The sequence below is a fragment of the Aptenodytes patagonicus genome, chromosome 23 (assembly GCF_965638725.1).
Source record: "Aptenodytes patagonicus chromosome 23, bAptPat1.pri.cur, whole genome shotgun sequence".
NCBI lineage: Eukaryota > Metazoa > Chordata > Aves > Sphenisciformes > Spheniscidae > Aptenodytes > Aptenodytes patagonicus.
This window is the reverse complement of record NC_134971.1, coordinates 5194913-6332196: the sequence shown is the minus strand read 5'-3', so window position 1 is coordinate 6332196 and position 1137284 is coordinate 5194913. Positions and strand designations below refer to the sequence as shown.

Here is a 1137284-nt window from a genome sequence, read left to right as displayed (position 1 = left end):
AGTGGGGTTATTCATGCTGCCCCCCGCCTTTATTCCCCCCCCAGGCCACGTCTTCAACATGCCCCACGACAACGTGAAGGCCTGCGAGGAGGTCTTCGGCCGGCTGAAGACCAACCACATGATGTCCCCCACCCTCATCCAGATTGACCGTGCCAACCCCTGGTCAGCCTGCAGCGCTGCCATCATCACCGACTTCCTCGACAGTGGTCACGGTGAGCCCTCCTGCGCCCCTCACCCTCTTACCCGTGTCCCTGCCCTGCGGGAGCAGGATACGTCCCTGGGGCTGGTTACTGGGAGAGGCTGATGGGCTGTAGAGTTAACTCTTCTCGCCTCTCTGCAAACAAAGTGAGAAGGAAATGGGGGGTTTGGCAGCGCTTCTGCATCGGCCGGGCTTCCTCAGTGCCGGGGTGTCCCCAGCAGTGAGGGGACAGCCTCTGCCCTGAGGCTGCCGACATGGCTCTACCCAGCGTCACCGAGAGAGGGAGTCACTTGGGTCTGGGATGCAGCTGACCTCGAGGGCATCCCTGGGGTAGCACCCGCTCCCGCTGGCGGCGTGCGGCTGGGATAGCTTTGGCCAAATTACCGGCAGCCATCCCTCACCTCCCCACAGCAATGCTCTCCCTCCCCACACTGGTCCGTACAACCCCCCGAGGACCCGGTAGACCCCCCCCCCCATCCCCGCTCCCACAGGAGACTGCTTGCTGGACCAGCCTACCAAACCCATCCCGCTGCCCGAAGACCTGCCGGGGACGAGCTACAGCCTGAACCAGCAGTGCGAGCTGGCCTTCGGCGTGGGCTCCAAGCCGTGCCCATACATGCAGTACTGCGCCAAGCTCTGGTGCACGGGGAAGGCGCGCGGGCAGATCGTCTGCCAGACCCGTCACTTCCCCTGGGCGGACGGCACCGGCTGCAGCGAGGGGCGCTTCTGCTTGAAGGGCGCCTGCGTTGAGAGGCATAACATCAGTAAGTACAGGGTGAGTACCTGCGCAGTGAGCCCAAAAACATCCCGCGGGGTTGCCCCGAGTTTTTGCATGGGTGCTGGCTGAGCAGTCCCCTGCCTCCTGGTGCTGGAGACCCGGCGGGGGACACTGATGTGAAAAGAGTTGGAGGTCCCTTGGGTATTGCATATTTCTCAAGGAGGGATGCTGCTGCTCCGCTCCATCCAGCCCCGGGCAGGTTTGGGGGCAGCCGGCAGAGGTTTTGCTTGCGAAGGGATGGCTCCGAGTCCAGAGAGCCCCCCACTCGGGATGGAGCCGGTGGCGAAGGGGATGCAGCACCTCACCCTGCCACGTCCCCGCAGGTGGACGGCGGCTGGGCGAAGTGGGCGCCCTACGGGCAGTGCTCGCGGACGTGCGGCGGCGGGGTGCAGCTGGCCAAGCGGGAGTGCACCGACCCAGTGCCTGCCAACGGGGGCTCCTACTGCGAGGGCGTCCGTGTCAAGTACCGCTCCTGCAACCTGGACCCCTGCTCTGCTGCAGGTAAGGGACTGGAGCTCAACTTGCTCGTGGTTGTGTGCATGACCTGTAACAACCCCGTAAAACCGGCGCCGGAGGTCCAGGCTGGTCCCCGATCCCATGCACTTCCCCATTTTTTCCAGTGCCGGGGAAGAGCTTCCGCGAGGAGCAGTGTGAGGCTTTCAACGGCTACAGCCACAGCACAAACCGCCTCACCGCCTCCGTCTCCTGGGTCCCCAAATACTCCGGCATCTCGCCCCGGGATAAATGCAAGCTCATCTGCCGGGCTAACGGCACCGGCTACTTCTACGTGCTGGCACCCAAGGTTGGTGAGGGACCCCCGGGGTCAGGATCTGGGCTGTAGGGTGACCCCAGGGTGCCTAGAAATGAATGCATCTTCCTTGTCTGGTGGGCAGCTGGTGTTAGATGAGGTTGCAGAGGACGGGAATCCACCAGGCTGGTATGAATCAGCACATACGTGTCCGCTTATTTATTTCAGGGCTGGAGTTGGTCTGTGGAGGGTCTTCCTCTGGGTTTGTAAAGGTGCCTCTGGGATATGCCCATAGCCCTGAAATAGAGGATGATAATTAGGATGCTGGGGAAGCAATGCACGTGCCGGACAGGGCGGGCGGCCAGACACAGGACTGAGCGGGGTGGTGTTAGCTGTCTCCCCAGCGCAGCCTGTTCCCTTTCCCACTGATGCAACAGAAAGGGCAGAAAATGATGTAGATGCAGCAGAAAAGGGATCTAGTCCCATCCGGCTCTTCTCAGAGACCCTAAAAAGCCTGACTGCAAAGCAGAGCGTGAGCAAAGGGCGACATGGTGCCTGCTAGCATCTCCTCAGGACCTGTTGGATGGATTTGGGTAGCCCCGGGTTGGATGGCCGCAGTCAGGGGTGTTTGTGGGGTGGCACAGGGAAATGCAGCGGCTTGTTTTGCTCACCCTCGTGCAGGTTGTGGACGGCACCCCTTGCTCCCCAGACTCCACCTCGGTCTGCGTCCAGGGCAAATGCATCAAAGCGGGCTGCGACGGGAAGCTGGGCTCCAAGAAGAAGTTCGACAAATGCAGTGTCTGCGGAGGAGACAACAAGAGCTGCAAGAAGGTCTCGGGCTTGTTCACCAAACCCATGTGAGTGTTAGGGGACCGCGCATGCTTCCCCCTCCCCGAGCTCTGCTTTTTGGGGCGGATGCAGGAAGGTGGTGGAGATGGTGACGGGGGCTAAGTCCGTCCCGAGCAAATGCTCCTGGTGCTAGTGCACATCACTGCATGGAGACCTGGGCTAGCTCTGAAGGAGGAGCAGGGCACATTTAACGTGCTAACGGCTCCTGCTGATGGAGTGAGTTATCTCCAGTGCATCTGTACTGTTGAGCCAGAGGAGCTGAAGCATCTTCCCATATCTGGGGGACCTCAGCCTAGATGAAACTCAGCGTAGGGAAGAGATTCAAAGTGATCTTCACGGGGAAGGAGGAGATAACCGTAGGGGTGGGAAGGTCTCAGGGCTGTAGCTGCAGAGCTTCGGGCTGAGGTCACGTCGTAGCGGGATGTCTCCTGCCTGACAGCCTGCCCTGCCTGCTCTTCTCTTCCAGGCACGGCTACAACTTCGTGGTGGTTATCCCCGCGGGCGCCTCCAACATCGACATCAGGCAGCGGGGCTACAAAGGGCTGATCGGCGACGACAACTATTTGGCACTGAAGAACGGGCAGGGCAAGTACCTGCTGAACGGCCACTTCATCGTCTCGGCCGTGGAGAGGGACTTGATGGTGAAGGGCAGCGTCCTGCGGTACAGCGGCACCGGCACTGCCGTCGAGAGCCTCCAAGCCTTCAAGCCCATCCAGGAACCCCTGACTTTGGAGGTGCTCTCCGTGGGGAAGATGACCCCTCCTCGGGTACGCTACTCCTTCTACCTCCCCAAGGAGAGCAAGGAGGACAAGTCCTCCTACAAGAAGGAGGGCAAGACCCCACCGGACCTCAACAACAGTGTCCTCAGCCTGTCCAACCGCTTGGACGGTGGGAGACCGAGCTACAAGCGTCCCTCCTACAAGTGGGCGGTGGGCGGCTGGGAGGCTTGCTCCGTCACCTGCGGTGATGGGTTGCAGAAGCGTTCGGTGGCTTGTCGTGACTCCTACGGCCAACCAGCCGCCGAGTGCGACGCGGCACAGCGGCCGGCCGATGTCCGGCTGTGCGGAGAGCCCTGCCCGGCGTGGGAAGCTGGACCTTGGTCACCCTGCTCCAAGAGCTGCGGTCGGGGTTTCAAGAGACGGGCGCTGAAGTGCTTGGTCCCAACCGGGCGCCTGCTGCCCCGGGAGAGTTGCAATTTTCGGAGGAAGCCGCAGGAGCTGGATTTTTGCACCTTGAGGCCGTGCTGAGCAGGTCAAGGGGTGTCTGCGAGGAAGGGCATGGTGTTCCTCTGGCTGGATGCGGCCGAGCGGCAGCCAGGGCTTGGGAGCGGGGGAGATGTCCATAGCACATATCAACCAGGGGGGGGGGAAAAAAAGAAAAAAATGGGGGGGAAAAAGGGACCTGGGCGTGGGGACAGAGCACGCACACCCCACATGCCCAGGAGAGAGGGATTTTACCGACCAGGTCGCTTGGAGACAGAGCAGGAATGAACATCTACCTCGAAGCCGCCGAACGACGCGGAAACCCACCGGCGGAGGCTGGGAGCCGGGGGACGGACGGACGGAAACGAGGGGGATCGCTGCCCGGGATGGATCCGAGGACAGGCAGGGGGATGCCCCTAAATTGCACAGTCGAAGCGTCCCCCGTCTTCCCAGGGCCAAGCCTACCTCCCCCCTCCCCGGACTCCCCAACACTTGTGCTAAACGGGACCAAAAGGATTTACCAATGCAACGATGGCAAACCATACTGTCCAACCACCGGGGTGACGAGGTGCTGGGGCTCGTAGGGACTGACGCCTCCAGGGCTTGCTGGCGATGACTTTGCAGCCCGGGCAGTCCGGAGAGCCCCAGCAGCATCCCCGGGCCAGGCTGGAAGGTGGTGGCTTTATTTTCATTTTTCTCCTCATGTTTATGACCTGACCAGTGTAGATTTTATGGTGCTTAACTCTGTATTTTTTTTTAACCTCCTTCCTTCCCCCCCCCGATGGATGTAAACCTTGCGTAGCAGGGACGGCGTTATTCCCAGTGGGCTCTCTCACCTGGCTGAGGTTTTCCTATGGTGCTTTGGGATGGGGCTGTGCCGGCATCCAGTGCGTAGCTGGATGCTCCTTTACACCCTGGTCCAGGGCAGGTTGTAAACCGCCCGCCTTAAGTTTTTCAGGGCTAAAAGGGATCACTATGGACCTGAGATTTGAGCTGTCATTCCAAAAAAGCAACAAGCAACTGTACTGTAGTACCACGGTGCGGTGCCGCATGGGGTCAGACACAGCCCCGCGAGTCGCAGGTACTTGACTCCGCTCTGGAAATGGTGCTCGCTGCTTAATGGGACCAGTACGCCGTGCCCAGACCTCCCACCGCCCTCTGCCCTCCAACCTTTGGGCCAGGTTGGGTTATTTTTCCTATGCATTAAACCCCCCTGAGATATCCTGAGCTGAACTCGGTGGAGCTGGGGCAACATTCCCGGCATAGCTTTTGAGCTGCGGGAGCGGAAGATAAATTTGGGTCTTGGGCTTTCCTGGGGGAAAGGGTCTCAGCAGGGTTCAGGGGTGCGGTGTTGAACCTCTTGCTGCTGCAGAGCATCTACAACCAGCTTCCCCCTCCAGGGTTTTGTGCAAGGGTTTATTCGGTACCTCTGACGGTTATGTAGCATCGTGCCCGTTGTGGTCGGAGGCTGTCTTACCTCACACATCGCCCTCTTCCCAACGACCCTTTAACGCATCATTTAGGTCTCTTGCTCAGATCCTACCGTCAGGGACCATTTCGCTTCTCGCTTTTCCACTGATGAAGGTGCCTCTTAATCAATTAGCTGGGACTGTGAGCAAGCCAGAGTCTCTGGGTCGAGCTATGCCGTTACTGGGATCAGCAGAAAGGGACTATGGGGACGATACACAGATTATGGGGAGGCAGAAGACGCTGTCTCAGCAGCTAGAGGCTTGGAGCTTACCTCGCTCGCTCGGTCCCATGCAGATGTAGCGTGGAAACTCCTTGTGCCCTGTGGTCTGCTCCAAAAGGTCTCCGGCCGTGGGCAAGGCGAGAAAGATCCCAAGAAACAGGACAGCGGTGGCACAAGGGTTTCCTTGCCAGACCTTTCCACCAGCTTAGCAAACCCCTCGTGACAATGTTTGTGAACCCATCCTCCTTGGATTTCTGTAAATGCCTTTCTGAACACAAGAATATTTTGGGTCTCCACGCTGCTCGATAGAGCCAGGAGCAGATGTTGTGGTTGCTCTGCGCAGCAGGGGATGGGATTTAACGTTCCAGGGAATCCCTTCCAGGTCTCCGTTCCCATGAACGTATCATCCATTTTCAGAGGGTTTTCCTGCGTAGCCCAGCCCGCCGCGCTTTCACCTGGGGACAGAGCTCTGAGGAGCTGCCCTTTTGTGTCTCGCCATCCAACAGACGGTTTCCAAGCCACCGAGAAATCGTCGCCCTCGTTCACGGCGGCGGGGGCGGGGGGGGGGGGGGGGGGGGGGGGGAGGATGGGGCGGGAGGGATTTCTTGTGTGCGGTTCTTTTGCCGAGTGTGCAGCAAAAGGACGGAGATGCCGATCGTACTGGCTGCTTTGTGTATACCATGTATACTAAACATCGATCTCTGCTGTTTGTGCGTCAATAGCAAACCTGAAATAAAACCGTATTTAAAGTTACACCTGGTTCCCCGGGGGACGCGGTCGTGCCCGTGTAATTTAGTTGGTGGCTGCAGAGCATTTCTTGTCTTATTGCAATCCCGGCCTCAACTCATTAACTGAAGAAAAAAGAAAAAAGCCAGGTTTGAAAGTGTAACAGGTTTATTCTGACTTGTTTCTGCTACAGGATTTGTTATTGGGAAAAAAAAAACAACCCAGCCTAAAGGAGCCCGGTGGTGGATTAGTCCCTGCGAGCTTCGGGGCTCGCCTGCGCTGGGACGTTAAATGCATGAGGCTGGTTTGCTTTAGCCCGAAACCAGGATCCTCTTTTGTCAGGATAACAGCAATATAGAGTTAAACGGATTAATGTAAACTGGAACAGCGCGCTCACATCCTGGAACAACCGTGTCCACACATACCATTGTCCGGGACCACCCCTTCCCGACGTGCTATTCCGGCGTCATCCGCTCCGTATGCGGGCAAAGCCTCGGTCACTGCCCCTTTTCACATCACCTTCACATGGTCCAGGAAAAGCGAGGTTATCTTTACAGCTGAGCCGACCCGGCGCGGCTGCAGGGTTGCTGGGCGCCTGGAAAACAGCGCCCGTTCCTCCTGCCGATTCCCAGCACACCCTCCCTGAGTCGGAGCCCTCTTTCCCGGTTACATCGGGGCCAACGGTGAGATAAAGCCCTGCCTTTTAATGGGACACGTCTGCTCAGGGATGCCTGATGCCCCTCCAGCCCCTCCAGCCCCTCCAGCTCTCAACAGATTGCTTGGTATTTTATTTCCCCCCAGCAAATGCAATTTTTTTCCCCTGCTATGTTGTAATGATTTGGCAAACTTAATGTGTTTTACTGGGGGGCAAGCTTCCTTTGCTTTTTGCTCCCTTTGCCCAGGGAAGTGGTGGAGTCCCCATCCCTGGAGGTATTTAAAAGACGTGTAGATGAGGCGCTGAGGGACATGGTTTAGTGGGCATGGTGGTGTTGGGTCGACGGTTGGACTCGATGATCTTAGAGGTCTTTTCCAACCTTAATGATTCTATGATTCTATTCTATGATTCTATGATTCCCATAAAGAAACAAACACGACAGACCCGACCGAGCACCTTCCCCCTCGCCGGCTCCTACGGGGAAATAAAGGATTGATCGCCTGCGCCTCTCCCCACAAGAAAGTTCAGTTTCAGCCCACGCTGCAAAGGCTCCAGCTGCAAACAGCTTTATTAGGAACAGAGAGGGAGATTTCCACCCGGCGCAATACCCCGTGCCATAGCTTTCCCCTCGAGTATCTGTTCAGGAGCAGAAACCTAATTTAAAACCAACGCCTTGCTCCTCCAGCACCAGGTGACAGCCGCACTTTTAACCAGGGGCCCTTAAAAATCACCCAGGGAGACAAAAACACCACGCAAGCCCCAAGTATTTACCTGGTAAGGAAGGAAGAAACCGAGCGCCGATGCCAGAAACACCCGCTCAAAGGGAAGGCTGGTGTTTAGCCACGTCGTGGTCTGTTTGCTCAGGGCGCTTTGCCGCCGGAAAGCCGGCGGTGACTTAACGGGGCTGAGCCAAACACCGACACCTGGCACCAGGCGGGTGACACAGGTGATGTCCCGCAGCCGTATCGAGCCTGAAGCTGCAGGAAGAGGCTCCCGGTGAAAGAGAAACGATGTGGAGTGTCACACGCTGTGTCCAAGGGAAAGGGGTAGCTTTTCCCAGCGTCATGAGATGCTGTCGCCGACGGCTCTCGGGCTTCCTAGTTTCCTGACACTGAAAGATTTTGTGTTTTGCTTCCCTTCGCTGTGAATTTGTCTTCTTTGGATTCTCTGATATCTAATAAAAGGCTGAGCCGGCTGCTTTTCCCTTCAGGGGACACTGATGCCTCTTCACCTGCATCCTCCGGCTCTGCTAAATGTGAAGGAAACCCGTAGCTTTGAAACCTCAGCTTTGCTGTGGTTAAAATGGGATTAAAACCAGCCAGGGAACTGAAAGTCGCAGGCTGATGGGCACGAGACTCGTTCCCTTAGGCCAAGGAGTCGTGCCCAGGAGGCCCCACCAAGCTCCCAGCAAATGTCTCAAGCAGCGAAGGGCAGAGCTGCAGGCTCCCAGGAGCTACTTACACCCTGGGAGAGGCACAGGGAGCATTGCTGAAACGCCCCTCTGGCGGCATTTTGTTTTCCTGTTCCCTGGCTTTGGCACGCGGAGAGCACTGTGGGGTTTTGTGTAAAAGAAAAAAAAACCTACAAAAAAAACCCCCAAACCCCAAACCCTACCAAAAAAAAACCCCTACCAAAAAAGAAAAGACCTACCCAAGCCCTCTGCTAGAACAAGTGCATTTAGTTCCCCTGGTTATTTTAGCCTCCCATCCACTTTCTTTGCCCTTTTCTTGGGCGCTTCCCAGGTATCTGCTTTTGGCCGCCTTTGGAGAAAGACGCTGGATTAGACAAACCTCTGCTCCGACCCAATACACCCTTTCTTACATCTTGAGCAGTAAAAATGGCATGAAAACTGAATCTACCCCCATGGCATAGTAGCCCGAGGCACGGCTGGCGTTCGTGATGGGACATCGAGGTCTCCAGCCTCTTAAGCTCTTGAGGCAACACGTATAGCAAGTGCTAAACTCTCTTAAACGATTTAATACGCGAGGGGATTTGCTGAGAACAGAGGTCCTGCGGTGCTCCAGCCAAACCACAGAGTGCTTTGCTCCAAACCCATCCCTAGCTGAGCCCGAGGATTGAAGATGGCTTGGGCAGTGCATACCAGATGCCTTTATGAAACTAAAACCCGATCCCGCATCTGGGACCGCCTGCAAATCTGCTTGTTTTCATTTGTCCTAAGCTGAAACCCGAGAAGCTTGAAAAAAAATTTAAAAAAAAAAAAAGGGGGGGGGGGGGTACCTGAAGTGTAATGTCAGGGAGAGAAACCGTCGAGGGTGAGGGCAGTGCTCGCACCTTGTCTGGCTTTCTGGTCCAGGGCGCTTCGATGTGGCTGCGGATCCACTCCCTGAGGTTGGGATGCTGCCCCGCTATTATTATTGCTATTATTATTATTATTATTATTATTATTATTATTATTATTATTATTATTAGTTTTTGCCAGGAGACAAAAGCAAAAGCAGACGTAGGTTGAACAAATGGACCTAATTGATAACACATGTCCTGCAGAAAACCTCTGCCGGGCGGGGGGGAGGCGCGGAAATAAACTGCCAAGGGCAGCGCAGCGCTCTGCCGTGCCCCACGCCGCACGGGGAAAACGGGGATGCTCACGCGAGGTGGGGGATGTAAAACGAAACGCTGATGCGGAGCGGGGATGAGAGACCCCGGCTCCTCTCCCCGCTTTTCTCCGTCACCTCTCCCGGCGCCGACGGCTGCGATAGCTGCCGCCGGGCCGATCGCAGAGGACAGACTGTGCTGGCTACGGCCGGCCCTGCCCGAATCTGGCAGGAAAAAAACCTGCTTTCCAAGCAGAAAAGGCCTTTTTCCCACTCCGGCGGCTCCGAGGATGTGTCATTGATCCTAACCCCGGGTCAGGCGCTCGCAGAAACCCCGGGCAGCTTTTCCGCAGCCGGGCGACGGAGACGAGCTCCAGCACCTTGGTGCTGCAGGACCGGCTGGGGGAGGGATGCCAACCCCCCCCCCGCCCCCCGATGCCGACCCTTGCTGGCTACTTGCAGCAGACTAAACTTCCCCCCGTCGTCCTCCCCGGCCGGCGAACTGACACGTTCCCACAAGCATTTCTGCTGTGTGGATTTTTTAAAGTATTTTTTTCTAATTATACAACGCGGCCAGTGCCAAATTTGGCCGGCCAACTCTAATCTGGCGAGCAGACCTCGTGGATTTATGGCGAGCGAACTCCCACCTCCCTGTTGACCGGTGGCAGGAGCGGGATTTTATCTTTTTGGAGGTCCCCGCCACATACTTTCGCTCCTATAAATGCATAATCCTCGAAGACATGATGGCAGAAGGAAAGAGACGGCGTTCGTCGGCCGAGGACCGCGTCAGCACCTCCGAGGGAATGAGCTGAGTAAATCAGGCAGCTGTTAAAGATTATAACCCTTAACTAGGTAAAGCCCTTGGAAATTGCAGCCATGGGGCGAGCGGTGAGAGCTTTCCAGCTGACTCCTGGGGAAGGTGCTGCGTTTGGATTTAGCTTAATTAATATCAAGTTCAGCCAAGCAAGCCTGGGAGGCGGATGGTCTCCCAAATGGTTATTTAATGTGGCTTGATTATTTATTTTTTAAAGCATTTCTTCCCCCCCCCCCCCCCCCCTTGTAAATGAATTTAGCACTCGTGAGAGGTGTTGGATTGACAGCTCTGGAAATACAAGCCCTCAAGGAAAAATGTTTTGGAGCCGTGGAAGGACCAACACTGTACGTAATCCAGGCGTAAGGGTAATTATTTGCGGTAACAGCTGCTTTTTGCTCTAAATTCAAAAATAGAGACCGCGGGGATTCAGCACAGCATCCGAGACGCTTTCAGGTGGCCGAAGCATCGGGCGCAGCCGGAGCTGGCTAAGCAATCCACTCTGTCCCTGAGCCACCGAGGCACTCAGGGACACGTTTTGGTGCTTAATTGCTATTCATGCTTAAATACCGCACGTTTTTCTTAGCCCTTAAGCGTGTTCTTAATTTTGAGCAGGCACTTCAGCACCTCCCTGCTCGGTGCAGCCTGTAAGCAAAGCAACTTCACACGCATGCTGGAAGTTTACACCGAGGCTGGATCAAAGCCTTTGGGGTGTACAGAGCTGAGAAAATATCCTAAATATATCCCTCCCCACGTCACAGAACAGGGGTTGGTTTTTTTTTTTTGCTTTTTTTTTTTCTTGCTAATATACTGCTTTGGCCTTTTCTGCAACTCTGTATCGTTCGGAATATTTTCAAAGTGCAGCGCCCGGGCTCCGGATAGCAGAAACACATGTTCCCGAAATTATGGTCACTATAGGGACCACATCATCATGACAGAGATAATTAAGGCTCTCTGTGTTCTCGACGACATATGTTGTCCAGAAGCAGCCCCATATGCTATAGAAACACGGGCGTGAGGGGTAGGGGAAGGACATCTGGCCAAGGGATGGAGGGGAAGGTGCAGTGAGATGATGAGTAAGGAGTAGACTGAGTCTACTTAAGCCTGGTCTATCTGGGCATCTTAAAAAATCCCAGGGAGTTTGGGGGAAAACCCCAATATCCCCGTGCTAGACGTTAAGTGAAATTAGGGAGACTAAAGGCCACGGCTTCATCCATCTTCAGATACATCCAGGATTTAGGGGGAGGCGAGATCTGGGCTTAGGGGTCTTGCTTGGGGTCGCGCAGGGTGGCTGCGGCAAGGTACGGCCTTGATCGTGGTTCTCCCAAGTCGCCCATTAACCCCGCGGCTTCAGCACTTACTTTGGAGGTGAGGACGTATTAGGCGGAAAAAAGAAACACGGAGGAAAACCGGCACTGAAAGACGGGGAGAACCTGGGCTGCGTGGTTTTTTTTTTTATCCCGAAGGCAGGAGAAAAAGGAGTGAGCGGAGAGAAAAGGAAACAAGGAGAAAGAAGAAAAACAAGGGAAACTCAAGAGGGGGATGCTAATGCGAAGCAGCTGTTATCCCACCTGAATCCCGGGTTTTTTTGGCTCCTCCGCATCCCCGGAGCAGCCAGAGACCCTCCGTGAGACTGTGCCTGCCGTGCTACGCCGTCCTCGGGGGCGGGGGGGGGCAGGTAAAACACGGCTGCCAAAAGGTGATGGGGACGAAAGGAAAATCACTTTTACGTTGTTCACCGTGGGGTTTTCTTGGTTGTATAAAACCGTTTGAAACGTGTGTCTTTTTGAAAAGGAAATCTTTGGCTCGTTCCCTTTTGAACTTATTTTTTTCTGCTTTTGAGGAGGAGAAAGGGAAGAGAAAGGAGACAACGCGTATCCTCCTTCCAGTCCGTAGGACCATCTCCTCAAGAGCAAGGATCTGACATCTTGAAGAAAATGCGAAGCACATAATTTTCAAGCATTTAAGCTGCTCTTTATTTAAAAAAAAAGTCCATCTCCAGTATAACTGATTCTCCTTCCTCCCTCCCTCCCTCCCATCCTCAATGCAGATGTAATTAGGAAGGCTTCAGGGATTTTATTTTCTGATGCAGCCGAAGGGTTGCTGGAAGCAGCCGACGTTTCCTATTCGGACCTGAAAAATAAAAGTCCGCTGTAATTAGCGCGTCGCGTGCGTTTGCGGGGGAGTCAATGTTTTTGTTTCCTTTTAGTGAAGGAAAAGAGCAAAAAAAGGCACAAAATTAGCTCTGCTGCGAAGCCAAGGCGTTGGTACAAAGCGATGGGCATCCAAAGGTTTTCTTCTGAGCCGCCCCGGGGGACCGTGCGGGGCCTCCTCGGTCCCCGAGGCGATGCTGAGCATCCCACGCGGCCGGGTGCCCGGCCCTGGCACGTGCCACGCGATAGTCCCTTGCCTCCGTGCCCAGGCCTGGGAATTATTCACCAAATCCAGCTGGGATTCGCTCCTAAAAATGCCATCGGGGGGTATATTTTTTTTTTTGGGTGAGTTTACGTGAGGGGGTGAGTTTACGTGGGGAAAAAATAACCGGGCCCTTCACTTTGCCCTGGGTACCAGGCTGCACGGCTTTTCTCTCCCTGCTGCCCAGGGATTCCTCTTGCATTTTATTCTGGCATCGTTTCTGCTGGTGGGAAGCCAAAAGCACCAGGGAACCTGTTTCTGATTCATCCGCTTCCTCCTCCCCGCTGCTGGGAGCTCTCAGCCCCCTCCGTGGTGCGGAGACACGGCTCCGGCAAGGGTTAACCCTTCCACCCGCCTTTTCACATTTTTCCTTTTTAATATTGCCTCTGAAGAAACAAACAGAGGCGAATCCCACCCTCTCCCTGGAGACTCTTTCTTGGCTTGTTCCAGAGAACAGGCAAATAATAATTATTTGTCCTATATTTTCTTTTTCGGTGCCTCATTTCAGCAGCCTTGGGGATTGAGTAAACGAAATGACAAAACGAACAAGGAAAGCAATAAACCCAAATAAATAAATAACTGATAAAACTGGAGCGGGAAGGAGACAAAAACCCCCCGACAACACTCCCCTCGTGGCGCAGAGCGCAGGGGCTGAAAATGTCGATAAACCAAACACCACGGTGGGACAGACGGACGGGGGCTGCGGGGCTCCGCTGACGGATGCCAGCAGTGCGCTGCCGGGTGGGAGCGATGCAAGCGCAGACGTCTAGGGAAAGGCCCTAAATCCTCCTTATTCTGGGTAGCGAGTCCAAGCCTTTGGGGATAAATCCTTTGCGGCGCAGCGGTGAGGTATTTCAGCGCCTGTGTTTGCTTGTATTGAGGTGAAAGTCCCCTGGGACGGGACCTTCTGGTTCTGCTTCCCACGTGCTGCTATTTCCATCCCTCCAGGCTTTCACGCACCTTTCGGTCTTCTCCGGATGGCTTTTTCATCCCTCGGGTTGGTTCGCCTAGATACACACCTTCTCTCCTCCCGTGGCTGTAGGGCGTTGTGCCAAACGACCTCTGAAGCTAGAAGCAATCTTGAGCTCTTGCTCAAATCCGGGCTGCAGAGGCTCAAGCCGTGCTCAAGCCGTGGCTGCCCCCCGCGGGACGGGCTCCAAACCCGTTGGAGCTGTGGTAGGGCTCGGGTTTGGACCGCGAGCCAAGGGCGAGGAGGAGATATGTAAGGCGTTTTGCACGAGACAAATGCAAGAAACCACATCGCTTTGCTGGATGAGAGTCGTCTAGCCGGCTGCAGGGGGTACATAAAACTCCTCTCTTTAACCTTTCGCTCCTTCAGTCTGCTGCTTTGCCTCTTTGCCCGGGACCAACTTCAACCTCTGCGTGCGCCTCCCAGAAAAAAATAGATCCCACTGTACAAAAAAAATAACACTGTCTTTTTCCCAAATGGAAAAAAAAGAGACCAAGTTGCTGGGTGCACCCCAAGGCGCTGTGAAGCTCCTGAAGCCTTAGTGTATCTGCCCCCCTTCCTCCAGCCGGGCTGCAGGTCCTGGCTGTGTCTGCGGTGCGCACGCTGGAAACCCTGTTGCCCTACGTTATATATACAGAGAGCCAATATTGTGCTTCCCCGAGTAGAAATATTTGGGGTTTGCTCAAAATATTGTGAAAAACAATGCAAAGAATGTGGCAAAATGAGGAAACAGGAGGAGCAGCGCTGTCACAGGTGCGGAGATCCTCCTTTCTCCCCTTTCTGTTAGATTTTCTTTGCTAAAGCAACGCCGGCGGCTGCTCATAGCCCACATCTGGTCACCCCCGCCACGAGTTTGGGCTACCTGAGTTCACGTCTGGATGCAGCCGGTATTTCCAAGGCATTCTCACATCTTACCGAAGAGAGATCCTGTATTTTTCTTTCCCGGAGCAGTGGATTTGTGTGCCTTTCCCCCTAATCTCTCATCTCCGAACTCCTCGGAGCCGATAATGAAAAACTTCCCGCCGTGTTGGGACCACTGCTTTTCTAGATTAAGAAACGCTCCTCAAGGAAGCCGACAACCATAACAAAACCATTTGCTAAGATAACATTATTTCAGTATTGCGGCTGCTTCCCTACACGTGCCGCAGCTCGGCTCCTACGGACGCTAAATGGCCCTGACCGACAAACCCTCCTAAAGCCCTGGAGCGTGCCCTGCAAAGGTGACATCCATCCTGGCCCACCCCGCAGATGATCTGAGTTGCGTGCTGGGGCCGAACAGGAGGTACCAGGCACCAGGCGAGGGGTTTCGGGGATGCTCCAGGCTGCACCGCTGCCTCCTGCATCCCACCGCCCGCTGCAACAAGGGTCTCGCCCGCCGAAAAGGGCCGGCTCCGGCAGCCACATCACCTTTCCCTCCTCGCCCGCCGTGGAAGGAAGCCTTTTACTTTACCCTCTTGGCACATCCCCGCCTGCTAAACGTTAACATCTGCTGAGTATAAACTGGTTAGCCGGGAGTGTTTGTACAGCCTTTGCAATCTGCGCTTCCATGTTTACTCACATCGGGCTTGTTTAAAGCCAATTTGACAGGAAAATGAATGTGTGCGGCTTTGTTATGACTCAGGGCAATCTGACATCTCCCCCCAAGCCCGACATCGCCTTGTTTCAGGGACAGCAAACCCGATCCGCAGCCCGCTGCCATGCAAGGAAGGCTTTCGGCAGCGCTTAAATCGGGGGTGTGTGTGTGTTAAATAAAACAGGGAGCGGCAAGAGGAAAATGAATGGAGCAGGCAGATGATATATGTATTTTATTGTGAAGAGGGGAGAGGCACGTCGCTCCCGGTTGATGTCACCACCATTTATACCCATTGGTGATGAGACCTCTCCCATCTCAGGGTTGGGAAAGCGGACAAGAGGGGAAACGATGCTCGAGGGCTCAGCTCTTGGGGGCTGGGTTACAAAAAGCGCTCAGCATCCCTTTCCCTTTGGAAAGCAAAGTCCACAAATCCTCACAGATGACACTATTCCCCTATAAAGGTGCAAGTGAGGGTGTGGGAGAGAAGCAGGGGGGAAAGAAATATTAACGGAGACCGTCTAGACATGCAACCACAAACTGGGATGCTCCTGAGCTTTCAGCAACTGCTTAGAGATTAGGGGACCTCAAAAAATGCGCCTTATCCTAAATTGTGCAAATCACGTCCCAACGAATCCTATAAAAGCCCGGCGGAGGAAGAACGCAGGGGTCTGATTGCACCTGATGGCAACAGGACGGTTTCCCAGCAGGAAGCTTTTTGGGGCAGAAGGACGGTGGGAAGAGTCGCCACCACGGGCGGTTGGATGGCTTGGCCTTGGACTTGCATCGCCGCAGGGGGAAGGGAGGTTCCCCGGGGAGGAGGGAAACAGGAGGCTCAAAGTAGGGAGCAATTCCTCCTTGTTCGCTGCTTTCTTCAGAAATCCAAATACCGCAAATAATAGCCTGAGAAGGAGGCTGCTCAGCAGATGGGATTTGGGCCCTTTTGGGAAGCTTTCTATCTCTGCCGCTGGGAATCCATCACGGGAATTTGATCTCGGGAGGCTGCAAAGCTGCAAACCCAAGAGGCTTGGGTAGCTTGGGAAATTCAGAGTTCTGCCTTGCCCTGAACCTTGGACGGGAGCCCAGCTCTGATCTCACCCCATTTAAGCCGTGCCACTAAGCCCCTTCCCCGGCCCTGCGTCTCTAGACCTTGCTCTGGTAAGTCCAGCTCTGCAAGGCCACCCTGAGTCCCGCAGCCGGAGAGATTAAACAGCCCCAACCAACCAGAGAAAGCCACTTTCTGTCCCAAAGCCACTTCCTCGGCCCCTTGCTTCTTCAAAGGACTCTTGCATCCAAGCCGACGTCACATCTACTCTCATCAAAGACTTTCTCAGTGTCCTTTCCTGGCACTGCCGGCTTCCTCCAGCCTTTTCTGGATGTCCCCTTTGCTGGGGACATCTTGCACTCATCGGCGCAAGCCCAGCCCTCCCCCTCATTGCGCAACCTGGATCGAACACCGAGACCTGGGAACTGGACGGCGTTTCTCTCGCTGCGCTGCTCTGAACGATCCTTGTGGGCAACTTATTTATCTCCTTTGTGGTCCCTTGTGCAATTTGTATAAAACCAAGGGCGCTGGCCTCCAGCAAAACACTGAGAAATGCTGTGGCTGCTCGGATTTCCCCAAATGTCAACATTTTGACTAAGGGGGGGAAAAAAAAAGGGGGGGGTGAATTTTCCATCAATTTTAGCAAAATTTGGTGAAGACTGCAGGGATTCTGTGATCAACGCTGGGATGGGACACTGGAGAGATGTACTTTGGTGCTAGCTCGGGCAGCCACAGCAGGAAAGCTCACGGAGAGGGGTGAGGCTGAATCAAAGGAGATCTCCGCTGGGGTTTCAAACTGTCGGATTTATAAATCTTTGGGTTTTTCCCCCTCTGCTATCTAAACCGAAAGACAGCACCTCATCAGCACTGCGAGGTCCAAGAGGCAGCAAAGAATCTGTGTATACAGCATCTCCTGCACAGTACCCGGCAAAGGCTCGGGGGATTTAACGATAGGGACGAGTGTTTCCCAAGGTCTGTGACATTTTGGGGATAGCTGCAACCCGCCGGGCTCCGGCCGGCTTGTTCCTTCGGGTTTACTTTGAAAAAAATCCCAGTTTAGCACCTGCCTTGCAGAGCTTTGCCTCATCCCAGCTCCCTGCGAAGGAGGGAAGCAGGGATCGGGTTGAGCATTTGGTGGGTCCCAAACCCACGCCACGGGGTCCAGCCAGAGGTGCTAAAATAAGGGTGTAATTCTGGGTTGTGCTTTAAGCGTCTCTGGATGGAGAGGAACGTGGGTTGCCCCTATAGCGGTGCCTCCCCAGAGCATTGGTTTTCACTCTCGAGTGCTTAATGGCTTGTGTTTACGAGAGCTAAAAATATTTACTCGGGGAAGAAGGGGCAGGGAGAGGGGACATGGCTTGAAGATTTTATAGGCCCTGTTTTGGAAAGAGACTTATACAAAAATAACGTGGCATTAAAGATTTAAAAAAAAAAAAAAAAAAGCGCAACCAAACAACAACCCAGCGCCGAGCGGAACAAAGTCTCTGCATGACCCCGAGGACGGGGCTGGATGATGGAGACCCCGACAGGAGCCAGCCCCTTGGAGCCCTTGCCCACGTTTCGTGGCCAGGAGGGTTTATGTTTTTATTTGAGCTCTCCTCGGCATTTCACCCAGCCTTTTACAAGGCCCGGTGAAATGTGTTTTATCGCCTGCTAACAGCAGCTCCTGGGAGGGGGGAGATTTGGGGGTGACACCGATGCCGGCAGCTTTCCAGGGAAAAGGGCTCAGACGAAACCCAGCCGGGGCTGCTGGTGAAGAGCAGGAGGAATTTCGGCACAGGACAGCAGGAGCCTGGATGCCGGCCGGCCGGGCTCTTGCTCCCGACTCGCGTGTTAGAAAGATGAAGTGCTAATTCCCTTCTCCCCGGGAGCCTGGGCCAGTGCGAGCCGGGGTTATCGGCACGGGCAGGGCACCCTACAGAAAAGGCCACGCGAGGGGGGACCGGCACTATTCGGACCGCAGGCACGGCCAGTTCAGCTCTTTTGCTTTATTTTTAAAGGGCATTTTGTTTCCAGCGAGAAAAGGGAATAAATCAATGACGTTCATCGCCCTGAGAAAGGAACGCCTGTACCCCACCGCCATAAGACCCTTTTTGTGCTGCTGATCATCAGGCCCCCAGCGCCATTGTATCGGTGCTGCGATGCTCCGACGTACACAGTCTGTGCATTGTGCGAGGCATTTCCAAGGGCGGACCGGGGCCCAGCGACGCTGCAGAGCGTCAGCGCGGCCCTCTCCGTTGGCATGAGCTCCTCGGGCAATCAATGGGATATTGTCTGCTAAGAGCGCCAGGCGGCATGTAGCAGCTCGGAGCGGCGGCAGAGAGGTCAAGAACGTAAAGACGACCCAAGAGTCTTTCACTTGTGCCTTTTAACGCTATCCATCTTGCTTCAATTCCAGCACACCTTGCATTTACGAGCTGCTAAGCACCAATATTCAGTAGCAAAGCCTACCAAGACCTAACGAAGGAGCTCGGCGTACGGGAGACGTCATCTAGCACAGGAATGGCTCTGTCTCCGGGGTGGCAAACAGCAGCGGAGGCGCGGGGCAGCCGGAGCTCGCATTGCTGCTACATCAGGGAGGGATGAGCGTGGTGGAAGAAACAACGTGGTGCTCAAGGACTCTGGGAGTGCTGCCAGCCCCTTTGCTTCGGAGCAGGACTTGTAGCCGGTTTGCAGGAAGGCACGTTACCGGGAACAGCTCTGCGTTGCAGTTCAGAGCCCAAATAGAGGTCTGAGCCAAATTTTGCTACTTTGCCCTTGTTTCTGTCAGGAGTTGAAACCAAACTTGGGACCGAGAGAGGCCCAAAGCGCAGAGAGGTTAGAAACCTGGAGCTGCGTTCACATCTGCCATTTCCAGCTCACACCCAAGCCTTACAAGGCTCTTGCAGGATCGTTAGTGCTGGTGATGAAAGAGCAAGAGGGAGCCCTGTGTGGTCGTCGGCTCCCGGCTGAGCCTGAAGGCTTGGGAGCTGAAAAATAACCTCTCCGCTCTTAAATGGAGCAAGTTTTCATCTGGGGCAATGAGTACGGAAGGATGCCCCTTTTTACAGCCAGAACCAGGAGAAATCGCTGCTGAAGTCCCACCCTAAAGCCAAACCTCAGCCTCGGTTTGCGATCGTACTACCCCCCCGCCTCTGCAGATCGGGTTCGATCATGGAAACACCAACGTGGGCTTCGGCGGCTCTGCCAAATTACTCCCTAAATGTCAGTATTCATTCACCAGCGATGCTCGGATTTGCTGTCGCATGTTCACACGCGAGGAGACGTGCGAGAGCAAGGTCCTTGCACGGGGTACGGCAGCGTGCGGGGGTGACAGCCTCGTGCCAGCAGGTTTTGGGGTAATCGGTGACAGCAGCTGCATTTGTTGAATCTTTCGGTGTTTTGCAAGCCAGGATCGTGGTGAAGCCAACAGAAACCTCCTGCGAGTTTTAACGGGGATGGGGTTGGGACCAGAAGGAATCTGCAATCTAAACGCCCACAGACCCTGTGGACATCTGGACACGGACCTGACCTCCTCCCCGGTCCTTAGCCACGGCTGAGATCACGTACTCCGGGAGGAATAAGCCTCAAATATCCTCGTGGCAGCTGAGGAGTGGGCTCGTTCAGCAAACCTCTCCCCGGTCGCAGGGTGCGATCGCACCAGGAGAACCTCTCTCATTCCGGGCACAACTCTGGGGAGCCGGCATGTCCCACTGCATCTGGTCACGTGCGGGGTGATGGCACCACCAAGAAGTACGGCTTGATGCTTTGCTTGGCCTCCAGAAGAAGAAAGCCTGGGTTGCTGGGGTTGATGAGCTCCCCAGATCCCCCACCGCTGAGCTCAGGGAGAGTCCGATTAAAGGACGGGGTTTTCAGTAGATAACCATGAGAAGAAGGAGGCAATGTCGCTACAGAGCGGCTCTGCTCTCAAATTCCTGCTTCATCCACATGGTATGATTTTCCCCGCTTGAATTCCTCACATCTATTCAAACCACATCTGACTTCTATCCCCAGCACGTCTGGACGACTGGTTAGAGAAAACAAAAGTTGGGAGGATGGAGATAAGGTTTCTGATGCTGGAAATCTGTTTATCCCCTCGGTCCTGGGGGCTACCTGCAGCACGTAAGAAAGCTTCTGTGAAAAATCACAGGTTTCTCCAAGACTCCCAGGGAAACCCTGCTTTCCTGCCTATCTCACAACGCATCGATGCTTTGCAGACAAAATCTCCCTCCGTGCCCAGCACGGATGATTTTTTTTGTGTGTCTCGGCCCCACCAAATGGCCGTGAAACCCCGCCATAAACAATGAGTCAGCTAATCCAAACCACACGGCAGTAAAACGCTGGAGGTCAACCCAGTGCACGGTCCCGATCTTGAAAAGCAGAATTGCATCTCAAGCAAAACCAATAATAATCAGACATCGGTGGAGAAACACCCTCCCGCTTGCGTGGCAGCAGGGCCGAGGCGCCGGGAGCGAGTGGGACAGCGCCTGGTGTCACCGAGGATGGGTGCCAGGTCTGGTGGCACCCACCTGGGAGACGGTCCCCGGGGAGGCGTTGGCTTCCCCCATCCCCTGGACCGCCTTGCTTTGCAGACGCTTCCCACTATGCAGCCTCTGGAACAACTTCTCCACTCCCTTGCTGCCCCATCCCTCTTCCTTTGGGGGTTATTTCCACCCCCGTTTTGCTGGGCTCCCCTTTCTTTTGTTTCCCCTTTCCTCACCTTTCTCCCTTCGAAAGGCCTGGCTTGGACACGCTTAGCACGGAGAAAAAAACAGCTGCCAGCTCTGCCTTTGGCCTATTGCTCCGGTTTCATGTTTGACTCTAATTCCACAATTTATACAGCGGAGAGCTCTGGGCCAAACCGAACGACTCGGGGAACCTGCCAGAAACCTCAGCTTTTCCTAAGCCCTAGAAACAGTTTCCTGCCTCCATCCCTGCACCTGCCGCCCCTGCCGCGCTGCCGGCCGGGGACGCTGCTCCACCCGGGGCAGGGGGGGGGGGAACGGGATGCCCCCGGGGTGCCCCACGCTGCCCTTTCTCACTGCCTTCCCCGGCTGCTTGGCAGGTACCGCTGCAAACGCTTCGCTTGCATCGAAACCGGCTGCTCCCCGCGCCGATGGGAAATGAGCTAATGACAGTGCTCCCCCAGGAACAACGCCGTTTTTCCTGGCAGGCTGGGCACCAGCCCTGTCCAAAAAGTGCGTTCCTCTGCTCTAAGCTGTTTGCACAATTTTTTTATCACGTGGCATTTCACGGGCTGGAGCATCCTTCGAGGGCTGGGTGCCCACACGGCCGGTACCTGGTCCCTGTGCCCGGACCCCAGAGGAGGTTTGGGTCTAAAGGAGGAGGATTTGTTATCACCGGTCCCTTCCCGCAACATCTGAGAGTTGTGAAATGTTCACTCGAGGCCGGAGCAGTGAAGAATGTCAATGTCCCAGGTGGCTCCTGCGTGACCTTGGGGCAATCCGGGAGGAGGTGTGCAAGGAGCGGGTTACGGGAGGCAAGGACGGAGCGGGGACAGGGACAGGCGTGCAGGTGTCCCAGGCAAAGGGACGTCCAGGAAAGTGCCAGCATGTAAGCCACGGAAAGAGAAGAAGGGGAAACACTCAACTCCTGCCTCCGAGGCCGCCTGCTCATCTGAACTGTTGCGTTTCATACTTTTCCATTCGCACGTGAGAAAAACCAAAGCAACCGCTGCAGCGGTTTAGCGATGGAAGTGGAACATCCAAGGGAGATAAAGCGAATGATACGATCAGGAGGTTTATCTTCCTGGGGCACCGGGAGGTTCTTTCGAAACTGAATCGCAGTGTCTTTTTTCATGTTATCTCCCCACACCCCCCCCGTTATGTTTTCTGAACAAACAAAACCCCGGGGATGCAAACAAGCAGCAGGATCGGGGTCTGAGGCACTTGTGTCCGACTGCCATAAAAAGGCGCTTCCCTTGTTAATGCCGCGATGTGTTTCAAATCAAGTTAGCGCGGTGCAGTAAACCGTGCCTCAGCTTGCTCTATTTGCAGCGGTCCTTTCGGTGCAACAAATGCTTTCTGATCCTCTTTCTGAACAGCTTTTTGCTGGCGAGGGACCGCTTCATCCCAGCGAGGATGCTGCAAATTATGGAGCACCATCTGCTGGCACCTTATTTATTCACTCGCTATTTACTTGTACGCGACACGGGACGTTCTTTTCCTAATTGACCCAGCTCTGCTTTGCTGAACAGCCGAACAACCCCTTTCCATCTGGTCTTGCTCATCACCGCAGCATCCCCGCACTGAGGCATCGTGGAGGCTTTTTGTGGGTGTTGTACAAGGGCAGTATCAAAAATATACGTAAAAGGTGGGATAAGAAAAACTGATGGGCAGCATGCGCTGGGCGAAATGTTGCTCGGCAGAAGACTAAGGCAAAATCTCCCACTGAGGGCAGGACTTCACCCATAAACCTCATCGTATTGGTGAGCTCGGAGCCTAAATTCATTAAGTTGGTGGTGTCCCTTCCCGACAGGTTTTGGGTCTTCATTGGCAGGATTCAGGACTCCAGTTGAAAAGGACATAAAGTCGTTTCCTCCCGTATAAATCACCTGAATATTTTAGCTCGCTCCGAGGCCTGAAACAATGATTTCAGACTCAAGCTTGCTGCTTGGTAATTCTTCCTGGCAGCTGGCTCCATCAATCTCCGGCACAGGCACGTAACTCAAGCCTCTGAGAAGTGCTGATTTACGGCTTCGGCTAGTAAATCAGCAGAAAATCATCGTAGCGCTCGCTAAGATTTTTCGAAGCGGAGCCTTCTCACATGCAAGGCGAAAGGTCCCGGGCCCCAGCGCAGCAGCCTTCACACACGTTTTGGGAGACAAACTACAGGCTGTTCTCACCCGTGTCCCAGGTCCCACAGGCAGGGCTCCCGCTGCCCCGGTGTCGCTGCAAAGGGGGTGTCCGAACCAAATCCCCGCGATGTGGGGGATGGAGATGCTGGGACATGAATGCAAGGGTGTTTTCTGCTGCGGAGGCAATTTGTGCGTGCGTTAAGCTGGCATTGCACGGCTCTGGGAGCGCGGAGTGGACGGATGCAATATTATTATAGGGATTGAAGCACGGGGTCTATGGTAGTGGCAGTCCTGAGGGCTGCCTCAAAGGCCAGGAGCATGTCCTCCAGAGGATGTGTAAATCCATGTGAGATCCAGCTCTTATTGCAGAGGAGGCAGAGGGTAACGATGCCCTTTAGGTGAATTAACTGAGTGTGTAATGTTATACGGGATGACGCTGGAGCAGTGTAAATGAGCCAGGGTCTGTGTTTCCCAGCATGTACGTCTCTCCTGTGCGCTGTTCTGCTGGCAGTATGGGAACGTGAAATTTTCATGACTTCAAAGCCCCTCTTCCAGTCTGGGCTGGGTGATACAAGCCAAAGTGCAGCCCTAATCCATCATCCAAAAAAGGCATGTTTGTATATTTGTGTAAAATGACAGATTGGAGAGACCCAGAGCTGGAAACCAGATGCTTTCCCAAGAAATTAAAAGGGCTAAGGATTTAGAAATGCAGGAACGCAGAAAGAGCCTGTGAAGAAAACGCCATCGCGGCTACTGTCTTTAAAAATACTAATCCTTGGCTTTCCGCGGGGCCATCGGGCTGGAAATGGCAGCATCTCCATGAGCATCACAGGCCACCTTTTATGGAGGAGACAAGGGAGATGAGACGACGTGACCAAGGTCACACAGTAAGGCAGTGCTGGAGTGGAAAGCGGCAGCCAGTCGTCCCTGCGTTCTCCTTTTTCAGTCCCCAACTGTTTCACCATAAATGAGTAAGTCCTTAACGGGGCCAGTTAAGCCAGCGGGTTCAAAGAAGCTGCAGAAGTCAACATCTGCCATCATTTAGAGCTCACTGCCTTTCGAAACAAATATCCGTCAGTAAGGGTAAGATGTCTGACGAAAAAGTTTGTTTCTGTAAACAGTCTCTTCATCGCACAGTCCCACCGGTTCCTCCCCGGTCGAAAGTAAAAGGCAAAGGACAGAAGGGCTGAAACCCATCCCGAAGCCCTACCAAGCTGTGAAAGCACGTGGTGATTTTGTTCCTGGCTTGGATTTCATTTCTTTTTTTTATTTTTTTTTTTATTTTTTTTTAATTTAATTGTTTGGATTTGGTCATAAGCAGGAAAAGCTGATCTCATTACAGCTGAAAATCCCCCGTGAGAGCCAGAGCCGTGAGATCTGATGTCAGGCTCGGGCTGCGCAGGTGGAAAGGAAATCTCACGCGTGAGCCCAGAAAGGTGGGCAGTTCCTGCTGTCCTCCAGCATCTCGTGGGCCCCAGCCAAAGTCCTTCGTACCCTCTGTTGAAAGCTACCCGAGGTGGATTCAAATCCATCTGTGCGTTTCTGCAGGGCCTTGACGGACCTCAACCAGCCCCTGGGAGGAGAGGTGTCTCCCCACCCCAGTCCCATCTGCACGGGGCACGTTAGGAAAAGGCACTTCCATCACTCATTCAGCAAAGGATGCCGCTTCGGCCATTGCTAGGGACACGTTCCCGGTGGGGTGGCGACTGAGGGCCAGGCGGGGTGTTAACAGTTTGACAAAGCTGCTAAAAACGTGCACGGGAGGCTGGCCCACAGGCCGAGTCTATAAAAATAAAGATCAGTCCCCAGGTGCTATCCAGCAACGGGGGAAATCGCTTTTTTCAGGGTGTTTTGGAAGCGCTGGGAAGCTTCTCAGCCATCAAGATGGGATCAGCTGCCGGCTCCCGGGCCCTGCCGGTCCACGGGCGCTGGAAAACGGGCAGGATTTGTTGCGCTGCCTCGTGCTGTGCACGTAAGAAGGGGTTTCTGCACTGCCGTGCCCAGTGGCGAAGCATTCCCTGTACAGCACAGGCTCTGGCTGTCGTTCCCAAAAGCCCATGCAAAGAATCCTGTTTCATTTTATACGCTGCGATTAGCCACGTGTACAAGGGGGTTGACCACTGGTATGCGTGGCAATGCCAGAAGTAAATGAAACTCCTCCCCGGGGAAAAGGGTCAATTGCTTTTGGCTGCAAAATTTGCGAAATTTTCATTATTTTTTCCAAAATGCCTCCTTGGAAAATGCCTCTGCATTTTGATTCAAAGAAAAATAAGCCCACGCTTTTGATTGTGCAAGGGGAAAAAAAAAAAAAGAATAATTTATATTTTTGAAAGCTGGATAATTTTAGCCAAAGATGGGGAACAGCATTTGAATAGGATCCATGGCCATTGGAAAGCCTTAAGAGAGTTTTGAAGACTCTGCTGACAAGGGAGTATTAGCCTGTTGACACCTTTCAGATGCAATGAGTTGAGCTCACAGCTACAATACAAATAAGCAGTAGGGAGGATGACAGGCAAGCCCTTGCAGCGATAGGTGCTGTGAAAGACCATCCCTGTACTAAACCGCTCGTGCGCTGGGATCTGGGGTGCTTCTGCCTTACCCTGAGCTTGCAGACTGCCGAAAATAAAGGTCGGAAGAAAGTGACGGTGGGGAAAAAGAGCATAAAAGATAAAAGGACAGAGAGAAACACTGGTTTTTACAATTTAATTTCCTTCTTTGAGTGGGAGCTGCTTTAATAATATGCGCAAGCAGTGAATAGTACTTTAAAATATTCCCAGAGAATGAATAGTATGTAATAATATTCACAGAGCATTTATTTGACTAATTTCCCCCAGTGTTTTTGGACCAAGATCTAACAGCCCTGGATCTTAAAGGGGAGATCTGCGTTTGACTTCCTTGGGTCTGGATCAGGCCCCAAGCACCTAACGAACCCGTGTTCAAGCGAGCATCACCAAAGGGTCAACCAATATACCTCCACTAAATGGTTGGGTCACTTCTCCCTGCTGATCCGCAAATAAATTATCTGCCAATAAATGGAACCAGAAGTGGCTTGGCCAGATGTTCTACTGGGGCCCCAGGGAGTCGTGGTGCAGAAAGGGTAAAATGGGGGGGGGTGGGGGTGGGGGGGGTGGGAGAAAAAAAAAGCCAATAAAAAATAAAATATTAACATCCCAACCTCGTTTGCCGCTCGGTGCCTGCATCGCGCTCCCCTCCCCGGCCGCAGCAGCTGTGCCCGTGTTACAGAGCGAGGTGCAACGCCCCAGCTGGGAGGACGTGCCAAAAGCAGGATATGGGAAAAGACTGTTTTCAAACACAGATGGATTAAACCTTTATTCCTTTTTAAATTACATTTTAATGCGTTGGCTACTCCGGAGATGTCGGCAGGACATTCTGGGCTTGAATAGGTTTGGGGTGAGTGTCCCCAGGGCATCTTGCTAACCCAGCCCCGAGTGACTCAGGTGGCCCTGGCAGATCTCTGTCCTCCCCAGTCCCTCCTTCCCCGTCCCCCTGTTACTTGCAAACCCCTTTTGGCGGCTATCGCAGCACCCAGTCCTTGTGTCCTGCGTCCCCTCTAACTCCTCCAGGTCAGCTCCGTCCCGATTTCGGTGCTGTGGGGGTCACCAAAGCAGCTCCCCTTCCAGGCGGTCGGATGCCTCCCGGGATTTGTCCCATGGGTACCTGCTCAGTTCCCGTCTCCCATGGGAGAAGCACGCAGGTTTAATGTCTCTGCATGTCCTGCAAGGCTGGGCTTGCTCCTCTCCCAAAACACGCAACCACCTCTTGGAGCATTTTGTGTCCTTAACAGAGCTTCTCGAGTTGAAGAATCGCTGTGAATTAACCGTGAATTAAAAGGCTTGGTTACTTTGACAGCATAAATCAGGGCTAAACGTGTGCAATGCATACCTTGAGCCCCCTCCGTCCTGCTGGGGTAGCACTCTGCAACCCCAGACTCAAGGCGGTGACACCTTGGTGCAAGATGCCACCCTGCCAATAAAAAGAAACCCGTAGATGTGTCTTGCACGAGACGCACAGACCGATGTGTTGAGCGGTATGGGTGGAAAGGGGTCTCAGCACATCTGCAGCCTGACGCTTCTTGGGTTTTTTGGTGGGCAGTTTGACTGAGGAGAGGTGGTAGAGGGGCTGTTTGGGTACCTCGCTCGGCATTTATGTATGGGCGGGAGAGCTGGCAGAGGGACTTTGCCCTGACCCGCAAACCTCGGCGTGTCTCTGGGAGGACAACGGGTCTGAGTGCTCTGTAACCCACCAGAAAGTGGAGATCTACAGATAAAGCAGAAGGACCTTTTATTTTGTTTTGTTTTTCCAGCTGGAAAGAGAAGGGAACGTTCCCACAGAGGAAACACCGTATTTACTTTTTTTTTTTTTTGCTTTTTTTATTGTGGTTGAGCTGAACTGTACCAAGTCACTTTAGCTCTCTCGAATGCAGGATTTTCTCACTTTCCGGTAAACTGCAGTTACCATGGAGAAGGCTGAGACAAGCCAAATGCAAAACATTGGAAACTACACCCAAACTCACCGCAGCCATATCAAACAGTTAATTAGAAAGACCGTCCATGTGTTTCCCATTCCCTGGAATGGTTTGAATCAATTGCCCTGTGATTTATCACCTGTTTTCTGTGCGAACGGTTCAGCTCTGCTCTCGTGCATGTGTTGGAAAGGGGATTTGGGCTGTACAGTGAAAGAGGGAAGGGAGATATTAAGGACTTTTAAAAAAAAAAACCAACCCAATCATCAAATAACCAATTCTGTCCCTTCCCCCAGTATAAGTCTCCCACTGGAACGATACGCTTTGGATCTTGATGGGATTTCTAGCCCTTGGCAAGAGGGAAGAAGGAGAGACAGCTTTTGCCTTGCTTTGATTTTGGAGAGTGGAAGATCATAGCGTGCCTGGCCATTCCTGGGGCTGTGTTATACTGTGCCCAGATGGAAATTCAGACCAGCGTGTTTCCCCGGGGCTGTTTCCTTTCCCACTGCACATGGAAGTTGGGTGGGTGGGTGGGAAGCGGGGAGGGGGTGGCTGGAGGGGAGAGGAGAGAGGGAGAAGAAGAAGAAATCCAAACTTCCCACAAGATCTCCTCTCGATGTGTGAGGCTGTCCACCCGCTAAGCGGTAACACCTCGTTGCACAGCGCAACGTTGGTGGCAGAGGTGCTTCGGTGACACGGCTTGTGGCTGGAAAGTCGTTTGGAGATGGTCCTGCGCTGCCAGGCGGGGAGCAGAGTCTGTCTGTCTGTCCAGCGGCATGGCTCTTCTCCAGCCCGCCCACGGCGAGCTGACGGCTGCGAATCCTCCTTGCCGGGTTCCATCTCCTTTTGACGAATGCATCGGGGTGTCCCATCGCCACCAGGGAAAGCGGGCGGCCGGCCAAGTGGGCAACAGCAACAGGTTGATGGGAAAGCACCCGGAAAGTTTCATTCCTGAGCCTGCCGCATCCTCCCCGCACGAGCTGGGGCTGCAGCCCTGCCGCACGCCCGCTCCCCCTTTGCAAGCCAGGGGGGAAAACACACACCTCGGTCTCGCCTAGCGTGCAAGTGCTTCGAAGCTGGGTTGGTTCCTCCCGTGGGGACAGCCCTAGCATCCAAAAGCAGCAAAAGATGTCTTGGAGGAGATCCCTCTGTGTTTCAGCTCTTTCCGAAGCAAGCTGACCTGGTTTTATCTCTGCCATCTCCTGTCGCGTCCGAAGCTGCCAAGCGGCGCCTTTGCGGTGGATTCGTGAGCCGGGATCACCCGAGATGAATGCGGCATTATCGGAGTCAGCCATTCCCCCACACTTACGTGCTCCGGTGCGGTCTTCTGCCCGGGATGTGTAGGGCTGATTGGAAATCCTGCACATTTATCTATCCCATCCCCCAAAGCAGCTGTTGGCCTGAAAGGTGGCTGCTCCTCTCGCGATCCACATTCCACCTTTCCTGCCAAGACCGGGGGAGAGAGGGAATAAAAGTTGCTTTCCTATCATTAGCAGATGATTGAAAAACCTTGCAGCTCCCCCAGCCAAGCGTGAGAGATACCAGCCCCTTTAAGAGAGACCCGAAAGGGGTTGACTGGGGGGCTTGGGGGTGAGGGTCACACCTAAGAGGGCTGGAAATGGAGATTTGTGTAGGATCCCACAGCGGAGAAGACGACAGAAAATCTCTATTCCAGGGGAAACAGAGGCAGCGACAAGCGACAAGAAGTGGAGCAGAAGTGTGCCAAAATTGTCATTTATCCACACTCCTCTGTTCCCACGGTGAACATATTAACGCATGGACTGGTTTGGCTTGAACTAAATTTACCTCTTCATCGCTCCGATTGCAGCCAGTCTCACTTCTGCCCTGATCCTGGCCACGTAAGCGCAGCAAAATCCCTGTCTGGCACACGGGGGTGTTTGCCCCATCTCTTCCGATCGTGCAGAGGTCTGGAGAAGGTCTCCTTCTTCAAAGGAAAAGGTCAGGTCTGTGCCTCAGTTTCCCCTCTCACTGCAAAGGAAATAGCCGGTGGCAGGGGACGCACGGTGCTGCCTCGGGAAGGTGTGAAGCAGTGACCCCCCCCGTGAAATGGCTGAAAGACCTGCAGGGACAGTTACTTTTAGCTGGCAAGTTGCTGTTTGCATTGCCTGGGACCCTGCAATCTGCAAGGAAGGAAACTGGCCTCAAGCGACAGGAAAAAAAGAGAAATTCCCCAGGAATTTCCAAAGGTTTTCCCACCCTGGGAAAAAATGGAAATGGCGTATGTGTGCCCTGCGATCGCTGCAACCCCGGGCACTACCCTAACCCACGAGAGCCCAGCCCCAGGGTGGCAGCCCTGGACCAGGGTTGAGATCCTGCAGGCAGCAGGGATGCTTTTTGGTACAATCCTGCCGTATTTCACAAGCGCTTGTTGAGCTGGAGGTACTTCTTGTTGCCCCCTCCCAGCTTTGCTGGAGCTGCTCCCTGGGAAGCTTCTGCGCTGGATTTCGTCTTCGCCTTGCAGCAGTGACCCTGCGAAACCGCAAAGAAACCACCGACGCCTCATTTCGGGGCTGCGGGATGCTCTCCCCAGCCTCAGGCTGTCAGCAAGAGCGAGCTCCGCTCGCCGCTTCGGGCCCTTACGATGAAAATGGACCTGGCTTTTACGGCTGCCGCTGGGCAGAGCTGCTCGTGGGAAGTTTCCCAGCAAAGCTGAGCAAAGAGCAGGCAGTTTTGTCGGGGGAAAGGAGGAGAGGAGCTCTGCTGAAGGCCCTGAAACCTCCCAGCAGGAGGGAAGAAAACGGCAGAGAGATTTGCAAGGCAAGAGGGAATGAGGCTTGCAAAGAGGAATGACCTTTGCAAAGTGCCCCGAGGAGAAGCAGCCTCGAAAGGAGGATCACAGCTACAGATGTGTGAGTGATGGATCCAAGATAATTCAGCTGGGATCCAGCTCAAATGGGCGGCTTTTCATCAGCGCGTACGCTCCCTTCCACGACAGCTCCTCTTCAAACGCTCTGCTCTGACAGATTGAAAACCCTTCCTCCTATCTTTGTTTTCCAAATCCAGAGTCGAGTCACTGTTCGGTCGTTTTCCTTTCGAAAACGTGGCCGTGAAGTGTTTCGGCATTTAGGGCACACTTCCCCCAGTCGGGGGTGGGATGAAGTTTGCGTCAGGTTGCATTAAATTCCTTCGGTCTTACCCCTTTCGGTGAGCAGGTCTCTTAGGACCCTGCCAGCGCTGCACGAATCGAAGAGAAATCAGAGCTGCCAAAACTAGAAGCCTTACCCACATCCCAGGGGCTCGCAGGGGTTGGCAACAGGGTGTTTGTCACCCCTGCAACCTGCAAGAAGTAATGAACATGGAGGAGCAGAGCCAGAATTTGCTTTGCAGGCGTACATATGCCTCATACAAGGGCGCAACCCCTCCCCAATCTGCTTAAAAACATTAAGAGCTAAACCTGCTTGATCTGCAGGTCCCAGCGTGCCGGTGTGACACACGCAGGCTCGCCGCAGGTGGGAGTGATGGTAACGGGTGTTGCTGGCCAAAATGTGTGCGCTGTGAGATCCTGGACTCGAGCCTCGTGATCTCAGACTGTGAAATAGCTTCAGTTAAGGATAATCATCCAGGTAAGCGCAGGGCACGCTACATTCCTGCTCTGGGCGAATGGCAGGAGGCAAGTTTCTGTGTTCGGAGTCTAGGTTACACTGCCTTTTCATTTATCAGGGAGACGCTGTGGTTTTTGCATTTTATTATATTTAATGGGGTATTATTTTTTTCTCGCTGGCTGTTTGTTTGAGAAATTTCTCCCAGGGGAGCTTCTTTTGATCGCTCGGTTGCCAGACAGAATGACATCAGACAGACGCTCAGAGGAATGATAAAAAGGCAGAGCCTTATTTCTTAATAACAGTCTCTGGCAAAACACAGAGCAAAGTTAAACACGCTGGAGAGCACCAGGCCCTGGTGCCGCTTGGGGTACAGGGCAGGGGAGAGAGGAGGCCGCGCTCCCCCAGCTTGTGCACCAACACCCTCACATTAGCCAGGGATACTGCCAAGGTGTCATACTCTTCTTCAAACCAAAGGAGAAGGAGCAGCAGAGGATGCTAAGTAAGTAGGTGCTAATGTCTCGCCCTGTCCTAATTATCCCTTACCATTTCACAGGGAAGCTGTGCAAGCCTCCTCTACTCTGGTTTAGCCTAGATTTTCTGTTTAATCCTTGCACCCCCTTGTAGCGCTGTTACTGATTTCTCCAGCAGCCGCAGGGACTGACCCCCCCAAAACGGTACCGGTTTAAGAAGATCTGAGCCCTTAGTTGCAAAGGGGAAATCCTGTGCCTTGAGCATCTCGCAGCCTCATCCCTTACCCCCGCCCTGGTTGACAGAGGTTTTAGCCGAGGACGTCCTCCCCAAAGGAGCACTTGACAGCTTGCTTGCGTTGCAGGAGCTCACTCCCGTTACTAGTGGGTGGTTTTCTGCTTTGCCCTCCTCCTCAAAAGCCACTTGCCCCCACTGTGAGCATTGCACCTCTCCTCCCCAACCCACAACTATCTTGATGTTCCCCTCCCTAGCGAAGCAAAGGTTTGCTTGTGGTTCCAGATCGGTTCATGCCAGAGTACGAGTACATATTGAAGTTTAACACGTGAGGCATTGCTTACCTGTTTATTTTGAACAATTTTTTTCTCTGGAGCCAAGCCCCCAGGATGTGCCTTCAAGAGGAGGGGGTCTCTGCGCTGCTTGGGGTGTTTCTCAGCTCCCGAGTCCGGGATTTCACAGCATTTCTGCCGATTCCTGCCGCTCTCTTCCTCATACCAGCATCTAAAAGCAAGAGTTTAATGAGACGGTCAGATACTCCCTTTTGGAGATGGGCAGAAGACCAGGAAACAAGTGATCAAAAGTTCACGGTTGCCTCAATACCCGATTACGGACACTGCAGAAATCGGATGGTTCCCAGTCAGAGCCCCTACAAAATTTGAAACTGAACTGAAAGCCATCTAAAGCTGTAGTTACATCTGGCTTTCAGTTTCTTCTCACTGCCTTCTCTTTTTAAGTTGCTCATAAATTCTTTGGATAAAATTCCTTTTGGGCTAAAGTTTTCTACGTCTGGACATTCCTCAGAAGTGGATTAAAAAAAAAAAAGTAGAAAAACTGAGAAAAGGGGTCTGGCAATTCACATATTTTGTCCTACAAAAATCCTGTCCTCCCTCTGCTTCCCCCAAACCCCTCTGCCCTCCGCTCTGGTCAGCCAGACCGCGCCAGTGTGCAAACTGGAATAACATGGCCAGGGAGCCGCGCGAGGCCCATGGATGCGGAGGGACCGGGTGGAAGAGGACTCGGATCTCCTTCGTCCCAGCCCCTTCCTCCCGGCGCTCGTGCAGAGAAACAGGCCAGATTATTTCCTTTACAGCTCCTCTCCCACGGTTATTCCCTGCTCCGCACCATCACGGGATGCAAAGCAGAGCCAGGCAGATACGGGCTTTGCAGGCTGGGTAAGGAGGGGACAGAGTCTGTAACAATTTTGGGATAGCATCAGCTAGGAAAAAAACCTCATCCTGAACTCCCATAATCATATATAGTCCCCAGTGCACATGTATTCCCCAACTAATACCCTGCTTCTTGACAACATGCAAAAGGTGGCGTGTGAAAATGCTAAAACCCACTGTCCTCTACACATTCAGGGTGAATTTGTGCTCTCACCAGTGTAAGAGGTGGCTGAGAAGGCTTCAGGTAAACGTGAGTCTTGTGCGAGCATCATCTGACAGCCTGGGTATACCAGAGGGCTCTCCCTCCTCTCTAGTTCCTTGCCGTGCTCTTATAAGCAGGGTTTGTAGGAGACTCCTGAAGAGCAACCAGTAAATAAAGGCTGTAAAAGAATATTTTCCCTCTCCTCTCCTCTTTTTTCTTTTTTTTAACGTACTGAATTATTTAGGAGCAGTAAGAAAAGCAACGCAGCCAGCAGGAAGATCAAAGCGGGGATCGCCTGGGGTGGGAGCGCTCCCTTCGCCCAGGAGCCGAGAACTTGCCCGGGGAACAGAGAGCCGTTTGTCAGCCCAACACAGGACATCATTTTCCATTCATGCTCCGTGACCATTGTCTGGACCACAATGGTCATCCCCGGCCTCGGGCAAGACGGTGGTACCACGCTCCGGTGGGTGTCCTGCCCCGGGGAGGATGGCCGTGCAGACAAGAGATGCAGTGTGGTCGCTCCTGGGTTGGGGAGGAAGGGGATGCACGCGTTAATTCAGACATACAGAGGGGGGTTTGTAGGAGTCTTGTATTTTCTGCTTTTATTTGTGTCGATGCTTCCCTCCAGGCTGAATTCCCACTTTTCTGGTCGAGTCTGCAGAACATGGACACCCCAGTTTAACATGTAACACACAAATACAGAATTTGAATAAGTAAATCCACCAAAACCTAGTCCTTATAGATTCATTGGATCAAACTTCTCTTCCAGTTTCTTCAAGGGTGCCCGTAGGATTCAAGACCAGTGATAGGAATTGGGATTTCTCCAACTGAGGGCAAGTTTGGGAAGGGCCTTTGCGTAATTTAGATGGTTTTGCCTCACTTAAATGACTTTGCCTCATCTGCAGATGCCTTAAAGAAACTTAAAAATTGTGGTTTTGTCCCCAGGCTTTGGAGACAGGGCAGGAAATGCTTTACCCCCTCGAGGATGCTCTCAGAGTCGGGATCCTGTATCCACACCCAGAACTGTCCTGGCAGTTAAATTAAGGTTCTTAATACAGCACTTATCTTCCTTGTCCCCTTCCAAGCCCTTCAACTTGAATGCAAACACAGCTTTACTGCCGCCCACGAACACACGGAGATGGCTTGACCCCGTGGTGTTAATAAATCCGGATCTGAGCAAAAAAAAAAAAAAAAAAAACTAAGGGGGAAAAAAGACCCCAACCAGACCCCAGTCCCAATGCCCGGTATCGCATCCCCCGCTGCTAAAACCCATCTGGCTCCAGCTGAGATGGACTCTGGGCTGCAGGCGACTGGCCTCATGCGAAACAGATGATCTTGAGAGGTCTTGGAAGAGCCGGCGGGGCTGGAGGCGTCCCTGGAAGAAGCGCTCTGGGGTGGGGAAGGGCAGCGAGAGGGTGGGACAGCAAAGGCTTCTTCCAGGAAAGGGCCAGCTGAGATTATTACATGCAGCTCGTCGTAATTTCCAAAGAAAAGGGGCCTGGGAAGGCTGGGGTGAGAGATGGGCTTTCCTGGAAAGAGGGGGGGTCTGGATGGCTGTAATCTGGATGACATGTGAGCATCCCCCCTTTGCCTGGGTGAAGCCCCTCTGCTTTCTCCCCCCAGGCTCCCTATCTTCCAAAAAGGCGGAAAGTTTCCACCCCTGCCTGCTCCGGTGCCTGTGGGCTTACGCTGTCCTCCAACTTGACACGCCGTGGGAGCGGAGTCGCTGGGCAAACTACCATCAGCTGGAAGAAACAGGCACCCAGGTGCCGGCAGGGAGAGCCCCCCGAAAGCAGACCTCGCACCCCCTGCCCCGAAAGAGCCGGGTGAGCAAAAACATGCTCCCCAAAAGCGCAATTCCTGGATCCGGCATTGCCCAGAAACGTTGCCCAAGAGTTAGGCTATTAATAAAATGCAGCAATAATGCTTAACATGTGGACTGTGCCTTTTGCTGTCCAGCTGCCTTTCCCGCATTAACCACGTAATTAACTGATAAGGGAAGGAAGCGGGGAACAGCTTTTCCAGTCGGAGCCACAATACGAGATGAAGGACACAGGATACGTTTACCCAAACTTAAATTTGGCCCTTTTTCCTCTTGCCAAAACAAGCAAACAAACAAATATCTGAAAGCTCAGCGTGGCCTTTTGTCGGACTATAAGCGATGGGGGCAATGCTAATTTTACAACCCATCTGCAAGATCGCTTTGCTGGCAGCTGGGAGCCTGCGGGGACGGAGACGGGAGCGTCGGCTCTGACGGAGAACCCACTCGCTGATCCACGTACCCCGGCTGCCCTTGCCCCAGGGACAACGCGGGTGACGGGACACAGAACAACGGCCTGGGAGGAAGCCGAAAGGTTTTGATAGCGGCTTACGTCGGGAATCAGCAACGCTCTTTCCCCTGGAGGTTACCGTGGCATAGATTAAAGGAGGACTAAAGTTCAAGGAAAACGCGAGCCAGCATTGCACAACACTGGCAAAAGGTCCCCTTTCATGGAGAACGCTTTGAAAGCTTTGAGGATGTGGGGAAGAAGAAATGCGACCCCTTTTTTAGCTTTTTCTCCTACCGCCGTGCCACCCAGATGACTTCCAGAAGGTCCAGGTGGATCTGCTGACCTTTCCGACAGCAGCCCTGAGATCTGTCAGTGCGAAGGGACGAGGCGAGGCGATGGAGCGGTTTGCTTTCTCTGACACAACCTGCCCCGGGGACACGCAGCTCAGGAGAAACCAAGGCAACGGGCCGTTCCCCACACCTCCTCTGTCAGACCGCTTGGGATGCTGGTATAGTTTTGGTTTCCTTGGCTTTAGATACAAAAAAGGGGCTTGTTTTCAGAGCAATATACCACTCAACCAGCAATAGGGGTCCAGATCTCTTTGCAAATGGCTCTACGTATTTACCTGCATCTTTGAGACCTAACCACCCACGAGTGCTTGGCCCCGCATCCCTGTCCTGGACTCATTCCACCTAGCTTTCCATCAGAGACCATGATATCTGTTTTCTGAACCAAAGCCATCTCAAACCCGTCCCGCTGTTGCTAAAGGGGGATTTGGGTTTCAGCTGCCAGAGAGATTACTGCCTACGCGTCCTCTGAGCTGCTGGTGCCTCACAGACCCTCGTAGCGGGATGCGAAGCCCACGGTCCCCCTCTGTGAACCTCCCGGTTTGTGCTGGGTCACTTGATCCTGTGAAAGGGTTCGCAGCCCCGAGAGGGCAGCGTGTCGTAGGTGGTTTAGGGGAAGAAGGACCCGGAGCCCAGGCTAACCGTCCGGTGTCCGTTGCAAGGAAACCTCGCAGGAAGGAGACTTTCTCATGGGGGTTTTACAGTTTCTTGCATGCAGCCTTCCATCCTGCCCCGCCGTCGGACCTGTGCAAGCCCCCAAGACCGTCCCACACCGACACACGCGCGGGCACGAGGAGGTGCCACGGATGAGGCCTCAGGTCTCAGCTCTTCCCTTTTCCCTGCTGCCGGAATCTGCAAACTCAGCAGCAGCAGCCGCACAGTGCGAGAGCTGGGAGCTGCTGGCTCCGCATGAGATGTGGAACAGCCCCAGCCTGGCACCACGGCTGGACGGAGCCGGGGATGCTCACGCCTGGACACTGCATGTGATCCAAGCTGCAATGCCAAAGCGCCCTATTACATTTCCCTGCGGCAGCGTGGTGACCCGGACCCGAAGCATGTCCAGTGATTGCAGCGGGGCTCTCCACCCCATGAAAAAATCATCCCTGGCAGGGTAGGCAAGGAAGAAGGTAACGTGCCCAGCATAGCTGGAATTAAGAAATTCCCTTCTCTCCCCGCAGAGACATGAGCCTCTAACGTGCAAGACCACTTGCTTGCGCCTGCAGTTTCGCCATGGCCAGATGAAATCTAGGAGATAGGCTAGGAAAGCGGAGGCCCGGCTTTGATATGCAACCACCGCCCATCTCTTCTCTGTTATTCTTTCTCCCTTGTGCCAAGCCGCTATAATAGATGCTTCCCCTCTGCCCCCACGATTTGGGGGTCCCTGGGCAGATGAATTAATCACTCCGATAACTATCCGCAGCCACAAAGCGGGGAAGGCCAAGGTAAACATGCATCCATCCATCAGCAGACGCACGCTGACGCTCTCCCCCTCTTCGAGGGATCCACCCTGGGAGTTCAGTCGCGAAGTGATGGCTGTAGCGAGGCGAGGTGGGAGGGAAGCCAGCGCCCACCAAGCTGGATCAGCCCTGCAAATCCCACTGAGCCACAGAGGATGCTGCCAGCGCCCCTGCCAACATGATTCACTGGGGAGGAGCACAGCCCACCTCTGAGGTGGTCCCAGCCTTTGCCAGCCAAACTGATCTTCTCCTGCAAAAGTTGCCGAGGGGGAGGTGTTGGTGCTGCGTGTGCTGGTAGCTTTGGCAAGAAGGCAGCAAAGACAGGGCAGATGCCATCAGCTCGTAGCCATTGACCTTTCCGAACTGTAGAAAAACAAAAATGGCATCCTTGTGGTTTAATATATCCCCCAAAAGGCAAAAAAGGAAAGGCAAAGCGAGACAAATTCCCATGAAGACAGCCAAGCCCTGAGCGCGCCTTCACCGTGTCTTCCCATCTTGCCTTCCCACGGAGGCACGGATGGACCCTGGCTGATCTCCAGACCCCAGCTGGGCGAGCAGCAAAAAATTTCCAACGCAACAAACTGGCCGATCCGTGTGACACAGGGAGCTGCCTCCTGAGCCGAGGGGCACCGAGCAAGACGCTCCCTCCCTCAGCCACCCCCATCGCAAAGGAGCAGGAATTTGTGGCCTGCTGGGCCCAGTGAGATAAAAGATGTGCTGTCACCATCCGGCACCGAGGGGCTTCTCTAGGGGATGCTGGGACTGAAGAGATGGGTTTTTTTTGGCTAAGCTGGGAGGATGAGTCAGGCTCAGGGTTCACAGCCAGCCCAAAGGCAGATCAGGGTGGAAGAGGCTGGGCTGCCCGGTACCAGGCATTAGCAGAGGGAGAGCGGGGTTAACCACAACCCCACGCACACATCTCATGGCTCCTGACCAGCCCTCCCCACTGCTCCTCCACCTCCCACCTCATACCAGTAAAGCCAGCTGGCTGCAAACCCCCCAGCGAGCTGCTCTACCTAGAGATGGGTTGGTCCCTCTTCCGATAAGGGTGACCAATGCTGTGTGCCACATTGGTCTTTGCAGGGTTAATCCCACAGGAACACAACTTCGAGACCTCTGTCTCTATGGGATGTGATGGGAGCTGGTCTGGGCTCTGAGGAAAAGGAGGGTTCAGCAGACACGTCCACAGAGCAGCGCAGCCATGGGAGCAGTCGGCCAAAGTCAACAGCGACAGTGGGAGAGGAGCTGAGGCACTGGCTGGGAGAACAAGGATCAGACCACGATGGATCTGAAAGCGTACCATGTTTGCCCAGAGCTGCCAAGGAAAAGACATTTATGTGCTGACAGGGTGGTGGCAAAGAAGGGTAAGAGAAACAACAAGAGGGTGTAGCAGGTTCTCTCTATGCTTTGGTCCACCCTTCAGTCCCACCCTTGGGTGGATTTGGGTCTCTCCGGATGGAAGACGGTGCAAGAGTAGGAATTTGGAGTGAAGTCAGAATCAAAGCCTTAAGAAGCTGCTTGCACTGATACAGTGTAAGAAATCGGTGCGTACTACAACATTTTCCTGCCATTGGTGTCCATTTTCCTCTTACCCTCTGCACGTAACTTAGAGCTCTGCCCTGTGATTCTGTTGAGTTGGCTCCGATAATAAACCTAATTTATATCTGGTGGGATATATCTGACTCTTCCCTCCCACCAACTCCACGAGATACAAGTGCTCTGCTTGTAAATGCTGATATAAGGGAAACACACTGCTCGCAGCAAGCACTCGATGCTGTTCCCATTGGCATGTGATATATCATGATTAACAGCCTCTCCTTCGTGATATTACTGGCCCCAACCCGTGATCTTGGGAAGAATTCAAAGTCTGGTTTATCAGCAAAAAAATAAGCTAGTTAAACTTAAAACAGCAAGACTCAGCTCAGGCTAGAGGATGATTTATTAAGCATCATGGACTTTGGAGATGGAGAGAGGGAAAGGAAGCCACAAACCCCACATACAGCCTGTAAAAGTTCCAGTTTATAATCTAACACGAGTGACTGTACAGCTCAGGCTGAGAAATCATCTGGGATTCATCACAAGGTAGAGACAAGCAGCTGCAGCGAGTTCACAGACAGCAGCGTCGCTCCCGTGGGCGCGATGCAGAATCCAGCTCCTCCGTTTGAGCCGCTCCTGCACCCTCCCCGGGTACCCCCACATCTCCTGCACTTCCCAGGCTCGGGGTACCGAGGGGGACATAGCAAATCTCTAGGGGTGCTTGCCTGATTCGGGCACAGCCTAGCTCTAATGGGACTTTACAGCATCCTCTGTTTCAGTCACAAGTAGCTGCAGTTCCCCATTTGGGCAGCATCCAGTTGTTTCCTGTTAACTAGGCAGAAATATTTCCTTTTGGTATCTATTTGTTAAAAGTAAGCACCTCCATTATGAACATGTATCCGAATATAAAATCTCACCTAAAACCAGGCAAATGACCTACAACAATACTTTACACGGGCAGGTTTTTGCTTTGGTTTTTTTGAGGCTTTTTGTTTTTTGGTTTTTTTTGTTTGTTTTTGGTTTTTTTTTAACAAGAGCAAAACAAAGGCGTTGGAAATAAAGCGAAAAGAAAAATATCAGAAACAAGGTGTCATTTTTGCAAAGTCTTCTGAGTTGGAGGAAACTCGCTTTTTCCACTAGGAAGCCGTAACATCCCAAACCTTTGGCTTGCACTTACAGAAAGCACACTGCAGGCGTTATTAATGATCACTAAAATCTGAGGAGCAAAGCATCCAAGCTGACACCTCCCCTTTCTGCAAAAGGATTACATTCATTCATAAAACAGAAAAAAAACCCCACCACCCGCCAATCTGATACTATCAGCTGGGATGAAAATCATTCAGGAAACAAAGCAGCAAGGCTGGATTTCTTGGCTTTGGCCATATCATTCTCATTAAGGCCTTACGTTTTAACGCAGTCCCTGGAAACAGGCAAAAACCTGAGGTTCCCTCAAGGGCAAAATCACAGCTTGGCTTTCAGATGGGTCCCGATGAGAAAGGGACAGCTAAAACGTATTAATCAAGCCAGAAATTATGATGGGAGCATCAATCAGGGGAAACCTTCCTTTCCCTGCTGACTGCCCCAAAGGTATTTTGCTGTAAAGCAGGTTATGGGGATACATGAGCCGTTAATGTGGGGATGGGAATGTGCTTGGTAGGGCTGTTAAAGGCTGGGTTTTAATTCCTACCAGGGCCAAAGCCTGGGAGAACAGCTGAGCACGGCTGCTGGCATTTAATATCCAACATCTGCGTCCTTACTGCTTTGCCGCGCGAGGACCACCACCATGGGATGGAGACAGATGCGGGTGGCAGCGGGTCCCACTGAGAAACCTCCTGTGTGTTGCTCTTGGAGGAGGCAGCTGCTCTTCGCAAGGGCTCCCGGGACTTGTTTCACCATTTTCTGGCAGCCAAGTGCCAATCTGGGGGGGGGGGGTGTGGGGGGTGTGTTACCTGTGAGTTACCTTTACCAGTGCTTCCTCCCAAAGCTGTGAAAGCAGATATTGCTCAGCTTATTGGAGACAACCTGCCTGTAGGACACCTCAAACCTGAAGTCAACAGGGATGGGGGAGCACCTGCCCATCTGGAAGAGGGGGAGAGGATGGGGGCACCCCCCAGGAAACAAAATCCTTCCTCCCGCCCAGATCTGCTGCCTTTCCAGCTGTGAACGTCGGCAGATACACGGTTTGCTATCTGCTTCCCAGGAGAGCGGCGATAGCCCGGACCTTTGGCTTCCTCGTGTTTGATCTGGAGCTGGCACCGGGGGAACCGGACGGGGCAGGCAGATAAGAGCCTTGAGCGCTGTGCACCAGAGCCATCATCTCCAGCCAGGAAGGCAGAGCATCACGAACAAGCGGGAAAGGCTCAGGGACATTAAGGGCATAGGATAAACTCCCCTCTCCTCCTCCCTGCGCCTTAGGGGACAGTGAAGACATCCCGTCTGTGCCTCGTACCTCAATTTCTCCATCTCTGAGACAGGGATGGAGGAAACCCTCCTGCCAAAGGGCTTCTGAGGCTTGTCTCAAAAGCAACAACCTGTTGGGGGATGCAGATAACCCAGACACGGCGCCCTTGGTGTGCAGGGATGGCAAAAACCCAGGGGAAGAGCCCTCTGCTCCCCGGGACCCCACGCAATACCCCTTTCCTACGATGGAGGCCCTGTGCTGAGCTGACAAGGGCAGGGAAAGGTTTGCTCTCTGCAGCAGAGGCGGCAAGGCCTCCCTGCGAAGGTCATTCCCCTCTGGCCCCCTAACCCGCTCCCTTAGCGTGAGCCTGTGTTTGTGCATTCTTGTTTTATAGGGAGGGAAAAGCCAGCAAATATAAACTGAGCAAGCAGGAAAGCTAACGAGCTGCTCTCAGGCCTCGCCGTCCGTAAAACGGAGCTGCAAAAGGCAGGGCTGGCCTGGGGCAAGGGACCGGTGCCTGCACGGCCCCTGCAGCGCGAGGGTCTGCTAATCAGGGCTACTGTGCCGAGCTCACGAGATGCCAGACCCCGGCGCACACAGAGCTATCTACATTTAAAAAAAAAAGAGTCTACGTAGTCCTATTTGGGGCTGGTTGGGTGCTTTCAGGCTCTGGATCTGCACTGTGCCCACCCTCCGTCCCAGCCATCATCTCAGGCAGCAGAGCTTTCGCTGGGAGGACAGCCTGTCCCAGCAGACACGTGCAAACCAAGCAAGAGTTCGGGCTTTGAAGTATTGCTCGCTGCAGCAGCTGCGGAGGGAGCAGCCTGACAGCGAGCCTGAGTTTCCTGTCCCCCCCCCCTCTCTGAACCAGCCTGCGTAGGACATTGGAAGAGACCGCTTCCTCCAGGCTTTTAATTTCTACAGCCGGGAATCAGCGGAGTCATGGGACACCACAAACACCAGACCTCTGCGAGATCTTTGCTCCCTTGAAGCCGTAGGCAGGCTGGCGGAGCGCAGCGGGGGTCAAAGCGTCCTGCTCACTTGCTTTCTGCTGGAGTAACTCCACTTATTTCCATACAGCGTTCATCCAACGCTGGCTGGGGGTTGTGCATCAGGCTATTTGAGCCCTGAGCATCAGGCTGGTGGCTCCCAGGACCTGCCCCCCAAAAGCAGCAAGGACTGAGCTGGGAGGTCGAGGTACTTCCCCCTGCCCCAGCATCTTCCCCAATTCAGCTGTCACCCTGAATTTTCACCCCCAGCACCAAACACTTGCCCTCCAAGCCAGTCAAATGCTTTTAGCTAGAACACCCAAACCACACGAAACGTGCGGTTTTACAAAAATTTCAAGCCAGCTGCGTGGAAAGCAGCCTGGCACCGCAGTGACACACACGCCGCGCACCCCGGACCCTCTCCCTCCGAACGCGGGTGGCGCGATGCAGTTCTGCCATGGAAATCTTTCCAGGACTTTGGAAACAGGGAGCGCTGAGTGCAGCGAGCTGCGCTCGCTCTCAGCTTCACAATTTGGTCTGCCTCTGGTTTCGGGTACCCCGCTTTCAAACACCAAAGCCCTGCTCCTCCTAGCAGCTGAGCACCGATGGTTTTTATCGCATTAGTGGGCGCCGGCGGCATTTCGTTTCTGAGACAGTCCAGTCCCTAAGAGCAACGGTGCGAGTCGACCCCCGGCCGGCTGCCAGCCCGTTTCATTTCCAAGTTATCCCCACCGGCCCCCACGGTTTATGCAACTTCACTTCGTGTGAAGTGGATCCACTTCCTTCTCCCCGGAGGAAGAGATAAACAGTAAGGAGGCAGCTGCCGAGCAGCGTGCGGCCAAACCGAGCCCAAACCTGAGGGAACTCACACTGCACCCCAGTACCTTCTTTAGACGTTTAGGCCAGCCCTGGGTTTTATTCCGAGTCCTCATCTACCCTCAAGAAATATGCTTGCGTCGCTCCGATCCAGCCAGCACTCCAGTGTAGACAAGTAAATAAATGACCAAAGCTAAGTAAACCTGCTGAATGGGAGTTTAGTAAGTGCAGACCGAAAAACAGACTCCTTTTTTTTGCCTCCTCCTGTTTTAAAACTGGCCAGAGGACGTCGGCAAACGTTCTCACCGTGGCCTAAGAGCCGGACGACATTTCTCTGGGACTTTCCTAAGAGGAAGCAGAGAACAGGCTTCGCTCCCTGTCACCAGGCACTTTAACTCAAGTGGTTTGCACGAGAAATCACTTACACCTAAAAGAAACGTTCAAGCACCAGCCTGATGATCCTGAGCCACAACCTTGCCTGAGGACCTTTTAGTCCCCACTCTTGGAAAGACCCAGATCTGAAAGAAAACAGCTTTGCAATGAGAAATGGAAAACCATTGCATATTGATTCCCGCTGATCCCAGCTGATTTTTCTCTTCCTGTTCTTATCAGGTCAGGAAACCCAAGCTGAGTCTTGATAAAATTCTACATAAATAGAAACCAGCTTCCCTGGGTTTAAGCCTTATGACCCAGCGGCAGGCAAAATATGCTCCCTCCTAAGAGATGGACCTCTTTACATCCCAAAACGGTGATTTGGGATCCCTCCTCACCCCTCCAATATTAATTTTTGCTTTTTCGGTGGCTATTCATCTCATGTTCATAAAACACCCACTGCCTGGGCTCACGCAGGATTTGCATTTGGCGGGAGGGATTCAGGTCAGCTGAATCCACCAAGGGGGAAAAAAAAAGCCCACCCCAGCCCCAAAACCTCTTCTTTCTCCTACATTTCCAAATACGCGCCGGTGGGAAGCACGAGCCCTCAGCACCGCTGACCCCAGGGGCTCAGCGCTGGAAGGAGAGGGCAGAGGCATCGGTCGCTGCATCCTGCACGGAGCTGACATCAGTTCCTCCCGGTTTTATTGACGCAGTCCCAAGCTCTGGCCTGATTTTTTAATTGCCTCGTAATTCCTGCAGCACTTAAAGTTTTTATAAGCCTCCTGCTTTCCCCAAGGTCAAGAATGAGTGTCCCCAGCTCCCCCGTTTTCTTAATCACCAAATAGCAAGTGAGCAGTAAGAGAGGAACGCGGACGCCATTTCCTTGCACTGATGGGGTACAGCGCGCCATGCGGGGCACTGCAGTTTAAAGCAGGAAAAACTACCCACAATTTAAGTAGCTCTGTGGCCTTTCTTGCTCCCTCCATCTCTTGGTGCCAGGAGGTATCCAGAAAGGTGGAGAAGATGTTAGAAAATGACAGACGTCCTTCGTGCCCTGAGAGCTCAAGGCTCCCGCTTCAGGGAGGTTTCTGAACCTTGTCAGACGCTTTGGAAACGTCTTACAGGAGACGGTAGCAATAAGAGGCGAGTTTAAACCTGCGCAGTTCGCCAGGAGAAGTGGGCCTGGTGGACTGCCTGTGGGTGGTAGGAAGCAGGTGGGGTTTGGCTTGCTTTATGGCAATTAGGAACAGATCGAAGCTGTACGAGACTCTCTTAAGCAGGGTGTAAAGGCTGGTTTGAGTCACAGCCAGGCAAGGTTTTCTAGGGAAGGTTTCTCATTAAAACAGCCACCACGCAACAAACCCGAGCGCAGCTGAGCACGGCCAGTACTGATGGAGACAATCCCATCGCGCGCTAGTGATGTTCACATCGCACGAAGTCTGTGCTCTGTTATCTGGCCAAGACAGAGAGAAGATATTTTCCTCCCCAACCAACCAGGCGGATCCCCTGGGGCCCAGAGCCACCCCCTGCTCAGGGCAGAGAAATTCCTCTGCAGCAGACACCCAGCAGGCAGCAGCCCCAGGGCCTGCATTTCTGAACAGGAGATATAATATATGTTACTGGGTCACTTGGTCCTGTTTAGGTTGGCTGGGCGATGTGGAGTTAGCACATCTGCCAGGATCGCCCAGCTCGCAGCATGGTCACGCTCTGCAGCCCTGGGAAAACCCGCGTCCTCCCTGCAGAGCACTGTGGTGGGGGAAGCCACAGGTTTATCTGCTGTGAGCGGCACGAGCTATTTTAGCGGATGGTTTTGCAACGCAACTCTGTAAAGGTGACGCATTCCGTATTGCATCCCCCGCCTGAGGCTGTACAGAACAGGTCCCGTAGGCAGGACGGGGGCTGGTTTTGGGTGACACACAGAGAAGGGCCAAAAGTGACAGCGTTTGGAGAGAGGTATACGTCAGAGGTTATTACCCGGTGTGAGCTCGGCAGGGCGTAGCTGGCTCTGCAAGATACTGTCCATCAGCAGCTCACCTCCGGGAGAGGCAGCAGCCAACACGTGAGCCTGCACGGAGATAGACACCGATTAATCTGGTGGGAAGCCAACACAGCAAACTGCTGCAAATGGGTCTAAAAGGCAAAGCTTGTGCTGGTTGCGACATTTTCACTCCAGCACCATGAGCCCTGACACGTCACCTCCTCCTGCTTTGAGCTCCTGTTCTCCCATCATTTGGACAAGTGAAACCACGCCTGCAGAAGCCTTCCCCGTATCAGAGGCGAGCGGTGGTCCCCGGAGAAGGGCAACGCTCAAGGGTGCCTGCACCACCCCAGCTCCATCACCTGGGTGGGAGCTGGAGGGAGGACGAGCAACGCAACATCCCCTGAAAATATCCACTAAAGACAGACAGGTCCTTCTGACATGCCAGTCAAACCAGGCACCCAGACTGGGATAATGGCTGGCCATGCGAATCCTCTGCTGGGGCGCTGGAGCTGCTGGCAACAGCTGATTGTGTTTGTTCAGATGAGAACAATTTTCCTTCGCTTGCGCTCTCGACAGACCCAACCTGGAGGCCTCCGAGCCCGCCTGCCAACAACAACACAAGGGCGGGATGGGGACCATATCTATTACCAATTGAGCTGTCAGCTGGCCTGGGGGGCTGTTGGGTTCACTGGACTGCTGATTGAACAAGCATCCTCAGCCTTGAAAGGGAAATGTGAAATCCAACAGCCTCCAGCAGGCTGCTGGACCCCCCCCCCCTCCTAATAACCCACCTTAGAGCGCTCGCACCCCATCACTGCGGTACCCGAGGCCACGGGGATGGACAGCAGGGGCTTGGCCAGCATTTGCCATGGGGGGAAGAGATGTCAGGGAGATTGCACATGCACAAACACACACAGGCAGGGGGTAATTTGGAGGTCTGGGCCTGTTTGGAAGGCCCAAGTCTGCTCTTCCCATGAGAAAGTCAGTTAAGTTAACTTAAGTTCAGAAATACCTCTTTATCCCTCAGCAAGCCCTCTGGCAACACGGGAAAGGGACTCGGCTTCTCCTGACCCCTGCTTTCCCTGGGTACCAGGATGAACAGAAATAGCACAGGAGACAGGGACTGAAGCAGAAAGGTCCCAAACGGCTGCCCCCGTGTCCCGGGACGGGAGGCAGGGAGCCGCTTTCCTGCACACGACTATCTCCATCATCCCTTTACACGCTTCCCGGGAGCGCCTCGTGCCGAGAGCTTTACAGACCGCACGTGTGCATCGTCTCAGGGCTGCACCCCAAGAGCTGCTTTTACAGACACCCCCATATACCCTTCCCAAACCAAAGGCAGGGTTGCTCAGAAAACTCGGCCCGCACGCTGAGTGCCTCCAGAGCCCAAAAGACTAAGTAGAGGAGACAGCCATAACAAAACCCGAGCTCCCTTACCGTATGGTTTTGGGGTAACACCAACTTCTCGCTGTTGTCCTATAACCCTACATATAGACAGCCCTATTGCAGTGCTGATAAATTCAAAGATCTCTCATGGTTGCTTGATTTCACGTGCTGGGGCTGAATAATTTCATTAGCATCTGAAGTGCCAACGAAGAAAACACGTTTCTAGCTCCGAGACTCACTGAGAAGCTCAGACATATCCAAGAGTGAATCAAAACGCAGAAGGAACAGGAGCAATAAAAACGAAATTAAAAAGAGAAAGTCCTTCATGGTTTTTTAGCGAGTCCCTGATGCTAGAGAGACAAATCATGATTTGTGGATGCCTAGAGATGGAGAAGTGGAGACCCTCTGAAAAGGGAGCGAATAAATAAGACTTTGTATGAGGTCTAGAGAGATAACTTGAAGGGAGAGCGAGCTAGACAGTGTTTTTCCAGCTGAATAGAGTTTTGCCAGACAGCATTTTGCAGGCATGTTTCAATTTGATGAAAACACCTATTCAGGATTATGAAAGCATTGCGTTTCAGGAGGGTTAGTGCCTTGAGCTGTACCCTTAACTCCTCTCTCGCATTCTGTCCAATTTGTAAAGACAAAAGGAAATATTGCTTCTTGCAACCATTTCTTTTTAGCTAAAATTCCAAACTGCTAAATTTAAAGATGAACCCAACAGTCAGAAATTTTTGAATTTCTGACCAGATGGAAATTCCTTATTTCTTTAAAACCCTCTGCTTTCTGCTGGTGACCAGTCCTCAGAGGAGACCGAAGGGTCATGGTGCACCAGCTCTGGGACTGTCCTGCCTCAGTTTCCCCACGCGCAACGCAAGGATGAGGTTACACGTCGGGAAGGGGCGAGCTCATCTCTGGCACATGCATTGCATCAGGGCTGCCGAGCCCCCACGGTTCCCTTCCAGATGGCCGCTGAGACCCAGACAGAGCCTCAGGCTGCTCGCTCCTGGCTGTGCGAATACCGGCGAGAAGCTAGACCGAGCAGAGAGGGTCGGAGGGCTTCCCCTCGGCACTCGCAGACAGGCTCTTCCTTCTCACCAGACGTCTTGGCTGACGGCTCGCCGCTTCGCTGGCGGGAGAAGCGCCAGCTTTGTCTGCTGGCACATGCCGGCGGCGGTGATGGAGGGCGAGACACACAGTGATCGAAGGGAAGCCGGGTGGAGCCGGCAGCTCAGCCTCCCCTAAGTGCATCTCCAGCACGTGGCCGCCCGGACCGAGCTGCTGCCTCTGCCGACAGCTTTATTGCTGCTGCAGGCTGAGAGAAGTCTGTAGGGCGACCTGGCCCTGCACCGTCCTTGCTTGACAGCTGCTCAGACAGGGAGAAGAGTTTCAGAGAAATGGGGGAGAAATCCCCTGGAAAGCAGCTACGGAAAGTTGGCTGCCCTCGGGGAAGTTTCTGCTTGGCCTTCCTGCGGTGCAGAGGAAGGCTAGCAGGAAAACCTCCCCAGATGAGCTTTTTCTAACAGGAAAAAAGAAAATGAAAAAAAAAAAGTAGATGTTTGCTAAGGCTGCCTGTCAGCTGCTCTTGCCCTTTCCTGCACGTTGCCTCCCAGCCCTGACCCAGGTCCTCCCACAGACGGGGTCTCACCCTCTCTCCCACAGCACAGCCCAGCACTAGCCCAACGCAGTCTTTGACAGCCCCAGGCAACTAGGGGGCCATTAACAGTGCCCACCTGCCCCCCCCCCCCGGGCCTGGAGCTGCCAGCACAGTCCTGCTTCACTCAGCCTCCCCCCTTCCCCCAGACCTTGTTCCTTCTGGGATTTTAGCCATGTGAAATGCAGGTTTCGTTTTTCAAAAAGATAGCGTTTCACAGAGGAAAAGGTCTGCGCGGATGGAGAGAACCACCATCCTTGACTGGGCTCAGTCAAAGCCCCGATTTCCCCCCCCGCCCCCTTTTCTTTCCACATCGCCCATAGCAACTTTTGGGCATCCTCGCTTCCTCCTGCATCCTCCCCAGGCTCCTGGTACCCATCGCACTCCGTGCCCTGACCACCGTGAAGCATTTCAGACAGAGCCCATCGCCTTGCAAGAAGATACATGTGGGGAACTATCTCACAGAAAGGGAGAGCCAGGGCTGCAGTGGAAACAGCCGCGTTGGATGGGATCGTGGGGAGATGGGATCGGGGTGGCAGGTCTCTCCAAGCGTCCCACCCACACACCGACGTCTGCCGCCGGGGGGAGGCCAGGCACAGAAATAGCACCTGGCGATGAAAATACTCGGCCGTGCCGGCAGCCCAGGTAGCTGCTGGGTGCGACGAACGCTGAGGCTGGGAAAGTTTATAAGGTGGGCTGCGGAAAACTGGCCGGCGGCTCCACAGACAAAGCCTGCCTCCTTCCAAAACAAACAGCACCCGCTCCAAGCACCAGCACACGGGGCTGCGGGGCTCCCAGCCACCGAGGCATGGCGGGGTGCGAGGGGAACACTGCAAAGGGAGCTGGAAATAACTCCGTCCCTTCACCCTCGCTGCTCTGGTTGCTTCTGAGTTTGCAGCGCTGCTGGAGAATGGTGCAGTGGAACGTTTCATTTGCACTCTCAGCAACAAGCCACCAGCTCCAAGCACCTACGCCCCTTCCCCCCACAGAAACATGCAAATCAACCAGTTTTAGGAAAATGTATTAGAAACTCCACACCCGACAATGGCTGTGCTCAAGCGCTGAGCCCAGGACCCCTCTGCAGACACGGGGGCTGCCTCCCTGGCTGCTGCCCGCGATCCCCGAGCACTGACCCCGTCTCCCCATCCTCCCTCTGTGCACAGTTCACTCGTGGTGCCCGACGCAGCCCGGTCCCGATAAATGCCAGTGCCCAGACATGACCTAGGTGTGGAGGGCGGTGGTGGGCGATAGCTGAGGGCCAGCTGCCCCATTATGAGATCCCCCACTGTTCTCCGCAAAGAATAGCCCCTTGTCCTGCCCCGACGGCTCCCTCTTGGCCAAGGGGGCCAGGGATAGCGGGGCAGCGTGGTGTCGGGGACAAAAAGCATTAGTTTGGAGACCCAGAGACAAAAGAGCCGCAAAAGGGGGTCAGACAGGGCTGCCCCAGCCCTTGGCCTGTACCCAGCGGTACCGGAGCGATGGCTTCACACCAGGGTGCTGGCACTCCAAAAGGCAAAGGGCTGCTGCCCCTTCCCCACGAAGCTGTGGTTATTCAGCACTGAGAGACACATCGCATGAGTGACACGCCAGGGGACAGTGCCGAGGGGATGTCGGGGGAGCAAGGGGGGTCTCACACGCATCTGCCTTTCCCTGGCTCGGCATGGAGCAGTTTGGATGGGAGCGAGCGCTCCTGCCGCATGGCAGCATCTCATGCTAAGCAGGGGAGGCACCAGGCAGGCATTTGCTTCAAGCTGCGGCGAGGATTTATTTTTCCAGCTAAAATAATTTAATTTAGCGGAAATTTTTCCCCTTCTCAACCCGCTTTCTCCTGTAACCAGCCCATCCTCGGGAATGGCTGGTCAGCTGGATGGGAACCAAGCTGGATGGCACGTCAAGTCAGAAGGCACATGAAAAGCCAAGCCCAGGTTATGTCATTTATTTTCCAACCGAGCATAGCTGGGGGGGTGCTTGTTTTCTTCTCACCACCAGAAACGTAAGGCCCAAAATGTCATAGCTAATGGAATTTACTATTCCTGATGTCAGAGCAGATACACAGGAGGGGGTATGCGCCGTGCTATGAGCTATGCTGCGTATGCAGTAGTATGTGTGCATGCGTTTTGTGCGCTTCTGCAAAGCTGCCGGTCTGCAGATGGAAATATTGCTTTTGCTGCCACACTGCACGCACACACCAGAATAAGATATAATAGATTTATTTTAGCACAGCTTACCCAGCTACTGAAGTTGTAAGTGCTGACGTAGCTTTATATGTGTTGTTTTGCTGCTCTTACAACCTGAACAGATAGCATGGCAAAGGTGGAACAAGACACACTGAGCAATGCTAAAAATAAGCAGGTAGCAAGTCCACGGCTGGAAAGCAAGCCACTTACCTGCTAGGGTCTCAGCAAACCCCTCTCCTGGTGAAGGTCCTCGGTACAGCAAGTGGAAGCACCAGCCGCGATCCTCGCGAGACATGGAAGGGTTGCGATACCTGAGCTGAGCCGTCCACTTGTGGTTTTGGTAATATCTCCTGAGCAGAAGTTCATGAGCCTGGAGGAAAAAAAAAAAAGCTTGCAATTCTTTATGACAAGGCTGCCAGCTATACATTACGTTTAATAGGACAGTTATCATATGTTAAATACTGGCATGATTAAAACCATATTTATAAAGGATTAACAGCTCTGTAATGGCTACATGTCTGTTCCGAGACCGTTAAATCTCCCAGAATATGTTTCTAATCATCTATACAATAACCATCTTAATAAATCAGAATTAGAGGCATATTTGGGTGAGCGTGGATTCCAGACTGCACCTGGTGGGTTTTTGTAGAGGGGAAGCGGGGCCAGGGCCGGGGCTGGGGGGGAACCAACAGGCATAAGAGGTTTGTAGAAAAAACAACTGCTGTTTGTGGAAATCCAGCGGTGCGTGAACATGCAGAGCATTTGACGGAGACGCACCGATTATTTCTGCAAGGTTCCACCTCTCTAGATGACTGCTGACCACAGGTTTGTGGGACCGAGGTGAGAAGAGGCATCTTGCCCGCGGAGCCCAACCAGGCTGCCTCGCCGCTGCGTTTCCCACCTGCTAAAAAAACCCAGGCGCTGGCAAGAGAGAAACCCCTCTGCAGCCCCCTGGGGCAGGCGAAACCCTTAACTCCAAGCACGAAAGCACCCAGGACAGACTACTACTGTGGCTGCTCCAGAACTTTTCCTGCACTTCTACATGGTGCGTTTCTCGCCTGGCATCGCAAGCTCACGCTCCGGCCACGCTCCTGGGGGCGGATTTGGGGCAGCGGTACCCCGCTGCTAGCAAAACGCCCAGGCGCAGCGAAGGCATTCAGCAAAAATAAACGCCGAGGCAGAGTTTGAAATGTTTATTTTCCAACTCCAGGCCATTCATCCAGTGACACCGCTCTGTTCCAGTGAGTCTCCCTCTGTTTATATCAGATGATTAATGAGACACAGATTGTCTTTAGCCCTGACGGATGTTGCAGTTACCAGGGGTAAGTACGAATTTGGGCTTGATCTCCCCCTTTCTCCTCCCACCTCCAACTGCAGCCACCACGCCATCCTGATTGGCCTGGAGAACAGATTTTCTTCCCTTTTCATGCAATCAAAACCAAGATTTCTTTTTTTTTTTTTTTTTTTTTTACTTTCTTTTTTATGGCCTCTCCATCTACCCTCTGCCATCAGCCCTCTTTTAGCTGGAACCTCTCATGGCACGGGAACAGGGTCTGAGCTGCAATTAGCTCAAAGAAAACTAAGGGACAGATCAAACCACAAATAAAGGAGGGAGCCGGAGAGGTAAGGCAAAAAGCAACTTGGGTTTAGCCTGCCCAAAGCACACTACTGAATTAGGGGAGAGAGATCTGCCAGGAAGCGCACGGCGATGCTCGAGAGCGCAGCAACCGTCGGACACTATAACCACTGTTATAACACACCAACCGAAACCCGCTGCGATGCACGGACACCATTTCCAGAGGACACGGGGCTGTCCCTGCTCCAGAAAATGCTACTTACGGCTTCAGCATCACCCACCTATTTTATTTCTGTTGGGCTGCTGACCTGCTCAACCAACGCCTTTCTTATGCGGCACCCCCATTGTCCTACAGAGGGAAGATTTGCAAAGCAGCTCAGCTTTTCCCCCTTCAAGAAACTACTGTAAAACACTCCCAAGAGTTTATTTCTGACAGGCTTGCCACAGCACGATGGAGAGGGACTGGTGAGCTCAGGCTGAAACCAGAGGCGCAGGGTCTAAACCAGGGGTGCGGTGGCTAATTAGCCCCGCTAATCAATCATCACTAAGGAATCATGCTGCATAGAGACAGGGAAACTGTAAGAAAGCGCAGAACATATATTAACGAGCCCAATTAATAAAATTAATAGGAAAGACATCTTTGCAATGGCTAAATGGGGCTGGATTGAAACCAGCTTGAACATGTCACCGCAACAATGCTTTTGCGTGCCCCCGAAGCACGGCTCAGGGCAGGAGCAGTTGACACATTTCTCCAGCACTCAAAGCTCAAACTGAAAAGCTGCCATTAACATTAAAAGCAAAAAATAGCTTTTTTAAAACTCCATACGTTTCTATTTTTTTTCCCTCCTTCCTTTCCTTCTTTCTGATTCACCCTTCTGATATTTTGCTTGGACTCCAATCCTAATGCATTCGTCCTTCTTAGCACATTTTTGGGCTGCTTCCACCATTGTTCTTGGAAACTTTTTTTTTTTAAAGGACATATATTTAGATGTACAACCTGGTCTCCCACATTAAAAAAATCCTACCTCAGGCTGGAAAGAGAAGAGCATATCGCAAAAGGGAATCAGGTCCCAGGCCAAGGCCGCTGCCCGAGGCGCACACGGTGTGTGTGGCAGGAGGCACGCGCTGCAGGGCTGTGCAAGCGTGTGCGAAGTGTGCACGCAGCTGGCTGCGTATTTGTGCACACGTGTGCGTGCAAGGGGTGTGCGGTAGCTGGGCCACGAGCACGTGCTGGTAGTTACCTGGCTCTGGGTGACAGAGACCTCTCGGTGTCAGCGAAGGAGGTGGCATCGCCGGTGGGACGTTTGTCTGTGCGTGGCAGCGGAGGGCTCCGTGTCCAGCCCAATGTCTCCCAAAAGCTTTGCCGGCACAAAGGGAGGACTGGTCACCACGGCCGTCCCCACGTCTTCCACATAGCCCCCATCGGGGCCGAGAGCAGGGCTTTAACACAGCACCGCGGCTCCTAATCATCCCCCTGCACCTTGCCCCAGCCCGGGTCAGGGGACACGAGCATTTCCTTAAATCATGCAACAGGCTCAAACATATTTGCAGCGAGGTTTTGGGGAATGGCTAGGGCTTGCACTGGCCGCAGCTGCCCCACGCCGGTCCCCAGCTGGAGGGGGCTCAGGCCATCCAGGTTGCTACAGATAACGCACTTCGCCAGTGGAGCGGGTGGGTTTGGACAGGCTGGTTTTAATAACCCACGAGCGCTCAGCCCGCACCCAAACATCTCATTTTGAAAAGGCAGGTTGGAGTCCAAGAAGCACTCGCAGGCTTTTCATAAACACACTTTAATAATCTTCATCAAGAATTTTAATACAGAGCGAGCTGCCTGCCAGAAAATGCATTTACGCTGTCAGCTGCTGAGAGAAATAGCACTGCACCGCTGCTCAATACCAGAAACACCCTCTCTCCCTCCCTCCGAGCCTTTCCTCTCTTCCCCTTTGTGTGAAGTGTGGTGCTTAGGAAACCGGAGGGGCTAAAAACCCTGGCGGGGAGCCAGGCAGCTCCCTGTGGCATCCCCTGAATCGGGGTACAGCCCCTTCGGCCTTGCCCCACCGCGTGCCCACCATCATCCCGCTCCCATCTCTTGCCGAGCCGGACCTCGGCTGGCCTCATGCTTCGCCTCATTTTCTTTTATTTTTGGGGGGGTTTACAGGCTGGCAGCCAGCATCTTCTCTCCTGTTAACCTGCTGAAGGTGCTGTTGCAGGCTCCGTGCAGGGCGATGGCTAGAGAAAGGCTGGTATTTAGACTATGGGAATAACAGGGGTTTTTGCTAGCAACGGATACAGTTATGAAAGCTTTTCTTTCACAGCAAAGATTAACGGGATCAGAAAACATTTCCTTGCTGGCTGTGGAATTAAACAATTAAAGGGACTAGTGCCAGAGGACGGTAAAGCCCTCCACATCGGGTTGTTGCTTCTGCCAGAGGCAAAATACCCAATTTGATGTACTCCGAACCCAGAGGGCTGCTTATGGTGGGAATCTTATTTTACAGCCTTTTTCCCAACAGCTGAAAATGCTCTGCCTGTAACTACCCTCCATATGCTGCTCCAAGCCGCATCCACACCCAGCTAAGCCTGCTCTCCCCAGGTAGGCATGGATGTCACCCCTCCATGTCCCTACGCAACTGCCCCAAAGCAAAGTGCGACCTGCACAGAAGGGCTCAGAGACCGGAGAGGGAACAAGGAGAGGTTAGAGAAATACCCCGGAGTGACTTCAGCATCAACAACTCCTTCCACACACTTCTTATCAAATCCTACATTTCTTGCTGGGAGGATTTTTGAACACCAATTCCTGGCACGTCAGACAGTTCGTCTATTTATAAGACTGTTCCCAAGTGACCGACAAAAAGAAAGAACAACCCCCCCCCCAGCTCCGATCCAGTGAAATAAAATGATGAAATTAGAAATACACATACCAGATGGCCTCTCTGAACCTCATTTAGCAGAGGTGGGGAATGCCAGCTTTCCAACAGGAATGGCACCATCACCTCCGCCGCTTTCCCTGTCCTTGTGAAGTTCTTACCTTATTTATTTGCTTGAGATCAGAAAAACTGGGGGAAGCTGCCCGGCAGAAATACCAGCCTTTTGCCAAGCGTTTTGAAGTTTCAGCACAAATTGCCTTTTACAGGCAGGGGTGCGGGGCGAAGAGGTAGAGAGAAGGTCATTTAGTTCTTGAGGAAACCCCCAAAATACTTCGGAGAGCTGAAGGGGCCTTTTCATCATGCGGGCAGCTGGTTGGGGGCTGGGGGGGAAGGTGCCAGATGGGTTTGGGGAAGCGGCGGTGGGAAGGATGGGTGGGAGGAAAGTGCCCGCACGGTTATGGCACGCACAGGCTCCAGCTCTGTTAGTGCCAGGGCAGTACAGGCTGCAAGATACCATAATAACAAATAAACCTTAAAAATCAGTAAGAACTTAAAAGATGCTGTCCCCAAAAACCTCTCCAAAGCAGGTGGAAATCTCCCATGGACTTTCTGAGTGGCAGGATGTGCCTCAGCTTATAGATACTCATTATTCTCATTAATGCCCTCCTTCAGCTCATTAAGGCATTCACAAAAGTCACTTCCCACCTCCCTCAGGGCTCACTCCCTTCCCATGCCCGAGGGACGCTGCAACTTTGGGGCAGTGTTGATCTATCCCCATGTGCTCGCATGCCGCTGGGAGCAAACTCGAGGCCACGGCACAGAGGCAGCAAGATCCCGCAGTAGCTCATGCTTGTAGGGAATGATAAACCCCAGACCTGGGAGGGACATAAAATCATAAAAACCTTCACCAGTGCCACAGGACTCTCCGGGCAATCGCTTGCAACCAGGAGCTTCCTTGGCTACGGGCACAGTATTTGTCCAGGCACACCCTTGCAGTGGCTTCTCCCTGCACCAGAAGCATCCTAAAGGAAGAAAAAAACCCCAAACAAACAAGCCCCGGAGCAACGTATGAGCCACAATCATGCACTGAGTGGCCATGGAGAAAATCCAGGTATCCCGGTGCCTCCCGTCAAGCTTGAAAGCAGCGGGCTGCACTGCCGCGGAGCCGCTGCTCCCTGGGGGCTCAGCCTTCCACCAGCCGGTAGAGCGAGATGTTGTACCTTGTTTATGTTTCTATGGTATTACCCTGCCTGCTGGCTCCCATCCTACAGCCCCCACCAGCTAAACCTCTGCGAGGTTAATTTCTAACATGAAAAACGGCCTCCCAAGAGCAAGTGCGGTTGATTTAAAATAATAAAAATGGAAATCTCAGATTTGATGACTAATCCCGGGAGACCGGCTTAAATTAGTGCTAACCAATCGGCCGCAAAAGACCAGAGGAAAATTCCTGCTGGACTTCTCTCCTCAGTCCACTCCCTGGCTTCATTTTCCATCCCCAGATCCTTCCAGCCTGCAAACATATACAGTGTTGCCTCGGCAACTCGGAGACGAGATATATGTACATGAAAAAAAAAAAACCCGAGACAATCCCTTTCCTCGGTGATTGCCTGGAAGGTGGAAAATGTAAACCTATTCTAGTCTTAAAGCAACGCCAGCTTGTACCAGACACTCACACCCCAACCTGCTCCTAAATGTGCCACCTCCAGCTCCCACCTGAACATAAATAACCATCCTCCCACGGGCATCCGTCCCCAGACGTACCTGGCTCTCTCATCCTAAGGGAGGATGCTCGGGACACGCAGACTCACCAAAACACACACATTGCCCAAAGGGGTTTTCTCTCTTGCACACACAAACCAGCTTATTTCTCCATCTTCCAGGAGCCCGGGTTTAGAATTAAGCATGCTTTCAGTCTAGCCTGGACCAGATGGACTCTACTCAGCTGAGCTACCGCAGACACCATCCATCAGTGCCTCATCTGCGCTACGCTTGGTCTTTGAAAAGTTCCTGCATCTGAGGAACTCGGTGTGTACTCGGCCCTGGTGAGGCCGCACCTCGAATACTGTGTTCAGTTTTGGGCCCCTCACTACAAGAAGGGCGTCGAGGTGCTGGAGCGTGTCCAGAGAAGGGCAACGAGGCTGGTGAGGGGTCTGGAGAACAAGTCTGATGAGGAGCGGCTGAGGGAACTGGGGTTGTTCAGCCTGGAGAAGAGGAGGCTGAGGGGAGACCTCATCGCTCTCTACAACTCCCTGAAAGGAGGTTGTAGCGAGGTGGGGTCGGTCTCTTCTCCCAAGTAACAAGCAATAGGATGAGAGGAAACGGCCTCAAGTTGTGCCAGGGGAGGTTTAGATTGGACATGAGGAAAAATTTCTTTACTGAAAGAGTGGTGAAACATTGGACCAGGCTGCCCAGGGAAGTGGTTGAGTCCCCGTCCCTGGAGGTATTTAAAAGACGTGTAGATGAGGCGCTTAGGGACATGGTTTAGTGGGCATGGTGGTGTTGGGTTGACAGTTGGACTCGATGATCTTAGAATCATTGAGGTTGGAAAAGACCTCTATGATTCTATGAGGGCTTGCATGAAAAATAAGCATGGAGTACACCAGGAGTTTAAAGCAGAGTATCTATGCCATATCCCTAGCCACACCAGTCTCACATCATCTTTAAGGCCTGCTCCAAGTCCCTGCTGCTCTGCGCAGCGTCACCCTTTGCAGCCCACGGTCCCTTGGAAGGGCAGCACGGCCAGGCGGGATGAGGCTGTCCTGCAATAACGCAGGAGCACAGGGACACGCGTATAGATCTCCTGTAGGCTGCTGCAGCCATCGCCACCAGCCCCACCTGGCCGAGCAACCCCTCTTCGGTGCAGCACCCACTCTCTCAGCGGTTATTCCCCCTTAGCCTTGTGCCGAATGAATCCCAATACCGGAGTTTTCATCTGCGTTATCAGCATTTTTTCCTCTCCAACCCCATACCCCAAGGGACCTGCCCGACCTGCAAGCAATTAAAACACTGGATCTCACAAACTCCCCGTGATGTCTTGGCTGCAAAAAGGACACGATGAAAAGACCGATTCCCTCCAGTCCACCTCGGCACCAGTCTCCGCTTCCCTACGAGCTTTGTTGTGAACTGTGGCTATTGGAGCGCTCCTCACTCAGACATTTCCCATCTGGAGTCAATCGCTTCATCGGTCCCCTCAACCGGCAGGATTCCTGCGGCATGTGCCTGATTGATTAAAGCATGAACAACTTATTACAAATAACAGGAGGGCTCCAAAACAAGGAAAATAGCTGGGTGAAGAGGGCCGCTTGTGCGTGTCATGGATACAGCTGGCTTCCCTCCAGACATTTACGGCATCCTTCCCCGAGTCTACCCAACCAGGGCCGGGTCCATGCAGCACTATTTCTTTTCTGCCCAGCCACGTAGCACTTTGACTGGTATAATTCAGTGACAGCGGTGTTTTGGGAAAGCCTGTGCAGGCGCTGCCCACTACCCTGGTGATGCCTCAGCTGCAAGATAGTTCACGAGTTTGTACCCAGGAGATATCCTTCTGCAGGGGTATGAGGAGGATGGGAAACACCTTCTTCCTACTGCAAGTGAGAAGTAGGATGGACCGGTTGGGGACATAGATTCAGGGGCTGCTGTCGTGACAGAGCAATAAAGATAAACCCCCCTTCACTATCCTACTACAGCTGAGCGTGAGTCGAAGCGGAGGCTCTTGGGGAGCTATTCCTTTGGCTCAGACGCTAAGTCCTATGCCTGGGATGCTGTGAAAAGCTTGAAGTGAAACTCTGACTTTCTCAAAAGCACCGCAGGCTTTGCCGCAGGTCTCAGCGGAGCCAAGAAATCGCCCCTTGCTTCCAGTCCCACCACCATCTTTTTCAATAAAGTTCCTCTCCTGGCATTCGCCCCATCAAACAAAGGACGTGCCTGTTAAAACCCACCGCCCCCCCGTGCCAGGGGCATAACCAGATCCACTCCCCGGCTGCTCCGTCGCTGCACCGCCAGGTGTTAAATAACCTCATCTCACATCGAGATTGCCATTTGCAAAACTGAGACAGCAGCGTTACCACCCGTTGCTGAGACGTCCGGGAAACTTCTTTCGGGGGTGAGTTTGAAATGCAAAACTGAGATAGCAGAGGATGGCACATCGCTACTCAAAGACAAGGCGAAATATGCTTTGCCAAAGTGTGAAAAATACTTATATTCAAATACAAAGCGCCTCTCCAATTTGCAGTTCCCTGCACGCTCAGGAACCTGAGCTATATTTGTGGAAATGGCTGCGACGGTAAGCTGATTTCTGCCATTAAAATGTGCCAGTGCTGGGGTGCAGAGAAGATGAAGTGGAAAAAAAAAAAAAGGTGGGAAGATGTGATTTGATCTGCTTTTTAAAGCAGTAAGTCTCACTGAAAAGCCTCACAAACTATAATGTGTAGGGTGGAGCAGGATTAGGATCATAAATAACTCCCAGAGAAGAAAAATGATGCCCTTTCACATGCTGGTAGCATGTTATCTTTAAAGTCAAAGAAAGATAAAATAACTGTCTTCAAGTATCACCACCTTTCATCCAGAAAGATTGTTTTTAACTTGTTTTAAAGGGATCATTTTTTCCTAACAGCTGCAGCGTGGCCACCTTTGGGCTGGAATGCAGCAGCGGCTTCGCCACGCAGGACCGCGCTGCAGGAGGGGATAGGATATTTATCCCATTAAAATGATGAGCTGGCATTGCAGCGGTTATCGATAACAACCTCTCTGGAAGGGTAAATTAAACACGGTATTGGAACACTGGCTGCGAGGCCAGCCTCTAACTAGCAGAGATGAGGGTGAGGCCTGATCCAGGGGCAGAGCATCTCCTACGGTAGAAACCAGCCCGGGGTGCGACTGGAGTGGGGATGCTGGACCAGACACGCGCTGGATCCCCGCCAGCCCTGCTAGCCCTTTCCCCCTCCCCGCCTCTGTGTTTTCAATAACTAAGCATCCGGGGTTTCCACCACACGACCCGTGCCACCTCTGAACAAGCCTTTTCCCTTCAAAGATAAAGGCTTGAGACCCAAACCACACACCCTACCCCAAAAGCGAGGCTTTTGCTTCCCCCGAAGGGGAGGAATGCCAGACTCCCAGCTGAATTAGCCGCATCACTAAAGCGGTAGCGATTTTCTCACCGGTAGCACTGATAAAGGGCAGAGGTACTATTCAGACCTATTCAGGTGGTTGGGAATACAGACCCAGTACCGAGTTAAAATGCAGGTGGAATTTTTGGTAGTTGGGATGCATTTCCTTAAACTGGAATTTAGGCAGGAGTCCAAAACTAACACCCCCCCCTCACCTCCCCTCTCACAAATAGTGCCGAGGGCTCTTTAACGACCACGAGTGGTCTAGGCCCGGGTTAATGTCTTATCCATAAGTTATTCAGTATTTCCTTTTAAAGACAAAATAGTTGGAATACCTCTCTTTCTCTCTTCAAATTGCAGTTGTGGCGGCTACAAAAAAAAACACCCCGCGGCCTCTGCACTATTTCCATATGCGGCACCGACACTGGGAAGTGTCCGTTTCGTGGGAGTCCCACCTCTTGAGTTTTTATGGGAACTCCAGCGTTATCAAGTTTATAGCGGCGCTAATACCCGCAGAGATAAAAGCGGCCTCCTTGTTAGCATCAGAGCTTGGCAGGGCTGGGAAAAAGAGGCTCCCCGGACTGCTGGTCACATCTCAGTATGTCCCGGGCAGATTTTTGGGGTAGGCGCATCTCCTGGTCCTTCCACCGAGATGACATCGGGGAGATGATGTCCAGGGGGGCTCCACAGGGAACGCGAGCTGCACCCGCTGTCCCAAACCAAAGCCTGAGTACCGGCCTCGAGGCAGCTGCGGTAATCTGATTTTTGCACCAAAACAGCGTCCCATACATAGTCAGTGACCTGACTATATCCCGGGTCCTGAATACTTTGGAAAACTGGGAAAGATTAACTGCAGGTCTGGATGCATCCAACATCTCCAGCGTGCTCAGGAAATTATGTTTTCTTCCCATGGCAAAGTTTGATTAACATTTTTTTCCCCCCCTTCCTTCAAGTTTTTCAAGACCTTTGTTGAAAAAATGAACACAGAAAAGCCAAAAACATTTGTTTTCTGGCACCAGAAGTCCTCTTGGGACGCTAATTCCCACGTAATGGATCTCATTGCTGAGGAGATACAGCTTTAGATACAGACAAATCGAACAGGCAGACTGAGCGCTGCAAATGCCCTTCGCGGCACAGAGCAGATGGGGTTTGGCCCGCATGATTACGAAGGGAATCCTTTGCTAAGGTTTGAGGACGCAAGCCTAAAATCATGACTCTTTTTGGCTCCCAAAGGCTAACATTGTCCCAGGTGCCAAAGTACCTTTAATCCTAACGGGATTTAGGGCTTAGTTTCTTAAGCAATTTGGAAACGCGTCCCAGGAATGATTCTCACGTGTCACCGCAAGGCTTTGTGCATGGACTGGTGTGGATTTAGGGAACACCACCGACCCACCTCCTCTTCCTCTCTTGCAAGAATTATTTCACATGGATGCTTGCAGGTAACAGGGATCAGGTCTTTGCTCAGAGGGTCCCAGTATTACAGGGCCCCCCTCTTTGATAGGAGCTGCTAGTGGCTACTGTAAACGTTACAGCCCCTACCGAGGAGCTGGAAGGGCCATTGACAGGAGAAGCTTTCCATCCATCCAGAGCACAGACACCAACTACATTTTTGGAATAGCTCAAGCAAGCGGGACTCCAGAGACATGTCGTTAAGGAGGAGAAACAAGTGACATGGCGTTTCACGTCCTGCACCGCACTCAAAGCTATAAAAACTATACATATCCATACATGTGTATACACATATATACACACACACAAACACACCCCAAAGGAGATTTCATACTTCCAGAAATAGTGCTCAGTAAGCCCCGTTCCCCTTTAAACACTTGGTGAAAACATCAGGCACAAGGTTAGGCAAATTATAGCAAATAAATATAACAAATTCCTGACAGTGGCTTCCCCCCCCAACAAAAAAGGAGATACATTTTCTGGTCTCTCTAAACCTCATTGTTGTGAGGAAAAAAAAATAAATAACAAGCAGATAAAAAAATGGGTACCCTCAAATGTCAGTCTCCACGATTTGCAGAGAGAACCCCTGCCTCATCCCTGCCTGCGCTGCCAGACACAGGTGAACGTGCAAGTGGCACACGGCAAAGGTACTTCGGCATCAGCTTGGAGCTCAGCTTAGCCGGAACGGGACAAACGTGGCTGAGTTTAAGGCACTGCAGAAGACAACCCCTGGTAAGGTAACAGGCATGTTTTAATGCTGATGGTTTCTCCACAGGTGTGCTGAGAGGGGGGTTGCAGGCTGCTAGGTGCTATGAGTGCACACGTTAAGCAACCACTCCTGTACCAAAGAGCACAAACATAAACCTGAGCCTTCCTCGTTTACAGATGGGGAGCTAAAAGGCGAAGGAGATGCTTGCAGCACTCCCTGGAGGAATCCCCGGTTCTAAATGCTGGGCTTTGCACTTTTGTTGCACTCAGCATTGGCCATAAACCCTCCCAGTTACAGCTTCAGGTGCATTTGGAGTGACTCAGAAAAATAAAGCCGCATACTGTGCTTTAAGCCTCTGCTCCGGTTATTTACAAGTCACAGCATCCCTCCCGAGTAATGGCGGGGGGCACCAAGGGCTAAGAGGAAAAAAATTGTCCGAGAACACAGTATTTTCATGAAAGATGAACAAACGTTCACGTTGCTGCCCATTTCTTTCTTGCCTGCCCTGCACATGTTTCCAATCTGCAGCAATACATAAGGACGGCACGTGGCAGCCTGGACGGGTCTCCTCCATCTCCCCCTCCTACGCAGCGTTCCTGCAGACGTCCGTCCCCCCCCCGAGCTGGGCTGCAGTCACCTCCCCAGCGATTTGGCAGCACTGAGACATATTGGTGTCACCTTACTTGTCCCTCTCCATCCTGCTCCGATCTCACGCTGTTGTCCTGGGATGGGGGAAAAGGCTGCCCGTGGTGTAATGCAAACCTGCCGGGGGCTCGGCACGAAGCAAACACGCTTTCCCACTTCTGCAACGCCTTCCGCGTGGGGATCAGCAAGGCTTTCATGCGCACCGGTGCTTCAGCTTGTTAGATGGAGGATTATTGCTGATAACCTGGGGAAAAAAGCCTCAAGCCTGAGGGAGGGAAAGGACTCACTCCAGGAGACGCTGGGGCAGAGTTCTCTGCAAAAGCCACATGCGGACCACAAAAATCCCATTTCTTCCCCAACTTCCTCTTCTCTCAGGTTTTACTGCTGATCACCGTTACCAAGCTGGGACCCCATCTTCTACAACACCCTCAAAGAGAGTTTTTCAAAGGTGCCTAAAAGAAACAACACTCAAGTCACAGCTGAAATCTTGACTGTCACAAGCCCTGCCGTTTCAGCTAGCAAATACGCCCAGGATGAGGGATGTAGAACGGCTCTTCCGAGGCATTCACACCAAAAACCACGCACAAGGAGGCATTTTCCCTACCCTATCTTCACATTTCTTGACAGGAATGACAGCAGCTGCAGTGAAAGTGGAAAGGAAAGGCCTGGCCTAGAGCTCTTTGATATGTTGGTAAGCTCTCTTAACCGCTCATTTGCATTTGGATCGAGGATCTGGGTCACTTCATGGTCTGTCAAGAAACGTATTTTGGTTTTGTGAAAAATGACAGCGAAAGAAAAAACGTTTCCTTTGATATTTCTCTTTAAAAGGTTTCAGGCTTCCTTTGAAAAGAATATGCCAGAACCTTGCAAGAGGAGAAATATCCAGTTTGGACATTTCTAACAGAAAACTTTTATTTGAAAATAGTATTTCCCCCCCCTCCCTAGGATCCCTCTCATCTTGTCTTCCCCCTCCCTCTGCTTGAACAGCAAATTGTTTCCATATCTCAATTAACATGTACTTGGTCCAGATTAATTCCTTCATTCCTGCCAGGTGCAGCTTTAGTTTCTCCGCAGAAGCCAGCGGATCTAGAGGGAGATCCCACAGTTCACTGAAGGCATTTCACCGCTCTAATCCAGTGCCGAGCATTTATCGGCACCAAAGGTATCTCTTGCTTTACCAACCCTCTTCTCTAGGCTGGTAAAGAGACAGATAATTACAAATTGATGATGGCACATCCTAGGATAGGGTCAGGAGCCCTGCTTCAGTGATGCAATGTGCTTCTGAGCAAGGGTTAACGTGGGGCTGGCTGGGACACTTGTTTTATGTAATCTGGCAGGGAGGTGCTAATCCACAACAGTCTAAATTCAGCTAAAATGAAGCAGTTGCTCAGGTCAGGAGGTTGAGTGGGAAATACCCGGTCCAGCTCTCCCCCCTGCCTAACTCCAGCTAAGGATCTGAATATTCAGATGATTCTGCCTTGCACATTCGAGGCAAATAACCTGACCTGGAGGCTGCTCTGTGCAGGATCTCTCTCCAAGCTGGCTGTTTGAGCTTTCCCACTTTGTGCAAACACTGCAGTATTCATGGGTCTCTATTGTCCTATGGAGCCCATGTTCAAGTCCCAGCTTTACTATCACACTGCCTTCAAGGGCTTAATCCATAAAGGCAGGTCTGGAGAGATGTAATACTTTCTGTGGTTTACAGAGTCGGTCCAGGTTTAAGCTTGCATTGCTTTACTTCTGGCCAGGGACTCCTCTGCCCCCTGCCTGGACACCTTGCAGCCACCTGAGGCTCCAAATCCCAACACCCTCAGTGGGATTTGCTGAGGTTTCTGCAGCCACCTTGGCACTAAATCCCTGAGGGAGCTGTCAGCACCCAAAGGAAAACAGGTACAGGGCAGGGAGCTCTTGCCTACGGGTCTCTCTCATTTTCTACCCTGCAACACGAAGCCATGAGTCTCCTGCTTCTTTTCTTGCTTGCGCTCGCTACCTCCTTCCCCAATGCCCTTCTCCCACCTAAAAGTCACAGTCCTACCTTATTTTAGCAATTACAATTAATAATCATTGCTGTTATTAGTATATAACAATCTATTGGGGTATAATAGCTTTTATAACCATTATTATGCCTCGGCAGAGCTCGGGTACTTCAGACCAAAGCAGGGTCTGGCCCGATCTACCCACATCCAGGCTGCTCCAACAGCCGAGCGGAGAGGACAGAGATAAAGCAGCGGGTGAAACGAGGGGACAGTGGCTGTGGGCTGCTCCTCAGCCACGGCACCTCTGCTTCCCCACCGGGAAACGAGGAGCCCTCCCCTGCAAAGGGCTTTGGGCTCCCCAGATGAATGGCACTGTTGAGAAGCCTGTTACTAAACATTCTCCAGCTCCGAATCACTACACAAGGATTTTTTTTGGATGCCTCGAGTCACCAGTAAAAGTTTCCCTTGTTTTCATCTTCCCAGCAGCTCCCAGCCACAGCAGAACGCTCTTCTCCTGCCAGCCTAGCCAGAAAAACAGGAAAGGCCAGAAAAATCACCCAAAAAATAGGTGTCACGCCACTCTCAGCCACCCTCCACTGGCACATGCGGGGTTTGCTGCACCCACTGGCTACCCTGCAGACAAATCGCTGATATTCGGAGACTGAAAAGGAGAATAAAGGCAGGGGGAAGGCTGGACTTGCCATCTTGGGTACCCCTGTATGCCATTTTTTCCTGAAACATTTTCAGAGATCCGCAAATAGCACAACACACCACGAGTTCACTCTGGTTTTGCAAATTGTTCCAAAAGGAAACAATTTTGAGGGAGTAAAAATAGTCCCTTGGGCTTTGTCAGACGACCTAGGCACAGGTTTGGTTTCTCTCACGCCTATGATTTTCTGATTCAAAGTAGATTGCCGCTTCTAAATTTTCACCTTTTAAATTTAGTTGAAAGAATCAGAAAGGAAATGGAAAAATTCCCTACAGACTGAAACAAGTCTTGAATCGATAAGAAACCCTTCAGATTTTTTCGCTAGCTGAGAAAAATCAACAGAATTATTTGGACTGAGCCACAAGCACTTTCTTAATTATTAAGCTTTTAGGAACTGCCTGTAAGCCACAGAAACCATTATTCACACAGGTCAGGCTTTGTATACCAGGACTTGGGAAACCTCACAGAAGGCAGAATTTAAGGCTCCCTGAAAGTTAAGTCAAGCCAAGCTTTTCGGATGGGTCCTTGCAATCACCGGCCACTTGGGACAAAGCTTTAACCTCAGCCTAAAAAGCTGCAGGTGCCACGAGGGGGTTTGATCTGGGATTCACTTGTATAAGAGCCAGATGTTTAATGAGAGGACAGTAGTAGCTCGAGTTTGAGGCAGTTTTTAAGCTGTTTTCACGTAAAGTTTGCAAGTGTGGGAAGAGCAGATGGGCTGGGGAAGGAGGTTTGGTCATCCTTGCTACGCGTGATTTGGATGCGGGCGAGGCGATCGCTCGCCCTTCGCATCCAAGCCCGGGGTGTGGGAATTGGCAGCGGCGGAGGTCGAGAGGGGAAGTTTGGGTGGACCCCGCACTGAAAAGGTGGATGGGCAGCCACCGCAGGGCTGACATCACCCCCACTTACGTGGGTTGTGGATGATTTAAAGCAGGCGTGGGGCTGGGTGGGCCTGGGTGCTAATTCAGTGGGCTGCTGCCTAGAGGAAGCCCGCCCGAAATTACACCCCGGGGGTTCGGGGCTGAAATACCGCAGCAGCCTCCACAACGGCCCCGGAGCAAGCAGCAAGCCAGGGAGGTAAAGCAAGGGGCTACTTACCACAGCCATTGTTCTCAGGCTCTTCCCCAAAATATTTGGGAAATATCTGGCCCTCCAATAACTTAAGGTAGCACCCATAACCAGGAGATATTTATTTTTCTTTCCTTTATTTTTTTTTTTTAACCATTACTGCCCTCAAACTGGGTTTGCCTGACCAGAAAAGAAGCTTAAACATATAGCTGTGAGCAAGCTGGCTTCCCCTGGAGAAATAAGAGAGCAAACACAGAGCTCATGCCTATAATTTGAGGGGAGCTTTTTTGCTGAACGTAACAGGTTTGTGGCCTCAGTGGTTAAAATAGGGGAAGGAAAAAAAACCAACAACAAAGCAGGAAAAACTTGCAGTTTGAGTCAAAAGTAACTGACTCTTTGGAGAGTTTTCAGAAAAAAGCCAAATATAAACAACACAACTGCTTTGGGACAACTTAATGTCTTCTCTGCCTTAAAACAGTATTCTGTTTTAAGATTCATTCTTTTAATTTGGTAGTTTATTCTTTTAGTTCAGTAGAACATTTTATTCTCTTAGTTTGGTCAATTTTTGAAAATCCCCTATACAGAAAGAAGGGTCAAAAGGGTTTATTTTGAAAAATATCAAAGCAAACCATTTTTACATGGAAAAAAATGACACTTTTCTGGCCAAAACGTACTTGCCAAATCAGACTGGTATTTGTAAGTCATTTCTCTGCATTTTTTGTCAAAAAAAAAAGGTTAACCTTACTCTAATGAGAGCACATATACACTGGGTTCACATAAACATACTTTGTGAAGAAAAGGTATTGGAAAGATCCTCCACTTTGCATTTATTTCAGCATCAGTCCCTGCGCAAATTGGGTGTAAAATAGAGGTACACAGATAAAATACAGACACCCCCCGCCTCCCTTCCTATCCATATTTCTCCAGCAAGGCCTGGGGAATCACAAGCCAGCCCCGTGGAACAAAGCGACACGGGTGAGATATTGCAGCAGATATGCTTTTAGGTTTATTTAAACTTCAAAGTGGGGCACGGGTGAATGGGATTGTTCAGGAAGAAATAACAGCAGTAGCGCTGGCATCTCTCTTCCAAAGGAGAGACAGTCCGGCCATTAGCAGGATCTTAATATGTTGGGTTCCTCCCCCCTTCCTGCACATTGTCCCAAAAGGTTCTTCTACTTTAAGGAGACTCTCTCCTCCCTCAGATGATTTTCAAGACACTAATTTAAATAAAACCTTCTGATTGCCTAAATTAGAAGAAGAAATAGTGGAGTCCTTACATGTGGGCTGTCAAGTGCCATACTTTAGTCCTTGTAATTAAAAAAAAAACCCAAAACCAAACTGAAACCCCCCAAGAAAACCCAGAAATATTTTTCACTCTAAAGTCTCTGCTTCTGATGAAGGAAAAAAAATAATGGTGAAGACAACAACAGGGGTCCACCTAACAGCATTAAAAACCTAAGCATCTCCAGCTTCCAGACTTAATAAACCGCAAGTTTGCACGCTTGTCATCTCTGAATAACTCTGGGCAGCTGCAGAAGATGAGATCAACTCGGGCTCCCCTGCACGGGAGAGCTGCAGACCCACATTCCGGTGCGTAAAGCGGACCTTTCTGGTCCATTCCCATTCCCTGTACACCCAATCCAACTGAAAAGCACTTCTGGGGAGACTCTGCTAGCATTCGTGGCTCAGAAATAGCCCACCTCTTCAAGCCAGCCCAAAGCGGCACGGGATGCATGTGGCAAAGCCTCCAGCTCACCAGGCTAGGATTTGCCCCTGGGATTTACATGCACTAGTCTGAACAGTCCAGATAAAAACCCCAGCGGTGGGACAATTTGACTTCCAGTGAAGGTGTTAAATGCAAGAGCTGTAATTACAGTCTCTGATAACGCACCCCTGTCCTGGAGTCCCCAAGCTCCGCTTCGCTCCACGTTTCTTCTATGGAGCTTCATCCCTTCAGGCTGAACTACAAAAAAAAAAATCCCTGCTAGGACAGCTTGAAAAGTGTCCATTAAATCATTTTTCCAAGGAAAGATTGTGCTTTCATGGAAATGGAAAGCTCACAGAAAGTATCCGATTTCCTTGAAAGTCTTTGATTTGTTTTATTGGAAAATAAGAAGATCAAAACCTGAAAATTGAGAATGATCGAGTTTTGGTCACTAATACCTTATTTCTTTTCCAACAAAAGTCAACATTTTCCTTTTTTTCTGGACACATCACAAATGAACGTGTTTCCTGGGCAGGCAGCACGTGGACCTTCACCTTGCATTCAGGCATCTGCGTAAGACCAGAGACACACAGGACTATGGTCTTCAACTGCCTGGACAAGGACCTGAAAGCAATGCTTGAGCATAGCCACGTTTACAAGACCACTGGAGCACATTACAAGGGCGGTTTGTCTCCACAGAGATGCAATCTGCCCCAGAAGAACATTTTAGCGGTTGTGCTATTTGCAGGCAGTAATGAGAGGGACCACCACGACCATGTAGGCTGACACCAACATCCACCCCCAAAACAGGCAGCTCTTTAAAGCTTTCTTGGGTTTATTCCACATCTTCCGCCTGCAGATCAGAGAGAAACCAGCACAGTTCCTTGCAAAGGAGGAAGGACGAGACCGCTGCGCGTACAGAGATGCTGTGGACACAAACAGACCCCGTGCTGCTCTCCAACTCCCTTGCTTTCATCCACCATCTACTATAAACACGCAGCCTTTCTCTAAATCCTTCTTCCTAGCACTCCGTTGTTACAGGACAGGAGGCTATCTTCACCAAGATTGATTAACCCCCCGCACATTTGCAGGGTTAATGGCATTAAAAAAACCCTTTGGATTCAGCTGTTCTGAAAACAAATTTCCATCTCCCCCACCCCCCGAAGCTCCCTTGGCTCAACCAGCACTTTGGTCTCCCCTGAATAATTCATGTGGTTTCCCAAGGCTGTTGTTTTTCTTCTTTCCATGAAGGCAGCCTATGAATACACCTGCTTGTTCTTGATTTTGTTAATGAATAATCCTGAATTATCCATGAAATGCTAAAAGGCACCATGATCTCATCAGGCATTAACCATGCATGAGACAAGCTTAGCAACCAGGCAAAACACAGCAGCCCAAGCTGGAGACCACTTCAGACAAAGATGGACTTTCGGAGTATTTAGCAAGGCAGGAAACAAGAATATCTTTCCTGGCGATAAGGACATCAGCACCACAAGAGATTAAAGAGGCTGGGATGGGGCTGGGGCTGCGTGTGTAGCACTTGGGGATTTCATTCCCACCCTGACAAGCTTCAGCGGACTTGGTTAAATCCCGTTTTTCTCTTCCATTCTTTTTTCCCTTCTGCTTCCTGCTGCTTGTCCCATCTTCCCCGTTTCTGGGCTGCCTGCTGCAGCAGAAGCATCTGCAGGACGAGACTAACACTCTCAGTCAATGCTTTTTCAAGGGCATCATGGGCAGCAGTCTCTACGCGAGGAAGTTTTTTTTACTCAGAGTCAAGCAGCAGAAAAATTCTGATCACCAGTTTGGGTATTGAGGAAAAAAACCCAATTAAACACTTGAACACCTTTCTTCCCCCTTTCCCTCCCCTATTCCTAGTCTTGGTTTCTCATGTTTTCACTGCAGGATATGCTGCCTGTCCCAACTCCTTTGGGCAAGGTGGCTGCAGGTACTTTTTTAACCTGTCCTTGCTGGGGTGCACAGGTTCCCCCGATGGGCTGATGTTTCAGTGCTCAACAGGGCATTTGGGGTGTTTCAGATCTGGCTGCAAGCAGCTGGGACTAGCACCCAGCAAACAAACCGGGTGCTCATGCATGGACGCAACCAACCCTGCAATTTATTCCTCAATATAGACAGGATAGAAATAGCTAACCTACTCGGGCCTTTCCTTCTCACTGAACTCTCGACCCAAAGGAAAAACAGCACAAGAGAAATTGGGGAGGAGCGGGGGTGGCAGTGCCTGACATCTCTGCACGAGCAAAGGGGCAGCCGCGCTGGGGAAGGAGGGCTGGAGCAGGGACCTGCAGGCACAGGAATGTCTTATTTCACCAGTAAGGAACCCATCAGCTCCTTAATCCACCCAGCATCCCTGAGAGGTGGGTGCTTGCAGATGGCAAAACCAAGACACATGGAGGTTTCAGGCCCAAGGCCACGGAGTGAGTCAGTACCAGAGCCAGGATTAGCATTTAGGGGGTCCTGGCACCTGCGGCAGGGCTCAGCCCACCCGGCCTCCTGCAGCAGGCTTGGGTTTCCTCTCCGAAGGCTCTGGGGTCCGAAGAGACCACCCTACCTCCTTCAGGGCATTCACCTGCCCCAGCCCTCCATCCAAAGAGGTCCGACAATGTGAACCACAGCAGCCCTGGACCATATCAGCCAAGAGATGGCAGGTTATGGGCTCTCTAAACCACTTACAGACACAGACACCAAATCTAAATGAAATTGCGGGAGCCCTGGAGGCTCCCACTGCCTACTGACTCCATTCAGAGCAAGGTGCTTCTGAGATGCTCTTTGAATTACTCTTTGCATTGATACACCACAGCAGAGAGATGACGCTGCGGAAACTGAGGCACCGAGGGAGTCGGAGACTTGCCCAAGACCAGAAGCAAACCCTGCGGCAGGGTCGGGCCCTTCAGCTGCAATAATCCGAGACTTCATTTAATCACAAAACCATTTCTCCCCTCTGCCCCAGGAGCCTGGTGTGCTTCATTCCCATTCTGATCAAAGCCAGCACGAGCTGTAAAATAAGGATGGTTTACAGTTATCTAATCATCAGCTTTTCAGTCCCTAGACACACTGGAGCCAAAGGTTTGAGTCCCATCAGGATTCACAACATAGTTTTGCTTTAGGAGGTTCCCTTCTGATGAGAGCTTTAAACTCCAGCTCTGCACTGGGGGGATGTTTAACAAGGAACAGACAGGTAGGTAAATGCAGCCCAGCCCCAAATTGTCTCTTTCTGCTCTGTTTTGAGGTCCACGATCTCCATCCTCTGCTCAGATGTCCTTGCACTCCAGGTCCAGGTTCTGCAACACGCTTCAGGACGTTTTTACATGGGAAGAGGCTGCTAATTTCATATTTAAACAGGCCCCAACCCTGATATCCCATCCCATGGCCCCAAGTGCTGACCCAATAGCTTGCACAACACCTCTTCATCTGGAGAAAATGGAGTGATTAATGCCAAGCAAAACACCTTTGCAAGCTGTCATGAGAAAGTGACTGTGTGAAGGAGAAGGGCTTAGCTAGTAACTTATAAAGCGCAGCCTTACTCAAGTTAACCCCACTCTAGCGGTAAACTCTTGAACACAGCCTGCTCTTTCTGGGCTGGGCATTAAGTCCTGTTTACAGCTGCGCCAGCAAAATCCAAGCAAGATGCAGAAAGCTGGAGCAGCTCTCCCTACGTTAAGCATGGCCCTAAAGACACAAGCATGCACACGGGTGCACAAAAAGACACGCTCACAAACCAGTTATCCTCCCTTTACATTATTTTGGTGCCTGGGCTTACTGAGATACCTAGAGACAGACTCGGGGAGTGTTTTCACGCTCCAGGACTTTGTCACACAGCATCTCTGCCCAGAGCTGGTGACATACAAGCCAGCCCCTGCCCTGGCATCCTTTGGACAAGCAGCAAGCAGGGCGGCGGCAGCAGCAACCCTTTGCACAGGCCTAGTCACCTCCTAAGACTGAAATGGGATTTCCAGGCTTGGGGTGGAATGGGAAAGTGGCTGTAAAACCCCCTTTCTTTTACCTTCTCCCTCTTCGGTGCAAGGGGAAGGATTTCACTGTATTTGCACAGCACCCTGCACAGGAGGCTTTGATCTCTTTGAAGCCTCCAGCTGGTACTTAGAGCCTCACTAAACTCTCATTGATCAGAAATACAATTAGAAGGGAGAAACAAAACCCCCAACCATCAGGCTGTTTTTTTTACAAAATATTTATTTTGTTATCTCCTTGCTTTTCTGGATGTCTCAGAAGAGCAGGAGTGAGATCAGAGTCAAATTGCCATGTCTACTTAGCAAAAGCATTCTGCTTGCTGTTTAGGGATGCCATTCCACACTCGGGCTTTTCTGCTGGAGCCAAATATTTATCATGTCTGGAGTAACTAGCTTGTAAAACACGGAGATGGGAAGTTTGTTTTGCTTGTTGAATAGGCTTTGAAGCAAAGTGCCTCTCACCTGCTTTGAACGCAGAGGTCTAAAAGCCCACCAGAGGTAAGCTGTGTTGGTGGTTACAGCAGGATCTAAGAAGATCCGCATTTTAGCTGGCGCTGAAGAGGCCAGCGTACAGACCCAACACATCTTAGACTACAGCAGCAAAGCTTAGCCCAGTTTCAAGCAAAGGAAAGACTCCACCTCTCTATAACACTACAAATATCCTCAAAGTCCAGCCCAAAAGAGCAACACAAATAGTTTCAGCCAAAAACCATGTTCTCTTTTTTGTTGTTTTCAAGCCCGTCTCCCCGCAAAAGAAAAGAAATCACAGCTGATTTTTTTTCCCATTGAACACTGAAGTATTCTGCAGAAACATCTCACATTTTTTCCAGCCAATTCAGAGCAACACTTGGTGCTAACCCAAAACCAGGACAAACATACACAACCCGTTTCACCATAAAGTGGAATATTCAGGGAGCCAACTCCGCAGCAAAGTCCTTATTGCTGGATCCTGTTCATCCCTGGCAAGGAGCCGATGAATTTGGGAAGGAATCTGGTTCATTTTGTCCAGTATAAGACGGATGTCAGAAGGCACAGACACAGCAACTTCAGCCCAATTCTCATCTGACAGCATCATTTCATCAATTTCAAAGCATCCTCTGAGCTCGCAGAGAAATCAGAGTCAGACCTGTACTCGTACATGCTTGTGTGCAACACACGTTGGGCTAGCTTAGCTCAACACGTTTCCTAAGAATTATATTCTTAAGTACAACCTGTATTTAAAACGCTGGAGACGCAGTCATCCACTCAGAGTGGAAGCAGAGAGAACTGGGAATGATGTTAATTCTCAAAAGTAAATAAAAAAACGCCGCTGGAAAGTCAGTGAAACAACAAGACACAGGCAGGTCAGCCCAAATGGTAAGGGAAGCTGGAAGAGGGCAGCAAGGGCCAGCCGGGGACACAGCTGGGGCTTGGAGGATTACAAGGCAGCGGGAGAGGAGCAGAGGGAGTTCAAGGGATCCAGGTCAGAGGGACATGTTTACGTGGATTTAAGGGAACAGAGTTGATGCAAGTCCCACGCTTTGGGCTTGGAGGAAGGTCTGATTCATACCAATGCCGAGTCATTTTTCCAGGTCAGCCTAAGGTCTTTGAAAGCAGGCTGACCAGCAATCCTGTCGCCACCTTTTACCGACTGCCCTTCAGCACAGGGACACCGGGTACAATCCAGACACAGGAAAGGTCTGAGCTTACCTGCCTTGGACCAAAGTCAGCTCCATCAACTCAAACAGAGCCTTGGAGACACAAGCGAAACACTGCACAGCCAGGGAGGTGCAACCCACTGCATTCGTGGGCTGGATATTCCCGGGAAGGACTGGAGCTGATCATTACAGGTTGAAAGCCAGTCTGCAAGAGCGAGCCGTGCCAGGAAGACAGCGCAAAATGGAAACTAACCCATCTAAGAAAGCAAATTGCAGAGCTCAGCAGTCACTGGGCAGCCGGGAGGATGCAGGGGTGGTAAAACAGCGGTGGGATAGGCTATGGTAATAGCTTTCCAATGGCTTGGGATTTTGTTGTAGGTTGTCCTGAGATTTTTCCAGCCAAACCCCTGCACTTAATGTACTTCGGATATTTGTACCCAGGTGTTATTGTTATTTTACCATGGTTTTATCATCATCTAATAAAGAGTGGGATTCCTTTTTGGCATCCTTCGCTCCTGCCTGCTCGCCTGCGTCCCAAAGCGACACACGGTCCCTGGCTTGCTTTCCATACTCACCATTTGCTAAATGCAAGGACGACCGAGAGGTACCCGAGCCCAGACTTGCAGCCCAATCCTGCAAAAACACACACAGCTCTGGGCACGTGAACCACCCCCATGATTTTGGTAGGCAGGGGTTAAGCAGCAGCAGCAAAGCCTTCATCTGACTATTGTGGGGGCTGCAGCTCCTTCAAGGAATCGGAGCAGCACGGAAAAGGCCAGCTGCGTGCAATGCCCACCCCTGGAGATACAACTGCAAGGTCGGGACCTAGCATCGAGTTGTGACACGCTGCAATTGCTAGAGGTGGGAGAGAAGGAACCTCCCTCCTTCAGATGCTGCAGGGGGAACAGAAGGGAAGAGGCTCTGTTTCACTCGGTGGGCAGGATAGCAGTGCTAAAGCAGCCTCTCCCTCCTCCCAAATTACTACTGTAAGCAAGTCTTAGACAAGATTGCACCGACCTCAGCTAGTTTTCCTTCTTACCCTGCACCAGCTATCCTGACCGTGAAACAGGGGCTGTTTCCACCGCATCCCTCCTCCAAGGGATGCTCCAGTGCCCCTGAAATAACTCCACTCAAACGCAGGAAGATCCCAGGGCAGGATCAGGCCTCCAGGGAATGCATCTTTTTCCCCACAATGGCTTGCAAATACTTGCTTGCAAGAAGTCCTAAAAAAAAAAAGCTGAATTCCAGTATATTCCATTACACCATATAGTCTCAGACTAGGGTTCCCAAGCATGCCTTCAATTTAAGCTTAATAAAGCTGTTATTGTCCAGTCATTAATGACTGCTTATTAAAAACATTTATTGCATATGGTGCTGAGAGATCTCACAGAGAGAGCCCGAGGCAACAATCCCTACCTCCACCCCATAGCATTTAATGAGAGATACATGTGTATGGGGCCATTAATTCACAGCAAGCATGTTTCTAATAAGCACTCGCGTCTCAGCTGAGGTAGCGTGCACGCATACCTGTACGTGCACTGACACAAGACGTAAATGAAATGCAGATTTAGAAACCGTGTTTTGACAGCATTAGCGGTTGCTTTGGGACAGGATGAAAACACCTTACAGTGCAACACCTAGCAAAAGTCAGGTTTTGCCCTACGTTAATAACAGTTTCAGAGATGTTCAGGATGGGCGATGGTCGGGGCAGTAGCCGGGGACGGTGCAAACCCCACTGCACCCTTCCCTGCTTCCCAGCATTGCCCCCTAGACACCAGGGCTACAGGCCCAAAAATGAACTTTATCCTAAGAGGTTGACAGACTCGCTGAGATCCAAAGATCGTATCAACATCAGGGAAAAAGCCCTGTGCAAACACCAGGCCTTTTACTTTGTGTTGACCAAGGATAAGAAGTGATCTGATATTAATGCGAGGCAAGCTGGCATCGCTGGATTTTACAAAGAGGACTCACAGAAAGAAAAAGCCTCCTGCATCCCAGAAATTGAATTGTCAATTCCATGTCTATAAAAAACACGGAGACTGCTGATATTGGTACCGTAATTCCAATTATTCAAATATCAAGACCCTCAGCCACACCGCAGATAAGAAGAGGCACACGAAGATGAAGAGGGAGACGGGGTTACAAGCAATCTGCCAGGAACGGCATCTTACCTTGGCACCCACCTCTCTGCTCTGTGTGCCCCAAATACCACGCAAAACCCGTGTCCCGAGGCACCAAAGGGGATGGGTCCACAACAGGAGAACTGTTTGGGATGGGGATTTCCTGTGAATTTTATGGGTGCTCTGTGCCCAACGCCCTGCTGAACACCTTGGGATCCACCAACCAGGCTAGCCGCCAGCTTATTTTGCGAGGGGGACATTTGTCCCTCTCTGGGACTAATTTACCCTAGCAAATAATGTCATCTTGGATGCACAAGACATCGACCCCCATCAGCATCACTTCACCCACCTCCCCAGAGCCACCCAGCCCACTTGTCCAGGTTTATTTGCTCAGCTCAATGAGCCTTGCTGTGTCTGTCAGTGGGGATTTTTTTGAGGCCTGACTTTTGGAGCATTCAAAAATGCTTCCCCCCCCACCTCCCCCCCCTCCAGCTTTCCCTTTCTGTTTTCCCTCGAAGGAGCTTAGCCAGAGGTTGGGGGTAGGAGGGGAAACGCTGCCAGAAAAGCTCCTAACAACCCTCTTTGGAGACAGGGTTTATACACTCAGCTGTCCCTTGTAAACTAAGCCCTGTGTGAGTTTTTTTTTTTTTTCCCCAAACCTTTCAATCCCCCCACCCTGCCCTCACCCCTCCTGCTTTGCTCACACTGCAAGTATGCAGAAAAAAAAATACTTTGGTACAAGAATGTTCTTTTGTGCTGCAGGAGAGGGGGTAAGAGGAAAAATAAAACAACCCGGGCTGCAAAAAAAGGCAGAGGGGAGGCATCAATATCTCCTTGGCTGTCCTTTCCTGGAGGGCTCTGCTGGAAAGAGAAAGGTCCCCCTTCCAGACCCAGGTCCCCCAGACCACAGTGCAGCCAAAAACCTGTTGCTCACCACCATGGCAACATCACCGCCACCAACTGTAAGTGGAAGTGACAGCACGGGGGGTTTCTGCTGGGATCGTTTTCCTGCAGCCTGTGCACTGGGGGGTTCAAATAATGCCTGAACACGGACAAGGTCAAGGTCTACAAAAGGAGCAGTCCTTGGTGGGCACTACTGATCCTGAGATCATAGAATCATTAAGGTTGGAAAAGACCTCTAAGATCATCGAGTCCAACCGTCGACCCAACACCACCATGCCCACTAAACCATGTCCCTAAGCGCCACATCTACACGTCTTTTAAATACCTCTAGGGATGGGGACTCCACCACTGCCCTGGGCAGCCTGGTCCAATGTTTCACCACTCTTTCAAGTAAAGAAATTTTTCCTCACGTCCAATCTAAACCTCCCCTGGCGCAACTGGAGGCCGTTTCCTCTCGTCCTATTGCTTGTTACTTGGGAGAAGAGACCGACCCCCACCTCGCTACAACCTCCTTTCAGGGAGTTGTAGAGAGCGATGAGGTCTCCCCTCAGCCTCCTCTTCTCCAGGCTGAACAACCCCAGTTCCCTCAGCCGCTCCTCATCAGACTTGTTCTCCAGACCCCTCACCAGCCTCGTTGCCCTTCTCTGGACACGCTCCAGCACCTCGACGTCCTTCTTGTAGTGAGGGGCCCAAAACTGAACACAGTATTCGAGGTGCGGCCTCACCAGGGCCGAGTACAGGGGCACGATCCCTTCCCTAGTCCTGCTGGCCACACTAGTTCTGATACAGGCCAGGATGCCATTGGCCTTCTTGGCTGCCTGGGCACACTGCCGGCTCATGTTCAGCCGGCTGTCGACCAGCACCCCCAGGTCCTTTTCCGCCAGGCAGCTTTCCAGCCACTCTTCCCCAAGCCTGTAGCGCTGCATGGGGTTGTTGTGGCCCAAGTGCAGGACCCAGCACTTGGCCTTGTTGAACCTCATACAGTTGGCCTCGGCCCATCGATCCAGCCTGTCCAGGTCCCTCTGCAGAGCCTTCCTACCCTCGAGCAGATCAACGCTCCCACCCAACCTGGTGTCATATGGACACCAAGGAATGGAGCAGGAAAGGGGAGTCCTGTGCAGGTTGGGGAGAGATTGCTCCTCCCTGGAAGCAGGGATGCTCCATTCATGTTCATTGGGTGGAACCTCACTTGTTTTAGCTGTAGAGGGGACCCGTCCCGCTTGCATGCCTCTCGGTGCGCATGGGGAGGAGAGAAGACAGCCACCGTCCCCACAGGACCTGACATGGCCCAAACCCTTTGGAAAAGGGAAACACTAAGCACTTTGTCTTGGAGCGGGATTAAAATAAAAAAGCAGAATTCGCTCTGTTGCGGCCAGAGCAGATGTGTCAGCACAGCAAGTCTCCAGGGCGAAGGATTTCTGGCTCTGGCTGGGACGGACTCACAGAGCAGAAGAAGAGGGTCCCAGAAACGTGTGTCCCTGCTGACCAGATGTGTGTTCTCTGCACGCCTGGGAGAAGAAACTCCAGCTAATCCAACCGAGCGGGGGAGCCGCTGTCACCTCCCTGCCTTGCCAACCCCAGGCGGGATGAAGCACAGGGGATGGCAGCAGATGCCCTGCCAGGAAGCTGGCAGCACCAAGCATTACTCAGAGCATCCTTAGCACGGCCCACGTCCCCCTGCCCCCGATGAGCTCAGGAAAAGCTCAGGGCCGGGGGATGCTGTCCCAGGAGCCGTCACACCACGCGAAGGCATCGCCACTATCAAAGCAGGTGTGAGCCTCCACGCCGGGGTCTCGCTGTCCTCCCGGCCGCTTGCTGACATCTGGGTGATAGACGAGCACCATTACTCCAGCTACGCTGCCTCCCCAGCACAGCCCGGGCCCCGAGCCCAAGAGTTTCCCTCCCTGAGTTAATGGAAATATTATACACATGGAGCTGGCCCCTTCCCAAAGACACTCCTGCCTTGCAGAGGGAGCCACTCCTCGCTGCTCTCTGCTCTGCAGATGGATGCACTGGAGGGGGAAGGAGGGAAGAAGGAGCCAAGAGCCATTCGACAGGCAGCAGGACATGGCGAAGAGCACTTGCCTGTCCTCCTCAGCACAGGCTGTGTCTGTAAGGTAGGGGCAGGAAAAGAACCGGCCATCTCCTGCATCCCAGAAAGGCTCTTTCCAAGATGGTCGGGCAAGGACAACCCCCAGGGCTCACCCATCACTTCAGGCACGAGGTGCCAAAAACAGCGGGACTCATCCCTTCCCTGGTTGTCCCATACTGAGGTGCCGAGAGAGATAAAAACCCCCTAACATCCCATGAGTCCAAGCTTCACGTGGTACAACGAGCCAAAATTCAAGACAGAAGAGGTCAGAAAGATTTCTGCCATCAGAGCATCCCTGGCAGCTCCACAATGCCTGCGGCTGCTTTTAAACCACGTGCAATGCACTGGCCTTCCATCCCAGCTATGGAGTCCAAACGTGAGGAGGGTCTTGTTTTTATTAAAATGTTTTACATCTTTTATAACCTCTCTGCCAGCTGGACAGCTGCGCTCTCAGGGCAATTATATGCATCATCTAAACATCATCTAAAGTGAAAGGACTTCATTTAATTAGGTTATTTAAGTGACATGTTTGATGGGAAAAGCCAAGCAGGCTTAACAGGATATTTAATGCTCACGTTAGTTTGCATGCATATAGAACATTATCTGAAAGCCTCGGAAATTAATGGCAAGACTTCTATTGACTTCAGAGGCTGCAAACCAGATGTCGGCAAAGAAGTGATCAGAGAGATGATACAGGGAGCTGCCACCTGAAGAGCGCGGGCACCGCTGCCGCGCAGGAGGTTGCCGAAGGGGAACTTTCACTTTGGTCAGAAGTCTGCGGTTTTTCTCCCCTACACAAATAGTACCGCCACAAGTTTCACCAAATTGGTTTTTTTCCTCCTGCTTTTCTCCCGATTTCCTCTATGTGGAAAAGAAATCGGAAGGAGACTTTAAAAAGGGAAAATTCCTTCCCTTCAGCAAAACCAAACCTGAAAGCTCATCTGTTGTTGAAAAATAAGAAGTCTGGTATTTTGTACCAAAACAAACGGAGGTGTAGTTCCGATTCTTTCAACTCCTTCCTCCCATATCCAAAAAGCCTAAACCAAAGTGCAGATTTCGAGCTAATTTTAGGAGTGTGACAGAAAATACTTCCAATTTCAATACCCTCTAAAAACCATGCTCTGCAGGTGCAAAAGGCAGAAGATGCACAGGGCATCTGCCGATGGGAAGGTACAATCTCAGGCATCACGGTGACAAGCACAGGATTAAAGACCTCTTTGCACAGACAAGCTGCATTTAACCTTATCAGATGGTATTATATCCGTTCTGCTGGAATACAGCTAGCCAAAACAGCTTCTCTTTCTGCATAGGCAAACAATCTGTGCTGAGAGTTAAGAGCCAGTATTATCCCTCTGAAACACCGAACAGCAACTGCAGAGAAACAGAGAAAAGAGAGAACTGTCCTGTATGGCATCTTGAGAACCAGGTAGGAAAAGACACATCTGTAACACTTAAAAGGGAAATTATTGGAAAATTTTCAGATTTCATGAGCTGCGTAAAGGGTTTCAAAACAGCTTTTTACTTTTTCCTAGCGGACGCCGCTTCTAACAATTCCCAGTTTCTCATGGAGAATGAGAAGCTAAGCTTTCATCTTTTTCCTAGACACAACCCAAACTTATTTCAGTAACGCAGCACCTAGAAGTCCTAGTGCTGGACTAAGACCCTTCCTGCCAGGCAGCAGAAGGCATCTGGCATCCCCCTGCGATGCCCCTCTCCTGCAGCCCCTCTGCCCAGGGCAGCGAGCTTTACATGGCGAGCAGCTCCTTTTCTTTTCCCTCGGCCCCTTCCAGCCCAGGAGGGCAGCCAAAAGTGTCAGCAAGTGAGTCACCAGCAATGGAAAGACTTGTGCCGCTAAGCCCAGCTCCTGGCCCTGGCTCTTACAAGTGACACAACCATTTTGGCACTTGGCCCTCGCTCTCTTTAATCTATAGCCCCCGTCGCTTTGCCCTGGAGGTCTCTCTTAATGTCGCATACACACACATGCCTTGGTCCCCTTCTCTCCCCACCGCCGCAGGACAACAGTCCATGGGGCTGAAGGAAGAAAAACAGAGGTGCCTCTTGAAGCTGCAGGAGCTGGTCTTAAATCCTGACACTTTTTGCGACATAAAAAGTTTTTTTTGGGGGGAAGAACCAAGCTAAGAAAAGTAGTAAAAGCCTCATGCTTGTCAGGAAGGTAGCAGGGAGCTTAATGCCAGCCCTGGCAATTTCCTGGCCGTGGGCAGCCTACAGCTGTGGGACTGCCCTTTAAAATAGGTACAAAAGGCAGTGCACTGGAGGCAGCCAAGAGCAAGTGAAATGGGAAATATTACACACTCATCATTAGTGGGTAATCTGCGCAGACAGGGAGGGCTGCGGGCAGGGGAGGGAAAGGGTACGGGCACAGCGGCAGCACTGGAGCTGGGGTGCAAATGCCCCCAGGAATAGCCTAGAGTGGGGTGTGTTCAGCACGTGATGGCTGCCACAGGATTTGGACTGGAAGCACAGCTCAATGCTAACGGCAACGACATTAAGACTCCTGACATGCCACACGGTCCCTGTATGAAGACATCGACCCAGATGTTTACCAGTGCATCTTTTATAAAGGATAGTTTTCATTATCCTTCAGCACACAGACCTGATTTGATGCACTACCCCACCTCACGCTGTCTACTTTCCTGTTTATAACCCGCCTCTCCCAGCCGAGACAGCTATTCCCTAACTCCGGTTGCGCTGGCTTTAGCTTCCAGCACTGGCTCTTCCTAGTCCATCTGTAAAAGCTCAGCATAATCTGTAAGGCCTGTGCATTTACACGCAGCAGAGGTTTAAGCAAGGAGAAAGTGTTTCCAGCAGATTCAGGAGAGTTCAACATGCCACTTCCAAACCCAGCAGAATCCCAGGGAAACCTGCCTGTGGCACTTCGGGAGGTCTGTGGGGAGGAAAACAGCCCTGGAAAAAAATAAAAGCCTGAGAAATTTACTGAGCTTGGCTTGGTACATGGTTGTGGATCAGAGCTGGGTAAATGAAGATCTCAGGAAAAGGTTGGTTTGGCTCAAGCCAAAACAAACTCTTTCCAAAAATGAATAAAGAAACTGAAAACCAGATCCATGAATAGCCTCAGTCCCTTCCCTGCTGTTTCCAAAACTGCACTTTTGGCAAATTAACTTTTTGGACCTCCTACAATGAAATAACCACTGCCGAAAACGAACAGAGGAACAGAGAGCACGTTCAAATAAACACTCTCCTTGTGTATATTTGAATCTTTCATCATGTACGAAGTTTCTCTGTAGGACTTTTATTTGTATTTGTAAACTTTGAGATAAAGGTACTCGGAAAGTTTACTTCTTTCTAACATCACACATCCAAATAACCGGGGAGCACAAATCCCGTACAGACCTGTTTACCTTTTCCCCATATTTCTTACTTCAATATCCTCCTGCCCAAAACCAACAACAACAAAGCAAACGGAGGAAACTGAACACAAACAACCTTGTTAGCGTGATGCTGGTCTGCAAGAAGTTCAAGGATACAATCTACAAATCCAGCCACGAGACTCCAGAAATGATTGCGGGATTGGCAGCAGCAAGAGATTAATCACGTTTAATGATACTTTACTTTCCACCATCAAATTAATTCAGGTCTTCACGAACCATTTGATTTCAAAATGGGTGAAGAAAACTGGCAGCAAGATACACCACAAATGGGACTGCTGGGTTCAGTGTAAGCCCACGGTCGTCGAGCGTTAGATCCCTGGATCCTCACACAGTGCAAAACAGGCCAGTAGCCTGATGGGAAATGGCTTTGAGATGAAAGAAATCCCAAGCAATCACCAAATAGAGATGAGAGAAGGCCAAGTACGTCCATCTATCTTTGCACCATGAAATGCAAACTCAGAAAAGACAGTCTGGAGACGCACATCAGTGTCTCCAAATTGTTCAGCCCAGCCTCCTCCGTTACAAAAAGCATCCCAAGAACTGTATCCAGTTATAATTTTACCTGTCAGCAGTGAAACAGGGCACTTCTATTTTTTTTTGTCCTAATAAACACTTACTGCAGAGGACAAAGTCTGTCAACTGGCCCAAAATGCAGGATATGTACAGACCTATTTCAAGTGCTTCTCACCAGGGAGAAGTGATTTCCACTATTTACACCTCACCCAGGCTCCTACCAGATGGTTTTTAGGGGAAACCTATGGGGTGCAGGCAATGCACAGCCTCCCTGAACAAAGGGGATGCCAAAGCTCCTCTTGCGATTGACTCCTTTTCTGTTTAATAATGGAACAAGAAGAAAAAGAACACAGGGGAAAAAATAATAACCACATTCCTTCAAAAAACTCCTCAAAGACTTTCCTTGTGAATTATATGCACAGAAAATCATTTGTGTGGGCCCTTATTTTATCAAAACCATCCCACTTCCTATGTCAATAAAGGGCCATTACCGGTTACATGATATTTCTGGCTTGTAACTTGATGTCTTGCCCATATTTCTTTGCACTGGAATCAAAAGTGTCTTGTCTGTGAAGCGTGGGTCAAATAATCTGGGTTTTACAGTTGTTGGCAGCTCAGAGATTGGGTTTTTTTGTTTGTTTTCCCTTTCACAATCGCTTGCTTTCTTAAACCAGTCAACATCTCTGCCCTTGGTTATCTCTTCTCTCCAGTAAAGCAACCCCCCCTAATGAAAACCCTGATATTACACACCACACATCCAGGAGAAGTCTCTGTTGATTGCAGCAGGAGCCACGGGCATGGAAACCCACCCAGCCCTAAGCACTTGCAGGTATTTTGGGGGACTGTCAACAAGGAATATAACCAGGGACTTAGCAGGTTCCAAGTGGTTGGCAAACACCCTGTATCAGGCTGAATCCAGGGTCTGATCCTGCCTCAAGAGACCACTTCCTTCCTCTTGGATACACAAATCAAGAGTAATTTCCCCCCAAACTGACGGGGTTACACTAGCGTAGGACCAAGCGAGAAGGGGAAGAGATGCCCTGCTGCATCCCTGCTCCAGGATTAATTTTCTGACCCCTTCAGCTTTGCGATAGTTTCAGATCCTAGACGGCAGCTCTGCAACAGTAGAGCTTTGCTGGCTCACAGCAACAAACGGGGCTTCGTCAGGTTTTATTAATTGCACTGTAACTACCTCCGCATTGATGTTGCTCTTTGTAGTGCTTTCTTAGTCTCTGGGAGCTGCCGATATTGCGTCTCTCCTCTCGGGCCATTTGATATCATGATACATCTGATTCTCCTCAGCGCCTTTCTGTGCTTTTCCTGCTGATTGCGGTCCCTCCCATTGCCTTTGTAATTCTTTACCTCTGTGCATCAGCAGCGCAGAGGCTTCCTCCGACTTTCAACCAAAGCCAAAATTGTCCTTGTCCAGCTGGGTCTGCCATTAGTTTTATTTTAGTTTCATGTCCGTCTCGCTCCGGCGGATGGGGATGAGGCAGATGCTTTGCTGTGGGGCTGCAGTCAGGCTCCACACTCCTCTCCTTAGCTTAGGAAGCACCGTAAGCAGGCCTGGGTTACAAATTTCTCCAGATTGTTTTAAATCTGGAGGGGGGGAAACTGCAGAGTACCTGGGATCCTAGCTTTGCTGCCTCAGTTCACAGTTTAAGGGAGAAATAAGGGCCCTCGTGTTTATTTCACAGCTCTCCAGGGGCTCTTCCAGTGCTACATTAAGTGAAAACAGATGAACTGAACACACTAACCTCTTTGGGACACTGTCTCCAAACCTCTTTGAAGTCAACATCCTTGAAGGAGCATCCAATTCCCTGAAAGGTGAGGTTATTCCTAATGAATCTCGCCAGGGGAGCAAGAAAAGGGAGGTGGAATTTTTGCACATGCAACTGAGAATCCTGGAGATGGCTTTTGGCTGGGCTGCGCTAATAAATAAGGACTAATTTTTGAGAGCATAACTCATGCTGGTGGGAGATAAGAAAGGAATGCAAGTTCCCTCCGAGACCAGCCTAGGAGAGAATTATCCTCTGAGATCAGAGCAGAAATCATCGAGTCAACAGCAGAGGCCAGTCACCAATAATAAATCCAACCTCGGCAGAGCAGACCTCGAATCAGCGGAGCGAGGCACCGTCCCACCCGGCAGGCAGCAGGAAAGCAGGAGGCATGCCAAACTTGTCCCGGAGCAAGAGTTTGGTGTTTGCAACACAAACTCCATTTAAACAGCAGGCCATTTATCTCTGCTATATGAAGCAAACGCATTCCTCCAAGGTGAGGCAAGGGCTCCGCGGACGGGAAACAGTGCTCGTCCTTCCAGTAGTGGTTTCAGGGGCACTCCTGTTTGGGGAACTGTCAGGGAGTCAGGTCCAAGTGGTTTAAAGCTGGAGGGGCTCCCAAGAAGCCCAGCACTTCTCCGCACCCATCAGAAGTGAGCCTCCTGGTTGCCCTGCTCTGCCCGCTCCTCGTTTACCTCCTTTACCAAGTGACCGAGGTTCAACCAGCATTTCGAGAAAGCGCACCACTGCTTAGAGACCCTCATATTTCTCCTGAAAAACTACATCTTCCTTTGCTCTTAGTTAAGCTTTTCAATTGATTGAAACTGTTGTCCACCTTGGATCTTGGAGATGTCAGGTAACCTTTATCCCACCACCTCCAGGCTTGCCTACATCATGTTACTGATGTACAACCCCCATCCCCGATCACTCAGTTATTCAGAAACCCTGGATAATGTGAATTAACCTCCTTGCCCTTTCCTTCACGCTCTGGCTGCCTAAATCTTCCCCCTCTATAACTTTCACCAGAGGAGGGTTTTCACCACTACCTGTCTTAAATGATACCGCAATTCTGGCCCGCGTGGCTAGTTTGTCCCACCCTATTCACTTATAACAAGGCGATTCTCCAATATGTGGCTAAAGTACCTCCTGACTCATACCCATGCGCCCAGTATTCATCTGTAATGGAGAAATTAACTTTTAGTTGGGAATCCTGACCCAAATTCTGTAATCTGAACAGCCAAAAACTTGGGAAATTCTTCGTGTCTGTCCTGACCCTTCCAAACCCAAATCTGGGTTTTAAAGGAATTTAGGTCTTGTAATCCTAGGTACACACTCAGAAGCCTGCCAAATACAAAACCACATCCAATCCATGGGTGTAAAAAAAAAGAGGCATTCTGCAGGATGTTTCCCATTCCCCCTGCTCTTCCACAGAACCCCCGTTCCCGGTCTCCGGGGGCTGCATATGCATCTTCCCTCTCCTCACCTGTTATGACATTTTTTTGGCAGCCAAACCTTCGCTGTGGCGGGAGAAATGGGCTGACAGAATTCCTAGTGCAGCCTGGTCCCTTCCTGCCGTTTCGGGACGCTCACTGGTTTCACTCTTGCCGCTCCGTGCTTCGTAACGTCACCACAGCCAGGTGACATCATGGTCAGGGATTATGAAATACTCTTCCTTGCTGGCCAGGTGGGGCACGACAGCAAAGAAACACGTATTATGGGGATAGAAATAAATGACAGCTACACTACACTGCAGCAATCCTACTGCTGGTACCGCTGTAAATCCCACCAGTTACAGTAGAGTGTCCTCACTCAACTGATCTATACATCCAGCCTCCGAGTATGCCACTTCGATACGGTATCATAGAAAACAGCTCGTTCTCGTCTCTCATCTTTGCTGTCAAGTGCGGTGTGGACTAAAGGGAGCTGCAGCAAAGCAGCAGCTTGTTAATGTTGGAGGGGCTAGTGGCTTGTCTTGGTGGATGCCTCTTCCTTGCTCCACACAGAAGATGTTTGTCTCAACTGCTTCTAGGATCCTGCCCAACATCTAATAAGGGCTTGTTGACACAGGACACTAGGGAATAGCCATCTGATTGCTCCTGGATTGTATTAGCTTAATGGTATCAAACTCCTGTGTGGGGTTATGTTCGAATCTTCGTCTGCTTTGGGAAGCCTGGGGTCTACGCAGCCCTCCCGTGTGCTCTGACTCGCTCAACTTGGATTAACACCTTCAGTTAACTCGGAAAAACCTTTCTGAAAGTTTTGGCACAGGCAAGCCAAGATCTTTGCTCCCTTTACACAGCGTCAGAGACAGCAGGACACACGAGGACAGTGTTGACTGAGCATTAGACCTCGTGTCAGGTCAGACTCCCTCCCTGGCCGGATCTTCTCTCTGATGGGAGCAGGACCGAGCAGCAGTGAAGCCAGAGAGTCAAGAAGTCCTGATTTAAAATTGGACACCTGCCTAACCAGGGAAGACAGCAGAAAGACAGTGCTGCTCCAGAGGACTCACAGTTGTGCAGGGAGAGGAGGACCGGGGGCTGAGTTTTCCTCCTGCTCCCCTACCCCGTCTGTACTGGGACAGAGGGAAAGGGACACCACAGACTACTGAAAAGGGAGAGCTGAAAAACCACCCAGCTCTTCCCCACGGATCAGACTGTGATGCTGGAGCGCTCGCTGCACCTGCTCTGTATTTATAGCTCGCTCTAGTGGGAAAAAGTCAAGGCGATGGGACTGTGGAGAAAACAGGGTGGGAAAACCAGATCTCAGCTATGCAACACTGCATTTTTCTACAAGCATATTAAATAAAATCTTCTATATTAAACCAAAGCCACATTGTTGAAATCCTAAGGGGCTAATCCAGTTTCCTATCTAATTCCGCATCTCCCCAGTGCATCTTTTAACAGGCTCTCAGAGATGTGCTCTAAGCAAAGGGAAAGACACGAAAAAAACCACAGCAATCCTTTAGCCCACGTGTCTTAAAAATTATAAAGGAAAGCTTCCTTGATAGCGAGATATTTGGGGCTTTGCTGGAGCTTTTTACATATCGGAAAACATGCTGTTGTAAGGCAGTTACCCAGTGTATTGTCAAATTGGCAAAGACGGGTCAAATTCTGCCACGGCAGGCACTGGGAAATCCGTTTCTGGAATAGGAGTGTGTGTATTAATGAAAGTCGCAGCACCTATGAAGCTAACAAACTGAGTTTCAGCATCGGCTTTCCCATTTACTGGCCACCACACTCTCTGCTCAACACACAGCAGTTGCTATCGGCTCAGTAACATACTTGCAGGAAGGGCTCATTTCAGAGCAACGGGCTCTTCTTGGGACCTCAGCTCCCAGCAGTGACTCTCTGTGGCCAGATCTTGCAAGCCATCAGTCAGCACATCCCGACCGACAGGAAAATCACCTGCATCTTTTACTGCGAGAGCCACGTCTCTCAGTAAGACAGAATAAGAGGAATAACCTCACCCAAGAAGGGAAGGAGGACTTCCTGGGACACACATCACTTCAAGCATACCTTGGGCTCAATGAACCGTCTTCCCAGTTTCAAATGCACCTTGTTAGTTCCAGTGGGACCGTGCCAACACGACTGAGGACCCAACTCAGCCTGCTACCTGGACTCCAATGCCTCCAAAGTCACTTTTTCCAAAGCCTGTTTTCCCCATTCACCACCCTGCCATAAAAAACCTGCAAACACCCAACATTAAAAACCTGCTGGGAACGCACTGGGATTTGTAGCAGCAGACACCAGCCAACATGACAGAGACCTCACCAAATAGCTATGCAAAGAGCTCTATTTTTAAACCTTCTTCGCCTTGACTACCTATTAACTCCTCTTCTCCTGGGGCGAGGTGCAGAGATTCCTCTAAGTCTGCAGAAAGCAACAGCCCCGATTCCTGCCTTTTAACCTTTACGATTTGTTTTCATCTCCAGGAGGGAGAACTGCACCCCCTGGACTCCATTTCGAGGCCCGGCTGTGTTAGTTTTGGACAGGTCCTGAGCCGTTTCATACTTTGCACTGGCACGGACTTGTTATACCAGCTGCTTAATAACAACACACCTGTATGCAAGCTGGGTCTGGGGGCTGCAAAGTAACCAAGCAGCCGTCTTAATTATTGCGGGGTGACACAGTGATGTCGGCATGACCTCATGGTTTACTTTAGCCGGATGATCTGATACGATGAAGCGCACATGTTTTCTCAGCTGTCCGTGGCCCCTCCAGGAGACGGGACTGACCCGTGGGCTAAACCTCTGGTCTGGAGGTGGACACCTGTATGTAGGAACCGGAGCCGTTCACCCATCCTTAATGAAGTTGCATCTCCTCCCTGTTGATGTATAATCAATTTTCCTCTTGGAAAGATTTATTCAAAGTGGTTTTGGGTTTAGTTTGGCTTTCAAAACCGATGAAAAGACTCTAATTCTCTCTTTTGGAAATCTGTGCCTTACTACGGCTGCCTACAACGGGCCAGGAAACTACAAACCCAATGGCATCCACATAAAGGCTGGCAAAACATCTCTGCAGCAAGCTGAAGGCTTGTGCAGGAAAATATGAAGACATTTACGTAATAATTATAACTCACACTCGCACAGAACCTTTCAGCAGAGGATTAAAAAGCACTTTGCAAACATTATCAAACACAACTCTTCTACGAGGTAGGTATGATTCCTCCTTTCTCTACAGGAGAAGCCAAGGCAGAGAGGTGTTTTTCCAGCCCGTATTTTCAGAAGGCAGCCTGCACACGTGGAGGCCTCGGCGTTTGGATGCTAAAAATGATGTCACAGGAGGCCTGACTTCCCCGCTGGATTCAGCGCCTGCATTTCACAGAGGTGACAGCTTGGGTTGCTATGATCGATATCCTCACGAACCGGCTCTGAAATGTTTTGAGAAAGGCAACTAAGGGGCTCGTGCACCAGAGAGCAGTGGCCACTTTTGCAAATAAGAACGTAAAAGAAACTTTAAAGTTTGGACCATCATCCAGGAGTTGTAGTTACCAAAGCTTGGGTAGAAATGCATTATTTCAGCATTATTATTGTGCTAGCTAGGAGAAAAATAACATGGTTTTTCAGTCTTCATGCTTTAGGGAACAAAACTGCAGAGCACGGTTGACCCCAGCTTCATTAATGTTTAGATTAATAGATCTTTGCTCTTCCCCCAGAAGCTAGTGACTGAAGTGGAAGATACCAAGCCACAATGGACACACAAGAATTTGGAATCAACCCACTTATAATGCTCTAGAAGACCATCTCCTTCCTCCTCCCTTGCAAGCAAGACTTAGTCAGGACAACACAGAAACCAGGAGCTGCCAACAGGAGAGGAAGGAGTCAAAACGGCGCTCTCAAGCCATCTCCTAGAGCCACGGCCATATCACAGCACAGGCGTTTTGACAAGGTCCAATACAGGCCCTGGAGAAAGAGTGTTTATTTACAGACTGCTCTTGGAAACCTTAAAAAGCCATGGGAAATCTGACATTTAGACAACATTATGGCCAAGAGGAAAGGTGGCCCAGAGCTTGCTGCAAGGGTTAATTCACTAGCCCTGCTCCTAATACAAACATGTACAGACCTCAATTATGCTACCCACATTTTAAGAGGGACGTAAAACATATATTGCATTGGCAAGATAGTCAAAAGCACCCCTAGGACTTGCGCTCTGAACTCCTTAAAGAGGTTTTACTTGATCCAATTTTTATGTTTTGGGTTGGGTTTGTTTGGTTTTTTTACTTATCCAACACATCTGCATTATTGTGAGGTATGTGCATAAGCTCTGGGAAATTAAAGAACTCCTATCTGTAAGTACGCTACCTATATAAATAGATGGCACTGGACCAGAGGTATCATTTTTAAAATACCTGAGTATCTGTCATCTATCTCCCACTGATTGCCAGCACAGCATACGCCCCCAAGTCCCTAAAGCCGTGCTGAAATGAAAGCATGGGACTCCCAACTCAGCGGGTGCTTTTGAAAGCTTTGCTCTAGATCACTCCAATCTCAGCGTTTTTCCCCGATTTCACCACAACTGCTCCTCAGGCATGCAAAGTAGCTTTAAAATGTGGCTGTATTCAGAAAAGTAACTGTGTAAAAATGACACCTCATTACCACAAACATCTGCCCCACATGTTTCTGGTGAGTCATATTCGCTCCATTTACAGAGCAGAAACAAACACATGGGTTTTTTTTCCTCCTCTGACCAACACGGTGCCAGTGCAACTCGGGAAAAGCCCATGAGGGTCTCCCGCTGCCTCACGTTGTCATCACAAAACGACCGGCTCTGCAGTCCGCATGGTAACAAAACAATGGCCTCCTTCCCCACACAACACCCTCTACTCTAACAAATGTCATTATTTCTTTTACAGGTAGGGAAAGAGAGGCACAGGGGTCCAAAAGGATTTTCTTAAGATCAAGAACAGGCTGACGAAAGAGCTTTTCCTAATATTCAAATGCCGATGTCTGCAGCAACAGGGGTTGCAAAGCTTCAGGTGCTCTTGATTGACCATCCCCTTCGTAAATTCGCAACATCAAGGTATCACTGCTCTAGGCTTAGAGTGTTATTGCATTAGGCTAAGCATGAATAATATGCAAAGAGGCCTGCTGATTAGCTTTGGGAGCAGCTATGATTATTGCTGTCTACTGAGTGGGGAAACCGAGGCACAGAGCCACGATGAGCAGAGGCCCACTGATTTAAGAAGTTCAGAGCTCAATATACAGAAGTATCAAGTAACATTAACATACATAATGAAACTCATACAGAGGTGCTTCTGCCTGAGCAGATGATGTGACCTTTTACAATTTAGGTGAAATAGAAGTGCAATGAGTCTCATAATCCAAACTGCCTGACAAACCCATGCTTTCCTGCACTGTGGTGCAATTGAACAAGCCCCGACACTTTCCCAAATTGGGAAATGAATCATTAAAGGTATCAGAAACCAAACCGAGTTCCCCATCCGCCCCCCAGCAACTTCCAAAGGACTCTGGTTAAAACACTGCAGCATAACCCAGAGTTTTGGTAACAAAATGCCTTCTCCAACCTTAATCTCCACCATGGAGAGACCAAGGAGAGCAGACTTGGCAGCACGCATTGCCTTTGGTGAAGCTGGGAAATCCTCAAGGGAAATGGACACTCAAATTATGATTAGATTAATCCAGGCTGTTTCTAAAACCTCTGCGCAACACGAAACTGAGGGCTGGACCCAGGCCTGCAGCAATTTAAGTATTACAGGTTGGGCCCACCTTGCAACGATGCCTCAGCAGTTGCTTGCCCATTGCATTCACGCTGCAGGGTTGCAGTCAAGCAGATGAGAGCTCCTCCGCTCCAATTTAACTGAGTAACATGAGATTATGCATCACTAAAATGCATCCAAAATATCTGCTTCACTCCTAAGATAAAACTATCTTATGGTGCCAGGAACTACAACACCCTGGAAAAAAGCTTTGAGAAATAAGCTTTGTTTCAACAAAATATTTGGGACCTGCAAAACAAGCCTCATACAGCAATAAGCACATCCTCAAATGCTCTGCTGAAAACAAGCCTTAAAGTCACTTACTAGAGCACCAGCTCTGCAGCATTTTGTCACAGCTTAAATGCATCAGGTCAGCTACTAGTTATCTGTTAAGAGAAGAACCGCCTCTGGTCCCGTCCCCCCCCCCCCCAAACACTGTGCAAAGGCTCCAGTGCAGACCTGCCTTCCACGCAATCTAGCTTCGCTGAAGGGCAAGTTAGAGCCAGTACGAGGCAGCTTTTCAGGCCAAAAAGGACTACAGTTGGAACTCAGAGGTTCTTCAGACCTGCACTTCATCATGTGTTTCTCATTTTGACCCTTCCTAATTTTGTACCCCCCTCCACTTGCCATGGAGGGTGGTAACACAACCTCCGAGCTTTGATGGTATCCAGAGCCCATCCGAGATCATGCTTTGGCATCTACATACAGTCTATTCCAGCCAAAAATGGCATGCAGGGCACAAGCTCTGATTAGGAAAAGCTGTTTCACAATGAAATGCAATTACAGGACAACTGGTGGATTCTGCCAGGAAGAGTTTGTTTTGGGTTTTTTCAAAACAGAACTAAACCAGAAAAATGTGTGATTTTTATTGCTGGTGAAAGGTGCTGGATTTGCACTCACAAAGGAAGCACAGGATTGTGAAATGAGCTGGGGAGAACCGATTTCCCTATCTGATAAAGTTTTGCAGTACCCTGAATTTCTTCACATCCACATCACAGGAGCAAGAACTCAATTACTTTTTTTTTTTTAAGGATTTCACATTAGCTTTCATAACAAAGTTATCAGCTTCTGACTGTAAATCAGAAAATCCAACTTAAGAATTGTCAAAATAAAAGTGTTCATATTTCTCCCCTAAGATTTTCAGTAGAAAAGTCATATTTCCTACAGGAATTTTCAGTAGAAAAACCGTATTTCCTACAGGAATTTTCAGGGACTGCGAAACATTTAACCAAAATCCCTCAAGAAGAGGCTAGTAACCAGCATGGTAAGCAAGCCTCAGTTGGGGCTGGATCCTCATTTTACATCTGCAGAGGAATACTGTTGATGAAGACCTCACCCTTGGCTTATATTGTCTTCCCAGCTCTGATGGGGTAATGGCTTGTTGTATTGGCCCATAAACTGTTAAATAAGCCATCTGGGTTTTAAACACCCACCGCCCTACTAGTAAAAGGGCATCAGCTAATAAATCATTTTGGGGAAACGGGAAGGAAGCAAACTTCCCCACCGATAGCGGTGATGAAGGTGATGACTGAGAGGGAGGTGGGGTAAAGAACCTCTGAACCCAACTCCCCCTTCAGCTAAAGCATCACCGACTTCAACCTAAGAGTCTGCAACAGCAGCTTCAGCTGACAGCTCTCGCAAATCATGGTATACACATGCATTTTAACTTGCTCTTCCACTACAGAGGCAAAAGAGCATGTAAGCAAATCCTGTTCTATGGGAAAGAAAACAAAAACGTTCTGCTGGGCTTTCAAGACAAACTCTGCAAGTCAGGGAAGCATCCCCATTGCAGGGTCTCTGCAGTCCCTTCTCCAACACCCATTGTGTTAGTCAACACATGAGCACAGACCAAGCGCAGGGATCTATGGTTTCAAAGCAAACACACAAAGCTGGCGTTGCTTTACACCATCGGACAATGTTCTCTCCATCATTTATCTTGGCCAGTGAAGAACTTGCACTCTTGATAGGGGAGCGGCAGCAAATTCCAGGCCACAGTGCTCTGATGCAACATGTGGATGGAAACCATCATTGCTGAGCACGCAAGCGCTGCTAGGAAGTCTTCCTCAGAGAAGTCCCTAGAACTGCTGAAACCCTTCCCAGGGCGCAGCCGGTTGCACCAAAGCTTTAGCATTGCCCGACAAAAGCCGTGCTGCAAAGAATAGGGCTGGGAAAGAGTTTAGGCGGTGCCAGATCGCAATCGTTCCAAAGAACTCAGAAACCACAAAATAACTTCCCCAGTCATGTACAAAAACAATCATTTTCAAAGAGCCTCCTGTGAGTACATATACTCATTTACACTCTGTTGTTATTATTATACATGTTATTCTCCATTGGTGATGAAATCCATATGTCTGCTTCTCCCTTCGTTCTTTCTACATTACTATCTGAGGCTTTGATTTATTTCCTGGCTTTCTAAATTGATTATTCAGAGCCATATAGGAGGGAAAACATGATACTAGAGATGCAGAGACAAAGTCATAAGCAAAAACAAAGGGCAAAAAAAAGGACCACAGTGCCAAGTATCACACATCTGTAGTGTCTCTCTACAGAGGTGGGGGAAAACATCGAGCTGTTCTCCAAAATGAAACAGACAGGGATTTATTGCAAAAACTACGGTAAACTAAACTTATTGGGCAAGGGTTAAGAAACTAAGGACCCGATCTTATAAACACTAAAGCACATACTTAACTTGATTTCAACATCAAAGACGACTCACGTGAGTAAAGTTATGAGCATGTGTTTGCAGGGCATGAGGGGTTAGTGTTACAGTCATAAAAGTCTGAAAAGGCTGCGATAGACAGCGCAAATAAGCAAGGATTAAAAATGACCGAAATAGAGAAAGCTGGCAAGGAAATCTTGGCAGCTAAAATAATAATAGTAAAAACCCCACATAAATTAAGACATTGTTAACATTATATATGCAAGGAATCCTCAATCTATTTGTTTGCCAGACTGAGCAGTGAGAGGGTCTTGCTGTTGGGACCTTTGTTCTTGTATCATCCCTCTTGTTGCCTGTCTAATATTGGAGCCTTGTATACGAGAAAACAGCTTTATGTGCTTAAATCTTCTCACCCAAATAGGACAGCCTGCAGAGCAGGATGTCTACAGGATCAGCACTGATGGGTAAGTCTTCCCAGTAGGACCTTCTCTTCCTTGATGTGTTGTTTCTGCTGTAATGGTGCCTGATGCCAGTACGTAGATGGAGCAAAAGGTTGTTTAAAGCTAAGGTGACTTATCTGCAATAGCAAAGGACAAGCTGGCCACCAGTCCTATTACTTTTGCATCCCTGTTAGAGCACCTGCAAGTTCCCATCGTAGGCGAGGACCGCACATCAGCCCATCCCCAGTAGCCTCAGTGTACACATCCACTGCAGTAAGAGAAGTACAGAGCAGATCTAACCAAGCAAGCCTTAAACATTCCTGCAGGTGCCACAACACAGCCACGGCGGGCCACCTTACCCTTTGAGGGGGCAGTTGTCATCTTCTAGAAAACCTCAGAAAAATACTACGTTGCAGAAAGTTTATTACGGTTCAAAAAAAATGCACTTTCAAATGGTGGACTCCTGCCTATTTCCAAATGGCGCTCTCCAGCAGAGAGGAAAAGCCTCACCCATTACTGCCCTTGTCCAACTTCTGCCAGCTCAGAACAAAAGTAACACTTTGAAACGTCAAGCTCGAGCTGGAAAAAGTTAGAGACAGCAAGAAAGCGAGGAAAAACCCACTTACCCACAACTTGCAAGTTTCCTGTGGGAAAATTAGAATTTTTTTGTGGAAGGCTGTCAAAAAATGGATTTTTCCCATAACTTACTTTCTTTCAGGGGAAATGCTGGAGTTGCAGCCAGCTCTATTCTAAAGCTCTTAGGTTTCCAGTATTAGGCTGGGAATATAATAAAAATAAGCTTCTTTGGAAGAGCGCTGGTATTTCTAACTCCTAATAGAGCTGATTTTAGGACCAGCATGAACAGTGATTAGTAATTTTTAGAAAACTGTCAATGGCAGATACAGCAGCACAGATTAAAAATGTCAGTAGGAGCTTTGGAGTACAGTTTAGCTCCTGTTCCCTTCTCCAAGCTATTTCCTTTGCTATATTTCTCAGAGACAAATTATTAATTATTCTTGGCGAGATGAGAAAGCTTTTGTAGGTGTCTGTCTCTGCCGTGCACCGTCCACTTAAAGCACGGTCTGCCAAACTTTGGCCGAGGAGCTTGATCAGTTTGCTTCTTCAGCCACCTATTCCTCCACACCCGCTCCCTTTGCTCAGCTATAAGCACCTACCCCAAACCACTCCGCTGCCACGCGTCCAAAAACCAACCCTGACATACAAGTCCCTTCTTAAGGGAAGCGGTGGGAGCTGCTCACCGTCCTGGCTGCCGGCAGCAACCGCTCTCCTTAAATCATCTCCCCTCCTTGTTTCTTTACCCCGTTTCAGATGGGTGCGAGGTCCCACCAACTCCACGCTGGGCTGGGAGAGGTCTGCTGCTGACCCCTTGGAAGCAGATTTGCAGAAGAGGCAGCCTCTGCTGGTTATCGCACATCAGCAATTGCGGTTCCTGGGCCCTGCTCCTCCACCAACTCATTCTTAAATACTTCAAGTGAGACTTGCTGCCTCGTTAAGGCAGTAGAGGGGTGAAACCCTCACAGCTCAGATGCTAGAGGACAGTCCTTTCCATTGCTCCCACTAAAAATAAGCAGCACACTAACGGGGGGGGGGTTGACAGGAGATCCCCGTTTCCCATATTTTAACGAAACTCACATCACTGTGCTAGGAATTTAGTCGACAAACTTGTTTAGAGGTTCCTCCCCACATTTAGTCACTGGAAAAAGCTAACAAAAATAAGTGAAAGAAAGCAAAGCTGGCCACAAAAAGAAATTAGGGTTTGTTAAAGTCAAACCCTTGCTTTCCTGCAACAGTTCAAATGACAATCCCATAGCACTGCACTCCAGTAAAACCCAAGGCATGTTTGCTAGAGCAGTCGATCTCAGACAGCCAATATCTAGATCAGCACAAACTACATGCAACAAGGAATGCAGTGCGTTTTTATCCCCAACTTCTTCCAGCAGCCATTAACTTCCTTCCTCTACTCTTGAACTGTCTGGGTTTTCAGCATTTGGTACCATATCCCATACTTGGAATTGGCAGGAAGATTAAAGAAGTCTGTAGCTCTTGGTCTTCACGAAGCATTGCAAAGGGATCATGTCATGGCTAATCCCTCCCCCACCACCTATCACTTATTATTACAAGAAAACTAAATCGCCTTGGAACCAGGAAAGTCCTTTTTTTTTCATCTTAAGATTGTCTCCACTTACAATCTTCAGTGTAACGTTAAACCTCTCTCTCCAGTAACGCTAGCCCCGCTGGGCATCTGATCTCACCAGCAAAGAGATCCCACCAGAGCCACGGAAGTGCTGGCAGACAGAAATACAGGATCCAGACTTCAGCTCCATGGGACGGGGAGACTACCTCGCACTCCGATAAGACACAGCAGAAGGAAGAAAGAGCCTTAGGGATTTTCAAGAGTCCATGAAGCTTTACAGCTGGATGAGAGAGCGCAAACACAAGGCTCGGTAGTTAGAGCTGAAGAGAGATTGCAAGAGAACACATCTCTTCCCTTGGAGATACCATCTGGGCCAATAAACAGTAACCTGAGAGGGGCTGTGGTTACTGAACTATGCTACATAATACCCTTGTACTGTCACCAAGGCCTAGACCCACCCTTCTCCAATCACTTTCCCAGAAGTTTAACCTTTTTCCGGGCATTGCTTTATTTTTTGCAGAAGAGTGTTCTTGCCATTGCCTTGCGGACAGTCTGTTGCAATACACTTTTGTACCCGCATCAACGAGGGCATCCTCTCCGCTCCTTGATTACTCACGGCCATCTGCAGACACCCCGAATGAAACCCTGCAGCATCCCTTTGCTTCTTTAACCACTACGGGTATAAAGCAGCGGTGTTGAAGCTTACCAACACTTACGAAGGGGAGAACCATGACTAGATACAAGTCTGGAGGGAACCTATTTGCCCCCCCCCCCGCCCCGTTGCAATGCAGAGGCATGAACAGACACCAGGGACCCCGACTCCCAGCCCTGTGGTCTGTCCAGCCTGGGAATACCAGTAATTTTGCCTGCTCCGTGGCTTCTTGCCATAAATGAAAGCAATCATGCTTCAGGGGGCTGCGCTCTCTTCCCATAGACGAGCTGCCTCTGCACATTCCCAAACAAAGCATTACACTATGTGAAAAGAAGGCACAAGCCCTGCAAAGCCCATCCCACTGGCTAAGACAGGAAATATCTCCCATCATCTCAGCTAATCCTCCACCAATACAATGAGAAATGATGTCCAACAGCCGCCAAAAGATTATTAAGTGAAGAACAAAAATACCGCACCGCCCATTGCAACGGAGCCAAAGGCAATAAAAGGGGAAATACAAACTGCAGCCAATGGCTGGAAGGAGGAGGGGGCCAGGAGAAGCAGCAAATAGCAATGCCTTCAGCGAAACCCCAGTGTTGGAGTACAGGTGGTTTGAGGACATAACAGCTTAACCCCAGCTCCCCAGGAGGCCGCATCATCCTTTTTGCTGCACCAATGCATCCGTTTTCCTGGAAAATGGGCTTACGTTCCTGACAACTTGACAAATACACAGGAGAGGGCAAGAGGACCAAAGTAAGGCCAACGCACTGATGTTAAAATGGAGCAGACTTGAGCACGCCAAGCTGCCGGATACAAGCCAGGTAACCTGAAAGGTCTCCCCAGCCATGCAAACTCCAGTTACACCATGTTTCACAGCAACATGCCAGCTTGACATTGCATTTTCGGTATGCTCGAAAGCTTCTCCTTCTAGGTTTGGCTATAATGAAAGGACACACAGGCCATGGCTTGCGTCTACAGTACATCCCGAGACCTGCCTCCAGCTAACACAGAGCTTCTAGCAACAGGAGACATCACTAGCAGGGTCCTACCCAGTGCATCCTACCACAGAAACAGTGTTTTTCCCCTTTATCAGCACGCTTGACTAACAGATTGGCTTTAGCTGCAAAGATGCAACTAGAACAGCCATTTGCAAATACTTTGCTAGCTACATTCAGCAAGCTGATGCTGCTGACGTATTTCACCACCGGGCTATTAAGAGCTCTGGGTTACCTAGGATAATCACACATAGCCCAGCATTAGCACGCCAGCTACTTTTAAGAGCATGGCATTTGGATGCTCGGGACAAAATTCTTGCAGTATCTCCCTACTGCTCCTCTCCCCGGTGCTCAAGAAGGTCTGTGAAATTAAACAAGGCATTTGGACGGACAGCACTGAGGGAAACTTGGCGTCTGCTTCAATACCAGCCTCCAAAAAGCATTTCCCAGGTTGAATAACTTGTTTTTAAAGGCAGCATTCCTTGAGATTTTTTTTGTTTTCCAACAAGTGCATTTAAGGCAAATAGATTTAACTCTTGCAGAAGCAGCGTAGTTAAGCCCCCTTCCCTTTGCTCCCTCTTGGAGAAAATCTTCCACTTCCAGTGTTTTTAGAGTTCACATCCACGGTCCCATCACGCTGCTGCCATGGGAAATCTTACCTTGGGGAATTTATCAGGAAAAAAATAAATTCCACCAAGAAGGTTTAGACTTGGTTTATTTTTTCTTTCCATGTGACAAGAAAAATAAAAATCTCTAGTGTTGTGCTTGAAGTCACAGCAGTTAAAAATCAGTGTTTTCAAGTTTCATGTTTTATCTCCGTAGAAAACATCCATATTGTTAAGTCCAGCCTTAGCATTCTGATCTTCCAGTTGACCTTCTCAACATACCAAAATATTGCTCCCACCCTAGATAGCAAACCCTACCCACCACTGACTGCTATGCCATCCTCACAGCCAAGGAGACTCACGAGCTGACAGTGCCAAGTGATGCCAGACGATGCGGTGCTTTAGCCTCAGTCACCTGCATAGCTCTTAGCGACAGGGAATATTAAACAAACATTTTTTTTTCAGCCTACAGCTTGCAGACACCCCCAGATACCCTTGCACACCTAATATTTCATCAGCTTTTCTATATCTATGCTGGTTTACACTTATCTTCCTTTAGCCAGCAATTCTTCCACTGCCACAGAGCAGACCTCGGATTCGGATGAGAGCTGTGCTCTGCAGCGGTTTGCAGTGACAGAGCAGTGCCGCTTGCCGCTCCCCAACAGCTGAAGCCAGACTTAATCCCCTGTATAGACAAAGGCCTGGGAAACAAACATAATTGGCTTTAATTTGTTGTTTGCTTACATTTTTGATAACTAACTTAGCCATCCTGGCACCCTGCAGAGCACAATCTCTCCTTGGTGAGCTTTTCATTGCTGTCGCTCATTTCCATGCAGGAATATTAACTGATCCCCTCACTTCAGGGAAACATTTCTTTTTGCATGCTTTAGGGCATGCTGACTCATATCCCGCTTCACAACACCACCGAGTATTCACTTTCCTCCAAAACATTTGGGAACACCTATGGATAAGTTTGGGCTCAGAGATGCAGGGCAAGATAGCGTCAAGAAATTAAGACTGAGGGAGTTTGCATAAGCCACACGCTCCTGCCCTTAAAGTAGTGCCTAAATCTCAGCTCCCCAGGCAATTTTGACCCAAGATTTGAGGGCAACTGGGCATATCGCATTCAGTTTTGCAGTCAGATGCTTGCAGAAGCATTCGGGGAGACCCAGGGACCGATTGTCTTTGAGCACAATAAATGCCTGGGTCTCATTTTCAGCGAGGCTGAGTTCCCATTGATTCTGGTTGGAGTTGCACATTACTGAAAATTGGGCCGTTTCATTACAGTTTGGCAAAAGACATGAAGATGTGATAAAGCCTGTGACTGGGCCCCCTCGGTGGCACCACAATTATGCTAATAACGATAATAAAAAGAGGATGTTCCCTCCCAGAAAGTTTATAGTCTGAAGAGACAGCCAGACAAGACCGGAGCAAAGGATTATCACTATCACTGGTTTCTGTGACTCAGACGGGCTTACCCAGAAGTCACACGCAGACCGCAATAGTGCTGGGAAGGAGGTCAGCATCCTAATTCCCACACCCATACCTCCCACGTGCCGTACTTCAGCAGCCCTTCTCCCTACACCTTCCCCACTAGCAGGACCATCCAGGTTTGGAGACTAAAGCTGTATTTTAGAGGCAAGAGTCCTGCTGCTACTCAAGTTATTATCAAATCCTCCACACTTGACATCAAAGTCTGGTTTGTGACAACTCCCAGCTCAGACATCTTAATTTCTGCACACAGGACACTGCAAGTTGTTCTATAACACATTGTTAAAATCCTATGGGAACACTAAAGTGATTACACCAAAACTGAAACGCCCAACACCTTCCAGGAAATCTTAAAGGTGTTTTCCTTAAACTTACTCAAGAAATCCTTTGCAACAGGGAGTGACCTATTGCAGTGTTTGGGTATTGTATTCCCACTGTGGACCTATTGCCAAATTTTCCACATGAGTAATACCGAGTAGGTGGCACAGAGGGAATGCACATCCTTGCCTCTCCTTGGGCTTGAGATCTGCCACAGGCAGATCACACAGCCTCTCATCCGAGGCTCCAAACTGGCAGAGCGAGGTAGGCAGACCCAATTCCCACCTCCGCTGGGCCACTGGAAGTCACCTGCCCTCCAACAAGGTACCAAGCAAACCGGAGCATGTGCTAGTCCTGACGCTTTGGGTGCTACTGGGTAACTTCATTGCTTGGGACTGGTCTGAGTTCAAATCCCGCATAACTGCATCCTCACCTAAAAGCTGCTGTTACTGTTAAGCAGAACCATTTTCTCCCGGTGGTCTTAAAAAGAAGGTGGTTTCTAGTGGAGGTTGCTCCTATTAAACTGTCGGTTGTTCCAGGGCTTGCAGCAGTGAAATCAAGTTTGCTATGTGGGGATGGCTTTTGTTCAAGAGCCCGATGACTAGACTTCTCACGCAGAAGCTTCACCAGTTCAAAGCTCCCAGCGGAGTCAACGGAGAGAGGTAAGGTGCTGCCAGGCAGCGTACACCTTTGTTATCCTCCATCACTCCCTGAAGGCGCTTGTAAGTCTATAGGGAGCCTAAGAAGCACGTATTCCTGACTTTGACACCTAAGCATGTACATACACGTAGCACACAAACATAATCCCCCACCATTCCAGCCTACACTGGCAACCCCTCCAAGTGACAGCTGACAGCATGCTAATGCTGAGTTTGAAGGCTTGCAAGAGCCCTGTTTATACATCCCACCACGATACTTGTCTTTTTTTATTCGCAATAGAAAACCACATGCGGCCCAGGCCTAGGTCAACTCCAAACCCTCCCAGGCAGAGCTGTTAGCTGGCCAGTCTTTCTTCCTCCTCTATTTATGCACCTGGTGATTTATGTGCAAACCTCGTCCATGACAAATTATATCCAGGGCTTGTTCCCCACCCAGAAGGGAGGGTGTTTCTCTCCACTGCGACAGTCGCCTCAGATGCTAATCTCATCCTCCGGCAGGCTCGCAGCACCTCCCTGACTGGCAGCACTGACACATGTATTCCCTCTCCTATCATCCAGAACCTCAGGGATTATGAAACACTTTGGGTTTGAGTGTTTTGTGGTTTTTTTTTTTCTCTCAGGCCTGGCAAAATCTCACTTAATAAAGCTTGCTGTTTTGGCAGCGAACCATTAACAACTGTTCTGTGTCTGGTTTTCTCCTGCTTACATCTACCTTTTAGCAGCAGCCTCCAGACCGTGTTTCCCAAGTTAGAGAAAGGTCCACAACATAGTGCCAACAACCTTCAAGTCAAAGATATACAAGTTTACTCTTCCCTATCCTCATATCTGGTTACCCATCAGGAAAGGCAATTAAATTACCTGGTTGAGAATAAATCACCAGTAATAGCCGTTATTCCTTGGCATTTCCTTGTTTTCTTTTATGTCAAAGCAAGCACTTATGTAAGTAAATATCAGGCAAGCTATGTAATTCAAACATTCCATTTCAAAAGAGTTTCTGGAGTCCTCACAAGTAACAGGTCACAGGGGTAGAGTTACTTTGCATTGATACTGCCACACGTTTATTTGCAAGATGCTCACACAGCAGATTTACGTGAATTGGGCTCTACTTACATTCAACTTGCCCAAAACTTGTAACTCCGCATCTGTTAAATGGGCTAAACCCTGGGGCAGCAGGTATTCGATTAATGTGGAATCGGAAAAGCCAACAGAAGCACGTGTGGAAGCTCTGGGCATTTTTTATTCCCAAACCCAAGCAGCTCACCTGTTGCACTATAAAGCTTACAGTCTCTGTGTAATGCCTGCAGGAATACGCAAGCAATTGGCACACAGGCTACTTTCAAACTGTCTGAAGCAGAGAGAAAAGCGTCATTATAGGAACCTGGAAGCCACCTCCGCTTATTATTGAGCGGTTACTGAGCAGTTCTGCACACAGTTGCTTTTCACCTACCAAGACTGGCAGAAAAAGATCTCCCACAGAGGATACAGTACTCTATTTCAAGAGACTCGGAAAATGACTGCGATAAAGCATAAGAAGTAGCAACAGAAGTGATCCAGCAGATGTTTCTGATACTTTTCCAAAACGATGCTAGTCTTTAAACAACCACCCAACATATGTACAGAGCAGTCACCCTGCTCACCAGTTTGGCCAGACAGTATCAGACACCAGTTAATAGCCTACCTTCTATTTCATGCAGGAATCACCGAGTTTTCCATGACTAGAGACCTAAACACTCACATCATACCATTTTGCCCACTTGCTCCCACTCCCTGTCTGTGGCCAATGATTTCTGCATCCCACTTCTGCAAGTCTTCCCAGCATGTTGCAGTAAGCTCAAGTAGGTCAAGCTCATACTCAGATGTGCAATGCCAGTTCTTCCACTGGTTAAGCCAAGCTCTTCGCATCCACGTGGTAGCAATTAAAGGATGACTTCCATTCTGCCTCTGTTTTGCTGTTGCTTCCCTGGCTTACTGCTAAATCACTGTTCCTTTGTTCCCCTTCTCACCCTCTTATTTCCATGTAGACTCATCTCCAAGAAGAGTCTCCATGAGACTTCCTGGAGTACTCTGGGTTAGACCGGTCTTCTCTTTGGCTACCCCTTCTACGTAGAATCATAGAATGGTTTGGGTTGGAAGGGACCTCTAAAGGTCATTAGTCCAAACCCCCTGCTGTGGGCAGGGACAAATGCTTTCTCTCCTGCCAGTAACACACATAGATCTCAGCTCAGTGCCATCCCAGCTAGCCTTTTTACACCTCCTGCCTCCACCCGACCATCGTCTTGCTGTGATCCGAGAGCCCTTTCTCCTAGAGCCATACACAACCCGCATCCCACCCTAACATCTCACAGAGGTTTCCTGAGCCTGGAGGTGAATGCACCCTCCATCCTCCCACTGTGCCATACTCTTCACCGCAGAAAAGCTTCCTTGCCCCTCTTCCTTTTCTCTCTGCTCCTGGACCCATGGCTCTGCGCTATGTACAGCGCCTCGCCTCACACCACTGATTATTTCCCCACCTGGAAACAGGGACAATTTCTGCATCATTCTCTTTGGGATAGACACCTCAAGTAACTCTAAAGGAACAAACCCCCCCCAACAGTATGGGCTCAATGCAATAAGTGCAACCGCAATTAGCCAAGCAGAAAAGGGTTATAGCCACAGCTCCAAGGTGTTGTAACCATACGAGCAGCCATTCCATATTTGCAAGAAAGCCATGGGATTTATTTGTATCGTGATGATGAAATAGCTTCTAATCCAACATTAACTAAGAAGGATGTTAAGCCACAGCTAGTAAATGAGGTATTTTGAAATCAGCAAGCCCAGAAAACTTCTATTCGAGATTTAAAAGGGACCTAGCCAAAGAGTGCTCTGGATCATTAATGTTGACTTTTAATAAGGCTTTGGAACACTGAGGGCTGGAAGAGAGCTCATGTTGTGCCAGAGTTTTAAGAGGACAGAAACAGGATGACCCACATCATTATCCACCTGTGACCCTGACTCCTATCCCAGGTGAAATAATGGAACAGCTGTAAAAGAACATCATTAATAAAGCATTAAAGGAGGGTAACAGCAAATGCCAACAGCTTGGGTTTATAGGAAGCAGATTTGTCACTAAGTTGAGAAATTTTTTGGAGTTGAATATGTTCCTTAAGCTTGCAGGCTGGATGTAAAAAGAGTACAAAGTTTATACAATTTAAAGCCAACTGAGGCCTTACAAAAACCTCAGCCTTCCTATCCCTCTAGAAGGACTACCAAAACAGTTACAGAAACCCTGATGCAAGCCAGGAAATTGTGGGGTAAGATGGGCAAGCGATCCTTGAGTCACCGTGTGCTGCGGAAAGGCATAATCGCATGAGCAAAGGGAAAGGAGCAGCCATCACAGGAATTTCCCTGGTGTGAAGTGCAGAGCATCATCGCTCCCTGCTCTGGATTTCCTTGGCTCAACACTTCCACTACTGAGAAGCCCAGTGGCTTCTAATTAGTTTTGTCTTCAGTGCAACAGCAACACGATGTTCATAAAAACTTCATTTATTTGAAAGCAAATGCATAAACTGAAGCGCAAGCATGAATACCAGAGATGCTTCCAGGTACACACCAAAAGATGTGCCTCTGGTGCTCAGAAATGGCAGCGAAAGCTGGAACAGAACAACATCCCCCTGGTAAGGGACTAGTAAATTCATTACACATCGTGAAGGCTTTGGGTCCTTGCCCAAGGGTAAGAAGAGAAACATGGGGGAAAAAGTAAAGTTGCTGTTCATGTCATCTTCCGGTATGAAGCAATGGGCGATGAACAGCCAAACTGCCTAACGCTTTTGGGTCCGATATTACACAAAGGATGCACTTCATCTCCAGCAACATCTCTGCCCTGCCTGAGGCTTACCGGCAGCCCTCCTCCCTCGCCCCTTTCCTGGGAGGTCAGCTATGGTGTGACCTTTACGAAAAGGCCAGTTTTCCAACCCAGGAGCCAAAAATCTTCAGCCACAACTCTGTCATCTTCCCCTTGATTTACGCCTGCACAGGAGTCCCTGCCAGCTCCAGGTGGAGCAGTGGCAAGTTGGGGAGAAAAGTCATCCTTCACTCTAAAATCGTTAGCACACAACACACATCAGATATCACTCCCACTCTGCCAAACAGCTGGGCTACCCTGGGCATCTCAGGGACAGATAGAGGGTCTGTGAACAATTTCAAAATCCCCCTGATGGTCATTGCTGAGCCTATATGACTTCATCTCGGTTACTGTTATGTTTTTGAGAGTCAAGAATAACATTAATTTTCCATATCTTGTGGTTTTTGGAGGGTGTGAATAAATTCTCTTGCTGTGAGTTATTTAGGTATCAGTAAACCCAACCCAGCAGCGGTGAAGCCATTGAGCAATGCAGAAGGCCCATGGCGGAGATGTGGCAGGCAAAGACTCACCGGTATGACACATCATGAGGTCCTAAGTGTCAAGTCAGAACCATCAAGAAGAATTGCAGATACTTCTTATGGTCATGATAGCTCTACTCAGAGAGGTTAAATTCAAAACTTGTGAAAAATGAATTTACCTTCCTTTTCTACATTTGGTTTCATACCTTGTACACAAGCACGAATACGAAATGTCAAAAGACAACAGACCTGTGCCCTTTCAGACCGCCAGAAATCAAGTAACCCTCCAAATCCTTCAGAAAAAATACCTTGTTGGCGTATCAGTACGAAAAGCTATGCCTTGTGATCTCCCCCCACCATGCTGTCTCTTCTTAAAGATGCATCTCAGCAGGGGCTTTGAACTGAAGCGTCATTTGGTCCAACGGTCACTGAAAATTAGGCACAGCTCAGAAGGACTTATAGCTAGTATCTCACAGCCTTGTTTGCCTGCTTGAACTACGAAGCAGCTAAAAGCTAGTACTACCTGTTAGGCCATGTCAATCAGAGGACTACAACACATACTCTGGAGAGCCAAAAAAAATCAAAGCTGGTTTTGGTCTCGGGTTTCACTCCGCTCGTCCCCAAGTTTGGGACTCCAGTTGCGCGTATTTTCACCAACTGATCCTTGTGAATTCTCAGGGTTGGAAGAAGCAGGGAGGGCACAATGAACGGTGTATCCCAAAGTCTGAATGCTTTCTGAAGGCAAACGTGTACCCATGGTGGTTAGGGCTATTTCCTCCCTCACCTCTCAGTTTCCCTTCCTCCAAAAACATCTTGGTTTTTTTAACATGTGCTCCCTCTGCTGAGCCAAAGCCCACAAAAAAACCCACATGGACAGCCGCCATTTTACTCAATGGATTTTTGAATCCAGCTCAAGAGGAACAAGCCTCCTACATGAACAAGTGCAGGAAGAACAGGAGGAGAAGAGAGACCTCATTTAAGACTATACAAGGGGAAATTGCGAAAAATTACCTAAACCTTTAGGAACATATTTATATTTTGATTTCATGTAATATTACTTCCTGGTTTCCAGCACATATTCCCTGGGCGTCCCCTATCAAATATCAGGCAGTATTAAATCACTGATCCCTGATCCCCGTAGCTCTCAGAAAAACATCTGTACTAATTTGTTGGTTTTCCTTAACATGAGGGCCAGATGAACTCCTCCAGGGCTCAGCCAAGTGAGATCGCTGACAGATGCAGAATAGAAGTGCAAAGATTTTTCCTTTATTAAAAATAAGGTTCCACACTCCAAGCCCTGAGCTCGTCGTTTGCCAGAGTGATGAAATGACACGCGGCAACCTTGATCCAACACTGTTGTGGATACAAAAACAGGGTTCTTACCTAACGCTACTCCACTAGCAAACCATTTCTGACAGCACATCCAAATTGGCACAGGCCAACAAGGTGAGGGGTCTGGCAACTGGATACAGCCCTTTTTTACTAGGGGTCTCCAAAACGTCTCAAAGGCATACAGTTATTTAAGTTCAGCGACCTGCTAACGCAGCAAATCTGGCACCCTGCTCACCACTTTCAGGACCCCAACTCCGTTTCTGACAAACTTTGCTGCAGCAGTCCAACACGAAGCTGCCTTCTTAACAGGGGCAGCAGATGGGAAGGTAAGCCAGCTCTTTGTCCTTGCCGTTTGCGACAAGGCACCTCGGACCAAATCACCAGCAAAGGATGCTGCTGGAATAAACCGCAAAGCCCCAGAGGGATGACCTAGCACCATCTTTGGTGGGCAATCCCTGACACCTTCCAACTCTTTCTTTCTATGCACATACAGTAAGTCAAACTCACACTAAAGGTGTACCAGGTAGTTTGCAGAAGCAAGCAGTCAGGAATGAAGAGGGGCAAGCTGCAGTTTGCTCCTATCACCTTAGCCATGAGGTTTTGCATCAACGGCCTCATGCACCCCAGCAAGGTGTTCACACAGGCATTTATTAGCCACCACGCAGACGTTCAGCTCAGCTACTTGAATTTTCAGCCACCACAATAAACAGATCTAGCCATATTCCTATTTTGCAGGTGAAGCTGCGATCCTCTTCTACTTCTGCCCTGGCTTGGGGAAGGCACTGTACTCCAAAAAGAGTTAATTGCAACTCAGTTGAATAACCAGCCTTCCCTTGAAACAAAGAGTAATTTTCATAGGAAAAGCTCCCTTCTAAGTTCACAGGAGTCCCGAGGGAAGGTGCTGTCTGCACACAAGTAACAGTACGAGACCGTGGTTTTCTCCCAGTCTGGTGGGCTTCGCGATAAGGATGCTTCTCTTCTGCAGAAGAGCTTGTACCCTTCATACAGGATGCTGAAGGGGTATCGGAGGCTGGCCTTGCACTAATAGGAATATTAATCTAAGTGCTAGCTAGCTGCCAGGGAAAGACCTACTTGCACATATAACCTCACAAATGTGTTTAGCCCCAAAAGACTCACCACAAAAACTTGTCAGCACCATGTATCTCTGCACAGGAATGACTCTCACCCCTTTGCCAAGGCTGGTGGTTCACGGTGGGCATTCCCCCTTCAGGAAATTCTTCCCGGCAATGACCCAGTCAAAATGCAGAAAAAAACCCCCACGAAACCAGATCCCGCCACCAGAAGCCTGGGGATGCATCCCAGCCAGGGGCATTGGTCAGCCCATCGACAGGCTGTATCTGCTTTCAATAAACTTTTATAGCCTGTCAATGCGCTGAATCCTACGCAATAAAATTTGTGTCATAAAAGAAGTCTTGCAGTGCCAGTGTCTTTTTTCTTCCCCTCTTTTTAATTTGAGGACAGGTGGGAGGGACGGATTCAGGGGCCAAGTTCATAAGTTTTTTTTGTTTGGGTTTTTTTTTTTTTAAATCACTTTAATTACAATGGGAATTTTCAGAGCCTCCTTCTGGGGAGAGCAGCCATTTTCAAAAGTGACTTCATTTCCAGATCTGGCTTACCTCCCAGTATTTGAACAAGCAAGGAAAGAAAAGTTCAGAAAGTAGATAGCTTTTGAGTTTGGCTTGATTAGTTTCAAGTTTAACAGTCCTAAAACCAGCCTTTAAAGTTCCAGGCAAATTCTAGGATGGTTCAGCTTATCAGGCTGCCAGTCCTGAACTTCAGCTCTCTGACCAGAAGAGATGATCCTGCACAGCACTGCCTTCAGTAGACATCTTAATGCATAAACCTGGCACAGACAAGGAACCTGAAAACCCTCGAGCTGGCAAATCTGTGTGTTTAACCCTGCATGGACTTTTACAATGGGCCAAGGTCTGAAACCCTCGGTCTGCATCCCTTCCCTGGGATGCACTTTTGCAGCAATTTTTAAGGGCCATATTTTGCCAGCTGAAATCCCTTTCAAGTCCCCGCACCTCGTGAAATGGGGAGCAAGGGACATTTCAGAGCAATTCAGAGACCCCAGTAAAGCACCAACTGGAGACACAGGGACCAAGGAGACTTTAGGGCAGCTAACAGTCTCTTTATTCCCTACCTTTAAGATGCAGATAACATTGTTTTCTTAACGAGCATGTTAGGAAGATAAATTTGCTGCCAGTGGTTAACAGGCTCCATAGCTCTCAGGATACACAGCCCAATTCCCAGTCCCACTGATGGCTCTTTAGGGTAGCTTTCACCCCAGCTGATGGCTGTTTGTAATGCCTGGTTATCAGGCAGAGTTTTCCCTGGGAGGAGCAGGGCTTTGATAAAGCTCCTGCAAAAACCTATGAGTAAGCAAGAGGAATTTTCCCTGCTCGCATTGTTTGGACTGTCAGTCACCCCTAGCTTTGCAGGAGTAATACATGAGCCTACGAGCAAGCTGTAAATACCATGTCCCAGCATGTGTCTAAGGGAGGGGGGATTCACGCATGCAGGGTGCAAACAGCTGTAGCTATAGACAGCTGTTCTCCACCACAGCACATTGACTGATGGGGTCTCTCGCGGAGATGTCAGCTTTCGCTAGTGTTTTAGGAAAGATAAGTCGCTAATGACCGCTGTTTAAATGATTCTTGGCAGGAAGAAAAACACAGAGGTCCTTTATGAAGAGTTGCTCTTTATCTGTCAGAATAGCAGCGCCAGTTAATTTTTTTTTTTGTTTCCATGCTATATGTTGTCTCTGGGGTGGGTTGGGGGATGCACGTGGGGGGAGAACCGCTTTCCATGTCTTCTAGACTAGATCTTAATGTCTAAGACATGATGGACTGCCTGCTAGAGTCCCATGGCTGCATCTCCTAATATCACCTCTTCAATTTTTAAGCGCTTTTGTTTCTGGTGAAAGCTGGGGGATTGACAGCAATCAGTTTGAACAGCCACAGGAGAGGCGAGGAAAGATGCTCTGGTCTGCCCTGAGACAGAGGGACCAGCTCAGACCGACAACGCTGCCTGGCGATCCGTCCCAGAAGGGTGATTTATACTGATGGGTAGCCTCTGGTCAGACTGGTTTCCCACAGGATCCCAAGCAGCAGCTCTTTGGGGAGTTCTGCCAGCAGTCTGGCTGGCCAGAAAGCAAGTTGAATAACATAATCAACGCCTATTCGCCAGGCGGCATCACAAGAAAAAGCAAATACAACAAGCCATACCCTGGTGACAGAAAGCTTACTCCAAGCTTGCACAACTTCAGAAGTCCCTCAGCCTTGCTTTCCTATCTACCCTGCATGTCTCGTACCGCTTTGGACTTCAGCCTCCACAGTGCACAAGCTTTTGCATGGCAGCAAACCCGAGCTGCATGCTTCTTGATCCAAAGTAAGTACATAGAAGTTACCATTTGCCAGATCCCTTCATAAAGGAGCGGGGGAAGTTCCTATGAGGCCAGTGGCATAGTAGCAGTGAAAGGGCACTGTGTAACTGCAACAGGGAGAGCAGGCTCTGGAGAATCTGGGTCTAATCCCCTCCTGTGTGACCTCAAAGAGGTCACGCTTTTCCTCCTCAGCCTCCCCATCTGCACGGAGATGGATAGCCAGACTGCCCTAGCAAGTGGTGAGAATTAACTAGTGCCTGTAAAGCACGTTGAGAGACTCAGATGACAGGTACTATATAACTGCAAACTCTATTATATCATTCCACCATCCCCTTTGCCAAAAGTCTGCCGTTGCAGAAAAGATCCAGACACCAAATACGTTAAGTGAGGATGTCTGACAGTAGTTCAGCTATGTAGAAATGTTAAATAGTAATAATAATGAAACAATACTCAGAATTTGAGGATGCTGTACATCTTCAAAGCACTTCACCAAAACATTAACTGATTATACCCAAAATAAATTGCTCACAGCTGTTAGAGATCCATGAGGTATTAAAAAAATAGATGGAACATCATCCATCCTGGATCATACAGGGGATGCATGTGCTATAGCGTAATCAAGAGCTCAAAGGAAATAACTTGCAGGGAGTTCAGCTTTTAGTGCTCTTCTGTACACCTCAAAGCATGGTTTATTGTTAGAAAAAGCAGCACAGAGGCCCGAGCTCCCTCCTCTCGACTGCAGAAGAAAGTTGTGACAGCGCCAAAGCCTTATTTAAAGTTGAACGTCGTACAGTTAAAACTCCTATTTCAAATTAATCTTAGCAGAAATAGCTGCATGCCAGACAGCTTAAGGCATCTATGGTGCTCAAAGCCACAACCAAGAGAACACAGATCTGGCCCTCTCGTAGTAAACACTGCAAGCTCATCCAACAACCCCCTGTTGCACTCACCTGTCTTAATTTAAGCATGGACCTCACTACTGCAATTCCACATTACGCTGAAGAACTAAGACTACCTCCCCCCAATCAGTTCACATCCATGGCTTACAAAAGCATCACATCCCTCTCCTCTGCCCACCTCTCCCACCCCCAAAGCAAGCAGCTAGGAAGAAGCCACATCAGGTGCATATCAAAAAGCTTGTTGTTTTAACTGCCCGGTAGCACACATGCGCTCAGAAGAGCACCAGGGCACTTGCATCTAAAACCCAGGAGAAGTATTATTTCCTCATACAATTATTGGCTAGCTTTCCAACAATGGAGCTAGTTCCTGGCCTGTTCCCTGCCAGAGCACAGCATCTGCCTAGGCAGATGCCTGGAAAGACACGAGCAGGGACCTGGCATCTGCAATAACCATTAAGGTATAAAAGGTTTTTTGTTCACAGAGCTGCAGACTTGCTCATTTACAGCGCACAGCTGAACGCTGCCACGGCCCGGTGTTTGCCACTGACCCACTTTGCGGTTTGCCTACATTCTCTCATGGTCCCAAAGGGCAGAGCTCAGAAGAAAACAAGCCCCAAGAAGCCCAAAAACAACCACCAATTTAACACCCCTTTACCACAGCATCAGGCTTGACCTGGTCAGTCTATCCCTCCCAAAAGCAAGGCAGCCCGCTCAGTGCAGCGCAAACACCTGATCTCTCATCATCTCCCAGCAGGAGCGCAGCACATCAGGGCAGACGGGCTGTAGCACAGCAGTAGAGAAAGGGTGGAGCGTGTCCCAGGTCCAGGGTAGAGTGCACACAGAGCACCATCCGTGATAAAACCTGCAGCAGCCACCACAATTCAAAACTGAGAGCTCCAGCAGAACTTCATTGGGGGGGGGGGGGATGAGGCTAGCAAAGGACAGAAGAGCGGTGCCACCGTGGAAAGAGCAGGCAAGATGCAGGTCAGGATTAACACGCACCTGCCAGCACCACACAGGTCCAAGCCCAGGAGCTTTCCAGATGCCAATGGCTAAGATGAAGGCACAGCAGCCGACCTTGCGTCTGCACAGGACTGCAGCACACTGCTAGGAGCTTGTATCAGAAATCAGGGAAGTCAAGGCTTGCTAGGAAAGGGGAAACAGCAGAGCAATAGTGAAGACACATTGACGCAGCCTGCATCTAGAGGAAATAAAAGCAGCCCCTCATTTTCTTGAGTATTAAAGCTCATGGCATGCACAGTCTCACAGGAGTTTTGGTTTCAGCCTTTTTTTACTATTTGCACACCATATACTAGAGATCATCCTGCCACACACCATCAACATCTCCAAAGGATCCCAAGGTGACCGCATTTAAAACAAAACCTCCAGTACCCTCCAGGAAAGCCAACATGCCCTTGGTAATGGAGACAGCAACCTATTTAAAGATGAGCTATTTAAAAGCAGTAGCCTGTGGTACTTAGCCAAACTCTTTGCACTTGAGGAGAACACCATAACACATTTCTCTGGTTTGCCCCCAGTTCACAACACACCAACTCAGAAGCGTTGGTCCAGCAGTTTCTGCAGGCCGGGGGGTCTTGTTTTGCAAACCACATTTTAGTGGGGGGTCACTATGTCTTATTGAGTGCTTTAGGCTCTACAAGACAGGAATCACGCCCTCACGCTCTGCTACAACTTAAATAATCTGTGTACACCCAGTTAAGGAAACTGTTTAAACACACACCCTGCACACCATGTCAGCTTGAGATATACGCTCGAGGACATGGACGAGCATGGAACAGGGGCTGAAAAGCCCCCCCCCGCCTTGTGCATGGTAGAAAATATCCTCATAACAACACACAGCACATCAACTTGAGGTATTAGGCATGGTCTGATATCAAGGGACAATGCAAGAAGGATGCTGCAAGAGGCACTGTGGATCTCGGTCAAAAGAAACACCTTTAGATGCAGCTCTGCCATTTAGGATCTGTAGCATAAAATATAAGGCAGGCTGTCAGCAGGTTGCATTGCTGAAGTCTGAAAGTACAGCTTAAAAAAATATCTGTGTGGGCCATCAGAGTGGAAAGAGCCAAGACCTGCTGCAAATCGGCACTGGAGTACATCGGCAGAGCTACAGGCCGGTTCCCAGGGCAGGTGTGAGCCGTGCCCAGAGCCAAGCGCTGCAGCGATGGGTCAGACACAGGCTGGACTCAAGGCGTTTCTTGTGACCATCCCTCACCAAGTGCTGCAGGAAGGTCAGTGCACCCACAGGGTCAAGGGAGGAGAAACATGGAAGGGCGAAGCACATGCAGCACCTGCTTGGGTTGTGCCTGGATCCAGCCGACACTGTCAGCCTCTCGCTTAAAAAAAAAAACAAAACACGAACCACCACAAATACAGTTTCTCCCATCCAAGCTTCTCTCCTTCCTCCTCTGAGCTCATTCATGGCTCAGGCTCCGGGACAGCTGCCGGGTTGCCAAGTCCCCCCAGCCCACTGAAGCAGAGAGCAACACGATCAGGATGATAGCTGGGCCAGCTGTTAGAAATCACTGCAGGACTCAAAACAACTACAGAAAAGACCAAGCGGGGGAAAAAAATAAACCAGTAGAAAGCCCCCCACTCCTTTTCCTCTGCCTGGACATTGTGGTCTCATGGTTACCACCATCCTTAAATCTCCAAGTGAGCCCTGGCCAAAATGACAGCTCATTAAGAATATTTAAAAAATACACTGGGTGGGGACTACAGAGCCCAGGGAACAGGGACCAGGCAGTGGATTTTTTCACACCTAGGTGATTGTTTTGAATGCAGCTCAGGTCAATACAAGTGACCTTGATCCTGACTGGGACAAGTGCCAGCCGACTCCAGTGCGAAGTCCCCCGCTCCAGGCATCGGCAGAGCCCCACTGACGTTCACAGTACTGGGGGAAGGCGAGCTGTACGCCTGCAGGACTTGCTGGTACAGGAGGGCTCATATACATGTCTATAGAGGCTCCGCTTGTAAAAGTTGCCCAACTCGGCAACCTGCAAGCTTAACTCAAAGCCAGAATCCTCTCTACAAAAAAAAAAGCCCTTTCTTACTACAGGGAGTTACTGCCTCCTGCAACAAAATCCACAAAACGCATTTGAAAACACTATTTCATTTAAATTAGAGCACATTAAAGCAGGCAACAATGCCCTCGTCTGTGTTTATGGGAAACACGTTGTGTTCCCACGGTGACTTGCACAGTGGGCTACCAAATGTCCTCAACTGACACTAAACATCAGCAAAAGGACATTGAGAGGATGGAGAAAAGCAGGACGTCTGCTTCCTCAACACGTCGGGACCAGGAACAGCACAAGCTCAATAGCTCAGCGAGGAAGATGGGATTTTGAGATGCCAATATCCAAAGGGCCACCACTGACAGCAGTCGGGCCGCAGCTCTGGCTTTTTCTCCCCAAGAGAACAAGGGGGTGGGGGGGGCACAGCTGATCAAAAATGTTCATGCCAGAGTACCAGGCCTCGCATGGGATACCCCTTGCCGAGGAGGGGGGGGGAGGGCAGAGGTCTGTCCCTGCACATCAGCACGGGATAGGGCTTGGATGCCATAAACGCTGGTGATGGTGACAGAGGACTGCGTGGGAAGCTGAGAAAGAGCAGTAGCACTCAAGGCAGTTAAGAACACAGTATTTTCTCAGCATATCACCTTACTGCTGCTCCACAGCCTTCAAGGCAGGTCTTCCCAGCCCCTCTGTTTTCAGCAGTCAGGATGGGCCCTTGCAGCTGGTTTCAATTTTAAGCCATCACCAGGAGATAATGTTATTGTTCCACTTTCCCTCTGCTCTCTGGCTGGCAGGGGCTGTCTCAGTGGCAGTGCAAGGCCACTCTCCTTCTACACCCTGCTGCTTGCATGGGACCCAAGCCAAGACACAGAAGCCTGGCAATTTCCCCTCAAGATTTTAGATGCCTCTCTGCCTCTGGGGTGGGAAGGGGGCCAGGCTAACATGCTGCTCCATCTGCACTACCATTGCCAGCCCCACAGGTGACCAGCTATACCCTGAGCATCGGGACTCTTAAGACATGTCTCCACACCTCCTTCGTGCTGTGCTAGCTCCAGAGAAATAGCAGAGCCCCAACCTGTCAGCTCCATTTAGCCTTGCCGCAGGCACATCTGATAAAGCAAAGCCAGAGGTTATGCTCCCCATTACAAAGCTGGAAATAAGGTTGCAAGAAAAAACCCCAGAGCAAACACAGTTCTAGGCTGTGCCTGTCATCAAGATGCCTCCTGAGCTGTTTCCACCATCATCGCCCTAATGCGCAGCAGTGTTTCTGTGCAGAGTGTTTCTCCAGCACTGAACCCTCCCCACCTTTACTCCCCTCTTCAGGGCAGCATATTAACCCTGGTGTGTGGCCACCCTAAACACCCTGCCTCTCCTGGCTGTAAGTTAAGCACAGTGTTTTCACGGGGGAAAGGAAAGGGACTGCACCCCTGCTGTTCAAGAGACTCTTGGCTCTTCAGAAGGAGCAATCATTGCACATACATTTCAGCAAACCCATGGGCTCCCACATCCTCTCAGCACGTTAAGAAACAGCTGACTAGTTAGTTATTAGAGAGTCTGGTCCAGATGAACTCCTCCCTTCCTGTCCTCTGCCTTCCAGAAAGCTGGTCTCTCCCTTTGGAGAAGTCTCTCACCTACAGCAATGGCTCCAGCTAAAGAGCCCAAGGGTCTGTCATTTTTGGTGAGAATGGGAGCCACTACAACCTCTCTCCTGAGGTTGCTTTTCTTCACCGAGCCTCCAGCAGAAGCATCCTGACAGCTTGCTACCCTCATTTCAGCCCCAGCTCCCTGCACCGCTTCTTCCCATACCACAAGCTCGCCCCCACTGTCTCCAGGTGCATAATACAAGCATGTTTCTGCCTAAACACTACTCCTGGGCAACTGGCTTCTTTCTCTTCCATTCCTTTATCCTCTGAGGCTTTGCTGTGTGCGCGCTGAAGACAGGACAGATGTACAGGCTGCTGCAGCCCGGGGTGCCCTCTGGGACAGCAATTGCAGGATGAGGTAAGGCAGAAGGAAGTGGGCGCTCTAGGCTGAAGGGAAGGACAGCTGTGGCTGTTCCCAGGATCTGGAGCAAGTTAATTGATAAATACCAGAGTTGGACCTGAAGGAAAGCTGGGCATTCACAGCCAAGAAAGCCGAACTGCTTTGGAAGAAGCCCTGGCCTTTGTTGCACAATCTCTATGTGAGGCACTCACTGTTCTCAGAGAGCAAGAGGCAAACTAGGGATAAGCAAACGCACACCCCCTCACTGAGTCTTGCACAGCCCAAAACACAGCTTAACACAGGCCTCCAGCCTCCCACCTACTAAAAACACAGCCTCCAAAAGCCAGCGCTGCAGCTTATCCTGTGCAGCTGCCCCTAGGGAGCTCAGTGTAAGAAGCAGCAAGACTTCAGCCTCCCTCAGGGCTCAGAAAAAATCAAAGGCACAGACCATCCTGTACAGCCAGTTTCTGTAACTCTCAGTGCTTGACAGCCTTCGAAACCTCAGGGGAGAGTCAGCAGCAACCAGAACCTCAAGCACCCTTTCCAAAACAACATTAAATATACAACCAATTGCTAGGTAAGTAAAAACTGCAAGCCCTTTAGTTTTGTGAAGCTTCACAACATTCAGCAACACAACCTTGTGCTTCTCTGGACGCTTATAGTTGACAATTCCTTAAAAGAAAACTCCGGTTGGCTCCCACCATCCCATAAGCTCACCCAAATCCTACCTTGTCACACAAGCAGCAACTCAGATCCAGCCAGGACTTTCTCCGCTGCGCCAAGCTGCCATGTGGTAGCTCAGGGTGCTCCGACTGTTACAGAAAGGACCTGGAAACAGGGAAAAAGAAAGATATAAGTCTTCAGAAAAAGCAGGATATAACACGCTCACATCCTCCTTGCTACTTCTCAAGTCTTTAATCTCCTAGGTCACTGCAAGCTTCTTACCACAAAGAGGACATCAAACATATCAAGAGAACTACCTCTCTCATCCCTCCCCTGAAAAACTCAGCCTCAACTGAGCCTGATTTATACAAACTCCTTGCCCTCACACCCCTGCAAGGACAGGTTAATTGGAGCCACAAGGTTGGCTTCCTTCTCTTCTGCAGGTGGGACAGTTTACTTTGTTAGCCCTCTTCCTCATTTCCCAAACAGTCACAGATGGCCCAGAGAACTGCCTTTTAGATGCACTTCAAAGCCTCTGTGGCTGGCTGGTACTGGAAGACTTGGGAAGCCCTGTATTCTTCCACTTTATCTAAAAAGTTTCATAAGGCTTAGAGAAAACACAGGAATTACTGTGCGAGAGATCTTATCCGGGTCACAGTCATGCACACGCTGGAAGCACACGCCTAAACCACCTGTACAGCACATATACATTAGGCTTCCCTTCTCGTATGTGCCAACACGTCCACAAAATTACACATTCTTTTCAAACAAAAATCACTGACGTGCCCTTCCAGCCGCAGCAGCGGGATATAAACAAAGCCTGCGTGTATACACACACGCATATGTATGCGCACACACACAAAATACATGTGCACACCCTTGTGTGCAAATTATCTGTCTTCCGTTTGTATTTGGCTTGGCTGCACAGCCTGCTCTCCGTGGGCTCGGCCAGTAGATATCCAGGCTAAGATAAACACCAGACAGCTGCTGGGAGCCAGAGATATTTTGGTGATTAACAGCTGTGTGGGGCTATACAACAGAGACCCCCCCGACCCCCGTGATCCCTCCAGAACAGGCTGTTTCATTTCAGATTTCTGTTTGTCAGGCGAAGGCTGGAAGCGATCAGAGGAGATTCTCTGCAAAAGGCGCAGGTGGGAAACCTGGCGAGGAGAAGCCGTTGCCCAAAATCCCGTCCCTTCCCCGGCACGCCGGCCGTGGCAGCCTGCGTTGGCTTTGCCCAGCGCCTCTTGCGCAGCACTCGCAGCCACAACTGCAAAAACCCGACTGCTTATTTCAAGGTTTCTTGAATCCATGAAGGAATAGCAAAAAGCTTACAGTGAAGCCTGTTCTCATGGCATTTACGGTTTAACAGAACCGAATACTTCAGAAGATGGTCTTGCAAGTGTTTCACTTTGGGCCTTTTGCAAATGGGCTCTTCTCCACTTAGTACGGGCATGCGGCAAGTGACAGTCTTGTCCTGGAAGAGGAGAAGCTGGGAAAAGGAGACAGACCTGGGCTTTGGAATAAGAATGGGGCCGATACACGGGGAAGACAAAAGAAATATTATTACCCCTTCGTACCAAGAGGGAACGGGATGCATAGCGACTGTAGCTGATCATTTCCAAAGAGCACAAGGAAATTCCCAGTCTGACTTTCCCAGTTAGAAAGGGGAGCCGCAGGCGTGGCAGGACTGCCGAATGGAAATCCACCCCGAGCAGCAGCAGTCTAGGATGCCTCACACACAACTGCGGAGCTAAAGACGTTTTGGCGGAGGAAGGGGGCGAAAAGTGGGAAGTTGCTCACAATGTGACTATAAAAACAAAGTCTAGGGATTAGTTAATAATGTGTGGTCTGAGAAAACAAACACATCTCCCCATAAAGACCCCAGTTCAAATAAACTGTTGCTGTTGTCATTAAAACCCACCATCTGCATGTCTGTTTTCCACTGGGTCTCGTGTGAAATTTAAAGGGACCGCTGCGTGGAGAAGTAGTCCCCCAACATCATCCTTTGGGGCACTTCAAAATCCAGATGTGGCTGAAAGACACCGTGACTTGGACTCATCCCTGCATAGCATTTGTATTGAAACTAAACGTATTTAGCTGAAAGTCCTAAAGCTTTTGTGCAGGAAGCCTAAGTTGGAGGTGCTGAGTTACAGCAACGGCTTCTTGTCTTCAAAACGATGAAGCCCGCAGGCCCTAAAAAGCCAGCAAATGTCGGTGTGTGGAAAGATGGCTGGTTGTGCCTAAGGTGATCGCACGCCCCGTGGAGCTCTCCTCCTCCTCCTTTCCCCCTCTGCTCCCAGCTCCCTCCCTGCAGCGCAATAGGTAAAGCCCCGGACCTGAGAAACCAGGTCTAGTACTAAAGTCCCCCGAGCTTTGTGGGGGAGTGGAGACCTCCCTGGCTCTGCTCAGGTCGCACTTTCATGCCTGATTGCAGCTCATCAAGGCCCAAAGTCTAATAATGAAACGACCGAGGCCGAGAGCTCCCTCTGACAGCTTAACTGATGGTTGTAATTAGGGACTAGCCCACACAGCTTTTCATTAGTGCGCCGCACAGCACAAGACTTAAGATGACTGTTGTGGAGAGGCTGCGCTTCACGTCCAGGAAAAAGGCATCAAGGCCCCCAGCCTTCAGGGAAAAGGGGAGCAGAAAGGCTTGGTGCAAATAGGGAGCTCTCTGTGCTCTTATGGATTCGTAAATGGCCATCAGTGTGCATTTTCAGTGCAGAGTGAAGTTTCATTTACATGGAGTTTGCGTTCTGGGTACATCCAAGCACATTTTTATTTCATTGCACGTGGCATATTCATCATTTTTCAGACTTCTGCAGCACCCTGATTATTCCCCAGACGTTGGTGACCGCAGGCAGCCTCTTGAGTCTCCGCTTCTTTCTCTCCAGACAATCTACATATCCCTAGATGAGCCTGACCATCTCCTTCCTTAGTCCATGGGTCACTGGTTTTGGCTATGATTCACTTACCAGCCTTCTCTGAGTACTGGCTAAGATGTCCCGCCGCAGTTGTGGTGGCACTGGGTAGCTGGGGTGTCTATATCACTTCCTCTGTTTTGCTTCCTGAAAAATTAACAATATGTTCTTACATAGCAAAAGACTAACCATACTAAGAAATACGCTCATTTTCTAGATGATAGGTAGAACAGAGTCCTCTGGGGTCCCTGCTTTCTTCCTCCCTCCTGTCTTTCCAAGCAGAACCTGCTTCTCTCTCCTACACTGCAAACAAGATTTTGTTTTTTTGTCAGTTTGATTCTGCAGCTTCAAGTTTTCTTACTCCTGGGCAATGTCGGCCATAGCTCTCATAGCTGTTTTATAGAAGAACTTGTGATTGTAAATGGCAAAGTGAAGGAAAAGGAAGTAAACTGGTTATTTTGCCAGAATCATTCCTGGCACTCCTCCCATTTCTATTTTCTCTTACATTATAAAGCTGGAATAAATCAGAAGTGAGCAGTACACTGGTAAACTGATGAAAGGCGAGCAGAATCAGCACCCTGGTCCCTTGCATTGGTATAAAAAGGTGTAGTCCCGTGCAGGCAACAGTTATCCTGAATTACAAGTGGTGGCGAAGGAGAATAGACTCAGAGTGTTTATTAGCAGTCATAACCTTAATCAAATAACACTCAAGGATATGTAAAGAAATCTGTTCCACTGCAGCCTCCCAAGCCAAATAAAGGAGTAAATGGGACTTCTATCAAAAATCCCTTTTAAAACTCATGCGTGTTGGGTTCTAAAAAAAATATCCCAATTTCTTGGGGAACAGCCAAAGCTCCAGAGGAGCCGCCCTAGATCAAACCAGTGGCCCATCGCGCCAAGCTTTCAGCCCCCTGCTGTAACCAGCTCCAACACACTAGAGAGAGGCGATGCCCCAGGATGAACCTGGCCACTTGGGCAACAGTGTCCCTGTGCGGAAGGAAGAGGGTGCTGTCCCCAAAGCGTCGGCCCTACAGGCACCTCAGGCCCAGAGTTCTCGACCTACCCATTTCACTTCGCAGAGCAGGAGCCTCATTCGCTCCCTCTCCCCCATCTATGGGACTGCTTTAGTCAACGTTTAACATATTATGTAGAATTACATGGGGGAAAAAAAAAAAGAAAAGAAACAGACTCTGTGTAATAGAGGTGCATGTAAATAATCACTGGCCTAATCCCCTTTGACAATGAAAGATATCCAACCAGAAAATGTTCACGTCTGTAACTCAACCTGAAATTTAAGCACAAGGAAGTCGTGTCAAAAGGGGACTTGGGTTCCCATAAAAGCCTCTCTACTTCCAGACCCGGGGCCCCCTAGCCAAAAAAACAGTGCAAACTTCCAGACATAACATCTGAGAAGTGCAGGCCTCACAAAGGGTCTTGCTAACCTCCGCCGGAGAGACAACCACCAGGAAAACAAGCAGAGCGAAGGAAGCCTTCAAGCCCAGATGGAATACCTGCCACGGAAGAGAGGCACGCTTTCCATCAGACATCTAGCAGGCTGTGGTACATTATCCCACGAGGGCTGGTGAAAGCCCTCTCAGGGGAGTCATTCAAAACCAGACTGGACAAAGCCCTGGAGGAGATTCGTGGCTGGAGCCTGTTCTCCGCTCTTGTGCAACTCCCCTGAAGTTGATGCATGACAGAAGAGTCTAGCTCAGTGTAGGAGGAGGAGTCCCTGGGCAACGAGAGGTGGATTAAATAACCTAATTGTGGTTTCCAGACTCTTGCTTCATCACTTCTATCTCACTGAGGACACACAATGGGTGAGGTCCACCAGCATCGCACGGGCAGGACTGAAAATCTTCCTGAAAGCAGCACGTGTCAGCTGGGGAGCGGAGGGCACCTCCAATGGAGCGGGTACTCACCTTTGTGTGAGGATACCTGAGGTTAATGCCTCCTTTGCAGTCCATGATGATATTAAAGAAGAGAAGCAATAAGAGCCAAATTTTGAGCTACTTTTAAGAGCAGAAGGCCAGGTCAGGACCTGGCTTCTGTTTTTTTCACGAAGGAAGAGAACCCCTAAGATGGCATCGTCTTTTCCAGGGCAAGCAGCTAGTCTGCTATATCCTGCCTCCACTAACCCTGACTTGCCTGCCCACACCTCAGCAGCTCCTCGTGGACTGCCAGAGCACCACGCTGCCAGAAACCCAGATCATATTCTTCCAGCCACGAAGCACCCAGGCAGGCACCTGCCAAGGGTGGGTCAGAGTCCACCCTCGCAGCAATGCCCCATGGTCCATCAGAAAGAGCCCTCGCGGGGGCAAGAGCCTGCCCTGTTACTGCTCTAGAGGAATCCCGAACTTAAACAAGAAGAGCTGTCTCCGTAGCACACACAAATATTTCCTCCAGCCTGGTTAAGCCACCGGACTAGGGACTGCCTGAGGATACGTGACCACCGTAACTCAACAATCAGGTCTTTTTGAGAGCAGGTAACTTGTTCATCTCAGTTTGTCCCATTATCTCGAACTGCATGGTCCCCCTTTAGCTCAAGACCCCTACCAAAAGCAAGGTGAACCACCGGAGCTTCAGCTTGTGCTCCCATTGCCTCCATGCCCCTAACAGGTCCTGCCTGTGCTGCCTCCGGTCTGTAACGCTTGCACGCTGCACCCTCTGCCTGCACAGAAAGCAGCGACACCCTGATGAAAGAGAAGTATTACGAGGAAAGCGTTGGGAAAAGGGGCAGCAGGCTGCAGAGAGCAAAGCTGCTCAATTGCAGGACTTCACGGTTTCCCCTCTCGCCGTGAGTGGTGCTGGCTGCATTTCGTCTTTCTTTACCCAGAGCCTCCAGACACAAGATTCCACTGGTATTAAATTCCCGCCGCGTGCGACAGTATCCCTCCCCTGATACACTGGGGAGTTTCTCTTTGCTGGTTGGGAATTTTCCGATGAGATGGTTTCTCATCGGAAAATGCCGATACACTGAAATCAAAGCCCTTTGTGGGAACGTACCAGTTTCAGGGAATCTTTCATGGGAAAATTTTCTTCAAACCCAGGCTGGAGCTTTCTGCCTGAGAAGCGTGAGCAAGGGTGCTCCGCATCCAACATCCCCATCACCTGGCAGAGCCGGTGTCCCCCTGGGATGGGGACATCAACACCCCTCTCTGTATTTTCTTCTCCCCATCTCCCCACCCCTAGGACCTCTCACCGGGAGGTTCGTGTTTCTGCAGGGCACAGTCATGAGACTTATTTTACCTCTTATAAATGCTGTAACCCTCAGGGACACAGACCCTTCAGCCCTGTGGGCAGGACATTATCTCGGGCCACGGGGAAGGGCAGATCTGGATGTGAAGCCACGCTTGCCGGCACGTGTCCCTTCTAGATCACTTGTCCGCCGGCTTTTCCTGAGAAAAAACAGGCAGAGCCTTGGGTTCACCCTGAAGGAGGGCTGGAAATGGGCTCAAGTTTGGGAGAAATTCCCACCCGGGAGCTGGGCCCTGTCCTGCACAGAGCTCCATCTTGCAGGGCAGCGTGGCGGGATTCACCAGCGTCCCCCTGCCCAGGGTGGCTTTCCCATGTCCCTCGCAGGCTCTGCGATGGCTGAGACAACAGCACCATCTTGTGCCTCAGCCTGGCCTGGGGAAAAAATTTAAGGGACAGCCCCGAAGCTCCCTCTCGCGGCTCCTGCAGCTCACAGCTCACACCAGCCAGGAGCAGAAGTTTCTCTGCACGCCCCTCGATGTGCAGGCTTGAGAGTAGGTGTGAGTGCAAACCAGATCTTGCAGCTTCCCTGCTTCCCAAACCGAAGCATTTCAGAGAAACCACTTCTGGGCACGGCAGGACATGGCGTGTTCGTGCCCCGCCTGCCCCCAACTCCATCCACAGCAGCTGGGGTCCACGCGAGGACATCATGCAAGGCAGAGGTTTATCCTCTGGGCGGGCAAGTCTGGATTTGATAGGTCGGACCTGCTGCTGCAGAACATGGCGCATTATTTCAGGAGCTAACAGGTTTCACTAAATTTCTTCCCAAAAAAACATCTGAAGGGCTGCGGTCCTTCCAGAGATGTTCAAAGCCGAGGGAGGTGTCTCCACCTGTGACCTGCTGCTGCAGCGCTGGGGCCTGTAAGCGCTAACCTTACGGGCAGTATGACTTAAACTGCCAACTTCTTTGGCAGTTCGAGGTTGTTTCAGGAGGATGCTCACTGCAAACATGCTGTCACAACGTTGACAGCGGCTGCAAGGCTTTCAACACCTGCGGTTTCAAAGCTGGCGCTTCTAACCGATTCGGCGCAGAGCTGGGGGGCATTTGCTCATACGAAGTTCCCCCTATTCTTTCCCAAGCGATTTCTTCCCCTACTGCAACCACTTTCTAATTTCACATCGTGATGAAATCAGGTCCTTCTGAAGTTTTCGATCCAGAACGATCCAGAGGGCTGACACATTGCAAAACCTCTTAGTGCTGTCTTATCTGCCAGTGCCTGTGCCGCACTCCAGGCTAAATACAGCTGCTGCCAAGCCGAAAAGATGAACTTTTTCTTAAGGACAATACGATCTACAGACCAAGCATAAGGAGCTTTTAAAAGGGTATTAGTAGCTTTAGACGTAGCTTTAGCTCCATCTTTACCGCCCAAGAAAGGCAATGACGGCAGTCCTGTTCCCTCATGCTAATCCTGTATCTGGATGTTTCAGGGTGCCCGATCTGCATTCCTCTCTCTCACCCGCATAATTTTCCACTCAAGCCACAATAAAGACGTGCAGTTTTTGGCCCCATTCCCCTCCCTCCCTCCCTCCCTGTGACCCCACTTTTTCATTCCTAACCATTGCGCTGCGCAACCGTCCTCAGCCCTTCTGCGTCCTCTGCCTCCCACAAGCACGGGGCCCTTGCCTACGCTGCTCTCCAACTTGACGGAGATCCTTCGCCGAGGCTGCCAGCCAGGATCTTACCACGCTTGACCAGCGCGAGCTTAGCATTGCGAGTTAAGCCTGCCTTCCCGTGTCCCTCACCACGCACACTGAACTTTCCAGGGAATATCACGCCTGACGGTGTGCCAGCCTTGTTGTTCACTACCGATGAGATAATGTCTCTTAAATCTGCATCCCTGACACGGGGGTGTTCAACCCCCTTTTGCCTGTGGCTGCATTCCAATTTCAGGACAGAAATGACCAGGAGAAATATGAGAGGTTAGTGACATTCTTGGCTTGGAAATCATCAGCCTGTCGTGGAAAGGAATGCGATCAAAAAGAGACATTGCTGGTGTTTACTTTCAAGCCCTTGATGTGTGATGCACTTTGATACGTGCTGTTCTAATGCAGCTTTTGGGCTTCAGGTGAACCTTGCCGAAGGGGTGGAACAGGTTATTTTTGTTGGCGGAGCATATTGGGTCAAGAACAGCCCTTAAAAAGGATCGCAGTGCGTCGTGCCTATTTATACCCTGGACGCTGTTTTCCTCAAGACAGGAGAGCCAAGGGATGGACAGGCCCTGCATCCTGCTTTTCCCTGCAGGTGGTGGCAGGAACGTTGCCAAATGCCATTTCGAGTTCCTGCCTCGGGGGATTAGGGGCATTTTCAGAGGGTAGATAGGGGCTGCTTTGGAGATGCACTTGAATCTGGGATCAAGCTCTCGAAACGTGCAAGGATGTGTTTGTGCTGAAGTGTGTTGAAAATGACAGCCATAAGCTAGTTTATTAGAATTCGCTTGCACAGACAAAAGCAAAAGCTTAATACAGCTTGCTGTACAGAGCCCAGAGCAGACTTGGTTCAATAAAAGCACGTTGACTTTTGAGATAGTGATGAAGTACAGTGCTGGGAAGACTCTTCACCAGTCAGTCACGCTGGGAAAGCTCCATTCGCTTCGTCTTCGTCACTTCGTCACAAAAGGAGCAAGAAGAAGCCAACTCCATCCTCTCAGAGTTATTCACTTGTTCCAACAGCCCTTTTTCTAGAGGAGCAATTTCCTCTCCCAAGGCCACGTCCAGAGGGGCATGGGAGGTAATCTGGGTGAGAAATAAAGCATGCTCTTTGTGTGCTGGTGTTTGCAGCATGTGTACGCTGGAGACGAGGGAGGAATCCAAGAATTTTTATTGGCCTAATCAGACAAAAATATGTTGACGAGATCCCTACCGGCGCAGGAGCACGCTCCCATCACACAAACGAATTCCTCCAGTGGCCCCGATTGTACAGGCAGCAGATAGCATCAGAGCATCTGTCGAGAAGAGGAGATTACGGAGTGCTAATGCTTTAAAAGGCCTCAGTTCCCCCAGCAGCTGCAAAGATGAGCAAACTAGAGAATACGTTGCGGACAGACCATCCAACAGCGTTTTTGCAATAAACGTGTCACAAGCGCTGTCAGCCATCAGATGGAGGGCACTAGCTGTCAGCGGGAAGAAAGCTCAGCTCGGTTAGCTGCGTCGCGAGCAGGGCGTCCTGCACCCCGTGCCAGCCAGACACAGAAAGGATGAGCCACCAACCTAACAACCTGATCTTAAGTAATACAAGCTCAGCTCACGTGGCTCTTTCTCACCATCCTATATTGCGATAGCTCCTGAGGCACCCAGAAATGGCATCGATTCTCCAGGGGACACGGCTCACAGCTGCCCTTACGGCGCTGTGCACGTCACCGCCTTGCAGCAATCAAGTGAAGCTATTAAATATCGAGTGCTTCCCATGAAGCTGACATTTCTAATCCCTGCGCTGCCTTCCCTTTTCACACACTGGTGGCTGGGGCCTTTCCCCACTGTGAGGGGCTTTCCCCCCCCCCCCCCCATTTCTCCAGCCTTATTGCTCTCTCCCACTCGCAGCTGAGAATTAAAAGACATAATAAAGAGCCCTTGAACCGGAGGGGGAGCATCTGGTTGGGGGGGGGCAAAAAAAAAAAAGCAGCTCCCTTGTTTGAGCCCGGGATTCATCTGCCTCTCCCCGTGGAGATAAAGAGGCCCTTTCACCCCAGCAACCAGAAGGTTGAAGCTGGATATGTGCTTACCAGCGCAGCCGTGGCTGGGAGCTGCCAGCCTGGGGTCTGACGGCGGTGACATTTCTACCTCAGATTAGACGGTACGGTGCGAAAACGCATTAGAGTTGCTGGGGAGACTGCCCCTTCATAAGGCTGCACGCTTGGGAGCGAGCCGCTGTAGCTATGAAACCGGGCCACGGCGTGGCTTCAGCCCCTTTCTGCAGATTAAGGTTAATAAGAGCCTCCCCAGCCCGCCGTGCCCACCGCGCTCTCCCAGCAGAGAGCAGACCGGACGGAGGTGGGAGCCCAGCGCCTCTAATATCCCCACCGGCGAGCGCGCTGTGCCCCCGCTTTTGTTCTCCGCTTCTGCCCAGTGATTTTCATTACAAATATCCTCTTATCATGCACGCATGGGGGGAGAGAAGGGGGGGGGACCGGGCCCACACAAAGAGAAAGAAAAGGCTGCTTGCTGGAAAACCAGTAATTACAGGGCTGGGGCTTTCCTTGCGGAGGATTCATACGGATTTGACATGGCAGTGTTTCACACGTACGGCCCCTCCGGGGGTGAGCTCCTGTTTCGATTTCATTATCGGCAAGCTGGGCTGCCAGGGGAACTTTTGCCCCGAAACGAGTTCCCAAAAGGGGACAGTTGCACTTCTTTTATTATTTCCTTTGAAAGCAATTTTGCCGCCGCCCCCAGAAGCCTCCGCGTTGGCTCGGGCGCGCGATGGGAGAGCACAAATGCCATGAGTTGGCTTGTCATCGCAGCGCCGCTGCAGCCAGTAAGTATGGGAAATCTTCTTATATGCGGCCACCACCTATTTTAGCAAAATCTGGAGGCGTTGAATCAACTCTTCAAACACCTTCTAATCCCACGCATGACTTATGAAGTCTGTGCTCTCAAGGTGCTTATAAAGATAAGCAAATTCTCTGTTTGTCCTTTTACAAGGAAGGTAAAACATAACCCACGTATAAATGGATGCAAGTAAAGCCTTGCAGGACCGAAACTTGACCTTTTGTACTCACTTGCCATAGGTATTGCGTGATTTTCTTCAGTTCGAGCTGAATGGTTTAGCACAGCAACCCAGAGCTTTGCAGTGTTAGGACGCCTACACAGCTCTGGGTCAGGTTATCAACCCTATTTTACAGCTGGGGGAAACAATGGCTCGGAACAGCCGGGCCAAGTTCACGCTGGAGGCCCAAAAGAAGAGGAAACCAAACTGCCTCCTCCCTGCTCAGAGCGTGTAGCAACAGACACCCCTCCTATTCACTAACGCATACTTGTGTATTGTACACAAACCTGAAAGGGGGCCTGCTTGGGGTAATTTTACCACATTCCTCTGGGGAATGTATCTTGAGGCCAGTTTTTCACCTTCCTTGGTGCTCCGCCAAAAACCCTGGGACATTTGGAGGACACCTCGCAGTGGCAGGACTGATGACGAGAGCCAGAAAACTCTGTAGGAAAGATGTTTCTGCCATTAGCGCACGCACTTTTAGGCAAGCTACCCTGATCCTTTGTGTTTTTATGATGTGTACAAGACAAGGACCAGCACATCGACCCACTCTGCAGTCTCAGAGGTGAGGTACAATCATTTGATGACAAATACTAAGAAATCCCCTGTCGCGGACAGAGCCCTGTAGTACCAGAAGTCACTCCTGTCCCTGAAAGCTCACAAACTCGACATCTACCTGTGTACTTCTAGGTGCCTGGATCCATTATTCTTGGGCCAAATGCAAAGTGCGGAGTTGGACTGTAGCTTAGGTTTCAGGTAACCCCAAACTGCTACTAAAAAGGAGTCCCAGGTTCACGTGCTCCTCGTAACGACAGGACCATTTGCAAAACTCAGACCCAAGCCCTGCATTTGGTTTCCAAACACGCTGAATTTTGCTTTGGTTCTGTCTCTTAAATTCCCATCATCTTTTCTTTCTCTCCTTATTTACTTGTTAATTTCCATGGGTCTTAATTTCCTGCACCCCAAGCCCCGCTGAGACCAGCCTCTGCCTACATGGGATTGCACGCTACAGCCCTTCCCTCTTCAGGGAAAGGTCAGGAACCGAGGTTTAGTGTGCCGAGAAGAAAGGCAGCAGCAGACAGACAGAGAGCACTCATAAAGATCTGGCTGTGAGCCTCTCTGAGAAAATGTCAGGTTGGGGAGGCTATAATAGCTTTAATCTGCAGTACAAGGGGATTAAAAGACTCGTTCTCACAGGACAAAAAAGAAAGGAACGGAGCGGAAGGAGCAGAACAAGGGGAGAATGAAGGCTGCAAGGGGAGGAAGGGAGAAAGTTAAAGAGCTCAACTATAAAGAGCATCGGGATTTAAAGAGCTCCATCTTCTAGCGTAATAAATGTGAAGTGGCCTGCATGGAAAAGGGGCTTTAGCCGATGGCTTTACTTTTGCTTTTTCACACTAAGCACACACACTTCAGCCTTCTTCAATCAAGGCAACTTGTTATGTTTGGCTTTGTTGATTTTCAGGGGCAAAGGAGTAGGAGGGGGAAACAGAAGGTTAATGAGGCTCTGCCAGATGCGACCCTCGAGAGAAGCGGTGGGCACTATATTTTTTAAACAGTGGTTTATGGTCTTTGATCCTCACCCCTGCTGTCCCTCCTCCAGCACGTCCCTCAAACCCCCCTTGTCATCGAGGGCCGTGGAAGAGGGAAGGGGCCTGGGAACAGGAAGGAAGTACGCTGAATTGCAGGACGTTCTCCTCAAGTACTGCTTGAGCAACCTTTTCAGCCGCTCAGCGAGGCCAGGAGATGAAGAGAGAGCGTAATTGAAAGGGTAAGGAAAGAAGGCGACTTTAAACGCTTTTCAAAGGGGAAAAAACAACCCAATGCATCAATTGCAGGAGACGTAAGGGCCAGCGAGCCACCAACACGGACAAGCAAGCTGCGCTCCAAGGAGGAAACCAGGTACTCAAAGCCAGCTTTTAACATCGCTCATGTACTGCAGGAAACAGGGTTTCTTAGGGCTGGATGCTAACCTCAAACCAAGGCAGGACTGCTCCACTAGATTAGCAGGGAGGTTTGGACATATTTACATTAGGACACTGCCAATATTCTCCTGGAAGACAAGAGGACTCTCCCCCCACCTGGGAGTAAGGACGTACTTTAGTCTTCAAAAGTCTTTCAAGAAATGGCAACACGGGAAGGTAAGCCCAGAGGTCGTGAGCTTCCTCCCATTAACACACGCACCAGCCTAAGGAACTCTGAGAAGAGAGAAGTGGGTTTCTAGCAGTGCACCGTGTTAAACAGGACTGCAACATTTGCTCCCATCTTTTATGTTGTCCACCTTCCCAGCTCAGCAGGCTCACAAGTCGGGAGAGATGCTCCAGGACGACACCAGGCACAGTCAAATGTCTAAGGCAGGTTCTCTCGACTATTCTAGCAGCTCAGCAAAAGGGCTGGGGGCTGGCTAGTGCTCTGTGCACAAGTTGTACTCAGAGGGAAAAAAAATAAAAAGACTTTGTAACATAATAAGCAAGTTCCAGACAGGAATTAGAGCATAGCATATCCAGCGGAGACAGGGGGCTGGAGTGGCATTAAGGTAGGAAGAATATAATTACCTGAACTGGACCGTGGCCAGGAGAATGGTATTAATTTATTTCAAGAAAGCCAGAAGTGCCAAAACCTGGATTTTACATTTAAATCCAGAAGATGGCAAATCACAGCATCCCAATTCTACTCTTCCAGCGTTCGGCTGGAAGGAAAGGTCTCCCGGTAGGTTTTCACCCCTAATGCCTACCGCCTGCGGCCACGATGGGAAAGCTCACCCTCAGCTTCATTTGGGAAGCCCGATGCCATCCCAGCGCACAGCCCTGTAGCTACCGATGCTCTGCTACAAGGCACGCATCAGCGAGGCAATGCCTGCACCTTGCGGAACAGAGGAGACATTATCCCACTCCCCATAACTCGCCCGCAGGCAATAAAGCCACACTCAGTCACAAATATAGTCACAAGCAAGCTCTCTCGAGCGTAGCCCCTAGTTCGATCTGGTATTAATTATCCACTGTTCTGCAGAGACAAATGCTTAATCCTCTGGCTGTTGACACTGGAAATGGACCAATCTACCCTGGGGTGGATATTATACAGGGGAACTTGGCTTCAGCTATGATCCCCACATCATGTGCTGTACAAATGTTCACTGGCTTGTAGGTAATGGATTTCATAGGGTGTATGGGATCTTTCCGTGGCAGAGCTAATCCAGAATAATACATGACTCAAGCATTCATTGTATCAGGTTTTTCTTCCTCCCTCTATTTTTTTTCCTTCGACATAATATTTCAAATTTCACGTGGAATTTCTCATTTTCAGACATTCTCTATTTCCTTATAGCTTACCAGCTTTCCTCCTCCAGGACCGATATCAAGGTGAACTTCCTAAGCAGCAGTGCCAAGGGATGTGGAGATGGGTCTGCACAACCCCTGCTTCTCTGGGTGTCTTTCACTTTCTTCCAGGAGAAAGGCCAAAGATCTCCACATTGCTTCTCTGGTTTCACATTCCCTGGAAAGCCTAAATCAAGAAGTCTGCTTGTCAGGGAGAAAGCAGCAATGCTGATGCCCCCAGAGATGGGAAAACTGTTCCCATTTCTGACCAAGCTGCTAAAGACTTTGGTCTGTCCCACGTCTGAGCGGTCCCACTAATGCCACCGCGTGCCAGGAGGGCAAACCGCTGTCCCAGACCCGTTGCCACCAGCCCTGCTGCCCCAGCCAGGCGTTTCGGGACACTCGGGGAGACGCCTGCTCCCCCCCTTCCGACTCCCACCTGGGCTTTCTTGCCTCTCCCCTATTTGCTCTTCCCTTCCCAAGAGCTGTCTTACAGGCAGTTTCTTGGCGAATTTTAAACCCAAACGCAGAAACAAGTCTGAAACCGAGTATTATTGTACACAGAGTCAGAACATAAGTCACAAGCACTTGGGAGCACCGGTTTGCTCCCCATTTAACAACAAAATAGGTTTTCAAGACAGTGCTCTTCTACACAGACTTGAATGGCTGCACCCACAGAAAGCCAATACAGGGATCTGAACACAGAAAATATGACAGGGAGTCACTACACGGTGGTGGCACTCGTTTTTCCTGAAAACATAACCTAAGAAGCAGCTCTGGCTCAACACAAAAACTACTGTTTAGCTTACGGTGCTGCTTTGAAGCTCTGTACTGCTGTGCTCCATGTTGTACACGCACAGAAGCAGCCCCTGCTTCCAGGGAGCTTGCAGTCTAACTAGCCAGCGCTGGGGGAAACTGAGGCGGGGGAAATGAAGTGCTTTCCTCAATGCCACATAGTCAGCAAGCGGTGGGCTGGAAGCAGATCGCATATGTCCAGTAGGACCTAGAAAGCTGAGCACCCACCTGAACCACGTGCTGCTCTGTACCTAAGATGACAGAAGCCTGCAACTTTTTTTCGAGATCAAATCTGCCTGCTCTCACCACCTTCCCTTCAGTAAGAGGTGGCTGAAGCCTTCTATACAAATTCCTGCAGAAAAAGGGAGCTTGCTGGGAGTACTACACACACAGACCGAGTTAAAGTTTTTTTGTTGGCCTTGTTTGTTTTACTAAAGCAGTCTTAGTCCAATGGAAATAAACTTTCAGCCCACCTGAATGCGTCAGTTTGCCTTTGCTACCATCGTGCTCAATTTAATCCAAAAATTACAGTAAGGCAAAGAACTGGCATTAGAAAAAAGCTGAACTTTGTTTTGGATTTTGTATTCCTTAACAACAAGATACAGAGAGGGGCTACTTGTTCCTACGCTGTTCCTGGGCAGCTTCACCTCGGCTGTGAGAATGGACTAAGATCTATGAAGGAGAGAATGGGAGTTTGAAGCCTAGCCAGTAGGAGCATGAGAAAGGGCTCCGGCAACCCTGGTTTCTGTTTTCCTCGCTCTAAGAAAAGAAAGGGGATTCTGGAGATTAAAACAAAGACCTCGCAATCCAGACTCCTGGGGTCTCTTCCTGACTCTGCCGCTGACTTAAGAGCGCATGCAAGTAAACCTACTTCATCTCTCTGCCCCAGCTCCTCCCATGTAAACACGGAGGGGATGTTGCTCCTTCACCACATGAGCAAGTCTGCAAAGTGCAGGCTTCGAGGCCCCTGCGTGAAAGGTGCAGAGGATGCACAGACCAAGCAGTTGTCTGGTACGACGGCAAATCATTGTCGCACCATCCCAGCGAAGCGCCGGCTCTCAAGCTATGCTCCTTGGAGCCCGCCAGCGGAAATGGCAAGTTATTTCCATCAGGCAAAATGAATATTGAGTCATTCCCATAATATCAGAGGTCAGGGTTAAAGGCAGGGATGCTAGGGCTTCCCAGCAAAGGGGAAGTGTAAGCTCGTCCTTCCAACGCCACATCCAGTGTCTGTAACACCTGTGCTAGACCTTTGCCCTCACGTGGAGCTGGCGGTGCGTAGTTTGCAGTCCATCTCTGAATGATCCTTTTCAGCAAACAGTTTCTTAATGATATCCCTGATGAATGACAGATTACAGTCTTGGAGCTCCAAACCCCTAAAATCAATGGGGAAGCAATAGCAAGCAAGCACACCAAGAGCATCTGGGAAGCCACCAAGCACAACAGGGCTATGATACATCATCCCTGGGTGATAGCTCCTTCTCCTACTGCCTTCTCCCACTCCTCAAGACAGCTGATGTAGTAAATGGAAGTAGTAGGAGAAAGAAGGGAAACAGGAGCCAGGCAGTGAAGGAGAGGGCGAAGCGGCTGCTCCAAGCAGATATTGTGCTTGGGGATATATGGGAGTCCTGCTCCCCAACCTGCTGCTTGGCCATTTGGGATTATCCCATATGGAGCATTCTCCAAAGCTTTGCCTAATCTACTCTTAAGCTACTTAGCGTACATGCTCCCTTCTTTTCCAAGCAGGTGGCAAGGCTACCATCTCAAAAGTGTCACTGCTGAGAGATGGCTCTGATAGGCGATGCAAAACTCCTTTGCTTCATTACATTGGATTCTGCCTAGTCTTGGGATGTCCTTGGAGCTCCCTAAAAATATACTTGCTGGCAGCAAGCTAATCCTTCCCTGTGTTTTCACACAACACACACACACCCCCCAGAAACACAAAGAAGCACACACCGCCGTGTGTCCATTATTAAGCAGCTGCCTCTGGAAAGAGCAGAATATGCTTCCAGTAGTGTGCATGTTGGAGTTACACGACCTTCTCTCCAAACATGCCACAGAGTATCCAGCTCCAAGAAACAGCAGGCTACACGAAATGCACCATTTGGTACTGTAACATGGAAACTAGCTGTGATCCTGCACGCTTCCCTCTTGTGAGGTCTCCTCTCCTAAGCACCTTAATCTTAGATTAAGATTAAATCTTAGAGAACGCCAGGAGCAGTATTCCCTTCATCAGCAAAGTCCAGCGCTGGTCAGTTTGTATTTCTCCCAGGGAATACACCAAAACAGGTCACCAAACCAGTCTGTTCGTGCATATTCTCCGTGTCCGTATTCTCCATGTCCATCTGCCCTGTCACAAACCTGACAGCTGGGCAACGTAAGCTTGCAAAACCACTCAAGTCTTGGATGACCCGGAAAAGCAGCTGCCAAATCGACATGCCATCTGTGCTGGGTGGCACTGGACATCGTGACATGACAAGCTTTCTAGAGCCCTCTGCACGCAGCTGTTGCAATAGCAGGCATAGTGAACCAAAGCACGGTGACATAGCAAGCAACAACAGAGCAAAGGTGGTGCTCTCAAGCCCATTGCTGCGGTCTAACCCGCTGTCTGTCCATGACATGCGTTCGGTATTCCTCCTGGGCTCAGAGGTGCTCGCTCCTCTTCCAGAGCTTACTGTGACAAGCACTTCTGTGTGGGAGCTGATTTACTTGCTGTGTGCCACACATGAGTCAGCTCCTTTTCTCCTGTGCCTTCCAGGTGACAGCCTCTGGGACTAAAACGTGACTCAGCAGGCAAAATACAAGGTAATCCTGAAGTCCAGCCGAGCTACCATTCCTCTTTAGCCTGGGGACAGTTCTCTTTTCCAGGACCACAGTCTACCCTACTTGCATCCTACTGTTGAGGCAGCAAAAGATGCCAGAACAAGACCATGTCAGAGCAGTGGCAGCAGGAGGCAGCTTATCTTTGTCCCTAAGACAGGACAGCAGCTTTGATTTCTGCACTGCTTTCGACCTCCCAGTTATTTGGGCAGTGGGGATGGGTCCCTGACGCTGACTTCAGGGCTATCACCACATCTCCGCGCTCCATTCTCTCCCCGTCTTCCTTCTGGTAAAATGGATGGTGCGGCGTAGGCAGAGGGCAGGCTGCTTAGAGAGCAGGGACAGCATTTGGTCCTCCCTTCACCTGTCCTGGAGAAATATCTATCAACAAGATACCGTCACATCAAGTCTCTGCATGCCAGTGTCAGGTGGAGCCCGAGGCCACAAAAGCAAATCTTGTGTGCTGGCTGCCTTTAGATGTTAGAGATGTTCAGAAACGTGGGGCAAGACAACAGGGCTTGTGGGCAGCCTGCATATCCTTCTCAGACTGTCCAGCTCAGCAGAGGTCGGGCATCTTCATTCCAGGCCCTCCATCAGGTCAGCAATGGAACAGACGCTACATGGCAGAAAAGCATCTTCAGCCCCTGACACTGGGTTTAATCCATCACCCAGCCAAAACAGAGAAGCCTGGAAAGCAGCCTCATTTAGCACTGGCTGGAAAAAATCTTTACAAGAAGCTCCCAGACATGTTCAGTAAACACTGAAAATCAAATCATCCCATGCCTGCGGCTGCTTCTCTCCTCCACTGCTGGCTACACCAGCCCTGGTTAATGTGCTGAAATGCCTGCTTTGTCCAGGCCACTAGAGGCAGACGGCGCGACAGCTGCGGTCTCGAGCTCATCGCTGGAGCCCTTCAGAACCAAGAACTCCAGCAGAATATCCAAGAGGCAGAAAACCAGGTGCCTGAAATGGAGAGAAGACAAAGCTTAGGCTGGTCAGGGCACAGCGGAGCTGGGAGATCAGCTCCAGACACGCAGAAGCCAAAGCTCACACAAGGAAGAAGTATTCTGACTGCCATCAGGGGAAAGGCAAAAAGATCTCATATCCTAGAAGAAATGTTCTAAGGGATGGTTCAGGTTTTTTTCCACCCCCCAAACCAGTGGGTGTTTCAAGCTGCTGAGCAGCACAGAAAACACAAATGCATCTCCTGGAGTGAGGTGGCACATGCATTTCTCTGCAGTTCATCACAAAAACATTGCTTTCCAAATGCACAGCGATGTGTATACAGAAAAACACTATCTACATGTATATGCAGCTCCCTAAGCTCTTCTAAAAACAACAAACTAAACCAGGATTTGGTCTTTTTTCCTCTGACAGTCTCCTGACATCCACAAACTAAGCAGGCCCAGCAACGTAATTAACAAGACTGGCTCAATAACCTCCAGCCAGACCGAGGTCCTAGACATGCACCTTCATAATAAGCAAGCCAGATGCCCTTTGATAGTATAAGTCAAGGAAAATTAGCCAGATATGTTCTGTGCCAAGAAGCTGGCAGCATGAATCTCACGGCGAAGCCCTGAGCGTAGCTTACAGGCCCCATCGCAAAGGCTATCAGGGCAAAGAGACTATAATCGACGTACCTGTTGATCACAGGCTGGCCCAGGGACTCCAGTACCAGGTTCCAGCTCATCCGACATTTACTGGTTCCAAGGATTTCTTGGATCACATCTGTCAACGTCAAGAGACAAAGCTTTAGGAACTGCACATTTCCATGGTAGTAAAACAGGGCCAGTCTTCTGCTGGTGGGTACTAAATTGAAGTTTGTGATGGTGCTCTGAGCCTGAGGCATCTCATGCCCAACATTACCACGAAAGAAAAGAGCCAGGGACAGGACCGAATGCCGGGAAAGCGTTCCAGCCTGGAAGGGCATATACTGGTAGCGCTTTTTCATCCCCAAAGGATAGTAAGGGCCCCTGACTCTGCAGCAAGGAGTTAAAAGTTCAGACTGCACTCACACGGATTAGGCAGCAGCTGCTTTAATGTCAAAGGTCCCCGTGTCAAACTTCAAGAGAGGGAAATCCAGTGCAGCTGGGCTCATGATTTCAGTCCAGTGGAAAAGCCACTCTTTAGAGCAAGAAGCCAAAGGCTTTGCCTTGTGACTCTTCACAGCAATGGTACCCTTTGGCAGCAGGTGGGAGCACAGCGTGGCACTGGCTTTCCTGAGCCATACCTTGTTTGAGGTGGCTCAGCGGGAACTGCACCACCAGCACTAAGCACAGAGTATGTGGCCAGTCTGCATCTGGGAATCACCAAGACATGCGTCCTTTCTCTCTGAGCTGTGCTGCTTCCCAAATGCTTTTGCAAACTATCTAGAACTAGGAAACTGTGGTTTTTGCTTGCAGGAAACCATTCAAACCTCAAAGGTCACAAACGTTTCCCAGTGCCTTGGCATGAGCAGGCTCCATCTCTGTGTTTAACCACATTTCCAGAGATGCCAATGCACTGGAGGGTTCCCCAGCCTCCCCCACTGCTCCTTTCTCAAGGGCAGCTGACACATCTCTGGGGCACACTTACTAGGCAAGATCCCCATCAGGCTCTGCAGGGCCTGCTCTGCTGCTGCTTTCTTCTGTTCCTCTGTCCTGGCTGGTTTAGGCACTGCTGGTAAAACTCCTCCAGGCCAAATGGATTCCTGCAGCAACTGGAGGTACTGGACCCAACGCTGGGTGCAGGTCAGGTTAACCACCTGGACTTCCAGCCACCTGCAGGCACAGGGAGAGAGACAAAGGTCAGGAAAAGCCAGGCTTGGTTCTAACTCAGGAGCTTTCTGCCAATCAGAGGCCTTGGAGGGGAAGATCAACTTGCCGGGCAAGTTAACATACAGTTTCCAAGTGTATACCTTAGGCATTTTCACAAGTATCAATTAGCTGAGTTCCCCCATGCACCAGAAATAGGTATATGTTCCCCATCTTATAGACAGAAACACATATGTGAAGTCACAGGGGAAAAGCTCCATTGCCCTGCTGCCCGCAGGAAACCAAATGAGTAACCGGCCCCTAAAGGGTGCACAGCTAAGGGATATGACTGGCCATAACCTCCTAACTTATGTCCATGCACAAGCCGAGACAGAGCTGGAAGAACCACCAAAACTGATGTTTTAGCTCTAAAACAAACCCTGTGACTGACTGGAAGGACTTGAGCATGTTCTGGTAACCAGTGCTCCTCTCATCAGTCCCTCCGCTACCAAAAGAGTCAAGGGTGTCTCGCCTGGAGACCAAAACGCACGGTCCCAGGATGGCAAGGCACGAATATCCTGCTGCTCTGCGCTCCTCTCACCCCCCTGCTTCCCTGCTGTCCAGCTCTGCTCCGTCCACCGGTGGCAAGCAATGAAATCATCGCCGCTCCCATCCAAAACCCCGCGCTGCACATCTATTAAAAGGAAAGTTAGGTACCTGCCAACAAAACTGCTGGTCAGCCCTCCTGTTGGGCCAAGACTGTGCCCTTTATACGGTAACAACCTGCAAATCCCGAGGCCACGGGAATGCCGCTCCACATAAGGGCTCGGAGGTGTTTGCAGCCTGCACGGGGGAGATGTGTCCACACCACCCAAGTGCTGGCCAGGGAAAGTTTCTAAATCAATCATGCGGACCCTCTTTCCCAGACGTGAAATCACTTCCCCGTGTAATAGCAAAAGCCACAGCTGCCAGTCAAAACTCGCCACTGCCTGAAGTCTTTTCCCCCAGAACAAGGAGAGGCTAGCGGGCGAATCCCTGACGGCACGGAGGCCAACAGGAGGGTCCCCATCAATTTAGCAAGACCAGGACGCGGCAGCGCAGCACCGACGGCGACGGCCTGCTGCCGCCGTCCTCATCAGCGGGAAGCTCTGGAGAAAAGATGGGAGCGTCGGGCCAGGGTTGGGGTAGGGAGAAGGCTTGCGGTTTTGCCAGTACTTCAAGAGTCCCAGAGGAGAGGAGTCCGCAGGCAGGGCCAGGAGACCCGTTCCTCTTGGCAGCTGGTGTTCGTGCTTGCAATTCCGTCACCACTACGCCCCGGCAGCTCATAGTACATCCAAGAGCATGGGCCCTGCCAAGGCAAACTTTATTTAACCTGCGCTCTGCCAGACTGTCTGCATTCTTCTCAGGCGAGGCATTCGGGCCAAGGGCGTCTTTCCCCACACAACTGGGACAACACGAGCAGAGAGTCGGGAATAGCAACACCTAAAGGTAACGAGGGGCAAAGGAACGGCAGGTAGCCATCGTCGGGGCCAAGGCTGCAACATGATGCTCCCTTCTTCAGCACGAAACGAGGTGCCTAGCTGCAGGTCTTTAAGGATGCACACCTAGGAAATGCCAGCTGCAAAAGCAAAGACCGTTAAAAAAACCTGAAAACAAGCCTTGGTGCAGCAGTAAGGCCTGTTATGTCTCAGAGCAAGGTCTTACTGGAGCGTGGGCAATGCACCCGGTGATCCCAGTAACAGCACTGGAAATGGGGAGACACAGCCTTTATGCTCAGCCTCGCCAGGGACCCCAAGTACTGATGTTGCTACAAGGTAGTGCCAGAGATCCAAAGCGTAGCTTCTACCTGTCTTAGAGGACAAAATGTCACAGCAGAGTCTTGCCCGGGAAAAGGCCTTGTTTGAAATACAATGGCTTAAAAGGGTTTTTATCTCCAGCCATCAGTAGAGTTTAACACCCTGGATCATGTTAAACCCTCCAGCCATCCCCAACCAAATTAAAGTGTTAAACTGCGGCTCCTCTAGGGGAAGGAGCTTTCATTAACATGGTTTTTCATTAACATGTTTTCTTATACAACCTGCTTTCCTAATTGAGAAAACATTTGACGAGCAACAGAAGTTCAGAGACTTGGGGACAGAGCTGCAAACAGTACAACCCTGCATCTAGGGAGATCAGACTGAATGTTGACTTGAAATTCACCTCAGCAACAGTTACTTAACCATCCTTTAAAAGGTTGCAGAAAGCGAAGAACAAGCTTTCTTTTTCTTAGGAATGTTCCTAAAATAGTAAAAAAAATCAAGCAAATAGTGGGCAGAGTGAAAGCTGAACTTAGAGAAGAAAGCACACGTTTCCAGACAGCTCAAGAGCGGACCGAGAACTGACGAACGCTGGACGGCCCCGTACAAACAACCTACCCTTTCTAGTTCATTTATTTCCATAAAGCCACCAGAACTAGGCAACGAGGCCTAGAAGTAAGACCTATAAATCCAATCACATGCACACGCGTTGCGATTATGCAAGTGGTTACAGGTCTTAGTTCCCACAGTTGCAAAACACCGTTGATGGATATTTTTTTTTTTGCTTAGTCTGGCAGCTCACTGCCTTCCACTTTGGGAAGCAAAGGGCAGGATCTGAGACTGAGACCGGCTCCGTCGGTTTTGCCCCACCTGCGCTGACGCCTGCTACAGCTCCACGCAAGCTCCTGAGAAGAGGCCGACTTGCCCCATCGCATGGTGCTCTGACAGCAGGATACTCACTGCTAGGAAAGGGGGAAGAGGCACCCAAAACCACAGGGCATACAAAAAAAAAAGAAGAAACTCGACAGGAAAGGGGACAAGAAAGAAGAGAAAACAAAGCTGGGTGCAAATGGAAGGAAGGCTAAAGTTACTGTGCTCTGGGTTCCCTTTTGCCCGTCTATCAGCGTGGGGAACCATCCCAAAAGCACTAGGAAGAGAGGAACTGTCAAGACTGGTCCATCTGGCTCAGCATCCTCCCTGGGAGAGCAGCCGATGCTCTCGGATACTCTGAAAGAAAATGTCAAAACAGAGTGACCTGCCTTTTCCTCCCTACTCTCAACCTGCACCTGTTAAAGTCGCCGCCGACACCCACTTTGGGGGCTGCACACTGCATTTGCACACCACACACAGGCGCACGCACGAGCAACAGTTATGAAATGGTGGGGGGCAAAGTAACTCCTCAGCTCTCACAACTGTAGTTGCAACTCAGGCAGGGTCACACCAAGCTTTATTGGAAAATCCTGCCTGAATAAGACCCAGATTTCTATGGCAAATTGACCTTTCCATCAGGCAGACTTGCTGCACCAGGATCAGGATTAACAGCTCACACTTCTCACACAGGAACTCCAAATATGTGCTGGTCCAAAGCTGACCTTCGCCAGCAGATCACAGATGATTTTTCGTACTATTAAAGGACTAAGCATTTGAGATCCATGTGCCACATCGAAAGCACATACACGCCTTCTCCCAGGTAGAAATAAATCCAGCAAGAAACACAAATAGACCTATCTTTTTTTTTTATTGGATGGCTGATGAGTTACTATTTCCATTCTGCTATTTCATGAAGAAATAGCCTTAATAAGAAAGAAAGAAAAACGAACCCATCACTGAACCATCTCCTTACACTTCAGCTGAGACCAGAAATAGATAGAAAGTGACCTCCTGGGCTCAGACGTTCAAATGCTTTGATAATGCCCAATGCAAAGAGACAGAATGCAAGGGCTACGAAGTTCTGGACGTTAGTCTGGAGGTGCATAACTTGCCCATGCTGTAAGGGTCCTCTGTTTGAAATAGCTGCCGATGGAGGAATGAAATGGCTGCTAAAAAAGAGCTGATTTAATGCCATGGCTTAAGCTGGAACTCCAAGGTCAGCCGAAGGGGCCCGTTAAGATGGGAACGGCAGAAATGCCCTGGGAATGAGAAACAAGGCCTGTGGGGTACATACCTTGACCCTCCTCCGGCACCTAGGAGCAACACGGGCTGCTAAGACGGAGCAGCCTATGGTAAAGGCAGACTGAGAGTCAGGAACAGGCAAAACACAATGTACGGACCTGGGTTTACTTGGCTCCTGCGAGCTGGATGCGCTCACTTAAGCGGACCACCCAGAGGGTTCACCTGCGGATAGAGAGAGCTCAACTCAGCAAGTAAAGGTTGGACAGGTTGGATTTGCTTAGTCTGGAAAATAAAGAGGGACCAGGAATGGACAAAAAGATACGGTACTCTCCAGATTTACAAACAGCTGCTAGAAGCTGGTAAACCTCTGCTTTTCTTGTCCATCAAGGTTAGGATAAGAACTGCTAAGTTCACTTGAGCCGAGGAACGGCTCAAGTTAAATACGCGGATTGTAATTAAAATCTGAAGCAACAGCAATTGCGATTCCCCCAAAATTGGGGATTTTAAGGATTTAGACAAACACAAACTGGAGGCCACGTTAGGAAGAAGACAAAGACGAGAAAGCCTCTACTAGCCTGCTTTAGCTTTATAAATACAAATAGCTCTATAAATATACACGAGCTGTACATAACAGTAGCAAGTCCAGCTCAACATCTACTACTTTCCACCCCAGAACAAGACCTCTGTTTCCCTGAGGTCAGTTAACACGGCACGGCTAACCAGAAGCTCAAAAAAGGCCCGTGAGACCAAGGTAGTGAAAAGGATTTAAGAAAAAAGCAACATCTGGAAACGCACAAGGCCTTCAAGCATCTGACTCATGAAATCGAGAAAGGCTGGTACTTAAATCACCAGACCATCCCTCCCCTCACAGTACTTGTCCCCCGAATTGTGCCTCAAACCACAAGAATATCCTTAACTCAAGGGCTCAGGAAGAGCAACATTTCAATGCTTTGACTGTAAAACTTTTCTGAGCTAAGCTTGTAAAACCGAAGAAACAGCTGCAGCGGGCACAGTTAGAAGAATGGAAAAAACACAAATGGAGAGCTTTGGCCCCCAGGCTCGGCTTTTAGCACCTGCTACTTGAGCCCACGTCCACCTTCTCCGCACAGCCGCCAGCAGAAACACGTGCAGCCGACTGCTGGCACGCTCAGCTCAAACACCTTCAAAGCAAACCCACGCTTGTCCAGGCCATCAGTAAACCCTTCGCAAAGGAAGGAAACAGGAAAGAAAAGAAAAAATAAAAATCCCTCTATAAATCAAAGAATACGAAGCATCCCGAGTCCTTTTAAACTTCTGGCCAAAGACACACACGCAAAAAGTAAACTATCCTTCTCGCCTTACTGGAAATGTTCCTCTCCTGCTGCCCTATAAAATATTTACAATTGTATATGCTATGAACAATACGTCCTGTACCCCTGCCCGAGCACACCGTAATGAAGTGTTTGACCAGCGAGGCAGCGGCCCCGGGGCCAAGTGCCTTCCCCTCGAAACAGAGTGTCTTGCCAGCCTCGCACCTCCCAAGCACAGCTCCACTGAGGGCAGTTGCACCGAAGGAAGCGAGAAACAAATCAAGCTGCAAGGAGTTCACGCCGGTAGCGTTTCCACCCGACGTGCCTTGGTTAGACTTATCCGCACCAGCGCCTTGCCAGCGTAGGGCAGTGGGATTTTTCTACCTGCTTGACCCAGGCAGTGAGAGGTGGAGCTGGCAGAAGCCCTGCGAGAAGTGGGTTTGCAGGACGTTTTACTGTGGGACGGAGAGAAGGAAAAACAGATCATCCCCTACTGCCTGTAGGCATGAAACCACACCTCGGTGTTTGGATTTGGGGCACTGCTCTGGGCTGCTCTCTCCAAAACACACTTGCTGCAAAAAGAAATCATGTAAACACAAAGGGCTCCAGCTCTAACGTCTTCTCCCCCCTGGTGAATTAATCGAGCTGCTCTGCTGCGGTTTTTGCTTTTCTCAAGTTATATCTCCCTGTGACGCCATGGGGTTCAGAAAAGGGGGAGAAAGCTACGTGATTAAAAGAAACCATCCCAAAACCCCCTTGATTTTTAACAAAGCATCTCGGCTTTCGATAACATCTTCATCAAGTATTTATTGAGCCAATTAAGCTCTCAGCAGTGCCCCAGGGAGAGGCCAGGCTGTCTCAGCCAGGTCCTGCTCAGAGCAGATTGCTTCATTAGCCCACTTCAGAATCAAAATACATAAAAACACCATTAACCCTTCACAAGCCAAGGAAAACTAAAACCAACAAGGAGACATTATTTCCTCTCAATCCTTTTCTTCTTTGTCTCTTCCATTTGAAATAGGAAGTTGTTGGGGTTTTTTGTTGTTTGGTTTGGTTTTTTTTTTAAATCTGGGGAAAAAAGTTGGCACATGTCTAATTGCTGAAACGGAGTCAAAAGAAAAGAGAGATGCAGTTAAAATAATGTTGCAATTGTTATCAAAGCACAGAGCGCTTGCTTCATTCTAGTGGCTGTTTTTGGAAGAATGCTGCTTCTAGAAGAGGAGAAAAAAAATTTTGTTTGGGACACAGATTCAAAGCCGGATCCAAAATTTCCAGGTGCTTGGAGACAACTGAATCGAGGCCCATTTCCAAGTTGATTTTTATTTACTTTACACACACACAGTCCCCAAGATGGCTTTTGCTGACATACCACAGGCCCCCGATTTCTACTGCTCCTTGCAGCTACAATACAAATAGCCAAATCCAGGGACGAGGAGGAAGATGCCGTAAGGTTGATTCCCCTACATACAAACTCTGTTGCTGGCTTTTAGGCTGGGGTACACACTCGCACCACCCCGGGAGAGATGGGACCTTTGCTGCCACATACCTGGGCCTGCCAGCACAGCCCCTCGATGCACGGTTGCAAAGGTCCTTACTAAATCTGCCCAAATCAACTCCCCCAGGTAACAAGCCAGAACAGCGAATGGATTTAGTTGCTCCAGCTGCACTGACATTGCAGTTTTGGCAGCTCGCTCCTGCCAGCAAAACGCGGAGGTGCTGCCCAAGCCCGGAGTGGTAAGCTACCTGCCAGCTACAAAGCCAAAGGAAAGTGGGAGCAGCCGCACTGGGAACAGCTTTAGCATAAACCTTCCTGGCTTCTCCCGGCGCCTGAAGAGCACGAGCCAACCCTCGGCTTTAATGTCTTTTTCAGAGAGAATGCAGGGAGGAAACGGGGAGCCTCCGCAGCGCACGCCTGCCCACGCACAGCCACATCCCACCCCAGGGTACCCCCTACGCCGGGTGACACATGTACAGCCCAGCTTTGCGCCGACCCCCGGTGCAAGCCGGCACCGAGATGAGGTCTGGCTCACCATCTCGGCTGCCGGACACGGCCCCTGCAGGGCTCCAGACGGCCAGGGCTGGGCAGAATTGCTTGCCCACGGGCAGCGCGTTCCCAGCACGCCCAGGGCTGCAGGTGCTTGGCTGCCCGAGTGGGCAGGTTTACCCAGGGACATTTAAGAGGGTCAGGCAACACTACATGCCGGTGGCACTTTCAAGTCAAGAGGATCGAGGAGGCTGCCAAGGGTCTTTGTTTTTGCCAGTTCTGTTGGCACAGAGATCAAGGAAGAAAAAAGAGAAAAAAAAAGAAGAAAAAAAACCAAAACACCCAGCAAGCAATTCCCTGAAGCTATGAGCTCCTTGACTCACACCACAGTTGCACAAGTGCCCACAACACCTGGCCTGACATCGACAGGCTCTGGCACAGGGGCCCGAAGCCAAGATGACAGCAAGAAGGCAAGGGCAGCCTGGGGTTGTGCACGGGGATAACCCCCAGCAACAGCCCACCCGAACCCACCTTGTGCAATGGTCGGGCACCGTGCGGCATCCCTGCCAAAGGAGGGACGGGGACGTGCGGCAAGAGCAAGCTGCAGCACCCTTTCGACCGGCGCAGATGTCCGGCCTGCGGAAGGGACCCCAGGCTTGGCTGCAAGGACCCTTTGTTGCCCCATTAAATCGACAACCCAGGACCTTTGTCGATCACAGGCCACGGATATCAGTCCGAGAAGTTTTCACTTGGTGAGGCTGGAAGCTAGGCGAGCCCCCGGTGTGAGGGCTAACGAAACCAGCCACACTGCTAAACCATTACCCCTCAACACACACAGTGAAACAGGGATGGGGGGGACACGAAACCAGATGGCACAGAGAGCTGGGAAAGGACAGAGAGGAGGCCACGGCAATGCGACAGTCGCCCTGGAGACCGGAGCCCCCGTTGCTGATCGTGGTTTTTACCTCTACAGGGAGCAACCTCCATAGCAGCCAGCTCTGAGACCGCTTCAGGGGGCAGGGAGACACATCCTGCTCCCCCCAGCCCTGCATTTCCCCTCAAAGGTGCACTGAATGTGCAGGACAGCGTTGGAAAGGATAAATTCTGGAATAACCCACAGCCCCGCAGGCTCCAGCTGCCTGCACAGGATGCAGCATCATTCACGTCAACCGCATCCTCCCTGTACCGACCCCGGAGCGTGGCATCAGCTTCCTCCACATGCCGCTGCCATACCATGCCCAGATCCTTTCCATAGGCAAGCAGGGCCGCCCGTCTCAAGGCGTTCGCTCTTTAGACTGGGACCTAGCCAAACTGTTTATCCAAACCCTAACAGACTGAATCCCCTGCCAAAATCCAGGCTGCAACAAGAATTCAGATGCTCCAGACCTACTGCTGATAGAACGAAGGCTATCATGCCTCTGTGGCCTTGCTCGGCCCCATTTTAGTGTACATATTCAAAACCTGTCCGGTGCACTGCCCAAGTGCCCCTTCTCTCCTCTGCTCCCACCCCAGGGCTCAGCGTCCCTCACCGCAGCACCCAAGAGCCAGGCTCCCTGCAAGACCACAGCCCAAGACTCAGCTCGGGGGTGGATCTGAGCTCAGACAGACTTTCCTTTCCCATGCTAGTTCAGCAGTGGCTGAAACCTTGGGAGAACCAGCTCTAGAGAGGAAACCCTACAAGGAAAACAAGCCAAAGCTAGCCAGGCTTGCAAAGGGAACCAGAGCTAGAAGAACTCGCCAGAAACCGCTCTCATAAACGCCTGACGGTCATCTGTAATCAGTCTCAAAGCATCCCTGGCTCTCCAGCTATGTCTCACACAGACTGGAACATTACCTCCCCAAATCCACCCGCTTTGCCGAGGAATGACGGGACAGGGGACAAAGCCTGGAGGAGCATCAGAGTGACCCAAAGAGAACAGCAAGCCAAACGGTGCTGAGCTCCCGGGTAAGGCAGGGATGCTTTGCATTTATTTTAACTCGTGCTTGGTGGAACATGACACCATCAAAGCTGCCTGTGTAGGTCCACACACTCCCTTATATACACACAGGCGCTTCCGAGCCCCGGCACGGACTCTGCGCCCCAGCCCCGCTCAGGTTACAGGGTGCAGACAGCCGGGGTGTGCCGAGACACCTTCCCTCCGCTCGGCGGTTTGCATTGCCACGGCTTTCTGTTGCGATGCATGGGAAGGAGCTAGGAAAAGCATACAGATCTGGATCTGCATCTAAAATCCTCCCAGGTCCATCCCCAGGATCCTGGCACTCTGCTGGGACTCCCCTCCAGAAGGGGAAGCAGATGTGGGCCTGGGAGAACCCCAGCAGCAGCTGAAGGGCACAGCGAGCTGGTACCCGGTGGCTGTTGCCCCGGCTCCACGGCTGCCCCCAGCTCGCTGCGGCACTGGCGGACCCCTGACCTAGTGACCATCGTGCCGTCGGGGACAGACCGAGGCCAGGGCGTGGGGTCACAGCCATGGCATGGTTCGCATGCTTGCCGTGTATTTTTAACGCCGCTTTGACTCACAAGGCTCTAAAAAGCACACGGCTTCTCCAAATGCTTTTTAGCTCTTCCACCAAACACCCCCGGAGCCCAGAATAGCCCCATCTACTCCCCTTTGCAAACAGACCCCTTTTGCAGCCTCCCCAAGAAAGAGAGGAGATCTGCGTTTCCAGCCCGTGGGAGGGAAGCGAGAGCCGGACAGAGGAGGGGTGCGGAGCCAGAGCGGGGCAGCGGGTTTGTTTACAGGCATGGACCCAGCGCACAGAGAGGCTGCTGGAAGCAATCCTTGGCCCTGGGGTCGTCCCCGCTCCCAGCGAGCCTCCCGGCCCCTCTGCCTCCCCTCCACCCGCCTCTCCTTTCGGCTCCAAAAAAGGATCACTCCCTGTTACATAATGGGATGAGCGCCGCACGGATGCGGGCTTGCACACGCGTCCTCCCTTTTACTTAACAATACCTTTTTCGGTCATGCAACCTTCCTATCCCTGGCTGCCATTAAACTGACAGTCAGGGGAGATGGATAGCGCCTGGCCCCAGCTATTTCAGCTACGAAGAAGAGAGGAAAGAGCAGTGTGGTGGGATGCTCCGTGCAGAGAATGGCAAAAGGAGAAGGGTAGGGAGGTCCCAAAATCAGCAACAGTGCGGTCACAGCCGTCACTCGATATCACCACAGGGGATGCCGTGGGCACCGCAAGCCCAAGGGATAAAGTCCCTAAAGGAGAGGGGGACTGGCTCTCTGGAGAAGCTGGACCTTGTTCTTGGTGTTTTTCTGTTGATTCTTCTGCTCTGGGACGAGGCACACTCGGTGCAGAGTGGTAGCAATGCCCATGAAGGCAGCTGCCACAAGGCTGCAGGAGCAGCACGCTTCTCACCAAATATAAGCTGGCAGAGGAGCATCCGTCCAGCAGCAACCCCCTTCCTAACACCCAAAACACCGCTAGGACACCTCCTTTCCACCACCCACCACCCAACCCAGCCCCTGACAGGAACAGAGTAGGACCTCATCTCGTGGAGGGATGATTCCTACTCGTACTTTGTGACCAGCAACGGTTAGAGACGGGACGCGTACCCATCTGCTGCCCCGTGTTCGTCTGCCTGTTCTCAGAGGCGGGAGCAACGATGCCTTGAATAGCACATGCTCCCAGAACAGCTTCTGGTATTTGCTCCACCTGTAAAGGGTACCCAGACGCAGTGCCAGCCAGAATGCCAGTGCCAGGGCTGTGCCAGGTCTGGCCGAGCAGCGATCAAGTTGCAAATACTTAAATAGAAGAGAAATGCCCGCGAATCCACGCTGTGTCTCTGGACAGGCAGCTGGCAGCAGGTCTGAGCTAGAGACTTCTTGATCTGCTCAGGACAGCAGTGGTCACCTGGGCCAGCCATGAGTACAACAAGTCTCAGCCACCCTTCCGCGTGGCTCAGGGACAGGGTGCAATGGAAAGCCAGCACGGAGCCCCCCTCCATTCGCAATTCTCGTCCACTGTGGAGGTAACTACATGCCTCATCTTGAATGTCCGTCTCGGGCATTGTCTGAACTCTGCTCTCGTACCAGATCACAGCTTTCACGACAGGCAGACGCTGACTGCTCTCAGGGCAGTTCCTGCGCCCATTGCAGTATCCTGCTGAGCCCCAGCCCTCCACATGGGCTTCCAGGATCACTAAAAACCTGCCACCCTTGATTCGAGGTAGGAGAACCTCCACCCTAACACTCCTCCCTTTCAGGAGACTGAAGCGCTGTCCCAGGCACAGCCTTCTGGGTTGGGGTGGCGACTACAGCAGCAGAAACAGGGGAGGAGAGTGTTCCCTGCAGCAATCCATGAACACCACCATCCTTCTGGCAACGAAAGATTGTATTTGCACCCTGTCCTGACCACGACACCAAGGAGTCACGGGACTTCCCAACATCAGCTCCGGCCAAAGGTTTGCCTGCAGCACACGTGGGTTCACCCAGACCCGTTGAAGCGGAGCAGCCACAAACACATTCACCCTCACGCTGCTCCACTAGCACAACTTGCGGAGCTCCTCCACCTTCCAGAGCCAGGCATGTGCTGTGTATATGACAGCTTCTCTAGTGGAAAATACCAATGCCACGTGTCGGTGCTGCAGGCTCCCTGGGTGACCGGGACACAGCTTATTAGAGGGTGATGATGTGCATATTCAAGCCCTCATACCTCTGTGCTTACACACAAGGATTGGGTTCCAGCTCATTCCCCAAGAGACGAGAGCCCATTTTGGAGAAATGGGAGCAACACCCACCTCCTCCCACCCAAGGAAACAGACTCATGAGCGATGGCCAGCAGCCCCTGACCTCAAAGCGCTCCAGCAACCTCTGCTGAGGGCAGCTTAAATTACCAACTCAGTTATAATGTGCTGCCCCGCGCATTCTGACACTGGCTTTGAATGCCTGCAAGAGAAGAAAGGGCACAGGAGAGGGAAAAGAACTGCTCCGAGGCTCCCCCTAGCCAGAGTCCTTCCGGGAAGGCTTTCCTTTTACTCTAAAGGACCATATCCTCAGCTAGTGATAGTCACCGACCTACAGAAGAAAACAGAAATGCTCTCTGTTTGTGTGTCTTGGCCTAGCGTCTTACCACACAGAGGCACTGGCCTCAGAAAAGCTTGGCAAGTACATACCAGCTGGAAAGGAAGTCTTTCCCTAATACATCTGTGGGTCACTGTGCAAGGCGCAGGCACTGCTGGCCCACCGCAGATCAGAGAGGGGTGCATCAGTGAGAGCAAAGGCCCTGGGAAGCTGCGCTCCAAGCTGTTCCTTGACAAGTCGCTGTTCCCTGTGCCTGTTTATTCTCCTTTTGTAGAAAGGACAAGCTGAGCCCCTGGGCAGCGAGAGACCAGGAGGCCAGCAGAGGCCAGTCTCTCCCTGGAGAGCCAAGGAGCCAGGCACTCTCGCCCTTTCATGAGGCAAGAAGCCTCCCATTCCCAGGGCTGGATCCTTCCTTTCCCCTGTTGTTAACGGGCAGGAGGCTGCCCGCTAGAGTTACGCTGCTGCTCATGGGGGAAACAGCTCCTAGTGCAAATCTCTGGGAAGTTTACATACATGCGACACCTTCTTTACAGAACCTTGTTGTTTGATGCGACGGAAAGCATTTATCTGCATTCAGGCAAGAGGTCCATTTTAGACTGTAACTCCAAAGGCAATGCCACCTCACAGAGCTGTGAGGTTGGTCGCCAAGGCCTTACCTTTGAATGAGGGTCCCGAAGAGCAGGTGGAAGACCTTCTGGATGTTCTCCGTGCACAGCCAGCTCCAGTGATCCATCAGCAGCAGACGAAGCACGTCCAGGGCCAGGTCAGCCAAAGCTGTCTCAGAGTCTGCCAGGAGGAAGAGGAGGGTCAGATGAAGAAGCCAACTCAGTGCCTAAGCAAACCTGGCGGAAAGTATCATGCGAAACTCACTCTTTTCCCCAACAGCCTGCTTGCCGCTCTTCTCCCCAGCCTAACACCTTGTGCCACATGCAGATGACCTGCTGCAGCACAGCCAGCCTGGGGAGCCTGCCCTCCCAGGCTCCTGCCCCGATCGCTCTCTTCCATTTCCACTTTCATCCAAGCAGCCCCAATCTCCCTACCAAGGGGCGCACCAGACCAGAACGTGGCTGCTCCGAGTGCCCAGTTCCTTCTCAGTTAAGCCGAGGGATTATCAAACCCCAGTCCACACACAGGGATGGCAGTGTGCCCAAAACAGGTGAGAAAGAAGGCAGTGACTGTAGCCAGGAGAAAGGTACATTGCTGAGGACTGTTTTCCTAGTCTTCACCAACACTTTCCCCTCTTCCAACGTGCAGTTTTCCAGGCGCAAGACTCCGTGTGCACAGGCTGCCATCGTGTGGCAGGTCCAAGTCTCAGCAGGAAGACGGATGAACCACATCTGGATAAACCAGACGCATCAGTTCAGACAAAAACCCACACACATGCCCACATATCCCTGGTGACACAGACCTGGGACAGCAAAACCTCTCTCTGATCCTCAGGAGGATGTCAAAGCCTACAGCGTAAACACATTCTACTTGCTAGAGAATTACTGTTATGCTGCTTGGTCCCAAAGCATCATAGGTATTATGCAGAACAAGCTTATTCATGCACCACAACCCTGCCCGAGACAACTGCTCCTAGGCCAGCGCCCCAACCTGAGGCTACTGCGTCGGCTCTGTTGGCAGAGTGAGCTCCTGCACAGCAGCTTCCCCTACTCTGCCCTTCCCTGATGCCTGATCTTTCAACCACTCTCTGCCTACAGAGAGCCAACGAGACTGTTCACACACGATTTACTGCTGGAGATAAAGAGAGGGATTCTGGACCCCAGCACGTCTCCTTCCCTCCTCTTCCTCTCCTTGTTGCATATGAGCTGGACTAAGTAACTCCAGGCCATTTCACTTGGAAAAGACAGGGCATGCGAGCGCATTTGCCACCTCTTGCTCTGGGCCGTGCACAAGTTACTCCTCACTTGCTTTGCCCTTTGAGACTTGACTTCCCTGTGCAAAAACTGGAGCGGGCTGTTTGGCTTCACCATAACCCCACACAAAGAGCATCGTCAGCAAGCTCTGTTTATTCCTGTAGCATCCAAGTCCCCTTCCTCAGAGAGCTGCTAGCCAACCTCTTCCGAGAAGTCACCCAGTGAGGAGATACGGACACTGGTTGCCTTTTTAGCCAGCTGCTCCCCAGACATTCATTCCCCTTACCCTGCCAGACCAGCCTGCCCTGTCTCGGTTCTGAAGCATCACAGACCTGCAGGCAGTTGACATCATTTACGTTAAATTTCCTTAAGAGTTCAGCTAACTTGGCCTGCCTGTATCTCTTGTGCTGCGTGCAGAGCACTGGCCTCCAATTCCAGCCCTGCTCCCCAGCAGCCCCAAAACAACCGCCGGCGTGTGTTCAAAGATTATAGGCAAAGCTGGTAGCACAGGCTAGGTTTCAGAATACCAGACCCATCCTGTCACGAACACGTGCTTCCAGTCAGAGCTTGCCAAACTTGAACCGCTGGAATGAAATTTTTGGAAAGTTCTAGCTGATACAGCTCAGCTATTCCAAGAAAAAGATTAGAGAACATATTTTTGCTTGCATTCAGGATAATCTTGTAACCGCTCTGAGAGGCCGTAGCACCCCTGCGCTTCATAGTAGGGATCTATAATCAGAAAGGGAACATCATTCCTTGAACTGGGATTACATACTTGCTATTCCCACCAAATCTATCCAAACTTAACTGAATCTCAAAAGGTCCTTTCATAGCGCATGGACATATCAAGGCTAACTTGAGACTACCAAGAAACCATAATTTGGCCATTTTTCAGTTTCAAGAGTTTGATTTTACAACATTGGCAGTTTAAGCAGTGTGTCCTTAAGAAACTTATGCCTGCAGTCACTGTACTGAGCACACTAAGGTAAAAATCTACAGCGGCACAACTGAGCCAAGACCCAATTTGCTTCCAATAGCAATAAAGACCAGAGCAATCACCTAAGGGGACTGGAAAAACTCCGTTTGCCTTCCCTTTAATCAAGGTGCAACAGGCAGGAGACCAGGTCCTCACACTGAAGACCTTGCAAGCTGAGCCTGCAGATGTTGGAGCTGTTGCAGTACCAAGGGAGACACGGTGAAGCGCTAACAGAGGGGCTGAGCTCACCAGAGTCTGTGTCCGGATGCGCCCCCTGCTCTGCTGTGCCCAGCCCGTCCATATTCTCCTGCATGGAGCTTTCCTTAGCTTCTCTGCCTCCCTCGCCTTCGGGAGCTTTGCTGGGGACTGCCTCCAGCAGCTTCTCCTGCTTCTGGATGAAGGACTCCATAGCAGCCAGCGACAGGGTGCCAGAGACCTACAAAAGCACTGGTGTATTAGTACCGCAGCGGTGAGCTACACACAGCCAGAGTTGAACAGATATAGGAGATCTCCACTACCTAGACAGCCTCCCACCACCTGGTTTGCACCTTGCTGTAGCCAACAGCACAACTAGGGCTGCTTATTGCCTTTCTGCAAAGACCTGGCACGCGGGAACAAGGCTGCAGCAGCCACAATCCCCATGCACCTGGATTATCCCAAGCCAGCACCCAAACAGGGCAAAGATTAGGATCATGAAAGGATTACAAGAGGGATCTGAACTTACAGCGCTGCCCTCCCTGATAGAGTACACGATGCCGTCATGCGCTTCACTCACACTCAGCACCGGAGCAATCTTACTGGACGAGAACCTCAGCCTGGACCTGAAGAGGAGAGACACGGCACAGTCAGGGTTTTCTCCGCAAGCCGTGGGCGATGAGTTTCCCAGCCTCAGCCCAGAACCTGGACCAGCCTCAGCCCAGAACCTGGACCAACTATCTTTGTCCAGTGTCATGTCCAAGCTAAGACCTCTGATGTACTTCAAAAAAAGCATCTGCCCCCAGGATAACTGAGCGGTGGCAGTAAAACCACGCAACAAAAGCATTAAAGCGCTTTTCCTCAACTCCACATGGGCCTAGCCAAGGCTTTCCAACATCCATCACATACATACACCTTCTTCGGCAGTATGTTACATGTAAGCTTACATGCAGATGTAGGCATTTCTGTTCAGCGAGGCGTCAACGTTGCAGCATACACAGGAAAGCGTTCAGAAAAGCCTCCAAGATGAAACGTATTCAGCAGAATTGTGAATTCCAATTACAAACACGCACACACAGAAAGGAGGATATGAAAGGGAGTTTGGGATTGTGGGACAAATTGTAAAATAGCCTGTTTATCATTAAGGAATGTCCTTCTCAGCCAAGATGCTTCAAAACTTCTACTTTTTTGGTTTGTCTTTTTGTCCAAAGCAGCTTTTTCTAGCAAAACATCACTTTTCTGGAAAAAAGCCATACTCGTGCAGAAACCTTCTCTTCTTCTGTAAGGGAAGAATCACCGATGAGCTCAATGGGGCTCATCACTGCCAGCAACACCGAATAAACACTTGGTGAGCCACATACGTGCAATGACCTTAAACACTACTCCTAAATAAACATGCAAATGTTTGCTGGGCAAGGTGGCATGCCACCGCGTGAAACACGTGGGAGAGGCAGGAGTGAGCCTTCAGGAAGACAACTTACAGCTGTATTTTGCAGTGACTCACCACATACATAGGTCACGCACGTGTTTAAGGGTAAAAAGCAATTCTCCAGGAGCATCAACATCTCTGCCGGCAAATGCCACCACCTCACAGCTCCCTCAGGAGGAAACCCACCTTCTGTCAAAACCTGAGCGTTCTTGGAAAATCCTTTAGCCAAACAGGAACTCAAATACCCTTGCTCAGTATGTGAAAGAGAAAGCAATTCAGCCACAGTACGACAGCAATGTATTATCCACCACAGGTAAAGCACCAAGTCAGTATTTCCCCACAATGGAGTCAGTTTATGTATGAAGTGCATGTTCTGCGTAAAGCACAGGGGAAGCTGAAGGAGCCCTTACTTGTTAGCCTTCTTCCCGTCTGTCTGAGATTTCCCATCCACTTCAGACTCGCTAAGATCCTCCGTGGGGCTCTGGGGCTCTGACCTGGGGAATGCCGTCTTCAAGGTGTCCACAATGGCATTGACAACGATCTGCAAAAGCCAGCAGTGCCGTCAATTATTGAATATATTCCTATTCCTTGAATAGGAATTAAGAGTTTTCAGACTCGCGCTCTATTTTCCACGATAACCCCCGGGCTCTTTGAGCTGGGCTCTGACTCTTCCCAGCTCTATGGCTTTCCGGGCAAGCTGAGCCCAGCTACACAGAGAGCGTTCGAGTTTTGTGGCTACTGCTGCAGCAGCCATATACGTAGACATTGAAGCCCAAGAGGCATGTCTAGGTGAAGTCAAAAGTGGTTCAGATAACCAGTTTCCCACTTGTGTACCTTGTCTATCCTGGACACAACGAAGGGCTTCTTGACAAACGCGATCCTGGCGTCAGTGTTCAGGGCGAGGAACTCCTGCACCTCCTCACTGTTTGCAATCTCAGGGACCGCACACAATTGCTGCGAGGAAAGATGTAGCTTTAGGTCTTTTTTGAGGCAATTTCCCAGCTTGACCATGCAGGTGGAAGAGATCTGGTGTGCTCCACCGCCTGTCAGTACAGAGCTATCCTGAGCACTGCTTTCTAGCTCACAGGGGCACACAAGCAAGTATCTCACCTTCAAGAAAGATTCTAGCAGACTTTTTCTGGCTTCCACTTTATCGCTGTCCATGTTTCCAAATGGGAGATCAGGGAACAGTTTCTTTGGGCCTTTGATATCTACAAAGGAAACAAACCCACCAGCAAGCTCGAGAAAACTGGAACAGTTGTTTTAAAATCTTAATGCTCTCATGCTTTGGGCTACCACTACACGCTGCCCAGCATCAGCCCAAGATAACACGCCACTCAAACCAGGGTGGCTGAACCAGACCTTAAGTCCATACAGAACTTGCGTTCTGCTGGATTTCGTTATCATCCGTGCCTGTGAAGTTAAAAGAAGCAAGAACACCAGTTTAGCACAAGGACTCTAGATCACTCAAAGAGCCCCAAAATTCTCAACAAAGCAGCTTTCCAGCCAAACCCCCAGATCTGTCAGAACCAAAGGATTACCTAGGAACATGCTAAATTCAATGAAGCTTTATACATAAGTAGTATTAAAAGAAACATTGTTTTCTTTTTAAAAAAAGCTTACGTTCAACAGACACTACTCTACTTCCTCATAAGCAAACAAGACGCTTGCAGATACCAGTGTTTCTATTCATTGCTAAGGTGCAAAACTACAAAAGCAAGTGTTGTGATCTGAACGGCAATAAGGATGTTTTGAAACACTGGAATTTGCCGCCAGAAGAAATAAATTTCTCCTCTAGCCAGCTCTGCACAGAACAAGGACGTGGGCATCACAAACAGCCCAGCATCCAGAGCTGCACAGGCGGGGCAGGATACCCTCAGAGCAGAGGAGCACGGACTGGGGTGAGTGGGAGAAGTATTTTCTCAGGAAGCTAATGCAGGCACTGACTTTTCAGGAACTTGCGGAGCTCCGGTTTCTCCTCCAGTCTGGTCTGGAGGTTGAGGAACTCCCGGTAACGGCGGTTCACGGTGTGGTAAGCCATTTGCTGCAGGCTGCCCGCGCTCTCGCTCTCCAGGGCTGTCTCATACTGAGGAGGAAGGCAACAGTCAATAATCCTTACAGACCCCAAAACAATCCTGATGCGCTGCGATCCCGGCTGGCCCCACAATCCCCAGACCCCACGGAGGTCCCATCCAGCAATTCCTCAGACAGACCCTTCCCGGAAAAACGGCAGCTGCAGTGCACGTGAACCCCTCACGATGAAGGAGCCGGTGAAAACAGGATACAAAAGACTCAACCAGCCCCACACGACCCTTGGCCAAGAATGAGAACGCCTATCCCGCACCCGAATGGCCACTGGAAAAGCCACTGTGCCCGATATTCTCCCACTGCCAGACAAAATTTGTTGTCGAGCCACACACAGAGCAAGTCCTCATCTCCAAACACCACACGTGCTCCCCTGCCAGGGCAGGGATCTCGGAAAAGGGGTGACAGCCAGGGAAGCCTTTACCTTGACGGTGTACAGGGTGTAGGGGTGGAAGCCAGTCCCACTGTGCTCTCGGGCGGTGATGGTCCCAGTTATCCGCAGGTTCTGGATGACAACCGGCCCATCGGGGCTGCTGAGGGGCTCAAAGCTGAAGGTGCTGATGGAAGCCGTTGGGGAGGATGAGAGCAGGGGCAGAGTTTGCCCGGGGTCTGGGGGGCTTTGTTGTGGGCCCTCTGCTGCCCCCAGATCTCTCCCCAAGCTGCAGGGCCTCTGCGAAGAGGACTTTTTGAGGACAGCCAGGCTTTCCCCTTCCTTCTCAACTGCCAGGTCAATCTGGATGTCAGGGCAGGAGCTCAGTGCAAAAGCAGAGGTGGGGAGCAGGCCAGCATCCGAGCTGGTGGCAATGCCCTCCTCCAGGTCCCCCACGCCATCCTCCAAAGTGGCCGGTCCCTCCAGCACAGTGGAGGTGTCCTGGAGGGGTTCATCGAGGAACTCCCCGGCGGGTGACGGTGCCAGCAGGTCTGTGTCCTGGCCCGCATCAGGCGCGGGGGACTCCAGCTCCAAACCCTCGCAGGGGAAGAGGGAGCCCAGGGCTCGCGGGCGGAGAAATGGCTCCTCTGTGTGGCACAGCCCGCTCGCCGGGTCCTCTCCCTCCTCGCCAGCAGCCCCTGCCTCTCGCCCAGGCATCTCCATGGCCCTTGGGGAGGGCGGCAGCCTGGCAGGGGCGGCGTCTGTCTGCACCGTGAAGGGCAAGAAAACAGGCACTGGGGGTGCAGGGGGTGGCTCCTCACCCCAGGGCTTCTTGGAGAAAGCCCCAATGAGCAGCAGGTTGATCCAGTCAGGATCGGCCATCTTCCTGATGGCCGGCAGCAGGACATTGCAGGCGACCAGCTCCACCACCACGAAGCGTCCCGTCCGCGTCTCCAGGTGGGGCCGGGGCACCAGCGCCTGCAGCAGCGTCTCCACAGCAGCCCGGGCGTAGCCCACCTCAGCTGCCGGGCTGCAGAGGGCAGGGTGCGGCCCTGCCAGCCGGCTGTACTCCTGCCACAGGGTCCGGCCGCCCTCCGGATTGCCCCTCAGGGCCTCACGGGCCTGCAAGTAGCTCTCCAAGTGATGGCCGCAGAGGAGGAGGAGGCGGCGGGCCAGGGCTTGACGGTCCACTTGCCCCATCCGCCGCCTCAGCTCTGCGGCCAGGCCCATCATGGCCTTCTCCACCTCGGCCTCGAAGGCCGGCTCGCTGCTGACGGTGCGGTACCAGGAGGCGACGAAGTCCCGCACCACTTTGCGGACGGTGCCGGCAATCTCTCTCTCCAGCCACCCCTCGGCTGCCGGGCAGTGAGGCGGGGGTCGCAGGGAGCTGACAAAACGCTCCAGCCGGAGCCGCCGGCCAGGGGGGCTGAGGGCCCGGGGGCCCAGCCAGCCACCCAGCACCGCCAGCGCCCCGCAGAGCAGCCCCAGCGCCCACAAGTCGAGCAGCAGCTGCAAGGCCAGCAGCCAGCCCAGCGCGGCCACCAGCGCCACCAGCGCCCGACGGCCCCCTGATGGCCCCTGGCCTGGCATGGCGGGGCTGGGCAGGGGCAGCCGCCCTGGGGCTCTGCCGGCTGCTGTCTCAATGGCCGCCGCAGCCGGGATGGCCGGACAGCGGGGTTTGTCAAGGCTCAACCAACCAGGCTCCTCACCGAGCACCGGGGCTTGCCAGAGCTCAACCGACCGGCGTCCTTACTGGGCATCGGGGCCCAACCGACCGGGCTCCTCACCAGGACCCAACAGACCGGGCTCCTTTACTGGGCACCGGGCCTCAACTGACCGGGCCCCGCACCGGGGCTCGCCAGGGCCCGACCGACCGGGCGCCTTCACCAGGGCCCAACCGACCAGGCTCCTTCACTGGGCACCGGGCCTCAACTGACCGAGCCCCTCACCGGGCACCGGGGCTCATCAGGGCCCGACCAACCGGGCGCCTTCACCGGGGCCCAACCGACCGGGCTCCTTCACCGGGGCCCAACCGACCGGGCTCCTCACCAGGACCCAACAGACCGGGCTCCTTTACTGGGCACCGGGCCTCAACTGACCGGGCCCCGCACCGGGGCTCGCCAGGGCCCGCCCGACCGGGCGCCTTCACCGGGGCCCAACCGACCGGACTCCTCACCAGGGTGGCTCTACAGGCACCGGAGCTCACGCTGCTGCGGGGCAACGAGCCGCACTCCCACCAGCACCGACACATCACGGCCCACCCGAGCACACTCACCGCCCGGGGCCGAACAACCGGCAAGGCCTCCCCGGCGCCGGCCGCCGGCTTCCGGCGCCGCTTCCGGTACCCCACCGCCCCCGCCGGCTGGAGCCGCCAGGCGCACAGCGCCCCCTGGCGGGCGGGCGGGCTCGCGGCAGGGCTCGCGCCGCGCGCGCGGCGGTACCGTTAGGGTTTAAAAAAATCCGGAAAGTTTGCAGCACACACACACACACCCCACCCCCCGTTTTTTATTTGCGTGCATTGCAAAAAAGCGGGCAGCCCCGCGCTGGGTTTCTTTGGTAGGTGTCAAGAGCAGCAAGAGTTTATAGCGGTGCACGAATTTGCTCGTTTTTATCGTCGTTTTTCGGGAAAAAAAGAAAAAAAGGCATCGAACGCGCGCCGCGTGCACGAAGGAAGAGAAGGAGTTTGCGTCTGAAAATCCAGCGAGCCTGGTGGCGGTGCAAAGAGGCAAGCTCTGCCGCATTCGAGGTGCTGAGCGCCCTGGAAAACACCCCGGGCCGCCTTAGCCTCCTCGAGCATTGCCAAAAAATAAGCGGAAAAACGAGAAAAAAAGGTGCAGCGGGGTCAAATAGGGCTGGGGACGATGGCCCGCAGCCAGTAATGAATTGGGAGCAAAGCGGGGTGGTGCCGCTCGTCTGCGGTGGGGCTGTGGGCACGGAAGGGGCTGGGGGAGCAGGGGCTCCTCGTTGCTTCTCCGTGGACGTGGGGGGGGGGGGGGGGGCTCCTGCTTTCAACCTTGGCCTTGGTGGTGTGCTCAGAGGAGCTTGGACTTGGAAGCGTGTTGCGGATGTGAAAAACAGACCTCGGTTGCCATCTGTTGCGACTGAGGAGGCGCAGACCACCGGGGGACCCCGGTTTCCCTGTACGAGGGGCTCCCCAAAGACACTCGTGGAGCTGCTGGGGGACAGCCCACGCAAGAGGAGACGCGGGACGGCGGCAGGAAGGAGCCCCCTCTGCGAAAAGGTCGGAGCGATTTAAAAAAAATCCTCTCGGAGCCGCGCCGGGAGCGGGGTGCGGGCAGGGGGCTTGGAGGGGTCCCCGGCTCCGCCGGCGGGGAGCTTGCTGGGCACATCCAGGCTCTGGCGTTTGGAAACGTTGTGGGAAGGGGTTGCCGCAAGATTTGTTTGTCCCACGTGATGATGTTCGTGTTGCGTGGTTCGACGCGGAAGGGGGTGTTTGGAGTCAGGCGGGGCTGTTCGGGGCTGAGAAACTCCCTGGCTTAAAAATACGAAACCTGTTGGGGCTTTTCTGTTTCTCCTTCGTGTGCGGTTGCCAGCCTTGGGTTCGTGGGAAGAGCAGAAAAAAGAAAAAAGCCCAAACAAACCAGGAGGCCAGGGATGCTCCTGCCCGTGGGGTGGGAATGTGGCGCAGGGTGAAATTGTTCCTCCTGGATGGAGGATCTTGCGACACTGTAAAAATCGCCCAAAATACGTCAGCTCTGAGAATGTCTTTTAGTTGTGCGGGGGTACTGCAGGACGATAGAGCAGCAAGGCCAGCTTGGTTTAATCAAAACCTCCTTGTTTAAAAGAGCGTCCTTCTGGAAAAGACTCTTAAAGGGGATGTTTGGAGCCTGAATCCCCCGGGAAGCAGAGGAGTAGTGCCGGTCTCTGTACTGGCTTGGCGTATCCCTGGCACCGCTGCCCATCCAGGGGCGTTTCTGGGTGCTGGAGCTGCTCGCGTGCAGGGCTGTGCTGCGCCCCTCGTCGCCTGGGCGCTCCCACCCCTGCTTCGGTGTGTTACGGCGTGCATGCGTGTGTTAAACGAGCAGTATTATTCATACCCAGTACCGTATGCTAGACGGGTATGAATAAACGATGAAGCAGGTCTGATTTTTTGCAAGTGGAGACAAAATGCGGGTCTTGCAAACTGTTGCTGCCTCCTAGGCATGCTCCAAAACACACGTACGCAAGGGAGAGCTTCAGCTCTTGGAGTTAACAAAGCTGAACAGCAGAGCCCGACTTCTCCTGCTCCAGCATTAAACCTCCAAGAGGTTTACAACCTCCTCCTCCTCCTCCGCTGGAGCGCACCACGCTTGCCACGTTGCAGTTAGAGCCTCGTGCCTCGGTTCCCCCCTTGCCTCTAGCCCTTCCCAGCCGCTCCAGTTCCCCTTTCCCTCTTCAAGAGAGATTTTGGGGAGAGGAGTTTCTGCAAGTCGTTGCATGGGCTGAGCAGCCTGCCCTTACGTCAGGGTACCGGAGCTGGAGGATGCCGAGCTGCCGGAGCGATGCCGAAGCGTTTTAATCGTCATGCCGGCGGTGACAAACGTCCCTGTTCCCCCCGCTGGCTTTCTTATTGTGGTTGGGAGCGGGGCGGCGGGGTCCTTCGGCGGGTACTAACTCTTCGGTGCCATATAACCGTGTGGCATAAAGGACCCGTGGGGAGCTATTGTTCCCGAGTTGGGCTGGGAAGCGTGGCCAATTAAAAGAGATAAATTTATAACAGGTACGAACCAGGAATCTGACAGCTTATTATTAATGGGTAAATGCAGAACAGAGCACGCGGCGCAAGGAACAAAGCGCCTTGCTGCTCTCAGGAGGTGAGATGCTGCGTACAAACCAGCTCCCGCCTGCCCTCGGGGATGAGGGTCCTCCCAAATGGTTGATATTTGGGGTTAAATTCACCTGCCTGAGATGCTTTGCCTCTCTCAAGCTCCTGGCTTCATTCGGATCACGAATTTTCTTGCTTGCAAGCAGGGGGGTGGGACAGGGACGAATTTTTGGGGTCCTTAAATCTTTATGCCCGTCTTAGTTAAATACTACTTTGCTTAACGGGCTGCTCTTGGGAAGGGCGATGTCTCTGCGAAGATGCTTTACGAAAGTAACAGCCGCCTGGAAGTTTTAACGGGGGTGGGTGTAAATGATGCAGGAAAAAATGAACCGGCTCGAGTGTGCTGCTTCCCGGAGCTCCTCCCAGGACAGTAAAACTCGCTCCTTCTTCTCCGGCGGTGGCTTTGATGCCGTTGCCCTCCTGTTACGGAGGAGGGATAGCTGCTGCCGTCTGGGAGGAGGTAAAATATCTGCAGTTCCCTGTTTTGACAACAGTTTCCTATGTGGGAAATAAGGTGCGATTCCTCATCTTGCAATTCGGATGCAAAAGAGGTGATGGCATGGCAAGGCGCTGTCAGAGCAAGCAGCTTCATCCCCGGGGTGACTTCCACTCCTTTCCCCCCCCCAGAAAAGAGGCAGGAACAACTTTCTTGGATGGATGGGGAAGGCGGGTCACATAAATCCCATCCTTGATCATTCCACGTAGCAAAATTGGGGCTGTTGCCCGTGTTGCTGTGCTGTTTGGAGGACGAGTGTCTTACAAGCGCAGCATCGCAGCGCTTCAGCAGTCGGGTCTGCCTAAATATCTGCAAATAAATGGACTTGTTCATTAAAGTAGGAACTTGGAGATCCAGTTTGGAAGACTTAGACACCCAACCCTTCTTCTGTGGACTTGGAAGAGGGGAGTGTGAAGCTGTTGGGATGATTTTCATGGCTCGAGCTCTGACGTGAGCGACAAAGCACCCCCAGCACAGCCCTGCAAGGCTGGTTATAAGGTCCTTTAGGTGCCTACATTGAGTACTGGTGTTTTGCAGGTTATTGCAGAGCCTTCCTCTAGCTGTATCCCTCCTTGCCTAGGTATTAGAGCAGACTGGCTCCTTACATTTGATTTTGTGGGTGTTTTACTTTTTGTTTCCTGCCTCCTTGGGAAACAGGGTTATTAATATGGAGACGGCCTGTACAGTGTGTAAGAGAAAGACCACGGTGGGACGCTAGTTGCTATAGAAATGTTCTAATTTGGACAGTCCTTTGCCTCCTACATGAGCCCTCAAGTGAACAAACAAGTGTGGTGGTGTTTTTCTGTGACGATCCGCCGGCTTTGAGCTTGGCTTTGCGCTTGCTGTCCTGTGAGGTCGATTTTGAAGGGGCTCTTGGGCACTGGAAGCTATTCCTCACATAAATATCCTGAAGCTGGGAGTCTTTCTGCTAGGGATGATAGCTCTGACCTACCTGGTTGATTTAGCAGCGCAGCTCTCTGCCTGCCAGGGAGCCAAGGCAATAAAATAGCTGTTGTCCTGCCGAGACACTCAAGAGGTGGCCAGCCCTTCCCAGTGACAGTTCTGGACTGTACAGGCTGAAGATGTCCCTGTGCGTCTCTCGTACCTCCTGGAAGGGTCTGTGCTGATAGATGAGTTCGCTATGGAAATGCATCGGGGCAAGAGGGGAAGGGTCTCTTCGTAGCCAGTCCCGACCCTGGGGGGATCTTGAGGTGTAATCAAGTTGTCTGGGTTTGAGACGGATCCTGCGTTGGAGAGGTGGGAAGGGGCAGGATGAGCGGTCCTGACAATGTCCAGGTATTATACGAGTCCCCCTTAGGGGATTTCTGGTGCCCTGCGGTTTGACGAGCACGGATCACGATTGCACCCAAGCGTGTCCGCTGGACCGCGGTTTGGAGACCTCGCAGGCACGAACCACACAGGGAGCACACTTTATCATGCCACGCATCCCTGCTTAAACTCTCCGCCCAGGCTGTGCCATGCTGGGAGGAGACAACCCTGCCGAATCCTGCGCTCGGGTTGATTAACATACTCCTAGCTCATAAATCTAAGAAAGTGGATTTGGGGAAGAACTTTCCTGCCTCCAGTAAAACTTGCCTTTAAATTATTTAACAAGCTTCTTAAGCAACTCAGCCATTTTGCATGGAATTTGTCAAGGCTCCATCAGCTATACACAGCGCAATGTGACAGCCATACTTTTATTACGAGCAGCGTATTAATCTTGGAATAGTGCTATTTGTTTTCCTCTCTTGCTTTTATGGTGCTTAAAAGCATGTATCTTCTCCTGAAAATCAATAACTAAAGCTATGAATAATAAAAAACACTGCAGTGAATGGCTCGTAGAGATCCTATGGCTGTAAGTTGCAGCAGTAATGACTCTGTTTGCTATCCATTAAGTATGTGAACTCAGAAGAATTATGCAGATTATAATAGCTGTATCAACATAAGTATGTTTTGCTGATAGACTTTCCTGATTGGATCCACGGGATATAAGCCTGCTAATCCCCTGTGCAGAGTACCTGATTATATTAGAGTGCTCTGCAGATAGAAAGTTAAGAAACAATTAAAAAAAAAAACCCAACGTTGGCCGGTCTGTGGGGTTTCTCAAAAGCACTCGGGTTGCTGCTGTATTTGGGTTTTTCTTGAAGCAGACGTGTGCTTTCTCTGCGTCTTCGGTGGAAGCCGAGAGCCCACCTCCAAGCCCTGGTGAAAATGCAGACATGGATGGTTTACGTACAACAAGTGAAATTTGCCCCGCGCTGAGCCTTAAATGTCGCAGCAGCTTTGCACTGCAACAGCTCAGCCTGAGACTTGAGCAGCGATTTGGTGCTGGGAGGGGACCTCAATCAGTGCACGCGTGGCGTAGCCTTGGTAATTGCTCACCGAAGTGGCCAGCTACCCTCACGCACGCTGCCGGCGTGTGGAGCTGCTAATTGCACGTGGATGTTAGATGCATGCCTGTGGACCCTTTTTTGCTCCCCTCCTCGCCCGCAGCCTTCCAGTGATTTGCTGGCTGAAGCTAATGATGGAGCTGCAGTGGGGGGAAAAAAAACCCAAAACCAGAACCGAAACCCACCAGCCTGTAATTAAAAAAATCAGCTTGCTGTACACTTGACACAAGGTTAAACGTCGTGCAATTCTGTATGTAAAATTTTGCATGTAAGATCTGCTTCTTAATATCGCCTTGCTAATACAGCGTGTCACCTCAGTAGGTGACAGTATGCTCTACAAAGTCTGCTCCAGTCTTTTTTTACAACGCTTCGGCCTTCTTAAAGTTGGGGAAACTGAGGCTGTGCCGCGGGGAGGTGATGCATCCTGCTTGCATGGCTCATCCCTCTAAGCTATGCTGCTTCCCTGATGCTATCTAATGACCTAAACCGACTGAACCATCTCCGTGGTGCACGGGATGCACAGCCATGTGAAACGTGTCTAAATCCCCCCCTCCACGCGTCCGCTAAGTCTCCTTGGTCCCGTCATTTCTTGCGCTGCCGTGGGCTATTTGGTCGCAAGCTCCTGGTGCCTGACAAACACCTCGGCTCCCCTCTGCCTTTTGCATCAATGTTTGGAGAGACTCTGGCAGTTGCTGAAATGAGTGGGAAGGAGGTCGCTGCGTATTGGGACTCAGCAGAAAAAGATCCCCCCAGTCAGCAGAGATGCATACAAAATTTGAAACGTGCTCCTTCTTTTTTTTTTTTTTTCCCCGGGAAAAGATGAAAGCACCTTTCCACCAGAATATCTTCCAGCATCTCTGCTGCATGCTGAGCGATTGCCTGTGAGGTAGGGGAGAGCAGCATCGCAGCTCTGCGGAGCTTTGGGTATCGCAGCGGGGACTCGTTTGCTCTGTGAACTGAACGAGTCTGGGGCAGCGCTTGCAGCAAAACTCCTCTGGTTGTTGGGAGAAATCAGACCTGGGACGGATGGCTTCAGCCATCCCTCAGTGTGGGTGAGGCTTGCAGCCGGCAGAAGTAGTAACTGGAGTGAGGTTTTTTGGTTGTTTTTTTTTTTTTGTCCTTGCATCTGTCTCCTGGCCAGCACGCGGCTTGAACTTCTTCCTAAAGTATGGCCAAAAAAGGAAGTTCAGGGCTTGATGGCGCCTCAGGATCCGTAGGACAAACATTTATAGCTTGAATCCCATCTGGGATGTGTACGCACTTAACTTTGGTTTCCAGGCTGTTGGGGGAACTATAATGAAGGGTGCTGCGTCTATATTATAACATCGGCCATAGGGTTGGCCTCAACTTCCCCATACAGAGAAACTGGAAGAGCGATGGTAAGGTTTGGGTTAGCATGAGGAATTTATTATCAACGCTGGTTATTCCGTGGTTGGGGAACCCATTCTGCTTTATGCCGTCCCGACCGGGAAGCCGTTGCCTCGTGCAGCAGCAGCAGCAGCAGCAGCCTGCCCTACACCGGCTAGCTTCTCATTAGCAAATAAAATTGTTATTTTCAGGATAAAGCTGCGAGTTAATGTGATGTGCGCGTCACAAAACCCCAAACGTGCTGCATGCAGAATCGGGCGAGCCGCAGTGATGAATGTCATGCAAAACTCGGAGGCGCTAATTGAAGGTGGTTTCAACAGAATATTCAATTAATGCTCTCTGCGTCGCAGACAGTCTGGAAAAGGCGCTGTTTTCTCCCGAGGATCTGTGTTACTGTGCAACAAACAGATGAAAATGAACCATTTTACAGCCTTCTAATTGAAAGTCGATGCACCGGTTTTATTAAAATTTTCATGGTGGGGGGAACTGGATGCCTCAAGGGCCCAGTAATGGGATGAATAAGCTCCCTCTTCTCTGCTGCCTCGCATCCAGCCGCGGGCAGAAGCGACTGAAAATAAATGCCTGAGATATCCCTAGTGGGATCCGTGGCCTCGGCATCGCTGCCTGTGTGCACAGATCCATTTTATTCATGTCCACTGCACCTTCGGCACACCCTCGAGAGGAGCGAAGATCCCTGGGAAAAATTGCTTTTATGGAACGAAGTAGGGGACTCCTGGGTGAGGAGAGTGGAAACCATTTTTTCCCGCCCTTCTTTGTGGGCAGAAGGCTAGGTTTCTTCTGGTTTTGAGTCTTTTGCCCTCTTTCTTGGTGCCACCATGCCATGCGCTGGGGAGCTGAAGCTTATTAGTAGGAGGAGGGAGGAGAAGGAGCTTTTCCGCCCTGCCCCGTCACCTCTCCAAGGCAGGCTGCCCCTTAGGGTGGGGAATGAAATAATAAAACGAACTTTTTCTTTTTCTAGTCGGGCCTCCCGTCATCCTGCAGCAAACCCTGCTTCTCTGCATTTTCCAGCCAGCGTTGGCTGCCCGGGTATCTCCATCCCTGCCGGCGGAGTCATGGCAGCTCTTGAGGGCATGGCTGGGAGCGATTTGTTTCCTCCCTCCATCGTTTTACCAACTCCTCTGTTGCCCGACCTATCGATTCCCGAAGGTTATTGGCGTGAAGTTGCTATATATATTAAGCAAAATGCCCAGACCAATGTGGTTGTCATTTCTGGTGCAGCTTCTGGTTGCTGTCTGGGTGCTAGGAAGCGGCAAAAGGAAGATGCTTTCCATGCAACTTCCAAAAATCCGTGCGTTTGCTGGCTGATGCGTGGCGTTGCATGTGGCTACTAATTTATGCTCTTGCATCCAATGATGATTTAGCTATTTTAAAGCATTATTTATGATGAGTTCCTATACCCATTTTGCCATGGTGATAGCGTTGTGATAAAGGGAATTTACAGTTCTTTCCGACAAGAGACCGTAAACCAACCGGCTGGATATTTTTTTGTATTCCTGCAGGCCTAATTTGTAACATAAAGCACTTAATAATTGTTATTAATGAACCTGCTGTGGTCGGTCTATAGACCCAGCTGGAAATCACATCTGCTATCAGATTTGCAGCAAACTTTTGTGAGTCGAGGGAGGCGCGAGCAGCCGATGTGGCCAGGAGGAGATGGCTTCGGCTGGCCAAAAGAAGTGCCCGCGGATCAACGGGAGCCGTGCTCGGGCAGTACGGCTTCGGTGGGGACCATGGAAATCTTAAAATCTGAATGGCTGCTGGGTGAGGTAGGAGCATCGTAATAAAGAGGGGGCGGGGGGGGGGGGGGAGAAACTGCAGGTTTCTTAGGGACAGGGTATTTGGGACAATTAAATGCGTGTTGATAAACAATTGCCAGGGACTTTAGTAAACATCCTTAGGGATTTTCATACCCATTCCTCACTTGAATGGAAAGCAGCCAAGATTTTTACAGCCAGCTAGTGATTTCTGACTGGTTCCAGTTTCAGATATCCAACCTGGGATGGAAAGATAACAGATGCTTTTCATTTTTCCCCACCTCTCCCACCGGGTTGTGTGTGACCTTGAGAAAGGCGTTTAATCTTCACGTGCCTCGGCTCCTGGCTGCAATAAGGCCAGGTTGTAGTCCTCTGGGTTGCAGCCAAAATGGTGTAAAGATGCAGGCAGCACAAGCTTTATTGGCAATATCTTTTATTAAACCTTGCAAATCTCGCTCCCGGTAGTCCCTCCTGTTTATTTAGATTTCGGGATATTCACTGACTTGGGATAACGGGCTCGGATCTGGGTGGAGGCGTCTTCATTACCGGCACAGAAACAACAAATTAGGATATTTTTTTGGAAGGCGTACGGATGCTTTCAAGGGATGATGTCAGTAATTAGATGACTTCAGAGGGTTTAATCATCCAAGCATCCCCCAGCTAAGCCCTCATCTCCTGATTCACAGCCGCATGCCTTGTCCACGGTGGTTGAAATGAGGTAATGCTTTGAAGTATCACGAGCAGATCTTTGCAAGGAGGATATTTTGCATAATTGGTTTCTGACAAGGCCTAAAATACTATTTAGAGTTACATGGCTGAGTATTAATTTATGCCTGTACTCCTAAGCGTAACTTTGTTACATGAAAGTGTTATTTATGATGCGAGCTCAGATCTATTGTGTGTTGGTGATAGCGCCGTGATAATGGAGATATATAGCTCGTTGTGGCAAGAAGCTATAAAAGAAATGGGTAGATGTTTCTCTGCAGTTATGGACTTAATTTTTTAATGTGAGATATGGTAGCGGTGGAAAGTGATGTGATCTGATAGTCAATAGGAAGCAGGATGGCAGAGGGCTTTTTTTTTGTTGGTTTTTTTTGTTTGAGAAATAACTTTCTTCTGGAAGAGGCTTTTTAGCTCATGCTGAGTCTGATCGCTTCTACCAGCACTTTAAGTGACTTGAAATCAAAATAGTGGGTATTGACTTGTCGCTTCTCTTTGTTTCTCTTAAATATAACTCTCACATTTAATTAAAGCTTAAATCATACAAAAAATTAATCCTGTATATTTAATATGATAAAACTTAGCCTAGAAGAAGTGAAAAAAATTGTGTTTTGCTGTAGTCATTTTGATGCTTCTTGACTATTTTAAGCATTTCCACTTGGTGGAAAGGGTGACTCCTCTATCCTCATCCAAGGCATGACTTTTGAAATGCATAGATATTTTTATGCCCTTCCACCAGCGAAATTCTGTCTTCAGCTGTGAGTTTTGGTGACGGTGGCTTTGTTTTGAATGGGAGCAAAACGCTGGGTTTCCAAACTCCTTCAAAACATTACAGGCAGGAACATATCTTGTTTTTGCCTTGGCTTATTTATGTCTTACTCGACAAAGCGCAACGGGAAGCAATTGAGGGAAAACAAGTCTGAGGTTAAAGTTGTTTCGAAACAAAGAATGCAAATACCGGATTTTGAGGAGTATCAAAGCAGGATGATTCAAAGTCGTCGGATGTTGGTTGTTTTCCTCCCCCCTCCTCCCTTCTGTGAAATGAAATTTCTGCAGAAAAAGACCTGACTCTGCAGAGTGTTTCACTTCCAACAAATCTCATTTCTCTGATGGAAAGCTGTTCCATCCCAGCTTTTTCCAGCCAGAGCTGCAACTTACCTTTTCTGGGCCGGATTTATTCCTTTGCTCAACATGTTTCCTTGTAATCGAGACGGCCCCAAAGCTCTGGGAAAGGAATCAAAACAGCTTCGGGTACTTCAAAGGGTGGAAGTCGCTCTAGCACGCCGTGTTAGATGTCCTGTGACAACTAATCCAGCGTGTGATGTGACCCCTTTCCAGGTGTCCCTGCCTCTCTCAAAGACCTTGAAAAGAGCCCTGATAGACTGAACTCAACTTCTGCTTAAATCACCTGCCTATGATACTTTCCCTGTGAAAATGCAGGGGACTGGGGAATATGAAAGACGCCCAAGCCAGATGAAATGAGAAACAAGGGGAAAGCAAGCAACACGCACGGGCAGGCAAGGTGTTAGCAAGATGGAAAGAATAAAGGCTTTACTGCAAACAGTAAAAGCCAATATGAAGCTATCACGCTGGACATAAAGCTAACAATTTACCAACAGCCCCGCGGCAGTAAATCATGGTTGAGTTCAATCTGAATATAAAGAGCGCTGATGTGTGGACTGCATAGGCTGCTCAGGATGGGGGAGAAAAGATGTTTGCATGAGCAACAAAGTCCATGTCGTGTTCGAGGAGAGCGTACGGGCCAAATGTGTGCAAAACTGAGGGTCATCTTGGTTGGGTCTGTAAAAGGCAAATCACTGGCTTCATGGGACAGCCTGGGCAATGCAGTGAAACCGCTTGGTCTTGGCTTCCCTGCAGGCTTTCCCGCACATTCGTAATTTCTTGGGAGCTACTCGTGGGAGTAAAACTACATCTGTGCTTCAGTGTATTGAGGATTAGAGTAATGCCCATGAGAAATGGAAGAAATCTATTGTTGAGTCTTGAAATCTCATCCCTAAGTGATGCAGAGGATGTTTGTTAATATTCTCTCCGAAGGCTGTTCATGATGATTCTTCGCTTTTCACATAGCATTTAAAAAATTTTCTTTAAAGTGCTATCACTTAAAATCTTCTTAGCACGTATGGTTGTTTTAAAAAAAAAAAAGTAAAAAAAATTAAAGAAAATCCCCAAGGTCAAAGCAGTCTCATCTTTATATGGATTCCAATAAATTACTTCAAGTCTATTCATAGCATAGGGAAGACCTTTTTATGTAGAAAGGATCATTATAGAGTTGCCAGGTCGTTAATTACATTGGGTTCTTCTACTTGCTATGTGAGTCATTTCCATGAAGCAGCTAAGATCACGGTGAGAGATAATGCAGTAAAAAGTGCATTAAAATGCTTCAAATGTCCTTTTGCTCATATCTGTACATCAGTCAGAATGATAACCGATTCAAAAAGGGCACTGCCAATTTAAATCAATAAATTTTTACTGGTGTGGCTGTGGCCCGTGTAGATATTTCGAGTCAAAGCAGGGGGCTGGTAGCACGCTCGTTGTTGATGCTCAGAAGTATTAAAGTTTAATAGACTCTCCAATCCCATTCTGGCTGTCTGTCATGTTGGTGCAAATCCAGAGTTGCTCCATCGCAGTCAATGGAGGGATGCAGGTGCGAGAGCAGAATCTGGCCCCCTGTGCCTTATTTACCACTCCAACCACCTGCTTTAGGAGATAAAGCAGCTGCTATCTTTCTGGCTTTAAATGTGACTTTCAGCCAGTTATATGCCTGGTCCCCTCATCGCTTTAGATGCTTGTTGATTTTTCTTAAATGTCAGAAGAGTTTTCAAACTTCATTTGAATTCGGCTGCCGACTTCGGCGGCAGTGCTGTCACCTCCCGCGCGGCTCTCCCACAGGGTCTGTCTGCTGCGCGCGGGAGTCCTGTTGGCGTGCGGTTGTCTATTAAAACGTTGAGGTGGGGGGAAATTTGCCCTCTCCTTTACCTACAGGGAGAGGTTTTTCCTGCGGTTTACCTCCCTTAACGCTATCCCTTTTCGTAGGCGTTGGCGTGTGGCTGGGGATGGGCTGTTTTCACCCAGTTCTCCTTCCAGCCCACGATGGCCAGAGAGGGGACCAGTAGATAAGTGCAGCCCGGCTTTTTCTAAGGTGCTTGTTCTTAAAATGGTTGCCAAAAATGAGTATTTTCCAAGGGAAAACTCAGCCCCTTTTGTCTACATTTTTTCTCCTTGAGCTCCATCAGACTAATTCAGTGGTGGGGCACTGCCTTCGCTTTCAAGTTGAGGCATGCTCCTTCTCCTGGCCCCTCTGCTCACCTCGGTGGTGATGTGTTCAGGAGGAAGAGGAGGCTTCATCTTCCAATCTTGCTTTCCAGAGGGATCCCTCATGGTGTGTATGGGGGCGGAAAAGAGTCAGGGGAAAGCTCTTTGAAGCTCTCAGCTCTGTCTCTGCCCGCGCTCTGTTCATGTTAGGTGTCTCTTGAGAAGCCTGCGCAGGAATGCAGGCTGTCAGGAGGAGACTATTTAATTCCGGCTGGTCTGAGAAAGAAATAGCAGCTTGTCCAAGCAGATCCAAAAGGCGGTGTTGGACCACGGAGCTGCAAGGCGAATCCGTTCTGGATTTGGCTCCCATGGGAAGGGTTGCATGAGGTGGCTTCAGGTGAACCCAGGCAGGTCTCCTTCTGCCTCCATCAGCCCTGAGCAAGGTGGGTTGTGGCTGGGAAGGCAATCCACCCCAAGCCATGCTCTCCCAAGGTCTCTAAGCCCCACTGACTTGCCGAACCCTCATTAGTGGGTCTGTGAACCTAGAGAAGTTTCCTCTGCATGGAAAGGACCATTAGCATCACCAACGTGGCTATCTAGAACAGTTGACACTTAAGATTATCGAGGTTTTCAAAACACGCAGCTGATCGGTAGCTGCTCTAGATCAGCATTGCTTTGTAGGCTTAAAGCTTTCTATCAGCTGGAGAGCATCTCAAAGCTGGAAAATGGTGTTTTTTCTAGGGCTGTGAAGACAGACATGTGGGTTGTGAGGAAGGGGAGGAGGGAGGAGCGAAGTGTATGGCCGCAGCGTACCGGGTACTGCTCTTGTGCAGGTCGAGCAGCGTTTGCAGCAGTACCCAAGTGCCTGACCTGAGCTCTGCTCTCTGCTCTTGAAAGGGGCAGGGTGGCCGTGGGGCAGGCACAAACGCGCTGTGTCTAATCACGAGCTCAAAGCCTTCGCTATCAAACCTTCAGCTCTTCACAGTCTAATTGCAACTTGCCTGGTGCATTGGTTACGATGAGCAATGAAGATATAATCACTGCTGTTATTTGTCCTTCCCGGCTCCAGCTGTTAAAACAATTCCTCCTTCATAGCCCAGACAATTTCATGGCTTTAATGTGTCCCCACCGCTCCCAGCTCACTCCCGAATCCCGTGCGTGAGGAGCGATGCGCCAGAATCTCCGTGAAAGCAGCCTATTTCCTGCATGAAGCCCGTGAAATTGGGGAAGATAATATTTTCAGAGCTGCTGGTACCCTGATTGCATGTTTGTTTGAAATGACAGTTTATGTTGTCTCTCTCTTTCATTAGGGAGGTTCAGCGATCGCGATGTTATTAACTAACAACAGCACTCACTGCATATAAACATGATTCCGCAGAGACACTCCAAGGAGCACTTGAAGGCAGAGGGGAGGGAGGTGGAGAAGGAAGAGAGATGTGATGTTTCTTGCCTCTTTTATTTTTTTTTTTTCCCCCTTCCAGAGGAGGGAAGTTTTGGAAGAAATTTTTGACTAGATTAGAAACTTGCAAGAGTTTCATTTTGTACCGAATCCCCTGAAAGTGAATGGGAAGCGTAGCGCTGACTCTCCAGTGCAACATGTCTGGCAGTTCCTGCAGCGCTGGGCTCTGCCAGGGCTCGAGGACTTCCAGCGTGCCGGGAAGTTGCTCTCTGCATGGGCTGGTGTGTTAAAGATGGGTCTGAAACAAACCCTCACATCTCCAAATGCTTGCTGCTGGCAGGGCGCAGGCTCGATTAGCCACTCATGCCCTGAGGGGTGGGGAGATGAGGGTCTTTCTGTTCCCCTAGCAGATCCTTTCCAGTCTAAATCATCCTTCAAAGGGGGCTGAGCTTCACCTAGTGAGATCCAACGTGCCTTGCTGCGGCTGTATCTACCTTCCAGTGTCCGTAGCATCTCCTGAAGCAGGCCCTGCTTCCACCTAATACCCCTCGCAGCTCCACCTCTGCACCAGGCAAATGCTGTCAGTTAATTAACAGACCATGACTACATCCCAGGCAGTCACTAGCTGAAGCCTCATCGCCAGCCCTGTGAAATCCCCTGAGACAGGGCTGCTTTGTGTGGCATCTGCAAGGAAAGCCGGGGCTACAGGCTTGTCTTCCCTTGATGCAATTTAGAGATGGGAATCAGTGTGGACATCAGTAATGAAACTATTGCTTGGGGGTGGGGGGAGAAGGGGAGGGACATTTCAGATTTTATAAGTTAAGGACATTCTTGGATGCTGAGTTGCTGGAGTTTTCATGGACGTAGGCTTCTGCATCTAAAATACCCCACTCAAAACACCAGCTAAATCTAGAAGCTGTAGCTTTCCAGGGGTGCCTCAAAAGCTCCCTGTCCCCCAAGTCTTGCTGTGCAACCGAGGGGCAACTGGGCTGCAAGAAGAGCATCTTCCCCGGGGTCTGCTGGCACCACGGGCTCTGTGATAAAAAAATAACCGTGTCTGGGGACTGGAGGCTGATAGTGAGGATGAAACGAAGGTGTTCAGCTATGGCAATTGCCTTGGGAAACACCCGAGAGGCAGCCCTAACAGTGGTGGCAGAGCGGTTGGAGCTGTGTCTGTTGCATCCCTTGCTGGGGTTGCTGAGAAAATGGAGGAGACGGTTATACTGTCAGGACTGGGGCTTGTTGGAGGGTTTTGCCCTTACGTCTCTCCTGTCTGTGTGATGGAGGAATAAGATGAATCGGTTTGGCGTGTGCATCAGCACCCAACCTGCAGTGTGGATGCGCTGCTGATTTCCCATGCTGCTGGTGCTGCCTCTTATTAAACATAAATAGCTGTGAAAAGGACTGCTGGGGGGGGCAGGTATCTATCCTGAGGTATGGAGCTTGCTTTAAATGGAGCCAGCAGAGTTGCTTATAGCCAAGACTGCCTATTATAAGATCCTGTTTGCAGCAAGTTAACTCTCTGCCAAGCGATAATTGTTCAGGCTAAAAATTTCCATGCTATAAGTCTGCCTCGGGCTATATGAAATTGTGGGAGAGGGGGTGGCTTTTTGCCTGTTTTTTTTTTCCTTTTTAAAGGAAAAAAACCAAGTAACTTCACAACGGGAGCTGAAGAGATCCAGTCTCTCCATGAGATGGAGGCAGAGACTTGGAGTTTGGCAGGGGGACGCGAAGGCTGTGCAGAAGCCGAGATTCAGCGGTGGGTAAGAGCAGGGAGAGGAGCAATGGGTCTAGCGAGAGATAACTGTCTGTTTTCATTACTACTCGTAAACAGGAGACTCTGCTGTGGCTCTAATAGCTGCCGTCTTGTTCATCCCTGTATGGGCTGGTTGGTTAATGTGGTTGTCCTGGCTAGATAGAGAAAACGTTCACGAGAGATTGTTAGAGGAGCTTGATTAAAGGTATAGCAATTTAGGAAATAGCAGAAGGCTTCTCATTCAGCCTTAATTTGGCCATTTGCATGGGTTTGTTCACTGTGATTGTTTTGAATGATGTAATTGGGTGTTATTTTCTCTATGGGAGCGCTTTATCTATTGCGAGGAAGTGCTAGCTACAGCGCAAACGTCCCTCCCTGGGTTCTGGTTTGTCTCCGTCCTGCCTGCAGGAATAACCATCGACAGCAAAAAGCCAGGAGAGGCTGGAGACGTCCTTGGATGCTGGTTTCCAGCAGCCTGGGGGTTAGGGACTTCCTGAGCTAGATGTGAGATTCAGTTCCTGTTCCAAAACCCTTTTCTCCCTGAACTTGATCTCTTACTGACCTTCCCCACACTTCTGCCTTTCACAGCACCCTGTTGCAACAAGTTTGACGAGCTAATTGTGCACGTGCATGTGCACAGAGAGAACACTTGCTTTTGTTTTGCACTGAAGCCTGCAGAAATCAGTGTCTGAACTTCAGACCTGCTCATCCCCCGTGGAGCTAGTGGAGAGAGCCAGCGAGCTGCATCCTTTCCCCTCTCCCCTGGGAGGGATGCTGGGCTGCCGTGGTACCCGAGGCCCCCTCCCCGAAGGCGAGGCGGTGGGCTGGCGCTGCTTGCAGTGGAGCTGGGTGGTGTGAATGCCTCCCTGCGTGTGCCAGCTGATTAGAAAGCAGAAGAATGGCAAGAGAAAATGAAAATGGGAAGGAGCTTGACAGCCCATGGAGAGGTATTTCAGCTGCAACACAAAACATTTGGTGGTAATTATAGAATAACCTTCATTTAAATGCAAATAAGCCTGTAATTAAGATAAGGGCTCTGTCATTTGCCAGTATTCCTCCTTCCCTCCCTTGCCAGCCATGGGTTTTGACATGTTCCCCATCTCACTGTGGCACTGCCTGTTTGTCTGAGGGCTCCTATGGTGAGGGACAGTGAGATGAGCAATAACGGAAACAACTTCTGCTGCGCTTTGAGCCCATCCCAGCCAAGCAGAGGAGCCTGAGATGGAACTGCGTGTCCTACTTGGACCTTGCGGCTGACAGCTTCAGCTAAAACTGTCACTCCGAACGCTTCTCAACTCTCCAAGGCTTGAAAGCTGGATTTGGGCTGTGCTTGGATATTGCTGAGATGCAGATCTTCTCCACGGGCCATGCTGGCGTCTGTGCTGGGGTTGCGACGCTCGGCAGAGGCTGCAGGAGCAGAGCTCCTCTGCCATGTTCCGCTGCGTCTGGGAAGAGCTGGGGGGATGAGCTTGGAGCCTGATGCAAATCCAGACCAGGGCAGTCCACAGTTCCCATTGCAAAGGTGAGGTGCAAGCAGCGTTGTGGACAGTACTGCCAGCCTTGCTTGTAGGACTTTCAAGAGGCTGGTCTTCACTGGGAGAAAAAGTTGTTACCCTTGACCTCAGCCAAGACACTAAGAACCAGATAAAGGCAAGTTGGTAGGTTGAGTTGGAGTGAACTGCACAAGTACGTCCACACAGGGCTGGTGGACGGGGCGTAATAACGTAATAACAACATTTTGGCACTTCATCCTGGAAGTATCAGTGTCACGGCACTGAAGAAACGCAGAAGATGACTTGTAACGCTGGCAAAAATGGTGAGGCTGCATCCTGCCGTTGCTTGCTGGGAGCACTTGCACGGGCAGCAGCAGGGCTTGCGCTGGGTCTCCTTGCTGGGGAGGGAAACCGGAGTGCTGGAAGCAGCCATTGCTGGAAAGGTTAGCCAGCAACCTTTGCTTAAACTGTCTCAATCTGTATGAAATGTTATCGCTCTGCCTGACTAAAGATATGTGAGCCGAGGGAGCGGAGATGCTCCCAGATTGTATTTATCTAGCCCTTTGAAAGGGCGTTTGAGGAATTAACTCAGCAGCTTAGGAGAACTTTAATGTTTCGATAAGCGGCTGGTGCCGCATCTCCGCCTGCTGCAGCGTGACACCCGCGATGGAGCGTCTCCGTAGCAGATGTGGCCCGGTTAAGAAGAGGCAAACTCCTCATCCCAGTTGTGCAAAAGCTGCCAAACGCCCCAGTACCACTGGTGCCCTTTCTTTCCCGGGCTCCTCCCCTCCCAGCCCGCTGGGAGAAGGCACTGCTGTCTGGATCCATCCCTCGGAGCTGGGAGCGGGCGATGCTCTGGCTGAACCGGCTTCCCCGAGCCCATCTGCATTGCAGATTCCCATGAAAATGATGCCTGGTATATTCATGTATTCCCTTTTTCTTATCCTTCCTTCTCCAGAGGGTTCTGCAGGTGTCGGGGGAGGAGGGAAGGCAGGCTTGACCCCATTGCAGTGGAAGCGGAGGCGACTCCAGCTTGCTCCAGGAGCAGGATCTGGGGTGCTTTCTTGGGATGATGGTGGGATTTGGGAATTACAGAGCTGAGACCCTGCAGCAGCAAGGTCCTGTTCAGTGGCTGCTGGGGATGGAGGCAGAAAGGCAACCAGAAGCAGTTGGAATAGATGGTGGTGTAGATGCTTTCCTCTGGACTCCTTCAGTAACGTATCTGTAGGGGGAGAGGAGAAGACCTTGTCATCTCTAAGATGCAGTGCTAAAGAGGCCACGTTTCTCTTAAATACTGGCAGCGGGATTTGCTCCTGAGACTGCCGAGCTGAGCAAGGGAGGAGGGAGAGGCTGGAGTGCAGGTTTTCCTGGCCGGAGGGGACCAGAAATTTACAGCCTGCTGGCCTGGATGATTTCTGTGCTCCCAGCAAGGTCCAACCGGTCTCCATCCGGAGAGAGAGCGTGGGGGAGTGTAAAGGTGCAATTAAACAGCAAGACACATCAGCAGGCCCTCGGGCCGCTCAGGAAACAGTCCAAAGGAGGAAAAAAGGAAAGAGCAATTTACTGGTGAAAGTGTTCTTGAATATACAAAGAATATGTCAATATAACTCCGCTTTTAATATTTGATACTGGCTGATGAATAATTCACCCAAATGTACAGCCAACGTGGTGACCTCTGAAGCGATGCTGTGTGCACCGGGGGAGCAGAGAGTGCGTGGACTTGGGATAAATGCTTTATAATAGTAAAAGGGACAAAGAAGCTCCGGGGGAACCCATGGGGGAAGAGTCCCCGTGCTCTCTTCCCGCTGCCCACGAGATGGCAGACGGTGCCCACGCAGGCACCCGCACCTGAGCACCCACTGGCCGGGCAGGTGGGAGCTGGGTTGGCGGTGGTGACACCTCACCTTGGTCCAAGCTGCCCGACTAGCCAAAAACTCAGCACTTCGGGCTCTTTTAGCACACCCGAAGTCGTGCATTGCGGTTGCATCCCAAAAGGTGTGAGAAGCTGAAGCAGCTCAGCACTGTGGTCCCCTGTCGGTGGGAAGGAGGGGGATAGGTTACTTCTAGAAGCTAGACTCGCTGCTTGGCGAGGCCGAGCTCCTCAGAGGTGGCTCCTCAGCTGAAATGCCTATGCTTGGGATCCTCCCAGAGACAGAAAGGACCCTCCATCAGTTTATTTTCTGTAAGATGGAGCTAATGCTCATTCCCTCTTGTAGGCTGGCAGATGGACCCGCTCACAAACGCTAGCAAGGAGCCTTTAACATGGTGATGGACACAGGAGGGGAGCCCCGTTCCCCTGGGGAGGCACTGCCAGCAATGCCGGGGGGGGGGGGGGAAGGTTCCCATCATTAGCTGTCTCATTGCGCTCCCAGGCTGAGCAGAGATCTCGGTGTTGCGCTCCTGATGCTTTATTGATTACTGCCACTTGTAACGCTTCATTTTCTCCATTTCCTCCAAATCCAAGCAACTGACGGATTTCTTTTCTCCCTCCTCCTCTCCCCTCTGAAATCACTTTGAAGGTTTATTTGTGATTTCCTATGCGTTAAGAGTCGTGAATGGACTCAACCCAGTACCTGCCTGCAGAGGGGGTGCAGGCAGGCTCTGCCTGCGCTGCGGGGGGTCCGCGACTGCCTCACCTGGGGTGGGCAGGGGGGATATTTGGCTCTGCACGGTTTGCAGCAGGAGGGGTGTGGGTTAGTGCTCCCTGTTAGTGCGTTGGGGGTGCAACCTCAACCCCACCTCCCTCACCCATGCCAAAACTAGCAAAGGAGACCACTATCCCCCGTGCTGCCGCAGCACGGCAGAGGGCAGCAAGCCCCTGCTAAGCCAGCCTGTCCCGGTCCCCCCTCCTTGCAATGCCCCTCTTGCTACAATAGTTCATGTGCTACAAACAGGCCCAATTACAGTATTGATCGCCTACATGCTGGGAGCTGATGGCAGGTCCCTCCCCAGCTGGCTTGGTAAACAGAGCTCTCCATCAGCAGGCACTTCATGAATGTCACAGAGCAACTTTCTCATCATCCCGCCGTGGCCGTAGCGGGCAGAGCGCTGTAAGGAAAAGGCAAACCGTCTTGCGAGGAGTAGGAAGAAATTGGGTCACCCCTTCCCCAGCCGCCGTGTGTCTTCTATGGTCCTGAAACTGGATTTGTTTGCCAGAAAAAGGCACATGGGGGGCTGCAAGCAGCAGGCGGACGATGATGTCCCATTTCTCCTGTGGGTTGGTGACTTGTCAATGGTACTTTGTGGGGCTTCCCATTTTCCATGGGTTACTTAAATGCGTTGCTAAGAAAAATGAGCGCTGCCCACCAGAGAAACCCTTCCTGGAAAGGTGGGAGAGCTGGTCCTTGCTCTGGTTTAGGAGGAAACGTGCTCAGGTTTTCCTGTAATGCAGTCAGCGTGTGTTGCTGGGGGTGCGAAAAGGGGATGTGGTCCATGGTCCAAGTTGGGGCATCCAGCTTTTTTTTTTGCCTTGCATCATGTACCCAAAAATGAAATGACTTGCTCTGGCCTGAAGGGGTTTCAACACCGTGAAACTCATGTTTGCTTTTGTTTTGGTGAGGAAGGGGGAAACACTGAAAGCCAGTTTGGTTTGGTGTACGCCAGCTTTTATTGCTTTCGTGGCTGAGCCAAAATAATCCATGACTTGCAAAGCCCTGGCTGCAGGGCAGGTCCTTGAGGATGGGGGAATTGCATATCCTTCCGGGAGTGCTTGAAGTTCAGAGTAGACATGACTAGACAAGTGTGATACGTAGTAATGGGTCAGGGGTGGATGAGACCTGCATTTTTATTTTTTTCCTGGCTGGTAATGCTGTATGGAAGGCCCTTACTGTGCAAAACCCCTGCAGCGTATGGGGCATATTAACTTGCCAGGCCTCTAACTGGAAAGCCCCTCGTGCATTTGGGAGCTGGACTGCAGCTCAGGAGGGTGCTGTTGTCTCTGCACGCCCAGGGCGAGCGATTTTTTCCTTGTTTTATCAATCCGGTCACCCCGTGCTGCTGATAGGGGCAAAAATTCTGAGAGTGCAAGGTTTGCCTTAAAGCAGTTTCCTTGTACAAGTAGTCGTGCGGGAAAGCTGCCTCCCTGCTCTGTCCCCATGCAAGGGACACTGTGCCAAACGAGTGAAGGTTTCAGAGGTAGCGTCCAAGCTCTGGTGGAGCTGATCACATAGCACTGGCTATGCCAACAAAAGCCACGTCCATTGAGAAATGGAGTACAGACTCTTGTTTTCACTGACTTCAATTAGAAATACTGTGGAAGGGCCCGGGGGCACCCTCCTCTCCTTGGGGTGAGATGCCTGACGAATGGAGAGGAGGATGCTCCTGGATGTACCTGCAGGTGGAAGCAGCCTCGTGTCCCTGCGCTGTTACTACCCATCGTCTGAGTGTTTGAGCACAAGGTGGTAAGGACAAACGGGGAAAGGGACGGGAAGGCCCTTGGTTTTGGCTTCTGGCTGTGCTCTTGCATGGGCTGAATTAAGTGGTGCCCAGCTGGGCTGTGCAGTCCATGCTTGAACATGGCATCCTCCTCTGGGATGGGTTGAGTTGACCTTAGCTTGACTCCTGGTATGTGTCTGGCTTAAATAATTACTAAGCAACTGTGGGAAAACTGTCCCAGTAGGTGTGAGATGAAGTGGGTGACATTGTGTGTTCATGTCTGCTTGGTAATGAGGTCCTGCTCAAGCTCCTTCGGGGTGGGAGCGTGCTGGCGGTCTTACCTAAAGCATGTCGTTTCCTACCTACCATGGGGTGCAGAAGACTCTGCTCTGACTTTGCAGGCTCCTTGAGTAACGACAATAAGAGCAAGCCAACGGGACAGCTCTTTTTTTGTGGGGGGATTTACCAGGAAGGCTAGCAAGCAAGAAGGATTTAAAACCCTATTTGTATTCGTCCAGTGTTGCAATTTGCAGCCAAATCCTGAGAGTTGGGTGCACAGAGAAATCCATAGTTGCCATAACAACCAACAAACTATAATTAGTCAAAGAGTTGAGGAGAGGGGTCCAAAGAACAAATGGAAAGAGGAGCCGCTCTTTGAGGGATGCTGATAGAGATCACAAAGCCTGGTCACAAGCGTGTTATGGGAGAACTAATCTCTCCAGAAGCCGTTCAGTCTTTAGGCCCCCAGTGGAGTTGTTTGAAGCCGTATAAACTCTGGATTTTCTGATGTTTTCATTTCTAGAGGACAGAAGGATTAGAAACACCCCATGCGTTGAGGCTGTTGCTTTTGAGGTGTGATCGGGTTGCGCTGGTGGAGCCGTGTAGGCTGATAAAGGGGTTGCAGAGTTTTTGCTTGACCTAGAGAGGTGGGGTGTAGGATGTGAGGAAGAGCAGAGCTTGAGGAACCAGGCTGAGCTGCGGAAAGGACTCCTTTAGCTTGGCAGATAGATGAAGAGTGAAGGTTTGACACTGCCGAGTAACCAAAATTCACGTTCCTGCGCTGCGAGACAGACAAAACTCCCCATAGCACAAGCAGCAAAGCTTTATCCACGTTATTCAAGCAGCTGGTTGAATGCATGCTGGAATAGTTGAAGTGTGCGTGGGGAGGGGAGGAAGGCACAGCCCATCCTCTGCCCGCTGAGCCCGCAGCTGTGCACGCAGCAAAGTGCGTCCCACCGTCTTGCACAGGGCTGAGCCTGCAAGAGGGACGTACGTGGCTGCAGCCCCTTTCTCTTTGCTTCCCATGGGCACCGTATGTGGCTGCTGGCTTGCCCGGGGAGGCTGGAAGCCCTGGGGTCACTGGTGCTTGTGTTTGGTGTTACCTGCTCTGAGACTCAACTCAGTCCTCCTCAGTGTGATCAGGGCGACGGGGACCCGCTTCTCGCTGGCTCCTGCAGTCGCACGAGCCTCTTGCTGAAATTGGCTTTAGTATCCCGGTTTATCCGGGGAGGTGAACTGGGGTCCGGCAGGGCTGGTGGGCTTCCTGGGCTCTGCTCTGCTTTCCTACCGCAGGCTCCCGGAGCCTAAAAATGGCTTTTTTTTTTTCCCCCTAAAAAACGCTGCTCCTCTTTGGTTATGCTCATTTGGGACTTTGCTGTTGTTAAGACTGAAAATTGTTACCGAAGTTACAAGAAGCAGTAGCAGAAGCCGCTTTTAGCAGCAGAAGACAATCCCGTGGCAATTTAGGTCAGGATTAGCAGAAAAGTCCTTTCACGGGCCCTGGGACAGAAATCCCTGGGTGCTTTTTTTGGTCTTATTTGCAGCCTGGCCTGGTACGAGCCGCTCTGCTATTTGGTGTCCCAGTTCTGCAAAGGGAGCACGGGCAATAAAACCGTGTGTAGCGTGGGGAAGGATAATTAGTTCAATCACGACCCCGAGCAGTGCTGCCCCAGCTCCCTGCCCTCTTACCCCTTTGCATGCTCATTTCTGAGGAGGCTGTTCTCATGCACGCAGGGGCAGGAGCAAGACAGGCAGCATCCACGTGGAAAAAGTCATGCTAGCATGAAAAAATACCCATGGAACACCTCACAGACAATATAGAACAAAAAAAAAAAAATTATAATATGTCTGGAATACAATAGAAGCAAAATCTCCTGGCAGCAAACATTCATGCACTTGACTGCCAAGAAAAAAGGACCCTACAGAAGACGAGACATGAAAGGGATCCCTGCACAAAAACTAAAAGTCGGAACACAATAGTATATATTTCAGGCATATGAAAAGGAAGTGCGACAGTAATACTAAGGAGACAAGATATTCTAACAGAACTGGGAGCCGAGGAGAGAAGAAACTCAATCAGCAGTGACACAGGAGGCTTGGAGAAGGCAGCTCTTTGAATGGATTGGAGTCCTTTTAAAAAAAAAAAAAAAAAAAAAAAAGGCAATCCTGCTTATTTATTTATTTATTTATTTATTTATTTTATTTTTTTTCCCCGGGAATTAATCTTTCTCCATTTTTCTCAGCTTGTACAGGAACAAGGGAGCACATGAATAATACATTGCCAAGACCAAAAAGATACAAGGGGCTGTGTGCACGGGAACTCGCAGCGTCGATAAAAATATTATGCCGTACAAGGATTACGCTGCTGGCTTTCGGCAGTGGCAAGGGGTGCGCGCGGGAAACGGGAGCTGGGGTGAGATGAGGAGTGGGTCTGCTGCTGGGTGGGCTCCTCGGGGGAGACCAGAGGATGCAGGGGAGGAGTAGAGCAAGACGGGGCTGGGTCCAGGGCAGTGCAGGAGCTCACGCTTGCTTCTCACCTGGGCTGGTGCCTATCAAAAATAGGCTTATTTCTCTCAATAAAGATTTGCGGCGTGGTCCCAAGGATTTCGCATCTGTGTGGGGCTTGCCGTGATGCCTGCAGGAGCCTTTCCAATGCAAAAGGCGCCGGCGTTGCTTATGTTAGTGCTGGGGGTACCGCCGACGGTGCTGCGAGGGAGGGATGCTGCGAGAGAAATCCCCGAGCTGCTTCCTCGCTGTCATCCCGGTGACAGGGAGGGAACTCCCAGCTGGGCGTCTTGCACATCTCTCCCCTGTCAAATCATAGCAAGGCTTTCTGCCTAGCCTTAGAACAAATTCTTCTTTTTTTTTTTTTTTTTTTCCCTGGTGTGCGTATATTTAACAAAAGACATGATTTTTGTCCCACTAGTGTGACTTGAGCTGGTGCTTCAAGGGGAAGAACCTATTGCTGAGCTAAAACTGCAGGAGTTGTCAGTGCCTTGACTCTCCTGGTCAAATGAGTTGGTGCCAAAGCGGTACAAGAGCTGATTTTTTAAAAACTTAAATATTCAAATACAGTTGAAGGGCTGAAGCCTGGAGTTTTTCTGTCCTTGAAAGGTACGAGAGCCCAGAGGCAGAGACCAGGGCTTTCCAACAGTTTGATGGCTCTATATGAGAGGCTAAACTCCTTTTTAATAGGTTGTTCTCTCTGTCCAAGATCAGAGAGCTCGCCTTTCCCCTCGCTCATCCCTGGCAAGGCCCTGCTGACTGCAGTTCAAGCACATACATTATTTTTAATGATGTCCTGTAACAAGAAGCCTCCTGCAATCATCCCGTTTAGATCTGGAGCCTCTAAAGGATGGCTCGGAAAATCTGAAGTGCTGAAGCACCGTGGGAAGAAACAAAAACCTCTGCCAGGCACTTCCATGCTATGGCAGTGCCGGTCCCGCAGCTGCGAGATTGCAGCCCTGATGCCACAGCCGAAGGCTGGGAGGGGACATCGATTCGATTATCTGTGATTTCTCCAATCAAGCATCATTTTAGAGCCCAGAGGGCAGCAAGGGAGATTTTTGGTCTGAGCCAGCACGGCTCTGCTGGTGCTACTTGCCCTAAAGCAGGCGTTTGGCTGCAATCTTGTAGGCTGACGGGCCTTCAGAAACAAAATACTCAGTTCAGGGTAGCCTTTTATTATTATTTTTCGTTTGTTTTGCAAGGAGTGAGTCTTCAAAAAGAAAACTCTGGTGCTATTTTAGTTGAATTTACCCCGCAGGGCAGGAGAGGGGTAAATAAGGATGAAAGGGTCACATTCGCAGGCCAGAAATTCCCAATATCTAGAGCTAAATTCAGCTTGTCTCTCTAGCAATGGGCTGGCTGGGGGTATAATCTTATGCAGCTCGCACCGAAGATGAGTCTGCAGAAATGTGAGAGACTGGCAAAGGCGAGCGCAGCTTGCACGAGCATCCCATCCCTGGGGACGCGCAGGGAAGGTCGCCGTCTGCCAGCTGGGAGCGGGCTCTTCCCACGCTGGAGGGGAGCAGGGAGGACGAGGGGCTGGGGGAGGATGGGACCTTGTTGATTTGCCTGGCTGTTAGTTTGTTTACCTGTCCTAATGTTTTTTATGGGGCTGCCATAAGAAACACTCATTAGACAGTGTTGATATTCATTAATGTTGATTCACCAAAAGCTTAATCAATCTTCTGTGACCAACGACCCGGTTCCCGAGGGAGAACAAAGCTGTTGATCAAATTAGCCTTACAGATTGGAGGCAGAGCTTGCAGATGCGACAGCCTGGGTACCAAAGCGGGCGGTGTGTGGATTTGTGTAACATGCCCAGGAACAATGGCACTCATCTGCCTTTTTTTCTTTCTTTCTTGACTGAAGCGTGCGGGCAAGGCGGCTCAGCCCTTAGAATCATAGAATCATAGAATCATTGAGGTTGGAAAAGACCTCTAAGATCATCGAGTCCAACCGTCGACCCAACACCACCATGCCCACTAAACCATGTCCCTAAGCGCCTCATCTACTCGTCTTTTAAATACCTCCAGGGATGGGGACTCAACCACTTCCCTGGGCAGCCTGGTCCAATGTTTCACCACTCTTTCAGTAAAGACATTTTTCCTCACGTCCAATCTAAACCTCCCCTGGCACAACTTGAGGCCGTTTCCTCTCGTCCTATCGCTTGTTCCTTGGGAGAAGAGACCGACCCCACCTCGCTACAACCTCCTTTCAGGGAGTTGTAGAGAGCGATGAGGTCTCCCCTCAGCCTCCTTTTCTCCAGGCTAAACAGCCCCAGTTCCCTCAGCCGCTCCTCATCAGACTTGTTCTCCAGACCCCTCACCAGCCTCGTTGCCCTTCTCTGGACACGCTCCAGCACCTCGACGTCCTTCTTGTAGTTCGCCTTCCCTGTTACGAGCCCTGCCGTCTGCAGGCACTGGGAGACAGGGCAAGGAGGGGAGTTGTTAATGGGCTTGGTTGAAATGCAGACGCCCTCCGTTTGCTACCCGGCTCTGCCGCAAAGTCCTGGTGTGGCCGTCAAGTCCCTCGTCTCTCGGTGCTGCGGTGCCTTGCCCTTAATGACGAGTGCAATGCTTTTCCACCTCCCGGGGGGCTGCGAGGGTATAACCACCTCAACTGGAGAGGGGTTGGTTTTGCAGCAAGAGGTTGTTAAAAACAGACGGCATCAAAGTGTACTCTTCATCTCTGCTAGACCAAACTCCTTGCAGCGTGCTCTCTGGGAGAGGAGCGTAAATGCTTCGAGTGTTTTCCGTAAACGGGAGGGGATATCCTCAAGCTGTACCCAGGGAGGGGATGAGGTGCTGCTAAACACATCCAGGAGGACCGATCCGGACCCCGTGCTCTGGAAGCGAGGGTCTGCAGCATCCCTCCTGGCAAAAAGTGATGGGACTTGGTCGCGGGGATCTGGGGAGGATTCTCTGTCCTGCTCCCTCTGGATCTGTGACATCAAACTGGTGTTGCTTGGAGGCTCTGCAACCCCTTCCTTGTGCTCCTCGGGGCTTGCAGACCCACCGACTCATTTCACACTGGCTGCTGCCCGGCCGTCAGGTTAGTAATGACTTTTCTTCTCCCTCCCGGGCTGGATCTGAATGGCTGGTCTGGAGGTGAAAGGCCCCCGTTCCCATTACCAATCCAATTTCCTGGACTTTTACCGGGTAGATAGGAATTGCCAGAGCGGAACAGCCTGATGGGCCATCGAGCCCGGTGTCTTCTCTCTGACAGCAGCTTGTGTTTGGCGTGTAATTAAAAGCCTTTGTACTATTTGACTTGTAATTTAATATCACGCTGCCACATATATATGTCATTCAAGAAAAAATAGCCCCTGACATGTACAAAGACGGAGACAAGCCCCCTTCCTGGATGCATGCTGCATCCGCAGGGCCGGCTCTTCATCCACGCTGTGCATCACTCGGTGTGCACGGGCAGGGACTCTGTGCCCTGAGCATGCGTTTCATGCGAGGTTCAGCACGCTAGCGGGGATGCTTCCCTCTGGCATAGGGAAAAAATCGGGGGAGAATGGAATTTGCAGGGAGCAGCGTTGTGGTTGCCAGTGGGGGAGTCGCTCTGTGATTTATTGGGTTCTGCTGCAAACACTGAGATTAAGGAAAGTGCCTTAGATGGTCCTTTAAAAGCTGGCTTCGGTAAAAGAGATGAGCCCGTACGGTTATACCCTGTCTGCCTCAGCACGGGCTCGCTTGAGCCCCTCTCGGCTGACAGTGCTGCCTGGCTTTGTGCTGGAGCAGATAAGGAGAGCGCACAGCCCTATCCATCAGCTCTGCCGCAAGGGCAGGACGGGGAGCAGGAGGCAGTACCGCATCAAGCCACGCTCAGAGGGTTTGCTGGCAGATGTCTGCCTACTCCCTTAGCCTTAACAGAGGAGTTGGGTTGCTCTCCCGTGCAGCGATAACCACATGGGAGACTGCACGTGCTGCGGGTAACGCGAAGCGATACTGCTCCATATGTATGTGCTCTGCGCGGTGCTTTTCCTATAGCTTGCCCTTTGTTCTGCTGACGGGCTGGGGGCCGCCCTCCCCGGAGTGGCTGTCGGTCGTAGGATTTGCACATCTGAAAATGCATGGGGGGTGTGGGGCCAAGGAGGTGCTGCTTGAGTCAGAATGACTCAACTCCAAGTTGGGTGCGGAGGGCCGGATGCGAAAGCCTCTGAAAGAAAGCTTTGCAGGTCTCAAATCACTTTGCTTTCGATCAGAAGCAGAGAGAACCTCTGAAACCCAATTTTAGTGGGACCGAGATGATGCCGAAAACCTCGCGCTGGCCATTTTGCAGGGATAAAGCTCACCTCAGTGCGGGTCGGCTCGGTGAGGGTTTGCGTCAGCACCAGGGCTTGGCAAGCCCCTCTCCATAGGGGGGCTCTACTTAAGACTGATTAATTTGCCCACCTGAGCGCTACTCCCTCTAGTTGATTGAACCTACAAGAAAACAAACCTGGGCTGATCAATAGAGAAATAATTTTGCAAATTGCAGGCATAAATCATTCCCGATTGGCGTGTGCTCACATTTGGTAATGAATAAACCAAACTGAATCAATTTTCTTTATTAAAACACAATTGTTTCATCTATTACTACTTTAGGAAGGTGGTGTGAGGAGGGGGACAGTGGCTGCTCACCTACAGCGTGTTTGCTGTGCTGAGATACGAGCAGGGAACCGCTGGTTCTGGTGCGTGCATCGCACGAGCGGGTGCGCCGTGCCTGTGGTCCGTGTGCGTGCGTGCCCTGGGCAGGCAAGTAGAGTGGGGGACCATCTTCTTTTGGGAAGGGGTATGCCCAGCCAGCCAAGTGTTGTGGGGTATTAATTAGCCTCGTTACTGCGGTATTTCTATCTGCAAGGAGGAGATAAAGGAACCAGGTGCCTGTGTCGGTGTTTTGTGTCGCGGCTGTTGTCACCCATCGCTCACGCTGCAGTCGCTCAGCCCCTGGGATGGGAGCCCCATGGACTTTTCCAGCCCTGATCTCGGGTGCTGGGTATTTCAGGCGGCTTGTTCTGCTGCTCGCTTCCCTCCAGGAGATCTCCCTTCTTGATCTGTGTGCGGTGTTGCTGTCGGAGCTGGAACGGGCCAGCCAGGCAACTGATGCCTTGCTTTGACCTTGGGTCTTTCCCATCGTCAAACAGTGGCGATCTTCCCCTCGTGAAGCGCTTTACGGTCTGGTGGGGCTCTGATCTGCATCTGGGCATTCAAACCGCTGGCCTACTCAGAGGTGAAAAGCAATCTTCTATTCTCTCAACAACAGGAGAAGCATCAGGGCTGCTTTGTGTCCTGATTTACAGCCTTTCAGGCCAGGAGGAGAGTTGCTCCACGTCGTTTGCCTCTTGCTATATGTGATAACTGCCTTCGAGAGCCATGCGGGTGCCCTAAGTGTCTGTTTAGGGAGCCCCATCTTCTTATTGATTTTTTTGAATAGTACAAATGAACAAATAACAGTGCAACAATAAAAATGGGGGAATAAATAATCTGGTACTTGGCATGCTCAGCTGAACGGGGCTGAGTGAAATGCAGTGCAGACGCGTGCCTGGAGAAGGTCAAGTTTTTAAATCTAAACTGGAGCTAAGTAAAATATTGTCTAACTAACTGGATTCCAAAGCTCATGAAATGTTGATAGTGCTGAATGTCGGCTGGAATATATCTCCTCATCTTTTAGACAGGGAGCTGGTGCTTTCCTTGAGCTTCGCTCCCTGGGGAAATGCTCCTCGGGAGCAGAAGGGAGCCTGTCAAGTGGCTTGTTTTCCTCCGTGTTGGCAGGGCAGAGCCAGAAAGGTTGCTCGGGTTAAGAGCAGCAGCGAAAGCTAAGCTACAAGTGGTGCTTCAAGTCACCGTGCTTTGATTTCTTAAGCTGAGCCGCGGGCTGGGATGGTTGCAGAGGATGCTTGGGAGAGGAGCTCTGGGCTCAGACCCTGGCTGAGCATTTCCCTGCTGGTGTTGAGCGTAAGGAGACAGGGTTTGGGTGCAGGCGGTGGGAAGGTGTGTGCAAGTCTCCTTAGCTGGGCCCCGGTGTCCTCCTGCGATGCAGGAGAGCACCCTTGTAGTTCATGTCTTGAACTTTGTCTGGCATGGACTTACCGTGAGGACGGATGTTGTTCCAGATGAGATCTTCCACTAGATCAGCTGTAACGGCTTAATGAATCTGAGGCTTCGGGTTGATGAAGAAACCACTTGCGCTGCCCCTTCTCTACCCTGGCAGAGCCCACCAGCTCCCAGGGAAGGGCAGGTTGATACCCAGGGGACCCCCCTCTCACTCGGCTGCTGAGGCAGCGTTGGATGCACCAGCTTCAAACCGCAGAGCCTGCAAAGCTTCGGGCTGGAGCCTGAACCAAGCTGCTCCTGCAGTACAGAAAATAATAGTGCCTACCACAAAGATGTGTTGGGAAGTTAACAAGTCAGTTAATGTTCGTGCAATGCTTTGAAACGGGGAGGCTTTTGAAGTCGGGATTTCGTTCTTTGCTTTTCTTTCTTCTTTGTTCCCTTCAATGCTCTAAGGAGTGTGGCTCAGTGGTGTGCCGGTATCAAGGTCTGCTGGCCTCTTGCTCCCCAGGAGAATTATGTTCTCCCTCGATGGCTTCACTTCAAGGTAGCGTGTTCAATTGGCATTCTCTGTATGGCATTTGCTCTTGTACATAGTGTGTTTTTATTCAAATAATGGTATTGATCGTGGAAAAAGTAATGGAGAAAATAAATGAAAACAAATAAACACAGAAGATTTGTACTGAACTTTTTCAAGGTCTGGTTCTGAAAGTCAAGGAACCGTCTGTGTCCTCCGTAGGAGCAGTGACTGATGATGCGGCTGGTATCTCCTTTATTAGCTTGTAGCTGCAAGATGTCTATGGCAGCAAAAGGGGGATAAATACGCGAATGGTTGGGGCAGGCATACCGATCGCAGCCATACGTGGTCTACCCCAGTTATGAAGATACCCTGGCAAATATACCTAGCAAATGGGGTATTGCACCAACTCAGCTCATGGGAGAGGAGGTGGACTGCTGCATCTCCTTGCCAGGGTACTTTGTATGGTCTGCTTGGCTTGGTTTGGCCAGGCTTTTAGCTTGCAATAACCTTGAAAGATCTAGGCTTGTGTTTTGGGTCGTAGTCCATTTTCTATCATTGATTGACTTGAAAGCTGGCATAACAGCCCTGATTTTGCATTTCATGCCAGGAATGTCATCAATAGTTTGAAGCATCGGAAGCATCATACCCATCTCATACTGGCTGAAGATAATGTCTTCAGCCATAGAGCAGAAAAACAGCTTTAAAAATTACTTTCCTCCATAGAGCAGATATTTCACTGATATTTCTTGCGCCTTTGAGAGTTTTGTGGTGGGGAGGGACTCTTATTTTTTTGTTAGAAATATTTTCAGGCCTTGTGGTTGGCATGAAGGCAAAAGGCACTGTCTGAAGCAGTTGGAAGGACTATAATTTTAAACTTGTTTGTGGTTTTGGTGTTTTGTTTTGTTTTGTTTTCGAACTAGGCCATCATGGGGAGGGTGTTTAAAGGTGAGTTGCATCAGCAATACTGTATTTTTGCACTCAAAGGGTAGGACTTCCTTTCTCATTCGTATTGGACTAAATATTTCTAGCTAAAAAAGCAACCAAAGAAACAAAAGTGCAGTCTCTACTCGAAAGCACCAGCTGGGTTTAGGGATACACTTTCCCAGCTTGGTGCAGAAAGGCTGCTGGGGTGCAGAGACGGGACAGCATAGCCAGCGAGGAGCAAACGCCCCAAAATTGCACTCCAACCCTTCCACTAACCCGTTCGCCAGCCACGGGGAACTGTCCTCTCCCAGATCAGATGTGGCCTTCAGGTGGTCCAGGTGGGCCTGGGTCTTGTGCGTGGCTCCTGCAAGGGTTTGCGTGGCAGCACGCGAGTGATGAAAGGTGCCAGGGGAGCCGGCTGGTTCCAGCTGACAAGATAATGAACTGCCAAATAAAGCACAGGAGAAAGGGAAATCCATGATAAATCCACCTCTCACGCACCGTGGAGGAGACGGATAAACTCCCTGTCTCCTCCTGACAGCGGGATTTTTCTCTCCTGTGCCCGCTGCAAGAGGCATGGTGAGGATGCTGCTCCCGTGGCCGCCCCCCGTCTGTCTGACCGGCAGTCAGACAGACAGATGGACGGACGCACGGGGGTGTGTGCATCGTTGCACCGTGCTGCATCGTGCCCTCCTGGAGGGCTGTGCATGCTTGGGGACAGCAGTGTCCCTTCGTAAGGTTGCATGTCCCTTCAGTGTCGCGGGACTGTCGAGCCCTCGTGCTCGACCGGTGACAAGTAATTTTGAGGCTGTCGGGCTCTTGTCCCCCTCCTCTGGGATGGGGGGGTCCTTCCCCCTCTCCCCTCGCTGCCCGGTGGCTGAAGCTGCTTCCCCAGCCGGATGCCAGAAGGTGCAAATCTAATCCCAGCTCCCAAATCCAGACCCCGCTGCTCCTGCTTCTTCCATTGCTCTCTTCATGGGGATGTGATGTAGTCTTATTTCTCTGAAACCACTGAAACGCGCGTGCTGGTGAGATAAATCGGGGTCAGTGGAGCGTTTGGAGGTGGAGGGCTGGGTGATTTTGGGTGCGGGTTGCTCCCTGCACAGGCAGTGCTGGCAGTGCATTAGCAGAGAAGCAGGGCAGGAGATGAGGTGCATCAGAAAAGCAATTTAGCGCGTGGGCCACAGACTGGAATAAGGAGGGCGGTGGCAGGTCGGCGTTGGGGTGCATCGCCGGAGCCGAGCAGCCCCCAGAATAGTGCCGTTAGGGGCATCCTGCAAAGCGTGACGGAGCCGTGACGCCTGCCCGGGCTGGGGTCAGGCCGGCTCTCAGCTCTCCCCAGCTTTGCCCAGCAGCTTGGAAGAGGTTGGCCTCTTATTTTCAGTGCATTCACTCTCCCAACTCTGGTTTTTGCTTTTTTTTTTTTCCCCATGCCTGATTAATAAATCATGAAGTTTGCCCAAGACTCCCTCCGTCCCCACCCAAATACAAACATTCCCCGTCACTGCCACCTTGCAACTAGCAAAGCTGCTCCCTCCGACAATCAATTACCCTCCGGAGATGAAATTATTGTTTAATGGCTTTTGGAACAGGCTCCTGCTCTGACATTCATCACAATCAATAACGCATCAGCAGGGACAAAAGAAATTACCTGCCTCCTGCTAAGTGAAAGAGTCCATTTGTATTCTGCACGGCCCCTTCACGCCCACTGAGCCGGCAGCCACGGGTGGATCGTGCCGACGGCACAGAGGGCGGCTGGCTCCCGGTGAACTCCAGCAAAGTTTGCCGAAACTTCGCCGTTGGAGCTCTTACTAGCAGGGCTGGGTGCCAGAGCCAAGAATAGGTGATGGAGGATGCCAAGGGATGGGGAGTGCAGGTGAGGGTATAGTTTGGGACAGGCTTTCCTTAGGATAAGATTAAGATTTAGGCTGTGCCTTGCTGAAAATACAGCTGGCATGGAAAGCCTTGCTGCTGGACTAATGAGGGCATCTGCGGTGCGGAATAAATGCATTGGGGCAGGGTGAGGGGTGGGTGCTGGGGTGGGAGGGCTGTGGAGGCACTGGGCGGGTTGGAAGGGGAGTTAGAACCACGGCGGGGGAGCCGAGGAGGCGGCAGGTATCCCCGAGCAGCGGTATTAAGCCTGGCCCAGGTTGCCTTGCGGGCATGTTCTCCCCGCAGGGATCACTGCTCACCATGGCCGTAGTTTGGTCCTTATCTCCAATAAGGCAGGAAGCTGCTTTGGTCTTTGCTCAAAGCTAAGAGGGCAAAACGTCCTCCGAGGGTTAGCTCTGATGTATCTAACTCATTTCCTGAGATGTGGTATGATATCAGCGTGTCCCTGCAAAGGGATCGGTGTGATCGATGCATCTGCAATGTGAGCAGCGTGTCTCTTAATGTGTCTGCAACACGGTGTGTCTGCAGCCGGGCCTCCAGGTTATTCAAGGTCCTCAGCGGGGGGGACCACCGGGTCCAGCATGTGTTGCCGCAGCATTAGGGAGCAGTGCTGCGTCTTGGCAATCCCGAAGAAACCAGCTGTTACAGCAGGCTGGGTGTCTGCAGAGAAAGTTTTGTTTTTTCTGCATATAAATCTTCAGATAAAAAGCACAAATACTCAATAGACAGAGAATGGTCCTGGTGCTGCTTCCCTTAACGTGACTTTTAAGGTACCGGGTCTCCAGCAGCATCAGTCTCCCAGCGTATGCCGTGGCCCGTGCCCGGGAGGATCTCGTGGTGATTAGGTAGCGTTATTTTATTTTAAGCGGCCATCCCAATTAGTGATGAAGTGGGGAGCCCCATCAGCTCAGCGCCTTGAACACCGCTTGCGTTAGAGCCACTTGATCGCTGTTGTTTGTTTTCCCACCTCAGCTGCTGCTTTACCCTAAGCGTGACCGCGGGAGCCGGGATCAAGGCGGTGAGGGATCAGGTGGGACCGAGCGTGCCGGGCAGGCTGCCGAGGGTCCCTGTTCCCGCGGTGCTCTGAGCGAGGCGAGTCCCTGCTGTTGGACTCTGGGGAGGGAAAAAAAAGCCCCAAATTCCCTAATTCTTTCTTTTATTGCTTGAAGAAGAACATCTTTGAGAGGGAGCCTGTTTCCACACGGAGTTTGAGAATTTGGCAGCCTCTAGGGCTTCCCAGGTCATAAGCCGGCTCCCACTGGGAAACGGTGTATGAACAAAAGCACTTAACTTCTCAATTTCCCCAGTCCGGCACTTGCTTTGGCTCATTGTGGGGCTCTTTGCCGCTGGTTTCAGCATACGGGCGCCTTTTCTTGCATCAAGGGGTATAAGCCCTGAAGAGCATCCTGTGCAGCATCAGTGCCACGTGGTCCTGAGTAACACCACACTTCGGCAAGGGGAGGATTGCGCAGCAAGTTGGGCTAAAGAGAAGCCTTTCTGTGATGATTTCCACCCCCCTCCACCCCCAGCTCCGAATGCATTGCGTCGAGGGGTATCTCGTGGTTTTGGGACTTGGTGGCGGTCGGCCCTTGCTCTGTGATTCCCGGGCGGCAGCAAGAAGATGTCGAGCGAGGAGTGAGCAAACCCCGAGGCTGGAAAAGGGGAGAGAAGGCAATGAGAGAGGCAAACGGCATTCGCACCGGCACCGTGTTTAGCTGTAATCTAACATGACTTTCCCCTCTGTTGGCGAAGGGGCGCACACGACGTTAACGTTCATTATCATGTCATATTCGATTGACTGCCAGAACGCATTACGCTTTCTCCTGTAAGGCGCTGAACACTGACAAACCCCATTCGCTCGCTCCGCAAAGGTCTGCGCCTCTGAATCGTCGTGGCGTGCCGGGGAGGTGGAAGGCCGTTGATACAAACGTAATGAGTGTCGTTCCCGGGCGGAGGGCTCCCACCCCCCCCGCCATCGCTCGCGGGGGGATTTACCGCTCGGTTGGGATGCAGCTGCGCGAGATGGCTCCTTCGCTAAACTAAATTAATAATAATAATAATAAAAAATTAATGAAAAGATGCGCAGGGTGCAGCAGGGGAGATAACACGCTAGGTGTCTGCGTGCATGAGCGTGCTACCGGACTACGACTAGTGCGGAGCAAGGCAGCAGTTTGGTTCCCGAGGCTCAAGTAATTGGGGATGTGGATTGCTGCCCAGCTGTGAGATGCTGCCTGCAATCCTGGAGGGGACCCTGCGTTTCGGAGCAAGCTCCGCTCAGGGCTTTGCCCCTGCGTTAGGACCTCTGTGCCTCGAGGGGAAAACAGGCGCTTGCAAAGGGAGGCAAAGCCCTGTTTGCTCCCTGTGCAATAGGCACTAGGGAGTGAAACTCCTTTCCTTCCCCCTGGTCAAATTTAAACCCGGCAAGGGGGAGCACATCCCTGGAGTTTGCTGCACGAATGTTATCACCAGGTGTTTTATGTGGATATACACATCGATGCTTACGCAGCATGCAAGTACCTGGTGACTCCTTCTGCACCTTGCCTGCCTAATGCTTCTCCCACTGGTTGTTCCTCCAGCCTGTGGCACCGACAGGCTTGGGTTTGGTCTCCAGATGGTCCATGCAGCAGACATTCAGAAAGCCAAAACTTCCAAACCCCCTCTGGTGTTCCCCCCAGTGCAGCCCTATAAAATAACCGCCTTTGCCCTGTTTTCTCCCAGGCTGAGGTTTCTGCAACTCTACAAACTTTGCCCAAACTCTCTATCGATTGATTCAGTGATTAAGCTGTTGAATCAGTGCTGCCATATTTGTAGTGTCTAACTGTCATTTTTCTTCCAAGATCTTAAAAGGATTTTTAACTGTCAGCCATATCCTGCATATTTGCTCCTAATAATCAATATTGATTTTCTCATAATACCGTCCATCTAGATGCCGTGCCTTATTTGTTGTAAGATTAGAATCTTGATGAGCTTATAAAATAAAGCATATATTTTCCTCATGTGTCTGCACGTGTGCATATGCAGAAATACCCTGTTGAGACAATTATCTTGCTCTGCTGGCAAAAAATTTGAGTCATGCCCTGCAGTTGCAAAAAAATATCCAGCTCTGGCCACTTTGCTTTTGCTTTAAGGTGACCTGTCATTAAGACGGGGAGAGAGACCCTGGCCCCGGGGTGCTGCTGCCCGTAGGCAGGGAGCCCGTCAGGGACGCAAGTCCTGGCTGCTGTCATTGCGGTTTTCTTGCAGGTGTGATCCCGTCCGGGGAAGATGTTGGCTGTTAAAAGTGCAAGTCCAGGGTTTGTAAAGGCTTTTAAAACAAGGTTTTCCCTCCGTGAAGAGACTGGTTTGCATAATGATCACCTCTGACATTGAAGCCTGCTGGAAGTAAGCGTTTCGAAGAGTTTGTGGGGTGGGTTTTTTTTGCAACGGACACTGGCGTGGTGTTAGAAACCATGAAACTGGGTTTACTGGTCATGTTTAATCCCCCAGTGCCTTGGGGCTGGCCAAGAATCAAACTGTTCTAGGCAATGAATGCAAGACAGTAACGCTATCCCAGATATGTGGCTAATACGTTCTGCATGGTATTACCTGCCTAAGCAATAAATGGTATTCTTACGGTGGGTGGGGTTTTTTTGAGGATCTTAAAGCTTACTAGCGATTTTGGTCAGAGTATGGTAGGATTTGACGGGAGACAAGCTCCCGTTTCCTAAGGAGGAAAAGATTTTCTCTAAGGAGACGTAGCAGAGAGAACGTTAAAACAAAAAGTGGCCGAATGTGACTAAAAATGTGCCTAGGAAAATACAGGGTTTTATCCAAACTGTTGGAAGAAAAAGTCAATTTTCCCATTTTTGACAGAGGACTGCCAGATAAGATGCTTCAAATCGGCTTATTGAATTATAAAACGCCAACATTTCGAAGCAGAACACTTTTTGCTTTGAAGTGAAATGCTGAGATTTTTCATTCTGACATTTCCCAGTTGATATTTTTGGTAACTTTCTGCACAGCTGGTAAAAGTGAGATTGTGTGTGTGTGTGTGGGGGAAGTGCAAGGCATTAAAGTAACTGAATTGCTGAATGGGTAAAAAATGCCGTTCTCTAGATAATTCTCATTAGAACCAAGCTGGTTTGGCTTCTGCTTCATCTCTCCATCACTATTCATAATCATGGCTCAAAGTACCCATCAGCCTGATCTTTTTTTTCACCAAGTGTGCAGAGGTCCCATGGAGTTTTGCATCTCTGAACCATTGGAGGAGCTTTCTTGAATATGAAGATTTTTCCCTTCTTTTCCACTCAAAACTTTCCGATTGTTGAAATTAACTCCCAAGGAGGCGGGGGGGGGGGGGGAAATCTCTTCTGCTTTCCGATGGTTTCATATTCCTTTTTTTCGGTTGGTATAAAAACTTTGTCTCCTTTGGGTTTGCTGCGAGGGGGATTTCTGGGAGAAAACTTAATAAATATTCTCTATTCTGCACAATTCAGTTTGCAGTTAAGCAGGATAATAAAGTTGCGGGTCCTGCCAGAAATGGGTGTTGCAGATGAGACAGAGTTGAATTGCTTTGGTTCATTTTGGGTTTTTCCAGTTCCCTGATGTTCACCTCGGATGGAGGGAGCAGAGCACAGAGTGGGGGTGACTGGTGGGGGTGGCAGAGGGAGGAAAAGGTCTAGAAAGTATTTAGGGAAGAAACAGTTTGGAGATCTCTCCGATTCCTCAAAGTAATGTGCTTGTGTGTTGGTTTCAAAATCTCTTCTGGCAGAGGATTACGCAGCTGTTTCCCATAGGGCATGTTTGGACTCGGTCTTTCCCTGATGCTCGCTCCTCATCACCCCCTCTATGGGCTCTTGGCCGTGGGATGGGATTTGTCTCCCCCCTTTCTGCTCCAGGGATGCTTTCTACAGCAACCTAAAGAGGGGAATGTGCATGGAGAAGAAGGCTGGGGGGTTGTAATATGCACCAAAAACTGCCTTTAAAAAAAACCAAAAAAACAAAAAAAAAAAACCCTAAGGAGAGAAGGGAAATGAAACATCAAAAGAAATGAAAAGGCGGTGAAAGACAAAGTGAAGTTCTGTTTCTCAAGCATCTTTTGTGGTGCGCTCCGCACATCCCGCTTGGATTTCCTCTCGGTTTGGGGGCTGGAGGAGGGGGGCAGAAAGCTGCGGCTGAGCAAAGCTGAGCCAAGGATGCTTCGTATGGTAATAACCTCTCCTGAGAGTCCCCGAGCGCCGTGCACATGAAAGCCCTGCCCCTGGCACTGCTGATTATACAGTTTCTAATTTTCTCCCGTGTCTGCTCACAACATAAATACTGGAGAAGAGAGAAACCTAGAAACTGTTTGCTGAGCTCACCAAGCCAGCCAAGTTCTGAAAATAAACCCCCGTTGCGTTTGGGAAGGAAGAGTCGGGTACAAGCGAGCCACGGGTCCTGCCCGCCCAGGGGTGGACGGGTGGGCTGAGCCCAGCTCTGGGCTATCGGTGGTGATGCCGAAGATCTCCCCAGCCCGGTGCCTGCGGGGCGAGGGACGCGTCTTTGGGTTAGTTTTGGGTAAAGCTTTAGCTTAGCCGCGTGTGCTCAATAAAGCTTTTAGTTCAATACCTCTTAATGCTAAGCCTCAGTGTATTAACTCAAGACTTCTCCGCGATCGGGGCATAAACACACACGAGCTCTTACTGTGAAAAAAACATTGGATACTTCCCTCAATATAAGATAAAAGTGGGAGATATCTTCTCCTCTCCTGCATATTGTCATGTAGTCGAAGCTGCCCATTTGCTCTGACTCATGTCTGGGACCTCTTTTGGTCCCAGGAGGACCAGCATCGTCCCGGCGGTGGGGTGGTTACAGCCCCGGGGGTGATGAGGGGGGGGATATCCCCGGTGCTGCCTTGTCCTCCCTTGCTCTCAGGGTCCGTTTGCAAACGCCTAAGCCAGATGCTCAGCTCCGCGTGACAAATATTTCAGGCAAGTGTTGCTCTCGCGTCGTGTGCATTTGCAAAGGAGCAATTTATCAGAGCGGTTTTTATCCTCATTAAGGCAAATTAAGCCCACAAAGCTGGCAACGAAAGGGGAGAGGGGGGAAAAAAAAAAAAAATTGGTGTTCATTAAATATTTATTAAAAACAGCCATTGTAATAAATATTTGAAACCTGGTTATTAACGTTAAATCATATCAATGTCAAGCGCGTGTTTCACATCGTCTGTTCTGCTAATTGGGTGCAGGGGTCAGCAGACCCATCGCACCGCGGGGTCAGCCGGCGCTGGGCGCCTGGTGCCGATGGCGATGCTTTTCTTTCGGAGGGTGAGGGCGAAGCCTAAAAGGCAGGAGAGGATAGAAATAAGTGGAAGGAGAGCAAGCCCGAGGGCTTGCTGCAAGTGGTTGGGCTCCTCTGCACCCATGTCCCCGCGTGCGTGCCCTGACCGTAACCCAAACTCCTCCGCGCGAGAGCTGATGATTATTTTCCAATACGGTACAAGCACCGTGGTTCGCCAATGGGGCAGGATAATTATCCTGAGGAGGCGTAAAATAAAGGCTTGTGCTATAAACCACCCGTCTCCACGCGATGCGAAACAAGAAAATAAATCTCCAAACTGGGATAATAACACAGGCAGTAAAATCAATATTGATTATTAGAAGAGGGGGCAGGAGGCAGTAAAACTCGCTGCGGGGCAAAGGTAAGATTATTGTGGATAGCTGCTGTTTGAGTGATGAGCTGAGCGGGGGGACGAGGGCTTTTCCCGGGGGACACGCGTGCGGTTTGGCTCTTTATCGGGACCTTTGTCTTGATGCACGAGTCTGTGAAGGGTGGCGGGGTGGAGGGAAGGGGCTGTGTTTCACCCAGGAGGCCCACGGCGGGTTTGGGGTATCTCCCCCTGCACAGCGGGACGTGCCGGCGTCGACCCTCGGATGGGGCTGCCGGGAACCAGGCGAGACTTTTCAGAGGGAGCCCTGCGGAGGGAAAGCCCCAAACGTTTGGCCATTTTGCATGGTTTTCCCCAAGCTGTCGATGTCTGGGGAAGAAAAAAATTTAAAAAATGCATAAAAGTGTCGATTATTAAGAGAAGCAGTCTTTGGCTCAGCTGACCTTTTGTTTGAAACATCCTTTATCTTTATTAGGAAACTGAAAAGCAATAAAAGCTTGAAATGGAAGCGAAACACTTCATTAAATCCCAAACCCGATTCCCATCTTTCTCCCCTTTCTTGCAGTAGCTGTTGGAGATCGAGGTGCCTCGTAGCTGGTGCTCATGGACGTGGACGCGCTGCCTCGAGTGGGTAGGGTAGAGACACGGGCGTCCTTTGCTTTTCTTGCAAACCTACTATGGCCTTTGGCAAGTAACGCCTCTCCGTGCCTCAGTTTCCCTGCCTTGGATGTAGTTATTTAATACATAATTATTCAGAGGCTGGTGGTAATTACTTAATGCATAATTGTTCAGAGACTATTGAGAACATAAAGCATGCTAGGCAGCCGGACAGGCACCCAGGAGCTGCAGGCACGAAGCTCCCGGCTCTACATCAGCCCGGTCCTGCCCCCGGGCACCGGCTCGGGGAAGAAGGATCCCGCTGCCGTATCGGCTCAGCTCAGCCTCCTCCCGGTGCAGGTGGACCCGTGGTGGCTCCGCTCCATCCCGTCCCCTTTGCAAAAGACGTTTTAGTGATGCCAGCCCTCCAATCTGAGCGGTAGCAGGTATTTTTTTATAAAATATTTGAAGCGAGCAAATAAATAAATGGTAATTTAGTCGTGGACCCAACCCAGCCTCCCATAGCAGCTGACGTAGACCAGATTTACAGCGCTGTGCTGAGATGCTTTTATGTGAAACCAGAGCTTCAGAGGGGAAGCCATCTATCAGGCAAGGCGCTGGAGTGAATGAGATTTAAAAGGCAGCTTCCTTTTGTTCCCTAATAGGTTGGACACTTCGGTGTGAAAGTGGGGGAGGCGGGAAGGGGGAAATCAGAAGGTGTTAGGAATGACATTTGTAACGGCAACACCGCGCACCTATTTTGATAATAGGCTTTAAACATTTAAGAAGGTGAATCCTCTTATTTCCTGTGGTGGTTTTTTTTTCCCTCCGTTGCTGTAAATTTATCAGTCGGGGTCGACTCTGCTGCAAGCTGTGAAGGAACCTGATGCGAAACGAGAGACCCTGGGTCCTCGTTAGTGCGGGGAACCTGTAATTTCCCAGGTTGCAAATCTCCCGTGTTAATTCGTGTTTGCTTTTTAAACTTAGTGATCGCTGCCTAGTGGCCGTGGGCAGCTCTTCTCCTCTCCAGCACCCCTGCTCTCCTCTCGGTACTTGGCTGGGGTTGGGAGGCGAGGTCCCTTGGCTGAGTGCATCTGGCACTGGCATCTTGCAGGACCACTGATGCTCTCGCCGCCTCTGCACCTGGAGGCAGGGGCTGGCCGGTGGCCACCTCCCTCGCCTCTCAGGTAGCCAACCTTGGGCTGAAATCCCTGTGCTGGTGAGCCGAGGCTGGGCTAGACATCCCCCCAACCCCCGAATTTACCAGTAAAGCTCCTTCTCCTGCCATTTAGCTGGAAATCAGGGAGCTATAGCCTCATTTTCCTAAAGACTAATTTTCCCCTGGGAAAACCAGGCCATTGCCCTGCCTCATTTTTGGGCTGAGGTTGGGGCAACGCTCGTCCCCCGCTTCCTGAAGCCGCTGCTGCTCCTCTCCACGCATGCAAAGGTGATTTGCAGTGCCATTTGTACTTGCTACAGGTTTTTTCCTCCGGAGAAGTACAGGCCAGCAATTCCAGTCTGCCAAAGAGAGGGGGGGGGAAAAATCATTAGCTTTAATCTTTGTGAAGGGAAGAGCAGGTGAGGGAACAAAGAAACGGGGGAAAGCAGAGAAAGAAAAGGGTGGACGAGAGGGTGTAGAAGGAAAGTCGGCACGCTGAGAGATCAGATGGGAGAGACAGCTTTCAAGGGTGCAGACGTGACGAAGAGGACAAAGGGCTGAAGGCAGGGGCTGACGGCATGCGGGGAGGCAGAGCACCGAGCAGGAGCCCACCCCCCCGGGACCCCTCATTTTGGGGGAGCTCAGTGCCACCCACATGGGTGCCACCTCCCCACCGTGCCCAGGTCCAACCCTGGCTCCTTCTGCACAAGTCCTTTCTTTGCTGTGGCACGTCCCCCCCTGGGTGGCACGGCGATGAGGACAGCATCCCCCCCCTCCCGCCCCGCACCCCTCGCCCCTGGGCAGCCCTTGCTCCGTGCTCCCGCTGGCTCCTTCCCAGCGCCAACAGGATCCAAACCCAGCAGTCACGGGCATCGCTGGTGACTCAGACCTGTTATAAAGCTGTCCATAGGCTGTAATTCTCTAAAAAGCCTGGGCTCAAGCTGGGGCTATTTATCTCTCATCCCCTGGTAGAGCCAGAGGTTGGGGAGGAAAAAAGGAGCGGGCGTTGCGGGGAAACTGGGATCCTGCAGAAATTGGAGGCTGCGGCTGTTGCTGATGGGGTTTTGCGCTTTTCCCAGCAGCGATATGCTGCAAACGGAGCGTCTTGCTTTGCTGTCAGCCCTCGGGACGGTCCTAGCAGAGCTAGGTCCCTCCGGTCCCTCCCTCCACAGACCCGGCGTTTAAGCGAAAGCAAGGTCTGCTTAAGCCCGAGCATCGTGCCCGTGCGCCTCTCCCCGGGGAAGGGATGGGAAAACCGACGTTTCTATCGGCTGTCATGTAACTTCTAAGGCATGGCTGGAAGGTGCTCGGGTGCTTCAGCGATAAGCGTGTTACAAGGGACTCTGTTAAGGGGAAGGTGTACAAGATCTGCTGGGAAAATAAGTTGTCCCTACAATGCCGTATCCAGGTGATTCAGACTGACACAAATCAGCCCCCTGAATGAGAAAACGGTTTCTAAAAAGACAAAATGCATTGGCTTTTTATTTTAGATTTGAAATGACTCAGCAGTGCAGGTGGCTGGTTTTTCCGTGCTGGCTAACAGATAAAAAAAGAAAACAAAAAGGTGGTGGAAATGCAATATTTGGGGGTGATCAGAGGCTATTCCCTGCTGCCCTTCGGTTTCCCCTTTCTCCCCGCTTAGACATAGGCCAGAAAATATTATCTTTGCAGGAGGACTAGAAGAGTTGTCTGGTTCGGGCTGTCTCTGCCCTGAGATCAAGGTCTCTGACGGAGAAGCAATTCCCCATTCAGCTCAGAGGTGCAGGCTGGAGCAATGTCTGGAGCAAGTACTGGCTGAACGTATATAGGATATGATTTCAACTATTATTATAACTATCCTGTATTGCATTGCATAATAAAGACGTCAATTTAAACCCCTTACAAGTCGCTATTACCTAATAAAATGCAGTAAGGATCTTCCAACTTGGCAGTAAAATTAGCATTACCGGGTTTTAATTAATAGCCCGAGCTTGAATGGTTCTTCTATGTCCTATGCAAGAGGAATGGCTGCATGATCGTGCATGCAGACGGGACAAGATTAGGAAAAAGAAGTCAATTAGCCCTGAAAGGGCTCCGTGCCCAGGAGACAGATGGGTGCTGGGAGTGTCGAGCGGCAGAGGGGACGTGTGGGGTCCGGCTTGCGGTACTGGAGCGAGCGATGGGGGACTGCTGTGCTCTCTCTGTGGGTCATTGGCTCCTGACGCCGCTTCCCTGTGGACTGAGCAGCAGCAGCACTGTTGGCATCGCAGCCCCATCGCACGAGAAAGCCGTGCGAGAGCCCAAAAGCTCCTTGCAGCCGAGCCGGCGGCTCAGGGCTCTTTGCAAAACACTTGTTTGAGGAGCCGCACGGCTTTGCCATCACCCCTTCTCCCCCCCCCCCCCCTCCCCCACAAGGGTGATGTTGTGCTCCTCCAGTTATTTTTCCCAGATTTGTTCAATATCGTGCAGCCCCCGTCCGGGCTGGATGCCAGCAGGGTCCCTTCCCTGCCGAAGCACAGAGCTCTGCCGCGGCGGCGATGCTGCCTCCGGGGAGCTGGGCGAGATCTCCCTTGCCGTTACAGCAGCACAGACAATATTTGATCCAGTGTAAAACGGGGCTGCTACAAAGTCAACCTGTCGAAAACCGCTGAACAAATTTGAAATGGCAGGGTGACTTTATACCTTGCCGGCGCTTTGTATCGTGTAACCGCAGGATTTTTGATGTGGTACAAGAAGCCCTAGAGCTAGGCTGACTTGAGCTGTCAAACCCCGCTCCTCCCTGTCCTTTTTCCTCGCTCCCCGTCCCGTTTTCCTCTGCAAATTGGTAGCTCGTGGCTAGCTGGCAAGCTGCCCGGTGGAAGCAAATGGCAGGGGACGCTGCGCTGATGGAGGGAAGGACCCCCAGCGCGTTTCTCAGGAGGGTGGCTCCATCAGATGGAGAAATCGCAACGTTCTGGCAAGATTGCTTTTCTGGGGCGGGAGGAGAGAGAGCACGCAGTCTGCCTGCAAATGCGCATGTTGGAGAAGGGAAAAATCAGACTGCTGTGTTTAGCAAAGCCAATTTCCTCTCGGACCGGGAGGCGGCAGGGTGAGGGAAGCGGTAGCTCAGATTGGTGCTTTTCGAGCTAATTGTATTGGCAAAATAATGAAAGTATTTGTATGCACTTGTTCTTGTTGTATATAAACTACAGCAAATAGAAATCCGCAGGATTTCTTTTTTCTTTTTTTTTTTTTCTTTTTTCTTTTTTTTTTTTTTCCGATACTGCTATTCTCAGGCAACTGGGAGCTGGGAAATGATGGGAATTCACTGCCCTGGCGGGTCAGCAGGAGACTTCGTTTCCCACCGTACTCCTGCCCTTGCTGCCCAGGGACGAGCAGGGGGACGGAGGGATGGGGTTTAGTCCTGCCTGTGCCACCGACACGCCTCATGGCCCCGCAAAAGTCGCACACCATCTGTTGTCTCCCCCGATGCTCCTTAATTTAAAGGGTGGCTTTTGATTAAGGAGCACGAGCTGGGTTGATGCCTTTGGCTCTGAGGCGGAGTCCTGGTGCGGCGGCGAGCAGCTTCCCTTGCCCCCGGGATCTGTGCGAGCGCGGGGCTGGTTTTCAGCAGAGCTGAACGAAATGCCATCCCGAAACACATGGTTCCCGTACCCACAGCAGCTGCGTGCCTTCCCTCTGTCAGAAAACCTGGCCGCTTCTGCTGAGCGCGTACTACAGTGTGATTCTTTTGGGTGGTTTTTCTTTTTTTTTTGGCAAATCTGCTCCTTTAGCAGTCCTTAGACAAACTCCTTCTCTTCGGCTTCTCCTGTTTTATGGGGTGGTTCATCACATGCTTGTGTGTGAGCGTAATGATGGGGAATGGTGCTGCGTGAAGAGTAATTGCTTAACGTGCTTGCTGATCCCACATCTGGGATCAAGCTGCCAATATTCAGGCAGTTTGGAGCCGGGGACAGATTCTGCATCTCTCCGTGGTCGATTCGGGGCTGCGCATCGCTTGCAATGTGTTACCGGAGCTGCAGGTGTAGCTCTGCGGGGCAGAGCCTGGCATCTTCTGCTCATTCAGGGTTGTGGAGCCCAGACCTGAGACTTCTGGGTGCTGTTGCAGGATGAGACAAGGGAAAGCTTTGCAGCCGCTTGAACAAGGGGGTCACTGCGAACGTCTCCGTTTTGCTGACAGAGGGACGGAGAAGAGGAGCTAAATGACCTGTGCTGCTTCTTTCCAGGCACCTTTGCAGGTCTTTTTTGCAAGTCCTCAGCTCCCGCAACCTCTGCCAGTGCGATGCAGGAGAGAGCCCTGCTGCTGAGCGGCCCTTTCGGCATTTCCAGCCGCTCTGGGCAGCGCTGGCAGAGGAGGGACCGATAACTTTGGAGACAGTAAAGAGAAGCCAGGAGCCCTTCATAAAGTGTCACTGATGTGGAAATACAGGATCAAATGAGTAGCAATTCGTGTGTCACCGCATGACAGAACAAAACCCTCTACCGAGGAATTAAAGCCATAAATATCCTACAGGGCCCCTTCCTGCTAACATGTTCCTGACATCTGGAGTGGCAGCCCACTGGAACCTATCTGCTGTCAAAGAGCTGTTGCAATTAAGTCGTGAATGCAGAGGGGAGAAGGGGGAAAACAATTTTTTTTAAATGACTTGGCAGGTGATGGAAAACCAAAATACCCTTTTCCATTAAAGCGAGCAAATTTACCTTAAAAGGAACTGGGTTAGAGACTAAGTGAGTTAATTGCCAGAGTCACTCAGTCAGTTTTCGGTCTCCTCGGGGCCGGCGCGGGAGCGATGGTTGGGTTCCCACCTAGGTCTGTGCTGCTGCAATATTTAACACTTTGTCGGGCTTCTGTGCTCCGCCATGGCTTGACGGGCACACAAGGGTGTGGAAACGCAGCCGTGGCCAGCAACGGGGAGGCAGGTGAGGGTTTTAGCGAGGCAGAGCCTGGGGTTTGCTTGTGCCAGGCAGGAGCTCTTGGGGTTTTTGTTGTGTGGGGGGTACCGCCTGGCGCTCCCATCGTGTGGCAAAGGTTGGGGGGACTAAGATGATCTGCTGGGACTAGAGGGGAAAGGGTATCAGGGTGGTGACTTGTGGTGCAATTAGCTTGAGTCGTGCCCTTAGGAAGCTGGAGGAGCATGTCCCTGCGTCTCGGGCTCTCCAGGAGCCCGGTGGGTGCAAACAGCAAAGACCCAGGGATTCCTCTCTGGGTGAGCATTGCCCCGGTCCTTGCTCCAGGGGGGAGCTGAGGCTTGGAGACGGGGGTCACCGTGCTGTAGTGCCGGCTCCTGAATTGTTGTTCTCAGAATCGGTGGGTTTTTTTTCTCTGCCAGCCTAAGGAGGTGCTGTGCAGTCCCTTGCAGGTGGTCCCCACCCCGCTGTCCCTCCTGCACTGCAGGATGCCTCAACCGGGCGTTAGCCACAGCATCCATACAAACCTTTATCACCCTGCAGAGCATCACGAACATGGTGCTGTGCAAGCGGGGCGTGCAAGGCTGCCCAGCCTGTCCGTCTGTCCCGGCCGTCGGCAAACGCTGCAGCAATGGTGCCTGCAAAGCCTCATTTGAATTCTGCGTGGCTGCTCCGTGACATCCTACTCGCTCGCCTTTCGGTGCTCTTCGCAGAGGTGGGACTGCGCTTGATGCAATTTGCATTTCTGGAGTTTACAGGAGGTGTCACGAAGCAGATATACTGGCAAGCTGTGTCTCGCAGAGAATTTATTTTGTCGGGGTTTCGCTCCCTCCTTTCCAATCTGGCCGGCTTGATTTCGATTAAACCATCTAGCTGCTCCGCTAGATTATAAGACACCAAACCCAACAGCAGGCTTTGTGTTGGGCTCGTTTTTTTCCCCTCTTCCTTGCCCCGCCGTTTGGCTCATCTCCAAAGGGCCAGCCGTTGTGAGACTGCCGCGTACATGTCTTCACTGGAAATTTTTCTCCCTGGCCATCTAAAAAATCAGGAAGCAGAATTGATCCCGTATGCCTCGGATGACCAGGCTGAGCTCAGAAATAATGAATCACACTTAATCAGAGGCTGAGAAGTTCAAAAGTGCTTCGGTGACTTTTTCTCTTCATCTTATTTAAAGTACCCATAAATGGACCCCGTTTTCAGAAGGAAAGTGCTCAGCCCTGTCTGAAGATTGGTCCTTTTAGATACTGAAGAGGCTGTTTGAAAATTGCCAATCACTTTTGGCTGCAGTTTGCTAAAAATTAAATTATTTCACCGTCACCTTGGTCTTGATCGGAGCTGCTCTCGTGTTCACTGCCTTTTGCTTTAAGAGCGATGATATTTTCTTCCCAGCCCCGTCTGATTCAGCACGTGCTCTCGAGGGCTGTTTGGGAGGGTTGGGGTTTCTTGTATCCGAAATAAGCACAAGGGCTGCGGCACCGCCTGGAGAGGAGGGTGTTTCTTGCTGTCCTCCTGCGGTAGGGTCCATCTCTCAAAGGCAGGGGAGAAGCCCGTCCTTTCTCCTTGAAGGAGCTCCTAGGAGTCCTTGCCTCTCCTTTTCTGCTGCCTTGCGGGCAGCTGCTGAGGGGTGATGCGCTTTGGACATTTCCATTTGCTTTAAAGATGGGCAAATTGTGGCCTCGAAGAAGTTTCTCGGTGGTTTTGTAGGAGGAGAGGGGCTAGAGCAGCTCCGACTGAGTCCTGCCATGCACGCACATGGCACGGAGGGGCCGAGCGAGGAGCAGGGATGGGGAGAAGCGAAGCGGTGTGCTTTCTTGCCAGCTCTAACGAGCAAGGCAATTGCAGGGTTGCTGCAGCGGTTTCAAGGATAATGCCTCCATTACACACCATCCAGGCCGTTCCTCGCCGCATGCACCTGACCGCAGGGTCCATCTCTAAGCTCAAAACACCCACCAAAATCAGGCAGGGCTTTGCCTCCTCTTCAAACCTCACCTTGCAGAGCCTGGGCTGGAGCATCAGCCAGGTTGCCCGGGCTACACGGCCATCCTCTTGTATTATTCCAGGTAAATAATGTTTAGCTTCTCACTCGGAGCGAATGGCCTCTGAGTCTGTGCGGTGATTTCGGGCCAGCTTGCAGTGTCTGGGAGTTTAACTCTCCAATTTGGCCTGCAGCGGCGCTGGGCAAATTGCTCGCAGCAACTAGTTTATTCACCCCCAAACGCGGTTTTGTGCTGACCCAAGCAGTCTACTCAGCACATGTTTTCAGCCAGGAAAAAAGAAATTAAAAAAATGAGGCAAATTGTTTCCAAATGGTGTGTGTTTTCTATAAAGCCAGCTATACAGAATTTTTTTTTTTTAAGAGATGGTGAAAGAAAAAAGCCATGTGAAAGCAGTGTATTTCAGCTGGTTCAAGCATTCCGGTTATGTTTTCAGCCCTAGAAACACACGTACATGTTTTCAATTGACCCGTTATGTTGGTGGCTTGTTCTTTTGAGTTTTATCAGGAGGCCAAAAATCCTGTATGTCTTCCCTGTATGGGAAAATTGAGGGGAAAGCGCTAAAATAGGAACTATCTTATTTTGCACACGTTATCGGAGACCCCTTTAGACCGATTTTTAGATTTAGACCTACGTGATGCAGGGTCCCTAGACATCATTTGGAAGCTTTCTTTCAATGTGAAGAACCACTGGCTTTTAAGGAATAGCTTAACCCTTTCCTTCAGCCCCAAAGGTTGAGGTCCACCCCTTCTCCAGCTGTTTTCTGGACAAGAACCCGCCTTGACTCTCTCAAGGTCACTGCAGCGATGGTATTGAATGCTTTGCTTCCCCAGGAGCCAGCGCTGGATGGCTGTTTTGCGATGTAAAGCTGAAGGACATCTCTGTTTCTGCTCCTCCAAGCCCCCCTGGCTCGTATCACGCACCCGTTAGGCTGCTCGGGAGATTGGGAACTGGCAGCTCCCTAACAAGAAAGGACCTGGAAATGCAGAGCGTGGGGACTGCGGTGTCTTGGCAGGGTTGTCTGGGCACGTTTATTGCACAGAGCCTGATTATTTATAGACAGCTCTGCAAGTCTTGCGCTACGTCTTACTAAGCAGACCTGATGTTTCCTCCGAGAAGGGATGCTCAGACGCGTGCCGGAGCCGGCCACGCGCCGCTGCCCAGGGCACCTGCCTGCGAAATCCTACCTCTGGGCACGTGCTCTTGGTGTTGGGATGCCACCGCTCTGCGAGGGGCAGCCGGCATGTCTGGTCACCCCCTAAAACCTCTCGTGGCCGCAGCAGCTGGCACTGGTGGCCCATCCCATGCCAAGGCATCAAAAAATGCATGCCAAAGGCTGCGACCCCAGCTCCTAGGCATCGCTCTCCATCCCGGGGCCATGCTTCGGCTTCAAACACCGCTCCATGAATTTATCTATGGGAGTCTGAGCCTTGGGGGCTGCACCTTAGCATGGAGGGGGCTGCCCGAGCAGTGCTTGCATCTGCTCCCAAAAATTTATGGGTGTCCTACAGCAAACGGGCTCCCCGGAGAGAGGCGGCTGCACAAACAAGGCACTTTGAAATGGGTGAAACACGGCGACAACAGTTATGATTAAAAAAGGAGAGCGTCCTTGATGGTTTTGTCTTATTTAATGCTGACATCCTGAGGTCAAACTGTTCCTCTCCAAGGAAAAGCACAGCAACATTAGTCAAACACAGAAATCTCTAGCTTTGTAGTTTTGCTGCATGATTTATAAGCCACGGGGGTAAAAAGAAGTCTTTCTCTGAAAATACTAGGGAATATTTCGGTCCTTTAGTTTACTTGTGGCGTTCCCTTGCTCATTTTAACTTCAGTTTTACGACATCAAAGCGCTGGAGTTCAGCTCTCCTGGTACCCGTTTGCAGGATTCGGTATCCTACCACATCTGGCTGCTAGCTCTTGTCATCCGTACGGCAGTAATACATCGCATAGGCACCATCCCATGTCCTTCTAGATTTCTTTAAATGAGCACCTCCTGTTCAAAATGGATGGTAAAATACTGGTAATGTACATAATGTGTTGTGTCATCTGGCACAGGAGCAAGAAATCCGTCTTCAAGCCACTTGGCAATGAGTGGCATGACTTTTGTCGGTGCTCAGAGCATGGGGCAGCTGAAATCCAGGTCTCTGCCAGCATCGGGACAGAGGATTACTTTTCCAGCCCTGAGTCTCTCTGTGGTGTTAGTGAAATGTCAGATTTCCCTCACCTTCCCTGTGACCGTAAAATGGGTGTTTAAGGGAGTAGGTGGTTATTGCTGCTCTCGACTGGTCCTTGCATTTCGGCTCGGAGGCCAAATGGCACCGTGTGAACCGCTGATCGGGTCAAAAAGTAAAACTCCCTTTTAGTAAAGCTTTTAAAATGATGGAGGGCTTTGCTTCGTTTTGCATTTGCAACTCTAATGTATTCTTCCCCCTGCACTCCCACCCACTCCTCACACTCAACCCCAGACTTTCTACTCACTTGGCTATCAGTGTCACTTCTGAAACATGTCTTTCCTTGAAAATCCAGCTTTTCATCAATTAAACATTTTTGACAGCTTTTCTGAAACAAATCCTCTTTTAAAAAAAAAAAGTCTTTGCTTTCCTGCAAAGTTTTTTTGGTTTTACCTTAAAAGTCTCCAGCAGCCCTACTGCGAAGGGGGCTGGGTGATCCCAGCTTGGACAGCAAGATTTTGGGGCAGCTTTGGGCTGCTCCCATGGGTGCTGTGGGGCACGACCCCATGCCTGTAGCTTGTCACCGTTGCTGTTAGTCGAATGCCACTTAGTGCTCGTGCAAGTCACTGGCAGGACGGGTTGGAGAGGGTTGGGATGGAGGCGCGTGTGCTGGGTGTTTTTTTTGTGCAGTGCATTGCTGGTATGTCCCCGGGTCCCCAGCTGGCTCGTTCGCAGGATGTTTTATTTCTCCCCCTCTTGCATTTCCTTCTTTCCTCCCCTAAAAGCCCCCCAAGTAACAACCCCCCCCATCCTTCCCACGTAGCCAACCCCCCTCTCGCCGTCCCCTGCCGCGCACCTCTCTCAGTGCATTTGCATCGCGGGTCTGGCCTTCTCCCAGTCCAGCCCAGCTCACCACTGGCTGCTTCTTGCAGCGACTTGCAAGCACGGGCAGATAAAACGTGACCGCATCGTTAATAACGAGGGGCACATTTCTGGATCCATGCTCCCACGGCATGAACCTCGTGCAGCCCGGGCTGCAGGTGTGAGGCTTGCACGAGGTGTTCCCTGCCTTGGCTCTAATCAGCCGGTGAGCTGTTTTTCTTGGAAAAGCAGGTAAATCTCTTGCTTACTTAATCACCTTTATCCTCTTCTGCTGCCTGACTCGAGTCCTTCAATGTGACAAAAGAATTTATGGTCTGAAATGAGTCTCTCTCTCGAGTACGTTCCCGCCGGTGGTTCCCCCTCGTGCTTGTAGTTGCAGCGTCCTGCGTTTGGGGAGCAGGGGCCGAGCATCACGACCCAAACACGTCAACCGCCTTATAAAGCGTAAATACAGCAATCGCATCCTCTTGGTAAAAAGCAGAAAAGCTAGCAATGGATTTGCAAATCTAACCTCTGCGGCCAACTTTGCCCAGACCTTGCCCTTTTGCCTCAGAATAGGTCCCACATGTTAGATCTTCTAGAAATGCAGTTCAAGACAGCCTACCCCCTTTCCCTTTACCGAAAATACTTGTCTTTTTCATCCATCCTTCTCCTCCCATCTGAATCGGATTTAATTTTCTTGCCTAGTGGCACTTTGAAGCCCCTAATGAACAGCAGATCCCATCCCTTAGTGCCAGTCATACAAAATTGGTTTTGTGGGCATACAAATGCTTAACTGATAAGACTGAACTGGCAGGACATGATGGCTTTGCAATGACTTGCAGACTCTTTTAATTAAGGTGAACATGTTTAGCTGGAAAGAAGCACAGTCCATGAAAGTATGCTAAGCATGTTGATTTAATTGGCAATTACTGAATTTAAAGTAAGCATTCAAGTGTAACCAAAGCCCTTGTAAGACAAAGTCTTAGCCCAAAGTCCTCCGGGGCAAGCACCAAGAAAATGAGGCAGAGAAAGATTAGATGTCTTGCCCAAGGTCGTGTGGAAAGATGTGCCAGAGCTGGGAACTGAGCTGGTTTTTGCTGGAGCAAGGCAGTCCTGTGGCTGTCCGTCCTCCGCAGCGTCGCTTGCGTCCGGGGAGCTTTCTCCTCTCTCCCCGTCGAACCGTGCTGCTCCGGCAGCATCGTAGAGCTCGAGGAGGCTTTTTTAACATAATCTTCTCTTGTAAGTTGGCTTTAATGACTCGGTGTTATTCCCTTCCCCCTTTCCAGTGGCGTTGGGAACATCACCGAGCAGCTGGCGCGAGGCTTGCGGTCGGTCTGAATCTGTCTTTTGTGCTACCGGCCCAAAATGGTCCCCTGCCATCTTTCCCCTCCGAATGCATCAGTATGCCGTGTCTGCAACGGCCACGAGCCAGCACACCAAATCCCGGCCCCCTTAACCTTAGAGGAGCTTCGGTTTTTTTCATTAGCAGCGGGTGCAGAATTCTAATTACGCTCATTAGGGGTGTTTACGCTCCCCTCTATTTTCGAGCGTCCTTCTGCATTAAACATCCCTTACAAAGCGGGCATCGCGGACGGGGAGAGCTGACAGTGGCTTCCATTCCCTATAACATAGTAATCTGCCTCCTCCCCGCAGCGTGGGGAGCCCGGGCGCAGATGCGATGCCGTGGCACCGAGCGCGTTTAGAGGGACAATGTGTAAGGAGAGAGGCTGCGCGCAGCCAAGCCGGGACGGTAAGCACCAGCCAAGGACCGACAGAGCTTGGCGGCGCTGGCCAGAAAGCGGCATTTGTGCTTTTTATTCAAATACAGATGTTTCTACTATAAAAAGGATTTATTTGTGAGTTTTCTTGAGGTTTTCCCACAAGCTCGCTCCAAGCTCCCCTTAGGGGAGGAAACGTTTCAGTAGGAAGTTTTCAGGGAACCACAGAGCTGTTACGCTGAACCCTTTATTTGCTGCAAAGGATCGTTTAAATTCTGCTTTTCTAGCAGGGAAACATGCACCTTGCAGCCAAGTATCCGAAACACCCGGTGCCTCCCTGAGCTTTGCAAAGGAGGAGAACTCCCTCCTGCAACAGGTGCCCTTTACTTCGAACCGCAGCGATGCTTTCTGGGACTGCCTTAATGCTTGCTCAAGTAAATGTAAAGCCTTGCCAACGTGCCAAGGCATGGATCAGCCTCTGCACGCCGCCGCCGGCTGCGCCCATTGTGGTTCCGCGCTTCTGACCTTCCCTGCTGAACTTCCATCGAGGAAACGCGGAGAAATCAATTAAATCCAGCACCGCTTAAATTTGTTTTCTTGCGCCTGCAAACAGCAATAAGTCACGGCACAGCTGGGGAAAGCTTTTTGCGTTTTGAAGCTTTGCATCCTGTGTCTGCACGGAGCGGGAGTTGCAGATAGTAGCAAGCAGTGACTATAGATAGGCAGAGGTGGACCAGGCTTATGCAGGGCCAGGGATGGTAGAAAAGGCTTCTACAACGTAGCTGCTTCTGCAGCTAGCTACTTGGGACCTGAAGGGGCGAGGGATTTCCGTGCAAAGTGCTGACCTATCGAGGCGACGGTGCCGTGCGTGTGAAAACCGGCTGGAAGCCAGGCAGGCGTGTGAGGAGGGGGAAGGAGCTTTGGGCAGAGACGGAGGGACTTCCAGCCTGGCGAGGAGGTGTGCCAGGGAAAGGGGCCAGAAATCCAGGGAACGGGGCCAGGGCAGGGTTATTATAATTCCTTGGAGGATTGATTTGCCAGCTACTAAAGCAAAAGAAAGCAGCACCCTGAAATGGAGACTAGCTATTTTGCAGCGATTAGCTGTCGCTGCCGGCTGCTGCTTTTGGAGGGGAGCCGAGGGCAAGCCGAGGGGCAGGGGAGGCGAGTGCCCGCGTTGGTTTGGGGTAGGCTGCTTGCACCCCTCGCTGACACATTGGGGATGTCCACCAGACCCTCGTGCCGTGAGGCTGGATGCACGCATCGTTTGGAGAGAAGGGGGTTGTTGCTGTCCCCCGAAGTGCCTCGTGGCCGGGAGCTGCTGTAGGGTGCTGGATGACATGATTTTAGGTCCAACAGTCAGTTATGGGGGTCCTCAGATTAATAATTCAGACCCTGCTTGGCGAGGCTGTGGGCATCACGGTGCGGGAAGGCACCCAGCTCCCTGCCAGCCTGGAGGGCTGCCTGCAAGGGTTCAGCCCTCTCCAAAGCCCCTAAAAACAGGGCCTCCAGCAAGCGAGGAGTGAAGCGGGCACGTGCATTGCTATGAGCGCCTGTACCAACTGCATGGTGTATTTATATATGTACCACTTAGGTGCACAGGCATCATGTAAAAACATAGCACGTGCAGGAAGGCGTACATGCTTTGCAAACATCTGCCGGGATGCTGGCGCTGTGCTGGGGGAGAGGGAAGCGCAGGACGAGTCAGTTGGTGGGGGCGGGAGGATGATGGCAGGAGTCTCTTCTTTTTACAGAAAGTGAAAAATCAATCCTTGACCTTTAAAGGAGTTTATGAATTCCTGGCTTAGGGATCGATGTGCATTGATTTTTGTGTGTCTGCGTGGGCTCGCCGTGTACACTATCAGGTGATGAAAGCTGAGTTTTGCTGAGTCTGGAGCGGGCAGAAGCAGGTGCTGTCTCTGCTGAGCTGCCAGGAGTGAAAACATGATTTTTTTTTTCCCCTCTTTCCTCCCTGCTTTTTTCTCCACGGCAGCCGTGAGTCTGGGGGTCGAGGTCACCTGGAGATACTGCGTTTGGTATTTCGGTGACATAGCACCTCCCTGCCTCCTGCCCTGCTGCACAGAGGCTCTCCATCACACTGCAGAGCATCCAGCAAAACGCTCCTTCCACCTCCTGTGTCCCACAGACCTGCCCAGGGATGTTGCAGGCCGTCTCACCTGGTTATTTAAAGGGTCTGCAAGAGGGGGAAGCCGCTGGCTTGTCTTGGGGGGCAGCACCACTGTCCCTCCTCCCGAATCGTTCAGGATGGGGCCATGCCTGCTTGCTCGGGGGGTGATTTTTGGCAGCGTGCAGGCACGGCTGTGTTGTGGTGGTGGAGGAGAGGACAGAAAGCTGGTCCTGTGGGTGCATCAACATTGCAGAGACTTGTGGCAGTCGGGGTTGTCCCTCCTGCGTTAACCCTTGGATGACGTGCCCAAGCCCAGGCTAGCAGAGGAGGTGCTGGTGGGAACCCAAATTCTGGTGACGACTGCCCGGGTAGCAGCAAGCGAAGCTTTCCCGTTTCTACCCTAATAAAATAGCAGTTTTCTCCAAGACTGCAGACTCAGCCAGCACTGAAGTTAGCTTAATGAATTAAAACTCCGCGTCTCTTGACCTCGGAGGTGTGACGTTCCTCCTTGTGAATGAGGATTTAAGGGAGGAGATGTGCTGGCAACCCATTTCCCGACCTGCTCCCACGAGACGTGTGAGCAGAAGCAAGGCCCTCCTGTGCACATTTCTATATATATTTGGTGTATATTCATGTCCGCCCACTGATCTCCCGAGATGAAGCAGCGCGAGCTGACAGCTGCAGAGGAGCCAAGAGGTGCTGGGGGTGGGATGGGAACAGAAGGCTCTGAAGCCTGCTCAGCTGCTACGGGCTGGGGAGGGGAGCAAGGAAACAGAAAGGCTGACATGTCTCAGCTCACAAATGTTGAAGAACGCATGGCACGAAATACCGGCACCCAACAGCACGGGCCTGAGTCGAGTCTCTGGCGTAGCATAAGGATAACTGCTGTTTTCTGCAGCAAGCCCCGGTTCTTAATGGGTCAAAAGCACCAGCTGATATTTGAGGGGACGATGCTGGGGCTTGGCACGGGTGGGATTGAAGAGCCGTTTCTCCATCCCGTGAAGTGTGGGGAAATAAGGTGTTGAGGCTTGCTCTTGTGACGGGGAAACCGAGGCACGGAGAGAGAAGTAACCCAGGGAGTCTGCAGCAGAGCCAGGAGGCAAATGCAGGCCCATCTCAAGGCATTTTTCAGAAGATCCATCTTCTCCCCTTGCATCATCTCCCTCGGGGTATTTTCCAAATCTTTGATCTACAGTGAAATTTGGTAGGAAGCGTACTCACCTCTGCCATCGTAAAATCTGCCTGTATTAATTGGTAGCATAACGGGGTGCCAGAAATGTCCCGAAATGTTGCAGTTTTTCTTGGTTTTAGCCGTCTTTGATACCTATGGTGGATCCGTAGTGAAATGCAGAGGCTCCCCAGCCTCGTCCGACCATTTTCCTCTACCGGCGTGTGTACGACAAGAGGAAGATGCTTTCCTGTCTTCTGGTGGTTTTCTCACTTCATCCGCAGATCCTGGCTAATGCACCCTTCAGGACTTGGTGCTGGCAGTGTCATGCCAGACCTTACCTTGCAAAAAACCACTGACTCCCCTGAATCCTAGAGCTGCCGGACCTGATGTGGTGGGAAAGGGGTGGAAGAAACAAGGTCAGGAGATGGGAGGTGGGTCCCGCTGACACGGGGGGCTTTATTCCCTACCTCAGGACCCTGCTGGTCTATCCCTGGTCGGTGCTGCCTGGGCAGGGTTTGGGGGTCCACAGGGTGGGAGCTGCAAGGGAAAACAACCCGCCTGGTCGGCGCCGATTCTGATGCCACTTTATTTAATCCAACAATTTCTCCAGCTTCTCCTACTGTCTCTTCTAATGTATTCGTATTTGTTTGATCTCCTACAAACTTCCCCTCTCTGATCTTCTGATGAAATAATAAATCTGGGGCCCTTGAAGACACTTCGTGGCAGGAGAATCTAAACGAAAACCCTTTTAAGCATTTAGAGTTTTTTAATGTGACAATCCCCTCCTGCAAGGGTACCGTATATACTGGATTGCTCGTGGCTGCTCCCTGTGAAATACAGGGCCATAAAACCCTGTTATTTCCAAGGCTGAATCGGCCTCCCTGTCTGTGGAAACACAAGGATGTGGAATATCCTCCTGCCACGTGGCTTAACAGCTGATGGGCAGATGCAGAGGATACTCGTACTTACCTTTGGAAAGATGCGCGTCTGCATCCAGGGTGTGATAGGTATAAGGCAGACTCGCCGTACCTACAGCATGATGGGGAGGAAAGAGGAGCTGGAGGGAAGGTATTGTTTATTTTCGCTTCTTAAACTGCTTTATAAGATAAAAACCCCAACAAAATGGGTAGGAATTATAAATAGTCGTAACAATCTTCGTACAAGCTGTGGTCTGATCTGTTTGCAGTCCTTGCGACTCCAGTTGTAAGGCATGAATTAATTAAAACCAACAGCCTGGGAACTGCAGGCAAGTGGGATCTAGGTCCTGAGTTTTACTGGGAGCTCCTTAATGGCATAAAAGCTCTCGGAGTACCCACAGATGACACCAAAGTCTCCTTTTATTTGACTTGAGACATTAGAAAGTGGCTGAGTATAAACTGATCAGGCTGCTGCAAGCACGCCGAGGGCTCGGTGTCCTGCCGCAGAGCTCCCTCCTGCCCGCGGTGTGACGGAGAGCCCCTCTGCCCTGGTTTGAAATGGAGTTTGAATGATGCTGTTAGAGAGACGGCTCTGCGCTGCTCCACCGAGGCTGCTGGAGCCGTGGTCATTAGAGCTGCCGAGCGGTGACCCCAGCTCGAGCATTTTCCAGCACTTGGGCACGGATGCCCTGCAAAGCCTCTCCTGAGCCCCCCGCACTGAGCCTGCAGCGATTTGTGGGGTCTTTGCAAGTTTCCTTGCAAAACCTGAGCTTTTCCTTCCAGCTGCCGCTACAGGCACAGCCTGGGAATGGCTGTCTTCTGGTTTGATATTAATATTTCAGGAGTGTCGTGCCGTGCTGTCCTTGCGGTTTTCTCCTTATACCAACTCTGAGAAGCAAAGCAGCCATCCCCCTTGCTGTTGCAAAGGTAAATGCTGCGTTGTGTCTTGCATGGCCAGGCACTGCTGAAATCAGAGGGCTCTGGAAAACACAGTGCCATCGTGTGGCTTTGCTCCTGGTACCTGCTTGCAAGGCAGGGATAGAGGCTTGGTGTCCCTGAGCAGCTCCGCGGAGCCGGCCCCGGGATGTATTCCCTGTCTCTTATTTCTTTACAGCGTGTAATGACGTTTTGTCCATTTAGTTGTTTCGGCTGCTGCTGCTCTTCATTGCATTGGATCCCTCAATCTGCACTGCCTGATTACATCAGTGTCCGGGAGCCCCCTAATCGTGTTTGCTGGCGTTTAGGTTTCGTAGAGGAGGAGGGCAGGTTTGGGGAAGCCAGCAGCAAAAGAGCATCTAGTGCTGGGAAATGGAGCGGCTCTGGTCCGGGTTGTGCCTTTTTGCAGGGCAGAGCCACGTTTAGGGAGTCTCTGGAGTGTGAAGCTGTGTGCGATGGCAGCCCACGGGAGGTCCTGGGTCTGTGATGCTCCAGTACTGTGGGGTTTTGAGCTGCTGGGTACTCGGAGGCTGGTAGACTTTCAGAGCACATCCTAGCTCTGAAGCAGCAAGTTTGCCACGCAAGGAGCTAGTGCCATTGGGTAACTGAGCCACCAGGCCTGCACCCAGAAGCTATACCCCAAAATGTCTTCAGCTGTACGTGCGATGCCCTGCAGAACGATAACGTGCTGCAAAGGCATCCGCAAAGCCCTCCGAGCTGTAGGGAGATGCCCTGCGGCCCCCCTCTGCTGTAAAGGGAGGGGAGTAGCTCCGTCGGTCCCGGTGACGTGGTCTTAGGGGTAGAAATGCCACCAAATGGCTTTGGGAAACGTGCCAGCTCTAGAGCGTGAGCCACACAGGGCTCGTGCTAACCTCTGCGAGACCCTGCGAGGGGCCGTCCTCTTGCTGGAAGGTGGTACAGCCCAAAGGCGCCTAAGAATTGCAAATCCTTCATTTCTAGCCAAGGGGATGTACCTTTCCCTCCTCCTGCCTTGGGGTGGAGATGATAATTCCCTTTCTCATGTGCTAATGGATGTCACTAAGTGCTTTGCAAAAGCATGCATGGCTGCAGAAGCGCCAAGCGATGTCATTATTCGCATCCCAGTGGCATTGCGAAACTTCGGTCAAGAGCAAGACCAATACCTTCTGCCAGATTTTGCACGCGGGCTGGCCGCAGCTCTGCATAGAGAAAAAGGGGGAGGCAATGGAGATGGAGAAAATGCCTTACCCAAGGTCACTGGAGGAGAGAGAACAGTCCAGGTATTTTATTTCCAGGGCCGATAGCCTCTCCTTGTGCTTCTTTTTATCATCATAGTTCTCCTTTTTTTCCCTTTTCCAATGTTGGCACCTGCTGTTTCGATCCCATCCGTTGCGAGCGTTCAGGCAGTCAAGCACCCGGTTCGGCTAAACATCCTTAAGTGATTTTAAAACGAGGGGAAAAACACGAGCTAGGAAGAAAATAATGAAGTTGGTGGCTCTGAATAGTAAGCAGTCGCTTTGGTCGGGGCTGCGTGGTGCACACGGATGAACTCACCCCCTTGCAAAGCTTGCCAGCCAATTGGCGGTTCCCTCAAGCCAAGCTGCTTTATAATTAAGTGATAATTGTTTTTGCTGGGGAGCACACAAGAAAGATAAACAGCTTGAAGAATCAATAAGCATCAAGGTCATAGGCTGAGTTATTTACTGAATCATCTGCAATTTATCTCCCAACTTTTCCGTACAGAAGAAAACGGTGACTATTTCACAGAGGGTTTAGAAGTACTGCGGTGAGCATCGTTACTTTAAAACAAAACAAAACACTGCAAGTTTGGTGGCTTCGTTTGAAAAACCTTCAGAATTAACCAAGGAAGATTTGGGGGGCAAACTGCCAAGGTGCAATAGAGTTATCCACACACACGCCTACACACGTCCACACGTGCACTTGCTCTCTTACATTGGTTTAACCAAATCGATGTAAAGCCCTGTCTGGACACTTACTTCTCATTAGCTTAAATTTGTCCTTAATTGACGTAGACCAAACCGCAGTGAACCTGGTTTAAACTGAGCTGTGAGCAGCCCCTCGCATCCGTGGATTTGAATTGCTTTGAAGCTGAGCTCGTGCTCGGCGGAGGCCAGTGTGCAGTGTCGGGCAGTCGATGAGCACGGCAGAGGGGTGGAGGGAGCAGGAGGACCTGCGGAGATCGACAGCAACGGGTCCTTTTTTGCTAGCGGCAGCTGAAAGTGGCCTCTCTGTGCCAGGGCTGTGTGGTGGTCCCAGCTTCGCTCTTGGCTTGGTCCGGTTGCAAAGGGGTGGCTATATGCATGCTACCCTAAACTGAGACACGGCTCCTGCAGGGTAATCAATGCATCGATGCCTGTAGGTGACAGGTTTGTGGTCTCCTCCTTTGTGGTGTCTCATGCAGGCTTTGCCGGAGACCCTCCGTGTGTTCTCCTGTCCTTGAAATAACAATTATGGAGCGCTTTCTACTGGGGGACCTCAAATCTGTTTATTGTCCCTATTTTACTTACAAGCCAGTAGAGGGGACCCAACGGGGGATTTAACTTGCTCGAGGTTATCTACTGAGCCAGCAGCAGAGTGGGGACCCCCAGTCCCTGCCTGGTACATTATCCACCGCGCAGCACCATCCCCTTGCACTGTGGTCTAAAGGGGATGTTCAATTTATACAGCCTCAAGAGAATTGCAGGAAAGACTTTTCCCTGGGTAGTGACATGCATTATCCTCATTACCTTACGTGAAATCCAAATAATAGTGAGCTGCAGCGCTGGTAAATGAATAAATAGCCAAGATATAGGACCCGCGTTTCCAGCACTCTGGTGCCTTGAGTGCTCCAGGTGGTAGAACATCTCTATTTAAAATATTTCCTCTTTGCCGACGGTTCGGAGGAAGGTGTCACATGCCGCTTCGCCCACGGCAGCACCACGCTGCCGGCTGGCCCCAAAACAGATTAATGAGATCAAAATCAATCTGGCAGCTCGTTCGCTGGCGTGGGAAGGCTTTTGCCAGCGCCGTGGCTGCGAGCGGCTCTCCTGCCGTGGTGATGTCTTCGTGCCGGATTCCACCTCCCTGCATCTCGCTGTATTGATTAAGTAATGTCACTGCTAGGCTTGTTTTAGATAAAGTAGCTTTGTGGACGGCAAAGGGCCGGTGGATACCGGCGCTCCTGGCTGTCATCGTGGCAGGGAGGTTTCTGGCAGGGGATTTCGGGAAGAGCTTGAGCCCAGCCTGCTCCTCTCTGATCGCTGAGCTTCGCTCTGCTGCAGGACCATGCTCCGTGGCTTCCCCACTCTCCTTTGCAGGAGCTCCCTGCAACGTCCTCGGAGACACTGCTGGACCCTCTAAACCCTACGGCTTTTAGCATCTCTAATCTCTTACCAGCTTTCCTAGCTCTTCCCCCTGTTCTCCATAAAAGCATCCCTCCCCTTTTTCAGTCTCCTGCTTTGTAATACCCTGATGATCTCCATCTCTTTCCTCCCCCTCCGACCTGCAGCGTCCATTAGTCTCCCTTACGTGGCTGCCAAAGCATCCTCCTATTTCTCCATCCTGTTTTTCTGTGAGCAAAAGCACAAGAGCAGGTACTGAGAGCCTGCCGTGCTCGTTTCCCCGTGGCATTGGAGCTGAATTTAAACGAAGGCTGGAGAGGGCCGGCTCAGTGAGCTACCGGGTCCCCAGTGCTTGCGGATGGAAGTGGCAGGAGCTGGCACGTTAGCGGGGATTATACAGCGCATAGCTGTGTCCAGTTCTCTGCATCCAGCCCGGACAGCAGAGCAGATTTCTGGATTCAATTTTGTATATCTCTACTAGCTCTCTTGTGTAGTAGCATTTCAGACAAGGTCCGCGGTCCCTTTGGACTTAGGGGAATGATACCTCATTTTTCCCATAGTCTGCCTGATGAAGCATTCGAGATGCTTCCCATGCTATGGAGTTCATGGGTTCAAGTAGCCATCAGAATGATATTATGTGGCTATCTCTGATGGGAAAAAGCAGGGCTGCTTGACCCAGAGGTCCCTTCCAGTCCCCTGTACAACTCCCTTTTGTTCAGCTCTTTACTCTAATGTAAACCCGGCGAGCTATGCCACAACCCCCTTTCCTGCGCATCTGCGCTTCGTGCCACCAGATGCTTTCCAAGTACCGCGCCTGTTATCTCGGGTTCCTTTATCTAATGAATTTGTCGTGTCAAGGAAGCAATTCACACACCTCTTTCACTCTCGGCAAAGGCTGAAGTGCATTACCCATCATGCTAGCGTCCAAAATTACAACTTGGCATAGATCAATCCCGGCTTTTGAAATCTATTTAAATGGATGTAGCAATCTCCAGCGAGTGAGACTCGAGAGAAGAGATGCTGTGTTAATCTGTAATGAAACAAGAACTAACCCTGAAGGGAAAGACAAGCCAGGGTGAATGGGGCTCTTGTTGGAATGAGCGTTTCCCGCGATGTTCTCATTCTCTTTCCATTTTTGCTATATACCCTCTATTTTCCTCTATCCTTTCTTTCTATGCGTCGCCTTTTTCCTTTGGAGATGCTCTATATAATGAGCCCATCACTTGAGTTTTCCCGAACAGGAACGAGCTCTTTCTTTTATTTCATTTGCTCACGACCCTAAGAAATTTTAAACGGAGATGGTGTTAGTGAAAAGCAAGCTGTAAGCGTGAAGATGACAACCTTATATTATATTTATAAAGTGTGCCTTTAGATGAGTTTGAATATACTTTCTGTACTTCAGGAAAGAAACTTTTGAAATTACTCTCCCACATTATGATTAATTTAATTTATCTTAAAGTTGAAGTGTTTGCAAAGTCAAAAAGTGCTTCTGTTCACTGTATCTCTGTGTCATAAACTTCTCTTTGCTTTACAACACAAATTAAGTTGTTCTGAAGCTCGAGACCAAAATTTTCAAAGATGCCTAAAGCACTTTGATTAGAGCTGGTTGAAAAAATTTTCTAATGAATCAGTTTTCAAAATGAAAACATGGATTCACTGAAATCAAACCATTTCGTGGGGCCATCACCATCTTCTCATTTGAAATTTCATCAAAATGTTCTATTTCAATGAAGCCAAATCCCCTTGGTTCAGCTGATCATTTTGCGTGTAGGCTGTGTTGCAGTTGTAGTAGGAAACGGTACCGTAAGAGGAAAACAAAGCCTTTGAGATTGTTGTGATATTGCTGAGGTCAACTTTTTTTTTTTTAAAAAATTGTTTTGGGAAGGTGAGAAACTTGCTTTTTCTGGTTAATGAAGAAAACAATGCAGGTTGGAATTTCCCAAGGACAAAAATGCGGTGTTTGCTCCAGCTGTGGTCTGGGTGCCTATTCCTGTTGAGATTTCTCCTAGCACCGGCCCCGTTCACCCAACGCTTTCCCTTCTCTCCCGTATCAGAGGAGCTCAGCTGTCGCCGCGACTCATAAATCAAAATTTTGTCTGCAGTGTAGCTGGGACGAGATTGCTTTGAAGATTAATTCCTTTGAAAGATTAGGGCTGAGGGCAAGATTAGGACCTTTCTCACCCCTTGAAATGGCAGCGGCGATGTGAAATGTCTCGAGGTCTGAAGGAAATGGCAGGGCTGGGTGGTTGTGGACGTGGTTGTGGTTGTGTCTGGGGAGGGCTCGCCTGGAGTGGTGGGGCAACGGGTCTCCAATGAGCAGAGGTTGTGTTGAGTGGTGGGTCACCATAAGCCATGCGTCCATCTCCAGCATCCTGGTCTCCATCTGCTCTTGGAGAACGTGCTTCCATTGGAAATTTGGGAATTGCATCCTGGAGGCTGTGCTCCCCCAAATCCTATCCCAGTACTGAGCCATGGGGACCCGCATTTCTCAGTGCGGTCACATGCGTCCCTACAGTGTTTCTCCACGTCTCTGTTGTGCTTTGGTTGAAGCCCATAAATGTGGTGCCACCGGTTGTGCACCGCAGTCTCTCCGTATGCAATGGCAATCGCTAATTCTCTTTAAACGTAGAATATTATCTTCTGGGGTATGGTCTGCATGATAGGACTTCATCTGAGTTAAAACCCTCCTGTGCTAGCTGTTGAAAAAATGAAGGAATCATCCACGTCTTGAGGAGTTTCTTGTCTAGTAGGTGATCAAAGCATGGAGGGAGGAGTGGAAGCTATTGCAACCCTACATCGTACGCCGCAAAACAGCGCTGAGCTGACTCGGAGAGAAGCCACCATCCTAATTACAGACTTGCCCAGTCTCTTCAGAGCTCAGCCTTGCTGCCAAGCTTCCACTTTTTGCAGAACCAGCTCTGGTACATCCCTCAGGCCCATGGCATTGGCGTTTGCCGGTTTTCCCCATTTTTTGCATGATACAGGGGTGGCAGAGTTGGGGTGAGAGCCCCATCCCTGAGGTCCTTTCCTGGTACTGCTTCCAGTGGACCTTGACATCCCTGTGCCGCGAAATCCCATGAGCGTTCCGGGCTGGCCGACCAGGAGGCTTTTCAATTTCCCGGTGCTGGCAGGTGCAGCGCGAGGGTTGGGATTTAGGGCTTGGCCCAGCCATTTCTCCTGCCTGCTTGCCAATTAATCCCCTGCCGAGTAAATACATTCCCGACGCTTTATCATCCCGCAAAGAGTCTTAAAAGACAAACAGAAAAGCAAGAAGGAAACAAAACAAGCCACCTGCCAATAAATTAAACGCACCAAGGAAAACACAGAAAAGACCAAGCAAACCCCAAGCAGCCCCTTCCTCTGAGTTAATTAATTGGAGCCCTGTTTGAGGACGAGCACCCTCTTAAATCCCCCATTGCTGAATGCAATTTTCTCAGTACAATCACTCAGTGTCCCTGACGGACAGGAGCCCAATCACTTCTTGACAGAAGGTAAACAGTGCTGCAGCGCCGGAGTGAAAATAATAGATTTTTAACACTATTGCAAGGCTTGTAAATACCCAAAGAGAAACAATTCCCCCCCCCAGCCACCTCTCTGTCCCTCCGAGGAGGCCACTACTGACAGGAGATGTTGCTGGGCTTCAGCTGGTGTTTCCTACAACAGGAGATAAGGTGGTGGTTGACTTCTCCCACCGGTGTTTGCAACGGGTGCGGGAACCTGCAAATGGCTGGGCTGCAGGATGCCGCTACCCCCTGCCCATCCCTGGGTTGGGAGGACAACACCTTGGGCTGTGCAACCCCCAGGCAAAGAGGCCGGGAAGGAGAAAGGCGGGATGGGAAATGCATACGTGCAAGCAACCAGCCGGATGCGTTTGGCGTAGCTCCGGCCGGCTTTTAGCTGTTAAATTGCCGGCTGCGTCCTCGCCTGTGAACCAGCCCTGAAGATTTTGGTGGCTGTATGTGCAGCGCCGGCCAGCCGGTGCGGGTCGCGGAGGTCAGCACTATTAAAGGCCTAATTCTCGGGCACGAGGCTAACAACTTAACTATGTTTATAATATCAGCAAGAACCCATGTCAAATCCATTGTTGCGTGATGTGACCAAATCCATTACTGCTCACATGGAAATCAATTACTGCACATTAGGGAACATTTAACACTTGAGCCTTTTCCGCTGCGTTGTTTGCACGGCGTGGATGGAGGAATCGTTATCTGCCACTCTGGAAATGGATTTTCTTCCTTTTTTTTTTTTTTTTTTTTTTAATATCTGTAACAAATGCGCACAGGTACGAAGCAAAACACGCGCGCAGAAGCACTTGGTTAAGGGCGAGGGGCTGAAGCAGAGCCCATGCAGGACGGGGGCGATGGGCGGTGCACGAGCCGGCGTTACTACTGACAGCGCTTACCCCGAAAGAGTGGGAATAAACGTTTTCCTCTGCCACGTTCCCACGTACTCCTCTATCTGATGTTTCTGTCTCTCGGAGCTACCTCTCCCACGCAGGCAGCAGACGTCCCCATGCTCATTGGACCACACTTCGGCGTTTCTTTTATCTTTTCTGTGTATTTAACCAAAAAAACCCCGACAGACAGACAACCCTGCATGTTCATGCTGGTGCTGCGGAGGATCAAGCGAGAAAACCGTGTGCTGGGACGTGTTTTGGTGGCAGTAGGTGGGGGAGAGCCTGTGCTTGCTGGTGCTTGGGGAGCTTTGGCTTCACCTTCCTCCTTAAACCGCTCGCCTCCTGATGTTTGCAAGGGCTGAGAAGGGATTTGAGGGCATACGCAGACAAAAGCAATGCGTAATAGCAGGAAAGGAGAATCCCTCTCCTGCATAATGAGATTGAACGGAGCTCTTTCCCACCCTGGAGCATCCCTTCCCATCTCGGGGCGGGGGGGGCGGGGGGGGCTGATGCATCTCTCCTTTTGCAGCAGCCCTGTGCACCCCTCTCCTTGCACCCTCTCCCAAATACCCAGCCCCACACCAGGTTTTTCCTTTCTACACCTGCTTGCACGTCCCACCTTTCCCCCGGCGCTAATGCGCTCACTTAGCAGGCGCTCGCCACGTTTCTTCTCCCGCGCACACCCTCGCACAGGCACAGAGATGAAGGAAAATGGATGAAGGTTAATTTTTTTTGGTCCCTCTCATAATGACTCATCCATAACGATTTCTATTGGTTATATTTCCTTGTGTGACAGAAACAATTTACTGCATTCCTGCAAAGCCTGTTTTCTCTGCGTGATCTGCTTGTGTGGAGGTTTGGGGAAGTAATTTACAGATATTTTGCCTCAAAATAGCTTACAAAGACAAAAGAGTCCTGTTGACACCAAGGTGCACTCCTCGTCAGCTAGGGAACGGGATAAAACAGCTTAAAAATAAAAACACATTAGAGTCACTCAAAGTCAAATTCTACATCACACACCGCAGTCAAAAGCTCCTTTTGCCGGGGGGGACTCAGGGAGGCGCAGGGCTTCTCCGAGGATCGCTTTCGATTCGGGCTTGGGTTGTAGGTGAATCCCTGGTGACATAAAACAGCAGGAGCTGATTTATGGGGTTTGGGATGCTCCTTATGGATGCGGTCCTATGTATTCTGCTGTAGGGGAATGCCAGCCACAGGGCTGCCGTGGGTCGTGAGAGCACAGTGCTCCCCAACCTCCCTCGGGTACGATTTCGGTGCGTCTTGCTGTAGGATCGGGGCCAGCAGCCCGGTCGGAAGCAGGGGATCGTGAAACAATGCGTTTTGGCAAAGCCCGGGTTCCCTTTCTGTGTTAGTGCCCACCAGCCCCGCCGTGACCCGCCCGCCTAGCCAGGCTGCAGCCGGCACTTGCAGCTCTCTCCCTGCTCCGCGAGCAGTTAAGTTCTGAGGTAATGACTATTCAAGGTAATTTGCTCAGGCAAATGCTTCTGCTAATGTGCTCGATGCTCTGTGATGGATTGCTCGGTTATTTCTTGGGGGTCCGCTACTCCAGGACCTAATCCCCCCTCCCTGCTTGTTTCCATTGCCCCGTGAGCTCAGCGTCTCCTGTGCCTAGCAGGGCACGGGAATCACCTGTGGCTGATTCAAATGGAAGCAGCGGGGGGGCATTTCATGTTTGCTTCTCCATCTGCTCATGCACTTGGCCTTGAATTTAGTTAGCGGGCATGGTGGCAGAAAGGTGAGCGTTGCCATCCGCTATGAAAGCAGGCAGGGTTTTGCCTTCTCCTGCTGTCACTGATGTAGATAACAACCCCCCCGGGCTGGGAGCAAAGGCCACTGTCACGCCAGAAACTGCGCGGGGGTGGAGGCAGGTCGATGTGCCAGGCGCTGGGTGCCTCAACCAGGCACGGGGGATAAATTAGAGAGGGCGAGAGGAGGGGGAAAGGTTTCTGTGCGGCAGAGCTGAGATGCGTTGACAGTCACGGCTGGAGTCAAAAGGATACGGTGCACGCGATGTATTTGAAACCTGCGAGCCGGAGCGAGAGCACTTGGTGTGAGCCTGTGCTGGTTTCACTTGAGATAGGGAGCACAAAAAGATACCAGCTGGCCTAAACTTTGTGCCTTGCACCCAGACTGATTCCAATCTGGGTGCTGCAACTGGTCTGTTGGTGGTACCTGCCTCCTAATTGTTTGGGGTTCACTGGGAGCTATTAACTGCCTTTTTGCTTTCCCTTATTTCCATGCTCTGTTGGTTTTTTGGGGAAAGAAAATGCTAGTTTTGTGACTTATTTGGTGCCGTGAAACCTAAACCGACCAGAAACTTCTTAACACATGCTGCTTTAACACCCGATGCTCTCAGGAGCATCATGTGTTAGCTAAATGTAGGTATCAAGGTCAGGCCAAGCCTTGGCCGCGTCTCTACATGCCACTTAAAATGATCCGCTACTCTTCAGCCTCACCTAGGGGTGCATTTCGGAGGCAGAAGGATACAGGGGCTGTGTGTCAGCAAGGTGGTAGGGGCTGACACAGCCCCTCTCGATCCCACTGCATCCCGCAGGGCTCCCCGTCGAATACTGTGTCTGGAGGTGGATGGAAACCAAAGTTTGGCTCTTGCTTGGACCCCCCCATATTTTTGCATAAGGTGTTGGTGTTATGCTCCAAAAAATGGATGAAGGCGAACGGCAGAGCTGTGATGCTCGAGGGAAGCGCTTGTGCTGCCGGCACCTCCCTCCCTGCGCCCTGGAGAGCCCGAGCCAGGGACTTGTGCGCGGTACCTGCCTCCTTCCAGCACCTGAGTGCCCCTTGCTGTCCCCTCGCAGGGCAGCAGCGTGATGCTGGGCTGTTGGAGGGGGTCAGGGGAGTGACGGATCCGGGTGTGGGGAAAGGCAGGCGCTTGTTTGCGGGAGCGGGTCAGCCGGTAACGCCGGCGGCAGCGAACACTGGCTCTTTATCCGCCTCCTGCCCTGCGAAACATAAGCCCTCTTGTTGCTGCGCATCGCGCTCGCAGCAGCGCCCGAGGAGCAGGTTCGAGTGCTGCTGCAGGCTTGGGCCAAAGGCTATTGTTAACCGAGCTGTCAATGGGCCCTTTGTGCGGGGAGCGAAGGCAGAAGACTGCGACATGAAGGCCGTTGCCCCTCTGCGTGCCGTGGGTGACGAAAAACGATGTGGCTTTTGTCACATCAGTCCCCACCGCAGCGTAGGGTCTGGAGGGACTGGGTTGCACCGAGTGCCTGCAGCCCTGGTTGTGTTCGGTGCTGAACAAAGCCAGGAAGAGCAAGAAGCAGCATCCTCGTTCTCCATCTCTCCCCAATACCACGTTTCTCCTCCTTTTGCTCGCTTGCCCAGCTCCCTGCGCAGTCCCAGGGAGCTGCCTCGGGGAAGGCTCGGGGCTGCTTTTGCAGCTCAGGAGCACCTGTGGGTGTTGTCCTCCCTGCCTTGAGGGCTGCAGAGCTGGGTTTGACCATCTCCAGGAGCCTCCTGGCGATGAGAAAAGGTGGTGTTTCTCCTTCTGAGAGCAACGGAGGAGACTGCGTCAAGGTTTTAACCCCTCCTTGGCGAAAGGCGCGTTGATGGACAAACGCCAGTCCGCGTGAGCGGCAACAGGAGAGGGGAATCAGCTGCCGCAGACCGGCGATAGGGCGGCTTCACACTTTGCCGTGGCTCTGCTGGTGAGCCCAGTTACAGCCCCGCTCTGCTCATGCACCTCTGGCGATTGCATGTCCTCACCTGCTCTGGCTGCTGCACCTCTCATGGGTGCCGCGAGAGCACTGGTGAGCGTGGGGTGGTCTGTACCGGCACATGTAAAAAAGCCCCGTCCCTTTGAAGGCAGGGAGCTGTTGGTGTTGGGTACCATCACGCGTGCACAAGCGGTGGCAGCAGTTGCCAACAGATCCAGGTTGAGGTCTGAAAGCAAGACCGGTTTGGGCTCAAGGATGACGTCTAATGCCAAGGGCTGGTTGCTGTGCTATTTTCTCTTTTTCTGAGGGAAACTTGAGGTAGTGCACATTGGCCCAGCCCAATTAAATCCATGGTAGGCAATTAGGGAGCATAATTGGCTGATTGGATTTGGGAGGCATAAGGCCACAAGTCGCCTTTCTGCTGGTGTATTCTGCATCTGATGGACCTGAGAGCGGGGCTCCTGGAGTAAAGCTTCTGGGGTCCGTTCCCGAATTCAAAAGAACTGTCTGATCCCTGACACTGGGTGTCTGATGCATCTCCCCTCCCCCCCCCAGTTATAAATTCTGAAAAGTCATTATCAGAGCTATTTGGACCCATCTTTCCTTGTGAAATATCAGGGGGTGATTGCCCATAATTTTGCTGATTTTTGAATTCTTAGCCCATCCATCCAGCATTGATGTGAAACTCTCACCTGAAATTTTAGCTATTGAAAATTCCCCTTTTGAAAATATAAAACCAGTTCCCTGGATGCTGAACACATTTGTTGCAAATGTGGTTCGAGCGCATTTTTATTCGGGGCCCGTTTAAAAAAATCACACACAATTCTGGAGGATCTCTTCTTCCTCGAGCCATCCTGACCCACTGTGAATATTCAGTTTGGTCCCAAATGACACCAGACTTAGCAGATATAAACTTCACCTCTACGCAGAGGTCTGCTCTTGTGCTCATTCCCTTGAAGCGTTCAGGGAAGAATTTAAGGGACGTACACACATTTTGCAGGTTTGTTGGGAAAAGGCTGAATTTCTCGCCAATTTAGGCAGCTTTGATCATGTTCGAGGGCCTGCATTTAATCTCCTTTTCTTCCCCATGGCTGTTGCAACAGGGCAAAACCCCGAACCGCCGGCGTGCAGAGCAGGTAGCAGGGATCTTGCGTAACCGAGCCCCGAAAGAGCAGCCTCGGCTGGCGAGGCGTCTTTCTGTGCTAATTTGAAATGAGGTGAGCGATGGCAAATTGAGTTTCAAGGGCAGCAGAGACAACTTGTCAATTTAGCCTCGGCTCCTCTCTGTCGGTGCAATCCTTAGGAGCCGGTTCTGAAGCTTGTTTACGGCAGTGGATATAATAGCTGCAATCCCCCAGGTAGATTAAGCAATTTCTTCATTTAGGACTCTCAAAACTCTATGACATTTTGAGAGATTTTTCTTGACCTTGCGAAGGGCGAGCGCTGGTTTCCCCCGCCACCCTCGTGGCTTTTTTGAATGACTCCAGGGGGAAAAATAGAGCTTGTCAGGATGGAAATTGCCGTGGGATTGGGTTTGTCAGGGAGGTGTGGGTCTGAGCTGTGCTGGAGCGCAGGGAAGTCTTCTCATCACCTTCTCCGTTGGGTTTTAGTGATTGCATTCCCAGCCGGGGATGTGGCTCTTTGCTGAGCGATGGGCGAGCAGGTCCCGTCCTCTTTGCGTGCCTCAGTTTCCCTGTCTTAAAGCACCCTTTGTTTAAAAAAACAAAATAAAACCACTTAGAGATTTTCTGGCAACATGTGTTGGGCAAAAGGAAAGAAAGATGATTTACTCTCGTGGTAGCATCCAAAATCAAAGAGGTGCTTTGTGAAAACAAGAGCGGCTCCAGCCTTAGCAGTGAAGCACTTAAAGGAAAACATCAGACGACGAAGCACCAGGGGGGACATCGAGGCAGCAGCAGTGTCGGGGAGAAAAGGGGTGAGCCAGCTGTGAAGACCGTTCCCCCAGCCGCAGTTTCGGAAAGCCCTCAACCTGTGACTTCAGTCTAAAGCCCGAGCTTGTACTTGCTGAACGGAAGGGCTTGCCTGACCCCCCTCCGGTGCTAAAGCCTGCTCCGCGGGGGTGGATAAGCAGCTAAAGCTGGAAGCAGCTGCTCACGTACTAATTTCTTGCAAGGTCTACGTGCTGTCGAGGGCTGGAGCGTGGTTGCGAAGTGAGCTGTAGATGGTGTTGTCTTAGCTCCTCCTGGGCGAAGAGGCAGCTGAGAGCCGCTGTGGGGTTTTGCGGGGGGGGGGGGGGAGTTGCAGGGGGGCCAGCGGAGCAGAGACATGCAGAAATCTCAGCAGCGCTTGAGCAGGCGATGCGTTTACCTCCTGCAGGGTTCAGTGGGGAATAGGCACCTCGGGCTTGAGCCGTGTGAGAATCCCACCGGGCAACCGATCTGCATCTTTAGGTACCTAAATGCCTTTGCAAATCTGTCTCTCAGTAGCTGCCAGAGCAGATCAGAGCGATAGTACATCCAGCCCAGGACCCTGTCTGCAGTTGCACCCCTGGATGCCCAGGGAAAGGTGGAAGGAGAGTTTGCCCTGGAGCAGGCAGAGGAGGTCAGGGTAAGGGGTGGGCAGTGGCAATAGTGGGGAAAGTGGGCAATGAGGAGTCTCTGCCTGGATGCTGAAACTCCTCGAGCGGAAAAAAAGCAAATGGAACTTTTTAGATTTTAAGGAAAAAACCCCAATAGCAACCTGAAAGCTTTCAAGGCAGGGGAGAGGTGGGTGACATCCCTGCTTACCTCCCCGCTCCGCTTGCAGCTGATACGCTGTCTGATTAAGTCTCACTAGCATGAATGTTCACAGCTGCGTGTAGGACATGGAAAGCGCCTAATGACTGCTCGAGCTGGCATAATTCCTAAGTAGGTATGGCATGTGGTTGCTCTGTAAAGGATTTTGGGACTGACAGTTTGTGAAAAGTGATAGAGGAGAGAAATGCCAGAGCGGGGAATTAAACACACGCACAGATTAAATGAACTCAGTACTGACGAAGCAGGAGTGCTCTGGTATTGCCTGAGCCCGGCTTGGGCTCGCGCGACCGGGGAGCAGCGCGGGTTTTGGGGTGCATGCGTGGAAAGCGGGTGAGGACGGTGCGTGGACGGGAGGGGACATGCAGAGCGAGCGCCGGGTTCGCCCGGTCCTCATCTTTTGGTGATGCTTCTTGGGGTTTCTTGGATGCTCTGGACATTTCCACGTGGAGCAGGGACCCACTGGCTGCTCGCTGCAGGCGCCAAGCAGCAGCTTGCCTCCTAACAGCTTTCTGTGCCTTCTGAGCCAATATTTAGGGTAGAGAGGTGCAGGATCCATCCCCCGGCCTTTGCGCCCGGGGCCGTCTCACCGTACAAATGCTTGCTTGGGGGAATTGTGCCTTATAAATCCCCTTCCCTGCCCATCTTTGCCTCTCCTGCCGTCCCACCAGCCCTCCCTCCTCTCCACATGCGCATCCTCTCCCCAGGTTTTCATTACGATAATTGGGGAATTAAAATAATTTTCAATATTTTTAAAACAAATGATGAACTCATGGGCTACTTCTGCTGCTGCCATATTGCTAAGTGTCTTAATAGGCCTATTTCCTATTTAAATATACTTCATATGTCATTGCTCAGATGGTCAATGTGCAACAGCCACTATAACCATTCCTGGTTATGCAGTGAGAGTAAGTGACCAGTTTGTGGAAGCCTAATAAAAGAAATTATCAGCGTTTTGGAACAGAAATAAATACCTGGCAAGGACCGCGTAGCTTAGGAGGACAGCATGTGGATGCGGTGATATTTTAGCATCAGGATGACGGCTGAAATGCAAATGAAAGGGGGCCCTCCAGGCTGTGTGTGCCCTTGTGGGGGGACTGGCTGGGTCACTTGTTTATATTCCTTGTGCCCCCGTTGGCAACGTAGGTGCGTGGGGGAAACCAGCAGCAAACAGGAGATTAGCGGGGAGAAGCTTGTGGGCTCCAAAGATGGGATCTTAAATTCGTATTTTGGGGCAGGATACTGCTCCGGGCTCTTGGGCTTGATCCCCAACGTTGGAAAAACCCCTCACTGGCTCCAACGAGCTGCTAAAGCTTGCTGAAAAGCAGGAGGCTGGTTTGCTCTGTGACTCCTGGGTGCTCCAAAAGGTGAGCAGGAGCCCAGCCTGGCTCTTAACCTTCGTGAAAGGGGCGTGGGTAGGTTTGCTGTCAGCTGGAGCAGGCTTTCTTCCATCCCTCCCTTCGGGGCTGTCAGGGCTATGATGAAGCAAATGAAACCAATAGTCCAGGAAAAAAAATAAAAAAACCAGACCCTAAAAGAAGTCAAAAGTATCACAATAAAACGTAAAGTGTTGGAATAAATATTATTAGAGCATCTTTGGCAGCAATAAAAAGATTAATTTGCTATTGCAGGAAAGAAAAAAAACAACAATGTGTTTATGCTAAAAATTGCTGCCAAGAATTGCTTTTCATCTAGTGCATTTTGTTTTATTGCTTTTTGCCTTTTCGCCCTCCCCTTCTTCCCCCATCTCTCTGAGATATCTGTATTGCTGTAGGTGGTTGTGAAGGTCTGATCTATTGGCAGGACAGCCCTCAAATATCTCACACGCATCTCCCCAGGGCTCTGCGACTCGGGGTTTTACTTTTTTTTTTTCTTTTTCTATTTTTTTTTTTCCCACCCTGAAGAAACTGATTTGCCACCGGCTGCTCTAAGAGGGTTATGCATACTAGACTGGCAACATCTGATGTATGGCCACATTTGGAGCCACAGACTACACCAGCCTTAATAACATTCTTCTTTACAAAGTGCTTACTGTTAAATATTTATGAGACGATGCAAGAACAACCACTGCCATCGTCCACGAGTGCGTGAGCATCCCTCCTCCCTGCGGCTTAATGGGCCTGTGTTTTGGAAGGCAGGTGGGCAGCCTCCCCTTTATTAGTCCTACATAGCTCTGCGCTCGCCAAGCCTTGACCTGCCCTTACTAATTGCGTTTTCAGTGGCTGAATATTGGGCATTACAGCTTTACTCGGGGCAAGGGACTGTGTGTGGAGTCAGAGGGCTGTGGTTTTTAAGTCCTCTTAACTGCTCCAGCCTGGCTTGGGTCCAGGGGATATGACTTTTGTTGATGTGCAGAGGATGGAGGCTCGTGGCGAGCGCTTGGCTGCGGAGCGGGAAGAGTTGGAGTGAGATGAGGTCCTGTTACGAGATGCTTTTTTCTGCCTTTTTTTTTTTTTTTTAATATATTCTCAATTTAGGGTCAAACTCTTCCTCTTACCTTAGCCCCCACCAGCCCCTGGGAGGTCTCCGAGGCTTTTTACACCTCCAATTTGGCTCTCGTCCCACCCGTAAGTCTTTTAACAGCTCCGAGTGCCAGTTAGGTGCTGCCAGAGAGTGGCTGAAGGGGGCAGAGGTGGCTTTTTTCTCCACGGGGAGGATAAAAGCACCGCTGCCGCTGGCTAAGGATGCCTTTCCTTTGGTTTGCGAGGGTTTATTTTGACAGTCGCAGATCCTGGCTCTGTTCTCCGCGGTGGGAACGTATCACTGCTGGCAATTCTAGCGTTACTTACACGCGGCATCATTAAAGCATGTATTATATCCCAAGGGGAGATGGTCTAAACTCAACATTTCCAATTGTTTTAAAGTTATCTGATTTTATCCGAGCGATAACGATCTACAAATGGCGCTAGTCATCTCCAAAAGCGGGCTTTCCTGTAATGTCCTCTTTGCGTCGGCTGCCGGGGAATTGCTTTAATAAGCATAACTAGCTCTTATTAGCATTTCCACCCGCAAGTTTGGAGCTTTTTTATGGAGGAGGTGGCTTCGCCCATCGCCTTGCAAAGAGGGAAAGGGAGGCGCAGCCGGTGAAGCCCGCTGTCCGGGATGCTGCCAGAGTACCAGGCTGCCTCGAGGCGCGTTGGCACTTCTGCTGGAGGTGCCAGCCAAGCTCCCGAAAACCCGCACGAGTGTGTGAAAACTCACAGAGCGGCTTTAACTCCTTCAAATGTTGCCTGTTTAATTTTTAACCTCGGGAAGGGGGGTTTGGTTCGGCGCCAGGCTGAGTTTCCAGTTGGCGCTCCCTTACTTTTTTTTATTATCTGAGCACGGAGGGGATGGCGAACACGTTTGTAGCCTCCAATTCAGCATAAAGTGATAACGCCGCGCGACTGAAATGCTCTTTACTCCAGTAACTTCCACTCAATGATAGGGAAAGAGCTCTAAACCCGGTCACGGTGGCAGAGCAGTGCTTCTGTACAGCCTGGCACTGCAAACCAAGGCGCCTTTAATAAAGAAATGAGATTATGGCAAGGAGGCTTTTAGAGTAGACAAATTGGGGCGATTCTCTAGCTTGCTGCTTGCTACCTATTTATTCAGGCAATGGGCTGGATCGTAACGATTTACGGGGAATGCTGGATGTGGGGTTTCGCTTCCACCCTGTTACCTCTGCTCGATGCTCGTGGCGAGCAGAAGTGGTCCCTTAGGATTGCCCCGTGCTCAGGGGAGGCGCACAAATACAGTCAGGGCTGTGCAGTCCCAGCTCCTGGACTATTTAATGTGAAACCGTGGCTTTCATCTTCCCAGAGGAAGTTTTTAACCCTTATAAGAGAGATTAAGGTGACTGCTGTCAAAGGCCAACGAACAAGGACCATGTATTTATGTACACTCGTGATTTTTATGATTACCTGAGGACATTTGGGGCATGGAAGACTTAGTGCATATTTATTTATTTCCTTGGTGTGTCTGTATGAATGGCGCGTACGCGGCACGCCTGCGTGCGATGGGTAGGCAACTCAGTGCCGCGGGGTTGACTGTGCTAGAAGCCTCCTTCGCCAGTGACAACCGGGGGGACGTCTGGGTGGGTGAAGAGGGGGAAAGGGAGGAAGGACCAAGCCCTGAGGTTGAACGATTTGGCAGGACACTGGTGCTGGCAACGTCATCTGGCTTGACAGTCGCTGCTGTAGGCTTGAAACCATCCCAGCCATTAGATTGCTTGTTGTTGCCGGGTGAGCCCCCAGGACGTGCGTGTTGAGCTGTAAATGGGACACATAATATTACTAATAATATCACAGACAGCTCTGTTCATTTCTGAAGTGAGAGGAGACACTTGTGCTATTCCGCCTGGCTCTCTTTATGGTATAAGCTCCCATTGAGATTCAAGGCACAGCTTCGCTAATTAAAATGATGAATGCCGGAGGAAGGCTTTGGGTTTGGGTTTGGATTTTTTTTTTTCCTTCTTCTGGTAGGTCTAGCTGGTATCTGCACGCACAGAGACTGCTTCAGGCAGAGGATATTTGCTCGCTGGATGAGTACCCAGGATAGATAGAAACGCTCCCGTACCCACACACAAATACCGGCTGAGAGATACCTGAGCCCCACCGAAAGCTCGGGCGAGCCTGAGTTTTGTGTCGGTGCACGCAGCCATCGCGGCGTCTTGCACTGTGCTTTTCGGAGCCAGCCTTGTGCAACGCGAGAGCTGCCGTCCTGCAGCAACCACCTCACCTGCCTGTAAGGAAGGTGCTGAGCTGAGCTTCGACGGGGCCGGGTGGCTTCGTGGGTCGAGCGTCCTCCCCATGGCAAGGTGCAGCTCTCCTGGGGACACCAGCCTCGGGATGTGGGGGGATTTAGGGCCGCTGCTGAGCTGGGGTAGCTGTAGGGCCGCCGACACGACGTGCTGGAGCTCCTGCGGAGACGAGGACACCTCTCCACTGCTGTCCCGCGCTCCCCCGAGTGTTTTAAAGAGCTGCCATGCTGCTCCCTACTGGCAGCCACGTACTGGTGACGTGACATATTTTTTTGCGAATGAAGCTAGAGCTGTAACTTGCCTCGTCCCTGCCCCGGGGGCAGAAAGCAAGGAGCATGGGAAGCAGTTGCTTGTGCATCGCTTACCTTCCCAAAGCACCTCCGGGGGCTTTGCATTCAGTTGCCCACCAACACTTTTCTACTTTAAATGTCTTGTGTTTTAATTAATAAAAAGACAGGCTAAATTAAGAAATCTGATGGGCTCTTTTGTCCCGTAATTAAAGCCTTTTTTTGGAATACAGCCTTGAGCACAGGCATGGAGGCACTCGAGAACAGTGTTTCCATGCAGTGGGAAGATCTGGGAGCAGATGTGTACTCTGGCGGGTTGCAAGCGAAGGGAATGAATGAGCAGAAACGCATCAGGATGGTTTATGTGGGGGATTGAAACGTCTGTGTCGTGTGCTGTCACCAAAGCAGAGCTTTAAATAGGAGCTCTCTATAAGGTGCTTGCATAACCGGTGTGCTAACATTAGCTCCTGCATGGGGCAGGGAGGCTATATGAGGAAAAAGGGCTAATCTAGAGAAAGCAGGATTATTTTTCTTGGGTGTTTTTTTTTTTTCCTTCTTTCCCCCGTTACGTCCTTGTTGCTCTCCCCGTGTTTCTGAACCGGAGGATGGAAACGATGGTCAGGTTGGACGTGCCCCTGAGGGTTACGCTTACAAAGGATGGCAGGAGGCTGCCGCGTCCCTGCAAGTGCCGTACGGGCTTGTGCTGGCCGGGCTGTGGGGCTTGCCGAGGCAGCCCCGTTGTGCGCGCAGGCAGGGAGCTGCCCGGGGCATTCACTATTGTTTCTCCTCCTGACAAGGTGGCTCTTGTGCGAGCGCTGGCTCTCAGCTGGAGCATCCCACAGCCCACGTCAGAGGCGTCCCAGGGCCGTGTCACTCTCCCCCCAGCCCCGAGGGATGGACAGAGCTGCCTCTGGCTCCCTGGCCGGCTTTGCCCGCCCTGGGAGAGGTTTGCATTCAGCCCCTCGCTTCCCCAGGACGGCGAGGGCTGGAAGTGTTTGCTGATCTAAGAGTAAAGCGCAAAGAAAATTGTACCTGGGCCAGAGGGAAAAGATCTCACTTGGGATCACTTGATCAGTGCCTCCTTACCAGCACATCCTCTGAGCACGCAAGGAACAAGCGACAGCCTCGGGAAAGGGGTGACATGCATCGCCCCAGGGTCCCAGCCCCTTCTCTGGGCCCAGGGAGCAGAGGGGATGAGTGCGTTGCCCTGCTGAAGCTGGCTTTTCGGCTCTGGAGCTCCTCCCTTGCATCTTCTGAATTGCATCCGAGTGGGTAGCAACCCCACACGCGCTTCTCTGCTCGGCACCTCTTAAATTCTGCAAAACCCTGGAAATGGTGAACTTGGGTCCTCCACGTGCTGTCACTTAAGTGTCCCCTTGTGACGCAGCTCAGCGGGGTGAGATCTCATCCCTACACACTTGGGAACGTCCAAGCAGATAGTTTCCAGCTTAGGTCTAATTCCCGTCAGTCTTTGGCTGGCTATTTTGCAGCTAGCTCCTCCGCCTCTGATGCAAACAGCTGTGCTCGTGGGGGCATGTAAAAGGCATGAAAATCTTCAGGCAGATGCTCTAACTTGAACTGCTCTTTAATTCAGATGATTTAAATGGAAATCATGAGAGCTTACTGTGGGACGAGTCCAGCCGCTCTGCAGCAGTTAAGCGTCGTGCATTTTACGATCTGAGCTTTTGCAGGACTGGATTAGTTTGTTTTCATTTCTCCTCTTGCCTGCTGATCATCCAACTGTCTCAGTGCTTGGGTGAGATGCAAAGATGCTTAGAAATACCAGTAATAATTAAAAATAACAGGCAGTGGAACAAAACCTGCAGCCTGCAGTTTGACTAGCGGCCATTGGAAACACCTCAGTCCCGAGGCACAGAGATAGGATCTGCACGAAAACCTCGTGTCCTGGAGGCTCTGGGTGATGGTGGTGGGGTTTCGATGGGTAGCAGCCTCCGACCCCTTCTCCAACTCTCCCTGGAGCGTGTGTTTTAAGACGTGTAAGATGTATTTCCTATCTACATCGAGTCACTCGGCTCCAGCATCCCACCCTCCGAATCCATCTGGCTTCCTGCCCGCAAGGTTATGTTATATAAACCACCCCTAAATGCAGTGTCTGGGAAAGTGCCTTTATGTTTTAATTTCCAAATAGGCAGGCAAAATTGAGTGCTCTGATTGGCATCTGCAATCAGAGCCCCATTCAGCGGGAGCTGTGAAGGGAGCTGATTGCAACGAGCGCTGCTCTGACCTTCTGGGGCCTCCGCTGCTGCCTCTGCTTCATTAACAGGATAAATATTTTTCCAGAAACAGCATTTCTGAGCTGCCAGAAGTCATGACAGGGATGGGGACTACTCTGTGGCACGGTCTGCGTCGAGGCAGCTTTCACGCACTCTACGGCTTAAGATTTGGGGGATAAATAGGTGTTTTTAGGAGGCTGGTGATGCTGCCTGGGACGTGGCTGGGGACACCTGGGCTCCGTTCCCGCAGTGCCACCGAGTGGCACAGTGTGATCCTCCCTCCTTCCACGCTTGCCTCTCCTCAGCAGCTTTCCTCCCTCCTTTTGTACTGAGCTCGTGAGCGATGCAGAGCGAGGACCCTAGTTTGGGATGTTTTGTCTAACGGAGCCTTGATATGGTCCCAGTGCTTTGGGATAACGTCCCGGCACTTAGATGATGTCCCGGCAATGATGGTAACGCGACAGTAAAGAGCGACTGGAGATCTGTGTCCCAGGAGCGCTCCTGGAGCACGTCAGGGACTTGGGCATGGCTGGTAACCCCCAATCCTGTGCTGTCACCGTGCTGCAGTAGCCGCGAGTTGGTACAGCATCAAACGCCACGGAGTGCCAGTGCCTGGTGCTCAGATAACAGCGTCTGCGGCATCAGCTGAGCCCCTCCAGCGAGTTGCAGCCTGGTCTCTGCTCCAGGGGCCTCTTAGCATCCTGCAGCCGGTAATAGATGTTTTTAATTCTCAGAGAATTATTGAACAAACATCAGGGAAATATGTTTTACAGTCCAGAGCTGGCTCTGAGCATCGTTAACATTGTTATTGGAGACGAGGTGGATGATTTAAGTAGGGACCTCTGACAAAGATGCACACCTGTCCATGAATAAAAGGCTGCAATTTAATACCCGCGCTGTTAATTAAGAAGAGGATGAGGGTCAAGTGTAGTGCCCATTTCAAAGGTCTCCTGAGCTTAGCAGGCGAGGTGACAGCTCTAATGCCTCCTTCTCCGCTCCTTGGCATGCCGAGCGGGCATTGGCTGCGAGAGGGGGGTCTCGTAAGGGCATGCAAGTGTTGGGCACCTCATGTCAGCTGTGGTCCGATGCCACGTAATCTCAGCGCAGAGCCAGGCGGTGCGGCGATGGAAACGAGCAGATGCTGCCAGCTTAAAGAGCGGGGGCGCATCCGTCTCCTATCAGAGCAGAGCACACTGCCCTTCTGGCCAGGCGCTGACAGCCGTCAGCATCCGCGGCTCCGGCTGGAGCAGGGAAAGGTTGGCGCATCCCTTCGTCGCACGCCAGTGCCTTGGCGGCGACAGCTTCCCCCCGACCTGCCAGCCTGCCCCGATGCCGGGGGTTTGGGGGTTTCATCAGTTTGTCTTGCTTTGAGCAAAAGACGTCCTGTCGCCCTGCCGCAGTGAGCTCCTGAGCTCCTGCATCGCCAGAGACGGCTCAAGGCATCTCACCAGTGCTGGTATAAGTGGATTTAGCTTTGCCCAAGTGAGGGGCAAATGCAGCCAGCTCTGACTCGGGTGCCCACGTCTCTGTGCAGAGATCCTGAACCTGAGCGGTTGCGTCCATGTCGGCAATGCAGCACTGTGTGCAAGCGCTCAGGCCAGCGCGTATTCTGGCCATTAAGAAGACACTATCTGCATTAAGGGTGGCATTGCACGGTTGCACGTCATTGCTCCTCGCTCTGGAGCTGATCAGGGCTTTGCTAGGCATGAGTGCAACGAGGTGATCACGTCTCCCAAGTGATAGATCCCGGCTGGCCACGGCTGCTGTTGCAGATACAGCGGCACCAGAAATGTGCTCGTATCGGTTCGGTGTATTCGGTATAAATTGTCCTAACCCGCGTGGGCCAGGGTGCTCCACAGCGAGTGCCCCAACAGCCAAGTGATGCCACAGCAACGTCCCTGTGAGCTGAATTCAGAGGGAATGGTGAAGCGGGGAATTGCATCTTCACGCTGTTGTGGGCTGAGATGGTAAAGGGAGAACTCGTGCAACAGACCCAAGGCCGTGGCTGGGAAAAAGCTCCATTTCTACTCCCTTTACGTCCTCCCTTGGTCTGCTGAGGTTCCTCCTGTTGTATTAGAGCTTGCAAAGACTCAGCTGGGCTGCTTGAACCCACCTCCCTTGGTGACAGTGGGCACGCACCAAGGTATGGTACGTCCTGCCCTGCTTGGTCCCGCTCATCTCTAGACTTCCCTGGTTAACATCTTTGCTGGTGACTGAAAAGGTTGATTAAAAAGCCAGTGCTAGAAACATGATAATCCTAGGAGGGCCTCAGAAGCAGAAATCTTGTATTTTGACTGTCAGTGAGCTCTAGAAATGCTGGTAAACACTGATTTTGCTTCATTTGGATGCAGAGATAAGCCTATGGGAGGTTTTGGAGAAGCAGAGCTTGTTTGCATGCATGTTTAAGCGCACAGGCGTAGTTGTACACATGTTGGCGTACAGTTTGGTTCACTTCACTTGCATCCCGCGTAGGCAGCCATGCAAGGAAGTTACTTCTGCATCGGTTGTGTTCCTCTATTACAATAAAGCACCAGCAGCTGGTGAGCTCCTGCCGCTCCTCGTCCGCCTCCCCTCGGACCAAACAACATTTCTTCTCTAGCGTTAACTTCTCTTCTCCACCCACACATCTCAAATGGTTTTTGGTGTCCTACTCTACAGCTTTCCTACTGCCCCTGGCTCCTAGGAGAGAACGGTGGGGTGATGCACATGCTGTATCCGCGGTGGTGAGATGCTGGTTTTTGATTAGGAGAAGGGCTCTGTCCTGCTGCCTGCAACATCTGTGTTTCCTTCTCGTGCGAATGACTCAAGTGCTTACCTTGCATGCAGCGGCGTAGGTTGGAAAGTCTCTGGCAAGCTCTTTGCAGCTGGGTTTCTGGGGAAGCGGCTCCCACGGGGCTCTGCATGAGTCTGTGTGTGATACTTTTGAGCCTTTTCACCCAAACTGCGCCCAAAGGTAGTGGGTTTGGTGTAGGCAGCTTGGTGGGGAGGGGAGAAACCACCCGGTGAAAGCCGCTGCGGGAGGAGAGGCAGCGGCATGAGCTCATCCTTTACTAGAGCCTTGGAGGATCCCCAGATGAGTGTATTGTTATGAATTCCCTGATGGTGGGGAAAAACTTTGATCAGAGCTTGCACCTCATTAGACATCAGAGAATTGAGCCGTGAGACACCGATCCATAGGCAGCCAGGCTTCATTAGTTTTACTGCTCATGGGACTGCCTGTTTAAGGAACACGTAGATGCTACAAAATTGACTTTTGTTTTTAATTATTTTTATGAGGACTTGGTCCCCCACCATGTTATTTTGCTCAGAGGGCTTGAGCGAGATCTTTGCAGCAGGCTTTAGGCAGCTGAAATCGTTATGTTTTGCTTCGTCAAAGCAAGCCAAAAGTTTTCTTTTAGTTGAATATTAATGTGCGTATCCATCTGCCGTGTCCAAGGGATCATAGTTTCGATCATGGGCCCCATGGGCCAGGTTCCCAGCTCGGGCTCCCGATCCCCCGCCGCGTGTTCATGTTTCTCTTGATACTGCGTTGCAGGAACTGAATCCCGACCTGCGCCGAGCTGATGTTTCGATTCAGCCCAAAAAGCCCAAGTTAAACACTGCCGTTCAAGAACGTCAAGCAGCAGAAATGTCAAAAAGAAACATTTCGACATTTTCCAACCGAACCTTTTCAGAACTCGCCGAAAACAAATAGATGGAAAAGGCAGAGGGACTTGTCAGCACTGGTTCGGGGGCAAGCAAGCAGATTTCAGAGCAGCAGAAGTCCCCGCGGGATGGAAATCTGAGCTGGCTTTAGCCATTAAGGCAGAACCGGCTGCAGTTTGGGGCTGGGTTTGGAGAGCTTTGCGTGATGGGGTTGCGTGAGCTGAGCTGCCCGGTTTCCGTGCTCAGCTCTGCCTCCGCCCTGCCCGTGGCTTCAGAGGAGCCTCCGCCCGAGCATCCCTTCTCGCAGAGCGAGGCAGAGGACAGCCCCGAGCGTGGAAGGCACGGCGGCGCATCTGTAAGCGTAATTCCTGTAAAACTCCTCGGTTGAAAGATGTGGAGGAAGATAAATGGGGCTCTGAAAAGCCCGATTTGCGCCATTCTCCTTCTCAGCTGTGCTCTGAGAAGAGAAGTGTCAAAACACAGAAGCCCCATGTGCTACAGACGGACCCCACAGCTGAAGGGAAGGAATTACTTGCTCGCGGACCGCGTTCCAGTCGAGATCACAGCTCAGCGAGAAAATAGAAGCAGCAAGGTAGTCCTGCTATTGCCTCCAACCTACTTGATACAGAAATGGAGAAGAAAAGCCGAGTGCAGAGCAGATGAGAGAGACATTTGCCTCCTTGTGTGCAGGCTGACAAGAACCGGGGATGGACGAATTCATCGCAGGTTCTCTGTCAAGTGGAGGGGGGGACTAGGAAGCCATCCAAGCTGATTAGTGAGAGGTCTCTCAAAGAGACAGGCTGGCTGGATTTAATTCCCTAGTCAGCATTCCTAGTACATTGATCTCCTCCTAAGTAGGAGGGAGGGGGAGCGGAGAGAGGGATGGTGGGGAGGGGGGAGAGGAGAGAAAAATAGGTTAGGAGGTGGTGAGAGAATGAAGGCAGAGGGAGAAAAATGAGGAGTGGAAGACAAGAGGAGGAAAATGGAGAGGAAAACGGCAGGGATGCAGAGGTGGCAGGGATGCAGAGGTGGCGGGGATGCAGAGGTGGCGGGGATGCAGGGGTGGCGGGGATGCAGGGGTGGCGGGGATGCAGAGGTGGCGGGGATGCAGGGGTGGCGGGGATGCAGAGGTGGTGGGGATGCAGAGGTGGCGGGGATGCAGGGGTGGCGGGGATGCAGGGGTGGCGGGGATGCAGAGGTGGCGGGGATGCAGGGGTGGCGGGGTTGCAGAGGTGGCGGGGATGCAGGGGTGGCGGGGATGCAGAGGTGGCGGGGATGCAGAGGTGGCGGGGATGCAGAACCAGCCTTGGTTATGCTCCAGCTGCGCTGTCAGCCAGCCCCAGAGCTGCCATGTGCGATGGAGGCATTACTGGTGAATAATGAGGGAATCCAGCTTGGTTGGCCTCAGCTTGGTCCTCCTTGCCCATGGTAGGGACGGAGCAGCCCTCTGTCACGCTGCCGGCCGTGACCAAGGATGGGCAGGGGATGCAGGAGCAGTTGGACATACCCCTGAACTGTCTGGGTGGGGAGGGAGGATGATCAGATGCTTGCAGATGTGCTCCAGAGCATGGAGCAAATGCAGGTAGCTTTCTCATCCGATACCTCCTGCAACAGCAGGGCTGGAGATGGGAGAGATTAAGTCTTTGCAAGACAGGATCCCCCACTTGCAACAAGCATGAAGCTTTAATTTCTAGCCCCAGCTGGTTGTGAGATGCTGGGCATTAAAAGCACATTATTCTGATTACTGTCTTACTTCTTTTTCCACTTTTATTCCTCACTTGGATTCCAGCTTGATTTTAGTGTGTACTCCCTCAAGATCCACCAGTGCCAGAAGTCAGTGCTGTATACCATTCAAAAGCTCAGCCTCCCAGCTTTCAGATGGTATAATTAAAGCATTAATCTCTTACTCCAGCAGTCTGTAAGACAGCAGCTGCTAAAATAACATGGAAGGACTGCTACAAAAAGGTGCCGCGCTTCCAAGATAACGGCAACAACTTCTAGGGTCAGCAACCATCCTCTCATGCTGGGGAGGGTCCAGGGGCAAGAACCTTTGAAACTAGAGGCTGCTGTTGAGTCTCAGATCTGCTCCTCCCTAAACAGTTGCTACCTGCCATAGGGCAAAACATATTTGAATCTCTTCATGCTTTGTTGAGCTTGGGTTGGGCTGGTGGCTTCTCGCGTCCAAACCTGCTTCGCTGTAGTTGAAAGACCTTCGGGAAATGCAGCCTTGAGCATGGCGTTGCTGGAAGAGGCGGTGCCCTGCGGGTCGAGGATCCGTAGCGATGCTGTTGGATGCAGTCTCAAAAGTTGTTGGGCTTTTGCTTGATGGGGGAACATAGATTATTTTGGGGGTTTTTATCATCTTTGTGGGAGCCCTGGTGGGTTTTTTTAAGATGCTGTTGCAAGTAGCGGGACTTAATCTCTGTGAAGAATATTAATCTCGAGCAATACTGAGCCTTAGGAGAGAGAGGGCTCTGATATCCTCTGTGGGAGCTCTGCAATGAGGGATGGCTCCTTGCCGTTTGGCTGCAGCGGGACTAAAGAGTAGGTGCCGGAGCGTGATTTTCTCGAGATTACTGCTCACCTGTAAGGCTGGGGATGTTTGCTGCCGCTTGACAGAAGGGTGACAGCGAGTCTTTAGCCTTGATTAAACACTGAGTATTGACTTTAGAAGTTCTCCAGCCCCACAAGAGCCCCAAGGGAGCCTGACTCTCTTCTCTCCTGTTCCTTTGGCATCCAGCTGCACAGGGCAAAATATCTGCAGGGAACAAGAGGAGGTTTGGGATCTTGACCCACCTTTGTGAAGGTCCAGTTTTGGGCTTGTGTAAATATGGAAAGCTGACTAACCCGTGGAGAAACGATACCCTGGAGCTTGTGGAGATGCCATGCTCGCTTGCGGGCTGGCATGGGCACCGTGCCCCAGGTAGCAGGACCCATGGCTGTCCGTAGCAGTCCTTGGAGAGCAGCGAAGCCTTTGTTTGTCTCGAAACGCAAGCGATGAGCTCTGGTAGTGGGAGAACAGGCTCCTCCCGAGGTGCTGTGGCCTCTGAACCCAAGCAGGGTTTCTCTTCATCAAGGCGTGAGCTGCCAGTGATTTTCATAGCTTGATTAACGCTCTTCAGACCGATTTCCATTGGCTGCTGCAGAGGAGCAGGACAAGATGGATGTTTTCCATTATTTGATGTAATGACTGTGAGGCAGCCTAATGAAACCTTTACAACCAAAGTTTACAGAGAGCCCGCAAACAGTGATCAATAGCCGAGCTGGAGCTCCAGTGCATAGATTAGGGGGGGCCATGCTGCGGGAGACCGGCAGGGAGAGACAGCGGATGGAGTCGGGAGCACTGGAGCAGGGAAAGGACGGAGGAGGAGTGATGTCTCAGGTGTGAGATGGGATACGGTAGGGAGGGGAGGTGGGAGTCGGTGGGTTTTGTGGCTCCCACAACACGTGCCTACTTTGTTCAGCTCTCCAGTGCAATGTCCCGGGCTTTTCCATCCCCTCTGGGGGAAAATCACTGCATCTCCAGGCTCTAAATTGCCTGCGGATCTCTCTTGCTACTTTCCTTCAGCTGCGGTACCCTCAAGGAAGAAGCAAGGAGCACAAACTCCTTGGGAATTGGTAAAAATTTCTCCCAAAAGAATCAAGTTGGGTCTGCACTGGAAAAAAGCAAAATACACAGCCACATTCAGGAGCCACTTAAAGCTCCGTGCTGCCCATCCAACCTAGGGGAACTGCGGCCAAAAGCAAACCCTGACCCAGGCTGTTTTGTGGCTTCAATGAGCCATTGCATCAGTCTCCTCTATGTACTGGCTTAGCAAGTACTGCTGAGTGAAAAATTAGTGCAGCACAGCCAGTTTTAATTGACTGGCCTGTTGGTGGATGGAAAACAACCCGGGGAAAGTGATCTAAGCGTACACTTAGGGCCATCTCTGCATGCATGGCTGCAGCACGATGCTGGAAACTAGCTTTACGAACGTGGACTTCATTACACTGAGAGCAGGAGAGTGTGTTCCCAGCTGAAGAGAGGTTAGTCTGTAATTTTCAGCTGAGCAAACAGGTCGGGCAGGGTGTCAGCAAGACAGCATCTGTGTTAAGCAGGAGATGTCCTAGCTTTTGCTTGTTACAGAAGGCAATTCCTTCAGGCTCCTATCTCCTCCCTTGCAGCTGGTGGCTCCCACCTGCAGGAGCCGTGGTGTTGGAAGGGCAGGGACGTGGCGCTGTTAGCATTGCCAGGCGCAGGCAGTAATGGGATCCACCTGCTAGCACACAATGCTGGAGAAATAAAAAATGTTCCATTGTGCCTCCGGAATAGCTGCAATTAACAAAAACTGAACAGCCAAGGGCTGGATTCATCTCACGGAGGCCGTGGAAGACAGCTTGAAATGTACCCACACGCAGTGATTGGGGTGTCGAGACTAATTAGCCCCCAGGAGGCACCCAGTTAGGACGCGAGACTGATGCGGTGTGGGCTCCAGGCAGGTCTTTACCGCACAGGAGCGTGGTGAGCCGCTGCGAGGAAGGGCTGAACGCCGCCCTCGAGATGCCGTCAACCTGCAGCTACGGCAAAAAGGGCACACGGGCAGTATCAGAGCCTCTGCTCTGCTGGGCAAAGCCATTGCCCTGCTACCTGCTGCTGAAAGGCTGCAAGAAACCATCTCCAGCCCTGAAGATGGGCTTGGGCTGTCCAGACTAGATTCACTAAGCTCTGTCGAGCGTGATTATCTGCAGTTTTGCTGGCAGGCTGCGAGCAGAGAGGCTCGCATCCACACCCCAGGACGTGACCGCTCTGAGCCTCCCTCCCCGAAACGGAGGAGACGTCTCCAGACCACGGGCACTTTCATCCCTCTTGGTTAACACCAAGCAAGTCTATGAATCCAGATGCGGCACAGCTGTATCCAGGCAGGTCTCTATCCTCCTGGGAAACGGTGCTGATGTCAGGCGGAGCCCCTGGGGTTGTACTGAGGAACGCTGCGGGTTATATATATATTTCATAGGGACAGAGCAGTAGATTATGGCTCCGGACCTGTGTTTTGTTCATGACTCAGCCATTTCCCCATCTACAAAATGAGGATAATGATACATTCTTCCTTTAGAAAGAGCTTGTCGTCTCCAAGTGTGTTTAAAAACTCTGGCAACAATGCACATTAATTGAACATTTTCACTTTTTCGAGTTCCAAGAGAAAGTTTTCAGAAAGGATAATTCTTATTTTATCTGTATTTAATACTGTGAGGTGCGTGGCAGAGTAAAGATGGTCGCATCCAAGGGGGGAAGAGGAGAAGGGACTCTTTGAGTCCACTCTGTTGTGGCATTGGGGGTCAATGTGCTGAGCAAGCACTTGTAAATCAAGCCAGCAGAAATTAAAGGCCCCAGTAATGGGTTGGATAAATCTGCTCTGACTTCCATGTCTACAAGTTAGATGTCAACGTCGGGGGTGGTCGCTTCGGGCTCCCTCCTAGTTGGTGGAGAGAAATAGGCATCTCCAGAGGCCATTTATTTCCTCCCAGACAGGCTGGTTGGATGAATTGCCCTCTGGAGGTGCTGGTCTCTCTCCATTGACAAAGGGAGCTCCGGGTGTGTCTTATATATTTATACTGAAAATATATGGGGGGGATGAAGGTGAATCCTGCCTGTTGGGATTGAAAGGAGACAGGTCTGCAGCTGTACGGGGACTTTGGGTGCAGAGCTGCAGGGATGCTCTCAGTAGCTGGTGCAAGGCTATACCTAAAGCAAGGGGATAACCAGCCTTTTAGGAGTTGCCCCCTCCCGTGCCTTTTGCATCCCCAGGAGTGTTTCCCCACTGAATCTCCCGACCAAAGCTGGAGCTTCTCTTGGCGTTAGAGTCACGTATGCTTCATGGTTCGGCATGAAAACCATACGGATGCCCTGCAAGCATTTGCTGCATAGCTGCATCTCACACATACAGGCAGGACCCTTAAACTACTGGTCTTCGTGAACACCAGCGAGCAAATAACACAGGTTCAACTAGCGAAGGTTTGCATGTAGGCACTAGAGTGATGGGCAACATTATAAAATCATAAAATGGAGGAAATGGAAATACCGGGCTCATAACTACCAAACCCCTAAGCTCTGTGTGTTTTGTCTTGCTAAAAACTATTCCAGAGGTGTCAGAAACAAACTATGCACTTCCACAGTCTCTCGTGTCCTCCTTCTGTATTTCAAATGAATAATAGATAAAGGAATCGTTTTATTTAAAGAGAATGAGTTGAATGGAATTTGCTTTAAAAAAAAAAAAAATCCACACAAAAAAGCGCCATGGCACTTGTCCCTGATTGCTATTATAAAAGAAAACTTCCCTTTTTCATTTATTATTGAGGTAAATTAGGTTGATTGTCAGAAACTTGTGTGTTGGGTAAAAACATTGCCATTGTGAGTTGCGGTGAGATGAATGCATTTAATTTACCCCTTCGGTACGTTCAGCAGGCGGCCGGTGAGCGGCTCCGGCTCTCGCCTCCCCTGCCTCCTCCCGGCAAGGCGATCACCAAGTTCCCTGGGGGGTTTTCTGTGGTGGGATTTTGTCTCTTCGCAGGGGCATCTTGTCCCCCTGCCCTAGGGCTGGGTAGGGAAAAAGAGGGCAAGGAGACGTGTTGGTTTCTTCCCTCCTCCCTCTGACAGCGTGCCATAGCAGCCAAGTCCTCACCTGATTTTTTCGGAGCCAGAAAACTGCCTGAAAGCTGCTCAAAACAGGCAGGAGTCAGGTGTCGCTTCCAGATTGCCTTGGCCTGCGGTTTCCTCCATTGGAGCCGCTGCCCGCGGGGGAGCAAGGCTGCATCCCCGGGCAAAGGATGAATCGGCAGCCGAAGGGGGATGCAGGTTGGCTGGTTTTGGGGAGGCTTGCTGGGGCTTTGCTGGGTACCACGGGTGCGTAACAGAATGGCGTCAGAGAGACGAAAGTATTTCGGTGCCGCCGTGGGCAGCCTGTGACTTTGTTGGAAGTCAAGCTGTGGATAAACAATTTTCGTCTCGGGACAAGGCACGACAGATCTGTTGGTAGCCCTCCAAAAGCACCGTTTCTGATCTTGCTTGGATCAGAGGGATGCTGCTGACTCCAGGCCCGCATCCAGCTCTTCCATGGGTAAATACAGCCCCCTCCTAGCTTGCGACGGAGAAGACATCGCTCCTGCCTTCCTCCGGTGCTTCCAGGTGCCAGGAACAAGTCAAGAAGAGCGTTTGCCTCTTGGAAATCAGAGCGGTGGGATCCTATTAAATGTGCTGCAGGAGTGCGGAGGGTGCGAGCGGAGCTTCTGGCGGGGCCAGTGCAAGCAGAAGTGCGCCAGAGGCAGGGGAAGGCGTTCATCAGCCAGGGTTAATGGGACTGATGGAGAGGGAAGACGCCGCCATTGAGATTTCAGCCCCAGTGAACGGTGAAAGAGCCATTGAATTTCAGGTTATTGCTTGTTCACTGCTCGCACTGTGCAGGCCAGCCAGGCAAAGGCTAAATCTCTGCGTTTCCACGCACTGCACGCCTTGAGTGCATGCAAATCCACGCCTGGGTCAACGGTGGTAGAGGCTGAGATAGGTGGAAAACTCCTGGGGGAAGCCCAGCTCGGGAGAAGACATCGGTTGAACCGTGCGCTTTGCTGCTAAGCACTGGCGGTGCAGGGAAATCCTTTGCTGGAAGAGCAAACGAACCCAGAACAAATGAAGGGCAACATCTTGAAGCGGAAAGGGAGAGAAGGGCGGGGGGCTGCAACCAGAAGTGGTTGCTGATCTAAATCAGGAGTGAAGGGAAATCTTAAGAGGAGGCTGATGCTGGGCTATATTCTGTTTGTATGCATTAGCTTAACGCGCAGGTGAGAACCACGCACCGTTCCTGCGCGTTTGTGCTTAATTGGAGTGTTTGAAACTCGCCTCTCCCAATGCTGCGACCACGCAACGTGTCCTGGGTGCCGTCCTCCCGCCCCATAGCACCCCTCTGATCCAAGCAAGATCAGAAGCGGTGTCTTTAGGCTGTGCAGGAGCCCTGGGTGTTTTTCGGGTGGTGCACAGGGCGGTAACCACGAGCTGAGCTACATAAAGCTCCAGTGACTTCTAGTAATCACTGAGCATGAGAGCTCAGGGCAAGAGCAAATGAAGGACATCACCTTGGAGAGGAAAGGCAGAGAGAAGGAGCCACGGCAGACCTTGGCACTCAAAATGTTTGCCGCTATAATATTGCTGGCTGGCAGCATGATTTCTCCCTCTGCCAGTAGGTCTACGTACACAAAACTTCCACCACGGTTGCAATTACACGGCTCTAAAGTGTTTTTCTGTCATTGCTTGCTCTGCCCAAGGAGCAGGACAACCCGTCCCGGTAACCTGTCCACGCTGTATAGCACAGAGCCACTTGTATGCAAACAGTACTTGGGTGCCCGGCAAAGCCAGGGCAGCTGCTTGGGTCGATTTGTTTCTTGTTTGGATTTGCAAAATTGGAGGCAGAAGCAACTTCCCGAGAATAATCGCTCCAGCCGCCCTTTTTTTGCTCTATTCTCACCAGAATGGGCATTTGGTGAGACTATTCTCTCTCCTGCAAATGGGCAGGAGGAGAAGGCAAAGAGGAGGAAGGTTTGGTTGAACCTTTCCCCCATTTTGTCGTAGTTTGGTTTAGCCTGAATTTCTGGCAAGGCGCGGGCAGACTGTGATAGCAGAAACATAGCGAGCAGCTTCAATGACAAACTTCGGGGTTTGATTTCAGGGTTGGCCGTGCAGGATTGTGCTTCCCAAGATCAATTGAGGATCAGCTGCAGCGGCGCAATGAATTCAGGGCCAGAAGGGACTTTTAGATCACATAAACAGGCCCTGGAAAGTCATTAGATACCTCTTTCCTGAGCCTTGGATTTCGTGTTTGTCGAACATAAATCTTCCAAAAAGGTGTTTGGGGTTGATTTAAGGATCTCGGGAGATGCCGAATCCAGGACTGCCATTGGTAGTGGATTTTAAAGGTTAATCACCCTTGCTGCTAAACATTTGTGCTGTGTTTAATTTGTCTGTCTTTAACATTTGGTTGTTGGTTATTGCTGTGTCTTTCCCTGCTAGGAGAAATCACCTGGCATTTTCTCCTTTGATCAAACTGGACCTCCCTCTTCTCTCCCCCCCAGACTAAAAAGCTTCTCAACGTCCTTCAGCTCAGCTGTTTTTTATCACCCAATCTATCCCCGTAGCTCTTTTCCCTTCCAGTTTTCTCCAACTTCCCTTTTTCAGTTATTTTTTTAGTATGAATATTAGAAGAAAAAAAATATCAGAAGGGCACTGCAAAACTGAGGGGAGATTCTAAAAGCCGGCAGGATTCAGGTGGATGGGAGAGGGTAAGGGCTGCGTCGTGCTCCTCCACTGCAGAAATAGTCCTGCTGAGCGCAGGGGGAGCCTGGCTACTGCTGGCCTTGGGCCAGAAACTGGGGGGGGGGGGGGGGGGGGGAAGCTTTGTGTTTTAAAAAAATGTAATAGATTTTAAATTGCATTTCCTTTAATGAATGAGTCACCCAGTTACCACAGCCTGAACACCTGTGCCCGAGATTTGAAGTCTCCAGAGAGACTTTCACTTTTAACAATATTTATTACGATGAGTGTTATCGCATTAGATGGAATCGGCGAAGGAGGGAGGCTGCGGTCGTGGGCAGCATCGGGGCAGCGGTGGGTTATCTTCCCCGCAGATACTCCAACGCCCCAGCGGTGCCACCGGCACGCGTGGCTTGAAATTCCAAGCGTGCACCTCCCGGTGATGTCCCCAAAACAGTTTGTCCCTTTCCACCCTGCTAATCCTTCGCTCTTACCTAGCTCTTAAAGGAGGCCAGGAGCATGCTTTGCCCAAAGCTCTGCATGTTGTGGGTGGGCTGATTCCCCAGGTGGCCCAGGACCATCCAGGTGGGGAGAATTTGCCTTGAGCTGCTACCTGGAGACACCAAGGGCTCTTTTTTTTGGGGGGGGGCTTAACAAGTGGGAGTAACTCAAGGAGCAACTGCCATGCAAGTAAACGTCTGGTTTAATGCCTGCAAAATTGTGCGGTCGCCGGGGAAAGGAGCTGAAGAAACCTGTATCTGCAGCAGAGACTCAGAGAAAGCAGGGGCTCGTCTGCTCAGCCGTTGGAGCTGCTGCTCCCTCATGGCTGGGAAAAAACCTGTGGAGTTTATCAATAACCACAAACCACCTGAGCCTGACACGGTTCGCTGTGCTGTCAGCTGCAATGCCTGTGATGCTGCTCAGAGGAACTGGGTTTCACCCTGCCTGGGGCTGATTAATTGCCTCCCAGGTGGTAGGTGTTGGTGGGCCACCTCCCCCTCAGATAAAAGGCAGGCAGGAGGGGGGGTTTGGGCAGACATGCAGCTCTTGGAGAGGGATGGGTGCTGCCTGGGAGGAGAAATAGCTTTATTTTTGGTGTCGCGGGCTGCGTTCAGGAGCTTTGCCAAGCAGGTAAGTTGGCTTCTCCCGTTTGCTATCTGGAGACCTGGTTCTTGCAAAATGGAGAGAGGGCTTTTAAGCATTAACCCCCCCCCTTCCTCGTGGCAGGTTGCTTTTGAAGCTTCAGCCAGGCCTGGTGGCATTGGTAGCGTGCACTGCAGCGCTTTGCAGTGGTTATCATCCATCTGCTCTACCTCTTCAGGTCAAGCCATAGCTCAAGAGATGCTTTTGACCCTGCTTGTGCCCGTGCACGGGCTGCTGGCCTGGGAGGTAACAGGATCTCTGGCTCGAGCTATCGGGTGTGTGGCTGAGGGGGTCTAGGGTGAAGTGAGAAAGGACAGGGAAGGTGGATGTGCAAGATGCAGTAAGAGGCAAATGCTCTTTGTTCCCTATCCCCTGCTAATTTTGAAGCATGTCCGAGGCTGTGCTTTCTCCTGGGGCACCCCTGCAGAGCACAGGGGCCTGGCTGCGTGTTTCGTGGGAGAAATGGCTCCCGCTGGCCAGTAAAGCCAGTGCTCGGGGGAGGAAACTGCCCTCCCGGTGTGTATGCGCTACCTGTGTTCTCTGTCTCCATGCCACGCAGGCAAGCTTTCCCTGGAGCAAATTAACGTTGCATCCCTTAAGATAGCAGGGAAGGGGCTACCATGTGCTGTGCCACCCTCTCCTCTGTGGTCCCTCCCACCTTGGGCAGCAAAAGAAGGCAAAGACCAGTTCCAGCCAGAAATATTGGCTGTTTCTTGCCTAGATGTAAAACTTCTGGGGGTGTTGGTGGGGGAAGATGTGTTTTTGCAGGAGCCGAGTGCCTGCTGGGGTTAGAAAACCCACACCTTGGAGGCGTAGGGGCCGAGGCAGCTCAATTTTGGCACCTCTTGCAAACCAGCGGATGATTTGAGAAGGGGATTAGATAGCATCTTGCCCGGTAATTTCGAATCCCTCCCGCTCCAGCATCGATCAGCTCAGGGCCAAAAGCCCGTTGCATGGGGATGGGCGAGCTGTTGCGGAGCATAACCTAGGCAGTGGGCTGCGGCCGTGCCGGCTGTATGGAGGCAGAGGTATAATTATCCCGGCTCCCGTTGCTCTCTGTGCTCTGCCAATGCTTCTGCAGGCCAGAGGGCTGAACTGATGTATTTATGCACCTTCCCCTGTCTGTGTTTAAACAGCACCTTGGAAAATGCGGTAAAAGAAGCAGCAACTCTTCTCGGTGTCCTCTAGGGGTTTTAATTTATTTTTATTGTGTTGGATGCTTGCTTCATTGTGGTTTTTTTAGTAGGTTTTTTTTTTTTTCCCAATGCTGGAAGTTGGCTTTACTGCAGAGCAGAGGTGGTGCAAAGAAAGAGGCTACTGAACTGCAGAGTGTTAATAGGTGTGATAAATTAAGCTAGCATGGAGGGATGTGGTAGAGCTGTCAATAAGCCGTGGGGTTACTTTGGCTCCATGTTTAATAGCGAGTCTGTATTTTTCCCCATAGTTTCATGGGTTTGGGCCCCTGTTTTCACTAGGGCACAGCCTGAATTCTCTGCTCTGTTTGTTTGTGCAGTCAGGCACTTCTCCTGCATCCTTGTGTACAGATCCTGGTGTGGGCTGAGGATGCTCAGTGCTTCAGGATGGTGTTACCCCCCAAAAAACCAACCCAAAAAATTGCTGTGTTTTCTAGCTCAGGACTGGACTGTGCAACGGGGAAGGTTACTATGTGTCTCCTTAGGCCATTTTCTTATGCTCATTAAAAAAAATTGTTAGAAATTGTTTTATATTCTCCCCCAGTAACTAAACTAGCAAGAAACAGTGGAAGCCTCTGCACCTTGTGTGAATGAGCATCCTCTTCTTGCAGCAGGCAGGGCCAGCCCGACTTGCAGACACGCTGACTCTCCTGGCCACGCTGGACTGCCGCATCACCTCGAGGAGGAGACATCGCCGAGGTACTGTAGACTGTGGGTTTTTTTTTTCTTCTGATTACAAGATGATGTGTGTCTGAAGGGTGTAAATCTGTTTTCAAAGCACTGAAGGTGGTTTATACTGTGTCTGTAAGGTGCGAAGTTGCCCGCGCAGTGGGTTTTTTGGGAGCGCGGTTTCATCTGACTGGCATTAGGTAACCCTGCTTAATCGAGAACTGGAAGCTTTTGAAAGTGATTTTGCAAACCTGGGGATGTTTCGAGCTTATGAGGCTTTTGACCTGTCTCATTTATGCTCGCCTCTTGCATTGCGAAGGGAGAAGCTTAGAACTGTGAAATACGGTGTGAAATCTTTTGAGATATCTAAATCGTGTGCATATACACACAGGCGCTTCCATCTCCTTAAAACTTCATCTGTCCTTCCTCAGTCGATCCACGTCTGGTTACATTAGGGTACAGCAGCTGGGGGCAGAGTGGGTAGGAGCAGGTGAAGGACGTGGACTTACGCTCCCCATCTCCCTGCCCCGGTGGCATCCTGCCCCTCTTTCCGCTCTCCTCTCCGCGCTCCACCGGGGTCCAAATGCAACATCCTCATTCAAATCCTCACTCAGACGTGGGGATGGTGGGAACAACCTCCAGCAGGCTGGGGGCTGTGCGCTTCTGAGGCTTACGTGGTTTTTTTGATCGTTTCTTTTTTCGTGTCCTATTTTGCAAAGCTGAGAACCATGTCAGAAAATGTCTATTAGGCTGAGAAATTAATATTTCTTCCTAATATAAGATTCCAGAATCTACCTGTTTTTTCATACGTGGGTTGTGTGCCCTTCCTGCTACTTTTCCTAGCAGACGCTTTGCTGTTGCAAGGCTCGAACCTGTTGGTCGTGCTCTGGATCTCCCCTGTGCTGCACAGCCGTTTTACGTGGCCTCTGGTCTTGTTGAAGAAAGTGAAGCCAGGTGGTGTTGGAGGCGTGGGGGTGCGGGTGGGCTGTGCATCGTCATCTTTCCAAGGATATTGATGGGGGAAAAAAAAAAACCTCAGAACTTCAAAGCTTTTGAAAGTTGCAGCTAGGGTGACCCTCTAGTTGCTGGCTCTCCCAAGTCCCATCCCACCTCTGTGTCTGTAATCCCAGCCGGCTGCTCCGGCATCCCACAGCACTGCTGCAATGCCTGTGGTGCAGTGGCGAGACCCGAGGGCAGAGACCACCTTTATTCCTCCTGTGGCATCAGAGCTGCGTGTGAGCCCCTGCCCAAGGCTGCTGCAGTTGAAAAGGAAGGGAAGGAGGAAGGAAACAGCCAGGAAAAGCAGAAAGGGGGAAAGAAATGGAGGGGATGAGCAAGGTGGCTTGAACAACCTTAACGAACCCAGGCTTTTCCAATCATTCAGTGATGCTGTGTATTTGCCACCTAATTTCATCCCAAACACCCTAAACTGAAAATAAAGCACTGTTTAATAAACAGCAGTTGGCATTTCACTTCCCTGAATGTTCTGGTAGCAACTGCTAATTATTCCAATGATTTCCTCCCACTGTAATTATTCGGAACCGACTGTTCACAGATTCCTCCATTGACTTGTATTTCTGTACACGCGCGTGCTGAAATATGTATATAGTTTGGCGTCCTATAGAAAATTCAATAGGATCCAATTTTAATTGCTATTGCCTTCCCCCTGTGCCTCCCCTCTCCAATTTGCCGATGCTACAGCTGCACGATGGAGAAGAAAGGATGCAGCGTCTAGCACGGACGTAAACAGCAACGTCCAACTGAAATGGGGAGAGAAAAATTACTTCCTTGTACTACCACGCTCTTGACAAGAGCTGGCTCTTTCTATTTCTTTTTTTTCCTTTTTCTTTTCCTTCCCTTCTTTTTCTACTGTGTTCAATTTTCTGACTCTGCCGGGCAGGTTACAGAACTAATCTTGAATGTGCTTTGAGCCCACTGTGTAACACCACAACCCTTTAAAGATTGGGGTGGGGGGAGAAGGAAAAGGAGCATGTGGGGAATGCAATTAGTTTGGGGTGGCAGGATGAGCGGGAGAGGCTAAAATTGCAAATGCGGGTTATTTGGGGAAAATTAATCTCGTTCTTCCCAGCGCTGGCTTACCCGGGTTTCTCTTTTGGCAGCTGGAGAGTGGGAGACATGAATTAGATGGGGGAAAAAATCCCTAGGCAGTCTGCAGGGTCTCAAATGGCACTTTCATCACAAAGTGTTTTGTAACGTGCACATTTTTCCCTCTGCCTTCGTCTGGAGTACAAAGGCTCTTGCGTTTGAGGCCTGCCAAGGATCGACCGGTAATTAGAGGCTGGACTGGATTCAGGTGTCGCGCAGGCTCTCAAAAGCAAAAGAGGTGCTGGGTGTGTTTGAGCACTGCAGCAAAGGCATCACCTCTGCTGCGCTGAGGATGACCCTTCCAGAATTGAGAACGTTGGTCAATAAATAGCATCTGGTGGCTTTCCGTGCGTTCCCAGGTCCTGGTGAGTTTGCTCAGGGTGCGATCACCTGGGATGTCAAAGTGGCTGCAGGCTCCTTTATTGCCCGCAAGCCAGACTGGTGTGCTGGGTCTCTACTGAGCCCTGGCTGTCTCGCTGTGACCACTAGCTTCAGAGGGGCTGGAGAAGAGCTGTGCAAGTGTTTTTGCCCCCAAAATGAATATCCCGTTCTTGGTTTTGAAAAGATGATTAGAAATGTAAAAATCTGAGAGCTCCGAGGGCAGGTATTTTAAAACCAGTGTGTTTTGCAACATCTTCCAGGACAGACCCAGGCAGCTGGCTGAGTCTTTGTCTTTGCTCTCCAAGTCCCGGAGCGGGTGGCAGAGAGCTTGATGGGGGGGGGGGGATTAAAAAATGAAGAGAAACATAGGGATGTGCCAGGGCTGCGTCACCCTCAAGCCCAGAAGCATGCACAAGGTAGTAAACATCCTCTATCTCCTTGAGCCATCTGTTTGCAGAGTCTTTGCCCATGCAACAGTGCCTCTTCCCCGTGTGGACTTGTTGCCTCCTTGTAATCCGTAGGTAAATAGGCATCTAATCAACTGGAAAGCAGGGAGCGGAGGCGGTGAGCCATGATAAGAGTCCGGTTGGGACGGGGACTGACAGCAGCACGTGCTCTGGCGGGTGGGATGCTGGAAAAGATCCCTGCAAAATCTTTGGAATACGGAGGAATCTGGTTTGTTTGGGGGGAAAGGAAGAAATTAAGGGGATAGTGGGACCGAGCAGGCTGTGGCTGTTGAGCACCTCCACTCCAGTGGCTCTTAGCACCTTGTCAGGTCAAACCCTGTTGTTTCACTTCTGTGTTGCAACACGCTTGAAATTGGGAAAATTTTATTCTCCAGGTAATGCAGATGACCGGTCCTTGTGCTCGAAGTGAGGGCATGGGTTGCAAGCACGGCGCTGTGTGCATCCCCTCCCTGCAGGGATGCCGGTCACTGCTCCCTCTGAGTTTGCAGCGTTGAGGAGGAGTTCAAGGATTTTTGGGGCTCACAGAGCGCTTCATTCTTGGGCAGGCATTTTGCCTGGCTGAGCCAGCCCCTTCTCCATCCACCCTTCTTCTGTGCTGCTTCTGCTGTGAAGATCATGTTGTCCCTCAGCACGTAATTTGCCATCGGTTCAATTTTAATGGGAAACAAGGCGTGCTCAGCACTGGAGCTGCTGGTTGGTGGGGTTTTTTCTCTCCGAAGGGTTCCTTGCCACGTGCTCCACGGGGGCTGCTGCTTGGGGGAGAGGCTGGCGTGTGTTAGACATTGCAGACTTGAGCTAAGAGCTGGCCCAGCAAGAGGCACCCGTTTTTGGGAAGGTGTTATGGGGCGTTCGGAGCTCGAGTGGTGACCCAGTGCCCTTTAGTACATGGCATTAACGTGTTTAATGTACTCAGCGCTAATCTTTCTCTAAACAGAAGCGATCTTGCTGAGTTCAGCACTGAAGGAGCAATAACCAACGAAGGAGATGAGATTAAGAAAACTCATAAGAATCAAATGTGCTAGAAAGGGCTGGGGAAGTGCCAGGGGCACTGCAGTAAATGACCTCCCTGGGAATCGGGGACAAATAAAATCCATGCCCTGTCGCTCTTCTCCCAGGCGCCTTATGCCAATGCCTTAGCCCTCCCCTCCCTGGTGTGACCATAGATGTTGCTTTCAGGGTTATTTTTGCACTGGAGTACAACAAATCCTCTGTGCTATGGGGCCGAGACGAGGATCCGTGTCGCTGCATTCAGAAAAACTAACCTCTCGAGCTCAAGGAGAGCTGCTTCAGTTGGCAGTAGCATTAGGTGCTTTACTCTGTCTGGAGCAGCCTTGAGAGGGCAAACAAAACCTCTGTGCTGTGGCTTTTGTTTCCAAAGGCTCTCTGCGGGCCAGGCTGCCGGCGGTTGTGGCTTTCTCTTTTTTTTTCTGCGAGCCAGAAACGAGGCTCAAAATTTGCCCAAAGGCCATCAGGCTGGGGTGAAAATGGGGTGCAGCAACCCAAGGGAATCGGCGGTCCCAGTCCGAGCTCTGCCGGGCTCGGTGGGGATGTAGGAAAGTGTTCTGCTCAACTTGCCATTGAGCTGTTTGCAAATGCTCGATGGGGGTTGTGGGGCTTTCATCCGAAATGGGGTGGAGGTGATGGGAGCGGTAGGGTTTGATTTTATTTATTTATTCCCACCACCTAAAAGTGTTGGGGCTGGTAAATGTCTCGGTGGCGGGCTGGATGGAGGTTTGCCGCCAGTGCGGTCCTCACGGCAGTGTGAGGATGTCCTTCACGGAGCCTGGGCATCCCAAAATGTCTCGAGAGCAGCCACTGCCTCGGATCCCTACCCCTAGTGCCGTGCAGGCTCGGAGACTGCGAGGATGACTTGGCAGTGATATATTTACTACAATTACCATCTCTCTTCCCAGAGGAGGAAAAAATAGATGAATAATATGTTTTGAAGGTGTCATGGAGTGAAAGCAAGAGAGGAGCTTGAGCCTGAACTTATGAATAACTTATAGGCTTCCTCCCTTCATGAAGTCACTTCATTTGGGCTTATCTTTCTCACCCGTAGGAGGTGTAATCAAAGGAGCAAAGCCAGGCGTCCACGCGCACGGCGGCTGCCTGTGGGTGCTCGTGTGTCTGGTTCCATGTGTCCTGTGCACGCAAGGGCGCGGGAGTGTCAGAATGCCTTTGTATGCAGACGTGGGCTGGGGTACGCGTTGAGCTGAAGCTTTGCGAATCCCCCCCCCCTCAGTTCCTATCCCCCATTAAGAAAAAGTGTGTTTTGCACATAACTCGTCTTTGATTTTTTTGGTATAGCTGGTAGAAGTGATCCCTTAACTCTCCCCTTGCACCGGTGACGCTAGGAGCAGAAGTAACCTAGGATGGGGAAATGCTGCAAGAGGAAGCAGGCAAATCCTGCAACCCTTACTTAAGATTTGGGAGGTTTTTGTTCAGTTCTTGACATGGCTGGAAATTCCCTTCCTGACCTCATGCGGTTGACTTAGCCTTTCCAAGTCTTATTTTTCTAGCCAGAAAATGAGAAGGAATTTGCTCTTGTCTCAACACCTTTCTCTGCTTTCTGTATTTTGACTTTAAGAGCTCAAGGGAGGGACTGTTTTTTAGCGGGTGTACATACAGAGTCTAACATAATGGAACCAGGATCTTATCAAAGGCTTGTGAATGCTATTGTAATGCATATAGTAATTATAGGTATGTATACGTGGGGATGATGAAAAAAATCCAATGAAACATGGCATTTCCCTCTGGAAAAATGTTAGCAGAATAAAACCACGCCTGGGAGTGTGTCAGTTCCAGCAAAAAATGTCTATTAAAAATTATGCAGTGCTGTTCAGCAAGGTCACAATGCTCCTTTTAGAGCCAGTTAGAGGTTTCGTTTCAAAGCAGCGTGTCACTTTTTTTCTTTCCCCTGCAGACTTTTAGCTAAGGTGGTGTATTGTGGTCTTCTATTCAGATCGGGGGGGGGGGGGGGGGAGAATCTCAGCTAAAATTTTGCAGAAATTTCTGCCGAAAGGGGCCTTCTGCAGCTCAGTATGTGTGGAGGCATGGTATCCCTGTTTAATACCATATATATACGTGATTTCCAATGAGTAACTTCTTCGCCCCGTCCCCCTATCTCGGGAGTGCAGCCCTGCTATCTGTATGTTCATATCAGCCCAGCAGATAGATATGTATGAGTGTAATGGATATTAGGCATTTATTGCAAGGCGTTCTGTTGAACATCACCTGCTGTTCAACATGAAAAGTTGATGTTCCACAAAGCCACAAGCCAAAGGCTCCTTAAGAGCTGTTCTGGTGCATCGGGTAAATATACGTGCTTGGAACAAGCGCTGTGTGAATTAATAATGCATTGAGCAAATCCGTAAGAAGAGCAACTACTGCATAGGGCCTTCTTATGAACTGCTCTCTCTGCTTAGGCAAATAGACAGGGAAGTTGTGTTTTTTAAAGCATAATGGGTAGGTAATAAACCAAACTAACCTAATCAACTGCTTCCAGCTGCTCTAAGTACGGCAGCCAGCTCGGCAGCTGGGGTCAAATTCAGAAGCGTTGTCAAAGGTGATAAAAATTTGCTACGTGGCATCTTGCATTATTGTAGGTAACTTGTGTCGACAGAGTAGTGGGGAGGCAGTGGAGAGGATGAGGCGATGTGACGGTGGCAGGAATCCTTACCCCTTACTGAGCGTCTCCCTCATCCAAAATGTATCAGCTAGAGGTTGCTGGGGTGGTGACAGATCTGGGCATTGCTCCGTTGAGCTGGAGGAACAGCTCAAGCCGTAACATTACGAGGCGGGTAGGACCGGGTATTGAATACCCCGGAGCCTTTATTTGCTTCCCGAGAAATATCCTGCTGAGCTGCACGCATGCAGCCCGGGACTGGGTTGTTAACGGTACCGTTGCTGTTAGCTCTTCCCATCCTAAGGAGCTGGGAGGTTGTGCAGGCACTAGCAGGCTGTAGACTGCTCCTGGTGGTACCACAAAATGGTGGTGGAGAGCTCTGGATCAGTCGGACCTCCTCAAGGTCTATGGTTTGAACCAAGCCTTGGGAGAGGAAAAGGAAGGAGAGCTGAAAGCTCTCTGCATCAGGCTGCAGCTTTACACCAGCTGCTGTTTTGGCGAGACCCCCATGAAAATTGATGGATGATAGCAGTGGAGGTCTGGGGGAAAACCCAAGGATGGTGAGATCCCCAGATCTCCCTGGTTAGGGACAGCGTGACCCTTTGGCTGGCTGGTGGCAGGGACGTGTGGGCACCAAACAGGGCTGTTGGGGACATCCGACCGGAGCTGCTGAGCCTTCCCTGGCTGCCAACTTTTGACGTGCCAATCGTTATTGTGAGACCTGTCGATGGGACTTCAGGAGAGGGACTGGCGCCTGTGGTTTGTCACTGTTCTTCAGCAGAACGGCTGGCCCAGATCTGACTTGGAGACCTCCTGGGCAGCAGCGATAGAGAGGAGAGAAAAACAGCTGGATTTTCCAAGAATTTGCAGCCAAATCTTCTTCTGAATTGCAAAGTGAACAGCTCAGGTTTTGGAAGCCTCTGAGAAGGGGATAAATACAAAAAGCCAGGCTATGTCTTTTTTTTCTTTGTCATTTTTCTGCCTATAATGTTTCAAGGGGCTGTGAGTCACCTCGAGCAGCAAAATGAGATATCCTTACCACCAATGAAAATAATGAATATTTAACAAGATACTACTTATTTGGGTTGTGTCAAAGAGGAGCCTCGGGTTTCGGTGCCTCTAATATTCTCCGTATTGGACAAAGGCTGAAAAAAGTAAGGTCTTCAGGACCTTGTGTACATAGGCATGTTGGCGTCATGCTCTTGACGTTGGGTTGTGGTATGGACAGACGTCGTGGTTTTAGGTATCTTGAGTTGGAGAAAGGTCTGTCTTGTTTCTGTTGTTGTGAAATAGGCACCAGAAATTGGCACGGGGCGAGGAGTTTAAGTAACGGGAGCGAGTTTGAACCGGAGCAGGGTGCAAGCGGCCCAGGTGCTGCTCAGAGCAGTAAGATGGTCTCGGTGTGAGGAATCTGAGTGTGGTTACAGCACAGGAGAGGGGAAAAAAAAAAAAGCCTTGATCTGGAATAAAATTAGATTCATGCTACAAACTGAAGAGTTATTCCCTATCAAATTTGCTTTTAGAGCAATTTCCATATAGCACTTAGCCCTGGAGGAGGAAGAGGCTGGTTCGGAGGGCGCTGGGGCTCTCCCCCCGCGGACACCAGCCCCCCCCCCCCCCCCGAAAGCAGAGGCAGGCGCTACGGGTGCACCTTTTCCTTGGGGGGGGGTGGTGGTGGTGGTGGGGGGTGCCTCCCTCCCATCATCACGCAGGCGGTGAAACTGAGTCACGGCCCCGCTGCAGTCACCCCGGGGGAGGTGTGTGTGTGGGGGTGTCACCCCCCCCCCTTTTCCCCGGCGGGGAAGGGCAGTGCCGGGCTGGGGGCGGCGGGGGAGCCCCCCGGTGAGGATGCCGGGGGGGGGGGGGTGGAGTGGGGGGTGCGGATGCCGGGGCGGGGGGGGGGGGGCCCGCAGCCAATGAGTGCGGCGCGGGGGAGGGCTGCCTGCGCGGCCGGCGGCGTGTTGCAGCCGGGCGGCGTGTGCGGGCCGGAGCGGCGGGCACGGCAGCGCCTGTCCCTCGCACCTTGCCACCCCTTCCGACCCCCCCCTTTCCCCCCCCTTTTTTTTTTTATTTTTGGGGTTGTTTTTTTCCCTCCCTCACCCTGCGGTGCATTTTTCCCCCCCCTCCCTTCCTCCCCCCCCCCCCCTCCCTTCCTGCGCTTTGCTCTGGGAAACGCTGGATTTTAAACCTCTCCCCGCCAGGCAGTGAGTGGGGAAGGAGGGGAGAGAAACGCAGCCCGCGGTGAAACATGGCCCAGGCGAAAATGCACCACCCCGTCTCTTGGGTGATCTTCGCCGGGATGGCCGCTCTCCTCCTCTCCCAAGGTAGGGCCGGGCGGGGATGCTGCGGGGGATGCAGCCGGGGCGTGCGGAGGGTGCGCGGCCCCACGGCAGCACCCTCCGTGGGGGGGGGGGGGGTGGCGGTGGGGGTGGAGTGAGGAGCCCCCAAAGCGGGGGCAGAGCTGGGAGAGGGTCCCTAGCCCGCTGCTAAGTTGCGGGGGGGGGGGGTGCGGATGCGGGGACGGCACGGCGGCGTCTCCCAATTCGTGCTCCCTCCCCCGGCGCGCCGGACTGCGGGGGAACTTCTCCCATGGTGCAGCACCCCCCGTGCTGATTTTTTTTTTGGGGGGAGGGGGAGCCGGTGTCGAATGACCCTGCCATGTCAACTTAGTTCCCGCAGAAGCAATGCATCCAACAGGCTGGGGGGGGGGGGTGTCGGGGCCCCTTTGTGCTGCGCCGCCCCCCCTCCCCCCCCCCCCTTTGCATTGCCGGACCCGGCTGCAAGGTCGTCCCAAAAACTCGGTGTAGCCCCGGCTCCTGCCCGCCCCCGCCGGGCTGGGGAGTTGGCAAGTCCTCGTCTAGCCTGTCCCGGGCGAGCACGGCTTTCCCCCCCCCCTCCCGGGGGATGGTGCTTGGGGGGGGGGGGGGGGGGCTGTGCAAGGGGGAAAAAACCCAAAAAACCCCGAGCGAAAAGCAAGGGGAGAAGGGGGGGAAAGGAGGAGGCAGGAGCCAGCCCCATCTGGCCGGGAGCGCCGAGCCTGTCAGCTTGCGTTAGTCTCCTCGCAGCCATCTGGAGGGGCTGTGGGAGCGGGGTTACCTCCGTGGGAGGAGAGGACGGGGCCGCATCCTGCAGATCCCCAGCGGAGCTCGGGCTGGGAAGGGCAAACGAGCCCGGGGGCTGCATTGCACCGTGCCCGGGATGCGGCCAGCCCCATCGCGGATGGTACCCGGGGGAGCAGCGGGGTTTTGCGGGGGATGCAGGCACCCCTGGGGGGAAGGATGCACCCTCCTTCTGCATGGGGAAAGGGAGAGAAGCCAACAGCTGGAGGCAGCTACCTCTGCGCTGCCCCAGTGCCCACCGAGGGCTAGGGACAGGGTTTGGGTACCTGCGTGCCCGAATTAGCCCTGCCTAGTCCCCCCCCCTTCAGCCGGGGTGCTCTGCAGCAGGACTCCGGTGGGGTGTGAAACCCCTGTCTGCGTGGGGCAGGGGGCTGCCTGCTCTGGGGGCCACTGTGTGCCGGTGGAGCGGGGGGAGATGGCCAGCTGCCATCTCTGCTCAAACTTCTCTCGCCTGGGCAAGCTGGGCCCGTTCTTGCAGAGAGCCACCCCTGCCATATCGACCGGCACGGGCTGCTTAGCATGCACATCACATGCCAAGGCATTTCTCCTCTTTGCCTTCCCCTCTCTCTCCCTTCTCAAGCTCTCTCCTTCTCCCAGGGTTGCTGCTTCCCGCTCGTGCTGCTTGGGATGCTGGCATCCCTGCACCCCTGGCTCCCGAGGGGGGGGGGGGTGTCCTGGGGATGGGAGCCCTGGCCCCCTTGGCTGCTGCCTCCGCAGGGAGCCCAGGCAGGGTGGTGGAGGGCTGGGGCTCCCCAGGACGGGGGCCTTTCCCCTCATTTCGCCTGCCTAGAATTTGTGCTTTCTTTTATTTATTTTTTTAATGCTTGCTTTTGGCTCCTGACTTGGCTTCCTTGCAGTCTTACTCCCTACCTCCGGTCATCTCTCATGCTTCCTCTCCCTGCTCCCATCAAAGCTTACAGATCAGAAAGTAGTTGGTTGGTTTTTAAAATATTTTTTTTTTGTTATTCTCCTTGGCAGCAGAGCGGTGGGGAGGAATGCGCTGCCTCCCCCAGCAAAAATCTCCTGAGCCCCCTGCTTTACAGGAGTCTGATGTGGGTGCCAGAAGTCCCTGAGTCACTGCTGGGGTGGGAGGAAGCAGGGAGCCGTGCTGCACCGTGGTCCAGGGGGACCCAGGGCAGAGCTGTGGGGTGCTGGGCAAAGCATTGCACAGGGCAGCATTCGGCAGCAAAAGGTTTGGGTCTTTTTTTGGGCTGGGAGATGTTGGGTATGCGGGGTTGTTGGAGGGAAGGAGTCCCCCGGGAGGTTTTCTTGCATAATTGTATTTAAGAGAGTCATTAAAAAAAAACACCCAGCAAAAATAATTTTGCTTTTCAGCAAAAACTTTCTAAGGGGGTTTTGAGAAATTGGGGGTTATTCATCCCCAAAGGTAGTAATATATAGGTATGCACGCATTGCCAAATATCAGCAGTATGGTGCTGCTGCTTTATGAACTCTTCTGATATTCACAGTCTTTTTCTGAATTTTTAACTTTTCTCTTTCTCATATACAAAAGTGGAGCTGGCTTGTGTTTGAAAATGCGAAAACTATTGTCATGCAGGAAAACTGTTTTGTGCAAATCTACAACCTATATAGCTCAAGAGATCCGTGCTGCCCTCTGCAGCAGTTTATCAATACTCCAGGTCATTTGCCTGTTTACAGCCAAACAAACAATAAGAAAAGTGGTTTGTGAGGATGCTTGAGAGTAAAGTGGAGTGTGAAGTGGGATAATTCGTAAGTGCTCGACTGTCTACGTTAGTGCAGGCATCCATAGGTCCTCCAAGTTTTGTGGATTTGCTGTTGGGTTTTTTGGAAACTGCCCCTGAAACGGGAGCCGTTGAGCATCGTGTCCGTTAGGAAGGAGCCCTCTGAGCCCTGAAATGCCCGGCGTGGTTTTGTGCACAGTGCTGCTGCCGTTCCCAAGGGAGCTGTTGACTACCGGGTGTTGGTGCTAGAGAGCAAGGCTGGGGCGCTTGCTTGGATGCTGCATCCCCATGGGAATGAGATGCAGGTGCCCATCGCATCAGCAGGTGGGAAGGGCAGAGCTGGCCAAAGGTCCAGCCCAGGGGTTGCAGAAAGGAGCTGGGAAGAGGGAGGCTACGGAGGGCTGGGATAGCCCCGGGCATCGGGAAATGAGTGGCTGTTTGGCAACACAGCTCTCATTGTGTTTGCTGGCTTTTTTTTTTCCTGCATGATTTTTAAATAGCGGCATTGAGTATCTAGAGCGTGTTGAAGGACTCAGCAGCAGCGTTTTTCTCTTCCCTCTTTCCATGTTTCAAAGTAGAGAGATGGTCTGGCGTGTGCCCGGTGTCCCTGACTCGCACCCACCTGGATTTCTTGAGGAAGAGGAGGGCTTGAGCAAAAATCCCACCCCAGCACTTGGGAGCGGAAGAGAGAAGAAAACTCTTCACTCAACCATGTGTAAAAGGATTAGCCAGGCTAAAAGGTCACAGAAGATTTAGCTGGGCCTTTAGCATCAGTAAGCCAAGAATTATGGGAGTTTGATTTACAAATTAGCATAAAGACCTCATTCTAATGAGGATACAAGCTGAAAAAGGTATGTAAAATAATAGCATATGTCAACATCATAACACGGAGCGTTTCTCATCCGAAAGAATTATTCGCTCCATCGATGTGGCTGGGTTGTGGGTAACTCCCGAACCAAAGCGCGGGCTACGCTCGTGTGCGATGAAGAGGCTGGATCTGGCCCGGAGACACGTCTATGGGGGGGGGAGCGGCCAGCTGCTTCCCCTCGGGAAGGGCAGGATTTGGGAGCATGGGTCGGGGCTGTGCATCCCGGGAGGACTTCTTCTTCGCAGAGGTGGGAGGTGAAACCTCTCGGCAGTTTGCGCAAGAAGGTGATTGCGCTAATGAATGTGTATAAGGAAAAATTACGCGTATTGACATCTTTCTGTGAGTACCCGGATTTATTGTTCCCCGGGGAAAATATTAGATGTGGCTTCGTGGTGGTTAATAATTACCGTGCAGGTCAATAAAATGTGATATTCAGCCCAACAGCAGAAAACAGCTATTTAATAGGTAATAACAGTAATAATCAATACCTACATGATTAGATAACCCAGTTATATGTAGTACATAAAAGGAGGGGAATGCGCTCTGGTTCTTCAATGGCCTGATTTGGAGCGTTGCTGGGCATCTGTCATTCTTGTTGATTTTAACCGAAGCTGTAAGGAGGTATCCAGCACCTCTGGAAATCAGGCCACCGCATGGGATTAATTGGCACGTTTTTTAAGACACAGCAGAGTAAACAGGAACCCAAGCAGACCTTTGCCATTGGAAAGATGCTTTTGAAAGCAGGCTGCGTTGCGCGAAAACGTGGGATGGCTCCTAAAATGCTGGGTTGGCGCTTGGGGTCTTGGTTTGGTCGGTGGCTTTGCTGCGGGCGCTCTGTGCAGCGTTGGCCGTGGGGTTTTTCATGCGTGGGGTGTCGCTGCTTCCCTGGGAGCATCCCTCCACTGATCTGGTCAGGCAGTGGTGGGCTGGCAGAATACGGCGAGGAGTAAACTTGTTGTGGTTGCTCTACGCTGCGTAGATGGAGAGATGTCTATCAAAAGAGTTGTCGTTTGTAATGAGGTGCCTTATGGCGTGGTGTGATGGGGAACACGTGCTGGAGTTGGCTCATGCTGTAGCTACAATAGCTTTAGGAGCCCCGGTTGTGGAGTAGGGATGTGCGAGGTCCCATACGCACCGCCACGCTTTTCAGGACATGCAGTTGCTTACTGTTCTTAAAATGCAGGGGTGAAGAAGGTGGCTGTGGTTATCTACGGTGGGATACGTGAGGAGGCGATGAAGCAGACGTGGGCTGCATGGCCAAGGAGGTGTGGGACTGGTCAGCTGTCCCCACGTTTGGGATGGGACTCGCTGACCGGTCAAGAGGAGGTGAATATGAGTCTGAGAAGCAGAGAAGATCAGGGGGTAGCTGTGAGCTTGGAAAAAACCTCCTCTGGTAAAACTGAACTTCTGAAGCATCATGGGGACCGTCCTTGTTTACAAGACTTGGTGGTGCTGGGTGCTCCGGAGGCTGCAACCAGTTTTGGGATGTCCTAGTGCTTAGCAAAAACTACTTTTTCTCTATCCATGTAGGCATTTTGACCATCGTAGTAACCCTGGCTTATGGTTTTTCTGTTTTCCTCTTGTGCCAACCCTGACTTGTGCGTGAGACGAATGCGTTCAATATTGGAAGTGTCTGCTTCATGTATTTTTTTTCTTGCTGCTTCTGCTAAAAAATATCTGTTTTTTTGATCCTCCCCCCATTTTATTTTTTTCCCTGGGGGAAAAAATTGATCAGTTGACAGATCTAGGTCAAGTTAGTGAGCAGGGCTTGCTGTTTTCTGTGATAAATGGGGGTGCAGGTGGAGGGGGAGAGCTCACCAGCCTGCTTCCCAGGCACCTTGCAGTCAGGCAGCGGAGGTGGGCTCCAGCCTTCCTCCGCAGCCTGTGAAGCACTGGATGGGGAGTATCTTTCTGGCCACGGGGATCAGGGGAAAAAAAAAAAACCCTCCTTTGCTTCTGTCTTTCCTTCTCAAACTTCAACAGTGGCAGGAGAGGGCAAAATTTTCTTTGCTTGTTCCACAGTTGAATGGATGCCTTACTAGAGAAAAGCTTTAAAGAGTACGTAGGATTTTTTTGCAGTGTTACTGGTAGCGCTCCTTCGATGCGCAGTGGCAAATCTCCTGTTAGATTCAGTGGGACCCAAGCATGATCCGTCTCAGATGTTCATGGCCAAGGCCTGCAGCTGCCTTGGAGCTGCAACTTGGACTTGGAGTTGAGCTCTTGGTTTCAAATAGGGGCCAAAATGAGCAAGGTGCCAGACTTTGGAATTCTGTAGTGGAAGTCCAAGCCATACTGCCGTCTCCCATCTTCAGCCTGCACCTCTGCACATTGGTATTTCCATGCCTTTGGTAGCTTTTTTGGCGGGGGGGGGAATAATTGCAAAGGATGAGCTCTTTGTCACTGCATCCCAGCTGGGGCACCCTAATCCCAGTGGTCTCCAGCCCTTTTGTGGGTGCCGGTGCATCCTCCAGGCATTGCACGCCCCGTGCTCCCAGCACGTTTGGAGCTGTGGCTGCTAGCCCCCGGGGAGCTAGCCATCTCCTTCCTCCTTCCCGAAGCACACACCTTGCTCTTGGTTAATAATAAATCAGAGGTGCTGCCTTCGCCTTCGTGCTCTGTTATCTCCCGCCAAGAAGGATATCATGGATTTTTGATGCGCTTACAGTTAATATGTCCAGTGCTGAAAGCTGTTGTAAATTAATTGACCCCTTGACCCCCTTGTCCTGTTGACTGTTCCCACTAAAGACAGTGTTCAGTTCTTGGCATCTTCCCACCCCCCCCCCGCTTTCCCTTCCTCCGACTCCTCCACCTCCCGCATGCTTTGCTTACTAATCAGGGGGAGCTGGAAAAGGCCCTCTGAGCAGGGCTTCATGCAGCCGAGGAGCCGCGGCTCCGAAACGCTTTGTAGCAGCTGTGCGGGGAAGCCAGGATCCCGGGGACCCAATGTGCATAAATTACCGGTGGTTGGCGTTATTTCCTTTAAAGCACCGGGGAGGCGGTGATGGAAGCTGGCACGGCATCCTCCGCCTTCCCACGGGGACAGAGCCATGTAGCTGCTGCCAGGCTAAAAAGTCAGGGTGCAGCACTGAGGACCTTCTGGAGGTGGGTGGACCCCAGCATCAGTGGGGTGCGAGGGTGCTCAGCACCTTGCGTGAGGGCACCTCTGTCCATCTAGCGAGCTGTGGCTCGTGCCGAGCGCTTACTTTTGGAGCCGTGGTGGGTCTGGCTTGCAGGGAGGATGGGAGCGGGCGCTCAGCAGGGGTTTGGTGGGAAGGAGCAGAAAAAGATGGTGTGAGCCTGGAGGTCCTGGACTGGGACGCGGGTCCCGAGTTCACGTCCTTTGCCAATCCTGCAGCGATTTGGACTCATTGCACGGTCCTTCTCCTTCCTCACTTGGCCACGTGCTCCATAAGGATACCAGCCATCTCTCCCCTCTTGTGTCTGCTTCTGGCTAACCTGTATTTGCCTTGAAAAACGGGGTCTCTTCCCCCCCCGCTATGTAACTGTACATCACTGAGCGCGGGGAAACCCTGATTTAGCTTGGAAAGGAGCTTGTGACGCTCAGCTTGCGTGGCCGGTTCGTGTCCTCCCGTGACTCGCGATGGGAGACGGCAGCTGCTGAGAAAGAAGAAATCCCCCAGGAAATCGTGTCGTAGAAGAAATCCCCCAGGAAATCGTGTTGTATTAGTAAATGAAGCAGAGTGGTTTTTTTTTTACTTATTCCAAAGCAGAATGAAATAGAACCGTTGCAAATTCCCAGTGAAAGTAAATTCTGGGAAAAATGGAAGTGGTTTTGTTCTGCTTCGGAGCTTGCAGAAGCTTTATGTACAAAGTTGTGAAGTGATTTCAAACAAAAAAAAAAGATCCGAAGGCTGCATTCCAGCGGTATCAAAAGAGCCTGGAGTCTCAAGCCTTGTTACTTTTCTTATTGTGATTTCTTCAAAACAGATCCTCTGCTAATGTTTTGATTTTGCCAGAAATGGCATTCTTGATTTAAAGAACTGGTTTGAAAGCCAAATCTGACCTGCCTCGTTGGAAGCGTGACAAGCACTTGAAGCGACGCAAGGTTCCTTAATGCTGTAATATTATCTCGCCCTTTAAGTGGGCTTTTTCCCCCCCTTCTGTGGGAGTTATCTGGTGAATAGCACTAAGTTCCTGGGTTGGTTTGGTTGTTTTCTAGCTTTATTCCCTTTCTGCAGGACAGATGGTATTTATAGATCAGAGGGTGCCTGCGTGGAGACTTTTTTTTTTTTGCGAAGTCAATTCCCAAAGCCAGCACCGGGGTTTTTGATAGCGGGCCAAGGGGAAGGCGAGCGGCAGGGCCGGCTGGCAAGAGGTGAATTTGGATTTAGCCTGAGTGACATCTCTCTTAATGAAGCCCTTTCTGGAAGGAGGCTGGAGGGGAGCGGGATCCATTAGAGGCCGGGGTAGCAGCGAAGCCAAAGCCGCCTTGTCATTGAAGACAACGTTTAAAAGCTTGTATTATTTATTGTTTACCTTTTGTGCCACTTTTCTGCACGTCAGTGCTTCCCATTGTACGTTTTGGGCTTCAAAACCTGACATCACATTAGCAGCCAGCTCCAAAGCCCCCAAATAATGCATAAACTATGATTATTCCTTCTGATCCACTTGTGTTTATGTAAATGGCTGGAAAAGCGGTTTTCAGCTTATTTCAGAAGCTTAAGGGATTCATACCAAGCCTATTATTGAAAAATCAGAAAGGGAAAAGCAACTTCTGAGACAAGGAATTAGCAACTCAATGTCAGTGTGTGTACTGCTGGCTGTACGGGATCCGGCTGTATCACAGACGGGAATTCCCCCGGGATTCAAAAATCAAACACGTGGCAACAGGTTGTCGGGCTTTGCGGGGAGGGGGGGACTCGAAGGAGGTTTGCAGTTAATCCAGAGGGGCGAGGGTCCGGGGTGGGAGGCTGGAGAGGGAGCTGGGGTGTGAACTGTCAGTGGTGCTGGTGTTGGCGGTCGGGTTTTTTTGGCCGATGGTGTGCAGGGAGCGTCACTGGCTGCAAAAGCCACCAGCCGCTTGGCTGGTAACCCCGGCTCTGTATCCCTTGCACGTGTGGGTGCATGCCGGGAAGGGGCTGGCGGTGCTCAGGAGCACCTCTATGTCCCTGGTGTGGCTGTCCCTGCCATGTGCAAGCTTTTTCCCCTCTGTCCCAGGAGAGATGGGGGCAGATGCAAATCCTCTTTGGGGCACCGGCCCCTTCCAGCCAGCCCCGCAGCATCTCGTCCCTCCTCTCCTGCTGCTTTTTTTTTTTTCCCCCTGGTTTGGTCCCTTTCCCCCTTCCTTATGTTAATTTCCCACCTGAGCACCAAGTACTTTATAAATAGCAAATCTGAAATGAATTTCCTAGCAGCAATCATTATCTCCCTCGACAGCCATTAAACATTCACACAAGCAGAGCAAAATGACAAAGGGGATTGATTTTTACAGTATGTTGGGGGGAGGTAGGAGAAAGGAAATATGTTGACAAGGCTTCCCCCCCCCACTCTCCCCTCCCTTTCAGATCCTTGATCTTGAGGAATTCAAAATCACCCAGCGACTCCTTTTTAAGATGAGGTTGGAAAGGGGGTGGGAGAGCGCAAAGTTGGAAATAAATAAAATAAAATGAAAAAATAAAAAGCCCTCTTCCCTTTTTCAGCCCCTGCAAGCCTCGCTCCGATCTGTTGGCTGTGTGTGACTGGTAAACATGAAGTTAGTTATGTGGCCCCAGCTGTTGAGATGAATATGTCAGAGTTAATGCCTCCAAAGATGGAGGGGTGGGCTGGAGGGGGTGTGAGGGGGGCCCAATCTCCGCAGCCTTCTCAGCAGAATAAATGTGTTGATGCAATAGTTGGGAGCCGTCGAGCTGCTGCTGTATGAGGCACTGTAGCTGAAAATTTAACTTTGATTTCAATTTTCATATTTGTCAGCAATAATTAGATTCAAGAAATGTTTTTGCCGCTGTTCTAAAATACTAATAAGTAGGAGCCTTTGTAGTATGGCTAATGGAGTCTTTTTTTTTTTTTTCCTAGTGGGCTAGAAAAATTCCATTAAAGGGAAAAGTCATACTATATTACCGTGCTTCAACATGCCTTGACTTTGCTGCCGCAGGAATAGCTGTGCTGGGAGACAGCGGTCCTTGCTTGGAACTGCGGGGATGGTGCCCGGGTATGGGGCTGGCATCCCACGGTCGTGATCTGATGGGGCTTCCAGGGGAGGGCTGGTGGAGGGCACCCCCCCCATGCCTGGCTAGGGTGGGGGGGGCGTGGGTGACGCTCTTCGGGGCGGCTGGAGGCTTTCGAAGCGCTCGTGAGATGATATTGCGGCAGTAGCCTGGCTCTCGTCCAGCCCTGCTCGCTTTGGCAGTTGTTTTTGGTATTGCAAATTCCCTGTGGGGTTTAAAGCCTTGGATGAATTTGGGGGGGGGGGGGGTGTCTCCCCTTGCAGGCTCTGTCAAAGGCAGAAAGCCCCTTCTCCCCCTCCCTGCCTTGCTGCGTGGATTTCCCTGATGGCGTGTGCCAGGTTTTATCCCAGAGCAACGCCAGAAAGGAAAGTGATATTAAATTTGCTGGCGATATGCACAGCAAATGGGGAAGCTCTAAGTTGTGTCATTCTCGAGTTACTTCAGCCTATTAAGCAAACAAAAGCACTTGTGGAGTGAGAAATGGAAATGGCCAATGTGGCCCGATTAATCCTGGATGTACAATTCCATTAATAAGCCAGCTTTTAATAGGTGGCTTTTTCCAGGAGCTGCTGGGACTAAAAAATTGATGTATTCACTGTAACTGTATTGCAACTAATAGGATATGAAGAAAATTGTATGGAGAACCTGTTCCTTCACCACCGTTTTCCAATCGGTTGAAATAACGCTTCCCCCTGGAAGAGCCCAGCGAGGTGATGAGACTTAAGTCTAAATAGAAACAGGAATATTTTTCATTTCAGTGGAGGTGATTTTTGGCTTGTGCTTTTGCTTCTCCATAGAACAGGCGGAAGCCGACACAGCAGTTTGCAGAGGTACCAGAGAAAATGGGGATCCTGATCCCAATGGAAATGCCCCGTGGCTGGATACTGGGGCTGCTGTCCCGGGCTGGGCGATGGGATGCGGCTGCCGATGCAGAGAGCTATACTGGGTCTGGGAGCCTCCAGGCTCCCTCTTGAGAGCTAAGGGGGGGGTGGTTCTGGGTGCCCGGGCACGGGGCTGCCCCTCTGGCATCATCACCTGGAGCCTTTTGTTCTCTTCGTTGGCAGTGAGAGGGGCCTTCGCCCTCTGCAGTCGATGGATTCACTGGGAGAGCTCATTAATGAGCCTGAGGTCCTCACTCCATTCATCCCCTGTATTTATTCAGAGCCACGATCCCAGGGCTCTGACAGTTTGCTGATGCTCTCTTTGCGACGCACTCCTGCCTTCATACCGCTGCAAAAACTCACGTCCTGCCTTGCAGAGCAAACGTACCTTGGTGGCTGCGGCTCTGGGTCCCCGTGGTATTCGGAGGGGGATTTGGGCTTTTATTGGTGAGCATCTCTCCGAGGGCTCTTGCAAGAGCAGCGCAGCTGCCGGGAGCATGGCCACGCCGTTGGTATGGCGCTGCAAATCCCAGGCAGGCTGGGGTGGATCAGCACATCTGAGGCAGTGCACAGCAGTGCCCCGGGATGCACATCTCCGTAATATCCATGCGATTGTGCAATAACGCACGCGAAAGCGAAGGAGAGGTCAACTGCAAGAGCTGACTGATTCAAAATCCAGGCGGCCCCCGATTATTGCAGCCGTTGCTTTGCTAATGGGCTGGGGGATTTGGAGAAGTTTGCAGCCACTTTTTTGTCTGTTCGTCACTGCTGGCCACTGGTTCGGGGTTGTTTGTTTTTTTCACTCTCCCTATTTGTATGCATGCTCTGACCCTTCTTTGGTAGCAGGCTAGAGAGTAAATATAAAGGGGGGGGGGGGAAGCCAAGGCACAGTTCAGCTCAAATCCCTGAGGAAACAGATGTGATTGCCTTACAGAAATGGCTCCAATAAGGCCAGAAAGGAATATTGCTTTTATAGCGTTTGGGATATAGAACACTTAGAAAATGTGATTGACTGGCAGGGCCTAATTTATCATTTACCCATTTCTCTCTCTTTCTCTCTCCATCCTCGTATCCACCCGAACGCGGAAGCATGCTCAGATGGACTCGTTTCCACTTTTTTTGCTTTCTGTCTCTCTCCTGTGCATAACACACATGCAAACCCGTATTTCCTTGCACGCCAAGCTGTGTGCGTGCACACGCAGGCACGTGTTCCCCTGTGCTCCTGACACCTTGTCCCTCCGCCTGTGTCATGGATTTATCATCATTCTGCTAAGCACTCGAACTCCTGTGGCTATTTATAATTAATGCTCAGAAACCTGCCAATCCATTTAATGACACTAGGAGGTCATGGCCTCCCTTATAGCTTCCCATTAATCATCATTAGAACAGTTCTGGGTTTTTTACATTCTTTTAAAATGTTAATTCACCTTTATAATGCTCCTTTCAGCTTTGAGTGTAAAGAGAGACTCTGTAGTGACTCCAGACTGTCTTGCAAGTGTGTGCCGGTGAAAGGCGCGGTGGGACAATTGCACTTGATAAAGTCTCTTGGATGTCTCCCGCTGGAATGACTTACACTCTCAAACTCTGCAAGATGGGATTTCTTCACTGCCCTCTGCTGCCTGCTCCTCGCAGTGATGCTGGCACGGCTCCCTCCCTCCTGGCTCCATCTCTCGGGTACCACCGAGCCCCTCGCGATCGCTCCCTACCTGCAGAGACCCATGCACCGCTGGGAACCACGCAGCCAGCAGTTCCCGGAGGGGAACAAGCTCATCGATCCCGGTGCAGAGCTTGTGAGGGCCATGTGTGCTCTGCCAGGTTGTGCTCGGGCACGTCTTTGCTGGGCAAACTTGCTTTGGCATAAGGTGAGCTCAAGCGTAGCTTGGTTTTATGGGGTTGTGGTGGTTGCATCCCCTCGGGGTGTTGGTTTGGGTGGGGCGTCAAACTCATCCCTCGTGAAAGCTAATGAAAATCCCGGTTCCTAGAGGGCAGGGCTGCTCGCAGTGGTCAGTCCATCTCCTTCTCCTTCCTGCTGCCACCCTGGAAGCGGGAAAGGCCGAGCCCTTTCCCTGTGTCCCAAAGCACCCACTGTCATCGTCGCAGCCCCACATCCTCTGGGAGCCGACGCGACGGCACAGCAGAGGGGGCTTAGCAGAGATGTCAGGCAGCAGCTCGGAGGAAGGAAAGCTCCGGGTGCAATCTGGTAGCCTCTGGCAAGCAACAGCTCTTCTTAAATAGCCCTTTCTCGGCTTGCTGTCGGAAGTAATCATCCCCTGTCTGAAGTCAGTCTGTGCTCGCCATTACCAGGAATGGGTCCGAAGCGGTGCATGCCCCATCCGGATTCTGGTTTTGATCCTTTCGGGGAGGGGTCCCCGGTGTGGTGGTGCACGGCTTTGCAGCAGAGATTTGCTGCAACGCATGGAGCCGTGTGAGCTGCTTTTCTGATGGCAGAGCTCCTGGAGACTTTTCATAGCCCTGCGTAATAAACCTGCAACGCATCCCGTGACTCTCGCTTCACGATCACCCGTTGCTCAGCAAGGTGGGGTGAGGCAGCCCCCACATCCACCCCCTGTGGTGGGAGGCAGCTGCACATAGGCTTGAGGTGGGCGAAGGTTCGTGCCGGCCCCTCTTTTCAGGTGAAACGGGATCGCTCCTGCTCCTTTGGGGAGTTCTGGTCTTGGTGAGAGCCGAGCCCAGCCCCATTTCTCTGAGTAAATACACCAGCAGCATTTGGCTTAATGAACTGTGGCTTTTAATAAATGGCTCTTATCTTGCTGAAGTGCTGCTAAATTGTCAGGATTTAAAATTAGCTTAATAGATTTGCGGGTGATGTTTTATTCACTGGTTAGTTGGAAAGAGACAGAGAGAGGGGGAGAGATGGCTCCACCCAATTCTTCCTGAATTATACAAGAGTTATTTATTTGTTTGGGCCGAAGGGGAAATGTTCTGGATTAATGTGCGATGCCTCAGCACCTGACTTAATGAGAATTTAGAGACCTATCCCAAACTGATAGTCTCCAATTAATCACTTAGTGGCCCCTCTGCTTTGCTGTCTCCGGAATATATTTTCCAAAGTGGTAGTTGGGTTGCGGTACCCACTGCTGCCTGCCTGGAGAGGGGCACGAGGACGGACTAGGGAGGTTTTTGAGTGCTGTGGTGGCTTACAGGACCGCTTCTTGCAGCTTTGCTCCGTGTCGGTGTTGAAGTAGCGCCCGCGTATCTCTCTCTGTGCCACGTGCGTACCTGTGCAACTTGTATTCTTGAGCACAAAGTTGAGCTGGTCCCTGCTCAGCTTCTGATGCATCCCGTGAACTTGCATGAGCCGCTTTCTGCCTTTTGGCAATGCAGAGCCAGTTGTGATCCTGTTGACAGTTTGGAGACATATGGAGAATCAAGGCAGAACAGTGTTTTATAATAGAGTAATACAGGATCTGGTTGGGATGAAAGATGCCAGGGAAATGTCAATCACTATCATTATCCTAACAAACTGCTGTACCTGCAGAGATAATAATAATATTTAGCAATTATATAGCACCTAACAAGCTCAAACAGCACAGACGGTAGCTAATTAAATCTCCCAAGACTTCCTTTGGGTGGATGCTCTCGTAAGAGTGTGGACCGGTGTGTTTTGCGTGAAGTTAAATGCACTTCTCCCCCATTTCACAGGTAGGGAAAGGTAGCGATCCTGCTGAAAATCCTCAGTAAGGGTGAGCCTGAGCTCGGGAGCGGGCTCGCAGCGAGGGCAGCGGGCAGTCTTGGCACGGCATTGTGCTGTTGGCTCCATTTGCAAGAGCGTTGTGTGGCCTTGACCAAGTGACCCAGGTGGCCAAAGGTGCTCGGATGCTGAACGCCTCGATGTGCTCGTTGCTTGTCCTTTCTGAAATTGGGGAGAGTTTGGGTGCTGGGCACCCGAAGGAGGACCCCACCAGCATCCCTTGGTGAAGCAGAGGTGGTGGTACAGATGGTTTGTAGTGCTGGGTGGTCAGCGGTGCGTATTCTCCCTTGCCCTGGCTTGTTGGGCTGCTGCTGTTCCCCCCCCCCCCCCCCCCGGTTCATCATTCCCCTGCCCAACCTGCATCCCTCTTGTCTGAGCTGCATCCTGAGAAAGCTTTTCTGGAAGGTGATGCTTCCCAACCAATGTCCCAGGTTTGGCCGGGGCATCCAAGATCACAGCGATTGAAAGCAAGACTTTCAGCTTTTTTTCCCCATTTGTGGTGTTCTCACCTTGCCCTTTCAGGAAAGCAGGAGGTGAAACGATACGTGGCTGCTTGGATCCAGCCGGGATCCTCGACCCCTGCCCAGCAGTGCGCTACTCCAGCCCGGGGAGGCAGCGGTCTCCCTGTGACTTTGTGAAGGTCAGCGTTTGTGTCTGAAGTGGGGCTGGTAGTAGCAATGCACGATGCACAGTGTCAGCCATAAAGGAAGTATTGTATATAAAAGATAAGTTTTCTCCTTTCTTGTGGCAGAGGAACAAGGCGCCGGGTTCATTTAGCATTCATAAAGTCTTGCTTTGGAGACGCCTTTAAGTACTGCTGAGGGAGACTTGAAGGAGCGCGTTTGAGAGTCAAATGCACATCTCCTTGGGCTCTCCTTTCATCTGCTTTAAAAAACACAATCTTTTTTTTTTTTAATCTTTTTTTTCCCCCCTCTGTAAAAATACTAATCTTCTCCAACAGCAGCAGACACCCAGGGTGCAGGCGCTCAGCAATTAGTTCAGTGAACAGAATAAGCGAGGAGCAGAGGGAAGGGGAGACTCAGCCAAGTACCGGGAGGACGGCGAACTGCAGCCTGCTAATTAGGAGGCAGCACAGCACGGCGTGGGGGGACGGCGCCTGGTTAATTCAGGTGCAAAGCCGCTAAGTCGCCATGCGTGTTGTCTGCCCGGGTGGCAACGCGCTCGCCGGGATGCCCAAGTCCTCAGGGATGCTGGGTTGACCTTTGGCAGGGAGGAGCACCTAGCAGGGAATTTGGGTCTTGGTCTGGATCCGAAACCAAGTGGCGAAAGAGCCCAGGGAGGATGAGGTGAGGACGAAGCATGCGGTTTGGCTAGACTTACAACCTAGCAAGCGTATTCCCAACTCTAAGCTGGCCACGAGTCTCTGTTGGGAGAAACACGTGGAGCTTTTGGCTTGAGTCCTCTCTGGATGCTCGGCCAATGCGGGCAGAGGAGTGGCCAACCTCCAAAGGCTGGGCTTTCCCAGCAGAGAGTCATCGTGTTGGACTCCATGTCGGCATGGAAATTCAACAGGCGATTCCTCTTGTCATCGGAGGAGCTGAGACAGAAGGAGCAAGTGTGGAGAGAGAAGAAAGCAACAAGGTCATCCAGCCTTCTTCAGATTGTGAAGAGCCAGCTTCACGAGAAGTGTCAGATGGGCAGAAGTTCAGCTCAGCCACTTCTTTTGGCTGAAACTTTTCTCGTCCTTGAAATCTCTCTCCTCCGCTCTTCACTTGAGGGAAGGGAATTTATTGCAATGAAATATGTTGTCTTGTGGCTCTTTATGAAAACAGCACATGTCACTGCCCCTATTTCCTGGAGCCAAAAGGGGTGGCTGGATTTCAAAAAGAAAGGGACTGGATGATTTCATTATTGCTAACAACTGTTCCCACCAAGATAAGGACAGTCTAATCACATTCGCTGTGCGGAAGTACCAAGGGAGCCAAAAGGGAATGTTTCCATTTGATTTTCTGCGTTGTCTTCTGTGTTTTGGTTATCTTTGGTACCGTGCAGTGCCAGAAGCAGGCTGCGAGGCTAAATGGGCTTGGGGGGCAGTCAAGGCAGCGATACGTGGGGGCGTGTTAGGGTTATCAGGGCCCTGGTGTCCCAGATTGGAGATGCTCTGCCAGCAGCAGCCTTCGTCCAACCATGATCAGGTTGGACGCATAAATCCATGCATCAGCATGGATTTATTTCCATTGACTGTCTGCGGTCAGGGCTTGAGCTCCACTGTCCCAAACTCCTTGGGCGAAGTCTGAACCAATGATGGAGGCTCAGCACTGAGCAGAGGGGTAGTTTTTCCGCCTCTTCTTCTGGGGGGATGTACAAATAAAGAGAAAAGCGTCACCCCCTGCATAAAAAAAAAAAAATGGGAGCTTGCTGCCAGTAGGTCTGCTCTTCTTAATTACCTTTTGCAGACTCCCTCTGCAGATACCCCTGAGAACCCATCCGTAGCTGAAAATTACCTCCGCGGTGAGCACGCTCCATCTTGTACTGCTAAGAGGTGATGCTGACCGTAGTGCAACCCAGGTAGAGCCAATTTGGCTCGTAACTGCCTGCCCAAGAGAAGGTGAGGCCTGGGGGAGGAGAGTAGAGCCAAGAGGTGGAGGGGGCAAGCTTCAGCTGTGCCCTCTGACGTGTTTTTCTGCCTACCCGGAGTCGAGCTGCCACGTGTCCCCACTGAAAAGCTTTGTGTCGCAGGGAAGGAACTCTCTAGGCTTTGATTTGCCTTGTAGCAAGAGATGATGTTATTGTCTCATCCTTTAATGATTTGAGGACGGAGTATTTTTCACATCAATTTATCTATCTTGGTAGCCCTGATTCTGCTCTTGCGCTGCTGGCGGGTGGACGGCGTAAAAATCAGTGCAAGTGCAAGCGAAGGGGATGAAGTAACTCAGTCTTCCTCCTCACCCTCTCCGTGGTCGCATGCCCTTGGCACTTAGGAGCTCTGTGAAGGCATTAATTGATCGGTCCCATTAGCACAGTTGGCGAGGAGTTGTCATTTGGCGAGTAAAGTGGGGTGCTGTCTTCTGGAGCAGAGGGTCACCGATCCAGGTCCCAGCAGCGACCACCCAAAGAGAAAAGATGACTTATAATTACGTTTGTAATTGAAAGTGATTAATGGTAGCAAAAGAACTTCAAGCGATTTCTTGTAATTAAATACTAATTTTAATTCCTTTGCAGTGCTGAGCACCATATTTGCTTTACTGGTGATATTTATGGCTGCGCCTTAGCACAGTTTAATATCTTAAAAATACATGCGAAGTGTTTAACACTTTTTTATAATTGGGTAAACAAGTAAATATCAATTAACTTGTTTACTTTGTGTCTGTAATTAGCAATTATTATTTCATATTTTTGAGGATCTCTATTCTGGAGGATTTGTGGCTTTGAGTGGAAGCAGAGGAGAGGAACCCTTGATTGCTCCCAAGCCAGGGGAGTCCTGGTCTCTGCTCCAGGCTGCTCTAGCTGCAAAAAAAATGAGCTAGGAGAAGGAGGCAGCGATCACATCTGCAGTGGTTCAGGCTCAGAGGGCATCAAGGCCAAGTTTTGAGCCTGCTGGCAGCAAAGCCTCTTGTGAGGTGCAAGAGGAAGGGAGTTTTCTGTGCGCGGCAGATGCTCGCTGGCTGTTGCTTGGTCTTGAAGAACAGAAGTGTCACAAAATCAGCTGCTTCTGCCAGGTTTTTGCTGTCTGTAAGTGACAGCTTTCAAACTCAGCTGCTGCTTGTGATGCTGCGTGTCAAGGGATGCTCGGGGCTGCCCTCCCTCTCCCCTTGTTCCAGCTGCCAACTTCATCTCCTCCCCGACGCTCTTTGGGGAAGGCATTTCCCCTGCCGATGCGTGCCGTAGCCTTGGCTGAACCTTCGGGGATATATTTGCAGAATTTAATATTTCATTCTTAATACTATCATTGTATTTATTTGGATTTGAATTTTGACATGGCATACAGGGCACGCCAGCGTGGTTTGGGGTTTGACCGTCGACAGGGAGCTGATGGGTGCTGTTTTGGGTGGCTGTACCTGGGTGCAAGCATTGGGGGGTCACCGAACTGGGCAGGATTCCCATCCTGGGGAGCGTGGGGTACGGCAGAGACCTGCCAGTGCCCAGGGAGAGTCACAGTGATCTGCTCTAACTGAAAATATCATTAAGCCTGGGTTTGTTCATCGCCCGTACCAGCTGTATGGCTCTTTTTCAAGCACTGTAGGATGAGTGTTATATGCCTAGATGTGCTCGGGTCCTTCCTGCGCTCTGACAAAGTTGTTTTCGGATGAGCCAGACTGGGAATCTGTTTCCCAAAAACTTGGTCCCGCTCACATAGCAACACACTGGGCCCGAAAGCACTTGATGGAAGTCATGTCTCTTCCTCACCAGTTCCTTGATTCCTTGTTAATGCTTTTCATTCCCTCTTGCTGCTTGAGAGAGCTGATCGTCTGATTAAATTAAGACAGACACAAAAGCAGCTGGCCTGCCAAAGCCTAGGATTTTATTAAAAATAATATTGTTTACAGAGTTCTCTCCTTTTATGGCGCATATAAAGCAGTGTGTTCCACCCGAGCAGCCGGCAGGCTCGCTGCAATTTACCCGGGAAGAGATGGAAAGACATTAAACCTTGTCTTGATGGGGAGCAGGGAGGGCATGGGGGAGAGGGAGGTTGGGGATAAGAGACAGAGCGTAGCTGTGACAGCAAATGAGAGGGAAGGAAATGCAGGGAAAAGGGAAGGATGGTTCCCTGTTCCCCACCTCCCCTTCTCCCCTCACTTACCTGTGCTGAAGTGAAGCATTCAAAAAGGAGAGAGATCGTGGAAGGGAGGAGATAAACTAGGCCAAAGAGCTTCAGCTGGGGACGCAGCCTCCACCCGAGCGAGGAGGAGAGCTGCTTGCCCTCGTTGCAATGTTCAGGAGCCCTTCCCGGGCTATCCGTGCTGGTGGAAAGGCTCCTCGACTCTGTTCTCAGCTCGTGTTGAGGTCTTGCAGATGCTTTTGCGAGCCCTCGGGCAGCGGGGCAAGTCAGTGCTGGGAGCCCTGGCTCCTGTCCACCCAAGCGCCCCAGCCTACCAAGACCTCACCAAAGAGTCCTCGTGGTTTGTAAATCATTTATTTGTAGTTTATTTGCACTTCAAAGGTCTGCCAGGGGCAAAGGGGAGGGCGTGCTGGGTACGGCGTGCAGCAATGGGTCATGGCATGGGGAGCTGGCAGTGAAGTTGAGGAGAGACGAAGAGGTTTTTCCAAGGTCACAGAAGCAGCTTGACACAGCACCCAAACTTGACCCAGTGCCCCCACCTCCAACACACCCTTGCGCTGGCTAAAATGGGTTCGTGGCTTGCTTTGGGAGGCGCGGAGGAGCCTTGCTAATACCTCGCTGCAGGAGTGCCCTGCCTCTGCTTTGCTTTCTCTCTTCTTTCTGTGTCGTCTTCTGTTTGTTTGTTTGATTTGGTTCCAAATAATTAATGGTAAAAACCCATGGCTAATGGTTTGAATGAAGGATGGATGGGTACTTTAATTAACTTGTGAAAGGATTATACACTTATGTTTTTGGTCTCCCTGACCCCAGCTGAAGCAACAAGGCTTGAACATCCCCGCGTTTTGAGGGAGCCAAGTGCCGCCTGAACATGAAAGCGTGCTGAGGAGGGGGGGATCAGCTGAAGGTCCTCTGGGTAAAGCCACTCAGGCTGAGCTGGGAGAATGCAACTGGGATCCTGATTGTAGTTAGCGCACGGGGGTCACTCTTCTTCCCTTTGTGGATGGAACCCTGGGAGAAACATCTCCCACCCCGTTTCCTTGGACCGCTGAGCCCCAGTGTGCTCGTCACGGTGGGCACCTTCTCATGGCTGTTTGCGTGCTGGTTTTGACACCTTAAAGGGGTTCGGTGCTGGTGAGGGAGGTATCCCGTGGGCTGTACAGAGACTTTAGGGATTGAATAGGCTTGAGCCCTATTTCGGGCTAATACATGTGAAATTTGGACTGAACGTGGGCTATCTGCCTCTTCTTTAGAAGACAGTTATCACACGAGCTTCTGAGGTCTAGCATGAGAAGAGATGCCATTTCACTTTCTACCCTAAACCAGGCAAAATTCAGTCATTGAGTCGGGTTGGGATTAAGCTCAGCCCACCAGGCTTGGTGAACTGAAACTGCCGAGCTCCCCTGTGCAGGAGGACTTCTGCAAAGCCAGGAGGCGAGGGGATTGCTAGACAGAAGAGGGGTTGGAGGTGGCCCTGGGTCGCTCCTTGCTAGCCTGTAGGCACGCTGAAGCTTGATGGGTGTCAAAACCTGTATCGATTCCTCAACCTGAAGAGAGTGAAAGGTTTGGGGCTATAGCAACAGGCGCTCCAGCCTTTGCAGCTCAACAGGTTGCCGCCTCGTTGGTTATTTGCGTCTAGAGAATCGCTGAGTAAGACACTGGGAAAATCTTTGAAGAAAAGCGCTGAGCCTCCTGTTGTCCTCCCAGCCCTTCCACGCACCGTTCCTCCCAGCCTATCCCCAAAGCTAACTCCTCCCGATGACTTCTCTGCTTTTTAGGACAGTGCGAAGAGATGAAAGGCGTCTCCTGCATGGACATCTTAATAAGCAAATGAAATCGAGACCCAATTCCAGCAGGATTGGTGAGGGAGCAGGACTTTTGCAGCTCCTCTGCTGCATGGTTCAGAAAGTTGGGACCGGGCAGGGTCAAATAATTTTCTGAATGAGTCAAAAGTGCTTTGAATATCTACGAGAGGGAGGGGGCCGTAGCTTGCATCATGCCACTGAGTCACCAGGCAATTTCCCATCCCTCCCTGTGCAAAACACTCCAGGTGGGAGCTTCAGCATTGCTGCTTAAAACAAGGCTGATTGGGCTGTTTCTGTCATGGAAAATGCATGAGAAAATGAATTTCCATGCTGTATTTTGGATCAAAACCCGTTTTTACTCTAAACAAGGCCTTTCTGGCCTTCTTTCAGTAGTGGTATCTGGTGAGGAATCCTCCTCACTTATCAGTCCCCCAGCAAGCCACTCTGATTGCTAATCTGCCTTATTATGTTTTTAAATGCACTTTAATGTTTTAGTTTTAGTGACTTTTTTTTTAAGGCCAAACTCGAGCTTCTGAAGTGCGTACCTCTCACTTCAGTGGCAGCCTTTCACATTTATCCCGAGGCATAACATGGTCCTTACGCTGTTTGAAATTAGATGCACTGATTAGAGCATCTCTCAGCCACCGCCGCCGTTCTGCACCTCAAAGGACGGCTCGGAGAAGAGGCTGGAAGTTGGAGCTGGGAGTATTTATGCACTCAGCGTGTGATTTCTTGGGACTTCACGCTGCTTGTAGCTCTCTTCAAGTGACCTGGAAATAGGCGTCTGCTTGTAGGTCATGAGATGCCTTGGTGGTGGTGTTGATGTGTTTGGTGGGAGGTCTGTGATGTGCATGGGTCGTACCCGTCAGGATATGTATGATTAAGCCAGAGAGGAGAGATGAACGCACAGGGTCAGTTGGAGTTCTTGCTTTTGCCCTGTTTTTTTTCTTTTTTTTTTGTAGCAAGAATGGTAAAATACTGAACAAGTCACTGAAAACGGTTGCACCTGATATTCTAGGCTGAGAGTGCTTCTGGCTCAGGTATTTAGTATTTCCAGTTCCAGCAGCAACCTAAAATCTGCCATGCGTGCTCGGAGGTGCTCAGCACCCGTTGCAATAGGGTGCAAACGTCTGAGAGTGCTGTCTGGCAGTCAGAAACGTGTGCCTGGAGTGCTGTCTGAAGCCTGGTTAGGCTGCTGCTCTGACTGTAATCGCTCCTTGGAGAAATGTCCCTTTGTTTAACAAGAGCTAAGCGTTGGGTTAAGGATTTTGTTAAGGGAATTCATTTGGTTGTTTTGAGGGGGGTTTTTTGGTGTGTTTTCCTTATTTCTACCACCTTGGTGTGGTCTTGGGGAAATCGTATGTGCCATGGGGAGGAGGCGTGATGGAGAGGAGGGATGTTGCAGATGTGGGTTTGAGCTGATGACGATGGTACTTGGAGGTGCAGGATCTGCGTGGGGCTTGGCAGAGGGGCAATCACAAGTTCTGGCAACGACATGTTTTGCTCTTAGAAATACTTTTCCTTCTCTAAATGTTTTCTCACAGTGGGTGAAACTTAATTATGTCAGCCCTTCAGATAGGGAAACCGAGCCCCCCGGGGGAAGGAGGACGTGTTTCACGGAGCTGGCTGGCTTCAGGAGCCACTGGTCCCGTTCGGCTTGGGTGATGGGGGCCTGTCTGGGAGGTAGGGCTGTGCCCAGAGGTCTGGCCTGGGGTCTCGCTCGCCTCGGGGCAGGTGGTGTGATCTAAGTCAGCTTGGAGACAGGTACTGACCCACCACGATAACCTTTCAGCCTTCAAATCTTTGCAAAATGGATAAAAGTCCATCTGCACTCCGAGGTGCAGCCTTGAAATGAGGGCGATTAAAACACTGTGGTGCTGGGGGATATGGAAATATGTTGGATATCTCTATTGAATTCAAGCCAGCAGCCACCCTGCTCTTAATGACCAGCCCTTGCTGTCTCTCCAGGTAGGAGCAATATTTCTCTGAACTGGTTTAGCTGCTTCAGTTTCTAAAGATGGACAGAAAACCTGGTCTGATTGAGTTGCCTCGGGAAACTTTCAGTGCTTCTGTCAGTCAGTGTCTGAGACTTAGCTGTCATTTTTGGCTGAGCTTTTTCAATCCTCCCCTTGTCAGAACGCTTGAGTGGTGTGAGAGAGGGGACAAATGATTAACGGGATGATGGGCTGAGATGGGTGGGATGCCTCTAGTCAAAGCCAATGTTCCTACACGAACAGTGGCAGCACCATGTCCAGGGGGACGAGCTGGGGGTGAGTAGAGAGGAGAGGCTACGAGAACTCTATCCAGTGAAGTGGCTTGTCCCTGGAAATAAAACATGAATAAGTAATCTGGATAAATAATGGAGCTGTCTGAACTGTAACAATAAAGAATCAAAGCGCTGAGTGTGGCTTGCTGTGATTTGTAGGGTCACGCTGTCTGGACGGTGGAGCCCTTGCTCCTACTGGTGAGCAGGTGCTTGCAGATGGATCTCATTGATGTTGCAGAGATTAGTTGTGCAGCGGTCGCTTGCCAGCAGGAAGAAATGGTTTCGTGGTCCAGTCCATTGTTACGCTGCTGCAACGCGTTTGTGAAACCTGAAAGCTTGCTGTGTCTTAGTCTGCTGCTGAATAACCTCTGTAGGATTACAAAACCGTAGAGCTAGGTGGGATCCCAGCTGATGTCGTCCTGGAGTGGAGTTGGGCACACGTGGGACATCCTTCATGGGCAACTGAGCTGCTCTTTGGTGACGGGGGTGGTGTAGCTTCCTGGAGACCTTCTGCAAGGGTTTCATGAACCTGAGTGAAAGTTATTCCAAGTACCCAGCCAAAATGTTCTCTGCAGCAAATTAGGCTGTTTCCTTCTTCTGCCTCTTCGAAGGGATATGGCAAATAATTATTCACCGCTTCCTTCATATGCTATTTACGTATGGGAAGAGTGCTGTCATGTCTTAATCTCTTCTCGTAGTGACAAAGCAAACCCTGGCGTCTTTCATCTTTCTCTAGATTTGTCTGCATCTCTCACCAATTTCATTGCTATTCCGTGGACTCGCCCCCACTTGTCCATGGCTCGGATGCGCAATCAGTTGCATTGCGTCAGTTAGATGTGTCTTGCACTGTGGCAAATGCAGTTTAGATTGATCTGAAAAAGAAAGGGAACCTCCACCTGCGGGTTCGGCGGAGCCAGATGTGCTGCGGAGGAAGACGACACGGTTAGTGCAGGTCAGCGGGTGGGTGCTAACGTGTTAAGCCACAGTGACTTAACCTTTAGCTTTCTGAAAGCGTGATGTCCGCATCGGGATGAAGTACTGCAGCTGAGGCCTTGAATTAAACCAAGTGGAGCAAAATAATTCGCCTTTGTCCTTCTTACAATGCTCATGTTAACGTAAGACTTGTCAGCTTTTGTAGCCTGGTTGATTCCTTCGTAGTTTGTGGTCTGCTGTAACACCCCGGTCCTCTTCTGCGCATGGTTCCCTAGTTGTTTTACCTCCTTTTTATATGTGTGTTTGATTTTTTTTTTTTTCCTCCTCTGCAAGTGTGTCGCATCATGCTTGTCCATATTGGGTTTCCTATTGCTCGATTCCGGAGTTGATTTGTGGTTCTGGTCCTACTCTCGGAGCCCTTCCAGCCCCTCTCCTCCTAGCTTGGCATCATCTACAAACTTTAATAAGCGTGCTCCTGGATCCGTAATGCAAGCTGTTAAATGCAAATGTTGGAGAGAGCGGGGCTCAGGACGGGCCCCAGAGGAATCCCACTGTAGGTTGCCCTCCTAGCTTGGTTGTAAATAATAGATAAGTGCTTTTTGAGAGCGCTTTGTCAACAGGCTGTTATCCCTCCTCCCCTCTGCCCCCAGCCTCCGCGATTACATCCAGACCGTGTTTCCTCAACTTTCCTCGGAGGGTGCCGTGTGGGACCGGCATCAGAAGCCTTATTAAAGTCAAGGTATATCACGTCTACAGCTTTCCTCTTATCCACCAAGTCTAGTTATCCTGTCACGGAGGAAATTAGGTTGGTTTGACATGATCTGTTCTTGACAAACTCATGTTGGTGGTGGTTCTGGTGGCTCTTTTTTTCCCCTCACTTTATTAAATTCCTGGGACTTACAAGCTGTGATAGTTTCATCGTTTGTTTTAGTATCTTTCTGGTGATTGAAGTTGAGCTGATTGCCTACAGCTCCCGGCTTTTTTCTTAAAGATATGAAGATTTCTTGCCCTTTCTGCTGGCCTCCGCGAGCTCCCAAAGTGCAGCGCTGGTGGCTCAGGGACGACTCTGCCTGATTTTTTTTTCAGTGCTCTCAGGAGACCTTCCTCAACCTCTGCCAGCTTATTTTTTTTTTTAATGCTCCTCTTTCCCTCCCTGCTCTGGCGTGAATGCCCCGCTCCCTGTTAACATGTATTTTGGAGCTTGTCTGCTTACCATATACCTTCCTTTATACAGATACAATCAAACACGGCAGTGAAGGTCTCTGCCGCGTGCTTCCCCCTCCTGCTTGGAAATGGACCTAACCTTCCCTTTCCCCTTCCTTTGAACACATCCAAGAGCCTTTTTGTTCTCCTCTTGTGTCCCTCGCTAATTGAAACTTGTTTTGCATGTTAGTGCTGCTGACTTTATCCCTGTATGCTGTTGCGATTCTGTCATACCCATCTCTAGTTATGAGCCCTTGTTTCTGTATTTTATTTTTTTTTTCCCCCTATTGTTCCTTCTTTATTTCTAGGTCATTGAATGGCTCCTGATTCAGCCATAGCAGCCTCTTACTATGCTTCCTATCTTTCCTTTGCATGGGGATAGCCTGCTATTGTGCAGGTAATATAGTCTCTTTCAGTAACTGCCAGCTCGCCCCTTCTTTGTACCTTAGATTATTTTCCCAGGAGACCCCATCTACCAGCTTCCTGAATTTGTTGAAGTCTGGCTTTTGAAGTCCGTTATCCTTATTCCGCGGCTTTCTTTCCATCAGGTTGTGAACTCTATCATTTCATCAGCACTCTTGCCTAAATTACCTTCTCCCTTAAAGCCTGCAGTCTGTCTCTACTAGGCACACTCCAGCCTCGGGCTTTTTCCTGCGCCTTCCCAAACGCTGAGCTCCCTTGAACACAATGGGGGCTGGATGGACCATGTCCTGCCACGCTGTGTGTGTTCTTTAAGTACCGTGCATCCTTCTGTCTGTCCCTCGGTTCTTGGTTTGGGAAGGGCTTGCCCCAGGGATGGAGCACCCGTGCCCTTGGCTCTCATCCTCTCCATGCTCTCCCTGTTTCATGCTTGCACGTGGTCATTTTGGGTTGGGGGCTCTCCTGGTCGCGTCCTGCTCCAGCTGAGGACATCAGGCAGGTTGCAGCCATCAACTTAGCTGCTTGTCCAAACCACGTGGCATGTGTCTGCATGTGCCCAGCTCCTTGTAGGAAGGACTGGCTTATTCTCTGCTGCTGCTTGTGCTGGCAGAGCCTCCTGCATCAGTGCCCCATGCACGGCGGCTGTAAGGCTTTGGTGGCTGCGGCAGACCCTGCGGGACTGTGATGGGGCCCCGGGCATGCTGCTTGTCACCGAGCCGGTGACTGTCATAGCAGCCGAGAAGGCAGAAATAGCTTAGACTTGACTCTGAACTTTAAGGCAGCAGACTTGGGTGAAGCAAATCCCGTCCTCCATAACAAAGATAGGTGGGGCCAGGTTGGCAAAGACCTTTAAATGTTAATAAAGCAATTCTGCACAGCCCACAAATCTTGGTGGGGAGCTGACAGGGACTGCAGTGCTGGGCAAACTGTCTGACTCCGGAGCAACGGGTCTGCCTTGGAGCAGCCTCTGGCAGAGACGAGACCCGCAAAGTAGATGCGGTTGCAAGCCAAGAGGTCGCAGCAGGGTGTGCTAGAGGTTGCTAGAGCAGATCCACCTGCCTCAGTGGTTTCTGTGGAGATAGTGGGAGGGAGTCCCCTTTCCCATGGGCTTTGTGGTAGCTTTTTTTAAAGCTGGGCTCTGGCAGCTCAAGCGTGGTTCATGCAGGGCTTGGATGCGCACATGGTTATGGTGCAGAGTGGCTGGACGGTGTTGAGAGACACCCAGCAAACTCTCTGGGATTGCAACAACAGACCCGGTCTGAAATATCTCAGGAAAGCAGTCCTATTGCCTTCAAGTCTAGGGTGAGGGTAAGGGCAGGATTTACTCCTCCAGCAGTGCCTGAGAAACCACAACCGCATATGCTTTGCTTGTGCAAAATGCTGGCACCAGCCATGGCAGAGTTAAACCCTACAGAAACCTCTGGCTGGCTCGTGTGTTGGGTTGGTGTTAAACACGGGGATTTCAGGGCTGAGCCTCCCCCCCCCCCCAGCTGCTCTCTGTCTGGATGGAGCACAGGAGGCTAACGCCCGGTTAGCCACAAACAATGGATGCGATTTGGCATCTCCTCAGAGGTCGTAGTGGGGCTCTGCGAGCTGCAGGGGCGTCCCAGCGTGCTGACACGGTGGCGGGGATGCACACGGGCTTGCTGTGACAGACACCTTCCCAAAACAGACTGTTGTGTCCTCAGCCCACGCTCGGGGACGTGTCGCCGGCGCTCGGCCGCTGACAGCTGGATGTGCTGCTGCAGAGGAGGTACGAATGCACAGGCTTGGAGCTACGCTGCAGTAGAAAATAATCCCCTGTGCACACAAAAGCTCAGGCATAAGACGTGCCATGGGGTGGGTTGGTGGTGCCTGGGTCCTGCAAAGCCAGCCGGGACCTCTCCCCTTTGTGCACAGGGTCAGAGAGATGCAGTCCTTCTCAGTAACCCATGAGGATATTAAATTTAATGTGTGGATGCCCAGAAATTATCATATTTGGGAAATACTCATTAATCTCTGTCTGCCTCCCTGGGTTTTATTGTCTTCCCTTCTTGCGAGCCCTCCTCTGCCATGACTCTTGCTCTCAATTCATGTCATCTTCCTTCCACACGAGTTTTGTCTCCCACCCCTTCTCCCTTCCCACTCGGCTCCCGCTGCACCTCTGCGCCCAGGGAAGCTCTTTGCAAAGTCTGCGTCCCAGAGCCCATCAGCTGCAAACTGCAAGGCAAGGGGTAGAGCTTTTTAAATATATCTGTATTTTATTGGTGGTTATTGCTTTGTAGGGCTGCAAGAGCAGGAGGGGAGATGGTTGAGAGCTTGTTGGTTCTGGCTACGGGCAGGTGACAGGCAGCATCTCTGTCTCTGCCCCTCAGCCTGACCTCGAGCACTGCCCACCGTTTTTGGCATAGGGATGCTTTTCTACGCCACTGGCCGTGCCTCATAGACTGCACCTTGCCTCCAACCTACGCCATGGGGACGGGGTCCATCCTTGGCGCTGCTGCTCGGTTGCTAAACCTGCAGCCCTCCACCATAGCTCCAACCCAGTGTGCGTGCTCTGCTGCAAATACACAGCATCTCCTGTCCTCCCGTCTATCCAAGCCCTAAGTGAGCCTGGATTTCTTACTATCCCATCAGATACACAGTGAATTTTCCCTGCTCCAACAGACAGCGTAGCGAGAGCGTGGTGAAGGAGAGAGGGCTTTCTCCTGCACAGCGAGGTGGAGCCAATAGCCGGGGCTCCTGCTGGCTTCCAGTCGTGCCGGGCACATCCCTTCCCTGGAAGTTTCCCGACTGCTAAGCACGCTGATTTGTAGAAGTTGAGCAAGATAGGCTTCTTAACTTAATGAGTAAACTAATTTGTCAGGCGGGCGCTGTTCTGTTTCCCTCCGCAGTGCAGGTCCTCTCTGCCAGCATTGCACATCTTGACACGCCGGTTACTGTACGGTTGGGAATAGCTCGGCCCCATCAGCAGGGCTGTAATTTGGCACCGAGGCTCTTTCCGCACAAAGATTTTTTGTTTAATAAAGCATAAGACTGAACAGTTTGCTCTCACTCGTAGGTTCTGAAATATGCATTTAATTTAGGCTTAATGCGGAAATCATTGTATATAAAATGAAATGCCTTGCGATGACTCTCCAGGACGGAGCTTCTGTGGGATGAGAGCTGTTGGGACAAGTGAAGCTGGAAGATGTTGGGGATGGGGGATGCCGAGGGCTAGACCTGGAGTGATGAGGATGGACTTGCAAGGCAGGAGGGAAAGATGCTTGTGGTGAAACCCTAGGATTGGGAAGGGCTGCAGCAAAGGGGAGCGGAGGGCTGTGTAGGGGAGCGGAGGGCTGTGTAGGGGAGCGGAGGGCTGTGTAGGGGAGCGGAGGGCTGTGTAGGGGAGCGGAGGGCTGTGTAGGGGAGCGGAGGGCTGTGTAGGGGAGCGGAGGGCTGTGTAGGGGAGCGGAGGGCTGTGTAGGGGAGCGGAGGGCTGTGTAGGGGAGCGGAGGGCTGTGTAGGGGAGCGGAGGGCTGTGTAGGGGAGCGGAGGGCTGTGTAGGGGAGCGGAGGGCTGTGTAGGGGAGCGGAGGGCTGTGTAGGGGAGCGGAGGGCTGTGTAGGGGAGCGGAGGGCTGTGTAGGGGAGCGGAGGGCTGTGTAGGGGAGCGACTTGAATCTCCCAAGTACTTTCACATATAGGCAAGTTTCCTCGTGTAAATGAGCCTCACCGACGTCGGCAGAGCTATTGCGTGAGCACTGGTCTCCCTAGCACGTATGGTCTGTGGGTTGCGGAGGAGGAGGCCTGGACTGAGCTGCATTGGAGAAGCTCTGACGGTGCTTGTCGGACGTGCAGAGCTGGGTTAGGGAGTCCACGCAGGGCTATGCGGTGCAGAAGGTAAATGCCCATTTTCAGGTACGCATGGGAGGAATAGCAGGCAAAGAATTTGGAGATCTTTAGCTGAAGGTGAGCACTAATGGCCAGGGGTGTTGCTCCCCAGTACCTCGACTTGGAGCACGTCATACCTATGGAAAGGCACAAAAGATCTCAGTGGCTGCTTGTGATTCTGAACAGGATTGGATTATTTCAGGTATTTAGGTATTTATTTTGATAATTCGGCAAATACAGCAGCATGCACAGGGCTGCAACGGTCTGTAAGGAAAGACTGGCTAGCTGAGGAATAGCTTTCGATGAAAGGGCCTGAAGATGCAAGCTCCATCCGTCCCCTCCAGTTACACGGTTGGAGCAGTGGGGACGAGTTCAAAGCCGCTGCACAAATAAACTCTAATAGCTTTCCTCTTGCATTTATGTTATTAGGGGGTTCGTTTGACTGGCATTATGATGATAAATGAAAAATGCTTTGCACCATTACGTCGGGCGCTAATGCGTAGTGGGAAGAATTTCTACTTGTTTAAAAAAAAAAAAAAGGCAGCGGCAGAGGGGAATGTGATGGGTTTGTGCAGCGGCACTGAGCTATTTGCATGCAGCACGAACCTTGCACGCGTCCCCTCCTTGTCCCTCTGCTCTTGCTGGGTTGGGGCAGGGGGAACTGTAAGGAGAGCCATTGCATGAAAGTAATCCTCTGAAGGGTTGCCGCCACTTTGTAATGAATAAATACACGTATCCACAGCCCAAGGCTCGGTGTTGCTCCCGACTGGTAGGTTGCACTCCCTTTTGCACGGCATCCCGCCTAACCTCATCCCTGCCGGCTTTGGGATGCTGCCTCCATCCCCAGGTAGGAACCGGGAGCAATAGCTTTCAGGTGAGGAGTGCGCTGGGCCCCCGAAAGCTTGTGCCGGAGTCTGCAGCCACCCTTGGAAGCCAGAGGAGGAGTTTGACAGTCCAAAGGCTTTCCTTCATTTTAAAGCCGTGGAGCAAATTGAGTTCAGAGGGTCACTGTTACTCCCAGCTGCCGCGACAGAAATCCCTAATGCACCGTATGCCAGCTTTCTCCAAAGCTTCGGCTGCTTTTTTATGAGGCACTGTCACTCTATTATCTGTCTCTGAGTTGGTCTTTAGCTCTTTAACCTCGTGAGAAGGGAGGGAAAAGGAACCTTGAAAAGGAGGGGGGGGGTGGAAAAGAGATGGAAAACAGGATGCTCTTGAGAGCAGCTTTTCATCCTCGGCCACGGAGCCGTAATTGGGTGCTTGGCGAGAGCCTTGCTTGAAAGGGGCAGGATTGAAAGGGTCCTGGGGCTGGGGGGGGAGAAGGGGCTCGCCATGCCCTTTTGTGGGGAGGCGGATGTGGGGGTCGGAGCTGATCAGAGGCACCGGCGTCAAACGGGGACCGGCCGCCCTCGGTGGCTGTGCACTGCCACCCGCTTTAGTCCCCTCCCTGGTGTGGCCTCAGAGGCGGGCGGGGAAGGGACGAGGTGGGGATGGCGGTGGCAGGTAAGGCTCGGAGGGGATGAGCCCCAGCCTGCAGCGGATGAGGAGAGCTCAATGCTGGGCGGGGGGCCATGGCCCGGGGTGAGTGCTGGCCAGGATGCATCACCCGTGGGTGCTTGGGTGCTGCCGCTGTCATTAGGGGTTGTGGGTGCCTAGTGCAAGCTGGCAGGAGCTGCAGTTGGGGAAGGAAAGGATGGAGCAAAGAGATGATGCTCCTGGAGCAAAGAGGCGAGTTCCTCGATGCTCCTGCCCGACAATTTGGGGCTGTAGCAAGAGGGGTGGTGGGATCCCAGCATCGCCCCGCTGCTCTGAGCTGTCACTGCTGCTCTGCGGAGGGGAAACTGAGGCAGAGAGGTTAGGTGCCAAACCCAAGCCCTACGTTGCAACCGTGAGCTAAATGGGAAGAAGAGGGGGAGCAGCAGAGGGGCTACAAATTCACCTGCCACCCCACTCCTTCCAGCAGTGTTTTGCTGCTCCTGGCCAGCTGCTTGGCAGGCCCTGTGCACTGTGGCACGAGACAGGGCTTTTGCTCAGCACTCTCTCCTGCATGCTAAACACGCCGTCTCCCTGCAGGATCCTGCAGCCTTCTGCACTGCTCTGCTGCAGAGGGGGTGGGGAGATGGCTTTTGTCTTCCAGTACAGCAGCAGGCGGCCGGCGGGGAGGTGGAAAGCAGCAGGATGGAGCCCTCCTCCTTTGGACACGTTCCTGTGGGTCTGTTCTCCCCCCAGATGATCCCAGCTCATGCGCAGCGAGCACCCGACCCGAGTTGCTCGGTGCCAGTGTGCTGCTGCTGCATGTTAACAGCAGCTGCTTTCCTTCTTGCACGCTTGCTCCGCAGGGATGCGCAACCCTGAGCATTGTGTTGCTGCAGGTTTCTGTCTGCCTTTCTGCTCCCCAGTGGGTTTGCAGGTGATGTTGTCCTGTCAGAAAAGGACCTGGGGGTGCTGGTCGACAGCCGGCTGAACATGAGCCGGCAGTGTGCCCAGGCGGCCAAGAAGGCCAATGGCATCCTGGCCTGTATCAGAAATAGTGTGGCCAGCAGGAGTAGGGAAGGGATCGTGCCCCTGTACTTGGCCCTGGTGAGGCCCCACCTCAAATACTGTGTTCAGTTTTGGGCCCCTCACTCCAAGAAGGACGTCGAGGTGCTGGAGCGTGTCCAGAGAAGGGCAACGAGGCTGGTGAGGGGTCTGGAGAACAAGTCTGATGAGGAGCGGCTGAGGGAGCTGGGGTTGTTCAGCCTGGAGAAAAGGAGGCTGAGGGGAGACCTCATCGCTCTCTACAACTCCCTGAAAGGAGGTTGTGGCGAGGTGGGGGTCGGTCTCTTCTCCCAAGTAACAAGCGATAGGACAAGAGGAAACGGCCTCAAGTTGTGCCAGGGGAGGTTTAGATTGGACGTGAGGAAAAATGTCTTAACTGAAAGAGTGGTTAAACATTGGAACAGGCTGCCCAGGGAAGTGGTTGAGTCCCCATCCCTGGAGGTATTTAAAAGACGTGTAGATGAGGCGCTTAGGGACATGGTTTAGTGGGCATGGTGGTGTTGGGTCGACGGTTGGACTCGATGATCTTAGAGGTCTTTTCCAACCTTAATGATTCTATGGATTGGGGTTTGCAGACGCCAGTTACTTGCTTGACTTACAGCAGCACTTGCCAATGCTGTGGGATAAGGTGCTGGTGTGGCATCCTGACCAGGGTGTTGAGGCCACCAGTGGCATCTAACCGTGGGTGCGTGGGGTCTTCTCTGGACCATCTGAGTTGCAGTTGGTCCTGTATCAGTGCAGAGACTTTCCAGGAGAAGTTTGGAAGGAAACAAGCAGTTCCTACATTTCTTAAGGGACACATTTTTATTCATTAAGTTGAGTGAGGTCTTCTATTGAGCTTGTTGGGAATCCATTGGCTTTGGTGTCATCTCTGGGAGCGTGTTCCCTTTTTTTTTTCCCCCCTTGTGCTCATGTCTATTTTTTCAAAATCTGAAAGCAGGCTCTTGGGCTGGGTCTCATTCCTCCGACACCTCCTCTAAACTGACTCGGAGGTGGCTTTCACCCAGTGCTGGGAGCTGCTCACCGTGAGCCAGGGGCGGCTCCGGCTGTGTGTGCTCCTGGGCTGAGCTTTGGGGCTGTGGTGGTCTCTGCGCTGTGGTGGTCTCTGCTCTGCAGAGGTTCGTGTTAGCTGAACGGCGAGGGAAATGAGCTGCTGAAAGGATGCAGGGCTGGGGGAGGAGAAGCATGAAGACTTCTGTCTTGCAAGAAGCCTTCAGGAGAGCAAGCTGTGGCAGGCGTGGGGAGAGCGGGGAAGGAGGGGAGCGATGGGGTGGTGCCTTTGGGAGGAGATTAAGGCTCTTGGCTGATTTACAGGGTGGAAAGAAATGGGCAGCTGCGTGAGGAATAGCCGGGGCAAGGTGCTTGGGAGAGTTCTGCAAGTCTGGAGGCCTGCAAGGACCCTTGAGCAGTGGGACACACTGGTGTCCGCTCAGGGTCGGATCTCCCCGTCCCCAGATAAACTCCCACGCCACAGCCATTGCCTCCGCTTAGGTTACCGGCAAAGGTGGTGCTGCACAGGGGTCTGCGGGGCAAGAGCACATCAGGCGGCTGGTGGTCTTCAGAAGCATGTCCCTGGTATTTCCAAAATGCTCCATATTTTTAAGCCAGATCCAGAAAATGTGTAATTGTGCTTTTTCCTCCTTTCTAATAATTTCTTCTTTTCAGAGCTAAAATAAAGCACTGAAAGAGAGGGAGAGGACACCAAAAATGGAATATTTTTTTTGAAAAAGTTTTTATTCTTGCCTAACAAAGAAACCACCACGGACATCTCTCTCTCTCCTTTGGGGAAAAAAGACATTTTGAATGGGGAAAAAAGACATTTTGAATGGGGAAAAAAGACATTTTGAATGGGGTGAGGGTAGAGAAGGAAAGAAAGATCACATTAAAAACTTCCACTAGCTCCAGTAATGAGATTAAGGGAGCTGCCAGATGAAACCATCTGCCTAATCTTTTACCCAGAGTCGCTCTGTTCCCAGCTTCCATCCAAGGATGGAACCGAAGCCACCTTCTGCTGTGGACTGGCCTGACAGAAGATGCTCCGGTGCCTGCCTCCCCGCAGCTGGGGAAGGACCGCTCTCTCCGGACCGAACTCTTCGCTGCCAGCCACGGTGATGAGCGCCTGAGGAGGAAGGGGGAAAGAAAAAGGAAAAGCAAAAAAAAAAGAAGAAAAAAAAAAAAGGCACTCATAAAAAAGACAGTTTGACATTTTCTTGACTGTTTTGAAATTTTCCTAGCACAACAAGCTGTTTATCCGCCACTCCAGCTCTTATTGAATTAAAGTGTGGAGGGGGTGTTAGGAAGAAATCAATTCGTGCTCCATATGCTGCTCTGCCGAGGAACGTGGTTCTCTGCACACTATGGAATATGTAGGGAAGGGTGGGGGAAGGCGAGATAAATCCATCAGCTAACAAGATAAGTGCCTTGTTCCTCCATCTGTTACTGCTGTGTCCTTATCGGGGATTGCAGTGTGGCAGCAGTGATACATCTTGTGTCAGGTATTATATTCCAAATTCATATGAATGAATTTTCATGCTCGCGACAATCCATGATCCAGCCGCGAGCCCCGCCGTGGGTGCGGGCTCCGCTGTGGAGCGGCTGTGTCTTGCAGGCTCGTCCTCGCCCCGCTCCTCTTTTGCTGTTGTAATTTGTGACTTGAAGAGGGATCAAGCAGGCACAGCACCGGTTCGGCGAGGGGATGGTACAGGCAGGAGGAGGCCCTGGAAGCTGTCCAGCCTCGGGCTGCCGACGGTGCGGACACGTGCTTTACAGACGGGAAAATCAGCCTGGGAATTAAGTGCGTGTTTAGAGGTGGCAGGAGGAACAGGAACTTCTTGGGTCTTTGCTTTTCTGCTAAGCCTCTTTAGATGGAGCATCGTAATTAGCTACAGCAGTTCTGGGGGCTGCGGTCCAGCCCGCGTTAGGGTGGTTAGCAGGGAGAGAGGCAGTGCCAAAGCGCGGTTCATATCATCCTTAGATAGGGGTTTTTTTTAGAGGCATCAACCTCCGCTCCGGACGGAGGAGCCAGATCTTTGTGTTGGACCGGATAGCCAAGTTTTTGGGAGCAGCAGCTGGATGAGATGATTCCCCACCCCACTGAGCAACCTTGGGGAGTTCATTTAGCTGTACATGCCTGAACTCCGAACGGTCTTCTCTGCCCAGCTGCAACCCAACTCCAAACGCATCTGGCTGCAAAAGTGCCGAGTTTCTCGATGGTGCCTGTGTTTAATATCAGTTTAGCTCTGGACCGGCCTCAAGACCCGTACTGGATTCAGTGGCTCAATATGCGACGAGCCAGGCTCTTCAGAGCTGGGAGCTGCTCCCAAAGTCTAGTCTTAAGGTTAATCCAAAGCTGTCCTCGCCGGATCGCTGGCACACTCGTAACTGTACAAAAGAAAGTTGCTGAGGAATTTTATGGGCTGTCTTCAAAACTCTGGTCTCCGTATAACCAGATCACTGGTTCAGATCACTGAATTCAGATCACAATTTCAGATCACTGCCTGAAATCTTGGTCGTTACAACCGTCTAGTCAGCTCGGTGTCTGCAACGCTTTCTGCAGCTTGAGGGTATAAATCAAAGCCTGGCCGGGATGCAAGGAGGCTTGTAAAATCCACAGCATCGTTGCGGAGCGATGCAGCTGGGGTGATCAGCAATATCAGCATTTGCTGCGATGTTGTTTTTGAATGCGCTCATGTTTGCTGTCGTGCCAGTTTTTCCTAGAGAGGACACTGTAGAGATAACGAAAGCTTAGACGGGGAGTTAGGAATGCATCTAAGTCATCTCTAACCGGCCGTACTCGACTGAGTCTCTCTTGACCTGCAACCCCTTGGGTTGCCCTGGAGGACCTGCCGCTGCCAAGCAGATGAAATAAGTCTGCACAGGCTCGCAGGCAGGCTTCGCAGAGGGCTTTCCCTCTGCCTCTCGGCTCTGGAAATGTGACTTTCCTGGCTGGGCTTTTGGTACAACTGGGCTAGGAGGGGCAGGGGAGGCTGAGGTGGGGGAAGCCGGAGTGAGATTATTGGCGGTCAGAGCTGAATCCCAACCGTTGCTGGGACCAGGAGTGTCTGGAGCTGGCTGATTTATTTTGGGGGCCTGTTTTCAGTCTAGGTTTGTATTCGCTAGCGGAAGGCACAGACTGTGGCACCGTTCCCAAGCCGAGAATTTAGAAACCTGTTTTTAGAAGCGAAGTCTAATTTGGAGTTAAAGCACAGGAATTGCTAATAGGCTTGTGGAACTAAACCGTGGCCGGGTCCTTATTTTCTGCTTCTCCTGTGTGTGGCTCTCCTCTGGGTCAGGGTGATGCTTAGGGCTGGGAGAGAGAACGTAAGAGGAGTCAGTCCATCACCGAGACCTTTGGAAAGAGAGTGAGATGCTGCCATTAAGTACCTGGCTCCGAAGCATCCCTCTTGCCTGGGACTGGGATTTAGGAGTAATTCAGTCCCTCTGAGTAAAGGGTAGATGTTCAAATGTGCTTAGCTTGGGGGCTGCTTGTTGGGGTGAGCCAGCAGGAGATGAAGTTGTGTTTCTCCTGCTTAGATCAGTCCCAGGGTGCAGAGGAACACGGGAGTTGAAGCAGCAGTAAAAGCAGGAGTTGTGCCTTTTTTTTTTTTTTTCTGGTGGTCTGCTCCTCACCTTTCGTGTCTGCATGCCTTGGCTGCAGAATAAAAGGATTAAAAGCGAGGGCACTTATCTTTGCTGGCGTTGAGCATCAGGGTAAAGAGCATGTTTCACTTGCGGAGTGGTAAAAAGTTTCAGGAAAGGGTAGGGAACAGGACCCCGAGCTCAGCTCGCCCCCGGGTTTCATCGGAGCGCGGGAGGCACGGTTTGATCTTGAAATATCCTTTCTGAACCCGTGCGCGAGCTGAAAAGGGAGAGAGATGCCCGCGTGAGAAGCGGGAGCGCGTTGTCTCTGCCCTGCCTGCGGGAATCGGCGCTGGGACAAAAACCAGCCTCAAAAGCAAGGGCTGTGAAAACCAGGTGTGCCAAAGGCAGAGAGAATCGCTTTTCTTTTTTTTTTTTTTTTTTCCTCATTGCCCCCCTTCTTGTTCTCGAATAAAGATGCTATTTTTATTTTCCCTTCTGTTTAGCCCTGATGGGCTTAACCCATCTCTGCAGAGGCACAGAAATCCCAGCTCTAATTTCAATTAAGAGGGCTCCTTTTGATTGCAGCCCAGGCTGGGGTTTGGGATCTATTCCTAATCCCTATATTAGCACTGATTCATCTCTTCCATGAGTATTATCATCAGCGGCCCGTAGGGAAGGGAGGGGAGGGATCTTTCGGGAGGATAAATACCATTTGTTTGTGTTTGTATTAGCTTCCACGCCGCATCCTGATTACATCCCGCATTTTGACACAACAATTATTATTAATTTCCCGGCGTCTGCATTTGGATTCTCGCCGACACAAAGGGAAGATGACGGATAATGTCAGGCTTGGTAATTGGGTGGGGGAGGGATGGAGAAGGGGGGGGCAGATGGGATATTATTAGATTGCAATTCTCTGTGTGGAGCGGGGAAGGTATTTCTCAGCGGACGTCGGCACCGGCTATTTATCCACACGTTAGCGCCGGCGGAGCGATTGTCTGGGACGCGCTCGGCTCCCTCACCCCTGCCCTTCTCTGCCCCCTTGCACCTAGAAATCCCATCAGCTCTTTATTGTGGGAACTGGCTTTTCTGGAGGGCCCCCGCCGGTTGTCTTCCGCTCAGGCGCTGCTGTCTTTGCAATTAACTTTGCAAAGGTGAGCCCCGGCCGGTGAAGAAGTGAGCCGCGCTGCTGCGGGAGGGCTTTTCTCTGCAGGCGAGGGTTTTGGAGAAGCCCTGGTGGGTTTGAGTCCCTTCGGTGCTGGGGCGTAAGGAGTTGGTGCCTGTTGCAGAAGCAGGGAGCTCCTGTGACTTGCCCAGCGTCGCCGCAGGCAGAGCGGAGACGGGAACCTGCCAGTCCTGCCTCGTCGTTTCAAAGACGTGGTCCTTGACCCAAAGCGTCGGATGCTTGGCTGGGGCAAAGGCGGCAGCTAATGCGTGGCAAGGTTGATGGAGAGACACTGCCGGTGAAGAAATCGGAGCATCGGAGCAGGACACGTGCCCCGGTGCTCCTCCATCCTCGCTGCCCAGGGATTTTTGATAACTGCCTGCTTTTTTCCTTTGAAATAGGAGAATTGCAGCAGGGGCCAGTGCATCGAGCACTAGAAAAATATCCAGGAATTCCCTTGTTCAATAGCCAGTGTGCAGAGGTCCCCTTCTTCTCCCAGATCTTGCATCTGTCACCCGATTGCTGACTTAGGCTGTGTCATACCTGGTGGCACCCGAAGCAATGCGCTGGAAGGGAAGGTCTCCTGCCTTTCCCGGGTCTCGGCGTTGTCTCACCCCTCTCGCAGTGTTTGTGCTTGTGAAGTGCCGGGTGGTCCTTCCCCCGGGCGGAAGGAGGTTTGAGTTCAAGCTGGGAAAATAATAAATAAACCAAAGGAACTTACTGTGATTCAGTGAGCATTGATTTCTGAGGTTGCTCATGAAACACGGAGAGAGGCTTGCGATGGAGGAGAGGCTAGAGGAGAGGAGGAACGGATGGGCCTTTGAATCTTTGTGGAACCTTCCTCCTCTTCGTTATAAATCTGTGCAGGGGGGTGTGTGTGTGTGATTTGCTGGAATATCTTTTCCTCCTCAGCACAGACACCAAAGGTGGTGATGGAGTTGCTGTGGTGGCTCATGCATGGGTTTGGCAGGGGAGGAGGGGGCCCGCAGCCTTGTGGAGCTTTGGCAATGAGATCCCCTGGCTCCGGCTGGAGCCCGGCAGGAATCTGGGAGATGAGAGGGAAACGCTGCCGGTGCCTGACCCTCGCTGGGGTTGAAAAGTGCCTTCACAGCCACGCTTAGAGCAGCAGTACAAGGTCAAGCTGCATCTCTGCCCGGAGAGGACCAAGCGCATTGACCTTGTAACTCATAAAATCATCCAGAAGAGGTATGGGGGTGGTTTTTGTTCTTGAACTTGCTTGGCATCCACGTTCAGTGCTGGGTCCCACTGCACAAACAAGCTGTCCCCCTCTGCTAGCCCCTCGGCTAGACGCTGGTGTCAGCATCTTGCAGCGACGGGGCAGGAGTAATGCTCTTTTTCTTGGATTTGCGGTTCTTTTGCTAGCCATGCCCTCCTTGGACGTAGCCAAATCCCTTTGCTTGTGCTGGCTTCCTCTGCGTTAGGGTCCTGCCCATCCCAAGCCCTTTCCCTTCAGCATGCCCCGGAGCTGAGCCCCGGCTCTCCTCCGTCTCTCCTACGAGGCTGGTGGCCGTGCAGGTTTTCCCTATAGGGCAGGATGACAGGATCGTGGCGTACCTCCAAGTCGGTCAGGATTTCTCATGCTGATGAGCTGGGCCTTCCCAGTCATCCTGCAAAGCGTTTAACCCCTGAGGCGCCGCTCCCAGGGCTGGCGGCTTTTCAGATAGAGGAACATCTAGTCCATCACAGGGATGTCAAAGCAGTTCGATGCCAAGAGCTGTGTTGCTTGGAGGTTGCACCTGACCACTGGAAGGGTTACACGCATACATCTATACGTTGAGATGTCATGCTTTGAGCAGTGGCTCATGCGCAGGGCTCCTGGCCTTGGTGGGGGCAGAGCTGGGATTGCAGGGGGAGACCCTGGTCCGGGCTCCAAGTTGGAGTCCTGCCCGTGGATAGAAGCGGAGGGCACTTCTGAAAGCTTTTTATTGAAATAGAGTTGCTTTCCCCGCTGCGCAGCGGCTGCTCTGGCCGATGCACGAAGCTGGGCTTGCCGTAGCAGCCGGCTTTGTCTCCACCAGTGATGCAGAAGGTGCTTTGCGATGAGCCAAGCAGCTGGGCTTGGCTCGTGGAGGCAGGGCCAAGCCGTGCCGGGGAAGGCAGCTTGGTCTGCAGCGACTGAAAAAAGTATTAGGAGATTTTGTTGGGGTTTTGCCCCTTCTGGCAGTTTGCTGTGTGAGCAAGGGAGAGGGAGCTGGGCTGCGAGAGAGGCTGGAAGCATCTCCTGGGTGTAGTCATGAAGCATTTACCTATGGGTTGGAACGGGCATGGCTTGACACTGCCAGAGAGAGTGATGGGCTTGATGCTTTGCTCTGAAATTGGGCCAAATAACAATCTCTGGAACCAGCTTTTGAAATTAAAGAACACGTATTGCATCATGATATTTAGCCTTTTTGGAAGCAAGATAAGCTGGCAGGGCAAGAAAAGCTGAGTTAGGCAGGGGTGACGCGGCGTGGTCCCGCGCCGGCCTGGCTGCGCGCTAGGACCTGGGGGATGAGGAGCCTCTTGGTCCCTGCTGCAGACCAGCCGCGGGATCCTGGCCAAGCCCCTTCTCCTTGTTTCCCTCTCAAACTTTGATCTTTTCTCTTCAGCCTTTAAGCACTTCCAGCCGTGGATTTGTACGTTCAATATCCAGCACAACTCCTGTGGTGTTGCTAGGGGTTAGCATAATGGCAGTAGTAATGCAGGGAATTATCAGAGACGTTATCAGCTCAGTCAAACCCAAACTTCGCAGCTTTTCCCATTCGCCCCTGAAGCAGGACCGGCTTTCTGTGTGGCGTGACCTGTAGGTGCTGGGGCCAGGCCATCGGGTCATCTCATCTAATAGCAAATCCTTTGTCCTTAGAACAATAAATCCGGCGTTTCATTCCCCCTCTTGCAACTTTTTATGTCCATTTGCACATTGAAATCTCTTCAGCTGACTCCTGCCAGTCTTTACAAAAAGCTTCTGCTGCTTCAGATGTTTCAAAGATCGAAGGGATTGCCCATCAACTGGAGCGCTTTCCTTGTAAGCAGCTCTGGCTCTGCAGAAGGCAGCGGGAGGGAGGTGAACATATTGGGAAGAAGTGGGAAAGGGCGGCAAAAAGAGAGGGGGTTTTGTACCCTGTTCTCCTGGGGGAAGCGTTTTTATCTCTAAATCTGTGTAATTGATGCCCAGATACTCTGGTGATGAGTGCCTTGGAAATGTATCTGCAGTAATAATCTAATATCTGTTTGTTAGGGCTCCAAGGAAATCTAATAATGCTGATGCTTTGCCTAACAGAGCTCCTTTCATCCCAGGATAAAATGCAAGGAGTTTGACATGGAAAAGACCAATTTTAGGCCGTGCAGTTCATCTCCCTCCCAATGCAAAGTCTTGAGGTATTTTACAGACATTAAATAATTAAAGAGCGGTTATGGTCAGGGAGGCAACTAGGTGAAGAAAAGCAGCAGCCGGTGAGCATACAGCCCAGCTCCCCGGGTGTGCTGCCAGCGCCGCTCGCTGCAAGAGGGGAGCCAGGAGCTCCTCGGGCTTGCATGCTCCGATCCCGCTCCCGCAGCGAGGTGTGAGCCAGGAGCGCTGGGTTTTACTGGGGCCTCGTTGGTTGTGTGCTGGTCTGGACTCTGAGCCGTGCTGGGGGGTGGAGGTGATGCCCGACTCATCTGATCCTGCCCGGCCCAGCTGGGTGCCGCTGCTGCCGTGCTGGCTGAAGGCGATGGCTATTCTGGGACATCATCCCTGCTAGATGGGGATTTATCGATAGCATCGGGATTGTTGTCTGGGGCAGAGGGACAGCTTAGTGGGTATAGGAGCGACCTCACCTCTTTACTGACCGTCCACATGAGCAATGGAGGATGGTGACAGCCGACGGAGCTCATCTGAGCTGGAAGCCAAGGTGTCCCTTCTGCAGGAGCAGCTCCAAAGAGGAGCTGTGACCTGAGTTTCCAGTTCACCGGCAGCTCCTGGCGGTAATCGTAGCAGAATAATCTTCTTCGGTTCCTGGTGGCTGCAGTCACTTCGCGTCAGTTGGTTATTTTTTGAAAGAAAGTGTGTAAAGGTCTGGGTTTGCGTTTGCAAGTGCCGCTCTTCAGCTTTGCTCCCCACGGGAGCGGGACCAGCCCCGGATTCGCGTCCCTCCATTGCCGGACCCAAAGCAGGGGTGACGCCTGCTCTTCCCTGGCTTGGTTGCTCACCGCTGGGAAGCAATGCCGTGGAGGGTCTTACTCCCTCCTTGTGCAGCGCTTGCCCTCGTTGCCCGTGGAGCAGGCAGGATCTGGCCCGTGGGGCTCCCCCTGCCCCTGGGGCTCGGAGGGGAGAGCGGCTCCTGCTCCAGCCGGAGGAGGCAGGGGCAGCGGGGGCTCCTGCGGGGCTGCGGCTGCTGTCAGTTTTAGCACGTTGTGTCTCCGGGTTCCCCAGGACAGGGGTGGCAGGAGGGGTGGGATTTGGGGATTCGCAGAATTAATGAGATCTGCAGTGAGGTATCTGGCCCCTGCGGCTCCGTGTGGAGCGGAGCTGGCGGTGAGGGGAAATCACCTGTGACCGGTTCCTCGGATCTGCCCTCCTGTAAATAATCGTAGATGAAAATGTCAAGCCCAGAGCTCCTGATGCCAGGCTAAAGGAGGGGATAAGCAGGGGGAAATGCGTGCGTTGACGTGGGAGGGCGAGAGATGGAGAGAGATGGTCAGTCTGTGATGGAGGTGCAAACCCTGGGCAGGGGAGGGCTGGAGCCAACCTCCTCCGCAGGCAACGGGCTGGGGGAGATCCCAGGAAGGTGCTTGTGATCCAGTGTTGGGACTCTGCAGGGACGGGAAGGTGTGTGCTTGCGGGGTGGCCGGCTTGTGCGGTACCTCTGCCTTGAGATGCTCTCCCTGGGACCACCGTGGTCCCAGCTTCAGGCCAGCTCCTGAGAGTTAGCCTCAGGGAGGGGATTTTCATAGTTAAATGTGCAGATGTGCCCTTTCACCCATGCAGAAACACACAGCGTGAAGGGATGGCTGTTCCCCTGGCCAAGGCTCTGCCACCTCCTCTAAAAAGGCAGTCTCCTCCTGGTCCTTTGCTTCTCTGCTGAGAGTGCTAATTAGAGGGCCAATTAGTGTTCAAGGTCAATTTGATTTGCACACTCACTCCACTAGGAATTGGAGGGAGCCTGTCTCCTCGTTTCGCACAGCAGATGCTGCGGTGACTGGGGGTCACCACCGAGCCAGGCTGAATCGGAGCAGGGGAGCGGGAGGTCAGACGGCTGCTCCCTCTCCGTCGCCACCCCGGCAGCCTGGCGATGCGCCGCGCACATCTGGGCTGCTGCTGCGCACATCTGTGCAGCACTCGCGCGGCTGATGGGAAGCGGCAGGTAACGGCGTGGTGCGAGGGGCGGACCTCTGCCACCGTGCATCCAGGGTTTGCTAAAGGAGGGTGGACCTCAGAAGCACTCAAATAGAGGAGGGAAAAAATAAAAGATTTGGGAAGCCCGGAGAGGTGATAGTGAAATGAAAGAGGGGTGGAGAAATGAAAGGTTTGGAGTTGTTTAATTTACATCCAAACACCAAGCTGGTGGTTTTGCCGCAGAGGAGAGCGGTAGGTCGAGGAGCGGGGCAGGCGCTGAACAGCCTGCGCCACGCGGTCTTCAGCCGGGGTCATCGTCCTTGTCCTCTGTTCCCAGGGCCGAGTCCTGCTCCAGCCCCACCAGCAATCCGAACGGGAGCCCTCTGCCTTGTTCCGGGGGTTGTGATGGCACTCGGGGGATGCAGTGTCCCCTCCAGCAATTCGTGTGTGCGGGGATAAGCCTGGCAGCTCCTGTGCAGCACGGCTGGGTGTTGCACCATCCCAGCTGGCCTGCAAATTTGGCTTTTTTGGGTATGGGACAGGGAGCAGCGCCCGCTTTCCGTGGCTGCCGCAAGTGCAAGGACACAGCAAAGGCACAGGGAAAACGCCTTTATGTGGTTCTCCCCCGGACTCGAGTTTTCTGTCTGGGTTTGACAGCGGGTGCCATGAGGTGCATGAACTGCCCTGCAGTACCCATGTCAGTGCATGGAAAATATTTTGTACCCGAGGTGGGGGTCACCCCTCTGCACAGCCAGTGTGCTGACAACCTCCCCCACCACCACCCGCCGTGGCCCTGCCATCAGGATTTCTGGGCACAAAACAAGGAGCAAGGCGAGCGGGAACCCGCACAGCAGCCGGTGCCCGCACCCAGCCACGGGGCACGAGCACCCTGTTCACCCAGCTGCCCCATCCCGGCCCCCCCCAAACCTCCTGTGGGTGCAGAAATACCCATATGGCATGCGGGCAGGTCGGGGGACGTGCCCCGAGAGATGCGGGCACGTCCACCGTCTCCTCCGCCAGCGCCTGCCTTCCCCACAGCCAAAGGTGGCTGTGTGAAATCTGTGCTGGGGGCATCCGCTTGATACCAACTCCAGTCCAAAGCCGATGAGAAATGCACAGACTGGCAGTGCCGGACTGCATACTAATGGCGCAAGAGCTCGCAGGGAGCGGGGAAGAGAAAGGGAAGGAGCCAGACTGCAGCTCCTGGCTACCCGCGATTGATTTATTACCAGGCTTGCTGATGAATTGTGTGAGAAACGCTATTGGTGATAAAGCAGAAAGCCCGTAATTAAAGTAACAGCTTTCAGTTTTTAAGCACCGCTTGTGTGTTTTCTTCTCTCTGGCAAATTTAGCGTCTCTGTGCCGCTCGGCAGCGTCGCCCCCACCCGCCATCCCGCGCCGAAGCTGCCTTTCGGCTCCAGCGTTGGAGGTGCTGCGCCCAGCCTGGCAGTCGGCGAGGGGCAGGGTGGGAAGGGGCAGGTTATGGCGTGATTTGGTCAGCGGCTGGTTTGGAGAGGGAATATGGGATTTTGGAGACCTGGGCTCTGCCACGGTGGCACGTGCATCTGCGCTGTGCGCCGGGGAAATTCCCCCACCTGTCCTTGCGCTTGGCAGAGCACTGCAAAGGGGCTAGGCAGGAGCTGGGGGGGATGCGGGGGGCACTGATGCTCTTCCCCAGCACGGGGACTGGGATTTTACTTTAAATCATTGCCGCACGCTGGCAGAAGGTGCTCAGCACCTTTGTTATAAGCGGTTGCCTGCGTTTTACGTGCTGCCGTGGTTTGCTCCTGCCCAGACCAGGAGCTTGCTCCTTTCTCCTGCCTGTGCGTGCACGTGTCACGGCATGCGCAGGTCCAGCACAGCCCAGCGGGCTCGGCGGCGTGAGCGCTCCTCGTCCACTCCAGCGACGAGTCGCTGTGGCTGGCTCAGAGCACCCTTCCCGGCACTAACCCGCGCCATCCCCTCTCCGGGGCTGCCAGGGCGTGGGAAAAGGGGACCTGCCGCTTGACAGGGTATGGATCCGGCGCTCCACGGCAAAATATCTGGTGCCCTCGGGTAGTAAATCGAGCGGAGAGGCACCCCGGCCTCTGCGAGTGAGCGGCTGTGATGGATGGGCCGGCAGATAGAAGGATATGTGCAGTGAGGGATAGGGGGTGGAAGGGGAGAGGAGGTGAGCCGTCTGCTGATGACAGATGGACAGACGGGGAGGTGTGCGCGTAGATATATATGTGTATATATGTGAAGGGAGGTAGGGAAAGGGTCTCTCTGATGAGAGATAGATTGGGAGAGATGGATGGATGGGATATTTATAGTGATGGCTAGGTAGATAGAGCTGGATGTGTGTTGATGAATAGGTGGATGATGGATAGAGGGCAAGGACTGTGAGAGCTGGTGAGCTAAAGGGTATATACGATGCTAGATAGATTAGATAGAAGGATATATGTGATGATAGAGAGATAGTATAAGCAGCAGCCTCTGAGTCCCCAACAATGCTGCTACTCTGAGCTCCGGTGTAATCTCATTTTGCCCTGGTAAATTCCTTATCAAGGCAGCTTTTTTAAATGAAATCCCCTTAAAAGAAATGAAAAAAAAAAAAAAAAGAACAGATCGCAACCAGCAGCTCTCCCCGGCTCCTCCGCCGACAGCCGCTGACCCGGGCTGGCCGTTTCCATGATTACAAATTAACTGATGCTCTTCAGCAGCTCCAAGTTTTTCCCAGCAGCTGTGGCGGGGTCTGCCCGGGTGCCGTCGGGGAGATGCTGTCCCTTGGCTGCCACCTCCATCCCCGGTTCGGGGAAGCCTTTCTGTCCTCGGGCAACCTCACCGTGTCCCCACGGTGTCGTAGGCGCGTAAGGCATCGGTGTGTGTGACTCCGGTGCTGGCTCGCGGGGAACGTGGGTGTCTCTCCGGGCTCGGCTCTGGCGCTCGCATGTTTTGGCAAGCCCCGGTGCGATTCCCGGCGTTCGCCAAGAGGAGGGCTGGGAGACGAGCGTTGGCTCCTTTCCCTCTCCCTACCTCCTTCTGCAAACAGCTGAGGAGCCCCGGAGACAGATTGTGCACAGAGGAGACCGAACTTCCAGCCTGCAGGATTCGGGATGTGCGCCGGTGGTTTCTCCTTATCCCTGAGCAGGCAGACAGACTCGGCAGACGTGCAAAAGTCTGTCGTTCCTCTGTGCCGATAGCAATTAAGAAGTGCTAATGGGTTCCGACAAGCCCCTAAAAAATGTGGATGTTTCGCTGAGCCTTCTGGAAGCTTTCACTCATCTGCAAACATTTCTGCTGGTGGGAAACGAAAGCTTTCCGTGGCAAGTCCTAGCACAAACACGCCTTCTGCGGTGACATCTGCAGTGACCCTCTTCATCCCACGTGTGGTATGGAAGGTCAGGGAGCCCTTGAGATGTTCTCTGAGCATCCCCACGGAGGTTTTGACCTCAGCCTGCCTTTGGGAGCCACGGGATGCTATTTTACCTGTCACTCTGTGTCTGTGCTGGGCTTTCTGCCGGGCAAGGACGTGGGGGAGAGACAGGAGTCCTGGACCTACCGCAGGCTTTGCCTCTGCTTTGCTGCAGCGAAGTGATTCCCATGGCAGCTGGGCACTATTTTTAAAGGGTTTGGTGGAAAATACAGCCCAGACCCGGTTGGCTTTGCTGTCTCAGGTTGCTGATGAGGCGGGAAGGTAGTTAGGCTCTCCCTGGCTCTTAGCTTCACCCAAGAGCTGGTTGAAGGGGTGGTTTCACCTGGTGATGCTCAGCACAACAGCTGGGGAGTCCTGGCAGATAGCGCAGGACCTGGAGCCGTGTGTGCCCTGATGCTTTGCAGGGAAAGGCTGTGATTAATGTTTCCTGGCTGGTGGTCACCGAGGCTCTGTGGTTCCACTGTTTTCAGTAGAACTGAAAATACTTTCCGCTGTTCCACACGAGCAGTGTGGTTGGCTTCCTGGACTGGGAGCTGGCAAAGCACCTCTGCTGCAGGTGAATCGTATCCCACCTTTCTGGTGAATACTCTGCTCAAAAAAAAAAACCAAACCTAAAAGCCACAAAGCCTAGTATGCTGCTGCTCGTTTTATTTTAGGGGTGGAGGAAACACTGGCCAGAACTAAAGTGCCCATACTGGGATTTCTTCTACTCTTCCTCCGTACGAGCAGCCTTGCAAAACTAAACCTGCTTGGCCAGGCGCGTGTGAATCGGAGCTTGAAGGTTTTGCGTAGCGTCGGCTGCAACCCTCGGCCAGAGTCTTGCGTTTTATTTCGGTGGAAGGGGCTCAGCTCTCCAGCACCCACAGCCACGCGCTGGCGAGAGGAAGGAGAAATGAGAAGTCGGTGTTACCGATGGGGAGCTGGCGTGCGGTGGTGTAGCAGGAGCGTAGCATCACCCGCAGGCCCTTGCCGGGCTGTTACGTGGTTCTGAGTGCTCCATGGAGGAGTTTTGAGCTGACACGGAGTTTTCTGCACGAGGACTTGCTGGTAGCCAAGGAAATGAGTCAAAACTTGCCATGCCTTCATGCAAATGCTCTTGTGCTTCCCCCCCGCGGTGTCACCAGTGGAAATAAATGGATGCCAGGGACTGAGGCTGGCTCCGGCGGAGGGTGCGTGGTGCTCCCGGGCCCTCCATCCTGCACGGGCTGTGCCCGGGGGTGCTAGCCCGAATCCAGCCCCTTTCCCAGCAGGACGCGTGAGGTCTCTGGCTTAATCCATGCACAGTAATGACGTTCAAATGGGCAATGCCAAGAATGTGGGATTGGGTGGAAATGTAGATCCAGCCAGCCCAGAGCCTTTCTTTGATGCTCCATTGATTAGAAACATCAGGGGACGCTTGAAGAACTCGATGGGAGGCAAATGTCAGGTGAAACAGAGGCAGGATTGCTTAGGAGGGGAGACTTTCCGTGCCGGCGGGCAGGTGGTATGACGTCCTTTGTACTAAGTTTTCAGCCCCTGACGGTAAACACTTAGCTAACCTTATTATTATTTTTATATGCCTATAGTTTGCTTCAGTGATCTGAAACAAAGCTGTGGTTTTCAACTACGCTTAATGGGAACTGTTTGAATTTCTTTGAATCTTTCCCTTCCGCTTTGCAAAACACTCATGCTCCTTACGGAGGCGCGGGCTCTGGTCCAGGCAGCCCCCTCCGCGGAGTGCTGCCTGCCTGCCTGCCTCCCTGCCCGCCGTGGCACGTCCCCTTCCAGCCAGCTCCTCGCTGCCTTTTGATTGATTGATCGGCGTGGCAGTCTAATAAGCGATAACAGCACATATGACAAACTAAACAAGCGTCTAATGAATTGATTGACATACGAAGGATTTGACTTGATGCACAACCCCAGTCACAGATAAGGTTAATGAGGGAGAAATTAAAATGTAGCTCAATGGGTAATGAATACAGCATGTGCCTTGTTGTAACACATGCCAGATCCATCACTCTGAATCAAGCGATGGTAGCAATTTCTAAATTATTTATTGCGCCCCACATTCTCCTGTCTCAAGGGAAGAGGCACTCGGACTGGCTCTTGTTTTTTTTTTTTATATATATATCTCTGTATCTATCTATCTGTGCACTGTGAGGATCCATAGCCAAAGAAAATTGCTTTGAATTTTGCAATTTTCATGGGGTTTTTTTTGCAAACTCAATAGCAAAAAATACAACAATCCAGAACCTGTCATGCCATTTGAATCATAATAGCTACAAATTCACTCCCCAGAATAAATGGAGAGGCTTATTTATCAAATACATACAAGATGACTGTCTAGTTGTTAACACACAGAGGTATGAGTAGGCAGAGGAAATCGAGAAAGTTTACATATTCACTGCTATCTGCGGGGACCTTTCCTTTCCTCCTCCTTCTTATTCCCTCTCCCCTCCCCCAGTCGCATCTCCAACTTGCTTTGACTTGCTCTGTTTTTCTTCCCCCCCCCCCCCCCCCCCCCCAAATGCGTCTGGCTGACAAAACTTGGGCTGTCAGAAATGATCAAGAGATGAAGTTGCCAGGGAAGGGGAGAGAGATTTGCATGGAGCTTGCATCTCCCCATGTCTTGCTGCCTACGTGGCGAGGGGAGGGTGTCTCCTCCGCTAGCCAGGAGGAGCGCCGGGGACTGTCAGTCTGCTTGAGATACTGATTATCCTGATTATCACGTGCATTTATTTCCACTTTAGGAAGGGGGAAGTGAGATTTACTAGAAGTGGGTCTACGCTGGTTTTCAAAGGTCATCCTCCGGGCCGGGCTTGCTGTCTATGCAGGTAGAGAGAGAAGCAGCCAACGAGCATCATATTGGCTCCCTATACCGTTGTTTATGCCTGAGCTGGGGTGTTTGGAATCAGGACTAGGCGATGCGTTGCCCCAAAGGGGAGCGAGGAGTAGACAGGGACTGCGCAAGTACTTGTTTGGGTTTGTGCTTTCTTGCGAAGCTGCCGGTGGTGAGAGGGTGTTTGCTGCCCGCATCGGCGGCGTTGGATGCTGCGCGCCTGGGAAACTGTCCCCGCTGTGCCTTGGTCCGGCTGAGCTGTGAAGCCCTTGGCACCAAGCCGAGCTTTTCCCACGAGCCCGGTGAAGCCCGTCCTGCTCCGGGAAGGAAAGCCGCTTACTCCTCCTGCTTTGTGCCCCAGCAGCAGCTAACGAGTTCATTTTCAACCTCGGTGTCCTTTCCCTAATAACGAGGCAGGGACAGAGAGGACCCAGGTAGCATGACTTCATTGCAGATGGAGCGAGACTGGGCAGCTAGAGGCGGGGGGGGGGGGTTCATCTCTCTGCTTATAAAGTGCAGCTGGGTCTGAAGCCATTCAGAGGAAATGGCTGTGGATCCCCCCTATGCCATTCTTCAAAAAATAGAGCCATTCTCCTCCAAGCACTCTTCCAGGCTTCATTTGAAACCCCCCATTGTACCTCGGCAGCTATTGGGTTTGGAGCGCAGGAGTTGGCGGCTATTAAGAGGTCTGCTCCTGCCACAGGCGTCCTTTGGAGTCAGTGCCTCTCTATTACGGTGCAGCAGGTAGATACCACCACCCGGCGTCGGGGAGGCCGGGAGAAGCAATCTTAGCAAGGCGCCGGCGTTTCAATTAACTGGCAAGACAGCCAACATTTCAGCACCTGTACATCTCTCTCCCTAGCAGCCGGGATGTATTGTATTATAAATAACAATAAGCAGGCCCAGTCAAAGGCTGTAATTGAATCTCTTCATTTTGCTGACTTGGGCGAAAAAGCCCCTTTGAGTGAATTACAACGCGTGTGTATATAATTTGGGCGACGCGTAAAGGTAACATGCTCGGTGTAATTAAAGCGAGCGTCCTTCCCGGTCGGTGTCGCTGCCCTCGGGGCGCCCAGGAGCTGCTTTGGTGGTCTTGCCGTGGGGAGGTCCCGCTGCAGGCGTGGGGAGCATCGCTCAGCTCTCCAGAACTTTCCCTTCTCCTGAAGGGCTGTCTCTGGTGACCGAGCTTTTGATACCTGTTGAAGAGGAAAAGCAAATCCTCTCCTCTTCTTGCAGCACGGGACTCAAACCCCCGCTCCTTTCTCTCCTGCCCCCAGCGGCTTTGCCTCCCTTGTGAGGGGAGGTGAGATGGCAGCCCACCTGGGGCAGCGGTGGGAGCAGCAAAAGCCTCAAAGCTGCGGGATTGCTCCTTCCAAAGGGGTCAGGAGCGGTGCCCTGCAGACGCATCTCACCAGTACAGATGTCTGTCTCAAGGTGTCTCAGGTGCATCACCCTGGTACGGGTGTCTATGTAGTGGTCCCTTTCGGGTCCAAATGTCTACAGTTGATGTACATCAACCCACCTCACAGGCTCTTACCAGGCTCGGTGCTCATCCCTGCGCCCAGCTCGGCGGGGAGGGAGCCTGACTGGGGTGCACGAATGCCCCCCTGCCATGGGCACAAGCCCCCGGCCCTGCCGTGCTCACCCAATGGCAAGAGGCTGAGCCCTCGCTTTGATGGCGTGGGGATGGCGTGGGGGCATTGCACAGAGCAAGCCGGCGAGTGGGAGCTCGCTGCTCCTCCATCCTCTTACAGCTTTTCCTTCTAGTGGTGCTGCAGCCTCCTTCCCGTGTTGCCCAGCTGTTCCCCACTCTCCAAAATCCTCATTTTTGTGATCACAGAGACCTCCTGCCTGCTCGCGAGCTCCTGGGAGGTGCCCATCACGCGCATCCCAGCTGCGAGCCCGGCGTTAAAGTTAGCCCAATACTAGATTCCTTTTGTGGCTGAAATCGAGTCGCTTAGATGACATTGCCGTACAGGAATGAGCAGTTCAGTCGTCCTTCGCTTTGAGTAGTAGCCAAGGATGTCTTTTGGCTAATGGAGAGAGCCAAAAGTTGATGCCTTCCAGATTTTCAGTTCCCTTCAATCTCTTGAGCCCGACTGCAACGCTCGTGCTCGGCACGCTCCCTCCTCCTCTCGCCCCTCCGATCCAATCCAGACGTCTTCCAAAGGCTGGCACATTTTTCAGCCCAAATTTTGCACTGACAGAATTTATTACGCCTGCATCGAGGTGGAATATAAAGTGAAGAGGAGCTGCGGGAGGAGTACAGGGAATGAGGTTTGCTCCGCTGCAAGAGCACGGGGTTAAATCGGCAGCTGCAGCCAGTGGTTCTTGGTTCCCGCTTGCTCCCTCTGTGCTGTTTCAGGTTTTCTTGGAGGTTCACATTGAGAACGTGCTCCACCTTTTTCTTTCTTCTCTAGAATCCTCTTTGTATGTCACTTGCTTTTTTTTTTATTATTATTATCTTAAACATCCATTATTTAGAAACTGCTGGAGCCTGGAAACCAATTTCCGTGCTTATTTCAAAGAGTTTGCAGTGTTTAGGCAGTTATGTACAGACTATTACATGAACTGACCATGGGAAAACAGAGCTTGGCAGGGCTGGGTGCCCTGTGGGGAGGGGGCGGCGGACCCCCGGCGGGCAGGCGCGGGGCGGTAAATATGAGAGAACTCCTGCCTGATGGACATCTGTACCTCGGGCTGACTGGAGGATGAAAATCAGTATTGCTTTTAGCACAGGGTCCTGTGCTAAAAGGGAGGGATGGGAGCCCAGATCCCCCCCCACACACACACACACTCCCTGAAAATGGGGTTTGTGGTGGGCAGCGATGCCCCTGGGCATCCTCACTCATGGGGTGCTGGGCTCCTTCCCCGGGTGGGGACGTGGTTGCAGCGAGTGTCCTTTGCTGTTCTTGGCTTTGCAGGGCTCAGCGTGTAAAGCAGCGGATCCCTGAGGGTGCTATAAGCTGTTCAAGGGATTAAGCAGGGTTAGGAGCAATCCCAGGACGTAGGAAATGTCGAGGCAGCTTGCAGCCAACCTCCTCTCTTCTGGCCAAGTAAAGGAGCGGGGAGGGACCTTTTCGTCTCGGTTTTGCCATTTGCGGATGGGTGGGTGGATGGTTGAGGAAGCCCCAGGTGCAGGAGGATCCCCTCTTCCCAACAAATCATGCCGATCGTATTTAGGGCCAGGGAGGGTGGTGGGAGGGAAATCCGGGATTGAGGGATTGAGTTCATCCCTCCCGTAAGACCGTCAAAGTCAGCAGAGTCGCGGTAAGAGCGGGGCTGGCCCGGTGCGTTCGCGGCCCGAGAGCGATCCCTTAAATGCTGTTGACTTAGTGTAACCCTCCGCCGAGCTGGCTGGCCGTCACGCTGAGCCCCTGCGTGGGAGTCCGAGTCGCAAGGAGATCTCGGCAAACGCAGCGCAGGCGGCGGCGGGGGGGGGGGGGGGGGCGGCACTTCGGTGCCCTGGTTTGGAGGTGAAGGAGCACTGCAGGAGTCACTGTCGTGAGGGTGTGCGGGCAAAGGGAAGAGCTGTCCCAGCGGGACACGATCCTTTTTCCCCTGTGTTAAGCCCCAAGTCTTTTATCTTGAGATTTCAAAAGGGATCTTTCAAAAGATCAGTCGGTGGCATTATTTCTGCTTTTTGCAAACAGGGAAATGGAGGTAGCAGAGCTGGAAAGCAGGGGCTGTTTCACCCCCTGGGTGCTCCCACCCCTCTCAAAACTTCCCAGGGTGCCAGCCCAGGGTTTGGAAGGGGTGTCATCCGCGGGGTGCCCCTCTCTCCCCGTGCCCTTTAGAAAACCAAGGTGTAATTTAACTCCTGAGCAAATCAGTGGGGCATTGCACCAATTCCTCCTCAACCCCCGTGCTGGCACTCCTCCCCGCGGGATGCCGGTTGAGCATCCCTGCCCTAAATTTGATGAGTAGGTTGGGATGAGCGTGTTGGGTCGGTTTGGTTTTGCAGGGCTTGTGCTGCAGGCTCTGCAAGCATCCGCGCAGCAAATCCATCCATGTCGGAGCTCCCAGAGCCATGGCGGGCAGCCCCTTTTACAGGCAGCAAGACTGAGCCCTCGTAAGTGCCTTCTCTGAGCCGCCGCCATCCTCATCCTCACAAAACAAAGTTAAGGCTAAAATCCGAGCCGTGCTACGATGGGTGCCGCTGGTGGGAGGCAGGCGGCAGCGGCGTTGGAATTTTCTCCGTGTCTCTGCGAGTTAATTCATTCCAGTAAATCATCCAAAATAATTTGCGGCGAATATCAATTTTCTGTGTGAACTTCTCGCTGGCTGCACAGAAGTATCTTCTGCCGACGCGGCTCCCTAATTCTGCTGATCTGAGACAACAAAGCAGCTGGGGAATAAACAGGAGGCAAGTTGGAGTCCCCAGGGCTGCCGGTGCGAGGGAGGTGCCAGGGCTGAAAGGCGCTTGCAGATAAAACCCAGCGAATGCTAGGTAATGATTAAAGGCTAATTTGCTGTCTGTGTAGTGTTAAGTGGCCCCCTTTCCTAACGAGCAGAAGGCACTGCCAGCCACATTCTCCTTTGCTGCCTCTCTTTTATTTACCTTTTCAATTATTTTAATGCTTTTCCAGTCTTCGATAACGAATGCGTCTGCTGGGCTGGGACTGTCGAGCCCACCTCTGCGCCGGGCTGGTGGCAGAGGATGTGCTTTCTATGCTAGGAAAGACTTTTATGGGCAGCAAATGTCTCAAAAAAAAAGAAAATTAAAAAAAAAAAAAATCATCCCCAGCCTGCTCCACCTGTCTCGCAATGGATTTCAGCCTGCGAGCGCCAGTGCTGGCTGTCGCTTGGTCAACCTCTCTCCCCACCAGCTGGTTAGAGCAGAGCTGTCCCGGAGCCAAAGGCATGGCTGTACGGGAGCCGCGTCGCCCCGGGATGGCGGCTGCAGGGTGAGGGAGACTACCCGTTAGCATCTGAATCCACCGTCTGCCTCCCCAAAAAAATCTCAGGGAAGGGTTTTGGGTTGGTTTGGTTGTTTTTAAGGATGATATTTCATGGTCTGTCCTTCCGAGGGGAAACGAGTGGTGTGGGGATCCTGGGTGTTGCACACGCAGGGTGATATCCCGAGTGCAGGATGCTCTGAAGGAGTCACCCAAGGGGCACGTGTCCTGCTGCTGCACCCTAATGCCAGCTTTTTGGAAGCGCGGTTGTTTCTGCAGCTTCCCCATGCCCTGGTGCTCCTGTCACCTAGAGCACAGGTGTAAGCTGAGGATGGGGTCCAGGAACGAGGAATCGGGGGGGGCACCAAATACCCCGTAACGCCGTGTCGCTGACCTGCCATAGCCGTCCGTTGCTGATGATCAGCACAGCGTCGTGGCAGCCCGTGCCGCTGGTTTACCAGCACTGACGCGCAGAGGTTTGCCCGAGCACGGCGGCACTTGCAGGGCTGTGATGGATTAGTCCCTGGCTGCGCTATGGCGGCTGTTCACACCGGGGGATTGGAAAACCCATTTGGGTGTTTTGGCTTTTGTTCCCATTGAGATGGGAGCAGGCTTGGGGAGAGCTGGGATGAAGGGAGCCCCTTCCCCCACCCGTTATCATGGAGAGGATTTGCCAGGCGGGGGTTTGCCAAGAGGAGCTGTAAAGGGGAGAAAGGAGGAGTCGTTTCCCCACTGGCAGGGTCTGATGCAACTTATCTCCATGGTACATATTGCAGACGTCTTCAGCATCGCTTCTCAGGGGCTCTCTAGCCCGGATTTATCTGCTGAGGATATGAGTGCCTTCGGCTCCTCACCTGCAGGAACCGGCAGCACTGCAGTTGCCATCCCAGGGGGAAGGAAAATTGCTCCTTGTTGATGCTCCCTGTGGATCCAGGCGGCTTGAGTTACCCTCTCCCGCCCCAACCAGGCAAGCCAGCTTGCACAACCGATGTGCGTCGGTGATGGGGGGTCTGCCGGAGGCACAGCCCCCCCCCACCCCGGGGCAGCTCGGCTCTCTGGTACAGCCCAAAATAGATCTGGGGCACCCATTTGCAACTGGTGCTAGGATTGCACATGGGCTCCCGGTGGGGGGAAGCGGCCCTGATTAAAAGAACTATTTATAAAGAGCCTGGATGCGGGAGAGGAAGAGGTGATAATTAGCTGGTGGCGGCGGCTGCGCTGCAAGCCGGAGCTCGGGATGGGTACCCGCGCAAACAGGCGGATCCGTACTCCCGGGACAAACAACGGCCGGGACGGGGAAAGGAATAACTCCCTTCTCCTTTGCTTCTCTCCAAGAGGCCCTGCTGATTAATGCTATTTTATTATCGCTGGTTTATTTTCATAGTTGTACTATCCACTCCTTGTTCCCGGCGGTGGGGGCAATAAAGGGCGTCGAGGGCTGCTTGGAAATTGTGTCTGTTTGTGTGGCGAAGAGGATTCCTCAGCAATGGTTTGTTTTCCACCAAGAAGGGTTTATTTGCTTGTTTGCTTATTCGCTTTTTAGATGGCTGTGAGACAGAATGAATTTTTCGTGCAGAAAAAATTCAACAGTGTTTTATTGTTTGAAAAATTGGCTTTAAGTACCACGTGTGTGTGTGTGCGCACATATAGGGAAAAAAGTGGAGCCCTTCAGTCATCTCCACTTATGTATTTCTTTGATGTATTGTGCAGATTTATTTAATTGATGGCAGCACCTGGAGTGTGTTAGGCACTTCCTAAGCTCTCCCAAAGGCTGGGGTTTGGGTTTGCTTCAGCTCCTTGCGCAGCCTAAGGACAGACAGACGTGGCGGTAGAGGTCAGCAGAAGGGGAAGAGCCGCAGACAATTTATGTACGAGCTAAATCTCTTCCCTCTGAGCCGCCGAGAACCAATACCTGCAGCCTCTCGGGGGGCTGGATTAGCTCCCTGTCACCTCCCCAGGGTGGATTTGGTTTATATATGTGTGTGTGTATGTGTATTTCTCTTTCATTTGGCTGGGATGAAAATTGCTGAGTCAAAGATTCATTTTCTTAGCAAGCCCCTTGGAAGGCAGATAAAGGGGATGGCGGTGCTAGGCAGGGCTATAAATAATGCATAGAGCACAGGAGCGGCCCGAGCAGCCCTCTGCTTACAAATAGAAGATTGCTCAATAACATATTATCCTGTTTACCATCCCCAATACCGGCACTTCTTTGCTCACCTGAGGCTAACACCTACTGCTCATCGAAATAAATAAATAAATGAGCCTAATAAAGCCTCTAGTTATCGCTAGTCCTGCCTGATCCTGTCGTTGCAGCCCTCGCAACACTCTGCTTGGCATATTATCCTGGGTTTAACGCTTCCGAAAGTCACCGTGCTCAAGGTGATGCGAGGATAGGGGGGGGGAAACGTGAGCGGTTATCCTTCTGCACGTCTCTCTGCCTGTCCCCCAAGGCTTGAAACGCTGCCTTCCCACCATCTCTCTTCGTCTTTGGGATAAGTCCATCTAAATACAAAATACGCCCCTGTGTGTGTGGGGCTGTACCAAGCTGGAACGGCGAATCCAAGGCAGCTGAGGATGCGGAAGGAGGTTCAGGTGTAGCTGAAGTTGGGTCTTCAGCCACAAGGGAAGGGTTGTGATGCACAGCAGTGCATCTCAGGATCCGCTCTTGCTCCGTATCATTGATCAAATTGCTTCCAACCGCTCGTTTCAAGGTCCAGCCGTTCGCGCCCTGAGCCACTCTGATGCTGAAGGTGACCTAGAAGGGCTCGTTGGTGGGGAGGGTGAAAGCCCAAGGCTTCCTGGTGGCTCAGCGAAGCCCGGCTGTGAAGCGTCGTTCAGTCTTGGCTGCTCGGGGTTGTAACTGGCTCCAGCAACCCCGTGGAGCAACAAGGACTTGTGTGGGTTCAGTCCTGTGCTCTCGGCGACGCTCCGCAGAGGTGTGAGTGAGCCCCGGCACAAAGGGAACGAGGGTGTTATCAAGCCGGCGAGGGGTCACGGGGGCCTTTTCATGCAGTCCCAAGCCGCGGGGGGCTTCAAAGGCCCTTTCACTTTCCTTTGAGCTGCTCGTTCAAACAAGCCTCAGCCCTCAAAGCGAAACGCCGAGCAAAACTGTCGCATTTCATCCAGTTCCCATCGAGCCTCGATGCAGAGCTGTAAATCGGTGCCAGGTTGTTGGTGCAGGGGATCCAGGCGAATAAACGGAGTCGCTGGCCCCCCCTGTCTCACGGTGTACGGACAGGAGATGCTTCTGAGCGAAACTGAAAAGCAGCAAATGTCAAGCCGATGAAAGAAAATTTTTCCGCCTTCTTAGAAAACGCACTGCTACTCCTGAAGTTTCTCAGCCTTTTTTTCTCGGTCTTCGGCCTCACATCCCTTGTCACGAGCCACCTTTGAAAGCCACAAGCGGAGCTGTGGGAAGGATGCATTTCACGGCCAGCCCGGACAACCTTGGAGAGTTTGGAGGAGCTCTGAATCATCCCGCTTCAGGGTGCTGGGCAACCTCTCGTTAGGGGAGGGTCAGGAAGGGAGGTTGGCTTGGGAAGGGTAGCCCATGAGTGCCATCTTCAGGATTGTCGTTACCTTTTTTTCCCCGAAGCTATAACAAGCAGGTTGGGTGCTGCTGCCGCAGTTGGCTGCTGATTTGAGCATGCTAAAAATCCAGTGTGGCCGAGCCCTCTGTGTTTCACCCCAGCCCTCCTCGCCGGCTCTTGCTGTGGCCGTGCGTGCTGTGGGCGATACCTTTGTGGTGTCGTTTCTTTGGGTATCACTGCTCTGCACTGCACTTAATTGCCTGATTCAACATTTTCAAGGGTATTTGGAGGAAATGGGGATGGTTCATTGACTGGTATTTGAAGGAAGCAGAGAATTTAATTAAAAAACATGAGGGAAAATTAGTAGTAAAGGAGACTGATTGCAAGGCTTGACATAGGGAGGATTTAGGTACGGCAGCCCGGCCGGCGCAGGCAGGGGGACGGGGGAGTGCTGGCTCCCTGCTCCATCCTGGTCCTTTGCCCTTGGGGAAAACAATAACAAGGGGAAGCGGGGGGAGGGAAAAGCAGCTGTTTTTTATTGTTGTTTGTGATTTTTTTTACATAAATTTTGCAGATTGCACAGCCTGGTGGTTTTTTTTTTCCCCTTCTCTGCTCTGTTTAATGCAAACGGCACCTTCCAACTGATTGCAATCACACACTGATTGAGAGAGGCTTGCTCTGCCTGGGCCAGGGAGGGAAGGAGGGAGCTTTAACCCCTTCTCTCGCCTCCCCTCGTCCCTTCTTGCTAGCTCACTCCTCCCTCGCTTTCTACCCTTGCTCTGTGACTCGAAACCCCACTCCCAAAAGGCCTTCTGCTTATATATGCGCAAGACAGTCCGCAGCTCTAATAGTGAATTTATTTTAATAAGCGAAGGCTTTGAAATAGATACGAACCTGCCTGCTTCAGGGCACGGGCCCAGCTCTAGCTAATGTGATTAGGAAGAAACTTTTCTTGCAGAGAAATCATCGCCTATCTGCCGGCTGCAGAGCGGTGCCCTGGGAGGCAGGGAGCAGCGGTCACCGCGGGAGGCGGATGCCTCTGCTCGGCGGATCATTGTCTATTCTGTCCCGGTTCTTGTATCCTCCTCATCAGCTCAGCGTCACGGCTCCTTCTTATGGTGCATGAAATGACACCCGGCCCATATGGTCCCCTTGCTCACACCCGCTCCTTGAGGGCAGATTGATGGGCGCCGTGGGAAGCCGCCTTGCAACTAACGCACGTGCTTTGTGGCGGTGTGTGCGTGCACCGGCGCGGCGCGTGCGTGCACCGGCGCGGCGCTGCGCTCCCGGGGGACCAGGAACTGGCGTTCCATATATAAAGAGCATCACGGAGAGCAGTCGTTCCAGCGGTGGCTTTGCACAATTGCTGCTGGAACTGTCTGGTCTTTTTGCAAAGTCCCGTCCTGTGAAAACTTGTAAAAGCTCTTAAATCTCCGTAATCCTTAACACAAACCTTTTCACAGTGGAGACGCACAGGCTGTGGGCATGGCCCGGGAGTTTGATGAGTACAATTGCTACTTGCTTGGGTTTGTGCCCGTCAGCTGTGTGATCTCGGATCTAGATCCCACACGTTGCCTTGGGGCTTGCATCGCAGCACGCCGAGAGCTGGCAGGCACCTGGCGCAATGAACGTCCTCCAAAAAATACGCTCCCCCGGGGAACGGGGATGCGGTGACTGCTCCCATTTTGCTGCAGATTGCCTGTGCTTCGGCTGGGGAGCTGGGAAGCTGCGAGGACACGCTGCACGGGGCTGCTAACTGCACTTCTTAAGGGTTAACAGCTTCATGCCAAGTGATGTTGCTTGTTTTTTGTGCATCGTGTAAAAATAGGAGCGAAGGTGGTCCTGGTCCCCTCTTGCAGGCACCTGGGGCTGCGATGCAGCTCAGCAGGAGCTTAGTGAGGCAAGGAGGCATGTGCGTCCCAAAATTCAGCTATGCCGGTCCCCCCCCCCCCCGGCTCTTGCTCTGTGATAAAGGCACCGTAAGAGATAGGGAGTCGAGCGCTTTGCAGGCGCAGTGATGCCTGCGCCGAGGTCGGGAGCAAATGTGGTCCACGGGCTGATAAGTTACTTGTGAAGGCAATGACTTTGGGGATTGGATTGCGTCGCCCAACTCGGTTACATCTAGATAACATCGTGGTTTAAGACATCGATCATTTCAAAGGAACCTGCAGAGGGATTTTAATGCCTCGCAAATTGCTTTTCCTTCTATTCAATTTACATTCACGATTGCACAGAGCGTATTTAGGAGCTTTCCAAGCCACCACAAACAATGACAAATCTCTCCTGAAATGTTCTCCTGTTGCAGTAAATTTGAGCTGACAAAAGAGAGGGAGAAACTTCAGCCTCCTTCTGCGCCATAAGGGCCTCTTAACCCTGCAGCAAGCTGCGGCTTGGGCTCGCCAGCTCCGTACCTGCTGCCCTCCGTAGTGAGCGCAGGGAAATGCTTTGCTGCGATGCTACAGCATCCTAGGGCTGCGTCGGGATGCGCTGCCGAGAGACGTGCACGAGAAAAAGTCGCTGATCCTGAAATCACATCCCTGTAGAAAGCCTTACTGATGGAGCTGGAGCCTCTCGAAGGGCAGCTGGTGTAGATTAAATAGCCAAGTGCGGTATACAGCTGCCCTCGCCGCTGGAGACGCAGTAAGGAAAGACAGGGATCAATTCTGCAGGAGGAAACCCCCTTGCTTTATTTGACGTCGTGAGGTTGAGCCCTGGGTCCCAGGGCCCGTGGGAAGGACTGATTGCTGTCCTGCCTAGCGCAAAAGCAAGACGAGTTGATTGGGAAGGGCGCAAGGAGCTGGGAAAATACAAATACGCGCAAGGACCTGGCAGCGTGGCTGGGATTCGTAGCAGAGGGGCTCTTCTATGCGTAATAGCGAGTCTTTAAGCAGGTTTTTCCAGGGATGCTGGCTATGGCATGGGGCACGAGAGGTGCCTCTGGATTGAAATGCATTTTTTGCTGTTAGGCAGGCTCGATAGCGCTGCCAGCCCTGTCGCTGCCTCTCCGCTCCTGCCCGGCCCACCACCCGGATGGGATTCTCGCTGATTGAAAGGTAATCGATATGGTGGTGATTGGTTTGCTGGTGAGAGAGGATCCCTTTCTGCTGCTGGAGGGACAGGCTGCCCTGGTATCTGGGGAAACACACAAGTCTGTGGCCTCGCCTGAGGATCTTGGCCACGCTATTTTGAGATTCCCAAGCTGGCCCAGCATGGCTGGGTCTGATCCTCATGGTTTAGGAGATGCAATGCGGAGGGAAGGATGTTTTTGCCAGGCAGCCTCCAGGACTCGCTTCACCCCAGCACGGCTTTTTCCCATGCTTCCCCAGCCATCAAGCCGTGGTCAGGCAAAAAAGTCTCTTCACCTGTGTTATTATTTCATGAAAGACGTTAATTCTGGCCGGCTGTCTTCCTACCTTGCCTCTGGCATATTCATGAGCCTGTGGTGTCCTCCTGCTGCCGTGGACAGCCGGGAGGAGCTGCCATCAGGGCACGCAGCAGGTGCGTGGTCCCACGAACGGGAGCGTGCCGTGCTCACTTCAGCCTGATTCCTTTCCAGTTCTTATCTGCTGGTTACCGGGGGTTTTGAGAGCTGGTGCAGAGATGCAGTGGGTTCGCTCCGAAACTCTCATTGGGTTCTTTCAAGAGCATTTGTTGCCCCAAAGGACATCTGCAAGCCCACGTGGCTCCTGCTTGTTCAGATGCACCTGGGTGACCCCACAAAGCACCCCTAAGCTTCTGCAATTAGTTTCCCCAAATAGAAAGCTGAAGATCGCAAAGAGGCCAGCTGAGCTCCTTGTTAGTCATGGCCAAGACATCCGAGTGAAGCATCTCGCTGCGTGAACGTCCTCCGATTTTCTATCTGGCGCCTGCCAGAGCATCGCCTGCTCTGATAGAGCCAGAGATTTCAACTGGAAAATGTCAACTAGTCTTGGATGGATTAAGCCCAGGAGTTTTGGCATCATTCCTGGAACCTTTTTATCTCATTCCTCCATGAAGCTATGATCCCAGGAATGACCACGCTCGAGGGGAAAGAAGCAATCAAATGCGGCAAGGAGTAAAGCTCCTACAACAGAGCAAAACCTACTGCCGAGGCCCCAGGTGTGGACGGGCTTCCCAGAAGCTGGTGCTTCTGTTTGGGGATGGTGTGCTTGGCTCTTTCTCTGATTTTCCTGTGCTTTGGGGCTCCCAAGATAAAGCCTTTCAGTATTACTCATCCGTCCCAGGAGTCTGGGAAGGGCTCTGAGGAGCTGGAGGCTGTGGTGGGTGTTTCTGCTTTCCAGCGAGAGGTGGATGCAGTGCTGCAGCTCTCTACTGTGGGGCTTTCAAGCTGGTATCTAGCATTGCTGTGTGTGCATCTGCGTCCCAGCTCTCTCCACCTCATTTCCCCTTGTGCTCAGCTATTGCATGGCTCCAAAAAAGCTAGTCTGTCGCGTGGGCCCTCTTGCCCTAAGATGGCTCCAAAAGCACATCTTTGATCTGCTCCTGATGCTTTCAGCTTTTTAGGGGCTCAACCCCTTTCCCTTGAGTAGCCCTAGAAGGGGCAGAGGAATTCTGATTTCTCAGTCTGTGCTGCCTCGTCCATCCGAATCCAAGTTGGCACTGTGGAAAATATCACAATTATATTCCCTTCCCCTGCCTTGCCCCTTCAGAGCCAGCCCTCTCATTGAATTAGTGGATGCACCACGGCTGATCATTAATCTTGTGGCTCTTGAGCGCTGCTGGTAAATCTGCTGGGGTGAAGCTGCGGAGTCATCTCTGCAAAGGGCTCTGACCCTGCTCAGGGCTCGAGAGGGTCCCCAAGGTGTCACCCAGCTGGTGGTGGCAGTGACACAGTGTCGCTGCGCTGGCTGGCAGGGAGAGCAAATGCTGGACACTCTCCATTTCTCTTCTCCCCTCCTGCCTGGAGCTTGCCAGTTTGCACCGCATAGGAGGAAATGGGAAAGTCATAAATCAATCTCGAGTGTTTCTCTTCTCTTTAGGGGAAAAATAATAACCCCAAACAAAACAAGCTTGCAGTCGGGAGAAAGGAATTCCTAATGACAAACTTACTTCAGCTAGGACACCAGGGGCTTCAGCAATATGAGATTAAACCTGCTGTGCTGAGACTCTATTACTCCATATATTACTGTGTGCTGCTGGACTGATGGTTCTCACAGGCGGAAATATAACCCTTTGAAATGTCAAGGCACATAATAAAGAGACCTAGCAGGGGAGGCTGGATGGCTCCGGGGATTGATAAAGCCTTTACAGCGCTGGCTCTGCTGTGAGGAGGGGTGGGTGCCTGGTTGAGCTCACGTGCTTTGCTGGCCCTTTTGTTAGATGGTTTGAAGGGAGAGATGGCATGGGAGAAATTCTCCTGGAACAACCCCGTCTGGCCAAGTTTGCTTTGAAAATAAAGCAGGGACCTCAAAATGAAAGATTGGATGAATAGTTGACTCTTTCCGCAGTCCTCAGCTGTAAGTATTTGTCCCTGGGGTGGCTGTCATGCTTATACCTCTTAATTAACTCTTAATACCTCCCATGTCCTCTCTGCGTTGCAGATCACTTGTGGATGGACCGTTTCCCTGGGAGCCCAACTGGGTCTCCTGAGTTTGTTTAAGACCCCACTGTAAATCTCTTGAGAAGGGTCTTCCTAATGGCTGGTGGATACAGCCATTTCAGGATGAAGGTAGGCAGCAAATGGGACCATCATCAGGGACCTCTTAGCAAATCCTTAAGGGTTAGGAAAAGCATTTGCTTATCGGCTGGTAGATCTATAATTCCTATTTTCAGGAATGGGCACGAGCTGCTGGATGAGCCGATGCCGGTGGGTCCGTGCCTGCTATTCCCATGAGTCCTGCTTGCCTCTGCCGTGCAGCACAGGGCTCCCTGTCCCCCCTGAAAAACGCTGGTCCACGGCTGTAAACTATGAACCTTCCCATCTCTCCATGGCTGCTGTGGGCTCGTTAAGGCGAGAAGAGGGGAATAAATCTCCTGGAACTCATGAACTATTTACAGTTGTGCTGAGCAAGCAGTCCGCAATTATTTATGTATTCTCCCCAGCCGGGCTGCGCTTGAGAGCCCAGGGAGCGGGGAAGGCTGCCAGGGCTGCCCGCGTCCAGCCCCACGCCGTCTCCTCTGCCCTGGGGAGGCACGGGGCTCCCCGCGGGCAGGCAAGTCCTCGGAGACCCCAAAAGGCAGCACACGTACCCCAGGAGCATCTGTGTGCGGTGCTAGCTCCTGTTTGTGTCTCGGGAAGGAAAAAAAACAGCCAACCCTTCCTTGTGCTGAGCGTATGTTCAGCCCTGCTCTGGGTGGGCATCCTTGTGCCCAAGGCCACAAAAAGGAGGGAAATCGTAGTGCAGAAGCGGAGAGCATTTTGCATGGCAAGGAGATGTGTCGGAGGAGCCTGTTGCATGGGGAAACGTATCTGCGGCTGGTGTGGGGTGTAAGGGAGGGTGCTGGTGTGAGTGCACATGAGCACACGTGAGTCATTCTGCTCAGGCACATGAGTAAGAGCTGGAAGTCAAATTATTTCGGCTTGCATGAAAGTTGCTTCCCCTCTTTGGACTCCGCTTCCCTGTCTGTGAAATGGGCACATGGGCTTTCAGCTCAGGAGAGTGTGTGGTGAGCAAAGGTGATGAAGGCTTGTCGCGTGCCCTCTCCATGAGCTCCTGCTTGCTCGTGCAGATGATGAAGACACGCGCTGTCTCTAGGGAACGGAGTCACTTCTTTAGCTTGAAAGTCAAAGCCTGTCCTTTAGGGGCTGAAAGTTTGATGTTCGACCCCTGCTCTCTGAGCCTTTTGGGTGGGGATTGCCCATTGGTGCTGCTCCGTCCGCTTAAATGTATTAAATAGCCTTTTCCCCCTGCAGCATTCCCAGACAATCAATAGGTATTTATGAGTGATCATTGCAATAATTATGCAGCTGCCCGTGTTGTGTTGAAAACCGGACTTTAAAACGGGCAGGAGGCGGGACAGGGTTCGTTAGGTCATACCCGCAGCGCCCGGCGTTGCACGTGGATGTGTACGGGAGGCAGCACCAGCGCTTGCCCCGTTGTCCTTCCTGCCATGTCTCTGTGGCGCTGCACCAGCCGTGCGTATTCCCCCCGCCCCCCTAAAAATTTGGGCTGAGGGAGAGGATGCTGCAAGGAAGCAGAAATGGCCCCTTTCACTCCCCTGGCAGCGCTGGCGCCTGCTTACCGGCACTTGCGTTGCTTCAAAGGGTTGGTTTTTTTTTTTTCCATTGTGGGGCTTATGGGCCAAGGACACTTCTCGCCTGCAGCTTTATATCTGTCAGTTTGATCAGCAAATGGGGGAGAGGGCCATAAAACTGTGGAGGCTGAGTCCTAGTCCCTTTAATCCCGCCAGGAGGGCCGGCGTTATTTCTCCACTGGGAGCGCTAATAGGATTCTAATACGCTGGCAAATGGGATTTTTTACAACTGCCATTCTGCAGTTACTGAGACGGTGTGTCACCGGGACAGCCCTATAAATTCTTCTGGAGATGAAGGGGGCTGGTGGCTTGGGAAGGGGGGACAGTGCTTGCCACCGTCCACAGCAGCCCTCGCTGATGATGCTTGTGTTGGGGGTCTGCCGGATCCCCCGTTGCTGCCTGGGGCATCGCCGCGGCTTGGCTGGGCAGTATTGCCGGGCAATACGTGCTGGTGGTTGGGCTGATGGGGCAGGGGTGGTTTGGCTGTGTCTAGTAGGCTTGTTGGGTTGGTATCTGGTACCGTGGACTTACCCTCCTTGCTCCCTCTGTGCCCTCCTAGCACACGTGTGTGCCAGGACCGAGCATCTCTGACTGCTCTCAGCAAGCAAAGCCATGAGTTGGGTGCCTGGTGGCCTCCGTGTGGCCTTGAAGGAATTAATAAGCCCTAATAAACCTGGGGAGGCTCTGGCAGGACCCATTTGTTCCTTCCCTCCATTGCTAGCCCCTGGATGGGTCTTCTCTGTCACCGTGGCTCTGCATCGCTGCCATCAGCCTTGGCTAGGGCGGCTGGACAGGCTCCAGCGGGGAGGTCGCATCCAGCTCCCGGCTGCCTTTCCTTACCTAGCTCTGGTGCTGGAGCCCGCAGCGGTGGGACCGCCAAGTCTGTGGCATCACGGGACGGGGGTTTCTCGGCAGTGCCAGCGCCCTGTGTGGTCGCTGCAGGGTGGCCGCGCACAAAGCACCCGCCCGGGCAGGGAAACCCCGTGGGTATAGCAGGGAAACTCAGGGTATAGCAGGGCTTGTCTTCGGGGCCCTATTCCTTCCCTTGCTTTCACGCGTATGGAAATGTTGATAGGATAGTTATAAAATCAGTTAAAGTTATAGGACTCGTTGCATAGGTGGGCGATACCTTTATGGCCTTGCTATAAATCCCTCAGCTAGCGCAGGGACGGCAGAGCGGGCAGTACCCATGGGGGCAAACGAATCCAACTCCGTTTAAGCATCACTTGGGCACTCACGGGACACGTAAGCAACTGCACTTCGTCCCCTCCACAGTGGGCAGCGTCCGACTGGAGTGCCAAAGCAATGAGTATTGTATTACTGTATCCAATCTCAGCTCCGGATTGATTTTTCTCCAGCCCCGATCGCGGAAAGCCAGGAAGATGGGATTATTTTCCAGGGCAATCACAGGTTGATGGCTCCTTGCAGCTGCTTCCACGCTTTTTGACATCAGTAAATAAGCAGGTCCCCACGCTCTTCTCTGAGTAGCACTTATTTCCCCGGGACGTCTGCCGGGGTTCTGTCGTACTTAGCTGCAAATTGGTGCAGGAGACTGGCCCGACCCTTCTTGTTTTACAGCGGTACAGGCATGTCGGCTTTATCTTCTCTGTTATCACCTCTGCTCGATAGCTAACAAGGTCCCATCTACCTCTCTTGCAAATCCTATTTGTCATCACGTTTCTACAGCTGCCCGAAAGTCCCAGCCTGACGTCAGGCAGCCTCGTGCTAGGTGCTGTACGGGCAGATTGCCAGAGACAGACCTGCCCCACAGATAATAAAGCAGCTATCGCTATTCCCATCTTACAGACGGCTGAGCCAAGGGGAAACGTATGGTCTGAGTTAATAAAAGCTCGCAGAATAATCCCCCGTGATTTATCCAAGGTTATAAAGGAAGTCTGAGGTTTGAAAAGGGATCTCGAGAGCGCTAAACAGAAATTTGCCTATCTGTAAACGGCTTGCTCCAGGTTTTTAAATCACCGCTTTAGGAGTGCAACCAAAGTAGCAGAGTTTCTTCCTCAATTGGGAAAAAAAAAAAAAAAAGAAGAAATGTTCTGCATGTAAATCGGCACCAGGGAATGAGATCATGTTGTGCAATAAATAGGTGAAGGTGGGAAAATGTCGCATTTTATTAAGGCAAAATTTGTGATGGGAGAGACTCTCTTTTCTTAGACTAACTGATATGCTTGGAGAAAAATAAAATAACAGCAAAGTAGCTTTTGCACAGAGTTGCAGCTGCAAGAGGAGGTGGAGAGGGAGGAGGGGGGGGGTCCCTGGTAGGGACATCACAGGTAGCTCTGCAGCAAGGACACGGGAACAACATGGGGAAGGGCCCCTGAGCTGCCACCGGTTACAGCAGAGAGTTAATGCAGAATTGGTACCATCTGCTGCACTTCAGGATTTGCTTCCTGTGCTGTTGAGTCCTGCCCGCGCACATCTGTGCGAGGAGGGGGTGTCGAGAGGGCTGCTGGGCACAGCCATCCTTGCACTTACCAGGCAGCATTTTAGCTCAGGCTGCTCCAAATTCTCCCAAATGCTGAAAAATCCCAAGCTTTCCTCCGCTCAGACCAGTGGCTGCAGCTCTCCATGCTTCCGAAGCGCTGGAGCTGGGCTCGAATCGATGCAAAGTCTCGCAGGCTTTGATGGGGACGGGTGGGATGTCCTCTCCTGGACCAAGGGGCTCTTCAAAGCTAATTCCTGGGCTGCATTTCCCCCTGCTCCCTTCTTCCCAGCAAAGCCGGTGGAGATACGTCCCTTGGATAAGTGAATCCTATCCTGTCACCCTTATTTTTAGTCTTCAGAGTGAGACCTTCTAGGAAATCATCTGATATCGTGGCTCTTGGCTTCCTGACTCTCATCAGCTAAACACCACCCTTTCCCAAGGCGCTGAATTAAAGCAGGGAAAAAAAAAAAAAAAAATCAACACCTGAGCTACGCTGGCAGCTGGGTGTAAACAACCCGGCACCTGCCATGTTAAAAGCGCGGAGGAGAAGCGATGCCGGGGGCTTCAAACGCTGCCGAGCTGTCATTTGGAGAGCTTCGACCGCTGGGTGTTCACGCAGACTCCCCGGCTGGCTCCGGCTGGCCGGGCTTTGCGGAACGGCAGTGCTCCCCACGCACCCCTCGCCGCTTTTTGGACCACGCCGACGCAGTGGGTGCAGGGCGTTGGGGATGCTCAGGTTGAATTTTGGGCTCTTGGGGGTAATTTTGTCTGAACCCGTTGTAAGCTTTAAACGGATGCGTGTCTGTGTTTCGGTAGGTCCTACTCTGTGTGCTTTCAGGGGGTATATTCCGCTTGCTGTCTTGGGGCCACGCGATGGGCACAAGTCACTCGGTTTCCTCGTGCTTTGGTTTCTCTCTCAGTAAAGCAGAAATACCGATACGAAGGTATTCGCCTCTTCTCCATATCCAGCACCCTTTCCTAGCAGCCGTCTGCTCCCGTGTCTTTGAACGGCACCCAGCGTAGCAGGGTCCTGCCTGGGGAGAGAGCTGTGGTTTCTGCCGTCGTAGAAATTAAATAGTAATATCGGCATCACAGAAGCTGTTCTGTTCACTAAATTAGTTTTTCTTCTCTTGCATATGACCAAGCGGAAGGTCTCCTTACGACGGGTCTGCAGAGGGGAGTTTTATCTCTCGTGGTCGAGACAAGGCAGTACCTCCCTGTTGGGGAGTCCCCACGTTCAGCTCGTGTGTGGAGGATTTCCACATTTCCCTCTCCAACCCCCAGATTATCTCCATCCCCCTGCCCAAATCTGCCAGGGCGATGCATTTGCATGTGCTCTGCATTTGCAATGCTACAGCAACGCGCCTGCAGCCCCGTTTTCCCCCGAGGACTGGGGCTGCAAGGGGCAGGCAGGGATCAGGGTGACGGAGCCCGGCTGCCACAGGCTCTCCCAGGGGCTTAGTTTTATTTTTCTCATCCCCCTTTTCCCTCGAGCTTTGGGGGGGGAAGCGCTCTTTCTCCTTGCAGGGCCACCCGCGTTGCAGCGATGCCGTGTGGCACAAGGACCGATGCCTGTTTCATCGCCGGTCCCTGGGGGCAGGGACCTGCATGGTCCCTGCACGAGAAACGGGGAAAGGGGGGGAAAAAAGCGTGAGAGGCAGCAGCGCGGAGAAGGGAGGTGGGGTTTTTCCCTGCCTTGCCCCCCGAGCTGGCTGTGGCCAAATTCTTTGGCTCGCCAAGGAGTCGGGAGATGGAGGATTTGGGCTTTGGCACGGAAGAAACGCATCACCCAGTGCAGCAACGCGCAGCGGGGTGGGTCCTGGGAGGGGGTTTTCCACCTCCGTGAAGCATCTGGTGCTGGGCGCTGCTGGCAGCGTATCCCAAACTGATGGGATTTCAACAGAGACATCTGTTTCTGCAGCTAGGAAACAAATAATAACAACAAACAGCTCAGCGATGGGGGCAAGCAAGTCAGAAGAAACGTGAATGTTTTGCTTGGAGGGGACTGTTTCATTCCTGTCCGTACCAAAATAGGATGCTCCTTTCTAGGATGCGCCTTTCCCATCCAGAAGGAAAATTAGGTTGTAGTGATGATCTTTGGGTTTTATTTGTAGATGGGGCTCATATGAGAGGAGGAGAGGGAAAACACAGACCTGCCTGTGCTCTCTTTGAACCTTAACGTGCTTTTTCATTAAGTAATTTTATATTAAACCATTTTTTATTACTTTTTTCCTAACAATTTTTTTTATGAATGTTTTATGCACGCTGGATAGTTGAGCTTGGAAGAGCCTGAAGCTTTGTACCCTGTACCGAGGAGACGGTGGGTATGAAAGCCGAGCATGGCCAAGCTTTGTTAGGAGCTGGAAACTGTCTACTTGGCGGGAAATGGAGAATAAGACGAATAGATCAATTTTCATTGCAGCAAAAGCTTAACAGTAGAGGGCCTCAAATTTTCTCTGGGGTCTACTGTTGTTTAACTTATTTCTTAATGCTCTGAAACACGGGGTGACCGGGGCTGTGGCCTTTGACTACAAGAGAAATATAAAGTTGCCCTAATAATGGAGCGTTGGGAGTTACGAAAAGGAACTGGATAAATTAGATTGCAGTCTTGTGTGCGGCAATGGCCGTGTCCTTCTGGAGAGGTAAATATCATTATTAAATAAGGGGAAGGAAAAAACAGGGCAAATTTGCTGGATATGGAGAATTTATTCTAGGGGGAGAAATACTGGGATGGGCGATGCTCTATCCATGTGTCCACGCTGAAGCGGAGCGGTGGGATTTCACGGTGAGCTGCGCATCCCCCGGGGCTTGCAGAGGGGCAGCTCTGAAACGCGCTGCTGGCAGAAGACGGGCAAGTTTCTGGGCTCAGCAGAGACGTGAGGAAATTAAAAGGCTGAGGAGATGGCTTCTGTGTGCGATTTTATGGCAAGGAAAAGCTCTCGGTTAGTTGCGGGCAGGGAATAGTGAATATCTGCCTGCTAACAAATGGTGCTGATGTCCTTAGTCACTCTGCGTGGAAGTGGCCCGATGCAAAATAGAGTTACAGCTTCCTTGTGCTGCTGGACATATGGCTAGACTGGTATTCAAGCGCTGCTTTTGCAGCCTGTGGGCCGCAGCTCTAAATGGAAGGAAGCGCTGATGCAAAGATGTTCCTGGAGACTCCCCACCATTTCCAAGAAAATAGAAATTAAAAAAAAAAAAAAAAAAGACTTTTGCAATGCAACATTATAAAAAAGAACCCCAAACTGAATTTAAGTACTTAATAAGAATAATTCTTTTGACTTAAAGGTGACTTTTTTTCTCCCCACAACCATTTCATGAAGCCAGCAGAGGCTCAGCCAGACCCATTGGGGCATTTCGTGGTGCACAGCCCCACTTCACCCTGTCCAAGGCTTCTCCAAACCTGGTGCTGCCGTGGTTCAGGTTCCATTTACTGTCCCCAGGGCTGGCATGAGCCCTTGGCATCTCACGCGCTGCTCACTGGCCCTTAGGGGAAGCAACAGCATCACCAAACCTTGCAAACCGCCTGGGTCCTGGACTGTGTTGCCGCTTTGAATTCTCCTTGCTCCGCGGGTTCGCCCCGTGGAAAGGAGCTGTAGTTGAGGAACGTGATTTATGTTCCCTGCAGCAAACGTTTGGGCCGGGGTCCTCCTTGATCCGGGTGATTTGTGACATTTCACCTGTCGTTTAAGCTTCTGAAGTTGTTGCACTTGGGCAGAGCAAACTTCAATGAGCGGTGAGGGGAAAAAAAAAATAAATTAAATCCAGTACATTCATGTTTTCCTTTCCCTGTCTACAGCTTGTTGAATATTCTCCTTCCTTGTCGGGAAGCGGGAATAAAGTTCACGGCGTCGGGAGCATAATCGAGCAAATGGCCTTTGCGCTTATCAAGTGCCTCTGTTCTGCTTGGGCATTTAATCACCCGCAAAAGCCATTTATTGCCTCGTATACTCCTCCTCTATGAACATTAGCCCTTAAATACCTGGCATAATTAAACGTGAAGCTGCGGCGCTGCGCTCCGTCTCCTGCCCGTGGAAGGGTAACAGATGAGGTGGGAGTTCTGGCGGAGTTCAAGGTGAGAGCCGTAAAGCCCATTTTCTCTACGTGTCAGGGACATTATTTTAGGAATGTCTAATTCTGCTGGTGAAAATTGAGGCTGGCTCAAATAATAATTCACGCTTAATGAACTTAGAGTTATAGCCCTGGCTCTGCGATTCCCTCTGTGCCTGGCGCGGTCGATTGGCCTTGTCAGATGTTTAAAGGATGGTGAAGAAATGACAAAAAGGATTTGATGGAATTAGGCGGAATTCCCCCCAAACCTATTTCTTTGTGTTTAGATCCCTGTCTGGGAAGAGAGAGAGAAATTCGCCGCAGCTTTGGCTGTAATCCAGTCGCCTCCTTGATCGGGGCTTTTCAGGGCTTTAACCTTGTGCGTTCTTCTGGCAGCTCGGCTCTTCAACAGGCTCGTGCCCTTTCTTTATGTGAGGGAAAATAAACATAAAGTATTGATGAAGGGTTAATACCCGGCGCTGCGTGTAGGTAGCAGATTTAAGTACCTGTCTGTCGCGTTCCTTGACACATCCTTGGCTGCCCAACAATCAGACGTTCAAAGACTTGATCATTAATGCGGTTATCCTTGTAACACCCTTTTGATAGTAAATTAATGGGCTGTGGTATGTAGAACATCAGACTATTGCTACCGCTGGGTTTATACGTTAGCAAGCTGTATCACAGGGAAATATTCCCCCTCTTAGGGGGCTGAGGAATGGAGGCAGTCGACCCAAAGCCTTGCGTCAAATAATTGCAAGGAGGGAGCTAAATGTGAGTCTACCCCATCCTCAAACTATCTGTCCCGGCTGCTGGTTAAATACCGACTAGGTGACCGTCTTGCTTCATGCACAAGGGGTTGAGGTATCGTCTGCTGATGGTAGAGGTGTGTGTCCATACAGGTTGTCTCACGATGGGCGAAACCTTGGTGCTAAGGTAGCCACGGGTCTCCTCGGCAAGGTGCTGAAGCGGCTGGTGTGGTATTTCATATGAAGTAAAGAAAACGTGATTATTTTTTGTTGGTGGTACATTAGCTGAACCGCTGGCTGTTTGCTCAGCCCTCGTTCCAGCCCCTGAAAGCCCTCCCGTGGAGCTAGCGACCTGCTGAGGAGAAATGGCTGCAACGCTGGGCTGCTGGCGCTTCTCCTGGAAGGCGGGTAGACCCGCTGCAGATTGCACGTCAGGCTTGGCTGGCAACGCGGGCAAGCGTGACTTGGGTGCAGCTGGGCGCTGGCGCCGCGGGAGGCTCTTCCCAAGGTTGCTGCAGGCTTTGGGTGAAGGAGGGGTTTGCGTTGGGCTGGGGCGAGTGGGGATCACCAAAACCCCCCCAAGTCACAGCCCTGTTATCCACCCCTCTGCTTCCCAAGCCCGCCTCTAGCACAGGATTGCTGAGCCCCGCATCGCTTCCTAGGAAGACGGGGATTTTTCTCACTGTTGAAGACACTAGGCATCTGTATAAACAATTGTATTAAGCCGCTGTGGTAGTAATTGTGTTTGTACAGTGAAGGAAAAGGGCTCAGTTTACCCCTCTGCTGTCTGGAAATGATTCCTCCAGGTTATGCACGAAGCATTTTTTCAGTGTACTGATTTCATTCAGGGGGAAAAAAAAAAACCAGAAAGATGCTATTACAATGACATATTCTTCCCCAATGGTAACTTTATCCCTGCTTCTGGCTCGCTGCAGAACCATAATTCATTTTGTCACAAGGATAGCAAATAAATAATAAGAATAAATTGAGCAGATTATCTCATCTTTAAGCCATGCCCAGCATTCATCAAATCCATGCCAAGAAGCAAGACTTATCTGCAGTCAAATTGATCCTACAAGAACACCTACCTTAAGCTCCATTAGTGTACCTCAGAGCCACTCACCCATCTCCCCGGTCCTCGGTTGCTTGAAATGACGAGTCATTAAAGTGACACGCGTTCCCCAAGTGTCTTTCTTATAAAAGGTCTGGTGAAAACCTATGTGTTGCTATTTCTCGCCATTGATTTTTACTGAAAGGACCAAAACGTACAAAGGCTAAATTGGACTCGGTAGAAGTTTGCTACTCGTGCTGCAGATGCAAAAACATCCATTTCTTCTCTCACTTCAATGAAGTTTTAATAACAGATGCTGCGGGGAGTTTCCACAGGGCTAAGGTCTCATTACTCTTAGAGGAGATGCTACTGTACGTTTACTAGTGTATCGCCAAGTGTTATAAATAATTAATGTGGAACTACACCGAATAGACCTACTGCAGTCCACTAATTGGTACACAGACATGTATTTCGCTTGGACTACATGAGAAGTATTACCACTTTCAGTGGGATGACTCGCTTGTATAAATTTAAGCTTATAAACAATGGCTTGTGGGGCTGAGGCTTGCTTTTATTTATTTCGCAGCGCTGAAAAAAATGGTAGGTGCGTCATATGAATAAAGGTGAAGTTTGCCCCAGAAAATATTGACTCTAAAGCCTCACCTAAACTCAAACTGGAACTGAAGGAACTAGCTTTGTTAGCGAGTAACGATTATTTCGCTGGAAGCCTGCGTGTTCAATTGAAATAACGTTCACCGAACCTACTCCGAGCCCCCTCCCAAGTTACCACAAAATAGCACACACTGCATGCAAACTAAGGTGGTTAATTTGCAGTCATGCTCTCAAGGTGCGCGTAACGAAGGTCTTGCCGACAGCACGAGACTTGTCTCCCCGTGCGGTTTAATATGAATTTAACCTGATATATTTAAGCTGGAAAACACGTAAGGGGGAATGCCTCCACTTCGGCTCAACTTGATTGGGAACATATTTAAGATTAAGCTGGAACAAGCCCTTTTTAAACCAAAATAGGTTCGTGCTCACAAGAGTGTTTGCCCCCGTTTAGGTGTGTTGGTTTAATAACTGGCTGTTATTAAAAGGCGCAGGCTCTTGCTTAGCTACATACCCTCTGTTATTCCCTCCGGGTGGATGCCAGGAGCAATTTTCTGCCGCAGGTTTGAGTTACCCTTGTGCAAAGGGAGCGCAAGCTGGACACGAAACCATTATCGGGTCAGGGAAGAAACGTGCTGGCATGGGTTTCGTGCAGCAGAAGCGAGGTGAAAGCTAACGTGGCAGCGGTGCCAAGGTGGGAAACGTTAGGGAGATGGACTTGCAAAATATACTCAGGTTTGCAGCAGGTACGGCAAAAAGTTACGCTGTGACTCAAAAAGGCAAGCTGCCAGCATGGTGGCACGCAACATTTCAAGTCTATATATAAATATCTGACCTATTTCTTATGGATAGCACAATAAGGACTCGATCAAAACCCCATTGAATTCTGCAGGAGTCTTTCCATTGACTTCAATGGCTTTTGGATTGGCCCCTATAAATGGCTCTTGAGGAGAAGATAGTGGTGCATTTGCCTGACTATTTTTATAACGTGTTTGATCGCTCACTTGGTGATTTTTCAAACTTCAGCCGTTCGCAATGGGGAGCTAGTGCAAATTACAATGTTCGATGTCCAAAGAAATGTCTCTTGAAATTGAACTGAGACTCATAAAACAGATAAATGTGTTGGCATCCCGTGGCCGCTGAAATGAAAGGAGAGCGTTAATACTCATTAAAAGGGACAAGTCAGTGCCACGCTGCCGGTGACCCTGTCGCAGAAACACGAGGGTTTTGTCACTTTCTTTTTCGGTTCTCCCAGCCTTTGGACTAGCGTGGGGCTTGTAGGATCAGTGGGCCAGCTCGTCCCCTGTCCTCTTTCTGACAAGTGGGAGTCTGGGGAAGGGCCAAGAAGCTTCCCAGAGCGTGGCTGCAGAGTAACATCCCGCTTGGAGAAGTTTCTTTCCGACCCTGAAGCACGAGGGCTTGTTTTATTCTGCCGTGGAGCTATGCAAGTTCTCATTGCTCACATAAGTCCTCCATCCTTTTGGTCCCCTTTTAAGCTCTTCTTTTTAATGATACCCAGTGACAGGGAGGTTAATCGTGCCTTGCAGAAAGAGGGGTCTCATCTCGTACCTTTGCACGGTGTCGCCTGTTGAATTTCCTGGAGGGGCTCCTCTGTTTCTCCTCTTTGAGGACTGGGAAGTACTAGGCAGCAGGGTTGTGGTGGAAGGCTTTTCCATCACCAGTTACAGTGAAATCCAAATATCTGGTAAAGTCGCATCCACTGGAGCTTTTGCAGAGCGTCACCAATGGGTATCATTTTCATAGGCTGGAGTATTATGTTCCAGCCTTGCCTCTTTGTCTTATTTTATATAATAAAAAAACATTGGCATCAAAATGAAAGCGTTCAGCGAGGTTAAAAGACTGTTCCTGGGACTATTCTGTGATGTTGAAGGAAATTCACAGTTTCAGAGTTTTGCCCCAGGTTTTTCCCCAGATTTCAAAGTCTCAGAATTTCCCATAAAAGAGAGTTTACGTGTTTTGACTTTTTTTCCAGAGAATAAAGATGTCTGGGTTTACCCTATTGTATCATGCTCATCTAGACGGTCATATTCAATCTTTGTCAAACCTAGAAATTTTCGACTGAAGGCACAGAGCATTTGAGAAATATTATGTGCATAGATTGCTTTATACGATAATAATGGAGTTGGTTTTGGTTTGTTGTTTTTTTTTTTTTAAAAGCCTTTTGTGGACGTCTTGGAAGCAGTCAGTGGATTAGGGGTAGAAAACTGGCTTGAGGGTTACTCATCACGTCTCAGCCAAATTGCTGGGTGTTTTGCAAGGACTCCTGCTTGGTCTGTCATCCTTGCTTTTTTTCGGATGGATACGGCATTGGCTGTGGGTCTCGGCGTTCGGTCCACCAGTTGGTTTCAAGGAGGAGACGATAGGTGTTAGTTGGAATAAGGCGGCTGAGGCTCCCGCACAGCCTGCGGTTGGAGATCACCTTCTCAATGTCACCACCTGTCCCAGGGCTTGTCGTTTAATTCTCTGCTTCTCGCTCTGATCCTGCCAATGATAATTGCCCTTCAATGTGCAGAAGGGGCGAGTCTGGGACAGCCGTCTCCCCCGTGCCTGCTGTGGGTGAAGATGACCAAGGAATTTATTTAATTTCTCCTCCCTGTCCTTACGCTTTCGTTGCTCCCCAGCAGACCAGCTTCTCTGGAATGGCCTCAAGTTGTGCCAGGGGAGGTTTAGATTGGACGTGAGGAAAAATGTCTTTACTGAAAGAGTGGTTAAACATTGGAAGAGGCTGCCCAGGGAAGTGGTGGAGTCCCCATCCCTGGAGGTATTTAAAAGACATGTAGATGACGCGCTGAGGGACATGGTTTAGTGGGCATGGTGGTGTTGGGTCGATGGTTGGACTCGATGATCTTAGGGGTCTTTTCCAACCTCAATGATTCTATGATTCTATGAAAGCTTCCTGCTGTCGATATTCAGGGATTCAGCTCAGGAGCCGGTTTGTGGAGGTTGTGGGTCGGATGGGAAAATCCCAGGTTGCTCTCTCTGGTCTGACCTTGCTCGCCACCCAACAGGGAGACCTCCTGGACGTGGGAACGGTGCTCCTCCTGACCCCCTTTCCCTTCCAAATGCGCTGTTTTTCCTGGGTTAGGGTGTACTTCTCTGCTATTTACTGAGCTTTAAAGCCTTGATTTTCTCAGCAAACCCAGCCTTTCTCTTGTTTTAAGACAAACAGGGAAAACTTCTCTGTTAGACCTACATGAGTTTGTCTTCTAAAAATCACACTGATGGACGCAAAAAGCAGTGCCTGACCCAACGAGCAGGTCTGGTTGAACACACACACACGTTTTTAGGCTGCTTTAGGTAAAGGCATTCAAATCATGTTTCTAGATCTCATGGAAGGCCAGGATTTGGCCTCATTTTGACCATGAGGAATTTCAGTGCCTGTGCTCATGTATTTTATGCAGCGGGTGGTTGCCCAGATGCTCTTTGGAGAGAGTTTCTCCTTTCCAGGATTCAATCTTACTGCGTTTTGCCACTCGATGCTGGAATGGGCTGTTAGAATGGACTGACCAAAGACTTGGGTTTTAAAAAAAAAAACCACAAACCAAAAATAATTAAGTAATTAAGAATAATGTACTTAGTTTGGTGGATGGACAGCAGTTTGTCAAAGATCTGGTCCATGCAGCTGAATGGGGAACCAAACTGTGCAGGATCTCCTATTTCTGTGTGATGAACCTGTCTGTCGGTGCTGTCCTGGAGGGCCATAAAGTGCCGCTGAGCCTGGTCCTTGTGTGTCCTCAGGAAATGTCCCCATCTGTCCCCCGGTCCCTCCTGCGTGGGGTCTCAGGGTCTGGTCTGATGCAGATCCTCCTCCATTAGGCACAGCAGGCCTTTCTCACGATTGAAATGAGCTATTTTTTGCCTAAAGGAGAACTGAAAATTAAGCGAACTGATCTGTTTAAACCTTTATAAATACGTGTTTAATATCTGCTTAATGTGAGATGGAATTTATGAGCCGTTAAGTGATGCTAGATCGTTTTTATAAGAATAGAGAAGTCTCGTGGGAAAACTTCCTCCTGGGACATAATCTCATATTATTATTTTTTTTTAAGAGAGAGATTTAATATGTTACAGTTGACGTTTTCAGTGACACTGGCATATTTCCTACGCAGGAGCTCTCACAAGTGCTTTATAAATCTTTAAGGGTTGAAGTTAATGAAATCCTTATGCCAGTGGTAAGGATTACGCCTCCTCTGCCGATGAGTAAACTGAGGCACGGATACAGCGGAGGGCAGAGCCAGAAATAGGACCCGCGAGTCCTGCTCTTGGTTTATGGTCGTCCAGCCACCTAACGGCTTTCCCCCAAATGGCGAGGCGATGCTGGGCTTCGCATCTCCCCATTTATTTTTTTTTTTTTTTGGCCTTTAGTGTGGTTTTGCAGGCATTGGTGCAAGCAGAGCATGTGCCGCGTCTCCTTGGCAGCCCCCCCGGTCCCTGTCCTCCGCCCCCGCTTTCCTCCCATCAGTTGTTTCCTTTGTGGTTTTTTTTTTTCCTTTTTTTTTCTTTTTTCCTTTTATTCCCCCTTTTTTTCCCCCCCCTCTTTTTTTTTTTGGTGCGTGCCTGAAGGAAGCCATTCTGTCCACTCCCATCTCCCGCTCCGTTTGCCAGGGAGAGTCACGATTCGGATGCTCTCGTGGCCTTTCCACGCTGACGGTGCTGCAGTAACCGATTGCCTTGAAGCCGTACGGCGGAGCGCTGTTGCTGCAAGGGCAAAGACTCGCCCCGTCGCAGGGCTCGGGGGGGACGAGAGGCGGTGGGGGCACGGGGCCAGCCCGGGGAATGTGACATAGAGATTTTAGTCTTGGCCGCTTTGGGGGGCGGCACTGCTGCTTTGGTGGGGGATAAAGAGCTTTCTGCTTCCTGCAGCTGGTGCTGAAATGAGATTTTTTTTCTTTTTTTTAATGTGAAAAACATCAGTGAAATCCCTCTGTTCCTGTTGCAGTTTGCCTCTAATATTTTGTGTGTTTCTGAAAGATCCCCATATATTTTTGATTTGAAACTTTAATATTTTCTCTGCTTTCCTCAATCTGCATTTTGAGGATAATACAGATTGATGGGTGGGGGACAGACGGACGGACAGGGGAGATGCCACGGTTTTCATCTTGTCAGGTAGCTCCTTCCCATCAAAAGAGCTTACTCAACGCCGAGTTATTTTTCCACCTCCAGCCCCATTTTCTCCCACTCCCGGGAATGTCTCGGCAGTCAGTAGTCAGCTGATTGCAGGGAGGTAAATCCCGGAGCAGGGGTTGCATTTTCACTGAGCAGATGCAGGTCCGAGGCCGAGGCTCCCAGGCACTGCTGACAAAGCGTGCACCGTGCCAGCAGTGTCCCTGTCCCCGTCCCCGGCTGTATTTATCATTCAGACCCTGTTCTGGGTTCACGTTTGGTCCCTGGCCTGCAGCTGATGCAGGGCATTGAGGCTTGCATCCCAGCTTCCTCCTGCGTGCAGCTAATTAGGTTCAGCAGAGCCTCATTAGGATCTGCTCCAGACCAGGGGTTTGACCCTTTCCCCCGGGGAGGCTCGGATGAGAAGTCAGGACGTGGCTCACGGGGACTGAGTTTTGCAGTTGTGAGGTCTCTTTGCCTCCTGCCCCTCATTTTAGGGGTGCCGGGGGATCGCAGCATCCCATCAGGATGCTCGTGCCAACACCCGTCCCGGGTGGAGCTGAGAATTACTAACCACGCCATGGCGGAGCAGGGCTATCTCAGACTATCGGCAACCGATTGTCGGGTTTCTTATGAATAATAAAAAAAAAAAAAGAGGCAGAAAGAGCTGAAGAAATAATCTTTTTACATTTTAATCTGAGCAGTTTTCAAGCGGTTTGATAAGGCGGGTTGTAGAAATGTCAGCTTCCCCTTATCTCTAATTGACTTAAAGTAGAAACAGGCTTTAATCCTTGCATGCGGAGGAGCTTCTGATGGGGAGATGAGGGCAATTGATTTCTGCCTTTTTAATTAAAAGTCTGGCTGCTTTTAAAAAACAATAGGGAGGAGGGAAGGGAAAGGGGCAAAGCACGTGGTGACATTTGGAGCTGGCGGCCTGGGCTGGGTGATGGGCAGGCGCTTGGTGGGCTGTCGGGGAAGCTCGAGTTGCTGCCCAGTTTCCGGAGAGTTAGGTCGGACTGGTCTCAGTTTAAGAGGAGAATTGCTTCCCGGTGTCTCCGAGCAGAGGAGGTGGAGACTGGGGCTCCGGGGATTCCCGCAGGGCTGTGGCGTGAAGCAGACTGTGAGGATTAGGGTTATCAGCCCGGCTGTGCCACGCTTCCCTGAGCCCCGGGGGATTGGGCGTGCTGGCTCGGCTCGGGCCGCGGGAAACGATGGAAGGTGCCAGGCTGTCCTGGGGCACGTCCGTCACCCACCGCATCGGGGCAAACCCAGAGGTGGATGGAGAGGGGGCTGTGGTCCCCGCCATCCTCTTCTGCCTCCGTGCAAAGAAACTCCCTGTGCTCGAAACCCGCGTCCTGGAGCTGCTGTGATGAGCAGGACCCTGTTTTTGGTAGGGACGGGGCAAAATCAGTCCGTTGGTTGCCCTTCCTTTGCGAGGCTTTCCTCTTGCCTCCTGACCTTGCTATAGCTCTGCTCGCCTCCAGCCCGTGCACAGACGTGTGGGACACGTGGTTAATTGTGGTGTAAGGATATACCGAAGGTGCTTTCCGCACGGACAGCCGTGCTGGATCCCTGACATCACACCGAGTGAGTTCCGCAGAGTCATCAACCTCCTGAAAACCCCAAATTTTGCTTGACCCCACTGGGCAGGACGTCAGCGGCGCGAAGGGGGGGAGTTTTCCGCCAATGTGGCTCTTCCAGCCCAGCCGATTTCTGGGTGGGCAAGCGGCACGGATGTGCTGACGATAATGGCTTTCGCCGTGGGGGGAGCTGGCCGCTGTGACTGTTATGGCTCCATTTGCTGTCCTGCTGCAACACGCTTACACTCGTCCACTTAAGTGTCAGCCACGCAGCAGAGAGGGTTGTTTATGCAGCACTTAGTGACATCTACGGGGTAATGGGCTGTGCAGAAGACCCTGGGATAATTGGTAAAATGTCTGGAAGTGGATTAGCTGTGTGTCTGGGTGGCAGATATTTGGAAATAGATACATACGTTCAATCTTTAAATACATATTAGGCTAAACTCCTGTCTCTCCCAGGGATTGTGGAGGTGGGGTTAATGTTGTGTGAATGAAGTGGGTTAAAATCTCATATCTCTGGGCAGAGCTGGGAAAGGCAGTGCTGGACGCCTGGCTGGGTAGCAGGAGGGGCTGCGTGCCGATGGCGTGTCCGTGCACGGTGGGACGATGGGGCGAGGGTGGACTGACCTCCCCTGTGGCTAAAGAGCTGCTGAGACGAGGTGATTTCAGGATTGTGGCTAAAAGAGAGCAGGAAGATGTGGGAGGCAGCTGCGGGAGCATCCAGGGAACAGGCAGCTCTGTGATGCCTGCAGCTTGTTTGCACTTTGCTCAGGCTCTCGGTGGAGGAGCCTTTATCTGTCTGCAGTGCCCCAGCTCCCCTGGGCTTCATCCTGCTCTCTTGCATTCCTCGGCTTTCTTTTTATTATTATTTTCTTCCAAGCAACCTGCTCTCTACCAGCAGGAATAAGTAAACTTGCCTGCCCAGGGATGCGAGCCGCTCCGTACCGCTCAGAGCAGGAGATGGCCACTTCCAGATGTGGGGTTTTTTTGGGCCATCCCGAGCACCTCAGCTCTGCACAGACCCCAGGGATGCACATCCCCGTCTGCCTGCTGGCTCCAGCCCACCAAACCCTCCCACTGCTCGTTACATTCCAGGAGCTTTCAATGAGTTGTTTAATGAGCTTCCTGTGAGGCTGAGCAGATGAGAAGGAGCGTGGAGTTTGGAGAGGAGATGAAGAAATGGGGAATGCTTTTGATTTGTGGAGAGCCGTCATGAGCGGGAGGGAATCGGAGCCGGAGCATCCCTCTTGACGGTTTGGCGTGGAAACAGGGCTTAAAAATGGAGACTGGCCCCATCCTCGCTGGGGTTTTTAGCTCGGGACGCAGCATCGCAGGACCGGCGTTGTAGCGCTGTGCAAAGGCATTGCAAATCCCAAGGGGTTTGGCATCCAGTTCTAGCAATGTGTTTTCCCCGTGGTTTATAGGTATCAATTTTTCCACTTTTAAAGCTCTCTAATAATTCATAATTTCTTAATAGTGTGTGCTGTCTCTCTTCTTCTGACAAATCAATTCGTTACAAGTTATATCTGCTGCTGAACCGTGATGGGGTGGTGAAGGAAGAGCGGTGTTTTCTCTCCGCTTTTCATGTTCCCTTTCATATCCTAAGGGTTATCGAGTCAGCCACCAAAATGCCACAACCTACCGTGACGGGTGTTTAAAAAAAAAAAAAAAATGCCCACCCAACAACAAAGTAATTCAGCAACAGAAACTCTAAAGCATATCTGAAATGATGAAGCGAGGTGCAAGTCCTGCTTCCCCGTGTACAGATGTAATAGAAAAGCATTATCCTTGTGTGAGCCGCTAATATGTCCTGATGGAAGGAGCCCGCAATTCAATTTATATCGTGCGGTTCCAAATAAATATGAAAACGCTGCCAAATCTGCCCAGATAAATCTTTGCCGACTCCAGCGTCCTCATCATCCGCAAGGAAAAATGAATGGGAGAACAAGCGGAAGGGCAAGGGTGTAGACACCCGGGGTACAACAGCCTGACAGGCTGGAGGCTTCGCTCCAAATTTCCAAAGAGATTTGGCAGACCACAAGGCTTCGTTAAAAGTTAGTGGAGCTTAGACTCGGAATTGTATGGAAAAACGGGCATGAGACCCCTAAAATCATCTAGGTCCTTTGGGAAGCGTTGTCCTCGTGGTGCTGTAGATGGGCACGCGGTTCCCATGCCCAAAGCTCGGCGTGGGTGTAAATTGATAAAGCTCCGGCGGCTACATTGATTTCACATCAGGATCCGGCCGGAGGGGCTTTTTCTTCAGCCAGCCTGAGATTTTTGCAGCTTTGTGGTTCAGTATAATTAACGTCTGGGAGGAATTAAAGGGGTCTTGGGGGAGAACAGCGAGATCTGAAGTTTAAATAACAATTTAGTTTCAGCACAATTAAAAATAAACTGCTTTGTGATTACCGGGGCGGCTGCTTACGTGGAGAGGAGGGGGAAGGTCATTCGGGCTGCGTTTACCCGGTGTAAACGGGAGCTCTGGGAGGAGGAGATAAAGGTAGCGATGAGCAAGGAAAGGGTGGGAGGCTGAGTAAGGACCAAACCTGATCCTCGAGCTCCAAGGAATAAATCTAGCTTGCGTGAATAGGAAAAGTGGTTTCACGCAGAACTCGGCAATGCAAGCGCTTGCTGCTTCCGAGGATCTCAAGAGCATCAGTGTCATCCTTTGTGTGCAAATTCAGACAGACCCAGGCTCCAACTCCTTAGGAAAAAAAAGAAAAAAACCCAAAACCACCCCAGAACCCACTTTAGAAAGTCAAATATTGTGCAGGTTGGGTGCGAAGACCCTCTTGAAACTGATTAGTATCAATGGCCGTCTGTGAAATCCCATGCGATTTCTTTAATTGCTTTATTTTCACTCCTCTGATTGCATCTCGCCATACAGAATTTGAAGGCAGGGAAAACTGAAGCAAACAGAAATTGTTTCATGCAAATGAAATGCTCCAGTTGTCCAGCAGCGAAACGTTCGGAGAAAACTTCAAACCGCTTCGGGGTCTGATTTTGAAACACAGCCACATTTTTTTACAAACTTGCGGCAAATTAAGGTTGTTATCCTGTCTTCGGATGGGCTGAGGCTTTGCTGTTATATATGCACTAAGAAACAGCCCTGAAATAGCTTTTTAGGGGGGGGTTGGCCACCTCCACCCTGGCAGGAAGGAATGACAGAGTTCTTGGGGAAATGGCGAAGCGAGAAATATGTGAGTGATCAAAGGAAATATCATGTTAACCGGGGTTTAGCTGGCCCGTGGAAGTCACTGGCGGAAAATGTCACTGGCAACAGTTGGACGGGGGAGTTGAATGAAGCTTCAAACCTACAAACTCGTGACGGGGGGTGGGTTTGTGGAGGGTGAGGATGCTTCGCCGCATCCCTCGGTGCACCCACCCGCCATCTCTCTCCTCCCCGCGTCTCCGCCGGTGATGGACCGGCAATAACACAAAACCGTAAGGAATTCATCAAAGCTCAGCGAAGGAATAAACCTGCTCATTTCCTTACAAAGCCGCGCTGTACTTTGTTGGCGTGAGACGGTGGAGTCCCTGTTTTCGCTGGCTTTACGGATTTCCATATTTATAACTTGTTTTGTGCCGCAGGGGGGAAGAACGTTTTGCAATTGGCAATTTCAGCGGAGGATGCGAGGGTTTGGAGACGCCTGCGCTACTCCTGCATCTTTAGGGTGGCGGCAGCGTTTGTCGCTGGGTAATTAAATAGAATCTGTTAAGGTGGGTTTTGTTTTGTGGTTTTTTTCTGCGGTTGTGTGTTCTCCGTGGTTTTATGTGATGGCTTTATTTAGATCCTTGCTTGGGCATAAAACCCTGAAGCACAAATGCAGCCTCTGCTTTGTTTTGGGGGGGGGATGTACACACGGGAATAGAGCGGTTTGGAAATGTTTAGGTTCCATGCATTTGAAGGGTGGGTGGTAAGCAGACATCGATAGAAGAGGAGAAGCAAAAGAGACCCTAGGCCTTCTTAGCTAAATCCCCAAGGGTTTTCATAAATGAGTCTAAATGCTTTTAGCCCTGTGAGCTCTGTGCAGAAGGTCTGTGGCACGCTCCCTGCTGCTGCTTCGGTTTCTGTGTTGATGGGGACCTTTGCATGAAATAAACGTGCTGGATTTATGGGAAGCTTGAAAATTTTTCAAGACCAGAAGGCAGGTGGCGAATGAGGCAGGAGAAATCTCCAGGCCAGAGCCTCTCCAAACGTATGTGAGAACTGGAAAGCTGATTTTTTTTTTTTTTTTTTTCCCCGAGGGGCAATGTGCATTAACCACCGTTCCGTCGCGGGGAGGGGGCGGCTCCGGGGCAACTTTCATGGCCCTTTAAGCCTCTCCTCAGAAATTATCAGCAAGGACTGACACAGGTCAGAAATGACAATTATTTTTTATTTTCAAAGACATTGAGACCTGCTCTAATTTCCCCGCTATTTTTCCTCTTTTTTTCACTGCAAGACATAAATAAATGAAGAACAGAGAGCAAACCAACCCTCTGGAACTGCTTCAGGTGGAAATTACAAAGGATTTTTTAACCTCTTTCTCTGCTATTTTTTTTCCTTTCTTAAGGAGAATTTCATCCAAATAACCTCCACAAAAGTAGTTATTTTGTGCAGAAACCCAGTCTGCATTTCCAAAATACACTCAGAAGAAACGTCACCAGCTTCTACCAGTTATCGCCGACTTTTATTTCCTATGGGAATGAGTATCTCATTTGTCTTTTAATTTCTCAGAGCCCACTTAGTGGTTAGTTTTGGACCCGGACTTATTGCGGTGGTCGTTTCCACAGCAGTTTGTACCCGTTTCTACACAATACAGTTGGTGGTCTGCCTTGCAAGCAAATTGGGCAGTGGCGGTAGTTCTGTTCCTCGTACAGAGCTTTGCATCCGAAGCGGAGGTTGAGCCTTCTAGGCATTGCAGTTGCCCGAATAATAAATATTATTAGCAAAAGTCAAGAGTACTGGATAATTGGTCAGTGAAATACTTGGCGTTTGAAATTCTTGTGCTGCCACAATAGACTTGTTCCTTTCCTTTATTGACCCTTGATTTAATTTTTGTAACAATTACAGACCAGTAATAGGCAGCTATTGATTTCTGTGGAGGTGAGTATCAAGATTTACCGACGTGAGAGTGGAAGCTATTGACTCCGAGGAGAATAATAGCTGGTATTGAGTAGGGGGGTTGCTCATAGAGGCACGCTTATTTGCATGCCCGAGAGGGCTGGTTTAACATCTCTCCAGCCTCGGGATTGACAGACTGTAGAAATACAGCGCCGTGGCGTACGTACCTGCCCGGTGACAGCTATTTCCTCCTGGTGTGTCATCAGATGTGTTTTGAGACTGGAAATCTAACGTATATCTACATTAGAACCACTTTAGTAGGAATTGAACCTTTTATTGGCAAAATCCAGTTTTGACGAGTTGCCACATTGATGGAGAAGTTGGGACCTGCCAAAAATCCCTGAAGTGGTTCCTTTTGGCGTTTTCAAATCAACTCTTCCGTTGAATTCAGCTCTTCTGTTTCGGGAAATGGTTTGTGCTTTTCTTCAAGATCTTTCACTTTCTGTTGCGTTTGGGAGGAAAAAGTGCTCGTGAGCTCGCTTTTCATCTCAAAAACTGTCATGAGATCCCACCCTTGCGCTTATCACCTTTTCAAATTGAGGCTGTGCGTGTCATCCCGGGCGCTTGAAATTAAAAGGTACTTTGAAATAGTGCCTTTAAACGGCATTGTAAGGATAATAGGCAACTTGAAATCGGCTGCTTCAGCTCCAAAATGACGAGAACCTGCTGCTTGAACTGCTGATCTGGGTCTGCGGATGATGCTGTCTTCTCCATCGCCCGTGTGGACGTGCCAATAGGTGGCAATCTCTCCACGCACACGGACGTGGCGTGTGGCACCTCTCCTCGCACATGTAATCCTTGGTCTGCAGGAGCTAATGTGGGACTTGTATGTACGTTGATGTGATGGGTCTCACGTGGAGGGAAAGAGGAGAATAAAAAGGGATTTCATCCTTTTCCTGATGCTGTTTTAGGACTCCTTGCAACGTTTGGTGGCTTTGCTGGGAGGGTGGGATGGAGAAGGAGGGCAAAACAACTTCCCTGTCCCTTTAAGAGCCTTCGGTGGCGTAATGGGATCCTTGATCTTGGGACTGCATAAATCAGAGGCAGCCAGTTCAAGTCAATTCATATTTTTGCAGTTCGTTAGCAGCTCGGGAGGAAATTGCATTTATTATAATTGCCTCTAATTGCACCAGATTAGTGATTACAATTATTGATGGTGGCTGATTATTCATTAGGCTTCAAATCAATTCCCCTGCTTCATCATCACCCAAAACAGTAACTCTGATGAAGAGGGAGGGAGGTCTGGAGGAGTCCGTGTCCACGCTCCTGCCAGTGAGCCCGCTTGCCTCCAGAAGTTGTGTGAAATCGGCACTCGAAGCTGATTAGTGCCTTGATGCGATGGGAGAGGGCGTGAGCCAGGACTCGGGACGCCTTTGGTGGCCGGGAGCTGAATTAAGTCAGATGATCTCCGCGCGGCCGGTGCTTGTCCTGTCTCGGGTGGCTTCCTTAGCGGGGCTGGCTCTCTTTCGCACCGTGATTGAGGTTCGTGGAAAAGAGCCGCAATAAGTCATGCGGGATCTTGAAGTGATTTGCGGTCCCGATACCACCCTCTGAGGCAGGAGGGCAGTTGGAAAAAGTGAGGCAAGGGGAGCGGCTCCCCCAAACCAGCCCCCAGTTTCCCATGGCGGCAGCCCTGAGAGCGGCACTGCGCGTAGCCCCAGGTGCAGGCAGCCAGCCACCTGCGCCGCCTCCGAGAGACGCCTAATTGTCACGAAAGCTGCCTGGCTTGCGTAATAACCGGCGCTTCGGGTCGAAGGCGTCCCTGAGCAGCGCCGCGCCGCCCCAGCCTGCTTGGGTATTCAGCTAAGATGCTGCGTGATGCAGAAGTCCGGGTTTGCAAGCGGGTCGCAATCCTCGCCGTGCTGCCCCCTTCCCTCTGCCCTCTCTTCAAGCGGGCGCCCAAGCTGCGGATGGGGTGGCTGCTTATCTTGGGAGGGCTGCGCTGCCTTCCTACCGGGATAGACATGGCTCTGAGAAGCTGAAGCCACTCGGGATAAGTCCAAGGAGCTTGTTCTGGGTCGGCAGCTGTGCAGTTGCTTTGGCCGGCGTGGGCGGTTTTAGCTCTGGCTGGAGATGACGCTGCTCACGGACCTGACCCATCAGCCTGCGCTCTTCCTCCCATCCCTGTCTGCAGCTGAAGGTTGCTTCAAAACCCCGAGCCGTCCCAGTGGCAATGGCAATTGGCTCCTCCGCAAATCTTAATTACATCTATACTGCACTGGCTGGTGGGTGCTAATATTGGATATGATATTGCAGAGCTTGAACACATTCCCAGAAGTGATGGATGGGTCGGGAGCCTTCCGTGTGCTGGGGTCGGCTGCCAGCCATCCCTCCTGCTGCCCCATAAAGCCAAGATCCTTGTTTCCTTCCTGACGGGGAGGACCGAGGGGTGACCTCAGTCCCTGAAGCAACGCCAGTCGTTGGCCTCTTTCCAGCGATGGAGCCGCTTTGCAGGAGTCAAGGGGACCGTGTGTCGAAATTATGCTCATCAGGCAGGATTGGGATCTGTAGTTGAGCAGGACATGCAGGTCCCAGATGTCTTCTTAAAGGCCAGTTATTATCTACATTTTCCCCTCATTGATCCTAGTTCTGCTGCTGTGCTCAAACATCGCTAGGAAGAAAGAATCGTAAAAAAAGAAAAAGGGGGGGGGGAAGGTTGGTTCTGTTCATTAATCTCACCCGTTCCCATCATGGGGAGGAGTGAGGCCTGAAGGCTCAATTAGCCTTGGTGGCTGCGGCTCGGTGACACATGACAGCTTCCATCACGTTCTTCCGGGAGACTTTCCCTCCCCACGTCTGTCTCCAGCTCTTTATCCCCCACAGCCGGGCACCACGGGCCCTGTCGGGGCTTTGCAGGGGGAGGCGAGGTGGGAGGCACTGGTGCAATACGGGCATTGCCTCCTGCACCCACGTGGGTGAGGATGGGGACATGGTTGGAGGTGGTGGGCTGGCTCAGCTGGGGCAGATGCGGTCAACGGTGCCTGTCCTCTTCAAATGCAGGATTTGGGATTGCTGCAAGGTCTGTAGGGATGTTTCTTTTCGAGATCTGGGGGTTTTATCTGAAAGTAGAAGGATCAGGACTCCCGGGTCCCCATCCTGCCCTTGCAATGTAAGTGCTTGATGCGGGCGGGTGGGAGCCTGGCGTCGTGCTGTCACCATCTCAAGTGTGTCTGTCAGCCGCCAAGGCAGGGAAGGTTTTACGTAGGGTGAGATGGACATCTCGCCTCTTGCTCTAAACGTCCCGGTTGGAGAGATGTAAATCTGGGTCCTCTGGACCTCCTGCAGCGCTAGCAATTGCGTTTGTCCTGGGGGAGATAAAATTCAGATTGCGGTGCTAATGCAGCTAATAACTCCTGCTGGGGTTGAGGCAGAGCTTGCTATGTTTTATGCATGTCCCAGTAGCATTGCCAAAACGTTTGAGCTTGCCAGAAATTATATTGAACAGGCGCCGGTGCCTGCACCACCTCTCCTGCTACCCGCCTGCAGCGGGTGGGTGAGCAGCGGGAGAGGGCTGGATGCGCACCGTGAGCTCGTCGTGGCTCGTGACTGCTTCCCCAAATGCCCCCTGACTCCCACCTCCTCGGTTACCCTCTGCCCCTCTCCTGGGCTCGGCAGGACTGAGCAGAATCTATTCGTTTTGGAAGTTTGTACCTCTTGTGTTGCATCTAATGTGGCTGGCCTGTGCGTCTCTCTGGTTTTCCTCCTAATTTGCCTGAGCATATGTTCCGGAGTGATTCGTTTTGGTGATTGTTCACAGAAAAGAGTTATTCTTTTGTCCTGCTATTTCAAATAGCTATGAGCGTCTCAAGTCCCCAGTTATTTTGCAGTTTACATTCAGCAGGTATTGCCACAGCAAAATTCAGAAGCTCGGATTCCTCTCCCAGGGTCTCTAAGTGTCCAGCCTGTGCAGTTGCCCTTACGTAGTACTTTGCAATCGTCTGTTGGATTTTGGTAATGCCGTGGAGAGATCTCCTCTTCCACGAGGTGGAAACAACGCAAAAGCATGGACGTAACGCAGTTTTTAAGGTTAGAAAGGTGTTATTAAAAGGAAAAGACACCCCAGTGTTTTCAAGTCTCCTGATTTTTGAGGACTAGACTCCTGCTGAAGGTTTGGGATCGACAATACTGTGAGCATCGTCCACAGGTTTGCACGGAACTGGTTGCCATTAATACGGATTTACAGAAAGCGAGTTTTGAGCATGTCTCTTTGAAAACTAACTCGCAAAAGTAAAGAAAAAAAATCAGATACCAGTAGGGAATAAAAATGGCATCACCAGAGCCTTGGTAGTAAAGCAACGCAGCTTGAACTTGACTAATGAGCCTGAGAGTTTAAAAATAGATATATGTATAGATATATATATATATAGCCTTTGTAACTTTGAAGTATTGGCAGTTGGATATCTTTGGGTTTTGGATGGCCTGCAAACACACACAATTTGGCATGGTGTTTGATGTCCGCTAATTACTCCGCATTTACTCCATCTCCCTGCTTACAGCTTCATTGCTAGAAGCTCCTCTCCGTCTTGCGATGCTGTCCGGTGCTCAGAAGTGGCGCCAAGTTCCTCCTAACCTGCGACCTCGGTGATGGGAGAGGGATTTCCCCCCCTCCCTGTAATGCTGACTCAGCACTGTTTAGGAAGTTGAATAAGGAGCTCTGCAGGCTTTTAGGGAACCGGGATTCTCATTTTGGGGTGGAAAGATCTTTACCTGCAGATAAAAGAAATGAGAAAGTGAACTGACAAGCTGAAATCGTTATAACCGAGAAGGGTGCTGGATAATTAGTGTGCTTACAGGCAGTGTCCTTGCAGGGCGTGAACCCTAAGAGAGGAGCGTGATTCCCTGCCTCCTTCCTCTCTTGCCTAAATGCTCCGAGGGAGTTCTCAGGCGATTTACAGCTGACTTAGGAGATCAATCTCTCTCAGCAGATGGGAGGGAACTCATTTTGGGGTTTTGAAGCAAACATAGTTAAATCTTCTTTTCCCAGCTGAGCCGCTTGTCTTGGGAATGACAAATGAGGGCTTTTCCCCGCTTCTGCCGCGGGACCCACGGAGTCACCTTCGCTGCAGGTCTCCAAACTGTGCGTGGCTTCGCTGGGGGGGGGACAGGTTTTGTAGGGACCAGGTGTGGAAAGGGAGCTCCTGCGGCCCCATCGCCACATGCTTTATTGCCACCGGTTTTAGGGCGAAAGCGCAAAATGCAGTGACTTACCTGGGCGTGTACAGCAGAGCCCAGAGGGGAGCCTGCTCATGGGGGTCCAAGCCCAATGACTTACTGCTAAGCCGTTCCTTCTCCATCTCTTTCGGACAGCTTTCCCTCCCATTTCTTTGATGGTTTGGCGTGAAGTTACCTGCAATTGTCACGGAAAGGAGCTCTGATGCAGGGCCGGGTTGTAGCATGCAACGCAGAGCCATCTGACCCTCGCCTGCCTCTCGTTTTGCCCGTTTGCCCCGGTATCTTCAGTCCGAAACCACCCCAGTGCTGCTGTCGTGCTCTTGCAAACTGATTTGCCGAGGAAGGGATGCTCAGCGCGGGGTGAAAAGCAGCGGGTTGCTCGTTAACTGCTGTGGGAGGGTCTGGCTTTCTGATGACCTTCGTGTTGGCTGAATTCACAGTAGGTGATTCCCCCACCCCAAATTCCCTCTGGCCCAGGCCCGAGAGAAATTTCTGAATAAGTGGAAGTTGTCGGAAAAATATCCTGTGTCAGAAATAGGGAAGTGTCCGTATCAAATTGTATCTGTGTCATGGTTTAACCCCAGCCGGCTACTAAGCCCCACCCAGCCGCTCGCTCACTCCCCCCCAGTGGGATGGGGGAGAGAATCAGAAGAGTAAAAGTGAGAAAACTCGTGGGTTGAGATAAAGACAGTTTAATAGGTAAAGCAAAAGCCGCGCACACAAGCAAAGCAAAACAAGGCATTCATTCACTGCTTCCCATGGGCAGGCAGGTGTTCAGCCATCCCCAGGAAAGCAGGGCTCCATCACGCGTAACGGGGACTTGGGAAGAGAAACGCCATCGCTCCAAATGTCCCCCCCTTCCTCCTTCTTCCCCCAGCTTTATATGCTGAGCATGACGTCATATGGTGAGGAATATCCCTTGGGTCAGTTGGGGTCAGCTGTCCCGGCCGTGTCCCCTCCCAGCTTCTTGTGCCCCCCCAGCCTGCTCGCTGGTGGGGTGGGGTGAGAGGCAGAAAAGGCCTTGACTCAATGTCAGCACTGCTCAGCAGCAATGAAAACATCCCTGTGTTATCAACACTGTTTCCAGCACAAATCCAAAACATCGCCCCATGCTAGCTACTGGGAAGAAAATTAACTCTATCCCGGCCAACACCAGCACAATCTGAGGCAGAAATGCTCTGTTTTGACAAATGCTGCAGGAGGAAAATTGAAATGAAACCCTTGGAGTTTACTGAAGAGATGAGAACTGACAATTTTACCTTTTCATTTTTTAGTTTTGACGCCATCACTCGGATTCTGGGAAGCACTTCTATTTAATAGCATGAGCATTTTCTGTGCATGCGCATGTGTTTAGTTTGGGGTTGCGTTTCACGGTTTGGGGGCAGAAAGGGCGTCTTGAGGGTGCTTTAGTCTGGCAAAGGCAAGGTTCCCAGTGAGCTGTGGGGTCACGGCTGCTTTCTGGCTGTGCTGGGAGGTGGTTACTGAAGCAGTGCTGGCTTTGTGCAGGGTGGAAAGGCAAGATCTGCGGATATTTATTGCCGGTTCTGCCACCGGCACAGTCAGACCTCATGGGAGTCAAGGAAGGTGCTCTGTGCCTCAGTTTCCCCTTTCAACATCACTTCTCCTTAGCGCTAACACCGCCTGAGCCACGCAGCATGTTCCTGGGGCGCAGCCCAAGAGGGAGGGAGCAATTTGGAGGAAGGGAAGAGTTCGGAAATAACTTTTCCTTGGTGCCCAAATCCCCGATACAACTGAAAGCACTTCGGAAAGGTCCCAGATGCTCGCGGGGTGCTCAGCCAAGCGGGACGGAGAGGCGCATGATACAGCGATGCAGTGCTGGAGAACGGCAGCCTTGTCACGCTGACTTATGATGGATGAGGAAAAAAGCTATTTCTCATCGGCGATGGGAAGACGTGAAGTGTAAAGAAGGATGCACCAGGAGTCTCTGGGCGATTCATCTTCTGTCGGGCATGCTCCTGGAGTTGGCAGAGTTGAGAGAGCGTGTGCGCCAGCAAAGCCAAAAGGCACAGGAAAAAGGAGGGGCTGGGGAGAAAATTCATTATGTGAAGGATAATCTCACCGGGAAATATCAAAATGTCAGCAGCACCCCAGATAGGGGTAGAGGAGAAAAATTAACTGGGGGCATTTATCAGCTGTTAAACCAGGCGTGGATTGGAGCAGAGCGGCTGGATGCCGAGGCGACGGCTGCCGGAGCGGTGCGGGATGGGAGGCGTTACAGAGAGGGGAGCGGGGCAGAAGGGGAGCCTGTCCCCCCCCTTCCCCCCCACCCCCCGGAGGGGGGGGATTTCGGCATCGGGGCTGGGCTGCGCCGTAGCGGGCAGCCTTGCGGGGCAGTATCTGCTCAGTGCCCTCGCTTTGCCGTGTGCCGTGGGGTGCAGCTTTGAGCTTGGGTTTTTTTCGTGGAGGGGGAAAAAACGTACCACACCCCTGCTTCCCAAGAGCTAACTTTTCATCCCTCGGGAATTACTGTAAGTCTCAGGGTGTTTTTGTTTTTTTTTTAATTGCGAAAGACGGTGTCTCTCTGCTCGCAGAGCAAGGGCTGGCAACCTCCTGGCTCGGCCGCTGGTTCTGGCCCCATTAAAGCGGCGTGGAGCCCCGTTTGCTGTGGCGGAGAGCTGAGGGGGCGAGCGGGCTGCCGGCTCCATGCCGTTATTCGCACAACTGGAAACGGCCTGACCGCAGCCTGCAGAAGGGCCTCATTTCATCCCTGGCACAGAGAGTACCAATTTCCAGCAAAGGGAGCTGAGCTCCCATCTGGACTGCAATAGCTGTTTGAAAGAAAGTCCAGACCGAGCCCTGCCAGAAGAGGAAAACCTTGATATTCTTCCTGGCCAGGACACGTAAGGGGTTTTAGTGTTTTATCTCATCCTAGAGCGAATTTGCATGCTGCGTGGCTGGAGAGCAGCACTGAGCTGCCCTCAGCATCCCCGCAGGAGCTGGGGAAGGGTCTGCACTCGGGGAGGCTCCCGATGCCTTGTTTTCCATTTGGTAAATCTAAAAAGCGGCTTTGCTTCGAGAAATCTCCTGGGTCAGGTGGCAGCAGTAAATAGCTGAGGCGTTTAGAAATGATTGAGCCATTATTTCAAAGTGTCACCGAGGCTGCTGCCCCAGCAGTGCGTCTGGCAGCGCTTTCTGCTCGGTATGCATATAGCTCAGAGAAAGTTTAATAGCTGGAGTCCCAGGGCACGGTATTTGGTATAACAGTTGGGGCTTGACACCAAATAAAAATCCCCTATTAAAGAAATCAGATTAATTTACTGTGTGAAATGAACCAACTTAAACTGCTCCCAAATAGACAATATATTGTACTTTTTCAGTGGGAGTGAAAAATTATTGGAAGTCTCTGCAGCAGCCTGTTCGTCTCCTCCCCGTGCCGCTCCCGGGGCTGTGACGGCTGCTCTCTGCCTTCACATGCCTCTCTGCCCGGCCACGGGCTAAAACCTTCCTCGTGCAGGGGCTGGGCGATGCAGAAACCCTACAGACGGGAGCGCTCAGCGTCTCGGAGCTGCTCTCTAACGGGCTCTGCAGCACCCAGGGAGCTGCTAAGTCCGATCCGGGAGCTTTTGGAGAGGAGTCTGCGTGTGCCTAAAACCGAATCCACGCTGAGGTCCAGGAAGAGGTTGCGAAGCTCTGTATTATTGTTCTTGCCGGCATTATTTGTTGTGGCAGTCAGGAGCGTGCAAAGCTCAGGGCCCTGGGAGGAGACCCCTGCACTAAGCTGCTTGCAAACTGAGCGGGGACCCAGCACGAAGCAAGGGAGAGGTGGGGGAAAGCTCTGGGTGAGAGAGATCAGCTGCCCTGCTGTCAAACGCCTGGGTACCACTCAGGGTGCCACTCGGCTCTCAAAAATGGACTTGCAATACTGGTCGGGCTTGCAACAGGCTGCCTGTGGGTGGGCAGCTCCCTGGGGGGGGGGGGGAGGGCTGAGCACAGCTCCGAGAAAGCTGGAGGATCGGGGCTGCTTGCCGTGACCACCGAGGGACCCCTGGGATGTCGGCTCTGCTGCCCTTCGAGAGGGGGCTGAGTCCCAGGGACTCAGCAAACCCTTTGGTCCACGCGTGGGACTTGCAGGTGTGGGTGGGAGATGAGCGGTGTTAACAGCCCGCTCTGCGTCGGGGTGTCTGGCTCCGCGCCTCGTTTTCCCCATCTTCCCGCCGGGCAGCGATGCTGTTTCCACCGGCGTTGACTGAAACCTCTTCTCCAGCTTGGGGCTGGAAGAACCTGCCTTCATTTGTGTCCTTTGGCAGAGATAAGCCCCAAATGACTTTTCATATCGATCCTCACCATGAGCAACGCGGGGAACCAGAAGCGTAAGTGCCACTCTTTTTCTCCGCTGCTCTGTTAAGTGAGACTTTTTTTTCTTGCCGAATCCCAAAAGGAAAAGACTGTCTCCTCCGCAACCGGAGAGCCCCTTCTCCTTCCCGCCCCAGGAAACAGTGGTACAACTTGAAACCGATTAATAATACACTGAGGGATGATGTGGTTGGGCAAAGTGCGGCGGTTTCCTCGGCTGGCTTGTGTTACGCTTTTATTAAGCTGCGATCTAAAGCAAAGGAGAGGGAGTGATTTTATAGCCTGCAGCGTCTTGTTTGCAGTTTATTTTCCAAAGATGCTCGGTAGAATATCAATTGCTCGCGATGAGAAATCCCGGCAGGTCCTGCCTCGAACAGAGGAGGCTGCACAAGTCAGCGCAGTCTCTCCTGACATCGATGGCGCTGGTGCAGGCAGGACTCGAGCTGCTGCTCTGTCCCACAGTCTGACTTGGTGTAATACGGGCTGCCACGGGATGGAGATGGACCCCGGGGCTGGGGAGAGGCTGTCGGGGTGGGCAGAGGGCTGGAAGGGGAGGGGATGCTGGGGGACTGAGGCAAAGCCCCCCTGCCTGTGCTGTTCCCGTGCCTGCAGACCCCTAAATCCAGAGGTTTTAGTGGCAGCACAGATATTCAGCCCTGCACGTCCAGGTTCTGGTGGCATCGCTCATTAGCACTTGCAGGGAGCGATGCAGCGGCTGGAGTTTGGACAGGGGACAAGGGAACAGCCCGCGCGTCAGATGGCAGAGAAGGGCAAGAGGAAAGGAAAAACAAAAGGGGAACCGGAGAAGCGCGGTGACTTGCCCAAAGTCATGCCGCAGCGCGTGGGGAGGGAGCCAGGCGCCTGGCTGCTGTCTCGGCCCGGTGACCTGTCTGCTAGGTTGTGCTACTCAAAGTAAAAGCATCTTTTCCCTCCCTCGTGGGGATGTATCAAGGACAGCTCGTGGTTATTGGCGCGTTTCCTAGCCGCTGTGGTGAAAGCAGCTGAATTCCTGAATGTACGGCAGGAACAAAGGGGTAAAAAGAAGCCAGGGCAGGGGTTTTGCTTTAAGAAAATAATAGTCTGGTTCCTCGCGATGCTCTTGAACCCTCCACGATCCCTTCGAGCTCCCTTAAACGCCAGACGATGGAGGGTGCAGACAGACTCCTGCCATCAAGCAGAAGCTCTCCGAGAGCCACAAAGCCCAATCAGCAGGAGAGGAACAATCGAGGCGCTGGCGGTCTCAGAGCTCTTCTGCTGATGAAGAGCAGGGTCCAGACAAATTTGGAATAAGAAATCAGCCGCTGAGGAGGAACACCTAGTGACCTAGCTGGGGAAAGGAGGCAAAAAGTTCTCATCTCTTACTTCTGTGTCTTTGCAGAGCATCTTTAATCATGTCCCGCATCATCTTCATCAGAGGGAAGGTGGTAATCAAGGCAGCTGGCTGGGGATGATGCTGTTTCTATATGCCGCCAAGGCTGTTCTTTTTGGCATAGTCATGAGAATAGCTCTGGAGTGTGGGGAAAGCGTTTTGGATGTGTTTGGCTTTTTTTTTTTGTAGCCACTTAGGAGTTGGCTCATATTGTGCTAAGGACAGGGATTGAGACACTCTTGCAGAGGGAGCTAACGAAAGCAAATGCAATATAGTGTCTTACTTATTTTTTCTCCTGCCTTCTTTCTTTATGGTGGTAAAATGATAGAATTTCATGCAGTCAATTGGGGCTATTGAGTTGTTTTGCCACTAAAGTGCTGGAGCATTGACTGTATAGATTCACAGTGTCCCCTCAGAATAACATCCCTTTTAACAATGTGCCATCAAGGGAGAGCTGTGCAGGCTTTCAAAGGTTTTTCAGGGTTGTATTTCTCTGTCTCTCTCTCTTTTTCTACTCGATGCACTGAAATCAGGCCTGAAGCAAGTTTCAAGGGAAGCAGGAGGCCCCGAGCCATGGCCGGGAGGCAATCGGTTGTGCCTGTGCCCTGCTTTGTGGCAAGGCACCAAGTCCCAGATTTGCCCCGCGGTCGGGGCCACCTGGGATGCTTGTCTCTTCCTTGCTGGGTAATTCACACCAGCTCGCTTGGCTCCTCCAGGACTTTTGGGGAGATAGCTAATGCTTGGTACTTAAAATAAAAGTAAAGGATAAAAGAAATGCAAACACAAGGTTTGGAGGGAAAGCATGCAGCTGAAGAAACCTTATTTTCTCTGAATACTTGTGATTTTCCCCTCCTCGCCCTCATTTTCTGTTAGCTCTTGTCTGCTGCCCTCCTAGGAGAAACCTTTGCTTGAATTGAGCAGTAAGGGGATGTGCCAGGTCCTTAATTCACGGGCTGAAATCTCATCGTGGTCCTTATCTGCTGTGATTCAGTGGTGGCGTTGGACTTTGCTCTCCATAGGCAATTAAAATGAGATTTCCTCCAAAAGAGAAGAGTAGCTTTGCTCTGTGTCCCCTGGTGTAGTCCCCGTGACTGTCGCTGCTCTGGGGCATTGCCTGGTCACCTGGAAAGTTTCACATGGGGCTGGCTTAGCTGGGCAGACCCCCGTTGGGTTCAATGCCTCGGGGTATAGTCCGTGCCTCTGTGTGAGATGAGTTGCAGCCCAAAAAGGGCTCAGGAGGTGTCATCCAGGGTGAGCATCAGCCTCCTGGGTACCTGCTGGGCTGTGCCTGCCTTGTTTGGAGGGGCAGATCTCCCGGGGAAGCGCCGTGCCCATCGCTCCCACGCATGTTATCGAAGCATCTCCCCGCTGCGCCGTGCCTCCTACCAGCCCATCTGTAATGCAGATCTCTCCGTGTGTCCTTGCTGCATTAGCCCTGCTGCTGATCAGGCTGTGGCTGTGATATTTATGAAACCCAGCTTTCCAAATTTCAGCTTGTTTTAACCTTCAGTCCTCGGTTTCTTGGCTCTTCGGTGTGTGCTCTTTTAATAACTGTAACCCATCTGATAATGTTGTTATAAATTAATGATCTGTTTACAACCTTAACTCTGTTTTAATGAAGACTTTTTTTGTTGAGGAAAATAAAAGCTGCTGTAATTATACCTTGTAACTGCAGGGTTTTATAGCCGGTGAACTCATCCAACAAGCAATTTCGATTAGTTTATCCAGGCAAATATTCTGGTGTTGATTTCATATATATAAAAACCATACAGCTACTTCCTTGAGCAGCAGAAATAATTATTCCTGGATCCCTGAGTGTCTGTGTCTCGAGAGCGAACTCATGCTAGATTTTCTGATGTCTAAGAAAAGTTGAATTCACATTGCTGCCTTTCTCTCGGTAAGAGCATTAATAGTATCTTTCATCTGACTAGCTTCCTATTTTCCCCAAACTTGTATCTTGGAGATAAATGTGTCCTTCTATCAGATTTTATTGCAATGGGTTATAAGGTTTAGAAATCACTAGAGATGGAGAAAGGAAACAGCTGGGCAGGCACTGCCGGCGGGTAAGCCTCATTTCCTCAGGAGGAAACTAGGCTAAAAATACTTTGGGTGCCATTAAAAAGTTGGAGCTGCCGGTGACTGTCATTTAAGGGTAAAGCTTCAGAGATACTTGGAAGCTGTTTTCCAAGTGCTTAGTTCAGTCTGCGTTTTCCAAAGTGCTCAGCTTGGACAGCTGGACAGATTCCTGCGTTTCCGAGGAACTCGACAGCCAACTTCTTGAACACGTTGGAAAATCTGTTTCTTTTGGTTACCTACGTGGAGCCAGATCCACCAGATCCTTCTGAAGATGTTGGCCATCACAGCCCCTGGTACCTTCATTTCATTTTGCTGGGGACTCCCAGTTGTCCTGAGGTTCACCAGCAAGCCTTTGCTTTCCGCTAGCTGAGGCTGAACCCAATTGCCAGAACCACGTATGGCGAGGAAAAAGCTGGAGAGGAGAGGCAACGGGTTGGGATTTGGGAGACCTCAGTTTTGGGTGGCCCTCAATGCTGTGCTTTTGGCAGACTTGCAGAGGTGACTGCAGTTGAGTACGTACGCTCGGGAGCATCTGTTGCTTAGGTGTCCAGAAATGCCTGTGGGATTGGGAAAACCAGGTTAGTCTTCCATGCTGATGCTGCTTTAGAAGGGTGCACAAGGGTGGCGATCCCATCATCTGAGGAGGCTTCCTTCTCCCATCTCTGAGCCACCCCTTCCTCTATCTGCCTGGAAATCCTCCCCTAAGCAATCACTCCCTTCTCCCAACCCTGCTGAGGGTGGATGCTGGGACGCTGCGAGGATCCTGGCTGTCCTGGGCAGCGCTGCTGCTCACCGATGGCATTGACACTGGGGACTGCGCTTGCCCTTGTTCATAGCGCTCCCGGCCTGCCCCAGCCCTCCTCGTGCCCCGCTTCTCCCCCCATGCCGCCGTTGGCCATGGACCTTGCTTTCTCCCCACCCTGGCTGGAGCCGCTCGTCTTCTCAGCTTTCTGCTCACGTTAGATTTGCAAGTTTAAAAGTAACCAGCGCTGGGCATGAAATATGAATTCTGCCTAATGAGGGCATTGGGGAATCTGTGCCACCGCACCCACAGTCACTCCATTTCACACCTGGCGTAAAATATGCAAGGTTTCTGCCTCAGCAGCAGGCTCTACTGTCCTGGTGATGGCACCTACCTGGTAGTTCTTTGTGGACCTCCTCCTCATCTGCAAGATATAGAAAGAAATTAGTTTCTTGGAATTTTTGCTTGTTTTAGTTGGGGTTTTTTTGGGCGGTAGGACCCTGGCTCTGTCTCGTGGATTCTCCATGTTACCACGATGTCAGTAACAATAGTAGGAAGAATGATTTTTATTTCTTTTTTGGGGGGGGGGGGGGGGGAAGCTGTCTAGAGAGGACCCTGGCGCGGGGACATGCTCTCCCGGCTGGCACGCTGGCCTCGGCGCGTCGAGCCGCTTCCTTGCCCTGCAATCAATTCCTCCAACTCCAGCCCCCTGTTGCAACAACAAAAAGTTGGGCAAAAGCATTTCCCGCCCCTGAAAATCCGTTACTGTCCCTGCCACTGTCCTTTTCTCACAGTTGCTTTTTTTAAAATTTATTTTCTTTTTTTTTTTTTTTGCTGGGTTCGGTGGGGCTGTTTTCCCATACTGATTACAAGCAGTTATCAGAGAAATATTTTGCCAAGTGTTAGCCTGCAGCCACCTGAGGCTGCGGGACTACGAGTTATCAGTATTTGAGCAGGTATGAAACAAGCTCCTGGCCGCGACTGGGGCGACATCCTTCCTTGTGTCCTTGCGACGGGCAGGAGAGATAATCTGATTAAAGATACTGAGCGCGGATGGAGGAATCGGGGTTCGGATCTGAGTTTGGCTCGCCCCGTGAACTCGATTTCTCCGCGTGTGGGATAAGGTGCCCAGATGCTCAACCAGGACCATGCCTAGGGATGGTCTCTCGCTGCTGTGGCCAGCTTCGAGCTATGCTGCCAAAGCTGCTTTTAGGTCCATCAGCACATTTTTTAAATTCCTTCTCCCTCTTTCTAAGTGCAGACCTTCAGGTGGTGTTTTTCTGTCATTTTATTTTGCTTATTTATTTCTTTTTTAATTCCAAAATGGTGTTCGTATCTGAACCTTGGGGATGGGAGCGGGAACATCATGGGAAATCTATGCCTTAATTTTCTATCTCTTTTTTTTTTTTCCTTTCTATCTCCACCAAGAATCTGCATAAAGCGGCTCCTCCACGTATCATTTATTCATACGTGTTTTAGCGAGAGAGGCTCTGCCTTGCGATGGAGATGTCATTTGCAAAATAATAAGGTCCTGGTTGCTGCAAAAAGAGCACCCTCGCTCTTCCCCCGAGAGGTCATTCCCTCTAAATTATATATCTTTTTAAGCATTACCTTGTGGGTATACATGAGCACAGCACTTAGATTAATTCCAGGTCTTCTTTCTTGTCGCTTCTTTTGCTTTTTTATTTTAACGTACACATAAACCATTCAGCTCTCTTGAATGTCGGATCTGTATTCCTAATTGGTTCGCATCAAAGGATCTCTTTGCCTTCAGCTGCCGAGGTCTCTGCATTGTGAAGGGACGTAAGTCGCAGATATCATCAGATAATTAAGCCGGCATTAGGTGTCGGGAAGTGGTGCTTCCCTTTTTTTGATCCCCTCCTGTGCCGTACACGGCATCGCAAACACCCGGCAAAGCCCCAGCACGTGCCCGTGCCCCCTGCTGCGGAGGGAGGGAGGGAGGAGGTAGAGCATCAGTGCTACCAAGGAGGTGAAAAAGGGCATTATTTTTCTTTACGGGGTCTCTCCTGCAGCAGGTCACCCTGCAAACGCTGGGGGAGAGCGGGGCGCCGGCGTTTCGGTGTGCAAAAGGCTTTTCTTTTTCTTTTTTTTTGGCCGCCGGCCGTCCTAGCCGGCAGGACACGATGCAGACCCTCGTGGAGGGCACCCATGGGAACCAGGGATGAAAAGCTGGCTTCGCATCCCTCCTCCCAAACGCACAGACCACGGACCCAGCCCTTAGCTCTAATTTGGCTCAGCCCTGCCAGAGACGAGGGAGCCGTGCTGGCTTACGCCGGCGGTGAATCCCTCCCTACATTTACGGCGCGTCGGGGAAGGATGCTTTTATGGGCCATCTCCCTTGAGCCCACCCCATTACCCTCTTCCCGCTCCCTAAACTTTGGACTTTGTTCCCTGCCCCAAAAACCACCTGGGGCTGAGCCAGCTGCATCCCGGGAGCTGCTGACGCAGCCGCTCTTACGGAAGGGAAATTATTAATAACCCAAGGTGTAATTATATATGTCTTAAGCCTTGCTCAGGCTCCGCTGACATCTTTCCAGAGGAGGGAGGAGGGGTTTCAGGAAGACACCTTGCTGTTTAATAAATAAAAGAAGAGATTCATAAAGTGTCTGGCAAGCACATTCCTCACATAGAAATGTTACGGAATAACACAGGATGAATAATAGAAAAGGTTATTGAAAAATTCATAATTTCCAAGCGCCGGTGAAGGCCAGGCTTCCATGCCTTCCATTTGCCTGTAGAAAAGTGATTAAAATATATGTTATTGTCCTGTCTGTAAGAAAATGTATTATTAAGTGGATACTAGCACGACATTTGAAAAATCCATTTCATTCCATTTAGTGGCGGGAGGGGGGGGTGGTCTTCTGCTTTTGTGGAGGAAGGTTTTGCAGGCGTTTTAGTCTCAGGCCTTTAGAAAAACAGCAAAAAAAAAAAAGGAGGGGGGGATTTAATTATGGCCCCTTGCCTCTCAGCGGTGCCATTTGTTCTCTATTTTCATGCCTTTTGCATTAAAAATGAAATGAGATTCCTTCACCTTTATTTATTACTTTAATTGCCGAGAAGGGGAGCCGAGGACGGATGGCTGGTTTGCTCTGGGTGGGGGGACGGAGGATTCTCTCCGTGGACCGCACGGGCGATGGGTGGGTTTCTGCCAAGGTTTTGGGTGCTTTTCTGAGGTTCTCGTTGTCTCACCTGGACATCAGGTCAACCTCGGAGGCCTGGAAGCAGATGGGAGTTTCCTGCCTACAAGTGGGGCTGGTGACATTCAGGTTGTCACGCTGCGGGCTCATCCCTCTTGTTTTTGGGTGCTTTGCAATAGCTTTATAAACAGCGAGTCCATGCACAAGGCCGTGCTTGCAGACCTGTCCTGAGCGTTGGCTTGGGAAGCTGGAGGATTTTGGGGGTTTTTGGGGGATGCTGGGTGCGTTTCTTGGGCTTGATCCCCTCTCCTAACCCATCCAGGCAGCCCAGTCGTGCAAAGCTGGGTGGGAAATTGTTGCCAAGAAGTTTTCTTGACTAAATACTAGGATTTTGATCAAAATGGTCAGGAACGAAAATAGCTCCGAGATATCCTCTCGGACAAATTGGTGGGTGTCTCCCCCCGCCCCGGGGGCCAGCCGCATCCCTGCTGTGTGTTGAGCGAGGGCGGGTGGTTTGGGGATGGGTGGCTGTGATGCAGAGGTCTCTGGGCAGACTCCCAGGTCAAACCGGTGCGTAAATTTGTGTTGCACCCAGGGGATCCGGTTCCCGCAGAACTCCATGGAAAAAACACCTTTCCATAGGCGAAAGATAAGTCATCCAGCAGATCAGTTTGGGATATTTGGGCTTTTTCTCCAAGAGCAGACCCATGAGATGGGCACTTTGGGCAGGAAAGTTGCGCCATGCATAGCCAGAAGCCCCTAACCCCCAGGGAGTGCATTTTATATACTGCCTGCGTACACTGAATTTATCTGGGGATTAAAAGGGAAGAACCAGACCTTCTGCGCTGTTAATGTCGGTGGGCATGCGTCATTTCACATCAGCCTGGATCCGTCCCCGAGAAGAGAGGTGGAAGCTTTTCTTTCCCCCCTCCCCCCCCATGCCTTAGATCTTGAGCAGTGTCTATATTTGCTGCGTTAATGACTCGAAGCCTATCTCCAGCTCCTCTTTAGTTTTATTCATAGATCCCATCTGGGACTGTCGGAAATAGAAAGGCAAAACCTGCAACGAAGCCGTGTGGCAGGAGAGGACATGAGGCAAATAGCGGCTTCTAAAAAGAAAACAAGGGTTGGGATTGACTTAAACTATTCCTCAATCTGGAAGGATTTGCGACGTATCTTCATTTAAAACAATTTAAAAGCCAGGGCCCCTTTTTTTGTGGTTTTTAATGAAATGTTTTGATTTTGAGGGAGTGTCCAAAATTTAGTAGGGCCTCCAGCGACTCCAAAAAGCAGCCCCCAAAGCGCTGACGCCGATCATCTCTGGAGGTACCTCCATCCATCCTTCCCCTGCGTGGAAATCCTCTAGACCCTGCCTCTCAAATTAGATACCTGAAAGTACGTAAAACCGAGCTCTCCTGCCTGTGTCGCGGCAGCGGCGTGTCTGAAATGTAGCGGTGTTCGTTGTGTAGAGCTCTTTAAATCCGCATGGAGAAATCGGGCTGGGAGGACAGGAATATAGAGATCTCGCTGCAAAGGAGAACTTAATGTACCCAGAAGCCGTTGATAGACTGCCTGATACCCGGCAGTCGCAGCCGGATGGGCAACCTCTTCCTCTCCTGCCTAGAAAATATATCTCTGAGCGGGAAAAGAGGCTGTGCCCAGGAAAAATGGCAATATTTGGCGGCGGGGGGCTGCGGCTCGGTGTTCACCCTGGAATTGTGAAGGGTGGGGGGGGGGATTAGGTGGGGAAGGAGTGCGGGCAGGCGTCCAGGCAGGGGGGACGACAACGCGGCTGCCGTGTGTGTGAGGCTCCGTGGTCAGCATGACAAATTGCTGGACGCAACTTTTGCGATTAGTTATCTCTCCTTTTTTATTTATTTTTCTTTTCTCCCCCCTCTCTTACAATCTGGAGCTAAGCTAGCCTCCTCTAGCTCTCCCTCCCCAGCCCCAGTACCCATCTTGGACGATCTAAATTAAAATCTGTTATCGTTTCCCGGATAATCCCCTTTGATGCCCTGAATACAGCAGAATCTGTCCTGCTTCAACCTTGCATGTAAGTGCTGATAGCTTTTGAACAGCTAAATGGCTTTGTATATCTCATACAAATGTCTGTCTCATCCAGGAGCTGGCAAGCACAGTGCAGTCAGCTGGGGAAGCTTTATGAGTTACAAGTGGAATTACTTCGGAGAGATGCTAAGGAGGCCAAACCTTTCACTACACGTTCCCTTGGCATCTTCTGTCTGGCAGGGATGGGGCTTGCGTTGTCTTAACCTCTCGGAGCAGCTAATTGGCGTCGCGGTGCTGATGCAATTTGTCATCGGGGCTTTCCTGCGTGCAACCCGCTGCGCCGGCCCAAATCTACCGCTCGGTGCTTGCTTGGGGTACTAGTTTGCCCCAGACCGAGCTCCTGGTGAGCTTTGCGTTGAGGAGAGCTCGTGCACGGACTTTGTTCGTGGGCTTTGTGCAGAGCTGAGGCTGAAATGAGTGTTTGTGCATCTCTGCCCAAGGCGGCTCCTGGTGCAGTCGACATCCCCGGCTCAGGCCACGGGTGCTTGTTCTCCCAGCAGAGCTGGTGTTTGTGCTGGGGCTCCCGAGTTGCATCCCCGGCGTGTTTGGCTCTGGTGGTGCCGCGTGTCCCTTTCCATGCTGGCTTTTCTCATTTGAAAGGGGGTTGTGGCAGCCCTGCCAGACCCTCGCTCCTCTGCCTGCCTTCCCCGGGGAGCTGGTTTGTGCTCCGTTGGAGCGAGGGATGTCTTTATCGCTAAACCTGCCCGTCTCACCACCACCTCTCGGGCTGCCTTCCTCACAGGGGAGGTAGGAGGAGACGGAGCCTTGCAGAGGGCAGCTTTTCCCGATGGGAGTGCAAACCGGCAGAGCAGGGCTGGCGTCGGGACGTGAGCGGGCTGTCAGCGCTCCCGGCACATCCCGGGTCTGCGAGCGTGCCCATTGCCTGCTGCAAAATGCAAAGTGCAGCACAAAAGCTAATTGACTGTCTAAAATACGAGCCTCTCCGTCTGGGAGAGCCGTCTGAGGAGCAGCTGAGAATTGCTGTAGCCGGTGACGTCTTCAGGCACCCTCCGAGGACCCGGCGAGATCTATCGGCATCTGGGGAAAGCAGGGGGGAGAAAAAAATCCATGAGAAGCTGGTAATAGTTTAGTAATGGCCCAGTGACTTGAGCTGATGTGGTAGGGTGTACAGCTGTGACTGAGAAGCATCTTTACAGCTCTTAGCCCCAGGTGAGGGGATATGAAAATGCAGCCCCCTGCTTTGGGGAGCTGCGCTTAACAGAACGGCCAGAAGAGAGGAGATTACGGGGGAAGGAGCCAAACGAAAAGAGAGGCAGGGCTTTATTTTTAAAAGAAAAAAATTAAACAATCCCTTTTTAGTTGCAACCACTTCTCTCCCTTCTCCGCCTTGCCGCCCCTCCCGCGGTAGAGCCGTGCTGGATAGCAAATGGGTCTGCGTCTCTTGGTTAAATTGTGGGAGCATCGGTGGTGGGCGCTGGGTTGGGCAGGGGGGGGGCTGCCGGGGGGTGCGAGTTGGCTGCGGTGTGGATGGGAGCGGGTAAAGGGAAGCTGGTTTTTTTTTCTGCAGATCGACAGGCCTGTGTTTCACTCGGGGAGGGAGGGGAAAGGACAGGGGCAGACGGACGCAGCCAGCGCCAGCTGCATTCATTTCTCAAAGCTGCCTGCTGTGCAGGAACTCATCTGCCAAACCGGCCGGAGAGCCTGCAAAGAGCAGCTAAGTGGACTTAACCTTCCACCTCTGCTTGTGCTTCCTCAACAAAAAAAAACACCCCAAACAAACTGATCTTGCTGAGCCAGGGGCTTTATCTGAACAAAGGGCTAGGGGAAAGCAGGCGGCTGGGCTGCGGTGCGCTTCTGGCTCAGGCCAGGCAGCCCTGGCTCCTCCAAGCATCCAGTGTCCCCCTGGAAAGGGGGATTCATCCCTGCTTGCTCCTTCTTGCTCTGCACAGGCTCTGAAATCTCCCAGCTGTGCCAGAGGGAGCTTCCCCTGGGAGAGAAACCCAGAAGCTGGATGCGAGAGAGGTGCCACGGCCGGTGGGGAGCTCCCAAAGCTGGGGCAGGAGGCAGGAGCTGACCTTGCAGTGTCAGACCGGAGCTATTCCCTGAGCCTGGCCAGGTCTGTCGCAGGATCTGGCTCTGGATGGCACCGCTCTGCCTCCCTTCTAAGGGATGATGGTTTTTCCCTTTGGACAGATGCTCGTGGCTGGGGACGGCAGCTGGTGCCATTGAGCGCCTGCGGGAAGAGCAGGGCTGGATGCAGCCCGTCCTGTAGCATCCCTCTGCAGAGGCGGGTTGGGGTGGCAGAGCTCGTGGGCACGGTGCGTGCGTTGCCCCGGCTGCCGAGAGGCAGATCCGCACGTCCTTGTGGCTGGTGACTCTGGTCCAACGGTGGCTTCTGCCGGTGGGCAAGGTCAGCGCTTCCCAGGGCTCTGCCTCCGGTTCCTCCCCGCTGCAGAGCTGGGATCTTGCTGGCAAACGCGGTGGTTGACTGTTTTCAGGCTTTAGGGATCGAAGATGGTCACTGTTGCGATGGTGGTGGGGGGGATAAAGGAGGGCAATTCCTTGCTCGGGGTGTGAGGATGCTGGGGGCAGAGATTGAAGCGCGAACCCCAAAATGGGCAGCAATCCCGATGCCGCTGCGTTTCGGGGGCTGGTGCCGGTGGGTTGGGTTGGACACCGGTGCGCTGAGCTCCTTCTGTCCTCTGCGCCCTCTGGTGCAGCCTTCCTGCTGATGGAGCAGATTTGCTCCCCGCCTTCCCCCCCTGCCCCTTTCCCCGTGCTGAATCCAGAAGAAAAGGAAAAGCACTCCCCCCCCCCCCCTTAGTGAACTCAGCATTAATTGCTTGTGTCCAATTGTTGTGCTAACAAGCTAACGAAATCAAACAGGCCTCCCCGGGGAGAGCCAGGGAGTCAACACTCATCCATTAAAATGGTAATTTTGTATTTTTCACCGAGGCATTTGTCGCCTCTTGCCCTTGTGCACTCGTTAGTGCTTTGGCCTTTAAATTATAGTTGTTGTTGTTTTTTTTTCTTTAAAAAAAACCCACAAAACCAACCTTCTTCAGCCTTCTTCCCTTCTTCCTCCTCACTCTGGGAGATGCCGAGCTGCGTGCAGACGGAGTGTGTCTGTGTGGGGGCCGTTATTTTGGCTTCAGTAATGGAAAGAAAGTGCCTGTTGCTTCAGAGACGACGGCTTTTCTCCTGGGGGGATCGGAAAACTGATCCCACCCCCTCCGAAAAAAAGTGACTCGCGAGCGTTTTGCTTGAATCCGAGTGGTAATTTCAGGTCACCCGTTATTTGTGGGCTTGTAATACTTTCTTGCTTGTGAGGTTTCTGCGGGCCGCTGGGAAATCATAAAAATATTTGCAAACCCCAGGGGTTTTGGCAAATGTTGTCTGCTGAATGCAGGGGGTAGGGGCGGGCTGCTGTTTGCCGCTCCCCTGTTTTAAAGAGTGAGTTAGCAGGGAAACGCGCTGAAGGAGCGAGCTTTTATTAGGCAGCCAGAGAAGGTGGACAAATGCAGCATTCCTTCGTCAGGGCTCAATCAGATCCGGCTTTTCAGCATAAAAGCTGCTTTTTCCAACTGCCTCAGCTGCTCTAATGAAAGGTATCACCTCTCCCCGCAAACCTTGCTGCTTCATCACCGCTACGGTGGGAGGGCTGTTAAAATCACCATGCGTGCAGCAGAAACGAGGAGTTATTGAAATGTAGGATCTCCAGAGCAGCCCAGGAGAGGAGGCGCTGCCCTGACAGGCAGGAGCCAAAGCGCCGCAGCTCGGGCGTTGCATGGGTTAGGGAAAGCCAGTTTGCCGCTCGAGTGCCTCAGTTTCCCCATCAATAAAACAAGAACAAGAAAATATCCCTCCCGGTGAGACGTGGGAAGTGCCACAGGAGGGTGACAGATTGCTGTTGTGTCAGCGATGCTGAAAAACAGACGTGGTTTTAAATCAAGGTAGCACTTGCTCGCTGTGAAATAGGCACGAGCCCAACGTAGGGCGTGGGTTTGGTACGGGGGTCTTGTTCGCCTTTTCCAGCCTGGGTAGCTGGTCAGTTAAGGGACTGGTTCCCTGCAACTGAAGTCGCTCAGTGCCTGGCCTCTGCTGAAGCAGGAGGGTGTTGTGTTGAACCTGCGGCTCTTGGAGACCAGGGGCTCTCTCATCTCTCAATCGCGAGCGCAATTAAATACACCCTAACGAGGTGTCAGGCGGCGCGGGGATGCAAGCGCGATGGCAGCGTTCCCCTGCGGAGCCTCCCATGTAGAATAGAATGAATAATCATGCCCGTCCTCCTCTCCCCACATGGAAATATTCTGATAAATAAATAAAATAAATGACATTTTTTCATTTCATTAAATTTTTCCTCCTTCCCCCACAACCCCCCCTTTCTATTTTTCATCAAAGCTCTCCCTCTGGTGAGCAGTTTCCAGGCAGCGTGGCACTTGGCGGCTCAGAGGAGAGGATCTGCCGTAGTTGATGCGTTTCTCGTCTTCTCATTGTCCCATTTTCCGGGACGAAGGGGACTGGTAGTTCTCCTCCCCGGACTGGTTTCTGCTTGCCATGATCCAGCTGCCCGCCGTGCTCTCCTGGAGCTCGGTACCGTTTGCACCCACGAGCTTCTGCCTGGCTGATAGGGAGGGGAGGAAACCATGAGTGGTCAAGAGGGGTTTGATTTTACTCATTTGGTGTTAAAATGGGGCCGGCCAGTGGGTGTGGGTGCCGGGATGGCTGTAAAAGAGCAGGAGCCAAGGAGGGTTACGTGGCAATGCCATGGGCGTTCTTGCAGGGCTGTGGAACCAGGATTAATGGCTCCAAGCATCCTTCAAGCAAACTGTATCTCCGAGTGCTTTCTAGAGTTAAATGACACAAGACGGCGGGTAATATATGGTGTAAATCGCAAGAAAACAGCGGCACAAAGATATGGCAGGGGGAATAAATTAAAGGCTTCCGTCACAAAGCCAATAACGGGGAAAGGGGGAGTGGAGAGGTGGAAACAAGGGAGAGGATATTTATTTTCAGATGAGGTATGAAAGCAGTGGAGAATCAATGACTAGAACACATAGCATCTCATGCGTATCACCAATATATACACAGCCCTTGCTGCCAGCCCCGGCCAGATGCTGGGGGGGGGGGGGTTGAGGGTGCCCAGTTTCTTCGGCCACTGTTAAAAGTGATGCAGCCTGTGCCTGGCTCGTGGCACCAGGCTCCTGTGCTGAGGTTTCTCCCCTTGCAGGTGGGTTTTTTGTTTGGGGGGGTGGGGTGGGGGTTGTTTGTTTTTCCCCAGAGGTGCTGAGAGTTTTTGAAATAGGTCTCCTTAAGGTGTCTCAAGGTGGGTCCATCTTCCCACCTCTTAGTTGGTCCTTCAAGGCCAGTCTTGCCTGGTCTCATCCAGCAGATGCTGTGAACCTCACGTAGAAAACTGGATTTAGCCTCGCACCTTCCCCAAACCTCCCGAAGGAGGTAAGTATCACGTATCAGGCTGGTAACGGGATGCTAAAGGTGAATTTTTACAACGTAACTGAGGTAGCAGCAGAGTTGCATCGGCTCTTTGGAGCCTAAATCGCTTGGGAAAGCAAGGTATGAGGACCCCGCTCCCTGCGAGGATGATGGCAGTTCTCATTTATAGGATTTATTCAAGGTCGTATAGTGGAGCGGGACGAGTTCCCAGCGAGGAAGCAGCATCTTTTCCAGGCCTGCTTTTATCGGGGAGGGGGCGACAGGCAGAGGGAGGGAGGGGGGGCAGCGAGGGGAGGAAGATCCCTTGTGCGCCTTGTTCGACAAGTTTGCAAACCAGGGAGCGGGTTTGCAGGCGTCCTCACGTCCCTGGCTGCGCCGGGGAATCTGTCTGCTGCTCCCCGGCTCCCCGCTCGCCCCTTCTGATAAGGTAATGAGATGCAAGTCTTTGGTGTGTTTGACAAGCTGCTGTCCTACAGCGCGAGAGCCGAGAGTGCTCAGAGGCTGGGAGAGGAGATTAATTAATGCTAAAAGACACAGTTTGATGTGGCAATGAAATTTCGATTATAATAATCTCTAATTATCTTGTAGCACAAGTGCCTCGGCTCTCCCAGGTGTCTTCCCCAGTTTGAAATTGTTATTTGTCAGCATCAAAGAGAGAGAGAGGAGCCGGTGCAGGGGGGTGCGCGCGTGGTCCTTTGGGATGGGGAGCCCGTCTTCTGCCGGGGCTGTCCCTTAGCGGGGACGTCTGTCTGCTTCCGTGGACCCTGTCAGTGCCCACTGTCCCGAATCAGGGCAAACCGTGGGGGATTTTGGGTCTTCAATGCACTTTCCATAGGGTGTAATTTTCGGAGGAAGCCAATCTGAGGTCTGTGCAGCTGTTTTGTGGTGCTTCCACTTTGCTTTTCCAAAGCGCGTCGTTCAAACACCTGGTCCCTCGTGCTCTTTTTCCCTGATGGTTTTTACTCAAAATCAACTCGTTCCCAGGGAGAAATTTGGTCTTGACAAAATGACACTTTGCCCAGGAAAGCCATTTCCTTCAGCAGGCTTCTAGATGCTTTATTGCCTACCCTCCAGGCTCAGCGAGCTTTCAAGTCCTCCTCCTCCTCTCCCATCAGCCTTGAGCCCTTCTATCCCAACGTCTTCACCGTGAAATTGTGACCTGTCCCTTCCCGGAGGGACCCTGTGGCCTTTTGCAGAGGGCCCGGTGAGCGGGGCTGGATAGTCGTGCTCCATGCGCTGAATAGCAGATGGGCGCATTAGTGTCTCTAGGAGCAGGAATAATTGGCTGCTCTGCTCGGTGAGTGTTGTAAGGGGGTCCGTGCTGCTCCGAATCTTATTTATCTATTTAAAATGGTCTCTGAAGAGGAAGCATCTTGTTTTTGAAGTCACTGCCCCCGTGGCGCGCTCGCCATACAGAAGCTCAGTTGACCCGGTGCTTCTTGGGGCTGCGGAGGCAGGAGGCATCCTTTAGCCACCATCCTCCTCCAGCCCTGCAAAGCCTGGGTGGGTTCCCCTCCTCCCCAGGGGCCGCAGCGGTGTGGGGGAAGGACAGGGAACATCACCGAGCCCGGGGTGGGGAAGGGGTACGGAGTCTTTGCTGTCTGTCATGACCTGTTGCGTATCGTTGGTCGGAGCATCGTTGCGCTTGCCTAGGATGCAGAAGGGTGGGGGGGAGAGCAGCCAGCTGCAGGTGAAGCAGCTTTCCCGAAGCCCTCCCCGTGCCTTCACCCTTACGGGTGATGGAAGGTCCCCCTCCGGTCCCCCACTGCCCTCCGATGCGTCTCTGCTGCGAGGGGGCAGCTCCAAGCCCCCCAAAGCTGCGAACAGCAAACCCGCTGCATCCCACCCTTGCACTTCTGCATCTACGGAGAGAGGGGGAAGAAAAACAACACAAACCACACACAGAAAAAAAAAAATAAATCCCTGCGTGGGTTGTTTTGAGTTGCAGATCTGTTTGCAAATGAGCTTGGGGGCTCGCCGGGTAAAAAAGGGGATGCTTGGTAAATCCTATTTCACTTCACCAATGAGCTGAGAAACTCTTGGATAATGGGTTATGAGTTGTAGATCTGTTTGATTGCATTGTTGCAAAGTGGGAATTGTTTTGCAACATAGATTCTTAATCACTGAGGCATCTATGATTGAATGCGTCGAAAATTGGTTGAAATTGAAAGTTAACTATACTGCAGACGGCTTATTCTTGTGTATAATTGAAAATAAATTCTAATAACTCTTCTTGAAAAGGGCTGCCAGGAGGAAATTTCCAACCTTGTCCTCTCCTCAACCCCCTCCTCCAAAACCACAAATCCTCTCTCTCCTCTGATCCTTTTCCTCTCCATCCTGTAGAGCTGGGAAATAAAATCCAATCTCTGCATGTCACTCCCTGCATCGTCAGCTGTAAAATATATAACTTGCAAATAGTTCCTGTCATAACGCCCGGGGATGGGAGCGGTAGAAGAAACTAGAGGAGGTAGTTGGTTGTGCAACGTATAATTGTGCTGTGGGGCTAAGGTGCAAGAATAAAACGTCAGCGAAGGGAGCATCAAACCTTCGGCACTCTCTTGCACGGGCAGCTGCAAATTTGCAGGAGCCAAGGGCGTGGCCACTCGTAGCCTAAAATTATTTCCTTTGGTCTGCAACCAAGCACAGAGGTGCCCGGCCGTCACCGAGGCGTCTGCTCTGGGTGCAAGTGCATTACTCCTCTGTTTGCCCGTGGAGGCGATGGAGAGGTCAGGGTCTCGTTTGCCAAATATTTCAGTTCTTCTCTGGAGCGTTTTGCAGTGTTCATGGGATGGTTAATGACGGAGAGGAGGTCAGCTGCGACTCCGACTTGCTCCCTCGTAATTCAAGATCCATGGGATGTCCCATGGCATTGAAAATTAATGAAATTAAGCCTGATACAGGGGAATTTTATACCCATAATAAAACTTCAGTAGGGATCCAATTGCCCTGTGAGACCTCCTGCCCCAAGTTATTACAGAGGCTGAGAGTTTAGCGGACCTCAGGAAGAATTGACTGCTCCAGAGAATAACGTCATCTGGCGTGGTACGGTGCGGGGGAGAAATCTTTGACAACGTGGTTCCTGCAAGACTCAAGGGATAGCAATGGGTAATTCGGGTCTCGGTGCACTATAATGGTCCTTTGGGACGTCCTTCTACATTGACTAGACCTCTACTACCCCAATTCTAGGTGAGTCCTCCGTCCTCGTCCCACCTGCGTGCATCCTGCCCCTTAGGAGTGTAATGCAACCCCTTGGCTTGTCGTTCCCCCCTGCCCCCCAGCCACCTCCATGGGCTGGGTTCCAGGAATTTTTCGGTTAGAGATGCTGATGCACGCAAAAGGTTCTGCCTCACCGCTCTATGCAGACCACAGAGGTGAGAATCAAATGGTACCCTGCTTTTTGCAAGCTTGCGGCAGTCTGCTGGGGGGTTATTCTTCGTGGGACGAGAGGTCAGTTTTGCTTGACAGAGAGAAGGGCCTTTTTTTTTTTTTCTTCTTTCCCTTCTTGCAGCACTCTGCACTGTGCTCGAGCTATTTTTATTCCTTTTTCCACCCTCGTGATGGGATGAGGCAGTCAATAGGGTGCTTTCATGGCCTCGTTTCAGAAAGGGCTTTGCAGAGGCTGAAGAGATGGGTTATTATTAAGGCCTCGTCGTGCTAAAGATGCTTTGAAGCCACACCTGGACCCGCTCGCGATCTAAGCCTGGACCACCAAAGAAGAGAGGGGCAGGGCAGTACCCAGGGATGGGGAACAAAAAAAGAAAAGCTTTTTTTTGTGTATTGACTCTCCTTTGGTTGCTTGGGAAAAGCAGGTTGGACTCTCTTCTGTGCTGCCCAGAAAACTTTGGGCGATGCTCCCTCCTTTTGGAAGAGCACCGTGACTTTTATAGGGGATAATATCTGTTTAAAGCTGGGTTAACTATGGGGTCCTTCATCATTACGTAAAACTTATCATCCAAATTTGGCATTTGACATCTTTTGGGAAAGCGCCAGCAACGAAATAAAGCAAGCAGTGGACCGAAACTCAACCTGAGCTTAGCGACGTCTTTGCTTGTATTAGAAAAATTGCACAAAATCAAGTAAATTGATTTTAAATAAATTTATTTAAAATGGTGCAAACTCTTAATGCAGACAGAACTAGTTTAACCTTTGCTTAAATTGATTTTGCTTGCAACAGTAAATTACTGAGTGAGACTGAACTGATTTAATGGAGGGTTAAGCCTGTTTAAGTGTGTCCATTTTCAGGGTTTTCATTGGTTTGGAGAGTGAGGATGGCCCAGTCGTTGGGAGCTTGTGCGGGACTCAGGAAACGTGATTTTTCTTTCTTGCTCTGCCACAGACCTTGGCAAGTCTCCTTCTCTGGGCCTCAGTTTCCTACATGTGACGGGGGATTATAAAATTTTCCTGTTTTGTAGGAGCGTTGTTGCCTCGGGGCCTTGGTGGTGAGAAGGCACCTTAGGGGTTGTCTGTCCTGAAAAAAAATAGCTGCTACTTCACTAACTCAAGTTAAAATAATAGTGAAGTAGCTGCTAACGGTTTTAATTTGAGTTGTTCAAGCTAAGCCAGGGCCATATTTTGGTTTACAGGATGGAAAAATATACATTTTTCTACCATACGGTCTAAAACCCGACCCTGCGTGCTGCCAGCAGCCCTCCTCCATCCATCAAACGCGGTATTTGAGGGACGTGTTGGAGCATCTCCTCCAGGACGGGGAGGGCTGCACGCTCCGCAGTCGTATCGTGCCTTTTGTTTTGACATTTGTCTTTTGGGGCTTGTTCAAAGAGATGGAGGGAGGCTGCTGGGGATGCGCCAGCTTGGGCTGGCTCCTCCGAGGCCCGCTGGCGCTGAGCCTCGGCGGAGAGTTTAAGGTTAAGGAGGTTTTCCCGTACACCGGAGCGGCTCAGACCTGGGTCTTTGGGAGCGGAGGAGCCTCCGTCCACCCGAACAAGTGTTTTTCAGCGGATAGTAAATTTGCCGTGTTGCCTGTCTGGGAGTGATGTGATTTGAATTAATCAAAACGCTCAACTGCAGGAGGAAAAAGGAAAATAGGGTCTAGATTGACGGAAGAAATGGAGTGGTGATAACTGTGTTTTAATCCAGTAGCTGAGGGCTTAGAGCAGCCGCCTGGGAATCAATCCTGCTTTTTGCCTGGGGAATTTGGACCCGCAGCTCACCGGGAAGCACTGAAGGATGTTGGTGGATGGGAGGTGCTGGGCTGCCCTCCTGCTTTTGGAGCTCTCTGCTTGGTATACCAATAGGTATTTATTAATTAGGAATCCGAGTGGCTCCCTCGTTCAGAGGTTAGGCTACTCGCTAGGGAAGCTCTGGTCCCTATTCTCATTAAGGTTTAATTATACAAAGTAAAATATCATCAACAGGAGGGAGCGAGCCCCCCTGAATGCTCTATGAGGGTGTGGCTGGCAACATGCCGGCAAGCGGGAGACGGACACGGCTTCGGGTCCCTACGGATGGGGGAAGCTGAACGGCTCCCATCTGGAGTTGGAGGGTCTTGGGGCAAAGGGGACCTTTTCACTTCTCCCCCTTGAAGAGCTGCGGTGTGGATTTGGGGTATCCAGCCTGCCAGCGGTGGTGGGTGTAGGAGAGTGCTGATGCCGCGGAGGTCGGTCGGCGCCCGAGCGAAACCAGGTATCGCCGTGGAATGAATGGCAGATGATCCGAGGCTGCTGTTAACTTAAATACCCATCTGCGTGCATCCTGGGAGCCTATAAATTTCGAGGGATAATTAGTAGCTGCCATACAGAAAGCAGCGGGGCACGTTAGTTTTCACTCGAGTTTCGGAGCATCTTCTGCCCAGGCGGTGGAGTGGTGGGGAGGAAGGACAGCCTTTGTCCCTCCTCCTCGGACCCGCCAGAGGGTCTAACACCAGCACAGCCCCGTGCACAGGGGGCTCGTCCCTGGCGGGGGAGGATTTAGACCGTGGGAGGACTTGGGGAATGGTGTGTACGTGGATGGCTTCATTTTGAATGGGAGAAATGGTGCTCGGCGAGTGAAAGCATCTCACCTCCCTGACCATAGTCACCCCAAGCTCTTGCTGCCCACAGCCCTCGTCTCTGCCGCATTGCCAGGTCTTTTATCGTGGCAGGCATCTTGATCCTGTTTTTCACAATGTGGAAACTGGGGCAAGGAGGTAGACAGTGGTTTTACTGCCAAGATGAAGACAAGCTTCTTAATTTCTCGCTGCTCCAGTCGCCAGACTGCAGGTTTCATTCCTGGGGTGGCTGCGGACACAGCAGAGTCAGACGGGCATCGCGGGCTCGGCCTTGCCGGGAGGGGGGGAGGCTTTAATGAGTTCACGTTTTGGAAGTGCTCTCGACTCTCCAGGTGAAAGTTGCTCTCTGGGAGAAGTGCAAAGAGCGCTGATTTGCATTCTTATTGCCGGCAATATCCATAGGGAGAGAATGTCAGAACAGCTGTTATGTCAAATTACCTTCTTCCAGTAACAGGGGATTTTATCTGTCATCTCGTGGAGGGCAGAGGCACTTGCACCCCTTGGGGGAAGCCTGGTTTTGCATATTTTTTGCATCTAGTGCTTTATGAAATGACTGAGCCTAGCCCGGCGCGGTGCAGGAGAGGCACCAGCTGAGCGAGATGGGCGGCAGGCTGAGGGATGGAGCGGAGCAAAGGGGACGGGGCGAGGGCTGGGGGCAGCCCTGCTCCTGCTCTTCCCCCGTCGCTTAGCCAGGACGGTGCCCGGGTCCTTCCCCATCCTGGGCGGTCGTAGCAGCTTGGTGTGCCCTGCATCGTGAAGCCTTTATTACAGGCTTTCGATATAATCACTTCTTAATTAACTCAAGCGATGGCTTTATTTCTTGGAGCCCATTTCCAAGGGCTTAATTTTATTTCTACACAAAATTAATATTTTACGTTTTTCTGCTCGGAAGAAGCGCCCGTGTCCATGCAAGGGGGGAGAGGAGGAAGCTGAGCCAGTGCGGCTCCTCGCACCGAAACATTTCTGCTGCCGTCTGTGTTTTCCCAAGCAGCCATCCAGTTCTACTCATCATTTGCAGGGAGGAAAAAATAAAAATAAAACCAAGCCTGGATCAAGATCATTAAAAGGCTCCATCTGGACCGAATTAAGGCTGGGCAATGGCAGCAGGGCTTGGCCCTGCCTGGTCTCTGCTGTGCCCATCGCAGCCAGGGGACGGCCAGCCAGACTTATTTTTACATTTAGGCAAGGTGTGGGGGCTCAGAAGAGCCTCCAAAATGTTCTTTGTGCCTCTTGGCTATTTGGGCAGTAAAGCCTTGCAGCTGGGGGCGATGCTGAGCACGGGTTCGGTGCGTCTGGACTCTCTGTGTCTGCATGTGCAGGGCTGGCTTTGGGGCAGGGATTGCCCTTTGGTTTCACGCTCCTACGATGCGAGGGCTGCGATCCAGGGCAGGGCTGCTGGGGCTGCCGAATAGCAAAATGTGCTGCCGATGCTCGCTCTCCCCACCTTGTCCTGCCGCGAGTCCCCCAGGCAGCTCAGGCTGGTTTTGTGCATGGGAACCCCATCGTAAAGCTCCAGGCTGGGAGTGGAGGTTCAGTCCCAACAGAGCGATCCTTTGTGCCTCAGTTTCCCCTTCTATGAAGTCGTGCTGATGCCTTTTCTTGAGGTGCTTTGAAACATATTGGGGCCCTTAGGAGAACAAGGTACTTCTGCCGCTGTCCACGTGAATGGCTCCAGCTTGCCCGTGCCTTTTGCTCGGACAGCGGCTCGGAGCAGGTCTAAGCCAAGTCGCGTCTGACAGGAATCTCTCCCTTCCCCTGCCGCTAATCCCGTGTGCGCAGTCCAGCCCTAAGCTGCTCAGTGGCCTTAGGTTTCTAAGTAAGCTTTGGATGGGATGGGGCAACCCAGGGAGAGGGCCACGAATAGAGCGGGGTGTCCCTAGCCAGGTGAGCCGGAGAGCCCCGAATAGCCACAGGCCAGATCAGATGGGCTGGATGTCCACAGCCTCCGTTTCAAGCACTTTGGGGTTAAATCACCTTCCCCAAGTCTCAGCCTGCGGCCAAGCTTGGGAGCTGGAACCCAGTCCTGAAAAGGGACCCTCGGGGCAGGACATCCAGGCTCTGCTCCCCATCCCCTGATGAACGTCGCCCGCATCCCTGCTTGGTGGTACCCCAGGGATGTGACTGTGCCCTGCGCCCCCAGGTCAGGCGGTGATAAATGTTATGTGTTATTAAATGTAGCGGCTGGATCGCGCTCGCAAGCTTTGATGCATAATTCCTTTGCTGTGCTATCATTCCCGTGCTCCAAACATAAAGAGTCTAGAGCGAGTTAAGCGCTGGAAGTGAGGCAGAGGGACGCTGGGAGATATTAAATCTCTGTAGTCTTTCAGAGGCTCCATAATTCATAATCCTGGAACGCACAGGCTGATAATTGCCCTAATCACTGGAGAAACATGGCCAAAATGTACTGAAATAAGCCATAAAACTCATTACAAGATAACAAGATTCTATCTATTCTCAGAGGTCGCGTTAAAGCTCGGCAGGTCAGGGAGTTAATCACCTCCTCCAGCAGAAGCAACGTCGATAAGCGGCGGCGCAGGGCGCGTGCCCGCAGCCTGCCTCTGCTCGGGTCTCGCCTGTCCCTCGCCCCGTGGTACCCGTCCTGGTTTGGAGAGGGATGCGAAAGGGATGGGGGTGCAAGCGGGTTGGGGAAGCTGGCATGTGGTTGCTGGCGTTCGGCTCAGCAGGGAAGAAGTGCTTTCCCTGGGGAGACCAGAGGGCAGGACTGGGGAGGCTGAGTTTTCCCTTCTCGTCCAGAGAAGCAGCAGCCTTTCCGGAGCTGCGCTGCTTCCCTCGCCATCTGCTGCAGCCCAGCGCTCCTGTAGGACCGGCGCTGCATTTTCTGCTACTTTGCACAAGCAACCGAGCCTTGGTAAAACACGGTTTCAGGGAGGGAACCCTCTGCAAAATTTTTTTGCAGGGTGTGATGCTGTGTGCCCTGTTTTCCAGGGGACGGATAGTTCAGTTGCTTTTCTCTCCTCCATCGCTCCTGGTGCGTATCAACTTTGCTCCGACTCGGGTCCATGCTGCGTTATATCTTGGGGGGACGGACTTCAAGTGTCTTGGCTTAAACATTGTTTGGGGGGGGTCTCACTTCAGCTCCTATTTGGGAAATGTCCCTGTTAGGGATCTCTTTGAGCCAGGGGAAGGACTTTGCATTCATGCCCCTCGGAAGCGGCCGCAGGTGCTCCCTGTGCCAGGGGACGGCCACGTGCTGGCACTGCCGGCAGCCGCCTCCCCACTGGATTTGTAGTGATGGATACCGGGCACACGGCTAATCCATAATCCTCGGTAAATGCTGCTGATGAGTCAGTGCTCATTTAACATGAAATAGCCCTCCTGTGAAATCCATCTCCTTGGATTTAGCAGAGCTGCTTGTTGACTAAATATTAATTGGTTATTAAAAGTATCGTTGAGGGGGAAGAAATTACACGTTTCCCCAGGGCTGTGGCTCGTTCCGCCTCCCCTGCACATGCCCTTTCATGCCCCCTGTACGCAGGGACCCTTACTCCTTCAGTACCTGAGCCCTCCTTGCTCAGATTGGTTATCCTCCTTTTATTTACTACCCTCAGCCTTGAAGAAACTGCGGGGAAGGGAACTGAGGTCCCCTGGTACTGATGCTAGCAACACCTCCGCAGCCCTCCTCCTCTGACCTAATCTTCCTTCCTTTTTGCTTCTTTTTTTCATGAACTTTTAAAAAATGATTAGTTTTGCCCTCTCCCCTGCCTTGGGGGAGAGAAAGGCAACAAGAGCAAGGGCTGGTACATGTGATACTGGGGAGCAAGAGGGGCTGGGAGGAGGGAGAGGGGTGGTGGGATAGTAAAATACCTTCTGGCGTCTTCCAAATCTCACCAAATCCTGCTGTAGCTGTGGATGGGGCTGATGGAGGGAAGCCGTGGGTTTGATGGGAAGGTGCAAGCCTGGAGACCATGAGAGCTACGCCTTTCCCTCCATCACGCTCTGACTGCAGGACTGTGGGAGATTGCCAAGCCTAGAAGGGGCCGAGGACCAAAGCATCTCCTCTCTTGATGTAGCGTGGGGGGGGGGGGTTGAAGTGAAGGAGACCCCAGACCCTGGGCTTTATTTACAGACGTTGGGAAAGAGGGTTGTTGCTTGAAGATTAGCAGTAATACTCCGTAAGGGATGCAGCGTCCCTCCGTGTCGCTGCTTGGGGAGGATCCGTTTGCTTTGCTGTGGCTGGAAACGGAGCATTTTAAGCAGAGAATTGGGAGAAATATGTACACCCGACGTGAACTTCAGTTGTTCATAGGGGAAGGGTGGTCAGCGGCAGTCTGGCTCTGTGCTTGGTGCCAGTCTGAGCAGACCCACCACAGCGCCCCGGGGTGATTTGCAGTGATTTTTCGTGTTGACAAGCTGTAGGGCGAGATTTTAAACAGGAAAATCATGTCAGTTGGAAAAGCGCATCATTTTTTCAGTAAGAAACGAATAAAAGGAATGCTTTCTGTGTGCTTGCATGGACCTGTGTCCTGCTGGGTGACAGGAGCAACAGTTTAAAGCTGTCATGTGTTTTTCTGTCCCTTAATCCTCCCTCCTGTTTCATGAGGGATGGCAGAGCGCCCTGTGGGTCCTGCAAATGAAGATCCCCACAGGTGCAGAACGTGTTGCTTTGCCCACTGTGAAAAATCAATAAATATGCTTGCTGCAAAAAAACCCAAACAACCCCAACACACAAGAAAATTTGCTACAAAGTGGGGAGGAGGAAGAGCAAGAGCTCCTCTCAAAGGAATAGTTGTTTGAGAGGGGTGACCTTAGAAAACCGATAATAAAGCAAAGCGCTTTGCTGGGGAAGTAGAATAGCATCAGACTGGGGATGCTGCGGGCGCCCAGCGGGAGGTTGCATGCCCGGTTGAAAAGGTTTTGACTCTCACCCTGGCTTTTCCAGAAGGGTTTTTCTCACATACCCGCTCGAGCTTTGCAGCCGTGAGTGGAGCCGGTCAGTGAAAAGGGGCTGCGGTCCCTCTCCGCAATCCTGGAGAGCATCCCTGCGGGCCGGGCTGTGAGGATGCTGGGCACCTTCCCCGGCTTTGGCGGGACTCTGTCCCCATCTAGCGATGGCCGCGCTGTGGCTGGCACCGCCGCAGCCTCGGCTAGCGCAGGAGGGCTTCGTGCTTTTTTTTTTTTTGCTTGATTGCTCCCACGCGATGGGAAGAAAGGTGAACTTGACCCCTGCCTGCTCAGGGCTGCCTTCACCTCCCTGCCCGGCAGCACCGAACCCTCGCCAGGGAGGGAGGAGAGTTAAACCCACCGCAGCGACGTCCGCCGTTAAAATCCCCGTGAGTTGAAGGGGATGAGGAGCAGCCAGGCTGTCACCGCTCCTGGTTTTATGATGGTGTTAGAGCGACCGGTAATTCATTAGAGCGGGCTTTGTTTGCCCTGCTCCAGGCTGGGGCTGCGGAGCAGGTAGGGCGTCCTCCGAGCAATCTCAGGTCTTCACAGGAAAGAAAGGGCGAGGGGTTTACGTCTCACGTACCCGCAAAAGAGAGGTGTGGAGCCAGCAGGTAGGATTGGGGTGTCGGACGTTTGTGGGTCCGGCGAGGGGAGGAGGAGGGAGGCGAGGACGGAGCGCCGGCAGCCGACCGCGGCATTGCGACCGCAGGGGACGGGGGTGATGGAGCGCTCGGTGCTCCAGCCTCCCGTTACGAACGGGGACTGCTGGACCATCTCAGTCTGGCAGTTTGCAGTAAAACCCCACCGCCCATCACAAGCGCAACGAATTGAGCCGGTCTCGAGCAGAAGGATTTCCTTTGTGCGTGTGCTGCTCCTGGTAGCAACCGTTAACTCTGCCCAGGAGCGGGCAGGTACTAGGGACGGTGTATTTGCAAACAGCAGACAGGAGACCAGGGTGCAGCAGGACGTGCCCTCCTCCCGCCAGAGCATCCTGCGTGCCCCATCTGGCACGCTGCTGCTTCGGCATGCGTGCAGGCAATCGCTGTCACCGCTGCCGGCGCCGGCAGCCCGCGCCCCTGCCTTGCTGAACTGTGGGGCGGGCAGGCAGCAGCAGGCTCGGAGAGGCATATGGATGGGTGCAGGCGGTCCTACATCTGTTCCTCCCATCAGCTCTCTGCGGGAAGCTGCGCTGCCACGTTAGCGCGATGCTCAGCCTGAACGAATAACCCCCGCGTCTTCAGCAGGTCTTAAATATACCCACAGTTTCCCCGTTCAGGCAGCGCACGTGGCTGCAGATGCTTTGCGAAGGGATGAGACCAAATTTCTCCCCCCTCCTAGTTGGAACAAGCGAGACTGTACATCGCGTTTCTACCCCTTTGAGGTTTTCAATACATCGCTCGTATACCAGCAACGAGCGTGTTGTAAAGGTGGGCAGGTGGATGGATGGAGATGATAAAACTTCTCCTTAATAATAAAAACCTCTTTTGGCACTAAGCTTTCCTTAACGTTAGGGCCTGTTAGGCTGCAGACAGCCTTGTAAAAGATGGGGTAGGAGCCTTTTGCTTAAATCGTTCAGGAATGAGCTGGAGAAAGCCCTGCGTGGGTCGGTCCTGGGCTGCAGGAGGAGCGGGAAGGCTTCCCGGACTCCCCTTGTGCTTGCATTTCCCATCCCTCAAATGGGGACAATCTGGGAAAATTATATTGGGAAGTGCTGAGGCACGCAAAGACGGAGGCCACTGAAGCGCTCGGCTTAGGTGCATTGAGAGGAACTCCTCTGGGTCATCTCCCCACCACCATTTCTCCCCCTTTATTTGTTATTTTGCTTTTCTCCAGCTCTTCCCTTTGCTCCCTTAGAGGGGAAGCAGCCACGTGCATGCGTGTGCCTGCGTGTGGCAGGAGGAGGTGGGCACTGGCGCAGCGTGGAGCGAAAAGAGCCGTAAAGGAGAGAAAACTGGACTCAAGGAAACACTTTGAAAGTAGATAGTCCTTTAAAAGAGGGGGAAAAAAAAAGAGGAAGGGAAGTGGGAGGAAAAATATCTTTCAATGTTTGCCATTTCAAAGCTTTAAGCTGACCTGATTTCAAAGAATGCATGTGTAATACTTTCCCTCTTTCTTCTCTCTTTTTTTTTCCTAATAGGTAAGTGACATTTTATTCTAGTCATCCTTAAGGCAAAGTTGGATTTTTATTTTATTTTTTTTTTAAAGCGGGGGGGATAAGACGTGCAGTAAAAGAGCCACACAGGTACAGCCGCCGGTGGCACCGGGAGAGAGGGATCAGAAAGCTGCGCAGGTAAGTGGCTCCAAGCGGGGACCGCCGCCGACCCGGGAAAGGGGTGCAGCCCTCGGGGGACACGCAGCCGCCGTGGTCGTCACAAAACCCTCCGTTGCGTCCAGTTTTGAGAAAAATATTGCGAAGAGCCTCAGGAGGGACCTTCCCGGCAGCCCTTGGGAAGCAGAGGGAGATGCTGGTGGGCGGGAGGAGCACGCGCCTGGGGGCAGGAGCGTGGGCACGGGGCTCTCTCCACGTTTCTGGGAGGTGCCGTGGGTTTTGGTGGGCTGGGATGCATTGATGGTCAAGCGTACGGACGTGGTGGCTCGCTGATGTTTTCGCAGCCTGCTGCTTGTTCATCCCTTTTATTAACGATGTTGGGTGTAGCTTTTGGTGCTTTGGCAGAGGGGAAAAACCATGATAGATATGGCAATGAATCCAGTTAGCGCGTGGAAATACTATCTTAGCTCCTGGAGTAGGTACTGCAGTGGAAGTAGACATCTCCTTGCCCTCCTGCGCATCCCCCTCATCCCCAAAGGCTCCTAGGGCAGGGCTGGTGGGGCAAACCTTGCCCTTGCGCTTCTGGGCTGCAGCGCAACGTGGGAACCACGTCGCGTGACTATCTGGGATGGTTTAGTGGGAGCTGGTTTTGCTGATGGCTTGCGGTAGGAATGAGGTGATTTCTCGGGGGCCTTTCCAGACTGGTCTTCTGCAAGCGTGCTGACTTCTTCTGAAAATTTGGCCTTGCAAGGCAAACCTAAATTACAGCAGCAAATGCCCTGGGCGCCGTCCAGGAACGGGCGGGAAAGAATTATTTTTTCCTGCCCTGTTTTGCTCTGCGGCAAGGTATCTTTATAACCACGCGTACGTGAGCAGGACAGGGTATTGCTGAGCAGGTATGCAGCTGCAGGGCTTATCTAGAAGTCTAGCAAGAGAAAAAAGTAACTGTAAACAACAGCAAAAAAAACCCTACCTAAGCAAACAGCAGCGCGTCCTTTCTCCTCCTGGCATCCCCCTGGAGCCCAGACGAGCGTGGAGCAGCACGTTGTAACCCTTGCTGTCAGCTCTTTCTTTATTTTTCGTCTCCCTTTCCACTCCTCGTCGATGGAGCTGACCACCGCGTCGCGACCCCTCCCTGCTTGCGCTCGTGCTGATGCTCCCAGCGACCGGCTGCGCAGCTGGGTTATTCCAGAGCCCAGCTCCAGCTGAGCTGCTGGCAGGGGAAACGCGGGGAAAACCTGCTTTTTTTAATTTATTTTTTTGACTTGAAATTGAAGGCAGGACCGGGAAAGAGGCTGGCAGAGAATAAACACGGGCCGTGGAGACCTCAGGTCTATATGGGGGTTGTTTTGTTGTCCGTGCAATCCCACCCCAGGTCGGCACAGACGCGCAGCTCCCTGGGACCCCCCCGAGATAGCTGGTTTTCATTAGCAGCTTGCCTGCGGGGGGAATATTTTTTAAGACATCTCCTTGTTTCTCAGCTGCTGCCCTTCCCCAAGCGCGTAGAGTTTTTCTGCTCTGGCGTGGGGGTGTTAGGAGGAGCAGGGGATGGAGGTGTGGGGAGACAAAGTGTGGGTGGGGGCAGGGGGTGAAGCACCTTCCTGCAAACAGTTAATTACTTTGTATTAGAAGTACAAATTGAACCTTTTTTGGGGGGCTGGGAGGAAAAGCAAAGTCTGAAACAAGTCAGTGTTTTGATTTCCACTATGAACTTTGGTGTTCTTTTTTCCCCCCGCCCGGGTTTGCAGAATAAAAGGGAAAATAGAAAGTAAATGACTTAAACCCCACTTTGCTCCAAGGAGATAATTTTCCTTTTGCTTTGATGTTTTGTTTCGGGGAGGGGGAGGGAGCCGATGTGTAGGCTCGAGGTTCGCTTCGTCGGGCGACTCTTGAGATCTCATCCCTGCGCTCCCGGCGAGTCCCGAGCGTCGCCGGCAGCAGCGATACCCAGGCTGCGGTGCTGGCCCGGGGAACCCGAGATAGATGGGAAAGTCGTAGCGAAACACCCCCGAGGGGAGCCGAGCTGAGAGGCAAAACACAAAGTGTGTTTGAGGCAAATATTTGGACAATCTCAAGGCTTTGTTTAAACGAAGCGTCAACTGTTAATAGCCGATCCCGCAGGGAAAAGCGGATCCTCCTGCCGTGCGCAGATTAGAGCAGGAGAGCATCGCCGACGGGGGGACCGCGAAGTCAAAGCGGTCCCAAGCTCTTGAGTTTCTGCTCGGATCCCGCGTGGAAAAGGAACAAATTGAGCAATTTCTTCCCCAAAGGGATGAGCTCGTGCATCCCCTCGCCGTGGTTTGGCGTCGGGAACATAACGCGAGCCCTGCAGCGCTGGGGCACGGGCTGCGAGGGATGGGGTTGGGGCGGTGCTGGATGGAGGTTTTCTTGTATGGTTTAACAAGCGAGCTTAATGAGATCGTGGGAATATACGGGCTGGGAGACTAATGCAGCGCTGAGGCTGTTCCTTTGCCCCTCCAGCCCCGTTATCAGACTTCATAGGAATTAGGAAGCAGCACTATATAGATTTTAATAATTTTTCCTTTGATCTTGCTTGTCCTCATGCCTCTCCCGTTCACACCCCCGTTTTTGATCTCTCTTGCAAAGTGTTTACATCTCTCAATTATTGTAATTACCTGTAGGAAACCCAGGAATATGCTGCCAAAACTGCGTAAATCAAAGGGCTTTTAACCCTTTCCATGCTCAGCAGTCCTGACAGCAGATGCCTCTGAGCGTGCTCCCTGCTGGTCTTGGTTTTGCTGTATTAAATGTGTTAAATACTGCAGGTGTTACGCTCATTGCTCAGGTTTTAATGCGTGTGAGGGAGGACTAAAATAGCTTTTTCTCCTTCTTTTCCCCTAATTCCCCCTGCCTGTCCCTGCACCTCCACCTCATGCCCCTGAAGCAAAGGCTGAAAGCTGTTCCTCCTCGGCCGGGTGCTTGGGGCTGTATAAATGTAAGAAAAAAGCCTGCGCCGTGCTGCGGAGACTGCAGCTGGTAAGAAAAGGGCCTTGATCAAGAGCCAAGGAGAAAATAAACGCTGCTTTTAATACCTGCCCGTCCCCACGCGCTGGTGCCACCGAGCGCTTGCAGGTTTTTGCTGGTTGATGGGGGGCAGCTTGGCCGTGGTGGGAGCAGGGTCCAGGCGCTGCCTATCGATCCTGTTGGTTCCCGTCAGCCCCAGTCGGCGACTGTTATCCTTTCTTATTTGGGATCGATTTCCCCTCTTCCTTGGCTATCTATTGATTTATTTCTTTGCTGCTCCAGGCCAGCTCCTTGTGGCTTTTTGGGGATGCCCAGCTGGAAATGCCACTGGGAGCAAGACAGCGAGAGATAGCAGCGACGTAGAAATGGATAATCGTGAAGTACGGAGCTGTAACTCCATCACGCCGAGGTGGTAAATCCCCAACAAGGAGGCGTATTATAGGCATTGGTGGAAAGGGAACGGGCTCAGCGGGACCTGGTGGAGGTCTGCTTTGCTCCAGCCCCAGCCAAGTCGGGGGTAGCTGGTTCCCTGCCTCCCTTGAGTGCGCCCGATGCGAGAAATTCAGCTGCAGCCCGCTGCGGGGAGCCTTGTGCTCACAAGCCGACATTGCCCAGGCCGTGAAAAAAGCTTTACGGCTAAAGTCCAGGCAGATGAGCCATCCCTATACGTGTCTGTCGCTGCAGAGGAGCGGTGGGCTCGGTAACGCACGGTGCTTTCTCCCCCTGAGCGAGATGGAAAGCACGGGGGGAAGCACTGCACGCGGCAACAGGCCGTGTTTTCCTCCCTCTCCTTTTAATCCCTGATTTCGGACAAACACCGACCCAGAAAGGGAGAGAAGAGGAATTAAATTAACGAACACAATTTCTCCCTGTCATTGAACTCTGACTAATGAGTGTATTTCTGGGTAATAAGAAGGAGCAGGAAGTGACAAGGCACTGTAATGAATTAGTGGCCCAGAACCTCGTTAGTCAGAATAATCTTTCCATGAAAGATAAATGATGCAAACATTAATTATGAAGCCGCTGCGGAAATGCATTTTGTTATTTGGCATCCCAAGACGTCTCTCCAAGTTATTACTGGAGTCAGGTGCTTTAGGGGGAAGGAAAAAAAAAAAAAAAAAAGATTATAAACAGAAGTGGTGATAATACGTTGGTCTCCAAGCAGGATCACCTTTGCGAGGTGACGCATAAGCTGAGCAGCAGGGTGATTTCCAGGGGACATCACAGATTTCCAGGGGTGTCCCTCCCTGCCTGTATTAATCATCAGTCTTGCAGCGATGCCTGCGGGTGCCTGCCAGCCCAGAGCCCCACGCCAGGCGCCGTGCAAACCCGTGGGCGTGAAGAAATGGCATTTCAAAGAAATGCCTCCTAGGAGGGTTTAAAAAAATAATAGCAATAAAAAAATAGTTGGGAGCAGGATCCGGATTATTCATCTATGTCACTCTGCAAATGGGGGTTGCAAGAGTTTTGGCTGCAAGGGTTTTGGCCATAGCTCGGTCATTACTGCTTTCTGAAAAAGGTGGCTTAAGACTGGGGCAGGTACATCCCTGTGAGCCACACTCATGCCTCAGATTGCCCTGGAGGTAATGGCACAGCAGCAGCTGAAACCAGACTGGATTTTAAGGGGGGGAAGAAGCAGAAACATCTTAAAAAAAATTATATATATCTATATATATATATATAGATATATGTATGTCTTTATATCTCATGAGGGAATAGGGAAAAATCATTCCACCCCCACTCTCCTTTCCAGCTACTGGCTGCTCCCACCTCCACTGTATTAGCGTGGCTTGTCCCAATTTTCTTCTTTGTTGTTTTTATTCCCAATGTATTTCGGCTCTTCTTGCAAATTTCAAAGAGGCAGCGCCCCGTGTTTGGTCGCAGCGGTGGCTTTGCCTTCCAGGTGCAATTACTTTGCAACACAACTTTATTTTGTGCAGTGTCTTTCATTCCAAGCAGCTGGGGAAAAGGCTTTGTTTGTGGGGTCTAGCGGGGCTGGGGGGAAGGCAAGGGAGCAGTACCCGGGGGGAGGGATGGAAGGAGATGTCTGTGCTATCAGTATCTGCATCGTGTTTTAATTCAGCAGCCCTAGCAAAATGAGACCTTGTCACACACACCCCCCCCCCCCCGATGCAGATGTCGGGGTGGGTGGGATGGATCTGGTGGACATGAGGTTCTTCTGGGACTCTGCTTCCCCTGGTGCTCTTCTTGGAGGACCTTAAGTCTGTGCCACTCGTGACCAGGTTTAGTTTTGATGCCCTGGGTGGGTTTTATCCAAGTAGCAGAACAAGTCAGATACTCACACAGATGCTTTTGCAAATCCTGCCGAGCATTTCCAGGATTATGAGTTATTTTGCAAACCCTTCTCTTTGCCTCCCCGGATCAGAGATCACTGTTAATGCGAAGTAATAGTGGTACATTGCCTTTGAGGAGGGTTGCGAGGATACGGGCATCTGTAATTACAAGGTGCTCAGAAAGTGCCGTAATGGGGCCAGCTGTGTATTGTGGCAATGCAAATACTTCATAATAGTATCTCTGCTGCTTCTAAGAGTCTGTCTCTGAACGCATCCGTACCACTCCAGCTGTATTGCTCCGAGATGGGTCTAGTTAACGCAATACAAATCTAATAGCCTGTGCGTAGCTGTGCCGCCGAGAGGGTCTTTCTGGGTCTGGGCGAGAGTCAGTCACGCCAGTTTAAGATGTCTTTATGCTGGTCCCCATCCCTGGGGTCCAAGTCCAACCTACTCAACTCCTGGGGGCCGGGCACACGGTGGGGAAGGAGAGGTGAAAGCCCTCTGGGGTTAACAAGCTCTCCGGTAGTCCCAGTTAGCTGGTCCTGCCTGAGCACGTAGCCTGCAGCAAATCCAAAAGTTAAGTGCATTAGCGTGCCCCTCTTTCCCTGGAGGCGTAAGCAAATGCGCTCAACTTTGGATTGCGAAAGGTTAAGAGCAGTCGGTCATTGCAACTCTGCCTTATCCACAGACCCCGTGTCCGAGCCCTTAAATCTCTTCTGAATCCCAACCTGGGATCCATTTTCTTCAAGGTATTGCAGTGCTAGGCTTTCACTGATGGCAGCGGGTGGTCGTTGCCTAAATGCTTTGAAAAGGCTTTTTTGGTGGGGTCTTTCCCTTGCCCATAAGGGGAAGCATAAAAGGAAAGCGAGGAGGGGCAGGAGGGATGGGGATGCTGTGACATCAGCCCCAATGCTGAGCTGGGACCTGCTGGGTACCCGTACGGGGAAGGATATTTGTTCCCCTGGCAGCTGGGAGAGATGCCATCCCTGCCTGCTAACACTTGCTCTCTGTTTCTGCCCTGGCACCTCCTTTCCCCCCAGGAGGCCAAGGGAAGGGGGAAAAAGGATCAGTTGAGTGATCCCTGCTCATAGTGGGCCCTCAATCACAGTGTGAAATTACCTTCCCTTCCCAGTAATCATCACCATCATCATTGCTGTTGTCTCAAGAAGGGGAGAGAGAAAAGAAATAACCCCGACCTTGTCTTTTTAAAATGTTATTACTGTTTTTCCATCAGTTGTCAGCTAGTTGTGCCGGTACTTGAGTTAAAGGAAGAGAGAAACAAGCTGGAAATACACTGAGAAATAGCCGTGCTAAACCACTTCTATCCAGAGCTAAAGGACTCTGGTGCCTGGATAATTAAGGAGCCCAGCAAGCCCCCTACACACTGTGTTATTGTGTTTCTGCCTCAGGTGCTCTTCTGCATTTTCAAAGTGCACAGGAACGGATCAAACAGGATTTACTCCTTTCTGCAAGGGCTGGCTGACAAGCCGGGATTATGCTCTGTGAAAGCATCTGATGAGGAATGAAATGAGACATTGCAAAAAGCGGTCTTTAGAAAATACAGCGAAGCAGGTGGGAGGGGAAGGGAAGCAACAAACGGGGACGTCGTCCTTGGCTTCATGGCCGGGTGGCTCCCGGGGCGGCACGGGGACGGGAACGGTGACCCAGGCTCCCACCCGTTAGGGCTGGTTGGGATGTCGCATGAAGGAACGTTGAGGTTTTGGTTGTGCTTGATTTTGAGAGGGAGCTTTGAACCTGAATTTCCCAGAAGGGGGTCCTAACCCTCTGGGCGGACTGGTGTCTTCTCCCGTAATATTCCTGCCGTGACTTTCTGCTCTTTGAGGCCTTCTCCAAGGCCCCTTTGGGTCCAATAAAGCCATCGTTTATTTTGTTGGGTTGAGGGCGCAGCCCATAGAAAAAGGGGAGCCTTTATCCTAACAAAATGTGCTGAACCCCCCCGGGGGGATGCCACAACTGGAAGGGGCGTTTCTGCAAGGAGCACTGTTATGGCCAAACAGTCCTGTTCTCTTCGTAACGAAGAGCGTAACCACAACACCCTGCGGAAGCGAAGCTTCCATCCCGTTTCCCCTCCTGCTGCCTACCGAAGGGTGACAATTTAATCTCTGGATAGGGCTGGAGACGAGCTCCTTGCCGTGGTGAGACTCAGCGTGGGGGCGAGACCTGGAAGGGAGCTGCGTCCCTCCCCGCCGGGCTTTCCGTGCCAGCACAGGCTCTTGAAGCGCTCGTGTGCTGCCGATTGTCTTTTGCAAGCGATTGTCGTTTCAGAGGCTTGACGTTCCCATCGGGGAATTGTGTTTTCCCCCCTTCCCATCTCTCCTTCATCCTCCACCCCGGTTTCTGCCCCCTCCCCGGCGCGGCGGTGTCAGACGGCTGATGTGCCGCAAGGCAGAACCGAGCGGGCGTACGTGCGCGGGGAGCACAGCCTCCGGGAGATAATTGACTTCGGAAGCGCTTCGTATGAGATCTGGGAAGAAAACAAGTGAAAATATGTTATTTTACAACCTTGATACTCCTGACCTCATTGGAAATAAATATACACATAACAGCCTGGAGAAATCAGATGCTGCATTTAATGGAGAGGCAGGGATGGGAGCGCAGGGCTGTGGTGGCCTCGCACGGCTCCGCCGGGTACTACAAGGCTCCGCTACCGAGCGGAGACGCCTGGGAAGATGTGCAGGGTGCCGGGTTCTCTGAAGGCAGAATTGGGGCAGCCCTGTTTTTTTTCCCCCCATCTTCCTCCCCAGCTGCTGCTCGGGGCTCTGGGGCGATGCTAGACGGGCGATGCTGGTGGTGCTGGTGCAGAGGTGGATGTGGTCCGCTGTGCTCGGGGGGGGGGGGTTCGCAGGGAGCTCGGCCCCAGGTGGGCTGCAGGATCTGCAGCAAAGCCCCCCCGCCGTACACCGTGGTCCGGCTGCAGTTGCGCCCCCAGAACATGAAGTTTTGGCATTGACCACCCTGGTGCAGCCAAATCCCCTGGCCCAGGTGGGTGTCGAGGGTGCTTGAGGGGGTGATGCTCTGCCCCCCACCATGACCACAGCCTCCCAGGGGGGCCCAGGGCACCTTGGCTGCCCCTGCCTTCCCCGGGTCCCTCTCTGCCATCTGTGCCGGGGTCGTTAAAGGTGTGAATTAGCGCTCCTGGTGCCGGGCTACTTAAAGGTAATGAAGTTTACTTGGCTGGGTAAATTACCAGCTCTCTTTAAATGGCCCTTTTTCCCCTTCATTACTATGCAGATGTATGCTAATGCGATGGTCTCCAAACACAACTTTGATGACCTTCTAATTTTTATTTATTTATTTACTTGACGAAGCGGTTTCGGCTGGCAGTGTAATTTAATTAGCATCCCCGTTTCGCAGCCGGCCTGGCAGGCAGGGGAGAAGAGCCGGGGCTGCTACGGGGCTCCGGCAAAGGAGATGGGGGGGGGGCTCCCTGAGCCGGGGGTCTGGCAGGTCTGGACCACCCAGGGGTGTATTTGGGGAGCAGCTGTGCACCGGTGGGGTTTATCGCATTGAGCGGGGTGAACCTTGCGTTTCTGGGGTCGTGCAAAAGGAGGGCACTGAAAATAAGCTTGATAGGGGGAAATCTTTGCATCTAGGCTGAACGGGGGCACTGCAGGGAGCATCTCCTGCAGGCAGAGACAGCCTGTGCTGCGCTGCTTGCCGTCCCCCGGCCGAGCAGCCGCTGTGAATTCATTATCTCGGTGTGCGGAGCAGCTCGGGGGACAGGCCAGCCCCAGCCCCCGGGACAGGGACCGCGAATGAAGCGGTATCGCCTCCTCCTGCAAAGTGCCTGCCTTGCTGTAATGAATCGCAGCCCAGGAGGAGCGCCTCCGACATCTCCGGTGATATATCTGGAATTTCTCTCCTGCAAGGGAACGTGTGGCACAGCAGTAATCAGGGGCTGTCTTGGGAAATCAGGTGCTTGGACACGCAGGCAGCGACCGAGTGCCCGTCGATAGGTTTGAGAAGGGGCAGCTTCCCAAATCCCCCTCGCCTGCTGGCCATCCCCTCCTTTTCCCCCATCGGTCCTTCGCTCTCGTGCTGCTTTGCCCCTGCCCATTCCCAAAACCCCTGCAGCCCTTTTCCAGCCGCAGAGCATCCCTCCTCCTTCTCTCCGTCCCCGCTCCAGGGTTGTGTCAGCGGCAGGCAGCATGCCGCCGGTGCCCTGGGGTGCCCAGGCACGCCAGCTCCAGCTGCTGCTGTTTAGGTATAAGTGTTTACATTTGTTTATTGCAAAGACGCCCCTGAGATTTCCCGGCTCATCCGCAAGCGGGGCCGGAGAGCTTAGCGAGGAAACCCGTGAAAGGCGTTAGTCAGCAAAAACACCCCCAGAACCAGCACCCGGCTGCGTCTTCTGCTTGTAGGTGCGGGGAGTGGGGCTGGGTGCCTGGGTGGGGGCTGTGGGAGGTGCTGGGACCCCCCAGCCGGGGCCAGGGACCTGTCCCCTGTCCACACTTTTCGGGTGCCTTCAGAGTGGGACCAGGCACTGCCTGCCAGCCATTCCCTCCTCCCCCAGCCCCGTGGTTCGCTTGAGGTGCTCATCTTGTAACTATCACTCCCTGAGCTTGGCATAGGGAGAATAATAATGATATTAATAACAAGAATAATGCACTGGCAGCAGGACTGCAAGCCTCTCCTGCCCATTCGTTCCGCCTGGTTAGAGGCTAATGTGAAACCCAGGGGGAAGGGACTGCAGCTTTGAGGGACCCAGCTAGAAGGAGCCTCCCACCGCCATCCTCTGCCCTCGCAGATCCAAAGCGAGCCCGGAGAGGGAGCCGAGCAGCTCTGTGCACGCAGATGTACGTCACAGGTGGCCAAGATGTCATTTGTGGCCGGGGAAGAGCCTCGAAGCCCGTGAGAGGTGGGAAGCGTTGCTGCTGTCCCTCGCGTGGGTGTAAAGGGTGATGTCCATGGGCCACGGGGCTGAGTTGGGGGGGTCCATCGATGTCCGTGAGGACCTGCTGAAGTTCCCCAGCTCCAAAGAAAGTGAGCTGCCCAAGCCCCTCTCGCTAGATGCTGTTCAAGCCCTCCATCCTCTGCCTAGTAAATGCAAGCAGCCCTGTGCCAGGTGGGCAGAGAGCACTGGGGAGGAGGCTGCATGCCTCTCCCCGGCCTTTCATCTCCCCATTTTGCCCTCAGCCAGGAGCTGAGAAGCACAAAGTCATGTTGGTGAGCATCTGGTCCCCGTCCAGCCATGGGCTGGGCCAGAGCCGGGATGCTGGCAGCAAGGGCGTAGTTCAAACTTTTATTGGCGTATTCATGTCCTCCGATTGACTGATAAACTGGCTCCTCATTATGGTTTTGTGTTCTACTCGTCTTTTTAATTAGCCTAAGGGCCTCATTAGCAGCAGCAGCAATGACTCTGTGATCAGCCTTGCCTGGCATCCAACCTGCATAATGTCGCACAGGCTCTGCGCAGAGGGGTTACCTGAGAATGGGGCAGAGCCGCTGCCGAAAGCCCCCCTCCTCTTCCCTGGACCCCTGTCCCCAAAGGGAGGGGGCATGGGGACGGTCCTGGAGGTGGATGGGGAGCGGTGGCGTTGGCTTCGTGGTGTGATGCTGCAAAAAAAGACGGTGCAAGTGTCGAAATGCTGCCCAGAGCTTTTCAGTCCTCTGCTTTGCTCTTTTAGTTCATATGGGATGGCTCTTTTACGCCTCAGTTTCCCTGCCCTTGTATTGAGCCCCTTCCTCTCCTCCTGCCCTCAGATAAGTGGAGGTCGAGGGTCCCTCTGGCGGGATGATGAAAGGCTGCGAGCTGTCCCCGTCTCCCAGGGAATGGGGACCTCGATTTCTGCACCCGACTTTGCTGGAGGAAGCCAAAGCCTCCGGCACCGTGTAGCAGCCAGGCAAGGCGCTGCTCCGGCAGCCAGCTGGTGCCCCCTTGCTCTGCCTGTGCCATCAGGCAGCCAATTAGCAAGAAATTAATATTGTGATTAGCAAATATTATGATTTTCTATCTGAATCTGTAATAAGCTGATTATTCACTCGTGAGTAGCAGCCGCTGCCGGTAGATGCCTCTGCCTTTCCCCCGCCGTGCCGGTACAGGGCAGCGCCCCGGGCCAGGGGCCCTCATCCCGCCCGGAATGTGGGAAGCCACCCCGTAGCTCGCTGGGCTCCAGGGAGAGCCGTGGAGAGCAGGGTGCAGCCATGCACTCCATCCCCGGCAAGGGCAGTGCCGGGAGGGAAGGAGGCAGCCCCTGCCTGCCCGGCAGCCCTTGCAGGCCAGGAGCCACGCAGTCAGGGCTTGCTGCAGGAGCTTGCAGGGCTGCGGCTTGTCGGCAGATGGCAATCCCCTCCTGCAGCACTGCAAAGCAGCCTGGTGGCACTTTGGGGGGGACCACAGGGTCTGCCAGAGACCACCGTCTCCAGGCAGCCCTGCCCTGGCGCTGCTGGCAACTCGTGCAGCAGCTGAGCATCCCGCGCTGCTTCGCTCCAGAGAGAAACGGGCTCAGTGCGGCGGGCTGAGCTCCGATGCATTATTTTCTGGCTTACGTGGTTTCTGCATGGGGCCAGGGGCTGTGCTTTCCTGCTCGTTTTGGAGCATCTGCTGTGCTCCTCCCCCGAGGGGGTCGTAGGAAGGGCTCGCTGTGCTTTCCGTATCGATTAAAATGCTTTATCATTTTTAAGTTGGTAAATGTCCGGGCTGATGCGGGGCACGCTGGTGGATGTCAAACTCGGCTTTGTCCCTTGCATGGTCTGTTGGGGAGGAGTACGCATATCAGGCCTTACGAAAAGCATCATGTGTTCAGGCATTGGCAAACTTTCCTCCCTTAAGATTCCCAGCATACTGATGCGGTATGAAAATAGATAATTTTCTCTTTGTTGTTAAAGAGGGAAGTTTTCCTCGATCCTGCCCTTTTTTGGCTGGGGAAACCGAGGCACTTGCAGTGATTTCTCAAAGCCAAGGAGAAGGGGGCAGCACCGTGGGTATGGGGGAAAGCAGGAGCAGAAAGTGAGGTTTCGGGTACCAAAACCAGTGTGTCCTCCCCGTACCTTTCCTGTGCCCGTCTGGGACCGCTCAGTTCAGTTCTCTGCGTCCACGTGCAAAAAATGCTCCTTAAAAATGGCTCAAACGTGAGCATTTATGACCATCTCCAGCTCTGGGACTTCAGGTGCACAGGGGCCAGGTCTGAACCACCTCAGGGTCTGGCTTCTGTCCCGGGCGGTTCTGTACGTGTGAAATAATCCGTATTTTTGTTTGTATCTCGGTGGAAGAGGGTGCGGGATCGCTTTAGCTAGCCTCTCGGTGGAGAGCTGAGCGCTAGATGGCGAAAACGAGCCGTGGAAAAGCCCCGTGGTCCTCACCCTGCCATTCTTCTGGCTCTCGCCCTTAACATCTCTGCTGAAGACTTGGGGGGGAAAAAAAAGAGGTAAGTTGGGGGAACGCGATTTTTCTGAGCGCGGCTGCGGCGTGGAGCTACAACTCTTCCCTGACCTTGAGCATCCTCAGTCCGGGACCTGATGCCTTCATGGTGGTTTAGCTTGGCCCTCCTGCTCTTCTCCTCTCTCCTTTGCTCTGCGATAACCACCAGACCGGTGGCTTGCAGCAAAGCCCCGCTGTCCCCGCTTGCACAGGTTGCAGCAGATGGGTGCAGGCGTGGCATGGTGCAGGGCTCCGAGGCCGGACAGAACTCATTGCTGCAGTGGGAAGTGCTAAGGGGAGTGGGAGCAGCGAGTGGCTGGTTCGAGAAAGTGTGGGGCGGGATTTTCTCCAGTGCTCAGAAGATTTGGTGCTCGAACTCTGCAAGAGAGATGTAGGGCTTGGGGGGGGGAACAGGAGGAGAAGGTCCCGCAGTGGGCTGGGCACGGAGCTGGGTACAGGCTTGTCCTGGGCTCCTGTAACGCTCTGTGGGGGAAATCACTGCACCTCTCATGGGGGTTGTCCCCTCCCTGCCCATCCTGGGGCGTCTCCACCGTGTCTCCGGTCTGGACCCTCGGTGATTTCCCCTATGGGTGTGGGTCACTTCTCCTGCCAGCACCGCATCGTCTCTGCCCCTGTGCGAACACACCGAGCATCCCTGTAGAAAGAGCAAGGCAGCAGCATCTCCTCTCCTCCCTCCTCCTCCTCTCCCGTCCGGTGCTTGTGTGGCAGGGTTCTGGGGCTCCTGAGCCCAGGTGGGCCCTTCGCTGCCTCCGGGGGCTCTCCCCTCCGTTTCGGGGAGCGGCTGGCTGCCTGTGCTGGGCAGAGCCCTTCCCGTTTCCCCGCACGCCGTGGGCAGAGCGGGCTCCTGCTGGTCAGCCATTTGTTTGCTTTCCTGCCATCAGGCTATGCCGAGCTGAAATTACTCCTCATCCAAGCAGCTTCGCCGCATGTGTGTTTACGACCTGTGCCTAAGGCATGTTCCCTCCCGTCGCGAGTTGGCTGGGGCTCTTGCAGCTGCTTTTCCTCCCGATGCCAAGTCTGGAAGGAGTTTGTTGCATGCTAAACCACGACAATCCATCCCAGCAGGGAGCAGAGGCAGCAGCGCTGGCTCAGGGAGGGCCGTATGGCCGTCTGTTTGTCTGTCCGCACACGTAGCTGTCCTTCTCCGCGGTCTTTTCCTAATGCCCGTAGCCCTGGTGCTCCCATCTACCCTGGGACCGTGGAAAGAAAGGGGTGAAGCCGTTGCACGCCGGGGAGCTAAGAGGCATCCGTGGCTTTTTGGAGGTGAGCTCAGGGGAGCCAACATCGTCTCCAGAGCAAGAAACGGGACTGCTGGATGAGTTTTAGGGGGGAAGAAATGAGAGCAGGTGCAGTGAGGGGTCCTGGAGTACGTGAAAGTGGGATAGGAGAGGTGCTGCAGTGCTGCAGAGCAAACGTATCTTCTCTTTGAAGCATGCACTTACCCGGGGAATTTATTTTCTGCTGCGGATTTGCCACAATCTGGAATTTAGAATTGAGAATTTCAACTTTCTTCCTTTTTTTTATTAAATTAAAAAGTTCTTGTCTGGTGGTTTTAGTGAAGAATCTCGAGAGTAAGGATCTAAACTACCCCAAAGGCTCAGCAGTTTGCGAATGCGTTAAACCCGCCTCCCGTACCATAGCAGGGCAGGTGAGCGTGGGGTTGGCGATGCTGCAGGAGTTGACACGGAGCAGCCAAGCGAACAAAAGGCAACCCGGTGGGGACGTGGGGACTCTTATCCAGGCTGAGTTAGACACACCAGCTCTGTAATCACTGGCAAAAAGGAGATTAAGAAGGGGATTCGTTGAGGGCTTACACATTTCTGAAGGGAATTGAGTGGATTGATGCCACGAGGCTCTTTGAGCTAGTGTCAGATTAGAGGAACAAGTGGGCATCAGTTTAAGCCAAGACACTGCAAAGCAGGACACTAAAGGAATTTAGGTGACTATACATCTATTTCAAATATTTTCCTATGTGCTGTGATTAGTTAATCTAAGTCATTGACTACCCAAGGCAGCAGTCGGAGTAATCAGTGCAAATGACTTTAAAATGAAGCCAAGCTGGTAATTTGGGATAACAAATGTCATGTCAGGAAAGCGGTGACTTGGCTCAACGGCGCTGGAGCTTTGCAAAGGTTGTCCGGACCCCGTGTCCACCCAGTGAGCGGGGAGGAAGAGTAGGAGATAACGGTAGGCTGTTCCGTGGCTGCGGGGAGCTGACGATCCGTAGGACGTTGGGCCATGCTAATAGTGTGCTACCCAGCTCTGCGTGGCTGCTGCCTTGGGGTTAACGCTCTCCGACTGCCCTTTTTGGGTTAGTTTATGGGTGCTAAGGGACCTTTACTTGGAGAGGAAGCAGAAGGCTGCGCACACAGCCGAAAGAGTAGCTGAGCAAGTCGACCGAAACACCAAGATGACTTTTAGCTCACCATCAGTATGCTTCAGAGTTAACATCTGTCTGTGTGAATGCGTGATAAGACGTCCAACTCGTCTGCAGTGCTTAGCACCACATTTCCACTGTCTGTACTATAATTCGGAGCAAGTGCAGACCTTTTTCTGAAGGGAGGGACTATTTTTGCATGTTTGTGAAGTGCACAGCAGGGCCCTGATTTCGGCTGTTATCGCTGGGGCTCACTGGAACAATAACAATATCTGAAAGCGTGGAGTTTTGTAATGACTATTTTTACAAAGTCTTTTCTAGTTGCGTTTGAAATTTTTTTTTTTTTTTTGAAGTTGCTCTGCGAATAAATTTAACGCAGACAAAAACCATAGCCAGCCCCCTGGAAAGTGTCACCTTCACGGTGACGCCGACCGTGGCACTGACAAAATCGCCTGTCGGGGTGACGCGCTGGCAGATGGCAACCTCCGCTGGGACAGAGCAAACGAGCAACTAGAAATCCTGCAAAGAAACAGCCAAAATAACCCCCAATCCACCCAGTCAGTGAGTGCGAGGGCTGCGTCTGCTGGCAGAAATGGGCAAGGGACCGCGGCCCTGGGAGGGTCCGGGTGTAACAGGCTGCCTTGCACCCTCCCAGCCGGTGTTTGCCAAATCTCCGCTAAGCCCAACCACCTTCCAGGCAAAGACAAAGCTGGAAGTAGCCTGGGAGTGTTTTTTCTTCCTTTTCTTCCCCTTCTTTTTCTTCCCTCCACCCCCCCACTCTTTCCTGCCCATGACTCCAGCAGACATCTGTCTAATGAATGTGAAGGCATTTGTACTGGCCAAAGTGAAATGTATGAGGCTGATCGCCTTCATCTTATTACCGCTAATGGGAGCCCGCGTAGATAAATCCTCATGGATCCTGATGGAAACTTACCTTTAAATATCTGGCGTTCAGTGTGAAATATGGTAATGCTGAGGCCAGGGGAAGGGGGAGACACACGCACTGCCTGCTGCAAACCACAGGACTTGATTTCCTCCTCTGGGGATTTTAAGAGCGTTCCCGGTGAGATGCAGTCGCAGAGGAGGAGACGACGGCAGCTCCGGGCTTAGTTTTTGGGAGATGGGGGTTCAGCGGCCGCCTTCGTTGGGTGACCAGGGCTCGGGCATGCCTTGGCTTGACCCTGCAGCCATGTGGGGCTGGTGTCCCCACGGGTGGTGGCACGGGGCTTGGTCACAGGTTTTTCAGCCCCCAGGGGATTGCTTCCCCTGTGTGCTGGATCAAAGGGGGGACAGCGGGGCAGGCGAAGCCATCACCTCGCCCTCCCCACGTCTCTGATCCCTCCTCGACGCTGGGCATGGGCAGCAGCGAGACCATGCCCCCCGTCGACAGCAAAGGGGGAAGGAGGTGCCATTCCCCAGGGCTGTCAGAGCTACGTCCCTGTTGGTATTTTTTTTTTCCCCCCCTAATAAGCCCTGAAATCACCGGCAAATTAAATAGCGAGTGGCTATTAAGTACATGCCTAGGACTAAGGATTAATAAGGCAGTAATAGGTACTGTGTATTTTTACATGTGTACCCAGCCTTAGGTGGTAAAACTCAACCCAGGTGCTCTTTAAATAATCAGTAGTTATTTATTATGGAGCAGCTATCCAGCTAAATTTAAATTAAAGGCCTAGCCGGGAGATGAGCTTGGATTTCAAGTATTAAAGAGTTTAGCGGTCTGGCACAGTGTGCACTGGAATCCTAAAACCGCTTACCTTAACCCGGCCCCATCCCTGCACACCTTCCCGCACCGTGCCCGGCTGCCTGCTCAGGCAGCCCCCGGAGGGTGTCACAGGGCTGGAGGGCTGGGACGCCCATCCCCGTGGCCTCCCGGCTCCCCCGGGGGCAGCTCGGTGCCTCGGTCTCTGGGGCACCAAGCAGCTGCCGGCTGCCAGGGGAATAGCAGAGGGAAGCAAAACGTTGCCGTTTAATTTGAGCGAGCTCCCCGTTTGCTCTGTAAATACCATCGAAGGTTTAATGTTTTTGAAAGTTTTGGGCTGGCTTCTTTCCCTCTGCCGGCAATTTGGGTGCGTAAAAGCTCTCCTGGTGCTGCTGCTTCGCACCGGAGTCTTTGCCTCCTCAGTGCGGGGCTTGCTGGGGCTTGTAAGCCACACGCAAGAGCCCTCTTCTCTCTTTGGGGTTTGCCAAATGGGTGATGCCCGGCGACCTGCAGGAGCGGCGGGGCAAAATACCCCGATTAGGGCAGCAAATGGCATCCGTGGGGTGGATGACAAACGCTCAGGGCATGCAACGTTGGTATAAAATTAATGCAACCCTCAGCATCACCTTCCCATACCTTGTCTTCACTTTCCAGCCTTAGAGATGTTCACTTATTTTTTTATTATATTTTTCTCTGAAGGGGCACGGGATGGCTGCGTTTCTGCCGGCACTTGAACCAGATGCTTTCCAGCATCTGGGGACTTGCAAACCTCTCCCCGCGGAGCAGGTCTCCTCTGGGTTTTGTCTTCGCCGTTTACGTGGCCGGCAGCCCCAGGCTGCGAGCTGGTTCCCGGCAGGTTGTCTGCACCTAGAAGCAGCTCGCTGTGTGTCAATAACTTTGCTGCAATTGGTTCAGCATTCCTCTAGGAAAAAAAAAAAGGGCCTTAACTGCTGCTGTTTATCCCCTCTTATTTTCGGTTCATTTTATGCAGCTTCAAACACAACCAACACTCACCCGGGTCCATTAATGGAAAATAAAGGTCAGGGCTGGAGGCACCGAGCGCTGCCGTCCCCGGCTCCCGCGTGGTGTGCGGCGTGCGTGCCAGGGCTGCAGTCTTTTCAATTTTCTTTCCGATCTGGTGGAAGCGATCGGGGCTGAATTGGCCCCGAGCTCCGGCAGCGGTGCTCCGTCTGTGAGAGCGCCCGGCGCAGCGGCTCCCACCGGCACTTCAGCCCGGGGATGGGGACAGGACCGGGCAGGATGGCTCTTGGTCACCCCTCGGTCCAGGCTGGATGTTTTTCAGTGTTGTCTCCTGGGATGAATAGCGCAGGTAAATTTAAGAGCCAGTTGCAGCTCATGGCTCTGTTTCAGGGATTTGGGATGATGTTGGGCAAGCTGCTGCCCCCAAACCTCACCTGTTCCGAAATAATGCTGTTAACCTTCTCCTTAAGGGAGATTTACTGATGTTAAGGGCTAAAACAAGCTGAAGGTTATTCGCTGGTGTGCTGGTGGTTTCAAGGTGGGTCCCTCCACTTCCCCAGAGCATACCAGGAGCTGTGATCAGCTGAAATATCACCATTGAGCAGCATGAGTTGCCATACTGCAGAGGTCTGGGACTGGGACTCCTGGACTCCATCCCCTCCATCTCGGTGGGAAGCGTGGGTGAGAAACAGGCGTGCTGCCCTGTCAGGGCAATACGTAGGGCTCGATGCCCTGGCTGGGTGTTTTCCAAGGAGTCTTGACGGGATGAGGTGCGCTCATCCTCCAGGAGATATCCCACAGTGATGAGTTCATTATGCAAGGATGGGCCCCTGTCCCTTCACACTTTGCCAGTGCTTTGGCGTGCAGATCCCATCTCTTAACACAAAATTAGGGAACCCCGTACCCTTTGGGATTCGCTCAGCCTGCGCTGTTATTTCTATTACCTTATTCTCCCCCCCCCCCCCCCCCCCGAAATTTGCTGCTAGGCTCTTTGCAGGGCAGCTGCTGGCCCTGCAGCAGGAGGTGCATGCAGAAATGGCTTTGCTTTCCTACCGGCTGGCCTCGGGGCTGCGTGCGGTGCCTGGGGCTCCAGCAGCCCCCCCCCACCGGCTCTCCTACACCTCGCTGTGCCTCTCGCGCCTCACGTGGCTTTATTGCCTTTGACGTGTAAAGCTGACCAAAGAGCAGGCCCCAAATAAAAGAGTCAATAGCAACAGGTTAGCAGGAGCTGGATGACAGCAGGCTGTAGCGAACCTGGGTGGGCAGCAGACCCTTACAGAGCTGGGGGTTTTCCCCTCCAGCCTGCCACCAGCGCCGGATAACTTAATGCAGCTAAAAGCTGGGTTTTTTTTTTAAATCTTGCCTTTGTTTGTGGCTTTTCCTCCTGCTTTTAGCAACGCGTGAAGACAGCTCGTGCCTCTCTCTCATGCACAGTCACCGCGTGATGTCTCTATCAGGCAATGGCTTGTGCCGAGTATCCTTCTCCAGCATGGCAGCGCGGCCCTGACCACAGCTCCCCCGACTTCCCAGCTCTCCCAGTCACTTCGTGATGTTGTTACGTGACTAAGTCCTCCTTGCCGCTGCCCTCAGGCTCTGCGTTAACTGTAACAGAGGGGTGGGGGAAAAGGGAGCTTCCTTTCGGGGTCGGATACAAACTCCATCGTGCTGTATTCCTCCTAAGGCGCCCACCCATCAAGGCTTCCCTGCGGTCAGGTTGCTTCTGCTTTCTTGCATCTCCCTGTCGCCTTATCTCCCAGCTGCTCCTTGCACGAGCTGTGATGACCACCCCTGCTTGGAGACCAAGCTCCAAGGAGCATCTCCGGGACCTCCCTGCAGGCGGCAAGCCCCGGGGCAGTGGGAAACGTGCTTTAGGACCAGCAGATCCTCTTGTTTGTATTTCAAAGCACCAGTGGAGTGGGACTGGGATTTTTGCCAGAGTCTTGCTAGAGGGAAAGTTTTCTCTGGCTCAGTTCACACGATGAAGGATTTTTCCCTGTTCCCCTCTCTGCTTTATTCTGATACCTTTTTAACAGGATCAGCTAAATAAGCAGATAGAGTATACCAGTTCACAGGCCCCTAGAGGTGAAAAGCCACCGCAGATTAAAGTAGCTCTTGTGATCTCCGAAGCAGCTGTATTTTATATGCTGACCCTGTTTTGCTGATCAGCAACCTCATTGGCTATATGTGTTTGGCTTTCTCTAAGCAGGGTATTTTCCATCGTGTTTCATTTTGGTGGATCTCATGCCTTGCCTCAGTCCCTGACTAACCAGACCCCCAGACACAAGGTCTCTCCTTGCGCTCAAAGGGGATTCCCACTAACCCAGGACCGAGTTCCCATTAAGGTCCTCTGAGAAACCTCATCCCCCACATCTGGAAGGTCACCCTCTGCTCTTCTGGAGTGGCTGAGAGTCTATTTGGATGAAGGGAGCTGTGACTGTTCAGGGGCCAGGCTGGCAATTCCTTATTTCTGTTTTTACCCGTATGGGATGCAGATGCTGTGGGCAAGGCTAGGGGATGTGTCCTCCCCCCTTTACCAACTCTTCCATTTCTTGGAGGGGTGGGGGGGTAGCTTCATTAAACCCTACCGGTGACCCCCCAGGTGCTTTACTGCTCCTCCTAGCGTGTTTCCATCCCTCCTCTGTTTCCATTGTAACTCTTGGCCCAAGGACTGTGCAGCGATTTTGGGAGTCAGCGTGACCCGGTGATGAAAGTCATGGACTTCCCTCCTCCTCCCCCCATTCTTGCACTGCTGAAAAACCCAACAACTGATCTGAATATTTAAAACCAGCCCTCCTGCAAAGCCCTGGACCCGAGCACCCCTGAGCTACCCATCAGATCCAAAGGAGCCTGTCCAGGGACCCCCTCTTATGCTAATGAATAGGGACAGTAATTAATGATCATCGTTATTTGTGTTGAGGACTATGAGCCCTGTCACCGCTGACTGTGCTGGCGATTACAAAAGCTGCTCCTGCATCACGCCGGCCAGTGGGAGAGGAGGAGGAGGAGGAGGAGGACCGCGATGCTCGGGGCCAGCCAGCCCAAAAGTGCCCCTCGGCATCACCTTGCCGAGCACAGGAGCAACCGGCGGCAGGTCCCCGCGGCGCTCCAGCCACCTCACCCTCCTCCTCCTGCTGGTATCAGTCAGCCCGTCGGAGCCCGCTTCCCCAGATGGGTCTCACTTTCTGTTCCATCTCATTTGACACTTCATCAGCTGTAGACGGCAGAGAGACATGTCAGCTCTTGAGATCCATCCCCTACCTGCCAAAAGGCTTGTGCTCCTTGGCAAGAAATGTGATTAGTCTGGTCCACGGCGGAGATTTCTCTCGGCGTTATCTTGGGGGAGGCAATCACAGCCCCCATCCCATTTCCTTCCCCTTCCCCAGCCCAGCAAAGGCTCGTTGCTTATTCTGGCCCGATGTAGAGGTGACACGGAGCTCTCCGTGCTTGCTAAGCCGATTTGTGCATACGCGTTGGGACGCTGGTGCTGTTCCTGTACAAAGAGGCTGTGTGTCTGGTGCAGGATGCAGACGCGAAGGGCTGCACTCCTTATTCGCTGGGTTAAGCGCAAGCCGCTACTCTCTTGTGCGAAAATACCAGCAGCGTACGTGAGCTCGTGGTGAAAAGAGGTTGGAACCCTTTTCTTCCTCTGTGAAAGCGCCCTGAGCACGGAGATCTCTCCTGGAAGCTTTGACGCCTGCTCAGTGCGGAGGGAGAGGCTGGGCAGCAGACGGCTGCCGGCAGATGCAGCCATACCATGCCAGCAGCCTCGTACCTTCCCATTTCATCCTTCCAAATTCTCCGACGGCCGGGAAGATGCTCAGCCACCCCCCAAACTCCCCCGAGATGCTGCTGCTCATCCCTCTCCATAGCTGGTCCTCACCCACGTGTCCCTGCTGCTGTCTCGGCGGCACCGCTGGTGGGAAGGTCCCTCTGTATTTCTCCGCGTTTCCAAGGCTTTCTGTGTGCTTGTTGGGTGTCCCATAAACAGTAATGTTTCCATTGCAACTCTTGGCCCAGGGACTGTGCAGCGATTTGGGGAGTCAGCATGACCCGCATGAAACAGCATTATGTTTTGGGGCCATTTGAAGGGAGAACGTAAAACCTAATAGGTAAAAATATGCTTCTCCATGGAAGTTCCTTAAGAAATTAAACACAGCCTGGCTTTCAGCGGTGCCTGCATGGGTTTTCCGACTCCCCTTTCCATGGGGCCGGTGCTCCCGGGGGCTTGACTCTCCCCCATGGAGCTGGGGTGTGATTCCTGAGCCCCGTTACAATCGGCTCAAACCAGGGGAAAGATGTTGTCTTTGGAGTCGTTGGCAGGTGGAGAAGCTAAAGGAGGTGAGGATTTAAGAGCCTTGATTCCTCCCGTTGCGCACTGGGGCTGTGACTTGTGATAATGCCCCTAGGCACCGACTGTAATGCATGTAATAAATTAGAACCAAAAATGTGATTACTTTGTCACTTGGAAGACAAATGCGTGTGCCTGGGGAGTAACAAAGCATGTTTGATTTGTTGTTGTTTTTACTATGTTTACTATTATTATAACTTATTCCAAATTATTCCAGCCTGAAACGGAGAGGAGGCTGTAGCTTGCAAACCTCCTTGGAGAAGTGGGTTTGGGGAAGGGACTTAAAGGAGGCAAATCCTATAAAGCCGAGTGATGTGGCACGGAGAGGTCTTGATTGTCTGGATGCCGGTGGGGGAACTGGGAAGGTCTCAGTAATGGCAGGAGTTGAATGGAGCTGGTACACGTCAGCTGGATTGTTTACGTTAGCACGGGGCGGGGGGCCGGTGCGGAGATCCGGACCCCGTTGCGCTGGGTGCAGAACAAAGGCGCGATCGGGGCGAATGCTTCGCAATCAAAATAGATCAGAGAGAGTCGTCCCCCCGCTTTTTGGGATAGAAAGCTGAGGTGGAGCCTTTCTGGATGCTTGCTCGCTCTGGGTAACCTTCAGCTCAGAGATGAGTCCTTGACTTTGGGTCCAGCTTGCTTCTCCATCCCTCCCGCCGAGCAGCATCACCCGGGGAGCAAGGCACTCTGAGACCCTACAAGGCACCCCCGGGGATGACTAAAGGCAGATCCACTCTTCTTTTCTCCCCCATAGGAACAGAAATCTCCAAAGCAAGCTCCATCTCCCAACGTTCCTGACTGGGGAAAAAAAGAAATGGAGCTTCTAATACCCGTCTCCACAGGAGTCTCTAATGCTAAAGAGCTTAGAGGGAGCGCTCATGACTTTGAGAAGAGTAAAAGCCTCCCTTGTCCCCTAAGCGGTGTCCGGCTCAGTGAGCCAATACGCTCTGATAACATGGCAGATGGGTATTTCTAGCATTTGTTTTGATGATGAAAGTGTACATTGTGCTCAAAGATGCCCCCAGGACACATTGTTCTCTGGATAAAGTGATGAAAATTAAAACTAAGTTTCCTAGGTCAAAAGGATGCTCGTTAAACCTTCAGGCCTAAGAGGAAAAAGAGGGGGGGGCGGGGAACAGCTAACAAAACCCAATCCTTTCCTTAAAGGCCTCCCTCCCCCGGGGGAGCCGTGCGGGATCTGTTTGCTGTTTGCCTGCGCTGAAAAAGCTGGTTTTGGATGATGATCTCGGTGCATCGGGTACCGTGCACCGCTCCCCGTTAGGGAGCAGGTTTGGGGCTGGGATGCTGGAGGGGCAGCAATCTCTGGGGTAGCTCTTGTTTTGGGGTTGCATCCAAGGCACTCATGCCAGCCGGGAAAATGCAAAGCCGTGGGGTTTAACCTAGGGAGAATACATCAGGACTCGGTTCGCTGCGTCAACAGGCAGTGGGAAGTTGGGGGTGTGTTGGTCGGTAGAGCTAATGGTGGGAGAAGCGTTGCACAGACTATCCCACTGTAACACTACAAGATGCGTGCTGCTCTCTGCTTTGCAAAAAAAAAACCAACAAAAAAAGGGGCAACTGGAGGAAAAATGCAGATTTCATCTAGGTTTGGGTCCAGGCAGGGGACCGTGCGTGCTCCCTGCTCCCTCCGCGGCTGCTGGGCTTTTGTCCTCTGCTTTCTAACCCCCTCGCTGTTTAAGAACAAGCCGGGAACCCCTAAAGAACCGCGTTTCCCTTGGTGAATGGAAAAACACCACGTTGCAGAGATGGAAGTGCCAATCAGTGGGAGCGAGGGGAAGAGAGGAGCAGCGTGTGGCCTCGGCAAATTGCAGGAAAAGTGACACAGTTATTCAGAGCCGCTCGGGTGGCTCGGGGAGGGAGTTAGGTTTAGCGGTTAGATGGGAAAAGCGGTCCTGGATTCTTTTTATAACCACATTATTGAGACAGCATGGGCAAATTGTTTCCCCTCTTTGTTGCCCCGGTTTCTCCAGTTATTCAAAACGGGACTCATTTTTACCTGCTGCCTGACGGAGGTGTGAGCGAAGCTCGGTTTGTTCTTGCCAAGGGCTTGGGCACCCCCGGAAAAGCGATGCCATGGAAAGGCAAGGTACTTCTTGGACTCGATAGCAGAGTTCCAGACACTTCAGCTGTTGCATTTAGGCTCTACGCAGTTGTTACCCCGTTTAAGAACATGAAGAGCCAGCCAGGCCACCCATCAAATATTCACATCTTATTATTCACAACGTTTAAGAGATCAATTAAGAAGAAAAATTCAGTTTTGGAAGTGACCTCTTCCCTCCCTCCCTCCCAGAAACAACCCCAAACCAACAGTCTTCGTGCTTATTTTTCTGTGTGTCTATTTTTATGCGATATAAACAGTGCTGTGTCTTTCTGACTGATTTTCCCCTTATTTGTTATTTGATTTGCCCTCCAGGGATCAGCAAAGAGCATCAAACGTCACTTTAGCTCTACCCTCTAGATCAAGGGAGAAGATTAATAGATGAGGGCTTTTATTGTGTTGGGTACGTGCGTGCCGGGGTGTAGAGCGCTCTCTTCTCCTTAAACGTTTTCTGCCCGGAATCGAATCTGGGACCCTCTGCCCCAGAGTTGAACACCAAATTCCTCCTCTCTCCCCCCAAAAACCCATCAGAAATATTAATCCCCTCGGTGGCAAGAAATGCCCTGGGGCCGTGGTTTGTTTTTTTTTTTTTTCATCCTTTTCTTCATCCTCCACCAAGCCCCATTTATTTTCTGTCATTAAACGGTCTCCTTCTGATCTGGAAATTAATTTCCAGACAAGCCCAGAAGTACGGAAGCGTGCACGGGCGTGCGCATCCACGAGCAGGAGACAGTTTGGTGGCACCAGCTGTAATTACGCTGCGGATCAAGCCGACTTCTGCTACATCCCTGAACCATAGCAAGCACCAAATGCAACAGTTGTTTGTAGGATTAAGCTCTTCAGTGGAAAAATATAGATATGAATGTGTATATATACTTTTTTTTTTTTTAAAATTTTTATCCCCCCTCCTTCTTTGCAAGCTTTTTCCTTTGGGGAGCGGCAGGGCTTTTTGTTGAGGAGCTGCACACCTTGCTCCGTCAGCAATGTTTTCAGTGCACGGAGCTTGCCTCCCACCCGCTTCCAAAGCCAAGCCGGTTTTCCTGACGCCCCAGCTGGTAAGGAGTCCCGCAGTAATCCCAACTTTCCTTTTCGCTTTGAAGTAAGTCTCTATTCAGGGTGGTTAAGCACAAAAAGCTCAAAAAAGCAGATGCTGAGGGCTTAGAAACCAGGAGAAAAAAGGAAAAAAAATAGGGAAAAGGCTGCGAGCGCATCTTTTTTTAATCCCTTTGTATTTTGAGGGCTGTGTTCACCTAATGAGAAGTGCCTGGGGGCAGAGCAGCCCTTCGGACCAGCAGAGAGACGTGCGTGATGGGAAGAGGTGGGAACTTGAGTTCATTAATGGATCTCCTTAACGGCAGGTCGTGCCTCAGTTTCCCTTTTTCTGCTGTCACCTGCCGAACTGGGCGGTGGGGGCGAGCGCTGGGGAAGGGTCCGGGGACCGAGCGCAGCCTTGGGCGGTGCTGGGGACACAAAGAGGCGTCGGGATGGGGGACGCGACCTGAATCCAGACCTAAAAGGTGCTTAAAAAAAATCCTCCCCACTTGACTTTAAAGTGGATTTATTCGTAATTCACTCTCCATGTACGTACTATTAAGGATTTGGGCTCTCAGAGGGTTGGTTTTTTTTTTTTAAGACATATTACTTTTTTTTTTTTAAAGGGAGCACGTGAGGGGAAAAAGCAGCTAAGTTCACCTTTAAGGATTTATTATCGTTTCTCTGGAGCAGGTATTTACTGGGGGTATTTCTCGGAGGAAATGACTGTCGATTATAAAAAATAAAATAAAATAATAAAAAAAAAATCCCTCTCTCCTGAAGCCAGTAACCTTGCAGAGTGATGGATTGTCTTGCTGAAAGTGGAGTTAGGGAGAAATGGAGAAGGAGAGGAAGAAATGTAGATACGGTAGTATACTCCAGGGGGTCGGGAAAGGGATATGAATTATTAATAAAATTAATAATTGAAATAATTAACAGCTGCAAGAGATTTTTGTCCATCCTCCACATAATAGGGTAGCAATGTTTAGTAACAAGCTGTAGTAACCACTAGTAATTTGATGTTAATTAATTCGTTGGCTCAGCATTCCAAGCATTTATGGGTGTTTTCTTTCCTCATAAATATATTAATAAGTTTAAGTAATTCTACAAAGTAATTTTGAAAATAATAAAAAAAAAAAGTCCCAGCAAATGGCAAGTCATTTATTTTTGATCAGTAATTAAAATGGCTTTTTCCCCCCATGAATGTACATCAGAGGAAAATGGCTTTGTTCCGAGGAGCTTCTAATTTTTATTCTTCTTCCTCTGATATGAATCGATAACGCTTGCTGTTTGGGGCCGGACCGCTGCGCTCTCGGGCTTTCGGAGTTTGTTGGTGGGTCTCCTGAAGACCGGAGGTTTTCCTTCCCCCAGCCCCGTAGCTCTGACCCCCTTGGATAATTTAGGAGGGGCTGGAGAGAAGGCTCCAAAAGACGTAGCTTGGTGATGGTGGCTTGTACTTGGGGCAGATAAATTTGGAGGTGCGGGATAGACGGGTGATGGCTGTGGTCAGGAGGAGCCGAGCCCTCCTGAAAGCCCTGCTGGGAGGTCGATCCGTCTCCCTGCGATACGGAGGCAGAGAAATGGGGTGCAGCGGGGTTTACTGCAAACCCAGGTGCTCTGCAACGGGGTTGGAGGTGCAGGATGCCAGCGGATGTGGGGATGCTTAAAGCACGTACGTGTCTGGGAGGGTCCACCACTGCTCTGCTGACCTTCAGCTCCCTCTTTGGCAGGGGCGGGACCCCAGACGTCCCTATTTTGAACAGCGAAGGTGTCAGACCCCTGTCCCCAGGTTCTGGTGTTGCCTGCTCACATGCGTCTTATGTTATTCGGTGTGGCGGCATTGTTCTTTGCTGATGGCTCAGGAAAGGGTTGGTCTGGATGAAGTCCTCCCGGGTTGTTGCAGCTCTACAACTTCTCGGGGGGGACCAGGGAGCCCTCCCGGGGGGTAAAAGCGACCCCAGCAATGCTGAGCCCCGTGGTCCAGGTGATGGCAAGCACTGCAGCTGGTTATCAACGTGGGTGAGGCGTTGCTGGATCAGATGCAGGTTTTAAGGGCCTTCCCAGGGGACCAAACATTGCCGTACCTCACTGAGCGGAGAGGGAAAATTGGGGTGCGTGGGGGAAGGATGGGAACAGGGAGAGGTTGGTAACAGGAGGTGGAAAAAGAACAGCGATGCGGGGTTTTTTTCCCCTGGGCTGGGCTCAGAGGCATCATCACCTTTCTGAGTTTGTATGGGGCTACGGACTAAAAAAAGCATTTCCTACCCGACAGCAGAGAAGGGGTTTTCCATGGGCTGACAGCCCCAAATTCAGTCCCAGGCCGCGCTGCTGGATGCAAATTCCCTTTCAGAACCGAGGCAGTAGAGACTGTGCCCTCTGTGCCATGCTTTGCTTTCCACCGGGGGAAACTGAGGCCACACCGACACACGACAGAACAAGGCTCGGGGCTCCAGGCAGCGTTATTTCATCTCCGGATCGGGCTCTGGGAGCCCGGTGGGGTGGGATGCTCGGCGTTTGGGATGCTCGGCGTTCAGGCCGTGTGCTGGCCACGGTGGCAGACGGGGGCTCTTGGATGGGAAATGGCATCGCTCTCCTCGGGGAGATGCACCAGCATCTTATCTGCAGGCAGCAGCAGCGGTGCCTCCCTTTGCAAAGCTCAGCACAAAATCGTGGAGCAGGGAAGGGACTAATTCCCGTCCCCGTCAGCAGATGGGGGTGAGACGTATTTCTGGCCCGGCTGGTGGGAGAGGAGGTTGCAGGGCGTTACGGATATCCAGGCTGGCTTTGTGTTGGGTAGCAGGGGCAATTTAGGTGCTGGGATGGAGGAGAGAGTCTCAGGAGACGGAGAAAAAGGTGGGAAATACTTTTTTTTTTTCCCCTCCCTCTCCTCGCTCTAACTGGAAGGTGCCCGGCAGCAGGGACCGACTCTGCTCCTGCCCCAGGGAGTGAAGGAGCCTTAAAAGTTTGAAGTTAAACTAATGGGGCTCAGCTATAGCAGCAGACTTCTGCGCATCTCTCCCACTCAGGGATTTGCCCTGTATTTAATTTTTTTCCTGGACTGCTTTAGTGACTCTGTAAACATTGCGGAGTTTTTGTGTATTTTTTTTTCCCTTTCTGCTAGATGAAGTGGGTTTAGTTTTTATTGAATTAGTTTCCTCCGAGGATAGAGGTTGCGAGTGGATAAAACCTTTTTCAATCCCATAAAAATGCCATCAGGGGATTCACTTAAATTTATTTAATCCTGTGTACTTTATCGCGGTCACTTCATCATGGCAGGTAAGTGGATGCTAATGGATCCCTTCTTTTTATGGCCTGCAGCCTCCTGGAATTAGATCCCCCAGCTGCAAATCTCTCGTTTGTGGTTGACATTTTATCTTCTTTCTTTTATTTGATTAGCAGGAGGGGAGCGAGAGGCAGGGCGCCCCTTTCAGGGTATTAAGGCCGGGAGAGCTCGTTGCTCTAATCTAGTCTGACCTGGGTAGCACCGGCCCAAATTTCACCCGGAGGAGATGCTCTGCGAATCTCAGGACATGAAATCCTCCCTCCATCCCTCCCCATCCGATCCCGGCAATCCGGGGTCCTATCGCCAAAAAAACGGAAAGCTTTTGCTCTTCTCTGCCTCGGCAATGAGTCAGAGTTGATGTGAATATGCCTCTTCTGACGGCCTGATTCACTATCCTCCAAACCTGACAGGCCCTTTTCATGGAAACGTTGAACTTCATTGTCACTAAACCATTTTCTTTTGTAAAGTCCAAGCGCTTGGATGCTTTCAGGTGACGGTTGTTGAATTGCCTGCTCCATTAATGCTTTTAAAACTGGCAGATTTTTTCCTTTGCTGTCACAATTCTGCCTTTTTTTTTTTTTTTTCCTGTGACCTGCTTCAGTATTTAGTTTCGGCTGCTAAATCTGAAGCACCTGTCCTGTCTGACCTCTGAACTTCAGCCTGTGTTTGTCTGCTCGGGCTCAAGGCTGCGGGATGCTGCCCCGTAACCGTGTGGTCCAGGCCCCCCTTGGAGCTCCAGCGCCTTGGCTTAGAGAGGGAGAGCTGCGTGGGCTGTGCCTCGTGATGCTCTTGAATCCTTTCCCACCGGGAAAATGTATCTGTCCAGGTTTAGCATCATGCCAGCGATGACGTGTGGAGCTCGGATGGAAATTCAGACCGACTTAGGCTTTGGTGTGAACCTAAGGGCTGCAAGCTTGGTGCGTTGGGGCATCACCATGTTGTCCCCAGGGGCAGCGGGAGGGACTTCTGCCCTTTGCAAATCTGTCCCAGAGCGCTGAAAGGCAACCTCAGGCAGTAGTTGAACGTGTTGCAAGGTCTTGTCTCCAGCAAAGCCTCAGCTGGGGGCAATAATGGAAGAGTTTCCTGATAGCAAATTGTCCTGTACAGTAACAGGCACCAAAATCAGCCCTAACTCCAGAAAGGAAAAAGCAAAGCCCGGTGTGGGGAAAATTAATCTAGCAAGACGCTGGTCGTTGGTAGCACGGGAGGAGCGGTGCGCGCTGATCCCCGAAGGGATTTACTGCCTCTTGGAAGGGATCCCCCGCACGTCAGAGCATCCCTTGGCGCGCACTCCCCTCCCAGTGCCTCCCCGGGCGGGGGAAGGCTGGTGTCAGAGTGTTAATGAAAAAACTAAATAACTCTTGAAATGCAAAGCCGTCGGTTGAAAAAACAGGGGCTGATTTTGAATTATTAAGGAGCCCTATCGCTGCCTGCTGCCGAGAGAGAGAAAGGAAGGGAGGGGATATTGGTGTTTGGGAAGTCCAATTATTTCTGAACTGCAGACAGTCTTATTAACTTGGGCAGAAAATTAATTAGTCTAATTAGAAAACCTCATTGGAATTTGGTGAGGAGTTACTGGGGGAGATGATAGTGGGGGGGGGGGGGGAGTTGCGGAGTGACAACAGCCGTGGGAGGGAGAGGGCAGAGGGAAACGCGAGCAGTGGGGGAGCTGGTCAGATTAACGGGAGCAAAGGAAGCCCGGGAAGAGGTGGGAGAGAGGCAGGAAGATTTTTTTTTTAGTCATAATGGTCTAAATTTGGCAATTTTATTTATTTTTTTTAAAACATGAGTTTTCCTATATGCTCACACTCATATATAAAATATTTTATATATATACACACACACTCATATATATTATATATACAGAATATAATGCGGAGGAGATTTATCGGAAGGTTTCTGTGGGTGGCTGTATTTATTTCCGATACGCCAGTCCGTCAGCATGGGGTTTTGTTAGAAAGTGCTGGGTGGGTGGGTTTTTTTAATCTTCACGGATTTATGAAGTCCTTAAAACATCTGTTCCGTCCTGATTCCACAGTCCTTTAGCGGCTCGGGGAGAGAGAGCGAGGGAGAGAGAGATGTTCCTCGGCGGAGCTGTCTGGCTGCGTGCGGTTTGGATAGAGACACGTTTGCTGAGTGTTAATAGCGGTGCCGGGGGAAGGGGGAAGAAGGGGGCAGGATCCCTCCTCGGAAGGGATGGGGTGAAGAAAATCCACCCCGGCGGTCCGGGCTTGATGCTGGCGGGGCGAGGGATGCTGCAGCACGGGAGGGGAAGGTCGGGATTTGGGATTGGGCTTTTTTGAAGGAGTGCTGTAGGAGTCCAGGAAGAAATCAGCTTTTTACTTCTTTCCTCCTATGAGCTGTTGGTTACAAAAGCGAGCGTGCTTTCACTGTGCCCCGCGTAGGCTGGAGATAAACACTTGATTCTTTTGACTCAAGAGTATGAAGGCCAGAGGTGGGCAAAGACCAGGATCTAGTAGGCAGTCTCCCCAAGCCATCACAAAAACCAGCGGCCAACCTTCTAGTATTAAAACAGTTCCAAAAGAATAAGATAAAACACGGATTTGGATGAACCTGAGCGCCACAGCGTTTGGGATCTCGGTCTGATCTTTGGGTTGCTGCTTTTCCAAGCTGTAGCGATGCGCGGGTGTAACATCCATCCTATCGATAGCAGGGGCTATGCCTATATTTGCGGCTCGACTGCCTGCAAGTCTACCCCTACACGGACCACACCGCATTCCTCCCCCCCCCCCCCCCCCCCCCCCAGCCACAGCCCGTGGCCGAAAGCAGCTGCCCGTAGGTGACATTGGGGGGTTTCGCAGCGGCTGAGCCAGCTCTCCAGCCTCGCAGGCTGCACGGCCCCCGGGTTTTCCCCAGCGCCTTTGCTCTGATGGCTTTTCTGCCTGTTACTGAAATAACCTGTCAAGCTAATAATGAGCCATAAGTCAGATTCTCTCTGGTAGGTTGCCCTGGGTGTCTATCACAATCTTTAGGGGTGACCCAATTATGATAATTGGCCAATCTTGCTACTGGTGTTCGAAAAGAATTGCCAAACAAAGGAGGAGAAATAAAAGCTCCCTGGAAATTCACGGAAAACCCAAATATAGCTTTTTCAGGGCCCCTTTTGGTGTGAGGTGCCTTTAATATTAACCTCTTCGGTCTGCCTTGCTCCGATACCTGCCGAGAACAGCGAAATAAAACCCCAAATGCAGCAGGTCACACAGGTGATGCTCCACCATCCCCAGTTATCCCATCCCCAGGATTGCTGGCGACCCGGAGATACAGCTCTTTGCCCAGCTCCATGCCCAAGACTCCATGTTTAGAGCAATAGTTTCACTCCCATTCTGTCATAAGACCCTGATTTTGCAAGAATATCTCGGATTATTCAGAGATGGACCCAAGGGGGGAGGGAAGAGGAGTGATTTCTTTTCTGCCCGGCTGTGTACGACATGTACCTTCAGTTAGTCAGGGCAAGATAAAGGGAATAAAGACAATTTTAGCCCCGTCCTTGCTCCTGTCCATCCCCCACCACCCACCTTCTCTTTCCCCACGCACCGGCCTTGTGTAGTGCATGGTATTATTTCTGCATCAGAATAATAATAATACAGAGAGAACATACTGTTATGACTGCTGTGACCTCCTGCCCAGCGTGCTCTGCTGAAACGCTGCTGGAATTGCAACTTGGCACCGATCTTTTTAGTGAAGGATCGCTTCTGGCTAATCTATAATTTACAAACCACACTCAGATCCATTTTTTATGGGGTGTTTTGATATGATGCCATTTAAAAATCAGAAAGAAACGACGCGCCTTTTGAAAGGTTGCTCCTGATTCCTCTTGCCTTTTTTTTTTGGGGGGGGGGGGGGGGGGAAGCACAGGGAGGGCATGTTTTTCTTGCTGTTACCATCTGACCGGAGAGAGAAAGGGAAGTTCTTACTACCGCAGCTTTCTGGACTGTTCCCCCCAGTGCCAGGGCCAGAGCCTCGTGTTGTACCTGCACCTTCAGCATCCAAGCTGGCTGTGCTCACTGCAACCCCCTGTGCATTTCTGTTGGCTTCCCCCCCCCCCCCCCCCCGCCCCCCTTGGCTTGTGATACGTATTTGGAAGCAGGAAAACGATGCGTTTATTCCACCCTCTGCTTTTGCTCAGGAAGGCTGGGCAGGGAGAGGGCGACCCCCGTGACACACACCCCCCCCCCGGGCTGATGCTTGGAATTCCCGGCTGTATCATCATCTGGTACCTGCTGCAGCCTCTTAGGACTGGGGTGCTGAAACGTCCTCGCTGAGCAGGAGATATAAAACTCCTGATATACCAAGCGTAAGAGAGTTTCTGCTGGCGGTGGGGTGGCTCGGCACGGAGGGCAGAGTCTTTTTTGGGGGACCAAGGCTTGCTTCTCAGGTGGCAGTGCTTCTCCCAGGTGTTTTATTGCCTGCAGGCTCCTCTACTCTTCCGTATGCCATTTTATGGTGCCCCTTTCTGACTAATGCGAATCCCATCTGGCATATATTAGCAGGAAGGGCATCGTTAGCAGGAAGAGCAGCGCCGTAAGAAACCAACCATGAATCTTCTCGGGCTCACAGGGCTCTGCGAAATAGCACAGGAGGGATTAAATATGTTCATCTTTACAGTCCAAAGGGAAGGGAAGAGGTTTCTCATCAGACCCTGGCTGCAGCGTGTCCGTGGTATGATGATGTAGCTATAATTAACCTCCTCCCCGACGGAGACTGAGCTGCTTTTCAATCACCGGCGAGTTGCCTGGCGCGGGAAGGCAGTGTCTTGAACAGGAAAAGCTTCATATCTGTTGATAAATAGAGGCCGTGATCTTCAGCAACCAGGTACTTGAATGCAGGGAGCGTCGGCAGACCTTGTGCCCGTTTATATCAGTGCGCGGGCTGAAGTAGGTAGTGTTTTATGCCTGCCTTCATCCATGCAAATGGGGAACGCCGGCCCGCTGGCAAGGAGATCTGCGCTCTTTGAGAGATATATGGGAAATAGCTTAATTTTTCTGACATTTCCATGCAGTCCCAAAGAGCTTTAGCTGTTATTTTATTAAAACCTCGAGGATAGAGGTGGACAAACCACTTTCTGCCTCCCCCCCCCCAAAAAAAAAATCTGTTAATGCAGCTGGGTGGATGATCTTCCGTCGGGTGGGTTGCAGGGAGATGGGTGATGGGGAGGCGAGCAAGGCTTTGCAGCTCGACAAGAGGGTTCACATATACAGCTGAATGATGACGACTCGGTCACCTACAGTGGGATAGATGGATGCAGAGGGGTGTTGGTGCTAAAAAGTGGGGTGAAGTGCCCCAAACCCCTTGAGGAAGGCGGATCGTGGAGTGGTGGTGGTCTGGAAGGCAAGAGGGAGTGCCGTGCCGGCTGATGGGGGTTGGCAGGACGGGACGTTAGGCCTCCGCGTCCTTGGGGATGCCGTGATCCCAATTACTGGGTTAAGAGGCATCAAACTCAGTGCTATGTCTGAGGAGGAGTAAACCAGGCTCTGGGGAGGAGCACCTGAGTGAGGAGCATTAAACAGAACAAAACTGATAATGAATGCTGCTGTTAGAGCACCTGTCACAACTGCTCAGGAGTTTAATACCGTGCAATTTCAGAAGAGAGAAACAACTTTCTGTGATGATTTTTTTTTTCTTTTAAAAAAAAGAGGAAAAAAATTCCGCGCTCTCAATGCTTATCTTCCATTTTAGCCTCTTTTATCCTTTTTGTAAAGGTGGGGAAACTGAGGCAGCGTATTGCACAGGCAGATCTGGGGGCGAAGGCTGGTGTGGGTTACTGCAGCATCGCTCCATCTCCTACCCCGCGCGCCTGTAAATCCTCGGTACGGAACTGTGCAATCTTATTTTAAGAAGCCCACGTAGCCACGACTTGATGTACGGCTAATATTTAGGTCAGCAGAACCTAATTCCTTTTAAAATCATAATATTGTCATTGTAACTGCAATTGTTTTCCTTAGGCACCTGCACTTGGGAGCCTGGCACATGCCTGCAAAGGGTTTCTGTTTCTCGCTCGGGTGTCCCGGCTGCTAAGCAATAGCAAGAAATACTTTGTCCCCCTTTACTCCCCGCCTCCAAAACCCAACTGCTTTTCCCTGGGGGAACCAGCTACCCATCATCCTCCGGAGAGACCTACAGCCCCGTACGATGACCAGGAGTTACAAAGTACCGTGGTAAATGCAACCGCGGCACTCGGCCCCAGTGCAGTATGGAGTATTTTCTTTTTCTTTTGCACTACCTGCCTTCAAACAGGGCCTTGCACCAGAGGCGGCTGAGTGAGCACCTGGGGAGCTGGGGATTTGCAGCCGTACCCTGCGAGCATCTGAGCACAGGCGAGGAGAGACGCGAGAGGTGTTGCTAGGCTGTCGTTTTACTGTCGCCTTTCCGCCGCACTTTAAATTCAGCGGCAGAGCGAATTAGCTTTCCTTAAGTGAGTTATTGTGTCTCAAAGTCAGGGCTCTGCTTCCCGAGAATAAAACAAAACTCTCTGGAGATCCGGTCTTAATACCACCTGCCTGGAAGTCCTGATAGGGGACTTAATGCCGAAATGAATATTCATCCTTTGCGGTGGGAATTCCGATCCCGCTCCCCATCTCATGGGGGATTAATAGCCCTCTCCCGGAGGGGTGGCGTGGTGACAGCTTGCTTTGGGATGGGGGGCAGAGGAGGGGCCGTCTGTCCCCAAATATCCGTGTCCCAGGGCTGTAATGCGGCAGGCTGTAGTCCTGATTTTCAGGCAGGGCTGGCGAGACGCTGACTTAGGTTGGGACAGGGCAGAAAAAGTCACGCCGCCTTCCCCGTGCGCTTGCTCCTTTCACGTCTAAAGACTCGGGACCGAAAGATAATGCCACGCTGCTGCTCGCCGTCATCCGTCCGTCTGTCCGAGCATCCTGGATGCGTTGCACCGTCGCACCAGGAGCGACCAGCCGCAAATGCCCGTGCTGTGCAGGAAACGATCCTCCAGCTGGAAATACTAGCGAGAAAACCGCAGGAACCAGATCCCGGAGAGCAGAGCTCCTTGCAGCTTAGTTGTCCCTAGCTGGGGCTGGAGAAAGCTCTGCCAATCCCTGCTGCAGCCCGCAGGAGATAGCTTGGGCTTCGTTATGCCTTGTTTAAATAACATTTTTGTTTTTACAGCGGCTAATCTCTCCAATTCCCCTAACGTGTTGCCGCTCGGCGATATCCGCCGGGGATAATTGGGACGGCGCCGGGATGCGGGGCATCTCCCGCCCCCTTGCCAGCACCGGAGGATTTCGAGTGCAATTTTTTCTCGCGCATCAAACGGCAGTTTTCCTCGCCAAAATCACAACCTGTGCAAACTCTGCCCTAATCAAATCTATCAAGCCCCAATTTAGGAGCCTAGCTGCTGTCTGTTTATCAGGGAAATGGACTCGAAATTGGCCCCTTTAATGGAAACCCGGCTCTCGCACAAGTGCTTGAATTAATGGCAGTGCCTGCTGCGAGCCGGCAAGTTGGGCATTTGATTCCAGTTACAGGAAATTGCCATAATTTCTGCTCCGCACTCCTCTCAAGTGACACTAAGCATCTATCTTTTTTTTTTTCTTCCCCCCCCCCCTTATTTATTTATTTTGGGAGAGGAGGATGGCATTGTACATGGGCGCTTTTCTCCACCCGAAGCAGCCGAGGGGTTGTCTTGTTATCATGGCAACCCCTGCTTAGCAGCAGACCTTTTGTATACTGAAAAAGGGAGAGAGAAGGGAGGTCTGGAGGAAGAAAAGGATGGTTTGGAAGAAGAAAAGGATGCAAATAAGATCTTAAGGGCTGGTTTCAGAAATGGGACCGTTGGTGCACGGCTGTTGGGTACTGCCTGCAGCTGCTGTGCTTCTCTGCTGTAAACAAGCTCGGAGAACCAAGGGGTAGCCCAGGAGATGTCTGATTGTTGGAGCTGGACCTCTGAGGAGCGGTGTGGTCCTCGGGGTGCCATCCCCACAGAGCATCCCTCCTCCTGGTCCCTCGGAGCCAACCTGCAAGGCAGCAGGGGTGGCTTCTCCTGGCAGAGCTCCTCGTCCCGCAGCAGGCAGGTATCTCCTTGGGTGACCTCCTGGAGAAGCAGCTCTCTCACCTGCATCTTTGCCGAGAGAGACCGGCTTCTTAATTTAGATGCCTGAATACAAGTATGTAAATATCCCACCCCGCGCTTCCGATGCTGCGGGTCTGAACTGTTTACTTTATCTGTGCCTGAAGGTCATCCTTATCCCCCTGGATGCTCAGTTGGGTTTGGTGCTCTTTTTTTTTTCCTCCTCTCCTCCTTTCCTGCTGGCAAAGGTTACTCAGGGAGACTGAACTGCCGGGGGCCCAGGGCTCCGTTCCCGGCTGTGAAACAGGGAAAATATTGAAACCGAGGGAGGGATGTGAAGATGAATGCGCGGATGTTTGCGAAGTATTTAACACTGTCATGAGAAGCACCAGAGAAAGGCTGAGGAGGAGGTGAATAATTTTGTCTTCAGAGCGGGTTTGAACAGTGTAAAAATAAATAAGGCCCGGAGCCCCCTGAGCAATGAGGACCCGTGCCGCAGCCTGCTTTGGGATGGGGATTTGCCAAGAGCTGCAATTGATGCCTGCCCTAATGTTCGAGCACTCGACTCATTGACCCTTGTGCCGGTCGCTCGGCACGTCCTGGGGTTTCTCTGTAACGCAAAGCAGAGGGATGAGCAGAAATCTCTGGGCACGGGATGTGTCTTTGGGTGTTCAACGACAGCGATGCCAGAAGACGGAGGGGGATCCCGCATCTCCCAGCGCGGCGGCAGAGGGGCTGCTGGCTTTTTCCTTTTTGCCCTCGGGTGCCTCTCTCCGTAGCAGGCTCTATCTGTAAGACCCAAACAAAAGAAGTGAGTTTCTTTCTCCACCCTCTTAAAAATATTTATCTAGCTACTGCTTTGCCTGGGTTCAGCACGGCGTAGGATGACTTACATCTGCTCAAGTTAGGATCCTTTTTATTTTTAACCAGACCTGGCCCTAAGTCATGCGGCACTCCTCGGTGGAGCTGTAAGTTTTCAGAGGCAGCCTGGCAGCCAGCGAGCAGGGTGCGGGCACCGAGAGAAACGAGTTTCTGGGTGTACGGAGGGGGATGAGGAGCTGTTGGCATCCGCTTCCAGGGAGGGAAGGGGCTGTGGGAGGGATGTGGGCAATGGTGGTGGTGGCCCAAAGACCCCAAAGCACTTGCTTGGGCTATTTATGGAGGAAAATTGGACGAGGTGCTCCTCTTTTCTCCCTGAAGGAATATTGTTTTAAGAAATGGTGGCAGGATGGCAGTATAGGACAGCAAGTAAAATGCAGAGGAGTATAGCCCTACAGGTGTGTGTTGTGAAACCTGTAAATAAGGCTTAAAAAAAAAAGAAAAAAGCATGATATGCATCTGCAAAGTTCCCAAATCGGTTAAGGCGGTGCATGCATCGGTGTTAGCTGCGTGCCAGCGCCATCAGGTCCTGGCGGCTCAGACCTGCCTTCCCCGGGCAGAGGTGGCTCAGGAAGGAGGAAAGTGGGACCTGATCCTGTTTTCCCCATGAAAAAACGGAGAAAAACCCACCACCGTGGGGTCGGTGGTGCCTTAACAGAGTTGGCAGCTGCGGGGGAAGAGGTGGTTTGTGGGTTTTGGGTGCCTGCTTTGTTTTTCTGCTGGTGTGTAAGTACTGGTGAGCCCTTTTGGGGCATGCAGATACCCCTTTTGCTGGAATAACGTGCCCCCTCTTTGCTCTGGGGGGATCTGTCAGCAGTTCTGCACGAGGTCCTTGCCCTTGTGTGGGCGCGTGCATCCGTTAAGGGTGCGTTGCATCGCTTTTTCGCGCCGCTAAATCCCACGTTTAAGCAGCAATCGACGCTGGGGCAGAACGCTGCTGTGCACTTGGGAGGAGAAGCCCAAGGGTATCGTTAATGCCTCGGCATCCATCGCCAGCAGGCAGGCTAATTCGGGCCGCGCTCCCCAGGAGGAAGGTTGCAGCTATCTCTTTCTGCCCCCCCTTTGACAGCCAGCACCGTCCTATGATCCCGACTGACCTTCTTAAAAGGGATCAACCGCGTAAAATGAAGAGATGAAGAGTAAAGGGAGGAGCTGGGGAGGGGGAGGAGGAGGAATGAAATTAGGAGCAGATATTAATAACCATGTTAAATATTTATCTGACCTCCTTTCACATGATCCTTTTTAATGGTGACCCAAAAAGCTGATGCGCTAATATTTGCTCTGGTTCTCCTTTCTGCCTCTCTGTCAAAGGCTTCGGGTTTGAGCAGGGAAAAAACTTCCTTCTCACCCGCCCCGGGAGGAGATGTTGGGCTGTGGGAGAGATCGGGGTCCTGAAGGAGCCTCCATTAAAAAGTGACACTGCTGATGAAGGGGATTGCGATGGGAGCAAATGTCCTTTGGGGAAAGACAAATAAAATGCAGAAATATGGGGTGATGGATCGTAAGGGGTGGGACAAGAGTGAAAATAATCTCATGGGAATTGTCACCGGCACCGTTGCACGTTTCCCCAGCACATTTCTGGCACAGATCGGCTTCAGAGGTGGAATCCTGAGCCGAACCGCACGAGCTCCCGAGTCTTCTGTGGCCCCAGGGCTTCTCCATCTGTCCAGGCAACGCTGCTGGGGCATTTTCGCACTCCAAACCTTATCCTGCAATTGGGAGTTCCTCAGGCCTCTCCTATCCCGCTTAAAAAGACAAAACCAGTAAAATTTCTTTGGAAAGACAGCTTCTAGTTAGGCATTTGCTGCAGACACGGATGCTAATCATGTAGTTCTCCTGCCTTAGTATTGCCCACTCCCATCTGACTGAAGGATTTGTGGGTTTTGTTTAAATTTAATTTATTTATTTTTTAAGCAGTCCTGTTCTGAATGGCTCCAGGCGTTTTGAGCTATCGCTCGGGGAAACGTTGCTACCTTTAAAACTCAGGCTCAGACCTCAGGGGCCAGGAAGCATTACCAGCTCAGTGAATTACGGGTGATGTACAAGTCATTAGTGAAGGTCTGTGAATTCCTGACAGCTTTTCCTTCCCTGTGCCTGAAAATGTATTGTGTTCGAGTGCAGAAATGCGTGCTGCGGTCTGACCCCTAGCTGAAGATGAGAGTGGGAAAGTGCACGAGAGCGGCAGGGTTTCGGTCGTGGCTGTGGTTAAGTTCTCTGAGGCAGGTCTGAGCTGGGGTGCCGGGGAAGATCAGCATCAACTTAGTGTAATTTTAACGCAGGGAGCTCCTTCAGGTCTTTCTGATCGCATTTTTGCTGCTTTTCCATTTATCCCTTCGCTTTCCTTCTCCCGTCTGCTCCTGAATTGCAGGAGCATCGACTGTGCATCCGAACTGGTCCGTGTTTTCCATCAACTCGTCAGCTTGCCTTTTGCTGCTCGAGTGCCTGCTGTGCTTTCTCTCTTGCTTTGGTGGCTCAAAGCCCGTAAAAAGCCCTTGAGAGCCAATGTGAAATATCTTCTCGTATTACAGTATTTGTCTTTTTAAAGGAAACAGAGCTCATTAGAAGCAGGACTGAATACAGTAGTGGGATTCTTCTGATCTCACCACCATCAGCCCCCTGGGACGACACCCTTTCCGTTGGCTTGACTAGATCCTCTGAGATGTAATTTCTGATTTCAATTTAAGCATCAATTGAGCGGTAGCATCCCTTCGCTTGGCCTCAGTTTCCCCTTCACAGGATGGAGCTGACGGCACTTGCCCAGCTCTGTAAAGTGCATCTGAGATCTAAACCTGGTGAGCCTTTCCCTTGCTCTGACAGCCTGCAGGCTGGTGAACTAACAAGCATTTTAGTAGGACAACGCTTTTTTGAGGGGTTAAATTAATGGAATTAGGCATAAAAAGTGGCATTTTGAGCCCAGTGTCAGAGCGTAGAGGACTGTATTTTTCCAGCAGGATGGCTGTTTCCAGGACCTGCTACAGGAGCGTACCTTTTAAAATTAATTGCGCTGGTTTTTTAGGGGGGAAAAAAAACCCCAAACGTGTTTTTTTTATTCCTGGGCTTGTCCTGGATGGAGAGTGCTGCTGAGAGTCTTCCGCTAAGTCCCTATCACCACCGCCGCCAGCAAAACAGAAACGTGTTTAATCTTACTAAATGTAATCTTGTTGTAGAACAGGAAATTCTCCGCTGGTCAGAGAGGATATTAAGATGCCTGCTCTGAAATTGTTTGAAATTATCATCATTAATCTGGAAATGATTATTGCTTAGTTCAAGCTGAGTAACGTGAAAAATAAAGTTAACCTGAAGTGTATATGGTGAAAAGTCAATTGGATTTTTAAAAAGCTCTCGTTTTCATAATGGAAGATAAGATTAATAGCACGGCTCAGGAATTTAGAAAAAATGCAGATTTCCAAAATTTAAAAGCAACTGGTGTTGAAGATGTTTGGACACCTCCCAGTTGGGGAGGTTTCTGTCTGGTGCGCGCTCCCTGTGAAAAATCAAGATCTCCGTAAATTGTCTTAAGAGCACCCCAAATTACTGATCACCCCAAATCATTGATCACCCAGAAGATAACTGTGGTCACCCAGATACAATTGTTCTTGCTTTTCCTTAAAGCAGGTTTTCTTAGTGTGGGTAATACGCGTGTTCTCCAGCTCCAGTAAATGTAGTGATGTTTTAACCCACGGGACCCAGGGGAAGGCACTGTTGCAAGGTGTCGCGTGCAATTACCCGCGGTCCTTTTTGCAACTACCGAGCTCGTTGCGATGCGGAAACGTCAACGTTACGAGTCCCTTCTCTCTTGCACCTCCGGTTCAGCGTGATGCAAGGCTGAACAGGATGCGTTGCAGCTGGCAGGCAGGCTCAGGCGAGGGGGTGGTGAGTGCAGATGCGTGAAATGGGCTGCAGGCACTTGATTTCATCTTAAATTAGCGTAAAGGGGGAACCTGAGCCTCTCTGATGAGGAAAGCCAAGTCGTCCAGGTCTGACCTCCACCGGAGGTGTGCTAATGCAGAGTAGCTGGGAATCCCCATCTGTGGACTTGGGGCTTCCTCCAGAACCTCTCTCTGCAGGTTTCTGGCGTTAATATAGCCTCCTTCGCCATCATCTTTGACCAGGTTTGGGTTAGGGATGTGTCCTCGTGTCTGAGCTAGAGCTGCTCTATTGTCCTCGTAATTGGAGCCGCAGTTAACTTCTGTTTCGGAGCTGAGCCAACGCCTAGCAGATGGAGAAAGCCACATGATGAAAAGGAAGGCTTTGGGGGGAAGTTTTTTTCCTTGTGTTTCGAGCAGAGAGATTTGAGATAATCTCTGATATTCCCTTCTTGCTGTCAGTCCTGTCTCAAGTTTGTTGCTGTGAACTCTCCCTGGTCTATTTTTTTTTTTTCTAGCTTTCTCTCCAATTTGGATCCAAGCGAGCTGTCTCCTACTGACACCCACTGATCTCTGATAGCACCACAGTAATAAATCCTGGATTTCTTTTGCCTCCTTGATCCCTGTTGATGCTCCTGTCTTGCATGGCCCCGATACCTAGGTCCGTGGGGCCAGCAAACTCTTGTCCCCACACATGCCCCAGAGCCTGTGTTTGCATTGATAGAAGGTTAATGCCAATGGGGTTTCACAACTTTTGATTTATTGTCTTTCGGCATTCATCGCTCTTTTCTTTAAATTAAAACTCCCTCCAGATGGGGTCTTTGACACAGATTTATTGATCTGCAATAAAACCTCCCTCATAACCTGTACAGCTGCCCATTCATCTTTCAGTGAAGGAGGGATCATTTCTCTGTGGATGTCCCAAGAATGAAAGCGAGCTGCTAACTTTTTCCTTCTTCTGCCTGTCTGGTTTCTCCCGCAATTTCCATGCCTCATCTCAGGTTGTTTCCAAGGCACTAGATGGGAACAACATCATCTCTGAGCTAGCCCTCGTGCCCCTTCTATCTTCAGGTGCCCAGAAGGTGACGTGGTGGCAGAAAGGCCAGCTGGAAAGGTCCTAAGTGATGGTACAAGCCGTAGGAGTCTATTTTAGATACCGCGAGTCCTAATGATCCTTCTGTCCCTGACTTTCATGGGGATGTGCAGAGGGAGGGCGTAATGGCAATAAGTTGTGGCTTCTCTGCTGCAAGAAACAGCTGTAATTAGATGCTGAAAGAAATTCTAGCAAGGCAAGTTGGCTGGAAACCGTAATGATCTCTTTGTTTGTGACTTCTCGCATTCACCTGTGGGGTTTTTTCACAAATGGCTCAATTTCCTAACCTAGGAGGAACCCATCTGAAAATGTCCTTGGTGGTGATGTGATTTTGCAAAGTTTGTTTTTTTTAGTGATGCGATCACACCTTCCAAAAAGGTTTCAATCTTGGGCTAGAGTTACTAGCAAAATCAGTTGTTCTGAGAAGCGTCGTTTTCCAATGACAGAAGAACAAGTGCGCGCGCGCGATACAAAATATGGTGTGGAAATATTGAGTTTCTGCCGTTTCAGGCAGATTGACGGAAAATAAGTCCCCAGAACAGATACTAAAGTCTAGACTTGCCCAACTCTTCTTCCTGAGTTTCCCACCTCAGAAAGATGAAAAGGAAGTAGAAGGCCAAAATTTCAGTAGCCTGAAGCTAACCCCTCTAACTTGCGTTTATGATGTGAAGCCTGGTCCCTGGCTTGATAGACCTGATACTTAACATCGTCAGGAATCACGTCGTGTCACTCGCTCTTTGGGAAGCAAATGGGATTAGGGAAGGATCGGTCGTTCTGACAGTTGAGGCAGGGTTTTTTTTAGGTGCCTCAAAGCACAATGCTGCGTGAAGCAGGATTATGGTATGTCTGACCGAAGTCACTTGATGCATTGAATGTACACATAAAGATGACTACATGTGTGAGTCTGTCAGATGTTGGCTGTGCACCTGAAGGATGACTTTGGGTAACCGTGTTGACCCACCTACGTCCATCCAGGTCACAGTCATTCCCAAGAATGTCTCTTCTGATGCTTTACCTAAACTCCAGAGATGGTCAAAGCTGGGCCAGCGGCTACTTTAAAGGACATGGGGGCAGATGGAGCTGCAGGAGAAATGTACGTGCTGGCAGAAAGGTGAATGAATGGATGAGGTGGCCCAGAAATGGTAGATGGGAAAGACCCGAGAGCTGGATGGGGGAGTGAGCAGTGCCCGTGGATAACTCGGGATGGGTGCTGGCCTGGGTGGAGGCTATCAGAGGAGGATGGGCGAGCGTTGAGTGAGAAGGGAAGGCGTCATCATTTATCACCGTAATCAGGAAGCCAGGCTGAGAAGGTTTTAATCACTGTGCATAGAGCTGGAATGCAGAGCAAGTTTATGGTTTACAGTGAGCGGACTGACACAGCTGATTGATGTCAAATATGTTATGATGTATGTTGTAAAGCCAGGAGATTTAATGGTGTAACTCCATGGTAGTCTTGGAAGTGAGGCGCTGCAGAGCAGGGAGTGATGGATGGGCTCATTTACATGTAAAATTGCCGATGGCATTGACAGCACTGGTATGCGGAGGGAAGATAAGAGGGAGACAGTGAGATTCACTCTGACCCTGGTATTGAAATATTAAACTACAGCTGTAGGATCATCTGGACTTTGCAAACGGAATGTATGTCTGCGTGTATTTGAGCGTATATATACGCTTGTGCTTATGGTTATAATTATGTGCACAGTATGCCTTTGCAAAGTAGACAGCTCCATGTAGTATTATCAACTCTTGGCTCAGGCAAAAACAGTTTGTGCTACTCCTGTATCCTCGGGGAGATGAACTCCTGGTGAATCCAGTTTATTGCTTAGCTTCGGAGGAGCCTTGGTGCCGATGCTTCTGGGGGGTAGCGTTGCAGCGCAGAGGCGGCCGGGTTCGTGTTGGCAACCGGGCTCAGAAGAGCTTGCTCCAGGAAAGCACAGGCTGGTAGTCTGTGCACATCCCACGGCACGAGGCTGGGTTTCCAGCTCCAGTGCACCATTAACCCAGATTTCAGCATACTCCCATCATCGCCGCTACGTGTCAGGAGCAGGACTGGTGTAGAAGTTGCTCTTGTAGCTCAGGATCTACCTTCTAATTTTCGTTGACTCACGGAGGAGGGGGGAGAAAAGAAAAAGGAAAATTTTGGCTGCTGGGGTGATACAAACTGAATGTGGCAGAGCAGAGAGCCTAGCCTAAATAAACTGTCAAAGTATGTTTTGTTTTCATTATGCCTGCTGCAAGCCCTTAAAATTCCCGGTTGCGCTTTGTAACACGATCCTCGACTTATTTCTCCAGGAGAATGTCACTAAAATTTGGCGAGCTGCTTGTAAGGAGCCTGGGGAAGGTCATGAGGAGAAGCAAGCCCTTTGCTTCTGGGTGCAAATGCACCGCCGCTGGAAAGCCTGGAAGGGGTGCCGGAGTCCCAAGAGGTGGAGACCCATGTTTAGGATGGTTTTATCAGGGTTTAACTCTCCTGCAAACCTCTCCAGCTAAAAGCCTATCTGCTGTCCCCCAGCTCAGGCAGCATACCTGTCTCTCGTGCAAATGTGACTCTATTAAAGCTGATGGAGTCACGCCTGGGCTAAGTCATCCCAGTTATCTCTTGCAGAAACTTTGAGGGCTGAGAAGCAAGAGAAGAGAAAAATCTCTCTCTGCAGCTGCTCAGGGTGGCTCGGGGAAGGATCCGGGAGCAGCCCCGGGGAGGGGATGGGTGGGAAAGAGGAGGTTATAGAAGGCCCTTGCTCCATAACGAGGGTCACTTACACGGCGTTTACCTTCATCCACTTGGTCCCTGTCGCCTTTGATCCCGTCCCTCATTTCAGCCTATTTGACAGTCAGCGGAAGGGCCTAAATTGGGATGTTTTTCAGAGGCAGGTTGACTAAGCACCAACTGAGCTGACCCTGATATAAACGCTTAAGAGGCTTTGCAGGGGATTAAGTCACTGTATTTTAATCTTGCCTTCTTCGTGGGGATGTGTCGCGGGTCCCAGCGCGCTGCCTGGGGCTGCAGGTTCGCTCTCCCTCCCTGTCCCTGGCCGCTGATGCTCCCAGGACAGATGGACCGAGTATTTCTGGGAATTAACTTGAATTGCTCTTTCCTTAAATGAAAAGCCTAATATTAAAACCATCTTTGCAAAAGACTTTGTTGGTTTTTGGTTGGGTTTTTTTTTTTTTGTAAATTTATGAGCTGCTCTGTCATCTTTGGAGACAATGTATAAATTATAGAATAGCCATTTATCTGAGCCAGAGTTTAGAGGCAAAGGGTGCTCTGTTAGAGAGAACAGTCGTGGGGGTGAGGGGAAAAGGATTTAGACTTTTTTTGACTTCCTAAGCTCATTTTGCTTCTCATCCCAAATCCTTGGAAGATGGTGTGAATCCCATTTTCCATTAACTCTCGCAGGCTCTGGAGGAGAGCGCCCTTTTCTGAGCAGAAATAGGGATTGCAATACCTGATCGGCGTAGCGTCCTATCTCCAAAAGCTGCCAGTGGCAGATGCTCAGGAAAAAAAGTAATAGAGAGTTACGCTGGAGTAATAAATTTTATCTGGGAAGCTGTAATGGGGGCTGTGCAAACAATTATGCCAAACCAGTCCTTGCCCAGATGGGTTCCTGAGATAAAATAGAGGGTCACCAGTATTTGAAATGTCATCGCCTGTGGGAGAGCCGAAAGGGTCGTCTCTCTCCCCATGTGGCCCCAAATGGTAAGAAATGACAAGGGAATAGAGAAACGTTGATGCTGGTTTGTTATTTTCTTGCAATTCCCCTGCGTGGCTCCTTGCATCTGTCTCCAGGGCAAGAGCACTGGCGAAATCGCTGGGAGTGCCTCACACAGCATCAGTCCTGAAAAACTGAGGGTTTTGTGGACTTAGGGTCTGCAGGGGGCGGCGGGTCTCTCAAGCGCCGTTGCTTGCAGCAGCTCTGTAGCCATCCCACGCTCTCTCCTGTACTCGCCTCCAGGGTTTCATGCGATACAAAAATACTTGGATGGACTCGGGGCTGCCCTAACCCCTATGGATGCTCTGGGATTGCAGCTGCAATTTGCTCATTTTTAGAGGGTCTAATTGTGCCAAAGCCACTTTGGGTCTTAACTGCCCCGCGTGGGAAACATGCATTCGTAGCGACAGCCACCTGAGGTTTGTGCCACCGGGGCACGCAGCCATGTCCCGGAGAGCCACGTGTCCCTTCTCTGCAGCCTGCACCCCAGCTCATGGCAGGCAGAGATCTTCCCAGCTGGCTCAGCTATTCTGCAGTGGTCTCCTGATGCCCACCAGGAAGGGTTGTTTCTCTCCACCGTGCCCTTGGCTCGTGCCACGTTAGCTGCCAGAGCAGCCCTTGTAAGAAAAAGAGACTGATGGGTTTTAAATTGTGTTTTGGTGCAAGCCAGTAAGGCTGCCTCAATTTATCCCGATAGAAAATAGTAAGAGATGGAGCTTGAAGTTTTTCAGTGAATCAACCAAGAGAGCGGAGACGTTTAGGGGAGACCTGGCACAGCCTGTCGATGGCTGTGTGCTTGCCAGGGTACCAGCCCAGCATCTCTGCTCCTGCAGAGCGGGGCGGGGAGGATGCCAGGGGGCTGGTCCCTGCCGTGGGGAGCAGCAGCGCATCCTGAGAACATGCTCATCCCTCGTCGGGGTTTGTTCCAGCCTTGCGACGTTGCATTTCAGCAGGTCGCGTTAAAGATGTCATGATTTAACCATCCTTCAGGTGCTGCTGCCCTTCGGCAGCATCTGGCGACAGGGAAGGGTGGCTTTCCCGGGCGTGCAGCAACCCACCACCACCTCTCCCCTAGGAAATGTTCCCCCCCAGGGTTCCGATCCCCCCAGCTTCATCTCCGCTCCCCCTTTTGCCCTCCGCCACGTCCCGGTGGCGGCCAGCCGCCCCACCATCCCTTACCCGTGAAGTTGAGGCTACTTTTTGTTTGTTTATTTTAATTATCATGTTTCTCCCTGGCTCGGCGCTCCCGCAAGGGAGACGGCGTCTGTGTTAATGGGATTATGCGTGCTGTTTGCTGATGTGTACATGTTTGCCACTTCCTCTCCCTTTGAATTTCACCCAGATAATTGATTTCTGTCTCTTCCTTGGCACTTGCTTTTGCGGCGCAGGGTGTTATTAGTCCCCTTTTGTTTCATTGCTGAGCGACGAGGCTTTTACAAGGCAGCCTGAGCAAAAACAATTGTTGAATCTCTTGCTTTCTTTATTAACTAACAGGCGATTGCAGGTGGCTTGAAGCCCTCGGAGAGACATAATAACATCAGCGATGGCTTGGGTGCAAAGTGGCTCCTTCCCACCGCAAGAGGTTGGGTGGGTTATCCAGGTCTCCATTGCTGGTCATCCACCTAAGTTGACTCCGGCTGTCTCCTGTCGATCCGTTTATCCCAAGATGCTGGGAGCTGAGGGACCGAATCCTTCCCCGTTTTGGACGTGGGGAGCCGAGGGTGGGCTGAGGTTCGCGGCACTGGCATGAACCCTTTGCTGGTGTGGACACCCCTTCTGCCGCGGTTGGCCGGGAGGTGACGATGGAAGGTGGCTGGTTCTTCTTAAGCTGGGACATGCCGAGTTAGGGAGACCAGGCTTTCCAGAACAGGCCAGTTTCAAAGGAGTGCTTGGGCAGAACTAACAAATAGAGGGAAAATTAAAGCATTTTGCAAGGTTTTAAAATATAATTGATTTTTTTTTTTTAAGGACAAAAAGTGATTTTTCTGGCTCAAAATGAAAAATTGAGGCGTAGCTGAATTTTTCTTTTAGTTAATAAGCAAAAATGATTGAAATTTAAAGATCATGTTGACTTTGGCCCAATTTTTACTTGAGTTTAACTAATTTGAGGGCTTTGGTTTGTGAATTTTTAGGGCTTCTTCCCCCCTCCTTCCCTTCACTGGAAAGGGCAACATTTTTATAGAGCAGGAACAGTTATTTTCTGCCCAGCTTTTTTCAGACTGCGGAGATTTCCGGGAGAACATCCTGTCTAATGTCACACAAGCACTCTGCGCATGGAGCAGAAATTCAGTTGTTGAGCTAAAGAGTGGCTCAGCTCCATGGAAGATAAATACAAATGAGTCTTAATTAGCTAGATTCCCTTTTGCTCCAGCGTCTGGGCAGAAGTAGGATGCGTTCCCCGAAAACACAGGGAGCTGGCTCCCCTCTCTGCTCTTCTGGCTCTTGGTTTTGTTTTCTTCTATTTGCATAATTTCTCATCTTATTTTCTCTTCCTATTGTCTTTTCTCTTTTCTCCACTTTTCATTTATTTTCTCTTCTCTCGCTGCCTATTTTCTGTTGGATTTCTGCTTTTTTCTTCCCTCCCTCGCTAGCCTAGAATGTGGCTAGCATGAGTGAGTGATTTCTAGAAGGAATAAAATTGTTTAAGGAGGAAAAAAAGCAACAACATTTTCTGTGCATCACTGTGTAAAATGTACGATAATAAAGCAGAACCACACTAAATGAATTATGGTAAAAAACCCAAATTACCAACATGTCAAATACTATTAGCGCTCAAGAAGAAGCTTTTTTTTTTTTTTTCCCCCCCTGCTCCCTTTGTAAAGCAAATTCTAGCCACTCATAACAGCTGGTTTTGGTGCCTTGAATGAATAACTGATAAAAAGAATAAAAGCAAGACACGTTCCCCAGAACCATTTTTCACGATGTCAGGGTATCAAGGAAACGTGTTACTTCTTGCAGGAACTTCAGATGTGTTCCTCTATGTGAGCGCAAGTCTCATCTCCTTTGACGGGATTGGTGATCGCTTATTCCACTGGAGAAGGGAGATGGAAGAGAATCAAAACTAAGGGGGCCAAGAAAGAGAAATTCTGTCTAGGAACTGGTTTGCTGGCATGGACTAGCAAATCAAGGAAGGACGGCTTTCATAAGAGGGCTTCCTAAAGGACCAGGTGTCTTGTAGCATCCTCAAGGACTGTGCTTATTGCTGGTGGAGTTTGCAGTTAGTTGGGTGGCCCTGACTATTGCTGGAGGAGACCACCATGGCTGTTCATGTTCAGTAGTCCAAACAGCTGAGTTAGAGCACCTTAGGTAGGGGGGATATTTTCCTCATCCAAAGCATTTTTAATTTTATTAATAAAAATTGCTCTTGCGGTTATTGCGGTTATTTTTACCGGTATGGTTGAGTTTGGGAGGATGACGAGTTCAGCCAAGAGATGAAAACATTTTGAGTTTGGCCAACAAAACCACATGTCAATGTTTGCTCCTGGGTGAGTTCTCTGAAGAGCAAAAGGATAGAGCATGACTCGGTCTCTCTTTCGTTGAAGTTGCTCCATTTTGCATGAATAAATATTTGTTGGGCCAGCAGAGATTTTATAGCCCATCAGCTAGGGCACTCAGCCGGGATGGAGGAGACGTGTGTTCAGGTCCCTGTTCCAATGCGTATTTAATTATTTATCTGCAGCAGAGTGGCTCAGAGAAGAGACTGAGAGAAAGAGCCAGAGGCCAAGTCGGTAGCCTGATAGCTGAGAGATTTAGTTGCCAAGAGAGGCCGTGATTTTTTTCTTACTGCAGATACACCCAGTCTCCTAACCAACACCGTAGAAGAGGGCATGCTTAGTGCAGGGGTACTGGGGCATTTCTTTGAAGAGCTTTCCTCCTAGCTCAGCTGCTACAGCTGCCACAAAGTTCAGCTGAGGTAGCTGTGAAGCCATGTGTGTCCTGGACCAAAGGTCTGTGAAGAGTTCACTTTATTCTAGACACAGGCATTTAGCTTAAAGTGAGTTAATTAGCAGCTGAATTAAAATGAAAGGAGAAGTTCTAGTCTAATGGACCCATGACTTGCAGAGGTTTCTTCCATCGGTGCTTTCCCAGAAGGGCTAGGACTTTGGAGATGTTGCGTAGCTTATAATGAAGACACACTCCGAAGTCTGCGTGCGTCCAGCAGTCAGACTCTCATCCTCTGCTATTAAGTGGGAAGAAAAAGGTCACCCTCTCTGACCTTCCACCTGGCAGATCTTACACCAAAGGAAAGCTGAAGCTCCTTGACAGAAAGGCTGTGAAGCAAATTAAACAATACAAATTATTTGTCGTTCCTTTGAGGCTAATTCATTACCAATTTGTAAAATTATGCTGCTTCCCCCAAAAAATATCTGGGATAGTTTTAAATAATGACCCAAATCAAAACAATTGACTCAACTAGAAAATGTTTTAGCAGACACATTAGTTAGGCATCTTATTAGGCAGTGGTTAATAAGAAATAATGCATTAATTGCGCGGTTAGTAACGGTAGGTTCCAGCCTTCCCAAACCTTTGAGTGGATTCAGTATGTGAATGAAAACAGCTTCAAGGTATAGGCTTAACCTAAATTTGGAGGAAGTTTAGGCTCAACTTCAGGTTGAAACCTAGCCCTGCTTAGAGTGGGGGACTAGATCAGGTGATCTCCAGAGGGCTCTTCGGACCTAAATGACGCCCCTGTGAAAGACGTTCTTTGTGTCCTCGTCCTGTTGCTTGGGTTTCTTTTCTTCAGAGTCAGTGGAAGGAAGTCTCTGAGCAGCTGCGAAAAGTTGATCTTTCCTATTACCGTGCTTTGGTTTCCTCTCTTTAAGCGCTGGACTCCTCATGAGGAGTCCCAGCATGAAAGCATTGAGGCGGTCAATGAGGGCTAGAGAGGCATCCTAGCCAAGGCATGAGTACCGCTTCCCGGTGACGATGTCCTTGATGGCTGGGGAGCCCCAGAGGCGATGGTGACTTTATCCAGCGACCTTTGTCTTGTTGCAGCAGCCTGCCCCAGTGTGTGAACGCGTGTTCCTGCTGGGGTGCTTACAATGGAGGAAGCTTGAGGAAGGCCATGTGTATAGTGCCGTGTTTTATATTAAGCAAAAATAAATTTCCTCTAACGTGAGTTTTTCAGACAGGTTGTCCTAATATATTAACTTCTGTCTGTGTTTTGAATAGTCAATTTCACGGTGAAATGAGTTCTTAATAATATATTTACCACCTGGGAGAAATCTCCCAGCCATCTGGAAAGGAGTGGGGATTTAGTGCCTCCAAATGGAGATTGGTTTTTTATTTATTTATTTAGCCCATGTTTCCGCCCCTTCCAGGAGGGACCCAGAGGATGCTTTGGGACCGAGCTGACCATTGCAGCAGGTTTTTGGGTCTTTTACCCCGTGTCTTACTGGCGTGGAGGTGTCAAGAAGCACGTGGAGGTTCTCCGCAGCTTCCCAGGCTGGAGACTGGTGTTAAGGCGGCACGGGGACGTGTCCCCTTCACCAACCCCAGGCCAGGACTGCTGCTGTCCCAGGCGCTGAGGGGCTGGTTTGGAGGAAGAGGAGTTTTGCTTGTAGATGCTGGCAAAGCCTTACTCTTTCGATGGAGATGTCAGTGATGCATGACCTAAATCCAGGCTGGTTTGTGTAATACATCTTTTGAACTCCAGTAAAATGGAAGCCAGATGCAAACCAAGCTATCCCTTGATTACATGGGGAAAATGGTAAATTCATCATCACTTGAAGTCTTTTAAGCAAGACTGATTGTCCCACTAAAACCTATACATTGCATCAGCAAGAAGTTATCGGGTTTGATAGTGTTTGCCTGAGCGCAAGGGAATAATCCTTCTGTTTGCTACAGGGCTTACAGAGTGAAATTGTGTGGCGTGGCATCTTCAGGCTGTCAGATTTGATTGTCTCTTTTGGCCTTTGACATTGTGGATTGATGGAAACTCGCCATGGCCTTTCTCTTGTCTCCTTACGTAGCTTCCCTATGTGCTAAAACCTCATCTTTTATGTCGCTGGAGTATGAAATTCCCACATGCCCCAGTGTTCACCCAACACAAGTCCCTGCAGCAGAAGAGGAATCTGGTGGCTCCAGGGCTTGAAAAGCATTAATTTTGTTTGCAAAAGTGATAGCATTAGCATATCCTGATCCTCTGCTTTAATACTCTGCACAGGTCGCTCATGTGAGATTAAAGGAAGCTCTTTGCTGTGGGGTTTTGCACAACCCACGTGTGGTGCTCTCAAAATTTCTCTGGACGCGTTTGCGCATGTCGTTGCAGGGGGGAAGCTCAGCAGCCCTGCTGTCTGAATAATCTCTTTGCTGTCTGAACGATCTGTGCTGTGGAAACGTGTGTAATCTGGTGAATTTTTAACTGCCAGAATCTTCTCGTTGAGAATGGTGGGGAAGTCCAGAATATAAGGCTCTAAAGTGATGGGGGCAGCAGGGTTAGCATTCACCCGTCTCTCCGTAGGACCTGCTCACGTAGCCTCTAACGCCGTTGTATATGCAAGCTAACGTGATGTAGGTTGCCCTCCCCAAAGATGTGATAAATCTCCTTTTCATTTTTCCTGGGCTAAATGAGTACAGGCAGGAAAGCAGGTCTCAACCTACCGTTTTCTGCTGCTCGACTCGCCCCTTTGCAGGCTGTAAAAGGTGGTGGGGGGGGGGGGTTGAAGGTCCCCTTTTGACTGAGGTTGAAAGCAATAAGGTTTTGTTTATCCGTACCATTTATCCCATCTATTTTAGCCGTACGTGGCAGGGGGTGCCTCTAGCAAGGTACCCCTTTGAACTCTGCAGTCTCTAATTCAGTGCAGACACCTGGCTGCTCCTGAAATATGTATGGGGGGGAAAAAAAAGGGAGTCCTGTTAGGAGCTACATTTCACAACAAGTTGCACCAAACCCCTGGATTTAGCTCTCCTTGAACTTGAAGTTGGCAGTAATTGAAGACCAGACTTTGCAGCTGCTGTTCTGACATGATATTGCTGCCGGGTGTTATGAAAACCACTAGAGCTAGAAACCAGCGCTATATACTCTTCTTGGAGTTTTAGCTTTCAAACATATGAAGCATCAATCTCTAGCTAGCGGCTCATGAGCTATCAGCTCCTACAATCAAGTGGAAAAGAGTATTTCAAAAGTGCTTAGTTACTGGAACAGTACAAATGCTTTCTGGACCACTAAATGCTTCCATGTATTGGTCCCGGACCATGATTAGGAAGATAAAAATCTGGTCCCTGAGAAAGTACGCTGCCTGGCTGCTCCTAGTGCAGAAACGTCAAAATAAACAGGAGGATGAGGAAGGAGACAGGGCCTCCGGGATCAGTTAGCTCGTCCTGTGGGGCTGCTTCCAGGTGTGTTGGGGCATGCTGATTTTATTTTTATTCTCCCTAGTGGCAAATAAGTAATTTTCTCTCTTGATCTTTTAACACAAAATCTTTATTCTTGAATCTATGAATAGGCTGATTCCATAGCGCTCGTCATAACGGTTTATCTTCAAGGCTTAGGATAACTCGGACTGTAGCTGAAATTTTTAGAGACACGGAGGAGCTCTGGGGGAGGCGTGGGGGGGTCAGACATACTCTTGGGTCTAGCTAGAAAGCGTAGAAAGTTTATCACTCCCTGTTTGATGTTGCCAGCGCCGTAGCTGGACTATCTCAGTTGACCGAGTGAGCGTGACCCACGTGCTTGAGTGCAAAGGTGGCGTTGGCGTGGCTTGAGCTATAGCCCAGCTCCGTCAGCCCGGCCTCTAGAAATCCACCGTACAGTCCTACATTGAGTCAGCGTTGCTGCAAGCATTGCTTTTATGTACTTAAGCGCATCTCATGCACTTTGTTTGTGATATTGCCATCAGAACTACCAGTTACACCATGCAACTGCTGCGGTTTTACCTATTATAATGAGAATTGTGGGCTTGAACCCCCCAGGATGACGCTTTGGGGAGTGAGGGTTGTTGCTGTCTGTTTTAATGCGAGCTGGGTAGCGCGTGTGCTTTTGGACGTCGTATTCGGTACGCATGGTAAAGAACCACATTTTATTGCGTTGCTGGCTATTTGGGGGCTGTGCTATTTCCTTGCGTAACTGTGGTGTTCACGGGCAAGCAAACTTGTAGCCTTTTGCTTTTAAAAGTTTGGGGGCTGCAGCTCGGGCAAAGAGAGCCTTTGCTTGCTGGCGGGTGAGCGATGGCGTAGGGCTGGATTTGGCGGAAGAAGGAAACGAAACTCCTCCGGGGACTCGTTTCCCACCAACAGTTTGGGATCCACAGCAAGATTGTCTCAACCTTGCCCCTAAAATGACCCCCCCAGTCGCCGGCACCGCCGGGGTTGAATTTCCACGTGTGACGTCACTGCGCATTAGCTTGATTTATCTTTAAATGATGTAAAAGGTCGGGATGTTTTAAATTGAAACCATCTCCATTCACAGTCCATTTTCCATAAGCCGTTTTACTGGTGATGTGACATGATATCAATAACAATGAGGTTTCTCGCTGCCTGCTATAGTTGTTTATGGAAAGGAATTTCAGAAAACATATTATTATGGAGAATAATGGATGGGCTGTAGGGAGACAAGGAAATAATTGCATTGAGGGGGGCTTGAAAACATCGTGAAGCCAAGAATGGAGTTTGGTTGGACTCTCGTGTCACAAGGTCCCTAGGACTAAACTAATTCTCCATAAATCTGTGCAGCCCATTTAGGCTTACGGGTTTTCTTCTCTTCTCTACTAGATTTTCCACCCCCGCCCTCTTTTCTTTTGAAGAAACACCACAGAGGAGATTGAAGTGAATAAAAACCACCCAATCCACAATTATGGTGATTAATTATCCATTTGTATTTTGTTAGCACCTCTGGATTCTCTGTCAGGGGGCTGAGAATCATCCAAGCACAGAATAGAAAAACAGGCGTCCTTCTTCTAAGGATCTTGAAGCTTTGTTTAAAAGGAAGAATAAATAAATATTAAAAATTAAAAACAACTGAAGAATTAAAAAAGAAAGAAAAGGAGCTGCTACGGAGTTGACATCCAGATCAGAAATGTTGCCAGCAGTCTGGCTGCTAAAACCACCTGCCTTCTGCTCCGATTTGAATTTTTGCCGCTGTTGGGAAGAGCCGAAGCTGTTAAAGCAGTTAATTTATAAGCAGAGCCCGTTCGAAGTAGGTTGTAAAAAAATAAGTCTCTTCCTCTCGGGTGCTGGGGTAGGAGGGGTGATGAGAGGGCAGGATGAGCTCCTCAGTGGGCCGGTGCTGCTTTTAGGGGACCTTGAGATCCCAACCGTGCATGAAGTTGGAGGGAGTCGGGCATCTCGGTCCTTCCCCGGCCGCTCCTGCCTGCTGATTCTGCCCACCACCCCGGGCTGCTCGTGGGGGGAACCGCATTCTCAGCCCTGAGAAACGCAGGGGAGAGCAAACATCTTCCTGAAGTTGGTCTGAATATTTCCCCTCCAGTGGTCCTCCCGCTGGAAATTTCAAATTGATATATCACAAAAGACCCATTGACTGGCCATTTCACAGAGAAATTTTCCCTCTATTTTCCAGTCAATCATTCCCCCCAGCCCTGTAATTTTTATTTGCATTACATCAGCGTGGGGGGAAATTCAGAAAAATCAGGACTTTGACCGGTTCTTTCAGAAGTTGGATGAAAGGGCCTTTTCTGCCTCGAGGGGCGGGGTGTGTGTTTGTTCAGATTTCCATGCTCTGGGAATAAAAAACCAGCCTGGAAGCATGGCGTTATAATTATCATAGGATTAAATCGCAGGATTAAATTGGTGGGAGCTGGTGGTTATACATCCATGGGCTTCTCTGGGATCCGGGGTCAAAGTCAGGAGGGATGGGACAATTTATATTCCCCGGTCGTGCTGGTTGCGTCGCGTTTCAGCCCCGTTTTTTTCCGCCTTCGGTGGGGTTCAGCACCCTCCGTTAGTGCAATAAGGACTCGGGCTGGTTTTGCTCCGTGATAGCTGCTGAAACCTGTGACGGCTTTTCGGGGGGGGGCCGCGCACCTACCTGCCGTCAGGCTGCTCCCCTGCTCCGAAAGATTCCCTCCGGTGGGAATCGCTCCACGCGCTCATCTGACCTCAGCGGTGCTCTGCGCTAATGCTGGGTGAATAATGGCTTTTAAAATTATTTTTCACGGCTTGGTTGGTGGCCAGAGCAAAGAAATAATATCGGCTTGGGGTCACCTCGGAGAAAAATACGGCATTTTTTTCTTTAATGGCGTAAACTCAGTGTTTCTGTCAAATCATAATGGAACAGTTTATGCAAACCTGAAAATAAACCCATATGCTTCACTTACATAGCCTTTTTTTAACCTTTATATAAATGTCAATTTTTTGGAATGACAATGACATTTCAAGTGAGAGATTGAAATGTAACACACAAGAAACATCACCGTGAGATGTTTTGACTTCTCTTCAGCTCCCTCCTCTCCCCGTTCTATTTATTTTCTGCGAAAACTGTTCGCTAAACCTGACTTGAATCCACAGATAGTTTCGGTTCCCGAAAATGACTTTTTCTAGTAAACATGCCGTCAGTCGAAAACACAAACCAATAAATCCTACAGGCCTTGCTCACCCCTTGGTGCCAGCCCCAGCCCTGTGGTTTTCAGCACATCTTGTTGCTCAAAAGCATTTGGGCTGGGAAAATCCCGTCCGAGGGACACGAGGGTCTTTTGACCCCTCTCTGGCACGCAGGCTTTTTGCTTTTCCTTCCTTCCAGCCCACAAATTTTGCATTTCTGACCAAATACTGCACTTCAGTGGCTCTCTGCGAGGTTGGAGGAGAGCGTTTCAGGGCTTGGTGGCCATCCTAGCCGATGCAGTGCATCGACCGGGCTCCTCTGCAATCGAAAGCAGGATCCGAAGCCAGATAGCGGAGTGTATTTATCGCGTCTCGGCGGCACCAAAGAAGAGCTTTGCGTTAGCATCGTTATCGCCGGTCTCCCCGTGGATTAACGGAGGCGTGGGTCATTCTCAGTGACATCCCGCAGCCTTCCGCGAGATGAGTCGGTAGCAGGAGCAAGATGCAGGCTCTGACTCAGGAGAGCGATGAAGTGCAAACCTTGCGTACTTCATCAGTCAGGCTATTGCTTAACTGCTGGCTTACAAATCAGCCCGTGCCCACGTGCTTTCCTGAGTCACAGTCTAGGAGGGGAAAAACACTGCTCCGAAAGCGTCTCCGCCGAAAGCGTCCTCCTTCACCCCCTTTTTTTTTTTCCTGCCGCCGACGGTGTTGTGAAATAAAAGCTTCACTTTGCTGTCAGTCGTCGGAAGGAAGGGGATGAATCAAGTCTTTGCAGTGCTGGTTTTCTTCTGTTTCACCCCAAACTGTGCACGGGTTTTCTGCCCACCTGGGGAACTCGCTGCTGCGGGAGGGTTGGGGGAGCGAGGATGCCCCTGTCCCCCGCTGCCGCGCGGGTTGGTAACACAGGGCAGGGTGAAACCACGCAGCTCGCTGTGTCCGCTGCGAACGCTTAGCCTTATTTACAGCGGGAGAAAATTAATGGGAGTCAGCTTTCGAAGGTAGATTATTTCATTATCATCGTAATTGGTACTTCTAATTAGTTGTTACTCTGGCGTGTGATGTGCCCCGAGTACTGTGGCCACAAAGTGCAGGAGCAAAAAGGAAAGGCTATATATTTTTTTTTTTTTAATTAATTATGACTGCTGTTTATTTTGTTGGATATTTATGCACTTGCTCTTTCAATCAAGTAACCTCGGCGCGTTTCGCTTTGCGGTAGGCAGATGCTAGGGCTTTGCCTGGCCTGGCTCCGGTTCAGGTTCGGCTCTGCCTCCTGCCCTTCGGTCAGTCGTGCCCCCGTTCACCTTCAAGCAAATTGGGAATACCTCTGCCTGCTTTGCTCCGTGCTCGGGCCGGGCGTTGCGGGAAAACTCACTGGTGGTGTTATTAAATTGCTGCAAAGCCTTAGGTGGGGATTCGAAGACACACCGCCGCTTTTCTCAGCGGGGACAGGTGAGGGGGGGACCCTGGCACCGCCGTGAGCCCCGGCATCTTGCTAGAGGACAGAAGCCTCTTGTCAAAGCCAAATCATCCTGGAAAGCCCCCAGATATTTGCAGGCTGCCTGCTCCGAGTCGGGCAAAGGGCCGCCTTTGTGGTGCGGTCAGCCTTTCCACTGCTGAAACAATAAATGGCCTTATCCTCGTTAGCTGACGCAACCTAACAAAGCGCCATTGATTTTGGTAGGTGCTTCATCAGTGACAGGGATGCAAGGGATGGGGTTTATGACTCCACCGGCTTTTCCAGGCGTCCGCGTACATGCGGTTGGGTTTTAATGAGCCCTTTGGGCCGCGAAGTGGGTCAGCGCTTTTGTCTGCTCTGGCTTGGCCCCCCCACCACCACCACCCTCGCCCCCCGGCTCCCTCCTGCAGCAGAGACCCGAGGAACTCGCCACATGGTGGCACGAGCCGCTGCATCCCCGGGCTGGTCCTGGCTGCGGATGGAGGCGGCGGCGGGGGGGGGGGTGGCCGTGCAGGAGGGGGTCCTGCTGGGACGCGGGGCTGTAACCTGCTGATGCGGCTCCCCACGGATCCATGAGCTTTGTGCAAATGGCAGTCGTGGTGCGCTTTGAAGCCTGAAACCTTGAGCACTTCAAACAGGCAGAGGACAGGCAGATGATGTATGGGAAATTAATATCTAACAGGGCTAAAAATTGTTCTCAATGTCGCCCTAACTCCCCTGCCCAGCTGAGCTCTATTTACTTTCATCCCATCCAGAGCATTTAGCACAAAGAGACCCCTTACACCCTTAATTTTCTACAACACAAAGCCTTCCATTTCACTGCATCCAGCTGAAACGTTCCCCTTTTCTCTCTCGTTTTCCGGCTCTCTTTTGAAACCCTCCTCTCCCTCCCCGCAGCCTCTCAGGGGAGGAACAGAAACTAGCAAAGTTTGGAAAGGAGAGCAGGTTGGTAACCCTTTTGTGGCCACTTTGGTGCAGGGAGGGCAGCGAGAGGCGTCCTGCGCCCCTGCTTGTGCATCAGCGTTTGCGTGAGGAAAAACCTGCCGGCACAACAGGCACATTTAGCACCGGTCAGTGCACGGTGGAGGATTTGTAACTGGAAATCGGGATGCTTGAAATCTCATTTATGTCACAGCAGGGGGAAAGCAAGTGAGAGCTGCCTCTCTGCCATAGCATAGAGCAGAGCATCCCGGCGGAGCCTCTCCATAAGGGGAGGGCTGGGGAGGGAGGATGGTTTCAACATCAGGGCACCAGCCCGAGTCCAGGGGTAGCCGGGTTCAGCCCTGCCCTGCCCCGGGCTCTCAGCGGCGCGTTGCTCGCCCATCTCTGGGGTTTGCACCCTGTCTCCTCATCGGCGGCAGGAGGATGAGTTCAGGGAGGATTGCTGCACGCTGGGTGTGAACGGAGTGGGCTGGAGCGAGCCCGGCATTTCATACCCCACCCCTGTGCGGGCAGGGTGTGCCCGAGATTATCAGGGCTGGGCGGAAAAAAAACACAAAACCCACCAGAAAACAAGTGATGTTTCAAAATACTGCCAAGCAGATCTTCCCAGGCTGATTTGCTGGCCCTCGTTTCTGGGCTGGTGCAAAAACACCAAAGGAAAAATACTTTAGCGCTGACAGGTTAGAGCTGGGTGTTTCTGGATGGTCTGCCGGGGGCACCCCTGTGGCGAGCTGCGATCGGGGCTGTGATAAACGGGCTGCCTCGGGCAGGGCTGAGAGCCGGCCGCCTGCGTTGGCTTCGAGAGGAGGCTGCAGAGCGGGATGGTGCTGGGAGCCGGAGCCCTTGCCGAGGCATCAGGCCCCCGTACTGTGGCATGATCCCTGGGAGAGCTGGGTCCCATCGGGCACCTTCTCTGTAACACACGTGATGCTCCTGGGGTTGGCGTGCTGGGATTGCGAAATGGGGAAGGGTTGGGACTGTCTGTGCTTCGCCTGGGGCCTTTGATTGCTGCGATTTTATTAATGCAAATCTAAGAGTGCTTGCAGAGGTGTGTGGGTGCACAGTGCACGTGTGCTGTTCCTCCTTCCCTGGTGCCGCAGAGCCCGGCTGCTGCTGCAAATGGGACTTGGGGTCCTGACCTCGAAAGGGGACCTCCTCTCTGCAGCTCCTAGAAGCAGGCAGGAGTCGCGCACAGAGGATGGAAAGTTGTCGCTGGTGCAAGGGCTGGGTGTTTTCTAAACACCTAGGTATATATGCGGAGCTGCTGGGGTGCTTGGAGCCTCCATGTGCCGTATGGGGGTAGCACCACAGTACGTTTGGGTCCCAAGCTCTTGTGCTCTGAGAGCACAAGACCAGAGTCGCGGGGGTGTGCAGGACATGGCTTTGTAGGGTGGTGCCTACTTGTGGTGCTGTTCCTCTGCACTGGAGTGAAATTCAGTGTTTTTCACCTTCTGCTGCTTCTCAGCAGTCCCCGGAGAAGCCCCTGTTAGCAATGCTGGAGGTCTGACATATCCTCCTGGATATGAGCTGGGACGTGTCGCTGCCCTGCCTCCCCCAGCCTCTGTAGGGACAGCTTATATCTGACCCCAAAGGGTGTCTTTAAGCACGTGCAGGCTCGTGTCCCCGGCCGTGGCATCCAGCAGCACCGAGCCCAACATCTGTCAGCCGTTGCAGATCCGTATTTCCCTATGCGACAGCAGGAACCAGCAGCTTGCGAGCTGTTCCCGCAAAGCTGGGATGCCTTCCATCACCGGAGGGGCCTGATCCTCAGCTGGTGTAAGCTGGCACCGTGTCACCGAGCAAATAGGCCAGCTGCTCGGTCGGTGGATGTTGGTGCCTGTCCCCGAGCAGCCAAGCCCGCTGCACCGCTCTGCAGCTGAGGGCCAGTTTGAACTGCTTTCCTCTCTCTCCCTCCTCCTCTTTTCCTCACTTCTCCCTTTTAATTCTCTCCCTGTCTGTTCGTCCCTCTCCCCTTCTGTTCATCCCTCTCTATTCTCGAGCCATCCTTCTTTTTCTCCATGGAGAAAGCTAAGGGGAGGAAAGGAGAAAAGTGGTTTAACTCGATAGGTTTTTCCAATAACCTTCCCGAAAAATCTCACCAGGTTATATTATGTTCTAATGGACTTTAAGCCAGTCTGCCTAATGCCACTGCAAAGGTCAATTAAATTCACCCTAAAAAATTTACTCCTGGCTCATTATACATTTGGAAAATGAGTTAGAAGCGCAAGGTGCCCCAGAGGTTTCTGATATTTTGCTAATGAACATGTCTCCTAATGGAAGAAAAAGAAAGAAAACTACCACCAGAAAAAAAAAAAAAACAACCCAAAACTTTAAAGGAATGTTTTGATGGTCTATAGGAGAGAGTAGTGTAGAGCTGAGCATCTCCTGATAGAGAAGAGGAGGAGGAGGGGTGGGTGATGTGATGTCTCAGTGAGACACTCAGCAGAGGAATTTGTTAAGTCCGACTCTTGGCCAAGCATTTAGGCAAGATCTTTGACCTTGCGTCCGTGCCCAGCCTTGTTTGCAGGGTGCTGTGGGTAGCTTGGCTTCACGCTCCCATCTAGGCAGCATCGACATTGATTACTCGCTCCGCGACTTCCCGGGCCGGTTAGGACCGCGCGGCACGGACTCGGCGTGCTTGCAGCCCACCCGCGGAGTAATTACACCGGCAGCGTGCCGTGCCTGTAGGGACTGGCAGGCTGCATGCCGGCAGAAACGGAGGCAAAATTAATCAAGGGAATGATTAATTGCAGATTGTGACCCAGGTTGCTGTAAGTGACAAGTTTTGAGGGATTTTCAGGCCGAAGATGCTCAATGTGAAATGCCTTTAAGGAGCCCGAGAGGTTTTTGAGTTTTTTCTTGAGAGAGTGGTTAAGAGGGCTCTTAAAAACCCTGTACCTTGGAGCATTTGGAGTCACTTACTGCTCGTCAGATTTTCATCCTCTTTTCTAACGTGTAGATCCAGCCAGGTGCAGGACAGAAATAAGTGCAAACGTGCTCACTAGTCCTTTGAGCGCCCGGCTGTGGTGGCATGAGAAGCTGCTATCAACAGTGCCCAGGAATGTGTTGATTTTGAATCAATGTCAATATTGCCTAGGTTTGTGTTACTTTTGAACTGGGTTTTGAATTTTGAACTGGGTTTTGAATTTTGAATTTGACACCCTGCCCTGAAAATGGAGCTCCGTGGTGGGGAGAAGGAGGGGGGTCAGCTGGTCCCATTCGCAGCGCGCCTCTCCGAAAGGTTTGCTAGATGAGAATATAAACCACTAAGAACCAGCCAAGGTGCCTGGAAATGAAAAGAAGTGAATCACGGCCAATAAAAGCACAAGTGTGATTTTGTCAAAATTGACACCTTCCCACGGGAAGTTTAAATTTCAACAAAACAGCCTTTCTGACCAAACATCCCACATCCCTCCCATTTGCGCGGGGGTTAAATGACCTGGGATGGTTAGCTGGACATGTCTTAGGACTTGAACGTGTAACTTCCACTGGTGTAAAGGTGCCATTACTGATAAATACGTAGGCTGGGGTTCACCGCACCCAGGCTTAGTCACTTAAATTGTAGGCGTCGGCTCTAAGCTGGTCACCCGTGCTCCTCCCGGAAAGGACAGTTCATCCCCTCCTGAAGCAGGTGGCTAAAGGATGGTGGGATACCTGGACACCATCTCTCTCCTCTTCGCTGGACGGGAAGCCAAGTCTAACTACCGTAATCCGAAACAGGTTGCAACTCCAGTCTGAGCTGCTGCCTTTTTCCAAGAAGCTGCTGGGAGTTTTCTTGCGGAGATATTTTTTTGGCACGGGGAAAAGCTTCAGGGAAACTAAGAGACTGGGCATACCTCCCTTCAGTTTGTCTTTAATTACAGCTAGGGAAGAGGTGGTAATTACAACACACCCTTCCCTTGCAAAGATCCTCAGGTGAAATCAGTGCTCGGAAATATGCATACTAATCAGGAGAGTGTTTTTTGCCAGGGTTGCTGTTGTGTTGGTTAGGACTGAGCAGAGCGAGGCTGCCCAGATGGCAAACAGGATTGTGTCTGGCAGAGGAGGCTTTGCGGAGCGGCTAGGACAGGGAAAGCTGTTCTCTCCCTCTTGCTACGGGTATTAGGAAGGAGCTGGGGATAGCGGTATGATGCTTGCAATGTCAATTATTAGCGTGTTTAGTAAATTACCTAGTAAATTGGCCCTTAAAATTTCCAACTGCGTGTCCTCTCTTGCACTCCAAGCCTGCAGCTGAGTTGTTTACGCTCTTTCAGCAGGGAAGATGGATCAGCTCTGTCTCAGCTTCTGGATGTCTTGCAGAGAGGAGCCTGAACTGATATTGCACGCCGCTGCCGGGCTGGGAGATGGAGGGGGGGTCATGCCAAAGAGCGCAGGACCCCTTGCCTTGGCCCAAGTTAAAGGCGAAAGAGCCGTGACGGGAAAGGGTGGACCCCAGGAGCCCGTGTGTCCTTGCCATATGCACGTGTCCGCAGGTTCCCAGCAGGTTCGCTGCTGTTTGCGTGCACGAGTGCATCTCCCGCGGTTCGCCTGATTGCCTTCCCTCTGCGTGCTTTTTCTTGGCGAGGGCTGTGCCTGGCGCGGCAAAGAACCGCTGGCACGGGGGGGATGCACTTGTCCTCCTTCTCTCACAACAAGCAGGATGGGGGAGTGACTGGTAAAACAGAAAGGCAGGTACCCATGCGACAGGGAGGGAGAAAGATGCTCTGCCCGCTGCATGAGATGGGTGAGCCAGTGCTGGAGAGACTTGGCCACGGTCTGCTGGCCATGGTCTGCTCCATAAGCCGACCTGGGGAATCTACCTCTCTCAGTATCTCTACCTGTGGCTGGTGAAATAGCTGAGAGGTCATTGCGAGTGAGCCTTAGGGATGCTTCCCAGCAAGGGCAACCCTTCTGATGGGGTTTGATGCTTTGCCCCTTGTTAAACTCATTTCAAAGCTCTGGGGGAGTGCGATGAGGGTGATAGCAGGTCTGCTCAGCAGAAAAAACCGGTCCCACAGGCTTCTGGGCTAAAGCCACTCAGGGTCTGCCCTTGGGACTTCCCCTTTGGGGTCAGGAGGGCACTGAAATGAAGATTTGGTTTCGGTGAGGACTGATCCTAGGCCAGAGTCCCTTCCTCCCCCATCTCCTCCATTCTGCTGGCTGGGACGTGCACGGTCTGTTTTCCACTGCAAGGCTTATTTTCCCTTCTGTGCATTTCCAACTCTCCTCTTGCCTTTTCATGTGTATACTGTAAAGGTCAGCCCGTATCTTGAACATGCTTTAAATTTGCACAGAGAGCAGGGGGCAGGAGGAGAGGGGAGGGGAGGGTAGTGCTGCAGCAGCTCCAGCCCTTGCAGAGGGAGGTTTGCTGCTTTTCTTGCTACTTCTATGGATGGATGGGATACGGGACCACACAAAGGCCCCCAGACCCACCTGGAACCTGAGGAAATAGCCTTTTCTTAGCAGAAATCCCCCAAAGCACACAGCAATTGCATTGTCATCCCGCCGGCTGTCGCGAGCCGCTGTCCCTCCACCAGCTTCAGCTGTTGGGGCTACATCAGCCTCGTCCTTCCTCTCTCCCCGGGAGGATGCTCACCTCCGCCAGCCCGCTGCTGTCAGCTGAACCGCGTGCCCTCTCCTTCTCCACGCCCCGCTGCGCCGGGCAGCACGCATCCGAACCGCTCCCCCTTCCCTCTGCCCGTCCGCCGCGTCCTGCATCCCTTGCACTTTTCCCGGGAGCGCAGGGGGATGCGTCGGCACGGGGTGGCAGGCCCAGCGCCGTGCCCCCTCTTGTCTCCACGTCAGGCCCTTACCTTGCCTGTCAGCCGCTGCCTCCTCTCGCCGGGACCTAATGCTGCTTCATTTCTGTTTTAATTTTGCTGCGGTTTCGCGACAGCCACTGCTAGGTCAGGAGTTACAGAAAGGTTATTGGTGAGTGATGGGTATTGACATCCTTAGCAGTGCCCTGACCCCATCAGTCTCGCTCTGTTCTTCTTTTTCCTTACATTTGCCCTCTTTTTTTTTTTTTTTTTTTTTTTTTTTAAAATTGGCCTTTTTCATGCATAAAGCTTGCTTCATCAGATTTTTACCCAAAGCCACAGCCAGCGAAGCCGGGAGGGAAGCACGGAGATTTGCCCTGGCTGAGTATAGGCATTGAGGGAGGTTTTCATCCTCTGATTATTTTGCTATCCCAGAAACCTCGCGTGCTACTTTTCCCCCCCTTGTTTCCCCAATCTGCCAGTACATCTTTCCAAATGCCCACCTGGATTGTCTTGCCCGTGCCTGGGGCTGCTGTAGTGCCGGGGGCTCTCAAGAACAACCAGCTCCCCTCACGCAGGGGCCAGGCTGCACGCTGGAGGCTCAGCATCAGGAACAAACTCATCCCTGCTCCCGTCCCCCAGCCCGGCTCCTTGCCTGGTGGGTGCCCTCTGCAAACAGCCGCTCTGCGAGGCGGAGAGCCTGCCCAGCAACGTGCACTGGGCTGTAAAGCCCCAGCACAGCGGTTCAGGTGCAGCCTGCAATGCTCGGGAGGAGTTTGGGAGGGGGAGGGCAGCATTTCTACCCAGTAATTAAAATAAAATTTTAAAAAAATTCCTTATTTAATAGGTGTTGATGATATATCCCGGTGTTTTCCCCGGGTCGAGGCACGGTGCAGAGCCTGGCTCGGTGGGGCTCCCTCCACAGTGCACCTCGTAAACCCCAGCCACTTCAGCGCCGGGGCCGCAGTGAATAGCTGCTCCCTGATGGGCAGACAAATAGAGGCCGGCAGCTCCCGGGCCTGGCAGCCCATCATTGCTTCATCTGGAAGGATATAAACCTTTGCACAGGCTATTTGGAAATACGGCAAAGCTCATTTTAAGCGTGTCTTATCTCCCCATTGAGAAGCTTCTGTGGCTTAGCAAGGCTGGGTTTGCCTCCCTCCTGCAGCTTGTCTGCGTCTCTGCTCCCCTTCCCTCGATCCCGCGATAAGCTGGCGTGACGTTATCAGATGCTTCAGCAGTAAAACTCTCGGGCACACAAACTTTTTTTGCTTTATTGTTGCATCCTTAAAACTGGCTGGGAAAACTGCTGAAGCAGTAACCCTGCTCAGTTTTAAAGGCAGCTGCAAATCAGCCCCCCTCTCTGGTGCAGTACTGAGCCGTTTTTACGAGCCCTAATTAAACAGGATCTGCCCTGCGGTCTACCTTCCTCCCAGCCTATCTGAGGGATGGGATTTAACTGCCGGGGTTATGGTTCTGCGTCCGTGGGCTTCGGTCCCCGTGCAAATGAACTGCAGCAGGATGGTGAACGGATTCAGGTGAACGGAAACAGCCCGTGCAAAGCTGTACGTCACGCGTCTGGACCTGCAAGGGTCTTAGCTGAAAAAGGCAGGCTGGGGGCCAAGTCAACCAGTTTTAGGGTTGGAGAAGGAACGTCTAACGCCGTTTCATGAGACTCGAAAATGGGAAGGGGCGGTGAATATAGGAAATACTCATTTTGGAGCGAGCACCTCTAGGATGTGGCAGGGCTGTCAAGGTTCCTGGGTACTGCTGCCTGTAAAATACCAGGGCAGAGTGGTTTTTCGGTAGTCTCAGGCTGCCTTGAGACGAGGTGTCCCTCGGAAGGCTGTGGGCATGGGCTGTCCGGTTGCTTTTTTCCCCCGGAAAACTTTTCAAGGTTTGCTTCTCCTGACGTTTCTTCGTGGTGGCAGGAGGTGCAGCTCAGTCCCTCTGCATCTCCCTCTGCCCCAGGGGCTGGGCGGGAAGGGGAAATACTGGCTACGAGAGAAGCATCACCGTCCTGCCAGGGCAGCGAGGGGAAGCGCTGGCGAGTGACACTTGACAATTTATTCGAACCCTCGAGTCTTTCCAAGAAAGCAATTTCTTTGATATTTCTCTTGGCATCTGAAGGCGGGGGGAAAGTAGTATTTCCCACATACGCTCACCGGTTTCGTCCTTCCCTTCCCCGAAGTGATGTTGATTTCTCGCTCTGCAAAAGTCAGCCGCGTCTTGTAACCCATAAACAGGGTGTGGAGAGAGGTGGAGGGGAGAAGCGGTGCCTGGGAGGGTGCAGACGTGGGGAAGGCAGCGTGGGCGCCCTGTCATCGTGTTTGCACGGGCGGGAGCGTCTGTAGCGGTGTCCGTAAGGCAAGCTGCCTGGCGAGAGGCTCCTTCCAGGCAACTCTGTGCACCCAACGCTGGGCTCCCACGGACGTGACTTCCACCAGCAACAGTGAAATATCAACAGCATCATGGCTGGGCTTAAATCTTTACTGAGTCTCCATTTTTCTTTCTTTAAACGCTTACAGAATAAATGGAATTTATAATCAGAAACCATAAAATCTCTGATTTATGGTTCATCTTGATGACAATATTTAATAACTCGTGTATATTTTATTACATCTTTTTAATGCCCTGTTGTGGAATTTTACTTAGGCATTTTGCCCTCTATATCAACCTGTCGCAACACAGATGGGCTGACTTTTTTGCTTTGGGCTGACGACGGAGCCAAGTGTGCTCCGGGCTGGGCTCTGCCCAGGTCTGCTGTCGGTCTGTCCAAGCGGGCTCCAGAAGCGAGGCTGGACGTCCAGCCGTTGTCCGGCTTCTTCCAAGAGCTGCTTCCCAGATTGCAGATTCGATGCGTTTCCCTGCCCAGGCAGCTCCTATCCAACAGCCCCAGCCAAGTTTCAGTGCAGGTGGGGAGAGAAATTCAACTGTAGGGCCTCTCTTCCCTCCTCAAGGACTTTTTGCTTGGAAACGCGTATCTATTTAGGTTATTGCTCAAGTGCATTCTCCTCTGGAGAGCACTCCCTGCCTTTCTGGGACCATTAGTGCAAATTAGCTGATGCATCCTATCAGCCCCCAGCCTGCTGCACTCGGGATACCAATCCTCTTCTCAGCGCTTGCATGGGGAGGGGAAGCTCATAGCGCCGTAGCTGCGTTATGGCTTTGTCGAAAAGCTACAGCTCCCTCCCTCCCTCCCTCCCAGCTGGCTTTTATAACCGGCTGCTTCCCAGCCCTGTGCTGCTGGATATGGAGAAAGGAGAGGGGGCTGGAGGGGATGGGCAGCAGCTCGGGGTGGATGTGTCTCGAGAGTTTGGACGTGAGAGTGGGTTGCGTGCTGCTTTGGGCACCTGCAGCCTGTTTTGCACACGCAGCCCATGCCGGTGTGGGGACAGGTGACGTTGCTCTTGGTCTCCTCTGGGCTAGCTCAAAGGGGGACCACAGGCTTGGGGCCACATTGCCCTGGTCAAGCCTGGCAAGCGAGCCAGGAGTGTGCGGTAACATCCATATTCCTCCTGCTGAGCATGGTCCAGTGGTTTGATATTCTTGCTCCTCAAGAAGGACGGTGCCACAGCCATAGCACACTGCCCAAGCAAGCCAGGGGGCGAGGGGATGGGGTCGGAGGAATAGCTGTGAGCACACCAGGTCGGGAGCTGGCAGGCACCCCTAGGAACTTGTTCGGCGCGTCTGTGCGACGCTGGCTGTGCTGACAGTTGCTGCCCATCCACCCGGTGCTCCCCCCGGCTCCCCTCGCCTTGCTGCTCTTGGCAGGAGCCAGGCTGGCAGAGCAGCCAGGTGGAGAGGAGGAAACGGGGCGAGACGGCTCGCCGGCGTGCCCGGCCGCACACAGGCAGGGCTGCCTGCACGCAGCCCCTGTGTGCTGCAGGGGCGACCGGCAAAGCCTCCCTCAGACTGTCGGCAGCCGTCTGCGCTGCTGGGCAGTGGCCGAGGTGCCCGGGCTGTCTAGGAGGGTTTGTGGGGATCGGGGGGACCTGGGGACAGCAGGAGAGGCTGCAGTCGTGAGCATGAAGGGAAGGGGGGAGAGGGTGGAAAGCAGCCAGGAAGGGAGGAGAAAGCAGCATGGCATCAGGCTCGTCATATTTGGGTGCAGCAGGGTCCAGCTCTTTTTTGGGTGCAACGGCATCAGGTGCTTTTTGGGTTCAGCGGGGTCGGGTGCTTCATGTTGGGGTTGCGGGCAAGGATAGGGGCTGTGCCCCTTGAACACTGTTTTCCTTGAACGTCGTCCTCCTTTCTGGAGCAAACAATCTTAAGACAAGCCAACCCAGGGTGAGGGTAGTTTTTTCCTGAGTCCCCAAGAAATGAATGGCCTGAGAGAAGCTGGTCATTAGCCAGGTGATGCCGGCTGGACCGGACTGAATTTACTTACTTCAGCAAGTTTGCAGACGACACCAAGTTGGGCGGGAGCGTTGATCTGCTCGAGGGTAGGAAGGCTCTGCAGAGGGACCTGGACAGGCTGGATCGATGGGCCGAGGCCAATTGTATGAGGTTCAACAAGGCCAAGTGCCGGGTCCTGCACTTCGGCCACAACAACCCCATGCAGCGCTACAGGCTTGGGGAAGAGTGGCTGGAAAGCTGCCTGGCGGAAAAGGACCTGGGGGTGCTGGTCGACAGCCGGCTGAACATGAGCCGGCAGTGTGCCCAGGCGGCCAAGAAGGCCAATGGCATCCTGGCCTGTATCAGAAATAGTGTGGCCAGCAGGAGCAGGGAAGTGATCGTGCCCCTGTACTCGGCACTGGTGAGGCCGCACCTCGAATACTGTGTTCAGTTTTGGGCCCCTCACTACAAGAAGGACGTCGAGGTGCTGGAGCGTGTCCAGAGAAGGGCAGCAAGGCTGGTGAGGGGTCTGGAGAACAAGTCTGATGAGGAGCGGCTGAGGGAACTGGGACTGTTCAGCCTGGAGAAGAGGAGGCTGAGGGGAGACCTCATCGCTCTCTACAACTCCCTGAAAGGAGGTTGTAGCGAGGTGGGGTCGGTCTCTTCTCCCAAGTAACAAGCGATAGGACGAGAGGAAACGGCCTCAAGTTGTGCCAGGGGAGGTTTAGATTGGACGTGAGGAAAAATTTCTGTACTGAAAGGGTTGTCAAGCACTGGACCAGGCTGCCCAGGGAAGTGGTGGAGTCCCCATCCCTGGAGGTATTTAAAAGACCTGTAGACGTGGTGCTCAGGGACGTGGTGTAGTGGTGGACTTGGCAGTGCTGGGTTAACGGTTGGACTCGATGATCTTCCAGGTCTTTTCCAACCTAAACGATTCTATGATTCTATGAATTGCACCTGCAGGCTTTCTCTCCCGGTGATGGAGATCAGCGATGGGCTCGGTGGGGCTGTGACCATCTATTAAGCGAAGGAGCGCTTGCAGAGTGATGCCACTGCTGGGGACGTTGTTCCCTGCCCAGGACAGGTGACCCTGCGCTGTCCCTCGAGCAAGGAGCGCTGCAACTGCTTGGCTCTTGCACGGAGAAGGCAGAAACACCAACGACCTGATTTACGTGTACTACTGTGCATCCACCACTCTGCTGGACAAGCAGGTGCTGATGATTTCTTTTTGAACAACCAGAAAATTTCAGCCTCCTTCACGATGTTTTGACAGTTTTTTGGGGTGGTTTTTTGTGGGGCTCAAACTGTTTTGCAGAGAACTCGCAGGGCTAGATGAAATGTTTGTGCTGGGAAATCAGCCATCTTCAGAAGAGCTCCTGTTCTCTTGCAAACATTTGCAGAGTATTCATCTGCACGTTTTGGCTCCTCTGATACGAGGCAGGAATCGTCCTGGGAATTGTCTTCCCGCTGGTTATTCTGCTGTCTCTGCTCCTGCCTTGCCTCTGCTAGGAAATCGAAAAAGGCAGAAATGAGAATAACTCCAACCAACCACCACCAAGAAAACATCCTCTACGCTGCAGGTCTTGTTGTGCTTGGTTGGTTCTGGTCTAAACAAGGTCATTGATCCCAAACAAAAACCTGCCTGATTCTAGTTGAATGGCCGAGGTCTCAGATCACAGGGGCTTGGAGGAATTTTTGCCGTCCCTGACTGCAAAGCAATTGCCCCAAATTTCCCTTCCTGGCTGCATGGGGTTTTTAAAAATGTATTTATTTATTTAAGACCATGACCAAAGAGGTCCTTAAACCTCTGTCGCTGCCTGGGAGGAGCAGGATGATTCCTGCACAGATCTGAGCAAAAAAAAAAAAAAAATCATTGGCGGGATAAAACTCCTTCCCTGGTAGTTAATAGAGAAGCCGGGGAGGTGGCTTCCCCGGGCATGCGCATCGCAAGGCTGGGCTGCCCGGCTCTGATGCTAAATTACGGTCTAGCAAAGGAGAAACCTCCTGAGGAGGTGGGAAGTGATCACAGCCTATAAATACCTTCCAGGCGATGTTGGAAATGAAGAAAGGGAATTATTCATGCTCTCCAAAGGTGGTAGGACAAGGAGCGGTGGCCTGGAGCTGAGGAAGGGAAAGTTTTTCTGCCTGGCCATTAAGAAAGTGCCCCGTCCCCCGGGGAGGGAGCGCAGGCGCTGGCCAGCAGCGCAGGAGACGAGTCGTTAATGGGGATGATGAAGGGAAGACAACGCGAGAGGTCAACCTGTTGACCCAAGCCGGCTCTCTCCTGGTCCTACGGTCTATACGGTGCCATGATAAATTCCACTTACCCTACTTTACTGCGGGCACTTTATAGCTCGACTTAATGGCTAGGAAACCTCTTCACTTGACTGCTCCCCTTCAGACGAGAAGGCTGTCTGTGATCCTCAGGTTTAAGCAACAATTCACTGTCTGCAAATGGATGATGCCTTTTTATTAGCTTTCCTCTCGGAGCATGGACTCTTGAGGTCCTGGCTCTTCTTTGCCACCGATTTTTCCTGTTCTGACCTCGCTCCGGCCCTGCTGCCTTGCAGATTTGCACAAAAGGGGTGCCGTGACCCCTTTTGATACCAGCCTGGAGAGCGGGAATCAGCCGCCAAAGGTGCGGAGGATGCTGCTGGCAGCAGATGCACGCAGTGCTACCAGCCCTCCTGTTTTTACTGCAGGTCTCATAGGTCTCATCAGACTTTTCTTAATGTTACTGGCATCGTGCGGTTGCACAGGAATCTGGGCTTTCATTTAGCAGCAGCTTTGAGATGCCAGGGTTGCAGAAAAAAGCACGGAAATATGACTGGAACCTGTAGGCTAATAAAACCAGCCCATCTTAATTATGACCATTATTATTTTAGATGTCAAAATGAAGGTTTGGGGGGGTCTAACTTGGAGCGGTGGAGGTATGGAGGTGCTCCGAGGGAGGGTTTTTAAGGGATTTGGTGCTGTGCTGGCTTGGGTTGCGGTGATGGAGGGAGAGTCCCGTAGTGCAGGGCTGGAAAGGAGCTGGGGAGGTGCGAAGCACGGGGAGCTTCAACTCCCTCATCCCTGGAGGGAAGCGGGCCATGCTGGATGCTTTTATTTAAGAAAATCGGTGACAGGCAAGGGAGGGACGGCATTTGAAGCAGCGCCGAGGCTGGATGGCTGTGTCCCCGCGCTGGTGGGCTGGGACGAGCAGCGTGGCCAGGAGCGATGCCCCGGGGTGGAGGCGAGTGCGTGCTGGCAGCATCCTTCCAGCTTGCCTCAAGGCTGCGCTCCCCGAAGAGCCTTCACCTTTCCTTGGACTGAGTAGTGCATAAATGCTAAAGGAATGTGTGTCCCTTTTCAGAGGCTGTTACAGTAAATTGTTAGCAGGCGGCGGCGCAGAAGAGGAGCTGTCGCCATCGGCGGCTTTTTGTTAATCTGATCTGAAGGGTCCCCTTGTGAAATGCATCTGGAGCGGTCCCCGCTCGCCCTGCGAATGCAAATTGCAGCGTGCAAGCTCCTGGTGCTTTTGTCAGGTTGGAGGTAGACGAGGGAGGCCGATGCATGAGAGGTTTTCGTGTCTCCACCTGGGCAGCCTGCTCCCCGCTTTCATGTCCGTGTCTTTTCGCTTTGCCCCCCCGTTTGCTGATTCCCAAGCGCCCATCAGGGCACGGCGAGTAAGGCCTGGAGAAAGCCACCTTTGAAACTCTGGCTAGGAATCTTCCATCGAAGCACATTTCCCCCCAGAAAGTGCCTTTATTGCGAAAACCACACGGTTTCTTGGGACAATGTCCATTTTTCCAGAGAAATTGATTTTCCATTGGGAAAATCTAAATCTAGATGATGGCTGGTTGCCTGGAAGGAGCTCAGCGGTTTGGCTGTCTGATGGCTAAGCCAGGAGGAGTTGTCCTTGCTGGCCAGGGAGACCTGCTGGGAGGCAGGGGGGGAGTCCTCCCCACCCAAGCCCATCTGGAAGGCAACTTGCCATGTGTCCCATCTAAAGGGAGTTTGTGAAACCCAGGTGGCTCTTTCAGGAGCTGGGAGCTAGCTGAAATGTTCTTCTTGCATGAACTGAAATGGTACTTCCAAGGAGAGGAAAAAAAAAAATTCCATTCCATGGATATTTTACTTTTTGGGAATTTCTGCTGAGATGGGGAAGTTAGGGGTTTGTGGTGGTTTGTGGGTTTTTTCCATTTAAAAATATATATATTTGAGTTTCAGTGGATTTCCATTTTCTAGCCAGCTCTCTGTGAGATGCCGTTTCTGCAGGCAGCATATGACTTCTTTCCCCTCAGGAAATTTTCTAATATCAATTTAAATTTGACTCTCACAACTGCATCTATCCCGCGGGGAACCTCCTCTACAGCCTCGCCAAGAAAGTGTTTCCTCTTAGCTGCGAGTTCATTTTCCAGTTTAAAAACATCATTCAGTCATTCCTAATGAAAGATATAATCAACGCTCAGGCTTGGTGGCTTAGCTGAGGCCCTAATGGAGATGGGGAAGCCATTCCTGCAATAGCTCAGCCCTTATTTCCCATGGCAGGCGTGCTTGCACCTTGCAAAGGATGGGTTTCCCTGGGTGAAACTGCACCCAAAGAGGCGAGAGCCGGTCCACGTGGATGCCACGCCGGGAGTTGCTCCCTGGGGATGTGGTCTCGCATCCCGCAGGGATTTGCCTTCTTCCGTGATTGTGGTGATGCTGTTCTCCACAAATTCCGCATGGCTTCCGCAGAAGCAGATGATAAAGAATTTGGCCCAGCTAGACTTAAAACAAAGAAAAAGAAGGAAGAAGGAAAAAAAAACCACGAAAAACAGTGCAAGCACAGTCTGTGTCCCATCTGATTTGTATTTTCATGCCCACACGTCTGCTCTGCATAAACGTTTTCGGCGCGCCGGGGGGGAATAGTCTCTCGTTGCAGTGACGTGCTGTGCACCGGAAAGGGTTTGATTTATTCGGAGACCTTGCTGAATTACGCCACGGATACCGTACCGCACGTCCCCTCCTGTGCCCGCATCTTCCTATCCGCCACCTCGTGAGCAAGTGGAAATACGAATGCAAATAGTACCAGGCAAAGGAGATCAGGTGGAGATATGGAGCAGTAGGAGACCTGTAAGTCACGTCAGGTCTGTCTGCCTGGCTGGGACTGGGCTGCGTTGAGTAACCTGAGTTAGTTTTAAATAAGCTCGTGCAGCACCGGAGGTCCAAATGGGACCTGACGGAGCCGGGTGGAAGTTAATAACCTGAATATTTACCCAGCCTTGTGGCGGAGGAGCCCCATGCTGGTCTGGGCGTAGGCAAGCGCTGGAAATGTGCAGGTTGAGCTCAAGGGGCAAAAATCCCATTGACTTGAAAGGCAGAAAGCCCTGGCAGCGTCCGGAAAACTCTGGTGGTTTCTGGAAAGGTGGCTCAGGGTTGGGATGCTGGGGGGCTGCTCCTTCCGAGTGGGGTGCCCAAGCTTGTCCCCTGTTTGGGGTGGCCTTGTGCGCTAGCAGATGGCTCGTCCTTCCATCGCTGCGTCGGAGGAGAGTGGCACAGTGCTGCCAGAAAAAATACCCTACACCACAGCGTGCTCAGATGTGACACGGGGAAGGGGCTGTAGGGGCGAACTCATCCCTTTAGCTGGGGCTGGATGCTCTCACTCTGTGATGGGCTTTTAGGTTTCCCTTCCGCCCGTTCAACCCTGGAGTATGAAGAATCAAAGTTTCAGAAATTGAGAAATAAGCAAAAGTTCCAAATCCTTCTCCTCCCCTCCCCGAAAAACAGATGAGCCAACAGAAATTTTTAATTTAAATGTTTGGGTACAAATTACCTGACAAGCCAAACAGAGAAGTGTTTTGAACCAGCACTTGAGCTTTTCATTCAGAAAATATTGAAGCGTCTCGACCTGACAGTTTCAGAACTCACCCATAAAGCTTCTGAAGTGAAAAATTAATCCGAAGTAACCTCTTTTTCTGCTTTTCAAAAGCAGATTGGCTTTTGATGAATGCTTATACCTCCTCCATAGATCCCAGTCAACCGAGCCGAGCTCTTTCCCCCTGCCTGGTCTGAATCCCCGGAGCATCGGCGGGTTGGCATGCCCGCGGGGCAGGTCTGGGTGTTAGCGATGTCTCCGGACGCCTGGAGCATTTCCATCCCTACCTCCTCTCTTTTTGCTGCCCCTGTCAACCCGTGTCCGTCCTTCCTTCTTGCAACAGTCAGGTGTCTTTTGCTGCTGCCTTTTATCCCTCTGAATCTACCTTATGGGATTGGGCGTGAAATGGAGGGTTGTAGCATATAATAGCGGGGCTGTAATTACCTTAGGAATACAGTGTAATTACACCGTGGTAAGGCTGTTGAATAACCTCGTCACCACCCACTAGTCCCCGTAACTGGAATTTCTCTACATTTCAGCTGTAAGGTCACCTACATCTCCACAATTGTGACTTTGGCTTCCTGGTCACCGTGGCTGTGTGTTTTTGGCATCCAGTGGCACCACTGATACTGCACTTACGCTCTAATTAATTTGCAGCCATGGAGCTAGCCTTGGAGTTGTATGAGTGTAGTAGAAATTACAGGTATGGAAAGCGTAGCTACCGTGTAATCATACCGCAGTCGCTGGGTAATTGCACCCCTCGTGCTGTTAGCGTATAACCACGTTAAAAGTTTTGGTGGGACCTCCCCTGGGTCTGTTGGCACGGGTTCGGTCGGGTAGACAGAGCCGAGCTGTAGCAGATCTCTCCGGCCAGGCACAGACCTCCTTCGATTAAAGGCTGTGAAACAGCAGCTTGCCCAATCCATCCTGCTTGCGGCTTCGAGCTCACCAGCCCAGCCGGGACATGGCTTCGTGGCACCACTCCGCAAACTTCGGGTCTGGCTTGATGAGCGACCTGAAGCTAATTGCTGACCCCCTCATGCATCTCCATCCCCCCCCCCCCCCCCATTAAAACAAGCATAGCCATTTCCCTGCCTTTTGGAGCTGGTTTAGTGACACAGATGACGAGCGCTGTAACATAATGGATTTTTATTATTATTAAGCTCCCAGTGACTCTTTCCCTGTCAGTGTAATAGGGCTAATGAAATGTCCCCACCGCTCATGGGAGTTGGGAGGACGATTTGGTCCGGTTCTCTGTAGCATTTGGAAGAGGCGAAACACGGGTTGTTGTTATTTATTACGGATCTGGTTTACTTAGTGCTGTGTTTATTGAGTTTGTCTCCCACTCGCAAATGCCGAATACAGTTCCCAGCGCTGCTCCCGGTGCCAGGGATCCTTCCTGCCGCTGTTGAGCTGCCTGCGAGTTGCCAGCTGGACTTGTTGTGGACTCCGGCTCAGGACAGTGGGCCAGGTTCCTCCCTGGTGTAACATCATTGACTTTAATTAAGCTACGCCAGGGAGAAATTTGGCCTGCTTCGTTTGCTAGCTGTGCGCTGATGCCAGTCGAAAGGCACGGCGGGTGCCAGCAAGGGCTTTGACAGCCCAATTTCAGCGTGGGACAGAAGTCCCTCAATCTTTGTTCGGTGTGGGGCACCAGTGTCCGCTGGTGGGGAGAGAAGGGGGAATCAAACATGCTCATTGTAGGGCTTCACGTCTCATGGTATTCCAGATTTCATCTCCCCGTTCTCTTTCCCGACTGCCTGGAGGTATACAGAAAAAAAAAAAGCAAGAGGGGAAAAAATGGGCAGCGGATCCTTAAATAATATGAGGACTGTCTCAAAGCTGAAGAGCTGCTGCTCTCAGGCCCTCCGGATCAGACCCAATTTGCTCGTTACATGCTTGTAATTGGCATCAGAGACACGTGCTTAGAAGCAAAGCCTTGTTTCCTGGTGGCAAAGTTTACCCGGTGACGGCACCGGGCTCACCGCCGCATCCCCATGCGGGGCAATTTCGGGAGAGCCCCCTCTCTCCTTAACCCGTCCCTTGCAGGGTCCTGAGTATGGCAGCCCCAGCATTGCCCAGCTCGGTGACAGTCGCTCCCGCAGCATCACCTCGGCCACCACCCGCCGGGCAGGCGCTGGACCCCGCCATTATCCACACCAGCGAGGGCCGGGCTGCGCTTCCCCATCGCCTCCCGAGCGCTGCCCGGAGGCGGCTGCTTCCTGGGGAGATAATTCAGTTGCCTGGTTCAAAGCAGAGTTAAAGTTTCTGTGCTGGCAGATCTGGGGCAGAGTTTTAAGAGCGTCTGTGTTTTCTCCCGCGCCGTCTGAAGTGAGGCACATCCAAGGCTTGCAGCCCTTGGCTTTCATCCGCCTGGCTGCAGGCATTTGTGAACCATTCTCCGTTGAATCGGCGCTCCCATCTTAATATTTCCTGGGGTGTTTTAGAGAGCGGCTCTCGTTCTCTAAATGCAGGGGCATTAAAAAAAAAATATGTATATAATTAAGTCTAAATGCAATAAAGTTGTGGCTTTTAATGCATGTTCCCCCCCCCCCCAATCTGCCGAGAAGGGCAGCATGTGATGGGATGAGGTGGGTGCTGTTGGGTGCAGAGGGATATATCTGAGGCTCAGACACACGGAGCTTTGCATCTCCCACCGTCTCCTCTGCAGGGCTCAAAGAGCTGCCACCCTGCTTGCTTCCCTGCTGGCACTGGGGTCTCCTTCCCGGAGGCTGCAAGGTCCTTTTGTACCCGTGTCTGCACATCTCGGGTTATCTGAGGACACGGGGTGCAGAGAGCGGCGGGTTTGATGAGGGCAGGGACGCGCAGAGAAAAACTGTGGTGCAAACAGTTGGAAACTGATAACTTGCAGTGATGGTTTTGCCAGGGGAAAAAAAAAACCAAACACAAAAAACCCTGTAAATTCACTTTGTTTTGATATTCAAATACTCCTTTCCGTGTGGTGTGTGTGCTAATGTGTACGCTGGTGTTATGGCATTATTGGAACAAAATATTCAGATGATTCCTAACAGAATTTGTGTTTTACAAGCTACTTGGAAATGTTGGCTTGGAAACAAGAAGTGTAGCGTTAGCAGCCTGTTCCTCCCGGAGCCGGGGGTAATAACTGACCCCGAGCTGCTCTGCAGGGCTGGGTTTTGGAGCGTGGGATCCGGTTGACTTCTCCCAGCAGGCAGGGACAGGGCTCCAGAAATCCTTGCTAGAAAGGGGCACAGTGCAAATCCCCCTCCCCAGCACGGAATGAGTTCCCTAAATAAAGATGAGGAGGAGCCCCCAGCCCCTCCTGCCCTTGCTCCCCTCTTCCACACATGCTGACCGGCTGCGGAAAAGATGCAGCGGGATGTGCGAGGCTGTTTTGAAATGGCAGCTCTGCTTCTGCTCTGCTAACGGCACAGCTGAACCCGTGTCAGCGTCCCAGTCAGTCTCTCCCCTCCGCTCTCCTACCGGCACCGTCGGCTCTGTGCCTGGATTCCTCGGCTGAGACCGGGTCGAGGCTCTTAGGCCTTCATTCCCACCGAAATGAGCAGCAAATCAATGCAGGCCCGATAAAAGATGATTGGAAATTGCTAATAGGAGCGTGGGAGGGCAGCCCTGCCTCCTGGAGCCAGGATGAGTATGGATTTTCTCGTGCCCGGGGACTGTAAACACTTCTGAATTCCCTGGGGAGCCCCGGATGCTCACCTTCTCCCTTTGCCCTTGTCGTTCTGCAGCCTTCAAAAAGGAGCCCGGTAATGGCAATTAGCTAGATTAATTAGCCGGCGGTGGCAGAGGGGGCTCAGCCTGCAGGGGTGTGAAGGAGTGAGCTGGGGCAGGGTGCGTGGCGGGGGCAAGGAGCCTCTTGGCGAAAGCGTACGAGATCATCCTCTCTGCTCCTGCCCTGGTCAGAGCATGGTCCCCCTCCCACGGTCCGTGTGGAGGGGCAGGGGGAGCTAAATTACGTCAGGGAGTGTGGGCGCAGACTGGAAAGACTCTTGGTGCTGGGCTTCAATTTCTGCTCCCGATAGCTGCTCGTGCCAGGCACGCCTTATTTATGGACTCACATCTTCCCCGCTCCTCTCCCTCCGGCAGCGTTGTGCCGGCAGCCACGGTCCCAGCGCCCCGCAGTCTCCCGATCACTAATAGATCACCGCTGATAAACACGCTCCTCTGCTCTGTATTCGGCAGCCGAACCCCCTCCTGCCCTTCGTGTTGGTGGTGCTGGGGAATGATGTATGAAATCCGGGTCGGTTTGATTCATACGAGTTGTGTTCACCTTGCAGAACAGGCTGTCACAAAAAAATAATATACCTCCTTGTTTTAATGCCCGGCGAGGCTGTTGGACGGGTGGCAGGACGGGTTTAGATCCTCTTCCAAGGAAGGAGGCGCTTTTGAGGAAGACTGATTGTGAGCCACAGGATGGCTGCACAAACGGTAAATAATAATTAGAGCCGTGTCTGGAGGCTGCGGTGGGGAGCAGGGTCCCGTCACGCTGCGCGCAGCACCGATGCTCTGAAAGGGACGATCCCTGACCGGCGGTCCGTCAGGTCTAAATGGATGTTGCAAAGAGCAGGGGGTTGCCAGCGAGCGAAGTGACCTGTCCCTTGTCACCCAGGAGGAAAGGTGGCACGGTCCGAGATGCTGCAGCTTGCTAGCTAGATCGTGCAAGGATGCTGACCAGGGACGGCTGCAGTTTATCATCACTTACGTTCAGGGGAGCTTTGACAGGAGATGCAAAACCCTGCTGGGCGTCTGCTCGCCCCTTGATGTATGTAGTCCGTCGCTTGGTCCCTTTGAATTTTTGTCATGCCACAGCGTAGCCCTTCCCTGGCCCAAGCCAGCTTTCAGGAGGTATTTTCTCTGGAGTAAATGCACCAGCACAGGGTACCCGGCGATTAGTTTCTTGCTGTAGCCTCATCTCTCTCCTTTCCGGGCAGCAGCTCGGGTTATGACGCCCGTCTCTGCTTGGCATCAGACCTGCCTGTTGCCCCGAGCTTGACCCGAGCTCGGCCTCTTGCTCCTTCTCCTTTGGGACACTGTACCGTCTCCTGCTTCGGGGTGTGATGCCTGAAGCCCCATCCTCCTCTGTGCCCTGCAGCAGCCCGCGCATGCACACGGTGCCGAGGCAAAGAGTATTAATGGGGGGAAAAGTTAACCACGTTTATTGAACTGCGAAAAAGGTTGTTTTTATATCCCTTTATTGGAATATAAAGACAGCTTTTATAACCTTTTAAAGGGACATAAAAGCAGCTTGGAGACTAGAAAGCTTGCTCCAGTTGAAGGCAAGCAAAAAGAGAGAGGGGAGGGAGGAGAGCAAACATCTCCCACGTCCTGAGGTCAGAAGTAACCGGGAGGGTGGTGGATGGGGCCGCTGGGACCCCAGGTCTAAGCCGGTTGTGGTGTTGCCCACCTCGGAGCCCTCACTGCCATTAGCAGCTCTGGCTCTGGGCTTTGTTTGACACGTGTTCCTCCTCTCAGTGACTGCAAAGCCAGTTCCTCAGACCTCTCTTGGGAGGGTTAGGTGTCGTACTTAATGAGCTAACCTCTTTTATTTCATTTTTCTCCCCGGTCCTCTGTGAATAAATACTGCTTTGGCTTCGTTCCTCCTGGAACGAGGGAGGAGGGAGTCTGTAAAGGTCTCGCTTTGAGGCTGGAGGGAAAGTTTGCTCTGCGGACTGCTCCCGCCTCTCCCATGGCACCCAGCCTCTCTGGTGGGACTCCGAGGTGGACCAGCTCACAAACACGGTGGCCTGGGCAACGTCGATTAATTTTGGATGCGTTTGCAGAGCGATGGGGAGGTGCGATTCCAGCTGGGTTGAGCACAGCTCGCAGCAGCAGCGAAGAGCGGGAGGACCTGGGCAAGCTGGCGCGTGACATCCCGAAGGTCTGGGGCCGGTACGCTCGTGACCAGTGCTTGCTCTTGTCCCCCCTGCTTGCTCTTGTCCCCCCTGCTGCCTGCAGCGTTCTGGGGCAAGTGCAGGGATGTGCTGCAATCCCCCTCCTCCATGGCACGGGATTCGCTGCCTCCTTGCTCATCCCAACCAGCGGGTCCGTCTGCTGGTTGGGATGCAGTTGAAAGTAGCGTCTTCAAAGCCAGGAGGAAGCTCCTTCCACCTCTTCCAGGGCTCCTGGACGGTGGTCCAAAAGCGTTTGGTGTTGCAGGCGGTTACAGCCCGGCCACCTCATGCTGGCACACTCCTCCCAAGACAGAGACGGGTTTTCTCCGTCCGGCGAGGGAGATGTGCCTTTTTTCTTTCCTTGTTCACACAGCGGTCGGTCTGACGTGACATTAAAAGAGGAGAGTGACCTTTACACTGGTCTCCAGCTCAGGGGAGGGGAGAGCTGAGCCCCCGTCTGCAGCAAGGCACATTTTGAATATGTATAGGTCGTGAGTCTCGGTTATCCCCATGCCATCTCCCAAATAATAAGCTTCCAGAGATAATGCTGTAGGGCCGTAAAGAGGACGGGAACGGGAGCAGCTGCTTCTAATTTCGCTTCGTGGGGAGGGAGGTGATGCTGAGAGCACCCCGCATTCTCTGCACATATTTTTCATCATTATAGGCAGAAATGCCAGAGTGGTGACAGATATTAATGCAGTTCACGCCGGGAGAAAATCTTCTTTCCATCAGACTCAATGTGCAGCAAGAGGGCAGTGCCATTTGCAACCCTAGGGAGGATATGTTTGGAAGGTGATGTGTTTTTTACCCAGGAAGTTTTATTCCAAGACAAAGTTCGGTTTGGAGAAAGGGCATCTGAAACCCTTCCGCTGGGGGCCGCGGGATCGCTCCCTGCCCGCGCCACGGACCTGAGCGAAGGTGCGTTTGCAGCAGCGCTGGGAGTTAATTTGGATTTTGGTGTAACTCAAACGACCCTCCGCTGGCTCTGCAGTGGCTGCATGTCACCGTGGGGGTGTCGCTGTCCTGGGTGTCAGATTTTGTGACCCGGGGTCCCAGCCTGCCCCCCAGCCCCGATCCGCAGCGATGCTGTGAGGTTTGCAGACTTACTCTGCGGAGGGCTACACTTCCTTGCACCCCTCAGCCTCCTTTTATTTGCTTATCTCACTAAATATTCATCAGTAACATTTAAGACAAAGGAAAGAGATAATTACAAGGGGAGAGTTTTTTTTGCAGTATTAAAGGTTAACAGAATTCTTGGCATTTGTGCCTTGTCGATCTCCATGTAATTATGCTCATTTCCCAGAATTCAGAGGCGACTGTGCCTGTTTAACGCTCAAAGATGGTAACCCGGGAATTAAATTTATGAGATCATTTCTCAAAATCTTCAGATTCAAGCCAAACATCTTGCTTAATGGCATGACTATTATTAATATTATTCTTGGATGCATAGCGCCGCGAGGGTCAGAGGACCAGTGGCAAAACTAAAATTGATGCAGGCAGACAGCAGCGTGCCAGGCTTGTGTTCCCGAGGAGCGCTCGAGCAGTTTGGCAGCCTCGGTGCCTTGGGAAATGAGACTTCAGGTTGGCAAAAGATGGGGCCCGCCAAGGCGCAGGCGCGCAGGTTTGAGGTGCATCTGAAGAAGCCCCTTTTTGGCTGTGGCCGGTCGGCAGTCGGAAAGCAAAGCTTGCATCTCGCCACCCTGTTTTTGCGGGTGTGCGATCCAGGTCCAAAGCCAGCTGCGGGGCAAAAGGCAAACCAGTGTCTCCGGGAGAGTCTGATTTTCAAAGACGCCGAATACCTGGCAGCGGGCTGGGGTTTCGCTAAGAGCTGCTGAGCATGCTCCGTGGTTTCAAAAGAGGGATTTCAGGGGCTCTGCTCTTAATATCTGCTTTTTATTGAACACTGTGGTCTAAACTCAAGGTATCTACTCCTCTCCTGGTGCCTGCTCCTCCTGGTTTGCGTGGACCGAGCGGCTTTCTGGTAGGAAAGGGCTTGGCTGGGGAAAATGAGGTGAAGGGGGGGTAGATGTGGTGATGGGCCAGTGTCAGCCAGGGACATTTACCTTCCTGCTTCCCCCCGGGGTTTAGGATGCGTGCGTCGATACCCAGAATGGCTGGGGAAGGTTTGGCTTGGTGTGTCTTCTTTGGGGCCATCCTTGCTGCCCAGGAGAAGGCACAGCAGCTCTTGGAGCTGCTCCTCCAAAGGGTTATTCAACGCAGAGCTCACAAATGCCCCCAAACTGCGGGCAGAGATTCAGGGGGAGAAGCTCATGTCTTGACATTTAAGGTCGCCGTGCTGGAGCTCCCACATGTCCGCAGTGGGACCCGAGGCGCGGCTGGCTTTGCTTTTCAGCCTATTCAGCTTTTCCGCTCTTCCCGTGCGCACTTACTCCTGTAAAAACGCAGAGTGGATTGAGTTGTGGAGCACCGGGTTAATGTCATGCGCCTGTGAAATGCTATTAGATGGCTAATGGCATGGTTTTATCCCATGTCGTCAGCTGTCTCTGGCACCTGATTCATCCCAATCAAACGCTGCCGTGGATGCAGAGCGAGTGTAAAGGATGCCTTGCGGGGCGTTAATATAGCGACGTAACCTCACAACAATGCGACGAGAAACAGGTTTATATAGAACCAATATTGATTTGTACCAAGGATCAATCCCTGTTCATAACTTTGACTGTGCCAGCGTGGCTCAGTATCTCCTCGATAATTTTTTTTTTTTAACTCCCTGTATAGATGTTTAATATTAAGGCTGCACGTATGGAGGTGTCGCTTCATAAATACGCGTGCTGTGTTGGCGGGGCTATTGTAAAAGGCTCAAACACTGAGAACCGCGGGAGAAAGGAGTAATCCCGAAGGAAAAGCCAGGCCTTGGGGACTGCTGTGCATCCCTCCCCGAGCTCGTGTCCAAGCTGCAGCGCTGCCTGGCCCATCTGTAATGTACATCGGAGCATTCTCAAGGATGCTGCCGGGTATCTCTGCGTATATAAGGGATGGCAGTGCTGTGGGGTATTTTGGCAGCTAGTGACGAGGCTTTCCTCTTCCTCAGGTGGTACCTTCTGGGTTACCTCTTGAGATGTTGCAGGGGGAGGTGAAGCCTTTGCTGGCTTTGGCTTTGAAGCACCGGCTTGGGACAGGCTTTTGCAACCTTTTGCAGGGCGGCTGGTCCTCCAGCCCCTCGGCTGCAGCGAGCACGAGGCAGCGCAGCTCAGCCGGGGGTGCCCCGGAAGGAGTTAACTGGTGCTTGAAAATCCCAAGCCCCTGAACACGATGAGAGCAAGCGACAAACCCAAGCCCATCAGTTTTTTAAAGGGCAAACAAAATGTTCCTTTTTACGGCGAGGCGCCTGGTGCAAAGAGCAGGCGGCAGGGCAGCGGATCTCGGCGTGGCTTTAGGGGAAGGCTCCCGAAAGCGCACTTCATTTGAATTTAATAGGGTGGTTACTGTACGTTTACATAAATGCCAGTTAAATGTTACCGTCATCTTTAGCGGGGATTAACGGGGTCTCCTGCGTTGTTTTTAAACACCACGAAGAGGGTGCTGGTAGTCACTGCCTGCCTTCAGTGTAAGGGATTGAGGGCTGAGTGCCCGTGAGGATGCTTCTTGCATTCAGAAAACTGGCCTAGAAACGTCCCCAGTTGGGCAATTTCTCCAGCTCGGCGGAGGAATGCCTTTGGGGCCAGCAGGGCTCAGAATGGCTCCAGCCCAGTAAGGCTCTCAATCATTGTTCCTTAATTGGGGCCACCGTTAACGAGGGGATAAATGAGTCAGCGTGGGGAGCGGAGCGGGAGCCCACGGCCTTTGTGTCCGTGGTGAATGGTTGTAGGCATTGAGGGCTCCAGAGTTATTCAGGAAAAGCTCCCCCGGACTCGTGTGTCATTCACCTGACTAATGCCAAGAAAATTAAGCACTTTTTTGCAACTCTGGGCTTATTGGGGAATAATGTGGTATGTGATAGCACGAATGAGGTTACGAAATCATGTTTTCATTTTGAAGGAGCGAGAATGGCTTGAGCATAAATTATGTTTCTGATCATATTTGGCAATTTCAGATTAAAAATAAATTTCCACTTTGGGGTTATAGATTGCCATCTATCAGCTTCCTGAAAAGGAAAAAAAGGAATTAAAAGAAAAAATCTGTCTGTACAAATTGCCTTGCTATGACCTACTTATTGAAAGTAATTTTTTTTTTTTCCCCAGGAATGAAATCTTTCAGTGTGGGGAGGCGAAGTATTCTATGTGTATAGGTTTGCAGGCAGGTATATAGGCACGGGTTGTATGGGAGGATCTATCAACCGTCCCTGCAAGCAGCTACATGCAAAATAGATGCTAGAATTGTGCTCGATATTTCTGAGAAAGCCAAAAAAATGCAGCAATCGTGTTGTTTTACTTGATAGAGGAGCCTTAACTGCAATTTTGCATCTGGTTATCAGCCTTCGGGACCACTCGAATCTGCAGATTAGATGCTTAGGCTTGGTTTTGCTCAAAAAGCCTGAGATTGGGGCAGCATTTGCTGGAAGGCTCCCGGGCCTTGCAGAAGGAGCCGAGATCCCTTGCAGCTGACTGCGGGAAACGCTGGCCTGGGCCAAACACAGCGGTTCTTCCCTGGGGGGCTTTTTTTGGGACCAATTTGCTTAAAATGAAAGCCCCCCCCCCCCCCCCCGCCCCGGCCAGCGGGAGGACCCACGTGAGCCAAGGACAGAAAGATGTTTACGGGAGTCGCTGTGAACTGGCACTGCCGCCTTTCACCCTGTCCAATCTCTTTCTGGAAAATTGAGTAAATATCTGCTGAAAACAGTTTTGCCTGGTTGAGAAACCGCCGGGCTTGCAGTCGCTGCCCTCCGCTCTGCCTGCAAGACTCCCCCTCCCCAGCTATCGTCGCTCCGATAGAGATGCTCCTCTGCCAAGCAAACCCACGGGCTCTTGCTCCTTCTAACCCCTTCCCTGTCCGTGGTTGCGGCATCCTCCCTGCCAGTTGCCAACACCTCAGGGGAAATCCTTCCCCTGCCTCCGTCCCTGCCGCTGCTCCTCTTCCCACCGCGGTCCCGAGCCATGCCAGCCCTCCCTTCCCTGCCCGCGCTGCTTGTGCAAAAGCACAAACCACCCTGTTTGTGGTCTCTGCCAGGAGAGGGGGGCCTTTAGCCTTGCTGGAAAGAAGGAGGTTGAGGAGATAGATACAGAGATAAATGTATACCTGGAGTGTGCCTGTGCTTTGCTCGTTCTGTTTGTCTCCTGCCTGTTGCTTGCAACGGAAGAAAAAAAGACTTTTATCTAAGTAGGAAGAAAGGGAAGAAGCTGAAAGCAGGAGGCTGCGTTTCGTGCTCGGATAGGTGCTGCTTTGCAAGCGGCTTAGCCCGTGTACGGCAGACTCTTCTTCTGCTGTGGTCAAAAAACCAACGAAGGAAAAAAGACTCTCTCATCCCCAGAGGAGGCTACAAAGCTCTCTTTCTCTTGCTGCTGAACCTTCACAGCTGGACTCAGTTGCTGGCTCCTCTGCTGCTGGAGCAACTGAATTATTTAAAGGAATCTTGATTTCGTTTTCTCTTTGCTGTTTTCATGCGTTGTGTTTATTGTCTATAGATATTTTTATAGTCTGAAGCAATTACGGCTGTCAGAAAAGAGACGAGCTGTGACAGGCTGATTTATATGTACGTTGTATGTATGCAAGAGAGGGAGAGCCGGAGACGGGGAGATAGACCAGGGATTCTGCTGGGCTTTAAATCCAATATCGCCAGCTCCTGCATACTAAATTCCTTGGGATTTTCAAACAACGCTGATGACCTCCTAACAGTGGGCCAAACTCAGCCCTTGGAAGGGCTGAAGCTGCTCAGCAGGTCACGTTCTGCCCCAACCTCGCATGCTTTCAGCTTAGGCAGGTGCTTTCTCTCGTGATTTAAGATGTTTCTGGCGATCTGGGCTGTGTTAAAAGGTTAACTGGCTGTGGTTATTAGAATCCCTTTGGTTTTGCTGATTCAGGAGATGGTCTCTGCCCACCCAAAGGAGCAGCCTCACAAAGAGAGCGAGCTCTTGCGTGATGAGCGTGGCGATGGCTTGTAGGTCCTGCACGCGAGGGTGTTGCCCAGCAGCGAATAGGTAGCACGGCGGGGTCCCCATCCTGCCCGGGGGTGCTTGGGTGCTGCCAGCAATCGGCAAAAGCAGCATCTTTTTATTTTTCCCCGCTGACTTGTGCACCCCAGTGCAATGCCACAAACCCTGTACAAGGAGTTTCACCCTGCTGACGGTCTCGCTTTTTACAGTTAGGTTTCAGAGACCCCTCCCATGTAATCTGTGGGCCCAAAGGGGGGCTGCTAAAGGCAGGAGTTTACCCCTCCCTTGCCAGACTGGCCAGGAGCAGAGCGAGCTGTGGAGATTAAACTCCTCCTTGCCAAGAGCTGGGGAAAGCTGCTGTCTCCTCTGGGGAAAAGTAGGACTTGAGGCAGCACGTCACACCAGCGCTAAATTCAAGGAGCAGAGCCTTCAGAAGGGGAAGAAGTGGAGTGACTTGCAAAGCAATCCCCTTCTCATATGACCTATCAGCACGCACAATAATAATAAAGCTTTATTTGATTGAGCGTTTCCTCTACCCGGCACAGCTCATAATGTTTTAGAGATTAAATAGCACAGTTAGTGAATTAAGCAGTAGTTTACAGGGGATTCGGAGACTCCAGGGATTAGTAACAAGCTATGGATCCTTTCACATCTAGGTCACCAGTTTGAATCCAGCTCAGGTTGGCAGCAATTTCAGGGGAAAAAAAAAAAAAAAAAAAAAAGGTGCCATGTAATAGCTGCACAGTACGCGATGAGGGAGGGAGGACTTTTGGATAAGGTCCCGTGTCGCGGAAAAGTCATCGGGGACAGCGGGCGGAGGAGGCCTGGCTTCCCCTAACGCCGGGCTGCTGCAGCTCTGGGGGGGGCTTCCAGGGGCGCAGCGCCCCGAAAGCTGTGGCTCGGCTGCTGGCTCCGCACTTGCTCAGTGGCTCCAGGACTTTGCGCTCCGAGGATGGCTCCCCGGCACCTTTTACCAGCATGAAACTGTGCCTGGAAATATTAATGTGTTTAGCCGCTAGCGGAGGGAAGGAGGAATTACTAGGCATAAGCAAACGCGGTATTTGTTAAATTATGAGCTGATAAAAAGTACGCGGGGATCGTGCTCACGGCTGGGGAGGAATTTGCCACTTAAGCTCATGCTGTGTGTCTCTGAGGTGCAGAGGACCAGGAGGGCACGCTCCTGCCTCTCCTCGTCACCACCTGCCTGACTTTTGGGGGCGGGGGGGGGCGCGAGGGAATTGTCCTGTGCCTCAGTTTCCCCTCCTGCACAGTGGCTTTGCCGCCTGGCGTGGGGATGGTGCGGAGGTAGAGGAGGGCAAACGTTAGAGGTAGTCCGGTGCCGGCTGCTGGGCTCAGGTAAGCACGCCGGGGAAGCGAGGGGAAAGGGTGGGGGTCCTGACATCCCGCCCCCCCCCCCCCCCCAAGGAGCGTGGTGCGGCGGGGGTTAAAGGCTGGCGTGTGAAGCGTGCGCCGCCGTTCCGCTCCCCGCCCGCCTGTGCGCGGGTGCTCGGTGCGTGCGGGTGTGCGGGAGCCAAAGTGCCGGTCAGTGATGGAGCCGCTGCCATGACAACCCCGGGAAGTCAGCCTGCGCGCCGCCCGGGGATGCTGCCGGCCAGCCGCGCCGCCGGGGCTGGGATGCTGCCGCCGCCGCCACCGCCTCGCCCGCTCCCCCGCTCCCCGTCCTCCCGCCGCTGAGGGGTAGCTGGGGGCTCCGACATCCCGGCGTCCTGACATCCCCCCTCCCACACACACATCCTACAGCCCGCCATCCTGCATCCCGCCTGGACCAGCCCACATTTGGGACCCGACAGCGGGGCTGGAGGAGAGGAACTGCTGGGCACCTGGGAGGCCTTTGCCCGCTGTGCCTTTTTGCGTCTGGACCCCTTCGCTAGCTCGCTCCGGGGGTGTTTTTTTGGTTTTTACTGGTTTTTGGACTGCCCCTGCTCCGCGCTGCGGAGGGGAGCTGCCAACTCAGGACAAGTGTGCGGGAGCGGGGCGGGAGCGGGGCGCAGCCGGGCGGCTCCCCCGGCGCCTCCTCGCCCAAGTGAGCCTCGGACTGCTTCCCGGGAAGAGCCGGCTCGCCCAGCGTCCAGCACCTTTGCCACTTCTCCTCCTCCTCTTCCTCCTCCCCCCCGGCCCTCCCGTCCTCCTCCCTCACCCAAGGATACTGGGGACTCCCTCCGGATGCCGCTCGGCAGGCTCAGTGCTCGCAGGCTGCCTTGCCGGGGGCTCTCCTGATCTCCGTGGAGCTCCGCATCGCTCGCCCCGGTGGTTTTGCTCCCCCCCGTCCCCACACACACGCACCCCCTCCCTCCTCTCTCCCCCCCCCCCCCCCCCTTTTCGCTCCTGGTGGCCTTGTCGGGTGTGTTTTTTGCCTGTTGGAAAAGTCCCTGCTGCCCAGGATGGGGGTCGGTGGGTGCTTAGCCCTGCCCTGGAGGTGCCTAGTCGTCCTCTGTCTCAGGCTGCTCTTCCTTGTGCCCGCAGGAGTGCCCGTGCGCAGCGGAGATGCCACCTTCCCCAAAGCTATGGACAACGTGACTGTGCGGCAAGGGGAGAGCGCCACGCTCAGGTAGGAGCAGCTGGATTTCTGCCTTGGGGGGCACTGGGGGGGTCCCGCTGCACGGCAAGGGTGGCCGGTGCCTTCGGGGAGGTGACTCGGTTTCCCCCACGGGGGATGCATCGTGTCGATTGACGGTGCAGGATGGGTGCCGGGCGGCAAGCCAAGAGGGAGATTTGGGTGCCAGGGGAACGGGCTTTGGCTCAGTCCCCCAAGTCCTCTCCGGGAAAGTTACTGGGGGATGAAAAAAGGGGAGCGCGATTCTCTCTTGGCCCCCTGCCCTACGCCGGTGCGAGGCACAGGCTCGGCTCCTGCTGTCGGTAGTCATGGCTTGGGCACTTCGGCTGCGTTTGGTGGGGGTAAACACCGCTCTGCTCCTGGAGTGCAGCGCCGGGGGTGCCTTCATGCGTGTCAAAACAACCCAGCCTGGGGAAAGGGGGAGTTGTTGATCCCCTCCGTGGGGTTTTGTGCCTTTTCCCCGTGCCCAGACCTGCTGGGATGAGGGGGGGTGCAGGATGGGGCTGGCGCTGGGCGGGTGGATGCTGCCCTCCTTAAAAATCCCCTTGCTCGGGAGGCAGGGGGTTGCTGCTACCTGCCAGCGTTAACTCTTTGGGGTGGGGAGAATTGCGGGGCTGGGCGTTGCACCGGGGTCCTGTTGCCTGCGGCAGCAATCTGAGGGGTGCGGGGGCTGCCAAGACAACGGTAATTTCGATCGGCGTAACTTCTGGGACGTCTTACGCCCAGATACCCATCCCTGTCCTCGCAGCAGATGGGCGCAGTCATCCCAGAAGAGATCCTGGCGAGGATGTTTGATAGGGACATTAAAAATAAAAAGCCAGCTTTTAATTGCAGCGCTGGGAAGCGGCGCTTGCAACTCCAGCATGCTCGGGAGTGACTTTCCTCCGCTGGCGTGTTGCATAGGTGACACTAACATCTGCGGGGCCAGCTGGGTGTGTGCGGTGAAAGCCGCACTCCTGCTTTACGCCAGCGAGTGGAGCAGGGCCAAGCCAGGGCAAAAAAACCCGAGGAAGAATTTCAGCCAGGTCTCTTTTTAAGCGGTGGGAAGACTCAAACCACGGGCTCGGTTTGGCCCCTGGAAACGTGAATCCCCTCCCTATGTATTTCCCGCAACTCAGTTGTTTGCAGCTGATCCTCTCTCCCCCCCCCCAGCCCTTGCATGTTCCTGGGAGGAAGGGAGGGAGCTGCGCTGTGGCCGTCCCTCGGGATTTGTCTTGCGTCATGGCACGACTGGGCAAAGAGGCTTGAAAATGGGTGGCCGAGGGTGGAGGACGGGGTGTCTCGCTTAGGAATTTGCCCCGCTGTGCTGGACTAAAAAAAAAAAAAAGGAGCTCCTTTCCTCTCCTGAATCGCTGGGCTCTCCCACGCACCAAAAATCCTACAGATCTTGCCATGGGGGTATCAAAGAGGGAGGGGTTTGGGTTACTGGAGGTCTGGGCAGCAAAATACACAGGAGGGTGGCAGCAGCAGGGTGGTACGGGCACGGGTGCTGTGCAAACTTACTGGAAGGAGGTGAATTGCTCATGCTGTAGCGGGGGCTTGCAAAGGGTTTCTGGCACAGAGCGTGCCGGTGCTCTGCCCCGGCACCGGGTGCTCGCCCGGTGTCGGTGTCGGTGGAGAACAAAGGAAAGCTGGGGTGAGTCAGCAGGAGGGATGCTCTCCTTCTGTCTGTGAGGCCTGGTGGGAAGGGGGACAAATCCTGCCCCTGGGAGGTGGCCCTGGGGAGGGAGGGCAGCGGCTTGTCATCGCCCCAGAGCTGCCGTACGCACATCCCAGTTCAGCTGGGGAGCCTGTCTGCTGGCAAGGGATGTCCGTGTCCCTACGTAGGTGTCTGGTCCATATAAGCGTGCCCCAGGAGAGGGGCACATGGGCTTTGGGGGTATGCAAACTGTGCCGATGATATTCCCCGCTGTGCCGATGATAATTCCCGCTGTCCGGCCCCTAGAGTGGGCATTGCTCTTGGAAATTAATGGCTTGCTGCTGCTGCCGGCTCGGCGCACTGGTTTGGTGGCCGGAGAAGTGGAGGACTGTTTTTTGCACTGGCATTTTGGGGCATTTTCCTTCTGGTTTGAGGTGGGAGCGGTTAGTCCGGCAGGCAGTGGTACATCGCTGCATCCCCCGGTAGGTCCCGGTCCCTGCAGCCGTGCTGCGCTGTGGCAGGAGCCGAGAGGAGAAGAGCACGTGAAAACCACACGTTTCCAGAGAAGGAAATCAAGGAATATTCCTGCCCGCTCCCCTCCTAGCCCGGCTCCCGGCGTAACCATTGATCTGTTGTGGAGGAGTTAACTTGTTCAGAATAGCAATGCCGCTCAGAAAGGCTTTGGCGGACCCCGCCGCCGCTGCTCCCGGCCACCTCCTGCCCAGCGCACAGGCAGCAGCCCTGCCCTCTCTCCAGCCCTGCCAAGGGCGGCAGTCAGGGAAGGGTGCACGGGAAGGGAGGGGGAAAAAAAAATAGGGTCTCCTCTTTGCCCGCTCATTTCCATGCAAGGTGGGAGGACGGTGAATCGCAGCCAAGGATTTGGAAGGAAAGAGATGTTTCTAGAGGTTCCTTCTTGGTTTTTCACAGCCGACAAAAGGGAGAGCAAGCTGAGAAGTTAGCAGCAGAAGTTGCTGCTTCTCTGAAGCGCTCGGGAAATCCTGTCTCCCCCCCACCCCCACCCCGCCAAGGGAGAGGGCTTGGCTGTTGGAAATAGGTTCTTTTACCTGGGGTGGCGGGGCTCCGAGGACCCCAAGCTGCTGTCGAGCAGCGGTGCCCTGCCAAGGAGACTCTTTTCAGCTCCGTCCCCGCTGCCCCTCTGAGCAGAGCTAATTCAGCGCCGGAGAAAGAAGCTGGATCGACGGCTGCGAGGACACTCCCCCATTGTAAAGGGCGCAGGCTTTGCTCCATGCAAACCTGGCTACTGTAAATCTACCGCTGGGAGTCGGTTTAGGACCAGAGTCACCAGGGATGTTCAGATATTTCCTTCTGTCTCGTGATGTCTGCTGGAGAGTACAGTCATGTGTCTTGCTTTGGTACCAGCACGTTAGATCACTGTATTAAGTTTAAATCTAGGGTTAGACCTTGGGATAGAGCTGCCATCTGGGATAGGAGGGGCAGGATTTACTCCTGGATGCAGCAAAACCTGCAGGAATAGGAAAAGGGTTGGTGGGTGTTGGGTCCAACAGCTTGGCATTTTTATTGACGCGTGCTTTGGTCCCTGAGCTGGGGCTGCTCCGGCTCTTGGGGTTGCACCTAGGGCTCATGTGCGTGACAAGATGGGTCAGAGCTGTCTTTCTCGCTGGCTCTTGCAAGGCCGCATGGTGAGGATGAGGCCGGTCTGCATCCCCTCCCACCGTGTCCGGCCAGCATCTGCCCTCACCAGTAGCGAGTGCTTCATGCCGGAGAAGACCCACGCTGAACTTTCATCCAGCGCTTGAACTACGTCCAGGCATTGCTGAGACCTTTGGAGCAGTTCTCTCAGCACCAAAACAAATGGCTTGATTATGATTTCACTTTAATTGGCATCAGTCAGCGCTTTCCACGGCGAGGCTCTGACGATCCCATCAGCATGCACAGGCACTTGCGTGGTATCCCCCCGAATTCGCTGGTGCCCCAGGCAGATGGCATGCAGATCTGGCTGTAGGACGAGGGCCGCTTCTCCTCTGTACATCTCCTCTGGTTTTCTTGGCAGGGTGATGCGATGCCTTTATTTGTTCCCCCTTTGATTCGAATGCTAAAAGTCAAATCCGAGTTTAACACGAGTCAAAGCTTTTTTTTTTTTTTTTTGACCCTGATGTTTCCCGTGGTTTCCACTCGGGCTTTGAAAAGGGCCGTGCACTTTGCCACTAAGCCCTAGCATGGTTTACCTAAGCCTGGTTTGCAAATTTATTTTGCCCCTGTTGTGCTCTTGAAATAATTTTGGAGAAATGATAACTTGGCCGTGAAACAAAACAAAATCAAGCGTGTTTGTTTGATGGATGCAAACAGAAAGTGCTTGTTTGCTAAGCAGAAAAGAATCTTTCTCAGAAATGGGTCTGTTTTCTGCGACTCTCTGCTGCCCCATCTTTCCCCCTTTATCCACGGGAATTTGCCTTTTTGTGTTGCTATTGTGTAATATGAAAAATAGGGCTGGTCTCTGATGGATAACACCGTGGTGTGTTCCAGCACGCTGCTTTCGCTTGGGTCCTGGGGGATGCTGTGTGTCTCCCGCCGTGCTGAGGCAGGGCTGCTCCTGCCGGGGCTTGAGAGATGGCGATTCTCCGCTGAGGTTTTGGGCAGCTGCCTTTGTGGTTTGCAGTCGATGAGTGCAGAAAGCCTGCCAGGGGGCAGGGGAACCCGCTCCGGGCTCTCTGTCCCCGAGAAAGCGGTGCTCACCATCCCCGTAAGCCTCAGGGCTGAGCGACGGGGGGTTCGCAGGGTGCTGCCAGGCGCTTGGCGCGGGGCTGGGCTCCTGGTGCAAATAAGGAAAGCAAGACAGGGCAGAGGTTGGTCACAAAGGGGTCCAGCTGTGATTGCTAAAGCTCATTTGGTAGCTGCACAGCTCTGCGTCCATTTTGCTTGAGGCTCCCCACTCCCTCCGCGCCCTTCACTGGTGGTAGGAGCCGCAATAACCCCAGCGAGGGGTGTTGCTTGTCCAGCCCTTTCCCACATGCCGACAACCCCATGGACACCCTGAGTCACGCACTGCTCATCACAGCACTCCCATCTCCTGCCCTGCTCGGCCAACTCCCCCCATCCTTGCACAACCGCCAAACTCCTTATTACCGGATCAGCATGCATCTCCCTCCCCAGGGCTCAGGCCTGTGGCACGCTACTCCCATGAAATATTCATCCCGTTCTGATGGTCTCTAAGCTCAGTACCTGGTATTTTTTGTCCTGCCACAACTATTTATTTCAGAGCCTCACCTGGCAGAGACCGAAGCTCCTGGTTGCTTCCCTGCCCGCTTCCAAAGCCCAGACCAGGGAGACATAGCCCGGAGTTCAAGGCACAATTACTTTGCTGTTGCTGGTTACTGAGCAGCGAAGGACTTGTAAGCACATGGGCTTGGATGGGACCAGCCCCAGCGGTCCTGCAGGCATGGGGTGAGGATGGAGTAAGCTGCCGACCCATACATTAACAACCAAAATTTATTCTCCTGACTCCAGCACGCTCACCTTCTCCTTCAAACCTCTCTCCTTTTTGTTCCTGAGGGTTAGGGCATAAAGTCAGGGCTGTGGTGACCCCTCTTGTATTAAGGTGAAGGAGGGGGAGAGCATGTTCTCCTGCACCTGTGCCCTTACTCAGCAAATCAGTGCAAATGTGAGCAATACTGAGGGTTAGGACTTGAGTTTCTGCTCCCATCGGTGCACGGTGCCACTTCATCCCCGCCTCTCTCATCCTCCCATCATTGCTGCGTCCTCCTCTCTGGCCAGGGTTTCCTTTCCACGTTCCTGGAGATTCTCCATCAGAGGGGCTGCAGAAGCCCCGAGCGGTGCCCACATGCGATGCTCGCGGCTGTTTGTAGCTTGCGAGTCGATTGCTTTGCTTGCGATGGCATGTTTTTGAAAGAGGAGTTCATTGCTAAAGTGACATGTCAGCAAATCTTCGCCACCTCTCTCCCATCTCAGAGATGGAATCAGCTTAAAGTGGGGAAAAAAATTGTCATATGCATGGATTTTTATTTTTTTTTTTCTTGAGTGCAATTTCCATCTGAGATGAGACAAGCTCCTGATTGCTGTGCCAGAGGAGGGTTTCCCTTTATAGCTCTCCTGGTAGAGCTGCTGCCTGTAGTTCACTGGAGCTGTCTGGGCTGGGGTCTTCTAGGGGATAAGAGTGCCTTTCTGGAGCTGTCATCTCCATCGTAGGTTTAAGCATCTCCGATCTACCAGCTCTGGAAAGATTTAAGTCAAGCAGACTTGGACCCTGCTCCTCTGGGATGGGAAGGAAGGGAGGTCAGAGCAGCCTTGCATGAGGCAGGGCTGGCCAGTGGAGTGTTGCTGGGGTGGCATTTCTAATTGCTAAGCCGGGGTTATGAAATGGAGGTTCGGTTCTTAGCCCTGCTCTCGATTCCTCATGTGACGTTAGGTGCCCTCCTAGGTCCTCTAATTCGTGTGTGGCAATTGCAACGCTTCCTTTCTCTGGCTCCGTGAGTCATCTGCTTGCGTTGCAGTCTTTTTGTGGCAGGATGCATCCCTCTGGAAGGCAAATGCTAAGAGTGTCCTACTGGAGGGCACCACAGATGTCCACCGGTGTCCTGCCCTTGCTTGGAGCTTGAAGGGGCTACTGTGAGCATTTTTCAGTTGGAGGTGCCAGGGAATTGTCATTGCAGGGGTACATGGTGTATGGTTGTGGTGCTGCAGAGCTGCTTGGTGGGTGGATGATCATTAGGAAGGAGCTGGAGCAAAATCAGCGATTTGAGCCAGCGAAAGCAGTGCCATCCCCAACTCTGGGACTACCCGTAGCCCCAGACTCTGCTGAGAAGCTGCTCTCGTCATGACCGTGAGCTAACCTAAGCCTCGGACCTAAGCGCTTGTTGGGTGACAGTCCAAGGGATGGCAACTGGCCTCATCTCTAGCTCTTGGCCATCCTGACGCACCGTCCCTGTGCTGCCCTGCTCCGCCTTGGCAGAGTCCTTTGTGGCAACGAGCACACCGCTGCTTGGCATTGCACATTGTGAACTGGCAGCTCCACGCGTGTGTTAACAAGGGGTGGGCTGGGGATTTGGGATTTCTTCAGCTTGCCTAAATCATTGTCTCTTCTGTTGGCTTCGCTGGAGTTACTCCAGCTTACGCTGTTGGATAAATCCTCCTCTTGGTCTAGCAGAGTTGTTCTTTCCTCCTCCCAGACCCACCCAAACCTGCCAGTTTGAGCTCAGACACCCTTATTTTACTTTAGGAGGAAAGGGGAAAATCGGGAAGGAACTGATCTACAACCACATCAGTGGGAGAACGGGCTAATAGAAATTGTAACAAGAACACAGAGCCAAACAAACAAGCAAACGGGAAAATGCAGTCCCAGCAATGCAATAGAGACAACAAAGGGGCTGATCCAGTGCTCATTAATGTCACCACAAGTCTTTATCCTAACCGTAATGGACTGTGGATCAGGTTGGAAGACAGCGTTTTAGTTTTGCTACGATACGCAAACTGTTAACGGGTTGCGCGTGGAAGAGCAATGCGGAAAGCCCTCTCCTAACAGAAAGAGTTTGCTCGTTGTTGCACGCGGCACCATTGCAAAGCAAATGGGAAATACCTTCTGCTCTCCTTAGGTTTAGTTTTCAGAGGTGCAAGGCTGTGAAGGAGTCAAGTCTGAGACTTGGGCTTAGCTGTCTGGATGCTGCAGCGTCTGCTGAAATGCCAACCGCGTCTTAATCATTAGTATATTAGAAATCTTGCTTTAAATAAGGATTCTTCAGCTGGCGGTGAGTGGTGTTGGCTCTCACCACCAGCAGTCATGCTGGGAAGCAGTCGTTAGTTTATATGCAAAGTGAGGAGGCAGAAGAGCAGATGGGTGGGTACGGAAAGGCTGAAGGCAGCCTTGACTTTGCAGCTGGATTCTCCCCTGGAAAAGCAAGTGTCATTGAGACGGAGACAAGGTCTGGAGAGCCGAGCCTGGTCTGAAGGTTGGGACACCTTTGGGGAGAGAGCTGAATAGGAAAGGACACCAGGGGTCAAACAGGAGACGTGCGAGTCCAGCTCTGCATGTCAATGAGGACAGAGTAAATAAGGAATAAAACTACCTTCCAACATGAGCAGCTGGTGAAATATCACAGTTGTTTTTTTTTTTTCCCAGAGATGGGAGATTTTGACCGGCTCTGCGCCTGCAACCATAAATGGCTCTGACACCTGCGTCTGTTTTATCAGACACATGCAGAGCCCCGGACATGATCCAAACATTCATTACTTTAGATTTTTGAGTCTGATTTTTTTTTTTTTATTTTTTTTTTTCATGATGGGATCATTATTTTCCCAGCTTCACATCCTCTGTTCAGCAAAACTGCTGTGTTTTTCAGACTTACGTTTCTTACCATCTCTAATAAGAAGCACGCTAGAAAGCTGTCAAGAAAAGCAAATTCTCAAAGGCACAGAGGAAGAGCAGGGCAGCTCCAGGTTCAGAGCCACTTCCAAATCTCAAGATGATTTAGACCTACAGATAGGCACAGCACTGATATTTGAAGGTATATTTGGGTTCTCGCTCTTAAGTCCTCCAAATTCAGTAAATTACAGACGTAGGGTTTTATTTCAGGATAATCTTTATTATCTTACATCCCTGTTCTTCTCTTACAGTGCAGTACAAAGCTCTTGATGAGTTCAAAGGAAGAGTGACCTAGGTGAAAACTTGAGCAAGTATTTTCCAAGTCTCTAAAGGTTTGGTGCTTTTCTTGCATTGCAATTCAGTGGGAGCTGGGCGAGCACCTGCTTCTCGTACTTTTATTCGAAAATTTCAGACTTGTACCATTTGTTACATAAGAAAATACTTTTTTTTTTTTTTTATTTCTGAAACAGATCTTTTTACTAAACAATCTATTTCTGTCTTGCGTGCCTTGACTGGAAAATACTTAGTTTAGAATTTCCTTGTTGGGAAAAGGGCAGGTTTGGCTTTGGTTGGAAAAATAGTATTTCTTTCTTTTAACCTGAGTTTATGTGTTCATTGAAGCATCTTGTCAAATTTTACAGGAAACGCTCTGATTAAGCTGAAGCGAGATTTTGGGTTTAAAAGCGTCTTATAGGAAATAGCGCGATTTTGATTTCATTCAGTCTCGGAAGAGGAGGATTTCTGGATACACAGAGTTTCCTTTTAGCTGAAAAAAGAATCTTTCCCTGCTCACCTCTGAACTGCTTTACATTTTGGAGTCAATTTTTCCGTCATACTTCATCCCTCCTATTGCTTTCTTCTAGTTGGAGGAGCTGTTCTGCTTCGAATCAGACAAAGTTTATGTTGAATATATGTTTTCCAAGGCCGAATCTCAGGCTGGCCGAGGCACGTCGTGACCCTGTTTGCTCAGCAAACTTGCACAGTGCGAGAGTCAGGGCAAAACGTGCCAGTGCTGGGAGGGAGCAGTTTGGAGGTGCTCTGGGGGCGTGATGTGATTTAGTCCTCTATAAACACGAGGAGCAAAAGGTACCCGTTAGCCTCGACTTGTGTACTCGTGAAATTAAAGAAAGCCTCTCCCCTCTCTAGCTGCTTATACTCTTGTGGCAAGGCAGGACATGGTCAGAAGGTCAAAATCCCATCTTGGGTTGTTATTGCTTAGTCATGGAGGTGGTTGGTCGAGGGAGATGCCTTCACTGGTGCATGTCAGCTGGGTCTCCTAAATTTCTCTGGTTGTCCTTGGCTTGTGGAGGACAGCAGCTGCAATTTCCTCGCTGGTCTAAAGCCAGCAGCATGCAGACTGTGGACATTGTTTAGCGAGACGCGGGGCCCTTCACCTCAGACACCTCCGCGAGTCTGAAACCAGCGTGCCAGACACTTCTGGCCATTCAGAGGTCCGCTTGGTGACCTCCCTCCATTCAAGTGGCACTGCCCTAAGTAGTCTCAACTGATGGCCAAGGTCTGAAGAGATCACAGAGTGATAAATATCCTCTTGGTCCTTCTAGAAAAGACTGAAGGCTTGATGGCAACGCATTGCGTCGGAGAAACTTCAGCCACCCCGCTGGGACCGTCCCTCCTGGGTCGGTGGGAGTTGCCCGGCAAGCCCCTTGCAGGTTCGGTGGGAAGTGAAGGTGCAGGGCGATGTCCTGAGCACAAGGGGTTTGCAGCCCGCGGTGGAAAGGGAGGCTGAAACCCCGCGGCGTGCGGAGAGGCACCGCGGGGCTGCCGAATTAGCGCGATGGGGAGATGTCAGCTCTTCCTCTCAGCTTCCCTTTGCAGCGCCAACTGTCAGTAATTTAACTAACGTTTTGTAAATAAATGTGGCATTCGGACAGCTGTCACCGCGCCTGTTATAAACACTCCTTTTGTCACTAAAAGCTGGCAGTACCGCTCCGTTTCCCCTGCAAATGCAGCTACCACTGCCAGTTAGCTGCTGAAGCCAGGGCTGTCAAGGAATCGCATGCCGGCCGGTGGCTGGGAGACCGTGGCTTCGCGCAGGGAGCCTAGCGAGGCACTGCCAGGGCCTGGTGCGAAGGCAGCTTTTGCAGCTCGAAAATAAATAAATGGCCTGATCAGCGAGCAAGAAAACCCATTTGAATGTGGCTGTAGGGCTGGTAGGTTCCCAGCCGGGATCCCGGCCGGTCCAGCTGCAGTGCCGGTGGTGGCACCGGTTCCTCTGCCGTCTCGTCCCAGCCGTGTGGGAAGCACAGGTAGGATGAGATGGGGAGCCCAGCCAGACCTGGGCTTTGATGCGCCAAGGGAGCAATTTGGCACTGGCGCCGCAAATGCTTTTCACTTTGGAGCGTGGGCTCCTCATGCACAAGGCTTCGGTTTCGGTAAATTTGGTCTGTCCGGGACTGGGTTGGATTTGAGTGGGGAGATCTGTCCTTTGAGCCCATCGGTGCGCTTGTCATATTCAAAACCTTCAGGCAGTCTGAATGCTTCTCCTCCTAACAAACCTGACTGGAAAGGGGATGCTGTTGTCTTTCTCCTTGCTGGGAGGTCTCGATCCTGCTTTGCTCCTTTCATCTTTCAGGGACCCTTGCAGCTCCAAACAACCCTCCCTTGGCCCACGGTGTTTCTCTCCCGGTATCGGGTGGTATAACTTTCAGCAGTCAGCACCTACAGCCTTGCCGTGCTGCACTGATGTGTGATGCAGGCAGTATAGACATCAGCACGTGACATCTCTCTCTCTCTAAGCTGCTATAAAATTAGCTTCATCTCAAGTGGCAGAAAATGATCATATCCTCGCTTGAGGGCGATGAAGAATATTCCTGAGTCACTGCTAGTGATGAAACAGGCAGAAAATCCAGAGTGATACACAACTGCCCACTCAGTTTTAATCGCTGAGGCCATTTGCTGCTGCAGAGCCTTAAGACGCAGCTTCCTCCTCCTCTCCCTCCCTTTCATCCATCACTCCCCTTAGCGGCCTGGGCTGCGGATCCCGGCAGGGGCAGAGCAATTTCCCGTCCCACCGGCGAGGCTGCAGGCTGTGAGCGTCTCGCGCTTCCTCACCGTTCCCCCGGGAGGAGAGGAGGGGGGTCAAAGCTTCCTTTTCTTAAAGCAATTGGAGGAAAAAGATGGAGCTTGCCCTCCTCAGTTCTCCTCCTTCCAGGCAGCCATCCTGCAGCCTGGGAAAAACTCTCCTCCAAGCTCACCCTCATCTCCACAAATTTTCCCTGCTGCCTCCAAAGCAGCTGCTGTGCCCACGAGGACGTTTCCTTTCATGTTTCTCCCCTGTCAGCTTTAGTTCAAAGCCATGTCCCCGGATTTTTATGTCTTGGATAAAGCCACCCTCTTTCCTACAACTGCCAGCTCAGTGCTTGGGAAACCTCTTGCCAAATTTGCTGGCGACTAAGGCCAAGAAAACCCTTCAAAACACTGATGATCAGAAGCAAAGCGCTGTAATGCTCCCCTTCCTTGCATATGCTCCCTGGCAGCATGTTAGTGCTAAGGACTCCTCGAAGGAGGCTTCCTGCAAGTCCTGCCCTGCCAGCTTTCCCCCCAAATTCAGGTGGAAGCCCCCCACGCCCCGGGTGCAGGTTGAAGGGTCTGTAAAACCCTGGCGAGGTTCACGTGAGTCCTTCAGCTTGAGAATCCCGCCTCCTTCTTCTGGTCTTCCATGCGGCTCAATCGCCGCCGATCTGGTTCAGCATCATTTTGGGAGAAAACCGTAGCAATCCTCCAGTTTGTGCAGGTATTTGAATGAACACTCTCTTTTCTCCAGTCAGGGCTTGTCAGTATTTATCCCTTAACCTGATTTTCAGATGTTCTCTATCCTGCAGATTTGCCGGGATATGCTATTCACACAAAACTCTCCTGGTGTCAGACTTCTGCTAGGATAGCTTAATAGCTTCCTACCAGGGGAATAAGCAGGACTAGCAACAGTACAGATGCGCAGGCATAAATGTGTCAAAGCAGGGGTTTTGCCAGCGTAAAAAAATATTGCAGAAGCTCACTCCCTCCCCCGATGGAGATGGCTGTACCAGCGAAAGTTTTCCACGCCGGCCGGCCAAATCTAGGCAAGTTTCCGTGAATCCCGCTCTCCTCTCCGTAATCCCCGGCAGCTTTACACGCCGTGCGTTTATTTGTCAGCGCAAGCAGGTGCAGAGCTGCAGGACATGGGCTGAGCATCTCGCTTTGGTGCTTATTCCAGCATACAGCCGCTTTATTCTCGTGTCAGGCAGCACGAGGAGCACTCCTCCTCAGCTTAATTTCCTTTTTCCTCATCTCTTCCCCAAAAAGCAGAGTCTGGATGGTGCGTTTTGGGTTGGGTTCAGCAAGAACCCAGGAGACAAGTATCAAAATGAATAGATGGGTGGTAATTCGGTGGGTTTGGGCGTTATAACTAACCACCGCCTGCGCACACTTGCATTCTGCACACGCCAGCCGTCGTCACACACAGAGACCGAATTTGTGTGTGTATATGTATTTATATACCTCGTGCACGGCTAATAAATGAAGATGGATGCAGTACAGGGGGAGAGTAATTCGTGCAGATACCTGTCGAGAGAGGCAGGACACGGGGATAAAGGCAGCGGGAGCCGGCGCGGATACCGCAGCCGTACCCGGGAAAAGCGGTACCTTGGCAAAGCAGCGGCGGGAGCCACTTTGGGGAGAGGTGGGGGGACAAGCCTGTGAGTAAATGCTCTAATCTTTTCTCTGGGTGGTGCCAACTGCTGCTTGTTTCTCCTGCTGTGAGTCTGAAACAGCCCCACTAACCTCTGGCAAAATCAGGAGGATAACAAGGGAGGGAAGGCTGACTTTGCGGCATTTATTTATTTTTTTTCTGGCTTGGGAAGGAAGAAATAAAGTTGGATTTCAAGTGGGGTTGTTGCAGTAATGGAGGGAAATGAGAAATGCTCTTCAGCTGCCTTCTCCTTCCTCGCGTCCCCATAAATAACCCTTCTCGCTTGGAGACGGCTCGGCTCTTACTTAGAGGAGAGAGCTGGGTTTTGGCTGTTATTTTTTTGCCGCAGCTCAAGGGCCTTTTCCCTTTCCTGCCTGCAGTGCACCTCGTCGGAGCCTGCTCCCCCCACCCAAGCAGGGCAGCTCTCTGGGAAAGCGGTTTCTCTTCTGACGTGGGCTCTGGTTTGCGGGGAGCCCCCGTGGCGGGCAGGACTGCTCCCCGGCAGCCGTGGCTCTCGGGCACGGGCATCGTTGCTGGCACCTTCTCCTCTCTACCGCCGTGTTGCTGATGCCGAGGAGGTCCCAAGCAATGGTGCTATCTTGGTGTCAGTCCCGGCTTCCTTAAGTCAAATGCCAACGACGAGCGAAGTGTGAGCCTTTGGGGGGATGGACAGCAGCAGTCCCAGGTGCCTGCTCTTGGGGAGATAGCCAAAAGCTGCTTCAAATGCCCATGATACTCCACGATCCTTCCATGTCCACCCTCCTTAAAGAAAACCGGGTCCAGCCATGCGATAGCTTTATCCAGCAGTGAAGCATTGTCCTTCTGTGGGCGAGGCAGAGCTTGCAAACTGTGTCTGGGGACCAAGGGACAAAAAGTGTCACTGTAGAGATGTTTTTTGATGTCTATGGGATCTTCCTCTAAGGATTTTTGGCCAGGTTTTGCATGCATTTTAGCCACCCTCTCTCTAGCTCACTTGCTTAGAAGTTGTTCAGAGCTGCTTTGTGAATTCGTGGAAGCAAGGTGCAGGTGACCTCTCTTCTTCTTCTTCTTCTTCGTGTCCCTTTTCCACTTCACCATTTCTGCTAACTTTTGTGAATCAGCTGGCTGATTTCGGTCAGGTTTTACAGAGGGCTGGGTGTTACATTTCTACAGCTTCCATGAAAATAGGCAGGTAGAGGTCGAGAGACCTTGTTAGTCCTCTGAAATAATGACAGAATGAGCTCGACTTTTGTACAAGACACACGAGAATCCGTGTGGGCATTGGCCGTATGCAAGACTCAAGGGAAGAGGGAGCTCCAGCCTGAGCTTGCGTCATTTAAGACTAAAATGTGTAGGAAACCACACGTTCTCCGTGGTATGTGTGGAGCTACTCATTAAATGCAGCAAGGAGTCCAGGTGGGGAGGGGTTGAGCGCTCCAGATTGCGTGTAAGGAAAACCGTGAAGATGATGATGTGTTGATGAAGACAGCCTGCCAGTCCTGGTGTCAAGGAGAAGAGACAAAAGCTCGGGGTTTCGTTCCTAATGCAGCTGATATCAGATGAGGGATGCTGCACTTTGCTTGCCTGAATCGGAAGACTGCAACAGCTGGTCGCTGTGGCATTGCTGAAACCGGCTGGCTCACCGTTCCCTTCGGTTAAAAAAAAACCAAAGGCCAAAAAAAAAAAAAGCACAACAGCAATGACAAAAAGAGAGAAAAAAAAAAAAAAACGCCAGTAACTTGCCTTCCAGAAGTTCCTAATGCTCCAACAGGCAAAGCACTGGAGATAAAAGAAATAAAAAAAACGGGGGAAAGAGGGAGAAAATGCATTTATGAGCTCTCAAACTAACAGCGTGCAACTCGCATATTATTTTTCCTCCTTAGCCTTTGAAACAGAACAACGGCCCGGAGCCTTCTCGGCAGATGGACAATGTGCGTGCCTTAACCACTTAACAGCCATTAGCCTAATTTCACGTACTGGAGCCAAATTAAATAATAAGTAAGAGGCTATGAAAAGCTGGTTTGGAGGCTGCGTTACTGCCTTTCACTTGATAACCTTCTCATAAACAGATGCTCTCTCTCTACCCTATTAACCTTGTCTGAGAGCGGGGAGGGGGGCTTTGGTGAAGCAAATAAGCCAGACCTTGGTGGGGAGGGGGGAGGCGAGCCGGAGGGGCCAGATGTGGGGGTCCTCCGTATTTTGGAGGCTCCTCTTGTTTTTCTCCCCCGATGCCCCGGCTGCGGAGGAGTCGCTGAGCAAGAGCCCGTTCTGCGGTTGCGTCCAGGTCATTTTAACGTGCCAAATGATTCATCTTGATCAGCGAGCCCATCTGTACCTGCTGGGCGAGGCTGCGCCACCCGGAGCTGATTTTGTGGACAAATCTGTTTTACTTGGAGGAAAGGGGAGATGGTGCTGATAGACACGAAAGGGGAGGTGGCCCCGTGGCTCGGTGCCTAATCCCTCCCCGTTTTTGGCTCAGGCAGGGCATGGGGGGCTGCCGCATCCTCCATCCAGGTTGTACCACTAGCTCGCCCTTTCAGATGAAGTAATTTTGCTGCTCTTTGCCTCTTCCCCCCCCCCCCCGTGTTGAAATAGGAACAATAGCACTTGCCTAAGCTTTGGGAATTTGTGAGTATTAATTAGTTTGCAAAATGCTTTTGACGTTATTTTGGTGATGGGAGGGTGAGGCATTTGCAGGTGTGTGCAGATTGTGTGTAATTTTATTTTTTTTTTTTTTTTCCTGCAAAAGATTTGGAGGTGGCTGCCTTATTTCGGCACCAACCTCCCCACCACTAACTATTGCTCTGTGCTTTGCCTCTCGACTTTGGGCCTTTATAAGTTTTTAGGGGATTATAGATGACCGTGCAGCTATTTTTGGTGAAAGGTTTTATTTATTAAAAAGCCATCTTCCTTCATTAAAAAGATACATTGATGGGAAATAGATGAGCAGCTCTATTACTGGCATGTAGCGTGCCACGCAGGCCTGGTGCCGCCGAGATGATGTGCTGCGTGCCCTCCCTTGATGCAAGAAATGTCTCTCTGTGGAGCCGCCCAAAATTTGGTGCATGAACCATCCCCTCGCCCCGGCTGCAGGGTCCAAGGCCCTGGGATAGATGTGAGAAGGTTTGCTCTCGGTGCAAGGTTTCCGGCAGTTCCCTGGTGCCAGCAGCAATTTGACTTTCCTTCCGTGATGGTTTTCCTCCTTCATCTAAGTCGTCACGCAGGCCCTGCTTTCATATGTAAAACCCGTCCCCTGACTGGCACGGAAGCTGATAAAGCTGAGTTTCTTACGAGTTTGCTTCATTTTGGTCCAAGCAGGAGTAAACGACTCGCCGCCTGCAGCGGGGACGTTTGGAAAGGCTTTGTGCTGTGTGGATTCTCTGAGGTTCAGAGGAGGACGAGTCTCAGTTTTATGTGGTCTTTCCCTCCGTGGGGCACTCGGAGAGTCCCTCTCCCGTACCTGGCTGCCTATCTGTGCTAGACTTGCAGGTACTTAATGTTTTTGAGCCATCTGTTCCTCTGTCAAATTTAGTTAAAATTGGCCAAAGGCTTCACAAATTATTGGGGAAGATCGCTAGACAGAGGCACACAGGCAAAGAGCGCGATTGCATAAGCTTATTCCAGTAGGAGTCAAGGCTAAAAATACATCAGAGTATGTTATTTGGAGACAAGGCAGCTGGGAAGATGGGATCCACATCCAGCCTTTCCCCAGTGCAAGAGATACTAGACTTGGGTCTGTTTTTTGGTACTGTAGAAAGCTCCTCCGTGGAGATGGACTTTGCTTTGGGTAGGATGTGTGCTGCCTTACCTTTTCTTTCTTGTATCATGTGGCTTTCTGTCCAAAATGAGCCCCGTTCTCCCTCTCCTGTTCCGAGGCACTGACCCTTACGCCGAGATGCTGCAGCTGTGCTTTCAGGCAGCTGTTTGCTGAAGAACTCCTCCGACAAGGGCTGGGATGTGGCTGCTTGGCGGTGGCAGGCAGCATCGCTGGCACCGCAGCCGCTGCAGAGGCAAGCATGCAGCTTGGCCAGTTAGTAGCGAGCTTCCCTTGCTGGAGGAAAGGAGAGGGGAGAGTTGTATGTGGGTAAGAAGGTCAGGCGAGCAGGAGTCGTCCCAGGTCGCTGTCTCCCCCAGGCCAGTCTGAACGGGCTAAGCTCTCTGCTCGACGCGCTGGGATGTGCCTCCTGCAGACCTTCTCAGGTGCCTGTCTCTGGTTCTGCATCTCTCAGTGCGGTATTTCTTAGCCCAGGTAAGGCGTTAGCTCTGGGAGTGCTGGCACTTTCTTCCAAGAGCTCTCCTCCAGGCGTTGGCTGGATGCGGTCCTCCTGAGTGCAAAATCCTGAGCGGGCGCCGGATGGGATTGCCTGTGTGAAATGGCTGGGGAGATCTTGCTGGGGACCACGGGTAGCAAGAAACCTGCGGAGAGGCTTCATGCCGTGCTGTTCGGATGGATGGAGTTACCAGCTCCTCTTGCGCATGCCACGTGTTCCCACTGTGAGCGCTGGCTAATGCGATGCCTGCACGGCATCGTCAGGCGTTCGCCAGCAGAGCTCAATGTGCTCGTGTCGCTGACTGCTTCGCCTGGGGGTACGTTTTAAAACCAGGATGTTCCCAGTCAGATCAGTCTTAGCTCTGGGCCTCCAGAAATTACGTGCCTGATCTGACCGGGTCTTGGAAAGAGAGAGGGGACCAGTCCATCTCCCAGAGTCCTGTCTCTTGTCATTGGCTACAGGGGGACATAGATGACCAGCACGGGCTAAGGTGAGATGAAACGCATCTGTTAGAAGAGAGGGAAAAAGTGAAGGAACCGACAAAACCCCCCTCAAAGGCTGGGTTGCTCTCAATTCATTAGCATTTCTGTAGGAGCCCAGAAGAGCACGAGCAATCTGGGATACTTGCTCCTGTAACTGCAGGTGTCTGAGATGATGGATGTCTGCATCTGAGCGTGTTGTCTAGTCCCCCTTTGTAGTCGCTGGAGAGCAATGGGCCTTTTTAGGGTGCAATTCATCCCAGTCTAAGGCAGATGTCTAAAATAGGTCAGACAGATTGTGTCCTAGCAGTGCCTTTTTCTCTCCATTTGCTATAAAACGGGGTCCAAATGGCTAGCTTGCATGTCGAGGTGATAAATCCCCACCCAAGCGTTTAGAAGAAGCCATAGGATCAAAATAGGAAATATCTAACATTGATCAGGGCGGGGTGTTAGAGCCAGGCGAGGGTGTGAAGCAGCAGGAATGCACCTGATACTTCACCAAGCCGAAACGGGGGAAGAAACGGGGTTGTTTGGCGATTTTTTTGGATCCTGAGTCCATTTGCGTCTCATCCCTCTAAATTCCAGGAGACTCAGCTAAGCAATTCTGCATGTGGCTTGTCATTAGGTACCTCGCCCAGCAACGTGCAAGTTCATTAGTATTCTTTTTAGTGCTAACGAAATGTCCGAGCTGCATCTTTTCTGCGTGAGAGGCTGAAACGCCTTAACAGTAAGGGAAAAAATCAGACTCCAGCGCTATGGAGACCACCCAGAGCGGGCCCCTTCTGCCGGCAAAGCGCTGTTTGTGTCAGTGTGGCAAAACTACAGGAGGAAAAAAAAAAAAAAACAACCCCAGAACTGGTCGGAAGAGAATTTTATCTGTATAATTGCATCTGCAACGGGGCCTCTGCCAACGTGGCAGTTTGAGCTGAGGATCTTCCCACCCCAGCACAGCTGTCGCTGCAGAAATCCATAGGACTAAACATCTGCAGGTAAAGAGGCAGCCTTGAGGGTTAGATTAGGGATGCTCCGCTTTCTCCCGCCCCATAGGAACCTGCAGGGCTGCTTGGCTCTGCTTCGTGTGTTGAGTAACACGGGCGCAAACTCCTTTTCTGGCTGGGGTGGTGAGTGCCAAAAAGGCAAGGCAGCACGAGGGCCGTGGCTGTGCCCTGCCTGCCTAAGAGGCTTTCATTGATTTTTATTTTCTTCAATGGAAACAGAACTGACATCCATTAACCAGCCTCCCGGCCTCTCCAGAGCAAGGGATGGAGGCAGTAAAGGCTTTATTGCTAATTTTTTCTCTTAGGCTTGTGCGTTTCTCTCCCACAGCTCTTTGCTAATGCTCAGCAGCTCTGGCTGCAGCCTGGGAGATGTACGGAGGTTTGAGAGCAGAGCAGAAGAAATATGAGGTGGAAATGAAGCTCCCCTAATCTGACTTATCCCCACTGTGTATCTGTGTTTTGGGAGGCCCCCTATTTATTTAACCAGCTTAGATGTCCACAGATAGCTCTGTGAAATAGCCATGGGGGAAGATGGATGGGAGAAGCCGTCTCTTCTGGCTTTATTTGGCAGCCCTGATGCTTTCGCTGCCGGTCGGCGAAGCTCTCCCTTGGGGATGGAGCACGGAGAGGCTGTGAATAGCGGGGTGCAGAGTGAGCTCCTGGGGGTCTTAGCAGGCACTGGGAAACGGGGTGCCGCTCTGCTAAAGGGCTCCAGTCAAAAGGGGTTTCTTTCCTCTCTGTCCTGGTTTTGTCTAAGAGAGAGGCTGCCGGGGCTGGAGGTGAGAGATGAGAGGGGCTTGAGGCTGGGGGGCAGCAAGAGGGCGGGGGATCTCGCTGCAGAGGTGCCCGAGATACTGGTGGCTTCGTCACCAGCTTTGTCTGCGTCCTTCCCGTCCCCCACCCGACTGCCAGTCCCCCGGGAATTACCCCAAATCTCTGTGCAGTTCTTCAGGGCAAAAAAACCCCTTTTTCCTTTCTCAGGATCTGTAGCAGGTAGAAGAGAGCAAAAACCATTTATGGTTGAAAATGGACTTTTTAAATTGAAGTTTTGCGAAATAAATAATATATATTTAACGTTGTATATCTATATATGATGTAAATTTATGAAGCTTATGTATATTTTATATATACACATTTGGTGTTAGATATTTAATGTCTCCTGAATTCTCAGCAGAATATTTTGCTTGGTGTTCTGTTTATTTACTTTTTCCACCCTTACTTTTGGTGTTCTTGTTTCTCATTGCTAGCTGTCACTGTGCAGCTCTTCAATAACTGTGTTTTGTATTCAGTTGCAGAGTTTTCTTTGGGGGGTTGGTTTTTAATATACTGTTTATGAAGAAGCCTGATTTTGGGAATGATGTACATTTGTAGCAGAACATTTCTGCAGCGGAAGGGAAGGTCTCAGAAAAACAAAGGAACACAAACAAGAGAGGGGAAAAAAAGATTATTGGGCCTTTTTGGACAGTGAATACTGCAGAAATACCTTTGACATTTTCCCAGACTTATGAGACAGGTCCCGAGCTGGACCTCAGCTGCTGATTTAATGGCAAACCTCTTGTTGCTAGCCCAGCCGTGCTGCACCGTTCCTACTGGAAAAGCAGCCGAGGCTCTGGGTTTTAATGAAGGAGTTGTTAATGCTGTGGCGGGTGTAAAGGCTCCTGCATTTATTAGGGAAGGACAGGAGCTTCCTCACTCTCTCACCCATCCCCACGTGCTGGAAAGATGCTCGCAGTCCCCATGCACGCCATGCATCGGTCCCACTCCGGTTCCGGATGCTGGTACAGTAAAAGTTAATTAACTCGATGAAAGCATCTCTCCTGTAGATCGGGATCCTTGTCAGGATGCTGTGTCCTTGGCTTTCTGGGTGGTGGTGGTTGCTGTTCATCCCGCCCTCGCAGCTGCTCCAGCAACTTGGTGGGACACGCTGTTGTAGCCAGCACGGGGCTGACGGGAGCGCTGGGATCGTACGTCCTGAGCTGGGAAAATTTCAGATGCTGGAAATGGAAGCACTGGGAGCTGTGGGCTTCATCCTTGATTGCTTTCCTGATTGGTACTATAAAAAAAAAAAAAGCATTAGAGAAAGAATGTTTGATTTAAAGAGTGCCTCAATGCCGACACTATCTCTGTTTGTTTTCCTTCCTTTAGCAGAAACCTTGTAAAATTTTTATGAAGCATTAATGGATCGGAGATTTTTTTCTCAGGCAAATTTTATGAGGTGAAGTCCAGCCCAGTTTAGCACTCTTGAGAAACGTAGGACATGGAATGCTTTGGGGTAGTCCCCTGAGCCGTGGCTGGCGGGAAGGGAGCACGGGAGTGGGAAGGGAGGGAAGGGCTCATTCCCACCCCCGGTGCGTGCAGTGGCGTTGCGGTGGTTGGCCCTGGAAGGGGAGAAGCCGCTGGGAAGGGTGGGCAGGAGGCGCAGGATGCGTTGCAGAAGTGGAGGGATGCAAATGTGGATATTCAGCTCGGTGTCGTAAGCTAGCCCTGAACCCGAGAGCGCCTGTGATTCGCCTCTCAGTTCGTGGTGAAGGATGTTTGAAGGTTGGCGAATGTCAGGGGGAGGGGGAGTGAAACGTAGCGTCCCGGCCATCCTCACCTGGCTCTCCCTTCAGCACGCTGGCAACGCGCTTGCAGGCAATAACTTGGTCAGAAGTGATGGATAAGAGGTTTCTTTCTTTTCCTGTTTATTTTGTTTAAAACTTCCGCGCTGAATGCTGTCATCCTCTTTTGGAGGAGGAAGGCTAACCTGGCATCGGAGCGAAAACTCAGAGGTTGTGGTTTCTCTGTCCAGCTCTGCCAAGGATTTCCAGGCAGGGCTGGTGGTAGAGAGCTTATTTTACATCAGTGCCTCAAGCCATATCCCTTCAAGAGTTAGCCGGGTAAGGGGAGCAAACAAGCCCTGGCAGCAGCCCCGCAGAAAAGCATGGAAAACATCCAGCTCCAAGGAGCTTAATGGGAAGTTATTAGCCTGAATATCCTCCTTATTGTGGAGGCTGGGCTGCCTTATCATCCTGACAGCCCCGAGTAATTGATATCCCTTCAGGAGGAAGCCGAGCTGAGGTTTTGTGGTTGGGTGGGAGCCGTTGCTCTGCTTGACCTTCCCCTTGAGGAGCAGCTGGGCATCCTAGCGCCATCGGTGCAGCTCCTGGAGCTGGGCACGGAGCACCGGCCGGCAGCGGGGAGACATGGGCAGGGAGGGATAGCGGAGGACGGACAGAAGGCAACTGAGGACACCGACGGCTCGTGGTGGCATTCAGAGCTGGGGTTGTCATTTGGTCCTGTGTCGAAGCCTGTGCTCAAGTCCCGAAGCAGAGCAGGGGGTAGCGTTTCAGCATCGCTCGTGATTGCCCAGGCTGGCGGGGCCGGCCCGTGGGGCTTGCTTACTTTACTAAATCAATACTCCGATGGAGCTTGCCACCTCGGGAAATTTAGAGCCTGGCCAAGGATGAGTCGATTACGGGTTAAAGAATATCTGCAGTTACCGTAGGTAATGGGATGTAAACCTGCCGCTGCTACCGTGATGCCGAGAACATCTGTAGAGGGCTGGCAGGGGGCTGTTTCAGCTGCTTCTTAGGACTTTTTTTTCAAAGAAAGTTTCATGGGCTGCTACAGAAATGGTCGAGATTTGTGCCTGCGGTTCTGGTAGGGCTTTCACATGCATAGGGCTTACTTTGGTGGCAGGAGTGAAAATTAAATCAAATGCCTCAAATATTAACTCTTCCTGTGCTGGTCCCCATATGGCTCCTCGGTAGACTATCCTGTCTCATATTTTTTTTTCTGAACTTTCTTGAAATATGCAGTAGCAATCAGGGCAATTAACTATAATTGCAGAGAGACTACGTTGCGAAGGCGGGACGCAGAAATAGGCAGGTAATTACAATGAGTTATAAATGGATGGTTATTTACATCAGGCGTGATGCACAGGGATTTAGTTATCAGAAGTGTGAACTGGTGGTTGCAGCAAAGGACGGTTGTCTGGGGTCATTCCTCCGGGACCCTTGCGTGCCTAGGCACCTCTCTGGTGCTCATCTTCTTCCTCTGTAACACGGGGAATGTGTACTCACCATCTCAGGATCATTAGCAAGCTGTTAGGGCCTTTAAGAGCGCTTCACTATCTTCAAATAAAATGCAAAAGGTTATTTAATTAGGCACATATCTGAAGAGACATGGACTTTTCAGGGAAAGCTGTTAAATCTGATTTCTGACTCAAGCGATGCCTTGCTGGCATCCTGCTGGCTGTCAGCCGTAGCCTGCTGCTGAGCGGCTCGGGGTGGGCTGACGGCGAGTAGCTGCGCTCTCGTGAGTGAACCAGACCCAAAGTTGACCCGTGCTGCTGATCTGACCGGTGGCTTTCTCCAGGTTGCAATGTCCTGACCCCTTGTAGTTGTAAAGGAGTTGCCCGCCTTGCTGATATATGGGGAGAAAAAATATATCTTTTAGGTCTTCTCTCCTCTTGGGTAATTCCTGGGGCAGAAAGATGTAAACTACCTCTCCATTGCTACGTCTGATCCAGGCAGGGTAATGTGTCTCTATAAGGGCCAGCCACGTATAGCTATGTGCTGTGCTTTTCTAGGGTTGACAGGAACCTCGTTACCCTGCTGCCACTTCTCTCTGGAGGAGCACTTCGTAGACATCATGGTCTACTCTGAAATGATTTTTTTAAACCAGATTTGAAAATGCTGTTATGAATAAAGGAGCGTAGTAGCGACAAGCATCCTAGGAGAGCAGCCATTAAGGCAAGCAGCTTGGAGGAGCGGCGTAGTTGGTCTCATTTCGGGAGGCGAGGTACTTTGGTGGCAGGACATCTTGTGAGTTGTGTAGATTTCCTGGCCCTGGTCTCCCCAGAGAGGCTTAAAACTTTTAGTGCCCTGTTGCTTGGAAGTACTTAGCAACAAAGAGATTTCAATTATTTAAAGATACAGGAAGACATGAAAGCCATTAGGAAGGGACCTGGTGCCCCTTGGAGATATTGCCGTCTTCTCCATGCTTCCCCTAGACAGCTTGCAGGGCTGTCTGCAAACACCAGCACCGACAGAGGGGAGAGGAGGCGTGTGGGATGAAGCAAAGACGATAACTACCTTGGCCTAAAGTTGGAGTTGGTTTTCAAGTGGCCCCAAAGTTTTGTTTTGGAATTGGTTGGCTGGGTGCAATGAGGGGCAGCCTGCAGCTTGGCGTGGGCCCCAAAAAAGGGAGAATAGCAAAGCCCACGCAAGGCAGGTTGATCCCAAAAGAGGAGACTGGGCAGAGGGGTGTTAGCCAGCCCTGCTGCTCCAGCTCTAGGTTATGTGCAGAGGGTCAAGACGTGGTATCCCTTGTGTTCATCGCTCCTCCACTAGACATGGGACTTGATTCCCCAGGACAGTCAGTTCAGCGCCTTTAGGGGTGCGATGTGCAGTGAGGGTCTTCCTTTCAGCTTCTCCTTGAAGGAGGATTGAGCCTGTGTGATATGCACACACGCACCAGAGGGAGATAGTCTCAGCTGAACGCACTTCTTGTGCTTCATTGACGTGTCATCCTAGTAAGAGCCTGAATTTACGCGACGCCTGTTAAACTGCGGAGGAATCTCAAACCTCGTGCGAAGCAAGGCATTAGATACTGTCAGGTTTGTATAGGCAAATACGGAGCTGTGATGTGCTCGGAAAGGGCTCGTACTCTGTCTTACACGTTGAAATCCCTTTTAACAAGACAGCAGGTCAGGACAACATTAGCCTTCCCTGTTGCTTCTTCAGGTCTCGTGGAGTTTGTTTCTATTCCTGCAGCTCCTAGTTATGATCGGAAAGGACTACGGCCTCGGCTTGGCATGCCTTCCCCTCTGATTGCCCGGTGATTCACACCGGGGAAACAAGAGCTAAACCTAGCACCCTCTCAGTCACCAGGTCCCGCTGATGAAAAGGGCTTTGTTGCCGGTGACACAGCTCCATCTGTGGTACTTGTCACCATTTTGCATTCTACCGTGATTAAAGCTAGCTGGGGAGATTTCAACTAAATGGCTTCTTTTTTCTTTTCTTTTTTTTTTTTTTTTTACAAGGGAGGGCTGGCTTAAAGGAAGGTCTTGTAGGAAGCTGTTTCATACACGGGGGGAATTTCTGATCGGAGAGAGATCTTGGTGGTTTATGATGAGATTCATCTCACCTACTTCAGCACTATAAAACCTAGTCATGTAATTAGCCTCTGCAGGGGTTGTGGAGGAGCGAGTAGCTCATCTTTTGAAAGGTATCTGTGGCAGGTTAGAGATGCCCTCCTTGGCCAGTAAAGGAAAAGTAGGCTGCTAGCTTGGGTACAGATGACTAGGCACCTAGGGCTAGGCGAGACGGAGTCCTTCCCAGCCCCTCCGTATAGCATGGATTTAGGGGGGACCTGAGCACAAGGAAATGCTAGCTCAGACGGCCAGGGGAGTTTCGGGCAGGCTGCCTTCCAGCCTGACCGCAGGAAAGCCTGGCTGTTGCAGCAGAGCTTGCTCTATCTTGCGCCGAAGCCGTAATTAGCTCAATCACAAAGCTGGCGGCTGTGATTTAGAACTGTAGGTTAATGCGTGTTCTCCATGGAGCATGTCGGGTTTGTTGTTCTCGTGAGCACTGCTGCAATAAGTTCCATCATTTAGATGAGTAAACCCAAAGTTTTTGACTGCTTACCACGTTCCAGATAGTTGGGTTTTTTTTTCTGCTGGCAAAGGTGGTACTTTTAGTGTCTTCCAGATTTCACCATTGTTCATTTCTATATTCTTCCTTCACGTCTTTCCGTTGGCTGTCCTAAATTGCCGTGCAGTTGGCATCAGGTTGTTAAATACTGGGACTTTCACCCGGGAAGTGGCTGTGTTTCACTGATGGGGAAAGCAACCCACTCGTTTATTAGCTTGTGGTGTTGGATCCGTCACGATGGAAGGTGATGCACAAATAGCAAATGGGTTTAATTACAATTTTAACTGAAATTAAGGTATCGTGGTCAGAATAGTACAGAGCAGGGAACTCCCTGGCTGGGCTGTGGACACGTGAAGTAGGGATGGTGGGTGACCAGCAGGTCTTCTCCAATTGCAGAGTCTCTTCTTCACGCAGAGCAAGTACATTTGATTTATTACAACTGTGACTGAAAATAGTACTGGAGCAGTAGGAGAATTAAAAACATGCGTGGCATGTGTATGATACAGAATAACTAATCTTTCCTGACATTTACTGTCAATCATGGGTAAGGAGAAGATAACTAACTCTGCCTCTCATGTTCTGTGGTCTACAGTCTTCAGTCATGAAGATAAATGTCAGGCATCTGCTGTCCTTTAGTACAACCGTATTCTGGCAAGCAGCAACGTTTCAACAAAACCTTGTGCTGGAAGGTGAATCTTTGTGGAGCCCAGATAACACATCCAACTTTGTGTTGGACTTTGTGTGAAAAGGTTTTGGTCCCAAAAGAGAGGGGCTCAAAGTGTCCCCTGCTCCGAGAGCTGCCTTGGTGGCCACGGTGCTCTCCTCATGAGCCAGACGGGAGTTTGGAGGAAGCCCTTGTGCTGCTCTAATTTCCGCGAAGTGTTTACGTCCTGCATAGATCAGCCTTTGTAGTCAGTTGGACATGGGATCTCTCTTCTCGTGGCAGCCGGATCAAATTCCACGCGTGTTTTTACTGAAGAAGTAATGATGCTCTTTTAGGCCATCTGAAATCATTTCCCCATTCATACCAGAGCTCTTAAGCTTACTTGGGGGAAAGGGAAAGCATGGAAAAAGTTTAAGACAAAAATGGCTTTTTATTGTTGAGTGTGTCATTTGAAATGAGGGGGGACAAGCACACAGTTCTTGTCATTTTAAATTGAACTGCTTAACTCGGAGTTATTTTGGAAGGGGTGTTAAGTGAAGGAGGTTCAAGTTCAGTCACCAAGGTGGGGAAAAAACATTTTGGGGCTAGTGTGAAGGGATTTGTTTTTCTTCCGTGAGGGGTGGAGGAAGCATCTGCCCAGCTCTATCCTCCATGCAAGAAGAGCCAGAGAAAGGACGTGAGGGCCAGAGGGGACAGAAACAGGGATGTGCCCCCATTTAATGGCACGGGGAAGGGAGCACGGCTGCCTTACACGCCTGGGCATTTTGGAAAACTGCTTATTGACATTTACAAACACTGTTTCCCTCATAGAGGTGCCTACAAGGGCAGAGTTAGCATCACTATTATTAATAATAAATAACAGCAGTATGGTAAAATGTGTACTTATATATCCTGTGTCATTCAGTGCATCTCCCCGTACTTCACAGCGGAAAAATTGTAAGCACGTGTGAGAAGGGTAAATATGAGACAGGGAGGCAGGGACTCATAGGGAGATGAGATGAAGATCAGGAGGTTCATCTTTTTCTTCTTGGCTTATCGATTATAATTATATAATTCCCAGTTAACCGGGATCCGGGCGCTACTTAGGGCTCATTGAGGTTGGTCATTTCTGCATGCAGAATAAGTCCAGGGCGGGTGAAAAAGTGGAAGAAAAGGTCGTGTAACGTTCCTGCCATACAAAATCTGCTGGCGAGGGGGGAGAGAGCGGGGCTATCGCGTTGTGAGCTACAAATAGAGCTGTTAGCGTGCCATCAGATAGCTGCGGGACATCGATAGCGCTTTATCAATGGGATAAAGATAAATGTGAAGATAAGAGAGTCGGGTTTGCCTTGAAATCCACTTGCGGTTACCAAAAGGGTTTGTCTTCATGTTGATTTCTTCATTCTGCTCCTGTGGTAAATGCCAAGTCCTGAAATCTTATTTATGGTGAGGCTAATGAAAAAATGTCCAACAGAGCCAGTGCTTCACCCAAAGGATATGAAGATGATCTGTGCTGTCTTAATTAAGTGAGGTAACAGGGAGACTTCTGAAGCCACCTGACAGTGTTTGGATGGCGAATTCTCTGCAGCGTTGAATTAAAAATTAGGCGCATTTAAAAAGCGGGGTTAGGTGCCCCCTGAGTTACGGTTTCAGCAAGATGCACTTTAAGGTCAGTCTTTCTGCGTGTTTTTGAAAGTCTGACTCATATTTCCCAGCACTTCTCAGCAGCTGTGAGGGCATGAAACTTTTTTAGATGGGAGATAAGATTCTTCCTGTTATCACATGATTCAGGGAGCTGGCGCTTTAAGGGAAAGAGTGCTAAAAATAAGCAGAATTGGTGACAAGATAGTAGCAATTTTGGCTTTTTGTACCGTGAAGGGCTGGTTGCCAGCCCTACAGAAAGGAGTCAAGGGCTTCATTCTGCAGCGTGGCTCCGAAATGTCATTACCCCTGTGACAATTTTCAGGTAAAAAAAAAAAAAAAAAAAAAAAAAAAGAGGGGAAAGGATAGGGAGGAGAAAAGAGGGAATGAAAGCGAGAGGAAAGAACAAGAAGAATGGGGAAGGGTAAATATTGCAAAATATTTAAAAAAAAATAAGGGGTTGGGCAAGGGAAGCAGGGCACAGCAGGTCTTGGACTGGTGCTGCATGGGCTACGATGGTGTTAGAGGAAGACAAAAGGAGCGAGACAGAACGAGAAGCACAATGACTTTAATTTGTAGGCAGAGACTGTTAAGGGGGGGGGGGGGGGGGAAGGTGATTTGGGTTCTTTTATTCATTACCAACCATAAAAGGCCCAGACTGTGTTGCCAGTGGCTTTAAAATCCAGGACCCTATTAAAGCTTCCTTGATAGTAACTCAGCACTTGGACACAGAGTTAAAGAAGGAGCGAGCGTGTGCGGGCGAGAGGGAGGAGGGATGGGGGGAGCCGGCTGAATCGAGGGGGGACTTAGGGCGAAGATCTCGCCTCTCTGCTAGCAGTGCTTTTGGGGGATCAAGCAGCTCAGGCTGCCTGTTTGCCTGGAGAAGCCTGATGGGGACTGGCAGCGTCCCGGTACCCCCTGCGAGGGAATCGCCCCAGCTGCTGCTCCCCAGAAAAGGGCGCTGCCCCCCATTCCCAGGTATTAAATCGGGATTTATGCCTGCTGCTCACAAACCAGCTGCAGCTCGGGGGAGGCTGTGCTGAATACGAGATGAGATGGGAGAGATCAGCAGATAAATGCGACGGATAAAACCAGCAGCAAAAGGTTCTTTGGATTAAGTCCCTTTATGATAAATAGCAGGCGTGTCGCTGTCTAGTTTGAGGTTCACACCGGGGTAAGGAGAGGCACTGGCCGGCCGCTTTGCAGCGAAGCAAGATCAGATCTGGGCAGTCTCCAGGTGGGACAAGGAGAGCACTGGGGGAAACGGGTAGTTCCCCACCCTTCTGCCTCTCCAGCATCACCGGTGGTCCCCCTGGCCCCCACACATCCCCAGGGACTGCCCTTCCCCGTGTGCCGCTTCAGGCGCCTCATTGCCAGCCTGCAAACCCTGCCCCGCATCCAGCTCGGGGGAGACTTGTAATTAAAAAAGCTGTTCCCCGAGACCCAACGACTTATTGATTTTGTGTGTGGATGTCTGTGCCGGCGTGTGCTCCTTTCTCCTCGGGGAAATAGAAGAAACCATTCATTTTTAAGCGAGACTCGGACGTGCCATGCCACATCCTTTGCTCCCTTTGACACGTGCAGAGCGGTGCAGCAGGGCAAGGAAATAGCTCCCTCGGGAGATGCTCGCCGTGTAGCCGAGGGCGATCTCAACCCCCTAAGGATTTCCTTTCCCTGCTGGGGTTTTGGTTCGGAAAGGCAGTGGTTGAAATACAGAGATGCCTGTTCGACACCTTGTACCTAGGATCTCCGGGCAGGGAGCCGCGGGTTTGGGGAGCCTCTGCAGCCCTAATAGAGATGTCGCTTGGCTGGGAAAGGGGGAGGAGGGATCTGGGGTGCTCTCCCCCTGTTTGAGCATCCCTCCTCTGAGCCGACCCAGGAAAACCGGAGAGGCGCGGGGAGCTGCCGCGGTTTGCTGCGGTTCGTGAAGTGGGTAATCAGCCCTTCTTATGAAGTCCGACTCCAACCACTTTGTGTTTCACCTCGTGTTCTCCCCGTTGCAGAACAGAAACCGGCTGATAAAGGTCTTATCTGGTTGCTGTGCTTGAGGGAATCGGTGCTGCCGGAGGAGCGTGGCTGTGACCAAAGCCTCGTTGGGGATGCAGCGGGGGCTGAGCATGGCAGGGGGATGGAGGCCAGAGCAGAGGCAGAGCGCAAGGGGACAACCAGAGAGGCGTTGCTGAAGTAGCCAAGAGGGATGGTGCAAGGAAATGCATTTTGGGGCGAGCTGCTTTCCCTATGGAGTTTGGGAATTGCCTCCTGTAGATGCACACCTTCGCCTTTCCCAGAAGGATGCGGCGTGTTTGCAGATTGTTTCTTTGTTTGCTCTAAAAGAAAGATGACAAAATGCAAGATTAACCCGAAGAAATACGTGCTTCTGTCGTCCCTTTCCCTTCCTAGTGGAAATACAGAGGATCCTGCATAGTAACTAATCAGTCAGTGGAGAAGTAAGATGGTTAACGTGGCAAAAATACTGATCTCAGTGACTTGTCTCGGAGAGACTAGACAGCTTCACGCTTAGTTATCGCTATGAGAAGTGGAAGGAGATACTGGCAGCTTTGCCATTTCTGTGGCGAGGAGAACGTCAGGGCGGGCTGATTTGGGCATTTGGATCCCTGAAAAAAAACCCTGTAGCAGAATAAAGAGATCCTCGGGACCTCTCCCCTCCTTATAATTGTAAGGAGGACCAAAAGAAATTCTCCGGTCCACAAGGTCTCGCCCTAAATCAGACATTTCCGAAGGGGCTGAAAGGAGAGGAAGGAATCTCATTAGCCACCGTTTGAAAGCTTAATGTCAGGTAGGCCTGCCAAAGCGCCGGTTGCCCCCTCGGAAAGGAGGCATTAGCAAGCTCCGACGGCAGCTTTCCATGTTCAGAGCCTAACAGGCTTGGAGAATATCTTTAAGTATTATTTGAGGATTTGGCCTGCTGGAACTGGGCAAGCTAAAAAATCCAGATATTGTTGTACTTGGCAAGAGCATCGCGCTCCTTGCGGAGGGGAAGGCTTTGTCCTTTGCTAAAGCTTGAACAAACTTCCATTAAGAATTAAGCGGAGTCCTCTGCGTTTCAGCAGTCCCTCGCAGCAATCTCGGATGGCTTCCTTCGCGTTTGCCCTGCTTAGCTCACGGACGTCTGCAGAGCATCCATTTTCCTAGAAAGCTTTGCATCCATCTGCTCGATCGACTTTGGTAATGGAGTTAAGACCCCCCCCCCTGCTTCCTGAGCCAGGGTGCAGAGATTATCCCTCTAATATAATTAAAGGAAACCCCTCAGCTCCCAGCCAGCTCAGGCAGTTGCTGGGTGACGGAATTCGCTCCAGAAACAAAAAACTGGTCAATCTGGCTCGAGATGTAGCGCCTGCGGTTAGAGATGAATCTGGAACAGCCGTTTAAACGGCTCCACCAAAGCTTTTCTCATTTTCTCTCGATTTTGAGGCTGAATGAGCTTTTTTCACTGAGGATGCTGGTGTTTTGCAGAGAGGTTTGGGGAGGTGAAGCGTCTTTTTCCAGTTCGTGGAGTCGGTCCTCCAACTGGACCAATGGGTCGGGGCTCTCTATGCCTCGCTTTAGGCACAAAACCTTCCCTGCTTTTCCATCACCTCTCTCGTAGTTTCAGACGTTGTGAGGATGGGACTCGGGAAAACCCCAGGTATTGAGCATTGAGGAGGGAGGGGACGCGAGTGGCGGCATCCCCTTTCCGAAGCCTGTCCCGCAGCTCCGAGTGATGCTGGTTGAAAGCTTCCCATCATGTGTTTGGCATAGAAAATTTTCCATGGGAGCATCTTTTTTTTTTTCCTTTCTTTTTTTTTTTAAGGGCACATTTTGCTCTGTAAAAAAATGCCCTCATAAAAACAAAAACAAAAAAGAAATACAAAACCGTAGAGACAAAAGAAAAATATATTGATTTTTAGTTTGGATCCTTCCAGAGAGGAGACTGTGCAATCATGCAGTCCCTGTCCGTCAGCCTTGCCCAGTCCTTCCCCTCTGTAGTTTTTGAGCCCTTTGGCCAATTTCTACCCAATTTGACAGAAGGAAAGAGGTCTCAGAGATATTAAATTTCTATAAATTTCATTAAAATAGGTGGCTGGGTAGAGGGACCAGCTATTACAGCAGCCCCATGAGACTGGGGCTCCGGCATATGCAGAGCCTTTGTTAAACATCAAACAGTATCTGAGGAGAAAGACTTTCTGTATAAGCAATTTCAGGGAAAGAAAAAAAAAAAAATCTTTGACCGGCCCTTGCACCTTAAGAGCCGCCGGGGAACCTGGCTGTAGAGCCCTTGAAAGCCGTGTTACATTTGTTCCACCGGCTGTGGATGGCTTGTTCATTCAGAAATGAACTTGTATGTCCTCGAAATAGGTCACGAGCGGGATGGAAGAAGCGTACGGGCCTTGTTCGGTCGTCTCTGCACCAGAATAAATTTCAGCCGTCGAGATCTGGCCGATTTCTCCCCTCCCCGGCACGCTCTGCTTTCTTGCTTGGCTTAAAAATGCTGAGCCCCAAATTGGGAATTGGTTCCGAGCAGAGCCCCGTGCGCCCGGCGGGGAGAGGGATGCGGAGGGGTGGGAGGAGGCAGCCGGGAAAGCCAACCAAAAGCTCTGTATTACTAAGTTTTTTAGATATACCGTTTTGATAAAAGCTCGCAAGTAGCAAATTTGCTATCAAGCCTAATGTAGCATGGCAGATTTTGTCTGAGCTAGCAAAGGATCACATTTGCAGCTCCTCTGAGGCGGGGAAGTGGGCTCAATAGGCTATTTTCCACATCCATGCTCTGTTCCTAAAAAAAAGGGAGAGGGGGGAGAGGGGAGAAGGAAGGGAAAATAAAGACAATTTCTCTTTTTTCACTTTACCCTGATTTTGCATGTGTTGGCTATGAATGTTAATAGCCAATAACTTGCATGCTAAATGCAGGCTTTGCCATGGGATTTGTTTTTTGCTGGGTGTGCAAAGTTGCTTAGGAACACTCAGACAGATTGCAGCATTTTGGCAAGTCTGGCATGTTACCGATCTGTTGGCATTTCCATTTCAACCCTTGTTTAGTGGAATTAATACCTCTCTGCGTCTTTCTGCACCGTGCTAAAGCTGTAAGGCTGCTGAAGCGGCGGAGGAAGGCAGAAACACAGCGTGTGCTGAAATACCCATCAGAAGTTGGTTTTGTTCTTTCTTAGTGATATCAATCAGGAACTGATTTCTGCCATCTGAGCTTGGATTAAAAACTATTTCTTCAAAAAGCAAAGTTTTGGGAGGGAGGAGGTTGGTTCAGCAGTCACGCTGGTCCCACCATCACCCAGGGGGGAAGCTGAGATAGATGTTGGCACTGGAGTGCCATGAAAAAAATTCCTGCTGGATTACAAAGTCACCCAGTTTCAGCTCAGTGAGTCCGGGCAGGTTGTTCGCATGCTGGTCATAGTTTTCCCAAATCCATTTGGTATTCAGCCGGTCTCGCTAGCCTAGTCATTTTTGGTTTGCAGTCCACTGAGAAATGCTGCAAAGCCACCGCCTGGGCACCGGCTCGGGCTGTACGTTGCTGAATGCGTGACCCAGCCGGGGATGGGTTTCCTCCCTTACCTTCTCAGAGCAATAAAACAGATATTTAGATGTGGCATGTAGGAGACTGGAAGTTTTCCTGTGCTGATATACTAGCATTTTTCTCATGCATGAAGCACCTCTTCTTATTTTAGGAGACCGTGGCGTATTTTCTTGCTCAGGAGAGCAGAGGGAGATGGCTTATTTTTTGATGGGATCAGGCATGTGTTTTGTTAATGCCCTCTGCGATGTGCTACCGCTTTTATTTGCACCATTTGCTGCAATTCCGTGGCTTAGTGACCCAATGTGCTTCTGCCCTGGCTCGCAGCGCCAAACCCGAGCATCCTGCAGCCTCTGGCTGTGTCCCTGGATCTTGTATTATCCTTTTTGCTCTTCATTCCTTTCCCCCGTTCCTGTTTGGCATTTTGTACCTTGTACAGTTTATTAATGCTCCTTTGTCACTGCCTGCCTGATGGGTTTTCTTTCTGCTTTCCTGCAGCATCCCTAATCTTACAGTCTTGGCTTCATTTAAGCGGGGGGGGGGAAACAAAACCCTGCTGCTTCTGCTAAATCAAGTGGTGTTTGTGTTGGGAAATGAGAGTGTGATGCCATCAAACTCACTTATTCTGGAGATTGGCTAGGTTCGCATCCTGGCTGCTTGCAAATCGCATTTTGTGGAGCCAGGGAGCTCATTGCTCGGCAGCACGTCTCCCATAGCCCGTGCCCTGCCCCTGACGAGAGGGCAGCTGCTTATTTTTCCCCGATATTATAGGAAGACTGTGGGTTTTGTCCTTTCAAGGGAGATGATAAACCTCTGCAGTGCTGCCCCTCGTCCTGCGCCCTCCTCGGCAGCACCCAGCACCAGCCGCAGCAGAGCTGAGCCGGGGCGACGTCCCTCAGGGCTTCCCTGCATTGTACCAACAGGTCTTATAAATGTACAGGACCATTTAGGCTTTTAAGACATCTGAGGCCACTTTTCATCGCAGGCTAGGCTGCTGCACAGTTTTACAGGGTCATAAAAGCCCTGACAGGAGTCATAAAAGCCTCCAATTGCACTGCACAAACCCGTGGAGTATATTTTAAGGGCCCCTGAGTTTTCATTTTGCTGCTTTTATGGGAACTCATAAAAGCCTCGATGAGCACAGCCCCTGATTGGCTCCTCAGCACGGAGGTAGTTAAAATTACAGCCAACGACAAATTGTTCCAGTCTAAATAAATCAGGGCTTTGCATGTCGTATGAGAGAGGAGCCCCGCTCCCCCTTGCAAGCCAGGCTGCGTGCAGGCAGGGACACGCATGTGCTCCTCGTGCATCTGTCCCTGGTGCCCGTGCGGGCCCTGTGCAAACTCCCCCCTGTCCCTGGTGACCTGCATTCTCTGCCATCCTTACGGGCACGTCTCGGTCGTCCTGCTACAAGACATGATGCATCTTGCAGAGCTTTCTGCTGGACTGCGGGTACTGCTGCCTACACGCTCGCTTCCCTTGGGCATGGTTTTCCGCTGCATCACTCATCTTGCGTTATGCGCGTAGATGCTTACACCGTCCGTGCTCCCACCAAATGCACACGTAGGTACCCAGTCGATCCAGCACACCGCTGCCCTGTAGCCCTTTGGCGTCGCTCGTGTCCCCCGTGCCCCAGGCTGAAACCCCAGTGGCGTTAAGGGTCTGTCTCTGCTCTCTCTGCCCAAACGGATGCTGGACTGGCTGTCACCGAGGAGGGGACAGACCCCAGTGCTCGGTGGCGGTTGCAATGAGAGCTGCTGCTGGGGTTTGGCAGGGTTTTTTGGCTAAATGGTATTTCCATTGAGCAATGTCAGTTTGTCGAAAGGGAAATATTCATAGGAATAGCTTGTTGTGGCTTGCTTTTTTTTTTTTTTTTAGTGTTACCTAGCTAGACTGAAATAAATAAGAGTGGTTGAAATTCAAATGTGACGTTTGGAAACTACAGAATGAGTCCTCTTGGTGTGGTGCGACCTGAAAATGGGAACGCTTGGGGTGGGTCCTGCCTTCCCTTGCTACCTGGGGCAGGGAAATGTTTCTCCGAGTCTCATCTGCCCAGCTGCCGTGATGAAGCAGTTGCAAGCGAGAGGGACGTGGTGAAGGTCAGTGTAGCAGGAGGAAGGAGGCGAAGCATCTGTGGTTGAAGCCATGGAGCGGTTGCAGCAGCAGGTCGAGGGTCTAGGTTTGCCATGGAAACTTCCTCGGCTGTTGTCCTCTTCCCTGCACCATGCAAGGTGATGGCGAGGTCAGGTCTTGGTTGCTGGGTGTGCACGGTGCCGTTCACCCCGAGCCCTTCCCTGTCCCTCATTTCCATGGGCACCCGCTTCTCAGCAGACGGAGTTTTCAGCTGGGATGTTTCTACCCTTCCCCTGAGCCGGTCCTCACCAGAGGGAGGAAAACTCAATACCAGTGGCTTCCACCATCGCTACGACCACCTCCTTTCCCCGGGTTACGTGCCCAGGGCATTGCCCATCGTGCCAGCCCGTTGCTTGGCGTGGTCTCCAGGAGCCGTGGTGGCTCCCAGGGGCCATACAAGCAAAGCCGAGCCCAAGGGCCAGGCTCGGGTCCCATGTCCCCATGGAGAGGGACCAGCAAAACCTCAGCTGCGTGACCTTCCAGCCTGGAGTCTGTTTGTCACAGCTTGGGAAAGAAAGGAAGCGATCAGAAAGGTTCTCTTTGCTCTGCAAAGATAAATGTATCTTATTTCTGTCTTGCTGTAGCTTTATATAGTAATTATATCAACTACAGCTGATCAAAGCATTTGTTAAAGAGAAAACTCTCTCTCCTTTGCTTTTGTTACTGTTTGCAGCCAATTTGACAGGCTTTATATCTCTGACTACATTTTCTTTTATTTTCCACGCTTGATTTCTCTTTTTCTCTTCCATCCTCCTTGTTGGCACCTGGCACATAGACGTATCTCCCTCCTTCCCCCCTCCTCTTTCCCTTCCCCCTCTCTCCATCTGGCTTAATAAAAATGTTTTTTAAGCCATCCCAGGGACTTGGGAGCAAATAGCAGCAGTCGTGCGAGTGATCAATCTACCTGTGCCTCCTGCTCTGGCCGAGCAGGGAGGTGTGAGCGGCGAGCGGGGTGACTCAGCCAAGCAAGAGCGCTCCTCTCCCTCCTCCCCTCCCCTGGTTTTCTATTTTCCGCTGTTATTGTTTCTTCAGGTGTTTATAAGGGTTTAACCTCTCACCTCCGAGCGCTTTTCGTGAGACTGGCACAATTGGGCTGCCCTTTTGTTCGAGCCATATTCACAAATCCCAGAAAGCACATCCTTGCTGCTGCTTTAATATTTTTTTTTAGGATTCCTTTTTTCCCCATTGACTTTCCATCTTTCTTTCATCTCATTTAAAAACCTCTCACTCCTCCAATGTCTGTGCTTCTTTCTCTCTGTCTCTCTGTTATTGGCTTTATGGCCAAATGCTTTAATTTATTTGCCATACAATATCTCTTTACCACCGTTCTGGGGATACAAATTGTTTGAAAGACGTTACAATAATATCAATGTCTGGCACATCTGTTTGTCAGTGCGCAGTGTTTCCAGCTCCAGCCGCTCAGGGACGGGTGGGAGGAAGGTATCTTCCTCTGCTTGAGCATCTGGGGAGACTGACTGTCATTCGCTGAGCTAAAACTTAGCCGGGATCTGGGGTTCCTAAGACAAAATATACTGGGCAGCCCCTCCTTTCCCAATATTAGCACCGTGGTATTTGTGTCAGCCAAACCAAGTTGCACCCTGATGCTGGTTAGTAATTAATTCACTCCTTGCACAGGAAAAGGTTGGAACCAACACCTGGAGGGAAGGGTTCTGGTCTCATGTTCCTGCTCAAAATTGGGGAATTTGGGTCCAAACTCTTGGGGATGGTTGTGAATTTGTTTGTCGCGGTGGTGATTTGGCTCTAGCCTTGTTGACAGGGGTGCTGCACTTGTAGGTGGGTGCAGCTCCGTTGATAGCGGTGGGAAGCCATTGCTTTGCATGAAGAACGCGCCAACCACGGGCACGGGAGCTATCATTGTACCCATTGCTCAGCTGGGAACAGAGCTGCAGAGGGGTGCAATGTCATGGCCGGGGCTGCAGAGGGTCTGCAGCAGACTTGAAGCCGATTTATTTCTGGTGATGCCTTTTAGCAGAGAGAAACCAGCTGCCTTGGGCTAGGCTGGGTGTTAGACACCAGCTTGCCTTGGGCTAGGCTGGGTGTAGCGCTGTTAAAATCACCTCCACGGTTCTGCCAGCCAGCAATTGCCTCCTCCCCCACGGTGTTTTTAGCTTTCCTTATCAATGCACTTCATAACTTCTAATGTACATTGATTGCTGTCTATTTTTCCTTTTATTTTTGCGTTATGCTTGATTGCTGCTTTAGCAATAAGAATAGGGCTTTTAGCCAAAATTGTCTTTTTTGGATTGTGGAGTCCTGACTTTTTGGCTCTCTAATAAGTTTTGTGTTACGAGCCCACATTTCTCTGTTGACATTTTTCCTTCCAGCCAATTTCTCCCATAATTTTCCCCAGCGTTGGAAATGAGTCCTTTTGAAGCACTGAGTATATATATTACTGATTGGGGCAAGCCTTTATTATCCGTTGTGAATGTAATCAGGTCCTCATCACTAGTTTCTTGATAATCACTGAGCACCAGTTCAGTCATTAATTTCGTCTTTATCCATCATGTCTTCTTTCCACGTTATTTGCTAAATAGGTTGGACGTGACTGCGACACTCGGCATCTGAGCTTGTAACTCTTTGCTTTCTTAATGTGTTTACATTGTCAGTGTAATGCTGTCCCCGGTACTCAGGTCTGTGGTATTTTACTGTGAAGGATGTTCAGCCAAGTACAGTTAGCCTGCATGGAGGAGATGAATACTCCTTTGTTAGACGATCACCACTGATGGTCTTTAGACCCTGATGTTTCAATACTGCCTGCCTGTGAGCTCTAATTTATTATCTCCCCAAATCAAGCTCCTCAGGACTGAGCTGTTTATCTTTCCCCTCGCTTGCGGCGTGGTGCTCGTGGAGAAATTAATCCTGGTTTGTAGCTTCCCTTGACGGTCTGTGCCTGCTTGGACCAGCACCGCTCGTGTCGGTAGCAATCCATAAGTATCCAATGGGTCTACGAGATCAACAGCTCTAAAAATAGGAAACTCAATGGATTATAGCAAAGACTTCGACGGGCCAGTCATTCCGATCACTCGGTAATGCCAATAATATCACCTTTCTTCTTGTCAAAGAGATTTTCCAGTTCCTGCTGCCTCTTGGGAAGTCCTGTAGCACGGATGGATGGAGAAGCAGCGGGTAAATGGCTCCTTTGGGCGGTATTTGCCAAGAAGGGCTGCGTTTGCTCACTGAACGGCCTTTGAGTTTATGCCCTGCTTGCATTTTTTAAGCCTCCCCCTTGCATCGGAAGCATAACACTGCTCCGGGATGCTCAGATCTGTGATCTTTTATTACAAAAGGTGCTGCCCGGCAGCGAGCTGCATCGTGTCCGCAGGGTCGCAAGGCAGCTGTGGAAACCTTGGGGTCTCGGCTCGCTCCTCTCACCCGGGGCAGGCAGGGGCAGCCCCAGCCCCAACACGTCGTGGGGCGTCGCGTGGTGGTCTGTGCGCATCTCTCATCCCCATTAGCAAGGACATGGGGAAACTGGTTTAGCGGGGTATCCTCAACAAATGAACACACCCTATTGATTGCAGGGGCTAATAAGCCGGGACAGGGCTTAGCGTTGCCATGCTCTTAACTTCTGGTACCCAAACCAGCTTTCTTACACCTACTCTGGACCTCTCTCTTCTAGTACTGCATTGTGCCAATTAGAGAGACCTTCAGTGTCTTTTGAGAAGGGTTTTCAGAGCTTCTCTGAATTCTGCCAGGAGAAAGCTAAGGCTGCAGGCATTAAAAAACCCCAGACTTCCAATCGCTGCTGATCCTTGCATTGGTCTAAAATGAGCCGAGGGATGACAGGGGCCTCGGGGGGAAGACGTGGTGACTTGCGGGATTGAGCCGAGTCCTGGCGACACCTCTGCTGTCCTCCTCTTCCCCCAGTGATGGGCTGCTGCTAACTTTCTTTACCTGACAAGCCACCGTGCTCCCTCCTGGCCACTTCTGTCTCACGCCGTGACTCGGTCTGGGGGGATTAGGCACTTAATATAGGGGATGAGGCTATCCTCAATTACATTAGGATTATAAAAATTAAAAAAAACCCAATGCAAAAGGGCTGTGAAATCTGTTTCAAGCCACAGACTGGTTTTCCAGTGATGGGGGTTTGGAAGAAACTTCCCCAGAAGTTGGTTATTTGATACTTCTCGCTGTGTCCTGCCCAGCTGGCAGCGGCTGTCCACGGGCAGAGGCAGGCACACTCTGCTTTGGGGGGTGGCCAATTTTGCGTCTCCCCGTTCTTGTTTGGTGCGTTGGATTTTGGTCTCGGGGAGGTAGCTGAGGGTGTCGTCGTTGTACAGGTGATAATAGCACGCAAGATGAAGCACCAGCTCTGGTGCTTGCTGCTTTTCTGACCCGGGCTGCTGATGGAGGCCACGAAGGATGCGCTGTGAATTTTGGAAAATGTTGTTCCGTTGCCACTGGGCCAACTGCGTGCTCAGGACAAAGTTCCTTTCACCAAAATGCAGAGCTGTAAGTGTGGGTTGTTGGTGGGTAAGGAGGTACTCTGAGCCCCGTCAGGAGTCAGCAGAGAGCATCTCCAAGAGGAGCTCATCCCGACCTGTGTCAGATGTTCAAGAGAATTAGTAGGACGCGTGCTATGGGAGGACCTTAGACCACTGCCGACAATATAAACAACATGCTGTTAGAAATCTCGGTCGGAAAGACAAATCCCACCTTTTAGGAGGCAATGCCACTGGACGGTGGTTGCAGCATAGGGAAAAAGCCCAAAGCCCTGCCTGCTAAAGCAGCAGGTTGGCATGTTGTCAGTCCATCCAAAACCAAGCAACAAATCTCCAAATGGATTTTAAATTTCTTGATCTTCTCTCTTTTAATGCACATCTCATTCGGCGGTCATCTCTCCCCGTTCTCGCTCTTAGTTTCAACTTTCCTTTCTCCAGAGGCATCAGCCCCTCTGGATAATGTGCCCTGACAGCTCCTCTTGCCAGAGCTTTCCACAACGGTGTGCAGGGCTTTGTGGAAATGGAAGAAAATCCACCTCGTAAGTGCTTTTATGGGAGGAAAACAATGCATCGAACAACCAGCCCTAGCACCTTCTGCCATCCCTGAAGCCGAGCGAAACCTCGAGAGGCTGAAAAAAGTATGGTGGCTGAGCTTTGGGATTTTTCTTCTCTTTTCCCCCCGCAGTTGTGAAAAATGAAGGGCACGGGAGATATTTTACCGAGAGAAAATTGGGTAGTCTCCTGGGGAAGTGGTGAGAAGTGAGGAGTGTGATAGCATCGCTTTGTCTCATTTCTTAACCCACCCCAAAGTCCCTCCGCCCTCCCGGGGCAGAGAAATGGGCTGGAGAGCTGGGAGACCCGCGCGCTCCCTGCACGGGCACGGATCCTGTGTTGGGACGAGGTACCTGTGTTAAAAGCAGGCTGTGCCTCCAGGATGCCTGGCGCGCACCTCGGCTTTGCCAAATCCCCATCATTTCTGAAAAGATCAAAGCCGCGCTTTCGAAAATCCCCAGGTTTTCTGCTGGTTTCTTGTCTTCCCCCCCCCCTTCTTCCTCCGCTTTCTCTCCCCTCCGTCTCCTCGTGCATCCGACGCTCCTCGCTGTCATCCATCTCTTTGCTGTACGCACACGGAGAAGGTCCTTTCTGTTGTCCAAGCCTCGGGAGCTTCTCGTGGTTTTAATTAAGAGCGAGTGAAGGCAACAAGTGATTTTGGGGGGCAGCATCCAGCGGTGGGATGCTGGGGCAGGGATGCAGAGCTGGGTTGTGTCCGTGCCGCCAGGGAAGGAGCTGAGTATGTTCCATTTCTTTTTATGCTTTATAATTTCATCTATTGTTTTAGGATAATATAATTTACTTTGTTTGTAATACAAGGGCTTCATAAGCTACCATCTATAATATTTTGTGGACCCTGACATAAATTTCCATTATGGCGCTTATTGAAAACTCATTTTATTGCCCTGAACATTCCCGGCGCTCTGTAAATTTGGGTTTTTTCCCCACTGCCTTGTGAATTCACTAGATTTATACCTGCCAGGAGTATTTTGGAGGGTGATGCTTGGAGGCAGGGAGCATCTTTTTTATCTCAGCCTGTGCAGTGGAGCTCACGGCCCTCATATGGGCTCCCAGACCACCTCGGCATGAGTAAGCAGAGGAGAGCGGCAAGTCCTGCTGGGACTACGCAGCCATGAAACACGCCAGGATTAAAAGCTGGAAAAGCTTTTACGAAATGTGTGTCTGTCTCTCTCCTTACCCTGCCCCCAAAATCAAAATATTTCCCACAAGTGCTGTTGTTTTATCAGAACAGGGCATTTCCTAGAAGGGACCTTTTTATTCTGCTCAGTGTTTGTGCAGTGCAGTGTCTGGCCTTGCAAGATCCCTTTCTCCATGTGTTCATAGGCATCCTTCTAATAACCGTGATTAATAATGAATGACAACCGTTAAATCACGTTAAATATCTACGAGCAGCACGATGGAGACCCCTTGCTTCCCAGCAGTGGTAATGCCATCCAGGTGCGGATAAGCACGTTGCGCTGTCTTGTGCCGCGGCCACAAAAGGGGGGGACCCTGTAGAGGACCAGAGTAATTTGTCTGGTTGGTGCTTTATTTAGCAGTAACGCCTGGAAATGTGGGGTGAGAACTGGGACAGAGGTTCCCGCGTCGGCTCTATGGGGTGGGGGTGCGTTAGTTCATCGCGGAGCGGCCGGAGATTATGTGAGGCAGCAGCTGCTCTGCCTTTGCAAGCTTCAGCCGGGTAAAGCTCACTTTATGGCAGCTTTATGCCTGGAGAGCGGGTTTCCTGCGGGCAGAAATAATCCAGATTATAGGGACCCGCTGTGCTTGTGTAAGATGGTGAACTGCCGTCCAGGAAAGCCTCTGCGCCCATGAACTTTGTATCTGATTAGGGGCTGTGCTGTATCAGGGCTAGAATACATCCCTTGCCGCAGTCCCCGTCTCCTGCTCTGACGATGGACCGTCTCTCTGTGGCAGGATCCAAGTGATGCTTTAGCCCTGTGCGGCTGAGCCTGTATCACCTCTGATCCCACAAAGTTGGGCCATGCTTTCTGGTTTTATCCCATAAATCTGCCCATATCCATAGCAACAGGATGAAGGACAGCCGTCGGCAGAGCTGTTAGGACCCCTCAAAGGTTAGAGCAGCCGAGGGGGACACGTGTCTCGTTTCTTCTCACCCAGGGTGGTGAGGCTGCCATCCCTGTGAGGTGGGACGAGGTGTCTCCCAACCCTCTCCAAGCTCCCTGCACCCGTCGTAAAAGCCAGTGCCAAATTAAGGAAAACATTGTACCCATGCCAACCCTGTATTAGCGATGCACAAACAAGAGGAGAATTTGTTCCCCTCGGCTGCCGGGAAGCCGGCGCTGCCCGGCTCACGTGGCTGAAGACAACGGCCGGGATTTTCCACTGCCCTGCACCTTGTCTTTCTCACTCCTGTCGTCACGCTCATTTGGTCTTAGCATCCCGCTGAAGTTCAAAGGAGGCTTTTGAAGACGAGGCACAAATGGTGCCCAGATGCTTAACTTGCGCTGGCTTTCAGAGGTGTCTCCGTGCCACGTGTGCCCGGGGGAACAGCAGAATGACTGCATGGGGCAAGAGACGGTAAAATTAAGAAGCTGTTGTTTCTAGATGCTCAGTGGAGTAGAATGAAATGAAAAGCCTGTCCCGTTGTGATGAATTCCCCTGGTCATCATTTCTGACCACAAGTGGTAGCTGAAGTGGGGCAGAAGGAGAAATGCTGAAGCATAGTTAGGTAATGGTGAGTGAAGGGCGGGAGTATAGAAGAGGAGTGGATAAATTATTTAAGGTATGATCATTAGAGCAACGGGGGGGAGGGAAGCAAATTTTTTTGCTCTTTGCTTCGCTTGCAATATTGAAAATGGGAAAAAAACCATTTTGGATCAAGCTGGAATGAAATCTTAATAACTGACAGCTGAAGGAAAATAAAGGAATTGATACTAGGTTGACTGTTCCTCATTCAGGGAGAGCTGAGAAAAGCTTTGCTCGAGTGTTTTCGTAGCGAGACAGGCCAGAAGGCCAAGACATCGGCAAAGTCCTTTGAGATCGTGACTGTAGCAGTCTGTTCTTGGCAGCGCTCTCTGGTCTGGAAAACCGGGGAGAAGAGCAAACTCCTATTGCCTCTCCTTCGGGTGGCACCTCGCGCTTTGCATGGACAAATCCCCAGGTTTCGGGCAGCGCCCTGAGGCAGGGGACGCACCTGGGATGTGGCTTGGCAGGGAGAGCATCGCTTGCGTCCCTGCTCCGTTGGCGGTGGGCTCCCCTTCCTCGTGCCGCGTAGCCCGGCTGTCTGCATCTGGCTTTCTCCTTCCTTCTCCCCTGCCGCGGTGGGAGACTTCCTAGTGACAACTGTCCCCCTTTTCTGGGGATGAAGCTGCTGCGGTCTCCTGAAAAGCACGTGATGCTTCTTCCCATGCCCTGGCAAAGGCGATACTGTAGGCTCTGGACAAGTGCTTTTATAGTCTTTTAAGATTTCCAGAGCCACTCTTGGAGGGCCGTTAAGACCTTCGGCTGGTGATAATTGGATTTGTAAGACAGTGCAACATGTGATAAAGTGCTCTTGTTGGACAGGATCCCAGTTTTCTTCTATCATTCCTATTAATGTGATAAATGTCGCTGTCTCAGCTGATAGGGCCATGTTGGATAATGAGATTGGAATCAACTTTGATTTCTCCAGCTCAGTTCTGTATCACGGCTCAGCAAGAGCAGGCAGGGAGAGACCCGGCAGAGGTGCCTATCGGTGGGGCAGAGGGATAGATGCCTTCACTCTGTGCTGTTTCCAGCTGGCAGGGCAGGAGATGAGGAGATGGGTCCAAGGCGGTGGCTGGAAGCTTTCAAGCCACTCAGCATGGAGTAGGTGAGGAAGGTGGCCTTGGAGGAGCTGGAGAAGAGGGTTGGATGTGTCAGGCAATGAAACCTCTCCTAATTAAAGCTGATGGCAAACAAATGCGGGAGTCTGAGTGCAGCTGGGACGCACAAGTCCAATTTGGAACTGAGCAGCTGTGAAATTGGACCCATCGACCACAGCTGGGGCTGGAGGAGGAGAAACAGGGAGTACGGCTGGGAGGAAGCTGTTATGACTGCAGGTATTATTATTGCTCCCCGTATGTCTTGACCTCCTATAGTCTATAGGAGGTCCTACTTATTCTGCTCCTTGGGACTTAAGTAGCTAACCAGGTCCTGGACTATGGATGAGTAGATGGAGAGGTGGCACTTTGACAGCCCAAAGTTTTCCATCTCCTCTGCAATGGTTGTGGTAGCCAAAATGGGCAAAAGCTTTCCTGACACGTAGGCTGTGCTCCAAGGCATCGTGCTGAGGCAGAAAAAGGGGGACAGGGTGGGGGTTTTTTTTCCACGTCAAACCTGCAATCTGTCTGAGAAGTAACGGTTACTCTTGTTCCTTGTGTGAATGTAAGAGAAATTCCTTTTTAAATCAGATAGTCTTCTAGTTGGAGATGTTTTTTTCCCCGTCCTTCTCTTTGCGTCTCTCCCCTTTGTTCCTCTGAAGATGTGTTGTGCTTTACTGTGGCTATTCCTTGGGGATGGGATGCACTGGGGAGGATGCTTAATAATACTGCAGTAGCAATCCAGTGGGCATCGTGCTGTGGTTGAGCAGTAAATAGTTATGACATTCTGCTCATGTTTTTTTGTAGGACCCATGCTTTTTCTTGCTAAGCGAATGCCAAATTAAGCCTCCTTCCTCTACAAGGGTGGTTTGAAGGGGCAGCTGGAGGCACCAGCCTTTGAAATTAGGTGGCAAACTGAGCCACTGTCCGTTTCTGCTTAATATTTTGTGCAAAATGAGGGCAGCAGGAGGAGAGTGCAACGAGGGTGCTGCCTCCAGCCTCCTGCCTGCCCCTTGCAGAGCCATCAGCCGTGCTGCAAGCCACTTACGGGGACAGAGAGCTGCTCGAGGTCCTTAAAACATTGCTGGGGTTTGGCGTGGAGGTAGCTAGCGGACAGAGGCAAATCGTTAAACACCCCCCACGTACAAAGTCAGCTGCACGGACTTTGCTAGCCATGCGAGCAGAAATCACGGTCGAAGCACAGGGAGGCTACTGCAGTGATCATCACCAGCATTATTATCCTCAGGTACCCTTACTTAGACGCCAGCTGTTTGCTGCACTCAAAGGGAAAGAGGAGCGCACACTGTTCAAACAGCCAGGCAAAGTACCCTGGGCCTGCTGAGTCCCAGTTCTGTAAATGTTATTTCCAATCTTCATTGACTTCCCGGTGCGTCCTTTCCACTAGCTCTGATTGCCTGCCTCTCCCACTTTGGGAAGCTGGGGTTTTGTCCTCTTCGTTGATTGCTCTGATCTACGCAAAAAAGGGGAGACCAGCAGGCAGCAACAAAGAAAATGAAAATTAAAAATAATAATAATAATAAAAAAATCTAAAAAAAAAAAATCCCAAGCCCTAAGTGATCTGCCCCGTTTTTACCGTCCACAGCTTGGAAGTGATGTACTTGAGCACTTGAACTGAAGCTGAGTGGGCTTGGGCAGGGCCGCAGAGAGCAAGAATTGCAGCAAAGTGCTCCTGTTCTGGGGTTTTGGAGGCGAACTGTGGCTTGGGGGTTTTGCTTCGGTGCTGGGAGGAACCTGGCGAGTCTTGCAAAGGCCACAAGAGCTGCTATAGGGAGAACTGAGATGTTTGGGGTTTGACAGCATGGCCTGGCGTGCGTTGTGGCAGGAGATGGTAAGACTGAGAGGAGGAAGCTTTGCCTCTTCCTCTTTATCTTGTTGAAGGTGCATCCCTTAGATATACATCTGCTCACCGATGGGCTTCAGCCATCCCACGTCAGGAGTCCTACGCCGTCACGACAGGGCAACCAGAAGGATTTGGAGTTCGGTTGCGCGTTGGGTTTTGCGTGGGTGTGTTTGGACCCGGCTGCGAGCGGGTGGGCCGGGCAGCATCAGCCCCAGGGGCTGCCTCGTGCTGCGGCCGAGCAGAACCGACCCCGGGTCTCTTATCGCTGCAGGGCCTTATCTCCGCCGTGCGTGCTCCGCTCATTCCTCACTGTCAGCTGTGGCAGTTTTTGCTTGGGGAACGAGTGTCGAGTATACCCCAGAAATGTGCTCTGCAAGGACGAGAGATCCCAGAGCAGAATCGAAAAGCAGCTGCTTCCTTATTACACCTGGCCTTGTACCCAGCGAGTCCATCATCATGTTGTCGGGGACTCTGACACTTCGTGTAGCACAGAAATCCTGCCGGGTATAATCAGTGTTGGACAAGCAAAGGGATGCTGCCCTGCTTTGCCTAAGAGATGGTATCAGCAGAGATATCGCAGGGTAACGATTTCCAGCTGCTGGATAAAGGCCAGGCAGAGGAGAGATGCTTAGGGGCTGCGAAGCCCCTCTGCCGCTCGCCAGATGCTCGCGAGCGTTGCTCCCACCCGCCAGTACTTTGCACCGACTTCCACTCTCCCCCTGCATCGACTTGCTGTGTTTCGCAAGGCTGCAAATGCCCAGCGTCCTCTCGGGGAGCTGCGTGCCTGAGTGTGCATGCACCCGGCTTGGTGGCCTGGCTGCTAAGCACCAACCCTCGGTCACTCTCTATTTTAAGTTTTCTGGGGTCTAGTGTGTTTTATTGCAGCCCTGGAGCAAAGGAGTACTCCTTCATGCAGCACTTCATGTGCCACAGTGCAGTCTTTTTTATTATTATTATTAAACGTAGGATTTTTAATCTTGAGAGAACGGATATTTATAATTTACCATCTAGGTCTTGGTAATTAATATTTGTGTAGAGTTCTCAGCGATGTCTTGGATGTGAAATATATTATATAAATAAAGGCCTCCTGCAAGCAGCAGGGGAAGAGGGGAATTGAAAAAAAAAAGGGGGGGGGGGTGTTCTGCGACGTTTGTGGGAATAGGTGAAGCTGTGAAGTGATTCAACGTCCCCGGCACCCAAAGGGACCGCGGGGAAAATGCTGTCCGGAATGCTGTGTGCGTAGGTCGGAGGCTCCCATCGCTCCGGGCCGGCAGGCTTTTCAATCTGGAGGCTGTTCACCGCACGTGAAATGAATTTGTGTTCTTACACCAGTTCCTAGCAGACCATAAAATATGATGCACTCGCGGGGTCTTTGGCTGCTTGTACGGAAAGACCGGTGATTAAATGGGCCGTGGAGATTGAGCTGCGGTGGAGGGGCTGCAGCGAGGGTACCGTCACCGCCGCTGCCGGGACGTTCGCGTGGCTAATGGGTCCCTTTTCCCCATCCCCTCGCCCCTTCGAGCTGCAGAGGGGCAGTGCTGACGGCCGAAACCTGCCCTGCCAAATCCGTAGGGGCAGATGGGGTACCGCGGAGGAGCGAAGCGGGCGAGCATCCCTCAGACACGGTCCCTGCACCTTTGGGGTCTTCTGGGAAGTCAGGGACGTGAACCCCGCTGTCCCTACCAAATTTCCATGCTTTTCAGGTCAAATTGTCCTGGTGGCACCAGGAATGAGCACGAATGGGAAAGCCCAGCCGTCCCTTGCGAGGTCACCAGCGCCAGGCAGCTTTGGGGGGGCATGAGGGATCCCTCATGTCTAGACGTGGCTAAAATACTTTTCAGCAAAAAATACGCCTGTTCAGAGTTTGACTTTAAAAGAAACCCACCAAACCCCCTGAAAAAACGTGGGAAAGAGTTGCAAACCCCACCCCGATACCCTGCATGTCTTTGCACCCAGGAGCCACTCACGGGGGTGGTTAAAAACTTCCACCCAGTAGATCCCATTACGGGTTTTCATGATAATATTCATTTCCCTGGAAAAGGGGGGTCTGGGTCCACTGGAAGTATTACTTGAACTAAGCTCAGGCCAGCAATTTTGGGTTGGGGAAAGGAAAAAACAATCTAGAAAAACTTGTTTCATTTTCCAGAGAAACATTTGGATTTTTGTTTCAATTACTTTTTTTTTTGCTTTAAAAAAAAAAAAATGTAGCAAACTGCTGTTATCAAGGTTAAACAAACACGCTAACTAGAAAGAGAGAACCTGACAATGAAACAAAACCTTTATTTTCTGGTTGAACAAAATATTTAATTTGACCCAGACAATTTTTCACTTGATTTTTCACTTCTGTCATAAAATCAATTTCCTGCATAGCTCTGTTCTCCCACGCTGCCGGCGTGATGGGGTCGGGGAATCCTTTTCACCTTTCCTCTCTTTGTGTTATTTTTTCCTTTTCCTCCCTTTTTTTTCCTTTTCTTTTTTTTTTTTTTTTTGCTTTTCCACCCCTTTTTTTTTTTTCCTTTTCTACTTTTCTTTTTTGTCTGTTTTTTCGCCCTTTTCTCTTTCCCTTTCCTCTCGTCCTTTCCTTCTCTCTTTGAACCTCTTTGAACTGCGCTTATTATAACGTAACTCTTATGTAACTAATAGGTGCAGGTAATATTGTGATTATATATAGAGCGCCATATGGTCCTGTGCAGTCACTTTCAGTGTTGTTAAACCGCTGAAGCGGATAAACTCCATGTCCATGCACAAAGTAATTGCACAAAACTAATTTGTGTTTGCAAACAGAACTGAAATTAAGTATGTAAATAAGCAGAGCTGCAGACTAAATATTATAGTAGGGAAGGAGGGGGGTGGGGAGGAGAGAGTGGAAACAACTTCATAACTGCAAAGTACAATCAGTGCGTGAGATGGTAACTGTTTATGATGTGCAGAGAGCTAATGCCGTGAACAACTGCTAGAGGGTTTCAGGCTATAAATCCCCCCTGGCTCTCCTTCCCTAGCCCTGCCTCCAGCTGCAGCACCAGCTCCGTCGTTCGGGGGAGAATATATATCTGTTATAATTTAATGTTTTTGCTGGGAAACAGACATAGTTTAACCCTGTGTCATTCATTTAGAGACTGTGTTTTACTTAAGAACTTTTAAAAAGGAACGTTTTATAGCCGGGGGTGAGCAGCATGAATAATGGATGCAGGTACACGCTTCTGCCACACGTAAATTGAGTTTGAGCGTGCTACGTTTGGGGTCAGGCAGCAGCTCTCTCCCACCCAACAGGCAGAGGCCCCCCCTGCCCACGGGGCTGCGAGCTGTACGTTCCTCCCGACCTCGGGAAGAGGCTGCTTTTTATTTTGGGGGCTGCTGGGGAGTCTTGGGTATCAGCTGCTGTGTCGAGCAATAGCCAGGTAGCGTCGGCTCTGCGGGGACGTGTCCCAGGGGGGTGCAAATGGCTTTTTGCAACGCCGTCAGCGGGGAGATTCGTGCACGGGGCTGCATTCGTCGCCCGTGCACATCCCAGATAGCGAAGTATTTGCAGCAGGCAGGCACTTCGCGCCGACTCGAAATGCATCGGCGTGCCCGAGCGGGTCCCAAGCCATCCTTGTGCGTGCCATGGCCCCGAAGCCAGCAGAAGTGATGCTGGCTGCTGCAGAGCAGCTCTGCTGGGTCCCTCAGTCTCCCAACCAGCAATGGGAAGGTTCCCTCTGCTGGCAAATGCCAGGCTCTGGCCCCTGAAAAGCTCTCGGTAATTATACTGAGCCGGTGTAAAGCCAGAGAAAGGGTTTAATTGCAGAAATGCTTGGGAAAATGTCACTGAGCCTACAGACACGTGATATCCTGTATTAACCAGGAGAAAAGGTGCTGGCAATCCTGGCTCCTCTTTATAACCCTGTTAAAGACTCGTCTTGGGACTGGAAGAAGAGCTCGGCTTCTCTCTACAAGTTTTTGCTTCTTCTAAAATTAGCATCGTGTTTGGCTCCCTCAGACGGGTGCTTGCAGGTGACTGTAAAATGGGTTGAAATCTGCTGGCGGAGGCACGCTGTGCGAGTGCAGTGTCATTATTACTGCTATCATCATTAATGGTGACGTCCTTGTCATGAAATTGGTGGATTTCAGCTCTGTCAGAAACCGGAGAGCTTAAAAAAAAAGCTACGAAGAAAATAAAGCGGAATGGCTGTTTACCAGATGGATAAGGGGCAGAATTGCTCGAGGGATATTATGACTCCTTGTTTTCAAGATGGTGCAAAAACACAAGGTAAAATAGATACATTAATTGATAAATAAATAAATACTCCTCGAAAACAGATGGGTCCCCTTGAGCCCAAAGCCATCTCTCTGTTTCTTTTCCAGGCTCGTACTTCAGAACCGCGTACGAGTTGTGCACGACACACACACACACACGTGCGCTCCTCTGCCACGGTGTGTTGTCAGTGCATGGTCTGTACCGGGTGCTTTTGCCACAGGTAATACATCTGAATTGGCTACAAGTTGCCAAATTTCTCTTTGTCTTACGGGGAAAATACCCCTGCAGCAGCCTGCTTTTGCTTGGGTTTCCTTGCCCTGCTGCAAAACTCGGCTCTTCTCTGCAAATAGGATGCGATTCTGCAGCTTGGGGAGGGGGGGGGGGGAACCACGGTGCTGCTCCCCAAAGCTCTGCCGTGCATGTGCAATGGGCTTTTGCGGAACTTCTGCAGCGTGATCTGTTACTGGGAACAGCCCGTTTGATGTTTCATTTCTAGGACGTATGGCTTGCCGCTCTGGGTCGTCTCTCAAGCTCCTGTCTCCTTGCGGTGAATCAGCAGGGAGGGCTGGGATGGCGTCCACAGCACCCACAGGAGCTTTGCTGAGCTCTCCGAGCGGGCACAGGGGATGTTTCCCAGCAGCAAATATGAGGGATAAACATAATCCTATGCACGCTTTGGCTCGGGAAGGTTTATCTTTCAGCAGGCGTGAGGTTGGGTGGCTCACTGGTGTGGTTGCTGTGGTAGAAACCAGAGGAAGGTCTGGTCCTGTTGAAACTTGTGGAGCATCCTCAGGTTTAGCTGCTGAATGGGAGCTCTTGTGCAAGAGCCGCAACGGCAAAGCTAACGCCTGACCTTTGGTGTCACTCTGAATTGCTGCACGTCGCCCAGGTTGAAATTTGGCTTTGACTTGGCTGAATTCAGGGAACTCGTTGCAGATTCGCCACTGTAGGACAGGGATCAGACTCCTCGCCTTGACCCAAGCTGAACCCCAGCCTGCAGTAGGCAAGGCTTTGGGTTCGGTAAATGGGAAGGTAAAATTTCCAGAGCTGCTGGCAGAGGCTGCTGTGAGGCTGATTTCTACCCTTCGCCATGATCATTTTGTTCTGTTGTTGTGCAAATGTTTTAAAAATAACTAGGGAGAAAAAAAATGCAAGTGCAGGGGGAAAGCACTGATAAACACAGCCTGAAGTGCTGTTACAGGCAGACTTTAGAGCCTGAAATCACCTCAAATGTATTCTGAATTACCTTGAGCATATTTAGACAGATCTATTTTTCATTGCAGGACATTAATGTACTGACTTGGGGGATTTTTTTTTCTCTGCACAAACATTTCTGTCACATGCTGTGAGGAAGGAGTAATAACCCTTCTCAGCACCAGGACAAGAAGAAACACTTCACGAGGGAATGGCTGGGGAGATAGTTTGGGGTATGGCTGCGAGTCTGGACTCTGGGGGGTTATTTTTTGCAGTGCAAACCAAGGTAAGCTGGAGCTTGGGCGCTGACTTGGGCTCTGGAGCCTTCTCCAACGAGGCTGAAGAGTCAATTTTCTTACCTATCTTGTAGATTTTGCGAGGCTGTCGTGCTCTGTGCGATATTTGTATCCCTAAAGGGTTGTGAAGTCCTGCAATCTCCTTTCCATGGGCTAGCATTCAAGGTGCAGATTGTATGAATTAATATTAATAGTGGCAAATTAGCTCTTTCTCCTAGGCTTTGCGCTATTAGGGCACCCTCCCTCTGCCAGGCAGGGGCTCTGTGCAGATCTCTGGATGAATTAAATAGGAGCTTGAGCATTGCATCTCCCAAATCCTGGTTTTGCAGCTGAATAAGGGGGTTGATGTCGCAGCCCCTCCAGCTCTCGCTGTGTCCGGCAGCGGGAGGATGTGGGAATGGAGATGCTCTGCAGGGTTGGATGGAGGAGGAGGTTGCTGGAAAAAAACAGCGCAGCTGGCCACCCGGAGCCGGGTGGGAAGGTCTGCCTGAACAGCAGGTGAGGGGCAAGAAGAGCAGCACGGCAGATGTTGAGGGGCTGGCCCAGGCAGGTTTTAGGAGAGGAGGAAGCAAAGGCACACGGGCGAGACGGGCTTCTCTGGCGAGCAGCTCCTCCCTGCACAGCCTCCTGCCAAGCTGGCTCTGCCGTGCCAGGAGGAGCTTTGACAGAGGGGAAGAAAGGAAGAAGATTTCTCCCGCTTCGTTTGGTAGCTGCAGCTCCTGGGCTTTGCTGGAGCGGCTCAAGGGAGGGGATGGAGCCAAAGACGACTTGTGGCTTCTGGCGTTTCCAGAAGTAGACCTGAAGGAGACAGGCTGAAAGGGGCATCTCCCTCCTCCTCTATGACTGGCTCGTTGCCTGCTTGGAGTAACTGTAAAACTTCCCTCTGTCCTTATGATTAATGACTGAGGCAAAGAAACACCACGGCTGCTGCTCAGCTCCTGTGGTCAGCAGCCTCCCACCCATGCTGTGCCTGACCCCGGGGAGAGCAGCCTTTCCTCAGATACGGGACCTGGGGTTATACTTGGATAATATCCTTGGAAGCCCAGCGGCGTACCTCGGAGCGAATACCCCTCCGGATAGCTGGGAGTTAGATGTTGCCCTTTCCAGCAAGGATTTAGGTGTGAAATCAGAGCAGCTCCTAGCAGATGCCCTCTGGGCAAAGCCTGTAGCTGGAGGTGAATGCCATGGGAAATGGCTTGGCGCGTCCGTGCTGTCCCCAGCGCCGGGCAGGTGTCCAAGCAGATGACTTTACAGCAGTGACGGGCTGGTACCTAGATGAAACGGGGCAGAAGCAAGGTGAAGTCTTTCCTACTTTTTCCTCTTCCACTGTTGTTACTCCCCCTCCTGTTCCCGAGGTCGTAGTGCATTTCCGTACTCCCTTGCCTATGGCACGCCTGTGTCCTGTAGTCCTTCACGTAAGCACTTGGTTTCTGTTTGTGGAGAGTTAAGAGGAACGGTATCGGTGGTAAAAGTGTGGGATTTTCCCCTCATCTAGATACTTTCCCAATTAGGAAGGAAGATGGACATGTAGAGCAATAGGTAGGTTTAGTATTCAGCTAAAAAAAACCTCCTAAATGTAGAGTCTTCCTGCAAGTGTAATTTAAAGAACGAATGGCAAGTAAAAGATTTTCCCATCTTTTAATGAGCTGTGCTGTTCATCGGCCAAAAGTTGGGTTGCTGGTAGGTTCCAGCCCAAAGCAAGGTTTGTCGGCCTTGCATTGCCCTTATTAGCTCCAGCATCGCCGTGCACGAGCTCGACGGCTGCAGCCTTGGAGGTTCTGTCCGATTCTCATCTCCTCCGTGGAGCCACATCCATTGCAGGGCTAACGGGGTACTCTGAACGTGACAGCGATTAGCTGTCGGATGGGGATCCACCTCCCTGGCTTCGGGACCCCTGATTTGAAACAGGCCTGCAAATAAGTTTGTGGATGAAGTAAAAAAATAGAGATTTTTTTTTTTTTTTTAAGTCAATAAAGCCTTGGTTGTCAGAGAGGAGCGTGCCCTTAAGCTGGTGACCTTGGTGGTTATCAGTGCTGTCGGAGATCTTTATTGCTTCCATCACGCTTGCCGGGGATGAAGTTTTACTTGTGTTGGTGGCATGACTGCTCGCGACGTGACTCGTCTGGGTGGGTGGGGGGGAGGACGAGCCGCCGAGCAGGGCTTTGGGAGCAAGGCAGTGGTTTTGCAGCTATTTCACACATCCTAGTGCTGCAGCAGCATCCTTGCTGCATCCCCCAGCTCCTAGGTCCTCCGTGCAACCCCTGGGGATGGCTCTGTGCCTTGCAAGACCCTCTTCTTTTCACCCATGGTGGCATGGGACAAAATGAGGTCAACTGGACCAGAATGGTGTGTGGACCACTCTCTCCCTTAAGCATCGAGGGGTCCCCAGCTTGTCTGGGGCAGAAGGCGTAGGGTGGAAGGAGACTGATAGCGAAGGAATGTGTCTCGACCACGCGTTTTCCCCGGCCCCCCTGGTTTCCCTTGTGGGAACTGGCCACTGGTTGTTCCTGCCTAAAAGAAGGCAACGATTTGCAAAGTAAAAGGCAAAGAAAGCGGCAGTGTCAGAAAGACAAAAGAGAACATTAAAAACCAACCAGCTCCTCCAGAAGAAAGCAGTGTGGCCTAAAGAAGGATCCTTGAAAAATATAAGGCATCAGTCCGAAGGAAGGAAAAAGGGAGCATGCCAAATTCCCCTCTAATCCCCTCGACAACAGCCAGATATAATGGGTTGCCAGACTTTCCCCTGAGCTTGTTTTGCTTTGGTCCGGAGATTTTTGCAAACTCTGGCATGCTGGGAATTTTAATCAGGGCCAGGGCCTTGTTCATGGTGGTGTTTATAAATCTGAGTGGAGGAGAAGGTCCAGATTTTGCCCTTAAAAAAAAAGGGAAAAAAAACCCCAACCAAAAAAAACAACAACAAAAAAAACCCCAACAAACCGGGGGTGGGGGGGAAGTGCTGCTCCAGAGGGGAAGCTTACAAGCTGTTCCCATCCTCATTCTGTCCCGGCTGATGGAAAATCACCAGTGCTTGCCTCATGTAAATGGCACTTTATCCACTGGAAATGTGAATGCTGTCACCAGTGCCCAGGTCTGTCAAGCTTATCAGCTGAGCTAGTGAGACGGAGAGATGCACCCAGTCCTGTTCACGCCAGGAGAGTGATAGATAATAACATTTCAAGGGGAGAAAAGGCAGTGAGGCTGATGGACGGGAATTAAGGTGCCCTGTGGAAGTCCATCACTTATTCACTCCTGGTTTCATATTCAGGGGAAACGGCATTTGCTTTCCGGTTAGTTTTCTTTCTTCCTTTCGTGCTTTTTAGAAGTCAACCCGGCAGAATTAATTCTCTTCTCCCCTCGCTCCCATCTCTGCATGTGTCACTCCTCATTTGCACCTGTAATAGGGTCTGGCGGATTTACATTTGGGGCTTTGGGTGCTGAGAAAAAGAGGGATATTTCTGCAGGCAAAGCAAGTAGCGGCGTGGGAGCAGGGGACGCCCAAGGAGGCATCTGCAATGGGCGGCGTGAATCCTCCTCCAGAAGCGCGGCTCAGGCGGAGGTGTTTGTGCTTGAAGATATCTGGGTAATGAGGGATTGGCGCCGTGGCCGTACCGCACTGGCAGCCAGAAATCTGGTGATGGAGCTACCGTGGAGGGCTTTGAAGGCAACACCACGGAGGTGGGCTGGAAAGAGGCTCCGGCAGTGGCTTTGGGGGGACTTAGGGAGATCTTTTCCCAGCCCTAAAAGAACGTATGTGGGAAGAAAGGGAGCCTGAAGGTGGCTCATTGCAAAAGAGAGCGGCTGGGCAATGAAGCCCGGAAAGAGAGGTGCAAAAATTGGTTTTATGGGAACTAGTCATTAACTTGGTGTCAATGCACGGATAGAAAGGTTTCGGGTCTGCTGGGGAAAGGACCACCAGGAGGAAGCGTCTGTTCCCATGCAGCTCGCAGGGAGAGCCGTGGGATCTCTCCTCAGCTAGCACCGTGCCCCAGCCCTCTGAGGGATCATTAATGCAGATCAGAGCTGTTTTCCATATGTATGATCCTGAAATATCTTCTTCCAGAGTGAACCTTAAGCACGAGCGCTATAATGTAATGAGTTAAACTGCTTGTTTGCAGTTCCACTAAAAGCAAATGGACTGGGAATTTGTTTTAAAAACTGGACAGAGCTTTATCGGCCAATTAATCAGAATGTATAATGGATAAATTAAAGGGCAGAGTCAAGCGAGGCTGCCAAATAAAAACCAATAAAGTGCAGTCTGCAAATGGACATGACATTATGGGATGCTGCATATCAGAAGCAGAGAGGGGAAAACAGCGCATGGCCTCGGGCCTGATGGGTGTGTCAGGCTCCCCAGGTCCCCTTGGCTTCCCAGCCCAAATCTTGGAGGTCAGCCCATCTTCTCGGGTACTTGTCGTTCAAGGTGTGAGTAGTGTTGCTGCTTTAAGGGCTTATCACCGTTCCCCTTGTAAACTGGAAGTTGAAGGAGCTACGGGCTGGGTCCAAGGCTGCTGGAGATTTGGGAGCCTTTGCAGAAATTCAGATTAATTTAAGACCAGGCGCCTTTCTGGGCAGCCCCGTGGGCCCAAGGGGTGAATTCGGTCACAGGCTTGCCAAGCTGGTGAAGAGGGCTTTAAACTAAAGTTGCCAGGGGAGAGGAACCTCAGTCCATCCCACTCCTACCAGTTTGATGCCAGGGCCAGCAATAGATGCCCAGAGGATTTGATGGGTGGACTGTCTGGTGGGTGAGGAATTGGCTGGATGGTTGTATCCAGAGGGCAGTGGTCAACGGCTCAATGTCCAGATGGAGATTGGTGACGAGTGGCGTCCCGCAGGGGTCCGTATTGGGACCGTTACTGTTCAATATCTTCATCAATGACATAGTGGGATCGAGTGCACCCTCAGCAGGTTTGCAGATGACACCAAGCTGAGTGGTGCGGTCGACACGCCAGAGGGACGGGACACCATCCAGAGGGACCTGGACAAGTTGAAGAAGTGGGCCTGCGTGAACTTCATGAGGTTTAACAAGGCCAAGTGCAAGGTCCTGCACCTGGGTCGGGGCAACCCCCAGTATCAATACAGGCTGGGGGATGAAGGGATGGAGAGCAGCCCTGCCGAGAAGGACTTGGGGGTCCTGGTGGGTGAAAAGCTGGACATGAGCCGGCAATGTGCGCTTGCAGCCCAGAAGGCCAATCGTATCCTGGGCTGCATCCAAAGCAGCGTGGCCAGCAGGTCGAGGGAGGGGATTCTGCCCCTCTACTCTGCTCTGGTGAGACCCCACCTGGAGCACTGCGTCCAGCTCTGGAGCCCTCAGCATAAGAAAGACACGGACCTGTTGGAGCGGGTCCAGAAGAGGGCCACGAAAATGATCAGGGGGATGGAACACCTCTCCTATGAAGAAAGGCTGAGAGAGTTGGGGTTGTTCAGCCTGGAGAAGAGAAGGCTTCGGGAAGACCTTATTGCAGCCTGTCAGTACTTAAAGGGGGCTCATAAGAAAGATGGCAACAAACTTTTTAGGGCCTGTTGTGACAGGAGAAGGGGTAATGGTTTTAAACTAAAAGAGGGGAGATTTAGACTAGATACGAGGAAGAAATTTTTTACGCTGAGGGTGGTGAAACACTGGCACAGGTTGCCCAGAGAGGTGGTGGATGCCCCATCCCTGGAAACGTTCAAGGCCAGGTTGGACGGGGCTCTGAGCAACCTGATCTAGTTGAAGATGTCCCTGCTCGTTGCAGGGGGGTTGGACTAGATGGCCTTTAGAGGTCCCTTCCAACCCAAACTATTCTATGATTCTAATTTTGCAGTGCCCACAGGACCAGCTTTTTGCCTTTTTATTATTGACAGTGCTGGAAATAGCAGCATTTGGGGTCCCTGGACATTACAGTAACTGCTCCACTGCTTTTATGGGCAAAGCCGGTTCTTCCAAGGAGCTCAGGCAGGGGGCTAAAAGGAAGAGCTGGCAATCGTAGAAATGAGTTGGAAGAGCTAATTTCCTCCCAAGCTGTGCAAACTCTCCACAGTTGATCAGACACTCGAACGACCGCGTGGAGCTGCGTGTGGCTCCCTCGGCAGCGCAGACCCCCTCCGGCTGCGGCCGGCCCCGGGGAGGCATCGGGAGCAGCAGCTGGCAGATTTACGATCCTCCTCCCTACACGCCTCCACGAATGGGGAATTTTCTCCCCAACAAATAAACCCAAGCAGTAAATTGACTTTGCAGGTAGGGTTGGGGGCTCGGCTGCGAGACTGGGGGTGCTTTCCTTCCAGGCTGAGCTCCCTGGCTGTGCTCACGCTGCACAGCCAAGTTGCGTCTGTCCTCTAGGTTTAAAAAAAAAATGAAAAGACTTTGCTAGCTAGCTGTCATGCGGTACTTCTCAAGAGCATAAGAATCATCCTACTTCCTTGGGCTTTGCGTCATGCTAGTCGTAAAATCGGGCTGCCGGCGCTCGCTGGGAGCCCTCCCCTCCAGGGAGGGCGGCTCCCTTGTGCTTCCTGGGAAAATGAGGCTGCATCTGCTTCTCGTGCACTGGGTATCATCTCACAGCACAAGCTGGGGCCGCTTCCAGGTCACTTGGCACATCACAAGTGTTTGACGCATCCTCTGAAGGGACAACAAAGGTGTGAACCTGTCAGGAAGCAAAAACACAAATAACCAGAAATAGATTTTTAGTTGATTTTTTTGTTTTTTTAAGTACAAGTGTAAAAAAACCACCAAAGCGCTGCTTTTGGGCCCTCGCTAGCTCAATACCAGCAGGGTAATAGCAGCATCAGGGCACTGCGGGCAAGGAGGGAAAAATATTTAAAAGATTTGAAGCAATATTTAGTTTACTGAGAGACAGATCCGATGGAGACGAGGTGACTAGAGCACTGGCCGTGCTTTTTCTTTGGGAGCTCTGGATACCAGAGTGATCTCGCCATGCATCTTCTGTGGTATTGCTCCCTGCAGAGAAACTTCCATAAGGAAATCTTCGAGTTGAGAGACGAGGCCAAATCCTGACGAACATATTGTTTGTGAGCAAACACCAACAGCTAGCTTCTCAGCTGCTGCAAATGGCGTAGCCATGTGGTGACTTCCATCGAGCTGTATCAAATCCTCGCTGGTCTTTATATGCGTCGGCTATTAACGTGTTGCTCCTGACAATGCCGTTACGGGTTGAGCCGGTGCTGTATCTGTGGGGTGCTGATGGGGCTGAAGGTCAGATCGGTAAAGACTTTCCCTAATCCCCTAACTCTCATGTCTTCTTTTGAAAATCCCCCTGGGTGCCTGTCTGCTTCTCCAGGGCCTTAAATACTTGCACCAACCCTCCTTTCTCTGTCTTGCCCCAAAAACCGCAGGGAATCTAAGCTGAGCGGGGGTTTCAGCGTGCATTTGTAGGATCCAGACTTCCCATCCCAGGCATGGATAAACGCTCCTCGTTTCCCTAGTTGGGGATCAGGGGCTGAGCCTTATCTCAGTGAAGAGGTCAGGGGCAGGTCTGGTGAGTGTTTTGTCCATCAGAGGGTGTCAGCACTGAGGAGAGGAGGAGGAGGAGTCACGGTCCCTCTGCACCCCAGTGCCAGGCATCCCCATCGTCCTGTCCTTTTTGCTACTGCAAGCAGCGAGGTTGTGGTATCGTGGTTTGGGGGGGAGGCTGCAGTGTGAGGGGGGAGCTGGGCTGCCTTTGGGATTGCGGCGTCGTGGCAGTAAGGGGAGCTGCTGGCATCCCTGTCTTGCAAAAGCACGTGGTGCTGGTCTCCTGCCTGCACATGGGCAGAGCGGCAGCACTTTCTGCTCTCCTTTCCTGCCGTGGGCTGGAAAGAGGTTCCTAAGTGGCATTAAAAAGCATCTCCCAACTCTCCTGGAGGTGCTCAGAGAGCAGGGCAAGCTTGTGGGCTACATCCTGATGAATGCTGTGCATCTCCTTGAGCATCAACCCCCGCAGACAGCCTCAGTGCTGAGCTTGCCTGAATAAGGGCTCTCGGGATTAGTCTCCTCGACTGGCTCCGCTTCCAGAGGCTCAGAATCAAAGAGGATTTGCCCAGCGACAGAGCAAATCTTAAACAGCACGTTTGTTTACTTGCAAATCACGACCGTCTCTGTGTGCCCGGGCCAAGCTTTGCATCGCGTTTGCGGGCAGCAGAGACCAAGGGAACTTGCTCAGCGAGGGAGCAGCCCTGTTGGGTGCAAATATCCTTCCTCATTAAGCACAGGGAGAAGCAAAGCGCAGAGAGGCGTTGGGTGCTGTTGCATCTTCCGCCGCTCACGGCAGAGAATGCTCTTTGCAAGAGATGCTCTTGGCCAACTGCATCCATCTGCTGATGAAGGAATAGCTCCTCGCCTGCTCTAGAGGAGCTTTCCTCCACGCAGTCTCTTGCTGGAGCTTCTGCCGCGGGGTGGGCGAGCCAACGGCTGCAGCGGCAGGGAGAGCAGCGTGGGAGAGGGTTGGAGCCTAGCAAATCTGGGCATGTTTTCTTCTTTTGGACAAATAGCTTATTCTCTGAAAATTCAGTTGTGGGTCGGCCAGCGCCACCTGTGAAGCCCTGCCAAATCTGGTGACGAGTTTCAGCCAAGAAAGAAAGAAAGAAAGAAAAGGAAAAATTAAGAAGCCTGGAAAACGTCCGTTTTCAAAACCACTTTTCAAAACAAACATTTTGGGTCTTTCTTTCCAAATTACGTTTTCTGTTGACGTTTGCCTGTTTAATAATATGTATTTTTGAAGGGTTTGGAGAAGATGACCTCAAGTACTTAGGTTATTTGACTTGTTGCTTCTGTGTAGGAAATATTTTTGCTCCCTGGACACAAAGCTACGGGAAAAGCAAATCCAGTCTGCTCAGGGACCTGTTTGGTGCTTGCACAGTGGCTATTGCAACCTGGCTCTGTCCATGACAGGTTCAACACGCTGCCACCGAGTCGGTGGGAGGCCTTAAGAACTGACTTCTCTGGGGAAGGGAGACAGTCTCTGAGTGCAAACGTTGGACCCAACGTCTGCTCCGGCTCATAAGCTGAAAATTGAAATTGGGTGCCATGGGTTGCAAAAGTGACTGGGTTTGCTATTTCAAAAGGAGCTGGCTTTTGTGGAAGAGCTGAGCTACACCTGCTTGTGTTTCCACTCGCCCCTTCAATACCGCTCTTCCCTGGTATCTCCTCTTCCTTGACAGTCTTGGTTTCCCGTCTGCTTTTCTGCAAGAGCCGTGAACCCCAGTACAGTGTCACTAATCCTTTCTCACCATCAGATTTTAATGGGGAAGAGAGAATAACTGGGAGTGGTTGCCAACATCTGGGGCCACGTTCTCGTGACCGTAAGTGGACAGAATCATGTAATAATTTAAGCTGGATGAGACTCCTTGGACAACATCTGGTTGAACCCCCTGCTGATGTGGAAGTCAGGTCCATAGCGCCGGCGTTCATTTGCCTCGTGCTTTTAAAACTGCTCTACCTGCCAACTACAGGGCATTCCAGTAAAACGTGCCTCCAGACCAGTGAACACAAGGAGGCCTTGGAGTCGTCAGCTTGCTAGAGCAGTTTATTCGGCTAAATATGCCATTGATTTGTTTGGGCTGCATTCCGACTGTGTGGGCTTTGTAAGTCAATACAACTCCAGTCCTACTCTCTATGCTCGGCAATTGCTAGGTAGCGGATTATATTTAGAAAGTGCGATGCTGAGTGTCTGTGTGTGTGTGCTCTTGAACAACGGGCAATGGGAGGGCCATCACCAGGAGGAGAGCGGGGCGAGAGCTTGATGGGGCGTGGCCCAGGTTGGAGAGCAGAGGGAGAAGGATGCAAGAGAGGGTACCGCGTTTCCCAGTTGCTCGAGGAAGGTGAGGGAAAGACGTAGTTGCGTCTGCTTTGCTCCTGCTGGTCATGTCTGCGAGTCTGTGCTTTCTGGATATTGCAAGTCTCCATCGGCTGCAAGTCCGTCCCGCCTTGGTTGTGCCCGTGAAGGCGTCACCTATCCCTCTGATAGTTTTGGGCGTTGGCAGGAGAGGCAGCGGTGTCTGGTGGAGGAGACCCTGCCTGAGAACGAAGAGCTCTGGGCTCTACCTCCACTTGCTTTCCCTTCCCTCTGTTGTGCCGTGCCGAGCGTGATGGGGTTTAGTCCCCAATCTGGGTGTTGTCCTGCTCCCCAGTGCAAATCCGTTCCCGGCATCATGGTTAACAGCACTATAGTTGATGTAATACATGGCTGTGCACTTATAAGGGACTATACTCACCCCCCAGTAAAACATTATGGGTGACAAAGGGGTTAAATAGCAGCCTGCTGGAGCCAAGGGCACGGTCAAGTGGGATTTGTTTTTCTTTTCCCTTTCTCTTAAGAAAATGTCTCTGAAAGCAGACAATTGTAAATACTCACTTAATTTTTTTCCCCATAGAAATGCAGGTTTTTCATCAGACACCTGCAAGTCCTCCTGGCCAGCGCAACGTAGCGCTCCCCAAACCTGTTCAAAACTGAGGCAGAAGTATTTAAGGGGTCCGTTTCTCAGTGAGAAATGAAATACCCCTTCAAAAATAATTCTTTACATCACTGAACAACAGGCACACGGGCAGGTTATACGTGCACCCCCTACGCATACGGGTTTCTTAGCTAGTCATGAGAGTAACCTTGGTGTCCCTGATTGCAGGCAAGGTCCGCGCCGATTTCCCAGGGAGCCTCTACTGCACCTTAATCCTGAGCCCGCATGCTCCTAGCCAGCACCCCCAAAGCCAACCCGTCCTTCCCATCGGCAAACACGCCGCACGCTCGTTACGACACAGCACAGCGGAGCCTTCGATGCCAAGCAAGGCGCGTTCATTCGGCCGTGCACGCGGGGGTGCAGGGTCTCCTCGCTCTCTCCGGCAATGTGCGATTAGTGTATGTTTAGAATAACAAACTCCTGTCTCGCAGGAGGGACGTATTCGAGGCCGCTTCTGCCGCTTGCAGGAAGGGAGGGGTTTGCACGGGTGCTTTTTTGGGGGGCAAGGGACACCTGAGCAGGCAGGTTATTCCTTTCGTGCCCGTTTCCCGCTGTGGTCAAGGGGATTTGCAAGTCCAGCCGCTGATCTGGGAGCTTTACCTCTGCCCTCAACGTGCAGGGGCTTGGTAAGAGCGGGAGGAGATCTTTGCATTTCAAATGCCTTCCCCGCTCCCTTAACACCGTACGCGGAGAGCTTCGCGAGGGGACGTTGGCAGACGAGGCTCTTGTCCCGCACGGACGCTGATTTGCAGCGCTCTGCATCCGCACACGGGGTTTTTTTAAATGCTGGTACTTATTAGCTGCTTTCCATCTAGTGTCACTGTCACTTCCGCGTCCGCCACCGGTTGCCGAGGAATAAATACAATTAAAAAATTAAATGAATCAGCATCTCCCTAGGACGGAGAGAAAGAAAAAGCAGCGCGTGTGCTGCTTCTCCCCCCTTGCCGGGCCTGCCGCATCCCTTCGCCGTCTGAGTCTGTTCCCCCAGCAGCTTTTAGTCTATCTTCGCTGGTGCTGGAGCACAAATAAAGTATGTAACAAGAGTCTTTCAGGTCCATTAGAAACACAGAGGGAAGCAGTCAATGTTAGCCAAAGGAAGCCAGCAAAGGATGAAACCGTCAGGGTTGAAGAAAAGCCATTTCCAGGCAGGGGAGGAGGTGCTAATTAAATTAAATTTGAGATTTCTGCCACTCATTCCTGAGCAAACCTGAAAAAAAACCTTTAAAAAGAAAAATAACTAAAAAAAACCCAACCCCAAACAACAAAACAAAACCAAACCCCCAACCCAAAAGCAGGTGGGGAGGGGGGGGTTGCTGACTACACGGTTTGCTGCAGCTATCCACCCGGCGCCTCTGCCGGAGCGCGTGCCTTTCTGCATCTGCCGGAGCCCTTTGGAGATGCCTTCCCTTTGATGCTGTGATTGATTCCCCCGGGGGACAGGCGAGTGCTACCTGGGGAAGGAATTTATGATTATTTTTAGCTTTGCAAGCACCGAGGGGGATTCCACGGGGCAGGGCTGAGCCCTGCCTGCCTTAACCCCTCGCAGCCCTCCCCGGCGCCACGGGTTCGGTGGGAGGATGTCAAAACGAGGAAAACGGGATAGTTTTTATAAATTCAGGGGTCTTTATAGCTCACCCTCCTCGTGCTAAGCAGCCGTGAGGAACCGCAGCGTGTTTGTAGGCAGCGGTGCTGCCCTGAGAGAGGACTTAGAGGCACCTCCGGGAGGAGGAGGGATGGAGGAAATCTGCTCTCGCAGAGGGCAGAGCACATTGTTTAGAAAAACCAGGAGCTGAGGGTGGAAGCGGTGCTTGCGTTGATGGCCGTATCAAAAAAAAAAAAAAAAAAAATTAAAAAAAAAAATCATTCGGGTTCAGCTCGCAAACAAAATGTTTCAAAATGTCACCAGATTTAAAACCCGGGAAAATATTCTGACTGGATTTCACTCTTTTGCCTTGACAGAATCAAAGTAGTCTTCTGTTTGCTTTTGAGCTTTCAGACTTACAGCTGATATAAAGCAAATGTAAAGGAAAGGTTGCGGGGAAAGACTGTTTTAAACACGAGAGTTCTGAATTAAAAACCGGAACAAAAAGGCGGGCGAATTGGCGTGTTCATGGAACATACATCGCTGCTTCTCCATTTGCAAAACCAGGACTGAATAACAAAAGTAGCGCTTTCTGCAGAGCGTCTCGTCCATCCCTAATGATGAGATGGGGAGAGAGGGAGCCAGAGCTCCAGGGTGCTTTTCCAAACTCTGGGAAAAGCTTGGGCTTGGGGCCAGAGCTTTTGGATGGGCTTTCGAGCTCTCGGCAGCCAGCGGACACGATTCCCCATCGCCTGGTGTGATGCGGGAGCGTGGGGAGGAGCGCCACGGGTGCACGGACCGGGCTGGCAGGGGACATGCCCGGCTCCAGCCCCTCCCGCGCTGCTTTGCTGCCCCCTCCCAAAGCCACGCCACCGCTCCGTCTCGCCTCCGGATGGATTTTTCCCATCCTCCGGGGTTGGCCTTTGCCATGGCGAGCCCGCTTACGGTGTGAGCGAGTGCGCTCTAATTGGCGGGGAATCGGTCCTGAAATGTCACAGGAAGATTTATATCGCAGCACAGCCTCTCCAGGTACTAATTGTGCTATAGGCCCTTGGATAATGGCTCCTGGAGAAAAGAAAAGAAAAAATCCCAGGCTCTCCTGCGCTCTCTCCCCTTCCTCCCCTGCCTTCTTTTTCCCTTTTTATTCTCCAGAGTCTTGGTGGATGCTGGAGGGCTGGGAGGCTTCGGGAGGGGCGAGTTCTAGCGATGTCCGCTGCCCACCCTGCAGAGAGATGTAATTCTGTCCGCAGCAACCAGTGGGAGCGGGTTTAGTAGGAGTGGGGAATAATAGAAAATGTCGTTGCGGATGTGACTTAGGGATGGGATGCGGCTTTTCAGTAGTGCTGGCACAGGAAAACTTCGGGATGGATTAGAAATGCGGCTGTGTGGCTGCTGGGGGACTTCCCAGCAAGCGCCCTGCCATGGGGCACGGAGCTTCGCAGCCCTGGCAAGGGGAGAAACCCCAAATTTCATCCCCCCAAGAAAGAAAATAAACCTCCCTTAGCCCCCAGAGTGGTAGCAGGTTACGGGAACGAGCCACCCCTGATGGTTTTGATCTAGCCAGCCTAATTTCGGTAGTCCTGAGCAAGGTAGCTCTGATGGAGGTCGCTGTATGTAATCAATGATATGTTTTTGTCAAACAGGACAAGTTTTTCCCTTCCCCAACTGAAACAACAATATTGATCTTCTTGGTCAGTTACATAAAGACCATCTGCATTAATCTGATTTAATGGGGATTTAGCTGGCACGGGAGTGAACCTGTTGCTGTTCTAATCTCATTTCAGCAACACACCGCTGCTTTTTTCAATAATGTTTTCCTTTCCCCCATCTCTGCTGTCCCAGATTATTTGGATCAGACTTCTCCTGGCCGGTTCTTTACTTGGTTTTGCAGCTTTTCCATAGTTTTTTTTCCATGCTGGGTGTGCTCCCCAGCGGCTCAGCCATCCCAACGGCCCGCAGTGCTCCCGGCAGCCCCCAAACCCTTCTGCTTTTAGGCTTGCATCCCAAAATTAGGACCATGTCCGCTTATTTCTCCCTTATTTACACAAGGTGTGGTGGCATCCCTGGGTGCTCCTGCACAAAGAGAAGATGCCGGCAACTGCTGTGGCCATGTAAGCCCTGCCCTGCCGACCTCTCCTGCCCCTATCCCAGAAGCTGCTGGACCACGTATCGAGGTCCACAAATTCAACCTCTGCTGCTGCACCCCCGGAGGAGAGGGTGGGCTGGGAGAGCCGGGGCTCGCGCTGGGACTGCACCACCAGATTGCCTGATTATCGGTGCTGCAGCGGAGCCAGGAGGCCTGATGGGTTTTCTCACCTCCAGATGGTGAATACTATGAAAAGTACATGAGTATCAGGGGAGGGAAGATCAAACACCATATTTTTGGTGCTTCTGCCGGAGGCTGGGGAGTTGCTAGGGCCGAGCAGCGAGAGGCAAATTAAAACCTTGCATTAATTCCATTAACTATGATCATCTTCTCACCAGGGATGAATTTAACCACTCACCATTAGTATTGTTATAGGCAAAAAGTTGCATCAAGACGCCCATGCAACATTAACTCGACCCCATAGCGGAGATGCGTTGTGATCCAGCCTGCGTGTGCGCTTTCCCTCTCGAGCCTTCCCCGCGTTGCTTTGACTATGCGATGAACCCGCAGACCCTCCATCCCTTCTCTTGCTTCCTCCCCGGGGCGGGTGAGCAAGGAAGGTGTTAAAAGGCAACGTAAGCCACCGGTTTAATTTGCCAAGTGACTGGCTCTGCCGTCACTGCGGCGCACGGAGCCAGCTGTGCCATTAGTGCCTTCACAGCTGGACTGCTGTGCTCGTGGCAGGCAGGGCCGCTCTCCTTCATCTTCCTGTCGAACCAAGTGCAAATGCATCATAAACACAAGGCTGCCATTTGTAGCTCGACTTTCTGTTTCCACGTTGGCAGCGGGTGGGAGCTGAAGGGGTTTTGGTCTTTGCTGAGCTGAGTTTTTGTGCTAGGTGAGGCTGGTACGTTTTATACATGCTGACACCTGCTTTCTGCTGTGGTCTTAGCTCTTCGTTCAGTCCTTTTCCTCTGGAGGGGTGGGCAGGACTACTGGTTATTTCAGAATTCATCTGTAAGGTAGAGCTAGGCTTCTCCCATCTTGCACAGACATCAAGAAGCTGGCCCAGAGGGTGCGTCCACCCCATGGCTGCAGAGGTCCCAGGCCTGCTCTGGGAACCACGTAGTTTGAGATCTTCTCCGAGCCAGGAGGCACCATGTGGTTGTGGTTTCTGACCCTGCCACAGCTGATCCATGCTCAAAACATCATGCAATACTATGCCTGGTGCTCAGCTGCCCTCTGGCATTTGCCTGATCTCCAGGTCTTTGGATGGAGCAGATCCCCCTGCTCAGCCAGGAGCTAATAGATTTGGGATCATCTTCTCCTTCTTGGGTTCGGTTTTGGTTTAATCCTTGTTTTCCCCCTTGCCCTGGAAACACTGCAGAGGAGAGTGATGGGAGCAGGGAGAGCCGGGCGACCTGGCGGTTCCCATGCGTAGGGCAGCTGTGGGAGCATCTCGTGCTGCACCATGGGGACATCTGGGAGGGTCGTCCACGGCACCAGTTATGGGGCTGGGACATCCGAGCAAGAGGTGGTTTGCAACTTTTAGCGATTAGGGAGCCTCTGTAAGGGACAGCTTCAGCCGATGGGTAGAAGAGGAGAGAGAGAGGTGCAAAACCAGCCGGACAAGTGCCAGTGAAGGAGAAAAAGCTCAGAAAAAGCCCTGGTTTTACTGCAGGGAAGCTGCGTTTCTCTTGTTGTACCAGCAGAAATTGCTGCCTTTTTTTTCCCCTCTGGCCACCTCAGATGTCCCCCTTGTCCCTCCACCTTGCCCACGCGCTCCCTGTGTGCCACGGGGGCTTGTTCCGGGTTCCCGTTTCTCGCCTCGGCCAGCTGCAGGGGGCTGGGGCTGGTGGAGGAGGTTTCTGGTCCGTCCCACCCCAGGTTGGATTTAAACCTCCTCAGATCCACCTGGGGTCTTTCCTGTCCCCTCTGGGGTGTCTCGGAGCCGTTACCGCTTGCTGCACAGCCCATGCTAAGTCTAACCCGGCTTCGTCAGCCGGGTCCTCGCTGCCCGGGTGGGCTTGTCATCATTGCAAGGTCAAAAGCCTCGGGGCCGTGCTGGGACATGTCTGTCACCAGCCAGGTCCCCTCCTTTGGCTTTATAGCCATCCTTTGTGTTCTGTATCCGCAGACATCTGCGGCTCAGGGTTTGCAGGCAAAAACGATATCCTGGACAAGCCCAGGGCTTTGAGATCGGACAGACGACAGGAGGGGAGTGGGATGGGGCTGGCAGCACAAAGATCGGCAGCTTTTTTTGCTCCGTGCCCCAGGGCTTTGAGGTCAGAGGGAGCTTGTCGTTGCTGGGCGAGGCAGCTCTTTGCAGCGGGGTGCATAACTTGTCGGGGAGCACTGGCGAGTTACAAGTCTGCAGCGGATAATTTTTCCTTCTCTTTTGCATGGATTACACTTGTTCTCTGCTTGGCCTTTTCAGCAGGGAGAGCAGTTTGGATACACATTACCTACACAGCAAACTGTGCTCTAATTGGCCAAGAATTGGTCCCAAAATGTCAGGGAAAGATTTATTTCCCAGTGCAGCCTCTCCAGGTACTAATTTTACTATGGGCCGCCAGATAATGGCTCCAGTGCACAATAGCTCAGAGTCCCTAATCAGGATACAGAGCTGTAATTGGGTTGAAGGGATTTGAAATCATTAAAGCCACATTCAAGGGGAATAAAAAAGGAACCCCCCACCTTTCTTTTCTCCCTCCCCCCCGCCCCCCAAGACAGAGTGACTGTGTTTAATGAGCAGCTCCTGGCATATCACTTACGATATTCTGGTAATTGTGTCGGCAGCAGAGCAGCCCAAGAGGAGGTTACTGACATCCAGAAGCGTGAAAGTCTCAGATCCTGCCATTTTGGTGATTTTTCTGCTCCGGCACCCGGCCCTGCATCGCCAGCGGGTGCAATGAGTCCGGCTCTGTGCATCTCCAGGTCCCTCGTTACTGCTGGATCAGTGTCCTCCAGCCTTGGGTGCAGAGTGAGATGAAGGTTGTTATCCCCATTTTATGGATGGTTCCGGGTCCACGCTGGTGTTTTGGTGTCGTCCTGTTGGTGAAATTGGTGAGAACTGGTAAAAATCAGTGGTTCTGCGGTGGGTGAAGAATAGCAGGTAGGAAGCTGAGCAAAGGTCTCCCATGCTGGCCAGAGCAGAATTGTTTGGTTTTGCTTTAATTTGCTTTGAGTTTTCCCTGCTTCGTGCTTTTACGTGTTGAATTTCCTCCTTTTCACATCAGGCCATTTCTCCAGCGTTTTGAGACCTTCTGAATTCCAGATCCGTCCCTCCAAAGCCCTTGCAAACCCACCAGCTCGGTGTCACCCAGCCCTTGTAAAACGTGTGTCACCTCCGATAGTTGGTGAAAATGGGGATGGCTGCTGGCGCCAGGCAAGCCCTGGCAGAGCCCAGCTTGACGTGTCCCGCTTTGACAGCGCGCTGCCGAGAGCTGCCTTCGCTCGCGGCTGAGATGGTGTCAGAATATAAATGCAAAAACGAGGTTTTGTTTGGGTCAGATGAAACATTTGCTTGACCCTGCAGGATTTTTTTTTTTTTTTTTATCCCTGGGATTTTTTTTTTTTATCCCTGGGATTTTTTTTTTTTATCCCTGGGATTTTTTTTTTCCTGGTGACTCGGAGCAAGGGGGCCAGCGCTGCTCGGCTTTTGCCTTTTAAGCAGCCCAACCGCACCGCCGATGAATTAACGCAGTTATCTGGCGTACTACAACTTCAGGTATTCATTTCCCCTTAGCTGTGCGGTACATCGCTGCGCCCTCGACTCCTCTGGAAGGATCATGGGGAAGGTGACGTCAGGGGGCTCACCGATGGTGGGGAAAATACGATGTCCAGGTTTAATTGGCAATGATTGTTTTGTCTTCTGCACAAAAGCAGCAAATCCCCAGAAGCTGGTCAGGAGCACAGCTGTTTATGGTGAACAGAAGCTGCAGCTTATCTCCTTGTAGCAACCTGTCTCCAGGAGATCACGGCTTAATTAATTCACGTGTTATCGAGACTGAAATTGTACAGACATTGTTAAAAATATAAAAAATAAAAAATAAGAAGAGATAAAGTGGGAAGGAAGGAGGTGACCTGGGAGCCAAGTGGAGTGAACTCTATAGAGAGCTAAGACACGTGGCCGACAGCGGCTGCTGGAGGTGGCGGGTGAATTTGCACGTGATGGATGAGCCGGGCTGCTCGGGCAGGGGAGAACGATCCGACCCAGGCGTGGTGCGAGGGTGCAGAGCGGCGATGGGCTTGCCCAAAAACGCATGCGAGGGTTTCCACCGGCGGCGGGGTTGGGGCTTGCATCTGAGCTCTGCTCCCTGGTTAAGGGACCGCAGTGCACGGCTGGGAGCTGGAGCCTCCCGGGCAGCCTGCACATCAGCACGGGGGCTGTCGCACCTCGTCCAGGCTGTGTGAAGGACAAGCACGCTGTGCTGCTAGTCCTTGCCTCTCTACCCCATTGCTTTGGAGATGGGCAACACCCCTCAGCCTCAGGTTTCCTAGAATAGATCGGCTATCTTCTGTCTGACCGGTGTGCGTAGACCGAGCGGCCGCTTGCAATCGGCGGGAGGGGAGAGCCGAGTCCTTCCCGAAGATGCTTTGCACTGGGCAAAGCCGAGTCCTGGCTCTTAGATCCAAAGCTTGTTTAAAAAGCCGGGACAGCCAGCCTTATCCCTGGCTTCAGCAAGCTTTCTATCAGTCCCAAGCGCGGGGGCAGTTGGCCATGCAGGTGCCTGCTCTTTCTCCCAAGCCAGTTCACCCCAGAACTGGCCTTGCACCTTGCTGCAGACCCTGCAGCAGGCAGGAGAGGAGCTTGGCCCTAAGCCTGGCCCCAGGGCTGCTGGCACGCAGCAGACGGTGCCCCTGCAATCCGAGCTAGCAGCACCCCCCCGGCTGAGGGCTGGGGAGCAAACCCCGCTCCTCCCCGTTGCCGGAGGGCACGGCTGCGGCGCGCAGATCTTCCCGGGGATGTGATGAGAGGTACTGCTGAAGGAAATTGCAAAGCAGCGTTTCGGCGAGGGACGTGGAGTCACTTAGAGCGCGTGCAGAGGGAAATTTGACAACCTTTCCCATTCATCGCTCAAAGTGCTCCGCAGATCAAAGCCAGAGAGACAATAATACATTTTGAACTAAGAACATTAATTTGTATCCAGAGCATTTTAATAAATAATTTTTAAAAATCCAGTTCAGCCCTGTCATCTAAAGCCAATTCCACTTAATATCCAGCCCTTCGACTGACAGATTTTTAACACCGTAATTAGCATGTATGGCTCTTAAAAGCCTTCACTGATATCTCAGGCCTTCTCTGCATTACAGCATCTTCTCTCCACTCCTCCCGGCCCCCTTTTTCGATATTGTTGTTCCATTTGTAGTTGTTTATTGTCCCCGCCGAGACAGATTAAAGACAGGAAGGAGCCTGAGAGTTGTTCTTAGGGGCTCCTGTGCAGTACGGAGTAAGCACAGCGGAGCTCATGGATTCAAAACCCGGAGCCTCGCTTTTAAAACCATGTGTCTGAAGAGCGGAGGTGGTTTCTGAAGTGTTTCACTGTTGCTTTGTTGGGTCTTTTTGATTTGGGGTTTTTTGGTGTTTTGGGGTTTGGTTTTTTTTGGAAGGGGAAGAGGGAGGAGTGCGAAGGGTTTCTTTTTCCTTAATGAAAGCCAAGGTTCTTGTATAAGCACACACGACTGAGAGCTGGGGCTTAAAAGGAAAATAAGAGAGGTTATGAAATACTTGGTCATATTGTAAGGTTTGGCAGCGCCGAGAAATATCCTCCTGTGTTATTGCATAGAACAAAGCTTCGCGTGCTCCACCCGAGGATGAAAGCAGGTCCAGCAGAAGGCAAACACAGCGCAGTGCCCTTATTTCCTCTTCGAAGTCTTTAAATGGGATGTAAATTGTATATACCGCAGGCGTGCTTAGATCTGAGTCTCCTTCCTCCAGCAGAAATTGCCGGCGAGCAGCGGAGACATTTGCCAGTTCCCATTTATGTGTGTGATCTGAGACACAGAAGGAGCGCGATTTTGTTTTCCTAAGCCACCGGAGTGTGAGCGAGGGGGAACCAGACCTTGTCCAGAGAAACGGAGAAGCCAAATGTTTTCTTCTAGTGATTTTGTTCCACTTCACTGTTGGCTAAGGATGAGCCCAAAGCAAAATCCCAGCTCTGAACAAAAGCCTGAAAGCTGAACCCGCTCCCAGACTGCGGTTGCTGCTTATCTCAGCCGCGATAGGAATCAAACCTGGAAACCTGCATCTTTCCTCTGTCGCACCTGACCTTTGGAGCGTAATTGCCCTGTCCTGCAGAGGTGTAAGCCTCGGGGGCATTCATCTGTCTCTCAAATCTGCGAGCGCTTCTGTGCTGGAAGACTGACACTTAATGCTTTGCAGCCAGCACTCTATAACTAACAATCTTTCTGGGTGCCTGGGAGCTAGGCAGGCGTTATCCTTTCCATTTTGCCACAGGATGAAAACCAAAGTGAGGAGGGCCAGTGCCTGGGTTTCAGGCAAAGCAGCGCCAAGCCCTGTTTTGCCATTCAAGACATGCTAGTGCAGACCCGCGTTATGTGAGTAGCCGGTGGGGACGGCGTTGAAGCCAGCATGCTGCCCGCCTGCACCGAATCGGGATGCCCCCCCTGCACCCCACAGGCACGCCTCGTGCTGCCCAGCAGCGAGCACACAGGGGGTCTCAGGCTCCCAAACCCCCCTGGTAGACACCCAGCCCCTCCAGCAGTTACAGGTCAGTGCATTAAAGCACAGTGCCGGCTTCTCACCGCTCCTAAGCGCAGCGGAGCCAATTTGGACTGCAAAGACCCAGCGCCCCGCTCGGCTCCGGGGAGCCCGTAGCTTATGCAATGCAAATTTGCAGAAGACCGGACCAAAGCGCTTGCTCCGACTCGTTATTCCTAGCACTTCGGCGGCAGATGCTTTGCGGGGGGACGCTGCCCGTCCCCCGGCCGCGGCGCGGGGCCACCCGCCCCGGCATGCCACAGCAGCCCTGCCAGCTGACGGCTTTGACAGGATGATGGGCTTTGGCACCTTCCCTTCGCCAGCTTGGAGCTGGCCCACGGCGTGCCTGCGGGGCCCGCGGGGGCTTGCAATAAAGTTTAGGGCTTGTGCCTGGCTTATTGTTGGCACTTGCCGCTGCTTCTTACTGCTCTGGCGGTATTTCTTGTCTCTGGCTCGTGGCTGGCTTGCAGCTGCAACGTGCTAACCTTCACCCTGATGGGGGTAATTATTCTGCGAGCCCCAGAAGTTGGTGTAGAGTTAAAGCCGCGCTGCAGTTTGCTTGCAGGGGGAGGCAAAAAGCCTTCCCTCCTCTCTGCTTTTCACGTTAAAGATTGCATTTAGTTGCTGGGTTTGGTGCCTGCTTTGCAGGAGGCAGCTGCGGTTCCTTGTAGTCTTTTGTTTTCAGATTGCCTTTTTGGAGATAAACACTAACATCCACCGAGGAATGATGGGTGAGCTCTTCTTTTTAAAGCCTCGCTTTCCTTTCTTTCTGGAGTCCCTGCAAAATGTCAAGCGCTCTTTTCCTGCGTCTTACCCACTTACCCAGGTTCCTGGTATTTTGGGAGCAAATCCATTTACTCGCCGTTAGGCTGAGCAGAAGGCCAGATGTCTGTTTCTCACTGTTTGCTCTGTGCCAGTCTGGAGCCCTTGGAAAACTGGACTCTTAGACCTAGAAGCAGTTATCTGCAATTGCAGATTGCAAAAATTGGCAATTTTTGATGCGGTAACCGAACAACCAGTTACGAAAGTTGAGCAGGACGAGGAAAGTTCAGGCTGCTCAGTAATGTCAAGGTGAGCAGGGCGATGGCATTTACGTTGGAGATATCCAGGACTCAGGATCTGGGATTAGTGTCAGCTCTCATGTGGCAAGCTAAATTAGGAATGCAGAGGCTGTCTCTGTTTATGGTACGGGGTTGTTAGGTGCTTCAGGTACTGTCATTCTTATTTAAGGATTAACAGTAAGAAGTCCAGCATTAGCAGGAGAGAAATGAACGTTAGTGAGCTTAGGCTTGGAGGGCTTATTTTTGATCATCATCATGTGAGCTGCTTTGGAGAGATGAGCTCCAAGATGGCGGGGGGGGGGGGGGAGATTCTTGTATTTTTGTGGGAAAAGAAAACCTTTTGCAAGTTTAAATAGAGATCAGAACTTAGCAACAATGACAGCTGCATGGGTAAAGCCGCATAACTCCCCAAAGCTGGTGTCTTTGCCGGGCTGAGGATCTGGCTCACAGCATCCAGCCTATTTTTAGCCTCTTTTTTTTATTTTTTTCTCTCTTGCAGAATATGCACAATCAAACAATGTCCATAGATTTCTTTGTTCTTTGAAATCATTCAGTGTTTTTAATTGGCAACCTTTCTGTTTCGCCTTGATCGCAGTTGACTTGCAAGTAGGTTACATTTGCTATGCGTGCCGTCTAAGGCACTTGGGCTGGCTTGGAGGAGTTATCTCCCGATGCTGCTCCTTTTGACTGGGTGCAGGCGCAAAGATTCTCTTGCTGCAGAACATTTTCTTACATGTAAATGTTTTGCTTTCCCTGGCTTTGGCTTTGATATCTGCTGCCCACAAGCCCTGGCACCGGTGAAAAGCTGTTGAAGATTCACAGCTCTTCACATCCCAAGATTAGAAAGGCTCCTCTTAAAAGAAACAGGCGCAAAGAATGTTTCTTTAGTGCAATGAGTTTAGTCGGTTCTGATGGCTGAGAGGTGGAAAGAGGAAGCTCTCACCATGCTTTCACCTCTGTTTTAAGGAGTAGCTTAAAACGTGCATCCCGGGCTCCTGTCTTTGTAGTCTCCACAATTCCTGTCTGTTTGGATTTTTTCTTTTTTATTTCTAAATATCATAATTGTCAGGTCCAGCTTGTCCTTTGGCCGTGAGTTTGGGTATGCTGTGGGGTGTGCTTCGCCCCTCTGTGTCTGAGCCCTTTGCAAAACCTTTGCTGGCTGCTGGGGTGGGGACCACGCAGCTCTGGTCCAGCACTCCTCGGGTGCAAGAGGAGAGGGTGGCTGGGCTGAAGGCAGGGGACAGCAGTCGAAAGGGTGCCAAATTTTGTGTTAAGAGCCAGTGCCGCCGGTCTGCCGGGTGGATGTGTTTGCTGCTTGACCAAGCTGGACAACTAATGAGTCTCCATTACTTACCGCTTCCTGAAGCTGAGACAATTGCTCTTATCCCAAATAATATTGCATGACCTACATTTTTACTTTAAAGCCTCCAGCTAATAATTAGTTTGAATTTCGATTTATAAATAAACACATTTATATTCTAGTTTTTAAAACAGGGGAAAAAAGCAAGCCTCTCGATAGATGAAATCTCCACCTCTCCCTGCCGGTCCCTACTTTCCCCCTGTTCCTCTGACTTTCGGGGCAGACAGGGAGGAAGGAGTGGATTTGCTGGGCTGGGCGAAGGAGGAGGGTTTGGATGTAATGAGACCGCTGGGCGTTTTCCTGGAAAACTGCAGGAGCCTCAGTGCTTGGGGGATTTGGGCCATCTGGATAAATAGGGTCAAGCCTCCACGTTGGCAGCGATGAGGTGGGGCAGCTTGGCCTCGCTGGGGAGAGCAGCAGATCGGTGCACAAAAGCACCTAGCAGAAGGCATGCCCCTTCCCTTCCCTGGCTCTCCCGGCACGGTCGGCGTTGCCGCCGCTTCTCCTCCTCCTCGCTGTCCATCTGCCTGCCCGTCCGCTTGGCGCGGCTGCATCCGAAGGCGCGGGAGGCAGCGTTGGCCTTGGGTCAACGCCTGGCACTTGGCACGTGTGCGCGGGAAGGGGATCGTTAGTCACGAAACGGGTCGGGCGTTAATCAGCAGTCGCGGGGAAGAGAGGACCGTGGCTTGCGGAGACGTGATCTCTCCTGGAGAGGAGAGATGCAGCTGGGCTGCATCCCGCTCTCAGCTCCGGGAGGTGGGTGCGTGTTCCTGGTGGAGGAGCATCCGCACTGGTGGGTGCACACGATGCAGCCGACGGCAGCTTTCCCCGTAACGTCTGCGGCGGTCGTGGCACTGGAAACGCCGCGCGGTCTGCCGTTCTCCATGGACCTCGGGGCTTTCTGTTGCCGGAGGTAGAAAATGCAGAAGGCTGTGATGGTCATAGCGCTTATACAAAATCCCGGTGTCCTCATTCAGTCATTTGTTGTCCAAGCTTTCCCCTGTATTTGGAGTATGTGGTCTCCTTTTTTTTCGTGGCGTGATATTGTGTGCACAGCTCTGATGGGATCGCACAGTTTTGGGGGTTGGTATTTTAGCTTTTAAGAGAAAGAGTGAATGGTAAAACTGCCAGAGCTGCGTCTCTGGGAGACGCATCTTTTAGCTGGACCAGGCGGTCCCTTCCTACCCCGTACCTATCGTCTGCCTCTCGCTCTTGCATTCAGCAGCGGTAGCCCGGCGCAGCCGTGGGTTGGATCACTGGAGTGTGTTTTTATAGGCAGATCTCGCGACACAAGTGGCTGCACCGGGGATTTGATCCAAAGCTGCTGGGAAAAAAAAACAAACAAACCCAACGCCTGCCCTTCTGCTCAATACAAAAATCCCCCAACACACCTAGCTGTACAGTATGGCGCCGCGTGGGTAATTGTCATTCCGCTCTGAGCTGATGACGTGTGTATGCCTCGAAGCAAGACAATTGCTAGCCTTTGTAATTTCCTTTATGGCAAAAAAAAAAATCCAATCAAACTTAATAGGGATGAGACCAATAGAGTTTTGTTGGAAACTAGTGTGAAATCCTATAGAAAAGGGTAGACAATGAGGCATCCTCGGTGGGATCCCACGGGCGAGTTTTGCCGTGCCGTGGGAAGGTTTTCATTCTCCAGTTGCTTTGGTAGCGCGTGCCCATAAGGCGTTACCCTAAGCGATGCCACTTCAGGTGCTATTTTTATTCAGGAAAATGTCAAATCCTTTCTCAGAACTTAGTGACTTGTTGTCTTGGTAATTTCTTGCAGAAACAAGATCTATAAAAATCCCCTATTTTCTTGGCACTAGGCTTTTCTTGTCTATTTTGGATGTAAATATTTTTTAGAGTCAGAAAAAAATAAATGGGAGCCACTTTAATAGGACACGAGCGGTGTAATTTCTCCCCCAGAATGGCTCTTGTAGGGCTTCTCGAGGCACAGATGTAAGCAGGGAAGTAGCTGTGTGCACTTGTATTTATGATACTGGCCCAGCGTCCTTTGCATTGGAGTCCTTGTACGCTGAGATTATATCTGGCCCTGTTCTTTCTTCGTGCACTGTTTCCTAACCTGAAGCCCAGCTCTCTGGGAGCTGGAAATCCAGCGATGAGCGGGATTATCTTCATTTTGCATTGGGGGGGAGGGGGAGGGACATGACCTGCAACCTATGCTTTTTTTCTTTTTTCCCTCCTCCTTGAAATTTCCAGCAAAGTTGACATTTTCAACAACAAATAATCGCTTTGGGAATAACTCATTTCCAAACCCGAGTCGTTGCAAGTCGTCTGCAAATGAAAAAGCAAAAAATCATACGGTGCCTCTGATAACCCCGAGATACTCCGCTCCTGCTTCTGCGCTTGGGGGAGGTTGGGGTCGGTTCGTGCAATACCTCAGCCAGCTCCAGAGAGGAGATTTCTGCTCCTGCCTGGTGGGTTCCCGCCGAGGGTGACCGGCCCTGCCCTGTCCTAGCAGGGTTGGAAGCTCTAGACGGTTGTGGTGGCCGCTTTGGTGGTGACGGAGGAGGAAGAGCAGAGCCCCCGCTCTCGCCGTGATCGGTGTTGACATCTGCGTCCATGCGTTGGGTGCACCTGCAAGGTGCAAGAGGAGCAGGTGCTTTGAGGAAGACAGGGGCTGCTTTTGGGGTGCTCCTGCCATCATTCAGGCTACTGGGCTCTAATGCGTTTTAAGCGTGATGCAAGGGAAAAGCAAGGCAGGAGCTGCACGGCCCTTCTTGGGAGAGAGGGAGATGTTGAGCAGTGTCTCTCCAATCACAACAAGATCCCCAGAGTCCAAAAGGAGCAAGGCTTGGGCACGAGAGCCAGAGCTGCCCTAATAAAAACATTTACTGGGTTTGGAGACCTGTTTGCTCCGACACGGCGCATACGTATTAAATGATCAAAGTTTCCATGCCTTCAGAGGAGCCGGCTGCTAATCTAATGCAACCCTTGGGCTTTGCTCACCACTGACTTGCATGAAAGCAAACGGCGGCTCTGTTTTCCTATTTAGAAGATTTCCGAGCTAAGCCGGGTGGGTCACAGTTCAGGAAGCAATAGGATCTGGCCTCTTAAAGGCTTTGGCAAGGAGGGGCTTGGGAAGGTGGGTTAGGGGTTGAGGATGGATTGGTCTCCATCTCTCAAGTCCTGTCCACCTCTGGCTCTGCTGCAGGCTATCTCGGTGCTGCTGTGCATCTCTCCCCCTCCTCCTCCTCCTCTTATCCTTGCTCTTCCCCTCCCTAAATCGCTCTGTCCCGCATCCCGTTGCGCCCGACCCGCAAAGGGCTCTGCTGGCTTTTCAGATCCCAGCCTGAGTTGCAAAGTGCTGCCAGTGGATTAAAACCAAAGCAAAGGGGGAAAAAAAAATGAACCAATCCCACCCTCTTTGGATTTATAAACTGAGCACACTCGAGCTGGAAGGTGCCGAGGAGGAAAAGGAAAACACGAAGCCCCCGGGGTGCCGTTTTTCAAAGCAATGCAGCCCTTTATTTGACTGCCTACACTTGTTTTAGCTATGCAGGGAAGTGAGCAGGTAAAAAGCCTGCCGGGGCTGCTCTTGCAGAGGCGCTGGGCTCCCTCAGGCAGCTGCTGGTGCTGAGCCGGCTCAGCACCTCTGCAAACCACCGGCTATCCCATCGTCTGCTGCTTTTGCAGAGCAAATACTTCACCTACTGATTCTCACTGCTCCAGCGGTTTGGGACCGATGGGTTTGGCTTTCCACTTGGTTACAGCATCTTTTCTGCTTCTCGAGCGTCTGCCATGGCTTTCATGTAATTCCTTTAAGTAGTTTCCATTAACTGACGGTCCCTTTCTTTTAAGGTACTTGAAGCTGTTTGATCATCAACAAATTTCTCTTTCTGCTCCTCTGATAAAAAATTAAATCTGGGCACTTTTTGAAGGCTTCCTCCCCACCTCCCTTTCTCTTTCTCCTTCTGTGCTCGGTGGGGAGTCGGCCCTTTTCTAGGAAAATAAAATAAATAAAATTTAGAGTTCAAAGTGTGACATCTCCTCTTAAAAAGAAGAGGAGGGTGAGGAGAAGGGAGAAAAACCAAACCCACCATATATTCTTACAGATGTGACATCAAAATGGAAAACTATAAAGGACGCGTTTTTCAAAGACTCGTACAGGGACTGAGTTGGTTCAGTGGGAAACGGGCAACCAAAGTCTCTCCTGGCGCTTTGACAGCGTGTCCCCGAGCTGCCGCAACCCTGTTGTTTTAGCTGGGGTGCGGGTGCTTCTCCACCTGCCTAACAGGTGCTGCGGTCAGCTGTATGGGGAGCGGAGGGTGCTGCCGTCCCCACCTCGCCGCGGAGGGGTGGGTCGCTGGTGAAAGGTGGGTGGTGGGGAATGGTCTTGGGTGAAGAGGGTGCAACGACGTAAGAGGTTGGGTGCTGGTGTCGCCAGCACCTGCTGTGTCCTTGAGTCACCTTGGCATCTGCATCCGTGTCTGCCAGCAGAGGCATCTCCTTCCTTGCTCGCTGCAGAGGAGCTTTTGGGAAGCGAGTGTGATGGGAGACAGAGTAGGAAAAAAACGGGGCGAGTCCATTAGGAAGGGATGCTACCCGGGGCAGGACAGCAGAGCCGTGGGATGTCAGCCCCTTCTGTGTCTCGGTGATGGCCACCCTCATTCGGGGGGCGGGGATGGACAGCAAGAGCTGCTGGCCCTGCCGAAAGCTGCCCGTGGCTGGGGGCTGCGTCGGGGCAGGGCTCAGGCGCGGGGTGACCTCTGGTTTCCCACCCAGCCTGGAAGCGCGTCGGGGGAAACACCCGTGCGTTCGTCCTTGTGATGCCGCCGAGCCGCTGGAGCAGCAGCAGTCTGGTCTGTGGGTCTGCTCTCGCAGCTGAGCAGCATCTGGGAATTCCTGCGGGGTGGCAGATGTGTTAGCAGCACACTGTTACCCAGGTAACTGCCTTTCCTCCCCTGAATCCTGATTATCTGGTTCCTCGCCATACCCCATAGGGCCCTGTGACTTATTTCATCCCATCCAAACCCACCAGTTCCTTGGCAGAGAGCAGGCTCCCCTCTTGCAAGTGCAGCCTCCCAGCCCAGGGAGGGTTGTGGGTCAGTACCTGAGCACGGTTGAGGCTTGAGACGTCGTGTTCGTGGGGAGGTGGAGATCTCCCCCACCGCGCTGGGACCCGTCAAACAAGCTACCGTGGGGCTTGGAGCAGCGATGATGTTCCCCAGGGGTCTCATCCAGCCCAGCGACAGTGCATAAAGGGTCCGATGTGCCGGTGGTAGTGCTGTAGCTTCGGGTTGACACCTGCTTGGCGTTTCAGCTGGCTTCCTGGAGGCAAAGGCCGTTGGACTCAAGCAGCAGCGGTTGTATTGCATTAATTGAAATAAAGGGAGTTCCCAAATGCGTGTGAAACCTCTTGGCAGGCCCAGTACGAAGGGAACAGCATCACGGTGAGGCAGTCGCGTACAAAGCGAGCTCGTCTCCAGGCTTGCATGTGTTCAGGGCCAGCAGTGCGTCTCTGCTGCAGGCAGAATACCCGTGGACGCAGAGACCAGCCCCACGCTATCCAAGCCCGGATTTCACATCTCTGTTTTCAGGGGAACTCGTATCAGTCAGGCAAAAAATGACCAGCACTGAGTCCCACAGCTCTTAGCATGCAAAAGCCTTCCCCCAGCTCTAGGCAGGTCGCTTGCATGGGCGCAGAAGGCTTCAGGAGGTTGAACAATGTTTCAGACGATAGTTTTTCCTCTGTCACTTCAGCAGCTTCTGCACCTTTCCTGAGTTATCCTCAGCGCAAACTCCTTCCCCAAAGATTTTCTCCAACAAAACTATCTCACCAGCCTCATCCCGTCGCTTCCATCAGTGCTCGTGGAGCATCCTACTGTCTGATGTGGGACACGAATGTCTGGGGAGCCCCTGCTGCGGCCCACAGCTGTGAGGTCCGAGTGCTTTCAGCAGTGGCACAGACAACTGCCCAGCGCAATCGATTATTTCTTTTGGGGAGGGAGAGCTGCAATTAATCTCTTCTTGTCTTTCTTGCTTTTTGTTGGAAACCTTTTGCTTCTGAGATGCTCATCCAAATACCTGTTGTCCAACACGTCTCTGGTGGTGGTCCAGCACTTGGTGGGTGGCGTGAAGAGGGAGCTTTCTTGGTTTGCAGCTTGATGGAGCTTGGGCTGCAGGGTGGGCTTGGGCTTGCGACGTGCTGAAGTCTTGGGGCCGGCTGTCTCGCTGTGAATCGGTCCCATGCTCCTGCTCCATCTGCCTCTGCGTCACCTTGGATTAATTACAGTACAATGCAATATACATTTATATGGTGTCTGCACAAGTGTCTCAGGGCCCTTTGCAATCTGAAAAATCTAATTAAGGTGCAGCCTCCAACACGAATGCTTATCACCGAAATGTGTACAGCGAGACAGAGGCGGCATGTCTCCACGGCTCAACCAGGAGCTGAATCCACACTCTCGTGGCGTTATTAATTACTCAAAGCTTGGTGTCCGAGACGCCAGTCGATACCGTGGGCCTGGCTAGATAGTGAGCGTGAAGGAGCAGAAGGTAACCATCAGCTAGAAACCTGGCAGAGGCTGTTCTTGGCCTGGGAGGAGGAGGAGTCACTTTGCAGAGGCATGTGCAGTAGCAGCACGTGTTTACCAGTGACTTTGATGCTGGAATGTTATTTACTTGATGCAGAAAGACGTCGGCAATATTGAATTTTGGCCTGGGGAAGGTCCTGCCTTGGGGACCAGGCTGGTGATGGGCGCAGCATTATTCTGCGAGGTTTGCTGCAAAACTTATTTGGCCTTTTTAGTTGGTCTCACGAGTGGCACCAGCTGTTGGGAACGTTGGGAAGGGAGGGAGGGAGCGCCACAAGTGCGACGAAAGCGTAAATAACCAGGGGAAAAGGGAAAGGAAATGTGAAGTGGCCCTTTAAATACGAGCCTCCAGAGCCCGGAGCCCAACTAGCATTCCCTCAAGTATTCAAATGAGATTGCAGCATCAGATTGGTATGCATTAGGCTGGTCTCAATGAAAATTAACATGTAATTGCTTCAAATGAAGTAAGTGAGGAGGTAATCTGTTCTTAAATTGGATTCGCAGGATTTTGTGGTACCATAATGCAGCTGTGAAATGAAATATATTTTAAGGATGATGTCCTCAAGGGGAGAGGGGAGGAAAGGAGGGGCCTGTAGTGGGAAGGGTCCTTTCCCTCCCTCCCTCTCTTGTTTTCGCTCTCATTAGCACCATTTTATAAATGGGGAGAGGGTACTGGTGCGAGTGGCGTGGCTGGGGAAGGTCCCGTTGCTTTCGGCTCCGTCATGTTTCCTTCCTTGACGTCCCTCCTGTCCACCCTCTCCCCCTACTTGGTTCTCCACTTCCCTTGTGGCACCGGTGTCTCCTCCGGCACCTTCTCTCAGGGACATGTCCCCATCCCATCGTGACAGGAGGTCATGAGATGAGGCGCTTGCACTTTGTACACGTGGCAAACACCCTTCTGGTTATGTGATGGGAAGATATGGCTGCGTGGTGGGTTTTGAGTGTCTGTAAGAAGGCTGCGTAGGTTCTTGCTAGGGAGCTGGTTTCCATGAGGAGATAGATGTCGGAGCAAGAGGCACAGGTTACCTTCTTGTCTCGGTCTCTTGTGACCTTGGATGGGGAAGCCTCTTCTTCTGCCAAAGGGGAAGGTCCTCTCCCCATCACCCTGGGACCCAGAGTGGTGCTGCAAGGCTCGGGGATTCATCCCCAAAGGTTTGGGATGCCCTGTGCCTCCCGTGCAGTCTTGTGTTGCCTGGACCACCTCTCTTTTAAATTTAAGCGTTTGCTCATCATCCTCTTTCTGTCCATCTCTGCCCATCTGCCAGTAGAAGCAATAAGAGCTTGGGTGTTGTGATGAAATTGCGGTTAGGAGCGTGAGGGAGAACTGGTGTAGGAAGGTGACGTGGTAACCTGCAATTATTCTCAGATGCCAAATATACGGAGAGTGTGTAGCAGAATGTATTTGCTACAGGCAGACCCGGTTGGTCAGCCACAGCCGGTACCAGTGCAAGCTCCCCCCGTCTCCCCATCGCAGCCCTGCGTTCCAGTGTCCTGGGCTACTGGAGAGCTCTGCCAGTGCTTTGAAAACCTGATACCCGATCTTGTGCTCTTCCCTGGGTAGATTTCCCCGTGTTGTCCCCGTCAGTGCCCTTCAGCCTTCTGTTTGCAGCACTTCTCGCTCCCGTCTTGCCCCCTGCTCCTCCTGTCCCGCTGTCTCCTGACCCACAGCATCCTTCAGCGACCACCGGCTCCTGCTCCCTCCTCTCCGCAGTCCTGGCAGAGAGTGCTCACCCCTCGCCGTTCCTGTTTTGTGCTTCAGCTTCTAAGGAAAAGCCACTTCAGTGATAGTTTCCCACTTGTAATAAGTTAAGTGCATCGCTTCCTTTCGAATACATTTTCAGTGCAGTTAAGCTCAGCAGTCCCTTGCCTGTGTGCTTAGTTAAACGTGCTCCTTTGCAGACCGTTGGGGTGGATGGCATTGCTTTATTCCTGGGCCATTAGTGTCAATTGCGCAAAGCAGAACCAGGATTTATTCAGGGGGCACAGCTCGTAATTGAGCGAGTTCAGTGCCGGGGATCGGCGCTCACTGCTGGGAGTACAGCCTGGAGGAACTTCCCCGCTGGGCTGGAGGAGGAGAGCGGGAGCTGCGGGGGGGGGGGGGGGGGGGGCCGAGAAGGATGGGGAGTTGGGGTGTCTTGAGTGGCTCAACCCAGGGCTTGCAAGTGGCAAAGGAGTGTTTTTCTAGAGAAAAGTGCAGGGCAAAAGGAGAGAGGTCTCCAGTTTTCTGGAGGCAGAGAGACGAGACTTCTTCTCCACACCTCCTCAGCTGAGGAGACCTTATTTTACAGGGTTTAAACTGTTCTGTAACGCTTAGGGGGAGAGGATGAGATCATTACGGAGTTATTTTCTTCTTGTGGCATTTTCCACGCCTCCTTTTGAAGCCTCTCAAGACGGCGGGCAGGCAGCTGCCAGAGCCTGGACCTGGTCTGGGGTGGTGCTCTCCCTGCAGAAGGGAGGACCCTTTCGTTAGGCAGCCCTGGAAGACCGCCGGGGAAGGGCTGACTTTCGCCCTGGGCTGCTTGCCTGCTGGCATCCAGGAGCCCCCTGAGCAATTACTTGGGCTGGAGGGAATGCGAAAAAGGAGAAAATCAGGAGGAACAAAATGTCCCTGGAGCTCAGCGCAGGATCCCGGCGCTGCAGGAGCTCCCCGGAGGGGGTGGCATTTCATTAGTAAACCGGCCGTGTCCCTGCACAGCTGCCTAAAGCGGTTTGGTGCTGGCGCCACCCCCATTCCCCGGGACCATTAGCACTTTTGGAGGGCACCCAAGCAGATGGGCCAGGAGCACGCGCCGGTGCCGCTCCGCGGGGTCAGCCGCAGGGGTGGGAGCCCAGGTTAGGGACATGTTGCCTCGACGCGCGGTCTCGGAGCGGCTGCCCTCATTGATGTTTTGTGACACGCTCCGAGATGCTGAGATGGAAGATGCTATAGATGTGCAGAGCCCTGTTGTTAGCAGAGACAATAGGAGGATAAATAGAAAGGCTGGATGAGGCGAGCACGGGAGCAGGGGACTTGGAAAGGTGCTAGTGCACTGCTGCATTGCAGAGAGATAAAGACTTTTCCAGACAAGCCATCCCTGCCTGCTGCATCGCGACCTGCCTGCTTTGCACCAGCCCTCGGTGCCGGCGCAGGGGTCTCCCGGGACCGGCGGGGTGTTGGGTGCATGCAGAGGTGCTCGCGTGACTCGTGGCCGCTCCGTACCCTGCCTTGTGCTTGCTCAGCAGGCTGCAAAGTGGGAGCTCCGGCTCTTTTTGCAGCTCTTCCTTCCTCCCCAGTCCGGTTTCCTCCTGTTTCCTTGGCATTTGCCAATAAGCTCGTCTAAGTCAGCATACGGGGAGTTGTTTGCAGCTCTGCGAATCCCGGGCAGAGAACCAAGGCGGATCTTTTCGAGCCTGGTATATTATTATTAATGTAATTAGTGTGAATCATTTGTATGTATAAACTTGCAATTGAGGAGATCAGGTACTTTGCAAACATGCGTTAACTCGCCCTCCCTGGGAAGGAGGTGCCAGATATCTTTAAAGCCTTGCAGAGGGCAGAAATGAAGGACAGGGACTTGCAAGGAACTTGGTTGCAGAGCGAGCCGGTGGGAAAGGCAGGACCTCCGGGTCCAGAGCCCCGACTCCCTCTGCAACAACCGAGATGAAACTCTGTCTGGGCAGGGAAGAGAGGGGGAAACACAAAGGGTTTTTATTTTCCACTTCTGAGCACTGCTTTTGACCAGCTCAGCGTGATTTTGAAGAGGCATTGGAGCGGCAGCTGATCTGAGGGCACCTCCTCACCCCGCAGCCTTTGGAGATGCTCCGGCTGCTGCAGGGGGGGGACTGGAGGTAGGCGCCAGCCCCAGCGGGGCCCCCCCTTTTCTGCCGGACCCCACTGCCGAGTTAATCATTCAGTCAGCTCCTGCCTGGTGGGTGGCAGGCTCCCCGTGCAGGGAAGCGGTTTCTCAGCCCTGACAGCCGTGCTGTGCTGTGAAGAAGTCCTCGGGCTGCGTCTTTGGTGGTGTCACATCAGGGTGAGCTCAAGGGATGCCCTCCAGCTGATCTTGCGGTTGAGGGCGAGGATGGCTGGGGTGGTCCTGGGGCGCAGGTGAGGATGGACATGCCAAGAACCCCACCGCTGTGTCAACCACACGGGCATGCAGACCCCACTGGGATGAGCCTCGAGCCCCCGTTAGAGCCGCCTGGGTGAGCAGTTGGGGCTTTCAGCAGGCCAGGACCAAACCTATGGACCATTTTAATCCCATAGTCCATCTGCCACTGTGAATGTCCCCTGCTTAGGCCCTGCACAGAGCCTGTTACCCGCGCGGGTTTGCACATCAAGCCTAGTCATCCAAGCTCGATGGACTGAGATGGGTGTCCCTGCTGCTGCCGCCCCGCTTGCAGCGTGGCGAGGGGTCAGCGGGACAGGATTATTGCTGGAGGTGCACGTGCCATTTGCCACATGCGTCGGTGAGCACGCGTGCTCTGGGGATGTGCTGCGTGTCGCATGCACGCAACACCCGCAAAAAACGCGGTATGTCTGCGCCAGCCTTGTCTGTCGGGTTGGCGCTTGGCGCGTAGGGTAACATTGCGTGCTGGTGCCTCTGCAAGCACGCGATGCTGCAGTCAGTGTGTGTAAGCGTACGCAGTCTGTATGCGCACGGAAAGTGAGCAGATGCTGTAAATCCTGCTGAAGAAGGGCTGGATTGGTAGAAATCGCTAGTGCATGACTTAACCCAATACAGCAGAGAGAAAGGAGAGGGAAACCAGACTGGGTTGTGGCAGCGAGGGTTTTGGCTTAATATTTACTAATACAGAAGCTTCCAGACCACCTTTTCCATGATAACCACACGTCAGGCTGTCCATGGTGTGCGCATCCCAGCTTTACGGGGTCACGGGCAGCACGTGTCCCAAGCAGCGTGGGACAACCTGACCCCAGCTTTCCCTCAGGAATTGACGGCCAAACTTCTGTTGCCACTGAAGCATAAACATCATAGGAAAGTCTATGAGAGCAGTGGGACTGTGCCTGAATGGGATTGAGTTGTTCACAGCCAGGCCTTTAATTAATCCTAATAAATAACAATAAAATGTGATAATCACAGAAATAAATCTGAGATGTGAAGCTCCTGCCTCCGGCGGCGGTCTAGTTTAGTTGATCATTTATAGCGTGGCTGATGGTGCAGAGGCTGGAAGGTGCTGCCTGGGACATGAGATGCTGGGGACAAGGCAAGACTGGAGCAGCTTGTCTCCTTGCCTAGCCTCAGTGGGAGGCTTTTGCACCCAGTTTTAAATTCAATCCCAAGCTAGTTCCTGCAAACTGATTTCCAACTTGGTCTAGCCCGTAGCAGAGACAAGACACTGCTGGTGTGGAATGGATTGCTTCAAAATCCAGAGGCATCTGGGAATTGCTGAGTTAGACTGGGAAGAAGAAGAAAAGGCATCTAGGGATGCTTGACGGTGGGTCGGTGCTGTGGCGCAACGCGTGTGAAACTCCATCAGGTGGCCTGGATTTGGGAAGGGGGTTTCTCTAGGGCAGGCACACAGTGAAAATTAGGTGGTGGTGGAAGGAGAAGCGAGCCCGGGGGGTGTCAAGTGCAGGGGGTGGTCAGCTTGGTCATGGCCCCAGGTTGGGCCACCAAGTTTGCTGCGGTGAGCCAGGCTTAGGCCCGTCCCTGCTTCCCCGCGATGGAGCTTGTACCCTGATAATTGCAATGAAAGCAGCAATCAGGTTGGTAATTTCACTGAGCTCTTTTCAGTTCTAATTAACATTATTCATTTCTTGTGTGTCTTGCTGGGTTGAGACAATCTGTGCTCTCCAGCCCAGCCCTCTGGAACACCAGCGATCTGTGTGAGAGGCAACAAAAAAGTGTTGTGTGCCAATTACCGCACTTCAGTAATTAAAAACCTCCTTCCCCCCGCTGCCGGGCCACCTCCTCTCCCGTCATTTTCTGTGTGCAAACTTGTGAAAGCAAAGAGAGAAATTTAGGAAGGCATGTCATTGCTGGCGTGTGCCATCTGTGTCTGCGCCGAAAATGCAGGGAGGCACCGGGGGATGTATGAAGCACGGGCGGGATCAGTGGTCAGGGCGCTCAGCTTTGGCACCCTGTTGCTTATTTATTCCTGATGGTGGATTGTGGTGGCTGTGGTTTGGTCGTGGGCTCTTTGGTAGCAGGTCCGTGTCTGCAAAGCAGCCTGCTCCCCTCTGGCCAGGGCTGTTTTGTCCCCACCGAGGGCTTTGCTGGCATTTTCAGCCCTGCTCATCTTTGTGCTTGTGTTACCTAAGGTGGCAGAAACCTGATGGCGATGCTTTCCCGCTTCCAATTTCATTCTCCTACTGTTGTCCCTGCAGCCGGGCGGGCTGTCGGCTGCACCCTTGGACCCCTTGCGTGGGGTGCGGAGGGTGCAGGCGTGAGGACTTTGGCTGTACGAGCTCAGCCCCTCAGGCTGCGGGAATGCCGTCTGGTTTGGGGGAGAACGGCCAGTCCTAATGGACCAGCTTGCTTGTAGAGGGCGGTTAGCAAAGCCAAGGAGCTTCGGCTGCAGAGATGCTAACAGGTCTGGAAAGGGCAGCACTAGCCTGCGCCTGTATCCCCTTTACGCCCGCCGTGCATCATTGCCCAGGGAGTGTGGGACAAGGGCATGAGCAAGCAGGCTGGGACGAGTGGGGAAGATGCGCGCACGCAGCTCTCACCTTCGGTCAGTGCACGCAACTGTCTTAAAATACCCAAACTCCATCACTTGTGGACATTTTGAGGTGCCCTCAGTGGCAGCAGGGAGCAGAGGGTCTGGTGCAGCGTGAGGAGCTACATCTCTCTGCAAACCATCAATGCCTGCCCCCAGGATGATGCAGCAGTGGTGTTTTAGCAGTGTTTCCACCTCCTGGAGGAGAAACCCTGGGGCTTGGGACTCTGGGTGTGGAGGGAAAGAAACAGCAGAGAGCGCGAGCAGCAGCGTCTCCTCCTTGTGCTGACAGACAGCAGTTTTTCATCTTCCTGGAGGAGAAGGCCTTGCCTTCCAAGCAGGAACGCAACAAGGATTAAGGATCTTGAGAGAGAAAATTACCTCATCTGTGCTTAATTATTTTTACATCTTCGTTTTGGAGGCAAGTGCTGTTTTCCGGCACTCCGGGGACCTATCCCTCCCCTCCCTCCCTGGCACATCATAGGGCGAGAGGGAGGGTGAGAGCCTCCAGCGAGGTGGAGGAAGCATCTCTGGGCTTTGCACCTTGCCAGGAGAGGGGTGGAAAGGGGGGAGGCTGCAGGCTCAGCGGTGGCTTTGCTCTCCACCTGTGCTTGGAGCCTGGCTTCCTGGCCAAAGCCAGAGGCTTTCCGCTCGGCTGCCTGCATGCGGGAGAGGAGGGCTTCCCATCCCTGCGCCGGGCTTGTGGCGAGAGGAGCTGCTGGAGGAGGGAAGGGGGAGCAGATGGAGGGGCTGGAAGAGCATCGGGTCGCTGCGGCGAGCCTCGGCCGCGGGAACCCCGACCGGCGCTTGTGCAAGGAGGAGCGGGGTTGGCATGGTGGTTGGAAGGAGCTCAGGTAGGAGCGCGACCCGCCGTCCCCTAAATAGCACACCGTATCCAGAGGTCAAAGTGCGTCTATCCCGGGAGCTGTTTCTGCACTTTATTATATATATATTGGCTTGGGAGCTTTAAGAGGCAGGGAAGGAAATAAAATAACAACTTTAAGCTTGCCGATCCCAGGGACAGAGAAGCGTGTCTAGGTGATAAGGAGAGATTGTGACCGGGTGCTGTGAAGGGCGAAAGCACTTATTTCACTGTTGCCTCATGCGTTACCTGAGTCCCGTTGCTTTTCAAAAGCACTTAAATGCCCATATGATAGAGGGAATGCTTGGATTACACACTGTCTGGCTCCATTGTTATCCAGGGATCTCCAAGCTGATGCATTTCACAAAAAAAATGGTGTGGAGGAGGAGAGAGGAAATATATATTTTTAGTTCAGCCTGCTTACGGGTCCTCAGGGACAATCTCCACAGAAGGGACCGGTCCGAGAAATTCAAGCCACATCTGGCTTCTCATCACCCAGTCCTTCTCCGTGATACGGCTTTGGCAGTAAGGGTGGACACCCCTGTGTTTGTGCAGAAGTGCTGCTCGCTGCAATGGCAGGAGCCTATTTCGTGGCATTGCGATGGGCATGCCAGAGCCAAGCATCAAATATCCACCTGCATTTTATTCAAACCCCGCAGGTCTAAGCTACCAGCATAGTTGAGGTCCAGAGTACAATACACTAAAACCATCCTCTAGGAAGAAATCTCAAGTTTTGTTTGACTTGAGCAACTAAATTCTCAGGTTTTGCTCAAGTTGTAATGCAGCTGAGAGCAAGAGCCAAGTTCTTGGTGTTCAGCCCAGGCTGACTCTATTGCTTTTTTTATGTAGATAATAAAAATCTGCTCACATGTAATTTATTATTATCGTAATATCATTATGGAACGGCAATAAAATTGTTTAATTTATCGGATGTTTTTCACACCAGAGAGGGAGGATGGTGCAGTAGCTTGGGTACGTGCCTAGCAAATCGGCAGGGGAGTCCTGGGCTGTAGACTACCCATCTCGCCTTGGGCATGTCGCCTCATGGGGGATCCGTCATCCCTAACCTCCAAATGTTGCGCGTGGAGGCTGAAAGGGTTATTTAGGCTTCTCCTGTAATCACCGGGGCCAAAGAGATACCTCTAAAAAGAGGCTAGGTGAGATGAGACAGCTTGTCCCCAGGTGGGTACCTGTGTCTTTGCTGGCACCGGTAGCGGACACGGGAAGGGAAGCAGCCCACCAGCGAGGAGACAGACGGGCAGATGCAGGGAGAGAGGCTGTAGACGGCTGCATGAATCTCAGCGAGGACTCGAGCTGTCTTGCAGGTTGCTTCTATTATTACTGCTTACTTGGCTCTGCCCAAGCGTGCTCACCCTGAGAAACAATCCCTAAAGTGTCGGGATAAGTCCCTGATGGACCGCATGCCACAGTTACACTTGTCCTTGCCGTCAACTCCTCTGCTACCGCGGTCTGGGACGTATAGCCCATTAAGCCCCTTGCATTTGGCGAAGTTACCCCGTGCAAGACGTCCCAGAGGCTGCCGCGCTCTCTTTCAGTGCCTCCGAAGTTAATTTGCATCCCAGCCACTGCGCAAGTAATGAAGTAGATTGGGGAGAATATAAACAGTAGATCTTAGGCTGAGTGGTTTTATGTAGGGACATTATCCTCCGTTGCCAGCATCCAGCAAAGCGCGGCTAAGCCCTAACAGCTCTGTAATCCCAAACTTGCTCGGAGAGAAGCGGGGTTTTAACTGGTTCGGGGGGCTGCGGGTTTCTGCTGCCTAGGGAAGGGCTTGGACAGCAGGCCCTGTGTTCTTCAGCTGTCTGGAGACGATTTGTGGAAATGGAGGATTCAAACCTTGCTTGGGGACGTGGGAACGGAGGGTTGCAGGGCTGGCAGATACCATCGGGGAAGCAAGACTGGCCTCTGCTACTGTGGGCAAAATAACCCCCTTCAAGAGCAAAGTCTCTTCTTAGGTTTGTGCTGTGTTCTCTTCCAGGGGGGGTCAGTTTCCTAATGAGGCTGGAAATAGAAGATTTCTGCCTCTAAAACATCGCTTGATAGGTGAAGTGCTTAGCTGGGGTAAGGTGCAGTAAGCGAGGGAGATGCAGCAATGCAGATGATGTGTAGGGAAGGAAGAGCTGACAGAGGGGACAAATGGTAGGAAGCTCAAGGTTTCTCTTTAGAGGTGTGTCAGAGCTGGCTTTCTCCTGAGATAAATTTTCCTTGCTCCTTTTGTGAAGCAGTGCGAGCTGCTTTCCCGGCTCCGCTTTGCATTTCTTTGCCTGGCTGCAGGGATACGAAGGTCTGCAGAGAGAATGACAAGTGATGGGTTTGGGCAGGAGGTAGCAACCTGCATCCGCCCCAAAAAAGTGTGGTTTGGACTCAGGACGGAGGTTTTGGCTCAGCTCTGGTTGTCTCCGAGTTTGCAAAGAAGCAAATGGGAACAGAGGAGCAAAAGGACCTTCGGTGACTGGTGCCGGGTGGCTCTGACCTCTCTACGTCTGAAATCATTGTGAAGCTCGTAGGCAAATCTCTGGAGCCACCAGTTTAGATGGATATCGGTGCCCTGAGCACCACGGGTAAAGTGCTGACGTTGTCCTCTTTGGACACTGAAAGCACTTGGTCTCTGAAACTGCTGCTGGCAGCAAAGCTAAAACTAGTGCCAGGAGGACCAGGAGGGGCTGGGGAAGGGAGGGCAGAGCGCCCAAGAGCAGCGCGCTGATGGGTCACCTCTCTGCCTCTCCCCAGGTGCTCCGTGGATAACCGAGTCACCCGAGTGGCCTGGCTGAACCGCAGCAGCATCCTCTATGCCGGCAATGACAAGTGGTGCTTGGACCCTCGGGTGGTGCTCTTGGCCAACACCAAAACCCAGTACAGCATCCAGATCCAAGATGTGGACGTGTACGATGAGGGCCCCTACACTTGCTCCGTGCAGACAGACAATCACCCCAAGACATCGCGTGTCCATCTCATCGTGCAAGGTAAGAGGAAGGGAATTCGTAGAGGGATTGGGCTTGGTGCTTTGATTTCTGTTCCTCCCTTTTTCCCTGGTGTCTTCTCCTCCTATTGCTCCTACGTTGAGCATGTAAGACAACTTGGTGCAAACATAGAGGCTGATCAACAGGCTTGGAGAGTCCCAATGAAGCCAGGCAATGCATTTATCGAACTTTCCTGGAGTAGTCGTGGGGCTCTGATACAGGCAGCTCTGCCTCCCAAAGTAGTCGCTGGCAAACCCGTGTTGCTGTTTGTTGTTGTTGTGTTTTGATGGGTTTTTTTGTTTTCCATGCTGGAGGCGATGCTTGAAGTAAAACTTGTGTTGGGGGAAAAGAGAGAGCTGGCAGATTTGTGTACTTTGCGGGGGTGTGTGTATGCCTAGCAACAATACGTGTGTTGAAACTCCGTACTTCTGTGAGGAGGAGGAGGAGGAAGGCCGGCATGGGGTGGCGGAGCGCTTGCGGTGGCCAAGGGTGCGCTCGCTGGCACATAAGCGTGCCTCGCTGAGGCTGCGCAGTCTGCGGGGTGCATACGCGCGCTCTTCAGCAAGCGTGCAAGCACAGGCGGGCTCTCGCGAGGGGACGTACGAGCATGGCCACAGGCGACGGTCAAGCAGAGGGGCGTTCACGCAAGATAGCTCCCATGTCCGTGCTGCGGGACTCGGTGGGGACGTGCGCTGGGCAAGGGGGAGCCTGCGTGGTGGGGCATACGGGGCCTGCTGCGCTCTTAGGGAGGCAGCCTCAGGGAAGATTAATGGAAAATTTCTAATCCCTTGCTAGGAACCTTTTTTCCTCCTTCTTCTTCTGTGATTTGGCCAGGAGCCGTCTTAGCATGACACACCAGCTTGAGTATTGGAATCTCGTCTCCAGCTAATTTTCGAATGCTGATGGGTGTATTGATTTGGAAACAAGCTGGGTTAAAAAGTCTTGTACACAGAGTCGGGTTGAGCTAATTCGCCGTCGATATGCCAGGCCTGAGCGTTATTGACAGCCTAATGAATAGAAGGGGGGGAAAAAAAACCCAAACCCAGGGCCTTTATTTTCCCCCCTCCCTCCCTCCCTCCCTCCCTTTCCGTTTTCTCTTTCCTCTTCAAGCAATCAAACAAGCTAAACAGAGCTGGACTTTCTCTATCTCCATTAACCACAGAGAGAAAGTGGATGCATTGCCAGCCCGGGTCCTTGCTGTTTATCTTGCAATCTGTTAATACCTGCCTGAGTTTCTTAAGCCAAAGTCGATCACCCGCAAGTTCTGAAGTCGCTATCAGGCGCTGGGGTGATGCGGGACAATTTCTATCAGCTCTCTTCCGATTCCTGTTTCCTGACCTAAATTTCCCGTATCACCAGACATCCAGGTCCATCCCTCCTGTGTCTTGCTATATCATTAGGAAGAGATGTTTGGGTAATGGAGGAAAAGTTCATATCTTAACTCCTTGCAGCGGTACAGTTAAGTACTGGAGGATTCAGTGAGGGGCTCAGTCCTGTAACGCGCTGAACATCCTCGCCGCTGCCGACAGAAATACCGGCTCTCAGGAGCGGGCCCCTAATTTCAAGAGCTATTGCTTGGCTCACCCAGCCCTTTCTCGGGCGGGAGGTGCCAAGAGCGTAATGTGCAGCAGCGCGCTGGAGGCAGGACATGAAAGTGAATATCGTGTCCAGTTAAAGGGCAGCCTGCCTTAATGACCCCGATTAAAATTTGGCTGGGGTGCCAGGATTAACTCTCCTGCCTTGGAAAATGGGCCCAATCAATATGCAAGCTGGTATAATCCTGTCCTAAAAAACATTCAGCTTGCGGGAAGCAGTGCTTATCCCTCTCTCCCAGGAAAGCAGGGTGTCCGAGCGCCAGATTTTAGGGATGTGCCAGGTTCAGCGCGTGGCTGCGGGACCTCTTTGCCCCTCCCTGCAGCCTGATAGGAAAGGAGAAGCGGTGAGAGGAGGCGGGAAAGGGGGTTTCCCCTTTTAAACAGGGTTAGTCCAGGTACAGCCAGAAAGAGGGAGGTGTGCAGGTTGCTCTTAGCAGGTCCTGACTTTCCCCTTGCTGCACCAGCAAAGGGCCTGGGCGCAGAGCTCTGGAGGCAGGAGCACTCCAGCCTCTCAGGATGCAATTAAATCGTGTCCCGGGGCAGGCTGTGCTCTCCAAAGGGACTGGCCGCGAGGGGCAAGGAGCAATTCCCCTTTCAGCCGGGATTTCAGCAGCCTGCTGCTCCCCCAGGCAGGCGTGATGGGTGCGTATCGGCCACGGTCCAAACAGCCTCAGCCCATGCCGTGCATCCCTCCTTCTCCCCGAGTTTAGGGGATATCGCTGGCAAGTGGCCATGGATGGAGGGAGTGAGGAGCTGGGGCATCCCTGGTGTCTGCCAAGGGCTGCTGGAGGAAGCGGTGCTGCGGGTGGAAAGAGCAAAGAACAGAAGAGGGAGAGGGGTGGGAGAAGGAGCTTCCTCTAGGGTGTGAGGGTTGGGGATGATCCCCCAAGGCAGCGGAAGAGAATCACCTAGAAAACCACCAGGAACCAAGGATGTCCACGCTGCAGCTAGGGAAGTGCTGCACATTTATTTCTAGGTTGACTATATTGATGGTTGAGATCCCAAAATAGGTGGGTAGAAGGCACCTCAAGAGCTAATTTAGCCTGTCCCCCTGCAACGAGGCAGAGACATCGCTGGCAAACACGTGTGAAAGCTATTCTTGAAAATCCTTAACAAAGCAGGTTCTTCAGTCTCCCTAGACGATCTATTCTACTGCTTCGCTACCTTTATAATTAGAAAATGTATAGCTAATATCTAACTTAAACCTTCTTTGTTGCAAATGAAGTGGAGTTTTTCTCAGCCTATCCCCAGCGGACGTGGGGAACAATTGATCAATGTCCTCCTTGTAACAACCTTTAGCTTTTGGGAAGGTTGTTACCGTGGCTATACCCCTTAGCCACCTTCTTTCTGAAATGATGCAAGCCCCGTTTCTTCCACCTTTCCCTGTCGGTCAGGCTTTCAGAAACACTTGTCAGTCTTGAAATTCTGCTACAAAAGGTGATTCCTGCCGATCCAGGAATAGCAGGTCGGTGCATCTCTCCTTCCCGCTGCCGGTGAGCCTCTGCACTAGTGTGGGACAAACGAGCCCAGGAACGAGACAACAGACCCTTGGCATTGAATGCTTCAAAGTCCAGACCTGCTGTTTCGGGGACTGCTCTAAATGGGGTCAGGCTCGGCGTTGGCGATGCCAAGTTGATGTGAGCTAACAACATAGCTGCAAAAGGTACAAGGAGGTTCTTTGCACCTGGATCTCCCCAGGAAAGAAGATCCCAGACTACAGCTGGACCTAAAATGAACAGCTCGGGGAGCGCCCATGTCATCTGCGGTGTCTGGAAGGTGGTCCCTGCCTGTCCCGCTCGCTCAGCCCTCATTTCTTCTTAGGAGGAGTTGCTGTAAGACCAGACAAAGCACAGGGAAGCAGCACTGCCCCTGTTTTGCAGGAGTTCGCTTCGGACCCTTGGGAAGAGAGAGGCGTTTCTGGGTGAAAATCCCAAAGAGACAGAATCCAGGGAAGTTCCACTTGCAATAGGCCAGCTCTGAACTTGGAGGGAGGCAGAAAACCAGAGCGAGAAAGAGGACTTGGACCCCACTGACCTCTGAGGAGTGATGCTTTCCCCTCCTCTCCTCTCCTGTATCCCACTCTGGTTTCCTTAGCAAGTCCCGCTTCTTGCCCCTGCAGCAGCAGCATCTCGGGCGCAGCCTCCCCCTTCTCCCTGCTCCCGGTAGGACACTTCAGCTATTTAAGCTGTTCTCTGGGTTCCTGGGTTTAAAAGAGGGAGGGGAGGGAGGAGGAGGAGGAGGAGGAGGAGGACGGTGTCTGGAAAGCTCTTATTTGTATTGATAATAAGCCGTCTCCAATGCATGCCTGCAAAACACTCCCACTGCCTTGTGAGATGCATTAAGGAAAGATGGCCTTATCTCAGCGCGGGAAATGGACTTGGGGAAGGAGGCACGGTGCCTGCCGGAGTTTAATCTCACTTAGGCACAGAAATTTGCATGATAGAAAATGGTGGAATTTTAGTGCTTAGAAAGAAAGAAAGAAGCGGGGGGGGGGGGGAGAAGGCAGGCAACTGGGGGATATTAGGCTTTCTCGCTTCTTTATCGGTTTCCCTGGCCCTATCTGGCTCTTTCTGTTGTCACTGGAGCAACTAATCACCCCTCCCCTTTTGTTTGGTGCAAATGAGTTTTCCCACTCTTTCCCAGGCCCCGGGTTAATCTGCAAATCCCTGCCTTTGTTTGGGAGTTAATTACCTGCTCGCAGGAGTCGGGGAGCTGCGAGCGCAGGTGGCGGGGGGCTGCCCCCGTGGCGGGGGGCACACGTGGCATACCGGTGGTACCTCGCCCTGCGCCGGGGCCGCCCCGGGAGCATCGCTGCCAAGGTGTGCACCGGTGAGATAAAGCCACCGGTGGGGCTGCGGCACCTGAGCCGGCTTTGTTTCAAGCACCGAACTCTGCCCAATTAATTTTCCTTTGATGCCATAAGCCCCTTTCACTCATGGGAGAAGAAGGATAACTTTTTGCAGCTGCTTTTCTGCCTTGCACCGGGGTGCACGGGGAAACGCCTGCCCTGCCGAGCGGAGGGCCAGCGGGTTCACGTGGCAGCGTAGGCTGGGAGGAAGGATCAGTCCCTGCAGTCATCATCACTCTTGTCCGAAGGCCTCAAGGTGGCTTGCAGGGTAAACAGAGTAGATGGGAATGCATTGCTTGCGCCTGGGGTTTTTTCACCGGAGATGCTCAGAGCCTTCCCGACCACCCTCCGCCCAGGAGCTTTGGCACCGCTGCCGGAGCCAGGGGGTCCAGCCGGGCACACGCGGGGCTGAGCCTGTCCCCTGCGCCGCCAAAGCCACCGGTGCTGGGGGTGAGGAGGGGCAGAGGGATTCGCCCAGGGCTGTTTGGTAACTCAGTGGCGGTGAGGGTGTGTAGACGTTGGCCCTGTATGAAGCCATGGGCTGGAGTTTCGCACTAGGTAGGATGCTTCCCAGCAGAAACCACAGGAGCTGCTTCTGGCATGGGTTTTTCTGGTGTGACCACCCCTTTCCCCCGTGACAGCAGCCGTCCCTTCTAGAAGCAAAAGCAGGTTTAGCTAATGCTTTCTAAAAGGCATGCGGAGAGCTGGGAGAGCCTCCCCAAACTGGTGGAGGGGAAGAAACCAGCAGCACGAAATTGAAATCCTCCCTTGCTTTGCCTGCGCTCTCGTCTCCTTTGACTGATGCATTCCTTCCCCGTCTCTCTTTTGCTGCTAATCGCCGTCTGTCTGTCAAAGCATCGTTTCCTTTTGTATCAGGGCTGTTGTCGAGGACTGAAGGTTTCCCACGCGCTCTCGCGCGCTGTCCTAGTTGTTGGCTTTGCATCCCTGTTTTGCTCTGGCCCCTGGGAGCATCCCCTCCTCTCTGCTGCTCCCTCATCCACTGCTGCCCCGGGATCTCTCCGGCTCCCTCCCAAGGTTACCAGCCCTCGCTCCTCCGCGGGGGCCCATCAGCCCAGTGGGTGGGTTTAACCCGCAGACGTGCCCGTCCGTGCTCCCCTGCGGCGTGGCTGCGTACCCGGCGTGCGGCTGGGCAGGCTCCCTCCGGCCTCCCCCAAGTCACTTGACCTCTTTGCAAATCAATTTAACATCTGTGAGGCAGAGATAATAATTGTCACCTACTTCACAGGGGGGTTGATGAGGATTAATTCATTAATGTCAGCAGAGGTCTTTGAAGATGGAACGCGCTATCTGAGAGCTAAACGTTATTATTAATTAGCAATTATATCGTGGGGCAGGAGGGAGGGAAAGCAGAGACTCCAGAGCCCGTACTGGAAGCACTTGCTCCGGGCTCACACTCCTGCCCTCGCTGCAGCTTCAGGCTGCCCCAGTTACGTGCCCGCTCTGCTGCTGGAGGGAGCCAGGCGCCCTGCGTCCCGCCGGGGATGCGTCCCGCTCGTGCCGCAGCACGTCCTCCTTCCCGGAGCGTGTGGGCGAGCCCCGCTGGTGCAGGGGGAGTAAAGAGTGGGAGGGACGGGGAGGTGAACAGCGCTGGAGTGTGTCAACCGCTGTCCTCGTTACAAAGAGAGCGAGTTGGTAACAGAGTAGTGGCGGTGAAGGGAAGGCGTCCTCCATGCTTGCCTGGCACCCCAGCGACGCTCGCGGGCCAGGCACCACCAGGCCCATGGGAGGATGTATCCTGTTCCCAAGGAGAAATAATTGGCAGGAGAATGGAGCGAGGGGAAGGAAGAACCAGTGATTCATAGGACACGCAGACCGTTTTCATTTCCTTCTGTTTTTCTTTTTGTGTACACTAAGGCTGTGGCGAATTTCTCTGTTTTTCTCCCCTGGTGAGCTGCTAACGCTGTAATCCGCTGTGTTGCGGGGTTCCCCTAAGCAGCGCCGACAGGAACCCTTTGCGGTCCCCACCGGCTGCGCCGTGCCCTGGCGCTGGGACAGCACAGCGATGCCCGCTGGGGCCGTTTCCACCTCCGACGCCCCCGTGGCTCCGCTATTTCCATCCTCCCCGGCTGCAGCTGTGCGCGCTTTTGCGATGGCAAGGCAAGCTCGGCGTAACTCTCTTTGCTACTCCCTCGGAGATGCGCAGAGCCGCGGAGGTCGCCCTCTGGTCACCCCTCTTCTGGAAAGCAAGAGCCTACTCCTCTTGGAGCCTTTCTGAGCGTGCGAGCTCCCAGCGGCCTCTCCAAATGCCTTCAGGGAGAGGTCGCCCTCCTCACCCGGAGCCATTCAACAGCAACTCCGCTAATCCCTTCTGCGGAGCGGGTGAAACCGGGAGGCCAGCGGCACGCTGCGCCAACAGCTCTCCAAGCGGGGCTGGAGGGAGGACTCGAGTTGTCTGCAGGTCTCATGCTCACCCCCTTGCACGGCGGGTCCCCCTCCTTCCCCAGGGACTTTGCCAGCCGAAGGGGTGCCACGGCAGCACCCCTGCCTCCGGGATGCACGTCGGGCATCTCCCCGCCGCTGTGTACGGTTTCCAAAGTACCGTTGTTCGGCATGATAAATCCGGTGGTGGTTTAATGAGGTCACTGCAGTTTAATGTTACTGCAGTAATCTCTTTTGTTTTACTACATTAAAATATTTGTGGTGGAACGGTTGGACCACTGTAATGCGATATCGCTACCTTAATGTTATTGTTACCATGGTAACGCTAATGGCAGCTCAATAACATTATTGCAATTTAATCTTACGACAATAAAATTAAGGGTAGAACAGTGAGACCTCAACAATGTAATGTTACTACAGTAACAGCATTGTTATCATAATCGTGGGAGCAGAGTCAACTGGTTGTAGTGTAATATCGGTACCAGCGCTTTATTGTTACTATAGTAACACGGAGCATCCGCCGAAAGTCGCGGCAGGGGATGAATGGGAGGAGACGTCGCTGGCGCGCCGGTACTACAGCTACCCCAGGGTTGTCAGTACAGGAAGGTCACACCGGTATAAAGTCACCTTATTCGTCTAATTCCACAATTGTGGTGTTTTTACTGGGGCCTTTCTTCTTTTCCCTCCGTTGCCGGAGCTCTTTGGAGCGGGTCTGTTGTTTTAGCGGCAGTAACTCTGCAGGGAAGGATTTAAAGCGCTGCCTCCATCTAGTTCCAGATCCTTCTGCCCGGCGTTTTATAGCATGTGGCTGTTATGGAGCGATAACGTTTTATATTTATATGTCATCTTTCATTGTGAAGGATTCCGGCACAAGCTACAAATTATTGCCGTGCTGCAGGGCCAGGCAGACAACCCGGCGCATGCTGCGTGCGGGAGGAGGGGGTTTCATCCAAGGGCACTGGAGCTCGCTTTGCTGCCCCAGAGAGACACGTACCGAGATACCTACCTGCTGAGCACCGATACCTATGTGAGTGAGCGTCTCCTTTGTTTGGAGGACTTATCCAGAGTCCCCAAACTTTGGAGACAGGGCAGGGGTCTTTGTGCATCCCGAGCCGCGCGCCCCAGGCAGCACCCGCCATCACCTGGGTGGGCACGGGGAAAACTCCCCCCCTTCCCAGCTGGCAGCGCAGCTTGTATCAGGGCTGGAAAGGCTCAGTGCAGGCGGTGAGGTAGGGAGACAGGGAGGATTGCCGCTGCAAAAGGCGTTTATTATTGCAACGCTGGTCGTTGCATGGTTCGCTCTGCAGCTCAGCATCGGGCATCAGCGTTTCGTGCAGCCCCAGGCGTGGGAACGGTGAGGTTGGATATGGCTCGAGCAAGCGGTGGCCTGGCTGGGGCTGGGGGATTGAACGTCTTGGAGCATCTGTTCCTCAGGCTCGCTCGTTCAGCCCGATTTCATGGGGCTCACCCCAAATCTGACAAATGCTGTGAGGCGACTCGTACGCGTTGGTAGAGCGTGGCTGCTGGGGTAGCTGTTGATTTGCACAAGGCGCAGGTGACACCTCTGTGCCGTGCATGGGCTCGCTGCAGTTTTCTCCAGCCTCCAGGGGAGGGAGTCAGAGCTGCCGATCTGTCCCCAACATCGCGGCCGCCTCCCAGCCGCATCCCTCGTCCTGCTCGGGCCCAGCACGCCCAGGGATGCGCGCTTGCCATGCCACCGCGCCTGCCAGCCGGGTTTGATGCTCCGGTTGCTCTCTTGCACCCCTGAACTACCTACACCACCTCTTCTCCTGCTTGGCAGACAGGGATTTATCCTCTGCTTTGAGCCCCTGTGCTCCCTCCCGGCTTGTCGGGAGATCTCCATCCCTTGACGGCTCTTCTTGGTGCATTTGAAACCTGAATTTGGGTGTGCTGCTGCCTGCCTGCCCACGTTTCACAAGCCCAGCCTCCAGCCCTAGCACAAATCTGGGCTTGTTCAGCGAGGCAGCTGCTCGGCTTCTCTTGTGCATCAGCATTTGATCTCTCTCCATGGGTACTTGGACTCTGACCACTACAGTAATTCCTTGTTTGTCCTTTAATAAAAGACCTGTGAGCCCCCTTGACACCGGAGCTGGAATCAGTGGGACCTGGGGTGTCCTGTGTGCCAGGTCTTCGTGGCAATCTGGTACTGCATCCATCCTGCCAAACCAGCTCCTCCGGGAGTTATATGTTTGAAAACATGAGCAGCGGCTCATCTCCCATTCAGTGTTTTTCTCTATCATTTGCTTTATTAAATATTGATTTTCTGTTGCATTATTAAACCTTAAGTCCCAAGCATAAATTCAGAGTTGATACTTTAATCTGGCTCTTCTTTTTGGCCTTCAGAGCTGATTTTTCCAGCCAGTCCCCCTGGAGGTGAGACCAGAAGCGAAAGCCTGTTGCAGAGGCTCAGGGAGTTGGAGAGCAGGAGCAGGGGGCTCTGCCCAAGGGCGTTTGGTTTGTTTGGTGCAGCCTTTGCCGTCGAAGGTGGCATCCGCGGGGATCCTGGCTCGCAATCTTGGACAGACCATGGGTGAAAGGAAGTTAGGGAGGCATCAGCCAAGCTTTTCGGGGAAGTTTGTATGTTACCGGCTGGGGGAAGGATATAGCCCTCTCCTTTTTTGATAGCGTGGAGAGATTGCAGTCTGAAAGGGGAATTTAGTCTGGAGCCACTGCGTAGGCAGAGTGGCAGCGAGGCATCCTTCCGCATGCCCGGCTCTGTTTGCTCCCTAGGGTTTTTGCTGCCTCGCTCTGCCAAAATTGCCATGCTCAGGAGCAGTGCTCTCTGCTGGGGAAGGAAGCCGCAGATGGCGATGTCTTGTCCTAAATGCATCTCTTAAAATGCAGCTCCTGGGCGATGCTGTACAAAGCTGTGCTTTTCTACTGTGCAAATCCCCAGCGAAACCACAAGTTGGCTTCAACCGAAACTCCGGGCAAAGCCAGAGAGATGCGGGTGGTGGGATTGCCGCCAGCGCCAGGCTCGAGAAAGCCGCCGGCCAGCCGGGAGCGGTGCAGGCGGCCACCAGCACGTCCCCGATAGCCAAGGTGGGTCATGTTGACCCGCGCTGGCTGGGGCCCGCTCGCCTCCCCTTCCCTATCGGAGAGCTGCATGCAGCCAGCCGCTGCCAAAGCCCCACGCTGCCAGCAACCAGGTGTCTGAACATGTTTCCAGAGCCAAGATAACTCCGTGGCCAAAAGGGAGGAGGGGAGAGCCGTGTGGCAGCTCTGGCAGGTTCAGGAGGATAAAAAAAAAAAAAAGGAGGAGGGGGGAGGAAAGCAGAGGGAGGCTTGCAAACGGCTTTTGGATCCCCATCCAAACGGGGCATGCTGGGCAGCACAAAACCCACGCCTGGCAGCCGGCGCGCTGAGCAGTGATTTAAAACCAGGCTCCCAGTGGCAGGGAAAGAGGCAGAGGAGGAAGCAGATGTGAACACAATGCTGGAGATAAAGGAGAGGCCAAGGGAACAGCTGCCGAAGAGCCAGCCCGGCCCTGCTGCCTCCCGTGGCAGGCACCGAGTGCTAGAAAACCTCCAGCCAATATCCACGAGCTTAAGAACGGGCTGGAGGGGGTCGCTGAGCCTGTGGGAGAATGAACGGGAGGGCCAGGGGGAAAACGTGGTGTTTTCTGCACTGGTTTTGCTTTGGTCTTGAAGGAGAGGTTGAAGCTTGTAAAAGGGGAGTTGCACTGAAACATTAGGAGAGTTGTGATCTCATTTTACCTTTCTTTTCCTGTCTGTTCTGGTGCCGCAATGGAGGAGAAAGAGCTTTAGAAAAGAAGAAAGGGGAGGAAAAGTGGGAAGCGGAGAACAAAAAGGCAAGGACTTTTGGAAGAGATGTGGACATGTGGTCCTTCAGACAAGACATGGAAATGTGGTCTTGAAATATATTCCTGGTTTGGGTTTTCCGGGTCTGGCTGGTTGTCTGCTTGAGAAGCTGGTGGTGTGGGATAGCAGCGTGTCCCCTCTGCCCCATCCCTCAGAAACGTGGTGGCTTTGTTCGTTAGTGCAGGGCCAGATCCCTGGAAGAGCCCTACAGCACGGCTCCACCGGGTGCAGGCGAGAGGACAGGGAGGTCTCGTTGCCCCAGGTGCACCCATGCACTCATTTTTCACGTCTGGGTTGCTGGTCCCATCACGCCAGCAGTAGAGATGCCCAGAAGATTTCAGCTGTGGGTTCCTCTCCTTTCTCTCGGTAGCATCTAGCGTAGGACTGGGACGAGGCAGTGGCGGTGGCAGACCCTGTCCTGGCTTGCTGTCCTACGTGAGATGAGATGAACCGGTCTCGATCCACCCCCCTTGCTGCCGAAGCCTCCCCATCCCAGAGCCCTCACAGCAAACGGGCTCCCTGATTTGTACCCAGGGCTGTCCTTGCCTGGACCCGCTTCGAAACGAGGGGTCAACAGAGATGTCTTCTCCATGGTTTGCCCTCCTTGTAATCCCTCCTCCTCCCAGCCAGCCCGAGAGCTTCAGCCTTTGATCCTCCTCCTCTTTTGCAAACACTTCTCTCTGCTCGTGGAATTAAACCTCTCTCGCAGTGTTCTCCTTCCCTATCTTTTCTTTTTGGCCGAGTCCGAATTCCCCCCCCCCCCCCCCCCCCACTCCTTCAGCAGCAGGACTATATAATTGATGGCCTCGCCAAGCTTTCCGAGCTGAACATTAAACCCTTCCTGCCTTGGCTCCGACCGGAGTTCATTACTTTCTGAAAAGCTTCGTTGTCTGTTGGTGCTCAGATGATTGTTGTTGTGGAGGGGAGGATGTTGTCAGCAGAGAGAGGGGAGGAGGGGCTGGATTTGGCCAGGACTGCTTTGTAATCAAATCCTGCTCTCTTTCTTTTTAGCAAATTTTCGAGTGGAAAAGGCCTCTTTTAGCAAAATTGAAATACCGGCACCCTCCCGAAGGCAGGAGCACAAAACTCAGGCCCCTAATTAACGTGCAGCAAAAGGTTGTCTCGCTCTTGGGGGCGGTAGGAGAATGCTGCTTTGCAAATTGCCTGCGAGAGCGATGCTCAGCCCCGAGCAGGCGGGAGCAGGGGGCTGCTCCGATCACCACAGGCTTAATACCTGGGGTTCTTGGTGAACCTGTCGTGGTCATCCCTCCCCAGCTTTTGCATCCCGGGAGCCTGCCCTGGGAAGGGCGAGCCCCGTGCAGTGCTGGCAGAGTCCCTCCGGCGCCGTGATTTCCTTATTCTGGTGCTGGGGGTCACCGGGCGGGTGTGTTTTTGCACGATGCAAATTGCTTTCTGCATCTTTCTGGCAAGACGAAGCAGAAGTGCTTTCTTTGGTTTGCCCTACGCCGATGCTTCTTCTGGCTCCCCCTCTACCTCCGCGGTTTTTCAGCACTTAAAACGCAGCAAGGCTGAGGTGATTACAAGGATTGGAGATGCAGTGACACTTCCCTGCCAACAAGTAATTGATTTATTAAAGACATTACAATACATTCATGGTTGAGCGTAAGAGTTTCCTTTGAACTCGCTTGAAAATCCAGAGGGATTGTGCCTGTTTGCAAGTACCGCGGGCAGAATAAATCTGCGCTCCCCCATCGCCTCTCCCCCCCCCCCGCCCCGCACCACTGCAATTTCATTTCCCTTTGACTGGCGCGAGTAAATATCACAGCTCGACAACTCCAGTCCGGTGACCGGTGTGATCCAATTTAATAGCATTTAAAAATTCAAAGTGATTGTTAGCCAAATGGAAATGTAAGATTTCATACCCAGCCTGCCTTGGGGAGGAAAGGAAGAATGAGGGAGGGTGCGGGGGATGTAGACAAATGGACTAGATAAAAAATAATGGGAAGTAACTTAATTAAAGAGGCTCGAGCCAAGTTAAAAACAGTAATGATTTTGAATCGGAGAACCACACGTTTTAAAAATGAAAGGGAAAGAGGAAAGAAAGGAAAGGCAACTGTGGATAAAGAGCCTCCAAAATGATTAAATGGGAGGAGAAGGAGGCATAGGAAGGAAGGGGTAAAAATAGTCCTTCTGTGAAAAGCAGGAGCACGTGGGGAATAGACAGTGCCGTTGATGAGGCTGGGCATTAGAAAGACAAATAGGGAAATTAAAGGGTGCTCTGGGGGGAGATAACTCCCTGCGGCTTTTCTGGCGTTCTCAGAGGCGCGAGGGTGGCCAAGAAGGCGGCTAGGGGGCTTCGTTCAGGAGGAATGGGAAATGTAGGAGCAGTCCTAATGGAAAAGGAGAACAGCCCCCGCGTACTCCAGGCGCGCCGATATCCCTGCCTTGTGGTAGCATCGCTCCCTCCTTTCCCTTTGCTTTTAACTCTGTCAAACGTTGCCTATTTGGGTTGAAATTTGGTAATGAAATTTTAATTGCCCCTCTGTGTACGCAGATACCCTGCTGTGCTCTCTACAGCCTGATGACTAATTTTTAACTGCAGTGCTCTCGTCTCGTGCGGCCCATTGGAAATACCTGTCCTGGCAGCCATCCCAGTGCCTTTTCCGTGGCTTTGTGAGCACTGGGGAGCCTGAAAAGCAGGTGCCGATGGGGCATCGATCCGAACGGGCACTTTTGGGCCATTTGTTCTTCGGGCCTCATTTCTCCATCTGTAAAGCGGGGATAATAACGCTCCCTTATCTCACCGGGGTGTTTTGACGATAGGGTTATTAATGCCCGCACTGTTGGCAGACCCTGAGAAAGCGGAGGCGGCGATGTGCACAGGCACCGAGAGAAGCTGGGTACCTGTGGGGAAGCGTTGTCCTCGGGGAGCATGAGCTGGGGAGGTGAATTACGGCGGCAGAGGCCAACCCTACCTCTACCCTTGCTGAACTTTGAGAGCTAAACCTTGCAGTGCTAGGACTGCTCTTTTAAGGACACTTCAAAGTGCGGGAAGGATGGTGTGCATCATCACACGGACTCTGGCTTGTTGGTATTTGCTCTCCTGCTTGTTTCTGGCAGTTTTGGCCAAGCCAGGTTGATCCCCTGGGTTTGGGGCAGTTGGCGTGTTGGGTCAGGGTGTCTCGTGCTAACGAGGTGCCTCGTGACCCTTGGCTGCGCAGTAGGGTGCAGGAGGACCAGAAGTACTCCACAGGAGGAGCGAGGAGGGCTGGGGGAGCTCTTGGAGCCCAGGGAGGAGAGCCTGCAAGAGAAGGGTTGTGTAAAGAAATGACTAAGGGGAGGAAGGAGTGGACCAGGGCAGCTTTGGGAAGGTAGACCTGCCTCTGCCGGAGCGATGTCTTCACAAGTGGGTTCACAAGTCTTGTGTGGAGAGGTGTGATCCCATGGGGACAGGAGGAGCGGCAGCATCTGGAGGCATAAATCTCACCTGCGGTTCATTTTGAACTGCTGGGCCTTGCCTACCTCCCACTTTATAAGTAGATGAACAAAGGGTCTGGTCATAAGGAGCAGCCTCCAGACCACCTAGTCAGAGAATAATAGGGCTGTGTTTCCTGCCTGATCCATTGATTTTTCACTGGAGTCAAAGGCGATCACGGGAAGAAGCCCAAGCAGAAGTAAAGGCTCTGGCTGGAGCATGAGGAGGCACCTGCAAGGGCTGGAGCCCGGTGTGCAGAGGGCTTGGGAAGGACGGGAGGAAAGGGGCTGTTTGGGGACAAGCGGTGATGGCAACGGCACCTGTGTTGTTAGAGATTGTTTGCATCCAACCCTGCTCCCTGCACCAACGAGGACAACTCTCTGCACATCCACCTCTTGTTCCCCATTGCATCCCTCCCCTAAGCTGGATGCCCGTGTGGTGCCTGCAGGTAGTTTGCAAGCGGTGATGTCCGGGAGGGCTGAGGATGCAGCCTGCGTCCGTCTGCTGTCTCCTTTTTCACGTGTTCATCAAGAGCCCCATGGGGCAAAGGCTGCATTTTTGTGTCTTGTCAGTAGGGCACCTGGTGCGGTGGGGTCTGAGGGTGTCAAAGGTGTCGCAGGGGAGGAGGGATGTAAATAGTGAGATAAATAGAGGCGAAAAGGACACAGATAGACCCAGAAGATACAAACAGGCTTCGCTTGCAATTCAAGCAAAACTTGGGGTCTTCACTCAGTTCCACGTTAACACCACGAATCTCAACAGGTTTTGAAGTAAAACCGTCAGGCGCCCGGCGTCCGTCGCAGCATTTCGGGAAGTGATGCTCATCCTCCTGCAAGGGCAGGCGAGCCACCGCGCTGTCCCTGGGCACGGGCTGCGTGGCTCCTCGAATTAGATTAGTGTCAGTGTGGAAAGTGTAATCATAAACACTTACTTTGTACTCGAGTCGGGGGAGAGGGAGCACGAGTGCGAGAGCGCGGAGATAAGAACAAATATGCAAGAGTGTAGTGTGTTTTTAATGGAAGGGAGATTTATTTCTCTCTGTGTCTTTTTAAGCCTCTAGATAGATCATAAAAAACCCCAACCCAACCCACACACAACCTGTCTGCCTGAAATAGCCGAAATGTAATTTAAAGAGCATCATTTTAACTAATACTTCACTTCAGAGACACCTGCCCTATATTCATTGGAGATGCGGGCTGCATTAGAGCATCTGATTTATCTTTGGAAAGGATGTTTGAGCTCCTTTGTTCCTGCCGGCTCCCTTTTGATGAGCGAAGTGGCGCAGAGCCGGTTCGGCGTGCTCGGCCCTCTACATAACGCTCGCTCCTCGTGGACGGAGAGCTGGGGCGGGGGGGGGCACAGGGAAAGCCCCCCACTCTCTGGGAGCGGGGCTGGGAGCAGGACCTGCACCGTCAGTGCGGGGCATGGCCCCTTGCCCTCTGGCTGGTTTTGGGGAGAGCAGCTGAGGTTTCATGCTGAGTTTAGTAGGACAGTGTGCACTGATGGACCAGATGAGGAATATCGTGTAAACTTGCTGCTCATTGGTACAGGAGACTCCAGGTTGACTGGGAAGCGCTCTTTGCAGGAACATCCGCTCGGGATGCATGCTCTAAACTAGATCTATGCATCTTGGCTTACGTGAGCCCTAGCTACTCAAAGGACCTGGCTAATAGGACTGTCCCTGTGCAGAAGTCTCCTCACCTGCAGTTCCTGTGACCATAGGCTCTGGGTATCTTATCATCTCTTATGCTGTTGTCTTCGTAATAAGCATGCGAGGAAGAGAAATACTCGTCATTGCGTTGATAGAGAGATGAGACCCAAAGAGACAGTGTTTTGCCCAGGACTCCTCTGGAGCAGGGAGCAGTGCAGGCATCAAGCCGTCCTTCTCTGCAGCTTATTGACCCGCAGCAAGGAGGCTTTTCTAACGTTAAAAAAGAAAAGAAATTCCACAAATCATGATTTTCTCCTGGAATGTGACTCGGTGGAGGAGAGGATCCAGTGTTGTCCTGCATCCCTCAGGAGATGGCAGTGCAAGGGCTGGTCCCAGACAGCCTCGAGGTCCTGGGCGGCTTGCTTCTGCTGGGGGACAGCTATCGAGGACGAGGGAGTGTGGGGACGAGCAGGAGGACAGACGAGGAGAGGAGACCTGTTGTCAAATCCCTAGCTCGCCCTTTCTGATCTGAAGTTCACTTGTAATATTTTTCTCAACTCGGGTTGCTAATGCGTTTTGTTCTCCAGAGTGCGCGTGGCCCGACTTCCCGCACAGCCTTTAATTAGTTTCTGGATGATGACATCTCCGCTGAGAATCATCTCATCGTGTCCCTCCGATCTCGGGGGGAGATAAAGGAATCTAATAAAGACATTCAGCATTTCTAGGTGATGGGTTTGACAAGCTTTGTATTAACAAGGAGTCATGTTCAAACTTTCTCGGGTGCCCTCGGCACGCTGCGGCTCGTCCCTACGCGGGGACTTTTCCCAGGGGGTCTGACGGAGCCTCCACCAGCGCCTGGTGGGACAAGAGGGGCAGAGCTGGAGAGCAGGGTGAGGCGGAGTCGCTGTCGGTTTGATGGTCACCGTGGAGGTAGCTGTGAGAGAGGCTGTCGTGCTCTGAGGAGAGGTGTCAATAATGCTGGAAAGATGATGCAGGTGTCTTAAGGTTTCGAGATCCTTCAATTTTCTGCTTTTTATGAAGCGTTGCTTGACTTGCAGGGCGGAATCCCAGGTGGCTCGGGGTGCAAAAACTGGAAACTAGATCCTTGCTCTGTGCGGCGTGCGTGGAGCTGAAAATGAGATCTGTCTAGACAGGGAGCGGAACTGTCAAACAGTCCTTGTTTGTCTGCATTTCTTCATGGTTAGCAATGCAAAAACTTTATTCTTACATCTTTATGGGGTTCTTTGGGGTTTGGGGTGTTGTGGGTTTTTTGTTTGGCTTTTTTTTTTTTAAAGAGGAGTACGAAGCAGTTTATAAAGGAGATCAGCATCATTAGACTCCTTTTAGAGAAGGCAACAAAGTCCAGACCTCCTTTGGGCGTCGTAACGTGAAAGCAGAACTCAGGTCTCCCAAACCTGAATGATGGATTCTGCCTGCTCTATAAAGCTGTTTATTAATAGTCACGCTAAGCAAACTGTTGCTTGATCCCCCAAAGGTGTGGGGCTTGGTGTCAGGTGTTTCTTCCTTTTTGTGGTGGGGAAAAAAGATGTAGATCCCTTCAGAGCCTTGAAAGCAGAGGACCAAATCTAGCCGGGCAGCACCCCGGCTCCTGAGGGTAGCGGTAGTTTGCATCCAGGTTGCTGACCTGGATCCATCCGAAAGTCAGAAAAAAGTCCTTGTGCTGGAGACCTGAGTCTCCTTTCGTGCCACGTTTATTCTGGCGTATCCCTTGTTGACTGCGGTAGGAGTATCACTGATTTATGCTGTCGTAAGTGGAATCAGATTGGGCTCCCTTTTGGCACTTAGCTATAAAGTTTGTCTGCGGAAACCCTGCTGTTTATGCGGTGAATTATACCCGTATTCACAAATACTTTACTAATGAATGATTGGAAACGTCTTGTTTCCCCCCTCCTCCTCTGACTTATTACGATGCCATGCCGTATAACCTGCTGCAGAGACGGGCATAAAAAATTTTGTGTCCTCCAAGCTCGGGAGAGCTTTGCTGCAACAGGAGCCGTTATCTACTTGGGAAATCATTTAGACACATCTTGGTGCCGTATGACACATCTCATTACGCCTTGCTTTAAAACGAGCAATTGCCATTAGTTATTTATTAATTGCTTATTAAGGTCGTTACGTATGTCCTCTTCATTTCCAGGCTGCTTTCTTCACGTCTTTGGCTGCTGCCAGGTTTGCGCAGAGGGGACTCGGTCCCTCGGCAAAGCCGAGCCGAACCCGGCACGCCGGCGGGGAAATTGTGGGGTGATTGTGCAAACCCAGGGCAGAAGCAGCCCCGGGGGGCAGGATCAGCGCCTGTAATTGTCAGGTTTTTGTGTACAAGCCTACGTGACCGAGCAAGGCAGCTGGAAGCAGGCTCTAAGGCTGTGTTTGCCCTTCCTTGCACCCCGTGGACTTCAATACAGCTCCTGAGCTGTGTTGATATGACAGAAGGATGAAGCCCTCTCTGCTTTTCTCTTAATTATGGTTGTGTTAGAGTGGCACAAACTGATTTAAAAGCCCATCATAATACACCTCTAATTGAAGGCGCAGGTCTCTCAGTTTGCTCTCTGCCTTAAAAAGCAGAAAGGTTTTGAACACAAAAGAGGGAGAAGGTACAATGGAGGTTCCTGGCACTGCGGCAGCCGGAGCGCCGTACCTTCTGCCGACCCTGCGGCTGCTGCCAGAGAAGTGGACACTGCTCTGGCTGCAGCCTGGAGCAGTTGGATGGGGAGCCCGATATTGGGGTCCCTGCCCAGCACCCAGTCCCAGCTGGCCTCGGCGGACCCCTCCATTGTTGGCATGGGAGTGCGGGCTCGGTCCAGCTCGTAGCATCGCTGCGAGCAGGGCTGGGGCACCCAGGGCTCTCGCTCGCCGAGTCGCAGAGGCAGGACCGATGGTAGCAGCGCTCTGCAAAACACAGGGAAGTCTGTGGGTGACAGCGGTAAGAGGCTGCTATTAAAAGCAGGAGCAGCAGCAGCAGCCTGATGTTCAGGAAGCTGCCAGTGCACATCACAGATCGCCTGCAGAACGCAAGTCTGAATCTCCCTCTTTTTCTTTCTTTGAGACGCTTTTATAGTTGTTCTTTGTGGTTTCCTTTGATCTGGAGCAGATGTTGCTCGTGCTGGAAGATGGAGGTTTGCATGTTTTATGAGGGGGAAGCAAGGCGCTGCTAGGTTTACCGGGAGAGCCTGCTCGCTCACAGGCTGCTGCTGGGGGCTGCGAGTCCTCCACAGTGCAGAGCGCTTTGCTGGGGCAAGCACCCGCTCTGCCCGGCTCCTGCACAAGAAGGGATTTGCAGGTCTGGAAAGGTCACACGTGTATTTCTGCCCTACTTGCTTGGCTCCCAAAACTGGGTAGAAAGGAGGTGGTTAAGGCAAAAAATGCAATTACTCCTTGCAGACACCCACCTTGGTGAGGCTCATCTGCGGTCTCCTTCCCTGTCTCTGGTGGAGAGGTTGCTCGAGATTCACGCTCCCCTAATACTCAGGGGTCTCCTTGCTTCTTGCCTGATGCGTGGCTAAAATTTGGGGTGCCCAGGGAGCCCAGTCACGCCAAGGGGTACATCAGGAGACAGCGGTGGGGACGCAGTGTCGGGGAGAGGAAAGCACGGGCAGCAGCACGGCCATTGCATGCAGGGAAGATGGATGGGGAAGCAACGATGATAGGAGATAGCAGGGCCAAGGGGTACGTGCATGGGATGCGTGAGCTTTTGCACCTGTGTTGGCTCTGGGACGGGTGTTTGGAGGTGAAAGCATAGCGGGGATATAGTCAGTGCCGGTGGCAGGAGGGTGTCTGTGCACCAGGGAATATATCTGTGTAGGCAAGTGCATATGCTTGGATCCGTAAAGACGTATATCACCTGACTGAACACCCTCAAACGTGTAACGCACCATATGGTTTGGTTAAATATTTAAGCAAGCTGCTTTCTGTCCCGGAGACTCCGCATGTGCGAGCGAGTGCCAAGCCCAGGCAAACTGAGGGCATGCCCTGGGCACCTGCGGAGGGCTGCAGTGGCTGAGAGCAGCCCAGAGACCTTTCCCATCATCATGGCAAGGGTAGGGAAAAAACAGAAGTCGTCAGATCGATAAAACACCAGCCTGTCTCTGGGGAAATCTGCACTGTGTAACTGGAGCAGCTTGGCCAACACTGCCATGTTTAATCACTCCTGAGCAAGAGAGATGCTGAACACAAAAGGACTGCCCGCAAGGAGAGGGTTCCCGCCTGGGAAGCCTGCATTTATTTAGCTTTATTTATTTATTCATTCCCATAGGGGCACAGCTCCATCTGCATCCTGCATTCAGCCTAAGAAATTTCTCATCTGCCCCATTGCTGCAGAAATGCCAACTGACGGTGAAAGCGCTTTAATGCAGAGGGAACGGGAGCACCGGTGACCATTAAATAATATTAAATATATACTTGCGATCACCTGTTTATTAAGGTTTCCCTCCCTAGTGTGGTAGAAGCCTTGCAACATACCTGTTCAGTCTCTAAAAAGGCATTTTAAATAGTTTGTGTGGTTAATTATTCAAACATTTAGTTAGCACACAATAACTGTCGTGTTAAATCCTACCGCTGCACATTTAATCTAAGGGTTAGCTAACGACTTTGCTGAAGTCGGTCTGGTTTACTTCCCAGCCATTCCTGCCTCATCTCATCCCAGGTGGGCCGCAGTAAATTGCCTCTCCCCGAGCATGTCCTGAGCTCGCCGGGGCATGGTGGGCTTTTTCCCCGGCGCACGAGCGGCTCGAGCTGCTTTTGCACTTGTCAGAGAGAGCTGCAAAGTCTCCCGTTGCCCAGCCAAGCAGCAACGCAATCATCTCTCCCCCTCTGCCTGGTCTGAGCAAGATTTAAATCTCCTGCTGTATTGCTGAGGAGGAGGATGTAACGCTCGTGTTTCGGGAAATCCAAGTTTAATTTGTTGTAATTATGTTTTAGAATCTGGTCAGTTGATTTGATTACGGATTTTTGTCTCTCTCCTGGCTGGGTGCAAATCCATGCGTGCGGTACCAGAGCCGCGGTGCCAAGTCTGACTTGATTTTTTTTTAAGTCTCGGTGAGCTCTGCAAAACAAGCTGAAATGGGTTGATGTGGATTCAGTAGTTAAAAACATCAGAAAGGTTCCTGTGAGATTTAGCAAGCATCGCATTGAAGATGATAGATACTGCTCTAGTTTTGTCGGGACTTACAGCTGGAAGCTATTGCCTCTTCCCAGGCGATGGTGGGCAATTCACTGTGCCTCCACTTGTCTCTTTCCACCTCTCTGAAATGGCAACCGTAATACCTCCTTGGCCTATTTTTGTTGTCCAGACCGTAAGCTCGGTCTTTTTAAAGCACACATGGGTTTCCTGGCTGGCGGTCCCAGCCTCGCCAGGAACGCGGTGGGGCAATCGTAGCGCCGTTGGAAGTAATTGCATCTCCTCAATGGACTACGTGGCTATTGGCAGAGCATCTCCCAGCTCCTGGGTGGTCCCAGGAGGCACGTGCTGTCCCTTTACGCTGGGCTTAATGACACTGATGCATATTAATATTTCTTTCGATGTCATCTTCATGCCCTCCACTGTCCTGCCCCAGAGCCCCCACTGTTCTGGAAGCGTCTGATCCATAGTTGTCCTCCGGTGCATGATTAGCAGATTAGCCGTCGTGCCCAGAGCAGCAAAAAAATGAACTCCCAGAAGCCCTTCAAAACAGAGAATAATTCATTACCCACCTTGATTTCCACTTAAAATGTACTTTAACTACACTTCCAACTACAAACCCTAAATCACCCTCATGTTCACAAAAAATCCATCATTTTTTATTTTATTGCACGGCACTGGCATGACATAATCCCTTCCAGAGCATCTTGGAGTGCTTTACGGATCAATAAATTACTTACCTGCACAGCAGAGGCAATGCGTGCAAGGCCATTGCAGTCATTCCGGCTCGGCGCAGCCCCGGGAAGGTGTGGGAGGCGGGGAGATGCAGGGAAGGGGTGCTGAGGAGTGCGGTCCAAGGAATAGGGGTGTTGCAATGGTCGGGGCTGCAGCTTCAAGCGGGGTCGATGAACGGGGCTCGCCCAGGGAGGGTGGAAGGAGCAGGATGCTTTGCAAGTGATTTGTGACTCTCCTGCAAAGCGCCGCAGTGGGGTGCCAATCCGCTGCTAGGCTCCGGAGAATGGCCTGAAAAAAAATAAGCCGAGGAAGGTGATGGTCTTTATTATGTTCTGCAGGTGCAGGCTGATAACAGCAGCCAATCGTTTTTCTCGTACAGCCCTGCCGTAGAGCTCGTAGAAACCCCAGCCCTCCCTGGCACCCGCATCGCGTCCTCCGCTCACGCAGCAGCAGGGGCTGAGCGCTCCCTGCTTGCTCCTCATCCCTTCCCCTTCTTATCACCCTCTGTCCTGTATGTATGTCCTCTCTTTGGGTCTGGGCCCCTTGTATCTGACCTGCTCCTGAGTGTTCGTGATGGCGGCGCCAACGCAGTGGGATGGCTTTCATCCCGATCGAATTTCCCTTCCTTTGCACGGTGGTAGACCTCAGAGGCTCCTCAGTAGACTTGTCGTCTTCAGGCCCAGCTCCTCTTGGTGCTTTTCTGGTTGCAAGGGCATGACAGAGAGCCTGCAAGGCTGCAGAAAGAGCTGCAAGCCATGTGCATGCTTTGGGTGCTCTTGTTGCGCCAGGAGCGACTGCTGCCTTTGAGGGAGTTTGAAGGGGGTGGATGGTGTTTTCTCGGTGGGATGCAGCTCTGCTGGAAAGGGTTCTTCATGGCTGGGAGGACAGGATGGGTACTGGAAGCGGGGTGGGGAAGAAGTACCATCTCGCACACCACGGAGGTGCTGAGGAGGAGCTGTCTCGAGCCTCCCTAAAATGACTGAATGCCCTCTGGCTACAGTTTCTTCCCACTTCAACCCTGTCTTCTCTGTCCCCCCTTTCCCCTCTGTGTTCCTGTCAAGTCAGATGAGACTGATGGGCTACTGCATAGCTTGTCGAGGTGGAGGGAGGAAGGAAATTCAGCCTCCTTCACCCACATTTTGAGGTTTGAGTCGGAGCAGACCCAGTTGCATTTTCATTTCCCTCTTTGTGTCATTGCAGTGTCTCCGAAAATCACCGAGATCTCTTCTGACATCTCCATCAACGAGGGCGGCAACGTCAGCCTCACCTGCATAGCCACGGGCAGGCCAGATCCAACAATCACCTGGAGACACATCTCGCCCAAAGGTAAGAGCCGAATGTTACCAGAAATATTCCAGGAAGGGCACAGCGCCATTTGCGAGCGGCTGGGGAGGCGTCGTTGGCTGGTTCACGTGGTGCTTCAGTTGCAAAGAGAAGGTGATGTGCACCGAAAAGACGTGACTTAATGCAGGAGTTGATGACTCTGGTGGAGAAACATCCATCTTGGTGGTCTGGGAGAGGAGCTTATGGTTTTGCTCGTGTGGAGGACTGGCAGTAGGTACCAGGTTGGGGTTGTCATGCTTAGGGATTGCATGTGCTTGTCCGGCCCTATTTTGAAAAGTTTTCGGGGAATTCTCGCATGTTGCTTCAAAGGAGGACTGTAAATAGTGCAAATGAGCAGGAAAACACACAAAGCATTAATTGGTGGCCTTGTTAATTGGTAAGCAAAACCTGAGCAGAACTGTGTGGGTGTGACTGCTGGGAAGCAAATTCCCATACGTGCCCGTTCGGGAGCATATTATTTCAAAACCGTTTCCCAGCTGCTTTTTGGCATTTGCTTTGCGTTTTGCTGCCCTGTTAGTCCCAGGTGGCTGCGAGGTCCTTGCCGGTGAGCTGGGGGTGAGATCTGGGGGGCTTTGGGTGGGATGAGCAATCCGGCCAAGGGGCAGTGCCTGGCTCTGATCCTCTGATCCTGTCTAAGCCCTTCATTCAACCTCAGTCATTTTTCCCCTGAGGTTTTACCAACGTGGGCTGTTGTCCCAGACATTTGCCTCAAGTTCTCCTCAGGGACGCCCCAGCCGGGCTGTCCGGCAGCCGAAGGAGACGATGCAGCGGCGGCAGCGATGGATGGCGCTGCGTCTGCGCTCTCTATTCAGCTGCCTGACGACGGCTGCGGTGTCTCGGTGCAGCTCCCTTGATTTTTTACTATTTGTCTGCGCTGTAGCAAACTGCTGGGCCAGATCCATCGCTCTCCATAGCCCAGGCAGAGAGCGAGCTGAGTCGGCGGCATCTCAGCCCCTTCCCTTGACAGAAGCCTCTGTAGAAACCATTCCCCTACGGTGCACGTGTTGGCTTATCCGCTTTAGGTGGTCGTGCCGCAGAGACGGTGGCCTTCGGTCGGGGTCTGTGATGTCGGATAAGTGATGAAATGCAGGGCGCAGATCCGTGTGCTCCTCTCCGGCCCCAAGCGTCTATCCACAGCATCGAAGTTGCTGTCACTGTATCTGTCACCGTCAGGCGGCATTTATGGTTGAGGCAGTCCATGTGCTCCCACCTTGAAGCCTTTTCTTCTTTCTCCTCTTCCCCTTGTCTACCCTGACAATGTCTTTTTGTCTTGCTCAACCTCCTCGCTGCCTGTTTTTCACATGCATCTTGTTTTCCCCGCAGGCCCGCTCTCCTTCCCGCATCCCCTCCTGCTTCTCCAGGACCCTCCTCTCCCACTCCTGTGCCCCTCGCTGCCTTCTCCTGCAGGCCATCCATCCTTTCCTAACCAGGCTCCCGGCTTACGATGCCTCTGTCTTTTGCGAGGGCTATTTTCTGTGTTTGCTGCCATCCAGCAGGTTTCTTTCCCCAGGGAATCTTTACCTGCGCTTGAACCAGATGTTTCCATTTTACTTAGGACTTAGCTGCTATGGAAACTGAGGATGCACCAGGAGAGGAAGAGTGAGCTAATCAGAAATTACCTGTGGCGCTGTGTAATTTGCAGCAGCAGCTCTTACCTGATTTTGGCCATGATTAGGCATTCTGCTTTCAAAACTCAAAGGGAACAAATGATCACAGAGATTTACTTAAGTCTGGCCTCCTGCTGATGGAGGGTGCTGAGCCCAGAGGTGGCCCGAGACAACTTCGGTGGCTGCCCGTCTCCGTAGGCAGCTCCTCTGTTTCTCTCTCTGGGTCTGCCAAGCCACCAAGGGGGACCTCTACTTCTCCATTTTGTATTCAGCGCACATAGGAGAGACGAGGATTGGAAGCGTGGGGACTGGAATAAGAGCCAGGGCAGGTGCACAGAGGTGCTATAGCAGATGCTGAGACGGTAACCCTTTCCCTAGTAGGATATACTCTGATTTGGAGAGCCAGGAGTGAGCGGGGACCCAAAGCTAGCTGCCAGCCCCTCTCGCAGTTGTAGGTCTGCCTTGCTGCTCATTCCCGAGGAAGTCTTGAGCAAGCCGCCTCCTGTTCCTTCTCGCCGTCTTTCTCCGTCTCATTTGGAGTGGTGGAGAAAAGGGACCAGGGAGAATTGGTTAAGGGAAAGCTGGTGCGTAATTTAAGGGTTTACAGAGCGGATGGGTGAGCGGCTCTCAGCAATGTCACTGGGGAGAGGCTTTGATAGCGCTGTCTGTGCCAGGCACGGGCAGACCGGTAGCTGAAGGAGCCGGTCCCCATGCTTACGCTGGCGAGTGCTCCTCTGTGCAAAGGCACTTCACGGGCTTCATTATTTTCTTGGCAGCTGTGAGCCTACTGTGTGGCTCTTGGTGGGAAATGGAGCAAATAAGAATGTTTGCTCACTGGGGGAGCGTGCGGTTGGGTCCTTCAGAGGATTTACGCCAAGAGCAGCCTGGCTCCCCAGTGACTGATCTCACTCGAGACTCTTTTCCAGCCGCTCCCAGCTCCCTTGACCGCTCGGCTGTTTTCTCACCCGTGCATTGCTCTGGTCTGGTGCAACATGCATTTAGCGGCTTGGTCTGGTAAGCTCTGCTGAATTTTCACATCTGCAGTTGCTGCCACGTTATGGGAGCTGTTAAACCTGTTTTTGAGGCTCTGTTTGGTTTGGGGGCTGGAAGAGTTCCATGCAGCCGGGAGGAGGAGAGCATTTTTGCTGTATAACTCAAGAGCTGAGTGAACCTGAGCAAGAGAGTTTTCTGCTAGTGAATCGCACGAGTGCTGGCCCATCACCGCTCAGAGCCTTGCGCGGTGGCTGGCCCTACCTGTGCCCATCCTCATCCTCCTGCCGTGAGCAAAAGCAGGATATACCGGCTCTGGTGAAGGGTTTTGTGAACCTGTGGCCAGTCCAACCAAGATGTGTTACAGCCTGTCTTCTGTCCCTCTGCCTCACCCCTCTCTGTCCTTTTTTATTTCTTCTTCCAGTAATGTTGTACTAACCCACGGCAACTCCTATTAATGCAGCTGAACAGGTTGAGGTGGAAAAAGAAGGGGAGATGGTGTAGTCACAGCTTCTTCTGCCTCAGCGGAGGAGACTTAACTGCATTAGGGCTCTGCCCTGGGCTGGGGCGCTCCAGCTGACAGCACGACTGCCACTGGAGCTGCCGGGCACCGGGGCTTCAAAATTGCAGCTCACCGAAACCATACCGGGAAGCCAGCTCTGGCATGCGATGGGGCGGCTCCATCCCCCCTTGGCACCCCTGCGGTGTCAAGACCATTAGGACGGTAGTCAAGAGAGGGGTCCTCAGCAGGGTGAAGGGAGGGAGGAGGGCAAAGAGGGAGAGAAGGACGTAGATAACCATGGTCGGGATATAACATCCAGCGTGAAGGCAGCAGCATCTTTCCAGAGGAGATGTAGGTTGTGCAGGGGACTTGGACACTGGGGTCCGAAAGGCAGTGTTGTGTGTGCCCACGCACATTCGTGTTTGCACCCATAAGTGCCGAGCATCTGTTTGTTTCGAAGGCTTCGGGTGTATTACGGTCCCTAGCCTCGCGGTGCCGATGCCATCTGTAAACTGTGGAGAGGTCGTCTAGTTAATACTCTGGTTTTGGCCACTCAGGTGTTTCCATAGTTACTGGGCTCTTTATTTTTGGGGGTAACTCTGATGTTGTCATGGCGATTGCCATGTTGTCAGGCTGGTTTTCATCTCTCGACGGACGAAGGCTGGAATTTCTTGGCTAGGAAAAAGCGTGGCATCCTGAGCTGCCAGGCACAGGGTGACGCTGAAGCATTCAGGGCTGCTCGCTAGCAGAGCAAGCAGCACCGTGTTGAGCTAACCGGGGGATATTTATCCATGCTGCAGACACGGGTCTCGTCGCACCTCCTGTTCAGCTCAGGAAATGTGCTGAGGAATTGCCGTGAGGGCTCTCCCAGGAGGGATGAGGGCTCGGCAGCCTCTGTCCAGGAGAAGCAGGCATGGCTTAGGAGTAATGATAACGAGGGTGCTTTAGTCAGAGGGCAAGCGTGGTTATCCTGCTGTGACGGGGCCAGGGACACAAGGAAAGGGTGTAAAAACTAGATGTGTGCACGCAGATACCTTTGCTGGCACATCTGCCTGGCCGGCACCGGTCTGCCGTTGCGCGGATGTCCTGAGCCAGAGGCTGCATCGAAGTCGTCATCCTTAATGACCCTTGATGGACTTTTCTGCCCTGGTTTTGTCTAATTGCTTTTTGATTATTGCTGTAGTGTGATGGATTCTAGTGTAAGGCTTAAGACAGCGGCTGCCAGGGTAGGAAAATATTACGGTTTGGCTTGATGGTGTATTTGCTCGTAAGAGGTCTGATAGAGAGGTCTTTATAGAGGGAATCCCTCATTAATCTCAGGATTAGGCTCGGCACTGAAAGCTCGATCCCCTGCAGAGCCGGAGTCCTGAGCTGAGTCTGAGCTGTGATTTGTGGGGTAGGTGCCGCCTGGGTGCTTCGCAAGGCAGAGGCATGAGACAGGGGAGATGCTCGGAGGGTCCCGACATTGCTGCTGCCCGGATATCCTCAGTGATCAGTCCGTTTAACCTCCGTCGCCCTCCGCGTCCTCCCTGGAAGAGGTACAATAGCAGTCCCTTGTCTCGAAGGACCGATGGGAGGATAAATACATTCAAGACATGAGGCGCTCAGACGCTGTAGTAATCACAGCTCATATATGCACTTAAGATAGATGAGACATGGTGGCCTAATGTGGCAGAGGTCTCATGAGATCATCTGTCTATACATCAGCAGCAAACCAGCGAAGGGACTCTGGGAGAAGTCCGGTATACTTGGATATATTGATTCTCTCTGGCTCTTGGCGGGACTTAAAACAAGAGGACAAGCGACTGCAGAAAAAATCCAGCTTGAAGAGTTGCTTGTCCCTGGGAAGGGGACACGTCCTCCCCTCTCAGAGGTTTGTCCATTAAGCACATCGCTTGCTGTCCTTCATCTTTCCAGGATCCTTTCTGGACAGGAGGCAGGGGATATTTGTAGGTCAGACATCAGATCTGAAGCCCAGCCCGGAGGCACCGAGAGAAGGGGGATCCACTTGGGCGGGAAAATCTCCACCTGCTTCTGTGCTGCCTTGTCCCTCGCAGCGATCAAGCTCAGCGTCCCGCAGCATTGCTCCCTTTAACCCTGCCTCAAGTCACCTAATTAACTTTAGACCAGAGAGTCGTGCTCTCTGCTGGTCCTTTTAACAGGGAAATCTCTCTCGGAGTGAGCAGATGGTTTGTGTAAGGCTGCTTCTGTGTTCATCCTGGGTCTCGTATTTCTGCACTGTCTCCTGTTGAGGGTTCGGGTGGTTTTGGAGGAGGCCAAGCACCTGCCTCACCTCTCTTCTCGGTGTTTAGGCCTCAGGAGGGGTTTGTCTGCATTGCCTTGGGCTGAACACATACCAAAGAGCCAACCAAAGCTTGTAGTGCCTTGCAGAAATGAGGGGTTTGAGCCCCTCTTGAGGAAGAAGGGTTGAGGGAGATGTTGTGTGAGCCAACACATGCGGTGTCTCAAAGAAGGGACGTGAGTCCTCCTACCGTGGCCGTGTGATGGAGCACAGAGCCATCCCTGAGCTGCAGCGTTGGGTTGGTCACTGTGCCATCCGTGATGTCCCATCTCACCTCGTTGCGTGCGTCCCCCCGGTCTCGTGGTGGCCCAGTGTCTCACGGGGGCTCGTCTGACTCATTCGGTGGCCGAGCACCCCGTCCTCCTTCCAGGAGGCAGTTGCGGGCCTGGGCTCCAGCTAAATTAACTGAAGCATTTCAACCGGCTCCAATCCTGTCGGCAGCTCAACCGTCCCCTTGTTTACTGTTGAAATAATTACTGCTTTGCCATAATATTAGCTTTGAGCCGTGACTCCATTACCATTATCGCCGGAATATTACCCATTTATTATCTCCCAGCAACCCTGGAAGATGAACACTAGGCTTCAGAGACCAATTGTTTTACAACAGACAGGATCTTGGTGTGCATTGTTTAATGAGGTAAACTACATTATAGCCGGCATTAATTTGGCTGCGGTGCACTCCACTAAATCATTGTTAACCTGTAAATCTGCCACCGGTTTTGATGTGCGCTTAATCAGCGCGCGCCGGACAGATCGGCCGGGCAAAGGGTCACCAGTGGCCCAGCTCCATTTGTGCCGCGTGCGGTGCAAATAAATAGGTTGCGGCGCTCTTGGAGAAGCAGGACTTTGAGATGGACGCTAGTTCTGTGCATGGTCGTGGTGAAGGAGAAGCTGGCAGTTGGCATTGCCAGGGGTTGCTTGCAAAGCATGTGGACACGTGCTGCGAGCAGCAACGGGATCCTGCCAGGAGCAGGGTGAATATTTAGCCCTTTGAGTGCCAGCAGCTTCCCCGTCGGCTCCCGTGGGAGCAGGATCTGGCCCAGCAGGAGCCAGGATGCGGCAGCATTTCATCATGGGCTCCAGGGTTTGCTTTGCTCAAGGAGTGACTTAAACACGGTTAGCGTGCCATGTGCTAAGTGCTTGGTTGTGGGTAGCTCCTTTTAGCATTTCCCTTCCACTGATGTGCCCCGGTTCCTCCTGCTTTTTCGAAGCAATGGGAGATTATGTACTTGTACGTGTCTATATATAAAAGTAATATTTTTGATTCCCCGCATGGTGGAAATGAACTCTATGAGCTGATTTGTTTGCATATTTGGCATAGCTGCCTTTAAAATATGCATCTTGGTACAAAAATAACAAGACCCCTACCAGCTACAAATGAGGCAATGTCTTTCCCTTAAGAAAAGGAGGAAAAAAAAACCCTCTCTGCTTCAGCATATTCCCTAAACATAGCTTTGCAATGTCACGCTTTCCCTCCTTGCCAGAGGCAGAGCATGCTCAACTCCTTATCTCAGCCTGGGGAAGCAGGTGGGCCAGTCGCTCTCGTGGAGCAGCGGTGCTGCTGGTTGCTGCCCTCCTGGGGGGCAAAAGCAGGCAGCTCTGCCTGCGCCCCCATGTTTTACCCTTCAGCTCATCCCGTCGGTTGCTGGCTGCCTTTCCTGCAAGGGCGAGAGCCGCCGCAGTGTTACAAACGTTCCCGATCGGTGCCGCTGCCGTGCCCGGCGCGAGGCAGCTGGCACCCCGTAATAAGAATATCGGAGATTTCTTTTTCTTACTCCGGAGCCGACATTTGCATGACAATCCCATCCGCCCTGCGTGCGCGAAGCGGTGGCGGGACCAGGTTCGGGCAGCGGGGGGAGTTTCTGTTCACTCCCGTTGCCTGGGATAACGCCCTCGCCGCCCCCCACCCGACCATCCCGTGCTCCGGCTTTGTGCAGAGACAGCGATTTTCACACCACCGGCAGCATCGCCCCGCGCCGGTGGCTTTTCTCCATCCCCAGCGGTGCCTCGGCTAACCGTGGGAAGAAGGGGGCATGTTAGTTATTTCTTTGGTGTGGTGGGATGAGGCGGACAAAACCCAACACGCCGCCGGTGTCAGCTTGCCGGATTTTCTGTCTCTTCTTCAGCGCTCAGCGCAGCTCCCTCCTTCCCCGGTAAATGTGTGGCTTTGTGTCGGCGGCTCGCTCCCTGCCTGGGACTCGCCTTTCATTCAGCTGGCGTGGGGAAGAGCAAGGGACGGGAGTGTCTGAGATTCGAGAGATCTCCACACAAATTAAAACCTTTTATCAGCCCCTAATAGCTGTGCAAACTAATTATATTTGGGCCAAACTTTGCCAGAGACTCCCCCGAGGTATTATTATAAAAATCTGAGCTGTGGAAACGCGTCCCCATTCTGTCAACACCAGGTCGCTTCAGCTATAGAAAACTCGTCTCCGGCTCATTTTTAGCTCCCGTGATGTGCTTTACATAAGCCGCCGCAGTTGTTTTCGGGGAGGAGAGAGCCCGGCTGGGCTACCTCATGTGTGGTCCAGGTCTGCCGAGCCAAGGGCAGGGCTGGCTGTGGGGGAATAGCACTGAAATATTTATTTGCCCAAACCCTGCTAGCCCGACTCGGTCTGCCGCCGCTCTTCCGCAACCATCAGCGTGGCCTCGGGGCTGCGGGTGCGCAAGTGGGGTAGGTCCATCCCCGGAGGGACGGGACATCGTGACGAGGGGTGGGAAGGATGCCTGGAGAGGTGGTGGAGATGCTCAAACCCCAGCAGGCGGGCCACGGGAATGAGCAGCACAGGGAGGAAGCGCGGCTCTGCCGCGAGGCTGCGCGTGGATGATTTTCCTGGCGCCGGCACCTTGCTGGGGGGCTTCTGGTGGTGTTGGAGCTGATTTTTCCCCTGAATTCGCGCTCCTCTTCTTCCCAGCATTGCGTTCTGCTCCCTTCCTCCTCTTGCAATATCTGCTCTGCTCGCCGAGCTTGCACGGGACAGGGCACCGAGGCCAAAGACATCCCCCACGTTCGCCTGCCCGCACCGTCCGTCGGTGGAGGCAGCGCAAAGAAGTGCTCTGAGCCGAACTCCTGCCCTTGTGAAACTTGCCCCGGTGGGAAGGAGGTTTTTTGTCCCCGCTCCGCTCCCCGCCGCCATTCCTCTGCCATCCTTGCGCTCTTCCTCGGTGCAGATTGCCGGCTAATGGGGTGGAGCTAGCGCGAGCGCTCTCCATTAATGGAGCAGAATATAAACAGAATAAAGCCTTCATTTCCCTGGCTGTGATTTCATTATTAATATACTTTACAGTTCACAGGTTGTTCATTTGCTTCCATGTTTTCTCAGCTGGTGTAATCTGCGGCGCAGAGTGAGAAGAGTCATAAAATTTCCATTTCCAGTTGAATGTGCGTCCAATTCGCCGTGAAATGTTTCTCTCTGTCGTGAATATTAAGTGCCCGAGGAGTCGGTAGCCGCAGGATTAGGCAGGGCAGGTTGCCAGCCCCTCTCCGTGTCCCAGGGGCGCGGGAGAGACGTGGGTGCAGAGAAGGAAAGGTGGCAAGGCGAGGTCTTGGGAGCGAGGGAAGGACCGCGCGGTGGAGGGAGGAAAGGGGAAAGGGGAAGGAGAGAAAGAAACCATGCAAAATATGCTGGAGGGGAAGGGAGAAAAGTTGGAGAGTGGCAAAGAGACCGGCTGCAAGGAGGGATGTTGGCGGGCGAAGGATGCTCCGACGGAGCAGATCTGCACTCCACCTCCTCGTTTCCCTGTCCCACGACCTTGATACTTGGCAGGGAAGATGTTGCACCAGTGTCTGCTCCGGTTTGTAAATCAGTTGTTGGTGTCTGTGCTTGGCCAGTGCCGCAGGCTTTGGGGCTGTGCCCTTCCCCTAGCCTGAACATCGGTAGAAAGAGAGTTTCCTTGTCTCTGGTGAGGCTGAGAAGCGCTGCTGCGCTCGTATGGGCAAGGAGCTGAAACGTGCTTGCGAGCCGGAGCTGCTTGGCTGCCCGGTACCAAGCTAAAGAACAGCAGTGAATAGCCCCGGAGCTGCAGGCACCGTTGCACATGCAGGAAAAGGGCTTGTCACATAAGTTGGAGGTGGGGGGGAAAAATCGTGTTCTGCATGTGGTTACATGTCCAGCGGGAGAAGTGGGGAGGTTTGTTGTGTATTTAGTGTATTCTTTAATGGTTTGTAGCAAAACGAACGGTCGCGCTGGGGCAGGGCAGCAGGATTTTGCGTAGTTGGGGCAGGTGGTCCTGCCACCGAGGCTGGGCAGGCAGCCGGGGCCGGTGGTGCCACGGAGGGGTGCCCACAGCTGCAGTGCCACTGGCAGCGGGCACATCTGGTGGCACAGCTGGCACCTTGCCGCAGCTGGAGGCGGTGAGGGACGTGCGCCCCGGTTACCCCTCCCCTGCCCCCACCGTCCCGTCCTTGCAATAGCCGTGCGCGATGCGGTGTCGCTGCCAGGGGGGAGGGGACAAAAAGCCAAATCCCGGTGGTGTGCCCAGGCTGCGGGGATAACTCAGGCACTGCCCGGAGCCGATGGCACCGTTTCCTTCTGACTCTTTGCTGAAATGACTTCTGCCACAGCATTCCTCACTGCGGGGGAAAAAAATGCCTGTTCCTTTCCCATCTTCTCTCGGTCGAGTCAAGATAATAATAGTCTTTTTCTGATCCCCTGAACTTTCCCATCTGCTTGGTAAAACAATGGCAATTCTTTTTCCTCCTGGTCTCTCTCTCTGTCTTCCTCTCTTGTATTTTTATCCTCCTACAGTATAATTTAAAGCTGGAGCAATGCCGTAGCCCATGGGTTTTTCCCCTTCCTGTGATACACTGCTGTTATTTAAAATGGCTTTTCCCTTGCAGAGCAATGCCTCTCGCTGCCCTCCCGGCGCCTGTAGCGGGGCCGATACCTTCACAGGAGGCCTAGAGAGGGCACGATGGGCTCGAGCAAGGGGGCTCAGCCCCGTCTCCGGTCCCCCTGTTCCAAGTCCCTCCCAGTGCCCGGAGGCCAGCGTCACCCGTCCCTGCAATTCCTGGCACGGCCCCCCGCTCCCCATCTCCCCACCCCAGGCTCACAGCATCCTCGCCATGCCGAGCCCATCCATCTCGCCACCCATGTATTTCCCCAGCTCCTCTCAATAAGCCGCAATATTGTGAATGATCCTCCAGAAATGGAGACATCAGTACCATAAAACACGAGGGACAGAGCAAGGCCACTGGGCTGGAAAATAGCGTGTCTGAAAAAATAAAGATGGGCTAAAGATGAGGGAGAGGAGACAGCGAGCTTCACCCTGCCGTGATTCAGACAGTTCTGGGGGGTGAAGAGGAGTCAGGGGGTCCCAGGGGAAGAGGAGGGAAGGAAAATACGCCCCATCTGCAGAAAGCCGCATCTGGGCTTGCTGGGAGCCACGTGCAGGGATACGCAGGGCGAAGGGAAAGTTTCCCAGATCCCTGTGACTTCTTGCCAGGGCTGGGGATGGATTTAGCCGGCACTTGATGCTTATTTTTTCACTCTAATGCCGTTATGCCACTTGCTTCCCATCCTAGGGATATTTTCTTAATGCGGCTGAAATACAGCTTAACTGAGGTTACAGCCATTTAACGCTTTGGATCGCGATTGCTTCTTAAGAGCTTGTCCTACGGAGAAAGCCTTTGGGTTTAAATTTGCAGCCAGAGGGGACCCTACGGGCCTGGCTGCCAGCAGCTGTTTTTCAGACAAATCCGGAGGAAAGCGGGGCTCCTCGAGTTTGGCTGGGGACGGGGACGCTCTCGCCTGCAGAGCAATGCCGGTTGCACGCAGGGGCACGTGGTTGGGAGGGGATGCGGTGGATCTCGCCATCAGTATCCTAGCTGGGTATTTTTTGGGGGGTGCTTTGCAAGAAGTCCTGCAAATAGCAGGCAGGAGCACCTCATTTCTTGGTGTTATCTCTCCTCGCCAAGCCTTGTGCACTACTACAGCTTCTCCTAGAGACAGCGAGAAAGCTGCCAGAAATGGGATGGACTCCAGGAAAGCCAAGTTGCAACAGGATTTAATCGAGGAGCAGCGCTCCCGCAAACAGGATGCATGTGTTTGTCTGAGCGATTTTCTCCGGCAGCATCTGTCACTCTCCAACATCTTGGTATCATTGCAGCAAATTATTTAAACACTACCCACTGTACCCCATCTGTCAGGCAGCCCCTCCGTGCGTATGGGGCCCTACCTTGCCGCCTCTCCAAAGGAACTCACCGTCAAAGGCTGGGAGCCAAACAACAGGACAAATTAAATGAAAAGCACAGCTTTGGCACCCGGGGGGAAAATGCACATCAGCTTTGACTTATTGCATGGCGCACACTTACAAGAGAGAAGCAGCGGCTTTTGTCACTGCAAGGGGCCATGAAAAATGAATTAGGGCCGCTGCTGGGAGAGGGCATGCAGGAGAATCTTTCATTCTGGCGACGCCGTCCTCTCTCACCTTGCAAGCGGCAACAGGGAAAAAATCGTGGGGAGGAAGGAGGAGCGAGGAAAGAAAGGAGAGAGGACTTCTTGTTGGGCAGCTCATTAGGGTCTGGCTCTAGGCTGCGAGAGAGAGCATGGGAGGAAGAGCGGCTCGGGTGCCCCGAGAGCAGCATCAGTGCTCGAGCGGGAGCACGGAGCTGCCAGGAGATGCTGTCTCATCAGTAACTCTCTGGAGAGGCTGTGGGAGCCTCGATATTTGGTTTTCATGTGCCTTTTGCATGCGTTCCTGCAAGGAGGCAGAAAAGCTGCGTGGGAGGTGTCTCGGTGCCGGTCGCAGCCTCTGCCGAACCTTTCCTCTAGGAGCATCCGTCCCTCCCAGTGCCACCACGAGGGCCACCTCCTTGCCCTCTGAGCAGGTGGACCCCAGGGGCCGAAGAGGATGATGTCTGGCTCTGTGCTTACGAATAATGCATGAGTATCGTTAAGAAAAGCAGCTCTCTAATGAGCCCTACACCCATCTTTGCTACAGATCTGACACCACTTAGGCGCTTTGTGAACTGCAACCGTTGCTAATTTGCTCTAATACGGTGGCACGTGCTGTCCAGACCTTTTCCTGGAGCTCGGGATCCTTACCGGCACCCCGGGAGGAGGCAGGGGCTGGGAGAGGCTGAGGATGGTCGCTGCCAGTTTGCCGAGCCCTGAGCTGCCGCCGAGCTAGCCCGGCTCTCCCTTGCGCCGAAACAAAAGGGCTCATTCTTTATTCAACTCGTTTGCTCCTGAGTTAGAGCCTCGTTCAAGGGTGGTTGGTCCCCGAGTTGTTTTGTTTTGTTTCTTTAAATATTAATTTCCATAATCCTTTTATTTCCCAAGGAACTACTTCTTGCAAACAAAGGGTTTAATGCTCCTCTTTTATTCCCGGTAACAAATAAGTTGTCTGAGGCGTGCAAACATCCCGGCAGCAGCGAGCCGTGCGTGTGCAGCAGCCGCCTGACGGCAACGAACCACGTTTAAGGATGACTTGCGGTGCACAGGGGATGGGGGAGAAGCGTCCCCGAGGGATCACGGGTACCGCAGCAGCATCTCCCCAGAGATGCTCGCCCGGAGAGGGAAGTCAGCGAGCCCGGCCGGCGCCAGGAAGCCCCCATGCAGCCCGGGATTCCAATCTCTTGCGTGGAGGCGTCTCTGACATGCCTTTTTGAGATGGAAGATTTGAGAGCCGAAGGCCGGGAAGCACAATAGAAGATAGACTGCTTGTACCTCTTTGTCTGGAGAATAGATGGGCTGCGGGCTCCCGGAGAATAGGAGCTGCCACTCAGGAGGCTTTAATAGAACGGGCGGCAGATAGATTTCAATAAAAGAAATGAGTATAAATATTGTTAGCGGAGAAGAGAGGAAAAGTGAAAAAGATCTTGTTTGACGAGTCACAGTGGGAAACTTTCAAGGACTTATAAGCTAAAAACTCTTCACATTGGTGCTCTAATGGGTGGCTCAACCAACTCGGCTGTGCTGCGCAGCGCCGGCGAGGCGAGCGGACCGGGCAGGCATCCCCGGCATGCCGCAGCACGGCTTTGCACGGGAGGTCCGGCCCCGGACGCAGAGCACGGCGGCGAGGTGGCTGTGCCGGGGAAGCCCGGCACGTTTCGGCTCCCCGTGCCATCCTTTGGCTGTCCGTGGTGTGGATGCTGAATATAGGCTATAGGCCGTGAATGTAGGCAGGCGACGTGGTGGCATCTGGAGGGTCTCTGCAAGTTGCATGTCCCAGTGACTAGTGAGATGTGCTGCACACGCCCACTTAATGGTTAAATATTTGAGTTGTTGTAGGACATGTGAGCCCCAAACATGGTCCTGGGGCTGACTGTAGATGCACTGAGCAAACGCAGCCACAAAGGTGGGTCCTGTCTCAGATCGAGCTCTGAATAGCACGAGAAGTCGAAGAAAATGTCTTCCCTGGCAGCAAAAAGCGGAGGTTTGGCAGCAGGCTGCAGAGCCGCAGCCTTCGTGATGGCTCCCAGTTGGCGGTTGTGTTCCGAGGGGGCCCGTGGAAATCCCCGTGTCCTGTCCCCGTGCTCACGGGCAGCCAGAGATGGGGCTTCCAGAAATACTCACCTCTGCTCATGTCAGCCCAAAATCATGCCCAGGAGGCTCCTCCGTCGCATCTCAAGGAGAAACGCGAGGCACCATCGGCTCCCCGTTATGCCCAAAATAGTTGCAAGGAGAAGAGAAGCCGCAGTGCTGCATGGCCATGCACGAGGAGAGGCTCCCGCAGCCCAGGGGAGGAGGGGACACTGATACCAGTGCAGGAGAGGGACTTTATGGCAAGCGTGGATCTATCGCTTAGCTTGCACCTGCCTGGGGTGCGTTGGGAGCCCTCGGCGCAGCGGTCAGCACTGGCCACCCCTCTCCCTCGCAGCCTGTACCGCCGCGCACGAGGGCACGGAGCAAAATTGGCTGTGAGAGTTCTGCCGAATCCAATTTAATGAAGGGTAGGAGTAAGGACAACGTGATGTTTCCCCTCTCTTTGGTGACACCGGGCACAACTGGTCCCGGTTACCGCCCCTGGGGCGTGAGGATGAGGAGGGACCCCAGGCTGCAGCAGCGGAGGGAACTACTGCAAAGCTCCCGCAGCCTTGAGCGCCGCGCAAAAGCCAGGCAGCGAGAGCACCATCCCCTGGGGCTCTGCACAACATCAGGCCATGGAAACATGCTAATTAACATGGAAAAACATGTAAGAGGCGAGATTTCTTTCCTTGTCGTCGGGAAACCTCAAAAAGAGAGAGACTTGGCCCCGTGTAAGCACGATGCAGTCTTTGATACGCTGCGTGCCTGTTTCTGGGGTTACGGTCCCTTCTTCTGAAGGCTTGTGAAAAATGAGGAAGAGGAGGTTCGTACCCAGTATCTGCCGTATGCTGGTCATGTAGGTGTGCTTTCTAAAGGGATCACTCCTCTAAGGGGGGTCGCAGATGGAAATGGGCTGGAACCTGTGATACGGGGATGTAATATTCACAAGAGGAGGAGAGGAGCATGCCGTGCTTGCCTGGGTCGATAGGGTAATCTTAAAAAAATCATTATTTTAATGATTGCTCTGGATGATTTCCAGCAGGTTAATTACCCCCAGTCTTTCTCCGCTGGAGCGTGGCGGCGTTAAGCCAGCACCGGGGAGTCAGAAAGAGGGGGTGCGCGGAGGGGAAGCTGCCCTAACTGGTGTCATTCACCTGGATCAAAAGAAAAAGGGAAAGGGAATTTTTGAACTGCCTGAACTTCGTTCTGTATGTGTTAATTGAGCAATCAGGAGCGGGTAATACTGATTAATAAGAGGTGAAGCAGGTGCTTCCCCCATCTTCGGCCAGGGCGTGTGCTGGAGGCAGCCTTAGCTCTTCTTTACCCATGTCACCAGGGCTGTCCTACCTGCTTTGAGAGCCCGGGTTTGGGGTGATTCCTTCCCCCACCTCCTTCCCTGCACAGCGGGAGCCGAGCTGCCCGTGCGATGCTACTAAATCACCCGCCCTGCACTTTTCCGCCCGCTGCCACAGCGGAGGAGAGGTGAAGCGGGTCTCGGGTACCGACAGTTCGCTCTTACTACCTTTGTGTGTTTTATTTATTTACTATAAACTGTTATAGGACGGCCATCACTACCGCATCAGAGTGACATTTGAAATATATGGTTCTCGGTTTTAGCGCGTCACTTGGAGCCGGGAGTCTGCGCGATGTTAATTTTTATTGCCAGAAGTGGCCATAAATTGATAGTTCAGAATCGCTGTAGGGACTGTAATTAACTAGTTACTATTTCACCTCCAAAAGGAGCGATGTTTCACGCTCTTACTTTTACTTATCTGGAATCAGCTGCTGTCACCATCCACTGAAGCCCATATAAAGATTTATAGACCTTGGAGGTAAATATTGACTAATGGGCAGCTTGGCTTAATGTTCACCTTGAAGGACAATAAATTGTGCTATTGATTGAAGTGAGATGTCAATATCTGCATTGTTGTAAACATTTTAATAAAATTATCTCCATAAAATATTCTCCTTCTCCGGCTGATCCTGGCTAGTAGGATCGGTGCCCGGAAAATGCAGCGGCACGGCGTAGCAGGCAGGGTAGCACCTCGGGACCGGCCCTGGGACTCCGGGCATCCAGAGATCAAACCCATTGCGGGACGATTGCTGAGGTTGCACCTTTGAGCTTTAGAGGTGGAAATATCGCAGCCCTGGACGGCTGGGCTGGCTCACCTTGGTCCAAGGTGCGGGGAGTCGGCATGGGCACGTGGCAGCATGAAAGATACGCCATTGCTGCTGGGCGCTGCATGCCGTGCGGGTGGCACGATGTGGCGCGTGGCTCGGAGCAGGGGCAGGGAGTGCTTCATTAGGGTTGTGGTCCTCAGGAGCTAGCACGGTGCACAGAAGCAGTGACGGTAGCCGCGCTGCTTGCCTCGCTCAGTGCACCGCGGGTCGCTGGCAGGACGCAGCGGCAGAGAGCAGTGCCTCGCTCCCACTTCGGCGAAGCTTTTTTAATGGCATCGCGGGCCGCGTTCAGGCAGGGAAAGCCATAAGCGATGTGTCCTAGAGACCTGAACATGGCTGCAGTGGCGAGCCGGGGGACAGTGGCACGTAATTAATTTGGGAACATGTGTTCGCTTTCTGGTGAGTTATTATCTTGTCAGAGGCTCAATGGAAGCGAACGGGTAGGAGGAGGCAGAAGGGAGACGAGTCGGGCTGGGGAAGCGAGAAGAAGCAAGGGAAGGAGAAAGGCAGGGAGGTGGGAATATGGATGCGCAAGGCATCTGCCCGCACCTCACGCACCCGCGCTGTGTGGGACCCCAAGCGCAGCTTTGCCGTCTGTTGGGTCTGCCTCAGTGCTCCGTGCCAGACCAGGATCTCGCCTCCACGGCCCCCCCACCGCCGTGGCGGCCAAGCTCCCCTGCGCCGGGGGCTTTGCAACGCGTGGCACCGACCGCTGCCTTGTTGATGGCAATCTCTCTAATGTACCCACAGTGGCTTATCTGTGCCACGCGAGAGACGTCGTTCGGTTATCTATACCTCTGTATTTCGGGCTGCTCGCGGCCGTGGCGCTCTGGTTGGAGGCTCCCGAATGCTACACTGAACGCCGCTGAGCTCCCCGGCTCTGCTCATGATGTGGGCTATTCATTATGCGTTGAGCCTGTCTTGGCTATTTCGCAGCTCCGGGCTGAGTTTTCCCCCTTGCTCCTTTGTGCTTGCGCTTCCCCTTCCCTGAGGTTTTTTATGGAGACCCGCAGAGCTGCAGGTCTGGCAGAGCAAGTCCTAAACAGCGCGTGGCGGTCTGTATGCAGGCTCCCTCTCGCCAAGCAGGTGGATTCAAGCTCTGGTTCCATCTCCCCAGCTCGCACCGGGTTAATTCATCATCCTCAGCCGATGAGCAAGGATTACGCTTTTGCCTAGTCCGTGGCTGTTCCATTTCTGGCCTGTGTTATATTATCAGTATTAATAACAATAATGATGGGTGCTGGCTGTGCTAGTTTTCTAGCTCCTGAGGAGATGAGAGCTCGCCCATTAATTCCTGCAATATTTCAGCTCCTAATTGTGCTCAAGCAGAGACAGCCTTGAAAAGTTCCCACCATCAGTTCAGGCAGAGCAGGGCTGGTACCCCTGGGGGAGCTCCTGGAGCCGTGGGGCCCTGGGCCAGCCCTGCCCCGAGCATCCCCGATCTCCAGGTGCTTTCGGAGGCAGGGACCGCGGCAGTTGGGTGCCCATTGCATTGCTCTAGCTCCAGCCTCGGGCGAGCGGTGAGAGCAATCCCAAAGGGCCTGATATATGTGAGACTGATTGGACAAATAACCCCCATCCAAAACCTGGGCTGGGGCTTGCCTTGCTCCTAAGCCCGGGGAGCTGAGCTTCACCCAAAGCAGCATCTGTGTCCCCGTGCAACCCAGCGAGCAGATAAATGTCCCTCCCGCGCCCCGCCAGCCCAGAGGGGACCCCCAGCAGCCACGGTGACATGGGCACCCTGTGGCTTTCTATAAAGCAAGCTCTGCACTTACAGATTGTGTTTGCCTAACCCCAGCCCTGCTCCCTCAGTCCCATCTATTTGTTTTTCCATTCCTGGCAGTCATTAATGAATGAGATTTGTCCAACTATCAACGAGACTTCCCATTATAAATAGGCAAAAATGCAGAGGCCAGGGAGCCAAGCAGTTCGACAATTACTCTCGGTCCGTGCCTTCGCCCCTCGGCCAGCACGGGCGCCAGCGTGATCCGGCAGCACAGGCAGCAGCGAAGTGGCTTTACAGACCCGGTTTTCCTGCAAAGCCCCTTGTGCAGGAGGGGATGGGGGACGCGGTGGGTGTCCCAGTCACCTGGCGTCACCCACTTCGCCGGCGTGAAGTGTGGTGCCCTTGGGGCGGGGATCCCTCATGTCACCTTATTTCTTGAGGTGTGGTAGCTGGCACTAACGAGGCAGGATCTGGCCAGGGCCTCTAGCAGGGACGGTCTTCCTAATGCTATCGTCATCGTTATCTGAGCATGAGTAATACCAGATAGTGCTCAGGGCAAAAGCAGGCGTCAGCTCCGGCACAAAGCATCCCATTCCGGTCCGGGGCAGGCTCTGTGCGTCAGGGTCAATGGGCTGTAGCCAAAATCCAGCGGGTGCCAATGCGAGGCATGCCAGACCCTGAAACCCTGAACCCTTTGCGCTCTGCTTCTCCGTCTGCCGATTACCATGCACGTATCTCAGACTTCAGTGCTACGCCGGCACAGAGGAAGCCTTCATCTCTCAATTTCCCAAGCTTTTGCAGGTGGAAAGCTGACCCTCGCAGTTACTTTAATGAAGTCTTTTGCTGGGTAACGAAACACACTCGAGCTGCTTTGCTCCCAGATCAAACCGGGGATGCACGCTACGGCTCAGCTACGGCGAGAGCTAATTCTTGCCGCGTGCGAGCCAGCTCCGGTGCGCTCGGGGAAGAGTCTTTCGTTAGTTAGGAAGAGGAGTGTTATCTGAGCCTTTGCACAAACCAGAGTCAGATTTGCACGCGGAGCATCTGAAGGCCACCGGCTGTGTCTTTATTTTATCAGCAGGCAGCGCTGTGCTACAGAGAAGCCGATTCTAGGTCAGCCATAAAAGGGATTTTTATTTTTTCCCGTCTCCTTTTTTTGCAGCGCATAGTGCTGCAGGCCCACTGGATGTAACGCTGCAAATTGTGTGTCTCCAAAGGATATTGATTTTGGGGTAACGCCTTCATATCTTGCCCTTCAGTTGCGCTAAGTACTGATGAGCTCAGCAGTTTTGACTGTGAGCCTCTCGGGTGGGAATTTCAGCGCGGGGCTGAAGGCGCGGGTGGACGTCAGCAATTCATCACGGCGGGTTGCACGGGAAAGCTCACTTCAACCCTTTCCGAAGCTCGCAGGGCAGTGCGGGGCTGCCTTCCCAGTTGGGTCAGCCTGGGCTGGTGGGATGGACGCGTGTGTGCACGCAGGGTCCTCGGTTCAGCTGCCGGGTGCGTGAGGGAGCAGCGGACGTGCAAAGTCCCGGGGCCACCGTGTGGAGGTGGCTGCCACGAGGTCTGGTGCAGGGGAGAGCCAAGGTGCGATTTCGTTACGGCTGAGCATATTTGCACTAGTTTGAGCTGACAATAGCGGCACCTGGGATTGCAGCGGCAGGATCCGAGCGGGTGCCCAGGGAGCTCGCCGTGTCGAGCCGTGTGGGGGCGTTACAGAAATTGCATCAGTGCTGGCGCGGGGCCCTGTGTGCGAACCCCAGCGTACGCGTGCTTTCAAGACGGCTGCCTTGGCGGGCGGTGGCGTGTGACCGTGCTCACTATTTATGTACCGCGGGAAGAGATGCTATAAAAGTATCAGCTGGTGGGATGCAGACGGTGTGTGCCCCGACGGGACCCTCCCACGCGTACACTTTGCATGCGTTTGTTAGGAGCAAGATGCATACAGTTGACCGGTCAAGCATAGCGAGCCGTGGCCCATCAGGTCACGCTAGCGCAGAGACTGCGGTAGCCCGGATGGGAAGCGAGGGTGAGCACGGGATCGCCCGGCTCCGCCGGCCAAGATTGCCGCACCCCCTGGGGACCGGGGACCTGCGCTCGGCCTCTCTGCCATTGGCACTCGCTCCCAGAAACAGCTGTCCAGAGCTAATTTATTTCCTAATGCTGCAGCAATGTTAATTTATAAATTACACTGGTAATTCGAGCTATTATTAATTTCAGATGGTGTAGGGCAAGCCTAATTAAAATATGACACCAATTGCCACACATATGTACCAAGGACTACCGTTTAAAATTTATAGGAATATTAAGTGTGACACTGGTCTCGGAGATGCTTTGCACAGTAATTACAGCATCTCAGCTGCGGGAGATCCAATGGGGAGATGTAAACGAAAGGAAAGGAGAAGTTGTCCCCGTTTGGGGACTGTCGAAAACCCGCTTGTGCCCTTCGTTCAGGGGCTAGCTGCATTTCTCCGGGACATTTAGTGGACGTGTTCTAATTGCCGGGTTTCTTTATTTAACTCTGCATTTGTTGCAACGCCGCGATCTCTGTCAACCTGGAGACTATCGCGGCCCAAAACCTGCGCCTCACCGGCCGAGCGCCGTGGGTTTCCAGGAGCACTTCAAAGCGAAGCGGGCTCTTGGAAGGAAGGGGGGGGCCGTAAGATGCCAGACAAAAGGAAAGGCCGCCGATCGCATCTGCCCGACTTTGAGCGAAACCGGGAGCTGTGGTGCAGCCCGAGCAGGGGAGAGGGGGGCGAGCACGGCCCCCCACGGGTACCGCAGAAATGAGCCTGGAGGGGCACAGGGACAAAGCGTTTCAGCTGAAGGGAGGTGTTGGCACCACGACTGATGGGAATAAACTGGCTGTGAATTAATTGAAGCTGAAAAATTAGAGAGGGGTGTCTATGCAGAGAGCAGGACGGGCCCAGCAGTCTCTCTCAGCAGAAGGGTGGGATGGGATGCGCCAATGCCAAGGAGAGATGATTTAAGGTCATTCTAGCAGGGTGCAGGTTTGGCGAGGAGCACCGTGCACACGTTGGGCACGTTATCTCCAGCAAGTGATGCTCTGTGGGGCCAGGGCCAACACAGAGGTCCAGCGCTCGCAGGCACCTTTCCAACGGGGGTTTTCTTGGGGTGGAGGGGTGGTGGGGCACAGGCGTGTGGGCATGCTGGGAGCTGGGACTTGGGAGGTGGATCCTATGGCAGTGTGACATGGTCACAGACGGTGACTGGCCTGGTGGTCAGGGGCTTGCCGTTCCTCCCCGCCGCTCACGGCCCTCTCCCTCTGCCCCTGCAGCCGTGGGCTTCATCAGCGAGGACGAGTACCTGGAGATCACGGGCATCACACGGGAGCAGTCGGGGGAGTACGAGTGCAGCGCCTCCAATGACGTGGCAGCGCCCGTCGTCCAGCGAGTCAAAGTCACCGTCAACTGTGAGTAGCCTGGGGGCTGTTGGGGACCGGGGATGGAGCGGGTCACGTGCTGCCCCACGAGGGGATGGGACTTGGGCAGTGGGAAGCAGGGCGAACCCATCCTGTGGGCCCCAGAGCCGAGACAGGCAGCGGCAGTTTTCTGAGCAGGTGGTGTTTTGCCCTTTTTTCCCCTTATTTTCAAGCTCCGTTTTTTTCCACCACCTCCTCCTCAGCTGTCTCCATCAACCTGGGTTTTCCGCCCATGGTGAGATGCTGTGCTGATAACCTCCAGGGAGAGGAGAGAAGTGAGCAGTAAATAGGAATTTTTTTCCTTTAGAAAAAATGCGAGAGAGAAAGAAAAAGAGTGAGGAAGAAAGCAGCACCGTTTGTGCTCAGAGACAGGTGAAAACCCTCCTGAACTCCTCTCTGGCCACCCCTTCAGCTGCATGGGGTTGGCACAAGGTCGCACATGGTTCCCGAGAGTCGTGGGGCTCTGATCCTTGGAGAAGCCTGCGCTAGGCTGCGGCGTGGGGTCTCCCATCTGCCCAAAACCCCCTGGACAGTGGCACCAGAGTGGCAGGAGCTAGGCATGGGCTCAGAGATGATTTTAACTCCTTCCTAAATGCGGGGAAAGAAAAGGGAGCTTGAGGAGCAAGGGGAGGGGGTGGGAGTCCTGGGGCTGCCAGGCTTCCATCTGAACCCGGATTTCCATCTTCCCCGCAGACCCGCCGTACATCTCGGACGCGAAGAGCACCGGGGTGCCGGTGGGGCAGAAGGGCATCCTGCTGTGCGAAGCCTCCGCCGTCCCCTCCGCCGACTTCCAGTGGTACAAAGATGACAAGCGGTAAGAGCTGGGGGGGGGGGGGGGGAGACGGGGGACGGGACACAAAATGGGAGGGCACGCACCGACCCCATGCAAGCTGTGCCCAGTGCCAGCAGCTTCGGCGTCGGCTAACCAGGCCCGTCTCGGTGATGGGGCTGCGGTAGCTGGTCGAATCCCTGATAACCCTTGGCTCAACCTGGGTTTGGATGCGGAGGCAGGTCCCCTCCGACAGCAGGAGGTTGTGCTTGTCGGGGGCTAATCCGGACGTCTCGGCAGGTGGCTGGCATCCGCGGCACCCGCCGCTCGTGGCAGGAGCTGCCGTCGCTCGGTATCTATTAAAAGCAGGCCAGGGCTTTATATTTAACTCAGCGCTGTCTGCGTGGTGGAAAATAGATGAGGGGCATTTGAGGAGGGGGGGGGATTTTTACAGGAGCCTCTGTCAGACGGGTTTTGGCCTCCATCTGGCTAGGCAGCGCGGGCGGGATCGCTGCTGCCCGTGCCTCCGGTTTATGGTCTCATGGTAAATCCCCGCTTGGGTGAAGTATAATGGCCAAAAGCGATATTGGCAGTGCAAATCCAAGTACTTAGGAGTGGATGAAATCCCTGTCATCTTTTTAAACGCTTTGGCCAGAAGGCAGCATCACCTCCTTGCTCTTGGAAAGGCGGAAGGAATGTGGTGTCGGTCGAGGGACAGGGTTTGCTATGCCGCAGAGATGGCCTGCCCAGTGCTGGGGTGAAAGTCACCCTTTTAGGTCAACCGGCAGCTCCCGTTGCCCCGCCAAAGCAGCAGCACAGGGCCGTGGCTGGGGAGCGAGGAGCGGAGCAGCGCAGCCAGGGGTAGGGTCCCACTCTGCCTCTCTCTGACCCCAAGCAAAGCTTTTTTAACCCATTTTTGCATTGCTTCTCCCTGGGAAGCCCAGAGGGGCCGTGGTGCATCCAAACACAGGACGAGCCATGCAGGTCACTAAATAAGGAGGCATGTTTTAGCCGAAAAAGATGCTACAGTAGGTACAGGGGAGGCTGGGGCCCCCTGCCTAGGCTGCTTTGGGAGGAAAGGAGCAGGCGGAGTGTACAAAGTGGCGGATGTTTGCTTGGCAGATGAAAGGCTTCGCTCAGAAGTAGGTCAGATCACGAGGGCCCGTGAAGCAGCGGCAAGAGCGGGCTCAGCCCTCCCGGATCGGGGTGATAATGGGGATTCAGCACCTCCCAGGAGGAATTAGCAAGTAAAAGAGCCGCAGGAGCGAAGTGGGAGGGGGACACCAGTTCAGGGAAGTCAAAGCACTTGGTTAAGGCTTCACCGTTTGCGATGGCTGAGAAGTGCCTCCCCGTTACGTGGTGCAGAGCTTGCCACGGTCGCGGCATTTGGGTCCACCAAAGCATGCTGCCAGCCCCGTCAGGGGCGTGTGGGGAGCTGACGGGGGTCAGGGAGGGGGAAGGTGCGAGAAGGCATCCCACAGAGCTGGGAGGACCAAGGAGCCCTCGAGGCCAATGTGAGAGGGAAGCCAGGCTCTTCCGATGGGTGGGAAGGAGCCTTTCCCAGGTACCCTCCTTGGGCGTGTGAGCATCCCGCCCTCTGCATGGCATTTGCCAAGCCCCAAAGCCATCCCCTTCAGCAGTGACTGCATCTGTGAGGATGCCTGTAGGCATCATGGGGACGGTGTGGGCTGGCAGCTAAGGGACGAGACCCAGCAGAGCAGCGTACATCTCCCTTATCTCTCCCAATACCTTCCTTTCTCCCTCTTCATGCCTGACCTTTCTCCTAAGCTTGATGTCCCTGCTCTCAGGCAGGACCAGGGGATAGCAGGTCATGGAAAATAGCGGGTACTTCTCCTCCTGACTCCCCATGACCCTCTCCCCTTATGCCTTTCTCCCAGGCTGGCTGAAGGACAGAAAGGACTGAAAGTGGAGAACAAAGCCTTCGTCTCCAAACTGACTTTCTTCAACGTCTCCGAGCAGGACTACGGCAACTACACCTGCGTAGCCTCCAACCAGCTAGGAAACACCAACGCCAGCATGATCCTCTACGGTGAGTAGTGCCGAGGGAGCTGGCTGGGGAGGGGGCACAGCTTAACGGTGAGACCGCCGACGTACGAGACACGGGAAGGGTCTCTCTTGTCTTTTGGGGGAGAGGTGCGTTTGCTGCTGATCCTTTCTGCCCCGGCACGTGGGTCGGAGGTCATGGTGAGCCCAGGGAAAGTGTGAAAGCCTCCAAACCTAACTCCTGACTCAGGCCCCATGTCTGCCACTGCTCTCAGATGTTTGGCACCGTGTTCGGGGTCCGCTGTCGATGCAAAGTTAGGACTTGGCTGCAGGTCTCCATCTTCTCGCTCTGACAAATACCTAGGAGAGTCTCTGTTTCAAGGCATCCTCCTGTGTTGATCAGTGGGAGGGGAGATGGCGCTCAGGGTCGTCGCGGCAAACCTTCAGGACCACGCTGCAGGCTGCCATGCGGTGCACCCCGTGGAATAAATGGCCCCCGTGGCTCCGCCACCTTCCAGGTCGCGTTTTCCGCTCCTGCCAAGCAGATATATTCTTACTGACGGTGCCAGTAAGAGAGAGGTGGGAAGGTGCAGAGGGCGGGGAGCGGGAGCAGCTTTGTGCCCTCATCCGGGGGCTGTTTTCTCTGTGTGCCGGAGCTGTGGTGAGAGCGATGCATCCATCTGACACCGCTCACGGCCGGGAAGGGCTGTAATTGCTCGACACATTTGTCAAGCCTCTTCAGGCAGCAGCAGAGCCAGAGCAGAGGGCCGCGCTCCCCAGATCCCTCTCACAGCCACTGAGAGCCGGAGATAGACGGCAGACCTTGTCCCCGGCCACTGCCGTGGGGATATTTCCCTGCCAGGGATATTGGGGCGGGTGGTCCTCACTGCTGAACCGTATGGGAGAAGCGGGGCTTGGAGACCTCCGTCCTCTCCTGACGTCACCCCGACATTGTCCTCCTCCTTGCCACCCTCCCTCCCCCTGGCAGACCCACCCCATGGCGAGCGCTGACCGTGGGTGACGTTAATACCAGTCTGTGGTAAGTGAACCACGGGGCGGTGCGGAGGTTGGCGTTAATCACCGCTAAGAGCGTTTGATGGAAAGCACCGGTTTCCTACGGCCTCAAGCCATCCTGGTATTGCAAACCCTTTCCTAGCGTGTACAAAGGATTTAATTAAACCCACAGAGACCGTGCAGGAGACCCCCTCTTCCGGAGGAGAGACGGGGCTGGAGCGCAGCAGCGTCCCGGTGGGTCCAAACGTGGGGCCTCGGCCAGCTTGTAGGTGTGCGATGGTTGCAAGAAGTGGAAGGAAAACCCAGTAAGAGAAAGGAAGCGTTGCGGGGTAGGAGGAAGGCTGTCCCTGGAAAGCCGGTCTCTTTGCCGCTGTCCCCCTGCGTATCTTTGCAGAAGGCAGTGCCCATCTCGTGTCTTCCTTCTGTTGTTGTGTACGTGCGTGAGAAGCTTTTCTGGTTCGGCATGAGTGGGCGCGGTGAGCAGCTTGGCAGGGGCTGGGTAGGTGCTTCTGTGGTGTTTGTCACCCTTTTGTAACGGCCCTGCAGTGTGTTGTGTCACTCCCCCCTCTAAAGCAGCACACCCTTTTTTCCTCCCGGATAGTTTTGTTCTCCCTGGAAGGGGGACGATGTATTGGCAACCAGTTGCCATCATCCCAGGCATCTGCATCGTCCTGGGCATGTCCCATGTCGGTGTCTTTGCAAAGTCACAAATAATCGATCGTCATGTAATTTTTCTCTTCTGTTGTTTTCTCCCTGAGCGCACAAGCTCAAGCAGCGTGCGCCGGGCAACTTGCAAGGCTCCGTGCTGCAAAGCATTGTGTCCCTGGCTGTTCTGCCTTGTCTTTTCCTCGCCTCTTGTTATTGTATGTCTGGAGAGGAGCAGAGGGGGTGACGAGCTTTCCTTGTCCCCAGGTCCCTCGGTGGGGCGGCTCAGGGCTAGGAGGCTGGGCGCTTAGCGGCGCAGAGCACACCGGGATAGCGGGCAGTCCTGAAGCATGTGTCGGGTTGTTTAACGCATCGTTGCAGCATGGTGAGCAAGGTGTGCTGAGACCCTGAGAAGCAACGTCCCCTTCTCGCTATCCTCAGGGGGGGGCTGGATGTGGTTCGGGGAGCCCCAGCCCCAGCGGTTTCTCTGGGGAGAGCGGAGGATGCCGGGTTTTCCCGGGAAGCGTGCTCCGCAGCCGCAGGGCCTTGCCGAGCCTCGCCGTGGGGCCGGCGTCGCAGGAAGGGCTCGTCCTCACCCGCTGTTGGTATCGGCAGTTGCGTCGGGTTCCCCTGAGCTGTGGCAGAGGAGTTCGTCCCTTCTTGGATGCTCGGCTCCGTGCCCACAACAGCCCCGATGTAGAGCTAACATTGGATGTTAATGAGCCTAACAACCATTTGTTCCCCAAAAAAGTCCGTGCTGTAAGTGATGAACATTAGCGTCTTTACCTGCCCATTAAGCCATCATTAGCGTTGCCTAGGAACTATCTCGGCTCTCTTTCCCACCGGCCTTCCTGGTAATCGGTGCCCCCAGTAACCCCATTTTTCGGGGAGATGGACACCTCCGGCACCACAGAGCTGCCCTGGCCTGGGTCCATCCTTAGGGTGGCTGTGCCAAGCCGGCTGCGCCAAGCCCCCGGCGTAGCCTGGGCTACGTGAACGTAGCCTCAACGTAGCCCAAGCCTCCCTACGGGTTTATGGGATTAAAATCTTAAATAGCGTGGGACCTTGGTCTGGCATCCGCAGATGCAGCCTGGATGAAAAGCCCCCCGAGTTAAAGACAACTTCTCCCTGCTGGCAGCTTTGAGAGCTGTCAGGTATTGGGTTTCTAACCCATGAGCAATGTTTTTTATGACTCGTGCCGTCATGGCAGCGTTGGGCAGGACGCAGTGAAGCGCCCTGCCAAAGTCTTAGCCTATTTCATGATCCCTCTTAGCTTCGTCAGTCTGACTGTGACTCCCATCAGGGAATGAAACCAGAGTCCTTTGACCGGCCGTAATTTCCACAAAGCCACATTGATTTAATGATCCTTTCAGTCTTTATTAATTGAGTCCCCTCAGGGGGTGATGGTTCCCTAGGCTGCCCTAACCCACGGCGGACCCGAGGGGACCGTGACGCGTGGCGGTCCCCTGTCTCCTGGCGCAGGGCTCCCTGGCACCGCTGGGAACAACACCCCCCCCCTGTAATTGGCAGCAATGCTTTTGGCCCCACGCGCCACTATCGAGCGTCATAGGGCTGAGCTCGCCGGTCCCCAAGCAAACAGATCCTTCGGTCCGGCGATTAATGTGTCTTTATTTATTGTAATGAAACATGAGAGGGAAGTGGCATGCGATGGCTGCGCTACCTGTGGCATGAGAAACGTCTCACCCGTGCGTTTTTGGGGGACCAATTTTGTGTGTATCCCCTTTTCCTGAGGCCAAGTGAGTGTTTTGGGGTTCTTCCCCCCCCCCAAATGGATGTTTAATCCCTGGGGGTACCGTGACGTGAGCCTTTCCAGGGCCGTGCGACAGAGGCTAATGTAGCATACATCTTTTAATCTAATTTTTCAGGGAGGTCAACTAGTGCTTTATTTAACATGTAGCACTTGTTATAGGCCTGCCGCCTCATTCAGCGGCTCATTTGGTGCTGTCTGTGATGTGATGGAGTGCTCGGTGAAACCACATCATTTTGCGGAGTTGGGGAATAAAAAAGCCCTCCGCTTCTCGCCCATCACGCGGTCCACGTGGCTTCCCAGAGGCTGGTGTCAGGCGATAAATCCATTTGGGATGTTGCAGGGTTATCAAGAGGGATGGGCACCGAACCCGCGCTGGAGGGGAACAGGAGGAGCACGGGGGAGAGCTGAACCCCCAAAATCCCCCAAATAGCAGCCCCTGCGCGTTGCTTCTTGCTCGGGGTGCAACTGCGGACTTTGCCAGGGCCACTCCCAGGTCTCAGCAGGCGGCTCGTCTCAGCTCATGTAGTACTCTTCCCGGACAGGGGGACCGTGGCCCCAGATGACCAGGGCACAATTCGGGAAGCATCATCACACTTACTATCCCATCTGCTTGTTTTCCCTGGCCCCAGGTCGAGGGCAGGCTGAGCGAAGCGTCTCGAGCCTGCGTTTTCCATTGCCCTCTTGCCTTAACTTTTGCTTGTTCTTTAATTTTTAGAAGAGACAACTACCGCTCTGACACCCTGGAAAGGTCAGTAATTCGGGGCCCCTGCAAACGCCAGTGCTCCCCCTGCTCCGTTTCCCCGTGGGCCCCTCCAGCTCCCGCCCCAAGTTGTCCCGGCGGGAGCTGCGGCACACGCCACCTCGACCTCCCGCCCCACCACCCCACCGCTCCCGCTGGTATAGCGATGAATTAGGGCTTTCTCGCTGTTGTCTAGCTGCCCTCCCACCCTGCCTCCTCCCCGCTGGCCTACTGCGCCCATCTGGCGGTCGTCAGTGCCCTCTGCATGCCTTGTCCCCCGCTCCCTCCCCATCGCCGCTGCGCTCTCCTCCCTGTCACCGGGGCGAAAGCAGGAATGTCTCTGTGGTCCGCTTTCTCTGTGTTGCCGTGTAAATGGGTCTTGCGGCTGGTCCTTCCTCCTCTGGGATGCTTCTAGCGCCTTTTTTCTGGGATGCGGTAGGGGTGGAGAGGTGTCCGGTCCTCTTCCCGGTGGCCAGGGCGGCTGGCGCTCTGCCATGCAATCTTATCGGCCGGCCAGCTGGCTTGGTGTCATCTTGATTTTGGGGCTTCATAGCCAGGCGGCTTCATTTGTGATGCATTGTGTGGTCAGCCCTCGGGATGACTTGTTGGGAGGGCTACGGAGGTAGCGCAGAGACAATCGTGTCTCCAGATCTGCCCTTGCGCACGGCTTCCTGGCCGTGCCAGGATTTGGGGGCTAAGTGGGAAGCATTGTGAGGTGTCCGTGAGTGTGTTGGAAGAGTGCTACTGGCGGGAGACCGAACGGTTAATGGTTCTCAGTGCCCCAGTCGGGCTTTGAAACGAGGGGATGTGTCCTGGGGTTTCAAAAGCGCAGGTCGATCAGACCTTGTGAGCAGCCCCGCTCCGGCAGGGCGCCAGCCTGGATGCCTTCCTGAGATCTTTTCCCAGCCCAGTGTTCCCCTGGGCCAACTGTTTGGGGTGTTTTGGTGAAAGCCACTGGGTCAGGCACCCTCCACATCCTTTCCCATGGTGAGCTATGAGCTCCTCACCCGCCGTGATCCCCAAAGGCGTGGATGGGCTTGGCTCTTCTTGACCACCCTCCTCGTCCCATCTCGTTCTTCTTGAGATGGTCTGGGCCCGTGGGCAGAGCGCGTTGTCAGTGGCGAGCCCCACACGGGCTCTGGGGAGGCGCAAAACACCGAGTCCTGAGTGTAGTGTTGCTGGTGGTCTCTCTACTGGGTGGGCAGGTGGTTATTGTGTTCCCCCCAAGGTAGACAAGTGGGGAACAACAGGGCGGTCGCCCTGTGCCCGGCTCACCGGGGCTGGCAGGGTGCGGGCAGTATTGGGCAAAAGCTATCATTTCCCCTACAAGTGTGGCTGGAAACTTGGGCAAGTTTTGGAGGAGGGACAAAGGGCGTTGGAGGAGGTTGGTGGCCGGCGACGAGCATGGGGACTTGGGACGGGGACTCGGGGCTGAAGCGGGACCACCGGGGGTTGTGTCCCAAAGACCGGGGTCGGTGGGGTGGCTGGCGCCGTGCTCTCGAGGACAGCACGGGTGGATGGGGGTGCCCAGGGAGCTCTTGCACGGGGCAATGCCACCACGTGCAGTAGTAACCGGGGGCCCAAATGGTGTGGTTTTGTTGGGGTTTTTTGTTTGGGTTTTTTATGGTTTTTGTTGGCTTTGTGGCTAACCACGCGGGCATTTCTCTCCCTTCCCGCAGGCCCCGGCGCAGTGCACGATGGGAACAACGGCGCGTGGCGGCGAGGCGGCTGCACATGGCTGCTGGCCCTCCCGCTTGCCCAGCTCGCCCGCCACTTTTGACCTGAGAGCCGGCCCGCGGAGCAGCGGCGGCGACGACCACGGCCAGCGAGTGCGAGCAGAAAGGAGAGGAAGAAGAAGAAGAAGAAGTGTTCACTGTTTCCGAAAATAATCATAAGAATTGAGAGAGTATCCGGCCAGGCCACCTAGGGGAGGGGGAGAGAGGAAAAACACGCAAAAAACCGCAACGGGAATTTGGAAAGGAGAGAGGGGAAAAAAAAAATAATCCAAGGCTTCCTGCTGTGAAGATGCAACGCGACTGAGTCTTTTTCTTTTCCCCCTATTTTTTTTGTCTCCCCCCCTTCCCCCCCCCCCCTCCCCGGTTTCGCCGTTCTCTGCCGTGGGCCAGCGCGGAGGACGGGTTGGGCCGTCGGGGCGCGGCGCTTCCCCCCATCCCCTTCGCCGCCCCCGCCCGCCCGCTCCCTCCTGCGGAGACCCCTCCATCCGGACGTGCCGGTTTTCTTCTTTGCCGAGATTTCCCCATCTTCTCATGGACCGTGCCGCCATTTGTGTTCCAGAATATATATATATATCTCTCTCCACGTATACATATATATATATATTTATGTATAGATATATAGATCTTCAACAGTTACCACGCTGCCACGAACGGAAAGGGAGGGAGGAGACCGGCGTCAAGCCACATGTTCATCATACCACCCGCGGACATCGTGAATGATAAGGGATTCTGAGTCATGGTTAATTTTATTAATTATATTTTCTGATACGAGCCTAGAACTCTTAGTTCCTAAAAAACAGAAATGCAAAAAAGAGGGGGGGGGAACAAAAAAAAAAAGGAGAAAGAAACAAATGCAGAAAGGAGAGGGGGAGCAAGCGGAGAGAAGTTGGTTTGCCGAGCACCGTGCACCCGAGGAGGCGACCGGCCGAGGAGGTTCGCGAGCTCGGCAAGTCGGTACGGAGGAGGAGGAGGAGTCCTGCGCCGAAACCCCCTGAAATCGGCCCAAAAAGCGGTCGTCCGAACAGTTCCTGCCAAGGGCACGGGCGACGCTCGCCGCGTGTCAAGGCGGAGGGAGACGCTGAATCTTTTTATGGGATATATATATACAGTATATATAAATATACATATATATATATAATTTTTTTTTTGTTAGCGTTCTAGCCACGGTTCCCAGCAGGGTCCTTCCACTGCCATTACTGCATGCTGTGTATGGAGTTAGGTGTGTATCGGTCTTCAACGAGACGAGACGAGCGTCTCGGTCCACGCATCCCTGAACCCCCTTGCCTTTCCGCCCTCGGGTCGCCGGCGTGCCGGGGATGAAGGGCCGCAGGGGACCAGGGCCCCTCTCCGTCGCCTTTCGCCGCACGGCCCCGGCCCCTTCGTGGCGGAATAAAGCGAACCGAGGGACAGAGGGAGATCTATATAGCTCAGAGGGACATCTATATAGCTCAGTTTAATATTTTTTTATATATATATATGTATATGTATGTGTGTGTGTGCGCGTGCGTGTGTGTGTGTATATATATATATAAAAAAATAACTAAATAAGGAAAAGAAGGCAAAGTGATCGGCACTCGGCTGCCCCTGCAGCTGAGCCGTCGGCCGAAACGTGGGACCAGTCGACTCGCGGTACATTTCGGCGGGGGTTTCCCCCGCGGTTGGTTTTCCTCCTTCGTTTTCCTTTCCTTCCCCGCGGCCAATGGTGGGGGGCGCGCGGGGGGCTTGGGCGCGGGCGGGCGGTGAGGGGGCTCTCTCTGCCTATCCATTAAAACGATTGTTCCATGTGGCCGCTCCGTCTGGTTGTGGTGCTCATTGCCGCGGGGGCCGGGGCCACCCCGTGCTCTCCCCCTCTGCTGCCGGCGACGGGGAGGGATGCGGGGAGGGATGCTGGGGGAGGGACGCCGGGTGGGAGCACTGAATCATTGCAACGGGCCGGGAGAGCATCGGAGAGACGGCAGACGGACCTCACCGGTGAACCCAGCGGGGATGCTGTCACAAGGTAAGGCTTTGGTGAGTAGATGGGGAGGGTGTGGGGCGCAGCTCTGCCCTATTCCCCCCCGCACAGGATCCCGCCGGGCCGCTCGGGGCCCCAAAAGGTTTCCGCGTAGCCCTCGGCCCCGGCGGCGCAGCATTGCAGGGGATGCTCGTGGAGCAGCCGAAGCGAGTCCCGCGGGAAGGAGAGACACAGCGATGTGAGGTGGGTGTAGGAAACCGGGTGCCCCCGTGCAAAGCCGCATATGGGCAAAGCACGGCGGGACGGCACCACACGTTTTGGGTGTATGTACAACCTCAGTGCTCACACGAGCCAGGGGTGTGTCGGGGCTTGTCCAGGCCGTTGTCTTGGTTTTTTGCTGATTTGCAGAAGGTTCCTCGGTGTGTTTGGTCCTCAGCCTTGACCGCCGTCTGCTTCCCCAAGGCACCCGGGGTGTTTTCGTAGGATCAGAAGCCGGTCAGTAGCGATGACAGAACTGTTTTCTGGTTTTTTTTTTCTTGACCCTATGATGAGTTTGTGCAGCTCAAGAAATGGGCACAGAGAACAGGGAGAGATCAAAAGGGATGTCAAGGCGTTGCCTTGTGGTGTGACATGTGGCAGCTGAGAGATACTGGTGTCAGGGAAGGGGAGAGCCGTGCCTTGAAGGCTTCATGGCACGTCCCAAGTGAGGGACAGGGTAGTGAGGACGTGGGGACAGGACGGCCGGGCGCAGGCAGCTTTCTGCATCCCAGGGTCAGGATGGCACAGGAGGAGGCAGCCGGCCAGCCCGGCCCCACGGGAGAATGCTGGAGCCATCCCTCCCGGCGCCTGTGGTTTATAGGAGAGTGTGTTGCAGCCAGTTTTGTCCTTGGCAGCAGATAACGCCTCTCCCAGGGGGAAAGATGGTGGGGGTCTTTGTGCAGGTCTTAGGACTCCCAGGCGGGGATGGTCGTCCGTGGTAGAGCAAGCCTGGCAGGAGAAGCAGCACCCAGATGCTCGGGGGTGTGGGAGGGGATCTGACCCGGCACCCAAGGACAGGTATGGAGGTACCTGGGCTGTCTCCCTCACCTCCTCCCTTTAATGTCAAATTTTTTGGTGCTCTAGGTGAGATAGCAAGGGGTGTCTGGTGGCAGGGTTTGAGGCGTGAAGAGCAAGTTAAAGAGGGAGAGGCTGGTTGACAGATGCATTTCTGTATTAATTTATTGACATATGTCTTGGTGTGTCTTGGTGGGAGGGGGAGGGATGGATGTCATGGCCTGAAATATCCCTGAAATACGTCCCTCTGGACGTAACAGCTGCGGTCCTTGTCCTTAGACACAGGTCAGGTGTTGCCGAGGGCCACGGAGGAAACCCCTCCTCGACCCGTAAAGGGAGCCGGCAGGCACCCTGCAGCCAGGCTCGCAGCGGGAAGGGGCCGCGTTGCCTCCCCTCACGCTCAGCGATCATATAAAAGGGGGTGATGTAGGTGGGGCGTCGGGACGTGCCATGAGCTGGGGCGTTTGGGCTGTAGGTGTTTCTTTCCAGCGGAGGCGTTAGCAAGTGGAACGTCAACGGTGGGACACGTAGGGGCTGCGTGCAAGAGGCAAGCATTCCTTCGTGGCACCTTGTAGTTACATTGCACCAGTCCTGGCTCCCTGCTGGGGTTTTATTTTGGCAGAGGCTCAAAACAGAGGGTTTCCCACAACGGTTGCCCACGCCACTCGCCTTGCTGCAGGGAACATCAGGGAAGGCTTCTTGTCTGGGCCCCCAGCATGGATGCAAAAGGGAGCGTGGAGGTTAGGATGTTGCTCGTCCCGTGCTCGAGGTCGGGAGGTTTTCTGCCGGGATCATACAGCCCAGAGAGCCGCAGGGGCAGCGTCGGGCAGGCAGGGTGGCTCTCCCCTCCTGGACCCCTCTCCTGGGGAGGCCAGTGGGTCTTGGGAAGCACTTACCTTTCTGCCGGGGGTCACCTGAGGGGGACAGCAGAGGTGTTCCTGCTGTATGGAGTTGCAGTATTTTGTAGCAGTGCTGGGATGGAGCCATTTGCTCGGCCACCTGCTGCGCACAAGCGCCTGCTGTCAGCAGGAGGGCAGTTTGCTGCAGGGTTCGGGGATAAGTTCTCGGGACCAGGCTTTTCATCTGTATGTCAGGGAAGGCGAAGAGAGGCCCGCTCCTGCTGAGGGGATTGCAGAAAGGAAGCAAGCCCCCAGTGCGTCCGGCATTGTCCTGCAGCCCGTAGTCCCTCCCGCTCCCCCGCAGTCGCCCCAGGTGCCCCCAGCAGCATTCCCATCCTGGGACATACGGCCGAGGGGCATCAGCCTTGGGATTTCCCTAGGGAAACGGGGACTCTCATCCGCTCGGTGGCCACGCAAGCTCTGTCGGCAGCACGCAGCAACAAGGGGACCCAGAGGCGATCAGGCAACAGCTGTCCTCTGGCTCGCGCCCGAGCTGGTTAGCGAGATGTGGGTCTCAAAGCTTGGTGGCCGCCAGCCCCACATTAGGGGAGCTTGTTGAATGTTTTTTCCCGGTTGACGGGGTAGAAAGGTGCGGCGTCCGCAGGGGAGCAGGGGAGGCAGCCTGCTGCCTCAGCCCCATGTTTTTAGGGCGAGATGGTAGCTGTGCCAGGGAGACGCCGAGGGTCGCGGTTCCTTCTCCTCCCAGTCTTCACCATCTTTGTCCTTTGATGAAGACATTTCGTCCACGTCACACGCCGTCAGATCACGATAGGAGCAAACCACCCTTAGGAGCGTGTCATCTGTAGAGGCATCCCTTGCGCGGGGGTAGGTTTAGTTGTCAGAGCGGGCGTTGTCACAAGACAACAGAGAAGATGCTGGGAACGGCTCGGTCGCTGGAAGGAGGCCCCCGATCATGCCGCTTCTGCTGAACGTAGGTGAGCGATGAGAGCAAAGCCAGTCCTTACCCTGCAGGGGCTCCGTCAACAGGTACGTGCTCATCGGCGGCTGGGGAACGGAGGTGGGTGGGACCCAGGAGCCATCGGCAGAGCTGCAAGGCTGGTCCCCAGGGGAGGTGGGAGACGGGGCGAGGGACAGCCCGAATAGCAGCGGGCCCCCGGTTGGGGGGCTCGAAGTGTCGCCATTGTAGGGGGTGATCAAAAGAGGCTCCAACTAAGTGTCGGGCGAGGCTACAGGAGCGACAGAGGTCCCGGGCGCTCAGGAGCCCTCCCGGCTCGGCGCGGCGGACACCGCGACCCTCCCTGGGGCATGCGGGGTCCCCGAAGGAAAGCCCCGAGGGTACAAAGTTTGTCAAACTTTATTGATACACTGCACAATCACAACCATCTCTTATTCTTGCCGAATTAGAAAAGGTTACAACTACAATGTAACATGCACAAATCTCAGGTAGTATAGCCACCCTTGGAATACAATGATCGACGGAAACTCAAGACCGGACGTCGCGGCCGTCGGCAGGAGAGACCTGGGAGCCGTGCTCCCCCCGCCCCGGGCGCCCGGCTGCCCCCCGAGCGTCCGAACGTGGAGAGCAGTGGTCGCAAAGGGGTCTGCCACCTGGCCAAGCCACGGTGAGGCCGGCCTTGGACAGCCAACACGTTCCTCACAATGGCACGTTACATGGCACGAGAAAGTCGAACGCCGTCCTGGCGGAGGAGGACAGGGGAGCCAACCCGGCCCGGGGAGGAGAAGAATGGGGGGGGGGTGGGGGGGTGACCCCGGCTCTGCTGACCTCGGCGTGCATCACAGCGTCTCGTTGTCGTCATCGCCTCCGCTCTCCGATACGCCACGGCCTCCGGCCCTGCGCGTCTGGTGCTAGTTCAGCATTTCTGTCATGAGGAGAGAGAAATTTGGGACTGGCACAGGGAGGTGCTGGGGCGGCGGGGGGGCCATTGTGGGGAGGCGCAGACCGGGGAAGGTGTCAGGGCGAGGCATCTCCTGCACCCCAAGGGTACTTTTGGAGCGGGCACACAGGGAAGGATGCGTGTGCCGCCATGCTGGCTGAAGACGGTAGCGTCCCTGCTCTGCGAAGGTGCCACGGGGTAAGACCGGGATCGCTGCTGGTGCCACCTTTCCGGGATGCCGATGGAGAAGCAAAGCAGCACCGCAGGGACCGCAGGACGCGGACTCGCCCGGTCAGTGCCATGCTGTGCCGGATCCCCGCCCATCAGGTAAGCCAGCACATCAGGCCAGCACTGGAGCGGCCTCCCCACCTTGGGCCACGTGGTTTTTGCCAATCAGCCGTGGTACACGTTGAACATCCAGGGTGTCGGGGCAGGAAGGTCCATTGAGATTTTGTAGCTGTTGCTCCTTTTTTTTGTGACAGCCTTGTGCCACGTGCCGGTTGGTGTGGGTCCCGGGCAGCCCATTGAGAGCGGGGACGAGGTGAGGGCACGGCTGCATAGAGGGTGGGCTGGGGTGGTGGCCCATCGTGGCCTCTGACTCACGGGTTTTTTTCTATCTTGCATGCTGAGGACCATCAGCCCCAGCTTCCTCGCAGCCACAGAAAGCGGGACGGCGGGGCAGGGAGGCTTCAGCAGTGGCAGAGTTTGCATGGGAAAGACGGCGTGTGCGCGGCTATTGCTCTTAAGCCATCTCACTTATGGAGAGAGAAGGAAGGGGCAAGGCACGGGGAGGTGTCGGGTCAGGACAGAAGGATGCTTTGTGTGCTTGCTCAGCGCGTCGCCGTAGAGTCGTGTCTCCCTGTCGCAGGCATAGGGTCTGGTGCTGCATGTGACTTTTCAGGAGCAGGACGGGAGGGTCTGTCCCCAGACCACGGCCCCAAAGCATTCTCGGGCAGCCATGGAGCATCGGGAAGGCTCAGAGCTGCCACCGTGTACGAGGCAAGGGGGACCGCGGAGCGGGGTGCTGTTGGGCACACAATTCTGTACGCAGGGAGGTGACATGGCCGCTGCCATCATGGGCAGCAGGGGTGGAAGCTCACAGGGTGGCAGGAGGAAGCAGAGGGTAGAGTCTGGGCGCATCCATTTTGTTGCTGAAGGCATGTCGCAGCAGGGAGGATTGGCAAGCAGTGAACTAGGGGCATAAGAGCTGTCCTTGTCCCTGCCGTGCCGGCGCAGTGAATCAATGGAGCCTGAGCCTCCTTCACAGGATCAAATGCATCGGACTCTCCTCGGGTAGGGGTACGCAGCAGGCGTGAGAAAAGGCAGAGTGCGGCTGTTGCAGCTCAGGGGGGCTCCCATGTTTCTTCCGTCCCTCGGGGAGGCAGAGACGTGTGGCTGAATGGTACGGGGAGGCCACACCGAGGAAGCACAGAGTGGCTGACGCGCAGACCTCAAGGCCGGGAGCACATGGTCCTAACCCTTCTGGGAGCGTGCAGATGGGTGGGAGCGTCGGAGCTGTAGGAAAAGGGGCTTGTCACCTGGTGTTTTGCTGTGTGGTGCTGTGCTTTTGATGTGCAGGTTGGAAAGCACTTGGAAAAGAAGCCTGGAGGAACCTCCCCAGCAAGTGCCAGCTTGCACCAGGGCGAGAGCCACGGGGCAGATCCTGCCATTAGGGGGGGCAGCAGCGGAGCGAGCGGGGGGTCCAGAGTGAGGAGGGGCGACAGCCCGGCCGCCCAACACAGCGAGCTGGGGCGGTGGGAAGGCTCTAGTCCCCGCAAGGGCTGGCGGCAGTCTCCAGGGCTCACATTCCCAGGAGAGCAGCCTCATGCCCTCAGGAAGGTGAGGGGGTTTGGGGGGGGGGGGGTACGATATTAGCTGAGAGAAAGAGTAGTGGGAGGTGCATGACCCTTGAAGGATAACTGGTTGCGTCGGATGATCTCCTTGGAAAGGGCCAGCAAGCGTCGCGGTCGAGCCACCCCGCGGGGCCATGCCATGGCCTCAGGGAGCGGGAAGGGCCCAGGAATGGAGGCGAGGCCGGGCGGCAGGGGGCCAGCGATGTTGGGGGTGCTTAGGGAGTAGCTTTGGCAGCGAGAACTGACATTCAGGACCGAGAGGGCTGAAGGCAGAGCCAGGGGGCTTCAACCTTGGGGTCTTTTTGGGCATAGGCGGCTTAGCAAGATGACAAGACGGACATCCCCGGCAATGGCTCTGGGTGGCACCTGGCCCGACGGCTCCGTGCCCCCCGCGTCGGGGACAAGGTGGCCGCAGGGAGCCCTGTCCATGCCGGACCGCATCCCCGGGGTGATGGTGGCGGGTGACAGTCTGGTGGCACGTGGTGGGATCTGTACAGCGTAACCGGCGGCGAGAATGATCCCGGCACGCGGGAGACGCGGCCATCCTCGGACGCTCGGCGCCGCCGCCCGTCCTCCGGTGCATCGCCCGTCTGATGGAGAGGAGTCCCCGGGCGGCACGGCGGGCCGAGCCCGCGGCGGGGGAGAGGCGCGGCGCAGCCTCCCGGGACCCTCGCTCCCTTATCAAAAGTCGAGGAGGAGGCGAGCGAGGAGGACGGCCCAGAGGCAGAGGCCGGCGGCCGCCCGGGACGCCGCATTGCCACCGTCGTGCACCGCTCCGGGCCCTGTGCAGGAGAGAAAAGAAGGGGAAGACGAGGGACAGCGTTAGGGCTGGCAGTGAGAATAAGCAGTCACGTTGTCGCATGAAGGGAACTGCCCTCCCTGTCGTCCCTGTGTGTCCCCATCCCCTTCCCCATCCCAATCCCCCCACCCCCCCGCGCTGGGCAGCCTGTGGTGCCGGGTGCTGCTTTCTCCTCCCAGGTGGGGATGGTGGGTTTGTCCATTGTTTGAAGAGCGTTGCTGGTGTAGGTGTTGGTGTGGGATCCAGGTGGTCTCGAGGAGGTAGGCAAGGAGCTCGAGGGAAATTTAGGGGTGACGTGGTCCTTGTTTGAGGAGGAAGATGCCCCGGGCAGGCGCCAATCCAGCCCCACCACGCTCAGAGGTTGCCCTCCTCGGAGGATCCCGTGCAGCGGCAGGTCAGGGAGGGGCCTCATAGGTAGGAGCAGCCATGCCATGTCCCTGCTGGGAAACGAGGGTCCCCGAGCTGGCAGGAGCCGGGCAAGGCACGGAGCGGGGGCTCCGGGCGGGGACAGGGTTTCGTCGGGAGCGGAGCGTTGTTGCGCAGGCAGGTCCTTAGCAGGGGCACAAGGGAGAGGACGGCGTGGCGGACAGTGGGGTGGAGGGCGGGCGTGGCAGGGGATGCCCAGGAGGGTGTGGACGGGGGGCCAGAAGGAGCAGGGCATCTCTCTTTTTCAGGCGTACCCGGCCCTTCCGTACAGGAGTTAGCCAGGCAGGTAGCGACGGCCAAGGAGGGCCGGGAGGACAGGTGGCCGCGCGTCAGAGAGTGCGGCAGGTTTGTGCCTGTGGAGGGTTAAGGGGTTCGGCAGGCTGGGCATATGTCGGGGTTTTTTAGTCCCGGGCAGTGGAGTTAGTTAGCGAGGCAGTGTGCCTTCATGCCATTTGCCGCAGGTTGGCCCTCGGCACGGGACAGGAAGGGCCAGCGTGGGAGCGAGCCTCGCTGAGACCTGCCGGCCAAGTCTGGGGAGAGAAGGCAGCGCCACCGCGTGTGTCTGTAAGTCAAGCTGGGGGGGGGGGGGGGGGGGCAGTCACCCCGTGCCACGCATCCGTCAGGAGCAAAGCCCGGTGTGGCAGGGGTGATCTGGAGAGCGGCTCTCTGGGGAAGGCCCCGCGGGGCCGCCCCAACGGGCTCTCTGGGGCCATGGGGTTTGGGGCGCCAGGAGGGGCGCGCAGCCGGTGCAATCGCAGGGGGCTGGTGCAGGGCTTGTTCCTGTCAGGCAGGTGTCTAGGACGGCCAGGGGAGTGGTGGCGAAGCGGAATGGCCAGATGCCCTTTCCCAGGGTGGAGCGGAGAGGACGATCGGCCAGGGAGGCTGCCGGGATGCCCGTTATACAGAGGAAGCCTGCGTTTTGGCCAGCATGTCGAGTGCCGCGGACAAGACACGAGTGACGGAGACATGCCAATGAGCAACAGAGACATGCCACTGGGAGAGGCTGGGTGTGCATGCAGGTGGGTGGGTCACGGTGTGGGGGCGTGGGGTGCAAATACAACTTTATGATCGGCAAGACACAAATGGCTGCGAGAGAGCCACTGAGGACCGCTGGGACCAGAGGGGATCGGAGACCTCTGTGCTTGGGAGCCACTTGACTCGCAGCCGGCAATAAAGGCTTGCCGACGTGGGAGACGGTGTCATCCGGACGTGTGGAGTCTCAGGTACGCGGGGACGTTTTGGGGTTGCGGCACAGGGGGGTCCTCGGCAGGCAGCCCAGGTGAGAAGGAGGACATGGGTGAGCGGCCATCAGGGTACGCGTCTGGAGTGGAGGTTTGTTGCATCTTGTCAGATGAGGGCTGTTATTTCGTAAAGAAAGATTTGGGCTGTTGGGCACATGAGGGTGCCAGTCAGGATCAGAGGAGACAGCCAGGCAGAGCGAGGGAAGCAGGGCTACCCGGCAGTCCACTGAGGGGTGGGCATGAGGCCCGGAGGAGAGACCGGGTGTGGGTCTGCCTGTACTCCCTATGCCTGGGGAGAGGCAGGAGGAGATGATGAGGGATAGGGACAGAGCGGGCCCGCAGCACAGGACAGGGACCGGGGCGGCCGGGCAGCTCACTGGGCACACTGCGAGCCTGAGACACCCAGCGAGGAAGCTCAGTACACGGATGCAAGAGAGAGGCAGAGAGAGCATGTTTTTTTCCATCCAGGCAGATTGGTAGACAGGCCGGTGTCGAGAGAAACGAACGGCCAGCCGTAGAGGGAGGTGGCCAGACAGCCTCGGAAGGTCGGGAGGGTGACCGGGCCGAGGACTAAGGGGCCAGAGGGATGGGGAAGTCTGACGAAGAGTGAGGGAGAGGAAAGGAGACATGGTAGTAGGCATCTACTACCCATCACCCAGCCAGAATGTAAGCACCGATGAGTTACTCTATAGGCGCTTAGGAGAAACGTCTGGATCAGTAGCCCTTGTCCTTATGGGAGATTTCAACTTCCCAGACATCAACTGGGACTCTTGTACTGACAAGCAGGCCTTGGAAAGTCTTGAAGTTTGTAGGAGAGAACTTCTTGTCACAAGTACTCAGGGACCCAGCTAGGGAAGACGCCCTCCTAGACTTGCTCTTTGCGACTAGCGAAGGACTTGTGACGGCAGGCAGACGTCTCATCCACGGGTGTCACGAAACAATGGAGTTTAAAATTTTCAGCATTGTGAGAAAAAAGGACAGCAGAGTTGCACACACACACACACACACCCCCCACACACACACCCAGACTTCAGGAGAGCAGACTTTAAGATATTTGGGGAGCTATTTAGCAGAGTCCCCCGGGAATGTACTTTTGAGGGCTCAGGAGTCCAGGAGCGCCAGTCCATTTTTATGAAGCGCCTTCGAGAAGCACGGGAGCGGGCAATCCCGCTGCATCATCAGTCAAGCAAGTGGGGTGGAAGACCCACTCAGCCAAATGGGGAACTCCTCATGGAGCTTGAGAGGAAGAAGAAATCGTACTCTGTCTGGAAGCGAGGTCAGGCTTCGCGGGAAGATTACAGAGCCACGGTTTGCCTACGCAGGGAGGAGACACGAAAGGTCAAACACTGCATCACCAGCCGGTCAAGAGAGGCGATCATCCTGCTGTATTCAGCGTCGGTGCAGCCTCGCCTCAAGTACCATGTGCAGTTTTGGGTCTCACCATTTAAGAAGGATGTGAAGGTCCTCGAATGCATCCAGAGGAGGGCAACAGAGCCGGTGAGAGGTCTGGAAGGCATGTCCTGTGAGGAGCAGCCGAGGACTTTAGGTTGGTCTAGTTAGGAGAAAAGGAGGCCTCAGGGCGACCTCACAGCTCTCTACTGCTTCCCGAGGAAGGGAAGCAGAGAGGGAGGCGCCAAGCTCTTCTCCCCGGGATCCAGGGACGGGACACGCAGGAATGGTTCGAGGCTGTGTCAGGGGAGGTTTAGACTGGACATGAGGAAGCATTTCTTTAGCGAGAGGGTGGTCAAACCCCAGAACAGGCTTCCTAGAGAGGCAGTTGATGCCCCAACTCCTGTCAGTATTTAAGAGGCATTTGGATGATACCCTTAATAACATGCTTTAATTTGGTCAGCCCCAAAGTGGTCAGGCAGTTGGACCAGATGATCGTTGTAGGTCCATTCCAACGGAAATAGTCTATTCTATTGTAGTCTATTTGGGTAGAGGGAGAGGCACAGGCAGGTGGGCAGAGATAGAGATGGGTAGGTAGATGGTGGAACGGGCAGAGAGCGAGCGAGCAGGGCAGGACAGTTGGCAGATGGGCAGATAGAAGGAGAGGGCGGGAGCACGTCCCTGTGGGAGAGAGACGGGTAGGTAGACGGCTGGGGGCGGGGGGGAGAGGTAGCTGGAGAGGTGGCTTGCCCGACAAATGGATGGCTGGGCAGGGCTAGCATCCTCTGGACGGCGAGGCAGGTGGATGGCTTGGTACATGAGGGTCCATCCGGAGAGCTGGCCGGCGTGGTGGGCAGGCAGGCCATAGCCGCCCGGCGGGATGGGTTGCAAGGTAGGTTGTCAGGTAGGCAGAATTGAGAGGCCAGGCTGTGGCTGCAGGTGGGCAAGGAGCACACGCATGAGGGCTGGAGGTTGTGCCAGGGAGGTGGCTGGATGGCCCATCGTTTGGTGAGATGGGCAGACGGAAGCCTAGGAGGGTAGGTGCCAGTCATTGCTGAGAGGTGGCCCACCAGGCTGGCAGAGAGGCGGCCAGGTGGGTGGCCAGGCAGGTATATGGGCCAAGTGAGGGACAGAGACAGAGAGGGAGGGAAGACCGTAGGCGCGGGCGGCCAGAGAGACGGGAGGGCAGGCGCGTGTAGACTGAGCGCAAGATGAGGTCTTTTGCCATCTCCCTGCCTGCCTCTGTGTCTGATTCTGTCCCCGGTTTTCCCTCTTGATCCCTGTTTCTCTGTCTCTCTTTCTTTGCGTACCAGTCGGCCCTGTTCCACATCGCCCCATCTCTGTCCCCCCTTTGCATCTGCTTGTGTCGCCGTCTGTCCCTCTCCTTCTGTCCCTGTGTGTCTCTGTCTCCTTCTGTCTCCCCTTCTCTTCCTCTGCCTGTGTTTTGCAGCATCTTCCTCTGTCTCTGCTTCTGTCTCCCCTTCTGTCCCTGTCTGTCTTTCCCTCCCTGCCTCCGTCCCCCTGTCTGTCTCCGCCCCTCTCATGTCTTTGTGTTTCTCTCTCACTGTCTCCTTCCCAGCATGTTTCTCTGCCCGTCTCCCTATCTGCCCGACTCTCTGCATCCTGGTCTCTCCCTGTGCCTGTCCATCCCTGTCTCTCTGTCTGTGTGTGCCTCTCTCGCCCCGCCTCCCCTCGTGGGCATCGGTCTCCCTTGATGACCCTCCATCTCTCCCGGCGCCTGTAAGTCCAGGTCGGTCTCCCGATATCGTCCCGTCCCTGCATTGGGGACCCTCGGCCCGGGCGTCCCCCCAGCCTCTGCATCCTGGGGCCTCGGTGTCCCTCCACCCACACCTCCCTCCACCTGCGTCTCCCTCTCTGTGACCCTTTGCCTCTGTGTCTGACTCAGTCTCTCCCCCTGCCTCCATGTCTCTCTTCATCTCTTTGCCTTTCTGCCTTTCATGGCGTCTCCCTCCGTCTGCCTCAGCGCCAGCTCCCTTTGTCAGTCTCAGACCCCAACCTGCTCCCCAGTCCATCTCCCCCTTTGTCTCTCATCCCCTTTTTCGGTGTCCAAGTCCATCCTTGTCTGTGCACCCTTTCTCTGCCTCCCTCTCTCATGGTGCCCACCTATCCATTTCTCTGTTGCTCCCCCCCTCTTTGTTGCGTCTTGTGGTCCCTCTCAATCACTGTCTGCCCCCCTCTCTCCATTCCTGCCCCCCCTCCTGCCCCTCTGCGCTCTGTCCGCCCCACCTCGCTCTTTCTCTGGCCCCATCGCTCTTTCTTGTATCTCCCTGCTCATGGTCTTCCTCCCCTACCGCCCCCCCCCCATTACCATTGTTGTGTGTCCCTTGTTCTCCTGTCTCTGTCTCGTTCCCTCTCTGTCTCCCTCCCTCTTTGTCACCCTCTGTCTGTGCGCGCCCCCCCTCCGCCTTTGTCTCTCTCTCTCGGTGGCTGGTTTATGTGCTCCCTGTGTGTGTCTGTCTAGGCGGCCAGCTCGCACGCGCTCTCTGCGCCTCTCCCTCTTTGTCCCGGTCCCTCCCCTTGTCTCTCTCTCTCTGCACCTCCCTCTCCCTCTTTGCCTCCCCCTGTCTCTCTGTTCGCCTCCCTCTTTTTTCTTAAGCCGATGTGCCTCATTGTCCATCTCCCCCTGCCTCCCCGTGTCTCTGTCCCTCTCTCTGTGACTCACTTTCTGTCTCCCCATCTCCTGCTGCCTCCCTGTCTGTATCTCCCCCTGTCTCCTGCCATCTCCTGCTCTTTATCTCTCTGCATCTCTCCCTCTGCCTCTCTGGTGTTTGTCTGCACGCATCCGCCTCGCGGCACATCTTCCTCTGGATCTCTGTGTCCCCTCTCTCTCTCAGAGTCCTAATCTCTGTCCCTGTCTGTCCCTTTTCTCTGCATCTGTTTCTCTCCCTCTTCTGGTCTGCCTTCCTGTCTGTCCGTTTGCCTGCACACCTACCTTTCTGTCGGTCCTTTCTGTTGCCGTGTTCCCACCTCGTTCACCGGTCTCTCTCCCTCTCCCCAGCCCCCCTCTCCTCCCCCTCGTCTTGTGTGCAGTCTCTCTCTCAATTCCTACTCCCGCTTTGGGCCTCCCTCTTGATGTTTGTGTGCGTCTCCCTGGCTTTCTTCCTCTGTCTCCCTCCCTCCAGTTCCCGTTCTGCCTGTCCATTGCCTGGGGTCTTTCCTCCTGTCTGTGTCACAGTGCGCCTGCCCTTCCTTCTGTAACTATCCAGCTGCCTCGCGCTGTCGGTCCTTTTTTGCTGCGTGGTTCTGCCTGTCTCCCGGCTTCCCTTTCTGTCCGGTCGCCCGCCCTCCGTCTCTCTCTTGCCTGGTATTTCCCTCTCTCCCTGTGCTCCTTTTTCTCTGTATGCCTCCCTGACAGTTTCTGTCTCCCCCCTTTTCAGTGTCTGTCCTCTGTCTTTCTAACCCCCTCACCCCTCCCGGTTCTGTGTTGTTTTGTCCTCCCCTGTGTCCCTACTTCCTCCTGCTTCTTCCCTGTTTCCCTCCCTCTGCCTCTCTCTTCCCCTCCACTCTGTTCCCCTGTCGTCTTGTTTTCCTCTCTGTCCCTCTCCCTTGTTCTGCCCCCCTGTTCTGTCTCTGCCCCTCTGTCTCTAGGTCCCTGTGTCTCACTTGCCTGGGTCTCTCTGCCTTCCCCCTGTCTGTCTGTCTCCCTTGTGTTTGTCTCCTTGTCCACTTCATTGTCTGTCTCTGTCCCTCCATCCCTGTGTCTCCGCGTCTCTTGTCCCTCTCTCTCTGACTGTCTTTCTGTCCTCATGGCTTCTGCTGCCTATGGTTTTTTTTTTCCCCTCTCTCTCCTGTCACCTCTCCCTTAGTCTTGTGCTGCATCCTTCTTATTATTTAACTGCCTTTCCCTCCGCCGGCACGTCTCCCCTGGATGCTCTGTCTCCCCATGCCTCCGTCCCCATCTCTCTGAGTCCTTGTTGATGTCCCTGCGTCGTGCCATCCGTGCCCTTGTGTCTGCATCTCTGTCTGTCTCCCTTTGTCTGGTGGTCTCTCTCTGCGTCCCGATCGTCGTGCCCATCTCCCTCTCTTTCTGTTGCTCGGCCTGCCTCTCTCTTGCTCTGTCTGTGTGTGTCTCCTCCCATTCCCATCTCCCGCCTCCCCCCTGCCCCTTCTCACTCTCGGTCCCCCATCTCCCCTTGCGCAGCCTCTCTTGCGTTCTCTTTCCTCCTTGCTGGGTCTCGCTTTCTTCTTCTGGCGCCCTCTCTCCCCCCTGGCTGGTCTTTGTCTGCCCTCCTTTTTCTCTGTCTGTGTGTCTCTGGCGGTGACCCACGCTCGTGTCCATGCATCTCCCTCCCTCTCTCCCTCCCTGTGTCCTTTTCTCTGTCTCTCTCTGTGCCCCCCCCCCGACCTTCCCCCCATCTCCCTGCCTCCCAGTCCTTTCCTCTGGTGCTCTCCCTTGTTGTGTCCGCTGCTGCATCTGTGTCTGGCGGTTGTCTCGGTCTCCCTGTGTCTTCCCTGCTCTCCATCTTCCATGCTGTATGTCTCCTCCTCTCTCGCTCTCTCAGATGTGTCCTTTGGAGTGTATGCCTCTTGTGGTTTCTCTCACTCTCTCTGTTTGTCAATTCTGGTTTTACTACCCCCCTCCCTCTGAGGTCTTGTCATGTCTCTGAGAGGTCTCCCTCTCTCTGTGTCTGCCCAGGTCCCTCATACACACCTCTGCATGTAGGCACCCCTCTCTCGGCCTCCCTCTCCCCTGTGCATGTGTCTCCCTGTCCCCTGCTCTCTTCTAGCTGTGCTTGTGGGTCTGTCTCTTTCCCTGCCCCTTTCTGTCTGTTGTGTGCAGCCCTCTCCCTCAGCCTCCTCCTCCCCTCTTAATCCCCTCCTCCTTCTCTCTGTCTCCCTCTCCCCCTGTTGCTGCCTCCATTGCTCCTGCTGCGTTGCTCTCTGTGGAGTCACCCTTCCCGTGTCTCCTTCTCCCCTGCTGCCTTTCTGTCCCTCAGTGCCCCCCCAGTGTCTTTTTTCCCCCGGGAGATCTCATTGTCTTGTGGCTGTTGGTGCGCGGGCCCTTCCTTCTGTCTTGCGATGTCTCCCTTTCTGTGTGTGGGTGTCGGTGTTCTGTGTGCCCTCTCTCTTCTCACCAGATGATAGGTGTCCTCCTCTGGCCATTTCTAGTGGTTGTATGGGGTTCCCGCTCTGGGGGCTGCCGGCCATCTCGGTCTGTGTTCCCAGTGGGCTGTGTTCAGCGCTCTGACTGTCCGGCTATCTCTCTGTTTTTCAGCTGCCTCAGCCGCCGTGTCTTCCTGTGCCTGCTGGTCTTGGGGTGTTGCCGTGCCTCTCTCCTACGTCCATTCCGGCAGCTGGCCAGATCAGATCACCTCATGTCCCAGCGTGTCTTGTTGCATCTCAGGTTGTTGCCACGTCTAGGTGTGCCTCCCACTTGTTTGCCTGTCTCTTGAGCCGAGCGTGTGGCTCTCGGGCCATGGCCCAGGGTTGTTGGTCCCCTGGGCCCTGCCGAAGGTGGCCCTGCTCCACTGGAGCTCACTCTTACCTTGGGATGGCTTCTCCTGCAGTTGCGGGGGGGGGGGGGCAGGCAGCCGCCATGGCCCAGCAGGGCTGCCCGTGCTGGGGCAGAGTGGGGGGTCCTGCTCCTTGCCCTGCAAAGTGCCATCCCGGAGAGTGCTGTCCCTGTTTGCTCTGCCCCCATTCGCATCGCTGGACAGAACCGCCCCCCCCAGAGAGAGGGGGGTCCAGGCTCCCTCGGGGCAAAAGAGCACCTCCTACCCATCGCCTGACAGATACAATGCGAGCCAGACTGTGCCCCGACACTCTCCCAGCAGCTGCCGCCGCAGAGTCCTGCCGCACTCGACAACTGCACGACAGAGTGAGCACCGTGAGGAGACGCCAAGAAACGGGCCCAGGGGAATGGACGCCTAGAGGCTGACACGGACTAAGGGACCACAACCACAAGATTAGAAGAGAGACCAGAGCACCGACACAAGGCCACAGACAACTAAACCAAGAATGACTAACAAGGGACGAGAGCAGGGCACACACAACAGCAGAGGAACAGAGGAGACGTAGATGAGCAGGGCGGACGAGAGTGAGAGAAGACACGACAGAAGGACCAAGAGCCTCATCACCATGCAGAAGACATGCACAGACACACCACAAGACAGACACACTGCTAGAAAGAGGTGGCACCCGATGTGCACAAAGCGAGAGGTGCCGAGATCCATGGCAATACATTGAAAGAAGGACAACTGGACACAATGTGGTGAGGGGCAGCATGGCTGAAGACGCGGAGCCCTACACGGATTCCATCCCAAGACACCATCTGCAACTGGGACAAGGACCCAGAGGGACAGAGGAGAGACACAACTACTGCAGGAGACACAGAAGGGCAAGGAGGCACCCAGAGACACGGGCAACAACAGAGTGAGCCACAGAAGCCAACAGGGAGACGCCCCGAGACTCCACGCCATAGTTGCACTCACCCACTGGTCTGGCCGACAGCACTGGGCGCAGACACACACAGATTGTGGCCATGCACCAAGCCACAATCCAATGCTCTGACGCAAGCAGTCCAAAGAACCCATGCCAACCCCAAGACGGCCACATCAACACACCCAAAGCCACACACACGGCCAGCCGCTTGACACCTGAGGCCACCGTGCCCAGACACACTGACGGGCACCTATGCCAGTACGCCCTCCCCCAACACGCCGATGCCACGGCACAGGCGCTCTCGCATCTACAGGGGTGCTCGCACAGAGAGCAACATGTGCATGCCAAAACCAGAGAGAGCGCAAGCACACGAGAGCACCAGCGGGACAGGGAAACAGAAAAGGAGAAGCTGGCAGACACAGGGAAGCGGACACGCACCGCAACAAAACAGCAGCGGGACCTCTCTCCCCATGGGCCACACGGGAAGCTGCCCTTCCCTGCACCAAAGACAGGCTCCCGCACGCACGCTGAGGGCCCCCCTGGCTGCAGCCCCTACACCAAGCAAAGACAGCCCCCCCCCCCCCAATGTAGGTCAACCCCTGTGTGCTGACACACTACTGTTTGTTTACTGAAATAAAGTTGTTTTCCTGACGTAAGTTATCTTCCTCCAGCACAGCTCCTGCAACAATACCCTTCCTTCCAGTTAGCGACACGCACCCACCCCCCGTTGACAACACAGGGCGACACGAGCGGCGAGGGAAAGACAGGAAGGGGGGAGGATTGGGCTTTGGATTCGACCCCCCAGCTACAAGGCCATAGCACACACCAGACCACAACAGATTACAGCGGACCAAACCACAATGGAACCCAATAGACCCGACTAGGACGGACTAACCCGGCGCCGACAACCATACAACAGGTTAAAACACAATCGACCGGGATACGATAGACCAGCCATTATCAGATTTCACCTGATTTATTAGAACACAAGAAGACAGACCAGAACAGAGGAGAGGGAAACAGAACCCAACAGCCTAGACCCAAAAAGAAGAGACCGAGCCAGGGGAGAGGAGAACTGATTAGAATAGAACAGACCTGACCGGACCAGCCCCTAACAAAACAACATAGACTACAACAGACCAGACCCAAACACAACCGTACAGAATAGACCAGAGCAGAAAAACATACATAGACCCAAGCGGGACGGACTTGACCGGAATGGAACAGAGCAGGGCGGGCCGGTACAGAATAGAATACACCAGGACACAACATATTAGAGTACAGCAAAATAGACCTGCACCTAACAGGATAGAACAGAACAGGACAGACCACAACAAAACAGACCATGACAGCCCAGAATAGCAGCGAGTAGAACACACTAGAACACACCACGATGCAACACAACAGACTGCAGGAGAATAGAATGCAGTAGACCAGACTAGACCGGAGCGGACTGGGCCGAGACAGAACAGAATAGAGTGGCATGATAGAATGCAACAGATTAGCCACAGGGAGAGCAGAATAGAACAGACCTGAGCAGACCAGACCCAAACACAAGAAAGCACAACAGTACACATGAGACTGGCACAGAACAGAACAGAGCAGAACTGCCCAGAACAAAACACAGGATTGTTGTTACAACACAGAACAGACCTGAGCCCATTAGACCCACACAGAGCAGAGCGGAGCAGGACAGACCAACCATCTGATTGGCACAAACTAGACCAAACCCCAGCTTGAGCAGCCCAGAGGAGAACAGAGCGGAGCCGAACAGAACACTTTAGAACAAAATAGAACAGACCTGAGCAGACCAAAACACACTGGAACGCATTCAACCCCAACAGAACAGGACTGACCAGAACAGATCCCACCAGAGCAGAACAGAACAGACCGCTACAAACTACAGATGAAGAGAGCAGAACCAAACACATGAGAACAGAACACATAATAACCTAGATCAGGAAAGAACAAATCGGGGGGGAAAACACCAGGACCAGGGCACACCAGAATACATTACTGCCTGTGGAAGGGACCTACACCCATCATCACTTGTGGCTGACTGAGCCCTTCAGGCCTGACCTGACCATCAAAGCATGGCACTAAGGGCGATGCCCCCTCGATGCCGACAGGCACAGGACATCAGCCACCCCTCCGGGAAGCCCGCTCTGCTGTAAGAACGCCCTCTCAGGAAAGGCACGGTTCCTACCATCTCATCGGAACCTCCCCTGACATGGCATGGCTCTGCTCCTGCGCTTCCTGGCACCATGCACCAGCGAGGCCTGATTGTCGCCTCCCCCTCTGCTTCCCTGCCTCGGTAAGCTCCTCCACCCCTCTGCCCCCCTTTTTCCATGCTAGGCAAACCTGGTGCCCTCCGCCCCTCCTCACGGCGCCTGCCCTCTCGCTGGCTTTGGTGCCCTCCTCGGGACACCTTTCCACACCTTAACATCCTTCTGAGAAGGAGAGGCCCAGAACAGCACACAATACATGAAGCAAGGCCATGCCAACACTACCCATGCCGGTGACCGGCACCCTTTCCGTGGGGCCGCTCTCCTCTCCCAGTCTACACTCACCTCTGGTGCTACTCCGTCCCGGGTGCAGACCCCTGCATTGGGTCCTGTTCAATTTCACACCTCTCGTGACTGCCCATGCCTCCCATCTCTCTAGATTCCTCTCTGAGGCCTCCCATCCCTCAAGATGGGCAACAGCACCATCCAGTTTAGTATCATCATCATCATCATCACCATCACACTTGGCAAGGGTGCGTTCCCCTCCTGCATCCGGATCATTGATAAACACTTTGAACAGACCCAGCCCGAGAACGGGAGCCCTGAGCAACGATGCCAGCGGCCCCGCCGTTCAGCCGGCCCTTCGCCTGGCACACACCTGCCCACCTCACAGTTGGACGTTTTTTCCGGAAGGATGCTCGACGATGCCCCGCAACCAAAGCCATGCACCTCACGCCACCCCAAATCACCAAGCACTCTCCAGGGCGTGACACGGCCCACGAGACTGCACCTCCTGGAAGGCTGAGGGGCGTGCCTCGGCGTCACAATGCCCTCAAGTGGCACCCCAGGCACCCACCTTGTCTGCCGCTTCCCTACCGCTGCCACACGCTATGGTCCCAGACAGCCGGGGGACAGGGGTAGCTCCTGTCTCATCCAAGACACGGGCCCCCCACCATGGTGCGACGCTTTGCCCCAGCTGTCCACCCTCATGCTGCCAAAGTCCATGCCAGCATGGATGCTCTGCTCACTCTCCATGCCTCCTGAAGCCTGCCACCCGACCCTATCCTCTCCCTTGTGCCAGAGCCCTGCCAGGGGAAGGCTGGCTCCTGCTGGCCACCCTTGGCCCGTGACAGCCCCCTCAGCTTGCCAAAATGCCACAGGGACGTGCCATAGTTACACATCGCCTTCCTCAATGACAGCTGTCCAGTCCACCTTCCCACCCTCACCGCCTGGATCGCCCAGGCACCACAGGCGCTGGATGTAAACCGCCCCACTGCGGCCCTCGATGCCTATGCCACCTGCCCTGCCGCTGCCAGTACAACACAACAACTGCCAGTACAAGAACCGGGAAAAACCCCACACCGTGCACCCGAAGCGTGTGCTCACCTGGGCCGGGCCCCCTCCTTGGCCCTGTGCTCCAGCGACGCCCGTGGCTCAGCCAGGAGCCTCTTCTCTGCCCATGGGCCCAATGCCGCAAAGACAAACAGCTGCCCACCGGCCGACTCTGCTGCGCGCCCCTAAACACCCGTGAGCCCCGTGCCCGCCACCGACCGCCGCCCAGCTGTGCATGCCCGCTTGGGCTGATGGGGATCTCATCATCTGATGCATCCTCTCCGCGGGACCTCGCTGCTCCAATCTCAGCACCTCGATGGGCCGGCAACATTAAAGACGTCCAGCTCTGCTCTGCCACTCCGTCGATCCATCGCTGGCCAGCCGCCCGCCCCGCCACCTCCTCTTACTCCTCTTCAATGTCCTCCTCCTCCTTGCTGTACCTTGCTGCAAAAAAACAGGGCACCTACCGTACAGGATGATGCTGGCGTTGGTGTTGCCCAGCTTGTTCGTGGCCACGCACGTGTAGTTGCCGTAGTCCTTCTCCGAGACGTTGAAGAAGGTCAGTGTCGACAGGCGGCCCTTGCTCTCGATCCGCACGCCCTCCAGCCCGTTCGCTAACCTGTGGGGAAATGTGGATGACGGCGCTCAGAGCGCTGTGCCAGCGCTGTACGACATATCCTGCCCCCTCCCCGGGCACCCTCTCCCTTCCCACCAGCCAACATCACTATACACCCACATGTTCCCCCACCGGACTCCCTGCATCCCACGGAGACAAGCCCTTCACCCCACCACGCTGCCCAAAAGCATGCCACGCTCGCCATCCTGAAACCTATCTCCCAGCATGACCCACATGGCCCGTGTTACTCCTCCATGAGCCACAGCCACCGTCCCTGGGAGGAACGACCCTGGGCCCCCCTTGGCCCTTACCTGAGCGCTCTGACCCTCCGACGTGGGCAGATGCCAGCCTTCCTCCACGCAAGGCCCTCGGCCACCTCCAGCCCCCTCCGCTTCCCTGCCTTGCTGCCATCCGGCCCCCAGGGCTGGCACGGTGCCCCTGCCCCACCACGCAGCTCCCTGGGCTCCCCCTCCGCGGCCTCTCACCTGGTGTCCTCCTTGAACCACTGAAACTCCGCCACGGGGACGGCCGAGGCCTCGCACTGCAGGATGCCCTTCTGGCCCACCGAGGCGCCCGTGTTCTTGGCGTTTGAGATGTACGGCGGATCTGCGGAGACACCGTGCAGCGTCACGCCAGGCTCCGTGCGTGCCCGCCCCGCCACGATTCCCCCAGCCCTTGCACTCACAGTTGACGGTGACTTTGACTTTCCGCACGTCCGGGACAGCCACGTCGTTGACAGCACTGCACTCATACTCCCCGGACTGCTCCCGTGTGATGCCCGTGATCTCCAGGTACTCGTCCTCGCTCACAAAGCCCTGTCCTGGGAGACGTCCCGAATGCGTGGCACCATCACCCTTCACCCAGGAAACTTGGAACATCACTTAACAAGCATCCTCACCCTCATACCAGAACACACCAAAGGGCCAGCACCTCCACCCTCCACAACAGATACCAGCAAACCATGGACAACCTTCCTGCCACCCCAGCCACCTCTACAGGGACAACCGTCCGTCCCACATGGGCTGGGCGAGACCCCTCCTCGGACCCGGGTGGCTCGTCCACCGAGTCCCGAGCATGGTCTCACCTTTCCCGGAGAGGTGCCGCCACGTGACAGTGGGCTCTGGTCTCCCGAAGGCCAGGCACATGAGGGTCACGCTGCTGCCCTCGTTCACGGTGATGTCTGATGAGATGTTGACAATCTGGGGGGGAACTGCAAGACACAAAGAAGAGCGGAGGCACCGTCAATACGTCAGCTCACCAGGCCCCAACAGCACACTGCCTGCATGCCGCTGGGAAGCCCCGGCTGCGAGACCTGCCCCGGCGCCGGACATCAGCATCTGCCCCGTCGCCCTGTTCGGTCATCAACCCCTTGTCTCCAAACCAGCATCTCAGACCGGAGCCGAGCATGGCCCCGAGGTCTGCGCCAGGCAGGGGCCGGAACCCCCGATAACTGGCTCTCATTACAGCCCGCGACAAGGCTTATATTTTAGCATATTTATTAAAGCTGTTTAAATTACTGAGCGTCTGCTCCATTCAATACCGGCCACAGTGATTTATATTACTCTATCCCCAGATACTCCATCTAATAAATAACTTGGCAATCTCCACACCCATAAATATCCCCGGCCCTGGCAAAAAGCAATTAAAGCCCACTCGCCAACATCGCCTCCAGGCCCCGGGGCTGGCAGACGTGGCCCCTGAAAGGGTCTGCGCCCTGGGGAGCAAACGAGCCCATACAAAACAACCCTCCCAAAACTAAACACCACTCCTACAATGCCAGAAAGGATGCCTCATGCCTGCCCCCTCCCCACCCCCCCCCCCCCCCCGAGCACATAACATGCTGAGAGCCCCGGTTCACATGGTGTCGCACGTGAAATGCCGAGGGCTCTCCTGCAGCGCTGGGATGCCAGTATGATCGCCTGAAAACCACTGCAGCCCTGCCTGGAAGGGGACGTGAGGGCTGCCGGGCTCCCCTCTCCTCCCCCTGCCCTGCTGGGGCTGCTGCGTCATTGTCCGGACTGGGTAAGGACAGACAGATGCCCGGCGGCGTGCCAGAGGGGCCACGGTGACATCCCCTGAGGAGCTCGGTCTAAGCTGCCTATAACCACCAGGCTCTGCACCTCACTGGGGCTCAAAAAAACCCCACCCCAAAAGCGAGCCTTTTGCTCCTAGGCAGCCTCCTGGGTGGCTGGGCGGAGGACAGGCTTTCCCGCACCCGCTCTCCCAACCACCTCTTTCCCTGGCGCGAAAGAGGCGGTGCAACGGGACGAGCCGTGGCAAAGACGCGGCGCGGTCTCCGCGGCCCGATAGGCCCTGCAAGGCAGTAAATTTCCCAGCAACTTGACACATTAATATAGAAGTACAGTCTGTTATAGCAAAGGGAGATTGTCTGAGTCCTTCAGGGGAAAGCGGCAATCTGAAAATGAAAAGTGTGCGCCGGCGACTGCTGGAAAATGTAGTTAACGCTTGGAGCGGAGCTGGCCAGCTCCAACGGCGCCGCCCCGACAAGCTCCGCTGTGGGAGGGCTGCCGACAGCCCTTCCTTGCTTAGACAAGGAGATGACCTTATTCCCTATTACCAGCAGCCTTGTACCTCTCCACCTCCAACAGCTACCAGAAAAATCTAAAAAAAAACCCAACAGCATCCAAGACGTTGTGCAGACATTATCTGCTTCTCACAGCCTTACTAGATATATGTGCTCCCGGTACAGACTAATGCTTGCAGGCAAGCACGCTGCCAGGGGAAGGCGGGCACCTCCAGGGCACCTAACACCAACTCCAAACACTCGGGGGCTGCTTGCTCGAGAGGCCCTGCATGCTCGGGGCTCCTCTCCCTCCCTGTGGCACCTCACCGGGGCGAGGGCGCCAAAAGGGGTGCCTTGCAGAGCCGGGACTGCGCCGTCAACCCCACGTGCCTGCCTTCGCCCCGGACCGGACTGGCACCTCGGCTGCCGGGGGCTTCCCTGAGCGGGTGCTGGGGCATTCGGCTCTGCACGCCAACAAAGAGCTAAAACTAAATAAAAAGAGAACAACCTATGTCCAAGGAAGCCGAGGCAATCCGCATCTCCCTGTGGATATTTAATCTGCTGCACAGGAGGCAAAATTAGCTCCGCACACCTTTCCTTGCACAGTACCCGCTCTGCTTGTGTATTTCTTGCATCTTCCCATCCCACCTCCTGCACGCAGCCCTGCTGAGGTCAGACCATGGACAGAGCCACACGAATACACGCATCAACCCTAAAGCAAAGGATGCCGACGCAGCGGGCAGACATGCCGGCAGGTCACCCACAGGAGAACGGCACCTCTTGAACTCCCCAGCCACGGCCCCGAAGCCGCAGGGGCCAGGGAAGCACCGCTGCGTTGCCATGCTGTACCACTGCCCACCCTAATCTGATCAGAAATGCCCCCGAGAGCCAGCAGGGACATGTGGTGGGGGCATATGCGGCAGAGGGATTTCCGTGGAGAGCACAGGGACCCCGCCAGATGGCTCGATACCCTGCTGCGACGGCAATCATTGTCTACGAGGTTACCGGGACCTGGAGAAGAACATCTAAGGACCTTGATTACATTTCTATAGATCCCACCGACCGGGCTGTCGAGGACAGTGTCTCAAGGGCATGCCGGCTTCACCTTGTGGGGACTTACTTAATCCGCAGAGGAGTGGGCAGGAGCTGGGCCCACGCGGGGACGCAGCCAGCAGCAGACGGGACCCGAGCGCCGGCAGGCAGGATGAGTCCGGTGGCAAACATGACCGTGTGGATAAAACCAACCTGCGACCATGGTAAATAATGTGAGGCGGGTATGGCCAAGGCACACACACGGCTGCCCCTGACAAGCACGTCCCACCAGAGCTGCCATGTCTCAGGATGGGGACTGCTTGGGATTGGTGCTGGGCACAGAGTCCAAAAGGCTCTCCCATCTCCCCACAGAGCCCTCCCAGCCCCCGAAGGGCCGGGTCAGATAGCCCTGCTAATACCTCGCGGCCCACCTGCATGACTATGGATGCTGTCATTTCCCTGTTGATGGCATCCTTTCCCTGGATTACCTTTGGTTCTTAACATTTACCTCCCCCTGCCCTACATCCCCTACACAGCAAATATCCAGTAGTTATGACAGCCTCTCCTCACTACACATACAAGATAAGAAATGATCGCCGCGTGAACATACTAACAGCCAGAGAAGCAGCGAGAGCGGGGCTGTCGTTCTGTCGGGGAGACGGAGCACCGCTGCCCGCTCTGCCTTTCACCAGGTTAACGCTTCCTCGTGCGCATACTATAAATTATAACAGCTTGCTCCTCCGAGCAGCTCCCGTTAGCCCACACGCACGTCACTACAGGCCTGATCATACAATAGCTAAGGAAAAAGACTGAGACACTCCTCAATTGCTCGAGGGCAATAAAGCCATAACGGGCAGAGGCCCCCCACATGCAGTATGCCTGCTCAAATTAAGCAGCCCTCAGCTGCCATCGGGATGGGACGTGGATTCCCAGGGTGCTGCTGGCGTTGCACTGTGGACAGACGCGGCCATCGCCCCCTCCAGAGGTCCTCCCCGGCCCCAAGACTGCTCACAGGATGGGGGCGAGATGCTCGTCTTCCAGAGCTGCGGGGGGGCAAAGCGATACGGTGGTGCATGGTCCCTATCCCCCCTTATTCATAGTCCTGCCTTCCTTGTAAAAGACTACAACTACAAGCAAATTGAATACGGAATAAATCCCAAGGAAGCGAGGAGCGGTGTGTTGTCGGGCGGTCTCGCCGGAGTGGTGAGCGGCCTGTGGAGGATTTCATCGACCCTACATAATATTAATCACGGGTAAGTTAATGCATAATGTTTGGTAGGCCAAAAAAATACATTTGCACTGTAATTTCTTGTTTGTTCAGAAAGCCAGCGAGAGAAATCGAATGTGAAAGCGATGCCACTAAATTCAATAACAATAAGCCCATGATTTATCTCCTTCCTTTACCGCTTGAGACCCAAACTGCCCGAGGTGCAGATTCATGCTCTCCGTCGGGCCCAGGCGCATGCCGGTTTCTGCCACTGCTCGCGGGGACCACGAGACACCGTGCCTCCCCTCCCTCCCAAACTGGGGGCTCCAAATAGCCCTATGGGGTTGGCCATGGCATCATGCCTTGGTGACGCTGCCCTGTCCCGTGATGCTACGTGCTGTACTTTGGATATCCCTCGCAAGCACAGCCAAGCAATCCCTGGGACTCTCCCAAACACCTCCTCTGGGCACCGGTGCCGGCCTCACCCACGCTGCTGCTCCGCAGCCAGCCAGTCTGGGGACAAAAGACACTGGAGAGCTCAGATCGTGCGAGCCGCTACCAGACACCCAAGTGCGAGGAGGGATGGACGCTGCCTCGCCCGGGGAGGCATGGGTCCTGCCCATGCCGGCAAGGACGCCTCTTCCCTGCTAAACAGTGCGGGAAGAAACAGCACTGTGTGATCATTGACTACACGTGATGCTGACACACACGACCGCGTGCAGGATGACTCATCTCCCGGCTGCTCCTTAGCACCGATCCCTACCGGAGGCGCTCGCCGTCGCGGCCCCAGACTATTTTTAGCTGCCAGATCATTACTGCTGCACGCCTTGGAGCGGAGAGCCTGCGCGAGCACCATGGCTGCCACAGGCAACTGATGTCCCTCCTCCACATCGTTAGCTCCTAATCCATTAAAAGAGACCTCTTCCTACACCTTTGATAAAGTGAGATGATAGATGGATACCTATGGGCTCTTCAAACCGCCGGACGACAGCCACTTGCCCACCTCTACTTGCGGGATGGGTCCCTGTAGGGACAGCCACAGAGGGGGACATCTCATCTTCAGCATTCTGTGGGGAGACAATAGCCTCCACGGGCACTGTCCCACCTATGGTGGCACCTCACCACCTCCTCTCAGACACCTCCTATTTTGGGGAGATGCAGCGTTCACGCTGCTCCTTCACCTCTCCAGCTGCAGCAGGGGCCCGTGCCCTCCCGGGAGCGGGACCGCCGCCCTAGCAGGGGTCAGACACCTGCTGGAGCTCACGCTGCCTCCCTCCCCGGCACCCCCGGCTGCCTATAGCCCCACACGCCTCCGGCTCTGCATGTGCCATAGGCAGGATGGAGCTGTCAGAGGTGTCACCACACAAGGACTCATTAGCGTACGGAAAGTCAGCACAAGGAAGGCAAATATGCTGAAAGCTCACATTTTGCCTGTGCTTTCCATCTCCTTTGCAGATGAGAAGCGCGGCAGGATGGCACCAGCAGCCTCTGGTCTGTCCCTGCATGTCAGCTGAAGGCACCACCGATACAAGATCTTCCCAAGAACAGCTCCTGTTCGGGGCTGATGCCCTTAAAGAAGAGATGCGGGCACGCACCCGTGAGCCAGCTCCCAGCTGGGGAGCACCTGCTGCCAGGTAGAAATGGATGTGTTTCCCTACCTCCAACTCATCTTTAGTTTCGGGGGCGCAGGGGAGAGCCGTAAGGACACACACAGTAACCCTGTGCAAATGCACCTTGACATCCCGTCTAGCCCGTGGGGGAAGCAACTGAGGGCAAGGAGGCGACGTCAGGAGTTTTAACAAGGTGTTGCTTCTCGGCAGCGAAGATTATCGTCTCTGATCAAACTCATTCTGATGACAGCCCAATCTGAGAGGCTCGTCAGAGTTGATTTTATTGAGATAATGGATTAAGCACATCCGACAACTACAGTTTGGTCAACAGAATGTTTTTTGTCAAATTTCCCAGCCAAGCGAGCGGCGTGCCATGCCACCGCCTCACGCATTCTACAGGCGCTTCGTTTCGGGGGAGATCTTCCCTTTCCCTTCTCTAGGTCTTTAACGCTCTCTTTTCACAGCCTTCCCCCGGTAAAACACACTTTGTGTGATCCTTTTGCGGGAAAGGATCGTAACACGCATATTTCAAACACATCCTCTCTGCTGCTGAGACGAGATTTTCCGGCCCGGCGGATATCTGCATCTCTGCCTGCCTGTCTTTCTGCACACCATTTGAGCGCAGCCGAAGGGGGAGGAAAGGAAAAAAAAAAAAACACCCAAAATAACCACCCTACAGATGCCTTTGGAGCTCAGGACCATCACATAGCGTGTCCCCCATCTCCACACGGATTGGGAGCCCTCCCACGGGACTGGACCGCGACACCATGAGACACATTGGAGTTAAAAACAAAGTTAAACACAAAGCCGGCGCGGACCCCTCCGTCAGGGCGAACACAAAATCTGGCCACGTCAGGGACCGAACGCTCACGAGACGTCGCAAAAATGAAACGCGGGCATCGAGTGCCCTTTGCTAGGCGGAGTCTCCCAACCTCTCGCCGCGCACCCTTTTTCTCCAGGTTTTCACATTGAGACGAGGAAAGCAATAAAACCGAAACTCAGAGTGTTATACCTACTGTGTAACCACCTGTCAGTAAATTTATGAACAATTAGGAAGTGAGAGTGCTTCCCAGGGAGCTATTTGTGTGCACGCTAAAACGTTCTTTCTGTTCGGAAATATAATGGGAAAACAACTTCTCCAGTTCCTCCCCCCTCTTCCCCATTTTTGCTTTTTGCAGTAATTAATCAGCTGCCGCCATGCTTTTGTTCCGTTGGCTCCCGGTCCCCGCGGCACGTCCTGATGCCTCTGCTCCCGCCGGCTCCTTTTCACTGATTTCAAGAAGCCTCGAGAATGGGAGCCCAAGGACGCCCTCTGGGTGCTCCCCATCCCGTCCCTCCTCCATACTCCCGTCCGGATTTCGGGTTAGCGCTTCATGCCAGCCACTTTAAGGACAGTGGCTGTTCCCACCTCGGCAGTGCATGCTGTTTTCTTCCTGCCAGTCAGGCTCTTCCTCTTTCCAGACTTTCCCCCTCTCTGTGCCCTCGGCTCCTTCATTACTCTTTCATTTTTCCCCTTTGCTGCCTCCTGCTCTTTTGATGCTCGGTGTTTTTCTGTGTGCACACATTTCCTTCTCTCTTCCCTTTGTTCTACAAGTCTCTTGGCTTTTCTTCTTGTCTTTTTTTTTGTTTGTTTTTTTATTCTCCCTCCAGTTGCTTCTTTCTTCAATCATTGCTATTCCTTCCAGATTTTCTCTGGGCATGCCTCAGCTTTGAATTTGCTACCACGTCGTTGCCGGATCTCCCCCGTTTGGCCATCTTCGCTCTCTTGCCCATCCTCCATTTCTTCGGGGAGGGAGGAAGGGCACGGTGGGGGTCTGGTTGCTCCTTTCGAGCCTTTTCCCATCCCAGGACACCAGTCTACATTGCTTTTCGTGGGCGCTCCTCTATGCTAGACAAGACTTGGTGGACATCGGCCACCAACTTTGACACCACCAGTATCACTCTCCAAAACCTGACATGCTCTTCAGGGATACCTGGAAACCGTGCTGGGGCAGCGGGGCTCCTTCCCACCAAGCCGCCTCACGAATCCATCACCAACCCGATTCCTGGCTGAACAGCCGTAATCTCAACCTGCACCACCCCGGACCGGCCGAGGCCCCGGCCACCGAATCCCCGCGTCCTCTGGGACCCACCATGCTCCTCTCTGCAACGGGCTGGAGGCGGCTCTGCAGGACCGTGAAGGAGAGGCCCCCACCGACGGTCCTGCCTGCAGAGGCGGTGGCATTGGTCACCTCCCGCTGCCATCAGGGCAGCGATCGCTGCCACATTCCCGGACAGCCCTGCTCGGTGCTGGCTGCACCGTCCCTGTCCAGCGCCGCAACTTACATGCCCTCAAGCATCCTGTCATTACCCTTACAAGCCCACGATAGCTAAACAGAGGGGCATACTGATCAAAATGCATCAAGACCCCTGGGCAAGCCTCCGGTGCAGTCCCGGAGAGCAGAACAGCACAGCGCCTTGACAGACGATGCCTCCCATGAGATACTGTCAGCTCCAGGGCAGAAGCAGGCTCTGCTCCTGGTCCTGCAAACACATGCCATGCCTGAATGCTGCAACCCAACAAAAGAAAGCATTTCCCCACAACCTGCTGCTGCAAGGGCCAGGCCTCTCCTGTTTGCGGACGCTACGAGCGTATTTGTTCCCCGGACACCTGATGGGGAGTCTCGCACGAGACCCGCAGATGCCGAGATGAGAGGCACCGAGTGGCAGTGCCAATGCAAAGCCCTAGCAGAGCGACACTTAGAAATTACTCAAGGTTTTGACCGCTCACCAAGGTTTTCGCTTCCCAAAGCGGTTGCTTTCAAAGACCCCCTGCCTCGGAATGAAAAAAACCCTGCTCCTCCCCAGCATCTCCCCCCGACTCTTCCTAACAGAGCTTGCACTAATTGATTTTTCCTCTGCACTTGCTTGTGGTTGCTTTTTGTCCCTCTTTGCGCCATCCAGCATCCAGCTAAATAAACCGCTCTGCCCGGGTTGGGCCCTGCCCGCTCACATACGCCCAGAGAAGGAAGTGTGAAACATGACTTCAAACGCCACGGACATTACGTGTTTTGGGCTTTCGCTCCTGCTGGGAAGACGTCTTTCCAGCCTAAGTGATTTTTTTCCATTTCCTCTTAACAGCCCTTTGATTTCCTTTTTATTTCCCTGCACTCCATCCCCACCGTTACAAGCCCAACCTCCGGGAGAGTTTCCTGCTTCAATTAACCATTCCACTTGTCCCCGCCGGGACGATTAACCCGGTGCAGCAAGGGCTAGCCAGAGCTGAGCCTCCCAACAGTGTCATCAACAAAACACTTGATTAGACCCAGAGGTGCGGCAAAGAGGAAGACGTGCTCGGATACAGCACCCATCCAAATGTCACCGGCCCCTTTGCCTCCCAACCTCATGAGCAGCCAAGACACATGCGAGGGAGTCTCCTCCACCTGCGGCCTTGCCACCCCAGCTGGAGATCTCAGCCACCACCCAGTAATATTTCTGCACTTGTTCCAAAAATGCCAAGAGATGAGCTCAGGCAGGTACGGAAGACCTGGACCGAGCCCTCAGCCTTTTGCGACCTCGGTGCGAGGAGCTGCATTCCTCCTGGGACACCCTATCACTGCTCCCGGCAGAATGGAGGGCAGTCAACCCCCCCCATCACCATAATAAGTGGCATGTACAGGATGGGCAAGCAATGAACACCTTGCTTTGGACACCGTGTGTCACCCAGCAAGACAGAGATGTGCCCCAAGCCCCAAGAACCACCTTCGCCATTCCTGCAATCCAAGATGTATGTCAAATCTTGCCAGTCCAGCATGCTACATGAAGCAACAGAAACCTCTGCCAACATTTTGTATCAGACTTTTTGCACCACATTTACTGCACATCATCTCTTTTCCTCACTATCATCTCGTTTCTTAGGTAGACAAAAAAAACCCAAACCACCCGGTAAGGTATCCCAAGTGCAGATGAATCTCCAGAGCAGGGAGGCGAGCCTGCTCCAGAGGTCGCAGCCTGCATTGCTGCCTCTCACCCTTTCCTCCGGGCTGAGCTGCATCTGCTTCTGTACACCACGTACACGCCCCTTACGCCAAACTCTCCAGCGTCTAAATACTAAGCACTTTCTACGTTTAGAGCCTATTATCAGGTCTTTCCTACGACGACCAAAGAAGGCTGAGCTGCTCCCCTCGCCTCATCGTACACCATGCAGCCTCCTGGTAAGGTTTTAATAAGTATCGCAGTCTCAGCTCCTGCCTGGATATCAAAGGTAGCATGATAAAAGCAAGCTTAACTGCAGCCGTCGTGAAATCTGTGGTGCCAAGGGGGAGCCCAGAGCACGATCTGCGTCAGGGAAGAAGAGCTCAACAGGGCCAGCATGGGGCGGGGGGGGGGGGGTTTGCCCTTTTGGAGACTCAAGGAGCCAGTTGTTATCAGTAAAAAGGAAAAAAATAAAGACTCAATTTGCTTTCGAGACACTTGCTGAAGAGCTACACGTGCGGCGGTGCCACTTTGAGAGGCGGCAGATGCGACAATGGACCCAGGACCGGCTCCAGGAGAGCACCCTTACGTGCATTAGAAAACCGACTGCACGACCACAGCCTCACTACTGTGAACGAAGGCCACGGTCCTTCGAAACCTGCCCTGGCAAAGCAGCAAATGCCGAGACGGGAAAATGGATTGCGCCAACCAGAAACTAACAGTAACAATGCCGACAGCCGGGAGAGGTTTTAATGAAAAATCTATGGCGAGTAGAATTAAGGCAGTACAGAGAAGGGTTCTCTAAATAAATCAGAAACAGTGGACACCTGAGGAATACCAAAGCGACGGCCAGTATCGACATCCACCACCGAGATCTCCGCCAGACAGGGTACCGCGCGGCACGCAGATCCCAAAGTGACACCATGCTTCGCTACACTGCCTCGGCACGTACACCCTCCTCTCTACAGCCACTCCTATGAGGAGGACGCCAGGCTTCTCTTTCCTGGGGCACTGACTGCAAGAGCCACAGACTTGGCCAAAACATTGACCCTGAGCTCCGCTTTTCAGACTGAAATATACCCTGTGCCCTGAAATGGCCCACGCCAAGGAGGCACGGGCTGAGCCTGAGCTACAGGCTACCACGCTCCTTGCACCGAAACCATTTTGCAGCACGATGTGGTAAGGTCTCCTGGCTTGTCCCTGCAGGCTTGCACCTCCCGGGAGCTGAGGTGGGCTTCGCGGGGGGTCATATGTGGAGGCAGGAGGGCTGACTCGAGGTCCAGCCCCGTGGCATCCTCCACTCAAGCTGTTTATGGCAAGAGGAGGATGAAGTGGCTCATCTTCTACTTACACGAGATTAAATGCCAGTTCTCTCTACATTCGTAACTCTCCCCATGGCACGCCAGCATGCTGCGAGCACCGTGCATGTCCCTAAAACCATCCGTCCCATCGTCACCAGGTGACGCCCCAAAAAAAAAGAGGAAAAGGGAGACAAAAAAACCCTCTGGCTTCCTGCCACCTGCACTCTTATAAACCCTTGTTAATGGCTGTTGCAATGAACCAATCCAAGAGACGTATTAATAACGACACTAAGAGACACATTTACTGTTGACTGCGACTCCCTGGCAGATTTATCGCCATGTTGCTAAGAGGGAAGGCCGGGCCCTGCAGTAGCACAATTAAAACCCAATTGAATACAGGGACAAAGAATCAATACTTTATCCGGCCAACTTTTAGTTTTGCAAAATACAAATATAAATTAATTGACCTGAACACGCTTGCTAACCGGTCGTTACTGCCTGCTCGCTGGCCAGCTGGCACGGGTGAGGCATGACGCCAGGGCATGCATGGCCATCCCCTGTGGTCCTCCTGCCCTTGCTGCTGGGATGGCTGCCTCCTTGATGAAGGAAGACCCCAAACCTCATTTTTAAGCCAATATTTAAGGCCAGGAGGGCTACCACAGAAACAGGGCTTCGCTCCTTCCCTGCAAAGTGTGTGCTCTGCTTGCATGCACAGCCAGGACCGAATGCACCCTTGGAAAACCGCTCCCTTCCTCCCAGCACAGAACAAAGGGCTATGTGTTATTCACCCTTGTAGAAAACCGGTTCTTCCCCGGCATGCAAGCATGGAGGCTAACAGCCCTTGGCTGCGCCGGCTGTGCTGGTGGGCAACACCACTCGCTCCGAGCCACTGGAAAGCACGTTTTAGGCAGCAGACAACTGCGCTGGAGATGAAGTGAGAACAGAACAAGGAAGGATTTGCTTTTCTGGACACCACCATCAACGGGACAGCAAGGTAGCATCTACGGATGGATTTTCTTGGCATAACAACTTAGGCAAACCGTGTGGCTTGAGCTTAGCAGAAGCTAAGAGAGAAATACAGAAACTTCTGAGCATGGTCTACTTGAGCTCAGCCTGCGTAACCGTACGTCCCCAGCTCCTCTCAGGCTTCCCTGCAGCTGCAGAGATGCAGCACAGCTGACAACCACAGCCATTGCTGCGGTGGGAGCAATTCAACATGGCTTGCTTATGCTGGATGAAAAGTTTTCCCAGGACACCTTGCCGCCAGACCATCGCTCTGGATGCAAACTATCCCTTGCCTTCGCCCGCCCAAGCCTGGCAAGCGCCTACGTCGCAGACCCCGCTCTGAAAAAGGGGCGAGGGGACCGGGCGCTGAGTGTTGCTGCCGGTTCGCCTGATTTCATTAGGTGCAAAGCACTCAGATACTTCACTGGTGTTGACTGGATGGATTAGCACGATTAGAGAGCAGACAGGATAAACAGATTAAGCTTTGCAGATGGACAGCTCACACACAACTCAAAAAGGGGGAGAGGGGCCCCGCAAAAGGGGATGGAGGGGATGCTCCCGAGGGTCCTCCGCTTCCCTCTTCCCAAGGCAAGCGCTGCCCAGTGTGGGGCCCCCCGACACGCTCCCGCCGAGACCTGGCAGCAAAATCACTTGGACGGGTGGCCGCAATCAAACCCTGCCTCCTCCAAATGAGAAGGATACATAAATACATACATATCCGTGCTGGGGGCTTCTCGGAGACATGTCGAGGCTGAGAAATTTTTCAGATTTGCTCATTGCAAAATCAATACCCATCAGCTGTTTGAAATTAAAGGAAAGATTAGGTCCTGGTTTTATACACGCTTTATTGTATTCCGAGAGCTTTCTACTCAGCCGGATAAATCTTCTTTAAGAGGATTAGGAAACTTTCATTATCTTTATCTAACCTGAACTAACACTAACTCTGAAAAATTAATCTAGAGACCAGACAAAAGCCTGTAGCCGGTGCAAAGCCGCAAGGATCCAAAGGTGGCGTCCACTGGTGCTACGGGCACCTCTGACCTGCCGGCACCTGGATCCCCAGGTCAGAGCAGCCTCAGGAACAATGCTTTGCAACCCAACAGCATCTGCTACGCTGACACACTCCCCTACAAAGCCCTGCGCCAACAGCCCTTCGTGGCCCTGCAGTGACTTCAACAGGCCCACGCGCTCTGCCCTCTCTCCCAAAACCAAGGAGCCTCGTGCTGTTGGAGTCCGCTCCTCCACCACACTTGGCAGCGCTTTGCTTTCGGCTCTCCCGAAGCATCTTCGGACGCGTGCCTGAGCACCTTACTAACGACTCCCCGACACAGCGAGCCGAGCAATGTGGGTGCCGAGCAGCAGGGATGGGTCAAATTCACAGCAGGCACAGGCAAGGGGGGAGAAGGAGGAGGACGCCAGCTCCAATTTCAGTTCCCTGGTGTCCTCTGCCCCACGTGATGACCATACAACACAACGAGGCTGACATGACGCAAGTCCATCTCCTCCCCGTCATGGCAGGCAGTTGTCAACACCCCTGTCCCCAAGCGGCTCAACCCCCAAAGCATGATGTTGGTCTGATCCCTACATCTCCATCACCAAGGCGGCCTCCAAACTCTTCGCAAATCCAGACATCCTTCCATATCCAACGGTCGGTTTGGCAACAGTATGTTAAGACCTACCTTGCACAATGAGATGGACGCGCGAAGTCTTGGGGTGATTGTCTGTCTGCACGGAGCAGGTGTAGGGGCCCTCATCGTAGACGTCCACGTTGTGTATCTTGATGCTGTACTGGGTCTTGGTGTTGGAAAGGATGACCACGCGGTTGTCTATAGACCACTTGTCATTGCCGGCGTACAGGATGGTGCTGCGGTTCAACCACGCTACTCGTGTGACCCTGTCATCCACGGTACACCTGCAAAGGAAGAGACAGAGGGTCACAAATGTGGGGGCGCAACGTATGGTGAGTATCCCGGCTCCCAAAAGGGGATGCGAGCAGGATGGGAGCTGTGGCGCTGGCTCTCTGTCGCACACAGCCGGACTGCCGGCATGGAGGTGGCGTGCACCACGTCTGGGCTACCCTGCTGCTACGTCCTGCATCCCCCCATCACCTGAGATTTCACAGAAATGGCAGGTTCACCAGAAAAAAGCCCTGCCTTTTTCTTTTATACAGAGCTGGGGAGCCACAGATGAAAATCCCATTACGTTTGACCTCCGCAAGCCGTGCAGACTTTCTGCGCCCCCCCACTTGCCCACCTCCACCACCCCCACCCCCCCCCGCCGTCCCCCCCTCGCCCTTGCTGCGCATGGAGAATTTCAGATGAAGCTGTAAAATTTGCTGACGGTTTGGCTTGTCGGCACGGTCCTCGAGCCATCCCCGGGGTGATATACACACCCACTGCCAGGGGAGAAGGGCCGCGACACACACGCGGGGAGAAGGGAAGAAGAGAAACAGCCAGAGACAGCGAAGCCAGCACACGGGGAAGAGAGGGGAACATTTGGATAAGCAGCTGTAAATCCTACAAGTGCCTTGAAAACACAATGCGGTCACTTCCATTATTTATCTCCTGCCTGGCTCCCACCTTCCCCGCTCCAAGACATGGGGGGGCTCGGCAGCTCCGGCCTGCGGCGCTGACTTACACTTGGCAAAGAACAGAGGGGCGGGGGGGAAGGGAATTCAAATGTTCCTGGAGAAAACAGCTTTTTCATTCCGTTTGATAGATTTTTCTTGATCTATTTACTTGTGGCCTTCCCTGCTGCCGCCGCGGCACCCGCAGCAAAACCGACAAGCATTTGGCTAAATTAAGAGCCCAGCATTTCTCGGGAGCTTTGCCTTTCCCACCCAAGGACCGCGGTAGGGGAGCTTTCTCTCGGTGTGAAAGCAAACCAGGAAAGCGAACCTAAGTGCAAGCTTGTGCCGCCGGAGGCAGCGCTGCCGCAGCTTTGTGCAGCCGAGATCTTAGGGGAAAGGTGCCTACAGTCAATCAAGAAACTCATGTAAGTCCCTCTCTGCATGCCTGCAAATTCAGAGACGGGCTGTTGGGCTGTCCCTGTCCTCGTCCCCGCCGTGGCGCCTCTCCTGCAGAGGCTTTGGGGGTGTTATATGCCTCCCTTGCCGGGATTGCAGAGCGTCACCTCGATCGAGATTATTAATCGGGTGGAGGGAAGGGGCGATGCTTGGCATGTTTGAGGGTCCCCCCGGGTGCTCGGTTCAGAGGAACGAGCCATATATCCTCCTGCAAACAAGTAATTTTCCCCTTGCAGGAGCTGTACGTCTCTGCCAGCCACATCGCGTACGGGAAAGATGGATGGCCCTCCGTGCCTGCCGCAGCACTGCCAGCATGCCGGGAGCCCGCCCAGGTGTCGGACGCGCCCCAGTGCCCACAGTGGTGCCGGCTCTGCTCCGCGGGACCGAGGCGGCATCGTGCCGGCAGACGGCATCGTCCTTGTCGGGAAGCCGAGCCCTCCTTTGTTCAAATTAACTGGGGGAGAGCTAAGCGCAGCCGAGTTAAGTTTGGCCCTGGGGGATTCCAGTCTAGTGGACTATTACTGCTGTCTCACTTCTTTATAATGAATAATAAAGAGATACTTACACACGGCTTCTGTAAATTATTCATTGCGTGCACTGGAAAATCAGGGCAGCAATATGTAAAACAGACAACTTGCATGTCTGCGCTCATATAAATATCCAGACTACAGCCCTGCGAGGTACTCTCGGGTCCCCTCATTAGGGGTGAAGCACAAGGACTAGGGTTTGAAGTGACAGGGATAAGGAGCTTGTGCCGTCACCGGGCACGTTCGACCGCCACTGCCCGGCTTTGGCTGGCGTGTGCCGGGTGTGCTTCCCGGGGAGATTTGGGGCCGGTCCGGGACCCCTGAGAACCGGGGTCACTCGTTCTGCATTTACAGCTCATGTTTATGGCTCAGAGCCACACCTGCACAAGTGCACAGGGATGCCCATAACATGGGCGGACATGCTCACGCAAGGAAGGGCAAGGACAGCATCCCCCTCCCTTGCCCATAGCACCTGGTGACCGGTACCACCCTCGAAACCACTCAGAGCAAATGGACAGGAGCAACTTGGAGACTCCTTCATCTAACAAACTCATGCCAAGAGCAAGGAGGCAAAGGCTCCTTCTCCCCATCCCTCGAGCTCACTCTTCAATCCCTGCCGTTGAATAGCTAATTTGGGACCAAGTCCCTTCGGCTCTGCTTGCTTAGCATCGTGCTCCTCTCCACCGGAGCCCGGGCTGTGCCATGCAGCTGCAGGTGGGGAGGGACCAGACAAACTGCCCTCCTTCAAAAAACCAGCCCTCCTGCACCTCCTAGCAATGTGTCAGAGCAACGACCAGCAGAAAAGCCACCGTCCGTCAGCTGCCACGGAGAGCACAGCATTTCCAGAGGCACATTCTCGCCCGACCTCACCTTCCCACTGCGAGTTTCTTTACCTGGCTTGGAAAGCGATCTCTGTTAGCCGCTAAGCCGCCAGCGCTCCCTCGTCTGCCGAGCCGTCTTTGCTACCTATTTCCAATTGACCAGGATTATGATAATGTCTCCAGTAAGCAAACAGGTAAAGAGACTTCCGCAAAGTGTTTAGATAAAGCAGACAAGCTCTGACAAAGCTGCATAATAAAGTAGGCCAGGAGGTTTTTCCCTTGAAGGGATCTAATTAAGAACAAAGACAAACCCCCATTAACAGTCTCCTGAAGGCGCCCTATCCATCTCCAGAAGAAACCCTGCCTTATGAGGCCGGAAGGGACAAAAGACAATAAAACGCATGTCAGATGGGAGGGAAATAAACCCATCCTGGCTCCGCGGTTCACCTGGAGAAGCCCCCATCAGCAAGGCGGGGGGAATATCTCGGGACTGATTTTGTCAGCCCAAACCACAGCCCCCGGCACCCGCCTCGTCCCGGCTCCCCCACGCAGCCCTTCTTCGTGCAACACGACCTGTCCCATCTGTTCCTCCATCTCTGCATCTCACTTCCCTCACTGCCTTCGAGCAGAGACTTTTCACCATCTGCAGCCCTTCGGCTGCCTCCCACCACGACTGCTCTCCGCCAGAGCGGCTTGCCAGGGAGCTTCGGATGCTGGGCTTTGCCCGAGCTCCGGCCCCCGCAACGCTCACACTGATGCACATGGCCTCTCGGGCGATGAACCCGAATGCGGCAGCGCCAGAAGATGCATGAGGGAGGGAGCTGGGGGCACCGGCGCTGTGCCGCTTCCCCTCTAATTGCCCCTATTCCTCATCCATAAATGCTAATTTTGGAGTTTGCCGAGGAATTATTTCACTTAGTGTCAACAATACAGATAACTCCGCTGACGTGCTCTTTGTGTTTCACGGCACAAAGTGACCGTCTCCCTCCTCCCGGACCTATTAGGAGAGACCCCCACGTCGCTGCGACGGCAGGCTCCTGCCTGGCCCCATCAATGACACTGACAGCGCTTCTCCTACACGCAGGACGCGAGATAACACCCGCCGCCTTCGTCCCCTGCCTTTCCCGGTCCATGTCGCAGACCTTTCCTGCACTGCTGACTCAGCTGAGCACGAGGGCCAAGCCTGGGGCTGCACATGCAGCGTGAGGCTGGGGCTGCCCTCGACACCTGCCCCGTGGTGAGGGAAATACCGTGTCCAGGGTCGGCACAAGTTTTCTGGCACTAGTTTGGAGGGATAAATGGCACAGGAAGAGTTGGAGGAATAAAGCAAGTCTTGCAAACCCCTCTCCGTGGGTGCAAAGTATCCTGAGGGATGGGATGCTTGGGACCCCAAAACGTTGATGCGCATCTCACGCAGTCCGGTGACCGGTTCGCACCCGCAGACCTGGGACCGCTGTTCCCGGCCGAGCCGAGAGGCTCGGGGGAGATGCTCATCTTTGGATCAACCCAAAACCCTCCCGTTCCATTATGCAAACCGACAATGCTCTACTTTTAAATACTTTCAACCCCAAACTGCTTTTCTCTCCTGTAGGCAACGTGCCTCGTCAAAATGACAAATGGAGATGCTGAAACCAGTCGCAAACTGGCTGGCTGACCCAGTTTTCAGCGGCTAAAATAGCTCTGGATCTGAATCTCACCTGGATAGGTGAGATTAGGTGAGATAGCTCTGGATCTGAATCTCACCTGGATCGGGAGCGAAGCCCCTCGACAGCGACAGGGTGGTGCTTCACCCTGGGAAGTTTCCAACCAAAAATACCTGTCACAGGGGCAGAACAAACACCCCGGCACCCTTGTCTGAGAAGAAATTGTTAATTACATTTGCCGGGGACTCCTAATGGGATTTCTCCTTTGCTTCCGGTACTCGCCCCAGCTACAGAGTTAACAGGCTCCGAACGCCTTTTATTCCGGGCGGCTGGAGCAAAGGCAGAGGAGATTTATTTGTAATCATCGGAAATAAACACACTTCCTCAGAAGTAAACACAAAAGAACAGAACCTGGCAGGGCTCCCGCTTCGTTAAAGATGCAAATTAGAAGCAGACCATCAAAACGCGGCGGCTCCTCTAATCCTCTCCCAACAATGTAAACCGTCAAATTAGCCGCGGGTACAATGGCATCTGCAGCGTGTGACGGCAGGTCTCGCACAATAGCTCCCCGAGGGCAGGACTGCGCCGCCTGGGTTTCCGTCACTGTCATCCCTGATATTTATTCTCAGTGTGGAGGGCAGGAGGCACTTTGTCTTCATTCCCGATCCCTTCTGCTGGCACCCTGTCTCCTCTCTGAGGCACCCACGGTACCCCTTCTCCCACCTCTCCCATCCATCCTGGCACCTGGATGTGGGACGTGCGACCCCCACAGCATCCCCACGCCATCCCAGCGCCCCGAGGACAGAAGGGGACCCGGGATGTGCCGTTCGGCATCGCCCAGCACAACCACCTCCTGTCCAGCCCTCGCCACCCGCTCGGCAAGTCCCGACCTGTCGCTGCACCCGTGGCCCCCATGGGAAAACAAAGAGTGTGGGATGCGCAGGGAGCTCGGCCAGCCTAAACTGTTCTCCTTTTCCCCATAAGCTCCCTCCCTCCGCACCACACACCAGTCACCCCAAATGCCTCCCACAAAGCCACGCGCCACTTGCTCTCTTGCAAGCTTAATTAATTGCCTGGCCCACCGCTACCGCGCCGCTTGGATTCCCCAAGCGCTCCCAGTGCTGTTCAAACAAGCTCCGGCCCACTGGCAAACCCTTCCCCACCAACCACCCCCTCCCCAGAGCCCTCTGAGGGCTACGGGACCCTCCTGCCCTCCCCAGAGGTTCGGGGCTTGTCAGGGAGGGTTTCTCCCCGCCGGTTCCCCTGCGGTGGAAGTCTGCGCACCCACTACCGAGCACCAGAATAGAAGCTGCTCCCTGTGAAAAATCAAAGCCCAAATTGATACATTAGAGGTTGCTAAATATAAAATATCCATCTGCAAAGATAATAAGCCTGTGAGGGCAGGGGCTGTCGAGTTGCTCCATTTCAGATAGTTTAATGGTGTTTTGGTCCATGACTGCAGCTCCCAGACATTAGAATAATAACAAGATGATGAGGAGGGCGGGAGCTGTCTGTACGAGGCATCAGAAGTCAAGACTTAACGCTCGCCGTACAGCCCCTGAGGGGGCCGAGCCGCACAAAACACCACCAGCTGGTTTGCACCCAGCATCCGCAGGGCTTTGCGTGGCCTCTGCGACAACCCCGGGGATGCAAAGTTTGAGCCCAACACCGAGTCGGTGCCAAGCTCAAGCTGACGTTGGCTTGGGGAGGGGGTCTGCGCCCACCTTTGGTCTCGAAGGCAACCACAGACCCAGATACCGCCATGGGCAGCACGGCACGATGCCAACGCTGACGCAGGCAGAGCTGAGCTGCGGGTGGCTTAGAAACAGGTCCTGGTTTGCACGGGGAAGGGACAAACAGCGAGGCAAGTGGCTGCACGGTGCCCCCGCTGCCGCTAAGTGACCACATCTTCTTCCCAAAGCCGTTCATGGGATTTTCTGAATTAATGCTCCACATCGAGCAAATCCAGAAACCGCAGTCGGCTCTGTTAAAGCGAGCTAGGCTTTGTTCACTCCTCATTGCTTTTACTTCCAGCTTACGGGGGGGGACACACGCCGCCCTGACAACATCATCGGCAAGGGGAAGGGTGCCGTGATGGGGTCGGGTGCTCGGGCACGCTCCGCTCCCAGCTCTCACCATGAGTCCCTTGTTTCTGACACGACAACACATCTGTATCCTGATGACTCAGGGTCTGCTCAGAAACCCTCTGCAGCCCCCGGGAAGGTCGGCACTGCCTTCAGCTAGCTTTGGATCGGGGCTCTACCTGAGCCCTTTCCTGCAGGGAGCCATCATGTCCCTGCCCTGCACAAAGCTCCTGGTTGCTCTCCCTGCCCCACGCGAGTCACAGCCATTGCAATCTGCTCTGAAATGCATTGCCCATCAGAAAGTAACAGCAGCGCTCTCTGCCCTCAGGACTGTACTGGGTTTGCAAACAGCCTAGCAGCCCCCAATTCGCTCCGCAGCTGCAGTCCGGCTGCGTCCACGCATCGGGATGCTCCCACAGCGCAGCGGGGAAGGTCAGAAGGCATCTGCCTAAGCCCCGATGGCCAACAGCTGTTATTAGCTTAAGAGAAATCTTCATAAGGAAATATGAGGCGGCAGCAAAAGAAATAAAGCGGGAGGCCTTTGAATAGAGCAAATCAATGGGGATGTTTATAGAGCAGGTGGCACTTAAATGCTAACATCAGAGTCCGTTCATGCTGGCGGCCACACCTGATCTCCCAAAGAGAGATGAAAATGAAGGCACCGAGCAGGGGCAGCCAGTCCAGGAAAACCGCAGACATCGGAAGAAGTGCAGCGAGGCTTCTTTCCTTGCCCAAAATGGTACCTAAGTGATTGCACTCTCTCCCCAAAGTCAGGTCCCTGACACAGCCGGGCACTTATTTCCAACCTGCTCGTGGCCACCGGGCCATCCTGTGGTTTGAAGAAGGCTGGGACATCTTTCCAGCTCCTCTCCAAAGAGATGACCAACGTCCACCAGCATTTACCATCAAGGCATCACTACCCGTGCTAGGAAACATCGGCAGAGAGCTGTCTTCTCATCAGGGAAGCCAAATTCCCCTGTACCCTACACCGGGGCTCTGCCTTACGTCCCAGCGGGGAAGAAAAGAGACACCAACAAGAGATGCCCGCCAACACCATTGCCACAATTCAAGGGTGCTGATTAAGGGACACGATCCGGCAAACCCCCCTGCTTGCGGCACGCCGGAGTCGGCAGAGCCCTGCGCCTCAATCAGCGCCCGTGTACGAATTCAATCAGCGCTAATCTAACACAATGCAGCACCTGCGCCCCGGCTGATTTCTAGTGTTCTTCAATCAAAAGGAGGAGAAGAAACGCGGAGCTTACTGCTGGTGGTGCTAGCAGACCCAAACAGTCGAGAACCTGGAGCCCTCTACACCTGCGGTGGGGCTTTGGGGTTAGGTTTTTCCCTTCCTATTGCTTTTTTCTATGTTTTTTCATCCACCTTCCCAGGCAGGGAGAGACAGAAATAACTGTTTTGCTGTCACAGTTAGCCATGTAGTTAAGTACCAGTAATTAATGTGCGGCAATACGAGGCTCCGACCGCTATGATTCAGCCATCCTGATGGGACTAACGACCGTCTCCGTCTCGGCCGGGGAAGGGGGCCCGCTTTCAACCCGGGAGAGAGTGGCCACAGCTCCGGCAGCATCCCGCAGTCGCAAAAGAAGAAAGGATGTTGGCAGCCTGATTAAAACAGGGGCCAGGGTGCACCTGTGACAAAAGGAGCTTCTGTACAACCGGAGCAAACCGATCCGTCCCTGGCTTGCAAGGAGGGAAAATTGGTCTGAAGCAGCCCCAGCGCAGGACAACGCAGCGAGGGGGATGGCAGAAGGGCATGAGGGTAACAAGCCTGAAACAGGTCCCTCGGGGAAATGATGGCACGTAGGGCGCGTTGGATGGAAACCCAGCCAGGTCTCCATTGCACGTGGTCTTCACGCTCTCGGTCGGTCTGTCCGGCTGCACCACCCTCCCCAATATGAGTCGGGGGGAAGCAAACCTCTTCTCCCGGCCCCCCATTAATTACCACCAAAAATATATTTGTCATGAGACGCCTGCTCCTATCTCTGCGGCTCTTAAGGGTAATGGAGAGGTTTCAGTCTTTGGAGGATAAGTCTCAGGCTCTTGGCTGCTTGCCCGGGAGGATTATTTTACATCAGGTTGAGTTCTGTAGTAATTATCTTCAAAAAAGCTGGACTGCTGGATAAACTCGCTGTATCTTAATGCACAATACAAGAGCAAATACAGAGAATTAAACTGCAATTTCAGACGGGCCTGACAGATAGGCAGAAAAACCACTCACCGGTTTTTCAGAGGCTGAGGCTCCTCGCACGTTAGGGGTGGGGAGGCATTTTCTCATTTGAAATCAATTCAAACTTCCCCGGAGACAGAGCAGAGGGGGAAAGGAGATTCCAGATGAAGATGTTTCACCCCCAAGCTCTCAGTGGAGAAAGAAAAGCATCATTTTCCTGACCCTCACGGCTGAAAAATGAAGCGGTATTTGATCCTGGCTGGAAAGCTTGGCGTTTCGCACAGTCCCGAGCCTTCGATAAAAGCCCAGACTTTCTAGGCACTCAGCTCCACGCTGCACCCCTCGCTGTGGTGCCGGCAGGCAGACGTGCAGGGATGGGCGAGGGGAAAATCAACTCCCTCCATCTGCACCCCTCGCACCTGGACATCGCTCCCAGTGCCTCGTGTACCCCATCCCAGCAGGACAGAGGGGCCACCAGACGGACAAACCAAATCCCAGACAACTCGCCCGGAGACAAGCACCCTCACACCCCAATCACCGGGGGGAATTAAAAGGAAAAAAAATCAGCTTCCTTCAGGATGGTGTTGCCGCAAGATTTGGGGTGCGAAATCCCTGCAGGCAGAACTAAAAACCTCTAAAAGAAGGGAAATTCTGCCGATGGAGGGTGAAGCCATATTTCATGGCGACCGCCGTGAAGCGCTCCTGCCAAATGCATGATCTGTAAATGACCTGGGTAAGCCATCAGCCCAAGAATATAATTGCCAATTTGCAGAAATTTCACCAGCAATTAGGCAAAATAAAATAACCCACCAGAGGAAATCCTCACCGCTCCTGCGCCTCTGCTGACCCCTCCGCTTTCCACCTGCCGTTTCACCCTTGGGATGAGGGCTGGATGCTTCACGCAACGGGTACTAAGGAGCCAGATGACAGCCCCATGGTGCCGCCAGATGAAGAAGTCATCACCAGCGCAAGATGACAACAGCCACCCCTGTGCAGGGGCCAGCTGAAGACCTCTCCTTCTCCCACCGGTACCCCCTCTCCCAGCATCGTCGAGGGCCGGGTCCGCACGAAACTGGCCGGCGCCGGGTGCCTGATCCCAGCAACCCCACAGGGCGTCCATGCGGCCAAACGACTTTGCGCAATTAGGGGGTTTGTTTGTTTGAGTTGTACGTGAATATACCAAATTACATTATCAGATCATAGTCCTGCTTCTGATTTATTCCTTCTTTGTTCTTCAAGTCTTCGTACATCTAAGCAATTAACCTCTCAAAGAGCTGGAGAACACATAATTATCCTCATTTGTCTAAACGTCACCAAGATGGCTGCCTTTCAATTAACCTTCTGGGAATGGAGGGAAGTTGGAGTGATACAGTGATCATTTCCAACTTCAGCGTAGGCTTTTTTTTTTCCCTTAAAGTAATTTAATTGAAATATTCAGATGATAAAAAATAGCCAGATAACTGTTACTGCAGGTAACGGGATCAAGAGGGGGCTTGCAATCGAAAAAGAAGTCAAACGAGGTACAGTAATATTATATCAATACGTGGCACTTCCATCTAAAAATATCAAAGCGCTTTGTGCTTATTAATGAAGGGAGGCTTTCACACTCCCCTGCCAGGCTGCGGGCTAAGACTTACGTCACTTCTAGACGTTACTGCTACCAACGGGGAAACTGAGGCAGGGGACGAGCTCCTGCACCTGGGGGGCCAGGAGCTCACAGAGCCAGTCCCTGCACAGCCGGGAGCTTCCCGAGAGCATCTCCTCGGCGGCCGGTCCCCCCTCCTGCCCTGGGAGAAGGTGGCTCCGTAACGAAGTTAGCAGGGGAGATGCGGTCACGGCCGAGCTGCTTTTGCTTTTGTTTATTTTAAAAATAGCCCCCGCTTTGCTAAGATAGCATCTGCCACACCGAGCGAGCGAGGGATTCATTCCCACCCGTTGCCTCGCTAATAAATATGCATTGCTTCCACCAGAAAGTGCCAGGTCAAACGTTGCACCCGCATTAAGCAAGACACCAGTGTCGTCTGGCGCACGCAAACAATATTTATACACACCCACACACACAAATATATACGGAAAATAAACAAGCAAACTCCAAAGTTCATCGCATCTCCTCCCTGACAAGCGTGGCTTCTCAATTCCTCGCGGCGCCGCGGCTTGGCTCCCAGCGTGAAATTGAGCCCTCCAAAAAGCAATTTCAGCTCCGGCACCTCGCCGAGCCCTGCTTTCTGCCTCCCGCCCCGGCGGAGCGGAGGTGGCCACGGCAGGGCAAGCGCTTGCCCTCCCCGCAAACTCAGCGGGTTGGGAGAGGCCAAGACAGAGCTCCTCCATGAAGGGAAACTAAGGCACCAAGAGATGGGGATGCACAGGACTCATTCCCCGCATCCTTCCCTCCCAGCCTCACGTGCAGACCGGCATCGGTATTTCAGCGCCGAGCGGCTGCTCTGCTGATCCGTGCGGATGAGCAGGGAAGAAAGGACGCAGGAAAGGGAGAGGGTCCCTGTTAGGGACTCCATAAAACCTCGTCTCTCCCGGTGCATTCATCTGGAGAGATGAAGCGAGGATAACACACTAGCCACCGAGTTTATTCTCGGCACAGGCTGACGGCGAAATAATTAAAATGCAAGCCAGAGTCAAGGTACCTATCGATAAATCTTTGCTTTTGGTTCTTAGGCTTGACAGGAAGCCTATACCTGGCGTGGGGAGTTCAGACCGAGGGGGAGGCACGGATAAAGGCTCTGTTTTATGGACGGCCATTTTAATGTTTCGTTTGAGTAATGGGCCTTGCAAATTAGCACCCCGGCGGCCTGAAATACATATTTTTCCAAGGACATGCGGGCCTCCGATCCGACAGGTGATGTGGGCAAACAGTCCCCGAGGGGAGCTGCGATCTCGGTGCTTCGCGGCTGCAGTCATATTTTATCCCAGCCGGGATGACGAAGAAGAAAGCAGAGAGCTCGGGGGGGGGGGGGGGGGGATCCAAAGGCTGGGGGAGGAAATGGAGCAGAAAACGACCCTGTGCGAGACCAGCAAGGGGCTGATGAGCAGCGGCAGCGGTGGTAGGGAGTGGCCAGGCAGCCTCCGGAGGGAACCGACGCTGCACTGGCACGGCACATCTCAGCCTCTGCCCCTCCAGGGAGCCCAGCGGCCACCTGAGCAGCGCCGGGGCAGATACAGCGGGGCACGTCTGCGGCACACGCCTCTCCTCGCACGATCAAAACTATGGATTTCTGGCTCTCGCCGGAGCTTGTCTGAGCATCTGGCTCTGGCCTGAATATTTGGAAAGGCCGGCGGTGCCTCTGACGCTGCAATTTCACTGGGGAGAAGGGGGGATGCCTCAGTCATGGAGAAAGCAAGCCTGCAGCCAGCGGGCTGTCCGACAGGGGTCTGGCTCCTCCGGCGCAAACGTGGCAGGAAAGATCGAACGTCCCTGCATTAACTCGGAGAGGACCGTCGGGAGAATGCTGGAGAAATACGTGAAGCTGAACACGAGGGGGAGCACGCAGAGGAGCAGGGAGCAGAAAGTGGAGCCTACCCCCTCTCCCGGTCCCTCCCTTTCTGCCTCCATCTGTCTCCCTCCTCTCCTTCCTTGCCCCCTTCCTTGCCCCCGAACCTCCCCACACTGCCATGCACGTAACGGCCATCACCTCCCCGCACCGGCACGGGCTGTGCTGCATCTTCATAAAACAGAGGGAGAAGATGCTCGAGCACCAGGGGGATACGTTCGAGCTGCCCCTAGATGCACATAACTCTGCACAGCATCTTCCCCCCTTGCACCGATGCTGCTGCACGGAGCTGCGCGCATCGCCGGGCATGGATTCATGGCAGAGCTGAATACGCCCTTGCAAATTGCTCTGAACCTCTAACGAGCCGGACTCCTCATTGTCCCCACAGCCTCCTGCAAGAGGCACGGGGCAACATCTCCCCCCCAGCACACATCCCTCTGCCCCGCCCCTCCTTGCCAGCGGAGCAGCTAAGATGTGGAGACGAGCACAGCCTCCACAGAGCCAAAATGCAGCAGGTTCAGGGCACAAGAGCCTGCCGGGCCCCCAGGAACCTGCTGCCGCCTTCCCCATCCCTGACCTGCCACCTTAGGGATGTTATCTGGATTTCACTGTAAGGGACGGGTGGGCAGCCTCGAAATTGGGCTCAGAGCCCAGGGCAGGAGTTTGCATCCTCGCTGCTGGCTCTCAGGGCCATTAGCTCAGGTCCAAAGTGTCCAAATAGGGTTTGGGAGCAGGCTGAGCTGGTTGGAGCTGAGCCCCCGCTCTGCCAAAGCCCCCCGCATAGCCTCATGCCACGTCGCAGGACCAGGGGACCGACTCCTGCTCTTGAACCAGAGCCCTGAACGACCCCATGCCCGCGGCACGACTTGCTGCATCTCCTGGACGACTTCCCCACGGAAAAGTTGTACTTTGGGAGCGGGTGGCTCTGCCTGCCGCTCCCGCTTGCCCTGCCAAGTTTCAGCCATCCAGGACATGATGCGGAGAGACAGCTACGAACTCGCCGGGAGAGGCAGGAGTTTCGGTGCAGTATATATAGTGCTCCCGAGGCACTCTGGAGGCACGGCAGAAAGCCTGCATGCCAGCCATCGGTGCGTGCTTTTCCAGCTGGCGAGACGCTTCGGGGCAAAGGGGAAGGAGCAGCCTTTCAGAGGTACCACATGTGCTTCTCTATCTGCACCAAGATGCTGCTATTTTATACACCAGCATCTCCCTCCAGGCCCGTGAGGTTTGACCGCAGCTCACTGGGGCGAATGCAACGACTTCCACCTTTCTCTGGAGGCGCAGGGCTGAGCTCTCAGCAATCTCAGCCACCCAGGGGCATTACATTTCACTTATAGCTACCCAAAAGCTACAAAGAGCGGCCAAAGCCACCCCGGACAGTTAATCCGTGGTCCTGTCACCACCCTAGGGACCTGCGTAAGGGAAGCCGAGGGCTGTTTTGGGAAATTCCTGTGGCTTTTTCACCTGTAATGCTGAAAAAGGGGCACGGTGATGCCAGCTATTTCGGCCACCCACCTGCACACACCCGCGCACACCTACGGAGCAGAGAGATGGAGGACCAGGCCAAGGCGTGCAGAAATCATTTTCTCCTGGCAAAGCTGCCGACTCAAGGAGAAACATAAAACCCTCGATGAAGGGCTTGTCTAGTTTATTATAACATCGGCTTTAATTTATGCGCCTGCCTTTTATGATTGTTCTCTATCACTGTTCCTGGGGCTTATTTATAGAGGGCCATTAGCACAGAGAGCAAGCCCTGATGAGTGAGCATTTGCAGCGTCTGCCAGGGGACCGGGGATATAAACCAAGATGAGGAGGAGGCGGCGGCGAACTCTCGCATGGGGCTGCGGCGAGTCCTCTCCCTGAAAGCAGAGAAGGATAATTTGATCTCGGAGCGCGATACAACTTCATTTCACGTGGCTCTCTCCGGGCAGGCTGCAGCCTCCTTCACATGCACTTTGCTAAATTCCCTAGCCCCAAAGAAACTCGGCGCTACACCACTGCAGCTTGAACAGGAGGGAGGCAGAAAGCTTCGGATCTGACCGTCCATACGAAGCACAGAGAAGCTAGGGATGCAGAGAAAAGCCTCTTGATGGTGCGAGAGGAAAGCTGCCGGGGCGAGGAGGGGGAAGGCAACCTCGACTGCACGCCGCCCAAGTAACACATCACAGGCTGACAACACCGGCACTCATCCCCGCCCGCATCCCCGCCCGGGCATCCCAGCCCCGTGCCCATCTCGTCCCCTTCCACCTAAAAGCAAAACACTTTGAGGGTCGCGCAGACACCCCGTGATACGCAGGGGACGGGGGGGAGTACCGAAAACTTCACGCCACAAAATTATTCCCATTTACAAACATCGCTCTCCAAACTCCAGTGCGACCCGAACAGGTGATCCTGATCGCACCCACCAAAATGACAGGTTAATTACAGGCGCGGACAGCATCCAGCCCACCCCCAAAACACGCCGATGTGCACAGAAGAATACATTGCTCAAAACCACAGCTAAGCGGGTAGGTGGGTCTGTTGGCAGATAGAGACGATGTAAAATGAATTTGTATGATCAAAGCCTTCCCATACAGTTCACAGGTAATTTGTGATGAGAACAAAAGCTTTAAATTCATCCACTAAATTATTCACTACAAATCGTCCTCTCGGCTCCCGCGCTTGTGTCCTTCAAGCCGTTCTAGGTGGTGATTACATCCCCTCGGCGCACGGGGATGCCTCGGGGAAGCGGGGAAGTGGCCGCGGGAAAGACAGAGCTGCCGATCCAGCACCAGCGGTTTGATTTACAGAGAGGACTGGGGAGAGGAGACAGCCAACCTCAGGAAAAAAGAAACTTCAAGCGCTAACCATCTCATCAAGGGGGTTTCAGGGTTCTTTATGTGGGGTTTTTTTTCTTTCTTTCTTTTTCCGCAAGAAGCTCCCACTGCAGGCAGAATAGATGATGCTAAATTATTTTGGAATATGCTGAGAATGCCCTGCTTGGCCAACTGAAGCCTCATAAATCATTCCTCTTCCCCCACCCCCTTTCCCGTTCATGATCTCTTTTTCAAGCAGGATAATGCCAGCTCGCCAGGGAGCCCATTGCCCTGGCACTGCAAGGCACGTTTCGGGCAGGCACTGCCGAAACACGCCGCCGGAGCCAGGCCTGCTGCCGAAGGGACGAGACCATGCGACTGGGAGAGATGAATGGCACCAAAAAGGAGCCGCTCAGGCTGCTAACGAGGTCGCCACCTCCCAGCGACCAGTTTCCGAGCCCACCTTGGTGCAAGGCAGCCCTACGGCAGCCCGTAGCTGAGTGGTGCCAAGGAGCTGCCCTGAAGGCGTTGGAGCCAGGCGTTGCTCCAGCTCACCACCCCATACGGATTTGCCAGCAGTCAGCTCAGCACTTGTTGCTCTGCTGCCCTTCCTCCAGAGTCCCTCCGCATGGGTACGGCACATCCTCCAGGATTACGGTTCATCAGTGGCTTCTGGAAGAGCCGGGCTCACATCAGGCATGGGTCAACCTATTTTGACCAGCTCTGGGGTCAGCTGGAGCACAACTGGCTACCCTTGCTCTAAGATCAGCAGGCTGTGGCTGGAGAAAGTAACTCCATGCACAGCTCAGAAGGGATGGGAGATGTGGTTGCATCCAGGTGCTGGATGCTCAAACATCACTCCTGACGGAGCTGGTGACGAGGACCAAGTTTTCTTCTTCTCGCTAGCACGGGCTCCCTCCAAAGCAGGGGGAGATGCTTGTGAAGGATCTGGCAGGGCAGAGCGTGTCAGCAGTGGTCCGGAGCAGAGGGAGAAGAGCGGGCTGGGGAGAGGAAAGCCCTGCACGGAGGAGACGTGGAGCTCGTTTGGCATTTGTGCCGTAGCTGGAGGGGCTGCGTGGCCCGGGGCTGTCAGCCTGGCTCCTTGCACCACAACTAAAATCACACTTTTCTCTAAAAACCCCAAAGCTGAGATACCATATTCAAAGGCAGAGGACCCTCCAGTCAGGACTGACGGGGAGAAGAGCACTTTGGACCACGAACCGCAGCGCGGCAGAGACGCAGTCATTTTCTAATACCTGAAGTGACATTTCGCGAGTCACTCACACTCAGCTGTGACACCGACAATGTCATAATAGGGATATGAGCGCTGCGCATCTCTGCGCTGGCCCGGTACCCATCACTCAGGCATGATGGATAGGTGGCAGGCTTGGGAAGCCGTTGACAAGAAAGATCAGTGAGCAGCTCTATTTGTGGCTCTGGGCAAAGACTAAACCCCGTTCCTTCCCCGGCTCACAACAGCTCAGAAAAAGGCAGGTTGCCGTCTTCCACAGCCCAGCTGCGAGCTGGCCCGGGAGGTCTCAGCCAGGCATTTCAGAGGGGGTGGCAGGATGAGGGCAGAGTCCCCTGAGGTCACCCTGGAAAGCCCCAGGTGGGAAGGAGCCCCATCATCCGTCAGTGCTCGGAGGCGATGGATGTGCACGGGGCTGCGGGACAGGGCTCAGGGTACCAGGGGCAGAGCTGGGGTGCCCCAGCCCTCAGCATCACACCGTCACTCCTCTCCACCTTCACACCCACAAATACAAGTGGGGTTTTGCTTGGTTTTTTAATCAATACCCTTCTGCCCTCCCCAGGAGAACACTAAAAAACCAAAAAGCAATAAAAGCCTCACCAGCCACCCTTGCCTCTCCAGAGCCTGAGCTTTACGACACTGTAGCTATTTATCGCTCGCTGTGTTTTGCAAATACCAGATGTGACGCTCATCCTGAACAGCCTAGTTTAAGGCCCCTTGGTTGTTCCGTAGATGGAGCTGCTATTTTAGACAAGACAGACATGAAACAAAAACAAAACCTAAAGCGGAAGGGGGGAAAAAAGCCCTCCGAGTGCTGCAACGGTGACAAAAATCCATAGCAAGGCATTCATCTTTGTTTTTTCACCCGGAGGAAGGTGAAAAAGCCAAGTGGGGCTGCAAGCGCCTGGGGACCATGGGTCCCAGCAGCCCGGCGGGGCTGGATGGGAGCTGCCAGCGGGCAGGGAGCCAGCGGGACCTCTGCCAACGCCGCCACCGGCACCAGGCCCGGGGATGACCCAGCGGGCAAGGGGAGGCGCGAACTGGATTTGCGCATCACCACCTCTCCCACACCAGCCTCCTTGCTGGGAGAAGCGGCCGGCGACGCACACACGCACACGGCGCTTCTCCCTCGCGTGTTGGCACAGCGCATTTGGGCCGCCCAGCTGCAATTCCCACAGTTTTCCATCGGGATCTCCGCCGGCGTCGAACTCCCTTCAAGCCAGACCACCCCTACCAGTGGGGCCCAATGTACCCAATATTTCATCCCCAGTGTCCCGGAAGGGCTAAGGAACATGCAGACGCGCTCCATAAACCCACCATTAGAGATCCCCTGATGGAGATGGATTATAATTTGCAAATGATTAAACCACAATTAACGGCAGTAGGGAGGTACTCGAGGCTCTGCAAAGGAGCCGTGCAAATGAGGAGTTATCAGGACCTTCAGTGTTCTAAGCACCTGTCAATTCTTGGTTGAAACAAGTGCATTAGCCTCGTCCAATATCCATCTAACCTTTCCACTGTCCCTTGCTCTGTTTCCCTGGCAACCATTTAAAAGTGCTGGAAAAAGGCACAGCTGCTTTCAGAAAAAAGGAAGGGGGGAAAAAAGGCAATATGTTCTTTTAAGGCACGCGTGTGCTCATTCACTCTTTCCCCCCTTCTCTTGGTCTCTCCTTTAGGTGTCTGTGTTTTCCCTGCCCAGCTCGGCTCCAACTCCGAGTGCTCTGCACCAGCTGCTGCACTTGGAGGGCAACGAGCAGGGCGGGGATGGCCATGCCACCCTGCTTTCCCCGGGGATGGCTGGATGCACCGTGAGCCGCTGCAGAAAACCACTCGGGACAACAGAGAGACAGAGGGGAGCAAACCCAGGAGCTGGCTCCAGCATAGGATGCTGCTGAAACGGGAGATGCTGCCCCAAAATGGCCCATTCCTACAGCGCTCAAGCTGGGGGAGCTCAGTGTGCCCCGTGCTCCCTGCTTGGCACGTCACGGCAGAGCCCCGTGCACGACCTGCACAGCTCTCTGGAGCGGTACAAGCACAAAACTCAGTATTTTGTGGCATTCCTTGTCACTCTCTGAGCAAAACAGCAGTTAACAAAGGTCAAAACTTGAGGCTGTCACTAAACCCTCTGCCGCCGCCTGCTAAAGAGAGTTATTTTTCCCCCCTTGCCTTTTCTCCCCGTTCCCGCCTGCCTGGACATCATCTCCCAGCACATTCGCGCCGATGAGAGCGGCATTTGTCCTGACACCTTTGGGAGCTCAGCTCCAAAGGGTAGAAGGAAAATGGCAATGAGAGCAGCTGTCATAAGAGCCGGAGGGGGGAGGATGGCTCCCGAAGCCTGTCACAGCCACGCTTTCCCATCTCTGCAAGCAAATGCCAGAGCAGGGCTGGAAATGCATCTACTTCCCCAGGGGCGACCCAGCACCTGGAGCAGCCCACTTTGGGCGAGGAGGATGGGGTGGAAGAGGAAGAGATGGGTTTTCCAGGCTCTTCAAGAGCCGTCACGAAGGATGGAGCTGGGGAAACAGCCAGAGGGAAGAGCAGCAGAGGCGGGATGGGGACACCCAGCACCCCCCGATGAACCCTTTGGTGCTTCACGGCACGCTGCCTCAGTGGGGAAGGTGCAACGTCAAAGCTCTTCAGTCCTGGAAAGTGCTGGGAATCTCCTTAGAGGGGAAGGAGCCCCGTGGTGCGGCATTTGCGGGACTGCACAAAACTTTCTCCGCACCGGAGAGGCCCTGGGGGAGTGCAGCCCCGGGGGACGGCTCCATAGGCAATCAAGCCTCATTAGCTCCGCTGCTCACCGAGCGGCTCGGTCTACACACCGATTTGCTGCTCCACGTACTGGCCTGGCTACCGGCAAGCACAGGAATTGCTAATAACCCTGTATCCCCCGCGCTTCGCGGCATGTCCCTCCCCCAGCATCACACGCACGCGTGGCTGCCCTGATCACCTGCAGATACGACCTCAAGCAGCACCAAAACCAGCGGCAGGGGCTGAGGACCACCCCGCAGCAAGGCGGAGGGCAGCAGCATCCCTCTTACATGGGGGGTGAGGAGCAGAAACGGTGCGGGGAAGAGCTTGGTTGCGTTAATTAATTGTGTGGTTTGAAGGGCACCACTGCCGCTTCACGCTCGGCGTCTTAAACAGAGGGAGGGGGGAAAAGAAACAATCCATTAGACAACACACACCGGGGAAGAAAAAAACAAAACAAAGGAAAAAAACACCCTAATCTAATGTTCCACAAACACTGGGCACCCAAACAGCCGATCTTTGTCAGGAACCTTAGTTCCGAGAACCACTTACAGGCTTTCATCAACACATTATAATATTAATCAAGACTCATAATGCAGAGTGATTTGCATGCCAACAAATATATTTACACTGTAAATTGTTTGTTGAGAAGCCTCAGAGAAATATGCAATTCACTGCTATTGAACTTGGGTAGCGGGGAAAAAAAATAAAAGAACAAACTCCCTGTAGAGTTGGTTCCTTCTGGTTTTGGCAACACAACTCATTAGCATGCATTCTCATTTCTACGCGGGCTTTTGCTTGCAGCCATTTAGCTGGATCACAGCAGTCAGAGATGGAAACGCTTATTAAGGTCCTCGTAGCTAAATCCAGGCCACTGTCTTCTCAACGGAGGAGACGCAGCCTCTGGTAAACATGTCCAGCACTAGCCAACGAGCAAAAGCACGACGACTGTCACCCATGAGAGACTCTGTCCGATCCCCGGAGCGACGCCGGGCTATTTACGCAGCCCTGGGGTTTCTGCTTCCCCGGCGCCGCGTGGGGCTGCCTGGATGAATCAAAGCCGAGTGACCCCGGAGAAGTCCCGCTCCCGTGGAGCAGCTGGGGAGGCGATGGGCAGAGCTCCCAATACCCACAGCCCCCGGCTGAAGTCAGCCGAAATGCCTGAGGATGGGTGGTATCATGAGGACTGTGGCAGCATGTGGGAGGTGACTGCATGCTCCTGGGTCCTCCTGCATCTCCCCGCCAACGGGGGAAGACCACTTGGAGAGACAGCTTGGTTCAGACCCCAGGATCTGGGGGTTTGACCCACACCAACGAGCCTTTACAGCTGCCAGGGCACTGTGTGGAGAGGCCAAGAGGAGCATCTATCGCCTGTGTTATTACCAGCACAGTTTCACAACACAATCTGTATCTCCAGCCGCTGAGGGAGAGGACAAGATGGGAGGCAACGTGACCGGGAAGCAGCAAGAGCATTCAGAGACAGGGCTTCCGCCCCTCTCGCATGGTTTACATGCTCACGCCAGGTTACTCATCCCGAGGGATCTTCCCCTGCTTTCTCTCCTGCTGCTTTGCCTCCTTCCACCCCTGCTCTTCCCACCACAGTGCGCAGGTCCTGCCAGATCTCCAAGCTGGGTGTAAATGAGCGTCTGCTGCGCTCCCCGTCCAGCCTCTCCCCTCGCCGCCTGCCTGGGGCTCTGAGGCTGGAAAGGATGATTAGCAAAGGTGTTAGAGGAGCATTAAATGGAGTATTCTGTGGTGCCTCCCTAAGCTGCTGAAGAGCCGATTAGCAGGAGGCATTGATCTCCTGGTTCAGAGATCTTCTAAAGAGTGAGGTGGAAAAATAATGGGAGAGAGGAGGGGGAAAGCTAATTAACACTTCCAGGGTAGCAAGCTCTCCATGTGGAGCTGATATTAATAGACATGATAGAAGGTGCCCTGGTCAGCAGAGTAAGTGGTGTTTGTTCACCCAGTGGGTGTCCATGGGCGGCGAGGGGGGAGGTGAGCAGGAAGGAGCTGGGGGACAGGACCAGCACAGAGGGAGGGGAGATGACAGCTAGCAGCAGGGCAGCCCGCCCCAGGCCACCGCTGTCCCCACCGGGTCAGGCCCGGACCGCAGCATCGCGCCGCAGGCTACTCTCGCACGGGTGCCTCTGGCTGCGGCTTCTGCCTTTGCTCCGGCTTTGTAAGATCGAAACACGAAGGGAAGCAGGAAGCTGAAGACACGCTCCCCGCATCCCAGCTAGTTATCCTGCCCCCCGGCTAGCAGCTATTTTGGGACGACATTAATGTTATGTTGGCTCTCACACACACAGCGCTCTTTATAAACCCGCCACGTGGCCAGGGCTTCATCCCCGTGAAGAACAGGGAAATGATCCGAAAGCACAGGAAGCATTTCGGTGGAGCAGTGAAAATCACAGGAATAAACTTTCAGGGTCCATCAGGTAGTTTGATCTGTTTACATTTAATACTCCATTTCTCTACGCGTGCAAAGTGCAAGCCCCTAATCCCTGCTCAGTAATTACCAACATTAGAGGACCAGAGCACGGTCTTAACTATTCGCGCTAGCTAATGCATACACAACCACTTCCCTAACCCTCTCCACGCCACAACATTAAGGACAGGCAGATGACTTCAAGCTCTCTGTTTGCGATGATTGCCCTACAAAAACATCAGGGAAGGAGAAAGAGGTTGGTTGGGGGCAAAGGAGCATTTTATTTGATAAAATCATAAAGAGCAGTGCATCCTGCAGAGGAAGAATCTCGGAGACATAAATGTCAGGTTTATGAACAATTGAGCTGCTCTATGCTTGCCCGAAATTGCTCTTTAAGGTCAGCGCTGTAAGTGTTCCCTTGGGCAAATGGACTGCAGGACGAGTGCCGAGCGGAGAACGGCGGCTCTCCCGTCAGCAAAGCAGGACCGAGACACAGCCCCGGGGTGAGGAGCCACAGCTCTGAGGTGTGGCTGCCCACACGATCCCAGACATGCACAGGTACCACCTTTTGGGGAAAAGCCTGGGGAACAGAAAGAGCATCGCTGCCTCCAGCCCGCTACCTGCCCAGCCCTGTGCTGGCCCTCTGGGAAAGCAACAACTCCGCTCTCAGAAATACAGATTTATCTGTGTGGCCACGGCACTTGGGCCGCTTGTGCCAAGATACTTCACTTTACCTAGGTCTCAAAGTGCATGGGATGCAGACATACCCTTCTCCCGACCGAGGGCTGGGGTCCCTCGTTGCCCTGAGAGCGGACCCTCTGTGGAAATGAGTCTCATTTTAGCAGCTGATGGACAGAAGGCTGGGAACCCACGAGGGAGCCAAGGGAAAGCCTCAGACTATTTGGAGAAGACAACGGGCTGAGCATACTCCAGGGGCACATAAATCTCGAGGAAAGACCAGGCAGATTCGGCTTATCCAGCTTAGCAAATGGGCTGTCTGAGGGCAGAGCGGCCAGAGGCAGCGGAGGGGTGAGCCATCAATAACGTCAAGAGGCTGCTTCAGACTGATCTGAGAATGAGAAGTCCTGGCAGGAGCCATAAATCCTCCAGTGCGCCCTCGGGTGCCAACAGGGTTCCCGCAACTTCGCAGCGACACACGCAGGGTCAACCGGCTTGCCCTAAACCAGGCACGGTGACAGGAGGGCTGAGCCCGTAGCCACAGACCCCAGGATGCCTCTGATCCTCCTGCCTGCCCTCCAGGGAGGACACCCCACGAGGGGACCCATAGGGCGCTGGAAAGCGGCTCAGGGCATAAATCAGAGCAAGAAGGAGCTGGGGAACTGATCTTGCAAAGGTTACAGCAAACAGCCTTGATAGGAAGCAGGAAGGCTGATCGCTAACGCAAGTTGTTTTATATTCCTCTGGGTTGTTACGATGGGGCCTTGATGGGCCATATGGTCTTGTCTTGACCCTTAAATCATCTTATGCCCTTCTAACAGCAGCGATCGCTGTTGCTGGCTTCCACTCCTTGTTATTCTTGGCACTGGGAGGCCGGGATTGCGAGGCAGCTCAACCCCGTAATGAGATGCATCAGATGGAGACCATCTGGAAGGAGCATCCAACTTTAACCTTGAGGGCTACTTGGAAAAGGACCTTCAGCCAGCAAAAGCCGCCTTCCTGCCGACAAACAGCCCTCTCTCGAATGCTCCCTGCAACACGCCGGGGTCTTGGGAGCCATCAACCTCCGAAGAGCTCAGCACTAAGCCTCCCGCACTTGATGTCTACAGGACGGGTTGTCCATCTGCTCCCTGACAAGATACCATGTCCTCGCGTGGTGGGAAAGCAGTCGAGCGGGGCCAGAAAAGCAACTGCAGGCACTCGGGGGAAGCGGGGCAGCAGACATCCAGGCGGGTCACGGCCGGAATAAATCAATTATCCAATATTTCTCATCTGGAAAGGCAGGAGGGAACTTGGAGGAAGATCCAGCTCTGATCGGGGAGCTGCAGGGGACAGCTCCGTCCGCTGGCGTTTTGGACCTTCTTTGCCTTTCCCCTCACCTCTTGCTCCCAATTTCCATTCACTAATAGCCAATCCTTTGTATTTCCATACTCCCATCTATTTAAGGGCTCTCTGCGCATCTGATGCATATTGCTGACAAATCTTGCCCGGCCACCCCAAAGGAGATAAAATTTGCCGTTAGCGGAAAACTCATTTTCCAAATGACTCTGAGGCTTCTGTCTTTGTTTCCATCCCCATTAGGAAATAAACCCATAAAAATGGAAAAAATCTTCACACCAAAAATTTCTGAGATGAGCGAGAACCTGCTCTGGCAGGATCAAAACATTTCCCGTCAATGTGGTCTTGCTTCTCGGGGCGAAAAAGCAGGAGGGATTTGTGCCACTAGCCTTAGGACCCCAATTTCATGGAGCAAAGTTCCAAAGCACCTCTAAGCCTGCACTGAAAGCCTAGGAAAATTTGTTACGTCAACCATTTGCTTAAGTGCTTTTCTCAATTGTGCCTTTGTTCTTTCCATTTTTTAATTAAGACCGAAAGGCCGAGGCCGTAAAAAGAGGCATTGAGAAGCTGCATGCACAGGAAGAGGGAAAGTTCATTTGAATGGAAATTGAGAAGCCAAATCCTGGGAAAGGCTTTCAAAAGCCCACCTTAAACAATTTTCTTTGTTGCCCGGTGGGTTAAACACCTCATCGGAGCTGGGACATCTCTCTTGAAATGCCTCTGCAGATCTCCCCGAAGGCCATTCCCGATAGCGCGGCCGCACATGGGTGTTTTTTTTAGCAAGGAGCTTGTGCCAGGGCCGAACAGGAGTGGGACGCAAGAGGAGAGCGCAAGGGAGAGCCATACATGCCACCGATGCATCCCCGACACCTTCGCTGCCTCTCAAGAAGCCAGGGCTTCGCTGACAAAGAAATCCTAACCAGCCTAAGTACATCCCCACGGCCTGACCCCAGACGCTGCTTGAAATTATTTGAGAAGGATCAGACAAATCGTTTCATATAAAACATCCCCCTGAGACATGCCAAGAAAAAAGATTCATTAAAAAAAATAATAAAAAAGAGCAGCACTTAGGCACAGAGAGGCCGTGATGGAAATAGCAACCCCAAAGGGCTTCAGGAGGACGAGCTTTTCTTCCCACCGAGGATGACCGGAGGGCACAGTGTGAGCTGTGCGAGCTGTGCAGGCAGCTCTGCCGATGACAAATGTCACCGTCTCCGGGTGGAAGGATTTATTCCCAGCCACAGACCTCTGCTGTCCAGCCGGGCTGGCTAGCATGAATCATCCACGCATCCAATCTTAATTTAACATCTGTCCGTCCATCTCACCTAAGCGGATGCCAACGGATACCAAGGCCCTGGGGCAGGCTCGGGCTTGCCGTCCGCACAACATCTCTAGGAGAAACCCAGCAGGCTCAGAGAAGGTCCTGAGAGGTAACGCTTCCCAGATCCTTCCCAAAACATCTACAAACTCTTAACTTCCCCAGCCGGGGTTGGACAGCAAGCAAGATGAAGGTGCTGCCAGATGACTTTGCTCCCACCCCTGGGGCTCACAGAACTATAATTTCCGATTTTGCCCTATATAAATCTACCAGACGCTGTGCCCGATGACCCAAGTTGGCTTCCTGGGGAAGGAAAAGCCTCTCCCTGCACAGCCGGCCAGCTCATAATTGTCCACTAAAGAAAATTTAAACCCTTTTCCAAAGCGCCTAGTGCTGGTCAAGACCTCAAAAGAGGACACTGCACCCTCCACCATGGACACATGGCAGAGAAGCAATTCTGGCAAGAAGGGCTGATACTGCTTGCTAAGAGAAGGGCAAACGAGGACACACACACATGAAACAGGGACAAAAGCCGCAGCTTCGGAGCAAACCCCCCAACTCCTGACCCAGATTCGCCACTGCACAAAGTCACCTCTCGATGCTCTTCAGGCCAAAAACAGGTCAAGAACGGTTGCAAAGTTCCTCACACCTGTTGTATGGCCCCAAGAAGGCTCCCAGGGCAGTGCAAAGGGGCTGGGACTTCGCAACCTTTGCTGCTTGTGTTTCCCTTCCCGCTGTCAGCATCCCCATCCCCACGAGCCCTGTGCGGGATGAAGGTGTCTTCGACGAACGCGGGATGCAGTGCTGATAACACCGAGCCACACAGGGAGCGTGCGAGCCACCCCGCTGTGTTATTAATACATGAACTTTGCCACCGCCCTCCCACGCTGCCTGCTGATTTTTATTCCATATTGCATAATTAATCTGTCAACATTCTGTGACGAGGTATAAATATTAATAATACGATCACACAGTTGGCTGTTCCTTTTAAAATTCAAACTCTGCGAAGATAAATCACACACTTAATCTTAGCAAGCTTTGAAGAGTGTATTAAAAAGGCAGAAAAAAATAATAATAAAAAAAGGATACGTTTGATTTTGCAACAGGATTGCCTGCTTTTACCTTGATTTGCCCTCCCTTTATCTCTGCCTCTCCCCTTCGTGCTCTGCCCCGCAGATGCGAGTGCGATAGTAGCATTTGCTCAAATGTTTGGCTGCACCGACATTGTGGGAGCGATAGTGGGGAGAGGTAGCGGGTGAAATGCAACCGGCGTGCAAGGTCTCCCTCCCCAACCAAAGTTAGGACCAAAGCAAGGGGCTGTGCGGCGGGACACCAGCTGCGCCCAGGGGAGAGGGTCCTTTGCTGCGTTAGGTCCTCCCAATAGCCCTGCACAGATTCGGCTGGGAAAAAAGCCAGAAAGGGCTTTAAAAATCCCATCAAACAACGTCTGAAGGGTAAAGAATGGGGGGAAGAGCACAACCCCACAGAGATTTGCAGCTGCTTTCAGTGCCACCCCAAAGACCAGAGTTGGACGTTAAAGTTGCGGTAATCAGCTGAGCCTACGGGAATGGGAAGCTCAAAGCACCACCAACTTCACAAATGCCTTTAAAAACACAACTCGAGAGGCCCCGATGCAGCTCGGCACTTTGGAAAGTGCCAATCTTGGAACACACAAGATGTCCAAGGTAGCACGCACAGTTTCTGAGCACTTTGCCATGCGTGCGTCTTCACAGACCCTACCTTAGACGGAAGGATGCTGAGTCTCCTGCCTGAAGAAAGCCAGCGGTACAGTTTGCAACCGAGGTCTCCGAGATGGCCCTCTGAATGAGCATCTACCAGTGCCTCGGTGGCTCCCCAGCCCCAGCTCTGGCTGGTAAGCTCTGTATACAGAAAGCTCCCCCTAAGCCTTTGCAGGAGCAACTTTCCTGTTCGTTCTGGGCTGCAAGACCTCAGTAACGTTCGCCGCTCACCCTGCCCAGGGCTCGCCACCCCAAGACTTCTGCTCCATGCTACTTTCCACATATTATTCATCCCCAGGTGAGATGTTGCCTCTTCCAGAGCTTTTTCTTCTCCCTCAGACAAAAAAAGTGCTCTCTGCCCATAATGTACGTAAAACCTCGTGAGCCATGGGGGCTCCTTTCTTCTCTGTACCCATTTTGTCCCAGCTCAGGTGCTCTATCTAACCCTGCTTTTGTTTCTAAAAGAGGAGGACAGGCAGGAAAAAATCATAGTACCCACCCGCCTCTGCAATACAAATATAACGCGAAGCGATAGCAAACTCTCCCCTCAACACTCTAGTCACTTTGTTTTACAGAGTACTGAAATGAAAGGGATACTTTAGATTAAAAGATTTGTTTAATGGTCTGATTAATTCATTCCAAACAGAGAGAGACTGTTCTGAGGATCTCTGTTAGCTCTTAACCTTTCCAGCTTGGGGTTTTTTTGTGTATAAGCAAGGATGTGTTTTTAATTTAATATTCAGCGCCTGCTGCGCTCTCTCTGGGTCGGATCACATGGCTTTTCTTCTTCACATGGAGAGGGGACCAAATGCTTCTTAAAATAAACAGAGAGAAGCTGGTAAACAAGGAGGGCGAAAGCGGGAGGGCTCACCTGAGGTCCCACACGCGCCACGGGCAATTACCCCATTCACCCTGGTTCAGTTCACAAAATTAATTGGCACTGAACACTGCTGGTCCATATTATTTATGAGCTAATGAGCAGGAGAAGCTGCAACTCCAAAGGCAAGCGCGCCAGGTGGCCAGAGGCAAGTCTCCAGCCCCTGGGGAGGGAGAGGACCCCAACCCCGTGATCCCAACGAGACGCCTCGCAGAGCCAGGAACGGGGCTGGGACTTTGAGCGTGGAGGTTTTGGGGAGGAGAGCTCGCCTGCAGGGACGGCAAGGCACGAGGAGAAGCTGTGATATTGCTCCTAGGTTTTTGGAGACCTGGATCAAAGAGCAAGGGGTCTGGTCGGTGCCCCGTGCCCGGTCTTCACGGGCTCTGTATAGCAGCTACGCCTGCACCCTGCAGGACACATACATGGTCCTTGGGCCACCGCAGTGCCCATGTGCCCTTAGGTGCACGCAGGGCAGCATGGCCAGGATGCTGTCATTCATACAAGCAATAGGGTCCTGCTGCCCTCAGCTGCACTAATGCCCCTGGTACCTTCTGCTCCTCCAAGGAGACCTGAGGAACGACCAACATCAGGCATGGGCACACACCATGGCAAGACAGATGGTTTCCAGGATCGGCACACAGGCTAGACGTGATGGAGGTTCAGCTACCGGTTAGCAAAGGACATCTCTCTAATGGCTGTCACTGTCATGCTGAAATTCAGGGAGGCCTATCACGTCATACTGTCTCCTGCAGGCTTTGAACTGTTTCCCTTCCCCTCTCTTCTCTCAAGCTATGAAGAACAGATTCCTCCTCCGATTGAAACATAAGGCCACTTTGTCAGGAGGAGAAGGGACAGTGACAAACAGGTGCATTAGCACGGCGGGCAAGCGTGAAGTGCTCGCACCAAGCCCTGGATCAGACAAACGCAACGTCTTGCCCTCGCTGCTGCTGCCCCCGTCCCTGGCTGGCTGACCACCCCACAGCCCCAGGCTCGGGTACATGCAGTGTGGCATCACCCCTGGGGAAAAGCAAGCTCAGCAGAGCAACGGGGAGATGATCGCCAGGCACTGCTCAAGCAGCAGGCTGGGAGAAGATGAAGAGGCATTTAATTTCCGTCTGACGTGCTATCACTTACACAAGATCACAGCTTCTGCTCTTGCTTTCACTCGTCCCCCTCCTCTAGGACTGCGGAGAAATATCACCACTCGCTTCAAGTGAGGCAGAAAGTTCAGCCATGGCATCTGCTAAGAGTGCTCCACGTCTAGTGCTCATCTCTTACGCGAGCCTCTAACCATGGGCTGCTCCGTGCCTCGCCACCTCCCCAGCCGGAGAGGCGGCTCTCTGCTCCTGTACGACGGGACCGTAACAGGTTCACGCCTGGGGGACAGCGAGCAAGGGGTAATTAGAGGCTCCGTTAACGCAAAAGGGGATGATTTTGGGTTGCATGGACAACCTTCGACCTTGCAGGTCGGGAGTGCTCAGCTTGGCAATGCCGCCCCTCTTTCAGCCCAGGCATTTGCTCAGAGCTCCCTTGAATGCAGTGTTATTGCCATGTCCAGCCTACTATGCATGCGGCAATTAATTTCGTCTAATTGGTCTACCTTTGCCTGTTTAACTGATAGTACACCAGTCCAGACGCTACGTTATTCCCCCCATACCAATTCTGACATCCACAAATGAAACAAAAGCCAAAAAATCAGCTGCCCCGCCGAAAATCGTTTTACTTTATTCATCTGTTTATTATTTTTCGCCCCATACGCTCACAATTTTTTTTTTCTTCCCCATTTTGCTGGTTAACAAGAGGGGGGAGGGGGAAATCATATTCTAGAGTTTTTTGCTTCTATATGCCTTTTTCCCTTTTTTTAGCACAGAACAGATGTTTCGCATGTCAGTGTCTCCTTGACAAAGGCGGCCTTTTTCTGTTGGGGAAAAGATGCTCCAAAGGAAATTTTCCTCCAAGCTCTAGTCCCAAATTTCTTCAGTTTTCCCACGGCTCTTCCTGTGCCTCCAGCTAGAGCACAAGAGAGAGCGTGTCCTCCGGGCTATCCCAGCACACCGGTCTGTCTCGAGCAGTCACCCAGCCTTGCACATTGCCTTCAGGGCGGTTTCTACAAAAATGGCACAATAATGGAAACTGCCATTAATGGGAGTGAATAACTTTCATTAATTTCAACTGTAACTGTTGTGTAAGGTAAAAGGAGTCCACAGTTAAAGACATAATGCGGCGTTAGACCTACAGGAGGATATAACTCCACTAAAACCCTACAGACAAAACTGCCTTTAGACTCCACTGAAGGCACAAACCTCACTAGCTGGCCATTATCGCCCTGACGCAGGGCAAGGAGAAAGGAGGTCCCTTCAGCCATCACTTCAAAGAAGTATCGCACTTAAAACAGCGCAAGCCCAGGACTCGGTGCCAGGACATCTGGTTACTTTTTGGCTCACCGTACCTACCGTGCTTGTTTTCTCCCCGTGCCTCAATTGACTGGTATGAAAAATGGGGATGATAATAGCCAGCTAACGGCGGCAATCTTTGAAATATTAGCTCTGCTAAAACAGGTGAGCTGTCTCAGCTTACAGAAGCGACCCTGACAGCATTGCCAGAGACTGATTTTATTTATTTTTTTTTTTTTCTGGCCTCAACAATAAATCACCAGCTCATCTCTGCTCTGTGATAGTCAGGGAATCAGGGTAGTGGTCAACTAGCCGTGCTTTGGCAAATCCCCCCGCAAGCATGAATTACTGACTACTGCGGCACTGGGAGAGGGAGGAGAGGACTGGGGCTCGCTCTGCCTCTTCCTCCAGCTTCCCTATATGAGGACGACCATACGCTTGAAGAGAAAAGCAAATAAACCTCTCGCTGCAGATAAAGACCAAAGGAGCACACCTCGCGTGTATGAGGGGGCTTCAAAACTCCAGAGTCTGTTCTTGCTCGAGCCAGTAGCACAAACCGGTTTCACAAGTATGAAACTATGGCTAGGACTATGCGTTTGGCCAAGAGTCCCAGGCGTGAAACCCTGGGAGCATTTTCACACCATTGCCTCGAATGGAGCAATCCCCAGCTCCCCGTTCCCCGGCACATCCCCGCCTCACTCCGTGCCCAAAACCCAACGCTTTGGAGCCGCGTCTCCACTGGAGCCGCCGCGATCGGTGCTGGCACCAACCCCTTCCGCAGGACGAGATAATGTGCATTATTTGCTAAAATAAGTTTGACATTAATTAGCAGGAATCTCGCTGGCAAAGACTCACACTGCGCAGCAGATGTGGTGCGGGCTCACAGCTCCTTCCCTCCCTGCCGGGTGGATGGGGGGGAAAGAGCTGGAGTCGCGGAGTTTGTGTAACGCGTCCAGGAAGACTGCGTCAAGAGGGACTGTCACCACTGGTGCCAAGCCGAGACGTCCTCCCAGCAGCAGGCTGGATGCGTTTTAAAAGAGACAGGCTGGGAAAGAGACAAGTGTCACCCGTGATAGACAAGGCAAAGGCAGGGGATGGCTGGCACGGGGGATCTCTGCTCTCTCTGGGAAATGCCGGCTTGGGACATGGTCATTTGCCTTCCTCCAGAAAGTGGGTAGTGAGTGATCGAAGCACTCATCTGAAAGCGCTTGTTCTCTCCAGAACATCAGCTTCAGATTCAAGCCAGGCAGCTCAATTCCTCATCCTCTGTGCTCGATAAACCCTGGTCCATAAAATTTATTGCATGCTTCTAGATGACAACTGCAGGAAAAAAACCCCGATGCTGGAGTCGCGTCTCATGTAGACAGCCTTTACAGATGGCATTGCCACGGCTGATTTACATGAGACAAGAGGCAGGCCAAACCTGAGCACCGTGAAAAATCCCATACCTGGGCGTGAAGAAACCCCTTCCTCTCCATGGCCCCATCTTGCTTGCACGCTCGTTTGTGACAAGTGCCCTACTCCAAAGGTCAGCTACAGCGTCCTGGTGAAAGCTACAGCGCGTCCAGGGACTTTAGAGCACTGGAGCTCGCTCGCAGCCACCCGCACCACCTGTACATCACTACGTAACCCACGTCCACCCGTCCGTCCGCGTGAATCGTACATAACAGACACGGCACAGGGCAGCCGGAGGACAGCAATGGCAAGAAACCTCTCTCTGAGCCCAGGAACGCTGCTGTAGGATCTGCTGCTACCTTTCCTATATTGACCATGAAAAGGAGTTCAGGTCTCCTGCATTACACACTTAGCAAAGACAAAAGAGTGGACGGTCAGCCCCGGGGAAAGTGCGTGCTCTCTCCACGGCTGAGGAAGGGGAGGAAAGAGAGATGCTGCTCATGGGAGGAGACAGAATAAAACCGAGCATCCCCCAACCCTGAGAAAAGGGCAAGGGCTCAAGACGACCGGGATGTCTGCAGCACAGGACGAGGCACGGACAGGTCTAGAGCACCTGGGGGAGCAGGGTGCAAAACCGTAACGGTTGTGGAAGGTCAGCACTGAAGGATGCAGGACCGATGTACTGGGAGACGCGGTCCCTCCCCTCTCATCTGCACCAAACTCACTGCGGCCACAGAAGTGAGGGCCATACGAGCAGAGCGACGTCTCTGCCACACTCCGTCCTCTCCTGAAAGCTTGTTAACTAACAACAGGGGCGAAACACTGCAACATCAAAGTTCAAAGCAGGTAAGGATGCAAATCATGAGCTGACCACAAAGCAGCCTCCGGCAGGCTGGCTGGGAGTTGGGGTGGTGGTGGCCTCCCGAATCCATCCTCACCCTTTCCTTCTCCATGGCAGAGGGGCTCAGGGGCTGGGAGAGAGGGTAGGCAGAAGGAGGAGGGGGAAAAAAGGAAGAAATCCAGAACAAGCCACGCCACGGTGAATGGGGTGTAAAGAGGTCTGAAGGAGCCATGTTTGTCACATTAAATTGAGTGAAAGGCAGGCGCGGGCGCTTCCCTGCCTGTCAAGTGCGTTTGTCTCTGGTCCCAGGAATTTTCATTATTCATTATTCGCCCGGCGTGGACAGCAACAGGAGCGCGAGGCTCTGTCTAATACTCACCTGATAATGTATTTCTGATAAGCATGACGGAGCCAACGCTACCGACCGGATTCACATTTCCAGCGGATAAAGTGTCATTTACAGGAGGCAGGCACCGCGAATTTAGATTGGGGAGATAAGGGGAGGTGCGGGCCGACGGGTCCCAAGGGCGCAAGGGAAGAGCAGTGACATGGTCTGGGGACAGAGACGACATCCACGCCGCTGCCTTGCCATCCAGTGGCAAGGATGCACACGTGTAATTATATTACATGCAACCCAACTGAGGACAAATCGGCAGCAAAGACACGGGAAGAGTCTTGGGTTCACTCTTGTCCATCCAACCTTGGTCTCCCCTCTATGGTACGGAGTTCAAAACAGCAGAGGCAAAAAAAACCACCCCCAAGACACAATTCAGAGCTCCAGAAGTGCATCGTGCTTGGAGAGAGAGCTAATTCAGCGGCTGCCTAGGGTCCATGTCCACTAGCAATTACCGTGCCTTGGATAAACCTCATTGACTCCAATACTACTGCGGTACAAAGCCACAGCAATGGGCCATTAATATTTATCAGGCTTCATACGAGGAAAAACGGCTTGTATGATATGTTCTGTGTAATTTATGTCATGTATTTTAACAGTGGGTCACGGCAGAAGCCAGATAACAATAACCTTGTCAACTAGCAGGATTTATAGCCTGGTTAAGATACATATAAAGGTACCCCTATTATTGCAACCTGTAAGTATTTCAAGTGTGAAATACTTTCAAGTCTAAAGAAGAGGTATAGGTGCCAGAGGGCTAAAACTATGGCTATTTGAGAGAGGGAGAGAGAATTTAGGTCAAGTATAAATATGGAAAAAGTTCTTGATGCCAAGTTCTACAGGGCTGTGCAACCGCCTCCCAGGAGGAAAGAGGAGATGCTCCATTGTTTTCGACATTTCAAACTGGATGGAGGACTAAATATTAGACATGGTAGAGAGGAGCTTAAATGCTAGCAAGGGGATAGACTAAAATACAACCCTGCTATGAAAAGTGGCAACGGGAAGATGACACTGCCTTTCCACCCTATTCCACAAAGCAGCTCCCCCATACGTATTCGGAACCGGATCTGCTGATTTTGGGTGACGCAGACAAGCTTGTAATGCTTTCTGCTCCTGTCAGCCCCGCAGAGCCGATGCAGCCAGGAAGGAGGGAGCCGGAGCCTCCCCTGACTGCCACATGATGAATGGCGTTATTGCCATCCGGAGTACCGGCTCTGCAATCCCGCAAGAGACAAGGAGGCTGCGTGGGTATGGACGAGGACAGTATTTCAGCTGGAAGAGCCCAGCTTGACTTTTAGACCCCAGCCTGGGCTGGTAGAAAACCTTTTTTTCCTCTTCAAGAGCTGAAACGCAAACATGCTAAGGCTCCGGGACGACAGCGCGTGAATATTGGACTCGGTCTTCCTGGCAGATGGGGAACACGCTTATAGAGCCCAAGATTCAGTTGCTAACAACGTCGATCATGACAACAAGACACGTCAGCACATCGGGTCTCAGCCTGAAGCCAAGAGATATACGTGGATTTACCCACGCCGAGGCTCTAGCCTTTCTGCGCCTATCGCCTAATGACCATTTTGGATCTGGGATCTCCGTGCAAATGCCAAGGACCAGCTTCTCCAGGAAAAGGGGAGATGAAGACTATCTGGTCCCAGAAGACAAGAGCATCTCTGCAGTCTCGCGGAGCTCACAGCAGCTGGAGGGCAGCGGGAGAAGCACGACGTAACTCCCTCTGCGCAGCGATCATAACTTTGCAACAGCAGCTCTTTAACAGCTTCCCTCACTAACAAGCTGCTCTTGTTTTCATGTTTTGGAATGGCTTAATCCTGTATATGAAAACATCCGCAACAAGCAAGTGCATTAAACTGTGACAGCTTTTCACTGACCTAAGCAATTGCATTGTGAGAACGCCATTAGCGTCTCTCTCTTCTTCATCTAATCCCCCCATCCCCTCCCTCTGCCTTTTCCCCGGCCAGTAAGAGCTATGCTCAATACCACTATTAAATTACCCTTAGAAATACGCTCCTCAAAGAAAATCAATGCACATGTGTTTTAACACTTGTCACAAATAGATCAACTGGGCAATCAAACATATATTATTCCACCCGAGGTTTAAATAAATAAAAGGGCCACATGTTGATGGCGTGCTCCCCCGGCTAGTGCACCTCCTGGGCTGCCGCAGTGGCCCAGTGCTGCTCTCTGCTCCACCTAGATCTGTTCTCACAGTGATGTTGCATGTACAGCGCTGCTATGAAAAAGGCACAAGGGGGAAGGGTCGAGCCCCAGCGCACCAATGCTCATTGCACCTGGTTTTGCAATGATGCTAACGTACAGCCCGTGAGGTTTGGGAGCGTGCAATGGCCTGGCACCGGCACAGGCAGCGGTCCCCGGTTGCAGCATCAGGCTGTTGCACGGGCCTCACTTGGCTTGTTTTTCAAACCCTTCTCCCCGTTCCCTTCCTGACGCTATTACTTACCGCTCCTGGTGCCAGTGGGACAATTCTCCCCGGGAGCACGTCTCGGTGTCTCTATATAAAGGGCCATTGCTGATGGTTTTGTATGGGGAACATGCACACAAGTCTAAAGTACGTGATAAATACATCGTGAGCCTTGAAATCTATTCCTACTGTGAAGACGTTGCTGTGACTATTTTTACTTCAACATCATTTTCTCTCTTCCCCCCCCCCCCCCTCTTTTTTCCTTGGTCAAATTGGGACAGAGAGGGATTTCTTGCCGACTAATTAAAGCCCCACATGTTAATGAACTCCCAACACTTCACTGCCTCAGAGTGTCTGCAGCCCCACAGGAAATTAATAAGAGCTTTAATCACGAAGAGACTTGGAAGGTCAGTGCCTGCTATGGGTCTCCAAACACAGAAGGCAACAGAATCATGTCATATTTTAAAAACACCCCGCTGAGAAGCCATGGGGCTGAGGACAGAGGCAAAATAACAGGCAGAAAATGAGAGGTGCGGCTGCCGTCACGGGGCGAGGGAAAAGCAGGACAGGGGAGGCTGTAATCACACGCTCTGCCTTTGTCTTCTATTTAATCTGCCCTACCTTTGTTATTTCTTTTTTTCCCAGTGCAAGGCCAGATTACACGTGATCGATCTGCTTGAGAGTAACCCTTTACCAACCTACCTGACGGCTCATCTCGTGACCTTCCTCTCCATCTCCTTGCTAAACGAGCTCTCCCCAGTTTTCCCTTCCTGGCTATTTGCGTGCATCTTCCTAAAGCTCCTTTCAAGATATTAGGAGGTACGTGGATAAGTTAATATTGTAAGTAGACGCTCCAGATGGACCGATTACTGAATTAATCCGTAACACCTACCTGGCTACAGCAGCTAGTTATTTACAGCAGTCACCAAAGCATACACAATCTATTCATTCCTCAGCGCAGTATCAGGGCGTAGCACTGCAAGCACCAGCTCCGCGATGTATTTTTAGCCCAGCCCGGGTGAAACTCCAGTGCTTGGACTTCAGCTCGAGGAGCATCTCCAAGTAGAGACACAAACTCAGAAAGATAGCTTGGAGCAAGTGCTTCTGGGGCCGGACAGCACGGCCCCAGTTAGCAAATGGACTGGGGTGATGTTTCCACATGCCTATTCCTGGTACAACCCTCAGCCCATCAAGGGTTTTACTATCCACTCCAACAGGAGCACCTAGGGAAACTACCTGTAGGTCACAGCTATGAATCCAGACCTGGTCTGGACACAGAAAGTTGTCCACAGTACAGAAGACAACAGACTGGTGTTCAACACACAAGTCAGGAAAGCCTCAGCCTTCCCAACCCGGCCAGCCAAACCAAGCTGAAGCCCTTTGACTGTTCGCTTGAGGACCCTCAAAGGGAACATGCACCAGAAAAACATTACTGTGCCTGAACCTCGCATCTGCATGCAGCTCCTCCTCACCTTTCCAAACCCCTCCGAGAGGCTCCAGCAGCTCTTTCCTCTCCTCCCGCTCTCCCCAATTTTTCTGACCTCTGAACCTCCAATGATATGACTTCCTACCTGATTGATTGTAAAAGCTTCAGCTACTCTAATCACAGATCAATGGCCCGCTCCGTGGAGAGAAAATCATCCTCAGTAGCGTTTATCATCCCTGCAAACTTCTGCCGTCCTCCTCTTGCTCCTCTACCTCTTTAACCCCTCGCTGCCTGCAGTCTCCAGTTGCTCTCGCATCGGGCGCTCCACGCGACAGGCTGAGGAGGGAAGCAATTCCCGCAGGGCGTGCAAGCGACTGCTCCCAGCACCCTCACCAGAACACCAACTTCTGGTCTTGCCTTTTGCCCCTCGTCTCCCCTGACCTCCACAAGCTGGCTGCAATCCCAATACCAAGAAGGAAGGAGGCCAGAAATGAGTTCAAGCAGAAACCAAACTTCCCTGCAAGTTGGAAGGAGGCCCGGAGGAGCAGGAAATTTGGCCACCCAAAGCGAGCATCCAGACATAAGGGCTGAGTCTGGCTCAGCCATGGGCCAAAATGAGCTCCTGCAAGGCTCATACCCAAAAGTGAGGGATCAGACCTAACACATCGCTGTTCCAGCCCATCTCCAGAGCATGTTCAAAGAGCTTTATGCTCCAGAGGCCTTTCCATCTTTAGGTTTACAAGCTAAATCCCAAGAGGGAGGAAGCCCCCAGCACTAGTGCCAAGGCTCAAACAAAGGCTTGGCGATGCATAGCCCAGGAGAAAACCCAGCGTTACAACGGCATCAGATACACACTTCAGACACCCTCCTGCTTGCAGGCACACAGCAAACACTTCTTCCCTCGAGTTCAAAGACTCTTCCCTTTGGGCAAGTTATAATCGAGCACCGTGACGTTACCCGCACCGGCCGCTCTCAAAGACGCGGTGCCGGACGACACCCATCATCGCTCCCGTTTCTCTCCGGCAATTCCTCGGCCTCATTTTTGACTTGTGGTTCCTTATTCCCTCTTGGGATTTGGCCCCATCTACAGAGATAATTGGAAACACAGCCTTTGCATCCTCCTCCTGTCAGGAGCCAGCTGTCTGATGCTTTAAAGGCAATCTCCCTGTTTTCCTCCCCCCTGCTCCCCATGACAGCCTCTGCTGAGATCCTGGCGAGACGAACACCATGGGGAGTGGGAGGAAACAGCCCCGCTCCTTTCCCAAATAACTCGTCCTCTGCAGGCCAGCCTCAGCTTCCCCTTTAATTTCCAGCCAGATTTCATCTGGCAGCACTTTAGAAAGCGGTATGAGAAATCACCATCGGAGCGATAATACGATTATAGTCCCTCAACGGCCATAGCTGAGGATGCAATAACTGCACCCGTCGCTCACCTCTGGCTTTGGCCTCGCCACAACCCATCCTCCTCCGAGCGTCCCCCATCCCCACACTGCCCGCTGCCCCCCAATCCCCACTCTTGCTATCATTTTATTATATTTTATTATACGCTGGCCGCACCAGGAGAGAGAAGGAGCACCCAAACCCATGGGAGATGCAGACAGCAAACTTTCCCGGTGAGAGCCGGTCCGCCCACAGCGAGCATCCCTCCCTCCCTCCCTGCAAGAGGGGATGTCTTCCCTTTGCCGGCACCAACATTGGCCTCCTGAAGAACTGGGATATATATATACACACACACACAAATACATATATATATATATATATAAAAAAAAAAGAAGAACGACCCTCTTAATGAGCTCTGATACCCTCCTTGTAAAGAGTGGGAAATTATCTGCGAGTCTAGGAATATCTTCATTAAAAATGCATTTAGCTGTGGAGCGCTCCGAAAGAGAGACCTGTAATACATGAAAGATTAGCCCCAGATTGCTGATTGGGCTCTTTCACATCGTTATGGTAATTAGGCTCACACAGGCTGTTGTGCTGACTCCGACACTTTGCCGGGCTTGCCTTTGTCTGGGATTTAAGGTGGATTTTCGCCTGGCTCCTCACCCCTTCTCCCTCCCCACCAATTCCTCCCTTTCCGCTTGTCTCGGCCCCTGGCCAAGGAGCGGGCACTACCTCGGCTCATCAATATGCAAAGTGCCGCGATCCGATTCACCCGCGCTCCCCAGCTGCCTCTGCCAACCCCGGCCCTGCCTCGCACGGAGCAGAGAGACAAAATTAATGGCAATTACGAGGTGTGAGTGGATATTACAGCTCTCAATCTGATTGCCACTGAAACCAAATAAAAATGCAACTTAATCAGCCGATTGTTAAAGCAGGGAATAAACAAACGGCGATGCGCCCTTGTCCTTCCTAACGCGCTGCCCTGCTCCCCTGCCTGCGGACCGGGGGGAGCCCGGCTGGGTCATGCCTCCGGCAGACAAACCTTGCTCCAGTCTGGTTGGGGTTGGGATTTTTTTTGCCCCCCCCGTCACTTGAAAGGGAAATCCTGCTCAGCCCACCAGCCTGCGAAGATGGAGGGAGAAAGGCGTGCTTCAGACGAGGCGTGAGGGGAAGGAAAAAGCTCAGAAGGTTTCCAGGGAGGACCATGGCTAACGATTGCGGTTTTCAACAAGTCTCATAGCTCACCCCTTGTTGTGAAGTACTGCTTTAGCTTTCCTGAGCTGCTGAACCCCGTCCACGGAGCACACGGCTGCAGACCTCCTCTGAACCGCAGCAGAAATGCTACGGGAAGGCATGCAGCTGCCTGCGAGCCACTTGTTTAACCTCGACAAGGAGAAAGGACCATTTCGTGGCACGTAACCTGCGAGGCAGTGAAGCCGGGAGCCTGCTGTAACGCTGCTCAGGCGTCACTGCATCTTAATCCCCTGAGCTACAGCAAACAGCAAAATAACCTCTCCCTTTGGTCTTAACTCAGGATCCCACAGGCAACAAGGTCCTTCAATGCTCCCCAGCTCCTGAGACTCAACCAAGACCTTTATTATAAAAGATCCAAAGCAGGACATCAGCAAGCTCCTGGGCAGCAAAGGTTTCCGAAACCCCTGCTTGCCACCAACTGCTGAAGCACCTCTGGGGCAGAGAGGAATTTTAGAAGCAGTGGCCAAATCCAGCCAACCTAGAAAGCAGGGAGCGCAACCAAATAAAAGCCCACCCCATCCAGCCACACAAATAACAAGGCGCTGCCTCCTCCCTCCTAAAACAGGTCTGGGCTTCTCTGCTGCTGCCATCCTGGACGGTAACGCTTCTCTGATGACCCCGTATCATCGCTCACTAATCCCAGCCATGAAGCCCTCTAACCCCACTGCTCACCCTCTTATCTCTCGCTCCCCTAGCTGCCCATCTTAGATTTCAGCTGGCGTTTGCCTAATCCGGCTCTGAGCCCAGGGGATCTTGGTGGAGCCACTGGCCTTGTATTAACCTTATGGCACCGGGGCAGGTTTGGAGGCTTTCCAGATGCGATCTGAGCCTCTGACTCAGAATAATAACAGACAGGAACGATCATAAATTAATCTTCTCGTCCATCTCTCCCTTCCTCATACATGTATTGATGTGTTTCTATAGCCCCTCCGCATCCTCCCTCCGCTCTGATTCATGATGGATGAATCATCTATCCCCTGGGCATGTCCTTTAATTACCTACCCATTAGGTTTCCTCCTTCCTGGCTCCACATTTTATCCCCTCTCTCATTGCAGTGGGGAATACGCTTTAACCCTGCAACAGACCATGGGGGAAGAGTTTAGGCAAGTGTCCATGCACAGGGGGGTGCCGAGCTCCACGCTCCCCGGTGAGGTCTCAAGAAATTCCCTCTTGGAGGCAAAAAAGCTTCTGATTAAGTGGAGGAGCTGTTGTCGCAGCTGTAAGCCGGACACCTACCCTAGGGGACACTGTTGGGTTGTCCATCTGCTCCAAACCACCACCAGGTACGGGAGAAAGCCAAGCCCCAGCTACCATGAGAAGGACTGCAGTTTTGGAAACCCACCCCGTCCTCTCCTCATCCCCTGCCCCTTCAAATCTTTCTGCAAAGCCCATCTTCTCCAAGGCCTTGCAAATAAGGCACAGCGAGCGAGGAAGATGCAATGGAGATTGCTGCTTTTGCTAGGTAGCAGGGGCTTGCAGAGAGAGGCTGGGGCTGCCCGGAGCTGCACTATCCCTGCACGGTTTCGGGAAACCGTGGTGGGTGCTGACACACCATCTGCCTTCGGAGCACATAAAACTTTTCTCAGATCCCAGCCCCCGAAGCCAGCGTTCACGTCCAAAAAGCACAGCAGAGGCTTTCTGTGAACAACACCACCGCCACAAATAAACCCAAGCACCAGCAGGATGACAGCTGTAATGAACCAGTGCATACGTCCCACTTGGAGGTTTCGGAGAGGCTGTTCAGCTGCTGATGACTGATGACATTTGGACTTCAGCGAGGCAGTTTTCACAGGAAATCTGCAGAGCAGCCAGTTTGAAGACACCCCCTCCGCTTCCCCTAGTAATTGCTTAATAAGCATTGTATCGCAGCAGCCTCGTTTGCTGCGTGCACGTCTAGCGGTGAGGGACAACACCACGCCGGGAAGCCAACACTTACAGACTCATGAAAGGACCTCATGAAACCGCCTGTCCCAGACTCCACCGTCGAGGCAGCACCAGCTGTACCCACCCCATCCCCACCACGTATTTGCCTACGTTGCTGTTAAAAGCCCCCAGCAGTAGGACACACCGATCTCTCTTGCCATCCTCTCCCAGCACTTTCCGACGCTTGCTACCCGAGAGATTGCTCTTCCCAAATACCTAACCTTGATCTTCCCTACTGCAAATTAATCCGATTCCTTCCTGTTCTGTCTTGCAGTGGACACGGAGAGGGATCGATGGGCCTCTTTTCTATAACAACTTCTGACATATTGGAAAAACCGAGATCCCATCTCCCTCTCCTGCCTTCGGGTCCTGCAGACAGCACTCGGAGGTTTGCCGGGAGCTCTGCTTGGCCCCGCACAAAATTCCCAGCCCCGCTCAGCAGGGAGAGGAGCCGGTCTGCAGATCTGCTCCCGCCCTCTCCTGTTTCTCTGAGAGTTCTATCGGGGGGCTGAAGTCCCCGAGGCTGAAGGATACAGGGTGGGGAAGGATATGGGAACTAATATCCAACAGACCAGTGGTCATTTCTAGCTCGGGCAATAGAAAGATTTCAAAAAGCATCATTGAAGCCTTGCTCCCCGTACACATACACAGCTGTATTTCCTTCCACCCTTGCATTTCTCCCACCAAACGCCCCATGAGTGGGTGCCCCACTCCCGGGCTGCTGCCTCCTCCCAGGAGGGTCTGTGCCTGAGCTGGTTCCTCGGGCTGTGTGCCATCCCAGTATCTGTGCCACCGCGGCTCGGCACCCACCACAGCCATGGGGATATCAAAGCAAGAGCGAGCGGCTCCATCAGGAGTGCTGCTATTTATACCCCCAGGGACTGAGGAGCAGCAGCAGCAGCAAGGGAGAGCACAACGGTGAGTGGCAGGAGCTTGATTACCGAGGGGTATTTTTAGAGTGTGCGGGGGGCGCGTGTGAATCCTCTACCCCACCCCGGCGGAGGGTTTTCATTCCCCCCCTCCCAAAACCCTGATGGCAGCGCTGGCTGACGACACGCCGATGCTGCTCCATGCCTCGTGTGTGCAGCCAGCATTAGACCCCTGCCTGACAACTCACTTGTGTTCACTACAGCAAATGAGTAAATGGCTGCAATTACACTCAAAAAGCCACGTCCCCGTCCTTCCTCCCGACCCTCTGCACACACGCCCGGCACCCTGCAAAACAAGGTAATGGGTGGCAATTGAAATGCTTACACAGTCAACGGTACCTCGCTCTCGACTGGCAGAGCTGGAGCCAACGTACCGCACCGGCGGGTGCTGCTCCTTTAGCTGGCAGCGGGAGCCGGAGCTGGGTGCGTGCGTGGGAACCCAGCTAGAAACCATCTCCAGTCAAAGGGGAGCCATCGGCTTTTATAAACCCACAGGTGACAGGCCGGCCTTCCATCGCGGCTTAATCACAGGCAGACAGGAGCTGCTATTTGCAGGCACATTAACACAGCTGTGTCAACTTCTAGGTGAATCAGCTTTGCTTCATCAGACACATCAACAGACTCAGCACTGCCATCTCCTCTCCTGCTCAGATTTATTTTAATTGCAAGCTGCAAATAGCATTCTCTCTCATTTTCCTACCCACATCCATCTGGAAATATCTCTCAAATCTTCTACTTTTTGCGTTCCTGACTTTTTTAGCACACCCCTCTCCTCTTTCCCACCTCGCCCTGTTCCAGATCTGGGCTCAGGTTTGCAGAAGGGACCAGTGAGTCAGAAACGAGAAGGGTCTGGGTCGCAGCGGCCACTTTTTCAAAGCCCAGAGCATCTAAAAGCTGGGCCCTTTCTGACCGAGACCTCAAAAATTGCTCCTCCAAAGATGCCAGCATCCAAGCCTCATCCTGCCCGTCGCCTGTGCTGGACCCAAGGGATGGGTGCCAGCATCCCTGGAGTTTCAGAGCCTACTTCGTTCCCTCCTGAACATCTCAGCCCCACATTAAAGATGCTGGACACCCGATAGTTTCTATCTGTATGGAAAAATGCTAGCCCAGCATCTCTGAAAACCAGGCTGACTTCAGGGACCTAAAGCGGGTACAGGCACGGAGGAGCTAAGGAGAGAATAACTCCACAGCTACCCAGGTATAACCAGCCACGTCAAAACCTTCCCAAAAGGGTTCGCGTACCTCAGCCACCCTAGGAAAGCTGTCTGACGGCACTCAGCCCCCCTTGAATCCATCAGCTCTTCCCGACTCCCCTTGGATGCGCAAGAGCCATTTCAGACCTGTCCTTGGACACCTTTTACACGCAGCAAATTAATACCGGCAATCAATCATTAATCAGAGCTCTCCTCCAGCTACCAGGGAAGGGGGCTGAAGCAGGCCAGGCTCTGCTCCCATTTATGTCAGACAAATGCAAGCCCGTGGAGCGACTCCAGATCTACACAGCCCAACAGACAGCAAAACAGGGCTCGGCACTCAATCACACGGCACCCGAAGCCAAGCACAGCAGTCAGCGGCCCAGCATCTGGGCTATATTTGACTGGCTCCAGCAAGAATGCTATTAGCAAAGAGAAAAGGGAAGAAAAAGTGCACCAGTGGTTAGTCACCCGCCCAGCCTTGCTAAGAGAATGTAATCGTTAGATACGGCTTTTCCCATTATAGTTCGTTAATGACTTGCCATTGTCCTCCGAACATGTGAGGAGGGAAGCATGGAGGATCTCTCTGGCTGATTGCAGAGGTGTCCTGGACTCGCCACACAAAACCCTCAATCGTAATTAAAAGCTGCTATTTCCCATTTCTTACAAAGGCAGGTTGGCAATTAAATCCGCTCCGTCAAGAACTGCATTTTCCCTTACATATATACACATACACACATAGATACAGGTAGATTTTAAATGCAATTATTTGCAAAATAAGAAATGGCCTCACTCTGCAGGCATTTAAAAAGGACTCCCATCATTCCAGAGCGTATAAATATTTTTTAATGTCCTTAATGCAGCCATCCAGCCTCGTCCAACTGCTGCAGGGCTATTTCTTCCGTGCTCGGAGCCACGGCTGGATGGACACCCATGCCCACCCTGAATTACAGGAGCTGTAATCCACGTGCCCAACCGAGGCTACTAACCCGCTTATTTTAATTATCTGTGACACCAGCTATAGATATGTACTGTGAAACTCATGATCTTGTGATTTCTAGCAGCTCTCTTCAGGGACCACGCAACACATTACTGCCACAGACAACAGACCTGCTCATAAACTGCTCTGCCTGCATGTGCTGAGAGGAGAGCATCGGCTTTTATGGACCATGCCGCCTCCCAACTATTTGTAGCGACTGTAAAAACCATGCGGCAGCCGCCTGGAAACGGGCAGAAGAGCAATTTGGGGCAGATTTGAGAGCCAACATCTCTGATCTCCTAGAAGGATGCAACCTGCTGGGGAACGCAGGAGGAATCGCCGGCAAGGCTCTGCTCCGGCCGTGGAGCAAACGCGAGGCAGGCGATGCACGCATCAGACACTCGGCTGATCCCACCCTTGCACATCTCCAGCAAGTCGGCAGGGTTCCGCCTGTTTGCCCCTGCCGTGAAGAGCTCCAGCAGCACCAACACACTGGGTAGCCCTCGTGTCTCAGCGTGCCTCGGTCCCTGCAGACTCCTAGAAGCAGCCTGCCATGGCTGCCTTTAATAACTTTGCAATCAGGTTTAAATTGCCACTGCAAAAGGTTTATAAAAGTTTGTGTTGCCTGCTAATTAAATCCATACAAATGCTGGCTCGGCATTAATTTACTGTAAAATTAGTGTGAGGCTACAGTGGGTTATTTGCAAGAAATTTGCCCACGCTGAACTACCAGCGAGGAGCAGCTGACCTTGGGAATTATCTCCCCAAACCCTCCCCGCCACAGATCAGACACAGCTATTCTTCGAGGCGCCGCATGCAAATATTGTTGCTTTTCAATTATTTGGCGACTGATCCGACGACTCGGAGACAGCGGCTAATTAAAATCTAATTGAAATAAAATCATTTTCAATTCTGCCGTCTTTCATCGCCTCTTGGAGCAAAGGTTCCTTGTCTCGCGGACTGGCTGTCCTCGGTCTCGTTTGTCCCTTAGCTCTGCAAACAGCCCACCCGCCATCCTGCTCTCTGCCGGCGTGTTTGCAATGGGGCCGCCGCGGATGCGGGGCCGGGATACGTCCCCGCAGGGTGAAGGAGGGAAGGTGATGCGGGGACAAGGAAAGTCTCGGGGGGCGGGGGGGGAATAAATATGAAGCAAAGTGAGGAAAAGAAAGAGGATGGGAAGAAGAGGTATGGAGAAGGCAGGGGAGGGAGGAGAAGAGAAGAGACATCCAAGGCAGAAGAGGGAAGCCAGCCCCAGCCCTGCCCATCTCCATACAGATACCAATGAGGCACCTCCTCTCCCGGAGAAGCCCCCCACAGCCTGCTCCAGCTCGGCAGCACCCGGACCAAGCAACGGCTGAGCACGGGGGACAAATATACCCCCGGGTCCACTCTGGAGGCTCAGCCACACTGGTGGTGCTTGACCTGCTTCCGTGGGAAGGTATCACGGTGCCAGCAGGGACGGAGCAGAAATTAGCACGACGGCAATGCTGGCACAGCCTAATCCTACAAGGCTGAGCCAAGGGACCCCCTCCCGCCACACAGCGGGGTGGGCAAGGAGCAAGCTGGCTGCACAAACTCTGTTTCACCCTTAAAAGCAAGGGAAAAAATCATCTGCATAATTCGAGCAGAGGTGGCAGAAATGGCTTCCCAATATAGCTGCGCCTCAGCCACCAAATATAGAACTGGACACACTGTATAAAACCCAATTACTACTGTGAAAACCTCTCTCAGACATACACACTTGAGACTGTATTAACTCCAGCAACACAGTATATCTTGTCATGCCAATAAAGTTCTTGACACTGAAATTGAGAGGAGGGAGAGCATCTATATGTACACAGGGACCAGGGATAGGGAGCCACGGAAAGCAAAGGATATGGGAGAATCAGCTGATTGTAACAAGCCAGTTTAATTTGCCTGACACATTTGCCCTAATATTTTTTCTTTTTTTCCCTCAACGTCTTTACAGCTCAGCAGGAGTAATCATAATAACAAAAAAAAAAAAGCCAACCAGGGTTATAAATAAAACGGGAGACAAAGAAAGAAAGAAGCACACGTGGTGTTTAGAGGCAGCGAAGCCACCACGCTGGGGTCTTTGGAGAGAAGTCCTCCTGTGCGCCCCCTCGGCTATCCTGCATTTATGCCTTTGTGGCCAGATCAGATGCTCTATCTCGAGCCGGTCACTCGGCACCATGGCCACGTGCGACTGGCAGCACGAGAGCATCCCATGGTGATGCCCGAAAGCGTGGGCATGGGGAGGCGCTGCAGCCAACCCCCCCTTTTTTGGGGTGCAGAGGCGACGGAGAGGCTCAGGGGGCTGTTGCAACCCTTTGTTCAAGCGGAAGGAAAGCTGCCAGCGTGCCTTCCCTTTCTCCCCTTGTGTCCCTGCATCTGCTGCATCCTCCCCATCCTCGGGCAGCATCTCAGGGGCAGAGCTCACCCGGAGACGCCCGCCGCCAGCCCCTTCCCCCGGTGGTACTGCTTGCAGCTGGCTCCCACCTGAGGCACCCGGCTAACAAAGTCGGCTGCTCCTCGGGTTTCACTCGAACGAAGTGTTCTTCATTATTAATCCTCACAAGAGGTTGCAGAGGATCACATTGATCAAATGATATCTGCATTAGCAGGAACACAGCAGAGCTGTCACTACATTACACAGCTCTTTCTCCCTCTCAATATTCACAGTAGCTTAAGGGCTAAACAAACTTGGTTTGAGGAAGGAAGGGAGAGTGGAAACCTTTTGCCTCCACCGCGCAATTAACAGCGGGCTGTGGGAAATGGCAGCGATGTCTGGCAGCTCGAGGCCGGGGAAGCCGTGCGGGGTTGGGATACCAGGGAGGCAGAGGCGCCAGCTCAGACCCAGCCCTAGCCAGGAGGATTCTGCCCAGCATCAATGACAGACCTGCTCCTGCTCCTGGTGGACACAAGTCCGCACCAGCAACTTGCCCTCCTTCCTGATGCGGAGACCAGAGGCAGCTCCTGGAAAACAAATTTCCCTCTCCAAGCTCGGGGGAGTCCCCAGTGGTCAGGGGAGAGATGCTACAGGAGGGGATGAGGACTACAGACACCGCCTCTGCTGTGCTTCGGCAAGGGATGCACAGCACCAGGGGGAAAAGTTCACAGCTGCCTCCAGATGTGGCGAGACTCAAATTGCTAAATATATGGGGGGGGGGGGGGAAATCTCAGTTTTCATCTCATTCATTCCCACACAGTCTTTTTTCTAGCACCCATCGGCCGCACCTCAATGTGCCACAACGTGGGGGCAGCCGGAGCGAAGGTCCCCTCGCACTGCCGAGGTGGCCTGGCATTTGGGACAGAGATGTCCGCGGGTTTCTCCTTGTGCAAACCGGTCCATGACCAAGTGGGGAGCAAGGGGCAGGGAGAGAGGAGGATGGCACCCAGCTGCACACCTCGCACAAAAACTTCTGCAGCAAGTTTAATTAAAAAACAAAGAAAAAACATGGGGGGGAGGTAAGGATTTGCACCGAGACGAGAAGAGGTCCTGCTCTGCTCCTCGGAGCATTGGCAAAATCCTTCCCATCCCTGCGTGCTCTTGGGGGAGGATGATGGTTCTTCATATTAATGGTAAGTGTCAGTGTATCAATTTCAGACTCTCCGAGAGTTGAGATGAAACATGTGCCAAGGTCAGGGCTGGAAGGCTTAAGTGTATCTATTGTCATCCGCATAATAGCGTATGGATTCATTTCTATCATTTTTATCTCTCTTCTTTTTTAATAATCCTATAGCAAGGATATAATTCTCTATTAATACATTATAGAAGAAGCTTAATGGAAAAAAGCGGGGTGCTGCCTTTTTTTGTTCCGACTTACAAGCGGCGCATACAGAAAGCTGGGGTTGGAGGTTGCCTGTTCTCTATTTTTTTTAACTGAAAAAATGTTTTCGATAGTTGACTTGCCTCTTCTTTTTTCACATTACCTTAGACAAAATAGGAATATAGAGCTCTGTCTCCCGGGGAGGCTCATTAGAGGTCCCCAAAAATTGGAGGGTTTCTGAGTCTTTATTTCACGGTGCAGGGTTTAACAAGGACATCTCTCTCACAAGGCTTTCTCCAAAAAAATCATTAAAAAAGGAGGTGACAACAAAATCCACCCCCAAAAGTGGGGTTTCAAACAGCCAGCTATCCCTCGTCCTCCAAAGAAATCATGTCTCAAACAACATAATCCTAACAAGTTCTCCAGATGTCCTCTCAGCCTTCCAGAAAATAGAAGACAGACATATCTTGAATTTTTCATGTGAAAAACAGTCAGGGAAGTCAGAAAGCAAACAAACAGAAACAAAAACAGATAAAAATGAAGCTTTTTAGTCCTTCTACACATGTAAACCTCATCTCCCACAGATTCCAGCACCTGTTTTTTCCTACTCTTTTAAATCTCAGTGTAGCTGCCGTATGAGAAACTACAGCAAACAACTCTGGAACTGGCGTTACGAGGTCTGCTTTGGGAGAGGACGAGCTTGCTCCCCCATCCACGCCATGCCCGCCACCACACACAGCTACCGGCACACAAATAAACGCCTGTGCGCCCAGTCCTTGGCAGGGTGAGCCTGGGCTTTGCCTGGACAAGCCGACTGCTGCCTGCAAAACACCTGACGTGCCACGGTCGATGCTGGCTTCCTGGTGTCAACTCAACTGGTTGACCGTAGTCAAAAAGGAGCCTCCAACCATCACCTTGCCAAAGAAGATCGGTCTTATGGCACCCTGAGATGCAAGTGTAGCAACATGGAAGAGAAAGCAAGGGGTGCAACTGCTGGACAACTGAAGAGCACTGACCAAGACTAGCAATGCCGTTCGTTCCTCCCAGCATGGCTAAGGAGCAGCCGACACATATGGCATGGTGTCAGTTGGACCTGTCGTCTCTAATTGGGAGCCCGGCTTCCCGCCAGTCACTGCCATCAAGCAGGCTGTCACCTGCCAGTCACATCGCATGCAGCCTTAAAATAGGCAGCCCTAAAATACCGCATTGTTTTAACCGAGCGCTGGCAGCTAGAAATGCCTCCTGGAGGAGAGGAGGTGGGAAGGGGAAGACAGAGCAATGAGAGACCAAGAGAGCGACAGCAGCGTCCTTGCGCTGATGCCAAGCCTAACGTGGGGGAGTGTTGTCCCCCACCGCCACCACCATGCCGCAAGGCATTTCTTATACACTTGCATGGAGGCAGCAGGGACATCCACCTCCCCTCCATGAAGACCCCCTTCCACAAGGGCTTCTCCTACGACTTACAGCTACTCCAGTGGAAAAGCCTCGCGGCTATATTCCCACTAACACAGCTGTTACTCCAGTCCTATCTCCTCTTGTTTAAAATATGATGATCAGGGTAAACGGCTTCCAGTTCCCTGACATCCAAAGCCCAGAGCAAGGAGATAAACGTTAACACTTCCAGAAAGCTGTAGCGATAGAGAAATTACGGCCAGCTCCTCTGTGGCTCCAAAGACCTGGCTGAATTCATTCTGGGGCCTTCTGCTATTCCCAGCAGAGCACAACGCAAGAGCTGGACAAGGCCCAGAGGTCCACACTTTCACCCCATTTACTAAGAAGCCAAAGATATCCGAAACCCATTATTTTTAGCATAATTTAAAAAAAAAAAAAAAAGTAGTAAAAAGAAGAAAAAAGAAAAGCCACCCTTCTATTCATAGCACGGCTCAAGAGGATACAAGTTGTAATGCTGAGTGAAAGCATCCTTGGACGACAGCCCCTGGATCCCTGCTGTGCACAGCAGGGCTGAGGCTCAGGGAAGCCGCTGCAGAGAAACAGGATTCAACCTCTGCCCAAACCACACACTGAATCCAAATGCCAAAACATCCCGGGATTCACAAGCAGGGGTACGGCGAACACAGGCTCATCTAAAATGCTTTTAATCTTTGCTCCCAAAAGAGCAGCCTCCTCCCGTGGGATTTCTATGGGAAAAGAAAGAGTTGCAGGTACGCAAGGAGGGAAAGAGAAGAGAAGGATGAAAAAAAAATTTATTTTCCCATCCTCAGAAGCAAAGTTTTTGGCAAGAGCCTGCCCCACCAACACTTGCTGCCCCAGAGCTGTTGCTTCACCATGGCCAGGCAGGGTGGTATGGGCTCGCTGGCTCCCTCGGAAGGGACATTGATCTCATCATCGCATTAAACGTCGTACCAGCGCTCACCGTGTTGAATTAGTGCCGGTAGATTTCTCCGACTAGAACATGTTAGAAATCACAGTTGGGTTACAAGAATCAATTAGGGCCAGATGGGGGTGCGGAGAAGTTAAATAATTTGCCTTATTGTAGGATTCGGCGCTATGGCAAAGGGTTCTTTACATTTTCATTTAGATTTAAAAATCACTCGAGTGCACCCTCTGTATAATTCAATCGAGGAACGGAAGGGAAACTACCAAGCGGGTAAGAGATATATTGCTCTTCTCCAGAAGATAAAAGTGGAAAAAAAAGAGAGGGTGAGAGCGCAGATCCTCAGCGGGGGGAAATCTGCATAGGGGCATCAAAGTCAATGCGGCACCATCAGTTTACGACAGCATCACCGTAATCCAGAGGAGGTAAGAGCATGTCCTCTCCCATCAACCCTGACTCCGTTTGGCCGTCAGTGGGAATTCAAGCTAGACATTTTGCAGGACAAGGTTTATGGGGACCGATGCTGAGTCACCACCCCATCCCCAACCAGTACGGGAAGCCAGTCACCTTCCCATCGACGGGACAAGGACCCACGCGGACTGACTCCCAGCAGAGCTGGGAACTGGTAATGAAACCTAGCCAAGGTTAGTCGGGGGGGGGGGAAGAAATACTCGCTAATATGCAGCACACCTCCACTGCTGCAATAAAGACGAGATTGAATTGCAGAACGTGGCTGCGGGTCTTGTTTCTCTACGTTTCAATGTTGTGCTCCAACAGGTCGGAATATTGTTAGCAATTCCGTCTGCAGAGGAGACATTGCTGAGCTGGGTAAAACATGTGGCAAATTTCTTTCTGCACTCATCTTGGATCAGGTGAAGGCATTTGATGATATAGGCTCCGGGGTTATTTGCATTATGGGATTCCCAACAGTCCTCCTGAAATGGTTAGGAGCATTATGTAAATCAGCCAGAGGGGAAGCTTTTGACAAACGTCTCAGCTGATGAAACAACTTTAATCTCAAACCTGGCTACTTTTCCAATTACCTTGTACGTCTTTTGCCACCAACTGCTTCGTAAGGGAAATCCAGCCTTTACGGGGGATCCCCGAGTCGTTACGTTAGAAGAAGGAAAAGGGCAAAGATCCTCTTCAATTTTCCATCTGCGTGCATGGACTAATGCGATGTGCTTTTTTCAGACAAGAGGAAAGGTTAAACGGAGCCCTCGTCGGAGAGGAAAGCCGGAAGGCTTAAAGCCGAGATCTGCAAAGGAATCTGAGAGCCGGGCACCCAAAGCCCACTGAAAGTCAAAGGATGATGAACATCTAAGCCCACAAGGCTGTTCTGAACCCTCTAAACAGAAATAAGCCCAGGCGCTTTCATGCCTGGGCTTGCCCGCTCCAAAAGAGCACCAGATACAGAGGGAGAAGCGACTGGGATCCATCCCACTTCTCTCCCCTTCCCCCTACACGTGATGTGAAGGCAATACAAGTCTGGCAGGGATCAGCAGAAGAAACAGTAGCATTGGAGGGTAAGAAAGGGATGAAAAAGGGGGCAGAGAAAGGAAGCTCTGTGCCTCAGACAGCTCCCCTTTTCCAGAGCTCAGCTTGAATTTGCACCTACTCAGCATCACTCAAGACGCTCAGCTCCATTACGTTTTCATTTCCACATCTCCTCGCCTCTTCCACGCACCAGACAAGACTGGGACTGTGAAGCACCATGACCTCTCCAAGAGAAGTCCCTTTCTTGGTCATGGACAACTCGGAACTGGGAAGCAGTGGATCATTTAACAAGAAATCTCAGAACAAATGACACTGTTTAAAGGAAGAGGAACAACATCTAGAGACTCCTCTCCAGCTGGTTTTTAGAAACAACTTCATTTCTGTTGCATGTTGACAGTTGCCAAGCTGCTCCCGAGCTCGCTGCACTGGAACGTCCATATCTCCTTTCAGACACACCTTGATTAATTTTGCTTCATTTATTATTTAAGCCCCGTACCTTTGTGTAAAATATTTAAGACCTGACTCATTCTTTATTATTAAGCCCTGCCACGCACCCTAGGAGGCTCTGCGATCTCCATAGCCTTCGATCTGCTAGAAGAGAACAAACTCATCTCAATCCCTTGGTAAATATGAGGGATTGCTGGAGGGATGCTGTCAGCATCATGCTCCCTCCTACCTCGGCTGCTGTACCGCCTTGCCACGGAAAACACTCTTAAAGGCTAATTCACTTTCCAACATCTGCATGGCTCATTTGCTGCTCTCCCCTCTCCCCCTCCGTTTCTCCGCAGCTGGCATTGAAGTCGGTCGGCTCCCAGTAATCCCCATTTGCGGATATAAATGGAGCGAGCCGGGAGCTGTGACTATGGCCAATTAGCCACCGGCCGAGGGTGGCTCGGCTGGCGAGGCTACATGGAAATCCCTCTTGCCCACGGGGGCTGAGCCAAAAGACAACGTGGGGAATGCAATGCAGACAAAGCCTCTCATTTCAGATGCTTTCAGGGTGGTGATGGGGCATCGTATGGGGTTTTTTTCCCCCACCAGAGTCCCAGATGGCTCCCATCATTTTCAGCCTAACCTTGCATTTCTTTTACATCACTGACTCATTTTTGAGGCAGAGGTAGAAACAGCCTTTTTAAGCCTAGCCTTGGGAAGCTGGAGATGGGATGACTGTGGCTTCACACCAATCCCACTCCCAGCTTGTTTTCTGGATGCAGAAGGACTGCAGTCAGTGGTCACTCCTATCTCTACGGAAGGCATCCCCGAGCTTCCCCTTCCCGGGCATTGGTGCTTGCCAGCTTAAAAGCTGGGTGATCAAACCGTGCCTGGTGATGGCTAGGCTTAGGAGGAATTTACATCTGAATTTCACAGCTTGGGTCAAACTCTGTAACAGGCTGAACGGAAACAGAAAATGTAGTGAACGCTTCTCTCCTTTGAGCGTGGATCTACACCCCGAGATGAAACTCCGTGGCTAGAATTCATCCCTACTTCAAAGGCACCAGCACAACTCAAAGGCAATAAACCCAGGAAGGGGAAAAGAATGAAAATATTTCAATGGCAAAAGACAAGGCCTTGCATTTCTATGGCTCTCAGAGTACTTTGAAACGTAACGAAGTGCACAGTCAACTACAGGTCACAAGAGAAGTCAAGTTCACGTCTGGAAATTAATCCCAGCCGATGGAAAGGGAATTTTAGAGCAATGAAACACTACTAGTTGGAGCCGCAGCTATGCAAAACCCCAGCTGAACACCTTGCATTGGACTCAGGGTAGCGCTGAGCTCAGCTAACTACAGCCATTTCCAAGTCAGGTACCTCGTGCAGGTTCACTTTCAAAGCTCCCGCCCATAGCTGACAAAAAGCAATGGCCAACCCGAATCATAGACTGGTTTGGGTTGGAAGGGACCTTTAAAGCACCCTTTCAATGAGCACCCTAGCTTTAGACAACTTTTTAGGGTACAATGAATCGCCCTCTTGAGAGACCCAATGACCACCAAGACATTCAACAGCTCCCACTAGATTGTCAGCCGACAAATACAAGCCGACCTCGCCTCCCTGTGGTTTGGGGAGGGGAGCCTTGCTGCTGGAGCCCAGCCCCGCTGACGACAAGTTCACACCAAATCCAACAAGGAACAAATTACACATCTGTAAATATCAAAGGCAAGTTGTTTTGCGAGAAGTTCAGCATCTCGGGTTTGGGTTTTCTTTTTTCTCCGCCCCCCCCCAGCCTCTTTTTAAGCTTTGTCAATACCAACTGTGCTTTTCTTCCTGGAAACTGTATAATGATGAGAGAAACCATTTATTTTTCTCTTTAAAGGGATGAAGTGTTTTTCACCGATATTTTACATGTCTGTAAAAACGATTTACAGGATTGAGTGGACGGGTCACACGATGCCCTTTGCCTGCTCAAGGGAAGGGGGAAAAAAGGTCACTCCAGGGTGAGATTTCAAGAGCTGCTTTGCTTCTCAAAGGCTTTTATGTGAAATATCATTCCCCTGCGTTTTTGGCAGGGGAAAAGAGAATGGGACTTTAAGCACTAGTCAGCATGGGCTCATCTCAGGAAAAACGATGGTGCAAGACAAATATAATTGCATTTGTTAAGGGACTAAGGCAGGCAGACAGAAGGAAGGCACTGGACATGGTTTAGTTCGGTGTCAGCTAATCCTCTGGAACGGAGGACGTGTGCAGGCAAGGCAGCCCCAGCAAGGAGAGCGGGCGGTAACAAATACACCCGTCATGCCTCTAACGTGCTGTTACAACTAAAAACCAACGGGGATGATAAGACACACGCACCCCCAATAAAAGTCAGGTCAGATCTCGTAACACATGTCAAGTACAGTGGGTTTTCCACCCTGTGATGGGAAAGGCAGCCAAGTTCCAGAAAGCATCCAAAGGAAGCTACGAGCATCGCGATGGGGGAAGGCTGGAAGATATCACGTGAGGGTCCGCAGCTGACCCCCGTGACTGCGGAGCATCTACGTACCTCTCCTCCTCCACCACCTTTGCTTTACCTTTCTGCCTACTCCAAAAGAAACCACCGTATCCAATCGGCCACGTAAGCCGGAGATGACTGGAAGGGCTAGACTTCCTCCCTTCTTTCTCTCTACTTTTTCTTTTTTTGGATTTATGACAGAGAGCTGAAAACCAAGAGCCTCTATTCCTGGAAGAGCGGCGCTGGCTGGGAAGCCCTGCGGCTGGCAGCTGCACGAGGCAATTAACCCCCATGCACGCAGAAAGGGAAGGAAAGGGACCGCCTGCAAAATGCACGGCAAAGGGAAGCGGAGCCCAGGTCCCCCGCATCCCCTGCTCACTGCCGTGGGGCACAGCCAGCCAGGGAACCGGGGACATTACCTCCCCCAGAAGACAGCACCGAGGGCCGCTCGGTGCTGTCATACGAGCTGGGGCTTGGATCATCCAAAGTATTTAGGCAGTCAAATATCTTGCAGGTCCTGAGCCCCTCAGAGCCTTCTCATGCCTGAATCCACGCTCCCATACCACGATGCAAACCGAAGCCCCACAGCACCTAGCAAGATCAGCCGCTAATTAAACCATTCCCTTGACAGCTTGCAAGTTAGTTATGGCTCATTATCCTCACTTAACCGACTGGAGAAACTGAGGAAGGAGAGAGATTAAAGGATTTGCTAAATCTCCGGCAGCAGTCAGTGGCAGAGGCAAACCCGGAGCTCATAAACATTATAAATCCCCCACCTCGGGGCTCCCAACCCCGCACATCCCTCCACTTGTCGTTTTTACTACTAACTATTGCTTATTAAGTGCTGAGTGTTTGCAAGAAGTAAAGCCTAGAGAGCACCTTGCTCCAGAGCTCATGTCTGGAGGGCAGGTATAAAAGGCAGAGGATGCTGCCTCTCCAAACACAGATCCCGCAGGAGAGGTTACCCAGCCCAAACTACCGCACTTGACTGCGATGCTTAAAACGAACCCGGTGCCCTTTTAATGCCCCCCCCCCCCCCCCCCGGCTGCTGGCAGCATCTTGGAGGAGCTGAAAACAGCCCCCATTTTTTCCAAGCGAGCCAATATATCAGCCACGGGAAGGGCTGGCGAAGCGGAGGGCCCCGGGGAGAGGCTGCAAAGCCCAGTGGCGGTGAGGAAGAGGATGCTGAGAGAGGAGAACGAGGGCGGCTTGGGAGAGACAAGTAGCAACGAATTTAAAGGGAATAAAGGAGACGGGAGAACGGAGGGAGGAAAGGGAGCTTTAGAAAAGAGGAAGAGATTGACAGAGCGAAACAAAGATGGAGGGGAAGCACAGAGAGGGAGACAAAAATAAAGGAGAAAAGCAGAAGAAGGGAGTGGGGAGAGAGAGGAGGTGGCAAGCTGGGGAGAGCTAAAACAATGACAGCAATTTAGCAGCAGAGTTTTATCTTCGATATTAACAGGGAAAACCAACCCCCTGCTTAAGGAAGGTGGGTTTCTCTCTCCAGCTCTCTCTACAGCACGGCCACCGAGGAAGGAAAGAGCAGAATGGGGCCCGTCCCCTCCTACCGGCAGCATTACTGTTCATTAAAGACGGGATATTGCCTGCTCCCCCCTCCTTGTTCCTCTGCTGCGCTGGATTATATCCTCATTACCCCCTCAAGGACAGTTTGCCAATCATCGTTTGGTTGTTATTATTATTCTTGATGACAAACTCCGGCAGCTGCCACTCCCTCGACAGAAAATCCCTGCCTCCCATATCCTGCCCCGCCATGGGGAAGGATCTTTTTTCCCAAGGGGGGGGGGGGGGGGGAAGACCATTTCAAGTGCAGCTTTTTTTTTTTTTACTCTGCTTATCTGTTTCCTTGGGTTCTATTTGCTATTTCACCGCAGATGGGCTTGGTTTAGAAACAAACAGGATTTGCTGTGATGCCAGTAACTTCCACCTCCCAAAGAAAAAAAACCCAGCAGAGGAGGTGGGAAGTCGGGACGCGGGGCTGTACGTCCCTGTTCTGCAGAGCAGCTCCACGCCTCCGTCCATCCCATCCCTCCGCACATCACGCCCTGAGGTCTGCAAATTGGGCAGCCGGGAAAGCAAAGCGGGCGAGCGGAAAGAATGGATTAAACCTTAGGTCCGAGACTCCCTTTGCCCCTGTGGTTTTATCCAGGAAGAGAAACGATGCCTCTGCTTGCCATGGAGAGCACCTCTGCTGAAAAACAGGGGGTTCCTGGAAAACCCAGTTTATGGACTCCAGAGAGTAAAAGCCCACAGAGATGCCATGAAAGGGACGGAAGGAAACATTCATTTCCAGCTCTGCTGGGCTCCCTGGTGACACCTCTGGTGCCTCGGCAAAGTGCTGCTGACACCAAGATGTGCTGCTGGGGAAGAGGAGCGCTGTGCCAGCGGGCACGGCTGCCCAAGGATGCATGGCTTTGGGGCTCGCGGTGGGATGCTGACCGGCACAGAGACCTAGCAGACAGGTTTTTGGGGGGTTTTCAGCCCTGGATGTGGCAGTACACAGCTGTGAGCTCTGGCCAAGCTGAAACCGAGAGGGTATTTATGGGTGCACAAGCGCTGTCAGGATCACAGACAGCCCAACTGCAAGAGAGCTCGCCTGGACAGAGATACGGAGCCACGGGAAGACACACTAGCACCAAGACAAAAAAAGCCAAACAGGATCAATATCTCCCGATAAGGGCTTCCTTCCTACAAGCTTTAAACCCCACGGCCCTCCCTAAGGCAGCATCTCGCCACAGACACAAAGCAGCGATTTGAGGGCAGACGTAGCGTCTTTCACCACTTGACCTCCCCAGTATCTCGGCAAGGCTGCTGAGCAAGACTGCAAAGCAAAAAGATCCCTCCGGAGATGGAAAATCGGGGGCATCCAGTTTGTCTCTGTAACAGTATCGGACAGGGCTGGCGCTGGAAGTGCTGTTCCTCAGAGCTTCACCTTGCAAATAAATAGCTCTGAATTGCAGCCAGAAGCAACGGGATCTTTCAAAGACATTATCTGGAAGCAGTCAGTAGAATGCACCTAAAGTCTCATTAATCATCCCGCTGCTTACAGTACTTCTTAATGGCTTTTATGGTTTATCCTTTGAACGCCAACAAAGAGTGTGATTTCTCCTGGCTTATTCTATTAAACAGAAATCAATATCTAATACAAATGTGCCGACGGTGGGATATTTGGAAAGGCCGAGGAGGCACCTGTCAGGCCTTTTCTCCTCTCCTCTTTGACGTGGCCAGCGCGAGGCGCAGGCTCTCTAAGGGGCAGGGATCTGCTAATCGGGGCTCCTCGCTTTGCAAAGCCAGTCCTAACCGGGAGAGAGGCTGTGGGCCGCGATGCCCCTGGGTGGGGCTGGGGGTTTGCACAGAGGCTCTGAAATCACGGACGGTGACAACATCTTTTCCCCAGTGCTCAAAACCAAGGAGGCAAGTGCTACGAGTGTGCGGCAGAGAGAAAATAAAAAAGAAAGAGGGGCAGGAGCGGCGTAGGGTGGTTTTCATCTCTCCTTTCTATAAGGGCTCTTGTGAATTTGAGCGATGGTTGCAAGGCAGCTGAATCAACACTAAGCACAGGTATAAATAAGCTTCTAGGAGGACGGTCTCGGGAGCTGAAGCTTGTTATTAACTTTTGCAGCTTGAGGAGGCTTCAGGTCTTTCGCTCCCTCTTGGTCCCCTGGAAATGGGACTAGAGGGTGGAAAGGAGAGGGGCAAGAGGGGATTTGCTTTGCTGAATTAGCTGGGAAATGCATGTAGCTTTAGGACAGGAACGATCCTTTACCAGAAACACTTTTCAGCCCAGCTAAAAGCCACTTTTCAGCCCATGCCTGACCGGGGCCCCAACCCACCACCCCAAAGGTACCGCTGCAGGAGCCAGGAGAGAAAGAGCAGCCACACAACTGAATCAGCGTTGGGGTTTAGCCTGCATTACACAGGGCCGGCTCCTACGCTTGCAGGAAACAGGACCCAAAACAGCTACAAAGAATGGCATTAACCACCTCAGAAACCAATTCCAAGATCCTAATGGAAAATGAAATTTGTATTTGTTAAAAACCACTTAAAAGGTTTGGAGCCTTCTTTTTATACCTCGCTCAGAAACATGCTGTTAAGTAATTTGCAATTTACCAGGTTTAAACAGTTCAGAAAATCCTTCCTGAAAACACCAGAGGCAAATCACATCACTCCAGAAATGAGCTCCTTCATCCAGAGCCTTCAACGGTACCAACCAGCTCACGACGCCAGCAAAGGGACGAGGCTCAGCCCACCCCACCACCACTTCAATACACGCCAAATATCCCAGAGAATACGGGAGTAACAGAGAGAGGGTGGGTGTACGTCTCTCTGGTACCACTGCCCTCTGAAGCTGACACCCAGAGCTCTCCATCCTTGCACATCCCAACCCCGACCCATCCGCACACCGCTGTGACCGGGAGCAAGCGGACTCAGAGCCCAGAAGCATCTCAGAGGCACCAAAGACCCCTCACCACACTCGCTGCCTTCTCAAGGGTCCACCGAGACCCAGCTCCAAACGCTTCCCTGCTCGAAAGATGCCAGCAAAAGGATCCAGAGGAGATCAGAGACGGAGGGGGCGAAAGATGGGGAAACAGCCAGCCCAGGCAGCACACACTTCCATCAGCCCCCCACGTGTCAGTATTGGTGGCACCCCTCTGCAGCACCCTACGGTATTATTTAGCATGGCTGACTGCACTTGCTTCCTCCTTCCCCTTCAGAAAGTTTCTCTTTGGGGAGAGAGGGGGAAAAAAAAAAAAGGGAGCCGAATAGTTACGGATGCTCGAGGCACTTAGCTACACTTAGCAACCCCGCGCCTGCCAGAAACATCCTCGCACAAGTGACGCTTCCAGAATTAACTCCCAGCTCTCGGCATGCTTGAAAAGAAAAAAGGAGAGAAGCACGCTAAGCCCCTTAAATGGCAGCACTTGGTTCTGCTTCAGCACCGGTTCACACTCAGCTGCCGTTACCCGAAAGGAGACAGCAACCGAACGCTGAACGCAGACTGGCCGGGGCACAGCTTCCTACCTGCTGCGCATCACCTTCACAAGCTGCTGCCGACAGCAGCCGGGAATTTTGGTGTTTGGTGAGCATCCTGGCCCGGGCTTGACGCTGTAGCTGCTGGCTGGGCTTGCGTCTAGCTCCTGATACCTAACCCAAGGGGAAATCACACAGCAGCGCGAAGACGCATGCAAAAGAGCATCAGCGGAAAAAACAGGGGGTGGAAGCATGCGTGGGAACATCCCTGGCTGTGGTGCTGGTGGGTAAAGCCCTCCTGGCGTCAACTGCCCTGGCAGGGACCAGAATAAGGGGTGTTTGCACGGAGCTGCTCCTGCGCACACGGCCTGAGCCCGTGCAACCCTGAGACAGGCTGGGCAGGGAGCTGCCCCGCGCTAGCTCCCGGGAGAGGAGAGGGGAATCGCCTGCTCATCTGCCTCCAAACGAATAAAGGGAGGCGATGAAAAGAAAGTGTCATTTCTCTGGCAATGCAACAAAAGGTCATTATTTTTCTTCCCTCTTTCCCAGGGAAGGGCGTCTCCGGTTTAAACAATGAAAGCTGTCGGGATTGTTCTTACGCCTATCTGGATCTTTTTATTTATTTATTTCGTCGGCTCCCGCTCTGCCAGCCTATACATCACCGCAAGCCTATCTGCCGCATCAGAGTCCTTCCAGAGACACTCCTGCTCCCGCCACCCCAACTCCGAGGCAGAGCCCGCAGCCAAAGCAAACATCTCCAGCATCTCTCCTTCGAACTGAAATGTATTTTAATAATTTAAAGCTTTATGGGTCCTTTTTGTTGCGTGGTAAATTATTCACAAATTTCACAATGACAACACCACTGCCGCCCACCTGCGCGCACGCGGAGCAGGTGCACCTACACAAAGAGAGATGCTCTTTACAACTTCTGAGATGCTAAATCATGTCAAAGAGAAGGGATGAAAGACGGAGGGGAGACGCCAGCCTCAAAATCACATCCTCCTATCTATTTCTCTCGAATAGATAAACGCTCCGGGAGAGTTTCACGGGGCATATGATGATAGGAGACGTTTTTGTGGTACACAGGTGTGAAAAAGGGAGACAGGAGGGAGAGTAAAACCTGATAACACTTCACTCAGGCAGTGGCAGCAAAGGCAGGTGCTTTTTTTTCCCCAGCTGCACGGAGCCGAGAGGAGCAGAAGGGAATTGCCGAACAGCCGAACTGACTCAGATCCCAACCAGTATCTCACCCTATAATGTGAGAAAGCCTCCAGCAGCGAGTCAGCTCCGTTCTTCCACCAGACAGGTATTACACTCGCATCAGCTCATCACTTGGTTTTCAAAATTTGGGTGTGCGACGCCTGGCTTCTGCTGACAGCCTACGATGGGGCTGCTTGTAAGCAGCCAGATTCATTCGCACCAGTCAAAGATGGTTTGGGTTTGGGTTTTTTTTTTTTTTCAAAGAAACTGAAAGCAGGAGACAGTCGGCGCACCCAAGAGACACGTTTGCTGCCAGAAACATGGAGAAAAAGACCATCTCCTAAAGAAGGTGCTGTCTGATAAGCTGAGGGCAAAACCTGCCCCCTTGAGCCCAGCCTGAACAAAACTGAAGCAGTGCAGCACGCAGGGGAGCATAGAATCATAGAATCATTAAGGTTGGAAAAGACCTCTAAGATCATCGAGTCCAACCGTCGACCCAACACCACCACCCACTAAACCATGTCCCTAAGTGCCTCATCTACACGTCTTTTAAATACCTCCAGGGACGGGGACTCCACCACTTCCCTGGGCAGCCTGGTCCAATGTTTCACCACTCTTTCAGTAAAGACATTTTTCCTCACGTCCAATCTAAACCTCCCCTGGCACAACTTGAGGCCGTTTCCTCTCGTCCTATCGCTTGTTACTTCGAAGAAAAGACCAACCCCACCTCGCTACAACCTCCTTTCAGGTAGTTGTAGAGAGCGATGAGGTCTCCCCTCAGCCTCCTTTTCTCCAGGCTGAACAACCCCAGTTCCCTCAGCCGCTCCTCATCAGACTTGTTCTCCAGACCCCTCACCAGCCTCGTTGCCCTTCTCTGGACACGCTCCAGCACCTCGACGTCCTTCTTGTAGTGAGGGGCCCAAAACTGAACACAGTATTCGAGGTGCAGCCTCACCAGGGCCGAGTACAGGGGCACGATCACTTCCCTGTTCCTGCTGGCCACACTATTTCTGATACAGGCCAGGATGCCCTTGGCCTTCTTGGCCGCCTGGGCACACTGCCGGCTCATGTTCAGCCGGCTGTCGACCAGCACCCCCAGGTCCTTTTCCGTAAGGCAGCTTTCCAGCCACTCTTCCCCCAGCCTGTAGCTTGGGGAAGATTGCCTGTAGCAATCCCGAACGACATGAGAATTAGAGGGGTTATTATTATTAACTCCAAGATCAGGAGTTACAACTTTGTGGCTCATCTGGGAACCACCTATGTATGCATACACACACGCGTGCACGCATGGCTCCGATTTGTAGGAACCACCTCCAGCTCTCATGCCCCCTCCCAAGTCACGTGCGCCCTGTTGTCACATCGCATGGTGCACCCTTAATCTCCCCGCACCAAAGACCTGCTCAAAAGCCAGCAGCTCCCATCACGATTTTGAACCCCTCAAGCTCTGAGGCCGCTCCGAACAGCACATGCTGAAAAGGTGTTTCATAAACAAAATTGAAAGGATGCTAATCCACTGATAAATCCAGGTGGGTCTTTTTTCCCCCTTGCTTGGTGCTAGTGAGGATTTATTGAAAGCTTGCCAAAGGAGCTCTTACACACCTTCTCTAGCATTTTATTCCGTCTGAGCTCATGCCATTTCATCTCATGGAGCCTGTCTACGGGAGGACCCCTCCAGTGACTTGCTAACAGGGAGTCTGGGGGCTTATTTTGCTGGTCGCATCCCACTGGGAGATCCTTCGGATGCCCTGGGAAGGGGAACGGCGATGACGGTGCAATGCCGGGGCCCCGTGGGGCTTTTCAGACAACCCCGGGGGGATAGTGCTGCTGCTCAGCATTGCCCCACTCCCCACGCCGACTGGGAAATATTCTCCAGCTTTGCCATGAGGGCAGCAGGGGGGAGAGACGATGTTCATGGATGAGGTGACAGCAAGCGGGATTTATCACCCGACACATTGGGAAGAAAAGCCAGTCCAAACTCAGCTGAGCACAGAGGTTTTGCCTCCGCCTGGGCTTGCAAGAGACATGACCTTTCTGAAAACTCTGGTTATTTATTTTGATAATCCTTTTGTTGGGATAAACGCTTTGCTCTCGCCACAGCCCCAAGGTCATCGGAGTTAATGAGGAGAGGAGAAAGGCCAAGTGAATGGGATTTGTCCTTTGCAACCGAATGCATTAGTGGAGGAGAGGTGAAATGAGGGGGCTGGACTCTTTCTCCTCTGCTTTTTACTTGAAAAAAAGCCAAACACAGCAACACACAGCTGCAAAACAGGTGTCTTTCTATCTCCTCCTTAGACTTTTCTCTTATTCCCATTACTCTCCTCATTGCTCTCATTCATTCTTCCCTAACTAACAACATCACCTCCGTACTCCAACCTGTTATTCCCAAACCCACACCCTGATGGGAAGAGGAGAGGAGGCTCGTGTCCACGCACTGGATCCTCATGTGAAAAACCCCCAAGGTAGCAACCATCCTGCCTCATCCAAGGACCCCACACCCCTTTACAGACCCTAACACCGAGGCTCACAACTGCCCTTTAGGCAGAGCAAAGGGGTGGAGGGGAAGCCGCTTACACCTCCCTGCTCAGATGCAGCCATTTTGGTGCAGAGATCTGCAAGAAGAATATTAAGCTTGGTCTGAATGCAGCAGCCTCACTCAAGATTTATGAAGGATGAAGGAAGGAAGATTCTGAGGCAAAGCATCATCTCAAAAATAACTGCCGAGTCCTAGCGGGTATAAAAGATCTGTCCATAAACCAGGTTGTCATCACCAGTCAATAAAAATGCAAGCAACGGGAGGAGGAGGCGGTAGCCGGTGTCCCTTGCCCCGCACGTCGCACCCGAGCGATCGTCCGCACACACGGGTGTGCAAAGGCGAGTGCATTTTCTGCCTTGCTCTGAATACGCGTCCCCTGCCCCAAAGTCTCACGGTGAGTACAGTTACACCCATTTCAATGCGTGGAGCAGTGGTCTAAGAGCTACATACCACTGATGCCCAGGCAGGACCAGGGCGTTTAGGGGAGAAGGATGGAGTCACACCCACAAAAACGAGCTGGGGTGTGGGGTCAGCACCAAACCGGCATGCTGGTATCTACCAGATGTCCAGGAGGACCTTGTTTTTCTCTGCCATCTAACGCTAATGCTTCAGCCGCCTTCTGAGACACAGAGGAGAGGAGGATCTGGTGCTGCATTGGGTGAGCCACCCACCCGACCCCCTGGGACCCTCCCAGCCGCAGGCAGCAGACAGGCAGAGCTGCCCAAGGCATGGGAAGAGCATCTCTGATGAGGTGCACCAAGCTGAAGGCAGTTGGGAAGCAGATCAGTAAGTTGCTGTAATAAAGTCTGCCTTTAAAGGAGGTTGGTGGCTTTTCTTTCTTTTCTGCCTTTTTTTTTTTTTTTTTAAGGCTGCCTGATACAAAGAAAAATACCCCAGTTGGTAAAAGATGAAGGAAACTTCTCTCATCACCTTTCCTATCACAGGCAGCCCAGACACTCCTAGCAACTTCTACCTGCCAGCCCTGGGAAACCTGCACATTTGATTTCCCCGTATCGTATGTTCAAAGAGGGGGCATCCCTGGGAGAGCGAGGAGGCGACACCAGTTCAGCCGCCAAGGGCTGACAGCAGCAGAGAGGGAAGCGCCAAAGCTGGTAAAGATCTGTCAGAGTCATCCAGGCTCTCATCCAGCTGGGGCAGGCTGTTTCTTTGTTGTGTTCTCCAGCGCTCTATCAAGTCAAGTTTTACATAGCTCAGATGATGGACTGTGTAGGCTTCAAGATCTCTCCAACAGGAGGATTTCTTCCCCTGCAAAATCATTTATTCCCTAATGGTACATCTCATCTCAGCTTTTGCCCGCTTCAGCCTCTCCTCACCTTCCAACCCGATGGACAAATGGACCTGTCTTCCCGTAGCACCCTTCAGCAAACCACCCCCATCGAGGCGTGGGGACCACCCCCGGCACTACCAAGCCAGCTTGAGCCAGGGAGGCAGGAGCAGCAGCGACGTGGGGAGACGAAACCCCTTCCTCCCAAAACCCAGGCGTAAGGTAAACTATTTGGGTACCTTCTCTGCTATAACCCGCCAACAAAGGGGAACATGCCGAGATACCAGTCAGGGTGATTTAGAGCCACCAAGAAACGCGCCTGACCAAGCACACCGGCCGCGCGCTTGCTTACTTGTTCTCTTTATTTTTGTTCCTTAACCTTCTGCCTGAAAAAAGCCTCGCCATCCCTTCTCATTACTAATCATTCATATCAACCTCCCAGGAAACACTCTGGGGCCACTTGACTATTAACAGGGCACTAAATGCAAGGCGGAGGACGATGTATTAATATCTAATAAGAGTGATAGATGATGTGAACCGCTCAGGCACTCCAACTCAGGTACTCATGTCAGGTACTGGAGCTAATTTAAAATAATAATAACAACAACAACAATAACAACAACAGCAGCAGCTGCCTTCATTTTCCAAGTCAATTGATTCCTCAGCAGGAATGCCATCTTGACAGATTTATTTTGATCAAATTGTCTAATTGAATACAGTTCTTGTTTCCCTTCACTTTGTGACCTTTCACGCCTGTGAAATAAATGAAATTTGGAGAATTATTCCTCAGCAGCAAACTCAGCTCCTCCAGGGCTGGGGTGGCTGCTTCGTCTCTCCAACTTGCCAACAAAACACTACCAAAAGAGGCACCCAGTCCCAGGGGCTTTGCCAGTATTTCTTTTCCACTTCCACGTTAGAAACTCTTAAATAAAATAAAAAAATATGGGGGGTTTGCAAGAAGCACAACCAAATGTACTTGCTGTTGGGCAGATTTTACCTTCTGCCTATTCAGGTCCTCGGTGTTTGCTGCACTGAGGCTTATTCCAGTTTAATGGCAGAAGTTTTGCTCCTAGTTCTGTGATGCCACTGGAATAAGATGTACCATCTCCTTCCCTTCATCCAGCAGAGGCACGGGCTTCAACCACCACCAGCCCTTTGTTTCCCCAGGCCCTCCCAAGCGCGTCCCAGGCTCCTGCCCAGGATGCTCTGGTGCGCCAGACACGAGGCGACGCTTCCCATAAATTTCACAAGAACGAGTCTCAAAGATTAAAAATAACTAAGCCGTGTCCCTTGCAGACAAACGCGCTGTCTGCGCGCCAAGAGAGGTCCTGGTGAGAAGAGTTGCAGCTGAATCTTTTATAATAATATCAATCAATATTAAAAATGTATGGCCTGCTCAATTTTTAAAGCATCTTAAATTAATCTTTAAACACAACTATTTTGCTTAAACCAAAGGCTTTTGGTAGCCTGAGAATGGTATTTCCATCTGTTCCCCCGGGTTCGTGCCAGGTATCTAGAAGAGGTCTAATAAGTAATTAAATAATATACATCCAGCACAATTCCCTAGAACCACAAAAGGGGGGAAAAAGCAGAATCTACTACTAAATTCGTTATTGACTTAGCAGCAAAAACGTCTTTATCTGTGCAGTATGATAGGCCCTATCAGCAATATTAAACTAGCTAAATCTACTGGGTTTAGGCTGGATAACGAATACGGCTGCTACCCCGGAGATTAGGGCAGTACAGAAGAGAGGGATGGGGGGAAAGGGAAGCTACGGGGCCGTAGCGAAGCTGGACTGAACCCATCTGATCCTCTCCACCACCTGCCCACGCCTAAACCAACACGGCAAAATTTGGGCGATACCCCCGTGGCTCCATGGGCTGCCCCACGGACGGCAGCATCACGAGAGCTTCCTGGGCGTGGGGAACGCCACTCAGCCAAGCAGCGAGCTTCCCGGTGACAGTGTCTCTAATATGTTCAGGGGAATGTGGCATTTCTGATGGCAAGACTTCTGCCTCACTTGCCGTTTAATGTTAAGAGGCTTGTACAGTCAGCAGCGTTTAAAGAGTAATGACTGTTTTCATGGTAAATGCTCTGTTAAATAACCCAGGATTATTGTGTTGTGTTATTGCATATATAAAATGGCATTTCAAAAAAATAATAATTGTTTTAGAGCTAATTGATGTTTTTAACCGGCTCCGTGCATGGAATTTTTATTTGGTGGAGGGACGGGCTGCCGTCAGGAAGACAGCAATAAAGGCAGGAAGGCTTCGACCTGGAAAATTCGCTTGTGGGGTCTGCCTGGTTTTCGTTTGGTTCAGGTGCTACTTCTAGCTGAGCAACGGAGAAAGTTCAAGCCGTCTGGTCCAAAATGCAAAAGGGAGGGAGCCAGGCCAGGGCAAAATCCCATTGCAGCCGCTGGCAGGCACCTGTGCACCCCAAACTTGAGTGTCCACCCACCGCTGCCCAGCACAGGAGCATCCCTCGGCCACGCATGGTCAACGAGACACCGGAGAGTCATCGTGCCAGCAGCACTCCCACCTCCGCCCTTGGCACCTGCTCTGCGAATTTCCTCCTCTCAACCCTCCAGCTTTGGTCAGTTATCCACGCGGTGGCACTTCAGAGCCACCGAAAACTCCCCGGGGGATGACACGTCCCCCTCCCCTGTCCCCAGGTGTTATTTCTGCAGACAGCAAAGGAGAACCGCCCTAGCACTAGCAGCAGAGGGCTGATGAATCACCGGTGAGCAATCCTGCTGCGGGAGTTTAACCATGATTCTTCCAGAAGGGATTTGGATGGTTCAAGCTCCTCCCCCTCACCCACCTCCCACAAGGTCACCCTCCTTGCCACATCCCCGGGAACGCAGCCTCGAGGCCAGATGCAGCCACCGCCATCACCTCTGGGAACCTCCTGCTCATCACACGGTTATTTTGGCATCTACCAGCATCCCACCGCGGCGCTCCCCTGCACAAAAATTTAGCGACTGCAAGGCTGCCGAGAGCCCAAACTCCCTGTTTACGCCCCTTGCAGTCTGCAGGCATTTCAGTCTGCAATCAAAGAGCGGAGAAGTACTCTTGGCTTTCAAACCTGGAGCCTTTGAGCTCCTCTGACAGCAGCAGCCTCGCTGACCCTTGTCTGGAGGCTTGCGGGGCACTCAAGCAGTCAGAAGCACTGGCGGAGTCCTGAAGCTTTACAGAGGCAGTGACTTTTGGGATGTGAAGTTAATCACACAAGCCAGCATCTCAGAGTTGCCAGAAGAGAGAGCGGGGCCATCAGAGACAGCAGTTAAAAGTCTCAACCATCTCCTAAGATCTCCATGTCCAGACACAAGCCCAGTGCCAGCACGCTCAGATCACAGGGCGAGAGCAGGGGGCTGTTACGCAGCTCCCAGAGGGGACCCGCTGGGTCACTGGGTCTCATCCCTCGAGTCAGGCAGCCCATTAATCCAAAAGGGTCCGCAGCATCTCTCCTCCACGTACCAGCGCACCACAAACTGCCTCACAACAGCTTATAACAAACCGGAGACCTGTAGTGCAGAGGCCAAAAGCCACCAGCTCTAAATCATCACAAGAAAGGAGAGGAGATGAAAGCTATTGCCGTGGCCCGGACCCTCGCAGAAGCAGGGAATGGGTAAAAGGAAAACGTTTAAACGAAGCGTGTGATGAGGTTTGCAGATGGGCTGGGAGGAAAGCTCCCCGCTCCTCCAGCACAGGAAGGACGGCACAAAAATAATTGGACTGCGAAATCTAAGGGAAGACTGCCAGACCAGGAGAGTTCAAGACCACAAGCCTGCTGGTTTGAAGTTGCTCCTCACCCTTATAAGTCACTCCCATGCCTGTCTTTGCCAAGACAACTGTCTCACATTGTCACTCGGGATGGACTCTGCGGTCTGTCCCAGACCCGGCAGCTTCAGGGCTGGCCAAACTCACCCATTGCTGCCCTGCAATAAGAGTTGCCACCTTCTGCTGCAGCCTTTCTCAGCCCCCAAAGACAAGTTTGGCCTGATAGAAGGGGACCGCACCCCGCTTGAGGATTCACGGAGAGGCGAGAAGAGCAGTCTCCTTTCTTAGCATCACCCCATGCGCCGTACACATCCCGTGTTGCTACAGCAGCTGCACGGCCCACGAGATGATGGCTAAATCCAGCTCTGTGCGCTCTAACAGTATGAGCAATATTGCTGGCTGCACACACAGTCTCTATAAAACAAGATACAGAAGTGAGATCCTGAGGTCAAAACCTTCTCACCTTCATTTTCTCCCAACCCCATCCTCTGCAGAAGCCAGAGCAACCTGTCCCCAGCTCCTCTCAAGGTCAGGGCAACTCTCCAGTTCACTCTTTTCCTCTTCAGAGGGAGCCTTTTCCAGGTCCTGAGGCTCTGTCTCAACCCTCTCCCTTCCTTGGAGGCATCTGGACGCTGGGAGGACACTGCCCTAATGGGTTACATCTCGTTACTGCAACCGCAATGTCAAACCCCATCTCTCTATCCCTTCAGCATCTGTCTCCGCGGTATCTAAGTGCCTCAGATGACTAGAAAAGTCCCTTTGTGTGTTTCCCCAACCCTTGGCTGTACAAGCACCATTTAATCAAGCTCAGTGATGAAGCCAGAAACGAGCCAGAACAGGCTGTGCAGCTGCAGGCAGGATCAGCGCAGCCTTTGAACGAGAGGTGGGGGCCGATCCTGCTACCTGCAGGTGACAAAGGGGACAGGAACAGCAATGGGGCCGGGCACCTCTGCGATGCTCCGAAAGGTCCAAGCAGCCTCAAAGCTCCAAATAGCCCACGGGCGCTTCAGCGATAACATAAGTATACGTGGTAATTCCCAAAGCTGTCCCCTACACATTAAGGCCATGGGGTATGTATTTCTCCAAGGTTCCCAGGCTCTAGTTCGACTCTCAGTAAAAGCAGCACGCTCCCCCTCAGGACCCCTAAAACACATTTAGGGCACAAAGTCTGCACTTTTGAGCAGTACCCCGGCCTGGCAGCTCAAGCCCAAACGCTGCTGCCAGCTCCCAAGCTCACTTCTGAACGCGACGCCTGCTCTCCGGGCTTGGGTTTCTCCCTCTCTCCAGGACCTTCCTTGCATGGATGCTGTCACCATGTGCTTTAATTAGCACCTTTCCCTCCAGCCTGGCCAGCTTCTCTTGCTTACAGCATTTTTAAGATGACTACCACATTTTGTGTATCAGGAGACACATCTCCCTCACATGCCATCCCTGCCAGGGGTCCTGCCCCCTCCCCGGGCATCCCTTGGATGCTTCAAGGGGAGTCGCACGCCCACCAGCACAGCCCGACGGAAGGTGTTTGGGACACACAGCTTTCCTAAAATCAACTCTTCTGGCCAGAGCTCTCTCCACGTCTGGTGTCGTACCGCCAGCTCCCACCCGCAGCATTAAACCAGTCGCGGCTTTTCCCTCTCCCCCTCAAATCTGCAAGTCCTGGCAATGCGATATATGAAGCTCTCATCCTGCGAAGAGCTAACATGCATGTGTATAGCTGTAGGAGCACCATTAAAAGTTTGCAACCACGATCCGCGATCATCTTAGAAAACACCACAAAGCAAAGCAAAGGCCCCTCAAATCCAAAACTTAAGTAAACTAATCAAAAGCCATGACCTTTGTTCACCACCTCATGGTCTGGGACTTGACCCTCCTCTTTCGAGTGGTTAACCATTACTATTACTAGTAGGGAATTACTATTTCCCACTAGTCAAGAGGAAGGAGAAACATGTTTGCAGCCAAGCTGCTGCTTGCAGCCCATGCTGCACCGGTGCAAATGACTGCAAATGACCTTTATTTCTTGGAAAAGCATGCTCAGGAGCCTACTGCAGAGACCCGAGACATAAAAATCACTGTAAGCTATTCTGGGCAGGGACTATATCTTTGCTATATGCTTGCACAGTGCCTGTCCCAGCCTCTGGGCCCTACTACAGTATAAATAATGATAATCCCTCACTCAGCAATACAATGAAACACTTGCTTGGTACTAAAAATTATTTAAAATTCATACCTACATTGGGAAATTATTCAGTAAACTCTAATTACTTATCAAAAGCAACGACGATATTTTTAAGGAGAGGGAGTGCCCATAAATACAGAGCCATAAATAAACTGCTACTCAGTAGCACGAATTAATTTGTATTTAATTGCCAGAAATTGCTATCAATTACTAAACATTCCTTGCAGAATAGGCAAATTCTTTTAAGAACAATTTCAATTGCTAATTGGAAGTCTTTTTTTTTGTCTTTTTTTTTCCCCCCCTTCCTTCTTTCTCATCCCAGCTCCTGGCGAGTGCAGGAGACATCCATCCCAGCCGGCGGGGCTCTGCACTTTGCAGGACCTGGGCTTCGGGGGGGCAGAGGAAGACCCGTAAGGAACCAAGGAGCTGCTCAGGCTTCAAGAGGTTTCACCACCTTCGGTAAAACCCTGAAGGCGGCAGGAAAACTGGCGTCGAGAAACCTCCCCTGACATAGCAAGGATGGCAATTCCTTGCAAGGGATTGAAAGGAGGGAGCTGGAAGTTACACATCCATCGTGCACCCAGGGAGAGAAACACCTCCCAGGGACCATCCATCTCCCCTGTACGCGGGACAAAACTGCTCAGCTACAGCAAAGCCATGCCAGACCCTGCAGGGAGCCTCCCCGCGCTGTATCGCTCCTCTCCAGAGCACTGACCCTGCCCTCCGTCAGAGGCAGGGGAGGCTGCAGCGATGCTCCTGCATGTGCCATGCGGCGGGAGGCGAGCTGTGCAGCACGCCTGGCTGCCGCTTCCCCGCGCCTCCATGCCGAACAGCCCCGGTATCACTTCTGACTCATTTTCTGGTGTTTTCTGCTTTGCTGTTGGCATTACATCCTATCAGCACAGTTAATTACATCCACGCTGTGTGTGAAGGACAGGCTGGTTCTCGCAAAGAGCCGGAGGCCGTGCAATCCATCCCGCTGCTCTCGCAAAACAGCTTCCACGTTTGCTGACAAACTGCAGCAAGGTGCTTCCCCGCGTGAGATGGCAGCACCCCGCCGCCCCGAGGGAGCTCCTCCACGCACCGCCGGGCTTCGGGGCTGCTCTCATCCCCACATCCCTCCGATCTTCACATCCCTGATGCGAGGTCAGACTGATGGATGCAAACATCTCCCCGATCCTCATTGCCCAAACAGAGACTCCCTAAAAAGTTAGCTGGTAGCACAAAATGCAGAAGAAATGTTTGCCCATGATGGCTGAGCAGAGCTCTGCTTGCACAGAAAGCACCAGCCGCAGAAAGCGCCCCGCTCCCCTCTCAAAGCCCGTCCTCCTAGGTGGAGGCACAAGTATACCCGTGGGTGAGAGGGGATCGGAAGCAGGGGAGGGTGCTGGGAAGAGCTGCTTGTGTCTACAGCTTGAGTAAAGAGAGACCCGGGGTCTCCAGGACTGTCAATCCAACATCGAGGCATCACTCCATCACCGGTCCCCCCAGGACCGGGCTGACAGTCACGGGGAGGCATGTACCAGCCATGACAAGCAAAGCAAACGACACGCACATCTCCTGCTTACAATAACAGCCCTTCCGTGTCTAATCCATCATATTTGATGCAGATCTTTTACCCTGAAGTGTTGTCAATGAGGATTTAATTTAGTGCTAATTAGACAAATATTGCATGTTAAACACCCATTGATTATTAAAAGACGGTAAGCACGGTTCAGCTCTGCAGTGTGCACAGACACGCTGTATTATATCTGGGATGAGGCTGGTAAATGTCTTGCTGTTTCTAATCATCAGCTAGTAATTAACGTCCAATAACTTGTAACTTGGTTTATCACTATAGATTTAGGAAGGCAGTAATAGTACTGTATGCTAATTAAATATCAATTGATTATTTAAGGCATATAAAGATTTAGCAGCTAGGTAATAGATATACCCAGTTGTTAAACTTTAATAACCATCACATAGCATTCTCTTGTACTATTAAGTTAGTGTTTAATGAAAGAGAGTGTTGCTCCTGAAGGTAACTTTTGGGTGGGATTTTCAAAAGTGCTCGGCAGCGTGCAAGCTCCTACCCAAGGATCAGAGTCCTCCGACTGTTCCGGTGAACAGGAACAAAAGCCAGGAAATTTGGAGCCCCTGCTTTTTAATTGAGGCAACAAAAGCCCCCAGGTAAGCGAGATGCCCGAGGCGCTCCTAAACTTCCCATCTGACATTTTGCATCTCAGCTTCTCTCTCAACTCCACGCAAACCCCCAAGAAACGGAGACAAATTGCCAACTCCCTGCCAGAAAAAAGCTTTCAAACCCGAGCCCGGCACCTGCTGGCATCCCACCAGCCCGCAGGGCAGCCTCATCCGAAAACCTGATCAGAAAAGACACGCGCAAGAAGCTGAAGTCTGGAGCGATCTCCCTCTAAATAATAACTGGAAAGGAATCAATAGACGTCAAGCGGCATTGCAGAAGCCCACCAAGCCCTGCCACCCCCTCGCCCACGGTGCTCGCTCCCCATAGCTGCCTCTCCTCCCCAGGATGTCCCCATGCTCCTCGGATGGGGTCCGACCCCGTGCCCAGCGCCAGTGATTTGGGAGGGTTGGGAGGAGCGGGCTCCTTCCCGCGTGGGAGGAAAAGAAAGATGAGAGACAGAAGCCCCGCGTCTGAAAGGGAAAAGATAAATGGCTTCTGAAGGGAAATAACCTGCTGGACTCAGTGGGTTTGGCAGCACCCTGCTAAGTGCAACATCAGTCTTGAAAACCAGCTGCAAGCTCAGCAATCACAGGACAAAGCACAGGTTTCGGAGAGCGAGTCCGAGCAGATGTCAGAGCTTCTTCCCGGAGGGAGCCCGTGGCCAGGACCATGCGGCCTCAGCCACCCTCAACGGCTCCCGGCTTGGGGCGGTGGGCTAGGAGAGGGATGGCGAAGGGATTCAGCTGGGAGCCAGCATCGCGGACCCGGCCTCGGGGCATCTCCAAGAGGGATGCGGCTGCAGCGTAATCCCCGCTCCGGGTCCAAACGAAAGCGGCCAGCTGGAAACCTGGAGAAGGTGAAAACGCACCACGCACTCTCACAGCTCACCAGCTCACGCACAGCGCAGGATGCGGCCAACGGGGAGAGCCAGCACCTTTTAGTAAAGGGAGCTGCTTCCCGCAGACGGGCTGGCCCCATCACTGATTTACCAGGCAATAAAAGCAAAATCAAGGAAAACGCTCCAAGTGCACCTCTGAGAGTCTGCAGCCTCAGTTATAGAGTCTGGGCAGGCCCCAGCTGCCCCTTAAAACCTTCTCTTGTGCATGACGGGTCCGCACGGTGATCGGGGAAGGGGTCGGTGCGCTCTGCCGGGGGGCTGGCTGGCTCTGCAGCGGGTGCCAGAGCATGAAATCCTCTGCAAGAAGGGGAGGAGGAGTACTGCTGCTCGGGACCACCGTACGAAAAGGCGGCAGAAGGCAGCAGGATGAGGCCAGCAGCCATCCTGCAGCGGGCTTGGCAATCCCCATTGCCTGGAAGGAAAACCAACCCAAGCTTACAGACCAGCGAATATGCTCCATTCCGGACCTTCTCGCATGGGGCACCATCAGACGGAGTATATAACGAGACGACAGCGACTGCACATTGCTACTTCAGAAGCATTCGAGGTCTTTGATGGCATCCCAAAGCCCAGCAGCACAACTTTGATACAGACACACTCCCTTTTCCACGGCAGACACCATATTTGCCCTTCCCCAGTGGTCTGGAGCATCCCCTGCCCTCTCAGATGAGCAGCGGCGGTCCTGACATCACTCCAGCCAGTTCCCTGCAGAGCCAAGCGGGAACAGCATCGGCCCAGGCAACTTATACGGGAACCCCAGCAAGAGAGTAGAGCAGACCAGAGGAGGAGCAGAGAGAAAGAGAAACCCCTCTTAAATAGTTTTGCAGCGGAGTTTACCCGTGCTGCAGCAGGCAACAAAGAAAAACGTCAAGAGCAATGAGACAAGGCAGGGGAGGCATCGCAGCAGATAAAGGATTCTTCAGGTATGAGACAAAACCAGCTTTGGAAACCTCGCGGAAGTGAGTTTAAAGTCTCCAGAGGATATCAATTGAGAGTCTGTCACTTGGTGTCAGGATAACTTTCTGGACAGCTCTTGGAGCTTGTTAAGCTCTCGCTTGGGCTGCATTTGAGCTCTGGTGGCAGTGCTGTCTGCTAGCACGAGCGCTGAAATGAGAGATGAAAAAGACCCGCTGAGTCCACGCAGCTTCTCCGTTATCCCTCCAACGTCCCCCACCACGACCTGCAACACCCCCAGCGGCGATGGGCTCGGGGAACTCACCTGGTGTTGCTCAAAGACATGCTCCCTTGGGGAGGGGATGTCTCTAAGCAGGGGCAACATACCCAAACTGGGCTCCGCCCGCCCCAAAACAGAGGCTGTGGCGTCTGGGAGGAGTTTGCGGGCGCAGGATGGGAAATGCGGGACGAGATGCAACGGCCAGGTGTAATGCAGGCGGTCAAACCAGACGGTCGTAACGGTGTCTCGGCATCGCGATCTATGGCTCTGGGAAGAAACTAGCCGCTTCCCCCACAGCAATCATTTCATCAAAAGCCCTGCAAGACTCCCGCTGTTCCCGCTAGCCCTGGATCCCTAACTTTAATTAAGTCCAAACAGCTTTCTTGCAAGAACAAGGGAGGAGAGGGTGACTCAGACAGCAATGGGACCAGCCCATTGTAATTATCATACAGTTAAGAATATTAATTAAAAACAGCCCTCCCCCCTGTTAAAAAAAAAAAAAAAAAGCCAAACTAATCAATTCCGCTTAAAGGAATATATGGGGATAAGGAGAAGGAGCAGGGAGGGTGACAGAGAGAGAGATGGGATGCAACGTGAATGCTAACAGCTTCCCACCATAGCCGCTGCTGCAGTGAGCCCCAGGCCTGGCTGCTTCCAACAGTTACTTCAAGTGTCCTTGGAAATGGGCTCAATCTTTTCCTCTACCTGCTGCTGCATCAGAGCAACCCCTGTGATCGCACAAAGGACTTTAAATCTTGGCTTTAACTGCCTTGATTGAATTAAATGCAACAACACAGTAAAGCAGCCTCTTCATTTAAGGTATAAGCATGGAGGCTTTCTCCTCTGCTAACGGCGCTCTCCCTCTTTCTGAAATGATGAGTTGCTCATGGGTTATGCTCTTTAAGAAAGGAAAAAAAAAAAAGTCATCTGATAAAGTGGGTTATAAAACCGGTGGTGGTAATAAACGGAGAGCAAGGAGCCTGATACAAAGCCAGCAGAGAAGGCAGAAACCGCTGTAGGGATGCAATATCTGAACCGTGATTAATACATGACCGCGGGTGATGGTGGAGAGAGCGGCGCAGGATGCCACTCGCTGCCCTGAACCCGCGGCGCAGGGGACACAGAGAGCAGCGCTGTGCCCAAGAGGGGACCTCACCCGGGCGGCAGAGGGGAGGGTATCGATGAAGGATGATGAGCAGCTGGCTCCAAAGTGCCAAAGCCGAGGGAGGAGAGGTGCCCGGCAGCACGACACCCTCTCGACTGCGTTCACCACGTGGACAGACTGTGGGCTGCGACCGAGGAGCAGAAGGGGACGAAGCCAAGCACCAATGCGATGTGATGGGTACAGCCTTGCGGCGACTGCTTATCCTCCGACAAGACTACTGTCCCCTGACCGAGAGCTGCAGGGAAAAGGCATCTCACGTGCCCGGGTTCACACTAGGGAAGGGAAAGAGTTGGGGAAAACTCAGAGACGCTGCAGAAAAGGGCTCAGAGTGGAGGAAAAAATTATGAGAGATGTTGTTCTCTGCCAGAGCACAACTCTGGTACTCCCAACTCCTACCCACAGCCATAACTGCCCGAAAAACTCTGGGCCATGTCACTCCAAGCCAGATCTGCAAGGACCAACACAACCACAGACTCATCACGGAGGGTGAAGAGCTTAGCTCTCATCTCTCCTTCCAAAAAAACCCCACGCTCATCCTCCTTTCTTGGGACTTGCTTGCCTCTCTGCAAAATGGGGATAACAGCAGCACGCTCCCATGGCTCTTACAAGCCGCAACGCAAAGCGGGATGTGTTACGAGAAGGTGCCCTGGGAGCATAAACCATTTCTTTTTATCAGCCTCCATTATTCTCACATTAATGTCATCTCCGCTCGCAGGATGAATGCGCAGGTGCCCAGGAAGCACTCCTGGCTCTTTCCTGCCCCTCCGCGGGAGCAGGGCGGCCTGCCGGCAAATGCCCACGAGAATTACGGCCGGGTTCCCGGGCGCAGACATGGCTATCGGTTCCTTTTTATGAGCCTTCATTGTTATTACCACCTATTTCTTTTTACATTCCTGCCAAAATACCAAACATTAATCTCCCTCGCTCCCTGCAGGCAAAACATGGGTAATTGGATTTATATGGGTTAGAAATTTGTTAGATTTTTATATATATATATATACACACACACACACGCACACACAGAGAAAATATAAACAAATAGGAGGTGAGGGGGATGCACTTTCCCCAGGTCTTGGGTACCAGCAAGCTGGCTCAGGCCAAAACCCCTCGCATCTCAGCTCCCTGCAGCCGGCCCATCCCCGTGGTCCAGCCGGCCGTGCTGACTGCTGGGCTCTGATTTAGGAACTCATCCCACAGCGCTGGACTTCACGCGATGGGAGTCAGTAGTTGTGGCTTTTTCTTTGGTTCATCCTTTCAACCGCTCTGTTTTTCCCTTTACTCATTCTCTTCTTGCACCTGCTATTTTTTTTTCCCCTCCCAACTTTTCTGTCTCTTCCTCCGCTTTCTCACTCCTGGCCTCCCATTCCTCTTCTCTCAGCTCCAGCCAGGAGGTGACACCGCTCACAAGTCTTGGTACACCAAGAGAAGAAAAAGCAAGATGCTCTGTGCGACAGCTCCTTGGGTTTCCCCATCTGAACCCCACCTGCACTGGAGATGGCACGAAGCACCTTGTCAGGGTCAGCACAATTTACTGATCTGATCCTACTCCACAACAGTCGTCGTTCTCATTATCCTCCCCCTCCGTGGAGAAGCAGACTTTGAGACCCATTTGTAGCCCGAGGAACGAGACCGTCAAGTGAGTATGGTCATGGAAACAACTCATTTTAAGCAAATCTTGGGAAATATTTATAGGAAAACAGAAGTACAACGTGTGAGTATCTTGCACTGAAGATCCAGCCTTGAAGGGTTCTGTCTGTCAGGGAAGACAAGACCTACGCATCAAATCAAACCTGCAGTAAACAACCCATTACAGGCTAAGAATTGTTGGCAGCGGCTGGGGGGAATGATTTTTCTCATTTAAAAAAAAAAAAGAAGAAGAAGAGAAACCAGAACATCCTAACCCTCAAAGGCTGCTCGCAAGGACGGAAGGGGAAGTGATAGTCACCGAATCAGATATTCCTTATGAACTGTCTGCTCGGCTGCAGTATCTAAAGATTATCGCTTAAAACAATATGTCCAGCTGTTGTAAAAAGCATCCGTGGTTTAGGGCTGAGAAACTCAAGGAGGAGGCAAACTGTGAGAGCAGTCAAGGGAACAGAGAAACTCATCGGAAACCGGGAACGTGAAAGACGGCAACCGTGCCCCGGTTTCATTTTGCAGCGTTAACATCTAATCCTTTTCTAGAAACAAAGACGCGAGCTCCTGGAGCAGCGTGCGTGATCCAGGGGAGGACAGCTATTATCGCTTGCAATCCCAGGGAGTTTATTATGCCTGCAAAAAGATCTCGTGTACCCTATAGCGAAAGGATTACTAACAGTTCAGTCTCATCCCCTGGAGCTGAATATCACCGCTTGTAACTATCTGGCTCGTAGAGCTCAAAAACTTGGCGTGGGGGTTGGCTTTTTGCTAGGCAGAGGGACCTTCCCAGGGCTTGCATCCTGGCCCTTGGGAGAGGTGATGGCGAGTGACTCCTCCTCCCGCTGCAGAGCCAGACCAGCTCGCTGCGCTCTCAAAAACAGGCTTTTCTGAAGCAAAACCCCAGTGCTCTGGTTATGATCTCTGTGTCAGCGGGGCTCTAGCTCTCTGCCGCTCAAGTCCAGTCCTACACTCACGGCAAAGCCTCTCTTGCCTTACCGGCACTGGCTCGGTGGGAGAGGCGTTGGCACAAGCAGCAGCGAAAGCCTCACCGGCTGAGGGTGAACTCCCCAAAGCCAGCCCCGAACCTCCCCCTCGCACAGCAGGACAGCGCTCCTGAGCAGGGGACAACCAACCTCTCCCCGTGCAACCCAACCAGGCACCCCCCCACAAACCAGCAAGCCCTTACCCTGACCCGAGATGGAACCCGAGGTTCATCCCGCAGCAAGGACACCCGGACTTGAAAGTCCCTCCAGCATCGCCTCCCCTGATGCCAGCGAGGGCAACGGTGTGGCGGGGGGCTGCGAGGCTGCTCCAGCCCCACCAAGGTGGGAAGGGGGCACGACCGGGGAGGTTGGGCACCGGCTGCACGGTCTCAGCAGCGGCATTTCCCTTCGTGTAACGGGCTGGGATGGAGGGAGCCCTCCTGCAACCCCCCGACCTTTCTCCAACCACCCTTCCAACGGCTGCAGTATTACAGTGAAATTAGCGGGCACTGTAATTATAACTATCAGGAGCAGATAAGACAAGTTAAATACCAGCTACCTAGGGAGAAATTATTATGCCAGCCAGGAGGATCCAAATGCCAGAATCCGTGGCTGTAATTTCACTGAGTTGCCAATTACAGCTCCGCCACGCAGCGAGCTCTACCTTGGAAACGGCAGGTATATATTTAGCTGCTTCAGAAAACTTTTTGGGTAGGAGGGGGAGGGAGGGGGCAGCGACGGAGCAAGTCCTCACTAATCTGCTCTTCGCTAATCCCCACGCTTTTAGCATTTGCACACAAAAAGCGACAACTCTTCTCAGCAAGGATGTTACAGCAGAGATGAGGCTGCATTAATGCTTCTTTTCTCTGCCGGCTACCGCCGTTGCACATGGCATGGCGGCGGGCGAGTGTCACAACCCCCAGTAACAGGTAGGTAAACTGAGGGCCGGCGGTTTGACCGAGAAAGAGGCAAAAAAATCTGACTTCCCGACTTCCCAGACCTATGCCCAGGGACTGCGGTCCTGCCGCCTGCTCCTGCGGGTTGTATTTTACTTGTGTTTTCCCATCGTGTGCTGGGAAATAGACTGTGGTAGATTATTATACCAAAAAAAAAAAAAAAAGCAGCACTGTCAGAAATAATTAAAACTATAATTACAAAAATAAATGGAAGAATGGCATCTCACGATGTTTTATTCTGGCTTTTTAATTGGAATTGTTCTCATACTCGCTAATTGACAAAATACAGCCAGTCGCAGTGTCTTGGATGCCAATGAGCAAAGCTACCCTGGTCTTTTGGTCTCCCTTCATGGACAGGCAATGAGGGAGGCCACGGACGCGCCAGAAGCGAATAGAAAGGTGGAGGGGGATGTTACTTGAAAAATCTGCCTTTAAATACAGGGAAAAAGCATCTGTGTATTACCTAGTTTAGAGAAAAGCCTAGATATACATGCCGAACGTTTCTTGTACAATCCTAGCACCACCTATGAACACTCATTTCTTCTAATCATCACTGACAAACAACTGCTGTTGGCTCCATTTTACAGATGGGGAAACTGAGGCAGAGAGCAACAGAGGGGCCTCCTCGAGTCCTGGTGTCCCTGCGGTGACAGCCAAGGAGAAAACCCAGCGCACCCTGTCTCCCAGCTACTCCCTCCAACCACTGAAACACACTCTCTTTGCCTTAAAAAAAAAAAAAAAAAGAGCCAATATTTCTTAAATACAGATAAAACTATAAAGCCTTGAAATTTTGAGCAGCTGTTGTTTTATGTCTTTATGAACTGTACTGATGCCTGTTATAAAAGGTCGGTTTGCTGGCGGCACAAGCAATACGATCCCGTCTACTATACATCCCCATTTTAACACCGCTTGAATATTTGCCACAGCAGCGGCGTTACCTGCCGTTCAGCCGCCGCCTGCATCGCCTTTGCACTCCGGCAGCCCTCTGCGACGGTGAAGGTGCTTCCACCACTGCGATGCAGTTGGGCTACAACACAGCCCAAGGTTTCTAGCTGGGGTCAGCCCATTGGGATTGCCAACCGTGCTGGGGACCCGCCAGCGATGCCCCCATAGCAGCCTAGGGGATGGACTGCCTGTGTCCCGCGGCTCACAGGGCATGCATCCAAGAAGCATCGTGCGCTAGAAAGCTGAGACTCGGTGGCACTCTTCCCAAAAGCAGAGACTTAATCCGTGTTTCCACATCAAATCTCAGCTGGAAAATTAAAAAGTGACCTTCTTCAACCTCCCTGTCCATCACCAGCGTGCTCCTTGTTCCGTTTCGTGTCCCAAACTGGTGCGTAACACGGGTTACTGCTGCCATCTAAACACCCGCCCCGCTTCACGGCAGAAGGTTTTGTATTGCAGAGTCAGGTAAGAGGCAGTTTTATTTTCTTTAATAGTACACAGAGAATTTGCAAACTGCCTTGAGTTCCCTGGAGAGGAAAGGTGCATGACTATTACAGGAATTACTTGTTCTTACAATAAAAAGTAGTGAATTATCAACAATCTCTGCTTAAAACAGGGGAATCATTTGCTGCTGATCTAAGATGACCTAGAAGTTGCCTGTAGATGGAGCCTTGGTTTCTGCAAGGATTACGCTGAGCCTCCCTCAGAAAAAGGGCGGAGAGATGGAAATGGAAGCGCCCAAAATCCAATACAGGAAAACCACAACCAGCCTGAAGAGCCTCCAGGTTTCCTCCACCGCCAGCATGCGGTTCTGCTCTCTCACGTCTCCTCCTTCCTGCAATGCAATCTGCGGTTAAAGAGCTGATCTTGGAAAGCAAAGAGCTTCCATCAGCCCTGCCGAAGCCAGGGGGACTCGCAGGCTCAGCCCAACTCATGACCAGCCAGCAGCCCCGTACGAAGCAGGATGGGAGAGGGCCTGGCCCCTCCAGACCTAGCAGGATTGTGGCTAATTCTGCAAGCGCAACGAGCTGGAATTAGGGGTCTCAGTTTCTCGAGACCCAACTCCTCAGCTATCTTTGGTTTGAGCCCCAAGAAAAGCGCCGTTTTGCAGGGAGAACAGCAGAGGACGCCACAACTGCTCCTACTAGGGGTGCACAGACTATTTGCCGGGAGAAAACCCCATCGGGGGCCCCACGCTAGACATCTACTACAAACATCACCCACACGGAAAGACTGCCCAGGGCAGTTTCCCCTTCCTGGCTCTCCGTGTGGCATTGCAGCCTGCAAATAAATACCAGCCACATCCTCGAGACGCTCCACCTTTGGGCCGCTGCATGCAACCCACTGTTGACGCTGCCCCTTTGCCTTGCTGTGTGCAACGCCTTGCCCACCTCCAGACCCCAAGGGAAAACAGAAAGCTCCTGGCTACCCGGAGGCTGCAGAGAGGCAGCAGCAGGGAAATAGGGGTGGGAGAGAAGAGGGGGACCGTTGGGAAAGAGCAATGCAAGAAGAGATGGGGCAGACTGAGGGCAAATGGGAGCTGGAGGCCAGAAACCTGACGGCAGCAGGCAAAAGCTAAACTTGAGGGGAAAAAGGGAGGGGGTGAGAGCATGGAAAAGATGCACCGGAGAGCCTGGGCAGGAGCAGATGTCAAGGGGGGAAACGGGTAGAGAACAAGTGCTTTTGGGACAGGGGCTTCCTCTAAGTGCCAGCACTCAGCGTCCCAGCGGGGGATGCAGAGTTTCTTACAGGAAGGCTAAAATACCCCACCGCTCCAGGGCTGGCTGCTTCACAAACATCCCCTCTCGCAAACAGCACAGAAAAGAGGCCAGAAGCTTAAAAAAAGGAAAGGGGAAAAAAAAAAAAAAAAAAAAAAAAAAGGAGATCCAAGTCAGCCCTCTGCTGGCAGCAGGCTCAGCCGGCACCGGAGCTGCGGGGGCTCCCCGGGGAAGGGGCTCAGCCTCCCCCCCCCCAGCTCGCCCACAGCAGGCACCCATCCTGCTCTGACCTCTACGAGCATTGCCTTGGGGAGCCCCAAACCCCCTGCTTCACCAGGGAGACAAATTCAGAAAGCGAGGAAAAGAGCACCAAGGCCAAGGGCATCTCTCCGGGGGATTGTCTTCTCTTCTTTAAACTGCCTTGCTCGCTCCAGCTCAGGTTAATCATCGTTGCAGTTCAATTATGAAGAGCACAAGGAAACGTGCCCTCTGCTCTCCTGCTGTGCCACGGCCCCCAGTTACACGGGGTGATGACAAGTGCGTCCCAGCGGGTCCCTGGCTGGGACCGAGGAATAGGGATGTGCCCTGCACAGGCATCCCAAAGTCTGGCAGGCACCGTGCCGGGAGGCAGGCAGACAAGCAACCAACGCCTCTCTCAGCAGCACACACCTCGAGCCGGAGCCTGTTTCCCACCACCACATTATGCACCGAACATTTCCCCTCTACAAAGACCACGTCAGCCACGGAAAGCCTGCCTGACCCCCCGTGCCTCTGCTGCCCGGGCAAGCGGAGCACCCTCTGCTCAAACCGGCACGAGCTCCTCACCCCTGCGACGGCTCAGCTGCTAACGGAGTGCATGACATGCTCGGCTTGCTTATGCCAACCCTTACGCCTGGCTTTGGGAAGAGCAGCCGCTCTCTGCTGCAGCCCCGTTAACTCCAGGTCTGAGTGAAGGAGCAGCCAGCCTCGCGTGAGGGCACACGCTGCTCGCTATTGCAGAGAAAGCAGCAGACTAACTCCTCCAGACTCACGTCCCACCATCCCCATGTTTCTTCCTCAAGTCCCAGGGTTGCTTGTCCAGCCAGATCAACCAGCTCAGCTCCTCCCTGGGCTGCCTGAAGCACGCACAGCACGACCCAAAGCCCCGGACGCGAGCTGACTCCCCACCGCCCTCCGAAAAAGGCTGGGCTGCTATCTGCTCATCTAGCCATGCCGCTGCGATGTCTATTGAGAGCTGCTATCCTACACGGGTAATGCACCATGTACACCTGTAACTCATTCAGGGAATGAAAAGGGATGCTCTGCTGTATTGTGCCGCACAGAAGTGGCCCATCTGCATATAAGCTGCCTGCATTTCTCCTACAGCAAACAGCGTAAGGTAAAGCATCCATCAGAATTCATAAGATGCACCCCTGGAGTAAAAGATTGATTTGATATTAACAGATTCGTGCAGAGACTATAAAGTGATCAAGGCAAAACACTGACACCTCGGAGGCATCGCAGCCCCGGAAACCCGCTGGCAATGCAGGCTGGCACGGGCGCAGGCAGTGCGGACCCCCCCTCCCTCACAGGCACACACACGGAGACAACTTTGGGAGCGTCAGGCAGCGCTAACTCACTGTCTGCCACCTAAGCCCCTTTGTCAGCTCCTCGTCTGGCACCCGCAGCCCCCCACCAGCACCGACGGGAGGTTGCCAGCCCTGCGCTGCAGCCCGCTCCCCGCCACGCAGCACCGGCACATCGGTCCCCCCCAAACCGCTCCGCCGGGGCGTCGCCTGTCACGACGGGGACGAGCCCCCGGGACGCATGCAAAGTCTCCAGCCCGTCCCAGGACCCTCCGGCAGCCCCGCTCGGCGCACAGCATCCCCCGAGAGCCGCAGCCAGGACCCCCCCAGTGCCCCCCAAGGCAGAAATCCAGCTGCTCCTACCTGAGCGTGGCGCTCTCCCCTTGCCGCACAGTCACGTTGTCCATAGCTTTGGGGAAGGTGGCATCTCCGCTGCGCACGGGCACTCCTGCGGGCACAAGGAAGAGCAGCCTGAGACAGAGGACGACTAGGCACCTCCAGGGCAGGGCTAAGCACCCACCGACCCCCATCCTGGGCAGCAGGGACTTTTCCAACAGGCAAAAAACACACCCGACAAGGCCACCAGGAGCGAAAAGGGGGGGGGGGGGGGGAGAGAGAGGAGGGAGGGGGTGCGTGTGTGTGGGGATGGGGGGGAGCAAAACCACCGGGGCGAGCGATGCGGAGCTCCACGGAGATCAGGAGAGCCCCCGGCAAGGCAGCCTGCGAGCACTGAGCCTGCCGAGCGGCATCCGGAGGGAGTCCCCAGTATCCTTGGGTGAGGGAGGAGGACGGGAGGGCCGGGGGGGAGGAGGAAGAGGAGGAGAGAAGGTGCAGAGCAAGAGATGAAGGTCACAGATGTGTGTCTGCTCGAGACGCTACTTTAAGATTCAGTTGGGCACGCGCTGCGGAGATCTGGCATCAAAAGTTTATAACCCAAGGAGGAAACGTAAGTGTCTCTGGCAGGAAAGGGAGGGCGGCCATAAAAACAGGCTGGGGGAGCAAAATGGGCTTGGAGTTGGGCTGTTCGCCAGCTGTTGCTCTTTCGTTTAAATAATAGAGGGAAAAGGAAAACGAAGATTAAAAAAAAAAAGAAAAAAAAAAAAAAAGCTCCCCAAAATGCCGATTCTGTCGCAAGATCGAAACTTCCCCGCGGAGCTGCAGGCGACGTCCCCACCGCCGGGACGCGAGGCACAGCCAGCGACGCTCCTCGGCTCCCCAAAGTGGGTCTCCGGAACCTCTCCCCACCCCCCCCGATGGGGGGCTCAGGGTGGGAGGCTGCTCTCCCAGCACCGGCTCAGCCGACAAGCGGGGAGGACGGGGAGCGGGGGAGCGGGCGAGGCGGTGGCGGCGGCAGCAGCATCCCAGCCCCGGCGGCGCGGCTGGCCGGCAGCATCCCCGGGCGGCGCGCAGGCTGACTTCCCGGGGTTGTCATGGCAGCGGCTCCATCACTGACCGGCACTTTGGCTCCCGCACACCCGCACGCACCGAGCACCCGCGCACAGGCGGGCGGGGAGCGGAACGGCGGCGCACGCTTCACACGCCAGCCTTTAACCCCCGCCGCACCACGCTCCCGGCGCGCAGAGGGACCGAGGCTCCCACTAGCCGAGGTGACACCCCCACCACCACCACCACCCCCCCCCGCCTTTAACCGTTTCAACCCCGGCTGCAGAGGGGGCTTTTCTCACGCAACCCACGCTGCGCAGCCTCAGGCTCGCCATACAGCCCCCGAAGAGCGGCAGGATGCTGGCTCCCTTGCCCCCCCAACCCCAACCCCAACCCCCTCGGCTGCATCTTTCTCTGCATCCACCTGTTGATGCGCCTCCCACCCCGCTGCGTGCAGGGCCGGGGCCGCTTTCTCCCCAGAGAAGAGAGGGGCTGGGAGCCTGCCCGCAGGCAGGGGGGTGAGAAACACTGTCCTGCCGCCACGCGTTTGCCCCGCAGGAAGGTGTAGGCTGGAAGGGAGCTCCAGAGGATCTCCCTGGCCCTGGCCCTGCTGTCCCCGCTCCCTGACACAGACCTCATTGCGGTAGGAAGCCCGAGGGCTTTCCGCTCCACCGGTCACAACAGGGCAGCGCCTGACACCAGCAACAAATTTCCTCCTTTGGAGACACCCAGAGACCACCATTTACCTCCTCAAAGAGCAACTGAAGGGCCCCAAGACCTCGGTGACCATCCAGACCCATCTGCCGCTGTGCCTACAAAAGACAACCAACCTCACGCTGCCATCTCCCCGCCGTGTGCTGTACAGTTCCTCATGCCCAAGCCAAGAGAGGCTGGACCTTGGTCGGGTGCCTTCCTCCAAAGGGCATCTGCCTCTTTTACTGAATATATCATGGGAAACCTGCCCCTTCCAGGCGCTAGAGGAGAAGCATAACGACCAGTGAAAGAGTTTTAGCTATTTTGGGACCCCAACCTCATCCAGAGACTCAAACACAGCTGCTAAAACTGATAAAGAGGTTTTGGAAGGGTTTTTCAGTGATCCCAAGCCCAACTATCAGCATAGCGGGTCCGTTGTATATGGCAGTGGGACGCAGAGACCCTCAATACACCGCTAGCCACAGGCTAGCACTGCAGAGATGCGTGCTGGCTCCCGGCACCAGCTATGGCTGCAGGCACCAGAGGGATGCTCACTGCAGCTTGGATAAATAGGACAGCCTAGGAGCCGAGGGAAGCACCGAGAAAAGCAGGGCTGAGTTTTCCATCAGGAAGCTCTTCAGCTGCTGAAAAGCTGGCTTAACCCCGAACATGCAGGTTGGCTGCTTCGATGCCAGGCATCCTTCGGGGGGAAGGATGGAGAGGAAGGACACCCCATCTCCTTCCCAATCTGCTCCCACCCTGGCACAGAGGAACCGTGTCTGCTGGCAGGGAGGGAGCAGCAGCAGAAAGGAGTCAGCACAAACCCACTGCAGCTCCCCACCAGCGAGACAGCCTGACCCCGGGCGCTGCTGAGCCTCGTCCAGCAGCAGGATGAGCTCCAGAGGGGAGGATGCTGCAGGGACCAGAAGCTCTGCTGGGTTAAATCATGTTTACCCCTTGGGATAGGAAGCTGTAGACGTAGAGTACGTGTAGCAGAAAGCCTGCCAGAGCTGGTGCAATTCAGGAAAGGGGATATTTAAAGGGGGAAAAAAAGCCTGTCTGCCTCAGAAAGAGCCTCTGAGGAGGCTGGAGAGACACGGCTACATGAACAGATGTAAAGGCAGGGCACGAACGGATAGACAGATAGCTAAACTGGCTGCTACAGACAGCTGGGCACAGGTAAGCACGTATGGGGCATCGGGGAGGGGAAAGAGGGGGCTGGAAAGGGAACGTTACACATATTTACGTAACAGAAACCTGCCTAACTGGGTACAGACCCAACAGCCTGGAACAGCTATGCAGGAGTCTGCAGGCAATAGGTCTCAACCACGCTCACCTCGGAGGCCACTTTGGGCATCCGACAGTGGGTGCAGGCAGCCAGAGCAGCCTCTCCTGCCCCGGTCTTCTGGGCCACCCCATCACGAATATCTCCCAGTCCCACCACTCTGGTTTAACGTGACCTCCTGACTGAGAGCGCTGGCATCAAATGAAGGGAGCAAGCTGGGACATGGGGGAGAAAAAGGCAAGGGGAAAAGAACTCAAAATCCAGGAGGCTACAAAATCTGGATGCAAACACAAAGTCAGCAGACACGAAAGCAGAGGCACTTTTGTACCCAGACAGTGTGCAGACCTGAGGTGGTATGGGGTAGTCATGCGGGTGGCTTCAGTTCAGGTCCATGTCTAAAAGTGTCGCCTAGCTGAGAGGGACTCAGAGGCTGGCACAGGCCCTGGGGGCATCAGGCATATGGCAGTGGCAGATCCTGCTCCTCACAGTGACGTTAACAAGCCCTGACCTTCTCTCATCATCCCAGAGGCTCAGAAAGAAACTGAGACTGCAAGGACGAGTCCCTCCACCTCCCCGTCTCTCACCTCCCAGCCGATTGTCAATCTCAGCTTTTATTAGTGGTGCAGTTTGGCCTCTATCTCCCTCGGAGATTTTTCCCTCGTTGCTCTAATCAGGAGCTTGCAAATGTCAAGAGTACAGGCCTGGAAGTAATTAGTGAGGGACCGGAGCCCAGGGGCCATGGAGCGGTTCAGCGGCAGCACCGCTCCGGCACTGTGCTGGGGAGCAGCCTGCAGCCGCTGGGACCTATGGACAGCCGCCTTGGATTTCACTCTCCAGCCTCACTGCTGCTCCTGGATTATTTTCCCCTTCTCCACACAGCTCAGGGCATGCCGAGATGCTCTCTGTGCAGCAGGGAGCGAGTCCAGCTCCCTTGAGATCAATGCAGTGAGGGATGGGGAGACTGCAACGACACCGGGACCCTACACACTTGGCCAGCAAGTGTCAGCCCCCCGCTCACGAGCAGCCTTCGGGACACTGCCTCTCTTCCAAAAGAGCTCCAAAGAGTATTTCTAACTCCTTTTAAACAAGGCACAGATATTCACAGCCTATGGCCTTCCCACAAGCACCCTGCCTTGGTAGGGGAATGCTATGAAGCACGGACACAGCTGCACCAGCGAGGTGCACTTCACCTCAGGACAGCAACTTCTCCCGCGGTGGGTACAACAAACCACCATGTCCTTGTCAAAGGGGAAACCACGGTCCTCAGCAGGCAGAGAAAACTAAATCTTAAGGCAAAGATCACGGGAAGTAGCTTTCTTTTCATTTTTTCTGTTTCCAAGATGAACTTTGGTGTCTCTAAGCCACCCAGCCTTGTTCGCGACTGAAGGGGTTAATGCTGCACCCAGGAAAGCAAAAACCCAGCAGAGCTGTAGGGGAGAGCAGTCCTTGGAGGACCTGGGCTTGTTTAATCAAAGAGCTAATCCTTGCTCCCAGGGATTCACCCTCCAGCACCGGTGGAAGTGGAAGTTTTCCAGCTCTCCCTCTGGAAACCCCAGACAAGCTTTTTCCAAGATGCCTGCTCCTCTCCAGTCCCCGGCTTGCAGACAGCTGCTCGGCGCTTTCCGAAAACGGGGCTCTTTTAAGGCATCCCTCTCCCGGGGCATGTGAAATTTCTAATCCTGAACAACTTGGCCACACTATCTGGCCGAGATGTATGTAACACCTCCATGGCGAACAGAGCGCGCTGTGTCTTGTTGGTACCCTGCAACGTACAGATGGCGTCTGGGCTTGGGGCTATAAGATTTTTAACTAATATCTTTCTGTACTATTATCCCCTCCTCCCTTTTCTCCCACCTCCTCTTTCTCTCCCTCCTTCTCTCCATCTGTCCCCACCCCCTCTCTTCTCCACCTTTTCTCTTGCACACTTGCAGCTGCTAATTTTTACCCAGCATATTTGGCAATCCATCCTGACACCTCTTCCCCCACACCCTGCCGCCCTGCTTCTTGCTTTTCCCGTTTGCTGCCGAATATTCTCATTTCTTCACCTGAAAGCAAGGGCACGCACAGAGAGCACCGTGCACGGGCAGGAGGAGCACGCGCACCCCGTGCCAAGTAGCACAGCAGGGAGAATCACATCTCACAGTCCCGGGATAAAGCTGAGCAGCCGCTGGCATGTGGAAGGCGGGGGGGGACAGCAAAGCATTACCCCCTTCCCAGGATGAAAGCCTTAGGAAAGCCGTTCACAGCTGGATTGACCGCTGCCCGGCCGATGGCACACGCGCAGCTCTCCCCCTCTGTCACCCCCACCTCTCTCCAGCAGAATTTATTTATCCCACTTAATTTTCCAGTTGTTTTATCTTGTTTTATCTTCACACTAAATCAGGCTCTCTCCGCAAACTGAACTTTTATTTTCCGTGCTGTTACATTTAATGCATTTTATCGCATGAATTTAGCAAAAAAAACCTGCTGAGGTAATTGTGAAAAAACCACAGCCTATTCTTCAAATTGATCGCAGTGCTTGAGCTCGCCTGGGCAGAAAATGCAAACTCAAGACTCATGCTCCTCGCTAACACCTGACTGCTGGACTGGTTTAGCAGTCAATGCCCACATAGCCCCTCTAACAACATCCTCGTGCCCTAAATGCAAGGCCAAATCCTCCCCGCTTCCATAAAATCCTTCCGAGAACATGCAAACCCAGCCTGGGGTCACGCCAGCAGCGTGGCGAGGCAGGTCGCGGTTCAGGAGGACCTGCAACACCCGCTCAGCTGCACAGCGATGGCTGTGGATTTTAACGGGATTACTTTACACTTAATGCTCAGCATGCAGCTAAAATCCCCGGCTGAATCAGAGACATATGGCATGCTGAAACTGCGTGTAAACCTGACAACTGAAATTCAAAAAGGAGGCAGCTCTGAAGACACCCACCTTGCGGAGTTAAAAGCAGCCTCCCTCATTACACCAAATATTAAAGAAAAAACAACAACTCTGAAAACACCTTGCGCCGCTCAAGCAAACCTCGAAGGGGCTGGGACGCCCGGGTGCAGCAGAACCGTGCGGAGCCATCACAACATTGCCCGAAAAGCTTGAAAGGCGAGGATTTCGTTTTCCAGCAGTATTTCTGACCAATGATCCCGGGGGGGGGAGGGTGTTTTAATTTTTTTTTTTCCCTAAGGAAAGCAAAATGTTAAGATTTTCTTTGCGATGCCAAGATTTTTTTTGTTGCCATTCCTGTTGGCATTCAGTGCATTTGGGCAAGTTTTCAACTCCCACGTGGTCTTTCCCTTAAAACCCGGGTTAAAACAGCGGGTGCTGATGGAGCCATGGCACAGCACGCTGCACGCACCCCATCTTCCCAGCCCCAGGGACCGGGGGGTGCCCCAAAAAACCTACATGGCTTTTCTGCAGAGGTAGGGACACAGCCATTTTGCCTGGCTGCACACACCCACCACATCCAAGGAAGCAGGAGCACAAGTCTATCACGTACGCTCGCCTTTGCAAAATCGTCTGCCAGCCTAGAGAAAGCCAAGGGCCATACATGCACTCGGGTCCCCACCACGCGTGATCATCGCAGGTTCACCCCAAACCCTACGAATGAACCTGACTCAGTGCCGGGAGGCGGAGGTCCGAGTTCGGCAAAAGCCACAGCAAACGTTCAAGTGCCACAAGCTGAACCCGAACCACAGAAGAAGAAGGAACCGGGGGAGCAACCAGGAGGCGGCCATGCACAGGATGGTGATCTCCAACTGAGGACGCTGGCCACCCCAGGGTCCAAGGGGCCAGGAGCATGGACAGGCCTGAAGGCATCCCTGAGATGGAGGAGTTAAAGAAAGATGAGCTCCGATAGCAGAGGAGCCAGGCTGGGTTCGACGTGGTTTCTCCATCATTAGTACCATACTCATGTACCACCTAAGGACTTCTCACCGGAACAAGGTGTGGAGGCACAGTCACGTTCCCAAATTAGTCCAGGAGCAGGAGAAACACCAGAAAAGAGGATCATGACCACAAATGGCTCGGTATCGCTGAGACTGGGCATGTAATGTGCATTTGAGTCTTAGCAGCCATTACAGACTAGAAATGGAAAAAGGGACCTGGGATTTACTCCTGCGTCTACCACGGTCTCGCCCTGATCGTGGGCAAGGCAGCAAACCTCTCAGAGCCCTTCAGCTTCCCCCGCCTGCCAAGTGGAGCAGGAACATTTCTTCCCTCTCCTGGGAGCATTACAAGGCTCATTTCATAGATGCTTGCAAAGTGTTTTGCGAGCTCTTAACTGAATGAATAAAAGAACAAATAAATAGATAGCACATAGCCCTGTTTATCCTATTTCTAAATATGAAGCCATTGCATAGCCTCTGGGCTTATTTACAAAACACAGAGACGTAGAAATGATCAGAGCGCAGTTGTGCCACCTACGCTAGATGCTGGAAGAGGGAAACACCACGTTCTTGGCTGTCCTGGGAGGCTCAGAAACAGTGCCCCCAGCACACACTCAGAAAGTGAAAGAAAGGAAAATCATATCTAGCCATTCTCCTCAGTATGCACTGATATTTTTCACACCTGGAGGACAGGAGAGACACCCACCTCGGGGCTGGCTGAGCCCACACAACCTGCTCCCATGCTCGGAGGCAGGAGGACCAGGCGTGCCCCAGCACTGGGCTGAGCAGCAAACCCATCCCCGTGCAACGCTGGCGTGACTGACTGCCAGCCCTGGTGCCCTGCACAGCCCCGCTCTGATGCAGGACAGCAGGGTTTGCCAGCCCAGACCAAACCTCAGACCTGCCTCGGTATCGGCAGAGTGGCCAAGACGGCAAGATTTAAAGGTAAAGAGGGAGGGAGGGAGAGAGAGAAAAATATGCCTGACTAATTACACAGAGATGAATGGGAGCTTGAAAACCTGTATTCCCCTGCAAGCAATGGCTTGTGCCCTGCAGCACGAGAGCTGAAGCACTGCGCTTCGTGCTCCACCTGCCCACCACGCACCCCTCATCCCCTCCAACCTGGTCCTCTCCTCTCGGGCAAGACAGTCCCCAATGGTCCCATGGCTCTCACCACGGAGCAACGCACCCCTCGCCCCATCTACGATCACCCCAGGCGAGCCCAGCAGCTTGCCTCTGCCTTAACACACTCATTTGCACACTTAGGCACGCACCCGCTCTCCCAAGGCAACCAGCCCACACCCACAAGCCTTCAGAACATCCCGCCGATGGGGCAGCTGGCTTGCAGGAGCTCTCAGCTCCTGCCTGCGCTGCCCGTTGGAACAGGCAGAGGCAGGAGGGCTGGGAGCAGAGGGGAGCCAAGCGGGGTCTCTGCAGAATTGGGGAAGAAAACGCCCCCGTTCCCTCTCCTTCCCCCTGCACGCTCGCTGCCGCGGTGCTGCTGGGCAGGTTTGGCAGTCATGTTAAGCAGGTAACACTTATTCTCAGCCTGTCTGAACTACCTGGGCTTCACGGGCTGTAAGTCCCAGGAGAAACAAAAATTCTCAGTACTTTCAGTCTTTCCCCTCTGTGGCCAGTGCAAATGATGTTTTTTCACCTTTGAAATTCTCGCTTCTAAAGGCTGAAGCGAGGGAAGAAAACATTAGGTGAGGGAAGGATCTCGGCTCCTGCAAGCTTTGGAAAACTTCCCTGGGAGTTTGATTTGAGCTGTGGGTAAAAGCCAGTGCAAGTCCCACGCTATCTGAACCAGCGGATCTGCTCCGTGTGCGTCTCGCTACTGATTTATTCCCAGTGGTATCAGGCACTACGAGGTAAGTATGCAAGTTGCAAAGCTGGGGTGGGGCTGTGAACATCTCCATCTTCCTAGGTCAGTTTTAATTCATCTTTTAGAGTCAGCCTGGTCTGAGCCATTCGCTTCTGACTCCAACCCAATTCTCTTCAAAGCCCGGGTCTGTCTGGATTCAGGGATTAAAATCTAGGTTTGCAGCAAACAAAACTAAGCGTGCTTTATGAGCGAGAGTAACCTTGAGGGAGGGTTTGACTGCAGTCTCAAAGGCTGAGCAAGGTTTCTGTACACAGCACTGACTCAGTTCTGCTCACTGTCAGCAATCCCTGCTATCTCCAGGTTGCTGACAACCCGACAATCTCCGATACCGCAGTGAGGAAACAACCTGCAAGCTGCAAAGCCCGTTATCCCATTTTGCAGAGGGATTTAACGAGGTAGGAAAAGACAAAGGAACTCCAATACCTTTGAGGAAATGAGAGACCTGCCCAAGGCCACCCTGGAAGCCCAGGGTCCCTCCAATGTGCACCGTTCCCCATGGACACATGGCCTTGGAGCATCTTAGGTTGCCACCAGGAGCTGGCTCCTCCACCAACAAATAGCCCTGAAGCTCCTTCTACCATACTCCGAGCAAAGCCCCTTTTACCCCACCGATTCAAACAAGGACACATCGCTGCAAAACCACGACCGTTCCCAAAACAGCGGGCACCAGTTCCAAAACGGTCTCCCCAGGCTCGACGTGGTCCGTGCAAGACACCAGGGTCACCCCTGCCCAGGGCTATTCATCCCCAGGTAAGAGCGTCAGACAGCACGATGAGCTAGAGAGCTCCCTCCCTCGCTCGCCCAGCCTGCATCTCCTCACGTACGTTGTTATTAAAGCCGGCATTTGTCATGTTAAGCAGCTGTTCTAACATAAAGCAAAACTGTCAAGAAAAATACGAGCGTTGCAGATGGGCGGCATTTTCTTCCTAACTGCTTTATTTTTATTTATTTGTGGGCTTTCCCTCCCATCTCCTTCACCCTTTAAAACTACCCCTGCTATCGTGGCTGGCTCTGCAAGCCACCAGCCTGATAAGCAGCCGCTTGCTCGCTTCTTCTGGACCTCACAGGCTCTCCTATTCATTGTCGTTTCTCTGTCGTTACAAATTGGCATTTCTAAAGAGATTTCCAGGCCAAGCATTAATCCCATCCGGAGCCCAGCCACATAAACACACACGTTATTTGTCAAACGAGAGGAAGGGAGTCAAGCTGTAGGGAAATTTAAGTGACTTGTCTGAAACAGCACCAAGGAGCGAAGGCGGAGGAGCCGAGACAGACGTCCCTAACTGCCACAGGACCTTCTCTCTTCCTTCCAGCCCCGTCTGCAGCCGAAACCCTGAAATCCTTCGTCTGCCCGATAAACCGGCAAGTGCAGGCTCCCTTTCAGAGCTAGAAATAGGACCCAGGAGTCCTGACATCACAAGGCCATATTTAAGCACAAAACAAGGTTTCCTCTGGTTGCAAATTCCAGTCCAAACTCCTTTTAGGAAAAGGTTTATAGAGGTTTTATTTATTGTCAACTCCTGGGTGATAAAATGAGGCCACTACGAGTCCTGTCTATTTCCCACCCTCGCAGGAATCGGAGGGGTTGAGATGTGAAACAAATGAAGGGCTCCAGCACTGACCCCGGGCTCGTGCTGGTTTGCAGACCGCCGGGTGATTATTTTATAATAGCTGATAGCATCTGTGATTTAATGCAGCTGTTAGAAATTAGCAAGGACTCCATCGAAAGCATCCCAGTCACTCACGATAACAGGCTAATAAATCATTCCCCCAGTACTCCGTGGCATTTATGGTTCTATTTTAGAGATGCAAAGCATAGATCCGGCTGCTCTCCTGGATTTATTTTTATTTATACTTTTAATAATGCAATTAAATAAATAAATTTAGGATGTTGTGACTCTGTTGCCAAAAACAGCACTGATGAGAACTTCCCCTGCATGACTTCCCTTCGTTATTTTCTCCCCACTAGCCAATTAAACAGAAAACAAATGGCTCCAAGGCTCCTCCGAGTTATTGTTTCCAACACATGGGGTGAAGATCTCGCACCACTGAAATCCAGGGGAGGCAGAAAGGGGGGGGGGGGGAAGCTGGGGTGACTTTCACTCTGCTCTCCATCCAAATTTCCTCCCATCTCCCCACAATCCTGAATATCTCGATGCTACATTTCATGGAGGCGTATGCAAATGCACTCACAGCTGCCCAGTCTTCCATCAGCCACCAAACCCAGCTTTAGTAATTTCTTATGGGGCAATGATTTGGGGCATTCCCTACACTCCTGAAAAGAGTGGAAAAGCAGCAACTTCTCCCGTATCTACCTATCGTGGCCGCAACCTGGACACTTAAAAACCTCCCCTGAAATAGGATGCCTGATGCCAGAGCAGAAGGAGGGTCTCATGAGGCCGGCTGGCCGGCCTGGCACGTCTTTCTCCACTGAACCACATCACAACGGAGCGCACCCCGCCCTGTCTGTGTCCCTCCAAATAAAACCAAGGGAATTACGTTTGCTGCCCAGCATGATGTGCCTGGTCCAGACATCCCGCTTCGGAAAGAATGGCCAAGGGAGGCGGGAGCACCACCGCGGAGAGGGAGCTAAGCATGCGGAGACAGACGTGAGCTCCAAAACCTTCCTTCTCCCTTGCTTGTGCCTTGCAGCACGAGAGAAGCACCGCACTTTGCAGTGTCCCAAATAGCTCCACAAACCTCACAAGAGATGCACCGAGGAGCCACGCACCCCTCGCTCCGTCCACCATCACCCCGGTGAGCCCAGGAGCCTGCCTCTGCCTTGACACGCTCACCTTTGCACCCACCCACGTGCCCGCTCTCCCGAGGCAACCAGCCAAGGTGCACGACGAGCCTTCAAAACATCTCGCTGATGGGAGAGCTCTCAGCTCCTGCCTGCACTGCCTGCTGGAAGAGGCAGAGGCAGGAGGGCTGGGAGCAGAGGGGAGCCGAACGGGGTCTTTGCAGGACTGGGGAGGAAAACACACCCGTTCCCCATCCTTGCACGCCAGGGAGAGGACATGACGCATCTCTCCTGCTTTTTGCCCTAAATGAACTCCCCGCACCCGGCATGTCCTGGAATACAACGCATCGCAGATTGACAGCTTCAGGGTCACAGCTGATTTCAAAGGGCTTTTCTGAAAGGTTTCACCGGGCTCGCTTTGCACGCCGCCGGGGAGAAGTCAGGCGCACCCAGCTCAGCCGCTTCAAAGCGAGAGAGGCAAAGACCGGGGAGCAGAACTGGGACTGGAGCTGTCTTGATTTACTCCCAGGAGAAGTTCGCGTTGGGTTACGTTTTGAGCTTTTGTGAAGTTCCCATTCTTTTTTTTAAATCTTAAAATGAGCCTTATCCTGTAATCTCTCACATGGCCAGTTTGCCTTCTCGCAGGGAGCCTGACACACGCAGACATCCTCGGATTCCTTTCAAGGTCAGCTTCACCTCCGGGGGGTTTCCATCACTTGGAGACCTGACCCATCCCGAGTTCGGTGTGGAGCCCACCTGCACCCTGGATCAAGGTGGGGAGGAAGCGCCCTGGCGTCTCACCTCAACATTACCAACCTCCTCGCTCTCCTGCATTGCAACCCACCAAAATAAAATAAATTTAAAAAAAAAAAAGACTATTGCTTTTCCTTCATCTAAGAATATTTTCAGTTAATAAGGAGAAGGAACCAATTTATTTCTCAGCCATCCACTAAACTCTGGTGTTAGTGAGTTTACAGTAAGCCAACACCCAATAAAGTCTGTACAGACTTCACTGGAGCTGAATCAGATCTCTGCTGGGTCCATTTAAAATGCTCTAAGCATTTTCATCATATCCTTACTTTTAAGTAGAGTTACAGTCAGAAAAATTACTCTGCATACACGACCCCAGAGGTTTCATATTTCTTCTCCTGCAGTGACAGTTCCCAACCAGATCTGCTTAATTTACAAGTTGGGAGATAGGGTTGCTTTCCCCCCCCTTCCCTTAAAACTGCCAGCCCTGCAAATTCCTCTGGAATGGAAATACTCGCCTCCCCTCGCCGGCTCTGCCACCTCAGCGCAGGATATACGGCCCTGGGCATGGCTCCCGAGACACGAGCGGATGGGAGAGGGAAACCCATCTGGCTCCCGATCCCGGAGCTGCAGCAGCGGCTCTCCGGAGATGAAGCGTTGGGTGCTCTCGCTGCCCGCATGCGACAGAAGCGGGGAGGACGTGAGGATCCCCAGCGATAAGATGGAGATCACATGTAAAGCACCAGCAGAAAGCCACCATGTCTAGCTGTGGAGTTTTTTTTCAATTATAGAAACTGATTTTTTGCAATTACCGTTTAATATAATGGAATCTATCATTAAAGCAATGGGTTCAACTGCTCTGATCTTTTCCCATTTAAATAAAGACGGATGGAGAAGGCTCTGGGAATTGGCACCACCCCCCAGACCGGCATCTCTAACTCGGAAGCGTGAATGCAATCAGGTCAGCCAGGAGAGAGCTGTTACCGGCGTATTCACAGCTCCCCACAGAGTGAAAACAAACAGAGCTTCTCCCTGGTGCCCCAAGCAGGGAGATGCTAGGTGTGCCAAGGAGGAAAGGGCACAGAGCACACAGCTTGGGACCTCAGAGCACCTTTTCCTTGCTCCCTCAAGAAGTTTTTTAGGTGCACGCATCTCCCATGGATGGAGGAGGAGTCGCAAGTCCAACACCTCATCCGGGGTCTTTCCTGTCCTTCCCGGCGTGGCCGGCAGCCTGCCGCCGTCCTCCACCATCCTCAGAGTAAGGACACTGAACCTCTCCAGATGTCCCTCCTAGCCAGCAAAGAAGTGCTTCGATGACTGCAAAACCCCATTAATGCCTTCTTAAACGAATCAAGTCTAGCCAGGTATTCCCATGGGTACAGCCGGGTCTAATCCCGCATCCAAGATCCAAGGCGAATGTCCCACTGCCCTCTGCAGAAGCCAACTGGTACCAATTATTCCCTTCCCTACCCCAAATTCTCCTTTTAGCATGCAAGAAACTGGAAAAGCCTTGATCACAAAAGAAAGCAGAGGGCTTCAGTAAGCACTTTTAGCAATATTTTAGTAATAAAAATTCTAATTAAATTTTTACATGTTTAAATACATTTGTCATGTATTTTCATTAATAACATTCTGTGCCGTCTTTAATTTGGTAATCTCCTCACCCTCTGCAAATAACCTCCCCCAAATACGCCAGCATATCTGGCGCGCCAGCGGCACGGAGAGCTGAACGACTCTCCCGAGGCCACACTGCACATCAGTGGCGGTGGCCTGCAGAGGATCATCTGCGGAGGACTGCAGACCACCTTGGGAAACGCAACTGAGAGGGCAACCTGGAAATGGGTCTTCGTGGCAGGAACCCACATTACAGCCAGCCTCTGGCAAGCGGGGACGTGGGAAGATTTTCCGTGCTAGGACAACTACAGACAAAGCAGGTGAAGAAGCGGGAGGACAACAGGCATCAGAGGCAGTTCTCAGAAAACATCCTATTTTCAAGACCATTGGCACCCTAAAGACAAGCCACTCAACTTTCCAATGTCTTAAGGATCTGCTGAGCTTCAGCTCTTCTTGCTAATGTGGAAGACAAAAGTGGGAAACAAGATATGACCCCAGATATGCCTCAATCCGCTCTGACTTCTGTGATTCCATCTTTGGAGAGGGCAAAAAACCTGGCTCTGAAGACTAATTCGAGCTACTGGTTGATCACTGCCTGGAGCAGACTGGTATTTAGTAGCTGGGCAGAGCTCTTCTGCAGTTTTGTATTTATTTTATTAATATTATTATTATTATTTTTAACCATGGAATCATTTTATTAATATTAATAAACCCGCAGAAAGTGCTAATTTCCTCCATCATTCTCCTAATTACCTCTATTGAATTGTGAGGATCATCTGCATGAATAATGACTCCCCATGCATTTGCTTCGCTGTTCCGCCTCTGTTCAGCAAAGAAATCGGCAAGAGCTGGATCCCGCACCCACAGATGGGAGGGAAGGACCTTTGGAACCACCACCAGATGCCTCCTACATTGGCAGCAGTAGCTAAGGGACTCTCTCCCAGCGTCAAAAGCCTGGTAGGGGTCACCGGATTCATTCTGCACGAATACAGGGGATAGGACAGGTCTGCCAAGGGGCAGGCGGCTGCTCTCATGCTACTTCTCAGTGCACAAAGCCTCTTCTCTGCTCCTCTGGAGCTCCAACGTCCTCACCAGCACTTTCAAACAAAGATTGCATGGGCAGCCTGCTGCACGGTGTCCAGACCTCCCAGCCGCCCCAGAGTCAACGGCAGTTTTGCTACAGGTTTTGGCCGAGGCAGAATCTCACCTTGGATTTTGGTCCCAAGAGCAAGGAGCTAGCAGCATCACCAAGGGATAGCTCCCTTAGCCACACGCTGACTGGGACCAGAAGGTCCGAGATCAGGTGGGGGAGGTTATGCCGCAGTGACAGCTACTCCCAGAGCAGGGTGTGCAAGACAGTCCTCCCAGGAAAGACTGAGAACAGAGAGGTCTTTTATTTCTTTCTTTTTTTTGTTGTTGTTGCTGATGCCAAGATGTTTTCCCTTCCTAAGTCATCTATAAGGTCCTGAAACCACATGCAGCATGGGAATGCTTTCCAGCTCCAGAAACACACCGAGTGCCGCCATTTAGCACACAACCTAGGAAGACTCATCAATGTCACCTCCACGGCTCCTTCACGGCAGTCCCTGCTGCGCTGGCTCTGCAAGGGGAGCCAGGAGGAAAAGGGACACCAGCACATCTCTACAACGTGTGACTCCAGCACGGCCTGGCAGTAACAGCTGCACAGCACCCTCTGGCTTGCTAGGGGACCGTTAAGTCTTTAAAAGATGTGTGATGTTCTTGGATGGGATCCATTCCCCTGCAGCTACCAGAGGTCTGCCAGCACATGGCAGCATGACACTGAATCTCTGTGATGGACCCTCTGCAGAACCTGGCATCCTCTGCTACCAGCGCTGACCACTGCGGGACATCTGGCTAGGGAGAAAATTCAAAGCACGAAGGAGATCCCCATTAACCATCACTGCTCTTATCATGGAAAAGCAGCTCCGACCAGCTGCTTGCTCAGGCAGAGGGAAAAGACGGGCTATTTCTGACTCCCCCACCCCATTTCACTTGCTGCGAGCATACCCAACCTATGTGACACCCAGACTTGCTGCCCTTCAACCACAACCCGAAGCTGCAAGGTGGCCACAGGCTGCCTTTCTGCCTCCCGAAAGTCCTCTTCTGGCAAGGGGATAGGACACACATCGGTGTTTTCCTTCGTTGGCAGCAGCGTGGCGGGGAGAGGGAGGGTGGGTTAGCAAGGCTCTCACTTCACAGGAGAGGCTGCCCGGATCATATTTGTATTCATTTTCATGAACTCCCCATAAAAGTCACTAATAGAACACAATCTGCTAATTAAATTTCACTCAGGAAGGCATTTTCACCTTAGATTAGCAGTGTCCTTGCTCATTTTTTGCTACTAATGTACTAATAACATCTTATTTATCTTATAAATGAATTCTGTTAGACTTATCATTAAATTTGAGATATTAACGCGCCCAAATGAACCCAACGTGAAAGAGGGGTGAATAATTCCAAAAGGATGGAAACCACGAGTCCATTTTCCTTCCCTTGTACTGCTAGGAAAGAAAGGCAGCAGGCTGACAGCTCAGGGGAGCAATGTCCTGCCTTTAACTGCTGCAGAGGTGCAAGCAAGGGCAAGGAGCCCTCACCAGCCCCCAGGTCTCGCTGCCAGGGATGTGCTACCCAAGCAAAGGGCATGCACAGCTTCTGCAGCCCCAGGTCTTCTTTGTGGGGAGGTCTATATTAAGTGGTTTCACGCCACACAGAGCACATAGGAGAGGACCGAGACGCATCTCGCCCCATCCTTGCTCGTCCCATCGGGGTCATACCTATAGACCTGCACCAAAACGCAGGGGTCCCGCTTTCCCAAGGACTTGCGCTCCCCCCCGGAGATGCCCCATCTGGGCGCGCAAATAGGCTGGAGAGGCCAGCTGCCGCACCTGCTTCCCAAAACAGGGGCTGGATTTAAAATATTTGTCGAAGGGAGGGAGGAGGTGGGGGAGAGGCGTTCTTGATCATGAATCTTGGCAGGATGCAGCTGCTGTCTGTGCTTCCCCATGACTGGCTAGAAGATGGATAACAGAGAGGAGGCCAAGCTGCAACATTTAAATCCAGATCTGCTTTCGCACACTGCTGAAAGTCCTCCCCTTCTAGAGCTGTATTTTCTGACTACACGTCCTCAAACCTTCCTTGCACCCAGCTCCACAGGAGATGTATCGCCATCCTCCTGAACATCATGTAAGGGCCTGATGCCAACCAACAACTCAGCATGCACCGAGCTGTGCCTCGAAGAAGGGGATACGTTTTTGTACCCGGCTTTTCATTCTGCTGAGGCTTTTTGTCCCAAATCTGGGTTTAGTCTTTACGCAGACTGGATCAAACCCCTCCCTGGCTGAGCAAAACAAGAGCAATGACTGTTTCCTCCTCGGTACCTTCGTACGTGGCCCTACGGTACTTAATAGCCAACTTCGCAGAAGAAAACAACATCCAACCTCCCCTATTCTGACAGCGGCATTTTCTCCCCCTTTCTGAAGATCCAGCACTTTCCCTCTTGTAATTGGATGAGGCAACATTGACATCCAGTGGCCGATGAGATTAATCGCAGCAGAGCTGGAGTATTTTCTCTGGGGACGGAGCAAGGGCTGACAGTGCAGTCCGAGCTGCAACAGGCAGAAAAGACACCAGCATCCCACTGCCGCCCCTCCTCTGCATCTCCCTGCCAGGGCCACCACCGCAAACCAGGGGAAACTGCATTTCAGGGCTTCATTATTCCCAAATCCTCCTCCGTGCTGGAAGATACTATGGCCCCACCGGCATAAATCAGCATCTCTGCTCCAGCTGGAGATGCAGTAATTTACACCAGTTGGCTCCCTTATTTTGTGTCCGAGCCTTCTGGGAAGCCCAAACACTCCGCAGGGTGCAAGCCAGCATGCACAGGCTGCCAGCAAGCTGCCCTGCTGTATTTTACCCCTAGGCAGAGGCTTTGAGTCTGCTGCAAACCCGATGAGCACCAGCCATGGCTACTTTTCCATCACTCCCTACCTACATGCACATTTCTTGCAGGACACCCACTGCCACAGCAACAGCACTGCTCCCTGGGTAGGACAGCCCCTGGATGCCTGGATTTTTCCCGACGGCTCACCAGCACCTGGTTTGACACTTCACAGAGATGGGGATGCCTTGCCTTACTAAACACGGGTCCATCCTGCAAGGGACCAGCCCTTTACAGGGCATCCTCAGGCATTTACACCATTACTTACTCCCACATGCAGCCAAAACCTCCCAGTTCAGCATCAGGCCCTGCCCCAGAGCCTCTCTGCTATCTCAAGCTCGACCTGGATCTACCAAGTGCCGGGTCCTGCACTTTGGCCACAACAACCCCATGCAGCGCTACAGGCTTGGGGAAGAGTGGCTGGAAAGCTGCCTGGCAGAAAAGGACCTGGGGTGCTGGTCGACAGCCGGCTGAACATGAGCCGGCAGTGTGCCCAGGCGGCCAAGAAGGCCAATGGCATCCTGGCCCGTATCAGAAATCGTGTGGCCAGCAGGAGTAGGGAAGTGATCGTGCCCCTGTACTCGGCCCTGGTGAGGCCGCACCTCAAATACTGTGTTCAGTTTTGGGCCCCTCACTGCAAGAAGGACGTCGAGGTGCTGGAGCGTGTCCAGAGAAGGGCAACAAGGCTGGTGAGGGGTCTGGAGAACAAGTCTGATGAGGAGCGGCTGAGGGAACTGGGGTTGTTCAGCCTGGAGAAGAGGAGGCTGAGGGGAGACCTCATCGCTCTCTACAACCACCTGAAAGGAGGTTGTAGCGAGGTGGGGTCGGTCTCTTCTCCCAAGTAACAAGCGATAGGACGAGAGGAAACGGCCTCAAGTTGTGCCAGGGGAGGTTTAGATTGGACGTGAGGAAAAATGTCTTTACTGAAAGAGTGGTGAAACATTGGAACAGGCTGCCCAGGGAAGTGGTGGAGTCCCCATCCCTGGAGGTATTTAAAAGACATGTAGATGAGGTGCTTAGGGACATGGTTTAGTGGGCATGGTGGTGTTGGGTCAACGGTTGGACTTGATGATCTTAGAGGTCTTTTCCAACCTTTACAATTCTATGATTCTACCTGCCCATCCTTTGCAGCACACACCTTCTGCCCATCACCCAAACCCACCAGCTCCCAGTTGTCTTTTAGCCGTACAGCACTGTGGCACAGGGCCGATTACGGGTAACTTCACTTCTTTTCATTCTCAAAACGCTTTCCAGATGCAAGCTATAACTGGACATCTGTGAAGTCCAGGGGAATTTCTGTATTCCCTGCTTACAGCCAACGAAACTGAGGTGCCAGGAGAGGAGGAAGACTGCGGCAGAAGGGGGAAGGCTGTAAATCCATGCCGTCAAAGCCTGCATTCAGACCATTTTGCCAACTACAGAACAATTTGCATGCCTACAGGGGCAGTTAGATGTTGTTCCCTCCCCAGACAGCTGTAAAAAAAGAGGCTCCCCCTCCTCAAATCTGCTTTAAAGGTTCTTCAGTTTCTGTGGGGCTTTAATTTTATTTTAAAAAACACTAAGGCAGATTACATGCTAAGCAATTAAATATTGATTGGGAATTCTCCCCAAGTATGTTTCCCCTCCATCTCTCTGCCTCCGCCGGGAGATGTCAAGTTCTGTTTCCTAAGCTGTCCCCATCCAGTGATTACGTTCATTAGGACACCAGCCTTGTGGTTAAAAGTACTTTCTTTGCTGCTGTACGTTTAATTAGACAACTCTTTCCTAGAAATTATTTATAGCCAAGCTTGGGAGCTATTGTTAGTCCGAATGTAAATAAGATTCAAAAGGGAAATCCCAGGGCACCCCTGTGGCTGGTGAGCCGCTCACTTCAATCCATTAGCACTGGTCCCAGCGCCCCTGCTTAGCACAGGCTTCCAGGGGCTTTATGGCTGCAACTTGTGCTATTTAACACAATAATAAAGCAAGCCAGGCTAGGCACGGGTTTCCAATTCAACTTTTGATGCACAAGGAGTATTTTCCCTCCCCGTCAGTGCAGGGAGCTGGGAAACCCCCCCAGCTTGCAGAAAGAAAGGGATGTGGCTGGAGGAGGGCAGCAGGCAGCCTTTGCGTTCAGTGGAAAAAATATCAACTTTTATTAGAGCGATACGCATCTGTGCAAAACCATCTGAGAACACCTGAGCAGGGTTACGTGTTTGTTTGAAAAGGCTGGGTTTGGAAATGTGCCTAGGAAGGACACAGGCTGAGCCCAGCGGTCTCAAAACCCTTTGCAGCGAGTCCATGACAAGCTACAGCACCGTAGCTTCTGAAGGAAAGGCACACACGTCGGTCTGATCCTCACCAAAATGACCAGACCAGCTCATAAAACTCAACCACCACCTCCAGGTGAGATGCTCACCCAAGCCCCAGCCCTCCTCCTGAGCCCCTTTGCAAGCAGCATGGTTGAAAGACCAAATACCTCTGTTTTCAACCCAAATTAAGTACCGGGCTGGACAGGCACACTCCTCCCACCGCCCCGCGAGAGCTTTGCTGGGAGCATCTGCCAACCACTGCATCATCCGACATGCAGCAACGGGGCGGTCAAGTCTGGACGCTTCCCCGTCCTGCCGGCCCTGCACTCGCAAACCAACCGCGCATCATTTGATGGAGGATTCACGGGGTTAATCTTGCATTTTCACACCTTCGGCTGTCCTCCTGCCATTTGAGGGAGGGGAAAAAAAGCACTCAAGCGGCGTTATTTAGCAGAACAGCACTCAGCGGCTCGGAAGTAGCTGCTCCACGTAGAGAGCAGCAGCAAGGCCACCAGCGTGAAGCGGCCGATAATGCAAGAAAAATGGTAAATCTCTAAAATCTACAAATAGTGAGGAACACCGGCCTGGAGGTCACTGCATCACGTGGGCACCGCACAAGCGGGCTGCAACCACATGCCGCGTGGCTCTGCTGGGACCGGGAGAAAATGCAAAATTAAACGCCAAAAGCTCGGCTGCCAGTTTTGATTTCGGCTGCCACCACGCCGAGCTCCCCGGTGCCGCAAAGCCGCCTGCGCGAGGTGTCCCAGCCCCGATGGCGACGATGCCAGCAAGCCTGCCATCACCGCTGCCAAGCTCAGGCAGAAGCCATCACCATTCTGGAGGGTAACACCATGGGGAGGTCTATTATTTTAAACATATAATTGATTCTAATTCATCACTTATCGCACGGTGACAGATTTTTATATAGTTTATTATCTCAGTCGCAGCACAGGGGCCCGGTGGGGCTGGCTCCTATTGTTCGGCGTTTCCTGCTCCTGCCTCATCTCTAGCTGCTCCCGTTATCTGTCTGATTAAGTTAGGGATTCTGGTATCTCAGGGTCCCCAGGTAACTGTCAGCGCTCATATCCTCCCCTTGCAGGATTAAAGCAGCCTTTATGCACCTCTCCTCCTTGACCTGTCTGTCACACACGGTCTCCGTGCTTAGCTGACGATTTGGGGACCGCGGAGATGGCCATCGCCCCCCCTGCTGCCAGATGCTCGGCAGCAGCGCCGGGGAAGTCCCCGAGGACCGGGGGGTACCACGGCGTCAAGCCCTTTGGACCTCGCAGGATGCAAACCTGAACCCTGGTGCCTCCATCCCTCCGTGGCGGCATCCCTCCCCTCCCAGCACCTCCGCCACGGGATGGGAATTTGCAAAAGCGGCAAAAAAGTGAAGGTACCCGAAAGCGCCTGGTTTAGCACAGGGATGTGCAAACACCGCATCGCTTCCCAATCCCATCCGAAAACAATTCAGCCCTGGTCTGCAAGGGCTGGGCGCTGCCGCAGCCCCGAGAGCCCCACTCCTCCTCCTCCCCCCCAGTGCTTCCCCTCGCACTGGAGCAGTACGGGATCGTAGCTAAAATGGGTCGATTTGGAGAATTTCCATTTCACAAGGCGCTTTCAACTTCTTCACACTTTGTTTTTGTTCGGTTTTGGAATGAAAAAATACAAAAGCGTACACACGCTTTCTTTCAACGAGCTCAGTGACTCCAAAAATGCCAGCAACTAGAATTTTCTTTTGACACTTTAAAGAGTCACTTTGCAATTTCAGTATTTCATTTCAGCATTTTAGATTATTTTGAATTATTTCTACAACATTTCACGATGCTAAATGCAATGCTGAACATCACAGAGCACAGCTACAGGGATGTCATTATGTGACATAACATAATGATTGAAACATTTTACAATTTGATCCTATTTTAAAGTCATTAAGGGCTGCTGCTTCCTCGTTCTGATTGAAACATCTTGGGGTTTTTTCCTAGATCAAAGCGCGTCTTGTTCAAAATGTAAGGAAACAGTTTGACATTGTTTAAAAATGGCGTCAAAACCAGTTTTTACAACACAAACAGCAGAGACTTTCATCTCAATGTCAAGCTGCTTCATTACAACAACAAACACGAGGCACTTTTATCTGAAAACTAGGATGTTTTTGTTGACTTTAAGTAGCAGCTGCCCTTAATTATTTTAAAAACAAAAGGAAACATTGCAAAGATTAATCTGCTTCAGCGTGGGTGACGTCTCAGAGAAATGTATGAATAATAAAAACAAACCTCCAAACGCAGTCAAATACAAACAAAACTTTCAAACAGCGAAATTCTTTGCGATTTTTCTGCCAAGGAGACGGGTGCAAGGGAGGTCTGTGCTGCTACACCGCGCAGTGGGGATGCCGGCAGTGACGCCTGCGCGCTGCAAACCCTTTATCAGCCATCGCCAGCCCAGTAAGTAATTGCAGACCAGGTCTGGCATAAAAACCAACAGCCCTGACCCGAACGGCCCGTCTTCCCCTGACAAACACACCCGGGAGGCTCGGGAAGGGCTTTTTGCTGGGGGGGGGGGGGGAAATGAAAAGCTCACTTCTGGCTTGGACTTGATGTCCCGGGCAACGGCATCCCTGATGTTCCCTCACTGCCTCGAAAAGGAGGCAAGGGATGCTCTGTACAGCTCAGGAATGAGTAACATCACCTAGGTAGACCTTGATGGGCTTATATTTGATAAGAAATACTGGCAAAATCTGATTTAAGCCCAGCTTGGCAAGCTGTGGATAGGACGACTCTGCTCTCTGGACTAGGCATCCTACCACTCTCCTATTTTGAGGGCAAAAGAGCCACGAGAGGTATTTTCTCCTGCCTGGCTTTCTGTCGGGATGGGACAGCCGTCTCCAGCACCGAGAAGGGACACTGGTTCTGCAGGTTGGGGACCATTACATGTTTTTTCACACAGCACCTAGCGCCAAGGGAGCTGAATTGGTCGACCCCTTGAAACTGTAGGAAGTAAACGAATGGCAACAATAACTATATACATGACTCAGACTAAACAAAATTGTGTTTTCCAAACACACACGCTTGCACGTACACATCGAGAGCGGGCGCTGCAGTCTGCCTAGGCTGCATCAGGCAGTGTCGGTTCAGATGGGATCAGAGAGACCCGGAGAGGACCACTCCCAAATGGGGCAAGTTAAAAGCGCTGCCCGACCAGATGAATTCCCATTAGCAGCACCGGCCTGGGGGAAGACGACTTTTTCCCATCCTTTGGGTGCCCACTTGCAGCAGCGGGGTCCCAACACCGCGGTGGCAGGCGACCAGCGGCACTGCCCGGGCTCGCGGCGCTGCCCGGCACGACGCTGGCGTTCCCCCGAGCCCTGCGTCCATGCCACATCCTTGGAAACCAAAACCCTCCGCTCTTACAAGCGCAGAAGAGGCCCTTGAGGTGCTATCGGCTGCTCCCCGAGCGGCTGAATATTCCTGAGGTGGGCTGGGGCTGGGCTCTCGGTTGCAAAAGGGAGAGCGCTCGTTTCCCCACCAGCTATTGCCTTTGCTGCTGACATTTTGCTCGGTGCATGATGAGCTTCCTCCCCCACTTCCCCTAGGAATGACACCGCTGTTATCTCCGCTGCATCTAAAGCACACACAGACTCAGTTTAGGGACAGTTAATTTCCAATTCTTTCCAGATGGGTAGGAATAATATCCCCAGGTGGTAAATACATTATTAAGAAGGCAGTTTGGTGTGAAATTGGCTATTAAAATATAGATAAAGTTTAATATATTGAGCTCCTTGTCAGAAAAATCACTTTAGAGGGAGCTTATTATTTGTTTGATATTAAAAGAGTCACAGCTCCGCTCCAAGTGACAAATGGGGAGGGGGAGGAAATGCCACCAGTAATGAACAAAAGCTTTTTAAGATTTAAATTTAGGTTTCCGCTCAACGCCCCATGCTGTTCTGGGCATGCCCGCCCAGCGGATCCATCCGCCGCTCCTCAAATGCCGGCGGCGGGGGATGCCGGCATCCCGCGCCCATCCCAAACCCTGGCCACGATGCCGGTGGAGGAACACACTTTTTCTTCCCCTTTGGGGAAGTTCAAAGCAAGCAGCCTCCCCTCCTTGCTCCGCGTTTCCTTACCCTCTGGGGCATTTAGGAGCAGAAATTGAAAAGGAATCATTTAGAGGAAAAACCGACCTCATAACCTCCCCAGCAGTATCGCAAACCCCAAGGGGCAGCGTGGGACGCTCTAACTGCACGCCGAGGGCAAGCCTCCCCTCTTGCTGGAGCTCTGCCCCGTCGCTACGGCTCAAAAAGCGAAAAGTTTTACAGCAAACCCAGACTAAAGCTTTGGGATCCGCTTCCCATGCAACCGGCACGTGCGGAGCAGCAGCAGCAGCCCCGCCTGGGTGGGATCCACAAAGGATAATTATGCAAAACGTCACCGGTCTGATACGGCGCTAACCAGAAGGCGAGAGACAAGCTGCATCTTCCCGCTGCTCCGTGCAGGGCTCAAGTTAGGTCTCCTATTACTAAGACTTCATTAGTTTTACAAAATATACTACAGAACATTTACTAGCGGGCTATGAAGAATCATAAATAATTAAAATTAAATTACACTTGTCAAGGAAATGAACGAACCGCTTCTTCGCGATGCATTATCCTCCCGCACTTATTTATTTATTTTTAAATCGCTTGCTTATGAACTTAGCAGGTTTTTATGGGCGGGGGGTAGAACAATACGCTCTTTGGACAAAAAAAAAATACCACCGACCTGATTTTTACCCCACTTAGCCACAAAGCAGAAGAAATTACAATTCAAATCAGAGGTGCTGCGGCGCATGTACCCACATTTGAAATCAACAGTGGTGTTAAAAGCATTATTCATCAGCATTATTATTATCTGGCAATTAGCAAACTTCAATAATTGGCACTTACTAGATCTTCCACTTGATGAGAATTTATTGTCAGAAGCCTTTGAGGGGAGGCACAATAACAGTGGAAAACATCTTAACTAACTAATTAAGCCTCCCAACAGCCCCAGAACCCTTATGAAAATAAAAAAAAGAAAGAAAAAAAAAAAAAGGCAATTTGTTGCTACCAGAGTTCGTGTTAAGGCTCCTTACCCCCAAATTAAGAGATCGCTCTGGGCTAGCAGATGGCACCTTCGCACCACTGCCCCGTGCAGAAACTGGGCTCCTCACCTACATCCTTGGGCCTTTTATTTGTACTTATTTATTCCCTTTTTTTCTCCCCCTTGCCAGCACCTCCTCAAAGTCCCTTCCACAAGTTAACACCCCTCCGGGGTGCAAGCATCTCCCCGGGGACCGAGGGGGCCGAGGCATGCAATCGCCTTTTATCCCCCATTTCTGTTCACTCTTCAGATTCTAATGGTTTTGATGGTTTTGATGTTTTATTAACGGTCCTGCTCTGTTCAAGGCAGTTGGAGGCCTCCTGTCATTTGGGATTGACAGCAGAAGAGGGGGGAGCGAGGAGGAGGAGCGGGCAGAGCCACAGGCAGGGCTCTGCGAGCCCAGCTCCGCCGCTGAGCTTGGCCCGATGCCTCAGTTTACCCTTTTGCCATGCAAATCAGCCTGCTTTCAAGCTTCATTAGTATCTGCAATGGGATTGGAGGTTTCTGGGACGAAAGGTGGGATAGGAGTGCATGGTATTAATTAGTTAATCGATAGTTAATTCCTTCAATATTTGCCAAACCAAAAAAAAAAAAAATCCCTGAAAACCAACACGGTTTACCCGGGAAGGTTTACACACACAGATTTACATTCCCAGGGTTGCACACGCTGGTCCTGGCACTTCGCTGCACCAGAAGTTGCTTTTATTTGCGGGCTTTTTTTGCCTTTCCCCTGTAACACAAGGAAATGGCCCAGCAAAGGATGCAAGAAGCTCCTTAAATAACCCCGCTCTTCATCCCAGCGTTGGAGAAGATAGCAAATGTGCGGCAGGCAGCATACCGTGGATATGCAAGGGAAGAGCCAACCACACCGCATGCTGTCCCTTGGAGAAAGGCGGTGTATGAGCAATAGCAGTTAAATCTATTTAACTTGCACACTGCAGCGAGGATGGCAGGGAGACCCCAGGGAGCATCAAAACCCCTCAAAAACAGCCAGAGCCTGGCACCAGGGCTAGGACAAGCTGGTGGTGATGGCATACTGGGGTTCAACATCCAAAGGATGCTGGAAGAGAGGAGACCCCGGTCTGCGAGCACATCCCCTGGACCACCAGCCCATAAACCTTCGGCAGCAGAAGAGCCAGTTCTCATCTGCAGTCTCCTCCACGCTGTGCTGATTAGCCAAGCGCCAGCCCCGAGCTGCAGCTGCTCCTCCAAAGAAAACTCCCACCCCTCCGTGCCATCTCCTCCTCGTTTCTCTTCCCTGGCAGCCAGACGCGTGCAATTATCCGCCGAGCCCGGCTCCCCGGCCCTCCCTCTCTGCCCAGCGCCTCCACCCCCGGTTCCTTGCGCCGGAGAAGTTTGCAGCGAGTGCGGTGAGTGCCTCCGCTAGTGGAGGAGGAGGATCAAGGTTGCTGATGCTCCTTTCAAAGGAGACCTGGAGAGGTTTGGAGGAGAGGCGGGGCTGCCTGCAGGCTTCCCCAGAACATATTAGAGTCACTTTCACACATCACTTGAAAGCCACCTGACAATGTCCTTTCTTTAACAAAGCAAATATTGTATAAATTAATAGCCCTTCAGGGAAAGACAGAGGCAAGCGCTTCCCATCGCAGCCCCAACGGCCAACTTTCCGCAACCCGCTCTTGCAGCCTACCAAGAGCAAACTGCTGGCAGGCTGGGGAGGTGACGCGAGGACAAACCTTCCACCTTCGGCATGACACACAAGCAGAGGTCCCTGGACGCCAGATGCACCCCAAAACCTCCACGGAGGAGGCTCCAGAAAGCAAAACAAGCGTTGAATCCTGATTGCTCTCCACCGCTGCACTCCTGAGGCAAGCCCAAGGATCTCTCTTATATCACCATCAATATTTCAGCGCACACATTTGTAATTTATGAAGGTAAAATGACGCTTCTGCGAAAGCCATCATGTATGCGGCTCTCCTACTTGCAAACTTGAGGGCTGCCCCCAGTTGCAGCAAGTCGCAGGTGCAGAAGGCCTGCAGAGAGGAGGTCTTCGTTCAAAAAGACCAGGAGACACCTCGATTTGAAAGGGCTGGGAAGCGCTACCCGACATGGCTGCCTCCACCTGCCACCCATTCCGTTGTGTTCGGCCCCCGGGGTGCAGCAGTGAGGATGCTGGGCTGGGATGCCCGGCAGGCAAGCTGCTAAGCATGGCCAGGAGTAGTTTGGTTTCTAACCTTCCAGTCCAATTTGTGTTAAGATGGGGCTTGAAATCCTCATAAAGAGGCTAACGCCTGGCTCTGCGTGGACTTCTGGTGGTGGGACCATTGACCATGAAGTGCCTCGGCTTTGCTGCACCAGCCTGGGAACCTGCGCACAGCCCAGCCCGCCTCTTCCCTGCCAGACCCCTAAGAAACATGTACCCCGCTGTCCCCAGCTCCTTATCGTAAAGAGAAGATGCTGGCAACCACTTTCTTCTTTGTCCAAACCACCACGGAAAGGCCCGAGAGCAGACGGAGCTCCCTACAGCCCAACCAGCCACTTTTTAACTGCATCAGCCTCCCAGAGGTGCAGCCCTTGCGGGCTTCGCACAGCGCTCCTAAAAATATTCACGGAGTTGGTGCTTGTTTCTCTCCCTTCCCTTCCCTCGCTTTGCTGCCTCTTCCCTTTCATCGTTTTTAAAAACCCTGAGCTCCCTCCTCCATCCAGCCCCGCAAAGCAGCTCCCTCTGTGAGTACCCTCACCAGAGCCCCGCAGTTGATTTAACCTCTGTTATCTCTGCGATTAGCCCCGCCACAGAGCAGATAGTTGGCTCTTATCAGCCCATTAAAGAGCCAAGGAATGCTGTTACCAGTTTTTTTATCTGCAAAATGCACACAAAGCCCCGCTGATTATTCTATTAATTTGTTAATGAACCTGTCTTGCCAGACAGACTCTCGGCGCCTTTACGAAGTAGGGGTAGGGAATTTTAGTCTTCCTAGAGGTTCATGCCCTGGGCTCACAAGGTTTTTCAGCTCCAAACTTCTGTAGGATCTGAAATAAAAACTTCACCCCCACTATCAGCTGCCAAACACGTCTGCAAGCGTTTCAGAAACCGCTCCTGTGCGATGCTGCTGCTAAACATGGGCAGGGAGCAGCCCTGAAAGAGTGCACCAAGGCATGGCTTGCTGCACGAGTCCCTTGCACAAGTAACACCAGGTCCGTAGCTCTGCAGCCACCCACTGCGTTGCTGAGGTGAACAGTGAGTGGTTTGAGATGCTGGTGGGTACCAGCACCTTGAGCCCTATGGGCCAGGTTTCGAGGGGTGCCAAGCACCCAAAACCCTAAATTTCCCAGTCAGGGGTGCCAGAGAGAGCCCGCACTGCCAGCACCCTGCGTGCTGGATCCACCTCGGGCTGGAGATACTCCCACGGGTCCTGCTTCTAATGAAAGACAGAGCTGGGACCCAATGGCATGAAGGGAGTGAAGTCAAAGCAGCTGCCTTGGACCTGACAAGGCAGGTCTCTCTCCCTGCCAAGGTCGGCTCAAAATCTTCCGATTGACTCAGAAATAACGAGATATTAAAAATAACAAATTTGAGGTTGCGTTCGTCGACCCTCTGAGCTGCTGAGATTTGCAAGTGCATGCTCTCTTGCTATGCAGGAGCCTTACCACAGTACCTTAATGCCTCCCAATCTTTAATATATTTACTCTTGCAACACCCCTGTGCAGAAGCGATATTATTATGACTGCGGAGAGGTGCAGAGAGCCTGGGATGACACAGAAAGACAGCAGCAAAATGAGCGATTCAGCCCAAATCTTCTAAATCCAGGGCTGATGCTCTAACCACCAGCCTACTCTTCCTCTCCCTCCCCTTATATTTGCTCATGGCCAGAGCTGCTTCTAACTGCGGAAGGGATGAAGAAAAGACCAAAATAACCAGAAAAGCATGATGGACCTGTCAGGATTGTGTGCTGCATTCCTGGCTTGCAGAATACATTTGTCTCCTTGGCCCACCTCTCTTCCCCTCAACCTGAAAAAAAACCCCCACTTGCTTTTCAGTTATTTTTAGGCAAGGATAGCTGGATGCTTAAGCACTTCTAAAGCTGCCAATTGCACAACAAATTAAATGCATAACCCTGGAGCACTCGGAGGATGAATACATTACGGACAAAAGAAACATGTCATCACACCCACACACAGCTTTGTTTACTCTGCATTCACACATGACTCTGTCGTCACCTCCATCCCTGACTCCTAATGATAAAAGACAAAAGGCAGAGAATTCCTGCTCAAACCCCCAAAGTCTCCATCTGATATGCACAAATGCAATTTGTCTCAAAGCCTCCCGAGGCCCCCGATCGCAGGGAGATGCATACAGAAAGAGCTGCAGGTAGGGCCCGGCTCACCGAAAGGAAAGTGCCACCGAGTCTGGAGCAGGAGCTGAGCCCACGCATCGCTCTGTCTCATCGCAGCCCTATCCAAAAATTCGGGACCGGGCTTCCTTGATGCTCAGGGATTCACATGTCTGGAAGCAAACGATATCCCATGGACATTCAAGATCTGCCACTGTTCTTATAGGAAACCTTCCTATTTATTGTGCCCGGCAGCAGGAGGTATTTGTATTCACGCTTCTGGGTTTCAGCCGTACTCTCCAAACCAGCCATCCTGCTTTAACGCTGAACCAGGGTTTGATCTGAAACCCAGAACTGATACTACACAAGAGTTTCAAAGCCATGTTGCCTTCATTAGATCAACCACTCGGAGCCTCCTCATTGTTCATCCTTGTCTCCTCCGAAACGAGTAACCTCATTTATAGTCTACATTTTGATGCCTCACCCCCAAGTTTCCTCTGATACGTCCCCAGTTCCAGGACGGACTCAAAGTTTCTTTAAACCAAAGCATTTAAAACAAAGCAGCCACAGCACCTGGCAGGGCATGGACCAGCTGGCCTGCAGGTCTACTCCATCTGCTGCTGGCAACGGCGTTCCAGGTCAAAGCATGTTTTCATCGCACAGAGCAGAGACAGCTCATGCTGTAGGCAGGCCAGAGGATCTCTTATGTTAAAGATCACGAGCATGAAAGCACAGGGTCTATGGCTGAAAGGAAAGGGTGACATGTGGGAGACAGGCAGGCCTCCAACGAGACAAAAATAGCCATTTTGCACCCAAGAACGCTCTCCTACAGATCCTCAGGGGAACAGCCTGGGAAAGCCTGCCTAGGAGGTAATACTGTGAGAAGACCAAGCTCCACACAGCCCAATGTCAGGAAATTTGTTCTTGACCCTCTCTGATTTTCATACCCAACAATGTATTCTGAACCCTTCCCTAAGGGAAAGGCCACAGTAAATCCCCGCTTGTCACATGCTCTCGGTTCAAGTCTGGAGACTGATTTAACAGGAGACACACCAGAATCACAGAATTGTTTGGGTTGGAAGGGACCTTTAAAAGTCATCTAGTCCAACCCCCATCAGATGCTGCCGATGGTCAACTGTAATCATCCCGAGCAAGGCAATCCGGTGAGCATCTTAACCATTAGATTCAGCGCTGACCTCTCTGAGCCTGCCACACTGCTGGAAAAACAGGCACCCTTCAAATGACAGCTTTTTACTACCACTGAGTCCATTTACAGCACTCCTTGCCAGACATTTTGTCATTTTTTTTTTTCCCCACCACTACAAGGTAACGCACATAGCACGAAGACAAACCCACCGGTGCATAGTTTGTCAGCTCGATGGCTTCCTACAGCACTGAGCGCAACTTGGCGTCAGCTCCTGACTACGGTCCTAAGCACAACGACAGCAATAAATATCAGTAACAGCACACGAAACGGAGCCGAGCTGGAACACGCTGGGGAGAAAAAAAAAGTCTGGAAAGGGGTTATTCTGCCTTCTGCAGCCTGGCAAAGGGAAACAAACCTCCAGCCCCCAAGCCTTGCGTTATCGGGTAGCCTGCTCTTCCCCAGAGCATCCCAGCATCATCCAGGCGTCTTGACCCCGAAGGACTTCTTATAGCCCAGGATCCTCCCAACAGGCACTGTCTTCTTCCCTGCCTACACCTTTCTGTCTAACCAGTGCTTGGTATTTGAGTCTAAAGGTTAATTAAGTGTGGCTGCAAGAATGAAAGGCCACAATCAATTACTGCGCCTGCTTGTCCATTTGAGTCAATTTTTAATCATGGTGATTTGGTATTTTGGGAGGCATGGGGTGAGGAAAAGGGTGAAATTCTCTTTCTTCCTCTCTTTTTGAAAGATACTTATTCGAGCTGGATAATTCCCCTGTCTCCAGGCAGACAGCATGCCTTCCCCTGGCACCCGCCACCTTCTCTCACCTTCCCTTTGTTTCTGTGCAGCGCTCCAGAAGAAGGAAGCCAGCAGAGATGGGGGAACGCAAGAAGAACTGGCTTCCATATATTCCCACCGCAGCTTTCCAGACCTGCTGTCCGCCTTCAGTCCTCCAGATTTTACCTGACCTGAGGCTGGAGAGACTGAAAATGGACCCTGCACACACAGGTGGAGCATCACATATGCACGTGTCCCCAGACCCTCATTCCAGCGTCTCTTTCAATCCCTGCCCAAAACTTGTTCGCTCCAAGATATAGACCTCCAAATCCCCCAAAAGGCATGGAGCTGCCCACCTACCTCCTCACCTATAGAAAAGCCCTCCCAGCGCTCTCCAGGCAGCATCCCCGGCGTACCCTGCTCACACATATGCCATATGCACACAAGCCCTCGAACGTGACCCATCCACATCCTCCCCCCCCACCCCCCCAAACACTCATTGCAACCACACCAACTCTTACCCCTTAACATACACCCGCCACCCCGAAGGCAACACATTCACCCACCCCCCAACAAGCTCCCTTTGCCTGTTATAATAATTAACTATTTAAAATTCAACCAGTGCTAATCGCAGCAGTCCGGGCTGTGTTCTCATTACCCAGGATCAATTCCTGTTTAATATTCACCTCCAGGGGCGGATGTGGCTGGAATGAGTTGCTGATTTCTCTCTCGCTACGCCAAAGCTAATGAGTGGCTCCTGCTATTGTAGTACAGTCACTCTCCTGTAATCAGTCAAAATAACAAGCAACAGCACCTTCCAGGGATGCAAAGTCTTCTACATAAATATACATAGACAGTCAGCCACGCCAACGGACTTCACTTCTCAATGAGCTATGGCCGAGGCGCAGCCCTTCCCCAGCTGTGGGCGTGGGGACAAGCCCACGGCCCGGGAATTAGCTCTCGTCTTTACAGGGTGTCACAGCCATTTACAAGGGCTTGTCCACATCTGGGAGCTCCACTGGATTCGGAGCGTGGACAGCTATCCCTGCATTCATGCACACACTCCTAGCACAAAGACGCTCCTCGTCCCTTGCTAGCTTCAACAGATGCATTAGCCCACCGTAAGAACGATCTGCAAAGTCATTCCTGAATAACTCCACATGAGCAGTACGTGCCACACAGTAACTCACAGCCCTGAGAGTCAATCTTCCCTTCAAACCTCTCTCCATGGAAGAACACAGAGCTCTTGCAAAATAATAACCGGGAAAAATCACCCTGCCTGCTCCCTCCGAGGCATTTGCTAACAGATCTTACATGGGATGTGATTAATTTCCATCTCCCTCCTCTCCCACCCGAGTGAAAAATGGAGATGTCTGCTATTCCCTTGGCTTTTGTAAGCACTGGGGGAAACCTAAAACCTATTCCTCTGGGGAAAGCAACGTAACACATCGAGCTGGTGGGACCATCACCACCAGCACGAGCAGGGTAACTGGCCTCACTCACGGGGATGTGCATCTGAATTGGCACGCAAAAAAGTCCTCCTAAGGCTGGCCCCGATTAAAGGGGTGAATTGGTGAGACACAGAGAGCACGGAGGAAGAGAGTGGGTCTTCTTAGCAGGGCTGTAAACATGTCACCCGCACGTCAGCTGGTTCGTCCACGTGGAGATGCCAGTGGCACATCATCCACGGACACGCAGGGAAAAGCGAGTGTCATTTCTCATCAGCCCTCATGCGGACAGGTCACAGGACAGCAGGAAAATGGGAGCTGGCAGGAATCTTCATCAAATGACCAAACGAGCCTATTTTTGTTCCTTAGCAGCAATTAAGGGCAGAAAATTAAACTAGCATCTTCGCAGCAGGCAGTTGTCACCTCGGTGGGCGGCAGCACGCTCCTCGCTCAGCTGCACCGCAGTGGTTAATGGCAAGGAGCAGGCCAGGCGCTACCTGTCCCCTGCCAGCACCGCGGGGACGGGAGTGACCTTGCCCTTGGAGAAACCTCCAAAGGGAGACGGAGAAACGCCCGCTAGCTCTGCCCGTCTCTAGCGATGGCACTATTGATGGAGCAAAAGGAAATTGTCTACCTGGTGTGTGTCCATCACCTCCCAACAGCTCACAGGGGAGGAGAAAAACCACAGATGCCTCAAGGCAGCTTGCTTGCCGAAAAATCAATAACTAGTATTAAAAAATGGATCCAGTTCCCATTGGAACAGACTGCTCAGGGCTCTGCCATAATTCTGCAGAACAGTCAATATTTACTCTAAGTGTCTCAAATAAAGATTGAGCTTCGATTTAGTAAGATCGTTATTGTGCGTTAATAATATGCCAATTGATTATTAAACATATTTACCGAGAGTATGAAAAATAGGCTAGGAGATGAAAGGGCATCTGACGCAGGAACATGATGTTAACTAGGGAACCTAATTGCACAGAGCTGCATTAGCCAAATTATCTTTCTGTCATTAGGAAACGTTTTATAAAGGCATTAAAATGCTACAGATAGAGGAACGATACATGATCATTCAAAGGAGTTGGGCAAGAGGACAAATTGCATCCCGACGATGCATTGCCTGTGTCTGCCTCTCCCTCTGCACACCGGCGGCACTGGAGGACCCGCCGCTTCACGCTGGTGCTAACAGCTCTCCCTGCCTCAAAAACTAGAGGTGAAAGGCTGGGAGCAGATCAAAAAGCAACCAACCCTTTATGGATGGCCTCAACGCTATCTACTCCAAGCCCCTGGATCCCACGGTGCGTTTCTGCCGTCAGAACGCTCGCGAGATCGTCACGGGGTTCAAAGTGACATTTGGCTGGGTGCCGAACAAGGCTTTTTGCTGTCTGAGGATTTTCACAACGCGTCCAGAAATGTCACTTCAAGTAACCCTTGCGGCTCAGCAGTCAATTCTCACTTTGGAAATACAGGGAAATGACAATTTGTGCCTGTTTTCCTCCTAGTCTAAATCGTACTCCTTTTGCTGAAAAACTAGCATAACTGATGAATTTTTTTTCTTGTCCTTTTTCCACAAGTTCTTGATGAAATGTAAATGATTTTCAACTTTGCTCTTTATGCTTCCTGGCTCTTTCTGACTATGTTTCTTTCTTAACAATTTGACTCGAGCTTTCTCCCAAAATAAGGCTCTGTCCAGCCATCTGCACCACGCAAATTACTGAGCAGTCCAGCGCAATAGCTCAGAACAGGCCACTCTCTTCCCTAGCAATACAAATTATTTCCATTTGGAGTAATATATCCCCCTGCTCCTGCTCAATGGATTGCTGCTCACCAGGCATTCAAATTTTGCTCATTGTATGCTGCAGGGCAATTTTGAAGGCACTAAAGCCCAGGCTGCTCAGCCACGGGACGCTGATCAGATATTTGTTAGAAACAGGGGCCTCCCGAGCAAAAGGAGGACTGGGATATACGGCCTCCCATCTTCCCTGAAGCCTGCGGAGGTTTAGGTGGAAGGGCTTCGTTCGGAGCTACCCAACACGCGTGGTACAAACCGGCAGCACTGGGAACTTGCAGAGCTGGGCTTTGCACTCTCTGCACATACACTACTTCGGCTCCACACGGAGTAAACTCATGTTTGGGCTACTGGGCAGATTTTACATACAGCTGATTTAAAAAAAAAAAAAAAAAAAAAAAAAAAAAGTACAGAGATCTAAAGCATGACTATTTAAAAAAAAAAAATTAAGAAAAGGGGGAATTAAAATTCAATTCGGACCCAAAGCACATGATGCTTTCCAAGAGGGAGCGCTGGGTTTCATGCCTGCATGCCTCATACCATGCCTGCTCGTAGCGCATTGCCCGTCTGCCCAGCCTCGGCAGCAAAGCCAGTGCTCTCCACGACTGGGTTTGATCCTAGTCTCCGGGTGGCGAAGGCTGGATAATTCATGCGTTCTCAGAAGCAGCAAGAGAAGAAAGGTATAACTTGCCTTCAGGCTTCCCATCCCTCCTCCCGAGGTGCTCCTGCCTGGTGCCCGTGCAAGACTTTATACTTTCTGCTCTAAAAAATGGGCTTCTCTGTGTCCTTTGTACAGGGCATCTCGCAGGGACCCCGCTGCCGGTCCACCCCGGCACGCCAAGCCCCACCGCAGCAGGATGCGGTGCGGCGGTACGGCTGACGAAACCACCTCCTCAGCCCCCAGTGCTTTCCCACCAGTTGTCTGCCTATCTATTTATCTAAATCCGAGAATCCTGGAAATCCTTGGTGCTCTGTCAGCACCTTTCATCGGAAGATTTCAGAGCATTTGCCACACATGAACAGAACAAGCCTCCCCGCTCCCCTAGGAGGAGGGTAAACAAGATTAAGATTAATCCTGGTTCAGGAAACTAAGACCTGAGAGGTGAGAAGAAAAAAAAAAAAAAGCAATGCAAGAAATCACACTGGGTCCCCAGTGCCTTCGATTTACCTTCCTTTGGTTGAGCTACCATGCCCAGACCTTGAAACACAGCCACAAGTCCCAGCACTGCCCTGATCACCCTCCCGGTTGAACAGAGACCTTAGCCCTAACTCCGCTCCCCCAAGACCATGGTAATCGGCTCCTCTCCAGCATTTTCCTGTCCAGGGAGGCTTGGGAGAGACACAGCCACGATGAGCTCTCCAGAGATGCATGGACCCATTTGCAGAATATGACTTTTTTTGCAGCGTTTGATGGAGAGGGAAAGTTCCCCTCAGAAGAGACGGCTCTGTGGCAGCCACCGCCACTGCCGGAGGGAAGGTGACGGATAGGGTGGCGGATAGCTCTCCGTTTACCTCTCCTGTCTGCCTGACTGCTGCTGGAATGAAGATAATCTATGAGCAGTAGCGTGCATCAGCACTGCTCTCTCCCCGGTATAAATCAGGAGGGCGAAGCCATATTGAAGGCAGCGCTCCCCGAGCCTTCCTCCTGCCTGCCCGCAGCATTATCCATCTGGTGCTGAAGGTCAAAGAAGCCTCCGAGGACAGGATAATCACTACAGAGAAGAGGGTTGCGCTCCATCACTTGCAGGGTGGAGACAACACGAGCCACGGAAAGGGTGCAGATGTCCTGCCTTGCTGCACCCCTTCTTTCCACCTGCAGATGAAGCCATCCCTGCCTTCTACCTGGGCTGAGCTTGGCTGTCAGCCATCCCAGTGGGACTGGACATCAAGAGGTTCTTGGCAGCGTTGCTTGCAAGGGTTGGGTGGGCTTGTCAGCTCTCCTGCTCTCTACTGTGCCCCTGTCTTTATGTGCAGCCCTTGACCCAGAGGAGCGGAAACACTTTCGTGCCTCCTTTCAAGAAAAAGGAGCCTCCAGGAGCGAGACTACTCATCAGCGAATACAGGCAGCTGCCCGTCTGGGAAACAAAGCTACTACTGCCCAGGCAAGAGGACGTGCGGAATAAGGCATAAGGAGAAACACTTCTGAGGCCCTAAGGAAGAGCTTCGGCAGCGTGAAGCATCACTGCTGATGTGTCTCTAGGACCACTGTCTCCACACCCATGGAGGGACCCTCGGAGCTGGGCAGAGGGGATGAAGCCCAATCCAAGCGGATTGAGGATACCCTGTGGTGCCGGGCTCAGAGACTGTCATCAGCCCTGTTGACACGGTCAATAACCTCATCCCTCTTTTTGACACGGCCGTGATGGAAGGGGAGGTCAGAGGGTGTTTAACAGGCCCTGAGGTGTGACCGACTGCCGAGGTGGGGGAGAAGAGCCCGGCAGCCCATCGGACAGCCTCCCCCCGACTCCCCACCCCAACGTGAGCCTGGCCCTCATCCACTGTAAAGCTCCTTCCCGCGTCCCTCCTAGGAACTTGGCAATGGCCTTAATTTATCTGCTGCGCAACTTAATTAAAGTCAGTGCCAGAAAAGAGCCGATCGGATCATCAAATCCAGCCTGGATCCTTCTCTCCTCACTTCAGCACGGCCACTGCCCAAAGCACCCAGCTCCTTCGCCAGCCCTGCGCTCAGGGTTTCCTTTGATTCAGGTTTTTCCTAGACAAGAGTGACTTATTCCTTACTTGTTTCCCTTGCACCTTGCAAGCCAGGGTGCAGAGCTGCTCCTGCACAACTGGCAGAGGAATGCACGCAAAAGCGGCCCCGTCCCCCTTCTCGGGACATCATTTCTTTCTTCCAGCCAGTAAAAGGATTGCTCATTTTAGCACAGGGGGTTTGCAACCCCACCATAAGGAGAAGCAGCGATGGCCCTAGGAAATCCAGGCTCGGTACTTCTGGCATTTGTCTCTGCCAGTCAAAAGCCATAATTGGTCCCCGCTTTAGGGAGGAAAAAGAAATAACCTACCTCCAAAAACACCTCTCCAATCAATAAGCATTTGTCCTTTGCATCTGTGGCACGGTGGCTGTGGGCTCCCTGGGGCTACTGCCAGCCTATTTTTCTTCTCCTTTCTCTGGCCCATCGCTTAAGCTAGGTGCTGAGCTTCACCTCTGGACTCTCTCTCTCCCCCAAGCTGATCAATAACTAACCCTCTGCTAATGACCTTTCCATCCCTCTGGAGGACCAGATCCGTCAGAGAGCAGGGATGAGCCAGGAGCTTGCTCATCCCTTCTTGGACAGTGACTAATTGCTGCCATTAGATGCAGAATTACAGACAAAGAATGAAGGCAGGGAAATGACTGACCCTATGTTTAATGCAACTGATGTCCGAGTGTCCATCGCTGCTGCAATGCCGGGGGAATTATAATGCAGCAGGGAGGAGAAAGTCCTCTCGCGGCCATCGCTGGGCCAGCCAGGCTTCCCAACCACACACCCAAGCTGGGCAAGTTATTCCTTACTGGGGAGAAAGATGTTGCTGGTAGCAGCAAAGTTTTCCCCTCGCAAAACATGACCTCTCTCACTCGGACTGAATATCTAAGACTAGTTAAAAATCTGCAGAGCAACGGTGTGCGTTCCTCTCCTCCTCAGATTCATTTTGAAGATCTCCAGCACAATTCAGAGCATGACCAATACTTTCCCCCGGCAGTCACCAAGAAGCACATTGCAGGGAATGAGGAGAAATGAATGAAAACACCATTCTGCATCAAAAAAAGCAAATAAATACCCACAACTGCTTCAGCCAGCCCCTTTCCACAACGCGGCCGCTCTCCGGGCATCTCTGAGCCCAAACGCATCCCCAGCCCGACTCTCACACCAGCAATGCAGCCAGGCTGGGTGCACAGCTTCACTGCCACCGGTGACGTTGGTGGCAGACACCCTCCCCGACGAGCTGCTGGAGCTTGTGACACACCAAGGGCAAATGGGCAGATGCTTTTGACTTGTAAATGGAGAAAGCTGGCTCAGAAAGTCACTGGAAGAGAATAAACAAGCAATTCCCACCGGTGTGGAAAGCAGGGGGAGCTTTTTGTTGCTGCTATCGTCATCACTGTTGTTTTCCTCCCTGCAAACCCCAGGCCAGACTATCCCTTTTTGTAAAGCATCTCTCTGATATGGAAAATTTCAGCAGCTTTCTGTGCAGAGCTGAAGCAACATATTCCCATCTCAGCTTTGCCTGCCTGTCTTTATGCATCTGATTGAGCCTGCACTTCTGCCAGTTGCAGCTTTGCTTTGGACTCCGAGTCAAGTTTCTATACGCAGGTCTCTTTTGGGGGGGATTCGAAGCCCTGAACTGACAGGCACAGAGCGAAACAGTCATCGCAATTATTCTGCGCTGGATCAAGCCCAGCCAAAAAGCAGCAGGCACCTCTCCACCCGCTCCTGTTGGGTTTAGACCATGAGTTTACTGAGGAATCAGTGCAAATTGTATAGCCGAGCATCAGGATCCTATTTAGCTCAAAGGGGTTTGGTAACATACTGATGGCAGCGTCCCTGCCTTGCCTTTCTATAACCTGGTCACCAGAGGCAGCAGGAGCAGAGGTGGCCGGACTGATGCCTTGCACGACCCCTCGCTCCGGCAAAATCCCTCTGGGCTTGTCAGGCTCAGCCCCCCGCGGGACCGTGAGCCCCGCACCGGCCACCACTATGTCCCGACGCCTTGGGGCTGGTGGGCACAAGGCAATTGGGGTCCGTGACGGAGCAAGAAGAGGAGCTACCTTTGGGATTTGCTTTGCAATCAGGACCGGATGGCTATCATGTCTTTGTTAGGATAAGAAATGATTGGTCATTGGAGTCAAAGCAATTAAGAAGAGCGATTACCATAACACGCCACATCCTTCTTCCCTGTCTGCTGTCTTGCTTCATTTCCCGACTCCGCGCCTTTCCGAGGAAAGCTCGCATGGAGCTTCTCGCACGGAGCTTTTGACCCCGCTGAGTTTTTTGCCCCATCTCATCGGGAGGGGCTGGCTCTGCAGCCGCCAGCCTGCACTCTCCTCCCTGCCTCCCGCGCTCCTCCGGCACCGGCACTTTAACCATGCCACGAGATGATTTACCGAATTAAAAAGAAAAAAGTCCTTAGCACTGAATCTTTTCTCCAGGTGCGGTAAATATTCATCAGCGCATCACCCTCCTCCACTGCCAGCCCTGCCACCGTGCGCGGCTCCGTGGCGTCATTCCTGCCTAGGGCCCTGTTCTAATAAGGCAGAAGCAAGAGAGTGAAGGGCCATATTTTTGGGCTTTTTTTTTTTTTTTTTTTTTCTTCCCAAGCCATTTCAAATGTCCCTTGTGGGAGAAGAATGCAGGAGACATTTTCTAAATATACACACCCGTATCTTTCTCAGGAGCGATATCATCGGCTGCAGACAGAGACAGGAGGTACAATTGCCCAGACAAAGAGAGATTAGACAGACGGACAGACCAAGAGCCGGAGAAAAATGGGGATTTAAAGTGTAATTCATCTAGAAAGACTTCCAAGTGCCTTGCAAATAGAGCAAAACTTTGCAGAATCATGCTCTGAAGTGCACCCACTCCACGCTCGCGTTTATCAGCGTGCCCAGCAGAATACTAAACCTGACTAGAAAGCCAAGCTTAAATCATCTCGGGTAGAGGGAAGCAAAGCGCCAGACCTCCTTGCAGTTGCTTGCCTTGCACCGGCAGCTAAACAGCCACAAAGAGCGGGACCCGTTCCCTGCACCCAACACAAACCTACATCCCATCCGCGCAGGGAGCAGGATGAGCATCACCGTCCTGCATCCTCCGTGATGCACCACTCTGCTCGGGAGCCGTTTTCCCAGCGACAGAGCAAATAAGCCCAGCAAACCCGGCTCCCGGAGACTTCTTTCCCCTGGCCTGAGCTGCGGTCACAGCTCCACGGGCATAAACCAGCAATTTAATCTCCAAGGCAGGTATAGCCTTGTTTCGGTGCTATTTTGGCACGTATCACAGTGTGGCGTAGGCGGATGGAAGCACGCCCGTCAATAGCGCCGGTCCCTGCCCTGGATCTCCTTCTACCAGGAGCTAATCCTGGTGATGACTGATCTGAAGACGCACAAGCCAGTGAAGGATGCTGAAGCGAAACTGTTGCTATCTATCCCGGGAAGCCTGAGCTGCGTCTCTCCCACTACCCTATTGCTATTCACCGGCAGATCGCTCAGAGTGAGGTTTATTCTCTGCTTGATTGGCACACACTTAATTAATGTTAATGGAGCACTCGCATCACGATCAAGGAGAGACTCTGAACCCCAAAGTATACTAAATCTAAAGAATTACAGCAGAATTCATGGCCTAATTACAGTGTATTGTTGAAATACCACTTAAATATAGTGATTATTAAAAGCATATTATTGATTGGGGTTTAACTACTATGTAAATAAATCTAGACGAGGCAAACTGAGCTACAAATTCATTACCCAGCCGTAAATCCTCAATAAATATTTTTTCATGAATCAGTTGTTGTTTATTATACAATAAATGTCTTATTAAGTCAAAATTAATTGCATATTTGGTGAAACTTCATCGAAGGCTCCCTCCCTCCGCCACCACACGGGCGTTTTGCCAGGCGTCCTTTTAATATCCCCCTTCCTGGCTACCTGTGCCCCCAGGGACCGGCGGGGAGCAGGTGCTGCGCCCGCCTTGTGCCAAAGCAAATCCAACCGGCACGGCGTCGGAAAAGACGCGGTCCTGCCACCGCCGCCTGGGGCTTGCCTGCCTGCAAACCTTGGCAACCAGCAAAGCTCATCGGCTGCCTCCTCCTCCCCCAGCCCGAGCGCCCTGCTTCCCCACGGGGTTCCCCCCCCTTTCCCCGCGCTCCCTCCCGCAACGTGCCAAGAGCACGTACGAAGTGGCCGGCCCTGGCAAAGCAAAGCCCACGGGGTCTTCGGGAGCCGGAAGACATCCCCCAGCAGAGATGGTGAAATAAAGTAAACACTTTAAGCCAGAAATGATGAAATTTTAATGCATTTCCCATTTCTTCCACAACTACAAGCATTCAGGCTCCATAGCTGGGTGATTTTGATAGGTCCCAGCAGCTAAGAAAGGAAGAATATGAATTCCTCTTTGGGCATGAACTATCATGATGAATAATAAATAAAATAAAAAGCAGCAATATTTTGCATCTACCGAGAGCTTTTCATCTGTAGAGCTCAAAATGATTTACAACAAAAAGTAAGTGTTAGAGGTGTTAGGAAAGCAGAATTTCCTTCCTCTGGGAAATCTCAGTAGTTCAACATTTGTTTTCATCTTGAGATAGGGTGAGAAGTTGAAAGGTTTTTCTGGAATCATCAGTTCCACAACGCTGAAATTCAGAAACAGGGACTTTTTTTTTTTTCTTCTTTGTTTCATCAGACCGGTGCGTTGTACCAAACCGCATTTGCAATGTTTTGATGTGCCAATTTCAAACAAAATGTCTTAGTTTGGATTTTCCCCAGGAAAGAAAAAAAAGTGGGGCATAATAGATGCTCCTGTTTCCAGTCCCTTCCTACCATCATAAACGTGAATCTCAGTGAAACCCAGATTGCTTTCGGAAAATATGTTTTTCAACAAAATCCGCCCAGCTCCAGGATCCCTAAAGTCCGTTTTACAGACAAGGAAACCAGAGGCTCACAGAAGCAGGGCCAAACTCCCGTGGAGCAGCAGTACATCACATACAATTGTTCCCATCCTCTTCTGGCCCGTCCATCACGGAAGGCAAGAGGAAGAATTGCTGCCCGTGCTGTGTTTTGTCCTGAGCAACAAAGGCAGATGGAAAATTGAGTTTGGTTCATACACAACAACGACAGGACAGGAAAGGCTGAATCCATCTACCGGGGAAAAACTAATGCTCTCATTAGAAAGCTTAATTATTAACATCAGCCTCCAGTTATTTTCCCTGAAATACATTTCATTTCTGACTTCAGAGCAATTGCTCTTTGCAAACCTACGGCGTGCTCGGCGCACGCTCCCCGTCTCTGCAGCCTCGCAGGTGACCAGCGGCCTCGCCGGTGACTGTTGCATGAATTTCCTCTCCGCCATCCCTCCTATCCCAGGGGAATCGATATCCCCTTGTTCCTAACGCTCGATGCCTCGAACAAACGACGAGCCTCCCTTTCTGCCTCCTGGAGATGTTTGCAAAAGGTGGGTGTGGCGCAGAAGGAAACGAGATGGGGACAGGACAGGATCATATATATTTCCCTTGACGGAAACCCATTTATCGGAAACACATCAGTAGCCATTCCCGAGTTCCTGATGGAGAATTGATCGCTAGGTCATAAAACTAAATCGCGGTGCTCGTAAGAAGAGTAAACACGGGTGCCGGTGGAGGGAGACCGCAGCGGGGGACAGGCGCGGAGCTGCAGAACCGGCTGACTTGGTATCTGTCTCCAGGGATTTGGGAGTCAACGGGATAAATGGGATCAATGCTGAGCTTCCCCTGAGATCCTACGAATCCCTAAATAACCAAGCGCATAGCCCTTTCTTGACACCGTCGAAACGGAAACGACCAAGACGTCTACCAAAGGTGCCCATTGCACGAGGGCAGGAGGACCCTGTCCGGGTGCACCCATCACCCTCCCCCAGCAGCGGCAACACACGGAGCTGAAAACATGAAAGCCGAGGAGGAAACTGCTTTTTGCCTCCACTTTCCTGGCTGCCCGAGGGGTTGTGCACATTTTGCCCTATCCTCTGTGAGACGCGCGGCCCAATTACACAGCAATCAATTTTGGGAGCACTGAGGAGATAATGGAGTGATAAGAAACAGCCACTGCGGATTTGTCAATACCAAATCATGTCAAACCAACTTAATTTCCTTTTTTGACGGTGTAATTGGTCTCATGGATCAGAGGGGGGGGGAGCATCAGACGTGATATACCTTGACTTCATTAAAGTGCCTGACACCATCCCGCGTGACATCCTTAGGAGTGAGGTTGGGAAGAAAGCTCAGGCAGCGCCGGAGGTGGAAATGTCATCGGCTGAAGCGATGTAGGGAATAGCTGCCGAGCATTTCCCCATCGCCAGGGAGGCCATTTCAAATGGGTGCCCCTTGGCTGCCCTGGGCCGGAGCCTATTCACTTTATATTTCAGCAGCGACGGGGACAATAAAGCAGAAAGCGTCTGAGATCTTGCAGAGAGGAGCCTGGCCTGGGAGGAGCCGGGGGCGGTCCAGAAGCGAGGCTCAGAATTCAAAATACTCGTGATAAATTAGACAAACTGCCGGAAAAAAAAAAATCAGCGAGATGAAATTCAATAAAGACAACTGCAAAGTAATACGCTTAGGATGAAGAAATCAAACGCCGGACAGACAGCGGTACTGCGGCGCAGGGTGTGCAAATAGGCAGTCAATCACCAGGTAAATACGAGCCCACCGTCGCACGGCTGCAAGGGAGCCGGGGGGGGGTGGGGGGGGTGGGGGTGGCAGGAGCTGCAGGGAGGGTCCAGTTTGAGACGCCAGTTCCCAAGGAAGACCATATCGCTAGCAGGAATGAGTTACCTAGGGAGAACATGGATTATTCTCTTCTCGGAGATTTTTAGAAGAAATTAAAGATATTCTTGACCCTCTATTAGTGAGATGACGGCCAACCTCTTGATCGTCAGAAAAAACAAGAGGCGTTCTCTCTGCTGCCTCACAGCAGGTCTGAAACCATGAAAAAGCTGTGTTCTCCCTTTAACAAGGTCTCTATAAATCCATCACGGCAGCCGGTTAGGAAGCACCCGCACGTTTAAAAGCTATTTTTATTGCTAAATGCCATGCAAGCATTGTTACAAGATAGCAACAGGTGGAGAAAGAACTAAGGGTTAGACAAAGTTTGGGCTGATATTTTCAAAGTCAGCTATGAGACAGATGTCCTGTTCTTATTAAAATTAATAGGAACTGAGCATCCCTATCTCCCAGGTGACTTTGAAAATCTCATCCTCGCTTCCCATTTGCTGCCCAGCACCTACACCACCGCCTCCCTCCTTCCACTCCAGGGCCGCTGAGAGAAACAGGGTTACGAAAAACAACATTTGCACCGGAATAAATTAATATTTTTATGGGTTTTTTTTAAATCTCACGCTCGTCTCCCTCTCTCTTGCTCCCTCTATAATTTACACACATATAACTAACTGCACATTAGGAAACAAAGAAGGGGAGGAGAGATGAGAGCTCAGATCTCGTGCAACCGGGAGCACACCCACGTAGGATGGGGCACCCATCCCAGGGGCAGCCTCTCCTCCCCCGCCGGCCCCCCGTGCACAGCAGCCATCCGCTGAACTAATAACTCTGCTAAGGGCATTCATCCTCTGCCTGCAAAGCAAATCACACTTGCCAGCCCTGACAGCCCCAGCCCTGGGGGATCGCATCATCTGCAAGCCCAGGAAATGTGCACAGATTACAGCCAATGTTATTCAAGAGCAAGTTAGATCCCCACCATCCAGACCGGCTAATACACTGGTAAAAAAATGCACTAGGCGGGAGGGATTTCTGACACAGATCTTCATAACCAGGAGGAAAGCGCATTGAGAAAAAGAAGAGTAAACAAAGTGATACGCTTCTGCTGCACCACGTGCCCAGAGGCACTAAGATATTCTCCACCTTGGCTAAGCTGGCCACCGCGAGACTCCCCGCCCAGCTGTGCTGCCATGGATGCTCAGGGCTTCACATCCAGCTGTGGGGCGATGCTAGGCACCCCGCACAGCCAGGCTGCCCCACGTCACCCAAGCTGTGATGCGTACCCGCATGGTCTGGAGGAAATATCCAGGCAAGCCCTCTAGGATCCTCTGCCTAAAGATACCTGCCACCTGGTACTGTGCATCTAGCCGTTAAAAGTCACACTGTGCACCCACTGCTAATAAAAGTGTATTAAACGCACCTAGCAGGACTGCAGACCTTCGCATCTGCTGCATCTGGAGCAGAAGAGGCAGGTGGCTTTGGGACATCTGTCTGAAAACACTGCCCTCCCCGTCCCCATCGCATCAGGGCTGCCGGAGGATGCTGGGCGACCTGCCGGAGGATGCTGGGCGACCAGTCTTGCACCCCTTTCTTCTCCCCAGCCCTCCCCTTCACATGGTGCAATAGTAAGCCACCTTACTGGAGACTGGCAAACGTAGCCCATTGGTGATCTGCTCAAGTCCAGGCTCAACGAAGAGGCACGAAGCTCCCAGCAGAGCTGAGAGCAGGAGTAAACATCTCCCATCCATTAATCATAGCTATACTGGGTGCCGGCTTGGTTTTGAAAGCGTCGGGACGGAGAGGAGGGACCGATGGCCTGAAAACCAGCTCTCCACTTCACCAGAGATTTCTTCCCTCTGCAATTCCTCTGCATCCTCTCATCTCCTAACACATCTCTCCTGAGCCAGGGTCAAGCCATCCCTAGCCGACGCCAGCCCCAGGGCCTCTAAGAAACAGGAAAGCTGCCAAAAGCCGATGATTTCCTCCCCTTCCCTTCCCAACCATCCCGAGATTGCAGCAAGAGGGGAGAGAATGAATCACCCAGCGGGGACGGCAGCGCCCAGGTACGGCGAGGGGGAGGAGGTGGGGAGCGAGCCTGCGTGTCACCCGCAGAAGAAACATCCTTGTGGGACTAAATTGCATTCAATATAATAAACTACCATCTTGAAACGAGTGTTCCAATTGAGTTTTGATGTAAACACTAATATTTTCTCCACTCCGCTATTCTCTTCCAGGGAGATCTCATGTATATTTCACTATGTGTCCTACCTACTATTGCTCTCATACATCAAAGGGTTCGAGGACAAGGAGCCTGATTTTGAAAACATTATTCTTTTAAAGATTTATTTGCTCGTCTTGACCACCTCCTCTGCTGAAAGGGAGAAGCTCTCCATAAATTATTTTAGCGCCCTATGTAAAACATGCACGTGCATGCCGTCCTCAGCTTAGTAAACTTAACAAGAAGAGAGACCCTCCGGCCCTTCTCCCTCCCGGTTCACGCTCTTCTGAGACCCTTCCCTGCCCTCTCCGTGCTGGACTACTCGAGTCACCATCCCAACGCCATCCCACCGTGATCCCAAACAGCCAGAAGCCGAGACAGGTATCCTAAGTGACTTGCCCAAGGCCATATGGGGAACGTGTGGCAAAGAAGGGGTCTCCAGACACCCTGATGTCCCACTTTGCACTTCTGCCCAGGTAAAACCAGTCCTGGGGCTCAGCCTAACACAGGCAGGGCTCAAACACCTCTAAACCCCGCTCAGAGCTCTGCGCGACAGCAGCGTGCACCAGAGCCCGTACGCCCACCCTGAAAAGTGTCGGCTCTAACCAGTCCAGACAGACATATGATGGGAGAGCTGAAGTATTCATATCCTCGTTTTGTAGCCCCAGAGCCTGACTTGCACAGGGTCACAAAAGACAGCTGCAAGAAACATTAAAAACTTTCAGAAGGCCGAATAATACGTGGCTCTTTAAGGAACGGCACATGCAAAATTAACTGCACGTTCCCTCTGCCCCCTTCTGTGGCAGATGCTGGGAGGCACTCAAAGGAAGCTACATTTATTTAAAATTAAATAAAAGAGGCTAATTTTGGCATGCAAGAGCTAATGTACCTGGGGGACTCCTTGCTTCAGGGCACTGACAACAGAAAAGGAGCAACAAAGTTAAGAAAGCAATTAAGAAACTGCTGCGGATGCTCGGTGGGAGGCTGGCTCTCGGGTGAAGCCACAGCGTACACAGTTAGGAGAGATTTCACCCCTGCTTCTGTCACCCCACGAACTTGGGAAATGACTGTCTCCAAGCCCCCCCCAGCTTGCAACACGTAAGCAGCCCTTGGGCTGTGCTCTGCTCCTCGGAGCATGGACGTGCCCTTTCAGCCTCAGCTTCTGACCTGAAAACAGGAGGAATCACCCTCTGCCTTGTCCACCCTGACTCCATGGCTTGGAGAACAGCTCGTGCAACGGGAGCGGGATGTCCCCGGGGTCTCCAGACCCCGCAGCAATCGGGGAGCTGAGAGCTACAGTCGAAACATCCAACCGAGCAGCTCCTTCTCTTTACTGCATCCCTGGGGTCAAGTTTAATACCGCCCTGGTCGCAGGGTAGGCACTGCCAGCCTTTCGCCACGTATGGGATGGGGGAAACTACAGCAGCACTACGGAGGGTGGTGGGGACAACGTGGACCTGTGGAAAAGAGTGACGATCCAGCGGCGGCTTCATCCGCCATGGAGTTTTGTCAGCACCGTGTGGAAGAGCTGCAGCACTGCACACTCCTGCCGGCTCCTCGCCACGCAGCCCACCCGGCCAACATCCCCACGCTCCCCGGGTCTGGCGTCTTGCTACGATACACCCTTTGGTCCCTGCTTAGTGCAAAGCAACACCTGGCATCACCACCACAAGCACGCCAGCGTGCATGGTGCCAGGATGCACAAAGGCGTGCAAGGATGCTCACGGTGCACAAGGTGCACGAGGACGCGTGGCTGCCTGCAAGGCGCAGGCGTGAAGCTGGGGCACGGCAGAGGAGCTGCGTGGGGACCACGCAAGCAAATTAGGGGCTGGGAATAATGCAGAGCCCTCAAGGCTACTCTTTATCTTAAATTACCCACCACAGGCTGCACACAGCGTTCTGGCTCTGCGCCCTCTTGCTCCTCAGTGACTCATCGGTATTTTGAGGCTGGAAGGGATGATTCTGACAATTTTAGTATGGCCTTGGGAAAAATTGCAAAACATTGACTCAGAGCAAACACCGGGTATCTAGTGACCATCCCTCTGCGTGCCTAGTCCACGCAGGGAGACCACGGCAGGGAGGAGGAGCAGGGCTGCAGAGCATTTCCTAGTCCCTTTCAAAAGTCTCTCCCTCTCTCCTCAGCCCGGCTGGTTTCTCGCGGTGCAGAAGCCAGAAGGCAAAGGGAAGCAAAGTAAAAGTGTTCAAAGGCTTCAAAAACCTCTGCGTTTGATTTGGGCAGGCCTGGAGGCACTCCTGCTTCTGTCTCCACTCACACACGCGCCTAAAGTCTACCCCAGAGCAGCCTTCCCGGTCCCTCGTGCTATTTTAACGCGGGCGCACTCTGACCCCAGACCGGAGCAAACCCAGGGAAGGAAATGCATCGTCCACAAGCGTTGCACGACCTACACACAGTGCGTCTGCAACGGCTCCCTCCCCAGATAACTGCCCCAAGAGCCAGAAGCAGGGAGTATTCCCCCAAAAGCCAATTTTCAAGGCGTCGTCAATTTGTCCATACCAAGGCAAAGGATTTGGAGAGCCACGAGTATTTCCAAGCTTTGGAGCTGTCTCTTCTGCAGCGAGGTAAAAAGAAGATGAAAACACACCTCAGAGTAAGCAGAAAGCCAGGGCCAGCCAGATCCGAGCCCACACCAGGCTTAAACCCACCGGGATGTAACTCCGTCCCTTACCATTCCCTCTGCTCAGCGAGAGGAGAGCGATACCCTGAAATGGTTCCTAGGGAAAACTAGGAAAGCTATAAAGCCGGAAAACCAAAACCCACAAAACTCTGAAGTAATAGAAATTGTTTTTTTTTTTCTTTTAGCACTGTTCCCCCACTGCTCCAAATGAAAGCCAAACACCAGCAAGGAGCGGGACCTCTCCTTTCACCCCAAACGGAGCGAGGGTGGCAGTTGTTTACCACCAGTTGCCTACAGTGCAGCGCGGGGATGGGTTTGCTTTTCATTCCCTGTCAGATGGCCTCAAATCAGGATTTTCTGGTCACCGGTTCACGGCTCCAGAAAGAAACCTGCGCTTACATTTTTGCTGCACGGGACACTGAGTAACAGAAGGGTATTTCTGGCTCAGAAGCAGCCCAACGGTAGCTGAAATGTCAAGCACAGCTGACTTGCATGATTTTCCATTGATTAAGATGACGAAGTTGGGCCAAAATCTTACAGAGACAGATTACAGAGGGCTGATGCCATCTAATCTAAGCCTCAGTTCACTAGCTTTAGGCCTAAATCCTAGCTTAGTCTGGAAATGATCCGTGCTTCCTTGGTTATCTCTACCAACTCAGGGAATAAGCAGTCATGTAAAACCACACGCTGAAAGATGCTAAGGAATTAATGAATAAAAAAAAAATACCATATGCTCTCCCAACTTCGGAGCTGTTCCTTGGGAGAAAAAAAGGCGATGGAGGGGAGATGCCGGGTCCGGCGGATGATGCTATTGTCCCTCCCCGGGGCTGCCCGGCCCCTGCAGCCGGCAGAGCCCCCCATGCCAAACGTTACCCGGGCTTTGCCTCCGGCAAGGCACTGCTGCAAAAAAAAGCAGCAAGCCCGGGTCCCCCCCTCTGCTTGGCGCTGCCAGCGTGGAGGAGATCGAAGCCACAAACTCTTTGAAACAAGAGGCACAAAAGTCCCCTTTCCAAAACCAACGCGAGAGCTGGAGCAGGGGAAGGCTGGAGGGATGCAAAGCGTCCCAACGCCCTTCGAGCACCACGGGAATGTGCGGCAGCCGACGCCGGCCAGGTAAAACAGCACCGTGAGCCCCCCGACACCGCGGCAGTGCCGGAGGGAGCTGTTTAGCTGAGGGTCTCACCCCTGCATCAACAATAAATACATCTGCAATAAATATGCAAAGTTGCAGCTGATTTGCATTGACATTTGGAGGGGGGGGGGGAGCTGAGGGGAGAAAGAAATAAAGTCCATTATAGCGCAGAGTAATTTAGGATATTACCACCGGCATCTGAATTACAAATCTACCTCTCATTACTGGTATGTTAACCGGGAAAGGCAGCTTCTCAACAACATGCAAGGCAGAGTTTATTAGCATGAATTTGCATAATAATTAGCTCTGCAGCAAGCAAAGGCTGTTGTGCCTTTCAAAAAGCCAACTTTCAATGTCAATATCCAGCCCCAATTTGGCTCCCGCCCTAGGGCCCTCCAGCAGCGAAACGCCGCTGCAGGCCTTCAGCAGCCAGCTGCTATCTCCCCGATGCTGTCGCCCGCATCGGGGACCCGCGGAGGTCCTGCCTCGTCCCCCGAGCAGGTCCCGGGCACCGGGAGACACAGGAGAGCTCCTGGGAAGGGTCTTTGGCAAGCCAACTTCATTGTACAGGAGTTTCTGTGCTGCACGGAGAGTTTCTGCGCTGCACGGAGAGTTTCTTTCCCCGGTGCATTAGCAGAGTTGGCTGCTGATGGCTCCAAGGAGCCCCCCAAAGCCCCCGTTCAAAGCAGCCCCATGCCATTCAGAGCTGCTCTCTGTCCCACCCCGTAATGCTAAATCTGCTACAAACTCCTCATCACGCCCCCTCCCGCACCCCCCCTGCCAGTTAAGCCTTTAGACAACATGATTCACATAACACGATTTAGAGAAGACGCAGGAGAAAGGTATTTTTCATCTAACAATGCCACGATGAAGAAAAGAGTGGGGTAATACAGGGAATTATATTTATTTTCCATCTACCCGAGCTGGCCCCCACAAATATGATACTGAACTGTACTGGTCGATGCTCTCCAGCCTGGCATTCTCCAGGTAGCGTTGTGCCAGTAACAGACTCTTCACTAGCCAGAACGGAAAAATAAAGGCAAACCCATGAGGTTATTTTAGTCTTTTTGCTGAAACTACAAGTTTCATCTTCTAGGGCTCTCTGTAAATATATATATATATATATTTGCAGGTGCATTTCAAATGCAAATATCTCAATTTGAACAAGACAAACAAAACACGCTTGCTGGTTGGAAGGTGGCTGTATTTTGTTTCTCTAAATGTTTTCATTGATTTTTTTTTTTTTCCCCACGGCTTTTCAGCAAAAAGTCTCGCCTGGAACAACTCACTGTCTCCAATCCCCTGTGCTGCAGGCAGCTTCCTTTACCTTGCATGCTCCAAGCCTTCCGTTTCAAGAACTTTTTTGGGGCACCCCAAACACACCCTTGGCTTAGAGGAGATGCTTAACAGGATTTCTGCCCGGGAGGTCGTGCAGGGAGTCACGCATCTGTTTGCAAGGCAGCTGCAGACGGCAGCAAAGCCGTCCGCGCCCGAGCAGCAAGCGACAACTGGCACGTGCCTCATGTCACAGCGAGAGCTGCTCGAGAGGAACCGGAGCCTCTTAGTGTGAAGTGTTAATTGCTACATGTGTAGTTACCCCAGCCCTCTGCTTCCTTCCACGTGAGCGCGGGAGGCTCCTGCCTAACCCCTCGGCACGACCCGCAGGGCTCCCAGAGACGGGGCGCAAGGTTTCCTAACAGAAACCCACCCGAGGCTCGCGCTCACGGTGCCCAGAGCTGCTTTACAAAGGATATAGCTGCCGTTACTGCTGTTTTAAAGACAATGTGCCTCAGTTTCCCCTAAGAGGATATTATTCCCAAGCAGGGACCGAGCTGATCGTTTCCAGACAGCGGCATCTCGGCGTCAGCTTGAACTCGGCTGTTTCCAACACAGGAAAAACCTTACGCATCTCTAACAAGAAATGCATTACCAAGCTAAGTCTCAGACCTGCCATCTCCAGGCCTTCGGCTGCAAGTCCCGCTCTTTGCAGCCTCTCCCCACCACGACGCATGCAACTCCTGGCCAGCAAGAGCTACTACGCACTGGCTTTTCTTTTCAGCATCTCACAGCACTAGAAATATTCCTCTCAAAGAAGCTGATCAAAACCAGCTCCTTTGGACCTTATGCTGTCCCCAGTCCTGGTTTCATCAGGAAACCTTTTAACCCACCATCTCCGGGTGTCGTGGTCTGCAGGAGCAGCAGCCTTATAGAGGATAAAACTCCCTTAGGGGGTGCAGTAACCCCTTGTTCTTTAGTGCTGTAAACTCTGGGTCCTACATACCCCTGAAAAGCATCCCTCAAAAGGAACAGGCCTCCTAATTATATTATTTGCAGTTGTTATTTCAGACAGGTATAAAAGGTGGGGGTCGGTCTCTTCTCCCAAGTAACAAGCTTGGATGAGAGGAAACGGCCTCAAGTTGCGCCAGGGGAGGTTTAGATTGGAAATGAGGAAAAATGTCTTTACTGAAAGAGTGGTTAAACATTGGAACAGGCTGCCCAGGGAAGTGGTGGAGTCCCCATCCCTGGAGGTATTTAAAAGACGAGTAGATGAGGTGCTTAGGGACACGGTTTAGTGGGCATGGTGGTGTTGGGTCAACGGTTGGACTCGATGATCTTAGAGGTCTTTTCCAACCTTAATGATTCTATGATTCTATGCAAATAGGCTGGCATCAAAGGAGTCTGAGCAACAGCAAAAAAACCGCAGCACCTCTGCACGTCCTGAACCAGACCCACCCCTACCCCCCCAGGAAATAAGATGCACTTTTGAACCGTTCAACATCCTCTCAGTTAGCAGAAAGCTTCAGAGGTCGCCACCCTTGAAAAACAGGAGGGGAAAAAAAGGAGGAAAGCGCGGTCCAGGTCCTGAGAGGGCAGAATAAGGCAGCCGGTGAAGGGCTGGTGGTGGGGACCGCCAGCATCTCCCCGGGTTCCCCGGGAGGTGCGATGCGTGCCGGTACCGGCTGTGCCGGCTCCAGACCGACGCGAGATGGTGCTGCTTCCCCAGGCACGGGCAGGGATGCTCCGAGACCACCCTCCTTGCCTCTTCATCCTCTGGCACCGCACAAAGCGAGGGGCAGATGCGGGCAACGCAAGGGGGCTTGGGAAGGGGTGGCACAGCCAAAGAGCTGGCAGGAGCCGGTACAAGGGCAGCTCCTGGTTTTCAGCTCTTTTAAAGTCTGTTCATAGAAATAGAGAGAGATGGGTAAATAACTCTCTTCCAAAGCACTCTCCACCTCAGGGAAGGGATTTGTAGTCCAAGGAGGAAATGCTTAGGTTCAGAGGAAAAAAAAAAAGTCTGCTTAAAAGTTGAACAAAGTGAAGAGTTATCGTAAACCGGCTAAACGCTATTTTTTGTGCAGATCAGACATTTGTTCCCAATTTGGGCTTTTAAAGAAAAATTGGAGACGCTTTTTCTAATTTTTTTGATGACATTCTATTAAAAAAGACATTGCCATCCACTTCCCCTGCATGTTTTTCCTTTTGGAAAAACACGGAGCTGAGGATCCCGCAGAGCTCGTCAGCAATCTGGCGCCCGTGTGTGCCACCCCACGATAACAAACCCAGACAGGGACATGTGGGAAAAGGGGGGAATAAGCATTTGGAAGAAGATGATTCTGCAGTGAATTTAAAAGGAGTTATCAGCTGCTGCTGGGTAAATCAGCTTGGCTAAGATAAGAACCAGAACAAATATTTATTCCAAATTTACGCTGACCTAAACCTGAGCGCTTGAGGGTTGAATAATTTTGGTGAACTATATATTTTTGTCAAATCATTTCCTGGGCTTCTTGCATGGGTTGAAAGAGATTTAGCTGGGAAGGATAAATCCTGGCTGCTCATGTACTGTTGTCAAAAGGATGGGATGGAAACACAGATAGAAACACAGATAGATGGCAATAAAAGTGATCTTTATAGTGTTTCAGTCTGTGCTGAATGGCAAAACCAGACCAAGATTTCTCCAAGTGATTTTGAATGCTGCCTTGTTCAAAGGCCTCATCCGGCAAAAAAGGGTCCCAAATTTTCAGAAAGCTCTTCATGACGGCTCATAAGCAGGCCCCCGCTGAGACAAGCACCCCAAATCACCACCCCTTACAGAAGTCTCAGCTCAACCCCTCAAAGTCAGGCCACCCAGGAAATTTGGCTGAGTTTTGTACCACACAGGCTAATTTGGAGATGCTTGAAGACGTTCCTCAGACCTTTCCTGGCTTGTCTGCCCTGCCTAAAGAGAGAATCAGACTTGTCACCTGCACGTCTGGCTAAGCGGGGTCCACATCTGTACCCTGCAGCTGCAGGCTATGCTATTCAGCCCCAGGTGCTGGCCTGCAGCAGGTATCTAGCCGAGGTTGGAGGCTGCATCCGAAGGAGAGCACCTCGCCACTCATCGCTCCCCAGGACAGGCATGCCGGTGCAGGCAGGGCCCTCGTCTGCCTGCAAGGATCCCGCCGCCGATGCAGACCTTGTCATCGCAGACACCGATTTGCAAGCTGTACCTGCCGCAAGGCACGGAAACATCCAGCTGTCGGCTCCTGTCCTACTAGCGTCGCTGTTTTCCCTTCGCAGTCCACGTGGGAGACCTTTTTGCACCGGGAAATTTTACCTGCTCTATCTACCACTCCATCCTCGCAGGAATAAGAGCGCAGGCACGGCACGACAGGAACAAGCAGAAGCCAAGTTTACATAAACAGTGGAGAGCATGACATAAAGGTTATTTGTGCCTGCGGGCTGCTTTGGGATCCTGTGAAATACAGAGGTCTCGGGCTGACTCGCACTAGACAGAAAGTTCCTGTAACGCTGAAGACTGCAGCTTTTTTAAGTACCTGAGCAGTGCAGGGGCTCAAGGTGCTACCAAAAACAAGCACGAGGAGCCAGAGCTAGTGGTGCCATGTTATTCAGCATCTCCCATCCCTTCCTTGTGCCGGACAACAGCCCGATCGCAACCTCTGCTCAAGCAAACATCCACCCACTTTGCGGAGATTTCTTGTCGCAGTTAAACACTGGGCAAAAGTGGGTAAAGACACAAAAATTGGCATTAACTTGATGTTTCGCACTTAAAAGTTCTTTATAAACACTAATTCAAACAACAGCGTAAGAATTATCCACATTTTTTGGCTGGGGAAAACAGAGCCATGGAAGTTAGGAGACTAATTCGAAGCCACAGACGGAGCAAACAGGAGAGTCAGGATTAGAGCCAAGGAAGCGGCAGAGATGTCCTCCTCCCACCCCCACGGATAACAGCGGGAAACCTGCTGGTCCTAACGCACAGAGCAAAACCAACACAGAAACAGGCAAACCTCGCAGGGAAGAAGTGAAGTTGTGCAGGGTCCGGTTTGTGGGACGGGAGAACAAGTGGAAAACACGGGATTGGGATCCGTGAGGAGGATGTTCAGCTCAGCTCCGACACGATCTCCTCCAGGTGACCTTGGGCAAGTCACCTTCACCTCTCTGCAACTGGGATGGGGAGAAACATCTCCCCTCCAATAATTTTCTTAGCCTCACCTCTCTTGTAGGTAGAAACTGCCTCTTACCACTCGCTCACGGACGACCCAGATTAATTAGGCAATCCTGTAAGCTACTAGAATACACTACAACACAGCACAAAGCAGCACTGCAATTTCTTCACATTTTCAATCCACCTTTAGATTTCGGGGAGGAACTAACAATGTTCCTTTAATACCAGAAGGTCTTGCTTAAAGGGAAGGCAACTGAGAGACGGGCAATGAGTTACAATTGGACTCACAAAGCTGGCACAAAGCAGCAGCCGGAGCGTGCGTTTGCATGTATATAAATACATCTCTCCGTGTGTGTATACACGCATATGGACTTCGGATGAGCGGGGCGGGGGTGGAGCACATAAACTTGAGGAGAGATAAAAATCAAATAAAACCCCACAAAAATTAACAAGGGGAGAAAGCATTTCACTCAAACAAAGAAAGTAATTTTGCAGCCACCGATATTTTTTTTCCCCCCTCTCCCCTCTCTTTTTTTTTAATTTTTTTTTTTTTTTTAAGTCGGCATTGTGCAGAGCCGTGTTCCTTTTCAAGATTTCAGATGTTGTTGTGCTCAAACGAATCCCATTTTGTCACAATCAATGACTCTCCCCGCTCGCTCGTTATTACCTCCAGCCCTTCGGAGCAGGCAGCGCCGCTGGCAGCCCTCCAAGCCCCAGGCAGGCAGGCAGGCGAGGCAGCACAGCCCGCGCCCCTCCAAAATGCGCAGCGGCGGTAAGCTGGAGAATGTCACCTACACCTGGGTAATTTTTAATTCTCTTTCTTTTCCCTATACTGTTAAATTACCTCCAGCTTATTTGTCTGGCTAGAGGTTAATGAAACACTAATGATGTTAATGAGCCTTTCATGCTGCAAGTTTTTGCAAGAAAGAGATATAATAGCTGTTTTCCTTCCCTTTTAATCTTTTTCATCATTCGGGAGTTGCAGGGCCAAACCAATTAGCGACTCACGCGGCTCCGTCTCCCCTCCCGGTCACAGCCCAGTGGGGCAAAGAGAAGAAACCTATTAAACCCCCTTCACATGTCCACAGGTAAGGAGCTCACGGGCTGATGCAACACGCTGCTTTAGCCAGAAGGCAAAATGCTATTCGGGGGAAAAACAGGGGGAATTAACAATCTGGAGCTGTCGGGAATGGTTTAGTGTCGCCATTAGCCGTGCGCCGTTCGTTAGAGAAGGCGACAAGATGGAGCGCGGGTGCTGGCAGGTGAACTTCAAAAGGTTAGAGGAGGTTTGGGTAGGGCTTCAGCAGCCAAAGGGTTGCTGGACACCTTCCCCCGTGAAACCGCTCGGTGGAGAAACCCACCCCATTTCGGTTTTTTCATCTTGGTGAGCTCTGATTTCGGGTGCATGACATCCCTCTGGACCACAGGCAGCCAAAAATCGGCCCTTCCTTCCCAGGTAATTTTGTTTAAATACAAAAAGCGGGGGGAAAAAAGACATAGCAAGAGAAAAACGAAAAGATTCAGAGAAATGGCTGCTCAGCAAACCACTCTACACCCTGCTCATCTCCACCCTGCTGCCTCAGATACCAGAAAGGATTTCTTTTTCGTTCCCTAATCCCCTCAACACAACCACACGGTAAAAAAAACGACCAGTCTCAGCCCATTTTACAGATGGCTCGTCCCGCACTGAGCAAGGAGGACACGAGCCGGAGGTCCCCCTCGCCACGGCCGAGCCCCCCGCTGCCACCGCACTCCTTGGCACGCCGGGAGGTGGTGCTGCCTCTGCTTTTCTTGATGGATGCCTCGGTGCCAAAGGGCACACAACTAAATTATGAGCTGGCACTTACAAGGAGTGAGGGCTCTGGCTTGTGCTTCCATTAGAGGGTATCTATCTGCATTTAAAGCTGTGGCGCTCTGATAAGGAGAAGGGAGGAAGCTAGAGAGACCTCAAAAAATTGCCTGGACGAACTCCCGAGATAAGACTTTTCAGACAGACAAAAAAGCCTGTCCTGATTTATAGAGCTTCGTCCGTCCTTGACAGTACCTCTGGAGCTCCTGATCTCGGCTGTAAAAAAGAAAGTTCCATCAGAAATGTATGTTCTGCCCCCAAAACTATTTATCCAGACAACCTGTCAACCTACCACAGCCAGATCCTCTCTTGACACGGACAAGGCAGCAACACAATCGGTCGCCTTTTATTTTTACCCTCTCCTCTCCCCTGTTCTTACTAATCACAGATGCTTTGTCTGCTCAATAATAAAGATCCTGGCTGCCTCAGTTTCCATTTTTTTGTTATCATGCCTTTCAGCCGGCATGTTTATTTATGACTGCTACAAAGCGCTTTCACGGAAATCTGCCATTCGGCTGGAATGATGCTCCCTTGACATTGAGATCAGAATCTGCACAGACGCCACGCAACAACTCATCTTTATGTTAGCCTACTTGTCTTAATTCCTTTTCTTTTATTATTATTATTATTATTATTTCCATTGCAAGGGCTGCCAGGGAGGGAGAGACAGAGGGGCACTTGCAGCACAAAGACATGAAGCAGCTCCGACTGAGGCCACAGATGGTATGGGCTGGCTTGGCTAATTCTGCCCTCTTTCAGGGCAGCTGTTGGCACGCACGCTTTTAACAAGCCCATTAAGAGAATAGGACCCCAGACTGACAAGGACGCGGTAATGGATTTATTCTCGCTCACGACGTGGAGACGGCTCTCCTGCATACCACGGCAGGAGCTCCCGCAGCAGAGATGGAGACCTGCGGAAAGACTGCTTTTTGGGGGGCAAGGTGCACGGCGGTGCCCGCTTGCCCCCCGTCGAGCCCGGGGAGGGCACTGCTGGGGAGCTGCGGGTTAAGACCTCAAGTCCAGCAAACCCCACGTGGATGCTGTGCTCAGCCTGTGCTGATGGGTTCACCGGGTCTCTCTGCTTACAAAGCCTGACTTGTCACCGAAAAAGAGGAGTAGCCACTCACTGCGGTATCATTAGGGTGACAGCCACGTGACGGTGACTTCATCATGCTCTCCAGAGCCCCTACAACCCCGGCAAGCCCTGCTCCTTCTCCCTTCTCCTGAAAACTCCTCGCAGACCTCATGCATGAGCACAGGACACGGCATAGCTCTCCAAAGGCACGCAAACACCGATGAGGTCTTCTCAATCTGCTTAGCAGATGAGAAGGGGGGGGGAAAAAAAACCCTGCTGCACAGGAGCCAGCTGGCCCCTCCGCTTCCCAGCCCTCATCCACGCTGGAAGGTGGGGCCTGGGACACGCTCCCTTTCCAGAGCCATCCCCCAAGGACGGCGTGCCCTGCCCGCCACGTTCACGCGAGATGCTGGGGCAGACAAAGGGAGGTTTTTGTGTGATCTGGCATCTCTTTCAGCTGTTAGCCAAGGCGTGTCCTTCCCGGGCATTGGCTCTCTAATTAGTTCTATTGGTTTCAACAGTTCGGCGGGCTCGGTGAATGTAATATTTAACACCCTAGAGGGAAACCTTTCACACTGATGCCTCTTTCATCATCTCTGCCCATCTGGTGCTCACTTTAAGCTCACAGAGCACCACCTGCTTGGAAAACAATGAACTTGTGTGGTTCCCCAGCTCCTCCAGACCAGCCGGACCCTCCGGGAAAGGCACGCGGGAGCAAGCCTCCCCACGGCAGCAAGCCTTGATGCCCATCGTGTGTGTCATGTGTTCATTCAAAAAGCAATTATTATTGCTTTATGTGTTTATACCACTACCCATCAAGGGATGCCAATTCAAAGGGAGCAACGCAATTTCTCCCTCTATGACTTGCTCCAGAAGAGCTCATGAAATGCACACCACGTCCGCAGGGACGGGGAGGCAGGCGAGCAGACACTCTTGTGCTCCCCGCTTTCTCAACGTCTACAGCCTCACCATCACCATCTTTCTCAGATCAATCAAGGATGAAGGATGGATAACTGGGTAAGGGAGGTTAGCAGAGCAAGGTATGAAAGGATCGGTGGTGCAACTCCACAGCAGCAACGGGTAGCGGGTGTTGTACACGTGTTACGGTGACACCCAGGAGCAGGGTGTCAGGACCCCCGCTGCAGCGGGCGACGCGATGTGGCCACGGACATCTGCACCTTTACAGCCTCTCTAGCAGGTCTGAGCAGAAATGAGAATTGAGCCCATAAAAACCATTTGCTTTCTGCAGCCACAGCACCACGGCTGATGTTCGGAGACATCACTGCATCTGGAAATTATTAGATTCCTTCCAGTGACTGACACCTGCTAATAACCTGGAAGATGGGTAGAGGATACTCACATTGTCATCTCCAGCTATCTACAACTTCATTTTCCATCATCTTTGTCACTCAAGGACAGCAGCAAAGGATATTATTGCTACCGGTATTGTTGTTATTTAAGCCGTGCAGCCACAAATCTGCAGGTATCTGGGCTGGGCTGGGTGGACGCATTACACCACTAGATTCTCCTTCAGATCGGAGGGAAATTTATTGCGAGGATTATGTATAATGTATTTTTCTATTAAATTAAAATAAGCTTCCCCTTACAAAGTTCAGTGTGTTAACCGACGGCTGGAAGGACGGTGGTTTTAACCTCACGCTTAGCCACAGAGTCAGCCGCACAGGGAAGATGGATGGATGGATGTTCACTCTCAGGGAAATACAATAATCTCCTCCGTTCGCAATGCTGAGCTGTATTTCTGGGCCTCCTGCCTCTCCGCATAAAGCCTATTAGCCACTCATCAGCGCTTAAAAAAAAAAATAAATAAATACGCCAGTGCACAACAGTGCCAAGGGCAGGGAAGTTAAAGGACATTATAACTCTTTAATTACATCAGTCTTGGAAAGAAAAGAGCTGTCATTCCCTCCTTCTTCCCTCCAGGGAACACTTGGTATCTACCTTGGCCAGAACCCCCTTAGGAAAGTTGTCGCAACATATGTCTTCCCCGTGATTCATGCCAGGGATGGGCTTAGTCCTGTATTAATATCCCCCACCCACTATTTACTGTGCTTGCATACACGCACAGATACACACAAACATGCCTTTCATCTCCTGCCTTGAAAGGAGGGGGGGGGGGAAACCTTAGTTAAGCTTTCAAGATGAGAGAGTCACGTGCAAGTCACTGGCTTTAGCCTGCAGGGAGGATTTTCTTCTGAGAGCAGTCTTAAGGAGAGTTGCAACATGTGATTGTGAAGAAACAACCCCTCGAGGTGCTGAGGACCCTGCCCTGGGGACAGCCACCGAGATTGACACCGGCTAAACACAAGCAGTCATCGCACCACGCACAGCCCATCGTGCACCGCCCCGAGATGCCGAGGATGCAGAGAGCCATCAAAGAGCGTCCCAGGAGCTCAGTGTTTTTTCAAATAAGCATGTTTTTAAATATATTTCTCCCTGACAAAAATGTCCTTTGTAGAAATGAAAACAGTTGTCAAAAACCCATCACCCACCTCCTAAAAGATCCCATTACACTTCTGTATTGAACTTCTTTTTTACCAAGAAAGTTATTGAAATAGTGACGGAGACAGCCAATAGCGCTTTCGATTAAAAATGTATCACAGCATTTTGTGATTTAAAAGCAAACAAACAAGAAAGGCAACATGAAATGTTAACGCGCACGTGAGCGGGTTTGATTTCTGTTTACCATTTGTTTGTCAAACATTTTCGACTATCAATTAATTATGAAAACCGGGCCAGAAAGCTGGAGCCTGATCCGCACGCCCCGCGACGCCGATCAGGGGAGGCTCAAGCGAGCATCACCGTTCCCACGAGAAGGACGCACAATTCAGGTTGCAAGAGTGTGGCCACCGCTGGCAATCAGCGTCCCCACCGAGCACCAGGCTAGGGGGTGGTTTCTGCAGGCAAGGTCTAATTTGGCTGCATGGAAGAGCAGTGAGCGATCGTCCTTTCACCCCTTTGAACCAACGCCAGAGACCGACGGGGCTGCTAACCATCAACAGCTCCCTGGTCACCTTGGAGGCAAGGCCATCGCTCTGTGTCATCAGAGCCACGTCACGAAGCCCGAGACATCTTTTGCAGCGGTCTCCGACACTGAAGGACACACCACTAGAGATGGGGCAGCTCCCGTAAGGGCTCTGCAAAGGATTGGGAGGTGCCTGGGTCAGCCCCACAACCTTCGCTTCTGCTGCATTTTCCACAGTCCTTGCAAGCGCCAACATTTACTCCAAAGGGGGGGGAGAAACCGTACGAGCTGAGGCGGGTGAATAAGGAGATATGGCAGAGTCAGGAGGCAATGGCCCAAGGGACCCATTAACAAGATTCCTCCCACACAACCTCCAGGAGCCCAGACCATCAATAAAACCTGCTCTCCTCCCCAGCCAGCCTTGCGTGGCTCTGAACTTTCCGGCTACAGGCTGCAGATTGGATTCTTCCGTCATCACCATAAAAACAGATGAATTGTCCACGCCTGAGGGACCTGTGATAAGACAGGACCCTTTAGGCAAGAAGGCACACTTCATAAAACCAGCGCTGCCTTTCAGCAAGGGCTGGCCTCGTGCTGCTGGGGTGGGCGCCTGGGCCCACACGCTGCAGCAAACGCCCCCCTATGCTTTTCATGCCGAAAAAAGAGGAGATCACCTGCCCTCTTGCAACCCAGCAGCTCAACGTGGCTATCTACTGACACAGCACATCCCAGGGTGATGCCTGCATCGCATGCTGCCCCCATCCCTCCCTTGCCAGGGTGTGCGAGGAGCCCCTTCGCCCCAAAAGTCTTGGGAACAGCTACAGACCCTGCCCTGGTCTTTGCTGCAGGAACCCAAAGCCATTTCACCGCTGGCTCTTCCACTTTAGCAGCAGGCAGCTAGTCCTGCATGGGCTGGGAAGGGTGCACGACCCACCCCGGTCATGGGTAACGTGTGTCCTGCTGTGAGCTCCAGTCCCAGGAGGTGCAACGAAGCATTGCCCTGCTCGCACCCACACTGCAATGGTGGGGCACCCCTGTCAAACTGGGGTTGGTGCCAGCGAGGCCCCAAATGGGGCATTTCTCTCTTCCCACAACTCTGGAACAAATAGGGGACCCCAGTAGCATTGCTGGAAAGCACAATCCCAGGCAGGATAGCCACGAAGAAAGTCTTTGAAAACCAGCAAGAAGCTAGAGCAGATAGAGCCCGGGCTCCGCAACGAAAGCATTTCTTCCTGTTTTGTTTTGCTTTGCATTCTCATTGCCAGGTTCATTATCAGGGCCCTTATTCCTGCACACGCTTCCCATTTTTCTCCCTCCTATCTCTCGGCGTCCAATGCAGCAGCCTGTATTAGTTTATGTTAACAAGCTGTGGCAGCAGTAATCCTGGCCTCTCCGGCTCCACCGCCTGTTTTGCTGACCAGGCACATTGTCTGTCTCTGCTGCCTCAGAGCTCCCACCTCGGGGTGGTTCCTGGTCCCCTGAGCCTTCCTCCGCCTCAAACCCAAGCATCCCTGCAGGAATCACACTGGGATATATCCCGTGCCAAATGCTGTGACCACACTGCCGCTAGTTGGTGATGGAGTGCAAGTTGCAAAAACATTTTGTCTGCCCCGGTGCCGCCTCTGCAGAGTGCCAAATGAATGGCAAAGCTTGTTTACTCCCCAAAATAGGGACTTCTCTGCCGCTGCGCTGCAGAAACAAGCGTCACCCCCGCGGCCCCGACGTGAGGGGGGCTCCCATGTGCCGTGCAGCACCTCCTCCCACTGCTGGCAGGGCAGGAGGACTCGCTGCCCTCTTCTTCCAACCCCATCCCTGCAATCTGACAGCCTGCATTTGTCTTTTCAGTTTTGACTTCCTCCTCGGCCCAGGTTGACAGCAAATGCCACTTGGAAAAAGAAGAAGAGGACGGGGGGAAAAAAAGAAAAAATAAAAGGCAGGCACAAGGCAGCTGCTGTGGCGGAGGGGGCGAGGAACAAAGAGAGATTTCAATCACTGCTCCGCTCCAAGGGCATGGCAGCACGATCGAGCTGCCCGACATATCCAGGAGGGAAAGGGAGGCCGAAAGGCAGGGGAGCTTGGCCACTGCCCCGAAAGCAGGGCGCCTGGGCTCAGCCCTTCTGTCGAGGCACCTCTCGCCGACGGCATGAGTTTGCTCTTCATCACATCAAAGCCCATCTTCCCACACAAGCTCAGCTAGCAGGGGCTGGGTGCTGGACCCTCTTTACCTCCCCTCGCTTCCCAAGCATGAGCAATCAGACAGCCTGAGGCAATAAAACAAACCTCTGTGCTACTGCTCCAGCCCAGCACCACACAAAGCCTCGTGCCACCACACCAAGACACTATACGGAGCCCTGCTGTGCTAATGGCGGGTCTGGTTTTAGTGCAAGCCTTTAACGAGCGGCGTGTGTGCTGCTGATTAACAGTGTGGCTCTCCGAGGCCAAAGAAGAAAAGAAATTCAGTGTAAGATTGCAAACAATTACTCCTTTTAGATAATCACTGTTTTACAGTCCAGACGCATGCATAAATATTGCATAATGCTGGGGCTCAGCACGTAATTGTCAGATATTATTCAAACCAAGTCACTACTTTATTGGCAAGAGCTGTGAGCTTGTCACATCTCAGGGTCAGTGAATGGATGGCTGAAGGATTTTCAGGGAAAGCTCAGGTAATGCAAGCAGCAGATCAGCCGTCCCCTAAACGGCTCAGCACCAACCTTTGCAAAGCGATCTCACGTTCACAAGCCTGAGGAGGCACGAGCCCGTGCGGAGCAGCGTTTGTGTGTGCATACAGGGACGGGGACGCGAGGCAGCGGGGACAAGCAGCGCGCAGCCAGCTCTCCAGGGCAGTATTTGCCACCGAAGCCCTCGCAGTGCAGTCGTGAAGTGGTTTGCAGGGGCACAAACACACGCAAGAGCCGCGGAGCCTGCTTGCCCGCAGATGGACGCCTGCACATCACGAGGAAGATGCTCCTGCAAGAGCTCTGTGCTCGTGGCGCCGGGGACTGAGCTCCAGCCACATGCCACTTTGGACAGGTCTCCTTCCCTTTCTCAGTTGAAGCTGTTTTGTTTGCAAACCATCTGCTCGGCGCCCCGCTGCGCCGGCAGCGGCAAGGGGGCCCAGATGGACGGGTTCTTTGATAATTCTTTAAAACGAAGCACCCAAGCACAACGGCACCATATGCCGAAGGGCCGGCCAGCTCGGAGAGCTGTTGCACGACCCTCCCTCCTTGGCTTGGCCATGCAAGCAGTGTGCAGTGCAGGCAGCGTGCCGCCCGGACCCCGGCGCGCTCCCTCACCTGCCGAGAGCTTGCAAGCATTTCCAGGGGCCGCTTTGTCTCTGCCGAAGGCAAAGCGGCCAGAAGGAGATTCAAGCTCCTGGGCGGTCTCCAGCCTGCACACCCTGCACACCAGGTCCCCATCTCCCTGAGCTTTCCAAGACAGAATACGGGGTAAGAAGAGGCGGGTGGAGAAGATGAGGCTGCTTCCTTTGCCGAGTTACTTTTTGGCCCCGGTTCACACCTAGTTTAAACGCAGACACCTATACAATTACTCTGCACAACAACCAGGCTGGACTTGGCTCAGAGCATCTCACGGACAAGCTCGGTGGCACAGGAGAAGGCCAGCTGCTTACGGGCAATAAACTCCTGCCTGGAAGCACAGCTTCCTCCTACTATGAAAGAAAGCTCGGCTTCACCTCCAAAGGCTCACGTCTCCTAGTTTTGCTCTGGCACTCCGAGAAAATTTCTCATTAGAAGGAAGAGGCAGCCTGAGATTCCTGAGCCATCGCAGGAACTGGGGCTTTAAGGAAATAAAACACCTTGCAAAACCCATGCCACAATCAGATTGATTTTGATACAAGCCGCGGTGAAGGATGGCTCCGTGGGATTTCAGATAAATAAAGGCACAAAGGCTGGTGAGATTGGACTGACACCTTTCAGGCTATGCTTTCCTGCCCCTACGCCTTGAATATCAAATCCTCCCCCTCGCCAGCAGCCCTGAACCCCAAGCTCTGGAGACCTGGGTGGAAGGCACTGATTCCCAGGGGGAGATAACAGGAGCTCCCCAAAGTTTATAGAGCGGGGATGCCGGAGCAAGGGAAACCCCTTACCGAGCAATTTGCATTATCAAGGATCCCTGCTGTGGTCCCACACCACGGTACTAGCACAGGACACCGCTCTCACCCAGCTCGTGAGCAGGCAGGAATTGCAATAGCAAATAACGGGGCTTCAGTAACCTGACAGCCCAGCTCCTGAGCTGCCAGCATCACCCCTGGACACTATTCTCAATAAAGATCTGTGGTGAGTGTCAATAAGGAAAGAGATTACATCGGCTTCTAGAGAGAAAGTGCAAAAAAATGAGTCGGAGCAAAGAAAAGCTGCTTTAGAGTATGAACGGCCACCAGGCACCTGCATGCAGCTAAGCAGGGTCTGCAGGAGCATGCTGCTTCCCCAGAGGCCCTGGGGAATCACCCGAGCTGGAGGACAGCACGGGATGAGCGAGAGATTCGGGGGGTTCAGGGCACCCTTCCTCTGCCTTTAGCCCTCTCCCTGGCTGGCCTGAAAGGGGCCAGAGATGGAGCACGGGGTGACGGGGAGAGGACCTCCCATGCTCCTCTTCTCGAGACATCAGACTCGCATCTCGTCTGGCGTGCAGTTGATGAGTGCTTTTGTTAACACAAATCACACGTGCTGCCTCCAACGAAGCCTGAAGCAGGGCCCACAACTGAGGAAAAGTAACTGTGAATGTTGATAACTTTATCATCCGACAAGACACACGTGAAATGCTTCTCTCTTTTGCTAATGATACGCTGGAGAGGCGCTGAGCTGAGGTGGGATGAAGCGCCCGGGCGGCTGGTAGTGAAGAACAATGAACAGCGCACGAAATCAGCCCCGAGTTCCTTTCCGCAGCCCTTGATCAAGCAGCGCCCCACCAAATAATGAAAATCTTGCTCTATTGTATCCATGCAAATCACACACGCCGCTTGAAAGCGCGTGCATTAATAACTTATCTGTTGGGCCAATAAGAAAAAAAAGTATCGCATTATCTTGTCCACTTAACCATTAGAGCAGCTCTGAAGTGCATTCATTCACCTCCTGCGATGCTTGCGGCTTCCAGCTCTGCTCCCAAGTACCGCATTTGCCACCATACCTGACGGCTGCCCTCCCGGACGGATGGATGCCGGACCCATCCCGGAGCCAAGCAGCGAGTGAACGGGCGCAGGACCAGGTCTGAAGCCTTTAGGGATAACTACCACGACTGCCCCGCTGCTGCCTTGGGGGAGCTCTGAGCATCAAGAAACCCACTTTTACACCCCGAAGGCGGAGGGGTCCAGCAGCCTTCCTGCCGCCTGTGTTTCTTTAAGGCCAGCCAGTGAAGGGTAACGTTATCCAGCCGGAATTGCACGGGGGAATTCAGGTAAGCAGACTGTAATTAACCGAGCTGGCACATCGCCACGTCCGACAGATGTAGAAATGCACCTTGGGAGGATGAAAAGGAAGAGGGAGAGAAGAGCAGGAGAAGAGCGATGGCTACCCAGGGCGCTCTGCTGCTCCCTGCCCACGTGCCCCGGGGGGATGCGGGGAGATGCAGCTGGTGAGAAGGAGTAGCCCAACTGCGACACTGCCCTCCTCCTCCTCCTCCCAGCTGGTGGGTGGGAGCAAAATCCCCTAGGAAATGCAAGCAGAGGGTTTCAAAAGCGCGCTGATAGCAGGTAGGAGCTGGAGTTTGGTTGTCCAGCATCCTCAGGCAGAGATGGCCAACAGCTCAGGCACTTGGAGTAGGAAACGGGGAAATTCGTGCTCCTTAGCTCAGGAGGCTCAAGCCACAGCTTTGCTGTCAGGCGCATCATGCCTGGCTTTTGGTAAGCAACCAGAAAGCAGGATTTGTATGACTGACCTGGAGCCAAGCAGCAGTAATCTCCTTCCAGCCCAACTAACTCCCATGTCAGCCCCACTTCTCCAGAAACAGCTTATAAGAAATTTGCGTCCTTGATTTGTTCTGCTTTGGCCTGCCTCAGGCTGGCACCCATACCACCAAATCCTGCAGAGATGAACCTCTCCATCCCACCATGCCCAAGGTGACAGACCTTCAAACCTGAGCCCGGACAACATCCCTTGAGCGCGGCAAGGGCGTAAGAGCGGCACTGCTTCCCGTCCCGTCCTGCCCCGGCAGGCAACCCGACCTCGAACAGCAAGGCATGACTTTTTCCCTTTCTCTTTTTGCTTTGTTTGATAATTTGACTTCTCCCTGCTCTGCCTTGTAATCAGAGTGGCAATGAATTACAGCAAGGGTGGCTCCGCTCATTTCAGATGTCAGAGCCTGCAGTAATTGCAGCACCCACTTAAATTTATGTCAACCGGAGGAAGCCTTTGTATGGAAGAGAGCTCACCCTGCCAGCGCTGAGCCTGGGAGAGCCTTCGCTCATCATCTCTGGGGTCTTGCTCCTGCCTTCCCACCAGGCATACGGGCGGCATGCTGCCGAGCAAAGCTCCCCTTCAAAGGGCAACACGTTCCCCAGCTCGGTCCTGCTCCAGGAGCCCATCCGAAAAGCACAGCAGCCCTGGCCACCCTGTCCCGCCTGCCTGTAGAGGCTCTCCACACCCTGCATGACTTAAACCGAAAAAGCAGATGCTTGCTCTGCAGACAGACTCCCTAAATCTTCCAGAACAACTTCAGCACACGCTTCTCCTGCCCTCTCCTCTCGTAGACACAGCCCCAGCTCAGCATTTCAAGACAGATGAACATTTGCCTCTGCAGGGATGTGCCAGGAGAGGGAAGAAAGCCGGTGGGAGAGCAGAAGCCATCCCGACTGCAGGAAATTTTGCTCTCCAGGTGGGAGCTTTGCCCATCTGCAACAGCAACGGGTATGGCGGGGGCTGGGCGCGGGAGCACGGCATCACGCAGGTGGGACTTCTGCGCCGGCGCTTTGCCACAGCTGCCGCGCCGAGCCCAAGGGCACCCAGCTGCTGGAAAAGCTCCGACGGAGCTGCCAGCAGCTCATTATCCTGCAGGAGCAGGGCCCCGGCTGGGAAAAAGGGGTCTGAAGCAAGATGGTCCAGGAGTTTCCCAGGAGGTCACCTCCCCCCCCGTCACCCCCCCGTTCAAGCAGAGTGACACGGGAGGGGACCGGGGGACCGGGCGCAGGAGGAGGATGAAGAGCCTTATTAGCATCCCGGCCACGCAAAAGGATTTGCAAGTGCCAATCTCCAAGTGGCAACATCCCTGACACCAGCTCTGCCCAGGAGCCGCCGAAGGCTTCGTAATGTCACATCGTGCACTGTCACCCAGCCAGAGGCTCCTCGTACAACAGCAAAACACCCTGTGACGACAGGTCCAAGGGGACTCGCGGGGCAGCCGGACCCTTCCCCAGCACTGGAGCCTGCTCGGTCCCCGTATTCCCCAGGGGTGGACATGGAAGAGTGGCTGCACACGGGCGGGAGCCCCCTGAACACAGGCAGGACGGGGCTTACCTGCACCCTGGCATGGTGGCACGTGGGCAGGGGTGGTCCCTTACAGGTCCCTTGCCTCCTCCTGCACATGGGAAGGATGCAACCAGCTAACTCCAGCTGGAAGGGTAGATGGAGGAGGATGGGGAGAAGCAGCAGAAACCTCACAGGTCAGGCAACGTTTCCAGCCACCCACATGTCACATTTGCTATCGTACTGCCTCCCCTTCCCCTGACCTCTCCAGAGAGCTCCCATCCACATTGCAAACAGGCGCCGTTTCTGAGGAGCAGCGTAGGTTAAAAAAAAGGAAAAAAAAGAAGCCAAAACCACAACGCCAAAAACAAACATTGCAAAAGACAGAACACATCAAATATTAAAGGAATCAAACTCCTCCTGTCAGCAAGGAGGACACAGAAACTGTTCCCAGATGTGGCAGGGCTGTCACCTTCTCTGATCAGCTTCAAACAGCTTGTCAGAGGGATGTTCGCGCTTTCAGGGTCCCTAACCCCGGTGCTTCTCCCACCCTCGGCTCCCTTGGAGGGCCGGATCCTTCACTGGTGTAAATCAGCCTGGAGCTGCTGCAGAGGGAGCTCTCCTGACTGCTCACGCAGGCTCATGGCAGGTTTCACTGGTAGCCGCAAGTGCTGGTCACTAAAGGGGAATGGGGCGACAAATTCCCGGAGGGAGCAATCCCCGAAACGTTTGGCCAAGACAGCTCACAGGGGAGGGCACGGCACCCTTTACGCCCCAGGCACCCGTTACGGCGTGCACTGGAGAGGACCTCCTGGAAGGAGATGCTCGCACCCGCAGGGTGCACCCGAGGGACTGCAGCCCACGGGCAACCCACGCCAGGGCAGGGACACTGAGGGACGGCAGACACAAACCATTTTGCTCATGACCTCAATCTCCCGCGCTGCCCTTCCCCTCGCCGGAGGAACAAGGACGGACCGTGGGTAACCCACAGTGAAAACAAGGGCAACTGGGATTAGGAAATAAGGGAGGAAAGGCGTTTGGCTTAAGAAGCCCCTTCTTGTGGTAGTACCCCACGGGCGAAGGGTACGTGGGTATTTTGCTCACTCTAGGGACAGGGTTGTCCTCCGAGGAGCAGGATTTAGGCTCCTACTGGGGAAGCAGGAGTTGCCACAGCTGGATCACACTTGAAAAGCAGCCCCTTGCCCTGTGTATCCATCCCAGGCAGCTCCCACCTCCCCAGCCTTGCGCGGCTCCAGGCACAGCAGCAGCTCAGAGGCTGGATCCTGCCCACCCCCCCCCCCCCCCCCCGACACCGGCACACGGGGAGCGAGAGAGCGGCCCTGGGCTCTCCCTCCCCTCCCACGCCATCCCTGGCACCTTGTGCCACGGCTGCAATGTCCTTGATAAGAGGTGGCACACCCCGGCCATAAAGCAACCCTTGTTCTGCAAGGGGGAAAAACAATGAGCTGGCTGGGACCGGTCCCAGTAGTTGGACAATTTTTCCAAGCACCTGATCTCACCTTCCCAGGGCAAATATTAAATATCCCTGTCGCAGCTGCCTGGAAACAGGCACTCTCACATAGGGCAGTCTTCTGTCTGGACATAAAACAGCCATGCAAAGCCTTGTAGGCATGCCGCCCTTGACTCCCAGGGATGCTAACTCTGCATCTCAGGGCCACACATAATTACATTCACAGTCCGGATTCAGCACCTCGGTATTTTGCATCGCTGCCTGAGATTCAACCTCTGAATCTGGGCTTTCCGAGCACATGAACTTCATCTTCGCTCGTGGTTGATGCCAGGAATATTAAAAAAAAAAAAACCACAACAGGCTTTGCAAGGTGGCCGCATGCCAGGTTCATCTGTTCCCAAACTTACTCAAAGTTTCGCGAAATCCTTCCTTCCCTCTCTCCCTGCAGCACACAATCTGCCTCCCCTCCCTCCCAGACCCCACCTCTGACCTCTCTGACCTTCCCCGTCCGCAGCCGTTGCCTCCATGGCACGAAGCTGCCCGGGGGTGCACAATAAAGTGGTATTGGATTGAACCATCGTCGGCAGGGCACCGTCTGTGCCTCGCCTTGCCCCGTGGCCTCTGCCCGTGCCGCAACCTTTTATTGCAGCAGCAAATTGCTAATGGCCCGGCGGTTAGGCGGCAGAGACGATATTGGCTTTCCCATCGAAAAGCAGCTTTGCAGCCATTTCCCCAGGTCTCTGCTGAGCGGCGGCAGGTCCCATTTAGCAGCCACGTGAGCAGACACCGGGGGAACCACAGCCTGGGAGCTCCTTCCAGCACTAATTTAGGCGCATTAAATGTTCAATAACCCCCAGAATAAACACACACAAGATCTCATGGCCCTCCGGAACCCCCTGGCAACACGGGTTCAAGCAGGGATCTCATCAGCCCAGGGACGCAGCGCCAGGACGGGGCAATAAGTGCTGGCAAGGACAAGGAGAACCAGCTTTTCCCTGCCCCAGCGTTGGCAATACCCCAAAACCCTAAGCCATGGGCTTCGTCAAGGTCTAATGAACAATTTGCAGAACGTCCAACATCCCCATGCCCAACTCAGTGCTTCAAAACAGCTCTTCTGTGGGAAACACCAACCCCAAGCAGCTGCACTCGAGGGGGTGCCCGCCTGCAGAGCCAGCCCCGGGACCTCCCTCCCTCCCTCTACACCCCCTATTTTAACTTTTTTCCACAGCACAGAGCGATGTGCTCTCTAATCGAGGGAGTGCTAATGTGGTAATGCTGGTAAATTGTAATTAATTTTCCCCCTAATTGATGCGTGGGAATATCCAGGACCCTCATTCTCCTGCCTTCAATTCCTTTATAAATATATGATTTGACAGGTTAATTTGAAAGTAAAAGTTCGGTTCTTTACAGCAATCCAAGCAGAAGCCCCAGAACACAGCCTGCTGTCTTGCTACGTGAGGCGTAATGAAAAGGGTTGAAGTTAGGTTACAGTCGTCATCATCACCACCATCTTTTTAATTTCACTAATTTAATTTCTGTCCCCCCCCCCTTTCTCAGAAGATAATAAAAGCTTCATTTCACAGTCCAGGAAATTTGGCAGCAAAAGGTGATAGACAGCCAAGGAAAGATGGGAAAGACATATAAGAAGGGTGCGCTTCCTTCAAAGTTAAAACACGGTGCTCAGCAGCCCGGAGAAGGGCAGAGGAGGGCACGCAGGACACGGCAGCATGAAGAAACATCTTTCCCGAGGTGGCAAAGTGAAATCAGGCAACACTAATGATGATGCTCGGTGCCAGAGGGTGCAAAAGCACCCCGCACCAGCAGGTAAACGCACCGACAGCTCGCTTGATTGCTATCCGCTGCAGAAGCGCCGTGTCACCTTCCAAGAGCTTTAATGAGTTCGTGGGCACTGTCTTGCCGACATCAGGCTTTTTTGGGATGAAACCCATCGAGTCTGAGACTACTTTTTCTACCGGCCACAGCACCAAGCGAGCGCACGGCACCGCTCCCACCCAGCGCTGCCCCTCACAGAGCCCCCAGGGTCCTTGCACACAAATGCAAACCGCTCCCGAAGTCAGCGGGGGAAACATCTCAAACGTGATCACATGAAAGATTTCAAAATCTTTCTCGACTTGCTCCTAATTAGAAAGGAAGCATCAAAACCTACCCTTGTAATAAGAAGAAACAACCCGTTTCGATATATTTAACCTTTCTAATGAGAAGTTGCATTGAAACGTCCCCTTTCCCACTTCTTGCATGAGCTTCAGCGCTGTTTCCAGTTTGACAGCCCACTTCCCGCAATCTCCACGGGGCTCCAGCCTGCAGCTTCAGGTCTGGCATCGAGTCAGTCTGGAAAATGCCATCCCTATCCCCTGCATCCCTCGGCACCAGAGGGCAGGGGCTCCCCGCCTCGCCGTTCCCATGAGGGTTACGATAAAAGCTCGAGGAACTGGGGAAAGGAAGGACTAAAGTCGGTCCCGGACACCCACCAGGGGAACTGCAAAGGAGAAATAAATGCGAGTCTTAGATGAGGATGACTGGCAGAGAGTTGAACTTCAATACCAGCTGCTGGGGATATTTACTGGAAGCAGATCTGGACTAAGCAAAGCATATGGGAATACTGTTCCTCCAGAATCAACACCAGTGCTGTCTCTCGCCAAGCTGCGTTTTGGGGCTTAGGGGACTTTTTTTGGTAGAAATCTGCAGGAAAATGTGATGGGGAATGTAAAAAACATGCCTAGATTTATGTCCCTATCCTGCCAAAACAATGTTCAAGCAGTACGTTGTGCAAAATCCCTGCTCCCGTTTGCTGTTTTCTAACCATGTCTCTCCCTCCTGGTCACAAACTGCCCTTTTCATCCATGTAGCCAATTGCAGTGGCAAAACACCAACAAAATCAACTGACAACAAAGGCAGGCAGAGAGAAAGAGAGGCCTTTCTTGTCCTCTTTGGAATAATTCAAAGATTTGGTGGAGTTCCAGGAAACGAGACAAAAATAACAATTTTCAGTTCCAAGGGCAGCTGATCTGATCCCTGTCCATGCCTACCCCCAAAAAGTACTTGTACGAATTGGTGCTGACGGCCTAAATTCAGGGTGGAGGAACTACTCGGCCCCACTGCACGGGTGAGGAGGGGGGAAGTTTTCTCAGCCCTGGCGAGATGCAGCAGGGACCTGGTTTTCCTATCACATGCATCTCCCTCTCCCTTCTGCCGTCTCTCATAAAGGGGAGAGATGTCAACTGACAATTTCTCAGCGAGAAAAAAAAAAAGAAAGAGAAGAAAAAGAGGGTTTGTATCTACTTTAGGTTATATTTTTATTGCCAGCCGTTGCTGTAACATTTGCTCTGATTACCAGATTAATCACCAGATTGCAGAGCCCATTAAATAAAATCAAGTCGGACAGTTGAGGTGTTCCAAGAGCAATGTCTCTCGGTGCATGTCCCAGCCTGCTTCTCCCTCGTCCTTTCTCTCTCTGTCACTCAGCTCGAGAGAAGGACCTTTCCCCAGCCAGGGTTAGAAGGGGAAACACAACATTTCCCTCTCTCCTGGGGATGTGAACCATCGGGAAATACCAGCGTAGCTGTACCCCAGCCCCCCGGCATCACCCCACCCCCTGTCCAAGCTCTATTTCCCAACCCCGCACATCATCAGCTAGGGTGATGGACAGCACAAACAGGTGAAGATATGTTTCGCAACCCTTGGCTCAGGTCTCTGCAAATGAGCGCTGTAGATCTCCCCTTCTCCTAATGTCACCTGTCAAAGCCTCCACTCTTCCCGGGAACAGGATCCCGCATCAAAGCACAGTTAAATGGGGTGTAAATGCCTCTTTCATGCACAGAAAATGGGCTGGTTGGCAGTAATAGGGGGAACTCTAAATGCTGTCAGCGGCTACATTTTGTTTATTGATTTACACCGTGTAATGGGATGACTCGATTTGAATCATATACGCAGGTGTCATTTCCCATTCATCGCCATCAGATTTAATAAGAGGAACATTGCACCGCTGAGCTCGGCTGTGCAGTGGGGCACAGAAACTCCCAAGGGCTCACGTGGATCCTAAACCCCTCGGGTTTGTGAGCCCACCAGCAAAGCCGGAGTTAGGAGGTTGGTAGCCTGGGACTGGAGCCAGCCATCCCATACGTACAGCCCTTGCGACGCTTGCTACGGCACGGGGGCAATTTTTGTGCTTGCTCTAATTCTGGGCGGTGTAATTCCTTGCTAGGCATGCACAGATTAACCCATCCACCGCCCTGAAACACCTCCCAGGATTACCCATCTCTGCTGGTACAACCCAAGCACGCCAGCTGCACGGCTCCTCCAGCCCCCCACCTTTGCACAGCCTTCCCAAAGCCCGGCAACCCACAGCACCGGGGAAGGACGGAAAGGATGAAGCTCCCTCATGCCTAATCTCTGCCTGCACCATCCAAATCCCAGGCTGAGTTCATCCTAACATGGAAAACCCAAAGGATTTCTTGTTTCTGCATTGCCTGTCTTTCAAACAACACAGAGGGATTAAATCCCATTGCTTAATTTCTGCGGCATCTGCCAGGCTTCCCCCCCCCAAAAAAAATAAGGAATCCAATCAAGAACCTCTGAGCGTATCACCCCAGTGGTTACGATGGCAATTAGGAGAGAGTCAACCATTCAAATGGCCAAGCAAAACAAGGCAAATGACAAGTAATTTAAACCCTGCTGGGCACTCTCCGACCGAAGGCAGGCTGCCGCGTTGCAGCGAGCTGCGGCAGTCGCTAATTAGTAACCACTCAGAAGCCTGCAAATAGCCTTAAAATCACGCTCCAGGTACAGCGGTGCAAGATACACAGCAACGGGGGCGTTAAAGTTTATCCCCATGTCCCAGAGCCACCTTCATTTCTCAGACGGGGACACAGGGGCACGGCAAGCTGATGTGTCCCATGCAAATGTGTGGCAGGGACGAGAATAGCACAGCCCGTGTCCTGGGACTGCAGGCATCCCTTCCCATTCCCAAACCTCCAAAGCAACCCAGAGATGCCTCTGCAGAAGAAGCAGGGTCGCTCTCAAGCACGGCAGCGACACGACTCAGCACCCTGGCCCCGAGCCCCCTTCCTTTCACCGCTCCCTTCCTCGCCAAGTGAGCAGAGGCAGGCCAGGACGGCATCGTCTCCGTTTTTTCAGGTCACGCTTCCCCTTGAAATACCATCACTCGGAGCAATGAAGCTGTCACTTTTTGTATTTTTAGTTTTTCAAACCTTATATTTCATTCCACTGCCAGCTGCTGAAAAGCACGAGCAAAAGGCCAGAGCAGGGAGCAAAAAATCAATACACTGCAGGAAGACAGAAGATCTGTTTCTATTCTTCATCTCTGACGCCAGGTACCCAGGGAACATCACTGCAAACAAGGCTGTGGGCTACTGCCCTCCTGCTGAAGCGGCGTCCTCTGGTTCCCCACCCCAGCCACCGCACAGAGGGACACCCACTGCCAGGGAAGGGGCTGGCTCTTTGGAAAATGCTTTTCCTATATGGAATTAAAGAAGCTGAACGAATCCCACACGGATGGTAGGCAAACAAGACAGCCCTCAGGTAGGTAGCGCCTTACTCGTTTCTCTCCAAAGCCCTGTCCTCACCTGCTCCATGGACCCTCTACATTTCTCCTCAGGCTTCTCCTCCTCTAACTCATCCCACACAAACTACACATTTCTATTTTCCATGCCATCCACGGCCCTTCTCTTCCCTGCTCATCAGTAATCACACACCAACTTTCTGCTCTGAGCTTGTCCATTGCCAAAAGCGCTCAATTTTCACCTAATCCCTTTATCTTCTCTTGCTCCCTCCACATGGCAAGTGAGGTCCCCATAAATATCTCCAAAGCCATCTCAGCATCACGCTCCTTCAAGCTACCCGGGCTCCTCTGTGAATGCAGAGGATGAGAAGTCGCTCATGCTCAGCCCACTTCATGCTCTGATGACCTGCTGCCTTGTACAGCGCGCGAACGTTTCGGACACGTCCAGACAAATCATGCTGTCCTCTACAGGCACAATAAGGAAGCCAGTAGCTACAGGAGCTCTCAGGGTGAAGTAGAAATGATTTGGATCCCTCTCGGAAGAGAAACCAGATTCTCTCACAAACTAGCCCAATCTGAAGGGGTTGGAAAGATCTTTCTGCAGCAGCCTGAGGGAAGCCGGTCACAGGGAGGGGCTTTCTTGGTGGCAGTGAGGAGCCAGAGGATGAGCAAGATGCAGGACTAAAGGCTCTCTCCTGTTCTAGGTATCACTCTTTCAAAAGCTATGCAATGCATCTAAAATGCCTAGAAATTCAGCTTATACAGCAGTTGAATAGGCGAAGTCCTGAGGAACAACATGATGTGAAGGCTGGTATTAGCCCAGCTGGTAGAACCATCCATCCATCCATCCATCCATCCATCCATCCATCCATCCACTCTTTCCGTAGGGGCCCCTTCTCAGCAGTAGCCTCCCCATAAATCAGGGGGCGAGGAATACGCACGGAGCATAGGAACTGCAGAAGCAGCAGCACTGCAGTCATAAATCAGTATCTAATTCAATCTTGCGAGATGCCTCGTTTGATTAATTTATGTCAGCATATTCTGTTCCATCAGCGGCTGCTGTCCCTCCCTGCATCGCCTCTGCCTCTCACTCTGCTCCGCAGTCCCACGCCGGACAAGCTGGCAGGCTCTACGCGGGAGGGCTGGCCAAGAAGGGATGCAACCAGGCTCTGCTGTCTGCCCTGCCTGGCCGGAGCAGGTCTCTGTGGGACTTGACCAAGCCTGACCTCATGTCCCTTAGCTGAAGCCCTCAGACCATGGATACGGCAGCTGTATCCATCTGCCACCCCCGGACCAGTAGATGGCAGGGCCACCAAATTCCTCAGGAGATGGACCTGTTTGATAGAAGAAACTTTTTCTAATACCTTCACAAGGTGGCAGAGACTGCCTCTCTGATCTTCGCCTTTTCCCATGTATCACTCTCACTGACAGCATCCAGCACCACTATAGGAACAAAACCTGTCCTTTAAAATGGCTGGGGAGGGTTGGGGGGGGGGGGGTTTCACAGCTGGAAAACCAAATGCCTGTTGCAACCATAAAATAAAGATGGACCTCACTGAAAACCCAGATACTGCATCTGAGCCCGAGTTTCCCGAGGGTAAGAAATTACCGAACTAAATGAACATGGAGCAGGGAAAAAAAATAAAACCCATGCTAGCTGTCCCTGCTGAATCTCCCAATAATCAGAGTCTGATCAAGAGCTGCATATATTAACTGGTATCTCAAGACAAGAGGGTATAAGAGTAACATCCACACTGACCCCAGCAGCCTCGGACAGCCCAGCCTTGCCTGGAAAGTGCACCTCCTGAGAGCACATTACACATCCCGAATTTCTCTCTGCACCGCTCATTTATTTAGTAAGGAGGTAAGAGACAGAGAGATTGGTACTTGGGCCATCTGTTTGAGCTCTCCCTCCTCCCTCCCTGCACAAAATTAGCGAGAGCCTGCAAGAAGCAAGAGCACATGTTTAATTCAGCCCTGCAGATTGCTGGAGCCATCTTTTGGGCTTGGCTTATGGAGGGGTGAACTCCGTAACGAGGGTTTAAATAAATCACCGGGTCAGAGGTGCAGACAGCCCAGGCACCGATGCACGGGCACTGCATCCTTTTCGGGCAAGCAATGGACACCGCTCTTGCTCTCCATGAGCGTTCCCCTCTGCCAAAGCCCGGGGCCAAGAGTTAACACAGGCACTCAGATAGCTTAACCCAGTATGGCTTGGTTAGCATCAAAGGGAGCTCAGATAAAGCTGCCCATGAGATGCAATGCCTTGTTTCAGAGCAGCCAAAACCTGGTGAAGATCAGTGCCAGGCCCCGGGTTGGAGGACTCGGGCTTAGCGCTCCCCCAGGGGCTGGCAGGAGTTTGCTGCGGCAGCAGAAAGCAGACTGTTAAAAACACGCCTGCTGAACCTGAGGAGCTCTGGGCATCTCCGTCCGAGCACCAGAAGGCTGCAAACAGTGGGGGCTGCAGGTTGACATGCTGCCCAAGCAGCTCCTCGCTGGCATCTTGCAGCTCGTGCGATAGAGGTGGTGGCGAGATGGCTTGGTGGCCCAGGGACAGCTGTGCCTGCTGGGTCTTTGTGTTTAGGGAAAAAAAAAGTGGTCTCACCCTCGTGCTCCATCCCACAACACAGCAGCGGAGAGTCCCAGCTAGGGACACTGTGTCAGGCTGCTACGCTTTGCTGTCAGCCTGAAAGCCAAAACACGCTCACAGACTTTATCACTAAAGAGGCACCAACGTGACGGAGATGTTCTTACATCTCTCCTCTTCCGCTCCCAGAGAGCCAACGCTGCGCGATGCCCGGCTAGACACTGGCTCTATATCCAACTACCAGTCTGGGGACAAGGCTGGCTGAGCACGTGGCTAACAAAGATGCAGCTGTACCACCCCATCTGCCTTCCTCAGCCCTCACCCCGCTCCAGATGTGGGCTATAAGGAGGGAGGCAATCCTAGGGGGGAAAACGCCACCCTTCTCTTTTTACCCCCCAGCTCAAGGCAAAAAGCCGCCTCGCTTTTGCTGCTCTGGTCCCATGCCCTCCTGCTTCAACCTCTTCCCTCTTTGCCTCCGCTCCCGCCAGCTTTAGCCCTCTCCTGCCGGCACGTCACCCCGGGACTCGGCTCCCACCGGCACCCCGCGGTGAGCTGGCTCCATCGCCCTTTGCCAGGCAGTGGGGAAGGCTCCCTGCTGGCTCCTCTTCAGAAGAAACTCCACTCAACCGATTTGTATTCATAGTAGCAGCAACTTACAAGGTTTGGAGCAATTTCAGAACATCTTCACTGGCAATTTTCTCAAAGGCTGGTCTTCAAACAGCGACAAACCTGCCTTGATCTTCTCTGCTGAGCAGCAGGAGATGGGCTGAGCCTGTCCTCTTAATTGGTGTTACTCTCCCATTATTTCCAGGCTGGTAGAAATCCTGCAGACTCCCTTTCTGGCTGGTGGGCAGAATGGGATTTCCTTGGGACTTAGAGGAGAGCAGTACTCTGAGTCAGTGATATCTCAGTACATACCTCCCCGGGGAAGGAACCCGCAGCCAAAGGCTTACATACAGGCACTGTCATTTCGCGCCTGCCTTGAAGCGCAGCAGAGATGCCCTCTGCCGCTCTGCAGCGAGCCAAAGGATGCAGCCGTCTTCATCAGCCTCCACCGTACAGATTGGGAATGCCACCCAATATTCAAGGCGGAGACAGGTCTATTGTACCCATACAGGGTCAGGGCATGCTCTCAGACTAAGGTCATTTCTCAAAAACTCAACTGGCTTTCATATATATTATTCAAATGTCAGTCTCGGCTAAAAGCCGTTGGAGTTGCCAAGGCAGATAACTCCGTGCATGTTGCAGATCACAGCTGTAATGTCCCCATCACTTCCCAGCCTTGCACACGACAATATCAGCGCCTAACAGCTACCATCAACAACTGTGAACATGCCGAGGCATAACTGGTCACCGAGTACCGGCACCGCTTTTTCCAGAGGCGAGGGAAACTGCTATAAGACGGCAGCAGTAAGCTGGCTGCAGTAGCCAGGAGCCCAAGGCATGGGTCTGCTTGCCTCCCAGTCCAGCCCACCAGAAAGGAAAAGCCTCCAAGTTTGGGCAAAATTGTGGGCAAGGAAAAATCCCTTCCGTTACAAAACCATCAGCGTTAAGCTAGAGTTATGTCTGCATGGGCAGCAAGGACAAAAGGGAAGCGGGTTTCCAAAGGTTGCACTATTTATACCGAAAGCTCAGCCAAGTTTGAGACAGACCTCTTCATTTTAAATCAACGTAATATTTATGATAGATCACAAAAGATTATGGGCCAGAACCTCAGCCAGTGTAAATCAGCACAGCTCTATGCACTTGTGCTTGACCCAGCTGGGGACCCAGTTCTGGCTGTCAGCTTTTAAAACTCTGTTTTTCTTCAGCAATGGTATATGCTACATAGCTTTTGCCAGCCAAGACCAGGCAAGAAAACCCCAGATATTGGGAGAGACAGAGACTTATTCACATGGTCAAGGCTGTAGGAGATTCTGAGTAAGTGAGGAGGAGGAGGAGTATTTGAGAGGTCCTGGCCTGGAAGGGTCTGGGAGCACGTGAACCGGCAAAAAAGAAGGTAAATTTAAAGAGTAGTTGATGCAACAGACCAAGAAATCTTCCCCTTGTGAACTCTGCCATCCCCACAGAGCTCGACGACAGGGGAGTGGGAGTACAACTCCACTTGACTCTCCATTTCTGGTGGAGCCTGAGCACAAAAGCACTCCGTTTAAAGCAGCCTTGATTTCATAACTACATGTCAAGTATGCACGGATACTGCCTACAGGCAACAGGAAAACACAGCACCTGATTTTTTTTTTTAGAGATGCCAAGTGCAGCAGGATTCGACAGCCCTCTGCCCATGCCCCAATCACCCCGTCTGCCCTGAGCTGCCTCCCTCCAGGTTTGGGAGGCTAACTGCAAGGCAGAGTTGAGTTTACATATCTTGGCCTCAACAATCTCCAGAGTTGTTTATGTTGTTCCTGTGTCTCCTGTTGCCTCTGTGCCCTTGAGACGAGGAATTTTGATGAGGTCCACCCGATCATCCTCACGTAACCCTAAGTACCGCTAATCAAATACATAGTGAAGAGCAATTAGAGCAGGATGCTTCACTTCCACAGGCCTGTTACTGTGCGTTACCCATCAGCTCTCTACGAAAAGACAACGTGATAGATATTAACTACATATTACTTATTAAACACCTAATACAACTTTAACGGTTCTGTTTACTGAAGAGTGTTAATCTCAATGAAAACAATATTTGAGACAGACTGGCAGGATAATTCTCTACCCTTTTACCCAGGGATCTCAGAATACAGAAACAGTAATTGATCCTCACAGCATCTCTGTGGGTATTACACCTTTTTAAAAGGGTAAACAGAGGCACAGAAAGGTTAAACAGTTTGTGCAAAGTGCATTTGCTTCTCTGAGAGGGTTGCTACTGCAGTCCCCGAGCCCTCAGGAAACCCACAGAAGCATGTCTCTAACAAGAGAGGTCTGTGGCTTTTTATCCCGCTTGCCTCTGACAAGCCTGGTTTGAGCTCTGCGATGACAGAGGAGCAGAAATAGCGCTTTGCAAAAATTAGAGATGGAGGAGACCCATAGGGAAGCTCATCGTTATATTAGAAGAGGTAAAAACGCGTTGGGGATCTAAACCCTTATGCTTTGGCACATAAGTCAATCACCAACCAACTGAGATTTGCAGAGAAAATCCTTCCCATTGATCATATTAGGCTCTGTGCACCTTTCTCTGAGGTATCTGGAGCTGGGAGCCGTTGGGTACACCCAACTGGACCAGTATCCCTGATGCTCGGGGGCTGCCAGAGCATCTAAGGTACTCAGGTACCCCGGAGCATCAGCACCACTCATGCTACCCGGACCAAGGACCATGGGCATAGGCAGAGCTGATGGGGAGGGGAGGAAGGAGGGCTGGAGCTCCCTTAGCCCAGAAAAATAATTTTGCTCTCTTTTACAGACAGCCTTTTCAGCCCTGCCAAGCCAGGAGAGGGTGTAAAAGAGGAGGCACAACAGAGTATAGGAAACACCACCCTGTGGCATGTTCTCCAAGTAATTTTCCATCACTAAGACTTCACAGGCTGCCTCCAGAGTGGGAGAGTTGTCAAGGTTCATAATATTTTCCTATTCTTCAAGAGAAATACGTTTTACCATCCCGGAGCCTTCATTATCAGTACTTGGGTCCATCTCATAAAATTCATAAATCTTTCCCAAAATATCCCCCAGCCAGAAAAGCACAGGTTAGTCTAATTTCTAAGCAATGCACAGACCCTCAATGACAAGCTCCCGACAACAAAGGCACTCAGGTGTCAATCTATCAATCCACGGACTGGCGATAAACGCCTTAAGAAAAGGCGAGGAGACACACAGAGTGAGAGCTGAATCACCAATTTCATTAGGATAATCACGGTCCAGACACAATCGCGTTTGCATAAGATTATTTGATTTCCCCCAGCACTAAAAGGTCTTTTATTACACACTAATGGCACCACAATAACAGCCCTAGATGGGAAGGAAAGCCATCTAAATTAATACCTGTCCTGGTTTTGGCAGGGATAGAGTTAATTTTCTTCCTAGTAGCTGGTACAGTGCTGCGTTTTGGATTTAGGATGAGAACAATGTTGATAACACACCACGTTGTAGTTGTTGCTGAGCAGTGCTTACACTAGCCAAGGACTTTTCAGCTTCCCATGCTCTACCGACTGAGAAGGCTGGGGGTGCACAAGAAGCTGGGAGGGGGCACAGCCAGGACAGCTGACCCAAACTGGCCAAAGGGACATGCCATACCATGGGACGTCATGCTCAGTACATAAACTGGGGGAAAGCCGGCCAGGGGGGCCGCTGCATGGGGACTGGCTGGGCATCGGTCGGTGAGCAATTGCACTGTGCATCACTTGCTTTGCATAGTATTATTATGATTTTATTCTATTTCAATTATTAAACTGTTTTTAAGTCGACCCACGAGTTTTCTCACTTCTACTCTTCCGATTCTCTCCCCCATCCCACCGGGGGGGAGGGGAGTGAGCGAGCGGCTGGGTGGTGCTCAGTTGCCGGCTGAGGTTAAACCACGACAATACCGCTCTTGACTTCACCTCACCATGTCAGCGGGGGCCCTCGGAGAGCCCCTTCACACCCAACGGGCAGGTCTGACATGCCTGCACCATGTCACCAAGATGACACCTGTGTATCTATGCCTATATCTCTATACACCAGTCTATATGCATACACACATCTATGCATGTGTATATACATACACACATACATACACAGTTCTTCAGCAGGGGGTTAATTTCACCCAGGTATTCTCCTGGCCTCAGAAGGATTTCTTCTTTTTAATCACACCGTAATGCCTTAGCAGGCGCTCACACATCCGCAGAGCAAACCTGCATATTTAAAAGCCCTTTATCTGCTTTAGTGGAACTCTTGTCCCCGAGGCCACAAGTACGCCCATGCAAAACAACAACAACAAAAACAAACCAGCATTTAAAATGGGTGCACAGAGAGCAAGTCTGGCAAATCTGGCCGTTTCCAACATCAGTACCTCAGGAGATGGAGACTGAAACAAAGTGGTTTTACCCCAGAGTAATTTCACAAGATTTTATCCATACAGCAAAGTCACTTTCCACCACCGAAAATGATTTTCTGCCATGCCTGCAGATATCACCAAAGCACTCTCTCAGCTACTGCAAATCTTGCAACCTAAGAGGGGAATTGTGGACACTGAAGTCACGTCCATCTGGATTTAGCTACCACAGCCTGGGAAATGCATCCTCTTAGAGCCACAGAGCTGACAACCTGTTAGCATCACCCCTTTAGCCTGGTCCCGAGCAGGCTGCAATCTAACCTGCTGCAGCTCAAGTGTCTATCAGCTAGGAGAGATGAGGGGGAAGCAGAGACAGCAGCTTGGGATTGATACACAGCAGGTACACATGAAAGCAAGCAGCAGAGCATTTACATGTGCACAGCCTTGTTAACGGCATTGCAGCTTGCGCTCATCTGCTCCGGGTCCTGAGGATATACACCACCATCAACGTTGGCTCAGCTAGCCTCGTTGAGAAATGAACTCCCACCCCTTTGCTAATGCAGTAGGAAGTCTAACTAAGTGCTTGCCACGCACTTTGGACTTGTTTACACGCAGTTCCTGCACTAGCTGTACTGGCTCAGCAAGAAACAGTACAGCCCAATCCAATGGATATAGTTATTCTGCCGTAAAGGCGCTGCATCAGGAATAGCTTGTTTGCACACGCATGGAGAAACACGCCAGGCAGCCCCGCCTGCCTGCGGACAGCAGGGATGGCTATCCATCCTTAGGAAGTCCAGGAATCAGCCTGGACAGGCTCCAGAGGGAAAAGAGCAGGTACGCATCGCCGAGGCTTGCAGCCCCAGGGGACGTCCAAAAGAAGCCGCAGTCCCAGGGAGGAACCCCACTTTTTCTCACATCTTACTGCAGTGCAAAGCTCCCAGCACCTTCCCGGTGCGATGCTTGCACACGCATCCCTCTCCCCACATGCGCATCGCTCCCAGCACAAAGGCTGCATCTCTCTTCCCTTCCCTCCGCACACGCTCCCCCGCCACTCAGCCTGCCGCGGAGAGGCAGACGGCAGCATCCCTCCCGTTGTGGGTATTTTGCTGGGGAACTTGTAGGGCTTGTCTGGCTAATGAAAAGCTGCTTCGGATCCCCCTTTGGGCTTTTTCGGGAAGGATTAGCAAGGTTTCTCCAAAGCAGACACAGCAAGACAGTGTGTTTCTCTAAATACATCAGGGACTTCTCCGGCACTTGGCTTTGGCAGGGGCTAAGTGTGGTTGTCTCGCAAGTTGTCTCCTTGCTTGGGTATACAAATAGGAAGGTGCTGTCAGGCACCGATACGGGGCTGCTGGGCCTTTCCCTCTCTAGGGTGCCTGCACAAATCCAGCCCAGGCTAATAGCAAGTGAAAGCTGTTACCTGCTGACAGCTCTGCCGAGGTCTAGCCACGCACACTCAAAACAACGTGGGCTGCGCCGAAGCTTCCCTGCAGAAGATGCTGACCCTTGCACGGCTGACACCCCCCACGAGGAGGTCAGCAGAGCCCAAATAATCCGTTGCACTCCACAGAGCCACCATCTCATCCTCCTACATGTCCCCATGCTGCAAGACTCGGGAAGGGCCACCCACCACTAATAGCTAGGGAGCAGAAACCCTGGCTTTACTTGCCATCTTCTCGACCTGCTAGCCAGCATCCACAGCCTTTCGCTCAAACCCTGCCACAAAACAAAGTGACTTGCCCGTGGTCAAGCAGCAAAGCCGTGGCAGAGCTGGGGCCGAGGCTGACCTCCAGCTCCGTGACCTCCTTGAGACACCAGGTCTTTAGGGGGACCGCTGCAGAGTCCTAAAACTGGGGCTGGTCCCACTGATCCTCTCAGCCCCAGACAGGCTTGCAGCTGACTTGTGTTTCTCTTTTGGAGCAACTGGGGCAAGTGATTAGCTGTCTCAACAACCCTTGCAGGAAGCTGCCGTTGGCAGGGGTAATTGAATGTTATCCCAGTAAAACAAGGGGAACAAGATGTGATAGCCATATCATCTCAAAATAGGCTACACACAGGCCATTCATCCTTCCCTCTGGGGGCATGGCTTTGTTTGAGCAAGATTATGAACTCCTCTTCAGAAAAGCTTCATCATTTCCACATATTTCCCATTGGCCATGGGCAGGCAGGATCAATAAAGATACAATCTGAGAGACAGCTGCAAACACAAAAGTTCCTAATGAATTCCCGACCAGACAGCCAGCCCAAACACGCGCCCCGTCAACTGGGAATTTGTGCAAAGCCATCATTCCGACACGCTTAAAATTTCCCTGTGGAGGGCAGGACCAGAGGCAAGATAGTGTCAGATGGCTTCCAGTCCATCTCGGAGTCCGGCGTTATCCCCGGAGCAATTACTCCACCAGACACCTCCGACCGAGGGAGAGGCAGGAGGCAGAGGAAAGTATATTTGAAGAAAGGACTATGGAAATGACCTGGAAGCGTGGCCCTGGGGACCCGGCGGGGAAGGATGGTTCACGTGTGTATAATAAGGATGAGCCAGTAGCCCGGATCGCTTCCTCCAGCAAAGCTAATTCACAGGCTGTACCGCTGGTACCGCCTTGGCTTTCCATTTCTTCCTTTTCTTTTCCTAACTCCTTCTTCTAAATGCAGTTTAGTTTCTCTAAAAGTACATATTGTCCCACCATCTAAACAGTTTTACTAGTCAGTTGTAGCAAGAAAAAAATACACATGGATTTATGCGTTCTTAAATTGTACTGGACAAACTGACATCTCTATTGTAGGTAAAAGTTGCGCTGAAGGGGACAGCTAGAGTTTTATTTCACAATTGCATCCTCTGTTGAGCCACAACCTCCTGTAGCTGCTAATAAGTTAAAAGCCAGTCAGCCCAAATTCACTGTTATTCTGGCAAAACACATTTACCAGTGGTTTTCCAGGTTTTTGTAAAACCTTCTCTTGGAAAACACATAACAAAACTTTCTAAGCCATCTGGGGGAACTTGGGTATTAAATTCCCATTCAAACGAAGCACGCACCCACAACTCCTGGGCGGGTTTGTAAATCCCAGTTAAACTGTCCTGACTTTGTATTAAGCCCGTCGCTCCCCCAGAGTACCCAGTGGATCTACTGCCACTATTTAGCTGAGAAACTTCTCCAAGCGATAGAGATCTGTCGTTTTCAAAAGCTAAAGGAACAAGATGCTTATCCCAGCTTCCCAGAAGTCGTTTTTGCGCACATGCAGAACCGCAGACGCTTTCATCGATGAAGAGCCCCCAAACACTCGCATCCCTCACCTCCGACCACAACAGCCAAAGAGGGGAAACTCTTCCCTGATGGGAGAGTGGTGCTACATCTGGTCAAAGAAACGTGCTGAACGGACTACCAAACAGCAGCTTTATTCAATAAAGGGGTCCACTTGGTGGCAGATTGATTTACAATATATATGCATAAATATCTAGAGAGAGACAGTACAATTACAGGGGTCTGCCAGGAGCAAGAATAAGTACAGGGGCATTTGAGCAAAGCCCTGCAGCTAAAGGTCCAAAGATCTTTAATTTTACTTATCGTGAGCACAAGAAAGCACCTCCAGAGGGCATTAGTTCAAGGCAGGGCAGATAGAAATGTAAGAGGTCTCACATTTTCCCATGTAACATAGACGTTAAGCAGTATGCGCATGGCCCCCAGTCTGACAGCAAACCCACGAGGCTGGGCTTGTGGGCAGTGACGGGGTTTGCAGCTCTTTGCTTGCCAGGCCCTTCCTAACCCGCCAGCAAAGCCTGGACTGAAGTCTCAGAGAGTAAATACTCTGCTCGGTAAAGGTAATTTGAATGCCCAAGCAACTCGGATCATGCAGCAGGCTTTGCTACCACTCCCGCTTCCCCAAAAGTTTACGAATGATGTTACTGATGGCAATGGATCACTGGAATCAATAAGCACTCTGCTGCGGTTTGTATTGAGCTAATAAAAACACTCAGCACAAGGCGCCGGCCCTGCTTGCAAACACTTTGCTCTGATTGACTTCAGCGGCTCCTTGGTTAAACGGTGCAAGGATTAGGAGAGCGGGAGGTCACGTTAGCACAGGCACTGAGGTCCTGAGGCTGGTATGCCAGCTTCAAACCAAAGGGCCAGGGAGAAGATCAATTCTAAAATAGCACAAATTATCTGCCGTTTCCTAGTACCGTCCCTCCCAGGCTCCCTGCGAACTTCATTAACGCTTATTTGCCAAGGTAGGTGAAGGATTTCCCAGCTCTGGCCAGTGGGCATCACTCCTCCCCGCAGTAAGGAAGCAGAGCTGTTCAGAGACCTGCCACAGGCCCTTTATAGGTACGTGATGGGAAGGATTTAAGTGGCAGGACAGGACACTTTGAAATCAAACACCTTCTCTTCTATTATAGGTGTTGCTGTGATTTTTTTGAATGGCCACAGTGTGCCTGCCGTGAGAGCTCGTGTACCTAGCAGTACTCAATTTAGCTGTATGAATAGGATTAATTACTGAGCGATTAAATGACTTGCTCAAAGTCAAAACAAATCAGTGGCAGTGCCAGAAAAATAGCCCAGCAGTCCTGGCTCCCGGTCCTTCACACCTGACATCAGATCACACCACTCCAGTCGCCTGCTTGGTTGACATTTATTGACTTAATTGCATACGACCATCAGTCTGCCTGCCTTGGGTCGCAAGACTCAAGCAAAGCGAATCACCGAGTAGCCAAAGCAAAAGGAGGCTCGCCCGGTCGAAAAGGCTGCTTTGTCATTTGCTCCTCTCCGAAGTTAGCTGTCAAGCGCATCTGGGCATTTGGCTGGATCGCTCCCTGATATACGAGGAGCATGTTGAACATGTGCTGCCTGCAGTTGGTACAAGGTTCTTTGTCAACCCAAGCATTGCCTAAGTGCCCATAATACGGAACAGGTTGCCCAACAGTTCCTCCTCCCTGATATTGATTATGGGGATATAATACTCCATAGAGCAGCAGCAGCTGTCTTTCACCGCCTGGATATTACGCATAATAAAGCACTGCAAGTTCCTCTCGCGCGCAGTTATTACTCAATGCGCCACAACGACTCCTGCAAACAAGCTGTGTTGGCTCAGAGTTGCCACAGGCATCTCTAACTTAAAACAAGCACACGGCAGAGACCAGATATGTGCTGCAGGGAATCAGAGGGCGATAGCCCATCAAGTCCAGTATCCTGGATAATCCCTATGGATTTGGAGGAACATTCGGGAAGCTGTATAAAAGAGTCTATAGTTCCAAAAAGGCAAAGGAAACGGGCAAGATCCTTCACTCATCCTCATGGTATTTATGGTAACAACATATACAATCAACTCTGCAGTCACCAGCACCACAGCAATCGAATCGACTCCCGTGTTACGCGAGACTGGCACCCCATCCACTCCCCTCTGGTTCTGAAACCTGTGAAACTCTCGATGCCCACGTACACGCACGCTTCCATCTGACTTAAGCAAGCTCTTGGTTTTAGTCTTACAAACACGGACCGCTGCATGTGCACACACAGAACGAAAAACAAGCGGAGGGTTTCAGCGTGGGTGTCGTGGATGTCTTATTCCAGTACGCTCCTTCTCCTTACAAAGCACACTACACGTATTACAGCAACAGCTGGAACGAGAGGCTTTTGTGCAAAGTTCAATACACACACAGAGGAACAAAACCTTTTACCAAACCTGCCTGCAATCAGAGAAGAAGAGTGAGCAAAATGACGCACTGCTGGGGAAGAGAGAAGCAGACTGTAAAATGATTTGCTGAAGGTCATGCAGTCAGGGCTGCAACAGAGCAGGCATGAGTCCTGCGCCTCAGGTCAATTCCTTAGCCACACCACTTTCTAGCTCCCATATACATTTGTTTTTACATCTTTTTGTATTCCTCCCCGTAGGCTGCGAGGCAGGTCCTGCCAAACCTCCCTCCTCGCAGGGGATGGCTCTGCCTGCACAGCACCAGCCTGGAAGCCAAGACCTTCAAGCAAATGAAACCAGGAGAGTATGAACAGAAACGCTTGGGCACCTTTAACCATCTCTGCGGCTCCAATTTTTATTATGAAAACTATTTGTCAATACACGTGACCTGTCTCAGGAAGCCAGCCAGGGCTGGCCAACGAGGCAACGTGTGCTGCCACGAGCTGGAGTATCCCATGGGAAGACTCTGCATCCCTGCATCTCCATCTACACGGACGTAACCCTTCCTAACTACTCCATAGCCCCATGTTTGCCCCTGGATGAAACCAGCTCTGAGCCACGGCTCATTTTGCCAGGCTGTCACTCACCGCGTTGTTCATTAGAGGGAAATGAACTCCGTTCCCAAGCGTTCGCGGGACAGAGAGTAATTGGGTTCTGCGCAGCCTTTTCACTTAATTTACTCAAGTTGTATTTATTTCTTACAGAATTAGGTTTTAGCGGCTGATGGACAAGACATCAGAAAAAGACAGAGGCAAATGGATGGGATAATAAACTTGGATAGAGAAAAATGATGTCTCTCCGCCTATCCTTTTTTCTTTCCCTCACTGTCTCAGTCATCTCCACCACTCTTTCATCCTTTTACTAAGGAACAAGAAGGGCTGTCGCTAAAAAGCTCTACTTCATCACCATGTGGCTTTGTAAAAGGTAACCTTATTATCTAAGTTCATCCCAATATGGAAAAAAGGATATTTAGTGTGGGTTAAAACATGCCAGCAGAACAATCTGCTGAATTTAATGAAGTCAAAACATTTGCAAGAACCTATTGATTGTGTTGACATTTTCAGTGAAAAATTATCAAAATGTTATTTTTGATAAGGTTGAAGTACTTCATTTCAACATAATATAATTATATCTGATATCCTTATGGAGAGAAATTCCGAATATAATATAAAAGTCAGAAGAAATTGCCTCAACTTGCCAAAATGAACCAAGCTAACTAACATCAGGACTTCAGAAGACTTTCTCATGTTGACATTTGGGGCAAAGCGAGACTCCAAAACCGAGAAGCCCACCCCTGCCACCTGATTTTAAAACCTCTTCCAGAAGCACAATCCTGCTCCAGAAAGGCAGGAGGAGGGGAACGTCATGGGCTAATTAATCCCTGTTATCTCTGCCCCAGCAGGCAGGGACCAGCTTTGATGGGCTGAACATCAGCATCTCTCGTGTCCGATGGTCACAACACCGCGTTGTGTGTGATCCTGCGATGTTAAATCCCTTCTCGGAGGTAACACGGGATGTAAAGAGCAGCCACCAGCAAACCTGGTGCCACCACCTCCTTGGTTTGCTCGGAGAAAAGGCACGGGATGGCACAAGGGGCAGAAAGCAGAGGAAGAGCACACACGGCTTCTCCTCACACTGTGGCACCATAAATTATGCAGCTGTCTTCATCCATTATTCAGCATAATTTATTTTGAACATTTAGATCAGCAGTTTGCGTGAGGGAAAAAAAAAAAAACTAGAAGTGGAGGGGAAAGGGGAAAAAAAAGGGAATTAAGTGAAGGAGGGAGGGAAGCTCTGGAACGGACGGTCCAATCATTAATCAAAGATGGGCAGCGAGATGACAGGATGAGGAGGAGCAGCTGGAAAGCCACTTTAATATCAGGAGCTCCAACTCCCTCTGCATACACTGTTTTAAGGCTATAAACAGCTTTAGCCCCTCTTCCTCCCAAAGCCCAGAGCCCCTCGTATGCTCAACAGAGAGCAGGGCTGCAAAAGCAGGGTTGATCAGCAAACAGCTTCCCCCCCTTTTGCAACACCTCCAGCTCCCACCTCCTGCAAACAGCTGGGTAAATAAAGCCTGCAGACGGCCAGCGTGCGTCCATCCGAAGGATGCTTTCCCCAAAAAATCTCAGGGCAGCCCTACCAGGGGGGAGGACGCCAGCCCACGTCTGCCATCCCGAGCTCACCAGCCAGCCCAGCCTCCTGAATTACAAATGCTTTCTAATACATACGTTTCAATGTATATCAGCATATTACTCCACGACTAATAAATTGAAGGAAATAGCAACTTGCCCAGCAGACACACCCCATGCTTGAGACTGGTGAATTCGATGAATAAATTGCTTACATGAATTATTCGCTCAAATCTAACATGGACAGCGCTGCTTAAGACGAGCTGCCCCGAAGCAATAGCGCTATCAGCAGCTCCGAGGTACTCGGGGGCAAGAGGGAAAATCGTGACCAAAATAAGCTAGGCCAAGTTATCGCCACGAAATATCACTTACTGCAAAGAGGAGGTGCCCTTGGTTTGCAAAAGTCTCCCTCTGCCAAGAAACTGGCAGGTTCCCTTGCGGGCACCTTCGTCTGCATCTCAAGGGACTTCTCAGACGTTCATTCCCAGTCCTTCGGAGAGTAAGGAGTTACCATACCCTGGTGCTGCAAGATCCTCATGCAGGAGCAAGTGGTGAACTCGGGTTAGGGGTGTCTGAAAAAAATCACAGGGGGCTGCAGGAGCATTTACAGAGGAAATGCAAGCTATTCGCTGGAAGAAATCAATAAAAGTTTTGTTCTGTGCCTTTCAAATCCACAGGGGACCATTGGATCCAGCTAGGAAGAGCAAGTTTTGTTTGTAGCTGAAAGAAAAATGTTTCTATTGTCGAATTATCATGACACCCGAGATGCTCGCTCAAAACCAAAATACCCACGAATTCCTCTCCCATCACCACACGTGTTGGGAACACACTGAAAAGCAGATGATTCCACGGTAACCGCTCGCATCCCGAGTCGGCACAGCGGGACCGTGTCCCAGCCAAACACACCGGCAGCAGGACCGCCACTGAAGCTCGGTGTGAGCCAGGCCAGCTCCGGGAAAGCCACCAGCGCTGCCGAGCAGAAGGCAATTTAGTCCACGCACGCCCCTCCGCTCCCATTTTTCTGGGCTATAGCCCTGGAAAGGCAACGTGCGGGATGGGGAAGGGATTGGCAGGCTCCAAGAGCCTTGCCCAAACAAGCAAACACTGAAACGAGAAGGGGAAAGCTCCAAGTTTCGATAACTCTGCAGCTGCTCTGCTGTCAGGATTGGCACCGCCAGCGTCACCGGAGCACAAGAGCAACGACCCGAGCAACAAGCCTGCCCACGCTAGGGCTGCGGCTCCTCTCCTGATGGCAGCAATTTAGCTGGCTTTGCAAAAGCTGATGAGAGAGGAGAGGGCGGGAGGAAGCAAGGTGGGAAATGAGGTAGCCGGACTGCTTCATGCACCCCACCGGGATGGGGCCACCGATGGGACCCGGCTGGAGACGTTAATGTCCTGGAGCAACTCATCACAGCACCTGCCTTCTGGTTTAGCCATTTTTCAAGTTGTCACCACTGCTTTCACAAAGAGTTACCAAGGTCTCCTTCTCTCCGAGTAACCCCAGAGGAGAAGATGCTGATGCTGTTTCACTGGGCAGGAACATTACAGCTAGAAAACCAGTTACCTTCAGGGGAGACGCAGCACGGAGCCCCATTACCACTCAGGATTTAAATGCTGCACTCAAAATCTCTCTCATTCCTCTCACCCTGACGGTCTGTCGAGTTTATCAGTGCTCGGTTTGCAATGAGACATGCTTCATCCCCACACCTCACCTACTCTTGCTCCTCTTCTTCTCAGTTCCTGGGAAACTCCATACAACCTAAGCTAACTTTCAAAGCTTTAATGGGACCAGATGGTTCCACAAAATATAAATGCAGTGATAAAAATGCCAACATACCTCCTATCGATTAACTTTGGATCTACCCTGACTAGGAAGGATTCAACTGAGCTCCGTTGAACGGGCAAGCTTGCCACTTTCCTCCTGCAGATGGGTCCATAAACTCTGTCTGTGCCTTTCATCTGCCTCAAGAGCAATGCCAAAGGTCTCTCCACCTCTTTATGGTCCTCCAGCCCCTTCTGAAGGTCTGGTCTGCCAACCAGCTAATGTACCGTCCAGTTCCTCCTCAAAGAGGTGTTACGAAGGGAGAAAAGCTATAACAGATGTCTCATAAATGCCACGTTACCAAATGGTTTCATTTGCTGCAGTAGAGGATTTTGGGCAACACAGAATAGAGTAGATCCTTTCACGTCACTTAAAAATACCAAGAAACTTTCACAGATTGAAAACTAAATTAAGACTAAAATTACCACACAATTTCACTCGGTAATTTTTGCTGGCATGGACATGATTATTCCTTGCTTTGGTAGTGAACAGGTAATTCCAGACTTCAAAGGCTTATTTCAGCATTAAGTAAACTTGTTAAATTAGTGGTTTGAAAGTTGTAATAAACTACCTAGACGAACATGACATGGCAAACAGCATGGCTTTTAGAAAATAAAGTCACACCTCTCTAATCTATTAGAGTTCTTTGAGGAAGGCAAGAATACCTTCAAGAAAAGCAGGTATAATTTATTGGACCTTCAAAAATGTCTTAATTAATAATAACCAATACCCCTGAAGAAGCAGCAGGCTACGAAGATAAAAACCATTTTCCCGCAGATGCCTTGTGAAGGGATGTCATTTGAGCGAGGAATTTGGAGCGTAAAGTACACAAACCAGACAGCAGCTGGAGAAGAGAAGCAGCTTGTCAAAAGCCATGCAAAGCGGGGATGTGGGAGAGTGGAAAATAAAAGCCAGACCTCCTGAGTCATGGCTCGCCCACCCCTGTATCAGGCAGATCCCAAGCACGGCATCGACAGTGCAAGGAGGGCATAAGACAACGTGCACGTCGGCTGGATTCAACCCAAACCCCTGCCCCAGAGCTCCTGCAGGGTTTGCACCGCCTGTGCTACATCTTCACCCTTGCACCTTCAGGAAACTGGAGCTTTCCTTACCCATCCCGGATAAATCCAAGGTGTGCATAACACCTCCTACCATGGCGAAACCCCCCACCCCCCCGAGGCCGTCGGGCAGCCGTAAGATGGCAACGACAGCGGAGCAGCAAATGGACAGAGAGACGGAAAGGAAAGAAAGCAATAACGGAAAAGATGAGAACTTGATAGCAGATTAAATCAGCCAAGCCTGGGTGAAGTTTTAAATGGCATGGGGAAAAAAGGTGTCAAGTTTGAAGCATTTGTGATACAAATGCTATTCATTTTAGTCAGGAGGAGAGGACTGTGGGAAATTCCACATTATCTAACACAGGCAATTAAGAAAACAATGACAGCTGAAATTTAATACAGGCAAGTACAAGGTAATGCCTATCAAAAGCAACATTTCCAACAACTCATACACATTGATGGATTCTAACTTAATTGTAACCACTCAGGGAAAGAAAAAAACCTACACATCACTCTGGACAACTTAACAAAACCATCTGATCAACAGACAACGGTGGCCAAGAAAGCAAGCCACAGTGAGAAAGGGAGAGAGAACAATAACTGAAAATATTGTGATGCTATCACGGAAGAAAACAACATTCTCAACTTCCAGTATCTTCTTCAGCATCGGATAGACAGATATATATACAAGGGACAGGGAAAAAAGACAAAAAAGCCTGATCCTAAACACATTTCCATACCAAATGAGAAAATTGGGGGTGTATCATTCAAGAGGAGGATAAGAAAGGAGAAAAACAGATTGCAGAACAAAAAAACAAGGTTAAGTGGTGCCTTTTATTCATCCTCCCGTAATGAAAAGTGCATATTCACTGACACTGAAAGCCAACAAATTTAGAAGCGATAGATGACGTCTCAGCAGAAACGCCCGAGCCGCTCCGGGAGCCTTTGCCACGAGCTACCAGCAATGCACAGAGATTATCAGGTTTTGCAGTAGCATGGGAAGCGGGCACGAATATTGAAGCCCAAAGAACTGCTCGTAGGATAAAAACATATTAGGATCCAAATGGAGGCCAAAGCGAAACCCCTGGGAATCGTTCCCATTTGTGGTTTTGGGCAGCCTGGTGTTTATTTAATGACAGCTCCTTGTAGAGGTCCAAGGCCAATTACCAACGGCCTGGAGTTAGGAAAGAAAATTTGCCCTTCGTTGTCTCTTGGGAGGACTTTTCCCCTTAGCTCACGAGGAAGCCAAGCATCAGAGGCATCCCCGCAACGACTGCTGCTGGAGGCAAATCAAGTGATGCTGACAACGACACAGGCGCTTCGCACGGCGGATTTCCTTGGGAAGGACGTAAATCGGAGCGAACAACGTGGCCTTTCACAGGGAAGCACGCTCCTCGCAGCGTGCGGGAGAGGAACGGCCGGCGGCAGCAGTAGCGAGGCTCAGCAGCATGAGGCACTATTGATTCAGCTTTGACGGACAGCAAAAAAAAAAAGCGCCGCTGGCCTGATCTGACCCGGAGGGAGACATGACACAGCTTAAAAGGAACTGGGTTATTCAGTGCCATTTATAGGATGGCTGCACGGGCAGATTAATAAGGTCAGCATCTCGGCTGCGGAGTCCAAAGAGCTGGCGGGAGGATGAGGAGGACCCGCGGGAAGAGGGCATTAGGGGAACCCTCCAATCCATCCCTCTAACACACCAGACGGGGGGAAGAAAACACTTTCCTTTTCCAGTGGGACACTTTATTAATTCCTACAGTGTTGACAACCTCTGTCGGGAGGCAGCTCGGTGCGTGTTTACGGGGACCTGCGATTCGCAGCCACGGTCTGCCACCGCTCATAACCAGGGGTGGATGTGAAGGGCAATCTGAGCACATTTGCAAACAGATTTAATAATAAGGGGCTGTCTGCCTCGATGTGTCAAGCTATCTGCAAGTACGGCAAAAGAATATCATCGAGCGTGACATAATGCAAAGCAGGATAAGGTCATTTGCTTTGCTTTCCTCTGTTTTAAAGCATCAGAAAAATTCTTTTCAAAATACAGCTTTCACAGAAACATGACCGGCTGCCTGAGGAACGGCTCGAGATCAAGCGTTTGATATTCAAAATTAATCCCAGGAGGACGAGGCACGATACGTTCCCTTTCCCTTCATCCATTTCCAGGCTGGAGATATCTCTCTTCCATTAACTCAGCTCTCCCCCTCCTCCCTTATCCCCCGACCAGGTTTTCTTCACAGGCTCAGAGTTCATCTCTCCCTCTTTTTTTTTTTTCCTGAGCCATTGATCTAAATGAGGCGTCTGATCCCACGCTCCTCATTCAACAGGGTTTTTCAGCTGGGTGAAACCTTCACGAGTGAAATCTTAGTTTTTATCCTCTCCGCAAAGCCAAACGCCACAACTTCGCAGCCAAAACCGCTCAAGGTGAAATTAAGATAACCAGGGACTCCCGCAGCTTTCACCTTCGGGAAGAAACAGAAACAAACCCGAGAAGGGGCCAGTTGTTTAATGACAACTCCAAAAAGTCGTTGAACTCAGATCTATTTAGGATTTAAATTGGGATCACTGCAACACAGGCAAGCAAAAACCTTGCATGCGGGGAATGTTCCAAAACACAATGTCTTGCTTTTTTCTTCCGCACTGCAGTGATGTTCCAAGCTGTCCTTTCCCTGCAAAGCACACCGCCTCTCCCCACCTGGGCACTGCCCGTCCTGCCCGCTGCTGTCACTGCAGACGCGCTTCCCCGCAGAGCTCATCTCAGGGGGAAGCCACCGGAGGGGATGGGAGCCCCGTAACGTGCTTCCCTCTGACACTCTCTGGTCCTAAACCACCACTCAGGTGCCCAAAACAGAGTCGCTGAACGTGGCTGGATGCTCCTAGCGCATCCCGGTGCCCCACCGCGGGAATACATGAGTACATGCCACAGCGAGGCCCCGGGGAAGAGCTGAATTTAGGGAGGGAATTTAACTTTGCAAAATACAAATGCTTCTTATGAAATGAGGCATAAGAAATGGAGCCCTGGCGATGACATCTCAAGACGTGTAAACATCTGGTAACGGTTATCGCTAGGGACACCCAGTAACTCACCCAGCGTTGACGGCAGCAGAGATGCTCGGGGAAGTGTCGAGGACAGGGTAACGCATAGCTAAGAGGCAAGGCTGTCTACCAGTTGCAGAAGGGGGCATGGGCAGTCACGACACATTGCGCTGGCTTTGCCTGGGGTAGAGTTAATTTTCTTCATGGTAGCTGGTATGGGGCTGTGTTTTGGATTTGTGCTGGAAACAGTGTTGATAACACAGGGATGTTTTCGTTACTGCTGAGCAGTGCTGACACTGAGTGAAGGCCTTTTCTGCCTCTCACCCCACCCCACCAGCGAGCAGGCTGGGGGTGCACAAGAAGCTGGGAGGGGACACGGCCGGGACAGCTGACCCCAACTGACCCAAGGGATACCCCACACCATATGGCGTCATGCTCAGCATATAAAGCTGGGGGAAGAAGGAGGAAGGGGGGGACGTTCAGAGTGATGGCGTTTGTCTTCCCAAGTCCCCGTTACGCGTGATGGAGCCCTGCTTTCCTGGGGATGGCTGAACACCTGCCTGCCCATGGGAAGCAGTGAATGAATGCCTTGTTTTGCTTTGCTTGCGTGGCTTTTGCTTTACCTATTAAACTGTCTTTATCTCAACCCACAAGTTTTCTCCCTTTTACCCTTCCGATTCTCTCCCCCATCCCACCAGCAGGGAGTGAGCAAGCGGCTGGGTGGGGCTGAGTTGCCGGCTGGAGTTAAACCACAACACACATAAATCCAAGCTTTCTCACCACCGCAGCGCAGCTGCGGGGAAGTCGTGCTGGGAACGCGTCGGGGTCTCTTGCAGGCTGTATGCGAAGCGCGGTGCAGACGCGCAGCTGCACACAGCTGCGCTGCAGCAGCAGAACCATGAAGGGAAAGGGCAGGCTGGTCCCAGATGAAGGCTCACCAAGTCTCTTGTTGTTATCTAACCCTTGGCTAGCTCCTAACATTATTAATAAACTGCTGTGCAAAGCTGAACTAAAAAGAAAGAAAAAAAAAACAAACAAACAACCAAGCAAGCTGATATTCCAGGAAAAAACCCAGACCCTTCCTCCTCCCAAGACAGCAGCAATGCTGCTGAGCTTTCAGCTGAAATCTGCCTATGGTGACCGATTTTGAAAGCTTCCAGCTAAAGAAAGGCCCCAAGCTACCAGCACAGTGCTTGGCCCAGCAGCACCCAGCAGGATGTTTCCACCCTCCTGGTCAGGCTGCAGAATAACACCACAGCTCTTGAGAGTCAGCCCACAAGGCCAGTAAGCTCGCAGCCAGCACCTGGATGGGCTGTATCCTGACCCACAAACAGCAAAACTCTCAGGAGGCTTTGGGAAGCAAACGCCATCAGCGTGGCTCCCGCCCTCTGGTCAGCGCAGCCCAAGGGTTCGTAGCACCTGGCACTACGGCCGTGCCCACGGCCACCAAACTGAACGGCTAAACTCATTTGGGTGAAGGAACACAGACCCATGCCCAGGCTGAAGAATGGCTTAAACCATTTAACGATATGGGAAGGTTTGCTGTGCACGTGGCCCGATGGCTCAGGATAACCAGAAATGGAGAGCCAGGACGTTCAGCATCCACCAGCTCCCCCCAAATTCAGTGCCAGCCGTCAAGGTGAGTCACCCTGCAAGATGACATGGGGGCAAGGCATACCCACATTCCGTCTGGCCACCTGAGCTCACTGTTCACACCCAAAGCAAAGGACCCTGACCTCTCCTCCTTCTCCTCCTTGCATAGCACTGGCAAATACCTGCAGTTCTTCCCGCACGCCCGAATCCATCCCATGCCTGTGCTTCCCAAAGGTCCTCCGACATTACAGCTGTCCCAGCTGGTGTCTGGGCTCTGTTTAGCTCTGCAGAGGAGACCTATCCTTTTTAACAAGCGTGTTAACATAACATACAAAACCCTCCAGCTCTCAAATTTCTCAGGAGCCCCAGAGGAGTACAGGAAATTCTTCTTAATTACAATGTGCGTGTTAAATAAGGACACCAGAAAGCAACGGTTTAAAATACCTGGAAAATGTTGTGAAGACATCACCACCGCTCCTGTTCGGGTTTAAAGGGTGGCTACCGCATCAAAGGGCTGCGTAATCCCCAGGGCTTCCAAGGGGTTGGTGTTATGGCAAGGCCACCAAGACCTGAGGGGGCTTCACACACAGTGGGAAATTTGAAGCTGTGGCTGGAGAGAGATGTGTGGTGCTGCAGAAGAAGCGGCCCCCGACACAAAGTTTTAACTAAATAATTACAAGCAAGTCACTATTTCTTTAACAACAGACCGAGCCCTTGAAAAACTAGTTGCAATGCCACTGCAGCCTCAGCTCATTTGTCATCTGGTGAGTAATCACTCACCGTCACAGGAGTTTAACCCTGTCACAGAAGACAGCAGCTCTGTCACTCCCGGCAGTGACACGGCGCCAAGTGGGACGGCCGCGCGGGGATGTGCCTGTGCAGATCCACACCTAATTCCCGCAAAAGTGGCCTTTTCCAGAAGGCACGGGTGTGTGCATGTCCCCGTGTGCACATCCCTACCTTACACCCGGCCGGCTGGTGGGACGCTCACCATGACCTGGATGGGTCCAGCCCTGCTCCTCCCTGGAGCGCTGCCACTTAGAATCTGCTAATTAAGTCCTGTTAATGAATTCCCTCCAATGCCTATTCACAGCACATTTGTGCTCCCCCTCTGCCAGCGCTCTCGCCAATCAGTTGGCTGTTGGGAACTCGTCTGAAATCTGGGGGATCGTGCCAAGAAAGCCCATTTCGGCTTCACGGTCACAAACGCTCACGCCAGGAGCGCAGCTTAATGTTGCATTCATCCAAGGAGGGAGCAATTACCTGCCTGGGACTCTGTCTGTGGCAGGAGAACAAGAATCTGACACATCACCCATTTTTTATCAGGTCATTTTATGGCTACAAGAAGTCTCTACTCCCAAGCAACTACCTACAAACAAGCTACGGATCAAGTCCAGCTAGCAAAAATTACCCAGCGACAGCAACTGGCTCTGAAGAAACCACGGTCCATCCACCAGCGGAAGAAAAACAAGCAGGGAAGGTGGATTGTTTGTACAGACGACCACCCAGCCCTTCTCACGTTCTCCGCCACTGATACCCACGTACAGCTAACACGCAAGCAAACAAGGGTAATTCAGATATATGCTCAGTCGACGCTAAATATGCTTGTTCCTTAGACACTTCTTTTCAGCCCCAGGATGTCTCAACATCTGAGCACGGTAATTCCCTAGTGATTAACTTCTTTATTTATTTAAAAAGAGTAGAGAGGTTTTCACAAGCGTGACTGTCACTCGGCATCTCTCACCGACAGCGAGACAATACAGGGATGACGTGTGACAAACGCTCTGCACCGATGGCAGATGTCACCTCCAAAGGAAGGTATCCCCTGACCGGGGCACTGTCGGGGGGGGGGGGGTGAGGGGTGTCTTGCAATCACTGACTGCAGAAATAGCTCTCAGTTAAATGTTACTCACTGTCTGGACTCTTCCCCTCCCTCCAAAAACACACCAAAAAATGCAAGAGCATTAGACAACCTGCATTAGACACAGCCCATGTGCATGCAGGAAGGATGCACCACAAGCCCGTGGTGGTAATACGCAGCAAACCCACAGAGACAACAGCAAATCCCTCCGAGACAACCCTCCACGGACTCGCCGGGAAAGCACCCGCTGGCAGCCAACGCGAGAGGCAGCTCAGCGCAGAAGAGAAAAATCTTTAAACGCTGATAGAAATGCCACAGAGGCAACGGTAAAGCTTTGCAGCTGGTTTCCCTGCCTTCCCAGAGGGTGGCCAGGGCTTCTCCTAGACAGAAAGAGGAGAAATGAGAAACGCTCCTGCTTAAAATGAATAAAATATGTCACTCCTGATCTTGTAGCTATTAAATCACTGGCTATACAATTACTTAATTATGTAGCAGCAAAAGAGGGAGGGTGGGGGGGATGGTATTTTTCCTCCTGAAAACTTCAATTTGCTACCTCAAGAAAATAATTACTCGATTCAAACATTAAATAATTGAGACATTCATTAGTAGTCCTATTGTATGATTAGCACAAGGAAGGTACCATTTAAAGACTGAGAAATTGATTCACCAGGGAAAACGGAAGCCAGCCTTAATGGGCTAAACGAGAGCGCGGCTTCGAGGGCTGGCCGGCTCGGCGGAGGACAGAGCTAGGTTGCCACCACACCTGGCTGGCTGCACCCACGTGGGCTTTCCCATGTGGTGGCCCGCGGAGCACGGCTGGGGCTGGCAGTGCCTCCAACCCGAAGCATCCCCAAAACTCCCAGCGCTGGATTCAGACAGGGTGCTGCACCCCAGGGGTGGAGCGGGTGTTTGCAGCCCAATGCAAAGCTCAGCCGGCCTCTGTCTCTGTGTAGGTACATACGGTCTCCTGGTCTCCACAGAAATACTCCCCGTGGCATGTCCAGAGTCTGGATTTGTGTGCTCACTTGCAACGTGTGGACAGACAGGACCCTTCCCTATGCACGCTACCTCTGCGGGCATCTCTGCCCAGGTTGCACAGGTCTCTCCAGCAAGCCCTCCCCTCCCCTCCCACACGTCACTTAGCACCTTCATTCGCTGCCTGGAGAAAAAAAAGCTGCTGGTTCCAGCAACTCCCACCTGAGCTACACCTCAACATGAACCTTGTGCGAATTCACTGCCGCTGCAATAACCAGCTGCCAAATAATTTGACGCGGGAGATGGGAAGCAGGAACCCTTTATCCCTCTAGATGCAACTGAGCGATTTACAGTGTCTGCAAAAAAAACCCTGTTGCAAACGTGCCCCTGCTCAGCCCGAGGTGGGGAGAAAGCCAAGCGGGGTGGACAGGGGACAGCAGCTCTCGTAAGAGAGAGAGGGCAAAGGCAGCACCGAAGGGACAGCAATTACAAGCAATTATTGGCAGAGGCTGCCATGTGAAAACACTCTCATTGTTTAAAATTTGACCCACTGCGAATATCTTTCTTAAAATGGTTATTGCCTTATCCTCTCAGATCTAAATAGCACTCTCCACACTTGGCTGCTCTAAGGAAGACGGAGCAGCTTTGAGCAGCGGCTGGTGAACGCAGAGGATTTTCGGTCAGTCGCCGTTTCCCTCCCGACCCACCTCACAGGGTCCAAAGGCTAATTGGAGGCACATCACTGCCTGAAACCCAGGCAAAACATTCCTGCTCCATCCCACCCACTCCTTTAGCGGGTTCATGTTCGCACCACCCAGCACAGCTTTCCCCCAGGCAGCACTTTCGGGGAAAAGGCCATGGATAGGACAAGCATCCCTCAGCTCTTCCCACGGAGGAGACACGTGGGAAGGGGAGAGCGCAGAGCAAGCTGAGCTGCTGCAAAAGCCCCTGACTGTATGACAGTCAGCTGCGATCCTTCAGCCCTGTTTATTCCCCTTTAACAAGCAGGGAAACCGGGGAGTTTGGAGTCCTAGACAAATTATTTATCCCCAATTTAAGTCTGGAGTTGAAAACTGCAAAGAGACAGCTTAGAACTGAGTGTTTTTGTAACTCAGATCATGAGATTGCTTCTTTTATGAGCTGACACCTTGCAAATACATTTTTTTTTCCCTTGGAAAATGCCATTACATATACAAAGATGGGCTTTCTTAGTGAGGGAAAGGAGAGGCTTGTCTTTGTCTCACTTTGAGGAATTCAAAACCCCACCTTTCACCAAAGATTCAGGTTCTTCCCAAGAGCATATAAGGCAGCTCAGAGACTCTTTAGGTGGAACACGAGCTCCTGTGGCTGCCTTAGCAACCCTTCCCAAAGCTGCATCAATGTCATCTCCAGGCGATGCCACCGGCACGAAAGCAGAGAGATCTCCGAGCAATAAGACGCCGTGTTGAACTGAAATGGTTGTGGAACAAAAGTGGCCATGTTAATCTCGCCTCCATTAAAAAGTAATAATGGATCAAAGTTTGCCAAATAGAAAAGGACAAAATCAGCAGAGAATTACTTTAATTATTACCTTCAAGCTTGCAAAAAACAAAGGGGTATTACGACCGAGAGCACACACGAAAGAAAAACTATAAGAAAGTACTTGACAGTGCCCCTTTAATTAAACTGCTCTGAATATCATTAGCAATGGACCTTTGGAATTTAAAGCCAATTACAGTCTAAATACAAAAGTTACTTGCTCGCCAAGAAGCTTACGCAACATCTTTCAGAAGTGGGCTTGGTACACAGGGAAGAGCTTTTCCTCTGCGAAGCACTTTTATGCAAGCTGGGCAACTCAGCACAGAGAGATGCAAAAGAGAGGAGCGAGAGGATCCCCCGCTGGGCTGCAGCTACGGGTCCCAAATATGCCCACCGTACCCTGCGATCCACACAGGGGTCATCAGCCAACAGATGACGGACCTTTTAATCCAAGCCTGTGGAGCTTTTGACTTGCAGGGAAGTCATATGGGGCTGCTGAAGAGTTAAATATTTGGATTATAGGGGCCAGCATTTTGGTTAGTGTCTAGCGCAGACTCGTGCCGTGCCACTGGATGCTGCTGGGGCCCAAGCGTTCACCACCTGCTCAGGAGAAACTCAAGCCTCCGGAACAAGCTTCCCATCACAGCGTTTCCAAATGAGACTCTCCACTGCTCACCAGCCCAAAAAGGTACAGGAAATCCTTTCCTTTGCAATTGCAACACAAGCTGGCGAGCTCCGGCAGCTCCAGGGATGCGGCTCTACCTACAGTAAGACCTGGGACAGCGCAAAATAGCGGGACATGCCCTGGCTCCTGCGCAACCCTCCCACGCTCTCTCAACAGGCAGAAGTACATAGTTACCAACAGGATAACAGAGAAAAAGAAGCAGCCCTGCACCCTGGGGTCAAAGGCAGGCAGTCTGCCTGCCGTCACCGCTTTTTGCCTTTGGAGGATCCCTTGGTTTCCGTAAGGTTTTGATCAGACCCTGATTACGGTGCAGCAAAACTCTGCAGTTTATCTTCTGGACAAAAGAATATGACTGCAATGACAGGAGATGGCAGCTGTTCGCATGGAAACAGCTCTCCCCGTGCCGCACCAGCACAACAGGGCAAATCCCGCCGCGCTGGCGTTTCTGCTCTGCGATGGGGTTTGGAAGGAAAGAGTAAACAGACGGCACGTGGAACGATTCACCCCCCAGAGTCACAGACCACAGGAGGGCCAAAACCGTACCTTGGATAAGCTGTCATGTGCGTGGGGCTCATGGCAGCTCTGAAAATGAGAGAGAGGACCCCAAGTTCGTGTATTAGGGGGTATGGAGGGAACCAGGAGGCAAAGACTTTCTCCTTTGGTGCCCAAGGCTTCTTGTCATTAAAGCAAAACAATAATTAAAGATCAACAATCGTTCTTCTTTTCTCTCACACCTTTCATCTTTATGGAAAAATCCTACAGACATATTACAGACTGCACAAGTGTTTGACTTTCAAAGCAAAACGGGGAAACACCTCCCTGTCACAGCATTCGGAGGGACAGCGACAACGAACCCGACAGAAATCGTCATTGCCATATGGTCCGGGGACGATTTCCACAGACGCTCATTAGTATCATCACCATGAAACTCTACAGGATTTTCCTGCGGGGGAAGTGGCAGTTGCTAATTAAACTGCAGACATCACCCTGAGCGAGGAAGGTGAAGCTCAATATCTCCAGTTGAAAGACCAAGAAAGGGGAAAGTGATGGAGCATGCCGCAGATACCCAGCTCTGTCCCTAGCTCTAACCCCAGCTCTTCCTACCCTTTTGAAAAACAGGCTTTCTAAGGGAGAATAATGATTTCTACAAGCTCCACACGTTTACAGTTTTTGGTAAACAAACCAGAGCATGGAGAAGCTCTCTCGCACAACTTTTGCTTGTGTAAAGGTACTCAAATAAAACTCAAACAGGAAAAAAAAACAACAACGCACAAACCCTATAATTAAAATAAAAGTACCCAGAGTTTTGGGAAGCCAAGCCAAGGCTGGTACTTTCCTCATGATATTTAATATTAGCATTTCCATTTGATTTGTTTATTACCTAATTGTGGGGCAGCGGAATGTCTTGAGGGGCTTGCGTGTAGCGGAGTTGAGGAGCATTGCTCCTCTCTATCACCTGGTTTATGCCTCGCCTCAGCTCTGGTCTCCAGCAGATGAAGCTGCTGCCGGCCAGGAGCTGCTCCGGGGAAGTGACAGGAAAGCAGAGGCAGCCAGCAGCGGGACACCCCAGGTCTCAAGGCTTGAAAAACCTCCTCCAGACAACCTGAGTGGGAAATCAAGCCCAAACCTGGGAGATGGCTGGACCTAGGGGTGCCACAAGAGCCTTTGGAGCTGGAAGAACCAACTCATGATGGAGAACAGAATTGTTATTCCAAAGTTGCAGGCTTAATACAAACTCTCAGAGCCTGAAGCAGCAATTCAGAAGGGACTTAGAAGTGGGCTGATGGCTTTTCCAGGCAATTTCTTCCATCCTTAGCCGGACTCCCAGAGGGGTAGCACAAACAAGAGAAAGGCAGCAAGAGGAGGAGGATGGAGCCAACATCACTGCTTAGACACAACGACTGACTTTGTCATCTTGCAGCTTCCAGCCTCCCTCCAGGGCCCACCACATGCCTCTTCTACCTACTCTGAAGCGAAGCACGCTTTGCTCTTCACAGTCCTAGAAAGGAGCACGACCCCTGGATGGGAGAACTGTTGGACTCCATTTCCAAATTGCTCCTGAATTGCTGCACAATTTCGGGCTCTGCCTTGCTTTCCCCGTGTGTAAAGGAGGTAGAGGAGACCTCAGCAAATTGCTCTGAGACCCTCAGGAGGAAAGAACGTCACAAATGCGCTTTTAATAATTTAATCCTTGCAGTCCCGCAGCTATCCCACTCAAGGATCTCCCCATGGAGCCAGCCGAACACGTGTGCAAGAGGATTGCAGAACACAGTTATTTTGAGAAGATGGATAGACAGGCAAAAAGACAGGGCTTGACAGCAAGCAGAACATTTCAAAGAATCTCAGCTGTTCAGTAGTCATCCATAATCCACTGCAAACACCAGCAAGCCAGGGCTGTATAATCACAAGAAAGTATTTAACATCTGTGTTCACCTATATAGAGTCCTAAATCGCATCTCTCGGGCTGGAGCCCCAAATCTGGCTCATTGCCACGGTCCTGTCACCAGGGACATCACCTTGAATTTAATATGCAGAGAGAGAAATAATGTTATTCTCTAAGACACGTATATGCACCTATTATGCATTTCAGGTGCATTTCTATATACATATTCACCCCCAGGTACAAAGCGTCGCACACAAAAAAAGGTAAGTGCTGGAATGAACACATCAAGCTTTGCTGATGGGGAAACTGAGGCAGGCTAAGAGCAAAGTGACCTGCCCGGTGTCCTGAGACTGAAAATCATGGCTTATATCCACAGTCTGGCCACCTAGCCAGTAGATCACACTGCTTTGTTTTCCCCTCTGACACCAGCCAGGAAAGTAATTTAATTTTTTTTTTAAACACAGGCTGAGCAGACACATTTTTTCGTGGACCCCACTGGCGGCAGTGATTAAGTGCTCTTCCCTCCCAGCGCTGCAGACAGCACAGAGCAAAGCCCCACGATGCTGATGAGCAAATAGAGACCTGGGTTTTGTTCTCTCCCTCCGCCTAACGAAGCACAGGATCACTCGAGGATGTTTGTTGGTTTTAATCAACACAGAAAGAAAATGGTCATGTCTGTTCCCTTCCAAGAGAGGAAAACATCCATCTGCTAAGTCAAAGGAGCGAGCTGGAGAGTGAACTCCTCAGGGGAAGAACCACATTTCCAAATTCCTGAGTCTACCTCCAAAATAAAGGGGAAAGTAATGAAAAATACTCTTTTTTTCTTTTTCTCTCACTGCAGCAGCACTTACAGTCTCCCAGCCTGCAATTTCCCAAGTAACATCCAGGAGAAATCACTAGCGGGGTCATCCTTGCCCCAGCCCTGACAGGACCCCCCCTGTGCCGGGGGGGGGGGGCCCAGACAGCCTCTGCTCGGGGCAGCTTGTCACCCGTACGGACAAGGGGACACAAAGTGACTTTGGCAGCGATGAGCTGGGGATCCCTTCGCTCCTTCATTCCCTTCCCTTTCTACCTTTACAAACACAGTTCAAAGCGAGCCTGTTGCCTAAAGCTCTCCAAAAAGAACATGGGGATGGGGACAGACAGCTCGGGGAAGGCACTCCTGGGGTCACCCCACCAAGGGCATGCCAGGAGGGTGAGCATGCCTGGGGGAGAAGCCCTGAGACTGCGCTGGGGGAAGCAGCAGTCCCTGCATGAGGCATCCCTCCTGGGGAGGGAGCGAGGCAAGAAGCCACCCGCAAAACCACCCCAGTGGCTCCTGCAAAGCCCTGGCCTCTTTCTGCAACCAAACAAGCCCTCACCTACCAGCAGAGCCTTCGGCGGGACAAACCGATGTCCAACAGGCGACCCACAGCCCCGACACCCACGCCACCTGGATGCATGGAGCTGTTTCTGCACCTTCGCTGCAGCACCCATGCAACCCCCCCGGCCCCGCTCCGTGAAAAGAGGGGGCTTGCAACATTGGCTTTAAGGAATGAACTGGAAGGGAACAGAAGGGCCTGGCAGGCGGGCGAGAGTTTGGGCTTTGCAATCTGGATAATCCACCTGAAACTCAGAAAGCAACTAGGAGAATGGAAGGAGGAAGGGAGAAAAAGTAATGAATAAAATAAAAAGGAGCACAAATCTGCCTGCAGCCGTTCCAAGCAGCAGTTTTACCTCCAGTGCTCCAACAGACCTGGGAGCTTCCCTAGTAACTAGTAATACGTTCCTGGGAGCCAGGGCACAGTTAGGCTGTTTGGGTAATCATATCCAAACACACAACCTGCCCACGGGCACCGGGAGCGGGTCAGGCCAAGGGAAACCTGCCTGGGATTTTAATCCTGCTTTGGTGCTCCCTTTCAGGGCAGGAGTCTGCAGAGCCATGCTCCAGGGGACTTACCAACCCCACCAACCTGCAATCCTCCAGCTCCTGCACACCCCAAAACCCCCTGCTTTCAGTACCAGCCCCCCCTTGCCGGCCAAGGAGGGAAGGGAGAGAAAGCGCAGAGGGAGGGGAAGGGAATGGGCATGTCTGGAAGGAGAGACGGACAGCAAGGAGACGCAGCAGGAGACCTGCTAACAGATTCACGCGTCTCATTTAGAGGATGAATCCGCAGCGCAGGCATGGCATGAAAATAGAGAAAAAGCACATCAGCGCAAGAAATCTCTAACAGATAGGGCTGTGAGCCTACAAGAGAAGACAGGGATGGAAGCTGGTAAATGCACGTACAGCAAAACCTTGGCTTTTGCTCTTCTTCCCGGTACAAGAAACTTAGAACAAATATTAGATGCACTGCTTTTCTAAACACCTTTCCCAGGAGTTAAACACAGTGGAGGCTGAAGGAATTCAGAGCAATTTCCCACACGCATGCCACTGTCAAGGCTCCAAACAGCGCGCTTAAAATGGACACCCCAGCTGGAATTTACTGTCTGCGGCGACAGCACAATTACCTGTCTTTGTCTTCCTCCTCTGCTGCAGAGAGGAGGAGGAAGGAGAAGGCAAAGCAGCCAGCTCATGGGGATGGCTGAGTGCCTCCGAGGTGGGATCTCCTCGAGATGCCGAGGGCGAAGCCAGGGCAAAGGCTGCTTTAGCTGACGCCGTTCGGCTTGAAAACAGGGGCCACCAGAGTCAGCGGGATACATGAGCCCGACAGCACTGGAAGCTTTCCATCAATCCAAACCCCGTATTTTTTAGGGGCATTATTAAATTAGCAAAAGCCATTGCCTCCCTGCGTGGCTTTACACACACAGATGCTCCAGCTCCACCCCAACTTCAGGATAAAAAGCCCAGCGCTGCTTTGCAGCTCAAAAGGAGGTTGGCAGAGGGCTCCAAGACTTACAGATATACTCGAGTGCAAGTTAGTTGGTCGCTCTCTCCCTTTCCCATTAGCGCAGCGGCACGGCAAAACCCTCTATCTGGGTGTACTAAAACTGCGGCGAAAGCTGCTAAGCTGCATTCATCCAAAATTAGGGCTCAGAGCAGCACTTTGTATCCGCCCCAGCAGGTATAACCCATCCAACGCAAGCCAAAGGATGGGCTCTGCGCTCTGTGGGGGGCCGCTGCTATAAAAAGAGAAGATGCCTTGAACCAGGCGATAGCAATAACTCAGCCGAGGCTTAAAAGCGAGTCTGGTGGCAGAGCCGGGGCTGCAAAGGCAGAGTTTCTCCTCCCAGCCCACCAAGCTAGCGAGGCAAGACATGCTCCCTTTGTACTTTTAAAGGAGGAGGTGATAGCAGAGCCGAGACTTAAGAGGGGAAAGCCCTGCAGTGCAATATGGCGTTTAAAATGCGATAATTAAGTGAGCATCTTTTGAAGATGCCTGCGAGGGGTGCTTCCCAACACACCAAGGTTAGGTAGCTATTAGAAATGCTTTTGTTTTCCCTGCGAGATGGGCCTGTTAAGCTGTTGGCGTCTCCTCTATGGAAAAGATAACTGATCTCCTCAGATCACAGTATATTCAAGTTCACCATTAATTTAGATAACTCCAGACAAGCTGGGTTATTTAAAAAAAAAAAAAAAAATTAAGAGAAATCTGGAGATTAAGACTTATAAATCTGCAGGCATTAGGGAGAATTGAATTCTTTCTTATACAGATATAAAATCAAGTCTTTTTTATATGATTCAATTATAGATTGATGGGAAGGCTCAGAAACATGGTTTAATGATCTTTTCTTAAAGGAAAGATTATATGAGAAAAAATAAAGAGAGAGTCATATAACAGAAAGAATTACTACTCCCCAAACCATGATTAAGGTTTAGTAGGTTACGTTCAGAACAGCGTAAAAGGGAATTTGTGGATTCCCAACCACATTAAGCGAGTATAAACGGAGATAAAGGAAGCAGCATGGTACAGTAAATTATCGGCCCTGGCAAAGGTGAGGGAAGCACGTCTCCAGGTGCACGGGACCGACAACGAGCCAGGTCAAACGAGCCGGTGATTTCACATCAGGAAGGAGGACGTGGTTTAAGGGACCCTGGAGCCTTCCGAAACATCCAAGAGAGTTTTCCAGACGTGGGGCGATTGCATCGATGGCAATGGAGCTGGGCTCCATTGATTTACGCCAGCCGGGGAGGGGGACATCAGCTTTTCCTAGCGAAGGGAAAATTGTTCGGACGGGGTCCGAACGGTAGGGGCACAGAGCAAAATAGTCCTGCCATTAATACCCCACGGCATCTCGCTCAGCCCAGCTGCCTTCATACTTCATCCCAGCATAACTATTTGAAAATAAACGCAATGCTCTTCCTACTAAAAAAGCCACTCCAGCCCCCATGCCCAGAGCTTTCCTTGCGCTCCTGATACTTCAATCCCCAGCCTTTAAAAAAAAAAAAAAAAAAAAAGGATAACACCACAGGGTTAACACGAAAATAAGCATCTTCAAAAGCTGCAAGGCGCTCAGATACTATGGTAATAGGGGGCATCCGAGTACCTTAGATAATCTGGCTCCAAGCGAATATTTCTCTAATGCTAAATCTAAGCCCTACTCAGCGTGAATTAGCAGCCAAGCACATTGTTAGCGAAGCTATTGTTTATTGCTTTGTCCGAAAAGAAAGCACTATCTAGGTCACTCATTACAGGGGAGAGCTGTGTATAAGAATGCAGCCTGAGTACGGTACGTGCTATGGAAATGAAGGCAATAAATGCGAGAAGAATAGCGGCGAAGGAGGTGAGATGTGCTAGCGAGCAGCTCCTGGAGGATTGCATTGAAGGGGAAGGCGGCGTAGCCGGAGCTCCCGCGCCACGACACCGAAAATCTAATTCACACCTCTTTGCTGACTGCCCTTTCGGTTCACAAGCAGGGGGAAAAAAAGTGGAGAGGACACCGGGGCTTATTTTTAAAGCTCACCTCCGAGGGTGGAAAAAAATCATCCTCAGCTGGGAAATGGGAATTTGCAATAAAATAAATAAGTGTATAGTTAAATAAATAAAAGGCCCGTGGCGGATTCTCACATTTGGCATGGAGCCGGGGCTCTGCGCAAAGCAATTAAAAGGAAAATGGAGTCCAGCGGGAAAAAGAACAACTTCCCCCTCTTCAGAAAGACGTCTTTCTGATGAGACAAAACCTTTACTTCACTCAGTATGAGCAGAGTTTAAAGGCCAAGGCAGTATTTAAGCTTGCAATTAATTTCCAGTCATTTCGGAAGGCTGTGATCAGCTAACATTTCGACGGCAGCGATTTAACACAACATGTGCCTTGAGGACCAGGCGGGGACAGAGGTGCTACCGGGGCACCCAGGAACACGGAGTTCAATCCAGACCTCTGCGAAGGTGGAGGAGGAGAGCGATGAAACCCGGGTCACCGGGGCTGGGAGGAACTTCAGGACGGTTTTCTGTCGAGTTCTGGGGTTTTGTGAGGTTTTTTTTTTTTCCTTCCTATACTGTTCTCCACAGACATTGCTAATGGCAACTCTTTTGTGTTTAATCCCAGGGAGCTTGCTCTAGCACTTTCCCCCCCAAACGCCCGTGCAGTCTACTGCTCTCCACCCCTACTTCCATTAATTGATTTTTATGGTTCCTCTTGTCAAAGAAAATTGCCTGAGAAGTCCAAACCCTGAAGACAGTCACAAATCTTAGAAGCCAAAGATTTTGTGAAATGGTAACAGCCAGTGGGAGTCAGGAAACGTTATTGCTTTGCCTCCTTCTTTGAAAATTAAGGGTTTTGGGTTAAATCAAAGTTTCTCTCTCCCTCTAATAAGATGACAGCCCAGACCATTCAACTGACTGCTGAGACACCGACTCCTCGCTGGCTTTAGATTACTCAAGTGCTCAGAATTTAATCTCAAATGGCTGTTATTGGATTTTCGCTTGGACTAGCTGGCTGATGGGCGCAGTAAGAGAAGCCAGCCCCTATGCACCCGTGCAGCCTCCCAGCTTCTGGAGTTTGAAAACCTGCTGCTACGTGATAGTTTTGCAGGAGCTTTTGCTCCAGCGCCTTCTACGAGAGAACAAGCGTGGCTCAGGAGGAAAGAAAACACTGGTTATAATTTGTTCAAGACAGGGCTGCTTCTCCGTGCACTGCTTCTTCCACACAAAGGTATTAATTGTAAGCAACAGCAAGGAACTGTGCAAGAAGTGATCCCTCCAGATGTGTTTAAGCTCACGGCGAGGCAAGGCAATTCTCCAATGTACACACGTATCTCAGAAGGGTAAATGTTTCCCAGCTTCTACCGACATCTTCATGTCATTTACACAACGCCGTCAATCACTGCTCTCCCAAGAAGGGGAGCAGTGTAAACTCATGTTTAATGCCAGATTTACACACATTTCTATTCATCAGTAAATGAGACCATTACATATGTTGTGTCAATTGATTTTTATAGTCTTCGCTTTGCACACGTTTGCACAGGGGAAGTGCAAAGGAATGCAGGCACTTAAAATTGGACCTGGCTCCTGGTCTCTATGCATCACGCCATCAAGAGGCACATCCTGACCTTTACCTTGTGGCATTAAATTTCTCCTGGCCATGGACCTTCTCAACATTATCAGCTGAACCCATCTCTGCTATGCAAACCTTTCTCCCTGACCAGTTCCCTGCCACAGAGGGGGATACATCTGTGTCCTGCGTTTCACGTACAGACCAAAACCCAGAATCTGCCCCAAATTTTTCCTACACCCTGTGCGTACTGGCTGTAAGCCCTCACTCAGGCTCAGGCACGCTTTAGGCTACGTCAGGATAAAACTCAGACCTGCACCACCCCTTAGCACAGGGCTAGTTGCACTTTGCTGAGGGCAGATGCAGGTTGGCCAGCACAACCATGGTGCAGGATGCCGTCCCCCCCCGCAACGGCGCCAACAGCGCTGGCATTCAGCTGACAAGTTGATTCTCCATCCTTTTAAGAAAGTCCTTCTCATTGCGTCTTGCCAAAATAAAGTAACCTTCCTTGCTGAAATTATCCTTTGTAAATACCCCCCAAGGAGTTAGCAGTTCCCTTCTCCAAGATGACTCATCCTCCTACACAACGGACCATGAAAAGAGCAATCACGCTGGCGTGTCAGCCTGCTGCAAGCGACGGCGCTCCCCTCTCTGAATCAGCCCCCGAGAGCGGTCATGGGGCTCTACCTGCTCCCCATAGCATCATCCACGCACCATGCCCACGCCGGCACCGCTCGTGTCCCCACCTGTGAGCCAGCTCCCTCTAAGGTTGCCTCTTTGTACGGCACGGGGCTCGAGCAGTGCCCCAAGATGCCACCCGGACACAGCAGATGATCTGCAGGAAGGATTTTGCTAATGCTCCTGTGACTTGGGTGCTTTGCCTTCATCAAAATGCACAGCAGCACCTTCCAAGGCTGGAGAAAAGGAAGATGATCCTTTCAGGGGCGGCTTTTCACGCCCCCCCTCACCCCAGCCAAGCAGAGCCTTCTCTCCATAATTATCTGCTCCAGCCCGCGTGTTGGCTGAGCTCCACCAGCAACGAGGTAGAGGCAACAACCTCCAAGAGCAAAGCCCTGGATTTCGGCGGAGCCAATGCTCCGCACCACCCAGGCCACACCATAAAGAGCCAGACTGCGGATGCAAGAGGCGGCAGAGCCATTCAAACCAGCCACGGGCAGTTTAACAGAAACAGAGCTTCAATCCAACGTTAATTTGCAGCATCCTGGGCTGAACACTTCAGATAAGCAGCGCCGGAGCCAGAGAGATGACAGAGAAAAGCTTGCGTCTGTGGCACATCCGTGCGTGCACACACCACCCCGCCTGTGGTCTGCTGTTCGGCTGCTGACGACCTGTATAACATAACAGCAGCACGCCGAGGTGTTTTCGCAGGCAGACCCCTTCTCCAAATCCCCAGCAAAATTTTTTTTTCCTCCGTGCAGGGCTTAAAGCCTCATCCTGCCCCTGTTGTTATTCTGAAAGGGAATTTAGTGCCTCGCTATAAATTATATGAGCATTGGACATAAGCATCATTTATGCACAAATCACTGTTCCCTAGAACAAAGCAAGTATCAGCCTCCTGACAAAACACTTTTTAGTAGGATTGGCAAATGAATAAAACCTCCCAATGAATACCGACGTGCTGATGAAAAAGTCCTACTGATTTTAATAGAAAATGATCATTTTCCTATAGGATTTTTTGAACGATCTTGTTGAATTTAATGGAGATTTTCTATTCTGGTCCACAATTATGCAAGAGTTAAAATACCCCCAGAGATGAGGAGATTATCCATTACATTCTATAGGATTGCAGAGTAATTTCCATAGAATCCTGTTATGTTTCCTCAGAGCCTGACAAATTTAATCCCTATTGAACTTTACAGGGACTTTTCCATAAGGGACAAATAGACGCTGACATCTGTTAGCTGCAAAATCAGTAATACTCAGAAAATAGAGGCCTTACATACCACTGCTGTACTCAAAATGGTCGAAAGATGTCTTGAACAAGCAACTTAATGGGGAAAATGCATTAAATTGGTGTCACATGGCTGCATTAGTACGGTTGTGTTGCAACATTTCTTTTATACACAATGTCATTTATACAACCAGCGCTTTACAAATTGCATTTTCTACCAATGTGCACTTGATCTCATCATCCCATGCTGGGACTTTCCTGTATCAGCACAGAAAGAGTGAACGCAATCTAAATCGAGGGGAAAAAAATGCCCGTTTAAAGCATGGAGCTGGCGATGTATCTGTGCACATTCCTCTGCCCTCATGTTACTAATAAATGCATCGACTCCAAATCTCTCTCTCATTGAACTCTACTGTGGAGCTAGAAGAAGGGCTGCACTTCTCTTTCATGCACAGTGCTAAAGAAAAAAACATTCAGCTGAGCTATCTGGAGACTGAAGTCTTTTAAATTTAACCATAAGGTAGTTATAACAAGGAACAAAACAAGCAGGGACAGCCTAAGGTTTTCTAAGCCAACATGCCAATTTGTCCTAGACCGGTTCACAGAACAAATTAAAAGGCGTGACAGCCCCCATGGGTCTTTTCCCACCTTTTCTTACGCAAGCTGGCGTCAAACACGATATATGCTTGCAATACGGCTGTATCGGTATCACCCACTCATCCCTTATAGCCAGTTATTCCTCAAAAGCCCAAGACTCACTTCAAGAGGTCCTTCAGGAGGTCCCAGTTTTGGATACATCACCTCTGTGGAGTTGCTCCTGTTCTTGCCTAGCCATTCCCACACACCCCAACTACCTTTTCGGAGGTTGTGGGTGCTTTAAGTTCAGCCTGGATAAAACAGAGCTTGAGTGCCCTTAAGCCAGGCTGAACCCCCTGCTTTGTGACAAAGATGTAGCTAAAGAAATATCAATCACTGCAGTGATTGTAGTAAGCCCTTGTAATAACATCACAGCAATAGTAATAGCCACATTAACCTTCAAATTATACAGCTGACAGGGAAAAATATCCTAAAACAGTATGAGAGGCCTCTTGGAGAGGGAGGGCACCAGCAATACGGACCTAACACCCCTGGTAAGTGTGCGGCAGCGGTGGAGCTGAGGGGACCAAGCCAAAACTGGGCACCCAGAGCCGCGTGTTTGAGGACACTGCAGACATACCCATGGCAACAAGAAGAACAAGCACCTCCATATGTCTCCCCAACCGCATTTCCTTTCCAAAGAAAAGGACAACGCGGCAACTGAGCACAGCAGTAAAAAATGTGGCTTTAATATTTTATCATTTGGCAAATGCTAGCGGGGTGTGGACGATGGGTGCAGGGAAGGCTGTGGGTTGGTTTTGCTTTTTTCCTCCTTCTGAGCTATCTGCAAAGGAATAAAGTCCTTGACAGGACAACTCTTTTTGCTAGTTAATGCCCGGAGACCCCTCTAAAGCGAGCACAGACCATGAAGGAGATGCACAGCATTTCTGGCATGGCAAAAACCAATATATATGTGTGTCTGGGTATCTCTCACACCCACGCCGCTGCCCTTGCCTCTTCACACACGCACTTTAATCAACCCGTGTTTCTGGAAACCAAACCCAGCTTCAACAAATACAAACTAATAAAGATGCCTGATGTCCCTTTTAAGACCACATTACAGAGAATGCCACTATCCACAAAGAGAAAGCCTCATTGACTCTTCAATCCTAAGCGTTATAAGAATGAAAAGTGGAAGAAATGAGGGAGGCTCATATTTCTAATACCCAAAAGGAAGCAATGTGATACAGCCGTTGATCCAAGCAGGCAGATGTGGGTTTTCACACACACACAGCTCACGGGGAGAAGCGAAAAGACAGCTATGGAGAATGAAGAACAAGCCAAGCAGATACCAGACCTCAGCACTTAAAACAGAGACTCAAAGGCAACTCTCCAAAGAAGTTGTCTTCTAAAGAAGAGTTTAGGAGTAAAACAACAAGGTGGGATCTTCAAAAGGGCTCAACTTGGGTCTGAGCCGGCTCCCATCAACCCCACGGGTAAAACCCCCACTGACACCATGGTCAGAGACAGGTCATCAAGAAGCCCTTCTGCAGATCCCATCAGGTCGCACAGCCCACAAACCCAAATCTGCACACAAACACTACCTGCATCAAACACAGGCAGCTCAAATGCTTTCAAGGCTGGATGATAGGTACACCCATGGGCCAAAGAGAGGATTTGTCCAGAGATGGACACTAGAAAAGGCTGGGAACTACATCCATCTGGTCAGGCTAGACCAAGCCTTCTCGGACACCCTCTCACCAAGTGGTCACATCTCTCCTAAAGGAGAAGGTGGAGATAATCTACCCAGCAACAGCCTTCCATGCAAAGCATGGAAGAAATGCTCATGCCTTTGAAAGGTGGGGAATATCTCCTGGGATGCGAGCCATCCAAAGTTAATAGAAACAGATGTTTACACAAAAGGACATGCTTATTCCCTACTAACCCGCCAGAAAGCCAGGTTTTGCCTGCTGACTTCCTTCCAGCCTACTGACCTCCTTCCAGCCATGCATAAAATTAGGCAGCCATGCCTAAAATTTCATGGTATAAAATAAAGGCGATAAAAATAATCACTACTATTAAAACTGCATACCCAAGTGCTAGGCAGGTAGCCCAGGACCTAGTGCAGCTCAAGAAAGGCAGAAGCAATGGTAAGAGGGACGGGTGCCCGTTAACTCCTGCACCAGAGTTCATGACAGCCAAGCTGTCGTCCATCCTTCACTTCTCATGTCCTTACACCACAAAACCTGGTCGTGGCAGCTGGCACGTCACAGGGGAGGGGGCATCCTCTCTCCTGAGCTGACATGCCACCAGCAGCACAGCAGGATGGCACAATGACACAGAGAGATGCAGCCCATCAGGGCTGGCAGCATTTTAACGAGGGCCCCATGCTGGGTAGGATCCTGACGCCCCACGAATGGGAGTCCCACGGCACACTCCCAGCAACCCCGCATCTGTATCTATAAGAAACTCCTTGCAATATGTCATCTAACACAAAACCAAGTATGGAGACTGCAGCACAGGGCAAGGGACATCTTGCCCCTAGCACCACACTTCAAATACCCATCGCTCAGTGCAATTTCATCCCAAGGGTTAGGAAGGTCCATACAAGAGAGAAGGTGCTGTCAGCAGAATTTGGCTCTGTTAATAATATCGTTGACGCTGACATGATAGGCTCTAGGAAGCCCAAGAAAAAGCTTTCCAAAGCGATGGCATCCCCGCAGAGCCCACAGACAGGGCTGAGAGCAGGCATGCTCCTCCGGTGACCGGGACAGCCTGCTCTAACCCAACGCCGAGCTGGCTGCTCCACGATCTGCTGCTGGGGCAAAACATCACCATAAGGGAAAGTTTGGCGCAAGCTTCAGCAAGAGAAAGCTTTGCTTTGCTTTAATTCCTCCCACCCCCACGGCACGCCATGGGTCTGCCCAGGGCCGTGGTGGTACGGAGGCTCAGCATCACCAGGACGGTGATTTGCAGTCTGCTCAGACGCAGCTGTAGATCACTTGGGAGAATGAACCTACAGTTTTATAAACTATTTATTAGCCCTGTCCTGTAGCGCTACATCAATATGGCCATCGGTGAAGCAAGGCAGGAGCTATAAAAATACCATCTATCCAAAATAAGCTTCATAAAATCAAACAGAGGCCAGTACCGCCTAGGATGGGATTGTGGCTTGACATATAAAGGGCCTCTCAATCTTTGAGATAGACCATTAAAATCCTCAAGCCCTTTTGGTTTACAGAAGTCTAAAACAAAAGGGGAAAAATAATGACCCCTTTTCTGGCGGAGCAGGAGAAGGCAGCACGGAAGTCGTGCAGTATCATTTGTTTCCACAGAAGTCAGATTACTCCCTTCTCCCAGCAAGACAACTACCAAGTCAAAAAAAAAAAAAAAAGTAAAATAAAAAATAAATAAAAGCAGAGCTTCTTTTCTTCTGCCTTCCCCACCTACAAGCTGCTTTTCCACAGGCAAAAAGTTTCTCCTCCCTCTGCCAGCAGTGATGCATTCCGCTCTGCACAGGAGAGGTGGTGCAGAAGGTGGCAGCGGGGGAAAGGCACGGCTGAAGCACACTGATATCCCGGCCGGTGCTCCCCTCCAGTTCCCCGAGGCAGCGGGGTAAGGCAGAAGGCAGGTCAATACATTGTTGGAGACGATGATTAACATTTCCAGCCAGTGCTCCCTCAAACCGCCTCTAAAACACGTCTTAATAAACTGCATTGCAAATAGCCTTGTATTTCTACCTCGGTGCATCTGCCTGGGCGAGATAATACGCCGACCTGAGAAAAAGTGACACGCTGGGAATGAGGCGCCGAGAGTTATATGACACGGCGAAACCTCGCTCAGCGCGTCGCTCCCAGCCCCGGGCAGCTCGCGCCGCCGGCCGGCAGCAGCTGGGATGCGGGCATCTCGCCCAGGCTCTTTGGGGCTCTGTACGAAAGAAGGGGTGCATTTTGAGCAAAGAAAATATCAGCTCACATGGGGTTTGGGGCTAAAAGAGCTTGAGGGAGAAAACCGCTCTGAACTGCTATTGACTGCGAAAATCACTGTACAAGGAAATATTTGAAAGCTACGCACATGAGAGTTGTTTTTGCAGAGGCAAGCACCATGCTTGAAAAGGTCAGAGGGAGGTGAGAGTGAGTTTAAGCATCATTTTCCTGGAAATAGAGTTCTGAAGCTTTGCAAAACTTCACTCAGTGCCTCCCCCGGGGAACCCGCCCAGCCCAGTGCAATTGCACCCACCCCGGCTTTGGCGTGGACAGATCCCCTGCGTTTATATGATGGCAACAGGCTCCGTGACAGTTCGCAGCGTCGCTGAAAAACGTGGCTGGATCAGGCACAGTGCGTCTCAGCGTCACCTTTCTGGGGGATTTTGAACCTCCACCTTCCGACATCGCGATGCTCAACCCCGCGCAGATGGACAGCGCTGCCAATCCAAATTGCAACTCAACTCCTCAAAGCAGCGAACTGTAAATGAAGCTCTCACACCTTCACGCCCTTCCCCTGCGGTATCAGCCCACTTCAGCCAACATCAGAAGAGAGACAAAACAGCTTGGGTTGGACCCGGGGGTGGGAAAAGAAATAAAAAGATTTGGGGTTACCTGCCAAGGAACCTCCAACCGGGCAAGGATGGTTTACATCCCCTACTCTGGACCTTCAAGTACTTCAACATTAAGCAAATGCCACTTACCTATGAGGAAAAAGAAGAAATAAAAGAAAAGTTAAAGTTCACCAAGTATTATGCATTTTAAAAGCAATGGAATTTGTAATTCACTTTTAGACCAGAGGAAGCACAAAGGGAAAAACTCAAGTTTTAAATACACTTTGGTAAAGGTCAGCTTGAGTGGCACATGGTTACAGAGGCCATCCTGCGGGCTGTTTGTTTTCTTATTTATTTCTCACAGTCTCATTTAGCTGCTTTTTCCACCCCCCTATCCAGGCCCGCAGAACAGGAGGATATGCAGTTTCAGAGGCAAGAGCCACCTCTCCCCATCGCAAAACCTAAATCAATACAGAGAGCCGCTCCCTGCTTTTTCTTGCATAGTTTTTTTCCCTAACAGCAATATTGCACATCCTAGGCCAAGGTACAACACGTTTTCCATCTCTGCAGTCCCAAAGAGGCAGCCCCATCAAGTATTTCCAACACCAGCCCTGGTGCCCCACTCCCTGGGAAGCAACTGCTCGACCTGCCCCACCGCCTCCGGAGAAGCACCTGCACCCACAGCCACGAGCAGGATCCGTGTTTCCCAAGCTCTAGCTGCAGCAATTCATCCTCCAGGTGGGGACGTCCTACCCGAGCTCCAGTCCACCGGCCAAGACCACAGCCATGGGACAAACGCAACAAGCTATTCGTCCTTTGCTTTCAGGAAGACCCGTTTGACCTTCTCTAGGACAAAGAGAAATTCCACCCTTGCCGGTCCCCATCAAAAAATCTGCTTCATAGATATTAAGATATGATAAATATTAGAATAGAATATATATATTAAAAAATAGATATTAAGATATCCCTTCTAGCTAGGTGGGAAGCCCTTCCGTTTTTTCCCCAGGCATCTGGGAACATGGAAAACTGAGTGCGACAGCGGTTGTACCCATCCGGCTGTTGCTCCGTAGGCCGCTGTAGGAATTGAGGATGACGTGACGGGGCATGTCTCGCTAATGCACGACTGTGTGTACTCTAAATTACTTAAAGGGTGCCTGGGGCTACGGACAGATGCTGCTAAAACATACAATTGAATAAATAAATGGAAGGTAACGGAGAGGGGAGGGATGCGATGGGAGAGCGATTGGCAGAGTTGTGTGCCAAGGTGTTAAAAAACTCCCACAGAGCTGCCTAAACCTCTTCTGAGACTCCACTGCTACGTGTTTCAGATGCTGAGAAGATTGAACTAATAAAAAAGAAATGAGAGAACTGTCACTGCAGATTACATGGTATTTATTCCAAAATCTGCTCATTATAGAAATTTGCAAGACAAATGGGTTTTTAGCAGGAAATGGCAGCTTTTCCTTAAGTGTATAACAAGGAGCAGAATTGGTCGGAAGCTGAATCTTTCTCTCCCTTTGCAGCTACTCCGGCTCCAAGTCTTACCAACCACCCGAGAAATACTCCCGAGGCTGAAAAAAAACCCTTTTTTTTTAACATTCTCCACCAGCCTCTTCATAATCCTATAAGAAACTACGATTAAGAAATATTTGAAGCAAGAAAAGCTCATTTGGCCTAGAGAGTTTCTAGGCGGCGAGAGCTTCTCTCGCTCCTCAACAGCATGCAAGTGGTATTGCTAACTCTCCAGATCCTTCCTTCCTTGCAGGGAAAGCCCTTCACGAAGAAGAGTATTTGTGGTCAGGCTTTAATCCCCCTGCCTTGATAAATGTTTAATTCCTGGGCCTGCCTTCGTATCTGAATATAGACTGGAGATGGTTTGCATTCTGCCGTATCCGAGTGCTTCTAATGACATTTTGGCTTCTTTCCCAGTTAATTCCAAGTGCCTGAAACCCAAGCATCTCCCCTCTCCCCCTCCCCATCATGGATGCACATGCGGATATTTGACTGATAACATACAAAGCCATAATATGTGGTTTTAAAACAAGTCTCTGCAGCGGAGTCTCGAGAAGGAAGAAGAAGAAGGGGAAAATATGCCTTGAAATATTACAGAGTAGGAGCTGTCAAGTTGAAAAAGCTTCTACAAGGTTTTCAATGCCATAACTGTGTTATTTAGCTGGGGATGAGAATATTCAGACACACATCAACAGGAAAAAAGGGGTTTCGGGAGGGGAAAAAAAAAACCACCACAAAAAAAAAAAAAGAGGCGGCCTGTCTTATTTGCAGCTCTCCTTTGTTGGAAAGCAATTACAGCCTTACTCAATTTATGACCCAGAGTGCACCCTAATCTACTTGTAAATGCGTCTTATTCACCACACAGCACTTTCAGATACAGCCAGGATAAATAAACGGGAGATTGTTCCTACCTACGTTGCGGCACAACTGTTAATTGTAACGCCCCATGAAACTTAATTATGCAAAGCAGAGTGGCGACACTGCAGCCATTAATGAGATGTTTGATTCAAGAATAATTTGTTGTTTGGAGCCTCGGACTTGTTTTGCCTGTCCCTTCCACTGTGCTGCACTAATTCTCAATTCGTGCTTATTTTAATAGGGTGGCAGCGGGGCACAAAATGGCTCAGCTGAGGAGGCAACGGGAGAGCTCCTGGTCGGGATCACATTTTGCAAGCGTGCAGCAAGGTCCCACCATATGGGTTTCTTGCACTGCAACGGTCCCGAGTTCAGCCTGCCTTCCCCAGAAGAGCAGGGGCAAGCCAACGATGGGACATACAACATTCAAGCCAGGTAAAACGCTGGGGATGCTACTGAGCACTTTTAGGCACAGGAGTGTCTAACAAGAGAAGGACTTGGCTATTTCTAGACCCCAGAAACTCCTATAGCCACGCTGGGATGTACGCAGGCATGGATCCCGTTCATTCTCTACATGCACAAACACTCATGCTTTGCTTCCAGCTCCTTTGCAATGATTGAATCCGAGCAATGGTTTGGGCTGCGCCATCGTGTTGCCTGCCTGTAAGTTGCATTATAGAAACCACAAATTAAAGTACAGAAGAGGATGAAGAGACAAAGAAAAAGATGATGACTTGGTACAAGAACTTGTAGTACATCCACTGATAAGGTACGTGATAGATAGAGGTACGAGCTGTTGCGTGGAGACTTTCCCCGCTGCTCTAAGAGACCTTCTCCCTAAATGGGGAAAGGAGATTGGTAGTCAGACCAAAGTCTATTATTTAAGCCTCTGGTTATTGATAGAAACACACAATCTTTTTAAATTTACAAGCAAGCAAGCAATTCAATTTCACCCATTTACAACAGCATAAGATGTTTGCTCGTATCTGCTGTGCAGATACCAGAGCCTTTCTCCTCTCAGCTCTCTCCCAGCCTCTGACTGCAGAAATCCCCCCCTCCAACATCATCTCCGAGCTTTCCACTCGTTTTTCTTTCCGGTGACACCCGCTCCTTCTAACTCAGCCTGAGCGCTGACCCACTTCTCCAGCTGGCTCCGTTAATACCTGTGATTAGTAGGCTTTGGAGACAACGGCCACCCCCAGCCCATAATTCAACAGGATTTCTTCCCTTGCGTGGCACCAGCAAAAGGAGGGAGAAAGGGTACTTTATCTCTGATGTATCTGCTGTTGATAGCAAAGACATTGTTGGTCTACTGCGACTGTCTTTTTTTTTTTCTTACAAATGTGACTCTTAAAACAGCAAGTCACGAAGAGGGTTTTAGACATATTCAAGGCCCTTGGGAACAAGCCCATCATGACTACGCTATTGCAGCGCGCGATAATGATGGCAACCAAGATAAAGAGCAAATCGCAATCCGGCACACCGAATCCCGCCGATGCCTCTAATAAGATCAGGACAGATGACAAGGCACTCAACTGTGCCCCGGCAAGGTCATTACAGAGCATTAATAAAGGAGTCTTATTATGAACATATCACTCAGCAATATTGCATTTCCCACCTTCGCTGTTAAGAGATGATGGAAGCGGTTGTCCCTCACATCCCAGATCTGCGGGGTTTGGGTTTTGCTGCCGCAGCCAGCCAGGCTAAATATGGCCAGGGGAATCACGCCGCCCCATGCAAACCCCAGAGGCAAGCCAGTCTTCCTAAGAAATGCTTATCTTACTTAAAAGGCATGACCAGCTATGTGCCTCAAACCACCTTCTAATATTCTCCTTCCCCTTGCCTTGTCTGAACCCCTTACAGCCCAAACTAGCTTTTCCTCTGAAGACGCTGCTCCCACCAAAGGAGCAGCCAGCCCTGCCCTCCTCTGCCACAGCATCCAGCAGCTCTGCTCTCTCTCTTTTCATCTTACACAGAGGAGAAGGTTTAGGTTCGTTTGATCCTCCATCCGTCGCCCTTTTTTCCAATGTTTTTTGGAGTCCGAGCCAGTGAGAACTGGCTCCACCAGAAATTTGCACCTGGCTCCGCTGAAACTCTGAGTGAATTTACGCCAATCCCACTGAATGTTTTTTGACTTCCAGAAAAATAACAACCATGCCTGGAGAAGGGCGTGATTTTTTTCAAAACATTTCAGTTTTTTCCCCACTCTCTGATATTTCATTTCGGGTGTTACTTTGATTTTATAGAAAAAAAAATCAAAAACAATCTGACCCCAATTGTTCAGAAGTGCTATGAAAAAAAAAAATCTGATATTCACAGAGCTCTGGTCCTGTTGCCCTAATTCTCACCTTCTCTTATTCTGTAATTTCCTTCTTTGTAACACGGTGACTAGAGCCGTGTACAGTGTCTCAGACGTGCACTCAGCAAGGGCTGAGATATTATTGTTGATTTATACGGGCTGGCTCTGCTTAGGGAGCAGTGATTTACTTTGCTGTGTTTTCACAACGCTGCTATCTCTTTGGAGACGGATATCGCCCTCATCTTCCCCATATCCGAGCGCCTGGTGCTAAGCACTCGGTCACAGATTGCTAAGACACTTCCACATCTTTCCTCTTCTCTCAAGCTTTGTTTCAAGGAAGGTCATTACCACGTTTTTGCTCCCTAACGCTTTAACAGCCCAATTAGGAGACACAGCAGCACTTCAGTAGGTGCTGGCCAGAGCATGCCCTTATCCCTGGAAAGCAATTCTCCTTCAGACTTAAATATGGACCCAATTTTATAGCTCACTTATCTCCACAATGGAACGGGTCACGAATTTTTCTTCCCAGCCTTATCTCGTACTGCAACTCTGTCTTTTGTTGGTTCCCTTCTCTTGATGCTGCAAAACAAGCAGACCTTGTGTGTAGAGGTCTACAGGCCTCCAAAAGTGTTTCTTTTTCTCCGATGTAAGCAGGCAAGCCCTAGTCTCAGGCAATCCCGTAGCGAGCAACCCTGCACCCAAAGTCCAGCTAAGTGCCCATGCTGCTCCCCGGGGTTGTTTTTGCAAGGACAGCTTGCTTGGAGAACTGTGCCTGCAAAACGCTCCTCGGAGACAGAAAGAGGAATGGGAACGACGATACAGCAGAACCCGACCATAAATACCTACTAAAGGGACCTGTTATGGCTTTGCCTCCTGCAGTGGTTTTACATATACATGTATCAGTAAATACTCTAACTTTCTGTACAACGCCTTTTGCCCACTATTTTGCAAGCACAGATACATCAGTGTAATATCAGGCTTTTAAAAACGCTCAGAAAAAGTTGCTTGCGGGTCAAAGGCTGGTTTCCAGCAGTTGGAGAACAACAGAGCAAGTTACGCATGCCACTTTGCCGCCGTGAAAGAAGCCATCTCCGCCCAGCTCCCATCACAGCGCCCATATACCATAGCACACAAGCACTTATCAGACTAACATTTCTGCAGCAACTCTCCAAAAGAGGGGAATCGAGACACTTTCCACGCCAGAGCTATGGACCGAGTCTCCCACGCCCCACTCGGATGCAGAAATTGGAGGATCGCCGCTTTGTTTTGCGTCTCCCTTTTCATCCTCCCTTTGCCTCTGTTTCCCCCGCTGCAGGAAATCTTGAACACCAGCTCCCTAACAGAGATATTGAGAAGCTTAACAACTGAGCAGCGTTTTAAGAGCCTTTGAACGAGCAGTGTTATGTTGGCACAATGGTTCATGCCGAACAATAACATGTTCTCGCTCTTGGTGCCGGCTCCCACGATGACTGTCCTCAGCACAACTGTCAACTCGACTCCCATTGAAGGATCTTTATTATTAGTGATGAGCTAAGAAGCAGGGTGAATGCAGCTTGATTTTGCAGCTCCAGCAGTTAGGGAAAAGAATAAATCTTGTAAACCCATAATCGGTGTTGAAACCATGGAGTAAGAATAAATGTGGAATCCCACCAGGTGAAATCTTGCTTTAAAGTCCGTGTTTTCCCTTGCTGCTCCCTACATCTCTCCTGCGAGAGGAGCACAGGCTAGACACCATCTTCTCTCCTTTCCTCTCCCGCAGCCCTTACTCGGTAATTTGTACCATTTATATCCCCAAACAACTTCCTACACACTTTGTAAACTCTAGTATGCTCTTAAGGAGTTTCACACAGTTCCTCTCTGATGCTCATAAGTATAAAATCTTTCAGAGACGGTCGCAAAAGGCGAGATCAAATGACAGGTTGATTTAGTGTAGCTCTTCCTAACAGCTTGCAGGAATTAGAAGTAAATAGGAGGTCAAACAGCTCGCGAGCGATTCGACATTGGCAAATGCAGCTTAGGTAGGCTCCTCCAGTAAGAACAACCACGTCTTTCCTTCACCTGAGCGCTTGGCAGAAGTAGAAAGGTCATTACCAGCTAAAGATACTCCAAGAATAACACTTTAAACCTTTATTATTTTTAACAAGGCATGGGTATTTTAAATAGTGCCTGTGCAATAAACTGGCGGCATGCTACAGTGACTGGAAATGGCTCAAAATAATTAAAAAATACCAACTGAAATTGGAAACACAATATGTAGCCATCCATGGTTCTTAAAGCTATGTCAACCAGTTAAGCAAAAACTATGCCTGGGCATAAGTGAGCATGAAATTCAATATAAACATCCCCGCTCATTCCAGACACCAGTGGTAGAGAAACAGACGAAATATATACAAAATGCTAAAGTAAAATATACAATGAGCTTTGTATAAAGAAACAATAAAGAAACAAGAGGATTAAAAAAAAAAAAAGCTGTCCTCATGATATATAGTATTGCTGGGAATGAACCCATTCTGCAATTGTCTGACTTCAGATACTTTGGGGATGTTGATTACGCCTTAATCCTCTTTCATCAAAAATAGAGGTAATTAGGGACAAAATAATTCCAGTAAATGTCAGCTGCCTAAGACTTGGGAAAACTCAAAAGAGGCAAAGTCAGACATGAATGTTTTGAAGGGAATAATAAATGAGTTACGGGCTCCAAATAATTATTTTTTTAAAGTATCCCTAACGTAAACTAACCAGCTGCCCTGGGTGAAGAGGGTGAGAAATTGCCTTGACAGGCCACTAATTCCCTAGCTGCAGATCCCTTCTGTGAAGTGGGGATTATCAAAATAAATAAATAAACAAATGAAAGTAAAGGCAAGAGGCACAACATGGCTCAAAAAGCCGGCGAAGGCCATTGCGATTATTACAAACAAGTGCAACCATAAAAATATTTCTGAAATACTTCCGATTTGAACAACGGTACATATTTCAGATAGGAGAAGCACGTCCCTGGATTTTAAGATCCCCACTAGCACCCCACTGCAAAGCACCCGGCTCTCCCAAGCTCCTCATTTAGAGCCATGGTTTCTACTTGGGGTCCGTGTTCCCAAAATAGTGACGGTATCACTTGAGCCCAAGTCAGTTCCCGAGTTCTCCGCACCTCAGTTTCCCATCTGTCTAATGGGAATAATAACACCGACCCATTTCACCGAGACATGAGCGTTGCAGAAGCACTTAGATGCTATGGTAACAGGCGACATTACACCCACCCACGCTCCCCCATGTCGGCTCCATTATTCAGCAGAAATGCAGACAGAGCAGCAGCCGGGCCAGAGGAAACCTCCTCTCACGCTGGATGAAGGACGGGCAACAGAACTTGGCAGACCTCAGTTCTGCTCCCGACTCTGTTTTACGAGTGCCGGGGCGTCAGCAGCTGCTGCCCTGGTTTTTCTCCCCGGGAAAAACTCCCCAGCCCATGCCATCCCACCAGGACACATCACTGGACACCATAGAGGGGCTCTCCTCCAGGTTTTCTCCTCTGCTGGGACCCAAAAGTCCTGCACGCAGGTGCAAGGTGCAGGGGAGCGCAGGTGCAAGGTGCAAAAGACTCCCACAGCGACCACATTGCACACAGACGCTAAAAACCCCAAGCAAGATTACCAAAATGGCTGTGAAATGAAAATGTTCCTCCCCTCGAAACTGAGTTCAAGGCCAACGTGGGCTTCCCCATGCACCACCTTCTCTGCTGCCCTCTTCTACCTCCATGAGGTGGGAAGGAGAGGGGCTGACCTGCGAATCATCACACTTCCACTAAGCTGCAAGCAACTTGTCAGCAACACCAACCTAGTAATTTCCCAAACGCATTCCAACCGGCCACACCGCAGGTAATTAGAACGCACCGTCATCAGTGATTCAGGAGGGTTGGCAGCCAGCTGCAGCGTGGGCTCCAGGCGTGCCCTGGGAAATTATGGGACGAGGTGGGTCACGCCAGCTCATCTCCGGATGAATGGCTTAATCAAAGGTAGGACTGACAATAGAGCAGAAATTTTAGCTAGAGACTGGGCCACGCAGGCCAGCTTGGTAGGAGATAAAGAAAATCAGAAATGTCAGTTTAAGGTCTAGACATTCATGAGCCATCCAGATAATAATTTTACAGCAGAGTTTTTCCCTGGCTTCCTACCCTGTTGCAAACCCCAAAGCAAGGCTAAACCGAGGTGTTCGAACACTTAAAGACCTTCCACAACACAGAAGAAAACCAGTGAGGGACATCCCTACACCGACCTCCAGCTAGGGTGGAGGAAGAGGGCCACCGAAGAGCCGGAGGCAACCAGAGAAAGGCAGAAATACCTCCCTGGCTAAGTGAAGGATGAGGCTCCATGCCACTTTTGTCATCTTTCCTCATTCGGCACTGGCAGACGAGCTCCTTGGTCACAGCAGAAGACCCGGGGCCGCGGAGAGCAATTCTGAGCCGTCTCTGCCAGCAAGCCGTATTTGTTGCTCCCTTGAGTGCCTGCCTCAGACAGGCTTTGCTGTATTTTAGACCTGACATTACCCAGCTGGCAGTGAAAACTGGATACTCATTAACTTCGCCGAGATGGGAGCAGCTCCTATAAAAGGTGCTGCAACCGTTCTAGCCTTCGGTGTGTGTCATTTAGCAAGACGCAGGGCTGTGTCACTATTTGGCTTTTCCCTTTCCCTCCAGTTTTATTGTATTGAAAGTGGTGGCATTGGACACTCGATTCTTTCCTGCTCCCTCGCTGTCACTTAGCAGAAAACATTCAGAAATTTAATATTTGATCTCGCTCCATCCTCCTCCTTCCCTTTGATCACCTCCTTTTCGTGCCTCTCTCACTCTTAGGACAAAGATGCTTCATAAATGGGAGAGATGGGCTGAGGAGGGAGCTCCGAGTGGGATCCAAGGCAACAGCATGAATCAGAGTTACAAATTACTTTCTACCCAAGATTTTGGCAGAGATGTTGAGAGATTTGTATACTTCATGTTATTTCAGGCCAAACTTCCAGGAGAGGGACTCTTGGCTGGTTAACAGGGAGTTAAGCAAGGCGTAATAGAGGCAAATAGTTAACAGTTAACGGGTTGCCGAATACTCCGCCAATGAGCCAGTGCTCAGCTTATAACCATGGCGTGTAGCCATCAGTAGCATCATCTACTGATGGATTTATACCAATCTACTACTAATATCTGCAATATGCTTCTAACATCTGCTAACCACTTATTAACTCTATACAGACTCCTGAAGAGCTATCAATATATGTAACTTTAATAATAAGAATGACCCCATTGCTAGCATCAGAACAGAAGCAGAAAACTCATTCAATCCACTTTTCTAGCTGGGCTTCTTCTCCCTGCCAGAAATCTCATGAGAGCATCAGGCAGGATCGGAGCAGCGCGTTCAAGGTCAGAAGTCCCTAACCAGCCTTGTCCTTGGGACTGCAAAGCCCCTGCCCCAAACTTAAAGGCAGTAACGTGCATTAGGCTGCATGTTCCTCTTATCTCCTCCATGGCCACTACACAGTTGATATTCAACTTCCAACCATAAAAAAATGGTTCATAATGAGATCAAGTGCAGTGACCTCATTCTGCATGCGGCAGCTTCATGTGTTATAGTTGATATTTTACTCTTTCTATATGAGAAGTGAAAAGCGTGTATTTAGGGGAGGCACCACAGTGAGAGCTGTCGGGAAGGACGGCACAGGAGTCAGATTTCTTTTCCCCCGAAGGAAGTCATCCTCCTTCTCCACAGCCTGCTCACCTGCACGCCCCGCTGCTGCTCCAACGGAGAACGCGCACGAGGAGGAGGAAACAGGGCAGAACCCCGCTGCCTTCTCCTTGGCCTTGCTGACGGTTGTCTCCCTGGCACCCTGGATGTTAGCACGTCACAATGCCCTAACGCCTTGCGTCATGATGTGCTAGCATCACACATCACAATGTGCTAGCATTGCATGTGGCTCCCCTTGCATGCTTGCAGAAGGACGCTCCCCATTGTATAGACAGGGGAAACTGAGGCAGGCTGGTTCGCAGCGGCCAGGGTTCCACCGCCTTTGGTAGCCGCGCTCTGTTTCCAGCTCAGCTCTCAAGGTCAGACCGTGTGCGTCAGCAGCATTCACACATCCTGCAGGGACGGAGCCAGATCGCGAGCCAAAGCCCAACTCTGCAGCTCCACCAACTGACTCCAATTCAGAGTCACACGCAATCTGCAAGCCAATGGATTTGGGTTCAAGCAGAAGTTCGAGTCCCAGACTAACACAACTGTGCCCCAACATCATGCCCAGAGGGGACCCTATGCCAGCTTACCAAGAGAGGACACCCCATTTGCCCATCACTACTCCTTCCAAAACAAATAGGTTTATCATCGCGCAGTCGTTCAATCGGTCCAAGACAAGCTACTCTTATGGGGACAAAAACAACCTGCACCGTGGCCAGCGCCACCATCCCGCACTCCACAGAAAGGCTGCGGGTCCGTCGCTGTTTCAAGGGTCACTTTTTGCATTCCAGCCAATCAACATGACTGCGCCAACCTCTACCACCTGTTCTGCTTTCCCTGCTTTGGCCTCCGCTGCTACGGCCCTCGGTAGTCAAAAAAAATGCCCTGGCGTCGCATGGATCCTTCCAGCGAGCAACGGGGTTTACAGCCTCCGCCGCAGCACCATCAGGCACGGCTGGCTGCAATGCTAATGCATCGCCATACCGCCGCGTGGAGTAATGGACACTGCAGCACAAAATTAACGGTGCATCTGCTCCTCGCTGCAGACGCCGGAGAGAGTGGGCTGTAATTTCGTCTCCGATCCCCCAAATAATGTTTGTTGTCGTGCTGTAATCTTGGCAATCAATGTAACAGCTGAACAGATCGTTTCGGCTGAAATATTTGCTAAACACACTAAGACCTTGAAACCACACCTCAGCGTGTGCGTATTGTGTATGGAATTACATACTGAACTAAATAAGGACTGGATGGGGGGAGAAATGGTGAGAGTTGCCAGCCAATTAAAACGCAAAAACAACAACAAGGGAAAAAAAAAAAAAAACTGCTGTGTTTATCTCCAGCACCTTCCACCAACAACATCTCATTGCCTCTAAACCAGAAAAAACAAAGCTTTGAGCACTGTTTCAAGCACACCACCATCCAAGACGTATCAACTAAAATGTGTATGCAAGGCTTTTAGAAGTGGAATTTAATGGTTACAGAAATCAATTGGCCAAACCAGCTGCACACATATTAACTTCCCAATGTCCCTCTGACTGAGTGCTGCCTTCACTCATCTAGCTATAAATAGGCTATGCCACAAAATATTTTTATTTGGGGAATTTAGTGAGAGTTGCTTTTTTATTTCTGTTTTTAACCTGCTTAAAATGCCAGCTTGGGAAACAAAAGCAACAGATACAGTGAAGACAAAGCCACAACGGGTTATACTCATGGCCACGCTACTGACCAGCTGCACGCCCTTCTGCAAGTCATGGCAAGCTAGTATTTCCCTTCTTCCCCTCCAAGAGTTGTGTTTATTTGAACTAAGCTTTCTGAAAGAAAGACTGTGTCTTCCTATGCATGCGTACCACAGCTACGCTGCAGGACCCTGACTTTGGCTGGGGTCTCTAGGCATTAACGTAACATCTACAAGCATACGAGGTTCGATCACACTGGTTCAAAACCATGCTGCATTTCACAACAGGTCAACACCACGGTCGTCGCGATGTCCAAGAGTACCACTGAAATAACACAAGGTCTTTGGGGACAAGAGAGAAAAGTTGGTCCTTTTTGGTCAAACTCTTGTGCTTCCAAGGTTTTGATTTCTTTGAGCGCTGTGAAGCATTTGTATAAATTAGTGGAGACATCTGATATACATCAAATTTGACAGGCCCAGGGTAAGTTCAAACTTCTGATCACAACATCCATCACAGCACTGAGCTATTTATCAACAATTGATCGAAACAAAGAGGGAAAACAAAACCCTTCATTTCAATAATTGATACCTGAGGACTTACAAGATCAGGCCCCCCCCCTCCTAAAGACTGCAGGTTGCTCAGTTGTCCCCCAAGACTTTACCCCGTTAAAGCACCTTGCCAAATGTGGATCTTCAGGAGAACCTGACACCAAAGAAAGAGTAAAACCATCTCTCAGACCTGCTCAGGGAATGACACTTTCTCCCCCAGCCCAGCCATAACCCTGTAATACTCTCATGCAAAACCCTTGATCACCTTAATATAACAGGTAAATGGGTGAAGTTGGAAGATCAGAGATGTTACTGATGGAAGTGGGGTCTGGGACTCTGGATAAGAGGGGTCACTCTCCTGCTCTGCCACAGCCTCCCGGTGAGACCCTGAGCACATCACACAGCTCTCCTTGATCACAGCTCCCAGGGGGGTCCGGATCTCCTTCAGGGGTGCTTTGGGGAAAGCACATTTGCAAGTCTAGGGAGCCAAGATATGACAGCAAAAGGGGCAAAATCCTTTCAGCGAGACCCAAGCAGCCTTTTAATCCTCCCAGCCCTGCCAGATCACAGCTGCTGAATCGCAGCACTCTCGACTTGGACTCAAAAGAGAGTTTGGGGTCACTGGGCACCTCCGCGGCAACCTGTCAGGCTCGATTCCTTGGCTGTAACATCCCGTCCATTTCTAAACATCTCATTCAATGGGGTTTCAACCATCTGCACTGCACAGGGACTAGTATCTTGCCCGGGCTGCAAATTTGGCTTGGATAAAACTAGCAGTAGCCAACGAGTGAAGCCAAGGGGGCAACGGCTTGAAGCCAGGAGAGCCACACTGGCACAAACACCACCTTCACCGGTGCAGTTATCCTGGCACCCACGAGACCACGAGCTTCCCTCATGAAGGGAGACGAGGGAACCACTTTGCATGTCTTTATCATGCCGCAGACTCTAATCCGGCAGCAAGAGCCAGCCTGGCTTGCCTGGATCCCTCATGAAGATGCAAGCCTGCCAACCTGCTGAGAAGCGAGCGGCTGCCAGCGCTCCCAGCCTTGGCAGCTCTCCCAAGGTGGAGAAGCAATGGGCTTTCCCTGGAGGCACGAGGCAGACAAAGGAAGCACCGTGCTTCCTACAAGACATGCATGGCCCTTGCCAGGGGACACGTGTCCCCAACAATTCCCCGTCTCGGCACACGACTCCAAGGGAGCCGGTACGCAACCTCGTTGCAGCAGGGCTCGTGGAAGCCACGTGTGTCAAACATGGAAAGAAAAAACATTGTTTTCCTTTAAAAAAAATAATTAATTTAGTCATTTTCCGCACATTTGCTAATTATTCATCAGCTTTTCTAATGAAGGTGCTGTGCTGGGCACTAGGAGACCAAGGGAGTTTCTGCTAAAATCAAACGTTGAGAAAGTGCTGCGTTTACCAAGGGACAGGCAGCTTCAAAGCTTTCCCTTCCACTTAGATTTTAAGCACTTCTACAAAAGAGCATTGATTTTGGGTTAAATTGACTGATTTTATTCATAGCTGGTTCATATGGTGTATTCAAAAGACAAATTGTACGAGACTGCAAGCTATGGATCAGTTCTGATAATTCAGAGCCCTCTTTCCTCTTTTTCTCTTTTTTTTTTTTTTTGTTCTAAATATTTTCCATGCTTATAATTTGCTATTATTTAGCCCCTGCCTGGACAGAAAAGGCATTTTCACAGTATGGGAGCCTTTGGACACAGAGGAGGGAGTATCAGCTTCTGCCACCCCAGCGCAGGTCACCATAAAGGTCCCAAAACGTACTCCCAGGCTGACTTCAGCACATCCCCTCCCCTGCCACAGCTGGCCAGCTGCAAACAGCTGGATGCAAACCGAAGCACGGACACGACACCTTACCCCAAACAAACCGTGGCGTGAGGCTGCCCAACCGCTGCGAACTCAGTTTCCCCACGCCAAAAAAGGGGGATGCTAAAAGCCACCGGTGAGAGGAATTCAAGGGGGAATTGTTTGCAAAATGCATCCGAGGTGTTAAGGTATCAGCTGCTGAAGTAACATCTGCGTCATCGCTCATAACCCCATTCACTTCGGTTACATTAGACATTTCCTTGCAGCAGCAATGTAAACCTAAAATGGCAGCATCCCTCCACCCCACATCGTGAAAGGCTGCAAGACCCATTTTTTTTTAACTAGGGGGGAAAGAAACCTAAACTATCAAACTTCTTTCTCTAAAAAACAAAGGTTTGGTGACCCCAAAACATTTCCTGCATTGAACCCACTGGATTGTTTCGAGGAAGGGGAAGAAATGAACAACTTCAAAAGATGCTGGAGCATGAAAACATGCAGAGCATTCGGTTCAACGGCCCGTCACAGACTTTCCTTCTGTTTTATTTAAATCCTTTGGGAATATATTTAAATAGGTGAAATCAAAACAAAACAATGGGGTTTGCAGGGGGAAGGGCTGAGCTTCCCCCCCCCCCTTTTTTTTTTTAAAGAACTTTGCCATCCAGCAAATGAGTAGAAAAATGCGCTATTCACCAAGCTCTGCTCAACGCGCAGAATAATAATAATAATAAATAAATAAAAGAAGAAAGAGTGCCTGAATCTGAACAGATAATGAGGGCCTGGTAGTGATGAACTAAGCGGGATGCAGGACAAACCACCACTGAGAACTGGTGTAGGGAACAGGACCCGGCGCCCTGCCAGCACGCGTGCTCCCCGACGGGCACCGAGGAATTAGGAACGGCTCCCGCAGCGGCGGGCAATCCAGATTAGCATTTCCAGCGAACCTATTCATGTCGCACCCCAAACGCTGAGGCTTGAAAAGAGGGGGGGAAAGGGCACAGACTGCAGAGGGCAAGGTCAGGAATGCTGCTCCTTTAGCTGAATTTCATACTGAGCTGATGTTACAGAAGTAGATACCTTAAAAAAAAAAAAAGCATCCCAAAGCTCTAATCACCCCAAGCATAATTAGATTCTCAGCAGCCAACCCCCAGTATTACTCTAACTAGCTATCTTACTCAAGAGCTAAGACACTTGAACAGGAGATGGGATTTGGATCAACCCAGGAGCATCTACACTTTCTTCTTCCTACGAAGTCAAACTCTCGAGCATCTCCTCTCCCCCAGCAGACCAAATCCCACAACCACTTTTCGACACATCTGGGCACCTGCTGCTGCCGTTTGCAGACGGAGAAAGCGCAGATGCCAGGCACGTCTCAAAAGCAGGCTCTTCTGTTATCATTTCAGGGCATCCGATGCTACTAATTGATACACGGTAATACTCTCATTTACTCGGCAGCAAGCTGAAGCGTTGATAATTGATGGATTGGTTTGCCTTTGACGATCTGCAAAATTAAAAGCCCCAACCCTGCAAGGTACTGAGTACCCCACATGAGAGCCTGCAAACTCTCAAGCCCCCGCTGCAGTCAAGCAGAAAGGAAAGGCACACGGGACCGAGCAGGATTGGACCTTAATTCAACAGCCCCCATGACTGTGTGTAACTGCATCTATTAATATGGATTTAATTGTGGTTTTATATTTTATTATTGTCAAATGAAATGAAATTAGGAGGAAGGAGTTGCTGGTCCTCCCGGGAGCATCTACATTTCCAGCCCCAGAGGGCTTTTACTTCTAGGAGAGGGCAAACAGACAACAACAATTTCAACAAGACATCTCTCTCTGCTGCCTTTTGATAAAAAGGTTTGCTGCAAAAAACCCACAAAGCCGAGGGGACTACAGGCATTGCATCGTACTACACCTGTCTTTGCAACGTCTTCCTCTCCTACCCAGCTTCACTACGCTTTTCTGAGGGGAGATGCTTTACTCCAGCCCAGCCTTCCTAGGACATGGCTTGGAGAACATCAAGTGAAGTGCACGCAGAGCTGTCTCACAAGCCAGTCACCGAGTATTTTTCTCCCAGCAAGCAGAACGGTTAGTTACGGAGAAGGGGAGACATTAATCAAGACAGGATTTCTCTTACGATTTTTACAGATTTCTGACCCAATGTTGCCCACACGTCAGCAACATCAGATTCACGAGGTCAAGGAGACGTATGCTTGAAGGATGACAGTTGTACGGCTGCTCTCAGACTTGCACTGTCAGTCAATCCATACTTTTAATATATTATTGCTTCTTCAGAAATGACTCCCCCATTTGCAAGTGATGATTAGCACTCTAATCTTGGCATAATTACTCCTGCCTCTCAATTCACACACAAAAAAAAGAAAGAAAGGGGAAGAGCAATGAATGAGGAGTCGATATCCCACCGTCACGCCACCGTTTGAGAGCCGGCTGCCTACGAGACGAGTCACGATGGCAGTCCTGTCCAACTGTTTGTGAACAATGTCACGAGGAACTGAAGAGGACACTGCCATCTGCATATATTCACCTCATTACTGTCTCACCAGCTCAAGTCACCGTGACTTATCGGGTTTTAAGACACGGCAAGGTCATCGCTACCGAAGTTCTCCTATTCACATCCCAGCATTTGTTCTAGCTTATTTCTATCTAGGTTCTCATATTATTGCCATTAAATTATCATAATTTAAGTACCCTGCATTCTGGGCAAAGCAGACAGAGATACCCAGTCAGGATGCCTGCCAGAAACATGGGCTGGCTGCACCTTCTGAGTATGTCTTAATTATCTCTCTCTCTTCTAATGGGGAAAGGTCTGAGCTCAGGTGAGCGCTCCCTGCTCTCTTCTATTTGATTCAATTCTACGGCTCATGAAATATGCTCCCGCTTCCTTCGAAGGACAAATGAAATGAAACAGCCTCTCGGAAGGAGACAAACGACGGAGGATACAGGTGAAGACATAACTCAAGAGACTTTGGGAAAGTCAGATGGTGATTTTGAAAGGTACCCAAGGAATTAATCCAGGAATGGAAGTAACAGGGAAATAAGTCACTTAATTCACTGAAGCACTGCGTGGACCTGTGACTGGAAGTCTGCTGCAAGGAATGCCCAGGGGAGGCTGAAAGGCACTACGGAGCAGAGGGACACTACATTTTCAAGAAAGGGGCTGAAAGGTGGATTTGCCATGCATACAGTGGGGATATGGAACTGAAATGGCACTGAGGTGGTGGGCAAGAGCTACCAGGATTCACCCCTTCTTCTCCCTTTGGTGAGCCTCCACCTTGGGTCTGAAGGCAGATACCTTGGATGGTGGTAGCTGGTAGCACTATGTCCGCTTGCCTAACAGCAACTGCAAAGGACTATGACACGTCTTCAAGGTCCTACAGGTAGCTGATGCAGGAAAAAGGGGATCTCTATGAGGTAGGAAAAGACAGCTAGGCACTAAGCAGCATGGGTGCTGCAAGGCTGATGGGAGAAGACAAAAGAAATTCGGCAGAGAGTTGGGCAGACAGCTGGAGTGTCTTCAGGGCAGCTGCTGTAAGCAACTGTCACCCATGGAAAAGTCCCCCACAAGCATTAAGTTAAGACCATCACTGGGGGGAGGAAAAAGCAATACTTGGGGTCAACATTGGCCAACTCTTGTCCTTAGAGACCTCTGGAGATACTGGACTCTCCCTAGGGCCAGAAGTGGGCCATCTCCACCAGCACAGAGCAGCAGCCCTTGCCAAACATTTTAGTGGAGATCACTTTAACTACCCTTCGTTTGTTCTCCAAGGTTATCCACAGCCCCAGCAGGGACCGCAGAGGACGTCTATCTAAAGCACCAACTGAAACTGGAGGTAATTAAATACAAGGGGCCTCCCATTGTCAGCGTTGTGCTTCTGTTTTGGCAGCCAGCTCCAGCAGAGCAGAAGAGGGAAGATTTGATTTTAATCACACAGATTTCAGGTTTTATTTTGCTCATTAAAATTTCTGATAAGGATTTAGTCTGACATTATGCAGTATTTTGGAAGAGGATGTGTGGAGGTGGAGGGGATGGAGAAGACTACATTTCCTCGTGATGAGAAGATCTTTCTGCCTCCCCATGACAGACACAAGGATATGAGCAGGTGGTGTTTCAAAGGGAAAGGATTTGGGGGTAAGAGGGGACGCAGGAGGGAATCATCCACACCAAATCAAGGATCTAAGCCTCGGATTACAGAGAAAAAAGGTCCAAAGTCTGAGATTACATACCCCATTTCAGAGCCACCTCCCAGAGGTCACAGGTCAGATACTCTCCTAATGCATTTTTAGGCCCCATCACAGGGAAGTGAGCATTTTACTTGGCAGAACAAAACCAGAGATTTCCAGAGCCTCCCAACCTCCCCATGTCCCTTAAGAAATTGCTCCAGAAACGGGCTGGCACTCACCACACAGCTGTCTCGTGGTGAGGGGAAAAACGACGGAGCACGGGAAATGAAATCATCACGATTTCACTCCCTTCTGGAGCATCCTCGGATACTTTGGTGAAGAGGAAGGGTAAGAGCTCAGACAGGGGAGGGAGCAATTCACCATTGCCCTTGTTTGCTTGTTGATTAGGAACCAGCAAATGCAGGCAATTTGCCTCCTATTTCTTCAGCTAGCTTTACTACTACTTTAATATTACTTTAACACCTACTAAGCATTATTCATCAAGAACAAGAAGTCTGCATGAACCCAACATCACCTGAGCAAGAGAATAAATTAGCAAACGGTGAGCTTCACCTGGGCTAGCTATTTGAATTTGTACCCATAAACACGGAAGCATTTTGAAACAAGATGGATTTCTTTGTCCCTAGAGGATGTGTTGTTCTTCCTTTAAAAAGCCTTAAACCAACCAAGTTCTGCAGTGTGAATTGCGCAGAAGATGAGAAGAGCTTTTAACTGCGGTTCCCTGTGCGCTCTCAGTCTGTGTACCCACCATCTAGAAGCCAGGCGGGAGATTTGGGGAAGGAGCAGAAATCTGTGAAACAGATTGAAACAAAATCTATGAAATACCCAGTAATTCCCACCAAACCAAAGGCAGCCAGAACAGCAACGGCAGCAGGTACTCAGCCAAACATTTCGAGCATGTCTGAAGGGCTTGTGCCAGCAAAGGATCACAAAATTTCCTGGTGCATTTACACCAGCACCCAGAGCAATAAAACACCACTGCAAAAGGGTTTGGCACTGCCAACCACTCCACAGAGACATCATTTTGCAACCAGTCCCCGCTTGGACCTCCCCTCGATGGCGACGGTGCCACAGTTGTGTGCAAGGCGCTGCAATCACCGTGCTCAGAAGACAAAGAAAGTAATGCAAGGGAAATCACTCATGTATTTTTAACAACTTCTAATGGAAATCAGCAGCTGGGAATGAGCATGCATCCTGAGTGCAGTCAACTCTCAGGGGCCCAGAAATTCATCCTGGGTGCCAGTATGGGAGCCGCTTCATTTAATGCGCTAGCTAAAACGCACGACTGCCCAGCACTGGATCCGTCCTTCCCACTGTGTGCCACGCTGCTGGCAGCAAGTCCCCAAATCCTACCTCAGTGGTTGCTGTAACGCCCAGCAAGGGCCTCATGCTCATCATTCTTCATGGCCCCATCCATCAGGTGGCCCCTGGGGTGCTTCAAGCCCCCCCAGGTACCCATTAAGGAATTCAGTTCCAAGTGAAAAATCAATGACAAGGCTTGGGCTGAGACCCCACCTTCCCCACAGGCACGGTGTGTCTGGAGGGGGACACAGACATGGGGGGGGGGAGAAAGCCATCTGCATCCCACGCATGGAGTCCTGAGCAGGACCCCGGGGCCACTGCGGGGCCACCTCCCCCAGCAGCGAGGGCACCTCCTCTCAGGTGTTGCAACTCATTTATTAGATCTTTCCTCTCTTTTCTCCTTCACTTTCCACTGTCTTTATTATCCACCCCCCCCACCAAAGGGAAAAGAAAGAAAAGGAAATGTCTCCACCACAATAGCGTGTCAGGCTCCATATCATTTTCAAACCCTCCTCTCCCCTCCCTTTCAACTCTCCTTACTTAGCAGAGAATTTCCCTTCATTAAAATTAAGCCTCATTTCAGGCTCATCTTCTTTTCTCTCTCTCCTTTTCTCCAAATTGCAAGGAACGTGATCGCCATCAGCCTGGCCTCCTGTGCCTCTCCTCTCGCTTTCATAACCAAACCTTCCTCACCACAAAAAAAATTACCCTACCAGCCATCCTCCCCATCCTCTCCTCCCGCTACTCCGCTGCGGGCAAATCAGCCCCACTGAAGGCAACAGTCTTTCTCCCAGGAGCCTGCACGATCCCCCCCTTCCCTCTCCCCCCACACCTCCTACTTTTAGCTCATTCTCTTTAATTTGGAGGTATTTTCTCCCACATAATGGCATGAGACCTTCTCCCCTCCTTATCTTCTCACCATCGTTTTTACCTGCCTTAATAGGCCTGCTTTCTCTCCTGGAAAGTAGCGGGAGTGGATCTGGGGGGACCCCTTCCATTAACCCGTACCCTGCGAGAGTCGCTAAGAGACTCGGCCCACGCGAGCCTTGGTGTCCCCTTGTAGGAAAAGCAACCAGACGGTGTTAGCGGGACTTTCTCCTCCCCTCCAGGTTCCCAGTAACGCGTGGCACCACTGGATGGTTAACAACTGCTTGCAACTGCCTTCAAAGGCATCTTGGAGAGGATGCCCAACACGATCTGCACGTCCAGCCTGGCCAGACAGACAGACTGCCCCTTTGCTCCGCGGCCGATGCTCAGTGGGGACGACCCCATCCCACTTGCCGATTTCTCCTGCCTTTGCTCTTCTTCCCTCCCTCCCCCTTCCCAACGCCGCTTTCTTTTCCTCGCTCGAGCTTTTTCTCTACCAAAAAAACGTATTTAACATTCTCTGATGCTCAAGGCCAGCCGTCTCGTTAGCTCTGCTACACCTGGATCAGGATCTGGAGACAAATTGCTGCTTCATTATAGGAGCTGAGGCTCTAATCCATTTTTTTTCAGGCTGTTTAACTTGTAAGGACAACAGATGGATACAGGGCTGCATAATGCAGGCTCCTTAAGATCCATCACACAGTCTTGGAAGTGCAAAAACACAAGGCTGAGGAATGCGAAACTAGAGCAGATCTTACAGCGGTCACCTTAAATTAGGCAAAAGGAGAAAATGTGCCAAGACTAGAACTGGACCGGAACTGCCAACTTGTTTTGCTGAAGATTAGAGGAAAAACAAACTTTTTTCCTCCACATCCCACAGTCATTTAAGTTTTTTCCTTCTCTCTCTTCAGTGAAAAAGAACAAGCAAAAAGTCCAGTAAAAAATCAGCTAAGAAATGAACATAATTCTACTTTATTTTAGTTACGAAGGGACGGTGCGCAAAAACCACAGCCTGAAAAAGATCAGGTTTTGCTTTCTGATTTTTCACAAAGACAACTGAAAACCCTGAACTATGCAAAAACTTCTGGCAAATATGTTCATTTTGGTCACAAAAAGACTTTCTGGTGGTGGAAAAAAAAATAAAATTAAAGACCTGTTCTAGCTTAGAAAACATCCAGCACAATCTTCCTTTCAGCATCTCAGACAAGAGCTGAACTCAGCTGCAGAGATCTCACGCGGCGGGGGATCTCTGCTCCCTGTCCCCCCCCAGATGTGCAGAGCAGCACATCTGCTGACCCTGCAAGCCAGCCGCTTGCTTTCGCCTGTGAAGAGCCCCAGAGACCTGGAGGTGACTGTCCCGGTGCTTTGATGCACCAGAAGTGCACGTAGATACCTATAGGGCGGGTCTGGTACCTACAGGGAGCCGTGCCTTCCACCCATGCCCATACCCTCGCCAAAACCTGGCACTCCCCAGCCTCCGCTAAGCCAGACCGCAGCAGCCAGCGACGGCACACGCTGCGAACACCCTCTCCTTACAAGATTGGGAAAAGGTGCCACGTAGGTTGACTGAATTTCTGAATCATCAGCCGTCGAGAGGCGTTTTCACTCCTCCATCAGTTTAACTGCTACCTACCAGCAGCAGAAGGTGACTGCTGACGACCCGGGAGCTCATTTTCCCCCACTGAACGCAATTGTTTAGATGACAAGCCTGCGAATGTTGCAATTTCTCAGATCTTCAAACACTTAATTCATCTCGGAGGTGATACCGAAACGGGGAGGCTGGCATTTACCCTGGTACCACCAGCTCCTCCTGAAGGAGCCTTTGCTCCAACCAAGCCCAAAGCAAATCAGTGCCCGGCCGGCAAGCGCCCTGCCTCGGGGCAATGCCCTCCTCTTGCTGGAGCACATACTGGGGACATCTGCACCCTCGGGGACCAGCTCCTGGGGTACCAGCAAGCCTCGGAAACAATGCTGCTCATGCAGGGACAGGCAACCGTCCTTCCCAAAGGCAGCAAAGCCCCTGGGACCACCCCACTTTTGCAGAGGAAACCTTGGACGCCCTCCCCAACACACTGGCCGCTGGTTTAGGGATTTGCCCGGACAATGGCAGGACAGCAGCTCCTACCCAGGGGCAGGCAGATGAATAGGCACAAGGCTCGCTATTTAACACACACAATAAAGCATCCCGGCTGCCGGCATGTACGTTCACTCGGCATTTGTTCACGTTTCCCGCTTCTTGGACTCTCTCCTGGTCCCTCTCACAGCTTGGAGGCAATAACTTGCCTTCTTATCTGACCCAGAAGGACAGCCAGCTGTCAGCACACAAACATGGCCTTTGTTTATCCTTAAATGAAAGCTCAGTTAATTAAAACCAGAAATCACTTTCGCTTATCTGCAGTCTCTGGCCTATGTGCGATGGGCAGGAGGCTCCCCGACCACACTCACCCCCCTGGGCTGCAGACAGCAGCCCCGACACATGCTGTCCCGATAACCCTGCCGGCGCCTGTTGCATCCTCCTCCGGGATGCGTTCCTGGGAAATGGGAATTTGTAGGGCAGCCAAGAGCATCGCCGTGCTCCCGGGCAGCTTAACGCCGCTCAGCGCTTTCCCATTCCCTGACCGCAGAGCTGCAGAGCCTTCGGCTTACGTGCAATGAGTTTAACGGTCTCAGGGCTCTGGGTTTGCAATCCTGGGGTGATAAAACCGACGCCAGGAGACCCACGCTGCCACAAATGCCCCCTCGCAGCCTGCTACAGCATTTTGCTCAGCCCCGTGCAAAGATCTCGCCCTCTCCTTCCCGGCAGCCTGCCCCTCACAGCCGCCGGAGCTGGCTGTCACCCCGGCAGGCAGCAAACGGGCAAGAGCCCCCGTCACCGAGGCAGGGGGGGCTGCCGCCTGCATCCAGCCCCCCGCCGCCACAGCTCCGGGCGTGCTGGAAGCCCTCGCCAGCAGCAATCATGGTTATGCAAGGCAACATCTTGATAGAGTGCCAGTTCTGCATGCTGAAAATTGAAAGTGATCGACTTCCACCTTGCGTGTAAGGCAGAGAAAATCACATTCAACTCATTGAGAGGCTTCAACAGCAGAAAGATTGATCAACTTGATGAGGAGTGACTCTCTCTCTCTGCCATCCTCCTTCCCCCCCCGCCCTCCTCTCCTGTTGATACCAGTTTTGGTGCAAACAAGGCAGCCGAGGGCCAGGAAAGGAGCCCAATTGTTGCCAGCTGGGGAGCACGGGGGATGCGGGGCTGAGATGCTACTGGTACCCGGTCCCCTGCCTGGGGACGGCACTTCTCCTAGGTCCACTGGGAGCCTCTCCCAGAGCCCACCCATGCGTCTCGGCAAAGCCCCTCTGATGGGTGGGACGATGGTTTGGGCAACACGCAGTTCTCACCTCAGCGGCACAAATAACTTGGCAATGCAGTGATCCAAACGGGTCACCGCAGGATAGTGGTGCATCCCACCGTGTGCACAGATGGTACCAAACCAACCATGCCTTAAACCAGGAAAGTTATTCCCATCCCTAATACAGAGCTACCCTCATGCCATCACACATCAGCCCTGCCAATCTCACCACAATGATTCAGTAAAAGCAGCAGCAGTGTGTTTTGTCCACCCCAGGGTCAATTCTCTGCCGGACAGGGAGGGTGCAACAGTTCAGGCTATACTGAACTGCAAAGCACATTTGGTGACTGACACTAACGTAGCTGGGTATCACAGAAGATGGAGCTAGGGGCTGCATCTCGCTCTGGGGAGATGAGGAGGATGCCCAGGGTGAGGGGACCGGCATCGCCTGCCCCCACCTCCCTCTGGCTGGCTGCTCGCATGCAGGCTGCTCCCTCCCTTCCCTTTCGCCTCGCCTGGCACTCGTCACTTTGCCATTTACACGTGTCACACCAAAATCTTTCTCATTAAGTGGAAATTGAATTTCGTTAATTAAAGCAAAAGAAATCAATTAACCTTATCAGCAAACAGGAGCCATTTGAAACAGAATAAGGGAAAGGCTTCTCTCCCTTTCACCCCAAACCTTCCCTCGACGCTCAGAGCCGTGCACGGGCAGCACACCGTGGGCTGCAAACAAGCGAGATGGGGGACTGCGTGGAAGGTGGGGAACCGCTGACGAGAGGAATCAGAGAGGAAAGGGATTTCAAAGCAATTAACACCCCCAAGATTTACCATCAGGTTGACAAGCTCTCAGAGTAGCCATCACTCAAACGTAAGGATTCAATTAATTTTTTTTTCCCTCTCCCCCCAACTCCGCTGGTAGCTTTGCACTGAGCAGCAGAATGAATCTGGCAAGGATGGAAGATTTAAAATCAAACAGAGCAGGGTTATTTCAAATGAGATAAAAGCATAGTTTCGGAGTCCCCCCAACTGCCAACGTTTGTTTTTTCTTCCTTTGCTGTACACCTCATTGGCACAGCTCAGAAAGACAGCCATTTTATAACTACCCCTGGATATTTGTATGTGCTCATTTTCTTCTACGTCTTGCAGAACCTTAATCCCAGACTCAAGTCTCGTCGGGAAAGGCCTGCTAGTCTGTGATGCCTAGTCCATGCTAAGTGATGGAGTGGCCCCAGCAAAGGAACTGGCCTTGACTCTGCCAGAAAACCCGTCCCTAATAGATGTGGTGGTGGTGATGTGAGACAGGGGATCCCGGGACACCCTGGCTTGGGCACACTTTTAACCTGATTAGGACCATTAGTCAACATATTGCACGGGTTTTTTCCAGCCACGTGGGACAGGCTTTATTTCCAGCTCCCCCACAGCGAGTTGAGTCTGTGGGACCTCGTGCTTTACAACACAACCCTCTGCAGAAGGCTAGGTGGGAACGAGGGAAGCTTATCACTGCTTCCCGTGGGCAAAGATGCTCCACAGAAGAGCTGACATCCAGACTGCTGGTGGAAATCTGCAGTCTGAGCATGGGTTTCTCTTCCAACCCAGGCAGAAGATCTCAGCTCTTTGCTGCTTCAGGCTGTCTCTCGGGGTGGATGTTTCCACCCAAATCTATTCTGGCCAATCTTCTCTACCTCTAAAAGCCTAAGCTAAAGGAGTCCTTTAATATCTCAGTCTCTCTGCAATAAAAACATCATAATAATAATAGCTCCTGCTGAGCACCCTTAATCTGTAGAGATCCAGAAAGGAGCAAAGCAATTATATTGAGGGGACAGAGGAGAAAAGAACAGGGACACAGGAAAATATAGGGATTTGCACAAGGAAATCAGCAACCCAGGCAGCATATGCCCCCAATTTCTCAAACCTCCCTCTGAAGCTGAGCTTACAGCCTGGAAAGCAAAGGTACAGCACCCAAAAAGCAGCCAGGCTGCAGAGATGAGCGAGTCAGAGCAGTGCCCGCGGAGGGCAGACGCTGAGAGCAGGGAAAGGGAAGGGGTTTCACTAGGCAGGTGAAATGCTCCCAGCTTTTTCCTGTGACCCTGAGAACGGTGCTCTCCTCTTTCAGGTAGGAAAAGGAGGCGGAGGTGAGCCCCCTCAATTTCACAGTCCCCAGGAGAGCACGGAGTCATCCCTCTCCACCACCTCCCAGAGCCTCTGATCTTCCCCAAACCCGACCTCCTCCAGGCACCATCCCTCGCACGCACCCCAAACCACTGCCACCCAGGGGAGGTCCCCCGAGGATACCCAGCTCAGAGAAAACCTTTCAATTATTCTTTGTCTGGCATCCCCCCCACAAAGTGCCAGCTGGCTGCGGAGACCCTCGGATGTCTGGGGAGTGGGTTAGAAAGACCTACCGTTGAGGCAAGGAGCCAGAAAACCCCCACACTATCCCAAAATTGCCTTACCGCGGGCTCTCCACGCTGCCTGCCCTGCTCTGACCTGCACCCGTTAAATACCCAGCAGCCATCTCTCAAACCACCCCCTCCTATATGCAAATAATTAACTTATTACATGCAGCAGGGAACACACACTCAAGGAGGTCAATCATTTAAGAGTAAACACCCCCTTTCTCCCAGATGGTGGACAAATACCCCCTTGTGCTCTCTGTCAGTCAGGCAAAGACCATACCCATGCCCTGCAGCTATCAATTTTGGCAGCAAACTCTAGAAAACCTCTGCCTAATGAATCAGGCGGGTCCATGCAAACCCTCAGCCCAAGGATGAAAGGAGGAGATGGAGATCTCCCCGGGCGATTCAGTTTTTTCCACGCACCAGGACGCTCAGATGCAGCAGGCAAGGTGCTCCTCCTGGGACCAGGAGGACCAGCGGACCAGGAAAGCCCAGGAGTTAGCAGAGAGGCTTTCCTGTAGGATGCTCCACATACCTCATCAGTATGAGGAACGCTGCTTTGGGTGCAGGGCCAGAACAGCGTGTGTTTTCAGCAGCGCAGACAAAAGTAGGGAAGAAAAAGATGCAAATATCTCAGGAATGTGCCCGGCAGCCTTTTGTGCGAGCACATTAGAATACAATACAAATGTGACTAAAAAAGGCTCAACAGAATAAATACTGCACTTATAATAGGCCTCAGAGAGTGAAAGAGATTTAATGGCAACATATTAAATGTAAATCAACACAAAAGGTAACTGGGAAGGGAAGAGATATACCATCTCAGGGATTATAGCACAAAGCTGTAATATTTACTCACGAGATTAAGGCACTTATAGGAAATGAAATATTGTCCTTTTGTAATAATTCAATCCCTCGCCTTTATCCAGGAGGATTGGACATATCAAGTTATTTTAGAGATGCAGGCATAAATTCACACCTATTATTAGCAGAGAGATGTGGACCTGGCGCCTGCATCTCTCATGGCTGCTCTACAAGAACGCAATGTTTTCAGGGGAAACTCATCTTAGAGCAACCAAAGACTTCAGAGCTGCAAGCAGCCACTGCCTACACATCCATACCGACACGCAGCAGCACCAGAGCTGCACTGACCAGAGATTTTGGACTGCTTGGACAAAGCAGAAGATGATTGCTGACCATTTTGGGGGGATCTTTCCTCCCCACAACTCTCATCCATCCAACACATCCTGGGGTCTACGGACCTGCTGGTCCACCAGCTGCTCTCCTGGGCAGCTGGGTCTGGAGGATGCTAAGGGCTAAGAGTAAGACTGCTCCCACGTCCTTGTGGGGTAGGTGAACACCATCGCCTCAATTCTCAGCGCCTCAGTTTCCACGTTTGCAGCTCGGGCATGTTTCCCTCCTGCGTGAGAAGCTTTGGGGCTATTAGCTTAAACATGCTTGAGGAATGCAATATATCATCACCACACATATGTTATCTCCCAGTTTACTGTACTTTTTTTCAGGCAAAAATAAATTTTAACAACTCAATTTGATTTCCAGGTGCCAGGCAGAGCTGGCAGGCAATAGAAAGGACAATCTTCTGATTTCTCAACCACAAACCTTTTCCTAAACAAGATACCTCAGCTACTTGTATGGCCCCAATCAGTAAAGCATCTTTAATAGACTTGTCCTCTGCAAACCCCTCATGAGGTAGGAAAGTGCTATTATCTCGTTTATACAGGCAGGGAACAACGGCTAGAAATAGTCTGCCCACGGCGTTGTCTCGCTGCATTGGAGACCTGCCCACAAAAACCTTAAATTAAGCGGGACACTGCCAGGCAGCTAGCCTGAGCTGCTGCGGCCAAGATGAACTGCTCCTCGCCTGGCTTTTGCAGCCTGCGGAGAACTTAGTGCTGCCAAAGCTAAAGACTTTCTGATGGCCGAAATGGCCAGTTTAAAGTAAAAAAACCAAACAAACAAAACCCAAACCCCCACAAACAAACAAGCAAAAACCCCCCACCAAAAAAAAACAGGAAAAAACACGGGGGGAGGGGGAAGAAAAAAGGAGGGTGGGGGGAGAGAAAAAGAAAACGGATTGCCTAAAGTCAAACAAGAAGTCTTCATCATCCTTTAAGTCAGAAACCAGGGAGGCGGGAAAGACAGACCGCCCCGCAGTGCCGTCTCCTAGGTGCGCTGGAGAGCCTGGTCAGCACAGCACAGCTCATATCTTGGAGAAATGTCCCTTTTCCTGCATTATTTTTTTAATAACCAGCTCCTGGTGGAGAAAAGTATATTGGCATTAAAGTGCTGCTGCTGCATGCTCGGGGGAGCGAGCCCAGCCAGGGTAATGGAAGCATTAGGAGAGCTGCTGGTATAGCAACGCTGTATGCACTAAAATCAGCCTCCAGTTAAAAGCTCCCAGGTTAATCCTGGCTAACGATCAACACGCCACCGCAACGGCCTCTTCAGATGCCGTGTCTCTGGGTGTCCCCCCCGGTGCGGCTAACCCAGAGCGTCACACAGGACTGAAGTGGTTAATGCCATTTCGAGTGCACGGGGAAGCTGATAGACACAGTCCCACTCTGCTTTTTATTTAATAATAATTATCTGGATAGTAAACGCGACCCTGCTGTTTTGCTCACTTAAATTTTTCTGTTTCCCCAGCTATGGCAGTGTCACTTCTCCCGAGGCAGCCTCCCCCACTTGGCAGAGTTAAATTGCATTCTGATGTTATTAAATGGTACTAAATGTCTTCGAAATCAAAGAGCAAATATAATTTAAGTGCCATTTGGGTCTTCCCACAGGTTCTCAGCTGTTCACTCAGCAACCAACCTGTAGAAAGCTGCCTGGTGACAGGGGTATAGTTTAAAAGGAAGCACACAGCCAGTATATACAATACAATTCCCTTCCACAACACATCCTTTATGCAAACTCACAATGCACCGTGGTTACAGCTTAAAACAATACGACTGCTATAAAAAGAAGAGAGGAGGAGGAGGAGGAGGAGGAGGAGGAGAGGAGAGTTAAGACAACCAATGCAGCCGGGGCAGGAGGGCTGGTAACAGCGGCGTGCATCATGGCATGGGGATGGGCTGCGTGCCCGCGCCGGGGAAAGGGAGGCTGAAGAAAAGTAGAAACCCTGCAAATCTCACCTGGATCCAGATCTCAGCACGACACCAAATGCAGCCCGAAGATGCTGCACACACCAAAGCCCCAGGAGCCCGCAGACCTAAGTGCACCCCACTAGCATAAAAACACCACTCTGTTTTTACAACCAAGGCGGCAGGACTCGGGGGTGGCAAGCTTTCAGCGGGGATGGGATGCATGCAGCCCTTCTGGGGAGATCCCAAGGAGATCCCAGGGAGAACCCAGGAGAGGCAGCGGTTGGCAGGCAGGGAAGAAAGGGGGAGAAGTGACTGCTCTAGCAAGGAAGAAACTGTAAGCAGAAAGTAAAGATGATAAAGAAACCTTAAGGTGTCGGTAATGTCTTGCAATTTCAGGGCTGTTTTTTAAGGACAGGGGCTCAATAGAAACAAAAAGCACTTAAGGTTTTCAGAAACACCAATTGACTTGAGGTACTTTCATACTCCCAGCAACTAACGACCAGGCATGCTTAAAGGCAAAGTGCAGCGCAGAGAGGGAGAGGAAGGCTCCTTTAAGGCACCCGACATTGGGTACCAAAACAGGAAAAATCTCACCCAAGAAACTTCTTGGCACGGTGCATCACTGCACTGGCTCCAGCCGAGCCAGAGCTCACCTACAAATGAGCAAAGCTGCAGCCAGCGTGCCTCTGCGAAGCGAGGAGGCAGCCTGCCAGCCAGCGAAGGTGCTCCTTAGCTCCCGCCGAGGAGAGAAACGGTCCTGGGTGCAGAGCTGGCAACGGCACAGAGGGCAGGGCTGAGCCCAAACCATCGCATCCCCACCAGTCAGAGGGAAGGGAAGAAATACGACTGTGTATGGCCTTTCTCCAGTCTGGTGAACAACAAAATAACAGCCCCTCCGTGCTGGATTCTGGCAAGCGGTTTCTCTCTCCCCCTTCCCCACTGCTGCCATATCACTGATGGACCCTGTTGGCTCCATCAACACCCATCCTCTGCCTCCACCACCTCACCCGACACCCAGGGCACGACTGCAAACGTAAGGGTGCTAAAAAAGGTGGATGCGTAACACGGAGCACGAGTTGAGCATCAGCAACAAAAGCCACTGGGAGGCAAAGCTCATCCGGAGTTTGTCCAGACCAGGGGCAGATGTGCAGGAGGACTCGCTCTTCAGCTTCTTCAGCTTGAAGCCACAAATAGTTCAGGCCCTTGCTCTCCCTTGTGCTGGTGGAAGTGACTAATTGTATTTTGAGAGAGAAGCAAATCATCACTCGAATCATCTGCACCAGTTCCAATAATAGCTGATCTTCCTGCAACAATCTGCCACGCAGCACTAAAGCAGCCGCCTAAGCCTCATTAGGCAGCAAGTGTTGTGCAAAGACGCTGTAAGGTCAGAGTCCAAGGTTGTGCCCTGCCAGGCCACAGCTCCCTCCTCGAGCCACGTAAGCATCCCCTAAAATCACGCCGAGCTGCCAGCAAACGGCGCCTATTTGCAGCAAGAAAAGCGCTTACACAGAGAAGGCAGTAGGCAAACATCTCGGCAGCTGAAATGCCATTCGGTGCATACAGGAGCAGGCAGATAACAGCTCTCCAGAAAATACTCCTTGCTGCTGTAGCTCCAACGTGCAGCTTTGGAGACTAGACATGAAGTTTTTTGCGGTGGCTCTAAGGACACGGCATCAGCTGCCAGACTCTCCCCTCCATGAGCTTTCTGCTCCGGGGTTCGGGGAGAGCCACGGAGCAAGCAGCACAATTTTGGGGGGGGGGGTGTGCAGCTGAGGGGGCTGCTTCTCACCGCAAGCCCCAGCGAAACAGCTAGCACCCAGCCAGCATCGCCAGCGCCTCCAGGACAGCAGTTCCCGATCCTCGGTGGTTTTTCTAAGCCTTTATCCCCACACTGGGAGATACTCAGGTGCTGCTGGACAGCTTGAGAACCAGGCAGGGGTTTCCTAAGGAAACTAAGGGGTCAGCAGGGATGGATGTACTGCTGCCCCGTCGCGGGAGAGTAGCCCCAAGCCCCAGGGATGCTGCTCTAGCCTGAGGCACTGCTCCAAGTAACAGCATGGGAACAACCTTTAGCTATTAGACTGCTAACTGGCACCCAAAGTGTTTGGCAGGTGTCATCGTCCTCCCCCCCCCCTTTTCCGACACACAACCCAGCCACGGGAGGAACCACAGACCTGTTTTTAAGCCTGTGTCTCTCTCCCCCATAGCAAGAGCAGCCGAGGGTTTTTAAACATTCAACACTGCCTGGCCAGACTGGGCTGTGCTACAGAGCTGCTCAGATCAAAAGATCTTCAGCTCAGAAGATTAAAAGGCTCCAGGGATGGGTAATACGATGCAGAGCTTTTCACCTCTAGGTGGCTGGCCCGATTTCTAGGTCAGGAACAAGCAAAAACCCTGTTTCTGCCGCAGCGGAGGAAGAGCTGGCTTTGCTTCAGCTCCCGGCTGTCAGCTGTCCCCTTCTGGGGGAGAAACAGCAAAACCCCGGCTCAGTTGGCACCGCTTCATCACATTAACCATCCTCAGGGACCCGAGATGGGCTGAGGCCACAGGTCCCATCCCGCTGCATGGCCACCGAGAGGACATTTGCAGAACAGGGGACATTTTGGAGGGGAAGGCTGCCCCGAAGCCCATGCTTGGGCCAAACAAGGATGTCCTCTGCGTGGCACGGGAGGACTTGCCTATCGAGGGATGCTCCAACCATCTCCATGCAGCCAGGAGGTCCCCGCACAGCACGCACGCCTCTGGGGAAAAAGCGCGGCACGCTGAATTCACGCCTTGGCTCCCTCCCCGACGATTCGCGAGCCCAAAATTCTTGGCTGGGCTGGCAATCTGGCACTTTCTGCCGGTGCCGACTGCACGTTCGGGGAACGGCGTTAAAAATATCTCGCATGCCCGCACCCTCACCGTCAAGACTCCCACGGGTGCGCTTTCAGCTGTGCCCCCTTTGCTCTGCCTGCTGCGGGGAGGGGTGCCGCAATGCAGGCAGTTGCTGTGCCGCCTTCCCATCTGATTTGCAAGGAGAGGTGGGCAACAGATGGAAAGAGCTCTTCATCTCTTTCTCCATTTTTAACCCCGCTGCACGCGGATGGGAAGCCGTTGATGAGGAAGAAGGCGGCGCTTTCAAGAAACCCACCTTCAAACCATCGTTGCACCACTTGGGGGTATCTTTAACTCACAGAACAGAGGGGAAGAGCAGCGGGACTGTGTCTGTAGGCTGGATCCAACAGGCTGGGCTCAACGATGTGGATGAGAGAGGACTTTTAAGTCTCTCATTATCTTGTGGACGATCCGTCTGCTGTCAGAAGTATGATATCATAGTTACTATATCCTGTACCAACTGTTTCTGTCATACTGCGGTTAAGCCATCATCTCCATTCCCTGGAGTACACCAAGGATGGGACAAATCCTCAGGAGCTGATTAAAGCCAATTTCAAAGTTTAAGGGTAGGAACCCAAAGAGAGCTCTCAGCTGGTCCCTCCATTCAGATTTCACTCAAATAGGGAGAAGATCCCCTCCTAAAACCCCACCAAGTGTCCCCTCATCCAGCTTTTGCCTTCTAAATGTTAGGTGCCCAGTCGAGCAAATCCTCCAGGTTCCCTCTACCGCCAACAGAGAAATGCAAAAAGGGAGCAGTACCTCTTGGGTCACCCATGTCTCTCTAGTGACTAAGGAGGAACCTAGGCATCTACCATGGACTGGACTTTTAGGGGGCTAAACCCAGGTGCCATGAAGCTAACCCTAAGTCCCTAGAGAAACCATGTTTGCAAAGAGGTCCTCCAAAACGATGCATTTATAACCGATATGATTACACCTGAATTTGCAAGCAACGATTTCTGAGGTGGGGGGAAAAAAACAGTTTGACTGGGCTAAAGCCTGCTGAGCTGCAGCAGATGGCTTGCTGCAAGAGTGGGGAAGGAGGAGAGATCTCTCTACGCAGTTACAAAAGGTTGCCTCCTCTTCTTAGTCTGCTCCTTCCCCACCTCCTTCCCCACACTCCTCCTCTCCGAGACAGGGAGAAATATGCGGGAAATATGCCGGTGAAATCCCACACAAGGCGCTACTTGACTGACTTCTCTAAGTTACTCCACTCCCATCCAATTTATCCTAACTTTGCAAGCAAACCGTGGCCCACTGAGAGCAAACTTGGCCGGCTTGTCAGCGTTCAAATCACGTAAGACTTGCCCTGCTGCACCTCAGCAAGGGCTCAGCAAGCTCTTCGAGGAGACCTCACGCAGCTCGGCAGCACAAGGTGAAACCAAGTGGCTACAAAGCAGCATGGATGAAACCCAACAGCAATATTTGTACCAAGCTCCGTGAAGTGACACTGCCAAGCTTCTCACGGCTTTAATTATGACTGGCAACCTTCCACGGTATTAATAAAACTCGTGTTTCTATGGCACCTTTCATCTCACAGGTCCCTGAAGTCAAAGCCCTTTGCAGACGTGGTGGGAGCACTCACCGAGGGTGCTGGGATGCAGCCACCTGTGGAGCACAACGCTCCAACCTCTAAGGCAGCGAGCAATGCCGGCCGGGCTCCATCCTCCTCCTGCATTGCAGGGGCACACAACGGGACCGGCACCGCTATCGGCCAGCTGACATACGCAGCATCAAGCCTGTTTTATCTAGCTCAAGGCAGAAGGCAACAGCTGAAATCGGAAGATGAGCGGCATACTCCAAATCTGATCTCCTGACTTGGCTCTTTCTACTGACTTGTTTCTCACGCAGTTTATCTTCTCATTTAAATACATACTGCTTTTCAATTTTTCTTTTTTAACGTCCCTGAGCCTTTTGGGGAGAAACCTGCCCCCCCGCCCCAGCTTGCTCTCCACACTACCCTGCCTGTTAATGGGGAAGCCCTCGCAGGGAGGACAACAACCTTAGGGGGTTCGATAACACACACATCTGCCTTCCTCCCCCCTGCACTGAAGCTCTTCCCAGTCACAACAATCTGCAAAAGGGGACCGTGAAAAAATATAAGGAAGCCATCCCCTCAACACACCCGTCCACGCCTTTTCTCAAGGTCACCTGCAGTCATTTGACATATTTTCTCCAGTCGACTCACTGGCAGCCAAAGCCTCATTTAAGCGACAGAGCAGCCTTTCCAGGAAGGAAACAATTTCCTCGATGGCGAAGGAACAGAATTATCCATTTGGAAAAACGGCGCCTCGTCAAGCTTGACACATACAACAAAGGCAGCCGTCCTCCGAGACTGATGGAGGCACAGCAGGCGAGACAAGCGGAATCCCACAAAACATCATTTGGAGGTATAAAATATTCACCATAAATTGCAATGCCGCTCGGGACCTGTAATTCAAAGAGTGGAGAAGAAAGCGAAGCCTCGGCAATGACATTCAGCTCCTGAGCTCAACTTTCTCCCAAAGCCCCGAGGAGGGATGGGAGGCCGGACGCAATGCTCCAGCAGCGATGATCTACCTCCCATCCGGTGCTTTTAATCAGCATCTCCCCCAGTATTTCAGCAAGAATATTAATATCTTTAACCCCGTTTTACTAGGCAGAGAGAAAGAGAAATAAAAGATGTTTTAGAGAACAGCTGCCTCTCAACATCCGAGTCCAGCTCTCTACCCATTAGGCAACACTTCCAAGCGATAAGGATGAAGCATTAGATGAGGAGGCAGACGACTTCCACAAAGTCACAAAGGAAAGCAGCAAGGAAACATCCTCCTATAGGTGGGGAAATTGCCGTGTATTTAACTCAAGATGAAGTTCCCTGAACGGGGAGATCAGACCAGTGTTTGATACCAGGGATGGAGCCAGCTGCCTGCATCCCCTGAGCCGAAGGTCAGACCAGCTATTCCTCAGCACAGGTTGAGTGACCAACCACCCAGTTATCCATCAGTTACCTTTCCAGCACCCTGCACTAGCAATGGGGGGGACTTCGTCCACCACTCGGCATATAAATTCCTCAGCTGCTTTCTGACTTCTTTTTTTGCATTTTTAGTTCTTTCTTTGTCTCCTACCAGATGCCCAAATTTCCCACAGAAGGTGAACGCTTCCCATGGAAATTTCACTTTTGATGAAAACCCAAGTTTCTGTCAAAAAAACTCTTCCCCTGTAAAATTTTCCACCAACTCTAATAAGTAACAATAACACTTGGATTTGAACTGCCCCTGGCTTGGTTTTGTTGTTTGCAAACCCTGCTGGAGGCTTTGCCCACCTGTAGTTATTATTTCATTGCTTTGTTCCTGGCTGTCAAACTTCATCTCCTTTTTTTAACCTTAACACCATATGTTTCCTAATGAAAAACGTCTCCATATTCACACCTGAAATTAGAGTCTTGCGTGAGTGCTCTTTCACGGAGCCCTTACGGAATTTCACTCCAAGGCTCAAGGAAAAAGAAAAGGCGAGAGAGGGGTCTTAAAGAAGAGAGAGAAGACCCTTTTCTTCTCATTTCCCTACGACTGTTCAGCAGAAGCTGCCCTTCACCGGAGGTCTGGGGTTAGCTTTATGGAAAATGGGGGAGAAGAAAAGAGCTTGGGCATCGCTCACTGCAGCCACGAGAGCCGCCTGGGCTTTTCCCCTCTGAGAGTCAGGTGGGGAAGGTCGGCAAGGCTGCCTTGCCTAAGCGGAGGAACTCTTTAGCTGTAAAAAGGTGCCCAAGAGCCTCTTCATCTTGCCCCTTTTCAGAGGTGACTTGCTGTTTAAGAAGATTCCCCTACGATATTTGATTTACTGACTCCCCTTGTCTTTCTGAAGGGCTGAAAAGCAGGTATCATCACGCAGCCTTGGCAGAGCCCCACGCCCAGGTAAACCTCTTGCAATGGGGATGATGCCCCCACGGGCAGCTCTCCCTGGGGACTCCTTGGTGGTGGGTACCGCACACGCAGCACCTCTGCAAAATACAGATACAGACCGGGCAACGCCACGGCTCGCCGGCAACGACCCCGCTCCGCGGCACGCCACGTCCCCAACACCACTGAGGATTCACGCCAAGGACGGGAAGTTTCAGAAGTTTCCAAGGAAATCTGACAAGTTTTTGCAGGAGAACTTGGAAAAGCAGACAGCACGTTGCTTGCAATCAGGGCTTAAAGAGCTTGCACGCACGCGCATGGGTGTAAAATGGATATTTATTTTATTCCTTGTCTGGACAGCCGAGCAGGACGTGGCACCAAGCGCGGGCTGGGGAGAGGGGCTGCGGATGCCTCTGCATCCCTGCACGGCACACGTGGCAAGGAAGGAGCCCGCCGCCGTGTCAGAAACACGCTCGCCATCAGGCTGTGCTCAGCCGTGAGCCATCTCCTCGGCCCCTGCTCCTGCCAGCGACGCTTCAGAGGCCAGGCTGATGGGGCCGTCAGCAAGGCTTTCTCTTTAGTCCGAGCAACCACTTAATGAGCCAGTGGATTGCGTGTTTAATTAAACCGTGCTTTGCATATTTGTCATTCTTGAGTCTCGGGAAACTGAGCAGAGCCGGAAGGGGCTGGCGTGACGCCTGCGGGCACCCAAGGCTCCAGCGATCCCCCGCGGCACGGGGTGCACCCAGCCCTAGCACCCAAATCATTCACAGCACCTCACCCTGGCCCCAGAAATACTTTGCAAAGGACAAGGGGGACCAGGGCTTCCCCTGTCCTATGCCAACAGTGGGGCCAGTAACTGCACCTGCCCCACAACATACCCTGCCAGGAACATGCAATCATCCCAGGGCTTGACAGAAAGCACCATCAGGGCGATCAGGATTGCATCCTCCCATTTCCTCAAAACCAGCGGGCAGTAATGAGAAAGAGATGCCGAGAAGGAAGAAAAGCAGCTTGACAGCAGCACTCCTGGATGTAAAACAGAAAAGCGAGTTGCTGCAGAGGAATTTCTGGAGGTATTTAAGTCCTGGATAAGGTCCTGCAAGAAACGTTTCTGTTTTGACAAGGTGGATGTGCAAGGTGGGAAACTATTACGTTTTTATCACACTGATTTCAAAGCTGCAAGCGGAGGTCAGCGAGCGGTGCCCGGAGCGATTCCCACAGCCCCCGCGGGGCACAGGGACCCTTCGCTTCCCACCGCCACGTTTCCACCAACGGCCCACGAGGACTTCTCGCAAAAACCGCCACTACGACGACAAGGATAGAGAAGGAACAGGTTGAAAATGCATTTTGTTTATGTGTGGGCAGCAAGACTACGGAAAAGATTTTTTTAAGAGGTTAGGAGATGCTTTGAGCTCCCTTTCCCGTCCTCCATCCACTTAGAGGCAATCAGGCATTTTCCTTCCCAGCTTATCCTTTGACAAGAAGTCTGATTGCCTTTTTTGCCTCCCCCTCAACACCTAAAAACTTGAAAGCTGGGGGCGGGGGGGAGGGGGGGGGGAAGACCCAAGTAAAAGACGAGGGCACCCTTGGTTTGGGTGCAGGGCTCTCCAGCCCTGCTGAGGCTGCACCAGCCCGAGCTGCTCTCCCTGTCACACAGGAAGAAAGGACGGAGCAAGAAAAAAATAAAAGAAAAAAATAAAAGGAGGACTGAAAATTGGATCCATTTATTTTACTTCAACCTTCACCAATAGCTGCTGGTTATTTACCATTATCTCTCCTTGCAGCGCTGGTGTTGAGCCGGACTACCCTCCACAGGCTGCTAACAGCCTCTGATTACCAAGTAGTGCAGCACTTGCTGCAAAACTAGGCAGCAGCCAGCCTGAGAAAGACCCTCCGTGCCAGAGACAGACAAACAGCCTCCCACGAGAGGGAAGGGGGAGCGGAGGGGAACAAGAGAGCCATGCAACGTGCTGAGATCACGCTGGGCGCACAGAGGGATGAATTCTCCTCCCAGGGACCCCATTCATGCCTCCGCAGCCCAGCGAGGATACCCCGAGCACCCGCTGCTCCCACCTTGCACCCGCTGCTGTAAATGTGGAGATGCCAAGCATAAATATTTCCCCCTCAGAAGGACTCTTGCCAAGGCAGAGCTGCTCCTCTGCTGCACACCTCAGGGACGAGGACACGTAGTCCAGGTAAAGGGTATTGCTGCGTATGTCAACTAGCTCATATGTTTTATTTGCCCAAGATAGTATTTGTTTGGCCAGGGCAGGAGGGGGCACACACAGTGTCTTCTGTTTTATAAGAATATATTGCCCCTTGGGAAGAGCTTTAACTAGTTTGTACCATCAGCCGTGGATGAAGGAGCACTGGAAACGACCCGCTGCACTGCATTCCACAATTAATCTACGGTTTCCTAGTTAGCTTTCAACAGCAGGGCAATGCACTTCGCTATTAACCCCAAGTTCCCAGAGACAGGTAGGATGTTTCCAAACCCACTCCCATGAAAACGCCCCTCCTGCCGAGAAGTGGAGAGAAATGAGAGAAAGCTTGGATGGGTCCCCCTGCAGAAATGTGCCCACCACTTCCACCCACCTATGCCAAAGGCAGGCGATGCTGTTCGGCACAAATAGATTAGACGGGGAGTACCGCATGCCCCCAAAGCTGCAAGCTCAGGCGCTGCAAAAGCAAATCCAACCAGATGAGTTAAGGGGAAGCAAAGACAAGGGGCTGCTATTCAGGTCTGCTTTGGCTTGGTCTTGTTTTTCAAGCAATCCCCGGCCTCTGCCTCCAAATTAGCGTAACACTCCTAAAGCCAGGTTTTTCCCCTGGTGAGCAGCCAGCTGGGGATGTCCTATATCTTAAACCAGACGCAAAACACACATGCTGTGCCCTTTCACCGCTGCAAACCCCGCCTCGAGCCCCATTTGCTGCAGCCTTGGAGGGCACGCTGGCTGCTCCAGCACCGACCCATCATCCTCCCATCTGTCTCGGGCAGGTCAATGCTCTGACACCCTACCTACCCATCCCCACAAAGCAGAGGGCTCCGGAGGGAGCTGCGGGTGTCTTCCTAGATTTATGGCCTCTTTATTTATTTATATTGATTTTTAAAAACTCTTCTTAAAGGCAAAAAAAAAAAAAAAAAAGGCTCAGCGACTCTCCTGATCCCTGGAGGCCTGGCAGTGATTAGTGCTTAATGCATCTGCTATTGCTCCGTGTACCTGCGGACACCCAAGCACCGTGCAGACATCCAAACTGGGGTGAACCCCCGACCCGAGCAAGCTCCAGCTTTCTGAAGGCGAGCAGCCAGCGTTGGGACCGCACCGTCCCCATCCCCACAGATGCCAGGGTCCTGCAGCCAGCAGGTCCTGCACAAGCTCCTGACTTTCCTTGTAGCTCCTGAAAGCCACGCAGAAACCCTCTTCCTTAAGCTTAAAGCCTACCGGTTACGGCAGCCCTGCTGTGGTTCAGAGTAAGTCGTTGCAATGATTAATCACCCCCTCTTCAAAAATGGGACACCACTTCTATTGTAAATGAGTCCAGCTTCACCTTCCAACACCGGATCCTGATACACTCTGCTGCTAGATTAAAGACCTGTCTATTTTCAGCAACTTCTCCCCCTCTGAGAAATATGTAAACCACAACCAAATCACCTCTTAACCTCCCTTTGATAAACTAACCAGGCAGAGACGCTTCCTTCGAACTCCAAGGCGAGACTTACATGCCTCAATTTACCCACGTTTTGTTTTAAACTTTCTGTGGGTTTTTTTTTTCCTCCCATCCTCCTTCGAAAAACGTTCTCTGGAGCTGCACGCAACCCCTCTATAAAGATCCCGCTCACATACGTAACACCACCTCCAAACACTCGCTATTCCTCACGTGTTCCCAGAGACACTTCTTGCCCAAAGGAGTACCTGTTTATATTGAAAAAGCAACACAGGCTGGGAGAAAATAAGGTTTATTATTCCTGTTGTCTAGATGAAGGAACCGAAGCACAGAGATGAAGTGATTTGCCTAAGGTCATGTGGTGTTTGAGGAGCTGCCTGTGCCTTTCCATACCAATAGTTATTTAGCAATAAGAGTATCAATAGATGGCAATGAAGAACACGGTTCAGCTCCTGGATCTTGCTGCTCTGACGATACTCCAAGCAGCTCTCTAGCCTTCATTGCCCTGACAGCAGGACTTCACCACTGGGTACACAAGCTCCCCGGGATGGGAGGCTGCTGGAAGGAAGGAGAAGAAAAGGAAAGGCCCTGCTTGAGCACCCAGACCAAGGAAAAAGGCAGATTTCCCACCGGTCCCAGAGCCAGCTGTCCCAACAGCCCCATCATCTGGAAACACTCGGACCGAGGTCCAACAGCCACCTGAATCCTCACTCCGAATGGGTTCGCTGCAAATCCTTGCCTGCGCCCTGTCTGCCTGCGCACTGAAGGCAGCGTACCAAAAGCCTTTGAAAAGCAGGTTGTGATTCTTCCTGTGCTCTTCAAAATGGAGACAGTCCTATTTCCCTGCCTGGGTTTGCAAAGCTCGTTACATGACTTTGGATGGAAAGTCCCCTGCAATGCTCCCTGAGCACCCGGTCTCCGACAGGAACGCCTGTGTTTTGGTTTGCCGTCTTCCTGGTGACTCAGGGAAGTTTGAAAAGGTGTTTGTTTTTTTTTTTTTAATTCCTACCCAACATCTGGCTCCCCCCCAAAGCTTCCAGTGGCCAAACATGACGGAGCGGCGTGACAGCCAGCGGAGATGGCAGCCTCCTCCAGCTGGGTGCTGAATTAGCAGTACTACATTCAGCTCCTGGCAGGAGACTTCCGATAGCCTCGGAGATTAACGCAGCCATCATAAGCCATTTTTTTTCATGCTGCCAAGTACCCATGGCCAATACGGTTCTCCTCACTTCTTTTGACACAGTCCCACTTCATCCTCCTAAGCTGCCGATTAGGCAGTCAAAGGAGATGAAGAGAGATCCTGAGAAGCGGCATCGCTTTGCTTACTCCTCTCTGGCAAGCTGACATAAAGAGATCCCCCTTGCTAAACAGTTAAAAAGAAAACGGTCCAGCACAGCACGTCAAAATTGCACTTCAATTAACTTTGGATTGTTTTTTCTCTCCCCCTCTTGCCTTTTTTTTTTTTTTTTCCTTCTCTATTTTGTCTCCTGGCACCAAGAACCAAATTGAGATGCAGGTGAATTCATTTTCATAAACTATCAGTTTCCATCAAATCTATCTAATCCATCTCTCTCTACAAAATCCCTTAAGCAGAAGATCTCGCTCCCACTCTGCCTTCCACAGCTGTGTAAGCCTCGCAGAGCTAGCAGAAATACCAAGCGTGGGTGGCACTACAAGTTCCCAGCTCTCTCTAGATGTGAATATCACTGAGCTTACACGTCCTCGCCGTTCCATCTAAAACATATGGCTTTAATGTATCACCAGTCACTTCCCATCAAGATCAAAGTTTAAATATATCTGCGGACTAGGACAGGAACAGCAGGTGCTGCTCGTGGGTCCGGACCGAGGTACCCGGCTCAGTAGCACGAGGGGGCTGAGCTGGGATGGAGAGGAGATGCTCCACGGCTGGAGCACAGCTGCAGAGAGAAGCTAGGGATGGCAGAGGGACTGGTGTTTGGGAAAGGGGTTGAGCCAGCTGCTGCCCCAGGAACAAGCACCCCCTCAGTCCCCATCCCTCCACAGATAGGGCGCAACACCCCAAAGATGCCTACGTCCAACTGGGAGCATCAAAAGCAGCACACCAAGCTGATGCAGGCAACATCCCACAGCTCTGCACCCAAGCTAAAAACTCACAGACCACCCTGTTGAGCAGGGCAGAAAGTCAACCAGCCCTGCCTCAAATTTCACACTGGCTTTTCTACAACCCCCGGTTTGCACCAGTCCAACCTCTACCACCAAAGGACTCAGCGTGCCAGGCAAGGCGTTGGCAGTGAGCAGCTTTAGGGCTGGGGAGGGAGGTGAGGAGGGAGAAGGAGTCATGTCAGTTATTAAAGCGTCACCCAAATTTATTTATCAGGACCACACACAAAGGTATTGGCTGCACATTGAATGCGTTTCGTGGCAAGTGTTTCCCAAAGCCACTGGGACTTGGAGGGCTCATCAGAGAGTCTTGGCTGATTTCCTCTTAAAAAACCCCAAACACATAAATTAAAGCAAAGTAATAAACTCCTGCCTGATTTTCGTTATTAATAATATTAACACAGCAAGACAACACTGCAAAGCAACTTTCTGCAAATCCTCTCCCCAAGATGGAGCAGCCAGGAGTGGGGGAGGCCATGGCAGCCAGGGGAGCTCCCGCACCCCGGGGCTGGGGCGAGCGGGGCAAAGAGGGACCCGGAGGAAGGCGGGGAGCCTGACTGCAAGGAGGACATAGAGGGAGATAAAATTGGGTCTGCTACAACCTCCATTTTGTCGGCGTTCACGGCTCGCTTCTCCCAGACAGGCCTCCTTACGCTCATCTTTCATCTCCCCCTTCTCCTTTTATTATCTCCTTCCCAGTACAGGCACATGCTTGCTCTCGGTAACTTGGTTTCTCTCCATTTTGTTGCCGGCTCTGCCCTTTCATCACGGCCTCCAGAGGCTCGAGTAAACGTCAGAGTCTTGCCTGTGGCTACCCTGGAGCAGGCAACGTCAGCAAAGCAAAAATCAAAGCAAGGAGATGATGCTCGGGCTGCAGTTCCGATGCCCATCTCAAGCCACAGCCTGACATCTCCCAGGCCGTCCCAGGGCCATGCCAGCCCTCGGTGGGTGATGAACCTCGGTGGGATCAACCAGGCTGAAGGTGGGCAATGGACCTCTCGCACTTGGCATTCAACTGACAGCCAAAACTGCAACAGCAAGTCCAGCTTCCCTACTTCAAATGAAGTTTCCCCTGCTCCCCGACGTGTTTAAGTTTCGGCTCGGCAATCTTACCAAAGTCTCCAGTGAATTAAATCTCCTTTTTAAGAGCTCAGTGATACTATTTTCTAAGTTACGTGGCAAGAATCGGATGGGTGAGCTGAGAATAGGAGCCAGTCCCGGTCTCTGCCCATAGAGCGAGATTTAATAAAGAAAACGCAAACCAAAACAAATCTTGCTCCTTTTACTCTTGCTTTTTTTCCCCTCCCCAAAACTAGATTATTTATATTTTAATTAAAGTGAGCACAATGCAACTCTGTAAGCGAGTCTGGCCACGGAGCATTGTCTCAGCTTGGGTTGGAAGATAAACAAGCTCAAATACTCTCTGTGTGGCCCTTCTCTCAGAAACACAAGAATCACGCTCACAATTCATCTTAAACCGTCGCAAGATGATGCCCATTAGAGGGGAGAGAACGGGTGTTAATGAGATGAAGTGCAAGAATGGGGGGAAAATGAATAAAAGCAACAGCATGAATAGCACGAGAGGCAAATGAAATAATTACCCTGCTCACCATTGTTACAACAACGCAATAAATTTAATGTAATTCCTAAAGGCCAACCAGTTTTCTTTCTTACTTGCTGCTTCTTTCTTTCTCCTTTTCCTTTTTTTAAGTTCCTTTTTACAGTTTCAGAATTATGCTTTAATTAGCATAACATTTAAATTAGCGAATGGAATCTTAATTAGCTGAGGAAATAGACTTTTGTTGGAGTGGTTGCTAAAACAAATAAATCCTCTTCCTCTTTCAAGAGCCATTTGCTTATGGCACATTTAATAGCCTAGTGTACCATAAACAATTTGAGACAAGGATAAGTAATTAAGTTAGAAAACATGCCGGCAGAAGTATCCCAGTCTGGCCTCCTCGGAGCTACAAGAGGATAACGCAAACCTTCCTTCATCGGGGGAAAGTGTCCACTCCGGGACTGTTCAACTATAGTTTGCAGAACTCCAGTTGCCCAATGTCTCGGTTTCAATACTGGAGCCCCAGGGGTGGTTGACCCTTGACCCAACGCACTCCAGCTTGAAGGAGGGCTCTCGTGGGAACCCAAGGAAAGGGTTGCAGAAAGGTCAGCCAAAAAGAAAAATCCAGACGTGACGTTTTCTCTTGTAGAAGTGCCTTGCTGGAGAGAAAGCCCACGGTGATGAAGGTCTGGGTGCAGTGGGGAAGAGTGGGACGGGAGCCACAGGTTGCAATGCCAAGACAAACTCCTACCAGAAACTTCTTCAGCTGCTGCGTTTGAAGGACAGCAGCTAAGACACAAGAGACCCAGGTCAGGGTCCACCTTCTTGGTTTGATCTGGCTCTGCTCCTAGCCTGGTCCCTCTCTCCTGGGTAGGAAACATCTCCCCCAGCTTTAGCCACCTACAAGCCGGGCATCTAGCCTCAGCACTGCTGGAGAGGGACCAGCACCTGAACAAGGCACTCATCTCACCCGTCCTGTAAACCTATTTCACGATGAGAAAAATGCCCTCCCCAGGAGGCTCTTCTCTCTCCCTGTGCCAAAAGAGACTCAGGTCAGGTAGCTCAGGCTACAGCATCCATGTTTTGCCTTCCCCACACTATAAAACGCAATACACTTTTCCCGCCCCTAAAAAGGTAGGCTCCTTTTGTTAATATTTAGATACGAGGCTTGTGGATGAAATAGGCAAGACAGACGACGCCGTGCAACACCCCCACACGAACTCCCAGCAGTGGTTCTGGGCATCCTCTGCAGGATGCGCTTCGAGGTCCTCACCAGCACCGGCAAGGCACACAGCGTGAGTCAGTCTGCGCCGGGTACTTCATAAGCTAGATAGTCCAAGGATGCAACAAAAATAATAGTCTTAAATCTCCTGCATTCCCAGCTTTTAAAGATGAGCAGCGATGTTCTCAGTCAACAGAGGTGGGAAATGGCAAGACCTAGAGGATGACATACTCCTATGTCTTCCTCTGCCTTGCAGAGGACTGGAAGACCATTGCACCCAAAGCATCTTACAGCTAACGAGCAAAGCCCTGCATGGCCCTGCGCGTGGGAATGCCTCTCCCCAGCGTCATTCTCCCACCCCTTTTCCAACACAACCCCGGCAGCCAAAAGACAGAGTGTTTCCAGCAGCCGGGCCGCTCTATCCCGCTCCGGCCAGGCAACTGCAGAGAGCAATAAAAGTTTAATGGCTCCCAGCGGGTCGATTCAGAAAGAATGAAAACGCTATAAATCCAGCATAGTGCTTATGTGGAGCTTAAAAACAAACTGCTCCAATCACACTTAGCGAAGTCGTCCTGTCTTCACAGAAGACGGGGATGAAAAGGAAAGATTTAACCTTAGCCATGCCTTGGGCAGCATTCAGGTTGGGCAGAAAAAATAGAGTTTGGGCTCACTGGGAAGATTTTCTTGGCTTTGCTTTTATTTAGCGTGATGCAAACCCGTGTATGTCTATCCCTCACACAAGGGCTCACACTCAAAGGCATCACCAGGACTCACCAAGCAGGTACACTGCGTGAAACACGGAAAATCACCGGGGATCAGGCAAAACACACCGCCTTGCTTTCCAGGCACATTAGCCGTGCTGAGAAGCCCCTATTAAAAGCTTTACTACGTGAAAGTTTCCCCATGCAAACCTATGCCATACCCACTGCCTCATTTCTCCTCTCGGTGCATGATAATAGCCAAGGATTTTCAGTAACAGCCTCTTTCAAGGAAGATGCTCTATTACAGGTCTAACTCATTCCCGGACGCCACGCTCTCTCCATCTCATCTCTCTTTCTTCCCTGCTTCACTACACAGCTGCGGACTATGGTGCCAGCTTCTTGGGAGGATGGGAAAAGCAAAACTCCTTGTATAATCACCATCTCTCACGGCAAAAATGCCTTCAAGAGCTGTGCCTCTCCAAACGAGGCAAAGGTGCACCACAGACCTATCCATCTTGTGTCCACTTGCTCTTTTGTGCTAATAAAGCAAGGGATACAGATGGCTACAAATAACAATTAGCCTCTGCTCTCCGGTGGGGAAAAAAGTCAATTGGCAGAGAGGAGCCAAAAAACAGCTTTTTCCACCCACATTCTCCTTCTCTAGCAGCAGTGGCTGTGCCATCCTCTGGGTTCACAAGTTATTTCTCACTCCTTAGCAAGCTGCTCTGTCCTCAGCAGAAAGAGCCGTTAGGCGGCAAGGGGAGGCCAAGAGCAGCAGCATTTCACAAGTACACTGACACATATCTTCACCTGACCTCAATGGCGGGGTGTCTGCAGATCCTCCAGATGGCTTGGAAAACCCATGCCCCCGGCTACACAACCCGCTACCCATCCCGAGCCGATCGAATCTTCCACCACGAATAAATTGTCCAGGGAATTCAGCCTCTTCCCCGTTTGAAAACTGGTCGTATCCTAATCTTCGTTTTTCCCTTTCATATGCATCTATCATCTGCATTCACAGCAGAGTCCAGCCAAACCATCCCACACACCCAGCTCCCATGAAATATTTGCTCTACCTGCAGTGGAGAGTTGGTAAGTCAAGTGATCTTTGTTTCTGATCTCTGAGAGGGTATCTCAAATATAAAGAGGGTGTTTTGATACTGCTGGGATAAGGACATCCAGACTAAGGGCAGGCTATCCTCCAGCATCTCCCATCCACAGCTTCTCTTTGGGGACCTTAGCACCCACAGACCAATAACGCTTCATTTTTAATAGAAAACCCTGTTTAATATTTTGACCCACCACTTCTAAAGCCCAGAAAGCTCCCGAAATAGCACGCACATCGCCGCAACGTTGCACTGCATGAACATCCCTCTGCCAGACAGCAGCGCTCTTGCCCCAGAGGTTAATGGTTGATGTGGCAGTGACTCTAATTACCAAAATTGTGCCTACGCTGCAGTCACAGAAGCCGAGCTGGCTTAAAACAAGCTATGCCCTCATCCCAAATATCAAAAAACCCCAACAAAACCAAACAAACAACCAGAAAGAGATACTCCTTTCCGGTAAAATACCAAGTGGTAGCCAAATTACATATTGCAACCACTAAACATTTCTCCTTAGGACACTCCTAGCTCTCCCCTGCTTTGCTGGGGGCAGGGGATGCTCAGGACACAACAAGACGGGATGCGGAAACCGGCTAGGATGCTGCAGCAGAGCGAAACGAGCTGGAGGGACGAGGTCTCTGATGGAGACCGAGGCAAAACCCTGCCCAACACCTTCATCCCTTTCACAGCATCGAACCAGCTCGGTTATTTATTTATTTTTTTAATTAGGTTTCAGCCCCCTGGAACCCAGACACCCAAAAAAGGCCCAGCTTCATCCTCTAAGCCATTACTTCAGCAATATTTATAGCTTTCCAAGAGCAAACAAACCTATCACGCCGAAGCCTGCGCATTAATGGCACAGCCTCGGGATAGATGACTTCGGGGAAATCACTGCGGCAAGCGCTGAATGATGATGGATGGCGGAGGAAAGGGGGGAAAAAGGAAAGAAAAAACCAGCAGTCTGCAGAAACAGTGGGACAATTTGCCAACTTGAGTAGAGTCACACCTCCTTGCTCCAGTGACAAATTTGCTCCATTAGGCCCATAAACCATACTTTGCCATCACCGCACTGCAAAGTACGGGCTCGCACGCAGTAATGGGCCTCTCAAGGCAAACGCATGCCCAAAACAAACACTTTCCAAAACGCCTAATAACTTCTTTTTTTTCCCGTCGCATGTAAAAAGCACCCGGCTGCAGTCAAACCCGAACTCAGCCCTTTGTGTTTCTTCCACCTGCTGCAAACTTCCAGAAAAAAAAGCCCCATAAAAACATCTCCCTCTGCCATATACCTGGGCTGCACCAAAGCTTCTGGGCTCCCCACCGCACAGCGCAGCCCTTTAATGCTCAGCACAGAGCGTTTTCTTTACTGTACTGCATTTATTTAATGAAAAGCAAAGGGCTGGCACAGAGCTGACGGGAGTCAGGACTCCTCTCCGACCACCCATCTTCAGACAAGTGGTTTCTCCTCCTGTGCCTAATTTCCCCCAGCTGCAGCCCGAGGATGCTAACACCGCTGTGCCTTGCAGGCGAGCAGCGAGGATTAACACGCCTTGAGATCCACTGACGGAAAGAGGCTGCGGGTAAAGGAAAACGCGATTCCCTCGGACACAAACCCTGACGCCCTATCTTAATCCTCGGCTGCAACGGGAGCATTACCTTGGGATCTCAACCCGTGTTATTAAAGCACTCCAGACGGTTTTGATGGGGAGCAGACATTCATTGCGATACCCCAGATGCCGAGCTGACATCTCAGCGGCTGCAGGAACATCACAGAGAAAATCAGTTCCCCACCGGAGTGTTTGTGCAGCAAGGGGGAACTCGTGAACTGAAGCAGAAAATCCTTCACGACTGCTCTAGACTAATAATTGCCCAAACGCCGGGTGGTAGCCAAAAAAAAACCCCACAAAGCGATGCCTGGCTTTGAAACCCTCCCTGCTCTGAGCCCCGGGACGCGGTGTCCAGCAACAAATTAAATGCCAACAGAGCTGTCTCGCTCAGCCCGGGCACCCCGCGGGCAAGCAAGATGAGCTTGCTCTGGCTCTCCGGTGCTTGTTCCTCTCCAGTCCCCTCCTGTGCATCCATCCGCACCAGCTCTCCTCCCGTCCCTACCACCCTTTCCTTCGCCTCCCTTCCTCCAGGCTTTTGAATCTCCCCCTTTCCACAGGCTCTGCCTCCCTCTCCTCCCCTTGCAGCAGTTGCACAGAGGGACAGAGCCCGTGTATGCATCGTGGTTATTTACAGGCAGATCTCCCTCGCTCTGCAGCTCGCTATCGGCACACTGGAGGGAGCGAAGCCAGCCGGAGCCTGCCTTGGACTAGAAAGCCAAGCAGGTTGCTCATGTCACCGAGATGCCTTTGCACCGGTCAGAGGCAAGAGAGCTGGGCGAGAAAAGCAAAACTTGCAGCCTCTAAGGAGGTGCTACAGGATGCTCCCTACCCCAAGCTGAGCCTGGATGCCGGGAAGCATCCCACTTCCCAATGTGCAGCCCAATTCAGATGGGAAGGAGGGGCTGCCACCCTCCACCCACACCCTGCGCAGACCTGGGAAAAGTGAAGTCACCGTGGTGGCCCTGGTGACATCGCATCACGAGTGAGCAGAGAGCCCGGCCGTGAGCAAGGGACGCAGGGAAAGCTCCCAGCGGAGACCAGATGAAGGGGAAAGCCGGGCACCGGCACGGTGGGGCGGGCAGGCTGCCCTCGAGGCGGGGAGCGGGTGGTCACAGCAGCCTAACCTTCAATCACCGCAAGGCAGCGGTGCTCGGCTGCGAGCAAAATAAAAGAGATCACTGCGGCCTTTTAAAGAGCAATATAATCTCGTGTTATTACCATACAGAGCGGCACACAGAGAGGCTCGGCACAGCGGGAGAGTTATGAGGAGTTCGGCTGCTCCGGAAAGCACAGGCTGGTGCTTTTTGAACCGTGCTGGCAGAGCATCCCTCCGTGGTATTGCCACCCGGCGCCCGTGCCCTCGCCCACCGCTCGCCCCTCGCCAGGCACGGGCAGCCCCTGCAAGCCAGGGAAGGGTTTTCCATAGGTGAAGCTAATGAGGCAGATCACCCGCTGATGTTCCTTGGCAAAACGCTGCGGAGCTTTCGCTGATTTACACCGCCAGAGAGTCTTACCCCAGACATTAATTATCATTCTGGTTTTTGGGCACGCTTGATGACTTTGGTTTCCCCTCCTCCGCACGCTGGATGGTTTCCCCCTCCGCATCAGCGAGGCTGGAGCTGGTCCCTCCTGCCAGTTCCTGCCAGCACAGATGATGGCACAAACTCCGCAAAGGGAGAAAAATAATAACCGGGACTGAACGGCTAGGCAGAGCGGTGCCAGAGCCACATTCTCTCTCTCCCCTTCACACGGGAGATGAACAAGGACTTTTTAGGGGATCGCTAGAGTGTGGGACAGATAGGTGCTTTGCTAGCTAAGAAACCCTGCCTGGAGGGCTGCAGATGGAGGGGGGAGGCAAGAACATCACTTGAAAAGGCATCTAAGAGTTAGAAGGCACCATTGGAGTTAAACGAAGCTCATCTCCAGCCACGAGCTCCTGTTTGAGCCAAGCTGTCCCAAGGTGTCAACCTGCTGTGAAACCTCCGCAGCTACTTGTTTTTTGCCATACCGAAGGCCATCAGAAATAATGCTAACTCGTGATGCTTTCCCAACTACAATAACGCAAGTCACAACGCTTCTGGAAAATGTCTGCCCTTGTTCCCACGAGACACTTTCCCCTTTGAGAAGACCTGGGGCTTGGAGGACTCCACGCTCAAACCTACAGCCCTGAACGCTGCGGTCCCCTTGGGTGAGGGACCATCCCACCGCCTGGCGGTCAGGTATCCAGCACCAAGGAGGCCAAACCCTCATTTTTGGGGTCCTCTACCTTCCACTGCAGCCCAAATGAAGACTAATGATGATGGTCCCACCCCTCCACAGCATACAAGAGCATCTTCTCCTTGAAAGGCAATGATATGAAGACGCAGACAAGAGAGGGCAATACCATTTAAAACTCAGCTTCCTCTGCAAGTCAAGCCCACGTCTGACCAGGCAAATTTAGTTAGACCGGATTATGGGAGACCAGTGCTCCCCAGGTTCTCCATAGAAGTAGTATAGTCAGAAGTCTGTGGTGAGCTGTTCCAATGAGAGGTAATAATTGAATTTGTTTTCATTTAATTTGAAGGGCCTTTAATTAAAAGCCAAGCTTGTGTGTGCAGAGAGATAAAGCTGAGCACGTGGAGACCAGGGGTAATTTGGGTGCTGAATGCAATAATTAATTGTAAACGTGGAGGTCAGGAGACGGGCTCTATCTCCCTGCAATCAGCATGCCACGCTGGCCAGCCGAACGGAATGGGCTCGCAAGCGCCGGAAACGCTTAAGTGATTTTTGAAGCCTTAATAGCAATTATAGAGCAGCGTGGAGGTTAATTTGCAGAGTTCATTAATCAGAGAAATAAACACGTCAGCGATCGCCACGGAGAGGGGAAGCGGAGGAGCCTGCCTCTGAGATGGAGAAGGCCGACCTTGGCACCGATGCTAACCAGGGAACCGGTGACAGTGGTTTGCATCCTCAACTCAGGGTGAACCCTGGCTTTTCACACCGAACCACTAGCTGTGAAACCCTCGGCCACTCACCCTGGGGCTTCTGCCAGCCAGAGCTAAATATCCCCCAGCTCCATGAGGTGTTAACTGGATAACAAGATCGCATCGCTCTCCAGCTGGTAACTCCGGTCCTCTCGGTCCTCCTACTCCCCTGCAATCTCAGCTTCTCACGGATTATTATTTTACTATTATTACTGAGAAGCTTCTCAGCTTCTCAATAATCCTGGCCACCAGCCCTGAAGTTACAACTATCACCCTCAAATTGAGAACTCACCCCACAGCCGGTAACACAGGAGTCCTAAAGCCCAGCCCTCCCGGGAGCATCCCCTCCCCAAAGCGTGAAAGAAAGTGATGGAGCTTTAACACAGCTCCTTCGGTGATAAGAGACGCGAGGACAGAGAGTGTCTATTAAAGGACAACACTTAGAAATAAAGAAAATAGCTTGAATCCTATTAGGTATTAATGAAGTTAACAGCCATGGGGCTGCCTGGCCATGCATCACGAGAAAGAGTGGTGCTTCGTGGCGGAAATATCTCGGGAACGAGGTGAGGATAGCCCCAACCTGCAGCAGGACGGAAAGGGGCCGGGAGCGAGGGGTATCGCTGCTGCTTCACACGGCTCAGACAAAATGGAGTTTTGCAGTGGGAGGAAAAACACTACAAGGAGCCAAGGGGGCTGGCATCACCCCGTGCTGAGCAGCGAGAGCGAGCGGGCAGCAGGGGAGCTTCGGCAGAAGCCTGTTACAAAAGGAGAGCGCTTGCAAGACGAGGCTGGAGACCTCCAACAGCTCCCCACGTTCATTGGGCTCTCCTGACTTGCCCTTCCCTTTCAGCCTAAGGAGAGGTGACAGAATGGGGTAAGGCTTTAGGGAGGTGCAGCGATGCTCCACGCCGCCGGCCCCGCTCTCAGGGGAGGTTTCTGGAGGAGCTGGGCGGCCCCTTCCCACGCTGGCGGCTCCTCCTGTACCTGCTGCTGGGGGATCAGTGGGAAGGGAGCCGCAGAGGATGCACACACATGGAAAGGCGTTTAAAGGAGCGAAGCACTAATAGCTTTTTCTCAGGCTGGTAATTGCTCCCTGGAGAAGGGCTGAATTTTTTTTCTGCCCTTCCTTCCCCACAGTCTACTTCAGGAACTGGTTTCTGGCGCTTTTTTCTAAAGCCATGGATGTACTTGCATGGAAGACCTGTGCTTCCAAGCTAATGGGCAAAAAGAGACCAAACGCAGCACAGACAGATCTTGTCTTGCTGACCTTCTTTTTGTCCTAGTACAATTAACAGTAGCCAATTAGCCCAGCCATTGCCTTGGCTCTTCTGCCACTTCAGGCACTGTTATCCCTGGGACCTCCACACGGGAAATGAGTTTTACAAACCTCAGCACGCTTCAGGGATTTGTTTTTACAGGAGCAGCTGTGTTCTTCAAAATATTGAAGAGTATCTATGACATTAAGCAAGGAAAAATGCCAGGCTCAGCACCTGGGACCGAATAATCCCCCACACCGGTACAGGCTGGGAAGAGCAGGAGAGCTGCTGAGAAGGACCTGGGGGTTGCAGTGCACCTCAGGTTGAAGAAGATGAGCCACCGCTATGAAAAAGGCAAACGAAGTACCAGCCTGCAGCGGCAGGAGCATGGCCAGCAGATCCAAGGAAGCCAATATTCCCCCCTAACTGGCATCAGAGAGAAATCAATAACCAGCACGCACACGTGTCACTGTGACCGCGGTCATCTCCTGCCCTTCCTGCACGCTCTTAACAGGAGTCCTATAACATTAGCGATGGGCACCTTAATGCATCTCCTCTGTGCCGATCTCCTCCTCTCCCCCGCCTGCACTAACTCCAAGTCTGGGGACTCGGCCAGGATCAGCGTTAACTTTTCTGCCTGCTAGAACTGTGCTTAATTAAACATTTTAATTAAAATCTACAAGAGTGATTGCCCCTGTCATCCTCTGAAGGGAAGGCTAATAAAGTCCCTTTTATCCAGTCCAACGAGCGGCCCAAGGACGTGCTGCTGGGCAGCAGTCTTGGGTGGCAGCAGGAGAAAGTGTCTGTAAGGAACCGGGTCCTTACCTGCACCCGAGCACAAAAGCCAGAGCAGAGCCAGAGCCTGGCACGGACGCAAAACCCGGACGCTTGGAAGCTTGGGCATGGAGACAAGAGGATGCAAACCACCCAGTAAGGTGGCATCACTTGCTGGATCTCACTTCTTCAAAGGATTTAGACCTCAGACCTTTGGAAAGACCTTCAAGAAACTGCTTTCACACCACAAGCAACCTCGGTTAGCATCGGGGCTGGTGGTACACGTCAAGCCCACCTTGCACCAGCTCCATCCATCCTCTCTTCTCCTCTGCACCCCTTTCCCCGCTGCCTCCTCCCGCTCCCCGTCCAAGTGCTGGAGGGGCTGCGGTGGCACAGAGCATCCTCTTAGCGCTCAGCCCGATTGCAAGTGAAGTGTTTGAGCAGGATTTCAAAAGTTTTCTCCCTCGGTGCCCGTCAAGAACAAACAAAGTATTTGTTGTTGGTGGGGTAAAAAATTCATCAAAATAAAGTAAAATAAAATCAGGAGCAGAAATGCACACATCTACATTTGAGTAAGGGGGGAGAGAACACGCTCGGAAACTTTTTGATCAGAGCACAGAGTCTCAAATCCTGACAGAGAAAATGTATTCATAATTTATTAAAAAAAATAATTTATAATTTATTTTAAAATTCCCCAGACTCCTCTTTTTTTTTTTTTTTTTTTTGCCTCCCTTCTGACAAACAAGATTTTCTGTAATTCCCAAGAAGGGCGACTGACAGAACAATATTGCTGAAGGCTTCTCTCTGCTTTCAGAGGTTGGGAACACAAAAAGATGCAGCATCGGTGCCAGAGACACCCCCAGAGACACCCTTCCCTGCGTCCCTGCTGCCCTAAACCCTCCCAGAGATGCTTCTGCATCCCAGAGCCCCCCTCCCCTCCGCAGGGGCTTTACAGACCCAGAGTAGGACACACACACCCCCACACCCCCCCCCAATGTCACCCGGCTGGTGCCCCCGACCCGGCTGGCAGGAGCATCGCAGCCGCCTCCCTGGCTGCCGGTGGGTACCACCGCCTCGCTGCGCTTCATCCGGCATTGAACCCTGGCTCTGACAGGTGAAAAAAAGAAGCCAAGGCAGAAAGCTGCAGCTCTGAACCCTCCTGTACTCTTTATCCAGGAAGATTATGAGGTTTACTGCTGCTTCTCCATTATCCTAAATAAAGCAGCCTTTCAAAATTGCTTCAGACATATTAGATCATGTACTTTTTACACTTCCAGAGACACTGGTTATATCTTTTTAACAACACTGGGCAGAATCTATTTTCTTCTTCCACTGAGCTGAAAAATGCTGTTTTCTCAAGGAAGAAGAAAAAGGAGGAGGAAAAAAAAAGCTATTGATTTTGTTTAGGGTCAGAATAAAATATCATTGGAGTGGGTGTTGAAATCCTCAGCCACGAATTATATCCAAAGTGACAGTTTGGGCTGTGAAGATTTTTCTTGTGAAATAAAACAAAATAAATGAAACATTGTGTTGTTCTTCTATAGGTATATGTCTGAGGTTTTCACTGGCTCCAGCTGGTTCCTGCTGAGTATATTTAGCATTTCAATCTATTCCTTTCCCATTCCCACCCCTGCTGGAGTTGATGCATGGCCAGGACTAAACCCCGCTGCCCATCTGGAGTCATGCCATGCCATGGGGCAAAGAGAAATGCTACGGGCGGGATCCAGAGGCCCAAATCTCGAAACCCACAAGTATAACAGAAGTTGCCCCCTCCGATGCCCGAGGGACGCTGTCGGCTCTCCGTCAGACCCTGCCCCTCTGCCATGCAGAAGAGACTGTGGTACCCGGCACGCCGCGATGCAGCATCCCTCCGGCCAGGACAGGCACCTCTCATGCTGCTTCTGAAGGCAAAATGCCACCAGGAACCCCCAGCCCCACAGCTCTCAGCTAGGTTTCACTTCTCCAAAGAGTCAGAAAATTAACTCCCATTTATATGCACAATCCACTTCCCTCTAATCTATCCACCTATCTCTGCTCTTCTGCCGGTACAAGAGACGAGTATTGGCTTTAAATACAATAATTTCTTTATAAATAAAGAACAGGCAACACTTCTGAAAGGCAAACCAGATGTCTACCTCCCTCTTCTGTGGTTTCCGCTCCTCAGCATTGTGTGCGGGAGATAGAAACACGCCACTAGAATGAAGAGATCCGCAGGTCCCTGCCTTCCTCTCTCAATTTTATTTTCTTTATTTAGATTTATGCAAATGTCCAAAGAGGTCACCTATCCACATGCGCTCAATGCCCTTGACGTAACTTTAAAATGCATCATAAAAATGTCCTGTGCACCACAGTATAACTCAGTATCACACACCACCAGGAAGGCAGGTAACAGAAAAGCCAAAATCCTCCCCGGCTGCCAACAGATACGCTCCCTCCCCCGGCAAGCACCCGCGCACACATGTACACCTTAGCTTCCATCAGCTCTTTCCCTTCCCCAGCACCTTCTGTTCAGGGAAGCCGCAGCCTTTTTCCCCCACACATCTGCTACTAGGCTCAACATCTGTCCCCCTGCCAGCCACTCCATGTCCCCCGTCTGCGGCTTTGGGCAAAGCACCGGGCAGGAGCCGTTTCTGCCACAACCTGCCATCCCGTGCAGCAGCCAGAGGGATCACCCAAGCCCTCCCATTGGATCGGGACCCCTTGGCTCTTCTCCATGTTTCTGAGCACGGTGGGGCTTAGAAACCTCTTGGTTTCGTGGAGCCGGCATCCGGTAGAAATAACAAAAGCGCTGCAAAAGCATCAGAAAATTCACCCCAAAGTCTGACCTCATGGGACTGCCAAACTGGTCTCATGGTGCTACCATGTTAAAAGCAGGTCAAGCTTTCCCCAAGCATGCGGAGGCTCTTGTGACACCGGGGGATGGTCTGGACCATGCTCCTACTCGGGACACTGCACCCACCAACGCAGCCACACCTGAGCCACCAGCCAGCCCAAAATCCAGCAGCGTTTTGGGCAGGAAAGACCTGCCCGTGATTCAAGCCACCATGCGGATGTGAATTTTTAACTTCTGAACCTCCTGGAGCTCAACCTTCAGGCAGGAGCAGAGCTCCCCAATGCTGGCGCCTGCCTTTGAGATGCCACAGGATTTCTCCGCAGCAACTCTTCACGGTTCCCGGCCATCGCTCCCGTGGGAACGTGCACGAAGAGTGAACTAATGAGTCTATTAGACTTAATTAAGCTAATGTGAAATTATTTACTTAATCTGGGAAGATCTTATGATGGCAAGAAATCCCCACAGAAAAAAGCATACAGCTGTCTCGCACGGTCTAGCGAAAAGCTCGCGAGCAACCAGTTGCTGAGATGCTCGACTGCACGGCAGCAGGGGCGGCATGGACCAGGGGGCTCAGCTGAGCCCCTCCTGCAACCAGCTTTGGACCGCACCACCGGGCTCAAGGCACCTGGCTGCTGCTCCAATGCATGCCGCCATCACCAGGAAAACCAGCCAGGAAGCCCCGGCCGCGTTTCGCCTTCATTTTCCAAATGCACGTCTATCCCCGGCCAGCAAATCCATCCAAGTCTGGCACCCGGGTAGGAAAAGTTTTCAGAAGCGGTTGGCCCCTCTCCCCCCCACGGACGCCGAGCATCCCGCGTGCCCCAGCACCGCATCCAGGCTGCACCTCATCGCAGCGGGCAAGAGCGGAGGGGGAGCGCGCAGAGCAAAGGCTGCAGAGAGGAAAGGGGATTTTGCCTCGCACATTTTGCTCGCTTTTTTTTTTTTTCCTTAATGTAAAAAAGCTTAACGCTTGCTTTGAATTCTTAATACGACTGAGTTCTTTTTGCCACTTATTTTGTTTTGTCATGCACTACATACAATTACACATCTCTAATCCGCAAATCCTCCCCCGACACCAGAACACGTGCCAAGCCTTTACTTTCCGCAGCCGCCGCATTAAAGGCCTTTCGAGATTAGCTCACATCGCGGAGCGGCGGGATGCCCTTGCATCACCCACAGCCGTGATGCTCCGGTCCAGGAACAGCCAGCCGGAACGGCTCAGCTGGAAGCCCCCACCCCCAAAGGACCGGCACTCGCGATGGCGATGCCCCATCTCTTGCCCTGCGTAGAGGAGGGGTCTCCAGCCCCGGCATCGCAGCCGGGAGCCCTCGCTGGGACTAAGTCCTGGAAAAGGAGCGTCCCTCCATCCCGGCTGCAAGGAGCTCAGCTCAGCATCTCTCAGACGGAAATCACATTTCGCAAATCTCCCACAGTGAATCAACTCATGACACAGATATTAGCTCAGCAAAAACTGGCAGGCAAATGATCTAATTAATAATCAGCGCTATCAGTAGTTTCCGCTTTTCTCTGGCAGTCAAATAGGCGAGAGCTTCTCTGCAAATGGGAGGCATGGCTACCTGGGAACAAGATGTAATTATTGCCACAAGGTCAGACAGTGGCAGCGGCAGCGCCGGCAATCGGCACCCCGCTGACAAGTCACCTCTTCAGGCCACCTGCAAGGGGACACCGAAGGCTTGGTGGCCCCTCGTGACACCCGGGCAGGCAGTGGCTCCCCAGAGACAGCAGAGCTGGCTCAGACCGTGGTTTCCCATCCACAAGTGTTTCCACCAAACGCAGGGAAAGAGGAGCTAAAGGCTACCCCAGCGCACAGAGCATCGCTTGGAGGCTCTTGCCTGCGAGCACCAGCCCCTCATCCAAGCCCTGGAGGGTACCAAGGTCCTTCTTGCACCCCAGCACCGCACGGCTGCTGTCCCCATGGGAAAGAGGTCGGCAGGAGCGTTTCGTCCAGAGCTATAAATGACCAGGGAGGGCGCAAGCAAGGGCAAGAGTTTCCCTCGATGCACAAGGCTTCACCGCAGCCTCGGAGCCTCTCCCAACCCCACTCAGGAAAATAAGAAGAAAATAAGAGAGACATCAATTTCCAGAGCTCAGCGCCAAAATCCAGCCTTCGCCTTTGAAAGCGTAATTTATTCAAGCTGCTTTATTATTGCAGAGCCCAGCGTAGACGGGGGATTATGGAGAGGTCACAGCTGGAGCAATAACAATAATAATAAAAAATAGTTAAGTCGGGAGAGTGTCTCGTGCAAGTTCATCATGCAAACGGGGAGACGCCTTTTTTCGAGCCAAGGTGTTTTAAAGCAAACAAAGAAGAGCATCCCGCCCCGCCACCAACTTAACACAGAAGTGGCATCAAACGAACCTTTGGGGGAGCAACGGGGATGGGGGCTTCCCACCCCCTCTGTTTGTGAACCCAGTTAGGCATATGTTGAGGAAAGGGTGTATGTATATTAGATTTTAATTAAGCAGTGTTAATTATAATCTATGAGATGTGCTTACTGCTTATCTGATAATTATGAGAAAGCCAATTTGGCTGCTGGCTTGTGACTAATTAAGTGGAATTAGTAATGATAATTATAGATTTAATTTTTGTTTGCCTTTATTGGCAATGGGGGGAAACCGGCTTCGAGGGCTGGGTGGGGCGGGCAGGGGAAGAGAGAGGAAAAGCCATGGGAAAAGGTCACCGCGCCAGGGATTTGGCCCAAAGGACGAGGACCCGCCTGGGATTTCCCAGCAAAAGTGGATTTTTGGTGGAAAAAAACCAATTTGGGGTTAAAAAAAGAAAGTTTTGCGGAAACTGCTTGATGCAAACAAACTTCTGCTAAAAGGCAGCAGTTTTGTGGAGAGATTGGGCTGGGTTTTTGCCAGCCCATTGCGCGGGCTGCCAGCATCTTGAACAAAAACTTGGAGATTTGGGCAATTCGGGGAGTTTGGCTTTTCCGACCCACAGAGGAGAATTCCCCGGGGATGCCTCCCCTTCCTCCCACACCCGCCACAACCCCAACTCCTGCTCATAACATGCCAGGAAGAAAAAGGCGAGTTCTGAACGCTTCTGACTTATTTTTTCCCAGTGGATAGGCTATAAAACGAACACCAAACACTGCAAAAACCGCCCAAGCCCTGGGAATGGGACTTGCATATTTTTCAACATTGCCCACAGGTTGCTACTGCTGCCTGGCTGCAAGTCTCCTTGAAATACACATCTTCCTCCCGCTTCGAGTATGCACTGTGGTCCCAGGCTGCCAAAGTGGCCCAAAACATTATAGGATAGCAAAGCTTTTGTAAGAGGCAAAGAATAAAAACACAAGGAAAGGGGGGAAAAAAATAAATATATTGCAGCTGGATTTTTAAAAGGCCCAGATAAACTCGCAGCTGCACGACACCACGTGGAGCTATGCAAGCTAAGCTAATGATAATTAAATCGCCTGCTGCAGCGGCGAACAGCAATTTCGCGCTAGGCCTGATGCCCGGGATGAGAGCTATCCCGGGCAAAGCCGCCGCGGCGGTGCGGGGCCGGAGGGTCGGACCGCGGAGCCGCTCCGTTCATTTCCCAGGCAAAACCCAGGGGAGCGCCGGAGCCGGGGATGCTCTACCCAGCTCCGTCCCGCAAACTTCATTTCTAATCTCCAACGTCGAGCTAAATAATACATGACAATCTCAGGTATAAATTACAGGCAGCAGCAGAGGGGAGACAATGCAGGCTGAATGCATTGAGGCAGCAGCCCTCTTGCAGCCTGACTCATTTGCAAGACCCTGCTGCACGGGGAGGGTCCCCGCCGAGGCACCCCCCAGGTCGCGGCGGGGCGAGCTCTGCGAGGACGGCTCGGTGCAGGGCTCAGCTCCAGGGAAAGCACCTGACCTGACTGCAAAGTTGCTTTTCGCATCCAAAGCCAGGGCGTTCCTGGGAAACAGCCTCGGGGAGCGGCTGCGGGGCCAGAGCGCTCCTCTTTGCAGGCCGGACGAGTCCCCGTCGCTGACCAAAATAGACACTTCACCCAGCTACTGCACAGCTAAATTTGGTCCCCAGCCCCCCCCCCCCCCGATAAATGAACGCAGCACAAGGCCATTAGCCAGATCTCTTGTGTCACATCAGAAAACCTTCACCGCGGCAGGCAGGGACGCAGCCCTGCCAGAAGCCTGCCCTCATGCCTCCCGAGGAAGAGGATGGTACAGAGGTGATGCTGCTTTCTGCCAGGCTGCTGGAGGGAGCAGACGTGAGACAAAACCCGAGTCCTGGCCACTTGTGAGCATTAAAGATTATTTGCCAGACAGGCTAGCGCACCGAGCTCTGTGGTGGCTGGTTAGTAGGAGCAGCACAAGAGATTAAATGACAGCACAGTCACAATTTCTTTTTTTTTCCTTTTTTCATTTCAGTACCGACTTGAAAATAGGCCTGTTTATAAAGGGAAAAATTCCCCATGAGTCAGGCAGTTTTCAGACAAAAAAAATAGCCAGCATCAGCCTGAAGTGACCAAAACACACACTCGGATGGACAAAATGTGACTTCATTCCTAATGATGCTCAGGGTTTGTGCGGCCACGTGCACCCCTACAAACTCCCTCCGCGGTTTCCACCTGGAGCTGCGATCCAGCAGCGCATCAGGATCCATCATAACAGAGCATCACGTTCAAGTGCATTTGCTGAATCATTCATTCAGGCTCCTGTACTTAATTACTCCGCGACACATTTAATACTTTCGCTTCCTGTCCTAAAGAGCTGTGGGATTCACTGGGAGGAGAGTGCAAATGATTTCGACTCTGACCTCATGCTCAGCTCTGCAAGGAAATCGTTCGTTTGGATTTCCCTGATGAGCGCCAAGGTAAGAGAGGTCAGTGGCCGGCCCTAGAGAGATAAATAATTGTTTAGAGATGACCCAGCTCCACGCCAGGATCTCCTGTGGAACGCTTCTACCCGTGGTTGGCAAAGGACGAGTTGCTGTGTGCTTACCTACCCCTCTGAAAAGAGGAAAAATGGGGTTTTCAGAGAATAAAGCTTCATAATACTAGGCATGCTGTTGGATAAGAAAAAGACAAGGCAGAAGCCAGGAGCTGGTAAAAGCTACAGCTTGTAATTTCATTGCACCTTCTCTACTCAATAAATGGGTTTCAGTCGGAGCATCTCTTCCATCCAACCCAAAAAGGACCTGAAGGGTAAGTTGATTGCATTGATCGTGCATGCATTTTCCCGGCAGGGAAAGTGGCCCAGTCCCTCGCTGCTCCTGTCCAAAGTACTCCGCTTACTTATTACGGGAATATCGCCAGAGACTCCAGGGCCAGGGAGCGGGACGCTATGGGGAATTCGTTGCTCTCTGAGTGCTAGGAACATTAAGAGAGAAGGCAGAGCAGGGGCGTATGGCAGCGGCTCAGCCTTTTCCCCGTCATGGCCACTGGCAGCCTATCACTCCTGCTACAAGTTTTGACAGCCCCGTGGGATCATTCTCACAGGGCTGTCGTTAACCCTTACGAGAACGGCACGTAGGAGCTTGCCTGCAGGGAGCGCAGCACGGATCTGCTGAGATAAACTGCCCTCGTGCAGCTCCTGCCCGCCCCCCAGCCGGCGCTCAGCCCTGCCACCCCTCACACCTTACATGTGCATCCTCCTCTTCCTCCCCAAGCAAGAAACTCCTTCTCCATCCTACCTAGATCCCTACACCCAGCTGTGACAACGCTCAGGCACTGTCAAACCACCTCCTCTGCTGCTCCCAGGCTCCCTGCTGCTGCAGAGTCTCTTGCTGTACCCATCCCCATCCCTAAAACCCTGCCTCTCCTCCCTGAGGGGTCAGGGAAGAGTGTAAATCACTGTGGGAAGCACTGCTGGACTTGGTACGAAACAGAACCTCGTCTCGGTAAGGTCAGCACCGCCATAGGGATGCTGGCCGGACGGCACTGCTGCCATCGCCTAGCCTAAACCAGCCACAGCGCGGGGCTAGCTGCAGAAACGATGGGTCTGAGCCCAAATTCGACATCAAACCCCAAAACGGGAGCAAAAAGCTGCACGCAAGGTCTGTGTCCAGCTGTCATGCCCTTCGCCTTCAGCTGCCCGGTCGTTCCCCGCCCCGGGAATGGCACGTGTCCAGAAGGCGGGAAGGGAAGGGGACATCCCGGAGCAAGCACCAGCTTCCCTGCTCCGCTGCCATCTCCGGAGGCAGCAATGACAGGCAGGAGACGGGGCGAGCTGGCAGCCTTACAGCAGCGCTGCCCATGCCCGGAGAAATGGGGTCGGGGGTGCCTGGCTTTGCTAATTGACCCCCGAGGAAATCACCTGCCGACACAGCAGCGCGCTCCTTTAAGCGAGCCGCCTCCGCCTCTCCCCGCAAGAGGCTGAGCCGTGCCTTGCCGTAGTGTCTTCGAAGGAGAAGGCTATCAGCTCAAAACAGCCGAGACCTTTAGCTCAAATCCATTAATCCTCTTTATTAAACCCGGGTCACCTCTGAGTCCTGGCAAATTAACCAGCATCTCCCCACTGCAAGTACATCAAGAGGAAACGCGCTGTACAGCGCCTGTAATTTTCATGGACCAGGGCTCCGGGGTCAGAGGGCTTCCCAGGCTTCATTCTCTGCCTTTGTCAATTTAAAAGGGAACATCGGCTTGCTCTTGTATAAATTACGAGAGAGGCAGAGCGGGAGGCCGGGGGCGGCCGCAGGGCGCTCTGCCGGCTGCAGCCGTGCCAGTGGCTCCTCTCCTGCTCTAGGATGGGAGCAGGGGACAGCGAGGCCACAAGCACTGAGTCCCCTGGGGGGAGGGAGGGCGGGAAATGGGGTTGGGGACATCTTCCAAGCACACCCTCCAAACAGCTGGGCAGCTGGGGTACCGCGCTTGGCACCCTCCAAGGCTACCTTGGCCACATGCCTTCTTGCTGCTTCTAATAAACGGCCCATCCCCGGTGCCAGCCCAGCTGGGGAGCGAGAGAAAGAGAGACTGGAAGGGCTTCGCTCCAGCTCAGAAGTGGGTGGAAAATTGTTCCCTTGTTGCCTGAAATTTCACCATTTGAAACGTCTCCCCCTTTCTGCGCTATCCTGTTGGAGCCACTCTACTCTGAATACTCCCCAAGCCAGCACCAAAGCGAGAGCGGCTCTATTTCTGAAGAGCCAAGGACATTTAGCTGGGCTGGGGAAGACCTGGGGCCAAATCCCTTATAAACACTAATTATACACCCAGTAGAAGAGCTCCAACAGAGAAAGCCAGCCCAGCCTGGCCTGGGGAAGAGAGACTCTGTGTGGGCTGAGGGGTAAGGGCAGAGCAGGGACTGGAGGTCACAGCACTCCCTTCCTGGGATGGGTCTCCTCCTGCTCCTAGAAACAGCATCCTCAAGACAGGCAAACTTTCCAGAGCCAAGCAAAGAGTGTTCGTATATTCTGTGAGTGAAGAAATAGTCATTTTTCAAGGCGAGGGGAAAAAAATGCAGGAAAATTTCCAAGCGGCTCTGTAAGAGCTATAAGCATCACATCTATTCCCCTAAGAAAACTCCACACCATGGCACTTCCCAGCACACTCTCCAGCCACAGCTCTACCACAGGGCTATAAATCCACCGGCTTCGGCTGAAGTTGCTCCGGTTTTACACCAACTTAAGCCAGCAGAGACTGAGCCGGGGAACCGTGATCCAAACGCCAGGATGCTCACCCTTAACTCAGTCCTACAGCACTGGGGTTTTTCCACCTAGGTTTGAGTTACAGGTAGGATTAGTGCACGGCATCTTAAATCTCCTAGCCATCAGCTTGTATCACAGCTTTAGTTTTTTATTAAAAACATCATTTCTTGCTGTATTTAATCACCGCGAGGTCATTTCAGTGGCAGTTGTCAGCATCGTAGCCAAGGAACCAGAGGAGCAGAGCCCTGTCCCGCTGACCAGATAAAAGGAGGAGATGCTGGGTTTCATTTCCTTGTTTTCAATTGAGAGGTGCCCACCTCGGTGTGCAGATTAAGGTGTGGGTGGGCCAATGTCAGCCCCCCGCGGGCTGAGATGGGAAGCTGCCGCTCGCTCTGCTCATCAGGACACCCGAAGAGAGAAATTGCATAGTTCTCCCCATGGCCCTCTGCCCACCTCGAACCAATTTCTGCTCCTTTTAATTCAATTCAGCTCTTCCTGACCTTGGCTGGCTGGAGTTGCAGAGTTTCTCTCAACAGATAGCACCAATTACAGAGGTGTGAAAATGGAAGGCCTTCAATTCGGAGAACAAACCCAAGAAACTGGGACTTTATTGAACTGAGAAACAGGGGGCGGGAAAGGGGGAGCAGACGGGGGCATGGGCTCAGAAATACTGCCTGTGCTCGCTCTAGAAACCAAATGCTTTGGCTGTTCCCTCCACGGGGGAAGGCAAAGGCTTCGCCTGGGAAGTGGGGCTGCCCCAGGGGCTGGGATGGCGAATGCCGCGAGAGGTGCAGGTTCAGGTACGCAGAGCCGATGGCACCTGGGAACCAGGGATGCAAAACCCATCCGCTGCACCCCTGGCTTCACACCTCACTCGTTAGCGGCTGCAAGCCGGCGCTTTCACGTGCATTCCCCAAGGGGCTGATTTCAGACCCCTGAGATCAGATCCGACAGATCCGACACAAACTGAGTTTGCTTCCCCGAAGCAGATCCGGGCTGGATTGAATCTGCAGCATCTGCAGACCGATCCGTACCGTTAGGCACAGCGGCACCTCCATCCACACCACCTCTTCAGAGTAACACCGCTTTCTGTCCACCCACGAAGCTATTGCCAGTCAAGGACTGCTGGGCCAAGCCTCTGGAAACCCGCGCCCTGAGCGCCAGCGTAAGCCCGGTTAGATCTGGGTAGGAGGGCTCTGGCAGGATCGCTTAGCTGACTGCCTCGGCAGAGAGATCAACACACGGGCAGCCTTTGTAAAAACTGCCTTCCTGCTGCACAGAACAACCTGTGATGATCAGAGAGTCCCCAGACAAAAGCAAGGGGATGTTCAGTTCACGGGAAGGAGGCAGAGAGGAGCACCTCCCCGGGCTGACCTCACTGAAGCTCTTTGCCCAACACACCCCAACACTAAGAAAAATTAAAAATAAAGCAAGAAGTCCTTGGATGCCTAGGATAGAAAACATCGCAAAGCAAAAGGGGTTACTCTTACGTGAAGCAACACCACTGAGTATGGTCCCCCATCAGCTCTGGATACTTCCACGTATTTCATGGGCTGGAAGGATGCAGAAGAGCCTTCCCGAGACCTGAAAACTCCCCTCTCCCGCCCTGCCGCACCATCTCCATCAGCTCAACACCCACATACCGACCAAGCCCAGAGTCTCCCTTTGATCCAGATGCGACCCTTCCCCAATGAGGACGACCTCACGCCGCAAAGCTCTGCTTTCCAGGCCAACACACAAAGAGCAAACAGGTCCTCCCTGCCTGAATTTTGGGCAACCGCCCGGCTGGCTGGCACATCTGAGCAGGCTCGGCATCCCCTTTCGGAGGCATCCTCCCAAGCCTCGGAGCTGGGGGGGCCACCAAAATGAAGTAGTGGCTCATTTGGGCCTCTCTCTCAAGAGTTGCCACGACTCGGCAGGACTCTCAACAGCTCGGAGGCGTGTGTGGCGTTAAAGCCAGTGCACAGCACCTCCCGTATCTCCAGCCAAGCTGCGACCGCGGCTCCCCCCAACGCCTGCCCATAAATCCTCCAACCCGGTAAACAGTCGAATTACGGCTCCCCGCCATTGCTTAGCTGCTTTTGACACTAATTGCTCTGCGGAGTGTGTGCAACTGGCAACACCTTATTAAAAGTGAAATATATTATACTGTCCACTTATTGCTACTTTATAAAGATAAAGTATCCCGAGGATACGGAAAGGCTGGCAAAGGCATCGACTAGTGGCCTCGGAGCAGCACACAAAGCAGATGCAGGGCGAGCATCGCCGGGACAAATGCGTGCTCTCCGTTAAATTGCAAAGAGCGTTTCCATTTGGAGCCCAAGGGTTGAGTGAAGAGCGTACTTGAGAATTTCTTCTCTGTTCATCTCCTGGTTTCACCTCAGAGATCATCACGCTCAGACCTTGGGGGAAGGCAGGCAGAGACGAGACACGAAAAGGCGTGGGGGATCAAGCACACACTGCCCTCCCGCCAACTTCAAGAGGAGCATAGGGTGCCCCTCGCCTCACAAAGCCAGACTAAGTCTCTTGTTAATCGTGAATTCGTGTTTGCCTGTCTCCAGACATCGCTGCCTTACGCGTGGTACAGCCGCTCCTGCCGGTGACACTAACCAGGGCATCAGCTCCTCCAACGGTCAGGTAAGTGCAAGCCCCGAGCCCTGTGACGCTCCAGCTCCACATCAGCCCAGCACAGGGATTTTAGGACCCGGTGTATTGATCTCGCGGTCTTTCTCCCGTGTTTCTCAAAGAAGGAAGCTGAAACCCACTGTTTCACAAGGAAAAACATGCAGAAACCTTCACTTCAGATTCGGAGCTACAGCGAGGACACGTCTTTTAACACGTGTCTCTGCACATGCCTCAGGCAAGTCATTTTCCCTCTTTATTCCTTGGCTTCCCTGTCTGGAAAAACAGGGACAATGAAATTTCTCTTCTTTGTGAAGTGTTTTAAGATCTACTGGAAACAACCACTACGCAAGAGCAAGACCTGATACCACTGAGTTTCAGTAATAAATGTTTCGATCCAGTCCCTCAGGCCTTGTCTCACCAGGTAATTTTGGGAGAATTTTTGTTTTTATTTTGAATTGATAGGCTATTTCTGGTTGGGAACATGACAGGCAGCAGAAGAGAGAAGGAAGGCAGACACGGGGGGTGCCACCAAAGGCACTTCTGCAGCCTGCGGTGCTCACAAAGAGATGGTGTGCAGGGAGGGCGCAGAAAACCACCGGCATGGGGGAAAAAATCAGCTTCGGGGAACTCATTTTCAGTAAAATGGAGATATTCCTCACGTACATCACAAAAGTCATTATATCTACATCCCTCCTGTACCGTGGAGAGTACAGATGCTATTATTTATCATTTAGTGGTCATTTTCCATGTGGCAGAGACAACAGACCCACCTCCCATCAGCTCCGAGGACCACGGGGCACAGAAACACAGCCTGCATCGCGCTTTGATTCCTGAAGGAAATGGCATGTCCTAAGCAGCAAATCTGAAATATCCAGACTCTTTGGTTCACCAAGTTCAAATCCAAGCAGGATCAATACCTTCTCACTCCTGAGGTATCAGCAGGTAATTGGGTATCATGCAGTGATGAGCAACCTAGTTTGCTCAGAAGCTGCAAACTTTAATCTTCATCCATTCCTGGTACACAGAATGGAGAGGGAGGAACAGATCAAAGGAAAACAGATCAAATTCAGCTGCATTTGGACCCAGATTGCAGAAAAAAGGACTCATTCTTAAGCAAAACGTCTCGGGCTTCTAAGGTTCAACATCTTGAGAGGACTCAAGTACAACACAATGCAGAGAAGCTGCCATCTCTCCAGTGCAGCCACCTGCAACCCCTTCGCCGCCTCCCTTGGGTTTTAGGCTGCTCCTGACACACCGACTTTGCACCAGAGCCTCTCCAATTTCACACTGCACCATCTGACCACCTCGACCTCTGCAAATGCCTACGTCCTCTTTCGGCTCATGAACCTCCTACCCCAGCCCCCTCCCCGCTGTCCCATTTCCAACCTCGTGATGCCCATGGCATTTCAGCAAAGGGGCTCACGAGCGCCCGCGTCTCTTTGTCCCACGGCATCAGCCCTGCCGCCAGCTCCGGTGAGGGCAAGGAGATGCTGGTCCCCGCTTTGCAAGCTGGAAGGTCCCACCTGGCTACAGGAGGTTGCCACCCCAGCCATGGAAAGGAGAGGTGGCAAGGTAGACGGATGGGCGGAGAGAGAGAGAAAAGCGCCATGGGCAGCAGAACGACCTATTTGACAGATTTCCCTGCCGATCAAAGCTAACTTTGCTTAGAGGTTTTGACATCTGATTAATTATGTCGTGCTGGCTCGCCTCAAAAGGTTGCGTTTCCGGCAGCCTTTCATCCTCGCAGCGTTTGGCGGCTGAGCCCGCTCCCCTGGTGCCAGTAGAGGAGGGGACGGCGGGAGGGTGGCTTTGCCAAACGTCCTGGCCCATCCCTGGGAGGCAGGAGATAAGGAGGGCGAGGGACGGCCGGGGACAGAGCCCCTTTGTCTGCCGTGCCTTTTGTCACGGGCAGATAGGAGGTGGCTGCCTCACGCTGACATTTCGGTGACCAAATTAAAATGCGCCGCCATGGAGACTAAATGTCATTAGCCTCATTAGAAGTGATCGCATTAAAATAAACAAAAAAAAAAAAAATTTAAAGTGGAAATTAGCCAACGCCATTAAACAAAATAAATAAACGGGCAGATCCGGTGGGGACCGTGCAGCTGATGCCACCAGCGATCGTCTGGACCGCCGCGCCGGGAAGGGGCACGGCGGGAGCAGCTAAGGTCTCCATGGGCTCTGCTGCCACCCAGGAACGTGCCGAGACAGGTCCAGCTGTGATGTGGCCCCAAATGTAGCTGCCTGTTTGGGATAAGTCTATGGGGTCTTTCAGGCTTCGTTTCCAGGCAGTTTCAGGATGCTCTGCACAGGCTGGCTTTAAGGACCTTAATGCCTGTGTCCCCTGGGGCTGGCGCTTGCAAGCAGCACTCCGCCAGGACCTCTGCCAGCAGCTGCACCACGAAGGACTCGGCACACCCGTGTGCTCTGCTCTGACAGGGATGGGGTTTTTTTAGCGGCATCCAGGTTTCTCTCGGATGCTTCCCATTCGATTACTGGACAACACCAACCGCATTTCGCTTATGCGCTGTGACAGGACCGCCGCACAAGGTGGAAGGCTTGGTGAAAGAAGCGCTGGTTTGTCCTTGTAAAGAGAGGAATTTTTCCTCTAACCCCTCTTGCTATGCAAACGCCATTTCCTTTGGGGCGGGAGAAGTCATCAGAAGGCCCTTGCAAGATCCTGCTTATGACAGAGCAGATTTGAAAGCCCAGAGATCTCCTTCCCCCTCCCTTCCCTTCTGTCAAAAATTATAATCATCATTTTCCAGCTTGCTGAACAATCAAAGTGTGGCCTATATTCACTGGAGCTCCTTCCACACGCCGCATGCATAGCAACAAGTCCAGGAAACAAAAGCTAGAAGTAAACAGTTGGGCAAGAGGAGGAGATGGGCTGGCAGGTGGACAGCAGAGGAACGCTGCTCGGAGAGCACGTCGTGGGGTGCAGGCAGCCTGGCTCCCCCCCAAGTCTCACCAGTTCGGAGCTGCTCTGAGGGCCCGAGGCCCCACGTGAAGACCTCTTCTTCCATGCCCTGCAAGGAACATGGGGAAGAAATTTGCCTGGGCAATTTGGTTAGTGGAAAGGGTAATGTTCCTGCCGTACCAAAAGAAAGCCCAAGCCCTCCTGCTGCAGGTTCAGCTGGTCCTCACGTGGCTGAGAAGCCGTGAGGAGCTCACCATGGGGTGAACCACGAAGGACAAAGCCACATCAAGCACAGGTAAACCCAGCTTGTTCCCCAGGAAGCTTGTATCCTCTACATAAAACCCCACCGGTGCACCAGCCCTGGCCAACGCAACGGACACCCCCTGTGATTTTGCTGTCCAGACAGCCTGAGCCGATGAGGTCCGGCCCCAGCATCCCATCCTGAAGCATGGAGCTCGCAGGGAGGTTTGCCGGGCTACCCCTTCCCCACGGTTTGCAGCCCGCTTCAGTCTCCAGAGCTGTCAATCCAGCACTTTTCACTAGCGCTGAATTCACAGAAAAGTAAATCTAAAAATAACTCTTCTTTTTCCCCCTTCCTTGCCTCATCTCACACGTGTTCAGCGCGCACATGACTCTGCCGCACAGGCAAACAGGTCCAACTTCCCCAAAATGGCTCCTCCCAAGGAGGCTGCTCTCGACACTGAGGCACCGATGGGTCTCTGCAGCTAGCTGAGCCTTGGTGCCCAAGGCTGATGTGTCCATCGGGGAAATTCAGCCCACGGACACAGACCCAGGACATGAGAACCATGAGAAGCACCAAGTCCCCTTTCCAGAAAGCCCCTGAAACCACAGTCTCTGCTTTCTGCGACCGTGCAATCACTCCCTGCTGCAGATGAGCTTGAAGAGACACCTCCTCTGCAAAACACTCTTCCCTGGCCCTGCCAAGAAGTCCACCACCTCCACGCAACTCAAACCACTGCCCTCTGCCACCCCACGCTCTCTGAGCCTAAGCTGGCACTAGAGGGAGAGCCCACCAGCTCCAAGATCCCGCTCAGCCGGACCCCACAACACCTGGGCTCACGCTACCATCAGTTCACAAGGGCGATGCATCCCCTGCCAGTCCTACCTCTCTAGACCTAGCAAGCCACCTTGCTTGGTCACCCCTTCGAGGGTGATAATGCAGTCCCAGAGCTTTTGAGCAGCAGGCAGGAAAGTGTTTCTTTCCTCTAAGCACGAAACGAAGAGGAGTTCCCTGGAAAAACCCACCCACTGAGCGGCAAGTGTCAAAGCCACCTCTGTATGTGCTGTTGCCGCATTGATAATTATAAGTACCATGCCTTCATTAGGGAAAGGGAGAGATGACTGGGAGGCAAGGAGATTTGCAGCAGAGCTGTTATTATTTTTAAGTTTAAACAAAGAGGAGAAGTGTGACAGATGAGATCATTCCCCATCCTGCACACGCCAGCAGCCGAGAGCATCTCAGGGGATGCTCAGGCCAGAAGGTAAGAAGGGACAGGGACCAGTGTCCGGCTTTGCCTAACTGGGGATGGGAAAAGGATAGGGCTGCAAAGCCCAGGCTGACCACAGGGTCATGGAGGATGTTACAGAAAAAAAGCCACAAGTTTTCCTCTATCCCTGCCTGACTGCAGCAACAGGACCCACCCAGGTACCCTGTGCTCCCCCCGTGAACGTGCCAGGGTTCATTGCAGCACCCCGGCAGTCTCCTTCCCCGCTCCTTGCCCAGCAACTTCGGTTTCTAACCAAAGAGAACGCAAACTTCAGATTGCATATTCAAGTGTAAAATACGAACACAGCTGTTTATGCAGCTTGAAATTCGCCATAACCAAATATTCAAGCCTTTGGGGAAGATTTTCAAAGGCACCGGTTAAGGCACCCAGTTCCCATCGGTGCCTTTGAAACATTTCTCCTTTTTCAGTTTTTCACAGGGATTCGCACCAGCAAAAGCTCCTCCACCCGGCCGTCTGCAACTAGTGAATACACAAAGGAGACGCTGTCAAAGAGAAGCTGCCGGAAAACGCAAAGCAAGGTTCGCCACTTTGGGGCATCCTGGAAGGCAGCCGCCGGAGCCACCGGCCCCGAAACCTGCAGCCCCCGGAGCAAATTGTTCTGGAAATTTGTGTCGCAGGAATTTGCACAGAGCAAAAGCTGCGTGTGCCCGCTCTCCCGTCATGCTCCCTCCCCACGTCGTTTGAAAACGAAAGCAAGCACTGCTCCTCCCCAGCAGAAACAAAACATCCTCCAAAAGGCCGACACCAGCTTTCTCCCTGTCCCAGGAGCCAGGGGACTGAGGAACCGACCTCCGACAGGGAAACTACAGCCCAAGCCTCGGGCAGTGGAAGACCGGGCAGTGTTTTTAGGCTGATGCCCGCTGGTGCACGCTCCCCGTCCTGCTGGGACCTCTTTCTTCCCCAGCATCTCCAACTGATGGAGGACTGATGGCTGCAGTGCCTTATCCGCTACTATCCTCAGCCTTTGGGAGAGCACAGAAAATCCCTTTAAGTCCCTCTCGCTCATATTGAAATGACACTAAAGCGGAACTAATGTGCTCCAGGTACTTGTTCTTGGGCTTAGTTGGCAGGGATCAACAGCCCTCCACCAGTCCGGCATCCCCCGCCGGAGAGAGGTGATGGCCAAGTCACAGGCGGTGGTAGCATTGGGAGAAGCACCCCACCCCCCGTGGCAGGGGCTCCGTACTAGGAAGGGATGGAAAGGTGTTTTTAACTCCTGCAATGTCTGTTTCTTAACTCTAGATGGGATTTACAACCACCACCAAGCCCACGCGAGGATGAGGCGGGGAGGTAAGGGGTTGCACAGCCAGAGTCTCTGGGGGGGACGCAGAAAGCAGGCCCCGGGTGCAAGTGGTGATGGCAGAGCACTGCGAGACTCTCCAAGCTCTCCAAGCTTTATCTTGACCCCGATGCCCAGGAGCAGTGAAAAACGTCCGTCTCACCCTGCACTGCCAGATTTCTGACCTCCGAAAGGAGCCGCTGCCATGACAAGTCATTTCGCCAAGCCAGCAAAGGCAGCAATATAAATGTCTGAAGAAGCTGATGCACATTGATTTTTGCCACCTGTAGAGCCATGATGTCACACTGTAACTGCAGATTAGCCAAATATACTCCCCCCTGCCTCAAATTCATTCTCCAGTGCATCACAGCCCACCCCGGTACATCTCAAAACAACAGCACCCAAAAAGCCCAGCAGTTCAGAGCATTTGCCAATAGCTTGACAATTAAATTACCCACTCCACCTCCCCATCCTGCAGCACTGGGCTCATTAAAAATCCTCGGCATCCTTCCCATCAGCAGAAGCCCACCTCAGAGAGCAACTGATGTCCAGGAACCCGCCTCCCCCAAGGCACCAGATGACAACAGCATTAAGCCTTCAAAATTATTCTGGATGGAAACTTGTCTTACAAAGAAATAAAAACCTGCAGAGTAAGACGCTATCTATGACCAGAGGGGTCAGGGTTTCATTATTGCATTAACCTTTCATGTCTTTAGATTCCACAAGAGTAAATTGGTAACGAGATGACATGCGCCCCGATGGGAAAAACGCATCTTTCCTAACAAAAGTAAAAGGGGGGGGGGGGGGAGAACAGAGGTGGCAGCAAGAGAAAGAGGAAAAAACTGGCAAATAAGCTATTACAGCTAATAATAACTTTGCAGTGCTATTTTCTGCAGGAGCCTTCAAGTTGTGATGTTTCCCTTCACTCTAATTACACCTTCTAAAAGCAGGTTCCCTTCTCACTTTAACCACCCCGTGCGAAACTCCCGCAGGATTCAGATAAAAATGGAGAGGGAAAGAGTTCGCACTTCACAAACAGCCTCTGCATATCCCAGGGGAGCGTCACCTGCACAGAACACGTGGGATTATGCTTCCAAATAATAAACAGCCCAAAAAAACCACTCTGGGAAGGTGCGGGCTCCGAGGGTCGGCAGGGACCATTCGACTTCCCTCTGCACCGGCTGCCATCCAGGGAGACTTTGCCAACATGACTTGTGTTACAGCCCACGGCAGTGAAACCACGACTGAAATCAGTGCTGCGGCCAGGTTGGGCAGGGAGGGAAAACATCCAGCCGCTGCAAGCCATGCAAAAATAAAAAGGAGAGGAGATGTTCAAATCCCGTGCTTCGAGGCAGAAAGCAATTGGTGTGGCAGTAGGAAGGCAAAGCACCAAGCAGCCAGCCCAAGCGCACTGGAATATTTCCCTTCCTCTAATCCAGGCAGCAGGTTTCAGCTTGATGGATTAACAGCTGAGCCCAGCCGGGCAAAGTCCTGGGCTGGTTTGGCTCAGGGGATGTTCAGAGCCAAAGCAGATATTGCTGCTTAATAGAAATAAGAAGGGAAAGCTACAACCGTGTAAGCGCGGATCAAGAAACCTCTCCCAAGTTACTGGGGACTCAAATGTACGGGCCTTTTCCTTCCCTGGCACACACAGATGTCAGAGCTAGCCCAGGTCTTGGCCCAAACAGCCACGTCCCAAGGAAACTGCAGCAGGGCACCAGCAAACCACAAAATGCTCCGTGCCAGGTCTCTGCCAGCTCCTGCAGCTTGATGACAGCCCATCAAGTGTCACACGTCCTCCCATTTGACCTGCACGGCTGCCTTGCATCCATTTCTTTGCAATTTTGGCCCAGAGGAACCGCGTCTAGCAAGACAGTGAAAGAGCCAATGCTCTGCTCAGCACAGCCTCGGTGAGGCAAGCTGCCCCCACACCAGGCAGACCTGCCTTACCTTGCTCAAGATAATATTTTCAATAAAACCCCCCTTGCATCCGGCAAAGTCAGGCAGCTCATGCAGCCGCGTCATCCTTCTCATGCTCACGTGCTAAACCATAGGTGCACCATTTTGGTTTAAGGCATTGCTGAAGAGCTGGAGGCAACGCCATCAGAGGTCCTCCATCGGTGCTCCTCAACCAGCCAACGCACCCCCCCAGGGGACGGCACTGGCCCCCCAGGGCTAACGCACATCACATCCCCCTGCAATCCCACGGAGCATCAGTGGTACCCGGCCCCGTTCCAGGGGCTCTTGTACCTGCTGACCGCTCGGGCTGCAGCGTGGCACCGCTCTGCCACGGGACCCCGGGCTGTGGACGGTCCCACGGCACGAGCCTCCGCAAGCAAGTTTTAGCCCGAGTCCCCTCGTGTTTGTCACAGCCGTGGAAAGAGCTGTTTTCCAGCTGTGACACAGCTAACCTCTCCCCCGCCAGCCTCATCCTCTTCCCACACACGCCAGCCCTGCACAGCAAAGCGCTGTAACTAAACCATGGAAAGCTGCTGAAATTATAGCCGTGCCACTTCCCTGCCCTCCTGAGTCCAACATAATTCTCGCTGACAGTCATGAAAAACACATGTTGGGCTAAGACCGGATCTCAACACCCAGTCCCCATCTGCTTGCACAGGGATCGTAATCTTTTCAGCTGCTAAAAGTGCACATCATCGCTAAAAAAATGCCGGTGACTTCCCCCCCTTCCCCCCCGCCCCCGGTGTGCAGCTCTGCTGTCCGCCCCCATCGCTCCCTCCCCGCGGATGCAGTGCAGGGCTGAGCTCGCTGCCCCGCCGCGACCCACCCGCCGAGCATCAGCACAGAGCCAGCATTGGATCCAAACCCAGCATCTTCTCCCTCATCCTCCCCTGGCAAGCCGTGGGGACGAGGCCAACCCACATTTCGGGAGCCAACTGCTCGGCTCGTGGAGGTTGCGGCACCTTCGCCGCAGCCCGACACGGTCCCCCCGGGTGCCCGGATCGGGGGGTTCGTTTTCACTTTGCAAAAGGGAGCGAGGGGCAGGCACCGAGTTTGCCTGGCAGGAATCAGGGAAGCAGGGATGAGGGGGAGCACAGGGAATAGCATGACAGCTCAGGAGAGAGGGAGGGCACAGGAGGTGCCCAACTTTGGAGGGGAAAAAGCTCCGTGACCCCATCATTTACAGCCAGAGGTTGCCCGAGGGGACGGACTCTGCCCAGCCGGGGGGCTGCCGTGCAATCCCGGCCACCCCCGCCGCAGGTGCCAGCGCCGCTCGGGTGCATGCGACTCGGTGCCCACCCGGGGGGCCAGCCCTGCCGCGGGGGACGGACACAGCTGTTTGAACCCCGCTCGCTGGAAGCACTTGGCGATTCCCTGCTGCAGAGCAACTCGCTGCCTGCCTGCATGTGTGCATTCGTGCGCAATGTGCATGAAGTCCGCGTCCCCCACGCGCACACCGCTTGGCTTTCCCACCCTGCGAGCCGATGCCATCCCATCCCCTGGAGAAAAAGCTTTTTGCACTACCTGGGATGAAGAGCAGGGCAGTTGTGGCCGTGAAGACGATCCAGCAGGCAGGATGGTACATCTTGGAGCTGCGGTAGACTAGCGGCTGATTTGCTTGCTGCTTGCTGCTGCCGCCGCTGCTTTCGTCTGCGTTGAATTCTGAGCAGGTTTAAATCCAATGTTTGCAGAGGGAGGGAGACTGAGTTAGTGAGCTAGAGAGAGAGAGAGAGAGAGACAGACAGACAGACACGGGAGTAGGCAGTCAGTGTCTCTGATTTTTCCTTGCACACGCACACACACGCACGCACACACACAACACTAGCAGAAGGAGCACCAGGCTCAGTGCGTGCACCGGGGAAAGCAGACCTCCTACCAGGCACCCATTGGTTCGAGACGCTGACTGACACACGCACACTCGCTATTCTGCGGGTCTCACTCTGCAACCAGGGAGTTAAATGCGGGCATCGACCCCCCTGAGCATCCCTCCCAGCACCGGCTGGCAGCGGTACCCGGGATGGAGGGAGCAGCCCGGCACAGGGACGGGCACCGTCCCACCGACTCCTTGTGCACCAGCCGCCTGCAAAGGGGCTCGGAAATTTTTTGCCCTCAGGCTGGAGCCGGCCGGTGGGGCAGCCCCGGGCTTCAGCCCCTTGGCTCGCCCCTGCCCCTCCGCAGGCTCTGTTCCCCTCCCCGGGAAGCCGCCGGCAGCTCTGCCTACTGCCAAGAGAGGCAAACCAGCGAGCAATCCAAGCTTTTTAGCATGAGTGGGTGTTTTTCGCACAAAATCTCTGAAACCAAGAAGCAATCTTCTCCGTGCATCCCAACCAGAGCTGTATTTTTTTCCCTTCAGCAGGCTCACAGAGCCCCAAAAGGACACCGAGCCCAGGGTACCTGCTCCTGCAGATCCCCTACCTGATACCGTCCCGTTCCCACCGAGACCAAGGAGTCCTTCCTCAGGCTCTCTAACGCAATCCTCTCCTTCCAGGCTGCCACAGTTTCCCCCCCATCCCTGCTTTCCCCCAGACCCCTCTTGGCAGATTCCCACGCCCCTGCCAAGCCCCGAGCATCCCCAGCGCAGGGCATCGGACCCGGCTTTCCGCCTCTCTGCCGGCTGCCCTTGCCGTGTGTCCCCTCCTACAGCCACCCCTAGATCAAAGCATTTGCCAGCTAGGGCTTGAGTTTGCTGCATTGCCAAAAAAAAAAAAAAAAAAGGTTGCAAAGATAAGTTTCCAAAAGAAACAGCACTTATTTTTTACATGTTCTAAACAAAAAAAAAATGTTTCTTGTTTCTCCTTCATTGCGGCTTTGTTAAAAATTAATTGTAAGCAATTTTTAATGCTTAAACACAAACTAAAATGTTTAGTGTTGCTCAAAACAATCTCTTTCCCCGCTAACTGGGGGCTAAAGGTCTCTTTTTGCGTTCCAGGCCAGCCCAAGTGTACTTTTAGGCCAATACTTTGGACTTCCAGCTATCAACCCACCACGGCTTTTTGCCACCAGTGATCACAAACTCCTCCACCCCTCCATCTCCCGTCCCAGGGTTTCACCCTGCTCCTCGCCTTAGTCTCTGTGCTCATCTGCCTGGGCATCCTCTCACCAGCCCTGGTCCCCCAGGACACATCAGTTCCCTGGACTCTTCTCCCTCGAGTCTCCTTTTTGCATTAAACTCATCATCTCAGGGAGTTTCTGGAAGACAGACGCTCCACATCGGGCATGCACGATTCCTGGAAGGGTGATGCATCCACAAACACCAGGCTGCAAACTTTAATTCCCCCAAGCTGCTACAGAGCCAGGGCCGGAGCCCTCCAGCTCCTCTCTGCCACCAAGCACCTCACGTCCAAACCCAGCCACAAAACCCCAATAATTTCCTCCCCTGCTGTCTTTCTTCCCCAGGTTTCTCCCACCCACTTGTTGCAGCTTGAACAAATCACAGAGACAACAACTGCATCCCCCTCCGTGCACGCACCTCTTATCTCGCATTATTTTCGTACAAAGCAGCACCAGGAGGAGCAGGAACGGCGCTTTCGGTGCACAAAGCCGTATCCATCGTGCTCTCGAGGGGGTACCCTCGCCCAGCGAAGGATGGGAGCCGAGCACGCATCGCTGGGACAAACTTTCTCTGGCTTTTAGCCATTAATCTCTATTCATTTTCTATTCTGCATGAATAAACCACAAGTTTTTAAAAGCTTTTAACTCAACCGTATTCCCACATTATCTGCTGAAGGCATCCCATCTCCCGCATCTTCAGGAGCATGCCGAAGGAAACATGCCCAGGGACTTTTCTCTTTTAATAAGAGTAAAGTTACGTTGTTCGCAATAACCTTGACCTCTGAAAGAGCTAAATCATCGCACTGAGTAAAAAACAACGAGCCTAGTGTCTCACTCAGCTTGAGACGAGGATGGCGATATTTCTGTCCTGAATTTCCCTTTAATTGACACCCAAACAGCCGACGTCAAGCAAATTTATCCTTTGCTTCACAAGCGCTTTGGGAAACCGGCTGCAAGGAGGCATTTGGGATTTCCCAGGGCTGCGAGGCGTGTGCTTGCATCCTACACGGACAGCCCAGGACAGGGACATCTGTCCCCGGAGGGGACCGCGCTGCTTCGGGGCTCAGCCGAATCCTCCGGCTGCGGCTCATCCTCCAAAACCCACACAGCGAGCTCTGAATCCGCCCAAGGCGAAAAGAAATATTGTTATCCTCGAGGAGCTGAAGGAAGTGAACAAAGAAATCATTTCTAATTAGCAGGAATGTTTGATGGGCTCAGAACAAACATGTTGCTCTGCTTTGAAAACCCAAGTTGAAAAGCTATATTTGGGTAAATTTCAAAACAGCACAGTCTTACTTTTTTTCCTCCCACCACATTTCTCCCCTATGCTTTTTTTTTTTTTACCTGGCAATGACTATTAACCAAATCCAGCACACGCTCAGCCGCAATCCTTGCATCTATTTTGGCCAATTAGGCTGGCACCCTGACTGCCGAGCGCAGCTCTAAGGATGACCTCGGACCAGACCTTTAGTGCATCGACGTCTTTGCTTTCCCATCCGCAAAATGGGAACAAATGTGCTTTGGTCAGGCAAACAAATCAGCACTGCTCACTAGCTCGCCAGGACCGAACAGGGCGCTGGCCTGTTTCATTTGTTTGATTTCCGAGACACAAAAAGATGTAGAAATCTGTATTTAGCTGGTGGAGTTTTACTGGGATATTTGGGGTTGTTTGTTTTTTGATATCAAGCAGAGAGTCTAAAATGCATATTTAAATTTGACAGGCAGCACCCAATCTGTGAGGAGACGTTATGGGCCGCTGGGCACATTTAAACATGATTTTTGTGTGTATTTTCAGAGGGGTTTTTTTCCCCAAGCTGTCTCAATGCATATTCACATCTGGGACCAGTCTAAGTCTCTGGGGTAAATAACACTCAAGTTTTCAATAAAGCAGAGATTCCCTTACCCTCTCCTTGCACGGCCGGGGAAGGGGGGGGCAGAGCATCCCAAAAGCAGGAGCGCAGGATGCGAGGCTGCAGAGCAGCCCAGCTCCGTTCACTGATGCTCCACCACGACGTCCAGCCACGCATCCCCAGGACCCAGGCGTGAAAGCAGCCTCCACCAGGCCTATCCCAGCCCCTGAACGTGATCCAGGCCCCTCGACGGAGCAAGCCAAAGCCGAGTCCTGCATGACGGCAGGACCTCATGCCGCAGAGCACCGTCCCTCTGCTGACCGCCAGGCCCCGAGGCCACTGTCCTCGCCGCTGCCGCCTGCCCGCTCCTGCTTCCCGACCCCAGCCTCACCGCCCCAGCTACCCACAGCGTTTGCACCCGCCTGCACGGACCACCCTTCCCAGCCCAATCCAAGGTAATTTCCAGCTCCTCTGCACCTCTCCGCGAGGGCTGCTTCTTTGCAAAGACCCCAGGTATTCCCCTACTGGGTTTCTGCTCTCCTCAGGGGCATGAGCTGCTTGGGGAGCGAAGCAGGAGCGTTGGGGTGGGGAGGGAGGTGTCCTGGTTTTGGCAGGGATAGAGTTAATTTTCTTCCTAGTAGCTGGTACAGTGCTGCGTTTTGGATTTAGGATGAGAACAATGTTGATAACGCACCGATGTTTTAGTTGTTGCTGAGCAGTGCTTACACTAGTCTTGACTTTTCAGCTTCCCATGCTCTGCCGACTGAGCAGGCTGGGGGTGCACAAGAAGCTGGGAGGGGGCACAGCCAGGACAGCTGACCCAAACTGGCCAGAGGGACATTCCACACCATGGGACGTCATGCTCAGTACATAAACTGGGGGAAAGCTGGCCGGGGGGGGCCGCTGCTCAGGGACTGGCTGGGCATCGGTCGGCGGGTGGTGAGCAATTGCACTGTGCATCCCTTGCTTTGTGTATTATTATTATTATTACATTATTATCATTGTTGTTATTATTTTATTTCAATTATTAAACAGTTTTTATCTCAACCCACGGGTTTTTTCTCACTTCTACTCTTCCAATTCTCTTCCCCATCCCACCGTGGGGGGGGCGGGAGGGGAGCGAGCGAGCGGCTGGGTGGTACTGGGTTGCCGACCGAGGTTAAACCGCGACAGGAGGGATGCAGAAGGCTCCGGGGAAAGAGCAAGTAGCCAAAACCCGGCGTGCCTGTGGGCTCTACCTCTCCCGCTCCCTCCTCCCCTCGCCGGCAATGCCCAGCACGGCGCACAGCGGCAGCCGCGCTCCCCGCTGCCCCGGAGCTGCTCCGCCGCCTCCCGCCCTCCCTCCTGTCCCCGCTCCTCTCCCTGTGGGTGTTTGTGTCTCCGCCTGAATGAAAGGCTACCCTTTTCTCCTTGACATCTTGTTAGAATGTGAATGCAACATCTATTGATTTGCATTTCATGCAAGGAAGGGGGGGGGGAGGGGGGGGGTGAAAAAGTGGAGCTACTACAGGAATAAACAGAAGATGCAGGCAAAGGCAGCCTGAGCTGCCTGCTCCCAGCACACCGGCAGGACTCTGCTCCCCCAGCTTTAGCCGTTCAGCTCAGACCCGTTATTCAAGCATCAGCCACCTCCGACTCCCTGCACAGGCCATGGAGGCGCAGGGACCTGCCCGATCATCTTGCAGACCACAGGAACTTCACCAGTCGCCCCCTCGTACGTGTACATCAGCCAGATGGATCACCCTCCCCAAGTGCTTCTTCATCCCTTCAGCCCTTGTCAAGGGCAAACACAGCGAGTTACCCCAGGCTGGGTGAACAGCACGCACCCAGCTCCGTGGTAAAGGCAAACCAAGAACAATTAAGCTGGGCAAGGTGTCTAAATTAGCAGCAAAAGCAAAGGGAGAAGCAGGCTGGTGCTCGGGAGAAGATGCAGCAAGCAGCACTGCTCACCTCTTGAAGCAGCTGCTCCTGAGGTTTGCAGTAACCTGCAGACAAGCTCCTTTCATGCAGCTCCCCAGCCACGATGCTCCTTTCACGCGGGTCCCCAGCCGTGGTGACACAGGAACCAACTGTCCTGCTAGCCCTGCCTGGGGGAGAGCATCCCGCTCCTCAAAACCAGGGCAAGCAAACCCAGCAAGCGGGGATGCCCCGGGGAGAGAAACCCCGTGCCACGGCACAGGAGAGGGGTACCGGCATGAGTGGGTGAAGGCGAGCAGCTCTCCCTCACCTACCGCAGTGGGGTGCTGGGAGGATTAATTAGTGTTTGTAAAGCACTTTGAAGATGAAGGCAACCACGGGAGAGCTCATAACCAGGAGCGAGATGGAGATGGGGATTGGGGAACCCAGTTACGGCGGGGTTTCTTATCTGGCACACAAGCTACAGCCCTGGCTGGGCGCACACCAGGCAGGTTCAGATGAAAGGTAGAATGGGAAAATTTCCACAGCGTGAAAAAAAGAACAATCAAGCATGTGCTGCTTGGGAAAAATGAGTGAGAGAGAGATGAAAAGATGGGATCTAAGAGTCTAAAAGCTGGAGAGACCTGCTATTGATTCTGGCTTGGGAAGAAGGGGCCTGAACAAGAGCCGGTGTGTTGTTAAGTGCACTTATCTCCTCTTGTTAGATGGCAGAACAGGGCCAGATGGACAGGGTACTAATTCCCGTCAAGAATCATTACCGGCCACGTGCTGGATGAGGTACCTCCAAAGACGCACTACAGGCAGCGGCGAATGCGGCAGCACCGTGAGGCCAGGAACCCCACAACATCCCCGGGCCACGTTTTCCAATGCTTGACCACCCTTACCAGAAAAAAGCTATTTCACATGTTTAAAGAGAATTTCTTGTACTTCCATTTGTGCCATTTGCCTCTTGCCCTCTCTGGGCACCCCTGAGAAGAGGCTGGCTCCCATGCATGCATGCTCCCGTCCACCCCCCCAAAACACCCAGCCTCCAGAGCACCCCATCTCCTGGGAGAAATCCTGGTGAGAAGGAGGATGGTGAGAAAAGCCGGCGACGGAGTTTGCTCCACTCCTCAGCCGTCAGGAGGATGGGCCCGCTCCAGAGAGTGATGAAACGCAAGACACCGTCACACAAATCTTTGATCATAGTAATTATCTGTTGTCGTTGTGTACAAAACACTATCTCCCCGCAGACATCAAGCTCCTTCTGTACCACCCCCCCCCCTCTCCGCGCACCCCACCACTCCGGGCTCCCCCATCCCATCAGCCCTGAACGCGCGCTCACCAGCACCGGGGCAGGATTCCCTTCTCCCATCGACGGGTCGAGAAAGATGGCTTTTGTTTCCCTAGCTTTGATCAAAATGACCGAACATCAGGGAAAGACCAGGGGGAAAGAAAAGAAAACAGGGCAGAAACGATGCATCCTGATCCATAAGCAGGAGCCGGTTCAAGGATAAATCAGGCATTGCTTACTGGCTGTGTGCTTCTGGGGGTTGGGTTTTCTCTTTTTTTTTTTTTTTTTTTTTTAAAGAATGAGAGAGAAAGAAAACATTTTTTTAAGCTTTGCTCCCTTTCATTTTTCTCCGAGTTCAGTGGCTTTCCTCGTCAAGCCTCTGTAGCTCAGGTAAGAACAGAGGGCTCCAGATTAAAGAGAAACACGGCAGCAAGCAGAAAGCCGTCGAGATAATAGAGAGGACAAAGTCGGGAATGTCAAAGAAGGGAAGTCTGCTTTCTGCAAGATTCCCACTTTTGGCTTTTATATAGATTAGTCCAGAAACGGGGACCAAGATGCACATTTCAGACTCCAATCCCAACCCTCTCGGCCTGGACGTGGGGATACAGGACAACAAACTGCATCAGGAGCCCTCGTCTCAGCAGCCGGGCTCAGTGTGTCCAGGGCTCTCACAGACATTTAATATACCCTGGATAGATATCTAGGTGGGTGGACAGTCAGACAGCACGCTAGACTGACAGCTTTAAATACCTTTCTGCACGAGCGTGGGTAGCAACCAACCGTAGTGCCTCCTGCCAGAGCATCTCGCGTGCCGGCGAAAAACCCAGCTGTGCAGCTCGCCCCAGCCCTCACTCCCCTACCAAGGCACCCAGCCAGCCCCGGTTTTGGGAGGAAGACTTGGTTTCATCACTCCCAATCCCAACAAGGGCCCACTGGCTGCTTCCCGCAGCATCACCCACCACGGCAAGGCTCCTGCAGCCATCGTGAGACGCAGAGCTCCCTCTCCTCGCTAGGCTGTGAGGTGTCCAACCCCAACGCTTCTCCTTGGGACCACAACCGAGCTGCAAATTGGAAGGGGATTTGCCTGGAGCCAACCCCCGCATTGCAAAGCCAGGCAGCCTGCAGACCGAGGGCTCGGCAGGGTCCACGTCTCCTTTACAAATGACCCCGGCAACGACATACTACCAGGATCCCGTCAGGCTCTGCTAGGAAACCTTCCCTGCTGTCTTGTTTATAGATCTATTCTTAGCTCAACTTTGACTCATTGCAGAAACAGCAAGGAGCCTTTCATCCCGTGACCCCAAAGCACCTTAAAGAATATGAGCTGAGCCTCGCGGAGAGGAAATATTGTCCTCTCTGTTAGACAGAGGGGTCAGCCAACGCATGAGGCCAGGAAGACAGGCAGCAGGCCAGCAAGCAGAGCAGGGAACAGCAAATACACAGGAGAGGCTTTAGATGTGCACAAGGCGAAAGGCAGCCCATGGACAGCACAGGCGAGAGAAGAGGACGGGGTGCATTGGAAATTGGCTGAATCGGGGGGGTCAAAGGGCTGAGAGCAGCGGCACGAAGTCTGGCTGGAGATCCAGCGCTTGTGCTGTAGCCCAGGGGATGAGGGAGGTGGTCCTTCCTCTCAACCAGGAACCTCCTCTGGGACCATTCTGGTGGTCTGTCTGCTCCAGGCAGCACCCAGGAACGCACTGTCTTCTGCTTAAGGCACTGGGAGGTGGGAAATACGTGATCAAGACCCCATTTGCAACCAGGAGCAGCAGAGGGGAGGCTGGGTGGTCCCTAACTCTGTGCAAGCAGCCCCAATCTTGGGATGCTCCCAGGGGAAGGGACCTCCTGGAGGTTGTGAAGAAGCCACCAAACCACCATGTTCTCACTCTGCTCCTGGATGAAAACCACTTTGTTTCCTTTTTTGGTTTTTTTTTTTAAATCTTGCTGAAATGGCGATCGCCCAGCTGCAGGGGCAGCCCTGCCCCAGGAGCATGACGAGGACACCTCCATTAAAGACGGGAGATGCTCATCGCCACGTCGCACCCCTAACTCGGGGAGGGAGAGCAGGTGCCGGGAGAGGGGGCACTGCACCCTCACGCAGCACAGAAAGTATTTTCCATATGCTGCCTGATCAGTTATACGTTTCTTAAAATGCTATTGCACAGATATTTCAGAGGCATCATGTAGTACCATCTGTTATGTTATATATTGCACCGAGCCCGGCCAATTTTGAGATACTGTAATTTTATCTCCTCCATTTCATATGCGGCACAGGCATTTTGCAAGGCGAGTTGACGGGGAATGGGAATTTGCAGAGGGATGGAGCGCAAGTAAATCAAAAGGCAAGGCCCAAAAATGAGCAGCAATGGCAGCTCCCACCCATCCCAGACACCAGAGAGGAGATTTGGGGCTGCACCTGAACATTTTGGGTCAACCACCTCGCAGCAACGCCTGCATTGCCCATGGCAGAGCACGCTTCTCTCTGTCTCTCCCGCTGCATCCCTGCCTCCGACAGCAACGCCGCGGGGTGGAGAGACGCCTCCGGCATCTCACAGATGTCCTTTTCCCTGCCTCCCCCAGCTTTTCCAGGCAGCACTCTGGTCTCCCCCATTCCACCGATGAGCCACGCCGCGGCACATCTCACCGTGCAAACCCAACGTCCTCTCGGCAAGGGATGCTGCAGGAGGGTGGCTCCATGCCGGGGTTATCCCCTCCGTTATTAGCTTTTTCCAGGGAGCAGCGGCAGCAAGAGGAGCTGCCGGTGGAGCCAATTATTCTGCACCTTGGCCCTGTTCGAGAGCCCATCAGCAAAAACCATCCCTGCCTTGCGGGGTGAGCAGCGACGGGCCCTGACAAGCGTCATTAAGGGGAAACTCTCCACCCACGTTATCCGCATGGATAACTCCGTGCTGCAAGAGCAGGGGAAAGACCGGAGGCCAAAAAAGAACCCTGAGGTTTCTGCAAAAAATTAACTGAAGCAGGTGGGCAAGAGCAGAGGGGGGGAAAGCCCTGTCCTCTAAGACAAAAAGTTGCAAACTTTTGATTTTTAAAGCGAGTGGACCCAACTCGTCGGCCGGACACCAACACCACTTTTATCAACTCTTTCACACGTGCCAGCGAAGTTTAGTGCCGCTCCGCTCAATTTATTCTGATTTCATTAGGAAACGAGACATTAAAAAAGTGAAAACCTTCAGATTTCCTGCGTTTTGCTGGCTCCCTCCTCTGGTACTTGGAAATATTTTTATTTTGTAATGGGTTTGGTCATGAAGTAAACGGAAATACGTCTGGTGTCCTCCTTGGACCTGCTCTTCAAGACAAGGAAGTCTTGCTCTGACTCATCATACGCTGTCAGAGAATCTGTTTTTTAAAGCTTCTTTTTCTACCCGTACTACAATAATTAAAAGGAAAAGGTGAATTCACCAGAAATATTACCCTTGCTACTGTCTAATATTAAAAAAGTAGTCAAATAGACCTTAAGAATAGCAATGGCAAGCAGAATTAGCAGCATCTGAGCACATCCATGGCGCACTGCTTACAACGACCAAAGAGGAAGATACAAGAACCCTACAGCCAACTCCTCAGGCGCTTCCTACCCAGAAAGTTTCTCCCTGACCATCGTTAATAAGACATCACCTTACGTCTGGAATCCCCAGGGCTTTTTTTTCCCCAAAGGCACCCGCCCGGGGCCATGGCAAGCGCAGGAGGCTGCGGTGCCGTTCCCCCATCCCTCCTGCACAGCCCGTGGCCACGCAGCAGAGGACTTTGCAGCGGGGTTAGATTTTGTGACTTCTTTTGTTTTTAAATAAAGATATGGCCATCTCCTACGGAGGCCTGGCACCGCCTTCACAAAGGTTTTGGTGCCAGGCATAGGTTGCTGCTTTCAGTTGCATTTTATTTTTTCTTAGTTCATTAATAAGCATTTATACCTCGGGTTTGTGTGCATTTGATATTCTTCCCAGCACTTCAGTTTTGCGTTTGAAAAGGACACTTCAAGGGCTTTTTAAACATTATTTCGTTATTGTTCACAAAACGCTTCTGATGGAAAACAGCATTTCCATTCTGTTTCAAAACTTGTAAACAACCTTTCCCCTTTATAAAGAAATAAAGTATGTTTATCCATCTACCAAATATTAGCAAGCAGAGAGCTACAGGGAGCCTGTTAACTCTGGGAGCTCGGGGTGGTAGGTGTTCAAAAATAATAAATAGCAATGCTTGCTTCTCCATCTTTCCTTTAAAGTTTCAAGGACTCTTGACGCCACCGCCCAACTCAAGCATGCAAAAACAGCCAGCCAGCCTCAAAACACCGTGCTGTCAAGCCTGCCGTTTTTCTTTGCAGTCAGAGAAGCCAAAAGACCTGGGACCCAGGTCGCTTCACCCCCAGCTTTCCTGCTTACACCAGAAAAAGCTGCTCGGGTCAACCAGCACCAGCTGGCAGGATTGGGAGGGACCCTCCTTCCATGCATTTTCATGCAATGCCAGGGGAAAGATCCATGCTTTGCAAAAGACAGCTGGAAAATTTGAGCCGTGCTTGTGGCCCCCATATAAAAGCAGGTTCTTCATTAAAGCATGAGTTTCGTTTAAGGAGATGCATCCCTCTTGCGCGCGTACGCAGCACGCTGCACCCAAATAACCTAATTGAGAGCTCTGCTATGGGGCACGTAATCTAAGCAGATCCCATACTAATAGCAGAAGCAAGCTGTGGTCCCCAAATCAATTGGGGTCTCATAGCAAACACGTTATCTTCTGGCCATGGTCCTCTCCCTTCCTCAGAGGAAAATCTGAGCCAGCCCTCCGGAGTGGGGGTGGACGGGGAAAAGCAGAAGTTCAAAGCAAGAGGAGGGAAGCGGTGACCGGTGCGGGGAGGAAAGCTGCCACTCCAAGGCACTGCAAAATCCCTAGACCCCCTCAAGTGCTGCTCCCTCCTTCCCCAGGCACACAGCACTTTACATCTGGAGAATTACTTCTGCACGTCAGTCGTTACCCACGCTCATCTGGAATACCCAGCCAGCTACAAGCTACATAAATATCGACAGGGTATATTATTAAATAAATAGATCTGCTCAAGCATTCAATATTGACCACCTGGAGAAGGCAAAACAACAAGGCCTGGGGTACAGGGGGTTTCATCCAGTCCCAAATTGGATAAGTGTGTATGCAACCGATTGCAGTGGATATGGCCCTTTGCTCATGTCCTGGAAGATGAGGAAGGAAAGGAAAGCCCCGGAGAGACAAGGAGGCAAAATCCTTGCATGGGAACGATGCCTTGACAAGACATTTGTTTTTCTGGTTCTGTTCTCTTCTGGTCAAGTAACTTGAAAATTCAATAGCGTGCATGGAGAACTGCGGCAAGGGAGGAGCGGAAAGGCAATGTATTCCTCTGGGGACGATCAATCACAGAAGGAAGGCTGCCAAATCACCATCGAGCTGCCCAAGTCTGTTAATGGATGGGATTAGAGAGCCCCTTCTGGGGATCAAAGAAAAGCTGTCCCCCAGGAGCACGCTGCCTTCAACTCCCAAAGTCCCAGAGGAATCCTTCTGCAGCAGCTCCCGCAAATATTTTCTTTGGGGGGTCACAATCCCCTGAATCTCATTAAGGATCTTGAAAGAAAACAAAACTTAATTTGAGGGAACCACGCTTCATCTGGTTTTGAGTCAAAATTACTCACAGATGCCAACGTTGCGTTATTTGGATGCAAGCCTTGGGTCTCAATTTCTAACCACCCCCTCCCCAAGAGGTATGCACTGGTGAATCACCACCACCCCTGTGCTGTAATTAAACTGGAAATTATCATTCAGGGTTTCAGCTCTCGTGCGGCCAATAGCGTTCATCTCCCTGATATCAACCCATAAAGAAGATAGTAACGGCAAACGGAGCTTGCTGGAGAAAATCAGCTTTACAAGTCGTCTGTTTTGGATCACAAGAGATCAAAACCAAGAGCGGCAGTAGCCTTGCAGCTCATGGCCCCCAGTAATAGGAGCTTGCCTATTTCACAAACTCAGAAAGCAATCCAAAGGAGAATCATTCTTTATAATTGTTTTTCAACTTCTCCTCCAGCTGGAGAAATAATGACTGCACAATTCTCCTAACAACATGATCATAATCTATCAGTTCTATGAACTATAGAATGAACCCAAAGAGATAATTGGTGCAGGCACTGAATGATAAACATGTCAAGATTATGATTTCGTTGCTTAAAAATGAAACGAAGATATGATTGGAAATGCCATGCTTGGGGAGTATGAGCAATATTCCCATGCTCCATCATCTAAATTAGTTTATAATTTGCATACACTTGTATTTTTAGGCATTGTTCGAAGGCAGGGGAGCTGTAAAACATTAAGATCCAAACATCATCAGACTTTGTCCTTCAACAGCACCTTCCCAGTCAAGATCTCGACGTGCGTCAGAAAGTCCCATTAGCCCCACAAGCAGATGCGGAGGTGCAGCTCTTCCGGGGAGTCTCAGGAGGGTTTATCACCGTCTTTCCACGGGGTTTTACAACCCCAGAGATTTGCTGTAAGTGCAAGGTTTGTACACGCACCAGCGACAAGCTCAGCAGCAATGAATTTTAGTGTTGCACCCTTCCGTCTGCCGTTTCCCGACGCTCCCAGAAGGACGACAAACCAGGCTGACATTCAACTCATAACAAAACCTAAAACACAGCAAAATTCACCTGATTTCCAGTTTTGTTACAAGCGCTGTTTTCGCAGCCCTTTGAGCTCAGCAGACCGCGGTGCTTCATTGGGTTAAGCGTGAGACGAAAATACCAACAAACCCAAACCATATTCACATGCTAAAGAGGTCTCTGCCTCTGCTTCTTCAGCTGCACCCTCCTTCATTTTTCAGCAGCAATACAAATGAAAAAGGGAGGGAGAAAAAAAGGCAGAAATAACCCACCGCCCAAAAGCTGCTGCAAAAACTGAGAGTGTGTTTTTTCTCCCGGTATCTGGGGAGAGGATATTTGGGAAGAGCCGGGGGCTCCAGGTCTGATGCACACCCTCATCCTGTGCAAAGGTGCCACACGTCCCACAAAAGCCCCCGTCTCCCCCTGCAGCCCACAGGGACTCCCCAGGGAGCACCAGGTGGAGACGGAGACCTCTGAACCATGAAAGAGCAAATAACGGGTCCCTCTGCCTGCAACTGTTCCTGTCACTGCTCAGAAACCCCCCGGGGCTCCCTGCAAGCGCGGGGGGCGGGAGACGCAGCCAGCCTCGCCGCTCGCTCCATATGGCTCCCATTAGCCTGTTGCTCGGATGGCACCGACAGCACGCGGCGAAAGCCAGCTGCCGGCGAGACGTACTTGGAGGGAACACTTCACCCAGGCAGCTCTTGGTACAAGCAGGACAAAGAGGATGGGGAGGAAGGAGAAAGGACCAAGGTCCTGCATCTCCCGCCAGCCCCAGAAGCACGGGTGGGCTTTGCTGCAGCCCCTCCAACGGGTCCTCCCAAGCGCTTTGCAAACCGCTGCGCAGGGAGCGGAGCCTTGCCCAAAAACCGGGGCGCAGCAGCGTGCACAGGGACAAGGGACGGGGGCACCAGGACGGGAACCGCAGAAAGGGGCATTGCTGCCCTCAGATGGACTCTGCAGGAGCAAACAGAGATAACCGGTAAAGGAAGCCAGACAGATGAAAGCACCAATCCCATTCTTTCTCTGCTAAAATAGAAAGTCCCTTAAAGCAAGCCTACTGAATTAAAGAGGAAACCCTAGAGAGCCTCCATGCTCATGAACAAATTCAATTTGCCATCTCATTTTGAACTTATAAAAGTCAAAGCTCTCTAAACAAGAGGCAAAGCCTCGCAGTCTGCCTCCAGTCACCTGGAGACGAGCCCTCGGACAGGGCATCAGGCTCCTCGGGACAAGCCAGGTACTCGCCCCATCTCACAGCCCCGGCCCTGGTGACCAAACCCCATGTCGCAGGAGTTGCTCACCAAACACACAGCCAGGACAGGAAGAGAATTTGCATTAAGTCTTCCTACAGCATTATTTTTTATCGCTCGTATTTACCCCCTCCTTGCTTCATGCTGCCTAATCTGGCATCGCAGCGACACAGCCCCTCCGGGGCAGGCTGCACGGGCACTGCTCCCTCACCCACCGCCTGCCAACAAAACAAATCCACCTTTTAAATAAAAGCAAATTAAAATCCGATTCGAACAGAGACCCTGAACAGCAGCCCCTCGGCTGAAGTTACCAGCACCTTTGCTTTCTACAGGAGATACAAACCACCACCAGCATCACTTCTATGTGACCCTGCGGGCAAAGACAATTTGGCCCGGCTCCTGCCGGAGCTCTGCACACAGAGGGTTGCCTGCAGCCAAGGGACCTGAGCGGGTTTCTAATGCGGCTGCAGCGGAGGGAAAAGGAGCTCCAGCGCATCTCAGGCACCAGAGCCGTGGGATGCTTGCTGAGACTTACCCTGCATCACGACTGCCCTCGCTCCTCCTGCTGCTTTCAGTGCACTTGTGAACTTTCAGTTCACACTGGGAGCAGATGAGAAGCAAATCCGGACTGACACTCATTTGGTTTTGCAGATCCCACCGAGCCGAGCCCCTGTAAACCCCGAGGTTTCCAGCTCACACAGCAGACACTGAGCAGAAGGGACAAGCCTTGGGCAGCCGAGGCCAAACCGACCTGACCGCATCCCTCCCTCCCTCCCCGAAACATCATCACTCAAGCCCTAGGAGCGGTATTAAAGGCTCTGTGATTTTTACTGCATTTTAATGAGTGCCGTGTCCCTCGCGTGTTGGGAACGCAGGCAGCACAGCCCTGCCTCAGTGCTCAGGAACCGGCACTGAAGCGCACTAGAAACTCAAGCCAATTGAATTACGTGCTGCAAGTAATTTGTTCAAGAAACACTGACGTTCTTGTCAAACTATTCACAATTCCTTTTTTTTTTTTCCTTTTTTAAAAATTTCTGACTAGCTCTGTAGATCATTGGATAACATTCAGGAAACGATCGGGATGATTTTCTTTTCTTTCCCCATCATCGCCATCAAATGAAGTTATTTGTGAATACATCTGCTGGAAACCAAACCAAACCAAACATGACAAGTCTATTTTCACCGTCGGCGAGGCAAAGTTGCAGGCGCCGAGGTACGCCCAGCCCCGTGCGTCACGCCTGCGTGCAACGCCAGCAAGGCACCTGCGAGAAGCAGGAGGAGCGGGGTGGCCACAGGGTGACGGCAAGAGGAGCTGGGGTGGGTTTTTACACTGGGGGAAGGTCGCACAGTAATACTCTAATGACAGAAGGCTGAGCCTTCCCACTGCAGGGAAAGCCATAATACGCCGGGAAAAGGCGGCCACGTTGGTAAGATATAGGGGTTTTTGGAGTTGCATTATCCCAGTGCAACCTATTACTAAGTCATTAGCAGCAAAGTAATATTCTAATAGTTAACAATTTGACTAATAAGCCTCTGTGGCAAAGGCAAAAGCTAAGACAAAAGGCACTGCGTGAACTGGCAATTTGTCCTGACGATAAACTCCTGAATCGGAGCCAACCGCGTAGCGTTGCTGTAGGAAGCATCTCCTTCCAGGGGGCCGCAGGAGCTCCTGCGATCTACCTGCTCCTTGGCAGCAACCATTTGTATCTCCATTGCAAACCTCCCGAGGTTACAAAAGATGAAATCCCTTGTTAAGCACGTCCCCAGACCCCATGCACAGTCCCTACCGCCTTCTCCCAGCCAAGCTGCAAGAGTCCTTCCCTCTCCCAGCCGTGGCTGGAGGTCCTTGCTGGAGAGCTGGTCCAAGAGCCGGTGGAGGCTCCTGGACTTCAAACTTCAGAGCCAAAGCCTGAGGTTTTGCGGAGGTGGGGACGCAAAGACAGCAGCAAGGTACACAGCCCGGGACGGGAACTGGGAGCCAAACGCTCCGGCTCATGCAGCCACTGTGCTCATCATGGCCCTTTCTGGATTTAAAATCTTGATGCTTATGAAATCTCTTCCCAAGAGGATGCCTGGAATAAATTGTCATCTGATAATAGCTACCAGGTGGCGAGGGAAGAAAAAAGCAGACATGCACAGAATGTTTTGACTTCAAACTCATGTGGATTGTCAGAGAGGGAGTGTATTTTGTGTCCCTTCCTCATCCCTGCCTCCCCCTCACCATTTTCACCCTTTTGTGGATTTTTTAGGATTTTTTTGCTTTCTTCAAGTGGAAGGCAAACTCCCTGGGGCAGCAGCTGAGAGCCAGAGGCAGAGCCCAGAGCAAATCCCCACCGCCCTTCAAAGGGCCAGGGGTGACCAAGTTGGGGTCACCATGCCAGCTCCCCATCTCCTCTCTAATTAAGTGAGCAGATGAAGAAAACCTCCACAGACATCCCTGCTCCTCTCGCCTTCTCCCATCGTCCCTACCCCCCTGGCTTACCCACCTGCCCCTTCTCGCTCCAGTCCTCACTCCCCATCATACCTGTAACCTTTCCCATTAACGCCCGCCCAGGCAGGGAAAACCCTTCCTGAGCTCAAAGCATCTGCTTTTAATCAATTTGCCACGGAGTCTGCCTCAGCCTCGGGCGAGGAGCAGGCACGAAACTCCCTCCCCGTCCAGGATGACATTTCCAGGGCAGGGTAGCAAAGGGCATCCTTCTCACAAGCTTCAGAAGACAGTAAAAGGCATCACCATACCTCCCTGCCTGCATTTGGGGAATACACATCCCTTTCTTCCTATTCCAGGAACGTTACGCTTGCTCTGTGCAAGCCTGTGAATGCACACACACACAGATTACATCTTGTTCTTAGCAGGAAGGGATATTGGCTTGGAAAATATCAAAACCGCCTCTGAGCCTGCAGCACCTCTTCTCACAAAACAAAAAAAAGACAGAGGATGAATCAAAGAAGAAAAGACATTCTACTACACAGATGATGCAAGGAAATTAGCTTCTGTAATGAGGTCAGCACGGAGAGCAAAAAGGAACTTTTAAATGGCATTTTGATACTTTAGAGGTCTTTGCTGCAATGCACGTGACCTGGGAGGGACTGTGGCAGCAGCGGGAGCTGGCAGGAGCGCAGAGCTGCTCGGCCACCCCGCACGCGAGGGGACGTGCAGCTGAAGGTACCGAGAAGTAACAGCCAGAAGAGCGTCAGCCGGTCACCTGCACAAGTGGCCAGAGATGCTTGGGTCCAGAAACCAAGCAGGCACGTCCTGCGTGCACCAACAGCCAACCCCCTCAGCATTTCTGCTGCTGGACCCGGTCAGGATGGCTTTTCTAGGTGCCCAAAGGCAGGTGTCGCATCCCTACCTGCGCTCCCCTGCCGCTCCCACTGGCCCGGGGCAGGTCAGCGCTGCCGGGCAAACGCAGCATCCCAGAGCCAGTCTTGCCTCTGCCACTCTGCCTCGACAGTTCAATTCCTGCTTCAGACACAACTTGGGGAAAAAGAAAGTGGCCACAGGCAAGCACTAATGATGACTGCCAATATAATGACACACATAATACAGTCAGCTCCATTGCAAATGTAATTGCAATCATAATGCAATCAATACCAATGGAAACACCATATTTATACAGGGCCTTTCATCACTCACATGTAATTTAGTCAGTGCCAGTGCAAATATGCCAGCATCTGAAATAAAATATTTGCCATACATCTCATGTACATGCAGACCAAACACTGCATTCAGGAGAACCCTGTGATGCTGAATTCTTTGGGAGGTTTCTGGGCATCCTACAAACTCATAAAAAAAAAAAAAAAATTAAAATCCCAAGTCTGGTCATGTTTTGGAAAAGAATAAAACCGACATTCACATTGAATTCTCCTTAGCGTAAGTCACGGTTTCCACATCGCTGTCCCCATCAGTTCTCTGCCCCAGCATACTGCCATGGCCAGGCAGTCAAGAACCTCCTGACGGGGAGAAAACGGGGAGAAACGCTCCCGTCTGCTGGCCAGGGCAGCCTCTAAATTCTCCAGCCAAGTGCTGCACTGGAAATACGCGGTCCTGCTTCATCCAGCAATGCCAACGGGACCGAGCACCCAAGCCTCGTCATTACCTGCCAACATCCCTGTAGACACCAGTGTGACTGGTCCCATTAAGGTGACAATGCCCATGCGGCAGCAGCGCTGAAGGACTTTGCCCTTACATTTCGGAAAGCGCAGCGCTCCCGAGGCTTGTACGACCATAGAGCCCGGCAGCGCTGGGAGAGGGGAGAAAGCCTTCCTGCCCTCGCTCACCATCCCAGCTGCCCTCTGAATCTGATCCAGACAGTCCATCACGGGTCTTGACACATTTAATGTCTCAGTAAAGAAAAACACGATGTGTTGATGCTCCCGTAAAGCTCTGACAACTGACAGCCTAATGGCTCCTTATTTTTTCCCAGCTGCAGTTTAGAAAATGAAATAAATTTAGCTCCTTAAGCAGGCTGGCTGCTCCACGAGTAACGTGTTTTCTGCACTCCCAGGCACTGGCGTTGAGCTGCAGGCCGAGGGAGAAAGGATGGCCAAGGGAAAGGACAGCATGAGGGGTGGAAGTAGACCGAAGAGTTGTTCGCTACAAATTTACCCAGCCAAATCCAGCCGGTGTACCCCTTGCTCTCCTCCCCCTTTGCTGGACCCGAGAGCCAGGACCTAAAACTCCAGCTACAGGTGATGCTGCTGTCCTACCCTGGGAAGGGGTGGATGAGGCAACAGGACCACTCTCTGGTGACATCCACACCAGGGAGGACCTGGTGCTCCTCAGCACGTCGGACCTCTCCAGTGGGCAGTAAAAGCCGGGAGACACGGCTGAAGCTTACAAGTCCCCTTCTGCTGGTGGCTGCAGTGTATTAAGCGGCGCTGCTGTAATTAGGCTAAAGCACTGTGTGGCCACGGGGCTGAGAAAGCATGATTGAAAGCCTTTCATGGGGAAACGGCCAGGTCCTTGTGGAGCACACACCAGCCATTATTCACCAGCGGCTCGCCCAGATGAGTTAGTGAGCCTCGAGCCAGCAGACTGGAAACCCTTTCTCCGAAATATTTCTAAGGCCGTGAGTGATGAAGGATGGACAGGGCTGGAGACGAAGCTTTCGTCTTACCACGAAGCCTCTGAAGGGCAGGAAAGGAAGCTCAGGAGTGGGGATAGCACGTGGGGTCCAGCACCCGCTTCTCCGGCCGCCTGTGCCGATGAAGGAGCCCACCCGTTTCCCGGCGGCTGGGATGCAACCCTATACCAGATGTGGAGGAGGAGAGACGGGGCGGGGGTGGGAGCCTGCTGCCTCTCTCCCCCGACCCGTGACAGCCAGCATGGGACATCATCTCCAAAGCATCACGCAGCTGGCAACCCCAGGCAAGCTGGATCCCAGCCACCCGGCCTTTGGGGGACCTCTGCAGCGCCTGGCAGCGTTTAGAGGGCACTGCAGAGGTAAGAGCCTCCCTGATCATAATAATGTGGCGCTTTCAGGATCAGCTAAAACCCTTTTCTCTCTCTTTTTGCCCCCACTAACGAATTCCTCTTAGGCAATTTTCCCCCCTGCCCACGAAGTCTTGCCACTTGCTGCTGGGTGGTGGTGAGCGGGTGCTGCTAGACCCCACCAGCCGATATCAGCGAGCAATAAGCGCCAGTGAACGCCCCGTGGCTTGCAGGGTCACCACCAGTCCCCCCAGCCTGGAGGCTCAGGAGGCTCTTTCTTAAAATCACAGCTCCCCACCGAAGGGGAAAGCCGAGCAAAGGGACAGGACGGTTCCAAAGCCAATGAAGACAGATGGGAGGGTACGATGACAAAAGCACCCACCGGCACAGTCATCTCCTGGCTCACCGGCTCATAAACAAACTCATCTATACCAGCCTGGGCACAAGCAGCCCCTCAGATAAATGCAGAGGACAGGTTCACCCTTGCAAACACAGCCCCTGCATCAGCACCGGCGACCAGACCATCTCCCGCCACCACCCGAGCTCCGCTGCATCCCCGCACAGCCCAACCGGAGCACAGGGCGGGGGCTGCAGCCCCGTCGCACACCCACAGAATCCTCGCGGCGAGAGGGAAAGCTCGCACGCAGCCGCTCCGAGCAGCCTCCCTGCGCTTGCACCCCAGCTGGAGCCTGGGGGGGCCTGGCCCACCCGCATCCCCCCCCGCACGCAGCCCTCCCCCAGCACAGCGTGGCGCACAGACTGTTCCTTTCAGCACTTTTCTCGCCCCAAATTCCCTGCTCTCCCCCTCCCTCGCTGCCAGAGGCTATTTTTCTCCTGATCCAGGCCAGCTTCAAAACCAGGGCTACTGCAGCACCTCTTTGCAGGTGGCATCTTCATCTCCCCAGAGCAGCTAAATACGTTCCCACCGAGTAAATATCAGTCCTCAGGATGACCCCGTTTCTTTTTTGAAGCATTCAGGAGCCAGAAAAAGGATAAGAAGGGAAACATTGCGCAGGCCACTCTAAGACAAAAGACATTGGGATTTTCAAAGAGCACGTTAAAGGTAGGAAAGAAGAGCCAGCGCTGACTGCAGGAGGACTGGCCATGGCCAAAGGGCACGAAGGGATGGGAAGCAGCAGAGGAGAAATGAGGGGAGCGCCAATGCATCGGGAGCATCAGGGCAAGGACACAAGCAACCTCATTTCCCTGGCTCTGCTACAGATGAGTTCATCTCAGCTTGAGAAAGTTGTTTCATTTCACTGCACCTCCTCTCCCCCTCCAAAATATCTGTCGCTGCAAGAAAGGCACATTCAAGAAAGCAAAGAGAGGACGGGGAGAAGAGAGAGAAGAGCAGAGCAGCGAACTGATGCTCGATAGCTGCTGAGAGGCAGCGAAGGGGCTAGCCTCCCTCGGAGCACGGCAAGACACGTGGAGTGATGAAGCCGCCAAGAAGTTGTAATCAGGACTAATAGTTTGAGGTTCTTAATATTCCTGCGATCCAATAAATCAATGGCGGTAAATACGAGCGCGGGAAGGCGAGCACCAGATTGACAGGATAAATTAGGCTCGGCTGCAGGGAGAGATTTCTCAAACAGTTCGTTCCGTCTGAGCTCACAGCGAGCTCGTAAACAAGGCGTATGGCGAAGGTGCTGCAAGAGACATCCCTCGGGCGAGCCATGCCTCCTCGCCGGACACCCCTCCTGGCATCCAGGCTGCCGGCCTGGTCCAAGGGTCCTTGCCGTGCTCTGGGAAGCAACAGCAGCCCCACCACCACCCTTTGGCACTCCAGGTGTTGCACAAACGTTAACTAGTTGTTCACCTTGCTGCTCCCAGGGTACCGGGAGGATTAGCTCAGTGTTTACCCTATTGCTTTACGGGCGTGTGTAAACCACCATTCAAGTGCCAGGAATTATTATTAGAGATATCCAAGTGCTGGGATTTACAATAGGATTAGTACCCTAAAACAGAGCTGCTCCTACCCAGAGTGAAGACAGTGACTTCTCCTCTGCTCCTCCTGAGTATCCCGAGAAAGACTATTGTATTCTGGGGGAAAATGGGGATGCATAACCTTCAGAATAGGAGAAAAGGAATAAGGCAGTCTAGCTCTTCCAAATCCCCTAGAAGACACCTTGCAATCACGGGAGATTTAGATCAGATCTTAAACAAATGCCACAGCTATAACCTCAGTCAAGTTATAAATCATGCCTATGGAGTAAATGACCCAAACATGTTCAGCATCCACTTCTGGGTTCAGGATCCAAGATGCCATACAGACAGCTCCTATCAAATTTATCTTATTCCATGCTAAGTCAAACTTAACACAGCCCAGAAATGTGCTAGCAGCAGAAAAAATTGGGTGGACGGACGTGTATCCCTGCACTTGTCCCCATGTTAGCCATCTGCAGAGAAACTGGCATACTCAGCCCGGTCATCTCCATCTCCTGTTCTATATCCTTCGGGAAATGAGATGACCAGACTAAATATACCAGTCTCTGTATCCCTTGTGAGCTCAGGTGAGACAACTCCCACCCTCAGCCCCTGTGCCCTCAATCTCTGCCCAAAGCAGGGACAGAACCATTCCTCACAGCCGCCTTATGGGCTTCAGCCTGGAAATGATGACATGGAACTTTTCCAGGTCCTTAAATCATTCTTGTCTCCATACGACAAGGGATTGGAAGGGCTGAGATTATTTGTCTTAAAAAGGAGACAAATAGGAAGCCTTATGAGAAATGTATATGAGTTAATGAATGAGAGAGACAAAGTACATCTGGTATTTCTATCCTCCCTGCCTTGCAACACAAGAAGTCCCCTTTGATTCCACTGAAATAGTGACAAATTCAGACCTGATGAAAAGAAACACTCTCCCCAACCAGTCTATGAAATCCGTCGAAGCCAAGAGCTCAGAAGGTTTCAAAGACGTTAATATCAACAACACGGCTATCCAGAGTTAATGGTTAATGCTAATGAAAAGAAGATAATGAGTTGAAGCCCCTCTCTAATGACTGCATTGTGCTCAGTGTAAGTCGTGGAGTTTAGCCAGGAATTCCAACCTGAAAAAGCTCTGATTCACACGAAATTTGCAAGTTAGGCTCGGCATGGATTTACTGGGGGAGGTGGGGCTCTCCCCAACTCCTCTACCCCTGCCTGTGATTCGGGGCCCATCTCAGAACCCTAGCCTAGGCTGAGCTCTGCTGTAGGCACCGTCCCTATGAATTCATGCAGATCTTCCTAGGAAACGTTTGCATTTCCCTTCCTCCCGTTCCTCCCAAGAAAAAGAGCGCAGGGAGGTCTGGAAAGCTTGTTTCGTCATATAACAGCTATTAGTCCACACTAGGACTGCACTCTGAAGCTCTCTAGTTCTTACTATTCCTTGTTAAAACTCGTCTATATTCCTTACCCCTGAATTAACAATACAGGAGAATACCACTGCTCTATTTTTCCTGGGAATCATTCCTTTGTCTTTGGTCTCTCGCGATCGTGATTGTTATTGATATCAAAAGCAGTGCCCAGAAACTTCAAATGAGAGGCAAACCTCAATTAAGTACACGTTGTAAGAGATGCTCCCTGCCCTAGAAAGCACAGTCTAAGCAGACTGCACAGATACAAGAGGAAAAGAAAGATTTGAAAACATCTTCAAGGTCACAGAAGGTGTCTGCAGCGTAACCAGGGAAAAAAAAACAGTGCTGAGACATCCTCGTCCATCAGCCCCCACCTGAAAGCCACCCCTCCTCCTATTTTCATGTCACCCGTGGCTGAAAATTTAGCGTGCTGCTTCTGCATGTGCTGCGATGGCAACCAAGCCTGGCCCACGACATCTTCCTTCTTAAAACTCAGGGTCTGGACATGCACGTTGCAAGGACTTCAGCTCCTACTTTCCTGCATCACCGCAACATCCTCCTCCTTTTACTTCCCGCCACGTTCTTCATGACTGGCAAGGACCTTTGCATGTGACAGCATCTCTGTCTGACCAAGACATTAAGCCCAAAATATTAAGGCCGGGTAATTAAGGCCAGACCTCCAGTGGGTCCTGATTACAGACTGGGGAGGTCAATAGACCAAGTCAACAGAGGGACAGGCTCCTCCCAAGGGTAGCTCACAGCACCGAAGGCAGGAGCCTCCCCTTCTCCACGGACACAACTTGGGACTTTTTTAGATAAGTGAACTCAGATGGTGTGAAAATCCTCCAGCGACCCGAAGCTCTAAATCACAAACCATTCTGCTCTACTTGAGCAGAATGGTGTTTCCCTACACAGATATGTTGCAAAACACTCTGCACATCTGTCCTGGACATCAATGGTTGCAATGATCACCGTAAAAGGTTTGAACGTAGCAGAATGTTCTTTACTCAGGAGTGCAACCTGCTCGTTACTAAGTGCTATATAATGCTGAGCTCCTGCTGTAAAAGGCTCTTCAGAAATGACAACATAAAGAATAATGGTCTCCAAAGCAGGACTCAGGTGAAACTTGACAGTTAAAGCCAGGAGAATTTTATATCAAAATCCTGCAAGTTTCACAGGAACATAACACAAAGCCATAAATCACATTGGCTTTGCTTACAAGGTTGGTAGAACTCAGGAAATATAAAACCCCAAAACTTTTGATGAACATCCCAAGTCCTGAGCTTGTTACACGGTTCTGCGCAACTGTTTTTCAAACACTGTTTACCAACACATCCTCAAATAATTCACTGACTTCTGCTGAGTAAAAGGTAAATACTACTCAAAATAATAAGGATACACCCAAAGAAGATGCAACATTTTGATGGCACGAAGAGGATATGTCTCGTGATGCCAAAGGAATGAGTCCTCTGACTGTTGTACGAGTCCAACATTGTGGCGTCTGAGCTCAGGGGAGACAACTCCCACCCTCAGCCCCTGTGCCCCCAGTCTCTCCGCCCAAAGCAGGGACAGAACCATTCCTCACAACCGCCTTACGGGCTTCAGCCTGGAAATGATGAGCACGTGCTCAAATACTAAATAAAAGCCATTAAAAAAAACATCCAAAAAAGAACAGGGTCACTGCAAGCACTCAGAGAAGACTATTGTCCAACAAACCACCAGCACTTTCCACCATGTTCTCCAGTTAATGTCTCCTACCTGGCCCTGAAGAACACAGCACTGCATGGCCCAATGGTCTACTCCAACCCTTGCTAGATGTTTTATGGGAACATGTATATTAGCAAACAAAATCTAACGCAAAAATAAAGTTGGAGAGGAGTTTTAGTGGTTTCATTTAGGCTGTGTTGCTTCCACTCGCCGTGGGTTATCGATCTCTCCGGAGAAGAGTCAGCAGCCATAGCTGACGTGCCGTCCCTCAGCCAGGGGTAATATACGACCCTGTTGGGAACCACAGTTAACTGATGAACCCATCTGGCAGGGGAGCCGGAGAAGTGATTGATTCACTCTCCATCCCGGTACTTAGACTTTTCACCCTCAACAGGCCACGAAGCCTCGTTCATCATCTTCATCAATCAAATGGGTAAATATCATTAAATCTGCAGGCCACAGGCAGCACCATTTATATTTTTTGCTGGTTTTTTTTTTTGTTTCGAAAGTTCGCCACCTCCTCTCCCCACATCCCTTACTGAAAAACGGTGCTTCTGCCTGTCAGGGATTCGGTGAGGTGAAATGGAGAAGCTGAACCCTGATAAGATGGGACAGTGCCGGTCTTTGGGTTCCTCATCTCTCCCAGGTCACTGGGGATGCTCAGAGGAACATTCCCAAATACTCCAGAGATGCTGGGCCCCATACAGCATCCGAGCTGTCTGGTTTGGTTCAGCTCATGATAGCTGCGTGCTACTGAACGCATCAGGGGAGTTTTGCTCCAAGGTTGACCCAGGGCACAGCATTTAAGCACACCAAAGCACCACCATGCAGGATTTGGCACAAATCGGGGTAATTCCTCAGAATTCAGTGGAGCAACAATGACCTACCTGTGCTGTTCATCTGGCCCGTAACTTCCCAAGGACAACGCTCTGCTGCACGGGAACTTCCAGTTTACCACAACTGTTTATTTAAGCATTGACTTGTCCCTTAATGTACTTTTTCAAAGTCTTTTTTTTCAAAGCACAGAGCCTGTTTAACAGCATGCATCGACACCGCCAACCAGAGTATGTGCAGAAAGGGGTCGCGAAACCCACTAAAGAGCACGGGCAGGTTTGAGGCCATCCTGCAGCAAGCTGACGTTTCATCCTGGCAGGCTCCTTCCCGTCCCAGAGCCGTGCAAGCCCACCCTCTGCTTAGCCGAGCGCTCTGACAAGACCGCAGTCAAGGATGGATGGATAGATGGAGGGACAACAACCGCTGACAAGTTCGACGCCTTCTCTCCCAGCAAGACACTCCATTAGAGAAGTTTTTTTTAAAAAAAAAATAAAAAAAAAACAGTGGAAAAAGCCAGACAAAATAATCTGACTCAGGGAAATTTCAGGCAAGTTCAGAAAAGCCTGGAGTGAAAATCCATCTCTAACACGACTGAAAGAGGCACATGAAGGAACAGATGCAGCAGCCAGCCCGTAAATTAAATCACCGAAGAAAGGTTGGAAGAGCCAAATGAAATCTCCACCTGCCATTACTTCCAAGGCAGAGAAAGGGCCGCGCACGCTGAAGGAGGGCCAGCACCGCAGCAATGGATAGGCAGACGAATCGTTTTATTAGCCTTAATTGCCATTTCAATACCGTACCCATGTCTCCACATAAGCCTTCATTTTGTGCAAAGTTGTCAGTTCATGTCCTGAATGGGCCAGGCTTGTTATCAGCAAGCCGTTTACAGCCCCTGGGCTGTGCATTAATTAAAAAGGCTTTGTGCTGAGGCTCATTCATTAGCACACTGCTCCTTTAATCACTGCCTCTTCAGCCACCAGGACAATCTATAAATCTCCTCAAATATGAAATAATGAAGTGGAATGGTTCAATTTATTACAATGTAATAAGTCAGGATAACGTGGGGGTGGACAAGGTGGCACTGGAGCTGTCTCCTTGCCCAGTCTTCCCATCTCATTACTGACAGTGACCACGAATGAGAAGAGCAGAAGGGATGCAGGCGAGGACGGTGAACGCACAGGGCAGGGATCTTCCCATCTCCTGCCATCCCATCCACCTGAAACCCAGCTTGCCACGGGTGACTGAGGATGATGCTGAAAGCCAGGCATGGTTTCTTGGCCTCGGGAGGAGAGAAGTAGGTTTTGCCCTGAAAAGGGTCCTAAGATTTTGCTCTTCGATGCGGACGCTGTCTGCGGGAGCAGCTACCAGCGTCCACTCAGTAGCGTGGTGAAAGTCCACCACGTTCTCCTATTTACATCCCCATTTTCCCACTTCTCCTTCCTTAGACCTTTTTCCGTCATTCCTGGAAAGATCCAGGTTGAGATGCATAGGCAAGTGCCAAGGAGCAGATGCTCCAGGGAACATCAACAAGCTACAAAATCCATGTATTAACTCAACACAGAGCTTCTGTTTCCTCTCTCATGGCTCATCTCCCAGCAGCTGGGCTCTCAAGTCAAGCTGCCAAATAAAATATGACTGTACATATTGGGTTAATTAACAAAGGGAGAAGGACGAAAACTAGCCTGGCTTTGCGTTTCCTAAATAAATGCCTCAAGGTCGCCTGACTAGTGAGGGGAGGCCAAACATGAATTTTTCTCTTTGCGAAAATTTGGGACTAAAGATGCTGAGGGAAGAAACAGAACTTCCAGCTATTTTAGAAAAGCAGCCAGAGCTTCCAAAGAAAGTGCAAAACGAAAACTGCCCATACAAAAGTTAACAAAAGCTAATTACGCTCTTGGATAAAAGGGAAGCATTTAGAGAAAAGCAATGTAAAGAACATTGTGGTGTCTTCTGAAAAATTACTTTTTTCCTGTCAAAAGATACCTAATAAGAAATATCCAGTCCACGCTATAACAGCTCTACAATTTTCTACTTTCTTTTCAATGCTTTCCCTATTCAGTCTTAGAAAGTCTTGAATTCTTATGAACTAACAGTTATATAATTAATGTGTCTATTAATATAATTAATACTATATGCTGATTTATCCAAGTCAAAATTTATTCACAGGAAAGTCAGTTATGAAAAATTGACTATAAGAAAAAAATTAAATCATCAAAATACCCCATTTCAACGTTTTGTTTAAAATTGAAATCTGTCTTAAAGCCTTTCTTCGTTTCCAAATCTAGGTTAGCATCGTTCGGGGTTTTTTCAGATGCAATATGCAAGCAGATGCAAGCTATGAACGTGCAGTGTTTTAACTGACTCAGCCGAACTTTGGTGGCAGGGGGTGCCCCGGCCCATGAAAACACTCAAGGTTTTGATGTTTTGTTCCCATTCGTTATGGTGTTACAAGACAGGAAAATTATTTCTTCCCCCGTGTTAGAAAGGACTGAATGTACACACTGTTCAAACCCACAGATCTTTAATACTAGCAATCTGCTAAGTGCTAATTTGTCAACGTGATACCTTTCATCTCCAAGGTTCCCAAAACACTTCATTTGCTCGAGAGTCACTTGTCCCACCACAATAAGATTTCAGATCATCCATATGGCGCCTCAAGCAGGAGGTTTGGGTTCCTCTTCCCCTCCAAGAAGGGCTCCTCCAGGAGACAGGTGACTAATTACTACTCAAGTCAACAAATTAACCCTGTCCCTGGCTACTCCATGAGTTTCGAGGAGCTTCTTAGAGGGAACAGCGCGCCGGGGTCCTTACCATCAGAAAACTCTATTATGCGGATCTTCAAAAAAGCTCATTACTACAAAGCTATGAGCATTCAATCCCATTAATAAAACACATCAGTATATAATTATAATATTAGGCACTTAAATTGCAGTTTTCATCTGCAGCTCTCAAAGTGTTTTACCATAGTAAATTAAGTTCCCCCTAATTTGGGCTGGTCAGAGTTTTCCGTTTGAAGCTTTTTCCTCAAGGAGAATTTGATTTTTGTGTTCGAAAAGAAAATAGCAAGAAGGATCTGTTCTTCCTCAAAATGTCCATTTCCTTCTGGGGAGGAGTATGTAGCAGGGAAAACTCACCCAAAATCTATAAAAATGCTATGGGGATGAAGAGTCAAGATGCTGCCAAGAGAGGAATTGCCATGAATCTATAAACTTTTTCGGCGGCAGCAAAACTGTTTTTACTGCAAGCTGCTCAGGAGGTGTTTGCACATCACCCCTCACCGCGCTGGGGGTCTCCGGCTCGCACCGTAATACCAGGGATAATGAGGCATTTTTGTCTTGCTTATGTGAACAAAACTGCCCCGAGACCCATTCTTCTTCTCTGAAGGACTCCCCAAACCTTCCTATCGCCAGCTTTGGGGGGGGGTGTCAAGTTGGCACCTCCTTCCTAAGATCTGCACCCCGGTTTTGGACCGACGGGGATGAAGCCACGCTTATTGCAAGCTGACAGCCACATCAGGGCATGGCTGCCCTTGACTAGATCGAGGATGACAGCCGCTCCTCCGGAGTCACGTCTTGGCCCATGCTGGAACAAATATGCTTCCAGCGGGCAACGAAGCTGAGTAAATCAGAGATGACAATAAAAGTATCGAGGAAATTCTCTGTCTGGGAGACAGAGCGCACCCGGCACACAAGGTTCAACTTTAATTTGTGAGGAGACCTGTGCGCTCGAGAGGTTATCGCATGAATACCAGTGTAAATGATATCACCATGGGCACCAAACAGGCAGCTTGCTCGCAAACCTATTAGCTGGTAAACACCAATCTTCGGTAATTCCAGCTATTAAAAACAACTTAAAGAGAAATCAGATCTCATTTCGCAGAGAGCGTAGGGGTCTCGATGACTATTTTTAAAGTTTTCCCGCATTCATTTGAGTTAACAGCCTATGACTTTTATATGCTCAGCTGCTGTGCTGCTTCCAGGTTTATTAAATTTACAACCAGAGAGACAAGGTGGCTTGTTATTTTTCCCAAAGACCCCCCAGAAGAAAGGCAAAGTTTCTCGGGCATCACTCCGAGCTGCAAGCTAGGAAACCATGGGGGTCCAGAAGACCCATTCCCCAAGACCACGCAACAAACCAGACAGACACTGCTCCATGCACATATTTATTCAAATTTCAAGAAATTTATTATATACATGGTACCCCCGCAAACATGCACATCTTTAGACGCACACGTCTCACCAGGCGCATTGACAACAGTGAACAGATTAAATAATTAAATGCAATATTCCAGTGCGGTGGGGAAGGGTTAACCTACCCGCTAGTAAGGGATAAATACCACAGCAGCATCCACCTTCGGGCGCTAGCAAATATCTTTGGCACTTGCATCCCCATTGCTGAAAACACAATGGAAAAAAATATTTTCCCCTATTGATGACCGAAAGCTCTTTTTCCCTGAAACTGCTTTTCAGTCAGCTCTCATTAAAATTAAACCCTTTTCGTTGGATCTGGAGAGTTTTTACGGCCCGTTCTCACAGGCGTTTGATGACTAGCCAGCTCGCGGGATGACGGCATCTCCAGGTTTCGCTTGGTGCTTATATGCTATATGCGATGGGAGATTCTCCCTCGTCACAGATAAGAGGATTTAACGGTGTTCATCACAGACTGGCAAAGATGCTCCCTGCGATGTCCGGGTGAAACCCCATTAAATCCATCCCGTTTTTTACAAGGCATGAGAAAGGAGAAGAAAGGACACAGCCAGGCGCAAACCACCATCATCTATTGTGCATCGCGATGGGAGAAGAGGCTAGGCTACAGGGAGATTTTTCTTTTGGCACTTATTGTCTTCTAAACTCTGCAATCAATACAATATCTATGTTTGTAATCACTCGAAAATTTTCAATTAAATGTAAAGAACCAGAAACAAGTAAATCTATTCTCTCTTTTGACTGTTTTATTGATTAAAATGGATGCCTGAGCTGCAACCACTGAACCATGAAAAGCAATCTGTCTTGGATGGGTAAGAGATCGTTAGGAAATCGTTGTGCTGAGGCAAGAATAACTGTGCATGTACACACGCATACACGTGCACACACACGCGTGGTGCATGGGCACGGATACGCACATGCTACCGTGGAACAAGCCACCTGCAATGGAAAAATAAAATCGTGTGTATATATATTTTAATATCAAGTTCGAAGCAATCTGAGGTGTTAGCCTGTCACAAGACCTCTTCTCATTTTCTAAGTTTCATCATTTTCCTCAGCAGTAAAACTTTGTCATCTCCATTGCTGTGCAGCAAAAAAACCACAAGGTTGGAGAAGAAAAACCTCAAGGTCTGTCCTTTGTTACAAGCTCCAAGAGCAAGGAAACCACTTCTTGGGTCATTAGGAGACTTTTCAAGTTGATGACAAGGAGATTCTCCAGCTGATGTTTCACCTTCCCCTTTTGGCCCTAACGTTTCAGGAAGAAGTGGAGGACGTTAAACGAGTACTAGACATCGCCAGGAACACTTAGTTTTGCAAAGCCTGGCTGGTTTGGGCATGAGTTAACCTCCAGCAAGGCAAAGGAGGGAAGAAACTTTCCACGTGAAGCTTTTGCCATGAGCGCTCACTTAAGGATCCCCAGACTGCAGTGGAGATATCTAATATTGGCTCTTAACAGCTACAGGAACAGATGGAGAACGCTTTGGTCTGCGCTGACAATACTCTTCTTTTTAAGCAAGACTATCCTGATATCAACTCTATTTATCTGAGCACCTCAAGTTGAAGCTTAAATTAACCGAACATTGGTTTTTTGTTGTAACCCATCACCATCCCACACGCTAAAAGCCTTGGGGAGTTCAGCTCTGTGAATTCTCAGCCTTTGCAAGAAGAAGGTCTTATTTGCTGAAGCCAGCCCATAGCCTGCTCATCTCTAGGTATCAAGGATCCACGCGTCCACCCAAGGGAAGAGCTCTAGAGTGAGGTCAGGTTTGGCAAGCCCTGCTGCAAAGTGCAGCTTTGAGAAAACCTCGGCTAATAACCGCGATGCTCGCCCTCCCAAAGAGGAGCAGCCTGAAACTCCTTTCAAAAATCCACTTTCTAGCAGGTTTTCGTAGGCTGGGACTGAGGCCCCAGCAGCTTTCTCCCACCAACACAGGTCCGGCAGAGGGGCATCCTCGTCTTAGCAGTGGCAAGACTGACAGCAGCCGCCCCGATGGTCAGGATCTCCGGCAGGAGCGCTCGGCATTGACTGAGCAAGGCTGGAAGGCTGGGAGTATTCGTCAGAGCAGCGTTACTAATGAATTTAGCACTGAAACAAGCTGTCATTTAGGAACGAGGGGATACCCACCTCTCCACACACTCATCCGCGGTATTTGTTAATGGGGAAGAACGAAGCACAGCGGCAGATTCAGCCTGACTCCCGTGGTCTGCACTTTTATTGGGTGCCTTTTCCCGCGCCCCCCTCCTTAAAAGTGCAAACAACACGTATGGACGGACCTGAATGGGAAGGGGTGTTTGGGAAATGCTGCTCCCCACCATTTCTGTTCTATTTATTTGGGTGTGGTGCAAACTATGAGACCGTGACTACATCTCATGCTCCAGACAGCCGCTGCCAGGGGGTCAGGATGGAGATGTTCCCACACGCCGCGCAGCAGCCAGGTGCTTTAGGAAGAGCCCCCCAGTAATAAAAAATTTATTATTGCTTTGATTTAAACAAACAAAAAAAAAAATTTGGAAGAGAATAAAGTTTCAAGTCCCCAAACTGGCCAGGCCAAGAAAGGCATTGCCAGGTTTTACAGGGCAGATTAGTCCTGCCACCCCCACAGCCGCCTTCGCCATATCAGATAAAAGCAGCAGGAAACACAAGTAAATTGGAGGTGATCTACAGAGCCCCAGACACTGCTGTAGGGTGGAGGACCATGCAGATGTGTACTCAAGAGGAGGCACTGAACGGGTTAGCACCGCTCAGATCCTTTAATATATTTTCCCTAATTAAGCTGTTCAATTCGCCAGCTTAAATAGCTTCCAATAGCTGCTACAAATTGATTTATCTTTTGATGAAGGCAAAATTTGCTGGAAAAAATGAGAGGCAAACAACGTATGGGTTTTGGGGGATTAAATTACTTTGTCTTGCGTTAAGATTCAAACATATTCAAACATATTCTGGAGGCAGGATGAGTCTTTTAGAAGTAAATTGTTTTTATACTATACATTCATTTCTATGTAAACAGAAGTATACTAATTTACACATCCACCTACAATACCTGCTAGGTAACAGAAGTATATACTTAAAAGCCAGAGGAGATCCTGAGCTCTCCGTGAGCGCGCACACACAAATAAAAAGCAATCATCCTGCAACCCGCCCGGGGAGGGGGAAAAAAGCCTTCTGGAAACACAGGCAATCCATCCATAATAGATATGGCCTAAAGCAGTCTTTACGTGAAGGGTCACGAACGACTCACGCGGTGGAGGTCAAGTCTCGAAAACTGCATTTCAATTCCCAAACCATCACCGCCTGCGAGCTGCAGTCCCCTTGTATGGCACAAGCTTAGAGTTTACCACCTCCGCTTCATTATTTTGCAGGGTTTTTTACTCTTCAGTGAGAAATATAAGGTGAAGAGGGATAAATATTAAGAGTAAATCACAGCCAGCCTGACAAGACGGAGAAACAGTAGCAGCCAGCCCAGGATAATTTGCTTGATCTCAAATGAGAAGCTTCCCCGGTGGAATGTGACACTATAACCCCACTAAGCAAGAGAGGCAAGACAAGGAGTTGGCCTCTGCAGCTCCAATATCACAACGCACGGGGCTACGAGCACCGACGTCCCCGCAAATACAGATCCTTCTCCTTTTCCCAGCAAAAGCCGTGCTCGTCTCACCTCTGCAGCAGAAATGAAATTTGTCTGTGTGCTTGCTCACGCAAAACCAGCTTCTTCACTTCAGAGCATCTCTGGCATCAGTTTCTCAAAGAAGAAGTTAAAGAGAGTTCAGAGCGAGGGATGCGGCAATAGCCATGGGGGGGTTGCGTTCATTAACTGTTATTCTCTGCATCCACTTTATCAGTTGTTTTGGACATACACAAGCACATGCCAGACATCCGAGAGTGGATAATTTGCCCAGACAGGCAGTAAATACATCCCATCTCATGCTTCCTCCTAGAATAATGTGCTTTCCAGTGTCACCTGCCATGTAAATCATCACCTTGCAATTTATCCTAAGCTACATTTCAACCTGTTCTGGACCGACCGAATGGCTTTAAACTAAAGGGGGGTAGATTTAGACTAGATATAAGGAAGAAATTTTTTACGCTGAGGGTGGTGAAACACTGGCACAGGTCGCCCAGAGAGGTGGTGGATGCCCCATCCCTGGAAACATTCAAGGTCAGGTTGGACGGGGCTCTGAGCAACCTGATCTAGTTGAAGATGTCCCTGCCCATGGCAGGGGGGTTGGACTAGATGACCTTTAGAGGTCCCTTCCAACCCAAACTATTCTATGATTCTATGACCAGAAAAAGAAGAAACCAGAAGGGTCAGTAACCCATTCTGCCACAGCTGAACGTGGATGCTTCTTCCCTGGCCAATATTTTGAATTTATTGCAGAAGAGACAACTACTGAATTTATGGCTTCCCAGCCAAATTTCCGACTCTTAGATTTAGAGGAGTCCTAGATTTTCTTCGAGCTATACAAAAGGCATTTACATAAGTTTTTGTGCAACATCAGAAGCTCATTCCTTCAGCCTATTTCTCTCTCACCATATGAGTATCCAACAACTACCCACCACATGGTTACTGCAACTCAACAACTTAGAGGTGGACTAGAAAAACCTCACGAATCGCATGAGAAATTACATGCCTGCGATTTCCCCCCCCCCCCCCGGCATTTTTTATTTAAATCTTCCCACAAAACCGGAGTCAAGTAAAGAATTAGGGCTGATGGCGCTGTCTGGGCTGCAGCCTTCCAAAGGAACAAGAGAAAAACAACGTTTTCTTTCCAAAAAGCGAGCCCAGAAGTAAACAGAAAAACCTCCATGGGAACTTTCCACCAGAGAAACAAGATATTTTCCCCAGACTGCCTTTTAATTTTTTTTTTTTTTTATTTCCAACAGAAATTCCTCAAACCAGCGAGGCTTGTCAGAAAGTTTGGATTTAAGCAGATATTTAGGCATCTTGCAGGCTGAGCCAGCTGCGGGGGGAGCACGGTCCTGGAGGGACCCCTCTAATCTGTGTCCTCTCTGGCTGCAGAGAGAAAAAACCTCCTGTGCATCTCTGTCTTCTGAATTTTGTGTTCAAAACACTTGAGAATCTCTCTTTTGTTCCTTGACTGTCTCCCTTAATCCTTTCCTCAGTCATTATTCAATATTTGGTTTTGTGACTACATTATTTAACTTGGCAGAGCGTTTTGGGACGCAGCTTGCATAAAAGGCTCTATTTTTAAGAATCGGAGGGGACCGTCGCGCGAGCAGGGAGGAGACAGCGCTGACAACAAAGAGGAGACCAAAGCTTCACCCATCAAAAAAAACTCTCCGGGGAAAGTAGGCTGGCAGTCACAAAATCGTCATTCGAGGGAATAAATCACCAAAGCAAACTCCGATGTCGGTAATTTTGTGACGCAGAAAATTGATTCATACTTTACAATCAAGGAGCACTTCCCTCGATAATGTATGCTCGGCATTTTAACATAATTATTTGCACAACAGTTTTAACATTTGCAGCCTTCTCCGGCTGTCAACCTGAAAGTAGCGAAAAAATAAAATTTTAAAATACTCTTCTTCAGAGACAGGATTAAAGAAAAACAAACAAAAAAAAAAATCAATCTCTGAGCAACCTCCTTTGTATTTTGTTGTGACAAGCCTGAATTTAAACAGCCTGTGAAGTCAAAACAACAGGAGAAATATCAATACGCATTAATTTAATCAAGAAACACAATTCTGCCATGCCAGGCCAAACTCAGCTTCATTTCTGCCGTGGTTTCCACAGGAGCTGCTAACACCCTGCTGCCTGCCCAAGCCACCCGCGGTGGCCAAGGGTCTTCTCAAAGCCTCCGAGCCCCCCCTCCATTTGCATGCCTTCCCATGCACAAATCAAAATTCCTGGTGATGCAGAACCCCGCTACCACATCTCCATCTCTCCTCCCAAAAAAGGCTCGTTTTGCTGGCAAACGCGCCCCGGCTGGCCGTCCTGCTGCGTCCTTATTGTCTGCTGTGGAGCTTTCAAAGGACAGGCAGATAAAAGGGTAAACATGTTAACAAAAACTATCTCCACCGCACTTGACTTCGTCAAATCCTGTGCGCGCAGCGCGACACTTTGAAACAAGAATCTCATTAAGAAAGGGAGAGTTGAAAGGATAAGCCCTGGCATACCAAATGCAGAAATCAGATGTACTTGACCTTTCAAATGAATGTACATTTTCTGACTGACTGTTCATGTCAGAGTAATTCAAACAGACACCTGATAATCCTCTTAAAAGACTAAAATTTGGATACTGGCTTGAGCACAATGCAGCGTGATCTGCAGGTGGTCTTGTCTCTTCGCTCGGTCCTGCCCTTGGCCCCAATTTCCCGAGGCACCTTGAAGTCTTCTCCCCTCCCTGGGCTTTCATGTCCCCCTGCACGCTCAGAAGACGTTTCAAGTCCGGGATTCATTAACAAGGTAGCGTCTTCTGTGCTGGCACAGCTGGAAACCAAAATCTGACACTCCTTAACACAAATTGGGTGATTAAAGACTTTGGATGGCAAATATGTGCCCCAATAGCAAGGTACGAGAGTGAGACCCCTCCAGCTCCATCCAGACAGGCTCCAGCCATGTTGACTCCATGCACAAGTCAAAGGACCATGAACCACCCAACTTGGGTCCTGCGCCTTGTATATCAACATATGTCACGTACGCAGGCTTACTGAGAAAGAGAAACCCTACCATTAAGCCATGAGGATCCCCAGAAAGCACGGTGGCTTCACAGGGAGACATTCACATGGTGAATGGCTGCAAACGGAGAGGTTCTCCGAGCTGAGGGGGTACTAATTACTGCCCAAAGGCAATGGTAAATGAAGAGAGAAAGCAACTACAGGATTTCTCCATGGACAATGTTGGTGGAAAGGTCACCACAACGAGATCAACACCCCGGGTGTCTGCCTGGACCACCTCCCCTTTACAGGCTTTGGACATCTCAGAGATCCTGGTGAGATCTAGCTGCCTGCCTCGCTCTACAGTTCAGTTTCCACCAACAATTTCTGGGCTTTGTTTACCACATCCATAAAAAAGAGGCACAGACACTGCCAAGCCTTTGAGGTCACACACCCTGGGGAGTCCACATCCCTATAAACACTGGAGGAAAAGGGGGGTTTGGTGTCTCTTTATGGCCTGCGTCTATGAACAACCACACAGAGTGACAGATCATGCAGTGACTAATAATGAGTTTCGTTCGAGGAACACCGAAAATCAACAGCTTATAGCATTTCCAGTGGAGTCCAGTGGTGTTTTCGGACCGGTAAGGAAGCTGGAAATACACCAGCCTCTCTCTGATGTCGCAGTAACATCAGCCCCAGCCACGCACAGTGCACGCACTTGCATCCGCATGCACGCTGCTGGCTCCTGCTCGCGCCACATGGGGCTCGCAGCCATTGCCATGCAGGACAGGTACCGCATGGCTTTGCATCCTCCGGCAAGGCCTCCCTTTCCTCCTCCCTCTGAGCTCCCTGGCATGTAATATTAATTGGCTAATATTTGTTTAGATCATTCCTGACACTTCGCCTTTCGATTCCCGCTGCAGTGCATCAGCAGCTCCGGCGCGGGTTGCTGGAGGAGCACTGCCTTTGCTGGGGGGGATGGAGGACACGGTGGCCAGCCAGGGAGGAGGGTGGGACCGGGGGTCTGCACTGCTCCCAAGTCAGCCCCCAAACCCACGGGAGAGTCTGCAAAGAAATCCCACAGAAAAGTCAAATGCAAGGGGATAAACCAGCTCATTTCACAAGGCGATGGGCTCGAGCACACTGCCCGTGGGGTGACTGCTCGGGCGAGCTGCATCTCTCTGTCCCAGCCCTCGTGAGCCCCAGGTAATGGAGCTCATTTTGTGGATTCCTAACCAAAGCCCCAAAGAACCACAAATTCCTATTCTGAGCCAGCACCAGGGTCCCCCAGCAAGCTGAGCCCTCCTGTTTCCAAGCACCCATCACCACAGCATCTGGGCTCCACCCCTGAAAGGATTTCTGTTTATCCAATGGCTCTCTGAAGGCCACCGGAGAACAGCACGGGGCTCTGCAGACCTTCCAGCCCAGTGAGCAGGTCAAGACACGGTCGGCGTCACCAGGGGAAGCGAGCATCTCTCCTCCAGTGAGGACCCATCCCTCTGCCCCCCTGCATGGGGTTCTCGTGTGCTCACCCTGTCTCCGAGCCCCACACCGTCCCCAAACCAGGCAGCCCCGTCCGGGTGTGGACCCACACCGGCACGTGCCTGCAGCCGCGTCCCCGCTGCCTGCTGACTCACAGGCATGTTTTTCTCACTCGACATCCCTCCTCTCAACACCTCCTAACAGCTCATGAATTTTATAAACTAAACTCATTGTAACCAAACCATGAAATTGCAAATTTAACTCTGTCAACAAACAAAGCCTTGGCAGGGAGCTGGCGCTGCCTGAGGCAGGGCTGCTGCACTGCCTGGCCACACGGCAAGGGGGGGACCTCCTCGGAGGGACGCTGTGCCCCGCTCAGTCCCCCTTGGCCATGGGGCAATGACACAGACTGGGTTGCGAAGGATGCTGGAGCATCACAACCCGTGCAGCATCACAGCCTACACAACATCACAACCTACACCCAGCGCTCTCGGCAGTGCCAGCCATTCCCATCATCCCTCCCCTTCGTGGCCATCCCTGCCACGGACCCGAGAGGCAGTGCAAAGCCTTGGCAGCCCCAAAACTCCCAGGTGAAACCCTCCCTGCCCGGCTGCAAGGGCTCTGCTGCAGCCCCCAGGTCCAGCCAAGCCTGGCTCCCACCTTCCCCTCGGCTGGCAGCGCTGCACACCACGTCCATGTCCAGGGTGGCCGGAAGAGCCCTCGTTAAGTTAATGGAGTGTTAATTCACTGGCAGATTGAGGGGAGGGATCGGAGGTGCTGCCTCATTTGCTCGGTGGAAGTGGGCCATTAAAAGGAAGGGGGGGGGGGGGGTGTCTCAGGATGGGGTGGGCGGCGGAAGCTGCCACGCTGCTTGAGGGATGGAGAGGGCTCTCCCCAGGGACAGCTGGGGCTATGCACACCATTTTAACAGTGTGAAGCAGCCTTTGGCGCAGAGAGAGTGGGAACAAACTGCATCGTTGGAACAAACTGCCTGGTTGCTACCTGCACCGAGGAGGATGGCAGAGCACCACCAAAAGCGACCTTCTCCCCATTGCCCTCACCATCTTCAGGGTTCAGCTGTTGCAGCCTTACCGGTACAGTCACCCAAGCCACACACAATGCCTAGCGACCAAAAGCGCTTGCACCAGGTCGGAAAAGTGCAGCAATACCTGCTAACGCGTGGCGTGTCCACACCAGGCTCCTGCCAACATACAAATGCCACCCCCCTCCAAATAAGCACGTTGCCACAGGGTGTTTCTACGGCAACAAGCATCTCCAATATAGCCCGCACCATGGCACCGAGACTCCAGCACCGCTCTGCTGACATGGGAGGCCATGGTCCTGCCGGCTCTTCTTGCTCCGCAGCTCCAGGCAGGACTCCCAGGGCAGAGTTCAGCCGTCAAGAGGCTTCAAAACCAACTTACCGCTCCTCGCCGGGGTGGTCACAGCATCACGACCCGCGTGGGTATCCCTCAGTCTCCAGACAAAAGCACGGGCGGGAAGGACGCAGCATCCCTCCCAGGAACGTCACGGGTCCCGCAGCACCAAGCCCCCAGCTTGCAGCCAGCACCGGCAGCCCTGCAAGCTCCCACCCCCCAGAGCAGCAGCGGGGCCAGGGTCATCAGTCACAGAGCCATGTTATAGGCAGCCTTAAATCCCAGGCCTACCTTCCCATCGATCTCCTCAGCTCCGTGAAATTAAGAAAAACGCAAGACAAACACAAGTGAACGTCCCCGAGCAGGCTGTCTAAGAGGCAACCGAACGGGACAAATTCCCCCGAGCAAGGCTCAGGGAGCTGGCAGGCAACGCCTAGCTGAGAAAAAAACAAAACCCAATTCCAGACAGAACACCGATCTCGGCTTAAACATCGCCTTCAGAACCCCAAGTGAGGGGACCCGCAGCACCCAGCATTGCCGGCATCTACGACCATCTTCAGGTGCTACGTTGGAGGCTGCAGCAGGCAGGAGAAGGGATGGGGCTAGCAAAGACCTACACCATTTCTACACGGAGTACATTTGTCCTCAAAGACGGCGAGAAACAACACAGAAGGCCTGGAAGGTCTCCCTCCCCCACAAAACATCACTTCCCAGAGCAGACCCATGCTTTAAGGATTAAATGTGGCCAGACAACTCAATACAACATTATTAATGTCTGTTTTCGACAAGTGTCTCCATTACACTCATCCTTCTCTCTCTCTCTCTGGCTTTTTTAACTGTCACTTTAAAATCCTTCCTGTCCAACCGTTCATTGTGAAAGAACTCTTTTTTTTAAAAAAAAAAAAAGAAGGAAAAAAAAAAGGAATTTAAAAACTTTAAATCCAGTTCTCTGGTCTCCGACGCCCTGAAGATTCCTGCGCAGCAAATAAAGTGCTTAGCCGCCCTCCTTAAAAGGATTTAATCGACCATATTTCCAGAGCTTGTATGATTAAACCCTACCTCTAATTCTGTTTTCAGAGCCACAGCTGAATCTCTGCTTAAAGGAAAGCGTCGCAGGCACCTCGCCTCCCTACTCCCTTACGCGCAGGGGAGTAGAGCTGCATCCATGAGGATGTGGGGGAAGAGCTGGAGGTAGCAAGGCAGCTCCAAGCATCCCTGGCTCCTAGTGCTTCCTTACCAGAGATGAAAATACTCATTTTAATGTAGCCTTCAAGCACGATTGAGCCTCCTTATAAGCAGCTCTGAAGGAATAAAGAGGGGAGGTAATGAGGACACGCAGGGTATCTGCTGGACCAGCTTGCCAGCTCAGAAGCTCACACTCCCAAACATCACCAGCTCTATCACGTCCGTGGCAGCGGGGGGAGAGAGCACCTCAAACTAGCAAGGAGAAGAGACCCAAAACTTCAGCTGGGAGAGACAGGGCAGGACAGAACCAGCACCAGCCTGAAAACCTGGTATGAGAGCACCCAAGCAAGAGGCTTGGGGGTCACACCACGTATCTCCAAGATGAGATGCTCCCCATTGCAGCAGAGGACTCGATGCAAGTAGGGGGCATGCTGGGAGGAAGAACCTGCAACTGGACCCTGGTGAATTCATTACACACTAATCACTCATTTACCTTCAGCTACACATGCTGGATCGATGGGCCGAGGCCAACTGTATGAGGTTCAACAAGGCCAAGTGCCGGGTCCTGCACTTCGGCCACAACAACCCCATGCAGCGCTACAGGCTTGGGGAAGAGTGGCTGGAAAGCTGCCCAGTGGAAAAGGACCTGGGGGTGCTGGTTGACAGCCGGCTGAATATGAGCCGGCAGTGTGCCCAGGCAGCCAAGAAGGCCAATGGCATCCTGGCCTGTATCAGCAATAGTGTGGCCAGCAGGAGCAGGGCAGTGATCGTGCCCCTGTACTCGGCACTGGTGAGGCCGCACCTCGAATACTGTGTTCAGTTTTGGGCCCCTCACTACAAGAAGGACGTCGAGGTGCTGGAGCGTGTCCAGAGAAGGGCAACGAGGCTGGTGAGGGGTCTGGAGAACAAGTCTGATGAGGAGCGGCTGAGGGAACTGGGGTTGTTTAGCCTGGAGAAGAGGAGGCTGAGGGGAGACCTCATCGCTCTCTACAACTACCTGAAAGGAGGCTGTAGCGAGGTGGGGTCGGTCTCTTCTCCCAAGTAACAAGCAATAGGACGAGAGGAAACGGCCTCAAGTTGTGCCAGGGGAGGTTTAGATTGGACGTGAGGAAAAATGTCTTTACTGAAAGAGTGGTGAAACATTGGACCAGGCTGCCCAGGGAAGTGGTGGAGTCCCCATCCCTGGAGGTATTTAAAAGACGTGTAGATGAGGCGCTGAGGGACATGGTTTAGTGGGCATGGTGGTGTTGGGTCCACGGTTGGACTTGATGATCTTAGAGGTCTTTTCCAACCTTAATGATTCTATGATTATCGACCATTTACACCAGGCAGTGTCCTACAGGAGAGAGCGACAACCCGCCCTGCCCTGAGGGTCCTCATCCCAGGTCAAGAGGAGATGGAGCATTAGCAATGGGACTGCGAAATAAACACTTCACTGTTGCAAACAAAACTGGCTTCAGACAAACACGGGCACTTGTCCCTGCGTTTCTCTGGTTTACGATATGCACGGAGTTCGTTAAGAACCTGCACTAATAAGGTGACATGTTTATTGAAAGTCTGGGAGAAATCGACTTTTCGATGAGACACAGTGACCTTCACCTGCTAATAATCTGGAGGGAGCTCAAGGCCAGCTCTCCAACACACCCAGCAAGCGGCAAACGTGTCCCAGGGTGAGATGGAGATAAATCTCCAAGGAGCGAGGTACTGCAACAGCCAAAAAGAAGATAATTAAGTAAGAGTGTTGTGGCTCTCACCAGCATCAGGAGATCTGGGACCGGGGTTGATGGGAAAACACCCCCTGACACTTTTGTTGGTGAATTTTTGCTGAAATTCCATGGGCAAACTATACCAAAGCAAGTTTCAAACCTTCCCCATCCCCTTGTTCGACAGAGACTTTTATGCTGCCAAAACCTATTTATTTCCTGCAAATCTCTATGAGCTACTGCTCATGAATAGAAATGCTTTTATCAAAAACTGTTTGCATTTTCCACTGAAAATTTTAAAACAAGTATTTTCAGGGGGAGGCAGGTTGCCTTCTGTGAGAAAACCACATATAATGCCCCCTCGGAGTATTTTCGCTTCAAAAACCAAAAGAAATTGTATTTTAGGAATGTCAGCCTATGAGATGGGAACAAAAAGCCAATACCCAACATTTCCGAGCTTGGTTTCAAATAACTTTACCGCAGACCTCATCCCCCTCGGACCAGCCACCTCTCCCAGGGGCCCAGGCGTGTGCCCACAGTGGGATCCCCGCAATCCACCCCATGCCGGGGGGCTGCGCCGGGGCTGCAGAGCGCTCGCCGCCCGGCCAAAAAAAATGCTATCGGGAGAAGCGAGCGTGCCCGGGAGCACGCGAAGCCAGCCGCTGAGGAGCACCGGGTCATTTATCTTGATTTCTCTCAGCAACACCGGCGAAGGCTAGAAAACATCGGCTTCGTTTTCTGGTTTTGAATTTAGTGCGAGGCAAAAGCAAGGAGCGCTGCGAGGGCGACGAGAGGGGCTGCAGCAGCCTGGCGTTTCCCCAGGGACCACCCTGCACCCCAGTCCCGCTGGGAAGGGGACCTCCAGCGCCACCTCCCCGAGGACATCGCTGCTATGAGTTTCCCAAACCAGGCGACAACGCAAAGGGGTTTCGGGCTGAACCTCAGCCCAGGCAGTGCCCGTTCCCTGCAAGCTGCCGTAATTACCGGGGCAAACTGCGGCATTTGGCCCAGCGTCTGAGGGCCGCTGTGCCTCCATCAGCTTTGGATGGTTAATTACTGCCATCTCCTCTTGGGGTTAAACGCAACCCCTAAATTAGAGGCAAGCCCGCTGTCCATTCTGAAAGCCTTAATGTACATGTCACTTCGCTTTGGAAATGGCTGCATCTGTTATATTTGGATTGCTCTGGAAAAAAAAAAAACAAAAACCCTAACAACTCCCTAATGCCAATCAATTTATTGTCTCCTCACCCCTGGTAAACATTTCCATGCAGAAGAGAAAAAGCATCTACAGTCCCTACCACCAGAGATCCAAAGGGCAATGATATGTCTGCATAAATGAACAGGTAGATGTACTTTCATTAAAATCACCACATTTAAATTACTCACAGATGAGATTGAAGACATGAGGTTAAAAACTTAATTGACTAAATCAACTGAGACGCCGAGGGCTGATTATATAATTTAAAATAAATGTAATATTGGCCATCAAAAACTGCACAATATATTATTACATATCAAAAGCCATTATTCAAGAAGCACAAACAATATCCTCCCAAAGCCCCAGCGGATTTAAGAGCGTCGCCTTCTCTGGTTTTCTTTGATTGTTTTTCTTCTTCCACAGACCTGGCTGGAAAAGAAAAGCAGCTGCCTTCCTGCAACTCCCCAAAATCCCGCACCGGAATAAAACTCTCCCTGGCTGCTTTCTCATCACAGACTGTACCCCCATGGGCAGTCACCAGGTTTTAAGGCTAAGGCACAGCCACCCTGCCCGACCTCACATGCAATTTGGGCTGTACCCTTGGCATTTCTGTATCACACCACTGACAGTGCACCCAGATTTTGCCTAGGAAAAGCTTAACACCAGCACTCGGAGTGGTGGAAAGCCCTCTCCCCTCGCCATAAATTATCCCTTTCAAAACCCTTTGGGCTATTCAAGCTCTCTCCGCTTCCAGCTTCATGCTTGAGCTTTGTTTCTGCAAGCCACCAGCAGCCCCAGCGCTGGAGCTGGCGGCTGCCACCAGCCTCGTGCCCGTGCCAAGGGACAGGAGCTCAGTCCCCGCTTCGGCATCTTGGGGAGGAGATACCCCAGCACGTGGTATCCACTCTTCACTTGCTAAAACTCATCCCCACCATCCACCCAGAGGTATAAACATTACCTTCTGCCTTACCCCCTCACGCTCTGAATATTAGTCGAAAGCCTGAAAACCCTTCAGAGAACAAGCCCATTCCATGGAAATCCAGATCAGCTTGCAAATTATTTCCTAGCCCGGACTGGGAGCTCATTACAGCCTGGGTGTTATCAATTACAGATGGCTCTGGTGGCCCTCAAACCCAGGCTGCGGTGCCACGAGGAGCAGTTTTCTCCACGCCCGCAAACCTCATCCCCCTCATCTCCTCCGGCTCCCCACTGACAGGCAGGAGGAAGGACCCAACTCCAGCCGACAGCAGCATCACTAAACCCCACACAAATGCAAGCAGGGGAAGGTGGGGGATAACCCCACAAGCCTCAATATAACATTAAGAACATGCAGATCAGCCCCTGGACTCTCAATTACACCGATTACGTTACAATTACAAGCAGTGCCACCACGGGTTTCTCAAAACCCATGTCTGTTCTTAAAGGATCTGTCAGGGAAAGGCTCCTGTACCGCAGGAAGAGCACATTAGTATGCGTGCACCATGCACATGGAGGAGCGTGCCGGCTCCCAGTGCACGCAGCCCGGCTGGGAAGCAGCCTGGCAAAAAAACAGGACTCCCCCGGCTGCTCGCTTTGCCGGGACTGGCAGACGGCAACACCGTCCCTCGCCACCCTTCCCGCATCCCTCTGCCCACAGAGGACCCAGGCATGCAATTCAATTAGCCATTCCCCTAGGTCCCGGGCAGACGGGTTGCATCAACTTGGGCTCTTGCCCAGAGATCCCGGGGTCCCGAGGGATCGCCCATGCAACCGGGCGCCCGCAACGGCTCACCCAGCTGCCAGGACGAGCTTTTTCCAGGGACCTGCAGCACAGAGGGAGGACGACACAGGGCAGGGGTATGTGTCATAGCAGGAAAGTGCCTCACCACACGTGCTCCCCAAAACCACCATGAAATCTGTGTTAATCAAAGCGAAGACACGGTGCCCCCTTTCCCGGACCCCCTGTCAGCCCGGGCATCGGGGGCAAGGGCCCTGATACGGTGCTGGGAGCTCCGGCGCAGCTGCAGCCCCTGAACCACTCCCACGCAGCCAGCAGAACATCCGACCAGCTTTTAGGACATGAAGCACATTGCCTGCCCCACGGAGTATCCCTGCAGGGGGGCTGCATTACAAAGCCATTTACTGAAAATAAAAAGCCAAAATACCCAACCAAATGCACCGTAATTGCAGGGTTTTCAGGCGCGAGGCTCTCTGACTCCACATACAAGTGCTGTGATAAACTAGGCTTCAGAAGCCCTAGCCAAAACCAGTCCTATGCACTGCCTGAAACACCTCCCAAACACACACACAGAGCTTCTTAAATCCTACCTGCTCCTCTCCTTCTCTGGAGGAGGAAGGCTGGTGGCAACAGGCAGCGGGAGGGAAGCCAGCCCAGCTGGGATGCTGTACATCTGGCGGCTGCCAAACTCAGCCCACCGGGATCGCTCCTCTCCCCGTGCTCGGGGGTAAAACGGGCAGGAGGGCATCCTGCAGCATGCAAGCAAGGGTGCTGCCTCCCTGCCTGCTCCCTCCCTGCCTCACGGGGGTTTTTAAGCTGCTGGGTGCTTTACAAAGAGCAGCTGGGGGCTGGGCGCGGGCAGGAGAGGTCTTAAGATTCCTGGCACGGCCCGGGAGGAGACATCCCGAGCATCCCACTGCAGAGCGAGCTAATCCTGCCAGGTTAATTCTCTTCCTCAGTTCATTCCAGCTTATTAAAGCCAGCAGGCACCCTGCAGAGGATTCATTACCTGTGTCACTTGAAGGCAAGGCTGGGCCTTAATAAGCCAAGAAACAGGGGAGCGATGCTCCCACTGCCCCCCCCAGACGGCTGGGTCCGTCCTGGACATGGGGAAACCCGCAGCCCCATTCCCATGGGCAGTGCTATAAGCTTCCAAGAGGAACGTGCAGGACTTTTGCAAGGTCCCAAGCCTCATCCAGAGATAAGCTCGCTCCTGTTTTCTCGTATATGCCTGCTCTCCCCGGCTCTCACCCCAGCCCAGCCGCACACCGTGCCCTGGCCTCGCAGCTCGCTTTGCTTTTATTTGCTGGGAATTACTGGCAGAGGGCAAAAGGAGATGAATTTTCAGCGAGGTAAGTGAGCACATTACCAGCCAGAGAGATGGCAGCTGCTGCAGTACATCTTCATCCCTTTAAATAGTTCCCAGCCTTCCTCCCGCAGAGCCAGGCTAGCTGTGTAAAAGAGATCTCTCCTAATTAATCTAGTCCTCTCCATCGCCGGTGAAACAGAGCCCGAGCTGGCAGATAAAATATTGTGGGAGCTAACAGAGGATGGCAGGTTTGGGTTAGTGAGGCAGAAAGCAAGTGGTGGACTTCAGCTGAAGGGGCACAATTATTTTACCACCATGCTATGCCTCTATTCCCAGACCTGTCTGGCATCTTCCAGCACCAGCCTGCCTTTTTCATCTGGGTTTTATCCCCCCCCTCCTCATTTTTCACTCCAATCCCTTTTTTCTCACCGGGTGGCTATTTAATTTGTTGTATTCCATGCTTTCTCTTTCACGAGCAAAAAACTTGCATCTGGGCTTTCTTTGTCTCTCTTTCTCTCACTTCATTTCCAAAAATTTTCCTTTTAAAGGAAAAAAGAAAAAAAAAAAATGGGAGGGAGAATGCTAAAGGAGCCAGATGAAAGCGGCTTTTACGTACAGTCACGAGAGGAAGGATGCAAAGAGGAGCGGAGAGAGCATCTGATGCCACTCACACCCTGATTTCGGCCATGCAGGGTTGAGACGAGCCAGGCAGCAGCTTCCAGGGGCTGCAGCAGAGCAAAAACAAGCCCAAAAGCACAGTGCCGTCAAAAAGAGCCGGGAGAAAACCACACTGGGGATGCTTGGGAATCACTCGCCGCCTGCACGGGACTGGGCTGCTGTTGCCACCTTACCGTATCGCACGCTGCCTTCCTCCCCATTGCTTTCCCCAAGCCAACATCTTCAGCAGCAGCTCTGCTCCACCTCCTCACCTCCACACACTGGCCCCTGCAAAGCCCCTTTTGCTCTCAGGAGCAGCATTTTGCCCCCCCCCCCCCCACCTTTACCACGGAGCAGCTCAGCAAACTCTGCCCCTCCCCAACACCTCGCCTGTTTAAGCCCAAGCAGGCCTGCTCAAGGAGGAATATTATCTGCAAGAAACAGGATGTCTAAAAAATCATCTTTGCTGGTGATCAGAGAAATTGAGACAACAAACAGAGCACAGGAGGGATGCAATCCCTCATTTAAACCTGAGCGAGGAATCTGGCTGCCAGATCTGGGCTCTAATGATGAGAGTATTTAAAAACCAGTGGGAAGGTTTGCAATGCACACACGGCCAAGTTCACCCCAGGGCAAGTCTCCCAGCTCCTCGGGGGTTGGGGGGGGGTCACACCTCGTTTGGCTGTAGCAGAGGAGGGGGCACAGAGAACATTACCAGAGCTCGCCTCAGATGCAGGGGAAAAAAACCCAGCCGCACATGACCTAACGCACCCAAAGCTGTCCTCACCGGCGCTGCTAGCAGGGCTGGCCGGCTTTCCCGGCCTCCGAAAGGTTCAAGATGCCCTCAGGAAACAAAAGTAGATGACAATTGGATGTCAGCATCCTCCCACCTAGGAGGACCTGGAGGCTGCGTGCCTGCCAGGATGCCCAAGGCAAACCTGCTCGCTATTGCATGCTATTTTATCCTTGCTGGCTGGCCTTCATCCCTGCTCTCTTTTACCCTCTCTCCTCCCCCATCAGGCTTTAAAGAGCATCCTGCAGGTCCAGTGATAGCTCTCAATTACTGCAGGGACAGGAGATGTTTGCTTTTAATAAGTTTTCCTAAAGAGCCGAGCAGCCGTGTTTAAAGAGGGATGGATATCACAGCTCTGCCAGGCTGGGACTACCCGGAGGTGGCAGCAGCATCGGCTCCCACCGTCGCGCCGGGGCCGGTGCACAGCCCTTCTGCTCCTGCACCTCTCTTTTATGGCTTGGACACCTTTCCCTGCTCAATCCCTTTGCTTTCTAGCCTGGGGCTCCCTCTGCCTGTCACCACGCTGTGCGTATTGTCCCCTGCCCCCAGGGCTGCTCGCTGGGCCTCTGCAAACAGCGTTGGGCTCTATTTGCTCTTGGCGAGAGCCGCGTTTCAGCCACGCACCGTTCATGCCATGGCAGAAGGATGGACCTTCTGCAAAGCTGAGGTCTCTCCCCGCCTGCCCATCGGCACTGGCTGGGGAGGGCAAGCAGGACAAGGTGAGCTCTTGTGCACGGTGGGGGGAAATTCAGGGCTGTCGGTGACAACCGGTGGCCAGACCATACCTCCAAGCATCACCGGAACCTCCCCCTGGATCTATTAGACTCCTTCACACGATGGAATAAAAAGTAGCAGTTTGCCTCTGGGGACAATGTCACTAGTGGCAGGAGTGGGAAGATGATGTCAAATCAATGCCGTGACCAATGAGCCCAACTAAGCATTACCCCTTGTCCTACCGCCGCCGCTCAGCCCCGCGAGTCACCGTGCCACCGCCGAGGCACATCTGCTCTGGACGACAGCCGGTCCCGGCGAGCTTGTGATTACAGCTCGCTTACTGCCCCCGAGGGAGAGCAGCTGCTTCTGCTCCCACCCGCAATTCACAAATCCATCACCGGTACCCAGAGCACAGTGACAGGCACATTATAAGGGGACTGGGAGAAGGTTTCCCCCCAGCTTGCATCCAGCCGACCTCAGGTACCTCCTCTTGCCTTCTCCTTGCCTGCACTGAGTATCTGCAGCCACTGCGAGCCTCTGCTGCAAGCCTCAGACAGCTGAGAGCGTCAGCGAGGCACGAGGCACAGATCTCCTACTCCAGAGACTCCCACCGCTAGAGGAGTTTGTTGCCAGCTCAAGTTTTAAAAATACTGATGGCTGTATTATACACACCACATGAAAAAAAAAGTCAGTAGAAACTATCTGGGCTTAAGTACAAGCTAATTGCGACCACCAAGAGCTTCTAGCACGGAGCGCGGGCCCTGTGCAGGTGACACACGCAGACATGTCAGCACTGCCGAGCGCGGGGAAACAACAGCATCCACGTTACCATGGCTCTGGAGATTTTACAGGCTTTCTCACAGCAATGGTGAAAATAAAACCCAAAACCTTTCTGAGCTCAGATTCGCCTTCCTGCTCAGCATGGATTTTGTATCGCCAAGCCGGGATATGCTCTTTAACAGCGTCTCTTCCCAGGGAGAGCACGCACATCCCAGCCATAGGGGCCAGCCGGGCTTCCAAGTTGCAAAGATGAGAGCTCTGGCATCGCAGTGCATACGTTCCCCAGGCTGCGTGCTGCCAGACCCAGGCAGAGAGGGGGGGACCTGGGAAACCTCATCCACTGCCCCAGGAAGGGCTGCTATAACCTCGGCTAGGAAAGCCTACGCAGGATGACAGACCCTGCGGGTGGATGGCAGCAGCATTGCCGGTGAGCTTTGACTCCAGAGTTACGTTTACATGGGGCAGAGCGGGATGCAACTGTACAGCTGCATGGCACAAAAATGGCTCAAAAGTGCCAGAAGTCTTTTGCAAAGCTTTGGCAATGCTAGGGGAGCCCTGCCGCTCCACGCCACCTCCCAGGAGCCCTACACCAAGCCACAGGAAAGGCACATTTTGCCTTCATACAGGTCCTGTGCTTCCCAGACCTGCAACTTAGCTGCACCTGGATCCTTCTGCCTCCACCTCCATGCTCACAGAGGAGAAAACCCTTTGCCCAGGTCCCAAGCTGCTCTCTCCAGCAGGAACCGATGAGCTCCGCTGGGCTGCATCGGCCCCTCGTGCCTCGACCCCGAGCAGGCAGGCGGGTGGAGAGAGCCCAAAAGCCGGGCGAAGCCGGAGTTGTGCGCCTGCCAGGCCCACGCGTGCGGCAGGAGCGGCCATCTGCTCCCCAGCGGAGCAGGGCAGGAGCCAGCCCTGCCTGCATGCTTCCCAGCCCAAAACGAAGCTCCGAGTTGCAGGCGGAGCAGCCCGGGCAGCAAATTGAGGATGCTGCCGTGCCTCTCACCTGGTCCCCCGCCAGCGCGGGGCTGGGCAGGGGAAGCGGTGGCAGGGCCGGCGCTGAAGACCCTGCCATAATTAGTTTGCAAATGCTGTTCGCCTAGTGCCATCGTTTCCCCGTGCCCAGAAGGCTGCAGCATTATCTCCGCTGCCACCATGGCTGGCAGCTGCCCCTGCTCTGCACGCTGCCCCTCGGGAGGTGATTTGGAGGATTCCTGCATTTCAGGTCTTCTCCCTCCTCCCTTTCCAACCCGGGGCTGCCACGGGCCGGCAAATCCAGAGGCGCCGCGTTGCGGGCTCCCCCCTCTCCCCGTTCAGAGCCAGAGCATCTCCAGCGAGGCCGATACCCAGACCGGCTCCCTGTCACACCTCGGCGAGATAAAGATGGGACGGGAATCTTAAACTGCCTATCAGCGGGATCTGAAGTCCTCCGAAAAGGAGAGCATGATAAATTCACCCAGAGAATCACAGGCACAGAGTGTAGGGTGACAACTTATCCTTCACCATACATACAGATTTATTAAAAATTTAAAATTGCTACATAGATCTAAAGGGCTGGGCTATTTATTTTTGCAAGGGCTGATCAATCACACTTGTCCCCAAAGGATGCCAGACCTTTAACTACTCATCTGATTATGCCTGCTGTACCCATGCTGCTCCAGCCCCGGTGCTTAATATTTTATCCACACAGCTCCTAGGCAAAGCCGGAGCGGAGTCTGATCTCCTGGCAGAGCAGAGACCTGCCTTTGGCTTTTTATCAGCTCCTACTCAAGGGCAGAGGTGGAAGGAAAGAAATAACTTTTTCTTTTGCCCTCTGCCCCTCCTTTCAAAGCAACAGATTTACTTTCAGTCATCGCCATCCTAAAAATATGGGGTTTTCGATCACGAACGGCAAAGCTGCCATGGTGTTCCAGCTGCCCGGGGAAGGAACAGCCTGGATCTGCCTCCAGCGAGGGGCTGGCCCCACTTCGGTCCCGGGACCGGCACGCGTGCTCAGCACTGGGCACTTGCCTCTCCTGCAAACCACGTTTGAACAGCAGAATCGAGGCTTTCGGCAGCAAAGTGGGGAAAGCGTTGGGAAGGCGGGGTTTTGTAGTCTATAAACTGCAAGGAGAATCTCACGCCACCTCCCCAAGCTGGCTCCAGCCATGTGTTTAATCTCACCCCCGTCTCAAGCAGCCCATCTGCAAATGCCGCAAAGGCAGGACGACGATGCAGCTACAGGCTGGGGGGACGAGTCTGCGACAGCGCTCGGGGCCCTCCCCGCACCTCAGCATCCTCCAGGGCACGTAAAGGAGCTGAGGACGCAGCAGCGAATGCCAGGGCTTCTCCAGCCCCAACACGCTGGGGACCGCTGCTGCAGGGGCGCTGATTTGTCCCCTGGGAGGATGAAGATGCTCAAAACGGCCGGGCTCGCCCTGCATCCGCCCTGGATTTCGCAGAAGACACGTAACCAGCCATTCTGCTAAGCAACACCGAAGTTCAGGAGCCAGCAGCACTAAACGCCTCAATCCCCGCCTGTTGCATCTCTTGGCTCGCTCAAACTGGACCCAACCTCCTGGACCTGGTCCCCATCGCTATCCCAGCGGATCCGGGCAGAGGATGAGCGTCGAGGACCGGCACGCGCCGCGTGGCTGGGAAAGCGCCGGTGCTCCCCGCGGAGCGCTCCACGCAGGACAGAGCAGCTTTTCATCTAAAGGCCGTATTAGTCTGGCATGTCTCTTTTGTGCGCCGGGGCTAATTGAATGGTGATGGCGGTACTAAGCAGCCCTCGCAATCTGAGACCAGAGTCAGCTGAATCTCTGAAATCGTGTAATTTTTTGCATGACTGAGTGTGCAGATGTAATAAAAAAAAAAAAAAAAAAGAAAGAAAGAAAAGAAAGAAAGGGGGGGGAAAATCAGACCCTTAAATGAATCCACGATTAACAGCAATGAATGGTTGAAGGGAGCTGAGTTACAAAGCGGCCGGCGGGGAATCGTCCCCCTCTGACCACGCAGGGGACAAGATACATCCCCTGATCAAAGCTGTGCCCCTCTCAGAGCAGAGGTTCTCTGTTGGACCCACTTTGCCAAGGAGCAGTAGGCTCGTTAGCAGACCCAGAGCTCATTAGGGAAACGCAGAGATGGCAATTACCCCTCCAGCCATGCTATGCCAAGCGTGGATGCAGTCTGGCCCAGGGGGGGAAAATGATGGGAAAGCGACTGGGAGAGAGGAAAGCCAAACCTGCCTGGCTGAGATCTTCCTCCACCCATGCCACAGGAAAAACCCTTCGGAGCTATTACAGACCAAGACGCCTCTTCTGAGAGCCGGAGGAGTACGCACAAGCCCTGCTCCCTCCCTCCTCTGCCAGTTAACGCTTCTCCATGCAACTCCTTTCCAGGGCTCCTGGTACAGCCACGGCCGTCCGCTCTCGGTCCCGAGATGCTCAGGGGCTTCCTGACGCATCCCTTTGCCCCCTCTGCATCTCAGGTGCTGCACATGCAAAGCGGAGGCGACAGTTCCCCTGAGCTAGGGGAAGGACGGCTTCTGGTGTCCCGTGCTCTGTTTCTGCATCTGAACATATAACACAGGCAGAAATTCGCCCCCGCAGCTCAGGTCACCCAGCCAAAACCCGACACTTAAACCCGCTGCCGAGCCTTTATAAGGCTGCGGGTCCAAAGCAAGCACGCAGGCATCGCAAGGGCACATCTAGGTAAGATTAACAAAGCCTGCATAGGATTGACAAGGAAGAGGGCGAAGGGGAATAGCTGGCAATTATTATTATTCCAGGCACACCAGGTGCCCACATCGCCCGCATGAGGAGGAACAAAAAGAGTTTTCAGAAGAATCACAGTCAGTTAGCTAAAGATTTATGAATTTTATTCTTGGTGCACTTTAATTGCACCTATAAATTAAAAATGAACTAATTCTGTACTGTGTAAAGTGACTGCATTCACCTAAAAAAATTGCACTTCAACTTTTAATTCCACTTCAGTTGCGCACACGCACCAAGGTAGCACCGGGCCGCGTGGCAACCTCAGATCAGGTGCTCTGGAAATAGCCGTCGCAATTTCATTCCACCTCGGCTGCGCACATACATTTTTTTAAAAGTTACTGCTGTGCTGTACAGAGCGGCATTAATTGAGTGTTAACGAGCTGTCGGATCAGCTTCCCACTGTCCTTATTACTGGACGTCAGGGTCTCTGCAACGTCCCAATTAAACAGAATCAAAGAATACTTAATACACGGTAAACTGGTTCCCAGCCACTTGAACTGATTAACCAGCTGTTCCCTTTATTTGGGTGCCCGCTAAGCGATGCTGCGCAGTCTATATTGCCCGAGCAGCTCCTGTATTCTGGGAAGGAGCAGGGTTTAAACGGAGGTTTCTAAAAGAGGCTGAGGGAAGCGCGCCGGCTCAGGAGGGCAGACTCAGTGCCTTGCGTTTCATCCCGAAACAGGATGGTGCAGAGAGAATTGGGTATTTTAGGTGTAATTCAAACCGGGCACCCAGAGTCGCTAGTCATTTTGCAATCCTGTTTTATTTAACCAGCTCCAGTAATAAAGATAGAAAGAGAGGAAATAACTTGGATCACTGAAGAAGAAATCCTCCCATCTTAATACCAACAGAAATAAAGGACCTGCAAAAACCCACTGGCAATATAGGATCAGCTCAAAACAGAAGGAAGGACCAGCAAAACCTCCCTGCGTATCTACTCGGGGCTGGCAGGATGCTTTGGCATAAAATAAAGTGCTTTCTGCATTCTGCTTTTGCATTCACCTTAGCTTGGATGGAAAGTACAAGTGCAAGAGATTCCCCGAGCAAAAGCCCCCCAGGACCTGGCTGCGCACTTTCTCTCCCAGATACGGAAATACCCGGGGATGCACCAGGTCTCCTAGCTTAGGTAGGGCTCTTTGTCCTTCCTCCTCCCAGGTGGACTCGTAGCCAGAAATATGGGGGGGTCAGTGAATGGAGGTGGGTCCTGCCAAACTTCAGCGCCCAGCAGGGAGGGCAGAAATGCCACTCACCTCCCCAGCCCACAACTAAGCAGCTCTGGGCCTGATGGTGACTCGTTGGGGCGAATGGCTCAACACTACCAATTTTTTCTCAGGCATCAGCCCTCCTTCCCACTCCCCCGCTTTTGTTCTGCAGACAGTAAGCAATAAAAAAAAAAAAAGTGCTCAACTTTCAAAAACTGGCCGCAGTTTCAGGAAAAAATGAGTTTATACTTTGGTTTGTGCCACCAAAACTGCCCAGCTTCCCTTTCAAACACAAAACAGAGAAACTTTTACCCCAGGTGCGATTAAAAAGCTGTTTGTCATCCAGAAAGTCCCCCGTATGACCCCTGTATGCTCCCCATGACAAAGTACCGCATTTTTCCTCCCCTGAGATGCAGTGCTGCACCGATTCCCACTGTGCAAGGGATGCGAACCTCATCCTGGGGTTTGGGGGGAAAGAAACAGCTTCACATGGCACCCGTCTGCCCCGTCGCACGATTTCCTTTGACACAAGGCTCTCGCCCCGCCACCCCCCAAAGGCTGGGAGCATCCCTCCCACCGGGAGCATCCCTCCCGCCAGGAACACGCACAGCCGTGAGGATGGCTGCAGAGCGGAGGCGCGCGCTCGCAACGGACCGTCGCATCCTCCTTAATGCCAACCCTGGGCTAGCCCAGCTGGGCCGCGCAACAGTCCCGCATCCCGCGCAAAAGCCAGGGGATGGGGACAGAGCGGGGAGTCCCCGCGCGCGTTTTCCAGCCGCAGGAGGAAAGACGCTACGGCTGTCTGCAGGCTCGGCGGTGACACCATTTGAGATAAAAGAGAATTTAAGGTGCAGAGGAGAACTAAGCAGATCCTTGTAGATTGGAGCCGAACAAGATAAGGGAGCAATGATGAATATAGACGCATTACGCTAGGACAATTCAAAGCACATGCAATTTTGGCGGATGGGAAAAAGCGATAGCGCAATGTACTTACAGTCCCCGAGCGATTCGCGAAGCCAGCGGCCAAGGTTTCCCCATGTCAGCCTCAGCCAGGCTCGGGCAGCCATGCTCTAGGGGGCAAAGAAAACAGACTTTTAAAAATCATCGGCATCTAACCTCAGGAGAGAAAGCCTACGCTTTACCAGCGAGGGCATTCCTCAAAGCTCAGGCAATAACATTTTTACTCGTTGCTTATTTTACAAGACGTCAGCGGAGCGCACAGAGCAATTATCAAAGCCTTCAGCTCCCCCCGCTTCTAAATGGAACAGTCAAGGAAAATAGTCTAATTTGACAATTTTCAGCCGGTTGAAATGATACGTGGAAGAGACATGGAAGAAGGAAAGCATATTATTCACTCTTTGATAAATTATCCCCATTATACGGAAAGCAAATCTGAGCCCGGGAGACGCGCAGGGCTGCTGGGGGCAGCACGCGTGCTTCTGGCAGCCACCGAAGGGCAGCGCCGCTGCGCCGGGTGGAGAAACCCTCCTTCTCCGCTCAGCCCTTGCCTGCGAAGCCGCAAGAGAAAACCAAAGGAGAAGAGGACAAACGGGTGGCAGAGTCGGGTCCGAAATTCGTCACCCCCCTCCCGCCACCTCTGGGTACTCCACTGCTCCTGGGAACAGCCTCATCTCGACCACGGTTTAGGGAAAAATATAGGGAAGGCAGAGTGAACCGAGCTGTGCCCAAACACCACCAGTGCTTGGGCCGCCCCCCGGCAAGGAGATGGGAACAAAATAGTTGCAATATAATAAGGAGATGAGAAAATAACACTCTTCCCCGTTTTCCTCCTACTTCCCCACTTGCCCACCAATTCTCATCCCGGTGTGTTGTAACAGCCCCACGGCAAGCACCGGTCCAGGCATGGACGCCCTGCTCCTCCCAGCCGCAAATGACGCTGCAGACGGGCAGGGGATGGCACGCACACCCTGAGGGGACACCCGTGCCACCGTCCCCCCCAGAGAAGGGGTCTGGGAGCCACGCGAACGCGGACACCCTCTCCTTGGGGTCCTGCACCCCGAACCACCATCCCCATCGCTCCCAATCCATGCAAATGTATTCATGAATTCCTTCGGAAAGTTCTCCCTGTGCTCGAGCGGGTGCTGCTTGTAATTGCTGGCGGCCAAAATCTGTTCTGTTTTTTCTGGCTGAGGTACCAGGCAATCATCAGCTGTAATTATTTCGAGTCTTGTTACAGATGGATCTCCGAGCTTTCAGTCTTAAACAGAATTCATTATTCAAATGCCGGCTCCAGCCTTCTGCGACGTAGTGGGCACGGGCGCTGCCGGCCCCCCGCAGCCGCCGCCAGCAACAAATGGTTGCGGGGAAGGCGAGGACGACGGTGGGATCCGCTTGTCAAAGCCGCCCCGCTGCAGTTCCCCGCTGTTCCCACCCGGCACGCGTTTTGGCTCGGGTTCGGCCTCGGGGGGAACGTGAGAACCAGAGGGGAGCGGGCTGGGGAGCTGCGGGGAGCCGGGCGCCTGGGTCCTGGTGCTGGGTGGGGATGAGGTCAGCATCATCTGCGCCAGGGCCAGAAAACCTCCAAACACCGACTCTGCCCGTTTCCAAGCTCACTTTGGATACACGACAGCACGAGAGAGGAGCCCCGCAGGCTCAGGAGTGACTCAAAGCACCAGGACAAGGCGTTACCGGACCAAATGGCGAAAGTGAAATCGAAAAGCAAATCAACCTGAGCTTTTTCTTAGTCAAACCATCCGCTTCAGCACCGTTTTCAATGAGGGGGGAAAAAAAAAAATCCAGCTTACTTTACAATGACTTTCTGCTTTCGAAACAGGCGTCACTTATTATTTTAAAATGTAATAAAACACTTTTGAAACTTCAAAAGTCAAACATCCAGAGATCCCAAAAATATACCAGACAGAAAACATTCCCCTACCGTGGGGAAGCACTTGCAAGGACCACGGAGGGCTCAGGTCAGGCAGACGGGCAGGGCTGCGGGCACAGCTCCCTGCCAGCACGGTGCTGGCGGCACCCAGGCACGAGCTACCTGGGGACCTGGCACCGAAAAGCCCCACGGTGACACTCCAGGAATCACAATTTACAGCCCGGCTTGGCACGATTTCGGCACAGCCCACAGACCATCCCTGCGGGAATTCAGGTCCTCCCGACGCTGAGCGCTCAGGGGATGCGATGCATCACCGGGAACCCGAAAACCACAGCCCGGGAGCATCATTTCCATTTTGCTGATTGAGGCCACCCGATTCGCCCCATGTATCTAATTTTTGGCTCGATGTATTAACGCCACAGACAACCCCCCCCACACTCGTCAGACTAAACGGCTCCGCTTGGCGAGGGTTTGCAGCTCCTTTGCGGCTCCCTCTCCTCCCCTGGAGCTGGCAGCAACCACGCTCCCCATCCTTCCACAGCGCCTTTCCCTTAAACACATACGGTGCAGTCGTTGCCTTATGGACAAGCAAATGCATACCTCCTGGCCTTTGCCTGTGCTGTTTGCACATTTGCTCTCCAAAAACATCCCTGAAATATTCACTGAAAAAACACTGCAAGCATTTTAAACGTTTTTGGGTTCAGATCCTGAGCCCGCACAAAGGAAAGGAGGGTTTTGAGTAAGGCGCCGCCGTGTAAGTTGGCTGTGAAATGCAATTCCTGGCTTCTTGCTGAGTCTCCGGGACATTAAAGCAAAGCTCTCCCCCTCCCTTCCCTGCCCCCAAAGAGGCGCTTCCCTGCTTTTTAGGGTGCAATCTGGATAAACCCACGAATCCCCCACGGCACATCCCCTGGCTACGGCGGCAAGTGGTGCAGAGCCCTGCCTCGGTGCTGTGCTCAGCCGACACGGGAGCAGAAATCCACCTGGAAACGTATGGGCCTGCAAATATCTCATTGCACGCGTATCTTTGTGCACGCGAGCAAACTGTGCCGTGCCGGTGGCAGGCCGGGGCCGTGGGTTTGTTTGCAGGCACGAGCACTGCACCGGGCTGCAGCAGAAACTGCTCAGCAAAACTTTTGCAAGAAAGAGCAAAGCTTTGCCGGGCAGAAGACCAAATCCTGACGCACGGGTCGTGCAAGGAAAAGCCGAGGATCTGCGGTCCGCCCTGCCCCAGCGATCCCGCAGCCCTAATGCGCAGGGGGGAAGACGTGAAGCCGAGGAGCAGCAGCCGGCCGGCTGCACGCCTTGCTCTCCTCTGGTTTGTAATTCCCTTTTACGGAGCCGGGCCATCCCTCTCCTCCCTCCATGGCCGCATGGATATTGAGTTTATGACAACGTCAAGATTTGCAGGGAAAGCATCCAATTTCCTTTCAAATTTTCAATTTTTGTGTGGGAAAAGTAAAAAGGGTTTGTTTCCTGGCTGCCTTCCAGGCCAGAGCTGGGGCAGTTTCCAATATAAAAAGTCAATATTTTCTGCAGGAAATTTCAATCTTTTTTTTTTTCTTTCGAAAAAAGATCAGTTTTTCTCAAAGTTTTCCACGGGGAGGGGGAGAGGGATACTCGCAGCAGGCAGCAAAGTGTTGCTAATCTTATGCACATACAAAATGGAAACACCGCTTCCTGGTGGGATTTCTGGTATTTTGTTTTTATAAAAATTTTAATCTCTGTATCCCTCCTGCTACTGTTTGTATTTTTTGTGTGTCTATTTGAAAAGCAAACAACATTGCCTGCTCCTGCGGCGCTCTGGGTTTGGTTTTGCTTTACACTTATTTATTTTGCTCAGCAGTTTAAATTATTAGTCCCCGACCCTGCAAATATCTTATTGCACGTGGATCTTTGTGCATACAAGCAAGACGTGCCGCGGGTTTGTTTGCAGGTGCGAGCAGAGCCCTCGACCCCGGTGTAGCTAAATGCATTTTAACCCAAAAGAATCGGACCCTGCTGATACCCGCACACGCACACCCCCGGCACAAAGGCCAATTTCAGCTTTATTTGCACGGGCCCCGAAGGTATCAGCTCCCCCCGAGTTTGGTGGGCAGGCTGGAAATGGGACGGTGAAGGGTCAGGAGCAGCTTCAACACCTCTGGGTGAAGCCGGGGGCTGTTTCTGTGTCCTGGGAGGGTGGGGAAGGGAAGGACGGGGGATGCTGACACCAGGGAAAGAGAAGGAAAAATCCCTTCCCGCTCCATCCCCCCCTTCCACCCCACCAGCCGTTGCTGGCTCAGAGACTGGACGCAGAGAAAATGGGAAAAAGAGCTGTTTTGTATCAAGCTGAAACATAAAAAAAAAAAAAAAAAGTCTCATTTTCTTTCCTGAAATGAAAACCTAAATAAAACAAGTCATTCCAGGAGCGCCGGAGCTAATGAACCCTGCTTTCCTCTAGATTTATGCCTGGTGGTTGAACGACTCTGGTGCCTCAGGCACTGGGGAGGCAGAGCCCATGGGGCGGGCTCGGGGGGCACCTTCCCCCGGCGGGGGGGGGGGGGGGTCACCGGTCACCGGCTGCGCTTTTGGGATGCCCCGAGCCTGGTTAAATCGGGGTCAGTTCACAAGCAATACACAGCGGCAGGCTAAACCGAGGTGCAAACCACGCTGCTCACATTTCCCATCGGTCCGTTTTTCTTTCTCCTTTTTAACCTTCCCCGCAGAAACAGACGGGCCCGGCTCCTTCCCACCCCCCAAAACCCAGCGTGACACCCCTCCATCCCAGCGGGGTGTCTGCAGCAGCCCTGCTCCCCCGGGGCCAGCTCCAGAGAAGCCGTCGGTCCCTGCCCGCTGCGGGACGGGCGGCACCCCTTGCTCCTAACGCCTTCCAGCCAGACCACCCTCACTCGCGACCGCTGCCCGGGAATCCAGCCCCCACCTCGCACCCTACAAATATCTCCGTATCAGCCAAGCCAGCCAAAAATGGGGAGAAACCCCCTTCCTGGGCAGTAAATGGCAAACCCAGCCCCACACGCCCTCCCGGGAGCGATGAGGTTTCACACCCGGTGCACCCAAAACTGAGGGTAGGGCAGCCCCGGCTCAGAAGCACCGCGTGCACGTAGCCCTGCTCCCTCCTTCACCTGCAGTTTGGGGGTTACACAGGGGCAAGGAGGGGACCCTCCCTCCCCCAGGACACAGCTCTGCTGCCTGCAGCCTCCATCCCCAGCTGCCTGCACAGCTGCCCCAAAGCAAAGGACCCAGCCGTCCTGCATCAGAGTCGTTAGCAGCTTCAGGGCCAGAACAGGGGGGGGGGGGGGAACGGAGCCCAGCAAACCAAATCCTGCTTACACCAAACTCGGAAAGCCTTTTATTACGCTGGGAATTTGGTATTTACTTGTTATTCCTGCCACCCCCAGGCTGAGACACATGGGGAGCTCACCAGGGAGCTGGGCGATTCGTGAGCATGCTGAGGAACATTTAACAACACTAAATGCAAGCCCTGCATTTGCAATGTATGGGGCCTGATTTTAGGAACACTTCTTGGTAACCCTAAACCCTAGCCAGCTCATTTTTGCATGGGGTATGCACACGGGGGTATCAAGGCACAGGGTGAGTGAAAGGTGTTTCTTTCACTGGAGCCTTGCAGCCGCTCTTGGGCACCCCACAGCAGTTTGGGGGGTGATTTGTGCAACGTTGCTTCCTCTCAGAGGGAGAAAAACACCAAAATCGCCTTTACCGAAACAGCACAGTCGAGAGAAGGCTGCTGCACACAGCAACAAGTGCATTTACCCATCAAAAAGAAAAGAACACCTTTCTATTGTAGCTAAGAAGTTAAACCCAAAAAGAAAGAAAAACACTACTTACCCCCAACCTCCTCCGCGCCCTCGGGCTCTCACACTCTGCCGTGCAAACTCCCCCGGCGGCTCAGCCCTCCCCCCCCCGGCCCCGCAGGCTGCTGGGAGCCCCCAGCCCACCTGCAGCACCCACCCAGGTGCGGAGGGCTGAGCCTGGCAGGGTCTGCGAGGAACAACCCCAAACTCCTCGCAGCTGGGCAGCCCCGGGCTGAGCCCTTGCACCCCTTGCTAGCAAGTAAAAAATGTGTTGTGGAAAAAAAAGCATGGAACTATCACCCCAAAAACCCTGTTAGGGCTGAAAACGCGAAGAGCTTACCCTCGAGTTTGTCATGCATTTATTTGTGAGAGGCTTGGTTTTTCACAAGCAAAGTGATAAGGGTGGGGAGGGGGCACGCAGGGCTTGGCGCTTGTCCCTGCGACTGGGCTGCCCTCCTGCAGAGTCACCCGGGCGTAGCCCCCCCTGCACCCCCCGCTAGCAAGAAAAAATTGCATTACAGTAAAAACCCCAAAGGGACCCCGAGAGCTGAAAGTGCAAAGAGCTTATCCCCAGGTTTCTCATCCATTTATTAGTGAGAGGCTCAATTTTTCACAAGAAAATAGGGTTGGGGAGGGGGGTTCACTTTTTCCTGCAGCAATTCCCTGCCAGGCAGCCGACAAAGGGTGCGAGCCCACCGTCCTACCCAAACCGGGGGGGGGGGGGGGGGGGGTGCTGGGGGGGATCCCAAAGCCACAGGCTCAGCTATTGTAAAGATGCTGTAAAATCGCAACGGAGGAGCACAGGGAAATGGGGGGCCTCCTGCAACCCAAAGCCCTTTGGGAGGAAGGGGGGCTGGGGAGCAAAATTCACCCCCTCACCCCCCCCCTGCATACAGTGGGTGCCGGGGCTGGGGGGTGTGCGCCCCACCTGGCTCAGAGCTGGCCCCGAGGGGTGCTGGGCGTCCTGGGGAGCGCATGCAGGACCCCCATGCAGCCACCCCGCTCGAAAGCTCACCCAAAACCACACCGGCAGGGATAATTTTTTTTTTTTTTTTCCAGTTTGCAACTCAGCCTTTGTGTTTTTCAGAAAAACAAAAGCCCTGAAGAAACGCAATTAAAATATTGTAATTATTGGTGGTGGAGTATTTGCTTTTATCAGCTCCTATTTAAAAAGATGCAAATAGAGGTGATTTTAGCATTCCAGTCAGCCTGGTTCCCTCCTACAGGGATGGAAATGTTTGGTTTAGTCAACTTTGTTGTGCTGATTTTCTGGCTTCCCTCTTATTTTTCCTTTTTCTTTCCCATGAATATACTCGTGCTCCTTCCCTGACAGCCGAGCCCCCTTCCTTTGCTGCATCTTCTCCCCGTGCTCTCCCCGAGCAGAGGTGTGGGGGGGGTCCCCACCAGCGCCCCGGCTGGGGCTGAGCCCCCCACCCCGGGGAGGGGGTGCACCGAGGCGAACACCCACCCTCCTTGCCCGAAATGCCTGGGCTGGAGGGAAAGCAGGACCCCGCTGGGGGGGTGCAGGGGGTGGGGGGCTCAAACGGGGAACAGAGGGCTGGGCTGGGGGAGACTGCCCTCGACCCGGGGGGGGGGGGGGAGCTGGAGTTGAAGCAAGGCAAGGGCTCGGCTGGGGCAACCGTAAGCCGAGAGCACCCTCCTCTGGCCACAGCACGGCCTCGCTGCCCCGGGAGAGCGGGGCGCGGGGGGGGGGCACCCTCGGCCGCAGGGTGCTGCGCGGCCCCCGCCCCCGAGCCCCGCCGGAGCCCAACAGCCCGCACCCACGCGGGACCGGACAGCCCGGTGCAGCGTAGAGTGTGCTGTGTACGGTGCCCGGTGCTGGGCTCGCACCCACCGGCCATCCTCCTGCTTCTTTGCTTTTAATCAGTGTTAGAGATGACGAAGCAGGTGGCCGAGAGGCCACCGAAAGCCCACGTCCCCGCGTGTCACCCCAGCTCCCCAGCAGTCCGATATTTGCTGCCGGCTGGCACGGAGTCACTCTGCCGGGCTGGTGATGCCCAGACCCCCGTGCCATGAAGCACGTCTCCCCCCTGCCAGGGATGCCAAGGAGCAGAGAGCTGGCTTTAGGCTGGGAGCCATCCCTGGGGATGCCACACAGGTGGCACAAGGAGGGGGGACACCGGGACAGGACCCCTCAGCCACTGGCCTGCAATCCAGCCAAAAGCGGCAGCGATGCTGCCTACGGCACTGTGCTGGGCCTCCGGTTGCTCAGCGCAGTGGCCAGGTGTGATTAGGTGGGGTTATTCTGGCTGTGAGAGGGCAGGGAGCGATGGCACGCTGCTGTACGCCCCAGCCGGGGAGGGGACGGGTGCTTGGAGCTGGCGGATGGCGGGGCGGCTCGTTGCTGTTATTGCCGCGTCTTTCGAAACTGAAATTATTGTGCTTTGTGGAAGGGCTGTTGTGGCACGGGCTGCATAGGCTCGAGGGGAGGCAATGTATGTGCTGTCTTTCTCACTGTTAGGGCTTGCTGTAGAGCCAGAACTTCTCCCGCGGCAAATCAGTGCAATTGCCCTAGTATTTTTCTTTCCCTTGCAGGGAGCTCTCCTCTCCCTGCACCTCCTAACCCAGGTGGGATGAGCCGCCCCCACCCCTGCAGGAATGCAGACCCACCCTGCCCACCTCCCTTCCCCACCCAGCACCAGGAGAAGAGCCCTGGGAGATCCCAAACTGGGTATTCACAACCCCTCACCAGCAGCACCCATGTAAACAAAGCCAATTTCTGCAAGATTCTGGTGTTTGCAGCTCAAGAAGAAGAAAAAATAAAAGCCAGCATCAGCAAAAAGAAAGGTCTTTGTCCTTTATTACACCCACAAAACAGCTTCATCCCATGTCCAACCACCCCCTCACAATGCAGTACATAGCTACTGAGGCTAATTAACTCTCTAATTAAAGATTAGAGCACTGTTGTTGTTTTTTCCCCACAGGGAGAGTCTTAAATGCAATCTTGGTAAGTATTACACAAAGTCATAGCGGTGGCTTTGGCCACTGCGTTTGGGCTTGGGAAGGGCATTGCGAGGTACAGAGGATGGGCAGAGCTGGGCAGGACACACTGCTTCCCCTTCCTCGCCCATTGCCCTTACTTTGGGAAAAGCAGAGAGCAAAAGGAAGGCGAAAGGCAGGGAAAATAATCGTGTGGGTGGCAGGGGTCTATGGGGATACAGCCTGGCTGCATCATTCCCACCCTCTCGCTCTGGGTGATGGTGCTGAGGCAGGACAGCTGGGTGAGGAGGAGATGCCGCAGGGGGATGTGATTAGGAATAACGTGTGCAATCAGCCCCTTTTTTCCTTTCTTCTTTTTTTTTTTTCCTCCTCCTCCTCCTCTCTCCAAGACTAAAAAAAATGTGGAAAAAAAAGAAAAGCGTTTCATGAAGTTTCAGACAGTCTGGGGGACTGATGTGGATAAAACCCTGCAGAAAAGCAAGGGGGGCGAAAGGAGAAGGGCAGCCTGGCTCCTGGGGGTCCCGGCAGCACCCCTCCATGCCCCCGTGTGCTCTCCCCAGCCCCTTCCTCCTTGCTCTCGCTCCCCGCATAACCTCAGGGCCGTGCTGAGTAAGGCTCTTGTCCCATGTTATTAAGTTTACCTTGACCATAAAACCCACAAGATCATAAAAATGCAAAAAAGGCCATTTGCTCTTCACCTCCTTCGTCCTTTATTTCGCACTTTCTATCAGATTCCAGAACAGCTGATTCATTTCCCTGTTTCTAACCCATTTTACTGCTGGGCTTTCATGCCAGAGGGGCTCCCCCAGGAGGGGGATGTCTGCAGGAACAGCCAGCCCTGACCCCCGAGATGGGGGAGCCCACCCAAACCCCACTTTTCTCCTAAAACTAGCCCCTATATTGGGGCAGAAATACTGGCTTGAGTACGTTTTCCCAGCAGAAGCAGCCCAGCTCAAGCCCCTAACAGTCATCCTAAGCCTCCAAGCAATAGGCTGATATAAATGAATCCTATCAAGCCTTTCTTCTTTTTATTTCTCTATTGTTTGCCCTTGTTGTGGAGAAATCTATATTTTAACCCTAATTGTCTCCCGGTGGTAATGATTAAGGCATGGCTGGGTGATTTGCATTACAAATGCCATGGGGCTTTTGGTCCGGCCCTGATGAATCGCTTGCTCGGTGTCCAAAGCCCATTAACGTGTGCTTGTTTTTTCCACGGTTTGTGAATGCCTCGCTGGAGAAGTAAAGCTTCTCGCTCCTCCAGTGGTCACCAGTTCACGTTCCCCATCAGAGGAGCATCAAAGAGGGGCAAGGCAGAGACTCTCAGAGTTTCATTTTTCCCTTGGGGCAAGGGAATCAGCCTGGAGCTGCTTTCCTATCTCCTCTCATTGATGCAGCACAAAAGCCTGGTGTTGGAAAAGGTGGTGGCTCAGACCTCACGGACTCGGCTTTGGTCATAGTTTCAAGTATTTTCGCAGGCTGGAATTAGCTGTAGTAATTCAGGAGCTAAATCTATGCTTGGGGAACAAATACAGCTAACCCGTGGCGATGTGCTTTTAAGTCATCCCTCACACATCTGAGGGGATGCTCTGCCAGACACAAACACCAAGCCGTATCTGTCTTACGCGTTTCCTTCCCCTGACAGCTGTGAGCACGTCGCTCCAGCACCGCTCAGCATCCCTCTGCTCTCTGCAGTTGCTACATGAAGGGGCAAGCAGATACGCTGCATGCAGCAACCCCAGAGGTTTAATGCAACCTCTCCTAATGCATTAGGGATGGCTTTTGCTGTGCAAATCTTCTCTAAAACGTGCAGGAGGGTTGTTTTCTACACCAGGCTTGAGCTAGGACTGTTCATCTTCAGGCTTCCCTCAGCTCACCTCCCGCTGGACGTTTGCAGGCACGGGGCTGGGTTTACTTGCCCTGCCTGGGGAGGTTGTGGATGCATTCCCCATTGGCTTTCTCGCTGCTCCCCCAAACCATCATTCATCCCAAGAGGGATGCGGGAGCCGAGCCCTCCTGCAGTGCCAGGCAGCTAACAGCCCTCCTAGCACCCCCTGCGAGAAGTCATCAGCTCTCACCTCCAGCTTCCCAGGGGGTGTCAGCACAGCATGCAGGTCTCAGCCCACATTAACCACCACAGCTGTGGTTAATACAGCCTCCACAGGAGGGGAAAACCCAAAATAGATTCTTTGCTCGGGGAATTTAAAAGTTATATTTGGAATTAAACACAATAGAACTAGATAATTACACAGCCAAAATACCTATATATAAAATATTTTCTAAGAAATCTGCATATTAAAAGAATTCCCACGAGAAATCACACAAAGCAGCAAAAATTTGAGAGTGGAAACAAGTTCGTAAATAATGAATATGTATTAGAAAAAAAGAAATATATTCACTTAGAAAGTAGAGTAGTTGCTAGGCTGGTAAATATCAGTCTATAAGGAGCAAATTGTGGTGGAGCCTTAGTTTATTTAGTCTTATGTGAGGTTTTGTGAAGGCTCAGCCCAACCCCCTCAGCAGCTCCATAAATGGAGTTTTCCATTATTGTTTTGCAGATTAAAAAATACAGGCTGCTAGTTGAGGAAGGACATTAACCTTCTTTTTTATTACTTTTTATGAAGTGACATAACTGGTTTCATTATATTTTCAAACCTCAATGAAATGAACAGTTTTACTGGGATTTACACATTCCCCTGCAGCACGTGAAACTTAGCAGCGTTGTTACAGGTTATGAGACTCCAGCACCCAAAGAAAGAGTCAAAGCAAGTGTGGCTCATATCTTTATTCACATTTGTCACAAACCATGAAGACAGCCACATGCAAAGGATGGAAAACCAGCATGCACATACAAGAAAACACGTCTTGTGAGTTGGAATAAATTAAAGAGGGTGATGCAAATCCTGCTAGAAATCACCATTTTGGAAGAGCAAAGAAAAAGTGATGTCTCTGGATATTAAGAACTGAAAACACATCCCCACCTCAAATTAATTTTGGATCCACTGCCTTCCCAACAGGCAGAGCTGTTTAAAGCCCGCACCCGAGTCACGCTGCATCCCCAGCCGCGTTGCCCACGGCAGCCCCGGGGCTGCCCTGACACCCCCCTCCCACAGCCACCCACAGGGGAGCAAAACCCAGCTTTCACCCAAACCACCTAGTCCCGCCCCATTCCCAAGCCTTAAGGTTTGCTAAAAACAAGGAGGAAAAACAAATACATATGTATATTTTAAATTACATGAGTTTGGGGGCTATTTTGTGATGCTGAGCAGGAGCCAGCAGCGCAGCAGCCTCTCCAGCGCAGGACACGCTGCATCCCTCCTGCCTCCCCAGCAGCCCCACCCGAGCCCAGCTCTGCCCAGCAAAGAAACACTTCCCAAAAGCTCTTCCTTGCCAGATAGGAGCCAAAGCACCGCAGATCCAAGCAGAAGCACCACAGCAGCAAGAAACAGAACCCCACACGCAGCACCATACCTAAGGGCATCACTCGGACCGTGCCTAATAAAGGCAGGAGGATTTTCTCCCCCCTGTTCCCCATCGAAGCTGATTAGCGTGAACCACTAACCCGCCTCTGCCAGCAGCTGGACTGGGTGTCTGCCTTTTGCTGCAATGGGAACGTCGCTGATTCAGGCCCCCCCAGATCCTAGTTGGGGAGAGGACGGTAAAAACGCAGAGCCTCACCCCAAAGGCTGGAGGAGAGCAGCCGGGGGCAGGATTTGGGGAGATTTGCCCCACTCTGTCGGCTCACCGTACCTCCCACGCTGCAAAGTTTGCCCAAGCCCTAATCCCACTCTATTTTACTCCAAAATACAGAGCCTTTGGGGCCACGGAGAATAAAGGGACGTGGTCTGGGGCATCACTGCAGCACTGGGCTCGCAGTTCAAGGGTTTCATAAGGGGACAGAGAAGCAGTATTTTCTTTTCCGCAGGAGGTGAACACACACGAGTGCCACCAGCCATAAGCGATCCCGGTGCAGCCTCTGCTCTCGGGTCCAAGCATTTGGACGGGGCTGCCGGCCCCACAGGGAGCGCGGTCGGAGCCCGGGCGCATCCTGCCAGGTCGCCCCGGCTGCAGGGACGGCACTGCATCTGCTGGGGGGGGGATTTGGGGCTGCGAGTTGGTGCCAAAAGCTTTCCTGACTCCAGTGCTTCAAAACAGTCCGGCGCTTAGTTTAATCAAAGCAAAGAGGTCTGAGCATCCAGAGCCCTGAAACAGGGAGGGGAAGGGGGGGGGGAAGAGGGCTTCATGGGGCTGGCACATATTTAGTGATTGCATTTGAAACAAAATTTTTCAGTTAGCATGGAAATGAACTTCAGTCCTATCTGAGCCCAGGGAGGGGGGCCGGTTCCTCCCGCTGCCGGTTGCACCATGCAGAAGAAGCGACAGCTCTGCGTACGAGCAGCCACGCACACACAGGCACATCTGGAAATTAAGCATCACTGGAGAAAGCGGGAGGCCGAGCCGCTCCCATCTCGCGCCGCAGCTTTAGGAAACAGCCCGTCCTCGCTACCTCTGCGAAACGGGCGCTGCTGCACGGGCTTCGCGTGTTGCTGTTGGTGAACGTAAGGGCAGATCTGATATCCATAAATCAACATATTACTCATTTTCGAGCATTGCAGTCTGACAGCTGTTACATGAGCACATTGTTAGGAACTGTCAGGCAGTGATACATAGTGCCTTTTACAACATATGTTGACTTTTATCTAATGTTGTTCCATAATTAGCCCCAGGGAGCAGGAATTTGGGCAGCTGGCTGGCTGTGTGATCTCAGCTAACCTTTCCTGCCAGGGGGAGAAGGGCAGAGCCGGGAGGGCTGCGAGCCGGCGACGGTTCGAAAGATGCCGGAGGAGGCAGGCGGGGTGTGGATGTGAGTGGTACCCACAGCCTGCCGCCCAGGGATGGAGAGGGTCCCGTTCCCTTCCCAGGTCCCTGAGCATTTCGGAGCCATCATAAAAGGTAAAATAAAGCCCCAAGGGACTTGGGAGCTTCCCTCCTGGATGGAGCCCTGAATTTCAAGCTCAAAATGGGGTCATGGCCCTGGGGGTCTGGGCTGAGGAGGGGACCCGTGTGTACTTCTCCCATGCGTGGAGGGAGGGGGAAGGCACGGGCAGGGGACGAATTACTGATGGGGATAGTAGATAAATGAAGGAGCAGATGGTGGAGTTAATGAGTGGAAAGGGTAGATGGATGGACAAAGAGACAACAGAGAAAACGCAATAATGGATGGTTGCGCTTCTACCCGGATGAGGACGAACGTGCTGACGTCTCCTCACAGCCTGGCTCCTGTTTAGGAGCTGGCAGTGCTACCCACAGAGGACCGGCTCTCACAGCAAGCTGCCGGGAAAGCGGGGAGCGGGACCCCCTCCAGCCGAGCAGGAAAGGGCTCTGGTTCCTCTGCAGTGGAACACAGAGCCGTGCCGGGCATCTCCCCTCGGTCCAAACGCGGTGGCGATGAGCCTGCCTGAGGCTCGCAAACCGGGGCAGACCCCAGCTCCCCAAACCAGCTGCGGATCGCTCTCCTGCGTCCTGGGGCTGCGACGCTCTCACGCACGTGAAGACCCAGCAGCCTGCAGTCACCATCCCGCTCATCCCCCTGCGGTCCAGGACACCCTTCACGAGCATCCTTGCTGTCACCAAAAATTATTCCCCCCTGTCTTTGCAATATTCCCAGGCTCCTGCTTCGCCAAAACAAGCGTCAGAGTACTCAGAAGACGTTGGTCTCTATAAAACAGTGCTCAGCTTTGTGGTTTCAGCCTGCAAGCGGAGAAACCTAAAGGGACCGCTTCGGGGCGGGGGGACGGACACACACTGTCCGACTGCAGCAGCCTCCCAGCCGCCTGGGCTGTTTTCCCTTCCTCACTGCAGCTGCCCGAGCTTGAAAAACGGGAGAGGAAAATAAATCAATAAGACATGAAGATAAATATGCTTTTCAGCACTTGCACGTTGCAGCCGATTCCTCTGGACGTGCCGTGGTGGCTGCATAATTCATAAACTCGCCACTAATATGCAAATGGCGCAGGTCCCGCCAGGCTGGCCCAGACGGGCCCGGGTCCCTCCTTGCCGGCAGCCGCCACGTCAAGGGCAGGAGGCGGCAAACGCGGCTGTGCCGAAACGGTGAGCAGCGCCGAGCCCCCCTCGTGCGCGGTGCTGGGGTGCAGAGATGTCGCTCGGGCAAGGGGCTGGTTTGCAGGTTCGGCTCCAGTGGCTGCGATCCATTGCTTCCCGCTGAGCTGCAACCCACATCGTTTTAGGGGTGCGTGGGGAGAAAATATTCTTTTCCCCTGTTTGCATTCAGCCTGCCCCTGCTCCCACCCCTGGTGTCACCCCACAAGCCCCTGGGGGTTTGGGTCTGGCTCACAAACAGCTCCACACCCTGACGTGTTGACAGGGGCACGTCCAGCGCGATGTCCATTCCCACACAGGCTGCCCTGGCTGCAGAAATCCTCCTTTTGGGGTCCGAAGCGATCACAGACCGTGGGACCCCACCAGAGACTAACCCGGGAGCAGCCCAAGGTCTGGAAGAGGCTGGAGACCGAGGCACGGCTCAGCCCACAAGTGCCCACGAAAATCGCTCTCTGAGGAGTAAAAGCCTGCCAGCCCCACGGCCGAGCACGGACGTCTCCTGCTCAGCCACCACCCTTTTCCAAATCTGCAAGGCAGCACTTTATTTCCACCCCTCAAAAGCTATTTCCATTGATGTCTCTGAGAATAAACCTCAGCCAGAATTGGAGACGCGCTTACAAAACAATTGATAAAAACCTATGTGCGCGTGTCTAATGCTACGCAGTCCATCAGCCAACTCGCCCGTAGCACAACGCTGGGCACCAAGCAGAGGGGGGCAGAGATGAGCTGCGCAGCCCCCCAGGCCCTCTCGCTGTGGGGTTACTGCCATTTTTCTGGAGAAACACCTTTTTTCCCCAAATTTTTACACTGTCCCCCTCACTCCGGATGAATGGAAGGTTCAGGGATGATCCAGCAAAAGATCTTCACAGGTGCTGCGTGCTCGTGAAACCAGGGGGGTTTGCGCCACCGCATCAGGGACAAGACGACATCCTCCATTAGACATCACCCCTGTCCCAAGGAGCCCATCTCCTCCCCCAGCCACCACTGGTGGGTTTGATCTGAGGATCTGGGGGTTTAAAAAGGAGGATTTCAGAGGCATTTCCTTCCGATCTTTCAGACAAACACAACAGTGAAGGAAAGCGCCGGGCTAAGACCTTGTTGCAGCGGAAAGGCAAAAAACCTATATGCTTTTATGAGAGATTAGGGCAAACTTAGTTGCATCTTAAGCTACTAAAGGCTTATAAAAGCCCCAAAGAATAGACTGCAAGCCTCAGAAAAACCTCCCAGGGCTTTGCTAAGAAAAGTCAATTTAAAGTTAGAGCGCAGCCTGCTTCAGTAGAGAGCTCTGCGCTGCAAACTGCAAGCCTGGCATGCCCAGAGAGGAGAGTTTGGGGGCGGGGAAGGGTCCGGGTTCCCTGGGCAGGGTGGCACCGAGCCATGGTCCAGCTCTGCTCGCCCGGGAGGAAATGCCGTCCTTCGTTATGGCCGGGTGTGACAGGCGTTAATATAAAACGACACCAGCTTCTCAGATGGAAAAGTACTTTATTAGTCATCTTAGCATCATCAAGGAGTTGTTTCAGGCAACGCGTGGAAGTCGGGGAGGCTGCCCAGGGCTTGGCAGCGGGCCCGCTGGGGATGCTGCAGACGGTACCCGCCTCGCTCAGCCCTGGGGCTGCTCCCAGCAGAGATATTTCCCCCCCTCCCGAGGGCTGTCAACAGCCTTCCCTCACCCTCGCCTTCCCCAGTTCGCCACTGTGCCCATTCCTCCTTCATCCTGACAGCAGTGCTTACCAGGAGTGGCTGCCTTTCCCAGATAAATAGCTTAATTAGCTTTCTATTGACTCAGGCAAACACACTCCTCAGGCAGCAGCTGGGAGAGGAGAAGCAATAAAGCCCCAGGGAGCGGATCCCACACCCCAGCGGCACAGTGGGCTGCGCGGCGGGAAGGGCTGCGAGCTGCCAGGCTCCGGGGGGGATGATGGTTTAAAAAGGTCTTTGCCCCATGAAATCCCAGGTTGGCCGAGAAGGGCAGATCCAGCCCCGGGAGGGGTTTCTGGTCCCTGTACGAGCATCCATGCAAGCATCCCTTGAGCAAATTCCATGCTGTATTCCCTAGGAGAAACACACAGAGGGCGAGACCGTGGCAGGAGGACAAACCCAGGGTGGGGTCAATAGAAAAATAATAATAAAAAGAAAATCAAACATCTGCTGGACAGCAAGGCTGGGAATCAAAGTACGAACACCAAATATATCTGCAAGACACAGGGAAAATTTTTAATTCTGGAAATTGGCAAAAGACTTGAGATAGCTGGAGAACAATCAGCGCTTCCCTTCATGCCTGGGGGAACCACCAAACTTTGAATGAACAATTTTCCTTCCCTCTGATCTGGAAACGCCGCCACCGAGCAGCAGGAGAGGCCAGTGCCGGTCCCCAGCGCCCTGCCCGGCAGCTGACTTGGAGAAAACCAAACCCAGAAGGACCCCTCGAGAAGTGACATTAATGGCCCAAGAGCAGCGGGAAGGGGGTAATGCAATGGGAGAGGGTTCGGCAGCATCTGCCCCGAGCTCGGCTTCTGATTTCTGGTCTAGGGACCCTGGGCTGCTTCCTCATCAGCAGCCCTCAACCCGGCCACCCTGAACCCCATGGGCAAAGGTATTTCCCTGCCAGGTTAAATGCCATCCGCACGAAATGGGGACGGGGATTAAAAATAATAACCTCCCACGGGCAAGGCCCCACAAACGGCACCGTCCCGAGATGTGCACCAGCCCCGGACAGCATCGGCATATTAACGTGACGGAGGATGCTGTCCGCCTCGGCCAGGCACCAGCTCCAGCGCAGGAGATACCAGGAGCTCAATTTGTGTTTGCCTGAGCCAAGGAGAAAATCTAATTAAACATGGCGTCGGGGCTTGGAGGAGCTGGGGATGGGGCTGGAATATAAAGCGTGGCTGCTTCCCGCAGATCAGAGGGCAATATTAATAAACCCGCAGAGGGGGACCGGAGGATCAGCTGGTAATATTGATAAATGTAAAGCAAAGACAAAGCTGCCAGGGGATATTGGATGGTAATGCTGATAAAAACCGCAACGGGGACTGCCTCGACAGCAGGCTGCAGACAGCCCTGCTGTCCTGCCGGGGTGAGCACAGCAGCCGCCTGCCTGCCTCCCAGGCAGGGGACGGCGTGGGGCATCCCAAAGAGCCCCACAGCTTGGCATGGGGTGAATTTCAGCCTGAGAGGCTGCTACCCCCATTGCTGTGCCCCCCCAAACCTGCAGCCCCGGAGCAGCAGCGGCTGCCCTGCACATCCCAGAGCCAGGTCACAGCGGAGAGGAGCCATCAAGGCACAGGGCAGGGGCAGCATCTGGCATCTCCTGGGCAGGGAGCCGGGGAGGCACAAGGGACAGGGACAGCAATGACTGGGGGCTGTGTAGGAGAGCAAAATGGGGACAGGCTGGGGGCCCACAGCACCAGAGATGCTCACTGCTTGCTCCATCAGCTGCAGGGATGCAGGGCTAGAGCTGAAGGTGAAGCCGAGGGCAGGAGCAATACTGAGGGGATGGCACAGCCTCTGCAGCTCTTCCCCTCCCCAGGTATCTGCAGTCTTTCACCTGATCTCAAGCGTGAAAGATGAAAGTTTGTTTTCCCCCACCCTCGGTGAAGGAGAGGCTCCTGTGTTCTGGTGGGGCCAGAGTGAGATGGAAGAGGGAAAGGGGCCACGGCTCTTGGTCAGCTAAGATCACCATCCCTGCTGCGTCTTGCACAACCTCTCTTGGAGCAAGAGAGCTGGCAGCGAAGGCACAGCTAGCACCCGATGCAGAAATCCAGCGCAAAGCTGCCTGTCCAGGCTGCAAGGGACCTCCCTCACCCACTACCCAGCCTTGCCCCATGCTGTTCTGGGCACCATGCAACTCCCATTTCCCAGCGAGGAGAAGCAAGGCACGGGGAGACAGCCCCAGCCCCTGATGCAGACCACGAAGCCCCAGCTGCCCTGCGAGCTCAGACAAGGAAAGCTGGGGTTGAGCAGGGCAGGGCCCCTCGGAGCCTGCCTGGATGCTTGGCTCAGAGCCACCCCCTCCCAAACACAGCATGGCTCCCCAGCACCCAGCCCCTGCCTATTTGCACAGCTCCCAGGGAAGAGACATCAGCCACAAGCGACCTTGAGCATCCCTGAATCCCCTCTTGCAGGGATCAAGCTCCCACGGCAGTGCACCCACCACTCCCTCCCCTCCCCTGCTGTGCTGCTTCGAGCTACCCCTCCCCGGTCCCCCGCCAGCAGCACACCCGAGCCAGGGGATCAGAAAGAGCCACCGAGTGCATTTTAAATAAAAGATTGCATCTTTCAGAGCTATTGGAGTGATGATTTAAACATGAAGTCAAAGCCAGTAATGGTGGTGTCAGAGCTGTAGCGGTAACTCCAATCAATAATTCACTGATAGGCAGTAACTGTGTCTCCAGCCAGACCTACCTGCGGTGGGCAGGGTGCTTCCCCCCTGGGGTGGGAGGTACATCCCCTTGCCTTGCTGCAACCTCCTTTCTCCCTGCCAGCATCACCCACCCTGGCAGCAGACGTTTGGCCCCCACCAGGGCCAGGAAAGAGCCAGGGACCAGACCCAGAGCCCCACAGGAGGAGGATGCTGCCTGGCTCTGGGGAACGGAAGGTGAAACAAATTTGTTACCTGGGGACGTTCAAAACACTGGAAACGCCTTGGCTTGTTGGTGATCGCAGCCCAAGCCTTCCTCTCGGCTCCTGCGCCCTTGGAGAGAGCCCAAACCAGCCCCAGGAAGTCCCAGCTCTCCCTGCAGAGCTTAAAAGCCCTGCCAAGGGACATCTGCGTGACCCCCCACCCCAGCCCCATCAGCACAGCTGAGCCGCCCACCTACGCCGGGGGTGCCGGGGGTACCGGGGGTTCAGGGCTGCCGTGCACGCCAGCACTCTTCTGCTCCCCGCCCCAGCGAGCATCCCTCATCCCCGCGACACTCTGCCCCTCCAGCCCGTGACCCGCACACCCCTTGATGAGCTCCTGCAGCATCATTTAGCTACACAAATGCCTTGGTCACAGCCCAACAACCTTGTATTTGCCCACTCGTTTCTCTCCAATGCAGCACGAATCAGTTCCCCCTGTAATGCAGGATCCGGCCGAGGGGGGCTGGCCCCCCACCTCATCTCTCCTCCTTCCCGCAGGGCTTCATCAAGCATGGAGCAAAGCTGGATTGGAGCACCTTAACGACTCCCGAGCAGCCTCCGGCTGGGCAGGCTGGCGAGGGGCGGCAGCCGGGCTCTGCCCACCCTTGCTGGGGTGCAGGGTGTTGTGGCACCCGCGGCAGGAGCGTCCCTGGCCGCTGCACCGGCAGAGTGCAGACGTGCAGGGTCCGCGTGGGAATACCCGGGGCAAGCCGGGAAAGGCAAGGGGCTGCCCTCGACACCCAGTTTTGGGGAGCTGTGTGTGGAGAAAAGCGACCGGCGAGGGATGTGGAAGTGGCCTTCCTCTGCATCCCTGCTCACTGAGGGGCTTTAACTGGGAAGCCCCGGAGCTGGTACCCAAAGATGCTGCACCGCCCCGAGCTGCATCCCCAACACACCGAGGGGTGCGACCGCAGCACACCTTCCCGCAGAGCAGCCAGCCCCTAAAAGCCGTCATTGCAGGGAGGCTGGGGGGGACCCAGCGGGGATCCCGGGGGGCAGCAGGGATGGCTCAAGGGAAAGGGGGCGGACGGACAGACGGACAGAAGCAGCCCCTTGATCCCGGTCCCACAGGGGGATACCCAGAGGGCAGAGATGCTGGAGGTGGTCAAGGAGGCCTCTTCTCCCTGCCACCTTGCCTCCGCCAGCGCCGGGAGCTGCTGAGCCAGCACTGCCACCTCGTGGCACGGCCGCCGGCAAGGCTGGGGACGGTGCGGCACCGCACACTGCACACCACACAGTCCTGGACGAGGCACACGCTCCAATGGTGTACACAGCCTTTATCAGCAGGGGAGCTGCCTCCAGACGAATCAGCGCCAAAAAGGGGGCAAAAAACTTCAAAGGCAGCCGGTAAAGGGGAGCGGAGAGCGGGTCAGCCTGGATAAAAGAGCGGGGCGAGAAAGGGAAGATGCAGCAGCGGATGGGGCAGGATCCCTGGTCTCAGGGGAGACAGCAAGGGACCCGGCTCACTGCCCCGCCTTGCCCCCATCGGACGGCGTTGGGGCTCTCTTACCTCCTAGTCTTCGCTTGAAAGCAGGACCTGGGCATTGGTGTCCGGCTCGGTGTCCAGCTTGGTGTCCGGCTTGGCTTGGAGCACCAGCCGGGACATGCTGCAGCAAGCTGAGTTTAGGGGGGTGCGCGGGAACCCCTGCCCCGGACAGGCGGTGAAAGGGCTGGCTTTCCACCAGGGTCAACCGGCCCTTTCTCCTTGCAGGGGATGGGGGTTTGAAGCCCACGGGCTTTAACTCCTGGGAGCAGGGTGAACGGGAGCCTGGGCTTCAACCTGCCGAGGGCCGGCACGCCAGAGCACGCGGGGTGTCTGGGCGAGGGGAGCCCCGGGGATCGTGGCAGCCCCCCAAAGTCTGTGCAGGGGGCAACTCACCGGTTTTCCATTTGCTCCAGCCCTTCCTGTGCCGCCTCGTCCTCTGACACGCTCAGCACACAGCAGACCTGGGTTTGGCTGCAAGAACCGCGCCGGTCCCCTCAGGCGCTGCAGCCACCACCGCCGAGCTCCCCAGCCCGGTGCAGGGGCACGTCCTACCCCATCCCCAGCCGGTCCTGGTGGGCACCATGGGGCTTTACCTCCGCCTCAAGAGCTGGATTGTGGTCCTGTCCTCCAGGAAGGAGTGGCTGAGTGACCGTCCCAGTGGGCACGCAACGACGGCCACATCATCCTGCCAAAAGCAGAGGGGGACGAGGTGTTCAGGGCCTTGGCACGAGGAGCACGTGCCAGACAGACCCAGTTCATGGCACGGACACAGGGTGGCCGAAGCTGGGTGCCTCCAAGGGTGCAAATGGGAAGGTTTCTCATCCGAGGGAGTGTTTAATCCCAAAGGAGCCCCTAGGACTCCCTCCATCCCCAGCACCTCCCAGCTGCACCTTGCCGAGCTCCCAGACACCTCCGTGGGGCATGGCCACGCTCAGCCCATGGATCCCAACCTGTGGGTCCAGCCTGCTCGCTGCCAGGCATGCTGGAGGAGCCGATGCAGACTCTGCCCGCTGCACCGCCGCGCCAGCCAGCATCCACCTGAAGAACCTGGAGGTCCCGTCTTCAACCTGCAAAGGCAGCAAAGCCGCCATCAACCACAGGCACCCCCGGCGGGAGGACCATCTGTTGCATCCTGACCCCCAACGCTGCCTTTGCATGAAATCCTAGGAAAACCTCCCTGGATTTAAATCCTGGGCTCCCCTGGTTGGGCATCGGCATTCACGCGCCTCAGCCTCACCTTATGCAGCCACCGCTCCATCAGTGAGACCGTTCCCACCTCCACTGCAGGGATACCCTGGAAGAGAGGCAGCCACTGACCCCCCCAGCCCTGGCCAGCACCCCGGGGGGGGGGGGGAACCTGCCGCAAAGCCCTCAGCGCCGTCAGCGAAGCCCCTTCCCCGCCCCACCGCTTACCGGGGTGCCAGCAGAGAGGAAGGGAACGCCGATGCCTTTCCGTGCCGTGATATACATCAGCCACGTGGAAATGATCATCCTGGGTGCCCGTCGGTGGCACCGCCAACGCCCCAAGCCCGGCACATTATTGGGTCAGAACCGGAACCGGCACCGCAGCACCCGCGTTCCAGCACAGGGTTCCCAGAGCAACGGGGACAAGGGAGCTACAGGGAGCAAATCCCAAGGGAGCAAATCCCAATTCAGGGCACCCACGGGAGCCAAGACCGTGGCACCGGGCTACAGGGCAGGGGGACGCGGGGCGCAGCTCACGCAGGCTTTTTTGTAAACCCTCCTGCGAGCGTGGCTGAATGGGACAGGGGAGAGCAACAAGTATTGCTGAAGGCTGGAGAGACCCTGCAAGAAGTCCCGGGTGGCTGCATAGCTCACGGAGACCCAACGGGAGGACGTGCCTTGGGGCACCCCAATGTAAGGGCGTTCCCCCTTACACCCCACGGCATGCTCAGGGCAAAGAAAAGCCCAGCATCTTCACACATCCCAAGGGAGAAGCATCCTCTCCGCAAACATCCCCGGGGCAGCCCACCTCCTCCCCACAGCCCCCCAACCCAAATCAATGACACCAACAAGTCTTTTTTTTTTTAGCAAATGTTTATTTATATCAAAATACAAAACATTTCTGAAGCAGGGTAATGTTACATGAGGAGCAAGTTAATCAATTCCAAAACCCATCATTCTCCTACAGCATGGCTAGTTGTACGTAACATTGCAACACTGCCAGAATTTCTTATAGTGGGTACATTAAAATAAAAAACCAAAAAGTCAATCTATGAACATGCAATGTTACCGGCGATAACTTAAGTACTCAGCAGGCCTTAAAAATCCCAACAGGCAGAGACCGAGGGACCAGCTACTCCCAGTAAGGCAGGGCTTCAAACTCTCATTTCTTCCAATTTTTGTTGGCTTATTAGCATTTAACTCGTTAACTGACAATAGTCCAAGAGCCAAAGGGACCCAACTTTCTCGGCAGAATGGGATTATTGCTTAGAGCTATCAAAGCAGACCCAGCTCCCGGCCGTCCCCAGGGAGGATGGGCAAAAGCAGGGACAGGGCTCGCAGGGCGAGAGGCAGGAGAGGTCTGCCTTGGCCAAGCACCGCGTAGGTCGGGCTGAGCTGGAAGATGTAAAAAAAAAAACCACCCCCCCCCCGGCTGAGGGGGCTCAGCGGGTCATTATCCCCTTAGAGACCAGCTCCGAGTTTGCCCAGCCGCTGCCTGCAGTGGGGGGGCCGGGAGGAGCGGGCAGCGCTCCCGGCGAGGTCTCGGTTACCTGCCGAGGACAGGCTAGCACCCAGTCAGAAAGAGAGTTTGGGGTGAGGGACCCCCAACTTGTGCCCCTCATCGCACACCTGGGGAGCGACGCTGAAGTTTGGCTTCCCCTCCCCGCGGTCCCGCACCGGCTCCGGGCAGGAACCCGGCCATTCCCGGGGATGCCGATGCCGAGCACGCCGCCGGTCCCTCCTGCTGGCATTTTACAGGCCTTCGCGAGCACGGAGGCCGAGAGCAACAATACAGATACAGAGAGATTATATAGAGCGCAGAGTAAGTTTTGTATAAGGCTTTGGTACAGCACCATCATGTCAGATTTATTTGTAAATCGTTTACAGAAAAAAAAAGCTTACTGAAAAAATAGTGTTTTGTTTCTCTTATTTTTTTTATTTTTTTTTTTTTTATTTTATTTTCTTCTTTTGAGGAACATACCTGAAGTTCAAAAATTAACCCTCTAGTTGCCGTCTGGGCTCCCATCAAATGCTATTTTTGCTGTGTGCAATTTAAAAAACGAAGCGACTCGAACCCAACTCCCACTAACCTGTCACACAGCCCGCCCGGCTCGCAGCAGCCGCCCACGCTGCCCAGCCAGGCAGCGGCCAACGGTTTGCAGTGCACAAGTCAGTAAAATCAACACCACAGAGATTCGGCAGCTGATCGCTACTCACTTTTTAGTAAAAATTAAATAAACAACAACAAAAAGAGGAAAAAAAAGTCACGATGACAAACGGTATGGAACCAGCAGTACTAGAGTTTCCTTTATTGTTATTGTTATTAAAAAAAGTCAGTTCCACTGGTTACCATTGAAACAGCACCAAAGAGCACCCTAACGTGTGTTATACATCGTAATACTCGACATTCAAGAAATGGCAATGAGGTTGAATGGTCTAGTCTTTATATCCATAGGCAAGAAGTTCTTCTTAAAAAGAGGAAAAAGTTGTCCCATGCAACCAGAGACCTGTTGGGTCCGGAAGAAAATCCTGCCTTAGGGGAAAGCACTATGGAGTTAGGAGGGAATTAAATCAAGAGCTACCTGTGGAGGTCTACAAGGGTTCAGAGACTCTACAAACCTATCAAAGGGGATTAAAAAGTCTGGGCTCCCCGGGAGAGCCAGGGATGCTCCCTTGGGGATCCAGGGATGCTCCCCAGGGAGCTGGCGCAGGGGTGCGACCTCCAAATGCCCAAAGGATGGCTCGAGAAACCTACGGCAACGTAGGTGTTTCCAGGAGGATTTCTATAGGGCTTTCCCACGAGGGAAACGCAAAGGGACCGGAGCCCGCACAGCCGTACGGAAGGTCCTGCATCCCCCCCAGGGCTGCGGGAGCATCCCTTGCCTGCTCTCTGCTGGCCCCGCGGAGGGGGGGCGGGGGGAAGGGGGGGGAAAAAGAGAAGTTTGGCCTTAAAGTGCATGTGGGAGGGCAGGGAGTGGGTGCCAGCATCTCCCACGGAGCTGAAAACTCCCCGAACGGAGACAGGCGCTTTCCCACGCGGCTCTTCCCACCGCTCCCGACAGCCGAGCGGGAAGAGCCTGGGAGGGGGCAGGAAGCAAATACCCCCCCCCCCCCCCCCCCCCAAAAAAGCAAGCTCCCACCAGAGGTGCGTGGCTGCGGCGACGGAGGAAGCGGGGTTGCATGTACAAAAAAAAAAAAAAATGAAACCGAGGGAAGCAGGACAATGCTGTCGCCGCAACCGCCCCTTCGTCCCACAGCGTCCAGGGAGGAGCGGCTCTTTATGTGTCTGTTTGGCATCCAGAGGGTTAACGGTACTGTGGAAAGTGTGCTTTGTAAACAATTTTTTTTTTTTCTCCTGTTTTTTTTCTGTAAGTGATTCCAGGGGAGATGGGGAAAGGAGAAAGCTGCCCGCCCCCCAGCAATACCCCAAAGCCCCGCCGGCTGGGGCAGGGGGCAACGCAGCCCCCCAGCCCAGCTACCAACTGGCAAGAAATCTCATCCCTTCTCTTTCTCCTCACATCCTTTTTCTTTCTTTTTTTTTTTTTTAACATATAAAATACTCACTTACATATTTACCGCTAATAAATGCAAGTTAGTCCCATCAAACATGCTTTGCTTCGATATCAAGAATTGGTGCTGAACAAATCTTGGCTTGATATTAGAAACATCCCCCCCCAACCACCCCCCTCCCCTGACAAAGAAGACAGAAATATCATGGAAAATACAGGTGACACCTACAGAGGACACGGTGCCGCTGCAAGGGGGCCAGCTCCTGGGCATTATATTTGCACCTCAGCCGGTCGGGGACGCAGCGTGACAACGGCGAGGGACCTCTGCCCGGCCCCGGAGGAATGGAAGCACCCGGGGTCTGCGCCGCCACCATCCCCTGCCTCGCTGCAGGGCCATCCAAGCCCAAAAAACAGCACCCAGGTTCCCCACGGGGCCAAGGGCCGTGGCACCCAGCCCAAGGGGAGCAGCAGTCTCCCCTGGCACACCGCTGCCCAAAGGCAATCCCCAAATCCTGCCCCAAGGAAGGCAGAGGGGATGGCTTGCCACTCCCGGGCATCACTCGTCCCCGAAACTGGCTCTTCTCCCCCTTGCCACCTGCATGTATGCGGGGAAAGGAGGCAGGGGGGCACGGCGGGTCCGTATTGCTTTGCAGGAGAAGCCCCGAGCATCCCTGGCACCTTCCCCACCGTGCCTGCTGCCCACCGAGCCAGGCCTTGATGCCGTTTCACCCACCGGGGCAGGGAAAGCCCCGAATCCCACCCCGGCACCCAGCCGGGGACCGGCAGCCTCCACGACACCAGTAAAGTCCCGACGGTCGGAGATCTTTTGTTTGTTGCAGAGGTATAGATGTGCCCACGGAGAGGGTGCCCTGCTCCGGCCGTCTGTGGGGACCCAGGGGCTCCATAAACCGTATGAGGGTTTCATAAACCCTAAGGATTTATGAAGGCGGTGAGGACGGGTGGCTGACAGCACCCGGCGAGGTAGCAGCGTGGGGAGCTTGTCCCCGCAGTGTCCCCCTGTGCTGTGCCACCACCACCACCGGGTTGCAACCGGCCTCATCCTTCCTGCTGAAAATAGCACCCTTGGAGCTGAAATTGTTCTCGTTTCTTTGAAAAAAACCCAAGCAAGACACAGCCCTCGGTGGAGACACCACCGCCTCGCCACGGCACGAGGCAAGCTTGCAGCAAACGGGGCACCCGGGCTCCCCTCGTCCCCGGGCTTTTTCCCTTTTCAAATTTTTTTCCCTATTGAAACAGCAACACGACAGCAAACAGCGGCGATGCCAAACCGGCGGCGGGACGGCAGCCGGAGCCAGCGGATCCCCCTCGGAGTCCCGCAAGCCCCCCCCAGCCTTGCCCAGCCCTCCTCTCTCCCTCGCCACTGTATTGCTCAAACAGCACTAGGCATGGATACAAAAATAAAACAGCTATGTGACTTATATATATCTAATTTTTTTTATATATATATTTGTATATATATTTTTGTCTATTTATAGGTGGATGGAGAAGCAGCGAAGCTGAAGCACAATATAATGTAAAAATACTTGCTCTGCTCCTGCTGTTCAGACTCTCCCCACCTCTGACAGCCTCTCTCATGCTGCACAGAAGTTTGACACCTATTACTAAGGAATTATTTTAAATATTTATTCTCCCCCCCCTTCTAAAATAGAAAGTAAATATATATTTGTTTAATTTTATATACAATGCAGTTTCAATACACCAATATCATTTCTTTAGATAGAGATACTGGGGCTCATTTCTCAAGTCTTTTTTTTCTTTTTAATATAAGTGCTGGGGGGGGGAGCGGGTGGAAATCAGAGGAGCTTTCAGACCACAGGACTTCCTTGTCCCGGGAAGATGGGCACCCCCCCTTTGCAGCCCTCTTGGTCCCCTGTAACCTCAGGAGAACAAGAATAAAAGCCCCCCTGGGAGAGAAATCGTCATTTCGATAGTAAAGCAAAAATCTGGGCAAACTCTCCTCCCCGTGGGGATGCCAGCCCCTCCATACCGCGTGTCCCGCCCCACTGCAACCAGTATAAAAATCCTTAGCTACCACTACAGCGCATGCTTTCGACATCCGAGCCCCCTCAGCCCGGACCAGCCCGTCCCCGCCCCCCCCCCCCCGGTTTCTCCTGCCCACCCCCTTCCGTAGGTACGGTCCTTCGTCCATCCATGCACGTATCAAAAGACAGCCAGAGCCCTGGGGATTGGGGATGCTCGTCGGCACATGTCCTGAGGTCACCCGGCATCGCTGGGCAAGACGCCTACCGCCACACAAATGACAAGGAACAGACGGCTTAGACGGCACAAACCTGCCAGGCCAAAACACATATAAATAGGGAAAACACGGCACCCGGGGAGGGGAACGGGCTCCCACCTCCAGCCCCTTCCCAGAAACTAGCGGCTCCGCACCAGTCCTCACCACGCGGGGATGTGCAAACTGATGGAAATTAAGTCCAACGCTAAGTTTCTTCTCTCGCTGGCACAGGCGTTGCCAAGTCAAGAGTTGCCATCGCGGCTTCCTCAGCCTCCAGAACTTGGCTCCTGTGCTTCCCAAACAGATTTCAGCAGTCACCTCTAATAGGAACAAACTGCGCTTCCCAGCCTCTCCTCCTCTGCAAACACAGGCAGAGAGGAGTAAAGATATTCAGCAAAAGAAAATAATAAAAAAAAAAAACCCACCACTAAGCCTTGGGGGGAAATGGGAGTAAACCCTGTTTTCTTTAAGGGTTACCTCGTGCCCCGGCAGCACGGGGATGGGCTGCCAGAGAGTGGCAGGCACCCAGCCTGAATTCAGCCGCCCCCATGTTGGGAGCCATCGGACACTTTGCCGGTACAGGCTCCGGCACCATCGGTGAACGAACCCCCTCTATGCTTCAGACCCTAAAAGTCCTGCTAATGAGGTTTAAAAAAAAAAAATAGACACTGTGAAGAACATCTCGTCCTGCCGAGGAGCCGCTGCTGGGACCGGCTGGCACAGCCGGCGCCGCGTTCCTCAGCCCAAGGGACAAATTTAGCCATATCCCTCTCATCCCTTCTGACTCATGCTTTTCTGGGAAGAACAAATGCAAAGCAAAATGCTTTCACATGAGTAACCGGAGAGCAGCATCTAGAGGGACTTCAGGGAAGGGTTTCTGCTTGGTGATGCTTTTTCTTTAAACGATTGCACCAGAGATGAGGCAACGTGACGTCTCTTTCCCATGTCATGCCCCATGTGCGTCGGACACGCAGAGGAGAGAACCTGTCACTCCCGCTTCTCAGTATCATGGCCCAGCGGTGAGTCACATACAATGAACAAAGCGGAAAAAAAAATGGGGGGGAATAATAAAAAAGAAAAGGTGATCTGGTTGCGTACAGCAGGGCTGCAGTACAGGTCACGCCTGCCGTGGGGCAGCTGTGCCTATCCATTCCCAAATCCCCCCCCGGGGCTCTGGCTGCTCCCAGCCCCTGCCCATCCCAATCCCCCCCTCCACCGCAGCTCTAAACTCTCTCCCCTAGAGACAAACATACCCCCGACATGCAAATCTACTGGACTTCTGCATACCTATCTATCTTTGTCCTACGCTTCTCTATGTATTTATATCTCATATATACATTGCGTTTTACTCCGGTTCCTTGAAAAGATTTCCTTCCACAAAAAGCATCGACTCTGCCAGCCCGGGGCCACAGCAAGCCCGCGGGACGTGTGGAAATCCCTAAAGGCAGCCAGCAGCCGGTCCAGCCTCGACAAAAAATGCCCCCAGCCAAGAACTACAGCTGAAACCAACCCAAAACTCAGAGAACTCCCGAATCTACATCACTGCCTGAAGCAGGAGGAGAAACCAAAGTGCCAGGTAGATTTTGTCCTAATACAGACTGCAAGGTATGAGCAGCAATAAGTCTCAAATGCGTGTGCTGTGCCCGGATGCCCCGAGACACGACTAAGCCCTGCCGGGACTGTGCCTGGGCTGCTGAGCACAAACCCTGAGCCCTCAACACCCTTGGAGGTAGGTACAGCAGAGTTGTCACTCCCTTTATATTTATATACCCAAACACTGTCACCTCCAGCCTTCCCCCAAAGCGGGTGGCACTGAACCAGCTGACAAGGAGGCCAACGCCAGATCAACAGCCTGGAGCCCACCAGCGACCAAAACCAGCCTCCAAGTCACAAGTGACCGACACACGGCAGCAGCAGTGAGCATCCGACCCTGGGAAAACCATCGCCTGCTCGCACAGGCACTCCCCACCACCCTGGCAGCTCACGGGGACCACTCTGCTCGGGGGGCACCTACGCACGCACCCGGCGAGACCGCAAACCATGCCGGTGCCTCCCGCCGAGGGCTCCAGCCCAGGTTCGTACTACAGGTCTGTGGCAGAGCTGGGAAGAGACCCTGGGACCCTCCAGCTCCCCCATCCTACAAACGCATCACTCCAAGCGCCCGTGGATGCAGTTAATGGCAGGCACAGAAATGGAGCCCCACAAGCGAGCCCTAAACACTCCCTTCTCTCCCCACTTACACTAACTTGCATTTGCCTTCACGTCAACATTGCAAAACCAAAACAGTGGGTTCGCACGGCAAAGTCACCTTAAAAATACGCGGTCGATTGCTCAGCAGCTCCTGCTGGAAAAGCAGGCAAAGCATTTTCCCTGCCCCACCGCCTGCCTGCAACGGGACGGCACGGGTTTGATGGAGAGGGTGCGAGGGACAGCACCCCACGACGACCCCCTCTTTCCAAGGGATCTCAGCGACACCCCTGTACCTACCTCTTCGCGTTACCTCCCCCAGCTTGGGGCCAGCTGAATCCTGCAACTCCCGCGGCAGCACGAAAACGGTGCTGGAGCATCCCCACCGCGGCCATCTCGCAGACGGAGGCACCAGCAAGGACCACCCAAAGCTGAGCTGGTGCCCACTGCACTGACGCCTCGGCGAAGCCCAGGGACAAATATTCTTGTGATTCAGAGACATTTTTTCACCGTGGCCCAGGATTTTCTAAGGGACCTAAATGAAACACATCGCGCTTGCACCATGCAAGGAGGAATCGTACGCTTACTGGTAAAGCAAGAGCCTTCTACCTCAGACAAGCTTACAAAATAAGAGAGTTTGGCCCAGGAAGATAAAAATCAAGATATATTTTGCAGCATGAAAGAAAAAAAAAAATGAAGCAGCAGCAGCTGTGTTTGCAAACCACCAAAGCGAAACGGAGTTCAAACAGGGATGAAATGGCATCGTCTGACACAGCTTCGATGTCCCAGGTCCGTGGGAGGAGAGAGGAGCGACCCCCTGAAGGGCATGGAAACCAGAGGGCTGGGAGAAGCGAGGAGGTTGCCAAAGCAAGAGGCGAGCCCGTCTGCCAAAGCACGGCCCGAGTCTATCGGAAGGTAACTCGGTCTAGCGGGGAAAGGAGTTAAGGATGGTTTTAGGGAAGAGACGCTTCCACGAGGCGCCCGGGCGGGATTTCCCACTCCAGCAGCGTGGCAGGTACACGGCTGAAAGAGAGAGGGCTGCAGCTCCAGCCTCTAAAGGTCGAAGACCATGAAAAGCAGGGGGCCCAGCGGCTCAAAACACCTGCAAAAGGAAAACAACTCTCAAAAGACTGACCCCAGCAAGCCGGCGCGCTCCGTCAACCTTCCCTGCACTCCAAGTCCTCTAGAGCTCCTTAAGATGGGACGGGGGCACGGTCCTGAGGTAGAGACCTCAAGAGCCTGAAGACACTGCCTTGCCCGTACGAACGGGCGTCATAAATAGTTTGGAAAGCACTCAAATGAAGAAAAAACCTTCTGTTAGAGAGGTCGAGGCAACGAGAGCGAAAGGAAGAGCAAGTCAGCCGTGGCACGGCCAGCGCAAAGCCTCTGTGCCTCCCCCCAAGCGGGGCATCCCCCAGCCCCAACCGTCACCTGTCCGTCGGGAGCAGCCCGGCTCGCCTCCGCACGGCGAGAGCCGCTGCCGCGCCGCACTGCTGAAGTTACCGACGAGCTGAAGTTAGCCAGGCAGAGTTTTCCCCGCTGCCGAGCGGGCGAATGGCATTAAATCAATTCAGATCCGAGCGGATTCTAGGGAAATCCCTAAAACACACTCAAATAAAAGAAATTCGCAGTCATACCGTTAGCGAAGTTGAATTCTCACTCTGATAGTTGAGGGTCTTACATCAGGTCACTCGTCACGGACTCAATAAAAAGCCCTGGTGCAGGCTGGAAAGAGAGGGGCATTTCTCCGAGACCCTCCCTCCTTCCCGAGACAAACCTGCTCACGGTTCGAAGACCACCTACACAAAGTTGTTAAAGCTTGGAAATATCTCGTTATCGATTTAGAGGATTCATTGTCAAGTGGTTCAAACCTAAGTCAGGGCTTCGAGATTGGAAAAGACGCAGCGCTCTGCTTTTCGTGGTTGCAGGTTTCTGAGCATTCTGCTGGAAGAGGAAGCACAACCTCTAAAACCAGATATTTCGAGGCAGAGCGATAAACGGCTCCTACCTAAAAAAGCTCCCGGGGCGCATGGCGTGGTCGGAGTGCCATATCCCGACCGCCCGGCTGAGAGCTCACGTCTTTCTCCAGAGATCTAAGCCCTTCGAGGTTCAACCAGCAGCAAGAGCAATAACCAAGGCAAAGCAGAATCAAAGGCGAGATTGCGGAGAATCTCTTGGCAAGTCTACCTGGGAATAAACAAAAAGTTTTGTATGCAAATGGAGAGCCTGGGGCAAAAACCATGCCTACAGGCTCTTCAATTCTCCTGACGCTTCTTCTACAGCCTGAATCCACTCAGAACAAGAATATCCACATGAAACACTCGGTGTTTTATTCCCAGGCAGGCTGGAGGGTTTAGCACTTTACCACAGAGGAAGAAGTGTGCAAACCTGGATGCAGCAGTTCATTTTACCACTTCAGAAAAAAAAAATCTCTAAATATTTTAAAGGTAGGGATCACTTGCTATTAGCACTCAGCATTTACGTAGCACTTGCAGTCTGTAGGCGACCAAGTGCTTGTCCAAAGTGCTCAAATATGACTTATCCCCATTTTACAGATGGGAGAACTGAGGCACAGAGAGGTTGAGTGACTTGCCCAAGGCCACGCAGTCAGAGAGTGGAGGCAGAGCAGGAAAGCGAGCCCAGCTGTTCTCAGAGCGGGCTACACCTTTCCTGCTAAAAAAAAAAAAAAAAAAAAGGCCTATGCAATCCAGAAAACCACCGGCCGCCAAACCTACCCTAAGTATTTTGAAGAGGAAATACATTCTGGTGAAGAGTTAGAACAGCATTACCGAGAGGGGAACAGCGGGTCTCCTCGGATGGGGCAAAGGGAGGGACACAACCCCAGCGGGTGTCAAAGCCTACACGGCCGGGCTGGAGCAGGAGAAAGAAGGGGGAAAACAGTGAAACCAGCAGCAACGTATTTTTAAGCTGACGCGAAACGCTGGGCTTAGCTTTGCGCGGTCGCTCTGAGAAGCCATCCATCTCCATCCGCAGAGCTGGGGATTTTCCAGCCGCTCTCGCCTGGGCTCAGCATCTGCCGACGGAGGCTTTTGGGACCACACAGCCAAACCCCCTTTGCTCGCACGCCTGCGGCAGCGTCTCCCCATTTTGCAGTTATGAATAAAGATTACAAATGTTACTGCAGTAAGAAATCACATTACTACACAGCACTGAAGAACATTTGCCAGCGATATACGGAGTGTCGGGAAGAATTAATCAAAACCACCCTCATCAAAGTTGACACGCACCATACTTTGGGGGAAAACACCCTTGGACGAAAACAGTCCCATACCTGCATGCTCGCACAGCGTTGAGTACATGTTAACAAGGTTCAAATGCATTTGCACAGACAAATAGTGATTTCTTGTATCTCAGACCGATTCGAAGGCTTGGGGTCTTTCTGGTTTCCCCTTTCAGAGATAGGTAAGGAAAGATGTCATGGATGGTTTTGTTGCTGTTATCTTCACATAAAAGGAGGCTGGGAAGGGGGAGGCAGGGAGATTTTCACAATTACAGCTTTCCTGGGATTATTTGGTCGTGTTTTTACCATAATCAGATTCATGGGATTACCAGTTTCCATCTGGGTTGTTAGTTTCTTGTCAATTAATTACAACCTGTGTCATTTAATTTCTTCCGGCGATTGAGGGCCAGCTGCTCAATTCCACACTTTCTCCCTAAACGCGTGCTGCAGAATAGATGTCAAAAGCCCCATCTATGCCTTTTAAGCCTAGAGATCTTTTCCGAAACCGAGGTGCAACGCCCCCCTTCCCACCCCACCGAAGCCGTCTGGGGTGGGGGGAGAAGCGGAGCTGAGGAGCGCCCAAGCCCCAGGCATCCTCCCCTTACCCTCCTTAACCTGCCCCAGGGTCCCCCCCCCCAGCTCATCCCCACCATGAGCTGCCAAACCCCCCGGCAGAGGCAGCAGCATAGGGGCATCCCCCCGCCTCTCCCGCTGCCTCCATTCCCCCCACAGCACGATGTCGGCTCCCTCCACCCCCTCCTGTTTAACCTTCTCGGGCCGGCGCTAGGCTAAAGCAACGTGGCGTGCCCGCCGGTGTCGTCGTGGTCCACGCTGTTGAGAATGGCTGTCTGGTCTTCGGGGAGCTGCCGGTGGCAGAGGTCGTCCTTCAGCGCCGAGAGGCGGGCGAAGGGGTCCTGACGAGGGTGTCTCTTCTTCTTGCGGAGGCAGACAGCTTCGTCAGGCCACAGTACCTGAGAGCTGGGAAGGTGCTGAACCTGGGAGGCAGAGCCATCTGGGGGTGGGGGGGGGTGGGGGGGGGGGGAGAGAAGGCAGATGGGACCAGAGCCGGCAGCAGGCAGAGCGCTTTGCGTGCCCTAAGAAGGGGTTACAGCAAGCCTGGCCCCAAACCCAGCTGCTTGGCAAGGAGGGAGCATCAGGACAAATAAATTGACACTCAAAAAGAAAATCCAAAAGAAATCACTAAAGATGGGAGACACATGGAAGGGGAACTCGGTTTGGAGGCAGGGGAGGAGCAGGGGAGGGACAGCCCGCGGGTGAGCAGACCGAGAGCCATCCCTTTGGGGGGCAGGGGGTGAGGGCAGCATCCAGGCATGGGCTCAGAGACCACCCGGCACTGAAGCCGGCGGGGACCTGCCCGAGCTCTGCCCATAGGGGGACAGAGGGGATGCTTTTGGGTACCGCGGGGTCCTCGCACTCACTGGATTGTTTTCTGGATTTCGAGGAGCCCTTGGATGACTTTTTGGGCTTCTTTATCCGCTGGTATTTCAGAGCTTCGAGCCTCTCAGGTGCAGCAGCGTCCCCGGACGGAGATGGACGTTTTCTAGGAAGGAAAAGCAGACAGGCGCCGTCAGAGACTCTCAGCCACGTTTGGGCCTCCGGACGTCCCCGCTGGGGGATCGGTCGACCCCAGCCAGCTCTGCCGTGGAAAAGGAAAAGGTGAGAAACCCGGGGCCAAGGAAGCGGGGCCAGCCAGGCGTGCCGGAGCGTGGGGAGGGAGGAAGCGAGGCGCCTGCAAGTGCCGCTCCGCGAGGTCCCTGCCATCCCCCTACGTCTCCTCTGCCTTGCCAAGCGGCCCTGCGAGCCCAGCTGGTCCCGCCGGCAACATCCAACACCGGCCCCGCAAGAGAGCCGTCGGCACCCCAGCTCACCTGCCTGCCATGTCAGCACCGCTAAACAAAAAAGGACGGGGCAGATCCTATGTCCGATAAGGCATTTCTGGGAAGCAGTGGGAAACCCCTTGGGATGGAGATAGAGGAAGAGACAGGCAGAAGCGGCACAGCAGCACCGAGACAGGCACCATGAGCCACCCGGGGCAGACAACACCGGCGCCACAAACAGCAGGGAGGCAGGATGCTGCCCGGCCCTGCTCCCACAGCCAAAAAAACCAGGGGCCACACGACAGACAGGGACATGAAGGGCACACGCTGACACAGCCGGGAGCGGTATCTCGTTCCCAGGTCCCTGCTATAAGTGACAACAGAAACACAACAGCACAGGAGCGTCTACTCCTTAACACCGAGAGGCTGGGAGCTGGGTTTTCTTGCCCTGTGGGACAGGACGTTGAAATGGAAGCTCTGACAAGGATTTATTGCGAGGGACAAGGAGGGGATTTGCAAAGGGGTGTTTCCCACAGAGGAGCCAGAAGTTGTGATAGTGTTCCAGCTTTAGCCCCTGAGTAACTCTGCTACAGGAACCAGCTCAAGGTTAAGTGGTCTCCCCTTTGCAAAGGGTTTTTTTGCTCTGCTTTCTTCACTGTACCTGTTTTTCCTGTCTGAGGACCAGACAAGTATGACTGCTGTGGAGAGCAGAGCAGTAGAGGAAAACCTTTTCCTTAGGAGAGCATCAGTCTAGCTCTCATCTCTAACACATCACAGCGTTCCTCCCCCCTCTTGCTGCTTTCCCATTTCCTTCCCCCTCTCCATTTTACTTTCATGTCCCTCCAAGTTGCACCAACACCTAATGCCACAGAAGCAGAAGTCTGAGTCAAGGCAGCTGAGGCCACAGGTAACGACCTGGGATCAACCTGAGTCATCACAGAGCAACCTGCACACAAGGTGCCCGGAGATGACAGGGGAAGCATCCACAAAGCGCCTTTCATTGCAATAAAGCCAATGCTCGAAGCCAGGCTCCGGAAAGAAAAGCCTGGAGATTTAAACCAGCATGCCTCTAACAAGCCTGTCCTACCCTTCAAAGGGGGAGATGACACTCTTCTGCTCTCACAACTCGGTCACCAGAGGTCAGCGACCAAACCTTTTCAGAACAGCCACGCAGAGGACAGCGCTGAGGGCAACTCCCGCATCTTCAGGCGACTGTGACTGGGGCAAGGTTCAGCAAACCCCGCAAGCCACAGGCTCTTCACAAGGCAGCAGGATGGGCAGGTGGAGGAGCCGCCTCTGCCGGCTGCAAGGACGCAGCATCGGTGCATTCAGACTCCTGCTTTGTCACCAAAAAGCTGTGGCTGAACTCATCCACCTCATTCCTGGTCTGTCAGTAAGCTGAGACCCATCCAGCGTTGCAAAAACGCTGCTGGTGCTGGCAGGGAACGGGCGAGCACATGGACTCGAACACAGAGCCCCAGCACACCCGGGCTGCGGTACAAGAGCACATCCACCTACAGTGAGTTTGGAGCTTCTCATCTCCCTTGGGTTTCAGGTGGAGCCTCTCCAGAACTGAAGACACCCCGCAGGCTTTCCTCTGAGAGTCCCCACACATGCCACCGCCGCAGAGAGCACAGCGTGATAGCAACGCTTTACGTCTGAGATCCCAAGCAGCTGCCGGAGCTGTGATGCTTCAGCTGGAGTGGCACAGGCAAAGAGCTCCCAAGGGATTTTTCCCCATGGGGAGCAGAAGGGGTTGTTTTTGAAGATGCGCGTGACTGCAGAGCTTCTCAGTTCTGCTAGCAGCATTGGAGAGCACAAGAAAAGCGCAGTGTGAATTGATGAAGCAGCTGGGGCACAGCAGATGCAATGGAAACCCAAAGACTGGGGACCCTTTTCATGTTTCCCATCACAACAGAGACATCAAGGCGTGGATGCTCCTGGAGAGCCTCTGGTTCCAGCTCCCAGCAGAGCAGCACATCAGCCAAAGATGAAGCACCTCATTAGACAAGCTGGTAGAACTGCTGGCTGGATCCAAGCGAGAGCCTTCCCTCGTAGGAAAGATGACGTTTACAAGCCCGTACAGTTGCTGTGCTTAATTGCCTTCTTCCCAAGTGCAACCAGCTTCTCGTGAGAGATGCTGCAAGCAGCGGCTCCGAGCTCTGTTGGAGCACTGCCCGCTGAGCTGCACCAGTGCCGACAGCCGCCAGGCTGCAGTCCTGTGCACACACTAGCTCAGAGTAAGACCACAGTGACCCGAAGGGCCAACAGCATGGGACTTCCCTGCAGTAATTCCTGCTTGAATGGTCAATAGCAGGCTTTTTCCATTTTATATCCACCAAACACAAATATTTGCACAAGAGTTACATTCATGTAGGTACTTGGCTAATTGCAACCTTGACTATGCCAATCCCAGTCCACCTCCCATGGAGATCACATGTGCCAAGCCCCAGATGCCAGCAAGCTCGGCAATCCTGTCACCATCCTGCCCATCAGCATCTGTCTTCACCGCCTGTTCCCACCGTCCAGACAACTTTGCTAATATTATTAAAGCTCAACTTGTAAAAGGCTCTTGCTCTTTCCATTCTTTTTTCCTTCTAAGAAGATGCTACTGTGGCATGTTGACAAAATTAGACAGATTTACGCAAGGGATTATGAGGAAATTGCCTGAAGCTCATTTCCACTAGTTCTCCGTAATTGGACTTGTATTTATGCACACAAATATAAACAGCGAGCGCACTGAACCCATGTGTCACCATAAATACTGTCTGACCTCTGGCAAGGAAGAGATACAGTGGAGGACGAAACGATGCTATGCACCAGCCAAATTTTATCTGCTCTACCCACCCTTTATTTCTTCAAAGGGCTCTGAGTCTTTCAAATTTATTTTCATTTTAAGCTCCGCCAAAAGCCTCTTCCTTGCCCCCGGAGTTAGCATTTTGGGCAGCTGCCCATGCACGAGAGATCTTGAACACCAGCAGACAAGAGGTTCAGGGAGGCGGGCAAACTTCTTCTAGAAGTGTAGAGCCAAGCAAAGGAGCTTCAAGAAGCACACGTGAATTCCTGACGCAAGCCATCTGTGAGATGCCACAAACACCCGGCGCAGCAGTTTTCCTTGAGTCTTCAAAGGACAATCCTTCTGAACGAGCAAGGGTCTGAACTGCATGGACAGAGAGGTACTGGAGAGGCCACAAATGTACCGAGGGACCTCAGAGAGCCCCAGGACAGGAGGAGGTAGCTAGCGGAGAACTATCCAACCCGACACACATCAGCTGCTCTTCTTCAAATGTCTTTCCACATACAAAGCGAAGATGTAAGGGCGAAGGCCCCATCACTAACCTTTTTCCACCCAAAAGGGGAACGCACATAAAGGAAAGGTCCGGGAGATTCAAGGGCACAATACATGTATTTGACCTCATGAAGGTCTCACAGCACATGTTCCCCGTCTCCTTCTCTCCTTGAGTCAAGACAGTGACATCCAGGAATAGTTTGGACCAGTTAGAGCATCCACTTGGACCAGAGCCCACCATGTCTCAGCCACCGCGTCCTTCCACACTTCATCCTACTCAGACGGAGATCTCAATTCGCCTACACGAGGCTCCATTTCAAGCTCAAGTCCCGCACAATCCCATGAGATGTCCTGCAAGTTGGAATTCCCCCTCTGCTCTGAGGCAGTGCTGGCTGCTGCCTCCATCCGGGGATGCCATCGCGCATTGCTTGAGATCCTTCAGCGTGAGAGGTGCTAGAGAAACACAGCAGTGACGGCCCCTTGTCCCAGAGCTGCTGCTGCCGCCGCCGCCAAGGCACCGCGATGAGGGAGGAAGGGGCTGGTCACAGCAGGGAGCACACCGGAGAAGGGGGTCCCTTCTACGGGTCTGCAGACACCACAACTCATCTACACAACGGACTTCACCATGCTGACAGGAGAGGTGTGGGGAGAGAGGGCGAGGGAAAAGGGGCCGGACTGGAGAGGAAGAGGGGGATACAGTCACGGGGAAGGGAGGGGAAGAGAGGAAGATAAATGAAAAACAGGAGTAAGAAAATATATAAGTAAATTAAAGAGACTGAAAAGAAAAAAATAATAATAATTAAGAAAGAAAAGAAAAACGCACTCAGACAAGCGGACTCACAACTTCTCCAAGCGGGAGGAGGCATGAAACACATGCAGAGGATCAGCACATGGACAGTCTTTAAAGGGGAACCTGTTTTCTTTCAAGCTGGGAGTGAGGGGTGCTCTTCCTCCCGCACGCCTGGCACCGATGTCCCTTCGTCACTCAACGCTACACCGCGGCCAAGCGCCCGAGTTCCCGGCATTGGCAGCGCTGTCCCAGCAAGGGGGGGGGGGGGGCCAGGATGGCCACCCGGGGCAGGCTGCAGTGCCAAGGGGCACGGGGGCTTGGTGCCTTGTCTGTGGTTTTTGGGTTTCCCTCTGCAGGGAGACGACAGCCCCCTCTTCCCCATTACGAGATGCATCACCACGCGCTGCATCCAAAGAGGAGAAGATGGGAAAACTGCTCGTGCCGACTCAGTAATGGCATCATTTATCTCTGCCAGTCAGTAAAAACTACCCAACCTTCACCCAGCCAAAGCCACTGTGCGACAGCCGCCCCACGCCTGCTCCCAGCGCCAGGGGCTCAGCTGCAGCCGCCACCGAGCCTGCAAACTGCCTCTCCCTCTCCTCCTCTCAGCTTTTATTACTGCAGTACAGAAATCTGGCTGGTCTGGTATAAAAATCCCTGCGCTCCGCATGCACTGACAATTTTATGACCCCAAATCATCAAGAAATTACTTGGCTGGGCTCTTTACAGGATTCCTCACTTATTAAAGTGAGATTTATTCTTCCGGCCTCTCCTTTTTGGGGATAATGACTCTGGAGTCGCTCCTGTGACTCCAACCCCCGGCAGCATCTTGGAGTAGGACACACGGCTGCTCCTCAGCAAACGTCCTGCTGGGCAACGTGACCCTGCTCCTGAAACCCCATCAGATGGCAGCACCCATCACTGGAGACAGGAGCCAGCCAGGATCTATGCAAGAGGCACACCAAACTCGGACGTGAGCCTGGACTCACCTCTGCTGTGCTAAGGCCATGTTCACTCACGTCTCTAATGCTCCCGGAGCAGGGAAGCACCACGGAAAAAGAATTGAGAAAACAGCCACGTCCTTGCTGAGGGCTTCCCTATTTCTTGAGAAGTCTGGCACAGCCCAGATCTCACCAAGGCTTGGTGCTAGCTTTGCTCCTCATGGGACACCCTGCTCTGGGATCAGCAGGGGAAAACAGAAGAAGGTGGCCAAGCGCTTAAGAGCTTCGGAGGCTGCAAGGCTCAAACTGGAGGGGTTTTGCCATGCCAAGAGGATGGCTCCTCTCCATCCCATACCCACTCCCATCGCCACGACCTGACACTCCTTCCTCCCCTCTCCTGCTCTCCCCACCCCAGGACAACCCTCCACATCAGCTGGAGAAATTCCTCTCTTCTGGAAACATCTACCTGATTTCTCTAGGCATCTCATCTCTCTTGTGAGGCTCTTTTCCAGTCCAATAAGGCTCCTCAGGCTTTAGGAGAACATCGGCCAGGACCTTGACTCTTCCCATCCAAGGCAGCAAAGCTTAAGTTTTTATAAGACCTGTCCTAAGGAAGCTTGGGCATGGCCAAGCCCTAGAAACGGTCCCATCCACAATCCCACCTCTCCTTCCATAACCAGCCTGGCTGACAGCCAAATGGGTCAGCATTCCCACTCCTTGGGGTCAGGAATGACTGTTATCCCATCTGGCTTTAGCAGTTTTAGCGACATTCTCTGCTTGTAAGGTCTGAAAACCATCTCCCAACTACTCTGTCCCAGTTCCAGGGATGCCCATGGCCATCTAAGGAAACCAGCCCCATGAAGGCAGCCTGAGAAGTATTTTCTTGGGAGAGTCTTTCAAGATCTGCTTAGGGCTGTTTAATTACAGCTGGATCAGAAAAAGTCTTAAAGATTTCTCCAAGGAGTATTTCAAAGAGGGAGGGCTTTTACTATGACTACGCTTGTGATGGGAACGATAAAACACCTCACCGGCAGCCTGAAACTATAATTACGCTGCTGCCAACCATACAGTCCATCTTGAAAGAAAGACTTCTCCCATCTTCCATGATTGAGAAGACTTGGGAAGAAGAAAACAGATCCAGGTACTGATGGGAACTAAATTCTACATGTCCTAGACAGCAACTGGAGACTGATTTTTGGAGCCCCCCTCCAAGAACAGTGTCTGCAGCTGGTTGCTCCAGAAGTGGCTGTTTTAACAGGCTCCAGGGGGTGGCCATGAGCTCCTCCTGGTTTGGATCGGTTGGGACAACCCCACCTCAACACGCACCTCCCTAACACCTCACAACCCTCGCGCCATGCAAGCCCTGCCAGGGCTGAGGGTGCCACGTATCACCGTCCTCCAAGAAAGGAAGGGCGGCCACGGGGAGATGGCAGCTTGGCTCATCCCAAACCCCAACATGAAGACACAGCTGCCGCCACCGGGCTCTCCAGCCCTGCTGCCTCCCCGAAGGCAGGGGAGCAGCAGCATGCTGCTGGGAGGGGAAACCCAAAAGCCACAGAGACTGTGCGTCCAGAGGTGTTTCCTAGTGTTTTCGGATTCCTTATTCCCCTTTAAAGGAAGAGATGGTATTGGAAAAGCCCCTTCCATGTCCCCTCTCATGCCCCGCTCCCGGCCACCCTCCACAGCGCCCACACCATCCTTTCGGACATGGATCACCCTTACCTATTGAGCTGAGGAGAAGCTTGTCTCGACAACACTGCCCAGATAGCTGAGATTAATCAAAAACAAAGCAGTTATCAACACCCGCAAGGAGCCGAGCTCCGCAACACATCAGCACGTCAACAACTCCAAAGGAAAAGGAGGGAAAGAAACCAAACTGAAACACAAACGAAACGAGGCTGGAGAAGAAAGGGGGAAAGAAACAGAAGAGAAAGGAAAAGAAGAAAAGAAAACAATAATCAAAGCGAATGGATACACTGCGTAAAAGCACGGACAACAGTGCTGCTCTAACACGGATCTCTCCTGGAGCTGGGTCTCCTCGGGGTGCCCTGGCTAGGAGACATGGACCTACATCTACGTGCTTAACTGCACCGCTCCGTAGCTGTGTTTTCCAGAGGCACACAGAAGTCGTTTCAGGCTCGTTCAGCTCCTCTCCCTCCCCATCCTCTCCCCTGAGCCCTCCTTCCTTCCCACTGCGCACCCCAGCCGTGCCGGAGGAGTTTTCTAAGGCCATAACGCTTCCAGGTACCAGAGGGCAGGAGTGAAATGCAGAGGGCACTGCGGGGTGAAACGCTGCCTCCCCCCTCCCCAAAACACACGCCTCTTCTCCGTATGCCTCTAACCGCGCCGGCTCCACGAGGCTGGATGCCCCGGCCCCCCGACTCCCCTCTGCCACAGGCCGGAGGGGGGGGTTCAACCCCGCCAGACAACAAGCCAAAATGAAGCAAGACAAAAGGATGGGACGAAAGCACGGCTACGGGGTCTAAGGTGCTGTGAAAGACGGAGGGAAAGAGGAGAATACAGAGAGAGAGAGAGACGCTTTTTGCCTGGAGCAACCCTGGTACCTGGAAAACCAGCCGCTACTGTCTAGTGCAGCCACATCCCTCTTTAGGGCAGGATCTGAGCGTGCCGGCAGCCTCCCGATCTCCGCTGGGGTTAGTTTATTTTTATTTTTCCTCCTCTCCTGACATGCTGCTGGTGTGGCTAAGTCCTTGATCTCTCCCTGCCCGCGTCCTGGGGCTGCAGCATCCCTTTTGCAGGTGGGGCGGTGACCGTGATAGCTGTTTCTGTCATGCATTAAAGCTCTCTAGACTCCGTGGGAAGGAAGAGGAGGAAGACAGAGGCACGGCAGTGGCGGCCCTAACGTTCGAAGAAAGCCAAGAGCCAGCAGCTAGAAGAGGAAACAACCGCCAGTGACACCAGGACACTTACCTATGTGAGCCAGGAGCCAGGTCTTTGCACGCCTGGTAGACGGCCCGTAGCCCGAGTCACAGTGCTCCCAGGTTCCCAAGGGAGCAGCCGGGGAGGAGGCAAGCACGCCACCAGCACCAGGAAGGTCGCCTGCCTAAAACCCAGCTCTCTTGGGCAGCGGCCATGCAACCCGCGCCCATGGCACCAGCCTCTTCCTAGCAAAGCCCGCGGGACACCGTCTCCAAAAGGGATGCTGCAGCACACCCAGAGAGACCCTACGAGTTGGGATGACGATGGCGGGGAGGGAGTCAGAGGGAGCGGGTGAGGCAGGGTGGGGGAAGCCGGGAGGGGGCCGGGGGGGGCACCACGGGGCTCACGCACTTACCCCGTGGCGGCTACCGTGGTGGATGTCGGCTCCGGTTGGAGAATCTCCTCGCCGGCCCTCCTCGGAGAGGGGATGTCTCCGAAAACATCCATGGTGTCCATGGGCAGGGAGGAGCCCTGGGAGCCGGAGTAGCCGGTGGCCAGGGAGGTGAAGGCGGTGGTAGGTCGGTAGCTGGGGCTGCCTCCCCGGCTGCTCGGCGCAGGCGATCCTGTCGACGGCGTGGACTTGCGGGAGAAGCTGACCGCCGCGGGGGGCTGCAGGGTGATCTCCGACACCTCCGCCTGCTGGATGAGGCCGGGCCGGGGCCGGGCACGGGCGGTCAGCTCCGGGGAGCTGTTGCGGGAGCTGAGGGGGCTTTGGGTCAGAGGAGAAAGCCTTGAAGGTTGTAGCACCACCTGATGTAAACTGGGCTCAGCCCTCCTGACCTGCCGAGGGCTGGGCCGAGGTCGGGGTTGGGGCTCGTACCACCTGGTGTCCAGGCTGAATGTGCTTGTGCCGCTGGGGCCGACGGGCTCGGACGGTTCGTGGTAAGGCAACACGGGTATGCCCATACCTTGGCTGGTATGTCTTAGCTGCCCTTGACATCCCATGGGTTGCATAGGTTTGTCCTGCCACTTGGTGGTGGTGGGCACAGAGGGTTGGCCACTGCCGGGTGACTTGCCGGTCCAGCTCTTTGGTGCCTCCAGGGGCAGGATGCCCGGGTAGGACGCGGGGACCACCTGCAGGGAGGAGGGGGGCGGCCCCCGAGGAAGGCAGCCGGTGGGCTGGGCACCCTCGGCCGCCTCGCAGTGCTGGAGCTGGTGGGGGAACGGCGCGGGGGCCGGCTCCAGGCTGCCGAAGGGGAACTCGGCCCTGCCCCAGGGCTCAGGGGACCGGCCCCCCGTGGGGGTCTGGGCCAGGGGCAGCGTGCTGTTGGAGACATTCTCCCCACTCTCCTCGGGGATGGTGGGGTGTCCGAAGGGCCCCTCGGGGGGCAGCGGCGGGGAGGACATGACCGAGCTCAGCGGGCTGACTTCTGGCATGTAGAAGGGTGGCGGGTCCACCTCCCCGGGGCTGCTGCTGCTGAGGTAACCGTAAAACTGGTGGTGGAAAGCCCGGGGGGCCGGCGGGCGGGCCTGGCCGGTGGCCTGCAGGGCACCGGGACCCTCCAGCGCCCGGTGGAACCGGGGGCTGTATGCTGGTGGCTGAAGGTAGGACTCCTGGCTGGAGGAGAGAGGGGTGAGCTGGGCTTTCAGGGCTGTGACGGAGGCGGGGACGACGGGGTCGTCGTTCTCCTCATCCGACTGCCTGAACTCGGGGTACATGTCCGTCTCCTCCACGAAGGGGAAGCCCTCGATCCGCCGTGTCTTCAGGGAGGGCTCCATCTCCGCCGGGTCCATGACAAAGCGGCCGTCCGGCCCGCGGCTGATGAGCTCGATGGGGGTGGTGGCCTCGGCTTCGGCCTCTGCCTTGGAGACGCTGTACTTCTTGCTGCTGATGGCTCGCTTGGTCTTCTTGTAAAGGGAGAGCTCCTTCTCCTTGGTGGGGCTCAGCATCCGCTTGGCCTGTGGGCCCTGGTCGTCAGAGGACTCCGAGGGGGGACGGAGCGTGCGGATGCTCTCGGGACTCACCTTGCCGGAAGACAACCTGGACCACAGGGGAGAAAAACCGAGAGAGGGGACAGTCACCCGGAGGTGAAAGAAAGTCTTCTCGCCCAGAAGAACCGCCGGCCAGATCCAGAAAACAAAGTGCTACCAGCTCTCAAAAGAGGAACCGCTGGGAGAAATTTGCAGGGGCTAACCAGGACAGCAGTCTTGCCCAGCCATGGCACAGGCCAGAGAATCAGCAGCGGCGCACATTATCCCCGCTCCTTGGGAGCGGAGCTCAGCACACTCAGCATCCTCCCCTGGGCAGGCAGCTCACACCAATACCCTGCAACAAGCTCCACCAGTGCCTTGCAACAAGTTCCACAGCCCCAGCAGGACAAAAGACAGATCCAGAGCTCACTTCCAACTCCTTCAAAGGTTTCCTACATTAACCTGAGCTATCCACACCCAGGAAAGCCCCCGAGAGGAGGGACGTCAGGCAAACGTCCCCCTCCCGCAGAACTCAGCATCTCACTTAGAGATGCTGATGGATCATTTCAGACCAACTTTTTCCCCCCATTCTCACTCAAACTTAAGGCTGAGAGCCTCAAAAGGCAGAGCGGTTCCGAATAGTTCACTCATCCCTATCCAGAAAGCCTCGGACAAACAGTATTGAAAGGCAAAAGGTAGCAGATCCAACAGAGACAGTGCAGGCATGGTTATTTCAGTGCAGTGGACGAACTGAAAAAAAGCAAAATTAAGGTCCACCAGCACCAGGACACTTTGCAACAGTCCAGGAGCCAAAGCATGAGGCGTCCACATCTCAGATTCTTGCGCTCACATCGGGAAGATGCTCCCGCTGATTAGCAGCTATACATGCTTTTGATGGGCTCTGCAAGGAGCTGTGACTACTGCAGCACCACAATCCACCACCTTTGCGCACATGTGGAAAGAGGCTTCAGCGGGGCACTCTTCATGGGAAAAGAAGAGATACAGGTGTAAGATTCGCTGAATTTCCCAAGAAAAACCAGAGCCAACAGAGAATAACTCAAAAACTACACTGAGCTTGCACGAAGGACTCCATACACAGCAGGCTAGCCCTTCTCCTACGGAGCCCCTTCAAGCTGGGTGTGTAATTGAGTTCCACAGTCAACTCCAGCTTTGGTCAACGCCCGCAGATCCAACAGGGTCGTCTCTTAGCTTAAAGTTTGCCGCATTTGTCCCTGCTGCTTTCTGCTCCAAAGCCCGTTTGTCTTTTGTGAACCATTTTGTTCCCACAAGTTCAGCGAACACCCCAAACAACTCGTCAGAAGCAACCAAACAAGGTCAGACATTTCCATTTGAGCCTTGCAACAGCTGTAGGAAGGAGGCACCTTGAAGACCCACAGCCTGGTGCTGCATCCAAGACAGATACTTACGGGGACTCCAAACTCTTCCTGCAGTGGGTTATCGAGAGAGGAGGGTCTGGAAGAGAATAAAAAGGGGAAAGAAGAGAGAACACTAAGGAGGCGCAACACGACAGAGACAAGACAAACTCAACATCAAGACAACAAAAGACACTCAACAAGAGGCCAAGGTTTCATTGCTCCAGTGCTTTAATGGTTGCTGACAACAAACAGCTCCCGTCACAGGGTCCTGCCCATCCTGCTGCCGCAGTCTCGCAGGCTAGAGGAGCCAATTCCCCTGCCCTCTCCGGCTCCCCAGCCGCCCTTTTCCCTACCGGCCGCTCCTGCATGGCGGCTGCAGTCCCAGCTTTCGGGAAGCAGAGCGGTAGGGTCTCCTTTGCGGGGGTCTTCTCTAGCCTAGCGCGGCCATCGGGCACTGCCCGCTCCGGCTTGGGCAGAGCTGGGCAGGAAGCAGCTGGAGGGCCCAGCTCCGGGGGGACCTCAAGGAGGTGAGCGGTCCCCCCCATCTCTGGCCCAGAGGACACCCCAGCCCTAAACCCCCGGCTCTAGGAGTTATCACCACGCGAGAGCGCTCCCTCGGAAATCCCAGGCTAGTTTCTCTGTCGCCTCTTCACCCACCCTGCCTCTCCCGCTCCCGACCACGGGCGCTTTCAGGCACAGCCGAGGGATGAAGTCAGGGCTTCACCTGAGGACGCGCACGGATGGAAGAAGAGACAGACAGGGAAGAAGGTTACCACCACAACACAACCAGGGAGGAGAAATGAGGAGGTGGCGGGAGGGAGGAAGGAAGCACACCGGGGACGGGCTCACCTTTCTTGCGCTTGAGCTTGCGTTTGCGTTGCTTGTTGACGAAGCAGGCGGCGAGTGTGCTGAAGAGGATGGCAGCAGCCAGGAAGCAGATGGTGGCAACGATGCCAGCCAGCACTGGGCGGGCTAGACCCTCGTCTGTCAGGTCAGGCTGAGGGAATACGTCTGGGAGAAAAAAAACACAACAATTAGGTGTTATGCACACACCCCTGCCCGCTGCCTTCCCCAGGGACCTACCACAGCATGAAGGCAACTGGGACCAGGAATGATAATCTCTAAGCAAAGACCCTGCTTCCAACCCAGCCCACCTGGGGAGAGCAGTCAGCACTGCTGCAGGCCACTGCCAAGGGATTTAGCAACCTCACACCAGATAAACCTTTATGTCTTAGCTGATGGACCCCCCAGGGAAGAAGCCTCCACACCACACAAATACACATTTATGTACAAGCGCACACAAGTGCGCCAAACCTGCAGTTATCTCCCGGCCCGATAACCCGCCGCAGCTCAGGCTGTAGCAGCATAAGGTATTTTCCCCTGTGCATCAGTGCAACATACGTCAGCTCTTCAATGAAAACTGGGCTCCGAACCTTCATCACACCCCTTCGCTAACCACAAGCGCATCCGAACCACCAGCAGACCTCAGCTGCGGCCATTTGCGGATGCAAACCCTGCACACACCAGCGCTCCTGCCGTGCACTCACAAGCAGGGTCAGCGCGCATTCGCCTGCCGGGAGCACCGGCTTTCAGCCTGGGAGGGCAGCTGCCTGGGGCTGGGGCGCACACACGCACACCCTGTGGGCTTTGCCAAACCCCATCAGAAAAATTGTGCGAGAGGAGCAAGGGCAGGCAAGCAGGCAGCCTGCAGCAGGCAGGCTCTCCGCACCGCGCCGGCACCACTTGGGGGCAGAGAGAGACCGCTGCATTCCTGCACGCAGCAGAGCTGGGTGGCTCCTCGGCTTTTCCACGAGAGCCATAAAAGCAGGGTTCGCCGCATCCCCGTCTCCTCCTGCTGCCCTTGCCTTCCCCATCACAATCACGTACCCACGCCTGTCCCTTGCTCGAGGAGCATCCTCTGAGCTGGACGGGGGTGCAGGGCACGTGCACGAGCTGCAGCGTGTTGCAGTCTCCTGTTGCAAAGCTTTTTTCCCCCCTTGGACTCTGCACTGCAGTGCTACGTTTCCCTCTCTGCACCTTTCATTCCCATTTCCAGGCTGCGCACTGCCCGGTCGGAGCTTTGTTCTCTGGGCACCCTGCAGAGCCGAGATGTGCTGCCACTCTGCGCCGGTGGACACCTGACAACGCTGCACTCTGCGGGAAGGACTAAATAGGGCTGTTTGTCCTTGCCTGCTCCAAGTGCCACTGGTCCATTTGCATCGGAAGGCGGCACAGGGCCAGCAGCGTGCCCAAGACACTGATCATAACCGTGCGTCCGTCAGTCCAGCTCACAGCCCGAGCGTCTCAGGCAAAAGCACAAAACCAGCCATCACTGTCGTAAGCAAGTACTGATGCATGTCCTGAGTGCTAGCTCAGGTACCTGCAGAAGCAGAGATGCTCCCACAGCTGGGGGTAGAAGGAGCCACCCCTTACCTGTACTGGACACGCCAGCAACGTTGCTGGGTTCGCTGATGAGATCCTGCATGACCGCCAGGACCCGGAACTCGTACCAGGTGTCCTGAAATACCAAGCACATCCGTCAAGTCCCCTACTGCAGCCTCCAACCTTGCCCAGCTCCTTGATGACCCCAGCACAGGGACCGAGCCACCCCAAAAGCTTCCCCAGAGCTGCAGCAGACAGCGCAACACCAGAGGTATGGTGTGGGCAGCCCCTGCTTACCTGGGACAAGTCCTTGGCAAAAAACTCGTTCTCGGTCCCCGGGATGCCATCGTCCAAGATCTCCCACCTCTCTGCGACGCGGAACTCCATGATGTAGCGGTCAATGGGGAAGCTGTGGTTAGCAGGAGGAAGCCACGACAAGAGGACGCCTTGCTGTGTCCGGTTGGCTGTTAGGCACCTCGGTGGGGTAACCAACACCAGAGGCTCTGGAGTTGTTACAGGGAATGCTGGAGACAGAGCAAATGGGACAGGGACACCTTTGAGACGGGAAGCGCTGAGGATGCTCTCCCACACGTGCCCCATCGGCAGCCAAACGGACCACCACGGCAGCGGCAGTTCCCACCTTCCAGGAGTTTAGGGCACGTCTCAGACACGTATCTCTGAGATAAGAGAGCATAAAAGTGGCCTTCCAAAAAGCAGGGGACTAACGATGCAGTGACTCCAAGAAAGGGGGCACAGCGTTAGAAAGCCTCCTGCTTCCTCCCACCTCTGCCCGAGACAGCCCCAAGGCAGGTACCAGCGCAAGGCCCTCTGTGTTAGCTCCCGCTCTGAGCTGCGCACAAGTGATTTTGTGCTCTATTAATACCTCCTGACCCCAGCTGAACTTAAGGAAGATCTGAAAGGTGACTGGTACAGTACAGCTCTCCCATGCTGTCTCTCAGGACAAGCTTTCAGGAGCCTCATGCACCCAGCAAAGTCTACAAGTTTCATCCAGGACCCTCTGTGAACTATCTTCTACGTGGCTGGAAACTACCGCTGCCGATCACCATCTCCGTCCCCAGCAGATAGGACACATGGACCAAGGCAAAGGACCACTTCTCCCCACAGACCTCCTGAATCCCTTCCCCCTCCTCCCCTTGTGCCCGTGGAGGACCTACCTAGAGTGTTCACAGTGACCACCTCACTGAAGGAGCTGGTACCCAGCTTGTTTTGAGCCAAGACACTGAACTGGTATGCAGTCTCTGGTTCCAAGGTATCCACCAGTAGCCAACTGGAACCAGCTGGCACAGGGAGAGATAGCCAGTCGTGGGGGCCAAACTGGGCTCTCTTCATCCTGCCAAGAGAGAAGGGAGCATCCTCAGAAAAGGTGCCTTCGACAGGGAGGACAAAGAGGCAGCATTAACTTCTCGAGCAAAAATGGAGCTTTCCCGAGCGATGGTTTGGTTTGACAGCAGCGATGTGTATGGACGTGGGGCAGCCACTCGCCACCCAAGAGCTGGCTCGGGGACGGCACGCACGAGGACTGCCAGGCACGGGGCACCGTCCTGTTGTGCCACACCAGCATCCCCCGGCTCAAACGGACACTGCCACCAGCCCTCCCCTCTGCCGTGCACCACCTGCACCCTCTGAGCAGGGTCAGGGACAAAAGCAGTGCCAACAGCCCTGCCCTGAGGTTATCTCCATCAGATTCCCATGGGCAAAAGTGGAAGCTGGCACATTTTTACTCGGGTGGGTGCTGCAAAGGGGACGGCTGGAGCAGGAGATGGGCCCTGTTCCCATTTATACCTCAACAGCTCCCGAGCCAGAGCCAAGTTTTCCCTCGGCTGTAGCCCTGTACGTGCAATCCCACAAGAGACATTTAACTAAATCACCATTTTTGCCATATTTGCACAAGTCAGGGGTTGCCAGCACAGCCCAGGGCACAACTCAGGGTTTGGCAGTGCAGTGGAGGCACTTGCGGGGAACGCAGGACACAGCCTTTCTGCTGGGGTCTAACCCACAAACCCAGGGTGAAAGAAGCTCCCAGAGCCGTCCCAGTGCGACCCCAGTACACGTGAGCGTGCAGCCACCTCCACGAGCCATAACCCTGCCGGGAAGCACCACAGTGAAAGAGCCCCATGTCCCGAAGCAGCATCACCGCGCTGCAATGATATTGCAAGTATCAGCGCTAACGTTAGAGAGATGCTTTAGGGAGTCCCAGCCCTTGGCTGCAGGTTTCGGTGGTGTCCACAGAGGATTTGGGAAGGATTACTGCAGACGGTCTATTCTGCATAGATAAGCGGGCATATCTGTAGCCACTGGCATACAGCCAGGTAAATCCACCAAGTAGGAAGTAAAAGATGGAGCAAAGACAAATAACGCCACTGTAGAGGGAGCAAAAGGTGAGGCAGGAGAAGCAGCAGCAAGCTATGGAAACAAGCAAGTCGGCGGAGAGCCATGCATGTGCAGCGTGCCTCCACCAAACCGAGCGGCTGCGGGCAGGAAAGTCTCTGTATCACCGCGGCTCTGGCTGGGACTACAGCTCCCAGGATTCCCCCGCTGCCGCAGCAGAGCCATGGAGGGCAGCGGAGCAGCCTGTCGCCCGGAGTGGGTTTCCCTGCGGCATTTAACCCCACCGCCTTCGCATCCCTTCTCCCCAGCGCTGCTGCGGGCAGGCAGGCAACGGCAAGGGGCTGAGGGTGGGGAGAGCGGAGGGTAAATGCAGCACTAATCGCCCCCGGGGACGGGAGACCGCCCTTGCCGAGGGAGAGCACATATGCAGGCGGGATGCTGTGGTGGCCCTGGCCGCCCCCGCAGAGCCGGGTTTGCATTTCCAGCATCAACCGCCGCAGAAGCGGGAGGAGAGCATGAACTCCACAGGAGGCAAAGCCATGTTTTGCTTGAGCATCTCATAGCCACAGCAGGGAGGAAAACGCACAGATGTCCAGCTCTCCGGACAGCACTAGATGACTCAGCACCGTCCCAGATCCCTGGTCCCAGGGAGCAGCACAAGTCCCAGGGCTCACACCCTACAGTCAGGGCAAGACAGGTCTCTGCCTCCCTATCCCAGGTCCCCACAGCACCCTGTAAATTCCCTAAGGCAAGGTTGGTGCAAACGCCCTTCTCTGCTGCTGGCTGCTCTCCCCAGTGTGGAGTCTGGAAGAGCCTCGAGGAGGCAGGAACCTGGCAGCAGGTTGCAGAGCAAGAGCAGCAGCAGCTGCCATCCCCCTCCAAGGTGAGCCACATCTCCAGAGCAGAGAGGTTTAACCACTCCTTCCCAAGGACATTTTCATCAGAGCAAGGTCTGCACCGCTCCGCTCGCTCCCTCATTTTCCCCCCTCTGCTCTCTCCATTCCTTCCATCTCCCGACAGACTGTCCAGCCCCACGCCGCGAGTGTCCAGCCCCGGGCTGGAGCAGAGCAGAAATCATTACAAGCAGCGTCTACCCTATCTCCACTCTATCAGCAGTCTCCATCGGGGTAAATTAAGGCAAGGAAGGAAAGAGAGAATGAGAAGAAAGGCTGAAGAATGCCAGCCCCAGAAGTGGGAAGGGAAGGCGCCATCCCCTCCACGTTTGCAAGGATGGCTCTTCAGAAGAAGATGACAAGAGCAAGCGCAGAGCCCAAAGAAAATCCCGACCTCGCTGCAGCTACATTTCACCCTCCCTTACCCCAGGGGAAAGCCAGCAGGGCCGAGCCCGGCCCCATTGCGGGAAGGCGGGATGCACCCGCTGGCTTTGGGTACCGGGTAGCACAGAGGCAATGGGAGCAAAGCCCCACGAGGCTCAGACCCGGCCAGCATCTCAGAATGGCTGGTTGTGAACTCAGCTGGGATTTAAGCACCTCCAGGGAGCCGCAGAGCAAGGAGAGATCATTTCTGCTTAGTCACAGCTCTTCCAGGACGCACTCTATAAAGGTTGCATTTTCCATCCTCTCCCTGGCTGTTAAGCTTCATAAACAGTTTATCTTGAAATTAGATGCCAGAGGCAAAGTTACATGAATGCAAAGCGTCTCCCTTGCACCATAAGCAGAGCAAAACCTGCTGGGGCAGACAGAGGTACTGGCTAGCACAGAAGGGAGAGGAAACACGGGAACTACATGATCCCACCACCACCCATCTCTCCAAGGCATCGAACGGGAGCTCAGCCCCGCAATGCCCATGGGCACCAAGCCGGGCACATTGCCCTCACCACCCTCCTCCCCCCAGCTGCTCGAAGCTCGGGTCGGCTAGAAAGGAAAAGAAGCAGAGAGCAAAGCATGCCGGGATGACTCACAGAGGGCCGTACCAAACTGAGAAAGTCTGCTCATATCCACCGTCGTAGCCGGGCTCCCAAGAGACGTTGGCTGAGGTCATGGCGGCCACAACGTGCACGCTGGTCGGGGCGTGAGGGCTTGTGCCTGCGAAGAGAGAGGGATGGCTGAAGAAGAGCAAGACCACGCGCTGGCCGGCAAAGGCAAGGGGGCTGGAAGGGGTCTGCTCCCAGCTCTGATTTGAGAGGACTCCCCTTGCACCAAGCAAAGGCCACCTGGAATTCCTGCTAAAAATAGCAGCAGGACAGTGCGTCCACAGGTGGCCAAAATAACAGAGCAGAAAAAGGCAGCACCACTAGTAAACAAGATTTAAAGGAGACACTGCTTTTCACAGGAAGCATCCCCATCTCCTGCCTTGCCGACACGCTGCCTGGGGGACCCTACCCAGGGACCCGCCACCGGCCGTCCCCAGGGACCCGTCCCCTGCCCGTACCTACGACAGTAAGGTGGGTGCTGGCAGTAATGCTTGCGACGACGTTGGTGGCGATGCACTCCCACTCGCCATGGTCATCCTTGCCGAGGGAGCGGATCTGCAGGGTGCCGCCGGGCAGTGTGTTGTGCTTGCTCCTGCTGGGCTTCCCTACCTTGGGCAAGGAGTAGGGGGAGCCGGGCAAAAAGAGAAAAAAAACACGACTCAGAAGCAGGTTGCAGGGCAGGGCGAGGTGGCATCGGGGTCACTAAGCTACCTGCACGGCCCAGGGGACACCGCCGGCCACCAGCAAGGGATCTGGTCTCTCCAGTCGTGGCAAGGTAGCCGGTTCCCCCGTTTTCGAGAGGACCTGGCGGGGCAACGCGAGAGGCATGCGTCAGGGAGGCTGATGCTCAGCACTCACACACAAGCGGAAAACCCCACGGCACTCGCACAGACACCGAGCCCTGAGCCAGGGCTCAACCTCCAGCATCCAAAGCTGAAACCGCTACGAGGAAGGTGCACCGGCCACCCCTGGCAAACACCCTCCCAGGCCAGGGAAGGCACCGCCTGCCCCAGGAGGTGCCCAAACTGCCCCTCAGCCAGCGGCAGAGGAGAGGCAGGACCCTTCATGACAGAGGTTTGGGCAGCCAGGGCCCCACGGGGACACGGGAGGATGGCGTGCGTGGAGGTGCCCGGGAGCTCTCAAGCCAAGCAGAAAGATGGATCTTGTAACAACTCATGTCTACGCCCATCAGCCAAGGTTGTGCAAATCCCACGTTGTCCTGAGTCCTCTTCAGATGTTCTTCACGCAGGGGCCTCTGCCCATCGACACTGGGACCCACGGTTCGATGCCATGCAGGATGAGCAGAGGAACAGACGGGCACGTGCGGTTACCAGTGCAAAGCCCAAGTCTTCAGGAATCCTTCAAGAGACTGGTTAGCGCTGGTGGGCTGACGGGGAGCGAGGGAGCTTGCTTCTGCCACTGGGAAACTGAGCCCAGCCCAAGCCAGCCCCGACTGGAGTCAGGGGGGGATAAGCCCAGAGTCATGACATGAGGAAGACCGCCAGAAGGCACAAGAGGGGTTGAAAAGAAACCTGAATAAGAATGGTGAGGGGTGGGGAGAGAAAAATAAGATGGAGAAAAAGACTAAATAGCCAACAAGTTTTAGGTAGCTCACTTGCAATCTGTGCAAGTCATGGTCCTCCTTGGGCTGGTAAAAGGAACTCAAAGAGATCCAGCATCTCACACCACAAGGACTGAGGACAGTGCCCACTGGGCGATGCAGGGACCCCACTCACTCTCAGGAGCCCTAAGAAGGGGACGGGAGGCTTGGAAAGAAGATCCTGACAGGGGGGACAAAATGCCCAGGAGGTCCCCTGCACAGTGGCTTTCCTATGGGATCAGTGAAGGTGGGAAGCGAAGGGAAGGCTGGAGGAGGACTAGAAAGCCCTGGTAGCTCCCAGGCTGTGCCACCACGCCAGACCCTACCCTGCTTTACAGAAAGGGACATCCTGAAATCATTATGTCCAGTCCAGCATCATTAAAACAGCTTCTTCCCAGGGTCTTTGAAGTCACCAGGCAGCAAAGCAGCCACTGACCGGTCCAGCCCCTTGCCAAAATGCAGCCAAGAGACCCCTGGACACGCTCCAGTAGCGCGTCCCCTCCCGCCATGGGACGTCCGTGCTGCAGGAACAGCATCACCAGGGCTGCCGCATCCTGCCGGTGACCACCTTGCAGGCAGGCAAGGAGGAGGGTGTCCTGCGGGCAGCGCCGGCAAGGAAGAGGAGGGGGGGGCCAGGGCAGCGCTCAGCTTTGCAGATGCTGCCGTGACAGTTTCACGGGATTAAGGTACTCGGTGGCCACAAACCGGGCTTCCCCCACCCACCTGCGGGACAGGACGGCAGTGGCTCAGCCCAAAGCGAAGCAGCTGTACCTGCAGTTTGTTCTTACCGGGACAGAGTGTGGCTTCTCTGTCTGCAATATTCACCAAAAGCCAAAGGCACTGCAGATTTGTCTGGCAGGCCGGGTACCTTTCTCCAGGCGATGATGGGAAAGGGGTCTCCGGCAGCAGCGCAAGGAATCAACAGCTCCCTCCCTGCCTCCTGTCTGTACTCCCAGCCTGGTAGCACCGTGAAATAGGGGGGGTCCTGCAGCCAAGGGAAAAGGCAAGGAGCGTCAACCCGCGCCGACTCCCACCGTGCGCGAGCGGCTCCCCACAACCAAAACCAGCCCTTTTCCAAAACAAATGAATCACCGGTTTGGGTAAGGTTGAGGCATTTCAAGGAAAGCCGTGGCGGAGCACGGAGGCTCTATGGTACACCAAATTACACACCCGGAGGGAAGTTTTCTCCAAAGAGCTGCTGCACTAGGGCATCTTGTTTAAGTTTTAAGGAGGTAAACAGGAATAAAAACCACCCACATCGCATCAGACATCAACCTGATTTCATCGACTCTGCAGCCATCTTAGCGGATGTTTGTGTCTGTGATACACAAAGCGTTATCATGTGAACCTCAGCGAGACACCATGAATCACCGCCGCTCACAAGCACAGGACTTTTCATTCAGGGAAGGAAGAGGCAGCAGCTCCCATCCCAGCCACGCCGAGAACCGCATCGGGAGCCCAGCACGCCTCGGGCTCCGCACGCAGCACGAGCATGCAGAACGTCTCTAGAGCTCAAATCATCCATTTATTAAAATCCTCCGTGAACCCAAGCCCGGGTCAGCAGGGCTAAGTGTTTTGTTGGCAAAAAGGCCATCCCAGGGACATGTTTCATCAAACTACCCTGGTCCAGTGCTACCAAAGCTTTATACTCATCATACACCGGCTGTGGCCCAGCCTGTGCCAAAACCCATGCCGCCGCTCCGGTGGGGTATTTCCAGCTGCGCCAGGCAGGGTGCACTCAGGGTTTGCCTGTCCTGGTGGGAAGCACACCTCTGCCCGCAGCGTAGACGCGCCTTCACGCTCGAGCCTCTGCTGTTCCCCTTCCAGGATGCTTGCAAGGGCCCGCGTTTGCCTTTCTCAGCACAGGTAAGAGACAAGGCTCAGAGCAAGAGGCAATAGGTTTTTGCTAAGCCAAGTCATGCAGGTGGAAAAAGCGGGCAAGTTTGGGGGCACAGAGCCCTTCTTCAGGCCACTTCATAAAGCGCTCAGAAAAGCAATGTAAAACCTCAATTTCTGCACAGAATTAACCACCAAATAAGCAGCATGGAAAAAATCCTCCTCATGCTCCCCTGCAGCGCTGGGCTGAACAGGAAGGCAGAACGAGTGACACGCACATTGCAAAATCCATAGTAAAAAAGCCTAACTACAGCGTAAGATGCCTCCACAAAGCTCCCACACATTCACACCACCTGGCCTGGGACTCCAGCACCCCGCACAACCCCAGGAGCTCTTCTCAGCATGGGACCAGCCCACGGGAGGACACAACCTGCGGCACAAATCTGCCGGCTGCAGAGCAAGGATTTTAGCAGACAAGTTACCTTCAGTACCAGTCGGGCAGGGGGAGACTGGCCCATCGTACCCAGGGCATTATAAGGCACACAGGTGTAAGTGCCGAGAGCATCTTCGGTTGCCTCCTCTATCCGGATTGACCCGTCTTCCAGCAGGTTCCAGCCAGAATACTGCGGCGGTGAGAAAGAGGGAGCTGACTTATCCTACACCCACCACAGCTTACTATTTTCCCTTCAGCCAAGCCCCCCACCTAAGCCCAGGGCGGCTGTCACGTCCCCGGGAGGCGCCCAATTCAATTCCCAGCATCCAAGCCATCTCCTCGACTGCAGAGAGAGGAAACATGGGCAAGATCAGCCCGTCCAAACGCAGCCCTCCTGGGAAGGGTTGCCCTGCTCTGGACGCACCCAACGACACGCAGGTTTATCTTGCGGCTGCTCTCCGCCATACACACAGGCAGGCTTCTTCAAGTAGCCCAAAAGATTTAACATCAGAATCTATCACACCCTAAGTAAAACTCGTCCTGGTGGCACCAAGGAGACAACTCCACCCGAGGGGCTGAGGGCACCAAGGGCCAGGAACCCACAGCAGCAACAGGTTTAAATGGAATTAAAATTTTGGATCGTTAATATTTAAGCAAAAAATTTAAAATACTGAGCGCTTTCTTTAAATATTTAATGGCTAATATCCTTGCTCAGACTATCAAGACAGAGACTTGTTAAAAGGGTCCTTTAACCACCAGTTGCCATTGGGAAAAAAAACCAGGGCCATCAGGAGGTCACTTTAGAGGGCAGCAGGCATTAGGTCTGGGAGACGCAGACAGCCTGTCTACAGGCGCCCTGGGCTCCACGCACGCAAGAACCCAAATTAACTCTGCCCACAGCTGATAAGGAAAAGCAGTGTCATCCCTCCCACGGGGCTCCCTCTCTCCTGACAGCGGGCAGGGTGCCCAGTGACGCTCACTGGCGTTCACAGAGGACACAAGGGTCCGAACCTCTCCGTGCCCCCACGCGACCCTCCCTGGGGGCTTCGTTACCTTCTCGATTCGTAGGGGACGTCCGTCTTTGTTCCACTTGACCAGAGTGACCGGGGGCTCTGCCTCGACCGGGCAGCGGATGTATCCGTGTATCCCGATGGGAACGTAGATGACGGGGGGCATGTTCACCACACGGGCAGGATCTGGGAGAGCAGAACCACCATGTTAGCACAGGGAAGGAGCCCATCTCTCCCCCACCACCTGGCTTCAGAGGATTTACATCGCTTTTGTAATGAATTCCAAACCCAAACACCACCTTGGCTCCCACAGGCTGTTATCTCCAGGCTTGCTACACGCAAATCCACTGTAATACCTGGCACGTCTGGGAGGCTTTACTCATGCCCAGGGTGTTCCTACCTGGGGCTCATTAAAAGCTGCAGTTAAAAAGAAACATTAAGTACTCCTGCTCTCACATCCACACCGACTTGCGTCCTGCTGAAGCCCAAGCTGCTCCATCACGCTCAGCCTGCGGGACACATGCACAGCGCACACCCAGCAAGCCACCCGCCTGCCCTGCAGCCTGGTTTTGCACACCAGCGATGAAAACTATTGCATCTCCCGAGCCTTAAAACACACCAACTGCAGCAACCAAGGTGGGAGAAGGGATCCACGGCTGGGCTGCCGTGGGCCCTTTACCTCCTATCTGTTTGTACTCGCAGCTCGTGCCTCATCGAGGCGGGGTCACGTCGAGCATCAGCCACCTCCACCCTTTCCAAGGGGATGCAAAAGCTTAAAATACGTACCTAACCCCCCCGCGCTGCACCACCCACACAGCGAGGCGTCTCACAATCCTCCACTCTAGAATGTGTCATTAACAGTGCTTCTAAGAGCTTTTTAATTAAGTGCGAGTGGGTTGGAAAGAATCTAGACTTTCTTTAATAAGAAGCTTTTTAAAAAAAAAAGTTACTTTTAATAAGAAGAGCGAGTATTTCTACAATCTTGTCTAGACACTGGCAGCGCGACGTTACGCAAAAATCTTGATGGGGCTTACGCTGCATTAAGGGATGAATGCATTTTTTTGGGGGTGCAGCATCCCTGCGCTGCTGATGCAAAAACGCAAAGCTGGGAATGAAGATAAGGTGTTTAGAAGGAAGGGATGAGGGACAGCGAAAGCCACCAAGTTTGGGCGCTCTGCTCCCTCCCTGCTGAAACATGTAACCCCAACCGCTCCCCAAAACGGCACGTCCCCAGCAACAGCACCGTAACCCAGACTGCCAGGCGCTGCATATAGAGCAGGCTCTAACCCCCCTCCACTTGACTCCACCTCTTAGGAAATGTAATCAAGGGCTTCGGCAGCATGAGAGAGGGTAATGGGATCGAGCCTTTCACTACTAGGTCACTGGCTGGGGGCCAGCCCGGCTCACTAATGACCCAGAGCCGTGTCCCCATCCGACGGCTGCTTCGGTGGGTGCGTGGGAAGCCTCCGTCCCGAGGCATCAGCCCCGGTACAGATGAGAAGGTTTGCTCCGGAGGAAAGGGGGTTTGCAGCACAAAAAAGCCAAGCACACCTCCTCGCGCCGAAGCCTCGCAGGGCCAACTGAATGGCCGATTGTCCAAACGCTGTTTTTCTTGCCATTAGAGCTATTTTTAACAGCTATCAGCCTTGACAAGTGGTCCTGGATTAGCGGTAGGGCAGATTTAATGGCCTGAGGCTACACGCTTTCCAAAGAGCCACCCAGCCGGGCGCATCCAAGCCCCGAATCACGTCTCTGCCTGGGCACGGCACCAGTCACACCGACCCCCTGCCCCTTCATCCATCCCCACAGGGAAACGCTCGGACCTACCAGCCCTTCTCATAGCGGCTCCCCGCTGGCGTGGGGCTTCCCACTAACCAGCACTGGGACTACAGGCAGGAGCTCTAAGGCAGCCTTCAAAACCCAAGTCGCGAGCCCGCTTTGCTCAAGCCTGTCTTTCACTGTAAAATAAAACCGCTGCAGTCTTTTACAGCAGAGCAATATTGCAATTGCGAGCAGCAGCAATTGAGGCCATTACTGTCAAATGCCACAGGACGCGGGTAGCACACCGCCCATTACCACCCGGGGAGCCCAAGAGAACAGGCGTGGGAAGCAACGCTCCTGCTACAGCCCCTTCTCCTCCGCTTGTTTAGATCAGTTACCGCCTGAGAAATATGACACACAAAGCTACTGGGCTCACAGAAAAACCACGCCGCAGGAACAAGCCCCCATAATAAATACCAAAAAATACAAGCAGGTAGTTGAGACTGAGAACCCTGATCTGGTGTTTCCCTGCCCGACACGAGGCAGCCGATGAGGACAGCGTGCTGGCAGCAGTGGGAAGACGCCCATCTAGTCAAAAACCACTGGTATCGAAGGCGGACGCTGGTCCCAGCTGAGCGGTGCCGCTCAGGATGCTCAGGCTATTTGCTTTCTTGTTGCCCACACCCTACAAGCACACGTGGGATGCTCTCAGCCTTTTGCTGAGGATGATTGCATGCTCATCCAAAGGCTGCTGTCACATCAACCCGAGCCTCCTAGCATCACACCAGGACAACAGAGCCTCTGGGACTGCCTCAGAGACTGGTATTATCAATCCCAGCCCCACATCTCAGGATAGGGCCCCGCTGCCCGCACTCACACTGCACCGTCAGGTAGGCAGAGGCTGATGGCGAGCGGCCCAGGCTGTTGCTGGGGATACAGGTGTATTTTCCAGCATCCTCTGGCTTGACACGGAAAATGATCAGCGTCCCATCGATCAGGATCCGCACCCTCAACTTCAGGTCGCTATGAGAGAAGAGGGGAGGAGGATCGCAGGGAGACCCCAGGGGCAATGCCCACCCCGTCAGTGGCCCCAGCACGATTTGGGAGCAGGAGGAGGAGGACGCATCGCCCCGCTGGCTGCAAACTCACTTCTTGAAGTAGACGTTCTCCTCCTCCCAGTACCACAGGTAGGTGAGGTTCCCGGGGTACGCCTCGGCCTGGCAGGTGAAGAGCGCATCCTGGGAGATGTTGACCGTGATGTTCTCCGGAGGGGAAACGATGAAGGGAGGTCCTGGAGGGGGGAGAGAAAAGCGTCACCCCCACCGGTACAGGTGTCCCCACAAAGGTTGCTCAGGCTCAGCTCCGTCACAGCATCATTGGCTGGGAGCTGCTGGAGGGCTCCGGAGCAGAGCTGGCCCCAATCCCCCGGGATCACAGGGCGCAGGGGCTGACCTCGAAGAGCACGGTGGCCCTGTTATTGCCAACCCTTTCCCCTAATCTCTGCAGCTTTGGGGAGGGGGCCCTGCACCCATGGCGCATGGCTCTGCTTCTCCCAGGGCACACGAGCTCACACCTCCCTTCATCCCAAGCACTTTTCCAGGATCACATCACCCGCAGGAAAAATCCAGGGGGAAAACAGCAAACTGCCAGGAGCCAGCAGCGAGCGTCCACAGCAGAGCAGAGGACACCCCACGCTCCTCTCTCTGCTGGTAGCTGTTGACCTAATTAAGGATTTATTTAATAAAAGAGGGAGCGAGGAGCAGGAGGCCTGCCATGCATCACCGCTATCTGACGAAGCGCTTTGTGACAGCCTCAATCCTTTCCCTGCTTCCCAAACAAAACCAAGCCGCCATCGGGGCCCAGCTGTTCATCGGCACAGCCGCTTCAGCACGGCCATCGTGGTGCCCCAATTAAGTGGATTCCTCCATCCTACAAACGGGATGCGGAGCCACGGGGCAGCCGGCACGACGCCAAGCCCCCAAGGTCAGAGTGTCGCTTCGGGGCAGCACCGCATCCCTGCGGTCCATGGAGTTCCATCCATGGGAGCCCCCTTCCCAGCCCCCCGGGGACGGCAGCGGCTGAGGACAAGCCGGAGAGGCTCGGGTGGAAGATCTCACCTTGAACGAGCAGGCGCGTGGTGTGCACAGCCTCCCCCTGGATGCTGTACGCCCGGCAGGTGTAGGCACCCCTGTCCTCCCGGCTGATGGAGAGCACCGTAAGGCTCCCATCGCTCACCTGGGGACAACAAGGGAAGACCCTGGAGCACGGGCAGGGGGGGATGCGCCTTAGCCCCGGCTCAGCACCCTCCCTCCCTCCCCGCTTCCCACGGCGGAGAGCTGCCAGCTCTTCTAGGGCCAGATGAGAAACGGCTTTCCCCGCTCTGCAAGACTTCAGATATTAATAAACCAACACACGCGTTTCTGCTCGACGCCAAGGGGAAGGAAAAAAAAATAATAAAATAAATAACCCTCGTAACGTATTCATCTCCCGCAGAAGTGACTGGCAGGCGGCAGACTCCAAACCGCTCCGGCCCAGCGCCCCGGCACCATCAGTGCTTCACAAGGAGCAGGATGCCTCGACAGAGCATCCCCTGCTCCCGAGGGACCAGCTCCACCACCGGGGTAGGGTACGAGGGGGAAGCCCCGGCTCAGCCGTGTCCTCCCCGTGGGGCCACGTCACAGCCGCGAGACGAGCGGCCAAATTCCTCCCCGGGGACACAGCTGAGGAAGGACGGGTGAGGGACGATCGCCACCGGGGTAGCAGCTCCTCCATGCACAGGGAGCCCTGCTCCCAGCCAGGCTCCCCCCCCCCACCTCATTCTGCCTCATCCTTCTATTTCAATTAGTAACAAATGATTCCTAATTACTCTCATTAGTGCCTGCGCTGATTCCAATGCCTGATTTACCAATTACAGCTCAGGGGGGAAATCTCTGCCCAGGAGCCTCCGGGATGCAAAAAGGGTCCTGGGAGGGAGGCAAAGCCCTGCCCAAACCTCCCCCTGCCCCAGCCCCGCTGCATCCATCCCTGCCCGGGGACACAGCGTCCCCAGGCTGCAGCCCCCACCCCATCTCCAGGACCTGACACAGCAACCGACCCCCAGGACGAGAGTCCCCAGGGAGCAGCAGGGAATGGGGCTGCCCTAAATGCCTGGGGGTTCTCTAGCCTGCACCCAAGGGCAGGCAGCGTTAGAGGGTGCTGCTCAGCAGAGATTTGGGGGGGGGGGGGGGGGGGGCGCGCGGGAATGGGCATCTCAGCAAGAAGTGCTGAGAAAGCACGCCTGGCTCCAGGCATGGTGGAGCTGCCGCCACCGTGGTCCCATCATTACCATCCCTGCCGGCGGGGCACCTGGGAACCCCCACAGCAGCCCCTGCCAGCCCCCGCCACCCACCTACCTGGTACTTGCCATTGGCACCCAAAAGGTCTCCCTCTTTCAGCCAGGTGACGATGGGCTTGGGGTTCCCGAACGCCATGCAGGTCAAGGTGACGCTGCTGCCTTCCTTCGCCTCTACGTACTGCGGCGGCGTCTCCGTGAAGGTGGGGGGAGCTGCGGGGCAGGGGAGACCGCTGTGACCCCCCCCCGTTTCACCCATGGCCGCTGTGGGTCTGGGGGGGGCGGGCACGGGGACAGAGGGGAGGCTGCCGCCTGCAAACGGTGGACACACCGCACATCGCCATGGCAGAGCTGGGATCACCCTGAAGGCGAACGGGGCTGCAGGGACAGGGACAACAGCGGCTGTCCCCAGGGACACCCGCCGAGGGCATCCCCTCCCTTGCCGTACCATGCCCCAGCCCCATCCCCTCTCCTCTCCTCCCCGCCGGCTCCAGGGCACGGCACCACATTCCCCCCCCACCCCACCCCATTGCACATTAATTTGCTATTGTCAAAACATGGGAAAACACCGCAGTGCAGATCGAAAGGCTCCTTCCTGATGAAAGAGGCTGCCAGGATTACAGCCCGCCCCTAATTACCAGCAGTTGTTAAAGCCCACTTTCAAGGAAAACAGGTTGGCAATTTAATCTGCTCAGGAAAAAAGGAATTATATTTTGTTTCTCCCCAAATGATTTTTATTTTCCCCTAAGAAAATTAAGCATTGTAATGTGCTGGGGGAAAGCCACAGCCTTCCCCTGAAAGCAATTCCTCAGGCCGGGAGGATTACGGTTATTATTTTGCTATTGAGCCCCTGTGTGCCCTGCGCTGCATAAAACCCAAAAAGTGCCCCGTCTCGCAGAGGGGGTCAAGCCCAGGGCGGGACAGGGCACCTGGGGCACCGATGGCCACTTCCAGCCCCTCGGGCCGGCGGTTTGGAGGATCCATGCACATGGTGCAGGCGAAGCAGGCACCCTCCTCCTCTGGCTTCCCTCGCTCCTTCCTTCCCAAGCCCTCCGAGCTCGTGAGCAGGCAGGAGGAGGGCAGCCTCGCCGGGCAGCGTGGCAGCATCTCACTCCCTTTATGCAGGCAGGGGGAAAGGAGGCAGCAGCACGGCAGGGCGGCAGGCAGGGACAGAGCTGGTGTGCTGCACGGCCCTGCTTGCAAAGCTCCCGCTCGCTAATTGGGCTCAATTAGGTGGCTCTGCTCCGTGCCGCAGCCCAGCCATCCCCCCGAAAGGTTAAATTAATTACTCAAGGTCAGGCAAGACCAGCGAGGAGCTGCCGGTGCCCACGTCTCCTCTCCAGCCACCCCACTGCAGCAGGAGAGGCACAGCCCTGCTGCTGGGCTAAAAATAAGACCTCTCCTGATGTGGAGAATGACAATTTGCTAATTAGCTTAATATGCAGCCTTAATAAAATGAAAAAGTAATTTGAGTAAATCTGAATTTCAAGAAAACAAAGATTTGACTTTCTGATCTGTTTGTTAAGAGGAGATTCGTTCCCAGCCCCATTTCTTGATGTCTCTCCTTTAAACAAGCTCCGCATAATTAAACTGTGGAATCCCTAATAACAGTTTGTCCCTTTTTAAGTCGCACCCCGGCCGGAGCAGTCAGCCTGGATGGCTTCAGGCTCGTTTGTCTGCAAGGCGCAGATATTATCGAGGTCCGGCGTCCGTCAGAAATCAAAGGGAAACCCATCTCGGCACCGCACCCAACCCCGCAGCGATGCCGCAGCCCCCCACCCGCCATGCCGGTGCTGCCCCCACCGCACGCGGCTCACCGTTGACCGTGAGGTGGACCCAGCTGCCGTTGTGGAAGGTGTCGTACTGCTGGTCCAGCATGAGCACTTTGCACTCGTACCAGCCCTGGTCCTCGGAGCGGACCTGCTCAATGCGCAGGGAGGCTTTGTCGTGCAGGCTGGCCCGACCTGCGGTGAGAGCACAGCCGTCAGCTCGGTGGCCCCTGGCCCCACACGATGGTCCCCCAGCACCAGACCAGCCCCCCCACCCCCACCCCAGGAGCATTGCTGCAGGGGACACCCCGGCCCGGTGCAGGCACCGAGTGGCTGCAGCAGCTTTGGGCCCGGGCAGAGCCCCGCCATCCCCACTTTTGGGGCTGGTTGAGCCTCACGGCACCGTGCTGCCAGTTGCAGCCGGCCGGCAACACGCTCGCCCATCTGGGGAGGGCAGAGCAAGCTGCCACGGCCAGGCAAGGTGCCTCGAGCGGCGTCTGCCTGCAGCGACGCCGGCCTTCTGCTCCCAGCCGGGGACTGGCGGCAGTACAGCCGGCAAGCAGGCGCGCCCCAAAGCCTTTCCCCAGTCTGGGAGCCTCCCAAAAAGCAGGGCGGCCCTGGGCTGACCCTGCGTGCAGCCCTGGAAACCGGACCGGCAGCAAAGCAGCCCGAACCTCCACCCCAGCACAGCGGCCACTGGGCTCTGGCATCGCTCAGGCATGAGCCGAGTTTGGCAGGGCTCAGCCCAGGCTCAGGTGCTGGCATCCTCCCTGCCACAGCATTTCCCAGGGGAGCAATTTGGGCAGAGGAACCCCTGCAGAGCCTGGAAGCAGGGTAAGACTCAGGGAAGGTGGTCCTCAGGGAATGACATATTAAAACGGGTCTGCCCCACTTACGCCAACCCGCTCGGGGCTGGTCCCCAGCTCAGAGACCCCACCAGAGGCCACCAGCCATGTGGGGCTGGTGGCACCTTGGTGAACGGCCAACATGGGCTCTGCGGCTTCAGTCTGCCACCTCTACCCGGCACGCCAGCCCGGCTCCATCCCCATCATCCCCTCAGCATCCCAGCATCCCCCACCGCCCCCCCCCAGGCTCACAGCTGCTCCGGGGCGCAGCAGCAGCAGCAGCCGCCGCCACCACCACCACGCGTCACCCTGGGTTTCTCTGCCTCGCTTGCTCCCGTCCCACGCAGCCCAGCTGGCTTCCTAGCGCTGCTGCTTAATTAAAACCAACTGGGTGGAAAGCGAGCAACGAGAGGCAGGGCCCGCGTGGTTTCCGACAGAGGAGCGGATGGAGCGGAGCCGTACATCCCTGGCTGCGTCACAGTCAGGACCCGGCACGTCCCCCTCATACCCCCATGCCCCCCCCCAGACTCACCGGCATACTCTGGGTCGACATGGGGAGGGTAAAACCCAAACTTGATGAAGATGGGGATGGGGACGCCAAACTTGAACCACTCCACAACATAAGGAGGGGGCTGCCCCGTGAGCGGGTGGATCACGTCGCATCCCAGGACCACGCTCTCGCCAGCGCGAGCGGTCACAAATTCGGGCTCCTCCCTTGAGCCGAGGGCACCTGCGAGGGGGCGAAGGAAGAAACTGTGGCTGATCCTGCTGCCAGACCCCAGCACTGGTGTTAGCTGGAGGACCGGGACCCCCGGCAGAGCCACAGTGGAGACGATGCCCGTCCCCAGCCGCCTGGCTCCACCCAGGGCAGCCCCTGGGTCTCCCCTGCCCCAAAACCAAGGGGGGGTTCCCCAATTCCCTCCACCCAGCTCCAGGGCCACCCCAAGCCACCACAGGACTCAGGACGGTGGCCATCAGCTCCCGCTGCTCCAGGATGGCTTCCCACCCTCTGCGCCAGGGCAAGGGTGGTGCCCAGCGACCCCACGGGGGTTTTGGGGACCCCCTGCTCCCAGAGGGGGTGCACAGAGCATGCTCAGCACTGCTCCCCACCTAGCAGCACCATCAGGGCTGCCCCGCATCCCTGTGGCAGGGAAAGGGCTGCTTTTGCATCCCTGCTTATGCCCTGCATCCTCCAGTGAGCAGGACCGAGCGTGCAGGGACCACCGAGCTGCAGCTCTGGTGTGCCAGGCCAGGGATCCGGCTTTCCTGCAGGAGCTGTCCCAGAGCGGGCTGAGCCCCCGGAGCAGCGATGCTCCAGCCAAGCCCGCCCGTCCTCGGGCGTCCCTGAGAGCCCCAGGCCTGAAACCCAGCTGTGACCTGCATGTCGAGTCTGGCACCCTGCTCCTCCCACCCAGTCCCCAGCTGGGGTAATTAAACAGGGCTTTGGTCTCAGCCTCAGACGAAGGCACTGCTCCACCCCGGCTGTGCCTCCCCACTCAGCTGCAGCCTGTCGTCATCCTGCTCTCGCCATCAGCAGCAAAGCTGCATCCTCAGCACAGCTTTCAGAAAGGGAGAGGGAAAACCCAGAGCTAGAGGGAGCCAAGGTGGGGGGTCCCCCAAAACTGCAGGCGCAGGGTTCATCCCCGCGTCTCCCTTCCCACCAAGGAAGGGCCCCCCCCCTCTTTTCTTGGCACACACAGCCGCCGCCTGCTCCAGGGGGGATGCTCAGGGAGGGATGCTCAGGGAAGCACGTTCCCACTCCTCCGCGCTGCTCCTCGGGGCCGCCGGTGATTGGCGGCGAGTGACATCACCGCTTCCCCGCCGCGGGAGCCAAGCATCACCGGCTATTTTTGGCTCCGGCACAAGCGCGTACCGGCAAGAGGCCCGTGCCGTGCCACCCCACAGGCTCACCAGCCGAGTGCCCCCACGGGAAGGGGAGCGGGCAGAGCCAGCTCTGCCGGCAGCCCCGGCCACAGCCGAAACACACACACACACACCCCCCACTGCAAGGTGCAACGCTGCAGAGGAGCACAGCCCTACAGCCAACTGGGCATCCCCGGTCCCTGCAGCACCGGCAAGCCGGGCACTGGGGCTAGATGGCGGCTGTTTAACCGGGAGGGCTGGCTGGTGGCAGCAGGGAGGGCGATGCCGGGGTGCAAAGATGTGAACCATCTGCAAGGAGCAGACGCTGCACTGTATGCCCGCTGCAGGCACCCGGCCCCGCTACGGGAGTCCCGCACAGCCACGTACCTGCCTGGACCCCATCCGGGCCGGGGGAATGCTGTGCACACACATGCAATATGCATGCACAAGCGCACACCCCACTCCCGCCTCCCACTTTGCACTGCCCTGACAACACTCTTGCACCTCTCTGTGCCTCGTTATCGCTGCATCGCCGATAAGCTCAGGCATTCGCACCCTGTCAGCGGGGACAGGGTCAGCCCTCCCCTGCTGCCCCGGCAAAGAGCTGCGAGGACCCATCCCGACCCCGCTGCACCCATCCGGGGGGGCTGCGCTGCAGGGCTGGGAACCCCCCTCCCTGCCCACGGGCCCCCTTGTGCTGATCAGGGACAGCAGCTGTCACGTGCTGCTCAAGAGCATCCAAGGACACACGTTTCCCTGGCCACCTTGCCCGAGCGAGCGGGTCCCCAGCACCTCACCACCTTCAAAGGGACAGTCCTGTCTTCCACCAGATGCAGAGGATGGAGGGGGCAGCACCCCAGCCCCTCCCCGAGCCCCCTGGCTGCTCCAGCCCACCAGCTCCTTGAGTACCAAGGTGGGATCTTGGTTTTCAGCTCCTCAACGCCAAATGGAGCCTGGGATGCTGATGCTTGCCCAGCTGGAGAAGCACGCTGCCCAAGAGGCCACCCAGATGCCCAAATGCCCCGGGGATGGGCGCCAGGGAGTCACACTCGCAGCCCTATGCCAGGATCCCCTGACTGCCTCCCCACCAAACCAGTGGGTGACGTCCCCAGGGAGGGGACAAGCCAGCCGCTCCGCCGGACCCACGCCTGGCCAGAGCCGCCCGGGCATAGGAAAATAGGTCAGCCCCAGCAGCTCACAGCACCGGTGTCTGATCGCAAGGCCAGTGGGGAATTGCATGCACGGCTGAGCATCACCTCCCCACGCGCACAGCCGACTGGCAGCCAAGGCGGCTAACCGGCCCCCGGCTCTCCCCAGCTGCCACCCGCCCCCCGCCACCAGCCCCCGTGCCCTCCTGTCCCTGCTTCCAGAGACAGCAGGAAAGCAGTGGGGAGATGTTTTACAGACACCCCCCCTTGGGTGTCCCCAACTTCCCAACCCACTAACCCTGCGCTCCCAGCCCCGACCAGGTTTTCCTTCCAAGTCCCAGCCGCTGAAGGCATGCGAGCGATGGAGACTGCAGCTCTCAAAGTAGTGTTTCTCACCCCCACATTTGTAGGGAAACGCTTGAAAACAACCCACAGATGCCAGAAGAAACAGAGTGCAAACAGACAGGGTATTTTTAAACCCACTTGACTTTCCCAGCCAAGTTCAGAGGGGTTTCAAGGTTTAACCTGCAGTTTGGAAATAGGGTCAACATCAGGGAGCCACAGCGGGGACGCAAACCCCAAATCCCCCCTCGGTACGGGAGCTCATGCGAAGCTTGGGGATGCCTCGTAAAGAAAAATAAGTAATCAACAGCCTTCGTCATCCAAGCAGATCCAGGAAAAATAAAAGCACGCCGTGTGCCAGGAGGCAAGAATACAAGATGCGGAGGTGGACTTGAACAGCATCCCAAAAGGAAAGGAGGGAAGACTGCCACCGCGTAGAGACGGTGCCACCGTGGGGCTCCCCAGGATGGCGATGCCGAGGCTGGGAAGACCCTGGCCCAGGTCTGGGCATCCAGTTCGTCCCATCCCAAGAGCAGAGACGTAAGGCGACATGGGACTTGGTGAAGCTGGGGGTATCCAGCATCTCAGGTGCACTCACTGAAGCGGGACCCTTCCTGCAGATACTTCGTGAAAAGGACGCGGCCGTGGCAGAGCGGGTTTCCAAATGAAATAGCCCTGCACCTCAGCTCGCAGTGGGGATAAACACCAATCCCAAGGGATGATGGCGAAGAGCCCGGGAAGGCTGCCCTGCCCAGCAGACACCCATGCCTTGGGGTCAGAAAGGGGACCCCGTCCTGACCCCCCCACCCCAGGTTCTCATCCCCATCCCTGTCCCCCCATGGGGATGGCCGAGGGAGCAGGCGCACGGCCCCGAGCCCATGGACCTCTCCTCCCTGCCGAGCAGAGAAAAGATCTGCTCTGACACATCCCGCTCACATCGGTGGAGGCGGGATACGGCGGGGATCTCTGAGGACAAGGCCACCGGCGTGGCATATGGAGGCCGGCAGGGAAGGAGAGCAGGCAGCCAGCACCACGAAACAAGGGCAGCAACTGCAGCCTGACACCACCCGCTGCAGGGACCTGGGCTGCCGAGCCGGTGCATGGGATGGGGGGAGAGCTGCCTGCCCCCCCATCTCCCTACCCCCCCCAACATCTCGGTGGGGGCTGCACCCCCGCACTGCAAGCTCGATCCCCCCCCCTGCCTGCCCAGGGGTACCCACAGCTCCCCGAAAGCATCCGCCTGCCCCCTGGCAGGGGGCAGCCCTCGCCCCCTCCCCCAGCTGGAAAGCAGCATCTGGGCTTTCAGCACGATTCCTGCGTTTTAAACCCGATTTTCCAGATGGATGGAGGGCGACGCGCAGGTCAAGTGACATGCCTCAAGGTCATGAGGGGCCGGCGGAGGAGCAGCATTAGCTGCGAGGGGTGGCTGGGCACCCCGTTCACAGCAAGATGGTGACTTCAAACCCCGTCCCTGGGGACAAGGGGTGTCCTGCGGGACCGCCAACACCATCCCCATGCAGGCAGGCAGCTGCCCTGGTACCCCCAGGGGAGCGTGCATGCTCAGGGTACTGCCCCACGGCAGCCCCCCATCCACCACAGTGGGTCCCCGCTCCCCGGGATGACACAGGTGGGACCGTGCCCAGCCAGGTGGCCGCTCAGCGAGCACATGTGCTGGCACAGGTCAGTGCTCAGAGGGGCACAGAGATGGAGCATGCAAGAAAATTACTTCCTCATGGTCACCCCAGTGTCCCCACTCCCACCTGGGGGTCCCCGGCATCCCCTCCCTCTGAACGCCACTGGCTCAGAGTAGAGCATCCCCACGTGCCGCACAGCAGCCGCCTCACGGGAGCCATCATCTCCCAGCAACAACCAGCAGCTACCTGCGTGCTCCCCCCGAGCTCCCTCCGCGCACAGCAAGGCCGAGCGAGCAGCTGCAGTGGGAGGCCAGAGCTGAAACCACTCCTGGGGGAGACCTCCTGCACCCGGAGAGCGCTGCCGGAGTGCTGTGCCCCGCCCCCCCCCCCCCCCCCCCAACTCAACCCAGCACATCCAGACCCACATCACACCGGTACCCATGGGCAGGCTGCCCACATCGCCCTCCCCACGGAGCGGCACGTACCGCCCCGATGCCTTCACAGCCCTTCGACTGGTAACTGGGATGCAGGCAGCGTTCCGAGCTGTCCGCCAGCAGCTCCTGAATCACGCTGTTCCTGGCTCAGGCAGCCCTCCCACCAACGCCAGCCTCTCCATCATGAAGCGGGAGGAAGGGAGTTGTTTTTCCAAAGGCCAGCTGGTTGCTCAGGGCCCCCAGCTCGGGAGATGCCTACCGCAGGGGAAGGGAGAGGGAAGGACTCCTCCATCGGCACGGCACAGGGCTGGACCCGCTGCTCGCCCATCTGCAGGGCTTCTCTTCCAGCTTGAAGCCACAACCTCCAAGACGGAGGACTGGAGGTGAATAGGAGCTAACCCATCCTGCCGCAGCTCCGGAGAAGAACTTGCAGGGTCCACCCATCACCAGCGAAGCTTCATCTTCCAAGTCAAAAGGCAAGCGAGCCGGGAAAGCATCACCGCAAAAACCCGCCAGCAAGCCAAGTCAATGTCCAAGATGCACACGTCCCTCCCTGCCTCAAGCGCTCCCATCCAACAGGTCCAGAGGAGCAGAAATCCTCTGGGGAAGGATGGAAACGGGAGCTGGGCCAACCTCCTTGGCCGCTCCCAGTGCCAAACCATCCCCTTGCCAGAGGAGAGTGGGGCCAAAGCCGCATGTGCCAAAGCCAGTGGCTGCTGGTCCAAACCCCTCCACAGCCGAAGAGGCACCAGCCCTCGCGTGCAACAGCTCTGCGCCCGGAGCAAGCAGGGGATGCAGCACCTGCACCGCCACAGCAAGCCACTCCAACCAGCCAAGGTCGGCACCACAAGCATCACCTGCCACGGTGTCTGGTGGGGGGTACACCTCTTCAACGGGAGCCCTCGCCCAGGGCTGGCGAAGCCGAATCCTCCCTCCGCAAACCGCACCAGCCGGATCCGCGAACATCCCCACTTGCCGTGCGGCACCGCGTCACGCTCGTGGGAGAGGGAGGAAAAGCCCCTCGGCATCACGGTGCCGCCGGGAACGCCAGGAGGCCGGATCCCTCCTCCGACACCCACTCCCAGCACAGTCACGTCCCGGCTCTCCTCCCCCACGCCGTAAGAGGGGATAACGTGCCCTCCTTCCCTCTCTGAGCCGATTAATGCCTGGAAAGCCCTTGGAGAGCAGGGCCAGGCAAGAGGGCTGCCCGGGGCCAGCACCGCTGCATCTCGCCTGGCTCTGTGAGGAGGAGGCCATGTGGGGAGGAAGGCCACAGCCAGGGGAAAAGCCCCAGCAAGGGCACCGGCTCATGGCGAGCCTCAGCCCTGCTCCAAAGCCCTGTCCCCAGGCAATGCAGGGTGACAGCCCCCCCCGAGGGGGGGACAGCGCTGGGGCCAAGGGGCTGCAGCAGCCAGGGCGCATCTCGCGGGCTCCCGTCCCCACGCAGCCCTCCCGTGGGGGCCGCGCCGGGCCGCAGCGCCCCCTCACCCGCTACGCCCGGCACCCACCCACGCATTACTCACAGCACACTCATTCATCACGTACGCGCCGCTCCGTACGCGCAGCACCCCCACGCCTGGGGTCCCCAGCACCCACCCACCCTGGCACCAGTTCAGGAGCCCCATCCAAGTGACTCCAGGGTATTTGCAGGTTCCCAGGCGCTGAACTCGCCGCTCTGCTCCTCTCCCAGGCAGAGGATCCCTCTGCAAACCACTGCTGCAAACCACCTCCTCGCCACGCCGCAGGATGCATTTCAGGCAGGCAGCAGCCGGCCGCAGCTCGGCAGCAAGAGGGGCCCTATCCCCCCAAAAAGGGCGGCCCCATCCTGACCCCCCCTCCCCACCTCCAAGGAGCCAGCTGCTAGGCAGGGACGCCAAGGGACCGTGGCGGGGTGTAAATGTGACCCTGGTACTTGAGGAGCGCCGTCATGCGGCAGGGGCTGCGGCGCCCCGGCGCGTGCCGAGGTGCCCCCTCCCAGCCCACCCGCGCCTGCCGAGGCGGTGCTCCCCCACGCCGCGGGGAGGGGAACGGCGGTGGCTGCCAGCCAGGCATCGCTTGCTGCCGGCAGCCACCGCATCCCCACGGGCAGGGCTCGGTGACACCCAGGGCGCAGCTCCCGGGTCCCATCCCAGGTAGGGACCACCAGGGTGCAGGGACCACCCCATGCCCGGTGAGGTACCGGCAGCAGAGATGGGAGACGGTGCTGCACCAGTGGCAGGCAGCTCCCCTTCTACCTGCAGGGATGGCTGGGGGGGAGGTAGGGGGCTGGCAGCTGAATAAAAAGAAGCCGGAGCAGGAAAATCAGGGTTATTCCCTGCTGCTGTCTCCCTCCTGACCTTGGACAACCCTGTGCCTCAGTTTACCCCAGCGCAGCAGCCAGCCTGCAGTGGGGGGGGAAGGAGGGCAGCCTCCCCCAGGCAGGGGGGGACCAAAGTCACCCCCAAACCCGCAGCCAGGAGCACACGGGCACAGCCAGAGCACTGCAGGGGAGGACACCGAATCCCTTTTGCATTTCTCCTTGCCCAGCCGGGCTACCCTTGCAGGGAAGGGCAAACGCTGCCTCGGAGCTGCTGCCTGCTGCTTCCCCCAGGGTGGGAGAAAAGAAATGGGGGAGCGAGAAACGCTTGCCCGTCCCCTGCCTGCGCTCCGGTCCCGGCCGGGGGCCACGCTGCCCGCCTCTCCCCCCGCACCCAGCCAGGCGTGCCCCCCGCCAAGGACTCGCACCCGTTGCCTTCTCCCAAAGGGAATTTCCAAGCCCCCGAGCGGAGACCCAGGCGGAGAGGCAGGACCGGCCGCACATCAGCGCCGGGAGCCCGGCCGGGCTCTGCTCCCAGCTCCTGCCTCCCAAACTTCCCGAGTTGCAGCCGCTGCCCTCTGGGAGGTCACTGCAAAAACCGCTGAGCGCCTGGGGAAGATGCGCCGGGCGCTCCCAGCTTCCCCCCCTCTCCCCCCCCCGCCCCGGCGGCGGGGAATTAAAGAAATAGCCAGCGCCTCGCCGCAGCAGCGGCGCCCGGGGACACGGGCAGCGCTCGGCCCCCCCTGCACAGGCACCGGAGGGGACGCAAACCCCCTCCGGAACCGCAGCGCGCCGCACCCCCGGGACGCGCTCCCCCCCCCCCCCCGCCGGTGCAAGCTCCAGGACGTGCTTGCCCCCCCCCCCCCGCTCCCCGGTGCGTACTCCCCAGCCCGCTGCGCGCATCCCAGCCCGGTACACGCTCCCGGTGCATGCACATTCCCCCCCGCCGGCCGGTACGCGGCGCGGGGAGGGGGGGCACGCAGAGGCGGCCTCGCCACCGCCCCGGAAAGCCCGGCGGACACCACACACACACACACACACCCACCCCCGGGACATCCCGGAGGAGGACAGCCCGCGGCCCCACTCACCTTGGACGGGCAGCCCGCGGGCGCCGAGCACACTTGCTACCAAAGCGGCCACATACCAAATCATAGTACTACCGGCCCCCGGTGCGCAGCATCTTCCGCCCGCCGGGCGGCCCGGCCGGGGCGGGGCGGGGCTCCCCGGGCCGGGGCACGGCTCCCCGGGCCGCCGCGGGGCTGGCCGGGCCGGAGGGGCGGCTCAGGGCCGGCCGCCGGCCGCCGCCGCTGCGCCCATGCCCGCGCCCATGCCGCCGCCGCGCTGCACCTGCCCTCCGCCGCACGGCGCGGGGCGCAGCCTAGCCTGCGCCCTTTAGCGGCTCGGTGCCGCCCCCGCCCGCCGCCCATTGGCCGCGCCCCGGCGGAGTGGGCGGTGATTGGCCGGCGGCGCGGCCCGGGCCCGTTTCAAGGTGGGTTGGCGCGCGCGGGGCCCCTGCGCCGCAGTATCATGCGCACTGCCGGGAGCGGCGGGCGGTGCGCCGGCACGGCGCGGAGCGGCGCGGCGCGGCACGGCTCGGGGTCACCTCCGCCGACACCTCCGCCGACCGGTCACCTCCCGACCGGCTCTGCCACCCGCCCCGGAGCAGCGTCTCCTCCCGGTCCCCCGACGTGCCCCTTGCACCGGCTCAGTGTCGCCTCCCTGTCTCCAGATGTGTCCCCTCCGCTGGCGCAGCATCACCTCCCTGTCTCCAGATGTGTCCCCTCCGCTGGCGCAGCATCACCTCCCTGTCTCCAGATGTGTCCCCTCCGCTGGCGCAGCATCACCTTCCTGCTCCCAGATGTGTCCCCTCCACTGGCGCAGCATCACCTTCCTGCTCCCAGATGTGCCCTCCTGCCCTGGCGCAGTGTCACCTCCCTGTCCCCAGCTCTGCCGCCTGCCTCTGCTGCCATAGACCACCTTTCCGACGCCCCGGTGCCACTTTGCACCCACGCAGGGTCACCTCCCCACCACTGGCTGAGCCACCTGCCCCCTGCACCAGCTCCGCATCACCCCGACCAACACCAGCTGTGCCATCTGTTCCTGCCACCCTGCACCACCTTGGGGGTCACGTCCCCGCCACCTGCCTGGTGCCACTGCAACCTTGTGCCCCGCATCAGCTCAGGGTGACACACCTCCCACCAGCTGTGCCCCCAGCAGAGATTGGGTGTCAACCCATCACCACCCTGCGTCAGCTGTGCCACCTGCCCCAGCTCGCTGTCACTTCTGCCAGGACCCCGCACCGCTCAGTCACCTCCTCACCACCTGCCACGGCTTGGTGTCACATTCACCTGCCACCTCACGCCCAGCACTGGCTCGCTGCCACTGCCACCCCTCGCACCAGCTGTACGACCTCCTCCTGCCACCCTGCACCACCTGTGTCACCTCCCCCTGCTCCTGCTTTATGCCACTTGCCCGCATCCCTAACCCCCTGCACCCTGCCACAGCTCCGTGTCACCCTGTCCCCGCCCCACCATGTCCCTGGCACAGCTTTGTGCCCTGCTGAGCACACCCCTCCGTTTGAAAAGAGAGAATTGGGGTCCACTCGAATGGAAAATAGGTAGACAATAGAAAGTCCCCCTGTGCTCTCCCACCTCAGCCCACTTCTCCTCCCTGCAAAGACCTCTGATGATGCCAGATGGGCAAACAGCCGGGCTCACTCCCCGAAGAGCATGTCAGCAAGAGAAACGGGCCACTGAACTTCCCCCGAGATGACAGGCAGCCCGGGAGGGGACAGGCTCGCACGGAGGTGGGGGGGGCATGCCATTTTGTCCCCAGCACTCACCATCTTCCCGTTGCCCACACTGTTGGGAGAGTATCTGGGGAGAGGTTTGAGCAGCTGCTAATCTTCCCACCTCTTCTTCCCATGCATCTCCTGGAAAGAGGCAAAAAAACCAACCCTTGTAGAGGATGCAGGCGTTCGAGGGGCGCGAGGAGCATCCCACACTTTCTGCCCGCAATTACGCTTACTGAGGGTCAGGCATCGGCATGGCCTTGGGGAGGAGGCGAGAGCCTGCGGGCAGCACGAGGCTCGGCAGAGAGCATCCCCCAGCCCAGCCCGAGCTCATGCGAGCTCCCGGGCAGTTTGCTTCCCTAGCAAAATCCAAGACCTCATAAAAGCCTGACTCAGCTCTTAGTCCTGAGGTCTGAACTGAAAGCTTGCAAATCTGCAAGGTGGGTTGGCGAGGTTGGCAGAGCCAAGGACGACCCTCGTGTTGGGGCAGTTTTGCTCTTGAAGCTGCTCTCCGGATCGCACGCTGAGCCGGGTCGGTGCAGCCTGGTTCCTGAAAGTCAGGTTTCAGGCACGGGAGGGCAGAGCCCCTTGGCCAGCACCCTCTCCGCTCCAGTCCTGCCGGCTTCAAAGCACCCGAAAAACCCCAGCCGTCACCCCCTGCCTGTGAGGGAGCAAGCCCAAGGCCGGCAGAGCTCCATCCACCCTCACCCAGCCAGAGGGAGTCAATATATTCTGGTTCAGCTGGAGTCCACGCTACCAGCCAGATCATCTTCATGTCTTTAGCTGGGTTTTGCCACAATCTCAAAGAGAAAAAAAATAACGAAGGGCATTGATGACACCTACACTAACACAGCCCAACCTGGGAGGCATCAGGAGCCCGTGGTAGATGGGGAGGACCCAGCCCCGCTCCTGGCGCGTACCTCTCCGAGCCGAGCACAGCACAGGGGCCCCACCAGCATCCCTCAAGAAACTGGAAATATGGGCTTGGGTTGGAGCACGGCTGCTGGTTCACACCCTTGTTTCTCCAGACTAATTTGCTGGTTTTATGAAATCCATTCCCCACTGTTTTCACACTTCTCTCCCTCTCTATTTATAGCTGGGTTTATTTACATGAACAGGGCACTCCGTGTACTTTCCCGTCAGTCTGCGGTGGCAGAGCTGGGAGCGGGCGAAGGCAGCAGGCAGCAAGGCAAGACAAGGAGCACCCAGGTCCTCGGCCACGGCCACCTCCTGCCCGCCATGTGGGAGGCAGGTGGGCGGGCAGGCAGCCCTCCCTGCCGAGACGGGAACTGCCGGGGAATGAGCCGGAGCCGAACGAGCCACAGACTCACGCACGCCCCGGACCCATCCCCGCGGGGCACAGTGATGCAGGTGGCCCTGGAGCCGGCACCTTCCCGCCACGCAGGTGAATCCCTTCTCTTTCAAAGGCAGAGCAGCTCTGGCAGCAGTGTTTCGCTGGCCTGAGCCGTATCCGTCTTTCGTGCCGCTGGCCTGGGGATCCCCGTGGCCTCCCCGGCTCAAAAGGCGACGGAAAGAGGAAAAAATTAATTGCAGACCAGGACTCGGTAAGACTGCCCTTGCCCTCTGCCCCGCCGCACAGCCACAGAGAGCACAGACTACCACGCACAGCTGAGTCACTTGACAACTGCCCAGCGTTAAATTTACCATTTTGCCTAACAAGAGGGATAAAAATGTCGTTGATTTTGAGGGTTTTCTTTAAAACCCTGGCAGGTGAGGCAGGAGTCCTCAGATTAGCACAAGGGCAAGAGACTTGGGGGATGCAGCTCTCCCCATCGCACGCAGGATCATCTGGGAGAGCTGCAGCCCTGGTCAAGCCCTGCTGCCAGCTCCCTGGGACTTGGCTCTCAGGATCAGGGACAGAGGTTTAGGTTTGGGTATTGGCACAAGAAAAGAGGGAATGAGCTACAAGTCCAGGCTGGAAATTCAGAGATTTCCAGCGCTCGGAGCAGTGAGGTTCTGGTTCAGCCTTCACACGGGGCAGTAAAAATACCCAAAAAAGCTGACCCTGTATAGGCTCTGGCTCTGGGGGATGGTTAGGGCACGGACCTCAGGAGAAGAGGCACGGGCTTGCTTTATGCAAGCCTTGGCAAGCCATGGCCCTGATGCACCTGACCACTGGAGAGGGGCTGACCTGAAAACGGGGCTTCCCGGGGTGCGGGTCGCTGCCGCTCTTCTCCCGGCCCCTCGCCGTGCCCCAGCAGCAGCCAGCCCTGGAGCTGCCGGAGACCCAGCCGGGAGAGCAGGTGATCCGGGCTCGGCTGCCTCCCGCCTGGCCGCGGGATGCTCCAGCCCACGCGGGGCTGAGTCTCCCTGCACAAGTACATGATTATTCACAGCCTCCAGCATTTGCATGGTGGAGTCACGAGTCTCACAACACCTGATCTCCCGGGAGAGCTGCCTCCTGCACTTCGGGAGGCAACGGCCCACATTCGGAAAGTGGGACTCGGTGTCTCACGGCATCCCACATCGCCCAGCTGTCACCACCTCCCCACTCCGCACGGGGACCGGGAGAAGGGAGCCAACCCCGTCCCTGCCACCGTGGCGAGGAAGATGGCTTCAGGGCAGGGACACGCAGGAACCCTGAAAATGCAGGAGCTGAGCATGGAAATGCTGAGCCAGCCTGCAGCGTCGCTGTGTGCACAGCGAGCCTGCCACGGGAAAGACCAAAAAAGCCCCTCGATGGAGTCACTGAAGGACGAGCAGGCAGATGGGCTCGGCTCACGCCAAGCTGGGGTTAGGCTCGTTCCTTCCCCGTCCCCTCTCCCATCGCTGGTGGCTCATCACCGGCGCGTGACTCCAGCTGGCAAGCAAGGAGGAATATCCTGCCATGCCTTCCCGGCTCCACATCCAAGTCGTGGAATAATCCACCTGTGGTATTTCAGAAAAGACACACTAACTTCTGTGGAGAGGGGTCAGTTGAGTCACATTAACAACTTTTTCCTCCTGTTAGCAGGTCTCCAACGTAGCTGATTACTCATCAGCCCACTAATAGACTCACTCACACAGCACTCCCTGGATCAAGCAGCAGCAATTGTCTGTCTTGTCTTATTAACCTCAAAGAAGGAACTGACTCTGGTAACGCTATACCCCATCCTTATCTCGTCACCTACTTCTCCAGCCAAAATGTCTCTCCGCGGTGCAGGGCATCCCCGTCCCAGCGCCGGCCAGGGGAAGCCAACACCGTTGGGCTCAGCCTCGCGGCGCTGCTCCACGGGACCTTGGTTGGGGCAGACACAGCCCAGGCGGGGTGGGAGACCCCTGGACCCACGGCAGCCACCCCCAGGCACTGTGGGCCGGGGTTTGCTCCCCCAAGCAAGGGGCAGCAAGGCACCGCCAACCTCCCCAGGGACCCATCTTACCCTTGGCACGAGGCGGACTGTCCCCCCGCTCGTGCCATAGCCCCCCATCCTACTGCTCCACGGTGGGGCATGTCCCCCCCAGCACTCCTGGGGCTGGTGGCAGTGCCCCCCCCGACCCTGAAAGGATGCCGGAGAGTGCTCCGCTCGGTGCCATCAACTGCAGCCCCCTTCAGCCCAGCAACACGGTGCTGCTGCTCCCGCCCCCCCACAGCACCCCGGCACTGCCGCCCACCCCATTACTCACTGGGCCTCTTTGGCACTGGGAACACACCTCCCCGTGTGGGGAGCATGGGCACAGCACGTGCTCCTGGGGGCTGGGGGACTTGTCATCGGCGCTGTCATCGCCATGAGTAACGACACTTTGTCTTGGCTTCCCCTAGCATGTCCCCAAAAAGCCGGGAGCGTGCATCTCTCCTTGGGGGGGGGGGGGCACAGTCCTATAGCAGCTGCTCAGCTACCGCCTCCCCTGCACCACAGGGAAACTGAGGCACGGGGCTTCGGCAGCATGCCTGCCCTGCCGGAGAGCTGCGCTCCCGGAGGGAGAGGGACAGGCTGGGCCACTTCAAATGTGCTGTGGCAGGCTAGGGAGGAGAGGTGACTCACTGAAGGTCGGGCAGCGAGGCTGGCTCAGCGCTTCGAGGCAGACGCTGCTGTCCTGGTGCTCCAACCTCTCGCCCTGGCATCCTTTCCAGCCCCTGCACATGCAGCATGTCATCAGCTGTGACACACTCTGCTGACGTTCCTGAATCATGTGGCATCAACCTTGCCGGTAATTACCGGCGGCAGGAGCTCTTCCCCCTTCCCTGTTCCCTGCTGCAGCCGGGCATGCTGGGCTCCCCGGTCCCCCCGGCCGGAGCCCACACCAGCCCTGTGCGGCTGCTGCGGGGGCAGCTCCTGCTGCATCCCCCATGCTCCGGCACGCAAGGTGCACCCAGCCGGCACCGCTCCTCAGCGCACCCTGAACCAGGGGGCATCGAGGCTTGCTGGGGAGCAGCAGGCACCCCTAATTGGGGAGGGTTGGCTAGCACACCGAGCCAAGCCCCCCCTGCACACAGCGCTTCCCCAAGCCCTGCTCCCCCAAGACCAGGTGGGGAGCAGCGGACATTCTGCCTTGCAAGCATTGCCCCCCTAAAATCCCAGCAGCTAGGGCACGTGCTCGCCCAGCTGCAGGAGGGGACAAGCCTGCCGGGGTCCCCTCCACAGCTGGATCTCGTAGTGCCCCGGGAAGGGGACGGGCAGGCAGGTGCCAGGCTGGGCTCCAGGCGCCCGGGCAGGGCTGGCGTAGGGCAGCGAAGGGGGTTGCAGCCCGCCCGGGAGAGGGGGGCCAGGCTTGGAAAGGGCTTTTGCTGCCGGAGAGAAGGGCTCTCTTGTAACGTGCCAAGAGGCAGGGGAAGCTCAGAGCCGCCTTTGTTCCGAGGGGAGCAGACTGTGGCTACGGGGGGCTGGAGCCACGCACCTCCCTGCCCACACTCCTCCTCCCTCAAACCAAGCGTCCCTGGTGGGGGCTCAGCGGGGTCTCAGGGCGGCCCCTGAGGACTGAGTAGCCGGAGACCATCCCCTGCAGGATTGCGTTCCCCACGGCCATGCCAAGTAGCCCCCAGAAACCGAGCCGCGGGGAGCAAACCGGGGGTCCGCATGGAAGGGGGAAGCAGGAAGAGCCCAACCTGCCGAGGGGACCAGCCAAGCCCCTCCAGCCCCAGCCACCCCCCCACTGCTCCCTGCCCCACGGTGGGTGAGCAAATCCTCGCCTCCCACAAACAACTGCCTGATGGGCAAAGAGCTACCTGTAATGGGATTACTGGATGCCACAGCCCTCCAAGCTGTCTGCTCCTGCACATGCATGTGAGCCCAGACAGAGTGAAAAGAGGCCATGGCCCTGCCCTTCCATGGTTCCCCTCCAGCTGCAGCCCAGACGCCACAATGAAGGGCTCAAGGAAACACGATGTGCCCATTTCCCGTGCTGCCCCAGCAGCACACAGCCCAGGACTGGTGGCTCGGTCCCACTGGAGGCTCCCGGCTCAGCACCCTGTGCCCCCAAGCTCAGGGCATCGCAACAACAGCCCAAAACCTTCCCCGGGTCGGGAGGAACCCAAGGGCTCAGGGGACGAGGGTACAATGGCCAGGTGACGCTGCAGCCATGGGGGGGGAAATCCCCAGCCAGAAATCACGAAGGCAGTGACACCAGCCTGCAGGCCCAGGGACCCCGCAGGTCACCCCTTTACAGGTCTGCCAGGGCACTTCCAGGGGACAAGAGGCTGTCAACCATCACGGGGAGAGGTGGCAGCCCCCCAGGGCTCTGCTGGGGACGTGAGGGTCCTGCACCACCAGGACACACAGCTCCCAAGACCATCCCTTCAACCGAGACTGGCGCAAACTAGAGAGACGAGTTGGCTAGTCCTCGGCTCGCTGCTGAAACCACCCCAGTAAGCCAGCCTGGCCGGGGAGCAGCACGGCAGCTGCCGGCATCGCTTCCCCACAGCTGGGCTTGGCCCCGAGTCGGCTTCCCCCCCCCGCCACGCTCCCTCCCCGCCAGGCTGCAATCAGCCCTGCATTCAGAGGGCTGCCGGGGAAGATGATTAGGCAGCGAGTCAGACCACTTTGGGGACAAATGTGCAATCAGTCCCGGGGAGCACGCCTCGCTCCCCCGGAAGGGTGGCACAGCCCCAGGGGATGTCCCGAAGCGGGGTGCGAGTGTGGGCAGCACCGCACCCTGCTTTGCTGACTCTCCCTCATCCCCAAAAGCAAACCCTGCGGGATGCTTACCCACTCCTGCATCATCCTCCTGACCCACGAGCTCCCAGCTCGGGCAGGAAGACCATGAAAAGGCATCCCCATCTACCCATCTTCACTGATGAAAGGGCTGAGGATGGTCCTGGGAGAGGAGCAGCTGGAAATCCTTGGCTCCAGCCTGTTTTCCCCCCATCAGACAGCAGCAGGAGAGCTTTCGGGGCCCCAAGAGCCTGGACCGTGGGGCGGCTTGTGACTGACGTGTGCCCAAATCCCGCTCGGCTGCAACAGCATCCCCAATAACAACCCGGGCAGCATGACAGCCACGCTTTGACCCACCAAATTCAGGGAGAGCCCCCTCCGCTGCTGCCCTGGCCCTGATTCCCCAGATAACAACCTTTCCCTCCCCATCTCGGGCGCTGGTGTGTTGCTACTGCCACACACTGACATTTCTTTCCCCGGATGCCACTTATTTATAGCATGCCTGACCTTTTCCCCAAGTTTACTTCCTCCTTTCCCTTCCACCCACCCAGCGCCAAAAACCACCCCCGGCTTTCTCCTAAGCCTGGCTGCGTGCAGACATCCCCCAAGGCCGCAGCCGGGATGCGCTTCTCCAGCATCCCCACGGACAGCACGAGAGGACAAAGCTGGGGGTGTCTGTCGGGCACGAGCCCCCTCCTTCCTTCTGCAAGGAACAGCTTCCAATTAAACCGGCTGCCCGGCTGCTCTTTGAAATCCAGATGGCCCCATAATTCTTGCTGGGGAAGAGCAGAAAGGCCATTTCACCGCAGCCCCCTGTGAAGGCAGAGCTGGGGAAAGCAGCAGGCTTGCTCTGTGTGGATGGGATTTGCCAGCGAGTTGCAGGCAGGCTGGAAGGGCAAGGGAGGGCCGGGAAAGCTTCAGCACATGAACGTTGCAGCCCGGCTTGGGGCTTTTTGGTGCCGTTTCCTCGGGCTGTGGGGTAATTTTTCCCATTTTCCCCCGCCAGCTACAAGACCCGACTCCCTCCTGGATCCCCCATCACTTTCTCCTTGGGAAGTGCAGGGGGGTCTCTGAGGTCCCCATCCTTGCAGGCACGTTCCAGCACCCAGCATCTGCCTGATTTGGGGAAAATCATTTCCTGGTGCAGGGGTTGCTGCTCCAGCAGGGAGATGGAGGGGAAGCGTGCTAGGAAAATGCCTTTCCTTGCCAAGCTTCAGGGAGCCAGCCCTTAGCAGTTTAAACCCCCTTGCTCCTGCCAGCCTGGGGGGGCTTTGGGTGCCAAAGGCCATCCCGGCTGCCGGGGAAGCAGGAGCCGGCCCCTCACCCTCCCCGCCGTCTGTCCATCCCTCCCCAGGCAATGGGCTCCAGTGGCCGCCCCAGTGCCCCGTCCTCGCGGCAGCCGGCTCCACGCCGCCTCTGCTGCTCTAATTACTCTTCTCGCACCCAGCGCTGGGCCCTCCAACCAAATTACAATCGATTCTTCGCTCCAGCCCAGTCAATGCCATTGACTGAGGTATCAGAAAGACAAATCCAGGCTCCCTGTCCCGGGAAGGCAGCGGCAGCCTCGGGGGTGATGCCACCATGCGTGGTAAGACACGGGGCTGCCTTCGTTTGATGCTCTCCATCCCTAGAATCATATGGGTAGGGCAAACGCCTTCAAGGACTTGAAAGCACCAGCTCAATTGTTCTCTGGCTGCTGGATACAAGACAACCAGCAGCAGGGACCAAGCTCCTGGACCACACAGCCAGAAATCCCCAGCACCAAAGGACTTCCCTCCCAAAAACTCCTCCCCCTCTGCCCAGCTCCAGCTCCCATCCGTAAGGGAAAGGATTTTCTCTTAACCTGCTGAATCAGCAAATCCAGCCAGTAACCAGGACTGCAGCCCAGCCACCTGAATTAAGCACAATGATATTTAATAGCACGGGCAGCTGATGAACCAGCTAACCTGGGAAGGGGGAGAGCTCACCTGGGCAGCGGTCCGCCCTGCGTGGGATGGGGAGGCTGTGGTCCTCCCCTGCCCCAGCACGGGGATGAGCTGTCCTTCTCCATCACACCATGTGAGGAACCAAACCCCAGCCCGGGGCCGTGCTCCCCAGCAGCCGCAGGCAAGGCTGCAGAGGGGAAGAATTGAATCAGAGCCCCGACAAGGGATCGCTAGCTAAACCTCCCCTGGCCCAGCATTACACAGATGCAGGGGCAGCCCCCTCCTCCCGCGCCTTCCAGGAGCAGATAATAGACCCCGCATGAGGAAATTACAAGGAATTTGCAGCCATCCCATCTAATCCACAGGGGAGACATCTGAATCCTACAAGGAGCATTTGGCTTCTGGGTACAGAAGAGCTTAGAGACATGCAGAGGCATTAAAAACACACACGGGGATTAAGCTGGGAACTGGGAAGGGAGAGCACAGCTGGAGACCATGGGTTACCATGGGAGAAGACGTTTGGGGCTACCCAAGGGCTGTGGGTAAACAGGCTTTAGGCAACATCTAAGTGTCCCCAGTGCCCTGATCCAGCCTTGGAGCCCGAGGCATCAGGGACGGAGGTGGGAACCCACTGGATGCTGCAGGACAGGTGGGGTTTGACCACGGTGTGCAAAAGTGAGGTGCCACAGGGTTTCGAGCTCCGACGCCCAAGCAGGCACCGAGCGCTGCAGCCCATGCCCAAACTCGCAGCCAGGTCGGAGCACACAGCCTCGGGGCAGGGCAGAGCGAGCCCCGAGCATCCCCCATGGCCAGGTCCGTGCCGGTGGGGTCTTCCAAGGATAGACTTTGGCAATGTCCCTCATCATTTGGGATTTATTCTGATCATCTCTAATCCTCTGCCTTGATTGCTGAGACTCCCAATCTCATTAGCTGGGCTACGCTGGTTGTTATACATGTTGGGGGGGTGTTTAAAAGCTATATTAATCCCATCTCGATAATCTGGCATTTATTGATTTTTATTTTTAACCTTTCATTTTATTAAGATGAGCCAAGGCAGCTCTCTGCTTGCGTGGGCAGCCCCAGCCCTGCACCCCCAGCAAACCCTCGGAGGTGCGACATGCGATGCCCTGGTGACACCAAATGCTCCCAAAAAGCTGGTTGACATCAGCCCATGGAGGAGATGCTACCCCTGGCCTTTGCAGGCTGCGAGCATCACCAGGGGCACGCGGGCTGCCAACGGACCCAGCGGCACCGACCCCCGGGTTCTCTCCTTTAAACCCATTGTTATAATTTTTCTTAATTATCACAGAAAGAAGCAGCTTCCGCTTGGCGTGTTTGGGGACATCCGCGCTCGCAATTGCCTGATGAGGAAGGAGCCATTAGCACCCCGTCAAAACAGCTTCTCAAAAACGAGCTTTGACAAAATTGTCACAGGAGAAGCAGGGGGAGCGAGGGAGCCCAGCGCAATTGTACATCATTTTGACAGCTCGCATTAAGGCAACTTCAGGCACCTCTGGGAAATTACCTCCCCGTTAAACAGAGCTTGCAGCAAGCGCGGCGCCTCAGGGGCGAGCTCGGCAGCCCGGCTCCCCAGGCAAAGCTGCCACTGAGCAGGATTTGGCCTTGCTGGGGCAAACCAGGGCAGGAGGGTGCTCCTCAGGGTGCCCAATGCACACGTTTGTGCACGGAAACCGAGGCCCCGTGCCTCAGTTTCCCCGAGCACAAAGTCCTCTTGGCTGCAAGGGCAAACGCAGCAGCAACAGCTGCTGATGTTGCTGCAACCTGGATGCTCGGAGGGGGATTTCCTCCAGCCCCAAGCTCCCTCCTCCTAACCCACTTGCTCCCGCAACACGGGAACAAGCCACCTCTTTGCTCCAGCTCAGAGGTAATAGCTGTTTACCCGCCTCCTCTCTAGACCCTTGGCAAAAAGCGAAATGCCAACAACTTTGGGAACAGCTCGTGTTTAGCTTGGCAGGATGGCTATTGTTCCTATATTGCAAATGCATGTATCACACAGAAATGTTTTGAGCGAAAGCACACTGTTCCCCCCAGTCCCGCTACAGCAACGGCAAGCACCATCTTACAGCTTCAGGCACGGCAAGATGGGCTTTTCAGGGTGAAGCCATCTCCAAAGGCTCCCCAGATTATGGGGTGGGAGAAAACCAGCTGCAGCATCCCAGCCTAGCCCCATAGCGAACCCATCCCTCCAGCCCAATCGAGCTGCTCTGGGCACATTTGAGGCCAAAGCTGGCGAGTTTTTTGCACGAGGTAGGAGAAATCTTGATGGAGCAAAGCCAAAGAGTCAAGCGACAGGATTGCACCGGCTTCGTCAAGTGCCTCGAGATCCTCATGGGGAGAAAACCAGTGCAGAGGCGGCAGTCCAAGGGAGAGGGGAGAGGTGCGGGGAGGGGGAGGGCAGCTCAGTGGCCTTGCTGTATTTTTAGCTCCTGGTTTTATTTGAGAGCCAACGGTTTAAGAAGGAGGTTGTTTTAATTGGAACTCCAGTCACTAAGGAAAACACAAGGAAGGGGAGTAAATATATAAAAATAGTCATGTTTCTAAAGGTTCTGTGGTACCTGCCTAATTAAATGGAGTGTTTTAATTACAAATCAAAGTTAGTGCCATTTAAAAAAAACCCAACCCACCCCACAGGCATTTTCCTTGATTTGAAGAGCAGCTGATGCGGACTTGGAAAAACAAGTTTGGACCCACTCGTTTGCCATGGCACCAAAGCAGATTTGGAGAGACCCCCGGACAGGCCACAAGCACAGCGGGAACCGGGAGAGATGGGCATGCATCGGCACGGAGAGACGATGCGGAAAAGCAGCTCTGTAAAGAAAATGAAGAGCTGAAGGGCAGAAGTGATGCCAACCTCCCCGCTTAACCCACGGTACTGAGGAAGCCAGGAGGAGATGCATCACTTGGAAAATAGATGGATACTTCACGGCAGTGCCTGCTTAGCCCGGTGGGATGGCTTTCCATTAAGTGGCGATACTGTCTGCGCCAGCGTTGAAATAGGGCAGGTGGAATACGGTAACTCCCAAAATATTGGGTGAAGAGGTGCTTCATTCCCCCATCAGCCCCTCTTGTCGGGCAGATGTTTAGAGGAGCTGACAGAGACCAGGCGGTTTGGGGTCAAAAATCCCCCTGCAGCTCCTGGGGGTCCCTCACCCCTTGTTCCTACCAGGGAAACCCATCGCTGGAGGTCCTGACTGTCCCCTGGACTCAAAGCAGGTCAGCAGGAGGTCGCTATCCCCCAGTCCAGGGGTGAAGGAAGCTGGTGGTACCCCTAAGATGCTCCTCAAAGCCAGACACTCATAGCCCAGGATCTGGGGCAGAGCTAAGCAGCAGTCAGTAAAATACTAGAGAACTATAGACATCAAGGCATGTGCATCAAGATATCAACCATCTGGGCACATCTGATGAGCAAAAAGCCCCTTTTCTGTGTTGTTCCAGACATCCCGGATCCCGCACTGCTGGTGTCGGGCATCAGCTCTCCGGGCACCGGGTCCCCAGGGCTAGGGACACCCAAGAGCTTTTCAGCTTTCCTCCCCCCCCGTACCTGAGTGATGCACAGCCGTCACCAGTGGCTGTGTGACTGACAGCTCCCTGCCTAGCGCTTCAAAACGTCTCCCCAGCAATTACCTCCACAAAAAGTTACTAAGAAAAGTCTTTGTCTGGAAGGGATTAGAATGGCACTCATTAAAAAAAAAATTGGCATGAAGAACTATGTATATTGCAAAACAAAATGTGTTGCTTTTTAATATGTTTTTATAACCCAAACAAATTTGTTTCTCACACTCCCAGGCTGGAAAAAGGAGCCGTCCGACAGTTTAGGATTGCAGTTTGCAGTCAGCTCCGCCAAAGAATCTGTTGCAAAGCTGTCGCAGCAAATAAATGCCGTTTCCCTGCTGTGCTGCAGCTCTGCTGGCACTCTGGTCACCGTGCCGTGGCTTGCACGGCAGCCGCGGCTCCCAGCACTGCTGCAGGGCGGTGGGGAAGGCGAGCGGGAGCTCCGAGCCACGGGGAAAACAGCCGGGGAGCAGCAGCCACACGTACCTGCGTCACCCCCGGCTGACAAGGACACGGTGGCCTTGCACAAGGCTTTGTGCAGACAGCACAGCCTCTGCAGGGGCATCGCTCCGTCCCCAGGTCCTGCCTGCTCTTGCTCCGCCGACTGCAACCAAGCTCAACGTGCCACGGCCTCGCCGAGGTGGCCGGGTGCTGCCCGTGCCGCGGTTCGGAGGAGAGAAACCCTCGGCTGATCTCCCCGTCCCCATGTGCTCTGTCCTCCACCACCATTTGCATTTTCCTCTCACCACCTGGGTCTGACTCCTCATCAGCAAAAAGGGAGGAAAGAGTCACAGCAGATGATTTTTTTTTTTATTTTTATTGGAAACAAACGTACAGCCCCAGCTCCTTGAACCCTTGCAGAGACGAAAAGGCATTTGAACATACAAATGTCTTCCCATCAGTGCTGCAAAGCCAGAGGCGGACTGCGGGGACGAGGCACCAGGCACGGCCAGAGCAGCCCTGCAACCTAAAGCCAAGGCAGGCTCGGCTGCAGGAAAAACACCCGTGGGGACCCACCAGTGCCCTTCTGATCCCTGGGGCCAGTCCCACCGGCGCAAGCCATGGCAGGGAAACGACCCCCGTATCCTCGGTCAGCTGGGAAAACCCCCCAGAACTGAGCATCCTTCAGGAACAGGGGAAAGCAGAGCCACCCCCTCCCTGCAGCAGCGCTGCCCTACACGCCTTTCCTCCCCCAAAAAGTCCACGTGCGTTACCTGAGTTTTATCATCTGCGCAGCGAGACAGGGCATGACGTGCTGCTCCCAAATTACCTGCGCAGGCATCTCAACCGGAGGACCCGGAGACTCCCGGCTGGTTGCCTGAGGGGCTCCGAAGAAATTAGCCCCCCCACAGAAAAGCTGCCTGCAACAGGCAGGGAGCCATCCCAGCCAACCCACAGGGAGGACGCCGGGAGCTCGCTCCGCTTTATGCTCGGAGAATGGCTGATTCACGCTTTTTCCAGGCATCCCCTGTAAAACCTTGGATGAGGACAAAACTCAAAGCTGAGCTGGTGTCTTCCACAGCGTGCCACGCTGGGCTTCCCTTCAGGAGGGATGCTGCGAGCCAAAACTGTGTAATTTTTTGTAAAAACACAAGAGAAGGCCTTACGACTTCATTAAGGAGAACCAAGCCCCCCTGCGATAAATCAGCCCAGCCCCAGACACCTGCTGCTCCGACCCTCAGAGCCTGGTTATTTTTAGGCAGCACCAAAAAAGTCAAGTCTATTTTAACAATATATTTTTTGCACTTAATTTTAAGTTCTTGATAGATGCAAAGTGCCGGATCAGGAGCGCTGCAGACTCAGAAAAGGAGCAGGAATCCCCCAGCACAAGCCAGGTTAGATGGTAGGGGACAGGGAAAGCAGAACAAAGGCAGTAAAAAAAAAAACGTCCTAAAGAGGGGAAAAAGTCAGGACAGTTTTCAGCCCACTTTCTGCCTTAATAGGGATGCTGGGCAAGGATCGGGCAGAGCAGCCGGGCACCCATGAGCCATCCCTGGGGATGGTGCATTCACATGGAGGACGCTAAAATGAGAGAGGGGGGACTCAGACAGAAGAGGATGCCCCCAAGGGACTGGCAGGGCAGGACGGACCAAACCAGGGCAACCAGCGCCTCGTCCTACCTCCCAACCATGGCCAGGTCTGGGACAACCACCTCCCCGTGCTGCCTGTCCTCTGGGCAGGGCCGGGGAGATGGGGACCTTGGCTGGCATCAAACCCCGCCGGGAGACCCCTCGGGGCTGGGACAGGGACACCGAGCCACTTTTACACTTAATAGCTGTTATTAGCTATTAATGTGTGCCCGCATGATGCTACGTAAGCATGTAGGGCCATGCTCTCAGCACAGCCACCCTCAGAAAGAGCAGCCAGAGCCTCGGCGTGGGACACGGCACAGTGCTCCAGGGCTGCTTCCCGGGTGATGGCAATCGCACCTCGAGGCTGCCGGGTGGGAGCGGGAGCGAGGAGCTGAGGCAGAGCATGCACAGTTTCAACCCCGTTTGACAGAGCTCAAAGAAGAAAATAATTCAAGCCCTCCAAAGCTTGCTGCAAGCTGAGCAGCCGAGCACAGGAGGGGCGGGGGGGGGTGCAGCCTGCTGTGGGGCACAGCTGTGACCCACCAGAAACCCCTCGGGGAAGCCTCCCTGCACCCTGCAGACACCCCATGCATGCAGATCGGCTCCGGGGACAGCCCGTGCTCTTTGCTCCGTGACCCCCATTTCACGTTGGGGTGGCACGGCCCCCTCCCCAGCCCCTCTCCCCATCACCCCCACAACCCTTCCCAACCCCCGGCTCATCGTTCAAGCCCCCTCAAATATTCTTAGGCTCCACCTGAAGCCACGCACGCACACGCAGAGTTAAACAATAGCATCGATGCTTTATTAATTTGCAAGGATAGAGGCAATTAACAGCACTTCGCTTCGAAAAATCCTAATTGGTTTTCTGCCGAATTTCCTACGGACACGGGTCTCTGCTCGGGTAACTCTTCACACGAGCAGCACCGCAAGGGGATTAGAGCAGTGGGACACGCAGATGCCAGCGGATATTTATGACTGCTGCAAGATAAATAGCAAGGTGACGTGGGTGACGCTTATCCCCCAAGCAGCGCTCCATCACCGTTGCCTCGTTGTACTGAAGGCATGATAAGGGCTCCGAAATGTTTGGCATGATGCATGCTGCGTGAGAGTGTCAGTTGCTGGGGCAACCGGCTGCAGGGGTACCCAGGCCTCCCCTTGGACAGGCTCCAAAATGGACGGAGTCCCCGGGCCCGGGCCAGGCAGGGACAAGCTCATCGGCGAGAGAGCAGCATTGCACAGCGCGCGGAATTTTTATGGGTAGCTGGAGTTTAAATTGCTTTGTAGGGGCTCGTGGGTGCATTAACAGGAGCAATATTAGGGATGCGCCAAGGGCAGCGAGTAAGGACCCTCCCCTCGGTGCTGCAGCAGGGTGCTGGGACCCGGGTGACGCAAATTCACTGCTTATTTCTCAGCAAAATCATCTCCCCAGCCACTGCTGTAACCCAGGGCACCGCAGCCAGGCGTCCGGACCTAGTGCCAGGCTCTGCCACGGGACACCTGGGAACACGCCACCGCATCTCTCTGGATAACGAGGTTTTCCTCCCCAGGAAGGGGGAGCACAGCATGGGTACCTTCATTAACGCCTGCAAAGCCACGTGGAGAGGCACGGCTGCAAGGGGACCGCACACACCCTGCAGAGAGGCACTAGCAGGAGCTGCAATGCCAAACAAGCCAGAGAAGGTCTGGTCCAGTCCAAAATAACCCTTCATGTTGCACACTGAGCAACACAGGCACGTTTTTCTGCCCATAACCAATGCCACGAACAAACAGGACTCCCCTAAACAGACCTGAGCAGCCACTCCATGCCCAGGGCCCCCCGAGCCACGTCCCCTGGAGCTCAAGGCAGAGTCCCCACCCGAACCATTTCACACCATCTCAGACACCTTGGAAATCCGGGTGCTGCTGGGGGAAGGACCCGCTCTGCCAACTCTCCCTACCCCAAAGCACGCGCCGAGGCCTGTTTCCCAGGGGAGGTGACAACCCCATTGCAGCCAGCACCCCCATCACCCCGCAAGCACAGCGAGCATACCCCTCATGACGCAGCCCAGCCATGCTGCCGGTACATGACCAGGAGAGCCACGGGGTTGCCGAGCTGGGCAGGAGCCAGGGCAGAGCAGCAGAAGGGCTAGGAGGGGCCCTGCTCCCCTATTGAAAGCTTCATGCTCCGCAGCTGCAGCCCCCACGGCGTTTGGGAGGCTCCAAGTGCTCCCTGTCAGGGCTGTCATGGCTCCCGCATCCTTCCCCACCCTGCATCCCCCTCCTGCTGGTGGGCATCCCCTCGGGAACGCTGTCCCCCTTTGTCCCACTCATCCATGGGAGCCCCTGTGCTCCTGAATCGGCAGCAACGTGCTTCTCCACCTAAAACCCCCTTCCCCACTTGAACCCATATTGATTATTTCGCTCCATCAAGAAGCAGTGTCCGCGGTGGCAAATCCGCCGGCAGCTCACCCCTCGTCCCTGCCTCCCCCCTCCAGTGCCCTTCCATTAGCGCCTCCACCCATCCCGGCATCAGCCTCGCCAAGAGCTCCTTAAAAGACCTCTAAGCCAGGAGCAAACCTCGGGGGGGGGATGCGTGCACCCGGCCCACCGGAAAATCCCACACCGGCGTGATGCCGGCACCAGCACGGAGGCATGCCCGTGTCCACCGGTCTCCAGCAAAACCCACAGCCTCAGCTGTGCTCTAACCACTGCCATGTAGTCTCAGGCACATTGCGGGGAGGGGGGCTTGGGGATGTCATTTGGAGAGCCACCTGGAGATACCTGGGGCAGGGGAGGGGCGTGCAGGAGGTGCACTGCACACCCATCCCTGCGCAGCAGCGTCCAGCCGTGGCCGCTCACCCCGCAGACCATCTTCCCAGGGACTCGGCAAAGCTCATCAGCATCGCTGAAATCCCTCCCTGCAGGCTCGGGCTTGCCGGGAAAGCACACGCCGGCAGCCCTGGAAGCAGGTAGGGGCGAAAGCTGGGGCCTGGCGCTCGCTGTACACCCCCACCACCACCTGCCACCCCCAGGGGACAGTGCTGCGGAGCGGGGGGCCACGACCCACAGCCATGTGAGCCCCACCACCACAACCTGGCCCTGCTGCATCTCCTCCTTGGATTAATCACCTCCAATTAGCCTCGGCAAAGCGGCACAAGGAGAACGCGAGGAACCAGCATCCCCCCCCCCACCTCCCCCCCGGCACTGGCACAGCCCCCTGCCCCAGCATCCCCTCCCGGCCAGTGTTCCCCCAGGGTGGCAGTGACGCAGGGGAGAGGAGGAGGGGGCTGGAGAGGGAAGGTGGGCTGTCACCACTCGATGGGAAAAATGAGCCCCCCCCGCCCCGTTCCCCTGCCCTCCTCCTCCTCCCCGGTCCCCCAGGTTGATGCGCGAAGAATAGACCCGTTGCCTGGCGGGGCTGAGTAATGCACTGAGCCGCTCCTCCCCGGCAGTGAGTAATCGCGCCTTTGTCTCCCTTGCCAGCACGGTGTTAGCCAGGGACACGGCGCTCCCTCAGCCCCCTGCCCCGCACGAGACCCGGCAGGACGGGCCCCGGGTGGCGTCCCGGAGGTGAAACCTCGGGGGTGACACGCGGCGGTTTCATGCCACCGCTGCCCACGGCATCGGGGCAAGCCGTGCCCATCTGGGGACATCTGGGTGATGTCTGGGCAGCATCCTCCATCCGGGCTCCCTCCAGCTGCGGGTGCCCCGGGGTGGCGTGTCCATGGTAGAGGGGCACACCGGGCTCCCCTCGCCGTGCTGCTGGACCCCACGAAGCGGTAGGTCCGTGGAGAAGCACCTCCCGGCTGGGTGCCATGGAAACGTGGCTCCTGTGGAAAAAAAAAGGTCTCCTCTTCTACCTGGTTTTTCCTCCTTCCCGAGGAAACACCGGAGGTGTGAAGGGTTTGACCCCAGCCACGATGGGTTGCCCGCAGCTCCTGCCTGCAAGCTGCCCCCGGGTGGGGGGGGTTCTCCCCCGGCTGTCACTCCTGGGGCATGTCTCGGGGTGCATGGGGCCAAGCGCTGAAGGATCCCAGAGCATCCCTCCCTCCCCAGTGCTGAGTCACTTGGTGCCGGCGGTACCCAGGCTGCAGTGGCAGTGTAAGGGCTGGCGGGCGGCTCCTGCTCCAGCACCCACGCGGCAGATGGCAAGCCTCTCGCCTTGTGATTTGATTTTTTTTTATTATTTTTTGCTGTTATTTTGGTCCGCGGCCCCCTCTCCCTCCCTTCCCCCTGCCGTGTCCTCTCGCCACCTCCTCCGGGGAGGAGAGGAGAGGGTGGCTGTGGTGAGCACCAGCTTTTTGCACGAGGGAGCGGAGCTTTTGGTGCCTCCCTGCAGCCCTTGGTGGCTTTCCTGTGGGACGTTGCAGGCTGGCAGTGTCCCACATGGAACAGCACTGGCTGGTACACCAGGGTCTGGCCAGCCCCGGAGCTTCCCACGGCACCGACACCGCTGCCGGCCGGGGCGGGTGATGCCAGTGTCCCCCAGCTGAGGTCTACACGCTCCTCCTCTGCACATCAGATGGTGGCCCCGGGCATGGGGACATCCTGCAGTGCCCCGGTGAGGGGACAGGTCTCGGGAGTGCTGGCGAAGAGACAAACGCCTGCCCCATCACTGCCCGGCACATCCCTGAAGGGCCATCAGCGGCACGAGTTTGCTGGGTCTCAGTCAGGTTCCCAGCAGGCAAGTGACTGATGCCACCAAACTGATGTGACAAGAAGCGTGGCCAGCCGGAGGGACGTCCCTCCTCAGGGTCCAGTCTGTCCTTCGCAGGGTCCCTGAGACCCCAGTGCCGCAAGGGTCCTCGTGCTGACAGCACCTAACAAGGTCCCGAATGCGGGTCATGGCCACGAGCAGCAACCTGATGCACAACCCTCCCAGCCACCCGCGGGGGGTGATCGGTGCTAACGAAAAGCGCGGTGATGAGGCTCTGGGCCGCTCCTGTGGGGATCCGATTTCTCTTCCACTCCCTTTGCCATGGCCGTGCGCAGCCGAGCCGAGGGAGAAGCCTCTCCACGGCGTTACAAGTTCAGCAGCTCAGCTGCGCCGGGGAAAGAAAGAGAAAGAAAAAAACCCAGTGCGAACAAGACAGACTATAAATAAGAGCTGGAGAAGTGGGAGGCAGCAGCCACAAGGGCTTTCTGAAGCAGCAAGAAAAGCAGGTGCACGTTGGCTCCGGCACTCGATGCCTTTGTGTTTCCTGAAGAAGCCCGGGTATCCCTAATAGCCGGGCTCCGGGTGGGAGCTCTGCGCCGACGGGGAGTGGGGCCGGGCTTCCCTCCCGCGCCGCTGGGAAGGCACAGACATCTGAAGAGCAAATACTGTGCAGAATGGATGGGAGCGTCGCTGAGCCCGGGGGGAAGAGGGAGTCGAGGAAGAGGAAGGAATGGAGGGGAATCGAAGGCTGCGAGGGGGCTGTCAGCACCAACGCAGCCCCAGCGGCTTCAGGTTTAATGGGAGAGGGGGGATCCTCCAGCCAAAATTTGCTACCAGAGTTAATGGTGGATGGAGGGAACTGCTGGAGCTCAATGTATCTCAGCCTTGGGTGCATCCAAACCAGGATCCCAGCAAAAAGTGCCCTGGCAAGCATGCAGCCATGCGGGAGCGGCGGAGGGAGGCAAAGTGCCTGCCACCCCCTGGGGGTCACCTGGAGCCGCTGGGGACAGGGACCCCGCACTCCACCAGTGCCTGCCAGTGCACGAGGAAGGGAGGGAAGAGAGGAAGAGAAGGAGACAGATGGGCAGCGATAGAAACATAAGTTAACTCGAAGGAAGCGGATAAACAGCAGGCAGGGAGCAGATCCCAGCACATATGCTGTGCCGCAGCCAGCCAGGCACAGGGAGGTTTCTCACCATTCCCGGTCCCCGTCCCCGCAGAGGGGCCCGAGCCGCGCAGGGAGGTCGGCAGCGGGAGGGGGGCGAAGGCTCGAGGCTCAGAGCGAAAACCCTGTGTGGGTTTAAAGCCAGGGCTTGCAGCAGAGAAGCGCGAGTGCAGCCCGGAGCGGCCGGGACAAGAAGCTCGGGTGCAGCTCATGGCCATGGGGCATTGTGGAAGCCAAAAGCAAAAGCCGGCCAAACCCACAGAAGAAACGTCCATGAGATGGACACGACTCCTGGCTGGGGAATCATGGACCAATTCTCTACGGCAGCTGGGGTGGCTTTGGCCAGGGAGAGACGGTTCCCCCCTTGCTGGCAGGGGGAGGGCAGGGCAGGCGGCTGGATTGGGGCTAAGTGAGGTCTCCTGCCTCAGTTTCCCCAGCCAGGAGAGGGGAGAGGAGCAGCAGCAGCTCGTGCAAACGGCTGGCGAGGCCCCGGCCACACAGAGCGAATGCCGTTCCCGGTGCCGGCACAGCGGCAGCTGCAGGTCACTGCTGAGGACTCGAGCAGCTGATGGGAAAGGGAATAAAGTCAAGCTGAAGCCAAAGCAGGGAGGCTGAGACCCTCAAAAGTCCTTGAGCCCTGCAGCACAGCGCTGCCTGCTGATTACCAGGTACCCCAGTGCCAACACAGCGTCGCTGGCTGCGCCGGCCGTGCTGCTGCGGCAGGAGGGGGACCCCGGCCACCCCGCGTTGCCCCTACTGCCCACAGCAGTGCAGCAAGGGCCTCCACCGAGGGGACCCTCCCGCTGCTGCAGCCCCCGACTCGCCCGGAATAACAAGCAGGCAGAGGCGCGGAGCCGCCGAGAGCATCTTTGCAGCGACGTTCGGCCGGGTGCTAATGAGCCCCAGACTCTCCGATCTGCTCGGTGAATGTCATGACCCAGATTAATTGCTCAAAAAGACACCCAAAGGCTGCTAATAAAAGAAAAAAAGGAGGAAAAAAAAAAAACAAACCCCAACCTCAAACCCACAACAAGCCCCCCACAGTAGCCAGCATCCCAGCGCCGGCAGCCCGGAAAGCCCTGCCCGTTGCAGGAATGCGTGTCGGGGCATCGGGCCAGCGAGCGCGATGGGCGCACACAGCCGCCCTTGTTCCCCGCTCCCCGGCGGAGGGTCAGAGCTGCCGGCCGTCCTCGCCGCACAAGGGGAAGCCTGTTCGGAGGCACCCGCGCTCCCCGGCGGGATGCGAACGCCTTCCCAGCGGTTGCCAGCACGACCGGATGCTGCTGCGGGACCCCCCACGGCCCAGCGCAGCCCCATGCCTCTCGCTGCCCGGGGGCTGCACCTTTCAGAGGCAGCGCTATCCCCTTGGGGGGGGGGGGAACTGAGGCATCGGGGGGCCAAGTGCTTCAAGGGACACGGCTGCTTCGCTGAGAGCTTTTTCAGTGTCACCCAGAGTCCTCGCTGGCACGGGGCATTGCACGGAGGTGGCCTTTGCGTCTCCATCTGAGACCTTCCTCCTGAGAGCAGCATTTCTCCTCCAAGCCTGCAGACATAAGCATCCTCCAGGCCTTTGGTTTCCCGGCCCTTGGGCAGTGCGCGGCTGGCCCTCGAGCACTCTTGTAGCTGTCACTCAGCCACTCGCTACCTTCACGCCAATTCAGTGTCCCCCACCGGGCTCCCGGCGCTTTGTTCGCAGCATCCTCCTGCTTGCGATGTCCTTCGCAGGCCACTGCCACCACCGCCTTTGCACGCCCAGCGGTGTCACACCGGGTCCCCCCGGTACCGCATCGGTGCTGGGGTCAGGGAACCTCCACCAGGGAGGGCTGCACCCAAGGGATGCTCGCGCCAGGACAGGCTCCCCGCAGCCGCCGGCTCAACCACACACCTCAGCTACGCCCCCCCTGCACCGACAGCCCCGGTTGGTGGGGCCGTAGTCCATTTACTGCATGAAAATACCTCCCTGTGCGGAAAGCAGGTCCTGACCGTCCTGTGGACATGGCGGCTCCTGCCCCCTCCACGTCCCAGAGGAAGAGGAGGGGGCCGGAGGGTCTCTCTGCCCCACCAGCCAAAAAGGCAGGAGGAAAAGGAGAGAAAGGAGTGAAAACAGATGGGAGATGACCGCCCGCTGGGCTGCTGCTCTCCGGCCTCCAGGACTCCTGACCTAGTTATTAGCCGGAGAGGTAAAGCACGAAGCAGAGATGGATGGGGGAAGAGCCCAGGCCCAGAGATGCAGAAATAAACAGGTAATGGACAAGTTAACCCAGGGCCAGGGAGCTTCCAAAACGAGAAGCGAGACGGACCCTGGCTCTGAGCCGCCGCAGCTCGTCCTGCCGTCGGTCACGCTGAGCCGGCAAAGAGCCACGGCGACATTTCAAGAGCTGGGAGGAAACACCTTCTGACAAGAGACTTAAACTGCTGCACCCATGCAGCCGAGCAGAGATGTGGGGGCTGCAATAACCCCAGGAGCAGCGCTGCCTGCCACGGGCGCTTCAGTCTGCTGGGGAAAGGCAGCACAAGGAGCGATGGCTGGGAGACAAAACCAGGCAAGCTCAAATTAGAATTAATAAGGCACAAATTGTTAGCGGCAAGACAGATTAACGCTGGGAAGAAGCTGCCAAGGGGCACAGGGAGAGAGGCACCTCCTCGGGTTTCCGCTCAGCTCAGAGCTGCGTCTCCCATCCCAGCAGCAAAATGGGAGCCAGCCCTGGCCCTGGTTTATCCCAGCTCCTTCAGAGGGGAAGCCTCTGCAGCGTCCCCCGGGCTCCCCATGGGGGACAGCCGTGCCCTGGACCCGCCGCAGCCTGCACATGCCAAACCCAGGATCTGCACCACGCCAACGTGTGTTTAGCGACACCGGCAGCCAGATCCTGACCTATTCAGGGAGCAGCTCATTCACAGCAAGCAGACCAGCTCTATCTCCGGCCCCTGCCCCATGCAGGGCTTGGAAAGCAGCTTGCAGCCTTCCCTGGCACGCTGAAGCCTGATTCCCAGCCCAGAAGCATCACTGCATGACAAGCACTGCAGCTTCCCGTGCCCAGGGATCTCTCCCTGCCGGGCAGGAGCAGCCGCAATCCCATATGTCCGTCTGGGTGTCCAGCGGCACGTGTCGGGAAGATGCTCTGCAGCGCTGCCCGCCCGTGCTGCCCCCTACCCCGAATCACCGGGCTGCCTTTGGAAACCAAGAGGTAACACGCAGGGACCCACCGGCTTCCCTCGCCTTTTTGGCAGCCCCCAGCCCTGGCTGGGCTGGGTAGCAGCCCCTGCACAGTGCCGGCTGCGGGCGGCTGTGGCTGCGGCGGAGGTGGGAGCGATGACTCAGGAGATAATGAGGCAGATCAGAAGGAGGAGAGGAGCGGTGAGCGGACGTGGCAGGGAGGCAGCTGCGTCCTTCGGGCCTACACCCGCTCCCCCTGACGCGGCACCACAGCTGGGGTGCGGGCACACGCGCCCCCGGCAGCTCTGACTCACCCGGGGGGCATGGCAGCACCGGGGGGGGGATAATTTTAGTGCCCCCCCCCCTCCCCCCCCGTGGGTACATCCATCCCTCCTCCTGCCGGGGATGGGGGTCCGCAGACAAGGAGGTGAGAGGGAAGCGGGGCTGCATTTGGGGCACCATCAGGATGATGCCTCTGGGGTCCATCCAGCCCCCACCCACTGCCCACCGCTCAGGTTCTCGCTGTTGTGCTGCCCCGCAGGGAGCCCACAGACCGGCCGCCCTGGCTTTGAGCAGTGCCTTTCATCCGCAGGGCTCCTCCTGCTGCCAAACCTGCCGGTTCCCCAGCTCCCGATGGGTAAACAAGCCTTTCCTGCCTGGGGAAACTGAGGCAGGGAGACACCAGACTTACCCGAGGCTGCTGTTTGCGACAGAGCCAGAGAGGGAAGCCAGGAGTCCCGGCTCCTGTGTTCATCTTCATCCCAAGCTCATTTACAAAGTTGTTTTTCCCTGCAGAGCAGTGCCAGTCACCCGCGGGGTGGCTGACGCCACTGGATCACCCTTTGCTGGCCCAGTCTGTTGGTGGCTTCACCCCCCACCCAGCACCAGAAGGTGGCAGCTTCTGCAGCTGAGAGCCACCCCTAACTCGCCGTGTGTCCCCAGGCACGGCACATGATGCTTCCCAGCCTCAGTTTCCCTTCTTGATCAAGGGCATCCACCCACTGCAGAGGCAGTCCTGACACTGTCGGGTCCCTCAGTTTCCCCCACGTCAGAGTTCAGCTTTGGGCGTCCTCACCCGTGGCAGTGCTGGGAGCACCGGGGACCCTCCCCAGCACGGCACGGCTGGGCCCCTCCGGCTCACAGCATCTTACTTTCCCGGGAGCCGAGCCTTGGCAAGGGGAAGGAGCTGCTTATGCAGAACAAATGGAATCAATCAAAACAAAAGGCAGCGGGCCTGCTTCTATTTATTACCCATCCAAGGGTTTAAAATGCATCTACAGACATCCACAGCCATATGGAGAAGGGGAACCCACCAGGGCCACCCCGGCGGGCAGGGAAAGGCAGGGCCAGCCGTGCCCACGGTGCTCGGATGTGGACGCACACACCACCGGCCGGCCGTTCGCCCAGTTCTGCCCCTGGGCTGCTCTGCTGAGCCCTCGCCCGGGGTCTCGGGAACACCTCCCGATCTCTTGCAGCTTTTCAGCCCTCTGCATCGCACCCCCAGCCCGTTCCTCGGGACCGCGCTGGTCCCCAGCCACCCGCTGGTTAGGGATGATGCCACCAAGCAGCCATGGTGCGTGGAGCAGAGGGAGGATGAGGAGCGGCGTGCCGGTGCCTGCCCGAAATATCTGGCACTGGGTGCAGCATGGCCCCTGCAGCACCACCTCCATGGACACTGCAGGTGCTCAGGATCCATGGTGGAGGATCCAGCAGCAGGATCCAGCCCACGCTGCCGAGTGAATTGAATCTGTGCCTGCTTTCTCAGGGCTGCTGCTCCTGCTAACAGACTCCCTGAGCTCCAGGCAGCTTCTCGCCTCCCTCAGCCTTATCAGCTCATGGAAGAGGTGATGCTGGAGGTACCTCTCCGCTCCCTTCCCAGCTGGGGCAGCGCTATCGCTCTGGCATCGAAACAGAATTTGGCAGCGGCAAGAAAGGCCGGCGAGAGATGGTTTATTAATGTGCTGATGAGGCAGCAGCCAGGCAGCGGTGTGTCAGGGCCTGCATGCCAGAGGGACAAGCCAGCTCCCGGCAGATATGGCCAAGAGGACCTGCTGGGGGGAAGGTGCCTTTGTGGCCGGGGGCTGCTGAGAAACACCATGGACTCTCGTCCTGCGTGGCTGACACGACACTGAGACCGACTCACGGCTAACAGCAGACCTGGGCACAGTTGCCTGAAGGTCCTGCTCCTCAGGCTGACACCTATGGGCAAGCCATGCTGGGGTGCAACCTGCTCTTCTTCCCTATCCATGCCCAGCACATGCGCTGGGATGTGCCTCAGTTTCCCCTTGCTGTCAGACATTGCCTACCTGCCTCTGCGACCTGACCCCAGCGCAGCGCAGGACCTGCCGAGCTTGACCCACCTGCAAATCCTGGGACCTGGTCGTTGCAGAGGCAGCGAAGGGCTGGCTCCTGCGGGTCTTGGCTCCAGCTCGCAGCCCCCCACGAGGGCATTGCACCCCGGCCCGGCATTCAGCCAGGCTGTGCATCGAGAGTGAAATGACGCCACGCTGCTGCTCACTGCCAGCCCGTGGGGTGCAGCCATGTGCTGCACAGCCATTACCCAGGCAATTAGGAGATGCCAGCTGGGCTTTGTGGCTATCGGAGAACAAACCAGGCCATGCATCTCCCCTCGGGCTCTTGGGCTCCTCCTCGGCCGAAGCTCAGCCCTTCCCACCTACCTGGACTCCCCGTTGCACCCCTCCGGGGCCCCGCTGCTGGACCTGCCACGTTAGCCACTGACACGGGGTCCCGGGAACTCGGGGCGGAGGGGGGGGTGTCTGGGGCAGGGCCGGGACCCTCACGTCGCGCTGAGGAAGCCGAGGGCTCAGCCGGAGCCCACGGCCGAGAATCCCCACGGGAGCCCGGCAGTTCCAGGCAGGGTCAGCCCGCTGCTCTGCCCTGAGCCCCGGAGCCTGTCCCAGCCCGGGGAACGGTGCTCGGCGGGGGATGCCGCTAAAGATGCCGCTCGGCGAGGGATGCCGCTCCCCGCGGCCGGGGGCGCCCCCTGGCGGCCCCGCCCCGCCCCGCCCGGAGCCCCCGGAACGCCCTGCGGCCCGGGCCGGGATGGGATCCCCCATCGGCAGCATCCCCCGGCCCGCTCCCCCCGGCCCCCCCCCCCGGCCGCCAGCCGCCCTCCTCCGCGCCGCCCGAAGGTCCAGAGCAGCGGCGGGGTGCGGGCCGGCGGCATCCCCCTCCCCGCCGCCTCCGCCCCGTCTCCATCCGGCAGAGACTCAGTTTAAGCACATTCAAATCATACTTCCAAGAGAGGCTTGATAAAGGCTTTTGCACCTGGGCGCTTCCCAGCATAAGGGACCCGCTGTACCAAGGACGAGGGGCTGAGCCCCCCGTGTCAGTGTGCGCCCCTGCTTCGGGCTGGGAAGCCCCCGTCACCCCTCGGCGTGAGGACAGCCCCCTCCATTGCAACACCGCGACCGCTGCAAAGCTGTGGACCGTGCAGCTTTTATAACCCTCGAGTTGGCCGCCATCCCCTGCAGAGATCCCCCGGACGCACCCAGCGCCCAGCCCAGGCCCCCGCTCAGCGCCGGCCTGCCGGGGGGCACCGCCAGTTTGCAAAGATCTTTGTCTCCAGAAGACTAAATCTGATAGGAATCGGGGGGGGAGGGCAGGAGGGGAGGGAGAAGAGTTACTATTTTCTTTTTCTGATTTGAACTTATTAAAACTTCATTCAGAGAAATAGACTTTTCATCTCAAATCTCATGCAAGTTTTATGGCACTGCAGATGGCGGAGCGCGAAAACGCCTGTCGGAGAGTTTAATAACAGCATCTGGCCCTTAAACGGGTTCCTCACCAGGGAGGGCTGTGCCGGCCAGCCGGTGGCCCTGCTGCCTGCCCAGAGCACCCCCCGACGCTGCCCAGCACTTTAAGGGCCGTCCCCCCGCTTCCAGCCTCTAATCGCTTTGCTCACGTTCTTCCTAGTTAAATCTGCAGCACTCTCATATTAATAAATCCCCCCCGATGCGCCAGATGCAGGCAGCAAGCACAGCCCACTGCATCGCTGGCCATTAGGTGATCAGCGTGGCCAGGCCGTGTCCTGCTGTCGTCCCTCACCACACACCGTGCCTCAGTTTCCCCCATCTCTCGAGCAGGAATCGCCCTGTTGCTCTGCTGGGAGGGGAGGCAGCGAGCATGGCAGCATCGGGAGGAAGCGGCGGTGGCATCACCGAGGCCTCTCGCAGGACCTGGTTATAACTGTGCTAAGCAGTGCGGGTGCCTGGGTGCCTCAGATGTCTCCCAAGGACAGCAGAAGAGCCTCCCACCCCGCGGCAGGAGGGGAGGCTGCCTCCCAGGCTTCGTGGGAGCGGTGACTAAACAGCATCCCCAATACAGTCATTAATAAACATCGATGCTGCCCGGGTGCTGCTCGCCTCCGTGCCGTGCAGAGCCCTACTCAGCATTGCAGCGCGGTGCTGACTCATCACAGCTCGCAGGGAACCAGCTCCTCTCAGCTCCAGCCTCTCTCCCTGCCAGCCGAGCAGGGACGGGGCTCAGAGAGGCTGCGCAGACCTCCAGCCTGGTGCAGGGGAGCCCGCGGAGGCCTCCTCTTCGTGCCGGGCTGCTGCAGCAGCCACAAACATCAGTAGGCAGCTGCAAAGCATCTGGTTTCCTACGTAAGAGGGAAGCCTGGTTCGTCGCCCAGAGGTGGGTACGGAGATGCCAGGGTCTTCACGGCTGTCCTGCTCTCAGGCCCTGGCTGTGCTACGCAGCCCTGCTGCAGCCCCCCCCCATCACAGCTGTGAATGTCGGGGTTACCTACCATAAACTGGCTCTCCATAGCTCAGCCATGCTGCAGGGCAGGTCTGCACCCCTGCACAGACACAAAGATGGGGGACGAGGGGCGTTCAGACGGAGCCTGCCCGCAGGGATGGGGCGCAGAGGTACCCGGTGCCGGGCATCCCAAGCTGGCTTATCACCCACTGCCAGGCAGGAGGCAAGCTGGGGGAGATGCAGAGCTCTCTGAGCTCTGCTGAGCTGAGCCAGACATCCCTGCGGCTGCCTGGATAACAAACCCAGAGGCAGTTGCCGCTCTGCAGCCTGGTAGATGACTGCACACCCATACCTGCTGCATTAGTGCTGAAGACACCCTGGACCCCCTGCCCCAACACCCAGAGGTGCTGCTCTTTAGCCGGCGGCACGTAGGAAGCCTGCGAGGCACCGGCGGGCAGCTGCTGCCGACCCTCCGAGCCCCCAGGGGGACTGGGGGGGCTCAGCCCACCCCGAGCCCCGGGCCGGGCTCCCCCGGTACCCCCCCACCCTGCTCGGTGGGGCTTGGGGACCGGCTCCGCGCCTGGCTGCGAGCAGGGCAGCCGAGCCAGGAGGATCTTGCCACAAGGGGGAACCCCTGGGCTGGAGAAATTCGTCCTGGAGACGCTTCACGGCTTTGCACCCACAGCCCCTGTCTCCCGAGAGGGTTTTTTGGCCGGGAAAGGATCCTCTCCCCTCGCTCAGCTCGCTAGCAAGGGGCCTTGGACCCCTTCTCTTGCCCCAAACTATCTGCAAGCATCTCCCGTCACTCCACAACTCACCCTGCCCCAGGGGCGGCGTGGCCCCATGGATACATGTCCTGACCCAGTTTTTGGTTCACGGGATTCCTGTCTCTGACCTCCTTTCCCCAGCTGATCTGATCCATAGGATGAGGGTCAGGCAGGACACGCGACTCGCGCTCGGGATGCGGGGGAGCGCTTAGCCAAACGAGGGAGCACAGCAGGGCAAGGTTTCTTAGGCATCTGATCGTATCACAAGAAAAAGCCACATATTCTGCGTGGGTGGATCAGTCAAGCAAGGACAGCTGGGACACTCGTATTATCACGGTGAAGGAAAGCCAGCAGGATTTCCAGGAAAAATGCAGCTGGCCTGGCTCCGGTCGCCATCCTGTAGCACCCACACAGGCGTATCAGGAGCAGGCTTTGCATCCCGGCAGGACTTGCAGCACTCAGGAGGGAGCCCGGGGTCCTTTGGTGGGGCAGAGATAAGAGCCAGCGGAGCTGAGCACCAGTCTCCGGTCCTGCCATTCAGCCTTTGGGGATACAAAGGCTCTTGGAAGCCAGCTCAAGCTTTGTGGCCATTGCTCTCACGGCAATGGACGTGCATCTTCCCCTTGACCTCCCCGAAGGCTCCAACCCCCCCCCGCAGAAGAGCATTTAGAGTATTTAGGTTGGCTACGTGGTTCTCCAAATAACGGGGCGGTTCCAGGCTAAAGCTCCCCATGGTGCTGTTAGCAAGAAGCCCACGGGAGTGTCTGTTTAGGTAAAAGTACCGAATAAACTCCAGCCTGGGCAGGCTCCAGCGCTGAGCACAGCTGACCAGAACCTGGGCCAGCAGCTCGGCACCTGCAGGGTCCCCCCACTTTTGGGCTGCTGTCTCAGCTCCCCAGCGCTACATCTGGGGCCCTGGCAGGAGCATCACTGACGCGTCGGTGACAGGGCACCAAGCACGCCTGGAAGGGACCCAGGCAATGCTTCGTCACATGGAGCACCAAGGGGGGCAGACAGGCAAATAGAGGTGACAAGAGCTACAACGGGGTTGGGAAGTTGTCTATCCAAAACCCTGGGATGACAAGATTTCCCTGTGGCTTTAATCTGCACAGGGACACTTTCAGGAGAAGGAAAAACGTTCCCTGGAAGACAAACTAACACTAATGTATTGGGAGAAGAGTGGGGGATGCTGGGGAATTTGCCTGCCCCAAAAGGCCAGAGATGCTAGTACCAGGAACAAGGGAGAGAAAGGCAAAGCAGGGAAAGGGGAAGAAAGATGCCAGGAGGATGGAGAACAGAGGCATGGACCAGCAGGATTAGCAATGATAAACTCGCAGCTAAACTGGGCTTATGTCACCATGTATTACCCGAGAGTGACAGGAATGATGGGCTTGTTCATCTGCCATTTGTAAGTGGCAAATTCTCCCTCCATCCTGTTTACTATGAATTAGCTGGCATATGTCTAATCGTCTTTGCAAGCGCAACTCCACTGGCAGAGATTAAGGCCCTGCTCCTCCTCCGAACCAAGCACTGCACTTCACTGCAAGGCAGGAGGAGAGTGCTTTGTACCTGGCTGCTCAAGGACGGCGGGGAGGGAGGGTGCAAAGGATGGCACTCAGCTACACGAAGCGAGACCCCCTGTCCTCACAGGCCTCCAGAAACCCAAAGCCCTAACGCAGCCAGGCCTCGGACCAAGAAATCGCCTTTCCTACTAGCCGCCAAGGGAGCCTGGGCAGCTCACATCATGAGACAAGCTCCCCTCTCCGACTGCTTCAGATCTCAAGGCATGGGACGCCCATCACCTGGTTAACTTGTCAGGTAGATGGGGATAAGGAAATAGCACTAACAGGTTCCTGAGAGATCAAGAACCTAATTCCTGACTCCTTTCCAAGCAACCTACTGCACTTGAGCACAGTTGCCAATCCAGAGCCCAACGCGGTACTGATTTCCACGGGAATCATCAAGAGCCATTAAAACTGGCTTTAGCTGTGAAGCCTAGCACTGTCTGCTGGAGACACGCAGAGGGGAGCTGGGATGGCAAAACCCAAGGCACTTATTAAACAATAAAGCAGTGCAATAGGCGTGTGCATGTGTATGGGGATGTTTGCATGGCTAACTGCTCGCCCCAGGACATGTGTTGTTTGGCAAGCAAGGTGCTGCTTGGGTGGTGGGAGACCCTTGGCTGACACGTCGACTGCTAGTCAAGCATGTCAAAACAGTCTTGGAGAGTTTGGAAAATTCAGCTCGCAGACAAGACTGCTCCACCACGTCAGCATGAGCCCTTGGAGCCAGAATAAACAGTGACTCAGGAAGAAAACGAGCAAAGGTGATTACAGGGGCATAGGTTTGTTGGGAGGCAGTGAGAGGCACTGCAAAAGCAGGCTGTCCTTACCTGCACAGTATGGATTTGAAGACCCGACTGCCCTCCTGCCATGATGCTGAGGAATCAGAGCAGCTCCTTCAGGCCCAGGGTATCAGCAGCCCGAGTGTAAGATCAGGACTGCGGGAGCCCCAAGCTTTGCAGGACACCCTCACTCTCCTTAAGCAAATGTCTTTCCCTCTTTATCCCTTGGCTTCTTTCAAGAACAGAGACAAATTCAATAGAGCGTTAGCTCTAGCAGTTATTAGCATGTTTGTGAACCAGTGTCTAGGCGGGATCAGGAGAGAGAGGAAGCATCCCCTTCCCACTGACAGTCAAACCTTGCTTCCACACCCCAGGCAGAGGAAAAGGGAGTAGTATCGATCTCCTCCACACAGCCCCAGCCCGGGGGAAGCGGCGCTTGCTATTGCCAGCGACGTGTCCGGTAGCGCCAAGACCTGAGCTGGGTCACCAGCCTGAGCGCCCAACCTGCTGCTCTGCAAGTTGGTGCCATCTCCCGGGCTCGCCTTGGCAGGGGAAGAGAGCAGTGTAACGTGATAATGACCAGCTGGCCTTGTAATCTGCAGCTCCAGTTTGCTGGGGGATGGGGCAGGAGAGAGAGGACTTGGCTGCGAACAGAGCTAAAGGAAATCTGCAGCACGATGCAGGCAGCCCGAGGGGTGCTCGCTGCCTAATGGGTCAGCCAGATGCTGTTTGTTCGTCAAGGAGAGAAAAGGACTGCACGCACCAACCACACGCGATGGTTCCTTCGCACCTCTGTGCTGCACTGGGGCTGCTGGTGGGATCACAGCTTCCCTCCTGGCTGCGGCTTAGGAGGATGCTGAGAGCCAGGTAGAGAGCAATGCTCAGGCAGCGCGGTGCTGGGAAGCCAGGGAGACCAGGCTCCTAGTTGGGCAACCTGGTTCGAGGCCACCTCTAATTACTATCACTCTCTTCTCCATCCCTGGACCAGCACAGGGTAAGTGAGCTCGAGTCGGGGTTCCCCAGGGAGGCAGACTCCTCCAGGCCATGAGCGCTAACTGTACAGCTTGGAGACAGCTGCACGGAGCTGTGAGCAGCCATAGGCCGTGGGCTGCAGGACGAGAAGGCAGCTGTGTCCATCTTTCGGGGGTGTTGGCTGGCTCCTCTATATAGCTGATATCCCACCACGCTGCTGCAGGCAGACCCCCAAGGAATGCAAGCCTTCCCCCCCATCCCGGTCTCTCTGGAAAGCCGCTGCTGAGAGGTGAAGGGCAGCATATTTATTTAGCAGGAAGGTTGCTACGCACGGCCAGTCCCCAGCGCTTACTGCCTGCCCTGCTGACCACAGATGTGAGAGCCCTTTTGCACAAAATATCCAGAGAAAACTACCTCTAATTAGAGGGTGGAGTTAAAAATACCCATAGTCCATAAACAGAAGGAGGCAGACAGGGAAAAGGCACATGCCAGTGTGACTGACGCCCCGGGAGGGAGACGAGATTAGGAGCGACTCAGCCTCACACATACAAATGATTCAAAATAGACGAGCATATGCCTGAGCAATGAACAAGGGAAAAATGATGGGACTGGTGTAGGAGTGGGGTCATGGTCTGTGACACCAGGGAATCAACGACTTGTCTAGACTACAGCAGACAGAAAAAGAGATGCTGTCTTAAGCTGGGAGCGAGAGGCACTGCAGCAGGAGTGGATCCACAGAAAGCTGCCCTAGCAGCAGAAGCAGCGCGGAAGAGGGAGGGACATAGGCCAGGTACCTGCATCTATTCCCAGAGCCGCTGAGAATGATCTTGGGTAAATGGCATATCTGCAAAGTGCTTTGAGACCCTCAAATACAGAGAGATATGTATAAATAAGAGAGTATCTTTTTATCTGCAGAGCCTGAAGTCACTGTAGAAACTCTTCAAGACAAGGCAGGACTTTGCTTCCAAACGTCCTACCCAGTTAGACCGAGAGGTCCTGTCCAGCCCCTACAAAGGGGAAACAGCCTCGTTCAGCCAGGGCTGGGATACAGCTCCACATGAATGCCGTGGCCTCCTGCTCACCCGAGTGCAGCTCTGGAGAGACTTTCTCTCTCTGATGGCTGATTCTGTCACCTATTACCTACGCCACCTATGACCTTCCCTCTGTCTCACGCAAAGATGGCTCTAGAGACACTTCAGGTCATCTAACAAAACCCTGTCTGCTGGCATTTGCCCCCTGAGCAAACACAGTGGCCCACAGCCCTCCTCTTATGTGTGAAGAAGTTTCTCTTTCACGCTGAACAAAGCGGGTTACCTCCAGGGCTGCTGTCCTCCCACCGGGGCAGCACAATCAGCTCCCACCTCTGAGAGCAGCCAAACTCCTGCACTGGCTGCGGTGTCTGCCAGGACCTCGTTCTTCACAGGACAGCAGGCCAGCCTGCCATAATCACAGCTTCGAAGTTAAAGAGGTCTGGAGCGAACCTAAAGGTTGGGACAGGTCCAGATGGACAGCCCTGAGGCCTCAGACAGGCTGCTCCTCCACAGGCAAGATATGTCACAGCTCATTGGCAGAGTCCTTGGAGCCCCGGTGCCTCAGATAATAGCATTCCTGTCTGCCATGTGTATTGCTATTGAAAACTCATCGTGACAGGCACAGCCTGTTATTACAGGTTTGAGCAGCTTCTTCCCAGCAGGGCTTGAACCTCAGTTCGGGCCTCCAGGCACTACAAGCATCTGAAGGATATCCATTTTCTCTGAGTTGCCTTCAGCTGCTTTCAGATCCCAAACCCTTTGCGTACAACACGCTCCGTACAACCTTTAGAAATCCCTAAGGTGGTTTTTTTCCAGTTCAGTCCTCAGTCACCTTCCCTCCGTTCATATAAGTGCCAGGAGCGAGGCCCCACTGCCTTATCCTGCACCTCTCCACTGCCACCACCACTGCTTGTGCTTGGGCTGGATCGTGCAGCACTTTCTCCTCCATCACTCCCCACCACAGGCCTTCGCTGGAGCTCGGGAGGGCTCCTTGGCAGGACACGTGCTCCCTCACTCTCACCCTGCAGATTCCTCCTCTTTTTTCGAGCACGGATGGGAAGCTCTTCAGAGGACAAAGAAATCAGAGGAAGAGGCAGGTTTATGCTGCCCCTCATCATGCCTAAATACATCCCCGCACTACACAGGGCTGCTCTTAGCGCGTATTTTATTCTAGTGACTTGTTTCAACACTGAATCATGAAATGGGAGCTCCATTTGTGTGTGAAAATCAATGTTTTACACTGCAGCACTTTGCCATCCTGGTTTGACGGACGCTACGGTTCTTGTACCTTTATTGTGACTCCTTTTGCTTGTTGAGTTTCACATTTCAAATGGCTCCTCAGTGGCGATGGCAGATTAAAAGGCAGAACCTTGCTGTAATAAAACCATGGCAGCAGCATAAAGAGGAGAGCTGGCACTAGCCCTATCTGTCCGAGATAGGCAATTGGCATGTATATCCTGCGCAAGGATGTATATACAAGATGATGTTCAAGGTTTCATGCCCTGGTGTTATCTGCTAAGGTCATATCTGCTTTGCCTGTTGACTCCAAACCCGGCGTCTGCCTGCATTGATTATTCACATACATGCCCTCAGTGCATGCCCAGGCTAAGCTCCAGCAGCCTGGAGAGGGAAATCAAGGCTTAGAAGAGCCCCTTAGCACTGATCCAGCTCCCCTTCGAGTGGCCCAGATGGCCTGGGGAAGCCAGCACACCGCAGCACCGTCCACCTCCTGCTCTCCCAGCACGGCTCTTCCCCAGTCCAGCGCGGACAGGTCGAGCCCGGTTTCCAGCGGGGTCCGTGGCCAGCAGTAGATGGAAAGCCCACGGCGTCTGCACACCAGGTGCTGCAGACTGTCTGCAGGTCTACGTTTCACCTGGCTGCATAAACACAACTTAAAAGGCCAGAAGAAGTGCCTAAGAAACCCTCCCATCCTTTCTTGTTTCCTCTTTCTTGGCTCCACTCTTCCCTGATCAAGCTGCTGTGGGAAGTTAAAGAGGAACCTGACACCTCAGTGATCACATTTTATCACTGATTATACTCTACACCATCATATTTTACACCTCCTGTCATTTCAGTCCAAATGGACTGTGTTAGAATGACTCCTTACTCAAGAGGGGCCCAACCCAAAGATTGCCAGAGTCAGGTTTTAAGACGTATAGTCTTATTAGGCGATTCCTTCCCCTTCATCCTCAGTGCAATGTCCCATCTGCCACTAGAACTGATGAGAATCTCTGTTATTAATTTCACCAGGCTCAGATCAGCCCTTTAAATCCACTCATTAGCGTCTTGAGTTAGATCTGCTGCATTATCAAGTTAAATACATTTTTACATCCCTTAATTTCTACCAGCTCCGCCGAGCTGGTTTACCGAACAGAGACGAGCTCGGCTTTCATTCCAGCTGCTTGGTCTTCAACAGCATCTTAATCACATCCCCATCACACGCTACTGACAGTTAGTGATGCATGAACCAGCTTTAACCCAGGCCGACTCGCTGAGTTCGGGGCGAGTGTCCAGTGCTGATAATTTTTGTTTCTTTCTGTTAATCAGAGGAAAAGGTTCTGGGAAGCTTTTGAGGACCACACAGCAGCTCGGGATGCTCTCCGTGCAAAGCCACTTTTTGGGGTGGAATCACTAAATTAAGCCCGTGGCCGTGTCAGAAACAATTTGGTACAGCAGGAGGAGTCAGGGAAGCTCCGCAAGAGAAGCACTCTCCCCCCGGCTGGTTGGTTGTGTTGCTTGCTTCCTTTAAGCTGGTCAACAGTGAAATGCACAGTTCAACGTGAGATAACTTTTTTGGGAAAATTCTCACAAAGAAAATCCTCTTTTTAGGGGTTCTTCTTAAATACAGGGGGGAAACACCCACTCTAGAGCAAAACTTGGATGGGTTTTGGTAACCAAAACGTTGCCTTCCAGCTGCTTTCCAGCTCAGAAACATTTAAAGTCTTCCCAGCTCCTCACTCTCGGTGAATTTCCCTCCGCGGCGCCGGTCCCACAGACGGAGCGTTTCGGAGGGGCGCCCCTTCCCACCCGCGGGGTGAAGTTTCCACGGGGAGCGGCCGGAGGACCGGCGGGATGCGCCCGGTTTCGGGGCCGCCGGTCGGCCCCCCCCACCCGCCCGGGGACTGCCCCCCGGCGACTCCCGCTGCCGGCCTCCGCCGCCCCCCGCGGTGCCAGGCGCCGGGATCCGCGCCTCCCCGCCCGGTTTCCGCGGCAACGGGAGCGCGGCACCCCCCGCCCCCGGGGCGCCGCCGGCCGCCCCCGCCGCCGCCCGGGCAGTGCGCAGGCTCGGCGCGGCGGGCTCGGCTCCGCACACCCCATCATGGCGCTGCGGCGGCCGGCGCTCCTCCTGCTCCTGCCCCTGCTCGGTGAGTCCCGGCCACCGGAGCCGCCCCGGCGGCAAGCGGCAGCGGGGCCGCCTCGCCCCGGCGGCGCTCCCGGCCCCGCGTCCGCCGCCGCGCAGCGGGGAAGGGGGGAACGCGCTGCCCCGATCCCCGTGGCGGGCCGGGGAAAGGGGGGAGATGCGCTGCCCCGGTCGCGATCCCGGGGAAGGAGCGGGGGGGGGGGTGGTGGTGGGGTGATGCGCTGGCCCGGCTCCGTACCGGGGTGAGCGTGGGGAGGGATGCGCTGCCCCGACCCTTGTCCCGGGCGGGGGGAGAGATGCGCTGCCCCGACCCCGGGGGGATGCAGAGACGGGCTGCGCGCCGCCGTGCCGGGGGGACGGGACGGGACGGGACGAGGGATCCGGGGCCAGCCCCGGCGCCCGCAGCAAGGACTCGCCGGCTCCCCCGCCGGGAGCATGGTGCTGCAGGGACGGGGGGGAAACCAGCCCAAAACCCCAGCTCAGCAAGGAGCGGGTCCAGGGATGAGGGTGCCAGGAATGTGCAGCCTCGGCAGGCAGGCAGGGCGGACACTAGTGCCTATTCAAGACCAGGCACAGGCGCCTATTGTTCCGGGGGCCCCACATGAATGTTTGCAGTTTTAATTGCAAAAACATTTGCTAATTCCGCTCAGGAATGAATTTGGGCTCATTTGGTGTCTGGCTATTAATAGTGGGGGGGGATGAGGAGGGGGACAGCAGCCGGTGGGCTTGCATTGCCCTCCCCCAGTCTGCCCAGATGGCAGAAGGAGAAAATGGGATGGAGTGGGGTTAGGGTGACAACCAGCAACTGATTACTAAAATACCCGTGGCTGTGTGCGCATGCACATGTGTACAGACACACAAATAACTGTTTTGGGTCAACTCAAGACTGAAGTGTATTGAAATATTTCAAACAGTTTATCTAAGGACAAAACAATTCTCCAATGACTCCAAATAACTTGCAGAGCCTCTTGGGCCTCAAATAAAGTGAGATTTGGGCACTATTTACCAAAAAAGCGAGTGGAGGGGTGAGAAGATGACACTCATCTGCGATGTGGAGATGGTTGTCACGCGCTCCAAGGTCTGTTGTTCACTTGCTTTACTGTGGTTTGTAGCAGAAGCAGTTTCAGCAGGAGAAATGGGGAGTGCCTAATCCTGGAGCATCGCGTAGTCTTCCAGGTGCTAACTCTGGATTCGGATGCTGCCTTTGAATGAGAAAAATGAGAGACTTAACACAACTTTTCCTTACAGTTGGGCTGCAAGGTAGAAGGGTACCCCATTTCCTTCCTCTGTTATGTGAGCAGTGCCTAAGTGTCCTGTTGGATCTAGCCTAAAAGATAGCAAGACTGGAAATGAACTACAGATACTTCTGCGTTTCTTTAGACAAACAAAAGTTGCTAAAAACAGCCAAACACCTGTAGTTTCACACCTCTGCCTGAGAACATTTATCTGGTGAGTAAACCAAGTGGTAACAGGGTTTCCTCTCCATTTAAATACAAAGGGTTCTGGCCTGTCGAAGTGCCTCATCCTGTACTGATTTCCAGCTGTTTTCAAATTTGGGGTCATAAGCGCAGAAGAGCGGGCAGAAGTGAGGTTGAGAATAAAAAAAAGTTTGTTCCGCTACGCGTGACTTTACGTACTGAGGGGCATCCCACTAAGTTAAGGTCACGCTGTCAGCAGTACATAAAATTAGACAAGTGCTGAAGTCTGCAGGGTTGGTGCTGGATAGTGGGATAGGAGCGAGGCCATAAGGATGTGTTTGATGCCAACTGACTACTTGGGGGAAAAAAAAGAAAAGGGGACAGAAAAGGAAGCTGACAAAGCTAACAAGATGCTGAGATCCCAAGCTGCAAAACTCTGACTTGTGTGCTTTAGGCTATAAGGTGCTGCTTAGACTGTGAGCGCTGCGGAGCAGGGATTGCCTCCTCCTGCAGTGTTATTGCCAGAACGGACCCTGCTCTTGATCACGGCCTTAAAACGTTGCCACGAAACAGGAGCTGGTGAAGCATGGAGTGTTCAGTGCATACCCAGCTCTAGGCACTAAAAGCATCTAAAGATTCTGCACATCAGGTAAATGCCATGGTCATAATTATACTAGCAGAAGTTATTGGCATCAGTGATGGAAAGTGGGGCTTACAATTGACATCTGTGTTATGTCCTACCTTGAGGTCTCTGTTGCAAGCTTCCCCGTGGAAACAAACATTTGGATTTTGAGGATTTCACATGCTGGACTGAGGGCAGAGCTGTGGATCCCTTCCCAAAACTCTCAAGTATTTCCTGTTGAAAATAAAATATGGTCATACCTTATAGTCCTTGATGGGGAGATCTGGCAAGTCCCTGGCACATTTCAGTTCTAAAGCTCAATGTATTCAGATCTCCCACTGATTTAATTCTGAGGTTTTGGTAATATGTTGGATTTTGCAAAGGCCTTTTCAAAATCTACAGAGTAGAAGTTCTCATTTCCTTTTTTTTTTTTTTAAAAAATATATGAAGTCCATCTGTCCCAGCCACCAACAACTGTTCCGAGTCAGCTGTCAGTGCCAAAAACCACTCAGTGGAAATGCTGTTAGTTCTATTGCAGTTATGATAAGTTGCTTGTTGGTGTTTTCTGATGGGAAGTATTTGCAGTATTGCTTTCTTTTCAACAGGCAGTTTAAAAAAAAAAAAAAAAAAAAAATCGGGACAAACAGCTTTGAGAGCCATGCCAAAATCAGACGCTTTAATAACGTCTTCAAAAAAATTCTTAGGAAGGGCTTGGTGTTCCTATTTGGGTAAGCAATATCTGGCATCACCACCAAAGAGTAGTTGGATGCACATCTACTTTACAGCTGTTGACAAAGAACGTGACACCAGCGCATTCCCTCTTGCTCTGAATACTTCTGAGAATTACTTGGTTACTGAAGCACAAGTAGATGCAAAGAGTAAAATGTGGTTTTTTTGGTGAGGAGAAAGAGCTGCGCACTGAGATGTTGCTCTGATTGTGAACTTAGGTTCTTTTACTGACCTGTTTATTTTCCTTGTACAAGTTGAACTCCGGGTCTCTTGGCCTGCTGCAACTGTTTTTCAATTATCTGTCCACACACTGAGGATTTGCACCAGGAACGCACGTTGAGTTGCCAAAAATCACCTAAACAAGTCAATAAAGCGGAATAAGCTTCTGCATTTAGCTTCACAAATAAGGACATACTGTGGGTGGGCCTGGTTTCTGAGCCTCCTGCCAGTTTGCCCCTAACTTTAGCCATCTCCAAAGGGTAAAACATTGCTTAGCCCTGACTTGCTCCTGCTTTCCTTGCAGCTTACTTGGATTATTATATAAGTTTCTCTTGCAAATTGCGTTCACTGCTCTATCATCCTTTGCAATGAGTGTTTGTGTGTTGAAGCAGAACTGGCCTCCCAGTTGTATATTTAGAGCTAATGCTTCACAGTTGATTGCATCAAGCCCTGATGCTCTGGAGAAGGTTCGTGAACTCCTTACAGAGCAGGCCTGAAGTGGTGGGAGGGAGTTAGCAAGGGGAAGCATTTCCACAGACCAACAGGATCCTGAGTCCTCAGGAGTCCTTTTCTGCAAAACAAGAGCGTGCATTGCTAACGTGCCCCTCAACAAGATAAAACAACTGCTCTATGCGTAAAAGCTGGTGGCCTGCTTTGAAACTGCTGTTTATATAAAAAGAGATGAATTCAAGATAGAAAATTAATTAGGATAATTACATTCTCAATCTGGCTTCTCTATCAACTGGAATATGAACTGCACCGTCTTTTTCCAATTGATAAGGGCTGTTTGCCTTCCCTCTGAACCCCTAGGGAGTATCATGTTTTTATGAGACACAGGATCAAAACCAAATTCAACCACTAAATGTCAGTTCCATGTAGTGGAGGAGTAAGGGTGTGTACCATGCAACAAAACCCATTCCTTCGCTGAGTCAGGACATGGCCTAAGAACCAGTTAATGGCTTTAATTGCACTAATGAATGTTCTGGACACAGTCTTAATTTTCACCCAAAGGGGCTGGATTGCTGTTTGGGTACAGTTCTGTCAATAGCTGCGCTTGGGGCAGAGGAAATACCTGCTGGGTTGCAGTTCTCAAACTCATGCTGGAAATGAGTGTTTTCAGTTTCAGAAAAATAAACAATTTCATCCACAATTTTGTCCACAAAAACTGGACTTTTTTTGGCTGGAAAGCTCAGGTCTCTGTTTGCTTGTGACCCTTCAGAGTGCTAACACCCTCAGTATTAACTTGAGATTAGAGGTATTGTTTGGAGAGTTTAATTCTTTTTCTAGAGACTTACTGGCAAAAGAGTACATCTGTGGGGAACAGGACAGCAAGGCACTCCATGGACTTCACCAGAACATTGGTCTCAAGGATAACCAACTCCTCACAAACTTCTGCTTCTCATCGTAGATAAGCGGAGGTCAAGCAGGCTTCCTCTGGGGATAAACGTTGAGGGAGGTGTATATTAAAGATGTTTCCTGCACAAGAATGGCCCGCTGAGGTTCCGTTATCACTTCTTCCTCAGCAGTCGCTAACTTTGATTGCCTTGCTGCATTTCATACTGTAAGAAAGCTTTGTGTGACTCCCGTGCAAGGAGTTCAGCTGTCTAACACACAGCTTGGAAGTGCAAAACCAAGACAGCTGCATAATTGAGCTGGTGCCCAGTTCTTATTAGAGCAGCATCCTAAGCCAGGCCTTCAAATTTCTTAGAAAAAACACTAATATGCAAGAAGCGAGGTCTAGGGAGGGTGTTCCTCTGCAGTTCTTAAGTGTCTTGTCAAAGCTCCTTCTCTGTTGCGTTGGGTATTAAAGGAAATTGCTTTTGGGGCATGTTCCAAACCAGACGACTGGTGGAGAAAAGAGCAGCAGATGCAGAAGCAAAATTTATAAATGGGAGATGGCCAAAAAAAAAAAAAAAAAAAATCATCTCTGCAATTCCCCCTGCTCCTGAGCGCACAGTCGGGTAGGATTCCCAAGAACTCACCTGCAGACTGCTGAGAGCCGTCAAATGGGAGTCCAGTCAACACAGGGCTGGCATTGACTAATTAAAAAGAAAACCAACCACATACATGCTGTAACCTGGCAGCCCACAGGTACTTGACATAAGTTCAAAAAATTAATGGGAATTGTTCTGTCATGCAAGAATCACTTATCAGTATAAATAATATAATGTATTGGGTTGTGTAGTGCCCCTCATGGGATGGAGAACAGGGCTTAACACAGAGTCAGTTACAAGGGGACGTGAAGGTTTCAGCGCAGCAATAGATGAAGTAGATGAAATTAAATTGTGTTCAGATAATGCTCAAGGTTTTCTTTTTTTTTTTTTTAAAAGTCATAAATCCCAGGGATTTCAGAATTAAAGCTAGAACACACTCTAACCTACTCCCATCAACGTACCTGATTATTACAAGACAAATGTAGTATCAGCAGGTTTTTAAGAGGCCTCTTAATTCATTTGGGCACAGCTGGCTCATTTGAAGACACTGAGCTTTAAAAACTGCAGTGTGCCAGGGACTCACTATATCTTTGGCATGTGGCTAAAAGGTAGCAGTTGACAATGTTCAGCAGTATTTCAAGGTTTTTAATCACACTGTTAAAAATATATTTTGGTGGCCTAGGTAAGATTGTCTGCTGAGCTTGAGAAATCCATTGAAATCTAAGGGGATTTGTTCCCATTACTAGGCTGTGTTTCTAACGCCCATGGCCTCTTTTGAAAATCCCTGCCTTAATAAACTTTGGGGCCATTCCTTATATACGTGGCCAACACTTTACAGGTAGTATGTAAATTGGGGCACTTTGTTTTATACTCTCTTTTGGAGAGTGGAAGTGTAACACTTCTAAAAATTCAGGTCCATTGAAAGCGTCCGACTTCCCTGCTCACTCCCCCACCTGAGACACCTATTTCACTTGCCATTTTTGACAGTCTTGTCCAGTATGTCTCGAGATGTCTAACCACGCAGTTCTTCAACGGTTGCTGAAGGAGCCCATAATATTCTACATATCCAAAGTAAGTCAGAATTTTTGTTTCATTAGCAATAAGGAATAAGACTGGCAAACAATGCCATGAAAGAGAGCTGTTTTGAGAAACCAAGCTTACCTTTTAACAGGGCCAGCAGTGCTCTCTGCACAGCAGTCCTGCTTTTCATTCCCAGTAGAAAGGTTCCTGCCGCTTTACATCTCTCTGGCGTGGCTGTGTGCTCCCTCAGGCCTGCTCGAGTGGAGCCAGTTGCACAGCTGAGGACTTAATGATTTTGTCTGCACATAAATGTACAAGGCTTTGCTTGATCTTTTAGGCCAAGATCAGCCTTGGAGACAATATTTTTGTTTTGCTAGGACGCTATCCTTGGAAAACAAAGGTCTTGATAGATGTTACTGCTTTTACCTGCATTACAGTAGCATGTACAGCTTCTGTTCACGGATCAGTGTCTGTCTTTGCTAGGTGCTGTCAAAGAAGAAAAAAAAGTAAGAAAAAACTCACTATACCCATTTGTGTCCTCACTCAGTGAAAGCTACCCAAAAGACTAATTCATCGCACTATTGGGCTGCCATAAAGATGAGGAGCATTCCTTAGAGTATTGGATGATAATGGCTGCACGAGCAGCCCTTGAATCACAGCAGTGGAAAGAACGGAGTGTCCATAGGCAAGGCAGAGTCTACCACATACCCCGAGGATCCATTAAGGAGATTGCTGCCTGCTAACGGACTTCCTCCTGGGGCACTCTGGCTGCTAACACTCTCTTGAATGATTTCCGGGAGCTTACACAGTTAACAGCAGGGAAGGTGTTGCAAAGTCCTGCAGTTCTTGCTGCTTCTGTAAAATTGCTTTTATCCCCTCAAAGGATCTTATCAACAGCTATTTTTAATACACACTTAAATCTTTGCTTTAATCTTTTTCTTCTGCATTGATTTCTGCAAAAGCTGAAAGATAAATATTTCTTTATACCCACCATGTTGTTTGGAGTTAGTTATTTTTAGAGCCTGGAAAACATCCGCTCTGTAGTAGCGAGGTCCTCTGCATCAGTAACATACCTTAGAAGGGGAAGTCCCAGCTCCGTGCACAACAGCGACTTGTACCTCTGGACCAGCCCTGACTTCCCCGGCCGGTGGGAGTCCCCCCATCCTTGGAAGAGTGAGTTGTTTTTGTTGAGGTGTTTAGATACCAACAACCAAGGTGGAAGGAGTAATACGCAACTCCCTGTTAGCGTGAATGATCCGTGCTTTGCTGACAGGACTGGATACACATGCCACGAAACAGGTTAGCTTCAACCACTATGGATATTCTTGTTGATCTAGTAGCTCCTATAGCAGAGAAGGTGCTGGTTTGTTTCCCTCTTTGGTCTTAGCTACTCTGCTGAGATTGCATGTAGTGTACATCGATGGGGCTAGTCTGATTTCTCAGGGAGCGAGGAGGCAATGGCTTATCTCATTTCTTGTGCATGAGCAAATAGCTATTAGTTGGCTACAGCTTGGTCAGTGCTGATGGAGTTGCCTTTGAACTGGCGATCTGGAGATGAAAGGCAGAGTGCCTTCTCATCGCCTCCTGACTCTCATGGGTTCTCCCTCAAGCAGAACCGGCTGTTTGAGTTGGTAAGCATCCTCAAGTATCTGGTGTTTTCCCTTCATTTTGGCCAGTTTTCAACATCCCATAAATAACAGGACAGTGTGGAGCTCTGCCTGCCAAAGCTGCCTTGTGCATGCTGGAGGGGAGGTTAAACTAGGTACTAACTGCTTTCTTCTTCCATCAAAAATCCTCTGGTGGGCCTGGCCAACACACAGCTGTCCTCACCCACAGGCACTGCATGCTCTCCCACACAACAGGGCAAGATAAGCCCTTTGAAGTCTCTGTTTGGGCTGGCAGCAGCTTCTAAGGCACTCGGGTGCCCCCCTCTCCCAGTTGCCAACCGCGCCTTGGAGTTCTCCAAGTCAACAGCTGAGCTACGATCAGGGCTGAGAAGTCTGCAGTGCTGGATCGCTGGGGCTTTGCCAGGGGACAGAGGGGACTCCAGATTCCAGTTCATTTGTGGTGCTCTGTGAGCACAGGAAGATTCAGGGGCTTTTTCCCCGACGTTGCGCCGAGGTGTGCTCGTCACCCGCCAGCAGCCTGCTGTTGGTCGACAATAGCGATTGTTCTCCTCAGCCAGGGAGGCTCCTGGCGTTCTGCTGCAGGGTCCTTGATCCTCCTCTTTCTGCAAATATTTGGAACAGATCCTGTTTGGCTGTTTTGACAGTTTGACTCAGCTATTAAATGACAAAGGCAAGCTGGATTCGGGTTCACCATGATAACAAGTAGCTCTGCAAAGAGGGGAGATGAGGGTCAAATTCAGAGATGAGGCAGCATGCTCTGTGGGAGAAGCACAGAAGATGTGCAGTGACCTGGTCTCAACTGTTAGAGCCAGAGCTGGGTTGCATGCAGCAGTTCTGCCTGCAGCATGCAAGGGGATCCCTAACCTTCTTGGCTGTAATGCTGCACAGTCTCAAGGAGAGCATGTTTTTGGAGCTTCTTGTGCTCTAGTGACAAACGTCATAATTCTGGCTGCTTAAATATTTCCCAAGAGCTTTTCAATTCCTGGCTCATCCTTGGTCACTTCTGAGACACACATGTCATATGTCTCACATCTGTCACTCAGCTTCATGTTCTGGACGTGAGGCAAAGTCTTTCTTTGCTACAAAGGCTTCCCTTTTTTCCTCCCTCCCTGGTTTCCTTTTTGTATCTGTGTCCCTCATTGAGAAGCAGTAGCTCCTTCAAAGAAATGTGAGGGAGCCCATTTGCAGAATTTACAGCTGCTTCCCGAGGCTTGAGTGTCCTCCTCTTTAACAGCAAGCTGTTAAGCATGTTCTTAAGTGGGAAGATAAGTGGTGTTACGATCCTTTCATCTTCTGGCTCAGAGCAGGCTGGAGATAACTGATAAGGGGATGACAGCAAGGAAGATGCATAGGCACCTTTGGATTTAATTCCTACTTTGCAAGGCAGTCTTTAAAGCACATCTCTGGTGGGAACACAGGCTGGTAAAACAAAGCTGGTCCTTCCTTTCTCAGCATATGTCTTTTCCTCATGTCTCAGAGGCAGATCCTCTGTCTGTGCCAGCAGAGCCAGCATAGAGTGAGCTAGGTTCTCTGTTTCAGAGCCCTCCTGGTGCTGACATTCGAGGGACTTGGCATGAGTTGTCTCTAGACACTGTTTTGGCTGGTGATTTCATTTCCACATTTCTTTTTTTACAGCAGTCCTTTGCAGATTTGAGCTGTACTTTAAACAGGGCTGCATTTGCAGTATGGGAGTAGCAGTCTTGCACATGATGGGCAAAGATGCATTCCTCTGCAAGGATCTGTGAGAGAGCACACATCAGGGACAGCTTCACGTGGGTGGGAGTCTTCAGACCACTCTTTAACAGACTGTGCATTCAGTTCCAGAATTCCTGGTTTAGTCCCTCGTCTGCTGGCTGAAACAGGTGGCAAGCACATGCCTGTAAGGGTCTTTATTGGGGGTGGTCTTCAAGGTCAGCTGTATCCAGCCCACATTCCAGCTCAGTCCCTCTACCTCATCTTCTGGCCTAGCTGGCTCTGGGCCATCCAGCCCAGAGGTTCCTAACCATGGTACACATGCTGCTTGTCAAAAACAAACCACTTGAAAGTAGTGTGTCTGTGGCCTAAGCCTGTGCCAGCCTACCGCATTTTCCTCCACGGAAACGGGGAAAAGCGGTTGGGGCAGAACGTGTCAAAAGCTCAACAACGCCTCCGGGGCACACACACTGCCTGGTGCAGCGGAGAGCCGCTGCTCATCCCACATCCACGTGAGAGGAGACGGCATCTGCGCGACTCCAATACGTGGCAGGAGAGGCTGCCTCCACAGTGGTACGTACCACAGTCTCTGTTGGTAGCAACGGTAGCTGTGCAGATGAAGTTGGTGAGCTGCTGGAACATAGGTAAAAGTTAAGCTATTTGAGTCAGGGAGTTAAAGCCTTTGGCAGGGTTTTGGCACCGTTTGCAAGCAAGCATGATCCAGAGGAGACAATGCCTGCTGCACTGAGAAGACCGCATCCAGGTGCTGATGTTGAGGGGGCTTCAAAGGAGCCCTAGCTAGTGCCAGGCTGTGTCCAAGTGCCTACTCCTGTTTCTACTGTTGTGTTAAACAGAGACTTCTGCTCCCAGCACTCTGCATGCTCTACGTGGTGGCAAGTCTTTTACAGATGAGGCTACAAACCTTCCCATAGCAAACCCCTGTCCATCTGCCTGGCAAACCTCCCCTCTGCTTCATCTGGGGAGCTGCTGCATAGCTGAGCAGTGCTGACTTTTCCACCCTAGAGCTCTTGCATCACAGCCCAAAGTGTGAGCAGAGGCTGCAGCCTCCCTCTCAAATCAGCCCCCAGTGCCTCTGCACCTCGCTGTTACTCAGCACTTTTCACTGACAGGGGATTAAGTAGGATTTCTAGGTCATTGTGGGCCTGTCAGGAAGAATCGTCTCCTGTAGACCTCATTATCAAGGCTCTTTCTGCGATGCCAGACTTCAGAACAATTGCAGCCTGGTTCCCTAAACACTGACTAATGAGACAGAGCTGTTAGCAGCAGTTTGCTAAATAAAGGCTGTTTCTGCCTGAGACAGAATAAAGCCAGACTGGATTTTCTTAGCTGTCTCTCACACAAAAGGTATTTCAAAGGACCCTTATTAAAATAATGAGCTAGATGTTGCTCTTGTGGTGGCTGCATAGGGTCAGTGCTTGATGCTAGTACCAGGTGCTTCCCCAAAGCAGTGACTTCAAGTAACTTGTGCTCAAGTGACCTAAAAACCTCTCCAGCTCCCTTGGTTTCAAGGTATCTTGAGCGTTTACCTGAACTCTTGTGACTTTGTCCTGCTCTGATAGTGACTTGCTGCCTCACGGTGGACAAGCCGCTTGTAGCTCTCGGTGACCTGCATTTCCTTGGGTGCCATAGGAAGATAGTCTTTGATCTCTGGACTGTAGCAAATGATGCTCAGCATTCATGCACATGGCTTTGGAAAGGTAAAGGATCCAGCATCTGAGCAGGTGGGACTGCCGAGAGGACTGCCTTGTATGGCTGCTTTTCAAAGGAGCTGGAGGCTTGCAGATTGCCAATTGCAGGTGAGATTTCAGCTTGTACCTGGATGCTGAGCAGAAAGGACATAGCTCCCACTTGAGCAGTCTGAGGCCAGGTAACTTCTGTTGATGTTCCTGTAATGAGATTTTTCATCCTACCTCTCTTTCCTGTTGTCAGAAGGGCCTGGATTAAAGATGAACTCTGAAGCATGATGGGATGGGTCTGACTGCCTCTGGCTGGAACAGGCACAGGAGAGCTGGGGGTTATTACTTGGCCAGTTTGCAGGTTTGTTTGAAGTGGTGCTTTGATGTGGCAGTGGGAGTTGATGGAAGGTAAACGGTGTCTAGACAGGTTTTTCTCACTCTCTGTTGTTGCCTCTGAAGCAGCAGAAACAGTGCCAAACAGGCTGAACGGCTCCAGGATGCGAGAAGCAGAGCTATTTCTAGAAAGATGGAACAATGGTTCTTCAGGAGAATCCAAGCCAGCTCTCGCTGAACCCTTGTCGAACCTCCTGCAGGTGGAACTGCTCTTCTCTGTGCCCCACGCACTGCCTGGATCAGTTAATTGCAGCTAGATGCTATTAAGAGTGAGCAAGGGGAAGTGCAAGAGGTGGCCGGTGTGTTTCCAGGTGAGCTGGCATGGCAGAGAGGTACAGGAGAGGTCCATTAACCAGTGCTCTGGCCAGCAGGGTTAGGAGTCCAGGACGTCAGTCGATTTCGGCAGCATTCGGAGAGGGATCAGGCTGGCTCCAGCAGTAGTATGCTGAAAAAAGGCTTCCTCAGTTTGGCTAGCTGGATGCTGCCAGGATTTGCCCAGCAGAGCTGGCCTGCATGCCCTGTAGCCAGTGGTTCAGCTACACTGGGAGGGAAAGAAAAGGCAGGCCATGATCTAGAGAGACTTGTCGCTGGCTGGCAAGCTGTGCTCTCAGCGCTGTCTTGGTTCTGATGTGCCATCTCCCCCAGGCCGTTTGGGAGGAGAAGTGGAGACTGCATTCAAATGTCTATTGTCTGTCCTTCAGCTGGGAGCAGAGCCAGAAGAGAGAGAGGTTCTGGCAGCATCTGATAGAGGGGGCAGATGTTAGGGGAAACATACTCATCCGTAAAACACTGTCGCTGGGATTTTCAAAGGAGCCTCAAAGGTTAAGTGCCCATGTGTTGGAATGTGTACGTGAAAGTCAAGAGAGAAATCCTGGGCTCCTGGGATTCCTGCTGGGCTTGGGGAAGCTTTTTGAAGGTAGCTCTTGCCACTGGCACAAATCCTCGTGCAGCATCTATGGCTTGTCCAGGTGACTGCTGTTCTCAGCCCCATTTGTTTAAGCATAGCTGAGGAGAAGGGCAAAGCCACACAGTGCCAGATTTAACGTCTCGTGGGGCCTTCAGAGGTGCACAATTGAGCTCAGTCTGGCTCCCCTCTCCTGTAGCCAGCTGCCAACTTCTGCAAGCATGAGCTGAAAGCAGAGTGTTTCCTGACCCTGCCTGTCCTCTCCCTTCACCCCTGCCAAAATAGGGCTCGGCCACAGGTTTTAAGCAGAGCTGGAAACTTGGCACTGAGGCAAGGAGCAGAAAAGAGCCCAGCTTGCTCTCCTCTGCCTGGGTTGGCTTCTGTACTGCTGTGGGGAGTACAAATATGTTCCCAATCTGTTTGCTTCACTGACGTGACTCCAAGACACACAGGCAACAGATACACTGACCAAGAAGGGGCCATTGTTAGAGGGACCTTCTTGACTGTGGCTGTGCTGTAACCAACCGACCACTGCTGCTTTCCAGCACTGACTGTAGCCTTCCCCATTCACAGGATCCAGAGCGCTCAGTCCTCCTGGGTCCCCCAGCTTTAACTGCACATTATCACAGACAAGCCCGGGGTTCATTCCTGTTTTACTCAATTTGTCCATCTATGTGCCCTGATCTGGCCTTTTGATTTACATGCCCATCTCTGGCAGGCAGGTATTAAATCAAGCTGTAGATAAAAGAAGTTACAAGCATTGCTTCCATGTGAACCGCCCCAGACATTCACTGACGCATTGCTAATTGCACATAGGCAGACAGCCTGAGCAGGCAGATAGCTTGCTCTGTGCTGGAGGCTGAGCAGCGAGGAGCCAGGGGAAGGGAGTGATGGACTGATGGACAGGTTAGCATTTTGGCTAAGGAGGAATAAGGGCCCCAAGAGAACCAGAGAAGAGGAAGGGAGTTACCTCATTTGTTTCCAGCAGCCAAAGCAGGGTTGTCCTCTGAGAGGTATTTCCTTAAGCTTTATCCAGTCCGATTTTAGTTGCAACTTTTATGAACAATAAAGGCTTCCATGGTTTCCCTTGGAGGAACTGGAATGAATCCAAATAGATTTTAGTGCTGAGAAGCAGATCCTGTTATTAAAGTCAGCCTAATCATTTCTTTATATCTCCTTCCCACCTTTTTTGCCATTCATACTCCCAAAAAGCCTGCAGGTGGTTATCAAGTCCAGTCCACCCTCTTCTTTAGCTGCTTCTGAAATTGCAGACCAGATTGCAGCCTCCCCTGGCTTTTAGGGTCTGTGAGAGCATTTAATATGCCTGCAGGACAGTGAAACAGAGCTAAGCTGAACTGGGGACCAGCACATAGCCAGGAATGATCTTCCATGCAGAGCAGCAACCCTCCTGCCGCTGGGCCTGTGTCTCTCTGGGAAAAGGGCCTCTGACCAGGACTCAACTGGGAGCATTTGGCTGAGAAAATTCTCTGCTAAAAATAGCAGCAGGAGATGTTTAAGGAGAAAAACAAGTCAGGGAGAAGTTAGTTCCCAGATATGTGGCTAATTCAACTCTCCCAGGACAAGTAATCTTTTAACCCCTCCATGCCAAGGCTCATTTCTGCTCTATTAAACAAGCTTGCCTTGGTCAGGAATCCAGGTTGGGACAAGCCAGAATGGCTTTCATCCTCACTCTTTGCTCTGACGTGGCATTACTTCCCTCCCTCTTCCCCTACTTATTTATGCCAGCATATTCCTAATAGTGCTCTATGTCAAGCTTTTCATCTTTATCTGTCTGTGACTTCGTTTGGGCTCCCTTTAATTCCCGATGTACTTCCTAAGAAAATAATCTCTATTGAACCCTGCAGCGCAACTCCCTTTGCAGGTTTGCAGCCTATGCTCAGGCTGATGCTAACAAGGTAAGTCTTTTCAGATCTGTTTGCGTGATTCAGGGCTGCCCCTAGAACAATATTCCCCCAACTCACATGTCTTCAGGCCTGCACGTGGCTTGTGCAGCTTTCTACTGAATGCCTTTTTCCTTGTAGATCTGCATCCTTTGTTCTGACAGCTTCACTGCAAAGCTTCAAAGCTGCCTTACAGAAGACAGCCCCACCTCTCCAGCATGGAATGACGGCAGTAGTTTCACAGGCTCTTGGTTGCACGCTCATAGGCAGATGTGAATATTCCCTTGGTGCCTGCAGTCAGTCTCTTGCAACGTTCATTTGTTCATGTTTTGTGCAACACATTAGCTAGACAATTCTGTTTTATACCCGAGGCTAGAATTACACACACAAAAACGACAAAAATGATACTGTAAAATTGGAAAAAATGTTCTTAAAAAGAGAGCTGTTTTCAGTCTTGTCATAAATTATTTCTCTGTGTGCTTGCTCAAGCCCTCTCCTGTTCCCTTCTCTAGCCTACTCTCGGCTCTTGGCTCTGATGACTACTACTCTCTTCCCAACTCCCATTTTCCACAGGAAGATGACATCGTTGGTCTCTGATAAGCAGAACTTCAGATCTGTGTTTTGTTGGTCAAGCTATAGGCTGGAGGAGAACGGAGGATCAAGAGATTAGAGTCACAGACAGAGGAACAGAGGATTATAGGCTAAAACCCTGCGAGTCTCTGTATTGATGGTTGGGACACAGCCAGACACTAAAGAGTATTGCAAAGGCTGGTGCTGATAGCATATCCGCTTATTTCCTGTCTTTGCATTTCAGGCAGCTTTTGATATATGCGCCCTCATCAAAAGCCAGGGTCAGGCAGGTACCGAGCATCCTAGCTCCTGTCGAAGTCAAATACCTGCTGAGATCAAGTCTGTGCGTTGGCTGGCGCTCAGCCTGGAAAACGTCACTTTGGCTTATGAGATTCTCAGCAATCCTTGAGTCAAATTCCCACACAAGACAAAAATAAAGGAACTTGCCCCTTTTCCCGTTACAGTTCCTTCTGTCTCCCTGATCCTGGCCATAGATCCCTGCCATGTCTCACTGATCTGACTCTGCCCTTGAGACTTCCCTTAGCATCTGTCTGCTGCAACGAGAGCCCTGCCGGGAGGAAGGGAGAGGACAGGAGGAAGACCATTGCCCCTGGCTCTTATCACAGTTATCTGCTGGTTCCCTCCCACTTTGCACTAATTTGGTATCAGCATCTGCCACTTTTGGGAGGAAAGGGACTTGCTGAAGTGAGAAAGAACGTAGGATGTGCCTGTATGGCAATTCTTGGGGCTGGCTAGGGAAACAATGGAACGCAAGTGGGAATAGGCAGCAAGGGTTGGTTTAAAATCTGCCCTGTGCAAATATCCCCACTTCTCTTCAGTGCTCACCATTTTTCTTCCTGGCCTTTGGTTTTGCTGTTGTAAGGCACTCTCCTCTGGTAAACAGATCACAGAATAGTATCTCCACTGCCGGATGAGGCAGTATGTTCCTTACTCTTCCTATGACTTCCCATTCCTCAGTTTTTTCCTCCAGTGAACTGGAACTGTACATCCTTACTGAATTGCAGGGGACACTGAATTTGAAGGGACTGAAGCTTAACTGATAAAAGTACAGCACTTTAACAGATGAAAATTATCATGGGGAAACACTGCATGTGAGAACCTCAGCAGACATCCAGAGGCCCGGCCAGTTGTATTCCTTGGGTTTTCATGCCCTAAAGCAGAGGTGGGGATGAGCTGACCTCCTGAGATCCCCTCATGTCCCATTTTCTGTGAATGCACTAATTTTCAAGGTCCATATTGGCTGTGAGCCAGACCAGTTTGAAGATGTAATTATGCTGTCCATTTGTTAATGGAAATGGCGAGAACAGCGCTCAGCACAATGTGACTGTTCTGATACATTCCTAGCCAAGTGATCTCTAATTGTTTCCTTGTTGCCTTCTCTTCTGGCTTTTGCCAAAGACTTGGTGCAGCCGTAATTAGAAGCTCTCCGGCCTAATGGCCTCCCCTCAGAGCCACACGCCAAGGCCACCTGCCCCTGTTTTTTCCTCCTGGAGAGTCAGCGTAACATTGCAAGCCCAAAGCATCTGTGTAAGGGGCTTGACCTCAGAGGCCAGTAGCAAGGCAAAATAAATGATCTGGGCAGGACTTAATCCCCTGGTTAGTGGTATCTAATGTAACGCAGAAGCTTTGTGCCCTATTCCCTGTTGCTTACCCAAGGAAAATGAGACTTTCAGTTCAGCCTCACATTTCTTTCTTGGGAAGGGAGAAGCAATTCAGGAGTGCAAGGGCTGGTAATAACAGCCTCTTCTATGCGCAGCTTTCCTATTCATGTTTCCTTTCTGTTCCCTCTCCACTACCCTTCATCCCAGATTTTGAGGGGGAAATTCTAACTCTTCCCATCTTTTCTTTGAGTTGAAGATGGCCTGAAATTATGTTACAGAAAGAGATGCAAACTGACATGCTGGAAACTGTCTAGCCCTTGCTGCTTCCATCTTAATCTCTTTTAAGTATTAGGTATTAGTCATCCACCCAAGTATTGCTTCCTTCCCGTCTTGCACGTACGTTCAGTGCTTTCCAGGAGAAAAGCCAGAAACTGGGGTATGAGCTTGGGAAAACAGGAGAGCTAGGGCCAGATCATGCACAGATTAAGATGTTGGGCAAGGCACATACAGCCACATCTGCTAAGTATTAAATGCCCATCTTCCCCTTGATGTCAACAGCATTTAAATATCTTTGCGGAGCTGGCTCTTGGTCTCTCGAGCCACGTCTGTTCTGACGGGTGAAAATCTATTTCAATAAAATGGGCTAAGTATGCTAGGCCCTTCGACCTGGGAGCTTTCTCCCCAGGTTGCCAGCCATCGGCTCAGCTCTGGCTGTCTCCTAAAGCATCTGTGCTCCCTTAGGGAGAACAGAGCATGAGAACCTACTGGTGGACTAGGTCCAAGCTCAACGTGTCCAGCCAAGAGCTTAGGCTTATGCTAAGACTATGAGTAAGCTTGAACTCTTCCTGTTCAGACAGCTCTGGAGCATGGCTCATGATGCCTCCTCCTAGCACAGGCCTAAGGATTTGCAAAGTGGGTGGCGTGCAAATCTGATCTTGAGCATAGGCTGTCTCGTTTTTGTGAAGGTGCAGATATGCTGGGCTTTAATATCTCATCTCTAAACACCCTGCAATGCCATCAGCAAAACAGCAACCAAAGATTGTGAAATTCTTACCTCCAGAAGCCCTTGTCAGATGGATATTTGAGGCAGTGTGTCTGCAGCTGCATCCCAACGTGACGAAACCAAACTTTGGGAAACCATCAGGAAGCACTGTGCGGTCTTCACCAGGCAACACCTACACTTCCCTCCCTGCATGGGAGAGAGGAGGAATGTTTGCTGCAGAAGGAGACTGCTTTGCAGAGAGGTTTTTGTCTTAAGAGGGCTCCGTACCTCCTTGATAGCAACCTGTTTCACTACTGAGTGTGGGTGTGTAAGCTGTGTGTATACCAATGGCTTTTTGCTGTCTGATTAGGAGATAGAACAGTAAATCCTTCTGTCCAAAGGGGGAAAAAAAAAACCCAGGAAAAAAGATTGTGTGCATGGCCTGGATGCTAATGGGCCTTCTTCTCTGCAGCAAATACAGTCAGATCTTTAAGGTGCTGGTTTAAATCAGGAAATTTAAACAGGTTAAGATTTTGTTCCAGAACTGTATGTACTCTATTCGTAGACAGGCACCTGCTTGCCTTCTCTAGTGGTGAGCAGGAAGAGAGTGAATTAAGAGCAAAATCCAAAATTCTCACATCTTCAGATGAACGCAAATACTCAATGGTCTTCCACACAACTTTGTCCTGTGGGGTCCTGGTCCTGCTGAGACCACCAGAGACTCCCTTATTATCAGCATTTCAGAAGAAACAAGTGCTATCAGCTAGGTACCTAAGAGAGGAGGAAAGCAAAAGCCAGAACCATGTGGAGCGCCAAACACTGCTCTGTAATATCGCATTTGCCTTCTCTAGGTTAATTATGCTTCACGTTCCCTGCCCAGGCGGGCACATCTCCTGTGTTTGTAGGTGTCTATCAGAGAGTTGGCACCCTTTTAACTGAGCGGTACAAGCCATGCATCTAAAATAAGTCATGCTGGTTTATGATAGCTGGTAAAAATAAAGCCTTACTAGCACAAGCAGCTATAACAGCACAGAGAATTTACGACTGAGTGGTTTTTTTCCAGGGTGGGCTGGCCACAGTCTGGTGATGGCCTTTTTATAACCGTTATCAGCTCCCACACAGATCAGGTCCATCTGTTACTTAATTTGAACGGAGACACTCCTAAGCTTTTGTTCACTAATCTCTCGCTGCACATCTACATTGTTCTCTAGCAGGGCAGCCCACCCGTGAGTCAGGCTTGGCTTGCTGATCTCGGGGAGGTGCCGTGGAAAACTGGAATAAAAGAAAGGCACGCAGCTCGCTCTGGCCACTTGACCAGCACGGTCCACCTGCCTGCTCCCTTTTATCAGCTTGAAGGGGCTTTTAACCTGCAACTTGGATGCTGGAGCAAACATACAGCCAGCTCCTTGGACTGGAGGCAAGGGTTGAAAGTTAAGACTGACTACTACAAAGCAAAATCCTACTGACTGCATCTAATGGCATAGGCTGGGTTTTTCAAACAGACCTATATGAACTGTCACTTAGAAAGGTAGTGAGACACCTAAAAATGTAAATGAGGATCAATAGGATGCCTAATTCCCACTGAAATTCGATAAGAATGAGGTATGCCATTCATTCCCTGCCCACGCATTTATGCACCCTTTATAAATCCAGTCTTTATATATCACAAGTGCATTTAAGTCCCTTAAGCTATTCCCAAAACCCCAGCCAAGGGACAGTCGGACAAAAAACCCCAAAACCTTACCAGAGCCAGAGTGGGTTAGGCTTTTTTTGGTATCTCATTCCTATGCCATGCCGTGTTGCCTATCCTACACCACCTTGTCTATGCTGGCACAAGTTGCATTGTGGAATCGCAGTGAGATGCACTGGGGATGGAGAGGAGGAAGGATAAAGAGCCTGAAGCACTGAGAGACAAAAGGATGGATATTTTGAGGTGCAGATGGTCGGTTGTTTCTGAAAGTTAGGGCTTATGGTGATTTCCTCAAAATAAGCTGAGGGCAGAAACGTGGCCTCCCTCTTCTTTGTCTTATCCAGTCCAGCACTGTGTGGCTTCCTCTGCTCTTCCTCTGGAGGTTTCTCACACATTTAACAGTTAGCTTCCTCCCTACCGCATACACACAACACTTCTAAGGCAGGGACAGTCCTGGGGTCAGCTGGGCTGCCCTTAACAACAATGCTTGTCTCCTGCCTGCTGCTCTGATCATCTCTGCTCTATCGTCCTTGTCACCGTTTCTTTCACTGCAGCTCACAGTATTGAGGATGGATGCTCTAGGAGGCATCTCCAAACCGGCAGTCAAAAACGTGCTGACATACAGAGGGTTTGGCTAACATGTTTCTAACACCTAACAATACATCACCCACTCTCACTCAGTAGCACTCCTGCTACACAGAGTAACCATCCAGAAAGCGAAGATGCTTAACAAGGCACGTGGTTCATAGCAGCATTCCCACATGGCTTAGGTGCATTTTGAATTGCAAATCAGGCAATGGCTTAGTGACGATGGACACCTCAAGCAAGGCATATTTTTGTTGCTTTAGTGGGCAGGTGTTTAAACACAGCTGCATGTTTTTGTACTGCTTGTGCCTGACAGTGCATTAACTAAAATTACTGTATCAGACAACTGCAATATCGGCAAAGAAGCATTGAACAATACTGCAGCATAGACTGTTGGCAGCAACTGTTTCCTGGTCACCCTTTTTACCTTGCCTATAATACTTTAGGAATACTTTACCTCCTCTTCAAATTTCTGCCTAGAGTTTTTAAACAGAGAAGAGATTAGGACGGAAGGAGATGGAAGGTCAGGCTTTACTTTAAACCCGGTACGGAGAGAGGAGATTTAACACAGTAGTCTATAAAGCTGCTAGTTTTTTTCTGAAACTGCAGTTTCAGTGTAGCATTTTAAAATGATTCAGGTAACATGAGTCACAGTAACAAGCATGGGCTGGATCTCTTTAGCTGAAAGAAGTGCCATAAGAATATGCTGTAGACTTCACTGCCTTGTCCTGGATTCTATTTTGGAGAACTGATGGCATTTGGGATTCAACCATATGTCTGGCTGAGTCTGTAGCACATACAGATCTGGTAGGTATTCGGAGATGTAGCACATACAGATCTGGTAGGTGCGTCTGTTGTGGCATGCATGCTGCTCTGGAAAGGAATGCATGTCTATGCCCGGCTGTTCTCCAAATCCTGGATGCTGAGGCCTTTGAAGTGAGATTTACATAACACAAAACCTTTGCTGCTTATTTGCACTGGGCTGAAAGAGGCCTAAAGGAACATCTTTGGAATACTCTTTTTGAAAGGTGGCAGTCGCCACTAATGATGATTTAACACGCAAAACAAAGCAACCTATAAGTGTGGTCACCAAAGAGACAACACTTGCCGACAGCAGGGAAACGTGACATAGCACAGATGCCCAGGCTCCTTCAACAGGAGAGTGCTGACAGCTGGGCAGCACTGGCTTGGTGCAGATTCCTCCCGCCCCATGGAGACTGGTGAACAAGGGATACCTCAAAGTAACGCTAAGAAGAGCTGGAAAGGTGACCTGCTCCTGCTTTGCAATCTGCCTGGTCCCTTGGGGTTTTTGTTTTGTTTCGCTCCCTGCATAGCTGTAGCCTTCTTGTAATTTAGAACATGCTACTTGCAGTATTCTTCTGCCACACACAGAATAAATCTGTCTTAGCAGTGATTTAAGCAGCCACATTGATCTCTGCCCACAGTCAATACATGTAACAATGTCAGAACCTCTCAGACAGTCTCTAAGGACTTAGCTCCTTTCTAAAATCTGCTGTCATCCTGCTTTGTGCCTGAGGGATAGACCTAAATCTCTTGTGTTTAGTGGGTGGGAAAAAGCCCGCTGTGAACAATTTCCAAGAAATGAGATGGGGCTGGAGTTTGATGGACTCCCACTGTCTTGGAGTGAATGCTTGTAGAGTCATAACTCCTTCAGAGTAACACAGCATCGTGGTATTACTATCTCCACCTTCAGCTGAACTTAGTAGTTACAGTAGATGTACTTCAGTAGGACTCTTACCATGCTATCTACTTGATGGGGGACAATTTTTCTGAAAAAGATCTTGTGTCAGCAAGAACGTATAACAAAAAACAAACTGGTACATCAAGTTTCCTTTAAGGAACGAGGAACCCTTTCCCTCCCCATCTTTCTCTAGCTTTTCCAAAAGGAAGATTTATAGGATAATACAGACCAGATAGACGCTGTGCAAGCTGCCTTCTGCGGCTCTTCAGGTGCAGTGCAACTCTCTATAGTCATCTGCTGCTTCAGGTCTTAGAAGAAAGCTATCATTTGTAAAAGTGTCTTTGTAAGGCAGTTCCCCAATGAAGGAGGGTGCTGTCTCTGAAGAAGGCAGAACCTACAACTTCCCCCCTTTTGAAAACTGAGCCAAACGCATTATCAGAGCCACCTGTCCCAGGCAGGAAGCCAACCAGGATCTCCACAGTTAAGCTGAGTGCTCAGGCCTGGGCCTTCAAGAAAAGCTCTCTTGGTTCCAGAAGCAGGAATCTCACAGCAGAAGCAATCAAATGCCTTGTTTGTATGAAGTGCCCTACACTATTGTTGAAAACGTGTCCAAAGATTTCAAAAGGATTTTCCCAAGATTGTTTTTTGTCTTCTGGTGACTAGCTACTTCTAATGCTGTGGGGTTTTGCTGGGATCAGTGAAATCTGTTTATGCTCACAAGGGAGCAAAGCAAGGATCACAACCCCAGACAGAATACCTGAGAGGATCAAAGGATGAACAGAGGGAAAGGAACGTGTCAGCGTCTTGTGGCGTAATTACCTTTTTTCAAGGGGTAGGTCTGGAAGCACCAGGCCTGATGAAAATGGACTCTGCTTCACAGCAGACTTGAAGAAATTACTCGTGGTTGCTCAGACCACCTCCTGACTGAAACAAACCAAGACCAGAGCACCTGCTTTGACCTGCTGGGAACCAGCGCTGAAAATGGCGTTCTCCTGGCTCTCCGAAGTAAAGCATAAGCAGACTGAAAGGAAAGCGCTCACTGCACTGCCCTGTTATTTCAGCTCTGATACACAAGACTTCTCCCAAATAGCTACGTTATAGTCCAGAGCATTGTCATCTTCGTTCAATATTGGATTTCTCCCAAATGCTGCATGAATGTCTCAAGTGCAGAAGGGGGAGGCGTGGAAAGGTCCTGCTAAGAGCAGTTTTGGCTGGGCCAACTATTAGTTTGCATGAGCCAGTGGCTTTTATGTGAGTAACAATTATTTTGTACACAAAGGCAGCTTCTCAGCCTTGCTGAACTCCAGCTCTCCCCAGTGGTCTTTGGGGTATAAGCACCGAGAGCCAAGGCACCGAGGAAGGCATCAGCATTTAAGGAACAACGAGGGATAAGAATCGGCAGGGAACATTTCAAAAATGCTGAAAAGATTTTAGGTGTTCAAGGCCCTTGAGCTTTCAGTGGGAGGGCCTTCGCAGCTCTTGGGTATTTCTCAGACTGCTGCCCTGGCTCTGTTACGCTGTCTGATTCACTCCACCAGAGGAATTTTGCCCCTGCATTGTCAGATTCTCTCTGTCCAAAAGCTTTCCACCCTGAAGGGCAGCACACAGGAATTTCCAACTGTCTGTCATGATGCTGAAGAGCGTTTCTTTCTCCATATCTCCCTTCAGCTGCCTTTTCTGCTTTCTATTCAGGTTTGTTATGACTTTTTTTTACTCCGAGTAATGTCACTCATGTCATTCTCATGTCACTGAGGCACTGGTTTCCATCGTCTTTAACTTGCTGTTTGATCGAATGCCCAGTGAAGTCGGTGGGCATCCTCCCCTAGATTTCAATAAACTTCTGATTGGATTTGTAACAGCAAAGTTGCGTATGAGGCCATGGCATCCCCCTGTAGCTGGTTATCTGGCACCGACTATAGTATGTATCCTCCTCCTGTAAGACAGGGCTTTGGAGCAGCCTGTGTTTTGCAGAATACCATAGTCTGACTGAGAGGTGATGGGCTTTGCAACAACCAGAACACCTGGTTACAAAATACCCTCTGTGATGAAGGCATGGCTTGCCTCTGCTGTCTGATTCGCTTTCTTCCTACTGCGCCGTGCGGGAAACTGCCTGCTTGTTTCCTTCTCCCTCAGGAGAGCTGTTTGTGAGTGTGGCTATCCAGTAGCGCGTGATTGTTGGTACCTGCTCCGGTGAAATGCACAGCAGAAAAGACGCAGAAGGCAGATTTTTCAAAAGAAAATAATACACGAAAGATGGAAAATTACTGTGTTAATTGGAAGCATTTTGGTGCTCAGCGCAAGAAGTACAGTAAAGGGCAATAGCTCGTGGTATAAGGGTGCCTTGCAGCATTGCGTGACTGAGCTTTTGTCCCAGTGTCAGTCTGGCTGGGACTCTACCCAAAGAGCTGAACTCCTCTGTTTTCTCCTGAATTGCAGTCCTTTCACGATTTCCTACCTTGCATTTTACATTACCACGCTGAGTCTTAAAAATACTTAAAGATGTATGAAATGTGCCAGGCCTCTAACATACGCCGATTACATCTTTAATCAGCGTATGTTAGAGGCCTGGCACATTTCATCTTCTACGAGCTGACCGGAACTCTTGAGGTTGGTCTGCTTCCTGTCTTTTCCTGATCATCAAATTAATTTGCAAAATAATACATTCACTCTTGCATTGTCAGAGTAAGAGTTCCTTTACCATCTAAATAAGCATAAGGCACAAGGAAATGGCTTGTGCTGGCACTGGTTTTGTGCTATTATGTTAATCCTCTTTAATTGCTACTTCTAACAATTATATTTTCCTGTATTTACACCACAACTCCTAAATAAACTTAGGCCTGCTGGACCGGCATTAGTAGCCAGGAATAGGTTTTATCTAGGGAAGTTAGTCCTTGTAGCTGGCTGAGAAGATTTCTCAGCAGGCAGTGTGTTTGTAGCTGGGTGACTTATGAGCTGTGCTATTTCTTATTACCTTCTGTTTGTTTTTCCAGGCTACAGACTCTTGGCTGTGGAACTGACGTCCAGCAACACCAAGCCCGTGGTGCAGGAATTCCAGAGTGAGTGCTGCGGGGGCCCGCTGGCTGCCTGATGCGATGGCTGCACTGCCCTCTGCCTGGGGACTTGCATCAGTCCAAACAATTGAGAAAAATTTGCTTCCTGCTCATGGTATCTGGTTTCCTGGGGGAGGCAGGACAACCGAGAGCCTGAGATTCAGAAAAGTGCTTAAGAATACATCTGTATCTCTCCCTGTTCAGCAAAGCACTTGATTGAAATGGTTTATTGAAGTCCCTTGCAAGCCATTGGCATTACAAAGTGTCTGCCTAAGTGCTTTTTTGAACTGGATCCCAAAAAGAGGAAAGGCGGTCGCCTTGCAATTAATATACTGAAAAGGAGGTCGGGAAATTTATATTTTATCTTGGCCCTACTACAGACGTGCAACGCGATACTGGGTAAGCCACCTCTCAACCCTGCTGTGATGCCTTCTTCTGCAGAGGAGATGGAGATGACAATGCCTACTTCAAAGGGGAGCGGGTTTGCTGAATTTATCCCCAGGCATCATGGTCCTCAGTACATTACCAGACACCACCCAGGGAGATTCTGCATCCCTGACTCACATTGTAGGCTCTGATTAGCAGCAAGACAGTGCTGTGGACTCACCCTGTCCTAAGGTCTTGTTTGCTGTAAGTTAGAGCCTGTAGAGAACAGTGTGTTCATTTCTCTCCATAGTTGGTATCTGTTCGGCTATTATTTTTGCTGGCCAAAATCCACCTTCCCCAATAGCTCCTGGAACCCAGCAGTGTTTCTGTTTGTGAGGCAGATGAAAGAGAAGGCGTTGCTTTGTGGGCAGCATCTCCTAATAAAACACTGTGCAAAACTGCTTAAAGCAGAGCAAAAATACAGCTGCTTCCTATTAATCTGTATTTCCTTTATTTCTTCTGCTAGGTGTTGAGCTGTCCTGCATCATTAAATCCACCGTAACACCACATCCCAGAATCGAGTGGAAGAAGATCCGAGATGGCGAAACCTCTTACGTATTTTTTGACAATAAAATGCAGGGTATGAAGATTCATTGTTCTTAGACTTCCAAAACAGCCTCAGAAACAATACAACTGAGAACAAACAAGTCTTTTAAAGGCAGGACCTCTGGCTGTCTTGCTGCTTTCTTCTGGAGCTAGAGTTCAGCAGTCGAAGTGCAAGATGGAGAGAGAGCAGGATGTTCTTTGCTCTCTGCCCTCATTATTGACAGTTCACAGTAGGGAGCCACAAAGAGCTGGAGTGAGATCCTATATAGGAGATACTTCTTGGGTAAGAAAGCAAATGCTACAGCGTCCCTTCTCCAGCACCTGTCGGTCCTTGCTGGAGGTCACTGGGTGTCTGAGCTCTCGGGACCAGACACTGACCCCTCCTGTCTTTCCATATGGAACTGGAGGGCTCCACCTGCACTTCAGAAGGGATCTCTGTCTGGAGCTGTCAGTGCTTACTGCTGAGGTAGCACAGTGCTTTGCAGCATCCTGGGAGCACGTCATTAGAAGCCAGACTCTTTGGCTTGACGGTGAAACTCAAACACAGGACTGCCAGTAGGGCTTGACTCCATCTGGAATTACTCCAACACTTTAGATGGGACCAACAGCCACATTCAAATGAATCTTCCAAAGGAGACAAGACCTGACGCTGTCTTGGAAGTCCAATTTTGGCACAGTTTTTGAGCTCTGGGGTGGTGCTTTCCAGTTCATCCTCTTATATGGTTAGCAGCACTGGTTTCCTTTGTGGTCACTGGTGAGGGGAAGGCTCCTAACTTTAGAGCATCGAGTTCCTTTCAGGTGGTTCTCTTGACTCCAGAAAGAGTCCAAGATCAACCACTTAATTCAGATGCCTAAAGTTAGTCTGTGTGACTACCCTGAAATTTTTCTCTCTTTTTCCTCTGTATCAGGAGACTTTGCGACTCGTGCAGAAATTCTGAGCCAGACATCGCTGGTGATTAAAAACACCACCCGGATGGACACTGCCACATACCGCTGCGAAGTGGCAGCACCTTCTGATACTAAAACCATAGATGAGATTAATATCCAGCTTACAGTCCAAGGTATTACTTTAAACCCAGATACCTCTGCAAGCACTGCTAGCTAACAGAAGAGGCTGTGAGTCTCTCCAGAGTTGAAACAGTGGCACTCAACAGACTCTGGAATTTGTCATTTAAAACCAGCTGGAAATAGTGGAAAGTTTTGATGCCTTTGTAGCACAGCCATCTTAGAAAGTATATCAGAAATGATTTAGTTCTACTCAGCAGTGCCATTCACATGGTTTGTGTCTTTCCCACAGTGAAACCTATGACTCCTAGATGCACTGTGCCTAAAGCTGTACCTGTTGGCAAGACAGCCTCTCTTCACTGCCACGAGAATGAAGGTTACCCAAAGTCCACTTACAGCTGGTACCGCAACAGTGAACCTTTATCACCAGACACGAAATCAAATGCCAAATTCCAGAATTCCTCCTACACCTTGAACCCCACCACAGGCACTCTGGTAATACCCTTACAGACATAATCAAGACTTGTTTCGCTGGACAGGTTATTTTTAAGGTCACTTGTAAAAGAAAAAAGTCATTGCATGGCTTTCAAAGAAGGTATAATTTGAAGAAGGTTAGGTGTTCTAGGATCTGGATGACTTGGGAAAGGGAAGATTAATGACAGAAGAAGGTATTACCCTAGCTGATTGGTTTTGATCACTGCCAATACCACACACCTTTTTAGAAAGAGGGAAGGAAGATGTCTCACAGCCCACCGTGAAGCCTGGGCAATGGAGAGTTGCTTATACATGCTTATACCTTCACAGTGCCTTCTGTCTCTCACGTCCTGCTAACCCCCTTTCTCCTCACCAGGTTTTCCATGCTGTGCACAAAGGAGACACAGGCCGTTACTCCTGCATAGCAACAAACGATGCTGGCTTTGCTAAGTGTGAGGAGCAGGAGATGGAAGTCTGTGAGTGGCTCTACATACTTTTCATCAATGCTGATTAATATATCACCATAAATAAATTGCCATCACCATAGGGAAAGAAGGGGGACATCCTAGAGTATTAAGTCTTTCCTGCTTTCTCATAGCCCCAAACACAGGAAGAAAAAAAAAAAATCTAAAAATTCAGGGAAACATTAGAACACTGTTCAGATTCATGAACAGTTTTAGTCTTGGAGTCAGGGACTCGCTAGTTCCCTATGAATTATTGGGGTTTGCTTAAATTCAAGAGATGTCATTTTAGTGTATGTAAAGCTAGAATATTGCTACCGCCTTAAAGAAATACTGGATGATGGCTTCTCTCTTTGCCAGATGACCTCAATATTGGTGGGATAATTGGTGGAGTCCTGGTGGTCCTAGCAGTTTTGGTGCTCATCACTCTTGGCATCTGCTGCGCCTACAGAAGGGGTTACTTTGCAAATAGCAAAGAGAGTGGGGAAAGGTAAGCTGGTATTCAAAGTGTTCTTATACAAGTCCCTGCGCCCACACCCTAGCATGAAGGAGTCTGAAGGGCGTCAGAAACTGGTGGCTAAAATGTATTTCAATGCCTGTCTTGGACATATTTCTTCCTAGTTCTGTACCAAAGACTACAGGCCAACCCAATTCTTGAAGTATCCAATTCCCCACTGTAAACCCTGCACCATGCTGAAGGTTTATTTGCCTAAGGGAGAATTTTGGTATGGCTCCTCTTGTGCTTCCTACCAAAACCAGACAGAGGAGCGAAAGCCGTGCTCTAATATCCTCACGCTTTGCACAGGGAGACCAGCACAATTAAATGCCTACAGGTGTTTGTCCGATAGGTTATGTGCTGTTGGCATAATGAGGTCTACAATTTAATGAACAGAGCTCACTGCACAATTAGTTTAAAGCATCAGGACATGCATAGAAAATGTATGCAGAAGAGTAGGCTCTCTGCAGGAAATCTCACTAGTTGTGAGAACCTAAATTTGGGATTAAAAACATCCATTTTAGAATGCACATTAAAACGTTAAAAACAACAGCATTAGCATCAGAAACAAGCCTTGATACCTTACAGAATCTGTAGAAGAGATAATATATGTAAAACCAGGATTCTCACCAGATAAGATTTGTTCTGTTAAATGTTGCTTTTCAGCAGAAGTCCTGTCTTTTTTGGTTAGGTTTGGTTTTTCAGAAAAAGCTCCAAATACCCTATTTAAATGCAGCTGAGGGTTGGCATACACTGGACTTGACAGTCGTATATAAATTATGAATTCCTATGGGATCGCAAACAAGTAGCGCTTCCTTATAACTAAGGAAAATGCTGAAGGCATCTGGCAGTGAAGGTTTAAAATGAACTTTATAATTGCCACAGGAAACAATGCAGGAGGCACACAGAAAGATAGCGCACAGGGACCAGAGCAGAAGAGCCCAGAAAAGAATCGGTTAATCTCTTTGCAGAGTTAGTCTTGTGGAAACATACAGAAATCTTTTTACCCTGTGCTGAAGGGGAATTAAGAAAAAATCCCAGTCATGATGAATGATGGAATAAGCACAGATCTATCATTTGAGCAATGAGCTGGGTTTCTCTCTGCTTTCTTTTCATTCAGCTGCTCTTCCTCATTTTCATCTTTCTCAGCACCTCCCCTCCAAAATCCTGCAGTCTCCTTGTCCCAGAAATGAGATCTTTTCCTTTATTTCAGCTACAAGACTCCAGCAAAACCTGATGGCGTTAACTATATCCGGACAGATGATGAGGTAACAAATGATTTGCATTTAACATCTCTCTGTTTGGGAGAGGAGGAGGGTGGGCAGAGGACTACTAGCTTTTTTAGGGCCTACAGACTTTCTTAGAGCGGGCACCACTCAGAAGCGAGGATGTAGAACAGAGAGAAAACAGAAGGGTGAAGGCTGAGTCATTTCCTTAGAAATGACGAACAGTTTAAGTTGCCTTAAGTGACTGATGCCAAGAGCTATCAAATGCAGCTCTGCTCTGTCTCAGTCATCTTACGGCTTGACCCCCTGAGGATGAGTTTCATTGGATTAAGTGGGCAGGCCATGATGCTTTTACAAGAAAATGTGCATTTTGGGATTTGACTAGATCACTAAGCTTAAGATCAGAGAAAGCCTCTCCCTGTTAGCAGAGATACTGAAGAGGGAATGAGAAGGTCCCCTGCCATGCCTTGGCATGCAAGGAGGACAACAGGAGAAGGAGCACCTGGCCGGTATGACTGGTGTCTCCCTCTCCTTACCAGCTGGAAGGGGGTGCTACCTAGACCGAATGCTAGAAGTTACGCAGATTGGATGTACCTTTCATGGGCATGTTGCAGTCGGGGGCAGCAGGAACAAAGAGGTGCCTGGAAAAGCCACTAGATCCTTCCTACATCCGGAACTGTTTTGTTGCAGGGTGACTTCAGACACAAGTCTTCATTTGTCATATAAGACACCAAAAGAATATTGCAAACCAGCAAAAGCAAGTGTGAAAATACCTCCTCCAGGAACTCAAAGCGAGAGCAAAAGATGAATTAAGTGCGCTTGGAAGAGTTTGGAACACACAAGAACTTGATAGCTAGCTATCTGTATATCTTTTTTTTCTTTGCCAAAGTTTAAAGTAACTCCTCACTGCCCAACTTGCATCTCCCCTGCCTCCGGAGATACCAACAGGATCACCTAAACCTGTCCTTGGACTAAGGAAGCGTTTTAATACTTCCCAAGAGACCGGGCTGTGGAAGTTTGTGGAATTGCCTTCTGTTTGTGCTGCAGGGACACAGCCACAATGTGCAAACCAACCAGGGGAACAGCGTTAGGTAAATGTGTAGTAGACATTACTAGTACAAATTACTAGTAGACAAAAAAGGTGCTGATACGGCAATAGACGGACTTCAAAGAATAAGATTTATCCATGCAAGGGGGAGTCTTCCTCTCAGCAGCTTGTTGCCCAGGCCTGGCTGGTGACTTTTACACATTTGTGATTGTCTTGCGCTTTTGACTCTGACTGCTCAGGTGCAGAATATCTGAATAGCCTACAGTGACAGATACCGATGCAGTAAATGCAACTAATGTTCTCAGCCCTTTTGTAAACTTACTGAATTCTCGTTACTCCATTTAACATGAAACACGGGCAGCATCAGGCCAGAAGGATTGCTTCTGTTCACTGCTTTGTAGAGAACCCATTGCACGCAGGTAACCCCTCATTCTAATCTGCACAAAGCAGGCTTGCCTCTTGCGTCTTGTGGTGTTTTAAAGAGGCTTAGAGTGGAGGCAGAGAACCTAGTGCTAAGACATCCCTTTCAGGAAAATTAAAGCCAAATAATTTCAGGGGCTAAGATTCCCATAAGAGGTACTGAGATGTCTTCAAGCTTTTTTACCTTCTCCATTTATTTTGTAAAATCCCACATTCTAAATTTTTTGCAAAGATCTATTTTGATTACTTCAGAAAAGGTAACTTTTCTATTTAAAGTGTAAATACATGATGCCAGCAGTGTTTAACGTAGCTATTTTTTTACTTTTTAAGCTACAGAGAGGAGCTCAAGTGTTGCTATAGTACGGCACTGTCAGAGCATATCAGTATTATTTCAAAGTGTAATAAAAAACTGCTGGTGGAACAGCATCTCTTTCCTCTTAAGCTAGCTTCAGCAATTTCCTTGTCACAAGAGGTCTTACCAGACACAGAACAGAGTCACTCAGGGATAGTTTTTGTAAATTTATGGCAGGAGCTATCAACTTTTTTATATATAAAACTTACTTTTCTTGCCAGTGACCAACACTTTGTTTTTGTTGTTGCAAGAAATATCCAGGAATGGCTTTTGGATTCAGTTCCAACAAGGTGACAGAGTGACTTCAATGTCTGCTACCCCTCTGCAAGTTCCCTAAAGCACTAACACAGTGTGACAGCTATGGCAACTTTACAGATTTAAACTGCATAGCCAAGGCAACTGTTTCTGGAGTTGGGAAAGCAAAAGCTCGATACAAAAGCACTTTTGTAGTGTCAGTTGCAACTTTTCTCTAGAAGGTAAAAGAAAAAAAAAGAAATCTAGTTTTCTTGCCTTTAGAGAGAATAATTGGAAAGGCATGTTTCCCAGAAACATGTATGTTGATAGTGTTGAACAGCATTGGGTAATATAGGACTGCAAGACGTGGATGCAACACTAGAACTGTGCTGTGGTTTAAGAATTTTTTTTAATGTAGCATAATTAGTGTTCTTGTATTTCCAATATGAATTGAGTTGTCTTAACTTTTCCTGTATACAGTATTTTGGATACTTGACGATTTGGACTGTCAGTGTTATTTTTTAGTGTTCTACATTAATCTGCTTTGTTTCCTAGGGGCCTCGCTGGACATGCCATTGCTGCATTTGTTTTGCCTAAACAAAGTGTTACCACTTCTCCTTTTGCTAATGAAAGTAAAAATAAGGATGGGGCAGCAATAACCATACGTTCTCTGTGTAACTCGGACATTACCACTGCTATCTTGCAACTACGTTATGGTTACCTTCTTAAGACATGCTCTTCAACCAAGCCACACAGTACTGTTCACTGGCTGCATGCTGCCTCTAATCTGACAGTAGTGAGCATAACATTCCTTTGCACCTTCTGTATATCCACTACTCCTTTTCTATGCTGCTTTTAGGATACCTATAATAAGGGAAAGAAAAGGTTTGAATCAGGGTAGCTCTGGGCACTATGGGAGCACAATCTACAGTCTTACCATGAGCCAAAGGCAGCCTTCATGTGAAAAGCCAGCAAGCTAAGAATCAACTTATTTTTCAGTTCTAAAATGTGACAGTGGCATCTCTAACGAGAGAAGGGGAGATGATCCCCCTGATACAGCTCATGAGATCTGATTGATGGAATTCATTGTATCATTGTGAATAATATTCAGGTTTGTACTAATGTATTATGTTTAACTTTGCCAAGAATGTTTTACATAAATACCAAGCTATAAAGCATTCTTGTAGGGTTTTTTGTTTGGTTTTGGTTTTGTTTTTAAACAGCCATATTACTGGAAGCTTCTGTCTTCAATTCAGTGAAATAAGGGAAAGTCTCTTCTGTCAGAGCACTCATTTACTTGTATTGGACTGAAGGTTACAGAAAGTCCAAGGTATGTTGCTGTTTATCAGTTTGTTCTTGGACATTTGTCTATCCCTGGTTCTTCTCTAGAGAAGACAGATTCATGCTCGCAGGGCTCATCTCAATGCTGCTCGAGGACAGAACAAAAACTAGAAAAGCACAAATTAGGAAATAAACTATTCCAGTTTACCGTTCAGAGCGGTTAAATAATATTTTAAGGCAGGAGAGAAGGTACAAAACAAATGGATGTGGCCATAATTGACCATCGCTTAAGCCAAAGCCATTCCA

The 1137284-nt window shown here is 52.5% G+C and overlaps 6 protein-coding genes across 27 annotated transcripts in view; 3 read left to right on the top strand and 3 right to left on the bottom strand.

The window, feature by feature from the left end:
* Positions 1–3917, top strand: part of ADAMTS15 (ADAM metallopeptidase with thrombospondin type 1 motif 15) — a 10106-nt gene extending 6189 nt beyond the window's left edge. The window contains exons 3-8 of the mRNA XM_076358544.1: positions 45–212; positions 691–974; positions 1301–1478; positions 1598–1779; positions 2407–2582; positions 3041–3917. Coding sequence (XP_076214659.1) covers positions 45–212; positions 691–974; positions 1301–1478; positions 1598–1779; positions 2407–2582; positions 3041–3821 — 1769 coding nt within the window. The 3' untranslated portion in view covers positions 3822–3917. The remainder of the gene's footprint in view (positions 1–44; positions 213–690; positions 975–1300; positions 1479–1597; positions 1780–2406; positions 2583–3040) is intronic.
* A 128439-nt stretch (positions 3918–132356) lies between these two features.
* Positions 132357–159605, bottom strand: SNX19 (sorting nexin 19). Of its 2 annotated transcripts, XM_076358735.1 has the most exons (11): positions 157347–159604; positions 156785–156923; positions 155948–156048; positions 155672–155791; positions 155248–155378; positions 153938–154034; positions 153463–153649; positions 151035–151164; positions 138013–138197; positions 137079–137166; positions 132357–136401 (listed from the first exon to the last, which is right to left on the bottom strand). In XM_076358735.1, exons 1-11 carry the CDS (start codon positions 158880–158882, stop codon positions 136266–136268), a joined length of 2850 nt encoding a protein of 949 aa, XP_076214850.1. In that variant the 5' UTR covers positions 158883–159604; the 3' UTR covers positions 132357–136265. The 2 variants fall into 2 exon arrangements, with proteins under 2 accessions (XP_076214850.1, XP_076214852.1); XM_076358737.1 differs by lacking the exon at positions 156785–156923 and having other exon boundaries at positions 159568–159605.
* A 96232-nt stretch (positions 159606–255837) lies between these two features.
* On the top strand, positions 255838–623576 carry LOC143170399 (protein CEPU-1). 5 transcript variants are annotated; one of them, XM_076358670.1, is made up of 9 exons: positions 255838–255864; positions 477107–477191; positions 568677–568909; positions 591748–591873; positions 612969–613103; positions 613806–613926; positions 615780–615931; positions 620031–620063; positions 621734–623576. In XM_076358670.1, the coding sequence occupies exons 2-9, from the start codon at positions 477148–477150 to the stop codon at positions 621832–621834; spliced, it is 945 nt and encodes a 314-aa protein (XP_076214785.1). In that variant the 5' UTR covers positions 255838–255864; positions 477107–477147; the 3' UTR covers positions 621835–623576. The 5 variants fall into 5 exon arrangements, with proteins under 5 accessions (XP_076214785.1, XP_076214782.1, XP_076214784.1 ...); XM_076358667.1 differs by lacking the exon at positions 255838–255864 and adding an exon at positions 264594–264737; XM_076358669.1 differs by lacking the exon at positions 255838–255864 and adding an exon at positions 476834–476890.
* A 3417-nt stretch (positions 623577–626993) lies between these two features.
* OPCML (opioid binding protein/cell adhesion molecule like) lies at positions 626994–992803 on the bottom strand. Of its 8 annotated transcripts, none has more exons than XM_076358675.1 (9): positions 992764–992803; positions 937322–937512; positions 742055–742139; positions 658148–658380; positions 644920–645045; positions 644521–644655; positions 644321–644441; positions 643687–643838; positions 626994–630187 (listed from the first exon to the last, which is right to left on the bottom strand). In XM_076358675.1, the coding sequence occupies exons 2-9, from the start codon at positions 937380–937382 to the stop codon at positions 630087–630089; spliced, it is 1014 nt and encodes a 337-aa protein (XP_076214790.1). In that variant the 5' UTR covers positions 937383–937512; positions 992764–992803; the 3' UTR covers positions 626994–630086. The 8 variants fall into 8 exon arrangements, with proteins under 8 accessions (XP_076214790.1, XP_076214788.1, XP_076214787.1 ...); XM_076358673.1 differs by lacking the exon at positions 992764–992803 and adding an exon at positions 943940–944021; XM_076358672.1 differs by lacking the exon at positions 992764–992803 and adding an exon at positions 937810–937973.
* Positions 992804–1023396: 30593 nt separating this feature from the next.
* On the bottom strand, positions 1023397–1067248 carry IGSF9B (immunoglobulin superfamily member 9B). 9 transcript variants are annotated; one of them, XR_012997026.1, is made up of 23 exons: positions 1067135–1067248; positions 1058862–1059059; positions 1057533–1057679; positions 1055777–1055928; positions 1054502–1054619; positions 1053534–1053675; positions 1053262–1053407; positions 1050667–1050809; positions 1049663–1049803; positions 1048213–1048329; positions 1046456–1046548; positions 1046203–1046353; positions 1045733–1045856; positions 1042638–1042813; positions 1041760–1041986; positions 1041514–1041598; positions 1039930–1040091; positions 1039132–1039177; positions 1036149–1037774; positions 1027435–1027556; positions 1026764–1027007; positions 1023890–1026439; positions 1023397–1023679 (listed from the first exon to the last, which is right to left on the bottom strand). XR_012997026.1 is itself a non-coding variant. In XM_076358407.1 (23 exons), exons 1-22 carry the CDS (start codon positions 1067196–1067198, stop codon positions 1026784–1026786), a joined length of 4293 nt encoding a protein of 1430 aa, XP_076214522.1. In that variant the 5' UTR covers positions 1067199–1067248; the 3' UTR covers positions 1023397–1026439; positions 1026764–1026783. The 9 variants fall into 9 exon arrangements, 6 of the variants coding, with proteins under 6 accessions (XP_076214522.1, XP_076214518.1, XP_076214519.1 ...); XR_012997025.1 differs by having other exon boundaries at positions 1023397–1026232; positions 1026325–1026439; XM_076358407.1 differs by having other exon boundaries at positions 1023397–1026439; positions 1036149–1036502; positions 1036614–1037774.
* A 37346-nt stretch (positions 1067249–1104594) lies between these two features.
* Positions 1104595–1136934, top strand: JAM3 (junctional adhesion molecule 3). Of its 2 annotated transcripts, XR_012997036.1 has the most exons (10): positions 1104595–1104655; positions 1128950–1129015; positions 1129902–1130015; positions 1130890–1131042; positions 1131279–1131481; positions 1131837–1131936; positions 1132282–1132411; positions 1133631–1133685; positions 1134334–1135110; positions 1136253–1136934. XR_012997036.1 is itself a non-coding variant. In XM_076358519.1 (9 exons), the coding sequence occupies exons 1-9, from the start codon at positions 1104610–1104612 to the stop codon at positions 1134367–1134369; spliced, it is 903 nt and encodes a 300-aa protein (XP_076214634.1). In that variant the 5' UTR covers positions 1104595–1104609; the 3' UTR covers positions 1134370–1136934. The 2 variants fall into 2 exon arrangements, 1 of the variants encoding a protein (XP_076214634.1); XM_076358519.1 differs by having other exon boundaries at positions 1134334–1136934.
* Positions 1136935–1137284: the final 350 nt, after the last annotated feature.

Coding starts and splice junctions, on each gene's coding strand:
- SNX19 (XM_076358735.1), bottom strand. CDS start 158,882: ATGCCAGGCCAGGGGCCATCAGGGGGCCGTCGGGCGCTGGTGGCGCTG. Junction 154,035..155,247: donor GACGGGAAGAAGGCTAACAA/GTAAGGGCTCCT, acceptor TCTCCTCTTCAG/GTCCAGGCTGAGGTTCTCGT. Junction 153,650..153,937: donor CTATCAGGGAGGGCAGCGCT/GTAAGTTCAGAT, acceptor GTGCTTTTGTAG/GTCTCTGGCACCCTGTCGCT.
- LOC143170399 (XM_076358665.1), top strand. CDS start 477,025: ATGGGGGTCGGTGGGTGCTTAGCCCTGCCCTGGAGGTGCCTAGTCGTC. Junction 591,874..612,968: donor GAGACACATCTCGCCCAAAG/GTAAGAGCCGAA, acceptor CTGCCCCTGCAG/CCGTGGGCTTCATCAGCGAG. Junction 620,064..621,733: donor CGCTCTGACACCCTGGAAAG/GTCAGTAATTCG, acceptor CCCTTCCCGCAG/GCCCCGGCGCAGTGCACGAT.
- JAM3 (XM_076358519.1), top strand. CDS start 1,104,610: ATGGCGCTGCGGCGGCCGGCGCTCCTCCTGCTCCTGCCCCTGCTCG. Junction 1,130,016..1,130,889: donor TTTTGACAATAAAATGCAGG/GTATGAAGATTC, acceptor CCTCTGTATCAG/GAGACTTTGCGACTCGTGCA. Junction 1,131,937..1,132,281: donor GGAGCAGGAGATGGAAGTCT/GTGAGTGGCTCT, acceptor TCTCTTTGCCAG/ATGACCTCAATATTGGTGGG.
- IGSF9B (XM_076358403.1), bottom strand. CDS start 1,067,198: ATGATTTGGTATGTGGCCGCTTTGGTAGCAAGTGTGCTCGGCGCCCGC. Junction 1,053,676..1,054,501: donor CACGCGCCTGCTCGTTCAAG/GTGAGATCTTCC, acceptor TCCCCCCTCCAG/GACCTCCCTTCATCGTTTCC. Junction 1,053,408..1,053,533: donor GAGAACGTCTACTTCAAGAA/GTGAGTTTGCAG, acceptor CTTCTCTCATAG/CGACCTGAAGTTGAGGGTGC.
- OPCML (XM_076358671.1), bottom strand. CDS start 742,221: ATGGGGGTCGGTGGGTGCTTAGCCCTGCCCTGGAGGTGCCTAGTCGTC. Junction 644,656..644,919: donor GCGGCACCTCTCCGGGAAAG/GTGAGACCATGC, acceptor GACGTCTCCCAG/GACAGGGCTTTGTGAGCGAG. Junction 630,188..643,686: donor CGCCAGCATCATCCTGTACG/GTAGGTGCCCTG, acceptor TCTCCTGCACAG/GGCCCGGAGCGGTGCACGAC.